General features: G+C 40.7%; 1 protein-coding gene across 3 annotated transcripts; it reads left to right on the top strand.

Annotated features, from left to right (window-relative positions):
• The first annotated feature begins 184,302 nt into the window (after positions 1–184,302).
• Positions 184,303–864,380, top strand: LOC134927886 (cadherin-10-like). Of its 3 annotated transcripts, none has more exons than XM_063922966.1 (13): positions 184,303–184,518; positions 291,990–292,053; positions 399,876–400,236; positions 584,598–584,892; positions 606,777–606,896; positions 635,392–635,559; positions 644,061–644,248; positions 711,920–712,173; positions 714,246–714,382; positions 804,718–804,839; positions 834,931–835,039; positions 839,658–839,909; positions 863,300–864,380. In XM_063922966.1, exons 3-13 carry the CDS (start codon positions 400,009–400,011, stop codon positions 863,785–863,787), a joined length of 2,361 nt encoding a protein of 786 aa, XP_063779036.1. In that variant the 5' UTR covers positions 184,303–184,518; positions 291,990–292,053; positions 399,876–400,008; the 3' UTR covers positions 863,788–864,380. The 3 variants fall into 3 exon arrangements, with proteins under 3 accessions (XP_063779036.1, XP_063779037.1, XP_063779035.1); XM_063922967.1 differs by lacking the exon at positions 291,990–292,053 and adding an exon at positions 224,257–224,400; XM_063922965.1 differs by lacking the exon at positions 291,990–292,053.
• The last annotated feature ends 289,053 nt before the right edge of the window (positions 864,381–1,153,433 follow it).

The following is a 1,153,433-nucleotide window of genomic DNA, read 5'->3' as shown; positions in this document are numbered from 1 at the left end:
AAAATGTAGTGCTCTGATTTCAACAGATTGACCACCCTCAGATCCAGGCAAAGCGAATGAAGGGCTTCATCCACAAGTCCCACATACTGCTCCATCTTAGCTCCTCCTTCACTTTCTCCAGCTATTTCTGCAAATGCCTGATAAGGGGAATGTCCTAACTCAAGCTGGCAGTGGGGGTCATTCCGAGTTGTTCGCTCATTGCCGATTTTCGCTATGCTGTGATTTGTTGCTAATTGCGCATGTGCAAGGCACGCAGGGCGCATGCGCTTAGTTATTTAACTAAAAACTTAGCAGTTTTGCTTTTGATCCTGCGGCGCTTTTCAGTCGCACTGCTGATCGGTGAATGATTGACAGGAAAGGGGCGTTTCTGGTTGGTAACTGAGCGTTTCCCGGGAGTGTGCTAAAAAACGCAGGCATGTCAGGGAAAAAGGCGGGAGTGTCTGGAGAAACGGGGGAGTGGCTGGCCTAACGCAGGGCGTGTTAGTGACGTCAAACCAGGAACTAAACGGACTGAGCTGATTGTAATCTGTAAGTAGGTCTGGAGCTACTCAGAAACTGCAACAAATTATTTAGTAGCAGTTCTGCTAATCTTTCGTTCGCTATTCTGCTAAGCTAAGATACACTCCCAGAGGGTGGTGGCCTAGCGTGTGCAATGCTGCTAAAAGCAGCTAGCGAGCGAACATCTCGGAATGAGTTCCAGTTTCTGAACTGACTTCATATGTGGAAAGTTTGAAGGGTTGAAGAACTTTGTACAACACGGAAATCAATCTCCATTACGCTTGAATCAGGTGCATACCCACTCCTTTTCCTATGTCATAGGTGGATGTATAGGCTTGAATGGCCTTTTGCTGCTCCTCCATCCTCTGAAGTATATAGAGGGTTGAGTTCCACTGCGTTCCAACCTCTTGCTTCAGGTGATGGCAGGGCATGTTCAAGAGTGTTTACTGGCGCTCCAGTCTTTGGGACGCAGTCGCTGAATGGCAAAAGTGTCCTGAAATTTTTCAGGCCACAGAAAGCATCTCCTGCATTGCCCTGTCGTTTTAAAAAAAATGCTGCACCACCAAATTTATTGTGTGAGCAAAACATGTGACATGCTTGAATTTCCTGATTTAATACCCACACATTATTGGTGGCATTGTCTGATTTCACAAATCCCCAGGAGAGTAAAAGTGGGATAAGCAATTGGATGTTGATTTACCTCAGTTTCTCTGAGAGTTTGTCAGTGGTGTGCCTTTAACTGAAACTGGAGATACACAGCGTAGCCTGCCTTTGAATGAGCTGGCATTTCTGAGATTCTGCTACTGGTGCCACTGCTGTTGTTGCTGCGCAAGGTGATGTCTACATCTACCCGGTGGGCTGCCACAGTCATATAGACCTTAGTCTGCCCTGTTCCACTTATCCACATGTCCGTGGTTAAGTGGACAGTGGGTACAACTGCATTTTTTAGGACACTGAGGACACTTTTTCTGACGTCTCTGTACATTCTCGGTATCGCCTGCCTGATGGAGTGGAATCTAGACAGGAATTGGTACTGGGGTCACAATACCTCCATCAATTGTCTAAATCTAACAGCACTAATGACAGATACCGGATGCACGTCTAACACCAACCTACAGTAGCTGTCAAGGCCTCAGTTATCCACTCTGCAACAGGATAATTGCTGCTGTACTTCATCCTCCTCACAAAAGGACTGTTGGATTTGTTAGTGAAAGAAGTAATGGTGTTACAAATTCCTCTCTGGGATGATGAAAGTCTCCCAGCAGCAACAGCATCAGCATCAGCAATAGTAGTAGGTGTAGCAATGCAGGATCCTCCGGAAGAATCCCGGATAGGAGAGGAGTCAGTGACATGGCCTGCAGGGCTACTTCCGATCCTGATTGAGGAGGAAATTGATGAGAAGGGAGTTGCTGGTGTGATTTGCAGGTGCTTGGATACAACAGGACAAAGGGATTTAGGTGTCCCTCGACTGCTTACATTCTTCGCTACAGTTTCTGAACTTGACAGTGACTATTTATGAATGCACTGCAGGTGACGTATAAGGGAGGATGTTCCTAGGTGGTTAACGTCCTTACCCCTACATATTACACCTTTACATAAGGTACATATGGGAAGACAGTAGTTGTCCGGATTTGGATAGAAATAATTCCAGACCGAAGAGTCGTTTTTTTTTTTTTGTCTTCTGCCCAGGCATGAGATTGGGCTTATTCATTCCACGGAGAACAACTGTCTTTCCCGGTGCCTGATTTAAGCAAGCCACATCACCATCAGAATCTAAATCATATATCTAAACCTAAAAAATCAAAAGGTAATTTTTGACTACTACAAGAACAGGCTGTTTTAAGTGTACATCTAATTTTGGTTGAAGATGCTTTTTAGCCGCACAGATTGATACAAAGTGTATTAAGCATAACAGTTCTGGAGAGATCATCATATATGTGTTGTATTGAATCACTATGGTGACGTGTTGCACTGTGTTTAATCAGCTGGAAAAGTCCTGGATTGATGACATCATCAGATAATATGTGAGTGTGTTTTATCAAATATCCTGATGACAATATGATTTGACATATTGTAACATTGTTAGTCAAACCTTGGCTGCTGTGTATTATTGAAGGAAAGTCTGAGTACTGCACCCAGTGTTCATTGTATGTTTTTTTTGCAGTGAAGGCACAGATGCAGCAATGAATTTGAATTGGGAGTGCCAGACCTTGGACGCAATATATGGCTGGATGCTGAGACTCAGATATATCTTTCTAACTGATGTATGAGCAACTACTATCAGCTTTGTTAGTGCTCTGAGTTTGTCATGCAGTTTCACCCTATGTGCATTTTTATGCTTTTATGTTCTTTGGATCTTCATTAAACTATTGAAAAAGTCCTATTGGTGTCAACAACACTGTGTGGATTTCAAAATAAAGTGTGTGAGATAAGCCATTTTTGATTGATATATGGGGGGTCATTCCGAGTTGTTCGCTCAGTATTTTTCTTCGCATCACAGCGATTTTCCGCTAACTGCGCATGCGCAATGTTCGCACTGCGACTGTGCCAAGTAAATTTGCTATGCAGTTAGGTATTTTACTTACGGCATTACGAGGTTTTTTCTTCGTTCTGGTGATCGTAGTGTGATTGACATGAAGTGGGTGTTTCTGGGCGGAAACAGGCCGTTTTATGGGAGTGTGTGAAAAAACTCTACCGTTTCTGGGAAAACGTGGGAGTGGCTGGAGAAACGGAGGAGTGTCTGGGCGAACGCTGGGTGTGTTTATGACGTCAAACCAGGAACGACAAGCACTGAACTGATCGCAGATGCCGAGTTAGTTTGAAGCTACTCAGAAACTGCTAAGAAGTGTCTAATCGCAATTTTGCTAATCTTTCGTTCGCAATTTTGATAAGCTAAGATTCACTCCCAGTAGGCGGCGGCTTAGCGTGTGCAAAGCTGCTAAAAGCAGCTTGTGAGCGAACAACTCGGAATGACCACCATGGTACGGGTTCATCTATACCCTTTTTCACAATAGAGGGGATTCATATCATGTTATTTGCAATAGGAGGTGCTCTTGTTTATATTTTGCAACAGATATGTGTGTGTGTGTGTGTGTGTGTGTGTGTGTGTGTGTGTGTGTGTGTGTGTGAATACTTCACATAACATAAAAGTTATACAAAAGAAAGAAAAAAAGGAATTCTTTTACCAGGTGCAATGTCTCCTCTTCAGCTAAAAAGATATGCATTTTATGGTCACATAACCAATTCCTCAGCCAGGTTCACCAGGCAGGAGTTTGGTCGCCTACCCAAGGTCATTGGTGAGGAGTTGAGCATGGATGTCCCATACATGATCAATGCACTAAAGCTGGAAGCCAACATAACTGCATGGCTGCATTTATGCCATGATCTAGGATCCCAGAATACCTTGGTCCAATTGTAACACTACTGGAAAGTCCTTTGGTGCAGTCAGTCAGATGTCTTCCAGAGGATCTACATTGTATTGTTAGGCATAATTAGGCTTTAACAAAAATAATAAATAAATATGATGATTGCACATGTACTGTAAGTTATTATACTGTACAGCAGAACAACATTTCCCACTGATTATAAACTCATACACTATGCTGTGAATGAATGGGATTGCCAAAGATCAAATTTTAATGAGACCCATGTATTTTAACATACAGTATCAGTTATAAAATCTATTATGTGTATTTTATTTAGTGATGTCTGAAACCTGTATATTTTTTTTATATGTTGCTTTGTTCACAGGAAACAAGCATGATTAGGATGAGATACTGTAGCAGAAAAGCAGGAAGGTAAAGGAGAAGAAGCTGTAGAGACCACTGCCCAGTGTACAGTACATCCCTTGTCCAGTGAATGTCCCCTGCCATCTCATAGAGGTATATTCGGTATAGTCGGAAACTGCAGTCTTGTCGGAAAGTTGTTAGTTTCCGACTGGAATAGGTCGTAAGGGGTTCCAACCTTTTCAATCTGGGCTCAGTTTTTCAAACAAGTCGAGAAATCAGACTTGTCAGAATACATACGGATTGGCGACTTCTGTATTGTTGGAAGCGGGGCCAAACCTGATAAGTTTTTTGCCCAGTTTCCGACAATGTCAATCCGACTTTAAAAAAAGTCGGATTGACAGTGTCGGGAACGGGCCAAACCTGTCGGGTTTAGCCTGGCATTGAATAGAGAGCTGTCGTGTCCTTTGCATTGAAAAGGACCCGACAGCAATTGAATATACCCCCATAGTATATATAAGTAATAGTACAGAACAATTTAGCTCTAAAAAGCCCAAAACTTGGCTTTTCTAAGGCTGTTTAGGGCTATACACATACTATATATTGTTTCTGTATGAGTTAGCCCTTCACTGTGTATTTCACATTGGTCTATTGTACATTTTAATTGCTGTGGAGGAACAGCCACAGCCAGCAGCAAGATGCCATCTACAGAGGTGATATTTATGGGCCTAAAAATAGAGCTGGAAACACTTCACAGCTCTGTGGGGAATATTTTGGATATTTGAAACAAATTGGAAATAACATTTTATTAATATTAGTTTTTATATTGTTAATGTTATTTTAAAAAAAGGAAAGCACTCTAGTTATATTGTTGAAAAATGTGTTATGTGATATGTCAATACAATCATGTATTTGCTTACATAGATCTTCCATAATAGAAATACAAATCCACAATTGTATTAATGAATGTAAAAGCAAAATAAGTAAATAAAAAATTATATAACATCAACACATCTTTCAATAATGGTCACTAAACAAGGTTCACAACAAAAGATAAGTGTAGCGGTGTAGCATATAATTTCATCTACATTAGGAGTTAACACTACTGCATGTCATTTATTTTATGTTGTTAAAAAAAATTATACATATATATATATATATGAAACATGAGACAAGTGGCTCACACTATAGAGTCCAATAGTACAGAGTGCTAGGTCCAATACATGTAAAATACATACATGGAAAAACGCGGGAGTGTCTGGAGAAACGGGGGACTGGCTGGCCGAACGCAGGGCGTGTTTGTGACGTCAAACCAGGAACTAAACGGACTGAGCTGATCTCAATCTGTGAGTAGGTCTGGAGCTACTCAGAAACTGCAACAAATTATTTAGTAGCAGTTCTGCTAATCTTTCGTTCGCTATTCTGCTAAACTAAGATACACTCCCAGAGGGTGGTGGCCTAGCGTGTGCAATGCTGCTAAAAGCAGCTAGCGAGCGAACAACTCAGAATGAGTTCCAGTTTCTGAACTGACTTCATATGTGGAAAGTTTGAATGGTTGAAGAACTTTGTACAACACGGAAATCAATCTCCATTGCGCTTGAATCAGGTGCATACCCACTCCTTTGCTTATGTCATAGGTGGATGTATAGGCTTGAATAGCCTTTTGCTGCTCCTCCATCCTCTGAAGCATATAGAGGGTTGAGTTCCACTGCGTTCCAACCTCTTGCTTCAGGTGATGGCAGGGCACGTTCAAGAGTGTTTGCTGGCGCTCCAGTCTTTGGGACGCAGTCGCTGAATGGCAAAAGTGTCCTGAAATTTTTCAGGCCACAGAAAGCATCTCCTGCATTGCCCTGTCGTTTTAAAAAAAATGCTGCACCACCAAATTTATTGTGTGAGCAAAACATGTGACATGCTTGAATTTCCTGATTTAATACCCATACATTATTGGTGGCATTGTCTGATTTCACAAATCCCCAGGAGAGTAAAAGTGGGATAAGCCATTGGATGATGATTTACCTCAGTTTCTCTGAGAGGTTGTCAGTGGTGTGCCTTTAACTGAAACTGGAGATACACAGCGTAGCCTGCCTTGGAATGAGCTGGCATTTCTGAGATTCTGCTACTGGTGCCACTGCTGTTGTTGCTGCGCAAGGTGATGTCTACATCTACCCGGTGGGCTGCCACAGTCATATAGACCTTAGTCTGCCCTGTTCCACTTATCCACATGTCCGTGGTTAAGTGGACAGTGGGTACAACTGCATTTTTTAGGACACTGAGGACACTTTTTCTGACGTCTCTGTACATTCTCGGTATCGCCTGCCTGATGGAGTGGAATCTAGACAGGAATTGGTACTGGGGTCACAATACCTCCATCAATTGTCTAAATCTAACAGCACTAATGACAGATACCGGACGCACGTCTAACACCAACCTACAGTAGCTGTCAAGGCCTCAGTTATCCACTCTGCAACAGGATAATTGCTGTTGTACTTCATCCTCCTCACAAAAGGACTGTTGGATTTGTTAGTGAAAGAAGTAATGGTGTTACAAATTCCTCTCTGGGATGATGAAAGTCTCCCAGCAGCAACAGCATCAGCATCAGCAACAGTAGTAGGTGTAGCAATGCAGGATCCTCCGGAAGAATCCCGGATAGGAGAGGAGTCAGTGACATGGCCTGCAGGGCTACTTCCGATCCTGATTGAGGAGGAAATTGATGAGAAGGGAGTTGCTGGTGTGATTTGCAGGTGCTTGGATACAACAGGACAAAGGGATTTAGGTGTCCCTCGACTGCTTACATTCTTCGCTACAGTTTCTGAACTTGACAGTGACTTTTTATGACGTATAAGGGAGGATGTTCCTAGGTGGTTAACGTCCTTACCCCTACATATTACACCTTTACATAAGGTACATATGGGAAGACAGTAGTTGTCCGGATTTGGATAGAAATAATTCCAGACCGAAGAGTCAGTTTTTTTTTTTTGGTCTTCTGCCCAGGCATGAGATTGGGCTTATTCATTCCACGGAGAACAACTGTCTTTCCCGGTGCCTGATTTAAGCAAGCCACATCACCATCAGAATCTAAATCATATATCTAAACCTAGAAAAATCAAAAGGTAATTTTTAAGTACTACAAGAACAGGCTGTTTTAAGTGTACATCTAATTTTGGTTGAAGATGCTTTTTAGCCTCACAGATTGATACAAAGTGTATTAAGCATAACAGTTCTGGAGAGATCATCATATATGTGTTGTATTGAATTACTATGGTGACGTGTTGCACTGTGTTTAATCAGCTGGAAAAGTCCTGGATTGATGACATCATCAGATAATATGTGAGTGTGTTTTATCAAATATCCTGATGACAATATGATTTGACATATTGTAACATTGTTAGACAAACCTTGGCTGCTGTGTATTATTGAAGGAAAGTCTGAGTGCTGCACCCAGTGTTCATTGTATGTTTTTTTTTGCAGTGAAGGCACAGATGCAGCAATGAATTTGAATTGGGAGTGCCAGACCTTGGACGCAATATATGGCTGGATGCTGAGACTCAGATATATCTTTCTAACTGATGTATGAGCAACTACTATCAGCTTTGTTAGTGCTCTGAGTTTGTCATGCAGTTTCACCCTATGTGCATTTTTATGCTTTTATGTTCTTTGGATCTTCATTAAACTATTGAAAAAGTCCTGTTGGTGTCAACAACACTGTGTGGATTTCAAAATAAAGAGTGTGAGATAAGCAATTTTTGATTGATATATGGTACGGGTTCATCTATACCCTTTTTCACAATAGAGGTGATTCATATCATGTTATTTGCAAAAGGAGGTGCTCTTGTTTATCTTTTGCAACAGATATATATGTGTGTGTGTGTGTGTGTGTGTGTGTGTGTGTGTGTGTGTGTGTGTGTGTGTGTGTGTGTGTGTGTGTGTGTGTATACTTCAAATAACATAAAAGTTATACAAAAGAAAGAAAAAAAGGAATTCTTTTACCAGGTGCAATGTCTCCTCTTCAGCTAAAAAGATATGCATTTCATGGTCACATAACCAATTCCTCAGCCAGTTTCACCAGGCAGGAGTTTGGTCGCCTACCCAAGGTCATTGGTGAGGAGTTGAGCATGGATGTCCCATACATGATCAATGCACTAAAGCTGGAAGCCAACATAACTGCATGGCTGCATTTATGCCATGATCTAGGATCCCAGAATACCTTGGTCCAATTGTAACACTACTGGAAAGTCCTTTGGTGCAGTCAGTCAGATGTCTTCCAGAGGATCTACATTGTATTGTTAGGCATAATTAGGCTTTAACAAAAATAATAAATAAATATGATGATTGCACATGTACTGTAAGTTATTATACTGTACAGCAGAACAACATTTCCCACTGATTATAAACTCATACATTATGCTGTGAATGAATGGGATTGCCAAAGATCAAATTTTAATGAGACCCATGTATTTTAACATACAGTATCAGTTTTAAAATCTATTATGTGTATTTTATTTAGTGATGTCTGAAACCTGTATATTTTTTTTATATGTTGCTTTGTTCACAGGAAACAAGCATGATTAGGATGAGATACTGTAGCAGAAAAGCAGGAAGGTAAAGGAGAAGAAGCTGTAGAGACCACTGCCCAGTGTACAGTACATCCCTTGTCCAGTGAATGTCCCCTGCCATCTCATAGAGGTATATTCGGTATAGTCGGAAACTGCAGTCTTGTCGGAAAGTTGTTAGTTTCCGACTGGAATAGGTCGGAAGGGGTTCCAACCTTTTCAATCTGGGCTCAGTTTTTCAAACAAGTCGAGAAATCAGACTTGTCAGAATACATACGGATTGGCGACTTCTGTATTGTTGGAAGCGGGGCCAAACCTGATAAGTTTTTTGCCCAGTTTCCGACAATGTCAATCCGACTTTAAAAAAAGTCGGATTGACAGTGTCGGGAACGGGCCAAACTCGTCGGGTTTAGCCTGGCATTGAATAGAGAGCTGTTGTGTCCTTTGCATTGAAAAGGACCCGACAGCAATTGAATATACCCCCATAGTATATATAAGTAATCGTACAGAACAATTTAGCTCTAAAAAGCCCAAAACTTGGCTTTTCTAAGGCTGTTTAGGGCTATACACATACTATATATTGTTTCTGTATGAGTTAGCCCTTCACTGTGTATTTCACATTGGTCTATTGTACATTTAATTGCTGTGGAGGAACAGCCACAGCCAGCAGCAAGATGCCATCTACAGAGGTGATATTTATGGGCCTAAAAATAGAGCTGGAAAACTTCACAGCTCTGTGGGGAATATTTTAGATATTTGAAACAAATTGGAAATAACATTTTATTAATATTAGTTTTTATATTGTTAATGTTATGTTAAAAAAAGGAAAACACTCTAGTTATATTGTTAAAAAAAATGGGTTATGTGATATGTCAATACAATCATGTATTTGCTTACATAGATCTTCCATAATAGAAATAGAAATCCACAATTGTATTAATGAATGTAAAAGCAAAATAAAATAAAAAAATTATATAACATCAACAAATCTTTCAATAATGGTCACTAAACAACGTTCACAACAAAAGATAAGTGTAGCGGTGTAGCATATAATTTCATCTACATTAGGAGTTAACACTACTGTATGTCATTTATTTTATGTTGTTAAAAAAATTATACATATATATATATATATGAAACATGAGACAAGTGGCTCACACTATAGAGTCCAATAGTACGGAGTGCTAGCTCCAATACATGTAAAATAGAAGCAACATCCAAAAAAATAGCTTTTATATAGCTTGCATCATACCACAAAAAATTCCATAAGGTGCAATATGCAAAAATAGCAGGAGATCCGCAATAGAAAAGTTGTTGGCAAAAGGCATAATGGCACACTGTTACTTAGCCAAAGTGTGCAGAGATCCTCCTGTAGGGTGTGTATCCGGCTCACTGCACTTTATGGAATTCTTTGTGGTATGATGCAAGCTACATAAAAGCTATTTTTTTGGATGTTGCTGGTCCTAATTTTGTTTTCCTATATATATATATATATATATATATATATATGCAGCAAGTATGTCATCACTCCATTCAACAATTGCAACTGCCGGTGTGCCTTTACCACATGTAGATATGTAGACAGGTGCAGTCTGTAAACCTCAGAAAGCAGGCTCGACACTCCTATGCTGCTTTCACATTGCAAAACCTGCTTTTGAAATGGTTCTTTAAACGGTTCTTAAAACGGGTCTTAGCAGTTAAACCCCCTTCACAACGCATGTTGTAACCAGTATATTACCATTTCATTACCGTTTTGGTACCTTTTACACTGAACCCGTTTCACCCATAGAAAACAGTGGTTGTCATTATAAATGGACTTTTCTCGCCCACACATTATTATTAATTAATTAATTAATTATTAATAATTTGGATAGTCGTACGATGGAACCCAGCAGCTTGAAGCATTTTAACCATGTTTTTATATATGAGTGCATCCTTGACTGTCCTAGTTATTTGTCTGCAGATTTCCTCATCCCCTCTGATTCTTAGCAGCTCCCTTACCTCTTCATCACTCCAAGTTGCCATTGTATAATATATTTGCAGTAAGAAAACGCTTCTAAACCCACTCTCATGTGTCTGATGTGTTTTTCCTTTAGCTTCCTGCTTCTGCCTGGTGACATCACACATGGAGACAGCCTATCACCTCCTGTGGCTTGTAAATACCGTTTCAGAGCCTTTCACACTACACAGTGAAATGGTTCTGAACCGGGTAGGACCCTGCTTTTTAACCGTTTCAAAATACCAGTATTTTGAAAATGGTAAATTCAAGGTGGCCCTTTCAGATCGCAGCTAGAACCGTTTAGGAAGGCTGAAAAATCGGCAATTTACCGGGTTAAAGCTGCGGTGTGAAAGGGGTACTAGTTAGGTGAATGAAAAAAAATTCACCTAACCGGGAGTGCCGTGCCTGCTTTCTGAGTTTTACAGACTGCACCTGTCTACGTATATATATGTATATATTTATATATATATATATATATGGAGGTAAGGGAAAAGAACAAGCGCCATATGGTGTAGTAATTCAGATAAATCGGAAAAATTGTGGACACGTAATTGTATTGTAAGTACCGGATAAATTCTTGGAATCAGGCCTATCTGTCTCTCTTTTTCCTCAGTGGCTGTTCCCCACCTATATGTTAGGAGACAAAGATAATCGCCATATAGTGTAGTACCTTTGTAAATATCTTAGGGAACCCTCCCCAATATATCAAGCGTACCAAATCAATATTTCAATCAAGCATATAGGATAAACTTATATCCAGATGACTCAAGCTGGTCCTGTATGGTGTATTTGTTCATTCAATTTCAGACTACTGCCTTGTATGATAATACAAAGTTTTTAATAAACAAAATAAAACATAATAAATGAATCAATAAAATAAAATAAGAAATCTTAGCTTAGTGATACAGGCAGTAGGTAGGTAGATCAGTCTCAACGCATTTCGCCTTTTGGGCTTCCTCAAGAGAATACACCATAACAAAAAGTACACACATTTATAGCTGCTTTCAATTTCATATTGCTATTACTTCCGGTTCACGTCATTTCCGGAACCGGAAGTGTCTTACGATCGTAAATTGACTCCTATAACAATACAGGGATGTTTATATATCAAGTACATTGGTGGGGCAGTGATCCTGTGGGTAGTATTACTATTATGCTGCATCACGAGCGGGCAAAGACGAGAATCGTCGCCTGTGTGTGCTCGTTTTTCCAGAAGTGACGCGGCTCATCCCGGCCGCGGCCGCGTCACTTCCGGTCAAGTCCTTCCAGCCTCCGTGGCCGGCGTGCGTTCCAGCGTTGGGCGGAAGTGACTCATCCTTGTTGTTAGTCACTTCCTGTTACTTGCTGGCGGAGGAATGGTAGTAAGCAGGTATAACTATTGGCGGAAATGACGTAAATACTGTCATTAGTAAATCGCTTCTATGCTTATAGTGGAGAAGGATAATCACCAATTCCTTATGATGATAGACAACCATCCGTGCATATAATATCAACACAGACACCATACGAATTCCCATAATTAGAAAAAATAATAATAACAGATGAAAAAATATATAATAAATAATAAAAAAATAATAAAAAATTATGACAGTAGGGCCTAGTTCAACCATTATTAAGCTTATAAATATCTTATGCTCATATGACATACAGTATTGATCGCAGTCATGAACCGATCTAAAGTCACTAATAAAAACTTTATGGGTTCACAATTAGTGCAACCAAACATAGTGTGTACATAAAACCGGCATGAATATTAAAATATTAAAATATTAAATCACATCCTATTAAAAAAGGGGATATATTGATAAATTGGGCCCCGAGGCTGGAATATGGAAGGGAGTTATGTGGAGGAAAAAACTGATTTTGGAGACCAGAAGCAAAGGCTGAATTGGACCCTCAATGTACCTCATAAAAAAGGGTCAATCTTGTAGCCTTCATTATGGCCATGCGGTTGGAGAGTATTTAAAGTAAAAATCGAATACATCTCCCTTTGAGATCATTTTTTCAGTAGATCTCCCCCTCTAGGTCCCAGGGGGAGATCTACTGAAAAAATTATCTCAAAGGGAGATGTATTGGATTTTTACTTTAAATACTCTCCAACCGCATGGTCATGATGAAGGCTACGAGATTGACCCTTTTTTATGAGGTACATTGAGGGTCCAATTCAGCCTTTGCTTCTGGTCTCCAAAATCAGTTTTTTCCTCCACATAACTCCCTTCCATATTCCAGCCTCAGGGCCCAATTTATCAATATATCCCCTTTTTTAATAGGATGTGATTTAATATTTTAATATTTTAATATTCATGCCGGTTTTATGTACACACTATGTTTGGTTGCACTAATTGTGAACCCATAAAGTTTTTATTAGTGACTTTAGATCGGTTCATGACTGCGATCAATACTGTATGTCATATGAGCATAAGATATTTCTAAGCTCAATAATGGTTGAACTAGGCCCTACTTTCATAATTTTTTATTATTTTTTATTATTTATTATATATTTTTTCATCTGTTATTATTATTTTTTCTAATTATGGGAATTTGTATGGTGTCTGTGTTGATATTATATGCACAGATGGTTGTCTATCATCATAAGGAATTGGTGATTATCCTTCTCCACTATAAGCATAGAAGCGATTTACTAATGACAGTATTTACGTCATTTCCGCCAATAGTTATACCTGCTTACTACCATTCCTCCGCCAGCAAGTAACAGGAAGTGACTAACAACAAGGATGAGTCACTTCCGCCCAACGCTGGAACGCACGCCGGCCACGGAGGCTGGAAGGACTTGACCGGAAGTGACGCGGCCGTGGCCGGGACGAGCTGCGTCACTTCTGGAAAAACGAAAAACGTGCACACACAGGCGACGATTCTCGTCTTTGCCCGCTCGTGATGCAGCATAATAGTACTAGTACCCACAGGATCACAGCCCCACCAATGTACTTGATATTTAAACATCCCTGTATTGTTATAGGAGTCAATTTACGATCGTAAGACACTTCCGGTGTCGGAAATGACGTGAACCGGAAGTAATAGCAATATGAAACTGAAAGCAGCTATAAATGTGTGTACTTTTTGTTATGGTGTATTCTCCTGAGGAAGCCCAAAAGGCGAAACGCGTTGAGACTGATCTACCTACCTACTGCCTGTATCACTAAGCTAAGATTTCTTATTTTATTTTATTGATTCATTTATTATGTTTTATTTTGTTTATTAAAAACTTTGTATTATCATACAAGGCAGTAGTCTGAAATTGAATGAACAAATACACCATACAGGACCAGCTTGAGTCATCTGGCTATAAGTTTATCCTATATGCTTGATTGAAATATTGATTTGGTACGCTTGATATATTGGGGAGGGTTCCCTAAGATATTTACAAAGGTACTACACTATATGGCGATGATCTTTGTCTCCTAACATATAGGTGGGGAACAGCCACTGAGGAAAAAAAGAGACAGATCGTCCTGATTCCAAGAATTTATCCGGTACTTACAATACAATTACGTGTCCACAATTTTCCGATTTATCTGAATTACTACACCATATGGCACTTGTTCTTCTCCCCTACCTCCACAGAATCGCATGACTGAATCTACCCAGGTCATTTCCTGAAGAACTGAGCTGCCACCAAAGAAGTTTGGGAGGTGTTTATAGAGCACGGAGTATTCGCTAGAAGGATACGGACCAAATACGACCAATTAAGTCTCAGTATATAGACATTCGGCGACCCCTTCTTTGGAAGGAATTTTCGAACGTTGGATAAGCGCACTGATCTATAAAACTCTTTCCACACATATATATATATATATTTATATACTGTATATATATATATATATATATACACACTGTATACTGTATATATTTATTGATAATGGGGAGTAGTCATAGGTGAATTGTCACATAATAAACTGTAGCTTTTTTCCTAAATATAAGAGAGGAGTGCTCTCTTGTAATACAATATAGCAGCATTCATCTAACTAACAATGCACCCGCGTCCACACAATGAAAAATGAATAGGTTGTGGGTGTGAATAGCTGCAGCTTGGATGAGCACCTACTGTACTGTACTGTATGTACAGCATATCAAAAGAGGATGCACCCCCAATTAGATTATGACCATAAGAGAGAGAAAAACAATATACTTTATCTATACTAGTGTAGGAACTTAAAGATAATTGGGTTCTTTTAATAATGAGCTGCAAGCTTAGATTACTTAGATACTTTTTTTTTGTAGATTCACGCAGATTTGCAGTATATTATTAACTTTATCTTTCTGTTTTGAATACATACTGGATATGGCATTAGTACTACCATGCAGCTGGTGCCATGTACAATACGGATAAAACCAAGAGTGGTCATATTCTTTTCTCCATTGTTTCAAATATTTTCCTAGTGCTATGATCGATGCCTTTCATCTCTAAACGGCAAAGTTGGGTGTAATTCACAAGCCATCCCTTGTCTTGATGTTAACCTCAGTACCTGAAAGGTAAGTGCATTTACAGTAACTACAATTTGATGGTATGTTGTACGTAGAGCAAGTGTAGGAACATGTAGATAATTGGGGTTCCTTGATGACCTGCTACAATCCTAAGGCTAAGGACACACATTGCATTTGTAGCAGGTCCCGCTTGGCAGGAAGGAGCCTGTTTGCATTCACACAATGTGTTTCCACCGGATGCCACATAATGGCATCTGGCTAGGTGCCACGGCCGGAATTCAAGTAGAAGACAGTGCAGCACCAGCCACACTGTGTGAAAACATACATTAAAATTTATGTGTTCTACTTCAAATCTGGTCATTCTGTCATCCTGTTTAACCGCAGCATGCTGTGGTTGGACGGTGGATGTGGCACTGCTGCATATGTATGGACGGCCACATAGGTGCCCAGTGCCATGACCGGATTTCAAGTAAAACACAACGCGGCACAGCCACAATGTGTAAACACATGCATTCAAATGTATGTGTTCTACTTGAAATCCGGTCATCCTGTCATCCTGCTCAACCGCAGAATGTGTATGGATGGCCACATAGGAGCCCATGTGCAGGCTACTTCCTGCCAAGCAGGTTCCGCTGAACGGGACCCACTAAACCGCAATGTGTGGCCCTAGCCTAAATGATTTAATTAAAATGTGAACATTTGCTGGATACACACATATTTATGCTATCAGCACTAACAATAATATACTGTAGCTCTTTAAGTATTGTCAGATACACATAGTGTCCTTAATTAAATGTACACAGTATGTTGCTACCTTATTTATGTGTTAATAGGTTGCACAAACTGTACTATGAGCACTCTCATCTATTATTTTCAGGAATTAAATAATCAATCATAAATAACTACTGTGCAACCAGCAGAGCAGCTCACCTCAATAAGAGCTGAGAAAGGCATCAACAAACACCCCATACTATGTAGAGAATAAAATATTTTAGTTCTCCACAGATGGCACTCCCAAAGATGTTATAACAGAGAAGCATTAATTGGAAGCAAAAAAAAAATATTAAAAGTAATAAAGGTTAGAGATATATCCAGTGGATTGTTAATAATGCAGTACCTCTATTCCTCTCATCCACCCAAGTGAGCACTGGAGCAAACCCTCACCGAGTGAACAAGTTTTGAGTGTCTAGGGGGAAGTGTATATGTAAAAGAAAATAAAATGCATCATATTGTATGCAACAACAACATAAAGTATATTGTTATGCCTCACCCTTTGAAGGGCTATGAATAGCATAAAAAAGATGATTATCCTCTCCAAATAATTACAGGAAAGTTTTGAGATGTCTTCTTTTACAAAGAGAATTTTATTCCATATAACACAAGCTAAAAGGTACTGAAGTAAAATATCCCATACAAGGATATGGACCTGGTTTCTAACTCCCCTACAATCTACTGGTTCTCAATGCCGTAAAGTCAGAGGAAGTCCCAGCAATTGTCCTGCAGATGTTTTTAAGGATGGGAGTAGTAGAGCCTGGTGTCCAAAATCCTCCAGCAATACGTTTCAACCAGTGTTTGTTTGTCTATGACTTTGTAGTCTGCTCTTCTATTTTCAACTTCTGGCAGACTGGGTCTTCTAGTGCTGCACTGTTCACCACTCTCTGTGGCTGTATAAATCTATGGGGTGTTGTAAGCAGCTTCTGACTTCTTCCTGCAGCATGCAGCTCTTTGCTTGTTTGCTAGGGTGCCACAGCTGTGACCCCCATTGTGTAGCTCTATGCTGCAGTTTTTGACTTATGGACAGTTGGATATCAGGCCTAATTCAGATGCAGTCGCAAAGTGGCTATTATACGCAAATCAGTCAATAGTTTTTTAACTGTACATGCATCTGAGCCGCAGTGCGCATGCACAATGACTGAATTGCAAGGGTGGTAGCACCAAGGAATTAGTAGCAAATTGAGTGACAGGAAGAAAGCGTTTTTGGGTTGCATCGGAGTGGTCAGGAAAATGCAGGCATGTCATGGTCATTCAGATGGCATTTTCTGGGTGTGAATACAGATGTAGCTGAACTCATCTTACCCACAACATGGCCCCATGGGGAGCCATACTGCGCTGAGCCACAGGTGTGCTTTAGTACACTGAGCTGCAACTAGGTATGCCACCCATTCATTCCTATGACCGTGTGCGTGCATATGATTGTCATAGTCGTGAGCACACTAGCCATGCCAGCTTTGCCATGGGTAGGGTGCTCAGTGGCAAAGCTGAGCATGGTTTCATCTGTAAATTATCAGTTGCAGTCTTACTTGCTACTGGAAAGCCTATTGCATCTCTGTAGAGTAGCTTATTGTGCATGGTTACAGATGCATTCAGAGTCTACGACATGACCTGATTTGTGAGAATGGTACTTATGTATCAGAAATGACTGTATATACTGTCGGATGAAGTTGATGCAACAGCAGTGGGCATTCATATGCTCAGGTTAGCTTCTGCCTACATTAGCATAAAATTTGCAATTGCATACGGCATTTGATAGCAACAGCTATGTGGCATTCCAGCAGGTACGCTACCTTTTTGTTTTGCATGTTATTTTCTATTTGATTATATATTCTTGTTTGTTAGTGAAAGATTTGAATGTCTTCCCTTCTCTGAGGCTTCTGTCAATTTTAAATCATTGCAGGCAGATAAACTAAAGTCTCTTTAGAAATGGAGATTTTGCCCCATGCAACTAATCAGATTATACTTATCATTTATCTACCACCTTTTAGAGGATAACCGCTAGAATTTGATTGCTATGGACAACATCTCCACTTCTAAATAAGTAAATACAGTATATCCCTTGGCATCTAGTGCAAGTGTAGAATACGTTTTTGGTACTGTATCTTGTAACCAAGTTTTAGTAGTTTGTTGGGGGGTATTTTGCTAAGTATTAGTTTGGTAAAAGGCTATTAGCAATTTTTTTCTATTATACAGGATTTAAGTTGTAAGATTTCTGGGAGTTTAATTTTTTTTTTAATAGGATCAAAAAGTACATTTGCTTTGTTTTTTCAGAGTTCTGTCAATTTCTCTTATATATTGTAATAAGGATACAGTATTATAAGTATCTTTCTTGTTTTTTGAACAATCACACCTGTGGTTGCTGTTTTTATCTATATTAGTGTGGCAATCCACCTTCTTTATGTGTGGTCTGGTCTCTAAGTATTATCTTCAACATACAATTTTAAATCTAAAAAAGTAATTTCTTTTTTTGCTGATGCTTAATGTAAAAACAAGGTTATAGTTGTTGATGTGTGAGATGAAGGTTGTTCTCTGATACAGGCCATATACAATAAATAAGACATTGTCTACATATCTTTTCCACAAACACAAGCTGCTGATATATTTGTTGTTGCTCAAATGTGTCTGTTTTTCCATTCTGACACTTAAGATTTACATATATTGGTTCAGATTTTGTTCCCATGGTGGTTCCTTTTGTCTGTCTGTAAAAACTTTCTTCAATCCAAAAACAGTTATGAGTGAGTATGTATTTAATACTATCTCGGATGAAATTGGACTGAATTGATGGTACTTTATGTCACTCTCATTCACTACAATTTCTCTGATGTATTCATATCCTCATTGGTGATCTATCACACTGTAGAGTGATGTGATATCATGTGGCCAGGATAAAGTTATATTCCTATTTGATGTTCTCCAGTGTTTTTAAGGTGTACATCATGTCTCTCAGATGGCTGAGCAGTTAATTATCGTTCTTGCTGTTGGCGCTTATTCGTTTTTATAATACAGTATTGGGGAGATAGTAGAATACTATCAGAGATGGATGTTTCAGTGCTAAGTATTCACATTATTGCTTATTCAGTATTCATTACATGTATGTTTAATTTAAAAATTAATTTATTTCCCTTATGTACAGTAACTGTCTGTTGGATCTGTTGTAGGTTTTATGTATGAGGCTGTATCTTCCAAAATTCTATTGACTTCCTCAGATAGTCTTCTTTGTTTAGGATGACTTTTTACATTTATCTGCTGTTTTTATAATTATGTTTTCTATTTTTCCAATACTTCCAGAGCTTTTTTCTCAACTCTGTTCATATATGCTTGGTGTATTTTAGATGCCATTTTTCTTAGGTCATTCTCCAACATCCTCTATTAGGATTTTATAAATGGGCCTTTGAGTTAATTTGGATAAAATGTGGATTACTTATGAAGTTCTGTGTGTATTAACCTATCTTTTTCTTTATCTTTATTGTACTTAGCATCTTTTATATTGAAGAGAGTCAATTTTCTAATGAATTTGTGAAGGTTAATGTACATATCATACTGTTGTTAGGTGTGTAATATTATACACTGCCTAGCAATTTTTTTACGCTTGAACTTGCTATCATTAACAGACATATAGAGTGTATAATGGCATACAGTATATTCCCATGGGTGATTTACTTGCTGTTACTGCCTAAGTGCTTTCTTTTTATTTCTCAGATTAATTTAAATCTAATTCTAAAGTTCTTCCACCCTTCTGTTAGCTTAAATCTTTATACTGTTGAATCATATGTCATGTATTTAGGCACATTCAAATACTTTTCTTTTGTATTGCTATATCTATAGATTACTATGTTATGCACTGTCCATATAAAGAAGATAGAAATGATGTCAAATAAGTTGTAGATCCTTCTAGAGAGTCTTATATTTTCCTGTGAGGATTTTCAAAGCTTTTCTTTTCATATTTCTTGCAATTGCATGGCTCAATGGATTTAGTTAAAGGGTAATTCCAATGAATATTTCTAATAAAGCTAATACTTGCTCAATATGCATGTCTATGTTTTTGTTTTATTATTATGGCTTATTGTGAGTACTGAAATATTCCATGGGTGTATCATATTAAGTAACCATGGTAAATTCCCACTGCCAATGGATCTCCCAGGGGCTATCCAATTAGGCCTGAAAGCCCTTAGAGACCCATTTTTCTGCAATAACACTTCCCATGTATTATCGCCTGAAAAAAGTAATTTACCACATGGTAAAAAAAAGGGCTATAACTGGATAGCCTGATAATACCATCAGGTAAAATATATGCTTTTGTCATGTGGTAAATTATTGATGCCAAAAGGATAACACTCATGGGCTAGTATTTACTAAAAATCTGAGTTTGTCCGATTTGTGTTTTTTTTTCTAAGTCCCAATCCGGGAATTCACTAAGCACCAATCTTGGCAGTGTTTGGACTATTCGTAATGGTTTGATTTGCAAAGTTCCGAAATACGAATGAATAGACCATCGGTCAAACACGGATGCTATTTCATACAGTACGGGCATTCACTATTCATTCATATTTGGGTGTTAGTTTCTGAATGCTCAAGTGCGGGTCTGTTTTTTTTAGATTCGTTAAAAAAAGCAGCAAAAAAATAGACCTGCTTTTTCCAGTCGAGTTTGGATAACCATGCACGGATCAGTGAGATCTGTGCATGGTTATCTATGGGAAAGGGTCTCTTTAGTGTAAAAACTGAAAAAAAAAATTGCGTGGGGTCCCCCCTCCTAAGCATAACCAGCCTCGGGCTCTTTGAGCCGGTCCTGGTTGAAAAAATATGGGGGGGAAAATGACAGGGGTTCCCCCATATTTAATCAACCAGCACCGGGCTCTGCGCCTGGTCCTGGTTCCAAAAATATGTTGGACAAAAAGCGTAGGGGTCCCCCGTATTTTTGAAACCAGCACCGGGCTCCACTAGCCAGGTACATAATGCCACAGCCGGGGGACACTTTTATACTGGTCCCTGCGGCCCTGGCATTACATACCACAAGTACCAGCATGCGGTGGAAAACCGAGCCCGCTGGTACTTGTAGTACTACTACTAAAAAAATACCCCCCCAAAAAAACAGGACACACACACCGTGAAAGTATAAGTTTATTACATACATGCACACCTCCATACATACATACATACTTACTTATGTTCCCACGAGGCTCGATCCTCTTCTCCATGTAGAATCCTTGGGGTACCTGTGAAAAAAATTATACTCACATAATCCAGTGTAGAATCAGACCTTTGTATAATCCACGTACTTAGCAAAATAATAAAACAGAAACCGACCACGCACTGAAAGGGGTCCCATGTTTACACATGGGACCCCTTTCCCCGACTGCCAGGACCCCCCTGACTCCTGTCAAAGAGGGTCCCTTCAGCCAATCAGAAAGCACCACATTGTGGCACTCTCCTGATTGGCTGTGTGCTCCTCTAGTGTCTGTCAGGCTGCACACGGCAGAGATACAATGTAGCGCCTATGCGCTCCATTGTAGCCAATGGTGGGAACTTTGCGGTCAGTGGTTGACCGAAAGTAACCTCACCGTTGACCGCAAAGTTTCCATTATTGGCTACACTGGAGCGCATAGGGGCTACATTGTATCTCTGCCGTGTGCAGCCTGACAGACACTACAGGAGCATACAGCCAATCAGGAGAGTGCCACGACGTGGCGCTCCCTGATTGGCTGAAGGGACCCTCTTTGACAGGAGTCAGGGGGGGGTCCTGGCAGTCGGAGAAAGGGGTCCCATGTGTAAACATGGGACCCCTTTCAGTGTGTGGTCGGGTTTCCGTTTTATTATTTTGCCAAGTACGTGGATTATACAAATGTCTGATTCTACACTGGATTATGTGAGTATAATTTTTTTGACAGGTACCCCAAGGATTCTACATGGAGAAGAGGACCGAGCCTCGTGGGAACATAGGTAAGTATGTATGTATAGAGGTGTGCATGTATGTAATAAACTTATACTTTCACGGTGTGTGTGTCCTGTTTTTTGGGGGGTATTTTTTAGTAGTAGTACTACAGGTACCAGCGGGCCCGGTTTTCCACCGCATGCTGGCACTTGTGGTTCTCCAAGTACCAGCTTGCGGGGGAGGCTTGCTGGGACTTGTAGTACTGCTACAAAAAACAATATTCACATTTTTTCAAAAGGCTATCAGCCCCCCATCCGCCGCCCTTGGATTGGGGGGACAGCCTCGGGCTTCACCCCAGGCCCTTGGGTGGCTGGAGGGGGGACCCCTTGATTTAAGGGGTTCCCACTCCTCCAGGGTACCCCGACCAGGGGTGACTAGTTGGGTATGTTATGCCAGGGCCGCAGGGACCAGTATAAAAGTGTCCCCCGGCTGTGGCATTATGTACCTGGCTAGTGGAGCCCGGTGCTGGTTTCAAAAATATGGGGGACTCCTACGCTTTTTGTCCCCTATATTTTTGGAACCAGGACCAGGCGCAGAGCCCGGTGCTGGTTGATTAAATATGGGGGAACCCCTGTCATTTTTTCCCCCATATTTTTTCAACCAGGACTGGCTCAAAGAGCCTGAGGCTGGTTGTGCTTAGGAGGGGGGACCCCACGCAATTTTTTTCAGATTTTTTAAGACTTTAATCAACTTTTTAAGGTACACAATGAAGCCCTGCACAGATCTCACAGATCCGGCCGGGATTCCTTGTGTTTTGTCAGGCAGTGTTTTACTCATCACTCCCGTAAAACACTGCCTGATATTACGAATCACATCGACATCGGAAAAAACGATTGTGCAAAACTCGGCAGCTTAGTGAATGATCGTATCAGGATTCAAAAAGTTGCAGTAAAATGCACCCGATACCATTCGAGTTCAAACACCCTTCAAAACGGCCAAAACATGAATCTTTGTAAATATACCCACAGTTTCCTCTGTGAATCATAGTAACAATTAGGGCTAATCTTTCTCTTTAAAGGACAATCAGCAATGATATCAAAGCTACTATAGATACCATATATACACAAAGTGTGGTGTTTGTTTCACGTGGTGACATCATCACCAAGTTGAATCAGCTGGTGTTTGAATTTTACTTGATAAAAGGTAGCATCTGCAGAAAATGTGAAACAACATGGGGTTTTAATAGAGAAGGTTGTGCCAGACAGTACTAAGGTACAGAGTTGCCTGGTACCCAATCTAATAATACAACATTATTTCAAAGGCAGCATCGATTTTCAAAGCTCACAGACACCACATTGTAAATTTAAACTTAGATGTTTGTGCAAATACTGTACTGTAGATCTAATGAAAAGTTCAAAAGATGAAATGTTATCTTATGTATTTTGTCACCTAGGTGGAAATGTGATTTTCTGGTCACATGGTATTGACTAAAAGCCCTTTTATGCCATATTCCTCAAACTTTACCTACAGTAGTAATGACGGTTTCTGTACCACAAAATCTGATCATGAATAAAATCAATCACATTGAAAATATGAATCCACAATTTATTAGTCTATGATTTTAAGGTTAAATTTTACATCCTTTTGAAAGTGGAATTGACCATTCATTCTCCAGTTAGTAAGAAACTCCTCTGATAATTAGCCTTCTGCATTCCTTTATTTGATTTAAATTATCTCACTCCATAAAAGCAAGTCTTGTTTCTTCTGCATTCCTTTATTTGATTTCAATTATCTCGCTCCATAAAAGCAAGTCTTGTTTCTGCAAAACTAAATGCATTGGTGGGTCTCACTCCACCTAACTCATCCCCTCAGCATGTACAGTGCCTTCCTAAAGTATTCACCCCTTTTGCATTTTTCATATTTTATTGCCTCACAACCCGGAATTAAAATTGATTGTTTGAAGCTTTACATTATTTCATTCACAGAACATGCCTACAACTTTGAAGATGTTTTTTTTTATTGTGAAGCAATAGGACAAAATAACGGAAAACTTCAGCGTGCATACCTATTCACCCCCCTAAAGTCAGTACTTTGTAGAGCCACCTTTTGTGGCAATTACGGCTGCAAGTCACTTTGGATAAGTCTCTATGAGCTTACCACATCTTGCCACTGGGATTTTTACCCATTCCTCAAGGCAAAACTGCTCCAGCTCCTTCATGTTGGATGGTTTCCGCTTGTGAACAGCAATCTTCAAGTCTGACCACAGATTCTCAATTGGATTTAGATCTGGGCTTTGATTAGGCTATTCCAACACATTTAAATGTTTCCCCATAAACCACTTGAGTGTTGCTTTAGCAGCATGCTTTGGGTCATTATCCTGCTGGAAGGTGAACCTCCATCCCAGTCTCAAATCACAGGCAGACTGAAACAGGTTTTGCTCAAGGACATTCCTGTATTTAGCATCCATCTTTCCCTCAACTCAAAAGAGTATCCCAGTCCCTGCTGCTTAAAAACATCCCTACAGCATGAAGCTGCCACCACCATGTTTCACTGTGGGGATGGTGTTCTTGGGTGATGAGATGTGTTGGGTTTGTGCCAGACAGCGTTTTCCTTGGTGGCTGAAAAGTAAAATTTTAGTCTCATCTGACCAGAGCACCTTCCTCCATACATTTGAGGAGTCATCCACATGCCTTTTTTCAAACTCAAAATGTGCCTTCATATTTTTAACACTAAGTAATGGCTTTTTTCTGGTCACTCTTCCATAAAGCCCAGCTCTATGGAGTGTACGGCTTATTGTGGTCACATGCGCAGATACACCAGTGGAACTCTGCAGCTCCTTCAGGGTTATCTTAGGTCTCTGTGCTGCTTCTCTGATTAATGCCCTCTTTGCCCAGTCTGTGAGTTTTGGTGGCCGGCCCTCTCTTGGCAGGTTTGTTGTGGTACCATGTTCTTTCCATTTGAAGATGATGGATTTGATGGTGCTCCGGGAGATCATCAAAGATTTGGATATTTTTTTATAACCCAAGCTTGACTTGTACTTCTCAACAACTTTGTCCCTGACTTGTTTGGAGAGCTCCTTGATCTTCTTGGTGTGATGCCTCTTGCTTAGTGGTGTTGCAGCCTCTGGGGCCTTTCAGAAAAGGTGTGTTTATACTGACAGATTATATGACACTTAGATTGCACATAGGTGAACTTCATTTCACTAATTATGTGACGTCTGAAAGTAATTGGCAGCACCAGAACTTTTGAGGGGCATTATAGCAAAGGCGGTGAATACATATGCACATGCCAATTTTCAGATTTTTATTTATAAAAAATCTTTTTTATATAAATTTTTCTCATTTCTCTTCTCCAATTTAGACTATTTTGTGCAGATCCATCACATAAAATTAAGATTAAAAAATAAATAAATTACAGGTTGTAATGTAACAAAATAGGTAAAAAGCCAAGGGGGTGAATAATTTAGCAAGGCACTGTATAAGCTTCTACAGTAAGTGTGGATATTTTGCTCCATTAAATGTTTACAACTTGATAAATAGCTATTATTACTTTGCCAGATATACAGTATATAGGTACACACATGAAAACTGAAGTACTATATACCAGATATTTAAAACTTGATAAATTACCAACTGTATATTCATGTTCACTTAAAGTCAAACAGTATATTTACAGACAAGTGGTAGGTCCAAAAATACATACAAAAATAAAAGGTATAGGTGATTTAGTGGGAATCTCATAGTACATGTGTAGTGGACACAGGTGGTAGTTTTTGGGGAATCTGTTCTAAACCTTCTGTTGAATTAAATTGTTCCTTACATCATTTCTATTGTACATCCCAGTCCCAGGCTACGTGGTGAAACTATTGGCTAGCATTTGGTTGTAATTATAGATGGTCTACAAGGAATTCTATCAATACCAGTCACCAAACCTGGGGTTACAAAAAAAAACAAATAACTGAACACATGTATGGACCTTAGGCTCTTTGTAGGTCATAATATATTTCTGATATATACAAACTTTTATATAAGTTCTTTGTAAATAATGCTTTTTGTTCTGGCTTAAGGGTCTTTGTAAGCTATGTTAATTTCTTTTTATGGTTTTAGGTTCTAAAAAGCAGTATGGACTAACTGATTTTTACATACTGATTGAAAAGGACAATAAACTTTTCATGTTTTTTAAAAGTAATTTTTCTCACATATCTTGGGTACCTTTCCTGAACAAGTGATCATCACACAGTTTACACTATTGGATGTTTAGTTACTTGTATATGTATTACTTGCATCATCTTCTGAAGAAATAATTTATTATTCATGAACAGACAACACAATACTGTAGATAATTTAGCCAAGCTTATTTTTCATTGATTTTCTTTATCATACATGTACACGATTGAATATTTCCTCTTTTTCCATGTAAACTGTATCGTGCAGGGACCGGATGAAGGGCCACATGGGCCTTGGGCTGAAAATGTATTATGGGCCCATACTGAGAAAGGGAGGAGCTGTGACCAGTGCTGTGTGGGTGTGGTCAGTGACATGTGGGTGTGTACACCCTTACAGTATCAGACGCACTGTCTTACAATACATAAAAATGGAAAAATTGCAGAATTTTGTGAGAAAACTAGAAATACAATTTTAATCCATATGATTTATATCCAATCGTGTGGTCAGTTATGTGGCTTGTTATCATCATACTGTCATGATGAAGGACCAATTTTTTTGTGGAGGCCTAGTGCTGTAGATTTATTTGCCCCATTGTTAATTTGGCCCTTGCACCATGTATATCATCTTTAGGAAGACCTATTAAGAAAAGCTATTGTATTCAGTTTCTGTGCACTTAATTTTTAAAAGCACCAGATGATATTCATTGTTATTTTAACATTTTACATAATGACATAAAAAGAAAACAAATAAAAGTAAAATAATATAAATGATATTTATTATTGTTGTTATTACTATAATGATTTGATTTATTTATGTAATGCTATCAATTATGCAGTGCTGTATAGAGAAAATGTTTATTCACATAGATCTCTGTTCCATTGAAGAATACTGTCTAAATTCCTTAACACACTAGCATAGACATTTACAGAGTCTGATTCATAGATTTATAAATATCCCGTTGTGACTGCATCTTTGTACACAGTGGTATTGCAAAAATATGCTAATGCCAAAGTGGCTGGAATTTGCACAGAGTTACCAACCACCTGTATTTCTAAACTGACACTCATGTGCAAAGATGCACCATTGGTTGCACATTGTTGCAACATCGAACCCTATGGTTGAACAGCATGCGAAGAAACATTTGTTGTTGAATGGCATACAATGAAGCAATCACTGGCTGCAACACACCCACAAAATGCTTGTAACATGTCTACATTTGACTAGCCACCCCTGTTAGCCCACATAAATGAACACTGAATGTCTATCGATCTGCATTTAAATTCTGACTGTGACTGCTGTTGTTAAAAGATCATGACACATGTGCAGGGCTACTAATGTGCAGCACAAAGAGATCATCATCTCTTTCTGCAGCTGGCTGGTTTTAAGAAGTAGCACAGCTCAGTTGGAAGAATCAGCAACAGGGCTGGTCACCTTGTCGGGAGCAATCCTGTGAGGCTGTGACACAGTGAGTTGAGAACTGTGAGTAATAGAAACAGCACTGTGGTGCTGCAGGCAGCTGCTAAAAACAATTTATAAATTCAATAAAAACATTCTATAATACATGCATCCATACATTACTATTAGTGTTAGCTATAACCGCCCCTCAAAGAGGTGCAGCCACACTCCCTACATGTTGTGGCCACACCTCCTCCAGTGGGGTCACAGGAGGTTATTGTACTGGGGACCAGATTTTCTCATGCCATCCCTGCCGGAGGCATGTTTGTCATCATCTGTATTGGGTTGTGTTACTGAATGCCATTCTGCCATTTCATCTTGGATGACATCTCGCCACCTCAAACTTAATATTTCCAAACAGAATTAATTATATTTCCACTGGCCAGTAGTAGTTACCAACCTGATATCTCTATCACTGTTGATAACTCAGCAATCATTGCGACCCACAAGCTCGCTGCCTAGGTGTCATTCTTGACTTTGAACTGTCCTTTGTTCCCCATATTCAATCTGTCTCTAAATCATGTAACATACATCTAAGAAACATATCCAAAATACAACCATATATTACACAAGACACAACAAAAACTCTGATACATGCTCTCATTATCTCCTGCATTGATTATTATAATAGTCTCCTGACTGGTCTTCGCAAACATAGGATCTCAACACTGCAATCCAATTTGAATGCAGCTGCGAGGCTAATCTTCCTTGCTATATGTTCATCATCTGCAGATCCGCTCTGTCAGTCCCTCCATTGTTTACCGGTATTCTACAGGATTAAATATAAAATACTTTTACTTACATACAAGGCTATTAACCAGACTGTACCATCATACATCTCTTCACTCATCTCAAAATATCTCCCTACCCGACCTCTCCGCTCTGCACAAGATCTGTCTCTCTCAACCACATTGTCAGGAATCGGCGGTCAGCTGCGTCTCACCTACCAGCGCGCTGGTGTGCTGGCCTCCGGAGGTCATGGCCCCAGTCGCGGCTGCATGGATGCGCTGACCGCGAGCGTCATCTCCCGTGTCGCTGAGTACCCCTGAGTCTGGTCCTGCGTTTGTGTTCCGCTGTGTGCCGGCATCCGGTCTGTATGGATGCTGCTATGACACCTGCACTCAGCTAATCCCGGCATCTAATCCAGCCCTGTGTTTCCAGCCAGAACACTGCGACCAATCACTGCAGAGCAAGGGGTATAAGTTCCTGTCCGGGGCTCACTCTCATCACCTCGGACAACGAGTCACATACCCTGTGTCTAGTTCTCCCAGTTCCTGCGTTCCTGTTTCCAGCGTTCCCCTGTGGTTACCTCATTTGTTCCAGTTTCCATTTCTACAGCTCTCCTGTTACTCCGGACTTCAGCTACATCCAGCTTCAAACCCATCAGCAGTAAGAGACTCTTCTCAGGTGTTCTTTCTCATAACTTACCTGTGCACTAATTGTCAGCATACCATCTGTGCAACTCAGCAGTATAACATCTACTTGCTTAGAGACTGTCTCCTGCTTTAGCCTAAGTGTGGCTATATGGACTTGTGCTTTACAGAGAATGTGAGTTACTTATATATTCCGGAGTTCTGCTTTCCTAACCATTTTCAGTTTGCCCTGTGTTATTCAGAGACTGTGTATTTCCAAATACTACTGGAGTTCTGTTATTTCACCTGCATTCATTATCAAGTTATTTTACGTTCTGCTGCAAGAGACTTTTAAGTTGTTTGGATTCAGTTACCTGTCAAAGTTTTCCACATTACCGGTTTCCATTGTATTCAGTATTATACCATCTGCTTTGCATTAATAAATATCATGCGCAGGACTTTTATATTGCCTCCCCGCTTTGTATATCGCATCAACACTGACCCACTAGCGCCCCCGCCGGGGACAGACAAAACCAGAGACCTGACAGATTATCCGAGGTCCATGGACCCGGACTGTGGTCAGAGTGTGGGGTCAGGGACACTCCAAGGCTTAGTGTCATGACTAGATGGTCAAGAGGCTGCGCAGCAGCAGATTATACAATACCTGCAGGAAATGTCTTCTCGCTTAGATACTCTGCAACAGTCATTTCCAACTTCAGCTCCTCCAGTGTCCCCATCAGTTTCTGCTCCTGTTCCTAGTTCCATAGTTTCTAGCTCTCCAGTTGCTTCTATTCCAATGTCTCGCATCCATCTTCCTACACCAAGTAAATTTGATGGTAATCCTAAAATGTGTTGTGGATTTTTGAATCAATGCAAAGTCCACTTTGAATTGCAACCACAGAACTTTCCAACACCTAGAGCAAAGGTTGCATATATTGTCTCTCTTTTAGCTGGTTCTGCTCTGAATTGGGTCTCTCCGCTGTGGGAGCGAGCAGATGCATTGCTGAATAATTATACAGAGTTTGTTGCCGCATTCCGACGCATCTTTGACGAGCCTGGGCGTACGACTTCTGCTTCCTCAGACCTCCTTCAGATCCACAAGGGAACACGTACTGTGGGTCAGTACGTCATTCAGTTCCAGACATTGGCATCAGAGGTGAAGTGGAACAACCAGGCATTGGTTGCCGCCTTCTGGCATGGTCTGTCTGACCGCATAAAGGATGAATTGACTACCCGAGATCTACCAGAGCAACTGGAGGCCCTAATCTCTCTATGTGTCAAGTTGGATCTACGTTTACGCAAGCGTGAACGCTCTCGAGGTGATCTTTGCAAGCACCGAGTTATGCCTCCTGTACAGTCTCCACCTATTACTGCTGACGAACCTATACAGGTAAACAAATTTCGTTTAACACCTGAGGAGCGGTCCAGAAGATTAAAGGGAAGACTGTGTCTCCATTGTGCTGTTGATGGTCATCTGATTGGTTCCTGCCCTGCTCGGTCGGGAAATGCCAGGTCCTAACTTGCAAAGGAGGAGTCAAGTTAGGGACCTTGAATAAAGCTCCTTCATCTCAAGACCTAACATTGCCTGTCACTTTGGAAATGCCAGATGGACTCCAGTCTTTGTCCACTTTAGTGGATTGTGGTGCTGGGAATTTTATCGCACAAGCTGCAGTGGATAGACTTTCTCTCCCAGTGTCAAAGCTGTCTCATCCGGTTTATCTTACTGCCGTATACGGAAGCCGTATTGCTGAAGGATCCATCACTCAGCAGACCAAGTCAGTAGTTCTGGGAGTGGGCTTCCTGCATTCTGAGCTCATCAAATTCCTGGTCATACCAAAAGCTACCTATGAGATTGTACTGGGTATGCATTGGCTTCAATTGCACAATCCACAATTTGACTGGTCTATCTTACAGTTGACGGCGTGGAGTTCCTCCTGTCTCCATTCATGCTTAGCTCAAGTATGTCCAATAAAATCCACACGTGTAAAACCTCAGTCTGGCCTTCCAGAGGCCTATCAGGAATTCACTGACGTCTTCAGTGAAAAAGCTGCTGATGTCTTGCCGCCTCATCGAGAATGGGACTATCCCATCGATTTGGTTCCAGGGAGCAAGCCACCTAGAGGGCGTACATACCCTCTTTCAGTTCCAGAGACTCAACCAATGAGCGCATATATAAAGGAGAATTTACAGAAAGGGTTTATCCATCCATCTTCTTCCCCGGCCGGTGCGGGATTCTTCTTCGTTAAGAAGAAGGATGGAGGACTACGCCCTTGTATTGATTATTGGGGTTTAAATGACATCACAAATAAAAACAGATAGCCATTACCTCTCATCACAGAGCTGTTTGACAGAGTCAGAGGTGCCTCCATCTTCACGAAACTGGATCTTCGCGGGGCTTACAATCTTATCAGGATTCGAAGTGGTGATGAGTGGAAAACCACCTTCAATACTCGTGATGACCACTACGAATATCTAGTGATGCCCTTCGGTTTGAGTAATGCCCCGGCTGTGTTTCAAAACTTTGTCAACAAAGTATTTAGAGATCTCCTGTATAAGTGTGTGGTAGTTTACCTCGATGACATCCTGATATTTTCCCGTGATTTAGTTTCTCATCGCCAACAGGTAAAAGAGGTTCTTCGACGTCTTCGACAGAATCATCTGTATGGCAAACTATCTAAATGCACGTTTGAAGCTTCTTCAATATCTTTCCTGGGATACATCATTTCCGGAACAGACCTTCAAATGGACCCAGCTAAACTAGAAGCCATAGAGAACTGGTCTCTTCCAACAACACTCAAGTCAGTTCAACGTTTTATTGGCTTCGCTAACTACTACAGGAAGTTTATTAAGGGCTTTTCCACATTAATAGCCCCAATTACCTGCCTAACCCGAAAAGGGGGAAATTCTTCCTAATGGTCTGATGAAGCGTTGTCTGCTTTTCATAAAATAAAACAGGCTTTTATTTCAGCTCCCGTGTTACAACAGCCAGATGTCAATAAGGCCTTCATCTTGGAAGTAGACGCCTCAACGGTTGGTGTGGGCGCAGTCCTGTCCCAGGTGGGCGTTGATGGTAAGACTCACCCTTGCGGGTTTTTCTCTCGTAGATTCTTGCCCGCAGAAATGAACTATACCATCGGTGACCAGGAGCTGTTGGCAATCAAATTGGCCCTTGAAGAATGGAGATATCTGCTGGAGGGTGCGAGATTCCCTATTACCATCTACACAGATCACGAGAACCTTCTTTACTTGAAGGCAGCACAGTGTCTGAATCCCCGACAAGCAAGGTGGGCCCTATTCTTTTCTCGTTTTGATTTTAAGTTGAAGTTAAGACCTGGCTCACAAAATGTTAAGGCAGATGCATTATATCGCTCTATGAGTTCAACTGAGGAATCATCAGAACAAGCTGCTCGACCCGTATTAAATCCTGCGGTGTTCGCAGCTACAGGGGTATCCCAAGTTCCACCTCCATACAAGATGTTTGTCTCTCCTGAGCTTCGTCCAAATCTCCTGTCCTGGGCCCATACGTCTAAATTTACTGGTCACCCTGGAGTCCTAAAAACTTTCAAGTTTCTGTCCCAAACTTATTGTTGGCCTCATATAAAAATAGATGTTCAAGAATTCATAGCTTCATGTCCCAAATGTGCTCAGCACAGAGTTCCTTGTCAGGCTCCTGCAGGCCAATTGCTACCAAATTCCATTCCCAAGCGCCCCTGGTCTCATTTATCAATGGACTTTATTTCAGACCTTCCTCCCTCTAATGAATATGATACCATCTGGGTAGTGGTTAATAGGTTTTCAAAAATGGCACACTTCATCCAACTCATGGGGTTACCCTCTGCTCCAAAGCTGGCACAGGTATTTCTTCGTGAAATCTTTAGGTAACATGGACTTCCAACAGAAATAATATCTGACCGTGGTGTACAGTTTGTGGCAAAGTTTTGGAAGGCTCTGTGTTCTGCGCTACAAATCATACTTAAGTTCTCTACGGCCTATCACCCTCAAACAAATGGGCAGACGGAGAGGGTAAATCAAGAGCTTGAGACTTGTCTAAGACTGTATATTTCCTCTTCACAGGATGACTGGGTAGATTTATTGCCTTGGGCGGAGTTTGCTCATAATTTCTGTTATCATACTTCTTCAGATACAACTCCTTTTTTCGCAGTTTATGGTCAACATCCTAGAGTACCGGATTTCCAAGATTTACCCGTCACAGACCTGCCTGCAGCTGCTTCTGCTGTTCAGCGGTTCTCTCAAATTTGGAAGAAGATTCAGCTATCTCTTAAAAAGGTTTCTCAACGGTATAAAATGTTTGCTGATCGAAAGAGACGAGCAGTTCCTAGTTTAAAGCCAGGCGACAAAGTCTGGTTATCTACTCGGAATCTCCATCTCAGAGTTCCTTCGATGAAGAATCGTCAGAACAAGCTGCTCGACCCGTATTAAATCCTGCGGTGTTCGCAGCTACAGGGGTATCCCAAGTTCCACCTCCATACAAGATGTTTGTCTCTCCTGAGCTTCGTCCAAATCTCCTGTCCTGGGCCCATACGTCTAAATTTACTGGTCACCCTGGAGTCCTAAAAACTTTCAAGTTTCTGTCCCAAACTTATTGTTGGCCTCATATGAAAATAGATGTTCAAGAATTCATAGCTTCATGTCCCAAATGTGCTCAGCACAGAGTTCCTCGTCAGGCTCCTGCAGGCCAATTGCTACCAAATTCCATTCCCAAGCGCCCCTGGTCTCATTTATCAATGGACTTTATTTCAGACCTTCCTCCCTCTAATGAATATGATACCATCTGGGTAGTGGTTAATAGGTTTTCAAAAATGGCACACTTCATCCAACTCATGGGGTTACCCTCTGCTCCAAAGCTGGCACAGTTATTTCTTCGTGAAATCTTTAGGTAACATGGACTTCCAACAGAAATAATATCTGACCGTGGTGTACTGTTTGTGGCAAAGTTTTGGAAGGCTCTGTGTTCTGCGCTACAAATCATACTTAAGTTCTCTACGGCCTATAACCCTCAAACAAATGGGCAGACGGAGAGGGTAAATCAAGAGCTTGAGACTTGTCTAAGACTGTATATTTCCTCTTCACAGGATGACTGGGTAGATTTATTGCCTTGGGCGGAGTTTGCTCATAATTTCTGTTATCATACTTCTTCAGATACAACTCCTTTTTTCGCAGTTCATGGTCAACATCCTAGAGTACCGGATTTCCAAGATTTACCCGTTACAGACCTGCCTGCAGCTGCTTCTGCTGTTCAGCGGTTCTCTCAAATTTGGAAGAAGATTCAGCTATCTCTTAAAAAGGTTTCTCAACGGTATAAAATGTTTGCTGATCGAAAGAGACGAGCAGTTCCTAGTTTAAAGCCAGGCGACAAAGTCTGGTTATCTACTCGGAATCTCCATCTCAGAGTTCCTTCGATGAAATTTGTTCCACAGTTTATTGGACCATTTCCAGTAGAAAGTGTTATTAATCCGGTGGTTTATAAGTTAAAACTGCCTTCCTATTTGAAAGTTCCCAACTCATTCCATATTTCTCTCCTCAGACCACTAATTCTCAATCGTTTCCAGAGAGCGCTTCCAGTAGCCCCAAAGGTACAAACTCATGGGGCGTGGAATACGAGGTGGAAAAGATCTTGGACTCTCGTCATTGCTACGGTCATTTGCAATACCTAATTGACTGGTCTGGATATGGTCCAGAAGAGAGGAGTTGGGTAAACGCTATGGATGTGCACGCTCCCCGGTTGGTACAAGCCTTCCACAGACTCTTCCCTGCCAAGCCTCGTGGGTGTTCGGTGCCCACCCATAAAGGAGGAGGTACTGTCAGGAATCGGCGGTCAGCTGCGTCTCACCTACCAGCGCGCTGGTGTGCAGGCCTCCGGAGGTCATGGCCCCAGTCGCAGGAGCATGGATGCGCTGACCGCGAGCGTCATCTCCCGTGTCGCTGAGTACCCCTGAGTCTGGTCCTGCGTTTGTGTTCCGCTGTGTGCCGGCATCCGGTCTGTATGGATGCTGCTATGACACCTGCACTCAGCTAATCCCGGCATCTAATCCAGCCCTGTGTTTCCAGCCAGAACACTGCGACCAATCACTGCAGAGCAAGGGGTATAAGTTCCTGTCCGGGGCTCACTCTCATCACCTCGGACAACGAGTCACATACCCTGTGTCTAGTTCTCCCAGTTCCTGCGTTCCTGTTTCCAGCGTTCCCCTGTGGTTACCTCATTTGTTCCAGTTTCTATTTCTACAGCTCTCCTGTTACTCCGGACTTCAGCTACATCCAGCTTCAAACCCATCAGCAGTAAGAGACTTTCCTCAGGTGTTCTTTCTCATTACTTACCTGTGCACTAATTGTCAGCATACCATATGTGCAACTCAGCAGTATAGCATCTACTTGCTTAGAGACTGTCTCCTGCTTTAGCCTAAGTGTGGCTATATGAACTTGTGCTTTACAGAGAATGTGAGTTACTTATATATTCCAGAGTTCTGCTTTCCTAACCATTTTCAGTTTGCCCTGTGTTATTCAGAGACTGTGTATTTCCAAATAGTTCTGGAGTTCTGTTATTTCACCTGCATTCACTATCAAGTTATTTTACGTTCTGCTGCAAGAGACTTTTAAGTTGTTTGGATTCAGTTACCTGTCATAGCTTTCCACATTACCGGTTTCCATTGTATTCAGTATTATACCATCTGCTTTGCATTAATAAATATCAGCGCTTATGCGCAGGACTTTTATATTGCCTCCCCGCTTTGTACATCGCACCAACACTGACCCACTAGCGCCCCCGCCGGGGACAGACAAAATCAGAGACCTGACACACATCCATTACTTTTTCCCACTTAAAAAAATTACAGGACTTTATCCGGGTTACACCCACTCTGTGGAATGCCCTCCCATGCACAATAAGACTCACCTATAGTCCCCAAACTGTTAAACGTTCCCTGAAAACTCATCTCTTCAGACAAGCCTATCAAATTCCAGACCCACCCACATAACCTTCAGTGCTTCCCTACCTAATTACATCCTCTCTGTACAGTACACATAACTTCACATATCTTGTCTTTCTTTACTCTCACACCATCCTGACACTTGGCTAACATTGCTTGGTGATCATATCATACAACCCATTAAGAACTTAGCAATCTGGTGGACCATTATGCAATAGGTAACAACTGTCCTTGAGTATCAATGCCTATTTCCCTATAGATTGTAAGCTTGCGAGCAGGGCCTTCCTACCTTTATGTCTCTATGTTTTTACCAAGTTTTGTTCTATTACTGTTGTTCTAATTGAAAAGTCCAACAGAATATTCTGAGCTATATAAGAAACTGTTAATAAATAATAAATGTAACTACGGGCCTTTGTCAGCACGGGTTGCAGATGTGTTGCGTTCGCATACTGTACCCCCAACCCAAGCTGTGCTGCGCACATGCATCAGCAGCAATCCATGTGCATAGGCTGTCCTATTGTGGTCGCATCCCATAGGCGGGGTCGAAGCATTTGGGGGGACATTCCATGAAAAATTAAAGCATGCCCGGAGCATTATCGGGGCGGCTGCATGACTTCACATGCAGCCACTCTGATTAGAAAAATGCTAGTTCTATGCCTACCTTTGCAGCCTGGCTGCGGAGGCAGGGGGCTTCCACAAATCAGTGATGCGATTGCAATTACATTGCAATCAATGCCAGGTTATTTGCATGCTGGGAAGCACAAAACTGCAACTGAACCTGAATGAGGGCCTATGTGGAATAAAGTGCAACAAATAAATAATAAACAAGCATGACCCTCTCCAGGAGGGACAGAATGCTCTGCTTCTGGACTTTTCTATTAATGTATGAACAGGTTAATGGATAAGAAAGGTATTTCAGCGCAGGTGATGGCAATCATACATTAATAGAAAAGTCCAGAAGCAGAGCATTCTGTCCCTCCTGGAGAGGGTCCTGTTGGGAGGTATGCACATACACATTAAAGAACCAAACACAAATATCATAATAATAATAATAATAATAATAATAATTTCATTATTTTAAATTCCAAGTGATTACAGCTGAGTATTATTGTGTCAGGGAAGAAGCTATCATAACAACTCTTTATTTCAAGTGGCAAAATGTATGCTGTAGATGTACTGTAAACAAATGCATGTTAAAGCACCATAAACCAATAATTAAAAAAACTATTATTCTTGCAAAAAGCCTACAAACAAAAGTCAGTATGATCAGTGCCATGTTTAATTAAGTAAAAAGCAAATAAAGTGTTAAAAAAATTGTGTGGGGTGTGGCTTGACTGTCAGCCGAGGCAGACCTGCCTAATAATAACTCCCGCTGTCCCGGAACAAAAAAGGGCTTAAAACCCCTATTACTGCCCGCCCTAGCTACATTACTTGTAGCCCTATTCTGCACTGATTGTTTGCACCTGGCGGGGCTAGGTTTTGGAAATGAGGGATGGGCTTTTCCTGTCCCTGCGGGTTGTGGCCTCCCCCCCTTACAGATGCTGGGACCTCGATTCAGCATTGCCCAGCTAGGAGTTCCAGTGGTGGCTGGCTGACATTCTGGAGGGATGGAGCCATGGTGGCCGGAGCTGCTGTAGACCCGTTGTGATGCTGTGCGCCCTGTCCAGGCGGCGTTGGTGAGCGGACGGAGCGGACGGATGGAGAGGCCCCTGGCAGTGGGACTTGTGAGGCGGCCATCTGGGGACATCACAGAGGTGAGTACCGGCAGCCCCATCTGTCTCCAGCCCTCTCCTGCAGCTCTCCCCATGCTTGTTCAGGGTTCCTCTAGGCTTGGATCTGCACTTTAGGCTGCAGGTACTCAGCATCTACTACGAGTAGTAAGTAAACACCATACCCTAGTATGATCAATCCCCCCCCCCCTCCCTTATTCTGTGTATTATATAGGTGGAACAGGGGAAGTTTATAAAACATCAGCCCTCCCACTGTATATGGTACTGGCTCCCCATAAATACCTCTACTAAGATCCACCTCTGCCTATACACCCTACAGGGATACATTTATTTATAAATGCACTGATTTGAACCCCTGTGCTCCATATCTCCTGCAGAGGCTGCACACTGTACAGGGCTTTTGCACACTGCATTGTCTCTAAATCCATCTCTACAGACACCTACTTTATCCGTCTAGAATGTTTTGATCTGAGGCTGCCTCAATGTTAGCTTAAGATTAGACGAAGCGGCCCCCCCTGGGTGATTTTATTTTTGTCCTCCCAATCCTCTCTGGACTTCCTATTTCCCCTGAATCTTCACACATAGTACTAAACTAACCTACATTGGTTTGGTCCACATGCAGAAATCTTCATCCAAGATTCCTAAACAAGGGGGTGCTGATATTTCTCAACACTTTACCAGGGCCACCAAAAGCACCCAAAATAGGGGTCTCCCCTCCCCCCTCACGTTTCTATGGAAGACACAGCTAAATTGTCCTCAGTGCTCTCCACTAAATATGAAAATTTGGCTCTCCATTCTCTCATCACGGACATTGAGGAATCCCTGGAATCCAAATTATATAAAGCAGTGGCATCCATCAAGATGGATATTTCCTCCCTCACCTCTAGAGCAACCAAAATGGAAACGTGACAAGACCACTTCCAGAAAGCTTTAAACGATATGGGTCGTGACCTGGACCAGATCATATCAGAACTCTCTGAACTTCGCACCAAAAACGAGGACCTTGAAAATCGTGAGCGCAGCTGTAATCTCCGCATCCGCAACATTCCGGAATCCGTCAGTGCGGACAATCTGGATCCCTATTTCCATTCCCTATTCTCCTTTTTGATACCAGATCTAGGGAACACACAGCTTCCGCTGGAAAGATCCCACCGTGCCCTCCGCCCTAAACCTAGAGATGGTGATTCCCCGTGATGTGGTTCTACGCTTTCTTAAGTTCAAAGATAAGGAGAGGGTTCTGTTCTCCACCCGTGGAAAGCTTCATACCCTCTTTAACTCCATTAAACTTCAAATCTTCCAAGATCTGGCCCCTCTAACCATTGCTAAACGGAGGGAACTCCGTGACCTCACCAAGGCTCTTCGAGACAGAAACATGCAATACTGATGGGGGTTCCCCTTCAAGCTGATCGTAGATCTTAGATCTTAGAGACTTATTGTCGCACATCAAAGGATAAGCACCCCCTGATGCTGGTCACTCCATTTGACACCTTACACCTTTATCTAAATGGACATTCTCTTGTCGTCTCCACCCATTGACCTTTATCTAGGCTTTACTATGGATAACACCTTTGTGACTCTCTGTACTTTTGCATCCTGATCTGATTATAACTGTCTGATTGTCATACATGTTGATTATCTATTTTGTTAAGATACTGTGTGACCCTTAGATTTTTGCTCATTTACTCCCCCCCCCCACCTTTTTATGCCTCTCCCCACCTGGATGGCCAGGAACCAGTTCCTACCAACCAAAGCTGTGGATACACATTAATTGCTGCCTAGTTTCGGATTAGTTCCACTTGCTGTTGCATTTATGCCTCATAATAGCAATTTCCCCCTGAAATTCTTGTTCTAATTCGGTTATTGTAGTTTCGATTCCTGCTTCTTGCAATGTTAGATGTTATCTGTTGACATGACTGTAATCTGTCTTCCAGGTTTCCTGTTATACCCGGACCCACAAGCACAGGGGTCGCTGGGGTCATTGCGGGTCCAGCTTTGTCTTTCTCCCACTTACACTGTTTGGTCACCTGTGCCGATACATTCCCTAGTGAGTACCCCCCTGTGCTTGTGGCTTATACCACCCCCATATTGTCTGTACTCCTCGTATGCTATGATTGCCTCTTAAAACTTTTGTGATGCTCTTCATGCCCCCTTCCCTTCTTTTCCTTCTTTTTTTTCTCTCCCCCCCTCCTTCCACTCCACCTTTCTCGCCCAGGGGAACCCACTCTCCCTCTTGACCTCTGAATACTTATCTCCGATTCATCTAGCTCCCCACTCTTCCTCATACCTCGCTGTTGCTCTACTACCCACTCCCCACGCCCTCTCACTCTTTCACTTTTGCATTTTTACAATTGTTTCCTCATGGAGACTAGGAGATCTCTTCCTTCACCCATCTGGACCTCTGTGTCCTAATTATTGAGTACCTTCTTCCTTTCTGTGTTGAGTAACTTATTTCTCTCTCTCATTCCTCTACTGTATCCTGCTCGACCAAGATAGAGTACTCTTTTTCTCTTTCTTTATCTCTTGGCACTGAGCGAATCAGACTCTTTTCTACACTTTCTTCGTTTCTCCCTTTCATCCCTCCCTCTTTTCCTCTGCAACATGCCTTTCACCATTGTCTCTATGAATGTCCGGGGCCTCAATATGCCCCAAAAATGCTCTCATCTGTTCCGTACGATCTGCAACCTATGAGCAGACATAGTCCTGCTTCAGGAAACACACTTTAGAGACCCGGGGCACCCCACAATAGCTTCCAAATGTATCTCTACAGTGTTGTACTCCTTAAGCACCTCCAAGCACAATGGAGTAGCTATCATGATTAGCAACAAACTCCCCTTCGTTCAGACCTTGGTTCATACTGACGTGGATGGGAGATACATTATCTTGGTTGGCAGGCTGGGACACATGGAATTGACCATAGCTAATCTTTACGCTCCCAACACGGGCCAACAACACTTCTTTAAAACCTTCTTCAACGACCTTAATAAATATAGAGTGGGATACGTATTCTTGGGGGGCGACTTTAACGCAGTACTAGACCCCCTTCTTGATAGTTCCGACCCCCAGAAAAGCTCCCGCCCTTGCCCTATTTCCCTATCTTTTTCTAAACGGATCAAAGATGCCTCTCTTTTCGACACATGGTGCACCCTCAATTCATCCTCTAAGGACTATACATTCTTTTCCACACCCCATCGCTCCTACTCTAGAATTGATTACCTCTTCTGCGGTCCTCAGGCCTCTAAACACATTCTATCTTAATCCATCATTCCTACTGTTTAGACGAAACATTCCTCAGTCACGTCCACTTCTAATCTCCTAGACGTGCCAAACTCCCGCCCCTCCTGGTGCCTCAACAAAACTCTTCTTAAGATCCCATCCTTGAAGTCTTAGATTGCCGACATACTTACAGACTACTTTTCTATTAATAACTCTCATACGGGCTGTTCTCCCCTAGTCTGGGAAGCCCATAAAGCTGTCCTTCGAGGTCACATCATAAGTTTTGCTTCACACCATAATAGGGAACACAAATTACTCCTCAGATCTCTCACTGACCAGGTTCACACCCTAGACTCCCTCCACAAAACTAACCCCACGGATATGAACTATAAACAGCTCACCACAGCTAAAGCAGCTCTAAATGCACTCCTATCAGAAAAATAGAGAAATTTCTCTGTTGGCTTAATTAGTGCTTTTACGAGAAAAGTAATAAAGCCAACTCTCTCCTTGTAAACAGATTAAAGCTCGCAAAGCACTCTCCTCTATAGCCTCGATTAGACTCTACTGGTACTACTCACTACAATCTCGCCGATATCAACTCTATTTTCAAGGCATACTATACTCGCTCATATAACTCTCCAGACATTAATTCCACCTCTTCTGACCCACACACACTCACCCCAGAATATTTAGCCTCATGCTCTGCCACAATTGGACTCTTCTGCATTTAATGCATTATGTCTACCTATTTCGGACGAGGAGGTGTCCTCAGCCCTTAAATTACAAAAACCATCTAAAGCCCCGGGTCTGGATGGTTTACCCTTTGCTTACTATAAAATGCTTGAAACTTCTCTTCTTCCCCACCTGTCATCTACTTTCAAAAGAGTTCTTTCTGGTGACTACTTTCGTAATGAAACCACCAAAGCGCGGATTACTGTTATCCCCAAACCAGGCAAAAACCAACAACTAGTTCCCAACTACCGCCCTATCTCTCCCCTAAATACAGACCTAAAACTTTTTGCAAAAATACTCACCCTGCGTCTAAATCCACTCCTCCCGTCTCTCATACACCCAGACCAAGTCTGATTTGTTCCCTCCCGTCAAGCTCTGGACAACACCAGACGCACCATCAGTTTTATTCACTATGCCAATTCAAACAAACTCCACTCTCTGATGCTGGCCTTGGTTGCGGAGAAAGCCTTCGATAGGGTCTCATGGGCTTTTCTCAACCAAACTCTCCGTGGCTTTGGCTTTCAAGGTGAATTCCTCCACGCCATTACAGCACTTTACCATGATCCTTCTACTTTGGTCCTCGCAAATGGAATCCTTTCAGACTCTCTTCCCATCACTAATGGCACGTGCCAAGGTTGCCCCTATCCCCTCTTATATTTGCTTTAATAATTGAACCTCTATCCTGCCGTATTTGTCTTAATCTGGATATTTCGGGCTTCACTATTAAGGAATCACAGTATAAACTCTCCCTCTTTGCTGACTACGTCCTTCTCACTCTTACCAACCCGATAATCTATCTGCCTAACCTTTTCAAAGAACTAACCCTCTATGGTGACCTCTCCAGCTACAACATCAACAACGACAAATCCGAAGCTCTCCTCCTACATATCCTGACTGACGCATTGACTCTTCTTCAATCCAACTTTGCTTTCTCTTGGCGTCACACTTTCATCAAATACCTAGGCATTCATATCACCAAATCTTATCACTCTCTATAAGCAAATTAACCCCCCCCCCCTTATTTAAGGAGATATCTCAGGGTATTTTATCTTGGAGAAAGAATTTAATTTCCTGGATTGGTAGGATTAATGCTATTAAAATAAGTGTTCTCCCCAAACTATTGTATCTTTTCCAGACTCTCCCTGTCCCTGTTCCTCCCCGGATTCTGACCTCCCTCCAGACTCAACTTCATAAATTCATCTGGAATGACAAAAATCCCAGACTTAGTAGGGAAATCTTTCAGAAAAGCTCTACATGTGGGGGTTTGGGCTTCCCCTCCATCACCAGATATTACCACGCCTTGGCTCTTAGCCAGTTGGTCGCTTGGCACTCCCCGAGATACCTGAAATGTTGGGTGGACCTGGAGAGTGACCTGGCTCAGATTGACTCTTTTTCTGCCTCCCCTGGCTCCCTAGAGCTTACCGCCCTATAATGACCCACTCAGTCCCAACGGTATCTCTTACTCTGTCGGTTTGGGACTCAAAACATGCTAGGCTCTCTCTTCACACAACCCCCTCTCCTCTAACCCCTATCTGGAATAATCCCTCCTTCTCCCCGGGTCGCTCCCCCATATGGTCTCCATATGGTCTAAAGCAGGTATCACCTGCTTCCACCATATTCTAAATAATAACATTCCTTATTCCTTTGCAAACCTTCAAACAAAACACTCCCTCCCCACATCCTCTTTCTACAAGTATCTTCAAATCCAAAATTTTGCCTTGTCCTCTACAAGAAAAGTGACTCTCCCTGCTATCCCGACTTCAATGGAACGTCTCTGTATCTACCGCTCTTTGGATCGAGGCATTATTTCAATCCTTTATCAGTCCATCTTGATGCCAGGCTCCCCTCCCCCCTGTGCCTTACATGAAATTGCCTGGGAAAATGACTTGGGGACTCCCCTTGAATACGAAACATGGGACACTATACGACTAAACATTTCAAAATGTTCCATCAGTGTCTCCATTAAGGAGAACTTGTACAACATATACACACGCTGGTATCTCACCCCAGAACGATTACATCAAACATATCCCAATATGCCCAACCTTTGTTGTCACCAATCTGGCCAAATAGGTTCTTATTATCATATTTGGTGGAGTTGCCCCAAGATCGCCTCCTTTAGGTCCCTGGAACAAACCCTCATTAAGTCAGTTATTCCTTCCTGCCCCCCGCTCTCCCCCGAGATGCTTCTCTTGTGTGCCCTAGACTGCTGGCTATCTATATCTGAAAATAAATTGGTTCTCCATTTTTCTTGTGCAGCTGAGCTCCAAATTGCTAAGTCTTGGAAACAACCCTCTCCCCCCACCCATCATGAACTTCTGAGCCGTGTTTGGTTTATAGCAAAGATGGAGCACCTTTTCTCCTTGCTGAACAACACTGTGGATAAATTTAATGACATTTGGGCACCCTGGTACACTGAATATCAAGTGGATCTCCCAGGCCTCCCTTAATACTCCCTACCCCTTCACCCGTTTCTCCTTTCCCTCCAGCTTGCTCTCGCTTTCTGCTCTTTTCTTTTCTATCTTCTCCTCTTTCTTCTTATCTTTACCTTTTCCCCTCCCTTCTCTTACTTCTTCTCCCCAACCCCCCTCTCTGTTTCTCACTTGTCCCTCCTATTCCTCTATTAAGCTCTCTGAGGAGCTCCACTGGTTGGCCCTTAGAGATGCATTCTTTCTATACCCCCTTATGGTTTTTGCTAAACACTTAATGCATATGACTCTCTAGCATACACAATTAATTATACGATTGTTCTCAGCTATATCTAAGATTGTCTCAATATGTACTTTTACATTTTTCATTTTTCTTTACTCAATATTGACTGTTTTCGTGTTCTTTACTTGTCATGTTTGACTTCCCATCAATAAAATATTGTAATTGAAAAAAAAATTGTGTGGTGTCATCCTTTAAATCAATAATAAGCCCCAGACCTCCCAGCCTGGGCAGTTACCAGAAAAAAAAAGGGGGGGGGGGCTGTATGGTTTTCCCTCTATTTTCCAAATAACCAGCACTGAGTTGATCCAGCAGGGGTGGTGACGCTATAGCATAGGGACACACGGTGTGGGGTTTACCTGCCATAGTGCAACCAGCCCCAAACTGTTAATCCCAGTCCTGGATTCCTCAGTACGTCAGGATCCCCTATAAAAAAGGAGCCTATGTCAAGGAATGCCCAGGTCAGGGCTGAAAGCCCACGGCTATTACCTACACCTCTGGTGGCATTGGGTGTGGGTTTAATGTATTGACAATAGAAAATAATATTGTACCTTACAGGCAGACCCTAGACATTTAGGGCCCTCTGGCACTTGTAGTCTCTTGTAGAGAAAAAACTAATCTAAGGACAGTACATGGACATTGTAGATGATTATCCTTCAAAAAAAATCATACTTACCTAACTCTTGGATGTCTTTCCTGTCCAATGGTCCTTGGAGAAAAACATACTGAAAACATGACAATAACACAAATGTAAGCAACTGTGCGCACCCTCTTGGTATATAATCAGGAAATCGTCTGTGTAAAAATATCTAAAGTTTATACGTCACACAGTCCTGAGAACACTAGTTCCTTTTTACTGAGAACTATAGTGTTATAATCCAAATTCAGTCCCGTCTCACAAAATGGGCCCAATATTCGTTCTTTGGCTCATTTATTCAGATTCTCTTCTTCCTCCTGGTGGGAGAGCCACTCCACATAGACCCAAAATTTAGGAAGAGAAAAAGAGAATAGATAGTGTAATTCTCAGGTGCCGTGTCCTTCTCTGGATCTGCAGTATCCACAGGACAAGAATGCCGGTCTGCTACAGTCTCCCCAATCAGCTCACCGTGAGAAAAATCGGGAGGTACCTGGGAGATACCATTATGCTTGTTTGGGTGGGCATTGTATGACACCCCCCTTTATCCGGTACGCCTTTCTGCCTAGTCATTGGTGGATTAAATTTGTGAAATTTTATATTTTCTACGGAATTATTAAATAAACTGTATTACACTATATATTCTCTTTTTCTCTTCCTAAATTTTGGGTCTATGTGGAGTGGCTCTCCGACCAGGAGGAAGAAGATAATCTGAATAAATGAGCCAAATAACGAATATTGGGCCCATTTTGTGAGACGGGACTGAATTTGGATTATAACACTATAGTTCTCAGTAAAAAGGAACTAGTGTTCTCAGGACTGTGTGACGTATAAACTTTAGATATTTTTACACAGACGATTTCCTGATTAGATACCAAGAGGGTGCGCACAGTTGCTTACATTTGTGTTATTGTCTTGAGTTTAATCCGGGTGGTTGGGATCACCTTAGCTTCTGTTGTGGCACTATTGAGTTGGGGCGCTGGTTTTAAAAAATCTGTTTGTATTGATACTGAAAACATGAGCCCCATGAACAGTACTGTATACTCTGTAAAATGCAATTACAAAATGACATGTCACTTCCGGTCACTTCCATTGAAATGTATGGGAAAGCACTGATAGGCTGAAGGCACCAATTCACTCTAAGGAAATCTCAGGGAAGGGAAAAAATATGTTGAGATTCCTACTCTCTGAAGAACCCCTCCAAAAGTTGCGCTATATGAGCAGACATTGTTGAACCGAGAGCCATTTACTGGTAACTTGAAAACTTTAAAAAACAGGCAGTGGCACTGGGTGTGACAGGTGAGAAAACTACTACTATTTGGTGGCTCTGACACCTGAGAGAGGTTGAGGCACAAGTCACCTTCAGTTGATGCAACTAAATAGCAGGTTGCCACTGTGCAGCACAGTACCAACCTGAGTATCAGGTGAGGATGGTACGTAGTCCACCCCCATTTGTACTGCACAGGGAGAGTTTTTAGACTTATAAATAGAAACTTGGATTAATTGGTGGTTCCTCACAAAGCTTTGCTTTTCATTATTATTTGGATTATATTACAAACAGTGAGATCCTGACACTATTGCTCCGCACAGCCAGTTGGATTCGCTAGCAGCTTCAGAATAACTCCTGCTCTACCCCATCTGATTGCTCAGTATATTTAGCCAGGATGACACATGGTGGCTTAAGTGCCTCATAATTCTCTGCCATGAGTCCTGAACTATTTGCGCTTTAACAAACAACACCTTGGTGGTCTCCAGATATCCATTAAGTGATCTTTATAGAAATCAACATCATACTTTTTTCTGTATTTGACCAATTTAATATATGCAATTAACTGGGGCAGGCTAAACTATGGTTCACTCCAACTGGTATCCAACTGGTATCATTTACTGTGATTTAGGATTTTTTATGCTCTTTTTCTTTTGAAAGGGCCTTTATTCCTGTTCATATGAACTTTTAGGTTTTATATATGTTTTCAATATTTGCTTTTGTTCATGTTTTTGTCTGTCTGTTATTTTTTACCACAATGTGATATTGATAACATTGCTTTTTATTTTTAAACATAGCTAGAGTATTATATTTTTCATGTAAGTAGACATTTCAATGCAGTGCTTTTTATTGCTTCTTTATTGTTGATTTATCTGACCAACCTCATATCTTGTGTGCTTATTTGCTCTCATACTGTATCCTCTTTCTTCTAGTCTTTTATTTAGAGGGAAATACCTTTTAAATACTCTTTCTCAGTGCATTTCCCCTGGGAATTTCCCTTTAGGTATGCCCTTTAAGACTGGAGGAAAATGTGCGCTCACCTGATCAAAAACATTAATTAATGGCAGTTATTTTTTTTGTAGTGGTGTTGTGATATTCTTTTGCTCATTGGGAAATACATATGGTTTGGTCCAAAAAAGTAGTTTCTCTCATGCTGATCTCATACTGTATGTAAGTTTTAAATTATGATTCTTCAAGTTGTGTGCTTTTATAAAATATTCCAATGTATTCTTGGATCCTTCCCATATAATGAACACATTGTCTATATACCTGTAACAAAGCTACATACTTATACATTTAATATATACACTTCAGTATATTGGCTTCATTAAATGTCACCTCTTTCATCAACCAACCCAAATTTTTATTCACATACACGGGAGGAAAACATGATGTTCCCATTGCTGCCCTGCATACCTGTATGTAACATTTATCATCAAATACAAAATAGTTATGTGTCAACATAAATTTTAGAAGTTCCAAGAGAAAAATGTTAAACCCTGAATGACTTTCCATCTTCAAGAAATGTTTAACTGCTTGTATTCCTGTGTCATGTATAATGCTGTTATACAGGGATTCAATGTTATTATTGTATTAAGTCTTAAAAAGTGATAAAGTGGAGAGTGTTAAAGCAACAACCAACCAGCTCATAACTGTCATCTTTCAAACGCATCATGTAACTTGGCAGTAAGGAGCTGATTGGCTGGTACTGTACTTTTATCACTTTTTATCAGTCTCCACTTTGATCAGTTTATAAAGCGTAATACATTTGGACCTATGTCTGGAGTGTCTTTCAAAGACAATGGTAGGGGTGTTCCTCAAGTGAGTGCCCAGAAATAAATACTTGCTTTTTGTCAGGTTTGAGGTTTGTTTTGGGATCTGGGATAGGGCCGATGTGTAGTTCTGGTTAAAACAGGAGTGGGGGAATATAGGTCAGCAATTATTGCTCTTCATTTAGTTCTACCTACTGGATATGGCTGAGTAGTAGAGAGGACTGAATAGATATTAAGCTGAGAAAGAGGTATGCTACCTGGCTGTGTTAGCAATGCTACCTGATACTGTATTTGGAATAAGAGAAGTGTATGAGCAGGAACCATGGCAGAGAAACATTTGTATACAGTATTAATCAGTCTGTGTGATAAACACTTCCAATCTGTAATGTGCAATCTGTAATAGTTACTTATGAATAGATTAACACTGCTGGTAGAGATAGGAACTGCACACATGTAAGTGCAGATTGTAGCTGGAACTGCACACAGGAATATAAAGGTAATGATAGACCGTCAGGATGTTCTGCAGGCTGTAGTACAGGCATGTTCAAACTGTGGCCTTCCAGCTGTTGTGAAACTACATATCCCAGCATGCCCTGACAGTTTTGCTGTCAGAGAATGCTAAAGCTGTGTCAGGGCATGCTGGGATGTGTAGTTTCTCAATATCTGGAGGGCCGCAGTTTGGACATGCCTGCTGTAGTGGATACTGCACAATTGTAATCAGTTTGTAGGAAGCAACAATTGGTAAATGCAGGCTGGAAGCAGAGGAAAGGCTGAAAGCAGAGTGCATACCAATATAATAAAGTAGTGCTGAGTACAGGACTAATAGCAGTTGGAGACAGGAGATAGAGCACACTGCTGTAGTGGAGTAGTACTCAGTACAGGAACAATGTATGCTCTAGCTAGTACTGCAGGCTGGCAGTGATGTGCACTTGGTACTTGAAACTGCAGGCTGATACCAATGTGCACTTTTAAGTCTGAAGCTGATAATGCAGATAAATAGACGTACATTGGTGTAGCAGGAAAGCTCAGAGCACAATGTGGAAGACTGGAAACTGGAAGCCAGAGAGAACAGGAACAGTAATGTGTACAACAGATTGTACACTCAGGAGACACAGAAGTCAGAGAACAGAGCTGCTGATGCTGGAACCAATGGAGCAATGCTCAGGAAGAGAATTCAATAAAGTGCTCTAGCTGTTGATAGGCTGCTGAAGTCATGTGTAGAGAGCTGGTGCAGGATTGGGTGGAAAGTGATGAGCTGACTGCAGGGCTGGATAAAGGGGGAGCACAGAGGGTGAGTACCCCTGGGCCCCCCTATCTGAGAGGCCCCCTAAACAACCACCACATATCGGACCTTAATTGCTGATCTAATCTGCAGCACTACAGTCAGCAGCCACTGACCCTCTGAAAACCATCATACTGATGGAGCTGCAGATCAGTGCCAGAATGTCAGCAGGTGTCCAATGGTACATTATTTGTATTTGCAGTTTTTAGCTGTGCGGACTCTTGGTGTGACTGTCTGTGTCTGTGACACAGGCTGTCAGGTGGAAGGGGACAGGAACATGGAGGAACATTGCAGGCAGGGATCCGCTATTACTTCGTTAGCGGCCCTGCTATCAGGTCTGTTTACTGCCACTTGACCCTTCTCTCAGCACTGCCTTACTAAATTGAGCTCTCACTGTTCCCTCATCATCTAGGTGTCTATTTATTTGCTGCATCAAGCAACTTCTCTCCAAGGCTTAGGCAAGACTCCTCTCCTATGCACACATATAAATATATAAATTGTTTGTAAACTGTAAATGTATGCATGTCTCTCTCTATGGGTGTGTTTGTGTATATATCTATCCATCTCTCTCTATGTGTGTGTGTGTGTGTGTGTGTGTGTGTGTGTGTGTGTGTGTGTGTGTGTGTGTGTTTGTGCATGTGTGTGTTTGTGTATATCTCTCTCTGTGTCTCTATCTTTATATGTGTGTGTGTGTGTTTGTATATACTGAATGTCTATGTGTGTGTGTGTGTGTGTGTGTGTGTGTGTGTGTGTGTGTGTGTGTGTGTGTGTGTGTATTTGTGTATATGTCTCACTGGGTTCACTATGGTATGCCGGCGGTCGGGCTCCCAGCGACCAGGATACCGGCGCCGGGAGGCCGACCACCAGCTTACCGACAGTGTGGCGAGCGCAAATGAGCCCCTTGCGGGCTCACTGCGCTCGCCACGCTACGGGCACGGTGGCACGCTATGCGCGCCACGCTATTTTATTCTCCCTCCAGGGGGGTCGTGGACCCCCACGAGGGAAAATAAGTGTCAGTATGCCGGCTGTCGGGATCCCGGCACCGGTATACTGTGCGCCGGGATCCCGTCAGTCGGCATACTGAAGACCACCCGTCTCACTATATGTGTGTCTATTTGTGTATCTCTTATATATATATATATATATATATATATATACAAAGATGGGGCATGTGTGGCCTTGAATCATCAAATAAACAGTGCTTCTTATTACAGACCTGCAGCGACGTGTTGTGTATATACACCCAAGCTAGGGTGTTTTAGACATGCTAACTATATACACATACACAGACCAGCACTCCACCTCATACATGGTTGAGTCACATTATTATGACCATCTCCAACATTTGATGACATCAGTGCATAGCACATGAAGTTCTTCCTGGAAGTGTCTCTTAATTCTTACGTATCTTGAGCAGCATATAAAAAGTTGGTGTAGAAGGATGCTTCACTTCTAGAAATGTCAGTTTCATCATAGAGATAATGCCTTCATTGAATGCTCTATTACTCATGTGATCATATGTCATTTGTCAGTTTCAGCAGTAATTATTAATGAGTTGTCTCTTTTAAGAAAATTTCATAACTCCAGATGACAATGTTTACAGCTTTGTCTAATGGCTTTATTTGTACATCTTCCAAAACATTTCTTTATTTTATTGCTTTTAATTTTGCTTCTACTAAGTTGTTCTGTTATGTTTCAGGTGTGCAGTACGTATAGTTTATCTGGATCCCTGGATACTAACTACATAAATACCGTTACTTGCAGAGATTTTCTTGAGGATAAAACATGACTTTTTCTTAAACAGTATGTACTGTAGGTCTACTTGGTTGTGTTACTAAGTCAAATTGTGTAGTTAAATCCACCATAATATCTATGTTAGCAAGTTTACTTAGGATAGCTATCAATCATAAATATTCATCAGAAGTGATGCTTATTGCAGTATCCCCTGAAATGGAATTTCTTTGGTGGTTTGTCTGATTCAGATAGAATTTCTGTATAAAAAGAGATTTCTACCATATTATCTGATTGTTTTCCCATTTAAAATGAAATAGGCAATCCTTTACTGAGTAAGTTAACATATATCATAGACCAGTGGTGGGGAACCTTTGGCCCGACAGATGTTGTTGAACTACACATACCAGCATGCCCTGCTACAGTTTTGCTATTTGGCCATGCTAAAATTGTTGCAGGGCATGCTGGAATTTGTAGTTCAACAACAGATGGAAGGCCATAGATTCTCCACCCCTGTCATAGACAATACTTTGTTTGAGAGGTTAATTAATCTAAGTTGGTTGTCTGCCTGCAGCTTTTTGTTCTCCACTGGGGTTTTGAGGAGTATTTGGTTTCCCATTGACCACTGGACCTGTTGTTTCTCTTTTCCTCTTCTGGTCTTCCTCTTTGATACAGTATGTACAATATGTATCCTCTCTTGTATGTGCGTGAGATTCAGCTAAAAGAATCCCCTGAATATTTTGAGGTATCATTGATTCTGCTGACCAATTATCTTCCTGATAATTCTAAGTCTGTTGAACTGTAATTATGTACATGATTGGCAGATTTTGTATTAATGGTTTTTCTTTTCCATTGAAATACCATACCTTTTGCGGAACTTTCATATCTCTGGCTAACCTAGAATCCTTCCTTTCCATGATTGGGTTTTCAAATTCTATTAAATCCTTAAAATCTATTAAAACAGCATCTAAATGCTATTCTCTTGTTCATGTAATTTTAATTTGTTGTTCAAACATTACATTTTTTTGGTATATTGTTTTATGAGCATTTGCATCAGAGCACCAGTTTAGTATTTTTTCCCATTCATGTTTAAGGTCATCGGAAAATAAGCAATGCTGTAGGAAGGATATATATATATATATATATATATATATATAAAAATAAATAAATCCACTATGACCGGCACTCCATATAAGTTACTTAAAATACCTGGGTGCCTTCCCACGATCCAGAAAGAACATGCAGAGAGAGAGCGAGACGGGCGGCACTCCACAGATTAAAAAAAAAGTAACAGCTACACAGGCTTAATTTCAACGTTTCAGGTGCTGCTTTATTGGCACCTTTCGTATCCTGATGAAAGGTGCCAATAAAGCAGCACCTGAAACGTTGAAATTAAGCCTGTGTAGCTGTTACGTTTTTTTTTAATCCGTGGAGTGCCGCCCGTCTCTCTCTCTCTCTCTCTCTCTCTATATATATATATATATATATATATATATTCAAGACCTGAGACCACTTTGAGGATTTTTTTTCTGTTTTAAATAATTTTCAAATCTGGACATATCTCACCATGTTTTTGTTCAGATCATCTTCCCAATGGGCTATAGTTGTTTTTTATCTCTTCTGATTTCCTCTGGGAAGACAGTTTTTAAGTCATCATTCCATTTTTACTCTTATTAAGTTCATCTGAAATGCTAAAAGTACATATTTTATTGGACAGGGGGTATATTGTATTATGTGTTGGATTGTAGAAAACTGTGCTAACGCAGGGGTTTATTACATATAGAGTAAAATAAAATCTGCACTAGATATAAACATAGACTAAGGAATCTCACTGTCAGCCAGATTATACTAAGGATAAGTGTAAAAATTACCGATTAGACAAATCTCTGGGGAGAGCTCCCAAGGATTTTATGCAATTATTTCTTACAAAAAGTATGAAAGGTATTTTGCTAAGGGCCGCACACAATGACTGGTGATATCATTAAAACTTAACTTTAATTAATATTTCATTATTAAAAGCAACTTATAAAACTTGTGTGATTTATACAGTGTACTGTTTTCTTTTGGAAATAAATGTGTTTTAAAATACAGGGAAATGTAAATTCTTGATATCCACATCAACTATTCACTTGACCTTAAAAGTGTGCGGAATATTTAAATCAAAAGCATTAAAGACAACAGAATTACTTTTATCACGTGTATTAATGACTGTAGTTCCTTTTAGGATAATACATGAGCTATAATCTATAGATTCACTGTTGCAACTGTAACTACATATATCAAAAGGACCTTGACTTGTGGACATAATTTACAACCAATTTGGTGGATTAATATTTCCTCAATGGGATATAAAATCACCATATCTGATATTAGATTAATTCATATATATATATATATATATATATATATATATATATATATATATATATATACATACAAAGAACCCTGCACTCTACTTAGCAGTGTCATTCTCCTTATTGCTTTAATATACATCTAGATAGCAAATGGGGTTTTGGTTTATGAATTCTACATTGCATGTAAGCTAAGGACAGGGCAAAATGCATGTAAGCTACGGAGAGTGCAGGGTTCTTTATATATGTATATTTGAGTTAATATATGTGGTCACAGCCCACCGCACCCAAGCCTAGGTGTGAGGAGTACGTGAGCGCACCCCTCTCCTGGGAATGGCAATGGCAGTGGATACCCGTATGTGTATAATAGGGTTAATTTCTCTCTCATGAACCCCTAAGATCATTTTCCTTTAACCTGAGTCAGCTGCTGTTTAGATGTATTGGTGACTGCCTCACTTTGAAAGCCAGAAGTCAGTTGGCAGGTGAGCTTTATACCAGGTAAGCACATTTTTCCTATTAAGCAGAAGCTGCCAGGTCTCTAAAAAATCTCTATAAAAAAATCTATGTGAAGGTTTATGTGATAGAGTAGGACTTGCAGTGAAATGGGGTCCCGTGGAGTGGATTGCAAGCTTACATGCATTGTACAATTTATAAACCAAACCCCCATTGTTTATCTAGTTATATATTAAAGCATTAAGATGAATGAAACTGCTAAGGAGAGTTCAGGGTTCTTTCTTTGTATATGTATACTTGAATTAGGTGGTCACAGCCCACCGCACCTCAACCTAGGCGTGTAGAGTACGTGAGTGCACCACTCTCCTGGAAATGGCGGCTGCAGTGGATTCCTATATATATATATATATATATATATATATGCAAATGGAAAAAGAGGCGGCACTCGGAGGCTTGTGAATCAAAAAACCAGTGTGTTTCAATACGGCCAACGTTTTGGGGACCACCTCCCCGTCTTCAGGACAAGTGCACAGTGTAAAACCAAACATTTATAGCAATGAACTTACCCCCCCCCCCCGGTTTCCCCACCAGCGTCAGCCACGGCCACATCTCCCGCACTTCCAGCCCGGCATCGATAGCTCATCATGTGATGCGGAAGTGACGTCACGGCGCCCGGACGGCCGCGTAACCATGGTGACACTAGAAACAAAACACATAAACACAGGGTGATCAGGGACAATCATACAGCCACTACAGTGCATCAGGTCCAATATGGACATTACAGTGTACTTAATTATCATACAGACAATATGGTGATACCTAAATTAAGTGTTGTAGTAGTGTATAAGTCTCATTAAACTTACGTCTCAGAAGATTTCTATCTGGCAAAAAACTATATATGTGTATGGTGGCAGCCAATCGCCCCCGAACACCCCTGCACATTACCAACATTCAAGTGTATATTATAATAAAAACAACATTCATAGACACAATAAAATCAAGACAGCCTCAGATATACTTAACAAGAGATCATTGACTGCACCATCACATGATGCGCTATGGACACCGGGCTGGAAATGCAGGAGATGCGGCCGTGGCTGATGCTGGTGGGGAAACTGGAGGGGGGTAAGTTCACTGCTATAAATGTTTGGCTTTACATTGTACACTTGTCCTGAAGACGGGAAGGTGGTTCCCGAAACATTGGCCATATCGAATATACTGGTTTTTTGATTCACAAGCCTCAGAGTGCTGCCTCTTTTTCCATTTGCACAAATACAAGGGATTTGGTCCCGAGGAGGGCACCGGAGCAAGCTACACCTTCAAGGGGAGGCCTGGAGTGCCGGAGTTACAGTGGGTATATATAATCTATGTATATATATTTATATATATATATATATATATGTAGCATCATATATGTAGAAGTCCAAACCAGCACACCACTCCTTTAGTAGCAAAAAATTAATGCATTTCAATCCAATTTAAAGTGCATAGTGCAAAACAATGGTAAAAATTCCATCAGCATAATACTTAATATAGTAGACCATCTTAGTAAAGGCAGCTCCAAAAAGCTGTTTTGGTGCAGCAGCACCTTCATCATGGGAAACACCATCTTAACTCATTGCCACAGTGAACACAATATATACACAAACACATCATCAATAAAGTGCAATTACCTGCTTTGAAACACCATCACCCAAGAGCCAGGTAAATCCCCAGTAAATCACAGCTTCTGGATCTGCCACTCACGCTCCGCACACAAGACACCAGAACCGCACCACAGTCCCAGCCCTCCTTTGGCACCATGGATGTATACTGTGCAGTGTCTTTCAGGACCCGGAACTGAAGATACAAACATCAGTATGCAGGGGAGAGCAGCAATCACATACCACCAGAAGTGATGTGACGTCACTAACATGAACAAACATACACATAACAAAACGTTATACAGTACTTTCAAATTAACAGTCAAGTTTAAATAGCTTATAATCATATTTGGATCTCCACAGCATTAAGGAGTTCTATACTATCATAAGGGGTTGCTAAGCATCCATATGTCATTTGTCTAAAAAAAAAACAGCATGGACGCATTCTCAAAGAGGGAAGCCTCATACAGAATCTGTGTGGTATTACAAGTAACTCAAAGTCACTTGCAATAAGACTAACCTCAGGGGTCATCAGATATACTAGTGCAGCCACTTAAATTATCCAATCCTATGAAAGGTACATCGAACAATCATAAAAAAGGAGTAAAAGTCAATTCTTCATTCAATTCACCAGGTGTCATTGCTCCAAGATTGCATATCCAGGATTTTGTGTCAGTTACCACCTCTCCTCAATGGGGGGGATCTGTTCAATTTGCAAGTATTTGAGCGTGTGTGGGCCATGGAAAAATGGTGTGCTACTGGTGGTGTGCTGGATTCAATTTTTACTAATGCTTTTTTCTAGAACTGAGATGGATCGCTACTTGTTTTTTAAACATTCTTTGAGTTTACCCCACAAAAATCATATTACATTGGCATAAGATAACATACTCCATATATTTGGTGTCGCACGTCATGTGTTGTCGAATTGTATATGTCTTGCCATTTGTTGGATGTATGAACTCAGTACCAACATGTAAAAAACTGCAATTAGCACAGCCAGTGTATTTGTAAACTCCATGTTGTAGTTGTAACCAACCCGTGCGAATTTTAACCCTCGGGCAGATATCAGAGTACATTAGTTGGTCCCTAAGATTGGTACTATGTTTGTAACAGAACAGTGGCTTCTTCTCACATATTTGCCCAAGCACTGGGTCACTCTGTACAAAGTGCCAATGTTCTAATATAGACCGCATTATTACATCTGAAAAGATTGAATACGTACTGTAAGGTAATAATCTCTCATTGTCCATGATCCTCTTTTTAGGGACAGGTAGTTCCCTTTCATACAAAATTAATACATCTCTGGATAGCATGCGCTAAAGTCAATTCTTCATTCAACGCATCAAGATGCATTGCTCTAAGATTGTACAGTATATCCACTCACATGGCCCTGGTGTCTGGTGTGCGGAGTGTGAGTAGAAGATCTAGAAGCCATAATTTACTGAGAATCTACCTGGCTCCAGGGTGATGGTGTTTCAAAGCAGGTGATTGCACTTAATTGATGATGTGTCTGTGTATATATTGTGTTCACTGTGGCAATGAGTTAAGATGGCATTTCCCATGATGAAGGTGCTGGTGCACCAAAACAGCTGATGAAGCTGCTTTTACTAAAATGAATTACTATGCTAAGTATTATGCTGCTGGATTTTTGCCAAAATGCATATTTTTTTTGCTACTAAAGGAGTGGTGTGCTAGTTTATATGTGGACTTCTACATATATGATACTATTGATATTATGACGAGCACCCATAAGATTGGTGTAAAGATGTGTGTGATCTTTACTTGTTTTCTCTATATATAGAGAGAGGGAAAAGAGAGAGAGAGAGAGAGAGAGAGAGAGAGAGAGAGAGAGAAAATGGTACTCTAATCGCAAAACCAACTAAAATGGATATTCATATTAGTTTACTTAATAGCATTAAATTACAGTCTCTAGAATTATCAGCAGGACTATTACTGTCCTATCAAATTAGCTGCCTAAATCTGTGTATAGTGGACAAAATCAAGTTATTAGCAGGAAATGCAGCAGAAAACTTGTGTTAATTTCATTTCTTTTAAACTAAATATTAATTACACTATCCCAATGGGCAATTATCAATTCAAAAATATAAATTCACAAACTTCACGTGTTAATGGTTTTTAAGTAATAACATTTAAATATTTACTATAACTGTCCTATTGATTGAATGGTATCTTAACTACACTTATCACTTTTGTAAACCTAAATATCATATGCCGTCCATAATTTCATTTTAGTGAAAGGAAGTATTAAGTACCCATGTCAGGTAAATTCATTTGTATGCTTGTGACATTAGAAAATGGAAATAAAAAAGGAAAACCCTATAATGGAATTTAATTGAAAACAGGATTGTCATAAATAAGATTCAAATAGTCTAGTTGAAATGCATAAAAGTCATGAAATGGTTAATCTAACCCAGAAAAATCTCTCCATCTTGGTGATCAGAGGTTTAAAAAAACAGACAGTCCAATGGTTTGGTTACCCAGTCTGAGAAAGCAACTGCTGTGAACCATACCTCTTTAGGATGGGCAAACCTAACCAGACCTACTGAAACAATAATCTTTATTGGAGAATAAAAATGTGTTGTTATGTATAATGATCATAAATGTGTTATTTTGGGTATTACAACCACCTATTGAATGTTCAATTATAAATGGAGATGATAGATATTTATTCCAGTGGCACTGAATATTATCTAATTGTGATGAGATTGTTCCTGACAACAGAAGAGAACCTTAACCTGGTGCTTATCACTAGCGACACTGTATACACTAGATATGACACAATTCATTAGTACTGTACTGTACTTTACTTTACTGTATATTATGGTGGTCTGATTCTGAAAGCAACTAAATTTGAATAGACTCAAGATGTTTTAGAAGCAGGAGATGCTTGCCTTCAGGCTCCAAAACCTGAAGGGGCACCTGCATCTACAGCAACACCTGTGTGGTTTACAATGAGATCCGAGTATGACCGCTGCTCTTCCAACAGAGCTTTGTGGTTCATCCACTGCTGCTGCAGGGTTCAGCATCTCTGTCATATGAGTCATGTTAACACCTGCAATAGGGGACAGGATGGCCCCTACCTGGTACTGCTCAGCCTGTGCTGTAGCAATCAACAATTACATCTGCCACTACTGCTGGACTGTGAGATGGGACCCACTAATAAAAGCTGATTCTTTTTGATGTTGGATGAATCACAGCATAGCTGGAGCCCTGCAAATTCACTGCAAGCTCTTGTCACTGTAGACTGGCTGAGAGCGCTGTATCGATATAATTATGTAAGTAGTAGTTTTTTCCTTAGGGGGTATACCAAATTCCAACCTGACTCCGGACGACTGGAATGAAATTATGTTTGTGATTTGAAGCCCTGGTGGCATTACACATGCTACAGTAAGTGGGAATTAGTGATCTCAGTGATTCAGTACTATCTCTGTAACTGAGTGAAAAAGTACAAAATTATATCCTGGTTGCAATTGTAATTAAAAAAAACTTTTGTGTAACAATAAACTTATACAGTGTAATAACTAATTGTCACTGAACAAATGAGAAGATCATAGAGTACAGTGTATGTAGTAAATGATTACAGCTACAGTAAATAAGGTTTTGACAATATATTATTTGTATGCATGTGTTCTAAGAACTGTCAGTTCTCTTATTACTGGACTTAATTCATAATTTTTATAAGCTGGTAGGACAGAATATAACATTAATTCAACAAGACACTGAGTGATTGGCTATTATTGTATGTGTTACAACCATGAATATTAATTATAATACAATAAAGAAGGATGTAAACTCAGAAAAAAATATAAATATATATCAACACAAGATTATACAAACACTTCTTCCAATATTATAGGTGATATAAATATTAATGGAGATGCTGTTTATAGTCAGCTTCATATATTGAAAACGTAATAAGTGCTACCTGATATAATGAATTATGTTTCTAGACAGACTAAAATATGATTGATTAAGCATAAACATATTTGTTTTATTCAAATGTATCCTTTGTAGAGAATGTATATGCTTAAAATTGTAACTGTTTCCACTAGAATGGATTAAGTAATTTAAATCCATTAGGAACTGTTTTAGGCAGTTTATGGAATAAGATCAATGGAATCCTGCTGCTGAGAATCAGAGATTGTAATCTAATGGTATTATTATGTTATCTGTTGATTAACTGCATATACCCAGTTCACTTTTTCATTTACTGCTAAAAACTGTAGATTATGTCCACTATACACAGCATCAGTCATCTAAAGCAATATGACTGTTTCAGTTTTTAGTTTCACATTTGCAAGGAAAAATTTGGTTTTATTTTTAAATGACTTGTCAGAATTGCAAATGTTCAATATTTTGGTTTTATTTTTAAATGACATGTCAGAATTATAAATGTTCACTCTTGTTGTGGTATAATCCTAAAATTGAAACTGAATATTGTGAATTTAAAGGAATATTGCCACAAAGTGATTTCAGTTTTGTAGGGAACCACTGTCTAGATTGTCATGCACACATTGTAATATATATAGTATATTGTAATTCAGACTTAAGGGTAAGATGGACTCAATAGTAGTTCGGGTATCATTGCCCTAAGTGCATGATGGAGTCAGTAGAGAGGGGGCTCAGTTATGATTGCCCAGAGTGTACGGGACACATAATTTTTCAAACGCAAGTGGACCGTATTCCAAGAATAGTGGGGGGTATTCCAAGAATATCAGGGGCAACATAATACATGATACGGGGAGGAATTTATGAAGGACGAGGTACAGATTCCTGGAGTAATTTAACAATAATCATAGGGACACACCTAAGCAGTCCAGAACAAGTAGTCTATTATACAGGGCTCACTTGGGGAGCATTGGTGATTGATTTTCCACCATCACAAGGAGGAAAAGGCAATTCCACAACACCAGTCATCTGTCCACAGACGGATTTGATAAATTCTTTGGCCACAAGGGTAGAGGAGTTTATTCAGAGTCACCTCCTGGATGGAATCATTGTTGTTTAGTAAAGGTATCCCAGAGAAGTATAAACTGACTTTTTAGGACACTACGCAGTGTAAGCAACGTTTGCAGCCCATAAGGATATTGCAGAGGGAAATTGATCATTTACGCAATGGGTGGGTAGTAAACCAGGGAGAAATCTCCCCTGGAAATTGTCAGTGATAGGGAAGGGAAGGAGGCACTTAAAGTTATAAGTGTAATTTTTTTTTAAAGGCACATTTTCCAGAGAAGGGTACACTCGAGGTTTTAATGTGGCCAAGAAAAAAAATAAAGGAACAGTATGTATAGATAATGTTTCTATGTGAAAGAGCATACTGTAATATGTACATACATATGGATGTAAAATGTTTTTGACTGCAAAATATGGATAATATGAAAGTAAATAAAAGTTGCATGAGGGAAATAATTGTCACTCCAATTCTGTATGAATTATAAGATCTTAAAGATAATTAGAAAGCAGTAAGTTTAACTAAATAGAACATGCTACTGCAAATTATATTAATGGGTGATCATGCATACTTATGTAGATTTATGTATTCCCATAAGTCATTTTACATATAAGCAATGTGTATTTTAGTTTTGGGTTAGGAAAGAGTTCTCAGCTGTTAGGTAGTTGGAGACAGTAGTATAGTACTCATTACTACAGTACTTTGTTATTATCTGAGATACTAGAAGTTTTGTAATGCAGTTTTGATGCAGGGAAAAATGAATCAGATGCAAACCCCAGACATATTGATCAGGAACATTACACACCATGGTTGCAGTGTACCTAGCTACAACTGACATTTCAACAAAAGACTTGATTGAGAAAGAATTATCTGTTCTGTTAAAAGACAAGGTTAGGTTGATTACTAGAACATACGGTGAGACAGTTTACTGGAGACGTGCATACTCATTTCCCAAGAGCAGCTACCCAAAATCAAGGTTCCCTGTCTCCAGAAATTATTCTTATGTTTTGTTTGTGACGCACATAAAGTTCTTGTGTAAACACCTTCATCTGCCTATAAGGACCCTAGACAAATAAACCAATGCAGCATCATTTTGCTGAGTATAACTCTGTGTCGTGTTTACTTACATGAGGGCTCCCAGTTGATTGGTAAGCTATTGAACAGACAACTGAAGGAAGTTGCTAGAGCAGTTTATCTCCAACACCACAAATCAAGCTTTTTGACAGTGGTAGTGACAGTTACAACCATGAAACTAAAGATTCTTGCTCATGTATAATCCTAATAAAAAATAAGGGGATTATTTAGGTTTGTTAGCAAACCAAAAAAGTTAGCAATTGGGCAAAACCACATTGCACTGCAGGTGGGGCAGATGTAACATGTGCACAGAGCTTTAGATTTGGCTGGGTTTTATGGTCTCTGTGCAAGGTAAACACTGGCTGCTTAATTTCTATACTGCAATTTAGATTTCAGTTTGAACACACCCCACCCAAATCTAAATCTCTCTGCACATATTACATTTGTCCCACCTACAGTGCAACATGGTTTTGCCTCATTGCTATTTTTTTTGTTTGCCAACAAACCTGAATAAGGCCCTAAAGATATTAAACACCAATGATCAAAGTAATCCTAATATCTTTAGTCATTATGGTCTAAATATTTTCCACACTTTTAAGGTCAAGTTAACAGTTGAAAGGGATATATAATAGGTCAAATATACCTATATTTTACAAGACTTATTTATTTCCAAAAGAAAACAATACAGAACAGTTTTGTAATTCACTTTTAATAATGAAATATGAATAAATCTTACATATTATATTGTCAGTTCTTGCGTGTGCCCCGTAAAGGAATACCATTCTTCTTCTTTGTATAAAACACATACAGTATCTGACCCGAATCAGTAAACATACCCCGCAAGAACATGAAGAATGAGAGTAATGGTATGCCCACCCAATCCACTGTTTTTGAGGGTCAAAATATATTCCAGTGAATATGAGTTTAAGATAAACAAATAATACAAAAATCTGAATTTGGGACAGTACTAAAAGTCTTTCATTTTGTTGTTTAGGTCCCCGACATTCCAATTGAGCAGGCATAGCCCTTATATACAGTAACTGATATACTGTGTTAAAAGAATAATGATGATCGTCTGTGCACCAATAGCACAAAACATGTCAATCAAGAAAATATCAGATTTGTGAATAAGATATAAGCATATCTGTGATGGCACACAATTACTGTAGTATAAGAAACCACTTGCCTTACTAAAACCATACCCCACCCCATAAATCTACTGGTGCATATAAGAAATATAACCTGAACATTGTGTGAATCAACCAGAGCAACTAACAACTAAATAACAACATTGTATAAGAAAAAAAGAAGAAGAGGAGGAAAGGAAACAAAAAAACAAGAAAAGCAAAAACAATTACAGAGACATAAATAATAATGACAGTTATCATAGCAGAGCCTCCCCTGTCACGTGTACACTGCCTCCAGAACCCAGCCACTGCAAACAAGTCCAGCAGAATGACATGAAATGGAAGAAATAGCTATGTGAATTAGGATCCATGGCAGTTAAGGAAGCATAGATATGTGCAGAAGCTGACATGGGTGTGCTGCTCTAGGATTTCTACCCTCTGCCACATTATAGACTACTCTGCCTCCCCTCCAGGATGTAAACTACTTACCTGGGCAGTCCAGGTGAGAGGTTTATATCCCAGAGCAATAGGTGGTGGTGGGGGAAGTCCCAGAGTGGCACACCCATGTTGCTCCTGCACAGTTCTATGTAAGAAAGAAACACAGACACAATGCACTCGTGACAGGAAACCTAAAAGAATAAGAGTCACAGGGCCTCTAAATCCAATCTATGGCTTCCTGTGAAGAATTTGAGAACTGTGATCAACCATCCACTACCACTCACTGTCAGTCTTGGAACATCATGGAATATTGTAAGGTAGCTTAAATTCCTAGAGCTTCTGATTAAAAGCAAGGAATTAAGTTCTACCTTTTTGAACCAAGGTCAATATCCAGGAACACCAATATGGAGTGGTTTTTATATTTCAGTTGACCATGCTGAAGGACAATACATAAAACACCATCACAGTACTGGAAATGGATGCACTTGGCGATAAAAGCATGGGAAGGGTCACCAGGCTGCTAAGGTTGAAAAGGGAGTCAAATAACTTGTTCAACCACAAATTGCAGGGGAAAGGCCTCCCAGACAAATTCACAGATTAGCCAATTTTCAAAAAAGATGTTAAGAGCAGAGACCTCAACATCATCCACAATACCGGTGTTGTGAAGGTTATTTGGATGGAGGGGGGTCTTCAAAATTAGAAATCTTCTCTTAGACCACTTAACCTGATTTGTTACATTGGGACTTTTCATATTTATAGGAGCCATCACATTTTCAAGAGGAAATATTTAGTGTTCAGCCTCACCCCCCACTTTTTTTTAGAGATTGTGGCAAATCAGTGAGATTTCTATTTGCTCTTCACAAATTTTGTATGTCACTTGTTTTACAGCTTATGTTTTACAGGTTATGGCTTTAAGACACTGATGCTTAGTAGAGAAGGACTCAGAAAGGAAAGATGCAGTATATGGATGAGGGGATAAAGAATAGGAAGTACATGCAGGATTTTGGAGGGCTGTAATTATTTCCAAATGGACAACCTGAAAATAACAACATAGGCAGGAGAGAGAAGCAGAAAAGAGGAACTGCACCAGAAGGACTAAGGAGCAAAAGCAACTTTCACAGCAATTTTCACCATAGGAGGCAGAGCTAGAGCAAAGAGGGTTCTGCAGCACTGACATCAGGATATTCATAACTGTAAAGTCTTTCTTTGATGGCATGTAAAAAAAAGACAAAAAATAATAGAAAAATAATGATGAGTAATAGCCAAGCTAATGCATTTTGTGAAGATTAATATACATTACCAGCATATTCAAAATGTAACTCATTAGGAAAGGCAATTTTTGTGGTATGGATATTGGTATACTATATATCAGAGGTTCCCAAACGCGGTCCTCAAGGCACCCCATTGGTCCAGGTTTTAGGTGTATCTATGCTTGGCCACAGGTGACTTAATTAGTAGAGATGTGCACTTGAAATTTTTCGGGTTTTGTGTTTTGGTTTTGGGTTCGGTTCCGCGGCCGTGTTTTGGGTTCGACCGCGTTTTGGCAAAACCTCACCGAATTTTTTTTGTCGGATTCGGGTGTGTTTTGGATTGGGGTGTTTTTTTCAAAAAACACTAAAAAACAGCTTAAATCATAGAATTTGGGGGTCATTTTGACCCCAAAGTATTATTAACCTCAAAAACCATAACACTCCCCAAACAGCACATGACGCAAAGAAAAAAAGAGGCGCAATGAGGTAGCTGTGTGAGTAAGCTAAGCGACCCTAGTGGCCGACACAAACACCGGGCCCATCTAGGAGTGGCACTGCAGTGTCACGCAGGATGGCCCTTCCAAAAAACACTCCCCAAACAGCACATGACGCAAAGAAAAAAAGAGGCGCAATGAGGTAGCTGTGTGAGTAAGCTAAGCGACCCTAGTGGCCGACACAAACACCTGGCCCATCTAGGAGTGGCACTGCAGTGTCACGCAGGATGGCCCTTCCAAAAAACACTCCCCAAACAGCACATGACGCAAAGAAGAAAAAAAGAGGCGCAATGAGGTAGCTGTGTGAGTAAGCTAAGCGACCCTAGTGGCCGACACAAACACCTGGCCCATCTAGGAGTGGCACTGCAGTGTCACGCAGGATGGCCCTTCCAAAAAACACTCCCCAAACAGCACATGACGCAAAGAAGAAAAAAAGAGGCGCAATGAGGTAGCTGTGTGAGTAAGCTAAGCGACCCTAGTGGCCGACACAAACACCTGGAACATCTAGGAGTGGCACTGCAGTGTCACGCAGGATGGCCCTTCCAAAAAACACTCCCCAAACAGCACATGACGCAAATAAAAATGAAAGAAAAAAGAGGTGCAAGATGGAATTGTCCTTGTGCCCTCCCACCCACCCTTATGTTGTATAAACAGGACATGCACACTTTAACCAACCCATCATTTCAGTGACAGGGTCTGCCACACGACTGTGACTGAAATGACGGGTTGGTTTGGACCCCCACCGAAAAAGAAGCAATTAATCTCTCCTTGCACAAACTGGCTCTACAGAGGCAAGATGTCCACCTCATCATCATCCTCCGATATATCACCGTGTACATCCCGCTCCTCACAGATTATCAATTCGTCCCCACTGGAATCCACCATCTCAGCTCCCTGTGTACTTTGTGGAGGCAATTGCTGCTGGTCAATGTCTCCACGGAGGAATTGATTATAATTCATTTTAATGAACATCATCTTCTCCACATTTTCTGGAAGTAACCTCGTACGCCGATTGCTGACAAGGTGAGCGGCGGCACTAAACACTCTTTCAGAGTACACACTTGTGGGAGGGCAACTTAGGTAGAATAAAGCCAGTTTGTGCAAGGGCCTCCAAATTGCCTCTTTTTCCTGCCAGTATAAGTACGGACTGTCTGACGTGCCTACTTGGATGCGGTCACTCATATAATACTCCACCATTCTTTCAATGGTGAGAGAATCATATGCAGTGACAGTAGACGACATGTCCGTAATCGTTGTCAGGTCCTTCAGTCCGGACCAGATGTCAGCATCAGCAGTCGCTCCAGACTGCCCTGCATCACCGCCAGCGGGTGGGCTCGGAATTCTGAGCCTTTTCCTCGCACCCCCAGTTGCGGGAGAATGTGAAGGAGGAGATGTTGACAGGTCGCGTTCCGCTTGACTTGACAATTTTGTCACCAGCAGGTCTTTGAACCCCAGCAGACTTGTGTCTGCCGGAAAGAGAGATCCAAGGTAGGTTTTAAATCTAGGATCGAGCACGGTGGCCAAAATGTAGTGCTCTGATTTCAACAGATTGACCACCCGTGAATCCTTGTTAAGCGAATTAAGGGCTTCATCCACAAGTCCCACATGCCTAGCGGAATCGCTCCCTTTTAGCTCCTCCTTCAATGCCTCCAGCTTCTTCTGCAAAAGCCTGATGAGGGGAATGACCTGACTCAGGCTGGCAGTGTCTGAACTGACTTCATGTGTGGCAAGTTCAAAAAGTTGCAGAACCTTGCACAATGTTGAAATCATTCCACCTCCTATATCGTGCTCAATTGTATAGGCTTGAATGGCCTTTTGCTGCTCCTCCAACCTCTGAAGCATATATAGGGTTGAATTCCACCTCGTTACCACTTCTTGCTTCAGATGATGGCAGGGCAGGTTCAGGCGTTTTTGGTGGTGCTCCAGTCTTCTGTACGTGGTGCCTGTACGCCGAAAGTGTCCCGCAATTCTTCTGGCCACCGACAGCATCTCTTGCACGCCCCTGTCGTTTTTTAAAAAATTCTGCACCACCAAATTCAAGGTATGTGCAAAACATGGGACGTGCTGGAATTTGCACATATTTAATGCACACACAATATTGCTGGCGTTGTCCGATGCCACAAATCCACAGGAGAGTCCAATTGGGGTAAGCCATTCCGCGATGATCTTCCTCAGTTGCCGTAAGAGGTTTTCAGCTGTGTGCGTATTCTGGAAACTGGTGATACAAAGCGTAGCCTGCCTAGGAAAGAGTTGGCGTTTGCGAGATGCTGCTACTGGTGCCGCCGCTGCTGTTCTTGCGGCGGGAGTCCATACATCTACCCAGTGGGCTGTCACAGTCATATAGTCCTGACCCTGCCCTGCTCCACTTGTCCACATGTCCGTGGTTAAGTGGACATTGGGTACAACTGCATTTTTTAGGACACTGGTGAGTCTTTTTCTGACGTCCGTGTACATTCTCTGTATCGCCTGCCTAGAGAAGTGGAACCTAGATGTTATTTGGTAACGGGGCCCACTACCTCAAGAACTTGTCTAGTTCCCTGTGAACTAACGGCGGATACCGGACGCACGTCTAACACCAACATAGTTGTCAAGGCCTCAGTTATCCGCTTTGCAACAGGATGACTGCTGTGATATTTCATCTTCCTCGCAAAGGACTGTTGGACAGTCAATTGCTTGGTGGAAGTAGTAAAAGTGGGCTTACGACTTCCCCTCTGGGATGACCATCGACTCCCAGCAGCAACAACAGCAGCGCCAGCAGCAGTAGGCGTTACACGCAAGGATGCATCGGAGGAATCCCAGGCAGGAGAGGACTCGTCAGAATTGCCAGTGACATGGCCTGCAGGACTATTGGCATTCCTGGGGAAGGAGGAAATTGACACTGAGGGAGTTGGTGGGGTGGTTTGCGTGAGCTTGGTTACAAGAGGAAGGGATTTACTGGTCAGTGGACTGCTTCCGCTGTCGCCCAAAGTTTTTGAACTTGTCACTGACTTATTATGAATGCGCTGCAGGTGACGTATAAGGGAGGATGTTCCGAGGTGGTTAACGTCCTTACCCCTACTTATTACAGCTTGACAAAGGCAACACACGGCTTGACAAATGTTGTCCGCATTTCTGTTGAAATACTTCCACACCGAAGAGCTGATTTTTTTGGTATTTTCACCAGGCATGTCAACGGCCCTATTCCTCCCACGGACAACAGGTGTCTCCCCGGGTGCCTGACTTAAACAAACCACCTCACCATCAGAATCCTCCTTGTCAATTTCCTCCCAAGCGCCAGCAACACCCATATCCTCCTAATCCTGGTGTACTTCAACACTGACATCTTCAATCTGACTATCAGGAACTGGACTGCGGGTGCTCCTTCCAGCACTTGCAGGGGGCGTGCAAATGGTGGAAGACGCATGCTCTTCACGTCCAGTGTTGGGAAGGTCAGGCATCGCAACCGACACAATTGGACTCTCCTTGTGGATTTGGGATTTCGAAGAACGCACAGTTCTTTGCGGTGCTTTTGCCAGCTTGAGTCTTTTCATGTTTCTAGCGAGAGGCTGAGTGCTTCCATCCTCATGTGAAGCTGAACCACTAGCCATGAACATAGGCCAGGGCCTCAGCCGTTCCTTGCCACTCCATGTCGTAAATGGCATATTGGCTAGTTTACGCTTCTCCTCCGACAATTTTATTTTAGATTTTTGAGTCCTTTTTTTACTGATATTTGGTGTTTTGGATTTTACATGCTCTGTACTATGACATTGGGCATCGGCCTTGGCAGACGACGTTGCTGGCATTTCATCGTCTCGGCCATGACTAGTGGCAGCAGCTTCAGCACGAGGTGGAAGTGGATCTTGATCTTTCCCTAATTTTGGAACCTCAACATTTTTGTTCTCCATATTTTAATAGGCACAACTAAAAGGCACCTCAGGTAAACAATGGAGATGGATGGATACTAGTATACTTATGGATGGACGAGCGACTGCCGACACAGAGGTAGCTACAGCCGTGGACTACCGTACTGTTTCTGCTGCTAATATAGACTGGATGATAATGAGATGAAATTAATATATATATATATATATATAATATCACTAGTACTGCAGCCGGACAGGTATATATATTTATTATGTAATGACTGATGACGGACCTGCTGGACACTGTCAGCTCAGCAGCACCGCAGACTGCTACAGTAAGCTACTATAGTAGTATGTATCAAGAAGAAAGAGAAAAAAAAAACCACGGGTAGGTGGTATACAATTATGGATGGACGAGCGACTGCCGACACAGAGGTAGCTACAGCCGTGGACTACCGTACTGTGTCTGCTGCTAATATAGACTGGATGATAATGAGATGAAATTAATATATATATATATATATATAATATCACTAGTACTGCAGCCGGACAGGTATATATATTTATTATGTAATGACTGATGACGGACCTGCTGGACACTGTCAGCTCAGCAGCACCGCAGACTGCTACAGTAAGCTACTATAGTAGTATGTATCAAGAAGAAAGAAAAAAAAAAAACCACGGGTAGGTGGTATACAATTATGGATGGACGAGCGACTGCCGACACAGAGGTAGCTACAGCCGTGGACTACCGTACTGTGTCTGCTGCTAATATAGACTGGATGATAATGAGATGAAATTAATATATATATATATATAATATCACTAGTACTGCAGCCGGACAGGTATATATATTTATTATGTAATGACTGATGACGGACCTGCTGGACACTGTCAGCTCAGCAGCACCGCAGACTGCTACAGTAAGCTACTATAGTAGTATGTATCAAGAAGAAAGAAAAAAAAAACCACGGGTAGGTGGTATACAATTATGGATGGACGAGCGACTGCCGACACAGAGGTAGCTACAGCCGTGGACTACCGTACTGTGTCTGCTGCTAATATAGACTGGATGATAATGAGATGAAATTAATATAAATATATATATAATATCACTAGTACTGCAGCCGGACAGGTATATATATTTATTATGTAATGACTGATGACGGACCTGCTGGACAGTGTCAGCTCAGCAGCACCGCAGACTGCTACAGTAAGCTACTATAGTAGTATGTATCAAGAAGAAAGAAAAAAAAAAAAACACGGGTAGGTGGTATACAATTATGGATGGACTAGCGACTGCCGACACAGAGGTAGCTACAGCCGTGGACTACCGTACTGTGTCTGCTGCTAATATAGACTGGATGATAATGAGATGAAATTAATATATATATATATATATAATATCACTAGTACTGCAGCCGGACAGGTATATATACTTATTATGTAATGACTGATGACGGACCTGCTGGACACTGTCAGCTCAGCAGCACCGCAGACTGCTACAGTAAGCTACTATAGTAGTATGTATCAAGAATAAAGAAAAAAAAAAAACACGGGTAGGTGGTATACAATTATATATATATTATATACAATTATATATATATATATTAAACTGGTGGTGATTAATTAAACTGGTGGTCAGGTCACTGGTCACACTATCAGCAACTTGCAAGTAGTACTCCTAAGCAGACAATCACAATATATACTGTTGGTCAGTGTGGTCACAATGGCAGTGTGGCACTCTGGCAGCAAAAGTGTGCACTGTACTTTAAAATATGTACTCCTGCTCTCAGACTCTAACTGCTCCCCACTGTCTCCCCCACAAGTCAGATATACAGTCACACTATCACTTCAGCAAGTAGTAGTACTCCTCCTAATGCTCCCCAAAATTACTAAAGTAAATACTGTGTCTCTCTCTACTCTAGTCTCACTCTCTTCTCTATAAACGGAGAGGACGCCAGCCACGTCCTCTCCCTATCAATCTCAATGCACGTGTGAAAATGTCGGCGACGCACGGCTCCTTATATAGAATCCGAGTCTCGCGATAGAATCCAAGCCTCGCGAGAAGCCGACAGCGGGATGATGACGTTCGGGCGCGCTCGGGTTAACCGAGCAAGGCGGGAAGATCCGAGTCGCTCGGACCCGTGTAAAAAAACCTGAAGTTCGGGCGGGTTCGGATTCCGAGGAACCGAACCCGCTCATCTCTATTAATTAGCACCCCAGTCTATTTCATCTGTGCTGATCCATGGATACACCTAAAACCTGGACCGTTGGGGTGTCTTGAGGACTGTGTTTGGGAACCAGTAGTGGCTCTTGCCAAGGGCAACCAGGCTTTTTGTCCGGGGCGCCGCTGCCCAGAGCACAAGAGCTGCTACACCTGATCCCGGTGACACCCCACAACCCCCCTGCTCCCCAGGCGCCGTGGGCTGTGTGGGCGCCCACTGCATCCGGCTCCAGTGACAAACACTAGAGGTCTTAATTGACCCCTAGTGTCTGTGCGGTGCTACTATGGGAGAGATATCATGACGTCTCTCCCATAGTAGAGAGGAGCCAGCGGCCGAAGAAGGAGGGCAACGCAGCAGGAGTGGTAAGTATTGTTTTTTTTTTTAATGTGTGTGTGTGTGCGGCGCTACTGGGGCACAGCTACTGGGGGCACTGGCACAGCTACAGGGGGCACAACTACTGGGGGCACTGGCAGAGCTACAGCGGGCACAACTATGGGGGTCACAACTACTGGGGCACTGGCAGAGCTACAGGGGGCACAGCTGCTGGGGGTTACCACTACAGGGGGCACAACTATTGGGGGCACAGCTACAAGTGGCACAGCTAGGGGGCACAATTAATGGGGGTACAGCTACTGGGGGCACAACTACTGTGGGCACAACTACAAGGGGCACACCTAGAAGGCACAGCTACAGGGGGAAAATCAACTGGGGGCACAGCTAAAAGGGGCACAGCTACAGGAGGCACAGCTACTGGAGGCACAGCTATAGGGGGCACAGCTACTGGTGGCACAACTACAGGGGTCACAACTACTGGGGGCATTGCTACTGGGGGCACTGCAACAGGATGCAAAGCTACCTGGGGCACAACTACTGGGGGCACAGCTACAAGGGTCACAACTACTGGGGGTACAGCTACTGGGCTCACAACCAGTGGCCGAAGTGGAAATTTTGAAGTGGGGATATGCAAAAGTCAAGGATGCAATTATGCGTGCGCGCTCCAGAAAAGGGGGCGTGGTCACCAAAAGGGGGCGTGGTCACCCAAAAGCGGGCATGTCCCATGTAGTAGAAACCCTTATACTATCTAGTACTGGTGCCTCTTTCACCTTATAGCACACAGTACGAGCCAAAATTCACATTATAGCACACAGTACGAGCTGAAATTCACATTATAGCACACTGAATGAGCCAAAATTCACATTATAGCACACTGAATGAGCCAAAATTCACATTATAGCACACTGAATGAGCCGAAATTCACATTGTAGCACACAGAATGAGCCGAAATTCACATTAAAGCACACTGATTGAGCTGAAATTCACATTATAGCACACTGAATGAGCTGAAATTGTGACAACAGGGACAGCCAGAGTGACGACAGGGAGAGCGAGAGTGACGACAGGGAGAGAGAGTGCGACAACAGGGAGAGAGAGTAACAACAGTGATGACAAGGAGAGAGAGTGACAACAGGGAGAGAGAGTAACGACAGGGAGAGAGAGTGACAACAGTGACAGCAGGGAGAGAGAGAGTGACGAGAGTAACATCAGTGACAGCAGGGAGAGAGAGTGACGACAGTGACAGCAAGGAGAGAGAGAGTGATGACAGTGACAGCTGGTAGAGAGATAGTGACAGTAGGGACAGGGACAGTAATGACAGGGAGAAAGGTGACAGCAGGGGAACATTACCTGACTCATTTGTTGTGGCTGGTGGCTGGCGGCAGTGAGCGATGGGCGGATGGCAGTGGCGAGTGGCAGGCGACTGGCAGCGGTGAGCGGCATGCAGCGTGCGGTGGGCAGCTGGCGGCAGTGAGCTAGTACAGCGCTCTACACAGCCGCCTGCCACCGTGCAGGGACGGGAGCAACATGTGCAGCAGGATGGCCACTTCCCTCGCCTCCTGCTGCACTTTCATTTCCTCATTTCCGTGGCGGTATACCATACCGCCGTATACTACCCCACTTCAACCACTGCTCACAACTATTGGGGGCACTGCTACATGGGGCACAACTACTGGGGGCAAATCTACTGGGGGTACAGCTAAAGGGGGGCACAAGTACAAGGAAATAACTGTGGCCATGCCTCTACTCTTTGAAGAAGCCACACCCCTACCTTTGGGCGTGCGCCTTCGGAGCGCACCAACTCTGTTTTACCTGGGGGGGTGTCTCAGGAAACTTTTGCCCTTGGTGCCACAAGGTCTAGACCCGGCCCTGTTGGTAACCTCTACTATATATGAAATGTGAAGCCCAAAATATGTCTGCATCTAGAGATACAATATGAATATAATAGACTTGAGGACCCTTATGCATTAAAAGGTGGAACAGATGGGGGCCAGTATTACTGTATCTGTGTATAATACAATATTTTTTCATAGCTTACCCTGTGAAGTTGTGACATACTGTGCAGTAATTAGTTGAGGATGAATCATCAGATATGCTTCTAACGAGGAACTGGAAGTGTTGTAAAGTCAAACATTGATGGTGACCATTTTCAGCACTATCTAGCTTAGGGTAGAGTAAAATAACACCCCATGGTCAGCTAAGGCTCACAATGTAATCCTAAAAGGCATGCCTGACAAGCAGCCAGCACTTCTCCACAATGGGATTCTAAGGGAAAATGTGGGTTGTGTGCAGCTGCAGAGTTGTCCTCATACATCATTGCTGTAGTTGACGCAAACAACCCCTCTTGGCACGTCAAGTCCCATGAGACTCTAGTGTTGGACATTTTTTCTTAAGAAAATATGTCTCAGTCTGAGTATCTGAATCTGTATACACAGTCTCCTGGTGTGTCCTAGTTGCACTGTGTTGTGACTAAGACAATTTATTGGCAAAAAACCCTGGATGCTAGCAGAGTTGCATGGGACCTTGTGGCTCACTTGCACCTGGCAACTCAAGCTGAGTGGTGTAATGAGACTAGATGTATGAGGACATGACTGTATCTCCATTACATTTTCCCAGAGGTAGCAAATCTCTATCAGAGCAAAGGCTTTTAGAGGCAGATCTACCTACTGTATGTTGATGGCCTGGTAGCTTGTGATATGCAGTCACAATGGGGGTCATTCCGAGTTGTTCGCTCGGTAAATTTCTTCGCATCGCAGCGATTTTCCGCTTAGTGCGCATGCACAATGTTCGCACTGCGCCAAGTAAATTTGCTATACAGGTAGGTATTTTACTCACGGCTTTTTCTTCGTTCAGGCGATCGGAGTGTGATTGACAGGAAGTGGGTGTTTCTGGGCGGAAACAGGCCGTTTTATGGGCGTGAGGGAAAAAACGCTACCGTTTCTGGGAAAAACGCGGGAGTGGCTGGAGAAACGGAGGAGTGACTGAGCGAACGCTGGGTGTGTTTATGACGTCAAACCAGGAACGAAAAGCATTGAACTGATTGCAGATGCCGAGTAAGGTTGAAGCTACTCAGAAACTGCTAAGAGGTGTGTAATCGCAATTTTGAGAATCTTTCGTTCGCAATTTTACTATGCTAAGATTCACTCCCAGTAGGCGGCGGCTTAGCGTGTGTAAAGCTGCTAAAAGCAGCTTGCGAGCGAACAACTCGGAATGAGGGCCATTATATCTCTTGCACTGGCAAATAAGCAATGCTAAAATACAGAAAGTGAAATTGGAGTAAATGCTCTTTAGTGTGGAAATTCTATTTAAAGGAACACACCAAAAAAGATCTTTGGTGTGTTATCTATTTCATTTGTAGAGATAATGTTTGATTACTATTCAACCAACAAGATATTGTGTTCTTAATTCACTATTTAAAAATCAATAATACAAACATATTTTGCAAATATTAAATGTATTTAAGATGTACACGATTTTTTTTCAAGGTAACTTATTTATCTATATAAAAAAATTCCAGTTGATTATCTTTTATTATGTTTAAGCACTTTTAATGTTACTCTAAAATATAGTCTTTGGACCGTGTCCTTTATAATGAATTTAACAATTATTTTGGTTGGCTGTGCTGTTTTACAGCATAAGTAATTCTTTATTACAGTGTATATATATATTATGTTTTTTTCTAGCCTAAGGGTACTTAATTTATGGCATGTTTTGGAATTTAATTAGAAAGTTCTCTTTCCAGCAGTGTAGGTTTTAATTTGGAGCTGCACCTGGTTACAATTTATAGAACTCCTTTGTTCTCATGTTATCCATATACATTCAATGCAAGGTTTTAAATGGCACTACTGGAGATAGCATTAAAAAAAGAATAAAGGTTTTGATAATAAAAACAAAACTTTGTATGTACATTTTTAAAGATATTTAAACATTTTTTTAGTGTGAAGCCGACTGAACAGTATCTAGATGTTTTAACTGAGTAAGCTATAACACAAAGAAAGGTTAAAAAATGATCTACTAAATACTCATATACTGTATAGTATGTGCTGTACAGTTGGATGCATTTTTGTCTTATTAAACACAAAGGTACCTGGAGAAAAACAGAAAATACAATACAAGCTGTCATATCAATAAACTACAATGGTGAAATGCCATTTCAGATTACATTTTAATTTCATTGAGTAAAAAGGTTGCTATATCCCCAGCACTGAACTGTGTCTACTATCTGATTATTTAAGATCCTATTTTAAAATTTAAATAAAATTGTGACTTTTGTGGAGATACAAAAGTGCATCTTTAAAGTTATATTTCTATAACAGAACTCTATTTTTAGTCATATGTATATTATTAATCAAGAAACTTAAACTCTGACATTCAGTTACGCCTGGGGCAAAAATGTGGCATTATCAAAACACACAACTTTGGACCAGAGGTTTGGGACATGCCAATATACACCTATTAATAGACAGATTTTAATAATCTCTTAGAGGTACTGCATACTGTAGTTGATTTACTACTGTATGCCTCTGTAGTACTAAATTTACATACTGTATTAATACCTCTGTCATGCTTTGCCAAGCAAAAGAGCATGCAAGTAAAGGATATGTGCTTTAAATGCAAATACAGTTGTGCACATGCACAGTGCAACAAATAAGTTGTATTTTTGTATTTTTATGTGGCAAAAATTTATATTAATTTGACTATTAATTAGACTCTAATGGCATGATTCAGAGTTGCACATAATGCATTTTAAATTCTTGCTGCTTTTTGTGACCAGAAGTCCTACATGAACATATTGCAGTTATTCTTAGTAAGACTGCACCACTGCCAAGCCCTCTGACCTCAAGAGCAGCAGACAATTTTAACTGAAATTACACAAAACAGGACGGCGCTCATAGGGGCTAATCTGGACCTGATCGCAGCTGTGCATTTTTGCCAAGCAGGCAATCAGGTCTGAACTGCGTATGCGTATGCATCGCAATGCAAAGGTGCAAGGGGCCGCAGCGACAGGGAGTGCCGAGAAGCGACGGGATGGTGCAAAAAATCTGATTGCACCAGTGATCGCAAGAAGATTGACAGGAAGAGGGCATTTGTGGGTGGCAACTGACCATTCTGAGGGAGTGTCTGGAAAAACGCAGAAGGGACCCAGCATTTTGTGGGAGGATTTGTGACGTCAGCTCCGGCCCCAAGCGGCTGAGTAAGTCCTGAGCTGTGCAGAGACTGCACAAACTGCTGTTTGTGCAGCTCTCCTGCACATGCGATCGCACACCTGCACAGCGAATTCCCCCACCCCTGTAAGCGGCGACTACCTGATCGCAGGGTGGCAAAAACGCACCCTAGCAATCAGGTCTAAATTACCCACATAGTGTAGTAATTGATCCATTCAAAGCTTGTGCAAAAACAGGTAATGTGCATACTTTGAAATTAATAAATAAAGCATAGACTGTATGTTGTCTTTGACACTTAAAATGTTCACCTTTACTATCACTGAGAAGATGAAACAGCTGATGAATGGACCTTATATTAATTTGATATATCTAGTATCAGAACACAGCACCAACAACACCAGAACATACCCTAGTGTGGTATTTCAGAATCAACATAAGAATAATGGGATTAAAAACTCATTCATGAGAAAAATATAAATGTGCATATCACATAAGATCAGCCATATCATAAAGGATAGAACCATCCACAACCATTGAAAAGTAGCTCCAAGCCAGTGCGGGTCTTCAGGATGATGATGGTACAGGTATAGCATCCAGGAACTGTCCAACACATTACATTGTAACCAAGTTGCTCTGGGATATGGTTTGTCTGTTTGTTTTTTTGCAAAGAACCTGGAGTTTCCTACAAAAAGAACTTGGGGTTTCCTACAAAAAGAATGTGGTGATTCCTACAAAAAGAACTTGATCCAAGCATTTTTGAAGTATAAATTGGAAAATGAGGCCTGTGTGGGTAAGTGCTTTCTCAATGACAAACTAAAACATTTGTGTGTGTGTTGTTTTTATTTTAAAATTTTCTCTATAGGTGACTTTAATGATCAACAGGTACTATCATGCCAGGGTAAACATGATGGAACTGGTAGACCACCTGTGCAGAACAATATTATTATCACCTTATTAACCATTATCCCAAACCAAGGATGTTGGGAATAGCCCTGGGATTTTTCCCCCCCAATTTTCCAATACCAGCCAAGGCTGAGAAATCTGGGGCTGGTTATGGAGGGGGGAACATGTGTTTTAGAGAAGTTAACTATTTCACTGCCCCTACCCTGGTGGCTCTCACAGAGTTGAAACTTTTAGCAGATTCTGCACCATTGCCCAGCATTTAGCCAGCACCAGATTTTAGCAGCAGCTGTGTTATTTTCTTATATGTATCATCATTTTGACCGTCAACATCTTGACCCTGTCAACATTATAGTTGTCTACCTATTGATTTGTCTATATTTTAAATGTTGACATTTTAACCTGTCTATCTATTGTCTATATTATGCCCTTGTTTACATTACATTATGTCCCTATTAACATTTAGAATGTCTACATAGTGATTGCTGATGCAGTATATAGTCCATATAAACATTAAAGTTGTCTAAATATCGTGTGTATTGACATTAGGATGTCTGTATTTTGAATGTCTAAATTTTGCTGTACAAAAGTTCCCAACCTTTGGCCACATATATAAATATGTAGTATATAAATAAATTAATATTTATGTAATACCTAAAGTAGGCATGTCCTTGATTAAGCTTAGTAATGCCATAGACTTATATTGTATTGTACAGATGTAACAGCTCTCATCTTTTCCGTGAATAGGGTGTGGGTGCATATGTGCTGTGATTGTGACTATTCATGCACGGCTGTAATCTATTTGCAGGAGTGCCTGCACCCATGTGAGCCTATGGATTGTGGGTGCATGCACTGTGCATGCACACATCTGAATGCACACTAATGGATGCAAATGACCAGCATTTGCTGCCGTTTGTATGCAAGGTAAAAGCTGGCACAACTGTATGTGCAATACCTATGTTATAGTAAAATCAAAGAATACATTATGTTCTTTTATATGTTCTTACTTTTGAGTATTATTTAAAAAAAATTGACAGAATGAGAGCTGTCTACAATGTTGTATTGAGATTTCAGATAAGCTTAATATTTTCCTTTAATAGTACAGGACAACCTTTAATGACTATTACAGTTGTGGAGGATTTTCATTAGAGATGAGTGGGTCAGATTTTAGGAAATCTGAACTCTTCTAAACTAACAGCATCTGAGTATACCTGAGCTGTGGCTTGGGGTTTGCCATAGACTTTTTTAAAAGGCAAATCGAGGCAAAATGTTATCCTCTTGGTGTCGGATTCTCATGGGTTTTGAATTTGATATAAGGGCCCCACGGTGGCGACTCAACTGCATTTTACTATGTTCTTTTGCACACTGCTGTGTGCTATGCTGTGCTTTGCTGGTTCAAGTGGCTGTGCTGTGCCCAGATGCCATACAAATGGCTGTGCTGTGTCCATACAAGTGGCTGTGCTGTGTCCAGACTGCATACAAATGTCTGTGCTGTGTCCATCTAAAGTGGCTGTGCTGTGTCCATTAAGTGGCTGTGCTGTGTTCATCCACAAATGATGTGTCCATCCACAAGTGCTGTGCTGTATCCATACACAACCTGTGTCCAGTCCCTAGTCTACTTCTGTCGCACAGTAGTGCTGCACTGAACTCTCAGGCCACACCCCAAGTACGGTGTTCATATATAAGCACTACAGTGTTTATTGTCAGTTAAAATGTAAAAAATAAAATAAAATAAAAATGTATTATTTTAAGTCTGTACAACCTGTGTGCACTATACCCCAGTGCATTTTTTCATGCACATGTAAAAGTGGTATGACTCCTTACAGTGTGAGTTACAAGTTATTTTTTTTTAACAAATATTGTTCTATGGTTTCTACTGTTCTCTTGCACTGTTCCCCAATGCACTTAATATTCATATACATATAAAAGGTCTTTGAATTGCTGCAGTGTGAGTTGACCTGTGATGTGAAATATAAATTCATTATTCCATTGTTTGTACTGTTCTGGTGCACTGAACCCCTGTGTATTTATTATTCATGGACACATAAAAGCCATTTGAATTGCTGCAGTGTGAGTTGAGCTGCAAACTGAGAAATATATTGTTTTATTTTTTGTATTGTTCTGGCATACACCCTGTCCATTTTATTATTCACATGCACAAAAAAGCCCTTTGAATTGCCACAGTGTGAGTTGAGCTGTGAAGTGAAAAATAAATATATTGTTCTATTATTTGTACTGTTTAAGTGCACTGTACCCCTGTGAATTTATTATTCACATACATATGAAAGTTAAAAGCATTTTTAATCACTGCAGTGATCTGCAAATTGAAAAATAGATAATGATCAGTTTATAGAAAAGCAACAAAATACTATTGATGCAGCTGCCACCATTCATGGTGACAATAATAGTCCTTTAATATCACCTACTAACGCTGATGCTCAAGGGATAGAGGGTTTAAGTTATGACATCTAAAGTAAAAAAATATATACATTGGTAAAGAAAAAACATCTCTACTAAAGTTTGGTGCAGAAAAACATAAATTTGCAAACATGGCATTCACCACACACAGTGGCAAGGAAAGACTCAGGCTTTGTCCTTTATTTATGAATAGTAGTTCTGCAACTGTTTTCTTTTGTCTCATATGACGATGCAAGATCTGGTCACTCAGTCTAGAAGATGTGTAAAAAAATGAAAACTACTAAGGCACAGAACAAACTGCATTCAGAAGCAAAAATGTTACAAATCCATGAGGAGAGTCTTTACTAAGACTTGGACATAGATAAAGTGGATGGAGATATAGTGCCAGCCAATCAGCTCCTCCTTACATTTTTCAAACACAGCCAGTGACATGGCAGTTAGGAGATGATTGGCTGTGACTTTATCTCCGGTGACTTTATCTCCATCCAAAGCTTAGTAAATAGACCCCTAATTGTGTCTATGAGTGCTATATGTGAGCTTGCGTTTTTGGATACTGTACACATTAAGAAATTACCTTCCACCATATCTGCTCCCTCTGCAAATGTCGTGATGAGCAGCAGAAGTATAGCCGATGACATATAAATTGTGGATGCCATTATGGAAGTGCAAGAAATTTTTTTTTTTTTGTGTAGCTGTACCAGTAGAAGCAGTTCTTTTCCGTGATAAGAAAAATCCATTGTTATGCCTGGTCATAGGACCCAAATCCTCACAACAATTGTCAAGCCATCTGTAGTGTTTGTAAAACTACAGTATGTAGAAATTGGAATGTTAACCATCTTATGTTATTTGCAGCGAGCTTATGTCAAGTTTTTGTAAGTATTAGAAACTTCTGGTAAACACAATACCAACAAGTAGTCCAGCATCACCTAGCTCCGATTTCTCAACTAGATACCAGTACCTGCTATCTCTGCCACCAATACCTTCATCCTCAGTATCCACAGTAATGATTGGAGGTAGTGCTGTATCAAACTTGATAAGGCTAGGTGACTCCTCCCTTAACCAGTATTCCTCATAAGAATCCTTCAGTAGGCCTGCTGCTACTGCTGGGGATGGATCTTCATCCCAGAAAGAGACCAAGAAGACTAGTATTTTAAAAAAGGAATTGCAAGGAGAAGTATGACAGCTGTCAAGCAGTCACAAAGCAGATCACTGATGCCATAATGGCTATGCTAGTAATAGATCTGCAGACAATTAATGATGTGGGTTTTATACAGTTAATTGAAGTCCTGTGTTCCCATAAATTGCATCTCGGTTCCATTTTACTAGACCAACAATACCTAGCCTGTACCAGGATGTTACCAGGATGTTAAAAGAAAACTAATTATTGGACTACAAAATGCCATTGTATGCAATGTCCACTTAATCACAGATTTGAGGCCCAAATCTGTGGTTAAGTGGGAAAACTAAAGATTACGCACTGGGTAGGTTAATCACCATTTGCAAAAGCAGTACTGTATCTTACAAACAACACCAGCTCATTCAAAGGCAGGCTATGCTTTGTATTACGGGATTTTATAAGAGGCATACTGTACCAATAACAACCTCTAAGAAAAACTAAGGGATGTCATAGCAAAATGGATTACCCCACATGGACTTTACTCAGCACCTGTGATTTGTGATAATGCCACAACTATTGAGAAAACATTACAGCTGGGTGTCCCAAGTCCCATGTTTTGCTCACACAATCAACTTGGTGTTACAGAGTTTTTTTTTAAATGACAGGAGCATACAGGAGATGCTGTCTGTGGCCTGAAAAATTACAGGATATTTTTGTCATTCAGCAACTGCATGTTATATAATGCAGTGGCTCCAATATGCCTGTCCACCAACTGAAGCAGGAGGTGGTAGCAAGGTGGAATTCCATCATACATACTTCAGCAGATGGAGGAAAAGCAAAAAGCAGCGAATAGCCATCCACAGCTACACAACATGCCATGACATTGGGAGAGGAGGGGAAATGTTATGCAAGGTGCTGAAACCCTTTGAAGTATCCACCTGTGAAGTGAGTTCAGACACTGACAGCTTGAGTCAAATACAGTAATTCCCTAAATTAAACTTTTGGAAAAGCAGCTTGAGAAATTGAAGGAGATGAAACAAAGTGATTTTGCTACAGTAAGTATGTCAGACTTTTAGATCAAGTCCTTTATTCACTTCCTCAGGACCCAAGGGTTGTCAGTATCTTGAAATTGGAATGCTATATTTTGGCAACTGTGCTTGAGCCTGGGTTTAAGTCATAATGTACATAATGTCTTTCTTTCTAGTGGACCCTGATCTTGAGAGATGCAAAGATCTCCTAGTGAGCAATTTGTCAGCTCAAGTGACACTTGGCACTATGACATCTACTGCTTCAGTTTCTCCTGCAACTGCTGCTGTCAGGAAAAAAAAAACTAAACTTTTCCAAAGACCCAGTGGTGATGCAGAGGAGTCAAAACAACATTTTGAAATTGAGTTGGGCCTAAAGGAATTTGCCGAAATTTAGTGAATCCTCTACCATAACTCCGTCTAATACTGTTACCATCCAAAGAATGGTGGAGGGTTATTTTAATGACAGTGTAGAAATAGGCATGTCACAGAATCCCTTTGACTACTGGATGAAAAAAAGGCAATTTGGAGGCCCTTGTACAAAGTAGCTTTGCATTACTTAGGCTTTCCACCCTCCAGTGTGTTCTCAGAAAGAGTTTTCAGAACAGTCAGGAAGCTAAAAAAATTATTTGGAATAGGGTTTTGTCCACTGTATATGCTACAGGACACATTAAGTATGACATTATACCATATTATAAAAGGATATGATAGCTAAAGTGTGTGTATATTTATTGTAGCACCTGTGAAGAATTGTTAATAATGGATATTTATTCTCCTTTTGAAATATGTGGAGGGGTATGCTGTTATTCCGCTATGATAATGCAAGAATCCACAGTAGTCTTGCCAAAACTAACCATACCTCCACATCGTTGTGCAGTCCGGTGTGCAGTTCGGGTGTTGTTGATGTTTTGAGATTCCTGCAGCAATGGCTTTCTGCCACTTCCAGCAGTAGCTGTCCCTGCTGATTATGTCACCTCACTTGGTACCGCAAGGTGGTGCGGCTGCTTTGTGACTAGCTGGGCTGTCAGCGGGTGTCCTTGAGCCTATTAACACATTTTGTGTGCCTGGGTGCACTTTTTTAAGGATGTCAGCATGTTAAAGTTCATTGCATACCAAAAAAACTTTATTGTTCAAACAGGAAGTCCTGACAGGAAATGAATAAAAATGGAGATAACCACGTGGGAAACCTCATGAACTTCATACTTTGGATATTCAAAGTTCTTTAAAAAAAATGGGTTAAAAAAATCTAAATTTTTACGGTACCTCATTTGTCTAACCAGTGCCTCCTGAGCCATATACCTCACCACATGTCCCTGGCTGACATCCCCTGAGGGTTAGCCATAGCCACCACCCCTTGAGGGTTAGCCATAGTCACTACACACCCCCACCTCCCGAGGTTTTGGGTTAGGGTGGGGGAGTAGGGAGGATTAAAATACTTACCAAGTCTGGTGTCAGGATCTTCAGTGTCAGGATGCCGCTGTGGGTCATGTGACCTCCGGCTTTCTGGCCACCGATATTTCATACTGAACCCCTCCTTCAAAATAAGAAACCATGTTGTTGCTCACTGAGACAGCAAGGGACACAAGTACTCCTCCATTTGGCACAGAAGAAGGTGCATTTCTGTTTAAAAAAATGGATAAACAAGAAATTGTCAATTAAAAAGTATTTTGAAGTTACATCCATTTTCATGTGGATGTACAGTAGGTTTATTTTGATTGTTAAATTAATCTTCTTTTCAAGACTTTTTGTACATCATTAAAGGACTTTGGAAAACAACACATACAGTATATGTGTAATATTACTGTATGCTTGCTATATAAAAATATCTGTGTATAATAAAAGTAATATTTTGCATCATTATTAACTTTTTTATATTTATCTAAACTTTTTATATTTTATTTTAGCTTAATTATGAACAATGCATAATAGTTATTTTGAGATTTTTCAAGAAAAACTAATAAAAGTTTCTTATACACAATCAAGACACTGTTGAAATCCAAGTGCTAGCAGAAGATCCAGCTATAGGGCCTATTGAAACAGATAAAACCACCACCCAATCATGTGGTCAACCATGAAACCATATTTATCCTAGCAATGGCTTGATTTGAGGACAGATAAAACAAATCAACAACTGTGCAATACTCCACCATGCCCCCTACTTAACATGTCCACTTCAAAGACCACCAACAGTGAACAATAATGAGCAAGGTGCAATTCTAGACATCAATATATTGAAAGGATAATCATCCTCAAAATGTCTATGTATATTGAGCAGTCAAATGATGGCATGCTTCATTATGACTGACATAAATTGTTACACAAAGTTTCACAGTATTGTGAAGGTATTGAATAGTCTATCTCCACTTTCAGTGCTCTTCCTCAAACAATATGTGTACATAACCTCTTCCCTTGTGCAGAAGCATCATGGGTGAGGAAAACACCAGTACTAGAGATGTTTACCGATCCCCATATTTTGGTTGTGGTTCTAATTTGTTTTCAGTTTTGGTATTAGTTCTGTTTTTTCCAAAGCTGCCCTCATGTTTTACTTTTATAGTACTTTTGGATGCAACACCCTCTCTGTTAATTAGATAGTTGAACATTCTGATGAAAACACCTCACCCTGTGCCAGCTGATACAGAGTGTAGTTCTTACAAGCATTTTTGTCAAATTCTGCAGCCAGGGCTTGGCCTGCATTTGCTAAGGATGCATTTGAAAGATGTAATTTCAAGGAGGCAGATAAAACCGGAATTTGAACTGGACTTAGATTTTGGACTACTCTAGAATCTCAAATAAAACAAGTTTCACAAGCACTGCAGCTTAGGATCAACCAGGCCTTCTACACCTCCTTCTGAGAACATCAGGCCTGTGCCTGTGCCTGCTCATCAAGTGAGCAGGGAGCTGAGCAGGGAGCTGAGGTGGGAGAGCAACAGCCCAGTAGTGATATTTCCATTGGACATTAGTGTGCTTCCTTCATTATCACACCCACCCGTACTGCTCCCATGAGACCAGGACATTTATAATTCTATCTAAATAATGTTATCCCACTTTTCATTCTTCTATTGTTTACCTGCAAATGTGTTCTTACCAGTTGCTCTTTTTTTCTTCTTGCAGCATACCTAAGCCCCTCTGTGTGCTATTCCTGTAATATGTACCTCTACTGTATACACACCCTGCAAGCAGCAACCTACTCAGTGCACTCCAGATGGTTGTCTCAGATTTTTCTTCTGTGGGCAGGATGTCATACTTGTACATAAGTGTCAGATATCCCTTGTCTGGCTCACCTCTCACAGTGTAACCTTCTCAGTGCGTCCAACATGGCTGCCTCATCTGGTATGCTTAGGGATGGGATGAAAAATACATGGACCTGATGGTTTTCTTGGGACTTTACTCTGAGCATTAGGATGCTGCAATCACCCATTTTGTGTAATTTCATCTGGGGTAAACTATTCCACCCAGGGTAATCCTATGCAGTGCAACCAAGAGGGCTGCCTCACCTGGTACCTTCTGAGAGTAAAATACACAACCCATAGAAGCTATTACCCAAAATGCCTACATCAGTCTGGCATTATGCTTACTCTGGACTCCAAGTTTTCTTTTTTTATGTCTGTGAGGCTTGTCTATTGCTGTATTACCTAAATCTTCTGTATTAAGGGCCTGATTCAGCATGGGTTGTAATTATGTGAGAAAATGCACAACTACAACCCTTTTCTCTAACATGAGGGGTTACGCCCAGCACAGGGCAAGTTCAGCCCACATGCCAGGTCCTGCTTCCCCACGCTAACATGCGATCACATTACTATACAGTGATGCACTCACGTGATTAAAGTTGCCCCTGCTTACGCATCGCCATGCGTGCTTGCACAAAAGTGCATAAATCGGCAAATAGCAATTTCCGCACTTCTGCAGGGATTGCTGAATTAGCCCCTAAGGGCATTGTTTTTATATCAGTAAAGCACCTTGTGTATTGTTGAAGAAAGAGTGCTAAAATTATCTGTATTTTTTTTCAAAAAATTATAAAACTATTGTACAATGACACAATTTGGGCCTATTTTTGCTCTTAAAATATTTTTAACCTCAATAACATTAATTTCCAGTCATTTACACTCAATTTTGACAACCTCACAGCTCACAATATTCTTTTCATGCAGTTTAAGTCAAAAGGTTGCACCAAGCTAGCTGGCTGACTAAGCTTAGTGACAGCAGTGGGTGGCACAAACACATGGCAGTTCAACTTCAACACATCTAGGAAACAGAGTGGCACTATAGTGGCAAATAGGATGTCAGTTTAATAAACTATATGACACCACAGATACCAATAATGTTTTCATTAATCAATAACTACATCAGAGGGAAGGTGGAATATCAATAATGTTTTCATTAATCAATAACTACTGTAGATCAGAGGGGAGATGGAATATGTATGTAGTGGAAGGCAGGTAAAGGAGGGAAGGATTGATTAGTAAGTTAATTTAATTTGTTTAATTCAGAAAATTGACATTAATCATTGGGGGCATTGGTGTAGGTCTTTGTTGCATAGGCAAAACATTTGATTGATTATTGAAATAATCTGACAATTACTAATTTGCAATACATTTAGAATACCCCCCAAAAATAAAATGTTCATAGGCAATGATTTCTGACAAGGCTTACAAAGCCAATAAAATGAATAGCTGTAGAGATGGTAATGTCTTTGGCACTTCCCACCTATACTTATGCTGTAAAAGACATGCATAGTTTAACAAACCAAGTGCTTCAGTGACAGGGACTGCCATTTTTGTTGCTGTAGTGCTTGGTTTTTTTGGGCTGCGACAAAACAAACTACCAATGGCAGCTGAAAGTGCTGGCAATGATCTACAGAGGCAAGGTTACCATCCTCAACCTCATCAGTGTGTCATCATCTTCAAAGAATATCTATTTGTCATTGCTGGAATCCACTATTACAGAAGCCTCTGTACTGTGATAAAAATGCTGGTAAAGATCTTCCTCATGGAATTTGTCATTCCTCTTTATGAACATCATCTTTTACACATCTTGAGGAAGTAGCCTCCTATGCAGGTCACTGACAAGGTTCCATGCTGTACTGAATACTCTTTCACTGAATGGTGGACAACGCAAGTATTGCAAAGCCAGTTTGTACATGGGCCTGCAGCTTGTCATTGTATTCTTCAGAGTGTTTAAGAGACTTTCTGACATTCCTATTTGTATGCTGTTTTCAAAATAATCCAACATGATTCTTTGGATGTTGACTGTGTCAGATGGAGAGAGATGTTGCTAATTTGGGGCATTTCTTTTAGACCCAACCAGATGTAAAAATGTTGTGTTGTTGACTCTTCTGTATTACCATTGAGATTTGTGGGAAAGCTCAGTTTACTCCTAGCAGCACCAGTTGCCAGAGAAACTGAAGAAGGTGATGCTGTCTTTGTGTCACATGCTGCTTGAGATGAATACTTGTGCACCAAAAGTTCTTTGCATCTCTTAAGATTTGTATCTGTTGGAAAGAAAGACACAATGGGTGTATTTACTTAGTTGTGAGTTTTGTAGAAGTCGTGATGTTGCTCATAGCAGCAAATCAGATTCCACTTAACATTTATCTAACTGCTTCTAAAAGATAATAGCTAGAATCTGATTGGTTGCTACGGGCAACATCTCCACTTCTAAAAATCTCACACCTTAGTAAAAATACCACAATGTATGACTTAAACCTAGGATTAAGTACAGTCACAAAAATATTGTGATCTGATTTCAAGATATTGACAACCCTTGATGTCAGGTCTGTGTCTGTTCTAACAGGGGGCACCAGTGGGTCAGTTGTGGTGTGGGGGAGGAAATGAGGGGGTTTTAATAAGTTCCTGCACAAGTGCTCAATGAGGTTTTATTGAGAGCACACAGAAAATATAACGATTACTGGAGCAATGGCAAATACAGGTGAATCTCATCATGGAGGCTGACAGAGTCTTACATAAACAGTCACATGCAATAGGTCTGTTTGGAAACTGATAACAGCTGTCAATTTTGATGGTCAGCTTGAAAGCTGATGGCAACTTAAATCAATACTTTGAAGGTAAGTAGTACAACAGATGAGCTGCCTGGAAACCGATGATGATTTGTAACAGATAGTACAGGCAGTTAGTAACACTGGTAATCAGCCTGGAAACTGATAGCAATTTGTAACAGGATCGCACAGTCAGTTAGCAATGCACAATAACCAATGAGCAAGTCTTGGCTATTTTGCAGGAGACAGTTGGAAACTTTATGCTGGATGCTTTAGTGCAGGTGGAATAGCACAAAGCTGATGCAGAGTAACAACACACAGATGAGTATGGAAAGGCAGGACCTGGAGAGACTCTCTTACTGCATGTAGTAGTGGTAGCAGACTGTGGAAGGAGATGTAGCTGGGCTGGATGGCTGGTGTCTGTAGTTCCATGGAAGAGCTGACACAAGGAAGTCTCAGGAGACATGAGACTGGAGCCAGGAGATGCTATGCACTGGATGCAACGCATTGTTCAAGGCATTGATACTGAGCTGGTGTTCTGGTTTTATACCTCCTGGTCAGCAGGCATTGGATGATTGAGTCATGTGTGCAGACACAGCACAGGATTGGATGTTATCAAGTCATCTGACTGCAAGTGTCATGGCAGTGCCCATGCAGTACAGATGGCGGGAACACAGTTGGGTACACGCAAGATGGAATTCAGGGGTGCACAGAGGTAGTGAGTTCTGTGCCCCGCTGACAGGGCACACATGCAGCATCAAACTGGGAACGTGACCTCCGGAGGCCCGTGCACCAGCATGCTAGTAAGTGCAATACCACTGAATGCTGATTCCTGACACCTTGGATCCTGACAAAGAGAATACAGTAAAATAATTAAGCTACAAGTGAAACTAACTTAGCAGAATCACTGTTTCCTCCCTTCTTCAGTTTCTTGAGCTGCTTTTCCAAAAATCTGATTAGGTGAGACACCTGACTCAAGCTGACAGTGTCTAAACTCACTTAACAGGTGATCACTTCAGCACCTTGCACAACACAGACATTATTCTCCACTGTTCTGGAGTAAAGGTAAATCACCCCATTCTGTCCATATGTCATGGCTCGAACTTTGGATGGCTTTTTGCTATTCCTCTATCTGCTGAAGCATATAAAGGGTGAAATTCAACCTTATTACTACCTCTTGCTTCAGCTTAAGGCAAGGCAAATTGTACTGTTCTTGCAGGTGTAGCATGCTTCTACATGAAGCTGCTGAATGTTGAAAATGTCCCAAAAAAATTTCGGCCACAGACACCATTCCATGCATGTACCTGACAATTATTTTAAAAAATCTGCACAACCAAATAGATTGTGTGAGCAAAGCATGGTCATTTTTTAATTCCCCCAGCTGTAATACCCTCACAATATTTGTAGCGTTATCAGAAATCACAAATCCTGAGGAGAGTCCAAGCAGGGTAAGCCATTTTGCAATGAATTCTCTGAGTTTTTCTAAGAGGTTGTCACAGGTATGCCTCTTAATGCAGCTTTGTTAGAGGATACTGCTGTTCCTGCTGCTGTAGGCAATCCAACCACCTAGTGGGCCGTCACAATCATGTAATATTTTGTTTGCCCAGTTCCACAGATCTGTGGTTAAGTGAACAGTGGGTACAATGGCATTTTGGAGGCCAATAATGATTTTTTAATGACCATGTACAGGTGGGGAATTACTTTTCTAGTAAAACTGAATCTACAGTAGATGGGATTTGGTAGCAGATACAGAGGACCTCAATTAATTGTTTAAAACACACTGCATTAACGACAGATATTGGATGCAGATCTAATATAAGCAAAGCTTTCATGATGTCAGTGATCCGCTTTGCAACCAGATAAAAGCTCTCTTATTTACTTGCTTTTGCATAATTAATGTATAACAGTCAATTGTTTTTTGAGATTACTAGTACTCTTCTTGGTTCCATTGGGATGAAGATACACCCTTAGCAGTAGCAGCAGGCTTAGCAATGGGGCAGGAATAAGTTAGCCTTATTAAGTTGGACCCAGGGCAAAATCTGAAGCTTATGCTAAAACAATAATATTAACAAGCAGTTCAGTGTCAGCTAGCTTCCATCTAATGGCTAGATCCAATCTCCTGCCAACTCCACCCCAACACCTTCATCAACAATATCCTTATTAATGATTGCAATCATTAATAAGGATATTGTTGATGAAGGTGTTGGGGTGGAGTTGGCAGGAGATTGGATCTAGCCATTAGACACTGAACTGCTTGTTAATATTATTGTTTTAGCATAAGCTTCAGATTTTGCTACAAACGGTTCATGAACCTGCTGCAAATGAAGTAAAAGGGAGGAGGTTCCTAGATAGTCAATATCCCTACATCTTCTTACTGTGGCTTTACAAATGCTACAGATGTCTTGACATTTGTAAGGATTTGGGTAAAACTAATTCCATACATAAGAGGTGGATTGTTTTGCCTTATACCCATACTCATCATTAACATCTTCATCAACAATATCCCAATTAGCGCTGGCATCAGCTATACAAATATCTTAATGGGTGCAGTGTGTGCAGTCCAGGGGAAGCCCACATTGCACATGCTGCACCCATTTTTTTACTACTCACCCCTCTGGAGTTCCTCACAAAATTCACTGACGCTGTCAAAACCCTGTGAAAATGGCACAATGGCCATTTTCACTGAGTTCTGCACATGCGCAGTAGAGAAATCACTGGAAAAATAGTCACTGTGACATTTTACTGGAGATCTGCACATGTGCATTAGAGTCGGAGCCCTCTAGTGCTCAGACTCTACAGAGCTACCAGCAGAGAGGAGGGGGCCCAAATGGAGGATGCAGCACACAGGCCTCCTCCTCTCTTTAAGTGCCCCTGGAGGAAGTTACATATTATCTAAACTGAATGATGGGATTCATGTATACAAACAATTGTTCACCCATTTTAAGTAGTAGAGAATTTTGGGTGGCTGAAAAAAAAAATCTAAACACCTAATGAAAGCTGACACCATAAATGGGGATATGCAGGGGTTTTTCATCCTAGGGGTCAGACTGACCGGACCATAAAAAAGGAAAGGGAGAAGAAATTTTTTTTTTGCATAAAAATAAGAGTAATAGAAGACAGTTTCATTTCTCCCAAAAAGTTCACAATATCACAGTTCTCATTAAGACCATTCGGAATTAATGTATTAAGTTGACGGATCCACCAGGTTCGGTGTTTTGTTAGTTTATTTGATAGATCACCCTTTCATCCTGTATGACATGTTCCAGTGTTTTCATTTTAAAGTTATAAGAGATAAATTCTGGTAACTCATAAAATGATTTGGAATGCCATGGTTATTTACTTTATTCAATATATTTCTCATATGTTCTAAAATATGCAATTGTAGTTGCCAATATACTTCATGCCACATTAGCACTCAATCATATAAATAATTTTATACTGTAGGTCTGGCAATTCATTAAACTTTCAATCTTATATTTGTTTTACACATTTTTAAATTTTACTTGACTGTTACTTTTTTAACATACTTCACCACTGTGCACCTCTGCTTTTCGTTCACCATTGCTTTGATCTCACTTCTGTAAGGGCCTTAAAGAGCAGTGCTGCAGGGATCAATGGACATTGGGCCTTATTCAGTAAGTCCCGCATATGCAATGTAATTGCATTAAGCCCTGTTTAGGCTCTATGAGCATACTCAGGTCCCAATCTTCATGTGCTTTGGCAGTGCAATGTAATAACATTGCATTGATGACAGGGAGAGGTGTTCGGGGGGTGGCAATGCAGCGTTTCGGGGGCGGGATGGCAAAAATGGGGGCGGGGTGGTGCCATTTTTTAGATGGCATGTGATGTCACACGTGGCCGCTGCAATGCAAAACATGGTGGCGGTGCACTTACCTTCACAGCTAGGCTGCACAGGCAAGGGGATACCCTTGTGTGCAGGTGTCAGCAGGTGTCATCGCTGGGCGACCTTGCCCTGTGCTGGGAAGCCCTCATTTTGCGATCACAAGCAATTGCAGTTTTGCTAAAATAGCAAAACTACAACTAAAGCTGAATGTGTGCCTTTGTCTGGGACTGTTTTAAATGATTTATACCAATATATGTGCAAATTAGGATCATACCTATATTTAAAATATATATAAATATATATATATATATATATAGCCGATACTGTTAGACCGGCACTCCTATACATAATAGCATTCAGCTCTGTGCCCTCAGATCCAATGTTGTAGAACAAAAGTAAAAGCACTGCAGCACTCGGAGGCTTAAATATAAACAAGTGTATTTCAATATGCCAACATGAAAACTCCGGGAGTTTTCATGTTGGCATATTGAAATACACTTGTTTATATTTAAGCCTCCGAGTGCCGCAGTGCTTTTACTTTCTTCTAAATATAGATAGATAGATAGATAGATAGATAGATAGATAGATAGATACAATAGATAGATAGATAGATAGATAGATAGATAGATAGATAGATAGATAGATAGATAGATAGATAGTATACATATACTGTATATACACACACATACTGTACCTAAACATAGGATGTCCGTTTACATCTCACAGTGGATTATTATTACATACAAATATTTTTGGAAAATGGAACATAAATGTAAATCACAGAGTCATTATTTCTGCTCAGGATACATAACTACAGTCATTTTATTGTGCTACCTTTGCGAGCCGAGTTACTATTGGCAACAGATCTTTCTGCAGTTTTAAAGATTGGTTATTTTATGGCTATTTTTGCTGGATGTTTTATTAACAGTACTATTATATTGTTATGTGGATTTCATGTGTGATACATTATTCTTTGTTTAGAAAATAAATTGGTTGTTTTTAAAAAAAAAACAGAGCCAGACTTTCATTGTTGTACAATGCTATTTATTGTTTAATTATCAATTACTGTAGCATCCCTCTTTCTTTCATTCAATAAGATTATCATGTTTAGAATAAAAGTCATCTTCCAAATGAACATACACATACACATTTATACTGTACAACAGACACATCTATAAAAAATACTCTATGCTCTATTTTTAGTTAGTTATATTTATTCACCAAATGCACAAGCCAGACAAATACAGTTTGCTTTTCAATGTTTTATATGAGTATATCATATATTTAAAACAATTATCTATAAAATGTTAATATTGCCAATGATGTTCATTGTTTCTTTCAGCACAATCATTTATTGGTTTTGGTTATACAGGCTATGTGTTTCATATTATAAAATCATTATAAACATAGTTCATATTAATTAAACCTGGCCAGAGCCAGACTGGCCATCTGGCAAATGCCAGAAAAGCCAATGATCAGATGGGCTGATCCAGCTGAGCAGCAGAACTGTCCAGGGGTGGCTCATTCTCTGATGCATACCTCCTTCTCCCCTGATCTGTGGCTGTACATCCTCCTCCTTTCTTAGGCTCTTAACCATGGTCCATCCTGTGGCTCTACCTCCCTTCTAAAATTCATACTTTCCCACTCTCCTGGATAGGCAGAGAAGCTCGCAAATATTGGGTGGTGCTCCTGACTCCCCAGAAAGATAGGCAAGTCTACTGGAGCTTGCCTCACCCCTCACCTGACCTTTTATACATTTTTTTAATTTTCTTTGTATCCCTATGCTTTATGAATTGTGCCATAAGTACATTTAATTTGTTGGATATTGTTGTCTAGTCATAATTGTAAGTGAATACACATGTGTATATATACACTGCAACATATTTATACCTCACTGGTGGTGCACTGCACTCTCTATCCCATATTAAACTGCAGTATATTAAGAGGGTTGTGTAAACTTTATGCTCAGCAGTTCATCAATTACAATTAGAACAATTATAATAGTCAGTGCACAGGTCCCTCTACCATTATTCTACTCTCCACTACTCTGTCTAGACCCTGGTCTACTCTGTGGCTCCACCTCCACCTCCCCTCCTTGACCATGCAGCTACTCAGCTCCTGCCTCCCTGCGCAATTCCACCCCCTGGCCAGTGATGTACTGTAGGGTATTGGTAAGTCAGTAATGTAGTGGCAGATATAGAGTGGTCAGTAATGTAAGGCAGTGTAGGGCCTATAGGAGTCCATTATGTAGTGGCAAGCATCTAGGGGTCAGTGCTGTGGCGGCAGATCTTGAGAGATCCATGATGAAGTCCGGGTATAGATTGGTCAGTGATGTTTTCTAGGATTAAGAGGGGTCAGTAATGTAGTGGTGAGTATAAAGAGGTCCCTAATGTAATGTACAGTATAGGATACAGAGGGGAAACTGATGTAGTTTATAGGGCATTTGGTTGACAGTGTCTTGTTAGACAGTCAATAGATACCATATGTTAGATAGACATTAGGTCGACAGGGTCAAAAGGTCAACAGGAAAAAGATATACAGTAAAAAAGGTCAATAGGGTCAAAAGGTTGACATGAAAATGGTCGACATAAAAAAGATAGACAAGTTTTTTTTTTATTTAACATGTTTTGGACTATTTCATACCTTCTCTATCCATGTCAGCATAGAGTTGGTTATAAACCTTGTGGTGAGCGCTGCGAGCCACCGAGCCTAAAGCGTGGCGAGCATATGTCTTTATACAATTGGGGGTCCCAGATGACAAATCTATCTACACAAACCACAAAAATGCAAAAAATATGGTGTCTACCTTGTTTGTGTTGACCATTTTCATGTCGACCTTTTGACCCTGTCGACCGTTTCTACTATCTATCTTTTTTATGTCAACCTTTTGACCCTGTTGATCTTTTGACCCTGTTGATCTATTGTCTAACATATGGTGTCTATCTATTGACTGTCTAACTAGACACTGTCTATCTATCAACCCACACCTGTGTATAGAGGGGTCAGTGATGTAGTGGTGGGTATAAAGAGCTGCGATGCAGTGGTGGGTATAGCAGGGTCAATAATGTAATTTATTGTAGAGCATAGAAGGTTCAGTGCTGTGTCGGCAGGTATAGATTGTTCAGTCATGTACTGTATGGTATACAGGGGTCAGTAATGTAGTGGTGGGTATACAGGGGTCAGGAATGTAATGTAGTGTAGGGTATAGAGGGTGGTCAGTGATGTAATGGTGGGAATAGAGAGCACTGTGAGGTGCAGTACAGTATAGATGGGTCAATGATATAGTGTAGGTTACAGAGGGGTCAGTAATGTAGCATAGGGTATAGAAGGGTCAGTAATGTAATTTATTGCAGAGTATAGAGAGGTCAGTGCTGTGGTGGTGGGTATAGAGGGTTCAGTGATGTACTGTATGGTACTGTACACAGGGGTCAGTAATGTTGTCATGGTTATAAAGATGTCAGTAATGTAATGTAGTGTAGGGTATAGAGGGTCAATGATGTTGTGCAAGATTCTGTAGAGGGGGGTCAGTAAAGTAGTAGTTGGTATATAGGGGTACATGATGTAGTGTAAAGTTTAGAAGGGTTCATGATGTAGTGTAAGGTGCAGAGGGGTCAAAGATGTACTGTAGGGTATGGAAGGGTCAGTAATGTAGAGTAGGGTATAAAGAGTCATGATGTAGTGTAAGAGTTTTGAGGGGTAAGTGATGTATTGTCAGTAATTTTGGGTTGCATATAGAAGCATACATAATGTTGTATAGGGTATAGAAGGGCAGTACTCTGTGAAAAAATATGTTATAAGCGGCATTACTACTGTGTGGCATATTGTGTTATAAGGGGCATTACTACTGTGTGACAATGTGTTATATGAGGCATTAATATTGTGTGGCACAATGCATTATGAAGGTCATTACTACTGTGTGGCATACCATGAATGGGGGACCCTATGTCTGGCATACTATGAATGGAGGCCCTAATGTGTAGCATACTATGAACTTGGGATCCTACTGCGTGTTCTTATGAATTAAGCACCTAATATGTGTTACTATGACTTGGAGGTTCTGCAGTGTGGCATGCTTTGAATTAGGGGACCCTATTTTATGATAGCAGTTTATTTGAAGCAGGCATAGAAGTTATTGTCTGGCTGCTGTCCAGTGTAAACCAACACAGGGAATTCTGTAATATAGTATAGTTATGCACAATGGTATATATGAAAGGTATACAATGGTATTAAAATTAAAAAGATACATTTAATGGCACAAACAAATGAACATATGCAAAATAGAATAAAATTAATAAAAGTGTGCATATACAGGTTAGAGTATTTGCAAAGCCTGTACTAAAGTCCCAAAAATGTCCTGTTCCCAAATGTCAGATAAGAATGTTCTGTGTGACATCCAGTATGGTCATCATTTCTGGTCGCATGATTTCGGAAGAGTAATTGTCACAGCAGTTAATGTATAATGATTTGTATTCAAGATAAATTTATAATAGGGACTGAGAAGGTGGCATCATGTACATCCAGGGTTGTAGTCCATATATGAGTTTACCATTTTGTTCCGCTGCATTACTAGCAGCATCTGGACCTGATAATTCACAATGCCACCATTTTCGTGGAGGCCGGAATTTGCATTTCCCATACTTTGTTGTTGTGACCAGAAGTCACAGCACTGTCATTACCCCAGTGATCTACGCACTTCCCAACATCCATAAGAGCACCACTGCTCCTCCTGGAAGACCCATAATTGCAGGAACAGGGAGTTTTACATCAAACCTTTCAGCCTTCATTGACCACTAACTACAGCCCCTTGTTAGAAAAAATCCCTCATATTTTGTAGGACACAGCTGATGCAAACAGAAAACTAGAAGAAATCAAATGGGATTCAGACATGTTACCTAGTCAGTGCAGATGTCACATCATTGTATACAATAATTGAACATTGTCATGGCAAAAAGGCAATAACTTGGTTCCTTGAACAGAAAGAACATATAACAGCTCATAAAGAATTCATCAAAGACGCAATCATATTCATACCGAAAAATATTTATTTTTTGATGGCGATTACTACTTACAATGAGAGGGGACTGCTATGGGCATTCAATTTGCACCCAGTTATACAAACCTATTCATGTCCTTTTGGGAGCTGAATGAAATTGATTCTAATACTAACCAGTTAAAATGGGGATGTTACATTGATGATATCCTGTTCATTTGGAAAGGCATAGAGGAAAATCTGGATACCTTTTGTAATGGTCTTAACTAGAGATGAGCGGGTTCGGTTCCTCTGAATCCGAACCCGCCCGAACTTCATGTTTTTTCTCACGGGTCCGAGCGACTCGGATCTTCCCGCCTTGCTCGGTTAACCCGAGCGCGCCCGAACGTCATCATGACGCTGTCGGATTCTCGCGAGGCTCGGATTCTATCGCGAGACTCGGATTCTATATAAGGAGCCGCGCGTCGCCGCCATTTTCACACGTGCATTGAGATTGATAGGGAGAGGACGTGGCTGGCGTCCTCTCCATTTAGATTAGAAGAGAGAGAGTGAGATTGATTTGAGACAGAGACACTTGATTTACTGGAGCTTAGGAGTACTGTAGAGAGTGCAGAGTTTACTAGTGACTGACCACAGTGACCACCAGACAGTGCAGTTTTATTTAATATAATCCGTTCTCTGCCTGAAAAAAACGATACACAGTGACTCAGTCACATACCATATCTGTGTGCACTGCTCAGCCCAGTGTGCTGCATCATCTATGTATATATCTGACTGTGCTCACACAGCTTATAATTGTGGGGGAGACTGGGGAGCAGTGCCAGTTATAGGTTATAGCAGGAGCCAGGAGTACATATTATTAAAATTAAACAGTGCACACTTTTGCTGCAGGAGTGCCACTGCCAGTGTGACTGACCAGTGACCTGACCACACTGACCACCAGTATAGTTAGTAGTATACTATATTGTGATTGCCTGAAAAAGTTAAACACTCGTCGTGTGACTTGTGTGGTGTTTTTTTTTTATTCTATAAAAAACTAATTCTGCTGACAGACAGCGTCCAGCAGGTCCGTCATTATATAATATATACCTGTCCGGCTGCAGTAGTGATATATATATATTTTTTATATCATTATTTATCATCCAGTCGCAGCAGACACAGTACGGTAGTTCACGGCTGTAGCTACCTCTGTGTCGGCACTCGGCAGTCCATTCCTTAATTGTATACCACCTACCCGTGGTTTTTCTTTCTTTCTTCTTTATACATACTACATCTCATTATCATCCAGTCTATATTAGCAGCAGACACAGTACAGTACGGTAGTCCACGGCTGTAGCTACCTCTGTGTCGGCACTCGGCAGTCCGTCCATAATTGTATACCACCTACCCGTGGTTTTTTTTTCTTTCTTCTTTATACATACATACTACATCTCATTATCAACCAGTCTATATTAGCAGCAGACACAGTACAGTACGGTAGTCCACGGCTGTAGCTACCTCTGTGTCGGCACTCGGCAGTCCGTCCATAATTGTATACCACCTACCCGTGGTTTTTTTTTCTTTCTTCTTTATACATACATACTACATCTCATTATCAACCAGTCTATATTAGCAGCAGACACAGTACAGTACGGTAGTCCACGGCTGTAGCTACCTCTGTGTCGGCACTCGGCAGTCCATCCATAATTGTATACCACCTACCCGTGTTTTTTTTTTCTTTCTTCTTTATACATACTACATCTCATTATCATACAGTCTATATTAGCAGCAGACACAGTACAGTACGGTAGTCCATGGCTGTAGCTACCTCTGTGTCGGCACTCGGCAGTCCATCCATAATTGTATACCACCTACCCGTGGTTTTTTTTTCTTTCTTCTTTATACATACTACATCTCATTATCATCCAGTCTATATTAGCAGCAGACACAGTACAGTACGGTAGTCCACGGCTGTAGCTACCTCTGTGTCGGCACTCGGCAGTCCGTCCATAATTGTATACCACCTACCCGTGGTTTTTTTTTCTTTCTTCTTTATACATACATACTACATCTCTTTATCAACCAGTCTATATTAGCAGCAGACACAGTACAGTAGTCCACGGCTGTAGCTACCTCTGTGTCGGCACTCGGCAGTCCATCCATAATTGTATACCACCTACCCGTGGTTTTTTTTTCTTTCTTCTTTATACATACATACTACATCTCTTTATCAACCAGTCTATATTAGCAGCAGACACAGTACAGTACGGTAGTCCACGGCTGTAGCTACCTCTGTGTCGGCACTCGGCAGTCCGTCCATAATTGTATACCACCTACCCGTGGTTTTTTTTTCTTTCTTCTTTATACATACATACTACATCTCTTTATCAACCAGTCTATATTAGCAGCAGACACAGTACAGTACGGTAGTCCACGGCTGTAGCTACCTCTGTGTCGGCACTCGGCAGTCCGTCCATAATTGTATACCACCTACCCGTGGTTTTTTTTTCTTTCTTCTTTATACATACATACTACATCTCTTTATCAACCAGTCTATATTAGCAGCAGACACAGTACGGTAGTCCACGGCTGTAGCTACCTCTGTGTCGGCACTCGGCAGTCCGTCCATAATTGTATACTAGTATCCATCCATCTCCATTGTTTACCTGAGGTGCCTTTTAGTTGTGCCTATTAAAATATGGAGAACAAAAATGTTGAGGTTCCAAAATTAGGGAAAGATCAAGATCCACTTCCACCTCGTGCTGAAGCTGCTGCCACTAGTCATGGCCGAGACGATGAAATGCCAGCAACGTCGTCTGCCAAGGCCGATGCCCAATGTCATAGTACAGAGCATGTCAAATCCAAAACACCAAATATCAGAAAAAAAAGGACTCCAAAACCTAAAATAAAATTGTCGGAGGAGAAGCGTAAACTTGCCAATATGCCATTTACCACACGGAGTGGCAAGGAACGGCTGAGGCCCTGGCCTATGTTCATGGCTAGTGGTTCAGCTTCACATGAGGATGGAGGCACTCAGCCTCTCGCTAGAAAAATGAAAAGACTCAAGCTGGCAAAAGCAGTAGCACCGCAAAGAACTGTGCGTTCTTCGAAATCCCAAATCCACAAGGAGAGTCCAATTGTGTCGGTTGCGATGCCTGACCTTCCCAACACTGGACGTGAGAGCATGCACCTTCCACCATTTGCACGCCCCCTGCAAGTGCTGGAAGGAGCACCCGCAGTCCAGTTCCTGATAGTCAGATTGAAGATGTCAGTGTTGAAGTACACCAGGATGAGGAGGATATGGGTGTTGCTGGCGCTGGGGAGGAAATTGACCAGGAGGATTCTGATGGTGAGGTGGTTTGTTTAAGTCAGGCACCCGGGGAGACACCTGTTGTCCGTGGGAGGAATATGGCCGTTGACATGCCTGGTGAAAATACCAAAAAAATCAGCTCTTCGGTGTGGAACTATTTCAACAGAAATGCGGACAACAGGTGTCAAGCCGTGTGTTCCCTTTGTCAAGCTATAATAAGTAGGGGTAAGGACGTTAACCACCTCGGAACATCCTCCCTTATACGTCACCTGCAGCGCATTCATAATAAGTCAGTGACAAGTTCAAAAACTTTGGGTGACAGCGGAAGCAGTCCACTGACCAGTAAATCCCTTCCTCTTGTAACCAAGCTCACGCAAACCACCCCACCAACTCCCTCAGTGTCAATTTCCTCCTTCCCCAGGAATGCCAATAGTCCTGCAGGCCATGTCACTGGCAATTCTGATGATTCCTCTCTTGCCTGGGATTCCTCCGATGCATCCTTGCGTGTAACGCCTACTGCTGCTGGCGCTGCTGTTGTTGCTGCTGGGAGTCGATGGTCATCCCAGAGGGGAAGTCGTAAGACCACTTTTACTACTTCCACCAAGCAATTGACTGTCCAACAGTCCTTTGCGAGGAAGATGAAATATCACAGCAGTCATCCTACTGCAAAGCGGATAACTGAGGCCTTGGCATCCTGGGTGGTGAGAAACGTGGTTCCGGTAGCCATCATTACTGCAGAGCCAACTAGAGACTTGTTGGAGGTACTGTGTCCCCGGTACCAAATACCATCTAGGTTCCATTTCTCTAGGCAGGCGATACCGAAAATGTACACAGACCTCAGAAAAAGAGTCACCAGTGTCCTAAAAAATGCAGCTGTACCCAATGTCCACTTAACCACGGACATGTGGACAAGTGGAGCAGGGCAGGGTCAGGACTATATGACTGTGACAGCCCAGTGGGTAGATGTATGGACTCCAGCCGCAAGAACAGCAGCGGCGGCACCAGTAGCAGCATCTCGCAAACGCCAACTCTTTCCTAGGCAGGCTACGCTTTGTATCACCGGTTTCCAGAATACGCAAACAGCTGAAAACCTCTTACGGCAACTGAGGAAGATCATCGCGGAATGGCTTACCCCAATTGGACTCTCCTGTGGATTTGTGGCATCGGACAACGCCAGCAATATTGTGTGTGCATTAAATATGGGCAAATTCCAGCACGTCCCATGTTTTGCACATACCTTGAATTTGGTGGTGCAGAATTATTTAAAAAACGACAGGGGCGTGCAAGAGATGCTGTCGGTGGCCAGAAGAATTGCGGGACACTTTCGGCGTACAGGCACCACGTACAGAAGACTGGAGCACCACCAAAAACTACTGAACCTGCCCTGCCATCATCTGAAGCAAGAAGTGGTAACGAGGTGGAATTCAACCCACTATATGCTTCAGAGGTTGGAGGAGCAGCAAAAGGCCATTCAAGCCTATACAATTGAGCACGATATAGGAGGTGGAATGCACCTGTCTCAAGCGCAGTGGAGAATGATTTCAACGTTGTGCAAGGTTCTGATGCCCTTTGAACTTGCCACACGTGAAGTCAGTTCAGACACTGCCAGCCTGAGTCAGGTCATTCCCCTCATCAGGCTTTTGCAGAAGAAGCTGGAGACATTGAAGGAGGAGCTAACACGGAGCGATTCCGCTAGGCATGTGGGACTTGTGGATGGAGCCCTTAATTCGCTTAACAAGGATTCACGGGTGGTCAATCTGTTGAAATCAGAGCACTACATTTTGGCCACCATGCTCGATCCTAGATTTAAAGCCTACCTTGGATCTCTCTTTCCGGCAGACACAAGTCTGCTGGGGTTGAAAGACCTGCTGGTGAGAAAATTGTCAAGTCAAGCGGAACGTGACCTGTCAACATCTCCTCCTTCACATTCTCCCGCAACTGGGGGTGCGAGGAAAAGGCTCAGAATTCCGAGCCCACCCGCTGGCGGTGATGCAGGGCAGTCTGGAGCGACTGCTGATGCTGACATCTGGTCCGGACTGAAGGACCTGACAACGATTACGGACATGTCGTCTACTGTCACTGCATATGATTCTCTCCCCATTGAAAGAATGGTGGAGGATTATATGAGTGACCGCATCCAAGTAGGCACGTCACACAGTCCGTACTTATACTGGCAGGAAAAAGAGGCAATTTGGAGGCCCTTGCACAAACTGGCTTTATTCTACCTAAGTTGCCCTCCCACAAGTGTGTACTCCGAAAGAGTGTTTAGTGCCGCCGCTCACCTTGTCAGCAATTGGCGTACGAGGTTACATCCAGAAAATGTGGAGAAGATGATGTTCATTAAAATGAATTATAATCAATTCCTCCGCGGAGACATTGACCAGCAGCAATTGCCTCCACAAAGTACACAGGGAGCTGAGATGGTGGATTCCAGTGGGGACGAATTGATAATCTGTGAGGAGGGGGATGTACACGGTGATATATCGGAGGATGATGATGAGGTGGACATCTTGCCTCTGTAGAGCCAGTTTGTGCAAGGAGAGATTAATTGCTTCTTTTTTTGGGGGGGTCCAAACCAACCCGTCATATCAGTCACAGTCGTGTGGCAGACCCTGTCACTGAAATGATGGGTTGGTTAAAGTGTGCATGTCCTGTTTTGTTTATACAACATAAGGGTGGGTGGGAGGGCCCAAGGACAATTCCATCTTGCACCTCTTTTTTCTTTTATTTTTCTTTGCGTCATGTGCTGTTTGGGGAGGGTTTTTTGGAAGGGCCATCCTACGTGACACTGCAGTGCCACTCCTAGATGGGCCCGGTGTTTGTGTCGGCCACTAGGGTCGCTTATCTTACTCACACAGTCAGCTACCTCATTGCGCCTCTTTTTTTCTTTGCGTCATGTGCTGTTTGGGGAGGGTTTTTTGGAAGGGACATCCTGCGTGACACTGCAGTGCCACTCCTAGATGGGCCCGGTGTTTGTGTCGGCCACTAGGGTCGCTTATCTTACTCACACAGTCAGCTACCTCATTGCGCCTCTTTTTTTCTTTGCGTCATGTGCTGTTTGGGGAGGGTTTTTTGGAAGGGACATCCTGCGTGACACTGCAGTGCCACTCCTAGATGGGCCCGGTGTTTGTGTCGGCCACTAGGGTCGCTTATCTTACTCACACAGTCAGCTACCTCATTGCACCTCTTTTTTTCTTTGCGTCATGTGCTGTTTGGGGAGGGTTTTTTGGAAGGGCCATCCTGCGTGACACTGTAGTGCCACTCCTAGATGGGCCCGGTGTTTGTGTCGGCCACTAGGGTCGCTTATCTTACTCACACAGTCAGCTACCTCATTGCGCCTCTTTTTTTCTTTGCGTCATGTGCTGTTTGGGGAGGGTTTTTTGGAAGGGCCATCCTGCGTGACACTGCAGTGCCACTCCTAGATGGGCCCGGTGTTTGTGTCGGCCACTAGGGTCGCTTATCTTACTCACACAGTCAGCTACCTCATTGCGCCTCTTTTTTTCTTTGCGTCATGTGCTGTTTGGGGAGGGTTTTTTGGAAGGGACATCCTGCGTGACACTGCAGTGCCACTCCTAGATGGGCCCGGTGTTTGTGTCGGCCACTAGGGTCGCTAATCTTACTCACACAGCTACCTCATTGCGCCTCTTTTTTTCTTTGCGTCATGTGCTGTTTGGGGAGGGTTTTTTGGAAGGGACATCCTGCGTGACACTGCAGTGCCACTCCTAGATGGGCCCGGTGTTTGTGTCGGCCACTAGGGTCGCTTATCTTACTCACACAGTCAGCTACCTCATTGCGCCTCTTTTTTTCTTTGCGTCATGTGCTGTTTGGGGAGGGTTTTTTGGAAGGGACATCCTGCGTGACACTGCAGTGCCACTCCTAGATGGGCCCGGTGTTTGTGTCGGCCACTAGGGTCGCTAATCTTACTCACACAGCTACCTCATTGCGCCTCTTTTTTTCTTTGCGTCATGTGCTGTTTGGGGAGGGTTTTTTGGAAGGGACATCCTGCGTGACACTGCAGTGCCACTCCTAGATGGGCCCGGTGTTTGTGTCGGCCACTAGGGTCGCTTATCTTACTCACACAGCGACCTCGGTGCAAATTTTAGGACTAAAAATAATATTGTGAGGTGTGAGGTATTCAGAATAGACTGAAAATGAGTGGTAATTATGGTTTTTGAGGTTAATAATACTTTGGGATCAAAATGACCCCCAAATTCTATGATTTAAGCTGTTTTTTAGGGTTTTTTGAAAAAAACACCCGAATCCAAAACACACCCGAATCCGACAAAAAAAATTCGGTGAGGTTTTGCCAAAACGCGGTCGAACCCAAAACACGGCCGCGGAACCGAACCCAAAACCAAAACACAAAACCCGAAAAATTTCAGGCGCTCATCACTAGTCTTAACAGAAATAACAAAAACATAACTTTGACCTTTTCTAAGAGCAAGGAAGAACTTCTGGATTTATTGATATATGGGAAATACAACACCATTCACACCAAGACATACCACAAACCTACTGACACTCACAATTACATTCTGATGGATAGTGAGCCTCATCAAAACTGGATAAATGAATACCAAAAAGTCAGTTAACCATGGTACAATGAAACTACAGAGAAGACACTATCTGCCATACACAAATTCAACACTTGAAAAAAGAATTATTGAAAAAAGGGTATAATGAAAGGAAACTCAATGAAGCAGCAGAATCTTCAAACAATATGAACAGTACATCTCTCCTTGTGGAGAAATAAAGAAAAACATCCTGGCAATCAGAAATTACAATGGGCTTTCCTTACAAGCTATAACTCAGGACATGGACAAATCAAATCCATTATTAGAAAGTACTGGCATATCCTTTGAAAAGACTTTTCTTAAAGCATCAGTTGTGGATTTGCTAATTTAGCAAAACTGCAACTAGCTAGAATCGCATGATAGGTGCAATCCAGCATGCTAATGATTGCCAGCAATGAGATCGCAATTGAATTGCAATTGTATCGCAGACCCCACAAAACAAGGGTAGCCCCCTGGCTGCAAAGGCAGGCACAGTGCACCCATTTATTCCCTCAAAATGGCCGCATGTGATGTCTTGCAGCTGCCCCAGAAATGGCCAGTGCCAAACCATGTTTCCAACACCACGCCCCTGCAATAATGTTTCGCCACCACCGTCCACCCCCTGAATGCCTCTGTCAGGGAATCAGGCAGAGGCATTCACAATCGATACAACCACAACTCCTGTGATGCGCACATGGAAACGGGTCCTGCACGTGCAGACTATAAGTAAATTTGGGAATATGTGATCACATCTCACCAGTGACCCAACCTGAATAAGGCCCATAAACACTGAAAGACCTAACTTCATCTACAGAAAAGCAGCAAACCTAAGAGATCATTTGGTTAGAAGTGCCATTCTGACTTATACCCCCAACCCAATAAGAACTAAGGGTTTTCACTAGTGCACAGATTAGCTAGCATGTAAATAAATAAGGACTACCACATCGAACTATACAGAAATCACAGTGAATAGAGTAGATTTCAAAATCAGGGACTTCATAACTTGCAACATCACAAATGTAGTGTATCTAATATAATGCTCCTGCAGAAAAGCCTATATAGGCAGAACTTCAAGATCCCTAAAAACTTAGGCCACCACCTCAGGAATATTAAAAAATGTCTAACCACACATCATTTATCACAACATTTCTGGATCCACCATCAATGTTCTCCAAATTCCATAAAATTCTTTGTGGGCTTACAGGTACAACACATCAAATCAACTTGCTGTGACCGGAACACAGAAAAAAAATAGCTAAGGCCAAAATGAATACCTTTGCACTGATGGGACTGAACCAGGAATTTGAGATCAAAGGGTTCTTATAACAATATTTACATAAAACATATATTATTTTTGTTTACAGTAACATAACTACCTCCCCTATTAACTTGGCACCTAGAGGCCATAACACTGCTAAGTTGTGCTTTAATGTAAATCACCTTTTTCCACACCATGGTTGTCCTACTAACCAATTACCTTTTCCCTTTGTTATGAGGTGTTATGGACGGCAATGCAAAAAGTTATCCAGTATTATCATCACACTATGCCAACCTAAAAATAATTTTTACTCCATGAGATTATATTTTGGATTCCATGTAAGTGGGGGGAATGCAATTAGGACAGTTTTTTCACCAAGACAAAAAAACAGGACTTTTCAGTATTTATAGGGTGAATACGGATTCACCCTGATCAATAGCAGTGCCACATGTTTTCTAATCTGGGCTGGCAAAAACACGGGCTGTTTTCTCAGATTTCAAGGCATTTTTTGCTAGTGCCTTTTTTAAAAAAAAGGTGAAAATGCATTGGCAAAAATACCTTAAAAACAGATGAATATGGGCCGTAATTGAATAGGCATGCAAGAGAAGCTGATAGCTCAGAGATTACCGCAGCAAATTGAATACCCCCCATAGCAGCAAAACTATTTATTTGTTCTCATATTATATAAACTCCATTAGCAACCTATGATGGCTCCAACATCAAAGATGGCAGCAAAAACACTTCGGTGGTGATCATCTATATTTTTAAGTAATAAACCCAGAGACACTTATTGCATTGTTTAGAAATATGTATCAAACCCCTTGTTACTATTGATTCACAGCACTTTCTAATATGGAAACTTTGCAGTTCACGAACTCCACGGACTCCAAGAAAATGGCATTGTTGTGACTTGCGGTCACAACAACAAGGTATGGGAAATGCAACTTTCGGACTCCAAGAAAATGGCAGCAATGTGACTTCAGCCACGTACTACATACGCTGCTAGTAATGCAGTGGAACATAATGATAAACTCATCTAAGGGCTACACCCCATACTTACATTATGCCACCTTATCAGCCCCTATTATACATTTATCTTGAATTCAAATCATTATACATTAACCACAGCAACACTTCCGCTTATGGAAGTGATGCCTATACTGGATGTCACACGGACCATTACAGGAAACAGAGTATCATAAAAGGCCCTTCCAGACACAGGTGAGTATTACCCATGAAGAAAAGGCCGCAGCTGTCTCAAAATGCATCAGCAGATTCAACCTGTGCTATCCGGATTCCATACACCATGACCAGATATCCCACCTTGGGAAAAGCTTATGAGTCATATGCATGGTTCACAATGGTACCCTGCTTTTTCTTTCACCACCTGTGGCTCCTCTTCACTAATCTGTATAGTATGATCCATTCTTATCTGACATTTTGAAGCTTGACATTTATGGGACTTTATTCCAGGCATACTCTAACCCTTGTATACTTTTATTAATTGTATTCTATTTTGTATATGTTCATTTGTTTGTGGTATTAAAATTGTCTTTTCTATTATAATACCATTGTATAACTTTCATATACAGGTTGAGTATCCCATATCCAAATATTCCGAAATACGGAATATTCCGAAATACGGACTTTTTTGAGTGAGAGTGAGATAGTGAAACCTTTGTTTTTTGATGGCTCAATGTACACAAACTTTGTTTAATACACAAAGTTATTAAAAATATTGTATTAAATGACCTTCAGGCTGTGTGTATAAGGTGTATATGAAACATAAATGAATTGTGTGAATGTAGACACACTTTGTTTAATGCACAAAGTTATAAAAAATATTGGCTAAAATTACCTTCAGGCTGTGTGTATAAGGTGTATATGTAACATAAATGCATTCTGTGCTTAGATTTAGGTCCCATCACCATGATATCTCATTATGGTATGCAATTATTCCAAAATACAGAAAAATCCCATATCCAAAATACCTCTGGTCCCAAGCATTTTGGATAAGGGAGACTCAACCTGTATTATATACCATAGTACATAGCTATACTATATTACAAAATCCCCTGTGTTGGTTCACACTGGACAGCACCCCATCTGTAATAAACCTGGATATTTTGTTTTAGCTCAAGTTCCACTAGGTGAACTCTTTTGTTACAGAAGACTTGCTTATGTCCAGAAAAAACGCCCAAGTTGGTAACCTCAAAAACATCCACTCAGTACATAGAAGTTAGAGTGTTGTCCTTCTAGTTTTCCATATTTCATATTAATATTTCCTCACACTTTACACTAACAAACTTCACATTTACACATCTTCAAAGCCGACACAAACTAAGTAGAGATGCTGACCTGTGTATAAGCTTAATTGAAAACACCCACCCTCAAAAATCTCCATCCAAAGCAAAAGGTTTACAACAAAGTGTGAACATTGAGATTGCACTCACACCCTTTCTCTTGTATGAGTGATGAAAAGGGGGGCGTGCCATGAGACCACACCCCTCACAGAGGGGTTATGCTGCTTTTCTGGTGCACGCTGGTAAACCATTTTCAGTGGCATTACACAGAGTCTGAGCACAAAGGTGCTGTTTTTATTGCACTTTAAAAAACATACTTAATATAAAAAGTGAACAAATATGCAGAATTTAACCAATTTAGTAATATCATTAAAATAAATGATAGTGACATTCACTGGTTAAAATGAAAACTAATACTAGTAATATTTCCAATATTTTATCCTGGTGTGAACCCCCGTCCCAACTTACTTTTAGCACAGTTACTTTAAATTGGAAACATTCAAGCTCCCTGGAGTATCATATATTAAATTGTATATTACATACTGTAATATATACTGTATTGTATATTTTATGTCTCAAGATAAAATTATGTTATTTATAATAACAAATTGATTTCTTCTGTGATAAAAAACATAGAATTTATCACTATTAGATATGTAACAGCATTTGTATTTAAAAAAATAAAAAAGTGAACATTTATTAAAATATCTTGTTTTTAAAAGAAAAGAAAACAAACAAACAAACAAATAAACAACAAACGCTGGCTTTGAAACTCCATAAAAAGAATATATGTTTTCCATTCTTATCTTAAGGTGAAAGTTTCCCAGGGACTGAAACTAATGTCTTTGTATCGATGAAATATTGTTTTCCAAGTGCAATAATTCAGAATGAATGTAACTATAGGGTGACTGAACAGACAGTATTTTTAATACTAGATTCTAAGGCTGTTGTTTCTGACTAGGTTTATTTTGTGTGCAGTGCAGTCAACCTGCATTATTTCTCCTATTTTTTTCAATATTTTTAATAATTGCAGTATACTGTACAGAGAAATGAAAACCCGTTCAGCACTCCAACTGTCCTTATACTGTAGTACAGCAGAACCCTTTTATATGGTAGCTCCCCCTTTCTCACTACTAAACAGCAATGAACTTAGCACAGGTAAATCTAATAATAAAAAGAAGATAAGGCTCTTATAGATTAATAAACATAAGAATATGCAGTTGCCACACAGTCAAATATATGTTTGTGTATGTATCCAATAGCTCTGGTGTCAACATTATAATCAATGACATGGTTACTGTCAACCATGCGGACGGATAGCAAAAAGATAAGTTAAAATACGCATTTATTTAAAAAAAAATATTGTTTGGTTGAAACTTTTTTTTCCGCATTTTTAGTCTGCATAAAAAAGGAATTCCATAGAAATACATGTGAATGTAAACATATATAACACTGCATTTAGTTTACCAAGGTGAAACAAGAATAACAAAGAGCTTAATAAAGCCTTTTTCCAACATCCAAGTCAATAACCAAGCCCAATCAGTGGTTGTCATGTAATATAAAACAGCATCTTAAACTTGCAATAGCAGTTATAACAGAAAAGTTCCACTCGTCAACATGAAGACATATAAAACAATAACATTTGTAATTATATAAAGCGTATACATCTGGATATCAGCTCAACATCAATACAATAGACCAGATGACTGGGGTAGGGGAACACTAAGACACAAGACATACAAACAAAGGAAAAACACATTGGATGACATGCAGTGTTCTGTTAAAAAAAAGTAAATAATTGTACAATATAGCGTAAATAATAGGCAAGCCATGTCATAAAGCATTCAGTTACATAGACTAGTGACATTAATGATTAAGTATAACATTTCAAGGAGGTGTGAGCTAAGACTAATGAAATCTTGCTCTAAAAAGCTCAGAGAAACACCTGACTTGAGGTCAACAACCTTTTATGTAGAGAACAATCAGAGGATTATAATAATTTGTATTTATACTTCTGGGAGTCTACATCTAAAATGTTAATGTAATAAACCCATTTAATCTAAAACCTCTTAACATTTCATTCCACATCAGGAAATGTGGACCTCTTATTAAACTATGAAACTTGCAAAAGTTTACTATGTAAATACATTCTGTAGTCTAGGAGCTGTTTTTTTAGACCAGTGATTCAAGTTTTTTGGCCAATGTAAGAACTGTTCTCAATAGCGAAAGTATTGCTTTTTTGTCTCCACCTAAATCTCAGTGCCCAAAATTAAGACATTAACAGGCTAAGGAGTCCAGAGTAAGTTGTAAATGAAACATGGAATTTAGAAAAATTATAATTTTACTCCAGAAAATTCAAATTTTAGAGCAATCCCAAAAACAGTGCATAAATGTAGCGCTAGTAACATGACATTTTTTACACCTTCCTGATTCAATAAGGACCTTGTGTTTGTGTTGGGATTGAGTAATGTAAGTCCTATAGAAAGAGCGATAATGTTCCTCTTGTAAATTAGAAGATTCTAATGTAATCATAATGCTGAAAAATATTCTGAAGATTGGAGATATCAGGAATATCCTTTTGTCAAGCAATTAGCAAAGTATCAGCAAGTATGAACTGAGAGGACTTCATCAAAATACACATATGTCATAATTTTATAAGGTTAAGAATGATGACAACAGGGTAATAAAGTAAGTGGGTTTAGTTTTGATGGAGGATTCTTAGCTGGAGTAAAAAGCCCACGTAATGTTGAAGCTGTAAGTACATAAAATAGTGGCTGCTAGGTAAGTTGAATGTATCATGAATATCAGAAAAAAGAAGTATGACTTCAACCCTTTTTTCAACACCAGTGGCGGGATGTAATGCAGTCCGAGAGTACTGGAGGGGCGGGATGCCATCCGATCTTAGATTGTTTTAAAAGGACAATCACTTACAAGGTATGGTTTCGCCTTGTGATTGTCACTTTAAAAAAAGTCCAAGATTGTCCAGCAACCCGCCGCTCCAGCGATCTCGGACTGCATTACATCCCGCCACATATACGAAAATCAGAGTTATACAACAAAAGGGGAATAGATGGATTACCCCATATAGGTATACATGGTGTTGATGTATGATACCTAGTCAGAGATTTATTTATTGCAATCCATGCTTTGAAAATTTCTTTAAACAGAAAATTATCCAGAATAAGATCGGGAATACATTTAGGTATGCAATGTAACAATGCACTCGGTGAGTATGGAAAATACATGGCAGCATCCAACCCCACATCTGTATAAACACTTCAGTCACAGAGCCAGTTATTAATATAGCAAAAATGAGTAGCCAATGAGTACCATGCAAAATCAGGTACTCCTAAACCACCTTGAAAATGGGGCAACGTTAATTTAGAAAGTGATATAGTATTTTGGCTTTTTCCCCATCCAGAGGAATCAGTGCATTCATCCATTTAATATCCATCTTGTAAATGGAAATAGGAACCATTTGTATAAAATAAAAAAAGATTTGGAAAAATAATATTTTTAAGAACAGCTACCCTGCCAAGCAAAGATAATGGGAGATGTTTCCAGCTCTCAAAACATGTGGAGACCTTAGTAATAACCAGGGAGAAATTTGCAGTATACAGATTGGAGGTAGATGAAGTAATATTGAGCCTTAAATATTTCATTTGGGAAGAGGCAATATTAAACTGATTAATAACAGGCGAAGTTTGCAATTGTGAAAATGTACCAATAATAGATAAAACTTTGGATTTGCTGACATTGTCTTTATATCCTGATATAGGGCATAATTCTGAGTTGATCGCAGCAGGAAGTTTGTTAGCAGATGGGTAAAACCATGTGTACTGCAGGGGGACAGATTTAACATGTGCAGAGAGAGTAAGATTTGAGTGGTGTGTATTCAAACTGAAATCTAAATTGCAGTGTAAAAATAAAGCAGCCAGTATTTACTCTGCACAGAAACAAAATAACCCACCCAAATCTAACTCTTTCTGCAACTGTTATATCTGCCTCCCCTGCAGTGCACATGGTTTTGCCCAATTGCTAACAAACTTGCTGCTGTGATCAACTCAGAATTACCCCCATAATTCCAAAAGATGAGATTATATGGACAGTAGAGGATCTGAAACCATAAGCAGCATGTTATTTACAAACAAGGCGAGCTTCAAGTCCATATCAGGAATTCTGATACCCTGAAAATCAGAAGAGGATCTTAATGCAATAGCCATTGCAATTGCCAATAATGTGGGTGATAGGGAAAAGCCCTGTCTCATACCCTTCTGAATGGGGAAAGAGAGAAAGCCATTGCATGATATCTGGGAGACCAGATTTGTGTTTAAAGTCTGATGATAAATAAAAATATCAGAAAACCCAAATCTTTTCATTGTGAAGAACAAATGGGGCAATAAAACTAAATCAAATTTTTTTGTTGGCGTCAATTGATAACAAGACACTAGAGGAAGTATCAGAAGAGTGCGATGTAAGATGTTCTATAGCTGATAAAATTCTGTGGACCTTCAAAACTAAATGACTCCCTGAAATAAAACCTGTTTGGTCAATATGTATTATATCTGGAAGGATAGATTTGACTTTATCTGCTAAAATCTTTGTCAGCAATTTATATTTCGCATTTAGCAGTGAAATACTTTCTGGTTTAGATAGGTCTCTGCCCAACTTAGGAAGGAATTTGATAATGGCAGAATTAATGTGTCGTGATAAGGATCATTCAGATAGCATATAATTAAACATGGAGACTAAAGCGTCTCCAATATGCAGAGAAAGTAATTTATAAAAGCCTTCTCCAAACCCATCTGGGCCCGGGGCTTTAGCTGGTTCAAATAAGATACCTTCGATACCTCCTCTAGTGTAATACTGTTCAGTGAAGACTTAGAGAAATCAAGCAGAATTTGTGGGTAGGAAATTTTGTTCAAATATCTGCTACATCGTAAGTAGATTTGTTCTAAGTCAGTGATAAAAACCATAGACGGAGCAGCATACTGTATAAATGTTTATGAAAATCTAACATTAATGAAGCAATTTGATTATTGCTGGAATTTAACTTTCCCTCAGGGGTCTATAAGGAGTGAATCAACATTGGGGGTTTGTACCATTAAAGATAGTAGTCAGCAATTTCCACATTTTTTTTTACCAAACTTGTGAAAGCGGTAATTAACAGCAAAAAGATATTTATTTCCCATGTCTTGTAAAAGTTTTTCAAAATGCATTTTAGCTTTATGACAAAGCACCATATTTTTTAGAGAGTTGTCATTCACATATGTTGAATTTGCCTTAGAAAGACTATCCTGAAGGGACAAATACTAATCGGAGTGTTGCTTGCGATGAGTAGAAACATAAGATATTACAGCATCTCGTATTACCGCTTTAGTTGTCTGTCTGAACAGGGGAGGATTAGACACAGAATGATCTTGATTATTTCTCTTCTAGTCTTCCCAAACCTTAATCAGCTTCCGTTTAAATTTGAGAGATCATGCTAAATAGGAGGGAAATCTCCAAACATAAGGAGATCTTTCAGGAAGAATTTTCAATGAGTCAATATTGGCCTCTACAACTTTTGGGAATAGGGAAGATAACAAAAAAAATAATCAATTTTACAAAGCATTTGATGCACTGTTTAAATACAGATCCAGGGGGAAATGAAATAGGGTGTGAGAATCAGAAAATGAGAGATTTTGGTCAAATTCTCCTGTTTTTTAAAGTGACAATCATTTACATGGCAAAACCAGGTTGATTTTGCCATTTAAATGATTGCCACTTTTAAAAAAACAGGCGAATTCAACACCAAAATCTCTCACTTTCTGATTCTCACACCCTATTACATTTCCCCCATATTCCTTCATGGTAGGATGGAGAGCCCCGCCACACATCTACTAGCTGAAAAAGGGAAGAAGATGCTGACATTCCAAGTTTGGGTAGAGGGGGGGGGGGGGGTGTTCATGCAGGGCACAATCTGTCTAATGGAGGATGAGAAATTAGATTAAAGTCCCACATACTGTATAATTAGATAGCTAGAGCAGTCAGGAGTAAGCTGCACTAAGAGCTTTTGAAAAAAATATTTAGTGTACATATCTGGGGTATAGATGTTACACAGCAAGTAAGGTTAGTTGTGCAATGTGACTGAAATGATAAAAAAATGCCCTTCTGGATCAGCAATGCTATTAGAAACTACCAAAGGTAGGGAGTGTCTTGCCAATATAACAACACCTCTTGATTTATAGGTAATGGGGCAGATGCCACTAAAGTCAAGTTAAGCATTTGCAATTTTAAAATCTCTAGAGTAATTAAATGTGTTTCCTGTAAGTACACCAAACAAATCGAGGCCTTGTCTGGTCAAATACAGTAGAATTTTCCGTCTTTTAGCAGGAGAGTTAAATCCACCAACATTTTGAAAGCCTATATCAACATCAGACATAGTTTAACATATGTGATGTATAGATGAAACCAAGATGAACATAGCAGAACCCCCCAAGAAGAACATACTATAAAAAACAGCTGGATGACACAGAAAGTAAAACACATACAAGACAGGGACAGGGGAACACAAAATGATAAAAAAAAAACAATACGGTCAGCATATTAAATGCAGTCAATAGTATATTCCACTGCAACACTTCAGGATATATAAGGGGTAAATTGACTCAGTTGGGAGTTCTATTTATAGATTGCATGCTATGGGCACTATCCCATTTTACATAGAACTCCCACCTTAGTATATTTACCCATGTCAAATGTCCAGAATCCACCTAATCAATGCTGTCAAAGCAAAAACTTCAGCAAAAAGAAGACAGCATCATTTTGTAGTGTAAGAGACATACAGCATATCCTTATATAGAAAAATATTACACACAACAAGGAGAACTTAAGAAGGTACTGAACAGTATTCTTAAATTCATAACAAAACATTATTATCATAAGAGATAAAACCGTGCACATAATTCAAACATTTAAATAAAGTCACCCTAGGGCATGTATCTGAGGGTTTAGTTGAAAGACCAACTCTGTGAACATGTTTCACAATCAAATCTGCACACTTATCATCTATTCCCAGCAATTAAGGTAGTGTAACTTTTACAAAGGTGTTTAGTGTGTCACCTTTAGCTGATTCTGCAAATATAAAAAAGATACACAAGTGAGCTGTCAACAGCAGCTGGTGAGGGGAATGTCAAAACCCCTAAATATATAGAAAAAGAGAATAAATGAACCAGCGCTGGCTGTATCTAACATTAAATCTCTATAGAATAGGACGGTTAGTTTTATAAAAAGAATTATAGTTTATTCCATAAAAATACATACAATAAAAACATGAGAGGGTATATAGCACATTCAGATAAAAATACAAATAAGTATCTCCAAAAAGCTGATGCACCATCGAGGGATCACTGATATTCCAGTCTGGTAATTAACACTGCAATACAGTGACTATAACTGATTTGATTAGAAGATGTCCTAGCTGAATGTTTCGGAGCCCCATAATACCAAAGTGGATTAATAATCCAGAATAATACAGTCAGGTGGTGTCATTTATTTGTATTTTTATCTGAGTGTGCTATATACCCTCTCATGTTTTTATTGTATGTATTTTTATGGAATAAACTGTAATTCTTTTTATAAAACTAACTGTCCTATTCTATAGAGATTTTATGTTAGATATAGCCAGCGCTGCTTCATTAATTTTCTTTAGCTGATTCTGGTATCCCCATCAGATATACATTATTTATACGGGATTTGTTATCAATATCGTCCAATTTATTCCACAAGTGACGATTATCCCTCTCAAGCTTAATTGATAACAATTTGTGCATCAGCAAGATGGTGACTCAAAGACCCAATTCTGTTTTCAGCATCATCCATTCTATGGGTTAGATGCGGCAGCTGCTGCGTGATAGCCAATACAGCCTTAACCAATAATGGCTCCATTCTTGTTTTTACAGCATCCACAATGTATAATAGTAATAATAATAATAATAATAATAATAATAATAAGTGACCGGGGAATCAAGAGAGTGCCAGAACTTTCGCAAACCAGTGTCCTCCTGTGTTGCAGTGCCTTTCTTAGGAACCGTAGCGGATCTAGCATCCGGCGCCATGACAATGATCATGCTGCACTTCTTCTGTCTCTGATGCAGTGGGCAGGCTTACCTGTAGCTAGGAATTTCTCAATGTGGCACTGGGGGACCACACTGGGGGGGTGTTCTGGACTGGGAGGCTCAGATGAGCCTAGAAAAGGTTCAGTTGCAGAGGTGTAGGAAGCAGAGCTGACCCATCTTGCAGCCCACTCCATGCAGCTGGAAACCGAAGTCTAAATAGTGTTTAAACTATAACAATATATAAAATAATCATCAAATATAACTGGATGTCTTCTACATACATAAGTAACATTATTTTAAATCACAGGTTTCCTATGAGGATTGGGAAAGGTGCAAATGTGTTGCAAACAGTGTGTATCAATGGAAAAAAAAACCTCCAAACCACCAAATAAGTAAAATAGTTCAAATAAGTTCAAATAAGTTGCCACAAATACAAGACCACAATAAAGAGAGAGGCTCCTGAAAAGCAGTAGAAGTGTATGAACAGTACTTCAATAGATATATCTGCTGTTAATAGTTACAGAGTGACACGGATCTGTGGCAAACCATTTATAGCAGAAGGTGATGACAATCTACTATATATTGAAAAGAGCTGAGTGATAAAGCTCAATGCTTGAAATGAGTAATGAACAATTGAACCTGGAGCTGATTAATATGCTTTACCGACCTCAGTATGTGCCTTACAGAGTGTGGGGCAGATTCATCAATTCTTAAAGATATACACTGTGGAGAGAGATAAAGGGCCTAATTCAGACTTGATCACAGCAGCAACATTTTTCTCTAATGGGCACAACCATGTGCAGTGCAGGTGGAGCAGATGTAACATGTGCAGAGAGAGTTAGATTTGGGTGAGTTATTTTGTTTCCATGCAGGGTAAACACTGGTTCCTTTATTTTTATACTGAAATGTAAATTTCAGTTTGAACTCACCCCACCCAAATCTAACTACCTCTGCACATGTTATATCTGCTCTGTCTGCAGTGCACATGGTTTTTCCCATTAGAGAAGAATGTTGCTGCTGCTATCAGGTCTGAATTAGGCCCAAAGTACCAAATAATCAACTCTTAAGTGTTATTTTAAAAGAGGAGCTGATTTACTGGCACTCCATCTCTCTTTATTTTATCTACAGTATCAGGTCAAACTTTAAGAAATCTGCCTGTGTGCAGTCAGTTGGAACAGTACATAAAGGCCAGTATGTATAGCTTCAGTGCATGCAGGACAAATTGTGCTCCAGCCACTGCACAAATCTTTGGGCTGAATGGTTGTGCTGCTGAGCCATGACTGTTCATATTAAAGCAAGATGGTAGGAGTGTTTGGCTTTAGTGCAGGTGGCATTGATAGTGTTCAAGCCACTGCTGAGATAATAAGGCTGTAATGGTGTGCAGCTGAGCCATGGCTGTGTGTCAAAGTGGAGAAGCAAGCTCAGTGTGCTTGATGCTAGTGAGGCCACCATGGACTGAATCTTGACTGCTAAGATGGTAATGCTGGCTTGGTATCTCTCCAGTGTAAGAGAAGGAGCTGCCAGTAATATGTACAAATCCTTAATGCAATGGTTCCCAATTATTTTTTATTAATCATGCCACCCTAAAACAGTGGTGACCATCCCACGGTTCTTTTGTCCCACTGTTGCGGATCACGCCACTCCTGCCACTCTGCACAGTTTGAACCACAGGTGTCTCCCACCTTGCAGGGCTGCTGGGAGCAGAAGTGGCAGTGTGACACTGGGAGTGGATGAGGGAGCACAAAACTGGTACTATATTACAGCCATGTTCCGTGCCCTGTCTGACACCAGTGCCACGAAGAAGAAGAAGAACATGTCTGGCATTACTGTCCGCCGGCTCCCTGTTACATGGGTGAGGGTGGCCACATGTGACCTGAGGGAGATAGAGGGGTATAAGGCTGAGGCACACAGTGAAGGGGGAGCAGGCTGAGAGGCACAGAGTGAAGGGAGGAGGCACAGAGTGAAGGGGGTGGCAGCCTGAGAGGCAGAGTGAAGGGGCAGGTTGAGAGACACAGAGTGAAGGATGGGAGGCTGAGAGGCCCAGAGTAAAGGGGGCAGGCTGAAAGACACAAAGATGGGATGCTGAGAAGTACAGAGTGAAGGGGGCAGGTTGAAATTAACAGAAATGGGATGCTGAGAGGCACAGAGTGAAGGGGGAGGCTGGATTTTTCAGTGTTTCTCGCCCCCAGTGTAACTAAAAATGAGGGTGTGACACATGGTCATGCCTTAACAAATGTCAATCTGAAGGTGGGTGCACAAAAATGGGCTATCACCTTGTGCCAGTTAGGCCATGCCCCATTTTTTGCTTGCTCACCCAAGGTGCGTGCATGATACAGATGGGTCCTCCGTTATCTTGACTGTTTCTGCGCCTAGACCGAGGTTTAGTCATGCCTAGGTGATAGCTTAGGTTGCTGCGTTTAATCACGTACAGTCGCGTTGAGGCACGACTAGATACTCAGCATGCAATACACATCTCCAACAGTGGGTGGCTAATGCTTCACTAATCCAGTACTTTAGTTTGAATAGCGGCAGATTGATCTACAGTACAAGCTCTGGCAAGTGGTCAGTGACGACTGTAATGTTAATATACAGTCCTGTACTGCAAAGTGTACACACAGATGGTGACCAATGGTCAGACGGAAAGAGTAAAAAAGAAAAAATAGTTTATTCAGAAGCAAACGAATGTTTTAAAACACTTGTGTATGCAGACGCAACTAATGTGTGAATACTTGTGTATGCAGACGCAACTAATGTGTGAAAGGAATAATGTAACTCATTCACTTTACAGTATGTACAGTGCACGAAATGAGCATCCGAATCCCCTTTCGGCATAAATGAACACCAATGGGAAGGAATCGCTCTTTGCAGTACTTTTATACATGAACTTGAGAATCTTCCATGCAGTGTTGTGGGCAAGCGATGAAGGCTGCCAGCTGCCACGCTGAGAGTCCCGAGTTCGATTCCCAAAGTGCCAATTTTTTTTTTGTATTCCCACGACATTCCCTTTATTTATTTATTTTTTTCTGTGAAATCCATTGTAAAACATTCAAAGGAATGGTGCACACAGGTGTCACACAAATCGGGGTAAATCTGCAGGAGTGACTCATTCGCTATCTAAAACACACAGCGGTAATGAGCACCTATAGACAAACCAGTAAATCAACATCTGCTCATATATCAATTAGCGGTATATTGGAATAGTGCTTTACAAAACATTGCCCCAGCAAAGCCTCTTAATTATCAGATAATACTGGGACAGCAGCTCTAAATTTTATTCATGATTTAAACGGAACATTGTGCTTTTTTACTGGCCATTTCATCAATATATTGGTGGACTTTACAATTAACATCTTTATCCACCAAAACACAAAGAGCTCATATGTACAATTAGCCCATGAGTGGAGCGCTACACTCTAGAGTTCTCTATAGAGGACCATAATCAAAAGCAACTTGGTTCAGTTACAATATATCAAAGGGAGCTTTTCAGTGTAAGTATCAATTGATACAAATTTCTTCAAAAAAGTTTCAAATGTATCCAAAGTCTGGAGTCTGCATTATAAGTCTCTTTTAAAGGTCCAGGATAATTGATTATATTTTATTTATTATGTTATAAATGTGGACTAAGTGATTTCTGATTTTTTTTTAATAAGGATTTTTAATAAATTGTAAAGCTAATACTTTCCATGACAGCGCTTTTCCGTGTTTTTTTCTTTTTTGGCAATATTTGTTGAGGTTCAGTACCTCAACTTGAGAAGCTGCAGTCATTGATAAGTAATTCAGGAGGAATCAAGTGTCTCATATCCAGTGTACTAGCACCCACTTTGTACAATTCGTTTGTGGATCTGCTACAGACTCCTGCGTTCTCAGGAGACTGTGTCTGCCGCTATATTAATAAAGACCGCAGAGATATAACAGTGAACACAGGATTTATCAACATACATTTCTATAATTAGAGATGAATTATTTCATTATATATGCATTTAGGATGTGACACACTGTCCATATATGTGCATTTCTCTCCGTTATAGGGCTTCCTCAGGGCTATAGTCATTGGTGTTGGTTTATGCCTTAGGGGACTCGGACGCACATACTGTATTTAAAAAGCACTGTATTTTCACCTGACTCCCCCTACCCCCATGGCCCTTCCCCCTGGAAGCCTGCACAGTTCATGCAGTAGACAGGTCAGGTTACAAGACATGTGCAACAGTATACTGTGTATGAAAATCACATAGAGAACTGCAGTCACGTTGATACTGTAGATGTGTAAATGATACGCTAGCAGTGATCCCTTCTCATTAAGTACAACACAGATTCTCACAACACAGATTCTCTAATGCCGACGTTCTACAGTACTGTGTTGCTTGAACAGTTGGTCGCGTCAGAATACACTAATTTATATTTACTGGTATATCTATAGGTGCTCATTACCGCTGTGTATTTTAGATAGCGAATGAGACTCGTGCAGATTTACCCCGATTTGTGTGAAACCTGTGTGCACCCTTCCTTTAAATGTTTTACAATGAATTACACAGAAAAAAATAATAATAATAATGTGAATGTCACGGGAACAAACGAAAAAAAAAAAAAAATTGGCACTTTGGTTATTGAACCCGGGACCCTCAGCATGGCAGACGGGAGCCTTCATCGCTAGCCCACAACACCGCATGGAAGATTCACAAGTTCATGTGTAAAAGTACTGCAAAGAGCGATTCCTTCCCATTGGTGTTCGTTTATGCTCTTAGGGGCCTCAGACGCTCATTTAGTGCACTATACATACTGTAAAGTCAATGAGCTACCTTATTCCTTTCACACATTAACTGCATCTGCATACACAAGTGTTTTAACACGTTTATTTGTGTCTGTATAAACTATACACACAGTGATTTGGCATCCAGGAACTTAGGGAGGAGCTTTTATCTCTCTCCATTGTAATCTTTCTAACTGTAAAAGAGAGATATAAAAGCTAAGTTCCTGGATGCCAAATCACCATCCTTAGTATCTTTGTACAGTATGTTCTACTAGTGTACTAATTAGAACAAACAGCTTGTAACGTAGAGTGGCAAGTTTAATATTTCTATTTAGAATGGAGAGAGATAAATGCTCCTACCTAAGTTCCTGGATGCCAAATCACCGTCCTAAGTATCTCTGTACAGTATGTTCTACTAGTGTACTAATTAGCATGAACAGCTTGTAACGTAGAGTGGCACGTTTAATCTTTTTATGTATAATGAAGAGAGATAAAAGCTCCTCCCTAAGTTCATGGATGCCAAATCACTGTCCTTAGTGTCTCTGTACAGTATTTTCTATTAGAGTACTAATTAGCACAAACAGCTAATTAGTACCCCAATAGAACATACTGTACAGAGATACTAAGTACGGTATCTAATTAGCACGAACAGCTTTTAATGTAGAGTGGCAAGTTTAATCTTTCTATGTATAAAGGAGAGAGATAAAAGCTCCTCCCTAAGTTCCTGTATGCCAAATCACCATCCTTAGTATCTTTGTACAGTATGTTCTGCTAGTGTACTAATTAGCACAAACAGCTTGTAACGTAGAGTGGCATGTTTAATCTTTTTTTTTATAATGAAGAGAGTTAAAAGCAACTCCCTAAGTTCCTGGATGCCAAATCACTGTCCTTAGTATCTCTGTACAGTATTTTCTATTAGAGTACTAATTAGCACAAACAGCTAATTAGTACTCCAATAGAACATACTGTACAGAGATACTAAGTACGGTATCTAATTAGCACGAACAGCTTTTAATGTAGAGTGGCAAGTTTAATCTTTCTATGTATAAAGGAGAGAGATAAAAGCTCCTCCCTTAGTTCCTGTATGCCAAATCACCATCCCTAGTATCTCTGTACAGTATTTTCTGTTAGAGTACTAATTAGCACGAACAGCTTATAATGTACAACACAGATTCTCTAACGCTGACGATCTACAGTACTGTGTTGCTCGAACAGTTAGTTGCGTCAGAATACACTAATTTATATTTACTGGTATGTCTATAGGTGCTCATTACCGCTGTATATTTTAGATAGCGAATGAGTCACTCCTGCAGATTTACCCCGATTTGTGTGAAACCTGTGTGCACCATTCCTTTGAATGTTTTACAATGGATTACACAAAAAAAATAATAGTAAAGGGAATGTCTCGGGAATACAAAAAAAAAAAGATTGGCACTTTGGGAATCGAACTCGAGACTCTCAGCATGGCAGGCGGGAGCCTTCATCGCTTGCCCACAACACTGCATGGAAGATTCTCAAGTTCATGTGTAAAAGTACTGCAAAGAGTGAATACTTCCCATTGGTATTCATTTATGCCGTTAGGTGATTGAGATGCTCATTTCGTGCACTGTACATACTGTAAAGTCAATGAGCTACATTATTCCTTTCACACATTAGTTGCGCCTGCATACACAAGATGCTCACATATCCCTAACATAAATAAACCATACCGTATCTGTAACTTGCTCGTTTGCATCTGTATATGCTGTACTATTTGCATCTGTACTGTATATACTGTTATAGACTGTATGACATGCTGTAGCATAATGTAGCGTAATTAGACGCACCAGTAAAGTAGTTCTTACACTGTAGTTCAGTATTGTATTTTAATGGAGACCACACACTTGCGTATTGGTGATTTTAAAAAGTGACATCTGGTGGATGATTATAGGTACTGTATTACACTCAAAGGTAACGCCAAACGCTCTGTGCGCCTCCCTTTGATTAGGCACGCCTCCTTGCGCCCAGGTATGTTGCATATGCCTGATCGTGACTAACGCCTCAGTTAGCCAAGATAATGGAGGACCCATCTGTACCAGCTCTTTAACTTCACTACAGATATTTTTGGGCTCTTTGCTTCTGACTGGTTGGCCACCCCTGCGCTAGAGTATCAGAATTTTGTTTTTGTCATGGCTTCCATTTTATTGTGCTTATATGTCATCCTTAGGTTCCATTATGTGGCGGGGAAAGGATTCACTTCTGTTTGTCTACATATGTAATGATTGGAAGCCACAACCACTAGTTTTGTCTATTATATTGATTTTAAATTATTTTAATTGGTCCTGTACCAACAACCCAGGGTACTTCTGCATGTATTATGTTACCTCCAGAAACCCCAGGGTGCCACAGCACCCAGTTTGAGATCCATTGCCTTCATGCATTTCTTTTCTTTTGGAAAATTCTTCAGAAGGATAGGTTAGTCAAGGTGGATGTCATAATTATAACAATATACAGTATATAGGGTCTAATTCAGAGATGGGTGCTGCTGTGTGCAGCAGCACAGTTTGCACACAGATGGAGCTGCACTCTTCTGAGGCAGATCCATCGCAGTTGTGCATTCCCGGCGTGACTAGGTGATCCGTCTGCCTAGTCACGCCTGGAGTGCACAGAGACGCTCTCCAAATCACTAGAACGGGGCTCTTCTCTTTCAGCATCTCCGTCACGGACACAGGCACCCCGGATGGAGACGCTCTCACATTCTAGTGAATGGGGCATGTCTCCGTCACGACCCACCCAGATGGAGACACTCTCATCATCAGGTGTTCCCAGGCACAGACGGAGCCAAGACTAGCATGGCTTCATCTGTATATCGTCAAACTGCCCATGCAGAGCGGCCGCATTGTGCCTGCGCAGTCTCAAGCATTGCAGCTCCATCTTTGAATGATGCAGCCGCAATATGATTGACAGGGTGGCGACGTGGCATTGGGGGTGTGTGACAGGTTGAATTGGGGCATGACAGGATGGAAACAGATCTTCATTCGAAAGCAGCGATCTGCGTCCATCTCTGATTAAGGTCCATAGTTTCCTAAAACCTTCAATATAAAGCTCTATTAGCATATACTGTACATTTTAATGTAGGGTGGAGCTTATAGAAACAATGTCCTATATTAAAATCGGAATATTTAGAATATATATACGGTGAAAATTATGATAAAAATTACAAAAATAAATAAGATTCAAAATAAAAATGTGCATATACTAAGTAAAATACTATTAAATCCAGAAAATTATATAATGATCCTAACAAAACATTAGTTTAAATAAAATCATAAATCATAAATATCTGGTTCTTTAGAATTATTTTTTTGTCATATTGTACCTCAATTTTTTGCAATCCCTTCAGTGATTTGAGAAATTAGTGAGATATATACACTGCTCAAAAAAATATAGGGAACACTAAAATAACACATCCTAGATCTGAATGAATGAAATATTCTTATTAAATACTTTGCTCTTAACATAGCTGAATGTGTTGACAACAAAATCACACAAAAATTATCAATGGAAATCAAATGTATTAACCCATGGAGGTCTGGATTTGGAGTCACCCTCAAAATTAAAGTGGAAAAACACACTACAGCCTGATCCAACTTTGATGTAATGTCCTTAAAACAAGTCAAAATGAGGCTCAGTAGTGTGTGTTGCCTCCACGTGCCTGTATGACCTCCCTACAACCCACACAAGTGGCTCGGGTAGTGCAGCTCATCCAGGATGGCACATCGATGCGAGCTGTGGCAAGAAGGTTTACTGTGTCTGTCAGCGTAGTATCCAAAGCATGGAGGCGCTACCAGGAGACAGGCCAGTACATCAGGAGACGTGGAGGAGGTCGTAGGAGGGCAACAACCCAGCAGCAGGACCGCTACCTCCGCCTTTGTGCAAGGAGGAACAGGAGGAGCACTGCCAGAGTCCTGCAAAATGACCTCCAGCAAGCAACATATGTGCATGTGTCTACTCAAACGATCAGAAACAGACTCCATAAGGGTGGTATGAGGGCCCGACGCCCACAGGTGGGGGTTGTGCTTACAGCCCAACACCGTGCAGGACGTTTAGCATTTGCTAGAGAACACCAAGATTGGCAAATTCGCCACTGGCGCCCTGTTCTCTTCACAGATGAAAGCAGGTTCTCACTGAGCAGATGTGACAGACGTGACATAGTCTGGAGACGCCAAGGAGAACATTCTGCTGCCTGCAACATCCTCCAGCATGACCTGTTTGGCAGTGGGTCAGCAATGGTGTGGGGTGGCATTTCTTTGGGGGACCGCACAGCCCTCCATGTGCTCACCAGAGGTAGCCTGACTGCCATTAGATACCGAGATGAGATTCTCAGACCCCTTGTGAGACCATATGCTGGTGCGGTTGGCCCTGGGTTCATCCTAATGCAAGACAATGCTAGATCTCATGTGGCTGGAGTGTGTCAGCAGTTCCTGCAAGATGAAGGCATTGATGCTATGGACTGGCCCGCCCGTTCCCCAGACCTGAATCCAATTGAGCACATCTGGGACATCATGTCTCGCTCCATCCACCAATGCCACGTTGCACCACAGACTGTCCAGGAGTTGGTGGATGCTTTAGTCCAGGTCTGGGAGGAGATCCCTCAGAAAACCATCCTCCACCTCATCAGGAGCATGCCCAGGCATTGTAGGGAGGTCATACAGGCACGTGGAGGCCACACACACTACTGAGCCTCATTTTGACTTGTTTTAAGGACATTACATCAAAGTTGGATCAGCCTGTAGTGTGTTTTTCCACTTTAATTTTGAGTGTGACTCCAAATCCAGACCTCCATGGGTTAATAAATTTGATTTCCATTGATAATTTTTGTGTGATTTTGTTGTCAGCACATTCAACTATGTAAAGAACAAAGTATTTAATTAGAATATTTCATTCATTCAGATCTAGGATGTGTTATTTTAGTGTTCCCTTTATTTTTTTGAGCAGTGTATGTTTTTGGATATTTGCATATACAGCCATTTAACAACATTTAGATTTACCCAAATACAGTACAGTAAGTGGGAATATTTTAGAAAATAATGTTTTGTTAGGATCACTATGTACTATGCTGGATACAATAGTATTTCACCAGTATAAGGTGAATATTTGATATCTGTACCTTTATCAAATTACAATGAAAACACATTTTAATTTTTATTTCCATCCTTATATTTTTATTTTTATTGTTTTTAGCTCTAGCCATCTGGTCTTTTTGCAACAGGTTGTGGATATTATCCCCTTTGACAATAGTTTGTTTATTTTGCAGCCTGGCTATCACACACAACTAAAAGTGCTCCAAAGTGGGATTACTTGTCCAGAATAACAACCCTACATTAGGTAAATTTCATCAGTTTTCCAATTCATCAGTGAAATTAGGTAAGACATTTTCTTTACTAAATTAGAACTCACGTCTTCAGTAGAATGTTCTCTCTCCATGATAGAGATCCTCTGCCTCCACAGCCACTCCTCCAGAATCATATCTTAACAAAGCATTTTTCTCATTTTTAAATAATCAAAAAGATCTGCAAATCTTATTTTAATGTATGCTTTAGGGAAAACACTACTCTGTTTACATAACACATTTTTACAGCATCTTTCTAGATGAAACCAATGCTTTTTGGCCAAAACTGCAGCCAGCCAGCATCTTTCATGCATATCCGGTGACCTTCTGTAATTTTGCAGGGAGGCAATTTTTTTGTTTTTCAGACTGATGCTAGTTTAATGATCCTACATGATTTTAAATATATTTTGGCAAACACAAACTTTCAAACGCTTGCTTACTGTACAACCTGCTTGGGCACATAATCAGTACCATGACCTTCCAATAAGAATAGTGGCCTTATTTTACAATAGCTTTCCTCCGACCATTTTTCCAGTGATCAACAGTGAATGGCACAAGTACCAAATAGAGCCTATACCTTGCATTTTGTGAAACTCATCTTTTTCATAAAATTGTTCCTTGGACCTCCTCACAACCAAACTCCGCTCATTTTGTAGATTAAATCATGTGAATATTACATTTTTCCTCATTCCTTTTAAACCTTATTCTTCTAAACTGCGGATTTAAGTTGATATTCTAATCCTACTGCCTTGGACTCATGTGTTACTATAATTATTGCTATGCCTTTGATCCCAAGCAATTCTATATTGGGCAGCTTTAATACTGCATTTTTCTCATGCATACTATAGTGGAATGTATCTAAAGCTCATCCTTTTGGACATAGATTCCAGAGCTTGAAAATGAGATATGAGAACAAGGTTGGGCAACTGTTCACCTCCAAGGCCATCAGGGCCATAGTGAGTGGGTCTGGGTACTTGGGAGTATGGCCTAATAAAAGGAGGTATAGCCATGTCTCCTTAAAAAAACTGCCCATAAAAATAGTATTTAAGGTATCTCTCCACAGGGGGAACCATTGTGCTCCTCAGCCAGGAAAAGAACAAGGGAGGGACATGGATAGTGCAATTAAACCCTCCACACAGCCAGAGTAAACTGCTACTGCTTAGTAGCAGCAAATTCTTGACACTCACTGCAGCCCAGCACACAGCAGCATGTGTTGGGCTGGAGAGAGGTAGAAGCCACTGACAGGTAAGGGAGGAGAGGGAGCAATGGTCCTAAGACCCCGCCAGACCCAAGAACATGTCATGCCCAGACTGACTTGGTACTTAAGTGACCAATTCTTCTTCAAGAATTTTGAAAATGCTTATAACTTTTCAATATACTTTTATGTTTCCAGCACTATAGAATTTATTAAATTATAAAACAAAATGTGTGATTGGAAGTTTAATACATCAGTCATTTTACTACCCTTCAAGAGATACACTATAAAATAATTTGGGGTGATGTAGTGGATTCTTTAGGAATATACTGTATAAGAAACAATAAAGCAAAACATCATGGATCCATTCATGAAGCAGTGAAAAGAGTGGAGAAGTTTCCCATGGCAACCAATCAGTGTTGAAGTAAGTTTTATAAAATGCATTCTATATAAAATTATACAAATCAGCTGATTGGTTGCCATAGGCAACTTCTCCATTGACTTACTTCTCCACCCATTTTACTGCTTCATGAATAGACCCCCAAGTCATCTCTAAGTGGCAAGGGAGTTAAGTTGAGGGCAAATATGTTCACCATATTAGCAGCAGTGGCAGTTTCTACCTGGAAGACTGTAGCTCCCCCCCAGTAAAAATCTGCTACTGCTATTTGCCACACACAGACAAATTATCAGCTCCTATTGCCTGACACACATCCAGTAACCACCTGAGGTCCAGCAGTTAAAGACTCTGATGTGATCGTAATACCCCCCTTCCCCTCTATCTCTAACTGGAGAGTATGATAAAGCTACAGTACCTGCTCTCCTGTCACTGCAGTAGCATGGCAGTCAGACACAGTAGAAGGGAGCAGGTGATAAGCTAACCCTGTGAAGATAGGGGTTAGCCTATTGGAAGCTGCTACTGCTCATCATGCACAGGACAGGATGCTCCTCCTCCCTTGGATTGTAATTACACAGAGCAATTTACATTAATAGCTTCCAACAGGAAGCTATTTTGTGCTAAATCACCAGACCTACAGTGCTTCCATAAGCTGCTGTCTGTGCTGGCCAGAATCCACATAACTGTATGAAGCATGCTAATAACTTCAGTGAGTCATGTAAGAATGCAATGTTTAGTTTAACTTTTCACTAAACATTGCATTCTTATTTCAGGTTTTTTTTCATGTTTTTAATGCAATTCATTAATACTTGTTTCCTGATGTATACACAAACACAATATAATCAAACATGGTATGCGCTAACCTACTGGTGGAATTTTATCCTTTCTAATTTGATTATTTCTTATTAGTGTAAGCTGCTATTTCCCCAAACTGAGGTAATTGCCAACCTCTTTTGTAACAGAAAGAAAAAATAAAAAAAAGTTGGGGATGCACTGCTTCCACTAATTTAATTAAACTATTAAGCAACACTCTGAGCGGTCATGTGTTAAAAATTTAAAAAGCTTATTTAATCTCATATAAAACACAATAAATTCACATAATCATTAAAAACCATACATAGTGATCTCACCGAAGAATGGCTTGCGAGATTTGGAGATGTAAATCATCATAATTTGTCTACTTTCAATGTGTCCATATACATCCTCTAGGTGTTAATAATTATATGTACTGTACCGGTACACAGTTTGGAAGTTTGTATACTTCCAATCGATAGTGAAGATTTACATCACTTATTTCACAGCTGTGAAAAGCTTATAGTTAAAGTGCTGTATGCATGCGATTGTGGCTCTCTCACCCAATTTGCCTTTTGAGATAAAAGTCTGCCATTACCATCTGAATCAATAGCGGAGGCTGAGGGATGAGGTCTTTACATGGAATCAGGGGAATAAAGTGGAAAAAGGACTTTATCTCAAAAGGCACAGTGGGTGAGAGAGCCACAATTGCATGCATACAGCACTTTAATTATAAGCTTTTCACAGCTGTAAAATAAGTAGAGATGAGCGGGTTCGGTTTTACTAGGTTTTACTCGGTTCTCAAAACGGCATCTTATTGGCTCACGGATGTCACGGGTTTTAGATAGCCAATAAGATGCCGTTTTGAGAACCGAGTAAAACTGAGTAAAAACGAGTAAAACCGAACCCGCTCATCTCTAAAAATAAGTGATGTAAAATCTTCACTATCGATTGGAAATATATGAACTTCCGAACTGTGTACCGGTACATATATTTATTAACACCTAGAGGATTGAAAGTAGGCAAATTATGATGATTTACATCTCCAAACCTCGCAAGCCATTCTTCATTGAAATCACTATGTGGGATCAGTACTAAATGCCGCCGGCCGGAATCCCGGAGGTCGAAATACCGACGCCGGTATCCCGACCACACAATCCCGACAGGGGTGGTGAGCAGAATGCAGCCCCTTGCGGGCTCGCTTTGCTCGCCACGCTGCGGGCACGGTGCCTCGCTACGCTCAGCACAATATTATATTCTCCCTCTATGGGTGTCGTGGACACCCACGGAGGGAGAATATGTCGGTATTGTGGCGGTCGGGATTCCGGCGTCGGTATTTCGACCGCCGGGATTCCGGCCAGCGGCATCTTGACCGTATCCCCACTATGTATGGTTTTTAATGATTATGTAAATTCAAGTCTCGCAAGCCATTCTTCAATTTATTGTGTTTTATGTGAGATTAAATACATTTTTTCATTTATAACACATAAACACTCAGAGTATTGCTTAATAGTTGAATTAAATTAGTGGAAGCAGCGCATCCCCAACTTTTTTTATTTTTCCCTTTTTGTTTCCTGATGCAATGCAGTATAAAGCTGTTCTACAGTCCTGGCATCTTCATTTATCTCTCTTATAGTGGCTGGGTTTTTTCTATGCATGCACCGTGTCACTGCCTCATGGTGTCTTCTGTCCATGTTTCGGGGAACGAGCACTGAAGCAGTGGTGGTGGGACACAGTGTGAAACAGGGGAGCGAGCTGGCAGACAGAGCAGGGCGGGGCAAAGGGCAGTCAGCAGCGGTGGTGGGGTGTGGATCAGAGCGGCAGTGTGGTAGGGAAAGAAAGCTGGGAACAAGAGTGGGGTGGGGGCAGAACACGGGGGCAGCGGTGGCAATAAGAAGTAGGTGACCTGGCATATACATTTGTCAGGTCACCTTGTAGCAGCACAGCTAGAAAACACTGGGACAGTGCGGCAGACAGTCAGGAGGAGGAGACATGGCATATGGATAATTGCATATGTCTGGGGCTCCTCTAATTGACCGATAGCAGAGAAGGGGTAGGGAGAACAGGGAGAAGGTGGGGAGACTGCAATCTCCACTGCTCATCTCTATTCTGCAGCCTGTTTATGCCATCCTGAGATGGCGAATGTATTTTTAAAATAGAAGCAGTAAGCTTATTTTCCATCCTTCTATGAATCGCTCTCCCCATACTAATGTATAGAAAAGTGATCCTGACACAAAGCTTGGACACTGCTGGAGAAATCTGAGATTTCTCCATGGTTACTCCCTCTGTGAATAGGAGGTAGCAGTGCAAAGCCCTCTTTATCACTGATATAGGGCTTTTCTCTGCTACATGAATAGACCCCTCAGTGTGATGCAACTAAAGGTATGCAGTGCTCCAAAGAGGTACATGAAAAAAGTCTATTAATTATAGTTAAGACACTTTGAAAAATAATATTTTCTTAAAATGTATATAGTGGCGGTGATTCAGACCTGATTGCTGGGCTGCTAACTTTGCTGTCCTGTGTTCAGATAGTCGCCACCTAAGGGGGAGTGTAAATTCACTGTGCAAGTGTGTGATCGCATGTGTACTCTGAGCTGTAAAAGTCCAGTGTGTACAGACTTACTCCTATAGTGCGATGAGAAGAGGCTCATCGGGGCCGGAGCTGACATCAGACATTCTCCCTGAAAACTCTTGGGAACACCAGCGTTTTTCCAGACACTCCCAGTAAACAGTCAGTTACCACCCACATATGGCCTCTTCCCGTCAATCACCTTGCGAATGCCCATGCAAATAGAATTTCCACACCACCCTAATGCTGGTCGGCGATGCCTGTGTGCCTGTGTTTGTGTGCATATAAATACATCATTTATTGACACTATATGCACTCAAACATTGGTACAGAGCAAATCAAACATATTACCTGCAAAATGTAGACTACTATGTAGATTTGGTTGCCCAGATATTCATCAATAGATTTATCAAACTATTGTTAAGCAAGTCCAAAAAGCAAACTGCCATCTGACTTAGGGGGTTATTCAGGTTTGTTAGCAAACTAAAAAAGTAAGCATTTGGGTGAAACCATGTTGCACTGCAGGTGGGGCAGATGTTACATGTGCAGAGATATTTAGATTTGGGTAAGTTATATTGTTTCTGTGGATGGTAAATACTATCTGCTTAATTTCTACATTGCAATTTAGATTTCAGTATGAACACACCCCACCCTAATCTAATCTCTCTGCACATGTTATATCTGCCCCACCTGCAGTGCAACATGATTTTACCCAGTTCCTTCCTTTTTTTGGTTTTCTAGCAATCTTGAAAGGCCTTTAGAACAGAGGTGAGATCATTATTTGTTTAGGGTCGTTATTTTTGTATTGTGAAGATTTATTTTTCGTCTGCTGGTTCAAATGGTTGCTAAAATATATTGGATCAATCTAGCTTACAGATACTTCATGAACCTCTAAGTACTGTACAATTTTCTCCTGTGCCATGCATACCACAGTCGTAACATGAAATATTCCTATAGAGAGCCACAAACTTAGCTAGCACACAAACACACCTTTATCAGGTTCATCTTCCTCTATTGTCTTTCTAGTATATGTCCCCTTTTATTGAGCTCATTAACACTGTTGTCAAACCAGGGAGTTTGACGGTGTGGTTTGCAAGTTTGTATGCACACGGGGCAATAATATCAATTGTAGCTATCACATGCCTATTATAGTAACAGACTAGGGAACAGGGATCTTTACAGGCACCCAATATCACAGAGAGATCCAGATTTGCTGCAACAGTGTGCATAGTCTGTACTCCTGGAATATGACCTGTTCAGTGTATTGAGGGCAAATAATCTGTCAGTTCACGATTACACTGTGATATTCACAGAGAGATTGAATTTTATAAGGCAGATAAGTATTATTTTACATCAGAATTAGAGGGCTTCTATCTTGTCTATTGGATGGTCTGACCATGCATCCCTTAGTTTTGTCTTACCGCAAAGCTAAGCAGGCCCTCTCACATACCCTAGGAATGTTTCAAGAGACTAAAATGCCTGAACATACCTCTACTTTTTGTTTTCATTGCTCTTTGAATGTTGTTGTGAGGTCATGCAGTCAGATTCTCATATTAAAAGAGATAAATTGCAAATCCAATTGGCTTTAGAATCTTGGAAAGCTGATTTAGAGGCAAGACAAAAAGGTTTCCCCTTAGATGTTAACATCTTTAAAGGATTAGTTAAATATGGAATGTGTTCGCATTACATGAGCTACTGTGCATAAGAACTTGTTCAAACTGAAACAGAAAGTTATGTTAATGGTGAAATAGTGCAGCTACTCTAGGATGTTGGCACGGAAATTAAGGATGAAACTGGCTAAGAGAAATTCAAGCTGGTTTAAATCATTTTGGAGCTAAAGTGATTAAACGTATGTATGTGGTGAATGCTTGATAATTATTACTCTCAGCTGTATAATTTAACTGGAGACCCACAGGTACATCAGCCAACTTCTGAAGAAATAGGAAAAAAAATATTCAATCTATCTCCCATCCCTAGAGCCTGCATACAAGAAGTACAGAATCTAAGTAGCCCTTTTTAAAGTGAGGATATGGAGGGGACTATATATTTTTCGGCCTTGGACAAAACACCTACCATTGATGGTTACATTAATACGTTTATGAAACATTTAAGGAAGACATGGTTCCAGTTCTTACCCTGTTGTATTATGAGGTCTTAAACAAGGTTTTTTTCATAGTGGAGATCCTGGAGGCACAGGAAGTGGAATTTCCTAAACCTGGGTAAAAGTCTTCTCTAGTTAGTAATTATCATCTGATAGCACCCTTAAATATGGGCATTAAGGTCTATACCAAATTGATAGGCCATTGTTTGAATCCATTGCTTCCTTCCTTGGTTAACCATGACCAGGCTGGGTTTGTTGTTGGAAGACAAGCTCCAGACAACACCAGCTGCATCTTTGATATTGTTGAGTTATTTGTTGCATCTTGGGATCTATTACCACTGCTGTCTCTAGATAGGCAATATACACCTTAAGAGTTGCGCAATAAGCTTTAAATGCAGACCACGTCACTCAGAGGTTCACCAAACCATACACCAAAAACTAACTAAAAACGAGAGATACCCCGTGGTGCAAGAAAAGGTCCATGTGTTTTGGACTGTTTACTTCTAGTTCCATTCTGGGCCAATGTGTTTATCATAACCACCAGGGCCAATGGGATTTGAGTAGCCCCAAATATGCTGTTGGCACAGTTTCATGTATATCAGGGAGATGTCTCTTCACACGATCAAAATATCATGGAACATATATTAATGGTGTCTAAAGCATTAATAGCTTATCAATGGAGTTCATTAATTGTACAAGACATGCATGCTATTGAGTCAAATGAAGGTTGCCCTTATTCCTTCTTAACTAATAATCAACTGATGAGATGGTCTGGGTGGAGTGTGTATTGGGCGAGAACATGACTAAAAGCTGGTACAAGAAGTTCCCTTCAACCTAATACTAATATTTATGAGATAGTATTTGTTACTTTTTATTGGTCTCCTGCTCTTTTGTTCTAAGTTAAACCATGTTTTTTCTGTACCCTCCTTGTAGTATTTTGTAAAAATAAAAAAAAACTAATATTGAAAAGAAATTTGTAATAGCAACTTTTAGTTTTTTTTTTTAAATATATAATAATATCATAAACTTATAAAATAATTTAGGATGGAAATTAATAATGTACTGTGTTCATTCTATCATGCATATCCTAGATATATATATATATATATATATATATATATATATATATATGTGTATCCCTTAACAGATATGCAATAGTACAGGGCCACACAATCCAACAGTTCATCTAGATCCTGTAAAATTAAATAGAAAAAGTGTAAAATAAAAAATACTGCAAAATAAACACTAAAGAAAAAACATTATTTTTCATTATTCTTTGAAAAAAAAATCAGTGACTATAATTGTATTGCATAGTCAATTCTTCAGATACAGCATACAGTAGAAATAAATACATAATACCTGGCCTAGAAAATTGCAAAAGCAATATTTATTGCAAATCAAGATTTTTAAGCAAGTTGAACTGAAAATAGTTTATATACATTAAGTTACTGACTTTAATGTGGTACAGTGGGGAAACTAAAAAACTGTGATAAGCATGTGTAATGTTTGCAAAGTTCTTTGCAACACATTTTTTAATAGACAAATGACACTAGAGTGCATTGTGACTATTAGGAAAATGCATAAGCAATTTTTATATTATAATTTTTATGACTCTTCAGGATCTAAGAGTTGGTTATTCATACATGTTAAAAAACTCCAAAAAAAATCTATCACAAAGATAAAAAATAATAATTGGACTACTTACAGTGTGTTAAGGATACATAACTGTGTTAAGTCAAGTATTTGTAACTTGTTGATTTTTTTGCTTCTGCATTAAAATCATTAGCTATAATAAGTGATAAATACATAAAGAACTGTTAAACATGTTGGGAGAAAAAGCGAAACAATACAGGAAGCAATTGCAGATATATTCCCAGTCATATTGTACTAAACCAGTGGTTCCCAAACTCGGTCCTCAAGTACAGGTGTATTCATTACTCACTGACACATTTTAAAAGACCCACAGGTGGAGCAAATTATTTCACTTGTGATTCTGTGAGGAGACCTGGAAAACATGCACTGTTGGGGGTACTTGATGGCCGAGTTTGGGAACCACTGTTCTAAACAAAACTAAACCCCCTCTACTTCCTTACCAAGCTGTATGCCTGATCTGGCCCCTGCACCTAGAGGTCTTTTTCACAATGCTACTGTATGTATAATTGTCACCATTCTGGTGTCCCTGTTATGTGGCTACCTGTTAGATTAAAATTGCCCCTTGGCTATATAAATGAATATCTGTGATCCAGTTTTTTTTATTTGTGTCTCCTTTTTATTATTAAATATTATTGACCCCTTTGTATATTTTATTAATTTCTAGGCCCCTGTTTATATACATTTTTTTACTATTATGGACCATTTTATGTTTATTAGTTTTTTTTTAACCTCATTTAGTAAAATGCTTTGGTCACCCAATATTTTCTGTAGTTTATTAACTTTTACACTTTTATCTCTTGATATTATATCTTGATCAGATGTACTGTAGTCAGAAACTAGGGAAGAGGGGGAAAAGAACTCTTGAAGCAACTGGACTGTTTAGCAAAGTTTCCACAGTTCAAATAAGTTAACATAAACAAATCTGTTTTCTTTAAAGATAGACAGCCCACCAGGGCCTAAAAGTGAGGTGTATTGTGTTATTAACATAGCATTAAAACTACAAAACTTTCAATTAACTACAAAACTTAATCTGAGCCATACTGAAGCCTATGCACACTCTATGTTGGTTGAAGTGTCTGTTTCTAGGCATGCACCATGAAATGTACAGTGTAATAGAGCAAAAGCAAAGGCTTTTTGTGGTGCACATACTGTGTGCTTTCTTCTGTATATAAAGGACAATTAGTCAACTCAATTGAAACCTATTTACTATCTGAACCAGTAATTTGCATCTTCAGCTGGTATAAAAAGCTTTTGCAAATCTGTTTGATATTTGTGCATACATTTGTGTAGACTAGTTTATATCACACAATAAAGTGTTAAAATTATAGAAATATAATCTGTACTTGTATATATACAGTACTTTCAAGTTTGTTTGTTTTGTTTCTCAGTGAAAGACGAATGCTTGAAATTGAATTAAAATAGCTATTGAATTGTCTCGAGCTAAAAAATTAGCAAAAAAATCTAAAATTTTGTTAATTGTATAGCTATTTAGTAGTGTTTTTAGAATTTCTCACATAATTGTTAACAGCATTAAACTGCAAACTATTCCTAATTTATATTAAAGGCTGGTAAATTGTTATATCTTAATTAATGAGTACATACACTATTTGAGACATCTTAATGTAAGTAAATATTAATCCATGGTTTTTGGTGCTATCTGAGGAGCACCTGTAGCAGATACGGTAAAAAGTGAAAGGATCATTTCTGTAGTTTATTAGATTCTACACACTGGAGGTGCAGTCCAAATTTTGATCTGGTTGTCTGTTTGGGAGTTATTGTTCACGCAATGTAAGTCATGCATCGTAATGACATCATTATGTCAACCCTCTTTTCATCCCTTTAGGTGAGGATGATTAAAATTATAATTATGTAGTTTTCCTTTTTTCCCCACTTCAGAAATACCTATGTTAAATTTAATCTTCCTAACATATCGGGAAGTAAGAGAATTAGTGATGAGTCAGTGAGTTAGTGAGTGAGTGAGGGCTTTCGCATTTATATATATATATATATATATATATATTTATATATATATATGTATATGTTTGCTAGTGGTAAATCCGCTGCGCCTTCAGTGCAAAGGAAACTTTCAACCGTGGCTGTTTAGCAGTGACAATCAGTATATGCGTACCAGATAAATTAAGAATATTGGTTTGTAGTATTATCTTTAAAAAGACTTTCATAGTATTTCTCCTCCTCCCACAATCGGTCAGACATTATATGCTATTTCATACAGGCAGAGGATAAAAATGAAGTATCAATAAAATTGCACTTCACATTACAAAGTGACTCTGTGCTTTCATGCAAAAAAAGGAGAAAGTGCTAAAGTGCTCGCTGTGCAGAAAATGTGCAAAAACCTGGTTGTGAATACCACCGTATATTACTATACTTATTTGTCATGGACAAAAGATAGAGGAGGTTCACACATTGACTAGGAAAATCTCTGAAATAGCACTCACATTTTTCTTAAAATTCATATGGTGGAGAGAAATCCTCAGAGTTATCCATCCATCTAACCGAAAACCTTAAAACCAAAAAAATTCCAACAGGGAAGAAAGCTCCAAAGAGTGTAATACAATTTTTTACATATTTATTACACTCAACAAAAACACACAAAAAAATGTACTCGTACAATTTTTAAAAATGTATCGGCTTATCTGTATGTTATATGACAGAGCGGGAAACCAGAGGTCAATGCCCAATGCATTTTGTCCCTTTTAGTGTATTGGGACTTCTTCAGGGATCTATGACATACTGATATTCTTCATTTATCTGGTACGCATATATTGATTGTCACTGCTAACCAACAACGGTTGAAAGTTTCCTTTACACTGAAGGCGCAGCTGATTTACCACTAATGAACATTTTTATTTTGTCTTTTTGGAAATGGGACTACCTTGAAATCTGGCTGCTGCCCCTGTATATATTTGAATTGTTTATGTATTTTTATGTAATTTGGGCCACAACTGGGTGGTCACCACTTATTGTATACTTTTTTGTTTATTCATTGAATTAGAAGGTCGTAGCACTAATTGCACTCTACATACACTATATATATATATAGTCAGCAATTGGACCCCGGCACTCCGGGCTAACGCCAGTACTGCTCCGGTGCCCTTCCTTCAGGGCTTGTCACCTCTGTATGCATATAGAACTTTGAAGAGGGCGACACTCAGAGACTTTGCAAAATAGTTTAAGTGAAGAAAACCCCTCAGAGGAAGGGGCTAGTCCCCGAAACGTCACATTAAAGGTTGCCCTGTGGGGTTTTCTTCACTTAAACTATTTTGCAAAGTCTCTGAGTGCCGCCCTCTTCAAAGTTCTATATATATATATATATATATATATATATATATTAGCAAATAAAAAACAAATCTGAGGGTGCTAAAAGTGTAGTACTGTTTTGATAATCTCTTAACATTAAAAACAATTCATGATTATAAAAGCCATAAAAAAAAATATTCCTAAAACTACAGAATAAAAAACATATACAATCTTTGTATGTTTTCACATGAACTAGTCTTCAACAGTATCTCTTTTAACATTCAGTTTCTTTTGTCATTAATTCTATATGGTGTGGAACAATAGATAAACCCAACGCGTTTCATCCCTCAACGGGACTTCATCAGGGGTAATCAATCAAATGCTCAAGATTGAAATGAAGAGAACTTGAAAGACACTTTATTTAGACCAGTTTACATGGACATAACACCAGATTGTAACTGGTATAATAAACCACAGAGTAATGTAGCTCAGTGGTGGATAAGGGTCCTTTATAAATTGTGGCTTATCCCGCCGACTAGTTAAAACTCTACAGTGAGGGAAATGACCAATATTGTCTACTAAAATTTGTCTACTAAAAGAGATACTGTTGAAGACTGTGTCATGTGAAAACATACAAAGGTTGTATATGTTTTTTATTCTGTATTTTTAGGAATACATTTTTTATGGTTCTTATATTCATGAATTGTTTTTAACATTAAGCAATTATCCAAACAGTACTACACTCTTAGCGCCCTCAGATTTGTTTTTCATTTGTTAATGTGTTTAAACCTGACTAACAGGAGGTTTATCTAGAGGTGCTGCTTTTGTATATTTGTAGTGCTACTGGGTACCCTCTCTATCTATCTATATATATATATATATATATATATATATATATTAGTATATAGCAGAACATTGGTAAATTAAATAAATGGATTTATCTTTCCATTTGACCCTAATATTTGGATTTCTGCACAATATTATAATTAATAAATCACTGAAAAAAACAGCTTCCAAGCATTAACTGTTTCTGAATATTAGTATTTGGTCAAGATATTTGAATAATGCAGCTCAGTATAAATCTCATACCAAGGAAAAAACATAAACATGTTTTTAATGTGGAACTCTAGGGTTAATTAACATTTCAATATACTATGTATTAAATACAATATATTAAATGTACACCACCCAACTGATACTCATGAATTGACATGATATTAAAATGTGAATAAGTCAAATTTGTGAAAAATAGGCCTACTCAACTGTGAATTAAATGTTTAAAAAATCTTTTGCTTATATAAAATGATTTTTATTTCAAAAATAAAATAATCATTATTACAGCAGCACAGAAAAACCTCTCTACAGTATCTACCCTTTGCCACAACTCACTCAGATTAACTGTAGGATGTCACTCAAATTATTTGCACAGTTTCACTGCAGCTAATAACTGTGCTATTGTAAGTGATTTAATTCTATTGCTATATCATCTCTTATGGTAATGGGTTTTCTTCCCCTACAATGTTCATATAGTTGACCCTCTGCCACATATATTCTCATTCATTTTGATTTTAATACATTTCGAACATAGCTGCTAATATGCCAACCAAGATTATGAGTGACACTAGCTCACAGTAAGTGCTTTATGGAAATCAAGACTTTAATAACTCTAACACAATGTAATATTCTTAGGATAAAAATGTATCTGTTTAAAACATTTTAGAGTTTATTGATTATTTAGGAAAAGTAGTGTTCTTCTCCACTGTAATAAATAAATCATATTATAATATAATGTGACCCACTCTCTAGATCCACATCATCATCAAACCCAGCCATCTCTAATCCTAAGCCTTTGTTTCATGCTCACTATCTACCCTATCTGTGTCACCGTTGTCTGTCTGCCTCTCTCCTGTAGAAGGTACGCTCTCACAAGCAGGGACCCTTCCAACATGTGCTTTCTTTCTCTTACTTATACTCCTACACCTTATTCCTTACAATGGCACCTAGCCATCAGATTCAGCAACCCTCATGCTGATTTACTGTAACTGTCATGTCTGTTGATGCAGGAATGTTTGTATACCATTTACTTATCTGGGACATGCAGTCAGGGGAGGCAGGGGAGGCAGAGCCTCACCTGTCATAATGGTTGAAGTAATACAAAGATTATATTTACAACACATCTTCTGTGTCATAATTATCATCTTTGTATTTTTCTAATCATATTTGCTGTGGAAACACTTGAAATGTGGGTGGGAGGTAGCTGAAAGCACTGCCTCTGACAATAATAAAGTGTCTGAGGAGGTTGGACAGGCAGGGGGTCGGGCCAAGCCGAGGCCTGGAAAAGCCAATTGAAAATACATAGAGTAGAGGCACCAGTTCATCAGCCTCAGTGACAGGGATGTGCCTTCATCCCACTTCAGAGCACGCTCCTGTCAGTTAGACAGATTTGATTGGACAGCGGATCCAGCATGGAGCAGTGACTGCATCCGGCTGTCACTGTCAGTGCTGAGTCCGTCTCTCCATCTCCAGGTGCTGCTTATGTTTCAAATGGTGGGGTAAGGAGGTGAGGGTGCACAATTCCACACATCAATGGCAGCGGTAGCACTGTTACTTGGGGGGGTTCTGGGTCTATGTACCTGGCTGCTATAGCCAAGTAGGGTCAGGCTGCTGCTGTCAGGGTCAGAGCTATGGCAGGAGGAGGCTACATGTCACTGTCTGCTCCAGCCTTTAGTTTTCCATATCTCAGCTGCTGCCTGTAAATGTGTGTAACTGATTAGCAGTAACCCGAGTACATACCTACCTCGCTCCCACACACACAATGCAACGGCAGAAGCACAAACCTGGCCGGGAGTGGGAGGTGGACGCTGGGGCTCTTCACTTGTTCTGTACACTGGAGTACTCATTTCTTATATTTGTATTCTGTTCTATTGTGTTCCAGTTTTTGCTTGGTAAATAAAATTATTAGTCACTGGCACTGCAAGACCATAGAGTAGGTGCTGTGAAGATGTTGCGAAAACTGATGGTGCAGTATATTGTAAGAGTTAAATATAAATGTTGCAATATGGCCTGATTTGGCCTAGTCACCTACTGCATTGTATGCCAAGCTTACTGGCAGGGGATGCACTTAACTTACCTATGTCGGAAATTCCACCATTTGCCAAAATGCTGGTGCAGGAAACCTGATTTGGTCAGTATACAGACGTCAAAACCCCAGCAGTCAGCATCCTGAAGGGGAAGGTGTCTGGGTGTTCTGATCCACTTAGTGGTGAGCCCTGATGATCAAGCTGCTGCTGCAGGGACAGGGATGCGGGAGAGGAGCACTGGAGCCTCTGTAAGGACACATCTGTACAGCTGCTGCGGCCTGGCTGCACCCTACACAGCACCAAGCACATCATACACAGTATAGATCTCCCTTGGGCTTTCTGCATCAGTGTCCCTGCTGTGAGTTAAAGTGGGGCGGCTGCGGACATGGATGCCAGCCGCCGTCATATCATACTGATTTCACTGGCAGGTCACTGATTGTTCTGTAGTGCCAGGAATGCTGCGTAAGTACACTGAGGTCAGGCTCAGGCTCCCTCTCTGGATGTGCTGACATTGTACTACTATGTGGGTAACTACAACTGGGCCTTCTCTGTGAGACAACGCCACCTTAATTTTTCAGGGGCCAAAGTACTCCAGGGGTGCCAAAGTATATAATTGCTTACCAAAAAATATGGCCTGTGGCAGCCCTGCATGTATCTTAATACTTTACTGCTTATTTTGATACTTTACTGCTTGCATAACATCTTAAAAGTGAGACTTGCACAACTTTGGGATACAATATGTACTGTTGCAGCTTTTGTAGACTGCCCACAGAACCACTGGGTTCATACAATGTATGTTGGTGTAAATCCAGTTCAGTTATTAGCCACTGCCTCCCCAGTCACTGACATTACCGCACGTCACTGGTACTTATCCTACATTGTCTTGTATTGTAAGTCACTGTTTTTCTTGTTTTGTTCATTTGTTTATGTACATTGTACTGCAGAACCCTTGTGGTGCCATTTTAATAAAGGATAATCATAGTAATCATCATCATCATCATCATCATTAATAATAACTTTTCACAAGTTGTTTTTTTCCCATAGTTTAATATATGGTAAATAATGTGTATGAGATGGGTGGTCAGCATCTGAAATTATTACTTTATTATTATTATTATTATTATTAATAATAATAATAATAATAATAATAATAATAATTGCTATATAGCACCAGCATATTCTATTCCTATAGTAAGTGCTTTACAATTGGGAACAAAACAGTAATAAATCAAAACTGGGTAATAATAGATTGACAAAGAATCTGTTATTACCCAGTTCTTTATTTTATAAAATAGGGCATATCCCTTTTACCACTTTCATGCAGAAAAGTGTGAAAATCCTGGCTTTTATCGAGCATTTGAGTGCCAAGTCACCTTAAACCTCTTTCACACATGAAAGTTCAATCCGGTAATTTGCCAATTAACCCGGGTATTTCTCCTGTGTGAAAGGGTCAACCCGTGTCACAATTGCCAGGTCTTCTACCCTGGTAAAATATAGGGTCAAAGCCTTGGGAATTTTGTCCCGAGTTGACCCTTTCATACCGTGTTGATCTTCAAAATACCGGGTAAAAGTGCTTTACCCAGTAATTTGTTTTTCTCTGTGAAAGGGGTATTAATAACAGAAGAGGTGATTATTGCATCTGATAAAAATATTTCTATTTCTTAAAATGCAGCCTATTAAGTTTGAGTTAATAACAACAGAACTGTTTTTTTATGATTATTATTCATGAGACCTGACTAATATCCATGAAGTATTTGTTACTACAGTATGTCAGAAAATTGATTAATTGTCTGTTGAAGATAAACAACTCTATACATGAAATATGTTTTAATGTATTTTTTTTCTGAATTGGAGTATATTTTTCATACATAATAATTAGAATTCATATATGTGAGCTTAGATATGCAATTCTTATAGCCCGCAAAGAGAGGATGAATCTGGCCAAAATGTTTCAGTCCAGCTCATTATCTATACTAGAAGAGTTTGAAAATGTATCATATACATTTTATGAACTACAATGAATGAATAAACAGCCTATGGGAATTATTCAGGTTGGATTGCAATCCTTCTTTTGCATGCTGGGGGCAGCCCATCGCAGGGCTTAGCCATCCAGCATGCTGAATGTCCTGCCAAGTGGCTGAGACTGCAATTCAATTGCATTATCAGCAACTGTGGCTGACCCCCTGCCTTCGCAAGCTGGCTACGGAGCAAGGTAGGCCACTTCCAGAATTTTTTCCATCGCAGTGGCTGATGTGTGACATCACGCAGCTACCCCAAAAATAGCACCACCCTACCCCTGTTCATAGTGACCAACCCCTACAATGTCATGCCACCGCTCTGCAAACACCTCTGCCTGTCAATCAGGCAGAGGTGTTCACAGCCAATGCGATCCAATTGGTGTCGGCAAGGTGGAAACTGTGGTTACAACGCATTGCAATGCGACCTGAATAACTCCTTATGCTTATTATTCCTAGCTATCTGCTTTAGTACATCTTGTTATGATTTATCACAAGGGGGGCATAATGTAGAATAATGTGCATTTGAGAAATCTTATGAAAGACTGGCCTAGAATGTACAGTATATGCTCAAAATATACAGTCTAATAAAAGCCCAAACCAAGCCCAATAGGCTTGAATGTGAGTCACACGCCGAAGTACACACTGAAATGTCTATTGGTGGTCACCCATTTGCAACTTTCTACAAATGCTTCAACAAATTTGTTCCCTTGTGTATAATGTTGAATACATTTTTTGGTAAAACTATACCAAAATCTTTGAAATTTGAAGTTTCCTATTTGAAAACAACATTTTGTTGTATATAGCATACTGTACAACAGATTATTGTATGGGGATCTTCATAGATCCTGATTTTTACCAATGATCTTAAAGTATGTTAAACAATTAACCTGTTCAAGAACATTTATGTTCATCAGACGTTACCCATATTTATACCTTTTTAATTTACTGTAGGACAATAAATATTGTCTTTATAACCACAAAAAGGTATGTCTAAAATAATGGATCATTTACAAACAGTTATTATTAGTAATGAGGATTGCATGAGGTTTGCAATTATATTATTAGTACTGTAGGTTTAAATACTAGACATGAGCGGCGGGAAGTAATACTGTGTGATTTTGTACAAATGTCTGAGTTTAGCGCTAAATTCATACATTTTGCAAACTCGGCCAATGTAATAAGGTACGGAAACATGCAAACTTGCATGTTTCCTGCAATCCTAAAATTCAAAATGGCAAACTTGCATCCAGATGTTTTTCCATTGCACACCTACAATTTGGACAATGAAATAGGGTGTGAGTTTACAACTTGCACCTAAAACATTACCAAAATTTCCCCCCCTAAAAATAGACCAGTTTCTGGCTGGTGAGTTTGATAAAAGCATGCACAGATCAGTGAGATCCGTACATGCTTCTGGTGGTCATTCCGAGTTGATCACTCGCTAGCAGTTTTTAGCAGCCGTGCAAACGCATTGTCGCCGCCCACTGGGAGAGTGTATTTTCGCTTTGCAGAAGTGCAAACGCCTGTGCAGTAGAGCGCCAGCAAAAACATTTTGTGCAAAACAAGACCAGTCCTGAACTTACTCTTTATATGCGTTGATTCTAACATTGATGGGTTGGCTTTTGACGTCACACACCCGCCCAGCATTCGTCCAGCGACGCCTGCATTTTTCCTGGCACGCCTGCATTTTTCTAAGCACTCCCTGAAAAGGGTCAGTTGACACCCAGAAACGCCCCATTTTGTCAATCTTCTTGTGGCCGCCAGTGCATATGAAAACGTCGCTAGAACCTGTGCAAAACCACAAAGCTCTTTGTACCCGTAAGTCGCGCGTGAACATTGTGGTGCATATGCATGTGCAGAAATGCAGATTTTTAGCCTAAACGATGCGCTGCAAACAATGGCAGCTAGCGATCAACTCAGAATGACTCCCACTGTCTTTAAAAGTGCTGAAACAGTTAAAATAAAAATAAGAAAAAAGACATGCAGGTCCCCCCAAAACATAACCAGTCCTGGGCTCTTTGAACTGGTCCTGGTTGCTAAAATACAGGGAAAAAAATGATTAGCGGCCCCCTGTATTTTAACAACCAGCACCAGGCTCTTGGACCTGTCCTGTTTCCAAAAATATGGGGGCGGGGGCGTAGATGCAGGGTCGCCCATAATTTTGGAACCAGAACCAGGCTCTACTAGCCAGGAAGGTAATGCCGCAGTTGGGGGACACATTTATATTTGTACTGCAGCTGCAGCACCCCCTTCCCCCAACTAGTAAGCCCAGGCTGGGTTCCCTGGGTATCTACTGTCTAAGGTGTGTGTGTCCTGTATTTATTTTAATATTTCTTTTCCAGGTGGTGCTACAGGTAACAGTGGGCCCTTTAATGCCCTGCATGCTGGTACTCCAAGTTCCAGCATGCGGGGGATGCTTGCTGGGTCCTGTATTTCCACAGGAAAAAGACAATATTTACTGGGCTATCAGCCCAGCATTCACTGCCCAGGAATGCTGGGGACAGACCCAAGCTTCAGCCCTGGCCCTTGTGTGTCTGGAGGTGGGGGGACCCTTTTATTTGGGGGTTCTCCACTCTCCCAGGGAACCCCAACCAGGGGTGACTAGTTGGGGGATGAAGCTACAGCCACAAGGACCAATATAAATGTGTCCCTCGGCTGCACCATTACTTTCCTGGTTAGTGGGGCCTGATGCTGGTTCCAAAAATATGGGGGACCCTTATGTCTTGTTTCCCTCATATTTTTTGAACCAGGACTGGTCCAAGAGCCCTATGCTGTTTGATTAAATATGGGGGACCCCTAGTAATTTTTTTCTCTGTATATCAGAACTGGCTCAAAGGTTGGGATCTGCACATCTTTTTTATATATTTTTTTATCTATTTCATCACTTTTCCAAACAGAAGCATGCATGGATCTGACTGATCTATGCATGCTTTTGTCAAACTAACATAATGTAATGAAACTCACATTACAATGTGTCAGTTTTCTTTCTAGAAAACTCCTACACACTCGCCAATGTAATAGCTTCAGACTTAAAAACCTGCAGGCTATTACATTGGGCAACTTTTGGAATAGATTCACATATTCTAATGGGCCTAATTCAGGCCTGATCACAGCAGCAAATTTGATAGCTCATGGGCAAAACCATGGGCCTAATTTAGACATGATCGCTGCTGTGCACAGCAGCCGATCAGGTCTGAATTGCGCATGCACTAGTACCACAATGCGCAGGCACATGCCAGACAGCCAACGGCTGTCTCAGCCCTGCGATCACCACTGCCTGATTGACAGGCTGAGGCAGTTGCTGGGTGGGAGTTGGTGGGCTGGCTGCGCTTGGCCACCATTTAGGGGGCATGGTCCTGGCAGCGCAGGCATGCCCGGACCTTTGGGGGGCAGGCCGCGGTGGCTGCATGACAACACATGCAGTCACTGCGACCCTCACAGTGACAAGTAGCTCCTGCCAGCATGCAGGAGCTGCACTGGCAGGGAGCTACTCCTAAAGTACAAAAGCATCGCCGCTGTGTGATTCTTTTGTACTTGTGTGAGGAGGTCAGGCCTGACATGAGGGGAGGACTAGCCCAGTGCTGGGCATCCCCCCGCATGACTGTGTGACTGATCGTAGATGTGCTAAATTTAGCACATCTACGATCAGGTCTGAATTAGGCCCCATGTGCACTGCAGAGAGAATTAGATTTGGGTCAGGTATGTTCAAACTGAAATCTAAATTGCAGTGTAAAAATAAACACAACCCAATGGATTAAGTGTCACGGTGCTGCACAGCTATTCAGCACTCAGCTTCCCAGAGTGGGAGATACCTAATAACATTGTTAGTACCTGCTATATGTCTGATATCACCACTGCTGTATGTCTCCTGTTCAATTCTGTATATTCTGCTGTTGCCACTGTTCCTGCTGTTAATGCTGTTCCATTGTAAAACTGTAGACCTGGTTAAGGATCACAGGCCCTCATTCCGAGTTGTTCGCTCGGCAATGTTCTTCACATCGCAGCGATTTTCCGCTAATTGCGCATGCGCAATGTTCGCACTGCGACTGCGCCAAGTAAATTTGCTATGCAGTTAGGTATTTTACTCACGGCATTACGAGGTTTTTTCTTCGTTCTGGTGATCGTAATGTGATAGACAGGAAGTGGGTGTTTCTGGGCGGAAACTGGCCGTTTTCAGGGAGTGTGCTAAAAAACACAGGCATGCCAGGTAAAAACGCAGGAGTGGCTGGAGATACGGGGGAGTGGCTGGCTGAACGCAGGGCGTGTTTGTGACGTCAAACCAGAAACTAAACGGACTTAGGTGATCGCAGTCTAGGAGTAGGTCTGGAGCTACTCAGAAACTGCTAAGAAGTGTCTATTCGCAATTCTGCTAATCTTTCATTCGCAATTTTACTATGCTAAGATTCACTCCCAGTAGGCGGCGGCTTAGCGTGTGCAAAGCTGCCAAAAGCAGCTTGCGAGCGAACAACTCGGAATGACCACCACTGTGTGGCCTAAACTCTATTTCACATAACATTGTTGCCTATTGAAAATCACACAGGTTTTGTGCCAATATGCTATAAAAATATATTATGGGTGCATGCACCACAGGCATCTTAGTACACTACACATGAAGTACAGATGGGTCCTACGTTATCTTGGCTGGCTGAGGTGTTTGTCACGATCAGGCATACGCAGCCTGCCGGTGTGCAGGGAGGCACACCTAGTCGGAGAGAGGCGTGCCTAATTGCACGGAGGTGCACAGAGCATTTGACATTACCTTTAAGTGTAATAAGTGTAATACCTGTACCTGCAATCATCCACTAAATGTCGCTTTTTACAATCACCACTGTGCATGCGTGTGGTCTCCCATAAAATACAATACTGAAATAAATGGTAAGAACTACTTTACTAGTGCATCTCATTACGCTAAATACAGTATATACAGTGTGTCATTACGCTACATTATTTCATACAGCATATACAGTACAGATGAAAATAGTACAGCATATATGGTCCATTTACAGTACTTTAGGAATATGTGAGCATCCAAGTCCCACAGACAAATCAACATTAAACCAGTAGTGTTCACAGATGCAAATGGACGTGTTACAAGTACATTGTTGCCTATTGATGTTAGGGATAGTGTATGTTAGCGTCCTAATCCCGTAACCATTACAGAATAATCAAACAATGGATTTATTCATCTGTCAGCGGCGAAGTGTACAAGTGGGGAAGTGTTCCGCTTCTCATACTTAGGGTCCCGGGTTCGAGTACAAATGCATGTTAGTAAAGTACAAATGCATGTTAGTTTCTTCCAGGCACTTTATTTTTTATTTTTTTAATATCTATCGTACTGTAGTATACTTTCACATTCAATACAAGTGTGCACACAAGTTTTACGTAAAGCAGGGCAAAGCTGCAGGAGCGTTTCTACTGTTAAGGTTCTATGCACCGTACAGTACACATACAATTCTGTAGCAGGGCAGACTCAATTGAAATGGCTACCATCTGTGACTCCTTGCGCCATGGAGGCACTCGGCTACGGAGCAAGTAACAGCACAGGTTTTGCAGGCTATGGGCCAATGCTGAAGGAGCTTCACAATCCCCTAGCTAAAATACACAGGGGCAATAGGGGTAAGTGAGCTCTATGCACATTACGGTACACCGGACTCGATTGCATACCAAACTGACAAAATGGTCGCCACCCGTGAACCCCCACCTAGTGGCAGCACTTGGCAATGGAGTGAGCGATGGCATAAATTTTGCAGGCTAGGGGGCAATGCTGAAGGAGCACCACATTCCACTACCTAAACTACACAGGGGTGATTGGGATAAGCGAGCTGTATACACATTACAGTACACCGGACTCGATCGCATACCAAACTGACAAAATGGCCTCCGCCCGTGAACCCCCACCTCATGGCAGCACTTGGCTATGGAGCGAGTGATGGCAAAGGTTTTGAAGGCTAAGGGCCAATGCTGAAGGAGCGTCACAATCCCCTAACTAAAATACACAGCGAAGATAGGAATAAGCGAGCTCTATGCACATAGCAATTCACCAGACTCAATCGTATACCAAACTGACAAATTGGTGGCACCTGTCCCGCCTTCTCAGGTGTCGTGCTTCCAACCCTGTAAAAAAAATATATATATACAATTTAATGGCAACACACTGTACAGCCAATGAAATTCAACATTGACAGCATCTTTATGACATCACAATAAATGGAACTGTTCATTCTAGTACCCTGCACCTAATCACTCAGGAGGGCATAGTGTACTGTACTTCAAAACTTAAGGGGCACATTTTTAAATGTGACATACACTTACAGTATTGCAACAGCACATTACAGTAGGTCCAGGGTATTAGACTGAACACTACCTTTATAGACATTGTGGCACATGTTAGCTTTGCCCTTATAAACATTATGACACACATCAACATTCAGCCCTCCCACCCGTAACCATCTCAGTCTGTTCACTACAGTGTAAATTGATTTCATGACAGATGATGCAGCACTCACCTGAATCCATCTTATTCATGTCACGTCACAGTAGTGCAGTTTATTCACATCACGTCACAGTACTGCTCTTGATTCACGTTGTGTCACACAGTAGAGCACCTTATTCACGTTACTGTACTGTACGTCAGAGTAGTGCAGTAGTTTATCCACGATACGTCACAAAGTAGAGATCTGCCACAGTCATGGACCTTATAACACATTATGCAAGAGTAATGCACATCATAACACATTAGGCCACAGTAATGTCCCTTAGAATAATTTCTGCCACAGTAACATCCCTTAGAATAAATTCTGCCACAGTAACGTCCCTTAGAATACTATCTGAAACACAAATCTCCCTTGCAATACAATCTGCCTCAGTAATGCCCTTAAAATACTATCTGAAACACAAATCTCCCTTATAAAAAAATATAGATTGGCACTTTGGGAATCAACCCCAGGTCAGCGTGGGGACAGGAGACTGCAATCACAGCTGCACATTACACCGTATGATACTGTACGATACACTGCACAATACACTGCAGGCACACTGCATGACACACTGCAATTACACAGCACGATGCACTGCGCGACACACTGCAATTACACCACATGATGCACTGCACGACACTGCATATGCACTGCACTATGTGATACTCTGCACAATACACTGCAATTTCACTGCATGATACACTGCGTGATACGATAAACTGCACATTACACTGCATGATATACTGCACATTTCCCTGCACAATATGATACAGTGCATGTACTGTACACTGCACAAAACACTGCAATTACACTGCACGATACACAGCACACCACATGATGTGATTCACTATGCATTAGACTGCAATTTCACTGCACAATACCATACACTGAATGTACACTGCATGACATGCTGCAATTACACAGCACGATACACTGCATGATGTTATACACTGCATATACTGTACACTGCATGATACACTGCACAATCATAGACCATGTGGATTGTAAAGAACTGTATAAACAAGTTTAAAAAAATAATATATTTTTTCAAAAACTCATGCTGGCCTTTTGTCATGTCAACTTAACAGCCATGTCAACCTATATCTGGTGTCAACCAATTGGTGTCAACCTAAGGTGTGTCGACCTAGATGGTGTTGCTTTTGACATGGATAGTAAATGCAAAAAAATAAGAAAAGTGTCACAAAAAATCCTTGACCTTTTGACCCTGGTTAACGTTTGCGCCTTGTTTAATCATTTGTTTACCACAGGTACAGTACTGTATAGACTACAGCAGACCGTGTTATACAGTATCGGTAACTACAGTAACTTAAAGTACAGCAATCTACAGTACTGTATTATACTTACAGTCACAAATGGCCTGCAGGCACCTTGGGGTCTTCCGGACAAGGTCACTCCACCACCTTTGGAGTGACCTCACAGTCCTACTCTGGCTGTACTTCTGGAGGATTTCCCTGCGAGCCCTCCTATAGTCCCACCAGCAAACGAGGAGACGGAGCTCCCCAAGGGAATAGGGGCGATCCCTGGCAGACATACTGTATACTGTACAGTTAATAACCGCAATAAGTGTCTCAGATGATGTGCGTCTCAGATATTGTGTGCGTGCATCTCAGACGTCGTGCATTCCAGGCATCCTAAGTTATTACGTCAGTTCCCCTTGGTTTTGATTATTCCTTTTCTTTGAACGTGGTATTTTCCACTGCCTCACCCTACCCCCATCCCACTTTCCCCTTCCCACCTGAGAGCCTGCACATTTCATGTAGTAGACAGGGAGGGAGTTCAGATCAGGTTACAAGACATGTGCAACAGTATACTACCTCATTGGTGTTGGTTTATGCATTGGGAACTCGGACGCTCATACTGTATTTCAAAAGCATGGTATTTAGTGCACTGTATACTTTAAAGTCAATGAACTACATTATTCCTGTCACACATTATTTGTGTCCGCATACATAAACTTTTTATTGGTTTATGCCTTAAGGGACTCGGACACTCATACTGTACATGTATTTAAAAAGCACAGTGTTTTCCACCACCTCCCCCAATCCCCCTCGTCCTTCCTCCCTGGGAGTCTGCACAGTTCATGCAGTACACAGGAAGGGAGTTCAGGTCAGGTAGAATACACAAACACAGACGATCTACAGTACTGTATTGCTCAAACAGTTAGTTGCATCAGAATACACTAATTTATATTTACTGGTGCTGTACAATATGTCTACAGGTGCTCATTACCGCTGTGTATTGTATATAGCGGAATGTGTCACTCCTGCAGATTTACTCTGATTTATGTGAAACCTGTGTGCACCCTTCCATTGAATGTATTACAAAGCAAAACAATAATAAAAAAGTGAATGTCACGGGAACACAAATAAAATAGGTTGGCACTTTGGGACTCGAACCCAGGACTCTTAGCATGGGAGCCTTCATTGCTAACCCACAACGCTTCACAGAAGATTCACAAGTTCATGTGAAAAAGTACTGCAAGCAGTGATTCCTTCTTTGGGGACTCGGACGCTCATACTATATTTCAACGGTACGGTATTTAGTGCACTGTACATACTTTAAAGTCAATGAGCTACATTATACCTGTCACACATTAGTTGTGCCTGCATGCACAATCTTTAGTTGCGTCTGCATACACAAGTGTTTTAACATGTTCATTTGTGTCTGTATAATTTTTTTTTACTCTCTCTGTCTGAACATTAAACACCATCTATTAACATTACAGTCGTCACTGACCATTTGCCAGAGCTTGTAGATCAATCTGCTATTCGATCTAAAGTACTGGATTAGTGGAGCATTAGCCACCCAGTGGTGGAGATGTGTATTGCATACTGAGTATCTAGTCATGCCTTAACGCGCCTGTCCGTGATTAAACTCAGCAACCTAAGCTATCACCTAGGCGTGTCTAAACCTCCGTCTAGGTGCAGAAAGAGCCAAGATAATGGAGGATCCATCTGTACTGTATACAGTAAAGTCCTGAATTAAGATCAGCACACAGAGCGCATAATGCATCAGCCAGCATGATCTTCATGAAATTAGCCATTAGCCACCCAGTGGTGGAGATGTGTATTGCATACTGAGTATCTAGTCATGCCTTAACGCGCCTGTCCGTGATTAAACTCAGCAACCTAAGCTATCACCTAGGCGTGTCTAAACCTCCGTCTAGGTGCAGAAAGAGCCAAGATAATGGAGGATCCATCTGTACTGTATACAGTAAAGTCCTGAATTAAGATCAGCACACAGAGCGCATAATGCATCAGCCAGCATGATCTTCATGAAATTAAGAGAATCAGGTGACTATTCCATGAGGTTGTTCATTATGGATATGCAACAGATCCATTAACAGCTATAGAGAATCAGAAGTAGTTTAGGTAACAATCCAAATCCTGGGTAAGTAGATAGAGCCATGCAACCATAGTCCTACATGAGTATGAATCTGAGTCCATACAATTACATAAATAATTATATTAACAACATGCTTTCCATATCTCAACAACTGACATCTGTAGGAGTCTAAGTGGATGCCAAGGAAGGAGTAATGGTGATGCACAGTTCTGTATCCAATGCCTGAATTTGATTTCTTAGTCGTTACTTAAGAATCCTGTGTAGTTTTGCCTTTCAATAGAGATTGTGAAGGCAAAACTACTGTGGCTCCAATAAAGCATAACAGATGAAACAAGTTATGAAAGTTCTGCATTATTCACAAAAAAATACTAAGCCCAAAATGCCAGAGAGCAAGTGTTTCCTATGTCACAAAATGGTAAATAAGGTCTCTTAATATAAACTGAGATGTGTAAATGGCACACAACAAAAGAAGCATGTTAAGAGAAGTGAGTCAGCTTTACTGTGTCACAGTCAAAAGAAAGATTGATGACACATGGGGTGACTTGAGGCATTTCAGTTGCAAACACAAATGGTTCACATCATTAAGTATGCATGACCCTATAACAGTCAAAGGGCTTGGCAATAAGGGGTATATTTACTAAAGGTTGATTTTTATTGTAAGATAATTTCAGTTGATTTTGCAAACTGGAAATTTAATTAGTAAAAACTGACTGAAAATTCACAAAAAAATGGCTTTAGACTACAAAAGACTATCAAACATACCATTTTTAATTTTTATTTGATGCCTATGCAAATCTCTAATTTACTACTAATAGTCAGTTTTAAAACCTACAGATGTCACCACACTCATTGTTGTTGCTGCTGCTGTCCCAAACAGGCATCCTAAGCACACCATACAAATAGCGCTGGTAGGCGAAGTAAGGCATGATAAATCACATGAAACACAGCATTCAATACACAGTTTCACCACTGGTTGGTAATTGTTCCACTAATAAAAACTACAGTACTGTGATGAATAGCAGCTGATGGATATGGCACTACAGAATACTGAACAATGTAGCAAGCCATGACAAGTGGGCCAGGGCACATTAAATATACTGTATTACAGCAGTTCTGTTTTAGTACCTTAATACTGTAGGGTTTAGTACAAAATCACTGATAGGGCAGGCACCCAATGAAAACATGCCTTACAATTGAAAAGTCCCCTGGTGTGTTGTATAAAATGATCCCTACATTAAGTAGAAATTTGAACACAGAAAAAGGATTTGCTTAGCGTCTCCAATGCACACAAAGAAAAGCACAGTTCAGAGTTCTACATAGCTCTCTAAAAGAAAACAAATCATTACAGTCAGAGATAGAGTTGGGACACAACACTATAAAAAAAATTACAGTGAACAACATCACTATGTCACTGTAGCTGTCAATCAACTATCTCCAAAGCTCTCTTGGCATAGTGGTATTGCCGATAGTACCATACCCATAATCTAGGGTTCGATTCCTGCAAAGGACACACTTGTATCATCCACAGTTTTTTTTCTAATTTTCCCACAAATAGTTCTCTCATACTTTGTATACAGACTCAGACATGCACGCAAACATACAGTCAAAATTAGAGAAAAACTGTAGGTGCTACTTTTTACACAAATATAAAATACAAGTGAGATTTTTAAATTAATAGAGCCTTATCTGTATAAGACTGAGTTTACTGTACTTCTTCCTGGGCCTCCCTATTGCCTTAATATGCAGCCTCTCCCACCACTAATCCCACCCACAGAGAGACTTGTGATTTCAGGACTGAGTGTACTGCATAGTAAATAACAAACACAACACCGCCGGAAGACTACTATGGCTCCTGCTTTGGCTGGGGTAAGGGAACACAGAAAGCACGGTCATTTGTATGACATGTAAGCATTGTGCATGAACTTAGAGATCAAGAGATGAATGGCGTGAGTGAGCCATCAGTTGCTGGGCAGCACTGATAATGTCAGGTGTATTTCCTTGCTGCAAATGCATCTTATACTCATCGCTATGTAAATGGAACGCACAAGCAGCTTCTACTGATTAAAATGATATGCAACATGTCTATACTCTGTGTGAGACTGCGTATGTATCTGCTAACTAAATTCTATGTTACAGTTACATCCGGCCTTAGCTATAGGCAATATAAGCAATAGCCTAGGGAATTCAAGCATGTCTGCAGTATTTAATTATGTGAGGGATTATGGGACAGTCTGCAAACTATTTCTGATTTACCAACACTGTTGCTTACACTTGTATACACTGTTGATGAGACTTGCCAATTAGAGTGCACACTGTCCCTTGATCTCAGCATGAGTGACTTGTGAGAGATAGAGAATGCACATGTCCGGAGACTGCAATTATTGGACCTCACTGTGACATATTCTCTGACTATGTAAAATAATTACTGGACAGCTCCATATGATACCACATGTGCATTTAGGCAGAATATTCCAAATAATACAGACATCACTTATACTGATTGTGCTAAAAGCATGCACATGAGGGAAGGGGGCCCTGTTATCCTGTGTGTGTCCCTTATACCTGTAGAAAACCCAGGTATCTGCAGAGACATAACATGGGCAATGTTCTCCCCACACTTAATTTCTCAGCCAGTCCACGCCATAGAATTCCCCTGCCCCCAGCACTGTAACATGGGGGGTCATTCCGAGTTGTTCGCTCGCAAGCTGCTTTTAGCAGCTTTGCACACGCTAAGCCGCCGCCAACTGGGAGTGAATCTTAGCTTATCAAAATTGCGAACGAAAGATTCGCAATATTGCGAAAATACTTCTCTGTGCAGTTTCTGAGTAGCTCGAGACTTACTCTGCCAGTGCGATCAGTTCAGTGCTTGTCACTCCTGGTTTGATGTCACAAACACACCCAGCGTTCGCCCAGACACTCCTCCGTTTCTCCAGCCACTCCCGCGTTTTTCCCAGAAACGGTAGCGTTTTTTCGCACACACCCATAAAACGGCCTGTTTCCGCCCAGAAACACCCACTTCCTGTCAATCACATTACGATCACCAGAACGAAGAAAAAACCTTGTAATGCCGTGAGTAAAATACCTAACTGCATAGCAAATTTACTTGGCGCAGTCGCACTCTGGACATTGCGCATGCGCATTAGCGACTAATCGCTCCGTTGCGAGAAAAAAATACAGAGCGAACAACTCGGAATGACCCCCATGGTCAATAAGCTGTGTAACGCTATTTCTATATGAAACGTCAGTGCAGTATGACTTTGGGACACGTCAGACTGAATGGCAAAGCATATATCTCCTACAGTATAAAATAAACGGCATGCGGTTGCTGGGGTAACAGACACCAGCAAACACACTGAACAGTGGAAAGATTGACAGTTGCTACATATTTGTTACTGGTCTTTTTGTGTAACCAGCAAGTATGGCAGTATTTGGACATTCCTGCCATCTGTGTGCATCCAGCAAGTTGAACTGGCTATCTGTGTCCAACCAGCATGAGAACAGTATCTGGGCATCAGTATCAGGGATTCATGGAGCTGCAGGGATGGACACACTAACTGCCAGTAAGCCAGTAAGGAAAAGTAAGTTTTATAAAAAAAAAAGCTACTAGGAATACTAATGTGGGGCATATGTGTACTTTGCATAATTGTGTGGCAATTTTGTGTATTATGGGCATTACTAATGTGGGGCAAATATGTAAGGTGCATTACTGTTTGGAAATTTCATGTATTGCAGGCATTACTAATGTGGCGCAAGTGTGTAAGGTGCATTATTGTGTGGCAATATTGTGTATTATGGGCATTACTAATGTGAGATATATGTGTATGGCACATTACTGTGTGGCATTATGCACAGTTGGACTGGTCCACAGGGACACAGGGTAACCCCCCAGTGGGCCACACTGCCTGAGGGGTGCTGGGTCAGATGCGGAACTTAGGGAGGTGCTAGGAGGCACCTGGAAAAATCTTGCCTAGGGCATCAAATTGGCTAGGGCCATCTCTGGTTACATAGTTTTCCTGGAAATCACTGTAACCTTGCATGTTGTATGCAGATACAGCCAGACTCACACATAGAATATAGGCATGTTGCATATCATTTTAATCAGCAGAAGCTGCTTGTGAATTCATATAGCAATGAGTACAAGATGCATTTAATGTTAGTAGAACTGCCTGGCAACTGACGGCTCACCCACATCAGACATCTCTCGATCTCTCGGTACATGCGCAATGCTAATATGCCTTACAAATGAATGTGCCTTCTGTGTTCCCCTCCTCCAACCAAAGCCAGCATGAGCCATTCATTTACATACAGTATTGTAATGGCCACGATGTGTTTGTTATTTGCTGAGCAGTACACGCAGTCCATGACATCACAAGTCTCATAGAGGGAGAACTTAGTGGTGGGGGAGGCTGCCTATTAAAGCAATGGGAGGCCCAGGAAGAAGTACAGTAAACTAAGTCTCATAAAGATAACACTCTCATAATTTGAAAAGCCGAACTTACATTGTATATTTGTGTAAAAAGTAACATTAAATAAGTTCTGTCATACTTTGTATACAGACTCAGACATGCAAACAGAGATACTACAGTATATATAACAAATATCCTCAATCTGCACTTACAAAACAGTGGCAGCCCGTGTGGTCACAATTGGAGCCTTCACTAAACCCCTAAGTGCAACAATAAAAAACAGAGTGGCCACTCGTGGCGCTACCGTTAACCACTTAAATTTTAAATAGCTTACACATTAATGGATCAAAAAGAGAGTAGTCTCCCTTAGGTTAAAACAAACAATTGGTCTTTCGTACTGGATGCTTTTCTGAAACTCAGAGAAACAACACAATAGTGCAATAAAAGATGACAACCATGAACAATAAGGATGCTTTTATTAGCTTCACTCACATAGGGATAGAAGAATCAGCGCGTATCACCCTAATAGGTTTAACAGGATGATATCTCGCATGGAAACAATAAACATAGAACATACAGTATATCACCAGTTCTTTGGTTAATCCCCCTGAAAGTCACGTCTGTCCAAATGGGCCTGGAGTCCTTCAAAAAGCCATATATTAACACTCAGTTCCGGAAACTGAGAAGGCAAACAGAAGTCCTCCTGGTGCTGCGTGGCTGTGGGATTCGATGTATTTTTGGATTAATATCCTTCATCAGAAGCATGGGACAATCCAATGCCTGATCACCCTTGTATACCTACCACAATCAGAAATGAAAAAATAACCCTCATGTGTAGTTGCGCGAACACTGCCGCCAAAACCGGAACTCCGTCAACGGAAGTGATGTGCAGTGCATTCCACGGCAATCTCTGGGCTTCCTGTTTGCATTCCATCATCTGGGATTGTCATCCACTTTGTCAAATGTATAGCGGTATCAGTTTTTTCATATTAGGAGATATATTTCCTCAATGTATATAGCATCAGGCAACTAATCAAGATTATTCCTCAATTTTCCAACATAGAAAACAAACATAAATAAACAATATATAACTAATAAAATAATTAATAACATCAAGATATTCCTAACATTAATAGAATACAATGTATCTAACATTAATAAAATACAATGTATCTAATAGCACAATAATACATTGCTTACAATAAAAGACAAAAAAATGGAAGACTCCTCTAAAAATACATTTGTTTGTAAAAAATTATTTTATATAAAAATGTAAAATATTAAAATAATACAACTGCAGGAATCACTTGAGCTCAAACTCACTATTCAAACCCAAAGGTAATAGAGTGCACAATATATATATCTAGCGCATCTCTGATTAAGCTAGAAGAATATCTACAGAGTATCCTTATTGCACCATGTGGGATTTATTAATTGAATTCCCCAAAAAGACCTAATGCCACTTGAACTGCACCCGTGAACCTTTTCAAAATGGGCTGAAAGAGAGTGAGACTCCAAACCAGGGACGTGCGGTGAGCTAAATGGCTCAGGAGGCACTGGCTAGCACCAGAGTCAGATTTAAACGCAATATATGAGCCAAATGGTACATCTGGGCATTATACACAGGTGCAGCAGTATAAAATTCTGGAAATTTGGTGAGTTTTGATCTGAGAAGTGCAGAAAAGGTCAGCAGGTGAGGCACTGCCTCACCTGCCATAAACTTTTACTCCAGAGTTCTGGCTATAAAAATTATTAGAAACGTTAGTATGACAGGAAAGCCTCACCTGCCTCACCCCGCCGCACGTCACTGCTCCAAACCTTTTTCAGTATTGAACAGGTGCTCGGAAAATCTCACCGTGAGACTTTGAGTGGGATTCCCAACATATACAAGGTCACAATGGCACTCTATAGCATAGATGACATTTTTTGAGTTACAAGTTATGAACTTATTGATATCGTATTTATTAATTTTCACTACAAAATCCTTTATTTTACTGGTGCCTTTTGTGGCCCTGTACACATTGCATAAAGCACATAGATGAAAACCTTTAGGGGGTCATTCCGAGTTGATCGTAGCTGTGAGACGTTTAGCACAGCTACGATCAGGCACTCAGACAGCACAGGGCTTGTCCGTCCCGCATGTCAGTGTGACGTCATGCAGCCGATTCGGCCCGCCCCCCCCAATGGTCCAGCCATGCCTGCGTTGGCCAGACCGTGCCCCCTAAATGGCTGCTTAATGCCGCCATCCAGCCCGCTCCCACCCAGCGACCGCCTCTGCCTGTCAATCAGGCAGAGGCGATCGCTAATGAACAACGGACTTCGGCCATCCAGCATGCGCCGGCACACATCAGCGCAGGCGCATGCGCAGATCTGACCCGATCGCTGCGCTGCGATAAACTGCAGCGAGCGATCGGGTCGGAATGACCCCCTTAGTCCTTATTTTACTTCTTTTCGAAGGCTCAATAGAGCTGTGCACAAGTCTATCTAAAGGATACACTTGTATTGTATATTTATATGCAATACAAGTGTACATACAAGTACAATACAAGTGTAATACAATGTATTAATTTTGACTGTATGTCTGTGTGCATGTCTGTGTCTGTATACTAAGTATGACAGAACTTGTTTTGGGAAAATTAGAAAAAAACTGTGGAGGCTATTTTTTACATAGATATACAATACAAGTGTGTCCTTTGAACCCTACCTCATGGGCAAGTAAGGATTCGCAATACCATTATGCTAAGAGAGCTATGGAGAGAGGTGACAGACACCTGCAGTGACATAGTGATGTTACTCATTGTAATTTTTTTTATAGTGCTGTGTGTCCCAACTCTATCGCTGATTGTTATGGGGTTTTTTTCTTTTAGAGAGCTGCGTAGAACTCTGACCTGTGCTTTTCTTTGTACTTTATGTGCATTGGAGACACTGATTCAATCTTTTCTTTTGTTCACATTTCTGATTAATGTAGAGATCACTTAAAAAAGTAGTTCTGAAACTGCAAGAATCGTTTGACTTTACAATGGAGACTTCACATGTGCACAATGGTGGTTTTCAAAAGTGACAACTGGTAGATCAACACCAGTATTGCACCCGACGGAGACTTAGGGGCTAATTCAGACCTGATCGCTGCTGTGCAATTTTACACAGCGGGCGATCAGGTCTGAACTGCGCAGGTGCCACAGTGCACTGGCACATGGCAGAGATATGAACGGCATCTCAGCCCAACAATCACCTCTGCCTGATCAACAGGCAGAGGCATTCGCTGAGTGGGAGGGGGCGGGCTGGCGGCATTGGGCCGCCGTTTTGTGGGCGCAGTCTGGGCAACGCAGGCACGCCCGGACTGTGCAGAGGGCTGTACTCGGCGGCTGCGTGACGTCACACTAAGCCGCTGTGACCCAGAGAGGGACGGGTAGCTCCCTGCCAGCGCGCAGGAGCTGCACTGGTAGGGAGCTACTCTTCAGGTACAAAAGTATTGCAGCTACATAGAGTGCAGAGCCAGACATGCGGGGTAGACTAGCCCTGTGCTGGGCGTCCTTCCGCATGAATGTGAAAGTGATTGTAGATTTGCGAAATTTAGCACATCTACGATCAAGTCTGAATTACCCCCTTAGTTCATTACACTGTGACTGAATACATCATGCTGTGACAAGGCGCAGGCAAATGTATTGAGACTAGTTTTTCGCACTACACACCACATGGAGGATAGATGAACATGGCTACATCAGTATACAAAACCAACTCAAAGTCAACCAGAAAGCTAAAATAATAATAGACTGATCATATTCAAGTCTGTTTGACTTCTAAAACATGTTCAATTGGCTGAAAAGTAATTATGATGCCTATAAAAATAGAAATGACTGACACTATGCCAATGTTTTTGCAATAGAATGATTATCGGTAAATTGCGCATACATATCCTTTGCACTGCCCATGCACCAAAATCTAATAGTGATATTGCTCGTGCTTACCTTCATTTAGAGTGATAGACAATCAGGTACCATATGTGGCCATTGAAAGGGGAGTGGTGGCAGAAATGCAGGCTTGTCACAGCCATGTTTTGGGGTACAATCGCAATAATGTCTGTCAACGAATCAGGCCAAATGTTAATAACTCTGTTAATGCTCTATGTAACAAATGACCAATGTCATAATGACATAATGTTCACTGTTTTATAATTTTTTTAGAGAAATCAAGAAACAATTGAGGATCTGCGTATATATCTAAAATAAAAAGGACCCAACTGAGGGGGTGTGGCTTGGCAAACCACTGGTACAGTTGCACCACCTCTGGGCTCCTGCTTATTATCCCTTTAAATAGTCCTCACACTACCATCAGATCCTTTCACTGGCCACCACTGCTGCCTGACCTTTCTGAGAGCACTCAGGTCACTCTGTCATGCCTATCAATATTGTCTGTTCCAAGTTTCTCAATGGAGTCTACCTGCTCTCCCAGAGCTGTGGCCTTGAGTTGAAGCTGCCTACTTGGGACCTTCATCCATCTGCTCCTGCCTTCCTTTGGCTCACCAGTGGTGTGACTGGGCCCTGCGAAATACCCTGCACCCAACAGCTGCTTTGCCTCTGCATTGCCCCTGCTGTGCACGGAGGTCCTGCAGTGGATCCACCTTCTTGGGGTTGCTGACACCTGCAGAGAGAACAGCAAATCATCAGCAGTAATCCCAGAACTCTGCACTGGCACAATGGACCTGTTTTAGCCACTACCCCTGCTGAACTATGCTATATTCCTGAGCATTCAACTTACAGCCCTGTGGAACGCTGAACATCTTTAAAGCGTCTAGCAAAGACTCCACATGAAAAGTCAATTCTATTGCCGATACAGAGGCTGAAAAATGTATCACAGTCTCTGCATTCTCATCTACTTCCCCGGCGCAAATTTTACTTTGAGTATTCTCCTTTTTGAGCCCTCTGCCCACCACCACAGAGTTACCTATGCAGCCATATTTGTTTTGTTGCCCTCCTGTATAACGGGGACTTTAATTGTTTATCTATTTGCCTGTCCTGGTGTCTCCTTGTGCTCATGAGGTGTTAACACATCTATATCCCAGACAATATTTTTTTTTACTACTCATATTCAGACTATACCAGTTGTGATTCACTGCCTACCATTTTTCCCATCCCTGAGTTTCTAGCATGGTCAACTTGGTTTCTTTTGATATCTCTCCCTCACCTTTCAGCCTTTCTTATCCAAGTACTATGAGCAGGGCAAGGACCAGAGCCAACAAAAGTGGCACATAGGCGCAGCAAGCAATATTCAGCACTTCAAGCACTCTTCAGCTTCATTGCCAACTTCTTGTAAGCCACCAAATGTGATGGATTCTATGTCAGCTATTTCTACCAAAAGGGAGATTCATTCTCTCCCAGCTATGATATTTGATCTTAAGACCTGTTTTACAACCACCCACTACAGTCGGCTATTGGGGAACTCAAATCTGATATACAGTAGCTGCCCTTGACACATGCACTTCATCACTACTTACAGGGGTGGATTGGGACAGAAAACCAGCCCAGGAAATTTCTGCACGGAGTCCTAATGGGGGTCGGTCTGGTGAGAGGGGAGGGGCTGTGGAGGGGCTGGCATAGGGTCTGATTATGTGTCAGAAGTAGTCTTGGCTTTCCTTGTGTATTTTGATGAAGTTGCTTTTGAGAGTTTATACTAATGCACAATACACAATACAATACACTTTTCTGGTGTACATTGGTGCTTCCGAATGTGCAAAGGGGGTAATTCTGAATTGATCGCAGCAGGAACTTTGCTAGCAGTTGGCAAAACCATGTGCACTGCAGGGGAGGCAGATATAATATGTGCAGAGAGAGTTAGATTTGGGTGGGGTGTGTTCAATCTGCAATCTAAATTGCAGTGTAAAAATAAAGCAGCCAGTATTTACCCTGCACAGAAACAAAATAACCCACCCAAATCTAACTCTCTGCAAATGTTATATCTGCCCCCCCCCCTGCAGTGCACATGGTTGTTCCCAACTGCTAAAAAATTTCCTGCTGCGATCAACTTGGAATTACCCCCAAAGACTGAGACGCCCACTTTTAGTGTCTACAGATGCTGCAGCCATCCTTTGTCTATCTTTATACACCAATTTATTTATTAATTATTTGCATTGATTAATGGTTTACTTAGGATAAATCACACGTACATCAGAAAAGTTAATAACTGGCATATCAGGGGCAAACAAGCCTTTTAGTAGAAAGTGCGTCCAGAAGATATTGAAAGCTGGTTCCTAGTTTAAAAATGGTGCCAAGGTGCTTTCTCCTAACAGGCTTGTTTGCCAATAATATGTAAGTTTTTAACTTTTCTGATGTACGTATGATTTGCCCTAAGTAAACCATTAATTGATGCAAATAAAATAATTGTTTGACAAAACAAAAGACACTCAAAAACTAGTAGAGTTGCACAGGACCTGGTGGCTCACTCAAGCCAGGCATCTCGTGCTGTGTGGAGCATTGAGGCCAGATGTATGCTGACACATATGTATAGTCCATATTATATATTTTTTAACCCTGTAAAGACTATCTCCTTTTTACACGGCTGCCTTGATAGAAGAACTCTGAATAGCACCTGATTGTTTTATAACTTTACAGCCCACAGTCTCCTCTAAATACAAATTTAATGCTAAGATTCCTTTACATGCCTTTTAAATGCCATTAGAACCTTTAATACTGGTTGTACCTTTTATGCCATAAGACTTTCTACAAGCACACTAACAGCTTTATCTGATTGGCCAAATCACATTTTGGGTGCCTGGTCTTTTTTTATAGGATCTGGGGGACAATGAGGAGCTAAGAGGAGAGCTGCAGATTAGTCTATGAAAGGTGACTTGGGAGAGAGCCCACAGTGTATAAAGTGATAACTGATAATATCGGCTGCTGCAGACCAGGCTCAGTAGAAGGAATTGGATCAGCTGACATCAGTGAAACATGTGCAGCGAATGGCCTTGAAGTTAGTGTGTGTTTGTGTGAATGTGTTGAGCACCGTAAAGCTGACTACACATCAGAAAAATGTGTAGCTGGTCAATTCAGCAGGCGACTGGACCTTGCATCACCAAGTGTATGCACACTTGCCTATGCATGAGGTGATGAAGTGACGTAGGATGCCAGACTTCATTCGGTAGCATGGCATCGCTAGTAATGTCTGGTTGATACTGCAGCAGGTACAACCAGAAGACATCACTAACAACCATGGGAGAACACAAATCAGGCATACACACTGCCCGATCTACCTGACTTGTCATTCTGATTTGCCTGGAAATTACAAATTGGACCAATGCCTGTGTAGTGTGTACCTGGCCTAAGTTATAACATACAGAATAAAATTACATTTATAATATATGTAAACAAAAATATTTTAGATCCATTACTGTGTCAATGAGCAACATGTTCTGATAAGCAATAAACAATATTTGTGCTTTATATTATAAAGTATATATATTTATATAGAGAGCCTTTATACTAGTAATATCTTTATAAGCATAATACTATATATATATAGCAAACGTTGAACAACGGCACTCAGCAGACTGCAAGAATAGGTAAAATGTTTTTTTTTTTAAAGAACTGATTTTTATTGAGGATTTTCATAATAGAAGAAATATACGTTTGACAACATGACACCAGTATCGAGAGATTGTGACCCTCTGAACATAGGGAACGCACCAAAAAATGAATCAGAGTAGGTATACATAAGTCAAACAACAATGTGCAACGAGAAAAATACAGTCAAACGCGCGGGGGGGGGGAGATAGAGAGAGGGGGGGTCAAGGATGGAGAAAGGAGGGGGGGGTGAAAAGAGAGAGGGTAGAGCGCTGTCAGCCCAACAAAGGAGGAATCATCACACAAGGGTGGGGTCATGAACATAAAACCATATATCATTATACATAGTCATTGATCAAATTACTGCAGTTGAGATAAACTAATAGCATTTTTATAAAGGAGAGACAGGCTAGGCATGGAGAAGATATGTATAGAAAAATAAAGAAGATGGTATCTAGGAGGGAGACGAGGAGAAAAAAGGAGGAAAAAAAAACAAAACAGGAAACAGGAAACCAAGTTATTTGGACAACTTCCAATGGGGATTTTCAAAGGCTGCAATTATCGTGGATTGAGTGGCCTGGTCTAGGGTAGCCATATAGGGACCCCATTTTTTGTAAAACCCATCGAGGCCAGAGGCTCCCGTAAGGAGAGTGGAACTCCGATCAAAATACAAGTATTGTAACATAGTTTTTAGAACTTCAGCTAAGGAGGGGGTCGATCTGACGACCCAATGTTTGAGAATTGCTTTTTTGTAGATGGTAAACAGCATGGTTAGCATGGGGAAAAGTAGGTTAATCCCTCTCACCGAGCTCCAAATGGAAAAATGAATGCAAAGACAGGCCAGCGGGTCAGGTCTTAGTGACGTATGAAAATGGGTATTTATGAACACAAACAATTTGTTCCAGAAGCGTTGAACCCTGGTACAGCTCCAGAAGCAGTGGTAGAAAGAGGCTCTAGCCCCTTTACATTTAGGGCACCTATTACGGATCACAGAATCTATGGAAATCTGTTCATAGGAGGGCAAGTATGCTCTGTGGATGGATTTAATGTGTAACTCCTATAAATATGCAGAGTTTAGGATTGACATGGTGCGGTGGTGATGGTCTAAGAGAAGTACATAAGAGGTCACACTCGGAATGTCTGCTTGCCAGGAGGCAACCAGTCTGGGGATGAATGGCTTGGGGGGGATATTCACGATGAGGGAGTAAATTTGTTTTAATTTGTAGGGATGGGATTCCCAGCGCTTTAGAACTTTGGCTAGTGGGGAGGAGGGGGTCGGGAGAAAAGAGTCAAGGCGCAATGATAGTAGATAATGTCTCACTTGGAGATACATAAAGAAGTGGGAGGACGGAATGGAGTACCTGTCTCTTAGCATTGCAAATTGAACAATATGGCCGCCCGGGTCAAATACTTGGGAAGCAGTGCACAACCCCCTCCCCCGCCATCGAACAAAGAGAGCATTGTGAAGGGAAGGAGAAAGAGATGGGTTACCCCAAAGAGATACATAAGAGGAAGCAGTATGGTCAGATTTAAGCTTCTTGTGTAGTTTCACCCAGCTAAAGTAAGTGTCCCGAAATAAGGGGTGTTCCAGGATTGAAGAGGGTATGTCAGCTTTCTTGGCGTGGAGAAGGGCACAAGGGGAGTAGGGTCGAAAAGCGTCAGTGTCGAGAGCTAAATCAGTATAGGTGCTTTTACCTAAGAGCCAGTCAGCAGCATATCAGAGAAAGATTGTGAGAGAATAGGAAAGAAAGTCTGGGACTCCAAACCCACCCATTGACTTGTCCATTACAAGCTTAGCAAAGGCCACTTTTGGTTTCTTCCCATGCCATATAAATCGAGTCATAGCCTTGCGTAGTGCAACACCATCCGCATCTCTGAGGCTGATTGGAAAAGATTGCATAATATAAAACATTTTGGGGAAAATCACAGATTTGATAACTGCAATCCTCCCTAGCAAGGAGAGCGGTAGGGTGGCCCAACCATCCAATTTAGAAAGCACAGCCTTAATGGCCAAGGAAAAATTTAGCTCATAGATCCGTGAAATATCTCGTGGAATGTTTACCCCTAGGTATTTAAAGTGTGACTGAGTGATCGTGAAGGGTGATGTCTGTGTAAGTGAGGACAGTGAGGAAGGGGGAATGTGTATAGGAAGCAGTTCTGATTTTGTGACATTGATCTTATAACCAGCCATCTCACCAAAGTCCGAAATCAAACGCAGGATTTCCGGGACTGACGTGAGAGGATTCGAGACAAATAACAGCATGTCATCTGCGAATAGGGCGACTTTAAGCTCAATGTTACCGATATAGATGCCAGTGAAGGAAGAGGAAAGTCTGAGGGCTAAAGCTAGAGGTTCTAGGGCGATGGCAAAAAGGAGGGGGGAGAGTGGGCAGCCCTGTCTAGTGCCTTTTTCTATGTAAAAGGGGTCGGAAAGAAAACCATTGCAAGAAATTTGAGTGGCCGGGGACGTATATAATGCGTGGATAGCCTGAATGAACGCGTCAGGAAAGTTAAAATGTTTCAAGGTTGTGTATAGGTGTGGCCATTCGACAAGGTCGAAGGCCTTTTCCACGTCCAATGATATGATGGCATACTCCGAAGAGGGCAAGCTACCATGGCAGGAGTGTAAAGCTGCTATCACCTTCCTCACATTGACCGCCGAGTGTCTACCTGCAATAAAGCCCGTCTGGTCAGAGTGGATGATGTGGGGAAGTATGAGTTTCAGGCGATCGGCCAATATCTTGGCGAACAACTTATAATCCAAGTTTAACAAAGATATTGGTCGGTAGGAGCCTGGGAGGGATAAATCTCTGCCCGGTTTAGGGAGCAGTTTGAGGAGTGCCAAGTTGTAGTGGAGCGGGGGGGTCTTGGCTAGCATTAAGGAGTTGAAAATGTCTACCAGGATGAAGTCAAATTTGTGAGAGAGGAGACTGTAAAACTCTCCATTATAGCCATCAGGGCCTGGGGCCTTGTTAGGTTTCAACTGTTTGATCGCTAAGCGGACTTCAGCGAGAGTGATCGGGGATAAAAGTTGAGAAGCCATATTATCGGAGAGAGCAGGGTAAGGCAGAGCTTCCCAGGAGAGAGGAGTGGTGGGAGAAGTGTCAGGGGGGGGGGGGGGGGTGGGAGAGTGTGGTGGATGAGAGCAAGATGTTGGGGAATGCGTAGCTGGCGAGGATGGGTGCAAGGTGCTTGGAAGAGTGGATGAGTATAATTGGGAAAAGTAAGACTGCATGATGTGAGCAGTCTGCTTGTTTGTGGAAGTCAGTGAGCCGTGTTGTGTGCGAAGGGGGTGAACCACTGCTGGTGAAAATGTGCCTCGAAGCAAGTTGGAGAGTAAACGGCCAGACTTGTTCCCGAATTTATGAAATTTGTAGTGGACAGAAAAAAGGTATCTATCCCCCACTTCGGAAATGTGTTCCTCAAAGTGGGTTTTAGTGAGCAGATATTCTTGCTTAGTGGCCGGTGAAGGTGCCTGTTTGTACGCCTGAAAGGCCTTAGTGAGAGTGTCCTGGAGCCCCAGGTATTGCTTTGAGAATTTCTTGTTGGAAGCTGCAGTGAAAGACATAATCGCTCCTCTGAGAACGGCTTTTGCCGACATCCAGAACAGAAAAGGATCCGTCTGGAGATGTTCAGAGTTGGTAGTGCAATAATCATCCCAAGTAGCTTCCAAGAAGGACTTGAAAGTAGAAGAGCGACAAAATCTAGAGGGGAATTTCCATAAACTAGTCGAGTCTCTGTCATCAGGAAAGTGGATATCCATAGAAATCAAAGCATGGTCTGACAGGGAGATGGGGGCAATAGAACTGTCCGTTACCTGAGGAAAAAGAGCATGAGAGATGAAGAAATAATCAATGCGGGAGAGAGAGCCGTGCGCCGCCGAGAGACAGGTGTATTCTCGCTCCATTGGAAACAGGGCTCGCCACAGGTCGATAACCTGTAGAGTGGATGTGAGGAGGGGGATGCCTACTTTAGGAAGTGGAGGGGGGGTCCCTTGCGTATTCGATCTATCAAGTAGGGAGGAAGAGATCAGGTTAAAATCTCTGCCAATAATCAAATTGTCACCTCAGAAGGGTAATCAAGCGCTGGAAGTATGACTTAGAATAGGGAGGGGGAATATATACATTAGCCAGTGTGAGCCTCTTGCCCAGCATATCCACTGAGACCACCACATATCTACCTGTATCGTCAGTAACGACGCTGTGAATTTCATAGGCCAATGAGCGTTTTACCAGGATAGCTACTCCACGTGCCTTAGAGCTGTAGGAGGAAGATGCCAATACAGACCAGCCCAACATTCCCAGTTTCGCAGACTCAGAAGGAGTCAAATGAGTTTCCTGGAGGAATGAAACATCCACACCAGATTTTTGTAAGGAAATCAGAATTTTCCTGCGTTTCGCCGGAGAGTTAATCCCTCCAACATTCCAGGTTGCTTAGCGTAGACTAGGCATCCTGAGGGAAACAGGGAAAAAAAGAAACATTGGTTTAAAACATAAAAGTATAACAAGGGGAACTTTCAGTACAAGGATGACAAAGGACATCAGTAAAACTGACCCATTTAGACAGTACAGGACAGCGCTCAAAGGAGTAGGAGGAGGACACGACATAGGAATGGAGGGAGGGAGTATATGGGAGGGGGAAAAGGCAGCACAGATGAAAAGAGGCATACAAACGCTAGCATTTGAAGCCAAACTTCCGAGCAAATGTACACAGAATAACTGAACAAAAAGGATGTACATCCAGCAAGGAGGGGCGTATCCGTCCCCGATCCTCAAAATGCGGCAAAGTATGACTGTATAACTGGACCCCGGAGGTCCCAGCAGTGCATTGCACAAAAGGACCTTAAAATAACATGCAGTATACAGAGAATAAGCCATAAAATGTGAAAAAGAAGAGGAAAAAAGGCAGCGTTATAAATTTAGAAAACACTATTCAGACATGAAAACATGCATGGCAGGAATAACGTAATGAGGCAATTTAGAACATGGAGCACGGAGCACACTCCCTCATTCTGTGGAATCAGAGATGTCTGCATCCTTGGCCTGGGACAACTCCTGGAGGTAGGCCAAAGCGTCAGGTGGGGTGGAGAAGTCCTTAAATGAAGTCCCATCATAAATGCGAAGCCTGGCTGGGTACAGTAGGCCAAATTTGCGCCCTTCAGCGACTAATTGGGAACAAACAGGGGAAAAGGATTTCCTGGCCCGTGATAACTCAGCGGAGTAGTCTTGAAAAATATGGAGCTTATGTCCTTCCCACGACAAATATTTAGCTTTACGAGAGGCCGACCATATCTCTATCTTGTGTAGATAATTTAAGCAGCGGAACAGGGTAACGCGGGGTCTCGGCCTGTTAGGGGTCGGTGTCGGGCCCACCCTATGGACCCTTTCTATAACCATGTCCTGGCAAACCGCCTCTATGCCTAAGAGCGAGGGTAGAGTGTTGCGGACAAAATGGGCCAATGCGGGCCCCTTAATAGACTCAGGGAGGCCGACCAGCCTAATATTCTGTTCTCAATGTCGTCGATCTTATTCCACAGCTGATAGGAATCATTAGTGAGGCGCTTCACAGTGTGCTGTAAATCTCCTATATCATGGGAGGCTACACTGAGCTGTTGTTCTGTTGTAGAAACCCTGTGTGTCAAATGTTGCAGCTGACTGGTGATATCAGCCACTGCTTTAGATAGTAGGGGAGTCATAGTGGCTGTAATGGCCGCCACCACCACCTCAGCATAAGTCACAGGGGCATCGCAGCCCACACTCACGTGTCCCCCATATGCGGGTCCCTCGGCCGCGGCTTTCTTGTGCAGGGGGGGAGCGATCTCCACGGCAGAGTCTGCCTGCATGGTCCCTGCAGCCCGCCGCTTCTCCTGACGTAGAGGCTGCGGCTGTTGCTGCTGCTGGTCCGGCTGGGGCTGCGGCGCCAGCGGCGCTAGAAAGCGGTCCATGTGAGTGGCGGGAGGAGTAGGTGCACTGCGGGCTGGCTCCAGGGGTCAAACGAGGCTTTAGAAGCCTAGTAAACGATGTCTGTAGAGGAGCGGGGGACGGAGCTCAGAACGGAGCTCAGGTCTCCATGAAGCCAAAACCGGAAGTCGGTAAAATGTCTTTAATGCGGTCCTACGCTGTTTCGGTGATAACCTCCGTCTTCAGGTACAGACAGAGGTGCCGCGATGAGCATGGTGCGTGATGACATCATCATTTGGAGCCGCCGGGCTAAGTGTGTGGTCCCTCCACCAGAATGGTGCCTTTTCACTCAGGGGTTTGACTTTATAAGGTAAGAAGACACAGTGTTCTTGTTTAAGCCTGATGAAAATGCCATATTAAAGGCATTGAAACGTTGCACTTTATTAAGAATCTGCATTGAGTTATTTAGAGTCTGGAGTGCCGCACCTACAACCACAGATTTTATATATATATATATATATATATATATATATAGTTACAAATCAAAGCGGCACTCTCAGGACTTCATTCATAGAAACAGGACATCACCCCGTCATAGCAACGTTTTGGTTTTATTCGAAAAACCGTCTTCAGGCTTACATGACAAACACAGAAACTTATCTTACCTATATAGCAGCATATCACCATGTGCAGATCGTGCCGGATGTACGCCGCGTTAATTTCCGCTGACATCACCCGGAACGCAGCCTCAAGTGCAAACATTGCAATAAAACATTAAAACATTAACCCTTCACCAAAGCATCAGGTTACAAATACAAAGTCATGAAAAGAATACCAAAAGATGAACACAGCGATACATATCCCTAGCTCATCTCTGCACCATAGTAACTACACACATCGTCTGACACAATTAAATACATACTCCTTATACTGTTGCCGTCTATAATGAAGGCTATAGCATAAACGTTACAACCCAATTCTAAAACAGAAAACTAGAGAAAGATAATGTTTCATTTAATCCATGTGGAGCTATAGTATTTAAAAAAATAAATCCACCTGGTTTCACAACGCAGGAGTGCTTTGTTCCGGACAAATTATGGCCCTTAGCCTTAAAATGTTTGGCGACAGGTTGTTCCGAAATCCTGCCAGTTGCCAGGTCTGGAACTGTCTATATATATATATATATATATATATATATATGTATACCCAAAAATAAAGGCACTTGGAGACAGCAGTACAAAAAACAAAGTGTAGTAGGTCAAGTACTTTCTCTTTGGGAGAGTATGGATGCATTGGACTGTTGCAGCGGAGCATGCTGCTATTGATATCGAGTGCCAGCATATTTGGAACATTATATATATACAGTATATATATATATATATATATATATATATATATATATGTATATACATATATATATATTAGGGATGAGCGGGTTCGGTTCCTCGGAATCCGAACCCGCCCGAACTTCAGTTTTTTTTACACGGGGCCGAGCGACTCGGATCTTCCCGCCTTGCTCGGTTAACCCGAGCGCGCCCGAACGTCATCATCCCGCTGTCGGATTCTCGCGAGGCTCGGATTCTATCGCGAGACTCGGATTCTATATAAGGAGCCGCGCGTCGCCGCCATTTTCACACGTGCATTGAGATTCATAGGGAGAGGACGTGGCTGGCGTCCTCTCCGTTTATAGAGAAGAGAGTGAGACAGTAGAGAGAGACACAGTAGTAATTTTGGGGAGCATTAGGAGGAGTACTAGTAGTTACTTGCTGAAGTGATAGATAGTGTGACTGTATTATCTAACTTGTGGGGGAGACACTGACAGTGGGGAGCAGTTAGAGTCTGAGAGCAGGACTCAGGAGTACATATAACGTACAGTGCACACTTTTGCTGCCAGAGTGCCACACTGCCATTGTGACCACACTGACCACCAGTATAATATATATTGTGATTGTCTGCTTAGGAGTACTACTTGCAAGTTGCTGATAGTGTGACCAGTGACCTGACCACCAGTTTAATAATCACCACCAGTGAGTTTAATATATATATATATATATATATATATATATATATAATTGTATATAATATATATATAATATTGTATACCACCTACCCGTGGGTTTTTTTTTCTTTCTTCTTTATACATACTACTATAGTAGCTTACTGTAGCAGTCTGCGGTGCTGCTGAGCTGACAGTGTCCAGCAGGTCCGTCATCAGTCATTACATAATAAATATATATACCTGTCCGGCTGCAGTACTAGTGATATTATATATATATATATATATATTGATTTCATCTCATTATCATCCAGTCTATATTAGCAGCAGACACAGTACGGTAGTCCACGGCTGTAGCTACCTCTGTGTCGGCAGTCGCTCGTCCATCCATAATTGTATACCACCTACCCGTGGTTTTTTTCTTTTCTTTCTTCTTTATACATACTACTATAGTAGCTTACTGTAGCAGTCTGCGGTGCTGCTGAGCTGACAGTGTCCAGCAGGTCCGTCATCAGTCATTACATAATAAATATATCTACCTGTCCGGCTGCAGTACTAGTGATATTATATATATATATATTTATTTCATCTCATTATCATCCAGTCTATATTAGCAGCAGACACAGTATGGTAGTCCACGGCTGTAGCTACCTCTGTGTCGGCAGTCGCTCGTCCATCCATAATTGTATACCACCTACCCGTGGTTTTTTTTTTTCTTTCTTCTTTATACATACTACTATAGTAGCTTACTGTAGCAGTCTGCAGTGCTGCTGAGCTGACAGTGTCCAGCAGGTCCGTCATCAGTCATTACATAATAAATATATCTACCTGTCCGGCTGCAGTACTAGTGTGATATAATATATATTGATTTCATCTCATTATCATCCAGTCTATATTAGCAGCAGACACAGTACGGTAGTCCACAGCTGTAGCTACCTCTGTGTCGGCAGTCGCTCGTCCATCCATAATTGTATACCACCTACCCGTGGTTTTTTTTTTTCTTTCTTCTTTATACATACTACTATAGTAGCTTACTGTAGCAGTCTGCGGTGCTGCTGAGCTGACAGTGTCCAGCAGGTCCGTCATCAGTCATTACATAATAAATATATCTACCTGTCCGGCTGCAGTACTAGTGATATTATATATATATATATTGATTTCATCTCATTATCATCCAGTCTATATTAGCAGCAGACACAGTACGGTAGTCCACGGCTGTAGCTACCTCTGTGTCGGCAGTCGCTCGTCCATCCATAATTGTATACCACCTACCCGTGGTTTTTTTTTTTTCTTTCTTCTTTATACATACTACTATAATAGCTTACTGTAGCAGTCTGCGGTGCTGCTGAGCTGACAGTGTCCAGCAGGTCCGTCATCAGTCATTACATAATAAATATATCTACCTGTCCGGCTGCAGTACTAGTGATATTATATATATATATATATATTGATTTCATCTCATTATCATCCAGTCTATATTAGCAGCAGACACAGTACGGTAGTCCACGGCTGTAGCTACCTCTGTGTCGGCAGTCGCTCGTCCATCCATAATTGTATACCACCTACCCGTGGGTTTTTTTTTTTTCTTCTTTATACATACTACTATAGTAGCTTACTGTAGCAGTCTGTGGTGCTGCTGAGCTGACAGTGTCCAGCAGGTCCGTCATCAGTCATTACATAATAAATATATCTACCTGTCCGGCTGCAGTACTAGTGTGATATAATATATATTGATTTCATCTCATTATCATCCAGTCTATATTAGCAGCAGACACAGTACGGTAGTCCACGGCTGTAGCTACCTCTGTGTCGGCAGTCGCTCGTCCATCCATAATTGTATACCACCTACCCGTGGTATTTTTTTTTTCTTTCTTCTTTATACATACTACTATAGTAGCTTACTGTAGCAGTCTGCGGTGCTGCTGAGCTGACAGTGTCCAGCAGGTCCGTCATCAGTCATTACATAATAAATATATCTACCTGTCCGGCTGCAGTACTAGTGTGATATAATATATATTGATTTCATCTCATTATCATCCAGTCTATATTAGCAGCAGACACAGTACGGTAGTCCACGGCTGTAGCTACCTCTGTGTCGGCAGTCGCTCGTCCATCCATAATTGTATACCACCTACCCGTGGTTTTTTTTTTTTCTTTCTTCTTTATACATACTACTATAGTAGCTTACTGTAGCAGTCTGCGGTGCTGCTGAGCTGACAGTGTCCAGCAGGTCCGTCATCAGTCATTACATAATAAATATATATACCTGTCCGGCTGCAGTACTAGTGATATTATATATATATATATTGATTTCATCTCATTATCATCCAGTCTATATTAGCAGCAGACACAGTATGGTAGTCCACGTCTGTAGCTACCTCTGTGTCGGCAGTCGCTCGTCCATCCATAATTGTATACCACCTACCCGTGGTTTTTTTTTTCTTTCTTCTTTATACATACTACTATAGTAGCTAACTGTAGCAGTCTGCGGTGCTGCTGAGCTGACAGTGTCCAGCAGGTCCGTCATCAGTCATTACATAATAAATATATCTACCTGTCCGGCTGCAGTACTAGTGATATTATATATATATATATATTGATTTCATCTCATTATCATCCAGTCTATATTAGCAGCAGACACAGTACGGTAGTCCACGGCTGTAGCTACCTCTGTGTCGGCAGTCGCTCGTCCATCCATAATTGTATACCACCTACCCGTGGTTTTTTTTTTTTCTTTCTTCTTTATACATACTACTATAGTAGCTTACTGTAGCAGTCTGCGGTGCTGCTGAGCTGACAGTGTCCAGCAGGTCCGTCATCAGTCATTACATAATAAATATATCTACCTGTCCGGCTGCAGTACTAGTGATATTATATATATATATATATTGATTTCTTCTCATTATCATCCAGTCTATATTAGCAGCAGACACAGTAAGGTAGTCCACGGCTGTAGCTACCTCTGTGTCGGCAGTCGCTCGTCCATCCATAATTGTATACCACCTACCCGTGGTTTTTTTTTTCTTTCTTCTTTATACATACTACTATAGTAGCTTACTGTAGCAGTCTGCGGTGCTGCTGAGCTGACAGTGTCCAGCAGGTCCGTCATCAGTCATTACATAATAAATATATCTACCTGTCCGGCTGCAGTACTAGTGATATTATATATATATATATATTGATTTCATCTCATTATCATCCAGTCTATATTAGCAGCAGACACAGTACGGTAGTCCACGGCTGTAGCTACCTCTGTGTCGGCAGTCGCTCGTCCATCCATAATTGTATACCACCTACCCGTGGTTTTTTTTTTCTTTCTTCTTTATACATACTACTATAGTAGCTTACTGTAGCAGTCTGCGGTGCTGCTGAGCTGACAGTGTCCAGCAGGTCCGTCATCAGTCATTACATAATAAATATATCTACCTGTCCGGCTGCAGTACTAGTGTGATATAATATATATTGATTTCATCTCATTATCATCCAGTCTATATTAGCAGCAGACACAGTACGGTAGTCCACGGCTGTAGCTACCTCTGTGTCTTTTAGTTGTGCCTATTAAAATATGGAGAACAAAAATGTTGAGGTTCCAAAATTAGGGAAAGATCAAGATCCACTTCCACCTCGTGCTGAAGCTGCTGCCACTAGTCATGGCCGAGACGATGAAATGCCAGCAACGTCGTCTGCCAAGGCCGATGCCCAATGTCATAGTACAGAGCATGTAAAATCCAAAACACCAAATATCAGTAAAAAAAGGACTCCAAAATCTAAAATAAAATTGTCGGAGGAGAAGCGTAAACTTGCCAATATGCCATTTACCACACGGAGTGGCAAGGAACAGCTGAGGCCCTGGCCTATGTTCATGGCTAGTGGTTCAGCTTCACATGAGGATGGAAGCACTCAGCCTCTCGCTAGAAAACTGAAAAGACTCAAGCTGGCAAAAGCACCGCAAAGAACTGTGCGTTCTTCGAAATCCCAAATCCACAAGGAGAGTCCAATTGTGTCGGTTGCGATGCCTGACCTTCCCAACACTGGACGTGAAGAGCATGCGCCTTCCACCATTTGCACGCCCCCTGCAAGTGCTGGAAGGAGCACCCGCAGTCCAGTTCCTGATAGTCAGATTGAAGATGTCAGTGTTGAAGTACACCAGGATGAGGAGGATATGGGTGTTGCTGGCGCTGGGGAGGAAATTGACAAGGAGGATTCTGATGGTGAGGTGGTTTGTTTAAGTCAGGCACCCGGGGAGACACCTGTTGTCCGTGGGAGGAATAGGGCCGTTGACATGCCTGGTGAAAATACCAAAAAAATCAGCTCTTCGGTGTGGAAGTATTTCACCAGAAATGCGGACAACATTTGTCAAGCCGTGTGTTGCCTTTGTCAAGCTGTAATAAGTAGGGGTAAGGACGTTAACCACCTCGGAACATCCTCCCTTATACGTCACCTGCAGCGCATTCATAATAAGTCAGTGACAAGTTCAAAAACTTTGGGCGACAGCGGAAGCAGTCCACTGACCAGTAAATCCCTTCCTCTTGTAACCAAGCTCACGCAAACCACCCCACCAACTCCCTCAGTGTCAATTTCCTCCTTCCCCAGGAATGCCAATAGTCCTGCAGGCCATGTCACTGGCAATTCTGACGAGTCCTCTCCTGCCTGGGATTCCTCCGATGCATCCTTGCGTGTAACGCCTACTGCTACTGGCGCTGCTGTTGTTGCTGCTGGGAGTCGATGGTCATCCCAGAGGGGAAGTCGTAAGCCCACTTTTACTACTTCCACCAAGCAATTGACTGTCCAACAGTCCTTTGCGAGGAAGATGAAATATCACAGCAGTCATCCTGTTGCAAAGCGGATAACTGAGGCCTTGACAACTATGTTGGTGTTAGACGTGCGTCCGGTATCCGCCGTTAGTTCATAGGGAACTAGACAATTTCTTGAGGTAGTGTGCCCCCGTTACCAAATACCATCTAGGTTCCACTTCTCTAGGCAGGCGATACCGAGAATGTACACGGACGTCAGAAAAAGACTCACCAGTGTCCTAAAAAATGCAGTTGAACCCAATGTCCACTTAACCACGGACATGTGGACAAGTGGAGCAGGGCAGGGTCAGGACTATATGACTGTGACAGCCCACTGGGTAGATGTATGGACTCCCACCACAAGAACAGCAGCGGCGGCACCAGTAGCAGCATCTCGCAAACGCCAACTCTTTCCTAGGCAGGCTACGCTTTGTATCACCGGTTTCCAGAATACGCACACAGCTGAAAACCTCTTACGGCAACTGAGGAAGATCATCGCGGAATGGCTTACCCCAATTGGACTCTCCTGTGGATTTGTGGCATCGGACAACGCCAGCAATATTGTGTGTGCATTAAATATGGGCAAATTCCAGCACGTCCCATGTTTTGCACATACCTTGAATTTGGTGGTGCAGAATTTTTTTAAAAACGACAGGGGCGTGCAAGAGATGCTGTCGGTGGCCAGAAGAATTGCGGGACACTTTCGGCGTAGAGGCACCACGTACAGAAGACTGGAGCACCACCAAAAATGCCTGAACCTGCCCTGCCATCATCTGAAGCAAGAAGTGGTAACGAGGTGGAATTCAACCCTCTATATGCTTCAGAGGTTGGAGGAGCAGCAAAAGGCCATTCAAGCCAATACAATTGAGCACGATATAGGAGGTGGAATGTACCTGTCTCAAGCGCAGTGGAGAATGATTTCAACGTTGTGCAAGGTTCTGCAACCTTTTGAACTTGCCACACGTGAAGTCAGTTCAGACACTGCCAGCCTGAGTCAGGTCATTCCCCTCATCAGGCTTTTGCAGAAGAAGCTGGAGGCATTGAAGGAGGAGCTAAAAGGGAGCGATTCCGCTAGGCATGTGGGACTTGTGGATGGAGCCCTTAATTCGCTTAACAAGGATTCACGGGTGGTCAATCTGTTGAAATCAGAGCACTACATTTTGGCCACCGTGCTCGATCCTAGATTTAAAACCTACCTTGGATCTCTCTTTCCGTCAGACACAAGTCTGCTGGGGTTCAAAGACCTGCTGGTGACAAAATTGTCAAGTCAAGCGGAACGCGACCTGTCAACATCTCCTCCTTCACATTCTCCCGCAACTGGGGGTGCGAGGAAAAGGCTCAGAATTCCGAGCCCACCCACTGGCGGTGATGCAGGGCAGTCTGGAGCGACTGCTGATGCTGACATCTGGTCCGGACTGAAGGACCTGACAACGATTACGGACATGTCGTCTACTGTCACTGCATATGATTCTCTCACCATTGAAAGAATGGTGGAGGATTATATGAGTGACCGCATCCAAGTAGGCACGTCAGACAGTCCGTACTTATACTGGCAGGAAAAAGAGGCAATTTGGAGGCCCTTGCACAAACTGGCTTTATTCTACCTAAGTTGCCCTCCGACAAGTGTGTACTCCGAAAGAGTGTTTAGTGCCGCCGCTCACCTTGTCAGCAATCGGCGTACGAGGTTACTTCCAGAAAATGTGGAGAAGATGATGTTCATTAAAATGAATTATAATCAATTCCTCCGTGGAGACATTGACCAGCAGCAATTGCCTCCACAAAGTACACAGGGAGCTGAGATGGTGGATTCCAGTGGGGACGAATTGATAATCTGTGAGGAGCGGGATGTACACGGTGATATATCGGAGGATGATGATGAGGTGGACATCTTGCCTCTGTAGAGCCAGTTTGTGCAAGGAGAGATTAATTGCTTCTTTTTCGGTGGGGGTCCAAACCAACCCGTCATTTCAGTCACAGTCGTGTGGCAGACCCTGTCACTGAAATGATGGGTTGGTTAAAGTGTGCATGTCCTGTTTATACAACATAAGGGTGGGTGGGAGGGCCCAAGGACAATTCCATCTTGCACCTCTTTTTTCTTTCATTTTTCTTTGCGTCATGTGCTGTTTGCGGAGTGTTTTTTGGAAGGGCCATCCTGCGTGACACTGCAGTGCCACTCCTAGATGGGCCAGGTGTTTGTGTCGGCCACTAGGGTCGCTTATCTTACTCACACAGCTTCCTCATTGCGCCTCTTTTTTTCTTCTTTGCGTCATGTGCTGTTTGGGGAGTGTTTTTTGGAAGGGCCATCCTGCGTGACACTGCAGTGCCACTCCTAGATGGGCCAGGTGTTTGTGTCGGCCACTAGGGTCGCTTAGCTTACTCACACAGCTACCTCATTGCGCCTCTTTTTTTCTTCTTTGCGTCATGTGCTGTTTGGGGAGTGTTTTTTGGAAGGGCCATCCTGCGTGACACAAATGTGCATGTGTCTACTTAAATGATCAGAAACAGACTCCATGAGGGTGGTATGAGGGCCCGATGTCCACAGGTGGGGGTTGTGCTTACAGCCCAACACCGTGCAGGACGTTTGGCATTTGCCAGAGAACACCAAGATTGGCAAATTCGCCACTGGTGCCCTGTGCTCTTCACAGATGAAAGCAGGTTCTCACTGAGCACATGTGACAGACATGACAGAGTCTGGAAAAGCCAAGGAGAACGTTCTGCTGCTTGCAACATCCTCCAGCATTACCGGTTTGGCAGTGGAACAGTAATGGTGTGGGATGGCATTTCTTTGGGGGGCCACACATCCCTCCATGTGCTTGCCAGAGGTAGCCTGACTGCCATTAGGTACTGAGATGAGATCCTCAGACCCCTTGTGAGACCATATGCTGGTGCGGTTGGACCTGGGTTCCTCCTAATGCAAGACAATGCTAGACCTCATGTGGCTGGTGTTTGTCAGCAGTTCCTGCAAGACGAAGGCATTGATGCTGTGGACTGGCCTGCCCATTCCCCAGACCTGAATCCAATTGAGCACATCTGGGACATCATATCTCGCTCCATCCACCAACAGACTGTCCAGTAGTTGCACCACAGACTGTCCAGGAGTTGACGGATTAGTCCAGGTCTGGGAGGAGATCCCTCAGGAGACCATCCGCCACCTCATCAGAAGCATGCCCAGGCATTGTAGGGAGGTCATACAGGCACGTGGAGGCCACACACACTACTGAGACTCATTTTGACTTGTTTTAAGGACATTACATCAAAGTTGGATCAGCCCATAGTGTTTTTTTCCACTTTAATTTTTAGTGTGACTCCAAATCCAGACCTCCATGGGTTAATAAATTTGATTTCCATTGATAATTTTTGTGTAATTTGTTGTCAGCACATTCAACTATGTAAAGAACAAAGTATTTAATAAGAATATTTCATTCATTCAGATCTAGGATGTGTTGTTTAAGTATTCCCTTTATTTTTTTGAGCAGTATATATACTGTATATATTCTGATTAGAGTATTCTGCTTATTCTTTATTTATTTTTTTACTTTGTCTTGTCTTTCGATCCTCCATGTCTTTAATTTCTGTGTTGTTCTCCTAGCAGTTCCACACGCACCATACGAGGTCTACAAACAAATTTAAAAAAAATGCCCCCATGACTAGCAAATTTTCTCACACGTGCATCTGTGCTTGCAAGGTTTTCTCATGCATGCCCCTGAGCAAAAACTCATCACAAACTTGTCCACATTGCCTAGCAGCTTTTCTGAAACATGCCCCCCAGTTAGCAATTATTCTAACACGTCATTCCTGTCCATTAGCTTTTCACAAATATGGACCATGCCTACAAACTGCCTCCCTGCACTGCAATGTTTTTTACAGTGTTTTCTTCTGTCCTACAGCTCAGCAGATTTTTTAGAACCAACTGTATGGCAGTTCTGTCATCTACAAAGGGCCAGGAATAGACTAGAATTTCAGGGATGACATCCCATTCAGCACTATTTAGCTTATAACTGCTTGTGGCTACATCAGTCTCGTATGTAGAGCAGGAAGCAGGAATCTAGGTGATCACTAATCAATAGGGGGCCATACCAATTGAAAGAGGTGACTCTGAATCTGTGGAAGTCAAGATTGGGTAGATTTTATCCTGTCCCTCATGATTTTTCTGTAGTGTACAGAATATTTCTATGATGGCACCTTGGCCGGAATGTAAAGAAGTCCCAGTTCAGCAGCCATACTGGATGTCAGCCGAACTCTGATGTTTTTTTAAGGGGCAATCATGTACAAGGCTAAATCATGCCTTGGACAGGATTTCCTCTTTAAAAAAACATCAGAGTTCGGACAACATCCAGCACGGCTGAACTCAGACTTCACTACTGTACATCCCAGCCCTAGTTTGGATTAGGAGACTCCCTTTTTTCAAACAAAGGGGACAACACCTTTGCAGCTACCATAAATGGGATAGATATAGGGACTTAAACTCCATACAACAATCCTTCTCCATTCTTTTTTCCAACATACAATAAGTGACACTGTTGCAAATGCATGCAGTGAGGTCACTAACAAAAGCCCCCCTGCCACTAATTGCAACCCCCACTGACTACCTGGGGAAATTGTATATTTGTTTGTTTTTTATATAAATTGTATATAATATTGCTGGGTACAACATGAGGGCTCATCCTCTGCAGTTCTATTGTTTATGCAGTTAATGAGCCCCACTCATCCTCAGTAGCATGGGGGTAATAACATCCAGTACTGTATAGCAAAGCACAAATGTTATGTACAGTATGAACACTGATAAATACTGAAATTTGGGCAAAATATGTTGGCATAATTGTATTCTAATCATGTCACATGTACAATATTAAACAGCTCAAATTTCTTTCATAAATAGAAAAAAACAACACTAATCCAGGCGTAATTGATTTATAATGATGAATAATCTTAAATTTTAACGTAATTTAAGATGCAACCTCTGTCCAGCTGTACCTGTGTTCGTACAGCTAAAATTGATTCTGAGGTAGGGGGCTCACTTGCTTTCCCTCCTCAGAAACCAAAGACATAAACAATAAAAAGAAATGACTGATTGCGCTATGTTACCAGGTGCGTATAGGAATAAAGACACATTTAAAAATGACCTCTCTGGCTTTTATTTTTGTTCAAGAAATATCACAAATGTAAATATATAAAAATAAAAATATATAAAAACTCAATATGCATGCATATTCACTATGAGCTCACTTAAAAAAATGTAACACTATTTCTATGACAGCAAATGAGACTCCACACACCTGCCGTTCCAGCTGAGCCGTAATCGGAGGAGACACGGCCAGCCAGGTGGGGAGTCTGCTCTGCATGTGTCCGCATACAAGCGGCTCCAGTACGCTGAGGGGTAGAGACCATACAGCACCGCTACCACAGCGAAAGAGAGACGGGAGAAGGGAGAGCTAGATACGCCGCTGTGCACAGCGAGGATCTCCCCAGCACGTCCGTGCTCACGGCCGCGGCGGTAAGCGGCATTTCATCTGTCTTACAATTGTCAGTCTACAGACTGTGGCCAGTATACAAACAGGAACTGTGTCTTTATTAAGAGGACTGTGTCCCAATATATCTGAAAAAACATCACCTATTGTCGTGGGAATACAAGTTACATATTTGCATACATCAGTGGAAGAAATAACTGTCCCTAAAATAGATCTGAGCACTGGATGCTTAAACATAGAAATAGTGTTACATTTTTTAAGTGAGCTCATAGTGAATATGCATGCATATTGAGTTTTTATATATTTTTATTTTTATATATTTACATTTGTGATATTTCTTGAACCAAAATAAAAACCAGAGAGGTCATTTTTAAATGTGTCTTTATTCATATATGCACCTGGTAATATAGCGCAATCAGTCATTTCTTTTTATCAAATATCTTTCATACTTTTAAAAAAATAAACTATGTCTAAATATCAATATCCGTACATGTTTGTGTGAAGGAGAGCTACAAAATCTATTTAGCAGTGAAATCAGTTTGGCCTGCTATGGCATAGTAGATATAAACTCAAGGGTAAATAAGCCTGGAGAAGCATGGTGATTTATGTGATGAACAGAAGGAGAAGGAGGATTTTGCAGCAGAATAGATGTTCTTTCCTTCAAATGAAAATTGAACACCGGTTTCTTATATAAGATTGCCAACAAAGAAAATAACATAAAATTGGGGCATCTATTCAGCTTTAACAATGCCAGTACAATTTTGCTATATTGATTTAAAATTAATGTAATTTCTATTATGAAATGTGTGTATATATATATATATATATATATATATATATACACATACACACACATACATACACACACATTTGTCTGTGCTGCCTGCAAAATTATGAAAATTATGAAGATTGCAGAGTTTAAATTATGACTATGTTAAATTTCAAACAAAGAAAATCACTATACAGATGTGGTGTTTAACAAGGTTCATTCCATTCTCCGTCTACATTCACTTGCAAATCATTTTGCCAGTAAAAGCCACTGTTCCTCTCAGTCCCTAACCTTCCCATGATAAGTACTGCAGTTCTTTCAGCAGAGGCTTGCTGTGTTGTGTGAGAGAGGATTTTTTTTTCTCCTTATTAATCAGGAGCCCTGAATGAAAGCCAATCACAGGCTGAGCTTCCCCTTGGCTTTGCTTTCCTGCCTCTTAGAGTTAAAAGTGATGCTGTGACTGTGAGGAAAAGACTGAGTTAGAATCAAGTAGAATCTTCCTTGGAAAAATATAAGCAGAAATAGATGGTAAATAGCAGAAAATGTTCAAGCTGTGGTGCTGAATCGGACAATACTGCATTTCCAGGAACAGCAACAAATTTGAAAGGTAAGATATTTCTAAAGCATCTCTGTATTCAGGATGCATTCTCTGTTTAACAAGATGACAGCATTGCTTGCTGCATTGTAATGTAGATGAATACTATTTGTATGTAAGTATCGGAACTTTTAATTTAGTGTGTCTGGTTAATGTAAGATGTAAATCAAGCAATTAGTAGGCAGCTGCAGCAGTGCATTACAAACTAAAGCTCTTTATAAATAGGGATTTTGCACTTCAGTCCGGTTTGCAGTAAATGATACATGCAAGTTCATCTAGTGGATTGAACAAGACATGGTAAAAATATATATGTAGATTGATTGCCTAAATGATTTTTGAACAGTTCTATGTAAAATGATGCTATTGTGGGTTAGCAAACTACAGCAATAACCATCAAATAGACAAATGTGTCTGTCTACTGTGTATGCAGGTACTGGCTTCAGGTAAAAGACATTCAGTGTTTAGTCATCAGTTCAAGGTAATAATAGGATGTTATTCATTTTTAGATATTAAAATACCTTAAGGGCAAAGAATAAAGAGCTAATGACTGACGTAGCATAAATATCCAAGAAATATTCAGATTCTAACGTATTTATTTATTTATTCTGTTTATGGCAAAATGCTGATTTGTATGTATTTTGTGTTATGGGGATGTACTGTATAACATGTTGACAAGTCTAAATACATGATCATGTTTCCCTGAAGCAACTGTTGATGGTATTATATGATCTGGAGTTATTGTAACATGAGGATGTGCTACATGATACAGTACTCTGTGCAGCCAGACAATCGTAGAAGCCCTCTAGCCCCACAATGAGCCTGCACATGCAAATCATTGACAAACAGCACCCAGCTTCTTATAACTGACATATTATCTTTTCTGCTTTCACACAAATGGAGCTGTTTCCTATAATCTTCATCTCTCTTTCTTGTAAAAGCATCGCTATTATACTAAAATGCACATCTATTTCCAATATGTGTCAAGATACTGTATATTATTCTGTACTTTTTCCAGTCAGCCAAATGTGCCTACTCAGACAAGAGATGGCTTTTAAACTAATAATTGACAAAGCCACAAAGCATAACTAAAAATAAAATTGTGTATATATATATACAGTGTGTATATATACAGTGTGTATATATATATATATATATATGCAGTAAGTATCACTTCACAAACACCCAATGTGACAGGTTTTGCACTATCTAACCATGACTAATATGAGCATTCATTTCTTCATGAGTCAGACAGACATGTGCTAAAACATATAGTCTGTTTATTTCTGGGTAACCTATATTACAGATGGTAAGCCTCTTACCAAAGCTGCTTGTTCATCTGAAAAAGTGCTGAAGTTTTAGACTGCAGTGCATGTTCCCAAAGCAGTGTTACATATTTTATCTTTTTGCTGCAAAGTTAAATGTGTAATGCAAAGCTACATTTGCAGTACCAATAAATAAGCAGCTTTATATATTTTGTATATCTTGAACAGAAAGATAAATACTTTTTGGAACATAAGCTGGTAATCTTGTTTGTGCCATGGGAACCCTTTTAAATTAGACTATTCCATCGCCTTGCCAACCTGTTAAACAAAAGAATTGAATCAAAGGCTCATTTATAGTCCATGCAGCAACTCCTAATGGGAAAAAATGAATGACAGACTGGAAGTTGTTTTGCTTTTATATTTTTTTTTGTCCTTAATTTTCCAATATTACTTTGGAGGACAACACAACCTTGCATGAAGTATATTGAAGACTGCAGTCTAGTAATGCATCTTTTTGTGGGAATCATAAGATATTTACTTTTAACCAAACACAGTAGGTAACAAATGTCAACAGTCTTGATATATTATCGGCATAAGGGAACTGGGCTTTCCATTATTGTAGTATGCAAAGTTTAACAAATAATAAAGTATGTATTGGTATATGCAATTATTCTGGCCATAATAAAAAACATAAGACATGCTATTGGCAGTGACATATCTTTTGATTAAAATGACCATAAAGATCTATTTGATAAACATATGCACAATACATACACATACTGTAAATGTGCTAAGAGTTATATACACACAGGGCTATCTGCATTCGAGGACATTGTTATCATATACCCTGTCTGCTTGGTTTTTTTTCAAACCCACTGGGGAGTTTAAATTCTCAATCCATTGCTAACTGCTTTACAACCCTTTATCAAAGAAATTCATTCTGCAGAATAGCTTTCAGAGTAATAGGGTAAGAAATCTAAACTTGCAACAGAATTGTTATTGTTTCATTTTAATTCTTAGTAAAGCAACATGAAAACAGAAAAGGTTAATTTGAAAATGATACCCATCTCTGCATTAGTTCTTTCTAGATTTATCAAATCTCTTGACAAAAACAAGAAATAAGTGAATACTGTATGCCCTAGATAGATACACTGGCTGAATATCTTCCTTCCCTTAAGCAGACTGAATGGTCAGGGCAATGCAGTATTCTATACCATTATCTATTTCTTTACTGTCTTTGTTGTAGAAGCTGAAGATTTTTGCGTGGCATAAAGCTTGTATTAAAGTAATATGTCAAATGCTTCAGAAGTAGTGGTCATAATTGTAAACCATGCTTGGTTGCACTGTTCAACCGGGCAAAACATTATTTGTATATTAATCACTTTGTGACTAAAAGGTGCTTATTAAGATCCTGTACTCAGTGGGAAGGAAGACATGCTTGATTTCATTTCAATGTATATATAGGTTATACTAGTACTTGCTGAATTCTACCAATTTCCTAAATACCATTATTCACTTTTCCAGCACAGTCAGACGCTACGATACATAGTACACAACAGTGCTACCAATAGCATAGGTGGAAGCCATTGCATACAGTAATATATGTTGGCAAAAGATACCCAAATCCATTTTTTCCAAATAATCTAAGTAATAGAATTCAAAGCTCTGAATTCAGTTACTATTTCATTTGTCTCATCCATAGGATGAGGGCAGGTTGTGGAGGATCTAACTACAGTATAACTTTTTAATTCAACTGCTGAAAACAGATTAAATTTTGCACATGTTTAAATATATACTATGGGGTCAATTCAAAAAGAAGTAATAGCTGCAAAAATGATGGAAAAGCAGTCAGAGTGCCAGCACCCAGAGCACACCAGAATATTGTATATGTTAGTTATGTAATTTAAGAATATTAAAATATTACCAAGCCTTATGGTCTTTTCTACTCACAATACTTCTGCACTTCCAAAAATTTTAAATTATCCATTATTATTTTCTATATTTATATAATAATAACCGGACAATAACATTTGACAAATATATTACAATTTGCAGCTAACTCCACAACAAAGACAAAATATACAGAAAACATGGTACTCACATCTCTTATGGTACATTCTTCTATTTTTATGGTACCCATTCATTTTTTGCATTATTGTTCCCTTGTCTTTGCTTAGGGCACCCATGGAATACTTTGTTATGGTCCCCATGTTTATGATTTATTAGGTAAAACATACTGTATATTCCCTTTATTATGGCCCCAATGTCTATCTTTTATTAAGGACCCATAGCTTTTCTTTATTATGGTCCCAATGTCTATCATTTACGCACAATGTATGTACTGTATGGTAATTTCTATAGAACTAATTTATTTTGTAAATGGTATTCTCTTGAAATCAAGAGGCATTCTCAGGGGGTGAGATATACTAAGCATTGAAAAGTGATAAACTTCACTGGGATAAAGTACCAGTCAATCAGCTTCTAACTGCCATGTTACAGGCTAGGTTTGAAAAATAACAGTTAGGAGCTGGTTGATTGGTACTTTATCACCATGCAATTTATCACTTTTCAAGGTTTAGTACATCTGGTCCTTTGTCCCTGTAAGTACACATAAATCTAGATTTTATAAGCAGTGGAAACTCCTTAACTATTCTTTACATCATACCATTTGATATACAAACAATATAGATTCATGTAGCCATTCTCACTTCCATGAGATAAGATGCCCATTGCAAATTTAAATTAGACCACTAACTAATAAACATTGGTAACACTGTGGGCTGGATGTAATGGATTGCGAGACGGCTGGAGTTCCGAGAGTCTGGCCGAACTTGTACGTTTTTTTAAAGCAGCAAATGTTTATAAGGTAAAACCAACCTGGTTTTGCCTTGTAAACATTTGCTGCTTTAAAAAACGTATGAGTTCAGCTGGAGTTTCGGAGCTCCGGCCGACTCGCACTCCATTATGTCCAAGCCCCATATCTGGGATCTACTTTAGGTCTAGAAAAAGAAACACTGCTCAAGCAATTGACCCCCATTTCCCAATTTTTGGGTGTTATGACTCACTCACTAATAACTACAGTGCTTTAAAGTTAAAAATTTTATTGGAACTTGGATCATCTCTTCAAGTCCAGTATATTCATATTCTCAGCAGGTATCACATGTTTATGTTTTTTTATAAAGAAAAAAACAATAAAACCTCTTCAAGTTCATTGAAACACATAGTAAACCCCTCAATTCAGGCCATTTTATCCAAATTTGTTAAAAAGTCTGGACTTAGGGCTATGGGGCATATGTAATAGGGTCTGAGTTTGCCAAAGCTGTGGGATACCAGTCGATTTCTGACTTTTTTTTTTAAAGTGGCAATCACTTACAAGGCATATTTTATGATTGCCGCTTTAAAAAATGCTCTGAGATTGTTGGCCTCTCGCACCTCTGGAAAACATTGACTCTATTACATATGCTCCTGTATCTGTAACATTTCATAGTGTAATTTACAACTGCTGACAATGGCCACTTTTAAAGGGAGACAGCATGGAAAAGTTTGAATGAAAGCAATACTTCATAAAAGAGAATTTCCAATTTCTAATTGGATAGCTGACTTTGATGATGTTGTTTTATTCTCTACCTGAAATAGTGTGGTTTAATATCTAATGCACATAGTTTAGATTGAGACATAGGGCCCGATTTAGAAGTGGACATGTGCCTTTGTTACAGTGGATGTAAGAAGATACTGTATGCTAATGCCACAGCCCCTGCCATCTATATAAAGATGCCCACCACCAGCATCTCAAACCTCTTGCTTGTGTATGAAGACTCAACATTGAACACACATTGGTCACACCATTAGACCACTGAGCAACCCTATTGGCAATTAAAAGGGTCACAACATGCCAGTGTTTTAGTAGCCACCCATTACCTCCCACAAACTCACTGTCACTCACTCTGCATCCTAATCCACACTATGACTGCCATCGCAAGACAAACAGAGTGCATGCATGGTGTGACAGACTAATTTGCAGGACAAAAACCATCAGCCAACCATTAGACATATGTAAATTGGGTCCACCACTGAATTAGGAAAACAGCTTAAACAATAGTTTTTTTAATTAAATTATTAATTAATATAAGAGAATATCAAAATGTTTATTAATAAAACTGTATATTTTAATCATAAGAATCTCATATTTTCTTTAATAGTGGAAATTGCTGCCTCTTTATCCTATAGTACACACAGCTTTGAACTAATGCCAGTGCAGATGTTGCACTGGCATTAGTTCAGAGTTTTCCCAAAGCAGCAGCTATCTATTTACTAAAGCTGTGGTTCCCAAACTTCGTCCTCAAGGCACCCTAACAGTTCAGATTTTAAAGATATCCATGCTTAAGCACAGGTGACATAATAAGTAGCTCAGTCAGTTAGATTATACTATATCTGCACAAGCACGGATAGCCTTAAAACTTTGACTATTAAAGTGCCTTGAGGACTTAATTCAGGAAACCCTGCGCTAATTTGTATTAAAAAGATATAACAATAATGATATAATAATAATAATAATGTATTTCAAAAATGCATCATTATCCAGTGATAACCTTTACTGAATATAAGCATTTTTATAAATATGCAAAGTACAGTCCCATGGTGCAAAAGACCTTTTCTTGCCATATGTAGGGTGGCAACTTTTGTACCATTTAACAGTTAGGCATTACAGTAGGACTGGATGTCACCGGGCAACGGCGTTCACAGTGAAAAAAGGAGACGCAGCGCCGATCACAAGAAGATTGACAGCGGAGAGGTGTTCCAGGGCGGACACTCACCGTTGGATACCGTTTTCGAGGAGTGGTCATCCGAATGCAGGCGTGTCCAGGCAAATGGAGGGAGGATGTCTGACGTCAAAGCCGGGAGGAACATCACTGGATCCGTCGCACAGGGTAAGTAGCTCCAGCCTTACTCTTCAACTGCACAAAACTTTTTTAGCTAAGCAGGGCTGCACTAGCGAACGCAGCCCTGCTAAGCTAAAATACACTCCCCCATTGGCGGGATTAGTTGATCGCACCAGCAGCAAAAAGTTGCTGGCTGCGATAAACTCGAAATGACCCCCCTTGTTACAAAAGGATTGGGCACCTATCAACTCCTAGGTTTTACTGAAGGAAAGAAGATTAATTTTGCATAATATGATTATTTAAGTGATTTAGCTGGGAGGGAGAAGACTCTTTAGGGATGCATTCCCTAGTTTCCAGACAGGTGCACTATTTTGTCCTTCATGTAAATAAGTATTGCATTTTGCAAATAGTTAAAGATTATGTAACCCCAAACAATTTCTTTTATTTTGAATAAGATATTTGCTGCCCTTTACAGATGCACTTTTGTGAAAAACTGGAATTTTAGTGTAATAAGAACATACAAACAACCAAACTAACACAAGAAAACTAACACAACATACAGTATATACATTCTTGTTGTGTCCTTAAACTTATGATTAAATGTCACAATTTATTAAGGTACTGTAGTGATTCTAAAATGAACTTTTTTATTTTTTTTAACTGCTTTCGATAGACCACACTTACTTGAATTGGACATGTGCTTTAAAAACTTTATAAAGAAATGCATAACACATCTTTTGCCATTTTTAAATGAGCCTCAATATTTTTGGTCTGAATACTTTCATAAACATTGATGAAATGCTTTTTAAATTTAGGCTGCTAACATTCCAAAAAAACTTGCACTAACAAGCACTTATTGTCTGTGTTCATCCTTCAACTACTGTGGTCATATAACAGACAGTGTGCAACAGTATTAGACAATGCACATTTTTTTGCTTACTGCACATTTGTATGTAATTGTTTGGGGGACTATTAAGCCATATTCATGATACTGACTTGAATATTTTCAGTCAATTTTGTTGTGATTATTAGCAATTTTCACTTACTTTTTCCTGCTATTCAGAAAAAAACTTTCAGTGACAGCAGGTACAAAAACACAGTCCTTGCAAAGTACCCATAGGCATTCTTACCATTTATCTAAAAATAAATTTCTATCTAGTAGTGTGCATGCTTAATCTGCCTGCTGCCATCACCTGCCACTGATGTGCCCTTAATAATTCAGGCTGCTAAACAATGGAAGTGCAACCAATGGGCTCACCGAGGGCTAGGTACAAAAGGCTGCAGAGGGCATGGGAATATTGATTGCTATGGGCACCAGACAGGAAGCTGCTGTGAGCATGGACAGTGGGATGTTATAGAAATGGGACAGGAGGCTACTGTGGGCATGGGATAGGGTGCTACTGTGGGCATGGGACAGGAGGCTGCTATAGGCATGAGACAGGAGGCTACTGTGGGCAAGGGTCAGAAGGCTGGTGTGGGCATGGGACAGGAGGGTGCTATAGGTATGGGACAGGAGGGTGCTAAAGGCATAGGACAGGAGGCTACTGTGAGCATGGTACAGGAGGCTGCTGTGAGGAGGCTACTGTGGGCATGGGAATGGAGGCTGCTGTGGGCATGGGACAGGAGGCTGCTAAAGGCATAGGATAGGAGGCTGCTGTAGGCATAGGATAGGAGTCTGCTGTGGGCATGGGATAGGGTGCCACCGTGGGCACCAAACAGGAGGATACTGCTGGAACCTGACAGGAGGTTGAAAAGGGCACGGTGTAGGCAGCTATCCACACATCAATAATGAGCAATACAAAAGTCACAAGGAGAGTAGGTGGAGTTTCAGCTGCCTGCAGGGATTGATTGGATGAGATCCAGCTACACCAGCATGTCTGGCTGATATAAGGATGTTCCTCATATAACACCAATCTCAGATTGGGTTATATGAGGTAAGTATGTAAGGATTTTATTTTACATTGTTCTGCTATCTGAATAGCAGAAAATATTATGCAATGGCTTGTTGTATACAGTGTGATAATGTATTGTTGGAGGCAAGCATTAATGGAGAAGATAATTGCATTATCTTCTTCGTTAATCCTTTCCCACTTAACTGGAACACCTAACTCACGTGGAAACATTAATTTCCACATGAGTTAAGTAAAATTTAGCTTGCTAAATAGACCCCTTGATATGAACCATTGTGCAACATGTAACCATCCATTCTAGATTTTTTTTGTCCACTACCTGTATGCCCTATACACTGACTATATACATGTTGAATAAAATTGCATAATAGTCGTAATGTCTGAGAGTTTAATATTTACAGCATAACACCACAAACCAATGACATGGTAATAAATTACAATTGAATAAACTCAGACTAAAAGGTGAAGTTGCAAAGTACTGTGCTTTATTGATTTTTAATTAACTCTAAAACAATTTCCTAAAATACTTCATAGTGGTATGTAATTACCTTACCAAATTTGAACATATCTTACTATGAAAGTGTCATAAAAGCAAGGAATAATTTAATTGTAATCTAAAAAAAATCTTCATTTATAGCAAATGGTCTTTGAACATGCACCATATTAGAAATAAATCATGTTATACAATCAAAATATTTTTAAATAAGTAAATACTGTATATAAAATTGTTCCTTGAGCAGAATGCTAAGTGATGTTAGAAAACAGCAAAACATTCTGTTTTCAAAATATGTCTGTCATTAGTTGATTCAGAAACTGGATTTGACCCACCATAGCTTTTTTTATGGTCCTCAGATTCTGTCAAAGCTTCAAGGATTCTTTCCTAAAAAAAAGTCACATATATTTAAGTGTGGTATGACATTCAGAAGGTTGACATGCAAAAGTTCGATTCCAGAATGTTCACAAGTTATGAATATCGACATGGTCATTAATTTGACAATCTATATGTAGACATGCATTTTGGTCAACATGGTTAATGTGTTGATATGTTCATAATGTTGACATTTAAAATGTCAATACCAAAATGACGACATATGATTTGTTTATTAACCCTAATGACTAACCATGGTCATAATGTAAGAGTGTGAGTCTGTCCAAATAAGAGATCCAAAAATATAATAGACAAAAGAGAAGCATAAACAAACTTGTATGTTTTCTCTTAGTTTGCATGAAAGTATAATATAAAACAATGTGTAGCTTATACATTGCCCTATACTAAACAGAATCAAGCAATGTTTGCTGACTGAATAAAGCTGCTGCCATTTGCCAAGACGTCTAACCTCAACCCCGCTGGATGTATTTACAAGGTGATTGTAAAACTCCCACTGATATACAGCATTCAAAGAAGGCCAAACCACCAATGGATAAGGACACACTGCTACAAAAATTACCCATACGCAATCTATTAATATTTTAAACTTAATAGATTTAATAAAAATGTTGTTCTATTATTATAATTGAACATTAATATACACTAATATAGTAATCTAATACAGTATTATTACTTTCATAAGATAATTATTAGTGTATTTTGTACTTTTATCCAAAACATAATGGTTGCACCCATAATTAATGTACTGAGCTTCCTCTGATATCTATGGCCAGATATCTACAACATTTGTTGCCTATCAAAACTACTTTTTGTTGGTGTGTACAGTTGGTGGTTTACAAAAATGCTGCTTAATAGATACTGTTTGGTGGTTTCTATTCTAAACAAGTGAAACATCAGACAGCATTGTGTAATGTTGGGTTTTGAAAAAATGGCAGAGAGGCAGAATGCGTGTATGGTGGGCTCTTCTCACTTAGGCTAAGTTCAGTAAGAGCATTAAACAAATGTGACCCATGTAGACCAGCATGTACTGTAAGCCTTGTAGGGCACTTGCAAGTACACGATGATGATGATGATGATGATGATGATGACGACAATGCCTAGTAGTAAGCCATTTGCATATGCTGCCAATTCTGATGCATATATATTTTAAGATAAATATAATTGTATGGGTATGTGAACATACACTATTTTTCCATACTTTGTTTTGCATAATGTACAGTACTCCCATTTTACTTGCATATATTTCATTTAAAAAAAATAAAAAATATGGCGATATGTTTATTACTTTCAAAATTATGAAGATTTTCAGTTTACATATTGCAAGAGTAAGAAATGCTGTGACAGATAATATTAATAAATCAAATAAAATCAAATAGTACTGTACTCCTAGTGGCATTTATTGAATGGTGAGACTTTCCTGTACATTGCTAAAAAAAGGCAACACATTTGGGTCATACCACTGTAAATAGCTTTACAGTTAATTAGGTGTACTCAAGTGTGTCAGTGCAATGATCAATGTCAGGGGAGCTTTTCTGTCTTTGTAAATCATAGCATCCTCAATCAGCAGACTGGTATTTCACAGTAATGCCAGCAAATGTCTGATATAAAGAGCCAGGCACTAAAGCATGCATCATGTCAGAAATTGATTCCAAAGAAGCAATCCCTCTGAACAATGGTGCAGTCCGGGAGCATGAATAGCTAGCACACTAGCTGCCAAGGACTTTAGTGACTGAAAGAACAGATATTAAAAAGAATTGGCTTCACAATTCATAAAGTGATGTTTTAAAGTTGCACTACCACCAGAGGTAAGTTAGTACCTTCCCCTCACTAGAAGCTAGGGATGGCCAATTGGATAACCTGTATTTATTTTTTGAATGCAAAGTGATGTATCAAATTAGCATGTAATTAATATCAATTCAGTATTTTACTGTTACAATTTTTATACTGCAAATGGGCAGTTGCAGGCCAAGCCAGGTCCAAGGGCAGGGTTTGCTGTTATGAGATTCTTATAGGCTGAGCGAGCCACAGAGAAGACACCAAGTAGATTTGTTAATCTTCTTAATCTCAGAACAGATACATGAAATAGCTAAGGTAGGAAAAGAAAAATCAATCCACACAATGAATTAGGTAAGTTATATGGGCCACTATACAACAGATTATTACAGTAGATCAAAATACCAATAAACGTAAAAAATGTATTGGTATAAATAAATAAAAAAATGATATCAATGCCCATCCACACTAGAGGCACATGGTCAAAATGCATTAGGTCAATATCAAAAAAAGATCAACATGGATAAAATGTTGACCTATGAACAGTTGACACAGGAAAAAGTCAACAGGTACAAAAGGTCGACACTGGAAAAGGTTGACACACAAAAGGGTCAATAGATTTTTTTTTCTTTTTTAGGTGTCATTTTCACTGTCAGAGCACAGGTAACACCAATTAGTCTACTACGTCCTCTTTAATGGCTCTGTTTGCTCATCATGCTGCGGGCAAGCTACTTCACTACCGCTACACTTGGAAGTCCACATGGATCATAGTCCATAGTCCTCAATCATAGTCCACGTGGATGGCAAAGTATATAAAAGGTGTAAAAAATAAAAAACCTTAAAAAGGTGTGTCGACCATTGCCATGTCAACCATTTGAACCTGTCGACCATTTGTAACTGTCAATCTTTAATAGGCCAACCTTTTGTCAGTATCTACCTAATGCACGTCGACCATATTTGGTCAACCTACATACTGTCAGTCTAGACATTATCTGTCTATACAATGTTACCCCTAAATGCCCATGTGGCTTTTATCCTGTTACTCTGATGTTAGTATCTTAGCTCTCCAATACCATGACTGTGTGATGCAGCTGGGCTAAAATTATATACATTGTAACTTCTGCTTATTCCTCTTTTTTGCAGATATTTTTAAGTAGTGAACAAAAATGTTCACAACTATGGTAGTAATGTAATTTTAAGAGCCTCCATACTGTAGGATTTACTATCATTTAGTCTTAAATAGAAACACATTCATACTTTTTAGATTAATAGCATATAGCATTATGTTTAATTACTAACAGTTAATTAAAAAACCCGATTTCATTATTGCTGTGTAGTATTTTTCTGTTTATCTTATTTATTCATTTTCTGTAAGTTAATGCAGTTAACATTCGTGAATGTAATGTTTAATTTTATAGCTAGTTTGTTTTTTAATAAAGATATAATACAATAGATATTTTGTAAAAAGTTATTATTGTATATTGTATAACTTTTTTCTCAAAACATAATTTAGTATTTACAATACAGATTTTAATCTCAAACACCAAAACTCATACATAAACAGCCTCATCAGTCTTATTGCTCACAGGATTACCTTGATTAAAAGCTTACATGACCTATGGTATTCATTTAAATGCATGGCAAAAGTAATCTGTAAGCAATTAAAGCAACAAATGATTTGCAGGATTGCAAGAGCAGATTGAGTGTAGCCTACAATGAACATACTGTATGTAGGACACACTTTCAAATCTTCAACCAATCAAATCATCAACCAATCTAATAAACATTAAATTGATATGTCCACTATACACAAAGCCATTTTTGTGAACAGTGATTTACCCTTGTTTTCTTTATACTTTCTGTATTTTTATGGCCCATGTAGTCATTTGTAAGTATAATGATATGTAGTAAGATTCATCAAGCATATGAACACAACATAAGTAGATCATTACCAACACTGAACTGTATTGATATAGCATTTTTTTGTTAAATATATAGAAAAAGGGTCAACTGACCTTTACAATGTGCATAAAAATAGAATGTTCTCTGACTGCTTACGTGCATGGGACCAGCGTGTTTTATTCTTGTCTAAAGTGTTCTTTGTGCAATTTTTCTTTCATTTGTTTGCTCTCTGTTTTGCTATTACTTATTGGGTAAATGAAGAAATGAAAGGGAGAGTAACTAGAAAATACAGCAGTTTCAAAGTTTTGCCTCTATTTGTAATATGCTATAGAATTTTATTACACTACATATAAATACTAGTGATGAGCGAGGTTCGGTTTTACTCGGTTTTACTCGGTTCTCAAAACGGCATCTTATTGGCTATCCAAAACACGTGACATCCGTGAGCCAATAAGATGCCGTTTTGAGAACCGAGTAAAACCGAGTAAAACCGAACCCGCTCATCACTAATAAATACAAATAATTTTAAATGCTGCAATTATCAATGTACACCCCATTAAGGATTTTGTTCTTTTCACTGCAATAATAATAATCCAATTAATCTATAATTGCTTATCTGTATGAAATAATAAAAAGAAATAGAGCCATTGACTGTAACATGTGAAGTAAATCTGTTTTTGACTCAAAGATTAAAACAATGCTTTTTGTTAGCAGATAATGAGATGCAATCTGAGCATTGCTGCCAGAGATGTGGCTAAAATGTAAACAGCTAATCAAGTACAAACAGTATTATATCATGGACTGTAATATATGGGGCAAATAGAGACGTATGTAAATACAGTAACTCAATGGAAGACATTTTGAGGGGAATTAAATCATCTGTGAGTTTCAGTAGCTTCATTTTCCCTGATTTTTGTTTACAAAGCCATAGGGCTGCATACAGAAAGTTGCAAATCCTGCTCAAAATCAGACAATGAGGGGCTTCTTTGTCATTGCAATGGGACACACCCTCCTCTTGTCTAATTGAATTAACTCCTTTGTCATAAATTTTATCTGTCATACAGTCAAGGGGGGTACACACGGAGTGATAATCTAAGCAATCTGACTAGATTGCTTAGATTTTCAGCAAGATTGCTCTGTGTGTAGCCCTAACAGCGATATCGATGTGCAGCCCCGCGCATCGCTATTGCTGGTGCTAGAATGGCCTGCATGCAGGCAAATCTAGAGGGTCGCTCATTTCACCCGCTGGGTGAAATGAGCGCCCCCCCGTCTCCCCCCGCACGCTTAGCACAGATGGTGCTGTGCTGAGCGCCGGGAGAGATGTGTGCTGAGCGGTTCGCTCAGCACACATATCTCAAGCATCGGGCCGTGAGTACTGGCCTTTAGGCTACAGTAATGGTGCCCATACACTTGTGAGATAATCGGTGCTAACCTTCGATTTCGACCGCATCTGTGAGAGAAATCAAAGGATTGTATGCACATTTTAGGTACCTTTCAACGCGATGCGTGGGCACGCCTGTCGAATCTCACTTCTCAAGATAGTATGTGCTGCACTTAATATTTATCAAATCGCAGTGCGATCGCATGTGATTTTTTGTGCGATGGGCATCCACCAGGAGCGGCCAGAGGCTCCCACTCAGCGGTGATGTGCCCATCATGTTAATTACCATGCAATCTATCGCATGATCGCATGGTAATCACTTTGGCAGTTCAGGTGCGAATTCATCGCACCTGAACTGCCGGTGCGATGTCCCGTGATGTTGCTTCGTGGGGCATCGCACAAGTGTATTGGCTCCATAAGAGGTTAACTGGGATATGTTTCAAATCTTCTTAGAGGACAGCTGGAGAAGTTGCCCATAGCAATTAATTAGAGTCTAGCTGTCATTTTATAGAAAGTACAAAATAAATGATAGCTAAAATCTGATTGGTTGCAATTAGAACTTCTCCACTTGCCCTCTTTAAAAGGTTTTATGCATTGTCCCCTAAGTACTGTATCTTGAATTATAGTGACACTATTTCATCTATATAAAAAGCCATCTGAAAAGTGGTTTAAAAGTATCACCATTTTCACAGCATACATTTTATTTATTACAATATTAATATTTATTTATTTATTACCAGTTATTTATAAAGAGCACACATATTCAGTAGCACTTTACAGAGAAAAATTGTCCATTCACATCATGTCCTGCCCCAGTGGAGCTTACAATCTATATTCCCTACCACATGTACACACACATTAATGCTAGGGTTAATTTTGTAGGGAGCCAATTTACCTAACAGTATATTTTTGGATTGTGGGAGGAAACCATAGCAACCAGAGGAAGCCCATACAATACGGGGAGAATATACAAACTCCACACATTTATGGCCATGGCGGGAATCGAACCCATGACCTTAGTGCTGTGAGGCAGTAATGCTAACCATTACACAATCCGTACTGCCATTTTGATATATTTTATAATGCTTGGAGAGACCAAGCAGGAACAATCTGTCCCAGCAAAGACTTATCAAAAGACTGGAGATGTCTCCCAATATATTAAACAGTAATGCATATGTGCCTTTTTTCACGCATGTGCAGTTTCACCTAGTGATAAGCCTATCAATAGCATCACATGCTGATCCACCCAGAGTAGTATGGGAGAAGAGATCATTGTCTTCTCTGCTTTTCTCCATGACTGCCATCTGGAAAGGGCACATATGCCATGTCAATATAAAAGTATTTCCAGTATCTTAACTTTACAGCTATAAGGTTTTTTTTTAACATTTTTAATGGACTCTCTATACAGAATATAGATCTGGTTAACAGAAAACAATGGCAAAATAATATAAAATAAACATTGAGCCTCTATTTGGGTTAGCATCGCTTTAAAAATGAAATGTCTGCACATATTGATTGACATACTAATATTATTTAATGTGTACCTTATTTATTCATGGCCATTTAACTCAGTGAATACTTCGTGAACATTTGATGTCTTCCAACAGCAAATATCTGAATCTTCTCTGTTTGCTATGTACATATCGGTAAATGGATATATTTTCACACAGTTAAATGTCAATGACTTATTTAAGTGGTTGTTGAGATGTTATATGCAGGATAAGAGGCTTATGGTGTTTCTATTTGCTTGTCTTTGTGCATGTTTGCTTTTGAAAGCATGATTCCATTACTGTTTGCTCAGTAAACAGATTCTGATAGTGTGTCATTAAAAATTACAAAATATAAGTATAATATTTTTATACTAACAAAGGACTGGTTTGAATAAAAATCAGTATGAAATGTATATTAATTACAGAATAAAATGCTGTGAATAAACTTAAGAGAAACAAAATCACAAACAAGAAACTCATGCAATATGAGATCAAAAAGCAATTCAATACATATATCACATGAAGGTATTAGAAACGTTTAAGACATAAAAAAGTGATAATTAGATATTGTCAGAGTAAGCAGCTTAAAGGTGAAATCAAATACTGATTGCAGGCATATATTACGTGCTTGTGTGATATCATGAAACACCAGATATAGATCAACACAGCTGGAGATGCTAATTATACAACACGGCACAAAGACAGCACAAAGAATATGTCACAAGGAGAAAGGAGGACAATGACACAGCTAATTAATTAAAACAAAGAGGAACAGAGCTGAATTTTGTTAAAGATAGCAATTCTTGGCTGAGGTCTATGGACACTGTAATCGAACAACAACTGAAATGAAACTTTTAATATAAAAGAGTCTGGTTATCTCATGATCAATTGCCTATTTTTTCTTCATAACATTGGTAGTCACTATCTCCAAACACCCCCAAATTTGTTAACTGATTGCATTTGAATCAAAATGACACAGATGTTTCCGCATACATCTTTGCTCAATTTGCACCAAATACTGTAGGCTCATTTTGGCATGCTGCGGACCTTGTGACTTATCCAAGTGGTCTGCCAGGAATTTTTTCTCAAAATACAGATGTGTCTTCCCTCATCTTACATGCGATGCATACACACGTGCAACAATTCAAGTGTAATTAGCTGCATTGTGTGTAAGATCAGGGAGGACCCATCTGTATGCTTCTTATTCATGTGACTAATGCAACAAAAATACAATGCAAGGATACACTGACTACTGGTGCTGGCATTTCATGTACAGTACTTATATACCTATATATGCAACTAAGGAGTTGCTGTATCAAGCAGTGAAAAGAGTGGAGAAGTGGGCCAGAGTGGAGAAGTTGCCATAGCAACCAATAAGCTTCCAGGTAGCACTGATCAAGTGTATTCTATAAAATTCTATGTACAGTACAAGCTGATTTGTTGCTATGTACAAGCTGTACAGTACAAGCTGATTTGTTGCTGGTCCACTTCACTTATTTCACTGCTTGATACATCAAACCCAAAGTCACTAATATGGGCCAAAATCACAAAAGACAAAGTTCCAATACCATGCCATGCCTCATCATGCTTAATCTATGACTTTATACCAATTCCTTTCAGACTAAATGGTCTATTTACTAAGCCTTGGATGGAGACAAAGTTGACAGAGATAAAGTACCATCCAATGGGCTCCTAACTGCCATGTCACAGGCTGGGTTTGAAAAATAACAGTTTGGAGCTGGTTGGCTGGTACTTTGGCCCTCATTCCGAGTTGTTCGCTCGCAAGGCGATTTTAGCAGAGTTACACACGCTAAGCCGCCGCCTACTGGGAGTGAATCTTAGCTTCTTAAAATTGCGAACGATGTATTCGCAATATTGCGATTACAAACTACTTAGCAGTTTCAGAGTAGCTTCAGACTTACTCGGCATCTGCGATCAGTTCAGTGCTTGTCGTTCCTGGTTTGACGTCACAAACACACCCAGCGTTCGCCCAGACACTCCTCCGTTTCTCCGGCTACTCCCGCGTTTTTTCCGGAAACGGTAGCGTTTTTATCCACACGCCCATAAAACGCTGTGTTTCCGCCCAGTAACACCCATTTCCTGTCAATCACATTACGATCACCGGAGCGAAGAAAAAGCCGTGAGTAAAAAAACTATCTTCATAGCAAAATTACTTGGCGCAGTCGCAGTGCGAACATTGCGCATGCGTACTAAGCAGAAAAACGCTGCGATGCGAAGAAAATTACCGAGCGAACGACTCGGAATGAGGGCCTTTATCTTCATCCACTTTATCTCCATTGAAAGCTTAGTAAATAGACCCCTGAATACTGTATTCTGGTGTGTCAGGTACACTGTAAGTGACTTTGCATTCAGCTGTAATGTAAATAAGATGGCAAATGTAGGAAAACGTACAAATCACTACTTTGCGACTTTTGCAATTACTGTATGCTGATTTCTGATTTTATACAGATATCTTAAATAGGGCTGGTACAAATACATGCTGATAATAAAGATTGATATTTAACAAAGCTTGTGTACCATGAATAGTGTGCCTGCGGTTGTGCACATCCGCTTCCACGGAAATGCATGGTGCATAAGCATGATGCGGCTAGTCACAGCATGGATCTGGGATTTGCTACCACGATACTTATGCATGCAGCAAGCTATTTCATGTAGAAGGAACAAGGACACATCTGTATGTACAACTCTGCATATGGGCAAATATTCTAATTTAAATCTGCTCAAGCATTGTGAGTATTATTGTGACCAAAATGCAACTCTGAAACTGCCCTACCGTGTTTGATCAACTCACTATGTTTTGCACTGCATTATTATTTTGGTCCCAGATTGCACTTTCCAATCTGTCTGGTACATACTCCCAGATGCACATACAGTACATTATAGAACTGGAGTGTAATATGCACTACTTACATTTATATTTCCACATTTGTGTCATAGCTGTTCAGTTTGACAAGTCATGACTGTGTACATGAGAGCCATGGGTTCGTGAGTACTAAAAGTTTATGCCTGTGTGGACATAAGTAAGTGATTGTCACTAAAGTGTCTTTTAATATAGATTATGCGGACAATTTTATTATTTCTAAGTACAATTATGGCATACTAATCTCTACTCACGCTTCCATAGGTTGCAAGGAAAAATCAGCCTTGGGTGACATATCCCACAATGCCACTGGTGCCATAACTAACTCTGCGCCTATGTAACAGGGTCTATTTACTAAGCCTTGGATGAAGATAAAGTGGACGGAGATAAAGTACCAGCCAATCAGCTCCTAACTGCTATGTCACAGGCTGGGTATGAACAATGACAGCTATGAGATGATTGGATGGTACTTTATCTCCATCCACTTTATCTCCACCCAAGGCTTAGTAAATAGATCCCAATTCTCTAGAATGAATTTAAACAGAAATATATTTAAGACATACATAGGGACCAGTATATGATACTACAACCATGAATATAGTATCCCATGGGACCCAGTGTCCCGTGTCATCTTGATGAAAGTGGTACAGTACAGTGCACACTGACAGCATGGGAAACCAGTGTAATCTGGTTCATTAAAAAGAAACTCCTATGTCATTCTACACAAATGCGGCCAACCTTTTACATCAAATAGTCAAACTACTAGACAATCTTCTTTGTGTAGGAAAGCCAGACATAAACATATGAGATGTGAGTAAGGTTTCACTTGTCATCCAGCTCTAACAAAGCCTTGAGAATGGATCTAGTACCAGCTGGTATCAGATATAATGTATCCTTTCGCCAGAGGTAATATCAATATTTTAGCCCGATGGTATTATCAGGGTATCCTATTGTAGCCTATTTTTGCTGTGCTGTAACCTACCTGCTATCGGCTGATAACACATGGGATACAGGTTAAATTCCCAGAAACATGTGATTTCGCTGCAGATACAGGTCTCCTGGGGCTGTTTATAGTGGATTATACTTTGTGTACCTGAGGCACGCTAAACATAATTCCTGATAAGTGCCGGCATCAGGGGATGAGCATACTGCATTGGGGCTAACAGGATAGCCTCCCGCAAATATTTTAGCAATAGTGAATTACAGCTGCTAATAGGATATGGCCTGTTTACACTCACTTTATTAATATTACTGGAAGGTGGTACCTACTGAAGTCAAATGTGAAATTTAAGGTCCAGACTACTTTAAAATAATAAAACAAATACTTTGCACAGGCATGGGTCAGTGGTTTTTATTTCCTCACTGGAACCCTTCCGTCGCTAGTACTGTATCTACTGTTAATTATCTGATACTATAGCTAAGGTTCTGGTTCACACAAGTTATTAAATCACTGCAAATGACTACAACAATGTATTAATATTGTCATTGAAGTGAACTATCTTTATTTCTAATGATATTCTGTATAACTGAAAACTTCTGTGAAACATCATTTTACTGTAAATTCTATTAATCTGCATTATTGCTATCAGATTGCTAGTGGATTTGTGTAACAAAACAATACATTAGGAAAATTAGACATTGAATGTTGTACAACATAAATGTTGTATTGTAACCTTTCAAAAAGCATAATATAATGTGTCCTATATAGGTTTTTATTCTGGAATAGCAAAATATGATTTTACAGTAGTACACTTGCAGAGATGCAGACCTAGTGACTTTACATGTATAATATATCTGTTTCACTCACATACAACATACATAGTTGTGTAAACTATCACTGTTACACAAATGTAAAACTGTGAATAATAGGCAGAGTATGGCTAAAAAGCCTGTTATCATTTTAGGCTGCAAAGAAATTAGAGTTAAAGAGAGCAGCACTATCTATATATTGAAGTCAGTTGCTGCCATCTTGTGGCTCGCAATCCATTTTTTCTCATTCTGGTTTGTACAATTATAAAGTCATCTTCAGTTACATACAAAAATGAAAAAAAAAAAGAAATAACAGAAAGTTTTAGTTGTGCTTAATGGGTGATTGCATTGTGAACATAAAAACATTTTGCATGCATGCAACTTAACCTTATAAATGCCATAAACAGCAATGTTTTTTTTAATTTTTATTCAAACATCAACCTTTTCTTTATCTTTGTACAAAATGTCAATATGTTACATACCAAAACTAACAACAAACTGCTTCTATATTTGACCATATTGTATACAGTTCGCCACATATATATGTGTGTGTATGTATATATATATATATATATATATATATATACATATATATATATATATATAGACAAAGCGAATTGAATCGCACACACCTTCTTAATCATTTGCTGGGTGCACGGTGAGACAATCAGTACAGAACAATCCGTGGTTTTTTTTCCACATGAACCAGCACACCAAAAAGTAGCAGGAATATTAATTCATTTAATCCATATTAATCCATATTAATTCTCCAAAAGTGCAATGTGCAATGTGCAAGCATAGGCATGGATAATAAAAGTAATACTTAGCAGTTCAATGCATCAAAGTGAGTGGCAGCTCCTACAGCTGTTTCGGTGCTAAAGCACCTTCATCATGGGAATAGCCATCAGAATGGCTATTCCCATGATGAAGGTGCTTTAGCACCGAAACAGCTGTAGGAGCTGCCACTCACTTTGATGCATTGAACTGCTAAGTATTACTTTTATTATCCATGCCTATGCTTGCACATTGCACATTGCACTTTTGGAGAATTAATATGGATTAATATGGATTAAATGAATTAATATTCCTGCTACTTTTTGGTGTGCTGGTTCATGTGGAAAAAAAACCACGGATTGTTCTATATATATATATATATATATATATACATACACATGCCTTGGTGTGGGTTCAACCACCCAAGGCATGCACACACCCAAGAGTGGTATAAAGATGTAGTCATGCTCATAGTCAATGCAGCATGCTGCAACATGGCTTACTGCATGGCATGCCAAGCTACAAATATTCACAGCCAGCTATCGCTCCATTTATTCCTAAATGAATTATTGAAGTGATTGTCGGCTGCAAATAATTGCAGCTTGGCAGACCAGGCACACCATGCACACCATGCAGCATGTCATGATACAACATGCCGCATCACAGTAAAATGAGCATGGCTCCAACTGTATCTGTCTTATAAAATGGCCTCTGTTGTGAAACAGATACAGAATAGTTTGAAAAAATTATTCAAAATAGGCATTTTTATTTGAATTATTTTTAATGAAAAACATTTAACTGGATTACAGTGTTATTGACAGTGACATTTTCTGTGAGTAGTGTCTTTCTGAGCTGTGCTGTTTACAGTGGTAGAGTGATACTGCTGAGGTTCTGTAATGAGATTTTGGTGACAGTTACAAGTAGTTCAGGTGCGTGGTTAGGCTGGGAGTTGTGCGGTCATTGGGAAATAATGAATGGTCATATGGTCTAGTGTGTCCAATCATGATAGTGGGGGTCCTGTCAGTATTACACACCCTTTTATATATGTACAGTATACATAATTTTTATGTCAACCTGTTTCTATTTAGCTTATACACATTGGGACTTATGCAAAGACAGAAAACCATAGTACATCATACTATACAGTTTTGTAATCAAACATATTGAGGTAATTCAGAGTTAATTATAAATGTGCTAAATTTAGCACATCTACGATCATTTACTCTGACATGCGGGGGTACACCCAACACAGGGCTAGTTCACCCCACATGCCAGGTACAAAAGCATAGCATGCTTCCACCGCCCACCCCCCCACACAGGTACAAAAGCATAGCATGCATCCACTGCATCCTGCCCGCCCCCCAACAGTCTGGACATGCCTCAGTTGTCCAGACAGCGCCCCACCAAAGGTGTTCTAATGCCATTGGCACACCCCCTCCCGTCCAATGACCGCCTCTTCCTGTCAATCAGGCAGAGGCAATTGCAGCCAGTGAGATGCTGATAGCATTTCACTGGGCCCCTGGGGTGCACATGCGCAGTGCAGTCACTGCGCGTGCACACTCCACAAAGTAATTCAGACTGCGATCGCTGCCGCTGCAGCAATCCAGTCTCAATTACCCCCATTGTATGCAGCTCACAGAAACAATATACTATTTATATACAGTATCTGTCTATCTATCTATCTATCTATCTATCTATCTATCTATCTATCTATCTATATATCTAGATGTAGCCATGCTCATCTTGCTGCATCATGGCATGCTGTACAATATGCCAGGCTGTAACAATTTACAGCTAGAGATAGCTCCACAATTCCATAAGGAATTAATGGAGTGATTGCTGGCTTCAAATAGTTGGAGCCTGCAAAAGATGAGATAGGCTACATTGTATATATATATATACATACAAAAAAGCAACAGGAAGAACAAACAAGCACCCATGGTGTAGTAGTTTCTGGAATGTTTGTCACAAGCAAAAGTAGAATTGCGTACCGGGTTATAGGTCAATGTATTGACCAAGCTTCCAGCAATGAACATGTGTCTGATACTGACATGCACAATTATATTGTTCATTTGGTACGCATGCCATTTATGTGAAAAGTGAAATTAGTCCTGCTGACTGAGAAATGACAATGCTATGCAGCGAATGTCTGTGTCTCCCTGTTCTATTTAGATCTCAAGATACTTGAACTAAAGAATGGGAAATTGATATACCTTGAGTCAAGCTATAACCCGGTACGCAATTCTATTTTTGCGCGTGACAAACATTCCAGAAAATACGACACCATAAGTGCTTGTTTGTTCTTCCTGTTGCTTTTTCAGATTTACTTTGGGCCACTTTTACCTGGTGGCACTTTTGAAGAACTGAGCTGCGGCCCGTAATACATGGAGGGTGTGGACGTTTGGCTATTGAGCCTCTCTGTGACTTTTGAACATACCCCGTGTACCCTGAGTGCAGAAGCAGGATACAGGATTGATAATTGACTAAACTGTGTAGACCAGAATTAATATTACAGGAATACTGACGGTGATGAGCGCACTGATCCCTCCTTCTGTTGTTTTATATATATATATATATATGGAAAAGAGCAGCCCGGCACTCCCTAAATATATCCAATAGCCGGCACAGGTGCCCTCCGGAATTTTGTAGCAATAAGTGGAAAGAAATCGGCAGCACTCCAGTATTTCAAAGTAGTAAAAAAGATGTGTATTAAAACATCACAAAATACAAACTGTGACCGACGTTTCGGGGCCCGTAGCCACCTTGAAAAAGGGGCTACGGGCCCCGAAACGTCAGTCACAGTTTGTATTTTGTGATGTTTTAATACACATCTTTTTTACTGCTTGGAAGTCCTGGAGTGCCGCCGATTTCTTTCCACATATATATATATATATATATATATATATATATATACTAGCTGTTCTGCCCGTTCTTTGCATGGGATTTTCTGATTTTCACGGTTGTAAATACAGTATAAATGAGTGTAAAACATTTGGTAAATCTATAGAGCTGTAATTTTGAGATGTCTTAATGTAAGTAAATATTAATCCATGTTTCTTGGAGTTACCCGACAAGCACTCGTAGTGGATACAGTAAAAAGTGACAGTACCTTTTTTGTAGTTAATTAAATTCTACACACTGGAGGTGCAATCCAAATTTTGTTCTGATTATCCGTTTGGGTGTTATCATTCATGCAACGCAAGCCACACATCTGTAATGACGTAATTATGTCAATCTCCTTTTCATCCCCTTAGGGGAAGTTTATTAAAATTCTAATTAAGTTGTTTTCCTATTTTCCACCTACAGAATATGTATGTTAAATTCCATCTACCTAACATATCGGAAAGTAAGATAATTAGTGATGAGTCAGTGAGTGAGTGAGGGCTTTTGCATTTTTGTAGTTAAAATTTTACACACTGGAGGTGCAATCCAAATTTTGATCCAATTGTCCATTTGGGGCGTTATCGTTCCAGCAATGCTAGCCATGCATCGGTTATGACATCATTATGTCAACACTCTTTTCGTCCCCATAGGGGAGGTTTTTTAAGATTCTATTTACATGGTTTTCCAATTTCCCACCTGCAGAATAACTACAGTATGTTAAATTTCATCTTCCTAACATATCAGGAAGTAAGAGAATTATTGATGAGTGAGCGAGTTAGGGCTTTTGCATTTATATATGTGCAGGGCTTAAAATGGTCCAGGAGAGGTGGTGGAATTTATTTCCCACACCACCTACCACCCCCTCCTTTGGGCAGAGCCAGGCTACGGTTTTTGACAACCTGCTGGTTGCAAAAAAAAATGGGTGTGGTCTCACAAGGAAGTGTGTGATCACACAATAGTACCCCAATTCAAATTATGCCACAGTAGAACAATCATATTCACATCTCACTGCATGTAGTGCCCCTGATTCATATTAAACCATGTAGTAGTGCCCCTTATTCATGTTATAACACACAGTAGTGCCCCTGATTCACATAACATCACACAGTAGTCTCCCTGATATACAATGTCCACAGTAGTAGTGTTCCTTACACATAATACCCACAATAGTAGTGCCCCTTCAACATTATGCCCACAGTAGGGCCACTTATACACATAATGCCCACAGAAGTGCCGCTTATACACATAATGCCCACAGTAGTGCCACTTATACACATAATGCCCACAGTAGTAGTGCCCCTTAAATAAATAATGCCCACAGCAGTGCCCCTTATATCTCTGCATCTGTCACTCAAGCAGCTCACTGACCGTGTCAACTCCATGCCCTGTGTCCCTACAGCAGATTCCTCACCTCTCTGTGTCCCTCCAGCCTCATTTCACCTTGTATTCAGCATGCACAGAGCCTGCTCCTCTTTGTGGCTCTTCTTCACTTTAGCAGTGGTGATGTCATGACTTACTTATGCGGTGCCAGAAAAAGAAGCCATTGTGACCAGAGGAGGGGATGAATGTCCTCCGACAGACCCAGCATGTGTGTGTATCAGGTGGGGTGGGCAATGGAGCCGCCAGGACATGAGGAAGGGGGAGATAGCTGTTGCTCATCAGTGACACTAGTGCCCCCCACATCATTTATTGACAAGGTTGGTGGTGCAGGCTTTTCTATTAGAGCTACTGTGCAGGGCCATGAAGGAGGTGAAACTAGTCCACCTGCCATTACAGGTGGTGGAACTCAGTTCCACCCTATTCCCCCTCACTTTAACCCCTGTATATATATATATATATATATATATATATGTATGTATGTATATATATATATATATATATATATATATACAGTTGTGCTCATAAGTTTACATACCCTAGCAGAATTTGTGATTTTCTGGCCATTTGTCAGAGAATATGAATGATAACTCACAAACTTTTCTTTCACTCATGGTTAGTGGTTTGGTGATGCCATTTATTGTCAAACAACTGTGTTTACTATTTTTAAATCATAATGACAACAGAAATTACCCAAATGACCCTGATCAAAAGTTTACATACCCTGGAGATTTTGGCCTGATAACATGCACACAAGTTGACACAAACGGGTTTGAATGGCTACTAAAGGTAACCATCCTCACCTGTGATCTGTTTGCTTGTAATCAGTGTGTGTGTATAAAAGGTCAGTGAGTTTCTGGACTCCTGAAAGACCCTTGCATCTTTCATCCAGTGCTGCACTGACGTGTCTGGATTCTGAGTCATGGGGAAAGCAAAAGAATTGTCAAAGGATCTGCAGGAAAAGGTAATTGAACTGTATAAAACAGGAAAGGGATATAAAAAGATATCCAAGCAATTGAGAATATCAATCAGCAGTGTTCAAACTCTAATTAAGAAGTGGATAATGAGGGATTCTGTGGAAACCAAATCACGGTGAGGTAGACCAACAAAAATTTCAGCCACAACTGCCAGGAAAATTGTTCGAGATGCAAAGTAAAATCCACAAATAACTTCAGCTGAAATACAGGACACTATGAAAAAAAGTGGTGTGGTTGTTTCAAGATGCACAATAAGGAGGCATTTGAAGAAAAATGGGCTGCATGGTCGAGTCGCCAGAAGAAAGCCATTACTACACAAATGCCACAAAGCATCCCACTTACAATACTCCAAACAGCACAGAGACAAGCCTCAAAACTTCTGGAACAGTCATTTGGAGTGATGACACCAAAATTTAACTTTTTGACCACAACCATAAACGTTACATTTGGAGAGGAGTCAACAAGGCCTATGATGAAAGGTACACCATTCCTACTGTAAAACACAGAGGTGGATCGTTGATGTTTTGGGGATGTGTGAGCTACAAAGGCACTGGAAACTTGGTCAAAATTGATGGCAAGATGGATGCAGCATGTTATCAGAAAATACTGTAGGAAAATTTGCAATCATCAGCCAGGAAGTTGCGCATGGGACGTACTTGGATGTTCCAACATGACAATGATCCAAAACACAAGGCCAAGTCGACCTGTCATTGGCTACAGCAGAATATAGTGAAGGTTCTGGAGTGGCCATCTCAGTCTCCTGACCTCAATATCATTCAACCACTCTGGGGAGATCTCAAACGTGCAGTTCATGTAGGACAGCCCAAGAATTTACAGGAACTGGAGGCTTTTTGCCTAGAAGAATGGGCAGCTTTACCATCTGAGAAAATAAAGAGCTTCATCCACAACTACCACAAAAGACTTCAAGCTGTCATTGATATTAAAGGGGGCAATACACAGTATTAAGAACTGGGGTATGTAAACTTTTGATCAGGGTCATTTGGGTAGTTTATGTTGTCATTATGATTTAAAAAGAGTAAACACAGTTGTTTGACAATACATGGCTTCACCCAACCACTAACCATGAGTGAAAGAAAAGTTTGTGAGTTATCATTCATATTCTCTGACAAATGGCCAGAAAATCACAAATTCTGCTAGGATATGTAAACTTATGAGCACAACTGTATATATATATATATATATATATACGAATCAATATGCCCGGCACTCCACTCTCTGATACTGACAACTTGCTGCGGTGCCCTCCCAATGAGAGATACTTGATCCCCGATGTGCAGGTATGGGTTTGCAGGGGCTGAGGAAGCCCCTGAGGAAGACCTGTATCGGTTGAAACAGCTGTTGGGCTGTGCCTGTATGTACACTTGTCACCTTGATATGGAATAAATCTTCTTTGTTTTCTCATCTAAACCGTGAGTGCTGGCTTGTTTTGCTTTTTCCAATGAGCTGGAAAAGCGAGTGCCTCTATATATATATATATATATATATCTATATCAAAAGATCCAAAGAGGGCCACAGAGACACTCCACTAGTTAAAGCTACAGGTGCCCAGTTAAATTGTTATATAGGTCCAATCCATTCCAAAAGTATCCATCAGGTGCTTAAGAAAGAATTAAACCTGCACTCTGCTCCATATTGACCAAATTTAATATATGGTGTCATAAAAAATCCTCAAATCTCGGTATCGTACTCTTCTATAGGAGTTCTTCCACACTTTCCAAATGGAATGTCAAAGTCTAAAATTAATCCCTTTCTCCGAAGGCGCTCAAAGAAAAAAGCCCACGGCCTTTCATTGTGTAGTATAGTTTCAGTTTAATACGAATATTAAAAATAGTCCAGATACTCTTACACTATAATAAAGTTTTGTAGAATATATGTGACTATCAGCCATAATGTATGTAAGTGGCAAGTCCACTGTTACCCTTCCTAGGGTGCGAGCTCTGGTGGGCATGCATGTCCTTTAGGGTTATACAGCTAAAATTAACCAATATAAATTCTGAAATGTTTTTTCTCTTTTCTTTAGTGCTACACATCATAAACCTCCATGTTTTGGTTTTAGTTCTAATTCATCATCATGTTTTGGTTTTGGCAAAATCACTCTAAGGTGTTTTGATTAGAATTTGGTTTTGGATCGGCTAAAAATAAATGTTCAAATCCATAATCATCGAAAAAAATTCACAAAACAGCAAAAATCATGTTATTTTTGCAATCAAAAAATGTATAATCTGAATTCCAAACCATAGGAAAATGTACTGAGTTCGGAACGTATCTCCTCTGGAGATCCAGTCCTGGTTTTATTTCTGTTCTGATCACAAAATTCGGGTGAATTCAGATTTCTAGAGAACCAAACTGCACATCTTTATTAATAAGCACACTATAGTGAAGGTATATAGGTAAGCACTATTACGTTCATTATTTGCTTCTGATGAAAGTTAAAATATAACTAAAAGGTTAATCGATTTGTATAGTCTAGTCTCCTGAATTATTAATATACTATCAAGGCCACGTGAGTCACGCCATTACATTGTGGCTATTATTGTGCTTAGGCATACTGTAAGGCACTCAGGCATTTGCAGATACTGTATGTACGTATGAGTGTTGGTCCCCTATGACTTTTTATATACATATATATGTATTTATATATATATATATATATATATATACATACAGTATATATATATATATATATATATATAGAGAGAGAGAGAGAGAGAGAGAGAAAGAGAGAGAGAGAGAGCTTAGTATTTTATTTGGATAAACATACATTTGGGCTAAGAAAATCCTTGTACACTGCAAGTATGGTAGATTATAAATGTGGAGATTTACAATTGGAAAGTGGAATGTCTTATCTCATGTCTAAATATCTACCTAAAGGATTATTTTTGCCCTACTCATTCTCTTATCATGACTGTGTGCTATCATATTGGAATAATAAATCAACTATGTTTCTGACCCGTTATACACAACTAAACTGGGCAAAAAGTCTGTTTTTATCTTATTCACATGATTACTCTCAATCAATGAATTCAACCCATAATGTTTACATTTTATGGTATAAAGATACCACATTTATGTATTCAAGATATCCTTGTTGGTTTTTGTTAAACCCTCTCAAGAAGAGCCTTGAAGAAGACAACCAAGTTTAATGTGCCAAGAGGCATAGTGTTGCAATCGCATCTACATAGCTCTGTTCTGGATACTTAAAGCACCCTCTGTGACATGACTATCTACAACACCATCTTCCTTTATTATTTAACCCTCACAGTATGTTAATGTGAGTGGTGGGGGATTGTAAAGTATAGAAGAGATCCTTGGTTTTCTTTTCCTTTTCTTTTCTTGCTTTTGTTATTCTAATTGCTAATCTGCAGGTTTGCATAGTCCTGATGGACCACTCATTCTCCAATACTCATTTCTCTACTTTCACGCTAACAATATTCATTTATGCAAGACAAATTGAGTATTCTCTGCATAGAGACTGTTTTTCAAATGACCTTTTTTTACCCCAACAACTCTCCTATTCACCCTGTTCAATAGTTTTCCTGTTTTTTTTCTTTCTTATATATATAGATTAATTATTGTTTTAAATATTGTAACTATAGATTGTTTGCACTTTAGAGAAATGCACAGCTCAACTGGTGGCTGTTTATTGCACTGTAAGGAATGTTGTGAATTTCTGATCATTATGTACAGATTATTGAAGAAAAAAAATGTTTTTTTTATCATGTAAGGTATATGTGAAATTCAAGAATGAATTAAGATAAATTTTATGATTTCAGCCTTTATTAAGCAGCACATTTTTAAAAAAATAATAAAGAAACATCTAATCTATAATGATGATTGCTTGTAAAAATGTAAAATCATGATTATGCATACACCAAGGTTTTAGGATCACGTTAATTTTTATAGGGTACTACCAATTTGTTGTATGCATAACACAACATCTATTTGAGTAAAACGCTGATCTTTTTTAGGAAACACCAAAAAAATGAGTTAAATGGGCTTCGTGCTCCTTGGATTTATTGTTCAATAAATTAATCTACTGGTGGCAGTAATGCATGGCACAGCAAAGAGGTAAAACTACAGTAGCAGTACATCTACACGGAGAAACCGAACTGTAATCAACCAACTCAAATTGCCATATTTTGGCAGCTAGATCTCATATGTCATGTCTGCTACTTTTCTATTGTTTCATACAAAAAAGACTGTGAGCTAGGCATTTGATATCAGCATGTCAAGCATAGTATTCACCACTTTCAGAAAACTAATTATGGTTGCTGACAGTCATAAAAAAAAAGTCTGATGTTATTGGCATGGAAAAATAACTCTTGCTGGGAGTGTTTCATTTTGTTTTGTTTAATTACAATTTGCACACAAGTTCAGAGAAGCTCTCTACTGGTACATTTAAAAGTACATCACTGTATACTTGTCAATATACTGTATGTGGCAGGTCACGAGATCCAACTCTCTTACAACAATCCCAAACCTTATGCTATAATCCTATTTATATGAGCCAATGTAAGATGATACTGTTGTAGCACAAAATAAAACCAATTAGCTATGATATTAAACAATTATAAAAGCAAATTTACTATGTGCAAAAAAATTTGGACTATTTCCATATGATATTAAATTCATTTCTGTGTTGTATAACTTATAGATATTACTGGTATGTCTGTATAAAATACATTTTAGAAACAATAATTGTCTAAGGGCTGGATGAACTAAAGAAAAAATTAGGAATAAACCAAGTTTTCAGAGCTTTTACTACAGTTTCAAATATACTAGCCCCATCCACCTGCTAATCGATGCGGAGGGTAATTCCAGCTTTTTCTGGTGTTACCCTATAGAAGCCTATGGGATTCTTACTGCATGCCGCTGCATCCCGCCACCTCCAGCGCTCACACTAGATCCCTCATATATTTGAGCTGGCCGCCACCCAACATGCTGCCAGATCCCAACCTCCAGGAGGAGGAGCCCAGGACTGGCTGCAGACATCACCTCCCAAGGCTAGGAGGTAATGGAGACCACCGCACACCCTCTCCCTCGGCACAGCAGGTAACGAAGGTGGCAGCTGTTACTGCATTGTGATAGTAAATGCATATGTTAGTACATATGCAATTAGTATTGATGAGAATTGTGGCAGAATGTTGCCGCTGTCTTTGTACATCCTGCCCTAAGTCTCTTCAACACACTATGATTATTTTTTACATTTTATAAAAGTATTATCAAAAAACATAAGAGTAAGATCAAGGCATACAAGTGCACATGTTTGTCCTGATTCATACTTGTGATCAAGTCCATTTTGAATTTGGATGTTTTGATTTTTCGCAATACTGCAGTAGGTAAACTAAGCTTATGCATCTTTGAGCTACTAAGTGTGATTAGTCATACAGTATGCATCTCAGCAGCATCTCTACTTGTGGCTGAATTGATAGTAGCTGGTAATTCACATGTAGGGATCAATTTAGGCAGATTCCTTCTAATTTCAATGGATCTCTTGCACCAAGGATAGGGCTGGTGTAATTGCGCACTGACTGAAGATGTGAACTAATGTTTATTAGAAAAGGGTAGAGACTTATTATGTGGATATTTAAATGAGCATAAAACCAGTAATAAGCATGACATTGAGCTGTAGATAGAAATTTCATAGGTGTAATTGAAGATATATGACATAAGGGATGATAGGAAGGAGTTAAAATATAATGTTTACTTATATGAAGATTTATTATTCTGAAATCTATGAAACACAATGATTTGCTTTGAAACATGGTTATAAAAAAGTAATATAAATTGTTTGTGTGCATGACAAACACTGTGCTCATCTGCATAGATAAAACTATATATATTTCATATAAACGCTTCATAGTCTCTCAATGTCAACTGTCAAAGTCACAGAGCAATTAACTATAAAGCTCATCTTCATATTAGATGCTATAACTGTATTAAAATGACACTCAAATGATCATTTATGAACTGCAGTATACACTATATGTCTAATCTCTTGATCCATATTATGAAATGCACTTTTTTTACATTTGGTCACACTGTAGTATGAGATGCCTTACTACAACTAGACTTTATAAAAGGCATTTTCAGATCCAGTCAGCTCTACCTAAAAAGGTAAAAAAATGGAATATAGAAATATAATATACACCAGTAAGGGACTCATAAAATGCTTAGTCACCTCATCCTGTCCCTCACCACCCACTCAGGCCCACTCCTATCTGCTGCTCCAACCCCCATACCCTCACCGCTGCTATGTTCCACCCTGCAACTTTACTCTGTCACCTACATTCCTCCCTCCCTGATCTACCTCCCCACTTCATCATGCCCCATACTTACCAACATGTCTGGTGGCATGGCAGGTTCTCTTCTTTTCCATTGCTAGGTCTATATTGTCTCCCTAGCAGTGAGAGACATTTGCACCCACTGCACGGGCATGTTGGATATGGGACATTCCTTACACAATTATTGTATAGATTTTAAATTGATATCAGCAGCCATCACTAAAGTTAAGGTTCAGCTTTGTCCTCATACATTATTGCTGCAGTCACAAACAGCCCCTCTTAGTATGCCAAGTCCTTTGAGACACTGCTAGTGTCAGCCATTGTTTTTGCTGAAAATACATTTCAGTCACAATGTGATTAGGATGCATAAGGATAATGTGCTGATTAATTTAAAATGCAGCACTTGTTTATCTGTGTGTGACTGAGTCCCTGAATCTTTATATGAAGTGCTATGATGCAGCAGTAGTATCTTTTATTCATTCCACCATTTATTGTGCTTTGTAGACTCACTTGCATACAGATATACAAGTGTTGCATATCAAATTAATCAGTACTTTCTTGGAGCATCCTAGTTGCATCACACTAAAGAATTTTCACTAAAAACAGACACCTAATGCTAGCTGAGTTGCATGGGACCTGTCGTCTTATTTGCACCAGGCATCTTGCAGAGTATGGCATATTTAGGGGGGTATCCAATTACTTGCCTTCCATTTTTGGCCAAAAAAAATGGTCTGATATTACGATTTCTGAATAATTTTTATTATCATGGTATACAACTAGAGGCAATTTTTATCTGCCAAAGATGAACCTGCTATTGTACAATAACACATGGGATCCAGGATAAGTTCTCAATCCCATGTGTTATCGCATCTCGGACTCCCACTTATCATGGATTATATTTTGGGTGCCTGAGCCATCCAAAGCATAATCTCCAATAAGTGCCTACTTCTGAGGGATGAGTGCACCATATTGGGGCTAATTGGATAGGACCTGTATAACTGAACCTACAAATTGCTTTTTTCTAAAAAAAAAAATGTATAGAATTTGTTTAGATAACTTTTGAGATAGAGCAGTTATGAAAAAGATGACATTTTAAGCTAAACATTTTCTGATTGGAACTTTAGCCCCCTATCACTAAATTGTCAACTGGGGATAAAGCTGCTCCATAAAATAGTGGACCATAATACCACCCTTTAATGTGCAATCATCCATCAATACTACATAAAGGAATTAATAAACCTCCCAACTCCAGCAATCCTCCTCTGAAAAACTCTGCTTCTCTGAAAACACCACCATTTCTCTGAGATAATTGCTCAATGGTCAACCAAGTTATTGAAGCTACTGTATTTCTTAAAATCACATGGTCAGGAAAGCATAATATGTGTTATGTTTCACATGGTCATCTAAATGTATTTTGAATTTCATTATACGCAGAGCTACATGGATGGGCATACAACATACATGGTGAACTTTATTGTAGATATAGATCAGTTTGGAATTAAAGAAAGAGTATGTTACTTTTAAATTATCACATGGCCTTAACACATGGCCACAGGTATTCAGTGGACTGCCATTATTCAGTTACTACTGTGTATACTTCGATAGATAAGCACAAAGTTTAAATATATATATATATATATATATAATGAAAATGCACTTATCTTGTGCCAATAATCAAGTGAGCAGCACCTCTTAAACAGTCCCTTGTAATGACCAAACAATAAATACAAGAGAATAGTATTTAAGAGAGCGCTGATAGAACTAGAATTAACCAATCAATTTTTGGTATACCATACACCAGATAATTCAAGTGTCCACCCAGTAGATCTTCCAATACAATCATCAAAAAGTAATAAATACTGTCCATATATATATATATATATATATATATGTGGAAAGAATGGAGGCGGCACTCACGCAGATTTGTGCAAATGTAGAAAGGTCAGTTTAATGTACCGACATGTTTCGGGGACTAGCCTTAAGGCCCTGAGGACGGGGCTAGTCCCCGAAACATGTCGGTACATTAAACTGACCTTTCTACATTTGCACAAATCTGCGTGAGTGCTGCCTCCATTCTTTCCACTTGTTTATGAGGTAACACCTCTGGGAGGGCACCGCAGTTCCAGTTCCATTACCTTCATAGAGGAGTGCCGGGACTTTCTACCATTATATATATATATATATATATATATATATACGGGTCATGTAAGCGGCACTCACCACTCTTTCTGAGCTTTAAAATGGTCCTTTATTGAGATATATTTTGATCCTATGTTCCGGGGATGTACCCCGTCTTCAGGGTCAGCATTACAAATAACAAGTACATGAAGACATACAAATGATTTCAGCTAAACTTAAAATAATTGGATAATTAAGCATTTCCATTCATGGCACATAATATATATGAAAAAATAAAGCTTTAGCATTTAATGTTTCAGGAGAGAAACGATCAATTTTTGAGCTCCATTGTCCATAAACTGTAGCTGTAAATCTGACTCGCTTCTCTACAATATCTGGGCATTTTTATTCTGAAAATGTCTACAGTAAATGCAGAGGTAATTTTTTACCCCATGTCACAAGACATAGATAACATTGTGCAGTGTTGTTTATGTTTTGAACTTATTGTCTTTTATATTTTGAATGGAGAAACTCCTCATTTAGTTTACGCTTGCCTTACGCAACCTAAAAGTGTAGGTGAGCTGGCGGTTGCCAGTTTGTCTGCTTACCATTCTGAATATATTTTCTATTTCAGATGGGTTACTGGGTTTTTCCTCCTAACAAAACTATGGGTGGGTCTGATACAAGCTTTGCAATATTACTCAAGGTAATTCAATGGGGCAAATACAGTTTTGGTATTCAAATTGTTATGGTGAAGGTTCCACATACAAGACCAAATCTTATCTTTAGGGAAAACTGACCTGCAATTGACCTTTACACCCAACAATGGGAATGCCTTTATCTGACTGCTCATCAGTCATTAAAAACTCCAATATTGATTGTACTATACCCATGAACAATTGCACTCTATTAGGTGTACCCAGTCAAAATTCTGTTTGTGCAATTGCAAGTACAGTATGTGGATGACATGTTTCATATCTTTTGGGGCTGGCTTTTAAATAGGTCCTTGTGGGATAGCTTCTTCAATCTAGTGTATAAAGTTTTGAATGTTCGATTAATCCCCCCTCACTTGCTCTTCTCCTTGACTAGCACACATACATGATTTGGCTGGACAGATATATACTGTATTGGAACACATATTTATTGCCACCAAAACTGCTATAACCCTATCCTAGAAAATCCTTTTCCTTCTTGAATAAGTAAGATTTTGCACAACATTCAATGTGACTTTCTAATGGGCCCTCTTAATAATACTTTAATCTACCTCAGCCTTCTCACCTTTAATGAAGTGGGTTGAATGGTTTGAATTCACCACTGTTGGTGAAGGGGCAGATTTTTTGTTAAGAAGTGACTCTTCATCCTTTTGAGTTGCTCATATATCATATTCTATTATATGTGGACTCTTGGTAGATTGTGTTTTTTTCTTTTAATGTATTTGACGTTTTCTCTGTTCTATTACTTCCATTGTTATTGTATTTTATTGCATTATGTGGACTATGTATCCAATGTTTTCCACTTTTCTTTTTATTCCTTACTTTTTCCCCATCCCTCTTTGTTTGCTCTTGTTATTCTTTTAAAAATGTTTAATAAAAACTATTGAAAATAAAAAATGAGGTTTACTATTTGTCAGTATGTAAACGTCTATTGCAATTGTTTTCTACACTGATCGTAGATCTCTAAAACAAACATTTGTTTTTTTTACTTAGCTTCAAAAATATATTTTCTTGCTTCTTGATAATATAGTGGTAAAACATGGTGACAGTTGAGGAATATAGAGTTAACATGCTTGTGCTGTGCCTTTCACTATCACAACAACCTTGAGAACAAAGAGAGAAAGTTAATTGCATCTCTGTTCTATTCCAGCCTTCAGTATGTACCAGAAACAAAAAAAAGCTTGAATTGCTGTGTGTCTGAAGACTTAGTCGTATTTCTTTTTTTTTCCATAATAAAATATCTGACACACATATACACAAAGTAACTATATATATATATATATATATATATATAAATATATATATATATATATATATACACATATATACATATATATATATGTATATACATATAAAGCAATTTGTGATTTTTGGCACTAGGTGAATATTTCCAGTGAATGAATATAAATAAAAATGTGTTGCACTAGTAGGTGTCCTTGTTATTATTGTGTTTCATATATATATATATATATATATATAGTGGGACAAAAAAGTATTTGGACAGCCGCCAATTGTACAAGTTGACCCACTTAAATAGATGAGAGAGGTCCTAATTTCTATCATTGGTACATTTCAACTGTGAGAGACAGAATCTGAAAAAAAACCTAGTACATCATATTGTATGATTTTTAAACAATTTATTTGTACATTCTTGTGGAAAATAAATATTTGGACAACCAAAAGGATTAACTCAATACTTTGTAATATAACCTCGGTTGGCAAATACAGAGGTCAAATGTTTCCTGTAGTTCTTGACAAGGTTTGCACACACTGTAGCAGGTATTTTGGCCCACTCTTCCATGTAGATCTTCTCTAGATCTGTCATGTTTTGGGGCTGTCATCGGGCAACACGGACTTTCAACTCCCTCCACAGATTTTCTATTTTTTTGAGGTCTGGAGACTGGCAAGGCCACTCCAGGACCTTGAAATGCTTCTTATGGAGCCACTCCTTAGTTGCCCGGGTGGTGTGTTTGGGGTCATTGTCATGCTGGAATACCCAGCCATGTTCCATCTTTAATGCTCTTACTGAGGGAAGTAGGTTTTTGCCCAAAATCTCATGACACATGGCCACATTCATTCTCTCCTTAATAAGGATTAGTCGTCCTGTCCCCTTTGCAGAAAAGCAACCTCAAAGCATGATGTTTCCACCCCCATGTTTCACAGTGGGTATGGTGTACTTGGGATGCCATTCATAATTATTTTCCCTCCAAACACGGTGAGTGGAGTTCATACCAAAAAGTTTGATTTTGCTCTCATCTGACCACATTACATTCTCCCAATCCTCCTCTGGATCATCCAGATGGTCATTAGTAAACTTTAGATGGGCCTGGACATGTACTGGCTTAAGCAGGGGTACCTTTTGGGTGCTGCGGGATTTCAATCCATGAAGAAGTAGTATGTTACTAATGGTAACCTTTGTGACTGTGGCCCCAGCTCTCTTGAGGTCATTGACCTAGGCCCCCCATGTAGTTCTGGGCTGATTCCTTACCATTCTCAAGATCATTGATACCCCACGAGGTGAGATATTGCATGGAGCCCCAGATTGAGGGAGATTGTCAGTGAGCTTGTATTTCTTCCATTTTTTAATAATTGCACCAACAGTTGATCTCTTCTCACCAAGCTGCTTGCCTATTGTCGAGTAACTCAACCTAGCCTTGTGCAGCTCTACAATTTTGTCCCTGGGGTCCTTAGCTCTCTGATCTTGGCCATGTTGGAGAGGTAGCAGTCTGACTGTTTGAGGGTGTGGACAGGTGTCTTTTATACAGATAACCGGTTCAAACAGGTGCCATTAATACAGATAATGATAGGAGGATAGAAGAGCTTCTTAAAGAAGAAGTAACAGGTCTGTGAGAGCCAGAAATCTTGCTGCTTGGTAGGTGTCCAAATATTTATTTTCCACAAGAGTATACAAATAAATTGTTTAAAAATCATACAATGTGATTTCCTGGTTTTTTTCAGATCCTGTCTCTCACAGTTGAAGTGTACCTATGATGGAAATTACAGACCTCTCTCATCTTTTTAAGTGGGTCAACTTGCACAATCAGTGGCTGTCCAAATACTTTTTTGGCCCACTATATATATATATATATATATATATAAATATTCCCAAAATCCTGCACTCACATCCACTAGATGAGACAACTGTAGGGTGCTCCTAGATGGGCCCTCAGTCAGGGTCCATTAAGATATGTAGACATGTCCACTGATGTGGAATAGGTCACTCACTCATATAATAAAAAGAATGTTCAATTTATTCATTTGGCTTTATATTGCCATCAATGTCGATGTTTAGATCCCTCAATGAGATCTTTCTCATACAGACAATAATTCAGAATGGTTTCAGACAATTAAATCCATGCTGTAAATATCTATCAAGAAAATAAAAAATACATAAACAATAACATGGACCATGCCTCACGGGTTCCCGAGTGCGCAATGGGATAAAGAATAACATACTGCATAACAGTACAATCTCTTTTACTTAAACACCATGCTCAGAAAAAATATATATTAATAGGGTACACCAAAGATTTTGTGGGTTACACAAAAAAAGATATACAAAATACAACACTCACGGTCACCAAGGAGACAACTCAGTGCATAGTGTATAAAGTAGGTAGGAGGACTGTCAGAATCAATATTGCAAAGGAGTGGTGATAATATCCATAAACCATATGTCCTAATTATAGGAAGTCACACAAATAGGACACACAGTATACAAACTAACACTTACTAGTGATGGGTTCAACTAGTAAAAATATCACTTCTTCAATGCATCCATATAAATGGAGCTAAGGATAAAAGCATATAGCCTTTAGTCAACTCGTCACTTTAGACTTAAAAGATTAATAATGAAAATAGATTCAAGCCAAAATACTCACAGGGGCTTCTCTATCACAGGACCTTCCATGCTGACAGCCACACACATGGATCAAACAGGCTTAGTATTTATAGTTAGATAACAGGGAGTAGAATATTGGACCAGAAGTGTCCATGTGTAATAGAGAATAGATACTAAATGGTGTTCTACAATATATAATAACCCAACATTAAACATTCCTTGCCTATCACCAACGGAGAAATAACTAATCATTTCATCAGTTGCAAATGGCTTCCATCATATACAAAGGGCGGAAGCGCTCTGCTTTCCACCAAACAGGAAGTACGTGGTGTTGTGTGTTCCACCAGTGCTGCATCAACCCGAGGGTGAAAATAAACAAATCCGACAAATAAGGGCTAACAGTAAGCCGGTGCACTGCGTTCCACTGCTGTAAAATGGTATGTAATGTTAAATCAGGAAATTACTCAAATAAACAAGATAGAAAAAATTATAATAATAATATGCGCTCGCGGGAATCCATATGGCTAGGGCAGGGTAGGAGATCGTACTGGTATGCAGTATGTTATTCTTTATCCCGTTGTGCACTCGAGAACCCATGAGGCATGGTCCATGTTATTGTTTATGTATTTTTTCTTTTCTTTATAGATATTTACAGTATGGATTTAATTGTCTGAAACCATTCTGAATTAGTATCATTTATGCCTGTCTTGAGAAAGATCTCATTGAAGGAACGAAACATCGACATTGATGGCAATATAAAACCAAATGGAGCATCTGTTTTGTATAAGGGTATGTTCGTTTACTGTTACACTTGTTGTTCTGACGACAGTTACATTAAACCGAAACATTAAGCTATCAGAACAGGGTCACATCTGTTCTTGATTCCTGAGAAGTACGTGAGTGCCACTTGCCTGTTCTGTTTTATATATATATATATATATAAATTATTTTATTACAATTATTATATTTATGTATATGGCACTACAAGGGTTCCATGAACAATGAACAAGAAAACAATGAATTTAGCCAGGTACACAAAACACAGCACGTGTACCTGGCGATATAATTAGCGACAGAAACTGGCAGGGCCAGGATCAGCAAGTGCATACACACTTGTCAATTCTGACAGCAACAAGTGATGGCGAGGAGGGGGTTGGAGGCCATGCTGCATTAAGCAGCATAGCCCTCACTGGTGATTTTAAATGGCAGACCTGCCTCTCCAGGAGTGCACATCATCAGCAACACAGTACATGCACATGAGACAATATTGTGAACAGTGTGTCAGAATCAGGCACATCTTCCACAATCTCATCTAGTGTGTACCCAGCATTAGAGTACAAGATAATGTTGGTCAAGTACATGGTATAAGACAAAGACACCCCTGAAGAAGTCGCCATAGACAAAAGGTGTTGGGTGAAAATTATATCATATAAAATTTTTATAATTTTTATTGGTATATACTTTATGCTGTATTGATATTATATGATTGATAAGTGAATGGTATATATATATATATATATATATATATATATATATATATAAAACACTCACTTCTCCAGCGATGCAGAAAAAGTAGACAAGCCAGCACTCACGTGTAGATGAAAGAAAAGCAGGGTTTATTCCTTAACCAAACAGCATGGTGAAGTACAGCAAATACAGCAAACACAGCCCGACAGCTGTTTCAACTGACTGGTCTTCCTGTCGGGCTGTGTTTGCTGTATTTGCTGTACTTCACCATGCCGTTTGGTTAAGGAATAAATCCTGCTTTTCTTTCATCTACACGTGAGTGCTGACTTGTCTACTTTTTCTGCATCGCTAGAGAAGTGAGTGTTTTATATTTATTGCTGCCTTGCACCACCATTTTTTGCTTTATATACATAGGCTTTGAGCGCTGTCGTGATTTCCTATATATATATATATATATATATATATATTAAAAAAACAATTAAACTGACATTGCTGTCTATGTCTTAGAGAATTTTTATGTAATATGAACTTTTACTTGTATTTTAAAATAAAGAAAATAATTTTTATCATTTGGGCTCATTTCATATCCACACTAGTGTTAATTAGTACATTTGTGCACTCCTCAAAAAGTATTTGTTTATCTATATATATATATATATACATACACACACACACACACAGAGTCCCAAGGTCTGGCGCTCCCAACAACTGTGATGCCAAAATGTAGCCGGTGCCCTCACATGGAAGATATAAGAAACAGGCAGGTGTGGCAGCCATAGCAAATAAAAACACAGTTTAGGCAACCAATAGCAGACAACTGCGTTTCAGTGATTTTAATCACTATATCTATACATATATCTATATATATATCTATATATATCTATATATATATATATATACTGTAGTACACAATTTGGCATTACCAAGATGCAGGTACATATACATTTTAATGTACCTGACACTGTTTCTACTGGGTCTATAATAGTGCTTACTCTGTTCTTTTTAAATAGCAATTTTTGTGCTGAATTTCACAGAGCGAAAAAACAACAACTATGTTTGTCTAAATAATAGAAATCAATAGTGCCACTTCTATGGCTGAAGGCTCTTTTGTAGACAAAGTTTCAATAGTACAATGACACTGCATGCTATCTTTGTTTTATTAGTGAATGTTTTCAGGCGACTGAAAAGAAACCAAAAAAAATCCATTCGATTATTTTGAGCTGTAATTTGCATTTATCAAATAATATAACCTTAGATGGATTTGTGCTGGGACTTTTGTTGTCATTATGCTTCACTGATAATTTTGATATTTACAGTAAATCGAGGACATGCTTCAAGTGAAAATAAAGTAGAACTCAAAATAAAATATATAAGCTTGCAAGTTTCCATTTAATAATTATATTATAGGTTTATTAAGAAGTCATAATGATTGGCGTATGTTATTTTCATCATTACAGTATATGGTAAATTTTACCAGTTTACATTGCAGATTTCCCCAGGTAAATCACATATTTTAACCAGTCTCATGAGCCTATTTCCAAATTGTCCAGCAAGCTGTTGTAATCATTATTTCAGACAATGTTAGACTATTTCATGTGCACAGTTTAATAAAAAGAAAGAGAAAATTGTTCAATAACAACATTAATAATAATCTGCAGGCAAAATTGATATGATACATACAGTTTCTTTTTCTACAACACAAACAAGAGACATGAAAGATGCGGTTGGTTCTCAATAGACATTATAATCTTAGCTAGCTGTATGATTTGTAGCCCACTTCCCCCCCCCAAAAAAAAAAAATACTATTAATCAAATGCTGTCCTTTTCATAGGGTTGTAACTTAGTGTATACTACTTATCAAAGCAGGGTTATTGCTGGTCCACAATTTATAGCATAGCTCTTTGCTCTAAATAGTAGATATGTTGAATGCTGATATTGTAATTAGTTTTTGTAAAACTACAAGAGAAGCTAAATGCTCTCAACAACAGATAACCATAAATTCTTATAGACATAATAAAAGGTAAATACTATAGCATTATTTGTAGCACATATCTTTGTAATACAATATACGAACTAACTAATAAACAAAATAAGAGAAACATTAGTTAACAAGTGCAGTACTAAAGTCATCTTCTGATTTGTATATAATGAATATAATATATTTACAAAATAATTTGTTATACTACAGTATGTTATATCAGACATCAGTGAGGCGACTTGCTTCTCTTTGCTAGTAAGTTGAAATTAAATGCAATTGATAATAAGTGCATCAGGGTCTTAAGGGGGGTACTCACGGGAGAGATGTGTGCTGAACGATCTTAACACAGACCGCTCAGCACACATCTCTCAACCCGCTCAGCACAGCGCAATGTGCTGAGCGAGGGGGAAAGCCGACGGGGGGCCGCTCACTTCACACAACGGTGAAGTGAGCGACCCGCTAGATTGAGCCTGCATGCAGCTCAATCTAGCATCGGCGATAGCGATGCGCGGGGCCGCGCATCGCTATCGCTGGAGGGCATACACACGGCAGATCCGTGCTTAAAATCTAAGCAATCTAGCAAGATTGCTTAGATTTTAAGCACGGATCTCTCCGTGTGTACCCCCCTTTACACAGATGTGTTTGATGTGCAAATTACAAGATTTCCAGAAACTTTTTTTTCAGTTTAAGTAATGGATCAAAAGGGAAATAAAAGACATGATTAAATAAAAAAATATAGACATAAACTATATATATATATATATATATATATATATATATATATATATATATATACAAACAGAAAACCCAGCACTCACCAAAGTAAACTCACTTATCCTCAACAATTCATTAGAGCGATGTGGTCATGGGCTACATGCACCCCACCCTGTGAGTGGTAAGTGCAGCTGTGTACCCCTCTTCTGGGATGGTGAGTGCTGTGTTATGTGCACCCCACCCTTTGAGTGGTTAGTGCATTGCTGCACCCCGCTTCTGGTGTGGCGAGTGCTGTGGTTTTCTATTTGCATATCTATATCTATATCTATCTCTATCTATCTGTCTATCTATCTATCTGTCTATCTATATATATATATATATATACACATAGACATATAAAGACAGGTAGATAGATAGATAGATAGATAGATAGATAGATAGATAGATAGATAGATAGACAGACTGTACAGTATATGTTATATTGCGATTATTGTGAAAATGTGTGTATGAAATAGCACAGATGCACCTGTAAATAATGAACCAAAAGGTACATGATTAAATGAAAAAAATATAGATAAATATATAAATATAGAACACAAGAAAATGCCCATCTCTTGGGCTACTATAAATAATCTGCACCTACTGTATACTACGGTCCCTTGTTACCAAGTACCAAATTCAGAAATACAGTAGAACTAAAATAATATCTGGGGGCACTAATTAACAATGTCAAATATTAACAGAGTTCTTCTCTGGGAATGGGACTACTTATATATCTCTAAGATTTCAACCATAGATAAGAGATGTTCCTAATAGTTACCCTATAGGGATAAATCCTCTCACAAGAGAATTTACAAAACACAGATGGCCTAATGGCCTAACTGAACCATAGAAAATATTATTTTATTTTCCATAAAAACAATGCAGTACATTACATTAAAATAGCTTCAAACAATGTAGTAGGTATCAAATATTCTAGAAAGTAAGTAGAGAAGAAGTAAGACTCTTTTGGGGTTGCACTCTTAAGCTGATTAACAATGATCAAAATATGGTAAGCATATTATACATGACTTAATGAAAATAATTAAAATATGGTATCCAAAATTACACACATAAACACACAAATAACATGAATTATAAAAGTCTTTGGTCTCAGATTGTGATCAGAGATATAATCACCAAAATATACTCCTAAATTGAATTATGAGACCCAAAGCTGCCAATTACGCAAACTGGTATCGAGAATAGAGACACTGGTTTTGTGCCAGTTAGCTCATCCCCATGAATCACAAGTATTAACGTTTTGTGCCAGACAGATCACAATGTGGAAACATAAGTAGATTGAAGGAAGATAAGAGTAGTGATTCTTCTGTCGGTGTTAGGCAAGGAGTAAGGTGCTAAATAAAGAGTTCTACTAAACTCGGTATTCCCTGGTGGTCTCCCATCCAAGTGATCAAATATTCCACAACTGAGAAGTAGATGTTATGAATAATGCTTATACCCATAGGGTATGACCTCACTAGGCAGATGACATTCTAATGGTTGTATGGGTACTGCATACCAATAACCCTATGCACTTTGCCCAAAAGGACTTCTTCAGGGGTAGATGATATGTGCAATGAAATTAACTTAGCTTCACATAAGTGGTGGATTTTGAATGGTTAAAAAGGATGGAATTTTATTTATATATATATATATATATATATATATTAAAAAATGTGAGATGAGCTTAATCTAGTGTACTGGATAAAAACCTTTTCTTCATAGCAAATATAGTAACTCCAAAGCAGGTCTGCTGGAAGTTTACTGGAAACCAAGAATAAAGATGTATCTTTCCAGATGAACGATTTATAACTCAATTCCTGATACCAAATGTGTAGTATTTGTTAAAAGCAACAAAATATCAATCTCCAGGGTGAGAAGGAGACTCAATAATGTAAATACTGCATTGTTTTTATGGAAAATAAAATAATATCTTCTGTGGTTCATTTAGGCCATTAGGCCATCTGTGTTAGGTTAAACCTCTTGCGAGAGCATTTATCCCTATAGGGACATTATTAGGAACATCTCTTATCTATGGTTGGAATCTAAGAAATATACAGTAAGTACTGTAGTCCCATTTCCACAGAAGGATTCTGTTAATTTTTACATTGTTTATTAGTGTCTTCAGAAATTTTATATATATATATATATATATATATACTGTATATATCATTTTGCTATCATCATAATAATGCGAGTATGGAATAGCACATATGCACCTGTATAGTATGAAACTATGTATCATCATTACTGTTTTCTTCATCAAATCAATTACATGTTGTCAAGTTACAATATGTTACCATTGTAAATGAGTGTAACCCTATTCTATTCTTAATAACTATCTGAATAGCTGTCAAGACCCATCTTTTCAATGATTAACATAAAGTCTGATTGTTATCTGAGTTAATTTTGGTGTACAAACCAGATTTCAATAATATAGCTAGTGTATAAAACTTGACACTTAGGGGGTTATTCTGACACGATCACATGCTGCGCTTCCTCACAGCCATGCGATCAGGTCGGAACTGTGCATGCGCGGCAGCCGCATTTCGCAGGCACGTTGTTGCCTGGCGACGGCTATTGGAAGGCAGAAATCCCACTAGCGAGAAAAGTGGTTGCAGTGGCGACCGCAAGAAGATTGACATGAGGAAGGCAGAACTGAGCGGCAACTCACCATTTTTGGGGAGTGGTGAGTCCAATGCAGGCGCGTCCAGGCGTTTGGAGGGCGGATGTCTGACGTCAATTCCGAGACCTGCATCGCTAGATCAATCGCACAGGGTAAGTAACTCTTACCCTGGTATTCTTTTACAGGAAACGTTTTTTGCATAGCAGGGCTGCACAAGTATTCGCAGCCCTGCTATGCAAAAATACACTCCCCCATAGGCGGCATCTAGTTGATCGCACGGGCAGCAAAAAGATGCTACGTGCGATCAACTTGGAATGACCCCCTTAATCTGTGATGCATGCTCCAATTCTTGGGGCTAGTTAACAAAGTATCAATTCTGATGTACTGTATAGAACTGTATATAAAGCTGACATCCAATCTGATGACTATTGTAGTTTTTAATGCATGCCTTAAATGTGGATTGTATTGCAAATGCTCCACTCTGGTGCTTAGTTTATGGGAGAAATGTAAATTTTATTATGATAGGGCAGGTACTTTAATTTGATGGCTAGTGTGTGGAAAAGTAGGACCAGCAGTTGGATGTCTGAATATGTTTTTTTTTTGGGATGTTAGCATATCCAATCTAGTATTTAGTTTATAGAATGATCTTCACTCTGGTGGATTATATGTAGAAGATCTTCAAATACAGTGCATACTTTATGACAGAGCCCTCAAGCTCCCATACAGCACATGAGATGTTGGTTGCAAGTAGCATCAGGCAGCAAACTGATTGTACCATGTCCCAGCTGATACTAGTAACAAATAAATCAGAACACTGTACAATGGATTTCAATGGATAGAATTTACAGCCCTCCACCAGCAACTAGTCCTCTATAAATAGAAGAAAATGTTGACTCTTGTGAAATTGGTAGTGCATTATAATAAGGGTATCAAACATTGCCAAAGATATGTCACAGATGGCAGCCTGGAAAGCTTGTGTTCTGGATACAGGATGTGAGACACAAGACAGGCACCTCTTTTCTCAAGGGCCCCCACACTCAGCAGGTATTATAAATATACACTGGAAATTGTTAATAATAGTTAATAAAGTTGAATTTGTTATGAAAAAGTTAAAACCAGATGCAAATACAAAATGAAACTGCTAATTAAGTTCAATAAATACAAATATCCCTGGTCTTTTCAATCGCAGACAGCAGTAAACAAAAAGGCAGATAGATTCCAGCAGCCACACTAATAGTAATAGCGTCACTGTGTGGGATTGACATGTACTCAATTAATCAGAAGAGTGTCATAGTCATCAATATTTTTCACCAGGGTTCAAATACTCTGGAAGTGATCTACCTCCTGACAAGCACATATAGTACATCTTATTATGGTCAGAATCAGATGCATTTGCATAAAAAGCCCCTTAATGTACCTTTCTCATGCCTTTAAGCCCCTTCTATCCTTCATTCTGCCTCTCTAAGCATAAATGCAAAATGCATCTCTGTCACCATATTCTCTAGACAGATATATAATACGTTTCGGTGTGCATGACACAATGACACAATTTTCATAAACAGAAAGTGCAAATTGTGTTTACTTTACAATTCTACAAAAGCCCCACTATGTATTCTGTATTTTAAAACTAGTCTCTCAAACCACAGGTTGAGTATCCCATATCCAAATATTCCGAAATACGGAATATTCCGAAATACAGACTTTTTTTGAGTGAGACTGAGATAGTGAAACCTTTGTTTTCTGATGAATCAGTGTACACAAACTTAGTTTAATACAAAAAGTTATTAAAAATATTGTATTAAATGACCTTCAGGCTATGCGTTTAAGGTGTATATGAAACATAAATGAATTGTGTGTATGTACACAAACTTTGTTTAGTGCACAAAGTACATTATAACATTGGCTAAAATGACCTTCAGGGTGTGTGTATAAGGATGTATATGAAATATAAATGCATTCTGTGCTTAGGTTTGAGCTCCATCGTCATGATATCTCATTATGGTATGCAATTATTCCAAAATACAGAAAAATCCGATATCCAAAATACTCCTGGTCCCAAGCATTTTGGATATGGGATACTCAACCTGTATTATTATTATTATTATTATTATTATTATTATTGTTATTATTATTATCCTTTATTCATATGGTGCCACAAAGGTTCTGCAGCACCTAACAAAGTACTTAACAAAGTGCTGTACCTAACAAATAAAAAACAGTTACCATACAAGACAATATGAAACATGTAAATAAAAATTGCTATTATCAGCATCCATAACACTAAAATAAACATCAGGGTAGCAGAAAACAAGAGTTAGGTGCAATTGTAGGGAATACAGAGTAGATAATAGTCTAAAGGGGGTACACACGGAGCGATCGCTGCTTAAAATCTAAGCAATCTGACTAGATTGCTTAGATTTTAAGCATGATCGCTCCATTTGTAGCCCCCACAGTGATAGCGATGCGCAGCCCCACGCATCGCTATCGCCGGTGCTAGATTGGCCTGCATGCAGGCCAATCTAGCAGGTCGCTCATTTCACCCGCTGGGTGAAATGAGCGGCCCCCCGTCTCCCCCCACACGCTCAGCACACATCGTGCTGTGCTGAGCGGCGGGAGAGATGTGTGCTGAGCAGTTCGCTCAGCACTCATCTCTCCCACATCGTCCAGTGAGTACTGGCCTTAAGTAAGAGAAGGAAAACAAATTGAGGGGACAGAGGGCCTTGCTTGTGAGAGTTTACAATCTACAATCATATAAAACAAAATGAAATTTATACTATTTATTTCAATACAAAAAACTTTATTAATAATCAGGAGGTAATTTATTATACATTTTAAATGTAGCACATCACACACTATATTATAATTGTACCATTTTGCAGGAATATATTTTTATGGTATGTTTTTAGTTTTGGAGATCATACAAAGTTAGATTCAATATAGAATTAATTAACATGTATGTAAAATGCATTATATTTGTACTTTTTGACTTTAAACTGAAAATGAGTTAGAAATGACATTCCCATTTCAGGCAGTGTGATGGGTGGAGATTCCCTTGAGATGTGTAAGTTTCACTGTGTCAAAGAAGTTCTGCTTACTATTCAGCAAATGTGATTCAAGCAGGATTATTGATTGCTACTTGCAAAAAGTAAGCTAGGAATTTCTCCACTGCAATAGTAATAGCTAGGGGTGCTTGTTCTGCCAATGGTCCCTGGATCTGGAGTATTGATTCCTGTGACAGCCACACAGATGGGGTGTTCATCTAAATTGGATGACAGAGCATGGATAGAGAAAAATAATTCATGCTTTATCTGTGCTTAGCCCAGTGTCTTTAATATTCCATGTGCATAAACTGTGAAATTTCTCTGAGACACAATAATAAATGTTAGCACACATTTTTTTTTTCATTTAGAAATATAACATAAATACTTATACATTTTTAAAGCAAGAAAAATTTATAAAATATGTATATACCCTGTCCATGTTGACCAATATTATCATGTCATTGCCATAACTTACTACAGTATATATTTCATTAACTAGTACAAGTAATGCTTTAAACTTCTTACAATTAGGATGACTTTACCAATATTGAAATCCACCTCCATATATCATTTGTGCCATTTGACAATCTAAAATGTGTCTAGATAATGTAAAAAGAACTGCATATGCCTTTCAATATCAACTTGCTGCAAGGTCAGAATTAACATTACTGTGATGCAGGTCTTATATTTTCCTCAAACTCATTATAATCTGTATGCAATTTTATCTGAGGCTATAATGTATATTGAATTTTGCTGAGCTTTCATTATGCAAAGCAAATTTTATATCATACAGAATTCTTTGACTAACTCTTGAAGCCTTTTTACTGTAAAATGATTGCAATAGTAGGCGCATAACAAAGGCCAATAATAATATTGAAAGAGGAAAAACAATGTGTTCAGGGACAGTCTGTATTGAGAATAAAATATTTTGGACTAAAAATACATACCACTAAGATGAAATTTATTAGAAGTCAATCGCCGACTTTCCTGGCAGAATGAATTGTGACATTTTCTTCAAAACTATATGGCACTAAAATTTAATTTAAAAACAATTGTATACATTTAAAAACTAGCAGTTCTATCTAAGAATGCTATACTATAGAAACTCTCCAGGAATGTCCCCCAATATATGGTGCTTAGTGATACAACCACTATGTTACTTATTGCCCTCTTTGGCAATTGTGAACATGGAATCTCAGTACTTTAAACAATTATGTGTTCAATATATAAAGCTAATAACAAATAAAATGAAGGAAAATCCACTTAGTCATTTTTATAAAATGAAATAGATATAAATACGTAGCACCTGCTATAATGTAATTGGAAATCAAAACCTCATGGCACACTTTTGATAAAATGATCTTTACTTCGTTAACTTGTCAAGTTGAACAAAAGGTTTACCTGTCCTTGTTTTCTGGCCTACTGGTGCTGAGTTTTTAATCTCTGTTTGAGTAGTAAAGACTTTAACCTTTAATAATTGAATGCTTTGATTCCCCTTAAGTTTTTGTTTTGTTTTTACAGATAGCACACAATATAAACATTCAATTTTGTTGGCTATCTTAAAATTTTACACTAAGTAAACAGATATGTAGTCTGCAATTTTTCTGCCAGTAATCTGTGACACAGAGTTCTTCTTTGTGCAAATCCTCACAGGAAAGGAGCATCACATATGACACTAAAGCAACATTAAGGCTGAATATAAAAATTTAATTTGTTCACTGTCTAAATGAAAGGAACAAATTCTGCTGTAGCTATAGATGATTTAATGAAAGTATCTGATATCCAAGTTACAGATGTAGCCATACTCATTGTGGATACAGCTGGCATGTATGGACACTACCGGTGCTAATAGGCGTCCCAATTCATGCAGCAAATGTGGCACGAATGCACCTAGATTTAGCCATGATGAGCATGGCTACAGCTGTACCAGAAGCAGTTAGTCAGCGAGATAGCAGAACATACTATAAGTATATGATTTAGCACACCATTCATAAGGTCAGAAGTGAGGGCTCGGTATGATTATTTTAAAACAAATTAACAATGCAGCAACTAAACAATCAGGCAGAGAGGGCATGGCTGCAATTAGTGGGGCTAAGTAGTACTATGTCCTGGGCGCCAGATTTAACCAGGCACTGAGAACTCTGCACACCTTCCTTGGCCAGCTGCTCCCCCACCCAATATCACATCCCACAGCTGCGTATAGCGCCATCATGGTAAGGGCACCTGCTTCTACTGCAAGTCTCCCTCTGCCCAAGTGACTGCAAGAGCCTCCCTCTACTCTACCACCTGACAGTGCCTCCTGCAAACCCTACTGCCCAGTTGCCTGCCAGTACCTCTCAGACCTTTACAGCAGGCAGCCAGCAGTGGCTGTTACAAGTGGGCAATGTGAGGGGGAAGGCCGGGCAGGAGGAGCAACCTTGGCAATATATGTATTTACAGCATATATGTGGTCATATATATATATATATATATATATATATATCTATATCAAAGCTTGTTGCACGGCACTCCCTGAGTCCACAGCTGGGATTGAAGCAAAATGAAATGGCCGGTGCCTTCCAGTGGTTACAGCAAGCGCTGTGTCCAATAATAGATCCGGAATAAAGGCGGCACTCACGGCGTGAAATGAAGAGGCAGACGCAAGTCTGATATCAACGTTTCAATGTTATGAAAACATTTTCGATCCTGACGAAAATGTTTTCATAACATTGAAACGTTGATATCAGACTTGCGTCTGCCTCTTCATTTCACGCCGTGAGTGCCGCCTTTATTCCGGATCTACTTATTGTGTGAAAGCCTGAGAGTGCCACTGCTTCTATTTTGTATATATATATATGTATATATATATATAATGTATATATAAATATATATATATATCAAAGCCACATAGGGGGTGCACTCACCAAACTTGTAGATGCATAGAAGATTTATTCAGGCATAGAAGTAGTTACAAATTATCACACGTTTCCATCACCCTTGAAGACCTTTTCCAAGATATCTACTGAAAGCTCCAGGTCCCTCATATATACTGCCCATGGGCCAGTGGTATCACAATCAAGTTGATTGCAAACATCACAAACATCACCTGTGTGCAGGGTGCATCATCACACTGAGCATAACCAATAGTGAAAGTAACATCATTGTAAAAAAAATGCAGTATACTAATCTATTACACTAATGTGCTGAATACTACCTGGTAAATACGCTGGCAGTATTCAAGCGATTGTGGCCACTGGTGCCCTGGAGTCTGGAAATCAAAAGTGCATTACCTGGTATCCAGAAAAAAGCCTGGTGTGCACTCACTGGAAACTTTATCCCAGCATGATGTAAATGCTTAGCCTCCATTTGTGGAATGTATCATCCAAGACTGCTATGAGGACCGGACTAGATTACCTAGTAACTAAAACTGAATAGCTCACAATCTAAGCATATGCCACCTAAGGCCAAGTAGTGTATCATTATGTAGCTACCTATGTCAGCATAATGCTGCATAGATCAAAGCATTTTTTAGCTGCTAAAGCACTTAGCCAATGATGTATCTTTCGCAAATAAAAAAAAAAACATTTCTAGGATGCCATAGTACAATGATGCATATATATGATCACAAACAGTGAGGACAAAGACAACATATGTACTTATAAATATATACAGTACATCTCATAGCATTTAACAGTACAAATTAGTTACATATCTCAATATAAATAAGACATACAGTATACCTCAATGTAGTAGCACATGCTATCCAGAAACCAAACATCAGATCGCAGAAAAAAATATATGAAAAGTAGTACATAAAAATGAAAAAAGAGGGAAAATTGGTCAGATAATCTCCACGTAAAGTGCATATAGTCAATCAAACGAGATGCGGCACTTACGGGTTCTAATGTAAGCAGTATGCAGCAGGTTGTACTAGATTGTCAATGTTTCATTTATTCATATAAATTTTGTCAGGTATGATCTATATATATATATATATATATATATATGCTAAATTAGGTTAGTGCTAAATTACTGCCTTTGCCCGGGTGCTGAAAATCCTAGATTCAGCCTGGAGAGGGACAGATCAGCATCAACAGTCTTTCATAAATAAGCCTACTTTATGAACATACCACTTATGGTTAAATTATTAAATATTTGTTATTGTTTGCCATAATGCATATCATAACAACATGTTCACTTTAATTAGTTGCCTAGATAAGGTGACATAGTAAGGAGGAATTGCTAACGCTAATGGAAGAATCATAAATAGACTTCTTAATGAGCTATATGTTATATTGTCAATTCTATGGTTGTTTCCTGTTTAATTAAATTAATTACATACTGTTCTACATTTTGCAAAACATTGCAAAGGCCAACAACAATAATTAAAAGCTTTAAAATTAGCATTATATAGCAGTTATATATACATTTTGATTTTAAGAATTATTAAGCACAGAAGATTCATTAACTAGAATAGGAGACTGAAAATGATGTGATCTATATGGTTTTATTGAAAATTATTATTGTATTCCGACATAAATTGGCAAAATATTTCTACTAGAATAATACAATTGTAGTAAGGATCAAACTATGTTTAAATGCTGCACTATTTTGCTGCCATCACTAGCTCATATAGTTTGATTGCTTAATTCATGATGACAGTATTTTGGATTTTTATGTATTTTGGATATTTACATACCATAATAGATAAACTGGGGGATAAGACCCAAGTCTATAGACAAAATATTATACACCTTATACACATAGCCTGAAGGTAATTTTATACAATATTTTTAATAATTTTGTACATGAAACAAAGTTTGTTTACATTGAATAATCAGGAAGCAGAGGTATCGCTATCTTTCAGTCACGTGCCAAAAAATTAGGATTTTGGAAAATTTTGTTTATCTGATTTCTGGATGTGGGAGTCTCAACCTGTACAAAGGTCATGGCTTTCTGTTCACTTATTTGTAAATATATAAATCCATGGTTAAAACTATAATACACTGAATGCTAAATATTTAAAATAAATAATTTTGAATTAATAAATCTATAACATTGCATTGGGGTACCTGCCTGTCATTTGTTAAAACTATTCAGACCACAGGAACTGCACTCCTGAAATAATGAACTAATTCCAAAATTAGACAGCCTGTTAACACAGTGATAAACCAGTGAAAAGAGATTTACGGAAAGTATGGTCAGAAAAGTGCTTATGAGTAATTCTGGGGGGTGGTGGACACAAAAAAATATAACTCTTAAACCTAGAGGATCTCAGCCCTATCCTGAAAAGCACCAAATCCCACCCTAATCTTTATGTTCTATAGGTACAGATTACTGTAAGTAACAACACTTGGACCTTTGAAGGGGCAACATTGATCCCATTCTTTACCAAAACTATCAAATTGAAGGACTACACAAAATACACTTTATTCAATCTATTAAATATATACTATAATCTTTTTTTGAAATCCATCATAATGCAAAATGGAAATAAATAGTTTATATGGCCCATATCAGGAGAAAAAAATGGGCTTATTGGGGCACCCATGAGGACCTAAGTGACAAAGACACAACTCTGTTTAGAGAAATGGAGGCCATCAGAGCTCCCTCCCCAACCTACCCCCAAACAGCATCAGATTGTTAATCAATGACAGTCTGATGCCGATCATCGTCCAATGTTGCATGGCCTGTTCATGCATGCACAGAACGGGTCCTGTGCATGTGCAAAGTCCAGATAATCATAAATTGCTGCATAAAAAGCAACTTTGTCAACATCTGAATGATTCTTTATGTCTCACCGCTAAAAATTAGTAGACTAGATTCTAATATTCACTCACGGTAGTTATAAATCTGAAAATCATTTTTAAAATTACTTGATCATACTTATAATCCAACTCTCTAAATGTCTGGTGTAAGAATGGACCTGACAAAAATGGCATAAACAACATAACCTGTGCACCTGCCAACTTTCATTTTTAAATAGTTACTTTGGTGTTTAGCTGGCCTATATCTTTTAAATCCCAAAACATCACAAGGATATAAACTGCACCAAAGTCTATGACACTGAAATTAATATCTCATGAGTTACTGCCGTACAATGGGGGTAATTCTGAGTTGATCGCAGCAGGAACTTTGTTAGTAGTTGGGCAAAACCATGTGCACTGCAGGGGAGGCAGTTATAACATGTGCAGAGAGAGGTAGACTTGGGTGGGTTATTTTGTTTCTGTGCAGGGTAAATACTGGCTGCTTTATTTTTACACTGCAATTTAGATTTCAGTTTGAACACACCACACCCAAATCTAACTCTCTCTGCACATGTTATATCTGCCTCCCCTGCAGTGCACATGGTTCTGCCCAACTGCTAACAAAGTTCCTGCTGCGATCAACTCAGAATTACCCCCAATATTATTAATCCTCTGTTACTTACTCAGGGCACACTTTGCTTTGCTATTGGTCATAGTGTCCAGATCACTTCTTTTTCACTTTATTACTTGCAACTTTCAATCACCTTTACATACTAAATTGACAGATTTCCCCTTTGGGGTCTGTGTTTAAAGATGGGTGCACACTATACGATACTGTATAATGATGTTGTGACCTGTGACGGATTGCACTGGCCTTTGTATAGTGTTTACCCTTAAATCCACCCTATTTATCATTTGATGAATGAGGTGGTTTCATCATTCCATTTGATGTGCTGCATGTATAATGGGACAATTCCAATGCTCACACAGTGTTATTACAGTACATGCAGCATGTAACACTATATTACACCCTCATACAGGGGATCATACAGTATTTCCAGTGGTGCAATGTATTGTTACATCTCATTGGTAGGCTGCACTGTCAGAGGTTAAGTCTGTGCTTAAGTCTGGATGACAATAGTTGCTGTTTAACCAACCTGACACTGTGGAGGTAATATTATCTTTAATTTTATCCACTGTGTTTGTCACATTTTTATACAGCCTGATAGTTTCAATTGAGGATTCAAAAGAACCTTAAATAATGAAGGAAGCTACTTTCTGGAATTGTCTTATCATTTTATTTATGATCTGATACCATTTTCAATACAAGTTTACCCCAATAATTGTCATTGCTTGCAGATTCAAATGTATGTATTTGCACCATTTGTATTGTAACATGGTTTGTCCTTGTGTACAGTTAGAGATATAGCCTCGCTCATTGTGGCTGCGACTAGACAGGGGTGCACCTTGTTTGCCACTATGTACATGCACGCTGGCATGCAGGTGTCCATACCAGTCAAACACTCCACTCATTGGGCTAATTGATTCTGCATTAAAAACTATGGGGGTGATTCAGACCTGATTCTAGATGTGCTAAATTTAGCACATTTACAATCAGTTTCTCTGACATGTGGGGGAATGCCCAGCACAGGGCTAGTCCACCCCGCATGTCAGGCCCTAACCCCTTCCCCTGCACGGATGCAAAAGTATCGCACAGTGGAGATGCTTTTGCACCCACACAGTAGCTCCCTAGCCTGTGCTGGCTGGAGGCTTCTTGATGCATTCTGGGTCACAGCAGCTGTGTGTAACATCACGCAGCTGCCACGGCCAGCCGCCGCAATGGTTCAGACATGTCTGCATTGTCTGGACCGTGCCCCACCAATGGTGTTCTATTGCCATTGGCATACCCCCTCCTGTCCCGTGACCACCTCTGCCTGTCAATCAGGCAGATGCGATAGCACCAGTGAGATGCTTTTGCATCACACTGGGTCTTACTGGGTGCGCACGCACAGTGCGCCCACTCCAGAAAGGGCTTCAGGCTGCGATCACTGTTGTACCAGCGATCGGGTCTGAATTAGGCCCTATGACAACTATATGAAGCTACTTGTACTTTGTAAAAAATATAATCAGTATTGCAGTTGAGAAGATCTATGTAGTGTGCAGCCACACATCCAATCCATGCCACATAGATCTGCTCTGCTGCAATGCTGATACTTTTTTCACAAAGTAAGCTTCAAAAAGTTAGAAATCTCTAGCTTAGAATTCTATAGATATCTGTGCAATGGCAGATAGATCAACGAATAGAGTGAAATGGTTATACAGGCAATGGGTTTGAATACCGGGTATGTCAGCATCTTGAAATGTAATAAAGAACAGTGTGACTGAATATCAAAGAGCTCTCAAGTTAAGCTCATGAATGTTTTATAGGTATTACCGACAGAAGGGGTGGTGGGTAGGAGACGGGCGGTCAGGAGATGCTGGGCTTAAAAAACGTGGGAAGCTGTAAGTGAAAGTACTTAAAACAGATAATTAACAAGTGCCATCAACAGCATCCCTTACCCTGCAGTGTTATGTGGGGTGGCACACTCCGCACACACCCACAGATATAGCCATGCTCATCTTAATGCAATATGGTATGCTGCATCATGGCATGTTGCATGGGATGCCAGGGTGTGACTATTCACAGCCAGTTATTGCTTCATTAATTCCTTTAGGAAGCAAGCCGTGTTGCAGAATGCTGCATCGCAGCAAATATGAGCATGGCTACACCTGTAATTACAATCCTGACGAAGACATACTGCAAAGTCTGGGTAAAAATAAAGACCAATCACATTATTTTGTTGTTGTTGGCTGTCCTCATTACAGGTCCATCCATTGCAAAATAGTTTTAGAATGCACTGTATGCATTTGTGAATGATGCATTTTATATTGTTGTAGTTCAGTTCTTTTTTCAAGTATATCATTGGTGTCAAAACTGAAACACTTATTGTACTGTAGTTGTAAGGTGATAAAAAGTGTACATATTAGAATATGTACTTTTCAGACTCAACTCTATATGGATAAAATATATAATATAATAGTCTGTACTCACATCTAATCGATACCTATTTCAATGCAGGCTTTATAGATACACACAATTTTCTTGAGCCACAGTATTGCTGTATGTGTTTGAAGTTGAAGATATCATTTCTAAAATGTTGCTTTTACTGTCACACTTAAAGAAAGGCATAATATTTTAATATTTGACAACTATCCTACTGTGTTACTTCAAGGAAAAAGAAGAGTTACACAATTGTATGTCATATGCGCAATATAGTATATTAAACTAATGTGAACCTCCATCCCTGTTGTGTTGTTTGATGAAGAATTTGTTGCTGTCATTTGCAATAAGCTATACTATCTCAATATGTGGCACCATGCTGGTCACGATCTTTCAGAGGGAAAGACACATTTTAAAGACAGACAATTCTTTTGCAAGTATAATAAAGTATGTAAGACTATTTTGAACATCCCCATTATGCTGAGAATGAGATAAAACAACAATATTGTAAATTATATTAGATTACAGTCTCTGAACAAAAAAAACACCCTGTATTAGTTTCATTTTTTTTGTCCTATTTACAACATTAAAATAGCTGATTTAATAACTGTTTTATGGAAATATTGTAGCATCTAAAACTTACATAGTCATATATGTATGTAAACAATGTTTGACACCATACCTAAAACTTAAATTTGGTTGAAAAAGATAATTGAAATTTAGAGAAAGTGAAAAGCATTCCGGTACATTCCAGTATTCCAGTATTCATAAATATCCATTATTGTTTATTATATTAGTAAACAAATTTAAGCTTTTGTTTTGTATTGTTTTGTTGCGGAGGAGAACATTTCAATATCTTGCAATTTGTCATAGTGTTATGATCCGCGATAGTGGCTCACTTCCACAGTGGGTCCTGCCATTATTAGGCAACCAGGATGTTGCATCATGCTGGCCGCTAGAGTCTCTGGTCTCAGTGGTTACCAGGCAACCAGGACTCTGAGCAGTCACACTGAATCTTTGTTAAAGCAGTTGCTAGGCAACTGGGACTCTGAGTGTCCATGCTAACTCTTAGTCCTGGCGGTTGCCTAGCAACTGGTATGCTTGTGTACATGCAGCTTCTCAGCTCCAACTTGTCCTGTCATTAGAGGGGGCTGGTCTTCTTGGCTCTCTCCCATTGGCCCCTACTCATGTGGAAATGCAGCCATCTCTGAATCTTACTGCTGGTGATAGTCTCATGTGGCAAGCTTCTGCCGTGTTACATAAATACTTTATCCTGTTCTGGTTCCTTGAAGTCCTGGTCCATTGCTTCAGTGGTCTCCAGAATTTTGCCCATTGTGCCTCAACATGCATGCTCACTCCTTTACATTACTGCCCTGTATTAGGAACCTTGGTTAGCCTCTGCATTACTGCTAGTCTCCACCTGCAGGTTATTTTAATGCCTGTACCTAACACAGGTCATTACCCTCGCCATGTTCTCCATCAGTGACCACAGTATCTTGTCCTGGTCACAAACCAAATGTCTTGTCACAAACCACAAAAAACTACAGTCAGGACAGTGCTTCTTGCTTAATGCAGAGGGACATCACAAGTGCAACCTTTGTAAGCTCTTCTGGCCCCAAATTCAGGATCTGTTCTTCTTAATGAAGTTAATGAGACTATACCTCAGTCCAGCCTCTGTAATATTTATCCCTCCTTCCAGTCACTCCAGCTACTACCTTGTGATCACCTCAGAATTATATAAGCCCATACTGTTCTGAATTTAAGACCTGAAAGCATGCTAAGTACCTGTGAGTGAATCATATTCTAAGGGAACAATGGGTGGCTGACCTCACTAAAGTAACTCTAGGGGTAATATATAATTATTTTGGTGCTTAATAACACAAAGATGTGCATATATCTTTTAGTTATATGGTTTATATACTGATATTTCAGCCTGGATAATATATTTCTCAGCATTCAATCCTCATGCAGTGCCTCCATCACAAATGTTGGTGCCTGACACAGCCAGAAACATTAACCTAGCAACTAATAAAAACTGGTATGCCCTGGAAAGAAAACCAATGTTTCTTTCATCACTCATGATGTTTTGTTGCTGCAAAAACTTGTGACGGAACAAATAAAAGTACATTTGAAACAAATTTTGTGGATGGACACCCTCCCTTTATGTCTCTAGGTCTGTCTGACAATAAAATAATGTATTGTGAAAAAATATATATATCATTTTCCTTTTCCATCTTCATGCTACTGAATTCTCCATCTACTTTTCTCTTACTGAAAAGCAGATGATCATTATAAAGTATTCCAATATCATAAAAGTGATAGCCTGGGTTAGTATTAAACTGTTTTACTAATCATTATATCTTCTTACGTGGCATGGAATAATGTCCAATTACCTGAGGTATAGATATTGATTATAATATATTTCTTTCAAGTTGTTTTGAATATTATAAGCCATTTGTTATAGTACTGTATATCAAAAATATATATGTATTTTCTTTGAATTACCCATCATTAATTCTTAGAATTGGTCCTCTATACCTTTAAAGGTATTTTGTATCCAATCTCAATTCCACTTTATTAGTATAGTCTGGGGGTAGCATTTTTTAACAATGACATCCACTAGATTTTAACATAATCACTCTGCTATCAATCAGGTAAAAATTATTTTAAGGTACTTATAAATTACAATAATTGGAAATATGCTGGACACACAAATGTTTGTGTTTTCTGACTTCAAAGGTGGGCTGTACAAGCACAAAAACTGTACTGTACTATATCTTCCCATAACTATTCTCTGCCAACTTACCTTTATCATAGCAAATCTGACACTGTACAGGAGTCAGCCTTACTTCATTAAAGCATTGGACAAGTTATCCCTTATTGATTATTGTTGGTGCCTTTTATGAAAAAGTTTAATATCTAGACAAAACGTGATTGTAAATGTTTTGTGACTATTTAGTGATTGTAGTTAACCTGCTAAGATGGAGTGGAAACATTAAATACTCATTGACAGTGTAAGGGCAAGATATTGGCAGATCCTATAAGTGCTGATATAGGTGCCAGCAGTGTGTGATAAAAGTCTGGTGATGATGTGCAAAGTGAGTGATGATGAGTCCGACGTGTTCCAAATATGACAATAAGTAACAACACCATTAGCTGCCTTAAGCAATTGGTTGCTTGGTTTGTGGGAACCCAAGTGAACAAGCACTTCAAGCACAAAAGTACCAGACCCTGTCACTGAAGTGTTTAGCTTGCTAAACTGAGCATGACCTTTTATAATATCCAACATAAGCTGGGTTGGAGGGCCCAAAGGTAATTTAAACTTGCACCATTTGTGGACTAGATTTAGGAGAAAAAACTCTCTAGTGCACCTTACAAATGTATGACAGTGGTATGTTACCCAATTAAGAAGGAGGGGGAAGGGGTGTTTTATGGCTAGCAAGTCAGCCTCCTTTGTATTATTGTGCAACCTAGGCTGATGTTTCAAGAGTTTGCAGCTCTGCAGTGCAACTAATAATTTTCTTAGCTTCTCTTTCAATCCCTGTCAGGAATCTTTGGTTATTAATATTATTTTATTGAATGGCTTTTTCACCTATAAGTTGCTGCAAAACACAGTGTCAAATGTATTTAATTGTCTAAATGAATCAATTAATTTATTACATTTAAATGCATTAATCAGTGTTTTACCTGCCTGCCACTATGTACTCCACCTCCATTTACTTGTACTGCCCTGGGGCCACTTCTTTTGAAAACATTTGTATACGTTCGTATAGTTTATTAAAATGCCATCCTGTCTGCCATTGCTATGCAGCAATGTTTCATAGATATTATTTTGAAACAGCTGCTATGTGTTTGTGCCACTGCTCTGTCACTTCGTTTAGCCAGCCAGCATTTAGCCAATACCAGTGAACAATATTATGAGTTGTGAGGTGGTCAAAATTGGATGGCAATACTGGAAATTAATGTTATTGAGGTTGATAATAAAGTAGGAACACAAAGAACTCCAAATTACATGATTTTAGCTGTTTTATCAATTTACAAGAAATCCAAAAGCAAAACCAAATCCAACCCTAAGCCAAAACAAGTAAGGGTGTTTTTTCCAAAACCAACAACCAAAACCAAACTCAGAGGGTGGTTTTGGCTCAAAACCAAAATATGATGGTCTGCACACATCTTTATTTTTATGTAAGAAACTTCTCTGTGGAGAATTATTACTGTGGACAATTACAAGACTAATTTCTTTGTGTATCATTTAAATTAATGATCAAGCAAAAAGTTTAAGACCATCAACTTCATACACACACAAACATGAATATCTAATTTTTCATGTGTCACATAACTTTTCAACCTTAAATGTACCCAACCACATTACCAACTTATGTTTACATTTATTCTGTATCAGACTAACTGTTGTTGGTATATGCTGAAGAGTACTGTAAGTCAGGATGCGTGTTTTAGTTATTGTTTTATTTCTGCTATCCCCATTTCCTTTATTGTGCTCCAAAAGAATTTTAAGCCCAGGTAAAGGGCGTGTGATAATTGCGGAGTGGGCAATACTTTTTTCACATATCACTTAATATAAGTCCAATTTGATGGCAGACATTGGCTCCTATGCTACATCATATGTGATGGCAAGAATAACTAGGGCAGTGCTAGGGCATAATTGAGGCATTGTCTTGTAGGAAATGAAGAAAATAGCATCTAAAAGAGATGTGCAATTTTTGTCATTATTGCTACTGTAGGTTATAATTCTCAGATAAAGGGTGTGTGATAACTGAAGAGTGGGCAATACTTTTTCACATATCACTTAATATAAGACCAATTTGATGGTAGAAACATAGGGGGTCATTCCAACCTGATCGCACGCTGCACTTCGTCATAGCCATGCGATCGGGTCAGAATTGCGCATGCGCTGTGGCCACATTGCGCAGGCTCGTCATTGTCCATCAATGGGCAGTGATGCCGCTAGTGAAGAAAGCAGTTGCAGCAGTGACCGCAAGAAAATTGACAGGAGGAAGGCGTTCTGGGGCATCAACTCACCGTTTTATGGGCGTGAAGTTTCGAACACAGGCGTGTCAAGGTGTTTGGATGGCGGATGTCTGAAGTCAATTCCGGGAACTGCAATGCTAGATTCATCGCACTGGGTAAGTAAGTCTGACCCTGGTCTTGTTTTACGCAAAACTTTTTTTGCATAGAAGGGCTGCACAAGTAATCGCAGCCTTGCTATGCAAAAAAAACACTCCCCATAGGCAGCGTCTAGTTGATCACATGGGCAGCAAAAAGTTTCTACGTGCGATCAACTCAGAATGACCCCCACAGGTTCATATGCTACGTCATATGTGATGGCAAGAATAACTAGGGCAGTGCTAGGGCATAATTAAGGCATTTTCTTCAAGGAAATGAAGAAAATAGCATCCTAAAAACTTGTGCAATTTTTGTCATTATTGCTACTGTAGGCAGTTGACCTGGGCATTATCTACAGTTATATGCAGTTATCTTCACATTTAATAATTTTTATTTTCATTTGATGTATTTTTTTTTTATTAAAAGTTACATTTGATTACTAATGATTACATGCACTAGTTGATCATTGCGGAGCTCTCATATTCCCGTTTTTTCTGACTCATGTAAAAAATCTTCTGAAAAATAGTTTTGTGTAAATATAAACCAGCATTCATTTCAATGAATGTGATTTCCCATCCATGGCAAAATGAAGACCATTCCATAAAAAAAAAACAATAAATAAGGTCACCAAGCAGTAAACTGAAACAAATTAGGGATTAATGTCTTTGGCTCTTAACTATGTAGTGATGTTCAGTTCCATAAAAATGGTTCACATATAGCTATTACATTTTACTACTTTGTAATGCTTTCAAGCATGTCTATGACACAAGATTAATATGTGTAATTAATTTTACATCATTTTGTACTAAAAACTTTCGATTCAACATTTTTTTTCTCTAACTAATTGGTTCACATATTCTCTTGGCTCGTATGCATTATATTTAAATTTCCAAATATTCTGACAGCTGCAAGTTTAGTAACTAATTAGGTTTCAAGGTGATTAGAGATAAAATGTTAAGATGTATTTGAACAATTCCTATAATTTCTTAGTGTAATGTAGTGAGTATTGTCTGACTATTACATCTGAAAAGTAACTAAGAGTAAGGAAAGATTTAAATAAGATAATGTCTAACCATCTTAACTCTTGATGACCATTAAAGGGTAAATCTTCTAAGCTGTCATTGGACTTTAATTTCGTACTGTACTTATCAGAAATCTGAGAGAGAAGCAATATTTTAAGGCTAAGCTCTACCAATGTAAACTTAATAGAATAGAAAATATACACAGTGGGCTAATAAATATTATATAATATTCAAAAATTTTGTAGAACACATTTTGAATGCAGAAGTAATATACATAAGGTAAAACCAAAGATGATGCTCATAGTATAATATTTGAACTAGAGATTTGCACTGAGACTCGCATTTTGGTTTTGGTTTGATAACTGCAGTCAGCTTCGTGTTTTGGTTTTGGTTTTGCCAAACCACCCTCAAAGGTTTTGATTTTGATTTTTGTGAATTAATACAGCTAAAATCTTATTTTTTATGCTTGTTTTTTATCCCTACAGTATTATTAATCTCAATGACATTCATTTCCAGTCAATATTCACCACCTCACAGCTCATAATTTTGTTTTCGTCCAGATTAGGCCAAAGGGTTCCACCAAGCTAGCTTGCTGGCTAAGCTAAGTGACAGCAGTGAGTGGCACAAACATGTGGCAGTTCAATTCAAACATTGCACATATAGTAAACAAAGTGACACTAAAGTGACAGACAGGATGGCAGTTTAATAAACTATACAACTTCATAGAAAGAATGTTTTCATTAATCAAGAACTAGATCAGAGTTCCCGATTGTGGTATATGAAAACGTGTTAGGGTCTCCTGCCCTGTGCTGCCACGTCGTCATGGCAACCGGGAGACAAGTGCTAGCGGAGTAACCTGAGCGCAGCTGATACTCCGGTTCGGGTCTTTTGCTGTGCAGTGGTTATAGGCTCTGTGCACGGCAGGGGATCGGTGCTGGTTTTTGTGCTCACAGTCTGTGAGGTCTGAGTGGGGCGTGGACAGCACCTGCTTTATAAGGCCTCTTCTCAGGGTAAGCAGATGCTGCTGAATCTTTGTTGGTTAGTCAGTTCCTGAAAGTTAACCAGTACTGTGTAGCTTTGTATTTGTTTGTTGCTTACTGCAAATAGGCCTGGGGATTTGGTATTACACTCTGCCAATCCAGACCTAGCAGTAAGACTGGAGTCAGTCGTTAAGCTTGCTGGGGTTCTGTTACTACTCTGTGAACTTAGCAAGTTTGCGGCTGTATTCTAAGACTTGCCTGTCTAATCCTGTCTTACTGTGCTAGGTGTCAGGGGTCAGTTTAGTGGCAGTAAGCTGAACCTGTGCACTGCAAGTGAGAATTAGGATTGTGGAGACTCTCCTTGTGTCTATCATTCCATCTCTGACCAAGGAGTTTACTGCCACACCCGTTGGTAACCCTTTAGGGTTTTGCTGTTGCCCTTAGCAACAGCATTTCGGGTTCTCTACGTATTAAAACACAACATCTTGCTTTTCCCATCTGAGCAGTTCTAATACAAGGGAGATACCCAGTTCCTTAGCCTCTGGGCTTCTCTGTTCACTTTGTGTGTATTTTGTTACCCTATCACCTTCTGTGTACGTTATGTCATATTCCCCAGTCTGTCTGTGAGTCCATTTGTTTTGCATAACAGTTCTGACACCAGTACTTTCCTGCAGGCACTGGTGTGCATAACATATTCAGCAGCCTAATACTCCTGTTGAAATTTTGTGGGAATATGGAGCATACCCCTCAAAATACGTTGCAACAGGTGGTCGATCAGGTGCAGGTCCTGACTCGACAATTTAATGATTTGTCCATTAAAATGCACACCTCCCAGGCTGCTGGCGGAGCTCCCGCAGCAGCAGCACCTGCAGGGGTTAAGGAGCCGAAAGTAAATCTCCCGGATCGTTTTTCTGGAGATCGCTCGCAGTTCTTTTGTTTCAAGGAGAGCTGCAAGCTATACTTCCGGCTTAGGCCTCAGTCTTCTGGGTCGGAGATTCAGCGGGTGGGCATAGTGATTTCCTTGCTACAAGGAGACCCACAGGTCTGGGCATATGGGTTGCAGCCTGACTGTCCGTCGCTTAAAAGTGTTGATGCTTTTTTTACGGCACTGGGCATGTTGTATGATGACCCTGACAAGACGGCCTCAGCTGAGGCTCAGATTTCGATCCTTAAGCAAGGGCGAAGGCCAGTTGAGGTTTACTGTACGGAGTTTCGGAGGTTGGCCCATGATACCCAGTGGAATGACCCAGCACTGAGACACCAGTACCGAAGAGGTCTTTCTAACCAGATAAAGGACCAACTGGTACAATATCCCTTGCCTGATAGCTTGGATCAGCTCATGCAGTTATCCATCCGGGTGGATAGACGGCTGAGAGAGTGTAGGCTTGAAAGGGAGACTGAGATTTCCTTCCTTCCCAAGGGAACCTCAGACTCTGAGGAATTTTCCGAGGAGCCTATGCACATTGGGGCTACCCGCCTCTCCTCGCGTGAGAAGACGCGGAGAAGACAGCAGGGGTTGTGTTTGTACTGTTGGAATAAAGGTCATGTGGTAGTATCATGCCCAGAAAAGCCGGAAAACTTCAGGGCCTGAGGGTGATGGGAAATATCCTGTCAGGCCAGAAGTCAGAATTTCCCAAGAAGACTTTTATCATTCCGGTGACCTTGAAGATCCTCGGTCAAACTGTCAAGACTGAGGCCTTTGTGGACAGTGGGGCCGACTGGGTTTTTATGGGCCGCCAATTCGCCCTAAAACACTCTGTTCCCTTAGTACCCTTGGCATCGGAAATTGAGATTTGTGGGTTAAACGGGGAACCATTATCCCAAGGTAAAATTACCTCTTGCACTAGCCAGATTTCTTTGTTTATTGGAGCCACACACTCTGAAAAATTGTCCTTTTATGTGACTGTCTGTACTTTTGCCCCATTGGTGTTGGGGTTACCCTGGTTAAGGGCCCACAATCCTCAATTTGACTGGGTCTCTGGGGAGATTCTTTGTTGGGGTACTGATTGTTTCAGGAGTTGCTTGAGCCTTCCAGTCAGGCTCTCGCAGCTAAGTTTGCCAGGATTGCCAGGGTGTTATGCAGATTTTGCGGACGTGTTCTCCAAAAAAGTTGCAGAGGTACTACCTCCCCATCGCCCCTATGACTGTGCCATTGATTTGTTGCCAAATGCTAAGCTTCCCAAGAGCAGGTTGTACTCCCTGTCATGTCCTGAGACTCAGGCTATGGCAGAGTACATTCAGGAGAACTTGGCTAAGGGATTTATCAGACCTTCACAGTCTCCAGTTGGGTCGGGGTTCTTCTTCGTGGGTAAAAAGGACGGTTCGTTGCGACCCTGCATCGACTTCAGGGAATTGAACCGTATCACGATTAAAAACTCATACCCACTGCCTCTCATTTCGGTCTTGTTTGACCAGCTTCGTACTGCCACCATTTTTTCTAAGATTGACCTACGCGGTGCGTACAATCTAATCCGAATAAGAGAGGGGGATGAATGGAAGACTGCCTATAATACCCACTCAGGGCATTATGAATATTTGGTGATGCCTTTTGGGCTCTGTAATGCCCCGGCAGTCTTCCAGGATTTCATGAATGATGTGCTCAGGGAATATTTGGATAGATTCTTAGTTGTATACTTAGATGACATCCTAATCTTCTCCCATTCCCTGGAGGAACATCGGAAGCATGTACGCTTAGTCCTCCAGAAACTCAGAGACCACCGGCTTGGGGCGAAGCTGGAGAAGTGCGAATTTGAAGTTCAGCAAATCGCATTTCTAGGATATATTATCTCCCCAGAAGGTTTCCAAATGGAGGGTTCCAAGGTACAGCAGTCCTGGATTGGGTGCAGCCCACTAGTTTGAAGGCGCTTCAGCGTTTCCTGGGCTTTGCAAATTTTTATAGACGATTTATCGCTGGATTTTCGTCTATAGTGGTGCCCTTGGTGGCACTCACTAAGAAAGGGGCGGATGTTGCTCACTGGTCTTGTGAGGCTAAAGCGGCTTTTGCCCGTCTCAAAAGGGCATTTGTATCGGCCAAGGTGCTGCGACACCCAGATCCAGAGCGTCCTTTTGTGGTGGAGGTGGATGCCTCTGAGATGGGTATTGGGGCAGTGCTTTCTCAGATGGGAGTGTCTGATAATCGCCTTCATCCCTGTGCTTACTTTTCCCGTAAATTTTCGCCTGCCGAGATGAATTATGATGTGGGTAACCGGGAATTGTTGGCTATTAAGGATGCACTCGAGGAGTGGAGACACTGGCTTGAGGGGGCTAAGTTTGTGGTCTCAATTCTCACTGACCATAAGAATCTGGAATATTTAGAGTCAGCGAAGCGTCTCAATGCCAGGCAGGCACGATGGGCATTGTTTTTTGCTGGCTTTAATTTTTTGATAACATATCGCCCTGGGTCAAAAAACATCAAGGCTGATGCGCTCTCGCAGAGTTTTGCTCCAATCCAGGAGACCACCGAGGAGCCGTTGCCCATTGTTTCCCCATCATGTATTAAAGTGGGCATTACCCAGGACCTCTTATCATTAGTCCTTAGAGCACAGGAGCAGGCTCCTCCAGACCTTCCGGTAGGTCTTTTATTTGTGCCTCCTAGGTTAAGACAGCGAGTGTTCCTGGAATTCCATGCCAAGAAGTCGGCAGGTCACCCGGGTATTGCCAGAACTCGGGAGTTGCTATCTAGGGCGGTGTGGTGGCCCTCGGTGGCTAAGGATGTGGATCAGTGGGTTCGGGCATGTGACATCTGTGCCCGAAATAAGACTCCTAGAGGGGTTCCTGTTGGCCCATTACATCCACTCTCTATCCCATCTAAGCCATGGACCCACATTTCAATGGATTTTGTGGTGGACTTGCTCAAATCCTCGGGGATGACAGCCATCTGGGTTGTCGTTGACAGGTTTTCGAAGATGGCGCACTTCGTTCCACTGGTTGGGCTGCCATCGGCCAGACGCCTGTCTGAATTATTTATGCTGCATGTTGTGCGTCTCCACGGGTTGCCACTTGATGTGGTCTCTGACCGCGGATCCCAGTTTGTGGCCAAATTCTGGAGGGCATTTTGTTCCGATCTCCAGATTTCTGTCAGCTTGTCGTCAGGCTACCATCCGCAGTCTAATGGGCAGACTGAAAGGGTGAACCAGTCCTTGGAGCAGTTCCTCAGGTGTTATGTCTCCAAGTGTCAGACTGACTGGGTTGCTCATCTGTCCATGGCGGAGTTTGCCTATAACAACGCGGCTCACTCTGCTACAGGGATCTCTCCCTTCCTTTGTGTGTATGGGCATCATCCTAAGGCCAATTCTTTTGACCCCCTGGACTCCACGCCTGGTGGTTCCTCTGTGGTTTCGGTCCTTAGAGGTATTTGGCGGAAAGTGAAGAAAGCCCTTGTGTCTGTGTCATTAGTGACCAAAAGGGTTTTTGATAAGCGGAAAAGACCCTGCAGCTTCAAATTAGGAGACTTCGTCTGGTTGTCTACCAAGAATTTGAAGTTGAGACAGCCATCTCATAAGTTAGGCCCCCGGTTCATCGGCCCTTATAAGATCACCAGGGTTATCAATCCGGTGGCATTTCAGTTAGATCTGCCCCGTTCTTTGGGTATCAATAAAACATTTCATTGTTCCCTTTTAAAACGGGCGATTAGTAATCCTTCTTCCAGTGGAAGACCTTCCCCTCTTCTGATACGTGGCCAGAGGGAGTTTGTTGTTGAAAGGATTCTTGACTCCAAGGTGGTTCGGGGTCGGCTGTCATTTTTGGTGCACTGGAAGGGGTATGGCCCGGAGGAGCGGTCGTGGGTGCGCAGTTGTGATCTTCATGCCCCCAGACTGATACACTCTTTCTTCTCGCAGTTCCCCGATAAACCCGGTGGTAGGGGTTCTTTGACCCCTCGTCAGAGGGGGGGTACTGTTAGGGTCTCCTGCCCTGTGCTGCCACGTCGTCATGGCAACCGGGAGACAAGTGCTAGCGGAGTAACCTGAGCGCAGCTGATACTCCGGTTCGGGTCTTTTGCTGTGCAGTGGTTATAGGCTCTGTGCACGGCAGGGGATCCGGTGCTGGTTTTTGTGCTCACAGTCTGTGAGGTCTGAGTGGGGCGTGGACAGCACCTGCTTTATAAGGCCTCTTCTCAGGGTAAGCAGATGCTGCTGAATCTTTGTTGGTTAGTCAGTTCCTGAAAGTTAACCAGTACTGTGTAGCTTTGTATTTGTTTGTTGCTTACTGCAAATAGGCCTGTGGATTTGGTATTACACTCTGCCAAACCAGACCTAGCAGTAAGACTGGAGTCAGTCGTTTAGCTTGCTGGGGTTCTGTTACTACTCTGTGAACTTAGCAAGTTTGCGGCTGTATTCTAAGACTTGCCTGTCTAATCCTGTCTCACTGTGCTAGGTATCAGGGGTCAGTTTAGTGGCAGTAAGCTGAACCTGTGCACTGCAAGTGAGAATTAGGATTGTGGAGACTCTCCTTGTGTCTATCATTCCATCTCTGACCAAGGAGTTTACTGCCACACCCGTTGGTAACCCTTTAGGGTTTTGCTGTTGCCCTTAGCAACAGCATTTCGGGTTCTCTACGTATTAAAACACAACATCTTGCTTTTCCCATCTGAGCAGTTCTAATACAAGGGAGATACCCAGTTCCTTAGCCTCTGGGCTTCTCTGTTCACTTTGTGTGTATTTTGTTACCCTATCACCTTCTGTGTACGTTATGTCATATTCCCCAGTCTGTCTGTGAGTCCATTTGTTTTGCATAACAGTTCTGACACCAGTACTTTCCTGCAGGCACTGGTGTGCATAACAAAACGGAGGTAAAGTATGTATGTAGTGGAAGGCAGGTAAATGAAGAATGATTTATTGATTGATTGATTGATTAGTTAATTTAATTTACTTATTGATTGACTAAGAAAATCATGAGGGATTTTCTTAGTCAATCAACAGGTCAGCCTCCTAAAAATTGTGTTCTCTTTAACCCTTTAGGGAATCCTTGTTTATTAACATTGTTTTATAATCTTTTAAAAAATGTGTAGTTATGTATTAGACCAATAACCAATAAAATGCATGTCTAGGCAAAATAGACCATCCCCAATGCCCCTAGAAAAGACAGCCCATAATGCAAAGAAAAGTGTTGCAAGATGTACTTGTCATTGCGCCTTCTTACTCACCCTTATGTTGTATATTAAAATGGACATGCACAGTTTAACAAATCAAGCACTTCAGCAATAGAGACTGCCCCATTTGTAGCTGAAGTTCATGGTTTGTTTGGGCCCAAAAAAAATAAGCCACTGTGGGTTTAAGGTGGCTAACAGCAATAATCTCTTAGATATGATTATCACCCCATTCTCCTCACCCTCATCAGTGTTACTGTTAGCAACATCACCATCAAAAACGATTAGCTCTTTCCCACTGGAAACCATGATTTCAGAAGTCCCTGTACTTTGTAAGCATTGGATGGCAAAGATCTTCCTCATAATCTGTGTAGTTCATTTTTATAAACATAATGTACCACATTTTGAGGAAGTAGCCTCCTATGCCAATCCCTCACAAGGTTCCTAACTGTGCTAAACACTCTTTCTGAGTATGCACTGGAGGATGGGCAGCTTAATTTCACCTAATCTAGCTTGTACAAGATGATACAATTTGCCTTTCTCCACGTAATCAAAAGGACTGCACGACATGCTAATTTTTACATTGTTATAAAAAAAATTCTCCATCTTTCTATTGAAGCTTAGTGTATGAGCAGGAGATTTTGTTTGCATCTATGAAGATCTGTGTCAGTTGGAAAGAAAGTATTACGTAAGACTTAAACCTAGGATCATGCATAGTTGACAAAATGTAGTAATCCAATTGCAAGATCTTGATAACCCTTTGGTCCTGGTGAAGCAAACAAAGAAGTTGATCTACAAATCCAATGTACTGTATTTAGTGGAATCACTTTGTTTGCAGATGGAGCCATGCTATTTGTGGCTCCATCTGTGACTGGGCACACGCACCCAGGCATGCCTAATGCTGAGAGCCTCTCCGTCCAGGGTGCACATGCACCTGTGATGGAGACGTGCCTCATTCACTAGAACGGGAGAGCGTCTCCATCTGGGGGACATGCGCATCCAATATGGAGATGCTGAAAGAGATGCTTCCTATTCACTAGAATGGGAGAGCATCTCTGTGCACTCCCAGCGGGGCTAGGTGGATTGATTGCCTAGTCACACCAGGTGTGCACGCCTGTGATGGAGCCACACTTGATAAGTATGGCTCCAACTATATCTCCTCATTCAGCTTCTCTAGATGCTTCTCAAGTAGTTTTACTAAGGGAATTAAATGACTCAAGCTAACAGTTTCTGAACTCACTTCATTAGTTGCTATTTCAAGTAGTTTCAGTAGCTTGCATAAAATAGAGTTTTCCCCTGTGTGCTGGAGTAAGGTACATTAGCCTTCCTCTCCCTATGTTATAACTTCTTCTGTAGGACTTGATAGCTTGTTGCTGTTCCATTTGCTGAACCATTCCTGTGTTTTTTTAACAGGTTGACACCAGTATGACTCTTATACCCCTTTCACATCGCACTAAAAACCCGGTATCGACACGGGTCAGTGTGCAATGTGAAAGCTCCTTTTCAGAATTAGCGGGTCGCCTGACCCGGTAATTCAACCCGGTAAAAAAGAAGGGTTATTACCGGGATGAATACCGGGTCAGGTGCAGTGTGAATGGGAGCCGTTCCGATGCGACACGGCTCCCATTCACAGCATAGGGAGAGGCGGCGCAGGAGATGAGCTCATCTCCCAGCGCCGCCTCCACCCCCGCCCCTGCTGCACCCTCCGCTGCTATGGCAACCGACCCGGTATATTGCCGGGTCGGAAAGCCAGCAACGGAGCGCAAATGCCGGATCCCACCCGGTAAGTACACATTTCTCTTACCGGGTAGGATCCGGCATTTGCAATCTGAATGCAGCATTAGTTAAGCCAGTGATGCAAAAAGTAGTCTGCCTTTGAATGAGCAGGTGCTGCAACTTCACAACAAAATAATATTTTCCTCTAATGGGCAAAACCATATGCACTGTATGTGGGGCAGATATAACATGTGCAGAGAGATTTAGATTTTGGTGGGGTGTGTTCAAACTGAAATCTAAATTGCAGTGTAAAAATAAAGCAGCCAGTATTTACCCTGCACAGAAACAATATAACCAACCCAAATCTAACTCCCTGCACATGTTACATCTACCCCACCTGCAGTGCACATGGTTTGCAATCAACCTTTAATTAGGCCATATGTCTTCTAGTAGACATTACTTTGTACCTTGCATTTTTTCTCTGTTTTCTGAACTCTTTTATGTTTAGTAAATTGTATCCACTTGTATTAATACTTTTATAATACAACAGCTATAAGCATAGCAGTTGGTGTACAGTATGTGGGCTAGCAGATGGCAACATTTTTTTTAATTAAATTTGTAGCATTATGCTATTAACGGCATGGTCAGGTTCAAAAGGGCAAAGAACTACAAAGAGTAGGGCATCCTAGCCACATCACATTGTGAATTAGACACATTTCAAGGTAAAAAGATGGAAAAAAGATGCACAGTGCTAGCAGAGTGTTTGAAGACACATTTGTACCTAATAATTAAGGAAGACAAACTTAGAACACCTTGTACTATGAATACAGTGGTAAATTAAATTTTATCTGTCCCAAAAATCATAATACAAAACAGAGGTCATATGCCATCAAAATTTAAATACAAACCACATTCTTGTGGTATATATATAACGCATAGTATCACACATTATCAACTGTAATAACAAGTACATACAATGCCTAGAAGTAGCATAAATATGTCCAGTAATATAAAAAGCAACAACAAAAGTAAGCCCAGTTCACTGCTCCCCTGTACCTGCTCTGTACCTAGTGCATACCTCTTCTATGCCAAAGTCCTAGCTATGTTGTGACCTGTGTACAACTATTAAGTGCCCACAGCCAAGGCCAGCTCCAGGCATGTTCCACTAGAGCAGCCACGCAGGGCACCACCCTTAATAGGCACCGCACACTGGCACCACCATATTGGAGCCTGGAGCCTGGTCCTTTAGCCTGCAGCAGTCTACGTCCATCCAGGCATGCCTCCGATTACCGGCAGTGGCAGTTATGATGAGAAAGGGGGAGTACTGTGGGTGGGACTATGCTAAACTGCTCTGTGCACGCTGTGCAGTGCCTGACACTGGTGCCGCACACCATGCACTCAGCGTGCACAGAATAGTTTAGCTTTAGTCCACCCACAGCCCACAGTACTTCTCATCACGTCAGCACAGGTACTGTGGGGGCAAATACATAGTAACATAGTAACATAGTATCTGAGGTTGAAAAAAGACAATTGTCCATCGAGTTCAACCTATTTGTGGTCTCCTATGCATGATGATTTGACTAAAATTTCTGACTGATGCTGCTGTCAGCCGTTGCATTTTATCCCTATTTATAGTAACTATAATGCATGACTATGCACCATACCCCTGGATATCCTTATCCATTAGGAATTTATCTAACCCATTCTTAAAGGTGTTGACAGATTCCGCCATTACAACTCCCTCAGGCAGGGAATTCCAAACACGTATTGTCCTTACCGTGAAAAAGCCTTTACGCCGTATTGTGCGGAATCTCCTCTCCTCTAACCTGAGCGAGTGTCCACGAGTCCTCTGTGTTGATCTAACCAAAAACAGGTCCCGCACAAGCTCTGTGTATTGTGCCCTTATATATATGGGGGGCATATCATGTCTTCCTGGCACTGCTGGGGGCATATCATGTCTGTCTGGCACTGCTGGGTAGCATATCATGTGTATATGGCACTGCTGGGGGGTATATCATGTGTAGCTGGCACTGATGGGGGTCATATCATGTGTGTCTGGCACTGCTGGGGGCATATCTTGTCTATCTAGCACTTCTGGGGGACATATAATGTGTATATGGCACTGCTGGGGGGCATATCATGTGTAACTGGAACTGCTGGGGTCATATAATGTATATCTGGCACTGCTGGGGGCATATCATGTCTATCTGGCACTGCTTAGGGCATATCATGTCTAGCTGGCACTGCTGGGGGGCATGTCATGTCTTTCTGGCACTGCTGGGGGCATATCATGTGTATCTGGGACTGCTGGGGGGATATCATGTGTATCTGGCACTGCTGGGGGGTATATCATGTGCATATGGTACTGCTGGGGGGCAAATCATGTGCATATGGCACTTTTGGGGGCCATATAATGTGTATATGGCACTGCTGGGGGCATATCATGTGTATCTGGGACTGCTGGGGGGATATCATGTGTATCTGGCACTGCTGGGGGGTATATCATGTGTATATGGTACTGCTGGGGGGCATATCATGTGCATATGGCACTGTTGGGGGGCATATAATGTGTATATGGCACTGCTGGGGGTATATTATGTGTATCTGGCACTGCTGGGGCATATCATGTGTAGCTGGCACTGCTGTGGGGCATATAATGTCTATCTGGCACTGCTGGGGGGCATGTCATGTCTATCTGGCACTGCACTACTGGAGACATTACGTGTATCTGGCACTATACGGGAGACATTATGTGTAAAGAACACTACTGTGGCTGTTATGTGTAAGGCTATTAATTGTGTGCATAGATGGGGTGTAGAAATACTTTTCGAGGGGGGGGGCACTTTGAAATTTTCTCACTCAGGGTGCTAGAGTAGGCCTGGAGCGGGCCCTGCTCACAGCTCCTCCCTAGTCAATGTGTTATTCCCCTGTAACCAGCACCAAATCTGATGTGATGTTCTATTTTCAATTCAATGGTGGTCATTCCGAGTTGTTCGCTCGCAAGCTGTTTTTAGCAGCTTTGCACACGCTAAGCCGCCGCCTACTGGGAGTGAATCTTAGCATAGTAAAATTGCGAACGAAAGATTCGCAATATTGCGATTATACAAGTCTTAGCAGTTTCAGAATAGCTCCAGACTTACTCGGCATCTGCGATCAGTTCAGTGCTTGTCGTTCCTGGTTTGACGTCACAAACACACCCAGTGTTCACCCAGACACTCCTCCGTTTCTCCAGCCACTCCCGCTTTTTTCCCAGAAACGGTAGCGTTTTTTCACACACACCCATAAAACGGCCAGTTTCCGCCCAGAAACACCCACTTCCTGTCAATCACATTACGATCGCCTGAACGATGAAAAAGCCGTGAGTAAAATTCCTAACTTCATAGCAAATTTACTTGGCGCAGTCGCAGTGCGAACATTGCGCATGCGCACTAAGCGGAAAATCGCTGCGATGCGAAGAAATTTACTGAGCGAACAACTCGGAATGACCCCCAATGTGCCTGTGCACTTAGACACTCTTTTAGCAAAACCATGGCTGCTGTGATAAGCAGCATGCTAACATATGGGAACGGATGTAGTGATGCCCAAGTTTGGCGGCCGTACGAACTCAGACTTTTTTAAAAGAGCAATCACTTACAAGGTAAAACCATCCCACATGGCCGCCAAACTCAGGTGTCATTACATCCGGCCCATGTACTGTATCTTTCTCCTATTGGGCAGCCAAAGCAGCAGAGTAATTATAACTGTAAAATAGTACATCATTAAAATCCTGCCTATAACCCAAAATTATCACTCAAAAAGTGAACAAAATGGGGATTGCTAGATATATGGTGAAGCATTCAATAATATTCTGTGCAGATTTATATTTAACATTACCAGAGAAAAATTGAATCATACATATACATATGCTAGAATTTTCAAACTGTACTATGTTTTAGTGTCACTACAATAGACCCTGTAGAATAAAAAAATATTTAAATATCAAGAACAAACTAATTAGCTATAATCATTAGTTAATCCCAGTAGATAATTAAAGTGGTATCAACACCGGCGCTATGTGGATAGAGCTGCCAAGGTGCTTTTCTGGTGGGATCCACCCACCAAAATGCAAGACAAATATCAGAAAGAGTAAGAAATACTTTTGGCGCTACTACGGGTATCTAATTTTCAAGCAAGATTCTCTGATATTTAAAAGAGGGAAGATATAACTTGATTAGTCCAAACTAAATAGAGATCTTGGATAAGACTGAAAGATTGAAAGCATAATGATCCTTTACAGTATATCCATATATACAGTATATATATATATATATATATATATATATAGCAAACAGAGTATCCGGCACTAGGAACTGTCCCAGAATGGAACTGACTTGCTCGGGTGCCTTCCCCTGGGGACCAAGCCCTGGTATATATTCAATAGACAGATGAGGCGGCACTCGGAGACTTGAAATCACAGCAAAAGTGCTGTGATTTCAAGTCTCTGAGTGCCGCCTCATCTGTCTATTGAATATATATATATATATATATATATATATAGACACTGTTCAAAAAAATAAAAGGAACACTAAAATAACACATCCTAGATCTGAATGAATGAAATATTCTTATTAAATACTTTGTTCTTTACATAGTTGAATGTGCTGACAACAAAATCACACAAAAATTATCAATGGAAATCAAATTTATTAATCCATGGAGGTCTGGATTTGAAGTAACACTGAAAATTAAAGTGGAAAAACACACTACAGGCTGATCCAACTTTGATGTAATGTCCTTAAAACAAGTCAAAATGAGGCTCAGTAGTGTGTGTGGCCTCCACGTGCCTGTTTGACCTCCCTACAATGCCTGGGCATGTTCCTGATGAGGTGGCGGATGGTCTCCTGAGGGATCTCCTCCCAGACCTGGACTAAAGCATCCGTCAACTCCTGGACAGTCTGGCGAGCACATGGAGGGCTGTGCGGCCCCCCAAAGAAATGCCACCCCACACCATTACTGACCCACTGCCAAACCGGTCATGCTGGAGGATGTTGCAGGCAGCAGAACGTTCTCCTTGGCGTCTCCAGACTCTGTCACGTCTGTCACATGTGCTCAGTGAGAGCCTGCTTTCATCTGTGAAGTACACAGGGCGCCAGTGGCAAATTCTCCAATCTTGGTGTTCTTTGGCAAATGCCAAACGTCCTGCACGGTGTTGGGCTGTAAGCACAACCCCCACCTGTGGACGTCGGACCCTCATACCACCCTCATGGAGTCTGTTTCTGATCGTTTGAATAGACACATGCACATTTGTGGCTTGCTGGAGGTCATTTTGCAGGGCTCTGGCAGTGCTCCTCCTGTTCCTCCTTGCACAAAGGCGGAGGTAGCGGTCCTGCTGCTGGGTTGTTGCCCTCCTACGGCCTCCTCCACGTCTCCTGATGTACTGGCCTGTCTCCTGGTAGCACCTCCATGCTCTGGACACTACGCTGACAGACACAGCAAACCTTCTTGCCACAGCTCGCATTGATGTGCCATCCTGGATGAGCTGCACTACCTGAGCCATTTGTGTGGGTTGTAGACTCTGTCTCATGCTACCACTAGAGTGAAAGCACTGCCAGCTTTAAAAGGTGACCAAAACATCAGCCAGAAAGCATAGGAGCTGAGAAGTGGTCTGTGGTCACCACCTGCAGAACAATTCCTTTATTGGGGGTGTCTTGCAAATTGCCTATAATTTCCTCCTGTTGTCTATTCCATTTGCACAACAGCATGTGAAATTGATTGTCAATCAGTGTTGCTTCCTCAGTGGACAGTTTGATTTCACAGAAGTGTGATTGACTTGGAGTTACATTGTGTTGTTTAAGTGTTCCCTTTATTTTTTTGAGCAGTGTATATATATATATATATATATATATATATATATATATATGAGTCTCTTGTAATCCATTTCTTCTTCCCAGTGATCCCAAGTATAATTTAATAGTGAAAACTCCATATAAAAAAATTAAAAAAGAAAATGGAGAATATAGTGCAATAAATTCCTTTTTAACCGAAAAAATATTCACAATTTATTGGTTTCACGACCAGACATTAAAACATTAAAACAATTTATTTTGTAAATCCACAATACAACAGGTAAGTAAAAAATGGACTTGTAGCATGTCTAGCTCCTGGCAAGGAGAAACAGAGTGAGCATGTATGGAAGGTTCCAGATCCCTTCCTTCCTCTCTCCACGCTAATCACCAGCCACCAGACACGATGCCTTCCTTTAAAATTGTTGGATGCTTGTAAATCAACCACAGTGTCCTCCGTGTTTAGAGTTACGAAACAACTCTTCCTCATGGCAGCATGGTCTTTTACCTGCAGGCATCCATATTTATATTTCACCTGTAAGTACACTTTGACACCAACTTAACAAATATATACAAACTTCATATAAATAACACATGATAAAAAATGATAATACTGGTATATAAACATATATGTAAAATTGTTAGATTCCTACCCACTAATAAACACTTCTTGGTCATCATACACTTATATAATGAGCACTAGAAAATGGGATGGTCCTCTCTAATATATCCACAGCGGTCTCTCCTAGTTATATATTGCTAATGGACTTATTCCTAGTTCTTGTAGGTACTTTTAGTCTTGCATTAGCGTGAGTAAATCTGGCTTATGCTACTTCATGTTTGCGTTAGAGATGAGCAGTTAGATATTCTTGAACCCCAAACAAGTCAGAACTTCAGTGATCTGAGTAGCACTGAGTTCCTACTTTTTGGCCTTATGAGTGAGGTTTACCTTTCATATTTGGAACACAGATTTAAAAACTGAATCTTGGGTTTTGGATTACATGTGCTGTACCTTAAGTCTCTCCCTCATGATTTCTGGTGCCATTTCACCCAGTAGTCTATGGTGATGTGGGCACAATTGACTGGTGACTGGTAATTAATGGGATTGGTGTTAATAATATTATAGGAACAAAAATGTATCCAAGTTACATGATTTTAAATATTTAATCAATTTTTAAAGAAAACCAGATCCAAAACCAAACACAAAACCCTTGAGGGTGGTTTTGCAAAATCAGAACATGATTATTTAGAGCCAAAATCAAAACAGAGGGGTCTGCACACATATCTACTTTGCTCTCAACTCAGAGTCAGGCCAAAAGTTACCTATCAATAGCTATAAATAGCTTTCTGAGAGGGATGTCATGTTCTTGCTGACAGTCAGAATGTCAACAAGCATTATGGGGACCTCAGAAGGCAGATACCAGGATTTCAGCAAGTCAGCAAGTGCTACTTACATCATTCTATACCTGTAGGCAGTACAGTTGTTTTACCATCATGTTTACCGTTGTACTTGTAGCACATGTAAAATGCCTTAAGTCTGCATTTCATACACTTATTGACATTCTGATTGTCAATGAGCTGTATGTATCTCTTCTGAGAGATATTATATCTCAGAGTTTACACTTGATCATTGGGTGAATTAAGGGATATCCTTTCTCTAAAAACATATAGGGGTAAATTTACTAAGATGGGAGTTCTATTTAAGATGGGATGTTGTCCATAGCAACCAATCAGATTCCAGGTATTATCTTGTAGAATGTGCTAGATAAATGAGAAGTAGAATCTGATTGGTTGCTATGGGCAGCGTCCCACCTTAAATAGAACTCCCATCTTAGTAAATTAACCCTATAGTCCCCATTCATGCTTTATAAGACATGCAAGCTAAGACCACCCCAACTTCACAAATCATTGCCATGTTGACAGACTAACACTAACCATAGCTTGCAAATCGGAACCATGCCATATGGTTTTGAAAACCACTGCATATTCTGCACTGCTATATTTTGCCTAGGTTTTACAGCCACATTGCAATTTTAACTTCAGCAGTTTTAACCATGCATTTTGATATATGACATTGCCTTTGATATACAGTACAGTACTGCATACCTCCCAACATGACCCTCTCCAAGAGGGACAGAATGCTCTGCTCCAGGACTTTTCCCTTAATGTATTATTGCCATCACCTGTGCTGAAATACCTTTCTTATCCATGAACCTGTTCAAAACAGGTGACGGCAATCATACATTAAGAGAAAAGTCCAGAAGCAGAGCATTGTGTCCCTCCTGGAGAGGGTCATGTTGGGAGGTATGGTATTGCATGTTTTGTAAAAAAGGTTATCAAGCCATATGAATTAAAGGTGGTCTTACAAACTTTGGTAATTATTTTTATTAATTGTTCTGTCTTTTTACGTTTTCTTTTATTTATTGTTATTTATAGTTTCATAAAATGTAATATTATCTGTTTACAACTCATATTAAAGTTACAAGGAACAAGAAATTGTCAAAATAGTTTCAAATTGAAGTATTAGTTTCAAATAAGATGTAATTGCTTATAGCTATAGACTGATATATAACAGCATTTGTAACAAAATCACATAAAATAAATCTACTTAGATCCCATATTGTCTGCATCCGAGGGTATTTGTTATAAAATATGCCTTATTTATGATGCATTGATTAATGTTCAGCCTTAAAATGAAAGCAAAAAAGTCTATACAATTAAATCTTTTAATATATATCTCAGGCTGGGTTAAGGGTGAAAAATGAACACCTGCCTCATTAGTAACTGGCATTAACATCTGCTGAACATTGCATTTTCATAAATATCAGGAACAATGTATGTCTATAAAGTACTCTGCTGGTATAAAATCAAAGTAAATTAATCAATGTGAGCCATTTCAGCACTTAAGACTAACAAAACAGAATTTATGTATAAAGAAAAGTACTCTTGAATTACTGAAGTAGGTTTGGTCGTACCATAGGAAGTCATTCCAAGTTGATCAATTCCTAGTTTAGCAGCCATGCAAACGCTATGCCTCCGCGCACTGGGGAGTGTATTTTAGCTTAGCAGAAGTGCGAACGCATGTGCAGCCATGCTTAGCAAAAAACAGTGCAATTTCTGAGTAGCTCTGAACCTGCTCAGCGCTTGCGATCACTTCCGCCTATTTGTGCCCGGATTTGACATCATACACCCGCCCAGCGAACGCCCAGCCATGCCTGCATTTTTGCAAACACTCCCTGGAAACGGTCAGTTGGCACCCAGAAATGCCCCCTTCCTGTCAATCTTCTTGCGGCCGTCAGTGCGACTGAAAACTTCACTAGAACCTGTGCAAAACAACAAATACCTTTGTACCCGTACGTCGCGCATGCACATTGCGGTGCATACGCATGCACAGAATTGCCGATTTTTAGCCTGATCGCTGCACTGCGAACAATGGCAGCTAGCGATCAACTCGGAATGACCCCCATAGTTCCAAATTTTTCACAAAAGTATGTAAAAACAAATGAACAATTTTGAATGTTTTTGTTTGATCAACAGACCTCTACTTCTATTGTACTCTGAAAACAAATTTACTATATCTTAGAGAATTGGAGCTTATGGGCTTGATGCTAAGATGAACACATATTGTATGTACAGTAATTCTATACCTCCCAACTGTTCCGCATGCAGTGGGACAGTCCCTCTAAGTGGACACTGTCCCGCTGTCCCACCCGTGAGCTGCAATGTCCCGTGGGTGTGCAGGGCAGTTGGGACAGTCAGTGATCACCGCTGCTATGCTCTGCAAAGCAGCCATTAATCACATAATAGGCATGCCTCCAAAATGAGGAGAACGGGGGTTGCAGTGTTTGACTCCGTCCTTCCACCTGTGGCCCCTCCTTCAGCGTGGCAGGTCCTGACTTCCAAGAGTACAAAGTTGGGAGATATGTAATTCATGCTCCAAACAGCTGAGTAAAACCATGCTAAAATTCCACCCATACTGCATGTTGAGGTGTATGCATTGCAGGATGCATACAGCAGTAGCATCAACACCCAGTTTACTTTTGGCATTTGTCCCATACACCTCCACCCATATTTTAAACATTTGTTATGCTTGCAAAATATTGATTTTCTATTTGGGTTTAAATGAGAGATGAGCGGGTTCGGTTAATCGGAATCCAACCCCCCCGAACTTCAGCCATTTTACACGGTTCCGAGGCAGACTCAAATTTTCCCGCCTTGCTCGGTTAACCCGAGCGCGCCCGAACGTCATCATCCCGCTGTCTTATTCTCGCGAGATTCGTATTCTACATAAGGAGCCGCGCGTCACCGCCATTTTCACTCGTGCATTGGAGATGATAGGGAGAGGACGTGCAGCGTTCTCTCAGTTGTGTTCATTGTGCTGCAAATATCTGTGCTCAGTGTGCTGCACATATCTGTGCTCAGTGTGCTGCAAATATCCTGTGCTCAGTGTGCTGCAAATGTCTGTGCTCAGTGTGCTTGCAAATATCTGTGCTCAGTGTGCTGAAAATATCTATGTTCTCTGCCTGAAAAACGCTCCATATCTGTGTTCAGTGTGCTGCAAATATCTGTGCTCAGTGTGCTTTATTGTGGGGACTGGGGACCACCAGTATTATATAGTAGGAGGACAGTGCAGAGTTTTGCATACCAGTGACCACCAGTATTATACGTTCTCTGCCTGAAAAATGCTCCATATCTGTCCTGCATTGTAGTATATAGTAGGAGGACAGTTCAGAATTTTGCTGACCAGTGACCACCAGTATTATATCAGTACGGTACAGTAGTCCACTGCTCTACCTACCTCTGTGTCATCAAGTATACTATCCATCCATAACTGTGGTGCATTTTAGTTGTTGTGCGCAGTATATATAGTAGAAGGACAGTGCAGAATTTTGCTGACCACCAGTATATAATATATAGCAGTACGGTACAATAGACCACTGCTCTACCTACCTCTGTGTCATCAAGTATACTATCCATCCATACCTGTGGTGCATTTTAGTTGTGCGCGGTATATATAGTAGGAGGACAGTGCATAATTTTGCTGACCACCAGTATATAATATATAGCAGTACGGTACAGTAGGCAACTGCTCTACCTACCTCTGTGTCATCAAGTATACTATCCATCCATACCTGTGGTGCATTTTAGTTGTGCGCGGTATATATAGTAGGAGTACAGTGCATAATTTTGCTGACCACCATTATATAATATATAGCAGTACGGTACAGTAGGCCATTGCTCTACCTACCTCTGTGTCGTCAAGTATACTATCCATCCATACCTGTGGTGCATTTTAGTTGTGCGCAGTATATATAGTAGGAGGACAGTGCATAATTTTGCTGACCACCAGTATATAGTATATAGCAGTACGTTACAGTAGGCCACTGCTCTACCTACCTCTGTGTCATCAAGTATACTATCCATCCATACCTGTGGTGCATTTTAGTTGTGCACAGTATATATAGTAGGAGGACAGTGCATAATTTTGCTGACCACCAGTATATAATATATAGCAGTACGGTACAGTAGTCCACTGCTCTACCTACCTCTGTGTCGTCAAGTATACTATCCATCCATACCTGTGGTGCATTTTAGTTGTGCACGGTAGATATAGTAGGAGGAAAGTGCATAATTTGCTGACCACCAGTATATAATATATAGCAGTACGGTACAGTAGGCCATTGCTATTGATATATTATTGGCATATAATTCCACACATAAAAAAATGGAAAACAAAAATGTGGAGGGTAAAATAGGGAAAGATCAAGATCCACTTCTACCTCGTGCTGAAGCTGCTGCCACTAGTCATGGCCGAGACGATGAAAAGCCATCAACGTCGTCTTCCAAGGCCGATGCCCAATGTCATAGTAGAGAGCATGTAAAATCCAAAAAACAAAAGTTCAGTAAAATTACCCAAAAATCTAAATTAAAAGCGTCTGATGAGAAGCGTAAACTTGCCAATATGCCATTTACGACACGGAGTGGCAAGGAACGGCAGAGGCCCTGGCCTATGTTCATGGCTAGTGGTTCAGATTCACATGAGGATGGAAGCACTCATCCTCTCACTAGAAAACTGCAGTGCCACTCCTAGATGGGCCAGGTGTTTGTGTTGGCCACTTGGGTCGCTTAGCTTAGTCACACAGCTACCTCATTGCACCTCTTTTTTTGTTTGCATCATGTGCTGTTTGGGGACTATTTTTTAAATCTGCCATCCTGTCTGACACTGCAGTGACACTCCTAGATGGGCCAGGTGTTTGTGTCGGCCACTTGGGTCGCTTAGCTTAGTCACACAGCTACTTCATTGCTCTTTTTTTATTTGCATCATGTGCTGTTTGGGGACTATTTTTTAATCTGCCATCCTGTCTGACACTGCAGTTCCACTCCTAGACGGGCCAGGTGTTTGTGTCGGCCACTTGGGTCGCTTAGCTTAGTCACACAGCGACCTTGGTGCACCTCTTTTTTTCTTTGCATCATGTGCTTTTTGGGGACTATTTTTTAAATCTGCCATCCTGTCTGACACTGCAGTGCCACTCCTAGATGGGCCAGGTGTTTGTGTCGGCCACTTGGGTCGCTTAGCTAGTCACAAAGCGACCTTGATGCACCTCTTTTTTTCTTTGCATCATGTGCTGTTTGGGGACTATTTTTTTTTAAGTGCCATCCTGTCTGACACTGCAGTGCCACTCCTAAATGGTCCAGGTGTTTGTGTCGGCCACTTGGGTCGCTTAGCTTAGTCACACAGCTACCTCATTGCGCCTCTTTTTTTCTTTGCATCATGTGCTGTTTGGGGACTATTTTTTTAATCTGCCATCCTGTCTGACACTGCAGTGCCACTCATAGATGGGCCAGGTGTTTGTGTCGGCCACTTGGGTCGCTTAGCTTAGTCACACAGCTACCTCATTGCGCCTCTTTTTTTTTTGCATCATGTGCTGTTTGGGGACTATTTTTTTAATCTACCATCCTGTCTGACACTGCAGTGCCACTCCTAGATGGGCCAGGTGTTTGTGTCGGCCACTTGGGTCGCTTAGCTTTGTCACACAGCGACCTTGGTGCACCTCTTTTTTTCTTTGCATCATGTGCTGTTTGGTGACTATTTTTAAAATCTGCCATCCTGTCTGACACTGCAGTGACACTCCTAGATGGGCCAGGTGTTTGTGTCAGCCACAGGGATCACTTAGCTTTGTCACACAGCGACCTTGGTGCACCTCTTTTTTTCTATGCATCATGTGCTGTTTGGGGACTATTTTTTTAATCTGCCATCCTGTCTGACACTGCAGTGCCACTCCTAGATGGGCCAGGTGTTTGTGTCGGCCACTTGGGTCACTTAGCTTTGTCACACAGCGACCTTGGTGCACCTCTTTTTTTCTTTGCATCATGTGCTGTTTGGGGACTATTTTTTAAATCTGCCATCCTGTCTGACACTGCAGTGCCACTCCTAGATGAGCCAGGTGTTTGTGTCGGCCACTTGGGTCGCTTAACTTAGCCATCCAGTGACCTCGGTGCAAATTTTAGGACAAAAAATAATATTGTGAGGTATGAGGTGTTCAGAATAGACTGGAAATGAGTGGAAATTATGGTTATTGAGGTTAGTAATACTATGGGATCAAAATGACCCCCAAATTCTATGATTTAAGCTGTTTTTGAGGGGGTTTTGTAAAAAAACACCCGAATCCAAAACACACCCGAATCCGACAAAAAATTTTCAGGGAGGTTTTGCCAAAACGCGTCCGAATCCAAAACACGTCCGCTGAACCGAATCCAAAACCAAAACAGAAAACTCGAAAAATTTTCGGTGCACATCTCTAGTCTAAATAGACTTAAACAGCCTCTCTAAGTAAAAGAAATTGCTAAAACACATACGGTATATACAGTTAAAGCATAATATATGCATGTGCAGCAAAGAAATCACACATGAATTTCAGAGATGAGTCTAAAATTGTAATCAGTTTGTATTTGCAGCAACCCTCAGTCAGGCACATGTTAATGTAACAGCTTTAATAGGCATAGAAATGTATGTCATCTTCACTGCATCTCTCTGAAGTTTTCCAAAAATACTTTTACTGTATTTGGCTTACATTAGGATTCCACTTCCCACTCCTGTCCTGCCTCTCCAGTTGAAAGTGGAGTACATTAGGTGTCAGATTGATATAAAAATGATGTGCAATCTGCAATAAGTCAAACTCTGGCCCACATTATTTATATTGTATATTTTAGTGATTCTGTTAGATGTCTATTTATACCATAGGGGTTGAAAAGGCTTCAACCTCTATATACTGTACTTTAATATTAACAAAAACACACTACAGATGAGTCCTAAACGTTCATATTTTCACCTGCCATGTGCATACACATCGCGACAGCAAATACCCTCAGCCTGTGCATGGGCATAATATATTCCTATGGAAGCAGGAAATATTCTTCTACTGTTAGAATCCAAATGGATATAAAGATTAGGCATGTTAGCCCTGAGAGGGCTAAATTAAACCCTTGGGTAACACTGCTTTTTGCAATTGGATCTATTTATTTATATATTTATTTATTGTTCTTTAATGATGACATGTAAAACCTTTTGGTAGCATAAAATTATCTGCATTATTCACTTATATCAGATGTAGTAGAGACTGGCAACACCACAGTAACCTTTAACTATTATATTTACACATTGTAACTTATATGTTTCACTACTATATCTATTGAGGAAAATGTGTTATTTATTTATTAACAGTTTTTATATAGTGCAGCAAATTGCTCTTTACAGCTGTAACAATGGCGATGAAGTAAAACAAAATAAAACAATTGGAAATAACAGTGATAAAACAAAACTGGGTAATACTGTAACAGACAGTCATAAAAGTAATAATGGTCCACCAGATTGCAAGGTTCATGGTGGGCTGTATGATATGGTCACAAAGCAATGTTGACCTGGGGTCAGGAGTATGGGAAAGTGAAGAAATAAAATATGTGAGGATATGCATGGACTCTACCGTGGGGATGTAATAGGATAGGAAAGTTTATGAAGGTTATGTGAGCAGTTTTCAGGGAAAGCATGAAGGTTTTGAGACTAGAGGAGAGTATAATTGTGAGTGGGAGGGCATTCAATAGAGTGGGTGCAGCCTGAAGAAAGTCCTGCAATGTGAATGGGAGTGAATAATGAATGTGAATTAGAGCCATAGATCTTGTGAGGAGTGAAGAGATTGGGTTTGAGATATTTTGAGATAAGCAAAGTACGTAGGTGTAGTTTGGTTAATAGCCTTGTGTGAGAGTAAAAGTATTTTAGAATACATGTAACCAATGGAGAGACTGACAGAGTGGATCCACAGACAATGATCATCTAGCGAGGAAGAGTAGCCTCGCAGCAGCATTAAGAATGGATTGTAGTGGTGAGAGTCTCTTTTTGATAAGCCCAGTAAAAAGACTATTGCAATAATCAATGCGGAGATAATGAGAACATGGATTAGAGGTTTTGCAGTGTCTTGTGTAAGGAATGGTTGTATTTTGTATATATTTTTAGATGACTATGACATGAGTTTTAAACAGATTGACTGTGAGGAACAAAGAACAGCTCAGAGTTGAGGATGACACCTAGGCAGCGAGCTTGTGGGGTAGGTTTGATTGTAGAGTTCTCAACAGTGATAGTGATATCAGTTTATTAACTATTATTGGTCAGTAGAAATATAGTGCCCTTTAGCAGTGACCAGATCATTCACCAATTTAGTTAGTGCTGTCTCTGGAAAGTTGAGAACGAAAGCATGAGTGTAGTGGGTGCAATAAGTTTGTGAGTTAAGAAAGTGTGTGAGACGAGTGTGTACAAGTAGATTTTAGAGGCATGTAAGCTGACAGATGGTACGGCAGTTTGAGATAGATTTTATGTCAGAATGTATTTTTTTGCACAATGGGAGTAATCACTGCATGAACTGTGAGTAGGATGATGATTTAGGGCAGTATGGATGGTGTAATGGTTAGCATTACTGCCTCACAGCACTGAAGTCATGGGTTTGATTCCCACCATGGCCCAACTGTGTGGAGTTTGTATATTCTGTCCGTACTTGCGTGGGTTTCCTCCGGGTACTCCGGTTTCTTCCCAAAATAAAAAAATATATATATACTGGTTGGTTAATAGGATCCCAACCCTAGAGTGAATGTGTGCGTGTACATGTGGTATGGAATATAGATTATAAGCTCCACTGGGGCAGGGACTGATGTGAATGGCCAAATATTCTCTGGAAAGCGCTGCAGAATATGTGCGCACTATATAAATAACTGATAATAAATAATAATAATTGAGAAGAGTATTGATATTGTACTACAACTTCATTTGTGGGATCAGTTGAAGAAAAGTGCTAGAGGATTCAGGTAGGGAATTGAGCAGGTCACTGACTGAGGAAGAGCATACCATTTCATCTCTGACATTATAAATCTTGTCCTTGATATAGAAAGCAATATCTTGCTCAATGATAGTGGCTGGCAGGTTGGGGGAGTGAGGGTTGAGGTTGAGAAGTGATTGAAATTTATTAAAAAATCTTTTTGGGTTAAAGCCTTGAACAGTGTCTATGGCATTACGATAAGAGTAATAGACAGTCTTATATGTGAGGAAGTCGATTGGAGTACAAGATTCATTCCACTGATGTTCAACTTTATGTGAGAGTTTTTGTAAGTGTCTTGTTAATTTAGAGTACCATGATTGACATCTAAGCCTACATGGAGTGTGATGGGTAGCTGGAACCACTTCATCAAGGGCTATTTCTTGGTTCTGGTTCAGGTGTGAACAGCTGTCTCAGGAGAAGTGAATGCAGAAATATGTGAGATATTATTCTTTTGACATTGCTATATATTCTTCCATAGCCATTCATTTAATACAACACAATTTTTATACAAATTTAACAAAGTATGTTTGGCTTTTTACAAATGTTATTGTTTACATGTTACTGTGATACAGGTAGTATCTTGCTGACATCAATTCTAAGTGACATCCCTGTTATTTGGAGATGGGAAGCAGTGCCAAGCAACACAGGGAGACAATTCTATTCATTTGTTGAGTACACACTTTGTTGCTTATTATATTTGTTGTGTACACACTATGTTGTTCATTGCTCACTGTATCTTGAAAAATGCTCATTAAAGAGCTGAAACATTGATAAAGCACGGCCTGCTGTGGCTGGAATATATCATTGAGACTGGAGTGTTGCTGTTTTGTTGTACTGAAAAGGGGGTTGACATAATGACGTCATCACCAATGACGTCATTATGTGATAATGCACAAATGGACAATCAGATCAAAATTTGGATTGCACCTCCAGTGTGTAGAATTTCATTAACTAATGAAAAAAAATGGTCCTGTCACTTTTTACCGTACAGTATCTCTCACTCACTCACTGACTGACTCATTACTAATTCTCTTACTTACCGATATGTTAGGAAGATTAAATTTAAAATACAGTAGGTATTTTTCAGTTGGGAAATAGGAAAACCCATGTAATTAGAATTTTAGAAGACCTCCCCTAAGGGGATGAACAAGGGGTTGACATAATGGTGCCATTACTGATGCATGGCTTGCATTGCATGAACAATAACACCCAAACGGACAATCGGATCAAAATTTGGATTGCACCTCCAGTCTGCTGAATTTAATAAACGACAAAAAATATCCTGTCACTTTTTACAATTCATATTCAATTTATATTCAAACTGTGTGCCTTTACTCAAATTTTAATACCTAGGACTAAAATGTCCTTTAGTATGTGAAATTAGCATATACAGGAATGTTATTTTTTAATATTGTGTTCTATCGTCCAATAGAAATAATTTAAACAAGCTAATCCAAAGTTGTTGAAAATGAGTTAACATTACTTAAAATAGCACAAACAGCATAAGTCCAAACACACTGTATGTAGTAATGTGGTATTCACAGAAAGAAAGAAGCTGATGTGTCACATGGATCTTGATCTTGTCAGTTGTTGCATTATGAGCCTGGGTTTTGCCATTTCAGCCACAGCTGCCTACTGTATGTTAACTTTAGATTCATCTCAAAAATATTGTACTTTATCACCAAAGTACATGTTTGTCATCATCCCTCTTAATGGCCACAAACAATCCAGTGCAGGTTGTGGAAATAATAGGCAAGAAATCACTATCCTCATGGACTGATTATTATGGTCTATACTGTAATCTAGCTGTTCCTATTCTCTAATAGTGGATTTCCTGGACTTTGATTTCTGCTTGTGTTTAACTATGATTTTGGCTTGGATACCTCTAGCTATGTTTCTGACTATGGCTTTGTTTACCATTTTGGCCCAAATGTACAGTATTAAGCTTTAACAGGAGATAAAGTGGAGATGGATAAAACGTGATAAATGACCAGCCAACCAGCTCTTAAGTTTAATTTTTCAAACACAGCCTGTTATATGGCAGTTAGGAAGCTGATTGGCTGGTCATTTATCACTCTTTATCCATCACCACTTTATCTCTTGTTAAGGTTTAATGCATTTGGGCCCCTGTCTAATCCCAACTTGATCACTTGTATACCAAACACCAGGCTTGAACTTTGGTTTATTAATCTTATTTACCACTAGCAGGTGGGACCATATCACTGAAATACATTGCTGCAGCATGCTTGCTGTAGCTTTATGTGACGTGCTTAAAGTATCCATTGAGGTGTATCTTGAAATGTTGTGTATGCTATGGATTTCCCTTCCTCTTTTAAATGTTAAGATGTAGTATTTCATGATAGCGTATATGACTTTTTTAAATTCTATAATTGGTTTTGTTGCTCTTTTATCCAAAAGTAAATCTTATCTACAGTATTCTCATTTTACATTTTGGTGACTGTGTTTTATATTAGTTTTAGATTATAATCTTTTATGAATTGCTTTTTTAAAATAAATCCCTTTGTTTTCTATAGTCTGTGATTTGTGTACAGTTTCTGCATAGTGTCTTGAACTGTCCAGTGGGCATCTTTTAGCCAGTTAGGGCAATGCACCAAGAGAGGAGAGGATGTGGCAGTGTGGAGGGGGGACAGCTTGCATCCCCTCAAATCTGGTGCCTGGGCTGTGTGCCCCCCCCCCCCTAGTTATGGCCATGGATAAGCTGCAATAATATTTTTTAGTCAGGATCCATTTTTAATAATAGACCATAAGATTTGAGGGATTATAGCCAAATACTGAGTGATAACAACAAGAACAATAGTTATGGATACACAAATGTAATCTACAGTATTTAAATAAGAACATTTTTATTATCTATACGATGCTCATGAATAGTTGATGTATGGTTAAGTGTTGAAATAAAAGCAAGCAGTCTATATGATAATATATCAGATTAGAAATAGTGGCAATAAATGTAAACCTACACTATTATTGACTAAGAATGCTGAAGAATGCATTTCCCCTAATGCCTGAAGCCTGATTGCATATAAAGTTCTTATAAAGAATCATTGCTGAGTTATTATCAATGTCCATCATAAAAAGCAATGTACCATATTAAATGGAAACTAAAGGCCCTTGAATTAGTTATGTTCACTTTCCCAACTTGTAGAACCATTGGGGGTTCTTCATTTGTGACCTACTGTTACTAGTACAGTAATCTGGGCCTCCCACCTGCTGTACTTTAGCTTGTGTGCCTGAAGCATAAATTAAAGACCAGGTTAAAGGTTATGGGTGTTGGCTTGCAATTATTGAGTTAACTGTAATAACCATATTATCTATTATTAGGCAAAAGATTAATATCATATCACATTTTATGTCAAGTTAAATTAGCACATTTACTGTAATTCAAAACGCCTCCTACAACATAACAACAGGTCACCCTACTTCTCCATCCCAAATCAAAATTACATGTTTGTACTGTACATGTATTTCTAACTCTTAAATAAGTATTTGTTTAGTTAATTTTCATACTTATAGCTTGCACTAGTTTTGCTAAAATAATATAATTTAATCATGAATATCCCTTTCACACTGCCAAAAATAACCCAGGTTATTTCATGTGAATGCACAGTAACCCAGGATTATGTGCAGTGTAAAAGGGGTCAAGGGAAATATTCCAGGTCGAGCAACCCGGCTTTTCAACCCATGTTTAAAGCACGGTTAAACACGGGTCGGATCCAGGTTACTGTGTTTTGTGAATGGGTTGCCAAGTCGATGCGACCTGCAACCCATTCACTGTTTGGGAGCAGGCAGTGCTTGGAGATCCAAGCGCCACCTCTGCACATGATGCAGTGACATTATTGGCCTGGCAATATGCCATTTTTGGGGCCGCCAGTCTGACGGCAGTCTCAAGCAGGTCGCACCCTGGAAGGACCCATGTAGAAGTCCTGGGTGTGACCCATTAACTGTGATGTGAGAGCCAAATTAGAAAATTAAACCACAGACATGTACCCAGGCAAAACTAAGGACCAAGATGGAATAGCATTTGCATTTTTCAAAAAGATGCATTTTCTTTGATTATCTTTTTTAAGTATTGGAAATTCAAGTGTTTCTGGCTACTCTATTTTGTAATTTTTTTCTAATAAAGAAAACTTTATTAAAAAATGGCAAATAATAAAATAGGTAAAATGTGTCTGTCCAAGAAGTTTGAAAGTTAGACATTTGTTAGTGTGATAATCTATAATATGAGAATGATACACAGATGGAACTGTTTCCATTGCTATGGATAGCTCTGTTATGTGGTCTGGTGGCGAGGGTGGCTCAGCATTGCTGACCATTCTCACAAGACTGCACTGTTAGAGCCAGTAATGAATCCTTGGAAAGTTTGGCTGGTATTACCGTGCCCTGCAACAAGCTTTGCTTTGCGGCAACTTGATGATGAGATGTGGCCCTCTCCATGTTGTCATATTTTAAAATAAATATCAGAAACAATTATTTTGAAAATAGTCATTGTTTATATTGATAGTTAAAAAAAATGAAAAACATGTGGATTACAGCTCTCAGTTAAAAATATTTTCAGAGAGTCTGATTTATCCCAGAAAATGTGACTTAAACTCATTTTTATCTAGCAAATGATGGTGTGGGTTAATGATGTATTTAAAAACAATGATATGATGTATAGAGCAAAGTAAAGGAAATCATTTGGCTGTATGAAATTCATTAGCCTAATGCATTGATCTGTTGTTGTTGCGTTGTTTTTTTCAAAATGCCAACTTAAAGTACTCTATTAATTATACATTTGGATTTAATCTGTTTTTTACTTGATTGATATTACAGAACAAGTAATAAAAATGGGGTTTGTTGCATATCTATAAAATGTGCAGTATTACTGGGCAGTATCTTCAAATACTTGCTCTGTCTCCTTTATAAAATGGATACATGGCTTTTTAAAGTTTACGTTTATTTAGCTAAAGGAAAAGCATGCATGATAGGAAATACTCAAACCATCCTGACATTTACATTGTTTTTATTGTGTCTTCGGGGTAAATTGTTGCTGAATATTCAGCTGGGTTACTGGTTTTCAACCATGTGAGTGCATGCTTTACTAGACTTTTGAAGCTAATCTTAAAAGGCAATTCTATAACTCTAGAAAAAATAATTACGCATATGGAATACTTTTTTGTAGTATGCTCTATACTTTATGCAGCCTCAGAAATAAATAGAAGACCTGCCTTTCAGTCACATGTTTTGTAGTGGCCTCTCTGTGTGTAAATGTTTAGAAAGTATAAAACAATCAGAAACAAATTACAAGTGGTTGCCCCCTCAAAAGAATAATTTTAGCCTGGCTAAACCTGGCTTTTAGAGTCTGCCCTAGTCCTAAATATAAGCGGAATAAATCTGCAGGATCCTCTGTATTTAAAGAACCTGCAATGGGCTCAACTATCAGTAGTAATGCCTCAACAAGGGAACAAATTTTATGGGGTCACCCTGCTAAATCTCTACCTCCCTCTCAAACTAGTCAGACCTGGGGCAACATTTACTACAATCGATTTTGATTTACAAGGAATTTTGGCATTCTGTTTCTATTCAATTTCCTTTTGATTTGGATTGAACAGATTTACTATAGATCAAATCAAATGTCAAATCGATTCTAAAGCCAAATTCAACTCACATTCCAATAAAAATCAATTTGAAATCGAACTAAAATCAACCCTTAAATCCCCAAATGTTTAGAATGATGTTAGACATTTGATTTTGGCTTCCAAACACTCTTCTAATGGTCAAATATTAGTAAATGAGGGATTTTTGAAGGATTTTAGAAAATCAAAAAGAATTGATTTCAATCAATTTTGAAGATTCATAAAGATGATTCAAAAATCAAATTTTAGTAAATTTACCCTGAGCCTGGGGTTTCCTAGGGAAGTGGGGATGCCCCCCAATAAAGGTGCCCCACTCTCAAGTATATCCCAGGCCTGGGCTTATGCTCAGAGCTACCGCTTGCACCTCTGGGTGGTGGGTGCATAGTTGATTGCAGTTAATATCAGATTTTAAGTAATATTGCTTATTACAGTGGGACAATAGGTCCTGGTAAGCCTGACCCGCTTGCCGACGCTGGAAGAACCACAAATACAAGCAATGCCAGTCACTAAATGTCCTACTGGTACTTATACATGTAGTTTCCCTATAAAGGAAACATTAAAATAAACACAATACTCCCACACCAACTGATTTAGTCCTTTTATACACATCAACATTTACACTCACTGTACATTCTCACCTAGTCCCTGGCACCAGCCAGTCTCTTTGTCCAGTAGGCATCCCAAATGCCAGTTGGTTCTCTTTACCAGTAGGCATCCTGGGGTTGGCAAAAAAATGGCACAAACCATCAACCACAGAAGTGCTATATGTGTATATAGATCGCTCCTCTCCCAAAAGTGATGGAATTCACCTGTGTTCTGCCACTTCTAACTCTGTCAGCAAATCAGTGGCCTCTACCATGTGAATACTCTGCAGTCTAGTATATAAGCCTACAGTATGTGCTATTTCCACAAATGCAGATCTGCTTGGAACATAATTGTACCAAATGTGCAAAAGCTACAATTCCACACCTGCATTTATCATACATGGCTAATTCACTCTGATTATGAGAGTATATATGATAGGAAATTATTAGAAATATAATAGAGGAATTATTTTCAAAACAAATCCTAGGCAAAAATCCTTAGAGTTGCATTTTTTGCCTAATAAATGTATTTCTGTACTACAAGATTGTACTTAATGTCTGCAAATAGACAATAAGGTGTATCTTTACACTTTTAACTTGAAAGGGATAAAACAAATACATTAATAAGGTGTTCAATATAGATGCAACTACTGTATGCTCTCTTAGGAGGAATATCCCTTGCAGGTGCTAGAGGGCTGGTATAATGGGACATGATAATAATCATCAACACTATCCAGTTGCTTCTAAGTGGGTGATTATTTTACTTACAATAAGTTATTATTACTTAACTCAGTAAATGAAGTTGTTACCAACTACTCATATACCTTAATGGACATTTCTGTTTGGACTAGTTCAGCAATATAGATTGTCAGTAGATTTGTTTTAAATTGTAAAGCATATATTTAATTTACAGTAATTTGAATTTATATTTGCATCTGTTTGTTTTAACTGCCAGGATATTAGACTCAATATGTTATTATATTGTACACAAAAAGGTAATATGTATTTAGCATATATTATTAACACTGCTGAGCCACTTCTCTATACTTTCTCTAAGCTATTGTGCAGATGTGTACAAATGTTTTTCTTCTGACATAAATCTGGTGTAAATGCAACTATAGCTTTGTACAGCTGAACACATCTTGTGATGTCCAATTGAACCTACAGTAAGCACAAAACTATGTTTTTTACTGCATATTCTTAGGTGAAAATGCATTCATCTATGCATGAGCCTGCTGCCATTTTATTTTCCACTTTAAAAAAAAAGAACTGAGCTCACAAAGCAAAAATATGGACTTACTGTGGGGTCTATTCATGAAACAGTGAAATGTGTGGAGAAGTGAGCCAGTGGAGAAGTTGCTCATGACAACAAATCAGCTGCTATGTATATGCTATATTTTAGAAGAGTTAACTGTCACTTTACAGTGTTTTTCTATTACTGAGTCATACAACCAGCTGTCATTTTTCTGGAGACAAATCTGCAATGAGGACGGTATGGGGGGTATCCAATTAGCCCTGATCCATTTTTGGCCATTAAAACAGCCCGATAAAGCAATTAAGGAGCGATGGTCATTATCATGATATTCTATTACAGGCCATTTTCATCGGCAGAAAACAGACCCATGATCACACGATAACACATGGGATCAGGGATAAGTCCATGATCCCATGTGTTATCATGGCTCCAGCAGTTTACTTATCGTGGATTATGCTTCAGGTGCCTGAGGGACCTGAACCATAATCTGCAATAAGTGCCGGCATTGAGGGGAGGAGCGCGCCGCATCAGGGCTAATAGGATAGCCCCTGGTGATACAGTTACCGAACAGTGTTGAACTGGGGCCCACTGGGGAATGTAGTAGTAGTAGTAGTAGTAGTAGTAATGGCCCATGTTTAGGAGTGTGGCTAGTCTCCAAATGCTTGGCTCACCAATAAAGAGTGCATGTTCTGAGCCCCTTGATAAATATATACAGTAAATACTGTACATTATAAGGCAACATATGTATAATTCAAATGCACAATATTTAGTGTAAACTCATACTGCATACTGTATGCTCACAAAAAGAACACATATATGAAGCTATGCAGACTTGAATGCATTTTACACTTATCAAGCTGATGACTTCAGAGGCAGTACAAGGATGTGAAAGAGTGTTGTCAAATATGAAAATTTCTGTAAGGACATATTTGTGCAAATGTAGCCCATGCATATCTACTGAACCTTTTATAGGGCAGATGGAAAAACACACTGGGGATGATGGCTTGTAGCAATTCAGGCATATACTGTAGGCTGATAATGTAGAGCCATACTCATCAATGCATATGTGTTGAAATATGCTATTTTTTCCATTCACTTTTCTTTTTAGTAATGTATGTCTATTTTACTTACAACTTTGAAACAGTCAATAACTGTTTAAAAAGCAAATTTATGTCCTCATAAATCTGACCTCAATATTCCACGCAATGTGAGATGTCTAGCACGAGTGAGCCACCAGGCCCGAGCAACTCTGCTTGCACCAGGCCTCTTTTTTGTTGGCAAAAATGCTTCTTAATCACAACACAATTCATCTGTGCTTATTAATTTGATATGTGACACTTGCATATTGTTTGTGACTAAGTCTGTGTACATAGCATAATGGAACTTGTATTGGAAAAAAGCTGTTGCTGCTACTTTGTATCACTTTATATACAGATTCAGAAACTCAGTTGCACACATAAATACAAGTGTTGCATATCCATTTACTGATGTGTCCTCTTACATCTTTGCTGCTGTCACGCTAAACTGCCCAAGCCGTGGCGGAACTCGGTAGCACCAAATGTCTTTTTTTGCATTATTTTCTGTGAAAATGCATCAAGCAGCTTCTGCTGATTATAATGATATGCAGCATGACTATATTCTGTGTGTATTTGCTGCTCTATCTGCATCCAAAATGCCACATTACAGTGCTTTCCTGGAAAACACTGCAGCATAGCATTTGTATGCATATACAGTCACAGTCGCAGACAGAATATAGGCATGCTACAAATAATTTTAAACATTACAGCAATCATTACATTACTGTGTGTCTAAGATGCATTTAAATGGAAATAATGGATAAAAAAAGATGCTTAGCGCTACTGCGTCACACAGAACTTACGCATTATGTGTAACACCACTTGTAGCGCATGGAGCAAAGATGATTAGGACACATCTGTAATCAGTCTCCTAGTGCATCCTAGATGCATTCATTTGAGATTATTTTTGGTAAAATAAAGATGCAAAAAAGATGCCTGACGCTAGAAGAGTCTCACGGTACCAGGTGTGCTGAGAGGGCATGCTGAGAGGGGCAGCTTGGTGTGACTGTAGCAATGATGTATGAGGACACTTCTGTATTTTAATTATTTATTTTGTGAGATTAAAGTGGTCCTGTGCAGCTGGTGGTTCCAGTAGTGGAATGGTGTCCAGTGAGGTAAGAGTTTGGGTGGCCCCTAGTGTTTGTTCCGTGGTAGCCTATAACTGGAGCTGCTGAATATGTCCCAGGGATAGGGGATGCATAAGCTGCTGTGTGGTCTCCCTGCACTTCTCACTGGCATACTGAGTTGAGACTCTCAGTGGATTCTGTTTGGCTCAGAGGGAAGTGCTAGCAGGGGAGAAGAGCTGGAGCACTGGTAAGGTGGAGGTGGTGCTGGCATCGGTCTGCACTCCAAGCCGTAATGCTGATCAATGTTCGTTCCTTATCCAAAAAAGTGCACAGATTATTGCTGACCCTTGGCAGGGCAAGCTGGAGAGTTTCTGGGTTGACTACTCTGCTTCACTGAGACTTTGTTGGGAGAGAATGTTTCTCATTGCATTTGCCGTTATATGGATTAATAGAGGAGACTGTGATTTGCAACTCTCAGGAAAAACAAGAGGAGGGGAGGTTTGCTTTTATATTAATGAAGGCTAGTGTATGGATGTGTGCATAAGCATTTAGTCCTCAGCTGGAGTCTCTTTTTATTAATTGCAAACCTTTCTGTTGTCTGCAGCAGTTTGCCTCATATATTTTGGTTGGAGTGTATATTCACCCACAGGCTATTGTATCTGAGGCATTACAGAATTTGGCTGCTTCTATAATTCTACAGCCTCTTTGCTTCTGGCATGATTGTGGGAAGCAAGAATGCCAGAAATTTATTTTCCCCTGTACCCACCTAAGTCTTTTGCCCACCTGCTCACCCCCGGCTTCAAAGAACAATCAAATAGAAGTGATACCTAAAAGATGGCCCTGTGCTTGAAATAACAGAACTGTCAATTCTCGCTTTGTGACTCCCATACCCAGAGCTCCTGCACCTAACATAAAGAAAATTGAAGGTCCTCTAGTATGCCCGATCAGGTCAGTCCTTTGTAATGCCAGATCTATAAGAAACAAGACTGCAACAATTGCTGACCTTATTAAATCTGCAGATCTAGCCTGTATAACAAAAACCTGGCTATATGCAAATGCAGCACCTATATTGGAGGCTGCAGTCCCAACAAACTACTCTGTCATCCACAACCCAAGACTGAACCAGAGGGGTGGGAGGGTGGCTATCTTCTTCAAAAAAGAACTTAAACTTAGGGTCCACCATATTGAAATTACTCACTCATTTGAGTGCATTGCTGCCCAGAGTTCGACAGGATTAGGTTTCAGAGTACTTCTCATTTACCGGCCCCCTGGAGATGGAAAGATAATTCTACAAGAAGTAGCAGACACTGTTTCTGGCCTGGTTCTGGAACATCAAAGATGGCTCATCCTCTGAGATTTCAATGCATGGGTGGATGATGAGCTTGCATGCCTTGGCAAAGACCTCCTGTGCACAATTAATGTCTGGGCATCACACAGGTTGTTCCTTCTGCCACACATAAAAGAGGTCACACTCTTGATCTTGTCTTTCAAATTGGAATAGAAGTCACTGACATAAAAATAAACCCAGTCATCTGTTCAGACCACCACTCCCTTTGGTTCTCAGTTGCAACCCCTCAAATTAGATCTTTGCCTATGCAGTTGACCAGGTATCATCCAAGGAGGCGTATGACTCCCCAGGCTCTTGCAGCAAATCTGGATCTCTCTGCTATACTGGGTGCCTGTGAAGATCCCTACTCACTAGTCCGTTATTATAATAGGGATGTTATGGCTGCAATTGATATTATCGCCCCTGTGCATATAAGACCTCGTAAACCACAACGTAGAGCTCCTTGATTCGACAACAGTGTTAGTGAGCTCAAGAAAAGGGGGTGTAGACTGGAAAGATGAAGGAGGAAGACTAACCTAGTGGATGACAAAATAAAACTAATAAAGCATAATGAAGAATAGTAATCAACAATCACTTGTAAGAAATCACAGTTCCTGTCAAATTAGATCATGGCAGCAAAAAATAGGCCAGCTCAACTTTTCCGCACAGTGGAGATGCTTTGCAAGCCAGCATGCCTGCAGACTGATGAAACCCTCTCCCATGAAAGATGCAACGAGTTTGCAAACTTTTTTGCATATAAAATATCCACCATCCGGGCTGGAATCTCCACAGTGCCATCAAAGGAGTGCAAAACTACAAAGCCTGCCAATGTAAGATACCTACCTTCATGGACCAGCTTTGACTCAGTAGATGTAAAGGAAATTACTGAAATTGCTCAGATTTTGCATCCCAACACCTGTGATCTGGACCCTGCCTCAACCAAGCTTCTAATAGGTTGTAGGGATTAAATCAGTCAGGCATTTTGCAGACAGGCATTTTTCCTGGACCCCTAAAGGAAGCAATTGTTAGACCTCTTCTTAAAAAACCTAATTAAGATTCCGACTGCATGACCAAGTACAGACCGGTATCAAACTTTCCTTTTCTAGGAAAGGTTATTGAGAAAGTGGTTGCAAATCAACTGGAAACCTGCTTGACAAACCATGATATTTATGATCCATTCCAACCAGTATTCCGGAAAAGCCATAGCACTGAAACACTGGTGTGTGTGTTAAATGATCTTCTGATGGCAAAAGACAGAGGTGACTGTTCAGTCTTAATCCTTCTGAATTTTTCTGCAGCATTTGATACATTGACCATTGGCTTCTGATTGAGTGACTGATACATTTTTGTGGACTGGATGGCACAGTCCTAAACATGTTCAAATAATTTCTCACAGGCAGGTCACAGAGAGTATCTTATGGAGTATGCTCATAACCATCAGTGCCATTGCTATGTGGTGTCCCTCAAGGTTTTATACTATCCCCCATGATTTTTGCAGTATACATGCTCCCACTGGGTGAAATAATCAGACACCATGACCTGGTCTACCACTGCTATGCAGATGATACACAGCTATACTTTTACTATACGCAGTGCACTGATAACCCAATAACAATCCTAAATGGCTGTCTAGCTGAGCTCTAGAAATGGATGAGTGCCAGTTGGCTGTGACTGAACCTGGATAAACAGAGATCCTTATGATAGGACCGCAACATCAAAGGACAAGAATGCAGCATAGCCAATCAACTGGACTAACACTTGAGGATTCAGTATTAAAAACCACTGATTGTGTGCAGAATCTTGGCATTGTCCTGGATGGTGGCTTGACACTTAAACATCAGATATCAGGCACAATCAAATCCTCATTATTTCACCTGAGGAACATAACCAGGATCAAGCACTTAATTCCTTCAGATGATCTGCCAAAAGTCATACATGCATTTGTATCATCTCGATTAGACTACTGTAATGCCCTCTACCTTGGTCTCTCAGGAAAATAATTGCACTGCTTACAGATGGTGCAAAACACAGCTTCCAGGCAGTTAACCACCAGTCCCATTCTAGCAACATAACACCCATCCTCTACTCTCTTCACTGCTGCCTGTAAGATGGCAAATCATCTTCAAGATTGGCTTACTGAGTTTCAAAGCACTAATGACTAAGGGGGTCATTCCGAGTTGTTCGCTCGCTGGCAGTTTTTTGCAGCCATGCAAACGCTATGCTGCCTCCCACTGGGAGTGTATTTTAGCTAAGCAGAAGTGCGAACGAATGTATCTCAGAGCGGAGGCAAACTTTTTTTGCACACTTTTAGAGAAGCTCAATACCTACTCAGCACTTGCGATCACTTCAGACTGTTCAGTTCCTGTTTTGACGTCACGAACATGCCCAGCATTCAGCCAACCATGCCTGCGTTATTCCTGGCACACCTGAGTTTTTCCAAACACTCCCTGAAAATGGTCAATTGACACCCAGAAACGCCCTCTTCCTGTCACTTTGCGGCCAGCAGTGCAGCTGAAAAGCTTTGCTAGACCTTGTGTGAAACGACATCGTTCGTTGCATTTTTAAAATGCGTGTGCGCATTGCACCGCATGCGCAGAAGTGCCATTTTTTGCCTCATCACCGCACAGCAAACAAATGTAGATAGTGATCAACTCGGAATGACTCCCTAATGCCCAAGGCACCTGAAGCAGCTTCTAATTCCATACAGCCCCACTCGATTACAGTGATCTGTAGATGAAGGACCTTTAGCAGTACCTAGAATCTCCCGTAATTCATCTGGGAGTTGAGTTTTTAGCCATGTGGCTTCCGACTCTATGGAACTCACTTTCCCACACAGTGTGAGAGGCCCCAACTATACAATCCATGAAAAATAGACCCAAGATTTTCCTGTTTACTCAAGCATTTCCATAATGTCCATTTAGTATCTACATGCTTTTGTATTTTATAAAAAGCTGTTCTGTACTTCGTTGTTTCTGTATTATATTATGCTATGAATCTGTTAAGCGCCTTGAGTCCTATTGGAGAAAAAGCACTATATAAATAAAATTATTATTATTTTTATTATTATTATTATAATCTAGAGAAAAAAACACAGATTCTCTGCTTATTGTGTTGCTGACTTTAATTAAGTAAATCTTAACTGGTAAATACTTAGGTACAGGCAGCATGTGAAGTGCCCAATGAGGGATGTTAGTGTGTTGAATCACTGTTATACTATCTAAAAAGTAGTGATGAGCGAGGTTCGGTTTTACTCGGTTTTACTCGGTTTTACTCGGTTCTCAAAACGGCATCTTATTGGCTATCCAAAACACGTGACATCCGTGAGCCAATAAGATGCCGTTTTGAGAACCGAGTAAAACCGAGTAAAACCGAGTAAAACCGAATCCGCTCATCACTACTAAAAAGATGCCTATCATGCAGCTTTGGACCTTTCAGATCACTGCTTACTTCAGTTGCTTCCTACTTACAGGTGAAGCCACGCTCATCTTAGGCAGCTCCATTGCAAACATGCACTCCCGGTGTGACTAAGTGATCCATCCGCCTAATCTCGCCGGGAGTGCACAGAGACGCTCCCATTCAGAGTGTCTCTATCCGGGCACGTGGACAGAGACGCTCTCCATTCAAGTGAATGGGGCGCATCTTCATTCGGGGGCACATGCCTGGGAGGACGGAGATGCTCTCAGCAATAGGTGCGCTCAGGCAGTTGCGCCTATTCACAGACGGAGCAAAGACTAGTGTGGCTCCATCTGTATAAGCAGATATTAAGATCTGTTTTGCCTGTGGTAAAGACTGTGAAGATATGGACTAATGAGGCAAAATTAGAACTCTAAGTGTTTCTTATTGTACTGATTGGAGTGTTTTTGAGGCTGCAGCTGTTGATTTTAATGATTTTGACGATACTGTATTGTCATATATCAGGTTTTTGTAATTTTTGTACTTTTAATAATGATAAACCTTGGATTACTGCAACATTTAGGTGCCTTTGCCATGACAAGGAGGAGGCTTACAAGGAGGAGGCTAACAGTAGACTTATACAGAATTCTGTATAATCAAGCCAGGAACACTCTGTCTAAGGAGATCAGGGCAGCAAAGAGGTGCTTTACCTAAAAATTGATTGATAAGTTTTCAGCAAATTACTCTGTGTCAGTGTGGAGAGGTTGCAGGTTGTCACCAATTATTGGAAAATGTCTACCCACACCATTGTAAGCCAGCATTTGCTTGATGAGCTACAGTACAGTAAATGTTTTTAATTGTAGATTTGAAAAGTTTGATTCCATTGTGGTTACCTCCTCAGGTAACACTGTTGCCTCAACGGACCCATCTGTTATCTCCCCACTTTGTTTTACGGGACTTTCGCCTGCATTAAGGGTTGGTGAGGAGGAGGTTTCTAAACAGTTTAGGGTGATGAGCTCCTGGAAAGCAGCTGGACCTGAAGGGGTATCACCATTGGGCCTTAAGGAGGAGAAACCAGCACTTTTGGTCTGCAAGTTACTCAGCTAACCTGAATGACTGCTCTCCAATACAGGGGGCTGGACCTTTAAATAGATAAACAACAAGAAAATATAATGGGAGCTCTGTTCAATTCAGCAAATTTTAATACTAAACAATCAATATGGTGAATACTGTAAATCACCTGGACATAGATTAACACAAAGCACACAATAGTAAAAGCAATAAAATATAACATAAAATATAAAATCAAAGTTGTGTAGATGTAGTAAAAGAAATCTATATCAACCACAGTCCTGGAGACATGTGATTGCTGCAAGCCTCGTTAGCTGATGTGGTTTAAATAGGCTAATAGTCATTTTTGGTTTGTCACAAAGTCCCAATTATTAGAGCTGTTCCCTGTTTTTGTGAAGATCTTCAAAAGATCTTTGGATTTGTTCATAGGGGGTCATTCCGAGTTGATCGCTTGCTAGCAGTTTTTAGCAGCCGTGCAAACGATATGCTGCCGCCCACTGGGAGCATATTGTAGCTTAGCAGAAGTGTGAACGAATGTATCGCGGAGCGGCTACAAAGTTTTTTTGTGCAGTTTCAGAGTAGCTCAAAACCTACTCAGCGCTTGCAATCACTTCAGGCTCTTCAGTTCCTGTTATGACGTCACAAACCCGCCCAGCATTCACCCAGCCACGCCTGCATTTTTCTGAACACTCCTTGAAAGCGGTCAGTTGACACCCAGAAACACCCACTTCATGTCAATCACACTGCGGCCACCAGTGCGACTGAAATGCTTCGCTAGACCCTGTGCAAAATGACATTGTTCGTTCTGTCCGTACGACGCGCATGCACATTGCACCGCATATGCATGCGCAGAACTGCATTTTTTTAGCCTGATCACTGCGCTGCGCACAAATGCAGTTAGCGATCAACTCTTAATGACCCCTATAGTCCCTTCTTGTTTGAAGTGTTCTATGATTATTCCAGTGCCAAAAAATCCACTATTTTGGGTTTAAATTATTACAAGCCAGTTGCACCGACATCTGTGATCATAAAAATGTTTAGATGATTGAAGCTGACCCATCTGAATGACACTGCAGGGCCCCTCCTGGACCCCATGCAGTTAGCTTATCCTGCTAATAGATCAGTGGATGATGCAGTTAATAAGGGGCTGAATTACATCCAGGTACATATGTGAAGTTCCTGTTCATGGACTGCAGTTCAGCATTCAACACAATCATTCCATGTTTGTTGTACTGTAAATGAGTCAGTTGCAACTTGCTACAGAATTGTATTTTTTTGAGGGTTAGGAGACAGAAGGTGAGAATGGGGAAGGTTACATCTAGGGTTAGGAAAATGAGCAAAGGGGCTACCCAAGGATGTGTTTTGCCCCTTTGTTTTTCTCTCTATACACAAATGATTACAACTTAAGTGACTCATCTGTGATGCTTCTGAAATTTGCAGACGATACCATGGTCATTGGTCTCATCAGGGATGGTGAGCAGTCTGCTTACAGTAGGGAGGTTGGATGATTGTCCTTGTGGTGTAGTCAGAATAACTTGGAACTCAATCCCCTAAAACAGTGGAAATGATAGTGGATTTCAGGATGCATCCCCCTGTGGTGTCACTGGTCACTACTAATGATTGTTGTGTGTCTGTGGTGGACTAATGCAGTTTTCTTTGATTTCCAGTGACTTGAAGTGGGGTTCCAGCAAAGACATGATTTTTAAGAAAACTCAGCAAAGGATATACTTCTTATTTCAGCTAAGGAAGTTTAATTTGCCAAAAGAATGATTGATTATCTACTATTAGGCAATTATTCAGTACGTCCTTTGTTCTTTGATCATAGTGTTGTTTTGTATTAATTACAAAATAGGAAAAGTATAGCCTTCAAAGTGTAATAAGATCTGCCAAAAGAATCACAGGTATTGCTCTCTTGTCTATTCAGGAATTATACTCAACAGAAGTTAGTAGGTGGTATGGTAATATTGTGGCAGATTCAATGCACCCAAGTTATGTGCTATTTCAATTACTTCCATCTGGCAGGTGCTATAGATCATGCCTGTTTAATACTTCTAGGCATTCAAACTGTTTTCTCTCATTTGTGGTCCCTTTTTTAAATAATTAGCTTGTGAAACAGGGAGGGTTTTATAATTATTTTTAATTCTGATTGAGGTGTGTACTTACTGTTTGATTGTTGATTGTATGCTGTACAAATTGTTGTTTTATGTCTTTTTAAGGAGGTGTGGTTAACCAGGAAAAATTACTTGTATGTGTTTGTATACTAGGCCAAAAAAAATGGTTATGATTCTGATTTTTAATCTTGTTGTTGAAATTAATAGCCTAGCTACCATCAGTAAACATTTTATGCTACTTATATTTATTAGGAATCAAGCTGTGTTCTTTTTATGTTTTATTGTTATTATGTATAATAAGTAATTTTTCAGTACTAGCTCTAGCTGTACATGTGAATAAAATATTGTTGCACATATACAGTATGATAGGAGATTCTGGATCTGCTCTTATACTGTACAAAAAAATCTGGATACATTTATCTGGACAGGACTACTTTTAAATTAAAATGTTTATTTGCTTATTTTCAAACTCTGATCATTCATCTGCAGACTGTATACTAACTTTTTTAAAGGACAATATTACTATGCATGCTGCTCAAAGTATTTCTAGTAAACTATGAAAAAGATTTTGTAAATCTGCTTTATAGAAAAAAGTTAGTGTACTCTACTGTAAATAAATATATGAGGTACTACAGTAGAGAAAAAATATATAATCCAATGGACAGTTTTAAACAAAATCACATTTATACTTTATACCTAGTTTCATAAATGTTCCCGTAATATTTAGTAAATTCAACAGCTATCACCACATCAGATCATAACAAATTATTTAAATGTTTTGGAGCCTTCATAAGACTGTACATAGTAATTATTAGGGGCCAGGGGACACTATTATTTAACTATTGAAGATCTTGTTATCTGACAATAGCTTAAAGCTCACAAGGATTACATTTTGACATCTTATCTTTTCACACATGAAGTGCCTGATTTACAGTACACAATATTTGTCTTAGAAAGATGTATATTCCTAGGTTACAACACAACACAAATGTGTAAATTAGAAATTATCTTACGGTAATAACTACAATTGTAGAAAAATAATACCAGATAGCATTTGCCAAATTTGTTATCCATGAGCTAACATAAACATTAAATATAAAATGTCATTCTACAGATACATTTAACAATAAAAGATGGTGGAACAGTAGTATGGTACTTGAGAAATGAATCTATACCAGGTAGGTTGCAACTTTATTAATATCATGAAATACTTTATTTAAATATATCAGTGCCTTTTTTCCACTGAATTTTTTTTTGTATTTTAACCCTTTGGTTGCAAGGTTTCTGTACTAATTTGCATTTCCAGAACAATCTTTTGCCTTCTTTCTCCTAAATGTAGAGAGAAATGCACATGTGTGCATAAGGAGTTAAGAAATGTTTTATGAAAGGTTTGTTATACCAAGTCAGTACACAAGATGTACTCAAGTTAGTTCATCAGATTTATTCACATATGCAAAAGGTGATATGCAATAGGTCTGCTATACTTCTGGTTTACTGTGAGCTCCTAATTTATAAAGGAGAACACAATATCATTTAATGTCAGTTATTAACTGAATAAATGAAAAATATCATAATTGAGTAAGTAATATTTAGGAACATGCTTTACATTATGATAATTTGTATTTAATGTTATTAATTTATTAGTTTATTAAAACAATTTTAATGTATTAATTTTTGATTATTCAAATAATATAAGATTTCATTCAAAAAGAATATATTGAAAATGCCACTGTTGATAGAATATAATTTCAATATTTTTTAACTGTGTTGGTATCTACAATGATAACATTTTTTATAGTTTTTTTTAACCTATGAGTATTTTAGTAAATGTACTTCTGTTGTGCTACTGTGCTTCTTCAATATTCATAAAAAATGTTCTACCCATAAATTGTTTTGCTTCCTGTATATCCAATTGCTATTTACATATGAGATATAGTACTGTGCGTGCGTTCATTTCACTGTAATTTAAAGTCCCAATTTTCACAAATAAAAGGGGATGTAGCATTGTGAGAAATTACTGTAATATTTCAATGTAGAATGTTGTGAAATTAGAAAATGTAAAATGTAAACTAAATATGTACACTAGAAATTTACACCAGGAACATTTTAAATACAATGTGTACAATAAACATACTGTACTTCATTTTGCCATATTGTAGAAAATTGTATCTGCCTCAGAAATGCATTTCACACATCAGAAATTATATATTTATAGTGATATCATATCACTCTCATATGTTGTAAATCCAGCATACAGTTCATCCAAATCATCTGATTTACTTTCAGACTAGATTTTTTAGGGTTTTTTTTACAGAAGCTAATTTCCAAAGCAACTGTAAAGGCCACTACTCACTGGCAGATGTGTGCTGAGCGTGCGGAGGGAGCAGAGGGGGTGCTCACTTCATCCAGCAGGAGAAGTGAGTGACCCGCTAGATTGGCCTGCATGCAGGCCAATCTAGCACCAGCGATAGCGATGCACGGAGCTGTGCATCACTATCGCTGTGAGGGGTACACATGGAGAGATCACTGCTTAAAATCTAAGCAATCTAGTCAGATTGCTTAGATTTTAAGCAGCGATTACTCCGTGAGTACCCCCTTAAATTTCATGAGATGGTTATCCAATTCCACACTCTTATTAAAACAGACATTCTCTTTATTACTTGTTTTGGTATGTAGATAGATAGATAGATAGATAGATAGATAGAACATAATATGTTTTAATTTATATGAAGCATGTTTTATTTAAATTAAGGTAAATAGGATATCAAGATTTGCAAAATCATTTACTACACTAGTGTTTCCCAAACTTTCTTGGATCACAGTAACCTAGAGTATCAGCATTTCCATGGCACTCCTAGGATAAAACATTTTCATTAATAAATTTGGGGAAAAAAATTAAAATTAAGTTAATTGTGCCTACATGTCATCTTTAAGTTCAGTTATGTGGTGGTGTACAGTTTTGCTTCTGATTGTCCACATGTTTTATGGTTGGCAGCCAACATCACTGGTTTACCTGTTGCTTTGGCCATAAATAATTTTATTTTGTTCTGGTCCACCAACCCAGGTAACTCATGCAAAATCCTTGAAGCACCCCTGAGTGCACAGTTTGGGAACCACTGTACTATACTATATGAAGTTAAATATTTCTTCCTGCACTACAGTTTAGCTCTCTCTGAAAGTATAAAGGCCATTAACTAGTTGAATGGACATGTTGGCAATCTCAAAAATATTTTGGTAATGTAAATGATCTCCTTAAATTTGTCTATCTTTATTTACAGTAGATAATAATGTATTTTGTTTGACATACGCCTTAGCATTTTGCCCTATATGCATATGCTCTGTTTAAAACTATATCAATGTTATATTGTTTACTAGCTGCTCTACCCGTTCTTCACATGGGAGTTTCTGATTTTCATGGTTGTAAATATAAATGGGTGTTACAAATCTGGTAAATCTATAGAGATGTAAATTTGAGACATCTTAATGTAAGTAAATATTAATCCATGGTTCTTGGCGTTACCAGAGGAGCACCTGTAACAGATATGGTAAAAAGTGAGAGAACCATTTTTGTAGTTTATTAAATTCTACCCACTGGAGGTGCAATCCAAATTTTTATCCGATTGTCCATTTGGGCGTTGTTCACACAGCCCAAGCTACACATCGATAACAATGTAATAATGTCAACTCCCTTTTCATCCCCTTAGGGGAGGTTTATTCATTTGCTAATGATGTTTTTTCTATTTTACACCTGAAGAATATCTATGTTATATTTCAGCTTCCTAACATATCGGGAAGTATTAGTGATGAGTGAGTAAATGATGGAGTGAGTGAGTGCTTTGCATTTATATACAGAGTTTCATTTTAGAATTGTACTGTCTAGATGTTTGGTGTTTAAAGGTGCAGGATTCTTGTCTGATATTCTAAATACATACATGCTTAAGTTTGGAAAATATAACCAGGAAGTGATGTATTGAATATGGGATTGGGTATTGGCAGGACCTATGGTGTTGATAGGTGTCAGCAGTGTATGATGGAGGTTAATACACATGGCAGAAATCTTAACCAGGCTTATTAGCTTATTAACTGGCAGATAATTAGATGAAGGGTAACCTTGGGTTAGTGCAGGTATGTGTATATACTTATACTAGTATAACCAGTCAGCAGCTTATGGGTTAATGCAGGTGGAGTTAAGTCTTGGATAGCAAATACCTGTATGTACACTCAGTGGTGGCAGTGGCCCTTTTACAGTGATTACTGGTGGCACAATGCTATATGTTGTGCCTCAGACAGTGTAAACCAGTCTCCTATGCAGCAAGATGCTCAGACACATGAATAGGCCATTCATGCACAGCAGCATAGTTGGGTTGGAGGTCATGTTGTGACATAAGCACACCTCCATCTAGGCATGAGTCCCAGACCTGGCAGTGAGGGAGATACAGTAAGGAGTGCACTCCCCTCCAAACATATTGAACATAATTTTTATGTTTAACAAAAAAAACAACAAGAGGACTATGTTCTATGGCATACCATTACATCTAACTATTGATATGGATCTCAAACAAATTAATATTTTGTGCCAAAAGTAATAAAGTGCCAAAGTAATTCTGCATAAGGGGATGTAGTTATGTGACCGGCTGTCAGGAGACTGGCGGTCACAATACCGACCACTGCATCCTGACCTCTGAAATCCCAATGGTCGGCATGCCAACTAACAGGGACTATTCCCACTTCAGGGTGTCCACAACACCCATAGAGAGGTAATAGAACCTGTGGCAAACAGAGGAAGACATCAAGGGGCTTTGTTGTGCTCGCCCCCATCGCCGGCATTCTGCAGCTGGGATCCCTGCATCGGGATGCTGACCACCGGGAACCAAGCCACCAGTAAGGCTTCACCAACCCTGTATAAGGGTTAATGCTCAGAGCCGTAACATAGTTGCAAGCTGACCTGTGCTGGCCATGCCCTGACCAATGGCAGAATAATGGAGGCAGGGCTCCCAGAACTAAAATGCCATAATAGGGGGTGTCCATTGGCTCCAGCAAGTGTAGCATTATCCACAGAATCCTCAGGACACTCAAGGGGGCTGCAGAGACTGCAGAGTGCCTGTCTAGAGCACCCATAAGATGCTCTGGTCAGTGCGGCACCCTATTAGCCAAATGCAGGGACTAAGGGGCAGTGACAGTGCTGCCCACAGAGCCCTGCACTCTGTGCAGTGCACTGCTCACACAATTGGCATGGCGTCCATTTTCTTGATGATTTGCACATACACAGTACTACAGTGCAATTGCTGTTTTCCTGTAGATCTATACATGTGCAGTAGACTCCGGAACAAAGCCAAAGTCTGTAGCACTGAGGCTGCTGACAGAGAAGAGAGGGCCAACATTGAGCCTGCACACAGGCCCCTCCTCTTTTAATCTGCCCCTTAAAAGTAGCCATTGCTGTCATTTTTTAAGGCAAAATATGTGATTTAAAATATTACCCATCTGTATACTGTATAAAGTATAAATCAGTGCTGCACATTCATGTAGTTGACATACCTGTATGGTCCACTATTTGAAACCCTTCAGCTATGATGGCTGAAATTGCTGTTGTCATTCTACATATATTGTATACTGAAACTAAAGTTCTCAACAGGTTCTGTTGAAATAACATTTTTTATCAAGAGGAAAAAATGCTTCTAAATATTGAAAATTAATGAAGTTTCACAATGTAGAAAGGACTAGTCTAAAATATCAGTGCAATTTTTGTGAGGTAAAAATATAAAGTAAAAAGTAATAAAAAAAATTTAAACGTAACATTGAAAGAATATTGAATGCAAGTAAAATACAGGGCAACTGGACCTGTTGTCTTGGAAGGAATACAATCTCGTGAAGAATAAATAAAAATGGGGAGTGCAATGAATATGATCCCAATGGATATATATGTATTCCATTCCCATATCCCTCATGCACAATCGTCTAATGCAGGCATTCCCAACCGCGGTCCTCAAGGCACACCAACAGTGCAGGTTTTAGTGATATCCAGGCTTCAGCACAGATGGTTAAATCAAATAACTGAGGTACTAATTAAGTCACCTGCGTTCAAGCCTGGATATCACTAAAACCAGGACTGTTAGTGTGCCTTGAGGACCGTGGTTGGGAAACACTGGTCTAATGCATCCAGGCCCACAATCAAGGAGGGACAGTGAGGACTACAGCCCTGGGCCTGGACTGAGATGGGGCCTGAGTGGCAGCAGTGAGGATCGGGGGCCAGGCCACCTACCTGTATGTGCACCAGCAGGCACCAACGGAGGGCCAAGCAGCGGCAGTATTCTTACTACAGAGTGGCAGCTCCTAATTGGCTGCTGCTCTATGAGCTCTGATTGGCTCAATGCCAGTTATGTAGTAAGAATACCGCCGCGGCTCTGTCCCTCCATGCTGTGGCTGCCTGCTAGTATGCAGGTAAGCAGCTGTCCCTGTCCCTTATCCTCACTACTGCCTCCCGGGCCCCCTCAAAATAGTAAGTTTGGTTGATGCAGGGTGGAGCAGTTGTCAGTGTGTGTGTGGTGGGGGGGCCTGCCTTATTTGTCAATCCCGGGCCCCTTCATTCCTGATGGCAGTCCTGAATGCATCTTTATCAGATGGATTGGCTACAGTGCTCCTTTGGGCTGAAAAATAATTTTGTATTTGGCTTCCCTACAATATTTGCTTAAACTACCACCCACTACTAAGGAATACATCCAAAAGGCAGTTAGAATGTCCACAGAGTATAACATGGAAGTAGTGTCCAAAGGGTCACCCCCATTTTGATCTTCATGCATTCCCTGATACTTGTGATGCTGTTGTTGTCACTTTTCATTATGTGTATACCTTAAATATGGGATGTCAGCCCTTTTTCTCTCACACAACCTACTTAACTTTTATCCTTGTATATTTGGCATTGCATCTGTATACAAATGTAGCCATACTCATTTTTGCTGCGATTCAGCATGCTGCAACACGGCTTGCTACATGGTGTGCCAAGCTGTGACTATTTGCCTGGCATGCCATGCAGCATGCCATGATGCAACATGCCGCATCACAGTAAGATGAAAATGGCTACACCTCTATTTGTACTCTGTCAGGAGTATGTGTTCTTTTTTATAATATGTTGTGTTTTTTCTCAATAAAAACATTTGCAATAAAAAATGTACAGTACAATTTATTTTTAATGGAAATATACTCAGTTGCAAAAAAAAAAATGAAACAAGAAGCATGATATATAAATTGACAAAATTATAAGATTTCTAGACAAGGAAGCTTAAAAATAATTATTGTAAATTGATCTTACCATAATGTAGGAGCAAAATGCAATTAGATCTATTGCAAGACATTTATTGTATTCCTAATCTAGATGTATAGCAGTTGGTTTATTTTACCTTATTCATTGTACCGGTCATGTGTGTCTGTTTGTTTTGGGTAGATCAGTAGTGTGTTTCTTGTGTTTCTCTCAGTCCTTGGTGGATGCACAGTATTCTGTGTACTCAGTAGATGTGTAGTGTGGATTGGTATGCCTTTGGTTCATGCATATTCTGTGCTGCATTTTTTGAGTGAATTTTCTTTAATTGTGGTTCTGTCCTTGATGGATGTACAATGTGTTTAGAACCTATTAATGACTTATGACTGCTTCAGGATTTTCTGACACATAAACCATTTAATGGAACATGGCAGACAATAAAAGTATTCTGTACTGTTTTTATATTTTATACTTTTTATTAGAAATTTTCATATCATCAATACACAATAAATAACAAATCAAATCACATCAAAATCATCATACACATAAAAAAGGAAAATTGTAATACAAATAGCACAAATATCTCCCATTGTATAACTTATATTCTAGATATACCACACATACTGTATGTATCTGCATGAGCTGTATTTACATTTCACAAAACTAAACTACAGTAGCATTACCTTATCCAATAAATACCTTTACACCTCATCTGAGTGTGTGACAATTCAGAATCTATTTCCATAGCCCCTGTGTAATACTCAGAATCAAGCCATTTGGCCCATATTTTGTTGAATTTATGTTCAGCATTGTCTGGCTGTGTACACATATTTCTCTTGTGCAACTGTGACATTAACAGAGAAAACTACTGAATAATTATTGGACCCCTATGGACATCCAAGTTTGATTAATACACATTTCAGCCAGACAACTCATATTGAGGACATACTCGGTTCCAAAACATTAAAACCTAGGGACATGCCCATAGTAAATGTAAAAGAAAATGCCTTCAGTACTCATTTGGGGCACTGTGATGTTGTCCTACCATCAAATCTATAATGCTGTATTGGCATAAGATATACTCTATGCAATGAAAAATAATTGTATTTTTTTATAGTGATTAGAAATAGTTGAATCATGAGGATATTTTAATGCTAAGCTCCATTCCTCTTCCCGTATGGGCCCCAAATCTACCACCAATTTAAGTCAAGAACTGTTAATTCTATCATATGATGAGCTCTTAATAAAAAATGTATGCGATTTTGACAAAATCCTACATGGATCTATGGACATTATATACTTTTTATGATTAGGGTCCTTTATAACTGGGGGCCTTCAGGGGACAAGATCATGTGTTCCTAAAATGTAGAAATCCAAAAAAGTAAGTATTAGATAATGCAAATTCCTGTTGTAATTGAGAAAAAAACTTGTCACTGGTGTACAGTATATAATTGACCCAGAGAGGCCACTCCTCTCTCACTCCAAACCTCATGTGTCGGTATAGCAGACACTTTAGACAATGATCTGGAGTGTCAAAATCTGGATGTAATCAATCCTGCCTCAGTGGCTTCAATGCAAATTCCAATACCAGAATCACCTGTTAAATCAGAGGGATACCACTCCCAATCTTCTTGCCACTTAACAGTGTCTGTAGTGGAGTATGAAAATATCCCATCGGGTTGACTAGTAAGCTCAATAAGTAATTGGGTTCTGGATGTCTAAGCCACCACCAAAAATGAGCCAAAATGGAGGAAAATAATAGAACAGAAAATGTGATACCGCAAGTCTTTCTCATGGTCTAGATCTTGTAAGTATATCAAATTTTATTCAATCCCATTTAGTCACCCATGTAAAAGATGAAATAATGCTATCAAATTGCCTAAAAAGCACAGTGGGACAAAAAACTGGGAAATTATGCAAAACATACAAATATTTAGTGAGTATAACCATCTTTATCAAATTGACTTGGCACATCATTATAAGAGGTAATTTACTCCAACTTTTTACACGTGCCTTTATAGATCCCATTTGTGGGTTTAACATTTAAAAAAATACTCTTGAGGTACTGTATATTAGAGATCCAAATACCTAAATATTCAAGTTTATCTACCCATTGACTGTAAGTTTAACTGATGGAATAGCCAGGCTTGGGCCCCTCATAGGAAGAAAGCATGATTTGTCCCAATTTATCATCAATCTGGAGAAGCTAACATACTTGCCAGTTAACTCCAGTACTATTGGAATAGAGGTATGATAGTCATTGTCAAATAACAACATATCATCAGCGTATACTGCCACTTTATCCTAGGGCCCAACTCTAACCCCCAAATGCCTCAGTACAAACATAATATACGTGCCAAAGGCTCAATTACTAAGGCAAATAACACTGGGGAGAGGGGACAGCCTTGTCTCATACCATATAATAGAGAAAATGGAGAGTATATCCGTTCACAGAATTCTGAGCTACTGTAGCCGAATACAAAAGTTGAATAAATGTAATATACAATAGACCTATTCCACACCATTTCATGGTCTCCTACAAAGGGGGCTATTCAACAGAGTCAAATGCCTTACTTGTTTCAAGGAAGACAACTACTGAGGATATCTCCTCTTCATGAGAGGCCTGCAAAATGAGTAAACAGAGGTTTAATATCTCTCTCTGGCACAGGGCACCAAAAAGTCTAGTCACGGCTCTGGATAGAAACAAATACCCCACAATATCTGGAGTCTTCTTTAAGACTTTTCCCTTTTCATCAATAACCTTTAACACTGTATTGAATCAGTTCTAGCCAATAAGGCAAGATAACTACATGGACTATCTGCAAATATATATATTTTGAATGAGATGTAAATAAGAGCCAAAACTGAGTCCTACAGTAACTAGGAGATGGTTACTCCACTCTTTTTGTGAGGCCAGCCATGCTAACTTTGATGACTTGTGCCCATTCTTATAAACTCCAATTTCAATTGTCTACCAGAGAATTCAAGATCTGACTCCTGAGGCTTATGAATAGATTTAAGATCCACTACTCATTTTATCAGGGTGCTACACAGAAATTATTTAAATGCATCCCACACTACCTCCACTCCAGCTGATCCATTGTTAGTAGTGAAATATCACCCACATGCCATTTACAAATCAGAACAATCTCTCATTCATGATAACCAAAATGGATTCATTTTACAGAATGGTTTCCCCTTCTTTATACCCCAATCCAGGTCAAACATAGTGGGGAGTGGTCTGCTATCACTCTAGGTTCTAGTTTCATAGCTATTCGACAATATCCTAGGCATCAAATTAGGACAGACAATGACTAGGTCTATCTTGGAGAATGAACTATACGTATATATGAGAAGCAAGAATATTGCCTCACACCAGGATTTCCCATCCACCAAGAATCCACCAATCTCATCTCTATCACAAATGCCATGACAGGAAGAGAGCTAACATTTGTCTCGAAATGATCCATTCCCAGTTCTATAACATTATTAAAATTGCCCAGACAAATAACCATGGTATCAGGGAACTGAATTAAGAATCCAACATTTTCTTAACAATTTCATGTGAAAAAGGTGGTGGAATTTATACTGCCAATATTAGGCAGGGCATAGAGATGACACAACATTGAATAAACATATAGTGCCCCTAAGGGTCAGTCTGCAAATACTCCAATTTGAAACCTGCTGTTTTTCTAATTAACATAGATATCCCTGTTGTATATGAGGAGTGATATGACCAATCGCCCAAGATTTGGAAGGACATCAGCGTACCACCTAAAGGGGGGTACACATGGAGTGATAATATAAGCAATCAGACTAGATTGCTTAGATTTTAAGCATGATCGCTCTATGTGTACCTCGCACAGCGATAGCGATGCGTGACAATCTAGAAGGTCACTCATTTCACCCGCTGGGTGAAATGAGCGCCCCCCTGTCCTCCCCCGCACGCTCAGGGCACATCGCGCTGAGCTGAGCAGGGGGAGAGATGTGTGCTGAGCGGTTTGCTCAGCACACATCTCTCCCACATCTGCCCGTGAATACGGGCCTTAATAAATGTGTTTCACAGAGACATACTATATCTGATTTATAGTGCTAAACCTGCTGGAGGAATCTCCAGTGAGGTCATGAATAAGTTACTGAAAAAAAACAATATAACTACATCTTATTGAATGATGACATACAGGCTCAGAATAATTAATAAAATATATTTATAGGTAAAAAAAATAATTGTATTAATTATTCTTAGCCTGTGTGTCATCACTCAATAAGTAGTGGTTATATATATATATATATATATATATATATATTCAGTACTTATTCATCACCTCACTGGAGATGATCACAGCGCAGTGATATTTGGAGTTTTTTGGCACTTTTTTTTTTTAAAGCTTGGCTAGCTTTATTCACTTGCAGCTGAATATTCTTCTCAATTAGCTTAATTATACATCACTGAGGGAAAGAGTTGATTATCCAGCTCTTTTTGTATAGAACCTGCCAGAGGACCAATGAACTATTGATCTTATCATTAAGCCCCTTGACATTCCAGCTCACCACCTTAATCTGCAACATTGCCATTTTGGGTTAGACAAATAAATACTAGGCCCAGCATTCCTATACAGGCACACATGTTCCATATATTCCAAACATGGATGACATATAAAGAGAACCAACAGAAAAAGAAAGAAAATGGAATGCAATCCCACTGCACAAGAAAAATACACAAAAGCTAAATATAGACATCGCTTACCATACCCCCTCCCTTTATAAATAACCACAATTTTGGCATACCTATACCCCTGTGACCCTAACCTAAATCCTATAGTAAGTAGAGATGTGTACCGGAAATTTTTTGGGTTTTGTGATTTGGTTTTGGATTCGGTTCCGCGGCCGTGTTTTGGATTCGGACGCGTTTTGGCAAAACCTCCCTGAAAATTTTTTGTCGGATTCGGGTGTGTTTTGGATTCGGGTGTTTTTTTTTAAAAACCCCTCAAAACCAGCTTAAATCAGAATTTGGGGGTCATTTTGAGTAATAGTATTATTAACCTCAATAACAATAATTTCCACTCATTTCCAGTCTATTCTGAACACCTCACACATCACAATATTATTTTTAGTCCTAAAATTTGCACCGAGGTCGCTGGATGACTAAGCTAAGCGACCCAAGTGGCCGACACAAACAACTGGCCCATCTAGGAGTGGCACTGCAGTATCAGACAGGATGGCAGATTTTAAAAATAGTCCCCAAATAGCACATGATGCAAAGAAAAAAAGAGGTGCAATGAGGTAGCTGTGTGACTAAGCTAAGCGACCCAAGTGGCCGCCACAAACACCTGGCCCATCTAGGAGTGGCACTGCAGTGTCAGACAGGATGGAAGATTAAAAAAATAGTCCCCAAACAGCACATGATTCAAAAAAAAAAAAAAGAGGTGCACCAAGGTCGCTGTGTGACTAAGCTACGCGACCCAAGTGGCCGACACAAACACCTGGCCCATCTAGGAGTGGCACTGCAGTGTCAGACAGGATGGTAGATTCAAAAAATAGTCCCCAAACAGCACATGATGCAAAGATAACTTAAAGAAAAAAGAGGTGCAAGATGGAATTGTCCTTGGGCCCTCCCACCCACCCTTATGTTGTATAAACAGGACATGCACACTTTAACAAACCCATCATTTCAGCGACAGGGTCTGCCACACGACTATGACTGAAATGACTGGTTGGTTTGGGCCCCCACCAAAAAAGAAGCAATCAATCTCTCCTTGCACAAACTGGCTCTACAGAGGCAAGATGTCCACCTCCTCTTCATCGTCCGATTCCTCACCCCTTTCACTGTGTACATCCTCCTCCTCACAGATTATTAATTCTTCCCCACTGGAATCCACCATCTCAGGTCCCTGTGTATTTTCTGGAGGCAATTGCTGCTGGTGAATGTCTCCACGGAGGAATTGATTATAATTCATTTTGATGATTATCATCTTCTCCACAATTTGTGGAAGTAACCTCGTACGCCGATTACTGAAAAGGTGACCGGCTGCGCTAAACTCTCTTTCGGAGTACACACCGGAGGGGGGGCAATTTAGGTAAAATAAAGCCAGTTTGTGCAAGGGCCTCCAAATTGCCTCTTTTTCCTGCCAGTATACGTACGGACTGTCTGACATTCCTACTTGGATGCGGTCACTCATATAATCCTCCACCATTCTTTCAATGGTGACAGAATCATATGCAGTGACAGTAGACGACATGTCAGTAATTGTTGTCAGGTCCTTCAGTCTAGACCAGATGTCAGCACTCGCTCCAGACTGCCATGCATCACCGCCAGTGGGTGGGCTCGGAATTCTTAGCATTTTCCTCGCAGCCCCAGTTGCGGGAGAATGTGAAGGAGGAGCTGTTGACGGGTCACGTTCCGCTTGACTTGACAATTTTCTCACCAGCAGGTCTTTGAACCTATGCAGACTTGTGTCTGCTGGAAATAGAGATACAACGTAGGTTTTAAATCTAGGATCGAGCACAGTGGCCAAAATGTAGTGCTCTGATTTCAACAGATTGACCACCCGTGAATCCTGGTTAAGCGAATTAAGGGCTCCATCCACAAGTCCTACATGCCTAGCGGAATCGCTCAGTTTTAGCTCCTCCTTCAATCTCTCCAGCTTCTTCTGCAAAAGCCTGATGAGGGGAATGACCTGACTCAGGCTGACAGTGTCTGAACTGACTTCACGTGTGGCAAGTTCAAAGGGTTGCAGAACCTTGAACAACATTGAAATCATTCTCCACTGCGCTTGATTCAGGTGCATTCCCCCTCCTTTGCCTATATCGTAGGTAGCTGTATAGGCTTGAATGGCCTTTTGCTGCTCCTCCATCCTCTGAAGCATATAGAGGGTTGAATTCTACCTCGTTACCACCTCTTGCTTCAGATGATGGCGGGGCAGGTTCAAGAGTGTTTGCTGGTGCTCTAGTCTTCGGCACGCGATGGCTGAATGCTGAAAGTGGCCCGCAATTCTTTGGGCCACTGACAGCATCTCTTGCACGCCCCTGTCGTGTTTTAAATAATTCTGCACCACCAAATTCAATGTATGTGCAAAACATGGGACGTGCTGGAATTTGCCCACATGTAATGCACGCACAATATTGGTGGCGTTGTCCGATGTCACAAATCCCCAGGAGAGTCCAATTGGGGTAAGCCATTCTGCGATGATGTTCCTCAGTATCCATAAGAAGTTGTCAGCTGTGTACCTCTTATGGAAAACGGTGATACAAAGTGTAGCCTGCCTAGGAACGAGTTGGCGTTTGCGAGATGCTGCTACTGTTGCCACTGCTGCTGTTCTTGCTGCGGGAGGCAATACATCTACCCAGTGGGCTGTCACAGTCATATAGTCCTGAGTCTGCCCTGCTCCACTTGTCCACATGTCTGTGGTTAAGTGGACATTGGGTGCAACTGCATTTTTTAGGACACTGGTGACTCTTTTTCTGACATCTGTGTACATTCTCGGTATCGGCTGCCTAGAGAAATGGAACCTAGATGGTATTTGGTACAGGGGACACACTACCTCAAGCAATTCTCTAGTTCCCTGTGAATTAAAACTGGATACCGAACACATGTTTAACACCACCGAAGCTGCCAAGACCTAAGTTATCCGCTTTGCAGCAGGATGACTGCTGTGATATTTTATCTTCCTCGCAAAGGACTGTTGGACAGTCAATTGCTTACTGGAAGTAGTACAAGTGGTCTTCCGACTTCCCCTCTGGGATGACGAACGACTCCCAGAAGCAACAACAGCAGCGCCAGCAGCAGTAGGCGTTACAGTCAAGGATGCATCGGAGGAATCCCAGGCAGGAGAGGACTCGTCAGACTTGACAGTGACATGGCCTGCAGGACTATTGGTTTCCTGTCTAAGGAGGAAATTGAAACTGAGGGAGTTGGTGGTGTGGTTTGCAGGAGCTTGGTTAAAAGAGGAAGGGATTTATTGGTCAGTGGACTGCTTCCGCTGTCATCCAAAGTTTTTGAACTTGTCACTGACTTCTGATGAATGCGGTCCAGGTGACGTATAAGGAAGGATGTTCCTAGGTGGTTAACGTCCTTACCCCTACTTATTACAGCTTGACAAAGGCAACACACGGCATGACACCAGTTGTCCGCATTTCTGTTGAAATAATTCCACACCAAAGAGGTGATTTTTTTTGTATTTTGACCAGGCATGTCAATGGCCATATTCGTCCCACGGACAACAGGTGTCTCCCCGGGTGCCTGACTTAAACAAACCACCTCACCATCATAATCCTCCTTGTCAATTTCCTCCCCAGCGCCAGCAACACCCATATCCTCATCCTGGTGTACTTCAACAGTGACATCTTCAATTTGACAATCAGGAACTGGACTGCGGGTGCTCCTTCCAGCACTTGCAGGGGGGCGTGCAAATGGTGGAAGGCGCAACCTCTTCCCGTCCAGTGCTGGGAAGGTCAGGCATCGCAACCGACACAATTGGACTCTCCTTGGGGTTTTGTGAATTAGAAGAACGCACAGTTCTTTGCTGTGCTTTTGCCATCTTAACTCTTTTAAGTTTTCTAGCAGGAGGATGAGTGCTTCCATCCTCATGTGAAGCTGAACCACTAGCCATGAACATAGGCCAGGCCCTCAGCCGTTCCTTGCCACTCCGTGTCGTAAATGGCACATTGGCAAGTTTACACTTCTCCTCAGATGATTTTGATTAAGATTTTTGGGTCATTTTACTGAGCTTTATTTTTTTTGATTTTACATGCTCTCTACTATGACATTGGGCATCGGCCTTGGCAGACAACGTTGATGGCATTTCATTGTCTTGGCCATGACTAGTGGCAGCAGCTTCAGCATGAGGTGGAAGTAGATCGTGATCTTTCCCTATTTTACACTCCACATTTTTGTTCTCCATTTTTTAATGTGTGGAATTATATGCCAGTAATATATCAATAGCAATGGCCTACTGTACCGTACTGCTATATATTATAATCTGGTGGTCAGCAAAATTATGCACTTTCCTCCTACTATATATACTGCGCACAACTAAAATGCACCACAGGTATGGATGGATAGTATACTTGATGACACAGAGGTAGGTAGAGCAGTGGACTACTGTACCGTACTGTTATATATTATATACTGGTGGTCAGCAAAATTATGCACTGTACTCCTACTATATATACTGCGCACAACTAAAATGCACCACAGGTATGGATGGATAGTATACTTGACGACACAGAGGTAGGTAGAGCAGTGGCCTACTGTACCGTACTGCTATATATTATATACTGGTGGTCAGCAAAATTATGCACTGTCCTCCTACTACTGCGCACAACAACTAAAATGCACCACAGGTATGGATGGATAGTATACTTGATGACACAGAGGTAGGTAGAGCAGTGGCCTACTGTACCGTACTGCTATAAATTATATACTGGTGGTCAGCAAAATTATGCACTGTCCTCCTACTACTGCGCACAACAACTAAAATGCACCACAGGTATGGATGGATAGTATACTTGACGACACAGAGGTAGGTAGAGCAGTGGCCTACTGTACTGTACTGCTATATATTATAAACTGGTGGTCGCAATATTATGCACTGTACTCCTTCTATATATACTGCGCACAACTAAAATGCACCACAGGTATGGATGGATAGTATACTTGACGACACAGAGGTAGGTAGAGCAGTGGACTACTGTACCGTACTGCTATATATTATATACTGGTGGTCAGCAAAATTATGCACTGTCCTCCTACAATATATACTGCGCACAACTAAAATACACCACAGGTATGGATGGATAGTATACTTGACGACACAGAGGTAGGTAGAGCAGTGGACTACTGTACCATACTGCTATATATTATATACTGGTGGTCAGCAAAATTATGCACTTTCCTCCTACTATATATACTGTGCACAACAACTAAAATGCACCACAGGTATGGATGGATAGTATACTTGATGACACAGAGGTAGGTAGAGCAGTGGACTACTATACCGTACTGATATAATACTTGTGGTCACTGGTCAGCAAAATTCTGCACTGTCCTCCTACTATATTCTACAATGCAGCACAGATATGGAGCATTTTTCAGGCAGAGAACGTATAATACTGGTGGTCACTGGTCAGCAAAACTCTGCTCTGTCCTCCTACTATATAATACTGGTGGTCCCCAGTCCCCACAATAAGGCACACTGAGCACAGATATTTGCAGCACACTGAGCACAGATATTTGCAGCACACTGAACACAACTGAGAGAACGCTGCTTGTCCTCTCCCTATCATCTCCAATGCACAAGTGAAAATGGCGGTGACGCGCGGCTCCTTATATAGAATACGAATCTCGCGAGAATATGACAGCGGGATGATGACGTTTGGGCGCGCTCGGGTTAACCAAGCAAGGCGGGAAGATTTGAGTCTGCCTCAGAACCGTGTAAAATGGGTGAAGTTTGGGGGGGGGGGGGTTGGATTCCGAGGAACCGAACCCGCTCATCTCTAATAGTAAGGAGATAAACTCCCTTATCTCAGCTTACAAAAAAGGGGAGCAAAGGAACAAATTGACCACTGAGCAGGAGGCACTCGCCGGCCAAAATAACCCCCAAGGGAATCATAGTAAAAAAAAATGCATATCATTCTATAACCCAACATTGTAGTGATATTAAGCAGTACAATCTAATCAAAATTGTGAATATAAATAAATGTAATAAATATTTAAATCAATATTCTTCCATGGCAACTTGTATTGTTCCATGTATCATTACAATCCCACAAATGTACTGCAATACACATGAATATAAATATAATAGTGCATCATGCTTAATTGCCATCATATCAAAATATTCATCTTAAAAAAATAATAATCCATACCCATGTTTTGTTACAACTATACCTCTGTACTCCAATACACATACATATAGGTTTGGAATTACTAAGATGCTTTCATAATAATTGCTGCAATTTATACTGTACCTCTTAAATTACTAGTCTTGTATAGTGTCAAATTACAATTGATGTGTTTTCTTTTTACACACAAAAAATGAGTACACATAAGACTATAGCCAGTGTAAAATGATACCTTAACTACAACTAAGCATTGTAAGCGATGTTGGAAACAAATAATGCTAAAAGACATTATAGTTACATGACAAATGTCCCAAGATTCTGAGTCAGTCAGCAGCCATTTTCTGGCATCCAGGTCTATATTGATTTAACCAGGAAGCAAATGTTGTTTCTCCTTTGCCAATGATCTTCAATTTAAATGGAAAGAGCATATAATATTGGATATTTAAGCCCCTCAAACATTTCTTGATTGGTAGAAATTGCACTCTTTCTTTCTGTACTTCCATGGCAAAGTCAGGAAACATAGAAGTGTGATTACCACCTTGATCCAGTAGGGCCTTGGTATGATATGTCAGGCATAGAAGTACATAACAATCACCATAATGAAAAAAAAAATGGTGAAAAGTGTCTGAAGTTGGACCCCTGGTGGCACTGTTCTAGTGGGAATAATGTACGATGAGCTCTCTTAATAGAAAAATGAGAATAAAAGGCATCTCAGCCATGTCTCCACCAGCCATATTTTGAGAAACTGTATTAGAGGATTTCTTAGCAGGGGGATATTCTTTTGTAGAAGTGACAGTTGAGCCATCTTCTTGTGGACGGTGGGGTGTGGATGACCTGGCATACTTCTCCAATTTAGCTGCAGTTGTGTTTTCCCTATTTTTTACTGGGAGTGGTTACTCACAGCTCTTTTCCTGGTGGAAATTCAGATCTCATAAATCAGGCATGTCCAAACTGCGGCCCTCCAGCTGTTGAGAAACTACACATCCCAGCCTGCACTTACACAGCTTTAGCATTCTCTGATAGTTACACAACAGCTGGAGGGCCGCAGTTTGGACATGCCTGTCATAAATCCATAATTGTGACCAAGTTTTTAGAAATCAACACGTATCAGCTGATGAAGAACTCAGCACTTTTCCAGCAGATGTTGTTACAGAACTCAGAGCCCAGTACTTGTGTTCTGCTTTAACTTATATTTACTTGCAACACCTGGTATTACGTAATCGTTTCCCATCCAGGGGCCTATTTCTGAGTTGATCGCAGCAGCAATTTTGTTAGCAATTGGGCAAAACCATGTGCACTGCAGAGGGGACAGATATAACATGTGCAGAGAGAGTTAGATTTGGGTGGGGTGTATTAAAACTGAAATCTAAATTGCAGTGTAAGAATAAAGCAGCCAGTATTTACCCTGCACAGAAACAAAATAACCCACCCAAATCTAACTCTCTCTGCAAATGTTACATCTGCCCCCCCCTCCAGTGCAGATGTTTTGCCCAATTGCTAACAAACTTGCTGCTGCGATCAACTCAGAATTACCCCCCAAGTACTGATCAGGCTAACTCTGCACAGCAATAAAGATCAGACAAAATTAAGCATATTCAGTTTTTTATAGCTTGGTGGAAGCTGGAATGTGTGGTGCCAGATTTTAAACAGACTGAGGCTAATGGTATTCCGGCAGGTAACTGAGGCAAGTTTCCAAAAGTATACAAAGCAGGTGCCATGCACTGATACTTATGAATATAGCAGATTTCAATAAATATCACAGTGCTGGTTTCAGTATATCTGCAAATCATTGCATCAAGCCCACTGAAGCATATAATGTTAACCGATTAATGAAGTTCATCGGCCAATAATCCAGGACTCAGAGTCCAATACTTATACCTGCTTTTAACTAGAGATGAGCGGATTCGGTTTTACTCGGTTTTACTCGGTTCTCAAAACCGAATCTTATTGGCTATCCAAAACACGTGACATCCGTGAGCCAATTAGATGCCGTTTTGAGAACCGAGTAAAACCGAGTAAAACCGAACCCGCTCATCTCTACTTTTAACTTCATTTGCAGCACCTGGTAATAACTAGTGATCTTAAATCCAGGTACAACCAGGTCAGCACTGCACAGCATCCAAGATCATACAAAATTAAGCTAATTCAGTTTGGTATAACATAGTACTTGGAATGTGTAGTGCCGGATTTCAAAAAGACTGAGGCTGATGGTATTCAGATAAGCAATTAAGGCATATTTCTAAAAAATATACAAAGCAGTATGCCAGGCACTAACAATTATGAATATAGTTAAATATAATAAATGTCTGCCCCGGGGGCGTGGCCTGGAGGCTGAATGAACAGGCTGCACTATATCTGAGCTCCCAGGGATCTGGGAGTTTGTGCGCACAAATATAGCCTTTGCACGCTTGCTATTTAACCTGGGTGACCGGGACACCGTTGTACCCTAGTGCTGCAAACGGGGAGTTGGTGCTGCGGAGTCGGGGAGCCTGTTTCCAGGCTCCCGCAGATTGCGGCCTACTCCTCGACCCGAAGCCGGGGCCTCAATTTATGTACATACCCCCGGCCGTGTGGAAATCCCCCCCGAGACATCTGCAGTGCCCCTCGAGACTCTGCCCAGCTGGGATATCATCACCCCCCACCCAGTGCTCTTTACTGCTTGCCGGGGATACTCCGGGACCGGAGGGAGGACGGGCAGCGTGCTCCGGAGCCTGGGCGGCGGCCATCTTGGGTGCTCCGGGCGTGAGAGGAGTCAGCGGCGGCAGGGAGGGGACGGCCGGCGACCCCCGAATGGATGCGGCGGGCGGCCCGGAGAAACAACGACAATACCTACCAGTCAGCACTTCCTGAGTGCACGTCTTGCGCTGCGGCAGCCGGCCCGTTCGCGGCCCCCCCTTCTGCCAGCCAGCCAGAGGATCAACAGCCCTGCTGCGGGTGCTCTCCCGTTCACCTGGGACCCGAAAATAGTGTGTACCTGTGCCCTGAGGTGAGGACTCCCAGAACGGGTGATAAAGACCCCCCCTCACCCTCCCCCTCCACCCTTTAACAATTGGCAGGCCCATTATACCCCTGCCCATCTGCGAATTCACCCACGGCTGTGGGTGTCTAGCTGGGCGGCTAAGGCGATCGGTACAACCTCCTACGGCCTCCAGACAAGCCTCGTTAGACACGGGGGTGGAGGGTAGAGGCACATAAGGGTACAACATAGGGGCTAATCAGACAGATCCGGACATACCGACACATTCCTCCCTTGTCTGGAACCCTTCCCTGTGGATGGACTGCACCTGAAAATTATCGGAAACTCTTTATCCTCAAGGAATATTAACCTTCGGAGGACCCAGATGGTATATAACCTGCTGCCCTGACCTGCGTCTACCTGGAACACACGGGGTGCAGGAGCCAGAGCTCTCCCCAGTGTTTCTTTTGTGCGCAAAGAGGATGGCTATCCTCATAGCCATGTCAGCCTTGTTCATGCCAATGTAATACAAGAGGTGTCTCCTACCCCTGCCATTATCTCCGTGATGTCTTGATAGTCCCTGAGACAGTGGAGCCGTCAGATTCTTCCACCATATTGGTTTCACACCACTGACCTATCTCTCTCTGAGCCTTAATATGCCTTCTCGATGCAGCAAACCCTCAAAGCCTGCACAGCAGCTTTCATTTTTCAAGTCGTCGCCAAAAATGTCTGGCTCTAAGGTTACCGGGACCTCTGCAAAAGAAGCTGTCCCTCAGACTCCTCCCCCATTGGGGGTGTCCCTTCCCACAGCCGGACCCGCCACAAGCCTGGACAAGATAGGAGATGGTGAGGCCCTTACTGTGGGCACTATGAAGCTACTTCTGTCTCGATTTAAGGAGGAAGTGGCAGCTGAATTCCGCACCGCACTGACAACATGCCAACAATCTATAGATGACCTGGGTGGCCGCACTGACCATTTAGAAACTAAAATGGAGGAAGTAGTGGGGTCCCATAACGGCCTACTGGACTCTCATGATGCGTTAGAGGCGGAGGTGAGACTTCTGCGGGACAAAGTCACAGATCTAGAGGACAGATCGCGATGCAGCAACCTCAAATTACGTGGAATCCCTGAGTCGGTGTCACACAGCAGTCTGCACGATTACACAGTGACCCTATTTAGAGCTCTATTACCTAAGTCTCCACCCGCGGACTTCCTCATTGATCGAATACACCGGCTACCGAAGGCCAGAGCGGCCCAGGGAGATGCTCCTAGAGATGTGCTAATGAAAATGCACTACTTTCATGTTAAAGAGGCTCTATTGAAAGCATCTAGACCGACGTCTGACACATCTTCAGCCCATCAAGGTCTTCAACTCTTCGGTGACTTGTCCGCTGCCACCCTCTATAAACGACGGTCATTTCACCCGATCACTGCGGCCCTCAGAAAGGCTGATATCCCATATCGTTGGGGTTTCCCTACCAAATTGCTGATTCCCCGAGATGGCTCCACTGTATCCATTTCTACCGTAGATGAAGGAACGAAATTGCTTAGATCATGGAACATTGCGGAACACTCTGCGGACTCCTCCCCCCATCGACTTCAGCAGGACTGGTCCTCGGTGAAGTGAGGATGCCTGCTCTGGGTCGGACAGTTTACATAGCTGCCATGTTCCTATTGTTATGACTCCGGTGACTCTCTAGGTATAGTGGTTTGCTATGTTAGTTTTGTCCGTGCCCCTGGGGGGGGGGACCGCGGTGTGTCGGGGAGGCGCTGAATGGGGCGGGCGATTGGTCCAGATTTCAGAAGTGTTATACCGACTACATATTTTGCTGTACCAGTGGCCTTGGTTTTATGCTGGGCTTGACGCCTCCCCGGGCATAGCGGTTCTCTTCTCGGGTGGTTAGTTGGGATGATTTAAGAATTTAATATTGTAGTGAGAGTTGACGGTCTGATCCTAATGTTTGATGTCTATGTTCTGTCCCCATGTTGGAGCGTATATGTTCCGCCTCCCGTGTTCTTATCATCATGTACGTACGTATTCACGTGCATTCCTCTACACTCATACTATTGAGATGTCCTAGAGTTCTTCAGTTGATACATATCACAATATGGCGGCGGGTGGGAGTTATGCCACTAACCCCCCCTTTAGCCTACACAGCCGCCACGTTATGGCGACTGGTCGTGATCTCAAGAGAGATCAAGGTAGTTTTGTTTGTGTTATTAATTTTCTTATGTCTACCCTCATGTTTTCTTATATGGTCCCCCCCCCCCTCCCCTATCAGGTATACCACTCTATGCACAAAAATTGGTTGTCGAAGTCATTAGCTTCACCTGTAGCGGAATATGTTTAATATAGTTTCTATTAATGCCAAAGGGCTTAACTCTCCCCAAAAGCGAAGAGTGGCCTTGAATTACTTTCATAAACTTAAGGCACATGTGGTGGCGGTACAGGAGACCCACTTTCAGAGTCAAAATCCCCCCCTTTTCACTAACTCACGTTACCCCCTTTGCTATACTGCGAATGGACCCACTAAGAAAGCTGGAGTGTCCCTTCTCATCGCACAACACTGCCCGTTTGTTCTGTCCTCTAAATATGAAGATCCTGATGGGAGATATTTAATCTTAGTAGGTCACCTGGATAAGGTAGAGACCACTTTGGTCTCTTGCTACGCTCCCAATACTAAACAAGTCACATTCCTTAGATCCTTTTGTAGAATTCTCCAAGAGCATGCTAGGGGAGCCCTATTGATCCTAGGAGACTTTAATATGGTACTAGATCCCATTATGGACCGCTCCCGCCCTACCCGAACCCTTCGTAGCAGTCCGACCCAGGACCCCTCAGGCAAATTCGGTCAGTTGCTGGCTGAATATGCGTTGTATGATGTGTGGAGAGCCAGACATCCTGCAGAGCGAGATTACACCTTCTACTCCCATGTACATAGCTCATACTCTAGAATAGACTTAGCACTGGTTGATAAGTGGACGTTAGCGGCTATAAGTAGAGTGGATATATTGCCCATGTTTTGGTCAGATCACTCGCCACTTGTTGTGGTTTGGGATATAAGTGGGAGGGTGGTCCCGCATGGCCCCTGGAGGCTGGGTCGGTTCCTTCTTGCCTGCCCTGAGGCTCAGCAGGCAATTCAACAATCACTAGATTCATATCTGGCTACTAACTGCCCTGATGATACATCCGTTTTCACCCATTGGTGTTCGTTAAAGGCCGTGATTAGAGGCTCTGCAATTCAGATAGCGGCCAGACTCAAACGTGAGTATAGAAATAGATATGCCTCAGCCGAGAGAGAAGCTGCCCAACTGGAAACTGCACATAAAACTAGCCCTGATAATAAATCCCTTTTTAAGCAACTCCTTGCTGCCCGTGAAAAGGTGAATAAATTTGCCTTGACTGAAGTCCACCGCAATTTGCAGCGGCTCAATCAGCAATACTATAGGCTTGGTAACAGAGCGGGACGTTTGCTAGCGCGTAAATTGAGGGGGCGTAAAGCTAAAGAACGGATACATGCTATCCATACATCTTCTGGAGTTAAAGTAACTGATCCGGTGGCGATAGCTAATGCGTTTGCTGAATATTATTCGCAGCTATACAACCTTAGAGACGACCCTAGTACTCCTCAACCCTCTCTATCAGATATTGCTGGTTTTTTGGATGGGCTGTCGCTCCCCACTATTGACTCTCAGACTCGTGAACACCTTAGCTCACCCTGGCTACTCGAAGAAGTCGAAGTTGCCATAGATTCCTGTCCAGTAAATAAGGCCCCTGGCCCAGATGGGTACCCTTCTAACTTCTATAAATAATTTAAACCAACCCTTGCCCCAATTCTACTGTCTGTATTCAATGCAGCCTCTGACTCTACAGGTTTCCCGAAAGAGATGTTAGAGGCCCGGATAGTTACCATCCCTAAGCCGGGCAAATCTCCTACAGCGGTCCAGAATTATCGCCCAATAGCATTACTGAACAATGACCTTAAATTGTTCGCTAAGATGGTTGCCAATAAAATATCCCCTCTCTTGCCCAGCCTGATCAACCCCGACCAGGTGGGTTTTGTCATGGGCCGGCAAGCGTCAGATAACACTCGCAGGGTTATTGATTTGATTGAGTGCTGCCAGGCTCGAGGCGAACCTCTTTTGCTCCTTTCTCTGGATGCAGAAAAAGCATTCGATAGGCTCCACTGGGACTATTTGCGGGTTACACTGGGTCATTTTGGATTTGCGGGCAGGATACTTGACTCCATTTTAGCTCTGTACTCCTCACCCTCGGCTTCGGTTTTCACCAATGGTTGTAATTCATCTACATTTAATATTACTAATGGGACCCGTCAGGGCTGCCCCTTATTACCCCTCATCTTTGTTTTGGCTGTTGAGCCCCTGGCGGAGCGGATTCGGATGCTTGATTCAATTGTTGGTCCAGTGGTGGGAGGGATGTCCCATAAAGTCTGCCTTTTTGCCGACGATATTTTAGTATGCCTCAGAGAGCCCGAATCATCTTTACCACATTTACACACTCTCCTAGACTCCTACGCGGCGGTCTCCTACTACAGGTTGAACACCACTAAGACCGAGGCCCTCCCTTTGAATATTTCGGACGTAACTCTTAGTCGTCTAAAAAATGATTACAAATACGCGTGGCAATTCAGATCGCTTAAATATTTGGGTGTTCATTTATCTAGGGGGCGGTACTTAGTGGGGTGCAACTATGACCCACTCTTTAGGACATTTGAATTATTTATTAAAGATTGGATGATGCAGGAGGTTTCCTGGGTTGGACGAGTGGCAGCTGCGAAGATGGTTCTTCTGCCAAAATTGATGTATCTTTTCCGTACCATCCCCAGGACCTTCCCTAAAGACATCTGTAATAAATTCAATATATTATTAACCAAATATGTATGGGGGGGCTCAAGGCCGAGAATAGCGAAATCCATATTGCTTGCCCCGAAGTGGGCCGGGGGAGTTGCATATCCAGATTTAGAAAGATATCATACTGCCTGTTTACTCGCTCAGGCCAAAGATTGGTTCACTCAGGACTCACTTAAACCGTGGGTGTCCCTAGAGCAGAATGCTATATCCCCCCTCGCACTCCCGGACTTGTTGTGGTTACCTACCATTTAAATTCCCGCTAGAGCTGCTGAATGTTCCGCGATCCAAGCTACGTTATCTGCATGGTGTTATGATTCCAGCACTCTGGTCAGAGGAGATCTTATGGCAAGGACCGGAGCACTGGAACGGAATGCTGGGGAAGGGAGCAGGACAGGAAAATAGCCCCTGGCGCCCTAACTCTGTTGTCTCACCCGTGTTGTCAGAAATCCCCTGCGAGACTATGGTTTCTTGAGCCCTTGGCAGCCGCGTTTGAAGGGCGGATTATGTCTGCCCAACTTCGATGCCCCCCGGTCTTAATGAGAGACAAAGGGAAACCCGAGACAGGGTGATAACAAGAGGCCCTCTAACTAAACAACCAGGCCAGGGGCTAAGCAAACTCAAAACTATAATATGTGCGGAGAAACCGCCAGGGAAAAGGACAACCAAAATATCCACTTGTCCAATTCTCCTACCCGGCACCGCCGAGTACCAGAGAGGACTTGTGGAAGCGGAACCCTCCGCAAATGCTCCAAACACAAAATATAAAAGGTAAAGCGGCTGAGCCGCAACACACGGCAGAGCCGCAACTCACGAACACCACTGGATATAAAACGGTGATCAGTCAGGACTCCAGGGAACCAAACGACCTCTTGGGATGAGATGACAACTCCCGAATACCGGACTTCTGAGGACTGGAATGACCGGATACAGCAGGACTGGAAACAGACTCTCAGCAAACAAAGGCAGCATGCAGGATGCTATTACCGGCGTCTGTGAGAAGCCCTGGGAGTGTATTTAACAAGGAGTCCTCCAATCAGCTGCTAAAGGCTGATTAGAATAAATGCCTTGCTGCACGGCCAGAGAGCAGGTGAATATCTTAATTTCCTAAAGCCTAGCAACGGGGAACGCGGTCCGCCAGTGGTGTCCCCGTTGCTAGGGTTTGTGCGGCTCAGCGCGCCCGGCTTCTAGCGTTGCTAGGGAGCCGGCGGCTGTACGCGCACGGCGTCTCTAGTTGCTAGGCGCCGGGCCGTGCAGACAAGCGGACCCCGGCGCCTAACACATGGAAAGCCGTGCCTAAATCTCTCCCGGCGGGCGCCTTGCCAGCGCCCCAGCTGTCTCTCCACGCTATAGCCCTGTTAATCCCAGATTTGCACTTAAATCATTGGCGGGACATAGGTCTTTCCACACTAAAGGATGTCCTACAGGACGGTGCTTTAGTCCCCTTTTCCTCACTCCAGGAACAATTTCAGGTTCCTTAGACAAGACTTTTATAAATATCTACAAGTGAGACACTGGCTTCAAAGCTGTTCTCCCAACCAAGCCCCCCTTACTGGTCTCCCTAAACTACTGTTGTCCCTCCTGCTGCCTAGCAGTAATAGGGGTGGCATCTCCAGATGGTACCAACATCTTGTGACAGAGTCTCCCCAGCGTATATTTCCCTCACAGACCAAATGGGAAAAAGACCTCCCTGCGGTTTTCACCGAAGATATATGGAAAGATGTCTTTAAGTCTTGCTTTAAAATTTCAAAATGTGTAAACCATTGTGAGATGTACTATAAATTGGTTCACAGGGTATATTTTACACCGGAACGCTTGCACAAGATTTGGCCTGACGTCTCCGCTAATTGCTGGAGGAATTGTGGGATGGTGGGAGATAACCTTCATATTTTTTGGTTATGCCTAGCGATCAAGTCACTCTGGAGAGAGGTGTTCCTTTTAATTTCTCACGTACTGGGAGTAGCCCTCACTCCTGACCCCCTTCTGGCACTCTTTCACTGTTATTATGGTGAGATGTCGAGCGGGGACATCTTTTAGGCCACATTCTTATAGCTGCCAAGGCCGTCATTGCCTCCAAATGGAAGTCGGCCGTCATCCCTAATTTATTGATGATAGAACATAAGGTCCATCAACATTATGTCTTTGAAACGGCAGAGGGCAATAACTCTCCTTTGGAGACTACCCCTATTGGGAAAAAATTGTTTTAAGTGGTTCCTATATAGGGAGAACTCAGGCCAAATAGGTGTCGCCACGACTGCGCTGCCAGCTCTTTCTATGTTTAGCCCTCCGGTCCTTGCTGAAACATGATTTGCTAAGTGATACAAACCCCCTCGCTTCAATAATGTTCTGTTTTCATTGTTGTATTAAGATTTACCTGATACATACCCTCCCCCCCCTTGTCTTTATCAGCTCCTTTTTTTATTTTTTTATTTGTTTTGTTTTGTGTATGTGTATTTCCCCCCCCCTTTTTGTTTTGACGTTATTTCTCAATTTATATGTAACTGTATTTCGTATGAAAACTCAATAAAAATTCAATATAAAAAAAAAATGTCTGCTATTGTAACAGATACACAGTCATTAGGCAGCAAATACAGGAACTGCTGGTAGTCTGCTCATCTTAATAAAGGTGAAAGTAAAAGACAGTGCTGGTTTCAGTATATATGCAAATCACTTTTTCAAAGTCTGCTGAGACTTAGGGTGTGTACACACGGTGAGATATTTTCTTTCGATTTTGACTATATAGTCAAAATCGCAAGAAAAGTTAGTGCAGATCGCAAGGTGAAAGTCACCTTGCGATCCCGATTCGATCCCAATGCGCGGTCCCATCAGGTTGGCATTGCAAAAAAAGATAGACTGTGCAGGCAAGTCAATCCTTGCTAGATCGGTGTACTATCTAGTTCATCTCACATGTCAATGACATCTTACATAAGCCAAAATCTCACATAAGCCAAAATTGTAAGCATACATAGTCCATATCTCAAGAAAAGTTAGTCAAAATCTATGCTATCTGGGCTCCAGGGAGTTCAAGGGAAATTGCAAGTGAAAATCGGGCATAGCAAGGATCTCATCATGTGTACACACCCTTACAGCGTTAGCCAATTTATGCAGTTCACTGGTTAAAAATATCTCCATCAGCACATGCTGATACAGATGGAGATACTGTATGCTAGGTTTTGCAGACAGATTGTTTGGAGTTGAAGAGCTTAGATGGGGCACAAAACTCCATGCCTACCTTCACACCCGTTGTGGAAAAGCCCTACTTCCACATCCCCCTTTCAAGTCATCTGTATTGTTAAGAAATTTCTGTTTGCAGAAAAAGAGCAGCCAGATATGTCTAATAAGAGAACTCAATAGGCCAATACAGCTATCACACAGATTGCAATTCTATACTAAAGTAGTTATCATATGCCCCACAGAAATGAGTTGAAGGGAGACATAAAGAGGGAAGCAGTAGATGTCACCTGCTTATCAGTGAAACTATTGCATCCAATGGGGAAAAGGAGGGGTTTAAAGGGAAGGAATTTATTCACCCAGAGGTGTCTATCATCAATTCTCACTATTCCTTTATATCATCCTCCTGGATGGATGATTTTGATGATCCCATCCAGGCATACTTGACTACCTGACTATCTCCATGAGGGAGAAAATGCTCTGTTCCTGGATATTCCTGGTAATGTATGATTGCCATCACCTCTCGTGAAACACCTTTCTTATCAATTAACTAGCTCACCACGGGTGATGGCAATCATACATTACCAGGAAAGTCCAGAAACAGAGCATTTTCTCTCTCATGGAGAGGGTCAGGTAGGCAAGTATGCATCAAGGTGCTATCAGTCAAACCCTTAATAGGTGAACAGTGTACCCCAGGCATTCCCAATCTTGATCCCCAAGGCACACTAACAGCCCAAGTTTTAGTGATATCCATGCTTGAGCACAGGTGACTTAATTAGTTCATTATTGATTTAATCATCTGTACTGAAGCCTGGATATCATTATAACCTTCACTGTTACTGTGCTTTGATTTCCAAAATTGGGAATACCTGGTGTACCCAGTTAATGAAAGATTATGCCACTGGTCAGCAACTCTTACCTAACAGAGCACAGCTGACTCCTAAACCTCAGCACTGTCACCCAAACTAACCTAGCTATAACATGGCTAAAACCATATAAAGATCCCTAAGAAAAATGGAGAAACTCTCTACAGTATTTTGGAGGTAAATATGGCTGTCCATAAATTGGAGAAAAGGATGTCTAACCATGATGCCCCATTTACCCACAATAAAATATGACACAGCAGCATTGACCTTCCACCAAATCTAGTCAACAACTGCCACGTCCTGCCAGGAATTAAAAAACTGATGCAAAACTACAGTAGGTCAAGCAAAATGATTTACAATATTGCTATGCTCTCATCAACAAAACAAGGTATTGCATAATAGAATGTTGCATGTTATGGGACATCCTCTTATCAAGCTAATTGCCTCAAATATAAAACTAGCACTTTTTCAAATACCAAACCCCATGTCAGCCTCCTACAAACTATCCTTTAAATCTTTTGAATATAGGCCCCAGAATCCCATTAGCCACTAGATCCTCATAGCCCCATAGAAAAATGGATATATTTGACTTTGATGCAAAGTACACAAAAGAATAGTCCAAATCCCAAATAGGTAAGAGATCCTATCTTCTATCAGTAATGTGGCAGTAAAAAAACAAGTCAGTAGCAATATAAAAAGCAATTAAACCCATGTAAACAATAAACAAGATTGAGGCTAAAGATGATAGAGACTGAAAACATTAAGGAAAGTGGAGGGGTGTAAAGTTTATATGAGGGTCAAGGGAGAGCGAACTTCATAAGAAAAGGCAGCAAACAGCAAAAGCTTTAAACTGACTTGCATGTGCAGCCAGTTCACAAAGTTCCTGGCCAGATATAGCACTTATACAAATCAAATTTAAACAGGCCTAAAGCCTTAATAATGGCAAAAAAACTGCTAAAGCTGCAGTCATACCAGTGCATATCCAAAATGAATTTGTATGGTGCTCACAGGTTGAAAGATCCAGGATCACAAAAAAAGGTTTAAAAGTCAACCAAAATACAAAATAAGAGGGTGATGTCCTGATACACAAAGAAGGAACCCCCAACCCAAGCACAATTGTAATAATTTGCAATATCATCAAGAAGACACTGCATATTGTTTAAATTACCTATTTTATGTTTTGTAGACACTGATCAGCCATAACATTAAAAGCAACTGTCTTATATTGTATAAGTCCCCCTCATTTAGCCATAATAGCTCTGAGCTATTGAGACATGGAATTCACAAAACCTTTGTACTGTAGGTTTCCTGTGATATCTGGCACCAAGATGTTAGCAGCAGATCTTTAAGTCCTGTAAGTTGTGATATAGTGACTTGTTTTTCCAGCACATCCCACATATGCTCAATCAGATTTAGATAAGGATAATTTGCAGACCAAGTCAACGCACTGAACACTTTGTCATGTTCCTCAAACCATTCCTGAACAATTTTTGCAGTATAGCAGGGAATATTATCCTGCTTAAAGGGACTACTGACATCAAGGTATACCATTGCAATAACATTAGCTGGTATGTGTCAATGTAAAATCCACATGAATTGCAGGACCCAAAGTTTCCCAGAAGATCATTATTTAGAGCATCACACTGCCTCAGCCGGCTTGACTTCTTCCCATAGTGCATCTTGGTGCAATCGTTTCCCTGGGTAAATGATGCACACACACCTGGCTAGCCACATTATGTAAAAGAAAATGTGATTCATCAGACCAGGCCACCTTCTTCCATTGCTCACTTTCCAGTTCTGATGTTTACATACCTTTTGTAGGGGCATTGCTGGACAGGGGTAAGCATGAGACTCTTATTAGTTAGCAGCTACATAGCCACATACGGATAAAGTAGTATTGCACTGTGTTTTGATAACTTTTTATCATAGGGAATGGGGAATGTTTGGGCATTTCCCAATAGCGGATCCTTACTCCTGTGACCTGAGGAGAGAAGAGGGATTCCCATACAACTCTATAGAAAATCAGGAAAATGGAGGAATATCTCCATCACTGGAGGGGGTTAAAGAAATAAGCCTACCTGATAAACTGTATCTGAGACACAGTGCAATGACTAAACTGTCCCTATAAGGAGAGCTACAGTTTACAGTGTTCTGGGACTGTTCTGATAATTGATTCAGCCTCAGTCGATATAATGATCAACCCTTTACTCACATGCTCATCTTTATTATAAAGTAGAAATGACCAAAAGAGAGGGACCAATTATAAATGTAAATAAATAGTACATAAATGGCATAAAAACATCTGTCCTCAATAAATAAATGACATAATAAAATGTTTTCTCTAGTGATGACTATAATTGATGAAAAATGTGAAAAAAATGAAAAATACAATTTAAAAACAAACGCATTTAACAAGATTATATAATAAAATGGTACATAATAATTGCGATGCGACTCACTTAAAATGAGACCTGGCTGAAGAAGCAGATGGATGCTTCAAAATGATTCACAATGTAAGTGAGATTTTTACCTTTTGTTGTAGAATCTATTTTTAGGTACGGTATGCCAAACATGCATACCCATTTTATCTACCAGCTACTTTAAGAGGGGGTAATAGATCAAAGATTCTCTTAAAACGCGAGTGTAAGTGGATCCATGAACTTGGGACCCTGGCCCCGGGTGGTTTAAATGAATCCCTGGGTTTATATTGTTTTCTATAATTATTGTAGGATCTACATTAATGAGACCAGAGGTATTTTGAATATCTGATTTTTCCGTATTTTGGAATAATTGCATACCATAATGAGATATCATGGTGATGGGACCTAAATCTAAGCACAGAATGTATTTATGTTACATATACACCTTATACACACAGCCTGAAGGCAATTTTAGCCAATATTTTTTATAATTTTGTTCATTAAACAAAGTGTGTGTACATTCACACAATTCATTTATGTTTCATATACAACTTATACACACAGCCTGAAGGTCATTTAATACAATATTTTTAATAACTTTGTATATTAAACAAAGTTTGTGTACATTGAGTCATCAAAAAACAAAGGTTTCACTATCTCACTCTCGTTCAAAAAAGTCCGTATTTCGGAATATTCCGTATTTCGGAATATTTGGATATGGGATACTCAACCTGTATTACTGAATTTTCTATAGTTGTAATCAAATCAGTATATATACTAATTAATAGTGTTTTAATAAAATGAATTGTATGTATTTTTAAGATACATTTACTAGCCATATCAGCTGTACAATAGTGTATTATGCAACAGTTATTTTTTCTTTTTTCTTTTTTTCTTTATTCACATTTTTTTTTGGTTTGTGTGTTGCTATTATACCTTTAATGGTTAAATTCACATGTATTTCTTTGGATTACTCGGTCCTCACATTAGTAAGTGTTATCTACAGCTGCTGAGGAGGTGGAGATGCACTTTGATTGCATTCTCTACTGCACCTGAGCAGCTGCAGCAAATCACGTGGTTCTTTACCCTATTTAAGGGCTGTTTGTATTCACTTGTATATCCTGACGACGAGGTATTAAATGACTTCGAAACATTGAAATTAACCTGTGTAATTGTTTTCAATCCGAGTGCCGCCTGCATTGGAAAGCTATCATATGGTTAACCACGCCAGGTTACCCAAGGAGGGCACCAGGACTTTTCAATACTATATGGGAAGTGCTGCCTGAACACAGTTTTCTATATATATATATATATATATATATATATATATATATAGATACAGGTGCAATCTATAGAAAGCAGGTACGGCACTCCCGGATTAATGAATAAAACAGCAGTTTACTTCAACGTTTCGGGGACGAGATCCCCGTCTTCAGGAAGCCGGGGATCTTGTCCCCGAAATGTTGAAGTAAACTGCTGTTTTATTCATTAATCTGGGAGTGCCGTACCTGCTTTCTATAGATTGCACCTGTATCCATATGTACTTACGGTAAAGGCACACCGGTGGTTGCTATTGTAGTATTGAGTGCCAGACCTACTTGGGACATATATATATATATATATATATATATATATATATATATATATATATACAGTATATAATTTTATAAGTATTATAAAATATAACTGTTTTGTTTGCTGCTCATTAATATCTACCAGTTTTGCTTTTAATGGGTATCTTTTTAGTATATGCTATGTTTATATGCTTCACCTTGATGTTTAAAATAACAAATGGTTTGCACACATCTTTACCTCCACATCCATACTGCCCTAAACTGCCCACCTACATAGAGACCTTTAATATAAGAAAGTACAGTATAAGGTTATACCGACTGTTACATCTATGAAAATGTTCCTTGCATAATTTTGAGTGTATTGGAATCTCAGGGGCCTACCAGACTGTAATAATAGCTGACCTGACACTCCACTGGGCAGTACTGCCAGAAACCACATGTCTCCATCTAGACATGACTGACAGTCCATTATTAAAATGTTACAATGTATGTAAGGGTCCGGCTAGCCAGAGTGGGGCATGTTAAAACAGGATTGTGCTACTGTGCAGAGTCCAGTCTTCCTGTTCTCCAGGGAGGTTTCATGACCCATCCCAAAATGGCCACTGAGATCTCTACTGAGCATGTGCAGGGGCTTTCTTGTGTTTTACTGTATTAGAACATCACAGTATGACACATGTCTTCCATTTAGCTCAAGAAAGATCTGAAATTATCTGCAATCCACAATGATTCCAGTGATCCTACACCACTATCCAGTGCCTACAGTACATACACTCACTGGCTGTGGCGGGGTGAGATGTATGACACCCTGCTCTGCTGAGGCTCCGCTCCATGAGAACAATTGTGTAACAGTGAGTACAGTGGTACCTGTTTTTTTTCCTTCACAAAACCAACACCACTGGTTTACTTACTGAGGTATTCATAGTCTTATTTTGGTGTATGCATATATAACTGCAATATCAATACCTGCACAAAATTTCCATTGGCCATAATGCTACAAAATCAGTCAGTAAGAGAGAAAGAACAAAAGGCAGAGAAAAGCTAGGAAAACAAAATGGAAGTCAGAAAAACAAAAGGGAGCAAAGACAGGAGAAAAACCAAGAAACAAAATAAGAATACATTTGGTACAAGAAAGAAGGATTCAGAAAGAAATATGTAATAAAGGTAATAAAAGGTACTATGAATTATAAAATGTACTTTATTTGTAAAATATAAGTTGCAAAGGGGCTAATCCACTACCACAACTAACAATATAAAGATAACAAAAATCTAACCCCAACTACAATACCATTCGGTATGCCCACACATTACCAATGTGTTCAACAACATTAATCACACCAAAACTTGATTTGAGCAGTTCCAACCCATCTCAGTCTCAGAATTTAACGCCTTTGGGGTTATTCTTAGTAGTAGCTATGTTTTGGGTAGATGTGTAGCCTGTGTTTTTCAATGTTCTGAATGAAGTGTGTATCAGGTAGTCAGGGCCGTTTCTAGACAATTTGGCTCCCAGTGCGAGATTTCAAAATGCGCCCCTCCCCCCCCCATTGCTATAAAAAAAAATTGCGTGCCCCCCCCCCCCCATATAGCCAGAAAAAAAAGCATGCACACGCGCTCCCAACAAGGCTGTGTGGCCTGATTAAAATGGGTGTGGTCTCATTAAAGTGGGCGTGGCCTCGTCTGATATCACACCCACCACAGGGAAAAAAAATAAAAATAAAAAAGTCCCCTTTTTCCACATTACACCAGGCAAGTCTCCCCATATTACACAGCGCGGCAGGCAGGTGTCCCCATTTACAAAGTGCGGCAGGCAGGTGTCCCCATTTAACAAAGTGCGGCAGGCAGGTATCCCCATTTTACACAGTACGGTAGGCAGATATCCCCATTTTACACAGTACGCAGGCAGATATCCCCATTTTACACAGTACGCAGGCAGGTGCCCCCATTTTACACAGTATGCAGGCAGGTGTCCCCATTTTACACAGTGCGACAGGTATCCCCATTTTACACAGTACGCAGGCATGTGTCCCCATTTTACACAGTGCGGCAGGTATCCCCATTTTACACAGTACGCAGGCATGTGTCCCCATTTTACACAGTGCGGTAGATATTCCCATTTTACACAGTACGGCAGGTATCCCCATTTTACACAGTGCGGCAGGTATCCCCATTTTACACAGTGCGGCAGGCAGGTGTCAAGTGGGGGGGAAGGGAGAGGGGGAGAGAGAGAGAGAGAATACTTACATCTTGCCGCTCTTCGGGTCCCGCCGACTCACGTCCCTCGCGCCGGCCGCCTCCTCCTTCGATGGTTATCTCCAGTCCTCTCCTCCCTCTCTCTCCCCCCGAGCGCTCCTGCTCGGGGGGCTGGGCTTCGCCTAATGACGCATTCGCGTCGTGACGTCACGACGCAAACGCGTCATTCCGCGAAGCCCCGCCCCCGAGCAGGAGCGCTCGGGGGGAGAGAGAGGGAGGAGAGGAGTAGTCACAAAGTGCCGCGGCGGGCGCCCCGTGCGGTTGCACGGCTCGCCCGCCGCTAGAAATGGCACTGCAGGTAGTTTATGTGCTCTAATCTTAGTTGATGTACTGTATATGTTTGTATAGTTGTGTCCTAGGTGGATATGCAATGTGTCTTTGTCCTGACTAGATTAGTTGTGTGTGTACTTGGTCCTGGGTGGGTGGGTTGGTGTGCAATTCAATATATTTATCAGTGCTCTGAATGGATTTGCAGTATGTGTAGGTTTGACTTTGTTGCAAATGGATGTATTTTAATGAAACACTTACTATAGAATCTGATAAGCACTTGCAATAAACATACCAGAATAAATACTTACATTTTTACCAAAGATTAATATGATACAACATTTAGAAACTGCAAGTACTGTATGTTAGATTTTTTTTTTTTTGGCTCATCTTGAAATTGAATTATGAATAAATTATAATTTATGACTAAATTATTTATAGCCTTTTTTTAATTACAGTTGGTTTGACATATGTAATAACAACTATAACTTTTTATAAAATATATCACTTTACAGTTTATATCAGTTCAAATCTAAAAAAAATAATAATTCAAAAATAAATTACGCTAGCAAACAATACATTAAACACTTCATACAAATCTTAATACTGTAGTTTGTTTACTAAAATTTTTGTCATTAGTAACAAGGATAGAACTTTGTACTAGGAACACAGTTTATGGGTATTTTAAGCAATTATATTAATTTTCTTCTATGTAAACATTAAAAATATTTCTATTTTAAACACTTATCTATACAGTGGTTATATAACATATTAAATCTTTTGCCAGTTTTTTACATTTACATATGATCAAGATGCATTTAGTTTCTTTTTTAACTCTGATCAATGCAAACTGCAATATAATAGTATATATTGTGGAAAGCTTTTGCCTAAAGTAAATATCCCCTCAATGTGCCTCTTTTTAATTCTCAAAAGCAGTCCCCATAGAAACTAGAAACTATTTCCATGGGGACAGTGAAACTGTAAGATGCACCAAGCTCTGAAAAGATTCACTGTTGCTTTGTAATTTAGGCTACAATAGCTATCTTTAGCAGTTTTTTTTACCATTGTTGCCTTTAAGCTACATTATTGTAGTTTTTTTATGGAAAATCCAAAGTTTACCTCACTAACAAGGCCAGACTGGGAATAAAAACAGGCCCTGGCATTTACATCATCCAGGCCCACCTCGATGTCCGCACTTGGCTCCTGGCATAGACTCCTCCCTTTTCTATTCCTAACTCCTCCTACTTCATAGTCTATGCTCTTACAAACATAATTGATATTATAAAAACATACACTTGTACATCATTCTCTGTATTAAAATACACACAACAGAGCTCTTCCTGAAGAGGATTCATACATTTGCTATAGTCAGTCATTTGGTTGGTTTTGTCACATAAAGATGGCATTTCATTGGTGCAGGTTACACACAAAGAGAAGGGAAGACATTTTCCTATTTGATCATGCCCTAGCTTAGCAGTTGTAAAGGATAAGATTGTGCTTACAGTGGGAATGATTTAGGGCAGGGTGCTGATCACAGAGGAGGACACATCTGTGTGCACCAGAGCAGAGCCGTAGCTACACATTTCTAATTCCCCCATTTTGCCTTAAAGGTTTCTTGCATTTGCAAGCATACATTTTAGGTTAGTAATACCCTTATCTATTTGTCTATTCATTGGTATCCTTTCCCTTCTTAATTTAGCATTCCCTGGTTTTCTAATTCTTTCCTTCCCCTCCCCCATTCTCCACCCCATTATACTTATTACCTCCCCCATTTCTGCACTCACTAATGATCCTGTAGTTTCTATCTAATCCCACCCCCCCAGTGTCCCTTATTCACATTACACCACACAGTAGTGTCCCTTCTTCACATTACATCACACAGTAGTGTCCCTTATTCACACTACACCACATAGTAGTAGTGCCATGTATAGCACATTATGCCACAAAAAAGTAGTGTGCCACACATTAATGACACATGTGTAACCAAAAAAACATAATGTGCTTAAAAACACTCAGTAGAATCTCCAGTAGAATAAGAAATGCCTCAGGTTTTGTTTAATATCCAAATTGCCTGATTATTTACATATTTCTTTTCTACTCAGGACAAATCCAGATGAGGAGCTTGCAATATAAATGAAGTCTTACCCAGCAGGTAGCCCAGATAGATGTAATTATGTCAGTACAATACCCACTAGGGCAAAGTATATTAGTATAAAGTAGCACTGCAGCACTTACCAACCAGGAATGCACTCAGTAACTGCTCAATGTTCATATAAAGTGGTGAAGCACACAAGTTCCAGTCTCTCCAGTCGGTCTCCCGAGCCTATTGTAGGATGATGTGATGTATACTCAGAGACAGAACTAGAAAACTGGTGCCACTGGTGGCCAGATGATGAAATCCACTGCAGCATCTCAGAGGCTTCCTTTATAACCAGCATAGCACTCACCACTATCCAGACAGGAGCTGCTGTTTAGCCCAGGAGAGCTCCACAAGACTTTACATACACATTGCTTGTTGACCAGGAATCCTGTGGCAGGCAGCTACATGAGAGGCAGCATTGCTGTCAAATTGAATCTGGTGCCGGTCATGAGCTAATCAGAGCCCGTGTACCTGTAGCCAATCAAGAGCTACAAGTGTGGCTCCTAACTGGCATCCAGTCTGAGAGTCCTGATTGGCTTGCAGCCAGTGCTAGATTCAAAATTACAGCACTGCTGCCTCACACGACTTCCTGCCTATGCACCAGCTGTAATCAGCTGGTGGCCCGGCACCAAATGCACACTGCCGTCACCCGAACTCCCCTCTGCGGCCCTGGCCTGACCAGCCCATCTGGCCATTGGCCCTTCTGGTATTTACTATAGCTGCCAAATGTCCAGTCCGTCCTGCTCTCTAGTAACTAATTCTTGTACATTTGCAGTCTGATGATGCATATGTGTTGAGTATGTCAAGTACAAACCAGAAGTAAAGTGATTGTGGCACTTATTCTTTTTAAAGGCACAGTCTCTTTACAGAGACAGTGTCCCTGTAAGATATTAATAATACATATACCCAATAAATAATTTCCTATTATTGTGATATGCAAACACAACAGTTTATGATTATTGGGGAAAAATATTTCCATACATCATTTTGTAAAGTTTTAATGAAAAAATTAACCTTACAATAAATCAAACCTCCAATCAACTGTCTTCCTATATCACAAAATTAAATAATTGTATAGATTTGTGTGTTCCAATTGATAAACAAAACAGAATTTTCACACAGTTGGTTCATGCATTACTGTCACATAATGTTGGAAGCAAAAAGATAAAAAAATGGGCAGTCTCTGTGACACATGAGCTTCTCGAACTAAAAATTGTCAATGTAGCATGACCTTATAGCTGAGAAAACCCACATTTAACAGAAAAAAAGAGAATCTCTTGACTTGAAAATACCAAGACTCAACATGCACTGTACATAGTGTTACTTTGTAGTATCTTTTTAAAAATATTGTATCTAGCCTGCCACTTCCAGATTCATGCACTGCACTTAGTTGCAGGCACTGTTATTATTGGAAACCACTAATGCATCAGTTGGATTCTTCTGTACATTGCTGTGCTTGAGTTCTCCCAGAGGATTAATTTGTCTAGTCTTCACAATAAATATATACTGTAGATGTATATCTTGCCAAATAGCATAAAGATGGAAAGTTGCCACTAGAAAGCCCCTAACCACATATCAATATTTTGCAGTGCAGCTCCCCGACTGGACAGCAGTGAGATGTACCAGGCCAAAGAGCTTATTCAGGGTAAACTTTGTGCCTATCATATGATGTTCAGATCCATTTCTGCCATGATGTGTCTCACTGCTAAGTAGCCACAAAATATAAACGCTCATTTAAGTTGTACTAATACTACCTAAACCACCGAAAACTGATCAACTAAACTAGGGGTCTATCTCATCTTCCACTCTAGGGCAAAAATTAACTAAATACATATACAGTATTGAGTTTCAGAAACAAAAGCTTAAAACCACACTAAAATGTGTAAACCAGACATTTTCAACCTCGGACCTCAAGGAACGCTAACAGTCCAGGTTTTAGTGATAGCCATGCTTGAGCACAGGTGACTTAATTAGTACCTCAGTTATTATGCTTTAACCATCTGTGCTGAAGCCTGGAACACTGCAACCTGCACTGATTCGTACATTGAGAATCAAGGTTGGGAGTGCATGATGTGAACTCAAAGGGTCTAATTCAGACCTGATCACAGCAGCAAATTTGTTAGCTAATGGGCAAAACCATGTGCACTGCAGGTGGAGCAGATATAACATGTGCAGAGAGAGTTAGATTTGGGTGGGTTATTTTGTTTCTGTGCAGGGTAAATTCTGGCTGCTTTATTTTTACATTGCAATTTAGATTCCAGTTTGAATACACCACACCCAAATCTAACTCTCTCTGCACATGTTATATCTGACCTCCCTGCAGTACACATGGTTTTGCCCATTAGCTTACAAATTTACTGCTGCGATTAGATCTGAATTAGGCCCTAAACTTTAGATTTTCCAGTGTGAATTGTTAGTGGTATTTCCTTAAACATTCTAATAATATCATTGATACAATACAATATGTTAAAATTAATGTCACAGCAGTGACCATTCATATTATAAATTAGGTGAAACGGAAAAGATAACAATCACATCAATCCTCAAGAGCACTGCCACCAATCTTAATTCTTTAAATTAAATAAACAACACATTTTTATGTCCATTAACACATCAATGGCCACAACAATGGTTATCCATGGCAAGATACTGTATCTCACAATTTAACCATGGGGCATACTTACTGTATACATGACTTACATACTGTAGATGTTTAGTGGAGAAACTCATAAGTTATGTAGAGTTTAATTACTTAACATGGAAATTATGACGTTTTTTATTTCCATTTCAGTTATATTAGTAATACATTTTAAATACATTTAAGGTTGCTTTTGTCGATTTTTGCTCTACAGTATGCAGCCAATCACATGACTTTTTAATACAATATCAATATTGATAAGACAAAATTTATATTAATAGTATTGTTATTATTACAGAACACAAATGAGATATTGTATGATGGAGTATATTAAAATGCCAATCAATAAATAGCAGAATGAATCATGTTTTCTTTTTATTCAATAATTGAAGGCTTGATACAATTGCTTCTTTTATTTCATGTATAAACTGGACACTTTGGAACCTTAATTATATAGTTCCTCAAAATGAAAGATCAGAAGACACATTTGTATAAAAACGTTTAGTTAAAATATACTTTGATAAGATCCAATATTAACATACAGTATACAATTGGTAATGAAACTGCAGCAACATTCCTGGCCGTATGTGATATCAACAATTTTCTTGAATGTTCATTCATCAAGAATGAGTGCAGAGACTGAGAGAGGATGATATCTTTCTGTATATAAGGTGACAAATTAACCTGATTAGTGAATATACAATCCTATATGAGATGTATACCAAATGTCAGTATGGTGGAAACGGGAATTTGTGGGCAATGTATAGATGTTAACTAATTGATAAGTAAACATGAATATAAGGGCAGTGCCAGGGGATTCCCAGTCTCTGCAACCTAAGAGAACTAGTGTGTTTCCAAACTTAAGCCAAAGAAAATAGAATTGAAAATGAGAGTGTGTCTCTGGCGTTGAGAAGGGTACTTTAGAGATGAAAACTGCAATGTGACACTTCCGCTATGTACTACTAGCCCTTACACTCCATAAATGGGAGCTAAATAATATATAGTAGGTCTGTTAATGGTAGTCAATGGTAGTTTCAATACTTAAAATGTAAGTTGTCCACCACCCTTTTACCCAAACATGAAATCTGGGTTGCAATAGGCAAGTAAAAGGATGACCTAATAGCAATTATGATGAGATGTGTATGCATGGAGCTCCTGCACTGACAGCATGTAAAACATTAGAAACCTGAGATTCCCCTTCCTTTTGTCCTTTTTTGTCTCTCAGTCAATGGACCAGATTCAGTGGTGGACACAGCTGCATTTCCAAATGAGTATTTCTATGCAGAGGATCTGCAAATATATACTGATGCTGCCTGCAGATATTTGTACAGATATGCCCACTGATGGCATCTCTGTTACACCAATTATGTACAAAAATGCATAATAGGTTGCTGATTGGTGACACCATTGGACCTCTGAGCACCCAATGTTTGCTCAGAATGCCAGTCACAAGTAAGCCATCAGAGCCTTTACAACTGCACACAAATTTGCTGTGGAAACACAAAATGGTCATTGTATGCATGCATTTTTATAGCCAATTCCCATTAAATCTCACAAATGATCACAGCTTGTCATTAAATCTGCAAATAAAGTATCACATTGCAGTGTGTGCACACCATCGCATTAGCCTCTGAATCAGGCCAAATATGTCTTCTTATGCATAAACTAAGTGGGGGTAAGGGGAGAAATCTCATCTTCATGCTTATGTCACTCTTGAACTATATGTCTTCCTAGGGAATTCATTTTACAGATGTGTCCTCATACATCATTGCTGCAGTCTTGCCAAATATCTACTCTCAGTGTGCCAAATCCCATGAGACACTGCTAGGGTCAGGCATCTTCAGGTATGGTTGGTTCTGCACCACCATCAAAGTATTGATTTTCAATACTTTGCGCATGCACAAGACCTGTTCTCTCTGTGCATGAATGGGTACTGAGAAATAGGATGCAGAGTGGCAGCAGTCTGTCAGTTATTGACAGTCTGCTGCCATTGGGGGGGTGAGGGGTGGCAACGGCCATTATTTGTGAAAATGGAGGTGTGTCACCATGGCTTATGGGAGGGAGAGGTCAGGGATCTCCATTATAGGATGGAGATCTCCTGGCTTCTGCGACGGGCGGCCTGCGTGGCACCATGGTTTGCTATAAGTGACTTGATAATGACTGGGTTATCCAATACTGCATTCTAGGATGCAGCTCAGATTACTACTGCAGAAGGAGGCATCTGCTTGTAATACATGACTCCTGCTGCATCACCATAAAGAGCATGCACTGCTGCTTCCAAGATAGCAGCATTGATAGCAACTCCAACCACATCTGAATGTGGCCCATTGAGGCTAAATGTATGAGGACACATCTGTAAAACAGTTTCTCAGTTTCACTTACAAATTGTTTTGCATCTTCTTTAGAATGCTTAACATTTTACTGTTGCCCCAAAAGATGAATGCAGCTGGTAACAAGAGCGCAACCAGGCCCAGATAATGCAGTACTAACAAAACCTTGTGCAGGAGGATGACACTATTCAGCCTCTACAGGTGCAGCCTGTGCAGCCTCTTGGATCTCCCCCTTTGGCTAATAAACAATGTTTGATTGCATGAAAGCAGCCATGTTTTTTTCCAAATTGGATCTTTCTAGGGCCCAAACTTGATGAAAATAATATCTGGGGATGAGTGGAAGATTGTATTTAACATAGAAACATATAATTTGATGGCAGATAAGAACCACTTCCAATACACCCACTTCTACTGTAGGGCTATTTTTTTTGTCAGGAGCCAAATAAACTACAGTACCAGTATATTTTTTTGGGATTGTGAGAGGACACCAATGGAAACCTACGCAAGCACATAGAGAATATAAAAATGCCACACAGTTAAATCCATGGTGGGAATTGAACCTATGACCACAGTTATGTGAGGTAGTAATGCTAACCATTATACCATCCGTACTATGTACCTGTAATGATCATTATGCCTATCTGGTTATGCCATTTGGATTGAGTAATGCATTTGCATTATTATCAAAATATATGAACAGATTTAAGCCAACTCAGAGTGAATAAACTTTATTGTAAGTTGGAGAAATACATCTTTGATATCTCATTCCTTGTATATGTGCATCAGAACTGTGTCAGAAATAACTCCAGTGGATGGATGCCTCTCATATCACTGGTCATGCAGTGCTGAAAAAGAACCAGGACTTAATACTCAGGAATTTTTGGCGACTGTCTGTAAATAATTTCATGGCAGCTTGTTCTACTTATGCTTAGTACAAAATACAACCTCAAGCTCCTATTTGTTCCTTGCATCCTCTTCATACTCCCAATCATCCATATATTTTGTTGGACTTTATTTATGAACTACCCTCCTGTCAAGGATTCAATATCATCAGGGTAGAGGGTGTAGCAATTTTCTAAATCCACTCATGTTGTACCTTTGAAGGAAGTGCCCTCAGTTTCCAATAACTTTATTAAATAAATCCTAAAACTGCATGGTTTTCTTGAAAATATAATTTCAGATTGATAAGTACAGTTCATGGCCAAGATTTAAAGGATTTTTTACAAATGTTTCAACAGCAAGTTAAAGTTCTCATCAGCAAACCATCTACAGAGTAATGGTCAACTGGAATATGTAAAACAAGACTTGGAGAAATTTATTAGGATCTATATCTCAATTAATCAGATTAATTGTTTTTTACTGTTGCCACAGGCTGAGTTTACACATAATAATATCTTCCATGAGACTTCAGGGGATTTTCCCTTCTATATATAGAATGGTTTCCATCTTCAATTGCCAGAATTGCTTAACTGTTCCAGCAGTTAGTTACAACATCAAAGATTTTCTTGCAGTGTGCAAAACAGTAAAAAGAAGGTAGGCTCATTTTCTAAAGCCAGAAGATAAAGTTTGACTATCAACTAAACATCTAGATTTAAAGGTGCCTACAATGGTTCGTTGGGCCATTCCAGATTTTACAAGATGAAAAGCAAGTTGCTTTAAGAGTGAGACTCCCACCAACACTCAAGATCCCTAGTTTATTCCACATCTCTCTTCTAAAACTAGTAATTCTAAATCAGTTTTCTTCTTCCAAGTGTCATCTTCGTTGATTACCAAGAGGAAGAGGAATATGAGTAAAGTAAATTGTTGACTTTAGAATCTCCAGAGGATGTTTTTGATGGATTGGAAGGTTTTTTGTCCTGATCAGAGATGTCGAGTTAAGTCTTCATGTTAATGCCTCTTGGCTTTTTGCAAGTTCCATAAAGAATTTCCCCCAAAACCTTTTGTGTTCAGTGCCCACCCCTAAAGGAGGTAGGATTTCACAGTACACCAGAGTTAGGCTCCTTCTTACCACATACCCAAGCAGATTTGACATTACTGCAGTCAGGTACCAGTCTCCTGTCATCCGGTGTGCACATTGATTAAATATTCTCTTGCTGACAGCTTTCCCAGCTGCTGTGGGGCTGATAACATCTCCTCTCCAGGTGCAAATTTACAGAGTGATTGGCAGTGATTAGAAAAGGAAGTGACACACATTTGCTTTTATTATACTTTCTCAGAATTTCAATTTAAAAAAATTATCAATTGTGTGTAAATTTTCTCTGTCATTTGAGAAAATGTACGGTAAGCAAATTATTCATATATTTTGGAAATTCCAAGTCTTATGAGAAAAAAAAGGTAAAGTTGTATGAACACTGCACAAATAAAAGGAGATGTGTCACCACCATTTAGAGGGAGGGAAGAGGTCCTTTACCTGCATCTTTTCAATTTGACCATATTCGGATTTTTCAGGGTTACTGCTGTGTTATTCCTTTTGAGACATTTTTAAGATATTTTATTGTGTTTATTGGGCTGTGTAGTATATACAGTATACATCTAAATAATGCTTTTCAAATCTAAAATTTAGAAATGATTCTTTTTAGTATTACTGTAAGCATTTGTTTTTCTGAGACTGGAGCACTGTTTATTTCTATAGGTGGACATTTTCCTGCTGTCAGACTCTTTGCTTCATTACAATGTGCAGTATATAACAGTTTCCCACCCCTTTAATGGGACAGTAAACAATTAACAATACACACTTGACAATAAATTATTTTTTAGCCATGCTCAGTACAGTTGTGTTTTTGTAATAGATGAAGATCCACATTGCTTGAATGGCAAGTTACAGATGGAGCCATGCTCATCTGAGGCAGCTCCATCGCAGGTGTGCACTCTAGCAATCCGTCAGCCTAGTCACGCTGGGAGTGCACAGAGACCCTCCCATTCTGAGCTTCTCCGTTCAGGCACGCGATGGAGACGCTCTCCCATTCTAGTGAATGAGGTGCGGCTCTGTCACGGGCGCATTCGCCCGGCCGGACAGAGACGCTCTCGTGCCCAGGCACAGACGGAGCCAAGACTAGCGTGGCTCCATCTGTATATGCCAATTATTTTACCTTTTACCTGATTTAAAAAAAAGTGCAGCAAACAAAGGAGCAGATTTATCAAAGTTTGGAGAGAGATAAAGTGGAAAATTATAAAGTATTAACCAATAGGCTTCTAACTGTCATTTTGTAAACACAGGGGTATATCTACTATGCCAAGGAGAGAGATAAAGTGGACAGAGATAAAGTACCTGCCATTCAGTTCCTAACTGTAATTCTTCAAATACAGCCTGTAACATGACAGTTAGGAGCTGATTGGCAGGTACTTTATCTCTCTCCACTTTATCTCTCTCCAAGACTTAGGAAAAAGATCCCACAGTCTGTAAAATGACAGAAGCTAATTGATTAGAAATTCATCTCTCTCCAAGCTTTGATAAATCTCCCCCAAACTTTAATTTTCTTGTATTACAAACCTTCTGGTATAAATTCACCTAACACAGCTTGCTGTAAAATGCAAATATAATGATCAAAACAGTGCCAGGGTTCTGTACTCTAAATAGGGACCATGTTATTGTATCTTCACACTTTTAAACTATAAAATACATTTATTTTCAGTCAATTATTTGTGACATTATTTAAAATATTTTTAGTGCAGACTGTCATGATTGCATACTTAAAAAAAATCTTTTTAAACTGCTGTCAATCTATTTGTGACCATTTTGTCTTGACTGCAAACAAATTTTGTAATTACTAAAGCAAAAATGCCATGCCTCGATTCTGCAGGAACTAGCATGCATGCTGTGTGCCCATGTGCTGACATAAATGAACACTTCATCAAATTACACAGTCTCATGAGCAGGCACAATTCCTCAATTCAGTAATGTTTCATGCTCTATTGCATTGTCTCTTTCACTCCGATCTACTCAGCTCTATAGCTAAAGCCTTTATTCAACAGATAAGTGCTTGATGGGAGTTACACTCTATACTGTCTATCAATTTAAATGCTTCAGAAAAAAGACAGCATGAAAAAGTCTTAAAACATATACATCTCTATTTCTATTATATATATATATATATATATATATATATATATATATATAATAACAACACATTTGTCAGCACTTATCTTTCTTACAGTGCCAATACTGTACTGTATGATACACAAAAGAAATATAATTTTGTTCACACTATGATCAAAAATGTAAACTTGCAACTCAACGTCATACATATATTTTTCTATTTTTCAGCAGTCCCTTACACACACATCTATGGTTACATATTATAGCAATGCAGATAAAATATATGCTTATAGCCTGGCTGAAGAGACTACATTAGAAAAAAAATATTATATATATATATATATGTATATATATATATACTGTATATATTCACAAACATACATACCGTACATATTTTTTCTGCATTATGATAAATGGACCATGCAAAACCAAAAACATATGCCTGCCCTGCTGCTGTACAAAAACTTAAAAATAAATCATATCTATTTCATTGATGAAGTAAATACTGACATACTTCTGGAATTAAAACATCTGACTCAAAGGTTCTGCCTCCACCCCCCTTGCAGTGTTTCTGGTCAGGGACTCAGACGTGATGATGTCTCTCCCAGCTGAGCTGACTCCCACAATGCCCAGGAGGAGCCACATCATTTGGGCAGACGGGCAGTGGGAGGAGATCGAGGGGGCATCAGGTTTGAGCCCACACTGCAGCTGCAGCCCAGTGCAGCATGAGCATGTGGTGTGAAGATGCACTGCTCTGCAAACCACTTCAGTCTAGTGAGGCCTTCGGTGACCTTTCCTTTACCTGCCTTCAGACACAGAGCTGAGGGTGGTGAGTAAGGTACATAAAATAAGAATTTTTATTCTATAGTAATAGGAATTTGGGGGGGGGGGGGTTATTAATGGGGAGGTAACGTTATTATAAATTTAGAGAGTGAGGCAATAATAAGGAGGTTGTTTTGTTTTTTTTGTTTGGGGTCGACACATATGCTGTTTTTTGAACACAGCAGTAAAATGTCTAGTTGATGCACTGTGTATGTATGTATTTATTTATCTACTGTATCTATCTGGCCCTTCCCTATTGTTCTACTCCTTTACTAGATAATTTTCCAGAAATAAAACTGTTTCCTAAATAAAGCATGGCCGCCACAGAGAATATCCCACATCACACAGCAGTTGCAGAGAGAACCTTAAAGAAGACCCACAAGTTTTATGACAATTATTATATTGTCATTGTTCATTTGTTTTAGTGAAGAATATTATTGTACAATTTTAATATTGGTAGTATAATAATAGTTGTTTTATTCTATTTGTATGCAAACATCAAACAAGGATAAAAGCATCAACAGCTATTAATAAGAGTCAATTTTCCATACAAAATATATTTACACAAAATTAAATTAAATAACATCTGCTGTTTTCTCCTTTAAATACAAATGGCAATGTTCTTTTCTGAAGACCAAATAAAAATACAATGAAGTAATATATAATATAGCTTTGATGCTAATTAATTACTACAGTGCTTTGCCTCCTGAAAGTACTGTAGTATCTACAGTATACAGCAAATGCATCCACATACAGTAGCAGTTATGTAAATATGCCATTACTGTACACTACCTCATCCACCCTTCCTTCCTCTGTTCTGTCTTTCAAAGCATCACAAGTTGCAAAGCAACAATATGCAAAAATATATTCGGAATTATGCATATTTTTAGTACAAATGTGCAGTAAATACCTGTATATATTTATCAACAAAAAAGAAGCATACACCCAACTGTGAGATACTTAATACCCAAATGCATGCTATACATTACACTAATACCCCTTTCACACCAGACAAATAACCCAGTATCGACCTGGTATATTGCCGGGTCGACACGGGTCGCTGTGCGGTGTGAAAGGGTCAGTCACGAATTCCCGTGTCACCTGACCCGGTAATTCAACCCGGGTTATGCCTGGGCTATTACTGGGTCAGGTGCTTTGTGAACACGTTTCCCAGGTTGATGCGACCCGGGACCCATTCACAGCATAAGGAAAGGCAGTACAGAGTTGATCTCATCTCCTAGCACAGACTCCGCACCTGCCCTCAATGATGCCATGGTACCAGCCCTCTATGGCAACCCGATCTGGCAATATGCTAGGTCAGGAAGCCAGTTCTCAGGGTCCAATGCCAGGTCACACCGGGGAAGGACCTATTTCCAATTCTCAGGTGCGACCCGGCATTAGCGATCTGAAATCAGTAATATAAACCCTGCACTATCAATCATGTGTTGCACAGATAAATACCCAGTATCATATCTAAAATGGGTGCAGTTTGGGTGAACAACACACATTCTGCACCCAATTCTTCTAACCTCTCTGGAGTACCAAGTCATCAGCGTTTACCGTCAAAATGGCCACTGCATAATTTCCATGGAGACCTGTGCATTAGACTCTGGCAAAGGGCATACACACTATTACACTGCCAGCTAAAGAGGAGGGGGCTGAATCGGAGAGTGCACATGGGCCACCTCCTCTCATAATACACCCCTGTAAATACAAAAAGAGAAAGGAGGCTGCGCTTTGATGTTTTTAAGAATTAATAACGTACCAGAGCAATATTAAGTACTAAAATTGTACAATTTATTAATAAAAGAAATGATGAATAGAAGTAAGTATTAAAATTTCTTAAACCATAGAAATAGCATGCATCTCACTGAATATTTAAAAAGTATGAATTCATACACTTATATTTAAGTATTGTTACCCAGTTAGTCAGGAACTGGCTGTAAATGACTGGTGGAGTCCGTTCCAATGTTGTTCCCCTGTGGCAAAGATGTTAGTCCAAATTCCCAAATCACTGTAAGGGGTAAGAATCCAAATGGAGGTGTATAAGTCACCTTTAGAGGGTATTGTGCTCCGTTGTTTTTAAAGCAAGCTCCTCATGCATTACAGTATGTACAGTCCTTCTAATTCAATTGTTTGGATGTTGTGTCCTCCAAAATGGGTCAGTTGTGAGTGGTGATCAGGAGATGGTCTGGTCCTCTGCTCCTGTACCTGGGTCTCTCCTATGTTGGCTACTGTTTTAAACTCTCTTCTTTGCCATGCAGTGCTGTGACTAGCATGAAGTGCACCATGCAAGCTATAGTAGCGAGCTGTTGGTGCAGTGTTTTTCAGCAGGCTATGATCCCGGCTGCCTGCCCAACACGAACCAATAACAAGCTGCCGGCTACATACCATTGAATGGACCTGCTACCCCAGGCTTTTGCTTGTTAACAGGTGTAGTCAATGATTTTACAGGAGCCTGGACAACCTCCAAATCTCACTGAGTATCACTACAGCAGCTTTGTTGGGAGTTTAAAGACAGACTTTATTATTGACACTGTGCTCCCAGTTAGCAATATCAATCTCTGCTTTACCTCCTAGATTGGAGGATTTGGTGTAGCTTATAGTGGGATGTAGTATAGTGATGTAGTGTACCATATAGGGTATGTAGTGTAGTAATGTGTTGCAGTATATAGGGGCATGTAGTGTACTGATGTGGTGTAACATATAAGTGGATGTAGTGTAATGATGTAGTGTAGCATATATGGTAAGTAGTGCAGTGTATAGGGGATGTAGAATTGTGATGTAGTACAGTGGATAGGTGAATGTAGTTCAGTGAAGCAGTGTTATGATATAGGGCAGTGACATAGTGCAATGTTTGGGGACACACAGAGTAGAATGTAGTGGAACACGCTGCTGGGAGGGCATGTGACTCATAGGGCATTTGAGGCACATAGGGGAATATTGTCCAATAGTATCCCCTTTTTTCAATATTTTTTATAACCTGATTATTGTAGTCTGACAGGGTTTTCGTGTGTGTGTGTGTGTGTGTGTGTGTGTGTGTGTGTGTGTGTGTGGGGGGGACACACAAATTACTGCCTTGCCCTGGGTGACAGAAATCCTTGTTTTGGCCCTGAGTTTATGTACAGAAATAACAAGAAAACAAAGAATTGGTAGAAATAAAGTCCATAGATAAGTGGTTAAATGCAATGATTAAAAATCAGCAATGTGCTCAGACAAGTGGTACAGTATGCAGTAAGTAGAAGGAGAACATTGTCCACCATCTGGTGTATATTCACCTGGTACTGTAAGGTGAGATAAAGTCCAAAGATTACAGGCAACAGACTAGAAAATTTCCACATGTACTAGACTAGGCCAAAGAGTATGATGTACCAGAATCAGGAACTAGGATCATATAAGTCAGACCTCAGAAGCAATATGAAATAACTGGAGCTTCAAAGCTGAGGGGTCTATTCATGAGTGGACAAGTTAGCCAGTAAAGAAGTTGCCTATGGCAACCAATGACTGTTGATGTAACATTTATAAAGTGCATTCTATAAAATAATATGCAGCAGCTGATTGGTTGCCATGGGCAACGTCTCCGCTGGCTCATTTCTTCACATTTTTCACTACTAATGAATAGACCGCACAATGTTTAGTTGATTATCCGGTCCAGTGTGTTGTAAGAGCCAGCAATATAACAGGTACACTGAGCTAATCATTTACTGAAGAGATTAACCAGTCCCTTGATGGAATAGCATGGCCATAATATCATCTAATGATGGAGTATAAGCTGTAACAAATGTCTGATTACATGTAGAGATGTACAACAGACTACATCAAGCAAGGGCTATATTCTCCTGTTTTGGGTTTCTTTTCATGGTGGGCATTTGTAGAATACTCAGAGTGCAAAATCCACAAAGGGATTATTTTTTCAGCTGCTGTTAAATCCAAAAGGAAGTTCCATACCCAGACCTGGGAACAACTGGCGGCAGACAGGTGATCACAAGAAAAGGAAATTGTCCTGGTCTCAACAGATCCACCTTGATGTGGAAACTCATGTTTAAAAATTCTTGGTCTTAGAGAAGCAGATCCAAACGTTAAGCTTGAAAATGAATGCCTTCCTCTAGTGGAAGCTATTGGGGGGATGTAATGCAGTCTGAGATCGCCGGAGGTGCAGGTTGCTGGCTGATATGACGTTTTTTTAAAGGGACTTACAAGGAAAAACTATTTATTTCTTTAAACTTATTTATTTTGTTTTGACATTAGCAATGATTTACAATTGTAATGTAACCTATGTACAGTACACACAATTGCACACTCATAGTATTGAACAAATAGCATATAATTGAACATATGCTTACATTTGTAATCTGTCACAGCTGTAGATTTCTTTTCATACTCACATTATTTTTTATAGTTACTATCAAGGCTATGAATGAACACATGAGCTCAGTGTCACAGGAACTTCTTCCCTCCCCATGAGCTAATTTAAATAATTACTTCAAGATGTAAACATGCCAAAAAATATAGTGTTTATTGCTGATTCACTTGCTTAATATTGCAATTAGGTGTCCTTTGAAGTTATATAATTAATACTAGATTTTTCAAAGCAACATGACAATATGCAGTGAGGATATATTCCATACCAAACATAGCAGGCTTTGCAACTAGATACTAATTCTGGGCAAACACTAAGTTATCCATCTTCCAATATATCATTCTGACATGGATTGGAACAATATTTAATGCCCGATCATCTTCCCATCTGCTGACCTGCACAGTAGATGGGAAGATACAGTGAATAACGCCATGCAGCTAAATGCTGCATGGAATGGTACATCTCGCCATCATCCGCTGCAGAGTACAATGATGTATTATGCCATTGCATCATGCCGTCGATGGGTAGACACATTGTTTAGTGTGCACCCAGCATAAGGGGTATATTTATTAAAGTGCAGGAGATGTTATATAGAACAAATGCTAAGTAGAATCGGAGTGATTGCTATGGGAAACATCTCCACCTTTATAAACCTGCACTTTAATAAATATACCCCTAAGATTAATTAATACATTTGTGTGAAACTATTTTTTTTCATTTATGTTTGTGTAAATCGTAAGAATTTTTTTCTGTAAAATAAATTCTTTTTACATTCCTGTGGTTTGTTTCTATCATTTTTCCCAGAAAAACAATTCACACTTTACAAACATATCCACTTTGTAGAAATGGTAAGCTTGGTTGGTTTGGTTTGCTTATCTCTAGTGTTTTTCCCCATGTGAGAAAAATCAGAATGTTATTATGTTCTATTCAGTGTTGCAAACTAGAAAATACTCTATAGATGACGAAACAAATGTGTGATTTCTTCTTGCTTCAGTAAAAATATTGATTATGTCATTCAGCACCTCAAGAGAATATTGTTTCTTTTTGTTCTCTTGTCAAATTGTCTAAAATAATTCTTGCAAGCTCCCTTTAGAATTTCTGTAGAGTCATATAGGAACTATCCTGCAAAATATATTGAAACAAAACATTGATTTGAGCCTTACCAGTGTTTGCCAGTTTTTCTCTTTCTTATTTGTTTTTTTTAAATAAATACTGTAGAAGTTTAGTGTATTTCCTGAATACTGACCTACAGTACCAAAAAAACTATTATTAACTGAATATACAGTATGCTATGTGAAACATAGCTGTGCATTATACTTTTAAAATGTTCCCTTGCAATGGTTTCTACAAATATGTCTATTATTACCCCAACATTTCCTTTGATACATATTTTCTAGAGATGTGCGGGTTCAGATTTACTTGGTTCTTAATGCCAATATTAACGCGAGTTTGGATTTATCTGGGTAAATCCGAACCCACACACCTCTAATATTTTCATGTATATACTTCAATACTGTGTACCTGAACACAGCTGAATTTATAATTCAGAAAAGCCTACAAAATTTGTTTCTATTTACAAAATGTAATATTCCTGTCCATTTTATAGAAAAAAATAACAAGTACACAACTTTCAAATTATGTCTAATTGCAAAAGGAACTCCCAAAATCATTAATTTTCTACTGTATTAGTTAAAATAATAATTTCTACTGCATTAATATGCATAGTTAATTTGGAAAAGAAAAAAAACACACAAAATTATCAAAGCAGGAATTCACTGGTATTTCCCTTCACTGTTGTACAATTATAAGTGGCCAGCAAGAGAACGCTTGTGATTGGATAGCAGTAAAGGGAATCCCGGTAATTTTGCATAGGTCCTATAGTCATAACAGGATGGCTTGATATTTTTTTTCACATATGTTTATCATGTTTGAACTAAAACCAATCAAAAAGGAAGAAAATAAAGTTTATATGTACAGTACATAAAAGTGGTGGACATGAAGTACAGAGAGTCTTATTAGACTGAAAATGTTGATGTAATCTGTCATTATTTTATTAACTGTTTCTTTTAATTGTCAGAGATTCTAGGAACCATTTTGATTATAAAAAGCAATTTGAGGTAAAAAAAAGTTGTCCCAATTCTGTTCAGTACACAAGTCCTGCAATCCAGGCACTTCAATAGAGCCACAGCATTTTTTTCACCATGGGGCTGGTAGCCTATGGTACTGGGTGAACACTGTGCTTTGCTCAACCTGATCCAATAGGGGCACCAATGCAGTGACCAGCCTGGCTTTGATTTTTCACTGTTGTGTAATACCATGACATGGGGGTCTATCCATAGGGTGGCGAAAAGAGTAGAGAAGTTGCCCATTGCAACCAATCAGCTGCTACATACATTTTATAGAATGCACTTGATAGATGTTACCTCAAAGCTGATTGGTTGCCATGGGCAAGTTCTCCACTGGCTCATGTATCCACTCTTCACTGCTCCATGAATAGATCCTATGGTTTTTTTATGGATATTGTGGAATACATAAAGAAAAAACAATGTCAGGCTCTATACCACTAAATGATTATTACATCTGAATGTAAAATTCATAAAGCAAAATATTACTATAAATATAAAAACTCTCTTAACTACTAGACATTATACTGCATATTCATGAAATATATAATGAAACAATAGAACATCTACTGCTTCACCTAATGATCTAATGAAACATTTTCTTACAAGAATAAACAAGCTAGATGTTGTTGCTGGTGTTTTTAAATCCAATCAGATTTACCTATTTTGTTCCTCTGTGTTACCCTCTGTGTATAAACTGTACAGTCAAACAATACAAACACATACAATAGAAACACCACAGTGATCAGTGAATTCAGTCAGGAATACATACGCTCATCTTAGTCTGGATTAAAAGTAGAAATATACATAGGGTGGGATGTATCAATCCTTGGAGAAAGAAAAAGTAAAGAGAGATCAAGTACCAACTAATCAGCTTCTAACTGTCATATTTTTAGACATAGGGACAGATGTACTAATCCTTGGATATAGATAAAGTGGATAGAGATAAATTACCATCCAAACAGCTGCTACCTGTCATTTTTCAAATACTGCCAGTAACATTTTAGTTAGGAGCTGATTGGCTGGTACTTTATTCCTGTCCACTTTATCTCTCTCTCTCTCTCTCAAAGGCTTAGTCAGATAGACCCCACAGTCTGTAAAATGGCAATGAGTAACTGATTGGTTGGTAACTTATCTCTCTCTAAGCTTTGATACAGCTCCCCCTCAGTGTTTTAGTTTATTGGTTCTAAAGTTGCTTGATACTGTACAACCACATGGTCCTTTACATAATAAATTTATTAACACACTTAGGCACACTTGCGAACAGTTTTGCCACATACTGTATGACTTCATCATGTATACTGGAGAAAATGGCAAGCAGTCTTTTTAGCATATTTTATAACAGTCCCTACTTAGATAGCGTTGACCTGATACATGGACCAGGAAAATAGCATGACTTTTCAATAATGTAAATGTATTTGGGTGGATATTTGGTGTGGATTAAGTAGATGTTGGCATGGCATGGTAAGGGCAAAGTGGGCATGGTTTCGATCTATTTATGCATGCTTTGGATAAATCATGTTTTTTCAATTTTTTGATTATTATTTATTTGGTGCTTAAAATTTTAGCCCAGTGATATCTAAGGATAATGAAAAGGCTGTGGCTGTTTTAATCTCTGTGAATTTTTCACCTCATGTCCTTTCCTATCAGTCAAGGGGTCAAATGTAATAGCCCACAATTTGTGAGAGCAGTTTCTTTGATATTGTCATCACATTTAAAGGTTTAAACTTATTCAAAGCGGCAACTAATTGCCATAAAAAGAATAATCAGCTGGTGCTCAATGGCACAAATACACTGCTCAAAAAAATAAAGGGAACACTAAAATAACACATCCTAGATCTGAATGAATGAAATATTCTTATTAAATACTTTGTTCTTTACATAGTTGAATGTGCTGACAACAAAATCACACAAAAATGATCAATGGAAATCAAATTTATTAACCCATGGAGGTCTGGATTTGGAGTCACCCTCAAAATTAAAGTGGAAAAACACACTACGGGCTTATCCAACTTTGATGTAATGTCCTTAAAAAAAGTCAAAATGAGGCTCAGTAGTGTGTGTGGCCTCCACTTGCCTGTATGACCTCCCTACAACCCACACAAGTGGCTCAGGTAGTGCAGCTCATCCAGGATGGCACATCAATGCGAGCTGTTGCAAGAAGGTTTGCTGTGTCTGTCAGCGTAGTGTCCAGAGTATGGAGGCGCTACCAGGAGACAGGCCAGTACATCAGGAGACATGTAGGAGGCCGTAGGAGGGCAATAACCCAGCAGCAGGACTGCTACCTCCGCCTTTGTGCAAGGAGGAACAGGAGGAGCACTGCCAGAGCCCTGCAAAATGACCTCCAGCAAGCCACAAATGTGCATGTGTCTACTCAAACGATCAGAAACAGACTCCATGAGGGTGATATGAGGGCCTGACGTCCACAGGTGGGGGTTGTGCTTACAGCCCAACACCGTGCAGGACGTTTGGCATTTGCCAGAGAACACCAAGATTGGCAAGTTCGCCACTGGCGCCCTGTGCTCTTCACAGATGAAAGCAGGTTCTCACTGAGCACATGTGACAGACGTGACAGAGTCTGGAGATGCCAAGGAGAATGTTCTGCTGCCTGCAACATCCTCCAGCATGACCGGTTTGGCAGTGGGTCAGTAATGGTGTGGGGTGGCATTTCTTTGGGGGGCCGCACAGCCCTCCATGTGCTCGCCAGAGGTAGCCTGACTGACATTAGGTGCCGAGATGAGATCCTCAGACCCCTTGTGAGATCATATGCTGGTGCGGTTGGCCCTGGGTTCCTCCTAATGCAAGACAATGCTAGACCTCATGTGGCTGGAGTGTGTCAGCAGTTCCTGCAAGATGAAGGCATTGATGCTATGGACTGGCCCGCCCGTTCCCCAGACCTGAATCCAATTGAGCACATCTGGGACATCATGTCTCACTCCATCCACCAACGCCACGTTGCACCACAGACTGTCCAGGAGTTGGCGGATGCTTTAGTCCAGGTCTAGGAGGAGATCCCTCAGGAGACCATCTGCCACCTCATCAGGAGCATGCCCAGGCGTTGTAGGGAGGTCATACCGGCACGTGGAGGCCACACACACTACTGAGCCTTATTTTGACTTGTTTTAAGGATATTACGTCAAAGTTGGATCAGCCTGTAGTGTGTTTTTCCACTTTAATTTTGCGTGTGACTCCAAATCCAGATCTCCATGGGTTAATAAATTTGATTTCCATTGATCATTTTTGTGTGATTTTGTTGTCAGCACATTCAACTATGTAAAGAACAAAGTATTTAATAAGAAAATTTCATTCATTCAGATCTAGGATGTGTTATTTTAGTGTTCCCTTAATTTTTTTGAGCAGTGTATAATCAGATAGCAATAGAATATCTGAAAATTTATAAAAGTAAAATAATAATCTCCTGGGAGTGGGGTAATAACATACAGTAATTTACCAGATATCGGAATTAATCATACGCTAAAATGCTAAAAAAGTTATTTCAAGTATCACTACTGGTGATACACACATTATATTTTATATATATATATATATATATATATATATATATATATATATATATATACATACTGTATATATATATATATATATATATATATATATAAAATAAAAACTGTCTTTATAAACAATATTCTATTGTTATCTGTATTTAGTGTGTCATTGATCATTCCTCTTTCAGTTGAGGCTGTTATTAGTATGCACTGCTTAGAATATCATCATGCCTGGCACACAGGATTGTATCTGTTTTTTGCAACTAATTGCCACATTAAATCTAATGACGACAGTAAATCACTCAAATCACAAATTTTAGGAAACACTAGTTTCATAATCTTGAAGTAGGCTAAGGAGTGCTTTTAAATCCCCCCCCCCCCCCCCACCACACACACACACACACACACACACACACACACACACTAAACATCCAAAAAAATGCAGTTCAGCCAGGGTCTGGCAGGAACTTTCTTCCTATCTTTACAATAGTTGTATTCTTTATATAGTGGTTCTCAGGTTTGCATTAGGTAAAACCCATGGAAAGATATTTCTAATACATATGACAATGTTAAAGTATAGGGAATATATTTAGAGACCACTGCCAGTTTTGCAGTAGCTATTTCTTTCCCCATAAATATGTGGACTACTCCAGGTACCATAATAGAAAGTATGTACAGTAGTAGTTGGAAAGAATTACTTTTCTTTTGCTTTCAGTGTTTTAACAATTATCATTTGCTCTCAAACATTAACTGATTAGCATTCCAACCAGTTAACTAGTTAGTTGGTTAGAATAAGAACACTAAGAACTAAATAAACTGAATGTAAATCACTGGCATATTTACAATGGGTGCAGTGTGTGCGGTGTACATGGGCTGCAGGGGTCCAGGGGGGCCACACACCTCACACCCTGCAACCATTTTTTAAATACTCATCTCTTCATAGTCCCCCTCCAGTAGCAGCATCTCTAAGCAAATCTCTGGTAAATGGCACATCAGCCAGTTTATTGGAGATTTTTGCACGTGCAGTAAGGAAATCTTTGAGAAAATGACTGCAGTGCCACTTTCCTGAAGATCAGTGCATGCGCACTATACTCTGGAGTAGTGATAAGGTCTCCTAGTGACCCTAGTGCCCAGAGTCTACAGTGCTGCTGGCTAGAGAGGAGTGGTCCCAGACGGAGTCTGCATATGTGCCTCCTCCTCTCTACAAGCACCCCTGATGTAAATGTATTTTTTCTACAGAATTTGAATATGCATTCAGGTTTTTGCCATTAGGCAGGTTTATTGTGTGAAGTACTGTACATTTGTAGTTTTATTAAAGTAGTACTTACGTAAGTCTAAATGATAAATTTACTCCTCATTCGGGCTGCCCTAAAAAGTTGTAGATGATGATTTTTGGGCATATTTTGCCTTTCAGATGTTCCATCATGGTCCATCAATAGTCAGCCTGCATGCTGGAACTCCATTTGCCTTGGTACCACTTTTCCATCATAGAAATCTGCTGATGAAAACACTTACCCTGCTCATCACTGACAGCCCGAAGATTTTCTGGGAAGAAGTCTAGATGAGAATCTAGGTCTAAGTAGGAGTCCAAGAAGTGAAGTGTTGCATCCCATAGCTGTGTATATATCACAATAGTTTTCTTTTTTAATTCCAAGAAAACAAGAACAGATATTTTTAAATGACAACCAGGCAAAATTTTCATTATCCATTACTGATCTTATTTGTGGCCCTATAAAAAATTATTCCTTCAGTTTTGCATCAATACCTTTTGGAAATTTAGATTTCAAACGTATAAATGCAGCAGAGTTTTTATCAATTGCTTTTACAAATTGTTTCATCAGTCTTAGTTTAATATGCAGTGAAAAAAATACACTTTTTCAGGATTTACTAAAGGGGTATTTAAAACATTTGTCTGTCCAGAAATAAGAGATTCATATTTAGGCCATTGTTTTGTAATGTTCTGAGCAGTGGTGGCTCTGGAGGTGGAGATACAGCTCAGTTCAAAATTCAAATAGGGGAGGCATACCAACTGCCAGTAAGTTTGATATGGCAGTTGGTGACAGTTGGTTTGGTTCCCCTATTTGAAATTTGAACTGACTGCAGCCCCACCTCTGGAGCCGCCACTGGTAGTGAGACTTTCGATCCCTTCTGTCCCATTAACACAAGAAACTGCAGAATATAGTGAACCCAAGTCGCAAACCAAGCAATAAAGCAATGACCATCAAATCACCATGGATGTTCCACTTATATTTTTCATACTGGGTTTTTTCTAACAGCAAATTTAAATTTTCATACTTCCCTTTTATATCAGTGGCATGTGCAACAGGTATTGATGGGAATTGATTACAGTTATGAAGAAACACACAATTCAAACTAACTTTTGATGAGTCTATAAACAATCGCCATTCATCTGGCTTATATTGATGTCCAAGAGCCCCTATATCAGAACAAACATTGGGCCTAATTTAGACATGATTTCAGCAGTAAAATTGTTCTCTAATGGGCAAAATCATGTGCACTGCTGGTGTGGCAGATATAACATGTTCAGAGAGAGTTAGAATTGGGTGGGTTATTTTGTTTCTGTGCAGGGAAAATAATTTCTGCTTTATTTTTACACTGCAACTTAGATTTCAGTTTGAACACACCCCACCCAAATCTAATGCTCTCTGCACATGTTATATCTGCCTCACCTGCAGTGCACATGGTTTTGCCCATTAGAGAATAATTTTGCTGCTGCGTTCAGCACTGAATTAGGCCCATTGTTTGCATGCCTCTTTTTTTATGTCTGTCTGTGTATGATAGGCCATAATAAAACACTAAAATATGAAAAAAGAAAAGTAACTGTCATAAACACGCTATGCCTGATGGAAAAATTCTAATCACATATTTGAAATCAGAATTTGAAACTGCACTATTCAGTTTACTTGTAAAAAATCATGTTGACCAGTGTAATCTGTTGATGTACAGGATGCCAATCTTACGTTTCTACAAAATGGATCAGCAAAGCTAAATATTTCACTCGTGACTGTCATGTACATTTCTGTGGCTCTTTGTTGCAGTGCTATTTTTCCTTGAATGTTTTTCTTCATCCATGATACACCAATGGAAAATACTGGTGTCACAAATTAAGTAGTTCAATAAAATAAGTGGTCTACAATGATGCTCACTAGTTACACATATAGAAAATCAAGTTTTAAAAAATAGTTTGTTTCAGATGAAAAGTCATTCAAATGATATCACAGCTTACTTAGCAATGAATATGTGGTATAATTACACCTCAAGTCCCATCCACAATTTCTGTGCAGTGTCATGTAGCTATTCTCAATGCTACATGTTCTATACCACTTCCACTTATTCCTAAATTGTCAGTGCCACTTGACTATCTCAAAGACAAACAGAAAAGATTATAGCGTAAAACCTTTCAAGCAAAAATGTATACATTTTTTCATACATTGCACTAACATTTAAATATGAAATAAGCATATCAATCACATTTTGTGAAGTCTACTTGAAACAGCTCACTTGTCAGTCCAACATGCCTACCCCAGCCAGATAGTGAATGCAAGTTTGATTCCAATGGTCCTGGAAACTACGGATCACCTGGGTAAGTATGCACAGGACATCTCCAGCTTTCAGTCCATAGGGGTAAATCCAATTTCACCAGCTAAATGTGTTTCAGAGGTTGTTCATCAGTAAGGCTCTTTGTTGTCAATAAATAAGCCCTTTCCAATTAAAAAGAGGTATTCATAATGTTCTCTAATTCATTCTCATTTCCTGCCAGGCCAGATCAGGTAAACCACTGCTTCTCCTCATGACCGTTAGACTGCGCCTCATATCAGTCATACTGTCCCAACATTAGTTGTAAAACATTGAGGTGCGCAATGTGGTCAGCTTTCTGCATCTAAAGGGCACCTACACAGCTTTATTGGCAACTTGATGATGTGTACTGTATGGTTATGTCACGGAAACAGGTATGGGTTTTGTGCACTGCCTTTAATAATGGCAGGACAAATGTACAAGATGAGAAATGATCTGGCCAGCCAAGCACATAAACTTCAATTTGTGCCACATTGAAGATTTGATTTAGGAGGACAGACTCTTTGGACCATAATAGAAGCACCTGGGTTGAAGGCAATTACCAATCAATGGTAAAGTTTGCAAGCCATCTTGTCCTGGCTTCAGGCACTTGACACTGATTTCTTCTATGCCAGAATAGATGGCTTGGTGTACCACTGGAATAAATGCTTAGACAAGTATGGGGACTATGTGGAAAAAAATATGTACCAAGGCCATACTATTGTTTATACATATATGTAAGAGTTGTGTGTGTGTATATATATATATATATATATATATATATTTATATACATACTGTATATATATATATAGAGAGAGGAAAAGAAGAGCGGCACTCAGCGTCTTTGAAGCATTAAATTGTATTGGAACAACACATAGAGAAGTCCGACGTTTCGGGGCTCACATGCCCCTTTGTCAAAGGGGCATGTGAGCCCCGAAACGTCGGACTTCTCTATGTGTTGTTCCAATACAATTTAATGCTTCAAAGACGCCGAGTGCCGCTCTTTTTTTCCTCTATGTAAATCGCTTCTGGGATGGCACCGGTGCAGTGAGAGTTTTTTTGGGAGTGCCGGTTCTCTTGTTGTTTATATATATATATATATATATATATATACAGTGGGGCAAAAAAGTACTTGGACAGCCACCGATTGTGCAAGTTGACTCACTTAAAAAGATGAGAGAGGTCTGTAATTTCCATCATAGGTACACTTCAACTGTGAGAGACAGAATCTGAAAAAAACAAAACAGGAAATCATATTGTATGATTTTTAAACAATTTACTTGTTCTAATATACCAACCAGTGGTCCTTCATATTTATAGAGTACATAGGTGGAGCAGCAGGGTCCACAGATCCACTTAGTTGTTTCTGTATGAGACCATAGAACATTGGACGTATGCCCATGCGTGTTTTAATTTAAATGTTGTACGTTGTTTGTTTTGTTAATTTGTTTGGATACACTGTCAATGTTTGATGATTAGAATAAAGGTATGTTTTAAATTCAATTAATACTTAATAAGAGTGCACCCACAAAAGGGTCTTTCTTCTTCTTCAAAAACTTGCATGGTAACTGTAACGTTTGACTTTGGGTGCACCACCAGAACTGATAATTATGAGTTATTCTCACTGATTTGATATATCTGGCTATCTATTATTTTCTGATTAGATATTTTTGCTAGTGCGGAATCATCACTTTGGTGTTTATACACCTACCAAGCAGCAAGATTTCTGGCTCTCACAGACCTGTTACTTCATCTTTAAGATGCTATTCTATCCTCCACTGATTACCTGTATTAATGGCACCTGTTTGAACTGGTTATCTGTATAAAAGACACCTGTCCACACCCTCAAACAGTCACACTGCTACCTCTCCACCATGGCCTAGACCAGAGAGCTGTCTAAGGACACCAGGGACAAAATTGTAGATCTGCACAAGGCTGGGATGAGCTACTCGATAATAGGCAAGCAGCTTAGTGAGAAGAGATCAACTGTTGGCGCAATTATTCAAAAAATGGAAGAAATACAAGATCACTGACAATTCCCCTCGACCTGGGGCTCCATGCAAAATCTCATTTCATGGGGTATCAATGATTTTGAAAACAGAGAGGAATCAGCCCAGAACTACATGGGGGGACATGGTCAATGACCTCAAGATAGCTGGGACCACAGTCACAAAGGTTACCATTAGTAACACACTACGTCATCATGGATTGAAATCCTGCAGCGCCAGAAAGGTCCCCCTGCTTAAGCCAGCACATGTCCAGGCCCATCTAAAGTTTGCAAGTGACCATCTGGATGATCCAGAGGAGGATTGAGAGAATATAATGTGGTCAGATGAGAGCAAAATCAAACTTTTTGATATAAACTCCACTCGCTGTGTTTGGAGGGAGAATAATGATGAATGGCACCCCAAGAACACCATACCCACCATACCCACTGTGAAGCATGGGGGTGGAAACATCATGCTTTGGGGCTGCTTTTCTGCAAAGGGGACATGGCGATTGATCCGTATTAAGGAGAGGATGAATGGGGCCATGTATTGTGAGATTTTGGGCAAAAACCACCTTCCCTCAGTTTGAGCATTGAAGATGGAACATGGCTGGGTCTTCCAGCATGACAATGACCCCAAACACACTGCCCGGGCAACTAAGGAGTGGCTTTGTAAGAAGCATTTCAAGGTCCTGGAGTGGCCTAGCCAGTCTCCAGATCTCAACGCAATAAAAAATCTGTGGAGGGAGTGGAAATTCCGTGTTGCCCAGTGACAGCCCCAAAATATGACAGATCTAGAGAAGATCTGCATGAAAGAGTGGACCAAAATACCTGCTACAGTGTGTGCAAACCTGGTCAAGAACTACAGGAAACGTTTGACCTCTTTAATTGCCAACCGAGGTTATATTACAAAGTATTGAGTTAAACTTTTTGATTGTCCAAATATTTATTTTCCACAAGAATATACAAATAAATTGTTTAAAATCATACAAAGTGATTTCCTAGGTTTTTTTTCTTCAGATTGTCTCTCACAGTTGAAGTGTATCTATGATAGAAATTACAGACCTTTCATCTTTTTAAGGAGGTCAACTTGCACAATTGGTGGCTATCCAAATACTTTTTTGCCCCACTGTATATACTGTGTATATATATATATATATATATATATATATATATATATATATAGTCTTGTTACCTTATTTATTGAACCAACCTCATGTTATTATCTTTAGTTATATGGCTCCACAAGAGTTCTACAGTGCCTAATCAGGTGACTTAAACAAGAGAGTCGTAACTTACAGTGCAAAACAATGCAGGACAAGGACATGATTCATAGACATTTTTGCATCAGCAGTTACTGTAGACCACTGAAATAAGCAGCAGGACAGCAGCAGCCAGGGGTTAGGTGCTGTTGTAGGTAGTATGGAGTAAATGTTAATAATAGTAACAAGCATATGAGGAAAAAGGGTCCTGCTTGTAAGAGTTTACATTCCATAGGGGGTGCAGACAGATGTGGGTGACACAAATGGTATAGACAGTGAGGAAGGAACAAGGTGCAGTAGGTTAGGATGAGAACTGGATGGCATTTATGAAGTAATAGGTTTAGAGATCTCTTTTGAAGTCTTGAAGAGAGGTAAAGAGTCTGATAGTGAGAAAATTCCCGAGGTAGGGAGCAACATCAGCAAAATCTTGGAGGCGGGAATATGAGGAAGAATTAACCATCCATGTGTCATATGACTCTGCTCAATAGCATTTCATTAACTGTAGTTTTCTGAATGCCAGGTATATGTAAAATACCTTGACAAATATACATTTTCAGTACATAATTACATTTTATTAGTAATGATTTCCTAAGATATAGATCCAGAACATATTACAACTAAGTAGCAAATGAAATATTTGCAAATCTGACACACAAAATATTTTGAAAGCATTCTGTGAATACCTGTCTTTCAGTGAAGGTGAAATACACTGGAATATGAAAATAACTTTATAGCAATTTGTTTTGTTCTAAATTTGAATCTTTGTATTATAAGGTAAAATGCAATCACATTACTGTCTATATGGTAACATAAATTTGTTGTGGCTTCTACTCATACATTCCCAATATACAATAAAATACCAGTTTTGTTACACGTTTATGAATAAATTGTTTATAAATTAAAACTGCATAATGTTGAGGGCCTGTATTTCTGTTTTTCATTTCAGTAAATACAGATAAAGAATATATTTCTATGTGATGCTACATGCTTGGAAATTCAAACTGTCTTGTTTTGTCTAAAAAAAAAAGCATAGCCACAGGCAACTAAAAGTAATAATTAATCATGGTGGTTCATAATTCAGTGCACTGAAGGGTACTGAACTGATTACAGGAGAAAGATAATTTCATAAAAGATTAAGGGGAATATTGTTAAAATACCAAGAATACATGTTTGAGGAAATTCCTTTATTTTAAACATTGTAGAATGCTGTATTCCTCAAAATAGATGGGCATTTATACAATTATTTCCCAAACTGGTCCAAATATGACAGATATAATTATGAAAATTATGGATATTCTAATAGTAACAGGAACTATAGATAGTAACTTAAGGCTCTAAGATAGTAACTTAAGGCTCTATAGAAATAGTTTCCATAAAGACTAGTTATACCTAAAACTAAAATAAATATTAATGTAGACTGATTCAGTGTCCAGCTCTCCATTCATAAACTCATTACCATCTCTCATATGTCAGCCCACACTTCCAAGTTGACTAAACATAAAATTATCTAAAATTTTGACACAGAGGCAAAAATTGGTATGGTAAAGCGTGAGCTGTATTTAATTTTAAATTGATGTAAAAAAATGAGGGTGGTATGGTGGTTAGGAAAGAACAGCCCTGCACAAAGCAGAACTGTCTTCAAAACTCAACACTAGATAGGTGGCTTTTTGACCTCCCATCATATAGTACTCCATTTAAGGTATTTACCTCCTCACCTAATTACCGAGGGCCACACAAGTGTTTCAGATGCAGAAGGAGGTGTCAGTTACCACCTTGCTGCACTTGCGTGCCCAGCTCTGCAACCGCAGTTGCATCCAGGGATCAACATCATTACCGATCATCTTGATGTTTCCCACTGATGGCCAGCTAAGTAAACCTCAGCTTATCCAGGCTGGATGTCATAGGGTGGCTTGCAAGGCCATGAAGTATGCATCCAGAGATGCAACTCTGGCCTTGCAACTCCCAGAAAAGGGGGGCAGAGGCAGAAGGGGGATGGTGTGCTATCACTCAGGACCCATTCTGCACACATTCCCAAAAATCATGAAGCTGCATCGCATTTAAAGCAGCATCCTATGCTGAATCAGGCCCAGAAACTTATAAAACTAACTTGGACTGGTTTTTCTGATGACTTCAGAATGGTAGAATCAGTCTAACATGGCAGAGAGAACACCTCAAGAACTATAGCAAGACTGTCACTGCAGCTGTTGTTTTCCAGGAAAAATCAACAAAAAATCCACCATTGAAAGGTTCATGACAGCTCGTTTAGCCCACTGTGGATCATGATAACATATCACCTAGTGTATTTTGCTGCTAATGACTTCTTTAGGGGTGTTCAGTTTATATGTGTGAACTTCCAATGAAAACTTTAATCTTCAGATAATAGCAAAGTACTTACTATCAACAAGCTGACTGCTGTGATCAAAAGGCGAGGACCTATAAAGTCTGAAGTTTCTTATTACCCTTAGCTGGATAAATAATGAAGATCAGCTTCCCTGCACCAGTGCACAGCTCACAGGTCAGATTGTCAGATAGATTTTACTATTTGACCTGTGAGATGTGTACTGAAATGGAGAGTGTAAAAGTGGAGAAAGATAAAGCACTACCAAATCATCTCCAAACTGGCATTTTTAATCAAAGCCTGTAAAATGAAATTAGAAGCTGATTGGTAGGTGCTTTATATATTGCCACTTTATTTCTCTCCATGCTTTGATAAGTATCCCCATTCATCTGACTTATTTGATATTACATATTTCTCATGATCTATAAATTTGGCTGTATTTTAGAAAATACTGATACATATTTATATTTTGCAATATGATACAACATAAAAATTAAACCTTTTTAATCAACTTGAGATTAGCACTTAGATCCAGTATCATATCTTTCACCTATAATAGTCACTTTTCACATATATCCAGGTATACTTACTAAGACATAATTTAAACCAGGACTTGAGCTTGCATTCATTGCACTGCTGCGAACAGATAGTTGCCGCCCATAGGGGAGTGTATTTTGCTTTGCAAGTGTGCGAACGCATGTGTAGCAGAGCTGTACAAACAGATCTTGTGCAGTCTCTGAGTAGCCCAGGACTTACTCAGCCACTGCGAGCACTTCATCCTGTCTGGGACCGGAATTGATGTCAGGAACCCTACCTGCAAAATGCATGGACATGCCGGTGTTTTTCCAACCACTCCCAGAGAATGGTCAGTTGCCACCCACAAATGGCTTCTTCCTGTCAATCTCCTTGTGATCGCCCGTGTGAATGGATTCTTCACACAAAACCATCGCTGAGCGATGATCCGCTTTGTACCTGTGTGACCCGCCTGAGCATTGCGGTGCATATGCATGTGCAGTTCTGACTTGATCTCAGCACTGCAAAAAATGCTACCAAGCGATCATGTCTGAATTACCCCCATAGTCACAACACAGGTCATTATGTGGTTCTCCTTCTACAGAGTAAACCAGCCACAAGATGGTCAAAGGAGGACTAGTGCCTATAAGTTATGGCATTCATTTCTTCTCAACTCTCTTGTCCTTTGGACACCTGAGTCAAGCAAACTTTTTAAATATTTTATAATGTGGCAAAGCAACAATTGCATAGGCTTTTATTCAAATAGAGTTTTTTGAAAATTGTATCTGTAAATAGTTTTTCCCTTAGATACTGGACAACATAAAGTGTTCTTAGAAACTGGGACATGAGGTTATCAATATTGTCACTCTAGGGGGTAAATTTACTAAGATGGGAGTTCTATTTAAGATGGGATGTTGCCCATAGCAACCAATCAGATTTCAGGTTTTATCTTCTAGAATGTGCTAGATAAATGAGAAGTAGAATCTGATTGGTTGCTATGGGCAACATCCCATCTTAAATAGAACTCCCATCTTAGTAAATGTACCCCTAGGAATCCCAGTAATGTCAATATTTATGTTTGTGGCAGTTGCCTTTTTAATTGGCATTTAGTTTGTGGTGACATTCTGTAATACTATTTCTGGTGTTATTCATGAAAAAATGTAACACGAATAGTCACAAATGAAACAATGTATAGAATTAAAAATGTAGCACGACAATGATCATTTTTACATTACTCAAAATATTTACATTTAGAGAATTCAAAGAAATTATTTTTCCTTAACTGCATTAATAATAATGGAAACACCTGTTATCAAGTATCAAGTGCTGATTAGAGAAAATTATTTATATATTTCTGTATCCCATTATTACTTTAAATAATGGGCCTAATTCAGACCTGATCACAGCAGCAACATTGTTTTCTAATGGGCAAAACCATGTGCACAGCAGGTGGGGCAGATATAACATGTGCAGAGAGCTTTAGATTTGGTTTGGCTGCGTTCAAACTGAAATCTAAATTGCAGTGTAAAAATAAAGCAACCAGTATTTACTCTGCACAGAAAAAAATAGCTCACCCAAATCTAACTCTTTCTGTACATGTTATATCTGCCTCACCTGAAGTGCACATGGTTTTGCCCATTAGAGAACAATTTTGCTGCTGCAATCAGGTCTGAATTAGGCCCTATATTCCACAGATACTTCTTATGCTAACTCACAGTGTTTATTCTGTCAAAAGTTAGATTATCCTGCACTTGCAAACTTTTTAAGTAACTACCAGCATCTGCATAATTGAAGGCCATCCTCAATATGCCTGCATATGCCTGAAGCATTCTAAAGGCAAAGCAGTTTCCAAGTCCCCTATTAAGGCTTATTACACAGAAAGTAAGAGATAAATCATATTGCAGGGATACTTAGTGCTTAAACAATTGTAATCAAAGCATACAAACATTTAAAGCAATATATCTTATATTTTGCATATTTTTAATAAAGAATGTTTATATTTTACTCTTAATTTATATTATGTAGCAATGCAAAGAAAAATTGATGTTATTCATACAGTAAGGTGCTTATAAATATATAGAACATTCAGGCTATTTACCAGATTTGTGGGGATTTACAAATCCATTATTCCTTATGTTTTCCATAGTTCAACAGTAATACAAATTAAGTAAAGTCTGTTTTTATGATTTTATATATACATTTATTTTAGATGATTATTGTTAATGCAACTCAGTATATTAAAAACCATTTAAATTAGTAACACATACATTGAATAATTAGATCATCAATACGATTGTCCAAAGATACCAAATATGTTATTTTGATTTAGATTTAAAATTGCCATACAGTAATTATATTGATAATTCGAAACCTAGTCAGAATGATTCATACCCATGTGTGTAACTACAAAAGTGTCTTTTCTAACTGTTGCTTCAGTTTCTCAAAACAGCCTCTCTTGGGGGGTGATTCAGATCTGATTTTAGCACAGCAGGTGAACAAATCTGAACTTCACATGCGTATGCACCACACTGCGCCGGCGCATTGCACAACAGCAACAGGCATCGGCGCTTAGTGACGGGATGGTGCAAAAAATCCGAATGCACGGGCGTTCGCAAGGTGATTAACAGGAAGAAGCTGTTTGTAGGTGGCAACTCACCTTTTTGCGGGAGCATCTGGAAAAAGCAGATGGGCTCAGGAGTTTTGAGGAAGGGTGTCTGATGTCATCACCGGGGTATGGGTCGTTGGGTCGACACTCATTAGGTCAACACTCATTAGGTCAACCACTGAAGGTCGACATTGCCATTAGGTCTACATGCATTAAGTCGACATGGGCGTTAGGTTGACATGTACTAGGTCGACAGGTCAAAAGGTTGACATGAGGTTTTCAACTGTTTTTGGTGTCATTTTTGTCTGTAAAGTGCCGGGGAACCCAAATTAGTGCATTGTGTCCCCTCGCATGGCTTACTTCGCTTGCCATGCTTCGGGCAAGGTGCCCTCGCTCGGCACAGATCACCATTCCAATCATAATCCACGTGGATCATTAAGTATGAAAAAAATGAAAACTTTTTTTAAAAGACTCATGTCAACATTTTGACCTGTTGACCTAGTACATGTTGACCTAATGGCCATGTCAACCTAATGCATGTTGACCTAATGGCATTGTCGACCTTCAGTGGTCGAGCTAATGAGTGTCGACCTAAGTTCTGTCGACCTAATGACCGTAACCCATCGCCGTCCCCAATCAGCAGGATTCCATTGCACAGGAAGAGTAAGTCCTGTGCTGCATAGAGACTGCACAAACTGATTTTTGTGCAGCTCTGCAACACGTGATCGCACACTTGCACAATGCTTTTCCCCTCCCCTGTAGGTGGCGACTATCTGATCGCAGGGCAGCAAAAAACGCAGCCCAGCGATCAGATCTGAATTAGGCTCTTGATGCACTAGGTCCCATGCACAAACTTAAAACACATAGAAACAACTAAACTACATTGCTAGCTTACAGTGATCAACTTGGTGTGCAACATCTGTATATACATGTGTGACTTGGTTTAAATCTGTGTGAAAAGTGCTCCAATTTGAAAAGCTATGATGTTTCCTCATGTCGGGTCCTGTTGTGCTTCATTGACTGTGACTTTGTATCTGTGTTCCATGACATTAAAGTTGCATCTCATTAAGGTTGTCATGGTATGTGTATATGGTGTATGGACAACAAGTAAGTGAGAACACATCTCTGTACAGTATAATGGGTGCAGAGTGTAAATTTCCTAAAGATTCTAAAACAGAGAATTAGCAACCAATCAGATACTATATATTATTTATCAATTGCCTTTTAGAAAATAATAGACAGCATCTGATTGGTTGCTATGTGCAACATTACCAATTCTCTGTAAATTTACCCCTAAAACTATACTTGTCTCTCTTCCAATGCCAAAGAAGTCACTGTGCCAGTTTTTCAGAGATTTGTGCTTATCCACTAGAGAAATCACTGGGAAAATGATCTCCTGTAGTACCATTTTACACAAAGAACTGTGCATGCACAGTTGACAAGGATAGTTCAAAAGTCTGATGGATGCATAGACTAGAGAGAGAGAGAGAGAAGATAAGGGCCAAATGGAGATGGTACAGCCCGTGGTCATACCTAATTAATCAACTAGTGTTACTCTTAAAGAAGTTGCCAGTGGTCTTAAACACTTCCTATTTATATATTTTATTACCTACCTTTGAGAAACCAAACAAGATTTATATGATGGCAGTTAATGCACTAATTATATTATTTCTGAAATAAATATGCCTTAAGAACCATCTCCAGATCCTTCTCTGTTGAAATCTAAATCATAAATTCACAATTGTTGAATTTGAACCAATGAGTGCTAGCACTACCATTATAAACCCTAAATAGTTTGTTTAGTGTTTAGTGCTGATGCTGGGTAGACTACAAGTCTGTTTTTATAACATATCTTGCATCTTTCACAATATCAAGGAGATTTATCAAGGCTTGGAGAGAATTAAAGTGGAGAGATATACTCCACAATCATTTGTATGCAAGTATGGGTAATGCAGGCTCACACTCATGTCAATCCCACCTTCTCTTAATTCTGAAGGGTCATAATGTGGCCATAAATAGGAATTTTCACATACAGTATGTTAAGCATTAAGAGGATGGAACTGTGGGTAGTGCATAATTCTAAATATGCCTATTTTCAGATGGATCCTTGTGTGCCAAAATAGAACTGGTGCAAATACAGTATGCATTGATAATAATTATTGATGATGATGATGATGATGATGATGATGATGATGATGATGGTTATGAAACCAAGCATACTACTGTAATTGTGACAGTCACTCATAGAGATGCATACAAATCAACATATAGTACATGGGAATAGCTACAATTAGTTCCATGAGAGCAATGATGACTAAATCAAATTCAACTCTACATTAGTTAATGAATGAGGAACATACTGTCTCTCATCTAATGGTACTCCTACACTTAGTAACTGCCAGACACCTGAATTTAAAACAAGTTAAATCTTCATACTGTACATATGAAGCTGCTGGCTGCTGTACTTCCATGTTGATGTTATGATGGGAATGAGTTTTTTTTACTATAATGTCACAGCCAAGCGCCACACTCCCAGTCAGATGAGTCACATTAGGCACAGTACATGGAAAATACTAAACCAATGCTAAAACATAGTAGTAGTGTGACATTTATGTATTGCAAAAATAAACACCACCCAAGAAATCTCCAAATCTATTGGTAGAAAAAAAAAACCTAGGGTTTTTTTTTTCATTGCAATGGAAATTGTGTCTATGATAATTTTAACATATTTAAATATATGGCTATTTTTAAGACAATATATTATGAAATAATCAAATAATACACTGCTGTTACATTTTTGTAAATATTATAGAAAGCGTCGGCTCCTACCTTTTTTAGGTAGGGGGTCTGCTGGTATCTTGCCAGAGAGGAGAGTCCTGGGCACTTGTCAACTCCATTGCACATGGGTTCCCGCCGCCCCCCTACCTACAAAAGGTAGGAGCCAGTGCATGTGCACAATGGCGGCTTTATTGTGCATACTCAAAACTAGTGATGTGCACCGGACATTTTTCGGGTTTTGTGTTTTGGTTTTGGATTCGGTTCCGCGGCCATGTTTTGGATTCGGACGCGTTTTTGCAAAACCTCCCTGAAAATTTTTTGTCGGATTCGGGTGTGTTTTGGATTCGGGTGTTTTTTTTTCAAAAACCCATCAAAAACAGCTTAAATCATAGAATTTGGGGGTCATTTTGATCCCATAGTATTATTAACCTCAATAACCATAATTTCCACTCATTTCCAGTCTATGCTGAACACCTCACACCTTACAAAATTATTTTTAGTCCTAAAATTTGCACCGAGGTCGCTGGATGACTAAGGTAAGCGACCCAAGTGGGCGGCACAAACACCTGGCCCATCTAGGAGTGGCACTGCAGTGTCAGACAGGATGGCACTTAAAAAATTGGCCCTAAACATCACATGATGCAAAGATAAATTAAAGAAAAAAGAGGTGCAAGATGGAATTGTCCTTGGGCCCTCCCACCCACCCTTATGTTGTATAAACAGGACATGTACACTTTAACAAACCCATTTCAGCGACAGGGTCTGCCACACGACTGTGACTGAAATGACTGGTTGGTTTGAGCCCCCACCAAAAAAGAAGCAATCAATCTCTCCTTGCACAAACTGGCTCTACAGAGGCAAGATGTCCACCTCCTCCTCATCATCCGATTGCTCACCCCTTTCAATGTGTACATCCCCCTCCTTACAGATTATTAATTTGTCCCCACTGGAATCCACCATCTCAGGTCCCTGTGTACTTTCTGGAGGCAATTGCTGGTGAATGTCTCCAGGGAGGAATTGATTATAATTCATTTTGATGAACATCATCTTCTCCACATTTTCTGGAAGTAACCTCATACGCCGATTGCTGACAAGGTGGCCGGCTGCACTAAACACTCTTTCGGAGTACACACTGGAAGGGGGGGGGGGGCAACTTAGGAAAAATAAAGCCAGTTTGTGCAAGGGCCTCCAAATTGCCTCTTTTTCCTGCCAGTATACGTATGGACTGTCTGACGTGCCTACTTGGATGCGGTCACTCATGTAATCCTCCACCATTCTTTCAATGGTGACAGAATCATATGCAGTGACAGTAGACGACATGTCAGTAATCGTTGGCAGGTCCTTCAGTCCAGACCAGATGTCAGCACTTGCTCCTGACTGCCCTGCATCACCACCAGCGGGTGGTTTTGGAAATTGTATCCTTTTCCTCGCAGCCCTAGTTGCGGGAGAATGTGAAGGAGGAGCTGTTGACAGGTCGCGTTCCGCTTGACTTGACAAGTGTCTCACCAGCAGGTCTTTGCACCTCTGCAGACTTGTGTCTGCCGGAAAGAGAGGTTTTAAATCTAGGATCGAGCATGGTGGCCAAAATGTAGTGCTCTGATTTCAACAGATTGACCATTCGTGAATCCTGGTAAAGCGAATTAAGGGCTCCATCCACAAGTCCCACATGCCTAGCGGAATCGCTCTCTTTTAGCTCCTCCTTCAATCTCTCCAGCTTCTTCTGCAAAAGCCTGATGAGGGGAATGACCTGACTCAGGCTGGCAGTGTCTGAACTGACTTCAAGTGTGGCAAGTTCAAAGGGTTGCAGAACCTTGCACAACGTTGAAATCATTCTCCACTGCGCTTGAGTTAGGTGCATTCCCCCTCCTTTGCCTATATCGTAGGTAGCTGTATAGGCTTGAATGGCCTTTTGCTGCTCCTCCATCCTCTGAAGCATATAGAGGGTTGAATTCCACCTCGTTACCACCTCTTGCTTCAGATGATGGTAAGGTAGATTCAGGAGTGTTTGCTGGTGCTCCAGTCTTCGGCACGCGGAGGCTGAATGCCGAAAGTGGCCCGCAATTCTTCGGGCCACCGACAGCATCTCTTGCACGCCCCTGTCGTTTTTTTTAAATTTCTGCATCACCAAATTCAATGTATGTGCAAAACATGGGACGTGCTGGAATTTGCCCACATGTAATGCACGCACAATATTGGTGGCGTTGTCCGATGTCACAAATCCCCAGGAGAGTCCAATTGGGGTAAGCCATTCTGCGATGATGTTCCTCAGTTTCCGTAAGATGTTGTCAGCTGTGTGCCTCTTATGGAAAGCGGTGATACAAAGCGTAGCCTGCCTAGGAACGAGTTGGTGTTTGCGAGATGCTGCTACTGGTGCCTCCGCTGCTGTTTTTGCTGCGGGAGGCAATACATTTACCCAGTGGGCTGTCACAGTAATATAGTCCTGAGTCTGCCCTGCTCCACATGTCCACATGTCCGTGGTTAAGTGGACATTGGGTACAACTGCATTTTTTAGGACACTGGTGACTCTTTTTCTGAGGTCTGTGTACATTCTCGGTATCGCCTGCCTATAGAAATGGAACCTAGATGGTATTTGGTACTGGGGACACAGTACCTCAATCATTTCTCTAATTCCCTGTGAATTAACAGTGGATACCGGACACACGTTTAACATCACCGCAGCTGCCAAGACCTGAGTTATCCGCTTTGCAGCAGGATGACTGCTGTGATATTTCTGCTTCCTCACAAAGGACTGTTGGACAGTCAATTGCTTACTGGAAGTAGTACAAGTGGTCTTCCGACTTCCCCTCTGGGATGACGATCGACTCCCAACAGCAACAACAGCAGCGCCAGCAGCAGTAGGCGTTACACTCAAGGATGCATCGGAGGAATCCCAGGCAGGAGAGGACTCGTCAGACTTGACAGTGGCATGGCCTGCAGGACTATTGGCTTTCCTGTCTAAGGAGGGAATTGACACTGAGGGAGTTGGTGGTGTGGTTTGCAGGAGCTTGGTTACAAGAGGAAGGGATTTAGTTGTCAGTGGACTGCTTTCGCTGTCACCCAAAGTTTTTGAACTTGTCACTGACTTATGATGAATGCGCTTCAGGTGACGTATAAGGGAGGATGTTCCTAGGTGGTTAATGTCCTTACCCCTACTTATTACAGCTTGACAAAGGCAACACACGGCTTGACACCTGTTGCCCGCATTTCTGTTAAAATAATTCCACACCGAAGAGGTGATTTTTTTTTTATTTGACCAGGCATGTCAATGGCCATATTTATCCCACAGGCAACAGGTGTCCCACCAGGTGCCTGACTTAAACAAACCTCCTCACCATCAGATTCCTCCTTGTCAATTTCCTCCTCAGCGCCAGCAACACCCATATCCTCATCCTGGTGTACTTCAACAGTGACATCTTCAATTTGACTATCAGGAACTGGACTGCAGGTGCTCCCTCCAGCACTTGCAGGGGGCGTGCAAATGGTGGAAGGCGCCACCTCTTCCCATCCAGTGTTGGGAAGGTCAGGCATCGCAACCGACACAATTGGACTCTCCTTGGGGATTTGTGATTTAGAAGAACGCACAGTTCTTTGCTGTGCTTTTGCCAGCTTAAGTCTTTAAATTTTTCTAGCTGGAGGATGAGTGCTTCCATCCTCATGTGAAGCTGAACCACTAGCCATGAACATAGGACAGGGCCTCAGCCGTTCCTTGCCACTCCGTGTCGTAAATGGCATATTGGCAAGTTTACGCTTCTCATCAGACGCTTTTAATTTAGATTTTTGGGTCATTTTACTGAACTTTTTTTTTGGGATTTTACATGCTCTCTACTATGACATTGGGCATCGGACTTGGCAGACGATGTTGATGGCATTTCATCGTCTCGGCCATGACTAGTGGCAGCAGCTTCAGTATGAGGTGGAAGTGGATCTTGATCTTTCCCTTTAACCTCCACATTTTTGTTCTCCATTTTTAAATGTGTGGAATTATATGCCAGTAATACTGTATATCAATAGCAATGGCCTACTGTACCGTACTGCTATATATATATATATATATATATATATATATATACTGGTGGTCAGCAAAATTCTGCTCTGTCCTCCTACTATATACTGCGCACAACTACAATGCAGCACACATATGGATGGATAGTATACTTTACGACACAGAGGTAGAGCAATGGACAACTGTACCGTACTCCTATATATATACTGGTGGTCAGCAAAATTTTGCACTGTCCTCTACTATATACTGCACACAACTACAATGCAGCACAGATATGGATGGATAGTATACTTGATGACACAGAGGTAGAGCAATGGACTACTGTACCATACTGCTATATATATATACTGGTGGTCAGCAAAATTCTGCACTGTCCTCCTACTATATACTGCACACAACTACAATGCAGCACAGATATGGATGGATAGTATACTTGACGACACAGAGGTAGAGCAATGGACTACTGTTCCATACTGCTATATATATTCTGGTGGTCAGCAAAATTCTGCACTGTCCTCCTACTATATACTGCGCACAAACTACAATGCAGCACAGATATGGATGGATAGTATACTTGATGACACAGAGGTAGAGCAATGGACTACTGTACCATACTGCTATTTATATATTGGTGGTCAGTTAAATTCTGCACTATCCTCCTACTATATACTGCGCACAACTACAATGCAGCACAGATATGGATGGATAGTATACTTGACGACACAGAGGTAGAGCAATGGACTACTGTACCATACTGCTATATATATACTGGTGGTCAGCAAAATTCTGCATTGTCCTCCTACTATATACTACAATGCAGCACAGATATGGACCATTTTCCAGGCAGAGAACGCAGATATTTGCAGCACACTGAGCACAGATATTTGCAGCACACTGAACACAGAAACTGAGAGAATGCAGCCATATCTTCTCGCTATCATCTCCAATGCACGAGTGAAAATGGCGGCGATGCGTGGCTTTTTATATGCAATACGAATCTCGCAAGAATATGACAGCGGGATGATGACGTTCAGGCGCGCTCGGGTTAACCGAGCAAGGCGGGAAGATCCGAGGCTGCCTCGGAACCGTGTAAAATAGGTGAAGCTTGGGGGGTGGGGGGGTTCGGATCTCGAGGAACCGAACCTACTCAAAACCCAGACTTCTATGGACTGCATCTTTCTACAATTAGTCAGCTCTTTGCTAATTGCAGCATGGTCTGGCAGTCATGGAGAGAGGAAACACCTTCCAGTTGGACTGCATGCCCTGCGGGTGATTGTCAGGAAGTCTTCCCAATAGGACGTCACTGCTAGTCACAGTGAAGCCACTGAGCCAGTGCAGTCACACTGACTGCAACTGGCTCAGCTGAGCTCACTGAAGTGGTGGATTTTACTGCCATAGGTAAAATCCCATAGGTAATATCCACTACTGAATATATATACAGTATTATGATTATCATTTGCCTGTGGCTTTGCTCATGTGGATGTGTATTATTGCTCATCAGAATAAACTTTACAAAGTAGTGCTATCTAATATTTTGATGCATGTTTTATCTTGTACACATTGATCACAAAATGTCTTTGTAAATGGTATTTGCAGTTTTTCCTTCAGGACATAACACAAAAAGATGCTTGGGGCATGAGCAAGCCACATAAAGCTGCCCATGGACGAAGCAGCTGCTCATCTGCAGCCCTGAAGTGCAGCCATGGGGTATTCAATATATGTATATATTGTATATAGATAGATTAGATTGATTACATAGATTGATAGGTAGCGATATACAGTATAGATATATTTATTGACATGTAGTTATTTTGGACTTGAGGAGCCTGCACAGTGCACGTGCTGAATGTCAAGTGTCTGCTTTTTCCTTTATTGGTTCTCTCCCTAGTGTCACATCAAGATGATACAAACCTCAGTTTCTTTCTAGGTCACAAGGCTATACAGTAGTGAAAACACAATCTAAAATCATCCAGTAGTCTTTGTGTGATGCCAAAACAGAGAAACTGATTTTTTTTGTCTCTATAGTTCATAAACAGTCCATTGTAGCATATTTCTTAAAAAACCTGCTTTGTACAGGCACAACTATATATATATATATATATATATATATATATATACATATATATATAATATATATATATATATATATATATAGAGAGAGAGAGAGAGAGAGAGAGAGAGAGAGAGATGGAGATAGATTGATAATATAATTTAATCACAATGTAATAATATTCACTAGTACTAACAAAATTCCTTGCATTTGTTCTTTACTGTGCTATATCCTATATAATAAAATATAATAATATAATAAAAGGTTAAAGCTGCTCCTTACCTCTATGGGGGTAATTCAGGTGTTTTGCGCATATGGTGGCCACAAGATGGAGCCCGGTGGAGCAATTCAAGTGTTGCTCTGTTCGGGAGTACACAGTCACCGGCACTGAAATTACTGTTATGTTGTACCATCATTTTTATGGGCTGGTAACTTCTATAATATCCACCTTATACATCATTTAGTTTCCAATGTTTAAAAACAATTTGCATTAAGCTGGTAGTCAACACATTTTTAATCTTACCAGTCATTTTATATATGTTGCTGAATTTTATCAAGTAAAACAAAATCAGCTACTTCTATAGTTAATGAATAATTTAAATTATATGTATGTCCTCTTTTCTTTTAGTGTTCATATCTCCTGAATAATAATTTCCAATATATTAGATACTGATGAAGTGTCACCCTTACTTCTTATCCTTTCCCTCTACAGAATTAATCTACTACTCCTCTCCTTTAGCTACTCCTTCGCTCCTCTACATTTAGCACTTTGAAAAACTTAAAAATTAACAACCTTTTAATGTTATATACAGTAGATGGATCAATTCCTATAGACTTTCATTTTACAATGTGTCTGACTAGCTGACATTTTGCTGTGTTGAATTTATTATTGAATTATCCTTATTAATATACAATATTGGTAAAATGACTCAATCGACTCAGAAACCGAGCAGGATTTTCAGAGAATCATCATAAACTAATTAATTCATGAAATAATCTCCAGCCATGCAAAATTCAGCAAATGATCCACTGTAAATCCAGGTCAGCCAGCATCAACAAATGTCACATGTCTGCAGCCTTATAAAAGCAGCTTACAGTTCCCAAGGCATTCATTTTTTTCTAGATTCTACTAGGGAAAATATCTGTGGATGCTGTTTACCATTATTACTAGCTGAGAATACAATATATTCATGAACACACTGCACAGCAGTGCAAACAGCTTTATAGCATTGCCTGCCTCAATTATTTATTTATTTATTTTAATTATATTTTGCCCTTCAGCTCCATCAAAAGTTTATTTACAGTTTTCCAAGTTATGGAAAACCTCCTTATCTGGAAAATGTCAATTCCCAAGAATTACAGTTAACAGCCTTCATAGCCATGCTTAATATTTTCCCCTAAACAGCATTAAAACTGGTCACATACAGCTGAAAAAGTTTTTGCTTGCATAAATTACAAAATTATCCATCAGATGTGCAAATGTTGAAAATACTACTGCACATCCAACACTGGCTTAAATAACATTGCTATTGCTTTGCTCTGGTGTTGACAGAAATTCTTGCATGCATACCAAAACAAAACCATAACATGCATATTGCTGATATCAAGACTTTACCATTTTAAACAACCCTATTGCATAAGATACAATCCTTGTTATAAAGAAGGAAAATTTTAAACAACATCAGTTCATGGGTGATCTTTAATCTAGATGGAATTCTATTGCAACCGTAGCTACATGAGCAAAGAAAAGCCACCACTGATAATATAAAGTAAGAGGTGGCTCCAGAGGAGGTGCTGCAGCACAGTTCAAAATTCAAATAGGGAAGCCACACTAACTGCCACCAACTGCCATTCCATACTGACTCACTGGCAGTTGGTGCTGCTCCCCTATTTGAATTTGGAATGCGCTGCACCCCCACCGCTGGAGCCTCCACTGATTCACACCACAGATTTGTGGAAAATGCCTAATGTTTTTCCTGAAATGGCATTACATAAAGATATCAACCACTGATATGTTTATATAATACTTCATACCTACTGTAACAGAACTTTTATAGAAAGCAGAGGATTACAAATCTAACAACAATAAAAATAATGGTATTGAAATGTAAAAATTAAATAAAGATTCTATTTTCTAAATAATATAATTTTAAATATTTAAGTGAAATAAACATGATATTTTGATACTTGAAGATCAAAAAGAAGGTCAAAATATGAAATAAAAATACTACTCAATTAGGAAGTTTGAAGTCACTACATCCATTAGCTTGTTCGTATGCTCTAGACTAGGAATGATGAGTATTAAAAAGTTTGCATCTGTCATGTTAAATTTCATCTGATTCATGTGATGTTCTCTTTTGCCATTTAAAGCACCCGGGGGAAATGCTTTCACTATTTCTGTGGTTTGTAAAACTACTTTGCATTAGCTTTCAGGTCTCATGGTAGTATGATTAATAAAACACAGGATTACTTGTAAATCAAATCAGGCAGAAATATAGCAGTAAAGGCTGCACGATTAAATATGTAAGCACAGCTTCTATAAAATTTATCTTTTTTCCTTTTTGTTTGCTTGCAATGTTTTTAAACCACAACAGCAAATGTTAATCATTTTAAACTGTTATCTTTTAATTTTTAATTTTTCTCTAAAGTCAGTGTTATAGCTGATGGGACTAATGACTGTAGATGTATAATAGTAATAATAATAATAATAATAATAATACATTCTCTGAGTACAGTTGGGTATTAAGCATGCTTTTTCCGTCTAGATCACCAGTTGTTTCCAGGCATTGAATAAAAATGTAGCGGTACAAATGACTTTTCTATGCTAAAATCAATATATTATTGATTTAACTGCATACAAATAATTCAATATAGATGAATAAAACAAATATTCAAGATCAAGAATTGATGGAGTTGCCGCTGCTTTGGTTGCTTATACTTGTTTACATAAATAAACTAGCAAAAACTGCAGAATAAATAAGCTTGAACTGTCACCCAAATCAGCTGAATTGTCAGTCAAATTGAACTTGGAACAAATGGTTTATATTTAAAATCATAGCCAAATTATACTGGTCAGCAACCCACATTGAAACACTACTTAAAATTTAAGCAATGATTTTTAAAGTGAATGTGCAATGGCAAAAATGCATACAGCATTAGACTGGGAAAATAAACATCTACTATTTAAGATGACGTGACAGATCAAAAACAAATTTCTTCACAATTCAATAGAACATTCTGCCGTATTTAAAGACTGGGGGGTCTCAAGTGGAAAAGAGGTACTAAGTCTAAGAATATGCCAAATAGTTCTCATGGTAAGAAACAATACAAGGTAACCACTTTTTTATTTGTGTCCCTGAATGTAAACATAATTTAAGTGAAAAAAATAAAGAAGTAACAAGGAAAAATATGGGATTATACATAGATATACCAATTTTGTTACACAGTAGATACTTGAAACTCATGAGTGTAATAATTTTCATATATTTATTTTGTATACCGGTTTTGACGAAATTAGTTTTTATAGTCTGACACATAGTTGTAAGTTACTTCTGTTACAGCTGTGAATGTTTACTCAAATATTGTGTGGAATTGTTCAAATGCTGCAGCCACATGGATTTATATTGAGATGCCCACCTGCAGCATTGCGAGTCCCAGCGACTGTGTACAAATTAGAGATGTGCGCTGACCCACATGTTTTGGTTCTATAGTAGTTTTGCAAAACAACCCTCACATGTTTTGGTTTTGGATCTGTATTTTTTTTTAAATGCTAAAACATACTAAAATAAGGTAATTTGGGCCTGTTCTTGTTTCTACAGTATTATAAACCTCAATAACATTAAATTCCAGTAATTTCTAGTCAGTTGACCACCTCACAGCTCACAATTTTTTTCACTAATATTGGCCAAAGGCCAGCTGGCTAATATAAGCAACAGAGCAATGGCACAAATACACGGCAGTTATTTCTTGTTAAAATGTGTTGCAAATTAATAATTTATTAGAGCAGTAACTTATACAAATGTCTATACACAAAAGATTGTCGCTAATGCCACACAAAAATACAGCCCATAATGAAAAGAAAAGTGGTGTAAGATGGAACTGTCCTTATGTTGCATATTAGAAAAGGATATGCACAGTTACACAACCAAGCACTTCAGCAACAGGGACTGACACATTTGTGGCTGAAGTGCTTGGTTTGTTTGATCCCTTCCAAAACATTTGTTTGTGGGGGCCCAAACAAACCAAGCACTTTAGCCTCATCTTTTGCACTTCCATACTAGCATCCTTAATTCTATTATGTCATCATCACCATCTTTAATTGTACTGCTCATCCCCTCAAATGTCAGACTCACATGGCTAATATGGATACCATTAGACTCTCCTCAGAGATTTGTGAACATGCGGTTTGTTCTTCAGCCTTAGTGTGTTTTTTTATTGCACACTGATTTGTCAGATTTAAAGGTGACACTTTTACCTTTTTTCCAGTATTGTGAAATATTTGATTTCAGGTCCCTGTTTTAACCTTTCTGCCATCCTAGACCACTTTTAGTAGATGTAGTACTATCATGTCTGGCAACAGTCAATAGAAAAGCAGGCGCAGCAACCAAGCACTAGTGCTTTGGCTGATTGTGATCCATATAAACTCATAGTGCTTATATTATTAACACGGTGGCATAGCACCTACTGAGCATTATTAAAACATAGCACTACTGTTTGGCCCTGAACATACTGTGTTAGTTATAATTATTTTTTGTAAAACTTCCATAAAGTCACGAGTACTTGGTTGCTGCTCCTGCTCTTCTTTTGCCTGATCATGATCCATATCAATGGACAACACTTATATTATTAATGCAATGACATGACACCTACTGAGCATTATTGTAGCACAGTCCACTGACTGGCCCTGAACACAAACAGAAAATAACCCTACTTTTTGTGTTTGTTGACAAATGACAATTTCATGCTGCAACTCACAGCCCTTATATTATTAGCACCAGGAATGACACCTACTCAGCATTATTGTAAAACAGTGCCTGTGATGTCAATCACTTTGAGAATAAACTCTCTCTAAGACTAAGTTATGATAATGATAATGAATCAAAGCAGCAAAATACCAGAGGCTGTTAGGTGAAACAATTATATTGGGATGGCTTGTTAAAATTAACAAATTTATTAAATATATATATATACAATAAAATCCTATTGAATACAAGTTTATGAAGAAGTGCTATGCCACTTAATATGCTGTGTTGGTAGATAATCCACAATATTGGCTAGGACTCACTTATCAATTAGGCAAAGGTATCACTGGGATAAACAGCAGTATCACTGGATAATAATCACCAATGTCCCAAGATTTTTGGTCATAAACCTGTTACTGGTTGGCCAAAACTGAAGATGCAGTCCCATTATTCATCAACTGGTCATAGGCCCTCATTCCGAGGGCACTGTCGCCGCCCACCAGGGAGTGTATTATTGCTTTGCAGATGTGCAATCGTTTGTGCAGCAGAGTGCCTGCAAAATTGTTTTGTGCAAAAAAGACCAGCCCTATAGTTACTCTTCGTGTGTGTTGATTCTAATGACTGAGGGATGGCTTTTGATGTCACACACTCGCCCAGCATTCACCCAGCCATGCCTGCATTTTCCCCGACACACCTGTGTTTTTCTAAGCACTCCCTGAAAACGGTCGGTTGACACCCAGAAATGCCCACTTCATGTCAATCTTCCTGCGTTTGGCTGTGCAACTGAAAGCTTCGCTAGAACCTGTGCAAAACCACAAAGGACTTTGTACCCATGCATTGCGCATGCACACTGCAGTGCATGCGCAATGCGGTGCATACGCATGCGCAGAAATGCTGATTTTTAGCCTGATTGCTGCGCTGTGAACAATGGCAGCTAGTGATCAACTCAGAATGACCCCCATAATTACTTTAGATGCTGAATGTGTCAGTTCTGCCAGAGAATGCTGAAGTTCAAATCCCAGAGGTGCAAAAGGAGGTCCAAATATTGCCAATGATGGGGAGTGGGTCCAAGTGGCAACGCACAGTGAATGGAAAGGCTCAACATGTTTCACTGGTAGGGTATATCCAGCTTCTTCAGGAGCATTACTACTTTTTTTGTTTGTTTAAAAATGACAACTTCACGCTGCAACTCGCAGCCCTTATATTATTAGCACCAAGCTCAACACCTACTGAGCATTATTGTAACACAGTGCCTTGACTGTCAATCACTTTGACAATAAACTCTCTCTAAAGGGGGGTACTCACGGGAGAGATGTGTGCTGAGCGATCTTAACACAGACCGCTCAGCACACATCTCTCACCCCGCTCAGCACAGCGCGATGTGCTGAGCGAGGGGGAAAGCCGACGGGGGGCCGCTCACTTCACACAACGGTGAAGTGAGCGACCCGCTAGATCGCTATCGCTGGAGGGCATACACACGGCAGATCCGTGCTTAAAATCTAAGCAATCTAGCAAGATTGCTTAGATTTTAAGCACGGATCTCTCCGTGTGTACTCCCCTTAAGACTGAGGGGTTCATTCCTTGTTGATGGCTAGTGAAAAATGTTTGCAGGGCAGCGATTAAGTGAAAAAGTGGCACTTATGCGTATGCGGCGCAGTGCGCACGTGCAATGTACTTTCACGAAGCCCGATGTATTTTTACACAAGGTCTTGCAATGCTTTTCAGTTGCAATGCCAGCCGCAGAGTGATTGACAGGAAAGGGGAGTTTCTGGGTGTCAACTGACCATTTTCAGTGAGTGTTTGAAAAAACGCAGGCATGCCAGGAAAAATGCAGGCATGGCTGGCCGAATGCAGGGCGTGTTTGTGACATCAAATCGGGAACTGAACAGTCTGAAGTGATCGCAAGGTAGGAGTAGGTCTGGAGCTACTCTGAAACTGCACATTTTTTTTATAGCCGCTCTGTGATCCTTTCGTTCGCACTTCTGCTAAGCTAAAATACACTCCCAGAGGGTGGCGGCTTAGCATTTGCACGGCTGCTAAAAACTGCTAGCGAGCGATCAACTCAGAATGACCACCTGAGTAAGTTATGATAATGATAATAACTCAACTGTAAAAACTTTGTGTTTCTGTAAAATTCTGAATCAGGTCCTCAAATAAAGTTTATTTAGAAAAAAAATTCCAAATTAAATCTTTATACAGCTAATCAGTCAATAATGTAAAATTCAAGTTTATCATAGCCTATCAAATTTAAAAAAAGGATTCTCATTTAACCAGCATAAAGCAAAAATGCATCTGGTCACAGAACCACCAGTAACCTATTACTATTCTATTAGGAAACTATCATTTTTAGTAATACCAGTTATTTATATAGCATGCACACATTCCGTAGTGTTTTACAGAGAATATCTGAATGAATAGTAGAAAAGCTGCACAACACTTTTAAATCAGATAAATTATGGGACATATCAATTGATACAATGCAGTATATATATATATATATATATATATATATACACACATACATATACACACTACTGTATGTATCCACCACATGCAGAGATTACTGCAAGCACCCTTCAAGGCAAACTGTCCACAAGTTCCTGGACAACTGTAGGCAGTATGCTTTGACAATCTGCCTGAAGTACAGTGACCGACTGAAATTGAAGAAGGTGGAGTCAGCCTAGAGAACCCCTGTCACTCCAATACATCCCATAAGTTCTCATTTGGGTTAAGACCTGGGGGTTTATTTACTAGTATTCGTGTTTTGGCCGTTTTGAAGGGTATTTGAACTCGAATGGTATCGGGTGCATTTTACTGCAACTTTTTGAATCCTGATACGATCATTTACTAAGCTGCTGAGTTTTGCACAATCGTTTTTTCCGATGTCGATGTGATTCATAATATCTGGCAGTGTTTTACGGGAGTGATGAGTAAAACACTGCCTGAAAAAACACAAGGAATCCCGGCCGGATCTGTGAGATCCGTGCAGGGCTTCATTGTATACCTTAAAAAGTTGATTAAAGTGGGAACTTTGCGGTCAGCGGTTGACCGAAAGTAACCTCACCGCTGACCGCAAAGTTCCCACCATTGGCTACAATGGAGCGCATAGGCGCTACATTGTATCACTGCCGTGTGCTGCCTGACAGACACTACAGGAGCACACAGCCAATCAGGAGGGTGCCACGACGTGGCGCTCCCTGATTGGCTGAAGGGACCCTCTTTGACAGGAGTCAGGGGGGGGTCCTGGCAGTCGGGGCACATGGGACCCCTTTCAGTGCGTGGTCGGGTTTCCGTTTTATTTTTTTGCCAAGTACGTGGATTATTCAAAGGTCGGATTCTTCACTGGATTATGTGAGTATAATTTTTTTCACAGGTACCCCAAGGATTCTACATGGAGAAGAGGACCGAGCCTCATGGGAACATAGGTAAGTATATGTGTATGTTGGTGTGCATGTATGTAATAAAATTGTACTGTCACGGTGTGTGTGTCCTGTTTTTATTGGGGTATTTTTTTAGTAGTAGTACTACAGGTACCAGCGGGCCCGGTTTTCCACCGCATGCTGGTACTTGTGGTTCTCCAAGTACCAGCGTGCGGGAGAGGCTTGCTGGGACTTGTAGTACTGCTACTAAAAACAATATTCACAATTTTTCACAAGGCTATCAGCACCCCATCCGCTGCCCTTGGATGGGGGTACAGCCTCGGGCTTCACCCCTGGCCCTTGGGTGGCTGGAGAGGGGGGACACCTTGATTGAAGGGGTCCCCACTCCTCCAGGGTACCCCGGCCAGGGGTGACTAGTTGGGTATGTAATGCCAGGGCCGCAGGGACCAGTATAAAAGTGTCCCCCGGCTGTGGTATTATGTACCTGGCTAGTGGAGCCTGGTGCTGGTTTTAAAAATACGGGGGACTCCTACGCTTTTTGTCCCCCATATTTTTGGAACCAGGACCAGGCGCAGAGCCCGGTGCTGGTTGATTAAATATGGGGGAACCCCTGTCATTTTTTTCACCATATTTTTTCAACCAGGACCGCCTCAAAGAGCCCGAGGCTGGTTATGCTTAGGAGGGGGGACCCCACGCAATTTTTTTTCTGTTTTTACACTAAACAGACCCTTTCCCATAGATAACCATGCACAGATCTCACTGATCCGTGCATGGTTATCCAAACTCGACTGGAAAAAGCAGGTCTATTTTTTTGCTGCTTTTTTTAACGAATCGAAAAAAAACAGACCCGCACTTGAGCACTCAGAAACTAACACCCAAATACGAATAAATAGTGAATGCCTGTATTCTATAAAATAACAGCCACGTTTGGCCGATGGTGTATTCATTCGTATTTCGGAACGTTGTCATTCAAACCATTACGAATAGACCAGACACTGCCGAGATTGGTGCATAGTGAATTCCCGGATTGGGACTTAGAAAAAAAAACACAAATTGGACAAACTCGAATTTTTAGCAAATACTGGCCCTGGACTCTGAGCTGATCAATCCAACCCGGGATGACAAATTTTCTTTATACTAGTCAAGCATCACCCAGGAAACATGACAGGTAGCATTGCCATCTTAATAAAAACATTTGTCCTTTCTATAGAACTGCCACAATGTAGGGAGCACAGAGTTATCGAGTACATATCTTTACTTCTCAGAGTTAATGTGACCATGCATTAAAACTAGTGGATAAATGCCAAAACTGCTGAAAAAGCCCCACAGCATAATGCCACCACCGCCATACTTTGCTGTAGGTACTGTACACGCTTGCATCAAATGTTCTCCTGGAAATTACCAAACCAAAACACCTATAGTACATCTGATCTGAAAAGTGTAAATCGTGATTCATCACTCCATAACACTCAATTCCATTGTTCCAAAGTCCAGTTTTTACACTCTTTACACCTTCACAAGGATGAATTCTTCTTTCTGATTAAAGGTTTATGAGCAGCTTCCTGCAAGACCATTCTTCTTCCATGCATTAAGGACAAAAGACACAGTGGTTTTAGGAACCTTCCTAACATCAGCAATATTTCTCACACTCATATCTCCAATGATCCCATTTTCAAACTTGGTTAGCTCCTTCCATCAAGACATTTCATTACAAAATTATATAAACAGCTCCTTTCTGCCTGTTTAATACTTTCACAAATACTACGTGCCTGCTGCAGGAGTACACCATTTTGCTTGTGTGTGGGGTGTCCAGTCACTTTTGGCTTAGATAGATAGATAGATAGATAGATAGATAGATAGATAGATAGATAGATAGATAGCTTTTATTTTAAATAATGTTATGTGTACCAGGGTATATGATAATGTGTTCCTGTTGTTGTATATACTGTACTGTATGTAAAATATACCCTTTTCACACTGAATCCCCAGCTCCAACCTGGGTCTGATCCTGGATACTTAAAACATTTCAACCTGTGCTACAGGTCTGCACACTGCACCTTGGACCCAGTTATTACTTGGTCAACCACTTTCACACTGAACCCTTGTACGCCCTGCTAAATGTGTGAGTCAGTAGAAGTGAACTTTTTATTTGCACACAAAGATGAGGTCATGAAAAATGGGTGGTGAAAACCATCTGCCAGCATCCACAAGGAGCCATCCAGTTCCTTTTAGTGTGGCCCAGGTCTAATAACCCAGGTCCCACCTTTCCCACTGCAGCCTACTGGGTCAGTCCCAGGATTTACCTTCGGTCAAACCATAGCTGTTCTAGCTTAAAAAGTTTTTACAAGGAACAATCACTCAAAGGGGAGATTCAATTGTTTGAAAACTCAGTTCTGTGTCTGTTTTTTCCTATCTAATAGACAGGAAAAAACAGACACCCAACTGACTTTTCAAACATTTGAAAATCCCCCAAACTGTTTAAACTGGATAATGCCACAGTAGTTATGTGGCTGAGTAGGTATGGCCAGGCCTTTTACTAGTCTTTGGGGAATTTTCAAATATTTACAAACTGTTCACGTACAGCTAAAAAGTCCTTGCTTGTGTAAATCACAAATGTATGTACTGGTTATCCTCCAAACAAGCAAATATTGGGAATACAATATCTGACAATAGCTTAAATAATATTGCTTAACTTCCCCGTGCAGAATTTCTTGCATGCATACCAAAACAGATAGAGTGCATATTACTGATATCAAGATATTTGCCCATTTTAAACAACCATATTGCATAAGAAATATTCTTACACTTACAAAGAAGGAAATATAGAAACAACATCAGTTCAGGTGTGATCTCATAAATAGATGATATTCTATTGCAACTACATGTGCAAAGATAAGCCACCAATGTTAATATTACCTGACAGATTTGTGGGGAAAGTTTATTAGCATGGATGATTGTAGTACCTTTGACATTTTTTTTTTTTTTTTGCTCAGTTAACCTTGGGGGTGATTTTGTAATCAGAAATAAAGGGAACATGGAAAATATCTGCTGCTGAGTCTCCTTGTACATTTCAGTGGATCCTTCATATTTGCACATTCCTCTCAAACATTGGTGTTTCGGAGAGAATATCCAACAAACATTATTTAATAAATATGCACCTAGAAGTAGTAAAACATTCTATTTTTCATGTTTAATAAAATTTTCTGAAATATACCAAACATTAACTGTATAAAATAATGTAAAAAAAATAATAAAAAAATACAAATGCATGTAATTAGTACAGTACTTACTGCTTTTTGCGGAGACTTGACACAAATGACAGGAGGCCTGCAGCTAACTTGGTAATACAGAGTGGCTTTGCAATTCTTATTGGTTATTAGTTGTTATACTCCAATGATGGATATCCTTGACACTCCAGCTGTTGTTGAACTACACATCCCAGCATGTCCTGCATCAGTTTTAGCAATGCCAAATAGCAAAACTGTAGCAGGGCATGCTGGGATGTGTAGTTCAACAACAGCTGGAGTGTCAAGGTTAGCCATCACTGTTATACTCGGTCTAACTTCATTGAATTATATTAATAAGGGTGCACTGCAGTGAAAGCACTCTGAATTGGTTAGTTAGCAACAGGCTTCCTAGTTTCTGTAGCATCATCTACATTTCTTATAGATTAAAACTGGAAGACAGCCAACAGTATAATTAATAGATAGAAAATTATCACTACTATCCTTTTTACATGTTTGCACAATCACGTAAACATTGTTATGGAATAAACAGGAGAGAAATTACAAAGATTCAGTAATATCTTTAGTTAATAAAACCTTGGAGTTTTATTAGGCAGGGCCGAAACTAGGGGGGGGGCTAGGGGGGCAGGCGACCTGGGCGCCGGATTGGAGGGGGCGCCGAGACCCCCAAACACCGCCGCGGCACTTTTAAACCCCCTTCTCCCGAGTGCCCAGCTCGGGGGGCGGGGTTTCGCGGAATGACGCGATTGCGTCGTGACGTCACGGCGCAAACGCGTCATTCAACGAAACCCCGCCGGAGGAGGGAGAACTGAAGGGGGAGCCCGGAGCCGCGCAGACGAGGAGGGAGAGGCGGCTGAAGAGCGGCGAGAACCGCTTCAAATGTAAGTCAGCCCCTCTCCCTTCCTCTCTCTCTCTCTCTCTCTCCCTCCCTCTCCCCACCACCTGCCGTAATGTTTAAAATGGGGACCTGTGCCTGCGTACTGTGTAAAATGGGGACCTGTGCCTGCGTACTGTGTAAAATGGGGACCTGTGCCAGCGTACTGTGTAAAATGGGGACCTGTGCCAGCGTACTGTGTAAAATGGGGACCTGTGCCAGCGTACTGGGTAAAATGGGGACCTGTGCCAGCGTACTGTGTAAAATGGGGACCTGTGCCAGCGTACTGTGTAAAATGGGGACCTGTGCCAGCGTACTGTGTAAAATGGGGACCTGTGCCTGCGTACTGTGTAAAATGGGGACCTGTGCCAGCGTAATGTGTAAAATGGGGACCTGTGCCAGCGTACTGTGTAAAATGGGGACCTGTGCCAGCGTACTGTGTAAAATGGGGACCCGTGCCAGCGTACTGTGTAAAATGGGGACCTGTGCCAGCGTACTGTGTAAAATGGGGACCTGTGCCAGCGTACTGTGTAAAATGGGGACCTGTGCCTGCGTACTGTGTAAAATGGGGACCTGTGCCAGCGTAATGTGTAAAATGGGGACCTGTGCCAGCGTACTGTGTAAAATGGGGACCTGTGCCAGCGTACTGTGTAAAATGGGGACCTGTGCCAGCGTACTGTGTAAAATGGGGACCTGTGCCAGCGTACTGTGTAAAATGGGGACACTTGCCAGCGTACTGTGTAAAATGGGGACCTGTGCCTACGTACTGTGTAAAATGGGGACCTGTGCCAGCATACTGTGTAAAATGGGGACCTGTGCCAGCGTACTGTGTAAAATGGGGACCTGTGCCAGCGTACTGTGTAAAATGGGGACCTGTGCCAGCGTACTGTGTAAAATGGGGACCTGTGCCTGCGTACTGTGTAAAATGGGGACCTGTGCCAGCGTAATGTGTAAAATGGGGACCTGTGCCAGCGTACTGTGTAAAATGGGGACCTGTGCCAGCGTACTGTGTAAAATGGGGACCTGTGCCAGCGTACTGTGTAAAATGGGGACACTTGCCAGCGTACTGTGTAAAATGGGGACCTGTGCCTGCGTACTGTGTAAAATGGGGACCTGTGCCAGCATACTGTGTAAAATGGGGACCTGTGCCAGCGTACTGTGTAAAATGGGGACACTTGCCAGCGTACTGTGTAAAATGGGGACCTGTGCCTGCGTACTGTGTAAAATGGGGACCTGTGCCAGCGTACTGTGTAAAATGGGGACCTGTGCCAGCGTACTGTGTAAAATGGGGACCTGTGCCAGCGTACTGTGTAAAATGGGGACCTGTGCCAGCATACTGTGTAAAATGTGGACCTGTGCCTGCGTACTGTGTAAAATGGGGACCTGTGCCTGCGTACTGTGTAAAATGGGGACCTGTGCCAGCGTACTGTGTAAAATGGGGACCTGTGCCAGCGTACTGTGTAAAATGGGGACCTGTGCCTGCGTACTGTGTAAAATGGGGACCTGTGCCTGCGTACTGTGTAAAATGGGGACCTGTGCCAGCGTAATGTGTAAAATGGGGACCTGTGCCAGCGTACTGTGTAAAATGGGGACCTGTGCCAGCGTACTGTGTAAAATGGGGACCTGTGCCAGCGTACTGTGTAAAATGGGGACCTGTGCCAGCGTACTGTGTAAAATGGGGACACATGCCAGCGTACTGTGTAAAATGGGGACCTGTGCCTGCGTACTGTGTAAAATGGGGACCTGTGCCTGCCGCAATGTGTAAAATGGGGACACTTGCCAGCGTACTGTGTAAAATGGGGACACTTGCCAGCTTACTGTGTAAAATGGGGACACGTGCCTGCCGCAATGTGTAAAATGGGGACACTTTTTCCTGCCGCAATGTGTAAAATGGGGACACTTTTTCCTGCCGCAATGTGTAAAATGGGGACACTTTTTCCTGGATATGAAATTTATGTTAGAAAAGGCAGTTTTTCTGGTTAAAAAGTTCTGAAAGATATATATATATATATATATAATATTTTTATTCATTTATTTATTTATTTATTTTTTATTTTATTATTTTTATTTATTTATTGTAAAATAATTTTATTTATTTTTTGCGGGGGGGTGTCAAATGACTACCTTGCCCCGGGTGATAGAAATCCTAGTTTCGGCCCTGTATTAGGTACATTTTTTAAAGGAAAACTAACCATTGTTGGTTATGTATTGTGTTACATAACTCTGCATACATATTTGGATGAATTTTAACAAAATAACTCTGTTATTTGACTTGTGGAAAAATTTCTGCACAGGCTAATACATCTCAATCTTTTTATAGTATGTGAACTTGCAAGCCATAGCACTTAAAACTAAGACATCTAAAAAGGCAATAACAAATGCGTGGAACTACAAGCATGCATGTCTCTCCAGCCATGCAGTTTTACAGCATGATAAATATTTCCTATTAAGCTGCAAAATATATAATGCCTACTTTTTTTGTTTGTTTGATTTTAAAATAGATTCATAAGTCATGATTTTTATTTTCCTAGTGTCCGTGTAAAAAGACTAGGAGAAAAACATAAAAAAAATCAAATACTGAAAAAACCCAAAAAGAAACCACTTGAACTGCCACTGTGCTTTTAGAACTGCAGTAATAAAACCCCAAATAATAAAACAGAATGTCCATGTGGACATAGTCTAAATGTTTCTGCTTTGTTCCGAGCTCCCTGGCAATTCCTTTGACACAAACATTCAACTAGTGTAAAGATGAACAAAATTCCCATATCCATTCTGGAAAAATATGTTTAACTAGTGGCACAACAGGATTCTTTTTTTATCTGTTTGACATTGATAAAATTGATAAATGTAACTAAAAGCCCTTCAAAATAGTAGTATCAGAATATGTATTAACCTGTTTCCCTCGCAGATGTCCATCAGCCTTGAACTTTCCATATATATGTATCTAGATATATATATATGTATCTAGATATATATATATATATATATATATACATATACACAGTGGGGATTGAAAGTTTGGGCACCCCAGGCAAAGATTCATTTTAATGTGCAAAAAGAAGCCAGGGAAAGATGGAAAAATCCCAAAAGGCTTCAAATTACAGATTAGATATTTTTATAACATGTCAAAAAAAAGTTTGATTTTATTTCCATCATTTACACTTTCAAAAGAAAACAAAAAATGGCGTCTGCAAAAGTTTGGGCACCCTGCAGAGTTAAACCTTGTACTTCCCCCTTTGGACAGCTGAGACCTGGCAGTGTCATGAATTGTTCTCAATCATCATCTGGAAAGACCAGGTGATGTCAATCTGAAAGGTTTTAAAAGCCCAGACTCATCTGACCTTGCTCCAACAATCAGCACCATGGGTTCCTCTAAGCAGTTGTGTAGAACACTGAAACTGAGAATAGTTGATGCTCACAAAGCAGGAGAAGGCTATAAGAAGATAGCAAATCATTATCAGATGCCCATATCCTCTGTTTGGAGTGTAATTAAGAAATGGCAGTCATCAGGAACAGTGGAAGTTAAAGCAAGATCTGGAAGACCAAGAAAAATATCAGACAGAACAGCTCACAGGATTGTGAGAAAAGCAAGTCAAAATCCACGTTTGACTGCACGATCCCTCCAGGAAGATCTGGCAGACACTGGAGTTGTAGTACACTATTCCACTATAAAGAGATACTTGTACAAATATGGTCTTCATGGAAGAGTCATCAGAAGAAAACCTCTTCTATGTCCTCACCACAAAAATCAGCGTTTGAAGTTTGCAAATAAACATATAGACAAGCCTGATGCATTTTGGAATAAAGTTCTGTGGACCCATGAGGTTAAAATAGAACTTTTTGGCCGCAATGAGCAAAGGTACGTTTGGAGAAGGAAGGGCACAGAATTGAATGAAAAGAACCTCTTTCCAACTGTTAAGCATGGGGGTGGATCAATCATGCCTTGGGGTTGTATTGCAGCAAGTGGCACAGGGAACATTTCACAAGTAGGATGAAAAATGGATTCAATAAGATTCCAGCAAATTTTGGACGTTAACTTGATGCCATCTGTGAAAAAGCTGAAGTTAAAGAGAGGCTGGCTTCTACAAATGGATAATGATCCTAAACACACCTCAAAATCCACAGTGGATTACATCAAGAGGCATAAACTGAAGGTTTTGCCATGGCCTTCACAATCTCCTGACCTCAACATAATTGAAAATCTATGGATAGACCTTAAAAGAGCAGTGCGTCACAGACAGCCCAGGAATCTCAAAGAACTGGAAGACTTTTGTAAGGAAGAATCGGCAAAGATACCTCAAACAAGAATTGAAAGACTCTTGGCTGGCTACAAAAAGCATTTACAAGCTGTGATACTTGCCAAAGGGGGCAGTACAAGGTTTAACTCTGCACGGTGCCCAAACGTTTGCAGACGCCATTTTTTTGTTTTCTGTTCTTTTGAAAGTGTAAATGATGGAAATAAAATCAAACTTTTTTTGACATGTTATAAGAATGTCTAATCTGTAATTTGATGCCTTTTGGAGATTTTTCCATCTTTCCTTGGCTTCTTTTTGCACATTAAAATGAATTTTTGCCTGGGGTGCCAAAACTTTCAATCCCCACTGTATATATATATATATATATATATATATATATACACATATATATATATATATATATATATGGAAAGCAGTCACAGCATATTTGCAACATTTTGGGCGTTTAATGCCCATTGTCAGGCAACAAGTAAGAATAAAGACAGTAATTGCTTTAACATTTAAACCCACTGGAGCTTTCCCAGTCAGCGATGGCCCGCCATGCTCCCCCGCCATCAAAACCAGGAGTTATGAGAAAGCCACAACTTCCGGAAGAGATCATTTTCAGGGTTTTCATGGAAACCCGGCACCGTCTTTTGAGGGAAAGGTTTTGGAAAGCACTGACTTGTTGCCTCATGATGGGCATTAAACACCTGAAATGTTGCAAATATGCTGTGACTGCTGTGATTTATTCTCTGGAGCATGAGACCATTGAGTACCAACATTTTGTATATATATATATATATAAATATATATTTATATATATATATGTATATATATATATATATATACATACATATATTATACTCGTGTATATATTTATACTCTCTTTTTATAGAAAATTGAGTGCCATTTTTTGCAGGATTGTTATGTCACTCAAAATGTTTAATGACAAAAATGAATAAGAACCTACACAGTTCATTTTAAAAGTATTCTTAGTAGATTTTAATTGCAACATTAAAACATGTATATTATATAGGACAAAGGTTTTTTTTTCTAGATTTAACATTCAAATCTAGAATGCATGTACATACTGTACTCTATGCAAAATGTTCTTTTTAAAAAACAGAATAAAATATATTATTGCAATTTCAGATTCATTAATATAAATTAAAAATTAACATTTATATATAAAAATTATGTTAACTCCACTTACAAATGAAATATTGTACTTATATTGGATACATACTTTAGCACATATTTTTATTATAATACTTTTAATGCAAATGTAATTTTTTTGCATATAGTTCATACTGCACTTAAATTATGAATTAATTACTAAAGTTTGTGATTAAATTAACAATTATTTGTTACAATAATTATTTCATTGAATACTACTTCTTTATATTATGTAATAAATTAACATCCTTGTATTCATTGTATAATGACTTCACTTAGATGTTGAATTGATGCTGTTCTTTGCCTAAAAATGAAAATACTGTATTTACAGCCAAATAAGTACATTTTAAATACAGCTTAATTGACAAGCTCATAAAGGTCACAGACTTCCAAAGTGTTTCAAAGTGTTTTTAGGTTAAAGTATATTATATCCACATCCTCCCTAAATCTCACAATCCTCTGCTCCAAAATATATTTTTCTACTCCATGTAAATGTTTTCCATGTTAAAGAGGCAATTCTTCATGCTGCCACGGCCGACTCAAACTCTGCAGTTCTTGGTCAGGTGAAATGTTTTCCTGACTTTTTAGTTGCTACCATCAACAAGCACTGGTTCTTTCAGCCCATATTGTCTCTTTTGAGCCAACAAAACTCTATCAGGCATACTGATAGGGGTTTCCAGTAAAGCTTCTCATATGCAAAAATGGCTAAACCTACTATATGTTGCTTCCTCTTTGGAAACCAGATTGAAACTCTTGGAAGATGGAAACATCCAGGTACAGATGTGTCCACATACACCTTTTCTATTTTGCTCAATTTGGCATGCCATGCACAGAACGGCTAAGCTTTTCTTCTACTAGTAGTGAGTGGATGAATTTTAAAATTTTTGTTTGCCATAATTTAATATGTATAAAGTAGCATATTAAAGAAGCAAATTAAGAAAAGTCACAAAGCATGGCTAAATCTCTGAGTCTATGGCATGCCAAGCCATGCCATACATGGCAGGATATAGTATAGGTGTATGTGGACACATCATGTACCTGCGACTTCTTAAAAGTCACAGCCATAGCCTCGGAGTATTCTATGTTTGTAGATATATATCTAGCTTAGAGTTAATAATCCTTTTTGGCCCCTTCATTCCTAGGATGCTTATGAAATAACTTGCGATTTAGATTCTTTTCATAAGTTAGATGTATTGTTAGTTTATAATTTCTACATATTTAACAATGTTAGGCTCTATAGTATATACTCTTGTATCATATCATTGAAGTATTGCCTATGGAATTATCATGCTTATCTTGATGGTTTTTTATTATGTTTATTGTCTATTTTTGACTTTGAAGTATATTACTGTTACATGGGTTAGGCCATCTCTAGCCCCTCATGTATACTATCTCTGAGGCAAATATTTCTGCCCAATATACTGGGCTAGTTTGTTTTTTTCCCTTTTTATTTATTTATATTTTTCTTTTTTGTTGTTCTTCATTTATTTTACTGATACATGTTTTTACTATTTAGGTTATATGTAGTGAATTGCTTTCTATACCTTTTGCATGTGCTAAATGCTTAAACTTTTTCATTAAATAACAAAGGGTTGACTTTACCCAATAAAAGGTGCCTTGCTTTACTGTCCTTCCATGCACATAAGGCAGATATAGTAGTTTTAAAAGAAACCAACTTCTCCATCAATAACCCCTTTATATTTCAGGACCATTTAAAATAAATGGGGTTGCTATTCTATTTCATGTGTCCTCCAGTTTCTCCCTCTATAATAAAATTGGCAATAACAATGGAACAGTCCTAATCCTGGTATGTATCCTATGATATTCTGGTTACACTGATCTCACTAAATGCCCCTTATTCTGCTTAGAGATCCATAATGTTAAAAAGAGTACTTTTTTTATACGCTGGGATTTCAACTTTGCCCCTGATCCTCGTCTACATAGATCAGGTGAACCTAAAGGAGGTCTCTCCCCTGGACAACTCAGCACTGCAACTATTTTTAAGAAACTGCTCTCAGAATTTGACATAATAGCTGGCAGGCTGAACACCCAGAGGAGAGACTATTCTTTTTTTCCTCTGAATGATATGCAGCATGCCTATATTCTGTATGTGACTGCGACTGTATTTGCCTACAAAATGCAAAAAAGTAGCTCAGCACTACTGAGTCCCACCATGGCATGGTGCAACTTCAAGGGCTGTTTAGCAGTGACTGCTCTTTTGTAGTTGTGTCCTCCCTCCATACCCAATTCTGAACACTATTTGACAGGCCAAATTCTGCTATATATGGAAATCTCCTAATATCCATACTTTAATCAAAGATATTATTAAAGTTTAGCATAAATTTGAAACTGAAACTTTAGTAGTTCCATAGTCTATAAAGTCTGCCTCTGTGGCTTTGAAATGGCTTTCTTGGCTTCTGTATACCATTGAATGCAATGAAGCTAAAACTGACACTCTCGATTAAGCAAACTTTTCCATAGCCCCTCCACTGAATTTTCTGAGGAAAAAGTAGCAGGTTGCCTGTTCTAAATGTTCCAGTATCTTTGCTTACTTGTGTACATACTGCATACTTAGCACACACACATGCATACTGTAGTACATATATACATACTTTACAGTATATGCACACAAATATGAATACATACATATATACTGTACAGATGTGTCTTTTCTCATCCTTGCCGTGATCCCTTCACCAGGGCTGGCAACAGAAATATTAGGACCCCATACAGTGATATCTCTGGGGTCCCTTCAGATTATAAAAGTGCAACGGAATTGGCTGCGCTATATAAGAAACCGTTAATAAACATATATTTATTTATACAAATATATGAATGTGTATATCTCTCCCTCCTCCCCCACACACAACACAGTCTATGTCTCCCTTGCAACTTCCTCCCATACACCACACAGTCTGTCTCTCCCCAATGACTCCATGCTGAATTTCCAGCTCCCCCACATCATCCCAAAGCCCTGTATCCCCTCACCAAGCCACCCTTACCCTGGGGACAGACTCACCAGTATCCAGACCGAAACACAGCAGCTAAAAGGCGGCCCTCACACCCCACTAGTAGAGGCTAGTGCAGGGCACAGGAATAATGGCCAACAGAGCTGCTGCCATATCCCATAACTGCCTGCAACAGAGCTGGAGCCAGAAGAGCGAGCACACACTTGCGCTGCACAGTCACTGTTTGTGAGTGGCTCCTGGTCACTCTGAGGCTGCGCCCACACATTCTACAGCTCAATACCCTATTTGGGCAAGATGGCTTACATCTCTGCTGGGTACTAAATGGCATATCCTTGTGCCCCTCTGATCCTTAGGGTCTGGTACAGGTGTCCCCTTTGACCACCCCTGTCACCAGCCCTGCCCTTCAAACATGCAAACAGATTGCATCAGTGACTATTCACACCTGCTTACAGCCAATTGCTATAGAAGCAGGTGCAAATGCATGTGCCCACTCACAGCTGGAGAGGCACATCAATTTGTAATTTCTCTGAAGATTTATTGTTTGCTCATTGCTGGACACAATGTAGGGCCAGAGTGGAAAGAGGGATCAAATCAGATATTTCTTTGAAATGCAGACCTCCTTTCCATAGGAAGATGTATGGATCCGGTAACCATCGCCATGTAAATATGACACAGATTACCACAGTCAACCAGATTGCTTTCAGAGAGAGCAGAAAACATTGCAGCTACAGTAAGCCCTTAATACTGAATGACCCATTACTTAATACATGCATAAACTAGTGTTTTTACATGACTAATTGGCCAAATGATCACAGAGAGAAGCCACCACTGCAACCTGGAATCATTTATCAGGACTAATATATGCCTGAAAGCTACTAGGTATCCCCATTGTTTTATACTTGTTGCCCATTACCAAAGCATACTGTTTTGGATATGGATGTTTGGAGTATTTTTCTATAAAAGCCCATAGGTGGTTGGTTCGGAAGAGGGTATGCGGTCACTAAGTCAACACTGACTATTTTAACATTCACAATGTTGACATCAGAATGTAAATATTCATGATGTTGACTTGACATCTAAAATGGAAATGTTGACAATTGTATTTCATTGTCAAAATGATGACATTTGCATTATGCTTAGGCTTAGCATTAGAGCTAGGTTTACCATTAGGGTTAGAGATACACTAAAACCACATTGTTGACATTTCAACAATGTCAACATTACATCAGTGTAGACATGGTAAATGTTGATATTGTGATCATGTCGGCATGGTCAATGTTGACATATCTACCATGTCAATATTGCCAATTTTCTTAAAGAATGTCAACATTTTGGCCATCAATACAATATACCACACCCGTGGAAGAGTAGTTGTGTTGTGGAGGTGGATTGTGTAAATTGCTAATGTGATATACAGAAACAAATATTTTCATGGGTGAAAAATACAAAGGTATAACTGTAAGTGACCATAATCAATGAGATGGTTGGCAATTGAAAAGGAAAAATAACAAATAGTAAAAGGGAAAAACAAAGGCAAAGAGGAGAAGAAGGGAGTAGGAAAAAGGTTAAGTGTGTGAGAAAAGTGGAATGGTGAAATATTCAGGAAAAAAGGTAAGAAAAAGAGGATTGCTTGATAATATAAATACAGGATGCATTGGTGGGTGTTTAGCAGATGTGAAGGTGGGCTGACTAACGTAATAAAGTCATATTAAATGAAAAAAAATTTTTGCTTTGAGATTAGGAGCAGTTTTATGAAGTGGCAGATTCCGTAAGCAACCATTTCCTGGAGGGTTGGAAGTAAAAATGTAAAATGGTACTGTACATACAGTCAATGTAAAACCCAACATGCTTTCCACGGACTGCAAGTACAGGTTTAAATATTCACCTCCATCCCACTGGGAAGCAGTGGTTCACAAAAGCTGCTACTTTCATAAGCAGTGCCTGAGATGTTTCAAATCAATGTCAGTGAAATACTGTGTATTGTAGAGTGGAACAATTACATCTGTTATTGGTATAATTAGTACAGTATGAATGACTTTTTAGAAGACTATATGCATTAAAAGGGGGTTTATTAAGAGTAGGAAGTGAGAATTATATAGTTGTATATTCTTATTAAAGTATACTAAAGATGAAATAGAATAAATAAGGAATAATTTATATCACAATAGGGATGCAAAAATCAAAGAAATTAGGAAAATATATAATCAACAAAGTAAGTATAGTTAGGAATAGATGAAGTATCATTATACTTAAAAGGTACATATATAAAGAATAAAAAATGAAACTCAACTACAAAATAGCAGAGTTTTTTTTAAACTGTGTCTGTAGCGAACAGTTTAAATGCATTTCACTGCCACCTGTCACAGGTTTAAATCTTTTAAGACACATAGTTCAGTCTCCTGCTTCCTACAACATTACACGACCTCTGCTCTTTACCAAATTGCCACTTTACTACAGATGTCATGCTGAAATAAAAGGAATTTGACATTATGTTGGCATTTTAAGCTTGCATCATAAAATGGTGGCTGAGTCTGATAAAATGGAAATAAATCTAAGTTCTTATTAACTGTCTAGCACATTGTACTAGATACTGTAGGTATGACACACAATATGGGGTCAATTTACTAACAGTGCACACACATGGTGCGATTTTGGCTTATGGTTGATATTGGCTAGAAACTGACCAGAAGCATGAGCCTCTGATCTAGCCAATATCGGCCCTGCCAGCATAGTCTATTTTTTCTTACAATGCCGATCCTGCTGGATTTTGCATCGGCATCGCAAGAGCATACAAATGGTGCAATTGTTTGCTCCGGGAGGCGTGCATCCTGGCCATTGCTTAGGAGCCGGAATGCTGCGCCTTCTGCTGATCCCTGCCCGGTGCCTAGCAACAGGCAGACACCAGGCGCTGAGAGCCGCTGGATCCCTGGCAACGGGGATGCCAGAAGCAGATGGCATTCCCCGTTACTGGGTAACTAAGTACTCAGCTGTGGTACAGGGACATGCAGCAGGGCAGCTGCACAGTATTTTGTAATTTAGGGTTTGTGCGGTGATTGGTGCAGCTCCATTTATATTCCCTTCCTGGTCACTACCAAAATGCTGGTGATAGTTCCTGCTTCAGTGTGAATCTGTCAGCTCGTAGGAGATCCTGTCAGCCTGTGTTGTGCCCGAGACTTGGAGACCTAGCCTGATTGATTACCTGACCAGATATAGCCAGCCTTGTGTTCAGGTTTTTGTGGAGCATCCATACAAAGAGTTATTTGCTTGCATTTCTATTTAAAACATCCCTGAGCATTGTTGCTCTTACTGTTTTTGCTTATAACATCTTAGAGCATTGTTGCTTTCACTATCACTCATATATTTAGTGTTGCAGGGTTAGTTAGCCTTCCCCTTACTCACTCGCAGTCTCGGTTGGTGCCTTGTTAGCTTGTAAGACCTGTGGGCCTAGCCGCAGCTTTAACCATGAGTACTGGAACTCCCCGGTTGCCACATACTCCCCTGAGTTCCCAGTACTCAATTCATAACAGCGATTACTACCTTTTCTTACAATTTTGAATATATAGTCAAAATCGTAAAGGACAAATTGCATCATGTATACAGGGCTTTAGTCTTGGAGAGATAAAGTGGAGCTAGACAAAGTATCAACCAGTCAGCTCCTGTCATTTTTCAAACACGTTTCTCTCTCCAAGGATTTTTAAAGGGACCCTTAAATCAGAAAATGCTTAATTATGGTGATAAGTTGAATTTAGTATAAAGGACTAATTCACAAATAGCAAAGAAATTCACCAAAAATATGAGTTCACAATACTTCAAGGTATGACATGAAACCTAATAGTTTAGAGCCAGACTTGAAGTTTGTTTGTAGTTTACATCAGTTTTGTAAACACTGGGGTATAAAAGAGAGGTATAGAGTAATAAACCATGGAATGAATATTTATATTTTACATTAAATTTCTTATTTCTAGAATGATGCCGGTGCTTACAAAAGGAAGAAAAACTAGCTGTCACTTCCAGCCCCCAATACTTTGTTCAATTTCTTCGGTTACTCAGTAATGTCCCTGAAGGATATTATAAAACTGGTTACTGAATATAGAGGGTAATTCACAGTTGATCACAGCAGCAAATTTGTCAGCAGTTGGGCAAAACCATGTGCACTGCAGGTGTGGCACATAAAACATGTGCAGGGAGGGTTAGATTTGGGTTGGTTATATTGTTTCTGTGCAGGTTAAATACTGGCTGCCTTATTTTTACACTGCAATTTAGATTTCAGTTTTAACACACCCCACCCAAATCTAACTATCTCTGCTCATGTTATATCTGCTCCCCCCCCCCCCCCGCAATGCATACGGTTTTGCCCAACTGCTAACAAATTTGCTGCTGTGATCAACTCTGAATTAGGCCCACATATTTAAATATGCACAGACTTTAATATTGCCCACTAATGACATTTCTTACCAGTGCTAGTCACACCAGTACAACAAAGTTTAATCTGTCTTCTGATCAAAGAATTGGACAGACTGTGTCTTCAATCACAGAAATAGTCAACCATTTACATTTAGATGTAAATTAGATCATGGAGGAGAAAACCTAAAAAACACAATAGATCATTGTAGATGGCCAACTATAATATCACACATTTATGAAGGCCCCATATAATGTTTTATTTTTTAGCTATTTGTAAAATACTGTAGTATACCAGCAAGAAAAACAATATCACTACTTTAATTTCAATTATTAAGCATTAGCTTAATATACACTATATGATGTTTTGCTTCACTAGTATACAGTATATGTTTTGCTTCACTAGTAAGTTACAATACTGTAGCTTTAAATTATTATTTTATATGCATATTGTGGAAACAAGTGGAATATTTACAGTATGTGCTAGACAGATGTATTGGAGAATACTGGGAAAAGTAGATGTAGCCAATATCATTGTTCATTTAACATATTTTAAATGTTCATTGAACTCAGGCAGTTTGTTAAGTGATGCATAAATGCAATGCATATCAATGGTACTCTCGAAAGGCCTTGTTTATTATTATTTGTTTGATTAACACTGATGAATATTCATTCACTTAAATCACTTAAGACTTGCACAGGATGGTGGGTGTTTGTGTGCATGCAGTTTAAAACACAATTCACCAGAAGGAGTATCCCCAGATTGCTAAAATAAATTGATTCATTCTGCATGTAATCAATATTTTATATTTAAAACTGGATATTACACTGAATTACCATTTATTCAAGTTTTACTAAAATATAATATAATACACAGTAAACTTTTTATATAAAGTATGTTCTAGTGAATTTAGCAATATATATTATACAGTTCTCTGTAAAGTAGCAATATTCCCATATTCTACAGAATAGGAAGTTCTATTCTAAAGCTATTAAATGATAGAGGTTGACTCTAAGGCACTTATTATTAAGGATCCCATGTTCCACGAAAGGTACACTTACAAATAGATATGTACACAAGAAAGAGGGTTGGACTGGAAAATACAAACAATGCTTACTGTACATCAGGGGGATACATTTATAGACTACACTGTACATTAGGGGCATGCATTTATAGACTACATTGTACATTAGGGGAATACATTTATAGACTACAATGTACATTAGGGGAATACATTTATAGACTACAATGTACATTAGGGGAATACATTTATAAACTACACTGTACATTAGGGGAATACATTTATAGACTACTCTGTACATAAGGGGCATACATTTATAGACTACAATGTACATTACGTGCATACATTTATAGACTACAATGTACATTAGGGGAAAACATTTATAAACTATACTGTACATTAGGGGAATACATTTATAAACTACACTGTACATTAGGGGCATACATTTATGGACTACACTGCACATTAGGGACATACATTTATAGACTACACTGTACATTAGGGGCATACGTTTATAGACTACACTGTACATTAGGGGAATACGTTTATAGACTACACTGTACATTAGGGGCATACATTTATAGACTACACTGTACATTAGGGGAATACATTTATAGACTACAATGTACATTAGGGGAATACATTTATAGACTACACTGTACATTAGGGGAATACATTTATAGACTACACTGTACATTAGGGGAATACATTTATAAACTACACTGTACATTAGGGGCATACATTTATAGACTACACTGTACATTAGGGGAATACATTTATAGACTACACTGTACATTAGGGGCATACATTTATGGACTACACTGTACATTAGGGGCATACGTTTATAGACTACACTGTACATTAGGGGAATACGTTTATAGACTACACTGTACATTAGGGGCATACATTTATAGACTACACTGTACATTAGGGGAATACATTTATAGACTACACTGTACATTAGGGGAATACATTTATAGACTACACTGTACATTAGGGGAATACATTTATAGACTACACTGTACATTAGGGGAATACATTTTTTTAAACTTCACTGTACATTAGGGGCATACATTTATAGACTACACTGTACATTAGGGGAATACATTTATAGACTACACTGTACATTAGGGGAATACATTTATAGACTACACTGTACAATAGGGGAATACATTTATAGGCTACACTGTTTTTTTTTTTTTAATTCTGATAGTAACATCCTTATCTGCCACCTTTGTCACCATTAATTGTCATGAAGGATAATTTAATAACACCTAAATTCATTCTGTGCATTGGCAGCTACCAATCTTGTACTGTAATCACTCTACAAAGAGATGCACCTTAGCTCTGCCATTTTTCCCAGCTCATCACTTTTCCAGGATCCCATACTGTATCTCCAGAATAGGGGAGACACTTTACGTCTGTGCTGTAAGAACCATTTAAGCAGAAAAATATCTGAAACGTGCACATTTTTCTGTATAATCTTTATGACTATTGGGGTAGCAACAGTAACATCTAGCAATAAATAGCAGGTGCATGCTCATTGTGAGTAAAATGTTCCCGCTGGCCTACATAAAGAGGGGGACTCTGCTGCAGTCTATGGGCACAGTAGCCAGCAGGCAATGTGTCTTTATGTTTAAATGTGAGTAATATATTAAAATTAGCTCGAGGTTATATTGCTTACAAATGGATGGTTCCTGATCCTCATTCTTTTTCATACTGGGTGTCCCTGGTTATCATAACAAACATTGTATGAGAAGCAAAAGTGCCCCCTGATAGAATATAGGCTATATAGATGGACTTAGAAATGCTCTTCATCCTTCTTCCTATGAACACTCCTAATCACCACATCTCCACTGAAATGCCTTTGCTGACAGAGGCCTCTGTCTCTATGTATGATACTTTTTATGTTTTTGCTGCACCTGTTTAATGCTGACACATTTCTGGCCCTGGAATGAAATTGATTATTGTTAACTTATCATACTCTTTAAGATTGTCAATGTGCCATACTTACTTTAATCCCTAGAAGTATCATCTATTGGTAGTTAGTGTGTCTTACGATGTGACTTTTACCATATTGTGCTCTTAATTCTGTTTGTAGTATCCCATAGCATTTGCAATGATCATTGCTACATGTATGCGTTGTCTTTTTATGTTTTATTCTATTTTATTTTGTAAAAACAGTCTAATACAGATATTTAAAATAGCTTTGGCATCATAGTACTTACAAAAAAGCAAGAGGTTCATGGACTTTCTTGAATAATCTTAAGCATTTCTAACAATCATATTGTTTTTTGAACTTACTTTGTGTATGCTGTAGGTTCTTTGCTTGTCACCATAGCTCATTACTTTCATATCACACTCTACCTTGCAAAATGACAATTCAAAAAAATACAGAGACATGCAAGATACAAGGACAATTTTAAAAACTTCTGGTGAAAGAAAGTTGTGAGTTCAGGTTCTTGATTTTGTGCAAAATCTAATACCTTGAAATGTTTTTAGGGTAATTACCTATTTAAATAATAAGACTTTGGATAGTACAGTAATATTGTCTTTAAAATGTGACCTGATGGTTATATTCAAGAAGAGAACTATAATGCCGTATACAGTATAGTTCACACTGAGCATATTAGTGCATTAATTCAGACAAAGAAGTTACAGAGAGTGGGTATTATATCTCACTTTATGGAGTCCATTCAATTGATCCGACAAGTCAGAAAAACTACTTTTTCTGATTTTTTTTAGGTCGAATCTGGATTCAACCTATTCAAATCATTTTCTGGTTTTCCGACTTGTCTGTAATGCCGACTTATCGGAATACACGTGGATCGGCACATATATTGTCAAATTTGCGGGCATTTCCGACAGGTTTTTGGCCTGTTTTCAACAATGCCAATCCGAAATTTAATAGTGCAGTGTTAGATCCTCTCTGTCGGAGAAGATCTGACATCAATTGAATAGACCCTTATATGTCTGACTGATTTTAGCTTACGGTGTTTATTTTTTGCAAATTTAGTTTAGCAACACATCCCCCAAAAAGACAACAACAAAAACCAGGATTTACAAAGAAATAAGTTAACGAGTCTTTGCTACAGTATTATAGACTCCCATCGCAAGTAAAGTGTGAACATTTTTTGCAATAATATTTACTATTTTACAATGCATATTAATTGACATTTCTAAATATATTTTATTTTTCAGATTAACAACATGGGAGAAAAAATAATAAAGACAATATTAGAGAATAACCCCAACTAATAAGAAGCTACAAAAATAAAGTTCAAATATATTTAACTTTCATTATATTTTTCAACTGTGTTGGAAAACGGAAACTATGGTATCTTGTCCAGTACTAATGCTTCTGTTTTGGATTTGCAAACCAAACCCTTGTCATACTGAGCTCTACTTTAAGAGACCCTCTGATGAACAACCTCAAGAAATATTGCGACATTTTTCTGTAAATGATGGCAAACTACTAAATCGGCATAAACGAGGATGGATGTGGAATCAGTTCTTTTTGTTAGAAGAGTATACCGGTTTGGATTACCAATATGTAGGCAAGGTATGTACTACAATTTTTTTATACTATATCATTTTTTATATGTTTTTGTAAATTAACATGTCTTTCACAAGAGATACTCCAGGTGCTAGTAATGAGAAAATAGATGCCAGAAGCACAGATAATTCCCCATTTTTCTACACTGTTTCACATTATACTGCCTTTTGAATGTCTCAAAAACTAGTATAGTTTCATAATATTTGTTCCACAAATTAAAAAAATCTGAGCAATACAATTGTAAGCATTCCTTGGTGATATACCACATCGGGTCAAACTGCACTTTACTAGAGAAATAGTCTCTATAAAATCATGTAAAATCCATCTACCATCTAAAAGACCATTAACTATTTAGTACTTTAGTACTATTTACTACATTTTCTAAAAAGTGGAGTTGTTGCTCACAACAGACAATCTGATTATAGCTTTTATTTATTTATTGCATTCTAGAAAATGATAGCCTGAATCTGACTGATTGCTGTAGATAAAACTTCCATGTTTAATTTTTAGCAACTATAAAAATTCTATCCCATAGTCCTCTTGTGTTCTATTGTGTCTATTTTCTATACAATGAAACAGAGGTGATGTATCTTTGATATTACCCTGACAGTGAATGGTAAATAAGTTCCTTAGTAAACAGTAATTACAGCTCACTTATTTTTGCTATATATGTTAATATGTAGTTGCTTTTTAAACCATTTCATTTATTTATTTATTTTGTTTGTGGAGGGCATGGTTTAGCAAATGTTTTTAAGGTATGAATAACATTTATTAAGTAGCATTTCTACACATTTGAAGCTTGTATGGTTTTAATTTAATATATTATTAGTTCTCACTTAAGCAGTGTTGATTATATTTGTATCATTATGTCGTCAAATCTTTTTGGATATTTCTTTACTTGTCTGATCATTTTGAGATCATTTCCTCTGTTATTAAGACATGGTGGCCATATGGGATGATGGATGAACTCAGACTTTTTTTTTAAAATCATGCCTTGTCAGTGATTGTCCATTTTAAAAATGTCAGAGTTCAGCCGGCCTCACGCATGGCTGACAAACTCGGGCGTCATTACATCTGGCCCATGATTTCTGTACCTTTGAATGCCAGAGGTCATTTACCATTTTTGTAATTGTACTGTAGCTGAAAATGTACAGATTAAACATACAGAGATCTTCCATCATCCCCTAAACTGCAGTACTTTACGAGGTGTAAGGTATAATACACCGCCAAGTGATTAGACATTCAGTATTACCTAACAACAATATGCTCTATATTCTTGATCAAGTACTCCTTTTTCTGTTAGTCATGAACAGTCTGTGATGGTGTTTTATACTATGTAACATATATAAGGGTTTTTCATCATCACTTTACCAAATATAAAATATTCTCCCAAGATTCTCTCCATTTATACTAAACAAGACCAAAACATCACTTAATGAAAGTTCACAAAGATGGCAAGTCTCACTGTATATGGACATCAACCACACATGAAATAGTAAACAAATACAGTCATGAGTCCTTGGGCATCAAATCCACCATGTTATATTTGTTGTGAGAAGTATACCCTCAGGTGCTCTTACTTACAACAATACCACTTAAATACACATGATCAAGGTGTGTTTCATTATCTGATCAGCCTCTATTCTTAGGGAATAGCTTTTTGGAAAAATATATTGATATATGACAGGTTTGTGAGAGGTGCTGAATGTGTGGTTTGAAGGGGAGGGAGGGATCCAGGATTATGCCAAAACAGTGTACTTGGGGGCTAGAGGAGATAGTCATGCCATCAATGGATAATGAGATTGTGGGAGGTGAGGTTGTTTAGGAGGGTGGGAAGATGATCAGCTCAGTCTTGGACATGTTGAGTTTAAGAAAGCACTGGGACATCCAGGAAGAGACAGTTGGAGGTATGAGTGAGAAGATCCGGGAAGAGATCAGGGAAGGAAAGGCAGATTTGAGTGTCATCAGCATAGAGATGATATTGGAAGTTAAAAGAACTGAGTTCACCTAAAGAGTATATGTAGAGAGAGAAAAGGAGAGTACCAAGAATAGAACCTTGGGGGACACCAACAGTTAGTGGAAGTGGGATGGATTTAGCATCATGAACAGTGGCAGAGAAGGATCAATCAGAGATGTAGGAGGACAGCCAGGAGAGGGCAGTATCATGCAGACCAAGAGCGTGAAGGATTTGCAGAAGTAGAGGGTGATCCACATTGTCAAAAGCAGCAGAGAGGTCAAGAAGAATAAGGAGAGAGTAGTGGCCCTTAGATTTGGCTGCATGGAGGTCATTGCAGAATTTTGTAAGGGCAGTTTCAGTGGCATGGAGAGAGCGGAAACCAGACTGGAATGGGTCAAGCAGTGAGTGGGAGGAAAGAAAGGCAGAGAGGCAGTTATAGACAATACGCTTAAGGAATTTGGAGGCAAAATGGAAGAGAGAGATGGGTCGATAGTTGGAGAGGATGTTTGGATCGAGGGTAGGTTTTCTAAGAATAGGGGAGACAAGAGCATGCTTGAAGGCAGAGTGGACAGTGCCTGATGAGAGGGAGAGATTGAAAATGTGGGCAAGATTGGAACAGGCAGAAGAAGAGAGGTAGCGGAGGAGGTGGGAGAGGATATGGTCGAGTGGGGAGGTAGTGGGGGGAGAAATGGATGAGAGCCATGACTTCCTCATCAGATACATGGGAGAAAGATGTCATAGTTGGTGAGATGGAAGGGGAGGGGTGGCAAGGGATGGGTGGTGGCTGGTTGCTGGTCTGGTGGGATATGATGTCCTGATGTATGGAGTTTATCTTAAATGTAAAATAAGTGGCAAAGTCAAGATCAGACAATGAGGATGGGAGAGAAGGTGGTAGTAGGCAGAGGAGGGAGTTCACAGTTGCAAAGAAGCACCAGGGGTTTGAAGGCTGATTGTTTAGCAAGGGAAAGGGCAGCACTGAAGGATGAGAGGATACTGTAAATTTAAAATGGAAAAAGTCTGCCTTAGAGGGTGATTTCCTCCACTGTTGCTCGGTAGTACTGGAGCATTTTGAAGATATCTGGTGCATTTGGTGTGCCTGGGTTGAGGTTTTGATCTGCGAGGGTGAATAGTGGTTGGAGGAGCGAAAGTCAAGAGCAGAAGTAAGAGATGCTTTGTATAGGGATGTGGCTTGTTCAGGGCATGAGAGAGAGAATAGGAGACAGAAGTGAGTCGAACAGAGAGAATAAGGATGAGGTGTCAATAGTCTCAATGTTACGCTTAGTGATGGTAGCCTTAGGAGGTAAAGATTGGGAAGCGGAGATAGATACGTTGAAAGAGAGCAGGTGGTGGTCAGAGAGGGGAAAAGTGGAATTGGAGAAATCAGAATTATCACAGCGGTGAGTGAAAACCAGATCCAGTGAGCTCCCGTTCACATGAAAGGGTGAGTTGGTTCACTGGGAGAGACCAAGTGTAGAGGTGAGTTTAAGGAGCTTAGAGGCAGGTGATTTTGTGGAGTTATTGATAGGGATGTTGAAACCCCCTAGGATAATGGAGGGAATGTCAGAAGAGAGGAAGTGAGGTAGCCAGGTAGCAAAGTTGTCGAAGAATATGGAGGAAGTGCCAGGTGGATGGTAGATGACAGCAACTCGAAGATTAGTAGGTTGGTAGAGCCATATCACATGGACCTCAAATGTAGAGAATGTAGGGGATGTTTTTGGAGGTATAAGTTGGTATGTGTAGCTAGAGGGTAAAAGGACCCCAACACCACCAACATGGTTTCCCCTGGGTCAGGGTGTGTGTGAGAATGTGAGGCCCCCATCAGAGAGATTAGCAGAAGAAGTGGTGTCATAGAGAGTAATGAAGGTTTCTGTAATGGCCAGGAGATGCAGAGAGTTGGAAATTAAAAGGTCATGAATAGGGGCCAGTTTATTGCAAACATATCTGGCATCCAGAGGGCACAGGATAGGGGGTAAGAGTTTGAGGGAGATATGTGAATGAGATTATCAGGGTTGCTGTAGCATTGAGGTAATATTAATTTGGAAGCAAGGGATATAGATGGTGTGATGATGGTGCTGGGTCCTTGGCTAGGAAGGGAGACTGCGGAAGTGAGGCATGAAGGGAGTGCAGTATGACAGTGTTGGAGGAGAGGTGAGGTGACTGGCAGGGGAGGAAGTGAGCAGGGTTGAGTGGTGGGATAAAGAGCCTGTGAAGGGGCACAAGTAAATTGCAGTGGGGACACAATAGAGGTGGGGAAGGGAGGCAAAGAGGAGGATGGGAGACAGAGAAGAGGAGAGAGGATGAGCTGTAGGAGACTGGGTGAGAAGGATATAGGTGGTACCAGGGGACAGAATAAATGATTAGGAAGACAAAAATTAATGAGTGATGTTGCCAGCCTGGCCATAGTGTGGATGGGGTAAATAGTGGTAGTAAAATGTGAATAGGAGGAGTAGTGGTGGCTGAATGAAAGAGCAGTGGAATAACAGAAATAAAGAAGAATTTGCAAGTATTTAAAATGTGGTTAATGTCTACAGGTTAACAGTAAGGCAAATGTTTTGCTGATGTAAGATGGAAAATTACACAGTGTTTGTGTTCCTTCATTAACTATGCTTCTCAGTGCAAAATGTTTTTTCCAGGGTCCAAGTAAAAATTGTATTACAGGTGTTTTTTGCAGAAAGTGATTGTATAGTTTCCTGAGTCAGTGAGGATTGGAGAATATTAGTTGTGAACATACATTTGTAGTTGGGATTCAGTCCAAGTATTGTTGGCGTTCGAAGGAATTTCCACATTTGTTTTTTGTTTAATTTAATTTTTCATCCAGTTTAAGTCCAGAATAAGTTACAGACATCATCCTTAGAAACATTCATCCTTTGATAACTTTAATCCCAGACTGAATCAGCAAAGGCTTATTCAGCCTGACTACACATAATATCAAGACCAATAAATGTGTTTGTAAGCACATTGATTGATTAGACCCACCCCTAGCCCACCACCCATTTGAAGTAATAAAACTTAAACAAACAAATGGTGCATGGGTATGAGACCATCAAAGATTCCCCCAAAAACTTATAATAAAACCAGTTTAAATCTGCTTATAACAATAAATCAACTATTCATTACCTATAGCTATGCAATAATGGTATTCAGTTGTGATAATCAGCAGATGCAATACAACTTGCTGGTAAGTTTAGTTCCACTATTCATTACCTATAGCTATACAATCATGGTATTCAGTTGTGATAATCAGCAGATGCAATACAACTTGCTGGTAAGTGTAGTTCCACTATTCATTACCTTTAGCTAAGAGAACAATGAGATTTTGAAGATGCTTCATAGTCCTTTGCATATTGTTCATTAAATTATCGAGAATAAGTCACAGACGACATCCTTAGAAACATTCATCCTTTGACAACTTTCATCCCATTCTGATTCAGCCAAGGCTTATTCAGCCAGACTACACATAGTAGTAGTAGTAGTAGCAGCATAGTAGCGCCCCTTATACAGAATGCCAACAGTAATAGCACCGTATGCACACATAATACCCACAGTAGTAGTGTCCCTTATACATAATACCCACAGTAGTAGTGCCACTTATACACATAATGTCACTCCCACTACACACCCACATACAGCTTTTCATTCACTCTCTTTGCCTCTGCTTTCCAAAGAAAATCTTTAGAAACTCATCCTCTCCCTCTGACATACTGTATAGCAGCCATGGTCCCATGTAGCTCCACCCCCTCAGCCCCATGTACCTTTGCCCCTCATTTCTATGTAGCTCCACCCCATTTTCAGGTCCTGAACACTGATGCTTTCACAGGGGGGTGGGAAGACGCTTCAAACTGCTGGCGCTACTGCCAGTCATACAGTGTGATTGGTTCAGCTGACTTTAACAACTGAGTACAGCAAGGTTGCAGAGCAGGGAGAGTGCCTCTCCAGCCTGGCACCTGTCTGCTTTGCATCTCTTTGCTGAGTGGGTTGCCCTGTATGCATCCACTACATACACCTGATTTAAAACCCATCAATATCATCAGGGAACACTTGCACAAGCCTGTACTTGATGCAACTAATGTTCTTGGTGTATTTTCCGATTCTACCCAACTCTGCATAGCCTGCAGATACATAACCAAACTTTGCCCATGTGAGAATGCCAAGTTACAGCTGTTATGTCTCTTCATTTGCAAGTTGAGATGTGACTGAAGCACCTGATTCCAGAACATATGCAGTTCAAGAACACACCACATTTGCTCTGTAGGCAGATCCAAATCCCTATCAGACCCAATAAATTTAGTTTTTTTCAAGAATATAATTATTTTCCAGAATTTATGGTACTATTTTGCGAAAAAATACAAAATAAGCTACAGTTTAAATATTAGAGCAAACAAACAAATACTAGGGCACTGGTCTACTTGTGGAAATCAGTCCAAGGTTATAAAATTGGTTCAGCTGCAGCTTTCACTTCTAGAGGCAATTGTGGACTTTATTACTAAATGATGCATAAGAAAAATAGGAAGGGATATATATGAAAAATACCCTACAAGTTTAAGCGCTGCTGTCCCAACTTTAAACCCACATCTATTTATTATTAATTAATACTCCAATGCAGGAGATAATCCTCATCAAGGTTTTTAATAAAACATCACATATACAATTCACATGAATACATTTTACACAATACATTTTACACATAAATCAATTCATCAATATAAAAAGACCATATCACAATCTCCATGTAACTATGGACCAATTTCTGGCACCTATTAGTGTTATATACGCAGATGTCCAACCATAGGAAAGAGAAATTCCCAGTCTTATAAATATTTCTGACAATGAGGCACACAATATTTCTGTAAAATTCCAACTGAGGCACTGGATTATTATCCTTGTGAGCAATACTTGCTTAAAAAGAAAGCCACTTAGTAGAGTTTTATTCCCTTTATCCAGACTGCTCACTCCAGTATAGTCACTCTTATCCATTGCTGCTGGCATCTGCTCTCAAGAGCCCAAATGTGAAGGTAATTCATGCAGCCACTGATTAGCTGAAATTACCTAGATGGGACTATACTACAACAACTCCGGGAAGTGACACAGCTCCACCAGCGCTGTACAACTCGACAGACGCCAGCTTAAACTTACTTACTTTCTTACTAGAAACTACCTTACTTTCTTACTTACTCTCTTACTAGTGTAAGTATTATACAGTAATATTGCTTTTTGTTAATAGTATCCAGCTACAGCTTTATAATCCACCAGCTGCTATTATTTCTATATTAGAGTATTCCTCACTCAACAACTGTATTTACCACTGTGGCCGCTGGCATATCTATAATGGGTGCAGTTTATGCTGTGCACACGGGCCCCTAAGTTAAGGGGGGCCCACACCACACATGCTGCACCCATTTTTTTTGAATAATCACACCTCCAGAGTCCGGCACCTACATCAGCAGCACTGTCAAATCACTGAAAATCGTGCAGCTCCATTTTCACAGGCTTCTGTACATGCATAGTAGATAAATCACTGGGAAAATGGCCGCCGCACCATTTTACATGAGAACTGCGCATGCACAGTAAAGTCTGAGCCCTCTAGACTCTCAGCGCTGCCAACAGAGAGGAGGGGTCCCGATTGGAGGAGGCCACTCCTCCTCTCTTCAAGAGCCCCTGACTGTGGCCTTTATATACATGGATAGTGTGCATAGAAGCCTGCATTATTAAGGACATTATGTTTGTACAATCCTGTTTTGTACCATTATGTTTGTACTATTATTTATGTGTCTTGCTGTATTAAGGATTAAACAAATTTATTAGAAATTACCTTTTTCTTTATCACTACACTGCAGATGCTTATGTTGAATTTTCTGTGTGAGGTACTAAAGAATGAACAGCAAATATGCCGAGTAAATAGAATTCCATATATTAAAAACCTCAAAGGCATTATTACTGCTTAGCTCCAGTCATTCCGTGCATATTAAACAGTAAAGTCAAATAAATGTTAGTTAGGGATTTAAAATTCTGATGTTTGCTGCACCTGTTTTATTTCTTAACCCTTTAACACACAAATGGATGTTTCTTTTATTTTCACTGCTTACTTATGTACTTGGAAGTCATACTTCTAGGAGATTGCAAGAGACCCAGCACCTGCACCCTTGACCCTAAGTGTGTATCATTGGTTGAGCTCTATGTCCTTTTATAAATTTGCTCTAAACTACTAAAAGCGCAATAATATTTTTTTCCTGAATGCTAGTGAACATTACCTGTTTTTTGAACGCACTGCGTATATATATCTATTTTTGTTACAAATTAAAAGATTTCTTCCATTAGTATAAATGCCTACAATGCTTTTACCCTCTAGATGTTGCTTGTCATGCTAACTTCAGTTCTCCAACTCTCATTTGACTGTAAAACACAAAGTACATCTAACACAATAGTAAGCTGGTGTTAGCTGTGAACCAGGCTCTTATACAGTATAAAAATCTCTACTTTTAAGAACAAAATTACTTAGATGCTACATATGTATTTAAGAATAGCATTAGAGAAACATTTTCTGTATGCAGCTTGTGAACCACTTTGTTGGTTTGACACCCACACTTTGTCATATCAAAGGCATAGAACATCTATTTTTACCAAAAAGGCCCTTTAGAACCTGCTTATCCAGAAATTCACAGTGAAAACATTTTAGAATGTCTTAAATGAGATTTTGGGAAAAGAAAAATTCACACTACATTCAGAGTGTAAATACCTATCCCCCCACTATCTCACCCTGACCAAAGGAGCAAAATATGTTTCACACGGGATGTAGTTATATGACTAGCAGTCGGGAGACCGTCCATCACTATACTGATGCCGCAATCCTGAACAATTGAAACCCTAACTAACAGGAACTATTCCCACTCGTGCGTGTCCATGACACCCATAGAGTGGGAAAAGAACCTGCGGTGAGTTCAGCGAGCCATAGCCCACAGGGGTCTTCGTTGTGCTCTTTCCCCCCGCCGGCAATATAAACCTCAGGATCCCGGTGTCGGTATGGTTACTGGCGGGATCCCAAATGCCGATCACCCATACCCAACCCGTTTCAAATCCGAATTGACACTTACCGTATGTAATAAGTGCACATTCAGAGCAATAGTTACATGATGGTTGCAACTTGAAAGGTATGTGTATTAAACTTTTTGCAATTATTAAGCTATAAAAAAGTGCTTACTTTACAAACCAGTTTATTTGTTTGTGCTTTCACTAGTAAGCTTAAAAATATACATTAGCCATATCTCCTGGATAAAATTGACAGCAACCTGATTTTTTGCACAAATATATTAGAAGAGAAATGCTAACACACTTTTTCAAGAGTTCTGATTAGAGAAAGGAAGAGATGAAAATAAGTCCTCGAGGATTAATTCTTTGTGAATTTGAAAGTGGTAATCTGCATACGTTATGAGAAAACAGAAATTGATGAGGGAAATTAAATGATGTTGATTGAGCAAAAAGACATGCTTTGTACAAAAAAAAAGTGATTTAGTTCAAGAAAATGCTGTCAGTTAAAATAGCAAGCATATGCTGTCAGGTCAAATTTTAGAGGTCGTTCTAGTAATTTTATAAAAACTGGTACATTTTCATATTTACAATGTTTAGTGTTAGTCAACGTGAATTATTAATCACATTACATAGCTAAAAAATATATATATTTGCTTGTACTTTGAAGCATATGTTTTTTTTAATCCTTTTACAAAATGTATAAACTGTAAATTGCATGTCTTTGTGTGGGTAGAATATTGTACTTTAGTCATAATGTTCTTAAATTACAGGGTATCCATACATACAGTAGAAAATTAAATATTTCTTAAGCCTGCCATCTGTCTCCTCTTGTCAACCAAAATCACATCCAACTCATCCATTATTAATGCAGTTTGTAAGGGGGTTGGGTAGAGGAATGCTGGCAGTCAGAATACTGATCCCAACATCCCTACTGCCATAATTCTGACAGAGGTGCTCACCTAAACTAACCCTTCCCTATCCCTTCCCCTAATGGTAACCCTCCCTTACCGCAGCCTAACCCTCCCTTGCCACAGCCTATCTCTAACCCTCCTTTCCTGCAGCCTTACTCTAACCCCACTGCACAGCCTAACCCTCTCTCTGCAGCCTAACTCTAACCCTCCTCCTGCAGCCAAACCTTAACCCTCCCTGGCATACTTACATCAGGATTCTGGCATTGGCATTCAAGTAGGTGTCAGGCATGACTGCCGACAATCTGTACATAGGGAGGCCAACTACATCCCCTGTCAGGATATTCACAATGAATGAAAGATGTGAATTTAGACTGCAACAAAGAAAATTATATTTTTACAATACTAAATAGTTGTGTAGGAGTGTACATTACAAACTAAAAAAACCTTGAGTAAGGATTCAGATTATTTGTGAAAATACTGAAAAGATATTAACATACAGCATATTTAATACGTCTCCCCTTTTGGTTAAGTGTACCCAGAGTGAAATAAGGCACTAAGGGGCATATTTAATAATAATCTGGTCAGACCCAATAACTTTATTTTTTTATCACCGCTATTTACAGCAATAAGAAATTATTGCTCAACTGAATGTATTAAAAATAAACTTGCAAGGACATGGGCTCTGAAAGGAGCCCTTCCCTGCAGCTGGTAAGAAGTGAGTTAACTGTCCTTCCCAAGGGCAAATGCAGGATTTCTAGAGGAGGGTTTCCAAATGCATTCCACAATCTCCTGCTCTTTGAAACATAGGAACAAGTGCAGGAGCCTGTGGAAGTGGTTGACGAACCTAGTACCGACTCTGGACACATACACACACACACACACATATATATATATATATATATATATATATATACACACACTGGTCTTTTTATTCACTAGGTGGTCTACATAGTATAAGCTGTATCAAACATATTTAATGTAAATTAGTGGTCAGGAAAAGGTTAAACATCCAATAATATCTAAATACACATACATAAAAGAACCTGTAGGAGACAGAACTGCACATTATAGGCAAACATTTTCCCACTTCATGGTAAGGCTCCTGTCTCTATTTCCTGGAAGTTACTCTCTGGCCCAGTGCACTGATTGAGGGCTCAGATCCACACATACAGCAAACTTGGTAGAAGAAGCTGCTATCACTGTGCATGTGCAACAGCTCTGATCTGTCCCTGCATGTTGTGGTGGCAGCTCAAGTAATCACATTATATACTGTTTCTATTGTCATAATTTGAGCTGCTCACCAAGAGGAGGGGGTGGGGGTTCAGGGCAAATAGAACCCCCCCTCTCCCTGCATTTGCCTATACTTACACTTCTCCTTTGGCTTTGGGAGCCATGTGCACTATAGTCTGCTGACCACAATTGCATGAGTGTTGGGTGCTGGAGAGGGATCCTGCTGTTATGCTCCTGGTAACTCTCATAGAAATAAGCCCAATAGCTCTAATGGCATTAGCTACCGAGCTAAGCTATGGAATGCATCACAGTTTGGAGCATGGTAAACTTGGCAAAAAAGTAGCTCCCATAGAAACATATAGGAGCATTTTTTTGTTAGCGAAAATAGGAGATTGCACTAGATATCTAGATATCTCTGATATCTGCTGTGGTCCCCTGTATGTATGTATGTATGTATGTATATATATATATATATATATATATATATACATTCAGCGATATTTATTATTTGCAGGTACCCCCAGAAAATGGGTGTTTTGGGGGGATATCCCTTGAATAAATAAAAATGTGGCCCCTAAATCCAGACACTGCTATATATTTAAGATGCAGATGTACTTTTATGCTGCTGAATATGAAAGGACCACTTATGAAATTATGAAGGAGTAAAGTGTCATTTTTGGAAGGTTCTGAATTTATTGGTAAAGGAACATAGAAATAAACTTGTCCTCATTTAATATAATCAACCAAGTATCGAAATTAAAACATTTACTAGGAAAGTACAAAATAAATAAAGAAATTGATTATGAATTTTATAATAGACAACAGTCCAGCAACTAAATAACAAGAAATATTATAAAATGCTTAAAGAAAGAAGGAGCAGTTATTCAGTAGCAGCACAAACCAACTCCCCTGCAGTAAATGTACTGTACTCAAGAAGCTATAAGCTGACAGAGTGTTGTTATCAACATCCCTGCAGCTTCTATCATAGTAATGGAATCCGCATGCAGTTTGTTTGTATAGTGGAACAATCTTCAAGAGAAACAAGAACACTGGGTGTCAATATAACATATTTATTTTAAGACAAAAAGTGTATCACACTGACATACAGTTTATGATTTGCAGAGCAGAACATTCTTTGTATGAGGTAATAGAGCAATCTTGTCCAGATTGAGGGTAAACATACTAACCATAGGTTTTGGGTTGTCTTCAAAATGAAAGCATCAATATCAGATTACAGTCTAAAAAAATAGCATTTTCTTTGCCTTGGATTTGAATGTCAGTTAAAACCCAACATCATTAGCAATCTGATATATTCCCTTATCTATTTGCTGCAGAGTGGAATCCCTGCATAGATTGCTATGATCTGTGCAGGCTTTTTTTTTTTTACTGAATATGTAAAAAAAAAATGGTTAAAATTAGGAGTAAAAATATGTGCCCCCTTTCCCCCACCTCCAAATTGATAACCAGCCTGGGCCTCTTAGACTGGACTGGTATTGGAAAATAAGGGGAAACAACTGTGTCTAGCACTAGATTTAACTAGTCGGTGGCTGACGTTATAACAGAGGGGGACTTAGCATGAAGTCCCACTGCCATAATGGCAACAAGCCCAAAACTAGTCAGCTCAGGGCTGGATACTCTAGTAAACTTAACCCTCCAAAAAAATTTAGTACCTCTTCCACAAATACGACCAGCCCTGAGCAAAAAATCCCAGGACTCTTCTCCACATCAACTGTTAGATGCAGAGGTTAACAATAATGAAAGTGTTAAAATATTGTTTTTTACAGAAGGCCTACAGGCTCCATCAAGTCTGCCCAAGCATGGTAGTACTTGCTGAACCACAAGTGCCAACAGACCTGAACATTAAAGGCCTGCTGGCACCCGTAGTCCATCTGAAAAAAAATACAAAAATAGGACACTGACATTGAATAGAAACCACCCAGTCTGAATAGGTCATTTCTTCTTTGGTCCATGTACCATCCTGGCACGGAGCTCTGTGAGGAGCAGAAGTGGATTTATTTATAAGCGCAGGCTAGTGATATCTTCTGAGGAAGCAGCTGAAATTCTTTGAAGGTGGAGAAGCGCAAAAGAAAGTATCCCTATTTGTCCTGGATATAGCGGCATTAGTCCACTTTTAACTGCGCTTTTCCTGTGACAGCATATCTGAAAATTTGAAATTTAGACAGGTCCTCACATGTATAGGATATTACCTGCCCTCCTGGGTGCTGCGTTATAGAGAGCCTCAGTAGCCAGGAGGTAACAAACTGGCCATATTGGCTTTATCAGTGAAACAGCTACCCACAGCCATAATTAATAGTGATGTGCCAGCGGTGCCTTGCCAACAGCGTACGTGCATTGTTGGCACACCATATGGCAGCATCTGCATGGCCGTTCACCACCGCCAGTATGGCCTTCTGCCATTAGCTGCAGTTCTGTCCTGTATGTGGTGGTGCGCTCTCCTCCTTCTCTGCTGAGCACACCACCAGAGGCAGAACTACTGGGTCCTGGAGCTGTTGACATTACTGAAAATGAGTCACTCTGACTCACTAAATTATGCCAGATGGCTGCGGCCTGCAGGCAAAATAATGAAAAAAGTTTTTCAGCATGACAAGAGGGAGGATCCTCTCCTCCCCACCCCTGGCTCTTCCTCTCTGAGACCTGCAGCAGCCGCTGGGGACAAGAGATCGTGGTGTCCAATCCCCGGTGGGGAGAGGTCTGTTGCATCTCTGACAACAAAGAGCCAGGTCACTGCATTCTCCAGCCACCCCACAATCACTGAACAGGTAGCTGGGTAGGCAGATTGAGGGTGGGGGAGGAATTGGGGTGGAGGAGATGGCTCTGACTGCTGTGTCTTTATTTAGGATTTATAAGTTCCTAAAAGTACAAGTTGGTCTTGTAATTAATTTTTTTTATGGATGGGCCATTATTCTAGTTAGACTCCCATCGCCATTACCTACAGCACTGCCCACTGTTTTGTATGTAGTGGTGCGCTCTGCTCCTCTCTCTCACTTTTGTGACTCTACTTGCCTTACTGTGTAAAAGGGGACTCTACCTGGTGTAATGTGTGTAAGTGCACTACTGTGCAGTGTAATTTGAATAATGGAGACTACTCTGCATTGTAATATGATTTGGTATTATTTTGTGGACATGCCCCTTCCCCATAAAGCCATACCCTATATTTTTGATATGCGCACACTGGCCCTATTTTGAATATGGTGGGGGGGAGGTGCCAATGATGTTTCTTGCACACAGCGCTAAAATGTCTAGTTACGGCACTGCATCTACCTGATACTTCTATTGCCTGCAATCGGTTGAGTATGCATTAACTATATGTGGCATTTGCAACTCATAAGGCTACTAATCTATGTACTAATGCCTATATATTATTGACACCATTACTATTTTGCTGAATTGGATATATGCATTAAGGTGTTATTACATGTGATTGAAAGCTCTTTAGCATTGTTTGCTTCTTGCTGGACTGGATAACAACAATAAGTCATTACAATTTAACTAAAGACCTTATTGCTTTGGAGTAAGTATATCTCACCTAATAACACCATTCTTACCTGGACTTATGATGAGAGTTTATTTATGATTGTACAGGTACATATCACAGAAGCCATAAATATGATTGACATGTCTTGTAACTAATTGTGATTGTATGTAATTTTTTTCTATATTCACCAGCCATGCCATTTAAATTGTATTTGTTATTTTGTGATGTTATATTATTAAATAGTCTGACAGACAGCAATTCCATTGTGTTGGCTTGTAATTTGTATAATTGTCTGTGTAAAATAAACTATATTTGCTCCGATGTTCTAAAGTGATCTAAAGTCAGTCATTCGGTCATCTTTCCGTTGGTTTTTCCTATAGTAAAGGGGCAGTTTGCACATGTGATGGAAAAATTACCAAATTACCAATCTTTACCTTTAGTAAATTTACCCCTTACAAATAGTGTCCTCAAATATTACACACATACTGTAACAACAATATAAAGGACCAAGTGATTTGCCACATTCAAATTTCAATAAAAGCTCTAAACCATGATTCAGAAAGGGAAGTGTTTATCAGCAAATTATATATGTACATTTTGAGACAAAAATAGCTATAATAATGCACTAAGCAGTTTATGAGGTACAATATTTTTGCAAGTTACAATAAAAAGATGCTGTCTTTCATCATTTTAAACTACAGTAAAAAAAATATTTAGACATTCATAATCATGGAATATTTAAGGTGCTTGACAGTTGATCATGCTATCAATTCTGGTGTAATTTTACATTCTGGTATATACAGTGTGTGTCAGCACAATTGAAAAGAGTGTACCTAAATTTGTTGGATTTATTACTGTACTGAAATCCTCCATTCTTAGTGAATCTTGCTAATTCTGCATGGTCCCTTCAGAACTAGCGTTCAACCATTATTTCTACTGTATGTAAAATCTCATGTCTTTCCACTATTTGGCCAGCTTTTATGTCCTCTATTGAGTCTTATGCTGAATGCTTTCTGCATGCCATGTATTTTTTCTGTTAATTGCATCCATGCATTTATTTTCCTACACTACTGTATGATTACCAGTATGATCATCTCAGACACTCTGTCATTTATGGCTCTATACAAATAAAGGATGATTATGAGTTTTTCATCCTCCATTTGGCATATGGAAATATTATTGGGTACCCTTCAACTACCAGTGGCTGCCCAATATATGAAACAATGCCCACAACTACTAAATGAGAAAAAATGTTATTAAAACACTCAAAGGTAATACAATGTAGAAAAAATGTATGGCCAGTCAGAGGAGATATACAATTAAGGTCTAACAGGTACCAATGTCATCCTACAACACAGTGCACCCATGATAAAAAGGAATGTCAAACACAAAAAAGAAGAAAAAACATAACAAAAAAGGAAAAAAGAGAAAGAAAAAATAAGATATACATATAATATAAACCACCTTATAAAACATATATCATGCCATAAATCCTACTGATAGCAACAAAAAATAAAATCAATCAGCCCTTTAAACATCACATATCAAATATACTTTCTCATTTGGCAGTTGTGGTCTTTGTCTCATATTTGTGCTGCCATATTGTTAAAAGCTTTTCTTGTTTATGTTTAGTGTGTTTCTATGGGTACCATTTTTCCAGAAGTGACATTACGGAAGTATTGTAGTGCTTACTGGCTCTTTCTTTGTTTACTTCCTGCAATTCCACTGTTGTTTTCCGGTTATCCTGGTGACTGGAGGACTGGAAGCTCGTAGCCATGGGAACCAGTTCTGTGCTCCTTTGTGGGGACTTCCAGTCTCCTATGGCCTGTGGGACTGGAGTGGAGGTAGGGTTGTGATGATTTCTTTCCACAGGTGAGCATGGTTCATTCAGGCTAATTGGCGCATATCATCCTTACTAAGGCATTAACTTTCAGTATCTTTACATGCTCTTAAGAAAGGTAGTTTTGTTCACTGAAATGGTCATTGAGCTGATGCTAGGCCAGAAATAGAGATACCTGTGTCACCATGGTTTTGATAAGTATCATGCTTGTATATGCTACTATCTTTTAATCCTATGACTTTGGCTGCTTTTATGTGAATACACTCATCTGTTTGCAACTATGTTGGGGGTGGGCTGGTCTCTGTGCGGCTTACTCATACTGAATGTAAGGACATATATATACATTAAATAAACTGAGTACCTCCATATTAGCAAGATTCTGATGACTAAGAAATATACTGTACTATATATCTTCATCAGCAGCCACAACAACAGAACTACCTGAACAACTATTATTTTCGTTCATTTTTTTAATTGGCTGTTTATTTGGTCTTTCAATAGGTCTGTCAAACAGAAACAATACTACTTTTACTCCTGTGAGGACAATGGGTCTGATTCAGAGATGTCTGTTGTTGCAGAGATTTTGTATGCAGTGACTGTGCAATAATATACACACGTGTAAATAGATGCATCCGCTGCTGTATCCACGGAAGCAGCATCAGTTTGTCTGAGTGAACATTAGTTATCTGATACTTATTTATCACCAATCTTTTTTATTCAAACTGTTACAGTATTTATTGATTTTCAAGAACAAGATTTTATGCTTACGCACAAGAAAGAGGAACAAAATACAAGAAATGTGAGATGTACAGAGCATTACTTAAACAAATACAGTCAGTACAAGGCAATATACAATCATATAGGTGATCACATCCCCAAAAAGAAGTATTCACATAGAAGGCTTATGGTATATGGAGAATGCAAACACTGCAATAAAAAACTGTCTAAATCAAAATTATTAAAATAGAGTAATAAAGAAAGTAGTAGAAAACAGTATGGAAATGAAGAAAGAAGAAATGGGGGGGGGGGGGGGTCTAAACCATAGTCCAAAGTAGGTTACTGGTAAAATATCCAAGGCTCTAAGTAAGTAAAAGGAGATTAGACTTGGGGAATAGCATGTCCAGTAGGGCAGGGGAAGACTATCGCAAAAATGATGAATATAGGGGAGATTCTTTAAACTCCAACCAAGTTAACCAGGTTGCAGTATAATTCAAGATATTTCCAGGTGAAAAGGAAATAAAATCTCCCATCACCATGCAATAATCAATCTTTTTAAACCAATCTTCTATTGAGGGAGCCTTGGATAATCTCCAGTAAAGAGGTATTAGTGCTTTCACAGCATTGTTAAGATGTCTTAGTAGGGAGTTTTTATAGATTTTGGGAGAAGTAGAAGTAATATTCAGTAACCAAAATCCCGGATCCTTAGGTACATTGTCATTTAGAATCACTTCAGTACATTTAAGTATATTAGACCAGAAGGAAGTCAATGAAGGACATTCCCACCATATATGCAGAAAACAACCCAGAGCAGAGTTACATCTCCAACATTTGTCGGACACACTTGTAAACATCTTATTCAATCTAATAGCTACTCTATACCATCTGTAAAAAAATGTATAAAGATTTTCTAAAGTGGCCAAGCTGAGTGAGCTAGCCTGAGTATTACGAAAGATTATTTCCCAATCTAGTGTCTGAAATGACCCTGGTAATTCCTTTTCCCAGGTTGATGTAAATGAAGTGGGCAAAGGGAAGGCATTTTCTACAATCAGTACATATATTTGTGAGATTGTGTGAGATGGCGGATGAGAATCTACACAAAGACATTCAAAAGAAGTCAGATTCCTAGTTAACTCTGTCAGTTTAAATGAATACATTACAAAGTGACGTACTTGGAGACATTTCCAAAATTCCAAACTCTGAAGATTTCAAGATCGTTGGATATTAGAGAATTGATGCACACTATCCATACTTATCAGCTGACCCAGTCTGAAAATCCCAGCCTCTGCCCAAGACTTAAAAGAGGGGCTATGAAGGCTTCCACCAATCTTTGAACCTAGATTATTGCCAAGGCAACCCGAGTTGAGGATTGGTAGGAAAGGGTCAGATAAAAATTAACTGGGTCGTGTAACCTGGCAATCCAACCCTAGTAATGATGTGGTGTGAACAGTGTGACAAGGGTCACGCTAAAAGTATACAGAGAGCCGGATCCCTGGTGCTTAGAAATGATGTCATATCCAAACATTGGCAGAACAGACAGACTGCACATGTTTGCAGTATGAAAGGAATTAACCGCCAATATGCCGGGTCCAGCCAGCCTGCGGTGTAAATGAGGTCTGACCTTGCTATGACACTACTTCAAAAACATGGGTCAGACCCAGCATTTTGGTGGTAAAATGGTATGAGTAACCCTTAAGTTACTCAGGGAGGCTGGGATAATCACACAGCGGAAGCCAGTGAAGCTGCATCCAAGCATGTAGCCACTGGCCTCATCATGCCCACAAAATGGTTGTGGCATGCGCCTGTTTTCTGAAACACTGCCCATCTGCAACCCTGCTGTGCCCTCGCACAGTTGCAGGATGCCAATCATGAACAAGATCTGCACAAGCACAGAGCGGCTTCTGTACATGCACAGATCATTCACCATCAGAGATGTACTGTACATAAACTATCAGGTTTATGTATATCTCTGAAACAGGCACAATGTACAGAGCTTTATTCCTTGGTGACCTCTAATCATCCTTTGTGCACATAGTATATACTTGATGTTTGCCACATTAGCTACAGTATATTAAAGAAATCCAAATTGACAGTTTTCACTTTAGAATGGAGCCTGGCTTTTTACAGGCATGTAGTTATGTGACCGGTGGTCACATTACCGGCACCTACATCCCACCACCCCTGTAAGGTTAGCATTTTTATTTATTTATGCTGCAGTTTCTTTGTATAGTTGTAGGGGGTAGTCATGGCACAATTTGCTATTTTGCTACTGTTTTCTCTGAGCCTACGATAATATACACTCTCATCCACTGTATGTTTTATTTGGCTGTAAATTGTGAGTGTTGTGCCTCTCAGATGCAGGAGACAGTTTTATGACACTTGTGTGTTTATCTTTATGCATGATACAACTGTGTAACCAGTTTCTAAGGGAAGATAATCTAATGTAAATTTCATTTTGTGAGGCTAGGCCCCTAGTTTCTGCAAATACAGATTGCTTTGCATTGCTCACAGCTGACAAATTTTTGCCACCCATTACATTTGTTTTAATCCTAAATAAATTGGATGAGGATGTATTAGCACACTTGCCCTTTTTTGCCTCTGTCAGAGATAGGTTGATCACTTGAAGGAAATTCGTCATCCTCATCTGACCCCCTTTGATCACAGGATTAAAGTAATTTGATTGCCTCATCATATCACTGGGAATGAATATCACATTTCAGTCCTGCTGTTTGATCAGGTTCATCCTCCAAGTGCTGTGAATAGCCACTGACACATAATTGCATTTTCAGATTCCTTTTGTTTCCACGACTACTAGAACCTGGCATTTTGTCCCCAGTATAAGCTAAAGTGTGACTAAATAAAGACAGCTCTCTGTCACAATTTGATGAAAAGGATGGCAGAAATTCACAAGTTTCATCACCATCTGAACTGCCAACTGTGCCAGCTAGTCCACAATTTCATGTGTTTGAGTTCTATCTACAAAATCACCAATTTGGAAAGTGTGTCCCTTTTTTGTGGAGACGGGTAATTTCCTCTTTTTCATGTAAGTCATTTTCTATAAGGTAACTGACAGGCAACACAAAAACATGATATTGTAGCTTACTAATAAAATAAGTAGTTAGAGGGGGTGGATATATGACTTCTGCTAAATCCAGAATAAGTTGTGGCCTTTTTTTTAAGCCTTTCAATACTTATTTTATTTTATTTTTTATTTCAAATAATTTGACAAGGTATTGATTAAATATTTCAAAAGCAAATGGCACTGGTGTGAAATGCAGAAAATTGTGTTTATTTTCCTCAAGCCAGTGTGCTGTAAATAAAATACACCAGTAGAGACAATCTGGATATTATTGCTTCAATAGCTTAACACATTGTTTGTGAGTGGTATTGGTAAGGTGTGGGTGTACAATGGAAAAGCAAAAATATAAAAATCTATTGGACTCCGGCAGATTGTGAGTCATGGGGTAAATAAATAAAAAATAAATCAGCAATCCTGCTTTTTAGCCAGTGAGCACAGAACACAACATAAATAATAATGAATATAAGAATAGTAAAGGCAAGGCCACAAACAACATCCCTAATATTTAAAATATAGATGTGTGTATCACACAGCAAACACGGTCACTCTTCCTTAGAAATGGGGATGACTGAGTACTGGATGGAGATTAATAAGTGCTAGAAGGGCTGTAGACTCCTTAATAGACTACAGACATTAGACATTTGTTGATGTTTGCTGATTTGCTTATTAACCACTTAGCTGACAATTTTACCCAATTTTAAAATGTATCTTTATAGATATTTTTCAATATTTTATTTAAAATAATAATAATAATAAATAAATATATATATATATATATATATATATGGAAAACCCAAGGTGTGGCACTCAGAGCTCAGGATGAAGTACAGAAACAGCGACCACCACATCTGCAATGTTTCAATCTATTAAGATTTTCATCAGGCTTCAAACATAACATAGACATGTCTTACCTTTTAAACATCCCCTCACCAAGTGACTGCCTCCCAGCGCGGGAGTTCTCCCAGCGCGGGAGTCCTCCTGGCGACGGTGCGCCCTGGTGACGTCATCACGCACCTTCCAGATGCCGTCCAGCACTGGTCTCCCCACCGCCGCGGCGCTGTAAGGTGACATCATTCCACACCATGTATGCTCTGTCAAACCCTGGTGTTCCCCCGGCAGCATTATGCAATGACGTCATCACGCACATGCGTGATACATGTTCGCCCCACTCCTCTCCATGGAGACTGGAGACTCCAACAATGTGATGTACAGTAAAAAAAAAGTAAACAAGCTAAAACCAACACCTTGTCTGACATTAAACAATGGCCATAGACAGCATGGTTAAGCTGCACAGCTCAGCACTGATTAGAAAGCTTAATTTAAGTATTATAAACATGAGGACCTATCAAGGGAAATATAATAATGTTACCCTTGTTAGTAAATAGAGATATAACTATAAAAGAATTTCTAATTAATGATTATATTTAAAAATATAATACAATAAAGTTGGATAAAAATCCAACATGCAGTCCCTCGTCTGTGCTAATGCTGTCATGCATTAACCACTATGTCCATGCCCGAAAATTGGCAACAAATTTAAAACATGAACTATAATAAGGATCCCAATGTCAGTTTGTCATTTAGTCCTCTTGGTGCAATTACTCCCAGATGGATAATCCATTCTATTTCCTTCTTAATTAACAAGGCGCCCCTATCACCACCCCTCTTTGAAGCAGGTACGTGGTCTATCATGTGATACCTCAGGCTTGCAAGACTATGGCAACCTCCAGAAATTGTTTTGCCACGGGTTGATTGCTGTCACCACGTTCCAAAGCCAATTTGATTGATGAACGGTGAACTTCCATCCGTTCCTTGATATTTAACTGGGTATTTCCGATGTAGGATAACCCGCATGGGCACACTATTTGATACACCACAAAGGTACTGTTACAGGTTAGATGATCTCTAATGCTGTATTTCTTTCCACTATGTGGATAACAAAATGTGTCTCCACTAATTAGATACTTGCAGGTGGTGCATGGACAATGTATACAACCTCTTACTGATCTTGAGAAGAGAGCTATCGTTTCAGGTCGAGAAATAGAGATCATTTTTTACCAATATATCCTTTAAGTTTCTTGATCTCGTATAGCATGGCATTAAATTGGTTTCAGTTAAAGGAAGTTCCTTCTCTGTCTTAATTAACTTCCACAGATTCTTTGATATCTTATTGATGTCAGTGGAATGCACATTATAGTTGATGACCCATGGCATCTTCTTATCATTATTCTTCCGATTTGATTTTTTCAGAAGATCATTTCTGTCTAATTTCAAGATTTTCTCTTTAGTAGCACAAAGGTTGTCATGATGATATCCGCGATAAACAAATTTTTCAATCAACTGGTAAACTTGTGGAATAGCAGCCTCCTTACTGCTATTAATCCTCCAAATTCGCAACATTTGCGAATATAGAAGTCCTAATTTTAGACTCCTTGGATGGCAACTGTTGTAATGAAGTAGCGTATTTCTATCCATCGTTTTGGTGAATACCATGGTACTCAAAGTGCCATTATATAAAGAAATGGATACATCCAGAAATGGTAAAGAAGTTTGATTCATACTAAGAGTGAATTTCACTGCCGACCCAGAGGAATTATGAACCTCTATAAATCCAACTAGTTCATCACGCCCACCTGTCCAAAACATTAGCAGGTCGTCGGGTATAGAACAAAATTTTTGATGTTATTACTGAATTACTGAAAAAAAATCTGTTCCTCAATTTTGAACATATACAGGTTAGCGAGTGCTGGTGCTACGGATGAACCCATTGCACACCCGCTAACCTGTAAATAAAATGTATTATCAAATAAAAAATAATTCATCATCAAAATTAATCTAAGTAATTTACAAATTTCCTTCCTCTGGTCAGCTGTAAATCCACTCTCAGCATCAAAGAAATCACTAACAGCTGCTATACCATCAAGATGGGGAATTACGGTATACAAGCTGGTCACATCCAATGTGACCAGCCAAGCATCACTAGGAATCTGTGTTATACTGTCCAATTTATTAAGCAACATTGTTGTATCGAATAAAAAGTTTTTTAGTTGCTGTACAATCAGTTGAAAAATCGAATCCTAAAAAATTGCAGTAGGCTGTAATAAAGAGTCTCTAGCGGATACTATTGGCTGCCCCGTGGGGAATTTACACCCTTATGCACCTTGGGTAAGGTGTACAGTAGTGGTGTCTTTGAGAATTCAGGTAATAGTAAAGTAAACATTTCTACATTAATAAGATTGACATTCACCACTTCTAATAGAACCTGTTTTGGATCACTTTTGAATTTCATGGTAGGATCATGATCTAACATTTTGTACACCTTTTCATCTCCCAATTGGCGCATAATTTTGTCCTTGTAATCTGCATGGTCCTGTAAGACGATGCCCCCTCCCTTATCCGCCACACGGATAATCAATATATATATATATATATATATATATATATATATACCTATATACCTAGTGTGTGTTTTGCACACCACCATCCAAACCCCTATTGTAGCTTTACTTCCCACCCCCTATCACAAATAATCCCCTAGTGACATAAGATCCAATGAAAACTGTCAACCCCCACCCCGTCTGCACCCCCTGGTGGTAACAGAACTTTTAGTTTTGGCGCATGCACCTTAGAATGCTGCTCAGGAAGCATTCTGAGGTGAGAGTTCAGAAGTGATGTTGGCAGTCATGGAATGTGACACTTCTTCCAGGGGGGCAGCTGCAGCAATAGGTTATCCGTTCTGCACTTGTGCAGAAACAATTTCCTCCATACACAGGAGGGCACACCTCAGGACTTGCCAGCCATATATGATGTGAAAAAGCCAGGTGACAGACTCCTAGCTGCGGTCACATCAAATACAGGAGTGGCAGGCAAGTGATTAACATTCTACAGTATGCACTAAGGGTGCCCTGAATCTCAAAAATGCATAATCTATTCAGTAAATATTGGGAGACAATGTACTGTATTATTAATCAATTCACAAATCGATTAAATACTAGTAAAAACACACAGCACATATCCCCTCCATTCATAGCTAGCTCATGTATGTAAATGTAAGAATGTATTTTGTAAGACAACCTATTCTAATGAACATACAGTGATAGATGACGCCCATAATTAGAGGTGTACCCAATTCGATAAGACACTCCAAAGCCTTTTAGATGGCAAATTTATTAGAGATGAGCGGGTTCGGTTCCTCGGAATCCGAACCCGCCCGAACTTCATGTTTTTTTTCACGGGTCCGAGCGACTGGGATCTTCCCACCTTGCTCGGTTAACCCGAGCGCGCCCGAACGTCATCATGACGCTGTCGGATTCTCGCGAGACTCGGATTCTATATAAGGAGCCGCGCGTCGCCGCCATTTTCACACGTGCATTGAGATTGATAGGGAGAGGACGTGGCTGGCGTCCTCTCCATTTAGATTAGAAGAGAGAGAGTGAGATTGATTTGAGACAGAGACACTTGATTTACTGGAGCTTAGGAGTACTGTAGAGAGTGCAGAGTTTAGTAGTGACTGACCACAGTGACCACCAGACAGTGCAGTTTAATTTAATATAATCCGTTCTCTGCCTGAAAAAAACGATACACAGTGACTCAGTCACATACCATATCTGTGTGCACTGCTCAGCCCAGTGTGCTGCATCATCTATGTATATATCTGACTGTGCTCACACAGCTTATAATTGTGGGGGAGACTGGGGAGCAGTGCCAGTTATAGGTTATAGCAGGAGCCAGGAGTACATATTATTAAAATTAAACAGTGCACACTTTTGCTGCAGGAGTGCCACTGCCAGTGTGACTGACCAGTGACCTGACCACACTGACCACCAGTATAGTTAGTAGTATACTATATTGTGATTGCCTGAAAAAGTTAAACACTCGTCGTGTGACTTGTGTGGTGTTTTTTTATTATTCTATAAAAAACTCATTCTGCTGACAGACAGTGTCCAGCAGGTCCGTCATTATATAATATATACCTGTCCGGCTGCAGTAGTGATATATATATATTTTTTATATCATTATTTATCATCCAGTCGCAGCAGACACAGTACGGTAGTTCACGGCTGTAGCTACCTCTGTGTCGGCACTCGGCAGTCCATCCATAATTGTATACCACCTACCTGTGGTTTTTTTTTCTTTCTTCTTTATACATACATACTACATCTCTTTATCAACCAGTCTATATTAGCAGCAGACACAGTACAGTAGTCCACGGCTGTAGCTACCTCTGTGTCGGCACTCGGCAGTCCATCCATAATTGTATACCACCTACCCGTGGTTTTTTTTCTTTCTTCTTTATACATACATACTACATCTCTTTATCAACCAGTCTATATTAGCAGCAGACACAGTACAGTATGGTAGTCCACGGCTGTAGCTACCTCTGTGTCGGCACTCGGCAGTCCGTCCATAATTGTATACCACCTACCCGTGGTTTTTTTTTCTTTCTTCTTTATACATACATACTACATCTCTTTATCAACCAGTCTATATTAGCAGCAGACACAGTACAGTAGTCCACGGCTGTAGCTACCTCTGTGTCGGCACTCGGCAGTCCATCCATAATTGTATACCACCTACCCGTGGTTTTTTTTTCTTTCTTCTTTATACATACATACTACATCTCTTTATCAACCAGTCTATATTAGCAGCAGACACAGTACAGTACGGTAGTCCACGGCTGTAGCTACCTCTGTGTCGGCACTCGGCAGTCCATCCATAATTGTATACCACCTACCCGTGGTTTTTTTTTCTTTCTTCTTTATACATACATACTACATCTCTTTATCAACCAGTCTATATTAGCAGCAGACACAGTACAGTAGTCCACGGCTGTAGCTACCTCTGTGTCGGCACTCGGCAGTCCATCCATAATTGTATACCACCTACCCGTGGTTTTTTTTTCTTTCTTCTTTATACATACATACTACATCTCTTTATCAACCAGTCTATATTAGCAGCAGACACAGTACAGTAGTCCACGGCTGTAGCTACCTCTGTGTCGGCTCTCGGCAGTCCATCCATAATTGTAAACCACCTACCCGTGGTTTTTTTTTTCTTTCTTCTTTATACATACATACTACATCTCATTATCATCCAGTCTATATTAGCAGCAGACACAGTACAGTACAATAGTCCACGGCTGTAGCTACCTCTGTGTCGGCACTCGGCAGTCCATCCATAATTGTATACTAGTATCCATCCATCTCCATTGTTTACCTGAGGTGCCTTTTAGTTGTGCCTATTAAAATATGGAGAACAAAAATGTTGAGGTTCCAAAATTAGGGAAAGATCAAGATCCACTTCCACCTCGTGCTGAAGCTGCTGCCACTAGTCATGGCCGAGACGATGAAATGCCAGCAACGTCGTCTGCCAAGGCCGATGCCCAATGTCATAGTACAGAGCATGTCAAATCCAAAACACCAAATATCAGTAAAAAAAGGACTCCAAAACCTAAAATAAAATTGTCGGAGGAGAAGCGTAAACTTGCCAATATGCCATTTACCACACGGAGTGGCAAGGAACGGCTGAGGCCCTGGCCTATGTTCATGGCTAGTGGTTCAGCTTCACATGAGGATGGAAGCACTCAGCCTCTCGCTAGAAAACTGAAAAGACTCAAGCTGGCAAAAGCACCGCAAAGAACTGTGCGTTCTTCGAAATCCCAAATCCACAAGGAGAGTCCAATTGTGTCGGTTGCGATGCCTGACCTTCCCAACACTGGACGTGAAGAGCATGCGCCTTCCACCATTTGCACGCCCCCTGCAAGTGCTGGAAGGAGCACCCGCAGTCCAGTTCCTGATAGTCAGATTGAAGATGTCAGTGTTGAAGTACACCAGGATGAGGAGGATATGGGTGTTGCTGGCGCTGGGGAGGAAATTGACCAGGAGGATTCTGATGGTGAGGTGGTTTGTTTAAGTCAGGCACCCGGGGAGACACCTGTTGTCCGTGGGAGGAATATGGCCGTTGACATGCCTGGTGAAAATACCAAAAAAATCAGCTCTTCGGTGTGGAAGTATTTCACCAGAAATGCGGACAACATTTGTCAAGCCGTGTGTTCCCTTTGTCAAGCTGTAATAAGTAGGGGTAAGGACGTTAACCACCTCGGAACATCCTCCCTTATACGTCACCTGCAGCGCATTCATAATAAGTCAGTGACAAGTTCAAAAACTTTGGGCGACAGCGGAAGCAGTCCACTGACCAGTAAATCCCTTCCTCTTGTAACCAAGCTCACGCAAACCACCCCACCAACTCCCTCAGTGTCAATTTCCTCCTTCCCCAGGAATGCCAATAGTCCTGCAGGCCATGTCACTGGCAATTCTGACGAGTCCTCTCCTGCCTGGGATTCCTCCGATGCATCCTTGCGTGTAACGCCTACTGCTGCTGGCGCTGCTGTTGTTGCTGCTGGGAGTCGATGGTCATCCCAGAGGGGAAGTCGTAAGCCCACTTGTACTACTTCCAGTAAGCAATTGACTGTCCAACAGTCCTTTGCGAGGAAGATGAAATATCACAGCAGTCATCCTGCTGCAAAGCGGATAACTGAGGCCTTGACAACTATGTTGGTGTTAGACGTGCATCCGGTATCCGCCGTTAGTTCACAGGGAACTAGACAATTTATTGAGGCAGTGTGCCCCCGTTACCAAATACCATCTAGGTTCCACTTCTGTAGGCAGGCGATACCGAGAATGTACACGGACGTCAGAAAAAGACTCACCAGTGTCCTAAAAAATGCAGTTGTACCCAATGTCCACTTAACCACGGACATGTGGACAAGTGGAGCAGGGCAGGGTCAGGACTATATGACTGTGACAGCCCACTGGGTAGATGTATGGACTCCCGCCGCAAGAACAGCAGCGGCGGCACCAGTAGCAGCATCTCGCAAACGCCAACTCTTTCCTAGGCAGGCTACGCTTTGTATCACCGCTTTCCAGAATACGCACACAGCTAAAAACCTCTTACGGCAACTGAGGAAGATCATCGCAGAATGGCTTACCCCAATTGGACTCTCCTGTGGATTTGTGGCATCGGACAACGCCAGCAATATTGTGTGTGCATTAAATATGGGCAAATTCCAGCACGTCCCATGTTTTGCACATACCTTGAATTTGGTGGTGCAGAATTATTTTAAAAACGACAGGGGCGTGCAAGAGATGCTGTCGGTGGCCAGAAGAATTGCGGGACACTTTCGGCGTACAGGCACCACGTACAGAAGACTGGAGCACCACCAAAAACTACTGAACCTGCCCTGCCATCATCTGAAGCAAGAAGTGGTAACGAGGTGGAATTCAACCCTCTATATGCTTCAGAGGTTGGAGGAGCAGCAAAAGGCCATTCAAGCCTATACAATTGAGCACGATATAGGAGGTGGAATGCACCTGTCTCAAGTGCAGTGGAGAATGATTTCAACGTTGTGCAAGGTTCTGATGCCCTTTGAACTTGCCACACGTGAAGTTAGTTCAGACACTGCCAGCCTGAGTCAGGTCATTCCCCTCATCAGGCTTTTGCAGAAGAAGCTGGAGACATTGAAGGAGGAGCTAACACGGAGCGATTCCGCTAGGCATGTGGGACTTGTGGATGGAGCCCTTAATTCGCTTAACAAGGATTCACGGGTGGTCAATCTGTTGAAATCAGAGCACTACATTTTGGCCACCGTGCTCGATCCTAGATTTAAAACCTACCTTGGATCTCTCTTTCCGGCAGACACAAGTCTGCTGGGGTTGAAAGACCTGCTGGTGAGAAAATTGTCAAGTCAAGCGGAACGCGACCTGTCAACATCTCCTCCTTCACATTCTCCCGCAACTGGGGGTGCGAGGAAAAGGCTCAGAATTCCGAGCCCACCCGCTGGCGGTGATGCAGGGCAGTCTGGAGTGACTGCTGATGCTGACATCTGGTCCGGACTGAAGGACCTGACAACGATTACGGACATGTCGTCTACTGTCACTGCATATGATTCTCTCAACATTGAAAGAATGGTGGAGGATTATATGAGTGACCGCATCCAAGTAGGCACGTCACACAGTCCGTACTTATACTGGCAGGAAAAAGAGGCAATTTGGAGGCCCTTGCACAAACTGGCTTTATTCTACCTAAGTTGCCCTCCCACAAGTGTGTACTCCGAAAGAGTGTTTAGTGCCGCCGCTCACCTTGTCAGCAATCGGCGTACGAGGTAACATTCAGAAAATGTGGAGAAGATGATGTTCATTAAAATGAATTATAATCAATTCCTCCGCGGAGACATTGACCAGCAGCAATTGCCTCCACAAAGTACACAGGGAGCTGAGATGGTGGATTCCAGTGGGGACGAATTGATAATCTGTGAGGAGGGGGATGTACACGGTGATATATCGGAGGATGATGATGAGGTGGACATCTTGCCTCTGTAGAGCCAGTTTGTGCAAGGAGAGATTAATTGCTTCTTTTTTTGGGGGGGTCCAAACCAACCCGTCATATCAGTCACAGTCGTGTGGCAGACCCTGTCACTGAAATGATGGGTTGGTTAAAGTGTGCATGTCCTGTTTATACAACATAAGGGTGGGTGGGAGGGCCCAAGGACAATTCCATCTTGCACCTCTTTTTTCTTTTATTTTTCTTTGCGTCATGTGCTGTTTGGGGAGGGTTTTTTGGAAGGGCCATCCTGCGTGACACTGCAGTGCCACTCCTAGATGGGCCCGGTGTTTGTGTCGGCCACTAGGGTCGCTTATCTTACTCACACAGTCAGCTACCTCATTGCGCCTCTTTTTTTCTTTGCGTCATGTGCTGTTTGGGGAGGGTTTTTAGGAAGGGCCATCCTGCGTGACACTGCAGTGCCACTCCTAGATGGGCCCGGTGTTTGTGTCGGCCACTAGGGTCGCTTATCTTACTCACACAGTCAGCTACCTCAGTGCGCCTCTTTTTTTCTTTGCGTCATGTGCTGTTTGGGGAGGGTTTTTTGGAATGGCCATCCTGCGTGACACTGCAGTGCCACTCCTAGATGGGCCCGGTGTTTGTGTCGGCCACTAGGGTCGCTTATCTTACTCACACAGTCAGCTACCTCATTGCGCCTCTTTTTTTCTTTGCGTCATGTGCTGTTTGGGGAGGGTTTTTTGGAAGGGACATCCTGCGTGACACTGCAGTGCCACTCCTAGATGGGCCCGGTGTTTGTGTCGGCCACTAGGGTCGCTTATCTTACTCACACAGCTACCTCATTGCGCCTCTTTTTTTCTTTGCGTCATGTGCTGTTTGGGGAGGGTTTTTTGGAAGGGCCATCCTGCGTGACACTGCAGTGCCACTCCTAGATGGGCCCGGTGTTTGTGTCGGCCACTAGGGTCGCTTATCTTACTCACACAGCGACCTCGGTGCAAATTTTAGGACTAAAAATAATATTGTGAGGTGTGAGGTATTCAGAATAGACTGAAAGTGAGTGTAAATTATGGTTTTTGAGGTTAATAATACTTTGGGATCAAAATGACCCCCAAATTCTATGATTTAAGCTGTTTTTTAGGGTTTTTTGAAAAAAACACCCAAATCCAAAACACACCCGAATCCGACAAAAAAAATTTGGTGAGGTTTTGCCAAAACGCGGTCGAACCCAAAACACGGCCGCGGAACCGAACCCAAAACCAAAACACAAAACCCGAAAAATTTCCGGCGCTCATCTCTAAAATTTATACCACTGTTTATATCTTGGCAATACTGCTTTACTGCTATCAATGAGATGCATGAGTCCTAGGGGTTTATTTACAAAATGTCACATTGCTAAACTCAGCACTTCTGATCATGTTTATGCACGATATTTAAAAGGACAGTGTTTTAAGGGGTGGTAGTCATGTGACCGCCCGACGGCTCACTATCCCGATGGTCGGCATGCCGACCAACAGGGACTATTTCCAGTCGTGGGTGTCCACGACACCCATAGAGTGGGAATAGAACCCGTGGCGACCACAGGTCGCCACCGAGCCCGCAGCGTGGCGAGCGCAGCGTGGCGAGCGCAGCGAGCCCGCAAGGGGCTTGCTGCACTCGCCCCTCCCCGCCGGGATCCCGGCGTCGGTATACTGCCGGGATCCCGGCGTCGGTAAGGTGACCGGCGGTCAGGAGACCGCCGGTCACCCGTACTACACCCGTTTTAAGAGCTGTGTCTAGCAAGTAAAATCATTGCCTTTTTAAAAATCAGACATAAATATTATCAGTAACAACAAATTTTATACCCTGATGCTTTGTAAACAAACCGCACAATGTTTATGGAAAAATTCCATCCTATGCGCACATAAACCAATGAAAATGATAACTGAAATTGTCAACTTGAAAAAATTAAGCTAATAAATGTATTTTAGAAAAGTAATATTTTACAAACGTTGAATGTTTTAGTTCAGCAAGGGTGTGGGATCAAATGTGAATATTCATATGACTTTAAAGTGATTTTTTTTGGCATGCAAAATATCTGCACAAACTTTGATGGCTTTTTTGCAGAAAGACAACAAAAAATGAGCATTGGGAGTATTCTTCAGTGTTCATGCATAGGAAATAAATTAAGTGAATTTGCATATAAAATTAACATATAAACAATTTTAGTTGTAACATGATCATTTATTTACAAATGTAAAAAAATAAATGTCCTAGTAGGATTGCATATCTCATTACTATCTTTGTCCTCTGTTTCCTGAAACAGAAAGTGGAAATTAGTAAAAACATTCATAATATTTTTCCTAAATGACTTATTAAAATGATTCATTCCGTCCAATCTCCCATTTTCAACTCTTTGAACTCTCACAAATTGTTAGAAACATTATCATTCCCATGGGTAGGTTTGCTTATCTTAATGGCAATTTTGCTTGTATGAATCAAAACGGTGAAACATAACACATGGCAAATAGAATCACTGAGATGTAAAATTAATTAAAGTCTTCAGAACAGTGTAATTTCGAACCACATAAAATGCAAAAAGAAGAATTATGGAAACTACTATTGTATATCCTTAGGAGTTCTCATTTTGTCATTTGCTTCCCATCAGTCAACAATGCACAATATTTATTTTAATTGTCATTTATTAACATTAATATAGAAAACACATATTCCAGGGGCAGACTCAAACCAAAACCCCTGGTTCTTTGAGGTAGCAAGATATATATATATATATATATATATCCCACCCTTTTCCAGAAATTTTCCGGGCTTGTTTTCCATCCCAATCCATCCCTGAATACTTCTGATCTATTTAAACACTACTCTGCGTGTGTTGGCATGCCTCTCACTTTAAATTAGGAGGAACAAAAGAAATACTGTACATAACGAAGGAAGTTGACTGGATTCAATGAACCATGTGCAAATCAGCTCTCTGGGGCTATTAAGTTACAGCCCATGGCAGGCCACAATAAGTCCGCAAGCTGCACATAATGCTGGTTTCTGTTCGAGCCTCAAAAAGGCTCAAACAGAGATCCATGGTAAGTGTGGGTGCCACAAGCATGTTAACTCATAGCTTGATTGCACATGTGGTCAACATCTATCTTTCTTTCTATCTATCTATCTATCTATCTATCTATCTATCTATCTATCTAGATACTGTCTATATCAAAATACAAGTCCCAATGGTCTATCATTGAATTCAGCAACTAAGAAAACCTCAGTGCCTCTCTCCCAGATGCAGTTATCCAAGGGCTATCTCAGTTTAATTATTTGGAAACTGTTTTTGAGCCTTACAACAGTTAGGATAGTTAGGATCGACAGGCATGGGCCCTAGACATATATACCATATATCAGTTAGGTTAGGTGTTGATTTTATTATTTTCTTGCATTCTAAATATTATGTATATTAGTATATGACTTAGTAAGTATAGCTTCTTAGTTAAAAACTAATAAGTGATATTCAATTATCCTATCTGTCTGAACTTCCTGAATAATGGGGAAGACTTCCAAAATTTTCGAATCTTGAGGAAATCACATTGGTTTTGAAGCCCATTGTGTCTAAGTTTGTGTTTTATTAACTGGTTGTATACTTTAGTGATTAATTTCTATATTAAGAGAAAAAACAGGCAAGCAGCAGGGCCATAAAAAAACTGCAGACCTTTCCACAATTGGGGGAGTGAATACATGGACTGGTCTGTTTAAACTATTTTTTCTTTAAGATACTAATGTATGAATGTCATTACTTTATTTTCTATATACGATTTATTCATATCCCAGAAATGAGCAACTATACTAAATATATCTCCCAGAGCCTATTTTTACAATATCTAGCATACAAAAAAAATATTGTGGGCAGCCTGTTAATAAGTTCAAAAAAACATGCCTTTCTTATTATCTTCTGATGCTATATTTCATATCTCAATATGAACAATAAAAATATATACTATAGTTTGGGTTGCGTATTCAGTGTGGCAGCAAGTTGTAATTTTGAATCAGGCACAAAACATCTAATAATCTGTCTGTGACAGGCAGATGTAATAAATCCTCTTGTTTACTCTGCACATTTTTATTCCATAGCTTTAACAATCTGATCCATAGAGTACCAACCTGTCACTCAACCACCCATCTTTATGATGCAGGGGATTAATTGTATATGATTAACTATATCTATCACCACTAACATTGAAATCAATTCTATGTAGTTAAAAGTCACCTGATTCCATAGTATGTAATGCCACAGAGAGAAAATATTTTATGCTATTTCAGGAAAAAAACTTAAGCTCATATACAGTAAAACATGTTATACTATACTTTACACCTTAATAAATGTAATCTAAACTCACAAAGTTTCTAACTAGCAATCACTAAAAATTTTAAAACTGTTTAGTTTAATACTTGGGCAAAAAACACAAAACCTGTGACCAATTCATGGACCAATGTGTTTTCAGTCACAATCGCAAAAACAGGGCTGTTGATCGTGATATGGCCTCAGACAGAGATAAGTGCTAGCATTGGGCTGACTTTGGGACAAATTGGATAGCCCCGGCAGATCAATCATCCCACTGTAAATTACCACAGGCAATTGAATTCCCCTCTGTACTTCTGGTACGTCTTATTTAACCTGAAGTTTTCTTCTGTTCTGTCTCAACTACAGTATAGCACTGATTTTCACAGATGTATTCAAAAACTACACCTTTTGTGGAATACAAACTTTTAAATAAAGTGCAGAACAGCCCAAAAAATTATGTATCTCATAGATATTATAGTACTGTAGCTAGGTTGCATCTCTCCAAAAATGATTATTTTGCTTTGAAATTCAAGAGGTGCAACATCAGGATCAGGGAGATTACAGTAGGATGCTCCGTTGAGGGGGGAGTGTCATACTCTTCCCAAAGGGAGTGTCTAGCTCTAAATATGGGCGTGTCTATGCTTAAATGCTTGGTGTGAGATATTTCAATATAACATTAGTAACAATATAATTTGTGAAGTTTTGCAAATATTGATAATGAAATACGAGGATTGTTGGCAAATATATATGTACTGTGATATTTATTTTATTCTTACTCAGCAATAGATGCAATAGATTCCAAATGCAATTTGACCTTGGATGTATTCATTGTTAAGCATTTAAGTGTGTTTTCAGTGTATTTTAATGTGAAAACTGGACTGCCTGCAGTTACCTATATTTATTGGTTCTGCTACTTTCCATACCATTATAACATTTTCAAAATCATTACAGACACCAGAAACTCAAATTAGACAAATGTGTTTAACCAGAAAGAGAGATAACTAATACAAATTCTTACCTTAAGTCTCAGCTCACTAGCAGCAGCATGCTTTAAAACACTGCACACAAACAGCACAGATAAGAGAACCCTGTATGTGATCATGTGCTGCTGTCAATCTCTCCTGTGAGGGGTTCCCACACGGGGGGTAATGGGATAATGATAGTCATCAGTAAATCACAGTGATTACTACAAATCACTGTCCTTGCAAAGAAATTCCTTAGTTGCACCCTTGGCAGAATCTAAAGAATCTGGGAGATTTGACCTACAAAGCAGGGCAGCAGGATATTTATGGTTGAACTGGGAGCCTCTCGCAGGATGCAGTAGGATAGGCAACTAGGTTTTGCTGTCATTTACTGTAGCTAATATGTCCTATATCACCTAGCCATGTCTTATTTCTTGGTTTATTATTTCTTTACTGTTGTCATTATTTTTCTATTTTATTTTTATAGAGTAGAATCAACATTTTACAAATCATTTTGCATTAAGGTAATCATGTTGCATATACTGTAAATACAAAGTATATTTGGAAATGAATGACCTCAAAAATACTTAAGAGCCTAGTTTTAAATGGATTTCAAAAATTATTATTAACTAGTTCTGGATGGTCAGTCCTATGTGCCCACTGAAAATCACCCATTTCTAAAATCAACTTTATGTTTTTTTCCTCTCATCAAGTATCTGAAATAGGTTATGGCCAATAACTTTATTTTTGCAATAAAATGCTAGTCTTACCTTCAATGATTATACCAGGCTTCTATTTACATATGTTTCATTGCAATATTGACTTTGTGTCATCTTTCTAGCAATCACAGTGTTATATATTGAAAAAAGAGATGTGCTGCAGGCACTTTTCGTGTTTTGTGTTTTGGTTTTGGTTCTAATTCCCTGCTCGTGTGTTGGTTTTGGATTGGTTTTGCCAAAACCACCGTTTTGTGTTTTGTTTTCGATCTGGATGATTTTTGAAAAAAAAACATAAAAACAGCTAAAATCACAGAAATTGGGGGTAATTTTGCTCCTACGGTATTATTAAACTCAATAACATTAATTTCCACTCTTTTCCAGTCTATTCTGAACACCTCACACCTCACAATATTGTTTTTAGGCCAAAAGGTTGCACCGAAGTAGCTGCATGACTGAGCTAAGGGACACAAGTGTGTGGCACAAACACCTGGCCCAACTAGGAGTGGCACTGCAGTGGCAGACAGGATGGCAGATTTAAAAAATAGGCCCCAAACAGCACATCATGCAAAGAAGTAAAAGAGGTGCAATGAGGTACCTGTATGACTAAACTAAGCTACACAAGTGTGTGACACAAACACCTGGCACATCTAGGAGTGGCACTGCAGTGGCAGACAGGATGGCACTTAAAAAAATTAGGCCCCAAACAGCACATGATGCAAAGAAGGAAAAGAGGTGCAAAATGGAATTGTCCTTGGGCCCTCCCTCCCACACTTATGTTGTATAAACAGGACATGCACAGTTTAACAAACCAATCATTTCAGCAACAGGGTCTGCCACATGACTGTTGCTGAAATGACTGGTTTGTTTGGGCATGCACCAAAAAAGAAGCAATCAATCTCTCCTTGCACAAACTGGCTCTACAGAGGCAAGATGTCACATCATCCTCCGATTTCTTACCCCTTTCACTGTGTACATCCTCCTACTCACAGAGTATTGATTCGTCCCCACTGGAATCCACCATCACAGGTCCCTGTGTACTTTCTGGAGGTAATTGCTGGTCAAAGACTTACCGGAGGAATTTATAATTCATTTTGATGAGCATCATCTTCTCCACATTTTGTGGAAGTAACCTCCTACGCTGATCGCTGACAAGGTTACCGGCTGCACTAAACACTCTTTCGGAGTACAAACTGGAGGGGGGGGGGTGGAATTTAGGTAAAATAAAGCCAGTTTGTGCAAGGGCATTCAAGTTGCCTCTTTTTCCTGCCAGTATACGTACGGACTGTCTGAAATGCCTACTTGGATGCTTTCGCTCATATAATCCTCCACCATTCTTTCAATGGTGACAGAATCATATGCAGTGACAGTAGACATGTCAGTAATCATTGGCAGGTCCTTCAGTCCGCACCAGATGTCAGCACTTGTTCCTGACTACCCTGCATCACCGCCAGCAGGTGGGATAGGAAATCTTATCCTTTTCCTTGCAGCCCCAGTTGTGGGAAAAAGTGAAGGAGGTGCTGTTGATGGGTCACGTTCCGCTTGAGTTGACAATTTTCTCACCTGCAGGTCTTTGAACCTCTACAGACTTGTGTCTGCTGGAAAAAGAGATACAACATAGGCTTTAACCTAGGATCAAGTGTGGTGGCCAAAATGTAGTGCTCTGATTTCAACAGATTGACCACCCTTGAATCCTGGCAAAGCGAATGAAGGGCTCCATCCACAAGTCCCATATACTTTGTGGAATCACTCCGTCTTAGCTCAATTTCTCCAGCTACTTCTGCAAAAGCCTTATGAGGTGAATGACCTGACTCAAGCTGGCAGTGTTTGAACTGACTTCACATGTGACAAGTTCAAAGGGTTGGAGAACCTTGCACAAGACGGAAATCATGATCCACTGTGCTTGAGTCAGCTGCATTCCCCCTCCTTTGCCTATATCGTAGATGGATGTATAGGCTTGAAAAGCCTTTTGCTGCTCCTCTATCCTCTGAAGCATATAGAGTGTTGATTTCCACCTCATTACCACCTCTAGATTCAGGTGATGGCAGGGCAGGTTCAGGAGTGTTTGATGGTGCTCCAGTCTTCAGCACGTGGTGGCTGAATGATTAAAGTGGCCACAATTTTTCGGGCCACCGACAGCATCTAATGCAAGCCCCTGTCATTTTTCAAAAAATTAAGCACCACCAAATTAATTGTATGTGCAAAACATGGGACATGCTGGAATTTGCCCAGATGTAATGCATGCAAAATATTGGTGGCATTGTCCAATATCACAAATACCCAAGAGAGTCTAATTGGGGTAAGCCATTATGCAATGATGTCCCTCATTTACCGTAAGAGGCTGTCAGCAGTTTGCCTCTTATGGAAAACAGTGATACATAGCGTAGCCTGCTAGGAACGAGTTGGCATTTGTGAGATGCTGCTACTGGTGCCGCTGCTGTTGCTGCTGCGGGAGGCCATACAGCTACCCAGTGGGCTGTCACAGCCATATAGTCCTTAGTCTGCCCAGTTCCACTTGTCCAAATGTCCGTGGTTAAGTGGACAGTGGATACAACTGCATTTTTTAGGACACTGAGGACACCGTTTCTGACAACTCTGCCTATTGAAGTGGAACCTAGATGGGATTTAATACTGGTGACACAGTACCTCAAACAATTCTCTAAGTCTCACTGAACTAATGGCGTATACTGGATGCACGTCTAACACCAACATAGCTGTCAAGGCCTCAGTTATCAGCTTTGCAAAAGGATGACTGCTGTCATATTTCATCTTCCTCACAAAGGTATGTTAGACAGTCAATTGCTTAGTTTAAATAGTACAAGTGGTCTTCTGACTTGCCCTCTAGGATGACGATCGACTCTTAGCAGCAACAACAGCAGCGGCAGCAACAGCAGGTGTACCTCTCAAGGATCCTCCAGAGGAATCCTGGTTAAGAGAGGACTCCTCGGTCTTGCCAGTGACATGGCCAGCAGGACTACTGATGTTCCTGACTGAAAAGGAAGTTAACATTGATGGACTTGGTGGTGTGGCTTGCATGAGCTTGGGTACAAGAGGAAGAAAGAATTTAGGTGTCAGTGGACTTCTTACGCTCTCCTGAAAGTTTCACAACTTGACACCGACTTCTGATGAATGCACTGCAGGTGACGTATAAGGGAAAATGTTCCTAGATGGTTAACGTCCTTACCCCTACTTATTACAGATTGACAGAGGCAACACATGGCATGACACCTATTGTCTGGATTTGTGGAGAAATAATTCCACACCAAAGAGGTGGCTTTTTTTGTATTTTGCCCAGGCATTTCAATGGGCTTCTTCATCCCATGGACAACAGGTGTCTCCCCCGGTGCCTGATTTAAAAAAACCACATCACCATCAAAATCCTCATCATCAACTTTCTCCTCAGCCCCAGCAACATCCATATCCTCATTCTGGTGCACTTCAACGGTGACATCTTCAATTTGAATATCAGAAACTGGACTGTGGGTGCTACTTCCAGCAATTGCAGAGGACGTGCAAATGGTGGAAATAGCCTCCTCTTCCCATTCAGTGTTGGGGAGGTCAATCATCACAACCGCTGACTATTTAAAAAAAAATTTGGGTGTCTTTTTATTGAACTTTGGCTTTTTGGATTTAACATGCCCTCTACTATCACATTGGGCATCGGCCTTGGCAGATGACGTTGATGGGATTTCATCATCTATGTCATGACTAGTGGCAGCAGCTTCAGCACTAGGAGGAAGTGGTTCTTGATCTTTCCCTATTGTATACTCCAAATTTTTGTTCTCCATTATTTTTCTGGAGTTATATAACAATATGCGGTACTGGAGAGCAGCCCTGTACACCACACAGGGCAAACCCTGTGAAAATTATTTGTATTAAATATTAATAACCCCTTTGTTTGGAGTAAATAATAAAGAGTACAGGACAGAACCACATGAATTTATAAGGCAGCACCACTTGACTGGATTTATATGGAATTATTTGGACTTATACGGCAGGATCAATGCCAGTGCCACTGGAATTATATGGCAGGATCACTGGAATTATACGGCAGGATCACTGGAATTATATGGCAGGATCATTGGAATTATATGGCAGGATCATTGGAATTATACGGCAGGATCACTGAATGTATACGCCAGTACCACTGGAATTATATGGCAGGATCACTGGAATTATATGGCAGGATCACTAGATTTATACGGCAATACCTCTGGACATATACAGCAGTATCAATGAACGTATATGGCAGTGTCACTGGACATATATGGCAGTACCACTGGACATATATGGCAGTATCACTGGACTGGATTTATATGCCAGTACCACTGGAATTAAACGGCAGGATCACTGGAATTATACGGCAGGATCACTGAAATTATATGGCAGGATCAATGGATTTATACAGCAGTACCACTGGACATATGTGGCGATATCACTAGACTGGACTTATACTCCAGTACCACTAGAGTTATATGGCAGAATCACTGGATTTATACACCAGTACCACTGGAGTTATACAGCAGGATCACTGGATTTATATGCCAGTTCCACTATAATAATACAGCAGGATCACTGGAATTATATGACACGATCACTGGATTTATACGGCAGGACCGCTGGAGTATCAATGGACATATACTGCAGTATCACTGGACATATACGGCAGTACCACTGGACTGGACTTATACACCAGTACCACTGGAATTATATGGCAGGATCATTGGAATTATATCGCAGGATTACTGGAATTATACGGCAGTTCCACTGGACATATACGGCATTACCACTGGACTGGATTTATATGCCAGTACCACTGGAATTATACGGCAGGATCACTGTTATTATATGGCAGGATCACTGGATTTAAAAGGCAGTGCCTTTGAACATATACGGCAGTATCAATGGACATATACGGCAGTATCACTGGACATATACGGCAGTATCACTGGACATATACGTTAGTACCACTGGATTTATATGGCAGTACTGCTGGACATATAAGGCAGTATCAATGGACATACACAGCAGTATCACTGGACATATACGGCAGTATCACTGGACTGGATTTATACACCAGTACCACTGGAATTATATGGCAGAATCACTGGATTTATACGGCAGTACCTCAGGACATATAAGGCAGTATCAATGGACATACACAGCAGTATCACTGGACATATATGTCAGTATCACTGGACTGGACTTATACACCAGTACCACTGGAATTATATGGCAGGATCAGTGGAATTATATGGCAGGATCATTGGATTTAAACGGCAGCACTGCTGGACATATACGGCAGTATCAATGGACATATACGGCAGTATCACTGGACATATATGCCAATACCACTGGAATTATATGGCAGGATCACTGGAATTTAAAGGCAGGATCACTGGATTTATATGGCAGTACCGCTGGACATATACGGCAGTATCACTGGACATATATGGCAGTATCACTGAACTGGACTTATACGCCAGTACTCTGGAATTATACAGCAGGATCATTGGATTTATACGGCAATTCCGCTTGACATATACGGCAGTATCAATGGACATATACGGCAGTATCACTGGACATATACAGCAGTACCACTGGACATATACAGCATCACAGAGACACCACCACTGGACTTATACAGCAGCACTGGACATATGGCAGCTGAGGAAACCACCACTGTGACTGGACTGATGCAGCACAACATACCACCACTGGAATGATGCAGCACAACACACCACCACTGGACTGGACTTATACAGCAGCACTGAACATATGGCAGCAGAGGACACAACCACTGTGACTGGACAGATGCAGCACAAGACACTACCACTGAGGACACCGAGGATGGAGACACATCCTCTCTACACTCTCCAATGCCAGAATGAAAATGTTGGGGATCCGCAGCTCCTTATATAAAATCCAATCCCTGCAAGAATCCGACAGCGGGATGATGACATTTTGACTCATTCTTGTTTCCAAGTCAGGTGGGAAAACCCGAGCCTGACTCGTATCAGGACTCGGGTAGTGAAGTTCGGGTGGGGTGGGGGGGGCGTTCGGTTCTCTGAGAATCGAACCCTCTCATCTCTAATTGAAAATACACCAATCTTCTTTAAAAGGGAAATGTAGCAGATTACAGGTGCAAACAATACAATTTGTTAGCATTAAAACATTGCCCCAATATGTCTGTCAATTCAGAACATCAGACCTCAGTAACAAAGCATTGTACTATTGCTCTAGAAGAAATATGTTCAGAGTTATACTTTGCATGGATGAGCACCTTAATCACAATTGCTACCACACTGCAATAAACTCAATATTATTAATGAACCATGTTATCAACAGAACCCTAACACTATGTGCATCATACAGTAGCTCAGTAACAATGATTAATGTTACCAATAGGCCTGATTTAGAGGTGCATGCAAATGTCACCACAGCAGCATCTATTTGTTTTTTTTTTCAAAATATGCAGGAGGCATCTTTTGCAATAGGATGCCCACTGCTAGCTACTCCGAGCCACTGAGTGTGTCCGAAGGTACAGCATTGGATTCACAGTGCTAACATTGGCTGGCCCATCAGACATCTAACATATATATGTAACCCGCTCTGGTCTGCTAGTGTTTGGATGGGTTACTATGTCTGTGATTAAGGTGTTCTCATATCTTGATGTTCTGCAGTACCTCCACCAAAACCTTAGATAGACAATGAGCTACCAGGGGCTAGCTCGTGAAAATCACTATGTTAGAGAGTATTGAAGAGAGGATAACCCCTGTTACTAAATCCAATTATAGATAAGACTCAGATAAACTGTATTAGACAAAATATATTACTGGAATGTTTCAAAATGTAGATCCTATGAAAAATGGTTATGCAGATAATGCAGAATCATGTCATGCATATATCACATATTCATTACCTTAGTTATACTATAAAACAATAAATTACATCCACATATTGACAAACTCGGATGTATGTAAGTAAATGATTTTTACAATTGATATTTTAACTCTAACATACAGTACGTACAGAGATGTGCGGTGATCTAAATATTTCAGGAGGCACTGGCTAACACCAGAGCCAGATTTACATACAATATATTAGCCAAAGGATACACCTGGGCATTATACAGAGGTGCAGCAGTATAAACTCCTAGAAATTGTGTCAGTTTTGATCAGAGATGTGTGGAAAAGATAGGAAGGGGAGGCACTGCCTCACCTGCCACAGAAGTTTTACTCCAGAGTTTTGACTATAAAAATAATTAGAATAATACAAAGACGATATTTCTAACATATTCATTGTATTTTTCATATACTTTATACAGTCAAACCTCTAGGGCAAATGTTAGTATGACAGGAAAGGCTCTGCTTCCCCTGCCTCACCCCACCGCATGTCACTTTACCCCTAACATTGTTATCATTTACTACTAAGCACTAACAACCTAAATACTTATTGCTTTACATAAATTTAAATAAAGAAATATAATAAATTCAACTGCCCAGCAATCCCAGGGTAGAAAAATTTACTACCGAGGTTCCTTACTCATAAAGAATCATGTACATAAAAGTCTGTACTGGCATCACTCATTGGACTTCTTAAATGCAAAAGCAATCACGCTAACATTAATCCATCAATTCAAGTGTTTTTGAACATTTACTCAGCGTTCATCGGGCATACAGCAAAAGTACAAAACACAGCCTTACCTTAAAATAGGTACACCCCAAGTGCACAAGAGCACATTTCATCACAACAAACTGCCCCGCTCTGATTATTTCATCAGTGTACACCTGGTCGCAGCGTCTGCTTGTCAGTACAGTCAGTTACAACCTCCCAGCTATAAATTGTCTGGCTCATTATGTAGCTAAAGAACACCTACATAATAGCTTGTAGCTGAATCCTGTTCTAATGGTATTATTGCCAGCAAGTCTATTTTAGCCATGCACTGATATAGCAGTCTTTATACTTTAGCACAGAGGAGGGCTGCAAAAGAATCATTATCTCTGTTATCTGGCTAACAGTATGTTGTGTAATCTTAAGCTTAGTTTAGCAAATAGCAGGTAGTGTAATAAAATAATATAGTTAAGCAAAAGGGGAGAGATAACAGACCTTGCCTGATGTCAGCTCTAATGTTCACAGACAACTCTGGCCACTCCCCCTGGTCCTCTTACCAAATGCCGCTGGTAGAAGTAGCAGTCTCTCAGCTACACTACCAGCAGGGTGACTTGCTGTCTACTTGGTAGCATTCCTCATTCAGGTCTCTCAACTCACCCTCTCCTCTGCTAAGCCTATCTCTCTCCCTCCACTTCAAAGGGACAGGACTCTGCTCTCCATCTTATTTTCAACTGCTCATCCCTCCTTCTCATCCAAATCCGGCCACCTTGATATATCAGCTCCTTGTTGTCAGCCACCAGACATTTATCTCTAGGGAGAATAGGTGCCACCCCCTCACAATAATGTACTACACAACTGTCACTTCTGTATCAGTTTCTGTGTGCACAGTCTGCAGCACCTGTTCTCACGGCTTATAAGCAGCCAGAACCTTCTGGCAGAGTCCATTCCACACCACCAATTTTATATATATATATATATATATATATATATATACATATTTAATACATCATTGTGTAACAATAATATGTCATAGTCAAAATCCTATAGGTCCAGGAACTAATGAATGGCCATACAGTATGAGGTCAAAAACAGTTATAAATAGAAAATAAATAATATGCAACATATAATAAAATAAGCTGCAGTAATGTAATAAAGGCACAATTTAATAAAATCACACATACAGTATATCCAAATAATAACACCTTTTTTTAAACAAACAAAAAAAACAACAACAATAAAAACTGCCCATAGACATGCCACAGGCTATAGGCTAATGAAAGTCTTAAAGCTGCTTACTGGTTAAATATGCCCCAAAATTGTGTACTTGCACATGTCTTAAATTAACAGTATAATATCCAGCTTCAATCCTCTAACCCAATTTTCCTGACGCTGTGGCTGATCAGAACTGAATGCAGCAATCTCACAATGGTAATTAGTATTAACCCCTTTTATATTAAAACCAAACAATAAAAAAGGAAAATGCGCTCTTTCAAGTGGATTTTAATTTTAATTTGAAAAATTAATATGACACAAATATATTGACAATGCCAGCCAGCATTACAAGAAAATGAATAATAATAAAACACACACAATTTATAAACATACAATAAGAACATATAGTAAAAAGCTCAGTTTAGAAGAATAATAAAGCTCACACTGGTTGTTTGTTATGTGCATCCAGTACTTTAACATTTGTTGTTTTATATTACTAATCAAATGGAACATGCAAAATGTCCTTAGGTAATCCAAATATCCAAGCATAGGTTAGTGACGAAACTTGATGAAATTGAACAATCTTACAATATGCTTAGTATCCTTTTAAAAACTTTGGTTAGTATCCAGATGAATCATGCATTTCGGTTATAATCATTCATGCACATGCAGCTGCTTAGTTAGTATTCAAGCAATTTATGCAACAGTATAATACTTATTGTATACAGCAGTCCATATCTTCTTATACCATATTGCTGTCAATGATGAGTTTTGACTACTATATAGTATGCATGCATAAACCTGTAAATGTGCAGGCGATTTTAAAGTCTTCCTCCCGGTTGGATAGCTCTCTCTCAGCCTTATCTGGAGTTCACAGTTCACAAGCAGTGATAGTAGTGTGCTCACCTGATCCCCCTTAGCACTGGGGTTTCAAGTCACAAGGCCAGCCGGCCAAAGAGCATCAGCTGTAGTCAAAATGTGCTGCTCTCGTGGAGATTCCAACAGACACGTTCTCTGCCTTTTTGTATGTGTCAGCGGCTTCCTCAGTTTCAAGTAATCTCCCTCCTCACTCCTCTTGTTTAAATATTGCTTTACGCGGTTCGCGCATGTGCAGTAGGCATGCTGTTCAAGCCTCTTTTTTATTCTACTCCACTGCGCATGCATCCGGTGGTTCTTAGTGCAGTCCAACTAAACACATCATTTCCTTGATTTGGAAATGTATTACAGCAATCAGATATGTAAAACCTGATCCTCTTTCTTAGTGTCATTTTCAGGAGAATATAACCATTCTTCATAACAATTTAAATACACATATGGAATTAAAACATAAAAATGTTAAAATGTTTACATATATCCCTATACTGGCAATGTTCACCCTCCATTTATAGCACAACACTGTCATCTAGTGACAGAGGGTATATATATAAATATACACACATATTTCTAGTATAACCCTACAGCAAATTATATTATATTATATTTTACACATTTCACATATCCGGATAAACAGTTCTTTGAATATTAGTTTTATGGAACCTATCCCTGTAACCTTTTTTACGAATAAGGTCACATACATATGGTCAAATATATTCCCAAGAAAAATAACCAATTCTCATACTTGTTATTCCTATTTCTAATAACAATCTTGTTCTTTTTACTTTCTTACTTTTACTTCAACACATCTCAGGTACACACCACAATAATTGCAAGACGTTTTTCTAATAGAATCAGATAATCTAATGCTCAAAACAGAAGGGGCTTTTTTCACACAATCCATTTAATTCCACCATGTCATTCAGACCGGATGGCACCAGTGTGTCCAGTCTGAAAATCCAGTAGGCCTTGTGTCTGCTAAGACGACTGAAGAGATCACCTTCACGATTTGTTGTTTTAATGTGTTCTATTCCAATCAAGGTCATATTGTCCCAATTTGAGTTCTGACATTGTGACACATGATTTGACAATGGGTGCTTAGCACCTCTAATTATATTTCTATGATATTCCATATATCTGATATGCAAAGTTCTTGTGGAGCATCCTATGTATTGTTTTCCACATTGACATGTAATCAAGTATATAATATATGTAGACAGATAGTTCATGAAGTCTTTTATAGAAAATACTTCTTTTGTTTTAAACGACTGGAAATTTATACTCTTTTTTTGTACATTATGACATGATTGACAGCTACCTTTTCCGTATCGATGATGACCAGGTGTTCCTTCAGGCAACCATGTGTTCTTTAGGTCTCCAACTTTTCTACTATCCTTCATAAAATGACTGGGTACCAGTTTCTTCTGTAGATTGTCGGCCTTCCTGAAAATAGTATAATCTATCTGTGGTTTCAAAACTTCATCTAATAACAGTAGTGAAGAATTATTTTTAATTACCTTACTGATTTTATAGCACAACTGTTATATTGTGTAGTAAACACTGCACTCCTCTCCTCACTTCTCTCCCTTAGTTTTTTGAGGGTTTTAGGTTTTAATAATTCCTTCCTATACATAACTTCTACTTCTGTGAATGCTTTCTCTAGTATTGCCTGTGGATATCCTTGCTCAGAAAATGATTGCATAAGAGTTCTAGCCTGTATCTGATAGATAGAGAACTAAGTAAAATTCCTACGCAGTCTGATAAGCTGACCCCTGGGGATATTGTCTTTCCAACCCTGTTTATGAGAACTTTTATAACTCAGGTATCTATTTTGATCCACTGATATGATACATGTTTTGGTAACCAATTTATTCCCCTCTATTTGCAGCACTATATCCAGAAAACTTAAAGTAGTGGTACTATAGTTTGATGTGAACCTAAGATCATAATCATTATTGTTCAATCCTGTTGTAAATGATTGAAGTGAATCCAAACTACCACCCCAAATAATAAATAAATCAACTATATACTGGCCATAGTATACCAGATCCGCCCCGATTCCACCCCCCCACACGTTTGTCCTCAAAGACACCCATATATTGGTTGGCAAAACTTGGGGCGAACCTGGCCCCCATGGCCACACCCCATGTCTGTAAATGATATTTTGAGTCAAAAACAAAATAATTGTAAGATAATATGAACTTTATAGAATCCAAAATAAAGACATGTAGAGAGTCCGAAATATCATCCTGTTTTATATAACCGTCCACAGCTAGAAGTCCCTTCTCATGTAGAATATTAGCGTACAATGACTCCACATCACAAGTTAATACATAATTCTTTTTCCATGTGATTTCATTTATAATATTCAGAAAATGTTTTGTGTCCTTTATATGTGATCTCAGACTCTGTGTCCCTGTAAAAAGTGATCAACAAAAAATTGTAAATTATTAGTTAATGACCCAACATCAGAAATTATTGGTCACCCAGGTGGATTAATAAGTGTCTTGTGGATTTTATGTAAATAATAAAACGTGGCTGAGATTGGATGTGCACAAAGTAAAAAATTTAATGTTTCTCTGTATATAGAGCCACATTCGAGGGCTGTATCTATCAAATCCATATATTGTTTTTGGAAAAGGACGGTGGAGTTGGCATCCACCTTACGATAGAATTTTTAATCTTTCAATTGTCTATGACACAGGTTCTCAAACTCGGTCCTCAGGACCCCACACAGTGCATGTTTTTCAGGTCTCCTCACAGAATCACAAGTGAAATAATGATCTCCACATGTGGACCTTTAAAAATGTGTCAGTGACTAATTAATACACCTGTGCACCTGCTGGGTTACCTGCAAAACATGCACTGTGTGGGGTCCTGAGGACCGAGTTTGAGAACTTCTGGTCTATGACATTCCCCAATGTAGCCATCTACATCTAGGATCCCAACTCCACTGCCCTTATCTGCAGGTTTTATTATCACAGACTTGTCATCTTGTAATAATTTTAGTGCTGTACGTTCCCCATGGTTCAGATTATCCTGATATTTGATATCGTTTGACTTCTCACAGATATCTCTAAAACTGGCCAAAGTCGCCTTAGAAAAACTGTTCCCAAGTGGCCCATTATATGCAAGCGTGTAGAAATCTGATCTTTTTTGAAAAATATTTTTTTGGAAATCAAAAACAGGTACCTCGACCTCTATGTCTATTTCACCAATGGTACCTTCCTGTTCCAGACAGTCTAAGATGTCCTTTATGTGTTCATCCTCTTTGTCTAGTATTATGGGAACTTCCTCACTCTTTCTTTTCTTAATTTTCTTTAATGTAAAATATATTTTCCTACTTAATGTACAGACTTATCGGTTGAGGTCTACAAAAAGCTGGAACAGGTTAGGTTTAGCCACAGGTGTATAATTCAGACCTTTTTCCAATATCTTTATTTCACCATATGTTAATGATCATTTAGATAGATTAAATATACTCTTATTTTCCTTCTTAACCTTCTGTAGGGTGTTTTCAATCTGCTTTCTTCTACCTCCTCTACATCCTCTTCTTCTCTGTTTCTTCCCCTTTTTCTCTGATTGTCTGCCACATGTTTAATTCCTGATGCCTGTCTAAAAAATTACTAGTGTATAATCTTGTTCATCTTCAGTCTCAGAGGGTTTTGTTTTTATGTTTATCTGAGTATCATCTCTATATTGATCTATATTGACCTGGTACATGTTTCCATGCGAAAAACTGGTCTTTCTCTTATATGTTTCAGTATGGGGTCCTGTCCATCTCTCTTTATAACCTCTTTCACAATAATTATTCTTGGGAAATGATCTTTGTGGTTGTCTTCTCCTAATTACCTCTCTCGATGTGTACTGATTAGGATTAACATTATTTGGACGTATAGTTGTCTTTTATTATAACTTTGTGATACTCCATTCTCATAGTCAGAAACATCCCTTTCCATTTTATGTTCCTTTCTATCTATGAAGGACTGATCAAAAGCTAATAATTTCTTATTTATTAATTTATTTACTTTGTTATCCCTCTCTTTAAACTCGCATAATTTCTCAAAGTGTTTAGGGCCGCATGAACCTTCTCTATTTCGACCTGCAATCCTTTCACTCATTGTTCCCTGTACTTGATTAGTAACTGCATGAGATTTTTAGAGTAGTTATCCAGGGCACTATTCCACTAATCCAGAAAAGCCTTATCTTCCCGGAAAGGTAGACTCCTTCAGGATTCTTAGGCCTCTAGGGATGATATTACCATCCAAATATTTCTGCAGGGCTAGTGGTTCCACCAGTGCTTTTTCTCGTCCATGTAGAGGTTTTCCAACCTATTGAACAACCCATGCATTTCCGCCAAATAACTATTATCCTCCCCTAAGAATATATTTGTTCTACTTTTTAAATATAGGTCCCTTCTTTCTAACCTGTTAGTAATACAGGTTAATTGTGCAAGATTATCCTTTTTATGGGTAGTGAACAGTACCACAATATATATATATAGATAAATTTGTAATATCCAGCTTGTATGAAGATAATTCTTTAGCAGGAATCCATAAAGAGCACAATTTCCATGTGTGTAAGCTCTGCATTACCACCAAGGGAAATAGATAATCCTGATGTTAGCTAACAACAGCAGAAATCCAAACTAGCGGTGATGGTTGTTCTCAGGGTCCAGTGTACAGTGCGAAGATGGTACAACAGCACCAAATATGGAAAGCAGACATCTGAATAGTTTTGTCTCTATGGAGGCCATACCAAAACAAATAATACACCACAATGCCACCATCACTATCCCTATTTTTCTCATAACTCTCTCTCTTACTCGCTGGCTCTCTCTTGCTCTCTCTTTTTCTCTCTCTCTTTCAATCTCTCTCTATACATATATATATATATATATATATAAGTACAGATGGAGCCACGCTAATCATGGCTCCGCCTGTGCCTGGGCGTACCCAGAAAGGTGGACCATCGGGAGCAAACAGGGTGCGCATGTGTCGTAGACTCGCACATTCCCCATTTACTTTCAATGGCAGCGTCTGTGTACACTCGGCGGCAGGCCAAGGCGCAGGCGCGCCTAGACACACCACTCGTCTCTGCCTGCAATGTAGCCATGTTCAATGAGTGTGACTCCATCTGTATGTATGTATATATATATATATACATATATAAAATTTGCAGAAAAGAAAGTGGCACTCAAGGGTCTTCTATTATGATGTAAGTTCAGCAGTCACGCTGACTTAAAGCCGTTTGACTACTGAACTAATATCATAATAGAAGACCCATGAATGCCACCTTCTTTTCTGCAAAGTTGTATCTACATCACAATGGAAGGCACCAGGGCAAATTCATCCTGTTAAGGAGGAGTGCTTGTCATCATTGCTTTTATATATATATATATACACAGTATCTATCTATCTATCTATCTATCTATCCAGGAAGGACCACACTCTCACTTCCACAATCACATTGTCTGGGATGTCATCATCAGAGTTCACAGAAGAATTTCCATGCCTCCATATACCACGCAGAGAGAGAGGGCAATCACCAGGCTTCAGCACATAAAATGCTTAAATTTTGTTCCATCATTTTTAGAATACGGTCGATGTTTCGGCTCCTGGCAGAGCCTTTATCAAGACCATACAAGTGCACAAGGCACCCAAAACAGTAAAGTGCAGATCAAACCCTGCTTACCCCACCTATATTCATATATATACCACTTCATATTAGAGATGAGCGGGTTTGGTTCTCAGAGAACTGAACCCTACCAGACCTCACGCTCCGAGCCCGGATCCGAGTCAGGCTCGGGCTTTCCCGCCTGACTCAGAAACCAGAACGTGGCAAAACATCATCATCCCACTGTCGGATTGATTTTGATTCCATATAAGAACCCGCGCATCACCGCCATTTTTACTCCGGCATTGGAGAGTGTAGAGAGAGGATGTGTCTCTGTCCTCTTAGTGTCCTCAGTGTCCATGTCTTGTACTGCATCTGTCCAGTCACAGTGGTTGTGTCCTCTGCTGCCATATGTCCAGTGCTGTCCAGTGGTGCTGTGTTGTGCTGCATCAGTTCAGTGGTGGTGTGTTGTGCTGCATCAGTCCAGTCACAGTGGTGGTGTCCTCTGCTGCCATATGTCCAGTGCTGCTGTATAATAAGTCCCTTACAGTATTGCTGTGTTGCCCTGCATCAGACCAGTGGTTGTGTCCTGTGCATCAGTCAGTCCAGTGACCAGTCACAGTGGTGTCCTCTGCTGCCATATGTCCAGTGCTGCTATATAGGGTGCTGTGTTGTTCTTCATCAGTTCAATGGTGGTGTATTGTGCTGCATCAGTCCAGTCAGAGTGGTGGTGTCCTCTGCTGCCATATGTCCAGTGCTGCTGTATATCTAGTCCATTGCAGTGGTGCTGTGTTGTCCTGCATCAATCCAGTGGTGGTGTCCCTGTGCTGCCGTATATGTCCAGTAGTACTGCCGTATATGTCCAGTGATCCTGCCTTATAATTCCAGTAAATCCTGCTGTAAAATTCCAGTAATCCTGCCATATAATTACAGTAATCCTGCCATATAATTACAGTAATCCTGCTGTGTAATTACAGTGATCCTGCCATATTATTCCAGTAATCCTGCCATATAATTCTAGTAATCCTGACGCTTAAACCATTAATCCTGCCGTATAATTACAGTGGTACTGGCGCATAATTCCAGTAATCCTGCTGTATAATTCCAATGATGTTGCCGTATAATTCCAGAAAACCTGCCGTATAATTCCAGTGATCCTGCCGTATAATTCCAGTAATCCTGCCCTATAATTCCAGTAATCCTGACGTATAATTTCAGTGGTACTGGTGTATAATTCTTGTGATCCTGCCATATAATTCTAGTAATCCTGTCATATAATTACAGTGATCCTGTTGTATAATTCCAGTAATCCTGACATATAATTTCAGTAATCCTAATGAATAATTACAGTGGTACTGGTGTATAATTCCAGTAATCCTGCCGTATAATTCAAGTAATCCTGCCATGTAATGCCAGTGATTCTGCAGTATAATTCCAGTAATCCTGCCATATAATTACAGTAATCCTGTCATATAAATCCAGTGATCCTGCCGTATAATTCCATATAAATCCATTTAATTCCATATAAATCCAGTCCTGTGGTGCTGCCATATAAATTCAGTGGTGCTGTCCTGTGCTGTATATTATTTACTCCAAATAAAAGGGTTATTAAAATGTAATCCAATTTTTTACAGGGTTTGCCCTGTGTGGTGTAGGGGTATGGTTGCCTGTGCTGCATATTATTATAATATCTTCAAATAAAAGGGTTATTATTATCTAAATTCATTTTACAGGCTTTGCCATGTGTGTGTTTGATTTAGGGGGTACACTATCAATGCCACTAATATTGTGCGTGTATTACATCTGGGCAAAATCCAGCATGTCCCATATTGTTTGTGCCGAACACTTGTATTGCTTAGCTTAGTCATACAGCTATCTCATTGCACCTCTTTTTCATCTTTGCATGATGTGCTGTTTGGGGACTTTTTTTCATATCTTCCCTCCTTTCTGACACTGCAGTGCCACTCCTAGATGGGCCAATTATTTTTGTTGCTTAGCTTAGCTATACAGCTACCTCATTGCACCTCTTTTACTTCTTTGCATGATGTGCTGTTTGGGGCCTAGTTTTTTTAAGTGCCATCCTGTCTGCAACTGCAGTGCCACTCCTAGATGGGCCAGGTGTTTGTGCCGCAGATTTGTGTCGCTTAGCTTAGTCTTACAGCGACCTCGGTGCAACTTTTAGATCTAAAATCAATATTGTGAGGTGTTCAGAATAGACTGGAAATGAGTGGAAATTAATGTTATTAAGGTTAATAATACCATAGTCTCAAAATTACCCCCAAATTATGTGATTTTAGCTGTTTTTATGTTTTTCCCCAAAAAATCATCCAGATCCAAAACCAAAACACAAAAGGGTGGTTTTGGCAAAACCAAGACAAAACCAAAACACGAACGGGGAATTAGAACCAAAACCACAGCACAAAACACGAAATGTGCCCGCCGCACATCTCTACTTCATATCAGATTCCAATTTCCTGCGTGTGACATTACCGGAAGTGACGTCACGCTAAATGCTCACTTACAATACAGCCCTTAGTTATCTTTAAGGCATAGATCACCACATTATGGATATTACCCCTTAGTATGCCACTCACGCCGCTTTCACTGATGTCTTTCAGAGTACATTAGTAAGCTAACAAAAAAATATATGAATAGCGCTCCCCAATTGGGATATATATCACCAAAGCGTAATGTCCATCAGATTCTTGCAAGGAATAATGATGACAGTATTTCACGTTCTGATATCTTCTTACATAGACGTCCAAGATACCTCAAATGAGATCAGAAAAGACGCCTCTCATAGCGTAAAACAATTTTTTCATTTATTCTAAAACTTTTTAAAATTTATATGATAACAATGAACAAGTTATCCACCACCATACAGAGTAACTGCGTACCAGAGTGGGCCTATACAAGGCATGTGTTGCACATGGAAGGGTTAATCCCGGGCGTAACTCCTCCACGGTCCAGCTGTTCCGCCTTTCAAGGTTCCACGCCGTATCAGTCTCTGCCTTGATCCACCAACGCGTGAACCAGCTCGATTGAGGGGAACTATATGGCAAGAGGAACTTTCAATAATAATTCTGGTGGTCATATACAATACATCAGCTTAGGGGCACTTCTAGCCTGGTAATCACCATGTGTAAAACAAAATGAATTTTAAAAAGTTTTAGAATAAATGAAAAAATTGTTTTACGCTATGAGAGGCGTCTTTTCTGATCTCATTTGAGGTATCTTGGACGTCTATGTAAGAAGATATCAGAACGTGAAATACTGTCATCATTATTCCTTGCAAGAATCTGATGGACATTACGCTTTGGTGATATATATCCCAATTGGGGAGCGCTATTCATATATTTTTTTGTTTCACATATGTATTCTGGTTTGTGGTAACCTGTTGAGTAGCTGCACCCCTTGCATTTCAGCGCAGTTGATATATCTCTACATTAGTAAGCTATTTGCGGCATTAGAGCCGCTCTCACCAGCATCACATCACCAACTTCCGGTCAGTGGAATGCATCACCTGGTCACCTGTATCTACAAGCTGCTCACAGCATCATTTGCATTCTGTACCAAACTTCTGGACAGTGCAACACATGGACCCAAAGCTTCATCTTTGTTTATATTGTGATACAATTTCAGTGAGCAGCACCGAAGTTCTATACTTGCTACTATAGTTTATACAGGCCAGGGCTGTAACTATTATTCATTCCATATAGTATAGTAACATCATTATAGAATTCTCAATCCATGGTGTGCATTGTAAGGCAATCATTACAATATCAATTAAAAACCAAATACACAATAATATATACATACAATAAACAAATACAGTGGAATAGCCTAATGGTGTATACACGGTGAGATACTTTCTTACGATTTTGACTATACAGTCAAAATCGTAAGAAAAGTTAGTGCAGATCGCAAGGTGAAAGTCACCTTGCGATTCCGATTCAATGTCGATGTGCGGTCCTGCGCAGTCGGCATCGTAAGACTAGATAGACTGTGCAGGCAAGTCAATTTTGACTATCTCGTAGAAAAGATAGTCAAAATTGACACTTAGCCAACATTGCACATAGTCAGTTTCGCAAGCACACTAATTATGTGCTTGCAATGCCGACCTAGCCCCTGTCGCATAGTGAGAATCGGGCATAGCCCAAATCTCACCATGTGTATGGGCCATAAGAACTCAAGGAAGACTGAGAAACAGGAGGGGAGTGAAAACTTAATATTTAATCTTTCTTTGCATATTCTTTCCACTGCAGAAATTAGTCTCTTGTCCAAGGGATTGTCATGTCCCAGTATCACATATCTGATCTAAGTGATACAGGGACACACAGCACAGCACACTATTGGTACAAAACGATTGAGTGCTACTAATTTTTTTGATTCTTTGAGTATCACATGCCAATTTTTAAAATTGATTAGGTTGTGAATTATATGAATCTCCAGTGGGTTTTTGATTCCATAATTTCCACACTTTTATCCCTCCTGATTGGCCAGGCATTATTGGCTATGTACTCATAGTGGATGAGCCACTTTTTAATGATGTTAATATCCCAGAGCAAATGAATCCAATGATTGTTTGAGGCTAATTACTCGAATAAGATGTACCCCTGATGAAGTCTCTGTGAGAGACAAAACGCGTTGGGTTATCGAATTTGTTGTGATCTGACCTCCAACTTACAATCCTTGAAGGAGGAGTTTGCAAAATAAATATTTGTACATCTGTTCTTATGTGGACCACCACTGGATGTTAGTGGTGGGTGAAATGTTTTATGGACAGTTATATCAATACAGTTTCAGATGATCTTTTATAAATTGTAATAAATTTTGCATATTGGAACATATTGTTTGTTTTCCTAAACAAGATTTTATTTGACATTAGGTCATTCTGTCACAAAAATAGGGGTGTTATAACAACCCCAAGGCACCAATTACACTAATACTACATATTTTTTTTTTTGGTTTCTGATAACAGGGAACCTAGCGTAATAAGGTAGCCAACCCTAATTATTGAATGTGATCTCTACCCTATTACTCTATTTTTAATCAGCGCAGAAATAGGGTTTTTTGTTTTATATATATATATATATATATATATTTGCTGAAATATTGCATACAAGATAAAATACATAAAGATGAATTGCAGTTATTTAAGTATTGTTCTAGCAATCAATTTATTAAATGATGTGTCATGGAGATATATTACTTATAAACTTTTATCTGCTGTCAGCACTAATGGTACATTACACACAGAGATTTGTTAATGGCAACATTATGAAATACAAAATGTAATTATTTAATAAGATATACTGTAGTTCCAATTACAGAAAGAATAAATAACAAATATTAATTCTTATAGAACTATTACTTCTACTGATGCTAGCTTACAGACTTGTCTAAAAAGCAGCATTAAAAAACAAAGATTTCTCCCATTTACTATAATATGAACAATGAACAATTAATATTAATGTTTAAAGTAAAGACAATAGACAATATCCTCAAATAACTAAATGTTACTCATTGATGTTGTTTAAGTCATTAATTACTGTTAATACTTTCAGTTAGGAAATGTATTTTGAATGTAGCTCTATCAATTGATTAACTTGAGAAGAGACATTTGCATATCATAAGTCATGTGCCAGTGGATATAGATTTTGCCAAACCAGAATACATTAGTGAAATATTGCAAGTACAGTAGACTGTGATGATGCTTTTTCAGATAAATCTGCAGCATGTAAGTGTTGTACATTATGATGACAGATGTGGGAATAAGTCAATTGATACCCTTCATTGGCTAAATTAATAGATTTCTAGTGAAAGGTTTTGAAACCACTTAGAGCTCTTAGTTCAGCTTAACGTATGTACAGGTTGAGTATCCCATATCCAAATATTCCGAAATACGGAATATTCCGAAATACGGAGTTTTTTGAGTGAGAGTGAGGTAGTGAAACCTTTGTTTTTTGATGACTCAATGTACACAAACTTTGTTTAATGCACAAAGTTATTAAACATATTGTATTAAATGACCTTCAGGCTGTGTGTATAAGGTGTATATGAAACATAAATGAATTGTGTGAATGTAGACACACTTTGTTTAATGCACAAAGTTATAAAAAATATTGGCTATAATGACCTTCAGGCTGTGTGTATAAGGTGTATATGTAACATAAATGCATTCTGTGCTTAGATTTAGGTCCCATCACCATGATATCTCATTATGGTATGCAATTATTCCAAAATACGTAAAAATCCCATATCCAAAATACCTCTGGTCCCAAGCATTTGGATAAGGGATACTCAACCTGTATATATATATATATATATATATATATATATGAATCCAAAAAAGTAACTGGTAACTGGTTTTTGTATGCTGTACTGTTATGTCCTGACGACGGGGCTAAGACCCCCGAAACGTTGACTGTGGATAAAAGTTATTTCAACTAATTGTTCAGACTCCAGAGTGCCAGTTACTTTTTTGGATTCATATTGTTTTACTTCTACTGGGCACCGGAGCAGTTGCATTGGAATTGGAGTGCCAGCAAAACTGGGTTTGATATATATATATATATATATATATACAGAGAGAGAGAGAGAGTTGAAAACCTGCCAGCCACAGCATGCAGATGTGCTCTTTTACACCCTGGCTTGTTGCTGCACCAAAATGTGCATCCTATTCCTGTGAGACCACTAAAAGGGACAAAACTGCTTTGCTAAACTGCACTGATCAATTCAATTTGATGTGCAACATTGGTATACAGTATCTGTTAGTTAATGAGTCTGAATCTGTATACAAACTGCTACGATGCAGTGATCACAGCCAGTGTCAGACTGGCGCATGAAGGGCCCACCAAACTGTAATACAGTTAAAAGGGTCTATGCTCAAGGGGTTTGGCCAGCCACCACAGAGGCTTGTCCAACCATTTGAGAATCTATAGCCTGCTGACAACATAATATATCTGTGGAGTCAAATCCCCATAGAGAGGGGAAAAGAGAAAGAAACCAGGTAAATTTTACAGATGTAGCCACCTTTATCTTGAGTGGCTGAGGCGTTTGTCCCGATCGAGCATATGCAGCGTAGGGAGGCGCGCCTAGTCACAGAGAGGCGTACCTAATCGCACGGAGGCAGACAGAGCGTTTGGCGTTACCTTTACGTGTAATACCTGTAATCAGCCACCAGATGTCGCTTTTTACAATCACCACTGAGCATGCGTGTGGTCTCCCGTAAAATACAATACTGAAATATATAATAAGGACTACTTTACTAAGGCGTCTCATTACGCTGCATACAGTAAATACTCATTACGCTGCATTATTTAATACAGTACTGTATATACGACACAGACGCAAATAGTACAGCATACAGTATATGATCCATCTACAGTACTTTATGAATACTGTATGTGAGCGTCCAAGTCCCGCAGACAAAACAACATAAAACCAGTAGTGTACACTGTCGCAAATGGATGTGTGTTAGAAGTTCACTATTGCCTCTCAAGATTAGGAATTTTGTACAGTATGTTATCGTCCTAATCCCGTAGCCATTACAGCATAATCAAAACCAATGGATTTATACATTTGTCTGCGGCGAAGTGGTGAAGTGTTTCGCTTCCTATACTCAGAGTCCCGAGTTCGATTCATAAAGTATGAATGCATGTTAGTTTTTTTCAGACACTTTATTATTATTTTTATTCACATAAACCAGGGCAAAGCTGCATGAGCGGTTCTACTGTTAAGGTTCTATGCTCCGTTCAGTACACATACAATTCTGTAGCTGGGCAGACTCAATAGAAATAGCTACCACCTATGACTCCTTGCCCCACAGAGGCCCTAGGCTACGGAGCAAGTAATAGTCCAGATTGTACAGGCTATGGGGCAATGCTGAAGGAGCGTTACAATCCCCTAGCTAAAATACACAGGGGCAACAGGAATAAGCGAGATTTACAGTACAGTATGCACATTATGGTACACCGGACTCGATCGCATAGCACACTGGCACAATGGCCGCCGCCCCTGAACCCTTTTGCAGGCTATGGGGCAATGCTGAAGGAGCGTCACAATCCCCTAGTCAAAATACACAGGGGCGATGGGGATAAGCTACTGTAGGTTTGCATACAGTATTACGGTACACCGGACTCAATCGCATAGCACACTGTCAAAATGACCACTACCCCTGAACCCCCACCTCGTGGCAGGCAGCAGTCGGGTATGGAGTGAGAAATGGCATAAGTTGTGCAGGCTACGGGGCGATGCTGAAGGAGCGTCACAATCCCCTAGCCAAAATACACAGAGATAAGCGAGGTCTATGCACATTACAGTACGTTACACCGGGCTCGATCGCATAGCAAACTGACAAAACACATACATAAATTTTACATAAAGCAGGCCAAAGCTGCAGGAGAGTTTCTACTGTAAAGGTTCTATGCACCGTACGGTACACATACAATTCTATAGCAGGGCAGACTCAATTGAAATGGCTACCGCCTGTGACTCCTACAGTAGCTCCTCGGAGGCACTCAGCTATGGAGCAAGTAACAGCACAGATTTTGCAGGCTATGGGGCAATGCTGAAGGAGCGTCACAATCCCCTAGCTACAATACACAGGGGCGATAGGGATAATCGAGTGGCTGGAGGGGGTGTCCCCTTGATTTAAGGGGTCCCCACTCCTCCAGGGTACCCCGGCCAGGTGTGACTAGTTGGGTATTTAATTCTACGGCCGCAGGGACCGGTATAAAAGTGTCCCCCGGCTGTGCATTATCTGTCCAGCTAGTGGAGCCCAGTGCTGGTTCAAAAAATACGGGGAACCCCTACGCTTTTTTGTCCCCCTTATTTTTTGCACCAGGACCAGGCGCAGAGCCCGGTGCTGGTTCTAAAAAGATGGGGGATCCCGTGTCCATTTTTTCCGTATTCCTGCCGGAATTCGACCGCAATTGCATATACTGTACCCCTTAATGTCACTGCTTACAGTATACAGTATTTAGACATGAGCTTGTGTACAGTATCTGTCATGAGGTGCTTTTTTCACTGACACTATAACTTTTTTCTATTGTAATATACTGTACAGAGGCGGCAAACTAGCCAAACGGGAATAATCAGCTTCTGCTGAATAAAATGAGATGCTACAGTACATGCCTATATTCTGTGAGTGACTGCGGCTCTATGAAATTAAATCATAAAATGTAAATATGAAATGCATTACTAATGTGTGGCATTACTGTACTGTATGTGTATAAGGTGTACTACAATATTTTCTGGTGTAACATAAGGAAAGGGCACTACTGCATGGTCTAATGCAGTGGTTCTCAAACTCGGTCCTCAGGTCCCCACACAGTGCATGTTTTGCAGGTAAACCAGCAAGTGCACAGGTATATTAATTACTAACTGACACATTTTAAAAGGTCCATACAGTAGGTGGAGCTAATTTTTTCACTTGTGATTCTGTGAGACCTGCAAAACATGCACTGTGTGGGGTCCTGAGGACTGAGTTTGAGAACCTGTGGTCTAATGTAAATAAAGATGAATGTGGTGGGGTGTAATGTGAATAAGGGGCAATACTGTTAGGAGTAATGTGGTACTATGATATGATGTAATGAGAATAAGAGACACTACTGCATGATATAATGTGAATAAAGTTGCAGTACTGTGTTGTGTCATTTCATCTTGGGGTATTATTGTGTTACCATGCCCCTTCCCAGCAAGAACATACTGTACACTGTTTTGGGCTGGCACTAAATGTGCACATTGTTCTTATTTAGATTATAGGGGGTAGGAGCGCCAAAATGGGTGATGGTGCTGGGAAAGGGGTGCAGGGTTAGAGGCGGAACTACGTAGCATCTGTGCAAGAGGGCATCAGCCAAAATCTAGCCTAGGGCATCATGTTGGTCAGGTATGGCTGTGATAATACTGTATACTGTACTCTTACTGTACTTTGCATTCAATACAGATACTGTTTGCACACAGGTTTTACATGAATCATTGGCAATGCTGCAGGAGTGTCTCATTAGGCAATCTAAAATATACCACGACTATGGGTGGGGATACAGTAGGGAAGTTCTGTCACCATAAGCTGTCTGCTGTGTATAGCATATTTCCATCTGAGATGCATTTGTGTGTTTGTAATAAGAAAAAAACATTTTACTGTACATTTAGTGGATACAGTATTTCTCCCCCATAATGACGTATCATACTGTACAGGTACCCTCATGTACTGTACCGTACCATACTGTAAAATTGAATATTTATTGGAAAAGCATCAATATTAATGTAAAAAAAAGTATTTATTACAACATCCGATTCCATGTACTGCACTGATCAAAATGTACAGTACTCTTATTCAGGACTTATAAAACTGAAAATAACTGTTCATACACATCAATAACATTACTACTGTATAATATTCTACATTAGTTTATGCAATAATCAGACAAAGGCATTTTTATAATTTTTTTTAATAATGCACCAATTTAAAATTTTAAACAGAAAATACAGTACAGAACTACATATTTGTGGCTTGACCATTTCTTTCGACTACAACAGGTAATACTTTATACAGGTGATTTATATAATTATTACAATGTTCAGGTGTGAGTACTTCTAGCCAAAATTTCTTTATCCCATCCAACAGCTGCTGTTTTGTTGTTGGCTTTGCAACACTCCTAATGTACCTCTTCAATTGAGCCCACACTAATTCGATTGGGTTCATGTCTGGTGATCTATATATAAAAAAAAAAAAAAAAAAGCGTATAGAAAAAATTAATGACATTACAGTAAATAGAGAAAATGAAACATACAATATTGTACTGTTTATTAAACAAAAAATAAATTTACAGTACTAGAGTGCTATCCAAAATTTTACTTGAAAGAATACTCACTCTGGTGGTGTGCGTTCCCAATTCATACCTTTCTCTTCCATAAATTTGGCTGAGGCGGAGTGTTTAGGATCATTGTCTTGGAATATCCTATGGTGAGTTGGGTAATATTTATTCACAAATGGCACCATACATTCCTCTACTATTGTTTCTTGGAAAAATTTCTTATCCATGATCCCTACAGAAATAAAAAAATGTTGTTCATTAATAAGCAACTCCTTTTATTGTGCAGTTACATGTACTCTACAGTACAGCATGTATTTTTACAGAACACAGGCACAGAAAAAAGTATAGTACTGTACCTTCGAAAAATAATAGGGGACCAGCTCCTAATCGTGATATGCCTCCCCATACATGGACTTTCAATGGATGCTTTGGGCGTGGTTTTAATGAGATATGGTTACGTTTCCGGAATGACATTCTGGAGAACCGCTCAAGGGCAACAGACGATTCATCTGTGAAAATGACATCATCAAATGTTTCACCACTCTCAATCCATCGCCGTGCCTGTTCCACTCTCTTTTCTTTATTCACATCTCTTATCATTGGAGATATCCTGTGAAGAGCCAAAAATAATGAAATCAGATACAGTTATGAAATTACAGATTTACAGATTACTGTATATACAGTAGACTGTATGTGCAGTATACTGTATTATATACCTACTGTATACATTAAACTGTACATACATTAAGGTATATACAGAGTAATATATATATATACATACTGTACATACACACACACACACACACACACACACACACACACACACACACACACACACACAGTATACAGTATGTAATCATCACAATAAGCCGGCTCTGAGTGCCTATACAGTAGGTATCTCTTTTGGGATAGAATATATACAGTATATACACACACACATACTGTATATAGTATAAAGTACACACTCTGTATAATGATTTATGGCATTGTTATATCACGTATCAAGGGATTATTAACAGTGCATTTACTGTATGGTTTATACTGCTTTCAGTATTTCACCTTGTTGCGCCAAAGGTCCATCCCATTTTCCGTCGCATCCTTCTGATGCTGGTGGCCGATATGTCCAGGTCATACTTGGAATGGAGAATTCATTTTATTTGCAAAGCAGTACGCTCATCATCCTCACGAGTTAGTTCCTCCACAATTTGTTGCACTCACCTACAGTACAATACAGTATGAAAAATATTAATTAATGAACAGCACAATCACAGTTACAATAGATGAAGTTTTTTTTTTATTTCCAAAAAATTATCTATGGTATAAAGCAAGTCATTTAAACATTACAGTAGTGTACAGTACGTACCATGTGCATTTTGTAGGAAATACAAATCTGGGCGTTGTTCTCTCGAATGCATGATAGCGCACCGTTTCTAAAGTGACTATAATGCCACTTTCCTTGAGCCATGCATGGATCTTTTTGATGGTTTTATTTTCTTTTTTCATGTTGGCGATTATCTTGCTCATCGTTTTGTTGATAGTTACTGGCATGTTGTCCAACTATAATTCCTGTATGGAGAAAAAACATTTGTGAATACTGTAGTCTAAAATTTACACATCTGAAAATGTATAAGAGTTTTATGATAGAAGTTAATACTGTACATGTTTACTATACAGTACCTGATGTTCAAATTTTAGTATTGTATACTGTACAGTACTGAAAATACCACTTCAGTGTTATGGACTGCAATTAGTTTCCTGTATGAAACAGATACAGTAAATAACCCTCCTTGGAAGTGCATGGGCCCTGTGAGACTTACAGTAGTGTACAGCATAAGGGGGACTGACATGATGTACAAGCATTACATACAGTACATGTCAGTACTGTATGTAAATTCTTCAATTATTGCCTAACAACAATGCTGCTTACTGTATATTAAATACTGTAGCCTAGAAATGTCCATCTCAATATAGTAGTTAAAAACACAGGGGCCTATGTGGATAAGCGAGTTCTATGCACACTAAAAATGGCCGCCGACCGTGAACTCCCAGCACGTGGCAGCGCTCGGATATGGAGTGAGAGATGGCATGAGTTTTACAGGCCAGGGGGCAATGCTGAAGGAGCGTCACAATCCCCTAGCTAAAATACACCGGGATAAGCGAGGTCTATGCACATTACGGTATACTGAGCTCGATCGCTGAGCAACCTGACAAAATGTCCGCCGACCGTGAACCCCCAGCATGTGGCAGCGCTCGGATATGGAGTGAGATACAGTATGGTATACATTTTAGAGGCCACGGGGCAATGCTGAAGGAGCGTCACAATCCCCTAGCTTAATTACACCGGGATAAGCGAGGTCTATGCACATTACGTTATACCGAGCTCGATCGCTGAGCAACCTGACAAAATGGCCGCCAACCGTGAACCCCCAGCACGTGGCAGCACTCGGATATGGAGTGAGATACAGTATGGTATACATTTTAGAGGCCAGGGGGCAATGCTGAAGGAGCGTCACAATCCCCTAGCTTAATTACACCGGGATAAGCGAGGTCTATGCACATTACGTTATACCGAGCTCGATCGCTGAGCAACCTGACAAAATGTCCGCCGACCGTGAACCCCCAGCACGTGGCAGCGCTCGGATATGGAGTGAGAGATGGTATACATTTTAAAATACACCGGGATAAATTGTACAGGCCAGGGAGCAATGCACAGGGACATTCATCATTTACGTATATAAATAATTGTAAACCGTAAATGAAAGAATTACCGGTCAAATACTGTATGACGAAACTGTGTCAATGAGCTGGAACACGTGAGCCTAGCAGAAGTTTTCAAAGGCAGAAACAGAGAGCAAATTATCAGGAGATTTCTGAAAGGTCGGAGAAGATCCACACAGCAAGTCTGCTTACGAGGAAACAGCTTTGCAAAGTGGGTAGCGGGCGGTGACTGAGACGCTCTTTTATTCACATTCACACAAAAGGAATTCTTACCGCTGTGATTGGTGCCAATAAAGGCGCATTCATCCCTACACCAATCACAGAGCATACTTTGAATGTGAATAAAAGAGCGTAAGAATGGGCTTGAGCAAATCCTACTGTACTTACTATACTCTGGCTCCTCTTCCTCCCCCGACTCGACGTAAGTGACATCTGTTTTGAATATAAAAAAAATAATTTATAAACCAAAGAGAAAAGTCAAATTTGCCATTGTTATTTCTAATACTACTGTACTAAAGTATTATCCAATACTTTACAGTAGTACAGTGCTACAGAAAGTAGAGAGGCAGAGAGAGACATTCTTAGCCGGAGTGTGGACTGACCGCCCATTGGTAGGGGACGTACTGTACCTGCATCTAAAACACCAGCTGTCCGGATCCCGGCATTCAGAATGAAGAGGCCGGAATCAGAGTATAAATGGAGGGTTAGTGGGTAGTGGAGGAGGGTTTCGAATCGATACCATACCTCAACCTGATGGGATTTCTGCAATCAAGATGCCGCTGTCGGTCACTTGACTGCTGGAATCCTGACCACTGGTCACGCAAAACCAAGCCATTGGTACACAATTGGAAAACTCATCTCTTCAGACAAGCCTACTGTATCATATTCCAGACCCACCCACATAACCTTCAATGTTTCCCTATACAATTACATCCTCTCTGTACAGAACACATAACCTCACCTATTTCCCTATAGATTGTAAGCTTGCGAGCAGGGCCTTCCTACCTCTACTGTATGTCTGTCTGTTTTTACCCAGTTTTGTTCTATGACTGTTATTCTAATTGTAAAGCGCAATAGAATACTGTATGCTGCACTACAGTATATACAGTATGGTAAGAAACTGTTAATAAATCAATAAATAATAAATGTACAATACAGTACAGTAGATTACAATTCTTACCAGGCTGGCCTGAGGGCTCCCCCATTTCCTCCTCCGCCTCCGTATCAATTACGAGGCGGTCTGTGTGTAAAAGATAACAAGTATTGTAAAATACAAAAATTACAGTAATACTGTAGGAAACTAGTGTGTCTGCAACAAAAATAATTATTACCACTTCCGGAGCTCTCTGATGGTGGCGGCGCCTCCTCCGTGCCAGTCGGGTGCGGGTGGGCAGGTGGTGGTGGTGGTGGTGGTGATACTGTGGGAAAAAAAATAACAGTACTGTAAGTGAAGCTGTCGATTTGTAACATCTACTGTACAGTATCCAGGACATATGTACAGTAGTGTAACGATGACAGTCGCACCAGAATTCTCGTTACACAATACCATTGGGAAGCAAAGCAGTAATCAGAGAGTAGTGTGCTTACTGGCTGCACTGGTGCCTGGCGGCGCCTCCTCCGTGCCAGTCGGGTGCGGGTGGGCAGGTGGTGGTGGTGGTACTGTGGGAAAAAAAATAACAGTACTGTAAGTGAAGCTGTCAATTTGAAACATGTACTGTACAGTATCCAGGACCAAAAAGGGGTCCGGCCACTACACAATCTGCATCAGAGAAGCAAGATACAGTATGCTTAAAGTATACCGTATACTAGATTGCCAACAAACGTAAATTAACAAACAACTATCACTGGAATTTACCATCCTCATCCCGTAGCGAAGCACGGGTATTCAGCTATCTACAATGTTATTTATTCTGTGTGTTTAATATTTACATTTAGTTTTGTAAACAGACATTCGTAACATCACGGGCAACCAGATCTCACAGGAAGTGTCCCACCCTCCCTCCCATCCGGATTGCAGCGAGTTATCTGTGATGGTCAGGACAGGGGGGTGGGGCTATAGAAATCACTATGTACTGTACACTACTGTATTTGACAATACTTACCAGCTTGGCGGCGCCTGTTCCGCCTCCTGTGCCGTCGTGCTACCAGCCCTGTAAAAATATATATACAGTATAATGGCAGCATACTGTACAGCCAATGAAATTCAACATTGACAGCATCTTTATGACATCACAATAAATGGAATTGTTCATTCTAGTACCCTGCACCTAATCACTCAGGAGGGCATAGTGTACTGTACTGTCTTCAAAACTTAAGGGGCACATTTCTAAATGTGACATACAGTACACTTACAGTATCGCTACAGTACAGTAGGTCCAGGGTATTAGACAGAACACTACCTTTATAGACATTGTAACACACATTAGCATTGCCCTTATAAACATTATGACACACATCAGCATGCAGCCCTCCCACCCTTAACCATCTCAGTACTGTTCATTACAGTATAAATTGATTTCATGACAGATGATGCAGCACTCACCTGAATTCATCTTATTCACGTCATGTCACAGTAGTGCAGTTTATTCACGTCACAGTACTGTCCTTGATTCACGTTGTGTCACACAGTAGAGCACCTTATTCACGTTACTGTACTGTACGTCACAGTAGTGCAGTAGTATATCCACATTATGTCACAAAGTAGAGATCTGCCACAGTCATGAACCTTATAACACATTATGCAAGAGTAATGCACGTCAGAACACATTAGGCCACTGTAACATCCCTTAGAATAATTTCTGCCAAAGTAACATCCCTTAGAACACTGTACTATCTGAAACACAAATCTCTGCACACTGCACAATACACTGCAGGTACACTGCACGACACACTGCAATTAAACCACACAATGCACTGCACGACACTGCATACTGTATGCATACTACGTGATACGACAAACTGCACATTACACTGCACATTTCCCTGCAAAATATGATACAATGTACACTGCACAAAAAACTGCAATTACCACATGTGTATACAGTACACTGCACAACAGTGCTGGCCCTAGCCAATATGATGCCCTAGGCAGGATTTAGCACCGCCACTAGTTCTGCAGGAGATGCCTGGCATGAGTCAGCTGGCAGTTCTGCTAACGTCGGGCGCCTTTTATTTATGAAAATGCATCTTATTTGCATTATTATGTGGCTAGGATGCACAAGCAGCTTCTGCTGATTAAAATTATATGCAGCATGCCTATATTCTGTGTGTGACTGTGGCTGTATCTGCATACGAAATGCTACACTACAGTGATTTCCAGGAATACACTGCAATGTAGCATTTTGTATGCAGATACAGCCGCAGTCACACACAGAATATAGGCATGCCGCATATCATTTTAATCAGCAGAAGCTGCTGGTGCCCCTAAGCATACCAAATGCCCTAGGCATTTGCCTAGTTTGCCTATGCCTAAGGCCGGCTCTGCTGCACAATGTGATTCACTATGCATTACACTCACTGCACAATACCATATACTGAATGTACACTGCATGACACGCTGCAATTACGCAGCACGATACACTGTGATACACTGCATATACTGTACACTGCATGATACTGTACACTGCACAATCGTAGACCACGTGGATTGTAAAGAACTACTGTATATACACAAGTTTAAAAAAATAATAATTGTTTTTGTAAAACGCATGTCGATCTTTTTCCATGTCAACTTAACGACCATGTCAACCTACAGTAACTGGTGTCAACCAATTTCAAAAGCCGCACCATCTAGGTCGACACCAAAAAAAAATTGACCTTTTGACCCGGGTTAATGTTTGGTCCTTGTTTAACCATTTGTTTACCACAAATACAGTGCTGTATAGACCGGATACCTGCTGCTACAGCAGCCCCTGCTATAATGTACTGTACCTGTAACTACAGTAACTTAAAGTACAGTAATCTACAGTAATGTACTGTACTTACAATCCCTTATGGCCTGCAGGCGTCTTGGGGTCCTCCGGACGAGGTCACTCCATCTCCTTTGGAGTGACCTCACTGTTCTCCTCCGGTTGTACGTCCGCAGGATATCCCTGCTGGCCCTCCTATATGCTCTCACCTTCTCCTCGTTGCTGGCGAGAGTTCTGTCCCGCCAGCGAACGAGGAGACGCAGCTCACCCAGAGCATAAGGACGGTCCCGTACAGCAGCCATGACACCGTCCTTATGCTCAATGAGCGTCTCAGACGTCGTGCGTCTCAGACATCGTGCGTCTCAGACGTCGTGCGTTCCAGGCATTCAACGTAGTTACTGTACTTCGTGCTTCCCTTAGTTTTGAATATGCCCTTTCTTTGACCATGGTATTTTCCACTGTCTTGCCCTACGCCCTTCCCTCCTGGGAGCCTGCACAGGTCCTATGCAATACACAAATACCGAAGATGTACAGTACGTCAGAATACACTCATTTCATTGCCGCTGTGCAGTTGCATTTAGCGTAAAGAATCGCTCCTGCAGATGTACTCTGATTTATATGTAACTTGTGTGCACCTTTCCATTGACTGTCTTCCAATGTAAATAAAATAATACAGTGTATTATTACAATAAAAAAAAAAAAAAAAGAAAGCACATCAGGTCTCGAACCCTGGACCCCCAGCGTGGGAGGTGGGAGCCTTCACCCCTAGCCCACGACACCTCATGAGAGATTCCCAATTTCACGTGTGAAAGTACTGCAAACAGCGCCCGGCCCTCACCCCATTGGTGTTGGTTTATGCCTTAGAGGACTCGGACGCTCGCATTTGTAAAGCACGGTATTTTCCACCGCCTCCTGCTAGCCTGTTGCCCTTCCCCCCTGGGAGCCTGCACAGATCATGCAGTAGACAGGGAGGGAATTCAGGTCATGTGCAATACACAAACGCCGAATATCTACTGTATACTGTAGTACTGTTTTGCTCACTGAGTAGCGTCAGAATGCACTCATTCCTACTCATTGTCGCTGTGCAGTTGCATTTAGCGTAAAGAATCGCTCCTGCAGATGTACTTTGATTTATGTGAAACCTGTGTGCATCCTTCCATTGGATGTATTAGAGAGAATTTTTTTTTTTAAATGAATGTCACGGGAACACATAAAAAAAGGTTGGCACTTCCTTCCCATTGGTGTTGGTTTACAGTATGCCGTAGTGGACTCGGACGCTCATGTAATTGCATTTCAAAGGCACAGTATTTTCCATCGTCTCCCCCTACCCCCATCGCCCTTCCCCCCTGGGATCCTGCACAGGGAGGGAATTCACGCTGAAGATCTACAGTACTGTTTTGCTCAGTTAGTAGCGTCAGAATACACTCATTTCATTCCCGCTGTTTAGGTGCATTTAGCGTAAAGAATCGCTCCTGCAGATGTACTCTGATTTATATGTAACTTGTGTGCACCTTTCCATTGACTGTCTTACAATGTAAATAAAATAATACAGTGTATTATTACAATAAAAAAAAAAAAGAAAGCACATCAGGTCTCGAACCCTGGACCCCCAGCGTGGGAGGTGGGAGCCTTCACCCCTAGCCCACGACGCCTCATGAGAGATTCCCAATTTCATGTGTGAAAGTACTGCAAACAGCGCCCGGCCCCCACCCCATTGGTGTTGGTTTATGCCTTAGAGGACTCGGACGCTCGCATTTGTAAAGCACGGTATTTTCCACCGCCTCCTGCTAGGCCTCCATTCCCATTATGCATTAGCGAACTCAGACGCTCATGTATTTTAAAAGCACTGTGTTTATACATTGTCCTGTACATTCTTCCTTTTACACAATTACTGTAGTTGCGTCTCCATACACATACAGTACTCCATACAATACAGTACAGTACTCTACATACAGTACTGTAGGTCACCATCTTTTTCCACCGCCTCCCGTTACGCCTACAGTATTGCCAGAGCTGTAGATCAATCCACCGCTATACTGTACGATCGAAAGTACTGGATTAGTGGAGCATTAGCCACACAGTGGTGGAGATGTGTAATGCATGCTGAGTATCTAGATCGCCTCAACGCGCCTACCTGTGATTAAACTCAGCTATCGCCTTAGCGTGACTAAACGCCCGTCTAGGCGGAGAAACAGTCAAGATAAAGGTGGCTACATCTGTAGGTGCACTCATCCAACTGATAAATTTTAATATGATTGTTATTGTAAAGCGTATATATCCTCAGCAGCAATATCAAATACAGGCTTAAATGCTTAATAATCTAAATTGTTGTAGAAATTTATTTTATATTTATATATTTGTATGGGACTAAATTGTCGTTTATTAAGAATGGAGCGAAATATTAAAATTCATAGAGAGAGAGAAAAAGTGTAAAGTATGAGAAATTAAACAATATGTGAATAAAGATTTAAAAACAAAGATAATGTGTTATTCCCTTAGTATAATTTCTTGTATTTATTTCAATTGTGCACTCACATACATGTATTTATGCAGCACTGTATCAGTGCTATGTTCATATGAGACCTACAATTTTCGTATTAGCTGGAGCCTATGTACTGTAACAGCGAAAAATATGCTGTCTTTCTTTTGAGTCACAAACTGTTGCAACAAAATTTAAGTCACCACTCCTGCCCTTAAGGCTATGATTGATTATAGTAAACTGATTCTAATGTTATAAACTCTGTGGTGAAACAATGTTGCTAAGTATGTGACTCAGGCTTGAAATCATAGACTATCATACACAGTAAAGAAGCTTATATAATATGGTGTGAATAGCCTAGATATTAAAGAGAGCTAATGGGGATATGCTTTGATTAGAGTCTCACTGCACTGTGTTCAAAACTATCTGTTTTATAAACCTCAGCAATCTCTGATACCAACCACTGCTATTAATAATACATAAAATAGTGTGCAGAAGAGATGGGTTTAGTATTTCCCATGTGATGTTAATTCACAGAAATAGGTAATTCCATTATACTGTGATGGAATATATCCCTGTGATACGATGCTACATTGATTAGTATCCACTGGCCATACTCATAGTATATTAATCCCAATACATAAAGGTATTTAAAGAATATACAGGGAACGTATATACTCCAAATTTCTGCAATGCATATATGAGTTGGTATTACATATGCATATTAGCAGCAGTTGTCACTCGTGTTGCACAGTGTTACATTGTGTCCTTGCAGGACATATTGATAGCGCATTCACTGTTAATCGTATTTAACTGAGTTGCAGTTTGTGTCAGTACCAGAGAATCATGCCCGTTTACAGATTAATAGCAGTGTGTATATAATTGCACTGAATGTCCACTAAACACAGAAACAGTATTGCATTTGAGACATTTTAAAGAAGGATTAGTTCATATCATCCAATATCTGGTATAAACCCCACATTGTCTCTTTTGTTAAATATTACTGAGATCTAGCCCGCAGCATACAGATAAAGTATCAATAGATATAGTATGCGCTCAAGGATTTCTCTGAGACATAAGTATATTTGGCTCCTTATCACACTCTATAGGTCTCAGACGTATGTGTTATGCCATTTGCACATTTAGATATTGTTAATACGGGAACACATAGCTACAGCCTATGCGCATTACACTCCTATTGAGCTTCCTCAGGGCACTATAGCATCGATTCACAGGGATATATTCCATCACAGTATAATGGAATTACCTATTTCTGTGAATTAACATCACATGGGAAATACTAAACCCATCTCTTCTGCACACTATTTTATGTATTATTAATAGCAGTGGTTGGTATCAGAGATTGCTGAGCTTTATAAAACAGATAGTTTTGAACACAGTGCAGTGAGACTCTAATCAAAGCATATCCCCATTAGCTCTCTCTAATATCTAGGCTAATCACACCATATTATATAAGCTTCTTTACTGTGTATGATAGTCTATGATTTCAAGCCTGAGTCACATACTTAGCAACATTGTTTCACCACAGAGTTTATAACATTAGAATCAGTTTACTATATTCATAGCCTTAAGGGCAGGAGTGGTGACTTTGTTGCATATTTTTGAAACATGGTTAAAATTTGATGTAACAGTTTGTGACTCAAAAGAAAGAGCATATTTTTCTCTGTTACAGTACATAGGCTCCAGCTAATACGAAAATTGTAGTCTCATATGAACATAGAACTGATACAGTGCTGCATAAATACATGTATGTGAGTGCACAATTGAAATAAATACAAGAAATTATACTAAGGGAATAACACATTAGCTTTGTTTTTAAATCTTTATTCACATATTGTTTAATTTCTCATACTTTACACTTTTTTTTCTCTCTCTATGAATTTTAATATTTCGCTCCATTCTTAATAAAGGACAATTTAGTCCCATACAAATATATAAATATAAAATACATTTCTACACCGATTTAGATTATTAAGCATTTAAGCCTTTATTTGAAATTGCTGCTGAGGATATATACGCTTTACAATAACAATCATATTAAAATTTATCAGTTGGATGAGTGCACCTAAAATTTACCTGGTTTCTTTCTCTTTTCCCCTCTCTATGGGGATTTGACTCCACATCCTTGTTCAAACCAGTTGGTAGCACCTTTGTGAGCCTTCAAATTTTCTTTCATATTTATACAGGTGAATTCCTAAAATAGGATTAAACTAGACCTAATGAAAGGCATCCCAACTTTATGATTCATATATAATTCATACATCTCGGTGCGGGTTACCCACCAGATCTGGTAGGAGCCTTGTGCTTGACCAGTATTGGAACCTCTAAACATAATCTATCTATCTATCTATCTATCTATCTATCTATCTATCTATCTATCTATCTATCTATCTATCTACATATATATATATGGGGGTAATTCTGAGTTGATCGCAGCAGCAAGTTTGTTAGCAATTGGGCAAAACCATGTGCACTGCAGGGGGGGGCAGATATAACATGTGCAGAGAGAGTTAGATTTGGGTGGGTTATTTCATTTCTGTGCAGGGTAAATACTGGCTGCTTTATTTTTACACTGCAATTTAGATTTCAGTTTGAATACATCCCACTCAAATCTAACTCTCTCTGCACATGTTACATCTGCCCTCCCTGCAGTGCACATGGTTTTGCCCAACTGCTAACAAATTTGCTGCTACGATAAACTCAGAATTAGGCCCTATATATATATATATATATATATATATATATAGCATAGACAGAGTATGGGCCCTCTGTCAGTAGGGCCCGCCAGGGATTTCCCTTGTTCCTCTGTGGGCGGTCCAACCTCTACCCTCCCCATGTTCAACCAACCTCTCATCTCCTGTCTCATAGAGCAGGGTGTCTACTTACTAGGCAGACCTGTGGATGCAGTGCTGGACAGGGCCATGAAGGGCCCATCGGGGGAAGGCAGTGGTGGGGTACCTTGCTTAGAGGCTTGGCTAACTATTAGTGAGTACATGGTCTGTACCCCTTGATGATTATATTTAGTAAATACAGTACTGCTAGTGCAAGCATGACAATGTACCATACAGTATTAATAATATAATTCAAGTGCACAATCTGGAGCTTGATCTCTGGAGGTAGGGTGGGGCCCAAGGTAGCAGGGTCCACCAGGGGGGTTTCCCCTGAACCCCTATGGGCCAGTTCACCTCGGACCACAGCTTTTTATCACTCAAAGTTCCATTGTGCTTCATCTGCAACTTTGTGTGTAAAACTAATATCTAAAGTCACAGCCCAGTACTTGTAATACACTTTGCTTGGTGCTTTGCTGCATTGTGATGCAAATAAGATGCAACATTTAAAGAAAAAAATGGTACATGACTCTAAAAGTGGCTCCGGTGTGTCAGGTATTTTGTGCTGTATGAGGACACATCTGTATGTCACATTAAAGTACATTTGTTGCGTATGACATATGGTACAGTCCTTTGCAGCTTATAGTGTACCAGGGGCATTGTGCCGGAGTCTACTGCGTATGCGCAGGTCTCCGGAAACATGGCTCCCGTCATGATCTGGAGACCAATTTGCCTACCGAGCATGCGCGGCGGCCATTTTGGCTGCAATTTCTGTTGAGATCATAGCTCCTGGCTGGACTCCAGAATGGTAAGTATTAAAGTGGGTGCAATGAATGCGGGGTGGCCCCCCTGGACCCAGGGGCCCCTGTGCACAGTACCTATTGCGCCCATTATAGTAACGCCAATGTAGTGTATGCATTGCTGCAGGCTCCCTAAGAGGTCACTGGGAAGCCGGCGCATGAAACTCCGGCTTCCATAGAAGTATATGCATAGCAGGAGCATAAGATCCGCTAAACCAGGACTTGCTGGGACCTGTGAGCTGCAATCCATACGCATCGCAACCACAGTGTAAAAGAGCACATCTGTGCTGTATCATGTTGTAACATAGCATATCTTTAATGATGTCTAAAAATATTTTAATCTGATGTTTGGTGCATTTAATGGTAAATCATTAAAAGAAATGTACCCATCACAGAAAAAAAATCACACATTTCTCATGAAGAAACTATAAAACCTTAATTGCAAATAGCGAAAAATCCAACAAAAAAGTTAAAATGTAATTAAAGCTGACATCTTTTCCCATGCTGATTGGGAAATGTTGTGCTTTAGATCACTTATTCTTCCTAGGTGTGGCATGTTAGTAAAGACTAAAAAAAAAAGGAATTCCTCAAACATAAGTGAGGACAATGATAATATTTTACTATTATTATAAATAAAGAAGTCATGCAGTACCTATTATTAAATAGAAGAAGACACCACATTGCATTTATTACATTATTCATTTTCAATTATTGATCTTTGTTTACTAAACTATTATAAACAACTATGATGCGCATTCGTAAATAATTTTTTATTGTATTTCTTTAACTTATTCTTATGAGAGGGATGATCCTGCTGCAATAACAGGGTCAGCATAATTATATAAAAGGATGTATGAGGAACTGCACAGCCTTATTATTTATTTATTTATTTATTAACAGTTTCTTATATAGCGCAGCATATTCCGTTGCGCTTTACAATTAGAACAGTAATAGAACAAAACTGGGTAAAAACAAACATATAGAGGTAGGAAGGCCCTGCTCGCAAGCTTACAATCTATAGGGAAATAGGCATAGATACACAAGGATTGATGCTACCTATTGCATAATGGTCCACCAGATTGCTAGGTTCTTAATGGGTTGTAAGATGATACCCCACAAAGTTGGCCAAGTGTCAGGAGGGTGTGAGACTAAAGAAAGACAAGATATGTGATGTTATGAATACTCTAGAGGATGTAATTAGATAGGGAAGCACTGAAGGTTCTGTCGGTAGGCCTGGAATTTGATAGGATTGTCTGAAGAGGTGAGTTTTCAGGGAACATTTAAAGGTTTGGAGACTAGAGGCAAGTCTTACTGTGCGTGGGAGGGCATTCCACAGAGTGGGTGAAGCCCTGATAAAGTCCTGTAATTTTGAGTGTGAACAAGTAATGCGTGTGGATGAGAGACGTAGATCTTGTGCAGAGCAGAGAGGTCGGATAGGGAGATATTTTGAGATGAGTGAAGAGATGTATGTTGGTGCAGTTTGGTTAATAGCCTTGTATGTGAGTAAAAGTATTTTATATTTAATACGGTAGAATACCGGTAACCAATGGAGGGACTGACAGAGCGGATCTGCAGACGATGAACGTCTGGCAAGGAAGATTAGCCTCGCAGCTGCATTCAAAATGGATTGTAGTGGTGAGAGCCTATGTTTGGGAAGACCGGTCAGGAGACTGTTACAATAATCAATGCGGGAGATAATGAGAGCATGGATTCGAGTTTTTGCTGTGTTTTGTGTTTGATATGGTCGTATTTTGGATATGTTTCTTAGATGTATGTAACATGATCTTGAGACAGATTGAATGTGGGTAACAAAGGACAGTTCAGAGTCACGAATGACACCTAGGCAGCGAGCTTGTGGGGTAGGGATGATTGCCGAGTTCTCAACAGTGATAGAGATATCAGGTTGGAAACTACTATTGGCTGGTTGAAATATAATTAATTCTGTTTTGGAAATATTAAGTTTGAGGTGGCGAGATGTCATCCAAGATGAAATGGCAGAAAGGCATTCAGTGACACGGCCCAATACAGATGGTGACAAATCAGGGGAGGATAGGTAGATTTGAGTATCATCCGCATACAGATGGTACTGAAATCCGAAAGTTGATTAGTTTGCCAAGAGATGAGGTATAGATAGAGAAAAGCAGAGGATCTAGGACTGAGCCTTGCGGTACTCCAACTGAGAGAGGTAGCGAAGGAGAGGTGGAATCAGAGAAACGAACACTGAAGGAGCGATTAGATAGGTAGGATGAGAACCAAGAAAGGGCTGTGTCCTGAATACCTAGGGATTGTAGTGTTTGTATGAGAAGAGAGTGGTCAACAGTGTCAAAAGCAGCAGAGAGATCAAGGAAAATAAGTAGAGAGTAATATATACACACTATATATATATATATATATATATATACACATATACACACACATATACACACACACCTACATACACATATATACATACACACCTAGCTGGATGCCAGCCATTGCTGGCCGCAGGTACCAGGATATGTAACCAGCCTCCCACATTACTGGTATCACAGCACATAGGGCCTGGCTGCAGCGTAGGGAGCAGCCTGTAAAGTCGGGACACTGTCCTTGTAGCAGTAGCTACAGGGGCCCCGGATGTAGCAAGATGAAGACTCCCAGGGATCCCGGCCGCTGACACCGGCCTCTCTAGCAGCGTTCAGGTCGGACCCCCAGCACGGATGCCCGTGGAATCCCCCCCCCAATCCCAGCCTTCAATGGTTTGTCCGAGGATTCAAATACTGTGCGCAAGCATTTTTGTCTTAATTATTTTCAGTCAATGCTTTATTTGATGCACACTGATTGTGTTGAGAATTGTTTATACAAATTGGTTTGTTTTACAGTTTTTGTAAAATAAACCAGCTGTATATTATTTAGAACATACATTATATGGTCATCTAGCCTGCAGCTTAATGTATTCGCAGCAATCCAGGTGTGGCAAGTGTGCCCATGACAAAAACATGTGCATGCATCTATGTACACACGCCCATAGGAATACATGGACATCGTACTAAGCCGCAGCTTTGTGTACTAAGTCACACATGATGACTGGAGGCAGCAGCACTAGTATTTTGTTGCTGTTCTCTAAACTTATGTCTATCCATATGTCAAATTGGAGATTAATGCATGGATCACAGGGCTTATAGATGTATGTGAACAAAGCACATTGGAGTAGAGCACACCACCCAGTACAAACAATAGATAGATTTATTTGTGCTATTTTTGTAACATGCAGCTCCAATAAAACAGCGTGGATCACAGGGCTTATTATAAATGCATGGGAACAAAGCGTGCCAAACAGTACAAGTACAAGATATATATATATATATATATACTGTACGTATATATTTTTTTTCAACTTGCTGTTTCATTAAACTGCATGCATCACAGGACTTCTTATTAATGCACATGAACAAAGGGTACCAAACAGTAAAAGTACAAGCAATAGATATATATTTTTTATTTTTATTTGTTTTCTTGAAGCTGCGTTAAAACTGCATGGATCAAAGGAAATATTATTAATGCACATGAACAAAGCACACCAAACACTACAAGAACAAGCAATACTGCAGATTATAGTGCAGCACACAGCAGCATTCAGCACGCCCCTTATACATAATCACTATACTGCACAGCTACTGAGTCTGGACACAGCCTAATACAGCTCAGTATCGCGCAACACACAGCGGTGTCAAGCATGCCCCCTATACACAGTCACTTTACTGCACAGCCACTGAGTCTGGACACAGCTCAAAAAAGCACAGAATGGCACAACACACCGCAACATTCAGCATGTCCCTTATATACACAGTCACTATACTGCACAGCAAATAATGAGACTGGACAAAGCACAATGCAGCAGAGTATAGTGCAGCATACAGCAACATGCCCCATATAACAGAGCCACTTGTGAGTCTGTACACAGCATGCAGCCAATAGATCAGAGTCAGTATAGCATATAGTAGCTTGTGTTTCTGTGAAATGGTGCAGAGCCCCAGCCACGGTGCCTTATATAGAATCCAACTCCCATGAGTATCCGACGCCATGGGGATGACATTCGGCCTCAAAGTGGGAGTTTGGCGGGAACAACAGAGCCAAGGCTCGGGTGGACTCAGATCTCTGGTGTTCAGAGCAGTTTAGATTCCACAGAATCTGAAGCCCTCATCTCTACTGCTTATATACAAAAAAAGTATCTTCTTACCGACACATTTTTCTTCACATTTTGTTCATATACAACACTTGTATCACTTCATTAAAAATGTATTAACTGTGTGAAATAGAGTGGTGTTGCGGTCAAAATGCTGGCAGTTGTGATCCCAACAGTAAAAAGACCAAGAGCGGGATTTTGATGGTCAGATTCCAAACTCATTCTGGAGTTAAGTACCGGGGTTGGGTTTAGGCAATAGGGGGTGGGTTAGGGTAAGACTGTGTGGGAGGGATAGGGTTAGGCTGTGGTGGGATTAGGGTTAGTCTTTGGAGGGTGCTGTTAGGCTACAGGAGAGAGAGGTTATAGTTAGACTGCGAGAGGGGTAGGTTACAATTAGGTTTAGGGGTACTTTCTGGGATGTGTAGGAATTTTTGTCCACTGGGATTCTGATGTAAGTTTTCTGACTTCCAGGATTTCATACCCAACTTCTAAGAGGCGGGAATAAGTAGCTTTTGTTGTGTTAGATGAAGATATGCACAGAAATTACAATTTTGTGGCTGACACTTGAAGGATTATTTCAAACTGCAGCCAAAGGGAATGGAGGAGCTTCCCAAGGTACACTCAAGTATCTTACACAGAGTACTGTAACTCACCAGTGCAGACTAGAATTATATGTCTATAAATCCTTTTTGAGGCTATAACTATCCAAATCTGATGTGTTCCATGGGCAAATTTCTTAGTCACTACTTCAATGAGCTACAGTAAATACAGTGTGTATGAAAGTAGTGCATTAGGTGGTTTTTGAGATTTAAGCAGCTGTATCCGCAAAACATGCTGCAGAAGAATTATAGTAAGCTAGTCTATTTTTATACAGTAACTCAGATTATTCATTGTAAATTTCACCAATCAGGTCCTAACTGTCATGTCACAGGCTGTGTTTGAAAAATGGTATCTAGGAGCCGATTGTCTGGTACTTGTTCACTCTCCATTTTATCACTTTCCAAGCGATGATGCATCCGCCCCCATATCTGAAGTTTATAGAAATATATATATATATATAGTGGGGCAAAAAAGTATATGGACAGCCACCGATTGTGCAAGGTGACCCACTTAAAAAGATGAGAGAGGTCTGTAATTTCTATCATAGGTACACTTCAACTGTGAGAGGCAGAATCTGAAAAAAAAACCAGGAAATCACATTGTATGATTTTTAAACAATTTACTTGTATATTCTTGTGGAAAATAAATATTTAAACACCTACCAAGCAGCAAGATTTCTGGCTCTCACAGACCTGTTACTTCTTCTTTAAAAAGCTCTTCTATCCTCCACTTGTTACCTGTATTAATGGCACCTGTTTGAACTGGTTATCTGTATAAAAGACACCTGTCCACACCCTCAAACAGTCAGACTGCTACCTCTCCACCATGGCCAAGACCAGAGAGCTGTCTAAGGACACCAGGGACAAAATTGTAGAGCTGCACAAGGCTGGGATGAGCTACTTGACAATAAGCAAGCAGCTTGGTGAGAAGAGATCATCTGTTGGCGCAATTATTAAAAAATGGAAGAAATACAAGATCATTGACAATCTCCCTCGACCTGGGGCTCCATGAAAGATCTCACCTCGTGGGGAATCAATGATCTTGAGAACGGTGAGGAATCAGCCCAGAACTACAAGGGGAGACCTGTTCAATGACCTCAAGAGAGCTGGGACCACAGCCACAAAGTTTACTATTAGTAACACACTACATCATCATGGATTGAAATCCTGCAGTGCCCGAAAGGTCCCCCTGCTTAAGCCAGCACATGTCCAGGCCCGTATAAAGTTTCCAGTGACCATCTGGATGATCCAGAGGAGGATTGGGAGAATGTAATGTGGTCAGATGAGAGCAAAATCGAACTTTTTGGTATGAACTCCACTCGCCGTGTTTGAAGGAAGAAGAATGATGAATGGCATCCCAAGAACACCATACCCACTGTGAAGCATGGGGGTGGAAAAATCATGCTTTGGGGCTGCTTTTCTGCAAAGGGGACAGGACGACTGATCCGTATTAAGGAGAGGATGAATTGGGCCATGTATCGTGAGATTTTGGGCACAAACCTCCTTCCCTCAGTAACATCATTGGAGATGGAACATGGCTGGGTCTTCCAGCATGACAATGATCCCAAACACACTGCCCGGGCAACTGAGGAGTGGCTCAGTAAGAAGCATTTCCAGGTCCTGTAGTCGCCTAGCCAGTCTCCAGACCTCAACCCAATAGAAAATCTGTGGAGGAAGTTGAAAGTCCATGTTGCCCGACGAAAGCCCCAAAACATGACAGATCTAGAGACTATCTGCATGGAAGAGTTGGCCAAAATAACTGCTACAGCGTGTGTAAACCTGGTCAAGAACTATAGGAAACGTTTGACCTCTGTAATTGCCAACTGAGGTTATATTACAAAGTATTGAGTTAAACTTTTTGATTGTCCCAATATTTATTTTCCGCAAGAATATACAAATACATTTTTACAAATCATACAATGTGATTTCCTGTTTTTTTTTCAGATTCTGCCTCTCACAGTTGAAGTGTACCTATGATGGAAATTACAGACCTCTCTCATCTTTTTAAGTGGGTCAACTTGCACAATCAGTGGCTGTCCAAATACTTTTTTGCCCCACTGCATATATATATATATATATATAAAAGGCAAATACCACGGACTTATCACAAAATCTCCTGAACCATAAGGCTTCACTTCCTGCCAGTGGTAGATTTAGAGCAGTCCAATATTTAAGTAGGGGAGCCATACCCAGCAATGTTTGACAGTGTTTAGGGGTGGCAGTTGATGTGGCTCCCCTATTTGAATAATGGAGTGCTCTGCAACTGCCACTGCAAGGAAGTCCAGGAACAGTGAATTGTGTCCTCCCCTTCTGTGACTTGGTATCGTCGGCACCATGCATTATTTATACCCAGGTTGGAAGGGCTGTCTTAACTCTCCTCTGTGAGGGGGGAATTATCTTACTCCTTTTAACCCCTTTATGGGTGGAATTTTGAATAATCCCTTGATAGTGGGTGCCTATGTCACAAAACCAATCTACTGTCCGAATTTCAAGTTCCTAGTCCTTATGGTTCAGGAGATTTTGTGATGAGTCAGTAGTGTTTGCCTTTTATATATTATTATTATTAATATTATTGTTGTTATTATTATTATTATTATTATTACTATTATATTTTCAGTCTGGCCTCTTACAACTGCACTATCCTATTTTACCCCTAATGTTGGCCATGCCAAAGATTGTTTACTTATTATTTGGGTGGTGGTGGGGATCTGGCATGGGATTTTGTTTAAGCACTGAACACAAATTAAATTTATGTAACATTTTATAAAAGTTTTAACAAAAGTTCTACTGAGTTTGGGGGGATTTGATGTAATCAGTAGAAGATGAAATAATTTTGACAGCTGTCTGGACCTGACCTGGTGTATAACAAATATTGCAAAGAGGCATTTAGACAGTTTTGAATTGAGTAGGTATATACAGTATGTTTAAATTGGAGGTGCTTTTTAAGAGAGCATGATTTTTATTACAGAGTAACTTAATAGTAGTATAAAATCAGACATGAAGGTTTAAACTAGTGTAAACTGAGTTATTGTATTGTTATTTAAATGTTTACTATTGTAGAAGGATTTTTCTTTAATTGCAGATGTTCTACAGTATATTTCTAATGATTGTTTAACTTTAGGTAACCTCAACCCTATTTCTATTTGATCCTTAGTTCTTTGTAAGGCTATTCATATGCCTATCCCAAGCATGTTTAATCTGCTCTATTTTAGCCTCTACCACCTCTGGTAGGAGGCTATTCCACTTATCCCATACCTTTTATGTGAATTAATTTTTCCATAAATTTACTCTGAACCTACCTCCCTTCAGGGCAAGATTTTGCGTTGTTTAGCGTTAAACTGTAATAGCCACATTCCTAACCATTCCTGAAGTCTAACTATACAATCAATAATTTGTTTCACCCCTACTGGTGTGTCTTAACTGTTGCATACCTTTGTATCATCTGAAAAAAGGCATACTTTCCCTTCAATACCATTTGGGAAGTCACCAACAAAGATATTAAAAGAGCACTGGTCCAAGGGCCTAATTCAGATCTGATTGTAGATGTGATAAATTTAGCACATCTACAATCATTTACTCAGACATGTAAGGGGACGCTCAGCACAGGGCTAGTCCGCCCCGCATGTCTGGCTGTGCCCCCCCTGGCAATGGTGCAAAAGCATCACACGGCGGCGATGCTTTTGCACCCGGTGCGTAGCTCTCTGCCTGCGCAGCTCCTCTGTGCTGGCAAGGGGCTACCTGCAGCATCCTGGGTCACAGCTGCTGCAAGTGATGTCTCACAGACACCACGGCCTGCGCCCACAATGGTCCATACACACCTGCATTGTCCAGACTGTGCCCCGCCGAAGGCATTCTAACGCCATTGGCATGCCACATCCCACCCCCCGACCGCCTCTGTCTGTCAATCAGGCAGAGGCAATCGCAGCCCTGAGATGCTTTTATCATCTCACTAGGCTCCCAGGGTGCGCATGCAAAGTGTGGCCATTGCGTGTGCGCACTCCCCAAAGGACTTCAGACTACAGTTGCTGCCGCTAATTGCCACTTTAAAAAACGTATGAGTTTGGACGTAATCTTGGAGTTCCGTCCGTCTTGCACTGCATTATATCCGGTCCGTTATGTTCATGAGAAATCAACGTACTGTATATAAAGTTTATCTGAAGAATTTGCTTTTGGAACTATAATTTGTGCTATGGAATGTTACCATACTTGTTTGCCTTATCATTTCATATGTAAATGTGGGGTCAATATAATCACTATCCAAAGTCCAATTGGTTCCAAATATAGCATAGTTGCACACGTGAAGTAACCATTGTAACTAAACTTACAAAGTGTACAAAACAGAAATGAAGCAATGTCAGCATAACAATACTGATAGATATTAAAGTGCAGGAAACAGAAATGATTGCATTAAGGTTAAGGAAAACCAGTAACTCATCAGAAACAGTGTCAAGGTAGTTATATTCAGTGAATCAGCTACTTAACTTGCAGTAGTTATAGAAGCCCTATTTTTGTTATTTTGCTGAAGATATGATTTTCCTGCTAATATTTTCAACATACAGTATAATAGACTTGTGTTCATCAATAAAATTACGAAAATTGTTTTCATTTATAGTACTTTCTTTACTGTGATGCATTTTTTCATATATGTATTTCATAAAATGAACATTTAATTACAGTTAATTTTGCTAAGGAAAATTAACATTCTAAAAGTTAAAAATATTAAGGAAAAATACACAAAACATATTAATAGCAGACAACTTCATAACTCTACCACTAAAAATGGTTTGCAATGAAAACACACAGTAGGCCTGAAAAATTATGCAGCTTTCTTTAAAGCCTTGATGAAAAATTATATGTCAAGTCAGTGGATGTCAAGATGTGCTAATTTTTGAGTCCTGCATAAACCACCATATGAATATTCAAAATATTGTCCTTACCATTGTCACTCTAAAGTGACAGACCTTAATCTACATTTATGTGTTTTTGACAACCTTCTAATTTCTTTACAAGAGGCATACCAAATCAATCTGTCAAAATCCTTACTGACTATGCTGTTGTAAGTACACATGAACAAAATGCAGAGTAAGTTAACCTATATTAAAGCATTTTCAAATCATCTGTCTAAAAAGATATTGTTAAACCAAACTCACCTTCACTTTACATAAAAGCACAATGTTGATGTATAGTACATGGCGGAAAATCATATACATATGGGACATTTTTACTGTCATAAAATCTACTTACGAATTATAAGCATAAATCACTCTAGCACTAAAATTATGTGTTTAAAATGGTGTAGATTAACGGAAATATGACACAATGACAAATGGCTGAAATCTTCAGCGATATGAATGTGCCATGTGAGATGATAATATTTCGGTAAACATAGAAAGAAAAGTGTAATACAGTAGACTAATTATCAGTGAACTGTCCAATGATACAAAAAATAAATAAAGATAGATTGGTAAATTCCACATATATAACTTATTGAGTATTTTTTTTACAGGTTTACTATTGGGCAAAATGTTTTAATTTGTTACATGGCTTGATTTTACAAAAAAAATGAAAAATACAGTATGTCCAAAATTATAGAATGTACTTTTTTTTTTAATACCGTAGGTACTGTACTGTAATTGCTCCAGAAAGTATTCCGCAGAGCCTATTAAGATATTTTGCTGCACCCCTCACTGCCAGTGGAAAAATCTAATTTGATGTTTTCCAGAATAAAGACAATATGGAAATAGTGCAATGACTGCTTTTACCTAGAATGTTATTTTTTCCACACTACTAATGGCTTAGGGACTGTAATTGGCTGTCAGTTACTGCAGTGTTAGGTACATCACTATTTATTATATTTCAAACTCCCCCTCTAAAGCACACAAAGAGACATAAGGGTAGCTTTATTAAGTAGTGACTTTTGGAAGCTGACTCTTCTCGTGTTTTTAACCCTAAAATATAAAAGAGCAATCATATTAAGAGGAAAATATGCTGTGACTTGCTTTTAACATGATTGCAGTTTTACATTTCGGGAAAAGCACGCTTAGTTAATTTACCTATAATATCCTTGATGTATTAATCTACTTTAGCAGGTTAAATCTAAATATCACAATTTAAAAGCAATAAAGCTTTTCTATTTATAATACAAGAGAAGGTTGGCTATTATAAATCTCCATGGTTATTTTTTGGTACAGGATTGATGGAGTTTAAAGACTCTTTTTGATGTGATCATTATACAGTTCTTAGCCTAAAAATTATGGCACACACACACATTTGCTGTATGACATTAAATATCTCTGGCTTTAACAGTTGTTTTAATAAGAATGGTAAAAAGGAATACAGTAGTCCCTGAATTTTTCAAGGTGTTATTTACAGATGTAAACCAAAACATCTGTTATAGTCCATGGATTTTACTCATTAGGGAAAAACAATGATGGTTTTGTTTTACCATCGATAATCTTTATTCATGCATGAGCTAGATTTGGCCACATATGCACAGACCTCATACTGCCATTTGCACCTTGGACCCCTGTCGACAATGTTCACAATCAGTGAATAGCCATATACAGAATGACAGTTTGCTAAATTCATCGATGGCTATTTGCCATCAGTATCAAATCATTGATGGTATTTCTATCACAAGGTACTGTATTTTTATCACAAGTACGAAGGGATGAGTTGTATCTCTTCTACCCATTGGTATCAACCCTTAAGAGTCACCATCACTACCAAGTCCTAGTAGTAACTAGTAGTAACTACACAACACATACAGTAGAGACATATGAATATAAGTAGTGATGCACTGAAAAGCACTGCTATATAAAAAGCTATATAATGATATAATGACATAGCTTCAGGTACTTCCAACACATGGAGCAATTATGTATACTTTGCAAGTACAACCACCGCCCCACCCAATGTGCTTACACTCACTAATCATTTTAAACCACATGGATCCCACAATCAAAACATAAGATTCATATAAACACTATGTTTAAGAGTTTCATTGTAAATGTATGATTTATTCGTAGCAAATATACATTAGAAGTTTTCCATTTCCAGATTTCTTAGAGCAATTTTTAAAGTTGAAAGGTAATGAATTTATTATAGCTAAATCTAATACTTAAGTTACACATAAGATCAATGTTGAAGCTATATACTGTATACAGCAGGATGTGCACCTGTTAAGGAGCTTGGTATTAAATATGACCAAGCATTGCAGAGCAATTGCTACCATTCAGTACAGTATGTCTGTATAGTTTTAATATGTCCACTTTTTGAGTGACAATCCCAGAGTTTGGAGGGATTTTCTTTGGAACTAATATTCTTTTATTGTTATAATGTTCTTTGGGAATAATATTTTCCAATGCTTAAACTGGGCATACACTATACATTTGTCAGATAATCTGGCAGATCTGGCTAGTTGGAATGAAAATCTGGTAATGGATGAGAGCAAAAGACAATAAATCATTTGCTCCCAAACACTGGAAAATAGATAGTTTCAACCAATTTATTGTACAAACAAATTGGTTGAAACTGTTATTTAACTAGTGTGTATGAGCAACACTTTTTGTCCATTTTCCAGAGTTTGGGAGCAAATGGTCATTTGTCATTTGTTCTCATCCATTACAGATTTTCATTCCAACCAGCCAGATCTGGCAGATTGTCTGCCAGATAATTTTATAGTGTATGCCCAGCTTAAGCCTGTCACTGCCCTCACATAAACCAACAGTTAATAACTTGATAATTTAACTGCTAAATGCTTCTTCCTAGTTTCAGTAAACCATATGAGGACTGCAACAAATTTTCCTTACCACAAACCCAGGTGAGACTACTCCCACTTGCAGACATCCAGCTGCTTTGGACTTCCATTTATTGATGAAGGATATTAATTTGCTTATAACTGAGATGCCTTTAACTATAGTAGAAATGTTATCAGAGTCAGTGCTGCAATATTAAAATGTATACCAAGGGTAATTTTGGGTGCCCAATGCAGCAAATTCTTGTGGCTTCTTCTTTAGATGTGCAGAGCAGAGTTTGTCCAAATCGTGGTAAGTGTGTGGGGCCACCACATCACCTAGCACACAATAATCACTGGGACAACACCTTACAATTAAAACCCTACATTTGTTAGAACATGTGTTAGAAAATGGCGGCTGATGAGCCACTGCCAAATTTGTCTTGTCTACTTTCACAATAATACCAATCCATGATAAATACTCACTACCTGTGCTGAAGTCATGGTGGCATCTACATAATAGTAAAGGAATAGAGGAATAGGTGAAGATCAGTCTTCTTGTTCTTGGGATTTATCACAATTTCAGCTTTGTGCAGCTCCCACTCACCTCTGCTCTACAATGCAGTTGCTTTTAAGTGTGTGGGAATGTTAATTCATCACAGAGGTACAATATAGCTTGGAGCCATGTCAGCTGGAGCATGTGCATGCTTCAGCGCTCCCCCATGTAATTCACTGACAAATGTGAAGTGTTGTTGACTGAAGGGGACATGTACTAAGCAGTGATAAAAGGGGAGAAGTGAGCCAGCAGAGAAGCTGCCCATGGCAACCAATCAGCATTGACGTAACATTTATAATTTGCATACTATAGAAATATACAGAGCAGCTAATTGGTTGCCAGGGGCAACTTCACCACTGGCTAACTTCTCCACTTTTATCACTGCTTAATACATGTCCCCCTTATTCTGACTGGTCTGTTCTTTTCTGGAACAGGGCTAGAGAGGCTTGAATCAGTGTACACTATAAACTAACTTTGTAACTGCAAGTCTGATATTTTAAGGTTTCTTATTCAACTGTGGATTTATACAGTATGGATGCAGGCTGTGCAGGGAGAGGAGTGGAGTACTGTAGCACATGCACTGCACCCAATGCTTTACTCATCTTCTGCCCATCCTGCCAGCTGTCCAAGTCATGTTTCTGGCATTATCTTAATAAATATGGCACCAATAGTAAATCCACAGAGAACTCACTCTGAAAACAATGGTGGAAATATGCATATGGGCAAAAAGGCTCTAGCAATGTCCCGCATGCACCACCATAAAAAGAAAAAAAGTAAAATATATACCGTTTATTCAAATGAAAGGAGCACATAAAAAAACTCTATACATTAATGTAGCAGGAATAAAGCATTGTTTTTAGAAGATTATTAAATTATTTAACTCTTATCAACAGAATAGATGCTACAGTATGTCAGTATATGTATCTCCATGAGGGTATTACTCAATATCCCAGCTTTTGGGATCCCAGCGCTCAGCATACCAGTGCTGGGATCCCAACAGCTGGGATACCGACAACTATTTTCCCTCTTGGGGTGTCCACAACACCCCTGGAGGAAGAATAAATAGCATGGCATGCGTAGCGCAACATCGTGCCTGCAGCGTGATGAGTGCAGAGAGCCAGCAAGGGTCTCTTTTGTGCTCACCACGCTGCTGGCATTCTGGCGGTCGGGATCCCAGCGCTGGTATGCTGGGCGCAAGGTTCCCAACTGCCGGCCAATCGTAGTAGACCCCTCCATAATTCTTGTACAATTCACGCAGGTAAACCTTACTTGAGTAAAGCAGTAAATCTTCTGCCATCACAGTTATCACTAGTGGTGAGATTCTTCTGCTCTGTTGGGAACAAAATATTTAAAAAAGATTATTGTACTTAGCAGCCATGCCTGGGTTTGTCCGTGACACTTCTGATCAGCAGCAAGTAGTATTCCAGTGATGTCAGCAGATGAGGAAGAGGAAGGTAAGGGAAGGATAGGTCAGACATAGTAGAAGGGGGTAGTGTAGCAGGAAAATGTGCAGGGCAAGAGGAAAAATATGACATGAGGAGCACATGGGAAAAGTATGTTGTTGTAGAAGTTGAAGGAGTAGATTTATACAATGGGGCTGATTCTGAGTAAGATGCAGTATAATATGCAAATAAATGTTTTTTCATCTGCATTGTACCAGGCATGTGTCTCCATTGCACACAGAGATGCAGTAAAGATTAGGATGCAGGGTGTGTTAGAATTATAGTAGGTGTTCCTGGGAGGTGACTTTGAGATAACAGGTGGATGGCAAAACCAATGCATGCAGAGATAGCATATTTTGAATTAACAATAACCACAGGAGGTCATACGCAGACCAAGAATCTGCCACAGGGCTAGGACAAGTTTTGATTATATGACCAATGATTCACTGATGGTTAGTCTAAAGATGCTCCAGATGGAAATACAGCATCTTAAGTTGCTGCAAGTGGGTGTCTCAGTCCTTGAACAGTTGGATGCACACTTGTAGTGGCATTAGCATACAGATGCATGTGGAATAGTAGCAAAAGGTGCAGCCATGCCCAAATCTGCTTACAAGTCAGAATCAGCCCAAAAGTAGAGGTATAAGGGTAAAATAATTAGGGGAAGGGAGGTAAACCCACATGAGGATGAAACGGGGACTCACAGTGTGGTGACATATAGGGAGAAAAATGCACACAGATGCAGAATGAATAAATTAATTAATGCAGCTGACCTGATGAATGGGTGAAGTAGAGGAGAAGTGGCAGCCAAGCACTGTGAGCAGCACAGACTCAGAACAGCCACTGGAGGAGCAGGAAGCAAGAAGTGATCACTGTGGGGGAAGGAGCAGTGGTAAGTGGGTGCAGAATGTGAACAGAGACCCCTTAGAGCTGCATCCCCCATTAAGAGGCTGCTTGCTGCCAGCACATGGCCAGATCTGTATTCTGCATGGGGGCACTCCCACTGGCAGGGGCAGATTGAGATGGGAATCCAGACCAGCAAATTTATGGACGCAGCCCTAAGGGGGGCAGGATCTGTTGTGGGGGTGTACTCTGTTGAGGAGGTGGGATTCCTCCTCATGGGGTCTGATTCTGAGTTGGATGCATTTGCAGCCTTCCTTACATCTGTTGCTGAAGTTGTGTCTGTGGCCTTATGCTAATGACCCTACAATACCTTTCCCTGGTGTACGTCCATTCATCCAAATATGCAAGGACTGAGATACCCACTTTCAGTATCTACAGATGCTGCAATCATGCTTTGTGCATCTTTAGATTACACCATTGGTCGCATCATTGCAACTCTTTCCAGCCCTATGATAGATACAGATCATCAGAGTATGGCCTCCAATGTGAGCAATTGAGTCTCTTTGTACGCAACCTCTTTCAGCAACACATACATACTATGTTATATCTGTGTCTGATTTGCCAACATCTTGTAACCACTCAAGAATGCTCAACATATTTCTAATACACTTTCGTGCATGCGTCTAACTCTGTATGAACACAGTCGCAGTGCATGCATGTGCAGAGCAACTGAGACAAAAGCACAGATGAAAAACATTGCACAAGAAAAAAAAACACATTGGCCCCCACAGGAAAAAAACACACATTGGCCCCCACAGAAAACAGTAAAACAAATTGGCCACCACAGGGAAAAATAATACATCTATTATATAGCTTTTGATATTACAATTTGTTTAAAATTTCCACTGCTGTTTGAAAGGCCCAGTAATACCAAGAGGTTTTATGATTCTTGGCTGTAACAACTATATATATTCATTTATTTATTAACATTTATGTAGTGCTAGCATATTTCATTGCTTTATGTCAAAGTCAGGCAGGGGCATATTGGGAACTGATATTGGCCCTGGAAAAAGTTGTAGATGTGGTCTCACATGGGCAGCACCAGAGGAATACCATGTAACCATGGCGGTAGCATCACCCAGTGCCGGCGTTACCCACTCAGCAAAGGAATGCAGAGCAGGGAGTTGCCAGGCTGGATAGGTGGTCTCTCTGCTCCTGTGGCTTCTGCTGCATCGGTCATGCTGAAAAGGGGGTAGAGCTACATAAAGGTAAGGGGGTGGAGTTACATGGAACCAGGACTGGGCTCCTGTACTATATGTCACAGGATGAGCTGCTGTTTCCTAAGTGGAGGAAAAGAGAATGAGTGGTGTGTGTGGCACTATTAATGTGGCATGATTTGTATATGCAGCGTTACTGTGGGCATTATTTGTATATGTGGCCCTATGGTAGGCATTATTTGTATATGCATTGCTACCGTTGGAATTATGTGCATAAGCGGCAGCACTGTAGCATTTTTTGTATATGCGGTGCTACTGTGGGCATTCTGTGCATATGCAGCACTACTAAGAGTTTTATATGCATATGCAGCTCTACTGTGTGCACTATGTGTGTATGCGGTGCTACTGTGGCCATTATTTGTGTATGCACTGCTACTGTGGGCATTATGTGTATTTGCGGTGCTACTGTGAGCTTTATGTGTGTAAGCGGTGTTACTGTGGGAATTCTGTCTACATGCGGTGCTACAGTGGGCATTATTTATACATGTAGCACTACTGTGAGCATTATGTGTATAAATGGAGCTACTGTGGGCATTATGTGTATATACGGTGCTACTGTGAGCATTGTTTGTATATGTGGTACTACTGTGGGCATTATTTGTATATGCAGCACTACTGTGGGAATTATGTGTATGTGCGGTGCTACTGTGGGAATTATGTATATAAGTGGCACTACTGTGGGCATTATGTGCATATGTGGTGCTATTGTGGGCATTATGTGTGTATGCAGTGCTACATTGGGAATTATTTGTATATACAGTGCTACTGTGGGCATTATGTGTATATGCAGCACTACTTTGGGCATTATGTGTATATGCAACGCTTCTGTGGGCATTATGTGCATATGTGCTACTACTGTGGGCATTAAGTATATAAGCGGTACTACTGGGGGCATTATGTGTATATGTGGTGCTATTGTAGGCATTATTTGTATATGTGGCACTATTGTGGGCATTATGTGTATATGCAGTGATACAGTGGGCATTATTTGTATATGCAGAACTACTGTTGGCATTATGTGTATAAGTGGTGCTACTGTGGGCATTATGTGTATATGTGGCACTACTGTGGGAATTATTCATATATATTATGCTACTGTGGGCATTATGTGTACATGCAGCACTACTGTTGGCATTATTTTTTATATGTGCACTACTGTGGGCATTATTTGTACATGCGGTGCTACTATGGGCATTAATTTTATATACGGCACTACTGTGAGCATTATTTGTATATGCAATGCTACTGTGGGCATTATGTGTATATGCGGTGCTACTGTGGGCATTATGTGTATAAATGGAACTACTGTGGAAATTATGTGTAAATGTGTTGCTAATATAGGTATTTTGTGTATATGCAGTGCTACTGTGTTTATTATGTTTATATGTAGTGCTACTGTGGGCATTATGTGTATAAGTGGCTCTACTATGGACATTTTGTGTATCTGCAGCACTACTGTGGGCATTATGTGTATATGCAATACTACTGTGGCTATTATGTGTATATGCGGCACTACTGTGGGCATTATTTGTATATGCAGTTCTACTGTGAGCATTATTTGTATATGCAATACTACTGTGGACATTATGGAGGTAATTCAGATCCGATCGGTGGGCAGCAATTTTTGCAGCCCTGCAATCAGATAGTCACCGCCTATGGGGGAGTGTACTTTAGCTGTGCAAGTGTGTGATCGCATGTGTAGCAGAGCTGCACAAACAGATTTTGTGCAGTCTCTGAGCAGCCCAGGACTTACTCAGCCGCTGCGATCACATCAGCCTGTCCGGGACTGGAATTGACGTCAGGAGTACTCCCTGCAAACACTTGGACATGCCTGTATTTTTCCAAACACTCCCAGAAAACGGTTAGTTTCCACCCACAAATACCCCCTTCTCTTTGCAATCGCCCAAGAAAATGGATCCTTCGCACAAACCCATCACTAAGCGATCCACTTTATAGCCATGCGATGCGCCTGCACATTGTGCTACTGTAGGCATTATGTGTATATGCAGTGCTACTGTGGCCATTATTTGTATATGCAGAGCTACCGTGGGCATTATGTGTATAAGCAACACTACTGTGGGCATTGTGTGTATATGCAGTGTTACTGTGGGCATTATGCATGTAAGCATTACTTTTACTGGGAACATTATGTATGTAAGTGGTGTCACTGTGGGAATTGTGTATATACTGTATGTGGCGCTACTGTGGGCATTATGTGGTTAAGTAGCACTACTACTATGGACATTATGTGCAAAAGAGGCATTACTGTGGGCATTATGTGTTTAAGGGGCACTACTGTGGGCATTAGATATAAGGGGCACTGATAATGTGGGCATTATATGTATAAGATGTGCTTCTACTGTGGGCATTATGTTTAAGGGGCAATACTGTGTGGTGTAACGAATATAAAGGAATACTACTGTGCAGAGTAATGTGAATAAGGGTTACTGCTGTGTGGTGTAATATGAATCAAGGGCACTACATGCAGTGTAATGTGAATAAGAAAGCACTACTGTGTGGCGTAATTTGAAATGGGGTTACTATTGTGTGGCCCCCCACCTTCCTTGTGTGATCACACCCCTTTTTCAGCACATGCCTCAGGCACTTAGTAAAGTGTGGGAGGGCACAAATGTATGGTTTGCAGGAGAGCACCGCATACTCTAGCACCGTCCCTGGCACCACCCCTCACATGTCAACAAACAAAACATGCCCCTCATGCACATCGGCCCACTGGACATTTTCCCTGTTAGACCTATGATCAATCCGCACTTGCACGCTGGTTTCCCATCCATCTCTGTATAGAACCTGTACCTCTGGAGATTGGAAAACATTGTGATCAGTGGCAATAAGAATTCTTCATTTTGGGGGTCTGCTCTCATATTATAAGAAATATTGTGTGGTTATACTAGGTGCATAAATATTGTCAACATTTGAAAATATTTTCTGGAGACACTTTGCTACTGAGACAGTACAGCTACATACTGTAAGAATTGTATTCAACATGCAAACAAATTGTGAATTTCATCATGCAGGTGTTCAATTCACAAGAATCATCTCACTGGGTTACATAATTATGGTTAATGTAGAGTGCAAGTGTTGGCAAAAATATTACTGTAAGCAAGTGTTTGAATAGATATGGGAGTTTTATTGGGATAATTAAATTTGCTCATTTAAAAAGTGACATACAAGTGGCACAAGACAAAGGATATATAATTGCAAAAGTCTTTTAATGATCAAAATTACCTTTACTGTGCATATCCCAGACTTTAATACTGCAGTCAGTTGTATCAGCCTCACTTTAATGACCCTGAAAATACTATTATGAATGCAATCCCTGTAGCTGAATTCATCCCTTCACCCTGTGATGTCCATTGTTGTCTATTATGCCGGATAAATGACCTATAGTACCTCTTCTAAAGTCCTTGGTATTTTGTTCCCTCAAGCTGCTTTTCAGACTGTTCTGATTGTTCTGCATTAGAATGTATGGAGTGAATATGTGGCTGATATGTTAGGCAATCAAAATAAAAAAAGTAATTCTAAAGTATATTCAGCGGCTAAGTGATAAAGAAAGCTAGACGGAGTGAAGATACTGTAGAATGTTTTCAGCTTGACTGAAAGAGAATGCCCTTATTACAAGTGTGTGTGTATACTGTATATGTGTGTGTGGTGTTGTGTTTTTCAATAAACATTTTTTTAAAATAGGTAATCTGTGAACAGTCACAAATTTTAAATGGCCAAAAGGTCACTAGAAGATAGGCAATAAGCTTGAGCTCATCCAAATGGGTATGGATGGTGCAGATCTACACAAGGTTGGATGGATCTGGGTGTGATTCATGAAGATCCCACGTGTAGCCTATTTTGCAAATGCATTCAGTATTTTTAATTTGCCAAAGCAAGAAAAACAGTAAATGGTACAAATACATCCGCTAAATGTAATTGCCTCCGACATCCAGAGGTGCGAGAGTTTTGTGTGAATCTTCCCTTTTTTTATCAAAATATTTTTTATTGATGATTCTGAAGCTTGATACAAAATAATATCAAAGACCTTTGTTGCAAGTGTGACAGTAATGAATTCTTCCCTTTTTTTTAAAGCAGCAATCATTTGCAAGGCAAGTTTTACCTTGTAAATGATTGCTGCTTTAAAAAAATAGGCAGACTTGCACAAAATTCCAGCACCCACCAGCAACTTGGAGGGTATTACATTTAGCCACAAAAATGACTTAATTACGTCGGGCCTGATTCAGAGGTAGACACAGTGCCGACAGTGCAGGCATTTCCCTGAATGTATGACTCTGTGCACTGTTGTGTATGGGATCCCTGACATTAGAAATAGTGATGCAAAACTATGGGCATTCCTGTTTGGTGATTGGGAAGTTGTAGAAGTTAACACATAAAAAGGTTGTCTAAAGGGCATGTCAAGGGGCTGTCACAGGCATGTTAATGCAAGTGGCTGCAATTTCAGGCACAGTACATTATACACAGAGGTCATGCTTAAGGAAAGTTGAGAAGACACTGTGCCTTGTATAGGCTGGTGCACATGTCTTAGAGTGATGATGTTGTGATGGTGGAGAAATTACAACCGCCAGTAGATTTTCACCATCCAAGGCCATTGAAATTAGGTATCTCAGGGCTTGCGCATTCTGTTGCATGCAAGTACAAAAAGGGAAGGCTGAAACTAGCTATTGCATATCTCCAGAAACATTCTTGACAGTGAATACAACTGAACCACCTTTGAATCAGGCCCATTATCCCCCGGAAACATTAAAAAGCTGGTTTTCTCATTAAATATTCCATGAATACTTTTGCTGATTACACTTAGCAACAAAGAACAATTTCTGCAAACAGATTGCATACAAATAGAAGGATAAAATTAAATAAAACCTGTATTGTGTTTATAATCATTCCATGAATATTACACATCAGTTGTGCATAGTTAAAATTCTTGTATATTCAGATGAAGGACAATTTACTAGAAAATAATCACGTTTTTGACATTTGTGAAACACATTAATGGATTCTTTTAAAAATGTTTTACCAACTATTACCTAGTTATTTTTTGGATTGCAGTTTAACCTTGAAAAATGTTGTTTTTATGTACTGCAAAATTCATAAAGTTCTTGAATAATACTGAATAAAATTTTTGGTTGAGTTATGCGTTTGGTATATGTATGTATGTCAAGTGTGTATGTGAGTCATAAAGGTGAAAAACACCTTTGTTCTATAAAGTTTTTGAGAATACACATATTTTGAGCAACCTTCTTAAATTTTCTTAATTGCTTTGTATCCCAGAGGTTCATTGTGTATTTCCTGAATTTATACATAACCTTTCTATCAATATAAATACGTTCTGTAGAAAGTTCAATATTAGCATAACATACTATTAGAGTTTTGTAGAACATTGCATCACCAATCTCTGTACAAAATATCTGTTGCACGATAATGTCAAATCATTTTTAGCCATTTCTCTATACCTTTGCTCCAGCTGCCCACTAGTTAAATACATGCTTTTACAGTTAGACTGCCATTTAGGTAGGGAGTAGAACTATTTCCCCCCATTTCCTAGTCTCACAGCCCAGGCTGATTTTTTAACTATGAAATAAATAATGAAAAAATCAAGACAGCATGCTCTTCACAAAAATACATTAACTGCCCATAACATTAAACAACCTGGACTAGTTCCCATTAAAGCAGGGGACAGTAGTATTATCCTACTGCAAATGTTGGAACTTTTCACAGCCTGGACAGCCTGGGCATGTTCCCCCGATTAACAAGGTCAGCAATTATCTAAAGTCTCTGTGGATGGGGAAGTACGCTAGTAATATCCTGCTTTTGGGATAATTAGGAATATTTGGATGCAATTTGCTTATTAACCAAAAATCTCATATGTACAACTCTATTCAATGGGCCATTCATGTATATTGGGCCTGTTCAGAGAAGTAGGTAGATATAGTGGTTTACGTACATTGCTGATTTTTGTAGGTCTGCACATGCACATGACCTCTTCTGACATGCACATAATACCTCAGCTGTCCTCCTTAGTAAATATGTATATATAATTAAAAATATAATAATAATAATAATAATAATAATAATAATTTGCTTATTGTTATTATTCTATAAAATTGGCTTTCATCATGCAAGGGTTTATAACCAATCAATAAAAATAATGAAATTAGGGTGTGAGGGGCATTACTGTTGTATCTAGGGGCACCCTCACCCTTGAATCTGCCCCTGTACCTACAAGTACTATTCTGTGTGTTATGGTTTGAAATTTAAAATTCCCTTTTTGTATATGGTCATCTAAGAATTCCAAATCACTATAGAAACCTCTCCATACTTTTATTGCTTTAATTAGAATTCTGAGAAAGTCAAGTGTATTATCTTAGCAAAAGGTTGCATACAGTATGTAGAATTATAGGCTTGGAAGCTTGTTAAATATATGTTAACTGATTATACACATACTTATAATGTTTATATGCTCCTCAGTTTAACCCAGTGGCAGAACTACCACCAGTGCAAGCTGTGCCTTGCACTGGGGCCCGCCACTGTCAAGGGGCCCAAAGCCAGCACGGCATGTAATGAGTCAAACTGACTCATTACATGCCGCTGTGTGCTGCATGCCACCACCGCCCGCCGAGGAGAGGAGTGCAGCGGCCACAGGGGAGGGGGGAGAAGGAGGAGGAGGAGGGAGGGGACTCAGGAGCTGCAGCAGCACTCCATAATTGGAGGCGCTGTTGCTGCTGTCGCTCTCCTTCACCATAGGCTGTCCTCCACCACTGTGAATGCTGGGATGTGCTTCCCTCATCACAGCAGTGGAGGACAGCCTATGGTGAAGGAGAGGGACAGCAGCAGCAGCGTCTCCACCAATTACACTGCACTGCTGCTGCTCCCGAGTCCCCCTCCCTCCTCCTTATTCTCCCCTGCCTGGGATCTGCCAGAAGCTGCACGAGGAGCCTGAGCCAGTGGAGACAGTAAGTATATCTATTCTTTCTTTCTATCTATCTATCTATCTATCTATCTATCTATCTATCTATCTATCTATTCTGTCTGTCTGCCTTAATGTGTAAAAAGGGGACGCTGTCTGCCTTAAGGTGTAAAAAGGGGATGCTGTCTGCTGTAATGTGTAAAAAGGGGGATGCTGTCTGCAATAATGTGTAAAAAGGGGGACGCTGTCTGCTGTAATGTTTAAAAAGGGGACGCTGTCTGCTGTAATGTGTAAAAAGGGGGGCGCTGTCTGCCGTTATGTGTAAAAAGAGTGATGCTGTCTGCCATAATGTTTAAAAAGGGGATGATGTCTGCTGTAATGTGTGTGAAGGGGGATGCTGTCTGCCATAATATGTAAAAAGGGGACGCTGTCTGACGTAATGTGTAAAAAGGGGGCCGCTGTGCGCCGTAATGTGTAAAAAGGGGACGCTGTCTGCCATAATGTGTAAAAAGGGGGATGCTGTCTGCCGTAATGTGTAAAAAGCGGGACGCTGTCTGCCGTAATGTGTAAAAAGGGCATGCTGTCTGCCGTATTGTGTGAAAAGGGGAATCTGCCATAATGTGTAAAAAGGGGACGCTGTCTACCGTAATGTGTAAAAACTGGATGCTGTCTGCCGTAATGTGTAAAAGGTGGACGATGTCTGCCATAATGTCAATGCCTATTTCCCTATAGACTGCAAGCTTGCGAGCAGGGCCTTCCTACCTCTATGTCTGTCTGTCTTTGCCCAGTTTTGTTCTATAACTGTTGTTATAATTGTAAAGCGCAACGGTTTATGCTGCGCTATATAAGAAACTGCTAATAATAATAATAATAATAATAATAATAATGTGTAAATAGGGGAATCTGTCCACCGTAAGGTGTAAAAGGGGCTCTACCTGGTGTAGTGGTGCTACTGTGTGGCGTAATTTGAATAATGGAAACTACTGTGCACTGTTATATGAATTGGTATTATTTTGTGGCCACACCCATTCCCCACGAAGTCATGCCCCTATATTTTTTGCATGCGCCTACGGTGTGCACTGCCCCTTTTTTGCATAGAGGTGGGGGGCTCCGATGCCATTTCTTGCACACAACGCTAAAATGTCTAGTAAAGGCACTGTTACTAGGTATTCAGTTCCCTGGCCCTGAGCAGATCCCCCTCACCAGATCCTCTCCAGGGGTGAGGGGGTGGACTTGGATGGGATGAGGGGAGGGGGCCCAAAGCATTTTGTTGCACCTGGGCCCACCGCTCGCTAGTTCCGCCACTGGTTTAACTGATAGCAAAACTGCCATATCTGGATCTTACTTTTTGACTATAACATGGGGCATAAATGTGCATTGTGGAGGGCATGATGGCAAAATTGCATCATTGTGCCCCCCCCCAATACAATCCCAAGATTATTAGCAAGTGGGATGACAATTGAGCATGAATCACATCATCGGCTGCACAGACTGCGCACTTCACTCGAGAAATGGGTGGCAATATGGGGACTCAAGCAGCTCTGGGAGACTTGAATACTCTTCCAGGCAGCCGGGATGACATCCCAATATTCTGGAGCTTCTGGGACCTCTTGGGAAAGTAGGCAAGTCTACTGCATATTCTGTACATATACAGTATAGAGATTTAATCCGTACGTATAACAACAATATTTAAAAGTTGACTCCAAAACAGTATATCTCTGTACTTGGTAAGGTATTGCTGAATGATGATGGGACTGAGTTTGATATACTGTATCCAATGATCTTATATGTATATTAACAAAAACACATGTAAATTGGACACCAGGTCAAACACTATTGCACATTATTTTGAAAGAAAATCAACATTACCTCCATGAACACTGTGTGTGCATGTGTCTGTGTGTGTCCATTCTTCCATGTGTTTTAATTCATGTACAATGCGCTCATGTACCAGCCTTCTATGTTTTGAATTTGATTGCAGGCACAACAGGTTGTAGCATGTACCTTAATTATTATGGGTATATATATTAATATAATGCTAGGGAATGTTGTTCATTCCTTAAGGTGCTGTACTGGTTAGATAATGGAGTGCTATTGATATGTTTTAACAAAGTTCTGTGGTGAGAAAAACTGTTGAAATGTTGTATCTGCAAAGGCTGGTAGAACCTTTTATTTGAAAAGTGTATAGATAAATAGATAGTTTTACTACAACTCTCTGTTCATATGTTGTTTTAACCCTTAAAAGGACACAATCGTTAAAATTGACTGTGTCCTTTACATTAAATAATAGTAGTGTTCTTTATCACAACAGAACAAAAAAAAAAGGAGAGCAAATGTAAATTTGACATTTTACTCACTGCTTTATGCATTTGCATTCCCTGTGCAACTCAACACACTTGGAATATTTTATTAGAACAAAGAAAGGTGTTCAAACAAGGCCAGTATTAACATGTTGTAGGGCACAAACAGTAAATTAGCATTGGAAAATCTTATAAACAGCCCACGTAACATTATGTTCAATACAGAACACTTTCTGGCCTGTTTCTGCAGTGCCCCAGATTTAATGACTAACCCCCATTGTCACTAACATCTTTCATGTATAATATGACAGATCCTGTCATAGACACCTGCAGTGATTTGACTCATGAGTATGAGAGCAACTATAATAAGACACATATATTGAGTAACAGGTTTACTTTTAACTCATTTTCATTTTTTGTGCACTTCTTAAGAAGTGAGAGTATATGTTATGTGGCAGTCTAAATATAAATATTACAAATGTGATAATTTATTTTTTAGAGATGATGTGTACAGTGATAAAGGGGAGAGAGAAAATAGATCTACTATTGTAAATTGTAAATCTATTTGTGTCTATATTTCTAAACTATAGTAGGAAACGATTCCAACTTGTTAATTACTAAATCTTAGCTTTTCAATTTTCCTACTAAGATACTGCTTGGTTTAAATTAACAATGACAGTGATTAAACATTTGGGCTGCCTTTATTCATCCCTCCCAATTTAAACGTGTCATTCCCATTATCGCAATGGGAAAAATCTTAATTTCCAACCATAATACACAGTTGACAGTATAAGGTTGTTTTAGTAGATGAATGGGAGAAAGTTAGGAGATCCCAGTTTGATGTGAAAACTAGAGATGAGCGCCTGAAATTTTTCGGGTTTTGTGTTTTGGTTTTCGGTTCGGTTCCGCGGCCGTGTTTTGGGTTCGAACGCGTTTTGGCAAAACCTCACCGAATTTTTTTTGTCGGATTCGGGTGTGTTTTGGATTCGGGTGTTTTTTTCCAAAAACACTAAAAAACAGCTTAAATCATAGAATTTGGGGGTCATTTTGATCCCAAAGTATTATTAACCTCAAAAACCATAATTTACACTCATTTTCAGTCTATTCTGAATACCTCACACCTCACAATATTATTTTTAGTCCTAAAATTTGCACCAAGGTCGCTGTGTGAGTAAGATAAGCGACCCTAGTGGCCGACACAAACACCGGGCCCATCTAGGAGAGGCACTGCAGTGTCACGCAGGATGTCCCTTCCAAAAAACCCTCCCCAAACAGCACATGACGCAAAGAAAAAAAGAGGCGCAATGAGGTAGCTGTGTGAGTAAGATTAGCGACCCTAGTGGCCGACACAAACACCGGGCCCATCTAGGAGTGGCACTGCAGTGTCACGCAGGATGGCCCTTCCAAAAAACCCTCCCCAAACAGCACATGACGCAAAGAAAAAAAGAGGCGCAATGAGGTAGCTGTGTGAGTAAGATTAGCGACCCTAGTGGCCGACACAAACACCGGGCCCATCTAGGAGTGGCACTGCAGTGTCACGCAGGATGGCCCTTCCAAAAAACCCTCCCCAAACAGCACATGACGCAAAGAAAAAAAGAGGCGCAATGAGGTAGCTGACTGTGTGAGTAAGATTAGCGACCCTAGTGGCCGACACAAACACCGGGCCCATCTAGGAGTGGCACTGAAGTGTCACGCAGGATGTCCCTTCCAAAAAACCCTCCCCAAACAGCACATGACGCAAAGAAAAAAAGAGGCGCAATGAGGTAGCTGTGTGAGTAAGATTAGCGACCCTAGTGGCCGACACAAACACCGGGCCCATCTAGGAGTGGCACTGCAGTGTCACGCAGGATGGCCCTTCCAAAAAACCCTCCCCAAACAGCACATGACGCAAAGAAAAAAAGAGGCGCAATGAGGTAGCTGTGTGAGTAAGATTAGCGACCCTAGTGGCCGACACAAACACCGGGCACATCTAGGAGTGGCACTGCAGTGTCACGCAGGATGGCCCTTCCAAAAAACCCTCCCCAATCAGCACATGATGCAAAGAAAAAGAAAAGAAAAAAGAGGTGCAAGATGGAATTGTCCTTGGGCCCTCCCACCCACCCTTATGTTGTATAAACAAAACAGGACATGCACACTTTAACCAACCCATCATTTCAGTGACAGGGTCTGCCACACGACTGTGACTGATATGACGGGTTGGTTTGGACCCCCCCCAAAAAAGAAGCAATTAATCTCTCCTTGCACAAACTGGCTCTACAGAGGCAAGATGTCCACCTCATCTTCACCCTCCGATATATCACCGTGTACATCCCCCTCCTCACAGATTATCAATTCGTCCCCACTGGAATCCACCATCTCAGCTCCCTGTGTACTTTGTGGAGGCAATTGCTGCTGGTCAATGTCTCTGCGGAGGAATTGATTATAATTCATTTTAATGAACATCATCTTCTCCACATTTTCTGGATGTAACCTCGTACGCCGATTGCTGACAAGGTGAGCGGCGGCACTAAACACTCTTTCGGAGTACACACTTGTGGGAGGGCAACTTAGGTAGAATAAAGCCAGTTTGTGCAAGGGCCTCCAAATTGCCTCTTTTTCCTGCCAGTATAAGTACGGACTGTGTGACGTGCCTACTTGGATGCGGTCACTCATATAATCCTCCACCATTCTATCAATGTTGAGAGAATCATATGCAGTGACAGTAGACGACATGTCCGTAATCGTTGTCAGGTCCTTCAGTCCGGACCAGATGTCAGCATCAGCAGTCGCTCCAGACTGCCCTGCATCACCGCCAGCGGGTGGGCTCGGAATTCTGAGCCTTTTCCTCGCACCCCCAGTTGCGGGAGAATGTGAAGGAGGAGATGTTGACAGGTCGCGTTCCGCTTGACTTGACAATTTTGTCACCAGCAGGTCTTTCAACCCCAGCAGACCTGTGTCTGCCGGAAAGAGAGATCCAAGGTAGGCTTTAAATCTAGGATCGAGCACGGTGGCCAAAATGTAGTGCTCTGATTTCAACAGATTGACCACCCGTGAATCCTTGTTAAGCGAATTAAGGGCTGCATCCACAAGTCCCACATGCCTAGCGGAATCGCTCCCTTTTAGCTCCTTCTTCAATGCCTCCAGCTTCTTCTGCAAAAGCCTGATGAGGGGAATGACCTGACTCAGGCTGGCAGTGTCTGAACTGACTTCACGTGTGGCAAGTTCAAAGGGCATCAGAACCTTGCACAACGTTGAAATTATTCTCCACTGCACTTGAGACAGGTGCATTCCATCTCCTATATCGTGCTCAATTGTATAGGCTTGAATGGCCTTTTGCTGCTCCTCCAACCTCTGAAGCATATAGAGGGTTGAATTCCACCTCGTTACCACTTCTTGCTTCAGATGATGGCAGGGCAGGTTCAGTAGTTTTTGGTGGTGCTCCAGTCTTCTGTACGTGGTGCCTGTACGCCGAAAGTGTCCCGCAATTTTTCTTGCCACCGACAGCATCTCTTGCACGCCCCTGTCGTTTTTTAAAAAATTCTGCACCACCAAATTCAAGGTATGTGCAAAACATGGGACGTGCTGGAATTTGCCCATATTTAATGCACACACAATATTGCTGGCGTTGTCCGATGCCACAAATCCACAGGAGAGTCAAATTGGGGTAAGCCATTCCGCGATGATCTTCCTCAGTTGCCGTAAGAGGTTTTCAGCTGTGTGCGTATTCTGGAAAGCGGTGATACAAAGCGTAGCCTGCCTAGGAAAGAGTTGGCGTTTGCGAGATGCTGCTACTGGTGCCACCGCTGCTGTTCTTGCGGCGGGAGTCCATACATCTACCCAGTGGGCTGTCACAGTCATATAGTCCTGACCCTGCCCTGCTCCACTTGTCCACATGTCCGTGGTTAAGTGGACATTGGGTACAACTGCATTTTTTAGGAGACTGGTGAGTCTTTTTCTGACGTCCGTGTACATTCTCGGTATCGCCTGCCTAGAGAAGTGGAACCTAGATGGTATTTGGTAACGGGGGCACACTGCCTCAATAAATTGTCTTGTTCCCTGTGAACTAACGGCGGATACCGGACGCACGTCTAACACCAACATAGTTGTCAAGGACTCAGTTATCCGCTTTGCAGTAGGATGACTGCTGTGATATTTCATCTTCCTCGCAAAGGACTGTTGAACAGTCAATTGCTTACTGGAAGTAGTACAAGTGGGCTTACGACTTCCCCTCTGGGATGACCATCGACTCCCAGCGGCAACAACAGCAGCGCCAGCAGCAGTAGGCGTTACACGCAAGGATGCATCGGAGGAATCCCAGGCAGGAGAGGACTCGTCAGACTTGCCAGTGACATGGCCTGCAGGACTATTGGCATTCCTGGGGAAGGAGGAAATTGACACTGAGGGAGTTGGTGGGGTGGTTTGCGTGAGCTTGGTTACAAGAGGAAGGGATTTACTGGTCAGTGGACTGCTTCCGCTGTCACCCAAAGTTTTTGAACTTGTCACTGACTTATTATGAATGCGCTGCAGGTGACGTATAAGGGAGGATGTTCCGAGCTGGTTAACGTCCTTACCCCTACTTATTACAGCTTGACAAAGGGAACACACGGCTTGACACCTGTTGTCCGCATTTCTGGTGAAATACCTCCACACCGAAGAGCTGATTTTTTTGGTATTTTCACCTGGCATGTCAACGGCCATATTCCTCCCACGGACAACAGGTGTCTCCCCGGGTGCCTGACTTAAACAAACCACCTCACCATCAGAATCCTCCTGGTCAATTTCCTCCCCAGCGCCAGCAACACCCATATCCTCCTCATCCTGGTGTACTTCAACACTGACATCTTCAATCTGACTATCAGGAACTGGACTGCGGGTGCTCCTTCCAGCACTTGCAGGGGGCGTGCAAATGGTGGAAGGCGCATGCTCTTCACGTCCAGTGTTGGGAAGGTCAGGCATCGCAACCGACACAATTGGACTCTCCTTGTGGATTTGGGATTTCAAAGAACGCACAGTTCTTTGCGGTGCTTTTGCCAGCTTGAGTCTTTTCAGTTTTCTAGCGAGAGGCTGAGTGCTTCCATCCTCATGTGAAGCTGAACCACTAGCCATGAACATAGGCCAGGGCCTCAGCCGTTCCTTGCCACTCCGTGTGGTAAATGGCATATTGGCAAGTTTACGCTTCTCCTCCGACAATTTTATTTTAGGTTTTGGAGTCCTTTTTTTACTGATATTTGGTGTTTTGGTTTTGACATGCTCTGTACTATGCCATTGGGCATCGGCCTTGGCAGACGACGTTGCTGGCATTTCATCGTCTCGGCCATGACTAGTGGCAGCAGCTTCAGCACGAGGTGGAAGTGGATCTTGATCTTTCCCTAATTTTGGAACCTCAACATTTTTGTTCTCCATATTTTAATAGGCACAACTAAAAGGCACCTCAGGTAAACAATGGAGATGGATGGATTGGATACTAGTATACAATTATGGACGGGCTGCCGAGTGCCGACACAGAGGTAGCCACAGCCGTGAACTACCGCACTGTACTGTGTATGCTGCTAATATATAGACTGGTTGATAAAGAGATAGTATACTCGTAACTAGTATGTATGTATAAAGAAAGAAAAAAAAACCACGGTTAGGTGGTATATACAATTATGGACGGGCTGCCGAGTGCCGACACAGAGGTAGCCACAGCCGTGAACTACCGCACTGTACTGTGTCTGCTGCTAATATATAGACTGGTTGATAAAGAGATAGTATACTCGTAACTAGTATGTATGTATAAAGAAAGAAAAAAAAACCACGGTTAGGTGGTATATACAATTATGGACGGGCTGCCGAGTGCCGACACAGAGGTAGCCACAGCCGTGAACTACCGCACTGTACTGTGTCTGCTGCTAATATATAGACTGGTTGATAAAGAGATAGTATACTCGTAACTAGTATGTATGTATAAAGAAAGAAAAAAAACCACGGTTAGGTGGTATATACAATTATGGACGGGCTGCCGAGTGCCGACACAGAGGTAGCCACAGCCGTGAACTACCGCACTGTACTGTGTCTGCTGCTAATATATAGACTGGTTGATAAAGAGATAGTATACTCGTAACTAGTATGTATGTATAAAGAAAGAAAAAAAAACCACGGTTAGGTGGTATATACAATTATGGACGGGCTGCCGAGTGCCGACACAGAGGTAGCCACAGCCGTGAACTACCGCACTGTACTGTGTCTGCTGCTAATATATAGACTGGTTGATAAAGAGATAGTATACTCGTAACTAGTATGTATGTATAAAGAAAGAAAAAAAAACCACGGTTAGGTGGTATATACAATTATGGACGGGCTGCCGAGTGCCGACACAGAGGTAGCCACAGCCGTGAACTACCGCACTGTACTGTGTCTGCTGCTAAAATATAGACTGGTTGATAAAGAGATAGTATACTCGTAACTAGTATGTATGTATAAAGAAAGAAAAAAAACCACGGTTAGGTGGTATATACAATTATGGACGGGCTGCCGAGTGCCGACACAGAGGTAGCCACAGCCGTGAACTACCGCACTGTACTGTGTCTGCTGCTAATATATAGACTGGTTGATAAAGAGATAGTATACTCGTAACTAGTATGTATGTATAAAGAAAGAAAAAAAACCACGGTTAGGTGGTATATACAATTATGGACGGGCTGCCGAGTGCCGACACAGAGGTAGCCACAGCCGTGAACTACCGCACTGTACTGTGTCTGCTGCTAATATATAGACTGGTTGATAAAGAGATAGTATACTCGTAACTAGTATGTATGTATAAAGAAAGAAAAAAAACCACGGTTAGGTGGTATATACAATTATGGACGGGCTGCCGAGTGCCGACAAAGAGGTAGCCACAGCCGTGAACTACCGCACTGTACTGTGTCTGCTGCTAATATATAGACTGGTTGATAAAGAGATAGTATACTCGTAACTAGAGATGAGCGGGTTCGGTTTCTCTGAAACCGAACCCGCACGAACTTCATGTTTTTTTTACGGGTCCGAGCAGACTCGGATCCTCCCGCCTTGCTCGGTTAACCCGAGCGCGCCCGAACGTCATCATGACGCTGTCGGATTCTCGCGAGACTCGGATTCTATATAAGGAGCCGCGCGTCGCCGCCATTTTCACACGTGCATTGAGATTGATAGGGAGAGGACGTGGCTGGCGTCCTCTCCATTAGAAATTAGATTAGAAGAGAGAGAGAGATTGTGCAGAGTCAGACAGAGTTTACCACAGTGACCAGTGCAGTTGTTGTTAGTTAACTTTTATTTATTTTAATATAATATATCCGTTCTCTGCTATATCCGTTCTCTGCCTGAAAAAAAACGATACACAGCAGCAGCCAGTCACACAGTGTGACTCAGTCTGTGTGCACTCAGCTCAGCCCAGTGTGCTGCACATCAATGTATAAAAGGCAAAGCTTATAATAATTGTGGGGGAGACTGGGGAGCACTGCAGGTTGTTATAGCAGGAGCCCCCAGGAGTACATAATATTATATTAATTTAAAATTAAACAGTGCACACTTTTGCTGCAGGAGTGCCACTGCCAGTGTGACTAGTGGTGACCAGTGCCTGACCACCAGTATAGTAGTATATTGTTGTATGTATTGTATACTATCTCTTTATCAACCAGTCTATATTAGCAGCAGACACAGTACAGTGCGTTAGTTCACGGCTGTGGCTACCTCTGTGTCGGCAGTCGGAACTCGGCAGGCAGTCCGTCCATCCATAATTGTATTACAATATATACCACCTAACCGTGGTATTTTTTTTTCTTTCTTTATACCGTCGTCATAGTGTCATACTAGTTGTTACGAGTATACTACTATCTCTTTATCAACCAGTGTACAGTGCGGTAGTTCACGGCTGTGGCTACCTCTGTGTCGGCAGTCGGCAGGCAGTCCGTCCATCCATAATTGTATTATTATTATAATATATACCACCTAACCGTGGTTTTTTTTCCATTCTTTATACCGTCATAGTGTCATACTAGTTGTTACGAGTATACTACTATCTCTTTATCAACCAGTGTACAGTGCGGTAGTTCACGGCTGTGGCTACCTCTGTGTCGGCAGTCGGCAGGCAGTCCGTCCATCCATAATTGTATTATTATTATAATATATACCACCTAACTGTGGTATTTTTTTTTCTTTCTTTATACCGTCGTCATAGTGTCATACTAGTTGTTACGAGTATACTACTATCTCTTTATCAACCAGTGTACAGTGCGGTAGTTCACGGCTGTGGCTACCTCTGTGTCGGCAGTCGGCAGGCAGTCCGTCCATCCATAATTGTATTATTATTATAATATATACCACCTAACCGTGGTTTTTTTTTCATTCTTTATACCGTCGTCATAGTGTCATACTAGTTGTTACGAGTATACTACTATCTCTTTATCAACCAGTGTACAGTGCGGTAGTTCACGGCTGTGGCTACCTCTGTGTCGGCAGTCGGCAGGCAGTCCGTCCATCCATAATTGTATTATTATTATAATATATACCACCTAACTGTGGTATTTTTTTTTCTTTCTTTATACCGTCGTCATAGTGTCATACTAGTTGTTACGAGTATACTACTATCTCTTTATCAACCAGTGTACAGTGCGGTAGTTCACGGCTGTGGCTACCTCTGTGTCGGCAGTCGGCAGGCAGTCCGTCCATCCATAATTGTATTATTATTATAATATATACCACCTAACCGTGGTTTTTTTTTCATTCTTTATACCGTCATAGTGTCATACTAGTTGTTACGAGTATACTACTATCTCTTTATCAACCAGTGTACAGTGCGGTAGTTCACGGCTGTGGCTACCTCTGTGTTGGCAGTCGGCAGGCAGTCCGTCCATCCATAATTGTATTATTATTATAATATATACCACCTAACTGTGGTATTTTTTTTTCTTTCTTTATACCGTCGTCATAGTGTCATACTAGTTGTTACGAGTATACTACTATCTCTTTATCAACCAGTGTACAGTGCGGTAGTTCACGGCTGTGGCTACCTCTGTGTCGGCAGTCGGCAGGCAGTCCGTCCATCCATAATTGTATTATTATTATAATATATACCACCTAACCGTGGTTTTTTTTTCATTCTTTATACCGTCATAGTGTCATACTAGTTGTTACGAGTATACTACTATCTCTTTATCAACCAGTGTACAGTGCGGTAGTTCACGGCTGTGGCTACCTCTGTGTCGGCACTCGGCAGGCAGTCCGTCCATCCATAATTGTATTATTATTATAATATATACCACCTAACCGTGGTTTTTTTTTCATTCTTTATACCGTCGTCATAGTGTCATACTAGTTGTTACGAGTATACTACTATCTCTTTATCAACCAGTGTACAGTGCGGTAGTTCACGGCTGTGGCTACCTCTGTGTCGGCAGTCGGCAGGCAGTCCGTCCATCCATAATTGTATTATTATTATAATATATACCACCTAACCGTGGTTTTTTTATACCACCTAACCGTGGCAGTCCGTCCATAATTGTATACTAGTATCCAATCCATCCATCTCCATTGTTTACCTGAGGTGCCTTTTAGTTCTGCCTATAAAATATGGAGAACAAAAAAGTTGAGGTTCCAAAATTAGGGAAAGATCAAGATCCACTTCCACCTCGTGCTGAAGCTGCTGCCACTAGTCATGGCCGAGACGATGAAATGCCAGCAACGTCGTCTGCCAAGGCCGATGCCCAATGTCATAGTACAGAGCATGTCAAATCCAAAACACCAAATATCAGAAAAAAAAGGACTCCAAAACCTAAAATAAAATTGTCGGAGGAGAAGCGTAAACTTGCCAATATGCCATTTACCACACGGAGTGGCAAGGAACGGCTGAGGCCCTGGCCTATGTTCATGGCTAGTGGTTCAGCTTCACATGAGGATGGAAGCACTCAGCCTCTCGCTAGAAAACTGAAAAGACTCAAGCTGGCAAAAGCACCGCAAAGAACTGTGCGTTCTTTGAAATCCCAAATCCACAAGGAGAGTCCAATTGTGTCGTTTGCGATGCCTGACCTTCCCAACACTGGACGTGAAGAGCATGCGCCTTCCACTATTTGCATGCCCCCTGCAAGTGCTGGAAGGAGCACCCGCAGTCCAGTTCCTGATAGTCAGATTGAAGATGTCAGTGTTGAAGTACACCAGGATGAGGAGGATATGGGTGTTGCTGGCGCTGGGGAGGAAATTGACCAGGAGGATTCTGATGGTGAGGTGGTTTGTTTAAGTCAGGCACCCGGGGAGACACCTGTTGTCCGTGGGAGGAATATGGCCGTTGACATGCCAGGTGAAAATACCAAAAAAATCAGCTCTTCGGTGTGGAGGTATTTCACCAGAAATGCGGACAACAGGTGTCAAGCCGTGTGTTCCCTTTGTCAAGCTGTAATAAGTAGGGGTAAGGACGTTAACCACCTCGGAACATCCTCCCTTATACGTCACCTGCAGCGCATTCATAATAAGTCAGTGACAAGTTCAAAAACTTTGGGTGACAGCGGAAGCAGTCCACTGACCAGTAAATCCCTTCCTCTTGTAACCAAGCTCACGCAAACCACCCCACCAACTCCCTCAGTGTCAATTTCCTCCTTCCCCAGGAATGCCAATAGTCCTGCAGGCCATGTCACTGGCAAGTCTGACGAGTCCTCTCCTGCCTGTGATTCCTCCGATGCATCCTTGCGTGTAACGCCTACTGCTGCTGGCGCTGCTGTTGTTGCCGCTGGGAGTCGATGGTCATCCCAGAGGGGAAGTCGTAAGCCCACTTGTACTACTTCCAGTAAGCAATTGACTGTTCAACAGTCCTTTGCGAGGAAGATGAAATATCACAGCAGTCATCCTACTGCAAAGCGGATAACTGAGTCCTTGACAACTATGTTGGTGTTAGACGTGCGTCCGGTATCCGCCGTTAGTTCACAGGGAACTAGACAATTTATTGAGGCAGTGTGCCCCCGTTACCAAATACCATCTAGGTTCCACTTCTCTAGGCAGGCGATACCGAGAATGTACACGGACGTCAGAAAAAGACTCACCAGTGTCCTAAAAAATGCAGTTGTACCCAATGTCCACTTAACCACGGACATGTGGACAAGTGGAGCAGGGCAGGGTCAGGACTATATGACTGTGACAGCCCACTGGGTAGATGTATGGACTCCCGCCGCAAGAACAGCAGCGGCGGCACCAGTAGCAGCATCTCGCAAACGCCAACTCTTTCCTAGGCAGGCTACGCTTTGTATCACCGCTTTCCAGAATACGCACACAGCTGAAAACCTCTTACGGCAACTGAGGAAGATCATCGCGGAATGGCTTACCCCAATTGGACTCTCCTGTGGATTTGTGGCATCGGACAACGCCAGCAATATTGTGTGTGCATTAAATATGGGCAAATTCCAGCACGTCCCATGTTTTGCACATACCTTGAATTTGGTGGTGCAGAATTTTTTAAAAAACGACAGGGGCGTGCAAGAGATGCTGTCGGTGGCCAGAAAAATTGCGGGACACTTTCGGCGTACAGGCACCACGTACAGAAGACTGGAGCACCACCAAAAACTACTGAACCTGCCCTGCCATCATCTGAAGCAAGAAGTGGTAACGAGGTGGAATTCAACCCTCTATATGCTTCAGAGGTTGGAGGAGCAGCAAAAGGCCATTCAAGCCTATACAATTGAGCACGATATAGGAGATGGAATGCACCTGTCTCAAGTGCAGTGGAGAATGATTTCAACGTTGTGCAAGGTTCTGATGCCCTTTGAACTTGCCACACGTGAAGTCAGTTCAGACACTGCCAGCCTGAGTCAGGTCATTCCCCTCATCAGGCTTTTGCAGAAGAAGCTGGAGGCATTGAAGAAGGAGCTAACACGGAGCGATTCCGCTAGGCATGTGGGACTTGTGGATGCAGCCCTTAATTCGCTTAACAAGGATTCACGGGTGGTCAATCTGTTGAAATCAGAGCACTACATTTTGGCCACCGTGCTCGATCCTAGATTTAAAGCCTACCTTGGATCTCTCTTTCCGGCAGACACAGGTCTGCTGGGGTTGAAAGACCTGCTGGTGACAAAATTGTCAAGTCAAGCGGAACGCGACCTGTCAACATCTCCTCCTTCACATTCTCCCGCAACTGGGGGTGCGAGGAAAAGGCTCAGAATTCCGAGCCCACCCGCTGGCGGTGATGCAGGGCAGTCTGGAGCGACTGCTGATGCTGACATCTGGTCCGGACTGAAGGACCTGACAACGATTACGGACATGTCGTCTACTGTCACTGCATATGATTCTCTCAACATTGATAGAATGGTGGAGGATTATATGAGTGACCGCATCCAAGTAGGCACGTCACACAGTCCGTACTTATACTGGCAGGAAAAAGAGGCAATTTGGAGGCCCTTGCACAAACTGGCTTTATTCTACCTAAGTTGCCCTCCCACAAGTGTGTACTCCGAAAGAGTGTTTAGTGCCGCCGCTCACCTTGTCAGCAATCGGCGTACGAGGTTACATCCAGAAAATGTGGAGAAGATGATGTTCATTAAAATGAATTATAATCAATTCCTCCGCGGAGACATTGACCAGCAGCAATTGCCTCCACAAAGTACACAGGGAGCTGAGATGGTGGATTCCAGTGGGGACGAATTGATAATCTGTGAGGAGGGGGATGTACACGGTGATATATCGGAGGGTGAAGATGAGGTGGACATCTTGCCTCTGTAGAGCCAGTTTGTGCAAGGAGAGATTAATTGCTTCTTTTTTGGGGGGGGTCCAAACCAACCCGTCATATCAGTCACAGTCGTGTGGCAGACCCTGTCACTGAAATGATGGGTTGGTTAAAGTGTGCATGTCCTGTTTTGTTTATACAACATAAGGGTGGGTGGGAGGGCCCAAGGATAATTCCATCTTGCACCTCTTTTTTCTTTTCTTTTTCTTTGCATCATGTGCTGATTGGGGAGGGTTTTTTGGAAGGGACATCCTGCGTGACACTGCAGTGCCACTCCTAGATGGGCCCGGTGTTTGTGTCGGCCACTAGGGTCGCTTATCTTTCTCACACAGTCAGCTACCTCATTGCGCCTCTTTTTTTCTTTGCGTCATGTGCTGTTTGGGGAGGGTTTTTTGGAAGGGACATCCTGCGTGACACTGCAGTGCCACTCCTAGATGGGCCCGGTGTTTGTGTCGGCCACTAGGGTCGCTTATCTTACTCACACAGCGACCTCGGTGCAAATTTTAGGACTAAAAATAATATTGTGAGGTGTGATGTGTTCAGAATAGGCTGAAAATGAGTGTAAATTATGTTTTTTGAGGTTAATAATACTTTGGGATCAAAATTACCCCCAAATTCTATGATTTAAGCTGTTTTTTAGGGTTTTTTGAAAAAAACACCCGAATCCAAAACACACCCGAATCCGACAAAAAAAATTCGGTGAGGTTTTGCCAAAACACGGTCGAACCCAAAACACGGCCGCGGAACCGAACCCAAAACCAAAACACAAAACCCGAAAAATTTCAGGCGCTCATCTCTACTCGTAACTAGTATGTATGTATAAAGAAAGAAAAAAAAACCACGGTTAGGTGGTATATACAATTATGGACGGGCTGCCGAGTGCCGACACAGAGGTAGCCACAGCCGTGAACTACTGTACTGTGTCTGCTGCTAATATATAGACTGGTTGATAAAGAGATAGTATACTCGTAACTAGTATGTATGTATAAAGAAATAAAAAAAAACCACGGTTAGGTGGTATATACAATTATGGACGGGCTGCCGAGTGCCGACACAGAGGTAGCCACAGCCGTGAACTACCGCACTGTACTGTGTCTGCTGCTAATATATAGACTGGTTGATAAAGAGATAGTATACTCGTAACTAGTATGTATGTATAAAGAAAGAAAAAAAAACCACGGTTAGGTGGTATATACAATTATGGACGGGCTGCCGAGTGCCGACACAGAGGTAGCCACAGCCGTGAACTACCGCACTGTACTGTGTCTGCTGCTAATATATAGACTGGTTGATAAAGAGATAGTATACTCGTAACTAGTATGTATGTATAAAGAAAGAAAAAAAAACCACGGTTAGGTGGTATATACAATTATGGACGGGCTGCCGAGTGCCGACACAGAGGTAGCCACAGCCGTGAACTACCGCACTGTACTGTGTCTGCTGCTAATATATAGACTGGTTGATAAAGAGATAGTATACTCGTAACTAGTATGTATGTATAAAGAAAGAAAAAAAAAACACGGTTAGGTGGTATATACAATTATGGACGGGCTGCCGAGTGCCGACACAGAGGTAGCCACAGCCGTGAACTACCGCACTGTACTGTGTCTGCTGCTAATATATAGACTGGTTGATAAAGAGATAGTATACTCGTAACTAGTATGTATGTATAAAGAAAGAAAAAAAAACCACGGTTAGGTCACTGGTATATACAATTATGGACGGGCTGCCGAGTGCCGACACAGAGGTAGCCACAGCCGTGAACTACCGCACTGTACTGTGTCTGCTGCTAATATATAGACTGGTTGATAAAGAGATAGTATACTCGTAACTAGTATGTATGTATAAAGAAAGAAAAAAAAACCACGGTTAGGTGGTATATACAATTATGGACGGGCTGCCGAGTGCCGACACAGAGGTAGCCACAGCCGTGAACTACCGCACTGTACTGTGTCTGCTGCTAATATATAGACTGGTTGATAAAGAGATAGTATACTCGTAACTAGTATGTATGTATAAAGAAAGAAAAAAAACCACGGTTAGGTGGTATATACAATTATGGACGGGCTGCCGAGTGCCGACACAGAGGTAGCCACAGCCGTGAACTACCGCACTGTACTGTGTCTGCTGCTAATATATAGACTGGTTGATAAAGAGATAGTATACTCGTAACTAGTATGTATGTATAAAGAAAGAAAAAAAACCACGGTTAGGTGGTATATACAATTATGGACGGGCTGCCGAGTGCCGACACAGAGGTAGCCACAGCCGTGAACTACCGCACTGTACTGTGTCTGCTGCTAATATATAGACTGGTTGATAAAGAGATAGTATACTCGTAACTAGTATGTATGTATAAAGAAAGAAAAAAAACCACGGTTAGGTGGTATATACAATTATGGACGGGCTGCCGAGTGCCGACAAAGAGGTAGCCACAGCCGTGAACTACCGCACTGTACTGTGTCTGCTGCTAATATATAGACTGGTTGATAAAGAGATAGTATACTCGTAACTAGTATGTATGTATAAAGAAAGAAAAAAAAACCACGGTTAGGTGGTATATACAATTATGGACGGGCTGCCGAGTGCCGACACAGAGGTAGCCACAGCCGTGAACTACTGTACTGTGTCTGCTGCTAATATATAGACTGGTTGATAAAGAGATAGTATACTCGTAACTAGTATGTATGTATAAAGAAATAAAAAAAAACCACGGTTAGGTGGTATATACAATTATGGACGGGCTGCCGAGTGCCGACACAGAGGTAGCCACAGCCGTGAACTACCGCACTGTACTGTGTCTGCTGCTAATATATAGACTGGTTGATAAAGAGATAGTATACTCGTAACTAGTATGTATGTATAAAGAAAGAAAAAAAAACCACGGTTAGGTGGTATATACAATTATGGACGGGCTGCCGAGTGCCGACACAGAGGTAGCCACAGCCGTGAACTACCGCACTGTACTGTGTCTGCTGCTAATATATAGACTGGTTGATAAAGAGATAGTATACTCGTAACTAGTATGTATGTATAAAGAAAGAAAAAAAAACCACGGTTAGGTGGTATATACAATTATGGACGGGCTGCCGAGTGCCGACACAGAGGTAGCCACAGCCGTGAACTACCGCACTGTACTGTGTCTGCTGCTAATATATAGACTGGTTGATAAAGAGATAGTATACTCGTAACTAGTATGTATGTATAAAGAAAGAAAAAAAAACCACGGTTAGGTGGTATATACAATTATGGACGGGCTGCCGAGTGCCGACACAGAGGTAGCCACAGCCGTGAACTACCGCACTGTACTGTGTCTGCTGCTAATATAGACTGGTTGATAAAGAGATAGTATACTACTAATATTATATACTGGTGGTCAGGTCACTGGTCACTAGTCACACTGGCAGTGGCACTCCTGCAGCAAAAGTGTGCACTGTTTAATTTTAATATAATATTATGTACTCCTGGCTCCTGCTATAACCTATAACTGGCACTGCAGTAGTGCTCCCCAGTCTCCCCCACAATTATAAGCTGTGTGAGCTGAGCAGTCAGACAGATATATAATATATATAGATGATGCAGCACACTGGCCTGAGCCTGAGCAGTGCACACAGATATGGTATGTGACTGAGTCACTGTGTGCTGTGTATCGCTTTTTTCAGGCAGAGAACGGATTATAAATAAAAGTGGTGGTCACTGGTCACTATCAGCAAAACTCTGCACTGTACACTACTGAGTACTCCTAATGCTCCCCAAAATTAGTAAATCAAGTGTCTCTCTAATCTATTCTAATTCTAAACGGAGAGGACGCCAGCCACGTCCTCTCCCTATCAATCTCAATGCACGTGTGAAAATGGCGGCGACGCGCGGCACCTTATATAGAATCCGAGTCTCGCGATAGAATCCGAGCCTCGCGAGAATCCGACAGCGTCATGATGACGTTCGGGCGCGCTCGGGTTAACCGAGCAAGGCGGGAAGATCCGAGTCGCTCGGACCCGTGAAAAAAAACATGAAGTTCGTGCGGGTTCGGATTCAGAGAAACCGAACCCGCTCATCTCTAGTGAAAACAACTCTCGGTTAGGGGTTCACACTTTCCAGAATAATAGAGTTAAAAGGTTCAAAGGGACTGTATGCTTTTTATATTTGACATCTTTGTATTTTAAAGCTTCTATTCTTTTTTTTCAATGCACAAGGATCAAAAATGTGCACTGGCCTGCTGAATTGCAATTGGAAATTTCCAGGTCAGAAACAGTGTGAGGCCACATTGTTATTGCTGTGCGTTTGCAGGCTCAGTGAGACGCGATCATAAATTGATTGATAGGAAGTGACCATTTGTGGGAAGCAACATGGCGTTTGTGGGGAGTGGTTCGAAAAACTCAGTCGTGTCATGGCAGTTTTTGGGGCATATATCTGATATCAGCTGCGATCGCTTGCAATTTAAAAAAAAAATGCAGGTGAGACTGCATCCGCCTTATTCTGAGCAGGCAGGGGTCAACCGCCACTGACGATGGTACTCGTTCCTGTGTATGGATCGCAATTCTGCGAATGCATATACAGAGTTGCTATTGCATCAGTGGGCATCTTTTACCATTTCAGGGCAGTTCTTTACATGCAATTTTTAGCAGTAGCAGGTTTAAGACGATAGCAATTTCAGTCTCAATAGCGATCCATACTGAATTCCCCCTTTAGTGTGGTGTACATAGCCATATAAATGCTTCTTGTGATATCAACTGTAAAATTAACATTTCACTTAAAATTTCAGCACTGAACTAAAACATTGAAAACCAGTCTCACAGGAATTTAAAATTTCACTGCCAAAAATGAGAATAGGTACTGTCAATAATGCAAAAATATTTCCAAATTCTGACTGAGTTGCCAACTGTTTTAGGGGGTTGGGTACGGGATGCCAGTGGTCATAATAATGACCCTGGCATCCTGACTGTTTGAAATGCCGACAAGGGTGCAGGAGGGAGCTAAGCATAAATGTTTCCCTTCCCTCTAACCCCCTTCTCAAAACTCTAACCCTAACCTTTGTTTCCCACAGCCAAACCCTAACCTCCCCTCACCACAGCCTAACCTTCACTCTTCCTCCCTGCAGCTTACACCTAACCCTCCCCCGCAGCCTAACTCTAACCTCCCCGGCATACTTACTTCAGGATCCCACCTATCAAGATGCCGGTGTTGGTATTCTGACAGACAGAATCCTGAACACTAGGATCCCAACTTCATCCCATTTTAGGCCCTCCCAAAGTAGGCTTACTCACACCCCCATGTAATATCTTGTAATACCTCTCCCATAGGTAGCTCATCCCTAATTACAGGTTATTAGCAGACACTCCCACTAAAATGATTGGGAGCACTTTAATTGGTCAGAGCCTGGCAGCCCATGGTGTATTCACTCTGCAGCTGGATGATATGTTGGAAGGCATCTGTTTCTCTAATACAGAAAACACAGTGTGAGACAGAATTATGGACTTGCTATGAGATAAAAAAAACTGCATGGAATTGTTAATGCATACACATGAGCCAGAGATGTTACAGAAATTCAGATGACTACATTATCATACCAGGTCCCATTAGAAAATCACTGTCCTAGAAGTGAGGGAGCTTTAGCTGCCCTTAGTGAAAATGAGGGGTTCAACTTTAATTTTTAGCAAGAGCTACACTGGCAAGTCATCTTAACATTGAAAGTATTTTACCTTTGTAGTCCTTGCACCACTCAATGCATTAATACATTCTTAACACAATGCTTCCACCTTAATTGATTTCTCTCCTCAAGTTATTGGCTCTTCCAGAAATGCCATTGGTATGCTTGGGACACCTTAAACAATTCATAAAAATGCAGGAACATATTCATACTAAGGGGTCTATTTACTAAGCCTTGGAGAGAGATAAAATGGATGGAGATAAAGTACCAGCAAATCAGCTTCTAACTGCCATGTTACAGGCTGTGTTTGAAAAATGAGAGGAGCAGGTTGGCTGATACTTTATCTCCATCCACTTTATCTCTCTCCAAAGCTTAGTACATAGGGCCTAATTCAAAGCAGATCGTTGCATCGACAGCAATCACACTCTGAAGCCCTAAGCGTTGTGCACACATGCAGTGGCTGCATTGCACGTGTGCACCCAGTGAGACCTAGGGCCAGATGTACTAAGCCTGAAAAGTGATAAATATCACAGTGATAAAGCACCAGCCAATCGGCTCCTAACTGTCATTTTTCAAACACAGCCTGCGACATGACAGTTAGGAGCCGATTGGCTGGTGCTTTATCACAGTGATATTTATCACTTTTCAGGCTTAGTACATCTCCCCCCTAGTGAGATGAGAAAGCATCTAACTGGTGCAATTTCCTCTTCCTGATTGACAGGGAGGGGGAAGCAGGGGATGTGCCAACAGTGTTAGAATGCAATTGGGGGGCACAGTCTGGACAACGCAAGTGTGTCCGGACCATTGCTGGGGTGGGCCGTGGCTGCTGTGTGATGTCACATGCAGTTGCTGCAACCCTGAATATGGTGGGTAGTCGACTGCCAGCACAGCTAGGCTGAGCAGGCAGGGAGCTAATTGGGGTGTGTGAAAGCATCACCTCTGTGTAATGCTTTTGCACCTGTGCGGGAAGGGGGGGGGGGGGGTTGGAAGGGCCTGACATGTTAGCCCTGTGCTGGGTGTTCCTCTGCATGTTAGAAAAACTGATTGTAGATGTGCTAAATTTACAGTACATCTACGATCAGATCTGAATCGCCCCCATAGACCCCCATAGACCCCTTAATGGTATAAGTCACTTTGCTCTTTAAAATTGTGACCTAACAAAAATGTAAGTGATAAGTAGTTGGTAGTTTACAGATTTACAATATGAATCAAATACATTAAATACAGGTAATATCAATGAATTTAAGGAACTAACACAAATGGGAACATGTACATTCTAGGACAGAATGTGCACTAATCTCACAGACTAGAAAATAAATCACAATGTCACTATCTGAATTGAGTTGAGATGAGTTGAGAATCACTGTAAATGTGGCTAATTTACAATATATCCACCAAAAAAACAACAATAATTAGTATTATAATTTGATTGTATTAATAATATGAGGAAAGTTTCTGTAAAGTCATGCAGTATGCTCAAGTGTGGTGGTAATGGAGATTTATCACATAGCAAAAATATACAGTATTATTTTATAACATATATATAGACATAACACCTGCTTACCATTCTTCTGTTGTATTCTTCTGGGAATCAGCAGGGTTACAAAAGACCCTGTCACTTTCTCATTTTGGCGATGCCTTCACCAAAGTCAGTAAATCTTGCTTAATGACAGTGGACTTTGATTGTCAAAGTTTTAGATGCCTTTATTAAGCCAGGATCCTGGATAAATAAAGGCGTCTGAAACATTGACAATCAAAAGCTTGTGTAGCTGCATCTTTGCTTCAACCCGGGGAGTGCCACCCGTCACTACTTGCAACTATATATATATATATATATATATATATATATATATATCTTGGGGAATCCAGCACTCATGTGCTGAAGTTAATAATGCTGGGTGCACGTGCTATTTATGAATAATGTCCACTGTTGCTGCGAAAGCAGAACTGCACGTCACTCCATTGAATGAAAAAAAGCCTTTAATAAGCTTCTGAGTTAAACATCACGTCATGCATAGTGAAAAAAACAGCCAACCTGTGAATATTTACGGCTCGTTTCGGGACCTAGCATGGTCCCTTCGTCAGGATAGAATGCGGCTGCTATAGTCAGTGATGAAAGACACAGCATGTCTTTCATCACTGACCATAGCAGCCGCATTCTATCCTGATGAAGGGACCATGCTAGGTCCCGAAACGAGCCGTAGATATTCACAGGCAGGCTGTTTTTTTCACTATGCATGATGTGATGTTTTTAATTCAGAAGCTTATTAAAGGCTTTTTTCATTCAATGGAGTGACGTGCAGTTCTGCTTTCGCAGCAACAGTGGACATTATATATATATATATATATATATACAAAAACTGATGGTACTCCACCATTCATAGGCAATGGGCTCAGGTGCTTCTTCCACATAACATCTATACATCCAAAAATGTATTGTAGTCGGAGGCTAGTAATGAAAAAGTAACTGTATACACAGTACCATGGTGTAATAGATCAAACATTTTAGAGGGGATCCGTCCCTTTATCGAGACCACAGACAAACAGAATATGTGTACACTTACCCCCTTGTATAGGTCCAGCTCACTGCTGCATCCCCCTGCATCTATCTATCTATCTATCTATCTATCTATCTATCTATCTATCTATCTATCTATCTATCTATCTTTCTATCTATCTTTAGTCTACTAAATTCTTCGGCTGGGTAATATATTTATTTATATATTATTAAATGATATTAAATTTCTGCTGATGAGTTGCTGAAAATAGCTAGATATATTTATGTAAACCTTGCCTTAGAGTCTGTTGAGTCACAGGTTGCTAATTGTCATAGCATATGAGGGCTGGTAATGTGGATGTTAGTCTGTATATGTAATTTTGCATAATATCCCTTTAATCTGGGACACCTACAATTTACACAGGTTCTTTGATTGGCTAAATTCATACCTGCATTTCACCTTTCATCACGTATAACAGCTCCCTGCTATCAGCCACTTTACTCCTCCACTCTAGGGAGTACAGGCTCCATCTCTCTACATCATGAATCTGACTCAGACTCGCGCCTTTTCCAGCCTTTTGCTCAGGCCACTTGTCATTCTCCTTGCCCCATTGCTGTTTGTAGCTCTTCTTGGGTTGTCAAGGAAATCTTCAAATCACCCCATAGTTTACCAATTAACTGACACTCCTACTCACTGCCCCAAAAATATTGGCACATGTGGCTACTGGAAAGCTGTTAGAGGTTGACAGCTACTGTCAGTTACATTTATAGTGCCCAACAGGTACTCCGGACATTGCTTCAGTGTGAAATTAAAATGACCAGTCTTTTCTCTGTCTACCTACATTTAATAAAAATCCTTATTAGTTATTAATATTTAGTGATGAGCGGGTTCGGTTCCTCGGAATCCGAACCCGCCCGAACTTCACTTTTTTTTTACACGGGTCCGAGCGACTCAGATCCTCCCGCCTTGCTCGGTTAACCCGAGCGCGCCCGAACGTCATCATCCCGCTGTCGGATTTTCGCGAGACTCGGATTCTATATAAGGAGCCGCGCGTCGCCGCCATTTTTCACATGTGCATTGAGATTGATAGGGAGAGGACGTGGCTGGCGTCCTCTCCGTTGTATTAGAAAAAAAAAAAAACTGAGTGACTTAGTTTTAATTGTTGGGAGGATTGGGGACGGGGAGCAGCTGTTAGGGAGTACAGTGCAGGGTTTTGAGTTTAGTCCGTTGTTTCTCTGCCTGAAAAAAAACGCTCCACCATATCTGTGCTCACTCAGTGTGCTGCACTGCTGCATGATATATCTGTGCTGAGTGCACTGCTCACACTGCCTAATTGTGGGGACTGGGGAGCAGTTATAGCAGGAGTACAGTGCACAGTTTTGCTGACAGTGACCACCAGTCCAGTATACGTTTGTCTGCCTGAAAAACACTGTGGTGTTTTTTTTTTCTTTCTTCATGCTAGTTTGTTAATAGCAGTCTGCTGACAGTGTCCACCAGGTCCGACCGTTATACAGTATTTTATATATATTATTAAGCACTAAGCAGCAGTACGGTAGGCCACGGCTGTACCTACCTCTGTGTCGTCAGTGCACTCGTCGTCCATAAGTATAAGTAATACTATACTATCCATCCATCTACATTGTATACCTGTGGTGGTTTTTTTTTCTTTCTTCATACTAGTTTAGCAGTCTGCTGACACTGTCCACCAGGTCCGTTATACAGTATATCATATATATAAGCACTAAGCAGCAGTACGGTAGGCCACGGCTGTACCTACCTCTGTGTCGTCAGTGCACTCGTCGTCCATAAGTATAAGTAATACTATACTATCCATCCATCTACATTGTGTACCTGTGGTGGGTTTTTTTTTCTTTCTTCATACTAGTTTGTTTAGCAGTCTGCTGACACTGTCCACCAGGTACATTATACAGTATATTATATTTATATATAAGCACTAAGCAGCAGTACGGTAGGCCACGGCTGTACCTACCTCTGTGTCGTCAGTGCACTCGTCGTCCATAAGTAATACTATACTATCCATCCATCTACATTGTATACCTGTGGTGGCTTTTAGTTGTGCGCAAAATATGGAGAACAAAAATGTGGAGGTTAAAAAAATAGGGAAAGATCAAGATCCACTTCCACCTCGTGCTGAAGCTGCTGCCACTAGTCATGGCCGAGACGATGAAATGCCATCAACGTCGTCTGCCAAGGCCGATGCCCAATGTCATAGTACAGAGCATGTGAAATCCAAAACACAAAAGATCAGTAAAAAAATGACCCAAAAATCAAAATTAAAAGCATCTGAGGAGAAGCGTAAACTTGCCAATATGCCATTTACGACACGGAGTGGCAAGGAACGGCTGAGGCCCTGGCCTATGTTCATGGCTAGTGGTTCAGCTTCACATGAGGATGGAAGCACTCATCCTCTCGCTAGAAAAAAGAAAAGACTTGCGGCAAAAGCACAGCAAAGAACTGTGCGTTCTTCGAAATCACAAATCCCAAAGGAGAGTCCAATTGTGTCGGTTGCGATGCCTGACCTTCCCAACACTGGACGGGAAGAGCTTGCACCTTCCACCATTTGCACGCCCCCTGCGAGTGTTGAAAGGAGCACCCGCAGTCCAGTTCCTGATAGTCAAATTGAAGATGTCAGTGTTGAAGTACACCAGGATGAGGATATGGGTGTTGCTGGCGCTGGGGAGGAAATTGACAAGGAGGATTCTGATGGTGAGGTGGTTTGTTTAAGTCAGGCACCCGGGGAGACACCTGTTGTCCGTGGGAGGAATATGGCCATTGACATGCCTGGTGAAAATACCAAAAAAATCAGCTCTTCAGTGTGGAAGTATTTCAACAGAAATGCGGACAACAGGTGTCAAGCCGTGTGTTGCCTTTGTCAAGCTGTAATAAGTAGGGGTAAGGACGTTAACCACCTCGGAACATCCTCTCTTATACGTCACCTGCAGCGCATTCATAATAAGTCAGTGACAAGTTCAAAAACTTTGGGCGACAGCGGAAGCAGTCCACTGACCAGTAAATCCCTTCCTCTTGTAACCAAGCTCACGCAAACCACACCACCAACTCCCTCAGTGTCAATTTCCTCTTTACTCAGGAAAGCCAATAGTCCTGCAGGCCATGTCACTGGCAAGTCTGACGATTCCTCTCCTGCCTGGGATTCCTCCGATGCATCCTTGAGTGTAACGCCTACTGCTGCTGGCGCTGCTGTTGTTGCTGCTGGGAGTCGATCGTCATCCCAGAGGGGAAGTCGGAAGACCACTTGTACTACTTCCAGTAAGCAATTGACTGTCCAACAGTCCTTTGCGAGGAAGATGAAATATCACAGCAGTCATCCTGTTGCAAAGCGGATAACTGAGGCCTTGACAACTATGTTGGTGTTAGACGTGCGTCCGGTATCCGCCATTAGTTCACAGGGAACTAGACAATTTCTTGAGGTAGTGTGCCCCCGGTACCAAATACCCTCTAGGTTCCACTTCTCTAGGCAGGCGATACCGAGAATGTACACGGACGTCAGAAAAAGACTCCACAGTGTCCTAAAAAATGCAGTTGTACCCAATGTTTACTTAACCACAGACATGTGGACAAGTGGAGCAGGGCAGACTCAGGACTACATGACTGTGACAGCCCACTGGGTAGATGTATTGCCTCCCGCTGCAAGAACAGCAGCGGCGGCACCAGTAGCAGCATCTCGCAAATGCCAACTCGTTCCTAGGCAGGCTACGCTTTGTATCACCACTTTCCAGAATACGCACACAGCTGAAAACCTCTTACGGAAACTGAGGAAGATCATCGCAGAATGGCTTACCCCAATTTGACTCTCCTGGGGATTTGTGGCATCGGACAACGCCAGCAATATTGTGCGCGCATTACATCTGGGCAAATTCCAGCACGTCCCATGTTTTGCACATACCTTGAATTTGGTGGTGCAGAATTATTTAAAAAACGACAGGGGCGTGCAAGAGATGCTGTCGGTGGCCAAAAGAATTGCGGGCCACTTTCGGAGTGCAGGCACCGCGTACAGAAGACTGGAGCACCACCAAAAAAACCTGAACCTGCCCTGCCATCATCTGAAGCAAGAGGTGGTAACGAGGTGGAATTCAACCCTCTATATGCTTCAGAGGATGGAGGAGCAGCAAAAGGCCATTCAAGCCTATACATCTGCCCACGATATGGGCAAAGGAGGTGGAATGCACCTGTCTCAAGTGCAGTGGAGAATGATTTCAACGTTGTGCAAGGTTCTGCTGCCCTTTGAACTTGCCACACGTGAAGTCAGTTCAGACACTGCCAGCCTGAGTCAGGTCATTCCCCTCATCAGGCTTTTGCAGAAGAAGCTGGAGGCATTGAAGGAGGAGCTAAAACAGAGCGATTCCGCTAGGCATGTGGGACTTGTGGATGGAGCCCTTCATTCACTTAACCAGGGGTCACGTGTGGTCAATCTGTTGAAATCAGAGCACTACATTTTGGCCACCGTGCTCGATCCTAGATTTAAAACCTACGTTGGATCTCTCTTTCCGGCAGACACAAGTCTGCAGGGGTTCAAAGAACTGCTGGTGAGAAAATTGTCAAGTCAAGCGGAACGCGACCTGTCAACATCTCCTCCTTCACATTCTCCCGCAACTGGGGGTGCGAGGAAAAGGCTACGAATTCCGAGCCCACCCGCTGGCGGTGATGCAGGGCAGTCTGGAGCGACTGCTGATGCTGACATCTGGTCCGGACTGAAGGACCTGCCAACGATTACTGACATGTCGTCTACTGTCACTGCATATGATTCTCTCACCATTGAAAGAATGGTGGAGGATTATATGAGTGACCGCATCCAAGTAGGCACGTCAGACAGTCCGTACGTATACTGGCAGGGAAAAGAGGCAATTTGGAGGCCCTTGCACAAACTGGCTTTATTCTACCTAAGTTGCCCTCCCTCCAGTGTGTACTCCGAAAGAGTGTTTAGTGCCGCCGCTCACCTTGTCAGCAATCGGCGTACGAGGCTACTTCCAGAAAATGTGGAGAAGATGATGTTCATTAAAATGAATTATAATCAATTACTCCATGGAGACATTCTCCAGCAGCAATTGCCTCCAGAAAGTACACGGGAATCTGAGATGGTGGATTCCAGTGGGGACGAATTAATAATCTGTGAGGAGGGGGATGTACACAGTGAAAGGGGTGATGAATCGGACGATGATGATGAGGTGGACATCTTGCCTCTGTAGAGCCAGTTTGTGCAAGGAGAGATTGATTGCTTCTTTTTTGGTGGGGGCCCAAACCAACCAGTCATTTCAGTCACAGTCGTGTGGCAGACCCTGTCGCTGAAATGATGGGTTGGTTAAAGTGTGCATTTCCTGTTTATACAACATAAGGGTGGGTGGGCCCGGGTGGGTGGGTCCAAGGACAATTCCATCTTACACCTCTTTTTTCTTTCATTTTTCTTTGCGTCATGTGCTGTTTGGGGAGTATTTTTTAGAAGGGCCATCCTGCCTGACACTGCAGTGCCACTCCTAGATGGGCCAGGTGTTTGTGTCAGCCACTTTGGTCGCTTATCTTACTCACACAGCTACCTCATTGTGCCTCTTTTTTTTCTTCTTTGCATCATGTGCTGTTTGGGGAGTATTTTTTGGAAGGGCCATCCTGCCTGACACTGCAGTGCCACTCCTAGATGGGCCAGGTGTTTGTGTCGGCCACTTGGGTCGCTTATCTTACTCACACAGCTACCTCACTGCGCCTCTTTTTTTTCTTCTTTGCGTCATGTGCTGTTTGGGGAGTAGTTTTTGGAAGGGCCATCCTGCCTGACACTGCAGTGCCACTACTAGATGGGCCAGGTGTTTGTGTCGGCCACTTGGGTCGCTTATCTTACTCACACAGCTACCTCATTGCGCCTCTTTTTTTTCTTCTTTGCGTCATGTGCTGTTTGGGGAGTATTTTTTGGAAGGGCCATCCTGCCTGACACTGCAGTGCCACTCCTAGATGGGACAGGTGTTTGTGTCGGCCACTTGTGTCGCTTAGCTTAGCCATCCAGCAACCTCGGTGCAAATTTTAGGACTAAAAATAATATTGTGAGGTGTGAGGTGTTCAGAATAGACTGAAAATGAGTGGAAATTATGGTTATTGAGGTTAATAATACTATGGGATCAAAATGACCCCCAAATTCTATGATTTAAGCTGTTTTTTAGGGTTTTTTGTAAAAAACACCCGAATCCAAAACACACCCGAATCCGACAAAAAAAATTCGGTGAGGTTTTGCCAAAACGCGTTCGAACCCAAAACACGGCCACGGAACCGAACCCAAAACCAAAACACAAAACCCGAAAAATTTCAGGTGCACATCCCAATTAATACTGCAATAACAATAAAAAGTAGACATATATGATTATTATTTACAACACTAAAATCCATTAATTTTACATACAATAGATCTAACCACCACTCAAAAAGCACAAGTAAGTGTAGTAAAAAGTTGTTATTGCTGTTGCCCTGCTAGATGTATTTCTATAAATTGGTTGATGCTGGAGTTGACCCAGTAATGCTGAGTAAGTCAGTACATTTTGTATATTGGCAAATTAGTCTGGTTGTGGTGTAGTGCAGTGATTTGTTTACTACTCAAACATTCAAGGAACATTGCCCACTGTGCTAATTGGCACAAATCAAAGATATGGTTATTATTCAAGTCTAAATACAATTAGAAAAATATTTTTAGGTGTCCCACAATTGCGCCGCCAAAGGTTATCCAATCACCTTAACAGTAGAGTCACTTAATGATTTATTACATAAACTATAAAAGTTTGGAAGGAGTCTTCCCCCCAAAAAACCCAGATGTCCAGAGAGGTTTTTCTCATTAAGTGAATTCTTCTGTAATGGTATTCAACTTAATCAGCATATATCACTATCCTCATAGTGTCATCTCATAGAATAAAAAAATATCCAAAGATGTAATAAATGTAATAGATGGGTTCTTCTATGCTAGAACTCAAAGGATCAAAATATAGTGCAATACTGTTTGCATTAAATATACAGTATGTTTTCTTACCATAAACTCCAATATAATAATAAATAAACAGCATTTATCACCATTATTAAGGTGTGATCCCACAGGATCATCAAGTCTCAGAAACTGCAGCAGATTGCCTTACACAGATGATGAGAAAACAACACAGACCCTCAGTACTGAAATCTACAGGTACAGCTGTTCATCAGGCAGAGCTCCACTTGTTATGAAGCAATGTTCAGTAAGATGGTGTCCCCCAGCTTAACATGTTTCAGACTAAAAGTCCTTCTTCAGAGATGTCTGAAGTTCTGAAGAAGGACTGTCATCATCCTGATTGTAAGTATGCAGGAGGGGAGGGGGTAGGTAGATTTAGGCATTAGAGTTAGTGTTAGGCTGCTGGGGAGGGGAAGGTTAGGGTTATGCTGCGGGGAAAGAGATTTAGGATTAGGCACTAAAAATGGAGGGTTAGGCAATAAGGAAGGAGGGTTAGGGTTAGGCTGCTTTTATGCACTAAGCAGGGAAGATTAGGGTTAGGTTGCGGTGGGGGATAGGGTTAGGCTGCGGGAAAGGAGGGGTAGGGGGTAGAGGGGGAGGGATATAATACTTACCTAGCAGGTGTCGGTAATTTTTGATTCAGGATGTCACTGACGGTATTCTGACTGCCAGCATCCCAAGCACCGGATCCTGATACCAGCCCCTGGGATCTAGTTTTTCTTTATTGCCACTTCAGCTGTTTATTAGATGTATATTTTTTTCTAATTAATTGGCAGTCCTGAATGTACTGGAAACCTAGCTCCAGTACAAAGCATGAACCAGGCACTATAGCATCTATTTCTAAACACTGTGATTTAAAACCTACCAACTTAAATGTTAAAATACATTAAATATCAGCACAATAATGACACAATAATATCTCAATGAAATGAACTCCAGAAAAACATATATCAAAATTAATGTAATAGTCGCCATGTGTCATAAGTAACATTCCCACAGTGCTGTATAAAAGCCCTTTTTTAAAAAAAAATGGAGCAAATACTGTAGCTAGCAAGTGACCCTTAGTGCCCCAGTAGGTCCGCTGGCGGCTGTACATTCCATTACTGTACAGTGATATTCACTCCTGTTAAGATACTGTCAAGTGTTCCTTGTTAATGTAGATTTCAAAAGCAGACAGTCCCAGAGGGTTAATAAACTTATAAATGACAAATAGCCAAAGCTCATGTTTGCCTCACTCACATAGCAGTTAATTCCTTTTGAATCCAAGTTAATTGGGTGACTGCAGGTGCAAAGTGCAATGGTGTTTAAGTGAACAGAAACAATTTTCACAAATACCTTACTCAGAAAGAATTATTCTGGCATCCATCTTGGGAACTGCAAGCACATGTTTCTTATCTGACTGGTATAAGAGTTGTTATATCACCTGAATCAGGCCTCAATAGGAACATTGTTCACCAGCCACTGTCATAGAATCCCGGCTGAATTATAGATAGTGGCTCATACACCTTACGTTGCTGTATTAGCGGAAGTAGTGGGAATGAATCATCCGTGTGTAGGAGATGTAATCTGCCTCTATTATTTTGATCCAGGCTGAGTGGCTGTGGCTCACAGAGACCATGTGCAGTAATAGCAGTGGCTTGGTCATTTTTCATAGATGGTATTGCCCCTGTATCAGCACCGCAGAAGGAAATGCTGCTGACTGCTCATCTCTACATGGAGGCATAGGTTTGTGTACGATAATGTCAAGGACACGACAGCACTGTCCTTGATGCGTTTCTATCCAGGCGGCATCCTTTATTCAAAGGTGCTGAGTGATTATTAATTTTATTCAATTATATTATTTTCTTTCCCATATTTTAGTTTAATCACCTGTCAGGCATTTTTGCAGAATTTATATTATAAGGATGGAGATAAGATGATGAACAATTAATTCTTTTGTGTGGTGGTGTTGCAAACAGACTAGGAACATTGAAGGAAACAGTACATGTTACTCTTGTCCCTTATTGGAGTGAGAATGGGAACTTTTAAGTGACATCTTACAAATGCCAATATCCATGAGTCCATGGATGGCCCTATTAGGGCTTCTGGCTCCAGGGTGAAGTAAGTTTTCTAAAAAATGTAATTACACGTGTTGCACATACCAGATGCTCCATAGCAAACTGTTGTAAACAACATTCATCTCCACCATTGCATATGGTTAAGTCAAACATTTGGTTTGTTTCTAACATAGAGAAAATTGCTGCTTCTCTTCACATTGAAGTCTTTTCCTCTTTTTCCTCTCTCTGTCTGTCTTTTCATATTTTACCTTTCTTATATGACCTCGAATAGGATGGTTATTTTATTCTATTCTTAAAAAAATTATTAAAATACATTTCTATTAAGAAAATAGCAGAAGCATTGCATCATAAATTGCAGTAATTTGCGATCTCAAGGTGGTTATTTTTTATTTTAATTAGTGCAAGCATGTTGTATGCCAATCAATGCTCATGAATGCCTGAGTTGTCCCTGCCATATATTGTTTGCCTCTTAAATTGTTACAGTTTTCAAGGTATAACCTCAAAACTCTGTATTAAGTGGTGTTAAATATTTGTTTCTATCTATTGAAATGTTTTGTACTGATGCATATGCTTTAATAAAAAAAATGAATGTACAATATACATTTTACTGGTGACAAATGCTTAATTATGATGAAATGGGGAATGAGGAGAATATTTTATGGAACAGTTTCGAAATGCTTATGTCTACTTGCAAAATCGAGATAGATAGATAGATAGATAGATAGATAGATAGATAGATAGATAGATAGATAGATAGATAGATAGATAGATTTCATGGGGGTATTTTTGTTGCAAAATATTTGCATTCCTGTACTAAAACACGTACATATATAGTACTTGCTTTTACATGAGAATCTCTATGCCTGGAAATGCAAAGAGGGAGGGTAGTGCATACATTTGATTATGATGTAAATAAGCATAGATACACCCTTAGGTTTACCTTTTAGGTGGCTTACCTTTTGTGAGCGATGGAGGTCAAGTGCTACAATATGCAGTGATGTTGAGGGTGATAATGACAAGTATCAGCCATTTCTGATTGACTAATTGCATTTTGACCTCTAACAGAGAGAATTTCAATATTTAACATGGCAACTATCTCATGTGAATTAATGGTTGTCTGTTTGCACATGTTACTGTAATTGACATTTCCATTTGTACTACTGTAAAAAGTAATATTCAATTTTAACTTATAAAGGGGGAAACAATACTTACTTTGTATAGTATTTGCAGTTTTATTTAAATACATTTTAGATTGTGGAGAAAGTGGAGATAAATAAATGCCTCTAGTGTTGTATTTAAGTAAAACCAATAAACATATTCAAAATTTACAAATATGTGTATGAACCATAAATTCTAACCATAAATTCATAGATTTGAGTCCTCAAATAGTATTTAAGCAGGGGTCAATGTAGAACAGACCTAATGCATATCCTTATTTTCACAAAGTTCTTGAGTTCATCAGGGGCCTAGGTAAATATAATGTGCACCCTAAGGTCCTTATATATCCTTAATTCATTAAGAAACAATTTACATCTGATTTACAAAATGTAACCAGAAATACATAAACGTCCAGTTTTCATAAAATAATGGACTTTTGGATCTCAACAACAAAGTGTGCATGGGCTAGATGTCCTATTCCAATTCCAAATAGAAAATGAGAGATCAGATGTCTCCATTAGAACAGGAACCGATGTAACAATCGGTACTGAAGCTGTACCTCCAATTTCTGTTACAGCAGGGTTTTTTTTTAGAAATGCAGGTGTATTCGGTGAGGACAGGTGTTTGCTCTGGCTCATGGAGAAGACAATAAAAGGATCCTCACTAAAGAGGAATATATCAAGCGCTCCCAATTAAGCAATAATATTGTAAAAAATACAAATACACATACACCTATAGATACACAGTAGCTGCTCTCAGGAGGTGCTCTGAACACCTAATGCTCAAAACCAATAATGTCTAAAAATAATTAAACAATAGAGAGAGCGCATAAATAGTATATACCAATTTATTGTTGGATAAAACACTTAAAATGCAATATGCTAATCAAAATAAATGAATGAAACCGCACAAAAGGAAACCACTGAACTGACAATGATATATACTTGTATTCCCAAATGATTGTGGGAAAGGAAGCAAACGTTCTCAATGCAACTGAGGAAAGAAAATGTTCAATGTCCCATCAAGCAGGTGATGGCTAATGAGCAGAACAATAGAACCATAGCAGGTCCACTTTATCCTCTTAAAAGATTTGTAACATTTGTTGAGATGAAGTATGAATTCAAGTGATTCCTCCCACAGCAAGTGGGTAGGCTACAACCCCCCGCCGCAATCCGACAGTATGGTAGCTCACCGCTGCAAATGTAGAGAGTGGTCCGCTTCCAGACCTCCTGGGCAATGCGGTAATCACAGGTGCGGCGGTCAGATGCGGACAACGTCCCAGCAAGGGAGATGGGGGGGGAACCCACACCACGGCTGGAGCTGGTGACTGAAGGTGACAGTCAAAGTGCTGGATCAGCGCTGCGGCTGTAAAGGTGCAGTAGTCAGGGCTCCCAATGATGCGGTTATCGTCCCTTATCCTTAACGCGTTTCTCCTACATAGGGCAAGTCGGTTTCATCAGAAGGTAATTTTGAGGCACAAGGGTTGCACTATTTAAGGTGATTGGTAGCCTATCAGCATTTTTCCTCACCATAATTACAATTAAGATAACAGGTGCATATCAGGTGTATCTAATCATTACGGTTTCAAACATACTTATCTTTATACATACAAAGAAGAAAACAAAATAATACATTTAAAAAACCTTATAACAGACTTATTAAGTCTGATTAAGAACACAGAACATTTAATAAGTAATACAATAATATTCTTTAGAGTGATATGGCATCACGGAGAAATCTAAATTTATAAAAACCTAAATGCATATAAAGTATATCATCCAGCACATTCGCTGTAACATTAATCAGTGTGGCTCACCACACTAATGCCTAGGACGGAAAACAATGGCGAACGACAGAGACCCAAGTTCGAATCCCCCTTCACAATTAATTATTTTACCATAAATTAATGATAAATATATATAGAATTCACAACGTATATAATACGTACAAAATCCCAATTTTTAAGAACATAATTGACCATAAATGGTAAACATAATATAAATAATACAAAAAAGGATAGTTAGATGAATAAATAGAGATGAATAAATTGTCCTACCTAAATATTATTCATCTCAATACAGTCATTGAGACCCATGGGGAATACAGGTTTTTTAAATGTATTATTTTGTTTTCTTCTTTGTATGTATAAAGATAAGTATGTTTGAAACCGTAATGATTAGATATACCTGATATGCACCTGTTATCTTAATTGTAATTATGGTGAGGAAAAATGCTGATAGGCTACCAACACCTTAAATAGTGCAACCCTTGTGCCTCAAAATTACCTTCTGATGAAACCGACTTGCCCTATGTCGGAGAAACGCGTTAAGGATAAGGGACGATAACTGCATCATTGGGAGCCCTGACTACTGCACCTTTACAGCCGCAGCGCTGATCCAGCACTTTGACTGTCACCTTCAGTCACCAGCTCCAGCCGTGGTGTGGGTTCCCCCCCTCTCCCTTGCTGGGACGTTGTCCGCATCTGACCGCCGCACCTGTGATTACCGCATTGCCCAGGAGCTCTGGAAGCAGACCACTCTCTACATCTGCAGCGGTGAGCTACCATACTGTCGAATTGCGGAGGGGGGTTGTAGCCTACCCACTTGCTGTGGGAGGAATCAGTTGAATTCATACTTCATCTCAACAAATGTTACAAATCTTTTAAGAGGATAAAGTGGACCTGCTATGGTTCTATTGTTCTGCTCATTAGCCATCACCTGCTTGATGGGACATTGAACATTTTCTTTCCTCAGTTGCATTGAGAACGTTTGCTTCCTTTCCCACAATCATTTGGGAATACAAGTATATATCATTGTCAGTTCAGTGGTTTCCTTTTGTGCGGTTTCATTCATTTATTTTGATTAGCATATTGCATTTTAAGTGTTTTATCCAACAATAAATTGGTATATACTATTTATGCGCTCTCTCTATTGTTTAATTATTTTTAGACATTATTGGTCATGGAGAAGACTGCTACACTCTGAGTATGACCCTCTGCTATCAGAGTCCAACTTCTGATTTTCAGTCAACTGTAGAGGTCTCAAAGGTGTAAGTGCGCATTTGCAGAGCTTGCTGACTGAACATTGAAGAAATAAAGATTAATAATAGAACCCTCTTTAATTTTAGCCATGTTAATTTTCAATGTTGTTGTTGGTAAATATTTACCATAGCCATATTTCTTATGGTATATTCACAAATAATTGATGGGCTTCAGGATACAAACACATATAAAGAAAAACATAAAACTAACAACATTACAGTAAAGTGCATATAGAAATAAAGCATCTAATAAAAATATATGAAAAATCTATAAAATTAAATATATAAAAACATACTAAAAAGTAATAACTAAGATATCTTAAATGTAGGTACAGATGTAGCCACGCTCATCCCGCCTGTGCCATGGCCACATGGGCACACATACCGCGCCTAAACAGGGGGTTCATCTTAGTACACTGAGCCATGTCTTAGTATGCTGCCTATGTATTCCTATTGGTGCACATACCAAGATGCACACACATATCCTAATTGCGGGCACACTTGCCACATCTGGCATGTGGTGAATATGCCAAGCTGTAGGCTAGATGAGTGTGGTTGAATCTGTAACTTATAAAAAGGGAGCAATTTAATAATTATCCTTAAGACAATAAGTGGTTAAATAATTAAAATAAAAAATTGATAGTTTATTCTGAAGATGTCCACCTCTTTTGCAGAGTGTAACATGATCAATGTCCTTACATCTAAAAAAAATGTACTCAGAATTACAGTATGTGTAGAACGAAAATATTTGGAAATACTGTAGAATGAGTATTTCATATCTTGCAATATTTGTTTAGTGCTTGGAATCAGAATTCATTCTACAGTACATTTGATGACATACATGTTTTGCCCCAAGGTAGGGTGTATACACTATATTACAATACAAATTGACATACAGTATATGAACCCGTAGGTTCACCAGGAACCATTCTGATGGTCGGGATCCCGGTATCGGTATACTGACCTCCGAGATCCCGGCCACCGGGATACCATACATAACCCAGTTCACCAAAGGTGCAACTATATGCAGTGATGTTGCTGCTGATGCTGCTAATGATGATGGTGATGATGAGTATCAACAATTTATTATTGGCTGATTGCATTGTGACCTCTCTTAGAGGATATCAATATTAAACATGGCAACTATCTCATATGAAACACTGGTTGCCTATTGGCACTAGTTAATTGGCATTTCCATTTAGATCACTGCAAAAAGGAAGATTGCATTTTATCAGGAACTACAGTACTTTCTTCTTACAATTTTATTGAAAAATATCAGGTACTACAAAAGAGGTCATGGTGAAAGTGATGGTAATCTTTTTAAAGTAAACAAAAATCTATAAAAATATATCTGAAAATAACTGAAAAAATAATAAGCATATTATTGATTAAAATGCAAAAGAATTAAGTATCAGTACAATATTTTCAAATACAATATGTTCAATGTGCACATAGAATTGATATCAAATATTGAATATAGTATAGGAAATAGAGAACTGTACTAAATGGACTTGAACACAGTCTCAGAAGAATAGAATGATGTTTCCTATGTGGCTAATTATAGAGATACATCTAAATGAACATATACAGTACATGTAAATCAGAAGCATGTGCTACACATTTTGTTAGGATCTGCAACCAGAGATATCTAGACAGGGACATTATGTCACACAGTAGTATCTCATTTCATATAACACTACACAGTAGTGTCCCCAATTTATATGTCACATAAAAACTACACTGCTTTATGATACAGCTCTTTACTGTTACTCCTGATCACAAGTCCCCAAATGTTATGAATTCAATCTCTAAAAAAAACACTCAGGGAGATGCGGGGAGTAAGATACATTGTCAGGACTCTGCAGATTACAATTAATTACACCTCTAATATTTCATAAAACTAATTACTCAAAGCAAATTACATGAAAATTAAAAATGTCTACACCAGTAGTTAAAACTCAGAATTCATGAGACAAGAAAATGTGTATTAATAAAAATGAAAATATATTTTTCTAATCAGTTTAAGTAACCATATTAATTAAAATTAATTAAGCACATATAGTCCTGTATTATTCTAAATATGTAATACTACAACATAGGAACAAAGGGTGCAGGTGCACCATACACCATTAAAATTATTATAACCATAATATAATATTTGAGGTTCTTGGCATATATTGGCCAGTATATGAGCCTGGCCACATGCTTCACGGTGACCTAATCGGACAGGTCCCTAACACCATAGGGGTTCACCTCCGGGACGCAGAGCACCCCCAGACCACCCCAGCCAAACCACCCCAGGGCATCACACAGAAAAAAGGATAGAAGTGAAAGATCAGTGTTAAGCAAATGAAAGAGGCTGCTGAATGTAAAAGAAAAGAAGAGGACAGCAGTAAAGTGTTAGAATGTGAAGTTTAGCTGAGCAGTGTTAGAAGTGTAAAAAATATGTGAAAAAGCTACATAAATATAAAACAAACACAATGTGATATGTGTTAAAAGTAAATGTAAGGTGGTGATACCCCAAGGTGGCCCAGCCAGAGCAATATAGGGAGCTCCACGCCGCAAAAGCTCACCCCAAACTGACTTTGTATATAATTAAAAGGATCAGACCTATGTCTTTTGTGCAGTCAGAATGTGCTGGTTCCCTGTTTAAAAGCCTGAGAGGCAGTGGGTGGGGTGCTAATCCAGAGATGAGGGCTGTCCCAATCCCTCAGGTGTGTGTATACACACACATAATATAGACTATATAGAAATGGGGCCTGGACTGCACACCCTATCTTATTATAATGGGATGTGCTACCTTGCTGGGACTAAGTACTGTAATACTACAACATAGAAACAAAGGGTGCAGGTGCACCATACACCATTAAAATTATTATAACCATAATATAATATTTGAGGTTCTTGGCATATATTGGCCAGTATATGAGCCAGCCCACCTGCTTCACGGTGACCTCATCGGACAGGTCCCTAACACTATAGGGGTTCACCTCCGGGACGCAGAGCACCCCCAGACCACCCCTGCCAAACCCCCCCAGGGCATCACACAGGAAAAAGGATAGAAGTGAAAGATCAGTGTTAAGCAAATGAAAGAGGCTGCTGAATGTAAAAGAAAAGAAGAGGACAGCAGTAAAGTGTTAGAATGTGAAGTTTAGCTGAGCAGTGTTAGAAGTGTAAAAAATATGTGAAAAAAGCTACATAAATATAAAACAAATACAATGTGATATAAGTGTTAAAAGTAAATGTAAGGTGGTGATGTCCCAAGGTGGCCCAGCCAGAGCAATATAGGGAGCTCCACGCCGCAAAAGCTCACCCCCAAACTGACTTTGTATGTAATTAAAAGGATCATACCTATGTCTTTTGTACAGTCAGAATCTGCTGGTTCCCTGTTTAAAAGCCTGAGAGGCAGTGGGTGGGGTGCTAATCCAGAGATGAGGGCTGTCCCAAAACCCTCAGGTGTGTATAGACACACATAATATAGACCACAGGTTCTCAAACTCGGTTCTCGGGGGCCCACACAGTGCATGTTTTGCAGGTCTCCTCACAGAATCGCAAGTGAAATAATTAGCTCTACCTGTGGACCTTTTAAAATGTGTCAGTGAGTAATTAATACACCTGTGCACCTGCTGGGTTACCTGCAAAACATGCACTGTGTGGGCTCCCGAGGACCGAGTTTGAGAACCTCTGATATAGAATATATGGAAACGGGGCCTGGACTGCACACCCTAGCTTATTATAATGGGATGTGCTACCTTGCTGGGACTAAGTACTGTAATACTACAACATAGGAACAAAGGGTGCAGGTGCACCATACACCATTAAAATTATTATAACCATAATATAATATTTGAGGTTCTTGGCATATATTGGCCAGTATATGAGCCTGCCCACCTGCTTCACAGTGACCTCATCGGACAGGTCCCTAACACTATAGGGGTTCACCTCCGGGACGCAGAGCACCCCCAGACCACCCTAGCCAAACCACCCCAGGGCATCACACAGAAAAAAGGATAGAAGTGAAAGATCAGTGTTAAGCAAATGAAAGAGGCTGCTGAATGTAAAAGAAAAGAAGAGGACAGCAGTAAAGTGTTAGAATGTGAAGTTTTGGGGGTGAGCTTTTGCGGCGTGGAGCTCCCTATATTGCTCTGGCTGGTCCACTGTTAGGGTCTCCTGCCCTGTGCTGCCACGTCGTCATGGCAACCGGGAGACAAGTGCTAGTGGAGTAACCTGAGCGCAGCTGATACTCCGGTTCGGGTCTTTTGCTGTGCAGTGGTTATAGGCTCTGTGCACGGCAGGGGATCCGGTGCTGGTTTTTGTGCTCACAGTCTGTGAGGTCTGAGTGGGGCGTGGACAGCACCTGCTTTATAAGGCCTCTTTTCAGGGTAAGCAGATGCTGCTGAATCTTTGTTGGTTAGTCAGTTCATGAAAGTTAGCCAGTACTGTGTAGCTTTGTATTTGTTTGTTGCTTACTGCAAATAGGCCTGGGAATTTGGTATTGCACTCTGCCAATCCAGACCTAGCAGTAGGACTGGAGTCAGTCGTTTAGCTTGCTGGGGTTCTGTTGCTACTCTGTGAACTTAGCAAGTTTGCGGCTGTATTCTAAGACTTGCCTGTCTAATCCTGTCTCACTGTGCTAGGTGTCAGGGGTCAGTTTAGTGGCAGTAAGCTAAAACCTGTGCACTGCAAGTGAGAATTAGGATTGTGGAGATTCTCCTTGTGTCTATCATTCCATCTCTGACCAAGGAGTTTACTGCCACACCCGTTGGTAACCCTTTAGGGTTTTGCTGTTGCCCTTAGCAACAGCATTTCGGGTTCTCTACGTTTTAAAACACAACATCTTGCTTTTTCCATCTTAGCAGTTCTAATACAAGGGAGATACCCAGTTCCTTAGCCTCTGGGCTTCTCTGTTCACTTTGTGTGTATTTTGTTACCCTATCACCTTCTGTGTACGTTATGTCATATCCCCCAGTTTGTCTGTGAGTCCATCTGTTTTGCATAACAGTTCAAACACCAGTACATTCCTGCAGACACTGGAGTGCATAACAGTTCTGACACCAGTACTTTCCTGCTGGCACTGGTGTGCATAACATATTCAGCAGCCTAATACTCCTGTTGAAATTTTGTGGGAATATGGAGCATACCCCTCAAAATACGTTGCAACAGGTGGTCGATCAGGTGCAGGTCCTGACTCGACAATTTAATGATTTGTCCATTAAAATGCACACCTCCCAGGCTGCTGGCGGAGCTCCCGCAGCAGCAGCACCTGCAGGGGTTAAGGAGCCGAAAGTAAATCTCCCGGATCGTTTTTCTGGAGATCGCTCGCAGTTCTTTTGTTTCAAGGAGAGCTGCAAGCTATACTTCCGGCTTAGGCCTCAGTCTTCTGGGTCGGAGATTCAGCGGGTGGGCATAGTGATTTCCTTGCTACAAGGAGACCCACAGGTCTGGGCATATGGGTTGCAGCCTGTCCGTCGCTTAAAAGTGTTGATGCTTTTTTTACGGCACTGGGCATGTTGTATGATGACCCTGACAAGACGGCCTCAGCCGAGGCTCAGATTTCGATCCTTAAGCAAGGGCGAAGGTCAGTTGAGGTTTACTGTACGGAGTTTCGGAGGTTGGCCCATGATACCCAGTGGAATGACCCAGCCCTGAGACACCAGTACCGAAGAGGTCTTTCTAACCAGATAAAGGACCAACTGGTACAATATCCCTTGCCTGATAGCTTGGATCAGCTCATGCAGTTATCCATCCGGGTGGATAGACGGCTGAGAGAGCGTAGGCTTGAAAGGGAGACTGAGATTTCCTTCCTTCCCAAGGGAACCTCAGACTCTGAGGAATTTTCTGAAGAGCCTATGCAGATTGGGGATACCCGCCTCTCCTCGCGTGAGAAGACGCGGAGGAGACAGCAGGGGTTGTGTTTGTACTGTGGGAATAAAGGTCATGTGGTAGTATCATGCCCAGAAAAGCCGGAAAACTTCAGGGCCTGAGGGTGATGGGAAATATCCTGTCAGGCCAGAAGTCAGAATTTCCCAAGAAGACTTTTATCATTCCGGTGACCTTGAAGATCCTCGGTCAAACTGTCAAGACTGAGGCCTTTGTGGACAGTGGGGCCGACGGGGTTTTTATGGACCGCCAATTCGCCCTGAAACACTCTGTTCCCTTAGTACCCTTGGCATCGGAAATTGAGATTTGTGGGTTAAACGGGGAACCATTATCCCAAGGTAAAATTACCTCTTGCACTAGCCAGATTTCTTTGTTTATTGGAGCCACACACTCTGAAAAATTGTCCTTTTATGTGACTGTCTGTACTTTTGCCCCATTGGTGTTGGGGTTACCCTGGTTAAGGGCCCACAATCCTCAATTTGACTGGGTCTCTGGGGAGATTCTTAGTTGGGGTACTGATTGTTTCAGGAGTTGCTTGAGCCTTCCAGTCAGGCTCTCGCAGCTAAGTTTGCCAGGATTGCCAGGGTGTTATGCAGATTTTGCGGACGTGTTCTCCAAAAAAGTTGCAGAGGTACTACCTCCCCATCGCCCCTATGACTGTGCCATTGATTTGTTGCCAAATGCTAAGCTTCCCAAGAGCAGGTTGTACTCCCTGTCACGTCCTGAGACTCAGGCTATGGCAGAGTACATTCAGGAGAACTTGGCTAAGGGATTTATCAGACCTTCACAGTCTCCAGTTGGGTCGGGGTTCTTCTTCGTGGGTAAAAAGGACGGTTCGTTGCGACCCTGCATCGACTTCAGGGAATTGAACCGTATCACGATTAAAAACTCATACCCACTGCCTCTCATTTCGGTCTTGTTTGACCAGCTTCGTACTGCCACCATTTTTTCTAAGATTGACCTACGCGGTGCGTACAATCTAATCCGAATAAGAGAGGGGGATGAATGGAAGACTGCCTTTAATACCCACTCAGGGCATTATGAATATTTGGTGATGCCTTTTGGGCTCTGTAATGCCCCGGCAGTCTTCCAGGATTTCATGAATGATGTGCTCAGGGAATATTTGGATAGATTCTTAGTTGTATACTTAGATGACATCCTAATCTTCTCCCATTCCCTGGAGGAACATCGGAAGCATGTACGCTTAGTCCTCCAGAAACTCAGAGACCACCGGCTTGGGGCGAAGCTGGAGAAGTGCGAATTTGAAGTTCAGCAAATCGCATTTCTAGGATATATTATCTCCCCAGAAGGTTTCCAAATGGAGGGTTCCAAGGTACAGGCAGTCCTGGATTGGGTGCAGCCCACTAGTTTGAAGGCGCTTCAGCGTTTCCTGGGCTTTGCAAATTTTTATAGACGATTTATCGCTGGATTTTCGTCTATAGTGGCACCCTTGGTGGCACTCACTAAGAAAGGGGCGGATGTTGCTCACTGGTCTTGTGAGGCTAAAGCGGCTTTTGCCCGTCTCAAAAGGGCATTTGTTTCGGCCAAGGTGCTGCGACACCCAGATCCAGAGCGTCCTTTTGTGGTGGAGGTGGATGCCTCTGAGATGGGTATTGGGGCAGTGCTTTCTCAGATGGGAGTGTCTGATAATCGCCTTCATCCCTGTGCTTACTTTTCCCGTAAATTTTCGCCTGCCGAGATGAATTATGACGTGGGTAACCGGGAATTGTTGGCTATTAAGGATGCACTCGAGGAGTGGAGACACTGGCTTGAGGGGGCTACGTTTGTGGTCTCAATTCTCACTGACCATAAGAATCTGGCATATTTAGAGTCAGCGAAGCGTCTCAATGCCAGGCAGGCACGATGGGCTTTGTTTTTTGCTCGCTTTAATTTTTTGATAACATATCGCCCTGGGTCAAAAAACATCAAGGCTGATGCGCTCTCGCGGAGTTTTGCTCCAATCCAGGAGACCACCGAGGAGCCGTTGCCCATTGTTTCCCCATCATGTATTAAAGTGGGCATTACCCAGGACCTCTTATCATTAGTCCTTAGAGCACAGGAGCAGGCTCCTCCAGACCTTCCGGTAGGTCTTTTGTTTGTGCCTCCTAGGTTAAGACAGCGAGTGTTCCTGGAATTCCATGCCAAGAAGTCGGCAGGTCACCCGGGTATTGCCAGAACTCGGGAGTTGCTATCTAGGGCGGTGTGGTGGCCCTCGGTGGCTAAGGATGTGGATCAGTGGGTTCGGGCATGTGACATCTGTGCCCGAAATAAGACTCCTAGAGGGGTTCCTGTTGGCCCATTACATCCACTCTCTATCCCATCTAAGCCATGGACCCACATTTCAATGGATTTTGTGGTGGACTTGCCCAAATCCTCGGGGATGACAGCCATCTGGGTTGTCGTTGACAGGTTTTCGAAGATGGCGCACTTCGTTCCACTGGTTGGGCTGCCATCAGCCAGACGCCTGTCTGAATTATTTATGCTGCATGTTGTGCGTCTCCACGGGTTGCCACTTGATGTGGTCTCTGACCGCGGATCCCAGTTTGTGGCCAAATTCTGGAGGGCATTTTGTTCCGATCTCCAGATTTCTGTCAGCTTGTCGTCAGGCTACCATCCGCAGTCTAATGGGCAGACTGAAAGGGTGAACCAGTCCTTGGAGCAGCTCCTCAGGTGTTATGTCTCCAAGTGTCAGACTGACTGGGTTGCTCATCTGTCCATGGCGGAGTTTGCCTATAACAACGCGGCTCACTCTGCTACAGGGATCTCTCCCTTCCTTTGTGTGTATGGGCATCATCCTAAGGCCAATTCTTTTGACCCCCTGGACTCCACGCCTGGTGGTTCCTCTGTGGTTTCGGTCCTTAGAGGTATTTGGCGGAAAGTGAAGAAAGCCCTTGTGTCTGTGTCATTAGTGACCAAAAGGGTTTTTGATAAGCGGAAAAGACCCTGCAGCTTCAAATTAGGAGACTTCGTCTGGTTGTCTACCAAGAATTTGAAGTTGAGACAGCCATCTCATAAGTTAGGGCCCCGGTTCATCGGCCCTTATAAGATCACCAGGGTTATCAATCCGGTGGCATTTCAGTTAGATCTGCCCCGTTCTTTGGGTATCAATAAAACATTTCATTGTTCCCTTTTAAAACGGGCGATTAGTAATCCTTCTTCCAGTGGAAGACCTTCCCCTCTTCTGATACGTGGCCAGAGGGAGTTTGTTGTTGAAAGGATTCTTGACTCCAAGGTGGTTCGGGGTCGGCTGTCATTTTTGGTGCACTGGAAGGGGTATGGCCCGGAGGAGCGGTCGTGGGTGCGCAGTTGTGATCTTCATGCCCCCAGACTGATACGCTCTTTCTTCTCGCAGTTCCCCGATAAACCCGGTGGTAGGGGTTCTTTGACCCCTTGTCAGAGGGGGGGTACTGTTAGGGTCTCCTGCCCTGTGCTGCCACGTCGTCATGGCAACCGGGAGACAAGTGCTAGTGGAGTAACCTGAGCGCAGCTGATACTCCGGTTCGGGTCTTTTGCTGTGCAGTGGTTATAGGCTCTGTGCACGGCAGGGGATCCGGTGCTGGTTTTTGTGCTCACAGTCTGTGAGGTCTGAGTGGGGCGTGGACAGCACCTGCTTTATAAGGCCTCTTTTCAGGGTAAGCAGATGCTGCTGAATCTTTGTTGGTTAGTCAGTTCATGAAAGTTAGCCAGTACTGTGTAGCTTTGTATTTGTTTGTTGCTTACTGCAAATAGGCCTGGGAATTTGGTATTGCACTCTGCCAATCCAGACCTAGCAGTAGGACTGGAGTCAGTCGTTTAGCTTGCTGGGGTTCTGTTGCTACTCTGTGAACTTAGCAAGTTTGCGGCTGTATTCTAAGACTTGCCTGTCTAATCCTGTCTCACTGTGCTAGGTGTCAGGGGTCAGTTTAGTGGCAGTAAGCTAAAACCTGTGCACTGCAAGTGAGAATTAGGATTGTGGAGATTCTCCTTGTGTCTATCATTCCATCTCTGACCAAGGAGTTTACTGCCACACCTGTTGGTAACCCTTTAGGGTTTTGCTGTTGCCCTTAGCAACAGCATTTCGGGTTCTCTACGTATTAAAACACAACATCTTGCTTTTTCCATCTTAGCAGTTCTAATACAAGGGAGATACCCAGTTCCTTAGCCTCTGGGCTTCTCTGTTCACTTTGTGTGTATTTTGTTACCCTATCACCTTCTGTGTACGTTATGTCATATCCCCCAGTTTGTCTGTGAGTCCATCTGTTTTGCATAACAGTTCAAACACCAGTACATTCCTGCAGACACTGGAGTGCATAACAGTTCTGACACCAGTACTTTCCTGCTGGCACTGGTGTGCATAACATCCACCTTGGGACATCACCACCTTACATTTACTTTTAACACTTATATCACATTGTGTTTGTTTTATATTTATGTAGCTTTTTTCACATATTTTTTACACTTCTAACACTGCTCAGCTAAACTTCACATTCTAACACTTTACTGCTGTCCTCTTCTTTTCTTTTACATTCAGCAGCCTCTTTCATTTGCTTAACACTGATCTTTCACTTCTATCCTTTTTTCTATGTGATGCCCTGGGGTGGTTTGGCTGGGGTGGTCTGGGGGTGCTCTGCGTCTCGGAGGTGAACCCATATAGTGTTAGGGACCTGTCCGATGAGGTCACCGTGAAGCAGGTGCGCAGGCTCATATACTGGCCAATATATGCCAAGAACCTCAAATATTATATTATGGTTATAAAAATTTTAATGGTGTATGGTGCACCTGCACCCTTTGTTCCTATGTTGTAGTATTACAGTACTTAGTCCCAGCAAGGTAGCACATCCCATTATAATAAGCTAGGGTGTGCAGTCCAGGCCCCATTTCCATATTATTCTAAACATGGTAACAGCTATTTTGAATAAATGCATTAACATCCATGGGGTTGTTTTCAGATACTTAAGATTAAATTGTCTCTATGTATATTTTGTAGATATTAGCACAAGTTTATTATTTGCTAAACATCCATTTACAAGGCCACACGTACACTAATCTCTTGCTGATTTCAGGAGTGTAGTTTCATACATAGTTTTGCAGTGTAGGTAGGGGCAGGCATGTGGGACGATTGGCTGAGTTACTGTTTGATATTTGACTCAGCCAATAGCAGTACAGCAGAGGCTAATGAGTAGTTCCTGGCTAATCAGGACACTCCTTAGTATTGCAACTCATCCTCGGCTTCTTTGTAGTACTAGGTGGACAGGCTCTTAACACTACACAGATGGAGAGAAGGGGAAAGGGCAAAATTTAATAAAGGTACAGTCATTTTTGACAATTTGGTGTTTTTCTGCAATATCTAATTGATTTTGCAAATTGGAGATTACTAGAGGCAAAAGCTGCAGTGAAATTACATGAAATACCCAACTTTAGACTAAAGGACTAAACATTCTATCCTTTAGTAGACAGCAATAGAAATCCCAGATTTACTAAGAATCCTGTTGTTAAAACTGATAGAACCCACAGAAAATTGCATAATATTAGAGTAAGTAAATAGACCTACCTGTGAGTGTTGGATTTGGTCAAAGCACATACTGAGCGGTGCAGGTTTTGGTGTGTAAAACAGTAAATTAAAAAATGCATGACACCCCACAAACCATAGTCATCCCCTCTCAGCCTGTTCTGTTACTGGAAAACCTAGAATGGGTTCCCACCCTGATGATTTTCCAATAACCAGCACTGGGTTTTACCAGCTGGGGGCATATAGCAGGAGGACACACAGCACGGGGTCCCCCTGTGATACTGTAAAGTCAGCCTTAAACTAATCAGCCCAGATTTAGAAATCCTTACAAAGTGGGGATGCCTCCCACAAAAGGTGCCCCCCCCCATTAAACCCCCATCCTGGGCTGAATGCCCAGGACTATTCCCTGCTGTCCTGGTGGTGGATGCAGGGTTAATTGTGTAAATTATATAAAATAATATTATTTGCTGTATGTAGACCCACTGTAAATAAATTATTAAAATACTGACACTATGCAAACACTGAAGGGGGAATTCCTTTATTAAAAAAAAAAAAAACAATAAATGGATCAGATCCACTTCAGTCCATGTAAAAGTTCACTGGTCTTAATAAAACAAAAAAATGCAATTCTCATGCCCAACCAGATGCTCAGTTCTAGCATGTACAGCAGGTAATTCCTGGTTACTTTCATATGAATGAATGGACGAAGCACTGATTGGCATAGGAACCTGAGAACATTCATTCCAATGAGAGTGACTGGGAACGACCTCCATTACACTCTTATACTCTATGGAGAGTACAGTCCTGGCTAGCAGTAGAACAAAATTTTGTTGCAGTTAAAGCCTTAAGGGGGTATTTAATTAGGGCTGGTGAATCAACGTGTTATCACCACCGCGCCGGCAAAAAAAGGGGTCTGTTTTCGCTGGTTTTGAGGCATTTTTTGCCAATGCCTTTTCGCTAAAAAAAAAGAAGGGAAAAGGCACTGGCGAAATTGCCTTAAAGACGGGTGAAAACAGCCCGCAATTGCATATGAAGGGTGGTGTATTTGATAGCTCCGAAATTGTCAGAGCTAATTGATTAACCCACGTTTTTTGGGTAAGTATCTACAAGGTTTGCACACTATCTGGGAGTGATTTTTGCCCATTCTTCAATGAAGGTTTGCACTACAATAGATTGTACAGGTTGGTTGGATGACACTTGTGAATGGCCATTTATAATCAATGACACATAATCTTGATTAGATTAAGGTCTTGACTTTTGCTTAGCCATTGCAGAAATTTTACCTTTTGATGTTCAACCATACCAATAGTGTTTTGGCATTTACTTAGGATCAATGCTGAAAGTTAAACATTTTACCAAGCTTTAGTCTTCTAGCAGACTGTAGCAGGTTGTCCTTCAGTATCCCCCTGTAATTTGAACCATCTGTTGGTGTTTCATTTGTAACAAAAATACCCTGCTGAGGAATAGCATCCCCACAACATGATGCTGCTACTTGACTGTTGAGATGGTGTTTGCATAGAAATGAGCAGCGTTTAGGTTTGTGCTACATCCAGTTGGAGGCCATAAAGAACTATTTTTGTCTCATCTGACCACAAAACCTTTTCCCACATTTTAGCTGGGTCATAGATTATTCTCGCAAACTCTCGATGTGCTTTGGTTTTTATTTAGTAATGGCTTCTTTCTAGCAACCCTCCCATCTAGGTCACTTATATACAGAACTCTTCATATGAATTGCTGGTGAACCTACTGTACCTTCCAATCTCAGCCACTGAACTCAGCTCCTTCAAAATTATGTGCTTATGCCGCAGCCAATGGACTTTGTGCAGAGATGTCCACCAACTGCTTCTCTAATCCAATGTCTGTGTGTGTGCAAAGGGCTTGATTCATGTTTGTAATTAAAGCAAAAAAGCAAGTAACTTTATGTGTGTTCAACCCATCTTGCTATACAAAGGGAGCAAATACATTTTAATTGCAGGCTGCTTTTTGCGTCTAGCCCACAAATGTTAGACAGCTTTTTTACACTGCAATTTAGGTTACAGGGGGCAGATGTATTAAGCCAGGAGAAGTGATAAAGCAGTGATAAGTGGAAGGTGATAACTCACCAGCCAATCAACTCCTGTCTTTTAAAACCCATAATGATTGGCTGGTGCGTTTATTACCTTCCACTTATCATTGCTTTATAACTTCTCCAAGCTTAATACATCTGCCCCTCAGTTTGAATGAACCCTACCCAAATCTAAATGTCTCTGCACATGTTACATCTGCCCCACCTGCAGTGCAGCATGGTTTTGCCCAGTTGCTTGCTTTTTTGTTTCACTTACAAACATGAATCAGGGCCAAAGATGCACCATTGTTTGCACCATCAAACATTTGAGCAACCCTATGGGTGGTAACAATGTATGCTTGAAATAAGCCTCTAGAGTCATTGCCATTGCATACACAATTGCAGCTACTGCCTGCAACATGCCCATAAAATGCTATCAATGCACCTGTATTTGAGTATCCACCTCCCCTCATTATCTTTAATAAACAAACACTGACTCTCAATCAGTCTGTGTCCAAATTTGTCAACCGTTGTGACATGCACAGTACAAACAAATAAATATGTCCAATAATGCAAACATTGGCAAACCATACACCTCTGTATCAGGCCCTCAGAAAGTAGGCTTTTCCAGCTCCAGCCACCACTTTCACTACAGTACCTTCCATTTCCAGTTCCAGACATCTCTGCCTGCAATTTCCAACACTATTCCCTACATTCACTGCTTTCCATTTTTAGTTTCAGTCCTTACACTGTTCAATTCCTCTCATTCTCAACACTAGCCCACAAAACTATGCAATAAATAGTCCATTAGGCAACTCTTTATATTCATTATTACTTTATACGGCAGTACCGCTGGATGTATACGGCAGTATCACTGGACATATACACCAGTACCACTGGAATTATATGGCAGGATTACTGGAATTATATGGCAGGATCACTGGATTTATACGGCAGTACCGCTGAACATATACGGTAGTATCAATGGACATATACGCAGTATCACTGGACATATACGGCAGTATCACTGGACATATACGGCAGTATCACTGGACTGGACTTATTCGCCAGTACCAGTGGAATTATACGGCAGGATCACTGGATTTATACGGCAGTACCACTGGAATTATATGGCAGGATGACTGGAATTATATGCAGTACCACTGGACATATACGGCAGTATCATTGCAATTATATGGCAGTACCACTGGACATATACAGCAGTATCACTGGACCTATATGGCAGTATCACTGGACTGGACTTATACGACAGTACCACTGGAATTATACGGCAGAATACTGGACTTATACGCCAGTACCACTGGAATTATATGGCAGGATCACTGGATTTATATGGCAGTACTACTGGAGATATACGGCAGTGTCAATGGACATATACGGCAGTATCACTGGACATATACGGCAGTACCACTGGACATATACAGCAGTACAGGGACACCACCACTGGACTGATTCAGGACAACACAGCACCAGTGCAATGGGCTGGACTTATACAGCAGCACTGGACATATGGCAGCAGAGGACACCACCACCACTGTGACTGGACTGATGCAGCACAACACACCACCACTGGAGTGATGCAGCACAACACAGTATTACTGGACTGAACTTATACAGCAGCACTGGACATATGGCAGCAGAGGACATCACCACTGTGACAGGACTGATGCAGAACAAGACACCACCACTGAACTGATGCAGCACAACACAGCACCACTGGACCGGACTTACACAGCAACACTGGACATATGGCAGCAGAGGACACAACCACTGTGATTGGACAGAAGCAGCACAAGACACTACCACTGAAGACACTGAGGACAGAGACACATCCTCTCTCTACACTCTCCAATGCCGGAGTGAAAATGGCGGGGACGTGCGGCTCCTTATATGGGATCCAAACCCCACGAGAATCTGACAGCGGGATGATGACGTTTTGCTCTGGTTCAGGTTTCCGAGTCAGGTGGGAAAACCTGAGCCTGACTCGTGAAGTGAAGTCTGGGGAAAGTTCGGTTCTCTGAGAACTGAACCTGCTCATCTCTAATAATTATTAATTACAGGAGGGATAGAACAATTAGGCAAATGTTGAATTCATGCTGAAAATTTACATCTTTAGGATAAAACAGAATTTAAGGTCCACAGTAGACATAAATACCTGTGGTTTAAAAAGCCAGATAACATTTCTCAATCTGGCAAAGTGTAGTGTACTGTATATATAATAGTCACTAACTGTACCACATCGAATACAGAAAAATGAGGAGCACATCTGGTTGAGTCAAAAATAAAAAGAGAAGATGGACTACAGTGGTACAGTCCATTATTCAGCTATATATTTATTGATATTTTTATGTATACACAGATTGGAAAAGGGGTTGCAAAAATAGGAAAAAGATCTGAAGGGCTCAGAGAAGTGTTACAGTAAAAACTTCAGATGTTGTCATCTCCCATTATTTTCTCTGTAGTACTGTATTTATGGGTTTCTTTTTCTAGTAGGTAATTTAGTCAGTTTGCTTTATGTATTGTATATTGGTTTATTTATGTATTAGGAGACTACCCTTTGTATTGTGCTGATATTTTGATACCAAAGATAATCTACTGAATTTTCCTGATAAATGTTGATAACATTCTTAAAACAGCAGCACGTGTACCAACTTTGTTGAATATCTTTTTCTTACTACAGTTTATATAATAAATAGGTTACATAAATTTCAGTGAAGATTAGTGTGGAATATATACTGTGTGTAATAAATGACCTGAAGATAGCTAGAGACAAGTGCAAATTGTCAATTGTAATCTTCCTTGATGTTTCTACATTACTTGATATGATAGGCATGACATTTTTATAGAGCATCCGAGAACACTTTTGCAGTCTGAAATGTACAGAGCTCAGTTTTTTCAATGGTGTCTTGATAGGCATATCACAAAAAGACTCATAGGAAAGACATTCCTTTATGTCACTGTCATTACTATATACTGTAGAGTATCACAGGGTTCTATTTTATCCCCAATGTTGTCTACAGAAAATACAGTTTGCTGTCACTGGGGAATGTAACCCAATATCATATTCCAAGTTAGCAATGCAAAGAAGATGACACTTAATCAGTTTGGAACTAGAACCCTATCATTTATCTTCAAAATAAAATAAAAAATGCCTTCCCAACTATTCTGAATGGCTGCAGAATTGGGTAAAAGTAAATTGTTTGTATCATAAAATACACTGGCATTTTTAAACATTTGAAAGTAATTTATCATAGGTAGCCTAAATTAGGTACAGTAGTTGTTTTACAAATTAACTATTGAAACAATACTTTTGGAAATATGATAATAATGATGATGATGATGATGATGATGATGATAATAATAATAATTAACAATAATAATAATAATAATAATACTATTAATAATAATTATAATTATTATTATAGTTTAAAAAATAAAATAAAACAAATTCTTAGGATTTAGAATGAACATATTCTACATGATTACATATTTAAGTGGTTATTTAACAAATTTCTTAATTTTAACTGTTAAGCATTAAGCATTGGGACAAAGTGTGAAATGTATTACAAAATGTAATATAGATTGGTACAAGGCATGTTAGTAAAAAGCAGAATAAAATATGGTTCTCCGGAGAGGTTGCCCATACCCCACAGCTTTTAAAGAGTGTTGGAAATATACTAATTAATCATATGAATATATATGTTGTATCATGGTAAAAAAAAATGTGCAGTACAGCATATACTGTATATAGGTTAGAAAAAGATCCAGTTGTTGGAAAGAAATTAATCAATAAAGATGAAAAAAACTGAAATAGTGTATCACAATAAAATAACAGTTTAAAAAAATTAATAATCTGTCTCTGCAAACAATACTTTATGGCCCTCATTCCGAGTTGTTCGCTCGCTAGCTGCTTTTAGCAGCAGTGCAAACGCTAAGCTGCCACCCTCTGGGAGTGTATCTTAGCTTAGCAGAAGTGTGAACGAAAGGATCGCAGCGCTGCTACAAAAAAAAATTGTGCAGTTTCAGAGTAGCTACAGACCTACTCCTACCTTGCAATCACTTCAGAATATTTAGTTTCTGTTTTGATGTCACAAACACGCCCTGCGTTATGCCAGCCACTCCCCCGTTTCTCCAGCCACTCCTGCGTGTTTATCTGGCACGCCTGCGTTTTTTCACACACTCCCCGAAATCGGGCAGTTAATACCCAGAAACACCCACTTCCTGTCAATCACTCAACGATCAGCAGTGCGACTGAAAAGCGTCGCTAGATCTTGTGTAAAACTGCATTGGCTTTTGTGAAAATACATCGCGCGTGCGCACTGTGCCCCATACGCATGCGCAGAATTGCTGATTTTTAGTCTGATTGCTGCACTGCAAACATTGGCAGCTAGCGATCAACTCGGAATGTCCCCCTATGCTCAGTGTTTAACCATCAATATGTGTAAAGGAATTTAAGTGGACAGCTCTTTAAAATACAGTATGTTAGTTCCATGTTCTTTTAATAGTTTTAATTGTTCAGTTGAGGTTAATATACATTTTGTATGTGAGAGTGTCAAATATAAAAGTTTATTTCCACACTGATAATTATGCTACTGGTCCTGCTTTGCTTTACTGAGAGGGGACTCATGTGAGATCATAAGGCAAATTTGACAGCAGAGTTTATTTATTACAGATCTTCTCCAATCTAGGGGACTAATTCAGACTGGATCACTGCAGCGACAGCGATCGCAGTCTGAATTTTTCAAGCACTGCACGTGCACACCCCGGTAGCCCAGTGGGATGCAATTGCCTCTGCATAATTGACAGGCAGAGATGGTCACGAGGCCGGAGGGGACAACTTAGGCATGTCCAGACCAATGGGGGTGGCAGGCTGCGGGGCGTGGTCTTGACAACTCAGGCGTGTACAGACCATTGGGGTGGCAGGCTGTGATGGCTGCGTGACATCACATGCAGCCGCTATGACCCAGGACGCTGTTGGTAGTGGCATGCCAGTGCGTAGGTGCTGCGCTGACAGGGAGCTACTCACCAGGTGCAAAAGCATCGCCGCCGTATGATGCTTTTGCACATGTGTTGGGGATGAGGGCCTGACATGCAGGCATAGACTAGCCCTGTGCTGGACATCCCCCGCATATCAGAATAAATGATCATAGATGTGTTAAATTTAGCACATCTATGATCAGATCTGAATTACGCCCAGATCCTCCAGATTGTTTATTTTCATAAGGTAGTCAGTAGACTACTGTACAGTATGTACAAATAAAAGGGAACTAACTGTAGATACAGTACCTATGGTACACACACAAATGTACTTTACCAAGAAAAGGGAGATGCTACCGTACTTGGTGCATTTTCTAATGAACACTGTATATTCTGAATTGCCCTAAATTAGCTGAAAGTAGCTTGGATTAAGATTGATTTTTGTAAATTAAAATTACAACCATTGATAATGATGATTATGGTGGTGGTGGTGGTGGTGGTGGTGATGATGATTATGATAATAATAATATGATTTGGTACAGAAATAAAAAAGTATTATTTCTATACATTTGCTTAAAAATGAACTCTAACATGGTTTACCTCCACAAAATCCCTGAATGTGAAGTTATCATAACATCTAAACAATGATAATAGTTGTAAATACAGTATGCAATGTTATAGAAATACAGATTTACTTTTGCACTGGAATTGAAAGCAGAAATGTACAATTATGTTGAAGCAACAATTTCAATAATGTAGCCTATGGGTTTCCTTTATTTGTAAGGTACCCTAGATTTAGCATGTTTATAGAATATATGAGAGAAAGACAGAAGACTCTTTGTGGGGCACACTTGTAATAATAGAGAAAATTAAACTTAGTTTTTATTGTTAGAGTAAAAAAAAAACCTGTGTAATTCTAGACAGGCAAACAAAAATTGTTTAAGTAAATACATTTTATTAATAATGTCTCATGAGAAGTGAAGGGGTTTTGTTTATGTATCTAGTTAACCCTTTTGTGCCTATGTACTCTCACTAGTATGTCATACAGTATGATGGTAAGCACTTTACTACTCTGATACTGTACTCCAGCATTATCATAAGGATTTTGGCCTTGTTGCATTGAGCTAAAATATGTTTTTGTTTTCAAGGTGTGTGTATCTCTGTATTCCTTAATAATTATCTGGTTGAAAAGAATACCAACCGTTAAAGGAACAGTGATGATTCACACGGATATCATGTTGCATCAAGTTTCTAAGTGGAAATGTTTTACATACTTTATAGCAGGCCTAGCCAACTTGTGGCTCTCCAGATGTAGTGAAATTTCACATCCCTGCATGCCCTGCCACAGTTTCCACATTCCCTAATAGCAAAACTGTGGCAAAGCATGATTGGACTTGTAGTTTTACAACAACTAGAGAGCCACAAGTTGGCCAGGCCTGCTTTATAGTATCATATTAAAGAAAATAAAAGGATTTTGAATGCAATATACAGTACAATGCTAGTATTGTCACTTGGGGGAGCTCTTACTCAGATTGTTTGAGTTTTAGAAGCTGCACATCTAGATCATGACTTGAATTACACATACTGAATCAGCAGTGTATATGTATTGAGTATATGTTGTACAGTGTCTGACTCAGTCTACTCCCCCTTCTACTATCTCTAAACACTTTTACCCTGTGCCCCTCACATCACACTTTCTCGTTATCCTGCACATTTTCCTGCTACCCCCCTTTTGCCATGTCTGGTGTCTTTGTCTGTTACCTTCCTCTACTTTATCTACTGCTGTTGCTGAGTACTACTATCTGCCAATCTGAAATGCCATAGACAAATCTTTCCCAGTAAAGAACAGATAATCCTGATGGCAGTAAGATTCACTGCTTTCCTCAGATAGAGAGGTGTCCTCATACATCATTGCTGCAGTCATGTCAAACAGCCCCTCTCAGCATTCCATGTCCCATGAGGCTCTGTTAGCATCAATCTTAGTTGCAATGTAATGCAGCTGGGAAGCACCTGGAGACTGCTGATTAATTTGATATGCAAGACTTTTACAGTATCTGTATCATTTAATATAATTTTGTAAATATATTTTTGTTGATATATAATAAAAGCAGAAGTATTTTAAGGCTGCAGGAGGCCAATGTGAAGCTGTCAGTGGGCCTGCCCTGGAAAAAAAAATCAGCCCTGGTTCATGAGCAGGCTATCAAAGCCTCTGGAACATTGCCAGAGTCTTTTCCACATGCTCATATATCTGGCGATTTATTACTGGAGCCATATTTCTTAAGATAATACTGGAAAAAAGACTCAGCCAACTGGCAGGAGGGGCAGAAGTTGAGTTAAGCCTTGGGTGCAGAGAGAGTGGTCTGGGACCCTTTGGATATAGGAGACTGTATGCACCAAATACTATGCTACTATTATGAATACACCATTTTGTACAAAACATAAAATAAACACAAACACCTTAAAAATTCAGACTTTTAATTACATAGTAAATTTATATTATAGAGGGATTAAAGTTTCCACAGACCTGTTCTGGTGAAGTAACAGAGGTAAAAAGCAGAGCATACAGACTATAAATTGTAAGATTTTCCGCTAATAGCACTTCACTTCTGTCAGTGATGTACAAAGGGGAGGGGCACTGTAGCACGCACATGCTCTTTGTGCCATGGCTTTATCAAGGAGACATTAGGAAAGAGATTAGAAGAGGCAATAATGAGGCACATAAAAGTAAACATATAAGTCAGTATGTAAAAATTATAGCAACAAATGCTAGGAGCTACAGTATTTCATAAAGTAGGAGACCTAGAATTAAGGATGTTGTAAGAAAGTTATTGTGTATTGAGTATAATTATACTCAGCTAAATGAAAGGCATAGCTTGGCAGTAAATTTTCAAGGATATAGCATGTTTAGGAAAGATAATAATATAGTTGGATTTGTGCATATGTAAAATCTGTTTATAACCTGCTAGGTGGGAGGATATCTATTTAAATTATGACAATATGAAGTTCATATACAGTAGCAGTGGCAGATCCAGGGGGGGGGCACTCAGGCCCATGCCCCCCCTGTCATTTGTGGCCTCCGTCCCCCGTCCCCTCCTGGCGCCGCACAGGGAGATGACGGGCGCCCGCTGAGATTGTGTTACCAGCGGGCGCCCGTCTCCCTGCACAGCGGCAGCCGGAGGCAGGAGCTCAGTACTGAGCTCCGGCTTCTGGCGCTGTCACTGTGCGGCGTGCGCTATGGGAGAGATGTCAGCGGAGGAGGAGCGGACGCCAAAAGGAGGACTGCAGCTGACTGGAAGCGGGAACGGGGCTCGGTAAGTATGATTTTTTTTCTTCCTTAGTGCAGTGGGGGAATCTACTGGGGGCAAACTACGGGGGGACATTACTACTGGGGGGCATTAACAAGGGCATTACTACTGGGGGGGCATTACTACTGGGAACAAACTACTGGGGGCATTATTACTGGGGGGCATCTACTGGGGGCATTACTACTGGGGGGGTCATCTATTGGGGGCATTACTACTGGGGGCAGCTACTGGGGGACATTTTTAATGGGGGCCATCTACTGGGGGCATTATTACGGGGGGGCATCTACTGGGGGCATTACTACTGGGGGGTCATCTATTGGGGGCAAACTCCTAGGGGGCATTACTACTGGGGGCAAACTACTGGAGGACATTATTACTGGGGGTCATCTACTGGGGGCAAACTACTGGGGACATTATTACTGGGGGCCAACTACAAAGGGGCTAACTACTGTGGGCTTACTACAGGAGGGCATTACTACTGGCGGTGTAACCACAGGGGCATTACTACTGGTGGCTTAACTACAGGGGCATTACTACTTGGGGGCTAAACTACAGGGGGGCCAAACTACTGGGGGCATAACTACAGGGGCCAAACTACTGTGGGATAACTACAGGGGCCAAATTACTGGAGGCATTACTACTGGGGGCATTACTACTGGGGGCTAAACTACAAGGGGGGCATGACTACAGGGGCTAAACTACAATGGGGCAAACTACAGGGGGGCATTACTACTGGTGGCTAAACTACAAGCAGGCAAACTACTGGGGGCATTACCACTTGGAGGCTAAACTAAAGGGGGCAGGGGTAAACTACTGGGGTCATAACTGCAGGGGCATTACCACTGGGGGCATAACTACTAGGGCGCTAAATGACTGGGGGCATTACTACAGGCAACATTACTACTGGGGGCAACACGGGCATTGCATAAGGGGCACCACTACTATGGGGTCTATATAAGGGGCACTACCAGTACAGTGGACATTGCATAATGAGCGCTACAACTGTGGGCATTGTATAAGAAGTGCCACCTCACATGCACCGAAGCCGCACGCAATTGAACTTGCCCCTTCCATGGTGCCCCCCTATCATTTTCTTCTGGATCCACCCCTGTACAGTAGTTACATTTACATACAGAAAAGCACTAATAGCATATTGATTATTATTTTGTTAGAAACCATCCACTGTAAAACTGGTAATATTACTAAACTCAATTATTTGCTGAAATTTAAAAGACAGCAAAGTAAAATATGCAGCTATAACTCTGGACAATTAAACTAGTATATCTGGTAAATTAAGCTATATTTTATTAACTTTTTTCAAGTGATAAAAGAACCAGCTAGAGGGAAAATGCTCCTGTTCATGGTACTATCTAATACCGTTGCACACAAGGCTGCATTGGGATAATGTATTAATCTAAAGGGGCCACAGTCAAGCTTAGCTTATTAAAGCATGTAAATACAGTATGTAGAATTGCCTAGAGGAGAACATTATTTTTTTTTGTCATAATCATTTTTTATTGAGTTTTCAAAGAATGTCTTTTCACATACAAAGAACCAACATTCCCATATCTATTGTAGAAAAAGGTAATAAAACAGCATAGAGCAAACAGTGGTAAAACATACAATGCCACAAAAGGCGTAAGAATCAAATAATTTCGACACATACATTTTTGTGCTTCATAAGAGATATGTTGGCATACATAATTACAGACTTATCAGAAAAGGAAGAAAGTTAACTTACAGAAGCATAGAGAAAGAAGCCGAATAGAGTAGGAGGAGTGAAAAGAGAGAGGAAGAAAGAGGTGGGGGGGGGGTTGTATCATGAAGACCACTAAGATTAGGCAGTAAAGGTACCTATAACATTTTGTAAGTATCCCAAGTTAATGCAGTATTGGAATTTAGGAAAGCCGAAGCAAGAGAAAGTATAACCAATGTCCCACCGGTTACTGCTTTACTAAAAACATAACTTAGACGGTGTCATATCGCATCGGCTATACAATACTATAAGGATTCTGAGACATAAGACAGCTATCATATCGTGGAAATAAGCAGTAATTGTCCATCCCCATCAAGGGTCAAATAACACGTAGCATCAGTTCATGTTGATTCCATTCATTTGATCCAAAACATGCAAAAATTCGAGACTGCATATCAAGTGATAAAGTGATGATATACGGTTTCCATTTCTTATAGAAGAGCAATATGCCCTTCTCAACATTAGGAAGAGTATAATACCTATCGTAATACAGGATCCTCAACAGTTTTTGATGCACTTCCCGCAGGGAAGGAGCATGCTTATAAATCCAATATTTAAGTATAACCTGTTTAAAGATTGTGACCAGTAGTGTTAAAAACGGGTATAAGTGTGTATGTCGCCTGTCGAAATTCCAAGGTGTAAAATCTGCTAATAGTAAAGCTTGCGGGAGAAGAGTGGCTCTAATACCATAAGAACGCTTAATATATTGAACTATTTTGTTCCAGAATTTCTTTATAACTCCACACTCCCAGAAGTTGCAAAAGAATGTAGCTGAAGAGTGAAAACACTTCAAGCATCTTCCAGATTCTTCCGGGACAAAATGTTTCCTCTGAGCTTGTGAGATGTATGCTCTGTAAATTGTTTTAATGTGTACTTCTTGTAAAGAGGAAGTTTGTAATAATCATAACGTCCTGTCAAACTGATTAAATATACCTGTTGAGTCACCTATAGTGGGGATAAACTGTGTCCATGACATCACAACCTGACTTTGGGTTTTTTCATTATTCACAGCAACCAGCTTATGATATAACAGTCTTGTTTTGTATGGTCGATTACCTGCTCCTTGTAGTATAGAGAACAAAGGGTCTGAGCGTGACAAATTAGTCATATCTACTGACAGTGATAAAATATAATGCCTAATCTGTAAGTATGCGTATAGAGTTGATCTATGTACACCATACCGTTCCTGTACACCTAAAAATGAAAGCATAACACCTCCTGGATCGAACACATCTGCTATTTTTTTATACCTTTTAGTTGTAGCCGGTAAAAGACCGCATCCCCCAATCCAGGCAAAAACATAGGATGGCCCCACAAGGGTAACAAATGAGAATAGTTAGAGTTTCTATTTAATCTCTTGTTTAGAGCCTTCCAGGAAGCGTATGTATCTCGGAACAGCAAATGGTTTTGGGCGGTAAGGGGGATTTTAGATTCGGGCATATGCAGTAAAGCCCCTGGGGAAAATGGTGCCATCACAGCACAATCCAAGGGATACAATGTGTAAACACTTCTCTCATACAACCAATCTAATATGTATCGAAAATGGACAGAGTGTGAAAATTGTAGAACATCTGGCAAGCCGATCCCCCCTTTTGCACGCGGTAATTTCAGATGTGCATTAGAAATCCTACTCTTTCCTCCATTCCAGATAAATTTACTAAATAATTTTTCGACGAGTATGATATCCGCTCTGGACAGACGTATCGGTAACATCTGAATCAGATACGATAGCTGGGGGAAGAATACCGATTTAATCAGTGCGTTCCGTCCTAACATTGACAACGGCAGAAATCTCCATGTGTGGATTTTTCTCGACATGGCAAGTATTGTAGGGGTATAGTTGAGTCTATATAAGTCATGTATTTTTACAGGGATCTGAATACCTAAGTACTTTATTGCTGTGGTGGCTACTCTTAGATTGTGGAGTGGACCCAGTGAGGCCATATATGTGGGTTCTCCATTTAGAGGGATGAGTTCCGATTTTTGAATATTTACTTTATAACCCGAGAATTTACCAAAGTCAGTAATCAAACTAAATACCACTGGCAATGTTTCATGAGGATTCAAGGCGAATAGTAACATGTCATCTGCGAACAATGAGATGCGAAGATCCACTTCCGTAATCTTGATACCCTGGTATAAGGGTGACTGCCGGATGGCAATAGCTATGGGCTCCAAGGCTAGCATGAACAGGAGGGGTGAGAGTGGACAGCCCTGTCTGGTGCACCGATAAATAGAGAACGCTGGTGACAGATAACCATTGCATAAAACATGAGTATTAGAGTTGGTATACAATGTTTTGATAAAATTAATGAAATAATGGGGGATGCCAAATCGTTGCATTGTGTCATACAGGTGTTCCCAATGCACCATGTCAAAGGCTTTTTCTGCGTCCAATGACAAAATCACTGCAGGGATCTTTGGCAACTCACGCTGGGATATATCCATAGCTGTTAACACTTTCCTGATGTTGACCACAGAGGATCTGCCCGCTATAAAGCCTGTCTGACAACAGTGGATCGAAGTGGGTAATACTGATTTAAGCCTTTCCGCTAATATTTTGGTTAGAAGTTTATAATAATAAGTTGAGCAAGGAGATTGGTCTATACGACCCCGGATCAGATAAGTCTCTTCCCACTTTGGGAAGGACATTAAGCACTGCTGAATTAAAGTATAGTGGCATATTCCCTGTGGTCAAGATACTGTTAAATACTTTAGTAAGTAGGGGGATCAGCCTAGGGGCCAGTAATTTATAGTATTCGGATGTAAGGCTGTCCGGGCCCGGTGCCTTGCCGGTTTTAAGGTTCGCGATGGCCTTGGATACCTCCGCCTCAGAGATAGCCAGGATCAGCTAATCCCAATGTCTTTCTGATAACTGGGGGACTGGTAAGTTCTCCCAAAATAATTTTGCGTCTGAGTTTGGCGGTGGGGGTTCTGAATATAAGTCCGCGTAAAATGCTTGCATTATCTGGGAAATCTGAACACTATCTGTTGTAACCGAGCCCGTGCTAGTCTTAAGAGGATGTACAAGCATAGGTGACCTTTGTCCTCTCAGTAAACTGGAGAGGAGTTTCCCTGATTTGTTGCCAAAACGGTGGAATTTGGCGTCTTTTTTAAAAGTATGACGGGATTCCATTTTGGCAAACAAACTCTCAAACACCACCCTCGCCTTTGAGTAATTGTCCCTGTTCACTGCCGTCTGGGAAGTTTTATAAGCCTGAAAATTGTCTGTCAATGATTGCAGGGCTTGGAGAAAATCATTTTGCAATTTTTTATAAACTTTAGAGGTATAGGAAATAATTTAACCCCGTAAGACTGTTTTAGAGGCCTGCCAGAATAACTGTGGCGATTCTATTAAAGTACTCTCATTATTAGCCAAGTAAGAGTCCCAGGCCTCATTAAGCATCCCTCTAAAATCAAGATATAATGCCATTGATGATGGGAATCTCCAAGATCGGCACGTATATGCCCTATCTGTTGGATTAAGAGTTCTCCATATATCTAACAAGTTCATTGATCTTGTAAACCAGGGAACACCTTTTTTGGGTAGTTTGACCTTCCTACATCTGGGCATTTGTCTATCTAGCAACAAAGAGGACACCGCATTGAGGTCACCCCCTACGATAATAGGAATGTCTGAATAGGGCGTGAGAATCTGCATTATATTTTGCAAGAAGGGCTGCACATTCGTATTTGGGGCATACAAATTACATAGACAATAGGCATTATTATCCAGAAGAACTCTACATACCACATATCTACCCTCAGGTTCCACTATTGTTTCCTTAATTTCCATCCTAACATGTTGTTTAATTAATATAGCTACACCTCTAGCCTTGGATGTATATGGTGAGGATGCAATCAGTTTCCACGACAGAGAATTCAGTTTGAGCATCTCAGATTCTTTTAAATGGGTTTCCTGCAAATATATCACATCTATCTTCAATTTGTTTAGGTATAACACAACCTTTTTCCTTTTATGTGGAGAGTTGATTCCTCCAATATTCCAAGACCCTATTTTAATCGTAGTCATCTAATTATCAATTTGTAGTAAGGTGGATACAGGTGAGCATGATAATATATAAGCAGCAGGTATCAGATACACATCTAAATATTGGTACCCTTTACTCCATCGTGACAAATCAGTATTTGGGGAAGGGAGAGAGAAGAAAGAGAGAGAGAGAGAGAGTTGAAAAGCATAGAAAAGGAGACGTAGAATTAATAATCCACGTATCGCAACGAAACATTAAAAGAAGCAGCCGATGCCGCCCGTCTAGCAGCGAGGCAACTAAATTACACGTCAGAAAAATAGCATTCAAGAAAAACATTCTCAACATAATTAAACAACTCCCGGGGTTAAACGAAGGAAGTATTAACATAACCATAAGGAAGGAGAAGAAGCTCCTCGCCTACCCCGCCGGGTAGTAAAAAATAGACCAGTACGGCCTGCTCTCTCAAAAATAAACAGTTACAGCAATAAAGACCCACATGCAGCAAGGTACAACAGCCCATTATCGCACACAATACAAGTAGAAAGTCTATAGATTTCCCGGATCTCTTAAATACAAAGTCTAAAGGTAGCAGTATAAAGCAAAATTGGCAATAGAGCGTCAGATCAAAGCAAGCAGTTATAATAAACCCATGTGGTAATATAAAAACAGCACTCTTGTTAGCAGAGGAGCTTAATTATGAGAGGTCATATGTCCCCAGATGCATCTCCATGTGTTCGTAGAGAATCTTGCTCCTCATTTAAGAAAGCATCCGCATCATCTGCCGAGAGGAAGTCCGTAAAAGAGGTGCCTGAGTAAATACGGAGCCTTGCAGGGTATAATAGTGAGAATTTCCTGCCAAGTTGTACTAGCTTAGAGCATATTGGGGAAAACGCTTTCCGTGCTTTCGAGAGTTCCACCGAATAGTCCTGAAAAATTAAAACTTTATGTGATTCCCACATGAGATTCCGGATTTTTCGGGATGCTTTCTAAATTTTTTCCTTGTGCAGGAAATTAAGACATTTAAACAACACCACTCTGCGTCTGGCTCCCTCATAACTTTTCTGAGCACTCACTCTATGTGCTCTTTCTATAACCATGTCCCGACAAGAATCAGTGATATTCAACAGTTCTGGGAGTGTGATACGGAGAAAGGTATACAGTGGCGCACCCCGAAGGGTTTCACGGAGCCCCACCACCTGTAAATTCGACCTGCGCAACCTATTTTCCAAATCATCTAGCTTGTTCCAGATCTGGTGGTGAGAGCGGGTAACATGGGCCATATCTTGTTTAAGCTCAGATATGTCATGAAACATTTCTCCTGCCCTTTGTTCAGTTTGCAGGACACAGTGAGTAAGCTGAGTCAATTGTTTATTTATATCTTCTGTCTGGGCTTTAATTAGGGGCCCCATAGCCTTACGTATCGCCCCCACCATGTCCTCATATGTAATGGGTACTGCGGGTGTAAAAAGTACCTGATCTGCTGCCCGCGCAGTTGGGCAGGGTCCATTGTTGCTGTAGGCATCACAGCCTCCGCTGTCAGTGTTGCTAAAGAGGAGGAGGAGGAGGAGGAGGGAGCCGCCGCCGGTGCCTCCGCATCCAGCGCCATTTTAAGTACCAGGCGTCGCTTTTCCTTTTCCCGCTTTTTCTCTTTTTTCGAGAGCACAGCGGGGGCTAAATAGCGGTCCATGGCGGGCATGGGGTTTCCACCAGCGGTGTGGGGGAGAACACCGGGCCGTAATGGAGGTTTTACAACCTTTTAAAAGTGTTTTCCCGGTGGGCGGCAGCGGAGTTCTTTCCACACGCTGCTAGTGCATCGCAGCCGGAACCGGAAGTCTCAGGAGAACATAATTTTTTTGCAGTTATGCCATAACTCAGTTACAATATATCAAAGCTCTCAATATTGTTAAAAGTCCTCTGAAGCAATGCATTCTTCTTTCTCTCACACTTATAGCATCACATTATTTTATTCTCTCTAGCAGAACATTCTTCCCTCTTCTCCATGTAGCACTCCACTAACATGTTCCACCGCCTCCCTAACAACAGCTTCCCCTACAACATATTACTCTGCAAAGTACTTATTTTTATGGAAGTATGAAGATAAATTGCATTACTGACACAAGTATTCTTTGTGCAGCAGGAAGGATCTGCCAACACAGGGAAGAAAAGCCACGTGTAAGCACACCTAATTGCTAAAGACTAGAGCCAGTTTGAAAGACTCTGCAGTCAGGACAGACTGTGGCCTGTTTATTGGAAAAGCAGGTCAGAGGTCAGTCTGATAGGAAACCACTGAGGGCCAGGAGACCTGAGCCTATACCTGTAGGAGACATGGAAGGCCACCAAATTCTGGGACTGGGTTACATCTTGCTTAGAAGAAGCCAGGACTTGAATGTGGAGCCTGTAGAATTTGTAACTACAGGTAGCTGGAAAGGTTGATAAATGATAAGCCAGAGGCAGGCCAGGCTAGCTACACCTTTGAGAAACAGGACTGACAAAGACTTTTTAAGACTTTGTTTGCAGACTAGCTGCACAATCACAGTCAGGAGCAAAGAAGTGAGTTAGTGCCCTGAATAGGGGATAAGTGTTTGTTTGTTTGTTTGTTTGTTTGTTTGTTTGTTGCTTGTTTCATTTATTCTGCCAGTAAAGCACCATTTTGTTTGTTGTACATGAAAAACTGTGTTTGGATCCTGTTTAAGCACCTAGACACTGCACCATTACACCCCTCTACCGAGGTAATAACTCCAAGTCATCAGACCTTCCATGAATTAACTTCAAGTGGTAAATTTACAAAGCATCAGTTTTGTTGCCAATTCCAAACCAATGGGTATTTTTGGGGGATAAGTGTCTAAAAAAGTCTGTCTAAACTGACCATTGGCTTTCAGCATCACTAGAAATCTGTTGAAATCCACTGGTTTTTCCTGTCAAAAAAGTCTATAATACTGTGCAGTGGTGTTAGTTCATACCAGCTACTCAGTGCAAGTTGGAGTTAGGTGCCACCCTCTTAAAAAAACAAACAAAATTTACATAATTTTTTAAGATCATGCTCTCAGTCAGTCTTCAGGGACAGGAGCCCACAGTGAATTGGCAGGGCTCTAGCTATGCTGTGTAACAACAGCCAGTGAGTCAGGGTCAGACACTTAGAATAAAGCCATCTGCAGCATGTAGAATCAGTGTTCACCGGTGGGTCCCATCTCACAGTCCAGCTGCAGCGGTGGGTGCACCATCCCTTGCTGTAGTGCTGGCTGAGCATGCCAGGTGAAAGCCATCCTGTCCCCTATTGCAGGTGTTAGCAAGGCTCCTGGGGCAGAGCCGATTAACTCTGCATTAGAAGTGGGTGCACTGCAGAGCTCTGTTGGAAGAGCAGCAGTCACACCTGGATCCTGCTGTGAACTACACAGGTGCAGCTGTACATATATGTGCACCTTGAGGGATTGGAGCCCGGAGGCAGGCGTCTCCATTGCCTCTGGGAGTTACACTCCTAATACTGTGTTCAGTTCTGGAGGTGATATATCCAGACGGATATAAACACATTAGACACTGTACGAAGAAAGGCAACTAATATGGTGCATGGTCTACATCACAAAACCTGGAAAGACTAAAACATCTCAATATGTATTGTCTGGAGGAGAGAAGGGAAAGGGGGCACATGATAGATACTTTTAAATATATGAAGGATTTTAACGGGGTATAGTAAGAAAATATTTTTCAAAATAAGAGAAGTGGAGTTCACGCCAAAACAAATGAGTAAAAATGAGCAAATGTCAATAAAGCTTAGCAGAGTAAATTTACGTTATCCCCTATGAATAACAATTTTCAGTGGTTGTGTACATCCATAAAGGAACAAACATCTGCTATAATTAGATTGCAAGAATCCCAATGAAATGCTTTCCATAGATTGCAAGAGGCACATACTGTACAAATTAAATGAGTGCTATCGAGTAATATTGTGCATGAAACACATAGTACAACCCCAGTCAGCAGCACACCACCAAACATTTGTCAGCTACTATCTCTGCATGTGTGGTCTCTGTACTCATGGAGGTTGTACACAGAGACACCCTGATAATACTTCTCTGGCTTCGCTTCCTAAATGGGAAAAAAATAGTTTCTTTACAATAATGTTTGTTGATATTGTACTTAAGTTATAAAATTAGAAATGTGTGATGCAGTTTTTTGACGATATTTTCAAGAATGTTTTGTATATAAATATTATATCTTGGGGTACACAAAAAAAAATGACTGATAGGTGGTTTTCTATTATAGTTACATAAATGTGTTTAAACGTGTGAAGTAAATTGTTTCATTAAATATTATTTTCAAGTTATGCTGTTTAAAACTCAATGGCTGTGTTATGATGCATCACACACCTAGCTTAAACTCTGTTATGTTTGCAATTAGATTGGTAATAGTACAAAACCACAAATGAAGGTAGACTAAAGGGTCCTACACACTGGCCGATTGGCCGCCAAGGTGCCTGACGGCCGATATGAATGACGGACGGCCCATCGGCAGGTGGGGTGGCGGAAGGGGGGAGTGAAGTTTCTTTGCTCTCCTCGTCACCCGGCCCCATAGCTCTGCATACTACTATGGATGATATTTTCCATGTTGGCTGCAGGCATTAACGAGCCGGCACCAACCAAGAACGAGCACGGGGCCGAGCATCGGTCATCGGTGGTGCATATATACTGAAAGATATGAACAACATCTCGTTCATTAATGAACAAGATCCTTCATATCTTTCAGTGTAATCAGTAATTGTGTAGGGCCCATTACATATAAAGAAGTTGTTAATAAAATTTTGCCTGACCTGTCTCCCACTTTCTGTGATCTGACAGACACATGAAGATAACAAGGGGGGTAATTCTGAGTTGATCGCAGCAGGAATTTTGTTAGCAGTTGGGCAAAACCATGTGCACTGCAGGAAGGGCAGATATAACATGTGCAGAGAGAGTTAGATTTGGGTGTGGTGTGTTCAATCTGCAATCTAAATTACAGTGTAAAAATAAAGCAGCCAGTATTTACCCTGCACAGAAACAAAATAACCCACCCAAATCTAACTCTCTCTGCAAATGTTATATCTGCCCCCCCCTCCCCCCTGCAGTGCACATGGTTTTGCCCAACTGCTAAAAAATGTCCTGCTGCAATCAACTTGGAATTACCCCCAAGATTCCTACCTACTTGGCAAAATCTGGTAGTAGAAGTTTATGTGATTCCATGTATCACAACAGACAGCAGCAGAGCACAATATCTGAGACTTCTCTTTGGTTTGAGAAAGATTATCTTCCCAAAATTGACAAGTGCCACAGTCATCAACATAATGAAAAGACACTTTTCTGCACATGGCATACCACTTACTGACATTGCCAAACAGTTCATGAGTAGTGAGTTCCAGATTTTCATCATTGAAGTGAACGACTCACATGTCCTTGCTACCCACAGTCCAATAGACTAGCAGAAAGGGTAGTATATTCAGTAAAGCACCTGTTAGCCAGATGTGATAGAAATGGTTCTGATATGTTTATGGTGCTTCTCAATTTGACAAATACACAGAGAGATGAACTTTCTTCTCCTACTTGGTGACTTATATCTAGATGCATCCTCACAATCATCCTACTTGTGGTCTAGTTTAAACTTTGAACTCAAATATAGAACAATGCAGAATTGTTCTTCAGAATTCCAGGTTGCATCTTAATGCCACTTTTGATAAACCATCCCATCACTTAAGACCAGTGTCCACTGGGCAGTCCTGACTCCAGAGTCCTTTTTGGAGTTAGGACTGTGCAGGAATCTTCCAACAGGCCCAACAGCTTTGTGGTATATTCTAATGGTGTTCTCTATGAGTGCAACAAGTGCCACCTTCTAGGGGTGTATGAGTGAATGACTTCACATAACATGAAACTGACTGTTGGTGTCAGAATACCTATCATCATGGATGATAAGTCTCTTGAAGAGGCAGCTACTGGGGTGGAGGACAGTTCCATTCCCTTGCTCAATAGTGAACCTATTCAAATACTGGACACACCAGTATTCCCTTTCTTTGTCACCAGGTCTGAGTCAATTTACAGACCTAATCCAATACTCCAGGACTATGTTATTTAACCTACCATTTTCTTTACAGTTTAAATTTGTTCTTCATTGCACATTGTCTCTGTACAGTATCCAACAACTGTCACATGTTCTTATACCCACACACTTATTTATTGCACTTTATGTTGAAAAGGAGGTTTGTAGATGTTCTATGTGGATATTACATCATCGCCACCCACTTGTTATACAGGAAGTATTTATTATACAGGAAGTATATCTACAGCCATTGTTCAATATGATTGAAGCTAGTAAAGAGCCACTTCTGCAGCTCTCTAGAATTCTGTTGTGATTTGCATACAGACCACATTACAGATATCCTGATAGATGATGGGGACATTCTGGTAAAAGTGGGACAATAACCTGCCAAGCAATGCTCTGCATCCAACTCATATCAGTTCCCAAAGGCCACATTACTCTACAGTGCTGTTATGTGTGATTGGCAAAGTAGTACCCCTAACAGTGGTGTATAAATTCAGACTTTATGAACAGCCATTTGGATTATGTTAAATATTTCTTATAATAAGTGCTGCTGCAAAAATAAATGCATTCCTATTAGAGATGAGCCAAAACGAACCCCTCCAAACTTCACTATCCAAGTTGGGATCCGAATCTGGCTCAGGACTTCCTGCCAAATTTGGATCCCAGAAAAAGGCCAAATGTCATGATCCCACTGTCAGATTCTTGCGGGTTTTGGATCACATATAAACAGCCGTGCATCGCTGCCATTTTCACTCAAGACTTGGAGAGTGAGGGAGACAGACCTATGTCTCTCTCTGTGGGTGGTGGCTTCAGGTGGAGTCAGTGTTTGCTCTCTTGGGGTGCTGCTGCAGTCACTATGGTGTCCCTGTGATGTTAAGGGTGCTGTCCTGGCAGTCATGTGCTATTAGGGGTGCTGCAGCTATACATGGGTGTTGCTTTCCTGGCTGCTGTGCTGTACAGGGGCACTGTCCTCCTTATGCTGTGAAAATGCAGGGGTGCTTGCCCTGTCTTGTATGCTGTAAAAATGCAGGGGTGCCGTGAAAATAAATGTACACTGGCCCTGTTTTATATGCTGTAAAAATTCAGGGGTGTAGTGAAAATAAATGTACACTGGCACTGTCTTGTATGCTGTAAAAATTCAGGGGTGCAGTGAAAATAAATATACAATGGCCCTGTCTTGTTTGCTGTAAAAATTCAGATGTGCAGTGAAAATAAATGTACACTGGCCCTGTCCTGTATTCTGTAAAAATTTAGAGGTGCAGTGAAAATAAATGTACACTGGCCCTGTCTTGTATGCTGTAAAAATTCAAGGGTGCAGTGAAAATAAATATACACTTGCCTTGTCTTGTATGCTGTAAAAATTCAGGGGTGCAGTGAAAATAAATGTACACTGGCTTTGTCTTGTATGCTGTAAAAATTCAGGGGTGCAGTGAACATAAATGTACACTGGCCTTGTCTTGTATGCTGTAAAATTCAGGGGTGCAGTGAAAATAAATGAACACTGGCCCTGTCCTGTATGCTGCAAACATACAGGGGTGCAGTTGTTAAAATAAATGTACACTGGCCTTGTCTTGTAGTCTGTAAAAATTCAGGGATGCAGTGAAAATAAATGAACACTGGCCCTGTCCTGTATGCTGCAAACATACAGGGATGCTGTTATTAAAATAAATGTACACTGGCCCTGTCTTTTATGTTGTAAAAATACAGGGGTGCTGTGAAAATAAATGTACACTGGCCCTGTCCTGTATGCTGTAAACACATAGGGGTGTTGTTGTTGTTAAAATAAAGGTACACTGGCCCTGTCTTGTATGCTGTAAAAATTCAGGGGTGCAGTGAAAATAAATGTACACTGGCCCTGTTTTGTATGCTGTAAAAATTCAGGGGTGCTGTGAAAATAAATGTACACTAGCCCTGTCTTGTATGCTGTAAAAAATCAGGGGTGCTGTGAAAATAAAGTGGCATTGTTCTGTGTGCTGTCCTATGAAATGGAGTGCTGTCCTAGGGGTGATGTCCTATGAAATGGAGAACAAAAGAAAAATTTGGATGAGAAAATAGTAAAAGATCATGTACCACTTCCAGTTCCTAGTACTAGAGTTGAACCTGCTTCTGTCACCATTCATGACATTGACAATGCAATTCCATCAAAATCGTCTGCTAAGGCCGATGCCCAATGTCATAGAAGGCATGTAAAATCCAAGAAGCAAAAATCAAGAACCAAAAAAAATTGTGCCAGATACACATTGCTCCACAGTGCCAGATACATATTACCCCACAGTGCCAGATACACATTGCCCCACAGTGCCAGATAGATATTGCCCCACACAGTGACAGATACACATTGACCCACACAGTGACAGATACACATTGCCCTACACAGTGTCAGTCAGATACACATTGCCCCACACAGTGACAGTCAGATACACATTGCCCCACACAGTGACAGATACACATTGCCCCACACAGTGAAAGATACACATAGCCCTACACAGTGAAAGATACACATAGCCCTGAGATACACATTACCACCACCACCACCCTCCCCGCGCTCACCCACTCACCGCTGCCTCTGCTATGTGAGGGGAGGAGAGCACAGTGCAGCACCTCACCTGTCACTTAATGCTGCTCCATGAAGTCTGGTCTCCGGCGGCGGGTATCTTGGCACCGGTTAATTAGCCAATCAGAGCTTGCGGAACTGCAGCCAATCAGGAGCCGGTCCATGAGCTCTGATTGGCTAACAAACCAAACCAAACGGAGACCAGACACAGTACATTTAGGAGCAGGAGAGGCACTGAGCTCTCCTTCCCTGACATAGCAGCGGGATGGGGGAAGGCCCGGAGGGCATGCAGAGCAAAAGCGGGGATGAGTGGGCATGATGCCCTGGCTGCCGGCAGCACCCCTCTCTACTTGGCCTGCCAAGGTGCCCAGGGCACGTGCCCTAAGTGACCCCCCTTAGTTACGCCTCTGCTAATGAGTAGTCTATTAATTGGTAAATTAGATATTACAATCTATAGTTGCTTGTAATTCTTGCAAAACAGCTACATTTCACTATAGCAAACATGCTGTGATTAGAAAAAAATGAGAACAAATAATTACAGTGTATACACTGCAGTACACTAAATAAAAATACATCTTGACATTGATGTTACCTACTTTTTCAACTTTTTCATATAAATGACATACAGTTATCCTATTATCATGGTGTTTTATTTAGAATATTTTTTTCTTACATTTTTTTGGATATGCATTTTTATACTGTTTATATCAGTCCTGAAACAAACAGAAATGGTTATTCATGGTACATAAGTGGAAAAAATGCAAAACAGTGGGCAAAGTTATAAAAATACTGGTTGTGGCTTCTTTGGTGATATCTCAGTGAAATAATAGGATGATAAATAGGTAAATATTAGAGATGAGCGGGTTCGGTTTCTCTGAATCCGAACCCGCCAGAACTTCATGTTTTTTTTCACGGGTCCGAGCGACTCGGATCTTCCCGCCTTGCTCGGTTAACCCGAGCGCGCCCGAACGTCATCATGACGCTGTCGGATTCTCGCGAGGCTCGGATTCTATCGCGAGACTCGGATTCTATATAAGGAGCCGCGCGTCGCCGCCATTTTCACACGTGCATTGAGATTGATAGGGAGAGGACGTGGCTGGCGTCCTCTCCATTTAGATTATAAGAGACTGAGAGAGATTTACTGGAGCTGACTAGGAGGAGTACTGTTACTGTAGAAGTGTAGAGACTGAGTGGAGAGAGTTTACTAGTGAGGACAGTGCAGTTTACTTTATAATCCGTTCTCTGCCTGAAAAAAGCGATACACAGCACACAGTGACTCAGTCACATACCATATCTGTGTGCACTGCTCAGGCTCAGGCCAGTGTGCTGCATCATCTATTATCTATATATAATATTATATATATCTGTCTGACTGCTCAGCTCACACAGCTTATAATTGTGGGGGAGACTGGGGAGCACTACTGCAGTGCCAGTTATAGGTTATAGCAGGAGCCAGGAGTACATAATATATTATATAGTGAGTGACCACCAGACACACAGTGCAGTTTATTTAATATATCCGTTCTCTGCCTGAAAAAAGCGATACACACAGTGACTCAGTCAGTCACATACCATATCTGTGTGCACTGCTCAGGCTCAGGCCAGTGTGCTGCATCATCTATTATCTATATATAATATTATATATATCTGTCTGACTGCTCAGCTCACACAGCTTATAATTGTGGGGGAGACTGGGGAGCACTACTGCAGTGCCAGTTATAGGTTATAGCAGGAGCCAGGAGTACATAATATATTATATAGTGAGTGACCACCAGACACACAGTGCAGTTTATTTAATATATCCGTTCTCTGCCTGAAAAAAGCGATACACACAGTGACTCAGTCAGTCACATACCATATCTGTGTGCACTGCTCAGGCTCAGGCCAGTGTGCTGCATCATCTATTATCTATATATAATATTATATATATCTGTCTGACTGCTCAGCTCACACAGCTTATAATTGTGGGGGAGACTGGGGAGCACTACTGCAGTGCCAGTTATAGGTTATAGCAGGAGCAAGGAGTACATATTATATTAAAATTAAACAGTGCACACTTTTGCTGCAGGAGTGCCACTGCCAGAGTGACTGACCAGTGACCTGACCACACTGACCACCAGTATAGTTAGTAGTATACTTATATTGTGATTGCCTGAAAAAGTTAAACACTCGTCGTGTGACTTCACTTGTGTGTTTTTTTTTTTTTATTCTATAAAAATAAAACTCATTCTGCTGACAGACAGTGTCCAGCAGGTCCGTCATTATATAATATATAATATATACCTGTCCGGCTGCAGTAGTGATATATATATATTTTTTATATCATTTATCATCCAGTCGCAGCAGACACAGTACGGTAGTTCACGGCTGTGGCTACCTCTGTGTCTCTGCACTCGGCAGGCAGTCCGTCCATAATTGTAATACCACCTAACCGTGGATTTTTTTCATTCTTCTTTATACATACATAGTTACATAGACATCTTCTCTTTATCAACCAGTCTATATTAGCTGCAGACACAGTACAGTACGGTAGTTCACGGCTGTGGCTACCTCTGTGTCTGCACTCGGCAGGCAGTCCGTCCATAATTGTATACCACCTAACCGTGGTTTTTTTTCATTCTTCTTTATACATACATAGTTACATAGACATCTTCTCTTTATCAACCAGTCTATATTAGCTGCAGACACAGTACAGTACGGTAGTTCACGGCTGTGGCTACCTCTGTGTCTGCACTCGGCAGGCAGTCCGTCCATAATTGTATACCACCTAACCGTGGATTTTTTTCAGTCTTCTTTATACATACATAGTTACATAGACATCTTCTCTTTATCAACCAGTCTATATTAGCTGCAGACACAGTACAGTACGGTAGTTCACGGCTGTGGCTACCTCTGTGTCTGCAGTCGGCAGGCAGTCCATAATTGTATACTAGTATCCATCTCCATTGTTTACCTGAGGTGCCTTTTAGTTGTGCCTATTAAAATATGGAGAACAAAAATGTTGAGGTTCCAAAATTAGGGAAAGATCAAGATCCACTTCCACCTCGTGCTGAAGCTGCTGCCACTAGTCATGGCCGAGACGATGAAATGCCAGCAACGTCGTCTGCCAAGGCCGATGCCCAATGTCATAGTACAGAGCATGTCAAATCCAAAACACCAAATATCAGAAAAAAAAGGACTCCAAAACCTAAAATAAAATTGTCGGAGGAGAAGCGTAAACTTGCCAATATGCCATTTACCACACGGAGTGGCAAGGAACGGCTGAGGCCCTGGCCTATGTTCATGGCTAGTGGTTCAGCTTCACATGAGGATGGAAGCACTCAGCCTCTCGCTAGAAAAATGAAAAGACTCAAGCTGGCAAAAGCAGCACAGCAAAAAACTGTGCATTCTTCGAAATCCCAAATCCACAAGGAGAGTCCAATTGTGTCGGTTGCGATGCCTGACCTTCCCAACACTGGACGTGAAGAGCATGCGCCTTCCACCATTTGCACGCCCCCTGCAAGTGCTGGAAGGAGCACCCGCAGTCCAGTTCCTGATAGTCAGATTGAAGATGTCAGTGTTGAAGTACACCAGGATGAGGAGAATATGGGTGTTGCTGGCGCTGGGGAGGAAATTGACCAGGAGGATTCTGATGGTGAGGTGGTTTGTTTAAGTCAGGCACCCGGGGAGACACCTGTTGTCCGTGGGAGGAATATGGTCGTTGACATGCCAGGTGAAAATACCAAAAAAATCAGCTCTTCGGTGTGGAGGTATTTCACCAGAAATGCGGACAACAGGTGTCAAGCCGTGTGTTCCCTTTGTCAAGCTGTAATAAGTAGGGGTAAGGACGTTAACCACCTCGGAACATCCTCCCTTATACGTCACCTGCAGCGCATTCATAATAAGTCAGTGACAAGTTCAAAAACTTTGGGTGACAGCGGAAGCAGTCCACTGACCAGTAAATCCCTTCCTCTTGTAACCAAGCTCACGCAAACCACCCCACCAACTCCCTCAGTGTCAATTTCCTCCTTCCCCAGGAATGCCAATAGTCCTGCAGGCCATGTCACTGGCAATTCTGACGAGTCCTCTCCTGCCTGGGATTCCTCCGATGCATCCTTGCGTGTAACGCCTACTGCTGCTGGCGCTGCTGTTGTTGCCGCTGGGAGTCGATGGTCATCCCAGAGGGGAAGTCGTAAGCCCACTTGTACTACTTCCAGTAAGCAATTGACTGTTCAACAGTCCTTTGCGAGGAAGATGAAATATCACAGCAGTCATCCTACTGCAAAGCGGATAACTGAGGCCTTGACAACTATGTTGGTGTTAGACGTGCGTCCGGTATCCGCCGTTAGTTCACAGGGAACTAGACAATTTATTGAGGCAGTGTGCCCCCGTTACCAAATACCATCTAGGTTCCACTTCTCTAGGCAGGCGATACCGAGAATGTACACGGACGTCAGAAAAAGACTCACCAGTGTCCTAAAAAATGCAGTTGTACCCAATGTCCACTTAACCACGGACATGTGGACAAGTGGAGCAGGGCAGGGTCAGGACTATATGACTGTGACAGCCCACTGGGTAGATGTATGGACTCCCGCCGCAAGAACAGCAGCGGCGGCACCAGTAGCAGCATCTCGCAAACGCCAACTCTTTCCTAGGCAGGCTACGCTTTGTATCACCGCTTTCCAGAATACGCACACAGCTGAAAACCTCTTACGGCAACTGAGGAAGATCATCGCGGAATGGCTTACCCCAATTGGACTCTCCTGTGGATTTGTGGCATCGGACAACGCCAGCAATATTGTGTGTGCATTAAATATGGGCAAATTCCAGCACGTCCCATGTTTTGCACATACCTTGAATTTGGTGGTGCAGAATTTTTTAAAAAACGACAGGGGCGTGCAAGAGATGCTGTCGGTGGCCAGAAGAATTGCGGGACACTTTCGGCGTACAGGCACCACGTACAGAAGACTGGAGCACCACCAAAAACTACTGAACCTGCCCTGCCATCATCTGAAGCAAGAAGTGGTAACGAGGTGGAATTCAACCCTCTATATGCTTCAGAGGTTGGAGGAGCAGCAAAAGGCCATTCAAGCCTATACAATTGAGCACGATATAGGAGGTGGAATGCACCTGTCTCAAGTGCAGTGGAGAATGATTTCAACGTTGTGCAAGGTTCTGATGCCCTTTGAACTTGCCACACGTGAAGTCAGTTCAGACACTGCCAGCCTGAGTCAGGTCATTCCCCTCATCAGGCTTTTGCAGAAGAAGCTGGAGGCATTGAAGAAGGAGCTAAAAGGGAGCGATTCCGCTAGGCATGTGGGACTTGTGGATGCAGCCCTTAATTCGCTTAACAAGGATTCACGGGTGGTCAATCTGTTGAAATCAGAGCACTACATTTTGGCCACCGTGCTCGATCCTAGATTTAAAGCCTACCTTGGATCTCTCTTTCCGGCAGACACAAGTCTGCTGGGGTTGAAAGACCTGCTGGTGAGAAAATTGTCAAGTCAAGCGGAACGCGACCTGTCAACATCTCCTCCTTCACATTCTCCCGCAACTGGGGGTGCGAGGAAAAGGCTCAGAATTCCGAGCCCACCCGCTGGCGGTGATGCAGGGCAGTCTGGAGCGACTGCTGATGCTGACATCTGGTCCGGACTGAAGGACCTGACAACGATTACGGACATGTCGTCTACTGTCACTGCATATGATTCTCTCAACATTGATAGAATGGTGGAGGATTATATGAGTGACCGCATCCAAGTAGGCACGTCACACAGTCCGTACTTATACTGGCAGGAAAAAGAGGCAATTTGGAGGCCCTTGCACAAACTGGCTTTATTCTACCTAAGTTGCCCTCCCACAAGTGTGTACTCCGAAAGAGTGTTTAGTGCCGCCGCTCACCTTGTCAGCAATCGGCGTACGAGGTTACATCCAGAAAATGTGGAGAAGATGATGTTCATTAAAATGAATTATAATCAATTCCTCCGCGGAGACATTGACCAGCAGCAATTGCCTCCACAAAGTACACAGGGAGCTGAGATGGTGGATTCCAGTGGGGACGAATTGATAATCTGTGAGGAGGGGGATGTACACGGTGATATATCGGAGGGTGAAGATGAGGTGGACATCTTGCCTCTGTAGAGCCAGTTTGTGCAAGGAGAGATTAATTGCTTCTTTTTTTGGGGGGGTCCAAACCAACCCGTCATATCAGTCACAGTCGTGTGGCAGACCCTGTCACTGAAATGATGGGTTGGTTAAAGTGTGCATGTCCTGTTTTGTTTATACAACATAAGGGTGGGTGGGAGGGCCCAAGGACAATTCCATCTTGCACCTCTTTTTTCTTTTCTTTTTCTTTGCATCATGTGCTGATTGGGGAGGGTTTTTTGGAAGGGACATCCTGCGTGACACTGCAGTGCCACTCCTAGATGGGCCCGGTGTTTGTGTCGGCCACTAGGGTCGCTAATCTTACTCACACAGTCAGCTACCTCATTGCGCCTCTTTTTTTCTTTGCGTCATGTGCTGTTTGGGGAGGGTTTTTTGGAAGGGACATCCTGCGTGACACTGCAGTGCCACTCCTAGATGGGCCCGGTGTTTGTGTCGGCCACTAGGGTCGCTAATCTTACTCACACAGCTACCTCATTGCGCCTCTTTTTTTCTTTGCGTCATGTGCTGTTTGGGGAGGGTTTTTTGGAAGGGACATCCTGCGTGACACTGCAGTGCCACTCCTAGATGGGCCCGGTGTTTGTGTCGGCCACTAGGGTCGCTAATCTTACTCACACAGCTACCTCATTGCGCCTCTTTTTTTCTTTGCGTCATGTGCTGTTTGGGGAGGGTTTTTTGGAAGGGCCATCCTGCGTGACACTGCAGTGCCACTCCTAGATGGGCCCGGTGTTTGTGTCGGCCACTAGGGTCGCTAATCTTACTCACACAGCTACCTCATTGCGCCTCTTTTTTTCTTTGCGTCATGTGCTGTTTGGGGAGGGTTTTTTGGAAGGGACATCCTGCGTGACACTGCAGTGCCACTCCTAGATGGGCCCGGTGTTTGTGTCGGCCACTAGGGTCGCTTATCTTACTCACACAGCGACCTCGGTGCAAATTTTAGGACTAAAAATAATATTGTGAGGTGTGAGGTATTCAGAATAGACTGAAAATGAGTGTAAATTATGGTTTTTGAGGTTAATAATACTTTGGGATCAAAATGACCCCCAAATTCTATGATTTAAGCTGTTTTTTAGTGTTTTTTGAAAAAAACACCCGAATCCGACAAAAAAAATTCGGTGAGGTTTTGCCAAAACGCGTTCGAACCCAAAACACGGCCGCGGAACCGAACCCAAAACCAAAACACAAAACCCGAAAAATTTCAGGCGCTCATCTCTAGTAAATATGCATATGTAATCAGTAACCTTAACATATACTGTATGCAAGTTTTTTTTTAAATATTGACATCAAGGGGTATATCTACTGAGGTGTGGGTTTATAGAAGGTAAGATGTTGCCCATAACAACCAGATTCCAGCTATTATCTTCTAGATAATGCTAAATAAATGATAAGTAGAATAATTGGTTGCTAAGGAGAACATCTCCACTTCTATAAACCTGCACCTTAGTAAATATAAACCCATAAATACACTCAGTGAGATATTCAATTAGCCATGTAATTTAGCACCGAAAGCCAGCAGTCATTGGGGATTTGTGAAAAAAATCCCTGATATATGACCCACTTTCACTATGGCGGCCATAAAAACACATGGGTCTGGGATCTTATCTCGAATCCTATGTGTTTTCGCCCCCAAAATGTGTAATTTTTCATACCAAAAAATGGGCTACGCTTGATTTTCCTGATACACATTTTTTCCACCCAATTATTTTTCATGGGTAATTGAATATCCCCCCATAACTTATACAGTACATTATGCCAGAGTTTCCCAAACTCCACCATCACACTCCAAGTTGCAAGGATATTAATGCTTGAGTCTAGATGGTTAAATCACTAAATCACTAAGATACTAATTAAGTCACCTGAGCTCAAGCATGAATATCCATAAAACCTGAACTGTAATGATGTGCACAGTGGGGGTAATTCCAAGTTGATCACAGCAGGAATTTTTTTAGCAGTTGTGCAAAACCATGTGCACTGCAGGGAGGCAGATTTAACATGTGCAGAGAGAGTTAGATTTGGGTGTGGTGTGTTCAATCTGCAATCTAAATTGCAGTGTTAAAATAAAGCAGCCAGTGTTTACCCTGCACAGAAACAAAATAACCCACCCAAATCTAACTCTTTCTGCACATGTTATATCTGCCTCCCCTGCAGTGCACATGGTTTTGCCCAATTGCTAAAAAAAATTCCTGCTGCGATCAACTTGGAATTACCCCCTATATGCAAATAATCCCACAGTTCCACAATTCATACATTGCCTTTGGGCGTAAAATTATAGAGACACGATTCTTTATTAGCATGCCTTTCTTACTTTTACAGTGCATGGCAGGGGTCATTTGGTGGTAAACATGTAAAGCATGATATTTTCTAGTGGCAAGGATACACTTCCAAAAGATTGCATGCATTTATCAGGGAACATACTGTAAAATATATCATTATTTTCTAAATAGCACTAGACATATTTAAAAAACTAAACTGATTTCTGTAGGTTTTAGCATATTTACCTATGTATTACTTTTCATAAATGTCTCTAATTGTGTTATACTGTCAATCAAAATATATTGGTACATGAATAAACAAAGGAACATAAAATACTACATGCCCAAGTAAATAGAAGACTTAGTTAGCAGTCACACCTTAAACTTTTCATAAAGGTGACCAAACACTGTCAGACTGTCAGAAGACCAGTTATCTAACATTGCCATACGCTGTCAGACTGACAGAAGACCAGTTATCTGACATTGACATACATTGTCAGATAATATCTGTCTGATGATTAGTATATCCGAGTTTGGGTATCCTGGAAGATTTTCATGTCTGACAAACTGTTATTTAGTGCGCTATTGCAGTCATACACTGTGCAGTTATCATCGCAATCAGTCAATAGTTGACTGATTGGGCTGATAATTGCACAATTTACAGTATGGCCACTTTTAGCGACCCACAAAGTAAAAAGTTGCATACAGCATGGTAACTAATATGACACAATATTATAATTTGCATCCCTAAAAAAAGCCTCAGTATGATTAATATGTACTGTATTTTGCAACACTGTCAAATCTTGAGGTGTCTAATAAGTAAAATATGATAATAAATGATTTTTTATAAGAAATAATAAAAAATGACTTATTAGAAAAAACCATAAGTAATGAAGAAATGTATTTGTTTCCATTTACAAGCATAGTGTGTTCTTCTGTGGAAATATACACATTTTGGGATATTTCTGTAAACATTTACAGTGTCACAACTTTCAGATAGATGGTATGAATATCATCCATACTAGTAGGATTTACTAATACCCAGAGCAGAGGCACAGAGTGTAACATATGGGTGTTTTGTCTTTGGTGATATCTGAGTGAAATAGTAGGATGATAAATAGGTATGCTTGTAGAATCAATACCTTAACATATAAGTATGCATTCTTTAATATTGATACCATCACACTGTAAATACACACAGAATAAGAACCAACATCATATGAACATTAAAATCTAACTACAATCTATCTCACTTATATATTATGTCAGTTTCCCAAACTCCGTCATTACAGTTATGAGCCTAATACTCGGCACTGAATAGTGCTCAGAAACTTACTTTTATTGAGAGGAGTTCAAATTTAGTGTCAACATGATGTAACACTTTTGGCACTCCTGTCTATAAATCTCAGAGTAGTGTGCATCCTTTTGGGAGACGCAGCCAACTGTGACAGCTACTGTCCAATTTACAACAATACATTTCATAAATAAATTAATAAATACAATAATAACATTAGGTACGTCAGTGGAAAGTACCTTCTCTTGTTTACTTGCAGTGTAATGCATGTATCCATGATGGCCATAAAGTTTACTATCATTTTGGTGGTCTAAAATACATGGCAATTATTATTATCTGTTGTTATAGGGGGAAATGTTGGTGAAACCAAATATGTGTTTGTGAGCTGTTTTTCATAGTAGTAAAAAGGCTAGTTATTTCCACGTGTGAGGCAGAATCATGCTTTATTCATCATGGTGCCTGTGTAGCTAAGTACAAACTATACAATTATTGGGTCGAATTGCCAAAAATTGGGAGATTGGACTGATTTATTGCATGGTGTGTATGAACATTCGGCAAATATTGCCCATCCATAACCATAAAATTATCCGATCTGTGGGGCAGGATCGAAAATCTCAGCCACAATCTCCCAATATCAGCCAGTATGTGCCAATTTTTATTAATCTGACCATATGTCCAGGTGGAAAAATTGAGTTGCGTTTGGATAAACCCAATTTTTCCCCTCGACCGATTTCACAAGAAATCAGCAGATTTTTCTAAAATAGAATAAAGTGTGCCGCACAGATATTAGGACCTTCCTCAAGGTCAGGCTTGATCAATCTGTGACTCTCCAGCTGTTGTGAAATGACACATCCCAGCATGCCCTGCCACAGTTTTCGCATTCCCTAATGGCAATAGAGTGGCATGGTATGCTGGGACGTGTAGTTTTACAACAGCTGGAGAGCTGCTCTAGGTGAATAATCACCTGATTGCCACCCCGAAAAAAACCAAATTGGAAAGTGTGTACCTTGCTTAGTGCCTGAGAGGCTTGTCCCAGTTTGTAGCTTGAGGAAATCTTAGTATGTAGTATCCAGTGTATCTTCAGTAATATGTCCCAGTACTTTTTCTTTAACATTTAATGCTTGTAGATATAATATAGGTCAAAGTGGTGCTTGGGGGGTGCCATTATCCACTTTGGTCTTTTTTTTTCTTGAGATCTTAGATTTGCCACCCTTTAGAATCTGCTCAGTGGTTTTTATTGTAATTCAATGGCCACTATTCAAGTCTATATTAACCAAATCATGTCATTACCACTCATCTCAAAAAGTTAAAGTCATTAACACTCATCCTATCTTCTAGTTATTTATTTTTAATACTATGGTATAAGGTCCCCGTGATTTTCCAGTAATCAGATATGCCAGTCACCTGACAATAGTTTCTTAATGGTATTTTAAACATTTTAGGGTTTTTTTTCATGCAAAAAAAAAGAAAAGTATGCACTTAGTCTTGTCTTTTTATCTACAGTATTTTTTACTAATGATATTGACAGGGTCAAACTGGCCCACAGGGGTACTGGGGAAACCCCCAGAGGCACTGCCAGAGAGCACACCTCCTCCTCTAGGGAGGATTCAGACTGTGCACTTGAATAATACATTATACATATGTTACATTACACTGCACAGGACTTTATATTTACTATGTGTAATGTAAAGGTGCCTTTATATTTACTATATGTACTATAAAGGGTCCCAGGCCATGCACACTCTAATGGTTAGCCACTTCTCTATGAATGTTGGCCACACCCCCTCTGGAGGCTGGTCATACCCCTAAGATGGGTCCCTATCATTGCATTCCCCGGCGGGCCCTTAATGCCCGAGTCCCACACTAGAGATTGATATTTATAAACATTGACAGTGAAATGTAAAACAGCATGAAGACCGTTGATTATTAAATTCTGTATTTTGGTCACCAAACTACCAATGATGCTTGTAGACACAGGGCAACCAGTCGCTTAGAAAATTTAACCCAGAGAGTTGGGTCTTTTTTGGTCCCTAATTTTGTTCTGGAATAAGTTGTCTTTGAGGGACACTCAGTAGTACAGATATCACTTAATGAGGAACACCATGTTAATAATCGGCATGCTAAAGAGAAAATATATGTCTAACAGATTCATCTCTTAGGAACCAACTATTTGTAGCTCAAATTGATGCGAAATATTATAAAATTATATTATCTGTGAAAAAAAAATAGCAAATTGCACAATGAGCAGGTATGGCAGGGAGAATAGCAAAGTAAGCAAATCAGACAATAGATCTACAGAGGTGAAAATGTGACATTGATGCTGGCAGGACATGTATAATAGTCAGGCTATTATGGAGCAGACAAAATACAATAGTATAAAGTACAGTATAAAGATAATATAACCATTTGGCCCATGGTCTGAGTGGATGGATCATTGCTTCAAGGACACATATCATTAATCTCATGCTGGGACTGTGCATCTTATAAAAGCCTGCCCCAGTAAAGAGTCACAATATCACTATGGGGGTCATTCCGAGTTGATCGTAGCCATGCAAAATTTTGCAGGGCTACGATCATGACAATAGACATGCGGCAGGACGCCCAGCACAGGGCTATCCCGCCCCGCATGTCAGTGCCAGTCCCACCCCCCACAGAAGTGCAAAAGCATCGCACAGCTGCAATGCTTTTGCACTTTAGGAGTAGCTCCCGGCCAGAGCAGCTTTAGCGTGCTGGCCGAGAGCTACTCGTCGCTTCCCGGCCCACAGCGGCTGCGTGTGACGTCACGCAGCCGCTGTGGCTCACCCCCCCACACGGTCCGGCCACACCTGCGTTGGCCGGACCACGCCCACAAAAGGGCGGCCAAACACCACCATTCTGCCCCCCTGCTTAGTGATCGCCTCTGCCTGTCAATCAGGCAGAGGTGATCATAGCTCAGCAATGGCCTTTGGCTATCTGGCATGCACCGGCACACTGCGGCGCTGGCGCAGGTCTGACCCAATCGCTGTGCTGCGATAAACTGCAGCATGCGATCGGGTCAGAATGACCCCCTATATTTCCACTGGGACTTACTAACTGTACATGTGCAGTCCTCAGCCCAATTATGGAAGAAAGGTCAGGCTGCTGGGAGGGATCTGAAGTACCATCCCTTGGAAAAAGATGCAGAGAGGTAGCATACAGGCTACAATGCCATTTTGGTAATTTCACAATTTTGCAGCTCCCTTAGATAGCTATAGGGGTTGAATTTTATGAGCAAAATAGAGAGATATCTGCATCAGTAACCCAATGTTAAATGGTCCATATAATAAATAACAACAATATTTGGAAAATTGACTGCAAATAATATATCAATCAGTAGGCCACTTAGATACCTATAGTATACAGTATGTGTCACCACTTTATATGAGCAGCTGTCTGCCAGTCTGGGGTTATCAATAACCATTTTAAAATGATGAAAGTCTAGGTGCTGTATTTAATTGTACTGTTATTGTACTTCATTTAATTTATTATTAGTCCAGCATTATGCCAAAATTACTGTTTCCTCTTAAACATTTCCTTGTAACCAATACATACTATACTTATACAAACTCTACCTATGTACAGTAGTTCTTTTTTACTAGTACAGTACTTTTGTCCATACATATTTACTTAAAAGTGTGTCTACCTGTCTCTTTGTGTAAAGTAACACAAATCGTTTTCTAATTTAATGTAATATTTAGGCTATATTTTTATTTAGTGTACTGACTGAGTTGATACAGTGTTGATTGAAAAAGTATTTAACTAAAATAAATTCATAATATATGTATTCATTTATATCTAGAGATCACGTTGTTGTAGTTCTAATAGATATTGATTTATAATGACGTACAGTCTCACCTGTGACTTTATTGAATGGACCTCCACAGCAGTTGGGAATCCATAGAAATTGGATAGCGTTATTCTCACCTATATGTTTTTTATGAGATAATACAATTACTATGGCTACTATACCTACCACACTATTTTCATGATTTGCCCTGATTTTATCAAGACAATAAATATAATTAAAAGCATGTAATTTGATCGCAATAAGACAATATCAAAGTAATTTTCTTTTATTCAAAGACATTGTACTGTAAATTGTATTTTAATAATAGTTATCCTTTAAAAACAATATATATTTCATACATATTTTCATGCACTGATTTACATTTTTTTTTTCTACAGCTCCATTCAGATCAAGATAAAGGCGATGGGAATCTAAAATATATCCTCAATGGAGATGGAGCAGGAACACTTTTTGTCATTGATGAGAGAACAGGTGACATTCATGCCACACGAAGAATTGACAGAGAAGAAAAAGCATATTACACCTTGCGTGCCCAAGCAATAAATAGAAGGACAGGGAGACCTGTAGAACCGGAGTCTGAGTTTGTCATAAAGATACATGACATTAATGATAATGAACCAACTTTTCTAGAACACATTTATAGTGCCAGTGTCCCTGAAATGTCTGATGTTGGTAAGTAAGATATCTGTCTCTCTCCTTGCTTTCTGAATGTGAGAGGCTTTTTGTATTATTAAACAGTAACACTTTTGTTAAACGTATGTAAAATAAATGATAGCTAATTAATGCTTTGAGAAAAAGTTTAACTGATAAAAGAAAGACTGTGTAAAAAAACTTTTGACATGCCATATCAAAGTGAACCTATGCAAATTTTGGTTTACACTTTTAATAATTAGCATTCAGTCGGTATTCCAACAAATTTATGGGGAAAAAGCGTGTTAAACCACTCAAGTATTCTTTTATATCTTGAATAACAATGCATTGGGAATGAGTACACAATAGTAATGTTCAAAATTCTAATGCAATGCTATTAAAAGTACTGTTAGCAGTTGCAAGAAACATTTATTCTTGTACTGTAACTGTAAAAACAAGGAAATATCAAGTATTTCAACTTCATTTTGTGTTTGTTGATTTTTTATCACTTTATAATCCAGCAGCAATTTATAATGCAGCATTTACAGAATTATATAACCAATTGTTATTACAGCAGAGCTGTTCTGCTAAACCTTTATTTGCCCTAATCCATTAAATCAGTACAAAAAAAAACAAGTTTTATCTAGTACTTACTGTACTTTCCAGGAATACAGAGCTACAGTATATTACAATTGCTCTTGAGGAAGCATAAATACTTTGGACAACGTCTGGATTAACACAGAAATGATTCTTAAATGGAAAAAAAATTTTTTTATATACCTTTTAAATATGTTTGATGAGTAGGACGGGAGGGGTTCCTCCTCCATCTAGGAGAGAATTCAATTGGACATGAGGTTTTCACCACCCCCAAAAAAATCTTTGCACTCATCGTGCCCAATTTTGGTTTACGGCAGGAATGTGTACCTGCCGATACCTGCAGTATCCAATTTTTAAAAAAGGGTCGAAGGGTTTTCAGATTTGAAAACCATGTGGCGTGGGAATAATAATAATAACAATAATAATAATAATAAATATATATTTAAAGTTCCAGTGGAATCCATGTCTACCCTTCATCTTTTTACTGGCGAGGGGGCTGCTGGGAGGGTTGGTGCTTGCTGGAAGATGTAGTTCTCCCTGTGACTGCTGCTGCTGGGGGTTCATACACATGCCAGGGGTGACATACACACATACAGTACTTACACACACACACACACACACACACACACACACACACACACACACACACACACACTCACAGACACTCACAAACTCACCATTGCTGCAGAAGTCAAGCTTCTGATTCTGGAGGAAGAGGACACCACTTCAGAAGGTAAGTAATTACTGACTAATTAAGTTAATTGGGAACTTCCAATTGCTTAATTAGTCATGGGGTGGGGGTGCCGCAAGGGTGCCAAACAGGGCAGTCTTTTCCTTTAGGTGCAATGGTCAGTTGCCCAAGGGCCCCAAGAGTATTAGGCCCTGGGAAACTGGAGATATCTGACTTCAAAGCACTAGTCCCTATCCAAGCCTGTTAATTGCTCTTCCTAGCCAGATATCTCGGGTTCTTTCTGACTTACAGTTTTTCTGAGGGTGTTCTCTCCCCTTTCGGTGGACACTGGAAGCTTGTGTCTACCATTCCTAGAAGTAAGGGTGTAGTGATTTTTAAGTCCTTATTATCTCCTCAACCATAGTACTTACAACAGTGGGGCACTATCATTTGAAAGAGGGTGGTCCCCTCTTCCAAACTAGTTACCCTATTATAAAGTATTGCCTGCTAATGAGTATGACCACTGACAATATTGCCCTGCACTATAGAACACATACAATTCCTGTCAATGGGTGCTAAAGCACAATGTATCCATCCTATAAATACTGTATACAGTACATGAACATGTGTGGGTTCAAATTATGTGGCCCTCTAACAGTTATTTTCCGGTAATCACTAGACAATGACTGAAACAGTAAATAAAATACAATAATGCACAGATGTGCAAAAAGAATGCAGTATATTTTCTGGTTTAAACAAAGTTTGAACTTTTTCTACAACACATAATGAGCATTTAAATCTATAAAGGCACAACTATATAAAAGTGTATTATCATAATCAAGTTATAGTATCCTGTTGTTTTTATGCCTTAAATTCAGTCACTATCTTGAATTTTCCATAAAAAAGTGCACGTTTTTAGCATTTTATATGATGTGTTAAAAGAAGCAAAAAAAAGGACATTTTTTTTAAAGCAATGTTTTCTGAAAAAGCAAGGTATAATTTGTGTGGGTACTGCTTGAAAAAATATTGATATTATTGTTGGAATACTGTATAATTATCACAACCATGGAAAAATGGGCTCAGTACAAGATTGATAAAACCTCTAGATGCGTAAGCTAAAAATTTCAACTGTAATGTTACTTCAGGTTTTCTAAAAGTAAATACATGTTTTATAGTTACCATTAATCCAATTCACTTCTTACTATCTGAACAGCAGGAAGAGTCAGCAACAAGCACAACAGGGAAAATGGGAAATTAGAACTCTATTTAGTTCTAGACACTTTTATATCCGAAAATCACGAGTACTCCTATAATTTAAACCAGAAACCTGCGGTACCCATATTATTTGAGGTTCTCTCAGCAAAAAAATATCAACCAGTTTATTTTCTTACAGGCTATAAGTTAGAAGAAAATCACTTAAATGGAATGACTGTAAACAAATCTGTAGTTTGAATTGTGGACAAATATACATTGCATTCTGGATTAAATTGGCCAATGTTAAAATCTAGTAACAACATTTGTAGACACATGGGAGGCATAATCATTATTATGTATCAATATGTTTTGCTTAAAAAATACATTTGAGACTGTTTTTAATTCTGTCAAAGCAGAAAAAATAAGATTTTACTCACCGGTAAATCTATTTCTCGTAGTCCGTAGTGGATGCTGGGAACTCCGTAAGGACCATGGGGAATAGACGGGCTCCGCAGGAGACTGGGCACTCTAAAAGAAAGATTAGGTACTATCTGGTGTGCACTGGCTCCTCCCACCATGACCCTCCTCCAGACCTCAGTTAGGATACTGTGCCCGGAAGAGCTGACACAATAAGGAAGGATTTTGAATCCCGGGTAAGACTCATACCAGCCACACCAATCACACCGTATAACTCGTGATACTATACCCAGTTAACAGTATGAAATATAACTGAGCCTCTCAACAGATGGCTCAACAATAACCCTTAGTTAGGCAATAACTACATACAAGTATTGCAGACAATCCGCACTTGGGATGGGCGCCCAGCATCCACTACGGACTACGAGAAATAGATTTACCGGTGAGTAAAATCTTATTTTCTCTGACGTCCTAGTGGATGCTGGGAACTCCGTAAGGACCATGGGGATTATACCAAAGCTCCCAAACGGGCGGGAGAGTGCGGATGACTCTGCAGCACCGAATGAGAGAACTCAAGGTCCTCCTCAGCCAGGGTATCAAATTTGTAGAATTTAGCAAACGTGTTTGCCCCTGACCAAGTTGCAGCTCGGCAAAGTTGTAAAGCCGAGACCCCTCGGGCAGCCGCCCAAGATGAGCCCACTTTCCTCGTGGAATGGGCTTTTACTGATTTAGGATGCGGCAATCCAGCCGCAGAATGCTCCAGCTGAATTGTGCTACAAATTCAGCGAGCAATAGTCTGCTTAAAAGCAGGAGCACCTATTTTGTTGGGTGCCTACAGGATAAAAAGCGAGTCAGTTTTCCTGACTCCAGCCGTCCTGGAAATATAAATTTTTAAGGCCCTGACTACGTCCAGTAACTTGGAATCTTCCAAGTCCCTAGTAGCCGCAGGCACTACAATAGGTTGGTTCAAGTGAAAAGCTGATACCACCTTAGGGAGAAACTGGGGACGAGTCCTCAATTCTGCCCTATCCATATGGAAAATCAGATAAGGGCTTTTACATGACAAAGCCGCCAATTCTGACACACGCCTGGCTGAAGCCAAGGCCAATAACATGACCACTTTCCACGTGAGATATTTCAAATCCACAGTTTTAAGTGGCTCAAACCAATGTGATTTTAGGAAACTCAACACCACGTTGAGATCCCAAGGTGCCACAGGAGGCACAAAAGGGGGCTGAATATGTAGCACTCCCTTTACAAATGTCTGAACTCCAGGCAGTGAAGCCAGTTCTTTCTGGAAGAAAATCGACAGAGCCGAAATCTGGACCTTAATGGAACCCAAGTTTAGGCCCATAGTCACTCCTGACTGTAGGAAGTGCAGAAAACGACCCAGCTGAAATTCCTCTGTTGGGACCTTCCTGGCCTCACACCACGCAACATATTTTCGCCAAATACGGTGATAATGGTTTGCAGTTACTTCTTTCCTGGCTTTTATCAGCGTAGGAATGACTTCCTCCGGAATGCCCTTTTCCTTTAGGATCCGGAATTCAACCGCCATGCCATCAAACGCAGCCGCGGTAAGTCTTGGAACAGACAGGGCCCCTGCTGTAGCAGATCCTGTCTGAGCGGTAGAGGCCATGGGGCCTCTGATATCATTTCTTGAAGTTCTGGGTACCAAGCTCTTCTTGGCCCATCCGGAACCACGAGTATCGTTCTTACTCCTCGTTTTCTTATTATTCTCAGTACCTTTGGTATGAGAGGCAGAGGAGGGAATACATAAACCGACTGGTACACCCACGGTGTCACTAGAGCGTCCACAGCTATTGCCTGAGGGTCCCTTGACCTGGCGCAATATCTAGTTTTTTGTTTAGGCGGGACGCCATCATGTCCACCTGTGGCCTTTCCCAACGGTTTACCAACAGTTGGAAGACTTCTGGATGAAGTCCCCACTCTCCCGGGTGTAGGTCGTGTCTGCTGAGGAAGTCTGCTTCCCAGTTGTCCACTCCCGGAATGAACACTGCTGACAGTGCTAAGACGTGATTTTCCGCCCATCGGAGAATCCTTGTGGCTTCTGCCATCGCCATCCTGCTTCTTGTGCCGCCCTGTCGGTTTACATGGGCGACTGCCGTGATGTTGTCTGATTGGATCAGTACCGGCTGTTTTTGAAGCAGAGGCCTTGCCAGACTTAGGGCATTGTAAATGGCCCTCAGTTCCAGAATATTTATGTGTAGGGACGACTCCTGACTTGACCAAAGTCCTTGGAAATTTCTTCCCTGTGTGACTGCCCCCCAGCCTCGAAGGCTGGCATCCGTGGTTACCAGGACCCAGTCCTGTATGCCGAATCTGCGGCCCTCTTGAAGATGAGCACTCTGCAGCCACCACAGTAGAGATACCCTGGTCCTTGGAGACAGGGTTATCAGCCGATGCATCTGAAGATGCGATCCCGACCACTTGTCCAAGAGGTCCCACTGAAAGGTTCTTGCATGGAACCTGCCAAATGGAATTTTGCTTCGTAAGAAGCTACCATTTTTCCCAGGACTCGTGTGCAGTGATGCACCGATACCTGTTTTGGTTTCAGGAGGTCTCTGACTAGAGATGACAGCTCCTTGGCTTTCTCCTGCGGGAGAAACACTTTTTTCTGTTCTGTGTCCAGAACCATCCCCAGGAACAGTAGGCGTGTGGTAGGAACCAGCTGTGACTTTGGAATGTATAGAATCCATCCGTGCTGTTGTAGCACTTCCCGAGATAGTGCTACTCCAACCAACAACTGCTCCTTGGACCTCGCCTTTATAAGGAGATCGTCCAAGTACGGGATAATTAAAACTCCCTTTTTTTCGAAGGAATATCATCATTTCTGCCATAACCTTGGTAAAGACCCTCCTACTCCTAGTGAGGATGGTAAATGGGGACATGTAGGTAAGCATCCTTGATGTCCAGGGATACCATGTAATCCCCCTCCTCCAGGCTTGCAATAACCGCCCTGAGCGATTCCATCTTGAACTTGAATTTTTTTATGTATGTGTTCAAGGATTTCAAATTTCAAATGGGTCTCACCGAACCGTCCGGTTTCGGTACCACAAACAGTGTGGAATAGTAACCCCGTCCTTGTTGAAGTAGGGGCACCTTGACTATCACCTGCTGGGAATACAGCTTGTGAATTGCCTCTAGCACAGCCTCCCTGCCTGAGGGAGTTGTTGGCAAGGCAGATTTGAGGAAACGGCGGGGGGGGAGACGCCTCGAATTCCAGCTTTTACCCCTGAGATACTACTTGAAGGATCCAGGGATCCACCTGTGAGCGAGCCCACTGATCGCTGAAATTTTTGAGGCGGCCCCCCACGGTACCTGGCTACGCCTGTGGAGCCCCCGCGTCATGCGGTGGACTCAGAGGAAGCGGGGGAAGAATTTTGATTCTGGGAACTGGCTGACTGGTGCAGCTTTTTCCCTCTTCCCTCGTCTCTGTGCAGAAAGGAAGTGCCTTTGACCCGCTTGCTTTTCTGAAGCCGAAAGGACTGTACCTGATAATACAGTGCTTTCTTAGGCTGTGAGGAAACCTGAGGTAAATTTTTTTTTTCTTCCCAGCTGTTGCTGTGGATACGAGGTCCCAGAGACCATCCCCAAACAATTCCTCACCCTTATAAGGCTCTATGTGCCTTTTAAAGTCAGCATCACCTGTCCAGTGTCGGGTCTCTAATACCCTCCTGACAGAATGGATATTGCATTAATTCTGGATGCCAGCCGGCAAAATATCCCTCTGTGCATCCCTCATATATAAGACGACGTCTTTAATATGCTCTTATGTTCGCAAAATAGTATCCCTGTTTGACAGGGTCACAGACCACGCTGCAGCAGCACTATCTGCAGGTCTCAGTCTAGTACCTGAGTGTGTAAATACAGACTTCAGGATAGCCTCCTGCTTTTTATCAGCAGGTACCTTCAAAGGGGCCATATCCTAAGACGGCAGTGCCACCTTTTTTGACAAACGTGTGAGCGCCTTATCCACCCTAGGGGATATCTCCCAGCGTAACTTATCCTCTGGCGGGAAAGGGTACGCCATCAGTAACTTTTTAGAAATTACCAGTTTCTTATCGGGGGAACCCACGCTTTTTCACACTTCATTCACTCATTTGATGGGGGAACAAAACACTGCCTGCTTTTTCTCCCCAAACATAAAACCCTTTTTTAGTGGTACTTGGGATAATGTCAGAAATGTGTAACACATTTTTTATTGCCAGGATCATGTAACGGATGTTCCTAGTGGATTGTGTATATGTCTCAACCTCGTCGACACTGGAGTCAGACTCCGTGTCGACATCTGTGTCTGCCATCTGAGGGAGCGGGCGTTTTTGAGCCCCTGATGGCCTTTGAGACGCCTGGGCAGGTGCGGGCTGAGAAGCCGGCTGTCCCACAGCTGTTACGTCATCCAGCCTTTTATGTAAGAAGTTGACACTGTCGGTTTATACCTTCCACCTATCCATCCACTCTGGTGTCGGCCCCACAGGGGGCGACATCACATTTATCGGCATCTGCTCTGCCACCACATAAGCCTCCTCATCAAACGTGTCGACACAGCCATACCGACACACTGCACACACACAGGGAATGCTCTGACTGAGGACAGGACCCCACACAGCCCTTTGGGGAGACAGAGAGAGAGTTTGCCAGCACACACCAGAGCGCTATATAATTTAGGGATTAACACTATATTGAGTGAATTTTTCCCAATAGCTGCTTGTATATACAATATTGCGATAAATTTAGTGCCCCCCTCTCTTTTTAACCCTTTGAGCCTGCAAACTACAGGGGAGAGCCTGGGGAGCTGTCTTCCAGTTGCACTGTGAAGAGAAAATGGCGCCAGTGTGCTGAGGGAGATAGTTCCGCCCCTTTTTCGCGGACTTTTCTCCCGCTTTTTAATGGATTCTGGCAGGGGTATTTATCACATATATAGCCTCTGGGGCTATATATTGTGATATATTTGCCAGCCAAGGTGTTTTTATTGCTGCTCAGGGCGCCCCCCCCCCCCAGCGCCCTGCACCCTCAGTGACCGGAGTGTGAGGTGTACATGAGGAGCAATGGCGCACAGCTGCAGTGCTGTGCGCTACCTTGGTGAAGACTGATGTCTTCTGCCGCCGATTTTCCGGACCTCTTCTTGCTTCTGGCTCTGTAAGGGGGACGGCGGCGCGGCTCCGGGAACGAACACCAAGGCCAGTTCCATGCGGTCGATCCCTCTGGAGCTAATGGTGTCCAGTAGCCTAAGAAGCCCAAGCTAGCTGCAAGCAGGTAGGTTCGCTTCTTCTCCCCTTAGTCCCTCGATGCAGTGAGCCTGTTGCCAGCAGGTCTCACTGTAAAATAAAAAACCTAAAATAAACTTTCTTTCTAGGAGCTCAGGAGAGCCCCTAGTGTGCATCCAGCTCGGCCGGGCACAGAAATCTAACTGAGGTCTGGAGGAGGGTCATGGTGGGAGGAGCCAGTGCACACCAGATAGTACCTAATCTTTCTTTTAGAGTGCCCAGTCTCCTGCGGAGCCCGTCTATTCCCCATGGTCCTTACGGAGTTCCCAGCATCCACTAGGACGTCAGAGAAAAGAAAATATTCACTGTTAAGCAATTTCAGTAAGCTGCTAGCTAGGGGTAAAATCACCTCCCCTTGGGGCAAAAAGGCCTATAGCATGGACAGAGATATATAGTGCCTATTTCTGAACACTGTAAATATAGAAAAGATTAAAATTACATATTTAATCGAAACACAATTAAACATTATGCAAAAACATACACCATGAATGTAATAAAATCATCGCCATGTATCAGCAAATATATATTCCCACAATGATTATATGTGGGAATGCTTTTTCCCAAAGAAGCAGGAAAGCGAGCAAGTGTCTCCAAGAACCCCAGTGGGTCCACTGGTTGCACTAAGAGCCCACAATACTTCAATTCTAGTCACTCCTATTAAGAGATTGTCAAAATTGTCCTAGTTATAAAACCATAGATTTCAACAGTAGGCAGTCACAGATGGTTAAATCAAATTGGGATGGAAAACCAGCACGAAAAATTTATGGAAACAGCCTAATGGGGACGGGGTCTGTTGTGGGGGTGGGATCTGTTGAGGGAGAGGGATTCCTCCTTATAGGGTTTGATTCTGAGTTGGACACAGTTGTGGCCTGCCTTACATTTTTTGCTGCAGTTGCATCTGTGACTTTATGCTAATAATGCTACAATGCCTTACCCTGGGGTACATCTGCACATCCAAATATGCAAGGACTGAGATGCCCACAGATACTGTAATCATGCTCTGTGCATCTTCAGATACCACCATCGGTCGCACCATTGAAACTTTCATCTGTCAGAGTATGTGACAATGTGAGCAATTTAATGTCTCTATGTGCAAACATTTCAGCAACATGCCCAGACTACATTACATCTGTGTCTGATTAGCCAACCACTTGTAACCACACAGGAATGTCCAACACATTTCTAATTCACTTCTCGGTGCATTTGTCTGACTCTGTACTGCAACTCAGTATGAAAACCATCATGATGCATGCATGCACAGTACAACTCAATTATAAGTGCAGATGAAACACACTGCACAAGAAAAAAATAAAGCCAATTAGCACACAAAGGAAAAAATATACACATTAGCTCGCACAGAAAACAATAAAACAAATTGGCCCACAGGGGGAAAAAATGAAATGTATAATATAGCTTTTGATATTACAATTTGTTTAAAATTTCCACTGCTGCTTGAAAGGCCCAGAGACACCAACAGGTTTTATAATTCTAGGCTATAACATCTATACAATAATTTATTTATTAACATTTATGTAGCGCTAACATATTTCATTGCACTTTCTTTCAAACCCAGCCTAATCTCATCCTAACCCTCTTCCACGCTCTCTGTCTACCACATCTGTACCACCCCTGTCTGTCTGCCTCTCCCCTTTAGAATTTAAGCTCTCACGTGCACGGCCTTCAACCCTAAAGTGCTTATCCTTCTCTTACTTAAACCATCCTCGATGGCACCGAATCCTGCAGTTTTCTGCCACTCTGATACTAATGTCAGCATTATTTACCCTGTACTTGTTCAATATTGTTTTCAACTGTAAGTCACTATTGTTCTGTTTTGATTTTTATGTACTCTGTAATTGGGCACTGCGGATGCCTTGTGGCGCAATATAAAGTATAATAATAATAATAATAATAATAAGTTGGGCAAGGGAGGATTGGGAGGTGAAAGTGGCTCTGGAAAAAATTATATAAGTGGCCTCACATGGGCAGTGCCAGAGGTATACTGTGTAATCATGGCAGCAGTACCACCCCTCACATGTCAACAAACAAAGCATACACATCAACGCACCGGCAACCTTTCCTGTGCAGCTATATGTATATTAGTTTATATTCCTCTTTTCCAATTACATTGATGTCTTGAAAGGTTCTTATTGCCTTGCTTTTGTAATTTATTACAAATAATTCCACTTAGATGTTTGATTTATAAAAACAAACCAGTCCTGTTCTCTAGAATGCAGGGGAAACTTATGAGATTAGGGGTACTGTGTGCAGTGTCTGGGTCTAACTTGCCGGGAGAAGGCTGAGAGGCAGAGTCGGCCTTAGGCATAGGCAAACTAGGCAAATGCCTAGTGCATTTGGTATTCTTAGGGGCACCAGCAGCTTCTGCTGATTAAAATGATATGCGGCATGCCTATATTCTGTGTGTATTCCTGGAAATCACTGTAATGTAGCATTTCGTATGCAGATACAGTCGCTGTTGCACACAGAATATAGGCATGCTGCATATTATTTTAATCAGCAGAAGCTGCTTGTGCATCCTAGCTACATAGTAATGCAAATAAGATGCATTTTCATAAACAAAATGCGCCCGATGTTAGCAGAGCTGCCAGCTGAATCATGCTAGGCATCTCTTGCAGAACTAGCGGCGGTGCTAGGGGGCACCAGCCAAAATCTAGCCTAGGGCATCATAATGGTTAGGGCCGGCTCTGCTGAGAGGAGATACAGGTGGCTGGTGATGGGTTATGAGCTGGACTATTTGTATTATTAGGCCCCACTCCTTCACTGAAAAAATGCTGCAAATCATGCATACTGTATATGAATAGAGAAAATGATGCATTTAGCATAGAATCCAGTCGCTAGATCCCAACCCCTCTTTATGGACCGCAATTCTAGATACTATTCTCCCCATTCTACTTTCTTCAAAAATGTATACATTCTGCACTTATAAACTCATATTTGACATGGCTAAAAAAAAAATCTTAAAACACACACACATGGATAAAACAGATATAACAGATTTAATTAAGTTTATACTTAATTGCAGGAATAAAAATTTAGGTAAATCTCACTGTAACAATGAAAACCTGGACCACAATCAACTATTACAGTATATTGGTTTTCATTGCAGGATATTATATGAAATTCATATGTCTGTGCTGTGACTTTATATGGAGTTTTATACTTTATATGTCCGGCTTGAGCCTTAATTTTACTCCTTAGATGAAAGGATCTTAATGGTTTTGCTCTTTTCTCCAGATGCTTCTAACCAGTGTCCACCAATGAGTGCACAGAATTCACAGGAAACTACCCTGCATCCTATATATATATATATATATATATATATATATATATATATGGCAGCAATGGCAGCAAATGTGTGAGCTAAGATTAGGGGCACTGAGATGGGTGTGTGGTGGGAACAGAGCACCCCAGCCTGGGCCTATCTTTCGGCACAGAAGAGACATCCCACCCCCATCATTGTGTGGCCCTGCCCTTACAGTGACAAAACTCTCATTTAACCAAGTCCAAAGCATTAACAATTGGTCACAGTCATGCCCCTGTACTTTGCCACACATCAACTAGTAGGCCTGAAAAGTCTCTTAAAAAATAGATATGTGTGAGTTCTGGCGCAAAATAAAGTTAGCAGCCCAATCCAAACCTTCCTATGATCCGCCCAAATCCAGATCACACAAGAGACAAGTGAAAAATAATAGGTGGAAGGAAGATCAAAGGCGCTACTATAAAAAGGACAAATATAATAAAGGAAAGTATAGTATACTTGCAAACTTCGTAGTCCTTCGTTAATTTCTTTCTATTAATCCAATGATTACCGGATGTTTACATGCAATAAAAACAAAAATGAACAACAAGTGTGTAGTATTGTCTATAATGAGTTCAATTTTTTTGTGAGTTCTCCGTTGAAACAGAACCCTATGATATGGAGGTTTCTTGATAGAAGATAAGGATAGTTTCTCACCACCACTTCACAAACATAGGTAAACGTACCAAGACTCACTTAGAGTTAAATATCACCATACACATAAAGGTTTCTTTTCTACTTCTGATCATAGCATGTGAAGCAAGCTCTGTTCAATAAAACGTACCACACTCACTTTTCAGCAGATGGAATTCCACACGTAGCGGTTTCTTTAAATAGATTAATCACTCTTCTCTTCCAAAAAAATAATTTATTTGTGCATGATACAATTATAAAAAACAATTAAATAAATAAAATCTCCTTATTCAATTCCCAAAAAAATTCCAGGATAAAACAAATGTGTGTCAGAATGAAATGCGACAATCACAAGTGAATTCCGGACTTACACTTGCGAGCACAAATGTTGAATGTTACCTTGGAATGGTATGAATAAAGGAGGATTAAAAAAGCACTGTCTGGTATCACCAACGCCGTTTCGACACGAAGTCTTTATCAAGGTAGATGCATATTTAATTGTTTTTTATAATTGTATCATGCACAAATAAATCATTTTTTTGGAAGAGAAGAGTGATTCATCTATTTAAAAAAAACGCTACGTGTGGAATTCCATCTGCTGAAAAGTGAGTGTGGTACGTTTTATTGAACAGAGCTTGCTTCACATGCTATGATCAGAAGTAGAAAAGAAACCTTTATGTGTATGGTGATATTTAACTCTAAGTGAGTCTTGGTACGTTTACCTATGTTTGTGAAGTGGTGGTGAGAAACTATCCTTATCTTCTATCAAGAAACCTCCATATCATAGGGTTCTGTTTCAACGGAGAACTCACAAAAAAATTGAACTCATTATAGACAATACTACACACTTGTTGTTCATTTTTGTTTTTATTGCATGTAAACATCCGGTAATCATTGGATTAATAGAAAGAAATTAACGAAGGACTACGAAGTTTGCAAGTATACTATACTTTCCTTTATTATATTTGTCCTTTGTATAGTAGCGCCTTTGATCTTCCTTCCACCTATTATTTTTCACTGAAAAGTCTCTTGGCAGCTCTGATAATAATATCACATACAGTACTAATATCAGGGACATGCAGTCAGGGGAAGCAGAGACACACCTACCATGCTTACTGTCCATAATTCAGTGTTTTGACTATAAAAATTATTACAATAATACATAGAAGATACTGTATGTATAATTTACAAGCATCTTCTTTTTATTATTGCATTCATTTGTATAGCTACACCTGTCTAGATTTTCAGTGCTCCTGGAATTGCAGGGAGAGACAGAGATGAGGCAGTGAGAGCTTAGCCTCATTACTCACACTGTCAGACACTGCCTTTAGAGGGACCGGGCTACACAGCGGCCAATCATACCGCATAGAAAAGAGAAATGGGAGGCATGCCTCTATGTGTGGACGTGCTTGAGGTCCGATGGACACTTCACAATGGTCATGTGACCAATCCAGGAAGTGCAAGAAGACAGACACTGGAGCTGAGCAGCTTGGCAGGGGAGGATGGAGATGGGGACCTGAAGTCAGCAGAAGCCACCCGTGCACAGTGATTGGGGTTAGTAGCAGCCAGTTCCTGGAGTCCGTGTATGTGTTTGTGTGTGTGACATCTGTAATGAGTGTGGGGACTGGACTGCCTGTGTGGTGTGTGTGGTGTAACACCCCATGGGTTGAGGGGACAACTTACATATCTCTAGTGTATTATATTTTGCACATGCTTAATTAATAGGTTATCACCCCTATATATGTACAACATAGGTGCCCCTCATAGAGGGACCATATGAGCAAATAATGTGCACCTCACAGAGGGTAACTGTGACCTCCCATACTCCTTTAAAATAAAGGAATGTGTGTAGTGCTAGACTGTACCAATTCATGCAAAAAGTGGGTACTCACAGACTCGGACAATGTCCCAAAAGTGTGAGGACATCAAGGGGCTTGAGGGGTGAGCAGGTGGAGGTCCGCATGCCCCATGGTGAAAGAGAGGAGTTCGTGGGATTCGAGGGAGGTCAGAGGTGGTAGTAACAGTCCAGAGGAGAGTGACGCAGTGGAGAAGGAGCTGTGACCCTGACCCGTGTGTAGGAGGCTGCAATTGACCTAGCCTGGTGTTTGGAATTAAGAGAATCATTCCCTCCGGTTCCCCCGTGTGTCAAAGTAGAGCGGGTGTCAGGATTCTGATTTTGTCTGTCCCCGGCGGGGGCGCTAGTGGGTCAGTGTTGGTGTGACGTAATACACGAGGAGACCGAAGACTAGTCCTGCGCATAGGCGCTGATATTTATTATGTCACAGGGATCAGAAAGCAATTGAATAACAGGTGCAGTGGAATGCAATAGCAGTGGAATGCAAAACCAGAAATAACAGGAAATAAATATTCAAAAGTCACTGGTAACTATGATTGACACAAACAGAACTCCGGTAATTGTAAAAAGCACACAGTCTCAGTATAACTCAGGATGAAATAACTTTGGAAAAACAGAATCTGATAACTGTACAGTCTCTATTAAGCACAAGTCCAGATAGCCTAACGGGCTTAAGCAGGAGACAGTCTCTAAGCAAATAGATGTTAACTGCTGAGATGCACAGATGGTAATAATAAAACACCTGAGGAGAGTCTCTTACTGCTGGTGGATTGCGGCTGACTGTGGCTGGAGTTTGTAGTTCCACAGGAACACTGGAACAGGGAGATGACTTGGAGATGCCAGAAATAGAAGACTGCTGGAAACAAAGGCTTGAAGACTGGAACCTGGAACTGGAAACTGGAACAGAACTGAACTGCTGTAACCTGTAGTTCCACAGTAGAGATGCGACGGAGAATGCAGATTCCTGACAGTACCCCCCCTTTTATGGGTGGGCACCGAACACCCACGCTGGAACTTGGAAGGCTGAATGTCAATTGAAGTCTCAGAAGACAATGTAGGACACTTGAGAGTAGTGGACTGGAATAAGCATTCATAAGCAGGAGTAGAATCAACTTGAAATATTCTAGGATGGAGAGAGGACGTCATCTCCAAAACTGACTGACAGGAGTTCCTTACTTGACACACTGGAGAGAACCACACCGGGTTCGGAGGAACTGGAATCGGTAGGAACCGACGGCGACTTTGGACAGACGGATGGATCCGGGATTTGTCCAGGACTACTTAAATTGACTTGAAATGAAGGAACCTGATCTGGACAGACGGATGGGACCGGATTGGGTCCGGAAGAGCTTGAACCGGCTGGAACCGGAGGAGTCTTACTGGAATCGGCTGGAACCGAAGGAGGCTTACTGGAATCGGCTGGAACCGAAGGAGGCTTACTGGAATCGGCTGGAACCGAAGGAGGCTTACTGGAATCGGCTGGAACCGAAGGAGGCTTACTGGAATCGGCTGGTACCGAAGGAGGCTGATCCGGACAGACGGATGGGACCGGATTGGGTCCGGAAGAGCTTGAACCGGCTGGAATGGGAGGATGGGACCGGATTGGGTCCAGAAAAGCTTGAACCGGCTGGAACCGGAGGAGGTAGCCCATCATTGGAGCCACTCAGGCTGGCTGGTACCAGTGGGGTCTTACTGGAATCGGCTGGAATCGAAGGAGGCTTACTGGAATCGGCTGGAACCGAAGGAGGCTGATCCGGACAGACGGATGGGACCGGATTGGGTCCGGAGACAGTTGAATCAGCTGGAACTGATGGAGTCAGAATCCGGTTAGAACCGGAATGAGTGGTATCTGAGTGTTCAGTTAGACCATCCTGGATCTGGTCCATGCTGGATGCCAACAGGGTGGTGCTCTCTGAAGACGGCAAACAGGAGTTCATAACTGCATCTGTAGCACAAAAATTTCCATCTGGGAACTTGACTCTGGATACTTCCCTTGGGGCTGAAATTTCGGTGACCCCTCCTGGGGTTGACGAATTAGACACCTCTCTCAGGGTTGTTTTCTCCAGCACCCCTCCTGGGGTTGACAGATCAGAAACTCCTTTTTGAGAAGACTCATATGCCCCAACTAGAGCTTGAACATTGGATACCCCTCCTTGGGCTGTAGACACAGACGCCCCTCCTTGGGCTGTAGACACCAAACTTTGGAGTGATCCTGACCCCACACTCTGACCACCGTCCGGGTCCATGGGCCTTGGACAAACTGTCAGGATTCTGATTTTGTCTGTCCCCGGCGGGGGCGCTAGTGGGTCTGTGTTGGTGTGACGTAATACACGAGGAGACCGAAGACTAGTCCTGCGCATAGGCGCTGATATTTATTATGTCACAGGGATCAGAAAGCAATTGAATAACAGGTGCAGTGGAATGCAATTGCAGTGGAATGCAAAAACAGAAATAACAGGAAATAAATATTCAAAAGTCACTGGTAACTATGATTGAAACAAACAGAACTCCGGTAATTGTAAAAAGCACACAGTCTCAGTATAACTCAGGAAGAAATAACTTTGGAAAAACAGAACTCTGATAACTGTACAGTCTCTATGAAGCACAAGTCCAGATAGCCTAACGGGCTTAAGCAGGAGACAGTCTCTAAGCAAATAGATGTTAACTGCTGAGATGCACAGATGGTAATAATAAAACACCAGAGGAGAGTCTCTTACTGCTGGTGGATTGTGGCTGGCTGTGGCTGGAGTTTGTAGTTCCACAGGAACACTGGAACAGGGAGATGACTTGGAGATGCCAGAAATAGAAGACTGCTGGAAACAAAGGCTTGAAGACTGGAACCTGGAAGTGGAAACTGGAACGGAACTGGAACTGCTGGGACCTGTAGTTCCACAGGTCCAATACACAGGGGTATCTCTGCAGACAGATGACTGCAAACAGGAGACGCCTGTTCACAGAATGTGACGTGTTGTCCAAGGCCATGAGACTGAGTCAGGAACTAGAGTTTATACCCCTTGGTCTGTGATGATTGGATGTTGCATCTGTGAGAACACCCCCCGCTGGATTAGGTGTTCAGATCAGCTGTGGGTTAGCTGAAGAACTGTGTACTCCAGGCTGCAGTAGACTGAAAACTGGAACTGGAACAGAACTGAACTGCTGGAACCTGTAGTTCCACAGTAGTGATGCGACGGAGAATGCAGATTCCTGACAGCGGGGTTGAGCCGGGACATTGCTCAGGAGGTGGGTCGTCTCCGCCTGAGAAGGCGGGTAGAGGTAGAGCCATCTATCTTCAAGCCTGCCTGGGGGTGCGGCCTCACTGAAGATTGGCAGAGACTGGGAGGAGCAGTGCCATAAAAGCCGGCCTTTCCCCTTCAGCACAATAGGAAAGGAGGTGCAGCAGAGGCGGAGTAAGTCACTGGGAGGCCTGGAGGCAGGACTGGAGTCACCACCCTAGCCCACTTCTCCTAGTGATTGTGCCAGGGTCCGTTTTGATGACTTTCAAGGACTGACAAAGGACAGGCTGGCTTGCAGAGAGGAGAGATCGCTGCCTGAGCTTGGCATTATAAGTCTCCTGAATGGCGGGGACCAGGTTTGACTACTTCCCACAGAATGGTTTTAGCACACATTGCTTGCTCCATCTATACACATGTTGCTTAACAGACTGCAGCAGTCAATAGTTATTAGTGGCAGAGGAACAGGTACAATATGTAAACTAGTTAAGATCCAACTCACACTGCTTCAAAAAAGGTACCTACCTAGCCCAGCCTATTTGAGTTAGAGTAAAGACCCACGGTCAGCTGTCAGGGAGTGGATGAGCTTGCCTATCCCCTTTTTTTCTCAGGACAGTGAGGGATCTTATCAAAGCCAAAATAATGGTGATCCAGTGAGACACTAAACCGGCAACTCTTTGTCCTCCACGTTAAAGCAGTGCCTGTTTTCGCTCATTCACGTTTACTTTAAGGAGATCAGTGTCCATAATGGGAAGTTAACAAAGTCCGCAGGGAAATAGCTATCAACAAACCTGGGTTTGCACCATTCAAGTTTGCAGCGTGCACGACCAAGGTTCAGGATTATGTGTCAGTTAACGGGTAAAATTGGAGGTCAGCACCTCGCTTTTATTAGAGGGAATAGTGAGCTATCTTTATATCTAAGTGCACCGCCGTATTACTCAGCTGAACTGAATTAATGTACTGTATTTGATGTTTGTGGAGTATACTCCGTGAATACCTATGCTAATGACTTGCTTTATTAAAAGGTTAAGCTTTTATTAGTTAAGAAAAGAGCTAGTTAGACAAAATTACTATAGTAGAGTTTTATGCATATTATATTGATAGTTGTAGTATCCATAATATTGTATCGCTGATTGATCTACATGGGGAAAATTGGTCTGCACTACTAAGCCAACCGGCATCCGTGCTTGTCACCGAAGAAAACAGTAGAACTCTTTGTTGCTGAACAATAAAACTGTTTAGTGTTTTATGTTTATGTGACATACTTGTTGCCATCAAGTTTGCATCAATTCCAGCAGTAAAGGCCATAGAACAACTCTTCATGTCTATTCTTTTAACCACTCTGGGTCCGACTAAATAGTCAGCACACCTACCATAGGACACCCCCACAGCACTCCCTGGTATATCTAACTTCACGTAGCTGGGAGTGTCATAGTGGCATTTGTAGTGATTGTGGGGACAGGAATCTGTGTGTATGACTGCAGCGGTGAGACCTAGTGTTCCTGCTCTCTCTCTCTAGGTGCAGCTGTGGAGCCCCTGCTCTCTCCCTTCCCAGGCACTGCTGTGGAGTCCATATTCTCTCCCTTCCCATGTGCTGCTGTGTAGCCCTGGCTCTCTTCCTTCCCAGGTGCTCCTGACTGTATTACCCTGAGTATTACTGATGACTGTATTACCCTGTGTAACCTGCAGTACCAGGCCAGCGGTGTTCTGCAGGTGATAATAAAGATAAGTGTCACAGCTGGTTCATTAACTTTAATTGCAACCTACACAGAAAGCTGTTTTAAGTAATTACTAAAGCATATTAACCTGAAATGTTAGAGGGAAATTAGATTTAGGCTGCATGTGGAGGTTTAGGGTTAGGCTGTGGGAAGGAGGGGGTTAAGTTTATGCAGTGGGGAGGGGGGGTAGGGTTAGGCACCCCATGGGAGGGTTAGTGTTAATCTGCATGGGGAGGGGAAAGTTAGGTTTAGGCTGTGGGATGGGGGGTTAGGGTTAGGCACCACTGGGGAGGGTCATGGTTATGCTGCGGGGAGGGGGGTTAGGTTAAGGCTGCAGGAAGGGAGGGTTAGGAGGTTTGGGGGGTTAGTTAGAATTGATTCTGACCCCTGCATCAGTTTTACAAATAAGTGACCCTGCACTTGTAGGTTTGACAATAGTAAACAAGTATATTGTAGTTGCAGCATTGCACATTACTTATATGTGTGCCAGACACTATTAATTATAGAAAGCAAGGAGAGAGGTGCTGGATCTTTCCAGCATGCAGCAATCCAATATGAAATTTGTGGCATTTATGCCCTTATTTATCAATGAGTGATACATTTTACTGTGAGTGATAAATTGCACCAGCCAATCCGCTCCTGACTGTCATTTTTCATACTACAGTCTGTAACATGGCAGTTAGGAGCTGATTGGCTAGTGCAATTTATCACTTACAGTGAAATTTATCACTCATTGATAAATAAGGGCATTAGGATGTGGGATATTAACTTGGGTATGGACTCAGAAGGCATTCATGATGGCGCATTGAAGAAAGTCAGGGTGGGGGGATCAGATGTGGAGGAACACACAAATGAGTGGCTCTGCAGTATTTTAGAGAGTTAGGAGTGCCCAGACCACCATCATGGTTTATGAAGTATTTTAATATAAACTCTCTGCTTCCTAGCAGACAAGATAAACTTTTAGAATTTTAAAGACACAAGATGCAAACCTCCCATGGCTATAAGGAGAAGGTTAAGGTCCAGCATTTCAGTTCTATTTAGGTTAATTTTATAGTTGTAGATATCCTCAAATGTCTGGAGGTCATGAATGAGACAGGGGACTGCTTGGATTTATTAACAGTCATGAGAATATTGTCTGTATGAAGTGGGATCTGAAGTTCTTGGAATCTAGATATATAGTATGACCAAGCTGACAGGGTTTTATTTCCAAGGTTTACCTCATTAGCATGGAAATGAGTGGACTGCTCTGATAGGTATGGCTGTGGATCAGAAACAAAGAAAGCTGTAGGATTGAAATAAAGGGTTACATCACCTCAAAGGATTGAGCCTTTCATGCCCATAGCTGCCAGAGTCCAAGGTGTTTATTGTTGGAAATATGTGTGCCAATGTGATGGTATTTGGCAGAGTAGTGTACACACCAGCAAAGTGTTTCCTGACACAGTGGCGGCTTAATCAGTAGTGTGGTTTATTGAGTTTTGATGGTACAGCTACACTCATTTTTACACTGGTTGAGGCACATAGTGGATCTTGTCATGGGGCAGCGTTGTGACAGTTCACCAGCCGCTGACTTTCCCCATGATTTGGGTAGCGATGCAGGATGCTGTAACAGTGGTACATGTTGGTAATATACAGCAGGTCTATTCCCACTACTGTATGTCATGCTACACAGTTACACAATGGTGTAACTTTGGTGGCCATCTTGGTTAGGGAATGAAGCATTCCCAGTCGAGATAAAATTAAGTAGGCACAGTAGGACTCTGCTGTTTGAACATAAATAATGGAAACAAACCCAGTGAAAGGTTTGTTTTTTTTAGCATATAAAGCTATGAGAGTTTGAAGTTTTCAGCTATTAGCCATAAGAAGCAAATCAATGGCATGCGTGTTGTTATCAGAAATACAGTAAAGATAGATGGACTCACTGTCACTAGCAGCTGTCCAAGAGTTTATCAGTCCCCAGTCCAAACAAGAAAAAAATATATAGAGCATGAAGACAGCACGAAAATATTGAACAAATTAGGCACTAAAATATAAGGATGGCTTAGAATAAAAAAGCACAATTTTAGTAAAATACTAACATACATATTTTGCATTAATAATTAGAAAAAAAAAAAATCATATTAAAATGTAAATAGTGCCCAATCCCAGTTCTTATATAGTTCTCAGTTCTTAAAAATCTGTTTACGTACTCTAATATAATTTAGTTAAGTTCCATTAATTAGTAGAAATGTTGTTAATAGATACAGTGTGAAAAGGAGCTACTCAATTATTAGGCATTTTCCCAGCATGGCAAATCCACAGCTGATGTATGTTTACCCATAGATTTCAGGTTAATTGCCCAGAATCTATGGGTTACCCTACACAGTTACCCCCAGAGGGTGCATTTCATATGGATTTTTCTTTGCAACTACAGAGGCTGTGAGGAAAAACCTGCTTTATGTGCATCCTCTAGGGCTTGCCAAGCGGGGCTCTTCTCAGAGCTGGGGATGACCAAATCTGGGGAATAGCTCAGGGCTGGGGATTAGCAAATCTACCCCTAAGGTTCTGATTCTAAATTTGGAGTAAAGCAAAAAAGAGCAAGTATCTTTGTTCCTTGCCAGAACCCTGCTGCATTGCAGATGGGGAGATTTAAAATGTGTAGAGATATACATATATATAAGAGAGGTGTGTCTAATCTGAAACCTAAATTGCATTGTAAAAAATAAAGCTGTGCAGTATGTGTAATTTACATGCAAATATAAATAAGTCAGTGTATTTGGACACTTTGCATTGCAACATGGTTAGTTACAGATACAAAGTTAAATGTTTTTTTTTCTACTTTGCTCCGACTCCGAAAAAGTTCTATGCAGTATAAGAGCAAATTGGTATATGGGTTAGTTAGTTAGTTAGTTAGTTAGTTAGTTAGTTAGTAAGTATCTGTCATTATGTTAACATTTTGTTCCATATTTTGAATACATTAAAAAAAAAATATATATATTTAATGCGTTTTTATTTCATTATTCTGAACACAGGTACTTTTGTGGTGCAAGTGACAGCTGCAGATGCAGATGACCCTTCATATGGAAACAGTGCCAGAGTTATTTACAGCATACTTCAGGGTCAGCCATATTTTTCTGTGGAACCTGAAACAGGTTAGTGTGTCTAATACAGAGGTTCTCAAACTCGGTCCTCAGGACCCCACACAGTGCATGTTTTGCAGGTAACCCAGCAGGTGCACAGGTGTATTAATTACTCACTGACACATTTTAAAAGGTCCACAGGTGGAGCTAATTATTTCACTTGCGATTCTGTGAGGAGACCTGCAAAACATGCACTGTGTGTGCCCCCGAGGACCGAGTTTGAGAACCTCTGGTCTAATATGTTTAATTTGCTGCATAAGAGAGAACGGTTCTATGCTTTTGCTTGAAAACAAAAAATGGCAAAATTATACTATTGAATAGTCACTTGATTGAAAAGAAATGATCCTTGTCAGGGGTGTCTTATGTATCAAAACAGTTGTCTACTTTTCATAAATCACCTTATCCTGTCATTCTCTTTGTAGTAAACCAAAGGTTTTACTAGAAGTGTAGATGTTAAATATATTGTTTACACTATCTTGGTACACTTTGGAAATATAGGGGGATATTCAGGTTTGTTAGCAAACAAAAAAAAAACCACTAATGGGAAAAATAATGCGCACTGCAGGTGGGGCAGATGTAATATGTGCAGAGAAAGTTCAACTTGGGTGGGTTATATTACTTCTGTGCATGGTAAATATTGGCTGCTTTATTTTTACATTGCAATTTAGATTTCAGTTTGAACACACCCCACCCAAATCTCTCTGCACATGTTACATCTGCCCCACTTACAGTGCATATAAATGCTATTCCAAGCTGCACATTTGTTCTTGTTGTTTGTTCAAGGGAAATTCCAGTTGTTTTTAAAACAGCTACCATTTTAGAGTAAGACCTTCAAAGTGAAAAAACATGTATCATAGAAGTATAAGGAAAGTGAAAATCTCACAACTGAATTTCTACAAAATAGCATTCTAGAGAAATGTACCACAATTCAATTCAGTGCAATTTGATTTTCACACAATGATGTTAAATCAGATAACTGTAGAATTTTCAGTCTAGCAATAACATTATAGTATATCAAGTCTTTCTTTTGGATGCGTATATTGCTAGCTAACTTTATTGTTTTTGCTTTCGCTCAAACTAGACTTTAGAAAATATAGTCATGTGAAAATTGGCCCTCCACTCACGCATTGTGACACAGATTATAGCTTTGAGCCTTTGCTGTATAAAGATGCCAAATTCAAGAATTTACAGAATATTGCATTTCTGCCCCAAATGAAGTTGCCCATTTGAACATCCAGTTTGAGTGTTTCAGGAAACAATTGCCTCAAATCGCTGCATATATTTATCCACAATGATTGACAATAATAGTCAACATGCTCATTATATTAGCTGGTACTTGTGGGATTTCATTCAGTCAAATAGTTTCACTTATGTGGGTTGCCAAACTGCACGCAGTTGCAGTGTTTGGTGACCAGGCTGAGATATCGGATCAGCCCATTTATCAACAGTATGAATCTATACACTACACATTCACCTGCCATTTTATTGCCCAATGTTCATTGTACTTTGGCGAAAAAAATATTTGTCCAGAGAGGACTAAGGATGTTAAATGAAAAAATGTGGATTGTTCTAATTTGCAGTACGCGTAGCATAGATTATGTTTGGGTGACTGTAATATGGTAGTTTAGATTCATGGAAAGGATTTGGTTACATTTATGGAGGTTTTCTAACATGGCTGAATGTTAGCCAGTTGAATGTCTAAGGAATTTGGCAAGCCGAGGTTATACTCCATATATGGTGTCTGAAGGAGCTTACTTCCTCTTTGATTCTCAAGCAGTAGGTTATATGTTTCTTTTTCCCCCCTGCCCATTTGTTCTTTCACCTCTCCCCGTCTTTTGGTACCCTGTCCTTATCTCTCTCCCTTCCCCTGCTTGATTTCTGTGTGGATCTCCCCTATTTCATTCTTTATTGCTTTTCACTTTCTCTATTTTTTTCCTCATCCTGCCAGAACCCACACTGATGCAACTGGGCTCCTTTCCTGTTATTGTATCTGCTTCTGCCCACCCTGGTCATCTGTTACCTCCACAGCATACTTCACACACAACTGCTGTTGGCTGTATGTCCATATTTGGACCCAAGGTGCATGTCATGTGATGGGTTTCCACTTGCTGCCGTAGATTTTAATTTGGTTTCTTCCTGGCCGGATTCTACCCTTGCATCAGCCATTTGGCTCTCACCAGAATTGCTTGCCCAATGTTGCCCGCCAGCATGTCATTCTCTGGCTACTCCCTAGTCACACTTTTGGGGCTGAAGGTAACCCTTCCTTCCTTGCCAAGGTGATTTGGCTGCCGTCCCCCCACTTCCCTGGTGTCCCCTCTCTAACTCTTTCTGCCATCTCCTTGCTGGTCAGAAGCTAATGCTGCTTTTTCATGTCACTGGGACTGCTTCTGCATCCAATCTCGATTTACCACTACCTAGTTGTTCTCTGGTGGATTGTGGAATGAGCGTGCTCTTTCTGGCCCAGGTGCTTGACTGGTGGCCTATTCTAGCCTCCCCTTTCACATGGTCCCCTCACCTTTCCCTTTTGTGGTCAGCAGCTCGTCTGCTTTGACTGTAGTGCTTGTTTCCATGTAGCTACTGACAGAACTTCCCAATCCCCTGCCTGTCATTTCTATTACAGCTACTAGGTCACCTGATTGTGGCTGGTGAGATCATACTCTTTCTGACCTGTCAACACTATTTACTCTCTTACCCACATTGTAGTTTCATATGGACCCAAACCTACCCCTACCTCCCATTCCCATTTGTCATCAGCAGGATCAGTTGCTTTGACTTATCTAGTACTGCTGATTCTTATCCCATCTTCCGATACCCAGTGCTGCTTTTTTTTGCATCTTCTAGCTACTCAGCTTTGCCTACCCACTCTCTCTATACTCTTTTTTTTAATTTGTATTAACTTTCTCTACAGAACCCATCTGTACCCCTTTTTGCCATTTTTGTACTCCCTGTGCCTTCATTGCCTCCACAGTTGCCTTTCCCTCCCCTTCACAGGTATATTTACTGTGAAATTCTCCCACTCTAACCCACTAATTCTGGATTTCACATGGTGCTGTGTCCTGTTTAAGATGTCCTCCTCTCCTTTTGTGAGTGGCTTTGTCACTGAACTTTGTCACATGATAAGACAAGCATAATGAAATGAAACATAAATTAAAGGGATCATCTCCCTTGCTACATATCTTTGCTTTAACATTTACAGTGCAGTAAAAGGTGCCCGAGTCATGGCTGCTATTCTGAGAGATTTTGGTAAAATTCTCCTTTTTTTTAAAGTGGCAATCATTTACATGGCCAAAGCAACCTGGGTTCGCCATGTCAATGATTGCCACTTTAAAAAAACAGGAGAATTTTACCAAAATCTCTCACTTTCTGATTCTCACACCCTATTACATTTCCCCCCCCATGTATTTCAGATTTGATATACTGTAAGTCCCTCCGATTATGATTTGGGTGACATTTCACACTGGACTGCCCAGGGTTCTTGGATACCTGCCATTCTATCCATATATACAGAGAGAGACAGTGGCACCAACATGTCCCTTACTGTCATTTAGTGTTAATACTGGCCAAGCAAGTTTTGATCTGTAGGCAGTTAGCAAAATATTTTTATAGTGCAAGTTTCATCCATTGTCTAAGTATGTCATAATGGTGCTGCCTGTAACTCTAAATGTGTCACTGCACATTGGTGTTTTATTTTGTCACTCCCCACGGTGCAACTGCACCCCAGCAATCCTAATACAGGACAGCCTTAACCCTTTATTGTTGCACAGTGCATGTTGTGCCTGCAAAAGTTTTTGGTGAAGTAGTCATTTAAAAAAAAAAAAACAGAAAAAAGTTGTTTTATTGTTTTGAACTACTGATGTGTTCTCTTTTAATGTTGCCCGTGATTGCTACAGTATATTTCCCGGTATAGCATACAGTAGCAGGAGCATGCATACGCATGCTCTCGCTACACAGAAACCAGATCCCTTAATTGCAGATACAGGCAGCGATGGAGTGATGCTCCTGCAGCCTACAAGAGAAAGGTGGAGACAGTAGAGGTCAGTTAGCTGGGATAGCAGGAAGCTATGCTCCTGCTACCTGTAGTTTTGTGGTTAGTACTCAGCAACAATAGCATGTATCCGTGACTAATAGCAGAGCAATCGGGAGCTGTTGGCTGTGGGAGGAAGCAGCGCCGAGGTAAGCAACCTCCTGCAGCAACAATATAAGAGGACACATCTGTACAGTACAGTACTTGTGCATTCAAAAAACATCAGTAGGTGCTGTGCTCCACTGCATTAATATAAGCTCTGTGAGTCCTCAGTGTGATTTTGTGATTTGTGAAAAAAAAGTTGGTTTTTTGTACAACTTGTGCATTCAATAAAACCCAGTAGATGCTGTGCCCCACTGTTTTAATAAATAAAAACAATAGGAGTTCACAGTCTGAAGCTATTTGTAAAAAAGCAAAAAAAGTTCTTTTTTTGTGCATTCAATAAAGCTCAGTAGGCGCCGTGCCATTGTGTTAATAAATATAGCACTGTAAGTTTGCAGCGTGAATTTGTCATTTGGGAAAAAACAAATAAAAGCTGTTTTTTTGTACATCTTGTGCATTCAATAAAGTCTAGTACAGTAGGTGCCGTGTCCCACTGCTTTAATAAATATATTCACTGTGATTCCAAAGTGTGAATTTGTCATTTGTAAATAAAACAAAAAAGTGGTGTTTTTTTGTACAACTTCTGCATTCAATAAAGCTTAGTATTTGCTGTGCCATAAAATAAAGAAATATCAGCACTGTGATTCTGCAGTGTGAATTTGTCATTTGTAAAAAGACAAAAAAAAGTTTTTTGGGGTACATATTATGCATTCAATAAAGGCTTAAATACGTGCCCCACTGCATTAATTTAGCACTAAGGGGGTTATTCAGAGTTGTTAGCAAACCAAAAAAGTTAGCAATTGGTCAAAACCATGTTGCAGTGTAGATGGGATAGATGTAACGTGTAGATAGATTTAGATTCGGGTGGGTTATTTTGTTTCTGTGCAGGGTAAATACCGGCTGCTTTAATTTTACACTGCAATTTAGATTTCAGTTTGAACACACCCCACCCAAATATAACTCTCTGCACATGTTACAACTGCCCCACCTGCAGTGCAACATGGTTTTGCCCAATTACTTACTTTTTTGGTTTGCTAACAACTCTGAATAACCCATAAGTCGAAATGGATCATGAACAGTTCATAGAAGGGCAGAAGCCACAACCAAGTACTAGTGCTTTTGCTGTACCCAGTCATGATGATCATGAGATTAGTATTGCAAAATCTACTAAAGATGGAGCTCAATGGCATAGAGGGTCTAAAAAAGGCACCTGAAATCAAAACAATATTCTACAATGCTTAAAACCTCCCACCTTTAATACAGTGGCATGGAAAGGTTCAGGCCTTAGCCTTTATTTATGAGTGGCAATTCTGTATCTGACAATAAGGCTTCTTCTGCCTCTCAGAACAATGAAAGACCTTCTTACTCAGAGTCTAAAAGAAGTGTAAAGAAATGAAAACCGAAAACTCAGTGCTGAAAAAAAGGCAATAGAACAAACTGTGTGTTCAAAAATGTCACAAATCCCTGAGGAAAGCCTAAATGTGTCACATGTGCTATGTGTGAATCTGACCTTTCTGATACTGTACTCATAGAGAAGCTTCCTTCCATCATTTCTGCACCCTCTGCACATGTGGAAATGGCAGCACAAGTCAACATGTTGACATAGAAATTGAGAATGCTAATGTGGAGGTGCAATAGATGAGTATATTTTTATTGCTAACTCCAGCACTAACAAGGAGATTAATGATGAGGATGGTGTTTTTGTAAGTCAGGTACCAATGAAAGCATTTCTTTCTCATGATAAAAAGGCCATTGTCATGTCTGAGCATAAGACCAAAAAATCCAGCTCCTATGTGTGTAATTATTTTTACCCAAATCCTGACAACAATTATTTAAGACATCTGTATAATTTCTAAAGTCACAGCAAGTAGAGGTAGGGACGTTAACCATCTAGTGATCTCCTCCCTTTTACATCATTTACAACAAGTTTATGAAAAGGTTTTGTCAAAATAAAAAACTTATGCTAAAAAAAAACAGGCAGCCCAGCATCAGCTGACGCTCTTATTTCAGCTAGATCCCAGAACCAGCAATCTCCAACACCAACACCTTCATCATCAATATCCTCACTAATGATCAGAGGTAGTTATGCATTCAAATTGATAAGTCTAACTGACTCCTCCCATATCCAGGATACTTCAGAAGAATCCTTGAATGCTAGGCCTGCTGCTGCTGCTGGGGGTGGATACTCACCATTGAAGGGCCAAGTAGACTACTAGTATTATTAAAACAAAATTGACTGTGATGGGAAAATGTGTAAGTGATTCTTTGGCAGAGTGGAGGAACTTAGAAGGAGTGCAGGAGAGGTGGGAATCAATAAAAAGTATAATATTAAAGACAACATTCCTTAGTATCAAGTGTTAGGAAAAACACAAGGAAAAGGAGGCCAGTGTAGTTTGCAAAAGAAGTAGCAAGTATTGTGAAAGCAAAAGATATGGCTTATAGGAAATATAAGCAGACAAAAAATAATGAAGACAAAGAGATATACAGTATGTATTTTTATTATTATTATTATTATTATTATTACATGTTATTTATAAAACGCCACAAGTATTTTGCAGCGCCGTACAAAGTATAGTACAGAGAGACAAAACAAGGCATTACAGTAAATAAATAAAAATAGTACAGGTAACAAAGAGCACCATAATTCTCAAAACATAATACAGCTAAGATGTAAGTAGCGAGGGCGTAACCATCAAAGTACTTGGGGCTGGTGGCCATAGATGGAGATGAGCCTTTACCAGCAGGAGAAAAAGCGGATAAAGATGGTCGCACTTTTCATGTTTTGTGTTTTGGTTTTGGTTCTAATTCCACTTTTGTGTTTTGATTTTGGCTTGGTTTTGCCAAAACCACCCTTTCGTGTTTTGGTTTTGGTTTTGGATCTGGATGATTTTTTTGGGGAAAAACAAAACATAAAAACAACTAAAATCACATAATTTGGGGGTAATTTTGCTTCTATGGTATTATTAACCTCAATAGCATTCATTTGCACTCATTTCCAGTCTACTATGAACACCTGACACCTCACAATATTGTTTTTAGGCCAAAAGTTTGCACAGAGGTTGCTGGATGACTAAGCTAAGCGACACAAGTGGACAACACAAACACCTGGCCTTCTAGGAGTAGCACTGCAGTTTCAGACAGGATACAAAAAAAGGCCCCAAACAGCACATCATGCAAAGACGAAAAATAATTGCAATGAGGTAGTTGTATGACTAAGCTAAGCGACACAAACAATTGGCCCATCTAAGCATAGCACTGCAGTAGTAGACAGGAGGGCAGATATAAAAAAAGGTCCCAAACAGCACATCATGCAAAGAAGAAAAAGAATTGCAATGAGGTAGTTTTATGACTAAGCCAAGCGACACAAACAATTGGCCCATCTAGGCGCGGCACTGCAGTGCCAGACAGGATGGCACTTAAAAAACAAGGCCCCTAACAGCACATGATGTAAAGAAGAAAAAAAGCTGCACCGAGGTTGCTGTATGACTAAGCTAAGCGACACAACCACCTGGCCCATCTAGTAGTGTCACGCAGTCAGTAGCTGATTGTTGAGAGTGGGCCGCAAATGTTCGGTCCACTGACAGAATCTCCAGCACGCTCCAGTCACTTTTAAAAAAATATGCATTTGGTGAACTTACAGAATATGGAAGTACCTCAGGACTAATACAGCATTACCCCTGGACTCATATGGCAGTGTCACAGAGGATGGCACGTTGCAAAAACTAGGTCCCAAACAGCACCTCATGCAAAGATGTTGAAGAGGTGCAATGAGGTAGCTTTATGACTAAGCCAAGCGACACAAACAATTCCAACTGGAATTACACATCCAAATCACTGGAATTATACATCCAAATCACTGGAATTAATTGCCAAAATCACTGGAATTATACATCCAAATCACTGGAATTAATTGGCAAGATCACTGGAATTATACATCCAAATCACTGGTATTAATTGGAAAAATCACAGTGATTAATAATTATACGTCTAAATCACTGGAATTAATTGGCAAAATTACTGTAATTATACATCCAAATCACTGGAATTAATTGGCAAGATCACTGTAATTAATAATTATACGTCCAAATCACTGAAATTAAATGGCAAAATCTCGACATCGCCTGTCTAGTGAAGTGGAATCTACCGTAGATGGGATTTGGTACTGGGGACACAATACCTCCATCAATTGTCTAAATCCCACTGCACTAATGGCGGATACCAGACGCACGTCTAAGACCAACATAAGTGTCAAGGCCTCAGTTATGAGGGCTTCCATCGTCATGTGAAGCTGAACCACTAGTAATGAACAAAGGCCAGGGCCTCTGCCGTTCCTTGCCACTCTGTGTCGTAAATGGCATATTGGCAAGTTTACATTTCTCCTCAGACCATTTAATTTTTATTTTTTTTGTCTTTTTACTGAACTTTGGCTCTTTGGATTTTACATGCCCTCTACTATCACATTGGGCATCGGCCTTGGCAGACGACGTTGATGGCATTTCATTGTCTATGTCATGGCTAGTGGCAGCAGCTTCAGCACTAGGAGGAAGTGGTTCTTGATCTTTCCCTATTTTATCCTCCAAATTTTTGTTCTCCATTATTTTTCTGGAGTTATATAACACAATGACTGATGGCTGATGCACAGGACACTACCACTGGTCTGATGCAGCACAACACAGCAACACTGTGAGGGACTTGTTGTTGTTGTTATTATTATTATTATTATTATTATTATTACTACAATACTGTAGCAGTGGACATGTAGCAGCAGCATATACCACTGTGACTGCCTGGTGACTGGAATGACTGATGGCTAGAACACTACCACTGGTCTGATGCAGCACAACACAGAAACATTGTGAGGGACTTGTTGTTGTTATTATTATTATGCGTCAGCAGTGGACATATAGCAGCAGCATAAACCACTGTGACTGCCTGGTCACTGGAATGACTGATGGCCAGGACACTACCACTGGTCTGATGCAGCACAACATAGCACCACTGAAAGGGACTTATACAGCTACACTGGATATATGGCAGCAGAGGACACCACCACTGTGACTGGTCACTGGACTGATGCTGCACAAGACACTACACCTGGTCTAATGCAGGACAACACAGCACCACTAAAAGGGACTCATACAGCTACACTGGATATATGGCAGCAGAGACCACCACCACTGTGACTGGTCACTGGACTGATGCTGCACAAGACACTACCCCTGGTCTTATGCAAGACAACACAGCAAAAATGCAAGGGACTTTTACAGCAGCCAGCAGCACTGGGGACATATAGCAGCAGAGGACACCAACACTGTGACTGGCTGGACTGTTGCAGCACAATACACTGACTACACTGGACTGGACTGAGCAGCACAACACAGCACAAGACTCGCCACCCCACTTTCCCACCCCCACATAGACATTGAGGACGGAGACACGTCCTCTCACTACACTCTCCGAGACTGGAGTGAAAATGGCTCCTTACATGGAATCCAAATCCCGCAAGAATCCGACAGCGGGATGATGAAGTTTTGCCTCGTTCGGGTTTCCGAGTCAGATAGGAAAACCCGAGTCAGGCTCGGAACTGGGTTCAGAGCATGAAGTTCGGTACGGTTCAGTTCTCTGAGACCCGAAGCCGCTCATCTCTAATTATAACTAATGGTAAAAACAGCTCAAAAAATAGTTGTAGGAGATGAAACAAAGCGGTACCACTTAGTGTGTTGGATTTATGTATTAAGTCCTTTACTTGCTTCACCAAGATCCAAGGCATTCTCATCTGGTCGGGTCTAAACGAGTTGTCCAAAATTAGTGACACCTCTATCGTAACTCCATCGGATACGGTCAACATCCAAAGAATGGTGGAGGATTATTTTAATGACAGTGTACAAATAGGCATGTCACAGAGTCTCTTTGACTAATGGAAGGAAAAAAGACAATTTGGAGGCCCTTGTACAAATTAGCTTTGCATTACTTAAGCTGCCCACCCTCCAGTGTGTACTCAAAAAGAGTTTTCAGCACACCTGGAAGCCTTGTGATCAGCATAGGAGCTTCTTCCTCAAAATGTGGAAAATATGATGTTCATCAAAATTAAATACAAATTTCATGAGGAGGACCTTTACCACCAATTACAAAGTACAGAGACTTCTGTAAAAGTGGATTCTAGCAGGGAGGAATTAATATTATCTGTGGATGATGTAAACCCTGGTTATTTTGAGGATGAGGATGATCCTGAAGATGACATCTTGCCACTGTAGAGGCAAACACTGTCAGCTAAACTGTTAGTCTCATCATTGACAACAGTGTTAGCGGCCTTCAGCCCATCGATAGCTTGTTTTATGGGGGCCCAAATAAACCAAGCAATTCAGCCACAAAAGTGGCAATCCCTATCGTTAAAGTGCTTGGTTTATTAAACGTTGTATGTCCTTTTCAAATTCCAACATAAGGGTGGGTATTAGGCCCAAGGACAATTTCATCTTGAACCACTTTTCTTTTCTTGCACTGCTATATGGTAATGTTTCATAGATGTGCTATAAACTGGCATGTGTTTGTGCCACTGCTCTGTTACTCATTAATCAGCCAGTTTGCTACAGCCTATGGCCAATTTTGGCTAAAAACAATATTATAAGCAGTAAGGTCATCAAAATTGATTGGTAATGACTGGAATGAATGTTATTGAGGTTCATAATATTGTAAGAACACAAAAAATGCCCAAGTTATGTGATTTCATCAGTTTTTATCAATTGTTTGGGAAATAAAACATAAAAACCAAAACACATAAAGGCGGTTTCTGCAAAACCAAGACCGAAAGAGGAAACAGAGCCAAAATCAAAACATGGGGGTTATCTCACATCTCTAATTCTGGCCCTTACTTTTTTTGTGTATTTGGTCTTTTTTTTCTCTCTTTCTGAAGAATCTTTGCATTTTTCACTTCTCTGACGGTGTTCAATGGCTTACTTGTTTTAACCTTCCTCTTGTTTGTGATGGCTGCTTCCGGCCCCCTTTAGCTTTCTTTGCCTCTAATTTAGATTTCTTCATCATTCTTTTTACCTACTACAGGTCTCCTCAGAAACTGCATACAGTAACTTTCCTCGCTCCACCTTGGGTTTGTGGGCTTTGTTTCTGGTTTGTTTTTGATATGCATGGCTGTATGTGCTTACTGTGGTTCTACAAAGGTGGTGGAATTCGTCCCACCTGGCCAACTCCACTTGTGGGTGCCATGTCAATAGCTTCAACCCTTCTTGTCTACCTGATAGACATCATGCCCATAACCCCTCCCTTCTTGCCTACCTTGTAAAACATTCATCTTCTGCTGCTCTGTATTGTAAGTCCCTCCATTGGCTGCCTGCATTTTTCAGATTCACATATAAAATACTACAACATAATTCCATTATCCAAAGTACACCAACAGACATCTCTTATCTCCCAATATATCCCAGATCACCCCTCCGCACTCACAAGATCTGCATCTCTCATACATACATACATACATACATACATACATACATACAAAATAGAATTTGACAGCAGATAAGAATCACTTGGCTGATCTACAGTAGTATGCCCCTTTTTTAACCATGTTGTTACCTTAAACCCTATTTGATCCTTATTTCTTTGTAAGGATATCCTTATGTATATACCAAGCATGTTTAAATTGATCTACTATATTAGTTTCTACCACCTCTGATTGGAGGCTATTTCAATTGTCCACTACCCTTTCTGTGAAGTAATGTTTCCTCTAATTTCCCCAGAACCTCCCTCCCCCTAGTATCAATGCAGGTACTTGTGTTCTAATACTTCTCTTCCTTTGAAGAATGTTTCCCTACTGTACCTTGTTAAAACCATTGATATATTTGAAAGTTTCTTTCATATCCCCTTTTCCCTTCTCTGCACCAAAATATTCATATAAAGACATTTTACAGGTTCTGGCTAGGTTTGTGATGTACTGTAGGTCATGCACCATTTTAGTTGCCCTTCTTTGTACAGTCTCTAATGTATTAATATCCTTCTGGAGATAAGGCCTCCTGAACTGAACGCCATACTTTACATGAGGCCGTACCAATGACCAATACAGTGGCATAATTACTTCTTTATTTCTGCTTCTGACTTCCCTCCATATGCAAACAAGCAACTGACTTGCCTTCCTTTTTGCTTTGCTACAGTACATTGTTTACCTGCCTTTAATTTCCCTTGAATATTAACCTCTAGCGCCTTTCCTTTCTCAGTATTTTCCATTATAGTACTATATTTAGCCTTTGGATCTTTTAAAAAAGTAGTATTCTTTAAAAAAGTTGATCCAGTGGTATTTAGCCTGTACCACTGCCTACAAGAAAGAATCCAAAGATTTGGACATATTATAAAATAATGACCCCCTTGCCAAAAATATAGGCCTACTGGGGGGTCACATCTTTGTGTAGTTTTGGCAAGGTACTTATGTAATATTGGTACAATTATTAATAGTAAGAATGTTATTCATTACTGCCTGGTCCAACAAAGTTCATTTGTAAAAAGCTTAGTGTTGTAGAATTCCATTTACTTTTTCATCCTATATCTGGGCATACATTTCTGATTTATAGTCAGTGGTGTTTTGCAGAGTAATGCCACCGTCTTTATTTGCTGAACGTATTGTTATATCTGTATATATTACAAGATTTCTCAAGGCATCATTTTCACCCTTAGTCAGATTAGTAGTTTCATTATAGGACATATCCCTAGATTTTTTAACCTCGGTGTTCTAAATAGAGATAACACTTTTTATAGAAGAGTTGGTAGAGCTTTGGTCAAAAATGTATCTTTTGTGGAATAGCATACTTTTCTTATCCACATTCTGTTCTTACCAAAAATGTTCTTTTAATCGCAGCTGACGATTCATTTTATAAATGTCTACTTCATTCCTGAAGGTTTTGGGTTTATTTGTTGGTATAATGGAAAGGCCTTTATTAACACACTGATTTCATTAGACGTCAACATTTGTGCAGAAAATTTAAATCCTAGCAACTCTTTTTGTGTGTTTTTCTGTGCTTGCCATGCCTATTGCCCCACCTCTTCTGGTGGATTTTGTTGTCATTACAGAGTACTTTACCAGCGCAGTCAGGATCACTTCTGAGCTATCTTTGAATCATGTAGGCACACACCGGAAAGCTCTTTGTGGTATAACTTGTTTATATATTGAAACTGGAACAGATCATAATACAAACTGATAGTCAAAACAGTATATCTGTGCATGAGCTGCCATCATGCATGCTCCATCTCTCTCCTTCATGTAACCTTCAGAATACAGAAACAAACAAGTGTGAGACATACATCGCAGACTGAAAAAACAACATATATACGACAGCTCCACCTGATGTCCCTCCTGTGTAACACATCAAGTCTGAATCTATGGAATGCTGTTTCTCAACATCCCTTTTCAATAAGTGAGACTTGATCCATGAGACCCATCTTTCTAGATAGTCTGTGATGTCTTTCTCCAGCCAATGACTTGGTGAGAATGTCTGCAGTCTTCAAAGATTTCTGTAGGTTCTGCTTGTTGCTGTCCCAAATCAGCTAACAATTGTCTCAGCCATATTAGCTCTTGACTTGCTTGAGCTGCCACAACATACTCTGCTTCTGTGGATGAAAGTGTTACATATGATTGCTTTCTACTTGTCCAACTGATTAGTCCTTCACCAAGTACAAATAGGTAACCACTTGTGGACTTTCTGTCTTTAAAGTCTTCAGCCCAATCTACATCTACATATCCAATCAGATTACACTTTCTGCTTGCTGGAAGTCTAAGTCCTAAACTGATGGTTCGCTTTAAGTAACGTATAACCCTTTTCACGGCATTCCAGTCCATCTGACTTGGCTTGGAGACCTTTCTGTTTAGAATTGCTACTGCTGTGGTAATGTTGGGTCTGGTAATAGTGGCAACGTAAAGCAATTTTCCTATTGCCTTTCTGTACTGGTGATTGTCTGGTAATGGTGTACCTTCATTGTACATTTCCTTTATGTAGTTGGTCTCCATGGGAGTACTTGCCGGTTTTGCATCTTGCATCCCAAACTCCTCAATGGCTTCCTGTATTTTTTGTCTCTGGTTTAAGGTAAAGTCTCAATTTTCTTCTCTCGCTATTTGAATACCTAAATAGTGTGTTATATTTCCTAGGTCTTTTATTTCAAATTCCTTGTTCAGAATCTTCAGTAACTCCACTTTATCCCCTTCTTGCTTGAAACATACTACAAGGTCATCCACATAGATTAACAGGTAGATCCACCTGTCAGCTATTTCCTTAACATATAAGCAGGGATCTACTTTGCTTCTCACAAAGTCTTCCTGTATGAGTGCTTCATTTAATTTTGTGTTCCAGGCTCTTGCTGCCTGCTTCACACCATATACTCTTCTGGAGCTTGCATACTTGGTCTGGTCTTTCAAGGTCTTTGAAACCTGGTGGCTGTTCCATGTAATTATCTTCCTTTAGCTCCCCGTGTAAGAACGCTGTCTTTACATTGAAGTGTCTCACTTGCATATCCTTTGAGGCTGCTACTGCAAGTAATGTCCTTATGGTTGTGTGCTTTACTACTGGAGCAAATGTCTCATCATAGTCTTCTCCATATTTTTGTGAATATCCTTTGGCTACTAATATGGCCTGGTATCGCTCCACTTTTCCATCTGTGTTGTATTTGACTTTGAATGTCCATTTGCTGCCTATGGTTTTTCTTCCTGCTGGCAGTTCTGTTAGTGTTCATGTTTGATTGTCGCGCATGAATTTAATTTCTTCTTTTGCTGCTTCTATCCATTTTTCAGCTTCCCTTTCTGGTAAGTCCGATACTTCTTTCCATGATGCGGGTTCACGTATACTGATGGTGCTAGCTTTCTATGAGAGACGCACTGGTGCTTTGCCTTTGTTCTCTCTGGTTGAGCGCCTTACTTCTTCTGTGGTGCGCTCCTGCATACCTTTGGTATCTGGTTTGAGACTGATTTTAACCTCTTGGTTAGCATCTGTTGTGATGGTGTCACTAGAGTCAGCGTTTTCTTCTTTATCCAGATCTGCTGAAATCATCACTTTATTTCTTAGTTCCTCCACGAAGGTCACACTATTGATTATGGTTATTGTATCTGTCTTTGGGTTCAGAATTCTGTATCCTTTGGCGCATTCACTGTATCCAACAAAGATTCCTTCCACTGCGTGGTTCTGCAGTTTACAGCGTCTTTCTGCTGGAATATACACAAATGCCTTACATCCAAAAACTCTTATGTGTTTCACATTAGGATTTCTGCCATGCCATAATTCATATATGCCATAATTCTGCCATGCCATAATTCTCCACTGTTCTTGAGAATAATCTGTTCTGTAAGTATGTGGCTGTCATTACGGCTTCACCCCAGTATTTGTCAGGTAATCCTGAATCTGTTAACATGCATCTGATCATTTCTGTCAGAGTCCTATTCTTTCTTTCAGTTATCCCATTCTGTTCTGGTGTGTAGGGTACTGTCTTGTGGTGCTCTCTACCAAGTCGTCTCAGGAAGTGTTCTATTTTGTGACCTGCAAATTCACCTCCATTGTCGCTACGAAATACTAGTGGATTTCTTTGAAATTTATTTCTAGCCATTGTTACGTAATCATGTAACTTGTCCAGTACTTCATCCTTGCTTTTGATCAGATAAGTAACTGTATATCTGGAGTAGTCATCAGTGAAAGTCACTATATATCTGTTACCGCTTGGTGTACGTACTTGCATTGGGCCACACATGTCGCTGTGTATGAGATCTAGAGGTGTTTGGGCTCTGTTCTCACTTTGTTTTGGAATTGTTATTCTTGTGGCTTTGGCTTTTATACAGCATTCCCACCTCATGGTTTCTGAACAGTCTGATACTGTGGGGTACTTTGGGGGTCATTCCGAGTTGTTCGCTCGTTATTTTTTTGTTGCAACGGAGCGAATAGTCGCTAATACGCATGCGCAATGTCCGCAGTGCGACTGCGCCAAGTAAATTTGCTATGCAGTTAGGAATTTTACTCACGGCATTACGAGGTTTTTTCTTCGTTCTGGTGATCGTAATGTGATTGACAGGAAGTGGATGTTTCTGGGCGTAAACAGGCCGTTTTATGGGAGTGTGTGAAAAAACGCTACCGTTTCTGGGAAAAACGCGGGAGTGGCTGGAGAAATGGAGGAGTGTCTGGGCGAACACTGGGTGTGTTTGTGACGTCAAACCAGGAACGACAAGCACTGAACTGATCGCAGATGCCGAGTAAGTTTGGAGCTACTCAGAAACTGCTAAGAAGTGTCTATTCGCAATTCTGCTAATCTTTCGTTCGCAATTTTAATATGCTAAGATTCACTCCCAGTAGGTGGCGGCTTAGCGTGTGCAAAGCTGCTAAAAGCAGCTTGCGAGCGAACAACTCGGAATGACCCCCTTTGTTAGGCCTCTCTTTTGTAGATCCTTAATGCTGTCTTGGTGCCTGTGTCCTAGTTGTCTGTGCCACATGTGAATACAGTCTGTGTGTCCATGTGTGCTTAATCTCCCCTGTTGTGCCGCAGTGTCTAGACGATACAGGTGTTGTTCTGCTTTGGCTGTGGCTACTGTTTCTGTTCCATTTTGAATGATGCACACCTTATCTTTGAATTTAACGGTAAGCCCTTTATCCGTCAAACACTTTACAGATATTAATCCCCCTTCCAATATGGGAACATATAATACGTTTTTAATTGGTATTGTTCTATAACTTCCATTAGCACTGGAGCATATGAGCATACCATGTCCTTTACCTTCTGCAGTGATATTGGTGCCATCTGCAAGATATATTGCTTCTCTATGACTTGTGTCAATTTCGGTGAATAAATCTCTGTCGCTTGTCATGGGACTTGTCGCTCCTGAATCTATGTACCAAACTTAAGTTTGTATGTGTTACTGTGTCTTTAAAAGTGATATTCCACTTATTTGTGCACATGTCTGTAAGTGAGGTCTTGGCTTTCTGCTTGTATCCTTTTAAAAATAGTTTCTACTGTTCTCATTTCCATATAGAGCAGTCCTGTTTTAAATGTCCTATCTTCTTGCATCTAAAGCATGCTCTTGTTTCTTTGTTATGCACCCTAGTATCTGTAAATTTGAGAGATTTTTCTGTGTCACTGTCCATGTAATCCTGTGTGATTTCTTTCCTGCACTGATATTCATCTATAAGCATATTTTTCACAAAGTCTAGTGTGAGTTCTGTTTCAGGTCTTGTTTCCAAAGCATTTATTAGTGCACTGTATGTGTCTGGTAGACTGCATAGAAGTATGGCTACTGTGTGGCTGCATTTCAGCTCCTCTCCTATGGATCTGAGCTGTGCTACTATCTCCAGCAATTACTTATGTGCTTTTGCATAGTCTGTCCTTTGCTAAGTCTCTTTTGGTACAAGTTTCTTAGCAGGAATAATTTGCTGTTTAAACTGGTTCTTTCATGTAGCATTTGCAGTGTATCCCACATGCCCTTTGCAGTGTCTTGTTGATTTATATGGACTAACTGGTCATTTTCAACTAATAAGCCTATAGTTGCACGTGCCTGTCTGTTTTTCTTGTCCCATTCCTGGTTATCAACATTTAGTCTTGCTGTATTTATAACTTCCCACAAATCATCTTTAGTTAGCAGCATTTCAACTTTAAATTTCCACAGTTGGTAGTTATCATTAGACAGCTTGGTTACTGCCAGTCTAAGATCTGTGCTGCTTGCCATCTCTTTCTGTTTGTCTGCTATTCCCCTTTAGTAATAATAATGGGTTTACTCACAGTTGCTGTGCAGATCGCTCAGAGATGTTCCTTGTGCCATGATCCTTGTAATCTTTGTTCCTGGTAACTGTGATCCTCTTGTCTGTGTCTAGGCCCATAACCTGTTGTCATTACAGAGTACTTTACCAGCACAGTCAGGATCACCTCTGAGCTATCTTTGAATCATGTAGGCACACACCGGTAAGCTCTTTGTGGTATAACTTGTTTAAATATTGAAACTGGAATGGATCATAACAGGGCCGGACTGGCCATCTGGCACTTCTGGCAGATGCCAGAAGGGCCGATGGCCACGTGGGCCGGTCCAGCGGTCACTGAGACGCGCTGCCGCTCAGTCCGGCGGCAGCGCGTCTCAGCTGTCAGGCTTGGAGAGATGTGAGGGACGGGGGTGAGAACGCCGGGCGCCCGCCAGCACGGCTGTGTCTGGCGCGGCGCGTATAGCGGACTTCAAAGCAGCCGCCGGTTCGTGAGCCAATCAGAGCTCGCGGACCGGCAGCCAATCAGAAGCCGCCGGTCCGCGAGCTCTGATTGGCTCACGAACCGGCGGCTGGTTTGAACGCTATACGCTGCCGCGCCAGACACAGCCGTGCTGGCGGGCGCCCGGCGTTCTCACCCCCGTCCCTCACAGCCCGGAGGAGGAGGAGCAGCAGCAGCAGCAACAGCAGCAGTGCAGCAGCGGTAAGCAGAAGCAGCACTGGCTGCTGTGGGGGCAATTGTATACCTGGCACTGTGGGGGCAATTGGCTGGCACTGTGGGGCAATTGTATACCTGGCACTGTGGGGCATTTGTATACCTGGCACTGTGGGGGGCATTTGTGGATCTGGCACTGTGGGGGGCATTTGTGGATCTGGCACTGTGGGGCATTTGTGTACCTGGCACTGTGGGGGCAATTGTTTACCTGGCACTGTGGGGGCAATTGGTTACCTGGCACTGTGGGGGCAATTGGTTACCTGGCACTGTGGGGTCATCTGTATACCTGGCACTGTGGGGGCATCTGTATACCTGGCACTGTGGGGGCATTTGTATACCTGGCACTGTGGGGGCATTTGTATACCTGGCACTGTGGGGGCATTTGTATACCTGGCACTGTGGGGGCATTTGTGTACCTGGCACTGTGGGGGCATTTGTGTACCTGGCACTGTGGGGGCAATTGTTTACCTGGCACTGTGGGGGCATCTGTATACCTGGCACTGTGGGGGCATCTGTATACCTGGCACTGTGGGGGCATCTGTATACCTGGCACTGTGGGGGCATTTGTATACCTGGCACTGCACTATCGGGGGCATATAATGTAAATTTCGGCTCATACCGGGTGCTGTAATGTGAATTTTGGCTCATACTGTGTGGTATAATGTGAAAGGGGCAGCAGTACTAGATAGTATAAGGGGTCCTACTATTGTGGTGCATAATGCGTATAAGGGGTGTATGGTGTGGTAAATTACACTGAAGACCACACCCCCTTTTGAGTGACCACGCCCCATTTGAGTGACCACGCCCCCTTTTCCGGAGCACGCGCGCCTTCGGCGCGCGCTTAATTACAAGCCTCACATCTCCATACCCCCACTTAAAAATTTCCACTTCAACCACTGGTTGTGTATATTTTAATAGAGAATGATGTACGCCTGTATGTTGTTAGAATATTAATTATATTTGTAAGAACATAGACTAATAAGTGGGAGGAGTCAGGAATAGTAAGGGGAGGAGTTACAGAGGTGGGCCTGTGTGCTTCAAAAATGCCAGGGCCTATTTTTAGTCCCAGTCCGGCCCTGGATCATAATACAAACTGATAGTCAAAACAGTATATCTGTGCATGAGCTGCAATCATGCATGCTCCATCTCTCTCCTTCATGTAACCTTCAATACAGGAACAAACAAGTGTGAGACATACATCACAGACCATGAAACACATAACATATATATGACAGCTCCACCTGCTGTCCCTCCTGTGTAACACATAAAGTCTGAATCTATTGAATGCTGTTTCTCAACAGATTTTTTGTGCAATCTTTTCTGACTTGTGTAAAAACTGTACCTAACAGATGCATCGGTAGTGTTTTCACCTTCACTTGTAAACTTCTTTCGCTACTTACTGTATATGTGCCTGGTCTGGTCTAAGGGGCTCATTCAGATATGAACGCTGCTGTGCTTTATCGCACAGCTGGCAATCAGGTACTAAACGCGCATGCGTATGCACCGCAATGCACACGCGCATCAGACAACAACAAAGAGCTTTGCTGGTCAGCGGTGGAATGGTGTGAAAAATCCATTCGCACAGGTGTTCGCAAGGTGATTGACAGGAGGAAGCCATTTGTGGGTGGAAACTGACCGTTTACTGGGAGTGTTCAGAAAAATGCAGGCATGCCCAAGCGTTTTCAGGGAGGGTGTCTGACGTCAGCACCAGCCCTGATCAGCCTGATGTGACTGCACTGGAGGAGTAAGTCCTGGGCTGTGCAGAGACTGCACACACTGAATTTTAGCAGCTCGGCGTACACATAGCAGTATACACTTGCACAGCGAATATACACTCCCCCTGTAGGCAGCGATTATCTGAATGCAGGACAGCAAAAATCGCAGCGCAGCGATCAGATCTGAATGATCCCTTAAAGCCTCTGTATTGGTTTTGTTTAATTTGGTATGCCCGTGTACAGGTTAAACTCCTGCTCAGCAAAGCCCATATTTACTGTTGCCAACTTGTTTTTCTTAAAATGTATGAGTTCTGTTTTATATTTATATTTAGCATTAAAGAGTTGTCCCATTCAGTTATTAAACCTATCATTTTTGAGCTTATCCAGTTGTTTACTTTTGAAATCCCTAATTTCTTTTACCAAATGAAGTTCCCTTCTATTACTAATAAATTAAAGCACACAAGCACTTATTTAGTATGCCTGCCCATTTTTTGGAAAATTCAGTATAAAAATGTACTATAATCGGTGCATTACTCACCCTGAAGCCTCTCTATTTTTATTCTCACAACAGTAGTCTGATAGACTAACACCATGTAAATAATAGTCAATTTCTTTTTTTGTACAGCTTTAGCAGTTGGTAGTAGGATTGTTCTGGTGTTTCGTCCACATTTGCACCACTCATATTATCCGAGAAGAATAATGCTTAGTGAGGTGTGCGTCTGAATGATAATAAACAACAGCAGGTCGCACGGTGGCACTCTCACTCTGTCACACTGCAAATTAACCACCCTCGGGAGCTGGCTATAGTGCATCAACGTTTTATGGTTTACACCATTTTGTCACGAGTACAAAAGTTACAATAAAACAACATACCTTTAAACCCTGTGACACAGTACCATGTGCAAGAAACACAGCTGGGTCTCAAACAGAGGCACAATGATATCATATCACCAACATGTGCTATCAGTGCTTGTGCCCCTCTTACCTCCAATTCATGCGGCTCAGTGAATAACCATCACCATAGCAACATCAAACATTCTGTGAAGCCAAATAATACACAGTTACCAGCACATTGAAAATAATCAGAGCATAAAGTTCACTTTAATACACCCCAGATATATATCACCTACACAAAATGTTATATATCTATATGTGAAAAATGTAAAAACATGCATGCATACCCCTGCTTGTCCCCAACCACCATCTGCTGACATGTAACAATCCTGGTCCCCACCCTCTCTGCTGACATGGGGTCTCCCCAGACTAGCACCTTTTGCCGCTGATACTGGCTCTGCCCAATACATAATATAAAGTCTCCCCAGTACACAATACACATCTGCTGACATAGGTGGTCATTCCGAGTTGACCGCAGCCAGCAACTTTTTGCTGCTGCTGCGATCAACTAGTCCATGCCTGTGGGGGAGTGTATTTTAGCTTAGCAGAGCTGCGATCACTTGTGCAACCCTGCTAAGCTAAAAACATTTCAAGCAAAAGTAGATTAGGCCTGGACATACTTACCCTGTGTGACGATCTCTGAGATGCTGGGGCCAGCTTTGACGTCAGACATCTGCCCTCCGTTCTGCTGGACACGCCTGCGTTTTCTTCTCCACTCCCCCGAAAACGGTCTCCAACGGTCCGGATCCGCCCAGGTACGCCTTCTTTCTGTCAATCTTCTTTGCGGTCGGCTCTGTGACCACTTCCTTCGTAGGACGCAACGTAACCTGGCGATCCCTGTCACCAGGCAACATGGCACATGCGCACTGTGGCCGCTGCGCATGAGCATTCCAGACCCGTTTGCGCCGCAGCGACAAACCGCTGCATGCAAACGGGTTGGAATGACCCCCATAGTGTAGTGCCCTCAAATCCAGTGCATAATTTTAAAAATTAGTGTGGGCGTAAAATAAACCTGGTTTGGTTAAGATCAGAGAGGCAGACCTACTGTACCCCTCAGACACACTGACAATATAACAGTCAGGATCCAACTCCATTTTATTATTATATGCTAAGAGCAATTTCAATAATAAAGGTGACATTGACAGAGTATGTTAATATTGTGTTGAGAACTCTTTGTTTACATACACAACAGGAGAGAAAACTTGGGTATAAGCTGGTGTTGTCTTTATAATAGCACAGTCTCGTATAACCAGCAATAAAAATAGGCAGGTGAGTTGCGGGAACCGGTAAGCAAGCTGGCGTTGTCTTTAGAATAGCCCAGTCTCGTATAACCAGCAATATCAATCGGCAGGTGAGTTGCGGGAACAGGTAAGCAAGCTGGTGTTGTCTTTCTAATAGCACAGTCTCGTATAACCAGCAATAACAATAGGTAGGTGAGTTGCGGGAACAGGTAAGCAAACTGCCGTTGTCTTTCTAATAGCACAGTCTCGTATAACCAGCAATAACAATAGGTAGGTGAGTTGCGGGAACAGGTAAGCAAACTGCCGTTGTCTTTCTAATAGCACAGTCTCGTATAACCAGCAATAACAATAGGTAGGTGAGTTGCGGGAACAGGTAAGCAAGCTGCCGTTGTCTTTATAATAGCACAAAGGTATAATATCTTTAACAGGCACTGCTGGGCGGAGCTTGCATAACATAGTCAATAGTAAGCCCGTCTTGAAGTAATATATCAATCAGGTGAATTAAACAGGCATTCACAACAGCTATAACCACTGTCAGCATCAATATGAACACTAGATATAACTTCTCCGCACTGCCTCAACACATTTCTCACTTAGGGACACAACCACATAGTAAACTCACTGGGATTGCAACATTAACTTAACATTGCTTCCATTTACAATACCCCTTTTAGCGTTGATCACAATACATTACCACTTAAAAATCGTACAGTGCTACCACCAAGACATGGGGAAGGTAGGGAAGCCTACCCCCTTCTTCTTAACTATGAAAGCAGGACACCCAAACTGAGGGAAAACCTACCCCTTATTTAACAAAGTATTTCTCCATTTGCAGAGTTTAGCAGCAGAAGAGGCCTAAAAACAGGTGCGGTGGGCTCAGTGATAATGAATGGAACCTACCCCTTAATTAGCTACAAGTCAGGCACAGCACTGAAGGGGAGCCTACCTCCTTTATTTAACTAACCTACAGGGCAACCGAGTGAAGGGAGCCTACCCCCTTAATTTACAAGTCCCCAAATGCAGAGTTTGGCAGCGGAAGGGTTAATTACAGGGGCAGAGAGTGTCAGAGGAAGGGTTGTAGCTGGTTCTCACCCACATGCTGTGGTGCTTCTGCCACCTCTGATCCTCCGTGCCTACAGCGCTGCCCGGGATGCTGAGGACAGCACCAGGCTGCACCCTTAAACAGAGTCCCCTGTCTGCTCTCTTCTGCTCCACCCTTGCTGCAGGCTCTGGTCCGCGCCATCCATTACAGCCGCAGTCTGGACTTCTCATCTGCGCCATCCTCTTCAGAGCCACCAGGGGTCCTCAGCGCAGGTCCTCTGTTTAGGGTCATCCTCTGTGATGCCTGATCCTCTGTCTTCACGGTCCATGGCTCTTCTCTCCAGCTTCACGGAAGTTGGGGAGTCAGCGGTGGTCCTTTCTTCCTCCCGTCGGTCTCCTTGCTATTCCTCTGCTGCATCCCAGGTCACATCAGCCAGGTCTTCACAAGGTCTTGCCACGGGAAAGGCTGCGGGCTCCATCTGGTTGCTTGGGCAGGTGTCCTCTTGAGGTCCTAAAGCAGCTGTCCTCTCACTGCCTGCCTGATCCAGTCTTCCTGCAGGGGTCTCCCCGGGTCTGCTGTGTCTCAGCGGGCCATCCCTGGTCTCTGTGACCTATCACTGGCCGTCTTCTCCAACTGTTTGCCATCATCCTTGGGGATATGCTGTTCCTCAGCAGAGCTGTCACTCTTCTCAGCACTGCTGGCCCTGATCTCCAGCTCTGAGTCCTGCCGGCTCCAACGACTCCCAGATCCTCCACCTTGGTAAATGCCTCGTGACACAGTTTTGGACCTCCTTGGCTGTGTTCTCCCCTTGTCACTTTCCCATCCCCTGGGCCTCTCTTCTCCTGCACTGAGGACCTACTTTTAAGGGTCACTATCTCCTTGGACCTCCCCTGCCCTGGGTCCTAACTGGCTCCCCAGCCCCAGCAACAACCCATCCCAGGGTTCTTCTGCCCTGCAACTAGTGGGACCCAATCAGTAAGGGGCCCTCTTTCCCAGACAAAGCTGTTGCTAGCCGGGGGGGGGGAAACTTCACCCATTAGTGGTGCCAAAACTCCCCTGTGTAAAACTGACAGGGACAGCAAAAGTTCAGCCGATGTTCCTCTATGGGATGCCATTAATGTGGGGCACAATTGAAGAATAAAAAAACAGGGGAGTCTATTTTAAAATGAAACAATGAGGGTATTATAATAGTAACCCCCAGTCCCTTGGAACACACTGCTGATATTAATTCCTGTTCCCCCCATGGCATGTGTTTCCTATACCCACACTACTGACATGACATCAACCCCCACTGCTGACATAGGGCCTCCCCCAAGTTAATATCTCCATACCAATTGGATTACAGAATAACTTCCAAACCCCCAAAACCCTCTGCTGATATACTGTATATGACCCATGTCCCCCCAGCACCTTCCTCATCTGCTGACATCACAGTTTCTTTACTATAAATTGGGGACACTGCTGTGTGGCTTACTATGATTCAAGGGCCCTGCTGTGTGGCTTACTTTGAATTAGGAAACTATGCTGAGTGGGTTATTATGAATTGGGAGACACCGCTGTATGGCATCCACTTAATTGGGGACTGCTGGCCTGCTTATTATGAATTGGGGGACACTGGTATGTGGCTTGCTATGAATTGGGAGCATGTCTGTAAATGTGTTATATATATATATATATATATAAATATATATACACACACACACACACACACACACACACACACACACACACACACACAGATACTGTATATACTGTATATAAGTGTTCTCCCCATGCTTAGGTGCTTTGTCCATCTTCTCTTCAAAATTTCCCTACCACCTAGCACTTCAATGCTGTCTCTTTTGTGACACTAGCCATACCCACTCTGGCGGAGACCTGAGTAAGAGAGGCCTTCAAAATTTTGCTATGGGGACCACAAAGATCTAGTTATTCCCCTGCCATTACCCCCTAACCCTAAACCCAATGTTTTTTTAACCTCCCAACCTTTCACTCACTATGGTACCAGCAACCCCTCGACCCTGCTTCCTTTATCACCAAACCCAAGACACACTATTATACCCATAATCCCTAAACCTACACACTCTACTGTACACCTTATCACTTATTTTACAACATGTTGCACATTACATTTAAAAATATGAAACATTGTTAAAAGACATGTCAAGAGAATATATCTGTATGAGGGCGCAAATTTAAAGCTTGCAGGGGGCACTGAACACCCAAGCATCGGACTCTGGTGTCAGAAGCGGAGGCCTACCAAGTGGTAGAGTTGAGGTCCTAGGAAGTACTGTAGAAATGTGCAGTTAGGTTCTCCTGAAATCCAAATTCTCCCAAATTTTGTAGTTTTATCCAAACCCGGTCCGGATTTCCAAATGAGATCTGCACCAAGTCCCAGTTTGGATCTTCCCACAGTTCATAATTCAAATTTTAACTACAAATTTTGGGTTTTGGATTGCAGAAATTACATGAGCTGTTTTTATAAAAAAAACACTTAAGATTGATTTTGCAAAGCCAAAATAATAGCATTAAATTACAGTAGAACCAAAGCAAAACTACAGGGATCCGCACATACTGTAGCTGCTTTAAGAGAGGAGGGGGCACTTGTGCAGGCTCCAATAAGGCCCCCTTCTCTCCGGTGATGCAGTAGACTCTGACATTGTGCCAGAGTCTAGTGCGCATGATCAGGTCTCCATGATCATGGTGCCCACGTTGCGATTCCAGAAACATCTCTATTGCAAATGTATGAATCACTGGAAAATGGCTTTGGCAGACATTTTCAGTTATTTTAACAGCTCTGCAGCCAGTGCTGGGCCGATGGAGCAGGAGGTACAGTATAATTAAGTGGGTGCATGGTGTGCTCTGCCCTGCACACCTTTAACCCATTATAGATACACTAGTGGATCCACACACATCTCTACTAGTAAGTAGTAGAGTAGTAGAGTCACTGGTGGAAACTGTGGATGTAGTATTTGTCCGGTGTTTACTTATCAGTACATCTGACAGATTTATGCTTTCGTTGCCACCTTTCACTCTTCAGCCCCTTTTTTCCAATTTATTGTTAAAACATTGTGATAAAAGTTTTACAAAATACAAGTCTCTGTCAGCTTATTTGTAGGGTAAGAGGGTATCGGTGTCATTTTAGCCTGCATTAGTTCTTTACTCAGGGAAACATCAAAATAACATACTATTCTATACCTGATTCATATGGTAAAACCCTTTTTCTGTTATACTGTAGTTGTATATAATAGTATCTTCTCATACACTATACATCCTCCATATGATTTTTGTATAAGTCTAAGATATTATTGTATATGATAAAAATCATCAACTGATAGTCAGAGTATGGGGTATATGATATATACAGCAACAGAAAAATTGTACTAATTATTTATTTTGTAACTTTGCAATGTTATTTAGTATAATTACAATACAACTATGGTCATATTCAAGCTAAATGTCTTGTTTAAAAACAAGTGAACAACAAATTGTAACATAAAAAAATGCAAAATAAAAACAAAACTTGCTTTCTTTATGTAATATCTGCTGGTAACGTATGTTCAAAGGTAGTAGTTTCTGAAAGACATGGGTATACATATTGTAGTTCACATATATTCTACTCTCTGGCTGACTATGATTTCTAAATCCTAAAATATTAAAATCTTTATGATTTCCTTACAAAGCTAATGTCCAGTTTGATTGCATAGCATTCCTGCCCATCCAACCAATACAATGATTACCTGACAGATTACACAATTTTCCATTTGAAAGATTTATGGAATTACTTTTTACATCTAAATCATAAATAATTTGATGAGGCATTGAATGTATCTAATGTACAGCATATACATGTTATAGGATATTAAATATTTATAAATATGACGTAACTAGTTTTTACAAATAAAAGTCAAAATTGTGAATTATTTTCTAAAAATTCTATAATGTATGTGTTAGTGTTACTATGTATTATTATGTGAAATACTGTAAATATGTGTAAACTAATCTAGGTTTTGCCCAGGGCTATCCTATTAGCCGCAATAAGCTGTTGTGGTCCACGCTCTATCAGGATTTTGCTTCGACTGCCTCAGGCAGGCAAAACCAAATCCCCAGAAACTGCTCCGCTTTCAAGTGAAAATGGGCCTGTTTCTTATGAATACACACAGGCTTCACAGAACTTGTATGTTTTTGAGAGAAAGGGCATTTATTTAAGGGTGATCTAATAGGAATCTGTAAAAAAAATGGTGAAACATCTGTAAAAATCGCGAAAAACATGAATTTTTCAATCCCGATGTTTTACCGCAGCTAATAGAATAATGCCCTAAGTATCATAATATTATGAACCTCATTTAGGGATTGGAAAAAAATCAATTTGGAGGCACAATTGCATTGTTTTGCACTTAAGAGGGGGACCCATATAAAATGTGTGGAAAGATTTTGGGAAGGGAGATTTTACTTACCTCAACTGCAATCCTAAAATACCATCCAGTGTGTCAATGCTACATACATAATCAGGCATTGTCTCTTGCACCCTGTACATCAAAAAGTGGGGATCTTCATCCCTTTTCATAGATGCAAGTATAAAATTTTGGCAAATGCACATGCATGGAAGTGAATTTATGCATTGTTGCTTATTGTTGGATCTCTCTTTGCATGAAATGAGTGTTTGGGAGCAGAAACACTCTTTCTCACTCCCCACACTCTACTTCTCACCTAAGGGACACAGTAGTGACAGCAGCAGGGGCCAGAGTCAATTTTATTTGTGGGGCCCCCACACCTTTGTTTCCCCAGGGGGCCCCGCACTAGCCTTAATTATACCCTGAGTAAATCTAGCATTCACAGTATCATGCATACAGCCACTTTACTTTAGAATCAGACTCATGGTTTGTTCAAAATTTTACTTTCTTATTTGATTTTCTCTGTGAATGAGGTCCTACAAATGTATTAGATTACTCATAAAGCATACAGGAACCATAATTGCGGGTTGCACCAAAATCAATATGGCAACTATAATCTCTGAAAATGTAAATACTTTATATGCTATAAATTATTTGTTTTTCCTCTAAAGGTATTATTCGAACTGCTTTGCCAAACATGAATCGAGAAATCAGAGAACATTATCAAGTTGTTATCCAGGCCAAAGATATGGGTGGCCAGATGGGTGGATTATCTGGTACTACCACTGTGAACATTACACTGACTGATGTCAATGACAATCCGCCAAGATTTACTCAAAGTAAGTCATACTGTAAATGAGACTTGCATTTATGCAGTATACTGTATGTACTGTTAGTGTTGATTTTGAATATGTTTTAGATTGCAGAGAATGATTTTTTTTTTATTCTGTAATGGCCTTTTAGTGATATTTATGGATTGCTGAGGAGTGGGTTACTTTGCTTTATGGCCCTTATTCCGAGTTGTTGGCTCGTAAGAATTTTTCGCAACGGAGCGATTAGTCGCAAACTGCGCATGCGCAACGTTCGCAGTGCGTCTGCGCCAAGTAAATTTGCAAAAGAGTTTGGTATTTTACTCACGGCCTAACGAAGAAATTTCATCGTTCTGGTGATCGGAGTGTGATTGACAGGAAGTGGGTGTTTCTGGGCGGAAACTGGACGTTTTAAGGGTGTGTGCGAAAAAACGCTTGCGTTTCTGGGAAAAACGCGGGAGTGTCTGAAGAAACGGGGGAGTGTCTGGGTGAACGCTGGGTGTGTTTGTGACGTCAAACCAGGAACGAAACTGACTGAACTGATCGCAGTGGCAGAGTAAGTCTCGAGCTACTCAGAAACTGCAAAGACATTTCTATTCGCAATTCTGCTAATCTTGCGTTCGCAATTCTGCTATGCTAAGATTCACTCCCAGTAGGCGGCGGCTTAGCGTGTGCAATGCTGCTAAAAGCAGCTAACGAGCAAACAACTCGGAATGAGGGCCTATATGGGCAGTTTGTAAATTAGCGCTAATTTTTTTTCCAGAAATGCAAAGTTATATTTAGGGCCTTATTCAGGTCGCAATTTCTGAGATAAGGTTGCATCGTGCATGCGCAGCTCCTGTCAAATGCACATGCGCATGCACATGCAGATAATGCGGACAGCTCGCATTAACTTGCGGGGTGGGTGGAGGAAAATAAGGGCATGTCGGTGGTGCATGCACATGCAGATGATGCAGACAGCTCGCATTAACTCATGGGGTGGGTGGAGGAAAATGGGGGCATGTCGGTAGCATTTTTGGGGTGGCTGCATGTCATCACACGCAGCCACTCTGATCAAAAAAATGGTGGTGGGACTTCTGCCATCAAAGCCATGCGGCACCAGCAGGAGGCTTTCCTAATTTGTGTGACCATACACTAATTGCGGTGCAATCACAGTTAGAGCGTGGTCGCAGTTGGTGAGAGGCAGGTAGCATGCTGGGCGGCCTTGCCTTGCGATGGGCACCTCCCAGCATATAGAAGAATGGATTGAAGAATTTTAAATCTGTACTGAATAGGATCCTTAATTTTGAACTGTTGCTTATTACAATGATCTGAAATAATTGGATGTTAACACAAAATAGATAACAAGGTAGCAAATCTCTGATATTATCTGTCTGTAGGATTTTCAGAAGTGTGAGTTCCATCTCTTATCAGGATAATTACCTTAAATATAACTGCAATGACAATGCTTATTTAAAGGTATTGTGGTGTAACTGGGAGCCCAATAGATTTACTCTGTTCTTCAAGATATATATGCATTTATTTAAGATGGTGTCCTGATTTCTCAGTGTTTCAGACTAAAGAAAAAGTCCCACCAATGACAACTGCTAGGACACAGCTTTAAACCATGTCTTAAGAGCCCCTTCTGTATGGGTTCACTACGGTATGCCAGCGGTCGGGCTCCCGGCAACCAGCAAACCGGCACCGGGAGCCCGACCGCCGGCTTACCGACAGTGTGGCGAGCGCAAATGAGCCCTTTGCGGGCTCGCTGTGCTCGCCACGCTACGGGCACGGTGGCACGCTACGCGCCATGCTATTTTATTCTCCCTCCAGGGGGGTCGTGGACCCCCACGAGGGAGAATAAGTGTCGGTATGCCGGGTGTCGGGATCCCGGCGCCGGTATACTGTGCGCCGGGATCCCGTCAGTCGGCATACTGAAGACCACCCTTCTGTATATCTTACTGAGAATTTGTGACTGGGCCATTCACATTTATGAAAGTGCACAGCTTTTTTTTAAGCTATTTGCCAATGAGTTTATGCCAGTTCAGCAACTCTTGACAAAGAACTTAACAGTGAAGTGATAGCATTTGCTATCAATTCTGTGCAATTTCTGACACTGCACATGCATTGCCATAAAGTCACGCATACTCAGCACCATTTTTGCAATAACACCTGATTTGGTGTACAGAGGCTTCCAAAGAGGGGTCATAAGATCTCTTATCGGAAACAACTCCTCTTTTTTTTTCATAATATATTTATTGAATTTTTCAAAAAAGTTTTCCGTTACAGTATATATATCAACATATACAAGGAAAGATGAGAAAAAACATCAAGGCACATAGTGAAATATTTGCACATTGTCAGGTCATGAAAGAAAGAGTCAGAGTTAATTCTTCAAGTGTCCATGATAAAATTGACCCATCCCCAGAGAATATACAAAACATTCAGTGTAAACATAGACACTCACAAAATCTGCTGTAGGGAAGAGGAAAAATTTACCTAGTGGGCATAAGAAGGAAGAGCAAATAGTTCAAACAGTGTGCAAAAATCCTCAAGCCCACAGACATTTGTACAGTAGACATAAGAGTTAAACATCAATGCCTCAAAAATGCCATAACAGAAAGCTTCCTCTATAAGAGGGGGGGACCAGTCTCAGGTCATCCACATCCCTACAGATTATACATATACAAGTATAAACATCGTAGACCATCAAGGGTAATAAGAGAACAGCTGGCCATAAGCCAGTAACATTATCATGAAACCAAATTAGGTGAAGTGCGAAAGCCAGACTCCAGGATCTGGGTTTGTATTTGAGGAGATTTTGTACTGATGAAAGGGCCCCATTTATGCATAAAGGCAGCAAATGATTTTTGATTGTCAGGACAGGTATCATATCTATCATAATACATAATATTTTGTGACGAGTCTTCTACTTCACGTACTGTTGGTGCATGTTTCGAGATCCAGGAATGTAGGATCATCTTCTTTGCCACAGTAACCACTAAGGTCAAAAAAGGGATCAAAGGTCTATGCGAATGATCAATGTTCCACACATCAAAGTTAGCAAATAGTAAGGGGATAGGGTGAATGGGTACAGAAAAATCATAATGTGAGTTAATATAATATATAATCTTAAACTAAAATTTCTTAATATACCCACAGGACCATAGGTTATGGATCAGGGTAGCCAAAGAACAGTCACATTTAGGGCATCTACCCGACTCCTCCTGGACGTAGTGCCTCCTCTGACTTTGAGACACATAGGCCCTGTACACCATTTTCACATGGACTTCTTGAAGTACAGAGGAGTGCACCACTCGAAGGTTTTCATAATATTTGAATGACACATTATCATGTTGTATAAGGGATATATCCCTGATCCACGCCATTGTTACCTCCCGTCTTAATGGCATGGGAGCCGGTGCCAAAAGCAATGAGTATATCGTTCTGGGTTTATATATACCCTTCATAAATTTATTGAAAATAGGAACCAATGGATCCGGAGTTAGGGGAGAGAGTATCATCGGGGGGAGCGAACGTACACTGTAGGAACATGAAGTAAAAGGAATCTGGGAGATCATAAGCACATTGGAGATCAGGAAATTACAATAGGCGAACAACTGGATCAAAAACCTGAGGCTTTGATGCCTTTCAATGCAAGGCGGCGGAAAATAGAACTAATCAAACCGGGACAAACCTTTGGTTTCCCCACAAGGGAATCCAAGGAGAACTATGAGGGTTATGTTGTAGTTTCATGTTTACAAAGCACCAAGCTTCGTAAGTGTCTCTGAAGAAATATATGTTCTTGTATATATGCCTAGGTTTCTCAGATTTAGGGGTATGAAGGAGAGCCCCTGGAGAAAAGGGAGCCATAAGGGCACAATCAACCAAAGTTTCAGTGAAAAGATTACCACCCGTCAACCAGTCCAAGGCATACCTAAACAGTAATGCCCAGGAGTAGTGGATGAGATTAGGCAAGCCTAGACCTACCTGTCCTCTAGGAATCTGCAGTTTAGCTAAAGAGATTCTAGGTTTCTTGGAATTCCACAAAAAATGACTACAAACCATCATGAAATGCTTAACATCCCGTAGGTCAGTTTATGTGGTGACATCTGCATAGCATACGTCAATTTAGGAAGCAAGAGAGTCTTAATCACCTCTAACCGACACAGCAGGGACAATGGGAGATTATGCCATCTATCCAAGGCTTTTTCTAAGCCAGAGATAAGCGGGGTATAGTTATATCTGTACAGATTTTCCATCTGGGCAGGGATATGTATGCCTAGATATTTTATCTTAGAGTCAACAAATTTTAATAGAACCTAAATCCTTAGCCTTTGATAACCTGGGTGGAGGGCCCGTAAGCATAAGAAGCTCAGATTTTGCAACATTAATTTTGTATCCTGAAAAGCTGCTCAAATAGTTTATAATTTCAAGAATTATCGGAATAGAGTGTTCAGGATCAGAAATGTACAAGATCATATCATCCGCAAACAAGGATACACGACAGTCCAAGTCACCCAAAACAATACCCTGATATAATGGGGAGCATCTAAGCGCTATAGCTAATGGCTCTATCGCAAGCACAAAAGTAGGGGGGAAAGGGGGCATCCCTGTCTCGTGCCCCGCTGTATCAGGAAACTATCAGACATTAAACCATTACAGATCCCACGGGAGGAAGGAGAAGTATAAGAAAACCTACAAACATGTCAGGAAAAGAAAACCTATGTAAGGAGTCATACAAATGGTCCCAGTGTACCATGTCAAAGGCTTTTTCAGCATCTAGGGACAGTATAGCTTTTGGCACATTTGACACGGTACACTGGGAGTCCTGGACCACCGCCAGCAGACGTCTAACATTAGTGACAGAGTTCCTATGCAAAACAAAACCAGTCTGGTCTCGATGGATAAGTGTGGGCAATAATAATTTTAAATGCTCAGCTAGAATCTTAGTCAAAATTTTATAATCTAAGTTCAATAGTGAAATTGTTCTGTAGGAGGCAGGATAGGACAAGTCCCTTCCTGGTTTTGGAATGACGCGCAAAGATGCTACATTAAAATAGTCAGGAAGTTTACCAGAAGTCAGTATGGCATTATAAACTTCCACCAGGACAGGTGTGACTTTATCCCTTAACAACTGATAAAAATCAGCTGTATATCCGTCAGGACCCAGGGCCTTGCCCCTTTTCATTGATGCAATTACTGTCCTAACCTCCTGAGCAGTGACAGGGGCGACCAAAGACACACCCTGAGAAGGTGACACCTGTGGTAGCGGTAGGCCTGCCCAAAAATCATCATGTGGGGATGCTGCAGAAAGAGGGGGGATAAAATTCACTATAGAAACCATGCAGGACCAAGGCTATCATCTTATTAGAGGTGGTAAGGGTGCCAGCTGGGCCTCTAAGGGGGTGGATAGTAGACGGGGTGCGTTGGCCCATCAGGAGATTTGAAAGCAATGTGCTCAACTTGTTGCCAAACTTGTGAAATCTATGTTTACCTCTAAAGGTATAAGATGATTCCTGTTTGCGAAACAGGCACTCAAAAGACAACTTTGCCTCGGTGTATAGGGTCTTAGTAGTTGGGGAAGGGTGGGTCATAAACTCCTGAAAGGCATGAGTGAGTGAGGATTGAGCCACTAAATAATCCTGCGCTAAGGATTTCTTCATGGACGACGAACGGGAGATGAGAACTCCATGCAGTGTGACCTTCGCTGTCGTCCAGAAGAGAACTGGATCAGTTTGCAGTGCATCTAGGTTATCCGCAACATAGTGACCCCACGCCGAGACAACAGCCTGTTGGAGCTAAAGAGAGGTGGGAAGGGAGGAGGGACATCGCCAGTTAATAAAGTCACACTGCTCTCGTCCATGAAAAATGATAGCACGGATCACTACATGGTCGGACATCGAAATAGGTTCCATCTCGATCTCCATAATCTTAAGGAGCAAAACACAGGACAGCAGTAAATAATCAATTCTTGAGAGGGTGCCTCTTGCGGCAGATAAACAAGAAAACTCCCATTCTAACGGGTGTTTCACTCTCCACATATCCAATAGCATCAGCTTTTCGTAAAGAGCCGGGATTCCAAACTTGGGGAGCTTAGCCCGTCCTACCAGTGGGAACTGTCTATCAAGCTGAGTGAGAGAGACTAAGTTAAAATCTCCGTAGAGAAGTATCGGCTGATCAATAAATGGCGTGAGGATGGATACGATATTATAGAAAAGGATTTAGAATAAACCGTTGGAGCATACACATTGAGGCATACATATATCAGACCATCATAGTGGAGTTTACAAAAAACATAACGACCCATACCATCTGCTTTCACATCAGCAACCATAATTGCTAGATGATCTGCAGCCAATATGGCAATCCCTCACGCCTTTGAGTTGTAGGAGGCGGAGGCAAGGACTTTCCATTTAAGTGTATTAAGTTTCAGAGTTTCAAGGGGTACTAGATGCATTTCTTTGAGAAAAGCAATATCAATACATAATTTGCGCAGATACAAAAGAATACGTTTACGTTTCATTGGGGAGAGATAAGCTTCAGCATCAGGGACTGACAGAAAGTCTTTAAACTCAGAGCCAGTGTAGATGCGTAGCCGAGCAGAGTATAGCAGTGCAAATTTTTGATTATCCTGTATCAGACGGGAGCATAAAGGTGCAAAGTCCTTTCTCATCTTGGACAGTTCGACAGAGTAGTCCTGGAACAATAAAATCTTATGGGTATCCCATTGTAGATCTCGGTGTTTACGGGACATTGACCAGATCAGTTCCTTGTGGAGATAATTAAGAGTCTTAAATATCACAGCCCGGGGTCTGGCACACTCCTGTAGCCTGATCGGGCCAAGCCTGTGAGCAAGTTCAATGACAATATTTTCACATCTATCCTGAATATGCAGCAGCTCAGGAAGTTTAAACTTGAGAAAATCAAACAGCTCATGACCCTTTATCGATTCTGGGAGCCCAATAAGCCTGAGATTATGTCTGTGAGATCTATTTTCAAGATCTTGGAGCTTGTTATGTATTTGGTGAATCTCTTTGGTCTGTCTAGACACCGTTTTCTTCATCTCAGCCACATCCCTTAAAACTTCCTTCAGTCTATGTTCAGTATGAAGCACTTTCTGAGAGAGATGGGAGAGTTGCTGATTAATGTTACCCTTCTGAGCCTTAAGCAAGGGCTTCATGGCTATACGAATCACATTTATCATGTACCCATAGGTTACAGGGGTGCCCGGGGATGGCATTCAGGCATCAGTCATATCACAGGGAGCGGGGCTCGGGGGCTGAGAAAGTGTACCTGTCACCTGGGAGCCAATATCATCATCCCGCCGATGAGTGCCGCGAGTAGCCCCAAGGGTGCTGGAAGCGGCATCCAGTGCCATCGTGGTCTCTGCCTGCTGCCTCTCCTTCTCCCGCTTGGCGCGGTTCTTGTTGATGGGCACGGGGGAAAAGTACCTGTCCATGCAGCAGACAGGGTCAGGAAACCGGAGTGGGTCTGCACAGGGCAGATGGAGGCTCAGAAAGCCTCGTAAAAGGTACAGGAGAGCGGGGCACAGAGGAGCTCACTGCTTCAGCCTCCGCTCATGAGGAAGCCGTAACCGGAAGTCCAACAACTCCTCTTTAATGACAAAGAAGCTAAAGTAATTTTCAGATGGCATTAGCCAACTCGACAAAACCAGACCACAGTCTGCATCAAGAATAATGGAGACTGCTATCTGCATAATTAGTTAGCCTATTTCAGGATAAAGCTTGGCTATATCTTGTGTTACGTTTTTGTTAAATGGCTCTGATACCAAAATCATGTAGAAACAACAGTTTCCACTAGAGATGTGTGGTTTGGTTCTCCGTAAACCTGAATCCACCCACAATTTGTGGATTCAAACTGAACCAAAACCCAGTGTAGATCTCCCGAGGAGATCAATTCCAAACGTAGTCTCAGTTGGAATCTTCCCGCGGATCGGAATATGAAATTGAATTCCAAATATCTGGTTTTGGATTACAAAAATGACATGATTGTATCTGTTTTTATCATGTTTTTCCATTTTTTTATAATGATTATGAATTTTTCAGATCAATTTTAAACCGAACCAAAATCCAAAAATGAACCAAAACACTTGAGGGTGGATTTAACAAAACTAAAACACGGGATCCACACTTATTTCTAGTTTCCACATGATTATTAAGCAAAGATGGCTTTATAATTAGGCCACTAAGACACATTTGTATATTTGTTGTCTGGTTCATTAGAATTTTTGTAGAAAAAAAAGATATATATATATATATATATATATATATAACAGGGTTACAGTATATTCGGTAGGGCTAATCCATAAATAATTTGCATGTGATATGTTACAGAACTGTAGGTGAAATCTAAAATACATGTGATTTTGAAACACAGCCAAATTACAGTAGTTACTGTATATTGTTTTAACTGTTTATTAGTGACATAAATAAAATAAATGTGACCAAAAATATATACATAGACTGTGATTTTTTTATAGTAATAAATTATACTATAATGACAATTATTTTTATACCTTTCAAATTCAGATACCTATCACCTCAGTGTCCTAGAATCATCTCATGTTGGTACTATAGTTGGTTATATAAAAGCTGTGGATGCTGATATTGGCAGAAATGCTGAAGTAAGATACCGAATAATAGATGGAGATGAAATGGGCATGTTTGAAATAACAACAGAGAGGATAACACAGGATGGTGTCATTACTATAAGGAAGGTATGCATTTTTTTTTATCTTATTTGGAGTTCGAGTATTACAGTGATGTGTGAAATGCAAAATAGCTACAACTCTTATCACCTCTACAAAAAACTCTATGAGAAACACTTGTTTACAGCTACATTTTGCTTGGGATCTAGAAATATGGACCATCATACCAAAAACAAACCCATTTCAAAATACCCTGTTTTCACGCACATTGGCCCTCATTCCGAGTTGTTCGCTCGCAAGCTGCTTTTAGCAGCTTTGCACACGCTAAGCCGCCGCCTACTGGGAATGAATCTTAGCTTATCAAAATTGAGAACGAAAGATTCGCAATATTGCGAAAAGACTTCTCTGTGCAGTTTCTGAGTAGCTCGAGACTTACTCTTCCAGTGCATCAGTTCAGTGCTTGTCGTTCATGGTTTGACGTCACAAACACACCCAGCGTTCGCCCAGACACTCCTCCATTTCTTCAGCCACTCCCGCATTTTTCCCAGAAACGGTAGCGTTTTTTCAAACACTCCCATAAAGCGGCTGAAGCTACCAATCCGTGTGTATTCTGACAGGCTTCCAACAAGTCGGATTTCCTGACTTGTTGGAAAAAACGGGGCCCTAATGAATAGGTCGGAACCCCTTGCAACCTAAATCTGTCAGAATCTGTATTCTTTCCAACAAGATGGCAACTTCCAACACTTATTGAATGCAGCCCTATATATTATGACGTATTGAAGTAGTGTCTGTATTAAATGGCATATGGAAGTTGTGTCTCTGTACAGTATATGATGACATATGGATGAAGTGTCTTTATATTATGAAATAGAAAATGTGTCTTTTTATTATAGCACATGGAAGGTGTGTCTGTACATTATGATATATGGGAGGTGTGTACTTTATGTGTATTATGGCAAATAGAAGGTATGTTTGTATCAGAGATGACCAGTCTTGGTTCTGTGAAAACAGAGCCAACCTGAACTATGGGATCTGCGGGACAATGTTTGACGGGCACCCACATGTCCCTAGTAATTTTAATACTCACCCGATATGTCTACTGTTATTCATACTAGCCCCACATGTCCCTAGTGTTATTAATACTGGCCCCACATGTCCCTAGTGTTATTAGTACTGGCCCTTCATGTCCCTAGTGTTATTAATACTGGCCCACATGTCCCTAGTGTTATTAATACTGGCCCCACGTGTTCCTAGTGTTATTAATACTGGCCCTACATGTCCCTAGTGTTATTAATACTGGAACCACATGTCCCTAGTGTTATTAATACTGGCCCCACATGTCCCTAGTTTTATTAATACTGGCTGAGTTAGATGGATGTAGGCAGTAAGCAAAACATTCTTTGTTATTTTTATAGTGCAGGAAGTGTACTTCTATATTACTTGCATTTTGGCTAATTGTGTCACACTGGTGCTGTAACTTAACTGCAGCACTACACCTTGGTGGACAGCCCACTGTTGTTGTTTCTTTGCCACTGTCTGCAGTGCTACCCAGAGCTCCTAATACAAGGCCAGCATTAACCCTCTATTGGTGCACACTGGTGGGTGCCACTGTTACTATAATATAAGCACAGTGATTCAGAGCAGTGTGTAAAAGTGAAAAAATAATTTTATATATATATATACATACATATACATATATATATATACATATACATATATATATATATATATATATATATATATACCTGTGTGTTTTCAGGGCCAGGCCATGCCGCAGTGTTAAGTTGTAATTTTTAAAAGAAATATGTGCTATACAGTAAACTGCCATGTGTTTGTGTCGCCATTCTGTCACATATGTAAATTAATCAGCTAGCTGGCTGCAGAGTTTTGGCAATATTTGTGAAAACAATATTAGCAATGTGGTGGTCAACATTGACTGGAAAGAAATTTTACTGAGGTTATTAATACTATAGGGACAAAAAGTCCTGAATTAAGTGTTTTTTAGTTTTCATAAATAAAAAAATACAGATCCAAAACCAAAGCAAAACATATGAAGGCACTTTTATCAAAAGCAGAACCTAATGATGAACCATGAGGGTCAGTGCACATCTCTAGTCTATATATTATGACACATGAAATAGGTGTCTATATTATGACATATGGAAGGAACGTAGCTGCATATAATGAAATTGGAAGGAGTATCTGTATGCAGTATATTTTCATATTTTCATTTGGAATGAGTAACTGTTTATTAAATACTGTACATGTGTATCTGTATATTATGAAATGCAATATTTCTTATGTGAGATTAAATAATATCACTGCAATGTCACTAATGTGCATACTGTAGTATGTGTCTGTGTTCAAAGAGTCTGCTATGACTTTCTTGAAGGTCTACTTTCCCAACTTAGATTTTGGGTACAGTTTTGGTTCCACTGCTTGCCTCTCCACTGCCTCAGTATGGCAGACAGGAGACAGACAGAAACCCTGGTGAGAAGGACGGACAGACAGAGAGAAAGCAGGTTGCTGAAGAGGGAAACTTGGGGATAGTGAGAGAGACAAAAAAGGCCATAAATATACAGCAGAATGAGAGGGCCAGATGGAGTGTGAAAGGGGGTGCATATTGGAACAGATTGGGGGTGGGGCAGTACAGAGCTGGGAGCGGGATAGATCAGAGGGGGGTGGAAGAGATCTAGTGGCAGAGTATCAAGGGGGTAGGTTAGGGGATGGCAGTGGGGAAGGTGGTTGCTGAATAGTGCCAAGATGGGGATACATTGGACCAGGACATATTTTGGTGCTAAGCATGGGGACCTGGCATGGTTTATACCAGATCCCTTTACTAGTCTTGTATAATTCAAATATGGATGTACAGTAATTCAAGGAAGCAAATATGTTATGTGAAACCAAAACATGATCTCTTACCACTACCTGTTAAATCTTAGCAGGATCGCTCCCTGTACTCATAATGTTTTCACCATATGCTGATCCTTCCTTTAGGGGTTAACAACATGGTATTTATAAGGCTAAAAAAACTATTCATCCAAAATTGTGTACAAAGAGTTGTGGAAACTCTTAAGTTGATGCTCAGTTGGCAACAATTATGCCTCCAATGTCAGGAATAAAATGATTTATTTTGGTTTAACTTTTCAATTCTGACATTGCATGCTGGCTTGTGATGTCACACAGCCACCCCGATAATGGTCACGGCATGCCCATATTTGGACCACCCCCCAATGCCATGTTGCCACCCAGGAACGCCACCACTCTCAATCACACTGCAGCCACATCCTTCCTGGATCCAGCTGCAATGTGTAGAGTTGCGCACATGAACTGCAGCCAGTGTTCATGCGCAGGCCACCTGAATGCTGCCACTGCATCTGAATAACCCCTTTGTGCCAAATGATCAAGAAAAAAGGCGTATTTACAATTTTACCCACATACAGTCATGAACATGGACCTAATATTATTCATCTCGTTATGTTATAACACAGCCGCTCTGATTAAAAAACTGTAGGCTGACCACCTGACAAATGTGCACAGTTCTTTTAGATGGGTTTAAGTTTGAGGAGACTCATGAGTAAATAAGGACCACTCAGGTATCAAATCAAATGAAAACATTTACTTTCAATAGATGATAGATGCTTAGATACATATGTTTAGCAATCAGGTATATATGTTCAATGCAGCAAACACATCAGTATTCATGGTCCAGGAGCATAGCCATATTAAGGGGGGATGCAGGGCATACTGTACCCCAGGCCCCCTTTTGTCAACGGGGCCCCCGGCCAGAACACACTGACATCAGTAGCTTTCCCTCTTAATCATCAGAAGAACCAGCAGCTAGACTATGAGCAGGACAGTAAGCAGTGAAGGCAGAGACACAGGAGTATCATGTTTCATGAGCTACCGATAGAGCTTTCTGACCAGAGGAGATATAGGAGGGTGGAGAGAGCTGTAAGTGACATAGGAATCCCAGCTTCTCCTCTTCCCTGCTTGGGTGTTGGAGTCTTGTGTAAACTGTTATGAAACTAAACCATTTGGGTCTAGAGATAGAGACACACACAGAGAGTCCTCCTGAGTCCTGTCCCAGTATGTAAGTAGTAAAGAGGCTGCTGCTATTCTTTCATCTGACAATATTAATTATTTTATTTTTCTATGTGTATTTTAAGGTTAAGTTGTCTTTGTTACATTACAAGAAAATGTTATGTAATAGTTGTCTTTCAATTAGGTGGAGCTATAAGCAGTTCCCAGCATTATTAAACTATTAGTTTAAAACTAATATACAACATTGGTTTAAATTTAATATACACAATCCATACCTCCCACCATGATTCATTCCAGGTGGAACAACATGCTCTCTATCTGGACTTCCTTCTTAAATTATAATTGCAATCACCTGTGTTGAAACACCTTTCTTATCAGTTAAATAGTTCAACACAGGTGACGCCAATCATATATTAAGTGGGAAGTCTAGGTAGAGAGTATTTTGTCCCTGCAGGAATGGGACTTGTTGGGAGGTAAGGACAATCTAATATAAACCTCACACTTCCACTGGGGCCCACCTGTCTTAAGTGCCCTGGGAAACCCCAAGGCTTAATCTGGCCCTGTCCAGGAGCACTGTTTTCTATTGGTTAGAAGCTGAACAGGCCATCCATCCTAGCTCTTCTGCAGTCAGTGTGTCACCAGGAGTAAGGTTTCTAAGGACTTCCCGCCTTCCATTTATATAGCAAAGCTGAACAAAGCATGGCTATAATTGCCCATATTAGGGTATAAACATAAATTAAACCTATGATTGGTCTTTTATGTATTGTATACATAATCTTTTGTAGAAACTGACACCTTAGGATATGATGACATCCCAGTATAAACTTTTCAGTATGTTGCAAGACATAAATTAGAGTGGTAAACACCAAAATGGATGACAGCCCATATGAGGTTAGACTGGCCCACAGTGATTCAGGGAACCCCCAAGTGGGCCCTAATGCATTGGGATCAGGTTTCAAATTGTGCAGTTAAATTATAAATTATACATATGTTACCTTATACTGCACAGGACTATGGTGTATTCTCTACAGTGCATTACTGTTAAAATCTGGTACATTCGCATGCAAACACTAGCAGTATTTACTATATGTAACCCAAACCATGAACTCTCTAATGGTTAATCAAGCCTCTGTGGCAGTTGACCACACCCCCTTTGAAGAATGGCCACACTCCGACACTGGCCCCATCTTATTATATAATTTTGTTCTCCCTATTGTAAACATATTGCAATATTGCCAAAAGTTACTGTTTTAGAAGAAGAAGAAGAATTATTTAAAATTTATTGTCAAAAATTTTCAATAATGTTAATGTATAAATTATTGCTTCCTGTGCTGCTGCTACTACCGCTACTAATTGTAATATCATTATGTTACAAATTGTTCCATAAACAGTGCACTGTCTACTCTTTTTTATGGCTTCATGTATTATTTATTTATTTGTCTTATACAGAATCACCCTGTTTTAAGTACAGTATGTCCCTGTATTATTTTAGTCCTGTTTTACCCACTCTATATTGTTCTGGAGCACTGTGAATCTCTATTGTTCTGGAGCACAGTGAAGCCTTTCAAAGCAAGGACAATAATACCAGTTCTACTACTAGTAATACTACTACTATTACTGCTTCTTCTTCTACTACTACTACTACTACTAATAATAATAATAATAATAATAATAATAATAATAATTAGTGATGAGCGGGTTCGGATCCGAAACCGCCCGAACTTCACCTTTTTTTACACGGGTCCGAGCGACTCGGATCCTTCCGCCTTGCTCGGTGAACCCGAGCGCGCCCGAACGTCATCATCCCGCAGTCGGATTCTCGCGAGATTCGGATTCTATATAAGGAGCCGCGCGTCGCCGCCATTTTCACACGTGCATTGAGATTGATAGGGAGAGGACGTGGCTGGCGTCCTCTCCGTTATATTAGAAAAGAAAAGAGTAAACTGAGTGACTTAGTTACAATTGTGGGGAGGATTGGGGACGGGGAGCAGCTGTTAGGGAGTACAGTGCAGGGTTTACCACCAGTGAGTTTAATCCTTTGTTTCTCTACATGAAAAAAACGCTCGACCATATCTGTGCTCAGTGTGCTGCACTGCTGCATGATATATCTGTGCTGAGTGCACTGCTCAATCTGCCTAATTGTGGGGACTGGGGAGCAGTTATAGCAGGAGTACAGTGCACAGTTTTGCTGACAGTGACCACCAGTCCAGTATACGTTTGTCTGCCTGAAAAACACTCCTGTGGTGGTTTTTTTCTTCTTCATACTAGTTTAGCAGTCTGCTGACAGTGTCCACCAGGTCCGTTATATACAGTATATTATTATATATATAAGCAGTACGGTAGGCCACGGCTGTACCTACCTCTGTGTCGTCAGTGCACTCGTCGTCCATAAGTAATATAATAATATACTATCCATCCATCTACATTGTATACCTGTGGTGGTTTTTTTTTTTCTTCATACTAGTTTAGCAGTCTTCTGACAGTGTCCACTAGGTCCGTTATATACAGTATATTATATATATAAGCAGTACGGTAGGCCACGGCTGTACCTACCTCTGTGTCGTCAGTGCACTCGTCGTCCATAAGTAATATAATACTATACTATCCATCCATCTACATTGTATACCTGTGGTGGTTTTTTTTTTCTTCATACTAGTTTAGCAGTCTGCTGACAGTGTCCACCAGGTCCGTTATATACAGTATATTATATATATAAGCAGTACGGTAGGCCACAGTTGTACCTACCTCTGTGTCGTCAGTGCACTCGTCGTCCATAAGTAATATAATACTATACTATCCATCCATCTACATTGTATACCTGTGGTGGTTTTTTTTTTCTTCATACTAGTTTAGCAGTCTGCTGACAGTGTCCACCAGGTCCGTTATATACAGTATATTATATATATAAGCAGTACGGTAGGCCACGGCTGTACCTACCTCTGTGTCGTCAGTGCACTCGTCGTCCATAAGTAATATAATACTATACTATCCATCCATCTACATTGTATACCTGTGGTGTTTTTTTTTTTCTTCATACTAGTTTAGCAGTCTGCTGACAGTGTCCACCAGGTCCGTTATATACAGTATATTATATATATAAGCAGTACGGTAGGCCACGGCTGTACCTACCTCTGTGTCGTCAGTGCACTCGTCGTCCATAAGTAATATAATACTATACTATCCATCCATCTACATTGTATACCTGTGGTGGCTTTTAGTTGTGCGCAAAATCTGGAGAACAAAAATGTGGAGGTTAAAAAAATAGGGAAAGATCAAGATCCACTTCCACCTCGTGCTGAAGCTGCTGCCACTAGTCATGGCCGAGACGATGAAATGCCATCAACGTCGTCTGCCAAGGCCGATGCCCAATGTCATAGTACAGAGCATGTAAAATCCAAAACACAAAAGATCAGTAAAAAAATTACCCAAAAATCAAAATTAAAAGCGTCTGAGAAGCGTAAACTTGCCAATATGCCATTTACGACACGGAGTGGCAAGGAACGGCTGAGGCCCTGGCCTATGTTCATGGCTAGTGGTTCAGCTTCACATGAGGATGGAAGCACTCATCCTCTCGCTAGAAAAAAGAAAAGACATGCGGCAAAAGCACAGCAAAGAACTGTGCGTTCTTCGAAATCCCAAAGGAGAGCCCAATTGTGTCGGTTGCGATGCCTGACCTTCCCAACACTGGACGGGAAGAGCTTGCGCCTTCCACCATTTGCACGCCCCCTGCAAGTGCTGGAAGGAGCACCCGCAGTACAGTTCCTGATAGTGAAATTGAAGATGTCAGTGTTGAAGTACACCAGGATGAGGATATGGGTGTTGCTGGCGCTGGGGAGGAAATTGACAAGGAGGATTCTGATGGTGAGGTGGTTTGTTTAAGTCAGGCACCCGGGGAGACACCTGTTGTCCGTGGGAGGAATATGGCCATTGACATGCCTGGTCAAAAAAAATCAGCTCTTCAGTGTGGAATTATTTCAACAGAAATGCGGACAACTGGTGTCAAGCCGTGTGTTGCCTTTGTCAAGCTGTAATAAGTAGGGGTAAGGACGTTAACCACCTCGGAACATCCTCCCTTATACGTCACCTGCAGCGCATTCATAATAAGTCAGTGACAAGTTCAAAAACTTTGGGCGACAGCGGAAGCAGTCCACTGACCAGTAAATCCCTTCCTCTTGTAACCAAGCTCGCGCAAACCACACCACCAACTCCCTCAGTGTCAATTTCCTCCTTACCCAGGAAAGCCAATAGTCCTGCAGGCCATGTCACTGGCAAGTCTGACGAGTCCTCTCCTGCCTGGGATTCCTCCGATGCATCCTTGAGTGTAACGCCTACTGCTGCTGGCGCTGCTGTTGTTGCTGCTGGGAGTCGATCGGCATCCCAGAGGGGAAGTCGGAAGACCACTTGTACTACTTCCAGTAAGCAATTGACTGTCCAACAGTCCTTTGCGAGGAAGATGAAATATCACAGCAGTCATCCTGTTGCAAAGCGGATAACTGAGGCCTTGACAACTATGTTGGTATTAGACGTGCGTCCAGTATCCGCCGTTAGTTCACAGGGAACTAGACAATTGCTTGAGGTAGTGTGCCCCCGTTAACAAATACCATCTAGGTTCCACTTCTCTAGGCAGGCGATACCGAGAATGTACACGGACGTCAGAAAAAGACTCACCAGTGTCCTAAAAAATGCAGTTGTACCCAATGTCCACTTAACCACGGACATGTGGACAAGTGGAGCAGGGCAGACTCAGGACTACATGACTGTGACAGCCCACTGGGTAGATGTATTGCCTCCCGCTGCAAGAACAGCAGCGGCGGCACCAGTAGCAGCATCTCGCAAACGCCAACTCGTTCCTAGGCAGGCTACGCTTTGTATCACAGCTTTCCAGAATACGCACACAGCTGAAAACCTCTTACAGCAACTGAGGAAGATCATCGCAGAATGGCTTACCCCAATTGGACTCTCCTGGGGATTTGTGGCATCTGACAACGCCAGCAATATTGTGCGTGCATTACATCTGGGCAAATTCCAGCACGTCCCATGTTTTGCACATACCTTGAATTTGGTGGTGCAGAATTATTTAAAAAACGACAGGGGCGTGCAAGAGATGCTGTCGGTGGCCAGAAGAATTGCGGGCCACTTTCGGCGTGCAGGCACCGCGTACAGAAGACTGGAGCACCACCAAAAACACCTGAACCTGCCCTGCCATCATCTGAAGCAAGAGGTGGTAACGAGGTGGAATTCAACCCTCTATATGCTTCAGAGGATGGAGGAGCAGCAAAAGTCCATTCAAGCCTATACATCTGGCCACGATATAGGCAAAGGAGGTGGAATGCACCTGTCTCAAGCGCAGTGGAGAATGATTTCAACGTTGTGCAAGGTTCTGCAACCTTTTGAACTTGCCACACGTGAAGTCAGTTCAGACACTGCCAGCCTGAGTCAGGTCATTCCCCTCATCAGGCTTTTGCAGAAGAAGCTGGAGGCATTGAAGGAGGAGCTAAAACAGAGCGATTCCGCTAGGCATGTGGGACTTGTGGATGGAGCCCTTCATTTGCTTAACCAGGATTCACGTGTGGTCAATCTGTTGAAATCAGAGCACTACATTTTGGCCACCGTGCTCGATCCTAGATTTAAAACCTACGTTGGATCTCTCTTTCCGGCAGACACAAGTCTGCAGTGGTTCAAAGAACTGCTGGTGAGAAAATTGTCAAGTCAAGCGGAACGCGACCCGTCAACATCTCCTCCTTCACATTCTCCCACAACTGGGGGTGCGAGGAAAAGGCTAAGAATTCCGAGCCCACCCGCTGACGGTGATGCAGGGCAGTCTGAAGCGACTGCTGATGCTGACATCTGGTCCGGACTGAAGGACCTGCCAACGATTACTGACATGTCGTCTACTGTCACTGCATATGATTCTCTCACCATTGAAAGAATGGTGGAGGATTATATGAGTGACCGCATCCAAGTAGGCACGTCAGACGTATACTGGCAGGAAAAAGAGGCAATTTGGAGGCCCTTGCACAAACTGGCTTTATTCTACCTAAGTTGCCCTCCCTCCAGTGTGTACTCCGAAAGAGTGTTTAGTGCCGCCGCTCACCTTGTCAGCAATCGGCGTACGAGGTTACTTCCAGAAAATGTGGAGAAGATGATGTTCATTAAAATGAATTATAATCAATTCCTCCATGGAGACATTCACCAGCAGCAATTGCCTCCAGAAAGTACACGGGGACCTGAGATGGTGGATTCCAGTGGGGACGAATTAATAATCTGTGAGGAGGGGGATGTACACAGTGAAAGGGGTGATGAATCGGACGATGATGATGAGGTGGACATCTTGCCTCTGTAGAGCCAGTTTGTGCAAGGAGAGATTGATTGCTTCTTTTTTGGTGGGGGCCCAAACCAACCAGTCATTTCAGTCACAGTCGTGTGGCAGACCCTGTCGCTGAAATGATGGGTTCGTTAAAGTGTGCATGTCCTGTTTTTACAACATAAGAGTTTTTGGGAGGGCCCAAGGACAATTCCATCTTGCACCTCTTTTTTCTTTCATTTTTCTTTGCGTCATGTGCTGTTTGGGGAGTATTTTTTTGAAGGGCCATCCTGCGTGACACTGCAGTGCCACTCCTAGATGGGCCAGGTGTTTGTGTCGGCCACTAGGGTTGCTTAGCTTAGTCGTCACACAGCTACCTCATTGCGCCTCTTTTTTTCTTTGCGTCATGTGCTGTTTGGGGAGTATTTTTTGGAAGGGCCATCCTGCCTGACACTGCAGTGCCACTCCTAGATGGGCCAGGTGTTTGTGTCGGCCACTAGGGTTGCTTAGCTTAGTCGTCACACAGCTACCTCATTGCGCCTCTTTTTTTCTTTGCGTCATGTGCTGTTTGGGGAGTATTTTTTGGAAGGGCCATCCTGCCTAACACTGCAGTGCCACTCCTAGATGGGCCAGGTGTTTGTGTCGGCCACTAGGGTTGCTTAGCTTAGTCGTCACACAGCTACCTCATTGCGCCTCTTTTTTTCTTTGCGTCATGTGCTGTTTGGGGAGTATTTTTTTGAAGGGCCATCCTGCGTGACACTGCAGTGCCACTCCTAGATGGGCCAGGTGTTTGTGTCGGCAACTTGTGTCGCTTAGCTTAGCCATCCAGCGACCTCGGTGCAAATTTTAGGACTAAAAATATTATTGTGAGGTGTGAGGTGTTCAGAATAGACTGGAAATGAGTGTAAATTATGGTTATTGAGGTTAATAATACTATGGGATCAAAATGACCCCCATATTCTATGATTTAAGCTGTTTTTTAGGGTTTTTTGAAAAAAACACCCGAATCCAAAACACAACCGAATCCGACAAAAAAAATTTGGTGAGGTTTTGCCAAAACGCGTTCGAACCCAAAACACGGCCGCTGAACCGAACCCAAAACCAAAACACAAAACCCGAAAAATTTCCGGTGCACATCACTAATAATAATACATTTTTGTAGCAGTTGTTATAATAGCATTGTAAATGTGCTATACTGTAATAGTATAATTAACATTACACTATGTGCAAAGCATACTATAGAATACATTTTTTATTTAATTAAAACATGAACAATTTAAATAGTTCTGTTAAATGCTATTTGAATACTAAATGTGATTCAGCTCAAGATAATACACTTTAGAACTGTTTCCAAAAAAATTATCAATTTGAATTTCATGGAAATTAGCACTATCTTTGCAACAGTGAACAGCATGAAGTGTAATACAATATAACAAAAGCAAACTGTCACTCTAATGAGAAGGCAACAAAAAGTATCACAAATAATTTTCAGTGCCTAATTTAACACCTCAGAGAGAAGTCAACAGCAATAGAACATCCAGTCCCAGAGGCTCTGCTTTTAAACACCGATTTGAAAATTTATGAGCAATGAATTCCCAAATCAGAAGATACAAACAAAAAATTCATTAAATAGGTGAATATGAATCACAAGAGACAAACCACACATAAAGAACTATACATCATGAAGTGAAATACAGACAGTGCAAGAGAATATGTTTTAGCTAAACTTAACTTTAGGCGAAAGTCAGAAATTAAAAAAGCAATTTTGTATTAAAGAATTTATAGCTGGCTATCCATAATGACAATAATATTAAATAAAACAAATATAAAAATAAAGAGGTAGTTTTTCTGGCAAAAGGAGATTTTAAAATATAAAAATGCATTTTACTATAAGCTGCAAGTCTGTAACACATGACTTAAAGGTTAATCAAAGTTTAATCAAAATGGTTAATTAACCATCACAGGTCAAATAAACTAAAACAAGCTCCTCAACATAGTGTAGTGAGTAAGGGTCTATCATATTTCTAGGTATTTTGGTTCTGCGTTATAATAAATGACAACACTGGTGTATTACCAGAATCAGATGGAGCATTAATTAGAAAGCAACCACGAGTATAAAATATATGGTCTTGCTTACAAACATTGCATTAAGGTGCAAAGTTTTCCTTAGACTTTAACTACATACTTAAAACTTGCTTTCAATGACTAATTTGCACTAGATTGAAAAACAATTACTGACTGGTTGCTGTGACTCAATGTTGCAACACATCCTCTGGGAATACTTCTTCAGCATGTAGCTTTGCTGCCTGATGGCCACTTAGTTTACAGGGCCAACTTGTATTGTATAGCGTGTACATTTAGGTTGCAGTCACATTACTGCTACTGGCTTTGATTACTTTCATGCAGTAAATGAATGAGATTTATCCTATGAAATCACATGATCAATAGCCTGCTCACCCATTCAATAAGTGCTGTAGGTATTGTTGTAATACGTGTCTGATAATATTCTGTATAATGAACTTCTGTCATCCTCACAATGGGAACTAGAGAAACATATATAGTAAATTACTGTTGTAAGAATAACAGAGAGGTGGAGTCTAATATACCAATTAATTTCACCAGAGGCCTCCACAAGGAAGTATTGGCTTCAATACATATGATGCACAGGTTGTGATTAGGTTTACAACATGACAGACTGGTAAAATACAAGGCAATAGGAAGAACCAATAAATTTTGTTTGGTAAAAGCCAGGCCTAAAAGCTACAGAATTAATTGGCAGGAGTCTTGCCAGGTCAATATGAGGTCATGGTCACAAAAGCAAAGCTTCAGGAACCAGAGACATGCCAAATGTTGGGATCAGAGGAAATCAGATAAGTAATAAAGAAAAGGAGCACGGGAGCAAATGAGATCTAATACTTGAGCAGCATACTGAGCACAGATCAGGTATGAATATGGAAAATAGTGCAATTTTGGTCAGCAGCATAACAAAAGAGAGCTGACCTCAATTTAAAAGTTCACTTTACTTCGACAATACTACCATCAGAGTTATCCCATTGAGGATAAGCAGAGGCTGCCCATCAGCTGTAGAAGTGAAGCATAGTGGAAGAAGCTTCCAATAGACACAGCTGGTTGAGGGTCATGGAGCTTAAAGTTTGATCCCTCAACAGAGAGATCATCTTGTACTCCCCAGTAACAGATGGCACCTGACCCGTAACCCTTGGTCTTGACCTCACACTGAACACCCTGAACTCTGTCTGCTCTGACAACTTTCCTTGATATTGACTTCTGGAAGCTTGCTGTCTGCCATAACAACTTTAACGGCTCTCAACAACTGAAAACTGATCATCTGCTCTGACTACTTGCCTGGATATCATTTACTGAAATCTTTACTTGTGCCTTAACTATTTACTTGGATAATCAACTGGAAGTATGCCCTCTATCCTGATTACTTGTCTGACGACTGACTTCTATTGTTTTCTTCTTATACTGACTTTGGTTTTCTGTCCTTCTTTTAATGGCATGTAAAGAATTCAGTTTAAGTCTTATTTAGTCCATTGCTTACTGTTCCTCCTGACTAGTTTCCTTTTAGTTATTATTTTGTTTACTATTATTTCTTGGTGTAACTGGATATTCATTTCTCTGTTTCTGTGCTTTCCCCTCTAGACTTGTGTTTACCTGCTCCTTGGTACAAAACACAGAGCCCATGTGATAAATGCATAAAGCTCTTTGTAAAATTTCTGGTGGCAGTTGAGAACCAGTTAACACTGTTGGAAATGTGAGTACAGTGGTGGTTTGGCAGAGTAATGTACACACCAGTGTAACTTTTGCTTGACTCAATCACAATTCCAGTGGTATAACTAGTATTTTGGTTTATTAAATGAGTGTTGATACAACAGTACACACTGTTAAACTGGTTGATGGAATGAAGCAGAGCTTGTAATGGAGTGGGGTTCTAACAGCTCACCAGCCGGTGACTGTTTCTTGGATGTGGGTAGCAGTGCAAGGTGCTTAAACAGAGGAATTGTAGGGTAAATAATCACATGTCTCTTGGAACTAAGGGGAAAACATCTGTCTCCCACTATGTCGCTCATACACAGTAATAAGATTGTGCTGCTTAACACAGGTGGCCATCTTGGTAAGGCAATCAAGTATCATTTCCAGAAGACCCATGTTGAAGATTACACAGTGGCTCCATTCTATTCTACCAAACACATCTAAACAAATAGGATAACTGGTTGCAAGATGTAAAGCACATTAGTAGCCTTTTTTCTACCATATGTGCTTATGATAGGTTTTTTGAATGACTGATATTTATAATTGTTGCATCTAAACGTAATGTTTTAGTTTGTCGCAGGATGCATTCTGCAATGTATTGTAAAAACCCAACACTAAGTACATTTTAATATTTGTACCACACTACTTTTTTTATTGATCTCTTTCTAGTGCATAGAGTGCAGAGACACATTTATATTTCCTACTCAGAAGTAACTTAAGACTTAATACATACTACTAGATCTAATGTAGAAAGAGAAGAGGTAAATACAGTATTGCGTCAGTAAGGTTTATAAATGATGGCAATTACACAAATACTGAATATGGCCTGTCACTCCACTTCCTTGGGTCAGATCCACTCAACCCTAGTACGGCTTTGGGGAATATCCCAAAAAAGGGAGTACCTATGGGAGTGATTATAAATCAAATGGGAAGCATAGATAACATAAGGCCTAATGCATGCTTGTTAGCCAACCAAAAAGCACACCAATGGGCAAAACCATGTTGCACTGCAGATGTAACATGTGCAGAGATATTTGGGTGGGTTGTGGTCAAACTGAAATTTAAATTGCAGTGTAAAAATAAAGCAACCAGTTTTTACCATGCACAGAAACAATAAATCCCACCCAAATCTAAATCTCTCTGCACATGTTACATCTAACCCACCTGCGGTGCAACATGGTTTTGCCCATTAGTGCGCTTTTTTGGTTTGCTAACAAACTTGAATAACCCACATAGTTATTAGTATAGTTATTACTGTCTCATAGGTTAAAATCTCTTAAAGGCCCATGTGTGTAGCATTTGCATGTACTACCCATTCCTCCTACAAGTCAAAAACATACTGGTAGGTTAATGGGCTTCTGACAAGAAGAAAGTAACGCCACTGTAAAGTATCGATACTATATGCACATTTGATAGAAATATACTGTATATTGTAAGCTCCACTGATGTATATGACCAATTATAATATGCAAACTGCTGCAGAATATATGCACTCTATAAATATAATTTAATAAATCAATTAAAGATATGGAAATATTTGACTTCAGTGGTACAATAAAAACCAATAATATGTTTTCTGTAAGAAATGAAAGGTACTCAGCTTTGAAAAAACAAATACTGTTAAACTCAGTTTAAGGCATATGTTTACTTTCTGTATTCAAACATTTATCATGAATCCCATCATTCCTATCTAAATAATATCTTGGGCATGACTGTTCCTTCATTTTGACAAAATACAAATTCAAAATTAGTTTTGTAGTGCAAAACTTTTAAATGTGATTAATTTCCTGGAGAGGGCATAGGATTGTTTAATGTAACAGCCACAAAACCCATTCTTACCACAGAAGCAATTAATTTTTAAGGATTCTAGGGAATTTGGGCCTAAATCAGAGGTAATCACAGCAACAAATTTGTTAATAGTTGGGCAAAACCATGAGGGTCATTCCGAGTTGATCATAGCTGTGCTAAATTTAGCACCGCTACGATCAGGCACTCAGACATGCGGGGGGATGCCCAGCACAGGGCTAATCCGCCCCGCATGTCAGTGCCGCCCCCCCTGCAAAAGCATCGCACAGCGGCGATGCTTTTGCATCTCAGAAGTTACTCCCGGCCAGCGCAGCTCATGCGGCTGTCCGGGAAAACTTCTTCGCAGCCCTGGGTCACAGCAGCTGCGTGTGACGTCATGCAGCCGCCGCACAACCCCCCAATGGTCCGAACACGCCTGCGTTGGCCGGACTGTGCCCCCTAAATGGCGGCTTAATGACGCCGTCCAGCCCCCTCCTGCCCAGCGACCGCCTCTGCTTTAGAGGGGATCGCTAGGCAACGACAGCCTTCATCTCACTGCGGCACCGGCGCATGCGCAGTTTCAACCCAATTGCCGTGCTGCGATATACTGCAGCAAGCGATCGGGTCGTAATGACCCCCCATGTGCACTGCAGGTGTGGCAGATATAACATTTGCAGAGATAGTTAGATTTGGTTGGTTATATTGTTTCTGTGCATGGTAAATACTTGCTGCTTTATTTTTACACTGCAATTTAAATTTCAGTTTAAACACACCCCACCCAAATCTAACTCTCTCTGCACATATTATATCTGCCCCCCCTGCAGTGCACATGGTTTTGCCCAACTGCTGACAAATTTGTTGCTGCTATCAACTCTGAATTACTCCCTTGATTCATTCATTTGTAAGGAATTGCATAGCTGCAAGGAAATAGTTATCATTGAAATTCTAATGCAGCAGGAAGCATCTGTAGGAGATAGACGCCTCCTGTTTGCATTAGCGAGGATCCAAAAGCTGCAGCTGAGGAAGCAGCCTTGGATAACCATCCTTATCATCAATTTTGGAAATCCGGCCATCTTCCGTAAGGTGAAGTTTACTCAGGCTGTCTATTGGATCCAGACATCTGGGTCCAGGAATTCTGCAACCAATAACAAAGACCCTGGACCTGTCACACTTTCAAAACAAGTAGTGACACCCCACAGTTTTGAAGAATAGTGTCGTGCCACGCCCTTGCTCTGCCCCCCCAATGCCGCAGCATGTTAATTATGTTGCGGCTAACAGTGACATCGCAAGACTGTTCTGCACATGCACAGAATGGTCTTGTTCCTCCACAGAACCCCAAACATTGTACAGTATTTGTATGCAAACCATCAGGTTTTTCTGTTTAGGAAGGAATTTACTGTATGTTATTTAGTGGCATATTTAATAATTAGACCCCATAATTATAATTTCTTATCATCTCTACTCATGATAATAAGTGTAAGTAGTGAAGGTGTAAGTAGTGAAGAAATTGCAGTCATGATCCCTTCACTACTCTTTCAGGAGCTGGCACAATACTGCGGGATAACGCCATCTGAAGATGTTAGTTACTGGGACCAAGCTCCTGAATGCATCACATTCCAGAGCCTATAGAGTGATCCACATGCCTAAGAGTGGCACTTGTTTGGGGCAGCACTTAGATGCATGTGTTGGTACTGTCAGCCAAAAAAGTACCAGTAACTGCAAACTATTTCCACTGTACTGTACCATATGCCATCTTGAATTTAAAGTAAACGGGTAGGAGATGCACATAACACCCCTGTAAGCTGTCCTACTTAGTAAATGTGTATATGTAATTAAAAATAAATAAAATTCCATAGTGCTTTTTTACTATTTTATTAGATTGGCTATCATAAAATGAGAACTAATAAACAATCAATAAAAATAATAAAATTAGGCAGGCAGGGTGGGGGGTGGCTGTTACTGTTGTGCCTTGGGGTGCCCTCACCCCTAAATCCACCCTTGGTCATGACAGTGACTGTAAGCCATAGAAAAAGAACTGTCCAGTAACATCAAAATGGAATTGCTGCACTACATATATTTGTGTATACACTGGCTGGATACACTGGACCTGATTCATAGTTGCACAAATTTCCGTTTCCATACAGATAACATACAGATAACATGTCAAGATGTTTATGAAACAATGTATGTGTCGGTAGCTTAAACACAGATTTCAACAATTACAGGCAACCTTATCATTCCAATTTTCAGTTTGCGACTGAGTGATGTTACTAGCATTTCCACAAAAAATAAATTTTCAATTGGATTGTTGTTATCATGTTATTGAAATCACAAGAGTATACAGTCAGATGTCTTGTGTCTGGGACAGTGCTTGTGCAAATGTGTGTTGATGATGATGATTACTTTCACCAGCAGATGGATGAGTACAGTGTAGTAGCATAGATGCTGCCCATTCTGAATACATGTGTTAATTTGCATTTATTTTCAAACATAAAAGCAGATGCGATTTTGTGGCCAGTTTACCTGTGACTTTGAATCAGATTCACTTTGTTTGCGCTTGAGACAGTGAATACATTTTAAAAATAGACTCCTTGCATATATTTATTGAATACAATTGACTGCCTTGAGCACCACAAGGCTGATTTCTACTTGTCCAGCCTTGGATATTAGCAGTAGAAATGCCTTTTAATTCTGAAGTTTGAATTTGACCCCCATCAGCAGGAATAATTACATACACTCCATTAAATTAATATGGGGTCATTGGTATACATGATAGGATACTATTTTAGACCACTAATGCATTGAAGTTATTATGAGATGTTTATGTGTCATAAGGTAGATTGATCTATGCCAAATCACCTTGACCATCTAAAGACCTTGTGGCTATTTTTAATTTTTCTACTAAATACGTTTTCTACATGATAGTTTTTTTACACCTGTCTGTTATTACCCAGTTTTGTCTTAATACTGTTGTTTCCAATTGTAAAGTGCAATGGAATTTGCTGCTATATTGCTATAAAAGAAACTGTTAATAAATAAACTCTTAATAATAAATGAACCTTTATTCTGTTCTAAATTATTTCTTATTAATTGAATAGTCAAAGATTAATACCCTATTTTGCATTTGCTAAAATGATATATGATATAATATAAATATGGTACAGAAATATCATGTTAGCTTCATTTATAATCTGCCAGATAAAAATCACTTAAGATATAAAAAAAAGTGTTGATTTCAGTAAACTTAATCCATAGAGGTATCAACTGTACATAATTTTTGCTGTTTTGATGTTCAAAAATTCTCTCCACTCTCATTTCTTTAACAACTAACACATTCATGCTTACTAATTCAGTCTTTATTTTATCAACATCATTTTAAAAGTGTTTGCTTCAAACTTAACACTTAATAATCTATGTGAGGTGTAAATAAATCTAATTGGATATTTGCATTTTAATTAATATGGGACAGACTTGGCTTCTTAGTGTTAAATAAAAATATGTCAGCTCAAGGTTATGGTACCAACTGTAATGTCTCAACTTAAAAACAGCACTTGGTATTTGCATTTTACAAAGAATAAGCACAGTGCTTATAATGTACCTAGATAATGGATTTTTCTAAACCTTTTAGCTATAAACAGTAAAAGTAGAGTATATATTACTCAACTGGAAGCTATATTGCACAGCAAGAATAAACTTTATGGATTAAAGTCTTAATCCCTGCCAAGTTTTTAGAACTTGCAATTGCTTTTAAAACAAACTAAAACATATTATTCACACATATTTAAAGTGTTTAATGACTTAGATAAATCACCTAGAGAATTACATCATGCAAAAAACTGTAATACACTTTGGAACTCTAAAAAGATCAATTTACAGAACTATAATCAATTATTTAAAAAGAATGTAAAAAACACAATAGACAATTAGAAGTAAATGTTCCGATTATTGAGCCATTTTTATTACTGAAGGTTTTCCCTCTGAGCTATTGCACTCTACGCACAGTGGTGTCACTAAGGTGCAGTGGAGTCAACCACCAAGGGGTGGCACCAAAATGCTGACTGCTCCTCAGTGACAGGTGCTGCCCTATAACAGTGCATGCAGCACTTGGCTCCTGTCACAGTGTAAGATCTGACACTGCAGACAGACAGTCTCCGGTGGCAGTCCAACTTCTCTGTGACCTCCAGTGTAATGAAAATGGTATTGGGCTGCAAGGACATACTCCCTTCCCACAATGTCATTCCCCCTTTTTGTTGGCGCATGCATTCAGCGTGCACATGGGGTATTTCCAACACACTAGGTGTCAAAAAACATAGTGACATTCCTGTGTAAGCACACACTCTGCACAATGAACATGGGCATGTGCAAATTCGTAACACATTAGTTTGTTCCTTTAAATACATTAGAATAATGTTAGAATACAGTATACATTAGCTTTGAAGGTTTTGCAAACCTGACTTGGGTGTCATGGATGTTTCAATGGATTACACCTGAGATCTTGAATGCAAATGTCTATATTTTATACTACATACAGTATGAGTCATGTTAAAGTTGTAAGGAAATAAATCTGCATACAGTACAATTCACTGTTATTGTAGAAAAAGTAATACTAAATTATTTTATAGTAAACATTATTACTCCTCAAATAAGAAGATGAGATATTGGGGGTCATTCTGTCCTGATCGCTCGCTGACGTTCATCGCAGCGCAGCGATCAGGTCAAAAGTGCGCATGCACCGGCACCGCAGTGTGCCGGCGCAAGTGAGACAGCTGATAGCTGTCATTGCCTAATGATCGCCTCTGCCTAATTGACAGGCAGAGGCGGTCGCTGGGCAGGAGGGGGCGGCACGGCGGTGCTTGGCCGCCGTTTTGTGGGCATGGTCCGGTCAACGCAGGAGTGGCCGGACCGTGCGGGGGGTGGACCGCAGCTGCTGCGTGATGTCACACGAAGCCGCTGCGATCGGGCAGTGCGAGTAACTCCCAGCAAGCTGCAAGAGCTGCGCTGACTGGGAGTTACTCTTCAAGTACAAAAGCATTGCTGCTGTGCAATGCTTTTGTACTTGTGCGGGGGGCGGCGGCCTGACATGTGGGGCGGACTAGCCCTGTGCTGGGCATCCCCCCGCATGTCAGTGTAAGTGATCGTAGCTGTGATAAATTTAGCACAGCTACGATCAGGTCAGAATGACCCCCATTGTACAGTTCTTGCTTTGTACAGAGCTCTAATAGCTTATCCCCCTGGAGATATGGGGTAAGTCCAAGGAGGTAAGCTATTGAAGTAACATTTATCAAGTGCATTCTATAAATTATACATAGCAGCTGATTGGCTTCCATGGGCAACTTCTCCACTGGCTCATTTCTCAACTCTTTCACTTCTTCATGAATCTACTCCTGAGGCTTAATCAGCCAACTGTGTCAATAGGTGTAAAATAGTGGTATATATGAATGATCAGACCTCAGTATAGATGTTTGGCATGTACTCACCCTGCTGATGTTGATTTCCTCTTGTGGTAGAATGTCCTCTTTTCCCTCTCCATGGTCTGGTTTCACAGTTGTCTTTGCTTTGCTCATCTGTGCCTTATCCATCCGGTGCCTCCATGTGCTTTCTGGTTGCTGGAACACAGCCTTGAATGCACTACCACAGCTGCATTTGGTTTCTGTGTGCATTCACCTCCGGTGCTTGTGGTGCCTGCTGCTTGTTGTCTAAGGTTCCTCTAATGCATTTCTCTCGCTTGAGACTTTGTTAACAAATTTTCCTGCACACCTTTGTGGGATATGAGTGAAAATTATCATAAACACTAAATGAGTTATACCCAGAAACTCAAAGAAGTTATCCCCTATAAGCATTTTTCAACACGCTCAATAATCCAATTAATTTTGATTAAATTATTATTGGGCACAGTGCTTGTTTTGAGAACCCATGCAGCAATATCAGTGGCTATTACCCAATTTATTGTTTCTGCTGCAACTAATTAGGACACAGTGAAGTAAAAATTCCTATGCCTGCAGCTTAGTGCACTATACTGTTAGTGTTCTTTGTTTAATGTAAATAACTAAAGAATACCATTTGCACTGTTGAGCTTGATTACTTAATTATAACAATTTGTGGGTTTTTTTTACTTGTATTTTATTAAGAATGAATTTAAATTGTATTGTACAATATCTTCTTACATTTTTATTTGCTAACACAGGCTTCTCAGTAAACACCAATTTGCCTTTACACCAGACTGAATTCCAACCATGCACAACTCTAATTATTATCAATACCTATTAGGTTCTTATGAACAGCTGTGTAGTTCAATTACTCCTCTGTATTATGGGTGAAATTTTCAATACGTGTTCTTGTTTTGTATGCTTGATTTGCACAGTACCAGTAGTTTGAGTGTTGTTTCTATGCATGCATTTGGACCCCTAAATTGGTGTTTGCACTGCTGGTGATTTAGAGTCTTATTTAGAGTTGCTTACAAAGTTTTATTTTATTATTGCAATGTATTAACCGCTTCAGTGGTATTCACGGAAATCTTCTGGGCTAGTGAAGATTTCTGTGCATACTACCTTCTGATTCCCTGGGGACAGCTGTGCAGCGTGCACGGCACACGGGAATTAGCATACTCCATTATGGAGTTAAGCCTGCCCCCCGGACTTAGCTGTATAATGGCTTATGCTTATTCTCGGGTGCCGCACTCACCTCGTCACTCGCCCCCCCCCCCCCCACACCTTCCTCCCCGCTCCCACACCAATTTAAAAATACCACCCCAAGGTGTGTTTTTAAATTGGAAACTTGCCACTGAAGGGGTTAAATGTTGGAGTATAGCCAGCCCGTCTCAGCTGCATGTTTTGTTTTTTCTTCTGATTTGTGTGTTATTCCACAATCCAAGTCCCCTACTTTGCGGTGCATTGAATCTGAGGAGCTACAAAAGTTCTAGTAAAATCACATTACAGTATATAATGCATTTCCCTATGTAATGGTTATATGAACATTTTTTAATATTTACATTATACCAGAAGATAAACATCATATTTATGCAAGAGGAAATATGAAAATATCCTATGATACATCAAACACAACAAATATCTCTAGTAGGATATAATTTCTACTGTAGCTAATAGTAATGTGATATCTAGACTGGCCACCTGTTTTGAAAAAAAAAAACACAGCAAAGATTTTTGGGAAAAGAAGAGTTAAACCTGAATCTTTCTCTGGGGTCACACATATAGTAATTCACAATGTTTCTATCCCAGGCATTAAACAGAAATAACAGTAAGGAAGGTCAGCTTCTGAATAATAACTTGAGTCAGCAAGTACAGCAAGATATCTAATCTAACCATTTACTTGGCCTGAAGCCACATTCTTGTATATGGCCAAATAACAGATTAACTTCAGATATGTACTGTGTGTATATATATATATATATATATAGTACAAGAATAATATATAGTATATATATCTACACACATATAATGTTTGTATATATATATATGTGTGTGTGTGTGTGTGTGTGTGTGTGTGTGTGTGTGTGTGTGTGTGTGCGTGTCTGTGTATACTGTACAGTCCCAGATGCACACAGTAAGATCCAAAAGTTGGGAGGTACATAAAATTATTAAGATATCAAAAAACAGAACCAGCAAATCCAAGTAATCTAATGCAGAAAAATAAAATTATGTGGCATTTTCAGCAGCAATAAACAAAGTGAAAGTGCAAAACCAGAAAAATATGGAAATAAACAGCAAATACTCATCGTGGCTTCAATATGGTGTATAGTCATATCCTAAGCCAAGTGTTAGCCCTAGTTGACAGCTGTTTCAGTGCAAGAAATGCACCTTCATCATGGACAAAGACAAACACACAACCGGCCACCTTTATACCCACGTACACCCACTCAGTGAACTAACCTAGCACCAAACAAATGCACCATCCTCATGTATCCCCAGAAATACAGGAGCAGAAATCGGGTCATGCTGTCAAGGAAACCAAAACTGAGCCATGGAGATGCTACCGGAAGTGCACAACCCAAAACGCTTCATTGTGTTGCCACTGGAAATCTAACAATGTCTAGGTCCGGCCACCACAGTGCAAAACAACAAAGGCCCGGTATACAATACCGGAAGTGGATGTTGCTACAGCAACCTTACACATAGTCATGGTAACAAAATGCACCAAGGATTAACATACTAGTCAGCGCTAAAGGCAAGCCAGGGACAAAAACAGGAACCCAGTTTCTTTCCATATAAAATAACATTATAAATAATCAGGTAAGCATAACCACAAGCATGGCAATTAATCACTGAGTGGAGTCTTTAGGTACATAAGTGGCCATATTAAACACCAACACATCTAAATAAAGAAATAATTAATTCATTAATTCTAAATAAAGAAATAATAATTCATCTAAATAAATAAAGAATTCATACTTCAATGAAAAAGAGAAAGTGGAGCACAGAAAACAATAATCAATCACAGTAAGCAGTTAAGATATTGTCCTTCATTGAGTCCATTAGGGACGACATTGTTTAGACAACTAATTCATTAACATTCCGTCTGTAAGAGGAGCTTATTACGGTCTCCTTCACGTCTTAAGGGTGGAATAAAATCAATAGGCATGAACCTAAAATCCTTGATGGCATGATTCTTAAGAAAAAATGTCTAGCAACAGGAGGTGTGTTAGAATCTATACCAGTGGAGGCTTTATTAATAGAGGACTGGTGCATTCCAATTCTTTCTTTAAGTGCCCGTATGGTTTTTACCCACATATAGCAAGTTACATGGGCATTTAATTAGATATAACACAAAGCAGCTATCACACGTCAAATGCTGTCAGATGGGATTAACCATATCCATTGCAGGATCAATAAAGGTTTCACCAATATATACAGTAGATATTTACAATTCATGCATCCGTGACAATTTAAAGATCCATTTTGGGGCTGTACCTAGTTTTTGGTCCTAACTATATATATTTTATTGATATATATATATATATATATATATATATGGTATGCGGTTAATATACCGACTGTCGGAATCCTGACATGCAGGTTCCCAATGCCGCAATCCTGACAGGTGGCTAAATGCCGTCAGTCAGAATCCCAACCACTGCCCCGTATTCCCACTTAGGTGGTGGGTCCATGCCACAACCTGAGTGGGAATATAACCTGTGGTGAGCAAAGCTTGCCACCGGGTCTGATGCGTGGTGAGTGCAGAAAGCCCACAAGGGGACTCACTTCACTTGATGCTGGCTGCCAGTATGCCAGCTGCAGGGATGCTGACAGCCAGCATCCCGACAGCCGGTATATTGTGTGTATATATATATATATATATATATATACTTTTAATTTACTTTTTTTACTTTTTTGACAACTGACACTGCGGAGTCACATAGCTTATATGTGAATCAGTGCTGGCTCCAGTCACATTTGAAATGCATGGCAGCACTGGGTATTTAAAGGTGTCTGGCCATTTCTAATATGGTATGTACAGAGAGGAAAGAAGACTCTTGAATAAATTATATGACTATAAAATAGGGGCACTCTTGAATAAATTGTATGACTATAAAATATTTAGACTTTATTGATATGCATTAAAAACCTTTCCTAGTGATTACCGTCCCATTTATCCAGTTTATAAACTATGGGATATGTCACAGCTGGTCATTGAGTGATTGCAATATCCTGCAAATCACTGTAGTAGTCAGCTATAGTTTGTTAGTTCACAAAGTGAAGAAGAAAAATTAATAATAATAATAATGGTATTTTGTACCTTATCGATTATATATACAGGCACCCCTTGAACTGCATACATATTTTGCCAGATTGTGATTACTTTATATATTAACTATAATATACCGTAGTTAATGTATTATTATTATTATTATTATTATTATTATTATTAATAATTTTTCTTCTTCACCCTGTGAACTAACAAACTACAGCTGAATACTACAGTGATTTGCAGGACATTGCAATCACTCAATGACCAGTTGTGACATATCCCATAGTTTATAAACTGTATAAATGGGACAGTCATCACTAGGAAAGGTTTTTAATGCATATCAATAAAGTTTAAATATTTTATATTCACACAATTTATTAAGGAATGCCCAAACACAATCTTCTTCTTTAATCTCTGTACATATACATAATTTCTTTGATTCTAGGGTGCACCACCAACCACAGTTATTGCCTTGAAAAAGGCTGCATTATACATATGTTGGTCCCAATCATGTTACTTTCAAATTTGCCCATGAAATTACATTTTGATTGATACTGTGCAGAATCAACTCTACTTTCTTTCACATTTCTAATATTGTGCCGGTCATCAGCTAGTCAGAGATCGCAGACAAGCAGTAGTGGCTCCTGATTGGCTGCAGGACTGCAAACTTTGAATGGCTCACAAACCAGAACCATAACTGAGATGGCGGCCATCGGAGACCAGACTGAGGGGCAGGAGAGGCATGCACTGTGCTTTCCTCCCCTTGGACATAGTAGCAGCAGAGCCCAGCAGTGGCAGCAGCAGAATCCAGCAGCAACAGAGGGCAGCAGTGGTGGTGAGCAGCACTATTGGGGGAATATGTGTATCTGGCACAACAGGGGGCATATGTATATCTGGCACTATTGGGAGCATTATGTGTATCTGGCACTACTGGGGGAAGTAAGTGTATCTGGCACTACTGGGGCAGTAGGTGTATGTGGAACTACTTGGGGCATATGTGTATCTGGAACTATTGGGGGTATTATGTGTATCTGGCACTATTAGGGCAATATGTGTATCTGGCACTATACTGGGCCATTATGTGTATCTGGCACTATTGAGGGCATATGTTTATCTGGCACTAGGCGTATATATGTATCTGACACTATTGGGGGCATTATGTGTATCTGGCACTACTGAGATGAGTAGGTGTATCTGCCACTACTTGGGCCAAAGGGGTATCTGGCACTATTGGGGCAATATGTGTACCTGGCACTATACTGGGGCATTATGTATATCTGGCACTATTGGAGGCAGTATGTATATCTGGCACTATACTGGGGGTAGTATGTGTATCTGGCACTATACTGGGGACATTAAGTGTATCTGTCACTATTGGGACATTATGTGTATCTGGCACTACTGGGGAAATATGTGTATCTGGCACTATTAGGGGTAGAATGTCTACCTGGCACTACTGGGGGCAGTATATGCATCCGGCACTATTGGGGCATTATGTGTATCTGGCACTGCTGGTGGCAGTTTGTGTATCTGGAATCACTGGGGGCAGTGTGGGCACTCTCTGGCACTATACTAGGGTCATTATGTTTATCTTGCACTATTTGGGGCAGTATGTCAGTATGCCACTTTACTGGGGATAGTACGTGTATCTGCCGCTATACTTGGGGCAAAATGTGTCTCTGGCACTATTGTGGGCATTATGTGTATCTGGCACTATTTGGGTCATTATGTGTATCTGGCACTATACTGGTAGCATTATTTGTATCTGACACTATACTGGGGACATTATGTGTATCTGACACAATACTGGGGACATTATATATAAGGAGCACTACTGTGGCCATTATTTGTAAGGCTGCTAATTGTGTGTGTTTGTAGAGGGGTGTGTGCTGTGTCGGACTGGGGCATGAAGGGTCCATCGGGGAAATGCAGTGGTAGAGGCCCATTCTTAGAGGCTTGGCAAACCATTAGTGCATGGTCTGGGCCCCTTGATAAATAATATATATATAGTAAATACTGCTAGTGCATGCATGATAAAGTACCAGATTAATAACAGTAATGCACTGTAGAAAATACACCATAGTCCTATGCAGTATAATGCAACATATTCATAATGTATAATTGAGAGGGTGGGCCCCCAGGCAGTGGGGCCCACTGGTGGTTTCCCCTGTATTCCTATGGGCCAGTCCGAGCCTGGGTGTGTGAAAATATATATATTTATAGTTTGCTATCATAATATAAAGTTGCAAGGCCATGCCCACTGTCCAAGTAGCGCATGCACTGAAGGCACACATATTTGGGGGGAAGGCTTCAACATTTCTCACTCAGGGTGCTAGTAGGCCTGGAGTCGGTCCTGATGTGTATGCAGTGGATTATGGTCTGTGGAGTCAATGCAGTACCACTGTGTGAAAGAATAATTAGACTAAGCAGACTGGACACACCACAGCCATTTGTGGATAGACACAGGGAGTGGATGGACACAGCACATAAATTGTGGATGGACACAGCACAGCCACTCGATGGACACAGCATTAGAAACTTTTAACACAGCATTATAAACTATTAACAAAAAAAACAAAAGTTCAATTACCACAACATTTTCAAACTGTACTTGGTTATACTGTACACTGACACATAAATCCTCTAGACCATCTAGTTAGCATACCAAAAAGGTCACTATTTTAACCTATGGCATGTTATCTTGATAGCTTTTTGCAATCGTACATAGATACAATTTGGAGTGACTTGAAAGATGGAAATTTTTTAATAAAAGGTTTGCTGGTGTTTCTGCTAATACTAATGATTGGTTGCAATATATATGTCATTACTATACATGATTATTCCACATAACTCATGTATAGCAGTGGTTAAGTTTTACTTTAAGTTACTCAATTATATAACTATGCTAAATACAGTGACTATTGTTACCTACAAGTTGCTGGCATAGCGATGTGTAATAACTTTACCTAAATATTTACATTGATACATTGAAACACATATTTAGATTTCCTAGATTTGGAGGGCATGTCACCTATTTTAAATGCAATATAAATTATATTTTCTCGATGTGGTTAAACACTGAAGGTTCTTTAGATGAGATGTTGCTTCATATAAACATGATTCTCCTATTAAATTTCCTATGGATATAATACTTTTGAGAATAAATTTCTTGATAAGTCTCTGTTCACAAGAGGGCTGGGACCTTTGGTTTCAAACTATACCGAAATTCTACTAACCACAAATCTTACTCTACCCTCTTAAAATACTTATGGCGGGATATAATGGAGTCCGAGATCACCAGAGGTGCGGGATGCCAGACAATTTTGGACATTTTATTAAAGGGGCAAACTCTTACAAGGTAATTGCATAAATTACATCCTTGCCGATGGAGTCCTCAACCAATACCCTTGAATTTTTATCATTCTAAGGAATACAGTAACTAAGATCCGATTATTGCAGAAAGACAGCTCTAGTAGGTGGGTTTATGATATAGCAAATTTGTTTACAACATTCACATCATCAAAAGCACAATTAATGCATAAATTGAAATAAAAAAGGGTATAAAACATAATAATAATAATAATAATAATAATAATAATAAGTAAAAATAATAATAATGATGCTGGTAATATGTTATTTACCTTTATCTTATATGATTCTTCTAACATTAATGTAAAAACTACCATTAAACAGCATTGGCACACTGTTGCCATGGATCCATTAAGAGACAGCTTGCCTAGGAGATCTATTAAAATATCGATTGAGTTCAAATCTCACGGATATTTAAAGATCCAATCCAGCAGTTGTCTGTTGGTTACTGTATATAATCTGACTCCTGTATATTTTTTATGTTTTAACTCTCTGAAATGTAGAGGTATAATGGTGGATAACTCTCTTAAGTTATCTCCAAACTGGGAAAGAACACTACAATACTTTTAATGTTTTTTTCTTTTGATAAATAGTCATACTTTAGTAATTTGAGGTAATAAAAGAAATATATTTTATTAGTTTTCATTTTTGAGCTACACTACCTGCGCTATATATACCTCAGTAATAAAGTCATAGTGAAAAGCAACTTTAAAATAAACATTTCTCTGTGAAGGGGACTCTGTGCTCAGCTTTTCTCTGTGAAAGGGACTCTGTGCTCAGCCTTCACTGCCAGCAGGCAGAGGATGAGTTACACTAGGGAACTGGAGGAAAGCCCTGATAATGCCACTTGAAGATATCATTATTATGTATGGAAAATATGATCTGCTTAGGGCTTGAGGAGAATTTTGCAAATTCTCTTCCAATTGCCCTTTAGTACATTTTGGTAATACTAAAATAATTTGAAAAGGGTCAGGGCCAGATTAAGGTCCACATGGGTCTGGGGTTGAAAATGATCAAAGGTCTATTGTGAGAAGTTGAGGAGGTGTGGCTAATACTGTGTGGGTGTGGTCAGTGACATATGGGTGTGTACACTCCCTACAAAATAAGCCCCAATGTCTCCCAAAATATGTAATAGTAGAACAATGGCAATACTTTGTGAGGAAATTAGAAATATAATTTTAATTCTTATAATTTATGGCATCCATGTGACCAGCTGCACAGGTAAACATCATCATGCTGTAATTGTGAAAGGCCTTTTTTTACCTGGGGCCTGGAGCTGTAGCTCCATCCTCCCCTTTGTTAATCTGGCAATTGAAAGGTCTGAAAACACTACTATTCACATTATTTAGTAAAATAATATTGATAAATACGGCCATAAATGAGACTGTTCATCTAAGTATCATTTGGGATTAGTAAAAATGTTCAGATTTTCTCTGTGAGGTCTGCACTCTGATCAGATGCTCTTCCTATTTATTTATTTTTTTTGGGGGGGGGATTTTCAACAAGTTCTATGCATTGCTTTATATTATCAACTTTTTCAAATTTTCCTTATAGGTGACATGTAGTGACACCCTGCTTAGCTTACAGGAATGTAGAATCTCTATTAGGCTACTGTCTACTGCATATGTGTGTGTGTGTGTGTGTGTGTGTGTGTGTGTGTGTGTGTGTGTGTGTGTGTGTGTGTGTCGGTTTCTTATATATGTATATATAATATATACTGTATATAGTTAGGACCAAAAACTGGTTACAGCCCAAAAATGGATCTTTAAAATGTCACGGATGCATGAATTGCAAATATCTATACATTGGTGAATCCTTTATTGTTCCTGCAATAAATATAGTTCATCGCATCCGACATCATTTGATGTGTGATAGCTGCTTTGTGGAATATCTAATTAAATGCCCATGTAACTTGCTATATGTGGGTAAGACCATACGGGCACTTAAAGAAAGAATTGGAATGCACCGGTCCTCTATTAAAAAGCCACCACTGGTATAGATTCTAACACATCTCCTGTTGCTAGACATTCTTTTCTTAAGAATGATGCCATCAAGGATTTTAGGTTCATGTCCATTGATTTTATTCCACCCTTAAGAAGTGGAGGAGACAGTAATAAGATCCTCTTACAGAGGGAATTTTATTAAACTAGTTGTCTAAACACTGTCATTCCTAATGGACTCGGATTTGGGGTGGGGAGGGCTTCAAAATTTCTCGCTCAGGTTGCTAGTAAGCCTGGGGTCTAATCTGACTCCTGTATATTTTTGATGTTTTGACTGTCTGAAATGTAGAGTTATAATGGTGGATAACTCTCTAAGTTATCTCCAAATTGAAAAGCAACACTACAATACTTTTAATGTTTTTTTCTTTCGAAAAATAGTCATACCTTATTTAATTTAGATAAAAAAAGAAATATATTTTATTAGTTATCATTTTTGAGCAATACTACCTGCGCTATATATACCTCAGTAATAAAGTCATAGTGAAAAGCAACTTTAAAATAAACTTTTCTTTGATGCCACATAAATACAGTAATAGTTGTTTCAGTTCAATAATTTGCATGCACATAGATTTCCTTATAAAGTATTACTGTGATGTGTATGCATCACAGCACACTGATCATATCATAGATGGCTGTATGCTATGTGTACACCATGCTGTGCCATTTAGTTCAAAGGCAAACACGTGCACATGTGTCCACCTCCCATATATCCCTATAGGAGCCAGCATCAGTGAGAATGAATGTGGCATGCCACACTGCGTTCGCACCACAGTCCCACTACAGAGTGATGCTGTATGCAGCAAGGCTGTAGCAGGACACATCTGTATGAAAACAAAATAAAAAACAATATACATTACAGCAATCCAAAGAACTATCTCAAATGCTGTAGGGGCCTATTTGTTTGTCGCTTGTACGCCTCTTCTGGGGCATCTCTTTTTTTTTTACTTTCCAACAGTAGTTAGCAACCAGAGAACCACTTACCCTGATATCTTCATTACATTGCTGAAATGTCTTGGTGGAATCACTCACTCACTGTGCTCATCACTCACTGCACTGCAGTTGTCAGGGAAGAAGTCCAAATGAGAGTCAAGAAAGTAGATTTTAAGTGACATGATGCAGCCTAACTGATAATACCCTTCTAGAAGGTTGTTCACAATCTCAACTTAGTTGCCAGATCTTCTGTTTCCCAAAAATCTATGCACATCACCTTTAAAGATTTCCCAATACACTCTTTCCTTAACAAAGGTGACTCAGTCGAAGTTTCCATGCTTAAGAAATTTACTAATTTGAGGATCAACAAAGATGCCTTCCTTAACTGTAGTATCACTTTGAAGTGGAACTTTTCCTCTCAGGTACCTGAAATGATAACAATCTTAACACATTTGCATGGCATACCGGTCTTAAATGTATTAAACACAAACAAATGAAAGGTACTTTACTCATAACCGTCAATTGATGAAAGCTACTGTATATGCAGACAACAAACAAAACAAGGTCTACAATGACTCAGCATTCCTGTGTTCAGGTTTGCCCTTTTAGGAGACAAAATATCCATTAGTTTTATTAAAATATATGCATATTGACTTGATTCTAGCTACTAGACATGGAGGTCATTGTAATAAATTACTGTCGTAATGACAAAATTTGGATCCATAAATTGAATATGTCTTGGCCCAAGAATCTTAGGGACATATTTATCACAATCCGCATCGTGCTGATGACATTTGTCCAAATTTGCATTGCGGTAATTGAATACATTTCAATGATGTGCTGCCCAATGTGCTCCAGTCATCTTGTCTCCTGTTCTGCTGCTGTGACCCATATGATCAGTAAAGTGAACAGAGATGACGGCACTTTGCAGCATATCTGCTCTCTTTACTAATCAGATGGCCAAGGTCACAGCAGAAGCACAGGAGATCAGGGGACCAGAGCTCACCTTTCACTGGTCTGTAAGTTCAGGTAAGTGTTTTTTTTTTTACTTATTATTTTAATAGTTTTTTTTCCCACAGTGATCAGCCTGTGGTCTATCAGACACACATTGCTGGTCACAGAAGGGGACTCTGTGCTCAGCATTCACTGCCAGCAGGCAGAGGCTAAGATACACTAGGGAACCAGAGAAAAGCCCTGATAATGCCACATGAAGATATCGTTATTAAATATGAAAAATATGATCTGCTTACTAAAAAATTTGATATTTAGGGCATGAGGAGAATTTTGCTTCTAATTGCTGTTTAGTACATTTTGGTGGTACTAATATAATAATTGAAAAGGGTGTGAAAACACTACTTTCACATTTTTTAGTAAAATAATTTTAATAAATATGCCTATAAATGAGACTGTTCATCTAAGTATCCTTTGGGACTAGTAAAAACTTTCCAATTTTCTCTGTGAGTGTTGCATTCTGATCAGATGATCTTCCTATTTTTTATTTGTGTGTGTGTTTGCATTTTCAACAAGTTCTATTTTTTCCTTTATATTCTCAACTTTTTCAAATTTCCCTTATAGGTGACATGTAGTGACACCCTGCATAGCTTACAGGAATTTAGAATCTCTATTAGGCTACTGTCTACTGCATATGTGTGTGTGTGGTTTTATATATATATATATATATATATATATATATTTATACATAAAGTATGTAGTCTTTTAGCTCATGCTGGGCTTTTAATGTATGTTGAAAACATAGCAGATTGGTATACTCTTGTCATTGTGACAATTTTGGGTTGCAATAACGTTTATGCATATCTGGTTTTGCATGGACAGTATTAGCCTTATGCTTACTGATTTGATTGGCTTTATATCTGGTACTTGAGCATCCAGTTTGCTTTGATTTACAAAGTCTTTTTGTTTTTATGATAAAAGTCGCTATCTGTAATCATAATATAAAATTATTTGATTTTGTTTTTCCCAATAAATGTATTATAATACTATGTGGTGAGTGCTTCCAAGTATGTCAATAAACAGTATTTAAGTGATAAAAAATGAAAATGAACGTGTAATGCATAATTTAAATAATAGATACCTAAACGTGTAGGCAAAGATAAGTTGACATCCAAACGATGAACATACGGATCTCATAAATGTCAAATTGCTTATATATAAATATATAATATATATGGAGGGTGCTACAAATAATGCAGTTATCTAGTATGCATATAGTTCAGTACAATTCACTGCCACAGTGTCTTAACCTCGAAACTAAATGTGCACTGTATAAGGTGATATAAACCCAAATGTATGTAATATATGCATGCCAACCAATACATGCATATATCAAGCATGACTGCACACCCAAGAGAGAATGGTAAAGTATACTGTATCTGTCTAATAAAATGGCCCCTGTTGTGATAAGATTGTGTGAAACAGATACAGAATAAGAGGACACAGTTCTTTAGAATAGGGTGTATAATTAAAAAAAATCAATTAGAAAACATTTAATTTGGATAGCAGTGTGAATAAAATAGTTGAAATCTTTGTTTAATAAATATATGTGATGTGCTGATTTTCTGTGAGCATTATCCCTGTGAGTGGTGCTATTGTTTATACCCGTGGAGTGATAGTGCTGTGGCTCTGTACTGAAGTTTTGGAGACAGTCTGAAGTATTGCTGGTGTGCAGACACTAGGAGATTATGCATGGTCACGTGATCTAGTGTGTCCAATCATGTTGGTGGGAATGATGTTATTATAACAAACAAATTATATATATATATATATGTATACTGTATATACAGTGTAGGTTTATATTTATTTGTCATATAAGGGCTATATCATTGTTAAAAATTACAAAATGTCGAAACACTGCTGATCTTCAATCAACAATGGCATTTATTTCCAGTCAAGTTCCATTTTGCCATTAAAATTAATTTACTGTGTGAAGACTGATCTTTTATGTAGACATAGTGACATTTGCTTGAAATGACACAGTAACATAATGGAAGAATTTATAATTGTATGATTTTTTTTTTCTTGCATTAATTCAACATACAGTACATACTGATTTTTATTTGTCTTACTTCCAAGTTTACGTTCACATCTGTTATTTTTCTTCAATGTATTATATGTCTGATCACACAGACAGTAATATTATTCACCAGATTTGTGCATGCCTTTCAACACATGCTATTGGCTAAACTTACTGAACAAGGTTTAGCATGAATATCTCAAAAGTAAAAAAATATACTGTGGGTTACAGATGGTTTATTAATAACAATACAGAAAAAGGTTCACTAGCAATAGTAAAATAGCAATGTTGTCTGGTATGTATATTGAAAGTAGGTGTGAGCAGTTTCTCCATATTGTGCTGTCCAGAACCAAGAACCAGAAATATGGCTTGTACCATCTGTGTTCCATGAGTATTACACAAGATTTAGAACTCATTTCATAGGCTATGCAAAGTTCTTCAGTGGAATTGTGTGCCTTCATTCATTGATCTTATATACATAGGGCTTATTTATAACTTAGAAGTTATTTATACAGTGCAAAAATATGCTTCAGTGCTTTAGAGAGAAAATGTGGGCTATTTGCATCAATACGTACTCAGCGGAGCTTACAATATATATATATATATATATATATATATATAATAACTATTACATACACACTAGTTTTATTTATTTTTCAGAATCCAATGACCCTACTATACCAGCATGTTACATTTGCATGTAACATGCTGGTACAGGAGGTTCATTGGATTCTGAAAAAAAGGGAAAACAAGGAGGAGAATGCAAACTTCACACAAAGTGGACTTAGCTAAGCTATAGTACTATAATACCCCTTTCATACCTAAAACTGCGGGTCTTACCCAGGAATACGGTCCTGGGATCATACAGGGACATTCCCGGGTAAGACCCCTTGCATACTGCAGTCAGCAGCCCGGCATATTGCCGGGTTGCTGACGTCAGCGGTGACGCGGCGGGGGCGGCTCAAGAGATCACATGATCTCTAAGCGCCACCTTCTACATAGAGAGTGAACGGGAGCCGGGGCACATTGACCCGGCTCCCGTTCACACTGACCAGGTTCCCGGGAAGATCCCGGGACCAACCCTTGAAGATAGCAGGGTTGGAATGCCGGGGCAGGAGTTCCGGGATTTTGACCCTGTACCCTTTCACACTGAGAAATTTCCCGGGTTGATGCGCGTTCATGTGCATTAACCCGGGAAATTTTGGCAGGTGTGAAAGTGGTATGAGTGTAGTAGACAGAACAGAGTGTGTGTGTGTTGGTTAGATTTATTTGGTTGGTGTTTGGTGAGTGTTCTATTTCATAACTGATTGAATTGTCTTTGCGGATTTCTGTGTCCCATTATTTATTTGTTATACATGTATATATATATATATATATTTGAATAAGTAGAGAAAATGGCACCTTCTAGTGTCTAGAAAATTGTATACGGTGTATACCCAGTGTGAGTAAGAAGTGGACACTACTTATCTGGAACATAAATTTTCCTTCGGTCTTGAGACCAATAATGGAGCATAAAAAAGATAAGAGAAATATAACATGGCGCGTACAGTTTTCATGCAATTTTCATACCATTGTTCAACATAAAACCAGTTGTATATAAAAAACCTTGTAAGGATAAGCAAATCCCATAATTTAAAATCCACAGCCAGGGATAATTAAAAGGTTTTTCACAAATTTTAATACAACACATAAGAGCAAATGGTAAAAATGCAAGCGTACAGGATAAAAATTAAAACAAGCTTATCTATCCATATCGGAAAATGGGTACATATAGCTTTCCATAAGTATCCGGGGATAAGTATACATGGGCATGATGAAGTCTAATTACTGATGAAACGCTCTGGGACTGCTGTACCTGAATCTCTTTTATGGACAGATAAGCCTTTTAATATTTATTTCTTGTACGTATGCATTACTACCATTTCTTCGGATACATTATTATTATTATTATTATTATTATTATGTTTTATTTTTGTGTGTTGTAATGAACTTATTTTTCTTGGTTCCTTACAAAACAGAGTCCCATGTAAACAAGCGTTCAGATTTCCATTTATAATGTATACCATATTATTATTATCATTTATTTATATGGTGCCACATGGGATCCGCAGTGCCCAATTACAGAGTAAACAAATAAGCTAAACATGAAGACAGTGACTTGCAGTTCCATACAATATAGGACAAGTACAGGGTATATAAACATAGCTGCATCAGTAAAAATCGCTGAAATAAGTATCAGGGTGGCAGAAAACAGAGGGATTTGGTGCCATCAAAGGGAGTATTGAAAAGAAGAGAGGTTAAGTAAGAGACGTAAAAGCACATAAGAGAAGAGGACCCAGCTCGTGAGAGCTTACATTCTAAAGGGGAGGGGCACACAGACAGGAGTGACACAGATGGGGTAGAAAGTGAGCGTGGGCCAAAGAAGGCTTAGGATTGGTTTGGTGAAAAAGTGTGTCTTAAGAGCCCGTTTGAAGTTTTGTAGAGAGGTGGAGAGTCTGAAGGGGAGAGGTAGAGAATTCCAGAAAATGGGAGCAGCACATGCAGACTTTCAGGTAGGAGTGGGAGGAGGTAATCAGAAGGGAGGAGAGGCAGCGTGCATTAGCAAAGCGAAGAGGATGGGCAGGAGTGTAAAGAGAGATAAGGTCCGAGATGTAACTGGGAGAGGAGTGGGTGAGGGCATTGTAAGTGAATGTGAGAAGCTTGAAATGGATTCTGAAGGGAGCCAGTGAAGGGCTAGTAAGAGATGGAAGGTGGATGTAGTACGTTTGGTGAGGAAGATGATCCAGGCAGCAGCATTGAGGATAGATTGGAGAAGAAAGATGTTTATGTTAGGGACGCCAGTCAGGAGGAGATTACAGTAGTACAGTCTGGAGATGACCAGTGAGTGGATAAGCGTCTTAGTGGCATCCTGGTTGAGAAAGCGTCTGATCCTGGAAATATTTTTTTAGATAAAAATGACAGGTTTGTGAGAGGTGCTGAATGTGTGGTTTGAAGGAGAGGGATGAGTCAAGGATTACTTCATGACAGCACACTTGGGGGCTAGAGGAGATAGAAGTGGCATCTATAGATAATGAATTTGTGGGAGGTGATATAGCCAGTGAGCCAGTGTATTTTTTTAATTAAGGACCATATTCAGCTTGGATTGCTATTGAGATATAATTTATGATTTTCTCAATCCTGCTTCTGCTAAAAATCAAATGTGAAGAGCTGCCCAAAAAGGGAAAAGTTGGCCACCTATGCATGTGTAGGAATCAAGAACCATCAACAGTTGTGGATGGCCCAGGGCTATGAGAATGCAGTCGCACCGGGTGACATGTTTTTAATTGCAGGAATCAAATCTGACGTCAGATGCACACCCTGAAATCGGCCATGACATGCCTACATTTCTTCAACCATTCCCCACAAATGCCTTATGTACGCCCTCAAACGCCCACTGCCTGTCAAACAAACTCTGATCACATCTTGGAAAGATGCAAACACATAAGAATCGCAAATCATGTGGTCCACATGTGCAATTGCCAATTAGCGATTTAGTAAAATTGCAACTGAAGTTGAATAAGGCCCCAAGGTGGTTATTCAGAGATGAATGCAGGGTAAGGCCAACACAGGGCAAGGCCGCCAACCATGTGTGAGGCTGACCCACCACTCCTGATGCATCCACAATTAGATTGTGGACTCTTCGGATCTAATGTTGATTCCTGGCAGCACAGCCTGGCTGTGTTATCAGGCGGTCAGTGGCCATTTTTTTGATTGGAGCAGCTGCTTGTCCTCATACTGCTGCCCCAAAAATGGACCCGTCCGATCCCCATTGGCCTAACTCCCCCCCCACCACTGCCTTGCTGTCCCGAAAATGCCCAACCGCTGTCAGTTGCATCCATCAGGGATACGACCACAATGTGTGAGTCTGCGCATCCTCTATGCGGCTGCTGCAACCAATGGCAAACTGCGCTGCACACAGCAACAGCAGCTGGGTCTGATTGACCCCATAAGTCTGTTAAATTTTAGATATTTTACACTTTTAAGATCAAACAATACTCAGGTAATGGTCCAGCCTTTATATTTAATGATTCCTTCCATTTTAGTAAGGTGCACTACTTCAGAAGAAGAGCCATATGTTGCCGACTAATAAATGGTAATGGGGATGTACTGTAGCTGGTGAGTATTCCTAAAATGTAAATATGGTAGAAAACATTATTGATTTAGCAATATTACCAAAACATGCCCTAAAACAGTCTTAAATATTTTAAGGCTATTTTTTGTACATTTCTCAAAAACACAAATCCTGACAATAATTTAAAGTTGACATGTAAATAATTATCTTAAAATTGAATAAAGTGTCATTATAGTTTAGTTTATGGCCATATAAACATACATAGTCCATGTGCTGACTCTGGGTGGTCCGTTTCCTCTTCTTGGTGCAGTAGAATTTGTCATTGTGCCAGAATCTATGGTGCATGTGCAGGTCTTCGGAAAACTGGCACTCACCATGTTCTGGAGACTAAATCCATACTGCACATGCACAGCGGCCATTTTACAGGTGATTTTTTATCACAGTTACAGATATGATACAGGACTCCAGAAAGGTAAACAATATAACATTGGTACAGTGGGGGTAATTCTGAGTTGATTGCAGCAGCAAGTTTTTAGCAATTGGGCAAAACCATGTGCACTGCAGGGGGGGCAGATATAACATTTGTAGAGAGAGTTAGATTTGGGTGGGTTATTTCATTTCTGTGCAGGGTAAATACTGGCTGCTTGTTTTTACACTGGAAATTAGATTTCAGTTTGAACACACCCCACCCAAATCTAACTCTCTCTGCACGTTATATCTGCCTCCCCTGCAGTGCACATGGTTTTGCCCAACTGCTAAAAACTTTCCTGTTGTGATCAATTTGGAATTACCCCCGTGTGTGGTATGAGTACCACACATATTGCACCCATTCTAGAAATGCCAATCTGTCTGTTATTGAAAAAAATAATTCCTTATTTTTACGGATTATTTTTGAAAGTGCCATTTTATTTTTGCCTTTGAAAGATCTTCTTTTAAAACAAACATTTGACAATCAAAGATTTGGGTAGGTAACTGTTAGCATGGCCAGATTAAGCCATGGGGGTGCCCTGGGCACTTAAGAAAGTGGGGAGGGGGGATATAATGGTCTCTACCTGGACTTCCTTCTTATTATGTGACTGATGTCACCTGTTTTTAACAATTTAATTGATAAGAAAGGTTTTTCAACATAGGTAATTGCAATCATAACTTAAGAAGGAAGTCTAGGTAGAGACTGGAATGGCTCATGTTGGGATTTATGGATTATGTATTTTATATGTAAACCAATGGTGTGTATTACATATAAACTAATAGTTTAATAATGCCTGGGTACTGTTTGTAGCATCAGCTAAATTGAAAGACAACTATTTTATAAAACTTTCTTGTAGTTTAATAGTCAATTTAAACAACCTTAAAATACAGACAGAAAAATAAAATCTATAATTTATCCTGTCACATGCAAGAATAGCAGCAGCCTCTATACTACTTACACACTGGGACAGGACTCTGTGTGTGTCTGTCTCTCTCTAAACCCTCATTAGATAACATGATACACAGGACCTAGACACTCAGGTGGAGAGGAGGAGAACCTGGGACCCGTGGGTCACTTACACCTCTCTCCACCCTCCTATCTCTCCTCTGGTCAGAAAACTCTGTCGGTAGCTCACGAAACCTAATACTCCTGTGTCTCTGCATGAACTGCATACTGTCCTGCTTACATGCTGGCTGACTTTTTCTGCTGCTGCAGAATAGGGTAACACTAGTGATGTCAGTGTTCTCTGTCCCATACCCCCCTTAATCTTGCTATAACTGTTAGGTGGACCCATTACTTTTCATGTGGTACACATGGGCCTCTGGGTCCAGGTAGCCCACATCACACACTGCACCAATGTTTTATTACTTGCCTGGAGTTCTGCATCAAAGCTGCAGCCATGGTAAAAAAAATCCCTGATAAAATGGCCACTGCACATGCGCAGTAGGGATTTAGTCTCCTAAACTTGATGGGAGCCATGTTTATGGATACCTGCACATGTGCAGTAGACTCTGACATAATGCCAGAGTCTACTGCACCATAAAGAGGGGTGGCACTGTAAATAAGGGGGTCTGCACCCTAAAGAAGGGGGCACTGTAAAGATGGAGCCACTCTTATTTTTAGATCTATTGAATAAGCATTCTTATGTCTTTTCAGGCACATCTCGTGTTATTCCAGCCTGTCCAGGTACAGTAGAAAAAGAGCTTGAGGTTGAACACATCCTGCTTACAATATCTTTGCTAAGAACATTATTTACTCTGCTTTAATATATTACATATGGAGGTTTTATTGAAAAATGCCAGCAGACCTTGTGTAAAATATTTATTTTCAATTGAAATGAAAAATAAACTATTTTATTTTTTTATCTCTGTTTCCTCAGGAACTATGTTAACTGTCGTCCTCAGCACCTAGCTATGTGAGGCCCATGCACTGCAGAAGCTGATGCAGGTGTTGAGACCTCAGGCTCATCACATTACATAAGAAAGGCAAGGCCCCCTGGCCACTGAGTGCACATATTTGAGATTGGCCACCACTGCATTGACATCCACCACTACTGTTATTCATACCACTCATAATTGCACCTTTCTTTCATCTCCTGGAAAGTTTGATTGATTAACAACAGATGCTACATTTCTCTTGCATTTCCCAGAGAAGTCAAACAGATGAAGAATTTGCAGGTCCAGCAGATGGAGAGGAGGATGGCATCCCTGGCGGTTCATTCTCAGATTTCTCATGCTGTTCTTCCATTGTAGGCAATTCCTGTGCATCTAGTAATATTTTTTTTATATATATATATATATAGGTAGCAGGTATGGCTCGGCACTCACTAACGTGGGTATGGTTATTTGCTGCGGTGCCCTCTGGGAATCAAGCAAGATCCATAGTAGCAAAGAGAAAATCAGCGGCACTCTGCAGACTGTTCAATAGAGTAAAAAGTCTTTAATCCGGTCCTACGCCGTTTCGGGGACTGCGCCCCGTCTTCAGGGACAAGTGATACACAAATACAATACAGATAGAACACACTTATATACACACCCAAGTAGGTACTCAGTACCTGGATTGGACTCACCTGTCCCGCGCTGCCGCCCGCGTCCCACCCTTCTGACCGAATGCTCGCGTCTCCGTGCGATGACGTCAGGAGGCCGCGACGGGCAGGGAGCCAATCCGCTGCAGTGTGAGAAACGTTGCCTAGTAACCGCTGTAATCAAAACAACACCACGGTTACTCTCATGCATTGTACACAGAACTTAAAAACGCTGACAATCACATCGTTGATCACACTGGACAAACAGACACTAACATACATCAATTAAAAGACATGGTGCAGATGTTTTAGCTAAACAATTCCCAGCTACACAGTAGATACTAAAATCCTAGAACGTAAATTTAAGTTGCTTAGACAATCAACCGTGATAGCATTCACTTTGAATAATGTTGTTATTTTTAAGCAACTAAATAATTCAATTAATGGCGTTTAGAGATACCTTCTAATGGCAAGATTAAAGTAATTAGTAATAAGAAGATATGTCTTGCCATGAGGATGCTAAATCCTAACAGTCATTATAAGAAACATTGCAAGCCCAATGTTTCATTTAGTCCCTTTGGTGACAAAGTACCTAGGGTATATATCCACCTACTTTCACGTTGCATGAGGATTTTATTACGGTCCCCACCACGATGTGAAAGAGGGACATGGTCTATTATGATTGCTCTCATGCTGGCTATCGAGTGTCTTGCAGCCAGACAATGACGGGCAATGGGCTGCTCACTCTCACCTTTTTCAAACGCTTGTTCTATGGCACTTACCAGTGGCCAAGAAATTATGGCCACTGGTAAATACTGACCAATCATTACCATCTTTATTTGGCACTCGATTACTCCCTAGTTACACCAAGGGACCTAGCATCTCGGATAAAGTAGTTAAATTGGATGTATTTCCACTAACCAAACAGATATCATCTCATTTCTTGCGCCCCAAAGCGGGATGCTTTCGTTGTCTGGGGTGCTCGACCTGTAACACACTAATGACAGGCCCAACATTCAGTCACCCCACCACAGGAAAACAATATAAGATTCATCACAGGGTTACCTGTACTACAACACATGTAATTTACATGCTGAAATGTCCCTGTGGACTGGCCTATGTAGGCAAGACACAAAGACAGTTCAGAGAAAGGATGGCACTACACCGTAGTGCCATAAAACAAGCGTTTGAAAAAGGTGAGAGTGAGCAGCCCATTGCCCGTCATTGTCTGGCTGCAAGACACTCGATAGCCAGCATGAGAGCAATCATAATAGACCATGTCCCTCTTTCACATCGTGGTGGGGACCGTAATAAAATCCTCATGCAACGTGAAAGTAGGTGGATATATACCCTAGGTACTTTGTCACCAAAGGGACTAAATGAAACATTGGGCTTGCAATGTTTCTTATAATGACTGTTAGGATTTAGCATCCTCATGGCAAGACATATCTTCTTATTACTAATTACTTTAATCTTGCCATTAGAAGGTATCTCTAAACGCCATTAATTGAATTATTTAGTTGCTTAAAAATAACAACATTATTCAAAGTGAATGCTATCACGGTTGATTGTCTAAGCAACTTAAATTTACGTTCTAGGATTTTAGTATCTACTGTGTAGCTGGGAATTGTTTAGCTAAAACATCTGCACCATGTCTTTTAATTGATGTATGTTAGTGTCTGTTTGTCCAGTGTGATCAACGATGTGATTGTCAGCGTTTTTAAGTTCTGTGTACAATGCATGAGAGTAACCGTGGTGTTGTTTTGATTACAGCGGTTACTAGGCAACGTTTCTCACACTGCAGCGGATTGGCTCCCTGCCCGTCGCGGCCTCCTGACGTCATCGCACGGAGACGCGAGCATTCGGTCAGAAGGGTGGGACGCGGGCGGCAGCGCGGGACAGGTGAGTCCAATCCAGGTACTGAGTACCTACTTGGGTGTGTATATAAGTGTGTTCTATCTGTATTGTATTTGTGTATCACTTGTCCCTGAAGACGGGGCGCAGTCCCCGAAACGGCGTAGGACCGGATTAAAGACTTTTTACTCTATTGAACAGTCTGCAGAGTGCCGCTGATTTTCTCTTTGCTACTATGGATCTTGCTTGATTCCCAGAGGGCACCGCAGCAAATAACCATACCCACGTTAGTGAGTGCCGAGCCATACCTGCTACCTGTATCGGATGTTCCACTCACCACCAAGGGATTGGTGAGGAGTATGGGACATTCAGGTTAAGGCACCACTGGGACTCTTTACCTTGTTATTTTACATACATTTACCCGGGACGGTCACTCAGTGTAATTACACTTCTGGTTTTAACCGACACGGGAGCAGCTAGCAATTCTTTAGAGTACCACTACAGACGATACCTCTTCATCCTTAAGAAATATGTCGGCGGTCGACTCGGAAGTCGAGGCCGCATGGGAATTGGCACAGCTTGATGCCAAAGAACGCTACAGCTATTCAGATGTGGAGGCTCAAGCCATCTTAATTAAGCATAAATTGGATGATGATGTACCCACATCTACTGTACAAGAACTTTACCGGCAATGGCAAAAATTAAAACAGCGAGAATGTGACTTTACCTATCACGGCATTACATTGTCGGACTATTACAGGAGTAACCAGATACCTAGGGGATTTAGGATCAAAAATACCCCTACCATAGGCCGTTACAGCATACCCTTCTGCCGACGTTGGGTGGCAATTTTAAATAAATGTTCTACTGACCTGATGCTCCTGGTAGTGGAGGAATCCACACGAGAATTAACACTCATTAAGGAACAACTAACAGTCTTTGAAGCAGCACATAAAGCTACATTAGCAGCAGACAAGACTACTAATTGGATCGAGAAAATACAGAGCCAAATGGAGGAATATAGGAGTAACTTGATTAAATACAAAAAAGAAAAACTCCACAAAGTTCAACAGGACTATCAACAACGCAAGGTCTATGCATGGCTCAGCAATACCACTTCGTCATATGATCGGTCACAATCATATAGGAGTTACCGTCAACGACAACCACGCTATGACTACTCGGATTCCAGCACTTCAGCGACAGATGGGGAACAAACAAGCACCCCTTCTACTTCCAATCAAGCGCCCTACCCTTTAGGAGTAGCAACACGGTCGGGCAATCGCCCTACTCCCGGACGAGGACGAGGCGGTCGGGGCAGAACAAGAGGTTACAACACAAGGCGTCCTCCACGCCGTTGACCGAGTTGGTAATAAACCTGTCATCTACCCCACTTACTTCTGCTGAGCTTAAAGTATTATCCAGAGGCCTGTCATTCGTTCCAACTGTTAAACCAGATGCTTTTGCAGCACAGGTTGAAAATTATAAATTTAACAGAACATTACGCCTGAAGGACCATTTCGGGATAAATAAAGCGCCTATACCGACATCCACCATTCCAGAAAAGTTAAAGAGAGCAGCACCTCGCTCCAAGTTTGACCCAAGTACAAATAACCCATCAATACGTACCTTCTCACGTATGATGGAACAATCGTATCAACAAGCATTTAACCACTCAAGTTTTCCAAATCTTAGCTTGGAAGAGAGGAGTGCTCTGAAAGATTTGTCTTCCAGGACTGATTTAATTATAAGGGATGCGGACAAAGGTGGTGCAGTTGTCATACAAGATCTGACGGACTACCTGATAGAAAATAATCGACAGTTATCAGATGCAGCGATATACAAAGTATTGGCCTTTGATCCAACGATCAAGTACAAAAAGGAGCTGGACACTTTCCTGTCACAAGCAGCGTCAACAGGCTCTCTGAGCCTAGAACAAGTACAAGCTATGACAGTCAACCACCCGACTGTACCACTGTTTTATACAGTCCCAAAAGTGCACAAGTCATTGACTAATCCCCCAGGACGTCCGATTGTATCGGCCAGAAATTCCCTATACCATCCAGTGGCAATCTTCCTGGATGCATATTTAAATCCGTGCATCCAAGCGGTACCTTCATACTTGAAGGATACCACCTCCTTGTTAGTTTATCTAAAACAAATGGTGCTACCGGCTGATCACTTAACATTGTGTAGTGCAGATGTCACCAGCCTCTACACCTGCATCCCACATGATGCAGGTGTGGAGGCTGTACGGCATCTCATTACTGATAACCCATTATACAAGGGTCCCCCAATTGATGTTTTTTTACAGCTATTAACATTAGTATTGACGCGCAATTATTTCACATTTAATGGGCGTATGTATTTACAGCTAGCTGGCTGTGCGATGGGGTCCCCAGTGGCCCCATCGTATGCTAATGCCTACATGTATACTGTGGAGACTGCTCTGTTTGGTTCTAACGCACAATCATCTATGTATTTCTACAAGAGATACATAGATGACTTATTGATCTTTTGGAGGGGTAGCGCTGAGACCTTATCGGCATTATTAGATGGGCACAACGCCACCGATGGGCCAGTTAAGCTTACTTACCAGATGTCTGAGACCCAGATTCACTTTTTAGATGTTGCCATTCAGTTATCATCAGGGCAACTACATACCAACCTATATGTCAAACCTACTGACAGGAATTCGGCACTACATCATGCCAGCTTTCATCCATATTCTACACGTAAGGGTTTGCCATATTCGCAAATGCTGAGGGCTAGACGTATTATTTCTGACCCACAGCAATTAGAGGAGGCACTAGAACAGATGGTGGATAAATTTCAATTAAGAGGGTACCCACGAGAGGAACTTTTGGCTAATAAGTATAAGGTAATGCGTTTGACCAGGGAGTCTTTATTGACTTCTGAAGCAGCTTCCCCGATAGCCACTACACACGAGGCCCCTAAAATCCCGTGGGTTAACCGTTATACTACTGCCACCACCTCCATAGTCCGTCAGGCCAAGAAATTATGGCCACTGGTAAATACTGACCAATCATTACCATCTTTATTTGGCACTCGATTACTCCCTAGTTACACCAAGGGACCTAGCATCTCGGATAAAGTAGTTAAATTGGATGTATTTCCACTAACCAAACAGATATCATCTCATTTCTTGCGCCCCAAAGCGGGATGCTTTCGTTGTCTGGGGTGCTCGACCTGTAACACACTAATGACAGGCCCAACATTCAGTCACCCCACCACAGGAAAACAATATAAGATTCATCACAGGGTTACCTGTACTACAACACATGTAATTTACATGCTGAAATGTCCCTGTGGACTGGCCTATGTAGGCAAGACACAAAGACAGTTCAGAGAAAGGATGGCACTACACCGTAGTGCCATAAAACAAGCGTTTGAAAAAGGTGAGAGTGAGCAGCCCATTGCCCGTCATTGTCTGGCTGCAAGACACTCGATAGCCAGCATGAGAGCAATCATAATAGACCATGTCCCTCTTTCACATCGTGGTGGGGACCGTAATAAAATCCTCATGCAACGTGAAAGTAGGTGGATATATACCCTAGGTACTTTGTCACCAAAGGGACTAAATGAAACATTGGGCTTGCAATGTTTCTTATAATGACTGTTAGGATTTAGCATCCTCATGGCAAGACATATCTTCTTATTACTAATTACTTTAATCTTGCCATTAGAAGGTATCTCTAAACGCCATTAATTGAATTATTTAGTTGCTTAAAAATAACAACATTATTCAAAGTGAATGCTATCACGGTTGATTGTCTAAGCAACTTAAATTTACGTTCTAGGATTTTAGTATCTACTGTGTAGCTGGGAATTGTTTAGCTAAAACATCTGCACCATGTCTTTTAATTGATGTATGTTAGTGTCTGTTTGTCCAGTGTGATCAACGATGTGATTGTCAGCGTTTTTAAGTTCTGTGTACAATGCATGAGAGTAACCGTGGTGTTGTTTTGATTACAGCGGTTACTAGGCAACGTTTCTCACACTGCAGCGGATTGGCTCCCTGCCCGTCGCGGCCTCCTGACGTCATCGCACGGAGACGCGAGCATTCGGTCAGAAGGGTGGGACGCGGGCGGCAGCGCGGGACAGGTGAGTCCAATCCAGGTACTGAGTACCTACTTGGGTGTGTATATAAGTGTGTTCTATCTGTATTGTATTTGTGTATCACTTGTCCCTGAAGACGGGGCGCAGTCCCCGAAACGGCGTAGGACCGGATTAAAGACTTTTTACTCTATTGAACAGTCTGCAGAGTGCCGCTGATTTTCTCTTTGCTATATATATATATATATATATATACAAGATAACATTGTGCTTGATTACTTATTTTGTTGGTACTTGAAAATAAAAACAAATGTAATCATACTACTGTGTGGAGCTGAAACTTGTTTTTTAAACAATTCAAGAACATATAAACATTATCAAACTAACATTTCATTGTGTTCTATAAACATTTTTTCATGGCCATGATGCCAAATATCTAATTAATCCGGTACTCACCTAAAGTTAATAGTTGTTACAAGATTCACAGCAGCTGCCATCAGTGTTGGGCAGGGACATGAAGGGCCCACCAGGGAAATTCAGAGATAGGAGCCAATGCTTAGAGGTTTGGCTAACCATTACTGCATGGTCTGTACCAGACTAATAACATCAATGCACTGTAAAAAAATACACCACAGTCCAGTATGATGTAACATATGTATAATGTATAATTCAGTTGCACAATCTGGAACCTGATCCCTGAAGGAAGGAGTGGGAGGGGAGGGAGAGGCAGGCAGTGGGGCCCACTGGGAGTTTACCCTGTACCTGTGTGGGCCAGTCCAACCCTGGCTGCCATTCATTGGACAAGCCTTCAGACATTTACCAAACATACATTGTTTCAGTCTAGATAGACAGAGAAAATTATATCCAGATTGAAATATTTGTTGGGTCATTATGCAATCTAATACATTAATAATAAATCATTTTTCTGAATGTTATTGCTGATGTACTGTAAGTCTCACCCATCTCCTAGTTGTAAGTGAGTGTGCTATATGTTTGCTTATGAGCAACACCTTGACAATTACTGAGACTGAGCGCTGCCTTTTTGTTGTACTTTGCTACACATATCAGCTCCATAAACAGTTCTGGTTTCATTCTCCTCGAATCTGTGCCATTTTAAAGCCTTATAAGAATGAATAATCATTTATAATTTTGTCAGAGGCCATTATACATACTTAGAAGGAAAAATGTGTGCCAATAAGTTTAGATTAATGATCACTTGTGGGGATAATATATTACAGTACCTGGATTGTAGAAATTGCTTTTTGTATACAGTATGTTGCTTGCCAAATATATTTCCAAACTAGAGAATTGTTTTATGTTCTTCCATGTAATGTTTCTGTTTTTATGAAGAGACATGTGGCAGTTTAAACAAGTCGTTTTTAAGGCTACAACTTTTGTCTCAAAAGTTTGGATGAAGAAGCAGCTGATGTGAAATGTTACTACTGAAGTACCTATTTTAAGTCACGTTTACCTGCAGACTGACTACTGAATTCTATATGCATATTTTATTGTTTGCTGTCAGTATAACAATTTATCTTTGAATGCACATGGTAACACCTGTTTCATTTTTTTTGTAGACTTTGTAATCAACCCTTTTTGGACTGAATAAGGGCGAAAAGATTACTTTGGCACTTGCAATTCCATCCTATATTCTGAAATCACTGCTGAAGCACATGGGTTGTGCTCTCTCTCTCTCTCTCTCTATATATATATATATATATTAATATATATATATTTACAGACGCACACAGTGGTCAAAGTGGAATGGCATGTGGCAATACGGCATACTACAGTGCATTTTCTATATTGTAATTAAGAAAAATAAGAAAGCCGGGTCATGATCTGATATGATCAATCATGCTCTGGCAGCAGAGGAAGAGGCGGAGACCAACAAGAGTATGCACCAGGTCTCCAGATAATACCCAAGCATGTAGTGGGCCATAGATGAAGTGTGGAGGGGGTTGTCATCATTGGGCAGATGGAATAACAGAAAAAACAAGCTGTGCTGAATTCAATGGTGAAGGAGGGGGAGATAGAGAGAGAGTGAGATAGTGTCTCCAGAACAAGGAGTGAGAGAGGGATGGAGAGAATAAGAGGTGTAGTGGATGAGAGGGAAGCAGACCTTGACAGTCAAGAGAGGGATGGATTGTAGAGAGTGAGAGAGGGATGGAGAGAGTGAGAGGTGAACAGGCTGAGTGGTGAAAGCAGGGAGTGAGACATGCACTGGGAGAGAGGTTAGCAGGCACTGAGAAGGTAACAGTGAGTGCCTGTAAGGGCGTAAAATCCTGCTGCTTCCTGCTGTCTGTTTAACCTGTAGCTAACTTTCTCCAGTGCCTGGAGAAAGTGAATGTGAATAAGCCTCCCACTGGTGCCTCTTACTCCTCGGCCCTGGTGACAGATCCTGGTCCCAAGCCCCACTGACTGATCCCTATTGATCAATATCTATCTATATATCTAAGCACATATCTTCACGGTTAATGTTATGTGAACTTTGATTTTAGCAGTTTGTTTATTTGTCAGGATTGCAGACAGTTTCCACATTAACAAAAATAATTTTCTTTTGGATATTGTTAACACTTATCTAACACAGACCAGCTGACTCATAGATTGCTCAGCTGGTTCAGTGTTGATTTCCATGTTCACAGCTATAACCTGAATAATATGCTTTAAATGTATGTATTTTACTTAAATACATCTGAGTATAATTAGTCAGTTGTTGCATAATGTTGCATTTAAATAACATTTTCCATTGTTGTATATTTACCGCTAATTCTCAAAATAATGTGTTTAATCTATATACTTGTGTTTAGGGCAATATTAGTTTATGAAAATACATTATTATTGCTCATTACAATATTCTATTTCTCTCATCCACAGTTGCTACAGATGAGCAAATTCCCTTCTTCAAGTCAAAAGAATTGTCTCAGGCATACCTGGAGTACATCCAGTTTGAATTGTGGGTCATGTGGGATTATCCTGGCCATCTAACACAACATGTGGCTATTAAAAAAACAACAACAATTTAACTGTTTATTAAAAACAACTTTTAAAAATGATCTATAAATTAATAGTCTTATTGATTCCTGATCTGGTTTCATACCAAATAAGTGAATTTGTTAGAAGTTACCAATATTACTGTGATTTTTGTGTTGCAGTAACAGTAATGTGTTTCTAGTGGAGCTAGAGATGTGTTTATGAAATAAAAATGAGGCAGAACACTGTCAATGGGAAATACTATACAATCAATACATACCTAAAAGGGTGTAACCACCATGGATGCAGCTGGTATGGGGCCCACAGCTGAGGGGTCCTACTCTATCAGCCTTTGCTGTCCTATGGCCCTCATTCCGAGTTGATCGGTCGCAAGGCGAATTTAGCAGAGTTACACACGCTAAGCCTACGCCTACTGGGAGTGTATCTTAGCATCCTAAAATTGCGACCGATGTATTCGCATTATTGCGATCACAAACTACTTAGCAGTTTTAGAGTAGCTCCACACTTACTCTGCCTGTGCGATCAGTTCAGTGCTTGTCGTTCCTGGATTGACGTCAGAAACACACCCAGCGTTCGCTCAGACACTCCCCCGTTTCTCCGGCCACTCCTGCGTTTTTTCCGGAAACGGTAGCGTTTTCATCCACACGCCCCTAAAACGCTGTGTTTCCGCCCAGTAACACCCATTTCCTGTCAATCACACTACGATCGCCGGAGCGAAGAAAAAGCCGTGAGTAAAAATCCTATCTTCATAGCAAAGTTACTTGGCGCAGTCGCAGTGCGACTATTGCGCATGCGCACTAAGCAAAATTTCACTGCGATGCGATGAAAAATAACGAGCGATCAACTCGGAATGAGGGCCTATGTTTCTGCTAATAGGAAAGACATGGGGTCCTTAAAATTGTTGCTGTGTGACCCACAAATACTGTACTAATTCTAATGAGAAGTATTACTCGTGTTCTTAATAAACCTAATAAAGATTTGACAATGCACTAATAACAATTAATTTGTCTACAATAGAGCCATGTGTAGGGGTTCAGATCCCCATGGCTGAGTTAAGAACACACACTACCAGCACCTTGATCTTTTATCACAAAGAAGTTTCCAGTGTACTTTAAAACACAAGGGGACCAGTTTATCATATAGGCCAATGGTTCGCAAACTGTGTGCCGTGGCACCCTGATGTGCCGCAAGACACTTGCAGGGGTGCCTTAGGTTGGTTGTCCAGGACCAATTCAAACTTTTTATTATCAATTTAATAGGCAAAACTAGTGCTTTTGGCTGCCAATCATAACATATGTAGACAAACAAAAGCAAATCTTGTTTCTCACCACATAATTAAAACTAAGGATGACATATAAACATTATTTATTTAATTTAATATTTTTTTCTTAATTTCTCAATAAGAAACTTTTGGCCTAGGGGTGCCGTGAAAATAATTCTGATACTCTAGGGCGCCATGATTCAAAAAGTTTGGGAACCACTGATATAGGCATACATTGGCAGATGAGAGCTTGCAATGAGGGTCATTCCGAGTTGATCACTAGCTGCCGTTGTTCGCAGCACAGCAATCAGGCTAAAAATTGGCATTTCTGCGCATGCGTATGCACCGCAATGTGCACGCGCGACGTACGGGTACAAAGTCCTTTGTGGTTTTTCACAAGTTCTAGCGACGTTTTCATTCGCACTGGCGGCTGCAAGAAGATTGACAGGAAAGGGGCGTTTCTGGGTGTCAACTGACTGTTTTCAGGGAGTGCTTAGAAAAATGCAGGCATGCCAGGGAAAATGCAGGCGTGGCTGGGTGAACGCAGGGTAGGTGTGTGATGTCAAAACCCAACCCAATGTTAGAATCAACGCACACGAAGAGTAAGTACAGGGCTGGTCTTGTTTTGCACAAAATGTTTTTTACAGGCGCTCTGCTGCACAGGCGTTCGCACTCCTGCAAAGTGAAAATACACTCCCCAGTGGGTGGCGACAATGGGTTTGCACGGCTGCTAAAAACTGCTAGCGAGCAAACAACTCAGAATGACCCCCACTGTGTGGATGCCATTGCTGGGTTTAAAACATCAACAATTTTCTGATTTAATTTCTATTTACAGTATATTTGCTTTCAAAGGAAAACCAAAGGAAGCACTACATCTATACATATACAACAATCCTCCCCCAACCCATATACCAGATATTTTCAACCTTCATCAACTTATAGCACACAAAGTATTATGCTAAAATCACCATTCATTTTTATTGAGATGTTATCATTACAGTGAAGTTCCCCATGTTTATATTATATGCCACACTGTAGTGTCACAATTCACAATAAATTTAAAATTGTGGCCAGGTTCGCATTATTTCATACACCCTGCTCTCAGTCCCCATTAAATTACATATATTACCTAGATTGGGGAGAAGCACATCAACCTACTCAAAAAGGTGCATCTGTCAGCTGTCAATTGGCAAGACCTAATATTATTAAGAAAATCTGTGAATATTATTTAGATATACCTCCCAACTGTCCTGATTTTCATGGACAGTCCGCTTTTAGGGCACTGTCACACTGTCCCACCAGGGCTGCAGTTTCCTGCGGTAGGGTTGGGAGTTGGGAGACCCCCTGTCACTTTGCTGCTCTGCTTACCGCATATGCACAGCATCTTTTCACAGTAGATAAAGGCATTGGGGACATGGTCAGCAGCTCCGTGAATCCCTTTTTGCAGAGGCAACACCCCATTTTCAGGAGCGCGCTGCTTCATCGCATGCAGGAGTCCCGACTTCATAATCGTGAATGATGGGAGGTATGATTAGGATACAATTTTATTTTGCTTCTTGGTTTATTAATAACTAGAGATGAGCGGGTTCGGTTCCTCGGAATCTGAACCCCCCCGAACTTCAGCCTTTTTACACGGGTCCGAGGCAGACTCGGATCTTCCCGCCTTGCTCGGCTAACCCGAGCGCGCCCGAACGTCATCATCCCGCTGTCGGATTCTCGCGAGGCTCGTATTCTATCGCGAGACTCGGATTCTATATAAGGAGCCGAGCGTCGCCGCCATTTTCACACGTGCATTGAGATTGATAGGGAGAGGACGTGGCTGGCGTCCTCTCCGTTAGAATAGATAGAGACACTTGAGTTGATTACTTAGTAATTTTGGGGAGCATTAGGAGTACTCAGAGTGCAGAGTTTTGCTGATAGTTACTAGTGACTGACCACCACCAGTTTTATTTATTATTTAATATAATCCGTTCTCTGCCTGAAAAAAAACGATACACAGTCACATACCATATCTGTGCTCAGCCTCAGTGTGCTGCATGATAATATCATCTATATGTATATCTGACTGTGCTGAGTGCTCACTGCTCACAAAGCTGAATTGTGGGGGAGACTGGGGTGCAGTAATAGCAGGAGTACAGTGCACACTTTTGCTGCCAGTGTGACTGACCAGTGACCACCAGTATATTGTCTGCCTGAAAAAGTTAAACACTCCTGTGGTTTTTTTTTTTTTATTCTATAAACGCATTCTGCTGACAGTGTCCAGCAGGTCCGTCATTCATTATATTATATACATATTTACCTGCAGTAGTGTTATATTTTTTTTGTTCATCTCTATCATCTTTATCATCTCTATATTAGCAGACGCAGTACGGTAGTCCACGGCTGTGGCTACCTCTGTGTCGTCAGTGCTCGTCCATAATTGTATACCTACCTGTGGTGGGGTTTTTTTTTTCTATCTTCTTCATACTAGTAGTTTAGGAGTCTGCTGACAGTGTCCAGCAGGTCCGTCATTATATTATATATACCTGCAGTAGTGATATATATATATTTTTTATATCATTATCATCTCTATACTAGCAGACGCAGTATGGTAGTCCACGGCTGTAGCTACCTCTGTGTCGTCAGTGCTCGTCCATAATTGTATACCTACCTGTGGTGGGTTTTTTTTTTCTATCTTCTTCATACTAGTAGTTTAGGAGTCTGCTGACAGTGTCCAGCAGGTCCGTCATTATATTATATATACCTGCAGTAGTGATATATATATATATTTTATATCATTATCATCTCTATACTAGCAGACGCAGTACGGTAGTCCACGGCTGTAGCTACCTCTGTGTCGTCAGTGCTCGTCCATAATTGTATACCTACCTGTGGTGGTTTTTTTTTTTCTATCTTCTTCATACTTGTAGTTTAGGAGTCTGCTGACAGTGTCCAGCACGTCCGTCATTATATTATATATACCTGCAGTAGTGATATATATATATTTTTATATCATTATCATCTCTTTACTAGCAGACGCAGTACGGTAGTCCACGGCTGTAGCTACCTCTGTATCATCAGTGCTTGTCCATAATTGTATACCTACCTGTGGTGGGTTTTTTTTCTATCTTCTTCATACTAGTAGTTTAGGAGTCTGCTGACAGTGTCCAGCAGGTCCGTCATTATATTATATATACCTGCAGTAGTGATATATATATATTTTTTATATCATTATCATCTCTATACTAGCAGACGCAGTACGGTAGTCCACGGCTGTAGCTACCTCTGTGTCGTCAGTGCTCGTCCATAATTTTATACCTACCTGTGGTGGGGGTTTTTTTTCTATCTTCTTCATACTAGTAGTTTAGGAGTCTGCTGACAGTGTCCAGCAGGTCCGTCATTATATTATATATACCTGCAGTAGTGATATATATATATTTTTTATATCATTATCATCTCTATACTAGCAGACGCAGTACGGTAGTCCACGGCTGAAGCTACCTCTGTGTCGTCAGTGCTCGTCCATAATTGTATACCTACCTGTGGTGGGGTTTTGTTTTCTATCTTCTTCATACTAGTAGTTTAGGAGTCTGCTGACAGTGTCCAGCAGGTCCGTCATTATATTATATATACCTGCAGTAGTGATATATATATTTTTTTTATATCATTATCATCTCTATACTAGCAGACGCAGTACGGTAGTCCACGGCTGTAGCTACCTCTGTGTCGTCAGTGCTCGTCCATAATTGTATAACTACCTGTGGTGGTTTTTTTTTTTCTATCTTCTTCATACTAGTAGTTTAGGAGTCTGCTGACAGTGCCCAGCAGGTCCGTCATTATATTATATATACCTGCAGTAGTGATATATATATATATTTTTATATCATTATCATCTCTATACTAGCAGACGCAGTACGGTAGTCCACGGCTGTAGCTACCTCTGTGTCGTCAGTCACTCGTCATCCATAAGTATACTAGTATCCATCCATCTCCATTGTTTACCTGAGGTGCCTTTTAGTTGTGCCTATTAAAATATGGAGAACAAAAATGTTGAGGTTCCAAAAATAGGGAAAGATCAAGATCCACTTCCACCTCGTGCTGAAGCTGCTGCCACTAGTCATGGCCGAGACGATGAAATTCCATCAACGTCGTCTGCCAAGGCCGATGCCCAATGTCATAGTACAGAGCATGTAAAATCCAAAACACAAAATATCAGTAAAAAAAGGACTCAAAAATCTAAAATACAATCGTCGGAGGAGAAGCGTAAACTTGCCAATATGCCATTTACCACACGGAGTGGCAAGGAACGGCTGAGGCCCTGGCCTATGTTCATGGCTAGTGGTTAAGCTTCACATGAGGATTGAAGCACTCAGCCTCTCGCTAGAAAAATGAAAAGACTTAAGCTGGCAAAAGCACAGTAAAGAACTGTGCGTTCTTCGAAATCACAAATCCACAAGGAGAGTCCAATTGTGTCGGTTGCGATGCCTGACCCTCCCAACACTGGACATGAAGAGCATGCGCCTTCCACCATTTGCACGCCCCCTGCAAGTGCTGGAAGGAGCACCTGCAGTCCAGTTCCTGATAGTCAGATTGAAGATGTCAGTGTTGAAGTACACCAGGATGAGGAGGATATGGGTGTTGCTGGCGCTGGGGAGGAAATTGACAAGGAGGATTCTGATGGTGAGGTGGTTTGTTTAAGTCAGGCACCCGGGGAGACACCTGTTGTCCGTGGGAGGAATATGGCCATTGACATGCCTGGTGAAAATACCAAAAAAATCAGCTCTTCGGTGTAGAAGTATTTCAAAAGAAATGCGGACAACAGGTGTCAAGCCGTGTGTTGCCTTTGTCAAGCTGTAATAAGTAGGGGTAAGGACGTTAACCACCTCGGAACATCCTCCCTTATACGTCACCTGCAGCGCATTCATCATAAGTCAGTGACAAGTTCAAAAACTTTGGGCGACAGCGGAAGCAGTCCACTGACCAGTAAATCCCTTCCTCTTGTAACCAAACTCACGCAAACCACCCCACCAACTCCCTCAGTGTCAATTTCCTCCTTCCCCAGGAATGCCAATAGTCCTGCAGGCCATGTCACTGGCAATTCTGACGAGTCCTCTCCTGCCTGGGATTCCTCCGATGCATCCTTGAGTGTAACGCCTACTGCTGCTGGCGCTGCTGTTGTTGCTGCTGGGAGTCGATGGTCATCCCAGAGGGGAAGTCGTAAGACCACTTTTACTACTTCCACCAAGCAATTGACTGTCCAACAGTCCTTTGCGAGGAAGATGAAATATCACAGCAGTCATCCTGCTGCAAAGCGGATAACTGAGGCCTTGGCATCCTGGGCGGTGAGAAACGTGGTTCCGGTATCCATCATTACTGCAGAGCCAACTATAGACTTGTTTGAGGTACTGTGTCCCCGGTACCAAATACCATCTAGGTTCCATTTCTCTAGGCAGGCGATACCGAAAATGTACACAGACCTCAGAAAAAGACTCACCAGTGTTCTAAAAAATGCAGTTGTACCCAATGTCCACTTAACCACGGACATGTGGACAAGTGGAGCAGGGCAGACTCAGGACTATATGACTGTGACAGCCCACTGGGTAGATGTACTGACTCCCGCTGCAAGAACAGCAGCGGCGGCACCAGTAGCAGCATCTCGCAAACGCCAACTCTTTCCTAGGCAGGCTACGCTTTGTATCACCGCTTTCCAGAATACGCACACAGCTGAAAACCTCTTACGGCAACTGAGGAAGATCATCGCAGAATGGCTTACCCCAATTGGACTCTCCTGTGGATTTGTGGCATCGGACAACGCCAGCAATATTGTGTGTGCATTAAATATGGGCAAATTCCAGCACGTCCCATGTTTTGCACATACCTTGAATTTGGTGGTGCAGAATTATTTAAAAAATGAGAGGGGCGTGCAAGAGATGCTGTCGGTGGCCAGAAGAATTGCGGGACACTTTCGGCGTACAGGCACCACGTACAGAAGACTGGAGCAACACCAAAAACGCCTGAACCTGCCCTGCCATCATCTGAAGCAAGAAGTGGTAACGAGGTTGAATTCAACCCTCTATATGCTTCAGAGGTTGGAGGAGCAGCAAAAGGCCATTCAAGCCTATACAACTGACCACGATATAGGAGGTGGAATGTACCTGTCTCAAGCGCAGTGGAGAATGATTTCAACGTTGTGCAAGGTTCTGCAACCTTTGAACTTGCCACACGTGAAGTCAGTTCAGACACTGCCAGCCTGAGTCAGGTCATTCCCCTCATCAGGCTTTTGCAGAAGAAGCTGGAGACATTGAAGGAGGAGCTAACACTGAGCGATTCCGCTAGGCATGAGGGACTTGTGGATGGAGCCCTTAATTCGCTTAACAAGGATTCACGGGTGGTCAATCTGTTGAAATCAGAGCACTACATTTTGGCCACCGTGCTCGATCCTAGATTTAAAACCTACGTTGTATCTCTCTTTCCGGCAGACACAAGTCTGCAGGGGTTCAAAGAACTGCTGGTGAGAAAATTGTCAAGTCAAGCGGAACGCGACCTGTCAACATCTCCTCCTTCACATTCTCCCGCAACTGGGGGTGCGAGGAAAAGGCTCAGAATTCCGAGCCCACCCGCTGGCGGTGATGCAGGGCAGTCTGGAGCGACTTCTGATGCTGACATCTGGTCCGGACTGAAGGACCTGACAACGATTACGGACATGTCGTCTACTGTCACTGCATATGATTCTCTCACCATTGAAAGAATGGTGGAGGATTATATGAGTGACCGCATCCAAGTAGGCACGTCAGACAGTCCGTACGTATACTGGCAGGAAAAAGAGGCAATTTGGAGGCCCTTGCACAAACTGGCTTTATTCTACCTAAGTTGCCCTCCCACAAGTGTGTACTCCGAAAGAGTGTTTAGTGCCGCCGCTCACCTTGTCAGCAATCGGCGTACGAGGTTACTTCCAGAAAATGTGGAGAAGATGATGTTCATTAAAATGAATTATAATCAATTCCTCCATGGAGACATTCACCAGCAGCAATTGCCTCCACAAAGTACACAGGGAGCTGTGATGGTGGATTCCAGTGGGGACGAATTGATAATCTGTGAGGAGGGGGATGTACACGGTGGTGAATCGGAGGATGATGATGAGGTGGACATCTTGCCTCTGTAGAGCCAGTTTGTGCAAGGAGAGATTAATTGCTTCTTTTTTGGTGGGGGTCCAAACCAACCCGTCATTTCAGTCACAGTCGTGTGGCAGACCCTGTCACTGAAATGATGGGTTGGTTAAAGTGTGCATGTCCTGTTTATACAACATAAGGGTGGGTGGGAGGGCCCAAGGACAATTCCATCTTGCACCTCTTTTTTCTTTCATTTTTCTTTGCGTCATGTGCTGTTTGGGGAGTGTTTTTTGGAAGGGCCATCCTGCGTGACACTGCAGTGCCACTCCTAGATGGGCCAGGTGTTTGTGTCGGCCACTAGGGTCGCTTATCTTAGTCACACAGCTACCTCATTGCGCCTCTTTTTTTTCTTCTTTGCGTCATGTGCTGTTTGGGGAGTGTTTTTTGGAAGGGCCATCCTGCGTAACACTGCAGTGCCACTCCTAGATGGGCTAGGTGTTTGTGTCGGCCACTAGGGTCACTTATCTTAGTCACACAGCTACCTCATTGCGCCTCTGTTTTTTCTTCTTTGCGTCATGTGCTGTTTGGGGAGTATTTTTTGGAAGGGCCATCTGGCCTGACACTGCAGTGCCACTCCTAGATGGGCCAGGTGTTTGTGTCGGCCACTAGGGTCGCTTAGCTTACTCACACAGCTACCTCATTGCGCCTCTTTTTTTCTTTGCGTCATGTGCTGTTTGGGGAGTGTTTTTTGGAAGGGCCATCCTGCGTGACACTGCAGTGCCACTCCTAGATGGGCCAGGTGTTTGTGTCGGCCACTTGGGTCGCTGAGCTTAGTCACACAGGTACCTCATTGCGCCTCTTTTTTTCTTTGCGTCATGTGCTGTTTGGGGAGTGTTTTTTGGAAGGGCCATCCTGCGTGACACTGCAGTGCCACTCCTAGATGGGCCAGGTGTTTGTGTCGGCCACTTGGGTCGCTGAGCTTAGTCATCCAGCGACCTCGGTGCAAATTTTAGGACTAAAAATAATATTGTGAGGTGTGAGGTGTACAGAATAGACTGAAAATGAGTGGAAATTATGGTTATTGAGGTTAATAATACTTTGGGATCAAAATGACCCCCAAATTCTATGATTTAAGCTGTTTTTTAGGGTTTTTTGAAAAAAACACCCGAATCCAAAACACACCCGAATCCGACAAAAAAAATTCGGTGAGGTTTTGCCAAAACGCGTTCGAACCCAAAACACGGCCACGGAACCGAACCCAAAACCAAAACACAAAACCCGAAAAATTTCCGGTGCACATCTCTATTAATAACCCAACTTCATGGCTAAATTGATCCCAAACTGAAGAAAAAGAGAAGTGATCACTAAATAATTATAAACAAATGTGCAAACGTCTTAGGGCAAATGTGCAAACGTCTTAACAGCACTGGAGATCCTTCTTGCACCACTGTACAGCAGGTTTCTGGGTAATAAGTTACAGTGTTAAAACGACTAATCTCTGAAAGCCAGCAAACAGAGAGTATAAGCATGCTCATGACTGCCAGTGATAACCTTGGAACAAGAAGTGCCAGCATGGCCTGGGAGTCATGGCGTACAGGAACATATGCACAGTAACAGTAACAACTGTTATTAATAGTTTAAAAAAAAACACTTGCTCCATTTATGAATCTCTTAAATGTATTTGGATTTATTTTCCTTATATTTATACTTTCTTGACATAATTTAATAGATATAAATAAAACAGATTCAGTCAGGATCCCAGCGGCCATAAGACCGAAGCCGGAATCCTGGCAGGAAGGATCCCGATGGTGAGCACAGTGTGTCCCCTCGCTGACTTGCAGTGCTTGCCACATTTCGTGCCCAGTGGTGAACTTTGCAAGCCAAACTAATTTACTCTCCCTACAGGGGGTGGCGTGGAACACCCTGTGAGTGGAGATACAGGGCCACGGTCGGGATTATGACCACCGGCTTTCCCGTGGCTGTAGGGATTCCAGCATCAGTATCCTGACTGCCAGGATCCCAACAGCCAGGAAACTAACTGCTTCCCACTAAAACACCGATAATCTTCTGGACATTCATTACAGAAGATCAGTGCTAATCTTCAGCAAGAACTCGCATGAACTCAAGGGCTAATTGAGACCTGATAGTAGCTGCGCAAAATTTTGCACGCCAATAATCAGCCACCCTGACATGCGGGGGGACGCCCAGCACAGTGCTAGTCTGCCCCTCATGTCAGGCCCTCCCCCTGCCGCACAGGTACAAAAGCATCACACTGCGGTTATGCTTTTGTACCTGAAGAGTAGCTCCCTACCAGCACAGCTCCTGCACGCTGGTAGGGAGCTACCTGTCGCTGTCCGGGTCGCAGCAGCTGCGTGTGACATCATGCAGCCATCGCGGCCCGCATAGTCTGGGCATGCCTGCGTTGCCCGGACTGTGCCCCAAAAATGGCAGCCTAATGCCGCCGGCCCACCCCCTTCTGCTCAGTGAATGCTTCAGCCTATCAGGCAGAGGTGATCGCTGGGCAGAGATGCCAATCGCATCTCTGGCATGCTCCGGTGCACTGCGGTGCCTGTGCGTGCGCAGTTCAGACCTGACTGCCCGCTGTGCGAAAGTGCACAGCAGCGATCAGGTCTGAATTAGCCCCTCCATTCCTAAACCTCTCATTAAATATGACATAATCAGGAACTGGGTTTCTCAACCTCTCCTGGGCCAAAATGTGTTTTCCATAAGCTAAGTCCATTTTAAATGCATTCTGTTCTAAAACACAAGATTCTTAAGGAATACCAAAGTGACAACACCAAAGCCCCCTGTTATAAGTAATGAGTTGAGGTAAATATTAGCATACTTTGCATATTATACAGTAGTATTTTATTGCACCAGGTGATATGATGAGTTTTTCTTGATAAGTAGACAATATGTTAGGATATCCCATTCTTAGAATTTAAACTTTCATGTCAGGGTTCTATTTACCCTTATTCCTCCCCTAGCACTATTCCTGCCACCGGTGCTCCTTGTCTTTATTAGCCATGTCTGTGTTGAGTAACTCTAATACTGTACACTCACCCTTACTTATGTGCAGGCTCGCTGAATGTTGAACTGCCTCCCGTTCAATATGACTTACCACAGCTTGCCCTATAAGATAGTGAATTACCCAACCTTTCCATCTATTGTTAGACTTACTTTTCTACAAGGTCAAATAGGTAACAAGACTTAGGTTGGAAGTTGCAAAGTAGTCTTTGTTTGCAATCACTCCAAAAGAGATCTAGTGAGAATCAGAGATTGGCATAACTTCCTTTCTCCATGCTTACTTCTAACCTCTTTTTTTTTGGCAATTCTGAAATACATTTTTATGTGTGTTAATGAATATACTATATATACGTAAACTCTCATGGGCAGGGCCCCCTTTCAGGACCCCAATGGTCGGATCCTGGCAGTAAGAACACAGACGCCTGAATCCTGACACAATTTGGAATGCTGACACCAGTCTGTCATTTTCTTGTATGTTATTCCTTGATACAGTATGTCGATTTACATTACAGGCCCGATTCATGTTTGTAAGTAAAGCAAAAAGCAAATAACTTTGTGTCTGTAACAAATTATGCTGCCATACAGGGTAAATACTGGCTGCTGTTACATGTAGCCCACAAATGTTAGACAGCTTTATTTTTACACTGCAATTTAGATTTCAGTTTGAACACACCTGGCCCAAATCTACATCTCTGCACATGTTACATTTGCCCAATCTGCAGAGTAACATTGTTTTGCCCAGTTGCTTCTGTTTTGCTTTACTTACAAACACGAATCAGGCCCAGGTACACTGTTACTGTGTTATGTATACTCCTTGGACATCACTGAGAAAACTTTGTAAGACATAATAATATATCCTCTGCAATAATATTTCCTATACAATATTGCCTAAATTAGAGTGTGAAAAGATTTTGCATATACTAATAATCTATAAACCCAATTTATGACTAGTTTATAAAACATGCATATTCCCTTTTTGTATCTATAGTTATTTATTTATTATTATTTTTAACAATTATTTATATAGCACACATATTCTACAGAGCTTTTCAGAGACTATTTGACCAATCACATATTATGTGAATAGTATGTTGTGTGATTTGTTTCAATAGTTATTGATTTCTTTTATTTATAATTTTTATTTTTGCTTGGGATGTTTATACATGTGAAATAGAATTCCTAAAACAATCTTTATACTTAATACTAATGCTATCCATGTGTAATATGTTTAACTTAGATAACACCAAGACTTTTATTTGCCATCCTGTGTGCTAAGAGACAATCATTCATCTCTAGCATCAGAGGCCACTATTGAGTGGGACCTCTAAGAGGAATCCTGAGTCCTGCTACAGTATGGCCACTACTTGACTCCTTAAACTACACACCTAGGGCCTGATTCAGATTCAGATACAAATCCTGTTGCAACATCGCATCTGTACTCAGTGGCTATAAGATATGCTAGTGCTGCAGCCTCTGTCTTGTGTAAAGAGATGCCAACCACCAGTGTCTCAGATCCGCCACATACAATGATTCAGCATTGGACGTTCAGATTGTCTATTACAACTAAGCCACTAGGTCCAGTGAAACTGCATAAAAGAACACAGCCGCTGGCTGTGACACACCCACAAAATAGTCACAACATGCAATAATTTTTGTTACTACCCCCATTACTTCTCAGAAATTGTCTCTTTCTGTCAATCACAATGTTCTAATCTACACTATGACCACCTTTGACAGACCATTGCAGGGCATGTGCAATGCAACTTAGAAGCATGCACAGTAGAAGAAACATCAGCCAACTAGAAAACTATTGGGATTATGTCCACCTATGTCTGCATCAGGCCCCTAGCTAAGGAAATGCTGCCAATAGATGCCAATGGAGATATGTGAAAACATGGGTAACTTTGATCTGTGCAGTCTCTTTCCCCATCCATTACAGTTTGGCTGTCAATGGGCTACCAGATACACATCCCCATACACTGCATTAATAATCACTACCTCCAGGACCAAGTGAGGCCATTCTATTTTGTAGCTACCACCAATCCATCTGCTCAGTTTCTATAGGCTTTCCTAAAAGAATAAATCTACTGTAGCATCTGTTAAGCACTCTTCCATACTGGAATGACCATACAGTCAAGCAATAATAATGAGAATGAAACGTGTCACAGAGTTACAGTATGAAGTATATTTGAATTATATGTATTGGTAACAGGATGCAAAATCTTCAGTGAAGTAGTTGTGTATCTTCTTTTTAGAAAAAAATAAATATACATAACCTCATAAATCTATTGTATTCACTGGATCAATTACTAATTTGATCAATGAATGTACTATCTATGGCATCATTCATAGGGCAAGCCACAACCCTTACAGTCAAAATGTTTAATGGTATCAATTTTCAGAGGAGAATAGAAGCAGAAAAAAATATTATCATAGCATATTGACCTGATTGAAACCTCCCCAGTGACAGCGGTATAGAGATAAAGGAAAAGTATATGACAGAGTTTGATAAATGGTGTCGGAGTTCTAATTTGAGATCTCTCAAAAATATGGATGTATCTTTGGATATTGTTATCACTGAACTACAGTATTTTTCTTACATCATTGCTCCTACCCTTTTGTAAGCAACCTTAGTGCATTTTGTTTTGCTTTATATAGATACCCTTAATTGGCTTAAAAATAATACCAATAAAAGCAATATCTGATCCTATATCTGTCATGATTTGATTGTATTTTAATAATGTTAGTGTAATGGCTTTGTTTCACATTCTTTAAATGTTAACTGCACTTTGATCTGATTATTAAGCAAATGGATCATAAGTAGTGCCTGTAGCTGGTGTCACAGTCAAAGCTTTTGCTAGAATGCTGTGTATAAATCCTAGCCATCAGCAGTTTTACTCTAAAGTCTAATGTAAAAGGTTTGCTTCATAAAGAATGATTCTTCACTCAGGTTGCTCTGTCAGGTGGCTTGTTTATTCATCACAAATGTTTTCACATCACATTTGTTCTGCAAACACAGCTTCTCTGACCACTAGCTAAGCCCAAACTTTGCCCTCTCAATCATCTGAACACTAACTGGCATTGGAAGCCCCTCCCACTGGTTCCCAAAACCCTTTTTACCTTTGCACAATTATTCAGTCACACTCACATAGGTGGTCATTCCGAGTTGTTTGCTCGCTAGCAGTTTTTAGCAGCCATGCAAACGCTTTGCCGCCTCCCACTGTGAGTGTATTTTAGCTTAGCAGAAGTGCGAACGAAGGGATCGCAGAGCAGCTTCAAAATAATTTTGTGCAGTTTCAGAGTACCTACTCAGCGCGTGCGATCACTTCAGACTATTCATTCCTGTTTTGATGTCACGAACACGCCCTGTGTTCGCCCAGCCACGCCTGCGTTTTTCCTGGCACGCCTGCATTTTTTTGAACACTCCCTGAAAACGGTCAGTTGACACCCAGAAATGCCCACTTCATGTCAATCACTCTGCTGCCAGCAGTGCAAATGAAAAGCTTCGCTAGACCTTGTGTGAAACTACATCATTTGTTGTAATAGTACGATGTGCGTGCGCATTGCGCCGCATACACATGCGCAGAAGTGCCTTTTTTTGCCTGATCACTGCGCAGCGAACGAAAGCAGCTAGTGATCAACTCGGAATGACCCCCATAGTGCAGCTGTGTGTATTACCTTTGCTGTAGCAATGCACAGGATTCTTAACCCCTTGTCCCAGGGAGTGATTCCTGTTCTGAGCATCTGAACGTGGCAAAGTACCCTCTTTGCCACACTAAGTTAACTTGCCTTGTACACTTTCCTATGTGGTACAAATATTATTTGTTATTAGAGAGGTGTGCTGACCCCAGTGTTTTGGTTTTGGATCTGAATTAACACACTAATGGTAAGGAGTGGAACAAATTACTAACTACAGTAAATGCTAGGTGCGACTTATTTTGCACTTAAGAGCAAAATGTGATTTTATTTTGAAGGATGGGAAAGATTAAATTACAAAGATGGATTCATTTTGATGAGTAATCCATATTAGTTGGTTAACACAAAACCTTTAATAGACAGCATTTAATATTTCTAAGTTTGCTTGCTTTATAATTTTTTTGTGTGTTTTCATGCAGCAATGTTTATTCTCTCAAAGAGGCAGATTTAGGCTGACAATGCTTTTAATAATGATCATGGAATGTCTTTTATGTTCCAAATTGTTGGGAGGTGAAGCAAAGTTTATTTGCAAATATTCAATGTGGAATATTTATTATTATTATTATTATTATTAATAATAATTCTAAAAAGTTTAATTTTACTGAGACTTTTATTATCTAAATCTAGTTTCTTAGAGAGTTTGTTCCTAAACGATATTACTATTTTTTCCTTTTTCTATTTATTGTGCTCAGTATTGTGTAATTATTTAACATTCTTTTACTAGTTGCGTCTAAATATGATCACTACTATGTGAGTCGGCAGATTATTATGTATGCTGTTTGTTACATTTTATAATACATTTTAATTAAAACAGTTACATGATAAATGTCAGTTAATACTAATTTACAAGCTTGTACCATATTGCAGTAGAACATTTTAGAATCAATTGGTGGCCTTGCATTTGTCAGTTGAGACAGAGATTAGCCTTTAGAGACCGTGTGTATACTTAATTAACAGACCAAAGACTATACCAAGAAGGGCTCACTGGAGGAATAGGAATAGGGCACCTCAATGACCTCATAGTAGATGTGTGAGCATATACCTTCTGGCTAATACCCACTGGAGTAGCAGAAGTCCTTTATTGCTCTAAATGTGAAATAAACTTAATGAACAGAGATGTTCAGTCCTGTTAAGCGAATGCTGTGCTTGAGCTGTCAGGATTGTCCATTAGTGAGATGATAAAAACATTTTTGTAATCTTTAACTTGATACTGTCTGCTAGTGTTGCCATTCCGTTAGTAAGCCTCAATTCCCATCTTAACTGCAGGGGAAATAAGTAGACCAATTTTCTAAAAGCTGAATCCTGTACTTTGAGAGACATCTCTTCCTATCCATAGTGTAAAGCAAATATATATAGTTTAGATTTTGGAAATACTTTTTTTTATAACAAGATACACAGCACAAGATAATATATTAGACTAAATATAATTAAGTTTACAACAATATCAGTAAATCTGCTTGGTTATCACGATGTACAGTAGCAGTGTAATCAGCAGTCTTCATTGGTAAACATATACTGTACTGTACTTCATAAATACATTTAGTCGATACATCACAAAACAACTTTCCACGTTAATAACTGCGCTAGAAATTTTATGCGTCGTAAAAATATTGTGAAGAAAAGAAAGAATCTATGTGTACAGTTGTGTGTAAAGTGTTCAAACTAATTAATTTACTATTTTTCCCCCCCAAAAAAAACAGAAATTAGATTACGAAAACAAAAGGTTGTATACTTTAAAAGTGGAAGTTGAGAATACACATGTGGATCCACATTTTCACTACCTTGGACCTTTTAAAGATACCACTACTGTGAAAATCTCAGTGGAAGATGCTGATGAGCCTCCGATGTTTGCTCGATCTAGTTATATGTTTAAGGTGCATGAAGATATTGAATTGGGGACAATAATTGGCACTGTGATGGCAAGAGATCCTGACACTATTTCCAGCCCTATAAGGTATCATTTATTTATGTTGCACAAATATAAATATTTATGTCATTTTCATTTTTAAAAATTGTAGTTATTTTTTTCCAGCTAGTTCTGTCTTTTATATTGGTCAGTGTTCATTTTCCATAAACAGATTACTCTAAAGCAAAATGTTATATTGTAGTGAGATTACAAATAATGATGACATTCTTTTTATGCCATATAATATTTATCAATATTCATTATATTCTCTTAAATGTAAGGATTTATGTAATGAAAATGTGCATAGTAAAAGCCAAAATAACTGTATTTTTACATTATTTATATGAAATATTTTTTTTATTTGAGTTTGCAAAATGCAATCTGATTTTTTTTGAGTGGCACTTTTCCATGCCACTCCTAACATAGGTATGTTTCTTTCTCACACAGAGTTGTTACCATAAGACACAAAATCATGGTACAAAGCCTTAAAAATTACACATTTGTGTTCTAAATTATAGAACAATTTTCAATATTATTTTTCAATGGCAGTGCCCACTCTTATCTGGCATGAAGCTGGCATGTATTGTCCCTTGTGTTCGGGCCTGTTTTGGTAGCAAACTGTGGATGCTCACATAGAAGGAATCATTAAAGTTTCCTAAGGTGCTATAGTTGGATATTTTCCAAAGAGTTACAGCAGGTAGCGTATTTAACTATCTGCTGTACACATATGTGTAGGAGGCTCTGATCTCTACTACTCTGTCTTTTGTGCAAGTAGCATTATACTGCAACCTATTCCCACACGCAGAGCAAAAAACAAGCAAAGGCCAGCTTAGCTTAAAAAAAAGACAGCACAGTGACAAGTGCAACTTTATAAATGTTTTATCACAGAAAGTCTGACTCCAGACAAGACCAATAAGAAATGGTCTTTCTTAAAGATTGCTTTTGATTGGCAGGCATGGCTATCTATTCTCAAATGTCACACCTTTTTACCAGATGAAAGACACACCTCATAGATGTAAGCCAGCAAAAAAGCAAATAATGCTTTATTTATCTGTATCATACAGCATGCCCTAGTATTGTAAGTCAGCACATAATTAAAGGTGCAAATTCCATTATTATCATGTGCCCATTAGTTACAGGTTGGCAACCCAGCTTTCCTCATTCCTGATTCTCTCTTTCCCTCTATGGTTCTCTCTCCTTCCCAAATCTCTTTGATTTCCTCTACTCTTCCTCTCTGTCCCCCACACCCACTCTTCATTTATATTCTAGTTCTCTCTCTTAAGGGGCAGGTGTATAAAAATTTGGAGTTAGATAAATTGGAGAGACATAAAGTACTAACTACTCATCTCCTGACGTTTTTTTTAAATACAGCATGTAAAATGATTGTTAAAAGATGGTTACTTGGTTGGTTGGTTGGTTGGTATCTCGCTTTGCTTTGATAATTCTGCCTCATTATTATCTTCCCCCTCTTTTCCAGTGTTGTTTTCTTAATTTTTGTTATTGAACAACAGTGGCTCTCCCTCTATAAACCATTGTCGATGCATCATTTTAAGGGTTTATGGCTCTATATTCTTTATTATTACAGTAGGCTCACAATATTATAAAACTATTCCTGATTTAGCAAGCCTCCTACTTTTGATTACAAATATTAACATATTTAATGCTGGCCTCTTAATTGTAACAGTTCTTGATTTTCTAAAGCTGTTATACTGTATAATTTTTTGTAAACATTGGTAAATTTGGATGATATGTGGTCTGAGTCGACTGCAATAGCAGGAATAGATCAATTTAAAAATGTACTTTTTAGTAGGACATCGGCAGTATAAGTGTAACAAGCAAGCACCAACTATAGTCATAAAAACTGTCTGTACTGTTACAGGATCAAAAGGATCTAAAAGAAGACATTAGTACATTTTAAAACTAGCGCATAGAGCATCTGGAGTGCCAAAAAATGGAACTGCAATTGTCAAAAATAAAATTAAACATGATATAGAACATACAGTACTGAGGAAAAGAATGTATTTAAGTCGTAGATATTTTTTAGCTAGACGTGTTATAAATACTTAAATATCAATTACAGTAAGAGTAAAATTTATTCCATAAACATTTTTTCTTACTAGGTTTTCTCTGGATCGCCATACTGACCTTGACAGAATTTTTAATATACACTCAGGAAATGGATCAATTTATACTGCAAAACCTTTGGACCGTGAAATATCCCAGTGGCATAATCTTAGTATTATCGCTACGGAAATTAGTAAGCTTTTTCATAATCATACTTGTTTACTCTGTATTCTTCATTGCACTATCATCAATTACTCTAATCGCCAAAATCCTGTTCTGCAACCATAATATTTTAAAAATGATGTGCTTCACATGAACAACTTATTTATATATTCAGTCTGAGTATGTACAGAAATTGAGAATTTCCCTCAGGTCACACTTTGATTCTCTCTGATTGTCAACGTTATAGTTTCCTTCCAAAGCTTTTTATTTTCATCCAGTCTCTAAATTGCATACATGTAACCTTTGGGACAATGACCTATATCTTCTGTCTTTTCAAATGTTATTTTAATTCTTCTTCACCTTAATGCACATTATTTAGGGGTTCTACTTTACTGATCATTACATGTGTGTGACAGGAAGCAGCACTATTATCCTGATGTTGTGAAAAATTGCTCTCATCATACAACCACTTTCAAAAATTGTTTCATAAAATGAAAGTGATTTGAGAATGAAAAAAAGCTTTTGACTTTGAAAAAAAATATGATTTCTATATTTTAATGTTTTAATGTAAGTAGAAAGTGAAGCATGAGCAACTTTATAATATTGTAAAATGTAAAAACTTATAGGGAAATATGCATACTCTATATAAAATTCTTACTAAAGTGATTTAAAAAAAATGTAAGCATACTACACACATGGTAGTACTGTAGATGATGTGTTCTAGCGTAAGACTATATACAGTTAGGTCCATATATATTTGGACACTGACACAATTTTTATTATTTTAGCTGTCAAGTAACAAAAAAAATTGGTCAACTGACTTAAAATCTGTTGGCTATTCCTTTGTTATTTCTCTAACAAAAACTCTAGAGTTGATTCCAAATGTGGTATTTTCATTTGGAAGCTGTTGCTGGGAACCCACAACATGTGGTCAAAGGAGCTCACAATGTAATTGAAATAAGCCATCCTTTCCTGCAAAAGTAAAAAAAAAAAAAAATAATAATAATAATAATAATAATCTATCAGATACATCAGGAACCTTAGGAGTTGCCAAATTAACAGTTTAGTACACATTCTAATAAAAAAATGAATGCACTGTGAGCTCAGCAATAAAAAAGGCCTGAAAGTCCATATAAGACATCAGTGGTGGATGAATGCAATATCTTTTCCATGGTAAAGAAAAACCTTTTTACAATAACCAGTTAAGTGAAGAATACTCTCCAGGTAGTAGGAATATCAATGTCCAAGTCTGTCATAAAGAGAATACTTCATGAGAGAAAATACAGAGGGTTTAACACACGGTGCAAACTATTTATGTATCAAGAATAGAATGGCCAGATTAGACTTTGCCAAAAGACATCTAAGAAAGCCAAGCCAGCTCTGAAACAGCATTCTTTGGACAGATGAAACTAAGTTTAGAATGATGTACCAGAATGAAGGTCATAAAAAAGTATGGTGAAAGCTTGGAACGGCTCATGACCCAAAGGGGACCACATCATCTGTAAAACATGGTGGAGGAAGTGTGATGGTATGGGCATGCATCACTTCCAATGGCGCTGGGTCTCCAGTGTTTATTGATGATATGGCAGAAGTCAAAAGCAGACAGATGAATTCTGAACTATATAGGGAAATGCTGTCTGACCCGATTCAACTAAATCTACAAAAGTTGATTGGTTGGTGCTTAACAATATAGATGGACTATAACAAAAAAACATACTGCAAAAGCAATCCAGACCAAAAAGTGGATTTTTCTGCAATGACCAAGTCAGTCACCTTATCTCAACCTGATCAATCATGCATTTCACTTGCTGAAGATAACACTAACGGCAGAAAGACCCAACAACGAACAACAACTGAAGACAATTGCAGTAAAGGCCTGGTAAAGAATAACAAAGGAGAAAACACATAATTTGGTGATGTACATGGGTTCCAGACTTCATGCAAACATTGACTGCACAGAATTCTCAACAAAATATAAAAAATGAACATTTTATGTAATATTATGGTGTCCAATTATGTTTAAGGTTTTGAAAATAGGGGACTGTGTATAAAAATTGTTGCAATTCCTAAGTTTCATATGAGGGTTTTGGTCAGCCAATTTCTAATCCATTGTGGTGGGGTACAGAGCGAAAATACTGAAAAATGTGTTAGAATCCAACTATATAAGAACCTAACTGTACTGTAAATGCACCTACCTAGGAGATCCTATCAAATTCAAAATGCTGTACAAAATATCATTTCTAGTTTTAGATATTGCCATGTGCATTTCTCTAGCATCCATAAGGGATATTGGGGACAGATTAGTATGATGGGGTACAGACGGGTCCAATGGAGCCAGTGCACTTTAAATTTCTTCAACTGGGTGTGCTGGCTCCTCCCCTATATGCCTCCTCCTACAGGTCAGTTTAGAAAAAAGTGCCCTCAGGAGAGGATGTACACTGCCAGCTCCAGAGTTTTTCTTAAATTTCTTTTAAAGTTTTTTTTTATTTGGTATGCTGTTTGGGCAACAGCATACTTGCACCATGGGAAATGGGGGGGGGGGGGCGGTCACCGGCCTCTTGAGGTGCAGAGCTGCTTGCACGCTGCAGGACCACTGTCCTGAGGGGCTGTTTGTTCAGCGGGGCATGGCGCCTTGGCTGTCGCAGCCGCAGCATGCCTCACACCCCTAATGCTGCCTGATCATCAGTGGCGAGTACTCACCGGGGATCCCACAAGGGGGGTCCCCCAGGTTCACTGTGCGGCTAAAGCATGGGTGATGCATATGGGTCCCTCCTGGGGGGGTACCCACTGTAGCCCATGCGTGAGACTGGCTAAAATACATTGTACCAAGAATTTATACGAGGCTACAAATATAGGGAGACGTGGCCAGCATAAATATAACACAGTAACTCCGGCGCCATGGCGAGGGGCGGAGCTACATTAGAGCAGGCTCAGCTGCATTTTGGCTCCTTCCTCTGCATAGCAGCAGCCTCAACAGTTCCTCCTTAACAGTCCCTGGATCACTGGTATCGGTTGTAGAGGGGGAGAGCTGCTATAGTGTGCACAAGTAACAACCCTCTGAGGGATTTTTCCTAATACAGTCTCACTGTTGTTTACATATATAAAATGCTGACAGCCTCACTGGGGCTGTGCAGCGTTGGGTGCACTGATGTCCTCTCTTCTGTGTCTCCTCTCACATGCAATAGGGCAGGCTGGTATTGCATTTCAGGCTGTGTTGTATGTGTATTATACATGTTTTTATTTTTCACAATGGAGAAACAGCAGATATGCAGTGTTTGTAATGCTGATTCCCCCCTAGTTCATCTGGCTCAATATCATGTGAGCAGTGTAGTCAGTCATCTCAGAATGCTGATAACAATGTGGGGGAGAATTCAGAGCCCTCCTGGTTAGGAGCTATCAAAACTACGATGTCTGATATGTCATCACAGCTCACTGCAAATGCAAATAAAACTCATGAACTACAACAAGCAGTGGCAAGTCTAACTGCTAAACATCCCCACTGTCCACTACAGGTGGACAAAAACGTGCTCTAACTGCACTCCTATCAGATACTGATGATGATATACAGGATGATGGGGATGATGTAGACCCCATAAGTTGGGATTCCACCCCTACCCAGGTTATTGAATCCCTCATAATGGCTATTCGGGATGTGTTAATTCTCCCCCTGGAGGATCCTAATACTCAGTAGTCATTTTCCGCCCACAAGACAAACTGACAGTCACATTTCCTGATTCCAAGGAATTGGATGGCTTATTTAAAATAGCCTGGAAAAATCCATATAAAACATATCAGGTGTCCAAACGGTTTCTGCATACATTCCCCTTTGCTCCTGAAGGCAGAAAATTCTGGGAATAATCTCCAGCAGTGGATGTCTCAGTCTCTCGCCTTTCTAAAAAGGTGGTACTTCCTGCCCCTGGCTCCTTTACAGTAAAGGACCCAGCAGATAGGAAAATTGAGGCCACTCTTGAATCTATCTACACTGCTGCAGGTGTAGCTCAAAGACCGGTCATTGCTGGTTGATGGATAACACATGCATTTTATTCCTGGGCTTCTCAAACTCAGGAAGGTCTTTCGGGTGATATGACCTTAGTTACTACTGTAACTTTTCTAAAACACATTCAGGATATGGTAAGAGTCCTCTGTGACTCCCTTAAAGAGATTGGCAATATTACTGCTAGGACCCCTGTTATGGCTGTGTCTGCGCGCAGAGCCATATGGTTGTGTCAGTGGATTGCTGACGCTTACTCCAAACATAATGTGGAATCTCTTCACTTTACAGGTGAATGGCTCTTTGGAGGGGAATTGGATGCATGGATGTCCAAAGCTATTACTGGGAATCCACAATTCTCCCTTCAGGAGCCCGACTGTCTACTCAGTCCTTTCGGTCCTCTAGATTTCGATCTAGGGCCAGGTGGTCCTCCAACACAGCTAGAGGCACCAGAGGTAAGCCTAAGAAACCATTCATTGCCGGATCTCAGGATCAGAGCTCTAATTCTGCTTCTGCAAAGACTTCAGCATGACGGTGCCCACTCACCCCAAGGGGATCTCATGGTGGGAGCTCGGTTACATCACTATAGCCACATCTAGGATGGTTCCTGCCAAGATGTTTGGTTAAGTGACCCTATCTCTCAGGGTTACAAGCTGGAGTTCGACAGTGCTCCTCCCTAATGATTTTTCAATTCAAGCTTACCAGCTTTGGAAAATATGCGTGGCCATCAATAAGTTGGTCCAGTCCCAGGTCATTGTTCCAGTACCCCTACAACAATGAGGACAAGGTTACTACTCCAGTCTGTTCATAGTACCAAAATCAGATGGGTCTGTGAGACCCACTCTGAATCTGAAGTCCTTGAATCCTTGCTTGAAGGTTTTCAAATTAAAGATGGAATCTTTGAGAGCAGTGATCGCAGATCTGGAACAACAGGAATTCTTAGTGTCCCTGGACTTTAAGGATGCTTACCTCCATATCCCAATTTGGCCTCCTCATCAGGCCTATCTGTGGTTCGCCCCACTGAACGATCACTACCAGTTTCAGGCTTTACCCTTCGGCCTGTCTACAGCTCAGAGGGTGTTCACGAAGGTGATGGCGGAAATTATGTTTCAGCTCAGGGTCCAGGGGGTCAATGTAATTCCATAACTGGATGATCTCCTGATAAAAGCGAGTTCCAGGGAGCTTCTATTGCTCCATATAGATCACACTATCCAACTTATGTCTCACCACAGGTTGATCCTCAACCTGCAGAAGTCCCATCTGGAACTGTCTCAGCAGCTCCTGTTTATGGGGATGCTACTGGATACTGTAGCACAGAAAGTGTTCCTCCCAGAGGAAATAGTGAGAATTCTTCAAGAAATGGTTTGTATGGTCCTCTGACCTGCTCGAGTCTCCATTCATCTTTGCATAAAATCATTGCGAAAGATAGTGGCCTCGTACAAGGTGATTCAGTTAGGAAGGTTTCATGCCAGACCAGTCCAATTGGACATCCTGAACAAGTGGTCCAGTTCCCATCTTCAGATGCACTGGATGATTTGGCTGTCACCCCAGGCCAGGATTTTCCTCCTGTGGTGGATACAGTCTTCCAACCTGCTGGAAGGTCGACGCTTTGGGATTCAGAATTGGATCCTCCTCACAATGGATACAAGTTTGAGAGGATGGGGAGATGTCACCCATGGGGCGCAGTTCCAGGGCAGATGGTCTTCCCAAGAGGCTCTCCTTATGATCAACATCCTTTAACTTCAGGCCATTCACAATGCTCTGATTCAGGCCTCCCCTCTACTCTGGGATTGGGCGATCCAGGTTCAGTCGGACAACGCCATGGCCGTGGCATACATCAATCGACATGGAGGGACAAAAAGCAGGGCCCGCATGTGAGAAGTGTCAATTATACTCCTCTGGGCAGAAATAAATGCAAGAGCACTGTCCTAGATCTTTATTCCAAAACTGGACAACTGGGAAGCATCCTTCCTGAGTCGCAAGACCTCCACCCTGGGGAGTGGGGACTACACCCTCAGGTGTGTCAACAGATCATCAACAGGTGGGGATGCCCACAGATTGACTAGAAGGCCTCTCGCCTCAACAAGAAGCTTTGCTGCTATTGCTCATGAACCAGGGACCCACAGGTGAGCGCAATGGATGCTCTGACATCGCCTTGGCCTTACCAGCTGCTCTACCTGTTTCCTCCAATTCCGTTGATCCCAAGGGTGCTCAAGCAGACCAGGCATCAAAGAGTGAGAGCAATCTTGACTGCCCTGGATTGGACCCGAAGAACGTGGTACGCGGCTCTTCTGGAAATGTCTATAGAGGACCCTTGGGCTCTACCACTAAGAAGGGATCTTCTTTGACAAGGACCGTTTGTCTACCTGGACTTACAGCGGCTTCATTTGATGGCATGGAAGTTGAGTGGAACATCCTAGCTCACAAAGGGCTTTCCACGAAGTTCAATGCCACTATGGTGCAAGCCAGAAAACCTGTGACGTCAAAACACTATCATCATATCTGGTGGAGATATATCTCCTGGTGCGAGGAATGCACATATCCCTCTGCGGAATTCCACTTGGGAACGATCCTAAGTTTCCTGCTTGCTGGAGTGGATAAAGGCTTATGTCTGGGATCCATTAAGGTCCAGATTTCAGCTCTTTCCATCTTCTTCCAGAAGAAGTTGGCTCTCTTGCCGGAAGTTCAGACCTTCTTGCAAGGGTTGCTTCACATTCATGCCACCTACGGCACCTTGGGATCTGGATGTAGTGTTACACTTTCTACAGTCCTCCTGGTTTGAACCTCTGACGACGATAGAAGATAAGTACCTCACGTGGAAAACAGTGATGTTACTTGCCCTGGCTTCTGCTAGGCATGTCTCAGAATTGGGGGCCTTGTCGTGCAAAAGTGTACTTGGTCTTTCACGAGAACAGAGCGGAGCTCTTGACTAGACAGTGGTTCCTGACGATGGTGGTCTCCGCATTTCACTTTAATCAACCTATTGTGATTCCATCCAGTTCTGACACTTCTGCTCCTTCGGAAACATTGAATGCAGTGCGAGCCTTGAAAGTCTATTTCAAGAGGACAGTTCAGATCAGAAAGATGGATTCCTTGTTCGTGTTCTATAATGCGCGGAAAAAGGGTTGCCCTGCTTCAAAGCAGTCCATTGCTCATTGGATTAGTCTTATTATCCAACAGGCCTATGCATTGTCAGCCTTACCTGTTCCACATTCTCTGAAGGCCCACTCTACCAGGACGGTGGGCTCTTCCTGGGTGGCTTCCCATGGAGTCTCAGCCCTACAACTATGCCGAGCTGCTACCTGGTTGGGGAAGAACACCTTTGTGAAGTTCTACAAGTTTGATTTCCTGGCCAAAGAGGATATCCAATTTGGGCAGGTGGTGCTGCAGATGTCTCCGCACATTCCCACCCATTCTGGAAGCTTTGGAACATCCCCATCGTACTAATCTGTCCCCAATGGGGATCATTCCGAGTTGATCGCTAGCTGCATTTGTTCGCAATGCAGTGATCAGGCTAAAAAATGGCAGTTCTGCTCATGTGTAAGTGGCGCAATGCACATACGCATCGTATGGGCACAACAAACGATGTAGTTTTGCACAGGGTCTAGCGAAGCATTTCAGTCGCACTGGTGGCCGCAGTGGGATTGACATGAAGTGGGCGTTTCTTGGTGTCAACTGACCATTTTCTGGGAGTGTTTGGAAAAACGCAGGCGTGCCAGGAAAAACGCAGGCGTTGCTGGGCAAACGCTGGGTGGGTTTGTGACATCAAAATAGGAACTGAACAGTCTGAAGTGATCGCAAGCGCTGAGTAGGTTTTGAGCTACTCTGAAACTGTACAAAAAAACTTTGTAGCTGCACTGCGATACATTCGTTCGCACTTCTGCTAAGCTAAAATACACTCCCAGTGGGCAGTGGCATAACGTTTGCATGGCTGTTAAAAACTGCTAGCAAGCGATCAACTCAGAATGACCCCCAATATCCCTTATGGATGCTAGAGAAAATAGGATTTTAAATACCTAGTGGTAAATCCTTTTCTTGTAGTCCATAAGGGATATTGGGCGCCCGCCTCTGTGCGGTGACTTTATGCAGGTTCTCTGTTCTGTGTTGCTGGCTAAGTTATATGTTGGTGTGCTGGTGTGTAAATCTCACCACACCATATGTTGTTATGTTCCTTTTCTCAAGTATGTCATTCTCCTTCTGGCAATGTTTTACCTATAACTGACCTGTAGGAGGAGGCATAGGCCCTCATTCCGAGTTGTTCGCTCGCTAGCTGCTTTTAGCAGCATTGCACACGCTAGGCCGCCGCCCTCTGTGAGTGTATTTTAGCTTAACAGAATAGCGAACGAAAGATTAGCAAATCTGCTACTAAATAATTATTTTCAGTTTCTGAGTAGCTCCAGACCTACTCCTAGATTGCGATCACCTCAGTCCGTTTAGTTCCTGGTTTGACGTCACAAACACACCCTGCGTTCGGCCAGCCACTCCCCCGTTTCTCCAGACACTCCCTCATTTTGCCTGATGCCTGCGTTTTTTAGCACACTCCCGGAAAACGCTCAGTTACCACCCAGAAACGCCCCTTTCCTGTCAATCATTCACCGATCAGCAGTGCGACTGAAAAGCGTTGCACGAACACCAGCAAATCTACTAAGTTTTGTGTTAAATAACTTAGCGCATGCGCTCTGCGTACCATGCGCATGTGCATTTAGCAGAAAATTGCAGCATAGCAAAAATCGGCAATGAGCGAACAACTCGGGATGACCACCATAGAGCGGAGGATCCAGAACACCCAGTAGAAGAAATTTAAAGTGCACTGGCTCCTTTGGACCCCTCTATACCCCATCGTACTAATCTGTCCCCAATATCCATTATGGACTACAAGAAAAAGATTTATCGGTAGGTACTTAAAATCCTATTTTATAGTCTCAACATCCAACTACACTACTACTAACAAAGCATTGTATTCTGTTTGACTTTTTCTGTAAACTTTTTAAAATAATTAAAACATCTTGGAGTGATAGTGATATGTGGCTGAACTGCAGCAAGATCACTTCTTATTAGGTGTGGCAAATATATCACAGAGACATTTATATGGTAAACTGATCTCAAAAGTCTAGACAGTAGGTAGATTGAACTAGATTCCAGTTATATAATGTAGCCTTATCTACATGTTGTAGGAAGCAATAATAGTTAAAATATTGACACTAATATAAAATTTATATTGACAAATCCTGTAGCAGGGAGTCCAGAGTCACTCCTTTTTCAAAATACCCTTAAGCCAATCTTTTTAGAAAATGATGAAGAATGTTATAGCCTGTCATCGGAACTAAGGCTTTCCTTTCTCAGGAAATAGAATGAAAACAGTGCCCTTTCTGCGCTCTGTTACGTACTGTAATAATTGGTAAACTAACTAAATATAGCAATTCTGCTTGTGGAATTAAAATCGTTCAGGCAATTGATTGTGTGTGAAAAGACATAGCTATTTTTTCAATATTTGCCCAAAGGGCAATGAGAAAATATCTCATGCGGCTAAGATAAGCTTGTAGATGTAGGCATAATTGACAGCATCTTTTTTTTAAATGCAAGAACCAATAACAGGCAGATAGGTGATCCTGTCGCAGTTTAATAAATGTTGTATGAATTTCCCACTTATAAGGAAGTTTACATCCAATTAGGAGTGTTCTGATGCCTTTATCTTGTTTTCCCCAAGGTTTTTGAAGCTTATTATCAAATTAAAGAAAAGTTAGGCTCCTTCTTAATTTGCCATTCTGTCTATTTTTGAAGGAAAACATATTTTTACGGTGTTAAATCATATTTTATTGAAATTATAATAGAATATGGAGCAGATAATATTGGGTGGGTTTGAAATTGCTGCATATCATAGCACATCACTGCCATATTTAAAAGTGGATATATTGTCCGTAGCAACCAGTCAAATTCTAGCTATTATCTTCTAGAAAGTGCTAGATAAATGAGAAGTAGAATCTGGTTGCTATAGACAACATTCCCACTTCTATAACCCTACACTTTAGTAATTATACCCATTTGAGTGCCAAACTGCCTCCCTTTGATGTGACTTACCGCTGCTATTCCTATAGGATACTGAATTATCCTTACTTTCAATCTGTTTTTTTTTTTTTTTTGCAATGTCAAAATAGGGAACAATAGTGAGGTAGTGTGTTGAAAAAGAGCCTTTGTTTGCAACCACTCCACACTTGACTTAACTACCCCAATTTATTTCATTCCCTTTGGCTATTTTTTATTTTACTATTTGCAATATATTTTTTAAATGTTAATGAATATATGTGTGTAAGCTGTAATAGACAGGGGCTCTTTACCTCCTAAATCTTCCTTAGCACTATCCATGCCTCCTGTATTATTTTTCTTTTGTCTCAGTGATTCAGTTACTCTAATAGTATATGCTTGATGTTTCCTTGTGTAAAGTCTTGTTCTAATAATAATAATAATAATAATAATAATGTGTTACAAAAAATGATGGTAATCCTGCTGCTCTAACAGAACAAGAGTTGCTACTGGTTTTTAAGTAGCAATCTACATCTGTGAATACTGACAGAATTCAGCTTGTAAATCATTGCACATCCCTTATAATTAAAACAAAGCCAGCTACAGTTAACCCTTTTACAGGTCTGGCCAACCAGTGGCTCTTGATCTAATATGAAACTACAAATCCTAGCATACCCTCCCATCGATCAGCTGGTAAAGCATGATAAGGTTTGTAGTTTCACAACAGCTGGAGAGGCACAGGTTGGCCAGCCTGCCTCATAGAACAACTCAGTAACTCTCTTATTCTACATCTTCTTTGTTGCAAAGTCCACAATAAACATGTTCAAACTGCTATAAAATCACTCTCTATTTGAGTTTAACTGTTTTTGACCAGGTGTTTTGTAGAGACACATTTCCATTTAAGCAACCAACCAATGACATTCTGTACAGATAGTTGGACTGTTTTTTTGCAGTATCAGATTATTATTATTATTATTATTATTATTATTGTTATTATCATCCTTTATTTATATGATGCCACAAGGGATCCGCAGTGCCCAATTACAGAGTACATAAACAAATAGGCCAAAAAAACAGTGACTCACAGTTCAAGACAATATAGGACAAGTACAGGGTACAAAAACATAGCTGCATGAGCAAACAACACAGATATAAGTATCTGGGTGGCAAAAAACTGAGAGATTTGGAGTATGGAGTAGAAGATAGTTTAAGAAAGAGAATGAAAATCACATGGGGAAGAGGTACCTGCTTGTGAGAGCTTACATTCCAAAGGGAAGGGGCAGACAGATGGGTGACACAGATGGGGTAGACAGAGAGCGTGGAACAGAGGGTTAAGATGAGAGTTGACTGGGTTTGGTAAAGAAGAGGGTCTTGAAGTTTGCAGAGAGGTGGAGAGTTTGGGAGAGGTAGAGAATTACAGAGAAAGGGAGCATCAAGTGAAAAATCTTGGGTGTAAGAGTGGGAGGAAGTACTTAGTATGCAGAAGAGTTGCCATCCATTAGTGGAGCAAAGAGGATGGTGGGAGTGTAAAGGGAGATAAGTTCAGTAATATAAATAGGAGAGGAGTGGGTGAGGGCTTTGTAAGTTAGTGTGAGAAGCTTGAATTGGATTCTAAAAGGGAAGTGGAGCCAGTGAAATGTTTGTAAAAGAGGAGAATCTAAATATGTAATCTATGGAAACTGTGGTGGTATTTCAGATGTGATCGCTGCTGTGTGGCTTCGTAGTGAGCGATCAGATCCGAACTGCTCATTCACATGCACAGCGCTGTGCCGGCGCGTTTCATGGCTGCAACTGGGATCGCCAGTCAGTGACGGGTTTGTGCAAAGGATCCATTCGCATGGGTGTTCGCAAGGAGATTGACAGGAAGAGGGTGTATGTGGGTGTCAACTGACCATTTTCAGGGAGTGTCTGGAAAAATGCAGGCATGTCCGAGCGTTTGAAGGGAGGGTGTCTGACGTCAAATCCAGTCCCGAGCAGGCTACTGTGATCACACACTTGCACAGCGAAAATATACTCCCCCTGTAGGCGGCGGCTATCTGAATGCAGTGCTGCAAAAATCGCTGCTTAGCGATCAGATCTGAATTGCCCCCCTGTGAAACAAACAAAAGGCAGTTTTAGCAATTCATATGTTTAGTGACAAACAGTGTACTGGGTTATTGTTTAAGATGTTTCACACTTGGGGAATTCAAATGTTTGAAAAGACTGTTTTTTCCTGTCTATTAGATAGGAAAAAACAGACACCCAACTGAGTTTTCAAACATTTGAATTCCCCCCTAATATTTTCTGAAATTTTTAACTGCTATTTTTTATCAGTTTGAACTATATTAGGACAAAATATATGATTTTTATGCTATGCAATTCTCAATTTGAAATGATAATGGATCTGTAAACTGTGTGTTTTAGGTATATTTTCAAACTACATAAGCATCCTGTGTTATGCCAAATATCCAGGATAAGGGGTCTATCAGTATACAATTCAGTGCTTTTCAGCACATAATCTCGTATTCTGTAGTAGAAGAGAAAACATACTTTGTGACATCATACTCAAAGAAATGTGTGAGATTTTCTGAAATAATGCTGACTAGGATTATCTTGGAGATAAGTCTTTAGATTTGTGGATAAAAGTGGAGTCATGCAATGTCTGAAGGCAATTTCTTCCAGTTATACTTATAACGGATATATTACTATTTTGTAATCTTGAATCAAATTGACTTTGGAAGCCAAAAAAATATAAATTCCACTCAACATGTGAAATTTCTGAATGCCTTTGTAAACCAATTTATTTATTTGCAATGTTCTTCTTCTATCTCTACTTAAGTTCTATAAAGAGCATTCTAACATGCTCAGTCCATTACTGTAGAAATCAGTATTTTCTATGCTAGCATCTGTCTCGCTTACCTACCCCTTAAAATGAAAAACAGAACAGAAACAGAAATAAAAATGGCCATGTGAGCATGTGCTAACACTATTAGATGCATGGCATTTCAAAAGAAACACATCATTCCAGACTTTGCAAATACATTTACAAAAAATTATGTATGGAAAATAAGTATTGTTATACTTAGCTTCCCAATTCATTATTTTAAACTGGCCACTTAGAAAATCCATAAATAAATGCTACAAATGCTGAACATGAAATGCATATTCGCAAGCACAGTTTGCTTCATAAAATCAACCATCTGTCTTTGTTGAGCTGCCAACTGGAAAAACTATTTACAAAGGCAATAGGTCAAAAATACAAATATACAGTAATAAAGCAAAGAGAGTGATTGGGAAGGAGCTGCAATATACTGATAGAACCTAAGTAATACATTTTATTTAGCAATTTTTGTGGTGGATATTGGAAAAAAATGCTATATAACAACTATTTTGCCATTTAACTTGCTAGTTACATACTATGGTTTGATGTTTGTGTTGTTTAACGGAAACTACTTTATAGTAAAGTCTATTTTGTTTTGTGAAAAAGGAAATCATTTTTTACAGTTACAGTTTTACACAGTTAAAACACTAAAAATGTTAAAGGTCATTTGCACAAATGTTGACACTTAATTTTCATCATGCACAAAAGTGTCTATTCTATCAACCTACATCAGTGGTTCCCAAACTTTTTTGAATCATGGTGTCATAGAGTATCATAATTTTTTTTCACGGTACCCCTATACCAGTTGTTTCTTATTGAGAAATTTAGAAAGAAATATAAAGTTTAATTAAATTGTGTTTTATATGTGATCCTTATGTTCAATTGTGTTGTGAGGGACAAGATTTGCTATTGTTTGTCCACATATTCTATGATTGGTAGCAACTAGCACAGGTTTTGCCTATTACATTGACAATAAATAATTTGAATTGGTCCTAGACGCCCGTCCAAGGGGGATGTAGTTGGGATCCTGGCAGTCAAGATTATGTTGCCACAGCTATTCCCTCTCCTTGGTGGCCACGACAAACTTGGAGGGTGAATATAATCTGTGTTGAGCGCAGCGAGCCACCAAACCCACAAAGGGGCTTAGTTGCACTAACCTCACTGTCGGCGTTCTGCTAGTTGGGATTTCGGCATCTGGATTTTGACTGCCAGATTAGGACCACTGTGATCCCATACCAAACATGTCCAAGGTACCCCTACAGGTGCCCTGAGGCAACCCTGGATGCCAAGGTACACAGAATGAGAACCAGTTCCCTACTACCATAATTTATTATATTCACATTTTGCTTTTGAGAACTACCACCATTAAGTCATTGTTTGAATAATTTTGTGGAGTTGCAATTGCTTGGAGGACAAAGTTAAAATGTAAATTGCCTCCTACCACTTTGGAACTATCTATTTAATTATTTACAATACTGTCCATCACGCGTCACCTAAATTAAGCAGCATATTTTTGTTTGGGGGAAAAAAAATATTATTTAGTATTCCATATCTGAATTATTGTGCCTCTTCTATTACTAACAATTTGACAAAATCTGTAACTTCTGATGCATAATAGAGCTTGTTCTTTTACTAAAATAAAAGGGTATAAAAAGTGTCCAGTCTAAGAATAAAGATTGATTGTTTTATATTTTGTGTGGTACCCAACAGCAGACATTTATCACATTATATATTTCTTGTCTTTATTACTTGTGTAAATATAGGAACTAAACAAAAATTCCATGAAGGTATAGAATAGCTCCTGAGCAATGTATTAGTACCCCTGCTAAGCAGTAATCTCTTGGGTATGTAGAAGCTTTGTGATCAACTGATAACCAGTAAAAGACACTTTACATATGGCTAGCCACATCTCAAATTTAATTTAAATATGGCACCTACAGTATCAAATTATATTTCATGCCTCTATCCTACATTTAGCTAAGAAATGCCTGTTCTCTCCAGCACCTTCTAACAAAAGGCACAAACAACAGATGCTGCAATCTTGACAAGCAAATCCATAAACTTCATGAACAAATGTTTTAGGGATTAGAGGGTTCGGTTCTCTGAGAACCAAACCCTACTGAACACGTCCCGAGCCCAGATCCGAGTCTGGCTCGGGATTTCCCACCAGACACAGAAACCAGAATAAGGCAAAATGTCATCATCCCACTGTTGGATTCTCGCAGGTTTTGGATTCCATATAAGGAGCCGTGCATCACCGCCATTTTCACTCCAGTCCTGGAGAGTGTAGCGAGAGGAGGTGTCTCTCTCCTCAGTGTCTTTCTGTGTGGGAAAGTGGTGTGGCGACCTGCTCTGTTTTATGTGTGTCATTCAAGTGCTGTGTTGTGCTGCATCAGTTCAGTGGTGGTGTCTTGTGCTACATCAGTCCAGTCACAGTGGTGGTGTACTCTGCTTCCATATGGCCAGTGCTGCTGTATAAATCCAGTCCAGTGGTGCTGTGTTGTGCTGCATCAGTCCAGTGGTGGTGATTTGTGCTGCATCAGTCCAATCACGGTGGGGGTGTACTCTGCTGCCATATGTCCAGTGCAGCTGTATAAGTCCAGTCCATTGTAGTGGTGCTGTGTTGTCCTGCATCAGCCCAGTGATGGTCTCCCTGTGCTGCTGTATAATTCCAGTGGTAAGGCCGTATAAGTCCAGTGACACTACCGTATAAGTATAGTGGTACTGAAGTATAAGTCCAGGGTACTGTCATATAAGATCAGTGGTACTGCTGTATAAATCCAGTCCAGTGGTACTGCTATATAAGTACAGTGATACTGCCATATAAGTCCACTGGTACTGATGTATAAGTCCAGTGATACTGACGTATATGTCCAGTTGTACTGCCGTATAAATCCAGTCCAGTGGCACTGCCGTAAAAGTCCAGTAATACCGCCATATAAGTCCAGTTCAGTGGTACTGCCATATAAGTCCAGTGATATTGCTGTATAAGTCTAGTAGTACTGCCGTATAAGTCCATTGGTACTGCCGTATAAGTCCAGCAGTACTGTCATATAAGTCCAATGGTATTAACATATAAGTCCAATGGTACTGCCGTATAAGTCCAGCAGTACCGCAGTAAAAGTCCAGTGATACTGCCATATACTGTATGTCCAGTGGTACTGCCATTTATGTCCAGTGGTACTGCCATATAAGTCTAATGATAATGCCGCTTGAGTCCAGTGATACTGCTGAATAAATCCAGTCTAGTGGCACTGCTGTATAAGTCCAGTGGTACTGCCATATAAGTCTAGTGGTAATGCCATGTAAGTCCAGTGATACTGCCATATAAGTCCAGTGGTACTGCCATTTAAGTCATAGAAACATAGAATTTGATGGCAGATAAGAACCACTTGGCCCATCTAGTCTGCCCCTTTTTTATTTTATCCTTTAGGCAATCTCAACCCTTTTTTAACCTTAATTCTTTGTAAGGATATTCATATGCCTGTCCCAAGCATGTTTAAATTGCCCTACAGTCTTTGCCTCTACCATCTCTGACGGGAGGCTATTCCACTTATCCACTACCCTTTCTGTGAAGTAATTTTTCCTTAAATTTCCCCTGAACCTCCCCCCTCCAGTCTCAATGTATGCCCTCGAATTCTAATACTTCTTTTCCTTTGAAGAATGTTTCCCTCCTGAACTTTGTTAAGACCCTTGATATACAGTATTTGAAAGTTTCTATCATGTCCCCCCTTTCCCTTCTCTCCTCCAAACTATACATGTTAAGATCTTTTAGCCTTTCCGGGTAAGTTTTGTGATGTAGGCCATGCACCATTTTAGTTGCCCTTCTTTGTACACTCTCTAATGTATTTATATCCTTCTGGAGATAGGGTCTCCAGAACTGGATACAGTATTCCAGATGGGGCCGTACCAATGACCTATACAGTGGCATTATCACTTCTTTTTTCCTGCTACAAGTCTATTGGTACTGCCATATAAGTCCAGTGGTACTACCGTATAAGTCCAGTGGTACTGCTGTATAAGTCCAGTGGTACTGCCGTATAAGTTCAGTGGTATTGCCGTGTAAGTCCAGTGCTACTGCTGTTTAAGTCCATTGGTACTGCCATATAAGTCCAATGGTACTGCTGTATAAGTACAGTGGTACTACCATATAAGTCCAGTGATACTGCTGTATATGTCCAGTGGTACTGCCGTATAAGTCCAGTGGTACTGCCATATAAGTCCAGAGGTACAGACAAATAAGGCAAGTGATAATGCTTTATATGTCCAGTGGTACAGCCGCATAAATCCAGTGGAACTGCAGTATAAATGCAATCCTGTGGTACTGCTGTATAAGTACAGTGGTACTGCAATATAAGTCCAATGATACTGCTGTATTAGTCCAGTGGTACTGCCGTATCAGTCCAGTGATAATGCTGTATATGTCCAGTGGTTCTGTCATATAAATCCAGTGGTACTGCCGTATAAATCAAGTAATACTGATGTATAATTCCAGTCCAGTGGTATTGCCGTATAAGTCCAGTGGTATTGCCATATAAGTACATTGTTAATGCCATTTAAGTCCAGTGGTAGTGCCGTATAAGTCCAGTAATACTGACTTATGTGTCCAGTGGTACTGCTATAAAAATCCAGTGGTACTGCCATATAAATCCAGTCCAGTGGTACTGCCATATAACTGCAGTGTTACTGCCATATAAGTCCAGTGATAATGCTGTATATGTCCAGTGGTTCAGTCATATAAATCCAGTGGTACTGCCGTATAAATCAAGTAATACTGATGTATAATTCCAGTCCAGTGGTATTGCCGTATAAGACCAGTGGTATTGCCATATAAGTACATTGTTAATGCCATTTAAGTCCAGTGGTAGTGCCGTATAAGTCCAGTAATACTGACTTATGTGTCCAGTGGTACTGCTATAAAAATCCAGTGGTACTGCCATATAAATCCAGTCCAGTGGTGCTGCCATATAACTGCAGTGTTACTGCCATATAAGTCCAGTGATAATGCCCTATAAGTCCAGTGGGACTGCCGTATAAATCCAGACAAGTGGTACTATCAAATAATTCCAGTAAAACTGCCATACAAGTCTAGTGAAACTGCCATATAAGTCCAGTTCAGTGGTACTGCCATATAAGTCCAGTGATATTGCTGTATAAGTCTAGTAGTACTGCCGTATAAGTCCATTGGTACTGCCGTATAAGTCCAGCAGTACTGTCATATAAGTCCAATGGTACTAACATATAAGTCCAATGGTACTGCCGTATAAGTCCAGCAGTACCGCAGTAAAAGTCCAGTGATACTGCCATATACTGTATGTCCAGTGGTACTGCCATTTATGTCCAGTGGTACTGCCATATAAGTCTAATGGTAATGCTGCATAAGTCCAGTGATACTGCTGAAAAAATCCAGTCTAGTGGCACTGCTGTATAAGTCCAGTGGTACTGCCATATAAGTCTAGTGGTAATGCCATGTAAGTCCAGTGATACTGCCATATAAGTCCAGTGGTACTGCCATTTAAGTCATAGAAACATAGAAACATAGAATTTGACGGCAGATAAGAACCACTTGGCCCATCTAGTCTGCCCCTTTTTTATTTTATCCTTTAAGCAATCTCAACCCTTTTTTAACCTTAATTCTTTGTAAGGATATTCATATGCCTGTCCCAAACATGTTTAAATTGCCCTACAGTCTTTGCCTCTACCACCTCTGATGAGAGGCTATTCCACTTATCCACTACCCTTTCTGTGAAGTAATTTTTCCTTAAATTTCCCCTGAACCTCCCCCCTCCAGTCTCAATGTATGCCCTCGAGTTCTAATACATCTTTTCCTTTGAAGAATGTTTCCCTCCTGAACTTTGTTAAGACCCTTGATATACAGTATTTGAAAGTTTCTATCATGTCCTCTCTTTCCCTTCTCTCCTCCAAACTATACATGTTAAGATCTTTTAGCCTTTCCGGGTAAGTTTTGTGATGTAGGCCATGCACCATTTTAGTTGCCCTTCTTTGTACACTCTCTAATGTATTTATATCCTTATGGAGATAGGGTCTCCAGAATTGGACACAGTATTCCAGATGGGGCCGTACCAATGACCTATACAGTGGCATTATCACTTCTTATTTCCTGCTACAAGTCTATTGGTACTGCCATATAAGTCCTGTGGTACTTCCGTATAAGTTCAATGGTACTGCTGTATAAGTCCAGTGGTACTACCGTATAAGTCCAGTGGTACTGCTGTATAAGTCCAGTGGTACTGCCGTATAAGTTTAGTGGTACTGCCGTGTAAGTCCATTGGTACTGCCATATAAGTCCAATGGTACTGCTGTATAAGTACAGTGGTACTACCATAAAAGTCCAGTGATACTGCTGTATATGACCAGTGGTACTGCCGTATAAGTCCAGTGGTACTGCCATATAAGCCCAGAGGTACAGACAAATAAGGCAAGTGATAATGCTTTATATGTCCAGTGGTACTGCCGCATAAATCCAGTGGAACTGCAGTATAAATGCAGTCAAGTGGTACTGCTGTATAAGTACAGTGGTACTGCAATATAAGTCCAGTGATACTGCTGTATTAGTCCAGTGGTACTGCCGTATCAGTCCAGTGATAATGCTGTATATGTCCAGTGGTTCTGTCATATAAATCCAGTGGTACTGCCGTATAAATCAAGTAATACTGATGTATAATTCCAGTCCAGTGGTATTGCCGTATAAGTCCAGTGGTATTGCCATATAAGTACATTGTTAATGCCATTTAAGTCCAGTGGTAGTGCCGTATAAGTCCAGTAATACTGACTTATGTGTCCAGTGGTACTGCTATAAAAATCCAGTGGTACTGCCATATAAATCCAGTCCAGTGGTACTGCCATATAACTGCAGTGTTACTGCCATATAAGTCCAGTGACAATGCCCTATAAGTCCAGTGGGACTGCCGTATAAATCCAGACAAGTGGTACTATCAAATAATTCCAGTAAAACTGCCATACAAGTCTAGTGAAACTGCCATATAAGTCCAGTTCAGTGGTACTGCCATATAAGTCCAGTCCAGTTGTAATGTCATATAAATCCAGTGGTACTCCTGTATAAGTCCATTGGTACTGCTGTATAAGTCCAGTAATACTGCCGTATAAGTTTAGTGATACCGCCGTATATGTCCAGTGGTACTGCCGTATAAATCCAGGGCTACTGCCATATAAATCCAGTCAAGTGGTACTGCCATATAAGTTCAGTGGTACTGCCATATATGTCCAGTGATATTGCCATATAAATTTAGTGGCACTGCCATAAAAGTCCATTGATACTGCTGTATAAGTCCAGTGTTATTGCCATTTAAGTCCAGTGATACTGCCGTATTAATCCAGTGGTACTGTCGGGTAACTCTAGTCCATTGGTACTGCCGTATAAGACCAGTGGTACTGCCATATAAGTTTAGTGACACTGCCGTATTAGTCCAGTGGTACTGCCGTATAAGTTCAGTGATATTGCCGTATATGTACAGTGATACTGATGCATAAATCCAATCCAGTGGTACTGCCATATAAGTCCAGTGATACTGCCATATAAGTCCAGTGGTACTGCCGTATAAATCTAGTCCAATGATACTGCAGTATAAGTCAAGGGGGACTACCGTATAAGTCCAAAAATAACAGATGCATAAGTACAGTGATACTGCTGTATAAATCCAGTGATTCTACTATATACGTTCAGTGATACTGCCCTATATATCCAGTGGTACTGCAGTATAAATACAGTGTTACTGCCGTATAAATCCAGTGGTACTTACGTATAAATCCAGTCCAGTAGTACTGCAGTATAAGTCCAGTGGTACTGCCATATAAGTCCAGAGATACTGTCATATAAGTCTAGTGGTACTGCCACAAAAGTCCAGTGAAAATGCCATATAAATCCAGTCCAGTGATACTGCCATATAAGTCAAGTGGTACTACTGTATATGGCCAGTGATACTGCCGTATAAGTCCAGTGGTACTGCTGAATAAGTCCAGTGATACTGCCATATAAATCCAGTCCAGTGGTACTGCCGTATAAGTCCAGTGGTACTGCCATAGAAGTCCAGTTATACAATCGTATATGTCCAGTGGCACTGCCGTATAAATCCAGTGGTACTGCCATAAAAATCCAGTCAAGTGGTACTGCCTTATAAGTCTAGTGTTACTGCCATATAAGTACAGTTATACTGCCGTATAAATCCAGTGATACTGCCATATAAATTCAGTCCAGTGATACTGCCATATAAGTCAAGTGGTACAACCGTATAAGTCATGGGATACTGCCGTATAAGTTTAGTGGTACTGCTCTATAAGTCCAGTGATACTGCCATATAAGTCCAGTCCAGTGGTACTGCTGTTTAAATCCAGTCAAGTGGTACTATCAAATAATTCCAGTAAATCTGCCATACAAGTCCAGTGATACTGCCATATAAGTCTAGTAAAACTGCCATATAAGTCCAGTCCAGTGGTACTGCCGTATAAATCCAGTCAAGTGGTACTACCAAATAATTCCAGTAAAACTGCCATACAAGTCCAGTGATACTGCCATATAAGTCTAGTAAAACTGCCATAAAAGTCCAGTCCAGTGGTACTGCCATATAAATTCAATCCAGTGGTAATGTCATATAAGTCCAGTGGTACTGCCATATAAGTCCATTGGTACTGCCGTATAAGTCCAGTGGTACTGCTGTATAAGTCCTGTGATACTGCCGTATAACTCCAGTGGTACTGCCATGTAAATCCAGTCCATTGGTACTGCCGTATAAGTTCAGTGGTACTGCTATAAAAGTCCAGTGATACTGCTGTATAAGTCCAGTGGTAATGCCATATAAGTCCAGTGATACTACAGTATAAGTCCAGTGGTAATGCTGTATAAGTCCAGTGATACTGCTGTATTAATCCAGTGGTACTGCCATGTAAATCCAGTCCATTGGTACTGCCTTATAAGTTCAGTGGTACTGCCATATAAGTCCAGTGTTACTGCCCTATAAGTCTAGTGGGACTGCCGTATAAATCCAGACATGTGGTACTATCAAATAATTCCAGTAAAACTGCCATACAAGTCAAGTGAAACTGCCATATAAGTCCAGTCCAGTGGTACTGCCATATAAGTCCAGTACAGTTGTAATGTCATATAAATCCAGTGGTACTCCTGTATAAGTACCTTGGTACTGCCATATAAGTCCATTGGTACTGCTGTATAAGTCCAGTAATACTGCCGTATAAGTTTAGTGATACTGCCGTATATGTCCAGTGGTACTGCCGTATAAATCCAGGGGTACTGCTGTATAAATCCAGTCAAGTGGTACTTCAGTATAAGTTCAGTGGTACTGCCATATAAGTCCAGTGTTATTACCATTTAAGTCCAGTGATACTGCCGTATTAATCCAGTGGCACTGTCGTGTAACTCCAGTCCATTGGTACTGCCGTATAAGTCCAGTGGTACTGGCATATAAGTTTAGTGACACTGCCGTATTAGTCCAGTAGTACTGCCGTATAAGTTCAGTGATATTGCCGTATATGTACAGTGATACTGATGCATATGTCCAATCCAGTGGTACTGCCATATAAGTCCAGTGATACTGCCGTATATGTCAAGTGGCACTGCCGTATAAATCAAGTGGTACTGCCATAAAAATATAGTCAAGTGGTACTGCCTAATAAGTCCAGTGTTACTGCGATATAAGTCCAGTGATACTGCCATATAAGTCCAGTAGTACTGCCGTATAAATAGAGTCCAGTGATACTGCAGTATACGTCAAGGGGGACTAACGTATAAGTCAAAAAATAACAGATGCATAAGTACAGTGATACTGCTGTATAAATCCAGTGATTCTACTGTATAAGTTCAGTGATACTGCCCTATATGTCCAGTGGTACTGCAGTATAAATACAGTGTTACTTCCGTATAAATCCAGTGGGACTGACGTATAAATCCAGTCCAGTAGTACTGCAGTATAAGTCCAGTGGTACTGCCATATAAGTCCAGAGATACTGTCATATAAGTCTAGTGGTACTGCCATAAAAGTCCAGTGAAATTGTCATATAAATCCAGTCCAGTGAAACTGCCATATAAGTCAAGTGGTACTACTGTATAAGGCCAGTGATACTGCCGTATAAGTCCAGTGGTACTGCTGAATAAGTCCAGTGATACTGCCATATAAATCCAGTCCAGTGATACTGCCTTATAAATCCAGTCCAGTGGTACTGCCATATAAGTCCAGTGGTACTGCCATAGAAGTCCAGTTATACAATCGTATTTGTCCAGTGGCACTGCCATATAAATCCAGTGGTACTGCCATAAAAATCCAGTCAAGTGGTACTGCCGTATAAGTCTAGTGTTACTGCCATATAAGTCAAGTGATACTACCGTATAAGTCATGGGATACTGCCATATAAGTTTAGTGGTACTGCTGTATAAGTCCAGTGATACTGCCATATAAGTCCAGTCCAGTGGTACTGCCGTATAAATCCAGTCAAGTGGTACTATCAAATAATTCCAATAAAACTGCCATACAAGTCCAGTGATACTGCCATATAAGTGTAGTTAAAATGCCATATAAGTCCAGTCCAGTGGTACTGCCGTATAAATCCAGTCAAGTGGTACTACCAAATAATTCCAGTAAAACTGCTATACAAGTCCAGTGATACTGCCATATAAGTCTAGAAAACTGCCATATAAGTCCAGTCCAGTGGTACTGCCATATAAGTTCAGTCCAGTGGTAATGTCATATAAGTCCAGTGGAACTGCCATATAAGTCCATTGGTACTGCCGTATAAGTCCAGTGGTACTACTGTATAAGTCCTGTGATACTGCCGTATAAGTCCAGTGATACTGCTGTATTAATCCAGTGGTACTGCCATGTAAATCCAGTCCATTGGTACTGCCTTATAAGTCCAGTGATACTGCCATATAAGTCCAGTATTACTGCCATATAAGTCCAGTGACACTGCCGTATTAGTTTAGTGGTACTGTTGTATAAGATCAGCGATACTGCCGTATATGTCCAGTGATACTGATGTATAAGTCCAATCCGGTGGTACTGCTGTATAAGTCCAGTGGTCCTGCCATATAAGTCCAGTGATACTGCTGTATATGTCCAGTGGCAGTGCTGTATAAATCCAGTGGTGCTGCATAAAAATATAGTCAAGTGGTACTGCTCAATAAGTCCAGTGTTACTGCTATATAAGTCCAGTGATACTGCCATATAAGTCCAGTGGTACTGCCGTATAAATCTAGTCCAGTGATACTGCAGTATAAGTCAAGGGGGACTACCGTATAAGTCCAAAAATAACAGATGCATAAGTACAGTGATACTGCTGTATAAATCCAGTGATTCTACTGTATACGTTCAGTGATACTGCCCTATATGTCCAGTGGTACTGCAGTATAAATACAGTGTTACTGCCATATAAATCCAGTGGTACTGACGTATAAATCCAGTCCAGTAGTACTGCAGTATAAGTCCAGTGGTACTGCCATATAAGTCCAGAGATACTGCCGTATAAGTCTAGTGGTACTGCCATAAAAGTCCAGTGAAACTGCCATATAAATCCAGTCCAGTGATACTGCCATATAAGTCAAGCAGTACTACTGTATAAGGCCAGTAATACTGCCGTATAAGCCAAGTGGTACTGCTGAATAAGTCCAGCGATACTGCCATATAAATCCAGTCCAGTGGTACTGCCGTATAAGTCCAATGGAACAGCCATATAAGTCCAGTCATACTGCCATATATGTCCAGCGGTACTGCCATGTAAATCCAGTGGTACTGCTGTATAAATCCAGTCCAGTGGTACTGTCATATAAGTCCAGTGGTACTGCCGTATAAGTCCAGTGGTACTGCCATATAAGTCCAGTGGTACTGTTGTATAAGTCCAGTGGTACTGCCGTATAAGTTCAGTGGTACTGCCGTGTAAGTCCAGTGGTACTGCTGTTTAAGTCCATTGGTACTGCCGTATAAGTCCAATGATACTGCTTTATAAGTCCAGTGGTACTACCATATAAGTCCAGTGATACTGCTGTATATGTCCAGTGGTACTGCTGTATAAGTCCAGTGGTACTGCCGTATAAGTCCAGAGGCACTGACAAATAAGGCAAGTGATAATGCTTTATATGTCCAGTGGTACTGCCGCATAAATCCAGTGGTACTGCAGTATAAATGCAGTCCAGTGGTACTGCTGTATAAGTCCAGTGGTACTGAAATATAAGTCCAGTGATACTGCTGTATTAGTACAGTGGTACTGCCGTATCAGTCCAGTGATAATGCTGTATATGTCCAGTGGTTCTGTCAAATAAATCCAGTGGTACTGCCGTATAAATCAAGTTATACTGATGTATAATTCCAGTCCAGTGGTATTGCCATATAAGACCAGTGGTATTACCATATAAGTACATTGTTACTGCCATTTAAGTCCAGTGGTAGTGCCGTATAAGTCCAGTAATACTGACTTATGTGTCCAGTGGTACTGCTATAAAAATTCAGTGGTACTGCCATATAAATCCAGTCCAGTGGCACTGCCATATAACTGCAGTGTTACTGCCATATAAGTCTAGTCATACTGCCATATATGTCCAGCGGTACTGCCATGTAAATCCAGTGATACTGCTGTATAAATCCAGTCCAGTGGTACTGTCATATAAGTCCAGTGGTACTGCCGTATAAGTCCAGTGGTACTGCCATATAAGTTCAGTGGTACTGCCATAAATGTCCAGTGATACTGCCATATAAGTCCAATGGTACTACCATATGAATCCAGTCCAGTGATACTGCTGTATTAATCATGTGGTACTACTGTATGAGTCAGGGATACTGCTGTATAAGTCCAGTGGTACTGCCATATAAGTCCAGTGATACTGCCATATATGTCACGTGGTACTGCTATATAAGTTCAGTGATAATGCCAAATAAGTCCAATCCAGTGGTACTGCTATATAAGTCCAATGGTACTGCCGTATAAGTCCAGTGATACTGCCGTATAAATCCAGTGGTGCTGCCATATAAGTCCAGTGATACTGCTGTATAAATTCAGTGGTACTGCCGTATAAATTTAGTGGTACTGCCGTATAAATTTAGTCCAATAGTACTGGAATATAAGTCCAGTGATACTGCCATATAAATCCACTGGTACTGCCGTATAAGTCAGTGGTACTGCTGTATAAGTCCTGTGATACTGCCATATACTGTAAGTCCAGTGGTACTGCCGTATACTGTAAGTCAGTGGTACTGCTGTATAAGTGAAGTGGTACTGCCATAAAAGTCCAGTGGTACTGTCGTATAATTCCAGTGGTTCTGCCTTATAAGTCCATTGGGACTGCCATATATTTCCACTGATACTGCCGTATAAGTCCATTAGTGCTGTCCTGTATATTATTTACTCCAAAATAAACGGGTTATTAAAATTTTATCTTAATAATTTTTACAGGGTTTGCCTTGTTTTGTGTAGGGGTACGCTGTCCTGTGCCGCATATTGGGGGTCATTCCGAGTTGTTCGCTCATTGCCGATTTTTGCAACAGAGCAATTAAGGCAAAAATGCGCATGCGCATGGTACGCAGTGAGCGTGCGCTAAGTATTTTACCTCAAAACTTAGTAAATTTACTCATGTCCGAACGAAGAATTTTCATCGTTGAAGTGAATCGTAGTGTGATTGACAGGAAGTAGGTGTTTCTGGGCGGAAACTGACCGTTTTCTAGGAGTGTGCGGAAAAATGCAGGCGTGCCAGGATAAAATGCAGGAGTGTCTGGAGAAACGGGGGAGTGGCTGGCCAAATGCAGGGCGTGTTTGTGATGTCAAACCAGGAACGAAATGGGCTGAGCTGATCGCAGTGTTGGAGTAAGTTTCGAGCTACTCAGAAACTGCTAAGAATTTTCTATTCGCAATTCTGCTAATCTTTCATTCACAATTCTGCTAAGCTAAGATACACTCCCAGAGGGCGGCGGCCTAGCGTGTGCAATGCTGCTAAAATCTGCTAGCGAGCGAACAACTCGGAATGACGGCCATTGTGTTATATAACTACAGAAAAATAATGGAGAACACAAATTTGGAGGATAAAATAGGGAAAGATAAAAAACCACTTCCTCCTAGTGCTGAAGCTGCTGCCACTAGTCATGACATAGATGATGAAATGCCACCAATGTCATCTGCCAAGGCCGATGCCCAAAGTCATAGTAGAGGACATGTAAAATCCAAAAAGCCAAAGTTCAGTAATATGACTAAAAAAATAAATTTAAATGGTCTGAGGAGAAACCTAAACTAGCCAATATGCCATTTACGACATGGAGTGGAAAGGAACAGCTCAGGCCCTGGCCTATGTATATGACTAGTGGTTCAGTTTCACATGACGATAGAAGCCCTCATCCTCCCGCTAGAAAAATGATAAGAGTTAAGCTGGCAAAAGCACAGCAAAGAACTGTACGTTCTAAGGTGGTATCACAAATCCCCAAGGATAGTCCAAGAGTGTCAGCAGTTGTGATGCCTAACCTTCCCAACACTGGATGGGAAGAGCTGGCTCCTTCCACCATTTGCACACCCTCTGCAAGTTCTGGAAGGAGCACCAACAGTCCAGTTCGTGATATTCAATTTGAAGATGTCACTGTAGAAGTACACCAGGATGAGGATATGGGTGTTGCTGGCGCTAAGGAGGAAGTTGACGAGTTGGATTCTGATGGTGATGTGATTTGTTTAAGTCAGGCACCGGGGAAGACAACTGTTGTCTGTGGCATGTATAAGCCCATTGTCATGCCTAGGCAAAATGTCAATAAAGCCACCTCTTCAGCGTGGAATTATTTCTCCACAAATCCAGACTACAGTTGTCAAGCCATGTGTTGCCTTTGTCATTCTGTAATAAGTAGGGTTAAGGACGTTAACCACCTAGGAACATCCTCCCTTATACGTCACTTGCAGCGCATTCACCAGAAGTCACTGTTAAGTTCAGAATCTTTGGGTAAGAGCATAAGCAGTCCACTGACACCCTAGTTCCCTTCTTCCTCTTGTACTCAAGCTCCTGCAAGCCACACCACCAACTCCCTCAACGTCAATTTCCTCCTCAGTCAAGAACATCTGTAGTCCTGCAGGCCATGTCACTGGCATGACTGACGAGTCCTCTCCTAACCGGGATTCCTCCGGAGGATCCTTGAGTTGTACACCTACTGCTGCTGCTGTTGTTGCAATTGACTATCCAACAGTCCTTTGCGAGAAAGTCAAAATATGACAACAGTCATCCTGTTGCAAAGCGGATAGCTGAGGCCTTGACAGCTATGTTGGTGTTACACGTGCATCCGGTATCCGCCATTGGTGCAGTGGAATTTAGACAACTGATGGAGGTAGTGTGCCCCCGGAACCAAATCCCATCTAGATTCCACTTCACTAGGAAAGTGATTCCTGGACTGTACAGGGACATTAAGAAAAGTGTCCTGAAAAATCTAGTTGTACCCACCATCCAGTAAACCATGGATATGTGGACAAGTGCAGCAGGTCAAACTAAGGACTACATGACTGTGACAGCCCACAGGGTATATGTATTGCCTCCCACAGCAACAACAGCAGTGGCACCAGTAGCAGCATCTCACAATCGCCAGCTCGTTCCTAGGCAGGCTATGCTCTATATCACCGGTTTCCGAAAGAAGCACACCACTGACAACCTCTTACGGAAACTGAAGTACATGATGGTGCAATGGCTTACCCCAATTAGATTTTCCTAGGGATTTGTGATATCGGACAATGCCACCAATATTGTTTGTGCATTACATCTTGGCAAATTCCAGCACGTCCCATGTTTTGCACATACAATTAACTTGGTGGTGCAGAATTTTTTGAAAAATGACAGGGGCATGCAGGATGATGCTGTCGGTGGCCCAAAAAATTGTGGGCCACTTTCGACATTCAGCCACTGCATGCCGAAGACTGGAGCACCAGCAAACAATCCTGAACCTGCCCTGCCATCACCTGAAGCAAGAGGTGGTAACGAGGTGGAATTAAACACTCTATATGCTTCAGAGGATGGCCGAGCAGTAAAAGGCCATTCAAGCCTATTCATCCACCTACGATATAGACAAAGGAGGGGGAATGCACCTGACTCAAGCACAGTGGAGAATAATTTCCATCTTGTGTAATGCTAGCCATACATCAGACCAACTTTTCTCCAACACTCCAAACTTCCAACCATCCAACTTGTCTGTTCAACTAAAACAGTGCCCCACACATCTCACCAACTTTTTACCAGTGCTCCACACATCTAACCAACTTTTCATCAGACCAACCAACCTTCCAACTTCTGTCCAACTTGTGATGTCACCGAAGTAGGCGGACAGTGCCTGCCTACAGTTCTTCAGTTTTGTTTTGTTTTTTAATTTCAAAACATGCAGAAGTGTCTTTTTTTCAGTGAAACTGGGCTTTTCTTTCACCACCATACATTTATTAGATTTACTTATTTTTATACTGAACTATGGATACCAGCATGGTTGGGCTGCCAAGGCAAATATATATATATATATATATATATAAAGATGTAGATATTCGGCACTTCCAATGTAGTAAAATGTACAGCTTGCCTGGTGCCCTCTTTTTTGGAGGCACAAGTATTATTTATATATTTTTAAAAAGATTATTATTATATATATATATATTTTTTTTAAATGGAATGGGAAAAACCCGAAAAAAAATTTGCGTGGGGTCCCCCCTCCAACGCATAACCAGCCTCGGGCTCTTCGAGCCGGCCCTGGTTCTAAAAATCCGGGGTAAAAACGGACAGGGGATCCCCCGTATTTATAAAACCAGCACCGGGCTCTGCGCCTGGTGCTGGTGCAAAAAATACGGGGGACAAAAAGAGTAGGGGTCCCCCATATTTTTTACACCAGCATCAGGCTCCACTAGCTGGACAGATAATGCCACAGCCGGGGGTCACTTTTATACAGTGCCCTGCGGCCATGTCATTAAATATCCAACTAGTCACCCCTGGCCGGGGTACCCTGGGGGAGTGGGGACCACTTCAATCAAGGGGTCCCCCCCCCAGCCACCCAAGGGCCAGGGGTGAAGCCCGAGGCTGTCCCCCCCATCCAAAGGCTGCGGATGGGGGGCTGATAGCCTTGAGAAAATTTAAAGAATATTGTTTTTTCCAGTAGTACTACAAGTCCCAGCAAGCCTCCCCCGCAAGCTGGTACTTGGAGAACCACAAGTACCAGCATGCGGGAGAAAAACGGGCCCACTGGTACCTGCAGTTCTAATGGAAAAAAAATACCCAAATAAAAACAGGAGACACACACCGTGACAGTAAAACTTTATTTCACACATGTCGACACACACATACTTACCTATGTTGACACGAAGGAGTCGGTCCTCTTCTCCAAGTAGAATCCACGGGTACCTGAAAATAAAAGATAATTATACTCATCTGATCCAGCGTCCTTATACGTAATGCCACCCCTGTAGTAGTAGCATCCTTATACGTAATGTTCCCCCAGTAGTAGTACCGCCCTTATACATAATGCCCCCCCAGTAGTAGTAGCATCCTTACATGTAATGCCCTCCCAGTAGTAGTAGCACCGTCCTTATACATAATGCCCCCCAGTAGTAAGAGTCCTTATACATAATGCCCCCCAGTAGTAAGAGTCCTTATACATAATGCCCCCCCAGTAGTAGCGTCCTTATATGTAATGCCCCCCAGTATTAGTAGCCTCCTTATACATAATGCCCCCCCAGTAGTAGTAGGATCGTTATATGTAATGTCCCCCTGTAGTAGTAGCGTTCTTATACATAATGCCCCCCCAGTAGTAGTAGCAACGTTATATGTAATGCCCCTATGTAGTAGTAGCGTTCTTATACATAATGCCCCCCAGTAGTAGTAGCATTGTTATAGGTAATGCCCCCCCAGTAATAGTAGCGTCCTTATACATAATGCCCCCCCAGCAGTAGTATCGTTATATGTAATGCCCCCCCCAGCAATAGTAGCGTCCTTATACGTAATGCCCCCCCTATAGTAGTAGCGTCCTTATATGTAATGCCCCTCCTATAGTAGTAGCGTCCTTGCATGTAATGGCCCCCCTAACAGTGGTGTCCATAAGCGCGCTGCACACACAGACATACCTCACACACATACAATTCACACATATATACAGACACACACACACCCCACCTTGCACACACACACATCTCCACCATACACACACACACACACACACACACACACACACACACACATATACAAACACACACACACACACTCACTTCTCTCTCACCCTCCACTTAACAAGTCTGGCTGGCCGTCACTGCAAAGCTGTCTGGTCCCGTGTAGCTCCGCCCCTCTATTCCGTGTAGCCCGCCCTCTCGTGCCGCCGTAGCTCCGCCCCCTTTTCAGACCCCGCACTGCACAGCCCGCTATCACAGGTGATTGGGGGGGGGGGGGAGGGGGGCTTTTCATGCTGCCGGCACAGTAGGCGGACACTAGCAGGCAGTGTCCGCCTACTTATCGTTCAGTTGGGGGGAAAGTTTCCCCTACACCTGAACGATTGGTTGGGAAAATCAAACAGGTTTGATTTTCCCAACTAGTTGGACAGACCGTTTCTGTCCGTTTTTCAGCGTGTGGGAGCAAACGGCTGATAATCGTTTGCTCCCACACACTGCCACATTATCTTTCCAACCAGCCAACTAGTTGGCTGGTTGGAAAGATATCGTCCTGATGTATGGCCAGCTTAAGATTCTCCAACACTTTGAACTTGCCACACGTGAAGTTAGTTCAGACACTGCCAGCTTGAGTCAGGTCATTCCCCTCATCAGGCTTTTGCAGAAGCAGCTGGAGAAATTGAAGGAGGAGCTAATACGTAGTGATTCTGTAAAGTATGTGGGACTTGTGGATGGAGCCCTTCATTCGCTTTGTCAGGATTCAAGGGTGGTCAATCTGTTGAAATCAGAGCACTACATTTTGGCCACTGTGCTCGATCCTAGGTTTAAAGCCCACGTTGTATCTCTCTTTCTGGCAGACACAAGTCTGAAGAAGTTCAAAGACCTGCTGGTGAGACAATTGTCAACTCAAGCGGAATGTGACCCGTCAACAGCTCCTCTTTTATTTTTTCCCACAACTGGGGCTGCGAGGTAAAGGATAAAATTTCTGAGCCCACCCACTGTTGATGATGCAGGGCAGTCAGGAGAGAGTGCTGACATCTGGTCCTGACTGAAGGACCTGCCAATGATTACTGACATGTCTACTGTCACTGCATATGATGCTGTCACCATTGAAAGAATGGTGGAGGATTATATGGGTGACAGCATCCAAGTAGGCATGTCAGACAGTCCCTATGTATACTGGTAGGAAAAAGAGGCAATTTGGAGGCCCATGTACAAACTGACTTTATTTGACCTAGCTTGCCCCCCCCCCCCTCCAGTGTGTACTCCGAAAGAGTGTTTAGTGCAGCCGGTCACCTTGTCAGCGATTAGCGTAGGAGGTTACTTCCACAAAATGTGGAGAAGATGATGTTCATTAAAATGAATTAAAAATTCCTCTAGGAATTGACCAGCAATTGCCTCCAGAAAGTACCCAGGGACCTGTGATGGTGGATTCCAGTGGGAATGAATTAATACTCTGTGAGGAAGAGGCTGTTCATGCTGAAAAGGGTGAGGAATCAGAATATGAGGACGACATCTTGCCTCTGTAGAGCCAGTTTGTACATGAAGAGATTAATTTCTTTTTTTTTGGTGGGGGGATTAATTGCTTCTTTTATTGTGGGGGCCCAAACAAAACAATAATTTCAGCCACATTCATGTGTCAGACTCTGTCGCTTAAATGATTGGTTTGTTTAAGTGTGCAAGTCCTGTTTATACAAGATAAGGTTGGGTGGGAGGGCCTAAGGACAATTCCATCTTGCACCTCTTTTTCTTCTTTGCATTATGTGCTCTTTGTGGCCTAGTTTTTAAAAATGCCATCCTGTCTGACACTGTAATGCCACTCCTAGATGGGCCAGGTGTTTGAGCCGCCCTCTTGGGTCGCTTAACTTAGTCATCCAGTGACCTCATTGCACCTCTTTTTCTTCTTTGCATTATGTGCTCTTTGGAGCCTAGTTTTTAAAAGTGACATCCTGTCTGACACTTCAGTGCTACTCCTAGATGGGCCAGGTATTTCTGCCCCCCACTTGGGTCGCTTAGCTTAGACATCCAGCTACCACATTGCACCTCTTTTTCTTCTTTGCATTATGTGCTCTTTGGGGCCTGGTTTTTAAAAGTACAATCCTGTCTGCCACTGCAGTGCCACACCTAGATGGGCCAGGTGTTTGTGCCGCCCACTTGGGTTGCTTAGCTTAGTCATCCAGCTACCTTGGTTTAATCTATTGGCCTATAAACAATATTGTGAAGTGTTAGGTGTTCAGAATAAACTGGAAATTATTGGAAATTAATGTTATTGAGGTTAATAATACCATTGGAATAAAATTACAAAAAACACGAGCGATGATCCAGATCCGAAACCAAAACATGAAACACGAAAAGTGCCCACTGCACATCTCTAAAATGTATACATTTCCATGACACTATTAGTTAGCAAATGAGCTATGATGGTGGATTTTACATATTGATAAATTACTATTATCAATGATGGTTTTGCAACTGTAGGCCCTATGTAAAATCTATTGTGATACCCCTCCAATCCTATTAGAAGGGGCATCTATCATAGGAAGTGTGAGAAAGTTAATGCAGTTTTTCCTTTAATTCAAATCCTTTAGAATAACAAAAGAGAAGTTCTAATGTATTTACACTTGCAATTAGTGTTTTAAGAGTTGAAAACTTAGAGAACTCAAGGACTATAAGTTTGTAATTTAATTATTGAACAAACCTTTGACATCTCAGGGGAAAGCTAAATGGGCAAATTGTAATCACAAGACATCAAGAGATTAATCTCAAAACATATTGCTTAATTTTAATTATATTTTCTCCTATAAATGTTGTTACAAAAGCAACTTTTAATTATTAGTTTTATAATACCCTTCAGTTGCACTGTGGCTCAATTTAATCTCAATACATGAACTTCAGCCTATAAATAGCCTCCATACAGTTTAATAAGATGACCGATTAGTCAAAAACTAAAGAGATCTTAGGCAAGGAAATGCTCATTGAATTATAGAATATAGGGATTTGATTTTTTCCCTATAGATGATTAATCTCAAAACAGTAAAATAACATTGTGTTTTCTTAAGTGATTGCTCTCATATGTTTTAATAGATGATACTAAATAGCCATAGCCTTAACGCCCATACAGCCACTAGCATCATGACAACAGTTTTCGGCAAAAATGTAGAATTTTTCATTAAGTGTTTCAAATTCCCATTGCCAGATAATTCATAAGATTTCAAAAGATTTAGTTTGATGTTTTTATAAATTCCAGCTGTAGTGTTCTCTAACATGATTTCCACAGTAATTAAATCACAATGCATATCCTTTCAAAAAACATATTAAACCTAGTTACTTTAATTATGGTTAAACTGGACTTTATAAAGAAACAAATCTGCTACCAAAGGTAAAAATAACATCAAATGTACTCATCAGTAAGTAAATTGCTTTCTCCCAAAACATTTCTTAATTTAATTTATTAATAATTTGATAACTGACTACCTACTGAGTAGCGAGAAGAAATTTTTGCTTAGTTTCTATTAAACAGCTGAAGCAATATACCATGATATATTATAAAGCACATTCATTACTGTAAATTAAATAGTTACATTTATAAAATACAGTATACAGTACTACTTTGAACTAGAGATGAGCGGCAGGCACTTTTTGTGTTTTGGTTTAGGATCTGGATTGCCGTTCGTGTTTTGGATCTGGATCATTTTGGCAAAACCATCCTTTTGGGTTTTGGTTTTGGATCTGGATGATTTTTTTTTTTAAAAACCATAGAAACATCTAAAATCACAGAATTTGTGGGTAATTTTGATCCAATGGTATTATTAACCTCAATAACATTCATTTCCACTCATTTCCAGTCTATTGTGAACACCTCACACCTCACAATATTGTTTTTAGGTCAAAAGGTTGCACCAAGATCACTGGATGACTAAGCTAAGCAACCCAAGTGGGCAGCACAAACACCTGGCCCATCTAGGAGTGGCACTGCTGTGTCAGACATGATGGCACTTTTAAAAACTAGGCCCCAAAGAGCACATAATGCATAGAAGAAAAAGAGGTGCAATAAAGGTAGCTAGATGACTAAGCTAAGCGACCCAAATGGGTAGCACAAACATCTGGCCCATCAAGGAGTGGCACTGCAGTGTCAGACAGTATGGCACTTTTAAAAATTAGGTTCCAAAGAGCACATAATGCAAAGAAGAAAAAGAGGTGCAAGATGGAATTGTCCTTGGGCCCTCCAACCCACCCTTATGTTGTATAAACAGGACATGCATACTTTAACAAACCTATCATTTCAGCGACACGACTGTGGGGTATATTTACTAAGCTCCCGATTTTGACCGATTTGGTGTTTCTTGATCAAAGTGTCATCTCGGGAATTTACTAAACTAAAATCTCAGCAGTGATGAGGCATTCGTATTTTTTTGGTAGTCAAAGAAAAAAAATACGAATGAATACACTATCGGTCAAACGTGGCTGTTTACGTATACAACTCGGTAATTTACTAAAAATTTTATTTCACAAACACTGCTGGCAATAGCCAAAAACTGCCGTGAAAAAACACATTTCGTAAAAAAAAAAGCAGTTTTAAACAGACCTGCTTTTTTTTTACCGTGTTCTGATAGTCATGCACGAATCCATGAGATCCGTGCATGTTTATCAGTGGGAAGGGGTGGGAAACTGTTAAAAATTGTAAAAAAAAAATGTGTGGGGTCCCCCCTCCTAAGCAAAACCAGCCTTTGGCTCTTTGAGCCGGTCCTGGTTGTAAAAATATGGGGGGGAGAATGACTGGGGTTCCCCCATATTTAAACAACCAGCACCGGGCTCTGCATCCGGTCCTGGTGCAAGAAATACGGGGGACAAAAAACGTAGGGGTCCCCCATATTTTTGAACCAGCACCGGGCTCCACTAGTCAGAGAGATAATGCCACAGCCGGGGGACACTTTTATATCGGTCCCTGCGGCCCTGGCATTAAATCACTAACTAGTCACCCCCTGGCCGGGGTACCCTGGAGGAGTGGGGACCCCTTAAATCAAGGGGTCCCCCCCTACAGCCACCCAAGGGCCAGGGGTGAGGTTACTCGCGGTCAACTGCTGACTGCAAAGTTCCCACCATTGGATACAATGTAGCGCCTATGCGCTACATTGTATCTCTGCCGTGCACAGCCTGGCTGACAGCTCAGGAGCGCACAGGCAATCAGGAGAGTGCCACGATGTGGCGCTCCCTGATTGGCTGAAGGGACCCTATGTGACAGGAGTCACAGGGGGTCTCGGCAGTCGGGGAAAGGGGTCCCATGTGTAATCATGGGGCCCCTTTCAGTGCATGGTTCGGGTTTTTCGGGGGTTTTTTTGTGCCAAGTGCGTGGATTACAAGCTCAGAAGAGGACCGATCTACACTGGATTTTTGTGAGTATAATTTTATTCACAGGTACCCCATGGATTCTACTTGGAGAAGTGGACCGACCCTCGTGTGAACATAGGTATGTGTGAATGTAGGTGTGCATGTATGGAATAAAGTTTTACTTTCAAGGTGTGTGAGTTCTGTTTTCATTTGGGCATTTTTTTTTTGTAGTAGTACTACAGGTACCAGCGGGCCCGTTTTTCCACCGCATGCTGGTACTTGTGGTTCTCCAAGTACCAGCTTGCAGGGGAGGCTTGCTGGGACTTGTAATACTTCTACAAATAACAATATTCTTATTTTTACACATGGCTATCAGCCACCCATCTGCAGCCCTTGGATGGGGGGACAGCCTTGGGCTTCACCCCTGGCCCTTGGGTGGCTGGAGGGAAGACCCCTTTATTTAAGGGGTCCCCATTCCTCCAGGGTACCCCGGCCAGGGGTGACTAGTTAGTGATTTAATGCCAGGGCCGCGGGGACTGATATAAAAGTGTCCCCCGGCTGTGGCATTATCTCTCTGACTAGTGGAGCCCGATGCTGGTTCAAAAAATATGATGGACCCCTACGTTTTTTGTCCCCCGTATTTTTTGCACCAGGACCGGACGCAGAGCCCGGTGCTGGTTGTTTAAATATGGGGGAACCCAAGTCATTTTTCCCCCCATATTTTTACAACCAGGACCGGCTCAAAGAGCCCGAGGCTGGTTTTGCATAGGAGGGGGGACCCCACGCATTTTTTTTTTAATTTTAACTCTTTAAACACTTTTTAAAGGTACACAATTAAGCCCTGTACGGATCTCACAGATCCGGCCGAGATTCATTGTGTTAATGTTGGCAGTGTTTTACTAATCACTCACGTAAAACACTGCCCGACATTATGAATGACATCGACATTGGAAAAAACGAAAATGCAGAATACGACAGCATAGTAAATGAGCCGTAAAAAAACTAAAAGTTGCAAATTCACACATTCGATGTCATTCGTGTTTGAACTTTAACCTCATTCTGAAAAATACGAATTTTAGTAAATATACCCTTGTGGCTTAAATGACTGGTTTGTTTGGGCCCCCACCAAAAATGAAGCACTAAATCTCTCCTTGCACAAACTGGCTCTACAGTGGCAAGATGTCATCCTCATCCTCAGATCCCCCCTCCTTCAGTGTTTACATCCTCAACCTCACAGCCAAATTATATTCAAACAAAACCACATTATTTAGTTGTCAGTGGACTGCTTACGCTATAACTCAAAGTTTCTGGACTTGACAAAGACTTATGATGAATGTGCTGTAGGTGACGCATAAGGGAGGATGTTCCAAGGTGGTTAACATCCTTACCCCTACTTATTATGGATTGACAAAGGCAATAGATGGCTTGACACCTCCTTATTTGTGGAGAAATAATTCCACTCCGAAGAGGTGGCTTTTTGGCATTTTGCCCAGGCATGACAATGGGCTTATTCATCCCATGGACAACAACTGTCTCCCCCAGTGCCTGATTTAAACAAACCACATCACCATCAGAATCCTCCTCGTCAACTTCCTCCTCAGCGCCAGCAACACCCATATCCTCATCCTGGTGTACTTCAACAGTGACATCTTCAATTTGAATATCAGAAACTGGACCGTGGGTGCTCCTTCCACCACTTGCTGAGGTCGTGCAAATGGTGGAAGGAGCACCTCTTCCAGTCAAGTGTTGGGAAGGTCAGGCATCACAACTGCTGACACACTTGGACTCTCCTTGCGGATTTGTGATACCATCTTAGAACGCACAGTTCTTTGCTGTGCTTTTGCCAGTTTAACTCATTTTTCTAGCAAGCGGATGAGGGCTTCCATCATCATGTGAAGCTGAACCACTAGTCATGAACATAGGCCAGGGCCTAAGCAGTTCCTTGCCACTCCATGTCATAAATGACATATTGGCAAGTTTACGTTTCTCCTCAGATGATTTAAATTTATTTTTGGGGTAATTTTACTGAACTTTGGCTTTTTGGATTTTACATGCCCTCTAATATGACATTGGGCATCAGCCTTGGCAGAAGACGTTGATGGCATTTCATCGTTTTCCTCACCAAACTCAATACATCCACCTTTCCTCTCTTACAAGACCTTCACTGGCTCCCCTTCCCTTTCCGAATCAATTTCAAGCTTCGCACTCACTTACAAAGCCCTGACCCACTCCTCTCCCATCTACATCTCTGACCTTATCTCCCTTTACACTCCCACACGTCTCCTGCCTACTGATTTCTTCCTCCCACTCCTTACCCCAAGATTTTTCACGTGCTGCTCCATTTCTCTGGAATTCCCTACCTCTCCCCCTCAGACTCTCTACTTCTCAACAAAACTTCAAACGGGCTCTCAAGACGCACTTCTTCACTAAACCCAGCCAAATCTCATCCTATCCCTCTATTCCACACTCTCTATGTACCCGTCTACGTCACCCCTGTCTGTCTACCCCTCCCCTTTAGAATGTAAGCTCTGACAAGTAGGGCCATCTTCCCTCATGTTCTTATCCTTTTTCTTTAATAATCTTCAACTGCACCAAATCTAGCAGTCTTCTGCCACCTGATACTTATTCCAGTGTCATCTGCTGATGTAGCTATGTATATTTATCCTGTACTTGTCTATATTGTCATCAACTGTAAGTTGCTGTTTTCCTATTTTGATTATTTGTTTATGTACTCTGTAACTTGGTACTGCGGAACCCTTGCGTTGCCATATAAATAAAGGATAATAATAATAATAATAATAATAATGATCATCTATGTCATGACTAGTGGCAGCAGCTTAAGCACTAGGAGGAAGTGGTTCTTGATCTCTCCCTATTTTATCCTCCAAAATGTTGTTCTCCATTATTTTTCTGAAGTTATATAACACAATATGTGGCACAGGAGAGCGTACCCCTACACCACACAGGGCAAACCCTGTAAAAATTATATGGATATTAACCCTTTTATTTGGAGTTATTATTATAATAATATGCAGCACATAATAATATGCAGCACATAATATATGCAGCACATTGTATAATAGACAACACACATATGGCACAGCCTGTAAAATTATTTAGATAATAACCCTTTCTTTGGAGTAAATAATAATATGCGGCACAGGAGAGCATACCCCTAAACCACACACACACGGCAATGCCTGTAAAAAATATTTGGATAATAACCCTTTTATTTGGAGTTATTATAATAATATGCGACACAGGAGAGCATACCCCTACACCATACAGGGCAAACCCTGTAAAAATTATTTGGATTAAATATTAATAACCTTTTTATTTGGAGTAAATAATATACAGCACAGGACAGCACCACTGGACTTATACGGCAGTACCGCTGGAGTTATACGGCAGTAAAGCTGGACTTATATGGCAGTACCCCATGACTAATACAGCAGTACCCCTGGACTTATAAGGCAGCACCACTGGACTGAACTTATATGGCAGCACCACTGGACTGGACTTATATAGCATCACCACTGGACTTATGGCAGCACAGAACATGACCACTGTACTGATGCGGCACAAGACAGCACCACTGGACAGGACTTATACAGCAGCACTGGATTTATGGCAGCACAGGACACCACCACTGGACTTATGGCAGCACAGGACACCACCACTGGACTGATGCAGCACAAGACAACACCACTGGACTGGACTTAAACAGTAGCACTGGACATATGGCAGCATAGGACACCACCACTGTGACTGGACTTATGCAGCACAAGACACCACCACTAGACTGATGTAGCACAAGACACCACCACTGGACTGATACAGCACAAGACAGCACCACTGGAATGATACAAAACAGCAGGTCGCCACCCCACGTGCCATGCCACTTTCCTGCACAGACACTGGAGACACGTCCTCTTGCTACACTCTCCAGGACTGGAGTGAAAATGGCGGCGACGCGCGGCTCCTTATATGGAATCCAAAACCTGCGAGAATCTGGCAGCGGGATGATGATGTTTTGCCTCGTTCTGGTTTCCGAGTCAGGCGGGAGAATCCAAACCTGATCCGAACTCGGAGCGTAAAGTTCGGGGGATTCGGTTCTCAGTGAACCAAACCCGCTCATCCCTACTTTGGACTGTAGTTTATGAATGCAACCCTTATTTTGATTTTTTTGGTGAAAAAATAATTGTATTAAAAAAATATTCCTATGGAGTAAACCCATTCAATCTCTACATAATGTTAAGGCTCACCATTAACTCTGTATGTGAGGTCGGTCTTCGTGAGTACTGAATGTAATGATATGAGACTTTTCAGTTGAACACAAATATAACTTCTAGCCATAGGTGCTCAAACAATGTGTTTGATTTAGATGTAGTAGTTGTCTCTTATTTTTGTATTGTGCAGTCCCTAAATCTTTTGCTGTTACAATCATATTAAACCTGCTACCTACTCTACTATAGGGGGTCATTCTGAGTTTATCGCAAGCTGCCGTTGTTCGCTGCATACCGATCAGGGGAAAAAATGGCTAATCTGCGCATGCGTATGGTCCGCAATGGGCACGTGCATCGTACGGGTACACAGTCCATTGTAGTTTTGCACTGGTTCTAGCGACGATTCCAATTGCACAGATGGCCGCAAGGTGAGTGACAGAAAGTGGGCGTTTCTGGGTGTCAACTGACCGTTTTCAGGGAGTGCTTAGAAAAACGCAGGCGTGTCGGGGAAAACACAGGCATGGCTGGGCGTTCGCTGGGCGGGTGTGTGACGTCAAAAGCCGTCCCTCCATCGTTAGAATCAACGCACAGGATAAGTAACTACAGGGCTGGTCTTGTTTTACACAAAAAGATTTTGCAGGCGCTCTTCTGCACAGACTTTCGCACTTCTGCAAATCAAAAATACACTTCCAGGTGGGCGGCGGCATAGCATTTGCATGGCTGCTAAAAACTGCTAGCAAGCAATCAACTCATAGTTCGATAGATGGTGTCCTGCTGTATTAATAAATATTATTGTCAATTCCTCATATCAAAATATCTTCATGGCTTTCTCAAAGTACTCCTTTGTTTGCTTTGTTGTATGCTCACTGAGCAAATTGCAGTGAATGTACAGTATTAGTATGTTGCAGGCAGTTGTGTGATTTTGATGATTTAGCCACTACATTTAAAGCCACAGTAAACTTTAAAGGCTAAACCAACAAGGTTCCCTTAACAAAGTCCCTTATTTGCAATTCTACAGCAAGCCAAAGACAGTTTAACTCCTGGTAACATAACCACAGCAGGGGGAATATTAAACTGGTGAGATTCTAATAATTAAGGATGCAAAACCCCTTGGTAAAAGTTATGGAGGACCCATTGTTCCTGGAAGGGACCTACTTAGACTGTGTTACACCACATCAGCATGAGCTGAGGTAAAGACTGTTATTTTAATAATGGTGTTCTGACTAACCCTTGGTTGGTTTAAGCACCAATTGATACAGTTAAAGCTCACATGTACTCCAGGGGGTTTCCCTATACCTGGGAGGAGTAATAGGAATAATGGGCCCTACAAACTCAGCGATCCACCGCCAAGCTGCCCGACGGCGGATACGGCCGATGGGTGACCCAGCAGTAGAGGGGCAGTGACGGGGGAGTGAAGTTTCTTCACTCACTCTGTCACCTGGCAGCATAGCAGTGCAAGCTAATATGGACGAGATTGTCCATATTGGCTTGCATGTATAAGCAACCCGGCACCAATGATGAATGAGCGCGGGGCCGCGCATCATTCATTGTTGGTGCCTACACACTGAAGGACATGAACAAGTTCTCGTTCATTAATTAATGAGAACGTTGATATCGTGCAGTGAAATCTGTAAAGACTGGTGTTATAGTTTCAACTTCTGCAAGGAATTGTTTTTATACACAGAATCCGGTAAAAGCTTGTACCATTGGTCTCCACCTGTGGAATGGTGCTTGCAGCCATGTTGCAGTCATGTTCTACCATGCTGAGATCGGGTGTGGTATTGAAAGTCGACAGTAACTAGGTCGACAATGTCTAGGTCGACCACTATTGGTCGACAGTAACTAGGTCGACAGGGTGTCTAGGTCGACAGGGTCTTTAGGTCGACATGTCAAAAGGTCGACATGTCAAAAGGTCGACATGAGTTTTTAATGTTATTTTGGTGTTGTTTTCTTCGTAGAGTGACCGGGAACCCCAATTAGTGCACCGCGTCCCCTCGCATGGCTCGCTTCGCTCGCCATGCTTCGGCATGGTGCCTTCGCTCCGCTACCACTTCGCTCGGCACAGATTACCGTTCCAATCGTAGTCCACGTGGATCGTTAAGTATGAAAAGGTTCAAAAAAATAAAAAAATTGTGGAAAACTCATGTCGACCTTTTGTCCTGTCGACCTAGAACATGTCGACCTAAAGACCCTGTCGACCTAGACACCCTGTCGACCTAGTTACTGTCGACCAATAGTGGTCGACCTAGACATTGTCGACCTAGTTACTGTCGACTTTCAGTCCGGATCCCGCTGAGATCAGCCTTATGATAACAGAACAGTGCAATACAGCAAGGGCTATTTATAATTTGTATAGCACACACATATTCCATAGTGATTTACATAGAATATTTGGCCATTCACATCAGTCCATGCCCCAGTGGAGCAAACAATCTATATTTCTCTTTCATCCAGGATGGGGAACACTGGACCATGGAGTTATTTATAGGACTGCAGAAGCTGGCACTTAAACTAAACTAAACTAAACAATTGCTTTAAAACTTATGCTCCTACAGTACCTCTGCAACCCCTATCATACCAGTGTGATTTAAGTTCCCATTACAGTTCATGCATGTTTTCAGTACTGCAGCTAGTATTTTGATTTCATTTTAAACTTTTTTACTTATACACTAAGTTGGCTGTATGCTGCTTCTAGCAGCACACAGCAAGAGTGATGGCTGCAGGGAGCCAGAAAAGGCTTGCTATTCATCAACTACAGTGAGAGCAGAGCTGAACAGAAGGTCACTTCCCAAGTGGTGCTCCGGTATCTCCAGAGACTGCCTCGACTGGGGGACTGTGACGCTCTCTCACCCTCTCAGGGGGTGCAAGGGGGCAGCACTCTCCCAAATGGAGCCACCGTTTTGCTGGGCATCTGCGGTGGCTTTCCCCTCTGGGAGAGTGTGCACTCCAGGCAACCCTGGTGGGTCAACTAAACTATTGTTTTCAGCCGGGAGGTGTTAGAAGTACATAGACGAGTGGAGAACTGGACAGTGAAAGAGGAGTGGGGCTTGTCTGTTGCTGTACTCTTCTCCAGCTGTGGGCATTATGGTATTGGGAGGACACTGCAGACACCATTCCTCTGCCGGCTAGACCTCCTCTACTGCAACACAGGTGTCTACCGCTCCTCTCCTCGGCAGATCATGTGTTGGCCCATCATGGAAGACTAAATACTTGGGGATTTATATTATCATTATCTTAGTGGCATAGTTATTGGTGGCTCTCTATGTTTGTTTAAATATGTTAAAAGTCAGGTTCCCTTGAATTTACATCTAACACAGGCTACATAGTGCATGTTTTGGTGGGAGAATGGTGGTCAAGATTAATACTGCTACTACTTGCATGGCATTGTTATTTACATGGGGCACTGTAAGGTGCAGTTGCCATAAGGGGGGCAAACTGTCAGGTTGAGCCTGGTGATGAGCAGGCTTCAGGGGGCAATACTGTATGTCTGCCATTGTGGTTCCAGTGTGAGCTCAGTCTTTGGGCTAGTCAGTGTCTACCTTTGTGGAGTTGATAACACTTCAGAGGGAGGAACTGCTTTGGTCCTCAGACGTGACTGTACCCTCAGTGCAGGGGCTAGCTTCCCCTCTTCCTGGAGATCGGGTAACTCATGAGGTATCTGCTCCTCTCTGGCTCTGTACCACGGAGTGTACAACCTCTTCATATATAAAACATTACTTATAGAAAACATTTCTTGGAAGATCCTAGACTGTGGGCAATGCACACATGTCTCCTCTCTTTCAGGGGTTTGGTGGAGGTTTACGATTCAACTTCAATTTCTGGAGTAAGTGGTCCTTCAAGGAACTTGGATTTTTTCTTAGTGCAGGGCACTGATGATCTCATTGTGGCGGTCCAACAGTCCCTGGCCTACTTGTGATTGGATTCCTGCACACAGGCGGATAGTCTCAGAGAAACCTGAAATATGCCGGATAGACATTTTTCTGTCCCTCATAAATTTGCCTTTAGTTATCCACTTCTGGTGAATCCTATGGCTCTGTGGGCAGTCTCCCAAAGTTCATGCCCTGGTGGCTCGCTTGGCTACACATACTGCACTTCTGGTGCATGGTATGGCATCCTTTGCAGTTGCTTTAGACAAGAAACTTGAGGATTGTGTTATTCCTATATTTCCAGGTTTGGGGTGGCTATTCACCCTTTACTGGCCTAGGCATGGGTGGCCCTAGCCTAAAGGTTTGGTTGATCAGACTTGTCACGGGGCCCAGCACTGCTCATCCTGGGATTCGTTGCTGAACTCACTGGTGTGCAGAGAATGTTTTTTGCTGCCGGCCAGGACAGAGCCCAAGTGTCTTCCAGGATCTTTTCTATGGCTTTTTTTTTTTTGAGGGCCCATTGGCTCTGTGACTGGGATTTGATTTGAAACTCCCAATGTTCCTTAACGTCTCTTCTTTTTTGGTAGTGGTGTTCTCCATGGTTCCAGCTGGATACTATTGTTAAAAAGTGGTCGAATTGTGTGCAGATTTTGAGTACTGTATGTGACTTAATTACCAGCAATGCCTTCCCCCTTATCAGGATTCAGATCCTTTTACCAGGTGTGTTGCAGGCTAAACTGCTGCTTCATCAGCCGGTGGCCCTGTGGGATCTTATTCTGGTCTCATCAGCTCTCAAGCACATGCCCTTGTGACTTTGGTCAACATTAGATTTGTTTCTTGGAAGTTGGTCTTCCTCGTCGTATTAGCTCAGTGTGTTTCTGAGTTGGGTGCTTTGTCTTGCAGGCTGCCATTTCTCATATTTTATGATGAAAGGGTGGCTATTGTGCATTTATTTTGTACCACATTGGCTTTCCACTTGGCCCTTGAGTTTGTTTTTCCAGTATTTTCTCTATCAGTGGCTTCATGAGTCCTGGACAATCTGTCTCTGGTGTGTGGTCCATGCCCTATGAATTTACTTGGAATAAACTTGTTACATCTACCACATGTATTCTCTGTTTGTTCTCTATTATGCTCTGAAACATAGTTGGTCTGCTACAGGGCAGACCATTGAATGGTGCATCTACTCCATCATTACTTGTGAAGGGTGGCCATCATTAGCCCAGGTGTCAGCATGTTCTACTAAGGCAGTGGCGGCTCCAGGGTGCATTAGAAGGGTGCTTCCACAGAACTGCTGTGCTGGGCAGCTACCTGTTCTTACTTTATGTCTACGTGTTCACTTGTTTTTTTCAGTCCAGGGTTTTGCTTATGGCAATGCCCACTTTGGGAGTAGAGTGCACTGGTCAGGCAGCCTAAAAAATTCCCTCCCCCTGGGAGCAATTTTTGAATATCCCATGGTCCAGTGTACCCCAGCCTACATGAAAGAATAAATATTTTTTTGGGTTGCTTTCCATTGAATGTTTTTCTCTGAATCGGGCTGGGGGACATTGCATTCCTTCCCTCATGTATTGTCCTGTAGTGTTTTGTCTAGCTTGTCAATTCCCAAATGTTCTGCTTTATTGTTTTGACAGTTTCATTGGGTTTCTTCTTCTCTTTGCCAGGCTTTTTTGAAGTTGTACTTGTACGCTGGCAGTTGCAGAGGTGGGGAGTGTAGTTTAGCTTAAGTGCCAGCTCTTGCAGTCACATAAGCAACCCCATGGTTCCAGTGTCTACCAGCCAGATTCAGAGAAAAAGGATAAAATTGTAAGCAACCAAAAATCCTCTTTTCCTATCATATGTACACACACACATGTAAAGTAGGTAGGGATAATTTTTTGTAGGGAGCCAACTAACATACTGTACCAGTTTATTTTTGGAGAGTGGGAGGAAACCATAGCACCTGGAAGGAACCCAAGCAAGCGGAGAATATACAAATTCTCACAGATAGGGCTGTGGTGGGAATCAAACCCAAGACCTCAGTGCTGTGAAGCAGTAATGCTAACCATTATACTATCCATGCTGCACTGTTTGCCCTTTATAACATCTTTAAACTCCAATGGTACAATAACTTTTTTTATGCTAAATAGCACATGGGCTCAAGACCTGTCCAGTGAATTAATTTAATACTAATGGCATTTCTGTATGTAGTGTTAATATTGTTATTTATTTGGTCACTATTAACACTGTTGTATTGCATGTTGTGTAATAAAGGTATAATTAAAGATTTGCTATTGCTTGCCTGCTATGTTATGTGATCTCTAAAGTAACATGCTGCTATAAGTCTTGATCTTTATCAAGACAAGTATTTAAATCAGTGTACGTCTACAGGTAAAAAAATTTGCTTTGTAAGTATACCAATCTGTCAATACAACGTTTGTTCTGGATAGCTACTCTATCTGTGCCTGCATTCCACAGTTGTTCAAGGATTGGAATTCATTTGTTTGAAACATTGTGAAGAAATTATTTATTAGCCATCGAAACCTTATGCCTTATATTTTTTGCAGACTTTATATAACCGCTTGGATTTTTCGTTATGTCCAAAGGGTATTTTAGTCCAGGTCAATCATTTGTAGCATAAACAATAAAAAGGTCTATTGGTGGACTATCTTTCTGGCGCAAAGCTGCCCGTACACTATGAGTGTCAAAATAAATGTCACCACATTTACCTAAACAACCACAAACAAAAAAAAAGAGACACTCATTTGTGTCCTGGGCGCTGTAGTATTATGATATAAAAAAATACATTCCTTTAATAGTAACCAAATGTAAGGTTCTTCTTAATGGTTTATTATTTCTGGATAATCCTTAAAGAGGTCCACTTCATCTCCAGAAGACTCTTGTATGAAGATTCTCCAAGGTTCATAAAAGAAAATGAGATACAGAGAATATGTAGACCAATCTTTACTTTGTAATAGTCATGTACTATACATCTTTTAGTATAACACCTCAGGGGAGAGGGAGCGTACCCCACTCACAGTATGTACTGATGAGTATATACACATAAAAGTATCTTTTTGAAGAATAAACCAGTTCACTATATCTCATGTAAATAACTGATGGGGATAGTATTCTGCGTACTCCGACTGACACAATAGTGGAAGATATAATTTACATAAAGGTATCTTTGATGCTAGCAGTGTCCCAAAATATATATTCCAATAGGAATAGTCTTTGCGAGAAAGAAACTCCTATAAAGGTATCTTTCACTTGTATTTAAACTTACGGTAGCCCAGATGTGTACTCCAACTCACATGAAATAGCATGTGTTAACTCCCATCAAGATATCTTTGTACTTCATCCAAACGGGGTTACAATGGCAAAGGAGGTAATGGGTCCAATCAAAAAAAGGAAAATAACTTTCCCATATGTCCAAAACAAAGTTCTTTCTTTAATACACATCACAGAGTAAAAAATGACAAATCCACCAGAGGAAAAAGTCATATGAAAAATTAAAACAACAATAAAAATCCGTAGATAAACATAGAATTCCTTTTGTGGCTACTCACGGTACAGATGTCAATGCGTTTCAGTCACAGGGACCTTTATCAAGACATCTGGTTACTATTAAAGGAACATATTTTTTTATGTCATAATACTACAGTATTTGTAGCATAAAGACTTGCAAACATTTTTCATGTCAAAAGTCTATAGGCTGGGGTTTGATCTGTCTATCCTTCATGATATAGAGGTCACAGTAGTACAGTATTTAGGACAGATGACAGCAATATCTAATGGCAGGGGCATATTAACAGAGGAGGATGCCCATGTCCATCCTCCCCCATGTGGGCCTCCTCCTCTGTAGCCATTGCCCATCTGTGCAATAGAGTCTGAGCACTAGAGGGGCACAGACTCTATTGTGCATGCACAAATCTCTGGAAATGGCATGGTGGCCATTTTCCTAGAGATGTTCTTACTGCACATGTGCAAATCTCTAGAAAAATTGCCACAGCACTATTTACTGAAGATCTGTGGAGAGATTCTGCCACCGGCAGGGTGCTCCGGAGAGGTGAGTATTTAAAAGATGGGTGCAGGGTATGTGGTGTGGCCCCCTCGGGACCCCATGTGCCCTGCACACACTGCACTTATTATAGATATGTCACTGTCCAATGGGTTAGAAACCATCAAACTATTATGTAAGATGTATTCTGTCCCTCATTCCAACCTGGTGGCATGCAGGCTGTTTTTTGCACTGCTGCAACCAGGTAATCACCGCCTACAGGGGAGGGTGTAAGGGCTGTGCAGGGCTGCAATCGCTTGTGTAGAGAGCTGCACAAACAAAAAGCTTGTGCAGTCTCTGCACAGCTCAGGACTTACTCACCGCTGTGATGATCCGGCTAGGACCTGACATTAGGAACCCTTCTCTTCAATGGCTGGGCATGCCTGCATTTTTCTGGACACTCCTCCTGTCAATCTTCTTGCAATCGCCGCTGCGAACGGCTTCTTCATAAGGTCTCTCACTCCGTGGCAACGGCTGTCGCCGGCGAATGATGCGTCTGCGCATTGCCGCCTGCATGTAGTTCAGACCCATTCACACGGCTGCGAGAAATTGCAGCGTGCGAATAGCACTGAATGACCCCCTTTGTTCCTAGCTACTTACCCACTTAATTTTCCTAGACAGTATCTACCTGCACTTTTAGTCAACACTTAAAACTTCTGCTTCTGTTTGTTTGTATGTCCAATATGGAGCTTATGAAGCAGATTTAGGCCCTCATTCAGCATGGATCACATTTAGAAAGCTGTTTGCAGGTGTCTTTGTAAAAGTGATCTTTAGCAATGCAAATGCAGTAGGAGGTGTTGCACACCTCCTTGCTGCATTTGCGATCACAGCACTCAACTAAGAACCATTCTGGGATAAAACATTGCAACAGCTTTCATAGGTGGGCCATTGCAGGCTTGCGAGTCCAAGGAACTGCATCTTGTGATGCAAGCCTTGGCTTCACCACTACCAGAATAGCCGCTCCACCCCCCATTCACCTCGGCTTGTTAATCAGGCAGGGGCATTCACTATATTGCAATACAATTGCAGGACCTCTTCTGCTTATGCGTTGAATGCGTTATGCACATGCACAGTTTCCAATTTATAGACATACTGCGCTGAGGATTGCAGGAGCAATATATACTGAATGAGGGCCTTACTATGTAACTCTACTCAACCTTTACTTATTTTAAGGGGTGAGTTTTATTTTGTTATTATATCATTAGAGGTGCTTTCAGTTATTTATAAAGTAGTATATTTACCCTTTTTCATTCTAAAACCCATCTGGATTGCTACTCCTCTTACCACAGCCTGTACCGAAAATGGCAGTAATAAGTGAGTAATGAGATATCATCTGAGTGGTTAGTCTATGTGTATGCTGGGCTTCTATATAATGCCATTTAATAACATTGGTGGTCATTCCGAGTTGTTCGCTCGCTAGCTGCTTTTAGCAGCATTGCACACGCTAGGCCGCCGCCCTCTGGGAGTGTATCTAAGTTTAGCAGAATAGCGAACGAAAGATTAGCAGAACTGCTACTAAATAATTCCTTGCAGTTTCTGAGTAGCTCCAGACCTACTCCTAGATTGCGATCACCTCAGTCCATTTAGTTCCTGCTTTGACATCACACGCAAGCCCTGCGTTTGGCCAGCCACTCCCCCGTTTCTCCAGCCACTCCTGCGTTTTTACCTGGCACGCCTGCGTTTTTTAGCACACTCCCTGAAAATTGCCAGTTTCCGCCCAGAAACACCCACTTCCTGTCAATCACACTATGATCACTCTAGCGATGAAAAAACGTTGCTCGCGCTTGTGCAAATCTCCAAAGTTTTGTGTTAAATTAATGAATGCATGCGCGCTGCGTACCATGCGCATGCGCATTTTCCACCTAATCGCTGCGTTGCGAAAAATGGCAACAAGCGAACAACTCGGAATGACCACCATTATCAGGTACTGTAGTATTGCATAGCCTCAAGGTTATGAACACTGAAGATGTCTCACAGAGCCTACTCTGCCAGTAGGTTCATGAATGCTGATGAGGGAGAGTTACCTAGCAATGGATTAATAGTGCAGTGAATCTATAAAATGTGGGATATTATGCTAAGTTTATGTCACTCTTTTTCATCAAACACTTTTTACAAGAATGGTATCTGTCTGGAATTTGAAGGATACATATCTGCAGTGCAATTTATGCTAAATAGTAAGGCTATACTACTATGCTTGAATGATCCATTAGGTTTGAAAGAGGTTGGATAGTGGTCGCCTCTAAAGAGAATGTGAGTTTTAGTAAAAAGGGTTTATTGTATAGCCTTATGATAAGGGAAAGGGGATATTACTTTAATTTCATTTGGGAGCTTTCAGACCCCCTACATTCGATGAATGGATTTCAGCCATTTGGACTTAATACTCTAGATGTGGCAATGTCAGTTAGTTGACACACAGACACAATGTAGAGCACCCATGGTGAATACTGTATGTGATAAAAGCTAAAAATGCAATAATGGACTGTGTTCAAATATGGATGGAACAAGTAAAAAAATGGGTCAAGCAAAATACTGTAGGTAAGATAGGATATATAGAGGAATTATAAAAAAAATCTTGCACCCATGTCAAAAGTCTAAGATATATCAGTCGGTAGCAACTGCAAATTCTGCAACTTACTAATCAGGAAAATGAATAAAAAAGAAACACAAAATTCTTATTCTTTAGATTATACTGTAGTTATCATTAGTGATGAGCGGGTTCGGTTCCTCGGAATCCGAACCCCCCCGAACTTCAGCCTTTTTACACGGATCCGAGGCAGACTCGGATCTTCCCGCCTTGCTCGGCTAACCCGAGCGCGCCCGAACGTCATCATCCCGCTGTCGGATTCTCGCGAGGCTCGGATTCTATCGCGAGACTCGGATTCTATATAAGGAGCCGCGCGTCGCCGCCATTTTCACACGTGCATTGAGATTCATAGGGAGAGGACGTGGCTGGCGTCCTCTCCATTTAGATTAGAAGAGAGAGAGTGAGAGTGAGACACTTGATTTACTGGAGCTTAGGAGTACTCAGAGAGTGCAGAGTTTACTAGTGACTGACCAGTGACCACCAGTGCAGTTTTATTATATTATTATTTAATATAATCCGTTCTCTGCCTGAAAAAAAACGATACACAGTGACACAGTAACAGTATACCATATCTGTGCTCAGCCTCAGTGTGCTGCATCATCTATGTATATCTGACTGTGCTGAGTGCTCAGTGCTCACACAGCTTAATTGTGGGGGAGACTGGGGAGCAGTAGCAGGAGTACATATTATTTAACAGTGCACACTTTTGCTGCCAGAGTGCCACTGCCAGTGTGACTGACCAGTGACCACTGTCTGACCACCAGTATATTGTGATTGTCTGCCTGAAAAAGTTAAACACTCGTCGTGTGGTGTTTTTATTCTATAAACGCATTCTGCTGACAGTGTCCAGCAGGTCCGTCATTAATTATATAATATATACCTGTCCGGCTGCAGTAGTGATATATATATATATATTTTATATCATTATCATCCAGTCTATATTAGCAGCAGACGCAGTACGGTAGTCCACGGCTGTAGCTACCTCTGTGTCGACAGTCGCTCGTCCATCCATAATTGTATACCACCTACCTGTGGTGTTTTTTTTTTTCTATCTTCTTGATACTAGTAGCTTACTTTAGGAGTCTGCAGTGCTGACAGTGTCCAGCAGGTCCGTCATTATAATATATACCTGTCCGGCTGCAGTAGTGATATATATATATATATATTTTATATCATTATCATCCAGTCTATATTAGCAGCAGACGCAGTACGGTAGTCCACGGCTGTAGCTACCTCTGTGTCGGCAGTCGCTCGTCCATCCATAATTGTATAGCACCAACATGTAGTGTTTTTTTTTCTATCTTCATGATACTACTAGTAGCTTACTTTAGGAGTCTGCAGTGCTGACAGTGTCCAGCAGGTCCGACATTATATAATATATACCTGTCCGGCTGCAGTAGTGATATATATATATTTTTTATATCATTATCATCCAGTCTATATTAGCAGCAGACGCAGTACGGTAGTCCACGGCTGTAGCTACCTCTGTGTCGGCAGTCGCTCGTCCATACATAATTGTATACCACCTACCTGTGGTGTTTTTTTTTTCTATCTTCTTGATACTACTAGTAGCTTACTTTAGGAGTCTGCAGTGCTGCTGACAGTGTCCAGCAGGTCCGTCATTATATAATATATACCTGTCCGGCTGCAGTAGTGATATATATATATTTTTATATCATTATCATCCAGTCTATATTAGCAGCAGACACAGTACGGTAGTCCACGGCTGTAGCTACCTCTGTGTCGGCAGTCGCTCGTCCATCCATAATTGTATACCACCTACCTGTGGTGTTTTTTTTTTTTCTATCTTCTTGATACTAGTAGCTTACTTTAGGAGTCTGCAGTGCTGACAGTGTCCAGCAGGTCCGTCATTATATAATATATACCTGTCCAGCTGCAGTAGTGATATATATATATATTTTTTATATCATTATCATCCAGTCTATATTAGCAGCAGACGCAGTACGGTAGTCCACGGCTGTAGCTACCTCTGTGTCGGCAGTCGCTCGTCCATCCATAATTGTATACCACCTACCTGTGGTGTTTTTTTCTTTTCTATCTTCTTGATACTACTAGTAGCTTACTTTAGGAGTCTGCAGTGCTGCTGACAGTGTCCAGCAGGTCCGTCATTATATAATATATACCTGTCCGGCTGCAGTAGTGATATATATATATTTTTTATATCATTATCATCCAGTCTATATTAGCAGCAGACGCAGTACGGTAGTCCACGGCTGTAGCTACCTCTGTGTCGGCAGTCGCTCGTCCATCCATAATTGTATACCACCTACCTGTGGTGGTTTTTTTTTTCTATCTTCTTGATACTACTAGTAGCTTACTTTAGGAGTCTGCAGTGCTGCTGACAGTGTCCAGCAGGTCCGTCATTATATAATATATACCTGTCCGGCTGCAGTAGTGATATATATATATTTTTTTATATCATTATCATCCAGTCTATATTAGCAGCAGACGCAGTACGGTAGTCCACGGCTGTAGCTACCTCTGTGTCGGCAGTCGCTCGTCCATCCATAATTGTATACCACCTACCTGTGGTGGTTTTTTTTTTCTATCTTCTTGATACTACTAGTAGCTTACTTTAGGAGTCTGCAGTGCTGCTGACAGTGTCCAGCAGGTCCGTCATTATATAATATATACCTGTCCGGCTGCAGTAGTGATATATATATATTTTTTATATCATTATCATCCAGTCTATATTAGCAGCAGACGCAGTACGGTAGTCCACGGCTGTAGCTACCTCTGTGTCGGCAGTCGCTCGTCCATCCATAATTGTATACCACCTACCTGTGGTGTTTTTTTTTTTCTATCTTCTTGATACTAGTAGCTTACTTTAGGAGTCTGCAGTGCTGACAGTGTCCAGCAGGTCCGTCATTATATAATATATACCTGTCCGGCTGCAGTAGTGATATATATATATTTTTTATATCATTATCATCCAGTCTATATTAGCAGCAGACGCAGTACGGTAGTCCACGGCTGTAGCTACCTCTGTGTCGGCAGTCGCTCGTCCATCCATAATTGTATACCACCTACCTGTGGTGTTTTTTTTTTCTATCTTCTTGATACTAGTAGCTTACTTTAGGAGTCTGCAGTGCTGCTGACAGTGTCCAGCAGGTCCGTCATTATATAATATATACCTGTCCGGCTGCAGTAGTGATATATATATATTTTTTATATCATTATCATCCAGTCTATATTAGCAGCAGACGCAGTACGGTAGTCCACGGCTGTAGCTACCTCTGTGTCGGCAGTCGCTCGTCCATCCATAATTGTATACCACCTACCTGTGGTGGTTTTTTTTTTCTATCTTCTTGATACTACTAGTAGCTTACTTTAGGAGTCTGCAGTGCTGCTGACAGTGTCCAGCAGGTCCGTCATTATATAATATATACCTGTCCGGCTGCAGTAGTGATATATATATATTTTTTTATATCATTATCATCCAGTCTATATTAGCAGCAGACGCAGTACGGTAGTCCACGGCTGTAGCTACCTCTGTGTCGGCAGTCGCTCGTCCATCCATAATTGTATACCACCTACCTGTGGTGGTTTTTTTTTTTCTATCTTCTTGATACTACTAGTAGCTTACTTTAGGAGTCTGCAGTGCTGCTGACAGTGTCCAGCAGGTCCGTCATTATATAATATATACCTGTCCGGCTGCAGTAGTGATATATATATATTTTTTATATAATTATCATCCAGTCTATATTAGCAGCAGACGCAGTACGGTAGTCCACGGCTGTAGCTACCTCTGTGTCGGCAGTCGCTCGTCCATCCATAATTGTATACCACCTACCTGTGGTGTTTTTTTTTTCTTCTATCTTCTTGATACTAGTAGCTTACTTTAGGAGTCTGCAGTGCTGACAGTGTCCAGCAGGTCCGTCATTATATAATATATACCTGTCCGGCTGCAGTAGTGATATATATATATTTTTTATATCATTATCATCCAGTCTATATTAGCAGCAGACGCAGTACGGTAGTCCACGGCTGTAGCTACCTCTGTGTCGGCAGTCGCTCGTCCATCCATAATTGTATACCACCTACCTGTGGTGTTTTTTTTTTCTATCTTCTTGATACTAGTAGCTTACTTTAGGAGTCTGCAGTGCTGCTGACAGTGTCCAGCAGGTCCGTCATTATATAATATATACCTGTCCGGCTGCAGTAGTGATATATATATATTTTTTATATCATTATCATCCAGTCTATATTGGCAGCAGACGCAGTACGTTAGTCCACGGCTGTAGCTACCTCTGTGTCGGCAGTCGCTCGTCCATCCATAATTGTATACCACCTACCTGTTGTGGTTTTTTTTTTCTATCTTCTTGATACTAGTAGCTTACTTTAGGAGTCTGCAGTGCTGACAGTGTCCAGCAGGTCCGTCTTTATATAATATATACCTGTCCGGCTGCAGTAGTGATATATATATATTTTTTATATCATTATCATCCAGTCTATATTAGCAGCAGACGCAGTACGGTAGTCCACGGCTGTAGCTACCTCTGTGTCGGCAGTCGCTCGTCCATCCATAATTGTATACCACCTACCTGTGGTGTTTTTTTTTTTCTATCTTCTTGATACTAGTAGCTTACTTTAGGAATCTGCAGTGCTGACAGTGTCCAGCAGGTCCGTCATTATATAATATATACCTGTCCGGCTGCAGTAGTGATATATATATATTTTTTATATCATTATCATCCAGTCTATATTAGCAGCAGACGCAGTACGGTAGTCCACGGCTGTAGCTACCTCTGTGTCGGCAGTCGCTCGTCCATCCATAATTGTATACCACCTACCTGTGGTGTTTTTTTTTTCTATCTTCTTGATACTAGTAGCTTACTTTAGGAGTCTGCAGTGCTGACAGTGTCCAGCAGGTCCATCATTATATAATATATACCTGTCCGGCTGCAGTAGTGATATATATATATTTTTTATATCATTATCATCCAGTCTATATTAGCAGCAGACGCAGTACGGTAGTCCACGGCTGTAGCTACCTCTGTGTCGGCAGTCGCTCGTCCATCCATAATTGTATACCACCTACCTGTGGTGTTTTTTTTTTTTCTATCTTCTTGATACTAGTAGCTTACTTTAGGAGTCTGCAGTGCTGACAGTGTCCAGCAGGTCCGTCATTATATAATATATACCTGTCCGGCTGCAGTAGTGATATATATATATATTTATATCATTATCATCCAGTCTATATTAGCAGCAGACGCAGTACGGTAGTCCACGGCTGTAGCTACCTCTGTGTCGGCAGTCGCTCGTCCATCCATAATTGTATACCACCTACCTGTGGTGTTTTTTTTATTTTCTCTCTTCTTGATACTAGTAGCTTACTTTAGGAGTCTGCAGTGCTGACAGTGTCCAGCAGGTCCATCATTATATAATATATACCTGTCCGGCTGCAGTAGTGATATATATATTTTTTATATCATTATCATCCAGTCTATATTAGCAGCAGACGCAGTACGGAAGTCCACGGCTGTAGCTACCTCTGTGTCGGCAGTCGCTCGTCCATCCATAATTGTATACCACCTACCTGTGGTGTTTTTTTTTTTTTTTCTATCTTCTTGATACTAGTAGCTTACTTTAGGAGTCTGCAGTGCTGACAGTGTCCAGCAGGTCCGTCATTATATAATATATACCTGTCCGGCTGCAGTAGTGATATATATATATTTTTTATATCATTATGATCCAGTCTATATTAGCAGCAGACGCAGTACGGTAGTCCACGGCTGTAGCTACCACTGTGTCGGCAGTCGCTCGTCCATCCATAAGTATACTAGTATCCATCCATCTCCATTGTTTACCTGAGGTGCCTTTTAGTTGTGCCTATTAAAATATGGAGAACAAAAAAGTTGAGGTTCCAAAAATAGGGAAAGATCAAGATCGACTTCCACCTCGTGCTGAAGCTGCTGCCACTAGTCATGGCCGAGACAATGAAATGCCAGCAACGTCGTCTGCCAAGGCCGATGCCCAATGTCATAGTACAGAGCATGTAAAATCCAAAACACCAAATATCAGAAAAAAAAAAGGACTCAAAAATCTAAAATAAAATTGTCAGAGGAGAAGCGTAAACTTGCCAATATGCCATTTACCACACGGAGTGGCAAGGATCGGCTGAGGCCCTGGCCTATGTTCATGGCTAGTGGTTCAGCTTCACATGAGGATGGAAGCACTCAGCCTCTCGCTAGAAAAATGAAAAGACTCAAGCTGGCAAAAGCACAGCAAAGAACTGTGCGTTCTTCGAAATCACAAATCCACAAGTAGAGTCCAATTGTATCGTTTGCGATGCCTGACCTTCCCAACACTGGAAGTGAAGAGCATGCGCCTTCCACCATTTGCACGCCCCCTGAGAGTGCTGGAAGGAGCACCCGCAGTCCAGTTCCTGATAGTCAGATTGAAGATGTCAGTGTTGAAGTACACCAGGATGAGGAGGATATGGGTGTTGCTGGCGCTGGGGAGGAAATTGACCAGGAGGATTCTGATGGTGAGGTGGTTTGTTTAAGTCAGGCACCCGGGGAGACACCTGTTGTCCGTGGGAGGAATAGGGCCATTGACATGCCTGGTGAAAATACCAAAAAAATCAGCTCTTCGGTGTGGAAGTATTTCAACAGAAATGCGGACAACATTTGTCAAGCCGTGTGTTGCCTTTGTCAAGCTGTAATAAGTAGGGGTAAGGACGTTAACCACCTCGGAACATCCTCCCTTATACGTCACCTGCAGCGCTTTCATCATAAGTCAGTGACAAGTTCAAAAACTTTGGGCGACAGCGGAAGCAGTCCACTGACCAGTAAATCCCTTCCTCTTGTAACCAAGCTCACGCAAACCACCCCACCAACTCCCTCAGTGTCAATTTCCTCCTTCCCCAGGAATGCCAATAGTCCTGTAGGCCATGTCACTGGCAATTCTGACTAGTCCTCTCCTGCCTGGGATTCCTCCGATGCATCCTTGCGTGTAACGCCTACTGCTGCTGGCGCTGCTGTTGTTGCTGCTGGGAGTCGATGGTCATCCCAGAGGGGAAGTCGTATCGTAAGACCACTTTTACTACTTCCACCAAGCAATTGACTGTCCAACAGTCCTTTGCGAGGAAGATGAAATATCACAGCAGTCATCCTGCTGCAAAGCGGATAACTGAGGCCTTGGCATCCTGGGCGGTGAGAAACGTGGTTCCGGTATCCATCATTACTGCAGAGCCAACTAGAGACTTGTTGGAGGTACTGTGTCCCCGGTACCAAATACCATCTAGGTTCCATTTCTCTAGGCAGGCGATACCGAAAATGTACACAGACCTCAGAAAAAGACTCACCAGTGTCCTAAAAAATGCAGTTGTACCCAATGTCCACTTAACCACGGACATGTGGACAAGTGGAGCAGGGCAGGCTCAGGACTATATGACAGTAACAGCCCACTGGGTAGATGTATGGACTCCCGCCGCAAGAACAGCAGCGGCGGCACCAGTAGCAGCATCTCGCAAACGCCAACTCTTTCCTAGGCAGGCTACGCTTTGTATCACCGCTTTCCAGAATACGCACACAGCTAAAAACCTCTTACGGCAACTGAGGAAGATCATCGCAGAATGGCTTACCCCAATTGGACTCTCCTGTGGATTTGTGGCATCGGACAATGCCAGCAATATTGTGTGTGCATTAAATCTGGGCAAATTCCAGCACGTCCCATGTTTTGCACATACCTTGAATTTGGTGGTGCAGAATTATTTAAAAAACGAGAGGGGCGTGCAAGAGATGCTGTCGGTGGACAGAAGAATTGCGGGACACTTTCGGCGTACAGGCACCACGTACAGAAGACTGGAGCACCACCAAAAACGCCTGAACCTGCCCTGCCATCATCTGAAGCAAGAAGTGGTAACGAGGTGGAATTCAACCCTCTATATGCTTCAGAGGTTGGAGGAGCAGCAAAAGGCCATTCAAGCCTATACAACTGAGCACGATATAGGAGGTGGAATGCACCTGTCTCAAGCACAGTGGAGAATGATTTCAACGTTGTGCAAGGTTCTGCAACCTTTTGAACTTGCCACACGTGAAGTCAGTTCAGACACTGCCAGCCTGAGTCAGGTCATTCCCCTCATCAGGCTTTTGCAGAAGAAGCTGGAGACATTGAATGAGGAGCTAACACAGAGCGATTCCGCTAGGCATGTGGGACTTGTGGATGGAGCCCTTAATTCGCTTAACAAGGATTCACGGGTGGTCAATCTGTTGAAATCAGAGCACTACATTTTGGCCACCGTGCTCGATCCTAGATTTAAAACCTACCTTGGATCTCTCTTTCCGGCAGACACAAGTCTGCTGGGGTTCAAAGAACTGCTGGTGACAAAATTGTCAAGTCAAGCGGAACGCGACCTGTCAACATCTCCTCCTTCACATTCTCCCGCAACTGGGGGTGCGAGGAAAAGGATCAGAATTCCGAGCCCACCCGCTGGCGGTGATGCAGGGCAGTCTGGAGCGACTGCTGATGCTGACATCTGGTCCGGACTGAAGGACCTGACAACGATTATGGACATGTCGTCTACTGTCACTGCATATGATTCTCTCCCCATTGAAAGAATGGTGGAGGATTATATGAGTGACCGCATCCAAGTAGGCACGTCAGACAGTCCGTACTTATACTGGCAGGAAAAAGAGGCAATTTGGAGGCCCTTGCACAAACTGGCTTTATTCTACCTAAGTTGCCCTCCCACAAGTGTGTACTCCGAAAGAGTGTTTAGTGCCGCCGCTCACCTTGTCAGCAATCGGCGTACGAGGTTACATCCAGAAAATGTGGAGAAGATGATGTTCATTAAAATGAATTATAATCAATTCCTCCGTGGAGACATTCACCAGCAGCAATTGCCTCCACAAAGTACACAGGGAGCTGAGATGGTGGATTCCAGTGGTGACGAATTGATAATCTGTGAGTAGGGGGATGTACACGGTGATATATCGGAGGATGATGATGAGGTGGACATCTTGCCTCTGTAGAGCCAGTTTGTGCAAGGAGAGATTAATTGCTTCTTTTTTGGTGGGGGTCCAAACCAACCCGTCATTTCAGTCACAGTCGTGTGGCAGACCCTGTCACTGAAATGATGGGTTGGTTAAAGTGTGCATGTCCTGTTTATACAACATAAGGGTGGGTGGGAGGGCCCAAGGACAATTCCATCTTGCACCTCTTTTTTTTTTCATTTTTCTTTGCGTCATGTGCTGTTTGGGGGGTGTTTTTTGGAAGGGCCATCCTGCGTGACACTGCAGTGCCACTCCTAGATGGGCCAGGTGTTTGTGTAGGCCACTAGGGTCGCTTAGCGTAGTCACACAGCTACCTCATTGCGCCTCTTTTTTTTCTTCTTTGCGTCATGTGCTGTTTGGGGACTAGTTTTTTGAAGGGCCATCCTGCGTGACACTGCAGTGCCACTCCTAGATGGGCCAGGTGTTTGTGTCGGCCACTTGGGTGGCTTATCTTAGTCACACAGCTACCTCATTGCGCCTCTTTGTTTTCTTCTTTGCGTCATGTGCTGTTTGGGGAGTGTTTTTTGGAAGGGCCATCCTGCGTGACACTGCAGTGCCACTCCTAGATGGGCCAGGTGTTTGTGTCGGCCACTTGGGTCGCTTATCTTACTCACACAGCTACCTCATTGCGGCTCTTTTTTTTCTTCTTTGCGTCATGTGCTGTTTGGGGAGTGTTTTTTGGAAGGGCCATCCTGCGTGACACTGCAGTGCCACTCCTAGATGGGCCAGGTGTTTGTGTCGGCCACTTGGGTCGCTTATCTTACTCACACAGCTACCTCATTGCGCCTTTTTTTTCTTCTTTGCGTCATGTGCTGTTTGGGGAGTGTTTTTTGGAAGGGCCATCCTGCGTGACACTGCAGTGCCACTCCTAGATGGGCCAGGTGTTTGTGTCGGCCACTTGGGTCGCTTATCTTAGTCACACAGCTACCTCATTGCGGCTCTTTTTTTTCTTCTTTGCATCATGTGCTGTTTGGGGAGTGTTTTTTGGAAGGGCCATCCTGCGTGACACTGCAGTGCCACTCCTAGATGGGCCAGGTGTTTGTGTCGGCCACTTGGGTCGCTTATCTTACTCACACAGCTACCTCATTGCGGCTCTTTTTTTTCTTCTTTGCGTCATGTGCTGTTTGGGGAGTGTTTTTTGGAAGGGCCATCCTGCGTGACACTGCAGTGCCACTCCTAGATGGGCCAGGTGTTTGTGTCGGCCACTTGGGTCGCTTATCTTACTCACACAGCTACCTCATTGCGCCTTTTTTTTCTTCTTTGCATCATGTGCTGTTTGGGGAGTGTTTTTGGAAGGGCCATCCTGCGTGACACTGCAGTGCCACTCCTAGATGGGCCAGGTGTTTGTGTCGGCCACTTGGGTCGCTTATCTTACTCACACAGCTACCTAATTGCGCCTCTTTTTTTCTTTGCGTCATGTGCTGTTTGGGGAGTGTTTTTTGGAAGGGCCATCCTGCGTGACACTGCAGTGCCACTCCTAGATGGGCCAGGTGTTTGTGTCGGCCACTTGGGTCGCTTATCTTAGTCACACAGCTACCTCATTGCGGCTCTTTTTTTTCTTCTTTGCGTCATGTGCTGTTTGGGGAGTGTTTTTTGGAAGGGCCATCCTGCGTGACACTGCAGTGCCACTCCTAGATGGGCCAGGTGTTTGTGTCGGCCACTTGGGTCGCTTATCTTACTCACACAGCTACCTCATTGCGCCTTTTTTTTCTTCTTTGCGTCATGTGCTGTTTGGGGAGTGTTTTTTGGAAGGGCCATCCTGCGTGACACTGCAGTACCACTCCTAGATGGGCCAGGTGTTTGTGTCGGCCACTTGGGTCGCTTATCTTACTCACACAGCTACCTCATTGCGCCTCTTTTTTTTCTTCTTTGCGTCATGTGCTGTTTGGGGAGTGTTTTTTGGAAGGGCCATCCTGCGTGACACTGCAGTGACTCTCCTAGATGGGCCAGGTGTTTGTGTCGGTCACTTGGGTCGCTTATCTTACTCACACAGCTACCTAATTGCGCCTCTTTTTTTCTTTGCGTCATGTGCTGTTTGGGGAGTGTTTTTTGGAAGGGCCATCCTGCGTGACACTGCAGTGCCACTCCTAGATGGGCCAGGTGTTTGTGTCGGCCACTTGGGTCGCTTATCTTACTCACACAGCTACCTCATTGCGCCTCTTTTTTTCTTTGTGTCATGTGCTGTTTGGGGAGTGTTTTTTGGAAGGGCCATCCTGCGTGACACTGCAGTGCCACTCCTAGATGGGCCAGGTGTTTGTGTCGGCCACTTGGGTCGCTTATCTTACTCACACAGCTACCTAATTGCGCCTCTTTTTTTCTTTGTGTCATGTGCTGTTTGGGGAGTGTTTTTTGGAAGGGCCATCTTGCGTGACACTGCAGTGCCACTCCTAGATGGGCCAGGTGTTTGTGTCGGCCACTTGGGTCGCTGAGCTTAGTCATCCAGCGACCTCGGTGCAAATTTTAGGACTAAAAATAATATTGTGAGGTGTGAGGTGTTCAGAATAGACTGAAAATGAGTGGAAATAATGGTTATTGAGGTTAATAATACTTTGGGCTCAAAATGACCCCCAAATTCTATGATTTAAGCTGTTTTTTAGGGTTTTTTGAAGAAAAAAAAAACCGAATCCAAAACTCACCCGAATCCGACAAAAAAAATTCGGTGAGGTTTTGCCAAAACGCGTTCGAACCCAAAACACGGCCGCGGAACCGAACCCAAAACCAAAACACAAAACCCGAAAAATTTCCGGTGCTCATCACTAGTTATCATTGTACCAAACACTGACGTGGGTAAGAAGAAGAGATGAGGCAGAGGAGACATGTATGCAAAGTAAATCAATGCCAATTCACAGAGGGGATTTTAAGGAATTACTACTTAATAACAGTCTAACGGCACAAATTTGAAAACTTGAGTTACTGCTTTAACTTTCTAGCAAACCTAATACCAACAAAATACAACATGTAAGAGATCCAGCAAAAAGGATATGTACTGGATGTTGAAGAGAGTACAACCTATAGGTTGTAAGCTTGCGAGCAGGGCCTTCCTACCTCTATGTCTGTCTGTTTTTACCCAGTTTTGTTCTATTACTGTTGTTCTAATTGTAAAGCGCAACGGAATATGCTGCGCTATATAAGAAACTGTTAATAAATAATAAACCTAAAGTCAGTATTTGTGCATTCTTGACCATTATTTCAGGATATAAAGTATGGTCTAGGACCAGCAAAATTGTAATTTCACATTCAGTTGCTTTAGTAAATATGAGCAGGTTTTTTTTTTTAGAGATGAGTGCGTTTGGATCTCAGAGAACCTAACCCCCCCCCCGCTTAGACTTCACGTCATGAGCCCGAATCCGAGTCAGGCTCGGGTTCTCCCACCTTACTCGAGAACCAGAACACGGCAAAACGTCATCATCCAACTGTCGGATTTTTGAGGGGTTTGTATTCCATATAAGGAGCCGTGGGTCCCCACCATTTTCACTCCGGCATCGGAGAGTGTAGAGAGAGGACGTGTCTCTGTCCTCAGTGGTAGTGTCTTGTGCTGCATCTGTCCAGTCACAGTGGTTGTGTCCTCTGCTGCCATACAGTATGTCCAGTGCTGCTGTATAAGTCCAGTCCAGTGGTCCTGTGTTGTGCTGCATCAGTCCAGTGGTGGTGTCTTGTGCTGCATCAGTCCAGTCACAGTGGTGGTGTCCTCTGCTGCCATATGTCCAGTGCTGCTGTATAAATCCAGTCCGGTGGTGCTGTGTTGTGCTGCATCAGTCCAGTGGTGGTGTGTTGTGCTGCATCAGTCCAGTCACAGTGCTGGTGTCCTCTGCTGCCATATGTCCAGTGCTGCTGTATAAGTCCAGTCCATTGCAGTGGTGCTGTGTTGTCCTGCATCAGTCCAGTGGTGGTGTCCCTGTGCTGCTGTATATGACCAGTGATACTGCCGTATAAATCCAGTGATCCCGTAGTATAAATCCAGTGATCCTGCCGTATAATTCCAGTGATCCTGCCATATAATTCCAGTGGTACTGGCGTATAAGTCCAGTCCAGTGATACTACCGCATATGTCCATTGATACTGCCATATATGTCCAGCGGTACTGCCGTATAAATCCGGTTATCCTGCCATACAATTCCAGTGATCCTGCTGTATAATTCCAGTGGTACTGCGTATAAGTCCAATCCAGTGATACTGCTGTATATGTCCAGTGATACTGCCGTATATGTCCATTGATACTGCCGTATATGTCCAGTGGTACTGCATGATTAAATACAGTGATCCTGCTGTAAAATTCCAGGGATACTGCCATATAATTCCAGTGGTGCTAGCGTATAAGTCCAGTCCAGTGATACTGCTGTATATGTCCAGTGATATTAATATTATTCTTATTACATTTTATTTATAAGGCGCCACATGTGTTTCACAGCGCCGTACAAAGGACAGTACAGGGAGACAAACATATCATTACAGTAAATAAATAACAGATATAGAGTACAGGTAAAATAGAGCATCACACGTTCTCAAGACATAATACAGCTAAGATGTAAGTATTGATGGAGTGCTCATCGTACTACTAGAAGCTGATGGCCATAGATAGAGATGAGTCTTTACTAGCAGGAAAAAGATGGTCGTTGAGTAGGGGAGAGCTGCGAGTGAAATGTGTCAAGACGAGGGCTTAGATAACACGAGGAAAGAGGGCCCTGCTCTGAAGAGCTAACAATCTAGTGGGGAGGGGTGACAGACAGATGACAAGAGGTGCAGGCAAGTGGGAGGTAGCCTGATGGCAGTATGCAAGCAAAGCTGAGATGTTCACGGCATGAGGCAGGGGATGGAGGCGCGGATTCAGCACTGGGTTTTGCATCGGGAGGGTATGCTTTGATAAATAGGTGGGTTTTAAGTGCCCGTTTGAAGCTTTGCAAGGTCGGGGAGAGTCAAATGGAGCGAGGGAGTGCTTTCCACTGAAGGGGTGCAGCACTGGCAAAATCCTGAACTCGTGCATGGGAAGCAGTGACCAGAGTGGTGGAGAGGCGACGGTCATTGGTCGACCATAGGGGGCGGGAGTGAGAATGAAGGGAAAGGAGGTTGGAGATGTAGGGAGCAGTGGAATTAGAGATGGCCTTGTATGTGAGGGTGAGGAGTTTGAAGAGGATTCTGTAGGAAAATGGGAGCCAGTGTAGATTTTGTCAAAGGGGAGTGGCAGATGTGGTGCGGCGGGAGAGGAAGATAAGCATAGCTGTGGAGCAATATGGGAGCAAGCGAGGCCAGTGAGGAGAACATTGCAGTAATCAAGTCGTGAGATGACCAGTGAGTGGATGATGAGTTTAGTTGCACTCTGGGAGAGGTATGGCCTGATACGAGCAATGTTGCGTAGCTGGAAACGACAGGATTGTGCCAGAGCTTGGATGTGGGGTGCAAAGGAGATGGAGGAGTCAAGAGTGATGCCCAAGCAGCGGAGTTGGGGAACGGGGGAGATGGTGGTGTTGTCAACAATGATGGAGATATTGGTCGGGGGTGTTGCTCTGAATGGGGGGAAGATGATGAGTTCAGTCTTGTCCATGTTGAGCTTCAGAGAGCGTTCAGACATCCAGGAGGAGATTGCGGAGAGGCAGCAGGAAACCTGAGAGAGGACAGAGGGGGACAGATCAGGAGAGGAGAGGTAGAGTTGTGTGTCATCAGCATAGAGGTGATATTGAAGGCCAAAGGAGTTAATGAGCACACCCAGGGAAGAGGTGTACAGGGAGAACAGAAGGGGTCCAAGGACAGAACCCTGAGGGACACCAACAGGAAGGATGGAAGGGTGTGAGGTGGTGCTGGAGGCAGACACAGAGAAGGAGCGGTTAGTGAGGTATGAAGAAAACCAGTCAAGGACAGTGCTAGAGAGGCCAGCATTTTGGAGTGTGCAGAGGAGGAGAGGATGATCTACGTTGTCAAAGGCAGCAGATAGGTCCATAAGGATAAGCAGAGAGAAGTGGCCCCTGGATTTGGCCGAATGCAGGTCATTGGTGACTTTCACCAGGTCAATCTCAGTTGAGTGGAGTGGGCGAAAGCCAGATTGCAGTGGATCGAGGATGAAGTTGTCAGAGAGGTAGCTTGTGAGACGGCTGTAGACTAGTCGTTCAAGTAATTTGGAGGCGAAGGGGAGAAGAGAGACGGGGCAGTAGTTAGTGGGTGATGAGGGGTCGAGGTTGGGTTTTTTGAGACTAGGTGAGACCAGAGTATGTTTGAATGGCGAGGGAAGATGCCGGTAGAGAGGGACAGGTTAAAGAGGTGAGCAAGGTGGGAGCAGGCAGTGGGGGAGAGGGACCGGAGAAGACGGGAGGGAAGGGGGTCCAGGGGGCAGGTGGATGGAGGGAGGATAAGATGAGGGAGTGGACTTCCTTTTCTGAAGTGGGACAGAAGGAGGACAGGGTAGGAGAGATGGGGGGAAGGATAAAGGGGGCAGAGGGTAGCAGAGGGGGACAGCGGGAGATGTTGTGTTGGATGTCCTCAATTTTGGAGATGAAGAAGGAGGCAAAGTCAGTGGCAGTGAGGGAGGATGGGAGGGGAGGAGGAGGGGGGCAAAGGAGATTGTTTAAAGTATCAAAGAGATGGCATGGACAGGAGGACTGAGAAGTGCTTGGAAAAAGGATTGCTTGGCGAGGGAAAGAGCAGAGCTGTAGGAGGAGAGAATAAACTTGAAATGGAGGAAGTCCGACAGAGAGTGAGATTTCCTCCAGGAGAGTTCAGCGGAGCGGGAGCATTTTTGTAAGAAACATGTTAGTTTGGTGTGCCAGGGTTGGGGTTTGGAGCGGCGGTGGGGGACAGAGGAGAGGGGGGCAACAGAGTCGAGAGCAGCGGTTTGGGAAGAGTTATAGAAGGAGGCTGCCTGGTTGGGACAAGTTATAGTGTAAAGAGGAGATAGGAAAGTCTCGAGGGAGGACATGAAAGTGGGGTTGAGAGACCCGAGATTGCGTCTGGTGGTGGTAGGTCTGGGCGTGGAGAGGAGGAAGGAGGATAAGAGGGTGAAAGAAAGCAGATGGTGGTCAGAGAGAGGGAAGGAAGAGTTCGAGAAATCATAGAGATCACATCGGTGGGTGAAGACAAGGTCGAGGGAGTGGCCGAGATTGTGAGTAGGGGTGGAGGTCCATTGAGAAAGTCCAAAGGAGGTGGAAAGGGCGAGAAGATTAGTGGAAGCAGCATTAGTGATGTCAATAGGGATGTTAAAGTCACCGAGGATGACAGAGGGGAGGTCAGAGGAGAGAAAGTGGGGAAGCCAGGCAGCAAAGTTGTCAAGGAAAGGTGAACAGTGGCCAGGGGGGCGGTAGATCACTGCCACAAGGAGGTGAATGGGGTAGAAGAGGCGGATAGTGTGGACCTCGAAGGTGGAGAAGGTGAGGGAGGGCTCAGGTGGGATGACACGAAAGGTGCAGTTAGGGGAGAGAAGGATGCCCACGCCTCCACCCTGGCGACCATCAGGTCTGACCGTGTGGGTGAAGGAGAGGCCTCCGTAGGAGAGAACAGCAGGGGAGGTGGTGTCAGAGGAGGAGAGCCAGGTTTCAGTGATGGCGAGAAGGTTAAAAGTGTGGGAGATGAAGAGGTCGTGGATAGTTGGCAGCTTGTTGCAGATTGATCTAGCATTCCAGAGTACACAGGAGAAAGGAAGGGAGGGTACAGGGGAGATGGGAATAATGTTGGTTCGGTTCTGAGTGCGTGTGAGTGATTTGGAATTTGGAGGGTGAGACCTGGCAGTGAGGATTGGTATGTGACAGGATCGAGGAGCCATAATTTGGTACAGTAGTGTTCAAAGGAATAGAATGGTGTGAGTGTAATATAGAATAAACAAGGAGAATGTGGGGTGTAATGTAGGCAAAAGACCATGCAAACAGAATTTTAAGAAATAATGGAAGGAACGGAAAGGCTGAGATGGATACACAGTGGTTGTAGATTGTGTAAATGAGAGTGGGAGCAATGTGTGAGAGCAGTAGGGCTGTTACTTAATCAGACAGGTAGTTCAGTGTCTAGGCTGTGCAGGCTGCAGTCGTTGCTGGTAGTGGTATAGGCAACTCACTGTAGTATGTTGTTTGCAGTTCTTTTCTGGAGGTGGGAGTGATAGTCTGCTGTCCTTCTGTTTCTCTCCTGTTTATCTCCGTATATCTCCAAAAATTATATCACACTTTGCACTAACATACTTCCCAACTAAGATGCTTGCAGCCTAAGAGGCTTGCAGCCTTGATCTATACTAGTTAAATAAACATGCAGACATGGCTACAGAGTTAATTGATAGCAGCACCCACCCTCTGAAAACTCCACCCACAACAAAAGGTGGCCTCAAGGTGTGAACAAACCACTATACCCCCATCAGGGGCGTATCTACCCATTGGCCGGGATGGCACTCGCCAGGGGCGCCAGCCAAGGAGGGGCGCCGCCCAGCGGTGCCATCCGAGGCCATGGGGTAGATTCCCATTGCAGAGGCTGCGGGATCACCTGTCTGACGCCGCGCGCGCCCCCCACCGCCCCCCCCTCCTCCCCCCTCCTTCCGCTCCCCAACCTCTCCTCACCCGCAGTGAAGTTAGCGACAACAGCAGCCGCAGCCCCCGTTCTTGATGCTGGTGTCCGGCACTTGCACCGCACTACAATCAAGAACATGTGTAGAAACTACAGCTCCCAGCAGCCCTTCCTGCTGAGCTCCCGGCCGCAAAGGCTGCTGGGAGCTGTAGTTTTTGCAGAGCTTTTTGATTGTAGTGCGGTGCAGTGTTGGACGGACACCGGATCAGTGGATGCCGCCGCTGCTGCCTGCTGTGCATCACTGTAGGTGAGCAACTGCCTGAAGGGGAGTGGGGGAAGACAGGAGAGACAAAATAATAAAAAAAAACAACAAATGTGTATGTATATATATATATATATATATATATGTATATATTATATATGTGTGTGTATATATATATATATATATATATATATATATATGTATGTATATATTATATATGTGTGTGTGTATATATATATATGTATGTATATATATGTATATATTATATATGTGTGTATATATATATATATATATATATATACAGTGGTCGAAGTGGGGTGGTATACGGCGGTGTGGTATACCGCCACTTCTTCCACTGACCCGGAAATTAAAGTGCAGCAGGAGGTGAGGGAAGTGGCCATTCTGCTGCACATGGTACTCCCGTCCCTGCTCGGTGGCTGTGTAGAGCGCTGTACTAGCTCACCGCCGCCCACCGCTCACCACCACCAGCCGCCACCTGCAACAAATGGTGGTCAGAGGGACTTCACCACCGCTGCCCATGGGTGTCTCTGCCGACCACAGTCAGGTAATGGTCCCCTGCTGTCACCCTCTCTCCCTGTCGTCACTTTCACTCTCCCTGCTGTCACTGTTGTCACTCTCACTCTCCCTGCTGTCACTCGTCACTCTCTCTCTCCCTGCTGTCACTGTCGTAACTCTCTCTCTCCCTGCTGTCACTGTCGTCACTCTCTCTCTCCCTGCTGTCACTGTCGTCACTCTCTCTCTCCCTGCTGTCACTGTCGTCACTCTCTCTCTCCCTGTCGTCACTCTCTCTCTCCCTGTTGTCACTCTCTCTACCTGTCCCTGCTGTCACTCTGGCTGTCCCTGTTGTCACAATTTCAGCTCATTCAGTGGGCTATAATGTGAATTTTGGCTCGTACTGTGTGCTATAATGTGAATTTCAGCTCATTCAGTGTGCAATAATGTGAATTTCGTCTCATTCAGTGTGCTACAATGTGAATTTCGGCTCATTCAGTGTGCTACAATGTGAATTTCGGCTCATTCAGTGTGCTACAATGTGAATTTCGGCTCATTCAGTGTGCTACAATGTGAATTTCGGCTCATTCAGTGTGCTACAATGTGAATTTCGGCTCATTCAGTGTGCTACAATGTGAATTTCGGCTCATTCAGTGTGCTACAATGTGAATTTTGGCTCATTCAGTGTGCTACAATGTGAATTTCGGCTCATTCAGTGTGCTACAATGTGAATTTCGGCTCATTCAGTGTGCTACAATGTGAATTTCGGCTCATTCAGTGTGCTACAATGTGAATTTCGGCTCATTCAGTGTGCTATAATGTGAATTTCGGCTCATTCAGTGTGCTATAATGTGAATTTTGGCTCATTCAGTGTGCTATAATGTGAATTTCGGCTCATTCAGTGTGCTATAATGTGAATTCCGGCTCATTCAGTGTGCTATAATGTGAATTTCGGCTCATTCAGTGTGCTATAATGTGAATTTCGGCTCATTCAGTGTGCTATAATGTGAATGTCGGCTCATTCAGTGTGCTACAATGTGAATTTTGGCTCATTCAGTGTGCTACAATGTGAATTTCGGCTCATTCAGTGTGCTACAATGTGAATTTCGGCTCATTCAGTGTGCTATAATGTGAATTTCGGCTCATTCAGTGTGCTATAATGTGAATTCCGGCTCATTCAGTGTGCTATAATGTGAATTTCGGCTCGTACTGTGTGCTATAAGATGAAAGGGGCACCAGTACTAGATAGTATAAGGGGTTCTACTACACTGGACATGCCCCCTTTTGGGTGACGTGTCCTTAACTTTTCCATACCCCCACTTCAAAATTTCCACTTTGACCACTGTGTATATGTATATATATATATTTATTTGTAGAAAAAAATATTTTTTGTGTGTGGATGTTCTGCACTCAGTGAAAATACGATTAGCTGCCGGTGCCAGGGTGCCCTCCTTGCATAATGATATAGCCTGGTATGGTTTGCTGTGTGAAGTTTGCACCTTCCTGACACACAAAAAGACACATGCAGAATTCGACAGACTTGTATATAAATATAATAGTGCAAATACAGCATCAAGGATCCCAACGTTTCAACACCATGTGGGTATTCATGGTACGAGACTTACTAATACTTTTGGCCTGTCCTGAAAATATTGTAATATTGCTTTTATAATAATAAATATAATCTGCACTATGAGTGCATTTTCCTTTCAACTTTGTCTTTAGAAATATATATCTGACGACAGTAAGTATTGCGTGGCTGCGCCCCTATTTCAAATATGTGTGTGTGTGGGGGGGGGGCGCGCCAGTCCCCTACTTTGCCAGGGGTGTTCAGACCCCTAGATACGCCCCTGACCCCCATTAATACACAGTGAGAACAGACTATAGTTTGGCCTAGAAATCACTAATTAAAGTTAAATTTGTGAATACCTAGCATAGTTCAAAAAGCATGTAATGGATGGATGTTAAAGTTGCAGCAGTGAGAGATTGTCAATACCTAGCATAGCTCAAAAAGCATGTAATGGATGGATGTTAAAGTTGCAGCAGTGAGAGATTGTCAATACCTAGCATAGTTCAAAAAGCATGTAATGGATGGATGTTAAAGTTGCAGCAGTGAGAGATTGTCAGTACCTAGCATAGCTCAAAAAGCATGTAATGGATGGATGTTAAAGTTGCAGCAGTGAGAGATTGTCAATACCTAGCATAGCTCAAAAAGCATGTAATGGATGGATATTAAAGTTGCAGCAGTGAGAGATTGTCAATACCTAGCATAGTTAAAAAAGCATGTAATGGATGGATGTTAAAGTTGCAGCAGTGAGAGATTGTCAATACCTAGCATAGCTCAAAAAGCATGTAATGGATGGATGTTAAAGTTGCAGCAGTGAGAGATTGTCAATACCTAGCATAGCTCAAAAAGCATGTAATGGATGGATGTTAAAGTTGCAGCAGTGAGAGATTGTCAACACCTAGCATAGTTCAAAAAGCATGTAATGGATGGATGTTTATGTCCAGTGATACTTGCATTTATGTCCATTGATACTGCCGTATATGCCCAGCGGTGCTGCCGTATAAATCCAGTGATCCTGCCGTATAATTTCAGTGATCCTGGCATATAATTCCAGTGGTACTGGCATATTTATAATTCCAGTGATCCTGCCGTATATGTCCGGTGATCCTTCCGTATATGTCCAGCGGTACTGCCGTATAAATCCAGTGATCCTGCCATATAAATCCAGTGGTACTGGCATATAACTCCAGTGATCCTACTGTATAATTCCAGTGGTATTGTTGTATATGTCCAGTGATACTGCCGTATATGTCCATTGATATTTCCACATATGTCCAGCGGTACTGCCATATAAATAAAGTGATCTTACCGTATAATTCCAGTGATCCTGCCATATAATTGCAGTGGTACTGGCATATAAATCCAGTCCAGTGATACTGCCATATATGTCCAGTGATACTGCCGTATATGTCCATTGATCCTGCCGTATAATTCCAGTGATCCTGCTGTATAATTCCAGTGGTACTGGTGTATAAATTCACTTCAGTGATCCTGCCGTATAAATCCAGTGATCCTGCCGTATAATTCCCTGTGTTCCTGCCGTATAATTCCAGTGGTACTGGTGTATAAGTCCAGTGATCTTGATGTATATTTCCAGTGGTACTGCATATAATCCAGTCAAGTGATACTGCCATTTATGTCCAGTGATACTGCCATATATGTCCATTGATACTGCCGTATATGTCCAGCGGTACTGCCGTATAAATACAGTGATCCTGCTGTATTATTCCAGTGATCCTGCCATATAATTCATAGTAACATAGTAACATAGGTTGAAATAAGACAATTGTCCATTGAGTTCAACCTATTTGTGGTCTCCTATGCAGTCTTATCATAGGACTAGTTATTTTTATGTTAGGACTAGTTATATTAACTATAATGCGTGCCAGTGCCGTAACTAGGCATTTTAGCGCTGTGTGCAAGAAACGACATAGGCGCCCCCCATGCAAGATAGGGGCAGTGCGCGCCGTAGGCGCGTGTAAAATATATAGGGGCGTGGCTTCATGGGGAAGGGGCGTGGCCACAAAATAATAGCAATTCATACTACGGTGCACAGTAGTCTCCATTATTCAAATTACGCTGCACAGTAGCGCCACTACACCAGGTAGAGCCCCTTTTATACATTACAGCAGACAGCTTCCCCTTTTTATACATTACAGCAGACAGTCCCCCTCTTTACACATTGCGGCAGCCAGGCCCCCTTTTTACACATTGCGGCTGCCAGGACCCCTTTTTACACATTGCGGCAGCCAGGACCCCTTTTTACACATTGCGGCAGCCAGTCCCCCTTTTTACACATTGCGGCAGCCAGGCCCCCTTTTTACACATTGCGGCAGCCAGGCCCCCTTTTTACACATTGCGGCAGCCAGACCCCTTTTTACATATTGCGGCAGCAAGTCCCCCTTTTTACCCATTGCAGCAGCCAGGACCCCTTTTACACATTATGGCAGACGGTGTCCCCCAGAGAGAGAGAGAGAGAGAGATACTTACCTTCTCCCCGCTGACAGGCTCCTCGTGCTGGCATCTCCCTCTGTGCAGGCATCGGACAAGGAGGAGGAGGGAGAGGTACTGGAGCCGCAGTACCGCTATGTCATTGGTAATAAGCGCCGCTGCAGCATCCCCCTCTCCTTCCGTATAGGCTGCCTGGCACTGCTGTGGATGCTGGGATGGAGGAACCGCATCCCAGCATCCACAGCAGCGCCGGGCAGCCTATACGGAAGGAGAGGGGGATGCTGCTGCGGCGCTTACTACCAATGAAATAGCGCTGCTGTGGCTCCAGTCCCCCTCCCTCCTCTTCCTTCTCAGCTGCCTCCGGCGCTTCTCTCTCCTCCAGCGCGGCTGCGGCGCATGGCGCAAACTTCAGAGGCGGCATGTAATGAGTCAATTTGACTCATTACATGCCGCTGGCCGTGCGCCCTCAGGGCAACTGCGCTGTGTGCCAAGCCCACTTGGCACACACGTAGTTGCGGCCCTGATACATGCCTATGCACCATAACCCTGAATATCTTTATCCAATAGGAATTTATCTAACCCATTCTTAAAGGTGTTGACTGAGTCCACGGTTACTACTCTCTCAGGCAGGGAAATCCAAACACGTATTGTCCTTACTGTGAAAAAACCTTTTCGCCTCAATGTGCGGAAACTCCTCTCCTCTAACCTAAGTGAGTGACCATGTGTCCTTGTGCCGATCTTATAGAAAACAGGTCCCTTCCGAGCTCTGTGTATTGACCCCTTATATATTTGTAGATGTTGATCATGTCCCCTCTTAGTCTCCTCTTTTCCAATGTAAATATGCCTAGCCTTGCAAGCCTTTCCTCGTATTCCAGCGTCTCCATGCCCTTGATTAGTTTGGTCACCCGCCTTTGAACCTTTTCTAGCTCTAGGATATCCTTTTTGTAATATGGTGCCCAAAATTTCCCACAGTATTCAAGATGTTGCCTCACTAGTGATTTATATAATGGGCATAATATACTCTTGTCCCTTGCATCAATTCCCCATTTTATGCATGCTAACATCTTATTAGCCTTCTTTGCTGCACTCCTACTTTGGGTACTGCTGCTTAATTTGTTATCTATGTGAACTCCTAAGTCTTTTTCCAGTACAGAATCCCCTAGTATTACCCCAATTAGTATGTAGGTGTAATTTCTGGTCTTGCCCCCACAGTGCATTACCTTACACTTGTCTGTGTTGTATCTCATTCTCCATTTTGCTGCCCATGCTTCCAGTTTAATTAAGTCATTCTGAAGAGACTCAGCATCCCCCTTCGTATTTATAACTTTGCACAATTTTGTATCGACTGCTAAAATTGACACCATGCTCTCTAGACCTACTGTTAGGTCTTTGATGAAAATGTTGAACAAAAGTGGTCCAAGTACAGACCCTTGTGGCACACCACTTAGTACTTTAGTCCAATTTGAAGATGATCCATTGACCACAACGCGCTGCTCCCTATTATCTAACCATTTACTGACCCAAGTGCATATTGTGCTCCCTATCCCTATTTCTTGTAGCTTATAGATAAGACGCATGTGTGGTACAGTGTCGAAAGCTTTGGCAAAGTCTAAAAAGATTGCATCCACCTCCTTACCCTGATCAAGGTTCGCACTTACTGTTTCATAAAAGCCAAGTAAGTTGGTTTGACATGATCCAGTGGTATTGGCATATAAATCCATTCCAGTGGTAGTGCCCTATATGTCCATTGATACTGCCGTATACAGTATGTCATAGTAACATAGTAACATAGTAATTGAGGTTATATAGAGGCAACTTGCCCATCGTATTGAACCTGTAATAAGTTGTGATGATTCTACATACCCACTGAATAATGTTTTATGACTAGTTAACTACTATAACTCATGTTACCCCCGAATTAACCATGTTGATATTTTAAATATTATAACCTTGGATATCATTTTCATTCAGAAATGTATCCATTCCTTTTTTAAATCCAATTACAGAGTCCGCCATTACCACCTATCTGGCAGGGAATTCCACATCCTAATTGCCCTAACAGTGAAGAACCCTTTCCTCATTTGCATTCAGAACTTTCTCTCCTCCAGCCGCAGAGAGTGCCCACGTGTCCTAAACTGTGTTCTTTTAATAAATAATTCCTCTGATAACTCTTTGTGATGTCCCTTTACATATTTGAAGATATTAATAATATCTCCTCTTAGGCGCCTCTTTTCTAGTGTATACATATTAAGCCTAGTAAGCCTTTCCTTATAATCCAGTCCCTCTAGGCCTTTAATCAATTTAGTAGCTCGCCTTTGAACCCTTTCGAGTTCACTGATGTCTTTTTTATACAATGGTGCCCAAAACTGAACACAATATTCCAGGTGCGGAAGTACCAATGCTTTATACAGTGGCAGGATTACATCCAAGTCCTTGTCTCAATTCCCCTTTTTATGCATGCTAGCACCTTACTTGCCTTCTTTACTGCGTTTTGACATTGTGTATGGTTATTAAGCCTATTTTCAATGAATACCCCAAGTCTTTTTCCAACTCTGATTCCCCTAGGTATTCCCCATTTATTTTGTAAGTTGCGAGTTTGTTTTTAGTCCCAAAATGCATAACCTTGCATTTGTCTGTATTTAGCCTCAGTTTCCATTTAGACACCCAGAGTTCAAGTTTAGAAAGATCATTCTGCAAAGACACCACATCCAATTCTGCATTCATTACCTTACACAGTTTAGTATCATCTGCAAAGATTTACACTGTGCTTTACAGGCCTATTTCTAGGTCATTGATAAATATGTTGAACAGTAGTGGTCCGAGTGCGGACCCTTGTGGTATTCTGCTGACTACTGTGGACCAGGTTGAGGACTTCCTGTTGACCACTACTCGCTGTACCTGCTATCCAACCAGTTGCTTATCCATGTGCAAATAGTTTTTCCTAGGCCAAGCTCCTTTAATTTGATCATCAGTCTCCTGTGAGGCACTGTATCGAAGGCTTTTGCAAAATCTAGGAAGACCACATCCACTGCTTTTCCTTGATCAAGATTATTGCCCACTTCCTCGTAGAAGCTAATTAAGTTAGTCTGGCATGACCTGTCCCTCACAAACCCATGCTGGTTCTTGCTAATAATCCTAGCTGACTGTAGAAACTCCTGTATGCTGTCCCTTAGAATTCCTTCCAATATTTTCCCCACTATAGATGTCAAACTAACTGGTCTGTAGTTTCCTGGAAGATTTTTGGATCCCTTTTTAAATAATGGCACTACCTCAGCTATACACCAATCCTTCGGTACCGTGCCTGATCTAATTGAACTACTGAAAATCAAGTATAGGGGTCGTGCTAGTTGTGAACTATGCTCCATAAGAACCCTCGGGTAGAGTCCATCAGGACCAGGTGATTTATTAATCTTAATTTTGATTAGTCTCTCTCGGACTACTTCTTCGCTTAAACAAGTATCTAACCATGAATCATTACTGTCACAATTGTTATGCTCTACTCCCACCATCAGTTCTTCTCTGGTGAATACTGATGAAAAGAATTTGTTCAGTAATTCTGCTTTTATTTCATCATCATTTATCAATTCTCCTAATTCATCTTTTAATGGACCTATATTCTCCTTTTTTAACCTGTTACCATTTATGTATTTAAAAAACTTTTTAGGATTGGTTTTACTCTCTATAGCGATTTGCTTTTCATTTTCCATTTTAGCTGCTCTTATTGCTTTTTTTGCATTTCTTATTACACTCCTTGTAATACTTGAAAGACTCCTCCTTTCCATTAGCTTTAAATGCTTTGAAAGCCCACTTTTTTTAATCCATTTCTTTCTTAACCTTCTTGTTAAGCCACATCGGTTTGCATTTAAGACTCCTTCGTTTACTGCCCATGGGAATAAAGTTATGAATATTGCTATCCAGCAACCCTTTTAAAACATCCCACATTTCTGAAGTGTTCTTGTTATTAAACAGATCCTCCCACTCTATGTCGTTAAGTGCACATCTAAGCATACTGAAATTAGCCTTCCTAAAGTTAAAAGTTTTGGTGGAACCCCTGTAGCTGTTTCCTGAAACTGATGTCGAATGTGATCATATATTGATCACTTTTACCCAAAGTCTACCCCACTTTAGTGTTTGATATAATGCCCACATTATTAGTAATTACTAAATCCAGGGTAGTTTTATGCCTAGTTGGGTCCTCGACTAATTGAGACAAGTAGTGATCCTTAAACATATTTAAGAACCTGCTGCCCCTCGCTTTAGCACATGAATCATTACTCCAGTTTATAACCATGTAATTAAAATCCCCAATCACAAGGATGTACCCCAATCCCGCAGCCATTTTGATATGCTGTAACAGTTGTTCTTCCTCATGTATGCTAATATTCGGCTGTTTGTAGCACGTGCCTATGACTAGTTTTTTTGCATCAATACCCCCACTTGAGAATTCAACCCATAGTGACTCCACATTATCGCCAGTCTCCTCATAGATAACCTCCTTTAGGTATGGTTTAAGTGATGGTTTAACATAAAGACATACACCGCCTCCTCTTTTGTTTGTCCTGTCCCTCATGAAAAGAGAATACCCCTCCAAGTTTGCAACCCAGTCGTGAGAGTTGTCCCGCCATGTTTCCGTAATACCTATAATGTCATACTCAGCCTTTGATGCTAACAATTCCAATTCCCCCATTTACCTGCTAGACTTCTTGTGTTTGCAAGCATGCATTTTAGTTTAGCGGTTCCTTTATTCGTTTGTTTTTTTAAAGATATCCCATCCTGGTTTACTAGTGCATACCTAGAGTTACTGATACAGACTGTCCTTCTCGCTCCCTCTCCAACCACACCGTACTTAGTATTGCCCACCTTACTTTTCTCTTTGGTCAACCTAATGTTCCCGCCTAAATTCACCGCCCTGACATAAGTATTTTCCCTTAAGTCCCATACAACATTTTCTATAGGCTGTAATGATGACACATACTTGTTATTATTTAATGATTTGGCAATACCTTTCTTAATACCCTTATTAGAACCCATATAAATACCCTTACCAGCTGCACTTTCCCTCCCCCCTTCTCCACCACCTTTTATCTCACTACCACCATCCCTACTATACTCACTGTATGACCCATAGTTTCTAGCTAAACCCTCCCCCCAGGCTCCTAGTTTAAAAGCTCCTCCAACATACTAACCATCCTACCCCCCAGCACCACAGCCCCCTCCTCATTCAGGTGCAATCCATCACGAGAAAAAAGATGGCACCTGATTGAAAAATCCGACCAGTGTTCCAAGAACACAAACCCCTCTTTCCTACACCAGTCTCTGAGCCACACATTTTCCTCCTTAATCTCCCTCTGTCTCCCTGGGCTAGTGCATGGCACTGGTAATATTTCAGAGAATATTACCTTAGATGTCCTTTTTTTAGTTTCTGGCTCAAGTCCCTATAATCTTTCTGTAGGATATCCCACCTACCACTAACTTTGTTGTTGGTGCCAACGTGCACCAAGACCACCTGGTCTTTCCCAGCCCCTCCCAACAATCTATCTACCCGATCCACGATGTGCCATACTCGAGCACCTGGGAGACAACATACCATACTGCGATCACGATCCTGGTAGCAGATTACTCTATCTGCCTTCCTGATGTCCATTGATACTGCTGTATATGTCCAGCGGTACTGCCGTATAAATCCAGTGATCCTGCCATATAATTCCAGTGATCCTGCCATATAATTCCAGTGCTACTGGCGTATAAGTCCAGTCCAGTGTTACTGCCGTATATGTCCAGTGATACTGCCATATATATCCATTGATCCTGCCGTATATGTCCCGCAGTAAATCCAGTGATCCTGCTGTATAATTTAACTGGTACTGGTGTCTAAGTCCAGTGAGCCTGCCATATAATTCCAGTGATCCTGCTGTATAATTCTAGTTGTATTGGTGTATAAGTCCAGTCCAGTGATACTGCCATATATGTCCATTGATAATGCCGTTTATGTCCAGCAGTACTGCCATATATGTCCAGTGGTACTGCCGTATATGTCCAGTGGTACTGCAGTATAAATCCAGTGATCCTGCCGTATAATTACAGTGGTACTGGTGTATAAATCCAGTACAATGATCCTGCTGTATATGTCCAGTGGTACTGCCATATAATTCCAGTGGTACTGCCGTATATATATATATATATATATATATATATGTATATGTATATATATATATATATATATATATATATACCCAGTTGCAAAGCAGATTACTGAGGCCATAACAACTATGCGGGTGTTAGACCTGCATCCAGTATCCGCCATTAGTTCAGTGGGACTGCAGTTCCAACCCTAGATGGGCCAGGTGTTTGTGCCGCACACTTGTGTCGCTTAGCTTAGTCATATAGCTACCTCATTGCCCTCTTTTACTTCTTGGCATAATGTGCTGTTTTGGTACTATTTTTTTAAGTGCAATCCTGTCTGACACTGCAATGCCACTCCTAGATGGGCCAATTGTTTGTGTCGCTTAGCTTAGTCATACAGCTACCTCATTGCACCTTTTTTTCATCTTTGCATGATGTGCTGTTTGGGGCATTTTTTATATCTGCCCTCCTGTCTTACACTGCAGTGCCACTCCTAGATGGGCCAATTGTTTGTGTCACTTAGCTTAGTCATACAGCTACCACATTGCACCTCTTTTTCCTCTTTACATGATGTGCTGTTTGTGGCCTAGTTTTTTTTAAGTGCCATCCTGTCTGCCACTGCAGTGCCGCTCCTAGATGGGCCAGGTGTTTGTGCCGCACACTAGTGTTGCTTAGCTTAGTCATACAGCATCCTTGGTGCACCTTTTTTTCATCTTTGCATCATGTGCTGTTTGGGGCATGGTTTTTTAAAGTGCCATCCTGTCTGACACTGCCGTATAAGTCCAGGGGTACTGCTGTATTAGTCCAGGGGTATTCCCGTATAAGTCCACCAATTGCAGAATTTTTGAAAAATTACAGGGGTGTGCAGGAGATGCTGTGAGTGGACTGAAAAATTGCTGGCCACTTTTGACATTCAGCCACTACATGCCACTACTAGATGGGCCAGGTGGTTGTGTTGCATAGCTTAGTCATACAGCTACCTCGGTGCACTTCTTTTTCTTCTTTGTATCATGTGTTGTTTGGGGACTAGTTTTTTAAAGTACCATCCTGCCTAACACTGCAGTGCCACTCCTAGATGGTCCAATTATTTGTGTCGCTTAGCTTAGTCATACAGCTACCTCATTGCACCTCTTTTACATCTTTGCATAATGTGCTGTTTGGGGCCTTTTTGTAAATCTGCCATACTGTCTGCCACTGAAGTGCCACTCCTAGATGGGCCAGGTGTTTGTGCTGCACACTTATGTCGCTTAGCTTAGTCATACAGCCACCTTGGTGCAACCTATTGGCCTAAAAACAATATTGTGAGGTGTTCAGAATAGAGTGGAAATTAATGTTACTGTGGTTAATAATACTGTAGGATCAAAATTACCCCCAAATTCTGTGATTTTAGCTGTTTTTATGTTGTTGTTTTTCCAAAAATCATCTAGATCCAAAACCAAAACACAAAAGGGTGGTTTTGGCAAAACCAATCCAAAACCAAAACACGAGCGGAGAATTAGAACCAAATGCAAAACACGAAAAGTGCCCGCCGCACACTTCATTTTTTTTTACTTTAAGTGCTTTACAGGATAACCCCATCAACAGAGAAAACTACAATATTTTCCCTAAGAACCTAAAGTATGTACAGTAATCAGTTGAAATAATCTTTTAGATACAATGATTAGAGAAAAGTCTGAGTAAATCTGATGGTAATTTGGAATTTGTGTATGCTGCTGCTCTCAGCATTTGCTACTTGAAGTGTAAGAAATGCACCCTTGAGAAAATACCTCTAGGGGCAGATTTTAGATCTTATGTATATGGTTTATTAGTAGGTCCTGATCTTTAGCTGCTGGCAAGATTTTGCAGAATAATCCTATCAAAGTATTAAGTTACTCTTTGTTGTGGACATTATAAGAGGCAACTAGTTGTATTTTATTTTTTAACTGGTTTGTTCATTGTTCTAGTTGTGTAATGTCCAATTTTATCTCACTTATAGATGTGCAGATATCAGAGTGTTGTTACTATCAATTTCATGAAATGGGCTCATTGGGATTTCAGTGTAAGTGAGGATCTTTATGAGATAATATGGATGATTGGTTGGGTTTGTAACTGACATATTTGTTTAATTTTGACTTAATAAGAGACATGCAATATGATGTATCCGGACGATAGTTCTACACTAAAAATGTCTTCAGTCAATAGGTCTACCACTAATGGTAGACATGCATTAGGTCGACAGGGTAAAAAGGTCAACATGTTAAAGATAGACAGTTCAACAGGTCAACAAGATTAATGGTCGACAGGGTCAAAAGGTTGACATGACAATGTTTGACTCACATATGGTAGACACGAGTTTTTTTTTTTTTTTTTTTTTTTTAAATCCAACTTTTTCATACTTTTCCATCCACTTGGACTACAATTGGGAATAGTAACCTCTGCTGAGTGCAGCGGTATTAGAGTGAGGCACCTTGCCCAAAGCATGGTGATCAAAGCGAGCCATGCAAGGAGACTCAGTACACTAATGGGGCTTGTTTGTAGCAGAAAAGTGACAAAACAGCCCCAAAGAAAAAAATCTGTCTTCCTTTTTTGTGTTGACCTTTTGACCCTGTTAACCATTTATACTGTCTACCTATTCTATGTCAACCTTTTGACCTTGTTGACCTAATGCATGTCTACCATTAGTGGTAGACCTATTGACTGTAGACCTTTTTAGTGTAGATCTAATAATCCACACCCCAATATGAAACTGGACAGATTTCTGCTGTTACATACAGACATATAGTAGCCACTGAGAAAAGATTACTGAGACATGTGTCTGAAGCTCATATTTTCTAGCTGGCAGGCCGCCTCTGATGTTGCCAAATTCTGCCTGTGAATCGGTATAGGTGGCAAAATTTGGGTTTCAGTGAATGAGAGTTACAAAACCAGACAAATCTATAGTTTCCTGTTGATTTGCAGTTGCAAACATAGATGTGTCCTCATACACTGTATCTTCAGGTGCACCTCCCAGGTGACTTGGCAGTGCCAAGTGTCTTTCTCATTCAAAATGTCTGTATTATTTACATAAATAAAATAACAGAAAGTGACAAAACTACTTTGCTTGTTTACACTGATTTATTTGATGTGCAACATTTGTACATCTGCATGCAAATGAGTATGAATCTGTGCACGGAGTGCAAGGTTGCAGTGGCCATTTCTTTTCTTATGCCAAGTTCCATTATGATTCATCTGTGACTTTGTTTAAATCTTTTTTTTTTTTTTTTTACTTTGTTTAAATCTAATTAATGTGTTGTCAAAGACACAGTACAGAGTCTAGCATACTTTGAGTTGTGTTTCACTGCATCTGTGATGCAAATAAAATGCATAATTTGGAGAAAAAGACAGTAAGCTACACCTCTCACAGTGGCTCAGTGGCCCTAGGCTTCTTGCACTGTACAGTGTATAGACACTACTTTTGTGAGGACATATTTGTGTGAGGTTTTACAATAGTGAGGCTTAAATAATTGGCTTAATTGGTGTAAAGTTTCCATAGTATTGGCAGTCTGCACCATCAATGGCCAGATTTTCCACTTTTTCCTGAATTTTGCCTGACAGTGATATTAGCTGCCTGATTACTGAATGTTACTTCATAGTTAGGCATAATAGTAGAGACAAGGGACACTATTTCATCATAAGATAATCTCACATGACTAGACACCCCAGGCTCCTGTTCCTCCTCCTGTGACTCCTTAACAACTTTTTTTTCACTTTAGTACCCTTTACTCTTACTCACAAGTAATACAAGTAGTACCTCTTACAAAAGATAGACATGAAAAAAAAAGTACACTAACACTTACACTCCACTCCACTCCACAAAACCACACCACAGGTACATACATAATTCACAATAGACAAATTATAAGACAATATACAGCAAAAAAACTTACAAAAACAGCAAGCAAGTGCAAGAAACTCTTCAAAAATACATCCAAACTTCAAAAACCACCATAAATATGTATATGGTATTTTATAGTAATGGACCAAGTTTGAGGTTGGTTTCTGCTAGTTTTTGGTAGGCGTCCAATAGGTTTTTCAGGTGTATTTCATGCCAGATTCAATGAATGAATAGGAAACTTGGACTTTTAGGCACTCAAAACCAAAGATGCCAGCAACATTCATTGGATTGCAATTGGTTTGGAACTGATGCAAAACCACCTTTTTGTAAATTTATCCCAAGGTACTGTATGACTGACCACAAGAAAAAACATGATTTTTTAAAGTCTTCACTTTAGCCTACAAAGTAGACTGTTTGACCTTTTCCAGTATTAGTTATTCCCTATGCGGTTACTGCGAAGATACAAATATCCCATACTAAGAAAAGAGTTTAACCAGATATTTAACATTTCTCAAGTGAAATTAGCATGTGCTTCTACTCCAACCACACTTTTTTCTGTAAAAGTGGAAAGACAAAATGAGATCATAGTAGAAAAAAAAATCTTTGGTTGTTAAATCAAGGGGAATTTATAATTTCTTCAGATAAAATGGAAAAGCTATGGCTTAGAAAAGAGTTCTTGTGATCCACTACAAAATATAAATTCCCTATGTGATACAATATTTTTATAGAAGTACCCTAATAAACTTGGAGCAACTAGGAGTCACTTTTTGTGGATTGGCAAGGTGTCAGTTTTAGTGTAACTTTCTGAGATGCCCCAATGCTGTCTTAATTCCAGGTCACTCACATTTAGATTTTAACTTGCCAATATTTTGATTAAAGAAACAAAAGTACTCACTTAGTAGTATAATGAATGTGGAGTGGCTGCTAGCCAAAGGGTCTATCTCTACCCTAGAAACGTATAGCCCTAACAAAAAAAAAGCACAGGTACAGTAGTGCCTGTTTTCCGAATACACAATTAAGTATATAATGAATATAAATAAGACAGCAGCTCCAATTAGCACCAAAAGGTAAAAGTAACAAAAACCCACAATTTATTTTATCATGTGCAACAGAAAAACAGTCATAATATACTGTATCAGCAGTATAATTTCAGCACTTGCAGGTATATATACCAGGTAAAGTACATAAGAGTCCCATTAATCAATGTTAAAACCTCATTTGTGGAAAAAGTAGGAGCCTATATAATAAATGTCTTGCAAACACAATCAAGAACACAGTGGTCCAAAGTGCTCACCTGCTGAAGTTCAGTCCTTTGTTTACAAAAAATTAAGGTCCAGGGAAAGCTGTGTGCTGGTTGATTATGAATTGTTGTCTGTGTGTCAGCTATAAGAGTGGATCATCATGAGGATGGAATCCCTGGATAGATGTGTCTGTCCCAAACTAGTTAGAGTATCTCCGATATTCTTCTTAAAATGCCACTGTAGATATCAGTGTGCCTAGCTGTATATTGACACTGGAGCACTATGTGTGCTGTGTCACACTTATGGTAAGGTTGTGCTTTTCCCAACCAAGTGCAGCAGTGGGGTTCTGTGTGTAGGAGCTCAATGCTGTGGGGGCAGCAATCTGTACCAGGACAACAACACTCCTTCAATAGAGATGCATGTCAGTACAGGTGCCCTCTCTAAATCGGCTGATACACAGGAATCCCTGCAGACAATGGTGTAGGAGGATTTGCTGTGGAGGCTTTCTGTTGGGTAGCTGGAGGAAGCACAGACAAATAGGTCCCCATATGTGCAACTCCAGGTAGTATCAAATAAGGTGCTGAGTAGAGGTATTAATAATGTGACCATTTACCTTGAAACATTTCTCTTTCAATACTCCTTCTAAAGAAACTCTCAATTGAGAGAGAAACCCCCAGATTCTTAAATATTCGTACACAGCCCTATGGGTCTGCAACAAATATCTGTGAATTCAGCAATGTGATAATATGCTTCTGCTAAGCTTAATGTTAAATTGTAAATAGGCATTATTCTCTAGTTTTAATGGACTTAAAATGAAATATATATTTATTGTGAAGTGTTCTTAGAAAGACATATTTCTCCCCAGGAACACAATCTAAACTCCTTATTTAATTTAATGATTTCTGACAAAATGGAAGCATATCAAAACCCTGTATAGAATTTGACATGACAGGTGGAATCTCCCTGGTGAGGAAATACTGTACTGACTAAGAAGATTTTATAGTTATAAAAAAAATAGTTTTTAAATGCAAATGGCATTATAAGTACATGGTTATAATAAATAAATTAACTTAGAGTAATTTACTATCATTTATTTACAGTATTAATATTTAAATGTTTTCCACCTTTAGATGATTGCCATTTTTTGTCATCTACAGATCTTACATGTTATTCTCCAAATTGTTATAGTTATATTAATATAAAAATATTGTCTATACAGCTTATATCAAAGTGCACATGAGTATCTTCATCCTCCAACACCACTTCTTACCCTGTGTCCTCTCCAGCATTTCCAAACGCCTCTTGAATGTCACAGTAGTGTCTGAAACTTGACATTTGTAAATCCAAACTCACTGTCTGTCCCTTTCCAAAGACCTCTTTCCTCCCCATTGACAACACCTCCATATATCAAGTCCATTGATACTTTCTTCCACCCTTTCATTCGCCTTTCAGTTCCTCACCCAATTCTGATGCATTCACCTACTTTCATAATTCAGGTCTTTCTCACCTTAGATGCCTCCAAAACTATAATTTAAGCACTGATCAGTTACTGGCTTGATTATTGTAACCTCCTTCTCTCTGATCTACCCCACTCTTGCCTTGCCCCTCTTCAATCCATTCTCTCACTTCTGCTGCCTCCCTATTTCATACTGTACATTCCACTGGCTGCCTATAATACATGTCAACTTAAATGTAAAACCTAGCAAAAAATTTCAACCACGCTTCCTTTTCTCTGACCTCATCTCCACTCATACTCCTCTTTTTTACTCTGCTCAGCCAGTGACTAATTCCATTCCACTTCATCGATCACTTCTTCCCACTTCATCTTTTAGAACAATATTTCCTATTAACTTTATTTCCCCTCAGAGCCCCTTTAGAATATAAGCTCTTGCAAACAGGACACTCTCTAATCATATCTTGTTATGTAATTATGCAATTATGGGTGGTAATTATGCATCTATGTCAATTTGTGTCTGTGTCTGTCTATATTGTTTACTGTATGTCAGCGTCCAGATTCTTACCAGTACGCTCGGGCCGTGGGGCTGGCTTCTCTGGCAGTGTGCGGGCAGCAGCAGAGGTGGGCTGCTGCGCCGGGTCCGTGGGCAGCAGTGGCGGTGGTGAGGGGGTCCACTCGTGGCGGCGGGACGCCACTACAGCTGGTCACTCTTGCTGAGCCGTTGCTAGGAGACCAGAGGCAGTGAGCAATGTGGCTTTGCAGAAAGGTCTGCATTACTGGACGCCGCCATGTTGGAGACCAAGTTTTAAGCATAGTTCCTGTTTCCCGTTTCTTCCAGCCAATCCAGGGGAAGCTCTCCCTATAAAAGGGGCTGGTTTAGGTCAGGGACGCCAGTGCTTCAAGTTACAACCCTGTTGTAGGTGCTTTAGCCTGTGCTCCCAGGATCCTTGTCATATTCTGGTTATCCTGCTTCTGCTTGGTCGGTTCCCTATTGCTGCTGCAGTCCTGCCATTCCTAACCTGCTACTGCCTGTGGAAGCGCTCCTGGAAAACCCGGTCCAGTAAGACTCTTTGGGCACAGTCGGCCCTGGGTCTTCTGCCTCATCTTTCAAGCCACACTCCACAGTTCTACTTTACCAGCCACGTCTTTGTACCACCGACCACAACCTGCAGATTGTTATCTTCAGCCTTATCCTCCAAACCACAGTCAACAGTCCTTGTCTCCAGCAACGTCTTCAACTACCATCCACAGTTCCACAGTTCATCATCTACAGTCTCGTCTTTCATATCACAGTCCACAGTTCTTTACCTCCAGCCACGTCTTTTAACCACCATCCACAGTTCTGCAGTTCATTATTCACAACCTCGTCTTTCAAGCCACAACCTGCAGTTCTTTAACCGCAACTATGTTCTTTAACCATCGTGCTCCAGCCACAGTTCTCTACCTCAGCCCTGTACATAATAAATACTATTTATTGACTTTCAAACCCACCTACGTTCTTCATTGCTCCGTGTCCCATGTGAAGGAATTATATCCAACCCCCTCATCTTGTTCACCCACAGCCATCTACCTCCTCAGGCAAGTCTCAGCTGCCGGATCCTCAAACTTTGCTAGACGTGACACTGTAAAGCCATGTAATCCTGTAAACTGTAACTTATGTAAAGTGCTACAGAATAATAATAATAATAATAATAATTATTATTATTATTATTATTATTATTATAACATCTGTGTCATATTTGAAATATTAAGATATACAATTTGTTTACTTACCATAAGATACACATGCCATTAACCATTACATGGGAAGCTGTGCAATTACATGTGCATGTTGATTACAATAAAATTTATAAAGCACATTCCTCAAGACGACATGCAATGAAGAGCCTAAGTTTACTGTTTGACCACTATTTATTTAGAGAAGGAATCAAATAAATAATTATTTTAAAGGGAGAGTCATCATGATTTTATGAAGAATCATTCAATTAAATCAAGCTAATTTAATTCCTACAATTGAAGGTTTATTGACTGCTCAAGAATTTAGAAAGCTAAACTCAATGTATTATTGGATACAAGGAAACTATTACTGCATTTGAAGAAATGTACACATAGCACACAAGTTCCAACTTATAGTAGTATACAAGTAAACAAAAATATGTTACACATAGGCAAAATATTGTTTATTTAGTGTTGGTCATTTTTCTTCAAGTTAATTGAATAAGTTCTTAGTTACAGTATACAGGGGAGAATAAATGAAGGGCTATAGCAAGAATTTCCACCAATAAAACTATAATACAGGTTGAGTATCCCATATCCAAATATTCCAAAATACGGAATATTCTGAAATACGGAAATTTTTGAGTGAGAGTGAGATAGTGAAAACTTTGTTTTCTGATAGCTCAATGTACACAAACTTCGTTTAATACACAAAGTTATTAAAAGTATTGTATTAAATGACCTTCAGACTGTGTGTATAAGGTGTATATGAAACATAAATGAATTGTGTGAATGTACACAGACTTTGTTTAATGCACAAAGTTATTAAAAATATTGGCTAAAATGACCTTCAGGTTGTGTGTGTAAGGTGTACATGAAACATAAATGCATTCTGTGCTCAGACTTGGGTCCCATTGCCATGATAACTCATTATGGTATGCAATTATTACAAAATACAGAAAACCCTGATATCCAAAACACTTCTGGTCCCAAGCATTTTGGATAAGGGATACTCAACCTGTATACAGATCTATTAATTAACCAATTAACTGTCTCATATTTTTGTCAATAAACATTCTGATATTACTGGGCTTTATGATTGACTTAGGCTAAGAACATTTATTTAAAACATATCCAATGTGACTTTACAATAAAACTGATTTTTTTTTAACAAATAATGATTAAAACATTGATGGATTATCAATGATCAGACCATTACTAACATACGTTTTCCTGTTGGCTGCTTCTGTCTGCAGAGGGAAGCTTGAAACAGGGAAGCTGAGTATGGCTTCTTTTACATTTCTCTGGCGGCTGTTAATCTCATATGCAGCGGGTGGGATTTACTGCCAGGCTATGTGATCAGCAGTGATAAGCTGAATAGCAGGCACTGGGGGAAGGATCCACAAAATAGAGGGTCCGGAAGAACCCTCTGAGATTGTCACAGTGGGTGTTTCTGACTGGTCACTTCAGCTGTCATGCCAGGAAAAAAGATCAGAGATAATGTCAGGGATAGCCCAGCCTTGTGAAAGAGCAATGTGCTAAATACTGTAATTACAATTTCTGAAGTGTATAAAGAAATACTTATTGTTATTAGTTTCCATGCTAAGATAAGTTGGCTTGTGGAATTTGGCAATGTAGTTTCATTATTTTGTATAAAGTACTGATGTTTAATTAGTGTAGATAATATGTACATAAACCTGATGGTTTATGTTTAAATTTGTTGGTGGGTGTACATGTACAGAACAGGTCCTCTGTCATTGCATGCAGTGCCCCTCTAAACTGCAGCCTGATTGACAAGCTGTGGTCATTTGGGGGTGAAGTCAGAGTCAGGAATGTTGCCCCTATTTTGTAGGCATGCTATGGCCAGGGTATGATTCTTCTGACATACACTTTCTGGCACTGGCAGCGAAAACATCTCTCCTGTTTGCAACGTAAACCTCAGGTTACTAAGTTGGCCGATATTCTTGCAAGTGATCCAATTTTGGGTCTGTGGATGTAGGCATCTGTTTACACAAGTCACCTCCTCCTGCTTTTTCATCATTTAGCAGTAGTCACATATGCTACTGTATATCCATGATAACTGGAATCAGGCCCATAGGCACATCTGCTGTATGTCTATACTAGTAACAGCCATTCCCTTTATGCTCGTGTAAATATGCAACTGAGTGGGACTGGGATGTTTACTTTGTGCAACTTTGGACTCAACAACCCTGCTTGGGGCATCTTTAGATGTTACTCTCATAAGCATTATCGTAACTTGAACTTGCATTATGCTAGGTAGAGTAGCCTTAGTTCTTGTTTGAACGCAAATGGAAATGCAATAGCAATTTTCTAGGGTACAGAGCTGCTAATGTTAGAGCAAATGAAGATGATGCCCAGTAATGAAAAGAGATGGCCGCTGGAGCCATCTCATACTTATTCACAAATATTGTAAAAAAACTGTGTTTGCGGGGTATGCCATAAATATTCCTTGATAAATAGGCCCCTGTGTCAGAATAACATTTTATTATACTGCAACAATATAACAAGAAGTGATGAGCAAACTTCTTGTTATAATCTCATAAGATTTTACACCCATTTATGTAAAACTCACATTACATATCTAATACAGGATTTGTAATATGCAGTTGTTTGTACCAAAAATAATTCTACCTTTTTTTCTACAGATAATCCCAAACAAACAACCAGAGCAACAGTTTACATTCTAATTCTGGATGTCAATGACAATGCACCACAATTTGCAATGTTCTATGATACATTTGTTTGTGAAAATGCAAGAACAGGACAGGTATGGTAACTATTATATATTTTTCTATTTATACTTGAGCAATTTTTTTTTAGTTGAATCTGTCCTAAAGAAAATTATTTAAAATCAGCTGTTGTACTAGGAATTGCCTTTGGTTTTCCCAAACTTCCCATTCTCTCTCTCTCTCTCTCTCTCTCTCCTCTGTCTCTCTCTTCCACTCCATTTCTTTACCCCCTCCTTCCATCTCTCTCTCTCTCTCTCTCTCTCTCTCTCTCTCTCTCTCACTCTATCTCTCTCACACACACAAAACCTGTTCTCCCTCCCTCCTCCCACCTCTGTGGGTCTCTTCCCCATATTATTAACTCTATCTCCCCCTCTTTCTTTCCCACATTTTATCTCTTCTGTTTTTTCTTCTCTCCTCTTTTCTCTATTTCTCTCCTTCTATACTCTCACCCCATTCAGCCATTACCATAGTAGACATTGTCCACATGGGTATGGAAAGTAAATAGGAACCTTGCTCTTTGCATTGATGTCCTTTCCTTGAAAAAAAATGATCGTTTTCTGGGATGACAATAATGTGTTTACTGTGGGTGACAACAGGCAATTGTATTAATAAGCATTAGTGGGGCTATAGGTGAGGAGGCAAAGTACAACATAACTTGTATGAGACTGTAGTATTGGTTAAGTGGCATGTATTCCATAGTGGAGATGGGGGGAGAAATCAGAGTAGTTTCTGTTTTTTCCATTCTTGAAGACTGCTAGCATAGGACACTATCTGTGCATGTTAAGTCCCATGTGCAGCAGGGATGGTGCAGTGCTTAGCATTAAGGTATGTTCTCCCTGTGTTAATATGGGTTTCCGCTGCATGCTCTGGTTTCCTCTCATAAGTCAAAAGCATACTGGTATTTTAATTGGGTTGTGATAAAATGTATCCTAGTGTATAGTGTATCTGTGTATGTAGGGGCATTTTAACAGAGGAGGGGGCCCCTATGCAGACTCCGGTACAGTGCAATATTCTCCGGCACCATGCTGGAGTCTACTGTGCATGCACAGGTCTCCGGAAACATGGCGCCCGCAATGTTCCAGAGACCAAAATCACTACTGTGCATGTGCAGCCGCCATTTTGGCTGCAATTTTCACCACGGCTGCAGCACCAGACGCTGGTCTAAGGGGAGGTAACTATTAAAATATGGGTGCAATGTGTGTGGTGTGGCCACCGCACCTGGACTCAGGGGCTCATGTGCACCTCACACACATTGCACCCATTATAGAAAACCCAATGTGTGTATGTGTTAAGGAATATAGATGCTAAGCTCCTCTGAGACAAAGACTGATGTGAATTACCAAATATTCTCTATACAGTGGCATGGTATATATTGTGCTATATAAATAACTATATAAATAAATGTGCATGCACACACCAGAGTGATAAATATTTTTTTTATATCCCTAGATAAATATAGCATAAATTTAGTCTAAATTATAGAAATATGATATAAGCAAGCTAGTTAGCAGGATCCGGGTGACCACATTTATTATATTAGACTGCAACTAGGGACAATTACAGTTATTATCTTAGTTGGCAAGTTTGTAGATACGGACAATCAGTTATTTTATTAGCTGTGCAGGTGGCTATAGCAGCATGCTACAATTATAAATGCTTCCAAGTTCCTAGGTAACTGATTTATGGAGATCTCTGAAATTCAGTAAACAGTTACTTGACCCCCGCAGAGATGTATAAGAATGGTCCATTGAAAATGCTTCAGTTTGCATACATTTCTTTGTGTTAGCATTTCCCCTCTAATAATGTCAAGAAGAACCTTAAATTAGAGTTAATGTAGAAAACAAAAAAGCCCTACTGTATCTCTTTCTAGACAATCACACTCTTTGTACCTTTCCATGCATTACAGGCTAAAATAGTGCATTAATCACTAGCGATGCCATATTGATTGTGCAAAGAGCACTGCAGTATTGCATGACTTTTTCTTACACCATCATAACAATGCACTTACTGCTGCTAAATAACATTTTATTCTGTACTTGTTATTAAAGCTATTAGCAGAGGCATCTTGCAAAACACCCTTGCGGTCGTGAGTGAAAAAGGGGTATGGCTTCATAGCAGAGAGCGTGGCTTCGTGGCAGGGGCATGGATTCGCGTTCCGACCCTGTTTTCGGCACATTGTAAGTCCGGGGGTTGCGGGCTTCCCCGGAGACTTGTGAATCTGCAGTGCTGGCTTCTGCAATGTGACAGGAGCTGGGTTACAGCACGTTATGATCTAGTGCAGCACCCGGCTCCTGCCACTGAGCAGGAGCCAGCACTTTGGTGTCACCCCTTGGAGGGTAACACCCGGGTGCGGGCCGCACCCCCCTTGTGACGTCAGAGATATTAGCTAACTAGTTGTATAAATAGGCAGACAGAAAGCTGATTGCTTCAAAACATGCATTTTTTTTTTTATAAAAACCATCAGCTATAATTTTTTTCAGTATAACATAAACATTGAGGTAGGGAAACTTATAAATCATGTTGTCCAATATGCATACATCCAGAAAAATAATAGCATGTATTAAACGCCTTTGATATAATGCACATTGAGGACATTTATAGTACCCAAGATATTCTTAACTAAGATAAGTCAACTGTCATAGCGAAAAAAGTGGCACTTTTTTATTAATATACACTTAATGTACAGTAGGTGGATGATAAGCAAATTCAAGGTTGATTGCAAAAACAAAATCGTCCCCTAGTGGGCAAAACCATGTGCATTGTGGGGGAAGGGAGGGGATATAACATGTGCAGGGAGAATTAGATTTGGGTGGGTTATATTGTTTCTGTGAAGGGTAAATACTGCCTGCTTTATTTTTACACTGCAGTTTACATTTCAGTTTGGGTTACATTTCAGTTTGAGCACACCCCACCCCACCCAACTCTAACTCTCTCTGCACTTGTTATTTCTGCCCCAACTGCAGTGCATATGGTTTTGCCCATTAGAGGAAGATTTTGCTTTTGCGATCAACCTTGAATTAGGCCCAGTCTGAAGAATGAACCAATAGATGCTCTTTGATATCATAATAATGTTGCTAATTGTGTGGTATGTGACAGCAGAGTCAATGGCATCACAATATCATTCCCAACTAAATGGATAAGGGTTATACTTTTCAGATCTAGCTGCAATGACAATGTTGATTCCTAAAATTGGAATCCATGGTGGTCATTCCGAGTTGTTCGCTCGCTAGCTGTTTTTAGCAGCCGTGCAAACGCTATGCCGCCTCCCACTGGGAGTGTATTTTAGCTTAGCAGAAGTGCGAACTAAAGGATCGCAGAGTGGCGGCAAAGCTTTTTTGTGTAGTTTCAGAGTAGCTCAATACCTACTCAGCGCATGCGATGACTTTAGACTGTTCAGTTCCTGTTTTCACGTCACAAACACGCCCTGCGTTCACCCAGCCATGCTTGCGTTTTTCCTGGCACGCCTTTTCGATCACTCCCTGAAAACGGTCAGTTGACACCCAGAAACGTCCACTTCATGTCAATCACTCTGCAGCCAGCAGTGCGACTGAAATGTTTTGCTAGACATTGTGTGAAACTACATCGTTCGTTGTAATAGTACGTCGCACATGCGCATTGCACCGCATACGCATGCGCAGAAGTGCTGTTTTTTGCCTCATCGTTGCACATCGAACAAATGCAGCTAGCAATCAACTCGGAATGACCACCCATGTCACTAGGTTGCACAGCATAGATATTGGAAACAGTATTTCCTACCTTTGCTAGAATTTAATTTCTTTCTTTTAATGTAAATTGGTGGAAATTCAACATACAGGAGCTCATTTAGACATGTGTCACCTTGTGCATGGGAAAGTGGAATGTGGAAAAGTATAGACTGTGTGAGTATGGCAATGATAACATAATTGTGACACAGTTAGATGTACTTTAGATGATTTCCAAAATATACCTTTTTAGGAGGGATATCTGTTGGGGTTACTGGTTTGCTGGACAATGATGCACAAGAATGATGATGATGATTATTATCATCATGACCACCTCCAGCTATACTGTAATATTTAAATCATTGGTATCCTGGCTACATAATATGTTGCTGACATTTATTTGGATAACATTGACATTTCCATTTTTAATACAGTACTACAGGAAATAAGAGTCCCATTTTATTTTTAAAGGGATGAATAGTTCCTTGCCTTAATTTTTGATAAATGGATATAAATTGATGACCATATCGATGTACTATATTAAAAAGGAGCCATCAGGGGAAATTCAATGGTGCAAATTGCCATTGCTGTGGCATTTAAACACCAGCAATGGCAGCCTATCTCGCACCTTATGGTTTAATGCCCGATTTGGACAAAAGTGCTTCCTACCATATGGGGTAATGAACACTATTATGTGAGATCCCCATACATAAAGCATTATGGCTGCCACACTGATTTGGCAGGGTGGATATTAGAGATGAAACACAAACTTTGCAATCCGAGTCCGGAACGGGACTTCCCGCCTTACTCAGATCCCAAAATGATGCAAAATGTCATCATTCTGCTGTCGGATTCTCGCGGGTTTTGGATTCTAAAAAGGTCCACAATGATTGGCGCAATCTTCACTCTGGATGTGAAGAGTGTACTGGGTGGACTTGTCCGTCTCAGTACTGTGTTGTGTGGCATGGGTGGATGCTCTGTCTGCTGTATTCGAAACGGGTGCTCTGTCCGCTCTATCTGAAAGGAATGCTCTGCTGTATCAGTCCAGGTGGGGTGCTCTGTCTTCTGTATCTGAAAAGGGTGCTCTATCTGCTGTATCTGAAAGGGGTGCTCTGCTGTATCAGTACAGGTGGGATGCTTTGTCTGCTGTATCAGTCCAGGGGTGCCCTGTCTGCTGTATCTGAAATGGGTGCTCTGTCTGCTGCATCAGTCCAGGCGGAGTGCTCTGTCTGCTGTATCAGTCATGGGTTGCCTTGTATCTGAAAGGGGTGATTGTGCAACCATCCAGGGGCTCTGCCTCAGTGTAAAATTAAAATAATAAATGCTAAAAACAAAAAGCCTAAAAATATAATTATAATTGTTTTTTTGTTTTGTTTATGCTGTACCCCAGTGTACTATACATTTTTATTTTATTTTCATATGTACTGTGACATTACCAGTCAGACCACAGTATTTTATTTTGTACTGATTTACGTATTGTGTGACACTGTTGGTGAAGGTAAACCGCAGTGTTTGATTACTATTTCTGATGCACACACATACAGTATTGTGTGATGCTGTGGGTGAAGGTGGTACCACAGTAATATATTTTATTTCCTACTCACACATGTATTGTGCAACACTGTTGGTGAAATTAAACCACAGTGTTTAATTATTATTCCTAGTTAGTGGGATGGGCCAAGGACTATTACATCTTACACCTCTTTTCTTTGCATTATGGGGGTCATTCCGAGTCGATCGTAACTGTGCTAAATTTAGCACAGCTACAATCATTTACACTGACATGTGGGGGAATGCCCAGCAAAGGGCTAGGTCGCCCCACATGTCAGTGCCGTCCCCCCCGCAGAAGTGCAAAGGCATCACACTGCGGCGATGCCTTTGCACTTCAAGAGTAGCTTCCGACCAGCACAGCTTTAGCATGCTGGCCGGGAGGAACTTATCACTCCCCGTCACGCAGCCACTGCGGCCCGCCCCACAACGGTCCGGCCATGCCTGCGTTGGCCGGACTGCACCCCCTCAATGGCAGCTTAACGCCGTCGTCCAGCCTCCTCCCGTCCAGTGACCGACTCTGCCTCAGAGGCGATCGCTAGGCAACGACAGCTGTTATGGGCTGGCGCACTGTGGCAACGGCGCATGTGCAGTTCTGACCCGAACGCTGCGCTGCGAGAAACTGCAGCGAGCGATCAGGTCAGAATGACACCCCATGTACTGTTTGGAGCATTGCTTACTGTCTACTTGTGTAGATGGCAGACATTTGTACAGTTTATTAAACTGTCACCATGTCTGCCACTGCAGTGCCATTCTGTATCCTAGATTTGCCTTGTTGGAATTTTAAGTGCCACATGTTTGTGCTGCCCGCTGCTGTTGCTTAGCTTTGTCATCCAGCTACCTCGGTACAGCCTTTTGTCCTAAACTGGATAAAAACAATATTGTGAGCTGTGAGGTGGTAAAAATTTACTGGAAATGAGTGGAAATTAGTGTTATTGAGGTTAATAATACTGTAGGAACTGTTTTTTATTTATTCCTGAGTCACTATTTTGCAGTAACTGAATAACTGCACTGTTTTATCAAAAGCAAATTTGAGGCATTTTACATATTTTGAAATATTAAGTCTGCAAAAATAATTATTTTTGTACAATTGTTGCTATTGTGCCTATGTAGTGGTTTTGGTACCTGACACAAACTTGTGACACCAGTTCAATAGATGACAACAGAGCCCTCACAAAATCTTATGTTTCTGTCATATATATTAGCAGGGCTGGATTAACAATGGGGCTGCTGGAGCTGCAGCTCCAGGCCCACTCTCCAAAATAGGCCCACTGCATCCGTCCTCAGATGTCCATGCTGCTGTAGATAGGAAAAATAAATTTCCTTCTACTGCAGCCTACAGTGCTGAACCCTTCCCCTCAAGCATCAATACCCTTCTTGTGCAGATTCAGGGGGGACACCAAGGCACGTAAAGTACCCTGTTGTAAATTCTGGGATGTAACCCTGCCCCCTGTACTTAAGACACGCCTCTCAGTGATGTGTGTTTAAGCTCCGCCTCCCAGTGATGTAATCTGACAGTCACCGGGAGGGCAGGGGGGAGCGGACTATGACAAGGGGCTGTAGCCTAGTGGCAGATAATATCCACGGCTACAGCCCATGATGAACCTACTCAGTTACCAAGCATCCAAGGATAAGGAGGTGGCTATTTTTTGTAGCTGAGTCCGCAGGGGGGGAGGAGGGAATGTATACTGGTTCTGGAAGTGTGTGTGTGGGGGGGTGCGTGGTATTGCTATGAGAGCACTACCAGATAAAACGGGGAAAACCCTGTAAGTCCAGGGCTCCCTTACAAATTGCCCATATGTATGTACAAGAGGGGTGTCCACCCACCCACTGCATCACACTTCAAAGAAGCCTCTGTTTGTATACAAAATGGGGAGTTGTTGCTCCCTCTCAGAGCAAAAAGTACCTGCTGTCATCCCATGAGTAGTGGTTGCAAGGAGAGGGTGCAGGGTTAGGATAGTGTGTGCAGAGAGCGGATGCAGGGTAATGGGTAGCATGTGCAGGGAGAGGATGCAGGGTTAGGGGTAGTGTGTGCAGGGAGAGGGTGCAGGGTTAAGTGTAATGTGTGCAGGGAGAAGGTGCAGGGGTAGTGTAGTGTGTGCAGGGAGCAGGTGCAGGGTTAGGGTAGCTTAGTGTGTGCGAAGAGCAGGGTTAAGGGTAATGTGTGCAGGGAGAGGGTGCAAGGTTAGTGGTAGTATGGGCGAAGAGTGGGTGCAGGGTTAGCAGTAGTATAGTGTGTACATGGAGCGGGTGCAGGGTTAGGGGTAGTGTAGTGTGTGCGGGGAGTGGGTACAGGGTTGGGGTAATGTAGAGTGTTCGGGGAGCGGGTAGAGGGTTAGCAGTAGAGATGTGCGGCTGGCACTTTTCGTGTTTTGTGTTTTGGTTTTGGTTCTAATTTCACTTTCGTGTTTTGGTTTTGTTTGATTTTGCCAAAACCACCCTTTTATGTTGTGGTTTTGGTTTTGGATCTAGATGATTTTTGAAAAAACTTAAAAACAGCTAAAATCACAGAATGTGGGGGTAATTTTGCTCCTACGGTATTATTAACCTCAATAACAATCATTTCCACTCATTTCCAGTATATTCTGAACACCTCACACCTCACAATATTGTTTTTAGGCCAAAAGGTTACACAGAGGTTGCTGGATGACAAAGCTAAGCGACACAAGTGGACAACACAAACACCTGGCCCATCTAGGAGTGGCACTGCAGTGTCAGACAGGAGGGCATATTTAAAAACTAGGCCCCAAACAGCACATGATGCAAAGAAGTAAAAGAGGTGCAATGAGGTAGCTGGATGACTAAGCTAAGCGACAATAAATGTGCGGCACAGACTCCTGGCCCATCTAGGAGTGGCACTGGTGGCACTGCAGTGGCAGACAGGATGGCAGATTTAAAAAATAGGCCCCAAACAGCACATCATACAAAGAAGAAAAAGAGCTGCAATAACGTAGCTGGATGACTAAGCTAAGCAACACAAGCATGCGGCACAAACACCTGACCCATCTAGGAGTGGCACTGCAGTTACAGACAGGATAGCACTTTAAAAAACTAGTCCCCAAACAGCGCATGATGCAAAGAAGAAAAAGAGGTGCAAGATGGAATTGTCCTTGGGCCCTCCCACCCACCCTTATGTTGCATAAACAGGACATGCACACTTTAACAAACCAATCATTTCAGCGACAGGGTCTGCCACATGACTGTTGCTGAAATGACTGGTTTGTTGGGGTCCCCACCAAAAAAAGAAGCAATCAATCTCTCCTTGCATAAACTGGCTCTACAGAGGTAAGATGTCCACCTCATCCTCATCCTCTGATTCCTCACCCTTTTCACTGTGTACATCCTCTTCTTCACAGAGTATTAATTTGTCCCCACTGGAATCCACCCTCACAGGTCCCTGTGTATTTTCTGGAGGCAATTGCTGGTAAAGGTCTTCCCGGAGGAATTTATAATTTATTTTGATGAACATCATCTTCTCCACATTTTGTGGAAGCAGCCTCCTACGCCGATCGCTGACAAGGTTACCGGCTGCACTAAACACTCTTTCAGAGTACACACTGGAGGGGAGGAGGGAACTTAGGTAAAATAAAGCAAGTTTTTTGCAAGGACATCCAAATTGCCTCTTTTTCCTGCCAGTATACATACGGACTGTCTGACATGCCCACTTGGATGCTGTCACTCATATAAACCTCCACCATGTTTCAATGGTGACAGAATCATATGCAGTGACAGTAGACATGTCAGAAATTATTGGCAGGTCTTTCAGTCTGGACCAGATGTCAGCTTTCGCTTCTGACTGCCCTGCATCACCGCCAGCGTGTGGGCTAGGAAATCTTATCCTTTTCCTTGCAGCCCCAGTGGCAGGAGAATTTGAAGGACAAGCTGTAGATGGGTCACGTTCTGCTTGAGTTGACAATTTACTCATCAGCAGGTCTTTACACCTCTGCACACTTGTGTCTGCTGGAAAGAGAGATACAACGTAGGCTTTAAACCTAGGATCAAGCACGGTGGCCAAAATGTTGTGCTCTGATTTCATCAGATTGACCACTCTTGAATCCTTACAAAGCGAAGGAAGGGCTCCATCCACAAGTCCCACATACTTTGCAGAATCGCTCTGTCTTAGCTCCTCCTTTACAAGACGGAAATCATTCTCCACTGTGCTTGAGTCAGGTGTATTACCCCTCCTTTGCCTATATCTTAGGTGGATGTATAGGCTTGAATGGCCTTTTGCTGCTTCTCCATCCTCTGAAGCATATAGAGTGTTGAATTACACCTCGTTACCACCTTTTGCTTCAGTTGATGGCAGGGCAGGTTCAGGAGTGTTTGCTGGCGCTCCAGTGTTCGGCATGTGGTGGCTGAATGCCGAAAGTGGCCCGCAATTGTTTGAGCCACCGACAGCATCTCCTACACACCCCTGTCATTTTTCAAAAAATTCTGCACCACCAAATTAATTGTATGTGCAAAACATGGGACGTGCTGGAATCTGCCCAGATGTAATGCACGCACAATGTTGGTGGCATTGTCCGATATCACAAATCCCCAGGAGTGTCCAATTGGTGTAAGCCATTCTGCAATGATGTTCCTCAGTTTCCATAAGAGGTTGTCAGCTGTGTGCCTCTTACGGAGAGTGGTGATACATAGCATTGCCTGCCTAGGAACGAGTTGGCATTTTCGAGATGCTGCTACTAGTGCCACTGCTGTTGTTGCTGCGGGAGGCCATACATCTACCCAGTGGGCTGTTGCAGTCATATAGTCTTTACTCTGCCCTGTTCCACTTGTCCACATGTCCGTGGTTAAGTGGATACTGGATACAACCACATTTTGTAGGACACTGGTGACTCTTTTTCTGATGTCTGTGTATATTCTCGGTATCGCCTGCCTAGAGAATTGGAACCTAGATGGGATTTGATACCGGAGACACAGTACCTCAAACAATTCTCTAATTTCCACTGAACTAATGGCAGATACCAGAAGCACATCTAACACCAACATAGCTGTCAAGGCCTCAGTTATCCTCTTTGCAAAAGGATGACTGCTGTCATATTTCATCTTCCTGACAATGGACTGTTGGACACTCAATTGCTTACTGGAAGTAGTACAAGTGGTCTTCCGTCTTTCCCTCTGGGATGACAATTGACTCCCAGCAGCATCAACAGCAGCGGCAGCAACAGCAGGCGTACCACTCAAGGATCCTCCGGAGGAATCCCGGTTAGGAGAGGAATCCTCAGTCTTGACAGTGACATGGCCTGCAGGACTACTGACATTCCTGACTGAGGAGGATGTTGACATTGAGGGAGTTTGTGGTGTGGTTTGCAGGAGCTTGGGTACAGAAGGAAGAAGGAATTTAGGTGTTAGATGACTGCTTATGCTCTTACACAAAGTTTCACAACTTGACACATACTTATGATGAATGCGCAGCAGATGACATATAAGGGAGGATGTTCCTTGTTGGTAAACATCCTTACACCTACTTAATACAGATTGAAAGAGGCAATAGATGGCTTGACACCTGTTGTCCGGATTTGTGGAGTAATAATTCCACACCGAAAAGGTGTTTTTTTTTTTGGCTTATCCATGCCACGGACAACAACTGTCTTCCCCGGTACCTGATTTAAACAAACCACATCACCTTCAGAATCCTCCTCGTAACCTTACTCCTCAGCGACAGCAACACCCATATCCTCATCCTGGTGTACTTCAACACTGACATCTTCAATTTCAATATCAGGAATTGGACTGTGGGTGCTCCTTCCAGCACTTGCAGGGGGTGTGCAAATGGTGGAAAGAGCCACCTCTTCCCGTCCAGTGTTGGGAAGGTCAAGCATCGTAACCGCAGACACACTTGGACTCTTCTTGGGGATTTGTGATACCATCTCAGAATGCACAGTTCTTTTCTGTGCTTTTTCTAGCTTAACTCTTTTAATTTTTCTGGCAGGAGGATGAGGGCTTCCATTGTCATGTGAAGCTGAACCACTAGTCATGAACATAGGCCAGGGCCACAGCCGTTCCTTGCCACTCCGTGTCATAAATGTCATATTGGCAAGTTTACTTTTATCCTCAGACCATTTAAATATCTTTTCTTGGGTCTTTTTACTGAACTTTGTATTTTTGGATTTTACATGCCCTCTGCTATCACAATGGGCATCGGCCTTTGCAGATGACATTGATGGCATTTCATCATCTATGTTATGGCTATTGGCTGCAGCTTCAGCACTAGGAGGAAGTAGTTCTTGATCTTTCCCTTTTTTTTCCTCCAAATGCTTATTCTCCATTATTTTTCTGGAGTTATATAACACAATATGTGGCACAAGAGAGCGTACCCCTACACCTCACAGGGCAAACCCAGTAAAAATTATTTGGATTAAATATTAATAACCCCTTTATTTGGCATAAATAATATACAGCACAGGACAGCACCAATGAATTTATATGGCAGCCCCACTGGACTTGATTTATACAGAATTATATGGATTTAATATGGAATTATACTGCAGGATAACTTGAATTATATGGCAATATTCCGAGAAATATTTGGCAATGTCACAGGAATTATATGTCAGTATCACGGGAATTATATGGCAGTATCACAGGAATTATATGGCAGTATTCCGAGAATTATATGGCAATGTCACAGGAATTATACGCCAGTATTCTGAGAATTATATGGCAATATCACAGGAATTATACGGCAATGTCACAGGGATTATACGCCAGTAGCAAGGGAATTATATGGCAGTATCACAGGAATTATACGCCAGTATTCCGAGAATTGTATGGCAATGTCACAGGAATTATACGCCAGTATTCCGAGAATTATATGGCAATATCACAGGAATTATATGGCAATGTCACAGGAATTATACGCCAGTATCACGTGAATTATATGGCAGTATCACAGGAATTATATGGCAATATCATAGGAATTATATGTCAGTATCACGGGAATTATATGGCAGTATCATAGGAATTATACGCCAGTGTTCTGAGAATTAAATGGCAATATCACAGGAATTATATGGCAATGTCACAGTAATTATACGCCAGTATCACAGGAATTATATGGCAGTATCACAGGAATTATACGCCAGTATTTCGAGAATTAGACGGCAATATCACAGGTATTATACGGCAATATCATAGGAATTATACGCCAGTATTCTGAGAATTATACGGCAAAGTCACAGAAATTGTATGCTAGTATTCCAAGAATTATATGGCAATTTCACAGGAATTATATAGCAATGTCACAGCAATTATACGCCAGCATCACGGGAATTATATTGCAGTATCACAGGAATTGTACGCCAGTATTCCGAGAATTATACGGCAATGTCACAGGAATTATACGCCAGTATTCCGAGAATTATACGGCAATGTCACAGGAATTATATGGCAATATCACTGGAATTATACGCCAGTATCATGGGAATTATATGCCAGTAACACTAGATATATGGCAGCAGAGGACACCACCACTGTGACTGGTCACTGGACTGATACTGCACATGACACTTACCCTGGTCTAATGCAAGACAACACAGCACCACTTAAATTGATTTATACAGCTACACTGGATATATGGCAGCAGAGTACACCACCACTGTGACTGGTCACTGGACTGATGCTGCACAAGACACTTCCCCTGGTCTAATTCAGGATAACACAGCACCACTCAAAGGGACTTATACAGCTACACTGGATATATGGCAGCAGAGGACACCACCACTGTGACTGGTCATTGGACTGATGCTGTACAAGACACTACCCCCGGTCTGATGCAGGACAACACAGCAAAAATGCAAGGGACTTATACAGCAGCCAGCAGCATTGGGGACATAAAGCAGCAGAGGACACCAACAGTGTGACTGGCTGGACTAATGCAGCATAAGACACTGACTACCCTGGACTGGACTGAGCAGCACAACACGGCACAAGACTCGCAACCCCACTTTCCCGCCCCCACACAGACACTGAGGATGGAGACATGTCCTCTTACTACACTCTCCGAGACTGGAGTGAAAATGGCCTTGACGCGCTGCTCATTATATGGATTCCAAATCCCGCGAGAATCCGACAGCGGGATGATGACGTTTTTCCTCGTTCTGGTTTCTGAGTCAAGCGGGAAAACCCGAGCCTGACTCGGAACCGGGCTTAGAGCATGAAGTTCGGTACGGCTCAGTTCTCTGAGAACCGAACCCGCTTATCTCTAGTTAGTAGTAGTATAGTGTGTATGGGGAGCGGGTGCAGGGTTAGCGGTACTGTGGTGTGTGCTGGGAGCTGGTCAGGGTTGCGGTAGTGTAGTGTCTGTGGGCAGTGGGTGCAGGGTTGGGGGTAGTGTAATGTGTACAGGGAGCGGGTTCAGGTTTAGGGATAGTGTAGTGTGTGTGGGGAGCGAGTACAGGGTTAGGAGTAATGTATTCTGTGCAGGGAGTGAGTGCAGGGTTAGTGGTAGTGTGTGCAGGGAGTAGGTGCAGGGTTAGCAGTAGTGTAGTGTGTGTGGGGAGCGGGTGCAGGGTTAGGAGTAGTGTAGTGTGTGCTGGGAGCAGGTGCAGGGTTAGTGGTAGTGTAGTGTGTGTGGGGATTGGGTGCAGGGTTAGGGGTGGTGTAGTGTGTATGGGGAGCGGGTAAAGGGTTAGGGGTATTGTAAATTGTACGGGGAGCAGGTGCAGGGTTAGGGATAGTGTAGTGTGTGCGGGGAGAAGGGTACAGAGTTAGGAGTAATGTAGTGTGTGCGCGGAGCGGGTGTAGGGTTAGGGGTAGTGTAGTGTGTGCCAGGTGCAGGGTTAGGGGTAGTGTAGTGTGTTCGGGGAGCGAGTGCAGGGATAAGGGTAGAGTAGTGTGTGCGGGGAGAAGGTGCAGGGTTAGGGGTAGTGTAGTGTGTCTGGGGTGCGGGTGCAGGGTTTAGGGGTAGTGTAGTGTGTGCGGGGAGTGGATGCAGGGTTAGGGGTACTGTAGTGAGTGCAGGGAGCAGGTGCAGGGTTAGGGGTAGTGTAGTGTGTTCGGGGAGCGGGTGCAAGGTTAGGAGTAGTATAGTGTGTGCAGCTAGTGGGTGCAGGGTTAGGGGTAGTGTAGTGTGTCTGGGGTGTGGGTACAGGGTTTAGGGATAGTGTAGTGTGTGCAGGGAGCGGGTGCAGGGTTAGGGGTAATGTAGTGTGTGCAAAAAACGGGTGCATTGTTAGCGGTATTACTTTTCCTGTGCCCGGTGCATTGAAGATCTCTGCAACACTGTAGAAGAGATCCGGAGGGGGAGGACAGCACTGCAGAAGGTGAGTAATTAAGCTAATTGGAAACTTCAAAATATATTCTTATATTCTGTCTGTTTTTATTTTGTTTTTTGTAACCTGCTTTTTATCATATTCTTTAATGCATACTTTGTTGGATTTTTTACATGGTAGTGGCATGTAAAAAAAACCCAACTGAAAATGCATATTAGAAAAAACCATAGCAGTAGATGCTCATTGATGAGTTTAGTCACAGGATAGCATTACATACATTTATTTTTAAAATGTTCTGGGGGAAAATTCCCATGTGGCTTGGACTGCCACCACTAACAGGTCTACAGATGGTGTAATGGTTAGCTTGACTGCCTTACAGCATTAAGGTCATGGGTTTGATTCCAACCATGGCCCTAACTGTGTTGAGTTTGTATATTCTCACCATATTTGCGTGGGTTTCCTCCCACAATCCAAATATACAGTATACTGGTAGGTTAATTGGCTTGCAACACCAAAATAAACCATACGTAGGTGGGTAGTTATGCCCACCATGGTGCTAGCCACACAACACTGCACAGACCACACCCCCATATCATTAGTCATACCCCCACTATGCTGTTCACAACCCCTGCAGCAGCGCATTGTAGTTCCTTCATAAATTACAGCACCAGGCCCATGAGGACCTTAATCTGTCACTTCATATTAGTGTGCATACATTCTGATTAATACAGTAAATCTATTAGCCCATTTTCATTGTTGTCCTCTTTGCAGTGTATATATATATATATATATATATATATATGTCAGCAGAAGCAGGTGGCAGTTTTTCAAAAAATAAACAGCTCACAGCATGTAGATATCAACGTTTCAGGTGCCTTTAATTGGCACCTTTCGTCAGGACAAAAATATAATAAACAACACATACCTTTATAGTCACCAGTGTATCACGCTAAACCCAGAATCTCCCCGCACTTCCGGGTATGGATGTCATAGCTTCATGCCACGTATCACCAGCGGCCACCGGAGGGGGCGGAGGCAGTTACCATGGTTATGACTCACCAATCAGGAGACACTCATGCTGACAACAGCCCAATCCATCCAATCCGGGAGCTTGCACGGAAATCCACTGCTGTCCAACCAGGTCCTGAGGGGTGGGACAGTGTCCATAGCAACCCAAACAAAACAAAAAAATGGTTTAGGAGTAATGTATTCTGTGCAGGGAGTGAGTGCAGGGTTAGTGGAAGTGTGTGCAGGGAGTAGGTGCAGGGTTAGCGGTAGTGTAGTGTGTGTGGGGAGCGGGTGCAGGGTTAGGAGTAGTGTAGTGTGTGCTGGGAGCAGGTGCAGGGTTAGTGGTAGTGTAGTGTGTGTGGGGATTGGATGCAGGGTTAGGGGTGGTGTAGTGTGTATGGGGAGCGGGTAAATGGTTAGGGGTATTGTAAATTGTACGGGGAGCAGGTGCAGGGTTAGGGATAGTGTAGTGTGTGCGGGGAGAAGGGTACAGAGTTAGGAGTAATGTAGTGTGTGCGCAGAGCAGGTGCAGGGTTAGGGGTAGTGTAGTGTGGGCCGGGTGCAGGTGCAGGGTTAGGGGTAGTGTAGTGTGTGCGGGGAGCGAGTGCAGGGTTAAGGGTACAGTAGTGTGTATATATATGTACATACAGTTGCTTCTGTCTATATATAATATATATATATATATATATATAGACAGACAGAAGCACCTTTATGTTCTACTGTATGTTCTATGACTTTAGAAAAGTTGATTCCTAAGCTGCATACACACATTGCAAATTTATACAAACTATACAGTGCATATCGCAGGAAAACATAGTGCATATCGCACCATGTGTATACAGCTTGCAATGCCAATATGCTTCCCCACGGGATAAGGATTGCAAGAAAAGTAGACTGTGCAGGCAGACCAACATTGACTATATCAGTAGTGTCGGGCTCCACCCACATCACACAGTCAGTGCCACGCATTGACTGCATCGCAGCGTGTGTACACACCATTATACTAGCAATCAGCAATTAATTTGCCTATGGCACTCTCTCTTCATTTGATCCCACAAATGAATATGAGGTTTCATCACTCTTCTCATCCTGCTTCTCTACTACCCCTCCTCTTGATCCTTTACCCTCGCAAATAAGTAAAGCTCTGTCTCCTGTGCTCATCCCTACCTTAACTAACATCTGTAATCTCTCTCTCTCTCTCTCTCTACTGGTATTTTTCCTTTACTATTCAAGCATGCAGGGATAAAAATTCTGACCCTATCTCTCTCTCAAACTACCGCCCTATCTCTCAGCTTCCTTGCCCACACTCGACTCACACACTTTATAACAATTTATTGGACCCACTTCAGTCAGGCTTCTGTTCACAACACTCTACAGAGACAGCACTGACTAAAGTGATTAATGATTTGGTCACTACGAAGTCTAAAGGCAATTACTCACTACTTATTCTTCTAGCTCTATCTGCTGCCTTTGACACTGTGGACCACTCTCTTCTTATACAAATACTACAATCCCTAGGTCTTAAAGACATAGCCCTTTCTTGGTTCCTATCCTATTTATCTAATCGCTTCTTCAGTGTTCGCTTCTCTGAATCTACCGCCTCTTCTCTACCTCTTTCAGTTGGAGTACCACAAGGCTTAGTCTTGGGTCCTCTGCTTTTCACTATCTATATTTCATCTCTTGGTAAACTAATCATCTCTTTTGTATTTCAGTATCATCTGTATGTAGATGATACTCAAATCTACCTATCCACCCCTGATTTGTCCCTATCTGTACTGGGCCGTGTCACTGAATGCCTTTCTGCCATTTCATCTTGGATGACATATTGCCATATCAAACTTAATATTTCAAAAACAGAGTTAATTATATTTCCACAAGGCCAATAGTAGGTACTAAACGGATATCTCTATCACTGTTAAAAACTCGAAAATCTACCCTACCCCACAAGCTCGTTGCCTAGTTGTCATCCTTGACTCTGATCTGTCCTTTGTTCCCCACATTCAATCTGTCTCAAAATCATGTTACATGCATCTAAAAAACATATTCAAAATATGACCATACCTTACACAAGATACTGCTAAAACTCTAATCCATGCTCTCATCATCTCCCGCCTTGATTATTGCAATAGTCTCCTAACTGGTCTTCCCAAAACTAGACTCTCACCACTACAATCCATTCTCAATGCAACTGCAAGGCTAATCTTCCTCGCTAGACGTTCATTGTCTGCAGATCCACTCTGTCAGTCCCTCCATTGGTTACCTGTATTCTACCATATTCAATATAAAATACTTTTACTTACACACAAGGCCATTAACCAAACTACACCAAAGTATATCTCTTCGCTCATCTCAAAATATCTTCCAACCCGACCTCTTTGCTCTTCTCAAGATCTGCATCTCTCATCCACACTGATTACTCTCTCCCACTCACGATTGCAGGACTTTCATTGGGGTGCATCCACTCAGTGGAATGCCCTACCATGCACATTTAGACTCTCCTCTAGTCTCCAAACCTTCTAGCGTTCCCTGAAAACTCACCTCTTCAGGAAAGCGTATCAAATTCCAGAACTTCCCACATAACTTTCATAAACTTTCCTATTAAATTGTATCCACTCTGCACAGTCCACACATATCCTCACATGTCTTCTCACCATTCCTCCCGACCCCAGTTCATCATTGCTGTGTGACCATATCATACAGTCCATCAAGAACATTTGCAATCTGGTGGACAACTGTGCAATAGATAACACCTATCCTTGTGTATAAACGCCTATTTCCCTACAGATTGTAAGCTTGCGAGCAGGGCCCTCCTACCTCTATGACTGTTTGTTATTACCCAGTTTTGTTATATCAATGTTATTTCCAATTGTAAAGCACAATGGAAATTGCTGCACTATATAAGAAACTGTTAATAAATAATAAATAAATAATAATTTTTTTGTGCTATTTTTCTGCTGCAACTATATTGTCACTATAGTGCCTCACACAATGTACCACATTTTATATTTACATCCTTCATGGCTACTTGTAAAAATAATACAAACAATGCTAACTAATGCAATACTGACATATAATATGGACTTCATACAAAATAAATATACTGTATAGGGCTTAATGCAGAGTTGAATGTAAATGCATTTTTCTGGATTTTTTTCCCACAAGATGCATGTGCATTATAGTAGAGCATGTTTCAGTTTGCATGTAAACTGAGCCATGTCTCCTGGTTTATTTAATATTTATTCCTGATGTACCCCTCTGCTCTAAAAGCAGGAACATGAAGGTGCAGGGTGTCATAGCCTGTGTTCAGTAAGCACATTTAAACACCATACAACTGTTTTATAGTTGAGGAAGCTGCAAATATGCCTTTTAGGAGGCTTATCAGTTGTGGCTGCCTCCCCTGTGGTACAGGATCTGATAATCACTAGCATGGACCTTGCAATGTGTTAGTTCAGCCTGAAAATACTAATGCCATCTTTGGACTGGTGGCACTATAGCAATCCTAGTAATAGGTGGACTTTTCAGATCATAAACATGCCATTCATCTTATTAATTTACTTTTACTGTAACAAATAGAGCACTTTAGATGGATTCAATTTGTCACAAATCACAAATGTAAAATGCATCCCCCCCCACTCACACATGCAAAAAAAACATTTAGCTATAGTTTCTCATTCAGTTGCATCTCGCCAATTGTGGTCAAAATGTTTCTTTGGTAATAAAATGAGTTTTAAGGAAATTTTGTGTTTATAATTCCAAACAATTTGGGTCCAACTTTCAGTGAAGCCTATAATGGTTTCGCTATTGTAATAGCATACCAATAAAATAAATGGGTACAGAGAATTTACTAATAGAAAGTAAAGTAGACTGCAAAAGTAGTATCAGTTTTTAAGTATAAATGGTTATCTCTAAATATTTCTTCCTATTTATTGATTGCTGAAGTTAGTACATATATTTTTCTATTTTGTAAATTAAAATCTCAAATTCACAAAAAATATATTATGCTTGTGACAATTTAAAGACCGACTACATGGCAGCAGATAAAAAGTGTGATTAGGTTTCACATACGTAAGCAGGATATAATTTGAAAACTTTTGAACACAGCAATGTTTTATTGCAATAGCCATTACCTGTTGGTTTCTATCACAGTAAGAGCATTGAAAAAGCCCATTAAATCTTGAAAGGTATCTGTCAAGGAGATATCTTAAATAGAAAAGGAAATTGAATTTTTCACAGTGGTGTTTTTTCTCTACTTTTCCTGGAACAGAAGAACTATAGACAATATTTTATTTAAAGTTAAGGTTACTAAAGTTGATTTGTTTATCAGGCTGGAAAAAGAATTATTGATGCATGTCAGCATTGCCCTACCATTAAAATATCAAGAATACATAGCAGTAGTCTACTGACTCAAGGAAGGAAAAATATTTAAAACACATAGTGCTATACTTCAGCAAATGCCGTTTGTACAGTACATTTTTCTCTCTTTAGAAGTATCAGCAATTCTAGGCTGATTTTCCTACGGCTGTTTAATTTTATAGTTCTTGTTTTACTGAGCAGGAATAAGTGATGTTGCCATAAGCAATCTCCCTGTCGGATTAGGGGATTTGGATAAGGATGAACAAAATGTTTTACAAATGCATTGCTTTTTCACTGGCATTTAGCCAGTACCTTTTATATGGGGATGGGTGTATAAGGTAGATTAGTCTACAAGAAACTCAGAAGAAAAACTCAGGTTTTGAGATTGCAGAGAGGGAAGTGAAAGAGAAATTTAAAAAAATGCAACACTGTTTATTCTTGAACAACTGAAGTGTGTTCTGTGTAATTTACACCCCTGACTACAAGGTGCAGTGCAAATATATTGAAGTACAGTATTCTGCAAAATAGTCAAAATATATCACTGGAACAGCAGATACTGTAAATCCTGTCTTTATGAAACACAACATCCCACCCCTAACCTTCTGAAAATATAGCTAAATAATGGCACTCTAATTATTTTTGTGTAGCAATTATTTTTTTGTTTTTTATTGTCTTCACAGTCTGCATTTTCCAAATTTACAGTCACAGGATAAATCTGCAAATAATTAAAATACATAAAAAAACAAGACAAGAGAGTGGGAAGTAGTACAAAATGCTGATTTAGAAGTAGTTCAGAACAAATAGAAGAACAAGATTTGGAAATAACAAATAAAATCTTAACTCTGTTTAATTTTCAAATGTTGTCTTTTGATATTTGTTTACATTCCTGACAATGACCATCTCATAATTTCCGCCTAAACAATCTGGAGGGTGTTGCACACACAGATCTGGTCCATTGAACACAGTTAGGGTTAGTATTATTTCTCTGGAGGAAACAGCATTTGTTGCAACATTTAATTCACTTACCTTACCAATTATTGCAAATGAGATAAATGGTGTAGTCATATTGTCCATTAAGTTAATGGAAATTATCTGTTACATGCATGAAAAAAATGTGTACCCAAAAATGTCAATAAAGTTTATTTTAATTGTTATCCATTATTGAAACATAAGAGCAGTTTGGGACATTTACACTGCGGGTATAAAAATGCATCAGGACCCCAAACCCTTTGCTACATACTGTATATCAGATAACTGTGTTGTCTGGCTAAAATTGACTGCATTATCGCTTATTATTCATTGTACAGTATGCATAATCTGTGATACATGTAAAGTGGTATCAAAATACCATTCTTTTATCGTATTTAATGCTATCCTATTTATCAATATCAATTTGGCTAAAATTATGTGAAAACTGGGGTTTTCATACCTTTTTCTCATTATTTTAGTATCACTTAAATGTACTAATGGCCATTTGGAGGAGAATTCACAAAATTCTCCTTGAATCCCGTAATATCACTTTTTTTTGGGGGGTGGGGAGAGGGGGTGATCCACTGAGGGTAGCCGGTGCTCTGTAAGCCTAGGAATCTGATCAGGAAAGTGAACTGCTGTGAAGCCCCAGCAGGTATCTAAATTCACTGCACAGATCTATGAATGGGATCACAACTGCCAGTGGTCCTGGGTGCAAGGAGATGCAAGTGGAGTGGGGGGAGTATGTGTGTGTGTGTGCGTGTGTAAAGGGGGTTGCAGGGGGTGGAGAAAATGCCACATGCACTGTCACACTCTCAGGGTATTTTTTGCAAAATATACCCGGAGAAGTGCGGGAGAGGAATCGCAGGGATAGAGCTTTCTCACAAGCTCTGTCTATACATATGCAGTATATTATACATTCTTGCAATGTATTCAAATATTGCATTTTGAATTTGGGTGATTTTATTAAATTCCATCTGCAACGGAGATGTGGATTGTGATAAATATGCCCCTATGTTCTTTTGAAGACCTTTATACACTATTATGGGAGTTCAAATGGCCACAATAATTTTCTGGGGCTAATTGCTCTCCTGTTAATTTTCCCATGTATTTCTGCATGAAAACAGATCATTTGATATACAAATGTGCATAATTTATTATTTATGCATGCATCCACTGTATACTCAAAGATAAAAAATACTTTCCAGTAACTTAATGTACATTTAACCCTTAGTATACCAAGGGGTGTCTTCTGAGGACCCCAGAATGTTATTTTTTGGGATCCTGACATATTTATAACAACTATTTTACTCCTGATTTTTCTATGTGTCCCAAATTGGATTAAGATAAATACTGTGTAATTTGGCTTATAAAATGTTAATAATAAAAAACACAAACGCTTGTATACTACATTACAAATAAAGAACATTTTATATATGAGAAACACAGGAAAACAACCACCACTGTGACATGTGCTAAGGACTGTAGCGATGGCAACACATGAATAGTGATGTATTGTTACCGTAGTAAAATGATATAACCTTTTTACAAGAATATACAGTACCCAATCACATGTAAAAATGTGCACACCGTAATGAAGAATATATGGCATTTACTGGCTAACTACTCTTGAATTAAATAAATAAAATATGTTATGCTAACTGTCATACCCTTAGTATAACGTATCCCTTCAGAAACCCTAAAAACATAATTTTAATAATTTACCACATCAATCAGTTAAGAATTTAGACAAACAAAGTGGGGTCATCTGAAGACCTCAGCTTGGTTAAATACGTTGATGATGTAGGCTTGGTATATTAAGGGTTAACTCCATTCACATGTGCATTAAAAAATATTATTAATACTTATTACTCAGTGTGATATATACAATGTACAGAACATCCACAGCACATAATCCACATAATATACATTAAACAAAATAAAATGCAAAAATGTCATGTATACCAGTACATACCTAATTAATACTTTTCAAGTGAACATATAAATGAAATGAACAAGATAAGCCATTATGTACCATATTTCACCATTATTTTAGATTTATTGTACTTTTTTGCTCTTCTCATCCTCTTTTCTGTGCACTGACGTTACAGCTTCTGACATGTATGGTTTGCTGTACTTGTTACAAACTGTTCAATTGGTATCAGTCATGTCCCTTATCAAATAAACTTGCATACAGTATCAAAACCCCCGATGAATAGTATGTGTGTCCTAATCAGACTGGATATCCTGACATTTTCTCCTACTGATGTCAAATGTTTCTAGATATGTCAGGTTATTTAGTGTGTAGAAGAATTGTCCTAATTAAAATAGTTTATCAGTTTCTGAGGAATGTGGAAGGGTTAGCGTAAAGACAGCTAATCATTTGAAATGTGAAATGCACCTGTTTCAAATAAGTAATCTCTGTCCAGACTTCATAACTATGAAATCTAATGACAGGTCTTTTATATGGTATGCCTATAAAAATACCAATTTTGTCAATTAAATAAAATATCTGTTTCACCATTTTCCACAATCTGACCTTCTATATTTTATATATTTATGAAATCATATTCCATGTTTCATGTCATTCCCACTTGAAATGTGTTTATCAAATAGGCCCATTAGGTGAAATTAATGAAGTCATGCAGAGCTCCTATGCTAGTTAAGTAAATGCCCAAAGGATTACCTTTGGTATGAACAATTGCTATATATTGCCCAAACCACATTATCTCTTACAGTCTGAAACTGGAAAGATTGTACTGCACTGACTTGGAATCCACATTAACAGCATTGCTCTGTACTTAACCTTGGAGGGAGTGATAAATAGGTTTCCTAAAACATTTCAGGATATTCACGAACTACATACAAGTTTGAACCTGCTATTGTGTATCACTTATTTGATCTGTATAATTGCATACCTGGCCTGTGAACTCCTGAAACTGCTTTTACCGAACTTTTATAACCAAGGCCTAAGAGCATAGGTCTTTAGTGAAACCAATATCGTACTTACTGGGTAAAAACATAACTTTCTCTGGATAATATTTTTGAAGCCTAATTATTTTGAAATGAATCCAGTTACCCCTGAGTGTAAAGATCTAGAACTTAGTGATCTAGTTCTGTATATTAGGACTTTAAAAAGTGTGCAGCAGGCAATAGATGAACAATCATTACACAATGGTTTAATATCAATTTGATCTCACTGCCAGGCAGACTTCTTCAATTAAATGAAGAAATCCTTAGTAGTGAATCATCAATTGATTCTTTGAAAGTTCGCATATTAATATATTAGAATAAAATCACTGAAATAAAATAACTGAAATATGCACTTGACTTTGTGGAAGTCATTGCTGGGAACAACTGATGTTTTCCACTAATATCTGAGAAATATATATAATCGATTAAAATGTTATAAAGACTCAGGTACAGTATGTAGATTTCCTTTAATCAATAACAATTCCCAGATAGAGTAAAACTGAACAACTTTGTCTGGAGAGAACAGGCGCGCAATGGCCATATAGGTTGTTCTGCACATGTCTTGAAGAAGCCAACTGTTCTGTTCTTTTAAGAACAGTGTAAAAGCCAGAGGAAGCTAGACATGCATTGCTGTGCTCTACTCAAATATTGCTCTGGGGCCTGGTGATTTACTGTTCTGAACCTGAATATGGCATTCTCAAAATAGTTATTGGTAAAGGAGGAGCTTGATGATATACGCAAACATGGGACATGTTCCCTTAATTCCAACAAATTGCTGGCTTGTGAACCCTCTATACATGAAATTAGTACAAATTGTTGCCTCGATCCATGGTCGCATATGGTCACTGAGTGCCGTATCTGGTATGACATATTTACTGTGTAACTTGTTGACTACTTGTCACTTTTATTCATCATGTACATGACATTCCTATAAAATTAAACATCCTCAACTTGAGCACTTTATTACCCATTGCAATTGCAGTTTAAAATGTGAAAGCAGAGTGATTTATTAAAAATGGTTATGACATTTTGATTGCTTACTTCAAAGAAAGCAATAAGCATTTTATTTTGAAAGTAAAATAAGAAAATATTTGTGACTACAGAATTCTGGCTAAAATATGCAACAAATTCACCTGTCATTACAATAAAATAAAAATATCAAACATATTTTTTTGTGAATAAAAGAATAAATAACATAGATAAAATAATGGATACAAATGCCATTTCAAATTCCTATTATTTTTTAATCATAAGGCGATGATACATTGGGTGGGATATATAATGCAGCCTGAGTTTGGTGGCCGTGCGGGATGTTGATCGAACGCAGATTTTTTTTTTTTAAAGGGGCAATCAATTACAAGGGAAAACGATGCCTTATATGCGATTTCCCCTTTAAAAAAATGTCAGCCAGAAACCCACATGGCCGCTGAACTCGGGCTGCATTACATCCCACCCATGATGGGAATTGGACACAGTGTGGAGAGTAGGCACTAGCTTCATTGTAATGGTAATTTTACTGCAAGGAATTTAAAGTTATTTCAGTTTAAAAAAATGCTTTACTGTAGTTGTGCAATGCAACTAAGATCATACTTCATTTTAAGTTTAATGAGATGTAAACATTTGTGTGGGATAATTATGAAAAAATAAAAAAAATATGTATTTAAGTCTTAGCTTCACATACTAGGTTTCAAATAGAGTTGGATCCATTTGCAGGCCAATTGTACTCAGGAAAATATGCATACAGTATAAAGAAAAGGGTATTTATGTGCATATGTTTAGTTATATCTGTCAAGTTTCAAAATACTAGCATTTATGCCAGGCATGCATCAAGAGTAAAGTGTATTTATTGTAAATTCACCCTATAATATTGTACAGAAGGTGTAGAGATGTGTCTTGGCGGGGTTAATGATAAATGCCAAAGAAGCAATACCTACTGTATACAGTTTGTATAAAATATAATATTGTAATCAAGCACATGTACACAAGAGGGAATAGTATCTGGACATTAGGGTTGCAACTGGGGGTCGGGTTCCATGAGGGGGCATATGCCCCGGGTGTGTGAATTGAGGGTCCAGTGAGATGGTCAGACACAAAAAGCAGGAAACTTGTGTTGAGTCAGAACATGCCGTTGTGGTGACGTCGCTGGACTTATAATCAGGGCAGAGGCAAATTGGGGCTGGGATCACTAGGCACAATAAAGTTTTTTTCTTACCTATCTTTTATTCCGTGAGTGACATGACGTCATGTGCACTGAAGAGTGTGAGGAGTCTGATGCTGCCTTAAGGATGAGCAAGAAGGAGAAACAGGTAAGTGGTGGTGGGGGGAGAGGTAACACAAACACAGGCTGCTGCTGCTGCAGAGAAATATAAGGGGAGAGACACAGGCTGCTGCAGTGACATGGGAAGGTGTGGGCATTACACAGACTGCTGTAGAGACACCAGGGGGCACAGGCTGCAGGAGAGACATTGGGGGAAGGGAGCTTGGCATTGATAAATGAAAGTCATTTATCCATCAAATTTCCAAATACATTATAATATAATTCAAGCAAACACAAAAAATATTAAAAAAAAACACAAATTTAAAATTAAAATAACATTTAAACAAAGGAACAGATTCATTTACTGCATGTGAAAAGCTCAAGGTTTAACACCAAGAGCTATTCAGATTTTAGTCAATTTCCCTGTGTGGTTAACCCATAGATTCCATGTTAAGTGCAGGGATTTCTAGGTCATGTGTGGTAAGTCCCAGAGTGTGCATTTAACACAGATTTGTTTGTTGCAGACCCTAAGGCTGTGTCCTCGTTGTATGTACTTATATCTCTAAATGTGAAGGCAAAAGAAACCAACAATATGTGAATGCATGCATATTTGTACATTTTCATCACAACTGAATAGTAAGGAAAAATAAAAATTTGGAAAACATGCATAGCCAGGGCCGGTGCAAGGGTGTTCGTCGCCCCCATGCACACTATAAATTTGCGCCCTCTCATACTTTACAAAGGGACAGCATGTGCCTTTCATGCACACCAAAAAAGGAGTGTGGACTTACATGGAAGGGGCATGGCCACACAATAGTACCCCCATTTAAAATTCTTATACACAACATCCCCATGTAGTAATGCCGCTTACACAAAATCCCCCATGTAGAATTGTTGCTTGCACAAAATCCCCCATGTAGTGGTGCCGCTTACACATAATGCCCTTAGTAGTGCCGCTTACACAAAATCCCCCCTGTAGTAGTGCCGCTTACACAAAATGCCCCCTGTAGTAGTGCCGCTTACACAAAATTCTGCCTGTGGTAGTGCCGCTTATACAAAATCTCCCCTGTAGTAGTGCCACTTACACAAAATCCCACCCTGTAGTAATGCCGCTTATACAAAATCCCCCCTGTTGTAGTGCCGCTTACACAAAATCCCCCCTGTAGTGGTGATGCTTAAACAAAATTCTGCCTGTGGTAGTGCGCTTATACAAAATTCTGCCTGTGGTAGTGCCGCTTACACACCTTTTGCCCACCCAGTCACACAGATACACACACATACACACACCTAGATACACACACACATACATACACATACACGCACACACACACATACATACACATACATGCACACACACACATACACGCACACATACACTTTCTCAAGCTCACTCACTCTCTTTACAGCTTCTTACCAAAAGCAAAAGGAAGTCTGACTGGTCTTTGCTGTCAATCCACCTGTTCCTACTCATGCTTAGCCTGGTTCCGTGTAGCTTAACCTCTTTGTTCCATGTATCTCCGCCCCTTTTTGGGTCTTCCTTCCTGGCCTGCACAGTGCACAGTCTGACTCTGTGCTATACAGTCAGGGAGGGGGAGAGGAAGCTGAAAGCTGGCAGCGCCACTGCCTGTCACAGTGTGACAGGTGCAGCAGTCAGCAGCAGCAGGGGGGACAGGCAGCGCAGCAGCAGGGATGCAGGGCAGCTAGTGCACCTCTCCTGCCTGGTGCATACCAGTACTGCATCTCTTTGCTGAGCGGGTAGTGCCGGGCCTGTGCATAGCTTTAAACAAACAAATGAAATGTTGATGATGATGATAAAGTAGAAGCCTTTACTATGGATTCCAGCAAGCTGGACAAATATTCCTTACAGTTTTTTTCCTCCTCTAGGTTTCTATTTTTCTCTTCATATTTCTTTCCCTAATATAGGAAGACTTTCCGTATGTTACTCTACAGTACCTCTGATATGTTTTTTTTATTAATAAATACATCACAAGGAATCCCTATTACTTCTTACAAATGGAAGCAATAGAGAAATCTGAGACCATATCATGAATTACTGACTTCTGTCTGGCAATTCTCTCATGCAAAAACTGATTTGTAAAATATTTTGCCCCAAATTTGTAAATTGTTTTCTCAGCCATGAAAGACTAAAATGTGTCAAACTTTATACTTTTTGGAACTTTTTGGATACTTTTTTTAATTATCTCTTGTAACAGGGTTACAATATTTAAATTTTTGGAATTTATTTCTACAAATTGATATGTTAACTGGTAGATGTTGGAAAAAAATGTAACGTAATATTGTACTCATTTAAAAAACAAAAACAAAAGCATGGTACCTGTCAGTGGCATGACAGTGCACCAATGAAATTATACTTACTGCTTCATCAGCCACGGTGATGGCTGAAGAGCTGCAGAAATCACCAGAAAAATGGGCACTATAGCCATTTTCTCTGTGATTAGTGTATGTGCAGTAGAGATGTCCCCGGGAACAAAGCGTGGCTGTAATATTCATGGAGACTTGCACTTAAGCCGTAGACTCTGGCACAATGTCAGAGTCTGCTGCACTGCTGGAGAGAAGGGGCCTGATAGGAGCCTGCCTATGAGCCCCCTCCTCTCTTAAACGGCCTCTACATCACAAATAAATGTAAACTAGCTGTTCAACCCATTCTTTGCACTTGAGTTTCTGATTTTCACAGTTGTAAATATCAACGAGTGTTAATAATTTGGTAAATCTATAGAGATGTAAATATGAGATATCTTAATGTAAGTAAATATTAATCCATGGTTCTTGGCGTTAACCGAGGAGCACCAATAGCAGATACAGTAAAAAGTGACAGGACCATTTTTGTAGTTTATTAAATTGTACACACTGGAGGTGCAATCCAAATTTTGATCCGATTGCCAGTTTGGACTTTATCATTCACGCAACGCAAGACACACATCGGAAATTATGTCATTATGTCAACCCTCTTCATTTCCTTAGGGGAGGTTTATTAAAATTCTTATTACGTAGTTTTCCTACTTCCCACCTGAGGAATACCTATGTTACATTTCAGCTTCCTAACATTTCAGGAAGTAAGATAATTAGTGAAGAGAGAGTGAGTGAGGGAGTGAGGGCTTTCACATTTATATATATAGATACTGTACTAGTGAAGCAGACAAAGAAAAGTATTACGTAAATTTTGTTTCAATATCGTTTTTCCTTGTTTCTAAAATTGTAATTCTAATTCAGCGCCAGTAACTAGCACACTTATCATTACTCTTATAAGTACCACTAATACCCCTTTCACACTGCCAATGCCGGATCCCACCTGGGAATTGGAAACGGGTCCTTCCCGGGTGGGATACGGCATTAACCGCTGCTGCTGGCTTCCCCGACCTTGTAATATTCCGGGTGGGTTGCCATAGCAGCGGGAGGGTGGATCTGGCAGCAGGGGCGGAGGTGGACGCAGTGCTGGGAGATGACATTATCTCCACATCGCCTCTCCCTATCTAGTAAACGAGTCCTGGCTCACATCAATATGGGAGCCCGGTTACTGAGCCACTGACCCGGTATTCAACCCGGGTATAACACTGCTTTATTCCCGGGTTGAATTGCCGGGTCAGGCGACCCGGGATTTCGGCTATGCCCCTTTCACACCGTACACTGACCATGTCGACCCGGCAATATGCCGGGTTGATACCGGGTTATTTGTGTAGTGTGAAAGGGGTATAACAAATATTCATAAAGGATATGCAAGCAGTAATTTTGTACCAAAACACTATTCTTTATTTTTCTACCAACTTCTTGTGTGCTCATTTTCTTTAAAATAATTTCAAACAGATTTGATTTCTAGATACAATTCTATGTTTTATATTTATTATATGAACCTTTATCATATAACCTATAATACATTCTGTTCTTTTAGTCACTAAAAATTAAATACAGTAACTGTTTATGCAAAAATGATACATATATACTTTTCTATTGTAGGTAATTATGAATAGGTTTTAGTTAGAGTATGTAATTAAAGAAAAAAAAAGTTTACAAACATTTTATGTAAATACTTTAAATTTTACCTGCAACTGTAAATAATAGATATATTCTCTTACATGCTTTCCTGCAGTTGATACAGACAATAAGTGCAGTGGACAAAGATGAGCCCCCTGGTGGACAAAAGTTCTTCTTCAGTTTAGCGTCTGTAAACCCAAACTTCACAGTCCAAGATAATGAAGGTATGCTTATAAATGTGAATATTGTTAGTAAAAAGATTTATATTTAGGGCCCAGATGTAATGAGTTGCTAGATGACGGACGAATTCAAACTTTTTTTTTAAAGCAAGAATCATTTAAAATGCAAAACCACGCCTTGTAAATGATTGCCACTATAAAAAAAGTCCCACTTCGACCAGCAACCTGCACCTCCAGTCAACTCGGATGGCATTACATGGGACTCCTGCACTATTGTACAATTAGTACATCTACTGGGAAGCCATGTCTGTTTCAGAATACTGTCCTTCTAGAAAACCAGCTTTTCATGGATCTGATACACTCTGGAAGTGAGCTGTCATTGTCTCAGGCTCATTTGTGCTGAATGCTGTATCAAGTGTTCACTAAATTAAAGGGTTTCTTTATAATTTAAGCTACTGTGGAGTATAAAAGAACTCTCCTGCCAGTCACCATCAAGGGTTATATGAAATCCACTATTTCTCAGAAGAGATTTTCGCCTGTTTAAAGAGGTCCTCCAAAACATATCCAGTCATACAGCCCCACAATTGAAACAGTCCAAACTATGAATCCTGAGAGACCTGCTTGAGGGCATTGGGGAAGTTAAATGTTACAACTGGATGTTGTGGAAGATCCACCAATGAATGTGACAGCCCAATTGTATTGGTGTCCAAACTTGAAGGAAGCATATGTTTCTTTAACAACAGCAGGTCGAAAAGTTAGATGAGAATCTGTCCAGCAGTTGATACTTTAACCACCCTTGGCATTATAAAAGGTTAATGGCAGATCCCACCTACTCGCTAAGCTATAGCCAAGACTGCATTCTTTACGCCTTATGGACTATTTTAATACAAGTTCCTTTTATTTAGCTTACATGGTGCTCGAGGTACTTTCCACTTGGGCATGAACATGTTTTTGCATCCCCTTTTAACCTACAATTTGGTTTCTTTGTATGATATCATCATCCATAACCAGGATTGGCAATCTTATCTCTCGAAGGCTGAGGCTAAACTAGCAACCTTACATGCTAACAGTTTGACCACTATCCCAGAAAAATGTGTGGTTGGTATGCAGGGTGCGTCAAAGCCTGGTAAAACTACAGCTGAACAAAGTAGAAGCAGTGCCGAACTGGCCAAAGGCACTCAATAAGTGTCAGCTATGGGCCTTCTTGGGGATAATTAGGTATGAAAGGTGATTTGTATATCGATTAACCACTCTTGCACCTGTTAATGGAAATGTTATGGAAGATTTTTTTTGACCAGCTGACATGGACAAAGGTGGCTAAAGCAGCCTGGCTTGATTTATGATCTGCACTAGGCTCCCTCTACTGACATCAACCAGAGGTTCATTATACAAGCAGATGCCTCTAGTGTGGGTTTAGGGGCCATACTGTCTCAACTGAAAAGAAGATGAGGAGAAACCTGTTTTCTATCTCAGCATGAAACTGGTTCCCAGGGATCAAAAGTAAACCATGGTGGAAAAAGAGTGATAGGCCATCAAATGGTAATGAGAGTTAATATTGGTTAAAGATCACACATCCCTTTGTTGAATGCATAATAACAGGAAGGTCAAATCCCAGGTGTCCTGATGGGTTTTTATTCTCCAGCTATTCAGGGGTTCCACATAAAAATGAAAATATCAGCTCTAGAAACTAGGAACTTCCTTTGGAATGAGTGCCCCATTCTTGGCAGCACTAGGGGCAAAAGGGACACAGGAATTCTGGATGTTTTGCTGTTTGGTGCTGGACAAACATGCTTTGTCTTGACATACTGACAAATAAATAGAAGATACTGTATATCAGTGTGAGGTATCATCTGGAACTATTTTTATCACAATTACTATATAAATAGTATATCTCAGAACCAATTTCTTGTTTTGTCCATGAAACAGCGATCATATATTCTGTATACAAAACATAAACACAAAACATAAATACAAAACTGTATAAAGGAGTAAATATAATACCTGCAAACTGCAGGCATCGGTGGGTTCCTGACAAATCTGTTCCATGTTTTAAAGTAGCATTCATTTAAAAGGCTAAATCAGGTTGCTTTTGCCTTTTAAATTATTGCTAATTTAAAACATTGGACACACTTGCCGGGAACCCACCGATGCTTGCTGTTCACATTTAACCCCTAATATACATAAATGTAGTAGCTGGCAAGATGCAAGCATCAGCATCATTCATGCAAGTCTGACCTTTCTTGGAAATGCTAATAATTTACAAGCCAAAACCAACCTAGTTTTGCCTGTGTAACTGATTTCTGTTTTAAAAAATATGGACAGAAACACCAGAATCACTCCAATGTCTATTTCTCACAAGCTATTATATTTCACCCATGGTGTCTTTCACTATTTTGAACTGTATACACTCTCAATAGGTATACCAGGTATAGGGACCAGGAATAGTAATGAAATCCTGGCAGTTGGGATCCTGAAAATCAGAGTACTGACAGTGGGATCCCAAGAGTCAGAATTCTGATAGCTTGTGGTAAGTATTTTAACCTTACAGTTAATTCTACCCCTAACCCACCCCTCCTGCAGCTTAACTCTGACTACCCCCTCCCACAGCCTAACCCTGTCTCCTCTTGCAGCTTAACCCTAACCTCCCCCATATGCTAACCCAAACCTTCCTTAAAGTTCCTAACCCTAACTCCAATCCTGGTACTTAAATCCAGGATCAGTCTGGATTCTGACCGTTGGGATCCTGCTGTCAGTATTCTGATTGTAAGCAGCCCAACAGCCAGGATTTTGACTGCATCCCTGGGGCTATACTTATTGGTCAAAACATGGGAGGTGCCATGCTCTGACTAATTAGTATGTCTTCATTTTTTCCTATTGCATAACCCTGATTGACCTCTCATTCATGACAGAGCTCCCATAAAAGCAGTACCTTAGGGTTTTTTTGTTGACAAGGCTGTGAATACTAAAAAAAAATCAAGATGATGCCACTGGGGAATGTCATGACTCCAAGATTGTTATGTCAAATCCCTTTCAGAAAGCCAACCTACTCCTGCCAGCCCTGAGATGGCTTAGGTAGGTGCCACACTATCCATCCACCCCAGTATCACCAGGATCAGGAAACTCGGCTGGACACAAGTAGTGTATCCCGGCAATGATAGATTCAGGGTGGACAATGGATGGATGTGGGCAATGTGGGAGACTTCCACCTATCTCCCCTGTCTTCTTCTCTTCCACTGATCTTCCCATTATCTTCCTCCTGTCTCTCCCTGTTCTTTCTCCTGTCTACTTCCCATCTCCCCCTGTTCTTCCATCTATGTTCCATACATCTACTCCTGCTCTTCCTTGTATTCTTCCCATCTCATCCTATTCTTTCCATGTTGCTCCTGTCTACCCAATGTGCCTACCCAATTTTCCCCTGTCTACCCAATTTTTATATATTTTAGGGCTAAAGCCTGTTATATACTGGTGATCTGTGCAGTGCTTGAAATCCAGAGCTGATTAACAAAACTGTTTCTTAGTAAATACTGTCACTTTATACACTAAACCACCATTGATGGTTTTAAATGTACATCAATACTAATGCTAAGTAAATCAACTCCTAAGGTTTTAATTTTTATATACAATCTCAACCTCTGTGTAAAGGTACAGTTTCAGTGTTAGCACTTTAAATGTTCCAGCTGGCTGGTAAGCCTGAAGCCAACCTTATGTGTGAGTCTAGCACTTCTGGTTTAAGCAGAATGTTGTATACAGTAGTTCAGAAAATAATGGGGCTAATGCAGAGTTAAACTGAAATCATTTTGCAGACATACCTAGTATGTTTACACTATGTGCATGCTCCATAGCTGATGGTACTCGAAGTGCTGTACATCCACTTCAGAGTCGTATTCAACCCAGTCAAACTCCACTTTTTGATGAAGTGTGTGTTGATGGAATTGCAGAATATGCTGAATTCTATGAATGTGGTGATATATCTGTTTTCAGTCCATGAGCACTAATAATAATCAGGACTATGAAACCAAGCATATGGATAGTCAAGTGTAATTGCATAGATTGCAAAATGAGTACAACTCAGCATATGGTTAATTATTCAGATTTTTCTCTGTGCATGCAAAGTGGGTGTGCCAACTTTTGTCCAACTCTGCACTGTCTTTAATATGTGAGAATTAATTGTATCTGTTTACTATTCCTTCAATTGGTGTTCCTGTACAGATGTGTCCTGATACACTTTTGCTGCAGTTGCGCTTAACATCCCTTCTTGGCGTACCAGGTTCTGTGTGTCTTTTTTATATCTTAATTATGATGTGTTGTGACAAAATTGCTTTATGAGACTGCACTAATTAATTTTATATGCAACACATCAAATTCTCTTGCGATTCCTATACAGACTCAAACTCAGCTGAACACAGATATGCAAGTGTTGCATATTGAATTAATCAGTACAGTCCGAAAGTGGCTTTGCTACAGTATATTGCATTGCAAAAAATGTGTTACACCACTTGGAATGGCTTACCTCCGCCTGGTGTATCACGTCGCATGCGGTATTGAGGCTAGGGGTATGGGGAGACATCTGTAGTTATCACAATAATAATAATAATAATAATAATAATAATAATACAAGACATAGAATACTATATGATATATCTGTTTTCATTTATATCCGCAGATAACACTGCCCGGATCTTAACAAGAAGAAATGGATTTAATAGGCATGAAATAAACACATATCTTTTACCTGTGGTCATATCTGACAATGATTACCCTATCCAAAGCAGCACTGGAACATTAACTATAAGAGTTTGTACATGTGATAACCGAGGAAACAGGCAGTCCTGCAGTGCTGAAGCCCTACTCTTACCTGCTGGCCTTAGCACAGGGGCACTGATTGCCATTCTTCTCTGCATCATAATACTTCTACGTAAGTAACCTTTTACCACAACATAAAAAAAGTTTTACTGAATATTAACAAATACATTTTACGTCAAAATAATTTTCAAAACAGATGATTTATGAAAATAAATAACTTCCCTCCCGTATTTTGGGATATTTCTCCTATAGATCATGATTGAAGACAGGCAGTATGAATATGGTGATGTGAACAATTAAATGTATATATTTTAATCCTTTAACATTAGACAGGACATCTAAATATCGTATAGCATGTAATTCAATTCCAAGTTATTACAGATTCAAAGGAACAGATAGTGTGGACCATTTTTCAAAGTAAATTACACTGTACTAATGACTTAGAGTCTTGGCACAAGATTTAAAATGGTACTAGCCTCTTGTGTGCGTATTGATGAGGTGGAGACCCTGTATGCAAAGAGATGCAATAAAGAATAAGGAAGTGCAAAAACATAACTTCACATGCCTTTTAATAGCCTGGAATTTAATGTAGAATATGTCTCAGGATTTTTATAACTAAACATTCAGTCTCTCTGTCTTAGTCCTGTGGCCTCCACCTCACACCTTGCTAGCATATGCCCTTTCATAACCCATGATGCAACCAAAACTCTCATTCGGTATCTCATCAACCTGCCTTGATTACTGCAACCTCCTCCCATATGCCATTCCCCTCACAAATGGACTGATTCAGAGTTGGCAGCAAATCAATTAAATTAAGTAACTTTATACCTGGGTAAAACCATGTTGCACTGCAGGCGGGGCAGATTTAAAACGTGCAGAATGTGTAGAGAGATTAAAAGCCTTATTAAGATTTGTTAAGAAACAAAAAAGAACACTAATGGGCAAAACCATGTTGCACTGCAGGTGGGGCAGATGTAACATGTGCAGAGAGAGTTAAATTTGGATACGGTGTGTTCAAACTAGTGATGAGCGAGGTTCGGTTTTACTCGGTTTTACTCGGTTTTACTCGGTTCTCAAAACGGCATCTTATTGGCTATCCAAAACACGTGACATCCGTGAGCCAATAAGATGCCGTTTTGAGATCCGAGTAAAACCGAGTAAAACCGAGTAAAACCGAATCCGCTCATCACTAGTTCAAACTGAAATCTAAATTGCAGAGTAAAAATAAAGCAGCCAGTATTTACTCTGCACAGAAACAATGGGGGTAATTCCAAATTGATCGCAGCAGGAAATTTATTAGCAGTTGGGCAAAACCATGTGCACTGCAGGGGGGGGGGGGGCAGATATAACATTTTCAGAGAGTGTTAGATTTGGGTGGGTTATTTTGTTTCTGTGCAGGGTAAATACTGGCTGCTTTATTTTTACACTGCAATTTAGATTGCAGATTGAACACACCACACCCAAATTTAACTCTCTCTGCACATGTTACAACTGCCCCACCTGCAGTGCAACATGGTTTTGCCCATTAGTGTGCTTTTTTGTTTCCTAACAAATCTTAATAAGGCTTTTAATCTCTCTACACATTCTACACGTTTTAAATCTGCCCCGCCTGCAGTGCAACATGGTTTTACCCAGGTATAAAGTCTCTCTCTCTGCACATGTTTTATCTGCCTCCCCTGCAGTGCACATGGTTTTGCCCAACTGCTAACAAAGTTCCTGCTGCAATCAACTCAGAATTACCCCCAATATACTGTAACACACTTAAATCTACATCTCTTTGCACTTGTTACATCTACCCCACCTGCAGTGTAACATGGTTTTTGCCCATTGGTTATCTTTTTTGGTTTGCTGACAAACCTGATTAACCCATTTATTGTAGATTTGAGAGGGGGTGTCTTAACTGAAATCTGAATTTCAGAGTAAAAATAAAACTGTTCATCATTTGTAGGCTACATGCTAAAAAGGGAGTGTTTACCTTCCATGCAGAAAATAACTATATTTACATGGCTTGCATTGCAGCATTTGCCATTTTACCTTTTTAAGGCTGATAATATTATCCCTATAACATGGGACACTCATGAACTACACAAGTTCTGTGTGTGGCTGACTAAAAGTCTGCATTTCACCTGGTTTTAAGCTGCCACAGAACCTGTGTAATTCATGAGTGTCAGAGGTTAAAGTGATAATATGGTCAGCCGACCTTTGATCCTAACTCAGTATCAGCCCTAATGTGTTCCTTGTCCAGTCTGTCCTCAATTTCATGGTAACACTAATTTCATCTCTTGCTTCTCCATATCTCTTGTGCCACCCTGAAGATACTTACACCATATCCTCCATAATTCACTTCAAATTACTAATATTCACCTAAACAATGCCACCTCTTCTTTCATTTTATATCACATCTAAAAATGCTCTTCCTCATGCTCTGGTAGATTTGTTTCTGACAAGTACTTTTATTTTCTGATAATTACCTTTGTACAGCTGCTCCTGTGACAACACCCTCCTTTGCAATTCCCTGCCATGATCAAACACTCAACCAGTTTCAAATGTTTAAAATTCTCTGAAAATCCACATCTTTTCTAGAGTGTATTTTACTCCTACAAATACAATTCACACTTGTACTGTACACCCTGGCCACTCTTCCAATTTCCACTCCTTTTGCCTCAACTTTTCTTTTTTCTACTAGATTGCAAGCTTTCTTATCTGCAAGGTCAACCCTACTCATTTTAGTTTTTAGAACATTAATGTCACTCTTTTGGCACTGTCATGTACGTATTGTGGCTCATTATGAAGCCACAAAAGATAAATAATAATAATAATAATAATAATAATAATAATAATAATTTACTCAGCCTCATTACCTCATTCTTGTAGGTTACTAAAACTTGATATGACATATATGTTCATATATACAGTATTAACACACAATTATTTTTCTAATGAAACTTACACATTGTTAGAGTTCATTTTATGCCATGGACACTTTTTAATAAATTAATAAAATAAGTCTTGTGTAACATGTCTGCTTTGAATCCCAATATATAATTGAACACTAACAAGAATAAAGGTTTTCGATAGATCGCAAGGGATGCTGTGCTATAATATGTTCCATCTGTTGAACTCCAAGGGGTAAAGTTGAACTTCAAGGGGTAAAGTTTTTAAGAACTGGTGATGTTGCCCAGAGCAACCAATCAGATTATTTATATCATCTTCTAGAAGCAGCTAGATAAATGTTAAGTAGAATCTGATTGGTTGCTATGAGCAACATCACCAGTTCTAAAAAAAAAACTCCCACCTTAGTAAATTTACTCCCCAAGATGGAAATCTGTTTTTTAACATGTAGGCAGCAACTTCATGAGCAGTTGATAATTTTTGGCCCTCCAGATCTTGTTTACCTTATTCATCTTTTGTAGACATTCTGATATCACACAGTGAGTGCAGTACATTTCATGTCTGCATAACAGATATTAATTATGATTTTCTTATCATTAGCATAATTAGCCAACCATAACCATACTGTTTGAGAAAATGGGAAAACTTGATGCAAGGTCTTTGATTTCATAATATGTAGTATTTTTTCCCAAATTATAATGAGCAACATTTTTGAGAACGCAATAGCCATATGTGATGCTTTCCAGAAATGTTATGTTGCTTACTGCTGTTATAACTCCAGCTAGCAGAAAAACACTATAAGAGCAATCAGGGGTTCGCCTAAAATCTTAATGCTTCTTGAGAGACACCTCACTGTGCAACAGTTGTTCATTTTATGCCCCATAGTAGTATCCTAGTAAATGTTATGCACCATAATAGTTTCACAATTCATTGTATTACAGTATATGAACAATAGTATTATTATTTATTATTATCCTTTATTTATATGGCGCCACAAGGGATCTGCAGCACCCCATTGCAAAGTTAACAAGAAAACAAAACATGAAGACAGTGACTTGCAGTTCATACAATATAGGAGAAGTACAGGGTATATAAACATAGCTGCGTCAGTAAACAGCACTGAAAGAAGTATCAGGGTGGCAGAAAACCAAGAGGATTTGGTGCCATCAAAGGGAGTATTGAAAAGATCATAGGTTAAGTAAGAGACATAAAAGCACATGATGGAAGAGGACCCTGCTCAGGGGTGACACATATGGAGTAGAAAGTGAGTGTGGGCCATAGAAGGATTAGGATGAGAGGGTTTGGTGAAGAAGTGTGTCTTGAGAGCCTGTTTGAAGTTTTGTAGAGAGGTGGAGAGTCTGAAGGGGAGAGGTAGAGCATTCCAGAAAAAGGGAGCAGCATGTGCAAAATCTTGGAGGTAGGAGTGGGAGGACGTAATCAGAAGGCAGGAGAGGTGGCATGTATTAGTAGAGTGAAGAGGACAGGCAGGAGTGTAAAGGGAGATAAGGTCAGAGATGTAACTGGAAAAGGAGTGGGGTAGGGCTTTGTAAGTGAGTGTGAGAAGCTTAAAGCGGATTCTGAAGGGGAGGGGAGCCAGTGAAGGGCTAGTTAGAGAGGGGAGGTGGATGTAGTGTGTTTGGTGAGGAAGATGATCCGGGCAGCAGCATTGAGGATAGATTGGAGTGGAGAGATGTATGTGTTAGGGATGCCAGTCAGTAGTGTCCTAGTTCATAATATGTCAGAGCGTATTACTGTTAGTACAGATTTATGCAACACACTGGCCCCAGTTATCATTTTTACATACAGTACATTGTCCCCAATACAAATTATGCCACACTGAAGTGGCCGCAGTTCATAATGCCACATTGCAGTGCCTCAAGTTCATATTATGCAACATGGTATTGTCCACAGTTCATATGGTGCAACATTTCAGTGCCCCCAATTTATATTATGCCACATTGCAGTGCCCCACAGTTTATATTGTACCACATTACAGTGTCCAGCTAAGATTATGACACCTTTTAGGTCATTTTTACCATTACAACATTGAGAAACACATATTTCACTAAACAGAATTTTACCCTATTTAAGCCTGGCAACGGGCCAGACCGCCTGCACTCATTATTGCTATGCCAATTTGAGCAATTTTAAAATGTGGAATCTTGGACTTTGTAGCACATATGTTGCTTCATGATACACCTATCGTTGGTCAAATGAGACTAGTTAAATAACAAACATGAATCTGCATGTCAAGAAATATTTTTTTTATTTGGTACTGGTGGTGAAATGCTTAATTGTTTGGTATGTACTGTATACACTTATATCATTGAATCCTAAGCTAAGTGCATACACAGTGTATTCATGAGCTTCATGCTTTCTAATTATTTTATTTACTTTGTAACAAGTGTACTGGTAGTAAAAGTCCAGTTTAAATTGCTGAGTCCATTTCACTAATAGATGCTATAGTGATTTGTGATGTGATGACTGGGGAGGTTATTAAGGTGAATTCACTAAAACTACTATGCTATACTTTTCTAGTCTTGTCACATTGATCACTTTCTAGTTTGCCATAAAACATTCACAGTGATACAATTCTATCTTAAATAATGTACCATGTAGCCAGTGATGCTAAGATATTCTGTTGTAGACATATGTTGCTTTACTTGATAGCATTTGTTTTTGACAATCTGTCGTATGGGTCCCTGAACTCATGTTATTTTCAAAATATACTGATCCATTCATCACAATGAAACAATAGGAAAACTTCTAACCAGACAATATTTTCCAATCCTCTGGTGGAAATGAAAATTGGTATATTGATTGGTGTTGTTAAATATCATGCCTTGATATTGTTTATTATTACAGAACTATTCTGTCTAGAGGAGTTTTGAACATTGTAGCATGACACTGGTCCATATTTCACTAATACAAGAAACATGGAGATTCTTGAAGGAAAATTATCCAGAATAAATTACACTGAAAGAGATTGTATAGTGGTCTGTGTGCAAATCACTATAGGAGAGCTGCACAGGTTTGTCCATACTAGCTGCAAGACATACAGATGAAGCCTCTCTCAGCTATGCTGTCTATGGCGTTAGTCCTGATCACGGAGTTGCAGCATGCCTGGGCACAAGGCGGCGTGCCTAGTTGTAGGGAGGCTCACAGAGCTTATCATGGCATTTGGCATTACCAGTGAGTGTAATACCTGCGATCATCCACCAGATGTCACCTTTTAAAATAACCATTGCGCATGCATGTGGTCTCCATTGAAATACAGTACACTATAGCGCATTACAAGCTGTTCATGCTACTTAGTACTTAAATAGAAAATACTGTACAGAGACGCTAAGCACAGTCTTTTGGCATCCAGGAACTTAGGGAGGAGCTTTTAGCTCTCCCCCATTATACTTATAAAGATAACAGTTGCCATTGTAGCCTTTAGTGCATCTTTGTACAGTATTTTCTATTTGAGTACTAAGTACAGTAGCACGAACAGCTTGTAACGTACTCTGCTTTAAAGGTTACAGAGGCAAGTGTTATCTTTATAAGTATAATGGGAAGAGATAAAAGCTCCTCCCTAAGTTCCTGGATGCCAAAACACCATGCTTAGCATCTCTGACTGATCTTTTCAGACAAAGAGGCCAACATGGTATGTAAACGAAGGGCTGGTGCTACAGTCACTTTGGTTGGGGGAAAGGACTAGAGAGGGCCAGAGTGAATGTAAATTAAACAGTACAGTACTGTGCTACAGATTTACGTGTCAGAAGCCCCAAAATTTAGTTATGGAAACAGATAGAGACACAAGCCCATGGGTTTTTCTGTATTGGCTATGAGATATGGACGCTCACATACAGTACTGTATGCCTAACATCAATGGACCATTGCTTTCACACATTAGTTTGCATCTGTATACACTCTTTTTATTTATTGATTAGTCTACGGGACTTGGATGCTTACAGAACCCATCTATGAACCATTACTTTAACACATTCGCTTGTGTCTATATACACTAATTTTATTGATTGATTTATTGCTTTCTTTTTTTTAAATTGACTCTCTCCGTCTGACCATTGGTCTGTGTGTACAGTTTACAGTAACATTACAGTCGTCACTGACCATGTGCAAGAGCTTGTAGATCAATCCTCCGCTATTCACTCTACAGTACAGGATTAATGGGCCATTAGCCACCCAGCGGTGAAGATGTGTATTCCATGCTGCGTATATAGTCATGCCTCAACGTGCTTGTCAGTGCAACAACTGAACAACCTGAGCTATAGCTTAGGCGTGAATAATCCTTCGTTTAGGCGGAGAAGCAGCAATGATGAGGGAGGCTCCATTTGTACTGACAGCATTTTCTGTATAACAGAAACTCCCTGTGTTACAAGCACATCCTGTATGACAAGTGGATAGCAATTATACAAACCACATACAGTACAGCATACATCTACAGAGATGGTCCAATTTAATTTGTTTTACTTTTGCTTGCACAGTGTTTGACATTTTTATAATATAGCTGACATATATGTAATATAGTTGAATAAAATTCACACACTGAGGGCTTGAATCATAGATGGTTCCCATTGGTGGAGTGATCATGCAATAGTATTTTAATGCTAATTTAAGCCTTCCTCATGTGCACTAGCATTCACCAGAGAGTGCAATCTCAGAGATGCCAAATTGTATTGCCTGTGCACAGTGTAACTCCATCAGTGGTTTTAGAGAGTCTACCATTGGCCCACCATCACAACCACCATGGGGGGTAATTGTGAGTTGATCGCAGCAGGAACTTTGTTAGCAGTTGGGCAAAACCATGTGCACTGCAAGGGAGGCATAGATAACATGTGCAGAAAGAGTTAGATTTTGGTGGGCTATATTGTTTCTGTGCAGGGTAAATACTGGCTGCTTTATTTTTACACTGCAATTTAGATTGCAGATTGAACACACAACACCCAAATCTAACTCTCTCTGCACATGTTATATCTGCCTCCCCTGCAGTGCACATGGTTTTGCCCAACTGCTAACAAAGTTCCTGCTACGATCAACTCATAATTACCCCCTTTGACACTTGCACCAGCCTATGGCAGGTACAGTGTCTAAGGCTGAACATGGCCTCTGTTGAAATAAATGGCTGTCTGAGAATGTAGACGCTTTGACTGACATGCCTGTGACATGCCAATTACATGCCCATGAGACAGCGTGTTTTTGCACTCGCTTCAGACCAGCTCCCAGACACTGCCTAGGAATGTGAATGTCTTGCCTAGCCAACTCTGATGTCAGATACTTCATATGCAGCAGTGCATTTGTGCATAAAAGCAGGGTAATGTATGAGTTCTATGGGGTTTTCAGAATAACTTGCGAATGTGCAGTAGCATATGATCACACAAACTTGCATTTTGCAAACATCAGTATTGTGCCAAGTTAATGTCGGACTTTGAATAAGGCCTTGCATGTTGTATAACTTGAATTGAAATAAATATGCTCCACATTCCCTCCACCAATGTACTAGATGCCTAAATCTATAAGATATTCTTCTTTCTTCTGTCTTGAACTACAGAAGTCCAATTTGAAAAGAAATCAAAAAAAGAACAAAGACTTAAAGAAACAAGATTCTTTATGGATTTAGGTGTCTAATTCACCAGTATTTGGCACTTTTGTGATACTACATGGTTCAGCAGACTCTGATTCCCACAAATTCACATTCTCTGGTATAGTTTTAGAGCTATGGGCATGCTTGTTGGTACTTCAAGCAGCATCACTTAAGTCAAAGGCATCTTGACTTTTCACTATTACCGTAACACCCAATGAATGCCCGGAAACACCCCACTAATATTCAGTGAGGCTGCTTGAATACTTCTGTGGACTTAGATCCCATTTTTTGCCATGCTTCTAAATTATAGTGTGACCAGCTCAGATTGGCATAGCCCAGTTGCTAATTTAGCAGTATCTAGCCCTGACTATAACTCTGCTTCCGGATACTTAATAAGGGAGTGACATTTTATTTATTTACTAAATTTTATTTTTAAAATGGTAGTTCTCATCATCAAGTTGATAACGATGGTAAGGATGACTGTCAACATTCACTTCAGCTGCATTAAGATGATTCTAAAGTGTGCCATGATGCAGCCATACATATTGAGACACAACTTATAATACACATTAAAGCAGTAAATTAAAGCAAACTGAAAACTATGTTAGATAATTTTCAGACTGATTTTGATCAAAACCCCAATTTTAACAATGATTTAAACACATACTTGCCTACCTGACCCTCTCCATGAGGGAGAAAATGCTCTGTTCCTGGACTTTCCTGGTAGTGTATGATTGCCATCACCTGTGGTGAGCTAGTTAATTGATAAGAAATGTGTTTCACCACATGTGATGGCAATCATACATTACCAGGAAAGTCCAGGAACAGAGCATTTTCTTGCTCATGGAGAGGGTCAAGTAGGCAAGTATGTTTAAACATCACCTAACCCAGAAGTTTTCAAATGTAGTTCTCAAAGCACCCCCAACAGTACAGGTTTTAGATATATTCATGGTTTAGCACAGATGGTAAATCAAATTGACTGAAGTGCTAATTAAGTCACCTGTGGCCAAGCATGGCTAAGCTTAATACCTTGACCTTTGGGGTGCCTTGAGGACTGAGTCTGAGAACCTCAGACCTATCCTAATAAATACAAAAGGGAACCACATTATATGTCATCATCGGTGACTTGGGGGAGAGATGTATCAAAGCTTGCAGAGAGATAAAGTGGAGAGAGATAAAGTGCCATCAAATCATCTAATAACTGCCATCTTACAGACTTTGAAAAATGGCAGGAGCTGATTGGTTTGTACTTTACCTCTCTCCAATCTTTGATACATCTACACCATTGTATCTCTTTTATATATTATATTAGAATGATAGGAAAGCTTTTAACTATTATATTTATACATTCTATAGTGTTCTGACCATGCACAACCATGAAATCTAGTTATAAAAAAATATTTTCCAACTGGTATTACTTTAAGATAAGTTACAGTAACTGATAAAAAATAATTGTTTTATGATATGGCTGATTATACAACTTTCAGTATCTTGCCAAGCAAGCCATATGTAGAGAGAAATTAGACATTTCATTGAAAAAGAACCAACAATATTCAAATATTGCAATTAGTTCTTACAATTATGTGCTTGCTTATCTAAAGGCACAGAAGGGCAATGAATGCATTTATAATCTGGAAATGTCTACTTTAATAATTAAAAAAAATTAAGAAAATATGACATTTATATATTCAAAGCTGGTAATGAAAATAAAGCAAAACAGTGCTAATATAAAATGAGAGTTCTACTAAGTGATATTTTCATGCTTCTACACCATTTGTTTCAGTGAATATATTTTTAATATGTTAACTGAAGATAAGAAAAACTTGAACGGGTCATTCTTTACATTTTTTAAAAGTTTTTAAGTCAAAATTGCTTATCCAAAGCCATTTCATTTCTACATGTGTTTTTACAACCTGTTTTTGCACATGTTAAATTTTCAACTACAAATGGACATTGATAAAGTTCAAGTTTAGTACAAGTGGAACCATTATTTTGTATTTATGGTTCTTTGATTGCACTTCTGCGCATGCACGTGCGAGGACTTAAACTGGGTTCGCAGTCTGAGTTCCGGCAGGGGGCGGGGATGGGGCACTTTGGTGGCATTATAGAGGTGTCATCTGGCGTCGAGGGGTGTGTGGTCCAGACATGCCTCCGTTATTTACATTGCATCCCACAGCAACTGCGTGATATCACACAGCCTCTGCGACCCAAAACATGGCAACCCGGCGACTGCCTTCGCAGCTTGGCTGTGCAAACAGAGGGCTACCCTAAACATGCAAGTGCATTGCTTTTTAGCAATGCACTACCATTTTAGTGGGGGACGAGGAATAGGTATGTGGGGCAAACTTGCCCTGTCTTGTCATCCCCCCACATGATAGTGGAGTGAATTGTAGTTGTGCGACTTTTCGCACAACTGCAACTCATGTTGAATTAAGCCCATAGTTGGATGTATCCCGAGGAGCACCCTAGAAGCTGTCTCTGAATGGAGATGAGAGTGCAAGATACAACAGAAAAGAAAAACAATAAGGCAGGTCTCCTGGTCATATATATATATTACTTTATTCTAATAATATGAAAACAGTTTGTTGCAGAAAGTTGAAGGCAAAAAATAGGTTGGGCAGAGAGCACTATACTGCACTAACTTTTGTCCTCTAGGTTATTACTCATGGTCCAAACATTCAAATCTTACTCTTGCCCCATAGAGCAAGAGGTATATTAACTAAAGTATGGGTTTATAGAAGTGGAGATGTTGCCCATAGCAACCAGATTCTAGTTATTATCTTCTAAAAGGTGCTAGATAAATGAGAAGTAGAATCTGACTGGTTGCTAAGGGCACAATCTTCACTTCTGTAAACCCACATTTTAGTAAATATACCCCCTAATCTCTATTTTTCAGCATGCTATCCCTTGGACCATCTTAATCCCTCTGCTAATAAACAGAAACAGGTCTATACAAAATAAAAAAAACTGATTTTATGCTTGAAGGCATCAGCCCACACCAATTGTTACTATACTGTATGTTGAAAACTCAATAGAGAGTTTAGTTAAGCACATGAAACTTCAGAATATAATTTTTTTTGCAAATACAGAAACCCCTTAAATGCTAAAGGCCAATAATACCAGCCTAAGGGGGTAATTCCAAGTTGATCGCAGCAGGAAATTTTTTAGCAGTTGGACAAAACTATGGCCCTCATTCCGAGTTGATCGGTCGCAAGGCGAATTTAGCAGAGTTACACACGCTAAGCCGCCGCCTACTGGGAGTGAATCTTAGCTTCTTAAAATTGCGACCGATGTATTCGCAATATTGCGATTACTAACTACTTAGCAGTTTCAGAGTAGCTTCAGACTTACTCTGCCTGTGCGATCAGTTCAGTGCTTGTCGTTCCTGGTTGACGTCACAAACACACCCAGCGTTCGCCCAGACACTCCTCCGTTTCTCCGGCCACTCCTGCGTTTTTTCCGGAAACGGTAGCGTTTTCAGCCACACGCCCCTGAAACGCCGTGTTTCCGCCCAGTAACACCCATTTCCTGTCAATCACATTACGATCGCCGGAGCGATGAAAAAGCCGTGAGTAAAATTACTTTCTACATAGCAAAGTTACTTGGCGCAGTCGCAGTGCGAACATTGCGCATGCGTACTAAGCGGATTTTCATTGCGATGCGATGAAAAATACCGAGCGAACAACTCGGAATGAGGGCCTATGTGCACTGCAGGGGGGGCAGATATAACTTGTGCAGAGAGAGCTAGATTTGGATGTGTTATTTTGTTTCTGTGCAGGGTAAATACTGGCTGCTTTATTTTTACACTGCAATTTAGATTGCAAATTGAACTCACCACACCAAAATCTATCTTTCTCTGCACATGTTATATCTGCCTCCCCTGCAGTGCACATGGTTTTGCCCAACTGCTAAAAAATTTCCTGCTGCGATCAACTTGGAATTACCCCCTAAGCTCTGTGATGGAAATAGTATTTATGACATCTGGAATAAGGTTACACTGTAGTTCATAAGTTATGCAAATTGTATTATGGGCCCCAGTGACCATTCATAATATGCAGAAAATTGCAGATACAGTACCTTGCTGTTGCAACAGAAATCAATTACTATTTGCAACATTTATAAAAAGAGATAGGCTAGTATGATGTGATGATAAGGTCTCTGTGGGTATACATTTATACCAACACTGATAGTATGCAGCAATAAAATTAAACATATTAACCTTTTTATCACAGGGATGAAAAAAATCCTCCTATGGGGCAACATCATTAATTATGGGTAAAAAAAATCTAAATGTAAAACCACTGGTAAAGACTAAACCATTCCTATCAACAGACATAATCCATAACCCCTTCTATTTGGCCATTTGTCATAATTACATGAGCTACTACTGATGCTTATCACTAGCTGGTGTCATGAGTGGTGTTGCCCAGGGTGGTGCTAAGAGGAAAGAGGTGCCCATCATAAAATAACACATTAAAGCATGTTGCAAAACCTATGTAAAAGCAGCCTAAAATGTTTTGGATTCTATCGGCTACCTATTCATTGCAGGAGTATGTTGCCCACAAGAGTGGAGTGGGCCAGCACTGTTCTCCCTTTGTCCATCCCCAGCAGTCACTCACCAGCATGTCTCCCTGCATTTTTTTCATCTTGATCGTCAGCTTCTAATTCATGTTGGCTTATCCTGGATGTGTGCTGGGGGACTTCCAGGATATGGCACCTGACACTATATGAGGCCATACCCTCCTCAAAAGGCAGATGTTTCCCTTTGCTTGTTTTTGCCATATTATTGGCCACAGTGCAGCCCGACCTACAGCATTAGTCAGTTTCTGACTATAACAAAGGGTAGACAGAGCGCACACTGTTGCTGCCTCACCTCTGGTATTTCACTGGCAGTCCCTGTATTTCCTGCGGAGCACTACAAATTTGGTTAGCTTTAACTATAAAATGATTAAAATAATGGTGGTCATTCCGAGTTGTTCGCTCGCTAGCTGCTTTTAGCAGCATTGCAAACGCTAGGCTTTCCCGCCCTCTGGGAGTGTATCTTAGCTTTGCAGAATTGCAAACGAAAGATTAGCAGAATTGCTAATAAATAATTCCTTGCCGTTTCTGAGTAGCTCCAGACCTAATCCTAGATTGCGATCACCTCAGTCCATTTAGTTCCTGGTTTGACGTCACAAACACACCCTGCGTTCGGCCAGCCACTCCCCCGTTTCTCCAGCCACTCCTGCGTTTTTACCTGGCATGCCTGCGTTTTTTTTAACACACTCCCTGAAAACGGCCAGTTTCCGCCCAGAAACATCCACTTCCTGTCAATCACACTACGATCACTCGAGCGATGAAAAACGTTGCTCGAGCTTGAGCAAATCTCCAAAGTTTTGTGTTAAATTAGTGAACGCATGCGCACTGCGTACCATGCGCATGTGCATTTTCCACCTAATCGCTCCATTGCGAAAAATGGCAACGAGTGAACAACTCGGAATGACCACCAATAAACAGATGATATTTATAAGATATAAATATTTTCTTTGTATTATTCTAATCATTGTTATAGCCAAACATCCTTGTTCAGAATTGCATATTTCCAACTTCACATATGTCTGCGCAGAGGATATGAAAATATTAACTTCTGGTGATTCAGAGTCATGCACATCTCATCCACATCTTCCCTTGTAGCTTAGTAGCTGTAACTCGGCAGCAACTGGGAGTTGCAAGTAGACTTTGGGGTCTATTCATTAAGCAGTGAAAAGGGTAGAGAAGTGAGCCAGTGGAGAAGTTGCCCATGGCAACCAATTAGCATTCAAGTAACCTTTATCAATTGCATTCTATAAAATTATACATAGCAACTGATTGGTTGTCATGGGAAACTGTTCCACTGGCTAAATTCTCCGCCCTTTTCACTGCTTCATGAATAGACCCCTGTGTGTTCTGAGGCTTTTTTCATTTTGGTGTATTTGGTATTGCAGGCTTAGAAGAGTTGTACATACTTAGAAAACTGATTTCAAAGGAAATTTTGCATAGAATATTGTGTAATCTGGTTCAAATGTACAGTACATCTGGAAAGTATTCACATCGCTTCACTTTTTCCACATTTTGTTATGTTACAGCCTTATTCCAAAATGGAATAAATTAATTTTTTCCCTCTAAATTCTACACACAATACCCCATGATCATGATTATGTTAAAAAGTAGTTTTTTTGAGATTTTTACAAATTTATTAAAAATAAAAAAATAAAATCACATTACATAAGTATTCACAGCTTTTGCTCAATACTTTGTTGATGCACCTTTGGGAGGAATTACAACCTCAAGTATTTTTGAATATGATGCCACAATCTTGGCACCTATCTTTGGCCAGTTTCACCCATTCCTCTTTGCAGCATCTCTCAAGCTCCATCAGGTTGGATGCGAAGTGTCGGTGCACAGCCATTTTCAGATCTCTACAGAGATGTTCAATCCGATTAAAGTCTGGGCTCTAGCTGGGCCACTAAAAGACATTCACAGAGTTGTCCTTAACCCACTCCTTTTATATCTTGGCTGTGTGCTTAGGGTTGTTGTCCTGCTGAAAGATGATCCGTCATTCCCAGTCTGAGGTCAAGAGCGCTCTGGAGCAGGTTTTCATCCAGGATGTCTCTGTATATTGCTGCATTCATCTTTCCCTCTATCCTGACTAGTCTCCCAGTTCCTGCCACTGAAAAACTTCTCCACAGCATGATGCTGCCACCACAATGCTTCACTGTAGGGATGGTATTGGCCTGGTGATGGACAGTGCCTTTTTTCCTCCAAACATGATGCCTGGCATTCACATCAAAGAGTTCAACTTTTGTCTCATCAGACCAGAGAATTTTGTTTATCATGGTATGAGAGTCCTTCAGGTGCATTTTGGCAAATTCCAGGTGTGCTGCCATGTGCTTTTTACTAAGGAGTGGCTTCCAACTGGCCACTCTACCATACAGGCCTGATTGCAGGATTGATGTAGAGATGGTTGTCCTTCTGAAATGGTTCTCCTCTCTCCACAGAGGAATGCTGTAGCTCTGACAGGGTGACCATCTGGTTCTTGGTCACCTCCCTGACTAGGGCCCTTCTACCCTGATCACTCAGTTTAGATGGCTGGCCAGCTCTAGGAAGAGTCCTGGTGGTTCCAAACCTCTTCCAAAGATGGATGATGGAGGCCACTGTGCTCACTGGAACCTTCAAAGCAGCAGATATTTTTCTGTACCCTTCCCTATATTTGTGCCTCAAGACAATCCGGTCTCGGAGGTCTACAGATAATTCCTTTGACTTCATGCTTTGTTTTGGGACCTTATGTAGACAGTTGTTTGCCTTTCAAATCATGTTCAATCAACTGGACTCCAATTAAGCTGTAGGAACATCACTAATTAAGCTGTAGGAACATCTCAAGGATGATCAGTGGAAAAAGGATGTACCTGAGCTCAATTTTGATCTTCATGGCAAAGGCTGTGAATACTTATGTACATATGATTTCTTAGTTTTTTATTTTGAATAAATTTGCAAAAATCACAAAAAACTTTTTTCTTGTTGTCATTAAGGTAATGTGTGTAGAATTCTGAGGGAAAAATGAATTTATTCCATTTTGGAATAAGACTGTAACATAACAAAATATGGAAAAAGTGAAGCGATGTGAATACTTTGCAGATGCACTCTATGTGAATAAAGACAGTGAATACTTTCACAAACAGAAAGATGGGGCAGAGCAATTACAGGAATGTGGCAGCTCTGAATATAAGCAGATATTTACATTTATTTCCAAACATGCGAAGTGGCCATACATTTGGCTGATTGGGGTACAACTATGAATAATAATTACATAGTAACATAGTATCTGAGGTTGAAAAAAGACAATTGTCCATCAAGTTCAACCTATTTGTGGTCTCCTATGCATGATGATTTGACTAAAATTTCTGACTGATGCTGCTGTCAGCCGTTGCATTTTATCCCTATTTATAGTAATTATAATGCATGACTATGCACCATACCCCTGGATATCCTTATCCATTAGGAATTTCTCTAACCCATTCTTAAAGGTGTTGACAGATTCTGCCATTACAACTTCCTCGGGCAGGGAATTCCAAACACGTATTGTCCTTACCGTGAAAAAGCCTTTACGCCGTATTGTGCGGAATATCCTCTCCTCTAACCTTAGCGAGTGTCCGCGAGTCCTCTGTGTTGATCTAACCAAAAACAGGTCCCGCGCAAGCTCTGTGTATTGTCCCCTTATATATTTGTAGATGTTGATCATATCCCCTCTTAGTCTCCGCTTTTCCAATGTAAACATGCCTAGTCTTTCAAGCCTTTCCTTGTATTCCATCGTCTCCATGCCCTTAATTAGTTTGGTCGCCCTCCTCTGTACCTTTTCAAGCTCCAGGATATCCTTTTTGTAGTATGGTGCCCAGAATTGTACACAGTATTCAAGGTGTAGCGCACTAGTGATTTATATAACGGAAGTATAATACTCTCGTCCCTAGCATCAATACCCCGTTTTATGCATGCTAATATCTTATTAGCCTTCTTTGCTGCAGTCCTACTTTGGGTACTACTGCTTAGCTTGCTATCTATGAGGACACCTAAGTCCTTTTCCAGTACAGAATCCCCTAATTTTACCCCATTTAGTAGGTAGGTGTAATTTTTGTTCTTGTTACCACAGTGCATTACCTTACACTTGTCTGTGTTGAAGCGCATTCTCCATTTGGCTGCCCATGCTTTTAATTTAACTAAGTCGTTCTGAAGAGACTCGGCATCCTCCTCTGTATTTATAGCCTTACACAATTTGGTATCATCTGCAAAAATTGACACCATGCTCTCTAGACCTTCTGTTAGGTCGTTAATGAAAATATTGAACAATAGCGGTCCTAATACTGAGCCTTGCGGCACCCCACTTAGCACTTCAGTCCAAGTTGAAAAAGATCCATTAACCACAACGCGCTGCTCCCTGTTATCTAACCAGTTTTTGACCCAAGTGCATATTGTGCTTCCTAGCCCTGATTCTTGTAGCTTGTAGATAAGTCTCATGTGTGGTACAGTATCGAACGCTTTGGCAAAGTCTAAAAAGATTACATCCACGTCTTTACCCTGATCTAGGTTTGCGCTTACTGTTTCATAAAAGCCAAGTAAGTTGGTTTGACAGGATCTGTCCTTCATAAACCCATGTTGATTCCTTTTAATGACCTTATTGACTTCAAGGAACTTCTGAATACTATCTCTTAGAATACCTTCCAATACTTTCCCCACTATAGATGTAAGACTAACTGGTCTATAATTACCTGGTTCAGCTTTACTTCCCTTTTTGAATATAGGCACTACTTCCGCTATACGCCAGTCTTTGGGAACCATACCTGATATAACTGAATCCTTAAAGATCAAAGATAGCGGTTTTGCCAGTTCAGAGTGAAGCTCCATTAGAACCCTTGGGTGAATACCGTCGGGCCCTGGTGATTTATTAATCTTTAAATGTTTTAATCAGTCACAGACTACTTCCTCGCTTAAATAAGTACCTATCAGTGGGATATTCTCATTATTGAGATTGTGTGTCAGTCCCTGAAATGGGTCCTCTTTAGTGAATACTGTTGAAAAAAACTAATTTAGTGTGTCCGCTATGTCATTATCATTTTTGCTTAAGACTCCCAACTTGTCTTTTAAAGGGCCTATACTCTCCTTCTTTAATCTCTTGCTATTAATGTATTTAAAGAATTTTTTGGGATTCACTTTGCTTTCCTTTGCTACTAGTTTTTCAGTTTCTACTTTAGCCGCTCTTATTTCCTTTTTGCAAATTTTGTTACATTCCTTATAGTGCTGAAATGATTCTGCTTCCCCGTCAGATTTGTATTTTTGAAATGCTCGCCTTTTCTTGCCCATAAGTTCCTTAATCTTTTTGTTAAGCCACATCGGTTTATGATTTTTATTCCTTTTTTTGCTACGCATAGGAATAAATTTGAGTGTATTTTTAGCTAGCAGGAATTTTAGTACCTCCCATTTCTCCGTAGTATTTTTTCCTAAAAACAAACCTTCCCATTCAATATCCCTGAAAAATACCCTCATCTTTTCAAAATTTGCTTTGCTAAAGTTTAGAGTCCTAGTTGAGCCAGTATAGGGCTGTTTATGGAAACTGATATTGAATGTGACCATATTGTGGTCGCTGTTTCCTATGGGTTCCCCTACTATAATACCTGATACCAAATCCCCATTGTTTGTTAATACCAGGTCTAAGATTGCATTGTACCTAGTTGGTTCCTCAATTAGTTGGACTAAGTAGTTATCATTAAGTGTGTTTAAAAACATATTGCCCCTAGCAGTATCACATGACTCGTTTTTCCAGTTTATCTCTGGATAGTTAAAATCTCCTATCACTACTATGTCTCCTACTCCTGCTGCTCTTTCAATTTGCTTTAGTAACAATTCCTCATCAGATGCGTTGATACCAGGCGGCCTATAGCATACACCCAATACTAACTTTTTTATTCCTTTTTCCCCGCATGCAATTTCTACCCATAATGTCTCGACAGTGTCTACAGTCCCCTCCTGAATATCTTCCCGTATATCAGGTTTTAAAAACGGCTTTACGTAAAGATACACCCCTCCACCCTTTTTATTTAGTCTGTCTCTCCTAAACAGTGTATAGCCCTCTAGATTAACTGTCCAATCATGAGATTCATCCCACCAAGTTTCAGTAATGCCTATAATATCATACTGTTTGCTTGCTGCAAGTATTTCTAGTTCACCCTTTTTACCAGTAATGCTTCTGGCGTTTACATACATACAACTAAGATAAGTATTTTCCCTTGCGTTAGGGACATCTTTCACCTTATGTAGCAATGATGACCTGTAATCGTCATTGGTTAGTGCTTTGGTAAAATCCCTTTTAGTACCCATGTTAGTAACCTTACCGCCTGCTTTTACCCTCCCCCCAACTTCTCCCCCATTTTGTTTACTACCGCCATCCCCACTATTCTCACGGCATGACCCGTAGTTTCTAGCTAAACCCTCCCCCCAGGCTCCTAGTTTAAAATCTCCTCCAACCTTCTAACCATCCTCCCCCCCAGCACCGCTGCCCCCTCCTCAGTCAGGTGCAATCCGTCATGACAAAAGAGATGGCGCCTGACTGAGAAGTCCGCCCAGTGTTCCAGGAACACAAACCCCTCTTTCCTGCACCAATCCCTAAGCCACACATTTACCTCCCTAATCTCCCGCTGCCTCCCAGGACTAGCGCATGGCACGGGTAATAATTCCGAGAATATTACCTTAGATGTCCTTGCCTTCAGTTTCTTTCCTAAGTCCCTATAGTCTTTCTTAAGGACATCCCACCTTTCGCTAACTTTGTTATTGGTGCCAACGTGCACCAAGACCGCCGGGTCTTTCCCAGCCCCTCCCAACAATCTATCTACCCAGTCCACGATGTGCCGTACCCGAGCACCCGGGAGACAACAGACTGTACGGCAATCACGGTCCCGGTAGCAGATTGCCCTATCTGCCTTCCTGATGATAGAATCCCCTACCACCACCATCTGACTAGGTACCTCTCTATCTTTTATCCCAACTGCGCCAGAGGGACCGCTCCTCTGGATGCTAGAGGGAGCAGTCTCCTCCGGCACCGTCATTTCTTCACTATCATTCTCCGATTCCTCGTCCAATCGGGCAAATTTGTTCGGGTTTGATAGTTCGGAGATGTCGAGCCTCCCCCTCTTTTTCTTCCTTCTTACTGTGACCCAACTGGCTACCTGATCATCATCCTCTTCTACCAGTGACCCCTCCCATAACTCCTCCACCGTTCTGTCTAAACTACGCTCGAGATTGTGAATCTCCCTCAGTCGCGTAATGGTTTGCTCTAGATCAGTTACCTGGGCTTCCAGGGCAACAGTTCGCACACACCTCGTGCAGATGTAATCACACTGGGCCGGTAGCTCCAGGTGTGCATACATCTTGCACGACATGCACTGAGTGAGGTCCCCAATCACAGCCCCTCCCATATTGTTTGTAAGGTCTAACTCCCTGTTACTCTCAAAGAAAAAGCAGCAAAAATAAAAAGTAGAAGACAAGCAATCTCACTTATAAAATAATTAAGCTGGCTTATACTTATCTATCTTTGTGCGGGTCTTTGTCCTTCACTTTTATGCAGCCGTAGTACTCTCTCCTGCGGCACCTATACTCCACTTAGCAGTTGCAGTTGTTCCAGCTCACTGCACATCCTTTTCACTCGGCTTCCAGCTCCTGACTTAGAAATCCAAGCAGCACTTAAAAGAGACAAGTCTTTACACAGAGCAGATTACATATTACATATTCAAATGTTTAAAACTCTCTGAATACCAACATCTTTTCTAGAGGCTACATTACTCCTACTTATACTATTCACACTTGTACACTCTGGCCACTCTCCCAGTTTCCACTACTCTTGCCTCAGCTGTTCTTTTTTCCACTAGAGTGTAAGCTTTCATAGCTGCAAGGTCCACCCTAAGCATTTCAGTTTTTGTACCATTAATGATAATGTTTTGCCACTGTCAGGTATTGTGGCTCATTGTGGTGCCACAAAATATAATAATAAGAAGAATAAGAATAATGTTATACAAACATATTTTTAAATGACTTCACCAAAGGCATTTAATTTCTAAATATTTTGTTACTACCTATTTTTGAGCATGTTTAATAGGCCATTCTGTTAATCTTCATTTAGTTTTCATTGTGGTTCAGTTTTTTTCTGATCGAGTACCATGACCTTTTCCAGCCATCTAAATAAACAGTTTTGTATCTAATTTTATTTATTTTATCTCTACTTATTGTTTATGCCAAAGACAGAATCTGTAACCAGTGGTTTAATATTCCTGGGGGAATCTTTATGTTTAATCTTTAGTGAATAAATGTAATTAAGATAAAGTTAAGGGTCTATTTTTATCACATACATGCAGTATCGGAGATATTGGGGAACTAAAAATAGATCAAAGGTGAGGTACTAAACTTATTAAAGGGTTAGAGACACTGGAGTATGAGGAAAGGCTCACTAGGTTAAATATGTATGCAATAGAAAAGATGCGACTAAGAGGAGACATCATTAATATCTTCAAATATGTAAAGGGTCATTACAAGGAGTTAGCAGGGGATTTCTTTATTAATAGAACGCTGTATAGGACACGTGGGCACTCACTGAGGCTGGAGGAGAAAAAATACATTACAAAACATAGGAAAGGGTTCTTCACCATAAGGGCAACAAGGATTTGGAACTCCCTGCCGGAGAAGGTAATAATTAGAGATGAGCGGATTCGGTTTTACTCGGATTTACTCGGTTCTCAAAACGGCATCTTATTGGCTCACGGATGTCACGTGTTTTGGATAGCCAATCAGATGCCATTTGAGGACCGAGTAAATCTGAGTAAAACCGAATCCGCTCATCTCTAGTAATAATGGAGGACTCTGTAAATTAATTTAAAAATGAATTGGACAGTTTTCTAGCTGAAAAAAGTATCCAAGGCTATAGCATTTAATATATTGACATTAAGTATCTGGGAGTGGTACGAAATATAGTTGTCAATTGGTACGAAACCATTACTTCAGCTGGTGCATTATAATGAGCACAGCTTAATAGAGAATACAGGTTGACCTGATGGGCATTTTGCCTATTTTCAAACTCACTAACTATGTTACTATGTTACTATGTATAAAACAGAGGTTCCCAAACTCTGCCATTACAGTGCAGGTGTTAAGGATATCAATGCTTAAACACAGATGATTATATAAAAATTGACTGAGGTACCAATTAAGTCACATGTGCTCTTGCATGGATATCCAGAATACCTGGAATGTAATGGTGGAGCTTGGGAACCTTTGGTATACAGTTTAGTACTGTATACAGATGTAATGATTTTCAGTACAGTATTTAGAATAAAATATTTATATACTGTATAAATACATCCACACATCCTCAACCATAAATTATGTAGAATTAATTTTAAATAATTTGACAAAAATGTCAGAATTCAGTAAAAGTATCCAAAATTAGCCTAGCATTATTACTAATGCTGTAATTTATTTTTACAGAAAAACATGTTTCAAGAGTATTCTTAATTACAATGAATCATTATTGTGTGTTTAATTGTATAAAGTATACAATTTTAAGTTACAGATTTTAAGAAGTGTAATAGTACAGGGCCAAGACCTTACAAGGGCTTCTGAGTAACACACAAAAAGGATTATTCAGAGTTGTTAGCAAACAAAAAAGTTAGCCACTGGGCAAAACCATGTGGCACTGCAGGTGGAGTAGATAGAACATGTGCAGAGAGATTTAGATTTGGGTTGGTTAAATGCTGGCTGCTTTATTTTTACACTGCAATCTAGATTTCAGTTTCAACACACTCCACCCAAATCCAAATCTCTCAGAACATGTTACATCTGCCCCACCTGCAGTGCAACACGGTTTTGCCCAATTGCTAACTTTTTGGTTTGCTAACAACTCTGAATAACCGCCAAAGAGCCAGCAAGCCTGGATGGCCACAGCAGCCAAATATTATTGAAAAGCAATGATAAAAATGCATGGTATATACTGTATATATATATATATATATATATATATATATACACAATGGTTAATAAATGATAAGTAATAAATAAATATTTTGTACAATATGCTAATGGGCTATACACACAGCTCACAGCTCCATGCATGTAGTCCACTGACACTATTTTTTTATCTGCAGTAGCAACTATTGTTGAATCAAGCATCAATTTGCCATTTGTAACATGCCCACCATAGTTCCATTACATTCACACAAGAAACAATTTTGCATTCATGCACAATGTAGCCACTCAATTAACACACTTTAGATGGGAGATCAGGCACATTAATCAATTGAATTCCCCTAAAGATCTAGATGTCTATTCAAGGACAGTGATGTTTTGTGTTGAATATTTGCATCATAGTGGAATTTGTTTTTTATGAGATGTTCATTTTTCAGTCAGAGATGTTTGCATCTACAATTAATATTTAGTTACTAAATTACATATTTTGTTTTGCCTTTTTTATGCAGTTATTGTGGTGCTATTTGCTGCCCTGAAAAGACAGCGAAAGAAGGAGCCATTGGTTTTGTCAAAAGAGGACATCAGAGACAACATTGTCAGCTACAATGATGAGGGAGGTGGAGAAGAAGATACGCAAGCCTTTGATATTGGCACTCTTAGAAATCCTGGTGCTATTGAGGATAAGAAACATCGCAGAGATATTATACCTGAAAGCTTGTTACCAAGAAGAACTGCTTCTGTTCCAGACAATACGGATGTCCGTGATTTTATTAACCAAAGGCTAAAAGAGCATGATAATGATCCCACTGCACCACCATATGATTCACTTGCAACATATGCATATGAAGGCAATGATTCCATAGCTGAATCTCTAAGTTCTTTAGAGTCTAGTACTACAGAAGGTGACCAAAACTATGAATACCTCAAAGAATGGGGTCCACGCTTCAACAAACTAGCTGAAATGTATGGCAATGGGGAGAGTGATAAAGATTCCTAACTTGAACAATGTACCATCACTCTTTTTTATTTGAAAGTGGAATAAATATTGCGGGCACTTGGAAATAGTATTAACAAGTTTAAAATACATTTTTGTTCTGACACTCAGCACAGTGTTAAAATAATAACAATAATACATAAAAAAAAGAAAAAAAATATTTTTACCACATTCATTTATTTCATCAGTTTTTATTCTATGTAGAATATCACCATAGAGTATGGCTAATGTTAATTATAAACCATGGATCGAATGCCATGGCTAATATGTTGTCTGTCAATCAAACAATCATTTTGAAAACTTGAAAAAAAGAATACTTCCTCATACAAACTCATGTATACATTGCTTCGTTCGGGTAAAATTGGCTGCCTTTCCATTTGCAGCAGTTGTTTTTTTTCCAGAAGGGAGAAGGAAATGATTTTTCTGATACATAATGTACATTAAAATTTACAGAAATGTACATGTGATGTTAGTGTGATGCAGCTGGTGAAGATATATGTTAGTAGAAATTCATTTCATCAAATAGTATCTTGCCAATGTTTTATATTTATATTTTTGTATTTATTTTTAAGAAATAAACCTGTTTTTACAACTTGCTTAATGACTAGATGATTTAATACTGTAACACTAATCAAAATACATGTTTCAAATATGTGTAAAATTAAAGCAAAATGTATAATCCAATTTATTCCACTAGAAAAAAAAACATAGTTTGATTATTTTGTTATAATGCTCTTCGTGAGTATGTTTTTGTCCGTGGAAAGCTTTTATTCACAAAATAAACACTTAATAGACATCAGTATTAACAATCACAAATGCAGGTTATAAAAACAGACTAACCAAGATACTAAAGCATTGTAACAAAATAATAAGCTAAAGTTGCTTTTTCAAATACAGAAATTCAATGATACTTTATTGGACATAACACAATAAAATAGCTTTATGTTGTTAGCATATAATGGTAATAGCCATATTAGCCCAGTTGTAATAATGCACTATATTGTGGTTCTTGATGATGCTTTTATTATTTGAACTAAAATAATAATACTTTGACGTAAGCTTTCATCAAGATTTATAAACAACAGTACTCAATTCAAGATTATTATGAGTAGATGTATAGGGCACTGCTGGAGCACATTATTATTATTATTATTAATAATATTATTTTTATTATTATTATTTTTTTTTTATTATTATATAAAGTGTGTAACATATTATGATACCTACAGAGTACATACAATAACATGAAATAGAAGGTAAAATTGGTCATGACCCCATCTAAATGATTTTATTGTCTAAGATCATTGTGGATTGTGGAACTTGATATTTAAAGTAGGAAAACATGCAATTATTGCTGTTGGGAAAAGTGTAAGTAGCTAGTAGAAAATATAACTGGTATATAAGGACAGTGATTATGGAAATTTTTAAATGGCACAATATAGTGCTCTTTATCACCTTCACTGCAAAGGATGAGCCTGATTTGTGTTAATTATGTATCTTACAAGTGCAAATGATGAGTCAGGTTTATCTTTCACAGCAGGAGTTTTTTTTTAAAGATTTTACCTCTTCGTTACAGGTTCTCATGACTAGTGGCAACTACCAGCAACTGCCACAGCTGGTTGAGAAGTAATGCAGGAAACATGAGGGCATCCACATTTCAATGAGGGTGATTCAAATTATGTGGTCACTTATGTATGTATATATATATATATATATATATATATAGTGTGTGTGTGTGTGTGTGTGTGTGTGTGTGTGTGTGTGTGTGTGTGTGTGTGTGTGTGTGTAAAATAATATATGGACCGCACTACAAAATGGGGTTTCTGGGTGAGCAGCTCTAAGTAGAAAATGAAATGTAGATAAATAATAAATACATAGAGTACTTGTAAACCTAATTATGTGAACCCAAAACCTTTGGAGAAAAAAGGGCTAATTTGTAAGTTTACGTCCCTTTTTAGGAAATACTGGAGTGCACAGTATGCAAAAAAACTAGAACAAATATTGCAAGAAAGTTTACAACTAGGTATTCTCATGGAAAAAGAATACAATTATCTGTATATCATTCATCCAACAATCCCTACTTTCTATCACTTACCAAAGCTACACAAAGAACCCATAGACCCGCCAGGATGACCAATAGTGTCCGGAATAGATTCTCTATCATCTCATTTGTCTCATTTGTCTCAATACATAGACTTTTTTCTAAAAGTTTGGTCCAAACTCAAACTCAAACTCAAAAAAGCTATTTAAAGGATACTATGAACATTTTACAAATCCTGGATACAATACCATGGCAAGATGGCTATATCCTTTGTACTAACAATGTAAAATCATTATATACTTGTATAACGCATGACTTGGGATGCAATGCAACAAGATTTTTCCTTTCACACAATACAACTATCTCAAGTTCACAAATAAACTTCATTTTGAAATGCACAGAATATACTGTGAACAGAAATTTGTTTGTGGTTAGGTGGGAAGAGGAACACATTTGGCAAAACAACCCATTTTCTGACCATTTGGTCATTTGGAAAATGTATGTAGATGACCTGATTTTTATATGGAATGGGCCGGAAACAACACTGCAATATTTTCTACTGTATAGACAAGACAATACCTTTGGCCTGGAATTCACATCAGTTTGGAGAAGGAAAATTATAATCTACTTGGATTTGGAGATATTTATTGAAAACAATGAAATACAAACACGAACCATATCAAACCAGTGAGTAGAATCAGCACCCTATCAAATAAAAGTAATCATCTTAACAAATGTGTTAAGAATATCCCTGGAAGCCAGTTTAGAAGACTAAAAATAAATAATATACAAATTGCAACTTATTTGAAACAAAGTGCAACAATGAAACAGAATTTTGTAAAGAGAGGCTACAATTCAGAACATCTTCAAAAAGAAATTGAAAATATTGCATTACTTGACAGAAAGGTCCTTATCAAATACAAACAAAAAGGGAAAAAAGAATACCTTGACACAGCTTTTATTGCACAATTCAACAGTTAACACCTTGCATTTGAAGAACTACTTAAGAAACACTGGATTCTTTTACATCTAGATAAAACCCTTCAACCATTCATTAGCGAAAACCCTCAAATCATTTATAGAAGGGCAAAAAGTCTTAGGCAAGACTTTGTAACAAGTTTCATTAAACCTGAAAATAGACAAAACAAAGAACTTAATGGATGCTACCACTGTCTAAAATGTATAGCATGCAGAACAACAAAAGAAAATTCCATGCGCTCAGTGAAAGAATTCCAAACAAAAAAGACGTATAAGATTGAGGAACAAATTACATTAATCTGCTTGAATGCCCCTGTGGCCATCAGTACAGTACATTGGCCAGACAAAAAGACAATTGAAAACAAGGATTTCAGAACATATTCTTAACATAAAAAGGGACTTGACACACAGTGTATCTAAACATTTTGCAGATCATCATAATAATGATTCAACAAGCTTAAAATTCCTTGGAATCCAAAAAGTGAACAAAAATTGGAGACGAGGAGATATATCCACCGAATTAAGAATGAGTGAAACAAGATGGATATATTACATGAACACCTTGAGTCCGATGGGAATAAATGTAGTGGAAGATTAAGGTGCCCACTAAACAAACCACTGTTAATATGCTGTATGCTGCTCTCAAAAAATGGGGTATTAGCAAACCTCTAAATAGAAGCAAACAAAAAAAAGAGAAAATAGCGCAAACAGACTTTTAACTATATATTTATTTAGAATTTTTATTTTTTTCATATAATAAATATCAATATCAATTATTAATCCAGTTATTCCTGCCACACATATGGAATTCATTGACATCACAAAGCCGTCTAAGCCCATTCACCCGAAGCTGCCTGCACTGGCCTATTTGCTACACGGAAGCCACCGCTACAGGGGTTTCTGGTGATAGTGGGCACTAACAGCTATTCAGAGCTTTAGACTGAACCAGGTATTTAAGCCACAAAAATAGCTTGACTTGGAGCCGTCTGCCCCCTCTCCATGGTTAGCAGAGTCTGCAAAGCAGGGAGGCACTGTGCTGGAGAGGCACTCTCTCTGCTCTGCTACACTGCTGGTGTCCGTGTGTGCTGCTGCCCTCCTCCCCCCTCCTTCCTCCCACCTCCTTACTCCCACTGGTGAATGCCACCATGGACCTGCAGCATGTCTCAGCTCCAGTACCAGGTGAAGTGATCCAGGAGCTCAGGAAGTTGATGATGTCTGTCTCCTGTATACAGGTCACATGACTGGTGCTGAACAGTCATGTGACCAGGAAGTGACAGCTCTAAAGAGAGGGTGAGTCCAGCTGTCTATATGGGGGCACAGTGTGTGTGTGTGTGTGTGTGTGTGTGTGTGTGTGTGTGTGTGTGTGTGTGTGTTGGAGCTCACTGTGTATGGGGGCACAGTGTGTGTGTGTGTGTGTGTGTGTGTGTGTGTGTGTGTGTGAGAGCTTAGTATGTATGGTAGCACAATGTGTATATGTGAGCACAGTGTGTATGGAAGCACAGTGTGTGTGAGCTCAGTGTGTATGGAGGCAAAGTGCGTGTGTATGGGAACATAGTGAGTATATGGGAGCACAGTATGTGTGTGTGTATGGGGGCACAGTGTGTGAGTGAGCATGGGAAGATAGTGAGTATATGGGGGCACAGTATGTGTGTGTGTGTGTGTGTGTGTCTGTGTGTGTGTGTGTGAGCTCAATGTGTATGGGAGCACAGTGTGTGTGTGTGTGTGTGTGTGTGTGTGTGTGAGCTCAGTGTGTATGGAGGCAGAGTGTGTGTATATGGGAACATAGTGAGTATATGGGAGCACAGTATGTGTGTGTGTATGGGGGCACAGTGTGTGAGTGAGCATGGAAAAATAGTGAGTGTATGGTAGCACAGTATATATTGTGTATAGGGGCACAGTATGTGTGTGTGAGCTCAGTGTGTATGAGGTCACAATGTGTGAGCTCAGTGTGTATGGGGGCACAATGTGTGTGAGCTCAGTGTGTATGGGAGTACAGTGTGTGTGTGAGCTCAGTATGTATGGGAAAACAGTGTGTGTGAGCTCAGTGTATATGGAGGTGTAGTGTGCGTGTATGGGAACATAGTGAGTATATGGGAGAACATTGTATGTGTGTGTTTATGGGGGCACAGTGAGTGTGTATGAGAACAAAGTGTGTGTATGAGAGCAGATTTCATGTGTGTATGTGGTGGCACAGTGTAGGTGTGTGTGTGAATGGGAGCACAGTGTGAAAATATATGGAAGCAGTGTGTGTGCGTGTTTGAATGTATGAGAGCACAGGGTGTGTGTGTGTGTGTGTGTGTGTGTTTGGGGCACAGTGTGTGTGTGTGTGTGTGTGTGTGTGTGTATACAGGTATGTATGGGATGGGAGTACAGTATACTGTATGTGTGTGTATGTATACTGTATGCATGGGAGCACAGTGTGTGTGTGTGTGTGTGTGTGTGTATACGTATGGGGGCACAGTGTGTGTTTGAATAGGGACACAGTGTGTGTGTGTGTGTGTGTGTGTGTGTGTGTATTTATCAAGCCTATAGCTAAGTACTAATAGGAAAACAAGTAGGAAAAGCCTGAAGCAGGAGATATCAGGCTGGTGTACATTCAGAATCCCGGCTGTCGTGATTCCAGTAGCTGTAATACCAACACTGTAATCCCGACAGCAGTCAAAACACCGGCAATGGAATTCTGAAAAGATCGGGATCCTGATGATGGAATGCCGACAGCCAGAATCCCAAAAGTAGGTATTAACGAAAGGGTTAAAGTTTGGCTGAAGAAGAGGGGGTTAGGTTTAGGTGCATCCAAGGAGGGTTAGGGATAGGCTGCAGGGGTGTGGGATGGTTAGGCTGCGGGGAGGGGGAGTCAGGTTTAGGCACCAATGGGGGAGGTTAGGTTTAGGCTGCGGTTAGGGTTAGAGGGTAGAGGAGGGGGTAAGGATAGTTACCTCACCCCTGTCGAGTTTGCCGGGATCGGGATGCAAGCGTCGGGATACTGACTCCAGGCATCTCGTTGAGATATCATACTGAATCCATACAGCCAAGTATACTGCAGTCACCCTAGTTCTCAATGCACCAATTTAACAAGATCAGGTTAGGTTTAGGCTATGCCACAGGAATGTTAGTGTTAGGCATTATAGGGGGAGGTTAAAGTTAGGCGGTTAGGGAGAGGGCAGAACACCCCCTACTCACCCAAAGCTGAATGTTGGTGTAATCCAGTTTTGTTAGCCCGTACCTCCCCAGTCATTGACCTCACCACACATCGACTTGGAGGTACTGTAAAACAGTGGTCAATGAGTTTGAACCCAGAGAGTGAGGATAAGAGGCATCAGTGGGAAATAGGATATAAGGGAACAAAAATGCACTGTTAAAAGGAAAACTGATAGTAGAAGATGATAAAGGGTGGGGTTATAGTCTAAAAGAAAGTAGTGAGAAGAGGGCTGATAGGCTTTTATGAACAGTTGAATCCCATAAGAAAGTGTGTGTGGACTGGCATAAAGTCTGATAGAGTGAGGGTGTGCCATTGTAGGGGAAGCATAGTAGAAATCTTAGATGTAGGAACATCTACAAATATATAAGGGGACAATACACAGATCTTGCGCAGGACCTGTTTTTGGTTAGATCATCACAGAGGACTCATGGACACTCGCTCAGGTTAGAGGAGAGGAGATTCCGCACAATATGGCGTAAAGGCTTTTTCACGGTAAGGACAATACGTGTTTGGAATTCCCTGCCTGAGGGAGTTGTAATGGCGGACTCAGTCAACACCTTTAAGAAAGGGTTAGATAAATTCCTAATGGATAAGGATATCCAGGGTTATGGTGCTTAGTCACGCACTATAGTTACTATAAAAAGATGGATAAAACGTAATAGTAGACATCAGCATCAGTCAAAATTTTAGACCAAATAATCCTGCATAGGAGACCACAAATAGGTTGAACTCGATGGACAATTGTCTTTTTTTCAACCTTAGATACTATGTATGTATTAAGGGGATGTGACCACAACAAAATTTAGATAGTGGTCAGTGGAGGAGGGTATAATTATTGGAGGGAGTGTGGATAGAAATGAGGTTGGAGATGTAGGAAGGAATAGAGTAGAGGATATCTTATATGTTGCGGTGATAATTCTCTGTGGTGAAAAGTAGACGGGAAAAGCCAGCACAGAAGTAGTTGGAGAGGTAAATGATATAGATAGGTGGCAGCATTATGGACATATAGTATTAAAGGGGGAGAGGCAGAGGGAGACTAGAAAAGAGGAAGAGATTGCAATACTCAAGGCAGGAACTTTAAGTGCATGGATTAGACTTGTTATGGCAGTCTTTATGAGTAAATGTATTTTTGGACATTAAATGATTGTGTAATGGCAAGATTGTAAGTTAGGGGTACATTTATTAAGCTCCCGTGTTTCAGTCAAATCCAACCAAGATCAATCTTGGCTGACATCAGACGTTTCCATGTCTATTTTTCAGCAAACATACCTGGTAATTTACTAAGCACCCGTGTTTCTATCATTTGTGTTTTCCGATGTCGATGTCATTCATAATCCAAAGCAGTGTTTTACGGTGCCGAATATGGCACAACTAAGCCTGGCCGGATCAGTGAGATATGTGCAGGGCTTCATTGTGTAAAGTAATGAAAGAGATAAAAATCAGGAAAAAAAACTGTTTCTATTTCTGTACAAATGGCATCCTCTTGCAGCAGTGTTTGTGTAATGTTGGCAGTGAATGAAAATACAAATTCTTAGAAAATTCCCATGTTATATGAGATGTGAAAATCCAACCGTGTTTGGCTGATGGTCTATTTGTTCCTCAGTATGGATTGGTTAAACTCTGCCGAGATTTGTGTTTAGTAAATAAATGAGATGGGCTTTCTGCCAAAAATGCAATGTTGAATAAAATTGGGAGCTACCAAAATGTAACCCTTAGAATGAATGTGGGTAGTGAATGAGAGGCTTGAGAGGCTGATACTGTCAAAAACAGTGGAGGGGAGGTGAAGGTTACCTAGCCAGGTGAATACAATAAGTTAACTTTTATACATACTGAGTTTTAGAAAGTGCTGTGATATCAAATAAGAAATAGCAGAAAGACATAAAAATTAGAGAAGGCAGAGGGTAGAGGTCAGGAGAGAAGAGGTGTTGTAACTTTGGATGTCATTAGTGCATAGGTAGTATTGGTGATAAAAGGAGCCGATGAGCTCTCTAGTAGAGCAGATGAAATATGAGAAGGCAAAATGGCCAAGAAGGGATGATTGAGGGACACTTCCTGAAAACTAGAGGATGATGTGTCAAAACTGTAGACAAAGAAGGAACAATAGGAAAGGTACAGTCAGGGCTGGTTCTGGACCTTATGGTGCCCAGGGTGAATGTTTCCTTTGGCACCCCTCACCCCATTTAAAACAGGGACATGCATGCCGGGTGTGCACAGCAAAAATATAGGGGCGTGGCTTCATGGGGTAGGGGCATGGCCACATAATAGTGACAATCCACATTACATTACACAGTATTGTCCATCAGTCAAATTACACCACACAATAGTACCCCTTATACACATTATGCCATGTTAGAGCCCCTTACACACATTACACCACAGTAGAGCAGAGCCCCTTATACACATTAAGCCAGGTAGAGCCCCTTATACACAATATGCCAGTTAAAGCCAATTTTATACATGTTATGCTAGGTAGAGCCCCATACATATGGTACACCATGTAGAGCCCCTTTTATGCATGTTACACCAGGTAGAGACCCTTTTATACATGTTACACCAGGTAGATTCCATTGTATGCACATTATGCCAGGTCGAGCCCCTTATTCATGTTATGCCAGGTGAAGCACCTAATACACGTTATGCACATGGATCCTCTAACAAAAATTGCAACAGATTGAGCCCTTTACAAACACTGTGCCAGATAGAGCCCCCTACATACTTCGCACCATGTTGATCCCCTTACACATGTTGCACCAGGTAGAGTCCCTTGCACATGTTACACAAGGTAGAGCTCCTTATATACATTACACTACATAGAGCCTCTTGTGCACATTGCACCAGGTAGAGACCCATACACACATTGCAACAGCTAGAGCCCCTTACAAATGTTATGTCAGGTAGATCCTTTTAAACACATTGCATCAGGTAAAGCACCTTACACACGTTATGCCAAGTAGAGTCTCTTACACACATTTTGCCAGGTAGAGCCCCTTACACACTTTGCACCAAGTAGAGCTCCTTAAACACATTGCACCAGGTAGAGCCTTTTACACACGTTACACCAGGGAGAGCCTCTTAAACATGTTGCACCAGGTAGAGCCTCTCATACACGTTGTGCCAGGTGGATCCTCTTATACATCTTGCGCCAGGTAGAGCCCCTCTACTTGCACTTGCATTTTTTATACCTAACTTCTGCCCAGTGTGAAGCTGACTGGAAGTGGGTAGCGGACAGTGGGAGGGGGCACCCATTGGGTGAGCGGACAGCAGGATGCAGACAGCGCTGTATGGGCAGTGGGCGGGTGCTGCCAGGGTGAATGCAGTCACACCCTCAGACAGTAGCATCCAAGGGGGCCGCCTGTGTAGCCCATACTTAAAACTGCCAATGGATACATTAGAAGGTTAAATAAGAAGACAGAGTCACAGAAACCAAAGGCATTGAGAATTTGGAGAAGGAGAGGATAATATAACAAAGTCTGCAGATAGATCTTGGTTGATGATTAGAGAAAATTTATTATTGGATTTTGCAGAAAGAAGATACTGTAACTAGTGACCCTTGTAAAAGGAATTTCTGTGGAGTGGAGTTACAGTATAAGACTCCAGATTGAAGTTGGTAAATGATAAAGGAGGAAAGCAAAGGGATGGAAAAGTCAGTTAAAAAGCTTACGGCTAAATTTACTAAGAAACAAGTTTGGGCAGAATGCATTCATGTGTGAGCTTAACCTGTATTACTGCCTGCAAATTTACTGAAATCAAACGTGTGAACTTCCCAAAAACAGACATCAAGGGCCACTTTTTATAGAGTGATAGTTTCAGAAAGTGAGAGATTTGGTAAGGTTATTCAGTTTTTTTTAAAGTGGCAATCATTTACACTGCAAAATCAGGTTGATCTTGCTGTGTAAATGATTGCCACTTTAAAAAAACTGCAAAACCTTACCAAATCTCTCACTTTCTGAAACTCTCATTCTATTACATTTGGCCCCAAAACTCACATGAATCCAAAACTTACTATAAAACACACAATTGACCAAATTCTCAAGTTCTTGCCAAAGGAAACAATGAAACTCACAAATTTACCAAGAATAGAGTTTCTAAACTTACATGGAAAAATACAAAACTCTCTCCAAAAGAGACTTTTCAAATAGACTACCTCCTGAGAAGAGTGTATGCATGTGTTTGCATGTGTTCACATGTATTTCAAGTTGTAATTAGTGGCAACACAATAGTGATACCTATAAAAGGGACAAAATCAATTGCAGTGATTTGTTTGAAGCAAACATGGCAGAATATGCAATAACTGCTTTAAACTGCGTGTGCCAAGGATTTTTTAAGCTCTACTACAAGGCTGGGAGTACTCAGGAGCAAAAATTGAGCAGGCTGAGGAGGTAATGCTGGTATACTACAAAGGCTGTGCATGCTACATTTTTTAGCGGTCATTTGAATTTGAATGCATTGGTCGATAGTGAGGTCATACAGATATTCCGGCTGAACCATAACAACATATTGCATCTATATGATCAAGTCAATCTGGACCTACTGTAGAACCAGACACAGCATGTTCCCACTAAGTATCAGGCCTGCATAAGCTTCTGGCTGTGCTGCATTTGCCTCCATGCTCACTAGATTACATTCTTCTGGTGAATTATGGTTCTGGCAGCAGTCCTCCAGAAGAGGAGCTGGTGTGACTTCATCACCTCCTCAAAGAGTGCATGGTTCTTCTCCAGAGATAATTTTATATTGCAGCCTGTCTTATATATTGTCTTTCCCCTCTGAGTGGGTGCCCGCATCACTGCTGCCTGCAGAGCTTTATCAGGTTCTCATGCACAGCAGCCTCCTCAACCACACCCTCCCTGCCTCTCCTCTATTGCAGACACACTCCCTGTCTCCTACACACCACAAACACAAACCACAGATACAAAGATAAAAATTCAAACACAAATTTGAAACAGACAAATACTGTAAGACAAATTGATAAACAACAATACAGCAAATACTGTATGCACAAAACAACTTACACTCAACAATCAACAATGAATTTAAAAAACTGTCTCCTTCTCTGCCAATGCCAAAAAACAGTGTAAAAGGTGGGGCTGTTTAACTTATTTTTATATGCTTGACCAGTATGCACATGACATATGAGTGCTTCAACCAATCAGAACTTGCTTTTATGTTGATTGTTAAACAGTGGATCACTCTGTGGTCTGTCAACGTTCCCAGCACTAGAGGCTGCTTCACTGCTCTAGTGTTTTCCCTACTAGTGTCAGCTCAGTGCAGGAGAAAGTGCTTAGTGCACAGTCTGAGAGAGTTCTTCCTGGGAGAGACAACTGCACTGACATACAGCTTCTGATCTCCTGAGTGTGTGACCTTGTCTATCCCGCAGCCACATCATGTGTGTACTAAATGATTGTGTCACCACTGCTTCACATGTATTCTGTGAGTTCCTGCTGCTGCAGAACATATTCTATATACTACAAGCTGTTATCTGTGGTATCTGAATAAACCAATCATCCTGGTTAAGTGTCATTGTGTGGACTAACATCCCTATCTGACACTGCAACACTCTGTGAACAGGTTATGGGCCCAGGACCCCAAGTTGGAAAGGCATTCTAAAACAGAGGTACATAAATAAAAGTACAGCTGATTAAAGGAGTACTTTTATTGAATATAGAGAAGAATCAACAGTACAGTGAATAGCATGAACTTTACAAAGCTAAAAGGCTCAGAGAATTACACAATGTGGAAATTTGCCATGTAGATGCCGCTTAAGCGGGAAAAGTTGTGGAAAGTCACATTTGAGCCAGAAGCAGGCCCAAACCCAGTTGAAGTGGATAGAGCCAACAGGATGATAGGCTTGGCTGTGAAACAGCATGTCTACTCCATTATCAGTAGGAAAGTGTCAGCCAAAGACATGTGGGCACCTCTGCAAATGGCGTATGAGGACAAAGTTCTGATGAGAAGAATAGACTTAAGGCATATGCTGTATGGGACAAAGTTAAGTTCCTGTATAGACTTGAACAATTATATTGAGAAAATACTGTCAATAGCTCAGCAGTTGGCATCTGTGGGGGCACAGGTGGACGACAAGGAAGTGGCGGTGGCAATGTTACAAAATCTGACACCAGAATTGGTTTTCCTGGCAGTAGCTTTGGAGTCTAATGATACCAAGCTGACAACAGAAATTGTAAGAGCCTAGCTGCTGCAGTTCCAAGAACGTATTCCTGCCGAGACACATGCAGAGGGTTCTGCCTTATTCACAAAAGGTACTAAGTCCAGAAAGCTTAAGTTCAAGTGCTTTATATGTCACAAGGTGGGGTACAAGGCATCAGATTGCAGACTGAGAAATTACAGTGGGTTGCAGAAGAAGTGTGACAAACCAAATGATTCACCATTGAATGTAGCAGATAGCCACAAGAGAGATCGCTGTTACATGGACTCGGGGGTCACAAGGCATTTCAGTTGAAATAAGGAATGGTTCAATTCACTTACAGCATGTGAACTTATTACAGTAAAAGGGATTGGAGACAATGGGTCTAATTCAGAGTTGATCGCAGCAGCAAATTTGTTAGCAGTTGGGCAAAACCATGTGCACTGCAGGGGAGGCAGATATAATATGTACAGAGAGAGTTAGATTTGGGTGCGGTGTGTTCAAACTGAAGTCTAATTTGCAGTGTAAAAATAAAGCAGCCAGTATTTACCCTGCACAGAAACAAAATAGCCCACCTAAATCTAACTCTCTCTGCAAATGTTATATTTACCCCACCTGCAGTACACATGGTTTTGCCCAACTGCTAACATTTGCTGCTGCAATCAACTCTGAATTACTCCCAAAGTCTTTACTGCTTCAAAATTTGGGACAATCACAGTGCATCTGAGAATTAAAGGTGAAACAGTTATTACAGACAACCAAGACATCTTGTTTGTGACAGAATTGGGAAGAAATTGAGAAAAAGGGTTACAGAGTCCAGTTTGCAAAGGGCAAATGTATTGTGCAAAATGAGAAAGGGACTGTAATTGCTTCAGGAACCCACTGCAACCAACTGTATATCCTAGACACCGAGCAGTGTTCTGCAATGGCAGCCTCTAATTCAAACCATTCGACAGAGCTGTGGCACAGGTGCCTAGGTCATCTGGGATATGAAAACATCCAGAAACTACTCGATTGAATGGCAACTGGAATCACTGTGAGTAATACCGAGAGACCTGTGTGTGAGAGTTGTATAAAAGGCAAGCAGACTCGCACCCCATTTCCTAAGTCTACTAGTAAAGCGGAAATATCACTAGCCCTAGTGCATACTGACATATGTGGTCCAATGAAGATGGAATCAATGAGTGGCTACAGGTATTTTATAATATTTATTGATGATGCCACAAGGATGACATGTGTATGTCATGAAAGCTAAAAGTGAAGTTGTCAATAAAATTGTGGAATACAAGAACCTGGTGGAGACTCAGATGGGAGAGTATGACAACAGAGTTTTAGCAGTTACTGGAAAAATATGGCATTCAGCAACAGCAACAACTAACAATTGATTAAATGACAGAACAAAATGGTGTGAGTGAGCATGTAAATCGTACAATTGTTGAGAGAGCATGGACTATGTTCAGTGATGCAGGCCTGGAGAAAAGCTTTTGAGCGGAAGCAGTGTCTACTGCAGTATATCTTAAAAACCGTGCACCCACAGTAGCTGTAAAAGGTAAAATGCCACTGAGGTGTGGTCCAAGAAAAAGCCAGCTGTCAATCATCTCCATGTCTTCAGCTGTAAAGATTTTGCACATATACCTAAGGAGAGAAAATGGAAATTAGAGCCAAAGTCAGTGGCATTTATTTTGCTAGGATTTTGTGAACAAAGCAAAGGATACAGGCTTAGGGACATTACAAAAAAAGTATTCTAAAGTCTAGAGATGTAGTGTCCCATGAAACAGCACCAATCACAAGAACAGTGGAACAAGAATCACATCCACAATATGTATCGCTGGATGTCCAGGCAGCAGAAAGTGTGTCTGAACCTGAAAGTGTTAATGCAGATACCCAATTAGGAAACAGAAGTTCCATGAGAAGAAATAAAGGTGTTCCATCTAAAATATACAGTGAGAAATATGCAAATATAGCTTACTGTGAGCCCCAAAATATACAGGAAGCAAAATCAAGTAGTGACTGGAAAGAATTAAGGTTGGCAACAGATACAGAGCTGTTAGCTCTGGATGACAACAGTACATGGACTGTAGTTGACAAACTGAATAACCGTAAGACAATCAAGAACAAGTTGGTCTTTTGCTCATTATAAAGCCCACCTTGTTGCTAAAAGAATACACCCAAAAATCCGGGATCGACTACGGAGCAATCTTTTCACCTGTTGCAAGGTACAGCACCTTGAGGTTAGTCATTGCCATTGCTACACTTCATGATTTATTGTTATACCAGTTATACTTTGATTCTGCATTCCTAAATGGAGAGTTAATTGAGGAGATTTATTTGGAACCACTAGAACATTATGAAGAGAATATGTTCCAAGAGGGAAAAGTTTGCCTCTTAAAGAAATCTTTGTGCGGCCTAAAGCAAAGTGGCCATGTTTGTACGGAAAGCTGGATGCTGTGCTGCTAGAGATGAACTTTGTTAGGTCAGAGACTGATCACTGCTTATATCACAAAACTATAGAAGAAAAGTGGTTCATCATAGTCGTGTTTGTGGATGATCTATTGCCAGCAGGTCAAGAAGAGCACATTACTGATGTAAAACAGCAGCTGAAACAAAGATTCAAGCTAAAGGATCTAGGCCCTGCAAATCATTTGTTAGGCATGAGAATTGTACAAAACCTGAAATATGGGACTGTTACAATTAATCAACAGACATATATTGAAGCAATACTTTGCAAGTATGGACTGTGTGATGCAAAACCAGTGAACACGCCTATTGACAAAAGCATAAAGATGATAAAGGCCATGTCACCAACCAGCCAAGAGGAGATAGAGAAAATGAGATAGGTTCCTTAACAAAATGCTGTTGGTAGCTTGATGTATGCAGGTATTGGGACTCACCCCGACATCACACATGCAGTAAGCCTGGCAAGCCAATTTGTAATTAACCCTGGGAGGCAACACTGGATTGCAGTCAGAAGAATCTTAAGGTAGTTAAAAGGTACAAGTTCATTAAAGCTGATGGTTGCAAAGTCAATAGGTACAACTTTGGAAGTTTTCTGTGATGGCGATTGGGGATCAGATGAGGATGACTGTTGTTCCTACACCGGATACTTGTTCTTTTTGGCATGCGCAGCCATCAACTGGGTGAGCAGAAAGCAACCCACTGTAGCCATATCCACCATTGAGGTAGAGTACATGGCACTTACAGAAACTGCAAAAGAAGCTTTATGGATAAAGGAGACTTTATGTGAGCTTAGCCTTCTTTACCACAGTGAGACCATCAACATTGCGTGTGATAACAAGGGAGTAATTGATTTGTCTTCCAGCAACAAGCATTATGGATGGTCCAAACACATTGCCTTTAGACATTACTTTATCCTTGAGTTAGTGGAAAACATGTCTGTCAATGTGGATTACATAGCAAGTGAGAGAGGGACTGTCTTCACACTTGCTGAATATGTTCATGACAAAATGTGGACTGGAATACTTTTGAGAAATGTTGATTTGTTTTACTGTTTGCTTATCATGCTTTATTAATGTGTTTTCGGTTACAGGAAAACTTTATTGAGAAATACCTTTGATAACGTTTTATGCAAATGTATGTAATCGAAGACAGCCTTGAGCGAGGGGGAATCACTCTGAGTGAATCACTCTGTCTCCATACCCCACACTAGAGGCATCTTCACTGCTCTAGTGTTTTCCCTACTAGTGTCAGCTCAGTGCAGGATGAGGTGCTTAGTGCACAGTCTGAGAGAGTTCTTCCTGGGAGAGACAACTGCACTGACATGCGGCTACTGCTCTCATGAGTGTGTGACCTTGTCCACCCTGCAGCCGCACCTTGTGTGTACTAAATCACTGTGTCACCACTGTACTGCCTCACATGCAGCGACAGACTGGGGCCTCGATTCGGCCCTGGCATCTGTGAACACGTGCGCGTATCACGGGGGCGTGCCGCGAGTCATGGGGGTGTGGACTCGCCGCATGCCCCGTTACCATGGCAACAGTTGCTGGAGGTGGAGCGCGCCGCAGGTACAGGGGCGTGGACTCACGGCATGCCCCCATTTCCATGGAGACCATGGAACCAGAGAGCCAGAGGCTGCGCTGCATGCAGCCTTCCCGGCTCTCTGAGTGACCAATTCAGCCCACCTGCCCATCGGCCCTTCTGGCATGTGCCAGAATTGCCAGATGGCCAGTCCGGCCATGTTCACATGTTCACATGTATACTATAAGTTCCTGCGGCTGTAGAACATCTTCTATGTACTGTACTACAAGCTTTTATCTCTGTTATCTGAATGAACCAATCATCCTGGTTAAGTGCCGTTGTGTGGACTAACATCCCTATCTGACACCGCAACTCTCTGCTAACATTGATGTATGTATTCTCATGCAAGTTTTACAAACACACACGTGTTTGGACCAAAACTCACACAATAAAACTTGTAAAATAAATATAATAAAACACGATTTAGCAAACTTGCTTCTTGCTAAATTTGTGATTTTGGTCTAGCAGAACTCGTGTTTGTGCAAACGTGTTTGACTTTAATCTCAGTCAACACATTTCTTAGTAAATTTACCCCTTAGATACAAAGGCAATAAGAGGACTAGGGAAGTAGTTAAAGAGTAAGTCTGGATATAGTGAATGTTTTTCAATAATGTATAAAATACATGAAGGAAGAGAGTATAGTAGTAGATAAAGGAACAATTTAATGGGGTGGGTAGGTGGTAGAGTAGCATTAATCAGAAAACAGGAAGTTAAGGTGGTGACAGGGAATAAATGATAGAAGGGAAACAATTTTATTCCAGTGGTGGGGGAGAAGTAGAGCAGAAAACATTCAGTTGGACACAGCTATGGGTGGAGCAGGAAGGGGCTAATTGTCAGAGATATCCTGGTGGATGGCATTAATTTGAATGTGACATGGATAGTGACGTTTAGGGCATGAATGGAGGAGTATAAAGGATTTGTAATGGTTTTTAACCACTTACCTGGTGTGGTTGCATCAAATACAGTACGACCAGAACAGGCTAGGCATTCCCTGATATGGTTGTATGTGATATGACCAGTCAGAAAACCCACTGTGCTGCTGCAGGAAGATTTCTGTTTGTGCCAGTGTTTCAAAAATATATCTATATATACATTTAAAAAAAAAATTGTATAAAATTCTATTGGAAATATTTTAAATAGGTGTTCTTAACCATAATTAAATCATAAAAACATGACGATTTTGGAGCATTTATTTTTACATATAAGCCAGTTAAGTGTTTAAGTGGCTTGTAGTTATTAAATGATAAAGACTCACTTCACATACTAAGTTTTAGTATTAAGTTTTTCTTGACAATTCACAGTTCTAGTTACTGATCAGGTAAATAATACTGTAGATTTTGTATGCTGACAGTTATATACTGTTTGATGTTTAATTTAAAAAAATGTAAAGTGTATACAGGGGAAATATTTGATACCTGAGTTTAATCACATCTATAATTGATAGTTGTGGGAGCAATACTTAAATTACTAAAAACATTGATCATCAGCCATATTTCAGCATAGCTATAGAAACCTAAAAACCTCTGCTTATGCAGACACCTTCTCACCACCACTGAAACTGGCTATGATTTCATAAACTGGGTCTATGAATACAACTGTGCTAATTTACAATGTTTGAAGTTACTGAATCATTCATATTTTACCAAATCCATTCATTCTAGGATCTTTTCTTCTACAGAACGGACATACTGTATCTAAAAGTTCTCTTACTTATTTCACTCTGGGTTATGATAAAGATTGGAGAACATAAGCAAAAAATATCTGAGAAGCAATATACACTGCTCAAAAAAATAAAGGGAACACTAAAATAACACATCCTAGATCTGAATGAATGAAATATTCTTATTAAATACATTGTTCTTTACATAGTTGAATGTGCTGACAACAAAATCACACAAACATTTTCAATAGAAATCAAATTTATTAACCCATGGTGGTCTGGATTTGGAGTCACACTCAAAATTAAAGTGGAAAAACACACTACAGGCTGATCCAACTTTGATGTAATGTTCTTAAAACAAGTCAAAATGAGGCTCAGTAGTGTGTGTGGCCTCCACGTGCCTGTATGACCTCCCTACAATGCCTGGGCATGCTCCTGATGAGGTGGCGAATGGTCTCCTGAAGGATCTCCTCCCAGACCTGGACTAAAGCATCTGCCAACTCCTGGACAGTCTGTGGTGCAACGTGGCGTTGGTGGATGGAGCGAGACATGATGTCCCAGATGTGCTCAATTAGATTCAGGTCTGGGGAACGGGCAGGCCAGTCCATAGCATCAATGCCTTCGTCTTGCAGGAACTGCTGACACACTCCAGCCACATGAGATCTAGCATAGTCTTGCAATAGGAGGAACCCAGGGCCAACCGCACCAGCATATGGTCTCACAAGGGGTCTGAGGATCTCATCTCAGTACCTAATGGCAGTCAGGCTACCTCTGGTGAGCACATGGAGGGCTGTGCGGCCCCCCAAAGAAATGCCACCCCACACCATTACTGACCCACTGCCAAACTGGTCATGCTGGAGGATGTTGCAGGCAGCAGATCATTCTCCTTGGCATCTCCAGAATCTGTCACTTCTGTCACATGTGCTCAGTGAGAACCTGCTTTCATCTGTGAAGATCACAGGGGACCAGTGGTGAATTTGCCAATCTTGGTGTTCTCTGGCAAATGCCAAATGTCCTGCATGGTGTTGGGCTGTAAGCACAACCCCCACCTGTGGACGTCGGGCCCTCATACAACCCTCATGGAGTCTGTTTCTCATCGTTTGAATAGACACATGCACATTTGTGGCTTGCTGGAGGTCATTTTGCAGGGCTCTGGCAGTGCTCCTCCTGTTCCTCCTTGCACAAAGGCGGAGGTAGCGGTCCTGCTGCTGGGTTGCTGCCCTCCTACGGACTCCTCCATGTCTCCTGATGTACTGGCCTGTCTCCTGGTAGCACCTCTATGCTCTGTACACTACGCTGACAGACACAGCAAACCTTCTTGTCACAGCTCGCATTGATGTGCCATCCAGGATGAGCTTCACTACATGAGCCACTTGTGAGGGTTGTAGACTCCGTCTCATGCTATCACTAGAGTGAAAGCACCGCCAGCTTTCAAAAGTGACCAAAACATCAGCCAGAAAGCATAGGAGCTGAGAAGTGGTCTGTGGGCACCACCTGCAGAACAACTCCTTTATTGGGGGTGTCTTGCTAATTGCCTATAATTTCCACCAGTTGTCTATGCCATTTGCACAACAGCATGTGAAATTGATTGTCAATCAGTGTTGCTTCCTAAGTGGACAGTTTGATTTCACAGAAGTGTGATTGACTTGGAGTTACATTGTGTTGTTTAAGTGTTCCCTTTATTTTTTTGAGCAATGTATTAGGGATCAAGAGCTTTCGGCTATTAAATGTGCCTTAGAAGAATAGAGATAACTTTTAGAAGGTGCAAAATTTCTGATAACAATCTTTACGGATCACAAAAAAATGTTTTATATCTGAAATTGCAGTGTCTTAACCTTCGGCAAGCTTGTTGGGCTCTATTCTTTTCCAGATTTAACTTGAAGATTACCTTTCATCCAGGATATCAGAATTGTAAGGCGAATGCCTTATTCAATTCTGTCTCCCCTGAAGAAGAGAGTACACTCCAAGAAAAGCATCCTATTGTCAATTCACTCTATTTTGCCTTAACTATGACGTCTCATGTGGGAAATTTTCATTGCCTCTGAGTTACATTAGAAAATATTATGCTGGATCAATGCTTCACTCTTTGCTAGACATATAGGCATACAGAAAACTTATACATTTCCCCAGCATTTTGATTGTTGGCCCTCTGTGATAAAGGACATTCAAGCTTTCTTTGCCTGTTGTACTAAATGTGCACAACATAAAGTGTACTGCCGAGAATTCGTCCACTGCAACCATTACCTGTGCCAATTCGACTTTGGATGCACCTTTCTATGGATTTTATTACTGACTTGCCCAATTTCAAAGGATTCATTACCATTTGGGAGGTGATAGATTGTGTTTCCAAAATGGCACACCATTCCTCTGACATGTCTACCGACTGCTTCTCATCTCTCTGGCTCAAGTGTTCTTGTAAGAAATTTTCAGTCTACGTGGTCTCCCTAGTGAAATTGTCTCAGATTGAGGTGTCAAATTTGTGGCAAAATTCTGGAAAGCCTTATGTTCCGCTCTCAACATTAAACTGAAGTTTTCTACAGCTTACCATCCACAAACTAATGGTCAAATGGAGCGGGTTAATCAAGAAAAGTTTTTTTTTATCTGATTGTATATTATGTCTTTTCAGGTCAATTATGTGGAATTACTACCTTGGGCCAAATTTGCCCACAACTTTCGCTAACACTCCACTGATACCACTCCAGTTTTTTTGGCATTTATGGTCAAAATCCCAGAATACTGGATTTCCAGTCCTTGCCTTCTGTAGATGTTCCAGTAGCAAATTTTTTGAAAAAAACTTCTCACAGTTACAAGATGTTCACCGGTCAGAAATTTTGAGCAGTACCTAAGTTACAAAAATAAGATCAAGTCTGGTTATTTGATTTGCTCTGCCAATCCCAGCAAATCTTGGGATAAAATGGCAGCAGTAATTCCAAACAGCACCATAAGAATGTAGATGCTTTGCTATGTAGCCATGTCCTAGATGCACCTGATCTATAGCAGTCAGATTTATTCTTCAAGTGCTACCATTGTCTCCAGCGTAAAGTCACTAGCGTAACTGAGCAGTTTGCAGGATCCATCTATTTTAGTTTTGTGTCTGACACAGAGGATCATCTGGATAAGTAAACCAACTATTATTGTAACATATTACACAAAATACAGTTATTTACAACAGGTAATTGTAATGGATCATCAAATAATAAACCGTTGTCTTCAATTTCACCCAAGTTTAAATTGATTTTGCTGACATGCAGTATTTCTTATTGGAGGTGTATACAGTATATGCACATTGTATAGGGGCATGAGCATAGTGCATGCATTAAACATATTGGTGGCAGTGATGCCTTCACCCAGATCTGTGCACAACTTTTTCAATACTTACCTCCTTGAGTATGAGTGAGATGATAATTGTTCTATCCTACTCTATATCTTGAGATTTACTAAATAGAATTGGGGCAGAAGGGTACAGAATACTTATGATATGAATAGGGCTAGGGGAAAGAAAGAAGATGATCCTACATGTAAGAGCTAACATACTAATAGGAAAGGTGTACCAGTTGGAGGGAGGACTAGAAAGAAAATAAATAGTGGATGGATATTGGAGATGAGAGGCAAATTGTGAGGAGAGCTGAAAAACGTTAATAAAGAGATACATAGTAAACAACAATTATCACAGCACTAGACTGTTTACTGGACTTGAACTCTGGACCCGATTCAGTAAGGATTGCAAATTTCATGCTGGGGGCTGCCCATCACAGGCAAGGCTGCCAAGCATGTTATCAGCCTATCATCCACCCCTCCAACCCTGAGACCATGCCTAAATTGCGATCACAATGCAATGTCAGCATGATCACTTAAAATAGGGTAGCCTCCTGCTGATACAGCCTGGCTGCAACCACAGGAGGCCTGCTGCCATCTTTATGATCACAGTGGCTGCATGTGATGTCATGCAGCCACCTAGATTACACCCACACATTGCCCCATTCAACTGGCGCCACCCCCATTTTCATGCCGCTGCCCCTGCAACTCTCCATCACCGACTAGGAAATGGAGCATTGTGGCCCCTTTCCTGCCCCATGTATGCCTCTGCCTTATTGACAGGGAGAGGCATTCAAACTTACTGTGCGGCACCCACAGAAAATACAGGTGCATGCACAGGATGGGCCCTGCACATGCGCCCTCATTCCCTTTGTAATTTTTGTGGGTAGATCATGTTTTGCGATGCAAACTGAATAGGGCTCTCTTTATATTTACTCTATTTGGCATGTCTGTACTAGGGGTGGTGGCCAAGATCTTCCACAAGCTAGAATTGCTATTGCTTCAGAAAACTTAGAGGTTGTGGTTAGAGATGAGTGGGTTTGGTTCCCTGAGAACCGAACCCCCCCGAACTTCATTACCCGAGCCCAGATCTGAGTCAGGCTTGGGTTTTCCCACCTGACTCAGAAACCAGAATGAGGCAAAACGTCATCATCACACTGTCAGTTTCTCGCAGGGTTTGGATTCCATATAAGGAGCCGAGCATCGCTGCCATTTTCACTACGGAATTGGAGAGTGTAGCAAGAGGACGTGTCTCTGTCATCAGTGTCCTGCATCAGTACAATGGTAGTGTCTTGTGCTGCATCAGTCCAGAAACAGTGGTGGTGTCCTCTGCTGCCATATGCCCAGTGCTGCTGTATAAGTCCAGTCCAGTGGTGCTGTGTTGTTCTGCATCAGTTCAGTGGTGGTGTATTGTCCTGCATCAGTCCAGTCACAGTGGTGGTGTCCTCTGCTGCCATATGTTCAGTGCTGCTGTAAAAGTCCAGTCTAGTGGTGCTGTGTTGTGCTGCATCAGTTCAGTGGTGGTGTATTGTGCTGCATCAGTCCAGTCACAGTGGTGGTGTTCTCTGCTGCCATATGTCCATGGCTGCTGTATAAGTCCAGTTCATTGCAGTGGTGCTGTGTTGTCCTGCATCAGTCTAGTGGTGGTGTCCCTGTGCTGCAGTATATGTCCAGTGGTACTGCCATATATGTCCAGTGATACTGCCGTATATGTCCAGTGATACTGCTGTATATATCTAATGGTACTGCCATATAATTCCAGTGATACTGCCATATATGTCAAGTGGGATTGCTGTATAAATCCAGTGATACTGCCGTATATGTCCAGTGGTACTGCCGTATAAATCCAGAGATACTGGCGTATAAATCCAGTGATCCTGCCATATAATTCCAGTGGTACTGGTGTATGAGTCCAGTGATACTGCCGTATAATTCCAGTGGTACTGCCGTCTAAGTTTAGTCGAGTGGTGCTGACATATAAGTTCAGTGGTGCTGTCCTGTGCTGTATATTATTTACTCCAAATAAAGGGGTTATTAATATTTAATTCAAATAATTTTCACAGGGTTTGCCCTGTGCGGTGTAGAGGAATGCTCTACTGTACCACATATTATTATATAACTCCAGAAAAATAATGTAGAACAAAAATTTGGAGGACAAATAGGGAAAGATCAAAAACCACTTCATCCAAGTGCTGAAGCTGCTGCTACTAGTCATAACATAGATGATGAAATGCCATCATTGTTTTCTGCCAAGGCCGATTCCCAATGTGATAGTAGAGGGCATGTATAATACAAAAAGCCAAAGTTCAGTAAAAAGGCCCCCAACATTTTTTTGAAATGGTCTGAGGAGAAAAGTCAACTTGCCAATATGCCATTTACGACATGGATTGGCAAGGAACGGCAAAGGCTCTGATCTATGTTCATGACTAGTGGTTCAGCTTCACATGACGATGGAAGCCCTCATCATCCCGCTAGAAAAATGAAAAGAGTTAAGCTGGCAAAAGCACAGCAAAGAACTGTGCATTCTAAGATGGTATCACAAATCCTCAAGGAGAGTTGCGATGCCTGACCTTCCCAACACTGGAAGGAAGAGGTGGCTCCATCCACCATTTAGATGCCCTCTGCAAGTTCTGGAAGTAGCACCCACAGTCCAGTTTCTGATATTCAAATTGAAGATGTCACTGTTGAAGTATACCAGGGTGAGGATATGGGTATTACTGGTGCTGAGGAGGAAGTTGACGATGAGGATACTGATGGTGATGTGGTTTGTTTAAATCAGGCACCGGGGTAGACACCTGTTGTCTGTGGGATGATTAGCCCATTGTAATGACTGGACAAAATACCAAAAAAGCCACCTCTTCAGAGTGGAATTATTTCTCCACAAATACGGACAACAGATGTCAAGCCATGTATTGCCTCTGTCAATCTGTAATAAGTAGGGGTAAGGATGTTAACCACCTAGGAATATCCTCCCTTATATGTGTCACCTGCAGCGCATTCATCAGAAGTCAGTGTCAAGTTGTGAAACTTTGGGTAATAGCGTAAGCAGTCCACTGACACCTAAATCCCTTCTCCCTCTTGTACCCAAGCTCCTGCAATCCACACAACCAACTCGCTTAATGTCAACTTCCTCCTCAGTCAGGAAAGTCAGTAGTCCTGCAGGCCATGTCACTGTCAAGACTGAGGAGTCCTCTTCTATCCGGGATTCCCCCCGGAGGATCCTTGAGTGGTACGCCTACTGCTGCTGTTGCTCCCACTGCTATTGTTGTTGCTGGGAGTCGATCATCATCCCAGAGTGTAAGTTGGAAGACCACTTGTACTACTTCAACTAAGCAATTGACTGTTCAACAGTCCTTTGTGAGGTAGATGAAATATGACAGCAGTCATCCTTTTGCAAAGCAGAAAACTGAGTCCTTGACAGTTATGTTGAAGCTAGACGTGCATCCGGTATCCGCCATTAGTTCAGTGGGACTTAGAGAATTGATGGAGGTAGTGTGTCCCCGGTACCAAATCCCATCTAGTTTCCACTCACTGGGCAGGCAATACCAAGAATGTACAGAGATGTCAGAAAAAGTGTCCTCAGTCTCCTAAAAAATGCAGTTGTACCCACTGTCCACTTAACCACGGTCATGTGGACAAGTGGTACAGGGCAGACTAAAGACTATATGACTGTGACAGCCCACTGGGTAGATGTATTACCTCCCGCAGCAACAACAGCAGCGGCACTAGTAGCATCATCTCACAAATGCCAACTCGTTCCTAGGCAGGCTATGCTATGTATAAAAGACCACTAATTACAGAGATAAAAACTCCCTTGTAAAAAAAGAGAAGCGCTGCAAGGGAGTTTATATCCCTGTAATTAGTGGTCTTTGGTTCATCATAAGGAATGCAAATCTCCTTATAAATAGGAGCAGCAGACCGCACCATTATTAAATCTCCATCTATACGGTAGATACTGGTGCTGGAGGGTATATACACTTGCCTGTACGCTTCCGAGTGTGGAGGCAATTATATATACACATATTGTGATTTGTGGTGAACTATGCTATGTATCACCACTCTCCGTAAGAGGCACACCTCTCACAACCTCATACAGAAACTGAGGGACAATGCACAATGGCTTACACCAATTATACTCTCCTGGGGATTTGTAATTTCGGACAATGCCACCAATATTGCACGTGCATTACATCTGGGCAAATTCCAGCATGTCCCATGTTTTGCACATACAATTAATTTGGTGGTGCAGAATTTTTTGAAAAATTACAGGGGCATGCAGGAGATGCTGTCGGTGGCCTTAAAAATTGCGGGCCACTTTCGACATTCAGCCACTAAGTGTCAAATACTGTAGCGCCAGAAAATACTCCTGAACCGGCCTTGCGATCACCTGAAGCAAGAGGTGGTAACGAGATAGATTTCAACACTCTATATGCTTTAGAGGATTGAGGAGCAGCAAAAGGCCATTAAAGCCTATACATCCACCTATGCTCAAGTGCAGTGGAGAATTATTTCCGTCTTTTGCAAGGTTCTCCAACCTTTCGAACTTGCCACACGTGAAGTCAGTTCAGACACTGCCAGCTTGAGTCAGGTCATTCCCCTCATCAGGCTTTTGCAGAAGCAGCTGGAGAAATTGAAGGAGGAGCTAAGATGGAGCGATTCCGTAAAGTATGTGGGACTTGTGGATGGATTCCTTCATTCGCTTTGCCAGGATTCAAGGGTGGTCAATCTGTTGAAATCAGAGCACTACATTTTGGACACCATGCTCGATCCTAGGTTTAAAGCATACATTGTATCACTCTTTCTGGCAGACACAAGTCTGCAGTGGTTCAAAGACCTGCTAGTGAGAAAATTGTCTACTCAAATGGAACGTGACCCGTCAACAGCTCCTCCTTCATTTTCTCCTGCAACTGGAGCTGCGTGCTAAAGGATAAGATTTCCTAGCCCACCCGCTGGCGGTGATGCAGGGAAGTCAGGAGTGAGTGCTGACATCTGGTTCGGACTAAAGGACCTGCCAACAATTACTGACATGTCTACTGTTACTGCATATGATTCTGTCACCATTGAAAGATTGATGGAGGATTGTATGAGTGACAGCATCCAAGTAGGCATGTCAGACAGTCCATATGTATAGTGGCCGGAAAAAGGCAATTTGGATGCCCTTGCACAAGCTAGCTTTATTTTACCTAAGTTGCCCCCCCCCCCTCCAGTGTGTACTCCGAAAGAGTGTTTAGTGCAGCCGGTAACCTTGTCAGCGATCAGCGTAGGATGTTACTGCCACAAAATGTGGAGAAGAAAGGGGTGAGGAATTGGAGGATGAGGTTGACATCTTGCCTCTGTAGAGCCAGTTTGTGCAAGGAGAGATTGATTGCTTCTTTTTTGGTGGGGGCCCAAACAAACCAGTCATTTCAGCCACAGTCACGTGGCAGACCCTGTCACTGAAATGATTGGTTTGTTACAGTGTGTATGTCCTGTTTATACAAAATAAGGGTGGGTGGGAGGGCCCAAGGACAATTCCATCTTGCACCTCTTTTTCTTCTTTGCATCATGTGCTGTTGGAGACTAATTTTTTTAAGTGCCATCCTGTCTGACACTGCCGTACAAGTCCAGGGGTTCTTCCATATAAGTCCAGGGGTACTGCCATATAAGTCCAGTCCAGAGGTGCTGTCTTGTGCTGCATCAGTCCAGTGGTGGTGTCTTGTGCTGCCATAAGTCCAGTGGTGGTGTCCTGCACTGTATATTTTTTACTCCAAATAAAAGGGTTATATACAATACTTATATAATTATCCAAATAATTTTTACAGGGTTTGCCCTGTGTAGTATAGGGGTACGCTTGCCTGTGCTGCATATTTTTATAATAGCTCCAAATTAAAGGGTTATTATTAACCAAATTAATTTTACAGGCTTTGCCGAGTGTGTGTGTGTGTGTGTGTGTGTGTGTGTGTGTGTGTGTGTGTGTGTGTGTGTGGTTTAGGGGTATACTCTCATGTGCCACCAATATTGTGATGTATAACATCTCGGCAAATTCCAGCATGTCCCATGTTGTTTGTGCCACACACTTGTGTCGCTTAGCTTAGTCATGTTGTTTGTGCCGCACACTTGTGTCGCTTAGCTTAGTCATTGCACCTCTTTTTCTTCTTTGCATCATGTGCTTTTTGGGGACTAGTTTTTTAAAGTGCCATCCTGTCTGACACTGCCATAAAAGTCCAAGGGTTCTGCCGTATAAGTCCAGAGGTACTGCCATATAAGTCCAGTCCAGTGGTACTGTCTTGTGCTGCATCAGAATAGTGGTGGTGTCTTGTGCTGCCATAAGTTCAGTGGTGGTGTCCTGTGCTGTATATTATTTGCTCCAAATAAAAGGGTTATATACAATACTTATATAATTATCCAAATAATTTTTACAGGGTTTGCCCTGTGTGGTGTAGGGGTACGCTCGCATGTGCTGCATATTATAATAGCTCCAAATAAAAGGGTTATTATTAACCAAATTAATTTTACAGGCTTTGCCGTGTGTGTGTGTGTGTGTGTGTGTGTGCGTGTGTGTGTGTGTGTGTGTGTGTGTGTGTGTGGTTTAGGGGTATACTCTCATGTGCCACCAATATTGTGGTGTATTAAATCTGGGCAAATTCCAGCATGACCCTTGTTGTTTGTGCCACACACTTGTGTCGCTTAGCTTAGTCATGTTGTTTGTGCCACACACTTGTGTCGCTTAGCTTAGTCATTGCACCTCTTTTTCTTCTTTGCATCATGTGCTTTTTGGGGACTAGTTTTTTAAAGTGCCATCCTGTCTGACACTGCCGTAAAAGTCCAGGGGTTCTGCCGTATAAGTCCAGAGGTACTGCCATATAAGTCCAGTCCAGTGGTACTGTCTTGTGCTGCATCAGTATAGTGGTGGTGTCTTGTGCTGCCATAAGTCCAGTGGTGGTGTCCTGTGCTGTGTATTATTTGCTCCAAATAAAAGGGTTATATACATTACTTATATTATTATCCAAATAATTTTGACAGGGTTTGCCCTGTGTAGTGTAGAGGTACACTCACCTGTGCTGCATGTTTTTATAGTAGCTCCAAATAAAAGGGTTATTATTAACCAAATTAATTTTCCAGGCTTTGCCGTGTGTGTGTGTGTGTGTGTGTGTGTGTGTGTGTGTGTGTGGTTTAGGGGTATGCTCTCCTGTGCCACCAATATTGTAGTGTATTACATCTGGGCAAATTCCAGCACGTCCCATGTTGTTTGTACCGCACACTTGTGTCGCTTAGCTTAGTCATCCAGCTACCTCATTGCACCTCTTTTTCTTCTTTGCATGATGTGCTGTTTGGGGCCTCGTTTATTAAGTGCCATTCTGTCTGCCATTGCAGTGCCACTCCTAGATGGGCCAGGTGTTTGTGCCGCACACTTGTGTCACTTAGTTTAGCCATCCAGCTATCTAATTGCACCTCTTTTTCTTCTTTGCATCATGTGCTGTTTGGGGCTATTTTTTAAATCTGCCATCATGTCTGCCACTGCAGTGCCACTCCTAGGGGGTAATCCTGAGTTGATTGCAGCAGGAACTTTGTTAGCAGTTGGGCAAAACCATGTGCACTGCAGGAGAGGCAGATATAACATGTGCAGAGAGAGTTAGATTTGGGTGGGGTGTGTTCAATCTGCAATCTAAATTACAGTGTAAAAATAAAGCAGCCAGTATTTACCCTACACCGAAACAAAATAACCCACCCAAATCTAACTCTCTCTGCATATGTTACATCTGCCCCCCCCTGCATTGCACATGGTTTTGCCCAACTGCTAAAAAATTTCCTGCTGCGATCAACTTGGAATTACCCCCCTAGATGGGTCAGGTGTTTGTACCGCAAACTTGTGGCGCTTAGCTTAAGGCCCGTACACACTGGTCGATGTATCGGCCGTTCTCTTGAACGGCCGATACATCGCGGGACCGTCGGCCAGTGTGTACAGGCGATACGTCTGTGAACTCCGTCGTTCACAGACGTATCGCGTCGGCCGCGCAGCACAGCCGACAGCCAATATATCTAACGATATATTGGCGCGTCGCTGTGTGTGTACGGGGCGGTCGGCCGACCGCCCGTACACATGCTGCGGCGGCCGGCGGTGATTGACAGGTTAACTGGGCGGGCGCGAGCGCCCGCCTGCCCAGTTCATGACATCAGTCCCCCGACGGATCGGGCTGTGTGTATGCACAGCACACTGCCCGATCCGTACATAGATATATCTGCAGATCAATTGATCTGCAGATATATCTAATAGTGTGTACCCACCTTTAGTCATCCAGCCACCTCGGTGAAACCTTTTGGCCTAAAAACAATATTATGAGTGGAAATGAAAGTTATTGAGGTTAATAGTACAGTAGGATCAAAATTACACCCAAATTATGTGATTTTAGCTGTTTTTATGTGTGTTTTTTTTAAATCATCCAGATTCAAAACCAGATCCAAAACCAAAACACAAAAGGGTGGTTTTGGCAAAACCAATCCAGATCCAAAATATGAGCATAGAACCAGAACCAAAACCAAAAGACAAAACACGTAAAGTGCCCGACACACATCTCTATTTGTGGTGCTCTAGGTTAGCAGTAAATGAGACAGGTGAGGTAAATGAAAGGATCTGGCACAGCATATACTGTAGGTGGAGAAGCACTTCCAGAGTGTGCAGGAATTGAAGTAGCACTGCTTGATTTCGCAGTAATTGGAGATGTACTTGTAGAAGCAGGAAAAGCAAGAGTAGGTTGATGGAATTCTGCATCATGACTAAGCAATACATATAGATGAACATGCAAGAGTTATAAAAGTAGGAACAAATGGAAAACCACAGACTTATTCCACACTAACAGGAGGCTCACTGCAGTAGTAGTGACTGGAGGAATGCTTCAAAGTGAGCAGCAACAAGAGATATACTATAGGAGCAATTAATGCAGGAACTGGAGGAAAATTCTAGCAAACATCGTAACAGTATTACGAGATGCCTTCAGCAGCAGTCCTTAGAGGGAGATATTAAGATCAGGCAATGCTGCAGAGACCTGGAAGGGTTTAAGTAGGCTGCTTAATTAAAGGTATAATCTGACTGGTTAGTGATGCTCATGGCAGTGCTAGGGTTACCACCTCTTCACTTTCAGATTTCTGTATAGTGGACATGACAAGGGGTATGGACAAAACCTCAGTAGAATTAAGAGCATTTTGTTTATGATTTCAGGTCACCACATGTATCGTTATATGCCACCTACTACAAAAGAACTTATATGCCTCAAAGTCTAGTCATGCCACTTTATATGACTCCACCCCTAATGCCTGTTTATATGTTGAAAAAGTGGCAGCCCTTTGGTCATCTATGCCCTGCATTACATTACTACTCTACATCCCTGACAACTCCACATTCTACAATACATACCTCCATACAGTCCACTACTATGCACACACCTCTATATATTGTAATTAATTACTATATTTAACAACACCAGTGACTCCTCTATACCCTGCATAACATCACTGACCTACTACCCTGCACAACATCAATGTCCCTACGTGCCCTCACAGCCACAGTGTTGGAATAGATATTGTTAGGGGATAAAGGGGCTTATTTTTAAATTAATATTTGCAGGATATCCCCCCAAAACACCCATTTTTATAAATTCCCACAAATAAGTATCTCACAAATGTTAAGTATTTACAGGGGACCACAGCAGATATTGGAGAATTTATGACTGCAAAAGCAGCCCCTGAGGTTTTTATGTGTCCTGCTTTGTTGACAAATTTTTCCAAGCTTTGGAATGTGAAGCATTCTATAGCATGGCCCCAATAGATAATGCTATATTTTTATTTATTTGTTTACTGCTTTTTTTCTTGTAGAAAGCCAGTTTTTGCCTTTTTCAAACCTGCTGGGAAATGTGCACAAAATCTGCAATTTTAAATTCTTTGTAGCTTGATAAATAATAGACAGAGATACATGTGCACAATGATAAAGTTCATAAAAAAAAATCACATATTGTATAGTACAGTATAATTAGATGCATAAAAAAAATTGTGATCACAGTCAAATTAACTAGAATTGTTTAAAATAAGGGTGTATTTATAACTAAAATGTAAAAATAATGGTGAGAGATAGAGCTACATATGGCTAAAGTGGAACAGAGACTGTTGGAGGGCAACGGTTGAAGAAGCATTGGTAGAAAGAAGAGGTGCTCAGGTAGCACTTTCCTGAAAAAGGAGCAGTATGGCCGAGGGTAGGGGAAGAGCTAAAAAATTAAGAGGCTGTACTCCCTCAGTAAATACAGTAGATTAGTAATGCTGACTCTGTTTTATAAAAGACAGCATATGGCCAATTGTAATCCCAAGTGAAGAACCTTCCTCCTTGATGGTAGTCCCTAGATAGGCTATCTGAACATATGTGCACACTAGGCAGCTGCCCAAGGTCCCTTTATTCTGGTGGCTTTTGAGAAGGGTGGGTGATCCACAGGTCCTACGTATAAGCCCAGCAGCCAATTAGACACACTGATCCTGAACTATATCAATTATGCCACTGCTTTTTACAGAATATATAGGATCTGGGCCACAGGGTAGTGGGACATTGCATCTTACAGGGTGCACTTGTAGTGAGCTGGGTGGATTAGGGTCAGTTATCCAGGCTGGAAAAGTCATGATGCAGACATGCAGAGCTGTGTCTCCAGAATACCAGACACATCCATCCAGGATGAGCAGGTCTCCAGACTTTAGATTTGTTATGCCCAGTTTGTCTGGAGATAACCCTAGGTGGTGCCAATGGTGAGCCATTGCCACATTGAATTCTGAGACTGCTGTCCAGGCCTGGCCAGGGAAAGCCACAGTCAGGTAACTTTATAGACAGAATAGGGGAGCCAAACACCCTTCATACTTGATAAGGGATTTGTCTGGTGGATAATGATAACAAAGAGTTGACTAGTTTTTCTCTCTAAGTGTGAATATCTAGGACCACAAGTGCAAAACAATGTTCATGACATAACCAAATAGAACTGTGAGTTGCACATCAGTAATTTGTGTATGAGACTAATACAGGGCATTGATTTGCTTGCTCATCAGGAAAGTGCTTAAGAAATTGTACTCACATGTCTACAATGCTTTGTTGGTAATAGGTAGGAAATAATCTATCAATCTTTGCTTCTGAGCAAAGAGTATAAAAAAGTAAACTTAAATAGCGGACTTTAAATAAATACTTCAAACATAATTTTATAGGTAAAGTTATCATTTTAAATTCTTAAAATATATTTCTGTCTCTAAAATCCTGGTTAAGACACAGAGAAAATGTTAATACCGTACAATCCATTCTATGAATTTTTACCATCCACCTAGGGAATTGTAATGTACTCACAAGTGATCTGATGGGAAAATGGTAAAGTGATAAAGATGCTAAAAAGGAAAAAAGACAATTTATACCAACACTGGGATGCTTATGGGCTAAAACTTACTAAAATACAGGCTAAAGCTTCCCAAAATGCAGTGATCTGGGGGCATATTCATCATGTGAATTATATATTCTGACTCAAAGTGAGCGCTGGCATGGAGACAGCGGATCCAAAAATCAACTGTTTCCACAAATCTTTTCACCACTACTTTTGTAGCAGTTAAATGATTTGGCAGTGCTAGTGCGCCTGCGTGAACTAGGGTTCATGCAGGTGCAAAAAGCAACTGGCATCTGGCAGAATAAGCGGGACAAGGGTGAAGGGATCCAGAAGGATTCCTATTTGCAAGCCAGGACTGCTTCCATTGATAAGCAGCGGGGAGTGTGGAGCATTCGCCGTCTGGGTGAATTCTCCCGCAGTGAAGCTCTGAAAATTTTGTGTTTTTAGAGATTGATGAATGAGGTTTCTATACTAGTGTATGGGGATGCCAGACAATATTGGGAGTGAAAGGTAAGCAGGAGATATTTGTGATATCTCCTGCATTACCTTCATGATGAATGGCTCCAAAATTGGATTGTCACTAAAGTATGTGAAAATGTTCATTTTCACCTAACTCTGTAGAAAGTAAGTGATGATGAATAGATAGATGATGGGATAAATTACATTAGCAATTTGAAAGAAAAACAGATTTACCATAAATTACATAGTTTAAAGTAATTTGATGGGGTATTCATTGAATAAAATATGATACAGTCATGATGGGTGATACAGTATATGTCTGTTTATATGTTGAACAAGTACTGAAAGCAGAATAATACAAAAGAGCACAGTATTGTAGCTAAAACTGTTTTACACAATATGTTGTATTGCTTACTAAATTAATTTTTAACATTTAATTGACCATGTGTATGTAAGATTTAATTTTAGAAAACTACAGTATTAATAGGCTGCATAGCTAAACAAAAGAATAGAATGTAATTCCAGTAGGCGGTGCTAGACACACCCTTCCGATGGTGCGACCCCTAATAAAATGTGTTGCGCACACCTGTGGTAATGCATTATCTGTCCACAACCCTGAGGAGCAGAGTCACAGTGTGGGCGGGGGGTGCCTGCTTGTTTGAGATGGCTTGTTTGAGCTATGTCAGTGACACTGGAAAAAACAAATAGGTAGCAGCCCTGCGCTTACTAACTGCTGCTAGTTCCTAGAGAATAGAGGTTACACCCAGAAACCTCTGAGACCATGGATAATATATAGAAGAAGAACCAAGAACTAGCGCTGCATAGTACACATAAATCTGAAGGTGATCCTTTGTGGCTTCTGTATGATCAACTACTTTATCCCTCTGTGGAATTACACTTACAGGTAATTTCTGTCACGTGTGTCCATAAAAGGTATCTTTATATCTTTTATGTCTGAAACAATGTGCTGTCCCCACACAAATAGAAGTGATACACACTTACAGAATGTTTCTATCTCGCGTGTCCGTAAAGGTATCTTTTACTGCACGAAGATATTCAGTAGTGGAAAGACCCCCAAAAGACTTCACATGATATATAAGCAGGTAGGACAAACTTACATTAGCTTCCTTTCACGCATGCCCATAAAGGTATCTTTTATCTGATGTGTCGTCTCAAAGGAGGATTCAGCGAGTTGATTTCCACAAGAGAAAGTATTTATTACACAAAGTTAAAAGAATGAACAAAGTCCAAACGGAGGAACCCCGGTATCGGCTGCTGATAGAAGACTTGTTTTCTCACTGGCCGGCTGCAGACAGGTAAGCGAGCAGAAACGAAGTCCGAGTCACCGCGTCCAAGGATTCCACAAACAACAGACGGCTTCAACGCGTTTCTGGGAGTTCACTCCCCTTTGTCAAGAAGTGCCATCCTCCTTACATCACCGAATATTTATACCATCTTTGATTATACAGCTGACGGTCATTAGCAGTTGTTACATCATAACATAAAAACATCATAAAATAAAAATATCATACAAGTATATTGATTGTTAACTGTATCATTCTGTATATAAGAAGGAAAAGAACCAGTATTTTCCCTGTACTTTTTAATAGGATCCTAACCAGCTGTAGGCAGAACGCCCCGTTAATTAGACTGCACAGCTGTTGGCATAGATAAAACCTATCCATAAAAACCCACAATAATTACCCTAAAACGGGCAGGGAGCCGTCCGCTTATTGTAATAACAGATAGGGTGTGTAATATATGATATATTGGTTAAAAATTAAAAATTAAAAAAGGTGCTTGCTAATCCGATCACATGATCGGCGGAGGTATGTAAAAAACATGAAATAGTTAAAGGGGCAAGAGCGTCAATACCAACGTTCTAGTCAGGTATACCTAACATGTGAACTCAACTCCAGACGCAGGTTACGGGTATAACTTTGAATTGATTGAATAGAGTGACTTTCCGACAGTTGAAATGGTGTGGAAAATACTGGTTCTTTTCCTTCTTATATACAGAATGATACAGTTAACAATCAATATACTTGTATGATATTTTTATTTTATGATGTTTTTATGTTATGATGTAACAACTGCTAATGACCGTCAGCTGTATAATCAAAGATGGTATAAATATTCGGTGATGTAAGGAGGATGGCACTTCTTGACAAAGGGGAGTGAACTCCCAGAAACGCGTTGAAGCCGTCTGTTGTTTGTGGAATCCTGGGACGCGGTGACTCGGACTTCGTTTCTGCTCGCTTACCTGACTGCAGCCGGCCAGTGAGAAAACAAGTCTTATATCAGCAGCCGATACCGGGGTTCCTCCGTTTGGACTTTGTTCATTCTTTTAACTTTGTGTAATAAATACTTTCTCTTGTGGAAATCAACTCGCTGAATCCTCCTTTGAGACGACACATCAGATAAAAGATACCTTTATGGGCATGCGTGAAAGGAAGCTAATGTAAGTTTGTCCTACCTGCTTATATCTAGAGAGAAAAAAAGGAGGGGAGTATGCTTTGCGCTTGAAACAATATATCAAAAATTAGATGTGCAGTCGGACAAAGAAGATAGACTCAGTACAACTTCAAAATGATAATAAAAAAACACTTTTATGGTATCAATTAAAGCAGAGTATGCCACATATAGAATGAATTAAAATAATGACAGTTTTACAATTTGTTAGATAAACTAAACTGAAAATAAAAATAAACATAAGAATAAAAATAAAACAGTTAAATGATTATATTCAAATGGTGATAATAAAAAAATCACAACACTGGCGTCCCAGTGTATTATTTTGGGTTTGTAATTCCCGCAGGGATAATTGACAGTCTCACAGTCTCAGATATTAATATAGTTCTTTAAAGGAAAGGTGCAATCTGTAATTAATGCTCCCGTGCTGGTTCCTGCGTTAGTGTAGAAACAGGGTCCTCATTAAATGAAATACACGAGGAGTAATAATGTGTGCTTTATTTCCTGTTATAATTACAGCTGGTAGTTGCCGTCTTTCCCGGTAAGGTTTTGTTAATTATAAATATAGCAGCAATGTTCAATTTAGATGGATTTAGCCGCCGTGAACAAACTACTGGGAACGGTTGTTAGGCCCCACAGCGGGGGTCACACAGAACTCACCCGACCAGTGTTTGTACAGCCGTGCGGCAATGATGAATCCAGCGTGCGGCAAAAAGCTGTGACCGAAGCTGTCACGGTTATGCTGAGCTGCGGACTGGGTCCTTTCGGCGGGTATCACCAAGTGAGAAGTGTATCGAGAGTGGGCGTCAACGCGTTTCGTCTCCTAGCAACGGAGACTTCCTCAAGACGGATACTTCCCCTCTCCATGATCACAAATATATACCTGTCTGATTGCTTTCATGGCAATCAGTTGTGGTTAATTGATACTTAAAGTTATTATAAACGATTAAACACAAAATAAGAAACATACTGGAGGTATAAATGTAATAAAATTCATATACAAGTAATATTCTAAGATACTAACCATATGTACTGAGTCAATCTTGTATAGTTTACTAAAATGTAGACTTAATGATTTAATTAGGATCAATTTGGACTTCAATTGTCAAAGTCCATCTGGGTTTTTGTATCACTTAGTATCTGCATGCTTTGTAGCTTCTGATAGTAAACCCACGGATCATGTGTAGATGTTTGTTTTATATTGATATAGTACTTAATGAATAAATTGTGAATAGAGCTACAATAGCCAGTATTTTATTTTAAAAGACCAGACAAAAAAGATGAAAGAATAATGAAAAACTAATAAATAAAAAAAAAATAAACAATATATAAATGTATAGTTTACTAAAATGTAGACTTAATGATTTAATTAGGATCAATTTGGACTTCAATTGTCAAAGTCCATCTGGGTTTTTGTATCACATAGTATCTGCATGCTTTGTAGCTTCTAATAGTAAACCTACGGATCATGTGTAGATGTTTGTTTTATATTGATATAGTATTTAATGAATAAATTGTGAATAGAGCTACAATAGCCAGTATTTTATTTTAAAAGACCAGACAAAAAAGATGAAAGAATAATGAAAAACTAATAGATAAAAAATAAATAATAAAGAGATGATAAAAACCAATGAGGATTTTTTATGCAAAAAAAAACATTTATGCTTGGATAATTTGTTGTCTTTGAGGGATCTTTTAAATTGTTCACAGAAAACACATATAAAAAAAAATTTACAGCCAATAATAGTAATGAAATATGATAATAAAGTAAAATAAAAAATGAAAAATGAAAAAATGAGATGATGAAGGATGAAAAAATACTTTTTAAGCTTTGAAATCAAAAGTGAAAAGTATTCTTTGTTGCTCAGGAAAATATCTATGCTAAAAAAATATATATATTAAACGGGACAGACTAATCTAATAAATTCCGCATATAGCTATAGAAAGTCTGACCTATTTTTATATATATGAGCAAAGATAAGAATTTTTGGACTATTACAGATGAAGGGTTACCTATAAATTTAATCTAGACATGAATAATCTAAAGCTTCATTAAGACCATTTGGATAAAGGGAATCCAATTTAAAAATCCATGATGTTTCCCCCAAACAGAGTTTTCGGAACCTATCACCTCCTCTTTTTGTGCTTGTAAACTGTTCAAGCCCTATAATAGAGAGGGATGATGGATCACCATTGTGTTCTCTTGAGAAGTGGCGGGACACGCTGTGAGTTTGAAGTTTTTTAATAATGTTAAGCCTATGTTCTCTAAATCTTGATTTAATTGATCTGGTAGTTCTTCCCACATACTGAAGAGAACATGCGCATTGTAATAAATATACGCAATATTCTGAGTCACAATTAATAAATTGTTTAATCTGAAAAGTCGTACCATTAGATTGAGAGGTTACACAAGATTCTTTATTCCTCATATATTTACATGTTAGACACACTTTTTTATTACATCGGAAGTTACCTAGCGGTTTCTTTGGTAACCAATTAGAATCTGTATCTATATCTATTGGTCTAAGAAAACTAGGGGCCAGCATTTCTTTTAAATTGGTGTTTCTTTTGAAAATAATTAGTGGTTTATCCGGTAGGCTTTTATTTAGGATTGGATCTTGTTTAACTATCTCAAAATTATTTTGTATTATCTTTTTTATAATATTAGATTTATTATTAAATTTAGAAATAAATTTAACAGAATCTCCTATCGAAAAATTATTCAATTTGTTTTGAGATTTCATTATTTTTTCTTTATTGGAGTTTTTTGACCTATCTGATAGATCAATATTGACCTTCAGAAGTGAATTTGCAAAGACCTGTGAATCCTCTAGGAGATGAGGAGGATAACCTCTTTCTCCAAACTGTTTCAGAAGAACTTTGACTTGAGAGAGAAATGCTAAGTCCTCAGAACAATTACGTCTGAGTCTAGTAATTTGATTTTTTGGAATATTTTTTAACCATGGTTTGTAGTGGCTACTTGAATAGTGTAGGTAATTACCTGTACCTACCGGTTTAATATAGTTGGTAGATATAATTTTGTCATTGTCAATTGAGAACGTGATATCAAGAAAGTGAGTAGTGAAGAAATCAAAATTATAAGTGAATTTTAAATTATAAGAGTTGTCATTCAAAAAATTAACAAAATTAAGTGCTTGTTGGTGACCCCCTTTCCAAATAATGAACAAGTCGTCTATGTAACGGCCATAGAGAACCAGGTTCTCTCTATATGGTTCTCTATGGCCGTTACATAGACGACTTGTTCATTATTTGGAAAGGGGGTCACCAACAAGCACTTAATTTTGTTAATTTTTTGAATGACAACTCTTATAATTTAAAATTCACTTATAATTTTGATTTCTTCACTACTCACTTTCTTGATATCACGTTCTCAATTGACAATGACAAAATTATATCTACCAACTATATTAAACCGGTAGGTACAGGTAATTACCTACACTATTCAAGTAGCCACTACAAACCATGGTTAAAAAATATTCCAAAAAATCAAATTACTAGACTCAGACGTAATTGTTCTGAGGACTTAGCATTTCTCTCTCAAGTCAAAGTTCTTCTGAAACAGTTTGGAGAAAGAGGTTATCCTCCTCATCTCCTAGAGGATTCACAGGTCTTTGCAAATTCACTTCTGAAGGTCAATATTGATCTATCAGATAGGTCAAAAAACTCCAATAAAGAAAAAATAATGAAATCTCAAAACAAATTGAATAATTTTTCGATAGGAGATTCTGTTAAATTTATTTCTAAATTTAATAATAAATCTAATATTATAAAAAAGATAATACAAAATAATTTTGAGATAGTTAAACAAGATCCAATCCTAAATAAAAGCCTATCGGATAAACCACTAATTATTTTCAAAAGAAACACCAATTTAAAAGAAATGCTGGCCCCTAGTTTTCTTAGACCAATAGATATAGATACAGATTCTAATTGGTTACCAAAGAAACCGCTAGGTAACTTCCGATGTAATAAAAAAGTGTGTCTAACATGTAAATATATGAGGAATAAAGAATCTTGTGTAACCTCTCAATCTAATGGTACGACTTTTCAGATTAAACAATTTATTAATTGTGACTCAGAATATTGCGTATATTTATTACAATGCGCATGTTCTCTTCAGTATGTGGGAAGAACTACCAGATCAATTAAATCAAGATTTAGAGAACATAGGCTTAACATTATTAAAAAACTTCAAACTCACAGCGTGTCCCGCCACTTCTCAAGAGAACACAATGGTGATCCATCATCCCTCTCTATTATAGGGCTTGAACAGTTTACAAGCACAAAAAGAGGAGGTGATAGGTTCCGAAAACTCTGTTTGGGGGAAACATCATGGATTTTTAAATTGGATTCCCTTTATCCAAATGGTCTTAATGAAGCTTTAGATTATTCATGTCTAGATTAAATTTATAGGTAACCCTTCATCTGTAATAGTCCAAAAATTCTTATCTTTGCTCATATATATAAAAATAGGTCAGACTTTCTATAGCTATATGCGGAATTTATTAGATTAGTCTGTCCCGTTTAATATATATATTTTTTTAGCATAGATATTTTCCTGAGCAACAAAGAATACTTTTCACTTTTGATTTCAAAGCTTAAAAAGTATTTTTTCATCCTTCATCATCTCATTTTTTCATTTTTCATTTTTTATTTTACTTTATTATCATATTTCATTACTATTATTGGCTGTAAATTTTTTTTATATGTGTTTTCTGTGAACAATTTAAAAGATCCCTCAAAGACAACAAATTATCCAAGCATAAATGTTTTTTTTGCATAAAAAATCCTCATTGGTTTTTATCATCTCTTTATTATTTATTTTTTATCTATTAGTTTTTCATTATTCTTTCATCTTTTTTGTCTGGTCTTTTAAAATAAAATACTGGCTATTGTAGCTCTATTCACAATTTATTCATTAAATACTATATCAATATAAAACAAACATCTACACATGATCCGTAGGTTTACTATTAGAAGCTACAAAGCATGCAGATACTATGTGATACAAAAACCCAGATGGACTTTGACAATTGAAGTCCAAATTGATCCTAATTAAATCATTAAGTCTACATTTTAGTAAACTATACATTTATATATTGTTTATTTTTTTTTATTTATTAGTTTTTCATTATTCTTTCATCTTTTTTGTCTGGTCTTTTAAAATAAAATACTGGCTATTGTAGCTCTATTCACAATTTATTCATTAAGTACTATATCAATATAAAACAAACATCTACACATGATCCGTGGGTTTACTATCAGAAGCTACAAAGCATGCAGATACTAAGTGATACAAAAACCCAGATGGACTTTGACAATTGAAGTCCAAATTGATCCTAATTAAATCATTAAGTCTACATTTTAGTAAACTATACAAGATTGACTCAGTACATATGGTTAGTATCTTAGAATATTACTTGTATATGAATTTTATTACATTTATACCTCCAGTATGTTTCTTATTTTGTGTTTAATCGTTTATAATAACTTTAAGTATCAATTAACCACAACTGATTGCCATGAAAGCAATCAGACAGGTATATATTTGTGATCATGGAGAGGGGAAGTATCCGTCTTGAGGAAGTCTCCGTTGCTAGGAGACGAAACGCGTTGACGCCCACTCTCGATACACTTCTCACTTGGTGATACCCGCCGAAAGGACCCAGTCCGCAGCTCAGCATAACCGTGACAGCTTCGGTCACAGCTTTTTGCCGCACGCTGGATTCATCATTGCCGCACGGCTGTACAAACACTGGTCGGGTGAGTTCTGTGTGACCCCCGCTGTGGGGCCTAACAACCGTTCCCAGTAGTTTGTTCACGGCGGCTAAATCCATCTAAATTGAACATTGCTGCTATATTTATAATTAACAAAACCTTACCGGGAAAGACGGCAACTACCAGCTGTAATTATAACAGGAAATAAAGCACACATTATTACTCCTCGTGTATTTCATTTAATGAGGACCCTGTTTCTACACTAACGCAGGAACCAGCACGGGAGCATTAATTACAGATTGCACCTTTCCTTTAAAGAACTATATTAATATCTGAGACTGTGAGACTGTCAATTATCCCTGCGGGAATTACAAACCCAAAATAATACACTGGGACGCCAGTGTTGTGATTTTTTTATTATCACCATTTGAATATAATCATTTAACTGTTTTATTTTTATTCTTATGTTTATTTTTATTTTCAGTTTAGTTTATCTAACAAATTGTAAAACTGTCATTATTTTAATTCATTCTATATGTGGCATACTCTGCTTTAATTGATACCATAAAAGTGTTTTTTTATTATCATTTTGAAGTTGTACTGAGTCTATCTTCTTTGTCCGACTGCACATCTAATTTTTGATATATTGTTTCAAGCGCAAAGCATACTCCCCTCCTTTTTTTCTCTCTAGATTTTAACGTTGCAACCTGGCAAGTTGTTTATGCTTAGCTGCTGAAACATCTCAAATATATAACTATTTACACTATTACAGCGCCGGGTTATCACAAACGGTCTCCGTTTTGTGATCTCTTTCTTTTCCTACCTGCTTATATATCATGTGAAGTCTTTTGGGGGTCTTTCCACTACTGAATATCTTCGTGCAGTAAAAGATACCTTTACGGACACGCGAGATAGAAACATTCTGTAAGTGTGTATCACTTCTATTTGTGTGGGGACAGCACATTGTTTCAGACATAAAAGATATAAAGATACCTTTTATGGACACACGTGACAGAAATTACCTGTAAGTGTAATTCCACAGAGGGATAAAGTAGTTGATCATACAGAAGCCACAAAGGATCACCTTCAGATTTATGTGTACTATGCAGCGCAAGTTCTTGGTTCTTCTTCTATATGTCAGTGACACTGCCGCTACCTCTTGGTATGAACAGAGACAGCTTGCAGGAAGCGGAATCTAGGGTGACCTGCAGTGTGCAGGCACTTCCCACACTTTTTGAGAGCTGGTAGGGTGAAGCACTCTCCTCCTCAGCTCCAATAGCTACAGGTAGGAAGCACCTGCATCAATCTGTACTGTGTGTGTCATGCATGTGGGTGGTGGTGGAAGGCATATTTAATAAATGTTGGCAGCTGCTATGTTTATGTTTTAAGTGAAAGAGGGGGGGGGATGTTTAAGTAAAAGGTGTGTGTTTTTAAGTGAAAGTGGTGTGTACAGTACTTCTTTGGAAACTTTTGACTGGTATTTCAAAATGTGACAGCTACTAGTGTGTTTATTGTAGGGCATGGTTTAGGTTACCAATTGCCTTACAGCTGTACTGGGAACTCTATAAATTGTGTAAAAACATATATAATATATACCACAAACTCACACCACTGCGCGCACACACACACACACACACACACACACACACACACACACACACACACACTCTCTATCTCTCCCTCCCTGCCTGAGAGACACACACACACTTACTGCCTAATGTGTAGAAAAAAGGGGGTTCTGTTGCTGTAATATGTAACAAAAGCAGACTCTGCTGCCTAATGTGTAAAAAACGGGGACTCAGCCTACCTTATGTGTAAAAAGGGGGACTCTGATGCCGTAATGTGTAAAAGGGGGACTCTACCTGCCGTACGGTGTAAAAGGGAGCTATGGGGCCATGCCCCTTCCCCATGAAGCCACGCCTCTGTATTTTTGATGCGCACCTGCAGTGTGCATTGGCCCTGCTTTATATTTGATGTGAAGGGGGGGCGCCAATGCTGTTTCTTGCACACAGCGCTATAATGTCTAGTTACGGCACTGGGAGGAACTACATGTGCGATGGCATAACAAAGGGCCCTTTTGCTATATTCACAAATAGAATTAATTTTACCATTTATATACAGAACAATGGAGTGAAAAACTTGAATATTGTTTATCTATTATATGTTGATTGTTTTTCTCATTTGATGAAATATTCAGCTACAAATTTGTATTAAAAGGTCTTCTTGTTATTGAGTAAATTCAATAACAAGGTTCTATTTACTCTAGTTATCTCTGTCCACTTTATCTCCATCCACAGCTTAGTAAATAGACCACATAATCACCTGAAATACATTTTTTGTGTATACAGTATAAATCATATGGAATCTGGACAACATGTACTGGCATAACAGTGGTTGAATAAAAATACTACAGTAGTTGCAATTTTTACACCTACAACATAGGCAGAAATCAAAGGTAGATATAAACAAATCAACAGTTCATAATATGAAAAATAAATAGATCATATAAGATTTTTTTTCAGTAATTAATTAATGAAAATACTTCTGCAACTGACTAATTGACCCACTAGGTCCTGTTTCAAATTGGAAAATAAACAATAAGCACAGATAGTAAAATTATTTTTAAATTAAATTGAAACATAAGTTATAAATCTATTTACATCGAAAATGTTAAATAAAATTAAAATAATATTACAATAATATAAAAAATATACATATCCAATGTAATCATAGTATGGGGTTTACAGTGACTAACGGTGGGTAGTATAATATAGTATAACACTGACACCTGATGACTGATATAGATTTATTATATATGTAAAAATATATGATATATATATGGTACATCCTTACAGTATAAATAAATGCAAGTATATGCTATATACCAATGGTGGTAGGCATGTTGTAAATGTAAAAGCCCCCCGGTAACTGGGGATTGAAATGGCACGATGAGACTGGGGGAAATTCTTCTGGGAGCCCCCGAGCTAAAACAAAAGTGTCCGTGTGCAGGGGAGCGAGCCTGCAGCAAACGGGAATAAGAAGACTGTTACTCCGGGGGGTAAACGGAGTGGACCGGCACGAGGAGAGGGGCTGGAGGAAAAGAAGGGGGAGTGTGATGCAGGAGTGGAGGGGTGAGAGAGACGGAGAGCGACGGGCACCCCGGGAGCGGCGGTGTTACGAGAGAAGCTGAAGTGCCGCATATTATAAGGACAGGTGATCACTGATCAGTGCCCTCAAGCCGCTGAGAGAGATCAAAAAAGTTCCGGAGGCTGCTGGGAGTGATCCGCGACCTGACTGATCTCCGCGCTGAACAGAGTCACATCGTGGTCGGAAAAACCGCTGTGTATGCTGGAGGTGAGGTGAGCAAGCGAGCTGTGTGGCACCACAGGATCCTACATATAGCAGTTAGCCCAGGTGAGGGGTGAGTGCCGGAGGATAGAGGCAAACAGAGAGGCCAACCACAGCTAACTGAAAGGGAGCCAGATAGGAGAGGCAAGGAGCTTCAGCAGGGCCACTACTAACCTCACACACAGGCTGGATCCCCATTCTCCCTACCAGGGACGGATTGGGAAACAAAAGTGGCCCTGGAAAATTTTCTAAAAGTGGCCTCATGTGGGCGGCACCAAATCAACTATAGGTGGAGCTAATACCAAAGTAGGCGGGATTAATACTTCAAAATGTAATGTACATGGAGTTACACCAACAAAAGGCAGAGCATGTTATATTAGTCAGAAGCGGTTCAATGAGGTACACCACCAGCTATTGACAACCGCTATATATATATATATATATATATATATATGGTTGATACAACAAGAAATCAACCAAACATGGCACTCCAGGATTTTTAAACGAACAACATTTATGTGCAAAAAAGAATGTGACAACAAAAGACGTACATCACAGTGCAGGTCAATGCTGCATTTTGGAGCCAGTAGTGTACAACAGCATCAGCATGCTGTTGTACATTACTGACTTGTCCTGAGGAAGAAGCCCTGCGTGGCTCCGAAATGCCGCATTGACCTGCACTGTGATGTACGTCTTTTTTCACATGCTTTTTTGCACATAAATGTTGTTCGTTTAAAAATCCTGGGGGTAAATTTACTAAATTGGGAGTTCTATTGAAGATGGGATGTTGCACATAGCAACCAATCAGATTTCAGGTATTATTTTGTAGAAGGTGCCAGATAAATGAGAAGTTCAATCTGATTGGTTGCTATGGGCAACATCCCATCTTAAATAGAACTCCCATCTAATACCCCTTTTCCACTAAAGCACGGGTCGCAACCGTGTCGCTTGACACGGCTGCGACCCGTGCTACAGCCCCTTTTGACAAACGCTCACCAACCCGGCATATTGCCGGGTTGGTGACACTACTACTGACGCGCCAGGGGCGGCGCTGGGAGATCACACTGTGAACGGGAGCCGTGTCGCCTCGACACGGCACCCGTTCACACTAGACAGCTTACCGGCTAGCTACCCGGGTAGGATTCCCGGATCATTTGATCCGGGAATTTGCCGGGGAACCCTTTTCCACTAGGGCAAAACACGGGTAAATGCGTGCCCCCGCACATTTACCCGTGTTTCTAAGAGCTAGTGGAAAAGGGGTATTAGTAAATTTACCCCCTGGAATGCCATGTTTGGTTGATTTCTTGTTGTATCAACCATACCGAATACTTTATTATTATAACATAATATTGCTTTATATAGAGTGCCAGCTCATTCTGGACTATGTGTGTGTGTGTGTGTGTGTGTGTGTGTATATATATATATATATTACATACACCAATGAAGCTGACACTGTAATATTATCAATCATCCCCTCCTTGCACATATCTGTCAGTCCTAGACCCGGGGTGAATCACCTGCTTATAGGCATCAACTAATTCAGATTTACTTTAGAAACAGAGTGCTGAGTGCATGGGGCCGGGCACGCTTTGTGACAGAAGCGCCCGCACAGCAGAACATGTATTGGGCTCGCCTAAGCCTGAGTTAGTAGTCTGAGACTCATACTCACCGACCGTCACCGAGATGGATCCTCCGCACCGCAGCCGCACTGTCTCTTCCACCAAGGTCCGCGCGCCGATGACGTAATTGACGCTTGGGGCGCAGACCTCCTCTTCTGGACAGCCGGTTCAGGTGGTGGTGGGGGCAGGCCTCTTCTCCTAATAGCGGCCAGTAGCCGCGGCATGCACAGTACTTAAGAAACTGTCACATAGCATTGGTGACGTGCGGGGGGCGGGGCCTCATATGACAAGCGGCCCCACATACCAATCGGCCCCCCGGGACTTTCCCCGGTAAAACTAATGGCCACTCCGGCACTGCTCCCTACAGAGTGTATGGAGTCTCCACAACTGCATCTGTGGAAGTAAGGGAAAGCTTTAGTCTGACCAAAAGCAGCGAAGGAAAGGCTAATAAATATCACTCGACAGTGTCTGTCCCACCGGGTACCCAGCTAAGACTATTAGGAGGAGTGTTCCATCAACAGAGGCCGTCCTTCCTTCAGCTCAGAGCAGGGGGAGTGGCAAGGATTAAGAGAGCCAGCCAGAAACCAGTAAATCCAGGTATGGATTGAGATAGGGGTTCAGATCCAGTTACCTTGGAAAGTAATATACGTCACCTCTCCAGCCCAGATTGAATTACCGATCCTCTTTCTACGGGTCCAGTCACCAGCATTGACACAATGGGAACCTATGCTGTTCTTTACTACTGACTAGAGACCTAGGAACACAGGGTCTCCTTCGCCAGGGCATAACTCTTCGTTTAACATTAAAGCATTAAAGCCGAATGAGTAAAGTTCCAAGGGAGGCTAAATCCAGAATTGATGATACTTGTTTATAACTTTCATTAATGGTTTATAGGGTGCACTGACTTTATCTACATTTATACTGCATCCCATATTTAGTTATATTCCACAGCAAGGGACTCAGGATCTACAGTTCAGGAAATTGTAATATAGCATAATCTAAAATTCCTGCAGCCAGCCGGCCAGTATATACTATTCAAGGAAGCCGTACCCCTAAACACCTTCACCATAACTGTAAGAACGGAAGAATAAGGAGTATCACCTAGTGTCCAGTTGCTCATATTAACTTTATCGTAGCTGAACTAGAGATATGGCGGCCATCGGTTGTTACGGATTTACAAATCACCTGGTAGAGGAGCAAGAGGTGTTGATCTCTCTGATTCTGGCATCCTAACTCTAGGTAGTTGTAATGGGCCCCAACTGTGCACCAACGTTCTAGTCAGGTATACCTAACATGTGAACTCAACTCCAGACGCAGGTTACGGGTATAACTTTGAATTGATTGAATAGAGTGACTTTCCGACAGTTGAAATGGTGTGGAATAATATTTGTATGCTGATGTTTATTTATTTTTCTTCTTAGCCGGTTATATTTTTTTTTGTATTGCATGCATCAGTATTGTATTGTACTATAACCCAAATGAGAGTAAATACATAGGGATTACTACTGGGTTCCACGATTATTTATGTGATAGGTTATGTTACCATTGATCATTCTGTGATGTGAAAGCATTGTAGGCTGTGATTTCAAATATAATTTTACTTACCTAAAGTGGTGATCGTCTGGGACAGATGAGTATGGAGTAACCTGAAAGAAAGCAACAAAGTGAGTTATGAATCCTAAAGAAAACAAAACAAAAAAAAAAAAACAAGGAAAGGTAATAACTGTTAAAATCATATAGTAACTACTAATAACTAAGTTTATGCCATATTGTTATCTGAATACCACCTGTTGCCCTCCGTGTTTAATTCAACACATAGTCATTATCGGGAGGCTTTCCCAAGCAAGCCAGGGCCTTTGAGCTTGGGTGGAGGCCCTAGATCTCAATGGTATTACACACTTAATAAGGCCCACGGATAAATTAGGGTTACACCAAAATATATCAATAACCACATATACAATAAGGCTACAGTTAGAAGACATAAGTAAACAGTCAAAATAATGTAATTAATTTGTTTTTGTTTTTCAAAATAATTACACAAGATTTACAACAAAATAGATCAAAACCTAACAAAAAAAACCCACCTGAGACACCAAACAGATCCCTAACAAACAACTCCAACCCTTCTCTTGACAGGTGCACCGTATCACTCTTGAATAAAAGATGATCTTTATATGAAATTATCAGGTGCCCAATGACCACACCTCCATGCTCAGCCACCACCATACCATCCACTGTGTTAATCCTTTTGCAAGATAAATCGACCACACTGGGTCTGACTGCACCATGTCACACCAAGTGCGGAACAATATCTGACCACAGCAGTCAACAAAATGGCCACCAATCCATGAAAACTAAACAAATCCATCCTGATAGCCATCCACAAATCCAATAAAAACCTGGAGGGGAGATCATTGTACAATACTCACAAAACCAGATTCAGGCAAATCCCTAGAGCTCAAAACCACTTCCAAACAGACCAACCAAAATAAATATGAATGTCCCAACACCCATATGAACGACTCATCCAGCCAACAACCTGCCAAAAGGGAAAACAATTAAAGTTAATATAGGTAACAAAAAATATCCACTGAACTGGGTCAACAACAAACTCAAAAAGCCAAGCAGCACCAAAAAACTAACTGGGCCTAATCTAAGAAGAAAAAATGGGAGACCTTAACATGTGACGTTGGGAGAATACTCACATGACTTGAGGCAAAAACACAAAATGTCCACCAGCTGGCAGAAGCCTGGGTTAAAGACTGATGGTAAAACAAATATTCATCAAGACCCCCACCAAAGGTGACGAGTAGCTAGCTCTCAAGTTAGGCTATATTGACGAAATCTGAGCAGGTGATCAAGCAAATTACTGTCAAAATGCACATCCACTTAGAGTCTGATCTGTGCATGGACCACTCTACTCCTGGTAATTCAAGTATTTATCCAATTTTTTTATGATACATAATAATTTTGTTTTGTCTGAATGCCAGTTGAAAGTGACATACCAGAGATACACCACTACCTTTAATTAGTGTTTTAGCTGTTAAGGTTGCACCTCTTCAGGCAGGCACATAATTGCATGCTAAAGGGTTGTCACTGTATTGTTCTCATATACTAGGACCATATACCTACAGTCATACCACACTGGTTATGCCCAATCTCATCGGATCTTAGAAGATATGCAGTGTTGAGCCTGGTCATCTGGGAAGACTAGGTGCTGTAGGTTAAGATATCTGCATGACAATCCCAATAGTGAGCTGTTTAATTACTGCTATCACTTGATGTAACCTGTGTGTACACCCACTTAATATCATGGATCATTACACACAAGAGTTTTATTGATGTTTTACATCTTTTTATTTAGTCCTTATACAAGGCTGATTAACAATGACTCTTCTCTGCTTTATGAATCCAATACTTCTATAAAACCATCTGGGACTGATTATCTTTCTTTATCACTACTTTCATTGAGCTCTCATTGCTGGAAGGTTTCTGGTCTCCCCTGCACTAGTTGTTCCAAAAGGTATTACCAGAAAATACCCAGGTACTGTAACAACAGATTCAAGTGCTCTATCTTCCTCCATTTCAGAGATCCACTCCATCTTGGTGCCCCTGCCCATCTGTTTACTGTCAATTGGCACACAGGGGGGCAGTAGAAATTAAGTGGAGCCATGACAAACTCTGATACAATTTACTTTTTCCTTTACCTAGTATTTCTGATGCATACAGGCAGGTCACCTTCATACTTGTGTGGATACATACTGTAGTAACAGCATTAACAGGCTTTCCAGAATAGTCATATTTTGGGAGACCCATTCTACACATTATCACAACCTGTAGATGCTTTAGATGGGTCCCTATATTCACTATCAGCCAGTTTGAGATATTATACCATCAGGAGGTTAATCAGTTTTGTATCTTACATTTCCTGTTTCAATAATACAACCATTTACTATTAAGATTTGCAGGATAGTTCACTATCTAAAATTGGTGTAATCACAAATATTTTGGCTGTTACATATAAACATTTTCTATCTATATGTATGTAATTCTGTATATTCTTTGACTAGCCTAATATGTTGGTTGATACCATAATGTATTTTAATGCATACCTATAAAAGTTATCTTTTAAACTTTTTATTATTACATTATTTATATTTTAAAGTTATACTTTAAAACATTATATGTTAAGAGTGCACCAACACTAGTCTTCTTCTCTCTTTGTATCTTGACAATAGTGCCTTTCCTGACTCTTTGGAGTACAACCAAAGCTTAAAGTGGACCGGGGAGGTGGTGGAACTCATTTATCCTGCCACACTCCCCCCTACCCCCTCACATTAGGCAGAGCCAGGGCCAGTGCTAGTGTGCTTGACACCTCCTAAAAACAATAAATTAGTGCCTTACTTCCAGTACTTTATAAAGGGACATTGATCTCACAAAGATGCAGCATGGTCACATAATAGTGCCCCCAATTCAAATTGCACAACAAAGGAGCACAATCTTATTCACATTACACCACATGAAGTACCCCTAATTCATATTAAACCACATAGTAATGCCCCATATTCAGATTACATCACTCAGTAGTGCCCTTTATTCACATTGCACTAGACAAGAGTAACCTCTATACATGTTATGCCACACAGTAGTGCCTCATAAATGCAGTACCCAGAGCAGTGCCCCTTGTACACAATTCCCACAGTAGTAGTGACCCTTACACATAATGCCCACAGTTGTATTGCCCCTTACACATAGTGACCACAGTAGTGCCACTTATACACATAATGCCCACAGAAGTACCGCTTATACACAATTCCCTCAGTAGTAGTGCCCCTTACACATAATGACCACAGTAGTGCCCTTATATACATAATACCCACAGTGTGCCCCTTATACACATCTCTGACTCTGTCCAGCAGCATCCCTACCTCTCTTATCCCTCCAGCCCCCTCTCATCTTGCACAAAGCCTGCTCCTCTTCATGGCTCCTCTTCACTTCAGCAGTGGTTACAGAATGACATCACACATGCCATAACGGAGAAGGAAGCTTCTGGGACCCGAGGAGTGGAATAATGCTGTACAACAGACACAGCATGTGTGAGCACCAGGAGGGGTGGGCTGTAAATGGAGGAGGACCATGAAGTAACCAGAACCTGAGGAATGGGGACGTGGCTGCAGCTCATTGGTAACACTAGTGCCGCTTGCATCATCTACTGATGTAGGTGATCGGGCAGATTTTTCTGTTGGAATCATTGTGCAGGGATATGGAGGTGGTGGAACTATTTTGCCTACCATTACAGGTGGTGGAACTCAGTTCCACCTCATTCTCCCCCACTTTAACCCCTGAGTACCACCAACACATAGTACTACCCTGTATATATTGATTTATGTTGGTCATTAAAATTGATATATTAGCACATTTCTATTATACTGGCTGTGCGGATTCAAACAGTTTTCCACAGCATGACCTTCCCAGTTGCCAGCACCAAAATTATCACATCATACAAATGAACTATTTTATCTCCCTTCAGCCAACAAAGTCCAACCATCGTATCACTCTCAATAACAAAATATGCTATGGGTTTGCATATTTTGTTATTGAGACTGATTTTTAAGGTTTGATGTCCTGATCAGCAGTGACAAGACATAAGGGCTGCTTACACAGTGTAAGCAGCCCTTCTGTATTGTCACTGGTGATGAGGACCCCAAACATGAAAAATTGTACCACTGCATCAGAAAGCAAACGAGCACACCTAGTTGACCCAGCAGGACTAGCCAAAAGGAAATCATCCAAAGAGTGGGCAATGCCAACATTTTGTGACTTCATGGACAGTAACCAATGCAGAATGGAGATAACTGTTCCACATAGGCAAACAACACCAAACACTCCATTAACAGGCACCTATCTATACAAAAACCATTGTCCAACCTAAATCCATTGACCAGAATCAACATCCAACTTGCACATGAGGGCTCCAGCAACAAAGGAACTAACAATGTCAAGGACATTGTCAAACGACTGATACACCACCCAACATGGCGTGAATGGCGTCATTAACTAAGTACCGCCTAGGTTAAGATAGATGTTGAAAAAGTAAAAATTTATCTGGGGACTACTTAGGAATGACCTCTAATGTAATAGGACCAACTCCTGAAGGGGGCTTGTAAAAGGGGCCAACCATACAACTTATCTCAACCTCCACTAAACCTTGTCTCTCAAGACCCCTGGGAACTCCTCTGCTGAGTGCAAATTCTGAACAATTCTCATGTGAACTTTCCCAAAAGGAAAAGGAAAGCCATCTGTAAACCCCGGATCTGAAATAGCATTGCCCATTATTAATGGCAAAGCAATTTCCATGAGCAGGTTTAAGGCCAGCAGTTCTAAATCCACTGTCACCAGGCATCCCTCGAACACCACACAAAGTAAGCCATGTGGGGTCAACATCTATCTGTGCCCACTGTGATTGGGTCACGTCCACAAAGAGCTCAACATTCTTGGTGCCAATATCTAGCACTTCCCTATCGTGCTGATTATGTTGAAATAAACCACAAGCCATGCTAAAAGGCTTATGAATCAGAAATAAATACCTGATTACATTCATGTGCTTATCAGGACTCAAGGTAGTAGGCAGAAAGGACTTTCATACTTCAACCAATTATAACAGTACATGTACGCCTCTGCTTCTGCTCCCCCTGCCTATTCTTTGCTGCTGACAATTTTTTTTGCCTTACTTGTTAAGGTAAACAAATTAACATAATGTCTGGGCTGAATTATCTCCTTCTCCTGAGGATGCACCACCACCATGTTTCACTGAACCCCATCTGACAAGACTGAATCCAAGGACATGATACAACTTGCAGAACAAGTTACCCATTTAGTCTTCTTACTATGCTGCCTGCCCTCCCACTTCCCAAAATTCAAAGAATGCACTGTTCCTACAAGATTGTGAGTAGCAGCCCTGGAAAACACAGCAACCCACAGTCTCAGAAAAAGCGGTCACAACTGTCTGTGTAAGACACATAGTCATGAACCCATTGTCTGCCCCTGAACCCCCAAACTCCACCTCAACACTGGGACCTGAGGGTAGCAATAAGACAAGTGCAGACATTAAATGCATAAAGCGAAGATATTGATACCACATCCAACCTCCTGCCAATGACTCCAGGGATAGTCACATGTCCTGCAGTCACTCAAGTCAATGACCCTGACTTTCTACCTGAAGGGGGCTGTCACACGGATTCCACATTGAACATAACACAATATGGGCCCGCCAACCCTCTATGGCCAGTGGAAAGTATCAGCCCAACCCCTATCAACCTCTTCCTGCACACCAACTTCCCCTTTAGACATACTAGAGAAATCCACCATTTTAAATGCAGCCTGACCTCCCGCAGTCACAAGATGGCACCGACGCCTAATGCACTAGTGCACACAACTAGTAGTGCCAACTGAGACAGAGTGGAAATCCAGACTTCCTGCTACCTACCTCCTGTGGCCACCTAGTCCCTCTCGTGCCCTAGATGCCACCACTCAGCATCCCACTCCAGTGCAGTCCAGCCCAGTCACCAGAGCCACCACCAGATTAGTCAATGCCTGTCCCCGCCCTGAACCCCTTGCTAGTTATGGGAGCTGCCATGCCAGCATGAGGGCCAGTGAAGACAGACAGACCCTTAATGAAGGCCTGGTACCTCAGCTAGCCCTACCCTTGTGGTGTTCCTACCCCAGGCACCTGATTGAAACTCAGCAACTCAGTGCCATTACTCCTGCATTTATAAGGTAGCAAGTGTGGAGGGCAACACTGTGGCGGGGCATGTCCATTATAAAATAAATGAAGAAAGGAGAAGAAATAAGAGGAGAGAACAAAATGTAGGAGACAGTGAGGGAAAGGAGAGAGTGAAAAGAAATAAGATGGGAGCAAGAACTAAAGGAGACAGTAAAGAAAAAGAAAACTAGTAAAGAAATATAGAGAAAACCAGTTATGATTATACAAATAGCTTTAGGATTATGTAAAATGCACAATAGCAAGGCACAGTAATTCTCTGTCCAAACGCTCAGCAGATAAGAGACTGCCAACTCTACCTGCAATACAGTAACTAAAAGCCCTAAGCCCACCCATCAACAGCAAACAAATCCTATTGGATGCAGCATTCTACCCAACCCATTATGTTCATGAAAGTGTGGAGTGCATTAGTTTGCAGGTTTATGACACTCATGTCATATTCTATTCCCTCCAATTCAGTGATATCATTTACAAAATTTATGCTGATAGATTATCTCTGCATTGCTAGGAATAATACATGAAAAAAAATGTTACAACCTAAAGTATATAACAACTAACAGAGATTAATAATAGCCACTTTTTAATCTAAGCTGAGTATACTGTACATTTTGGTTCTCTTAAAAAAAATGATAAGTTAAATGTAATGATTGTAACATTAAAATGTATGCTTTATTTGATTAGTCACTGCTAATTCAGGTTTTTTTTCTGTTTACATTCTAGTCTCTGGTGAGCTAAGGAATTCTACTCCAAGTAGTAGATACTTGTCATAGATTAGGTTTTAATATGGTTTATAAATAGAAAGGACATTAGTTTTGGTGTTATCTGATTAACAAATCCAATAAAGAACTTGACCATATCAATTGTATTGGTGTACAAATATCATTGAAAGTACATATGAAGTGGTCAGGGTAAACTCCAGCTTCTAGCACTTGTTCTGGGATTGCCCGAAGGTATCTCCATTATGAGTCTAGGTTTGGAATGATATACTGCTTATGGCTCCCTCTATTCCTTGTTTAAATACTATAAATGGTTTGTTTAACCTGGATCTAGAAGAGAAGCATTCATTAATGCTTTACCATTACACTCTTTGTCTCTCTACTGTACATTAGCAAAAGTAATAGTTGCACCTACTTGGTTTGTGGCCGACCCCCCTGATCCATTAAGTGGAGGGCCTTGGTGAATGATGTGATTTAATATGAAAAACATATGTTCAAATCTCGCAATTCAATGCTTAAATTTCATGACAAATGGGACAGGTGGTGTCACTTGTGGCTGGGCAGGGAAACTGGTGCAATAGTAGCCCCATAGATTAATCTTTCTATACTATGTATGGGGTGAGGCTTGGTGAGCCAAAGCCAGTACTTTCTCTTCTTATCGCAGTATACTGACCGCGTGACAATATTATTTTCTATTCCTTCACTGTTTTCCTGAATCTGGTATATATAGAATTATTTGCTCTTCTGTTTTGTATACTGTTTGACAGGTAGATGTATTTGGTGCTGCCCACTGATCTCTTTGTATTCTTCATTACCAGTTCAGCAACTATGAGTAGATAACAAGAGCAAACATCATTAAAGTGAAGTAGAAATTATCACTGGAATGATTGAAACACAATTTAAATCTGCCAGGCCCAATGGACTAAGTGCTGCAAATTAGCAAGGTACAGTAGAACTTCAACTGGGGAGACAGGAGTGGTGCAGATAAGAGGAGCATGTTAACAAGGTTTCCATAACAACCAGTGCTGCAGCCTCATAAATATTTAAGCCATCTTGCAGTGCTGTCTAACTGCTACCCACTCCAAATTCTGCTCATTTATTCAAAATAATATTCAGAAGAACTAAATAGTATGACACAAACATTCTAGCCATAAAATATACCAGTGGCCAGAAATGTGAATAAAAGTGAAAAGGTAGTGATTGAAGGTGAAAATGTTCTGCTTCCAATTTGGAGTGGTTTTCTCTACACACCAACAATGAACCATCAGACTCCAAGGGGCAGATGTATTAAGAGAGTCATTCTGAGTTGATCGCTCGCTAGCAACTTTTTGCAGTGCTGCGATCAGATAGTCGCCGCCTATGGGGGAGTGTATTTTCGCTTTTGCAGCCGACGGCATGAAAAAGTTTTTTTGCAATTTCTGAGTAGCTCTGGACTTACTCAGCCGCTGTGATCACTTCAGTTTTTTTGGTCCCAGTATTGACGTCAGACACCTGCCCTGCAAATGCTTGGACATGCCTGCGTTTTTCCAAACACTCACAGAAAACGGTCAGTTGACACCCACAAACACCATCTTTCTGTCAATCTTCTTGCAATTGGATGTGCGAATGGATTCTTCATTAAATCCATTGCCTGATCCTCTTTGTACCCGTACGATGCACCTGCGCATTGAGGTGCATATGCATGCGCAGTTTTGCTGAGATTTAACCTGATTGCAGCGCTGCAAAACGTTGCTAGCGAGCGATCAACTCAGAAGGGCCCCCTAAGCCTGGAGAAGTGATAAAGAAGTAAACAAGAAGTTATAAGTGGAAGGTGATAACGCACCAGCCAATCATTACGGGTTTGAAAAATGACAGTAAGAGCTGATTGGCTAGTGCATTATCACCTTCCACTTATCACTGCTTTATCACTTCTCCAGACTTAATACATCTGCTCTCCAACTTTGCAAAAAAAAGTTTGGGAGTGAGGTATGTGGTAAAAACAATGTAAGGTGGATGTCATCGACAAAAACTGATACTGTGTGCTTTGAATTACCTTCATCTATGAATTTCTATATAGTTAATTTTCAGCCAGATCCTGGTGTCAAGCACACTATGCACAATTGATATATCAATAGGGGGAGAAGGTACTGTAGCTTTATCTAGTACTATTACAGAGACTGAACTCAGATGATCCAGTACCACTGGACAATATGGAGTTCATGGGAGCAGAATGTAGTTCGTGGATTGCTCTTAAAAAATTACCACATATACAAAAGGTACTTAGTGTCCGCAATATGAAGGCACATGAAAAGCCTATTAATGACAAGACAACAGAGAGAAGCTTCAAATGAGTGATATTAGGTATTAAATCTGTTATGTATCTAAATTTGTACAACATACTGTACATCTCATAGGAACAAAACCCATATCATACAGAGCTATTACATAAATCATGTAGGAAATTGAGCTCTTTAGATAGTACTGTGGCAAACATGTTAAAGTCCATTGTTCAGTATAAAGATTGGTCTATAACTGGCACAAAATGTGGGGTCCGTTTGGTCCTTAGGTATGGCAATTATATTGGACCTGGTTTGTTGTATGGAATCTCCCTTCCAGCATAATAATGTACAGTGAAACTGTAAAAGAGGGGAGAGAGTGAAGAAGAGTGATGTACAGTATAATACTGCAGAGAAACAATCATGACCTGGGGCATGTAAAGACTTTTGATATCAGCAGCTATCTGAATCTTAATATGCCTCTTAATGGTTATCTAACCATTAAGGGTACAACTTGAAGGTGTGTGTGCAAGTGCTGTGAGCCAGGAGCAGGGAAGCTGGAGGGAGGGGCAAGGTGCCAGATGGAGGGGCAGTGATTACTGGCAGTGATTACTGTGATTACTTGGAAGCAAGTAGCTGGAACCGAGCGAGAAGCGGGCATCCCGCAACCGCAGCCTGAGCCGTAGCAACTACAGACAGCAAAGTGTAGGAGCCGGGGGCGAACGCTGATCAGAGGACTTAACGGAGGTGACAGTGACGGAGGTGCCAGGGGGGCTGAGAGCTTAAAGCAGGACTAAGCCAGTTGTAACGGGGGCTGCCTGCAATGGAGGAGGAGCAGTGAGACCTTGAGACATTCACATCAGCAAGAGTGATGAAGATGCAGTGAGCAGATGAGTATTAGCTTTTCCTACTTTAGTACATAATTGTTTGTTTTCCCTTTGTCCTTTACTTTATTTTATTGTACTTAATTTTTCCTTTATTTATTTTATTGCCCTTTATATTTTGTGCTTCTCTTTTTGATTTTTTGAAGGTAACATGGAGTTATCACTTATGAAAAATGGGTGGGGCCACAATTGAGAATCTCACTCAGGGCATTTTGTGCAATATGTATGCGCACCTGGAGAAACAGTCCAAGTGTGGGTACATCTGTGTGAGATGTGAGCGAACAGCTGCCCTGGAAGCCCAGGTAACTGATCTAGAGTGGACCGTTATGCAACTGAGGGATATTCACAATCTCAAGTAAAGTTTAGATAGAACAGTGGTGGAGTTTCTGGGGGGAACACAGGTAGATGAGGATGATCAGGTAGACAGCTGGGTCATGGTTAGAAGTAAGAAGAAGAAGGGGAGACGGGACTTCTCCGATCTGCCAAACCCCAACAATTTCACCAAACTGGACGAAGATTTTGAAGATGGTAGTGAGGAAATGACAGAGCTGGAGGAGACTGTTCCCTCTAGCAATCAGGGGAGCGGTCCCTCTGGTACAGATGGGAAAGAAGACAGTGAGGTACATAGCCAGATTGTGATGGTAGGGGATTCTATTATCAGAAAGACAGATAGGGAAATCTGCTACAGGGCCCATGATCGCCGTACAGTCTGTTGTCTCCCGGGTGCTTGGGTATGGCACATCGGGACTGGGTAGATAGATTGTTTGGAGGGGCTGGAAATTACATGATAGTCTTGGTGCATGTCGGAACCAACGACAAAGTTACTGCTAGGTGGGATGTCCTTAAGAAAGACTATAGGAAATTAGGCCAGAAGCTTAAGGCAAGGCCATCTAGGGTAATATTCTCCGAAATATTACCAGTGCCACGAGATAGCCCTGGGAGGAAGAGGAAGATTAAGGAGGTAAATGTGTGGCTTAAAGACTGATGTAGGAATGAGGGGTTTGTGTTCTGGGAACACTGGGAGGACGTCTTAGTCAGGCTCCATCTATTTTGTCACGATGGATTGCACCTGAATGAGGAGGGGGCTGCTGTGCTGGGGGGCAGGATGGTTAGAAGGTTGGAGGAGCTTATAAACTAGGAGCCTGGGGGAAAGGTTTGGTTAGAAACTACAGGTCAAACAGTGAGAACAGTAAGAATGGGGGTAGTGAACAATTTGGAGGTGGAGAAGGGGGGAGGGAAAGATCAGTTAGCAAGGGTATTTACATGGGTATTGACACAGGAATTAATGACACAGCTATTGCTCAAGGTATTCCCAAATTATTACCTAATGACAATTATGGTTCATCAGTATGGTATATAGAAAATAATGTCCATAGCACAAGGGAAAATACTTACATTGTGGGGTGGGGGGTTTACAAAGACTTAATAGGTCATTACAAGGAGTTAGCAGGGGATTTGTTTATTAGAAGAACTCTGTATAGGACATGTTGGCACTTGCTGAGTCTAGAGGAGAGAAAACTCCGTACACAACGTAGGAAAGGGTTCTTCACAGTAAAGGCAATAAAAATTTGGAACTCCCTGCCAGAGAAGGTAATATTGGCGGACTCTGTAAATGCATTTAAAAATGTATTGGACAAATTTCTAACTGAAAAAAGTATCCAAGGCTAGAGCATTTTTATATTGATCTGGGAGTGATATGATTTATAGTTGTTAATTGGTATTAAACCATTACTAAACCACTAATACAGAATACAGGTTGAACCCGATGGGCATTTTGCTTCTTTTCAACCTCCTTAATTGTGTTACTATGTAACTGTCAGTTGTCAGATAGGGATGAATTACAGACAACGGCAGGAAAGTGGGTGAGCTGCAATTACACTGACTGACAGTGTCATTTGTGAAATGGTGAGTTCTATTTTGAGGCATTTACACAATTTGCATGCCCTTTCTTGTGCTATTTCTATTTAAGGTGTCATATCTCACAATCCATTTCTTTCAGAAAGCCTGAGGATGTGGCTCCTGTAGGGTAACATTACACATTAAGTGTTAGTGGCCTTCCATCCTGGGACTTTTGTAGATCTGGGAGTTATCTCTGCTGGGGATCGGTGGTATGCTTACTTTGGGTTCTTTGTATTATGTTAACATTAACTATGTCAACAATTATAATGTTGACATGTTCATAATGTTGACATACAGTATGTCAACACTGATTATATATCAATATAGACAGAAAGTCAATAACTTGCTTGTATGGTAACTATTCCTAATCCTAATCCTATTGCTAACTTTAACATTAACTTTAGTTATAACCCCTAACCAGTGGTGGTAACAGAGGTGGGGCTGCAGTGCTGTCCAAAATCCAAATAGGGGAGTCATACCAACTGCCAGTAAGTCAGTTTGGGATGCCAGCTGGTGGCATTGTTGAGGCTCCCCTATTTGAATTTTGGACTGCACTGCAGCCCTACCTCTAGACCATCATTGCCCCTAATGATAGCCCATAACCCTAATACTATCCAGTAAACCTAAGCCTAACCCTAACACTTTGTTGACATTTCACATTTCAGTCCATGTTGAGATTTTCCAGGAGTTGAAATTTATGATGTTGACATTTTAACCATGTTGAAATAATAACTGTTGACATTCTGGTGTCAACATTATGAATAAAGAAAACTAAGTAAAAAATAGCAGCACACCTGAGCATTGCAGCTGCAGCAAAATCTGTGTGTGATATTTAAGACCTTGGAGGTCATTCCGAGTCGTTCGCTCGGAAAATTTCTTTGCATCGCAGCGTTTTTCCGCTTAGTGTGCATGCGCAATGTCCGCACTGCGACTGCGCCAAGTAAATTTGCTATGAAGTTTTGATTTTTACTCCCGGCTTTTTCTTCGCTCAGGCGATCGTAGTGTGATTGACAGGAAATGGGTGTTACTGGGCGGAAACAGGCCGTTTTATGGGCGTGTGGGAAAAAACGCTACCGTTTCCGGAAAAAACGCGGGAGTGGCTGGAGAAATGGAGGAGTGTCTGGGCGAACGCTGGGTGTGTTTGTGACGTCAAACCAGGAACGATAAGCACTGAACTGATCGCAGATGCCGAGTAAGTCTGAAGCTACTCTGAAACTGCTACGAGATGTGTAATCGCAATATTGCGAATCTTTCGTTCGCAATTTTAAGAAGCTAAGATTCACTCCCAGTAGGCGGCGGCTTAGCGTGTGCAATACTGCTAAAATCGCCTTGCGAGCGAACAACTCAGAATGAGGGCCCTAGTTAATAATTCTGTGATTTTTTTTTGAAGACACTCTAAGATCTGTGGGTTGGGTTCTCACAAATGCACATGATAACCATTCAATGTAGACATATAATTAAAACATAAAAACAAACATAGTTTGATATAATCATAAATTAGTCCACCTCTAGTGACAATGTATACAAGGAAGAAAAAGGTGTGTAGCTATAGAACCTCTCCTATGAAGATAGAGCCACTGAGAATTCAAACACCTTCAAGTACTGTATTTCTATCCTTGTAAGAACTAAATTGAAAAGGAGCATAGTATACAGTATCTTTTTTTTCTTATAATGAAGTTTTCCAATATTTTATGGATCCAAGTATATTAAAAAGGATGACAAATCTAGTGCAACACCACAAGTAACTTATCAAATACATTTTAGTATATCCACTAGCATGAAAAATAAATAAAATCAGCAAAAAAAGGAAAAAAAAATAGATAAATTCAGCTTAAAACATATTGATTGCCCTCAAAGGATCCATACTGGAAATCAATATGAATGAAGACTGTAACGAGTAACAAATAGATGTTCAACTGGATTCTTGTGTTCTAGCTTTTTCTTGGATTACATATCAGTCCTTTAATTCTGTAGTGGGGAGATTTTTCAAGTCCTGAATTCATTACAATATCAGTATAAATTTTTCAACAAAAGCCTATGCATGTTAACATTTTCCAAGTGTCGACATTTATTGTGTCAACATTTTAACTGTCAACGTCATAACTGCCGACATTCTGATGTTAATATTATGAGTACAATTTACTTAATGATTAGTGATAATTCTGTCTGCTCAGGATTCCAGAGTGTGGTTTCCAGGTGAGATAATTCAGAAGGATATCATGGTGCCATGGTGGGTGTTCTAAGTGCAACAGCACATGTGGCACATTACGTAAACACTCTTACAGTATACTGTACCCCAGAATGTGCAAATGGATCAGATGTGACAAATATGTAGATGTATTTGCCCTTATCAAAAAGGCAAGGGAGACTTTTGTTGCTGCATTGGTGCGTTGGTGAGCTCATGCATACAGTATGTGCAAATTAACCTTAGATCAAGTAGTCCCCTTAATCATGAATGGAAGGAACACACACTTCCAATTGACAGATTTTAGATAAGAATTGCCAATTGTAATATGTATGTCATTACATATATAGTCTTGTTTTATCTGGAATTCTTTTTTTCTGGAGGTCATGCATAAGTCCTATCCTTATTTGCTGTGCTGAATGCATATACTCTAAGCCTGTAACTCAGAGATACAGATGTGTGCCTTAGACATGCACGTGTCCCTTTCACAATGAATGGGGTGGCTATTTAAGCAGCTCAGCATGGCTTGGTGCAGGTGCACCTAGCCATGCCAAGAGTGCCCATCTGGTGCAGATGTAGCCATGATGCAGAGCACTGAAATGTGATCAAGTATAACTCCCTGTTTACTCATTTTTTAGCCATGTTTATACAATATCAGTATAAAAAATAGGGAATACAGAGAGAGATATGTGTAATATTGAATTTTATAGTGGTTTTTGGAATCATTTATTTGCACATCAGAGAATACTGTATAACTGAATAGCAGTGGCTATCTTTGTAAAATAAATGGATTTTAATGTTGTAAAGAATAATAATACACTATATGTACAGAATAAATGTATGTTATTGTTAATAACTAATATAGACCAATAAATATACTTTTATTTAGGTAGGAGTGTCCATTATGCAGCTTGCTGTGGGGATGGGGGAGTCCATGGCAAGCCAAGAGGAGCTATAAATAGTACTGAGGCAGAGATGGTTAAGATTGGGTCTGAGCTAATTAACTGGACAGGCGCAGTGCTGCTGACTCCTCTACATCTAGTGTGGGTAAAGGTGGTGCAGTTCCTGAGGTAATGGCCTGAGTGAGGGGGCGGGCCCCAGCACTTGATGAAACCTGCAGCTGTAACAGAGACATGTAAGAAAAAGGGCTTTGGATCCCCAGGAGGTGAATACAAGGAACACACAAAAATGGCTTCCAGCATATGGCCAGATGTCTGAGGTAACTGCGGAACACAGATGATGCACCTGCAATGTCAGGCCCACAGCTGCATCTGAGGGAAACTCTGACAATAAAGAGGCAGAGAGAGAGCAAGACCTGACAGATTCTGAATGATCAGGCATGTGTCACACAATTTACTGCACCTCTATTACATATATGAGTATACAAATACTAAAGAGGGCTATAGACTCAAAATAAGAGAGGGCACTTCATCACTGACATCTCCCATTACTATTGCTAGAAATAAAGCTTTCCTAATCCATTTACATTAAGTATATCTTTGGAGAAGTACAACAATTATAATAATATGCCAGCTTGTTCTGACTTTTGACTGTATGGGAGGGGGACTAGATTGCACACCCTACCTGGGATTTTGCGTCCCACCACCTGTGATCAGGACCCAGCCTCCACCAAGCTTCTAATAGGTTGTATGGATATAATTGGTCCTGTCTTTACAAAAATTGTTCAATGCTCTTTGCAGACAGGCATTTTTCCTGGACCCCTAAAGGAAGCAATTGTTAGACCGCTTCTTAAAAAACCTAATTTAGATCCCAACTGCATGACCAACTACAGACCGGTATCAAACCTTCCTTTCCTAGGAAAGGTTATTGAGAAAGTCGTTGCAAATCAACTGGAAACCCGCCTGACAACCCATGATATTTATGATCCATTTCAATCAGGATTCAGGAGAAGACATAGCACTGAAACAGCCCTGGTGTGTGTGTTAAATGATCTTCTGATGGCAAAAGACAGAGGTGACTGTTCAATATTAATCCTTCTGGATCTCTCGGCAGCATTTGATACCGTGGACCATGGGATTCTGATTGAGCGACTGATACATTTCTGTGGTCTGGATGGCACAGTCCTAAGCTGGTTCAAATCATTTCTCACAGGCAGGTCACAGAGAGTATCATCTGGATTATACTCATCACCACCAGTGCCATTGCCATGTGGTGTCCCACAAGGTTCTATACTATCCCCCATGCTTTTTGTAGTATACATGCTCCCATTGGGTGAAATAATCAGGCGCCATGGCCTGGTCTACCACTGCTATGCCGATGATACACAACTGTACTTGTCCTTTGCTCCGGGCACTGATAACCCAATAGCAACCCTAAATGGCTGTCTAGCTGAACTACTGGAGTGGATGAGCGCCAGTTGGCTGCGACTGAACCCGGATAAAACAGAGGTCCTTATGATACGACCGCAACATCAAAGGACAAGACTGCAGCATAGCCAACCAACTGGACTTACACTCAGGGATTCAGAATTACAGACCAGTGATCATGTGCAGAATCTTGGCGTTGTCCTGGATGGTGGCTTGACACTTAAACATCAGATATCAGCCACAATCAAATCCTCATTCTTTCACCTGAGGAACATAGCCAGAATCAAGCACTTAATTCCCTCAGATGATATGCCAAAAGTCATACATGCATTTGTATCATCTCGTTTAGACTACTGTAATGCCCTCTACCTTGGTCTACCAGCAAAAGAATTGCAGCGCTTACAGCTGGTGCAAAACACAGCTGCCAGGCTATTAACCAACCAGCCCCGTTCTAGCCACATAACACCCATCCGCTACTCCCTTCACTGGCTGCCTGTACGATGGCGAATCATCTTCAAGATTGGCTTACTGAGTTTCAAAGCATTACATGACCAAGGCCCAAGGTACCTGAAACAGCTTCTGACCCCATACTGCCCCACTCAATTACTGCGATCTGTAGATGAAGGACTTTTAGCAGTACCTAGAATCTACCGTAATTCATCTGGGGGTCGAGCTTTTAGTCATGCGGCTCCGACTCTATGGAACTCACTTCCCCGCACAGTGCGAGAGGCCCCAACTATAGAATCCTTCAAAAGTAGACTCAAGACTTTTCTGTTTACTCAAGCATTTCCATAATGTCCCTTTTACTATCTTCATGCTTCTGTATTTTATGAAAATGTACTTCATTATATTCTGTACTATATTATGCTATGTATCTGTTAAGCGCCTTGGGTCCTATTGGAGAAAGAGCGCTATATAAATAAAATTATTATTATTATTATTATTATTATTAACCAAATGTAGTGAGTGGTGCTACCATGCTGAGACTTTTAGTTCCCACACAGAAAGAAAGAATGCAAGTGAACTACTCAAACATTACTAACCAGAAGTTTAATACATTTTGCAATTAAACATTGTATAAAAGTGTTTTGTTTTGTTTTTGTGAAAAATTTTGGTAAAAGTTATGGGCTAACACACTGCATCCATGTAACCTCATCATCGGGTATGCACCTAACATTCTAAAGGTTCAAGTCTAGGGCATGGGACAACACCAAGCCAAGCCCAACTAAACCACCTAAAGGCATCACAGTAGTAAGTGATAGCAAATGAATGTTAGGTAAGTGAGACCATCAACTATGTGTTAGGAGTATTACAGGGGTGAAAGGTAAATGTGTGAAAAGTGTTACACAAAAATAGTGCTATAAAGTCTGATCTCAAACGATCTTTGAAATCCAACTTAAATAGAACCACCAGGAATATTGTTAATAGCTGGATAGTGTAATTTACTACTGCACTAGTACTGAAGCTGGAAGGTCATGGTTTCACTGCTTCCACCAGAGGTTCCTATGCCTTGTACTGCAAAATAGTGTATGAAGCTGGGAAATTGCACTGATTTCTTGATAGCAGCGCAATAGCCTAAAGTCAACCATCTACAAAATGGGTTCAAAAGCTATTTGAGGACAAAGCTTTTAAAAAATAGATTTATATGATGTACATTTGGACATTCTGATTTAGCATAAAAAATGTTTGCAAGTTGGCAAAATCTTCCTGGGTTCCATAACATTTTGCACACTTGGTTTTCGTTGGTGAGATTTTTGTGGTTGTCAAGATACCATAGCCTCTCGATCACCCTGCCTCTTTTGTACAGTAGATGGCTCCTCAACAAAGTACAGAATAAAGTATTGTACAGGTTATGGCTGATTCTTCTGCTGGAGGGTTTTATACATGATGCTCCTGTATGGTCAAACATTTTTGTGAATATCCGAGTTTTAGTGATTCATTTTGTAAATCATACGTGTCTACTGTCCCAGAATATCAAGAAAATGTAGGAATTTAGTAGATTTTACCCATATTCTGAGAAGATCAGTGATCTCTCCTTGATCCATCTTCTTTCCTATTGAAGTGGACTGCACAGTGGGGTCAAGGTCCATTAATATGCTAATAGTCCCCAAAGATCTCCCAGAGGAGAGGTCACAGAAGTCTGAAAGTCTAAACTAAGATTGTGACTGGGTTCTGTCAGAATCCTAAAATTGGAAACCTTGCAGGTCCTCAGGAGGAAAGATTTGCAACTGCTTCTTCTCGATTGTGAACTTCACCATAAGAGGTGACCACCTCCAGTAGTGATCTTGCTACGGGCAAGCATGACGTCTCTCCCATAGATCCGAGGAGCAGTGCCGGTGGCTGGAGACGGAGGGCAGCAGCGGTTGGGAAGCTGGAGTGGGGATTGTGAGTATTAATTTTTTTTTTATTTTTTTTTGTAAGTGGCGCAACTAGGGGGCACAACTCTACAGGGGGCACAGTACTGGGAGCAATACTACTGGGGGCACAATTCCACAGGGGGCACAATTCCACAGGGGGCACATTACTGGGGGCATTACTACTGTGAGCACAGCTACAGGGGGCACAGTACTGGGGGCAAAACTATTGAGGGCACAGCTACAGGGGGCATAACTGACCACGCCACTTCTCCATGAAGCCATGCCCCTTTTTTTAAACCCTGGGCACCACATGGTCTAGATGCGGCCCTGTCCACCTCCTCTCCTTGTTGCTGATTTCCACTCTTATGACAGTTAACCCTTAAGCCAGCAATAAATGGCAGTGCTCACAGCAGAAACTGTGGTACAGACACTGGTCCTATGCTGTTTTTTTATTCCAGCTATGTTTTTGCAACAAAACAACCAATAATATCAAATACTGCATATATGTTATATATTAGGCCAAAATTTTCCTCATAAAATGTTTATCACATGTAGATTTAGTCTTTGCTGCTGCACACAGACTCCCTCCTCTGCAGCTATTACATCCTCCAACCCAAATATACCCAACCTTAATCTCCTATTCACTTTTACTAAACTCTTTATATTCTCTTTCCATCACTCCAATCTGACCTCAATAACATAGAAAAAAGTTCACTGTACAATACACAGAAATAATCTCTGGAATACATAAAAGCACACCCAACTTACACAAAAAAGACAGTAGATAATGAAATAAGAAAAGACAAGGTCAAAATACTGTATGTAAAAATGACCAAAAATGACAAGTCAATACCACTTAATAGAGACACAACATTTAGTATAAACTCATCAGGGGTGTATTGGGCAAAAGACTTACCAGCATTTTTGCCATTAGCTTGCTTGCCTCATGTTGTGACATGGAAGCCAACTATTTTTTTACCATCCTTTTTCTAAAATAAAGTATTTAGAAAACTTACCCAGATATTATAGAAAACATTGTTTGTTTATGGATGTTTTATGTGTGTTGAATTCAATAATGCTTTATTTTTGACATGCTTGTGAATATTGTTATTTTATATTGCCATTCATGAAAAAAAATAAAAATAAAACAAACCTCAAAATATTTGTTAATCCTAAAGACTCGCTGTAATCCTTCCATTGATCCGTGCTGTACATGTGGTGTGGTATACAAAAATAACTACATGGACTGTTTTTTTTACATCACAGGTTGTCTTTCAGATCATTGATCTTAGACCACTCTATTCATTAAGCTTACTTAAGTAACCATCAATAAATCGTATTCATTAATATTTCAGTCTAAGCAGCAGCTATTGTATTTACAATCATATCTGCATTAATTTGCAATAGTGATTGAAATGCTTTTATTTGCAGTTTCTGCTATATTAATCTTGATTTACTTGGTGACTATTAATAATTTTCATATGTGTAAAGATTATTGTCATATTAGTACATTGTAGAGAGCAAATATCTCTTCCATTAATAATAATTCACATATTGCTCAAATTAATAATGTTTTTTACTTTATGAACTGATTGTTGTAACTGTAGGTAATAGAGAACAGGTAATCTGAATGCAATTTTGTGAGGTTTGTTATATTCTTTTGATGTTGTGGTATAATTCTGACCACACAAATAAATCGGAAGACTGAGACTTATGGTTTATGAGAAATAAGGTAACTAATCAATCACACATCACAAAACAGTCTTGTTTACACTTATACTACAGCTCAGATAAGGAATATTTCCAGTAGCTATTATACAGGGAAAATAATGTGCCGTTATTTGTACTTAACAGTTGTAGGATGGACACTGACGGAAACCTGACAATCCATCTGGGAATTTTATTATATACAGAGTCTTTATATTAAACCATTGTAGGCATTGGCTTTGCAAAGTAGTGGGAGATTTACATCATTAGCCAATAGCATTATTTTTACAATTCTTAAAGGATTTTGAAGGAGATAATTATAGAAGAGTGCAGAGGAAAGAGAGGGTAGTGTTTGCTGTTGTGTTTTTGTGCATATTTTTTTTTATATTATTTTGGTACAATTGTTGTTTTTGTCTACTATCTGCATGTTTGTCTGTCCCATTTTATTTATGCATGAGAGGTATAAGTAGTGTGTGTTAGTATCTGTTATGTTTTTGTTTTCTCATTGTTAAGTGTTGTTAGTCATTTATATGTTGGAGGATGACATCTGGGAGGAGGATTGAGGGCAAGTTTATTAGTGAAGAGGAGTAGGTTGCAGGGGTCAAACCCTAAGTAATGGAGGAGGGTGGAGAGGAGAAGGTAGATGAAGAGGCTGCAATGTGTGCCCAAGGAAAAACACTAAAACTCGGTAATGTTATGTTCACTATTATGAATATTATACATTGATGCATGCTATTATCTCTGTGCATGACAGGCTGTTAGGGAGTCAGGCACACTGCACATCCTTGCCACAGAAAAAAAAACATATGGCAAAGTGTCTGTGATGTGGTCAGTGCCGCGTGTTAAAAAGGTATTTTAAAGAAAAACTATAGTAGCAGAGGAGATAAATGTAGCAAGATGAACTGGGGGTGGCCCACCACTCTATGTGGATTGCAAATTATTGCTGCTGAAATGGATGTGTAGGACACAAATTGTGCACCCTCTCAACCCCAGCCTAGTGAGTAACATTATTGTGAAGTATTGTTTTATTTTAAATTCATGCATCTATATAAACCTGCAAGCATTTATTGCTAACTTTTTTATTTACAAATCTAGCAATAATGTCAGTTTTAAATAAAATGACATCATAGATTAGTGCCACCATAGCACAGGAAATGATAGGGCAAAAGTTGCACAATGATAATTTCTATAAGAACAAATTTTGTTGGACAGAAAACAAAACACAACAGCATTTATGCTTTTATGTTGGAATATGCATATTATTGTTCTGATGGCTCTTCAAAAAACAAACAAAACACTTGTTTTAAATAATTATTGCTTGCATTTTAATACAGCTGCAGAGAGCAAGAAAAAAGCTTCAGGCAAAGGTCCTACAATCGATGATAGTGAAGTAGCCGGTGAGTACTAATAAAATATAAATTGTAATGTAAAATCTGGCAACTGTTACGACGACTTTAGAATTCCATGACATTGTTTTATAGCATAAACACATATTGTTAAATTTGTATAATTTATATTCCAAAATAATGGTGTGTTTGATTTAACTGTCAGCAAACCCTTCAATGTTTTGATTAATACATCCTAATCAGTGTTTTCCAAATGTGGTCTTCAAAGCAATTTTACAGTCCAGATTGCAATGATATCCATGCTTGAGCACAGGTGGTTAAATCAAATTGGCAGTCGTAATAATGAAGCCACTTGTGCTCAAGCATTGATATTTATAAAACCTGGGATGTAATGGTACCTTGAGGACCGAGTTTGGAAACCACTGAGCTAAAAAATTGTTATAGGTAATTTGAATGGAAATAAGTGACATACAGTATATAATATGCTCTTAACAGATTATTAATCTGTCCACATACTTAATATTTTGATATGGTCTGCTTGTCAACCATTTGACACTTTTTATATATATATTACTTTAACAAACTACTACAAAAGGCACACTGCAAACTAAGTATAGATTATGGATTTTAAATCTATTATGCATACAATGGCTCAACCTAAAAAAAAAACAATAACATCCTATTAGTAAGAATAAGCACAAAACAATTTATTATACTGTACTTAGTAAAGTTAAATTAAGTTGCTTAAATAAGATATGTCCTCCTCATACAATTTTACTGCCATCATTCCAAACATTCCTACTCGGCACAGCAGGTATAATAATATATAAATATTCAAAGATGAAAAAACTTCTGCACATTCAGTGCTCAAAAAGTGATAAGTGCTTTCATAACAAATCCTTAAAGTGACAATACTGTATATACGCGTACCCAACGTAGGTGACAAACAGACTCATAGCAGTGTCTTCCTCTGTCCTCTTTCTCAGTTTGACCTTACTCGTCAGACAAGTTTTCCACATAGACAGATGGATAAGGAGTATATAAATTAAGTGCACTTTATATAAATTAACTGGTGCTAACATGCAGTATAGGGAAAAATTGCTACAGTATATTCAATAGCTAAATAAGTCACTATAAAACCATGTGACCCATAAAGGCATACCTATATATGCTGTACAGAAATCACCCTAATTTAAATATCAACTCACATTCAATTAATATTAGAGTGTCTGTCTGGATTCCTCAGTGTGACCACAGCATCACCTTTCAGATACAGAAGGTTATATCTATACAGGGGAGGGTTTGTAAGGGTATAGATGTAACCTTCTATATCTGAGAGGTGATGCTGTTGATCACCCTAAGGTACCGAAACAGACACTCCAATATTTCTGTTGCTGGTTCTGCCCCTAACCCAGGCCTAATTGTCTTAAGCCTTAAATAAATTATAAAGTTGAGAGTGATAAAGAGTGATAAAGTGTTACAAGCCGATCGCGGCACATCTATGTAATAACACTCCAGCAGCTAGATTCCTGTATGTATCCTTGTGTTCAGTCTCAGCTGTTGTATAATTAGCAGTTTGCCTCTGTGTGTCTAGCTGTCTAGGTACATTGTATCATCTCATCAGAAGGCTTGGTTTCTCAGGCTGTTCTGATTGGGAGTGTCTCAGCCTGCCCTTTACCTGACACTGGGTATAGGTTTAGTTCCTGTACCTGCTCCAGTTGCCAAGCTTACTATCACTATACACAGTGAAATACTGCTGAGGAGCCTGTCTTGTGTCTCTAAATCTCTGCTGTCCTTCTGGTGGTTCTGTTCCAATTCCAGTTTTGGGGCTTCTTCAGAATCGACATCAGACAGTTTAAGGTAAGTCCTGGGATTTTGCATTAGTTATTTTCAGAGTCTGAGTTACCCATTAATATTTGATTGTTTATATCATCCTGTGCATTGTTGCATTTATTATCCATTGATATTCAGTTGCTTATATCATCCTGTGCATTGTTGCATTTATAATCAATAGATATTCAGTTACTTATATCACCCTGTGCATTGTTGCATTCATATACAGTTTATATTTAGTTGCTTATGCAACACTGTACATTGCTGCATTCGCATACATTTAAATGCTTATTTCAGTTTGTTTCTCATCCAGTGAGCTTCTCTCTATAGTTCTATTTTTGCACTTGCCCAGACTCCTATAGTTGCCTTTTCCTTCTATAAGAACTGGGGGCATCTGAGTACTGGGTGGACCTAATTCACCCAGGAAAGGTGGCTACTACAGATGAAGCCTAGTATTGCCAGAGACTAGAAGCCTGCTAGGCAAGCGTAATCTTAAATCCCAGAAAATCAGATCCTAACTGTCATTTTTCAAACACTTCATGTAATATGGTAGTTAGGAAGCTGGTTTGCTGGTACTTTATCACTCTGTATCACTCTCCACTTTATCACTTTTTAAGACCTAATACATTTGTGCCCAGACCCCTAAACTAACCCTATTGCCTTAACCCTAAATTTCAGACAGGATGGGCTATGTGGTTCTTATCTGCTGTAAAATTTTATGTTTCTATATATACGGTGTATTGTAAAGAATATCAGCGAATCTGTAAGTGCGGTATATACTTGCACTTACCCATGGGACGAGATTGAATTCAGCCCTATGATTAGAGATTGTGTGATCCCTGTGCAGCAGTCACAGAAAGGGTTAGGGGGGTATTCAATTAGCTATTCAATCCCGGCCTTTTTCTGACACTTTTTTCAACAATGCAGATTCAATGGAATCCATGGAAAATAGTCAAAAATGAACATATTTTGTCAAAAACACATGGATTGGTGAGTAATTCACTGATATATGTATTTAATGACAGTGCTGGATTTTTCGACAGTCAAAAACTCATCACTTTGATTGGATAGGTCAAACATAAATTCGACCTAAAAACAGGTGAAAAGTGCAGAATTTATTTTTATTATTTATTACCAGTTTTTTTATATAGTGCATACATATTCCACAGCACTTTACAGAGAATATTTGCCCATTCACATAAGTCCCTGCCCCATTGGAGCTTACAATCTAGATTCCCTATCACATGTACACACAGACACATTCACTAGGGTTAATTTTGTTGGGAGCCAATTAACCTTCCAGTATATTTTTGAACTGTGGGACGAAACCGGAGAACCTGGAGGAAACCCACACAAGTACAGGGAGAATATACAAACTCCACACAGTTATAGCCATGGTAGTAATCAAACCCATGACCTCAGTGCAGTGAGGCAGTAATGCTAACCATTACACCATCTGTACTGCCTGATTATCGTATAATTTGGCACTAATTGAATACCCCCTTAATCTCTGCAGTTTGTCACTCAAAATACATTGTTGCATTGTTTTGCAGAAGCTGAGCTGGGAGATATAGGCCACAGACCAGCTGCAATAATTACTCCTATACATAACACAACCAACACTTCTAGATTCCTCTGAATTTAATTCTCAGTAAATGTCCTTGAGAGCTGTGCACACAAATTCTCCAGAAAGTGAACACAAAGTCCCATGCATCACATGCTTTTAAAATTGTATTCATTTTAAAATGGCCTGTTAAGAAATTGTTGTTACAGTATATGAAAGCTTACATGCTTAGTAGCAATGACTTACCCTATAACTTAAGACCCACTAAAATCTTGGTATTTTGGAGAAGTATGTCACTTGAATTTGTGTAGCTGTCCCATGCATCATGGAGAATTGCCCATGTATTTGTGTGCATAAGTGTCATTTATATCTCTCTCTCTCTATATATATATATATATATATATATTTAAATGTATTTATTTATTTATTTTAAGCCACCTTCTGTCAAGTCACGGGGGTTTGCTGAGTCAGTGTACCAGGCCACAAGATTTCTGTTGCCTCCCCTGATATACAGACTGCTAGGAGAGGGACATCATCTGCCAATGCCCACCCAGGTGGCCACTGAATAATCAAAGTTTTCAATACCTGAGTGAAGTTAACAAAACAAAACAATAAAAACATTAATAATAGAAAAAGTTCAAATAACCACACATTGTCAAAAAGCTATTTTTAAACAGTGCAACTATGATACAGTATAGATCAAAATTCAAGTGTGCAACTACTTAGGCATTTATCTTACTAATTACAAACTTACTTCCACTGCTATTCTTAGTACTGCACAGTGTCGATGAAAGGGTGAAACACACCCTAAAGAGTCTAAAACCCTCAGGAAATACTTATTCTATTTATTATGCTAATTTTTTAGTAGATTACATACTTGTGAATTGTGTTAGCTCAATGTAACAGACAAAGGCACATGTTGCATTCTCCTTTGTGTAACTAACATATATGTACCCCCTTTTTCTTTCCATTAGATACTCTATGCTGCATACTCTCTCATCCATTTTCCTTTATTTTTCATATGATAATGTGGAAGCAAAAGTAACGGTGCGGACCTCTAACTTCTTTACATCATGATCTATTTCTGTGTGCTTTCTCATCCAAATGTGCCAGTTCAAAATCTCTGCAATGCTAAAGTAACAGAGATACGTGGGCACATGAATTTGGTAAACAGAAGTACATCCCTTTTCCCTCATTTAACGGAATGTGTACGCTCTCATTTAGCAGAGTACTGCCATACTCCATTGGATATGCCTAATCTAGTTCGATCTTGGAAGCAAATCAAAGGTAGGCCTGGTTACTACCTGGATGGAAGACCTCCAGGGAATACCAAGTGCAGTAACCCATATATGCTGGAAAGCAGAAGTATAAATTCCACACCTTTTTTCTATTGTCTCACTACTGTTCAACCTAGCAGAACCACAAAATGTATGCTTCTAATCAGTATTTCAATGCTGTGACATGTTAGGGAGGCTGGATATGTGAATAATGCCAACTTTCATCTGTTTTGAAATTTGATCTAGGCTCTGATCCTGCTGCAATGTGGTCACCTGTATATTGAAGAATTCAAGCCAAGTGTTTTTTTAAATGCTGTGACATATTATGCAGGTTGGATATGCAGATGATGCCAATTTGATGAAGGCTTTGATCTTGCTGCATTGTGATCATTTCTGTGATATCTACACAGGCCCCTATGTAGCCTGAGATTAATAATAATATCACTATATTATACATCTGAATTACCCTATCCTTTTATTGCATTGGTGAAATAAAATCTAATTGCTCTGTAAACATATTTACCTGTGTATATGGTCCAAAATCAGCTTTTAACATAAACCTCTTATGCTCAAAATACTTGAATGAGCATTCACTGTAATAAAATCCTAACTATGGAGGTGATTCAGATCTGATCACTGGGCTGCTAAATTTGTTGTGCTGTGTTCAAGTAGTCAAGGGGAGTGTATATTTGCTGTGCAAGTGTAAGTCATTAAGGTAATAGAGTGTTAACCTCATGTATAAGGGGGAACACACAGAGAGATCCGTTCTTAAAATCTAAGCAATCTGACTAGATTGCTTAGATTTTAAGCAAGGATCTCTCCGTGTGTATGCCCAACATTGATAGCGATGCACGGCCCCACACAGTGCTATCGCTGGTGCTAGATTGGCACTTCGCTCTTTTCACCCGCTGGGTGAAATAAGCGCCCCCCCCTGCTCAGCACACACTGCGCTGTGCTGAGCAGGGGGAGAGATGTGTGCTGAGCGGTCTGTGACAGATCGCTCAGCACACATCTCTCCCCGTATGTACTGCCCTTATTAGGCACTTGATAATTGTCTGGAAGTTGTATAATGAAATACTAACCCCTGGCACTTGGACGTACTTTCCTAGAGGCTTTGTTAATATATTACACTTTCCCTCTCCTGTGGTACTGTACAGCACACTTATTGAAAATCTTAACTAGTACCCTAATGGTAACAAACAGTCTGCAATTTAGGAATCTACAGTATAAAACATTAGATTAAGACTGGTTATACCATTCATGATAATTCCTAATATTTTCACCTTGTCTTATTGAAGTCATTTTTTTGAGAACACACACTCTATGTTAAGGTAAACATTTTATGTGAGATATGCAAAAAAATATTAAATACCATTATAAGCTTTTTGCCTTCAGAATATTGATACATTTTATGTAACCAAATATTGGATGTAGAATTAAGAGTCTTGTGAAAAAAAATTATTATGGGAAAACTAAGGTCACAGCAACACGAACACCCTATCATATTGGTTCGTGGAAGTGTAGATTCTAATAAATGTCTCTAGGTCCTGGTTTATACACTCCATCTGCACATTGGCCCTCATTCCGAATTGATCGCTCACTAGCAACTTTTTGCTGGTTTGCGATCAAATAGTCGCCGGCTATGGGGGAGTGTATTTTCTCTGACGTCCTAGTGGATGCTGGGAACTCCGAAAGGACCACAGGGGGATAGCGGCTCCGCAGGAGACTGGGCACAACTAAAGAAAGCTTTTAGGTCACCTGGTGTGCACTGGCTCCTCCCACTATGACCCTCCTCCAAGCCTCAGTTAGATTTTGTGCCCGGCCGAGGTTGGATGCACACTAGGGGTTCTCCTGAGCTTCTAAAAAGAAAGTATATAATTAGGTTTTTTATTTTACAGTGAGACCTGCTGGCAACAGGCTCACTGCAGCGAGGGACTAAGGGGAGAAGAAGTGAACCTACCTGCTTGCAGCTAGCTTGGGCTTCTTAGGCTACTGGACACCATTAGCTCCAGAGGGATCGACCGCATGGAACTGGCCTTGGTGTTCGGTCCCGGAGCCGCGCCGCCGTCCCACTTACAGAGCCAGAAGCAAGAAGAGGTCCGGAAAATCGGCGGCAGAAGACATCAGTCTTCACCAAGGTAGCGCACAGCACTGCAGCTGTGCGCCATTGCTCCTCATACACACTTCACACTCCGGTCACTGAGGGTGCAGGGCGCTAGGGGGGGGCGCCCTGAGCAGCAATAAAAACACCTTGGCTGGCAAAAATACCACAATATATAGCCCCAGAGGCTATATATGTGATAATTACCCCTGCCAGAATCCATAAAAAAGCGGGAGAAAAGTCTGCGAAAAAGGGGCGGAGCTATCTCCCTCAGCACACTGGCGCCATTTCTCCCTCACAGCTCCGCTGGAAGGAAGCTCCCTGGCTCTCCCCTGCAGTCTACAATACAGAAAAGGGTAAAAAAGAGAGGGGGGGCACTAAATTTAGGCGCAGTATATATAACAGCAGCTATAAGGGACATAATTCAGTTAGTCCCTGCATTATATAGCGCTCTGGTGTGTGCTGGCATACTCTCACTCTGTCCCCCCAAAGGGCTTTTGTGGGTCCTGTCCTCTGTTAGAGCATTCCCTGTGTGTGTGCGGTGTGTCGGTATGGCTGTGTCGACATGTTTGATGAGGATAATGATGTGGAGGCGGAGCAGATGCCTATAGAAGGGATGTCACCCCCTGCGGGGCAGACACCTGAGTGGATGGACTTATGGAAGGAATTGCGTGCACGTGTCGACTCCTTACACAAAAAATTTGACGACATGCCAAATGCGGGACAGCCGGCTTCTCAGCTCGTGCCTGTCCAGGCGTCTCAAAGGCCATCGGGGGCTCTAAAACGCCCGCTACCTCAGATGGCAGACGCGGATGTCGACACGGATACTGACACCAGTGTCGACGACGATGAGTCTAGTCTAATGTCCACTAAGGCCATTCGTTGCATGATTGAAGCAATGAAAGAGGTGTTACAAATTTCTGATATAAACCCAGGTACCACTAAAAAGGGTATTATGTTTGGGGAGAAAAAACTACCCGTAGTTTTTCCCCCATCAGAAGAATTAAATGAAGTGTGTGAAGAAGCGTGGGCTTTCCCTGATAAAAGATTGGTAATCTCTAAGAAGTTACTAATGGCGTTCCCTTTCCCGCCAGAGGATAGGTCACGTTGGGAGACACCCCCTAGGGTGGATAAAGCGCTCACACGTTTGTCTAAAAAGGTGGCACTACCGTCTCCGGATACGGCCGCCCTCAAGGAACCTGCTGATAGAAAGCAGGAGGCGATCCTGAAGTCTGTATATACACACTCAGGCATTATACTTAGACCAGCTATTGCGTCAGCATGGATGTGCAGTGCTGCCGCTGCGTGGTCAGATTCCCTGTCAGAAAATATTGACACCCTAGACAGGGACACTATTCTGCTAACCATAGAGCATATAAAAGACTCAGTCTTATACATGAGAGATGCACAGAGGGAGATCTGCCGGCTGGCATCTAAAATAAGTGCATTGTCCATTTCTGCTAGGAGAGGCTTATGGACTAGCCAGTGGACAGGGGATGCAGATTCAAAAAGGCACATAGAAGTTTTGCCTTATAAGGGTGAGGAGTTATTTGGGGATGGTCTCTCGGACCTAGTTTCTACAGCAACTGCTGGGAAGTCAGCATTTTTACCCCATGTTCACTCACAGCCTAAAAAGGCGCCGTTTTATCAGGCACAGTCCTTTCGGACTCAGAAAAACAGGCGTGGAAAAGGCGGGTCCTTTCTGTACAGAGGCAGAGGTAGGGGAAAAAGGCTGCAACAAACAGCAGGTTCCCAGGAGCAAAAGTCCTCCCCCGCTTCTTCCAAGTCCGCCGCATGACGGTGGGGCTCCACAGGCGGAGCCTGGTACGGTGGGGGGCCGCCTCAAAAATTTCAGCGATCAGTGGGCTCGCTCACAGGTGGATCCCTGGATCCTGCAAATAGTATCTCAAGGGTACAAACTGGAATTCGAGGCGTCTCCACCCCACCGGTTCCTAAAATCTGCCTTGCCGATTACTCCTTCAGACAGGGAGGCTGTGCTAGCGGCAATTCACAAGCTGTATTCCCAGCAGGTGATAATCAAGGTGCCCCTACTTCAACAAGGACGGGGTTACTATTCCACACTGTTTGTGGTACCGAAACCGGACGGCTCGGTGAGACCCATTTTAAATTTGAAATCCTTGAACACATACATAAAAAAATTCAAGTTCAAGATGGAATCGCTCAGGGCGGTTATTGCAAGCCTGGACGAGGGGGATTACATGGTATCCCTGGACTTCAAGGATGCTTACCTGCATGTCCCCATTTACTATCCTCACCAGGAGTACCTCAGATTTGTGGTACAGGATTGCCATTACCAATTCCAGATGCTGCCGTTTGGACTCTCCACGGCACCGAGGGTGTTTACCAAGGTAATGGCGGAAATGATGATACTCCTTTGAAAAAAGGGAGTTTTAATTATCCCGTACTTGGACGATCTCCTAATAAAGGCGAGGTCCAAGGAGCAGTTGTTGGTGGGAGTAGCACTACCTCAGGAGGTGCTACACCAGCACGGTTGGATTCTGAATATTCCAAAATCACAGCTGGTTCCGACGACACGTCAACTGTTCCTGCGTATGATTCTGGATACAGTCCAGAAAAAAGTGTTTCTCCCGGAGGAGAAAGCCAAGGAGCTGTCATCTCTAGTCAGAGACCTCCTGAAACCAAAACAGGTATCGGTGCATCACTGCACGCGGGTCCTGGGAAAGATGGTGGCTTCTTACGAAGCAATTCCTTTCGGCAGGTTCCATGCCAGAATCTTTCAGTGGGACCTGTTGGACCAATGGTCCGGATCGCATCTTCAGATGCATCGCCTAATAACCCTATCTCGAAGAACCAGGGTGTCTCTGCTGTGGTGGCTGCAGAGTGCTCATCTTCTAGAGGGCCGCAGATTCGGCATACAGGACTGGGTCCTGGTGACCACGGATGCCAGCCTTCGAGGCTGGGGGGCAGTCACACAGGGAAGAAACTTCCAAGGACTATGGTCGAGTCAGGAGACTTCCCTACACATAAATATTCTGGAACTAAGGGCCATTTACAATGCCCTAAGTCAGGCAAAATCCCTGCTTCTACACCAGCCGGTACTGATCCAGTCAGACAACATCACGGCAGTCGCCCATGTAAATCGACAGGGCGGCACAAGAAGCAGGATGGCAATGGCAGAAGCTACAAGGATTCTCCGATGGGCGGAAAATCACGTACTAGCACTGTCAGCAGTGTTCATTCCGGGAGTGGACAACTGGGAAGCAGACTTTCTCAGCAGGCACGACCTCCACCCGGGAGAGTGGGGACTTCATCCAGAAGTTTTCACGCTGATTATAAATCGATGGGAACGGCCACAGGTGGACATGATGGCGTCCCGCCTAAACAAAAAACTAGAGAGATATTGCGCCAGGTCAAGGGACCCTCAGGCGATAGCTGTGGATGCTCTAGTGACACCGTGGGTGTACCAGTCAGTTTATGTGTTCCCTCCTCTGCCTCTCATACCAAGGGTACTGAGAATAATAAGAAAACGAGGAGTAAGAACAATACTCGTGGTTCCGGATTGGCCAAGACGAGCGTGGTACCCGGAACTTCAAGAGATGATCTCAGAGGACCCATGGCCTCTGCCGCTCAGGCAGGACCTGCTGCAGCAGGGGCCCTGTCTGTTCCAAGACTTACCGCAGCTGCGTTTGACGGCATGGTGGTTGAACGCCGGATCCTGAAGGAAAAGGGCATTCCGGAGGAAGTCATTCCTACGCTGATTAAAGCCAGGAAAGATGTAATTGCAAAGCATTATCACCGCATATGGCGGAAATATGTTGCTTGGTGTGAGGCCAAAAAGGCCCCAACAGAGGAATTTCAACTAGGTCGATTTCTGCATTTCCTACAAGCAGGAGTGACTATGGGCCTGAAATTAGGCTCCATTAAGGTACAGATCTCGGCTCTGTCGATTTTCTTCCAGAAAGAACTAGCTTCACTACCTGAAGTTCAGACGTTTGTGAAAGGAGTGCTGCATATTCAGCCCCCGTTTGTGCCTCCAGTGGCACCTTGGGATCTCAACGTGGTGTTGAGTTTCTTAAAATCACATTGGTTTGAACCACTTAAAACCGTGGATCTAAAATATCTCACGTGGAAAGTGGTCATGTTATTGGCCTTGGCTTCAGCCAGGCGTGTGTCAGAATTGGCAGCTTTGTCATGTAAAAGCCCTTATCTGATTTTCCATATGGATAGGGCGGAATTGAGGACTCGTCCCCAGTTTCTCCCTAAGGTGGTGTCAGCTTTTCACTTGAACCAACCTATTGTGGTGCCTGCGGCTACTAGGGACTTGGAGGATTCCAAGTTACTGGACGTAGTCAGGTCCTTGAAAATTTATGTTTCCAGGACGGCTAGAGTCAGGAAAACTGACTCGCTATGTATCCTGTATGCACCCAACAAACTGGGTGCTCCTGCTTCTAAGCAGACTATTGCTCGCTGGATTTGTAGCACAATTCAGCTGGCGCATTCTGCGGCTGGACTGCCGCATCCTAAATCAGTAAAAGCCCATTCCACAAGGAAGGTGGGCTCATTTTGGGCGGCTGCCCGAGGGGTCTCTGCTTTACAACTTTGCCGAGCTGCTACTTGGTCAGGGGCAAACACGTTTGCAAAATTCTACAAATTTGATACCCTGGCTGAGGAGGACCTTGAGTTCTCTCATTCGGTGCTGCAGAGTCATCCACACTCTCCCGCCCGTTTGGGAGCTTTGGTATAATCCCCATGGTCCTTTCGGAGTTCCCAGCATCCACTAGGACGTCAGAGAAAATAAGATTTTACTCACCGGTAAATCTATTTCTCGTAGTACGTAGTGGATGCTGGGCGCCCATCCCAAGTGCGGATTGTCTGCAATACTTGTACATAGTTATTGTTAACTAAAGGGTTATTGTTGAGCCATCTATTGAGAGGCTCAGTTGTTTTCATACTGTTAAACTGGGTATAGTATCATGAGTTATACGGTGTGATTCGTGTGGCTGGTATGAGTCTTACCCGGGATTCAAAATCCTTCCTTATTATGTCAGCTCGTCCGGGCACAGTGTCCTAACTGAGGCTTGGAGGAGGGTCATAGTGGGAGGAGCCAGTGCACACCAGGTGACCTAAAAGCTTTCTTTAGTTGTGCCCAGTCTCCTGCGGAGCCGCTATCCCCCTGTGGTCCTTTCGGAGTTCCCAGCATCCACTACGGACTACGAGAAATAGATTTACCGGTGAGTAAAATCTTATTTTTGCTTTGCAAGTGTGTGAACACGTGTGCTGCCAAGCGGCGTGAAAACTTTTTGTGCAGTTTCTAAGTAGCTCTAGACTTACTAAGCCCTTGCAATCATTTCAGCATGTCTGGTCCGTATTTGATGTCAGACACCCACCCTGCAAACGCCTGGACACGCCTGCGTTTTTCCAACCACTCCATGAAAATGGTCAAGTGACACCCATAAACACCCTCTTACTGTCAATCACCACGTGTTCGGCTGTGCGAATGGATTCTTCATAAAATCCTTTGCTCAGCAACGAACCACTTTGTAGTCATACGACGCACCTGCACATTGCGGTGCATACGAATGCGCAGTTTAGGCATGGTTGAAATGATTGCTGCACTGCAAAAATTTGCTAGCGAGCAATCAACACGAAATGACCCCCCTTGTTCTGAGGTAGGCTCATATTGATTTAAAAGCACTTGCACAGTACTCTCCAGAACTTAGAGGTAAATATTACAAAATGATTGGAAACTATGGTGTAAATTTACTAAGGTCCCAATTTGATTTGATTTTGCATTTCCATATAAAAATGTAACTGCGGTAGACTGTAAGATTAATTGAGGTCACCCACAAGAGTTACCCTTTATTGGGGGGATCCCATTCCCCCAGGGAAGCCCAAACAGTGGTGATTAGTTGAGCGGGTAATGCCATGGCCGCAGGGACAATATAAATGTGTCCCCCGGCTGTGGCATTATCTCCTTTGCTAGTGGAGCTTGGTGCTGTTTTCAAAAATACAGGGAACTCCTACGTCCCTTTCCCTTCATATTTTTGGAACCAGGACTGGTCCAGTGCTAGTTGTTAAAATACTGGGAACCCCTACACAATTTTTTCTCAGTATTTTAAATAACAGGACTTGCACAAAGAGCACGGGGCTGGTTGTGTTCAGGAGGGAGACCCCACACAATGTTTTTTATTATTTTTAACTATTTAAATACTGTTCACAATATAGCCCTGCACAGATCTCACTGATCTGGCCGAGCTTCATTGTGTTACGTCCGGCAGTGTTTTACTAATCTCTCCTATAAAAAACACTGCCCAACAATACGAATTACATTGACATTGGTAAACACTAATTGTAAATTTACCCCAATGTCCTTAGAGAACCTGTGTAACCCGAAAAGCCCCTTTATGAATATTTCAGCCAACTAATCCTTCATAGTAATAAAATGAGCAGGCTTGGAAATATGTACACAAGTAAACAGTGTTGAAGCCTGGGCAGGAAAACAAATCTGATACAAAGTACATGAATGGGTTAGTTCAAGGACATTTGAGTACTGGAAGTGGATGCAGGAAACCTATGGGAGAGTGTGATGGAACCTTGTGTTGAGTGCAGGTAGTACAGAATCCCACACACTCTCCAACATTCTGGCACACTGATGGCCACCAAAACTCCCTGAGAACTAATTCCAAAGTCTTTTTTACTCTTCCATGACCTGTGAAGTGGGATGCATGGATCCACTGGAGTCATTTTTGGTGCGACAAATGTCTTCCCTAGAGGAATCTTAACTTTAGACATTATGGAGACAAAATAAGTGGTACTCAGTTGTAGTTTGCTTTCACAGGCTTCTTCTCCCTCTGAAGAACTGCATGCTTGAGGCAATGCATGAGCCTTAATGTGCTTGTCACCTGGTCAGTAAATATTGACCAAGTTGAACCACTCAAAGATGAAGGAGCATCTAGCTTGGTTATATTTGAAACATTTTACTGTCTTTAGATACAGTTCTTATGGTCTGTATAGAGTGTCACCGAAAATGTTGCTCCTTCTTGCAAATGATGCCATTTGAGTAGTCAATAGTTCCTCATCCCCATGGCAAAGTTTCTTTCTGGAGCTGGAAATTTATGTGAAATAAACCCACAGGAATACCAATTCCCTGTGATATATGTATCTCTGTGAGAGTACTGCCCGACACCAACTGTAGAAGCAACCACCTCCAGGAAGAAAACTTTATCAGGATTGGGTTGCCTAAGGATGGGCACTGAAGTGAAACACTATTTTAGGTGGGGGAATGCTTGTTCAGACTCAGGATGCCAATCTCTGGTATTTTTACCTTTCAGAGTAAGTACAGTAATTGGTACCACCACTGATGAGTGATTCCTGATAAACTGTAGAAATTATAGAACTCCAGGAAGTGTTGAATTGCTGTCAGTTTCTTCCTGTTTATATGTGCACTTTTCAAATTTGCTAAACAATACATTTTCTCAGAATTGTGACAAAACCCTGCATACATATTCACAATGGTTTGCTATATCTGTGGAAAACATCAGGATATCGAGCAGGTTAGAAATGGCAATAATCCAGGTAGAAGATACTGGGAACAGAGCACAGAAAAGGCAGAAATCATGAACAAAGCACAGGGAAGGTAGGAAACAAGAAACAGGCTACACAGGTAGAGCACTGGGAAGCACTAAGGCTGATTGTTGGGGTAAGGTAAGTGACTCTATGATCTGGCACTGAATAGTTCTCAGAGACAACATTATATAGGCAGGGATTTTAAATTTGGTGACAATGTGATGCCACACTTTAAGTAAAAAATTAGGAAAAATAAACCTGTGCAGTAAATAGTTGAAGCCCAAAACCTACCACAAAAAAAGTTGCTGTAACACCATAATTGTGTGTGTGTTCACTTACTCTTTGGCCATAATAACTCTTCCCCTTACATAAATCCTAGTTATGTGACAATTGTGAGTGGAGAATACCCTATGAATTATAGTCAGTGTGTCTGTACTGTGATTCTAACTCAGTTATTGGTGGGCCAATCATTTTCCACAGCATAGATCTGAAATTATACCTAAGGAATCCTTATGTAGAAGAATAAAATACTTACATTCCCATCAATTGCCCCTTTCTGCCACTGGCCAATGATATAGGGACATTTTGGGATACAGAGGTAAATAATTCCACTATATTACCACACATTACACTCCAGATTCTGAGATAGTCTATTGACACTAGGGAACACTAACAATCATCCCTTGTAGGAGAACCCACGGAAGTGAGTACATGGTACATGGTGATTGGGTTGTGAAGGGAATGTTGAACACAGGGCACCTTAGACCCAGATAAATTACAAGATATGGAGCAGAGACACAGAAGATATATACAGGACAATGACTTACAAGTACATGTAGTTCAGTGGCTCCAAATAGCAACAAGACTGAAATGACAAAGCCGCCCTTGGTGGAATGTGTATGTTGAAGGAGGCTATTTAGCCACAGTAGGGACTAGGCTTACATTTTTACAAATGTTTCTCTTTACCCACGCTGATAGGCAAAGACTGCATGCACTGACATGTTAATCTACTCTGTTAACTTTCATGTCTTAAGTAAACTCTCATCAGCTTAGAGTTTATGGGCTTGGACATCAGTTGACCACTGACAGTTAAATCACTTCTTATTCCTATTTTTGATTGCATGGATACTCTCTCATTACCTATTTGATGTCACAGATAAGATAGTTAAAAGCAGAAGTACACCGCAATCCTATGGGAGCACTGTCTTTCATATTTTCTTTAGCATGGGTACCATTACATCAAAAAATTATTTGTTTATGTTCTCACTAACAATTATACTACAGATGTGTGTGTTTATGATCTTACTAATAACTAATAGATTTTGCCATGTGTTTTTATTGATGGATACATTTTGAAACAGCACAAGTTATAATTACTCCAGAAATCTATAGCACGAGTACAAAAGCAATCTCTTCAGTATCTTCTTATATTCATATGTGCATATACCACATACTGGCCCTCTCATTGTGGGTTCAATGTCAGAGGATAAAATCCCCAAAAGTAGAAGACAGGTATAAGCCATATAACAGCTTCCTTCCTACTTTCTTTTCCCTAAGATACCATGCATGTTTGACTACATGGAAGTCTACACAAGCAATTGATTAATTGAATTACTAAGAAACTACACAAGACTGCAACAATACAAAGTATAATTTATTTAAGTAGACATAATTAATTTCTAATCAGTGACATTTTGCTGAATGAATAACTTGCAACTGTCTGAATTCTATATTCATATTGGATACATCAATTCAGCCTCTTGATACTATATCATTACAATTATATTACCATTTGTTTTCATGGGATGATATTCTAAATGAAAGATATTTACTGTAGCATCATTTGGGAATACAGATTTTGTCTCCATTTCCTTGGAGAGAGATATCTTAAACAAAATGTTTATAGCATCACATTGAGGATTTTGCATATATTCTTTGTATTACTCATAGCACTACCTCTAGGATATTGCTTATATTTTTTGCATTTCTTGCCTATCCTGAAAGTAAGCACATGTAATGAGGGCATTCAAAATAAGAATTTACTTACCGATAATTCTATTTCTCGGAGTCCGTAGTGGATGCTGGGGTTCCTGAAAGGACCATGGGGAATAGCGGCTCCGCAGGAGACAGGGCACAAAAAGTAAAGCTTTAGGATCAGGTGGTGTGCACTGGCTCCTCCCCCTATGACCCTCCTCCAAGCCTCAGTTAGGATACTGTGCCCGGACGAGCGTACACAATAAGGAAGGATTTTGAATCCCGGGTAAGACTCATACCAGCCACACCAATCACACTGTACAACCTGTGATCTGAACCCAGTTAACAGTATGATAACAGCGGAGCCTCTGAAAAGATGGCTCACAACAATAATAACCCGATTTTTGTAACTATGTACAAGTATTGCAGATAATCCGCACTTGGGATGGGCGCCCAGCATCCACTACGGACTCCGAGAAATAGAATTATCGGTAAGTAAATTCTTATTTTCTCTATCGTCCTAGTGGATGCTGGGGTTCCTGAAAGGACCATGGGGATTATACCAAAGCTCCCAAACGGGCGGGAGAGTGCGGATGACTCTGCAGCACCGAATGAGAGAACTCCAGGTCCTCCTCAGCCAGGGTATCAAATTTGTAGAATTTAGCAAACGTGTTTGCCCCTGACCAAGTAGCTGCTCGGCAAAGTTGTAAAGCCGAGACCCCTCGGGCAGCCGCCCAAGATGAGCCCACTTTCCTTGTGGAATGGGCTTTTACTGATTTTGGCTGTGGCAATCCTGCCACAGAATGTGCAAGCTGAATTGTACTACAAATCCAACGAGCAATCGTCTGCTTAGAAGCAGGAGCACCCAGCTTGTTGGGTGCATACAGGATAAACAGCGAGTCAGATTTTCTGACTCCAGCCGTCCTGGAAACATATATTTTCAAGGCCCTGACAACGTCAAGCAACTTAGAGTCCTCTAAATCCCTGGTAGCCGCAGGTACCACAATAGGTTGGTTCATGTGAAATGCAGAAACCACCTTAGGTAGAAATTGAGGACGAGTCCTCAATTCCGCCCTGTCAGAATGAAAAATTAAGTAAGGGCTTTTATATGATAAAGCCGCCAATTCTGACACACGCCTGGCTGAAGCCAAGGCTAACAGCATCGACACCTTCCATGTGAGATATTTTAAGTCCACAGTGGAAAGTGGTTCAAACCAATGTGACTTTAGAAAACTCAACACCACATTGAGATCCCAAGGTGCCACTGGAGGCACAAAAGGAGGCTGTATGTGCAGGACCCCTTTTACAAATGTCTGAACTTCAGGTACTGAAGCCAGTTCTTTCTGGAAGAAAATCGACAGGGCCGAAATTTGAACCTTAATGGACCCTAATTTTAGGCCCATAGACAGTCCTGTTTGCAGGAAATGAAGGAAACGACCCAGTTGAAATTCCTCTGTAGGGGCCTTCTTGGCCTCACACCACGCAACATATTTACGCCAAATGCGGTGATAATGTTTTGCGGTTACGTCCTTCCTGGCTTTGACCAGAGTAGGGATGACTTCTTCTGGAATGCCTTTTTCCCTCAGGATCCGGCGTTCAACCGCTATGCCGTCAAACGCAGCCACGGTAAGTCTTGGAACAGACAAGGCTCCTGCAGTAGCAGGTCCTTTCTTAGAGGTAGAGGCCACGGTTCGTCCGTGAGCATCTCTTGAAGTTCCGGGTACCAAGTCCGTCTTGGCCAATCCGGAACCACGAGTATAGTTCTTACTCCTCTCCTTCTTATGATTCTCAGTACTTTTGGTATGAGAGGCAGAGGAGGGAACACATACACTGACTGGTACACCCACGGCGTTACCAGAGCGTCCACTGCTATTGCCTGAGGGTCCCTTGACCTGGCGCAATATCTGTCCAGTTTTTTGTTGAGGCGGGACGCCATCATGTCCACCTTTGGTTTTTCCCAACGGTTTACAATCAGGTGGAAGACTTCTGGGTGAAGTCCCCACTCTCCCGGGTGAAGGTCGTGTCTGCTGAGGAAGTCTGCTTCCCAGTTGTCCACTCCCGGAATGAATACTGCTGACAGTGCTATCACATGATTTTCCGCCCAGCGAAGAATCCTTGCAGCTTCTGCCATTGCCCTCCTGCTTCTCGTGCCGCCCTGTCTGTTTACGTGGGCGACTGACGTGATGTTGTCCGATTGGATCAACACCGCCTGACCCTGAAGCAGAGGTTTTGCTTGACTTAGGGCATTGTAAATGGCCCTTAGTTCCAGAATGTTTATATGAAGAGACGTTTCCAGGCTTGACCACAGGCCCTGGAAATTCCTTCCCTGTGTGACTGCTCCCCAGCCTCTCAGGCTGGCATCCGTGGTTACCAGGATCCAATCCTGAATGCCAAATCTGCGGCCCTCTAGTAGATGAGCACTCTGCAGCCACCACAGGAGAGACACCCTTGTCCTTGGCGACAGGGTTATCCGCTGATGCATCTGCAGATGCGATCCGGACCATTTGTCCAGTAGATCCCACTGAAATGTTCTTGCATGGAATCTTCCGAATGGAATCGCTTCGTAAGAAGCCACCATTTTCCCCAGGACCCTCGTGCACTGATGCACTGAGACCTGTCCTGGTTTTAGGAGGTTCCTGACTAGCTCGGATAACTCCCTGGCCTTCTCCTCCGGGAGAAACACCTTCTTCTGGACTGTGTCCAGAATCATTCCTAGGAACAGTAGACGTGTCGTTGGAATCAGCTGCGATTTTGGAATATTTAGAATCCACCCGTGCTGACGTAACACTACCTGAGATAGTGCTACTCCGACTTCTAACTGTTCCCTGGATCTTGCCCTTATCAGGAGATCGTCCAAGTAAGGGATAATTAAAATGTCTTTTCTTCTTAGAAGAATCATCATTTCGGCCATTACCTTGGTAAAGACCCGAGGTGCCGTGGACAATCCAAACGGCAGCGTCTGAAACTGATAATGACAGTTTTGTACTACAAACCTGAGGTACCCTTGGTGAGAAGGGTATATCGGGACGTGGAGATAAGCATCCTTGATGTCCAGAGACACCATATAGTCCCCTTCTTCCAGGTTTGCTATCACTGCTCTGAGTGACTCCATCTTGAATCTGAACCTTTTTATGTAAGTGTTCAAGGATTTCAGATTTAAAATTGGTCTCACCGAGCCGTCCGGCTTCGGTACCACAAACAGCGTGGAATAATACCCCTTTCCTTGTTGCAGGAGGGGTACCTTGATTATCACCTGCTGGGAATACAGCTTGTGAATGGCTGCCAAAACTGCCTCCCTGTCGGAGGGAGACTTTGGTAAAGCAGACTTCAGGAAACGACGAGGGGGAAACGCCTCGAATTCCAGTTTGTACCCCTGCGATACTACCTGTAGAATCCAGGGATCCACTTGCGAGTGAGCCCACTGCGCGTTGAAATTCTTGAGACGGGCCCCCACCATATCTGAGTCTGCTTGTAAAGCCCCAGCGTCATGCTGAAGACTTGGCAGAAGCAGGGGAGGGCTTCTGCTCCTGTGAAGCGGCTGCATGGTGCAGTCTTTTTCCTCTTCCTCTGCCCCGGGGCAGAAAAGAGTGGCCTTTTGCTCGCTTGTACTTATGGGAACGAAAGGACTGAGTTTGAAAAGACGGTGTCTTTTTCTGCTGATGTGGAGTGACCTGGGGTAAAAAGGTGGATTTTCCAGCCGTTGCCGTGGCCACCAGGTCCGATAGACCAGCCCCAAATAACTCCTCCCCTTTATACGGCAATACTTCCATGTGCCGTTTGGAATCCGCATCCCCTGACCACTGTCGCGTCCATAACGCTCTTCTGGCAGAGATGGACATAGCACTTATTCTTGATGCCAGGGTGCAAATATCCCTCTGTGCATCACGCATATATAGTAGTGCATCTTTAAATGTTCTATAGTTAACAAAATATTGTCCCTATCCAGGGTATCAATATTCTCGGTCAGGGAATCCGACCATGCGACTCCAGCACTGCACATCCAGGCTGAGGCGATTGCTGGTCGCAGTATAACACCAGTATGTGTGTATATACTTTTTAGGATATTTTCCAGCCTTCTATCAGCTGGTTCTTTGAGGGTAGCCGTATCAGGAGACGGTAACGCTACTTGTTTTGATAAACGTGTGAGCGCCTTATCTACCCTAGGGGGTGTTTCCCAACGCGCCCTAACCTCTGGCGGGAAAGGATATAATGCTAATAATTTTTTAGAAATTAGCTGTTTTTTATCGGGGGAAACCCACGCTTTTTCACACACCTCATTTATTTCCTCTGACTCAGGAAAAAATATTGGTAGTTTTTTCTCTCCCCACATAATACCCTTCTTTGTGGTACTTGTAGTGTCAGAAAGGTTCAATGCCTCTTTCATTGCCGTGATCATGTAACGTGTGGCCCTACTGGACATTACGTTTGTCTCGTCACCGTCGACACTAGACTCAGTATCTGTGTCAGGGTCTGTGTCGACCCACTGAGGTAACGGGCGTTTTAGCGCCCCTGACGGTGTCTGAGACGCCTGGACAGGCACTAATTGATTTGCCGGCTGTCTCATGTCGTCAACAGTTTTCTGCAAATTGCTGACATTATCACTTAATTGTTTAAATACAATCATCCAGTCAGGTGTCGACTCCCTAGGGGGTGACATCACCAACACAGGCAACTGCTCCGCCTCCACATAATTTTCCTCCTCATACATGTCGACACACGCGTACCGACACACAGCACACACACCGGGAATGCTCTGATAGAGGACAGGACCCCACTTAGCCCTTTGGAGAGACAGAGGGAGAGTCTGCCAGCACACACCCAGCGCTATATATATATATACAGGGATAACCTTATATAAGTGTTATTCCCTTATAGCTGCTGTTATTATCGTTATTTGCTGCCAAAAATGCCCCCCCTTCTCTTTTTTACCCTGATTCTGAAGCAGGACTGCAGGGGAGAGTCAGGGAGCCGTCCTTCCAGCGGAGCTGTGAGGGAAAATGGCGCTTGTGTGCTGAGGAGATAGGCTCCGCCCCTTCACGACGTCCTTATCTCCCGCTTTTCTGTGTAAAATGGCAGGGGATTAAAATACATCCATATAGCCCAGGAGCTATATGTGATGTATTCTGTTTTGCCACCTAAGGTATTCCGTTATATTGCGTCTCAGGGCGCTCCCCCCCCAGCGCCCTGCACCCTCAGTGACCGGAGTGTGAAGTGTGCTGAGAGCAATGGCGCACAGCTGCGGTGCTGTGCGCTACCTTAGTCTGAAGACAGGATGTCTTCTGCTGCCGATTTCACCGGACCTCTTCGTCTCTTCTGGCTCTGTAAGGGGGACGGCGGCGCGGCTCCGGTGACCCATCCAGGCTGAACCTGTGATCGTCCCTCTGGAGCTAGTGTCCAGTAGCCTAAGAAACCCGATCCACTCAGCACTCAGGTGAGTCCGTTTCTTCTCCCCTTAGTCCCACGATGCAGTGAGCCTGTTGCCAGCAGGACTCACTGAAAATAAAAAAACCAAACTAAACTTTTATTCTAAGCAGCTCAGGAGAGCCACCTAGATTGCACCCTTCTCGGCCGGGCACAAAAATCTAACTGAGGCTTGGAGGAGGGTCATAGGGGGAGGAGCCAGTGCACACCACCTGATCCTAAAGCTTTACTTTTTGTGCCCTGTCTCCTGCGGAGCCGCTATTCCCCATGGTCCTTTCAGGAACCCCAGCATCCACTAGGACGATAGAGAAAAGAGGTTTATACACAGTCTGTTAACATTTATATATAGCTAGAGTATCCACTGTGTGCAGCATGGACAGCAGCTAGATGGGCTGAACTGTGGTTTTAGACAGACATCTGGTAGCCCCCAGGTTCATTTTGATGAGAAGCTGTTCCACTGAAGCATGTTGGTCGGCTCTACTTCACCATCATAGCCAATGTTTACCTCTCACTTCAATGGCACGTGGTGCTCCGCAATTTCCATGTTGGTTATTAGCAATGGTGCCATTTGTCCAGACACAATACACCTTCACCACAGCAGCATGTAACAGTTCACAAACTTTGCTGTTTCAGAAATACTGCCACCCATGACCAATAAGCTGATAATCATACCTTTTTGCCTCTCTGATAAATCACCCATTTTGACCATGACAGCAACTAGTGATATATGTGCAGATAGCTATCAACCCATCAAGCAGATGTCAAATGTACAGTAGGAGGTGGTCATAATAAAGTGACTCAAGAGTGTATGGCATCAACTGTTTTAGAACTGCAATATTGTACACCAGTGGTTATTGAACTGGATATTTATCCACATTTAATTTTATCTAAGTGGTTTTTGCAAATTTGTCTTTTGTGAGTCCAGGGATAAAAGTTAAGTTTTAACTGATTTGAAGATTCCACCCAAAAAAAAGTTCTCTGTCTCTGGTTTCAGTTTAATATATAAAAAGACAATGGGGGTCATTACAAGTTGATTGTAGCTGTGCTAAATTTAGCACAGCTATGATCAGGCACTCAAACATGCGAGTGGACGCCCAGCACAGGGCTATAGTCTGTCCCACATGTCAGTGCCGGCCCTGCCCCCCCCCCCCTCCCGCAGAAATGCAAAAGCATCACACAGCTGCAATGCTTTTGCTTATCAGGAGTTACTCCCGGCCAGCGCAGCTCCTGCGGCTGGCTGGTAGAACCTCTTCATTGCCCTAGGTCACAGCGGCTGCGTGTGACATCACGCAGCCACCGCGGCCCACCCCAATGGTCCAACCACCCCTGCGTTGCTTGTACTGCGCCCCCAGTACGGCTGCTTAATGCCGCCATCCAGGCTCCTCCCACCCAGCGACCACCTCTGCCTCAAAGGCAATCACTAGGCAATGATGGCCTTCGGCCAACTGGTATGTACCGGCACACTGCGGCACCGGCGAATGTGCAGTTTGGACCCAATCGCTGCACTGCAATAAACTGCAGTGAGCGATCAGGTCGGAATGTGTAAGGACCCCAAGAGGCTGCAAAACAGGGACTTAATGGCTAGACACAGTAAATGCAAAATATTCTGCAATAGACTAGCAGAAAATGCCCCTGCAAATAAAGAACACTGACAAGAAAAGGGTTAATCAGTACAGGCCTACTATGACTTAATACTCTGCAGACACACAGATCAGGGGTTCTGTTTGGTAGAGCCTAGAGAGATAAGAATTTTTAAAAGTTCTCTACTAGGGGTGTGCGCTGGAACATTTTTCGGTTTTGTGTTTTGGTTTTGGATATGTATCTCCTACGTGTTTAGGTTTTTGATCTTTATTTTTTAGGAAAAGTTATAAAAACATCTAGAATAACAAAATTTAGGGGTATTTTTGTTCCTACAGTGTTATTAACCTCAGTAACATTTATTTCCACTAATTTCCAGTCTTTTCTAAACACTTCACAGGTCACTCTATTGTTTTTATCAAGTTTAGGCTAGAGATGAGCGGGTTCGGTACCCTGAAAACCGAACCCCCCCCAAACTTCATGTTCAGAGTCTGGATCCAAGTCCAGCTTGGGTTTTCCGACCACACTCGGATACTAGAACAAGGCAAAACATCATTATCCCGCTGTCGTATTCTCGTGGGTTTTGGTTTCCATATAAATAGCTGCGCGTCCAGTGGTTGTGTCATGTACTGCCATAAGTCCAATGCTGCTGAATCAATCCAGTCCAGTGGTGCTGTTTTGTGCTGCATCAGTCCAGTGGTGGTGTCTTGTGCTGCATCAGTTCAGTCACTCCAGTGGTGGTGTCTGTGCTGCCATAAGTCCAGTAGTGGTGTCCTTTGCTGCCATAAGTCCAATGCTGCTGTATAAGTCCAGTCCAGTGGTGCTGTCTTGTGCTGCATCAGTCCAGTGGTGCTGTCCTGTGCTGCATCAGTCCAGTAACTCCAGTAGTGGTGTTCTGTGCTGCCATAAGTCCAGTGGTGCTGCTGTATACGTCCAGTGGCATCAGTCCAGTGGTTGTGTCCTGTGCTGCCATAAGTCCAGTGGTGGTGTCCTTTGCTGCCATAAGTCCAGTGGTGCTACCGTATAAGTCCAGTCCAGTGGTGTTGCCATATAATTCCAGTCCAGCGGTACTGCCATATAAGTCCAGCAGTACTGCCGTATATATGTCCAGTGGTACAGCCGTGTAAATCCAGCGGTATAGCCGTATAAGTCCAGCGGTACAGCCTTATAAGTCCAGGGGTACTGCCGTATAAGTCCTGCAGTACTGCCGTATAAGTCCAGCGGTACTGCCATATAACTCCAGCGGTGCTGCCGTATAAGTCCAGTAGTGCTGTATACTAGGGGTTATTAATATTTAATCCAAATAATTTTTACATGGTTTGCCCTGTGTGGTGTAGGGGTACGGTCTCCTGTGCTGCATATTATTAGAATAATGCCAAATAAAAGGGTTATTATCCAAATAATTTTTACAGGTTTTGCCATGTGTGTGTGGTTTAGGGGTACGCTCTCCTGTGCTGCATATTATTATAATAACTACAAATAAAAGGATTATTATCCAAATACTTTTTACAGTCTTTGCCGTGTGTGTGGTTTAGGCAAATGCTCTTCTGTGCTGCATATTATTATAATAACTCCAAATAAAAGGGTTATTATCAAAATAATTTTACAGGGTTTTCCCTGTGTGGTGTAGGGGTACGCTCTCCTGTGCCGCATATTGTTCTATAACTCCAGAAAAATAATGGAGAAAAAAAGTTTGGAGGATAAAATAGGGAAAGATCAAGAACCATTTACTCCTAGTGCTGAAGCTTCTGCCACTAGTCATGACTTAGACAATGAAATACCATCAACGTCGTCTGCCAAGGCCAATGCCCAATGTCATAGTAGAGGGCATGTCAAATCCAAAAAGCCAAAGTTCAGTAAAATGACCCCAAAAAATAAATTATAATCATCTGAGGAGAATTGTAAACTTGCCAATATGCCATTTACGACATGGAGTGGCAAGGAACGGCTGAGGCCCTGGCCTATGTTCATGACTAGTGGTTCAGCTTTACATGACGATGGAAGCCCACATCCTCCAGCTAGAAAAATTAAAAGAGTTAAGCTGGCAAAAGGACAGCAAAGAACTGTGTGTTTTAAGATGGTATCACAAATCCCCAAGGAGAGTCCTAGTGTGTCGGCGGTTGCGATGCCTGACCTTCCTAACACTGAACAGGAAGAGGTGGTTCCTTCCACCATTTGCACGCCCTCTGCAAGTGCTAGAAGGAGCATCCACAGTCCAGTTTCTGATATTCAATTGAAGATGTCACTGTTGAAGTACAGGATGAGGATATGGGTGTTGCTGGCGCTGAGGAGGAAGTTGACGAGGAGTATTCTGATGGTGATTTGGTTGGTTTAAATCAGGCACCAGGGGAGACAGTTGTTGTCCATGGGATGAATAAGCCCATTGTCATGGCTGGGCAAACTACCATAAAAGCCACCTCTTCGGTGTGGTATTATTTCTACACAAATCTAGACAACAGGTGTCAAGCCATCTGTTGCTTTTGTCAATCCATAATAAGTAGGGGTAAGGACGTTAACCACCTTGGAACATTCTCCCTTATATGTGTCCTGCATCACATTCATCATAAGTCATTGTCAAGTTCATAAACTGTGGGTAATAGCGTAAGCAGTCCACTGACACCTAAATTATGTGGTTTTGTTTGTTTGAATATTATTTTTCTGTGAGGATGAGGATGTAAACACTGTAGGGGGGGGAATCTGAGGATGAAGATGAAATCTCACCACTATAGAGCTAGTTTGTGCAAGGAGAGATTAATTGCTTCTTTTTTAGTGGGGGCCCAAACAAACCAGTAATTTCAGCCACAGTCTTGTCGCTGAAATGATTGGTTTGTGAAAGTGTGCATGTCCTGTTTATTCAACATAAGGGTGGGTGGGAGGGCCCAAGAACCATTCCATCTTGTACCTATTTTTCCTCTTTGCATTATGTGCTCTTTGGGGCCTAGTTTTTAAAACTGCCATCCTGTATGACACTGCAGTGCCACTCCTAGATGGGCCAGGTGTTTGTGCCGCCCACTTTGATTGCTTAGCTTAGTCATCCAGCTACCTCGTTGCACCTCTTTTTCTTCTTTGCATTATGTGCTCTTTGGGGCCTAGTTTTTAAAACTGCCATCGTGTCTGACACTGCAGTGCCACTCCTAGGTGGGCCAAGTGTTTGTTCTGCACACTTGGGTTGCTTAGATTAGTCATCCAGCAACCTTGGTGCAACCTTTTGTCCTAAAAACAATATTGTGAGGTTTGAGGTGTTCAGAATAGACTGGAAATCAGTGGAAATGAATGTTATTGAGGTTAATAATACCATAGGATAACATTTCCCCCAAAATTCTATGATTTTAGCTGTTTTTATGTTGTTGTTTTTTAAATCATCCAGATCCAAAACCAAAACCCGAAAGTGTGGTTTTGGCAAAACCAATCCAGATCCAAAACACGAGCGAGGATCCAGATCCAAAACCAAAACACGCACATTTCTAGTTTAGGCCAAAAGTTTGCACCGAGGTAACTGGATGATTAAGCTAAGCGACAGCAGTGGGCAGCAAACACGTGCCAGTTAACAATATATTTTTAAATGCTATAATCATCTGTTAAAATGATTTTAAAATTAGGATCAAGTTCTGGTATTCCTTAAAGATATCTTTGACATGCAGAAGTTTAGTTATATTAATTTAAATGTAGTTGATTTATCATTCTTATTAATAATATTAATTTTAATTAATCACAATGTGGTGATAAAAAAATATATATGAAAATAGGACAATAAGTTATAACATAAGAATATGAGCTATGGACAAAGCATCTTGAAATGGATAAAGCACGCCTGGATGTAAACTGGGAGGATAAAGCACAAAATATTTTTAAAAATTTAACTTTTTTGGGTGGACTGAGTGAACACCCCGAGATGGACGGAGCAACTGCAGTCCCTGGATGTATACTGGGATGATACAGCACAATATATTAATTTAAATCAAAATACATATTATTTTTTATATCAAACACTGCTGTTACAGTGTCACACAAATGAGTCAAAAGTATGTATTATTTTTTACATCACACACTGGCAGTTACAATGTTGCATAAGTTAGTTAGAAATATATATTATTACAAATTGCAGTTGACCTTCACTGACAGCGTTGCAAACATGGATCAGAAATATGTATAAGTATTTTTTATATCACACTCCGGCGGTTACTGTGTCGCACAAATGAGTCACAAATATATATATAATTACACAATGCGGTTGACCTTCGCCAACAGTGAAGGTCACAATTGCACAATACGTGTATGAGTAGGAAATAATATACTGCAGTCTGACTGGCAGTGGCACAGAACTTCTTAAAATAAAATAAAAATTGTATAGTACACTGGGATAAAGCACAAACAAACAAAAAAAAGTATAATTATAATTTTAGGCTTTTTGTTTATAGGTTTTTTATTTTCATTTTACACTGGGATGGAGCCCCTGGATGGATGGACAGATCACCCCTTTCAGAAACAGCAGACAGAGCCAGGTGCATAGGGAGGGTGGAACAAGTGGAGCTCGAACTCCAGGCCCCGCTGGGGACAGAAGGCGCCGGCTCACTGCACAGCTGAGAGATGGAATCTCAGGAAGGAGTAGGAGGAGATGACTAGAAGAGTGGAAAGGGGTGGCCACAACACTGCCTGCATGCTGCATATCACTGATTGCACAGTGCAGAGAGTCCAGTGCAGTGCAGTATAGTGTGGTGTGTTGTTAGGGAAGAGGGGAGGTTTGAAGGCTTGTCAGAAGAACTTTCCTGGCTGTCAGGGATCTGCATTCAGTGATCTGGAACATGCAGGCAGTGTGGTGGCCACCCCTTCCCTTTCCTCAGTCCTTTTCTTCTACCCACGGAGGTCCAGTCTGTTAATCACATAGAAGCTCCACCCCTCCAGGCTGGAACGAGGAGCTGCTCTGCTGCCCTCTTGGTGAGAATTATTGAGTGTATATGGTTGTGTTTGTGTGTAAATGTTTGTGTATATGTCTGTGTGCTAATGTGTATACATGTATGAGTGTGTTTGTCTATATATCTTTGTATACAGTATGTGTGAGTATATTTGTGTGTTTATGTATGTCTGTGTGTATATGTGTATGTCTGTGTATATCTGTGTGTTTATATTTGTGTGTTTATGCATGTGTGTATATATCTGTGTATACTGTATTTGTGTGTTTATGTATGTCTGCCTAAATATGTGTGAATCTATGTATGTATGTATGTATGTGTGTGTGTGTGTGTGTGTGTGTGTGTGAGTGTGGTGGTGGGTGGGGGTGCAGTGACATGACCCTGCTCCGGGTGTCATGTCTCCACGCTACGCCTCTAGACAGAGCACCCCATATTCATATACAGCAGACAGAGAGAACCCCTTTCAGATGTAGCAGACAGAGAAAGCAACCCTTTCAGATACAGCAGACAGAGAGAGCACCCGTTTTTTAGATACAGCAGACAGAGAGAGCACCCCTTTTTCAGATACAGCAGAGAGAGCACCCCTTTTTCAGATACAGCAGAGAGAACACCCCTTTCATATACAGCAGACAGAGAGAGCACCCCTTTCAGATACAGCAGACAGAGCATCCCTTTCAGATACAGCAGACAGAGCACCCCTTTCAGATACAGCAGACAGAGCACCCCTTTCAGATACAGCAGACAGAGCAGCCCTTTCAGATACAGCAGACAGAGCACCCGCCCCATGCCATGCCAGACAACACAGTACTGGAGATGGATACATCCATCCAGTATACGCTCCACAGCTGGAGTAAAGATGGTGCTAATGCATGGGGACTTATATAGAATCCAAAACCCATGAGAATCCGACAGCAGGAAGATGACGTTTCGGCCTTGCTTTGGAATCAGAGTAAGGTGGGAAGTCGAATCCCGTCTCAGATTGCAAAGTTCCGGTGGGTTTGTTTCTTCGAGAACCAAACCCCACTCATCCCTATACTCTACCTAATGGACCTACAGATGTAGCCATGCTCATCGTGGCATTTGCCAATCAATACATTCTTAATGGGTGCAGGCGCAACTACTGTAAGATGCAAACACATGCCAGCCGAGGATGCGGTTGCTGAAAATGAAGCAAGAATGCATCTAGGCGAGGCCAAGATAATCCTACTGTAGCTACATATGTAGCTCCAAATATAAAAGGAATTATAGAAAAGTAGACCAGAGGCTGCATCCCTAGCAGCCAACACACTTCTCACTATTTTGAGAGCAATAGCGCAAAATCACAAAGAGAGAGTAGAAAGACATATCAAATCTGCCTTTCAGCCTATGTTATAACCACAGACAACAGAAACAGTAGAGACTACTGCAGGTCAGGATGAGGCAAACAGGGTCAGTTGAAACCATTGGCAGAAGAGGCAAAACATAAGGGCCTTTGTTTTCATTGTTATCATCATGGTCACATGAAAAGAGATTGTTTGGCCCTGATAGCAAAATGTCAGGAGTTGGGCAGCCAGAATTAGGACAATCCCAAGGTACAATAGAAAAACAGTCTCCATGTATTGTATCCATTCTCCCCATGGTGACACCCAATGTTCACGAGCCTCAATGTACTGTACCTGTAGAAATAGAACATAAAGTGACTATACCCTGCTCAGAAGACACTGGGGCCACAAGAACTATTATAAAGGCAGATCAGATTCCTCCCAGCTTAATAACTAATGATTGTTTGAATGATATTGACTTAGATGACACTACTTTGCCATAAAAATGAATCAAACCTCTTTTACTATAATTCCCTATAGGGGAATAGCCCAGGTGCTAGTGTCAGAGACATGCCAGGTTAACTTATTAGGTGTAGATTTATTTTCAGGCCTCGTAGCAGCCATAATATACAGAGATGGGGATATAACAATCACAACTGGAGCAGGCAAGCAGCAATCTATTGCTATTGACACCTATATGTATGCTTAGATGGTACCTGGATGATAGGTCAACATTACTAAGGTTGACAGTCAATAGGTTGACCACTATTGGTTGACATTCATTAGGTCGATATTGTCAAAAGGACAACATTGTAAAAAGGTCAACATAGCAATGGTCAAGAAAGCATATGATCGACATGAAGTTTTTACAATTTTGTTGAATTTTCAACTTTTTCATACTGTACTTTACCATCCACGTGGACTATTATTGGGAACAGATTCCTGTGCACTAATTAGGGTTCCTGGACAATTTACAGAGTAAAAGACACCTCCCCCAAATAAAAAAACAACCCTCATATTAACCTTTTCCAATGTCAGGCATACTACAAATGGTAATCCAAGGCATGGCGCTTATTTTGATTTGTATATGTAGTTGCTAAGTTAGGGATATGGCTTACTAAGAAGTTGATAATGATTAAATGATTACTATTCAAGTGACATCTTGGTATACTGTAATTCAATCAGTCCTTATTGCATCCATTGTGACCTAGTACCCTAGAGTGTTTGCCAAGTGCATTACATATACTCTTAACTATCATGAATAGTTCCCATAACATATGGTTTGTTTCTAGATGATTAACAGTAGATAGTATATAGATATGATTGCCAACTGGGATAGTGACACTAATGGATCTTTGGTCCCACTGCTTAAAATTCATTAGGAAATATAAGCCATTATATATGGGTCACTATGGGTGGTAATTGATGTTGGTAAATATACGTTGTTTAGAATGTAGTAATTTAAATAAAAAGAAGGGACTGAAAGAGTGAAACTCAGAATTATGTTTTGTTAAAATGTATGCTGACATACAGTCCTTAGGCTCATCTTATCACATATTTTTATACATTCTCACCATGGATTTCTATGAGCTTTTTATTTGCAATTAAAAAGATAAATAAATGCTGCAATTGATCTGCTGGAATGTCATTATCTACATGTTCCCTATTGTCTGTTGCCACAGTGGTTGTGACCAATGCTTTAGTGGTGTAATTAGTGATGTGGGGGTGTGATCACTGTTGTGGGGGTGTGGACTGTACAAGAGGTGTGGTTTGTGCCATGTGACCCAAGCAGCAGCTACCTTCAAAAACTTCACTCTTTGCTTGTACCAATAGTATAATGTGGTAGTCTAAAAAGGAACAAAGGGAAACACCCATATACATTTGCAGTATGGATGGTGTAATGGTTAGCACAGCGCTAATGTCATAGATTCGATTCCAACAATGGCTCTATCTGTGTGAAGTTTGTATATTCTGCCCGTGGATTTCTTCTGGGTACTTCAATTTCCTCCCACAATCCTAAAATACACTGGTAGGTTAATTGGCTTCCAACAAAATTAACCCTAGCGTGAAGGTGTGTGCATGTGCATGTGGTTGGGAATATAAATGTAAGCTACACTGGGGCAGAGACTGATGTGAATGGGCAAATATTCTCTGCAACGTGCTGAAGAATATGTGTCCACTATATAAATAACTGGTAATAAAAAAATACAGGGTGGCCAATTAAACTTCCCCTATTCAGAGCCATTTGTAGCTTAATCATACAACCAGGAAATTGCACATTGTAGTAGGGAGAATAATTAGGACATGGAAAGCATGATTCAGTTAATTTTTATTTTTTTAGGAATATGGTGCTTTACAATGTGAAATAGCATGAAAATGGACAGACAATGCTAATTACTGGTGATGATGGTTTTCTGGATTTTCACTTTGAGGAGTAGATGTATAATGAGTTGACATGGGGAAAGAGGTATTAGTACATGTTACTCTCCCTCCTCATGTTTTACTGTGTCAGCGTGTGTTACTATTTTTTTTAGTTCACCCCAGCTGTGCTTAGGGTTGTGTCACATGAGCTCCAGCATTTTAATGCTATAATAAATGTGCTCTCCAGCAGCATTGTGCCTGTCCTGGACAGTGGCCAAATGAAATTCACAATTTCCCACTCTGCTAAACATTTGAGCAAGTGCTGGAGTCAGGAAGAAAAACCTAGTATTGACCCTGGACATCAATATATACATTGATCTTTTTATACACTGGATAGTGTGCAGAATAGAGTACATGTATTAATAATTAACACTATAGATGGTCTAGGGTATAGGCTGTATCAAACATATTTAACTAATGTAATAAGATAAGTGGTCAGGAAAAGTTTAAACATACTATAATAAATAAATAAATAAATAAACAAACATAATAGAACCAGTACATCCATTTTAAGCACACATTCTCCCACCTCCTGTCCTTTCTACCTGGTAGCTACTCTCTGGTCTAGTGCACTGATTGAGGAATTACAGTAGATCCATGCACACAGCAAACTTGGTAGAAGAACCAGCTACCAGTGGGCATGTCCAGCAGCTCTGCTCTGTCCCTTAACTGCATGATGACCAAGTAATTGTATTATATATCATTGCTATTGTTGTCATAATTTGAGCCACATGCCAAGAGGAGGGGCATTTCCGGTCAACCGGAAACTCCCCCCTGCATTTGCCTATGCTGGTGCTGTACAGCAAGTACATTTATTTTATAATGTAAACAGTGGCCAAAATTCCCCTCTTATGTAAAAGGCAAGTGAGGTTTTATCTGCCCATAGGGCACAAACCAGGGGTCTCACGTGTCAGAGTCTACCTAGAGATGCAGCTTTCACCTAAGGAATTTCAGCTGAGTTGGAGCGCTGGAGCAGGCTCTGGTACAGATGCAGGCTATTCTGCCAAACAGTTCTGGTCAAGACACCCAGCATCCTTCACTGAACTGTGCTCAGCATTAGTGATGAGCGGGTTCGGTTTCTCGGAAACCGAACCCCCCGAACTTCACGCTTTTGACACGGGTCCGAGGCAGACTCGGATCTTCCCGTCTTGCTCGGCTAACCCGAGCGCGCCCGAACGTCATCATCCCGCTGTCGGATTCTCGCGAGGCTCGTATTCTATCGCAAGACTCGGATTCTATATAAGGAGCCGCGCGTCGCCGCCATTTTCACACGTGCATTGAGATTGATAGGGAGAGGACGTGGCTGGCGTCCTCTCCGTTTAGATAGAGAGTGAGACACTTGATTTACTGGAGCATTAGGAGTACTCAGAGAGTGCAGAGTTTTGCTGATAGTTATACTAGTGACCACCAGTTTTATTTATTATTTAATTTAATCCGTTCTCTGCCTGAAAAAAAACGATACACAGTCACATACCATATCTGTGCTCAGCCTCAGTGTGCTGCATGATAATATCATCTATGTATATCTGACTGTGCTGAGTAGTGCTCACTGCTCACACAGCTTAATTGTGGGGGAGACTGGGGAGCAGTTATAGCAGGAGTACATATTTAACAGTGCACACTTTTGCTGCCAGAGTGCCAGTGTGACTGACCAGCAGTGACCACCAGTATATTGTCTGCCTGAAAAAGTTAAACACTTGTGTGGTGTTTTTTTTTTTTAATTCTATAAACGCTTTCTGCTGACAGTGTCCAGCAGGTCCGTCATTCATTATATTTCTATCTTCTTCATACTAGTAGTTTAGGAGTCTGCAGTGCTGACAGTGTCCAGCAGGTCCGTCATTATACAATATATACCTGTCCTGCAGTAGTGATATATATATATTTTTTATATCATTATCATCCAGTCTATACTAGCAGACGCAGTACGGTAGTCCACGGCTGTAGCTACCTCTGTGTCGGCACTGGCAGTCACTCGTCCATAATTGTATACCTACCTGTGGTGGGTTTTTTTTTTCTATCTTCTTCATACTAGTAGTTTAGGAGTCTGCAGTGCTGACAGTGTCCAGCAGGTCCGTCATTATACAATATATACCTGTCCTGCAGTAGTGATATATATATATTTTTTATATCATTATCATCCAGTCTATACTAGCAGACGCAGTACGGTAGTCCACGGCTGTAGCTACCTCTGTGTCGGCACTGGCAGTCACTCATCCATAATTGTATACCTACCTGTGGTGGGTTTTTTTTTTCTATCTTCTTCATACTAGTAGTTTAGGAGTCTGCAGTGCTGACAGTGTCCAGCAGGTCCGTCATTATACAATATATACCTGTCCTGCAGTAGTGATATATATATATATTTTATATCATTATCATCCAGTCTATACTAGCAGACGCAGTACGGTAGTCCACGGCTGTAGCTACCTCTGTGTCGGCACTGGCAGTCGCTCGTCCATAATTGTATACCTACCTGTGGTGGGTTTTTTTTTCTATCTTCTTCATACTAGTAGTTTAGGAGTCTGCAGTGCTGACAGTGTCCAGCAGGTCCGTCATTATATAATATATACCTGTCCTGCAGTAGTGATATATATATATATATTTTTTATATCATTATCATCCAGTCTATACTAGCAGACGCAGTACGGTAGTCCACGGCTGTAGCTACCTCTGTGTCGGCAGTCGCTCGTCCATAATTGTATACCTACCTGTGGTGGTTTTTTTTTTCTATCTTCTTCATACTAGTAGTTTAGGAGTCTGCAGTGCTGACAGTGTCCAGCAGGTCCGTCATTATATAATATATACCTGTCCTGCAGTAGTGATATATATATATTTTTTATATCATTATCATCCAGTCTATACTAGCAGACGCAGTACGGTAGTCCACGGCTGTAGCTACCTCTGTGTCGGCACTGGCAGTCGCTCGTCCATAATTGTATACCTACCTGTGGTGGTTTTTTTTTTTTCTATCTTCTTCATACTAGTAGTTTAGGGGTCTGCAGTGCTGACAGTGTCCAGCAGGTCCGTCATTATATAATATATACCTGTCCTGCAGTAGTGATATATATATATATTTTATATCATTATCATCCAGTCTATACTAGCAGACACAGTACGGTAGTCCACGGCTGTAGCTACCTCTGTGTCGGCACTGGCAGTCGCTCGTCCATAATTGTATACCTACCTGTGGTGGTTTTTTTTTTTTCTATCTTCTTCATACTAGTAGTTTAGGAGTCTGCAGTGCTGACAGTGTCCAGCAGGTCCGTCATTATACAATATATACCTGTCCTGCAGTAGTGATATATATATATTTTTTATATCATTATCATACAGTCTATACTAGCAGACGCAGTACGGTAGTCCACGGCTGTAGCTACCTCTGTGTCGGCAGTCGCTCGTCATCCATAAGTATACTAGTATCCATCCATCTCCATTGTTTACCTGAGGTGCCTTTTAGTTGTGCCTATTAAAATATGGAGAACAAAAATGTTGAGGTTCCAAAAATAGGGAAAGATCAAGATCCACTTCCACCTCGTGCTGAAGCTGCTGCCACTAGTCATGGCCGAGACGATGAAATGCCATCAACGTCGTCTGCCAAGGCCGATGCCCAATGTCATAGTACAGAGCATGTAAAATCCAAAACACCAAATATCAGTAAAAAAAGGACTCAAAAATCTAAAATAAAATCGTATGAGGAGAAGCGTAAACTTGCCAATATGCCATTTACCACACGGAGTGGCAAGGAACGGCTGAGGCCCTGGCCTATGTTCATGGCTAGTGGTTCAGCTTCACATGAGGATGGAAGCACTCAGCCTCTCGCTAGAAAAATGAAAAGACTTAAGCTGGCAAAAGCACAGCAAAGAACTGTGCGTTCTTCGAAATCACAAATCCACAAGGAGAATCCAATTGTGTCGGTTGCGATGCCTGACCTTCCCAACACTGGACGTGAAGAGCATGCGCCATCCATCATTTGCACGCCCCCTGCAAGTGCTGGAAGGTGCACCCGCAGTCCAGTTCCTGATAGTCAGATTGAAGATGTCAGTGTTGAAGTACACCAGGATGAGGAGGATATGGGTGTTGCTGGCGCTAGGGAGGAAATTGACCAGGAGGATTCTGATGGTGAGGTGGTTTGTTTAAGTCAGGCACCCGGGGAGACACCTGTTGTCCGTGGGAGGAATATGGCCATTGACATGCCTGGTGAAAATACCAAAAAAATCAGCTCTTCAGTGTGGAAGTATTTCAACAGAAATGCGGACAACATTTGTCAAGCCGTGTGTTGCCTTTGTCAAGCTGTAATAAGTAGGGGTAAGGACGTTAACCACCTCGGAACATCCTCCCTTATACGTCACCTGCAGCGCATTCATCATAAGTCAGTGACAAGTTCAAAAACTTTGGGCGACAGCGGAAGCAGTCCACTGACCAGTAAATTCCTTCCTCTTGTAACCAAGCTCACGCAAAGCACCCCACCAACTCCCTCAGTGTCAATTTCCTCCTTCCCCAGGAATGCCAAAAGTCCTGCAGGCCATGTCACTGGCAATTCTGACGAGTCCTCTCCTGCCTGGGATTCCTCCGATGCATCCTTGCGTGTAACGCCTACTGCTGCTGGCGCTGCTGTTGTTGCTGCTGGGAGTCGATCGTCATCCCAGAGGGGAAGTCGTAAGACCACTTTTACTACTTCCACCAAGCAATTGACTGTCCAACAGTCCTTTGCGAGGAAGATGAAATATCACAGCAGTCATCCTGCTGCAAAGCGGATAACTGAGGCCTTGGCATCCTGGGCGGTGAGAAACGTGGTTCCGGTATCCATCATTACTGCAGAGCCAACTAGAGACTTGTTGGAGGTACTGTGTCCCCGGTACCAAATACCATCTAGGTTCCATTTCTCTAGGCAGGCGATACCGAAAATGTACACAGACCTCAGAAAAAGACTCACCAGTGTCCTAAAAAATGCAGTTGTACCCAATGTCCACTTAACCACGGACATGTGGACAAGTGGAGCAGGGCAGACTAAGGACTATATGACTGTGACAGCCCACTGGGTAGATGTATTGACTCCCGCCGCAAGAACAGCAGCGGCGGCACCAGTAGCAGCATCTCGCAAATGCCAACTCTTTCCTAGGCAGGCTACGCTTTGTATCACCGCTTTCCAGAATACGCACACAGCTGAAAACCTCTTACGGCAACTGAGGAAGATCATCGCAGAATGGCTTACCCCAATTGGACTCTCCTGTGGATTTGTGGCATCGGACAACGCCAGCAATATTGTGTGTGCATTAAATCTGGGCAAATTCCAGCACGTCCCATGTTTTGCACATACCTTGAATTTGGTGGTGCAGAATTTTTTAAAAAACGAGAGGGGCGTGCAAGAGATGCTGTCGGTGGCCAGAAGAATTGCGGCACACTTTCGGCGTACAGGCACCACGTACAGAAGACTGGAGCACCACCAAAAACGCCTGAACCTGCCCTGCCATCATCTGAAGCAAGAAGTGGTAACGAGGTGGAATTCAACCCTCTATATGCTTCAGAGGTTGGAGGAGCAGCAAAAGGCCATTCAAGCCTATACAACTGACCACGATATAGGAGGTGGAATGCACCTGTCTCAAGCGCAGTGGAGAATGATTTCAACGTTGTGCAAGGTTCTGCAACCTTTTGAACTTGCCACACGTGAAGTCAGTTCAGACACTGCCAGCCTGAGTCAGGTCATTCCCCTCATCAGGCTTTTGCAGAAGAAGCTGGAGACATTGAAGGAGGAGCTAACACAGAGCGATTCCGCTAGGCATGTGGGACTTGTGGATGGAGCCCTTAATTCGCTTAACAAGGATTCACGGGTGGTCAATCTGTTGAAATCAGAGCACTACATTTTGGCCACCGTGCTCGATCCTAGATTTAAAACCTACCTTGGATCTCTCTTTCCGGCAGACACAAGTCTGCTGGGGTTCAAAGAACTGCTGGTGAGAAAATTGTCAAGTCAAGCGGAACGCGACCTGTCAGCATCTCCTCCTTCACATTCTCCCGCAACTGGGGGTGCGAGGAAAAGGCTCAGAATTCCGAGCCCACCCGCTGGTGGTGATGCAGGGCAGTCTGGAGCGACTGCTGATGCTGACATCTGGTCCGGACTGAAGGACCTGACAACGATTATGGACATGTCGTCTACTGTCACTGCATATGATTCTCTCCCCATTGAAAGAATGGTGGAGGATTATATGAGTGACCGCATCCAAGTAGGCACGTCAGACAGTCCGTACTTATACTGGCAGGAAAAAGAGGCAATTTGGAGGCCCTTGCACAAACTGGCTTTATTCTACCTAAGTTGCCCTCCCACAAGTGTGTACTCCGAAAGAGTGTTTAGTGCCGCCGCTCACCTTGTCAGCAATCGGCGTACGAGGTTACATCCAGAAAATGTGGAGAAGATGATGTTCATTAAAATGAATTATAATCAATTCCTCCGTGGAGACATTCACCAGCAGCAATTGCCTCCACAAAGTACACAGGGAGCTGAGATGGTGGATTCCAGTGGGGACGAATTGATAATCTGTGAGGAGGGGGATGTACACGGTGATATATCGGAGGATGATGATGAGGTGGACATCTTGCCTCTGTAGAGCCAGTTTGTGCAAGGAGAGATTAATTGCTTCTTTTTTGGTGGGGGTCCAAACCAACCCGTCATTTCAGTCACAGTCGTGTGGCAGACCCTGTCACTGAAATGATGGGTTGGTTAAAGTGTGCATGTCCTGTTTATACAACATAAGGGTGGGTGGGAGGGCCCAAGGACAATTCCATCTTGCACCTCTTTTTTCTTTTTTTTTTCTTTGCGTCATGTGCTGTTTGGGGAGTAGTTTTTGGAAGGGCCATCCTGCGTGACACTGCAGTACCACTCCTAGATGGGCCAGGTGTTTGTGTCGGCCACTTGGGTCGCTTATCTTAGTCACACAGCTACCTCATTGCGCCTCTTTTTTTCTTTGCGTCATGTGCTGTTTGGGGGGTGTTTTTTGGAAGGGCCATCCTGCGTGACACTGCAGTGCCACTCCTAGATGGGCCAGGTGTTTGTGTCGGCCACTAGGGTCGCTTAGCTTACTCACACAGCTACCTCATTGCGCCTCTTTTTTTTCTTCTTTGCGTCATGTGCTGTTTGGGGGGTGTTTTTTGGAAGGGCCATCCTGCGTGACACTGCAGTGCCACTCCTAGATGGGCCAGGTGTTTGTGTCGGCCACTTGGGTCGCTGAGCTTAGTCATCCAGCGACCTCGGTGCAAATTTTAGGACTAAAAATAATATTGTGAGGTGTGAGGTGTTCAGAATAGACTGAAAATGAGTGGAAATTATGGTTATTGAGGTTAATAATACTTTGGGATCAAAATGACCCCCAAATTCTATGATTTAAGCTGTTTTTTAGGGTTTTTTGAAAAAAACACCCGAATCCAAAACACACCCGAATCCGACAAAAAAAAATTTGGTGAGGTTTTGCCAAAACGCGTTCGAACCCAAAACACGGCCGCGGAACCGAACCCAAAACCAAAACACAAAACCCGAAAAATTTCCGGTGCTCATCACTACTCAGCATATACTTGGTGCAGACTGCTGCTGCCTGCACTTGGGTGACAGAATGCACTAAAAAGGATCCAGCATGGCAAATAAAGTCCTGTAAAGCCTTCCACTGCACTGCTATATTTTGAAGACTATAATGCCATATATTTGATTTCCAGGTCTGACGGCCTATGGGGAAGGAGGTGAGTAGCAGCTTGAGTGGACAGGGTAGCAGTCAGCTGCTGCAGGCAGGCTTGAGCAGGATCTTTTTCCAGCTGCAGTTTATTCTGTGGGCAGTAGGCCTATTTTGATGGGGGGCCTGGAGCTGCAGTTCCACCCTCCCCATTGTTGATCATGCTCTAAATATCCTATACTGGAAACCAGGACCTCGTTGCAGGTCAAAATTACTTTTAATAAATAAGATAAAATAGACATCATAGCGTTTTCTTGGAGTTATTGAACTTCATAATATCATACTCCAGTTAACCAGCAACTAAAACAGAAGGTGTCTTGTGAGAAGGCTTGTAAGCTTTGTGTTTTTAACATATTTGGAAGATCAAACTGAAAAGTAACTGCACTCCATGTTTTTCTTTTCTTAAAAGAATTTATATATTTGGGTCCACATTTATTGGAAGGTTGCTTCAGTTGGATTTTGAAGGTTGTCAGAGCAGCCATCAGAGGGGGAACTGAGGGGACTGGTGTCCTGGGCCCTTACAGAGAGGGAGGCCCACCCCTGGCTCCTACCACTAATAACTGTAGAGCTGCACCGGTCTGTGACTCAACAGCAGGCTGATGTGCAGGGAGGGCTTCTTAAAAAAGCCTTATCTGCACATAAGATAAGGCTCCATTCCTGTTGGTCTGCAACACTCCACCTCTATGTAACGTCAAAATGTATAACATCACATAAGAGTGGAGCAGTAAGGCCAAATCTTTTTTGGGAGGCAGGGGCCCTGTCCATTTTGCCAGTCCCGTGCTCCACAATTTCTGATGACAACCCTGCAGGTTGATAACAACACCCTATCACCCCCATTGAAATGTCAAATCCTTCAATGTTTCTCTGAAAAAATAAAAACTGTCAAAATTGTTGCATGTTATTCCACAATCTTTAGATGAGCCAAGGTTTCTGAAAATCTTTAAGAGGAGCAGGCTTTCAGATGTCAACAATAGACACAATGAAACTTGAAAACTGCAGATGGTACATGATGATCAATATCATATGAGATTTCTTCCCATAGGAGTGAATCTGCCAAATATTTTTGAGAATAGTAGATAAAACAACTCCAGTAAGGTTTGATTGACTTTATTCATCTGGCCATTAAACTGAAGGTGGTAAGCTCAAAGCAATTTCGCAAAACTGATAAACCATGACCCATGATTGTCTGTCTAAGATTGTATTAGAGGGAAAGCCAAAGAAGATAAGATCTTAACTGAGGGAAAACCAGTTAAATTAACAAAATTAATTATTAGATGTTTTTGTATCCCCTGTCATTAGTTGTAGCCACCACCCCCCATTTTATTAGTTCTAATCACCACCTTAGGTGCATTAGGGATAGGCTAGGGGCAGGGAAAAGGGTAAAATAATGACCCCATCCCCTGTAGGCATTGCAAAAATCAGAATGCAGCAATATAACTGTTGCAGAACAATGCAAATATTGAGGGAAACTCTAGCATAGAGAGACTTTAGGAGGCAGGAAAGGTCACCACTCCCAACGGAAGTTGTAAGTCTTCCAGAGCATGCTGCCTGTTTTACAGACAGAGGTGTCAAAATTACAAATAAAGCATCCAATCTACCCAAAAAAGTACCCAATTTGTCAAAGAAATCTACCAGTTTAAAAGAGCAAATTGCCAGGCTCACGGGAGGGGAATCTCTGATTGCAATAGAGCAAGCGTAGAGAAAAAGTGTAAGCAAACAGAGATCCAGATGATTTCCAGGTATTGGACAATAGTAAGAAAACATGGCCTATATGAAATATTCAACTCCATGTTTCAGAATGTGGCCCTTGTGTGAGTAAACACTTATTTGTGAGTTACCCCTTATGAACATTATAACACCAAATACATGACTATTTATCTGTACTGGAGCCTAATGCCATTGACATGCCTTACACTGCTAGGGCTTCTCTGTACCTCATCCATTGTTTTTATCTAATGTTCTTATTATTCTTGTTGAATCGACAGTACTCATGTCTTTGTTATCTGATAAAATATGCCTGTAGTCACATATTTGTTATTATTGTAATTAAAACTCTTATTATAGTTGTAGTTCTTCAAAGTGAAAATTATATTCTTCAATATATCCAGTACAAAAAGAAACTCCTTATGAATTTCCATTATAATTGTACTCTTCATCATCATTGTTACGATTTCCAAATATCTTTTTTTGCTTCCTCAGCTTATACAATTATTAAAGTTAGCCTTTTAATTTCATGCATGACAAATATAGTTGACATAGTACTTTACTTCAGAGTCTGCATCCATAGTTTAAGTTCAATATGGTACTCTTTAAGCTGTGTATGACATGTTGACAGTCTTAATTTAAACATTCATCATATTGACATGAGTAGGTTTACATGGTCGTAATGTTGACATTAACCATGCTGACATCCATCAGCTAGACAGTGATGAAGTGATATGATAAAATACCAGCATATTTTCCCTGGGGGCCCATTGGTGACTTACCTGCTCCAAGTGGCTGCAGCAGCTCCATTAGCATGTTCTGGGTCCCATTGGTCATGTGATTGTCACTTCTGAGTTAGAACTATGATCATTCAAAGCTCTGATAAGTATTTCTCTCCGATCCCTAACCCTAATTCGTACCCCTCATCCTCTCATGGTTTGCATACTACTCTAATTGTTGTGGGTCTGCAGATGTGCAAGACCTGTTCTGAGTAAGTGCACAATGGGTCCTGCATTGCTTCTTGCAGTTTCATCAAGGCGCATGATTGACTTGTTGCAGCCAATTTGGGGGTAAAGTGGTGGTTTTTCTGGCCTGCATTCCTGGAAATCAGGGCATCTCCCACATTTCCTGGCAGTACCGAGGCCAGGATCTGCATCAGAGGTTGCAGATTTCATGGCCTTGCAAACAGGAAGGAGGTGGACAGTCTGAAAAAGCTTTCTCAGGATGATGATACTGGAAAAATCCCTACCTATGATCGTAATGCTGATTCAGTGATGCAACTTTATGTACAGTACTCAGATCTCCAAAGTTGTCAGGTAGTGTCTTTTTTCCTAAATAGCCCCCAACAGCATTAGCAAAATTAGTTGTATGGTGTTGCACAGCCAATTTTTAGTTGCTGTGCAATACCTTACTACTATGAATTAGGCCCATTGAATGCAACCTAGTGGCCCCAAAGTGATTAATCTGATTGCAATGAAAATTGACCACGTCCACTCCCATACTAACTGTAGGTCAACAGAATCTTCATAAAAAAATGGGATCATTATTGCATTAAAAACAAAACTACGGAAATATTTGTACCTTATGATGCATTGATTTGCAGTATACAGTAAATTTTTAACTTTTTAAACTTTTGCTTTAGTTTCTGTTGATAATATTTTTAACAAAAAATTGTGTTTTACACTAATAAATTCACAAAAAAATGCAATCAATTGTTGAATATTGAACAAACTGGAATCTATTGTAAACAATAATTGAAGTATAACTTTATATTATAATAACCCCATGTGAAAAAAATGTATCCTAGAAAAATAACATGACATAATGATATTCCAGATACAATACTTTAAAATGATTAATATGATCAAACAAAATAAGCACTGTAATGTTCTGTTATTTTTATTGAATTGATGTAAACCTCTTGCCATTGAAAAACAGCATACTGTATCTCATTAAACATATTTAAATACATATTGTGTTGTACATTATGTACAAATTTTGTCAATGTTTGAAACATTTTTCAGTTCAGGTAAAATACATAAACATAATTTCTTCCAGCATTTTAATGCTTCTAAAACAGGACTCTCATTTAAAAAAAAATATTGTGCCATTAGTGCTGCTCAGGTAACCCACCATATGCCTTTCTGCTTTAAGTAGACATTTTAAAATTACAAAATCAAAGATATTGTATCCAGGTGCTGTTTAGATTCAATCCTGTAACAAGCAAAGTTTAATTATTATTTTCAGAATTCTCAGTCTATGTGTCATTGTACGACCATAAAAAATTGTCAATAACTTGCAGGTGGGCTTAACTTTTTTAATTTCATTGCACATAATAAGAGTTATATAATTTGTATGCTGAATCAAATAAAATATAGTTCCAATGGTAATATAACTCATATCTAACATGATATGTGTTTAAATGTTTGATGATTGAATCATGCAGAGAGCTGTAAAGTATTTGAAGTTCCTGTCCAGTTAGATATATTTTGTACCAACATGCAGATGCAAAACGAGCCTTAAAATAAAAGCATTTTGCATACTGTAACTTGCAAAGTTGACCATACTGTATTACAATATACTTTATGGCCTGCAAGCATAGCATATCTTTTATTTTTATGCCAGAATGGAACAGTAGTATATTATGACTATAATTTTGAAAGCATTACAGAAGTACTAACTTCTCTATTTCTTCTAAAAGTTCCCATCCAAAAACTTTTATATGACTTATAATGCACCAATAGCTATGTATGTATTTATTTATTTATTAACATTTTCTTATATAGCACAGCAAATTCCATTGCACTTTACAACTGGATACAATGAGAAAACAAAACAGGGTAATAACAAACAGTCAGAGGTAGGAAGGCCCTGCTTGCAAGCATACTCTCTATGGGGAAATAGGCATTAATACACAAGGATAGGTGCTATCTATTGCATAGTTGTCCACCACATTGCAATGGTGCTTACTAAGCTGCAAGATATCACATCACAACAGTGATGAACCAGGGTCAGGAGGAAGGGAGAGTGAAAAAGAAATATGTGGGGGATATGTGTGGACTGTACAGTGGGGATATAATTGGATAGGAAAGCTATGAAGGTAATGTGAGCTGGTCTGGAATTTAATAAGCCTGTCTGAAAAGATGAGTTTTCAAGAAACCTTTGAAGGTTTGAAGACTAGAGGAGAGTCTTAATGTAAGTGGTAGCTGTGATAGAGTGACTATAGCTGATGTTTGTTTACAAATATACTGTATATTATATAAGTTAATCAAAAGCAAAACATTTGTACAGGTTTAGCAATCACTGATAAGCTACAAAGCAATTACATTCTGGATCATTCAGTTTCCATTTTGTAATCAGTTATCCATATTATTCCTCTATCTACCGATTTTTATCAGCAACCTATTAAACAAATCAAAGGGTTCTTACCTGAACTACTAGGGAGGATTAGAATAAAATACAACACAGAGAAGGGTAGATGTAAAGGTACTGGATTAGAAGTTGATACTTGCTGCATCACACATGAGTGTCCCTCATTTTTTATATGAAACATTGGTGTGAGTAATAGAGAATAATAGCTAAATGATTATTCTCTAACAAGTTCAACATTCCATCCTCCCTTATTTACTGCATCTGTAGTCTCAAACAGACTTGCATCAGGGAGATTCTTTTGCAAATTGGTATACAGAGCTTGTGATTCCTACTCTATAATTAGATCAGTCATTTCTTTCTTAACTTTAACCTGCAAAATCCCTCTATACATTGTATGCAAATAATACCCCTTTCAGACCACACAAATAACATTGTATCTACCCGGCATATTGCCATGTAGAAACAGGTCAGTATGCGGCGTGAAAGGGCCATGATCAAACTCCTGAGTTGACTGACCCAGTAACTCAACCCAGGAATAAAGCAGTGTTATTCCTGGGTTGAATACCGGGTCAGTGGCAGATGCAACCTGGGACTCATTCACTACATAGGGTGAGGCAGAGCATAGATGAGCTCATCTCCCAGAGCCATCCCTGCTACCACCTCTACCCCCACTCCTATTGCAACCAACCCAGCAAATTTCCAGGTTGGAAAGCCTGCTGTTAGTGTCCAATGCCAGATCCCACCTGGGAAGGACCCATTTCCAATTACCGGGTAGGATCCGGTACTGGCGATGTGAAAGGGGTATTTTTGTTCCACACTCAAAGCCAATAAATACTGTAATATGCCTAAAAAAATTATGCCAAACACTTTATCCTAACCACCCAAAAAAGACATACCCTTTTCCAGCACCTATTTTCCTCACATCTTTCCTTATTCAAGTGTCTTATAACTTCTGAATGTTTTATAATCTATATAAGTACAAAATTGTTGACCTACTACAGCACCTGTACCACCTACAGCTGCAAACAATTGTTTCAGTACCATTTTATTCTGTAAGCTACTTTCCAAATTCTTCCACTATTTAATTAATATAAGTTGTCCATTAATTGATTGTATTTGTACCTTGAAATACACCGTTTAAGCTAGTTTATCACTAAATAAATAACAACACAGACACCACTGCATAAGATTAATGAGAAAATTATATTTATTAATTGTTCAAATTATATTTATTAATTAGTGTAGAGGGTGGCAAGGAAAATGCTACCATTAACCAGCTCCAGTCACATAGATTAAAAACTGGCGGCGACTAAAATGCCCCACCTCTGTATGAACATAACCTGCGCTGTGAAGCACTCACCACCCTTTACTATGGCACAGTATGGATGCGCCCTCAGAGTAGTGCCCATTTTCCCCTCTCAAGGGCAGGACATACCCACCATATTTCAAAAGGGTAAGTGCCCCTTAATGACCACTTATACCACACGTGACCGCTAGCCAGTAGCACCTTCTTGCCCACTTTTTCATTCGTACGTCCATTAATGAAATTAAATCTTATCAAATTGCTCTAGAAAAGCAACTATTTGGGTCAGTGTGAGGTACTTCCAACTGGAAATGAGGCTGAACCATTGCAGAACTACACATAAATAACTCCTGTGAAGTAATCATAACAAAACCTTTAATAAGCTAGAACTCCTAGCCAATGCAAAAAAAATCTAAACAAACCCAAACTACCTAGCAACAGTGATACATTAGCCAGTCAAAAAGATTCAGTCGCTTATATGGCCTCAAGCTTATGCAGCCTTCACCAATTCGAAACAACAAATCCTCTGATAATCTGTTCCATTAGACTCAGTGATTCTGAAGTCACCTTTTTTCCATGAAAATAGGGGACATAGTAAAAATACTGCAGCAGTACACTCAACATATGAGAATCTAAAGGATAAATACCCTCTTTTTACTTCCCTCTAGCTATGCTGTTCCATGCATATCAGATCACCTGGCACCAGGTTATGTTCTAAATGTCAATTATTCAGATATTGATCTAAGTTGTCAGTAACTCTCACAGAGGTAACTACATATAAGAGTATACATTTTCCTCCAAATGAAACCACAAATAGGTCCATTTTAGATTAAATAATTCTATAGCCACTACTTTAGTATAAATGAGCCCCATATTTGCCATAAAGAAATCCATATTTTTTCTTGCTGCATCAATACAAGTTACTTGTCAGAATCAAAACTATCCTTGTAGTGTATAAGGTATTTTTTAGAGCCAAATCCAACATTTTCTACTAAATACCAACAAGAACTTAGAATAGTAAATGAGCAGGTACTAGGCTTCATTATTACTAAAGTTGATCCGGTACAATTAGTGAAGAAGAAAAGAATAAAGTACTTCTCTGTGCCGCACAATATATAACAATGCATAAGATTCAGAAGCTTTATTAAGACTCACCTGAACATTACACACATAAAACATAAATAGGAAAGTATTGGATACATTGACTCCCCAATGTCAGTGTAATTCTATTTATTATTTTTTATTAATTAAAGGTATAATATCTCAGTTGCCCAACAGGTTAGATAAATATTTACACTGGACAATTGTGAAAAGAGAAAGTGCAGCATAAGTAGTGGAATTGAGAAAAAGACAGGGTATGACACAATTACACACAATTATTGAAAAATCAGCAAAATTGTAATAATTAGTAATAATATCTACAAATGTATCTGATCCTGATATTTAGCACTGAATAGTAATACAAGATTCTGGTAGCTATAAAATGTTATTCTATAATCAAGTACGAAACAGCAGCAACTTCTTGTCAGATAATTAATTAGAAGTAATTTGCAAATATATCCATTTAAAATCAGCCAGTTAGATTTCTGTGTTCTACTTTACACTGTGAGAGAAAACCACTAATACTGCTCAGTCAGAATTTTTCTGGCTGCTTGAGATGATAAGAAAACATTTTGTAATTAGAAAACAAAATCAAGAGTAATAGACAGCTGATATGATCCTGATATGTAGTAATCATTAGTAACACAAAGTTCTGGTTGATATAAAAAGCTACCGTATTATTCACACAAATAAGAACCAGCAGAAACTTTTAGATATTAATAGTAAGCAACATTAAGTTTTACATTCACAATTTGAGAATCATTCAATTTCATTTCTGTGTGCTATTTTGAACTGTGAGAGAAAAAAACCTTTGATATTACAGTCAGAATAACTATGGTTGCCTGAAATGGTTTGAATACATTTGCAGTAATCAAGTGCAAGTGGTAATATATATAAATATATATATATATATATATACATATATATATATATATATATATATATATATGTGTAAGCCCTCACTCACTCACTCACTCACTCACTGGCTGACTGAGTGATTCATCACTGAGGTCTAGATGCATCTCATCACTTGGAAAGTGATAAAATAGAGAGTGAAAAAGTGCCAGCCAATCAGCTCATAACTGCCATTTTTCAAACACAGACTGTGACATGGCAGGTAGGACCTGATTGGCTGGTACTTTTTCAGTCTCCATTTTATCACGTTTGAAGTGATGATGCATCTAGCCCTAAATCTCTTACTTTCAAATATTTTAGGTAGCTGAGATTTAACATAGGCATACTGCAGGCGGGAAATAGAAAAACAACTTACTTGAAAAGGGGGTTGACATAATGACATCATTACCAATGCATAGATGCGTGAATGATAATGCCCAAATGGACAATAGGATCAAAATTTGGATTGCACATTCAGTGTGTAGAATTTCTTAAACTACATAAATGGTCCTGTCACTTTTTACCGTATCACTCACTCACTCTCTGACTAATCACTAATTCTCTTACTTCCTGATATGTTTGGAAGCTAACATTTAACATAGATATTCTTTCGGTGGGAAATAGGAAAACTGCATAATTTGAATTTGAATAAACCTCTCCTAAGGGGATGAAAAGGGATTTCACATAATGACATCATTAGCAAAGCTTGGCGTAATTTGCATCAACGATAAAGCCCAAATGGACAATTGGATCAAAATTTGTATGGCACCTCCAGTGTGGAGAATATCATTAACTATAAAAATGGTCCCATCACTTTTTACCATATCTGCTATGGGTGCTCCTCGGGTAATGCAAAGAACCATGGATTAATTTTTACTTACATTAAGACATCTCAAATTTAAATCTCTATAGATTTACCAAATTCTTAACACTCATTTATATCTACAACCATGAAACTCAGAAACTCACGTGCGAAGAACAGGTAGAACAGCTAGTTAAGAAATAAAGTTGCAAAATCATATGAGATTTTCTAACAATATATGGTTTCAGAAGTAAACTAGGAGACTGCTGATTTTTAATGGTGTGCTCTCATATAATTGATATTAGTGTTTGAATTGTACAGTAGGTGCCTGAAAAAGGGATAGTAAAGGCTGAGAACTTACAGGTCTCTGACTACTACTGTCCCCATTTTGCCTAGGCATTAAATAAGGGGGTAGGCACAATGGCTCAGTGAAAATCAGTATGTAGGAGAGGGCTGTATCTGCTATTTGGTGCACTCCATATGAATTGTCCTGTTGCAGCAGTAGTGTAGGGTAATCAATGGGAGGTCCCCAGTGTGAGTACTTCTGAGCACACAAGATTTATTGATATTAGGAATGGCATGTGGGGTACCTCTGAGCACTACAGAGGTCCCCTGAGACTGGACAAGTGGTTCACCAATGGGGACTTTTCAATGGGCTGCTGAAGGCCTTGATAAAGCTAGTATGTTAAATATATGTTGGCATTTTGCTGTGATCCTGTGTGACCTGCAGGTATGATTAATTATACTCTTTAAGAGATGTGTATGTGTGAATTTGAAGTTTCCAAGCAAACCAAAGGATGTAATGATTCTTGGAATTTAGATGAATATAAATTAATATATCATGCAGGAGATTAGCATGAATAGGGAGAGATGCGTTTATGTGACTGGCGGTCAGGAGACCGCCAGTCACAATACTGATGCCAGGATCCCAGCATCTCAAAATCCCGCCAGTCAGCATGTCAACCAACAGGTACTATTCCCACTTATGGGTGTCCCCTGTCAGCCATCCAACAGCTGGGATCCCAACATTGGTATTGTGACTGGCAGTCTCCTGACTGCCGGTCACACAAACTTATTCCAAATAGGGCATAGTATCATATTCAGCCTTAGGGGATCAGTAATGAGCATACGTATTTAAGATTTAAAGATTTGATACAATTTATATACTTGTAGTGAATGTGTGGGTTTCATCTAAATGTGAAGTAAAGCTGCAAAACTATGGTACAGTATGCATGATTAAATTAAACACAGAACAATGGCATAATATTTTTGGGGAAAATTCACCTTTGACATTTGATACAATATAACATATATAACTTGTGTTATTTTCATCTAAATACCAAGTAAAGCTGCTTTACGGCATGATGAATGATTAATTTAAGCACACACAAGTAAATAACATTTGCCGAGAATGTATATGAGCCATAATAATGTATTGAATGCAAACAGATATACTGCAGTATCTAATATTGACTTGGTAGTGAAACTATGGACCCATAGAACTAACATGCCTTTATAGTATGATCATATCAGCTTTTGTTGAGGAACTTTTGACATACTGAATGCAGCATATTTGACAGGAATTCAGAGTAGAAGTTCTCTAATAAGGACATTGTCTCACTATAAACGGTTGAACAGTGTAAGTATTCACTGTGGCTTGGCTCATATGAGTTGATATCACTTTTGTGCAACTATGTAGTTATACTATGATAATGTTGATATTATCTTAAACCGTAAAGCTATACCTCTACAGACACTTTTACCGTGGAGCCGCTATGGCCGCTAGACTGAATACACATGCTACGCACTTTGTACGCTATTTGCGTACAGAGTCCCGTACGTGCTACGTACTTGGCGTACACACGCCGCGCTGAGCGTACAAAGTACGCACAGAGCACGCACACACACTTGATAACCTTAAAACCTTATTAGTGATACAATGTATTGATATGATTACACTTTAAACCCTTAGCAGCAAAGTACTGCAACGATGTTAGACCTTAAACCTTAAGTAGCGCTGACGGTATAAAGTACCCGCAGTGCGTACACCTTATCAATGCTTATAAACCTTATACAGTTAAATCTGCTTTTAAACCCTTGCAGGAAAGTGAGGACACAACACAGATTTGTAGTTGAAACCACAGGGTTCTAAGGCCACCGCGGATTATTTCAAAAGATAACATAGTACAAATCATACACTACAGGCTAACAAGATAAATCTAAAACAGAGTAATGGCTACAGAGAATGTACATACGTGAGAATGTTCGCAAGCGCAACCCGGCCGGTCCTCCGCTAGTCAGATAGAAAGCGTTCAGAGTCTTCTGACCGGCCAGGCAACATCGGTCTTTTTATACACAACTTACATACGCAATACAATGGTCACTGTAATCTCATTGTCCATTGGACACAGAGATGTGTCTCTTCATTACAGGAGAGGTCATAGGTTGATTTGAAAAGGTGGGCGATGTCTTCCCCAACTGCTCTTGTGGGTGGTATCATCTGGATTCCCGCCGCATACATAATATACAGTAAATACAGTTAATATCTATATTCTACTTCTGCACATAACTATACGCTGGAACATGCGATCTTTCTCTAACCAACACCGGAATGTTACCCTTAAAATACCCTACAGCTGGATACTAGACATCACCTTCCAACCTTTATCTGACCCTTCCTATCATGCAAAGGCGAATCCCTTAGTCCTGGAACTGTTTAAACTATTGTTACTCGCTGATGTGGTGTAGGGGAACTATGTGTACAAAATGTACTATTTGGGTTAAATATGTAATGTTCTAATAACCCTCTATGCGCTCACAAACCCCGCCGTAAATACCCATATCACGCGCATGATCGCAGGAGTGATCCTACGCAAATTGCGGATATGTGCACGCACGGCGGACTGAGTGCACGCGCAGCGGGCATGTGCATGGGGTTAGTACAGGGTATAAGCATTACAATATTTTTCGACTTTGACAGTCCACCCTTTGGCAGTCAACAATAACTGCCACTATCTGAACATTAAACAGGAAAAATATACAATGCAATATCTACAGGTGATTGGATAAAAATATACAATACATTATCCACAGATAATTGGATGGTAGGAGGAGAGGTGTAGGCGGGAAATGTATGACCTAGTGGGATAGTAAAAGCATGCATGTATGAATCCATGTCTGAGGGGCATGTATCATCATGCCGTATATGTTCTAGATAAGCTTCGAGGTATTGCGAAGTATACATTAAATCCTTCTCATCCCGTATTAAGGGTCTTTAAGTGGGCCAACAAACACTACCGAGCTCTTTTCGGCTTCTTGTTCCAACAATTGGGGTGCACATTTAGTTGATGATACATGGAGGGGGAACACATGTGAATGCTAATATGTGGATATCACCTGTTGACTATGTGTGTCACTACATGAAGGTTGTAGAGATGAAGATAAGACACATCAAACATACATTCACATAACATTCGCGTAATCATTCTTGGGTGTTGATTGAAGTCTTCTCCGGATGGGTGTATTTTTGCTGAAGGAAAACAAAGGAGAAACGGGTGAAAGAAACGGACTGTGGAATCACATCTTATCACAACATTGTCTCTATTGATGGGTCATAAATTAAATCAGTTGCTGTAACAATGCCCCCGCTCCTTAAACTCATCACTTTGGTACCACACTTGCGCCGCGTTAAAATTCGAACACATCTAAATATCAAACCAATCATTATGACAACTCCCAGGATACAAAGGAGAAACTTTCCTACACTCACGATAACATTTTGTGCCCATTCTCCTAAACCTGAGAACCAATTTCGTGGGTTCAACCATGAGACCCAGCCGGTCAGTTCATTACTCACAGCAGTAAGGATAAGGTTGTGTCTCCTCCGGAACTCCCACATCAACTGCAAGATATTGTCCATCTTTTGATCTATGACCTCGGTTGGGTCATCCATGCTGTTTGTAATATACGTGCAGCACTTCACATCATACTGAATTGCCAAAGTGACACAATACCCGCCTGTCACCGCTGTGATATAATTGAGGACCATCCTGTGCTGGATCAGTTCCATTTTGTAAGCTTGCAACTCCCTCCCTGTATACCTGAAGGTGTCATTATACATCTCGGTGATATTATCTATTAGGTTCGCTAGCGCGTGGATATAGCTATAACTTATAATTCCTCTGGCTGTACGGGTGATATCTAACGCGAGTAGGAATTGAATCCCGGTGGATTCGTGAATTAAATCAGAGGCTGCGTGCTCTGCCCTATCTATAAGGTGTCTCTTAACGATGTGTTCATAGTGAGTGTGAGTGTAAGGAGCTTGAGCATTGCGGTGAACGTCTTTCATCTTATCATGGGTTATGGTCATAACTTCTGGCAACACTCTTCCAATGTAACACAATCCCTCTGAGTTTGGGGCAAGCAACCTATACGCCTTCCTCCCGCATATGAAATATGCATCATCGGGGAGAACATATGGGACAGAATATGACATTACCATATTGCAAACCTTCCAAGTGAAAAATCCTATCCCTAACTCTCTCATCTGTTCAGTACACGTATCAGGCTGTATGATATGCGCACAGTACCCTGGTGATACTTCTCCAACCTGCATGGTCCTACTTCCTAGAGTATACCTATACCGAAAATACCTTCCACCGTCGGCTATTTGGCGTATAAGTTCAGAGTATACGGGCATTCTGTCGGCTCTGTGTGAAAATGCCATGGTTTGGTTATTCCATGTCACTTCCCAATTTCCCGGCTTTCGGGAATTGGAAATGTTGAAACACACTAAGGATCTATCTACATGGTACTGGTGGAGCTTGACACTAGGGGGCCTAGAAATATTAAATTTCTTGTCCACCGGTCTCCGACCCCGTAATTCAAGTACCTCATCTATTGTTAAAGGATACGGTACTAGTCCTGACTTGCTCTGACCTTGAGGTACTTGTGAGCACACCCAGCACTCTGTTTGGTTCAAAACCTTACCCACTAATGAGTGATAATCACTCAATGGATAACGGTCCATGTTGATATTAAGGCTGGACTGACATCTCTGGATGCACCCGTCCTCAACTATGTTTTCACAATTTCTACAAATACAATTTTCCTCAGCCAACAACCCTTCACAGTGCCTCCTAGTTTCTTGACTACCAGATCGTTTTCTGATACTCGCCTTTGCTCGGTGGATGTGTTGGTCTTGGAATTCTACAAATTCGTCCTTGCCATCAGAACCCATTCCAGATCCTTTCTCGACCTCTCTGGTATTCTCACCGAAACAGACTGCTCTGGTCAACAACAGGGTCAACAGGAAAACCCGGAATGCAGTCTCTTGGGGTAAGTCCATCTTGTTAAGGGGGGGAGAAAGGGAGCAAGAAGGGGGGAAAGGAGGGTAATGGGAGATGGAGAAAATAGTAAAAAGGAAAAAGAAATTTGGTGCGACAACCCCCTCTGGTCTTATAGTTCTCCGTGCTCAGGTGCCGTGACAACAGTCCTGCCTCTCAACCTTCCCGGAACAGACACTCCAGTGATACGATTTCCTCTATTCTCTGTTCTTTGTCACGGGCTCTCTCTGGGTCAGCGACCTTCTTACAGTGGGACGAGTGGACCCAAGTCTCTCTCTCGGCAACCTTTAATGCTGTCGTGCTGGTTAGTAAGACTTGGTACGGTCCTTCCCACCTGTCAATGAGGCAACCTGAGCGTAGAAAATTTTGAATCATTACATAATCCCCAGGTTCAATGTCATGACAATTACTGTTTGGTAGGTCAGGAATCACCAGTTATAGATTTCTGTTTTGATTCCTCATCTTAACCAAATATTTTACACTCACCTCATTATTGCATTTCAAATCATCCTGGGGGTCAATCATTACATGGGGTTGTCGACCAAAAAGAATCTCAAAGGGTGATAGGTTAAGGGGGGACGTGGGAGTGGTTCTGATGCTGTACAATACAAGTGGCAAAGCTTCTGGCCATACCAATCCAGTTTCAGCCATCACTTTGCTTAGCTTGTTCTTAATAGTGCTGTTTACTCTTTCCACTATCGCACTCGCCTGTGGGCGGTATGGAGTATGCAGCTTACTATTAATTCCCATCAGTTTGCACATAACTTTAAAGACTTCACCTGTAAAATGGGTACCCCTATCACTTTCAATTATCCTAGGGATACCATATCTGCACACAAATTCCTGCACAATTTTCTTTGCAGTGAACGTAGCAGTATTTGTGGCAGCGGGGAACGCTTCTACCCAATTTGAAAACACGTCAATACAAACTAACACATATTTTAAATTTCTGCAGGGTGGTAACTGTATGAAATCAATTTGTATTACCTGAAAAGGGCCGTCTGTTTGCGGGATATGGGATGGTTCTGTTTGTAATGACTTTCCAATATTCTTCCTCAAGCAGATAAGACGTGTCATTGCTCTCTTACCCGCATGAGAAGAGAATTCTGGCGCACACCAGTAGGCTCTCACCAGCTTACACATACCCTCTTTGCCCAGATGAGTCAGACCGTGTGCCGCCTCAGCTAAGCTTGGAAGATATGCTCTGGGGGCTACTGGCTTACCCTGTCCATCTGTCCAGAGTCCAGAGGACTCCTGGCCATATCCCTTTGACCTACAGACTGCCTTTTCCTGTGGAGAACATAAATTTTGCATTTCACTTAAATTTTGTGTGTTGACGGTATTGAATACCATCAGTTGTGTGATATCTGTCTGTATGGGGGTGCTAGCTGTTGATTTAGCAGCTTCGTCTTCCCGGCTGTTACCAAGTGACACTGGGTCTTGACTGTAAGTGTGGGCTTTGCACTTGATAACAGCCACTCTGTCAGGTTCCTGTATCACTGTTAGAAGCCTTTTTATATGGGATGCATGCGCTACAGGTGTGCCAGCTGCCGTCATGAAATTTATGAGGCGCCATAGGGCCCCGAAATCATGCACTACTCCAAAGGCATACCTAGAATCTGTATATATATTGGCTGACTTACCCTTAGCAAATTCACACGCTCTGGTTAGGGCAACCAGCTCAGCAACTTGTGCTGAGTGCGGTGGGCCCAGGGGTTCAGCTTCTATGATACCTTTGTCATCTACGACTGCGTATCCAGTACACAAGTCTCCCGAGTCCGTCTGTCTGTGGCAACTACCGTCAGTGTGAAAAGTAAAATCTACGCCTTCCAGTGGGTTGTCACTAATCTTGGGTCTTGCAGTGAAAGTTTGGTTCAGATATAACGATCTGGTTTGTTCGAGGAGACCATTTCCTGTTAAGGTAAAGCCAGTATGGAGAACCCTGGTATCCAGTTTCGGCAGTACCCACACATTCCAAGGAAAGTGCGGATCTGCTGCTGGGTTTGTGGCAGAGTCATGTTCTAGTCTAGGGGGTCGATATACGTTGCTTTTATAATTACAGTTCCGTGCGTAATGTTCTTCCCTCTGGCAATTATAAAATATTACTACATACGACTTACCATCAGGGGTCTGGGGTTTTGGCTGATGTGGCTTCGTTGTCAGGGCTTTTATACTTACTGTCATCAGCTTATCCCCCTGTGACTCCCTGTGCTTAATGATGTTCTGATCGTGCTCGATAGCGGACTCTCTTAATGCAGCCACCGAAATACCTCTCCAGTTAGGTTGAGTGGTTTGTACCCTTGTTCTCAATGTTTCTTTTAAGCCGTCCATTAATACTGACACTGCTACCTCCCTGTGGTGTACATTTTCCTTAATGTCCTCGACCCCAGTGTATCTAGCCATTTCCTGCAGTGCTCGATGGAAATATTCAAAAGCAGTTTCACCTTCTTTTTGTCTTATGGAAAAGATTTTATTCCACTTGACAACAGTAGGGAAATATACTCCTAATTGTAGATTGATCTGTCGTACATTTTCCTGAGTGTATTCATCAGTGAGAGGTACTTCTATGTCTAATTTACAATCAGCAATGAATTTCACAGGGTCAATATTGGAGGGCAAACATGCCCATAGCACTGTCCGCCAATCTTTGTTTGTGGGTTCGGTGGCGTTGCCTAATTCTCTAATAAACCTCTGACATGCGGCTAGATCCTTTCTGGGATCGGGAAATTCAGACATAATTGTCCTCAATTCTGTCCAGGACCAAGGACAATGCATAGCAATGTTCCTGACGGGAGTAATTCCCTGAGCGTCAGTCTTCCCATTGGGGACTGCGATCACCCTGACAGGATTTAGTTCAATTACATCATTCTGAGTTGCTTCTACAATGTAAGTTGCAATTGTCTCTGCATAATGTACTGTACCGTACTTACCTGTGTACACGACCTCACCTGTCCCTCTGCTAGGGGCCTTTGCTACTGTTCTTACTGGTTGGGCCGTGCCCACTTGTGTGTCTTGTATGGTGGCTGCTAGAGAGAGTGCCGATATCGTGCTGGGCTCATCTTCTTGGTCGCAGTCCTGAGGGAATTTTTAGATGGGATACAACTTGCACGGGTTAGTATTAATACATTTATCAAGTTCACTCTTATCATATAGTAATATGCCATTGTCTGTAGCCACTTTCTCCCCTGTAATATACGGTGGTGGTGGTGGTGCAATTGCTATCAGTTTCCTACTAGGGTTGGAACCGGCTGCGTGAGCTAGTTCCCTCTGCATATCACCCTCTTGTTGCCATAAATGTAAACAGTTTGCGTTTCTTATCCTTTCTTTTCGGGATTTTAACAGACATATCCTAATCCTTAAATTCTGCAACACCTCTGGATTAAAACTGCCTACCCTAGGGAATGGTTCCCTATCTTCCGCAGTCATACGTTCCCATTCATTGCATAAAACCTCTGCGTGTGATCCATATTTCTCACACAATTATGTACCTCGCCGACCCCTTGGGCCGCGGAATATCAACCTGAACCCTGGTTGATCGTCCCTTACTTGAGCAACTGGCCCCCATCTTTTGCAGGTATTGCCTTCTCAGCTAATTCCTACAAAGAAACAAAATACTCAATAATAAGGCAACTGTGAAAGTTCTACGAGTGCTCTCACCCACTCACGCCCACGTTGGCCAATACACCTAAACACTGTCGTCAGCGCCGGTACGTACCCAACCTAGGGCCCCTGTGTAACCTCTATTTACTGGAAATGTGTGGGAGTGACTTACCCTTCCCAGTAAATATTGGTCGTTGGAGATTTCCTGAGTGACCAGCGAAACTCCCTTAAAATAAAAAAAATTAAACACAAATCACGTTGCGTGTGCTACACCTAGCGCTTATGATCCCGCGATTTTATGCAAAGAACGTAAAAGGGTATCACGTTGAGCTAAGTATTGCACCCACGAGCGCAGTTCAATCGCACAGCGTATAGGTAACTGTTACTTATCCGCCGTATGACCAATGGAATCGTTTTTCAGGCTGCGAAGCCTCAGCCGGAGCGTTTTTGAACGGGCCTATATGGGTTCTGCGCCAACCACCTGGGCTGTGCTCTCTCAACAAAAACCTCACTGACCTTTGGTCTGCGGTACTCTATACCTTCGCTGACCTTTGGTCTGCGATCTCTACTACTTTGCTCCTTTGTACCTTAATCAATGTTAACGTGAGCAAGCAACTCTCACGCCACCAAGTGTCCACTCACCTGGTGTGGTCTCCTACGGGATCCCGAATTCCCTGGGTCCACAAAACCTTTATTGTTTGCACACTCACGCTCGTTCACTCATATACACTTTGTTTTTTCTGTACAGAAAATTAACTTTCATTCAGATAAAACAGCCTTAGTTCCAGAGGTAATACAGTAAAAAAAGTTTTTAAACTAAATATTGGAAACTGATCAATTTGTGCTATTATCGCATGGCTACCGTCTCGCGCCTAAACTAAAACAATGCTATTGTGTGATTTGTACTTAGCGGTCGTACTTTTACGCACATTGCGTAAACACGCCACGTGTATATACCTTTACGTTGCGTACGCAGTCCCGTACTCTGTCCGAGACACGTGTACAAAGGCCGTACGTCCGCAGTACTACAAATCCCACACTTCTATAAATGTAAGCGATATTTAACTATAATCGCTCACTTAACACAACACACAGTTTCTTCTGTATAAACCTTTACAACTGTTAGGGTCTCCTGCCCTGTGCTGCCACGTCGTCATGGCAACCGGGAGACAAGTGCTAGCGGAGTAACCTGAGCGCAGTTGATACTCCGGTTCGGGTCTTTTGCTGTGCAGTGGTTATAGGCTCTGTGCATGGCAGGGGATCCGGTGCTGGTTTTTGTGCTCACAGTCTGTGAGGTCTGAGTGGGGCGTGGACAGCACCTGCTTTATAAGGCCTCTTTTCAGGGTAAGCAGATGCTGCTGAATCTTTGTTGGTTAGTCAGTTTCTGAAAGTTAGCCAGTACTGTGTAGCTTTGTATTTGTTTGTTGCTTACTGCAAATAGGCCTGGGGATTTGGTATTACACTCTGCCAATCCAGACCTAGCAGTAAGACCGGAGTCAGTCGTTCAGCTTGCTGGGGTTCTGTTACTACTCTGTGAACTTAGCAAGTTTGCGGCTGTATTCTAAGACTTGCCTGTCTAATCCTGTCTCACTGTGCTAGGTGTCAGGGGTCAGTTTAGTGGCAGTAAACCGAACCTGTGCACTGCAAGTGAGAATTAGGATTGTGGAGAATCTCCTTGTGCCTATCATTCCATCTCTGACCAAGGAGTTTACTGCCACACCCGTTGGTAACCCTTTAGGGTTTTGCTGTTGCCCTTAGCAACAGCATTTCGGGTTTTCTATGTATTAAAAACACAACATCTTGCTTTTCACATCTGAGCAGTTCTAATACAAGGGAGATACCCTGTTCCTTAGCCTCTGGGCTTCTCTGTTCACGTTGTGTGTATTTTGTTACCCTTCCACCTTCTGTGTACGTTATGTCATATTCCCTAGTCTGTCTGTGAGTCCATGTGTTTTGCATAACAGTTCAAACACCAGTACATTCCTGCAGGCACTGGAGTGCATAACAGTCCTGACACCAGTACTTTCCTGCAGGCACTGGTGTGCATAACATATTCAGCAGCCCAATACTCCTGTTGAAATTTTGTGGGAATATGGAGCATACCCCTCAAAATACGTTGCAACAGGTGGTTGATCAGGTGCAGGTCCTGACTCAAAAATGTAATGATTTGTCCATTAAAATGCACACCTCCCAGGCTGCTGGCGGAGCTCCCGCAGCAGCAGCACCTGCAGGGGTTAAGGAGCCGAAAGTAAATCTCCCGGATCGTTTTTCTGGAGATCGCTCGCAGTTCTTTTGTTTCAAGGAGAGCTGCAAGCTATACTTCCGGCTTAGGCCTCAGTCTTCTGGGTCGGAGATTCAGCGGGTGGGCATAGTGATTTCCTTGCTACAAGGAGACCCACAGGTCTGGGCATATGGGTTGCAGCCTGACTGTTCGTCGCTTAAAAGTGTTGATGCTTTTTTTACGGCACTGGGCATGTTGTATGATGACCCTGACAAGACGGCCTCAGCCGAGGCTCAGATTTCGATCCTTAAGCAAGGGCGAAGGCCAGTTGAGGTTTACTGTACGGAGTTTCGGAGGTTGGCCCATGATACCCAGTGGAATGACCCAGCCCTGAGACACCAGTACCGAAGAGGTCTTTCTAACCAGATAAAGGACCAACTGGTACAACATCCCTTGCCTGATAGCTTGGATCAGCTCATGCAGTTATCCATCCGGGTGGATAGACGGCTGAGAGAGCGTAGGCTTGAAAGGGAGACTGAGATTTCCTTCCTTCCCAAGGGAACCTCAGACTCTGAGGAATTTTCCGAGGAGTCTATGCAGATTGGGGCTACCCGCCTCTCCTCGCGTGAGAAGATGCGGAGGAGACAGCAGGGGTTGTGTTTGTACTGTGGGAATAAAGGTCATGTGGTAGTATCATGCCCAGAAAAGCCGGAAAACTTCAGGGCCTGAGGGTGATGGGAAATATCCTGTCAGGCCAGAAGTCAGAATTTCCCAAGAAGACTTTTATCATTCCGGTGACCTTGAAGATCCTCGGTCAAACTGTCAAGACTGAGGCCTTTGTGGACAGTGGGGCCGACGGGGTTTTTATGGACCGCCAATTCGCCCTGAAACACTCTGTTCCCTTAGTACCCTTGGCATCGGAAATTGAGATTTGTGGGTTAAACGGGGAACCATTATCCCAAGGTAAAATTACCTCTTGCACTAGCCAGATTTCTTTGTTTATTGGAGCCACACACTCTGAAAAATTGTCCTTTTATGTGACTGTCTGTACTTTTGCCCCATTGGTGTTGGGGTTACCCTGGTTAAGGGCCCACAATCCTCAATTTGACTGGGTCTCTGGGGAGATTCTTAGTTGGAGTACTGATTGTTTCAGGAGTTGCTTGAGCCTTCCAGTCAGGTTCTCGCAGCTAAGTTTGCCAGGATTGCCAGGGTGTTATGCAGATTTTGCGGACGTGTTCTCCAAAAAAGTTGCAGAGGTACTACCTCCCCATCGCTCCTATGACTGTGCCATTGATTTGTTGCCAAATGCTAAGCTTCCCAAGAGCAGGTTGTACTCCCTGTCACGTCCTGAGACTCAGGCTATGGCAGAGTACATTCAGGAGAACTTGGCTAAGGGATTTATCAGACCTTCACAGTCTCCAGTTGGGTCGGGGTTCTTCTTCGTGGGTAAAAAGGACGGTTCGTTGCGACCCTGCATCGACTTCAGGGAATTGAACCGTATCACGATTAAAAACTCATACCCACTGCCTCTCATTTCGGTCTTGTTTGACCAGCTTCGTACTGCCACCATTTTTTCTAAGATTGACCTACGCGGTGCGTACAATCTAATCCGAATAAGAGAGGGGGATGAATGGAAGACTGCCTTTAATACCCACTCGGGGCATTATGAATATTTGGTGATGCCTTTTGGGCTCTGTAATGCCCCGGCAGTCTTCCAGGATTTCATGAATGATGTGCTCAGGGAATATTTGGATAGATTCTTAGTTGTATACTTAGATGACATCCTAATCTTCTCCCATTCCCTGGAGGAACATCGGAAGCATGTACGCTTAGTCCTCCAGAAACTCAGAGACCACCGGCTTGGGGCGAAGCTGGAGAAGTGTGAATTTGAAGTTCAGCAAATCGCATTTCTAGGATATATTATCTCCCCAGAAGGTTTCCAAATGGAGGGTTCCAAGGTACAGGCAGTCCTGGATTGGGTGCAGCCCACTAGTTTGAAGGCGCTTCAGCGTTTCCTGGGCTTTGCGAATTTTTATAGACGATTTATCGCTGGATTTTCGTCTATAGTGGCGCCCTTGGTGGCACTCACTAAGAAAGGGGCGGATGTTGCTCACTGGTCTTGTGAGGCTAAAGCGGCTTTTGCCCGTCTCAAAAGGGCATTTGTTTCGGCCAAGGTGCTGCGACACCCAGATCCAGAGCGTCCTTTTGTGGTGGAGGTGGATGCCTCTGAGATGGGTATTGGGGCAGTGCTTTCTCAGATGGGAGTGTCAGATAATCGCCTTCATCCCTGTGCTTACTTTTCCCGTAAATTTTCGCCTGCCGAGATGAATTATGACGTGGGTAACCGGGAATTGTTGGCTATTAAGGATGCACTCGAGGAGTGGAGACACTGGCTTGAGGGGGCTAAGTTTGTGGTCTCAATTCTCACTGACCATAAGAATCTGGCATATTTAGAGTCAGCGAAGCGTCTCAATGCCAGGCAGGCACGATGGGCTTTGTTTTTTGCTCGCTTTAATTTTTTGATAACATATCGCCCTGGGTCAAAAAACATCAAGGCTGATGCGCTCTCGCGGAGTTTTGCTCCAATCCAGGAGACCACCGAGGAGCCGTTGCCCATTGTTTCCCCATCATGTATTAAAGTGGGCATTACCCAGGACCTCTTATCATTAGTCCTTAGAGCACAGGAGCAGGCTACTACAGACCTTCCGGTAGGTCTTTTGTTTGTGCCTCCTAGGTTAAGACAACGAGTGTTCCTGGAATTCCATGCCAAGAAGTCTGCAGGTCACCCGGGTATTGCCAGAACTCGGGAGTTGCTATCTAGGGCGGTGTGGTGGCCCTCGGTGGCTAAGGATGTGGATCAGTGGGTTCGGGCATGTGACATCTGTGCCCGAAATAAGACTCCTAGAGGGGTTCCTGTTGGCCCACTACATCCACTCTCTATCCCATCTAAGCCATGGACCCACATTTCAATGGATTTTGTGGTGGACTTGCCCAAATCCTCGGGGATGACAGCCATCTGGGTTGTCGTTGACAGGTTTTCGAAGATGGCGCACTTCGTTCCACTGGTTGGGCTGCCATCGGCCAGATGCCTGTCTGAATTATTTATGCTGCATGTTGTGCGTCTCCACGGGTTGCCACTTGATGTGGTCTCTGACCGCGGATCCCAGTTTGTAGCCAAATTCTGGAGGGCATTTTGTTCCGATCTCCAGATTTCTGTCAGCTTGTCGTCGGGCTACCATCCGCAGTCTAATGGGCAGACTGAAAGGGTGAACCAGTCCTTGGAGCAGTTCCTCAGGTGTTATGTCTCCAAGTGTCAGACTGACTGGGTTGCTCATCTGTCCATGGCGGAGTTTGCCTATAACAACGCGGCTCACTCTGCTACAGGGATCTCTCCCTTCCTTTGTGTGTATGGGCATCATCCTAAGGCCAATTCTTTTGACCCCCTGGACTCCACGCCTGGTGGTTCCTCTGTGGTTTCGGTCCTTAGAGGTATTTGGCGGAAAGTGAAGAAAGCCCTTGTGTCTGTGTCATTAGTGACCAAAAGGGTTTTTGATAAGCGGAAAAGACCCTGCAGCTTCAAATTAGGAGACTTCGTCTGGTTGTCTACCAAGAATTTGAAGTTGAGACAGCCATCTCATAAGTTAGGCCCCCGGTTCATCGGCCCTTATAAGATCACCAGGGTTATCAATCCGGTGGCATTTCTGTTAGATCTGCCCCGTTCTTTGGGTATCAATAAAACATTTCATTGTTCCCTTTTAAAACGGGCGATTAGTAATCCTTCTTCCAGTGGAAGACCTTCCCCTCTTCTGATACGTGGCCAGAGGGAGTTTGTTGTTGAAAGGATTCTTGACTCCAAGGTGGTTCGGGGTCGGCTGTCATTTTTGGTGCACTGGAAGGGGTATGGCCCGGAGGAGCGGTCGTGGGTGCGCAGTTGTGATCTTCATGCCCCCAGACTGATACGCTCTTTCTTCTCGCAGTTCCCCGATAAACCCGGTGGTAGGGGTTCATTGACCCCTCGTCAGAGGGGGGGTACTGTTAGGGTCTCCTGCCCTGTGCTGCCACGTCGTCATGGCAACCGGGAGACAAGTGCTAGCGGAGTAACCTGAGCGCAGCTGATACTCCGGTTCGGGTCTTTTGCTGTGCAGTGGTTATAGGCTCTGTGCATGGCAGGGGATCCGGTGCTGGTTTTTGTGCTCACAGTCTGTGAGGTCTGAGTGGGGCGTGGACAGCACCTGCTTTATAAGGCCTCTTCTCAGGGTAAGCAGATGCTGCTGAATCTTTGTTGGTTAGTCAGTTTCTGAAAGTTAGCCAGTACTGTGTAGCTTTGTATTTGTTTGTTGCTTACTGCAAATAGGCCTGGGGATTTGGTATTACACTCTGCCAATCCAGACCTAGCAGTAAGACTGGAGTCAGTCGTTCAGCTTGCTGGGGTTCTGTTACTACTCTGTGAACTTAGCAAGTTTGCGGCTGTATTCTAAGACTTGCCTGTCTAATCCTGTCTCACTGTGCTAGGTGTCAGGGGTCAGTTTAGTGGCAGTAAACCGAACCTGTGCACTGGAAGTGAGAATTAGGATTGTGGAGAATCTCCTTGTGCCTATCATTCCATCTCTGACCAAGGAGTTTACTGCCACACCCGTTGGTAACCCTTTAGGGTTTTGCTGTTGCCCTTAGCAACAGCATTTCGGGTTTTCTATGTATTAAAAACACAACATCTTGCTTTTCACATCTGAGCAGTTCTAATACAAGGGAGATACCCTGTTCCTTAGCCTCTGGGCTTCTCTGTTCACGTTGTGTGTATTTTGTTACCCTTCCACCTTCTGTGTACGTTATGTCATATTCCCTAGTCTGTCTGTGAGTCCATGTGTTTTGCATAACAGTTCAAACACCAGTACATTCCTGCAGGCACTGGAGTGCATAACAGTCCTGACACCAGTACTTTCCTGCAGGCACTGGTGTGCATAACAACAACTAGGCCAGGCTGCGTGTGCGTCTTACACTTACTTCCTTAAATATTAACTCTATATTTTAACTAAATAGCAACAAATTTTCTCAGTACAGGTCAAAATGAATCTAATAATCAATTCTTATGGCAATAATGCGGGAAGATATACAAAGTACAAGTGTACAGGTGTATGTGTGTGTTGTGTGCGCATTTGGCGCCAAAACAGAAATTTCACAGATTTTAAAAATAGCTTTGCGTTCTTACCTTATGGATCCCTCCAGCATCCCTACAAACCATGCAGGGCAGACGCTTATTTAATCAGCACTAGTGTATCCACCAACCAAGAGAAGGCTTCCGGGGGATACCTTTCCGCCCTTTGTTGATAGATAAAATCTGCATAAACCTGCTAGGCTGCGGGTATGAGGAAAAGCCGGATGATGCCCCCAATTGATAATGTTGATATTATCTTAAACCATAAAGCTATACCTCTACATACACTTTTACCGTGGAGCCGCTATGGCCGCTAGACTGAATACACGTGCTACGCACTTTGTACGCTATTTGCATACAGAGTCCCGTATGTGCTACGTAATTGGCGTACACATGCCACGCTGAGCGTACAAAGTACGCACAGAGCACGCACACACACTTGATAACCTTTAAACCTTATTAGTGATACAATGTATTGATATGATTACACTTTAAACCCTTAGCAGCAAAGTACTGCAACAATGTTATACCTTAAACCTTAAGTAGCGCTGACGGTATAAAGTACCCGCTGTGCATACACCTTATCAATGCTTATAAACCTTATACAGTTGAACAACAAAGAGAAATTCACACAATTCTCCACATGCGCTCACATATAATGAACAATCTAAATCCTTATACTTAGATGGAAAGGGAGTTCATCCACATCGGTCACAATAAGTCCAAGAAATTCCGTTGAAACTTCCTCTGGCCCGTTGAGCAAAAGGAAAAAAGAAAAAAAAAAACAATATGGTGTAGTATGTTTTTCTAATGTTCAAGAAAAAGTCTTATCAGCGGGTTATGAATAATGGAGGCGTAGTGCTTCACAAAGGTTATTCTTCCACCAGAAATTATTCGTACCGTACTCACACCCAAGTGCAGTAGAGACCACTCATAAAGGTATCTTTATCTTCCTCCACCTTCTATAACTTCTTTCTATTTTAGTCAAATAAGAGGTAATGGCGTACCTTACTTACAATGAGTAAGGATAACGCTTGCACATAAAGGTTTCTTTATCTGTATGTGTTTCTTCCTCTATTCTCGGCACTCAAGTTATTCTTTCTGGCACTCCAAACGATCAGTCATGTATGGAGGTGAATATCACGATCCAGAAAAAAGACGACAGGGGAGCAATATAGTGTAGTATGTTTCTAAATATATACAGTTCTCATATATGAACAGTGGGTGGATAATATTTAATATTCCACCACCAAGGTTCTATAAAGATCGTACCGTACTCACACCCAAGTGTGGAAAAAACCACTCGTAAAGGTATCTTTTATCCTCCTCCACCTTGTATCATCATCTTCTATCCCTTAGGTCCCTTAATACCACACCTAAGTGCTTAGTGGTATATATGTATGTCTCACCAGACTTACGGTAGGTCTGGTTGTTGAAGGCACATAAAGGTATCTTTATCTGTGGCTTTCTTCTTCTAACGTTGCTGCCCAGAAATTCCTCCTGATGCTCAAACCAAGTCACAATAATAGGGGTATTAGACCCCAATAAAAACTTGAGGTATTGATAAAAAAATGATTTATTGTAAAAAATTATTTTGTTTAAAAAAATTCATAAAATGATCCAAATAAATTCGACATACACAGCTCAATACCACATCTTGGTGTAAAGTATAAGTTGGAAAAAAAAATAAAAAACTTTAAACACCTGACCTGTAGGGTGAGGTCCGGACCAAACCCAGATGGTAGATGGAATCTTTAGATGTGCATATAGAGCCGTGTAGTCCTCTCTCCACCAACGCGTTTCGACAAATGTCTTCCTCAGGGTGTACTGGAGAGTGACTGGGGTATCCTGTTTATATACCCTAGTTGGTACCTCCCCTTCCGGGGGTGGGGATTTCCAGTTAATTTAATTTTGTCTCTCTGTGCACATCTAAATGACAATTATCACACTATAATATGCAGACATAGATTTATATTGTGGGTTATATTCAAGATCTATATATTTTCTCCTCATTATAGTGTTTTAACCATTAATTGCGTTTCAATGGAACGCATGTTACTTCCGCCGGAAGTGACCATAAAAACGTCACTACTGACGGAACCAGCGCAATGTAGAAAATTAGCTTTCTCTAGACCTATTTAACCCTCCGTTGGAATTGTTCCCGTCAGGGATAGTATGAGGGAATATGTGTAAAGATAATGTTAATCCTTAAGTGTTTCATTTGTGCTCTATCTAACGTGGAGCGTTGTACTTCTTCCGCCGGAAGTGACGCCGATTACGCCACCCCCGCCGGAAACTGTTGGTTCTGTAATGCATTCCACCTTCTGTGGAACGCATCGAGCTTCCGCCGGAGATCTCATTATAGAGAGTTCTACATTTTTTTACATTTTTTTAATAAAAAACTCCTCATTAGGATTAATATATGGTAATATTCTATAAAAAGATATGTTTTATATGTATTTAACTATCTAATGTCTGGCTTACATAAATCATCGTCACTTCCGCCGGAAGTAGTCATTACATAATTGTTTCCATAATTATAGAAATAAATAAAATAAAAAATGAAATTTTTTTTTAGGAAATTAACAATTCCGGGGGACATGACAGTTCTGGCAAAGTTGCCCCAAGAATTAGGAAACTTATTATTTATGTAATAGATTGCATCTCCATCCTAAATGTGGAAGATAAATAATGTATGAGTTTAAATACCTCTATAGAACTGGCCTCTCCTAAATTATTATTCTCTATATTCACCTGGTACTAATAATAGAATATAAAGGGAGCTTACAGTATCTAAAATTTATTAAAAAATATTGAAATATATAATATACCATTCTCCTTGTTCTATAACAAATGGAAGGATGGAGGAATGTGAGCTATATTATTTCGGTCTACGTAAGGTAATAGGAGATAGGATTAATATATCCTTTTTTACAGAAACCATTTTGTTTCAAAGTCTGAGTTTAGTCCTGCTGGTTGTAGAGTTCCCAAGTTGAAAATAGTTTTCATTTCTGTTCTTGCTAATACCTCATCTAAATTGTTTTTTCTCCAGTTTCCTTTAGCTATTTGGATACCACAAAACGAGATGAGATCTGTTGGATCACATCTATGTGTTTCTTTAAAGTGTGCGGATACACTGTGTGTGGGTAATCCATTTCTAATATTACGAAGATGTTCTATCATACATTCTTTTAGTCTTCTACTTGTTCTCCCTATATACTGTTTTTGACAGGAACATTCGAGTTAATATACTACATTTTTACTATGACATGTAATATATTCTTTGATGGTATAATCCTTGTTTTTACTATTGGATTTATAGTTTTTGATTACCCGTTCCTTACTTTTACAGTTTTTGCACATAGCGCACGATCCACATCTATGGAACCCTTTAGTTTTTATCAATTGAAGTTTTTGGGGTTCCTGTATCGCACTCCTCACTATCTGGTTCTTTAAATTTTCTGCTTTTCGATATATGAACGTGGGTTTTTCATGTATATATTGTCTCACAATGGGGTCTCTTGTTAAAATGGACCAATGTTTGTTAATTATCATTTCTAAATCTTTATATTGACTGGTGAATTTTGAAATAAACGGAATCCCTAGATCCTTCTTCGTTTTTGGTCCATTTATTTTGATCTTTATCAGTTCACTTCTTTCAACTTGTTTAAATGTGTCAAATTCTTTGTCTATATCCTCTACTGCATACCCCTTTTGAACAAACCATTTTTTCAACTCTTCTCCTTGACATGTATAATCTTCTATCTTGGTGCAATTTCTCCTTAGTCTATTAAATTGCCCTCTAGGAATAGATGTTAGCCAGTTTTGATGATGATTACTGTCTCGGTTAATGTAGGAGTTGCAGTCTGTAGGTTTAATATACGTTTTCGTGAGGATTTCACCATATTCTATGAAGATGTTAAGATCAAGAAAATTTATATTAAGATTACTGATTTGAAATGTAAGTTCAATATTCTTATCATTAACATTGAGATCTTTGCAGAAATTATCCAAAGACTGTCGGTCTCCCTTCCAGACGAATAGGATATTGTCTATGTACCGAATCCAGAACACCAGGTTCGCCCCGAGCCCGCACCCCACCGTAGATCTCTCCCATTCTGCCATGAAGAGATTGGCGTAGCTAGGGGCGAACCTGGTGCCCATGGCTGTGCCTCTAACTTGCATATAAAAGGAGCTGTCAAACCAGAAGAAGTTGTTAGTCAAAATTATTTCAATCCCCTCCAGGATAAACTTTTTTAGGTCTTCATCATGTTCCTCCAGATCCAAGTAATGGGCTATTGATGATAATCCTTGTTGGTGGTCGATAATAGTATATAGAGAGGTGACATCAGATGCCACCAACCAACAATCAGGTTCCCATGTTATGTCTTTCAATAGAGATTGATCACATGTAGCGAATCTCTAGTATAAGATGGAGTTTTTTTCACAATAGGTTGCAAAAAATGGTTGATGTAATGTGAAAGGTTGGAGGTGATGGATTCTGTCCCTGCCACAATAGGTCTTCCGGGCGGGGCTTCCTTGTTTTTATGAATCTTAGGTAACGTATAAAACACTGGAGTAGATGGTTTCAAAATTTCAATATATTTCCTGGTGGTGGAGGTAATAGTTCCTTTCTTTTCATATAACTCTAGGAATTTAGTAACCTTCTTTCCTATTCCTCCCAAGGGATCCCCTCTTAGTTTCTTATACGTATGTGTGTCATCGAAAGAAAGCCACAGATAAAGATACCTTTATGAGCCTTCAACAACCAGACCTACCGTAAGTCTGGTGAGACATACATATATACCACTAAGCACTTAGGTGTGGTATTAAGGGACCTAAGGGATAGAAGGTGATGATACAAGGTGGAGGAGGATAAAAGATACCTTTACGAGTGGTTTTTTCCACACTTGGGTGTGAGTACGGTACGATCTTTATAGAACCTTGGTGGTGGAATATTAAATATTATCCACCCACTGTTCATATATGAGAACTGTATATATTTAGAAACATACTACACTATATTGCTCCCCTGTCGTCTTTTTTCTGGATCGTGATATTCACCTCCATACTTGACTGATCGTTTGGAGTGCCAGAAAGAATAACTTGAGTGCCGAGAATAGAGGAAGAAACACATACAGATAAAGAAACCTTTATGTGCAAGCGTTATCCTTACTCATTGTAAGTAAGGTACGCCATTACCTCTTATTTGACTAAAATAGAAAGAAGTTATAGAAGGTGGAGGAAGATAAAGATACCTTTATGAGTGGTCTCTACTGCACTTGGGTGTGAGTACGGTACGAATAATTTCTGGTGGAAGAATAACCTTTGTGAAGCACTACGCCTCCATTATTCATAACCCGCTGATAAGACTTTTTCTTGAACATTAGAAAAACATACTACACCATATTGTTTTTTCTTTTCTTTTTTCCTTTTGCTCAACGGGCCAGAGGAAGTTTCAACGGAATTTCTTGGACTTATTGTGACCGATGTGGATGAACTCCCTTTCCATCTAAGTATAAGGATTTAGATTGTTCATTATATGTGAGCGCATGTGGAGAATTGTGTGAATTTCTCTTTGTTGTCTACCAGTTTCTCAGCACGTTAGGTGAACGTGTTCACATAATTTACCATTTGCAGCTCCGGAGTGCGCAGTAGGAAGATATCTATTCGTTTTTTCTGTGTATTAAGTAGTTCACCTAAGATATCTTCTTTGTAGCACCAAAATGTTTGCTCATAGAAATGTGAGGAGAGAAAAACTAGAAGAAATTTTTTCCAGAAAAAATTATTCAGTAATTGTAGTGGATGATGATTTGGAAAATATTATGGGGAAATTAGAATCCACCCTCTTGAAGGAGGGCAGGATATGGTGGGAATTGATATCCTTAGAACGTTATTTGAGTGATAATACTATTCCAAGAGGGCTAAGAATAGACAAGCCACCTACTTTTACGAATCGGTCTCCAGCCTTTGAGGATGAATGGTTCAGGATATTAGATTCCTGCTCTAACTCATTAATGAACCTTATAATCAGAGAAAGAGGGAAAGAATTAAAAACAGTAGAAACTGAAATAGAAAATGTAAAGAGTTTAGTAGAGCCTTTCTCCAATCTATCCGATTATAAAGAAATGGAGGAAGATATTATAGAGAAAATAAAGAAAAATTAGAAAGAACTTATGATCAAAAAGAAGAAAAAATATGATAGAGATGTCATTGACTATAAAGAAGGTGTTCAGCACAAGCTTTCAAACAAGGCAGTACATTTCTCAAGAAATGTGATTACTACAAGACCCAAGCCCAGAGATTACTCCCCACAACGATTTAAAGATTACAAGACATCTAGGAGGAACATTACGAGATTCGAAGAAGAAAAATTAGACAGAACAATAGACCAAAGGAAGGACAGAAGAGGATATAGAAGGGATAGGAGTTATTCCAGACATAAAAGAATAGTAGAAAATAATCATCGTCAGGAAGTCTTTGAAGAACCACGTCATACAAGACAAAGAAAAGAATCTTTCTATAAAGGAATGGAACGATACAATCGGAATCGACAAAATTCAACCAGAACAAGAAGGTACCAAGAACAATATACCCCCATTAATACATCGAATAGATATGCTTCTCTAAGAAACAAAGAAGATGATAGACGTTTTTTATGGTAGAGGCAGACTCTGTCTGCCCCACATATAAAACAAGAAGAGGAACTAGGGGGAAAAATAACAAAAAGAATAGAAACAAACAAAAGTACAAAAAAAGGAAAGAAAAGAAGAAAGAGAAGAAGGTGAATAACCCTACCAATATTACAACAGGGATTCTATGTCAAGAATACTTAGGATATATCAAGATTTATAATTTAAGTAAACATGTTTTAACAGCACATGAGGAAAATGTCCTTAAAAAAGGCCTTACATTTGCACCTACAAACCATATAGATAGGTTCGATACCTATATAGTTCTAAGGCGATTCATAAGAAAATTAACCCTGAAGAAGTTTTTTGCGGATAAACCTCTGGAGAATAATGATGAGGAGAATATAGGAATCCATTTAAACCCAAATCAATATTCTATCCAGGTTTCAAAAAACGATGTTTCATTGAAACATTTGAAAGGTTGGTTAAAGAAGATATTGAAAAGTATGAATTCAGAAAGGTCAAACATCCTAATTTAAATAAAAAAGAAAGAGAAGCATTAAAGAATCTTAAGGAGAACGAATCTATTATTATTAAGCCGGCCGACAAAGGTGGGGGAGTAGTGATACAAAACATTGAGGACTATAAGAAGGAAATACAACGACAACTCGATGACACACATACGTATAAGAAACTAAAAGGGGATCCCTCGGGAGGAATAGGAAAGAAGGTTACTAAATTCCTAGAGTTATATGAAAAGAAAGGAACTATTACCTCCACCACCAGGAAATATATTGAAATTTTGAAACCATCTACTCCAGTGTTTTATACGTTACCTAAGATTCATAAAAACAAGGAAGCCCCGCCCGGAAGACCTATTGTGGCAGGGACAGAATCCATCACCTCCAACCTTTCACATTACATCGACCATTTTTTGCAACCTATTGTTAAAAAAACTCCATCTTATACTAGAGATTTGCTACATGTGATCAATCTATTGAAAGACATAACATGGGAACCTGATTGTTGGTTGGTGGCAGCTGATGTCACCTCTCTATATACTATTATCGACCACCAACAAGGATTATCATCAATAGCCCATTACTTGGATCTGGAGGAACATGATGAAGACCTAAAAAAGTTTATCCTGGAGGGGATTGAAATAATTTTGACTAACAACTTCTTCTGGTTTGACAGCGCCTTTTATATGCAAGTTAGAGGCACAGCCATGGGCACCAGGTTCGCCCCTAGCTACACCAATCTCTTCATGGCAGAATGGGAGAGATCTACGGTGGGGTGCGGGCTCGGGGCGAACCTGGTGTTCTGGATTCGGTACATAGACGATATCCTATTCGTCTGGAAGGGAGACCGACAGTCTTTGGATAATTTCTGCAAAGATCTCAATGTTAATGATAAGAATATTGAACTTACATTTCAAATCAGTAATCTTAATATACATTTTCTTGATCTTAACATCTTCATAGAAAATGGTGAAATCCTCACGAAAACGTATATTAAACCTACAGACTGCAACTCCTACATTAACCGAGACAGTAATCATCATCAAAACTGGCTAACATCTATTCCTAGAGGGCAATTTAATAGACTAAGGAGAAATTGCACCAAGATAGAAGATTATACATGTCAAGGAGAAGAGTTGAAAAAACGGTTTGTTCAAAAGGGGTATGCAGTAGAGGATATAGACAAAGAATTTGACACATTTAAACAAGTTGAAAGAAGTGAACTGATAAAGATCAAAATAAATGGACCGAAAACGAAGAAGGATCTAGGGATTCCGTTTATTTCAAAATTCACCAGTCAATATAAAGATTTAGAAATGATAATTAACAAACATTGGTCCATTTTAACAAGAGACCCCATTGTGAGACAATATATACATGAAAAACCCACGTTCATATATCGAAAAGCTGAAAATTTAAAGAACCAGATAGTGAGGAGTGCGATACAGGAACCCCAAAAACTTCAATTGATAAAAACTAAAGGGTTCCATAGATGTGGATCGTGCGCTATGTGCAAAAACTGTAAAAGTAAGGAACGGGTAATCAAAAACTATAAATCCAATAGTAAAAACAAGGATTATACCATCAAAGAATTTATTACATGTCATAGTAAAAATGTAGTATATTTACTTGAATGTTCCTGTCAAAAACAGTATATAGGGAGAACAAGTAGAAGACTAAAAGAACGTATGATAGAACATCTTCGTAATATTAGAAATGGATTACCCACACACAGTGTATCCGCACACTTTAAAGAAACACATAGATGTGATCCAACAGATCTCATCTCGTTTTGTGGTATCCAAATAGCTAAAGGAAACTGGAGAAAAAACAATTTAGATGAGGTATTAGCAAGAACAGAAATGAAAACTATTTTCAACTTGGGAACTCTACAACCAGCAGGACTAAACTCAGACTTTGAAACAAAATGGTTTCTGTAAAAAAGGATATATTAATCCTATCTCCTATTACCTTACGTAGACCGAAATAATATAGCTCACATTCCTCCATCCTTCCATTTGTTATAGAACAAGGAGAATGGTATATTATATATTTCAATATTTTTTAATAAATTTTAGATACTGTAAGCTCCCATTATATTCTATTATTAGTACCAGGTGAATATAGAGAATAATAATTTAGGAGAGGCCAGTTCTATAGAGGTATTTAAACTCATACATTATTTATCTTCCACATTTAGGATGGAGATGCAATCTATTACATAAATAATAAGTTTCCTAATTCTTGGGGCAACTTTGCCAGAACTGTCATGTCCCCCGGAATTGTTAATTTCCTAAAAAAAAAATTCATTTTTTATTTTATTTATTTCTATAATTATGGAAACAATTATGTAATGACTACTTCCGGCAGAAGTGACGATGATTTATGTAAGCCAGACATTAGATAGTTAAATACATATAAAACATATCTTTTTATAGAATATTACCATATATTAATCCTAATGAGGAGTTTTTTATTAAAAAAATGTAAAAAAATGTAGAACTCTCTATAATGAGATCTCCGGCGGAAGCTCGATGCGTTCCACAGAAGGTGGAATGCATTACAGAACCAACAGTTTCCGGCGGGGGTGGCGTAATCGGCGTCACTTCCGGCGGAAGAAGTACAACGCTCCACGTTAGATAGAGCACAAATGAAACACTTAAGGATTAACATTATCTTTACACATATTCCCTCATACTATCCCTGACGGGAACAATTCCAACGGAGGGTTAAATAGGTCTAGAGAAAGCTAATTTTCTACATTGCGCTGGTTCCGTCAGTAGTGACGTTTTTACGGTCACTTCCGGCGGAAGTAACATGCGTTCCATTGAAACGCAATTAATGGTTAAAACACTATAATGAGGAGAAAATATATAGATCTTGAATATAACCCACAATATAAATCTATGTCTGCATATTATAGTGTGATAATTGTCATTTAGATGTGCACAGAGAGACAAAATTAAATTAACTGGAAATCCCCACCCCCGGAAGGGGAGGTACCAACTAGGGTATATAAACAGGATACCCCAGTCACTCTCCAGTACACCCTGAGGAAGACATTTGTCGAAACGCGTTGGTGGAGAGAGGACTACACGGCTCTATATGCACATCTAAAGATTCCATCTACCATCTGGGTTTGGTCCGGACCTCACCCTACAGGTCAGGTGTTTAAAGTTTTTTTTTTTTTTTTTCCAACTTATACTTTACACCAAGATGTGGTATTGAGCTGTGTATGTCGAATTTATTTGGATCATTTTATGAATTTTTTTAAACAAAATAATTTTTTACAATAAATCATTTTTTTATCAATACCTCAAGTTTTTATTGGGGTCCAATACCCCTGTTATTGTGACTTGGTTTGAGCATCAGGAGGAATTTCTGGGCGGCAACGTTAGAAGAAGAAAGCCACAGATAAAGATACCTTTATGTGCCTTCAACAACCAGACCTACCGTAAGTCTGGTGAGACATACATATATACCACTAAGCACTTAGGTGTGGTATTAAGGGACCTAAGGGATAGAAGGTGATGATACAAGGTGGAGGAGGATAAAAGATACCTTTACGAGTGGTTTTTTCCACACTTGGGTGTGAGTACGGTACGATCTTTATAGAACCTTGGTGGTGGAATATTAAATATTATCCACCCACTGTTCATATATGAGAACTGTATATATTTAGAAACATACTACACTATATTGCTCCCCTGTCGTCTTTTTTCTGGATCGTGATATTCACCTCCATACATGACTGATCGTTTGGAGTGCCAGAAAGAATAACTTGAGTGCCGAGAATAGAGGAAGAAACACATACAGATAAAGAAACCTTTATGTGCAAGCGTTATCCTTACTCATTGTAAGTAAGGTACGCCATTACCTCTTATTTGACTAAAATAGAAAGAAGTTATAGAAGGTGGAGGAAGATAAAGATACCTTTATGAGTGGTCTCTACTGCACTTAGGTGTGAGTACGGTACGAATAATTTCTGGTGGAAGAATAACCTTTGTGAAGCACTATGCCTCCATTATTCATAACCCGCTGATAAGACTTTTTCTTGAACATTAGAAAAACATACTACACCATATTGTTTTTTCTTTTCTTTTTTCCTTTTGCTCAACGGGCCAGAGGAAGTTTCAACGGAATTTCTTGGACTTATTGTGACCGATGTGGATGAACTCCCTTTCCATCTAAGTATAAGGATTTAGATTGTTCATTATATGTGAGCGCATGTGGAGAATTGTGTGAATTTCTCTTTGTTGTCTACCAGTTTCTCAGCACGTTAGGTGAACGTGTTCACATAATTTACCATTTGCAGCTCCGGAGTGCGCAGTAGGAAGATATCTATTCGTTTTTCCTTATACAGTTAAATATGTTTTTAAACCCTTGCAGGAAAGTGAGGACACAACACCGATTTGTAGTTGAAACCACAGGGTTCTAAGGCCACCGTGGATTATTTCAAAAGATAACATAGTACAAATCATACACTACAGGCTAACAAGATAAATCTAAAATAGAGTAATGGCTACAGAGAATGTACATACGTGAGAATGTTCGCAAGCGCAACCCGGCCGGTCCTCCGCTAGTCAGATAGAAAGCGTCCAGAGTCTTCTGACTGGCCAGGCAACAATGGTCTTTTTATACACAACTTACATACGCAATACAATGGTCACTGTAATCTCATTGTCCATTGGACACAGAGATGTGTCTCTTCATTACAGGAGAGGTCATAGGTTGATTTGAAAAGGTGGGCGATGTCTTTCCCCAACTGCTCTTGTGGGTGGTATCCTCTGGATTCCCGCCGCATACATAATATACAGTAAATACAGTTAATATCTATATTCTACTTCTGCACATAACTATACGCTGGAACATGCGATCTTTCTCTAACCAACACCGGAATGTTACCCTTAAAATACCCTACAGCTGGATACTAGACATCACCTTCCAACCTTTATCTGACCCTTCCTATCATGCAATGGCTAATCCCTTAGTCCTGGAACTGTTTAAACTATTGTTACTCGCTGATGTGGTGTAGGGGAACTATGTGTACAAAATGTACTATTTGGGTTAAATATGTAATGTTCTAATAACCCTCTATGCGCTCACAAACCCCACCGTAAATACCCATATCACACGCATGATCGCAGGAGTGATCCTACGCAAATTGCGGATATGTGCACGCACGGCGGACTGAGTGCACGCGCAGCGGGCATGTGCATGGGGTTAGTACAGGGTATATGCATTACAATATTTTTCGACTTTGACAACTAACATAATTAGCTTGTATATTATCCCCTTAAATTGATAGTCACACACCAATCACATTTATATAGAGCAGAATAAAACACATTTTATATATATTAATTAGCACTTAATTTATTTTATTTTCTCAACTATCTGTAAAACATTTCAAATATTTTAACTCTATTTAGGGATTAAAAGTTTTTTTATTTCATGCAATACAAATGTATATATTTAGGTATTTTATTTTTTCAAATATTTAGTTGATATTGTTACAAATTCTGGATTCTAATATTTGAAAGCATATCCAACAAACAAACTGTACAGTAAATTTTAATTGAACCAGATCGGAAAAGAGTGCAACTGGAACAAACTGATTTTCCTTGTTTATTTCTGTGCTTTGTAGATATATATGTATATATATATATATATATATATATATATATATCCATACAGCGTAACGCCGGCACTCTGGATGCTTTAAGGGCCGTATGTTCATTTGGTGTGAGATTATTATATACCCCCGGTGTTTTCTCCTTAGTTGAATCTTCCAACAATCTATTAAACGTTTTTAGGGAGGCATTGTTTGACAATGGATCAAATTTGGAACTTGGTCCCAATAGTTTTACCCTGTCTGGGAGGGTGTTCATTGCTTGTTTACTGGTGGCTTTCCCAAAGTGTTCCTTCAATTTAAGTGTCCGATTAAGTCTAAACATATCTACCTTCCATTGGAAAGGGTTAGGTTTGTTTGTGGGAACAAATGTTAAGCCTTTTGACAACACGCTTACCTCCACAGTGGATAACGGGTTTGAAGACAGGTTAAAAATTAGGTCCTCCTTGCTCTGGGTGGTCTCCCCCTTCTTTTTCCTCCTTGTTTGGCCCCCCGTCTGGTAGTCCTGCCTCTCGGGCAGCTAGCACGTCCCGAGTCTTTACCCCTAAAGGGGTCATCCTGGCAGTACCGCCCGCATTGATACTAGTGAAATCATCCGAATCGCTTGCTGATGTTGTGGCGGTATGGATCCCTGGAGTTTGCTGCCGGAATCTGGGCACCCTGTTGCTGGAAGGTGGATTGCCAACAGTCCCAAGCCACAAATAGACTCGGTGTTGCGCATAATCCTGTTGCACTTTGTGTAGCTTCTCGCGTTTGAATTTAAGCAGCTCCCGTCGATATTGTTCCACTTGCTCACCAAGTTTGGTAACACTCGCAGGTTCATATTTGGTTATATTCTCCCTTGTTAATTTGTATTCCCATGTTGACTCCTCTATTACGAGGAGGAGCAGGACCATGGAGCACTTATTCAGCACTGCAATCCACCTTTTGCAAAAGCTGATGTTGTGCCTTCTTATGGTAGGTGCATTGTGCACACGAAAGCCTCTCGGTATTTGTTTGGCACGGAAATAGTCAGATAACGTCCGACTATGGTAAAGATAGTCCACTTCACGTTTCTTTAGTTTAAGCAATTCCCTGAATGCATCATCATTGGTGGTGATGGGTATATCATCAAAAGCTGACTCTTTGTTCAAGATGCTTTCAGCCTCCAGATCAGAGAAACTTAGCGTGTCGTAATTATCGCATTGTAATAGAAAAGTGGTGACTTCATCCTCCACTCCCTGTTTGGCTGCCATGCTAGAATGATTGCTTGTAGCCCGTCCACATCTGTGTACCACGTCCACAGTGCGTGCAAAAAAAAGTGCTGGTGCAGTAAGTGAGAGAAATTCCTTAAGGTGCAAAACTGGTAACTGATTCCAGGTGCCTTGCGTGACAGTCCCCACTTGCATAAGTCTGACACTGTCCAATATGTCCATACAGTGTAACGCCGGCACTCTGGATGCCCCCTAGGGCTTGCTTACTCTGGTGCCCTCCATCTGGGTTTGGCAACCCCCATATGTAGATCAAAAAATGAGGCGGCACTCATTAAAAGCAAACAGGTGTATATTCAAATCATCACATCACATCAACGTTTCGGGGAACAAATCCCCTTCATCAGGATGAACAAACAGTGCAGAAAGTGAAATATATAGACAGACTCACCCAAGGAGACTTCCCACTGCACATCACCGCAGTCCCAGCATACCTGGCTCCGCCTCCCTCACTTCCGGGTATGTCACTTCCTGCGGAAGTGACAAAATGGGTCCCTGGCTGGTAACCACGGTGATGCTGTAAACAAAACAGAGGATCATCAATGGGACCAATAATCAGCACTCCGTGACAGAAATTACAAGACATTATGTCTTATTCTATATTATATTTCATCAAAAAAGCTTATTTAGAGTAAGACCCACTCTGGGGATAGAAAGTGCATCTAGTGCTTTTGGAAGCCACCTGGCTTAACATTAAAGGTGCATAAAGTAAACATCAGGTAAAATTTATAAAGTGGCTCTGTGTAAAGTGTATTAAAAGTGCTGATTCATATCCACATGAAAATTCCTCCTTAGTGCATTACCAACTTACATAAAAAGCACTTAGTGACAAAGTTAAAAAAGAGAGAACATATAAACATTACACAGATGTACTGACAAGGCATAAAAACAATAAAACTGCACCTCTTTTTGTAAACAACAGCAGTACATTTAGTAACAGCACCACTTAGTGTGAAAACTTGTTCAATATAACTTAGCAGTCATTACTTTCAGATTGATAAACATACATTTTCGCCGTTTAAAGGAAGTGGCTAAGGCCCAGTGTCTCATTCAGCCCTTTTGGTCGTAGAGTATCCAATCTATGGATCCACCTAGATTCTAATTGTAGTAATTTTTTGGCTCTGTTACCCCCCCCCCCCCCCCCTCCCCGTATGGATTCAGGCACGTGATCTATAATGCAATATTTTAAAGTGGCCATATTATGTTTCCATAACGCAAACTTTCTGTTTGAAAGTGAATAAGTCTTTTCTTTCCAATTTTTTGACCTTTTCTAATTGTTGTGTCAAATGATTGATTTGACACAACAATTAGAAAAGGTCAAAAAATGTACTCACTTTCAAACAGAAAGACAAAAAAGAACTACCTGTAACATTCATAACACAGTTCAATAGCAATCATAAAGACATTGAAAAAATCTTTGAAAAACACTGGCATATTCTTTCTTTTGATGAGGACCTAAAGGAATCTATCCCCACCAAACCAAAAATAATGTATAAAAAAGCCAACAATTTAAAACAACAGCTGAGTCATAGTTTCCTACTGATTTCACAAGAGTCAAAGAACCGTACAAAAACCGAAGGATTCCACCATTGCATGACCTGCATTGGTTGTAGGAATCAGAAAACTTCAATCAAACCTACAACCACTTTCAAATCCAACATAACAAAAGAAGAATTTGAAATTAGAAATCAAGTAACCTGCCACACAGAAGGGGTCATTTACATCCTGGAATGTACATGTGGAAAACAGTACGTGGGGCAAACGAAACGAAAACTGAAAATAAGGATAGCAGAACATGTATATAACATAAAAAGAAGCCTGAAAACACAGTGTTTCATCTTATTTCCTCACAAAACATAATCAAGATCCCACTGGGTTAAAATTCATTGGGATTCAAAAGATCGAAGCCCATTGGAGAGGAGAGGATATCGTAAAAACACTAAAGAAAAAGAAACTGAATGGATATACAAAATGAAGAGCTTAGAAACATACGGTCTAAATATTGATATAGAACTAAACGTCTTCCTGTAATCCTCCACACACACATACTAAATAATTTTAATTTCCTAAATATTTATTATTTATTTGTTATTATTATTTTTCATTTTTATTTTTTTATTTTAATTTAATTTAATTTTTATTTTTATTTTATTTTTTTCACCCCACACCTTCCCTTTTTTTCCCTTCCTATAAGTGCAATGGTTTATATATTTTTAAACCTTTTTAAATTTGGGAATAATCCATACATATACCCCTTCCCTTTTTTACCATGAGGATGCCGCCGGGAAACTCACTTCCGGTCACGGGCACTTCCTGTTTCTTTAATAAAGTTATCATATAAACAAGGACAAACAACTGCAAAGATTTCAACATCTCCTTGAGAAAGAATCCGGACTTGGATTTGAAACGCGTTGGAGAAGAGAAGAAAAGAAGCAACCTTTAAGGACACTAACTCCGCCGCCGCCAGCATTCTTACTACCGGAAGTAAAGACCCGAACTTCCGGTCACGGCGGATCGGATGGAGCAGCGGCTACAGTGCGGCTAGCGGGAGGAGGACGTGGGAAGGCAGCTACGGCCTAACAGGCAGGAAAGGCCAGCCTGCCCATCAGCCTAATTGCTGCCACCAATACCGGAACCTCCAGTCACGCTTGTATCAGAAGAATAGGGTAAGTCAGGGTTAGTTATACCCCAAGAGACTGTGCCCTTCTGATTAAGTGTCCTAAAGCTCCATACTAATTATCCTTAAAGGAGCTGTAAACATTGCACTTTACCCTCATCCCCCCTTTCCCATTTTATTTTACTTTATTATTTATTATTACTTTTATTTTTTATTTTTTTTTATTTTTATTTTTATTTTCATTAAAAAAAATGTAATTAATATTTTTTTCTTTATTTAATTAATCATTTTTTTCTTTATTATTTTATTTTTACTTTTATTTTTTTTATTTTTATTTTTTTATTTTTTTTATACTTTTGTTTTCACTAAGTATTTTTACAGAACACTATACATTAGCACACACAAGCGCTCGGTTTAACAAAAATTCTAACAATCACCAATAAACAACCTGAGCAGCTTTTTCTTCACAGTGCAGCAAACTATATCAAATTTATTCTATGACATCCTGGCCATTCTCCAGCCTTAAGGAAAGAATAAAAATGGAGTTTACTAGGAAGTCCTTCAAGATTAAAGTTACACACATGAAAATACTTGAAATTGTGTAGCAAAGCACGGGTATTCAGCTAGTTAGGGGAATAATTTTGTTTGCTTCTACTGCATGTACAGATGTGCCCACTTACATCTAACCTCTCTGCATGATAAACAGCCCTTCTAGTCACTACATGTCATGGCATGACTTGGTAGCACCAAGTGTCTTTTTGTGCAACTTTATCCATTAAAATGTATCTTATTCACCAAATGAGCTGTATAGGATGCACAAGCTATGTGAATAAGATGCAAATCAGACTACTGATTAAAAGCATATACAACATGCCTATATTCTGTGTGTAACTGCAGCTGTATCTGCATATGAAATGCTAGAAAACAAAGTAATGCAGCATTTTGTATATATAGATACAGTACCAGTTGTATACAGATTTTAGGCCTGCCGTATATCATTTTAATCAGTATTAGTTTCTTGTGTCTTATTCACATAGTAATGCAAATGTTTTGGAGTTGCCCCGGATCATCTCACTTATGCCAGGCATCTCCCACTGCATGACACATTGAGGCAAGGTGTATATGGACACATCTGCGTGATATGTTTTATATTAGGTAAAGTGACATGTTTGTTATAAGTGCTCTTGCAGCACCTGTATAATTACCCATCCCGCCTCACTAATCATAATTCTTTACATGTCTATAATACAACACACACTGCAAGTAAACATTTGTATCCATTTGCTCTCTAAGCATGGGTGGTATGAACATAGTTAAAAAAAAAACATACCATCTTGCAAAATGCTCAATGTGTATTTTCATCCTCATGTACTGTATATCTTTAACCACAATGTTAATCATTATCTCTTGTACTGCCTCCATTATTTAATTAGCTCTATTGCTCAAATTGTTTCCACCTCCTATGATAAGCTCTTATCCTTGTACAAACTAATCTCTTCATTTTAAAAGCACTGCATTTATTTATACTGGTTAGGAAAAAAAATAATATAGTGTAATGATTTGGCTATGAACATTAATGGGTGATCAGGTTGTAAAATGTTTAAATAATCTATTTGACTACAGACCCAATTTGCCATCTGTGCAAGGGGTAGATATATTAAACTGGCACATATCTTGCCAATATAGCTTGGTAGAAAGGCAAAGCAGAAAGCACTAGCGATGAGATGTATCAACATCTCATAAACCAGTTTGTGGGAATAAAAATTATCTTCTTTGGTGACACTTGCAAGATCCTCCAACAGCACATCAGCCTACAATGTGTCTCCTCTCCTTGACAGCTCCAGTGCGCATGTGCACGATCTTGCAAGCCTTCCTCTCACATGCAGCCTGGAGCCTGGCAGATGCATGATCCACTACATTAGCTGTGAACTGGCAATGACATCTGCAGTTGTTGAGATTAATATGTACCACACAATCATATTGCTACACATTAAACAATAATAATAATTAAATGTTTTAAGAATAAATCACTATACCCTTTTAATACCATCAGAAGTATGGAGTAGTGTTTTTGGGGTAACCAGCGCTAAAGAATCCTTGATGAGAGGATTACCTTGAGAGTTGAAGTAAGCATTCATGTGAGCATTTGGTAAAATATACCTTGATATGTTTCTTCCCTCATATCCTATGTAAGAATTTAAAGTGAGCATAATTTCTCCACATGGACTCATGTGGTGACATTCTAAGGAGATAAAAGATCACTGTCCCATTACCTAGGGGTTTTACCTAATATTTGTGTACAACATACCTCCCAACATGACCCTCTCCGGGAGAGACAGAATGCTCTGCTCCTGGACTTCCCTCTTAATGTATGATTGCCATGACCTGTGATGAAACACCTTTCTTATCCATTAACCTGTTCAAAACAGGTGCCTGCAATCATAAATTAAGAGAAAAGTCCAGGAGCAGAGCATTTTGTCTCTCCTTGAGAGGGTCATGTTGGGAGGTATGGTACAATACTGCTTATGAACATACTACACTATAGTATGTAAATTCTCTTAGTTTTTCTGTTATGTACATACTCTGAGTAATAACTGCGGATCAAAAATCTGATCCCTAGAGCAGGGGTAGTATGTGTAGTTCAGCTGTTGTTGAACTACACATACAAGCAAGCTTAGCTATAGGTTTGCTATGTGACCATGCTAAAACTGTTGCAGAGCATGCTGGGATGCATAGTTCAAAAGAGCACCCCTCAAAGGGATCTACTGCTTCCTCCTTTGCCCCTTGCCAAGGGAATCTGTTGTTAAAGTACTTTGTATTAAATCACAGAGGCACTTCCAAACATTTTATTTATCTAGGTGGGAAGCCTATTATTTATCTAACTAAAGGGTTACTAATGTAAATATTTCTTTTTGCTTCTATTGTTTCACCACCGAGGCAGGTGGTCAGCGGTCACCCATACACACTGAGTGATATGACTGCTCATATCGCTCAGTGACGTCATGTAGCTTCAGGCCGTGCATGCAGCTCCTGGACAACAGTCCAGATCAAGCTTGTATGCACTGCCGACAGCGACAATCATTGCCGACCCGTGGGGCCGTGCATTTTTAGTTGCAGGCGGCATACACACTTGTTGATAACATGAGCAACATCGCTCAGGATGGGGGAAAATGAGCATCGTCGCTAATTTTATCGGCAAGTATGTATGGGCCTTAAGAGTAAGTAAGGTTTTGGGGGGGCACACTTTGTAATGTTTATATATTTAAAACTGTAACTTTTACTTAATAATACAAGTAAAATATCAATCAACAAGTCTATGTAAATACTGACTCATAATATTTTAAAACAATTTGTCACTATACCTTGGTAGAATTTTAAGTGTAGTCTAATACACATCAGACTGACAGGGCTGTAGATATCCACACAATGTATATTACTAAATGTGTACTCCTTCCATCATTATCCATGTTGTCAAGATGAAAATATATTTTGTCCAAAGCACCAACTCACTAGCATATATGCATGGGAGATGTACTATAATAGGGTGCAATTTTTTGTGCAAGTTCAAACCTGTACCTTCTCGCATACTTGGACGGTGCAAGTTGTTTCCACAAATCACATAATGTAATAGGGTTTTCAGGTACAAACATAAATCACATGCGACTTTTCATGAGATTTCACACCAGGAAGCATGCATGTTTTTATACCAACCACCTATGAAAATTACACTTGAAAGAAAGTCACCCATTGGCATCATCAATTGGCGACCAAAAGTGGCATGAATTATACCTCACATACCTTATATAAATGCAAATTTGCCCTTTAAAAGTTAGTAAGGTGTTCTGGGATGGAGTAGAGGAGTTCCAGTATGAGAGAGAAGGATGATGCTGTTGCTCCTGCATTAGGTAAAACATGGACTGGGTAGAATGTTCACTTTTCCTATATCCTGCCATTTATGGCACAGATTGCATTCCATAGACTCAGAGATTTAGCCATGTTTTGTGATTTTTCTTTATTTGCTTCTTTAATATACTACTTTATATATATTCTGTTATAGCAAACCATTTTTTTTTCTTATTTAAATTTTTATTAGAATTTGTCGAAGATTACACAAACATAGGATGGGAAGAGGGTAAAGAAATAAAAAGAAAAAGGGAGGGAAAGGGTAGGGTAACGCAGCCAAGTACATTCAGTACATCGAGAGAAGATTGAGCCATATGGCCATACAATATCCCAGCATCAGAGGAAACACAGTATACAACTATTATAAAGCTACAGTATAAGATTCAACCCGTAGTGAGTCCAAAAGAAGTGCAAAGTAAGGACAACATACCAACCAACAAATTTACATTAACAGTGAGACACCATGTAGCTAATATTTAAAGGGATTGGAGAATTCTGTATTTACTCCAGGCAGACCATTTTGATAGGATGGGAACCCTATTCAAGGAGCTACAATAAGGGGCACCTGCCATTTCAAATCAAAGTGGGATTGCACAGCAATTTCGACCTCGGTAAATGTAGGAATTAAAAGTGTGCGCCAATTCCGTGCTAGTAGACATTATGCGGAAGCTAAAATTTGACCCATTACATATCTGTCTAAGGGGAAATAATTACTGGTATCAAGTGTAATAAAGCTAATTTTGAGTTAGGAGTCAAGGAAAGTTCTAGTACCATTGAAATAAGCCAGAAAACCTGGTTCCAAAAATTAGTAATTAGAGGGCAGGACCAAAATATATGATAAAGAGTACCCACTCTTCCACAATTACGCCAACATTCATTAGATGTAGTGGGCCACATTTGATGAAGGAGAGCGGGTGTTAAATACTGTCTATGTAGGATTTTATAAAATTGTTCAATATGAGACATGCATTTAGACAGAGAAAGTATGGAATATTGATCGCAATTCGTTCTTTGATATGGTGCAAGTGAGGTCATTTTCCCATTTGCTAAGTGAGGATAGTTTTGGAGATGAATTTGAGGTAATCAAAAGTGAGTACCATCTAGAAATGGCACCTCTACTTTTTGTTTTAGCAATCAGATCAAGTATATATCTAGGGATAGATGACGATTGATGGGAGAGGTGATACACTCCTGAACCAGTGTCTTAGCTGAAGATACTTATTAAAGTCTCTCTGTAGTATAAAGAACTTAGATTGAATTTGAGAGTACAATATTAGGGTTTCCAAATCCATTTTATTCTGCAACTTCAATATGCCCTGGGATAACCAAGAGTCAAAAGTTAAATCTGGAATCAGACATGCTAAACCTTTAAATAAGAGTTCTCCTGAAGAGAGGGAAAGTTTCTCCACTTTGTGCACCAAGATAGACCAAGCCCTACGGGACGCCTTTATTGAGGTGGAGAGGGCTTCTATGTGTTTCCCCTCCATGAAGTGTAGCCATTGAATATCCAATAGGGGGAAAGGGTATATGAGGCCTCATTCAAGCTGGACCCACACTTTAGGGTTATTTGTCTCCATCCAAGCCCCTAAAGATGAAAGAATACAGGCCGCCTGATATAGCTGTAAATCTGGAAAGGACAGACCCCATATGTTTTGGAAAGAGCCAATGTATTACGTGCTAGTCTCATTTTCTTCCCCTTTCAAACATATCTCTCCAGCACCCTATAAAATTTAGTAAGTAGAGAAATAGGTAAGAAAATAGGGATGGTTCTAAATAAATATAACAATTTGGGAAGCAGGACCATTTTCAGGTCCACTATACGGCCTAACCATGAAACATTTGCATCAGCCAATCATTCGTCAAACAAGAGAATTTGTTTTATAAGGGGGGATAATTGCAGGAGATTAAGTCTGAAATTTTCGGGGATAGCTGGATTCCCAGATATTTAAGGCTTCTATCTTGCCAGGCATAATCATAACTGGATTTCAGAAGGTCAAGTAAACTGGATGGGAAGTTGATAGGGAGAGCTTCTGTTTTGGAGCAATTCAACTTGTAGAATGATATTGAGGAGTATTCTTCCAATAAGTCATGCAAATGTTGAAGGGAAGTAACAGGATTCATGAGAGTCAGTAACATATCATCAGCAAAAAGGCAGATTTTCTAAGAATGGTCAAATAGAATTGGACTTGTTATCTTAGAGTCGATTCTAATGCTTTCCACCAGGGGTTCTATCACAAGGGCGAAAACTAAGGGGGACAGAGGGCAACCCTGATGAGTACCATTCGTGATTAAGAAGGGAGCCGAGAGCATACCATTAATAAATACTGAGGAAGTTGGGTTAGAGTATAAAGCAGCGATCGAAGATAGGGCTCTGCCAATAATCCCAAAATTAAGTAATACTGCTTGTAAGTAGCCCCAGTGCAGCCTATCAAATGCCTTCTCTGCATCCAGAAAGAGCATCAATAGAGGTTTCGCTGAGGCAGAGAAGACATCCAGAATATCAATCACCTTCCTAGTATTATCCCTGGCCTGATGTCCTCGAACAAACCCCACCTGGTCCTGATGGATCAGGGACGGTAATAGAGGATTGAGTCTATTAGCTATAAGTTTAGCGTATATTTTAACATCTGTATTTAGAAGAGCAATTAGATGGTAATTAGCTAACATGGAGGATTCTTCCCTGGTTTGGGAAAGGCTACAATTCATGCTTCAAGCATTTCCCTAGGGAAAGCCCCTCCGGTAGAGGCTTTATCAAATACAGACCTTAAAAGCGGTGAAAGAATATCTATAAAACATTTGTAAAATGTGTTAGAGTAGCCATTGGGACCCGGTGCCTTATCCGTCGGAAGACTACAAATCACCTTATTAATTTCTTCAGTAGTCCAGGGGGCTTCTAATAATTGGAGAGTAGCAGCATCTAGAGAAGGAAGATTAACACCCTTTAGAAAGATTGCGATTTCTTCAGCTGTGGGCTGTGGGGTCAATGTGTCTTTATTCAAGTTATATAAAGCAGAATAATAATGAGTGAAGGCATTAGCAATTTCTAATGGGTCTGAGACTTTCACTCCTTTCAAATTCGTAACTTCTCTAATACACCCTTTAGCAATTTTACCCATTTTACTCAACTTCCACGCCAGTATTCTACCCACCCTGTCACCTTGAACGTAAAATTTCTGTTTAAGTTTAAAAAGGTTTTTGTGGACCTCCTTCAGAGTCAAAATATTCCATTCTTCTCTAGTTTTAAAAAGTTCTCTGTGAACTGACTTATTAGAAGGGAAAGAATTAAGTTTGGATTCTAGGACACCTAAACAAATTTCAATATCAGTTTGGAGTTTTCTCAATTCCCTGCTATGGCGTGCAGCTGTTTGAAAAATAGAGCCCCGTAGCACCGCTTTCAAAGCGCACCAAGATGGGTCATTAGTGGCTAAGTATAGAGAAAGAGATCGGGAAATGCTAGTTTTGGACTCCAAATCAGCCAAAAGGTACTCGCCAATGTGCCAATGTCTGGGAGAATGTTTCACATCATTCAAGTTCCATCTAAGACTTAACGCTGATTGATCGGACCATGATACTGGCAAGATAGAAGTTTTCTTTATCTGCTGGAGAGTCCATTTATCAGAAATGGCTAAATCGATCAGGGAAAAGGACTTATGTACTGGGAAATAAAATGTGTAGTCTCTACAATTAGGATTCCTAGCTCGCCAAAATTCATATAGATTGTATTTGGCCAGGATCCGTCTGAATGATTTGGACCGATCACCAGTAGTGGGTATCCAAGGAGGATTGCAGGGCATTGACTTATTTAAATGAGAATCTAAAACCAAATTGAAGTCTCCTATTACTAATACCGCTCCAGAGCAGTTAGCTTGAAGGACAGTACAAAATGTTCTTATAAACATGATTGGGTTAGTATTAAGGGTGTATACTACTACTAACGTAACCTGTTTGCCTTCCAATTTACCAATGAGTATTAAATAACAACCTTCAGAATTGGTCACCTGCTTCTCTAATACGAAATTGTAGGCGTGAGAAAGGAGAAGGGCTACCCCTGCCTTTTTCTTAGAACCATAAGACATATAACAATGACAAAACTTAAAATTTGAAAACTGTGGAGGTAAAGAGGATATAAAGTGGGTTTCCTGGAGAGCTACTATATGTGCCTTGAGTTTGGCAAAGTGGCACAATGCAAGTTTCTGTTTATTGGGCGAATTTAGCACTTTTACATTTAATGATATAACATTGACCATGAGGCTCGGAAAAATATGGGCTGTTAAAATATCTGGACTTTACAAAATGACTTCTGTAAAAATATGTGTACCAGGGGTGAAGTAGAATAAACAATTGGAGTAGGGGAATATGGTGAAGGTGTACCCAGAAATGTATCATCAATAAATCTCAAAAAAAGGGAATAGAGAATACAAAACAAAAAAGGAAGAAATAGAACCTGAGAGGAACTACTTCCAATGACTGCCAACTGCTGGAGGCACATGTGGGATCATGTGAGAGACATCAGCCTCCACCACTCTCTTTAGGCTCTGTACCTGAAATAACAAAGGTGAGCAACACATATGAAACATCAGAGCTGACCTACGCACAAAGTGTAACTATAGGAACTAGAATTAAGATGTAACACCACAACTCAAGGGCATCCTAGCTAACTGATAGAAATATTTACCACCCACCACACTGCAAAAAACATCATAAAAAACTCAAAGTACGATAGACTGTGGATAGTACAGTAGGTTCTGATATTTTAATTTTAACTCCGGAGGTACAAATGAACCCTAGCTCTGGTTAAACAGTAAAAAACATCCTAATGAAACATGTTTACAATAATATTTGGTGCATTAGTTCACAGTAGCCCAGTCATTGGTGAGCCTGGGGCTTTTGGGTGGTTTCAAGGAAGTATCTTCTAATTTCCAAGTGACCAAAAGTTCAATACCATCATCAGGCATATTCACAACCGTCATGGTGCCATTCCAGTGAATGAGAAGTTTAGTCGGAAAACCCCATCTATAGGGAATATTGGCCTTCTGGAGGGCCCTGATTACCGGAATAGAGGACTGGCGGAGAGCTAGTGTAGCAGCTGATAAATTTACGAAACCTGAAGGTGTCCTAGGATAGGAGAAGCCATATCCAAAGATCTAGCTTTTAGGATCACCATTTCCTTTATGTGGTAGTAATGAAACCGCATGAGGGTGTCTCTATGAGCATCGGTAGGTGCAGCTCTGGCCTTAGGGAGGCGATGTAAATGGTCCAATCTTTGACAGGGAAATGCGGAATCAGCTTTTTAAAGATGTCCATGATATAATTATCCAACTCAGAGTTTGAAATGGATTCGGGAATCCCACGGACTGTAATGTTGTTACGGAATGACCTGTCCTCCAAATCTCCAAACTTACTATGTAGCGAAGCCACTTCCGTTTGGAGATCCTCATGTTGAGTTATAAGGTCATTATGGGAGCGAACTATTTCTTCAAATTTGTTTTCAAGATGATCTGTGCGGTGGCCGATATCATTGATAGACTGTTGGCAGGATTGTAAAGCAGTCTTGAATTCCAAAGAAATGTCCGGTTTAAACGAGGCAAGTGTTTTATGGAACCGATGGTCAGTGGAGCATTGTCACCCAGGTCACACGCCAAAACAGATGGTGATGTTGTGGGTTGGAATGAAGCGGTCAACGCGCATAGTTTTTTGTGATTTTTTTCTGAAGAAGTAGTGGGTTTAAGGCCCTGTGTGGGAGATGGGTTTTTAAAAAAGCTCACTAGGGGAACCCCAGAGGTTTCCTTCTGATGTTTGGCAAACCAAAATTTTACAACCCATCCACTCGCTACTTATAGAAAAAAGCTTAGCCGTGCTATGCATGGCATGCCAAAATGAGCAAAATAGAAAACATGTATGTGGACACATCTGAATATCCACAGCTACTTGGTGCAAAGTCACATTGTATGCCTGACCCACATAATAAGGATATGTGCTGCTCAGTGTTGGAAGCAGTGAATGCTGTAAGTCATTTATGGCACTATTTCAAAAATGTAAAAAAGCTTTAGTGATATAAATCAGGTCACAAAAGGAAAAGTGGCTAAGGAGTGCTGCGAGTCACTGAGGACAGGAGGAAGACGAGCAGCTTCCATTCAATAGACACAGTATGATGAGGAGCTTAAGTAAATATTTGGGCCTGAAGTACTAATAGACCCCATATTGTGGACAAGGATCAGAAGGCATTAAAACTGCATCCTGGTAAGTAATCAAACAAATGTCCCTCTTCTAACTGTAGCAACCTACATCAGTGTCAACTGATTATTCTTTAATGTCTTCACACCAAGAAATTCTTTAAAACAAATACATATATATATATATATATACTAGTCCATAGCAGCCGGCACTCTGAGTTATAATCAATGATGTGTCCCGTGCCAGTGTAGAAACTGCATACACTCCTTCTCAAATCACGGCACTGGAGACCAATTTCATATGCAATAGAAAGCTTGTATTGTAGGTAGACGCACGTTTCAGAGCTTCTGCTCCTTCCTCAGTACCATACAAGAACAAAATACAAATGACAATACACACATTTAAATACCTGTGGAGGTCCCGTCCAGCACCGCCGCTGTCCCCCTGGTTCCCGTTCATCACCGCTGCTCTCACTTCCGTTTCCGCTCTTGACCTCATGTTGCTAGGTAACACTGTGCTTGCGCGTCACCAGCCCCACAGTCTATAGAACAGGGCGTCACTGATACTGCAGCTCCGGAACTGGTTCACCCGGGGTCTATGGCACAAGCCTGACAGGGACCACAACAAAAGTAAACACATAAAACAGACATTAAAGAGAAAAAGCAAAACAGTGACATTAACATTAAACATATATATCCTAACTGAAGTACAAAAAACCACTATTAATTAAGGATCAGTTGAGAATGCATAGGTAACTAAGGAAACTATCTCACGGCACTGTTACCCAAAACATCGCTCACTCGGAACCATGTACCCCAGTGAGTTCTACCTGCGGGGCATATACCCTCTCAACAATAAAGTGCTGTGCTGCCGCTACATAACATTCCAATTTATCTTGTCATTCAGACCAAAAGGGGTGAATGTGTTAAGTCTCAGAATCCATCTTGATTCCTTTTCCAACAACCATTTAGCCCTGTCGCCTCCCCGCAAAGTAAGTGGGACATGGTCTATGCCAAAATAGCTTAAATCGCTTAGTTTATGGCCTGCTTGTTTAAAATGGTGCGCCACAGTTTGGTCTATTACCTTACCCTCAAGAGTGAGCTTGATAGCAGACCTGTGGGCTGCCATCCTCTCGCTAAGCTTACGTACTGTCTGGCCTATGTAGTACAGACCACATGGACAGACTATAATATATACCACAAGATACTCATGTATACTCGATACATTGACGACGTGTTCCTAGTGTGGGGAGGTGATCTGTTAACTTTTGAGGCCCTCATGTTGGAGATCAATAATGCATCATCTCCAATTAAGTTTACATACTCATGTGATAACAAGGTAGCTAATTTCTTAGATGTTAAAGTGATGCTAGAAGAAGGGGTTTTACAGTCAGAAATATATTCTAAACCCACGGATCGCAACACATTGCTGATCGCCTCTAGCCACCACCCTCCTGCACTAAAGAGGGGGCTACCAGTATCACAAATGATGCGCGTGGCACGCATCACTAGTGATCAGAGTAAAGTACCTCAACTTTTGGATGAAATGGTTTCAAAATTTGAGCGTCGAGGGTATGATAGACATCTATTGCAGACACAAAAACAGAAAGTATTGGGTATGTCCCGTAGTGATTTGCTTACATCAAATAAGAACAAAGAAAGTACCATCCTCCCTTGGAGCAGTGATTTTTCGGTAGCCAGCCCCATTATACATAGGGCCTCTAAGGCCCTTTGGCCTATTGTAGCATCAGATTCTGAACTCCCTAGTTTTAGGGAAATTAGACCAGTTGCAGCGTTCAGGAGAGGGCGAAATTTAAGGGACCGACTGGTACGTACGGACATAACAGGCATGGGCATGGGTGATGCACCCAATGTCTATCGCAAGGCTCCCGGTTGTTATAGATGCCCCAAATGTGCTACATGTTGCTACATGGTGGTGTGCAAAGATTTCAAGCACCCACACATCAATGACAAAAAATATGACATTAGATACGTCATTACATGTAGCACTTCGTTTGTGGTATATATTATAGTCTGTCCATGTGGTCTGTACTACATAGGCCAGACAGTACGTAATCTTAGCGAGAGGATGGCAGCCCACAGGTCTGCTATCAAGCTCACTCTTGAGGGTAAGGTAATAGACCAACCTGTGGCGCGCCATTTTAAACAAGCAGGCCATAAACTAAGCGATTTAAGCTATTTTGGCATAGACCATGTCCCACTTACTTTGCGGGGAGGCGACAGGGCTAAATGGTTGTTGGAAAAGGAATCAAGATGGATTCTGAGACTTAACACATTCACCCCTTTTGGTCTGAATGACAAGATAAATTGGAATGTTATGTAGCGGCAGCACAGCACTTTATTGTTGAGAGGGTATATGCCCCGCAGGTAGAACTCACTGGGGTACATGGTTCCGAGTGAGCGATGTTTTGGGTAACAGTGCCGTGAGATAGTTTCCTTAGTTACCTATGCATTCTCAACTGATCCTTAATTAATAGTGGTTTTTTGTACTTCAGTTAGGATATATATGTTTAATGTTAATGTCACTGTTTTGCTTTTTCTCTTTAATGTCTGTTTTATGTGTTTACTTTTGTTGTGGTCCCTGTCAGGCTTGTGCCATAGACCCCGGGTGAACCAGTTCCGGAGCTGCAGTATCAGTGACGCCCTGTTCTATAGACTGTGGGGCTGGTGACGCGCAAGCACAGTGTTACCTAGCAACATGAGGTCAAGAGCGGAAACGGAAGTGAGAGCAGCGGTGATGAACGGGAACCAGGGGGACGGCGGCGGTGCTGGACGGGACCTCCACAGGTATTTAAATGTGTGTATTGTCATTTGTATTTTGTTCTTGTATGGTACTGAGGAAGGAGCAGAAGCTCTGAAACGTGCGTCTACCTACAATACAAGCTTTCTATTGCATATGAAATTGGTCTCCAGTGCCGTGATTTGAGAAGGAGTATATATATATATATATATTCTTAATTTTTACCATATTTTGTGGCATTTGCATCGCCAGTAAATATATTTAAATCATTACTAGAATCAACAATTGTGTTGATAGATAGATACTTTCAAAGTAAATGCATTTCAACGGTGCCATGTATTTAACAGTATAAAAAAAGTTCACATGTGGCCATATCCCTGAAAAGTATAAATTTTTGAATGCAAAAAATGTTGTGTTTCAGTAATATGACTGTGTGGCACCCTATCAAAGTTAGAGGGCATTTTCTATTGTTGACAATATGTGACCTATAACCAACAAACTTTTCTTATGTGTTTGCTTGGCCATTACCACATAATGGATGGTGTTTGTTAACCTTTAGTATGCTTATTCTGTATAATGTACAAGTATTATAAAACAAAAAGTATCATTGAATGTTTCTATTTGTTTCACATTAGCTGCTTCTAGGAAAACGGCTTCATCAAAAAGACGGTGCAGTTTTTTGTCTACACAGGATGCTGGTAAGTACCTGGAAAAAAACAAAACATTAGAAATATTTGGATGGATTAGCAGTCCTCTGTAGGTATAATGTCACATAACATTAATTTTGATAGCATTGTGATAATAAGGGCTGCAACCATTACCTTTTGTAATTATGTCAAGACCATATCAGTGATGTTTTTTAGTCCGATACTTAAAACACACTGATGTAAAGTAGTATTTTTTCTAAAAGTTCACCTGAAATATAACATTAAAAACCATGCTTACATTGTGGTGTTTTCATTATTTAAATGGAGTCCTTACTGAATGCACTTGTCAGCAAGCACACATTTATTTATTTAACTTATGCATTGTGTGATATCCTAAATTACTACTAGCAGTATATTTTGTACAGTACCTAGTATGTTTATGTTTTTCCCCATTTTCAGGTACATCTTGCCTTCAGCTGTCTGTCTCCCCCAATATCAACATCACCAGCACCAGAGGTGTCACCCACAAATTTTGGCCTAGTGGCTTATTTATCTGAGGAGGAGATGGAAAGTGATACTTAGGAGCCAACAACCCCCATCCCAACTCCCCAGCAGCAACAACTGCCAGCAGACTCCACACAGAACACCTCCCCAATTATGTAGGAGCTGGGTACTTCCCTACACTCCATCAGAAAGTGCAACTTGGTCTTCATGGTCCATCAAATGATCCCAATTGATGCAATTGCCCACCAATAAAGGAAGGTCAACTGCACTGCCTTGGTGGCAAAGAGGACCAGCACCCATATGGCCTCCAACATCCAAATGCAGTTGGAACAACTCACACAGGCCACCAGAGATCAAACGGCGGCCACCTGTGAGCAAACAATAGCCATATGGGAACAAACCCAAGCTTTTGTGGATCTTCAAATGGAGGGCCTGGACCAAAGGGCCATTGCAGATGCACCCTCCTTATCTACCACTAGCTTCTAAACCATCAGCCCACTAACTTTCTCCACACTCACATCCCAAAGGCATACTCAGGTTTTTTTTTGTTTTGGTTTATGTTTATTGTTTATTTTTTGTTGATGAAAATGGCTAACCCAATGAAAAATGTGTCTGTGTTTCTCACTGATCTGTGCATGCTTCTGTTTTAGGTGCCAGTTGTAAATCATATCCTATTGCATTGCCCAAGTTTTATGTTTGCAATGGCAAAATATCTGGCTGCGAGTTTTACCATTGTGAGTTTTAGAATCTCTAGGAAACATGTGAATTTGTATGTTCTCGCACCCCATTACATTTCCGAGATGGGCAAAACATGCAAGTTTAGCAATAAACTCACATTTTTGCCCAAATCACATCCCATTACATCTTGCCCCACGTTCTTTATTTATTAACTTACTATGAATAAATTTGCATTCTGTTTTTAGAGACATAGCAGTTTATAAATCAGAATGTATAACATCTCCCACTTGGGTACAAAATGAATATCTCTCCAGAAAGTATAATATCACGCAACAGTGATAAATAAGCAATTGTCATCAGAAAAGGCTTCAATCATAGTTTATGACAACCATATGTGCAGAGTATAGGCATGGCATCTCTTACATTTGAGAAAAGACCTCTCTGTTAGTTATAATGATTCATAATTTATATTTTTCCATGGAACGTGGTACCATACAAAACAATGTTATCAACAATTTAAAAAAAAAATGTTTTAATCACATAAACAATCATATTGTGCGACAAAACATCTGTATGTGTATTTGTATGCTGACATCAACTTTCACAGGGGAAAGTGAGTATTCTGATGCACTTCTTGTGCTATTATTCCCTTCAAGCTGTCACCTTTGAACATATGCTGTGCAAGTGAATCATTTGCCATGGCTCCAATACATTACTGGTATGTTGGTGTCACAAACATATACTGTAACAATATGGTGGTTTAATGTCAACTGTAGAATAGTGATTGATCTTTAGATTAAGATGTCAAGAAAAGTGATAGAGGGACACTGTGTCTAAAGATAATTTATGTTTTTGTTGTTTTTATATGTTTTATTTGCTTGAGTACATTATGTTATATAAAAGAATAAGTATTAGTATTAGTCTGGATGATTGAGGGATGGCCACACTTTGTGCAAACTTTTTACTGTTAATACTGTATTTACCGTGGCCAAAAGGTGGCATTCTCCTGTTTTGGGCTCAGTTAGGTCTTCCATACTCGTACTTTAAAAAAAAAAAAAAAAAAAAAACTTAGGGGGTCATTCCGAGTTAATCGCTCGTAGCTACCTTTTTGCAGCCGTGCGAACACATAGTCGCTGCCCACTGGTGAGTGTATTTTAGTATTGCAAGTGTGCAAACACCTGTTCAGCCGAGCAGTACAAAAACAGTTTGTGCAGTTTCTGAGTAGGTCTGAACTTACTCAGATGCTGCAATCACTTCAGCCTCTCCGGTCCCGGAATTGATGTCAGACACCCGCCCTGCAAATGCTTTGACACGCCTGCGTTTTTCTAACCACTCCCTGTAAACGGTCAGTTGACACCCATAAATGCCTTCTACCTGTAAATCTTCTTGCATTTGGTTGTGTGAATGGATTCTTCATTAAATCCATCGCCCAGCAACGATCCGCTGTGTACCCGTGCAACGCACCTGCGCATTGCAGTACATACGCATGCGCAGTAGTGACCTGACTGCTGCGAAAAATGTCAGTGTGTGATCAGGTCGGAATGACCCCCTAAGTTCAGTAATAAGGAGACAGGTGAATGCACCTTTTATTAAAAAAAATAGTCTCTTCACTCTTCAACACAAGCTAAGGATATGAAACTATTTGAAACAAATACCTGGTACTTAGGGGATAATTCAGATATGATTGTAGCAGCAAATTTCTAAGCAGCTGGGCAAAACCATGTGCACTGCCGGGTGGACAGATATAACATATGCCGTGAGAGTTAGATTTGGCTGGGGTGTGTTCAAACTGAAATCTAAATTGCAGTGTACATATAAATCAGGCAGTATTTACTCTGCACAGAAACAAAATAACCCACCCAAATATAAATCTCTCTGCACATGTTATATCTGCCCCACATGCAGTTCACATGGGGTGCAAATCAGACCTGTTCGCTAGCAAGCGATTTTTGCACTGCTGCGATCAGGGGAGTGTATTACAGCTGTGCAAGTGCAAACGCATGTGTAGCAGAACTGTACAAACAGATTTTGTGCAGTCTCTGAGTAGCACATGACTTACTGAGTCTACGAACACTTCAGCCTGTCCGGTACCGGAATTGACGTCCAGAACCCTCCCTGCAAATGCTTGAACACGCGTTTTTCCAAACACTCCAGGAAAACGGTCTGTTGCCACCAGTGGTGCAAGTAGAAAAAATGTCTTATGGGTACTGTGTGCGCGCGCCGAAGGCGAGCTCTGATTGGCTCACGGATCGGCGCTGAAGTAAACTGAGACACCCACCGGAGACTGAGGGGAAGGAGAGGCGCAGGCTGCGCTCTCCTTACCTCACATCAGCGGCGGTGCGGCGGGGACGGCAGGTGAGGCGTGTGCGGCGGGGACGGTGGGTGCGGCGTGGAGCAGGGGAGGGAGGGAGGGAGGGAAAGAAGAGGAGCGGCGGCCCGTCGGTGTGGGTACAGCGTACCCACGGCTAAATTCTTACGGGTACGCCGTACCCACCCTTACCCGCCCACTTGCACCACTGGTTGCCACCCACAAACAGCTTCTTCCTGTCAATCTTCTTGCAAACGCCCATGCAAATGGATCCTTCGCACAAACTTATTGCTGAACGGCGATCCGCTTTGTATCCGTGCAATGTGCCTGCGCATTGCGGTGCATACACATGTGCAGTTTAGACCTGATCGCCCACTGTGCAAAAACGCAGCCTAGCGATCAGCTCTGAATTACCCCATGGTTTTGCCCAACTGCTAACAAATTTGCTGCTACGATCAGGTCTGAATTACCCCCTTAGATAGACAGCTATACTGACTGACTATGAGATGCTAGCAACTGGTAAACTGCTAATGTGGTGAAACAGAACATGGTTTGATAATGTAATATTCTAGTTTTTGTTGGATATTGTTGGATATTGATTTTTATTCTTTTCCCTACTTCCTCACCCCATTTTATATGTTTTTGTCCTGCATCCTTTGAAAGGGGTTTAGTGGTGTTGATTTAACCTACTATGATCTTGCACATACTTTTGTGCTATTTTATATCTTAGGGGGTGATTCCGAGTTGTTCGCTCGCTAGCTGCTTTTAGCAGCATTGCACACGCTTAGCCGCCGCCCTCTGGGAGTGTATCTTAGCATAGCAGAATTGCGAATGAAAGATTAGCAGAATTGCAAATAGAAATTTCTTAGCAGTTTCTGAGTAGCTCCAGACTTACTCAGCCATTGCGACCAGCTCAGTCCTTTTCGTTCCTGGTTTGACGTTACAAACACACCAAGCATTTGCCCAACCACTCCCCCGTTTCTCCAGCCACTCCTGCGTTTTGCAACTCGAACGCCTGCGTTTTTCCGCACACTCCCATAAAACGGCCAGTTTCCGCCCAGAAACACCCACTTCCTGTCAATCACACTACGATCAGCACAGCGATGAAAAAGCTTCGTTATGCCATGAGTAAAATACCTAACTTTTGTGTAAAATAACTAAGCGCATGCTCTCTGCGAACATTGCGCATGCGCAGTTAGCGGATAAACGCAGTATAGCGAAAATCAGCAACGAGCGAACAACTCGGAATCACCCCCTTAGTTTGTTGCAATGCACTGAAATTCTATGATTATTGTCTTAGAATACATTTTACTTATTCTTGCAAATACATGTGCACCCTTAGGTGCTTCAATGTTAATTTATGGAATTAAATTTAATAGATTTTTTTTTATTCATGATGATGACTTTTTTCAATATTAATTCCTTTGTCCCTTCATTAACATTATACTACAGATTGGACATTGTTGTAAAATTGACACATGCTGGCAACAAAACAGGTGGCAGGGGTAGAAATTATAACTTATGATATGGCTCTCAAACTATCTCCTAAATTCAAACCTCCCAATAAAGCACTGGAAGTTGCAAACTGCACACTAGGATGGCAACTGTGCTCTTTAAATATGATAGATATTAATTAGAGTTAGTCTCATTCTTAGGTAGGGATGAGCAGTTTCACTTCCCGAGGACCTTAACCCTCTGAACTTTACGATCTGAGCCGGGATCCAAGTCTGGCACGGGACTTCCTTACACAGATCTGAAAATGAAGCAATACATCATCATCCCACTGTTGAATTCCTGTGGGTTTTGTATTATATATCAATCTCCGGTAATCAGCGTCATCTTCACTCCAGCATTGGAGAGTGGACTGGACGGACGTGTCCATCTCCAGTACTGTGTCTGGCGTGGCATGGGGTTGGTGGTCTGTCTGCTGTATCAAAAAAGGGTGCTTTTGTATCTGAAAGGGATGCTCTCTCTGTCTGCTGTATCTGAAAAAGGGGTGTTCTCTGCTGTATCTGAAAAAGAGCTGCTCTCTCTGCTGTATCTGAATAAGGGGTGTTCTCTCGCCTGGATCTGAAAAAGGGGTGCTCTCTTTGTCTGATATATCTGAAAAAGGGGTGCTCTCTCTGTCTGCTGTATCTGAAAAAGGGGTGCTTTCTCTGTCTGCTGTATATGAAAAAGGGGTGCTCTCTGCTGTATCTGAAAAAGGGGTGCTCTCTCTGCCTGCTGTATCTGAAGGGGGTGATCTGTCCATCCATCCAGGGGCTCTTTTCAGTGTAAAATGAAAATAATAAAAGCTAAAAACAAAAAGGCTAAAAATATAATTATAAAAAATATATATTTTTTGTTTGTGCTATACCCCAGTGTCTATACGATTTTTATTTTATTTTCATAAGTACTGTGACACTGCTAGTCCGACTGCAGTATATTATTTCCTACTCATAAACATATTGTGTGATGCTGTTGGTGAAGTCAACCACAGTGTGTAATTATTATATACATTACTGACTCATTTGTGCAACGCTGTCGGTGAAGCTAAACCGCAGTGTGTAATTATTATACATATTTCTGACTAATTTTTGCGATGATGTCAGTGAAGTCAACCGCAGTGTGTTATTATTATATACAAGTTAGCTGATGAGAGATGTAAAATTGGCAATATGCGATACATTACACTAAGTGGCAAGGAAAGGCTAAGGCCTTGCCCTGGGTTTATGACTGGTGGTTCTGCATCTCATAATGGTAATGTAAGCCCTCCTCTCTGTAGAAGAGTTAAAAGATGAAACTTATTAAGGCACAGGAACCAACTGCGCATTCAGAAATATCACCAATCCCCAAGGAGAGTCTATGTGTGTCTGTGGTTGCGATGTATAAACCTGACCTTTCCATTAGTGTATGGGAAGAGGTGGCTACTTCCACCATTTGCACACCCTCTGCAAGTGTTGGGAGGAGCAGTGCCAGTCAACGTGTTAACATTCAAATTGAGGATGTCACTGTAGAAGTACGCCAGGATGAAGAGGATATTGGCATAGCTGGCACTAATAAGAATGTTGATGTTGAGGATTTTGATGATGGGGTTGTGGTTTGTTTAAATAAGGTTTAAGTGGTGACAGTTGTTGCCCATGGTATGAAAAAGCCCATTGTCATGCCTGGGCAAAAGAAAAAAAAATACACCTGTGGAATTATATCTCCCCACACCTGGACAATAACGGTCTAGCCATCTGTAGCCTTTGTAAAGTCATTGTAAGTAAAGGTAAGGACTATAACCAACTAAGAACCTCCTCCCTGTTATGCCAATTGCAATGCATACATCACAAGTTGTTAAAACATTCAGAAACTTTGGATAAGAACATAACCAGTCCAGTGACACCTAGCTCCCTTTTCTCTGTTGGATCCTAGCACCTGCAATCCCCACTACCAACACCCTAATTTTCTCCTCAATCAGGATCGGAAGTAGTCCTGTATCTAACTACTCTGGAAAATCCATGAGTGCTATGCCTACTGCTGCTGCTGTTGCTACTGGGATTTGATGTTCATCCCAGAGTGGGACCAGGAAGACTACTTGTAGCTTAACCAGTCCTTTGCAAGGAAGATGAAGTATGACAGCAGTCACCCAGTTGCAAAGTGGATTACTGGGCTATAACAACTATGCTGGTGTTATACTGCATCCAGTATCTGCCATTAGTGCAGTGTGATTTAGACAGTTGATTGACGTACTGTGCCCTGGGTACTAAATCCTGTCAAGATTCCAATTCACTAGGCAAGCAATTCCTAGCCTGTACATGGAGATTAAAAAAAGTGTTATCAGTGTCCTCAGAAATGCCATTATACCCACTGTCCACTTAACCACAGATATGGGGACAAGTGGAACAGGGCAAATTAAAGACTATATGACTGTGACAGCCAACTGGGTAGATTTATTGCCTTCTGCAGCACCAACAGAAGCAGCAGCATCTCACAAATGCCAACTCATTCAGAGGCATGCTACGCTGTGTATCACTGGTTTCAGTAAGAGGCACACTGCTGAGAACTTCTAAGAAAAATTCAGGGAAATCTTTTCAGAATGGCTTACCCCACTCTCCTGGGAAATTGTGATATCTGACAATGCAACCAATATCGTCAGAGCATTATATCTGGGCCAATTCCAACATGTCCCATGTTTTGTTCACACAATTTACTTGATGGTGCAGATTTTTTTTTTAAATGGCGTGCAGATGTTGTCGGTGGGCCAAAAAAAATTGTGGACATTTTCGACATTCAGCAACTGCATGTTGAAGACTGGAACACCAGCAAACACTGGTGGAATTCTTCCCTTTATATGCTTCAGCGGATAGAGGAAAAGCAAAAGGCCATTCAAGCCTACACATCCTCCTATGACATAGGGAAAGGAATGGAAATGCACCTGAGTCAAGTGCAGTGATGAATAATTTCAGTGTTGTGCAAGGTTCTCAAATCCTTCGAAGATGCCCCATGTGAAGTTAGTTCAGACACTCAGCTTAAGTGAGTTATTCCACTCATCAGGCCTTTGCAAAAGCGGCTGGAGAAAGTGAAGGAGGAGCTAAAATGGAGGAATTTCACTAAGTATGTCAGACTTGTAGATGAAGCACTTCATTTGCTTTGCCAGGATTCAAGGGTTGTCAATCTCTTGAAATCAGATTACTATATTTAAGCAACTATACTTGATACTAGGTTTAAGTCACGAGTTTGGCATTTCTTTCCAATGGGCATAAATTTTCAGAGATTCAAAGAGCTGTTGGTGATAAAATTGTCAGCCAAAGCAGAACGTGACAAGGCAAAATCTCCTCTTTCATTTTCTCCAGCAACTGCAGCTGCAAGGAAACAAAATAATTTTACAAAGAGATGCAGATAAGTCAGGAACAAATTTTACATCTGGTCTGGACTGAAGGATTTACCTGCAATTACTGACATGTCAATTGTCACTGCATATGATGCTGTCACTATTGAAAGAATGGTTGATGACTATTTCAGTGACAGCATTCAAATAGGCATGTCAGACAGTCCGTTTCAATACTGGAAGGAAAAAGAGGCAATTTGGAGGCCCTTGCACAAATGGGCTTTGTTTTTATTAAGTTTCCCACCCTCCAGTGTGTACTCAGAAAGAGTTTTTAGCACAGCCAGGAACCTTGTCAATGATTGGCATTGGAGGTTACTTCCCCAAAATGTGGAAAGGATGATGTTCATCAAAATCAATTACAAATTTCAAGAGGAAGACCTTAACCAGCAATTACCTTCAAAAAGTACAGAGGGACTTGTGATGTTGGATTCCAGTGGGGATGAATTAATAGTCTGTGGAGAAGAGGATGTACACACTGATGGGGGTGAGGAATCGGATGCTGATGACGACATTGTTCCTATTTAAAGGATTAAAGCCTGTTTGTGCACTGCCTATTGGCAGCTTGTTTTGTGGAGGCCCAAGCAAATCAATAATTTAAACCACAAGTGACAGTCCCTGACACTGAAATGATTAGCTTGGTACATTTTGCATGTCCTGTTTAATATACAACATAAGGGTGGATTAGAAGGGCCCAAGGACACTTCCATCTTGCACCTCTTTTCTTTGCATTATGTGCTCGTTGGAGCATTTTTTTGGCATAATTTATAAAACTGATATCCTGTCTGCCACTGCAGTGCCACTCCTAGATGTGCCACGTGTTCAGGATGCCCACTGTTGTTGCTTAGCTTAGTCATCCAGCTACCTTAGTGCAACCTTTTGGCATAAACTGGATGAAAATAATATTGTGAGCTGTGAGATGGTCAAAAGTGATGGGAAATTAGTGGAAAATAATGCTAGGTTAATAATACTGCAGGAACAAAAACGCCCCCAAATTATGTTATTTTAGCTGTTTTTATGTTTGTTTGTTTTTAAAAAATACAAATCCAAAACCAAATCCGCAAGGGAGGTTTTGGCAAAACACTAAGGAGATACAGATCTAAAACTAAAACATAAAACCTGAAAAGTAGCCTGGTGCACACCCCTAGTCTTATGGATTTTTTTTACATTTGGAAGAGCCTGGTGTTGACTTCTACCAGGTCCTATTAGGACATGTTATCCCAAAATTCTAGTGATTGAATAGTTTGGAAATTAAGAGTGCAGAGACACTAGTGTGCCAAACTGATTGCCTAGCATTACCATGCTGGTAGAGTGAATATATGCAAACTGCTGAGTGGTTAATTTGTGTGAATTGTAATTATGGCTGGCTATTGGTTATAAAGTTATGTAAATAGTTTATTTTACTGTTTTACTTGCAGTGCAATAAATATATAGTTGTACTTACTTTTGTCCTGTATCATAACAGTGGTGTTTATAAAAAAAATACACTTATACACAGACATGTAGTGATAGTGGAGTAAATGAACCAGGCACCTGCTCCAGCCAGGGCACAGGAGATCAGATGTCCAGTGTACTCTTGAGCAGATTAGTTCAGTGGAAGCTTGGCACAGTCCCCACTGGGCTTGTTCCATGTTCCCTTTAGTGGCTTGCCACAGTCCCTTACTCATACTGGCTGCCAAACTTCCAGTATTCACTTTCCACTGTGGAATGCAAACTGGAGTCAGTCATCTGCTTTGGCTAGTTGGCACTTCTGGGTGCCATTAGCCATGAGATCAACCACCTGGGAGCCCTGCAGGTGCCCTTATGACACTGGTCCATGGTCCACAATTAAGTCCAGCCCAATTTATCCTGCAACACCTGACAGATTAGTCTTTTGAGACGGGATGGTCAATTAATGAGGGGCCAATGCCTTTTTTTTCCTCTTGTGGCGGCCAAAGTGTTTTATTGTTTTCCTTTGGGGGCAACTTGTTTTATTTTCCTGTGGGTGCCATTGTGTTTATTAGTTTATTCAAGTGTCTGACAATGTGTTTTTTTTCTCCTGTAAGAGCCAATGAGTTTTGTTTTGTCCTGATGGACCAATATATTTGTTTTTTTTTTCTGTAGGGGGGCAATATATTTTTTTTTCTATGGGGGCTAATGTTTGTTTATCTTTCTTTTCTGTGGCAGGCATTGTGTTTTAATTTTCCCTGTGAAGGCCAATGTTTTTTATATTTTCCTGTGGAGGCTGATGAGTTTTTTATTAGTGAATTAATTTAATGGGCTGGACTACAGTAGTCCTTCATGCTGGACAAGCTCCCTCCCTGGCACATTGGGGGGAAAGACATGCATCAGCACACACTAACTCGAGGGGGTACATTTACTAAGATGGGAGTTCTATTTAATATGGGATGTTGCTCATAGCAACCAATCAGATTCCATGTATTATCTTCTAGAAGGTGCTAGATACATGAGAAGTAGAATCTGATTGGTTGCTATGGGCAACATCACATCTTAAATAGAACTTCCATCTTAGTAAATTTACCCCAGGTGTCGATTTTACATGCTCAATTAAAATAAATTAAAAGAGTAATAGTATTTTAAGAAAATTCTGAAAACAACAACAACAACAACAACAACAACAAAGAGGCATATTGTATTTGTGTACTGCATTAAAAATACTGATATTGTTGGTGGAATGTCCACAAAGTTGCCAAAATAGAGAAAATACTTGCTGCTTTCCTATTCTTTATTATTATTGCTCTAGTTCTTGATAAAGCACATGGTCACTGGTTGAGGACTGAAGCCAAATGCAGGGAATAAAATGTTAATTCTTTATCTGTGCAATGTGCCAAGTCCTTCCTAAAGTATGAAACTGTACAGTGACAAATTCATTTGACATTTTCATTTTTGATGGAAAAAGTTATCCTCATCCAAAATTTGCATGCAAAATAACATTTCTGAATGATTTTATAAATATACAGTATGTCCGATTTAGAGTCAGATGTCAGTGTACTTGCTATGCACACAGACAACTTTCACAAGTATTTTACTTTCAGTTATAGTATGTAAAAAGTTACTTTTTTATGCTTCAACAGGTGGATTAGGGGCATTCATATTCAAGTGCAGTACAATAAATATACAAATACATGCCCGACCCAAGCTGCAAATATGTTTATGGCTAAACTTATAAGAAATATTGAATTCATTTAATTTTATCTATATTGAGCCTAACCCCCTTGTGGTATTAAGATTCTTCTAATTACATTAGTATTTAGCTTTCTCACACTCTGACAATTCATAGTACAACTTCTCTGGTTATTTTTTGCAAACTAAGACAATTAGTGTTGCTCTTTGCTTAGAAATAACTTGTCATCTATAGTTATGTCCACAGTTGTGTCCACATACATCTATCTTTAAATCATGCCAAATATCCTCATTTGGACTGCCATGGACTTACTGTTGCTGCACCAAGTTTCCCGCCAGAGACATTTTCACAAAATTTGCATCTTAGTCAAAGCACTATTGTTAAAAAAATACAATGCACACCATGTACCCTGACACTGATGCTATAATTTCATGTAGATTCTATTAGGAACTTGGGGGGTCATTCCGACCCAATCGCTCGCTGCAGTTTATCACAGTGCAACGATCGGGTCGGAACCGTTCACTAGCAATCGCCTCTGTCTTTTTGACAAGCAGAGGCCATCGCTGGGCTGGAGGGGTAGCATGGCCGCCGTTTTGGGGCCGCATGTCAGCCAATGCAGGCATGGCTGAACCATGAGGGGGGCTGGACGCAGTGGCTGCATGACGTCACACGCAGTCGCTGAGACAAGGGCCAGCGATAAGCAACTTCTGGCCAGCCGCAGGAGCTGCACTGGCTGGGAGTTACTCAACAAGTACAAAAGCATCGCCACTGTGCGATGCTTTTGTACTTCTGCAGGAGGGCGGCCAGACATGCGGGGTGGGCTATCCTGTGCTGGGCATTCCCCTGCATGTCTCGGAACATGATCATAGCTGTGCTAAATTTAGCACAGCTACGATCAACTCGGAATGACCCCCTTGGTCAGTTATCTAAGTGAGGCTATAGACAGAGGTCATGCATCATTATACCTAATCTGTGACTTTATACCAATTACAATACTTTGCAATAAAAATACTAATCCTAAATGATGAGGACACAAGACTATGTATGCTGCTACTGGTCATGATCTGTAATGGGTTTATCATCTATCGGGCTGCCATTGCTGCAAGACATAGTGACCAACCTGTAGTGAGACATTTCTCTCAGGTTGGACTTAGCCACCTTACGTTACATCATCATTGATCATATTCCGGCCTCAGCATGGGGAGGTGATAGATCACTTAAACTGTTAAGATGTGAAGCATTCTGGATTCACCGGCTAGGTACTCTAGCACCACGGGGGTTAAATGAGCAGAATGGGTTGTACTGTTTTTTATAGCAATGTCTTTGTAGATTTATTTCATATATGACTGTGTTTGAATGCCTGCTAATTGACAGTGGGGTTTGATATTTCAGTAACATTGTATATTTGCAGCGTTGGTAATATTTCATATTGTGATGTATATAATATTGAATAATACTGTGTCTGTTTTGTAACAGTTTGTTTGCTATAAAAAATATATTGAATGATGATCTGTATATCCATGAGCTGGAGCAAGTAACAGGTTTTTAATTGGACAGTGGTTTGGACCTGGGACATGAGGTAACTGCTGAGCATCCTGCATCTGGTTCCAGACGCCGACATTTGCACGTGGGTGAGTGTGGGGATATAAGGATGCATTTTCATTTATTGTTTGTACCCTGATGACTATGCAATAAAACATTGAAATGTTGGAATATACCTGCATATTACTCCTTTATTACCTGTGTGCAGCCGAAATTTGGATTTTATATACAGCATATATATTAGAGATGTGCACCGGAAATTTTTCGGGTTTTGTGTTTTGGATTTGGTTCCGCGGCCGTGTTTTGGATTCGGACGCATTTTGGCAAAACCTCCCTGAAAATGTTTTGTCGGATTCGGGTGTGTTTTGGATTCAGGTGTATTTTTAACCCCCCCCCCCCTCAAAAACAGCTTAAATCATGGAATTTGGGGATAATTTTGATCTCATAGTATTAGTATCCTCAATAACCATAAATTCCACTCAATTACAGTCTATTCTGAACACCTCACAATATTATTTTTAGTCCCAAAATTTGCACCAAGGTCGCTGGATGACTAAGCTAAGCGACCCAAGTGGCCGACACAAACACCTGGCCCATCTAGGAGTGGCACTGCAGTGTCAGACAGGACGGCACTTAAAAAATTGGCCCCAAACAGCACAAGATGCAAAGAAAACAGAAAAAGAAGTGCACTGTGGTCGCTGGATGGCTAAGCTAAGCGACACAAACATCTCAATATCACAGGAATTATTTGTTCTAATCAATGGTATTATTGGTCCAAATCACTGGAAGAAAATGACAAAATCACAGGAATTATTAATTCTAATCAATGGTATTATTGGTCCGAATCACTGGAAGAAAATGACAAAATCACTGGAATTATTTGGCAAGATCACTGTAATTAATAATTATAAATCACTGATATTAATTGGTAAAATTTCGCTATCGCCTGCCTAGTGAAGTGGAATCTAGATGGGATTTTGTACCGAGGACACAATAACTTCATCAATTGTCTAAATCCCACTGCACTAATGGCGGAAAATGGGTACACGTCTAACAGCGCACTGATTATACTGAGAACTGATTATACTGATCACTGATGATACTAGGGAGAACTGATAGTGAGCAGCGAGAACAGCACTGGACTATTGTACTGTAGTATAATGGGCACCACAATGCAGCACTGACACTGAGCACAGATATTAAGCACTGATAAGGATACTAGAAGTGACACAGAGCTGCAAGATTCAGCAATGGCCTACTGTACTGTACTACTATAATATACTGGTGGTCACCACAATACAGCACACTGAGCAAAGATATTACCAGGTGTTTCTCACACATCGCTCAGTACAGTATATAGGGTGTATAATCCCCAGGTGTATCACACACATCGCACAGTATAGTATATAGGGTGTATAATCCCCAGGTGTATCTCACACATCGCTCAGTACAGTATACAGGGTGTATAATTAATTACCAGGTGTATCACACACATTGCACAGTACAGTATATAGGGTGTATAATCCCCAGGTGTATCTCACACATCACACAGTACAGTATATAGGGTGTATAATCCCCAGGTGTATCTCACACATCGCTCAGTAGAGTTTACAGAGTGTATAATTAATTACCAGGTGAATCACACACATCGCACAGTAGAGTATGTAGGGTGTATAATCCCCAGGTGTATCTCACACATCACACAGTACAGTTTATAGGGTGTATAATCCCCAGGTGTATCTCACACATCACTCAGTACAGTATACAGGGTGTATAATTAATTACCAGGTGTATCACACACATTGCACAGTACAGTATACAGGGTGTATAATCCCCAGGTGTATCTCACACATCACACAGTACAGTATATAGGGTGTATAATCCCCAGGTGTATCTCACACATCACTCAGTACAGTATACAGGGTATATAATTAATTACCAGGTGTATCACACACATCGCACAGTACAGTATATAGGGTGTATAATCCCCAGGTGTATCTCACACATCACACAGTACAGTTTATAGGGTGTATAATCCCCAGGTGTATCTAACACATCGCTCAGTACAGTATACAGGGTGTATAATCACCAGGTGTATCACAAACGTTGCACAGTACAGTACAAAGGGTGTATAATCACCAGGTGTATCACACGCCACACAGTACAGTATACAGGGTGTATAATCCCCAGGTGTATCTCACACATCACTCAGTACAGATTACAGGATGTATAAAATCACCAGGTGTATAACACACGTTGCACAGTACAGTATACATACTGGTCACTACAATTCAGCAGATATTGAGCACTGATCATGATACTAGAAGTGACACAGAGCTGCAAGATACAGCAATGGCCTACTGTACTGTAATATATGTATATTGCTGGTCACCAAAATGCTGCACTGCCCTACTATATACTGCTCACAATAATGCAGCACATATATGGATAGTATACTTGAAACAGAGCTGCAAGATACAGCAATGGCCTACTGTACTGTAATATATGTATACTGCTGGTCACCAAAATGCTGCACTGTACTACTATATACTGCTCACAATAATGCAGCACAGATATGGATAGTATACTTGACACAGAGCTGCAAGATACAGCAATGGCCTACTGTACTGTACTATATGTATACTGCTGGTCACCAAAATGCTGCACTGTCCTACTATATACTGCTCACAATAATGCAGCACAGATATGGATAGTATACTTGACACAGAGCTGCAAGATACAGCAATGGCCTACTGTACTGTACTATATGTATACTGCTGGTCAACAAAATGCTGCACTGTCCAACTATATACTGCTCACAATAATGCAGCACAGATATGGATAGTATACTTGACACAGAGCTGCAAGATACAGCAATGGCCTACTGTACTGTACTACTATAATTATATACTGGTGGTCCCCACAATGCAGCACACTGAGCACAGATATTTGCAGCACACTGAGCACAGATATGGAGCGTTTTCAGGCAGAGAACGTAGATATTTTCAGCACACTGAGCACAGATATTTGCAGCACACTGAGCACAGATACGGAGCTTTTCAGGGAGAGAACGCAGCCACGTCCTCTCCGTTCAATCTCCAATGCACAAATGAAAATGGCAGCGACGCGCGGCTCTTTATATAGAATACGAATCTTAGGAGACTCCAACAGCGGGATGATGATGTTCGGGCGCGTTCGGGTTAACCGAGTAAGGCGGGAAGATCCGAGGCTGCCTCGGAACCGTGTAAAATAGGTGTCTCAACGAACCGAACCCGCTCATCTCTAATATATATATATATATATATATATAGCAAAACTATTACCGGCACTCAATACCTCTGAAACTAAGATGCCCTGGTGCCTGCCGTCACTATGCAGTGCAGATATTTAGGTGTGGGGTGGTGGCACTCACTCGGGACTTGTACAGCATGATAAGAAGGAAGAGACGAGGCTCTATTCCAATGTTAACGTTTCAGTTTTATAACTTTTGTCAGAACACCATAATCAGTACAATTAACATACCTTTATACCTTCACCAATATCCGTGAACTCCTCCCATAACAATTTTAACTAAATTGCTCTTTGAGCCCTTCTGGAGTCACAGTATTTAAGCGGTGTATCCACCTAACTTCTCTTTGCAACAATAATTTGTTTCTATCACCCCCTCTGATATTATTGGGTTGTTGATCTATGATTTTGTATTTCAATGTTGCCAAACTGTGTTTAAACTTATAGAAATGCCTGGCCACTGGTTGTGCCTGACTATCTCCTTCTAAGGCTGCCCGCATTTTAGTTTAAATTGTTTCATTGAATATGTATATTTAATTTATTGATTGGTCTGTATTTCAATTCGTGCTGACTATACTGTTAATACATTCAGATGCGCATGTGGCAGCCTACGGGCTACCCTGGATCGATTGGGGTTAACACTGTGATTTTTTGTTAGATGTAGTTCCTATGGTAACCGGAGTGACGACGGGGTGGAATACTCTACAAGTACTGTAAGTTGATGACGTCATCCTTCCCCGGCCGACGTGACCGAGCCACGGGAGGAGTTCACGGATATTGGTGAAGGTACAAAGGTATGTTTATTGTACTGATTATGGTGTTCTGACAAAAGTTATAAAACTGAAATGTTAACATTGGAATAGAGCCTCGTCTCTTCCTTTTTATCACGCTGTACAAGTCCCGAGTGAGTGCCGCCACCCCACACCTGGATAGATATATATATATATATATATATGTTTAAATGTATCCAGTGTGCACTCTTTGGGAACAATTATACATTGAGGATGCCCGATACCTCTTATCTCTGTGACTCCCCCTCAACATAACCTAAGGTAAGGTCTTTATGGTAAGTTCAGAAACTTTATTCCCTTTATTTTTCTCTGAAATTGAAATCTGTGAATAGTTTCAAATCATATGTATACAGTACTTTGTAACTATGCTTTTTTAACTGTAATCTCTGAACCTATTCTTGAAATTAAAACTTATTTTCTTGTTCTGACCTCTGTGTTCTTAACCTACGCCTTGTGAAGTCCACATGCTACTGATTTTTAAAGTTTATTTACTGCAAGCGTAGCCAAAATGCACTGTGGCAGTGGCCTCTAAGTCTTAGGTGATTGCAGATTGATATATTTTAATGTTACGATAAGTGGCATAACGTTAATGTCATTACTGCCCGATGCACCAGGGAACTAGCATCCACAACAGATACACTTTCTAATAAGCATACTGTACATGTTGGTGTTTTTTGTACAAATTATTTTAACACAACTTTACAGTAGCTGGCTTAAGTTTGCATGCCCCTGTATTCTCCCATTGTGTATCTTTAAGACTATGGAGTCTCAAGTAGAAGATGCCTTTAAGAGGTAGGATTTATGCTGACTTTTTTCTCTTCTGCATGTACAGAATGGAAAAGGATATTTTATGCCAAAGAAAGGACTAATATCTAGATATATACAAGCATCTTACTATTTAAGTGCTTACAGGCATAGCACCTATGTACTGTATGCATTCATAATTAAGATATTTTTTAGTGCTTCACAACATACACATTTGTCCTCATACATTATTGCTGCAGTTGTGCCAAACAAAGGGGTTATTTGGTACCCGTGAGAATCTGCTAGTGCCAGGAATATTTCTCACATCTTTTTACTTGAAAATTCATCTAAGTCACAATGATATATGAGTAGAATGTGCCAGTAGACTGTGCTGCTTAATTTGATGTGTGACACTTGTAAATATGTGTGCAACTGAGTCTGAGTCTATATAAGAAGTGCTATGATGCAGCAGCTACAGCTTTTTTTCCATGTCAAGTTCCATTGTGCTACTTATACAGATTCAGTCCCACATAGAAATACAATTGTCATATTTCAAACTAATCAGCATTTTTCATATTAACGTATTTGTGCTTTTAGACTGTATAAACATCATTTAATTGACATAATATAAACAGTATGCTGTGGATTAGAAGCTATTCTATTCATATTAATTTACATGTGCTACTATATTTGTTGTAGAAACACCATTTAATTGATATCAGAGAAACAGACAGCTGGATACTTTTACTTTGTGTGACTGTGCAGAGTTTAAGTAGAGAAGGAGAAAATTATATTAAAGTAGTTAGAGAAAGTTATAATGTGATTGCTAATTGTGTTGAGTTTAATTTTAAACAGTTTATTTCTTGTTTTGTATATTTTTACATGTGAGGTGTGTTTTCTATATATTCTCTTTTCATGTACAGATTTTTCATACTTTTTTGTGTGTGTTTGCGTGTGGTTTTATTGAGTTTTTATGTATTACATTTTTGTTTGTGTGTTTCTGTTACAGTCCAGACATGTCTGGTGAGATACATCATAATCCTCCATAACCAACTGGATGATATTTCGGGCAATCAACATTGACTGTCAAAATCAATTTAAGTACCTGCTTGTTCAGCAATCATGCCTGCACCTAGTCAGTTTTTTTAACAGGTTTGCAGATGGTTTTATGGCAGTTTTTAAAAAGTTGCTAAATCTGGGGTTTCTGTTGCATTCTTTTCATGGTCTAAAACAAGCATACCCAACCTCGGTCCTCAAGGCACACTAACAGTCCATGATTTAGTGATAGCCATGCTTCATCACAGATAGTTAAATCAAAATAACTTAGGCATTAATTCAGTCAACTGTGGTTAAGCGTGGATTTCACTAAAACCTGTTCTGTTAGTGTAACTTGAAGACAAAGTTTGGGATTACCTGGTCTAAAACATCTATGGTGCGTTGAAATTCTATTCTAGTCCATTCTAAAGTGTGCTTTCTTGGAAGTTTTGCGGGATTTAGGACCAGCGCTTGGTAAACTTAAACCTAAATATGATGATCTACTGTAAATCTATACAATCTTTGGTGTCAGTAAAAACCAAAATGTTATCTCATATTGCAGAAATGCAATTAATACAGTGTTTTGGGGGATACTTTATCTGCTGAATTTCATTTTAGTTAAGCAGTATAGCACCTTAAAGTCATAATTGCTTAATTTTGTATGATCCACCATCTTGTGTCAAGATGTTGGACCATGATAATGCACATTTTAATTTAGAATATTTTTTAAATTAAAATATGAATTGCAATAACTAGGCTCACATAATTCTTTCTTTGTTGATAATGATGTAACATGAATTGAATCCAATAGTTACTCTGGATAGGTTTTTTTTAAATAAAACATTTTTTCTTCAACAAATAGTTATTAGCAGACATTACTGGATGTATGATATAATTCATGATTAACAGTGAGTTCAATTTAAGATGAAGGAACTAAATTGATTTTATTTGAGTTAGTGGTTTTCACTGCAATACAAAGCACTCTGGTGGGGCTGTAATATCGTCAGTACATGATAAATGTTATGACCAAGATAACCTAAGTCTCGAAAGAAAAGACACTGAACAAATTGTCAGCATGATTTACATACAAGTTGTCAACAGCATCTGGGTTGCCTTGCGTAGGAATGATGGGCAACAGATGTTCAGGGAAATGCTACCATCTGCCCCATGTGAATAATATCCATCAAGATACAATAGAAATAACTTTTCTACAAAAAGTATGACCTTCTTTTCTAACATCAACTCATATGGAAGCAATACAAAGTGCTCTTTGCAGCACAAGTTAATTTGTTACAATGTCAGTCATATAATGAGATACAAAAGAGTTTATTCATGAATCCAGTGCTCTGGATCTTTTCAGAAGATTTTCTACAAATTAATTTATATATACGTATGGTTGTCTGCAGATGATAATTTAATATGTTCCAATTATTTTTAAGATTTCTAAGATCCTTAACAAGAGGAGGGTGAATACAAATGCATAGTCAAAGGACACCCAAGGAGATGTCCTGAAATCTCTACTTTGCATTTTATGAACTTTACAGCTCACTCAGGAAACACATTATGAGATTTATATCTTCTTAATTATAATTGAGTCTAGAGGAACTGCAAACTAAACAGAATGTACATCATTCTGTTGTTTGTGTCTTTGGAATCCAAATATTTGGCTCCTACTTTTAAGATTCAACAAAGAGTTTCAATATACAAAGGAATGAAAAAAAGATAACAAGGTTAAAGGTGGCCTATATTTATTACTTATTATTTTACTTTAGAACCATTTTTCCATTTACAGCAATTTTGTTGTTTTAAAATAAACAAAAATTGGAGCGCTTGATTATGTGTAAAAACGCTCATACCTGTAGAATAAAATTATTAGTGAATGTATACAGCTCTTTTCTAAATAAGTTTAAAAGGGATTAAGTTGTTTTTAGTAAGCATGGGGATTCCTATAATCCGTTATAATCTTGGTATACGGGGGTGCAAGTTGTCTTTCCCTGCTATCCCTACCTGCACTTTTAGCCTTAGGATTAGATGTAATTCAGGAAAAACAAACAATAGCAGCGCTAATATGATAATAACACATGAAGGATTGAGTGATAAAAAACTTCACATTTAATATAAAGGCAATTTAAGCCACAATTAAAAGCATATATATCGAGCTCATATATCAAATGAATTAAATACTGAGGGTCTCAAAGTTAGCTGCCTGTAGTGTTATAGTCCGTTCCTATAAAATAAACTGGATATGCAGATGGGTGGATTAGATGAAAAAAGACTGACTGCGCAGTCTGACCAAACAACTTTACCAAAGCCGTAAGAGTCCCTTGGATATCTTTGATGTAATTCAAATGTCCAATTATGGGTTCCTCATTAGGTCCTCCTCATGGAGGTGATAAGATGATGGTTTTCAGAAACTTTTATCACCACGATTTTTCTGCTCCAATCAAAGTCCAGTTTTGGTCCGGATATACATAGGCAGTGAAGATGTATCAGATGATGAACCAGAAAAGTAACTGACGCGTTTCGCTGCAGGCACTGCAGCTTTATCAAAGGATATCTGTGTAACTGAGCTGGTCAGATATTTATACCATTGCTAATCACCAAACAATCTACACCTGTTCACTCAATCCTTCCAATACATAAAAATATTATTCAAAACACATAAAAATTACTTTAATCATACAGTATATATAATCCTAGGACAGACTCATATGTTAAATTTCTATTTCTTCTACCACATCTTCAGTAAAAACACGATTTAAAAATTCAATAAAAACCATGTTCTAAACACTTCCGGGTTGATCTGACATGTGACTTCGGATCCTCGTTAGCATATTCAGCTATTTAGTCACAGTTTTAGTGTATAATCATCTTTATTTATATATATATATATATATATATATATAAAGAACCTAAAATTCAAACAAAGATCTCGCATAAACAACAAATAATAAAGCTACATACTACATGGTTATCGATCACTTACGGGTTCATAATCCCGTTCTACTTCCGCCTCATGGAGCACACTAAGATGTTACTACTTCCTTTTCTGCTCCATGGAGCGCATCGTGATTACTTACAGACCTCTGCTACCGGTCACATGATGGCCTCAAGGCCGATAACGGGACCGGAAGCGGGGTATGTGTCGTGTGCTGTTGAGACCTGAACTCCCATGACACGTGACCTCCGCACGGCCGATCACGTGCCAAGGGGGACTGACATACTACAGCCTATCATGGAGTTCTAAAGATTAGTCTATTTCACACAGTCTGTTGTTATGGCAACTGACAATCATTTGGTTATAGTGGAGGAGTCTGGAGGTCTTAGAAGTACACTCACTGTTCCTATACTTGCAGTAAACAGAGGGATGCTTCTGGAAATATAACAAAATATATGTTTATCTATTTATACATTAATGGATATAATTATTTCTCTAATATGCATGGTATGTGGTTAAGCTAATTGCTCTATATTACTACACATTGTATCTATGACAATGAAATGTTCAAACATATCAATTCTTACACGGGAGGGGAAAAATAAGTGGAAAATCATTCATGATATATATATTTTTTTTGTATATATATATAGTATATATATATATATAGTACGGGGAATACCTCCTTAGAATAACTCCTTAGTTCCTATATATTTACATAGGGAATAAATACTCAACTTCATCAACCCATTAATTCAAAATATTTTCTATTAGTAAACTTCAACTCTATCCATATTTTCCTAAAAACATAGGGGATAAGCCTTTACGTAGAGCCATAGGGGATAATCAACACATTATTTTAAGATACTTTATGCTAATTAGTAAACTATAACCTTGTCAGTATTTCCATAGATGCCACGGATCTGAGTTATGTTATAAATTTCAACTTTGAACAGATGGTTTAGGTATAGGTTATAGAATCTAACTCTAAAAGACAAAACTATATGATGGAGATGGTTCTTCCTCACAGGTTCATCCTTATAGTTAGTAACCTCAAATAATAGTGTTTAGTTCCACTGATTCATTTAAACCCTCAGGGGAAAATACTGTTCATCTGGTACATCCAGAAGACCTCCCGTCTACACAAATTCCTATATCTGTCACCACCACGTTTAGTTTGAGGGATAAATTCAAGACCAATAAGTTTCAAACATTTTGGTTCTCCCTTATGGGTAACATCATAATGTTTCGATACACTATGTGTCTGAATACGTTTAATAATGTTCCGCCTATGTTCCAGGAAACGTATCTTGAGTGCGCGTGTTGTACGTCCTATATATTTTTTCCCACAGCCACATGTTAACATATAAATAACATATGGTGTGTTACAATTAATAAAACTTCTTAATTCAAATGGTTTCTTGGTACTCTCTATGGTGACTTTCTTTACCCGATTCATTATATGATCACAAGTTATGCATTTATTTCTACCACATTTATAACACCCCTTAATTTTTTCTGAATGTTTTTTCAACCAGTCACTATCACCCTCTCCAGCTATGGTGCTTTCAGTCAAAGTTTTCAAGCAACTAGGAGCCAACAGGTTCTTAAGAGATTTACTTTTGCGAAAGATGAGGTTTAGAGTTCAGTATAGGGAGAAGTAGGGGATCCTGTCTTAAAATCCCATAATTTTTTGAGACAATTTTTCTAATCTCAGAATGGCAAGTGTTATAGGTTGAAATAAAGGATATTTCCTCCGTTTGTGCTTTATTGGTATCTATAGTTTTTTTCGGTACCAGTAGATCGTCTCTCTTTCTGTTCCTTGCCTCTTCCAACGCTAAATCCACCAATGATTTGGGATAACCCCTATTCAGAAAAGCATCTGACATCCCTTTGGCTTCTATATTGAAGGAGGTGAGGTCAGAGCAGTTTCTACGAAGTCTTATCAGTTGACTCTTAGGAATACTCTTCTACATAGTTTCTGAAAACCATCAGCTTATCACCTCCATGAGGAGGACACCGTAACCTAATGAGGAACCCATAATTGGACATTTGAATTACATCAAAGATATCCAAGGGACTTCACCTCAAACGGCTTTGGTAAAGTTGTTTGGTCAGACTGCGCAGTCAGTCTTTTTTCATCTAATCCACCCATCTGCATATCCAGTTTATTTTATAGGAACGGACTATAACACTACAAGCAGCTAACTTTGAGACCCTCAGTTTTTAATTCATTTGATATATGAGCTCGGTATATATGCTTTTAATTGTGGCTTAAATTGCCTTTATATTAAATGTGAAGTTTTTTATCACTCAATCCTTCATGTGTTATTATCATATTAGCGCTGCTATTGTTTGTTTTTCCTTTTTTCTCATTGGTTGGGTGTGACAACCCATCAGGTGTAGCAGCAGCATTAGAGGTGCAGCACCGTTAGCGCCCGATCATATACCTGTTGGTAAAATTTGTTCTTGCTTTGATGTAATTCAGCCTGATGGCTGCGAGCGCCGGCATCTGCAGCTTCTGTCTCCTGCGGCTCAAGCTCTAGCTTGATTTCCCTGATGCTGTTAGCCGTGTGAGAACACGCTGGCGGCTTCAGTGCTTGATGTTGGTCAGCCTGACGATGCGGCACCGGCCTCAGCGACTCCTGTACACCTGCGGCTTTGGCTTGGTTTACCCGATGCTGCTGGCAGCTTCAGAGAGCGCTAGCAAGCTGTTAGCTTGTGTCTCTCTCTCCTCAATCACAATGGTCTCTCCAGGAGAGACCATTGTGATTGAGGAGAGAGAGACACAAGCGAACAGCTCAACAGTGCTCTCTGAAGCTGCCAGCAGCATCAGGGAAACCAAGTCAAAACCGCAGGAGTATGGGAGTCGCTGAGGCCAGCACCGCAGCCGTCAGGCTGACCAACATCAAAGCACTAAAGCCTCCAGCGCGTTCTCACATGGCTGACAGCATCAGGGAAATCAAGTCGGAGCTTGAGCCACAGGAGATAAAAGCTGCAAAAGCTGGCGCTCGCAGCCATCAGGCTGAATTATATCAAATCGTGAGGCTGAAAGTGCAGGTTTGGATAGCAGGGAAAGACAATTTGCACCCGTATACCAAGATTAAACCAGATTATAGGAATCCCCGGGTTTATAAAAACAGCTCAATACCTTTTAAACATATTCAGAAAAGAGCTGTATACATTCACTAATAATTTTATTCTACAGGTATGAGCATTCTTACACATAATCAATCGCTTTAATTTTTATTTATTTTAAACTGTCATTGTTAATACGGAGCTGCTTAAACATATATAAAGCGCTGTATTATTTTATATTCTAATTCTGTTGTTTTATTGAAATGTTAGGACAAAATAGATGTGCAAAACTGCTTTCATTCGAAATTACCATATTCATTAATCCTTTGAAGATTTTTAAAATACTAAATTAAATTAATCAAAATAAAACTCAAAAACAGGGTGTCTTTTTTACGTCCAGATTATAATGGTAGTTTTTTAATTTATATGTGAACTTTAAGTGCCATACAAATTTTATGGTCAATCAGATCACTCAGTACCCTTTCACATTGCATAGGATCAGGTGCCAAGATATGTCTGTGGAGGTGATGTGACACAGTATTATTAGTAGTAGTAGTAGTAGTAGTAGTAGTAGTAGTAGTAGTAGTAGTAGTAGTAGTAGTATTGGTAATTTTAAGCTTGTATGATAAATGGTATAATACATTCTGTACTGATATGAGGTTCTCTGAGCAAACATAGTCATGCTATTTAATTATTATTATTATTATTATTATTATTATTATTATTTAAATTGTACTTGATGGTTCTTTTTCTAATATATCTAATGTCATATTCTACTTGGGCAGTCTTAGAGATATCATCTATTGCCGCAGTCATATAGATTATAAATTCAGTATATGTGACTACATTTTTACTTCATCATTTATTTCTAGCATGATTTTCTACTATTTTGCTGTGACTAAACCTTTCTATTACTGATCATCTGAAAAGAAAAGCCTGCAGGCACCTGTATCAATCATTCCAATGCCTGCATTATTTTCAGAGCAGTTTGCTTACATTCAGTTCCATGTAGTGAGGAGTGAGCAAATTCCTGCAATACATTCATCTGAACAAGTGCTTAAAATTTTTTATATAATAAATAAATCACATAGAAAACCAATAGTTAGCTAGACAAAAGTTATAAAAAATGAATTCTGAATGAATTACTTTCTTTTATGTCATGGTTTCCACTTCCTGTTTCATTTTATAGCAATCCAATAGTTTCAATCTACTGTACAGTATCCAAATCTTGAATCAATCATGTTTTGGAAAAAAAAATAGTTTATGCAGAATCTGAAACTTCCCAAACAAGTTCACTTGTCCTAAAGTGTAAAGTCTTGAAAAAGATATTTAGAAATAGATATCATTACTTTAGCAAATGCTACAATGCTTTTAGAAGTGTTTGCAAATTCACACTCCTGCTGAGGTAGCCACTACAACCTGCATTATGTTTCAATAGAGAAATACTAGACTAATTGACTTTTCCTAAGAAAACAACCTCTCCATTATAAATTTACAATGTATTTGAATTTTAAAAAATCAGATAAGCTTTAGTTATTCAAAAATATAAAATTGATTGTGGAAAAAGAATGGACTGTTGAAACACCTTTAAGCAGATTTTCCAAGAGGCTTGTCTTTATCTTCCAATATTAATATTTTTTTCTCATTTATATCAAGAGCTAGTTTTCATGCAAAGCTAGAGTTCATTTTATCTTATTATCCCTTTGTCTGTACTGTTTATAAAATGCAGGTATTTTAACTTAATGAAAGTCAGCATTGCTATACAGGGTAGGACTTAAATACAGCATCTTATTCAGAGACAGGATGCTGCACAACCAGGCTCAATCCCAAAATGTATTTAGTGGATCAGTGTCTTGTCATTGTTCAGGGGGAACCTACAGTACAAGCTGATTGGATGAAGACAATTCTCCGCTCTTTTGCTGTGTGTGCTTGTATGGGTGCTTGAGCCTTGGAGAGTGTGTACCATTGATTTTATTAAAAATACTTTATTGAGTATGCTATTAACTGGATATCTCACTCTTCAAAGAAAACTTATTTTTTACTGCTAATGGCTTTAGTGAAACACAATAGCACCACTTGAATTGGTATAGTGACTGAACAGATAATTTGCATAACATTTAATGTGTATGACTCTAAATGTAACTATTCATTGTGTATATCATTCTATATTCAAAGCTTCTAACAGCATAATGAAAAATAACAACTTATAAGTAGCTTTTAAATTGCATTTATTTCTAGAATCACTTATGTTCTCACTGGGAATCAATAGGATATGCTTTAAGAGAATTATATTGGCAGCTAGTAAAGAAATGGAGGGACATTGAATGGTATGTTTTTCTAAGCTATAAATCCTGTTGTTTAGAAAGCAAAAACAACAAATATATTTCCTGCACCCCATTGACCCAAAGGAAATATACTGTACTGTATAAATTAATGTTTATTCATTTATCTTATTGTAGCTACACAATCAGACATATAAAAAGCTACATTTTCCCAAAGTTGCTAAAATTCTAGAGCTCAGAATTAAGAAATTAGTTTACAGGAACTGTACATATTGGATATGATGTAATAATGAAATAAATGTTTATATTCCTGACTATATATTTTAGATTAGATATGAGTCTACTGCAACAATACAAGTCAAACATTAGTGAGGACTCATAGACTTAAACCAGAGGTTCCCAAACACTGACCTCAAAGCATGCTACTTGTCTTTGTTTTATGTATATCTATGCTTGGCCACAGTTGACTTAATTAGTACCTCAATCAACTTGAATTAACCATCTGTGCTGAGCTATGGAAATACTTAAAACCTGATCCATTACTGTGCATTGAGGACCATATTTTGGAACCTTTGATATAAACAAAAAAGAACAGAACTAGGCTTAAATAAGATTTTCTTGAAAATCTATATCACTAATAGATACATTAAACTTGATCTAATAAGGTTGCCATGTAATTTTCTATTGTTCAGATACACACTCTGTTAATAAGACAGATGTACAGTAATACAGTCTCTTATTACATCTCAAGTTCATATGAGCCTTCCTTTTTTTCTTGTGTAAAACTGAGCAATTTGACTCAACACTAATATACAATTGGCCTCGTTATTAAAGTACAAAGCAACTCCTGTTTTTACTTTAAAATCAGTCAATATATGCATGATAAGGCATTAAGTCATGACACTCTCCACCAATCTGGGGTGCCAGAATAAACAGACCACATTATTTAAAGTTATGCATGATAGTTCCCTATATTAAAATATATGTAAGGTTGCCTCATTATCGCTGACAAATGTAAACAACATAATTGTCTTCTTCCTACCACTCCTCTATAAGCTGCACTTTACACAGATAATTTATCTACTAATGAAAGAAGGGCTTTGAATGATTTGATTAAAGTACTTTAACATTGTAATATGCACCGCCAATAAGTTGCATGGTATTAAATATGTTAGATTATAAAGAAGAAGCCTACCATCAATTGATTAATATAAAAAGTTGGACCAAGACCTTACTATGGTATTTGTCAGGGAATCGGATGATGTTTTAATGAGGGCAGCTGATCAAGGGTTCATATCTAAGAAAGTTGCTATGGGTTTACTTAATGAAACACCCAGATTTGCAGAGCTTTAATTAATCACTCAAATTCACAAGAGAACCACTAATCATCCAGGTTGTCTAATCATCACACTGCTGTATTTTTTTTATCAGGTATCCCAGTTTTTAGACATCTGTCTTCAGCTGTTAATTTAAATGGAGAATACATACTGTACTTGCAGAAAACCATTATGTTTCTCAATTAACTGGCAAATGTTATCAGTTAACCTAAAGGATTACTACTTCGTACAATTTACATTGTCAGTTTGTACATGAATATTCCATATAACAGAGGTATAGAGGAGTCAAAAAAACTAATAATAAATAAACAGAATTATTCTGGTCTAGATGTTTAATTATTTATTGAGCTATTAAATTTAGGGCCTAATTCAGCATGGGACGCTGCTCCAACAGCATTCACATGCTGAAGCCCTGTGCAGTGGGCACACATGCAGAAGCCACACTGCACATGTGCACACAGTGAGATGCAATGGCATCTTACATGTGTGAATGCTTCTGCCTTATTGACAGTCAGAGGCATTCCTGGTGTTGGAGGGGAGTTGCATAGGCATTTCAGGGGCAGTGTTGTGGTGTTGGGGGGGGGCATGGTCTGGACAATGCAGATGTGTCCACCCCATTTGTGGGGCAGGCCACATTGGCTGTGTGACATCACACGCAGCCGATGTGACCCAAAAGATGGTGGGTAGCCATCATTCTCTTGTGATGCACTCACATGTTTTTGGGGGTGGGGCCAGGACCTGGCATGCAAAGTGGACTTGCCCTGTGCTGGGTGTCCCCCTGCAAGTCAGAGTAAAGAGTTGTACAGCTGGGTTATACTGTAAACTCTCTCTCTGGCAAGAAAAAAGTCTTGTCAATACCCAAGCAAAATACTCCTAAGAAGGTGATTAAGATATCAGATAACTCTATGATCAGGGTTAATCAACTTTCTACAGCCAGTATTGATATCATAAAAGTGGCAAAACTGCATTGGCTATTATTAAAAACTGACCAGGATCCTTCTTTACTTATGGAGACTACATTGGTTCCATGCTACAAACATGGCAGAAAACAAGAGACTAAGTCATAAAAACAGATGTAACTAATATGGACAGCACCTCCTCAAAACATTTTTAGTCTAAGAAACCTGGATATTATCGATGGGTTCAGGTTCTTGGAGATGAAGATTATTTTCCTTATCCACATTCTGGAAGGAAAATTAAAATCAAATATATTGTAACATGAACCACATGATTTGTAGGGTTTTTTTTATTCGCTGTCCATGTGCTTTACTTTATATAGTAGAGACTACTAGGAAACTCAAAAAGCTTACGCCTCTACACCATGTTGTCATATGGTTGACCTTGGAGGGGAAAACCTCACTTCAACTTGTGGCTAAACACTTTAGGGAATTTAAACATGGTCGGACCACCATCCAATGTAAAATCATAGACCGTATACTGTACCTGAAAATGTATGCAATTGTGATAGAGCTACTGTAAGATGCTCTTTCAAAAAGAAGCACACTGAATTTTTGAGTTGAACAATGCCCAAAACTATGATTTGAATGAACAATTAATTATTAATTGATTTGATGATTTTCTACTGTTCCCATGTAGAAGTCCTATTAGTTGGCTTGATTATAGCTAATTCTGTACTTGCAGATATTATACTTATTATTTATGGTGATGGATATTGTTTATGTTGTTACTTAGCAACCATCTTTCTGGCAACAGACATCAGTCTAACCACTATGGGGAACCATGATGATGTCAGTGGAAGTACAGGACAGTGGCAAGCAGAGGCACCTATGTGTTGTTTGGTGATAGTATTTGAGGTAAAAACATTTTGTTGTAAATTGCTCCTGATGAAAAAAATGTTCTCAAATTTAAACACTGAGATAGATGCAAGTCTTTAGTATATTTTTTTATATATCCATGAGTGCAGTCAGGCTTCCACATCTATCTATCTATCTATCTATCTATCTATCTACACACACACACACACACACACACACACACACACACACACACACACACACACATATCATTAAGGTTCTACAGTACATTATGTATTATATGTATTGCCTAGTCCCCATGCAGTGCCTACTTGTACTGAAATTTATCGGCCTCTGTGATGGGCAGCTTGCTCATCCTCACAGATGTCGTAACCTTCCCAATGGTGTGTCAGTGATCTGATGCTGCATCCTAGGAGGCAGCTTGGATCATTACTGCAGCAAGAGGCAACTGCTTGTAATAGATTCCTCCTGTTGCATTGCCATAGCTCCAATAACATCTGAATTTATGCTCCATGTGTATATTATGTGCTGTATAACTAATGTCCTCTTTCTCATCCCTGAACAACTGGACATCTAAAACTGTATGCTTTAGCAAAAAATGTAATTACTATCTGTTATATTTTATGTTATACAAAGCTGAAGATATACTATCTCTCCTTCCAGAGTGAATAGGCATCTGGCCAACGTGTTCTGTAGAAAACAATGCTTGCATTCAGATGATGAGCTATAGTTACATCCTACTGTACAGTATGTATACTAGATTAGTATAATGTTGATTATGTACTGTCTTTCTCCCTGATTGGATGGACATTACCTGGAAAAAGGATCTGTTAGTTACTGTAGCTTTCTGATGCATGGCAGAATATTTGGCTTAAGAACCTGTCTATTCCAGGCTCACAGTAAGAGCAAGTAGGTAGATTATTTGGTTGTTTCATAGTCTAAAATGACCAGTGTGCAGTTTGTGTGCCTATTTCAGTATTACTACACCTCTGGAGCTTGGACGGTCAGGAAAGATTCTTCATGACACTGCAAATGTGTCTGAGATAAGCTTGCATACTGTACGTGACAGAAGGTTCCTGGCAGAGTATACACTGATGCTACACCCCTCCCTTTTATATTTCTTGCATGGAGAACCTTGCAATGAGTTCTATTTGGAATTGCCAGCAGCTCCATAACACATCATGGTAGCACCTTTTGAGCTCATCTTTTGCAGTGAACCTCTCATGCCTATTATACAGGTAGTCCTCTCACAGACTCAGGTGGAAGTTTCAGACTAGAAGAAAGAGGGACCAGTAGGATCATGCTCACTAGAGAAGAGGTATTCTTATCATTGTCTATTTTAAGTGTCTATGGATTGATGGCATGTTAGCATATGTCTGTATATGGACAATCTTCTGGCAGTGTTTTTTAAGGGACATGACCTTAGAGCATGTAGTAATTTCCTTTAGGGGTTTCAGTTGCTATGTTTATGTGAGTCTCATGGCTTCTCTGGTCTGGTGTTATCATTGTTGTCAGGGTTTCAACTGTCAGGGACAGTAATTGGCTCTTGTTAGTATTATCTTGTAGGGGCCATTGCACCCATCATGTCTATAGACTAGGCTTCTCAATTTTATTACCTTGAACAGTTATAGTTGTATCTCTATCCCTTGGGATGCTATTTTGGAGGATTGCGCCCTTCCTCTAAGTGGTCAGTATTTGCAATAAAGCTTTTCACTTATAAGGATGTCTGATTTTACAGGCCTTTTTTTTAGCAGTTCTTTTGGCCAGGTGTTCTTTTTCTTTGCCAAAGACATTGGGCCTTTTCTTATCTGCAGGTGATCAGAATCCTTTTCCCTGGCTATTTCTGGGCTAAGTGTTAGGCCTTGAAGGAGGGTGCAGTTGCTACATTCTCTGTTGACTCAGTTTGGATATGCCTACAGGTTCACTGGTCCTTGGCACACAGAGTACCTAGGTCCCACACTTTGATTAGAGTGCTTGTCTTTTTCCTGTGCAGAACACTACATTTGGGGCAATTTATTGCGTCTAGCAGTCTCTTGTGGATCTCTGGGTGATGCAGGTTCTAATTAATTTTTTTTAGGATGCTGATCTAATCTGTAGACTAGCCTCATAAACTGTTATACATTCCTCTTCAGAAAAGGTTAGCCAAGGTCCCTTGCCTCCTTTTCTTCCAACAGGTCATCCTATGCCAAGGATCATGTCTGCATCCAGATTGTCTGGTTTGGACAGTTTGTAGGTTTTCTAGGCTACAGGTATCCAGATCATGATTCAAGCTCATATACCAGTCATTTTCTGAATGTTATTATCATGTCTGGAAGCTTTATATTCTATGGTTTGAACATCTAGATCTTTAGGCTGTAGCTTGCTTTGGAAAGTCCCACAATAATTGGCTAAACACAGTGTCCCCAGATGGATAATAGAGGAAATTGGATTTTTGTACTCACCTTAAATCCTTTCCTCCATGCTCATCTGGGGGACATTTTGAACCCTCCCTGATATGTTGTTCTTGAGTTTATGGGCATTGCTCCTTTCTTGTAAGATTCAGTTCCTTGTTTTATATTATTGCTCGATGCAGCCTTGCTAAATGTGTAGACTGAGGATACAGTGGCAGAGTGAGGGGTTATATGGGCTGGAGGGGGAGCAGCATTATCTTGTAACTAGTTAGAACAAATCTTTTTGTGTCACACTATATAATACATATGAAATGGCTCAACGCAGTGTCCCCAGATGGACTTTAATGAAGGAATCTTTTGATGAGTACAAAATCACATTTTATATTAATTCCTCAGCATGAGGAAATATGCACAATATGCTATGTAATTATTACTATTAAAATGATTACAAATCTATAATCTCTCTTTTAATTTAAAAATAATATTTTGTTTATCTTCATATTCTTATCTAGAATAGAAAGCCTCTGAATGTAAACTATTGTAAATTCTGACACTCTGCCATAATCATTATAAAGGTTTGATCTGCTTTCCAATTATTCACTTGTTATAACAGAATTTAAATTAAATGTATATTAATCATCAATTATCAATATCGTAAGAGTGCACCAAAAGAGTTTTTAATTTTTGTTTTCTGCTCCTATTGCAAAAAGATATTGGTAGTCATCTCTGTATAATGTACTGCCAAGTCTAAACTCACCTCTGTATGCCACTGATTGCATGGTCTCTATTATTTAATAGACACCAAATTGTTTAATTGTATGCTGTTATGACCTGCCAGCAGAGGCACACAATATGTGCATATGCCCTTATTTGCTGCTACGTGTCAAAAATGCACTTTTTATAAAATATATAATATTAGTGAAAAAAAATTACATAAAGTGTATATGCTGATTTAAATAATAGATTCCAGCGACAACATATCTAAGAAATTGTGCAAATCAGGTTATTTTGCAAAGATGTTAAGTTCCACTTTTGCTTTTTCATTGTATACTATGTTTTCATACTGCATTCATATTTTGATGGTTTTACTGTATAAATAGAGCTAATTAATGACAATCAATGCATTCTGCTATGAGGTGGGAATGGGTTAGGACTTGTAGGTCAAATTCTACTGGTGAAACAGACTAGATATTCAGAAAGAAGAAAGAGACATATAGTCTCAAAAGGCCACGCACAGGCTACTCAGCAGTATAAATGAAAGGATGTAAGAACCAGCCTAATTTGAGGAGAATCATTAAATAGGTAAAATACCCTGTATACAATTGAAAGGGGCTGGAGGTGCACCAGTAAGCAAAATACAATCTTAAAAGGACACAAGTGAGAGAACGACCATAAGAAGGTCGTCACCCAGAGAAGGCTTACTTGGTGGCGCACTCTTTTTTGTATATTAATATGAATTATTATTATTAACTAAGTTATAACTTAGTTATTATTAAATTAGTTATAACTAATTTTTAATTTTATTTTTGTCACATTAGCAGATACGTGGCTATGTCATAAATCTATCTACTGTGAGATCATATTCACTCACATGATATGATAAATACGTACCGCGTAAAAGCCGTGTCATGACTCAGTGTCACTAAAAGTCAATTTTGACTAACCTGTTTTGACTGTATATTTATTTGACCTTTATCTTAATTAATTGTAATAAATGTTAAGTTTTAATTCTATAATAATTCATATTAATATACAAAAAAGAGTGCGCCACCAAGTAAGCCTTCTCTGGGTGACGACCTTCTTATGGTTGTTCTCTCACTTGTGTCCTTTTGAAACAGACTAGATGTAGGATAACACATTTAGGGGAATATTTGAATTTTTTTTTCCTGTAGAATAGTTTTAGAAATTTTGACTGATGTCTTAAAAATTACGCTGAATATTATTGCAGAAAATATTTGTTCATTTATTTTCATTAAAAGGAGGGGAAAAAATAAAACCTAACTATGTCATTTTAAAAAGTCTATCATATTTGCCAGTATAATGTGAGGGGAAAAATCATATTGAATAATTTTATTGTGTTCTGAATGCAGGGTGTTTTCTGCAGCTAATGCTCTCAGCTTATATTTTTGTGTGATTTTCTTTTCTATTAACTACTGTACTTAATATATTTACTTTATTTACTGTGTTAATATTGTATATCATTGTATAAAGTAGAAAATCAACATACTGTACATAATGAGTGTTCTCACCTAATACTTGATAAGTAATAAGGTTACTTTCAATATCACAGTGGCAATAATGTAATCTGTCAGATCAGAGTCTTTTTATCCTTTAATTTGTTCAAAGTCTCCTTCTGCCTGTGATGCTATTCTTTGATGTTACATCAAATGAAAAAAGATTAAAGTGTAACAAGAATTTATCACTGCTGACATATTTGTGACTTAGGACCATCAATATTTTTTTCAGTGTTGTGGCCAAAAGCCGATATCATCGTAAATTAACTTATGCCACCCTTCTAAAAGTGGTGTATTAATGTGAAGTACTGTACACTTATTTCATTGCATGCTAATGTTTTATATACTGTAAGCACTTGGTAAACTGGAGCAATACCATACAGTGTGTCAAAAAATAACTATATTTCTATTTTACATAAGTAATGTTTGCTACTAAATTACAAATATTACAAAATGTAATATAATGTTAAGAAGTAACTTATTAAACACCAACACATTCATGGTTAATAATAGTGTGCTCTTTGTATATACTTATTTTACATAGTCAGAATATATTTTGGAAAATGACCCTTGTAATAGGTACTTACTGTATATGAAATGAAGGCATAACTCACATCAAGATAAGACAGAGACATACAGTAGGTTGCGATACTGTTTGTTATCTTAGTAATATTTTAAAGACTAAAGTGTATTTTTATTTCTTATTAAACAGTGTTTACTTCACTTTGCAGCCAGATGAATCAATAAGTTTGACTTTATAGAAAAACAAAAATCAGTAAAAAACAAAAACTTGAAAAATATACTGTATTTAAACTAGAAGTGTCCCTAAAGAAATAGTCCCTAAGGACAAGGTTATTTTATAAGCCTTGAAAAACACTATTATTATTATTATTATTATTATTATTATTAGGGGTCATTCCGAGTTGATCGCTAGCTGCTTTCATTTGCTGCGCAGCGATCAGGCAAAAAAACAGCACTTCTGCGCATGCATATGTGGTGCAATGCGCACGCGCGTAGTACTATTGCAATGAATTATGTAGTTTCATACAAGGTCTAGTGAAGCTTTTCAGTCACACTGCTGGCCGCAGAGTGATTGACAGGAAGTGGGTGTTTCTGGGTCTCAACTGACAGTTTCAGGGAGTGTTCGAAAAAACACAGGCATGCCAGGAAAAATGCAGGCATGGCTGGGCGAACGCAGGGCGTTTGTGACATCAAAACAGGAACTGAATAGTCTGAAGTGATCTCAAGCGCTGAGTAGGTCTGAAGCTACTCTGAAACTGCACAAAATTATTTTGTAGCCGCTCTGCGATCCTTTAGTTCGCACTTCTGATAAGCTAAAATACACTTCCAGAGGGAGGTGGCATAGCATTTGCACGCCTGCTAAAAACTGCTAGCGAGTGAACAACTCGGAATGACCACCATTATTATTTACAAAACATGGAAGTTGGATATCTAAAAATGACATTACAATGTATGGTAAGCGGTGGGAAAATTACTTGATACATTAAGTAGTACAATAATAATTGTAGTTCGTGATGAAAGTGTGGGATAATTATTGTAAAGCAACAGCATCATAATCCTTGAATTATTAAACCATAATTAATAATTGGCATTTTTGTGTAGTTACAGTGCATGTCATGGTTTAAATATTAAGAGAATAAACAATATAAAAACTTGAGACATAAGCAAGCCATTATAGAAATTTGTCAACTGTAAATTGATAGCATATGTAACTGTAATTAACAATTTATATTAACTATACTTATATATTCATCTAGAGTTAAATTAATCTTTTAGTATGTGTTATAACAGCAATGTTGTGGATATCCATCTGCTTGGAATATCTGTGTATAGCCCGATGCTTTACTTTAGCAGCAATCACCTGATAAGATTCAGCCAGTGGTAGATGACTGCATCAGAAGCTTATCCAAGGTTCTACAGCCACTCTGTAAAACAGGGAAATCTCACTGGTAAGTGTAATTGTGGGTCTTCCCTTGTAGTCGAAGAGAAATATAAGTATTATTAGTCCTGCATATGAGATCGAGCTGTATTTTATCTGTTACTGTAACCACACAAAATGAGAAGGCATTTTTACCTCACCATATTAACAGCAGAACTAGCGTAAAGAACCTGATAAAGTATACAGTATACTGTATTTGTAGTATAAAAACTATTATCAGTTGGATTAAATAAATGGTGGTTGAGTGACATAGAATGGATTAATAAAACCTCATGTTTCATTAGCTATTTGAAAGGGAGCTCTGTGACTTTAACTTGCATATGAGTGAATTCATGCAGATGTCTTAGCCTGGACAATAGACTCTTCAGAATTTGATGGCAGATAAGAACCATTTGGCTCATCTAGTCTGCCCTTTTAGGGTTTGGTTATTAGGGTTAGAGTGTTAGAGTTAGAATCAGCATTTAAATTAGGAGTTTGGTCAGGGTATTATTGTTTGCATATTAGGGTCAGGGTTCCGATTAAGGATAAGAATTGAGGTGTTAGTGTTAGGGTAGTAGGAAATATTGTGGGGGTTTGGGGTATTCATTTTAAAGTGTTAGTGTTTCGGGTTAGGAATAATAATCATAATAGTAATAATCATAATTTTATTTATATAGCGCTCTGTCTCCCATAGTAACCAAGGTACCGACAAACATCAAAGACACAGCATATCGCTGATGGATCAACTGAGAGTGGATATGCAGGTGAAATCAGATTCATTTGGATAAAAATTCACTCTGAAATAGTGTAGAAATGAGCAAACTCTACCATGTTGAAAGTTGACACCAGTTTGTTGAGAACTCTCATGCAGAGATAGATTTATTTCCTTTATTTGAGAAACAGTTGAATGAGTGACTGAACCCTTGAGATCTTGTAGCAGGAAGACCCATTGTGACCGTGTGTCTAAAAAAACTCCCAGGTCAAGGCTGGAAGAAAAGAAGACTTTTGGAGATTTAAAATCCTACTGTGAGCCTGTAACAAGTTTATGGACAACTGGAATATGCATAAAAGGTCATCCAGATAGAGAAAAACCATAACCCCCCGTTGACCACGACAGACATCAACTTGGTAAATACCTGAGATGCAATTAAGCATCCAAATGGCAGAGCTTGGAATTGAAAAGGCTAACTGACCATTGTGAAATGGAGAAAAGATTGATTGCCCTGCCAGACTGGGATGTGTAGTTAAGCATGATTAATGTCCAAGGACACCACAAAGTCACTGGGTTCCAAAGATTGACCAACTGATCTAAGGAATTCCATTTGAATATAGAAACCAAAAGATGTAGCTTTAGAGAGTTTAGATTAAAACTGGAGTGGAATGACCCATCTAACTGTGAAATGAGTAACAGGTTGGAGTTGAAGCCTTTTCCTTGCTGAGGAAAAAATACAGGAACCATGAGGAAGGGGGCCCCAAAGGTCGAGGAGTCAAAAGAAGCAAATGATTGCTGAACCTGAGCAGATGAGCCCCCACTGACAAATTCCTCTGAGGGGGTGGAGGGGGACAGGAAAGACAGTCATGTAGTGGGCTTGTCAGTTGGACTTGGGAACAGTACAACATCCTGTTCTGGCCTGATGACTTCTAGGTCTTGATTCTCAGGAAGGACTTGTGTGAAAGGAAACTGCATATCCCCAAGTAGAAAGAATAAACTTTGCTATCCCTTGCAGAAGAAAGGACCAACAGTAAGACTTTGGTTATGGAGCAGAGGGAGAAAGAAAACTGGTCTTAGACTCAGCTGCAATGATCTTACCAATTTGGGTCCAAACAGGACTTTTTCTGTAAATGGAAGAGACTACAACTCCTTGATCCTCAGGAAGTACTTGCACGAAAAGAGACTGCACGTCCCCTAGAAGTGATAAACTTTTCTCTCCCTTTCAGAAGAAAGGACCAAGAGAAAAACTTCGGTTTTGGGGCAGATGAAGATAGAAAACTGGTCTTAGATGCAGTCATAATGATCTTCCCAACTCAGGTCTGGACAGTATTTCTCCTGTAAATGGAAGCGACTCCACATCCTTCTATGATTCAGCATCAGCCAGACATGTGCATAACCACAGAGCATAATGAGCAGCAATGACAGATGCAAAGGCCCTAGAAGACAAAACTCCCAAATCAATTGCAACCTCACCTCAGTACCTGGATGCCAATATGAGGTTATACAGCAATGGTAATAGCTCAGCACAGGATGTACTGTACCATTATGAAGGCTGTTATCCAAGGAATGGATGCTATGGCTGTTGACCCAACTCTGCTGCTTGTAGATAGAGACCTGTGGTGGTAAAGAGTCTTTAGAAAACCATTATGTTTCCTATCTGTAACATCCATTTGGGAGCAGAATAGCAGTTTGCCTTTACCAAATGAGCAATGGGGGCATCCACAGAAAGTACATTTTCCCATCTAGATCTGTCAGATGATGGGAAAGGATAATGGTTAACAATCTGCTTGGAAGACTGAAATTTGCAACAAGGCTGATTCCAGGCTTCCAACAATGAACCTTCCAGATGCGCAGAAGAAGGAAAGATTATTAATTATTTTTTCAGTAAAAGTCACATTTCTTCTGACCTTAGGAGTAATAAATACTCTGGACAAATCATAAAATGTGTTAACTGTATTGATGAGTGTATGTCATTTTGTATATACTTCATTATTTTAAAGAAAGTGTTGTATGGTAAAATACTTTTTTAAGCAAAACTGAAGGTATATATATTGTGTTTGTTGGCTTATGAGGCAGTCTTGTGCAAAACCTTGTCATGAGACTATGTATGTATACACATGAATATATCAAACAGCTTTTTCTCACTTGCTGTTTAAAAAGACTGATTTTGGGTTGAAAGATATTTACAGACTGAGATAAACTTTGGAGGTCCTCTCTGAGATAAAGCTGTGATTCATGTCAATGTTAAATGAATGGGAGTGGAGATCTGAAGTATGGAATCAAAAGTGGCCACAGTAGTTAATTATATTTTACTGTCTTACTATGATTACCATACAGCTATCTCGTCACCCCAGGAATGGGGTGCTCACCTGCACTCACCACCCCCAGGCAGGGGTGCAGTGGCCTATTACCACATTGCTTAAATAATATGCCAAAAACCCAGCACTCATCATTATAAGCTCACTAACCTAAAAACATCAATACATAAATAATGGGGTTTTAGTTCATGGATTGTACAATGCATTTAAGCTTGCTGCTCAGCATCAAGGGACCCCATTTCACTGCAAGTCCTACTCTATCTTCCAGAATTTTGAAAACCTGGCAACTGCTATCACATCAGAGTCAAATTGAAAATATGCTTCAAGGTTTAAAGCTCACCTGCCAACTAACTTATGGATTTTAAAAGTTAGACAGTCACCAACACAGCTCCAATATTACAACCTTTAAAAGCAATAAGTTAGTTGGCAGGTGATCTTTAAGCATGGAAGCATATTTTCAGTTTGACTTTTATGAGACAGCAGTTGCCAGCTTTTCTAAAATCTGGGTGACAGAGTAGGACTTGTAGTTAAATTGGGTCTCATGATGTTGGGCTGCAAGCTTAAATGCACTGTACAATCTATGAACTAAAGCCCCGTTATTTATTTATGTATTATGGTGAGTGAGCTTACTGCGGTGAGTGATGGGCTATTGGTATATATATATATATATATATATATATACATACTGCTCAAAAAAATAAAGGGGGACACTAAAATAACACATCCTAGATCTGAATGAATGAAATATTCGTATTAAATACTTTGTTCTTTACATAGTTGAACGTGCAGACAATAAAATCACACAAAAATGATCAATGGAAATCAAATTTATTAACCCATGGAGGTCTGGATTTGGAGTCACACTCAAAATTAAAGTGGAAAAACACACTACAGGCTGATCCAACTTTGATGTAATGTCCTTAAAACTAGTCAAAATGAGGCTCAGTAGTGTGTGTGGCCTCCACGTGCCTTTATGACCTCCCTACAACCCCTGGTCATGCTCCTGATGAGGTGGCGGATGGTCTCCTGAGGGATCTCCTCCCCGACCTGGACTAAAGTATCCACCAACTCATGGACAGTCTGTGGTGCAACATGGCATTGGTGGATGGAGCAAGACATGATGTCCCAGATGTGCTCAATTGGATTCATGTCTGGGGAACGGGTGGGCCAGTCCATACCATCAATGCCTTCATCTTGCAGGGAACTGCTGACACACTCCAGACACATGAGGTCTATCATTGTTTTGCATTAGGAGGAACCCAGGGCCAACCGCACCAGCATATGGTCTCACAAGGGGTCTGAGGGTCTCATCTCGGTACCTAATGGCAGTCAGGCTACCTCCGGTGAGCACATGGAGGGCTGTGCGGCCCCCCCAAAGAAATGCCACCACACACTATTACTGACCCACTGCCAAACCGGTCATGCTGGAAGATGTTGCAGGCAGCAGAACATTAAACATAGAAACATAGAAACATAGAATTTGACGGCAGATAAGAACCACTTGGCCCATCTAGTCTGCCCCTTTTTTATTTTATCCTTTAGGCAATCTCAACCCTTTTTTAACCTTGATTCTTTGTAAGGATATTCATATGCCTGTCCCAAGCATGTTTAAATTGCCCTACAGTCTTAGCCTCTACCACCTCTGATGGGAGGCTATTCCACTTATCCACTACCCTTTCTGTGAAGTAATTTTTCCTTAAATTTCCCCTGAACCTCCCCCCCTCCAGTCTCAATGTATGCCCTCGAGTTCTAATACTTCTTTTCCTTTGAAGAATGTTTCCCTCCTGAACTTTGTTAAGACCCTTTATATATTTGAAAGTTTCTATCATGTCTCCCCTTTCCCTTCTCTCCTCCAAACTATACATGTTAAGATCTTTTAGCCTTTCCGGGTAAGTTTTGTGATGTAGGCCATGCACCATTTTAGTTGCCCTTCTTTGTACACTCTCTAATGTATTTATATCCTTCTGGAGATAGGGTCTCCAGAACTGGACACAGTATTCCAGATGGGGCCTTACCAATGACCTATACAGTGGCATTATCACTTCTTTTTTCCTGCTACTGATTCCTCTCCCAATGCAACCAAGCATCTGACTTGCCTTTCTCATTGCTTTGTTGCATTGCTTTCCTGCCTTCAAGTCACTTGAAATAGTGACTCCTAAATCTCTTTCCTCCTCAGTAGTTTCCATTATAGTACCCTTGATACTATACTTAGCCTTTGGGTTTTTGAGACCCAAGTGCATGATTTTGCATTTTTTAGCATTAAACTGTAGTTGCCACGTTCTTGACCATTTCTCAAGCCTACCTAGGTCATCAATCATTTGTTTGACCCCTCCCGGTGTGTCTACCCTGTTGCATATCTTTGTATCATCTGCAAAAAGGCATATCTTCCCTTCAATACCATCTGCAATGTCACCAACAAAGATATTAAAGAGAACTGGACCTAGTACAGATCCCTGGGGTACTCCACTGGTAACATTTCCCTCCATAGATTGCACTCCATTAACTACAACTGTCTGTTTCCTATCCTGCAACCAGGTTCTTATCCATTTCACTAATTTATAATCCACCCCCAGGCTTTCAAGTTTATTTAGCAGTCTGTGATGTGGGACAGTGTCAAATGCCTTACTAAAGTCTAGATATGCTACATCTACAGCTCCCCCTTGATCTATTATTTTCATCACAGAGTCAAAAAAGTCAATAAGATTTGTTTGGCATGATCTCCCACCAGTAAATCCATGCTGTTTTGGATCCTGTAAGTTGTTCGATTTAAGATATTCCACTACTCTTTCTTTTAATAGTTTTTCCATTACTTTCCCTACTACTGATGTAAGGCTTACTGGTCTGTAGTTACTTGCTTCTTCCTTGCTTCCACTTTTGTGCAGTGGAACTACATTTGCTCCTTCCAGTCCTCTGGAATATCACCTGTATTTAGTGACTGGTTAAATAATTCTGTTAAAGGTGTAACCAGGACATCTTTTAGCTCTTTTAGTATCCTTGGGTGTATTCCATCTGGTCCCATTGATTTATCCACTTTTAGTTTTGAAAGTTCTGTTAGGACCTTCTCCTCTGTAAATGTATTTTCATCTACCTTATTTTTATGAATGTCCTTGCAATTTAACTGTGGCCCCATCCCTTCTTCTGTAGTAAATACTGAGCAAAAATAATTATTTAGGTGATCTGCTATTGCCTTGTCTCCCTCCACCAAATGCCCACTCTCTGTCTTAAGTCTTATTATTCCTCCATTTGATTTTCTCCTTTCACTTATATACTTAAAAAAAGTTTTGCCCCCTTTATCTACTGACTGGGCCATTTTCTCCTCAGCTTCTGCCTTTGCACGTCTGATCACTTTCTTAGCATCCTTCCGTCTGTCCAGATACTCCTCTTTGTCGTTATTATTTTGAGTCTGTTTGTATTTCCTAAAAGCCATCTTTTTTGCTTTCACACTAGTTGATACTACTTTTGTGAACCACACTGGCTTCCTTTTCCTGGTGCTTTTCCTAACCATTTTGATACAAAGGTCTGTTACACTTAGTAATGCACTTTTAATTTTTTTCCACCTCTCCTGCACCCCTTCCAAGTTCCTCCAGTCTCCTTGGCATCTCCAGACTCTGTCACATGTGCTCAGTGAGAACCTGCTTTCATCTGTGAAGAGCACAGGGTGCCAGTGGGGAATTTGCCAATCTTGGTGTTCTCTGGCAAATGCCAAATGTCCTGCACGGTGTTGGACTGTAAGCACAACCCCCACCTGTGGACGTTGGGCCATCATACCTCCCTCATGGAGTCTGTTTCTGATCATTTGAGTAGACACATGCACATTTGTGGCTGGCTGGAGGTCATTTTGCAGGGCTCTGGCAGTGCTCCTCCTGTTCCTCCTTGCACAAAGGTGGAGGTAGCGGTCCTGCTGCTGGGTTGTTGCCCTCCTACGGCCTCCTCCTTGACTCCTGATGTACTGGCCTGTCTCCTGGTAGCACCTTCATGCTCTGGACACTACGCTGACAGACACAGCAAACCTTCTTGCCACAGCTCGCAATGATGTGCCATCCTGGATGAGCTGCACTACCTGAGCCACTTGTGTGGGTTGTAGACTCCGACTCATGCTATCAATAGAGTGAAAGCACCGCCAGCTTTCAAAAGTGGCCAAAACATCAGCCAGAAAGCATAGGAGCTGAGAAGTGGTCTGTGGTCACCACCTGCAGAACAACTCCTTTATTAGGGGTGTATTGCTAATTGCCTATAATTCCCACCTTTTGTCTATTCCATTTGCACAACAGCATGCAAAATTGACTGTCAATCAGTGTTGCTTCCTAAGTGGACAGTTTGATTTCACAGAAGTGTGATTGACTTAGAGTTTCATTGTGTTGTTTAAGTGTTCCCTTTATTTTTTTGAGCAGTGTATATTTGAAAGAGGGGATTAATTCTCCTAAAATGTTGCACAATATACTTCACCAATTTCAAATAACCCTGGAGTGCCGTGCATTGATTCACCTTGCAAGGTTTGATCATCACAGTATTATATATCTACAGTGTATATATATATATATATATATATACACACATGCAGATGGGTCCTCCATTATCTTGACTGTTTCTGGGCCTAGAAGGAGATTTAGTCATGCCTAGGCGATAGCTTAGGTTGCTGAGTTTAATCACGGACATGTGCGTTGAGGCATGACTGGATACTCAGCATGCAATACACATCTCCACCACTGGGTGGCTAATGCTACACAATCCCAGTACTTTACTTTGAACAGCGTCGGATTGATCTACAGTACAAGCTCTGGCAAATGCTCAGTGACGACTGTAATGTTAATATGCAGTCCTGTACTGCATAGTGTACACACAGATGGTGACCAATGGTCAGACGGACAAGTAAAAAAGAAAAAACAGTTTATTCAGACGCAAACGAATGTGTTAAAACACTTGTATAGGCAGATGCAACTAATGTGTGAACACTTGTGTATGCAGACGCAACTAATGTGTGAAAGGAATAATGTAGCTCATTGACTTTACAGTATGTACAGTGCACAAAATGAGCGTCCAAGTCCCCTAATGACATAAACGAACACCAATGGAAAGGAATTGCTCTTTACAGTATTTTACACATGAACTTGAAAATCCTTCATGCAGTGCTGTGGGCTAGCGAAGAAGGCTCCCATCTGCCACGTTGAGAGTCCCGAGTTCAATTCCCAAAGTTTCAATCTTTTATTTTTTGTGTTCCCATGACATTCACTTTATTATTATTTTTTACTGTGTAATCCATTGTAAAACATTCAAAGGAAGGGTGCACACAGGTTACACACAAATCGGGGTAAATCTGCAGGAGTGACTCATTCGCTATCTAAAATACACAGCGGTAATGAGCACATATAGACATACCAGTAAATATAAATTAGTGTATTCTGACGCAACTAGCTGTTCAAGCAACACAGTACTGTAGATCGTTGGCGTTAGAGAATCTGTGTTGTGAGAATCTGTGTTGTACATTATAAGCTGTTCGTACTAATTAGTACTCTAATAGAAAAAACTGTACAGAGATACTAATGACAGTGATTTGGCATCCAGGAACTTAGGGAGGAGCTTTTATCTCTCTCCATTAAACATAGAAAGATTAAACTTGCCACTCTATGTTACAAGATGTTCGTGCTAATTAGTACACTAGTAGTGTACTAATTAGCACGAACAGCTTGTAACGTAGAGTGTCAATTTGAATCTTTCTATGTGTAATGGAGAGAGATAAAAGCTCCTTCCTAAGTTCCTGGTTGCCAAATCACTGTACTTAGTATCTCTGTACAGTGTGTTCTATTAAGGTACTAAATAGCTGTTTGTGCTAATTAGTACTCTAATATAAACAACTGTACAGAGATACTAAGGACAGTGATATGGCATTCAGGAACTTAGGAAGGAGATTTTATCTCTCTCCATTATACATAGAAAGATTAAAACTTGCCACTCTACGTTACAAGCTGTTCGTGCTAATTAGTACACTAGTATTGTACTAATTAGCATGAACAGCTTGTAATGTAGAGTGGCAAGTTTAATCTTTCTATGTATAATGGAGAGAGATAAAAGCTCCTCATAAGTTCCTCTATGCCAAATTACTGTCCTTAGTATCTCTGTGCAGTATGTTCTATTAGGGTACTAATTTATCTCTCTCCATTATAGTAGAACATACTGTACAGAGATCCTTAGGATGGTGATTTGACATCCAGGAACTTAGGGAGGAGCTTTTCTCTCTCTCCATTATAAATAGAAAGGTTAAACTTGCCACTCTACATTACAAGCGGTTTGTGCTAATTAGTACACTAGTAGAACATACTGTACAGAGATACTAAGGATAGTGATTTGACAACCAGTAACTTAGGGAGGAGCTTTTATCTATCTCCATTGTAATCTTTGTAAGTATAATGGAGAGAGATAAAAGATCCACCCTAAGTTTCTGGATGCCAAATCACCGTACTTAGTATCTCTGTACAGTATTTTCTATTTGCATACTAATTGGCACGAACAGCTAATTAGTACCCTAAATAGAACATACTGTACAGAGATACTAAGTATGGTGATTTGGCATCCTGGAACTTAGGGAGGAGCTTTTATCTCTCTCCATTATACATAGAAACATTAAACTTGCCACTGTATGTTACAAGCTGTTCATGCTAGTTAGTACACTAGTAGAACATACTGTACAGAGATACTAAGGATTGTGATTTAGCATCCAGGAACTTAGGAAGGAGCTTTTATCTCTCTCCATTACACTTAGAAAGATTACAATGGAGAGAGATAAAAGCTCCACCCTAAGTTCCTGGATGCCAAATCACTGTCTGTATAGTTTATACAGACACAAATTAACATGTTAAAACACTTGTGTATGCAGACACAATTAATGTGTGAAATGAATAATGTAGCTAATTGACTTTACAGTATGTATAGTGCACCAAATGAGCGTCTGAGTCCCCTAATAGCATAAATGAACACCAATGGGAAGGAATCGCTCTTTGCAGTACTTTTACACATGAACTTGTGAATCTTCCATGCAGTGTTGTGGGCTAGCGATGAAGGCTCCCATCTGCCATGCTGAGAGTCCTAGGTTCAATTACCAAAGTGCCAATCTTCTTTTTTTTTGTGTGTGTTCCAGTGACATTCACTTTATTATTATTATTTTTCTGTGTAATCCATTGTAAAACATTTAAAGGAAGGGTGCACACAGGTTACACACAAATCGGGTTAATATATTTTATTTTACTGTAGTCTTCACAAAGTGGGTATGATCCAAATCTCCTTAGTAAATGAAAAATATTTGTTATGGCAATTTAAAATTTACAAATAATTATGCACTTACATATATGCCCATTCTGTGTAATTGGTGGTTTACGACAATTTAGAAAATTCCTTATGGATGTAAATATATTTACTTATCACAACAATATGTATTAACCCCTTCTGTAAACTCTCCACATGATTATTCTAATCTGAATACTGCATCTATACATAAAAAACCCTCTCAGTCTTTAATGTTGCAATGTTGTTGCCAATATGTTGGTGCACTTAAATAATGTTTCTTTATTAGCGCTACATTTTATATATATTTCTATACTTTTAAAAATCACTTTTAAACTTGCAGCTGTTTTAATTTACTGCATCTGCTACTATTGTTCAAGACTTATGCTACTGAGTTGGATGCATCTCCCTGACAGGCTGTTTCTTTAAATATATTTGCTCTAAGTTTAACTCCAGTTGCAGGGGGCTGCATTATAACCAAAGTAAAGTATCTTTCGTCTAGGCTTTGTTTCCTTTTGTTGCTTTATGTCGGTCTATTAGCAGAGTAGAGGTAACCTGAGTATTGATACAAGAGTGCTGAAGAGAGATGTACTTTGACCCTTTTCCTACCCTACCGAGCAGCAATTCTTCACTTAGTATTTTTCTTCTTGTTTATTTAGTTAGGTTAGACCAGATTCTCAGAGGCAGTAAGTGGATACCTATCCATCTGGTAACGGTATTCCCAACTATGGGCTGTGCTGTTATGTAACAAAAATTGTTATTTTTACAAATACAATAGTTATTTCCTCTACTGTAATTGCTGTTCTCTTCAGCTCTTCCTTGATGATGTGGCTGCTGGAGGCAGGTAAAAGTTCGAAGGTATGAAGATTTTAACTGTGACAGGCAGACAGCTGGCATGAAGCAAGGGCTGCTATGAATGACAAGATGCTAGTCACTTGTCCTTAACCAGTAATGACACTCCAGATGGTGCATTGCTGTTGTTATTTGTCCACCTCTAGTGGTAACACAGTCATGAGCTGAAGCTAATGGTGCAGGCTCCACCCTTTTTGACAGACCACATCTGTCCTCCTTTTTGACAGGACAAATCACCTCCATCTATATAATGCTGTCCCTCTCTCAAACTGTAACCAATGTCTGTCAAATGTAAATGTTCAGTGTGCAGCTCTAAAATCCTCTGCCACCAGTGATGAAAAGAAACAGGATACAGACTTTCTGCTTGCAATAGACATCAGACAATACACTTCCATGCTTTTTGTCACTACATCTAATATTATATACAATATACTTAACATGTGACACAACTATTTAAAACATTTATTTTAAACAAAGGTCAAATGTGAATGGCTGAAGGTAAGAGAGTGTGATTGAGAAACCTTCATGCTGTTTGCATCAGGATAGCTTTGGACTTTCAATGTTACTTCTATAAATGCTGGAAGAATGAACAGATATTTCCAAGACATTTGACATTACAGTGAAAACAAATTAAAGAATACACTATAAGGACTTAAATAGCAGTGTATGAAACGTTTGTGAGACACCAGCACTACCTATTGAGGTAGTGTGGTTGCCTAAGGGTCATAGCCTCGGAGAGGTGTAGTATATTCATACAGTAGGCATGTGCATGGGGGTGCCTGGTGTGCACAGGCACCCCCTAATTTCTGACACCCCCTCACACACCACCTGCAGTGATCTCTGTCATTTCTGTCCCTGCTGTCCTCAGCGCACTGCCTGGACTGTTTTCTGTAGTGAGCATCTGTGCATTACATTACTGGCTCTACTGGCCTGGGTGCACTGATGGGGAACCTCCTGTGGCTCTGCCTCTGGATGATGTCACACCACACAGCCTCCCGCCCACCAGACATCACTTTCTATTGCCAACTGACTGTGCTCTCTCTTACTACTTGTGGCATGCCAACCCAACAGCATTCCTCTTAAGAGGAGGAGGATGCCGAGGACAAATTGTGTAAGGTGCACAACTATAGCCATTGTGTAAGGGGCACTACTGCAGTGGCCATTGTGTAAGGGGCATAAGTACTGTGTGGGCATTGTTTAAGGGGGACAACAACTGTATGGGCATTGTGTAAGAGGCACAACTACTGTAGGCATTGTGTAAGGGGCACAACTGCATTGTGTAAGGGGTACTACTGCAGTAGACATTGTGGGCATTGTGTCAAGGGCACAACCACTGTGGGCATTGTGTAAGGTGAACAACTACAGTGGGCATTGTGTAAGGGGCATAAGTACTGTGCGGGCATTGTTTAAGAGGCATAACTGCTGTGGGCATTGTGTAAGGGACACAACTCCAGTGGGCATTGTGTAATGGGCACAACTGCAGTGGGCACTCTGTATGGGCACTACTACTTTGGGCATTGTGTATGTGGCACAACTACTGTGGACATTGTGTAAGGGACACAAGTGCAGTGGGCATTGTTTAAGGGGTACTACTAATATGGAAATTGTGTAAGGGGCACATCTGGGGTGGATATTGTGTAAGAGGCACTGCTACCATGGGAATTGTGTAAGGTGCATAAATGCAGTGGACATTGTGTAAGGGGCAATACTACTATAGACATTGTGTAATGGGCAATACTACTATAGGCATTGTGTAAGGGGCACAACTGCTGTGGGCATTGTGTAAGGGGCACTACTACTGTGGGCATTGTGTAAGGGGCACTACTACTGTGGGCATTGGTTAAGGGGCACTACTACTGAGGGCATTGTGTAAGGGGCACTACTACTGTGGGCATTGTGTAAGGGGCACAAGTGCAGTGGGCATTGTGTAAGGGGCACAAGTGCAGTGGGCATTGTGTAAGGGGCACAAGTGCAGTGGACATTGTGTAAGGGGCACTACTACTATGGAAGTTGTGTAAGAGGCACAACTGGAGTGGGCATTGTGTAATAGGCACTGCTACTATGTGAATTGTGTAAGGTGTATAACTACAGTGGGCATTGTGTAAGGGGCAATACTACTATATGGATTGTGTAAGGGGCACAACTGCTGTAGGCACTGTGTAAGGGACACTACTACTATGGGCATTGTGTAAGGGGCACTACTACTGTGGGCATTGTGTAAGGGGCACTACTACTGTGGGCATTGTGTAAGGGGCACTACTTTTGTGGGCATTGTGTAAGGGGCACTACTACTGTGGGCATTGTGTAAGGGGCACTGAAGGGAATGAAGGGAGGTGGAGGCTGAAAGGCAGAATGAAGGGGAGCAGGCTGAGAGACAGAGTAAAGGGTGGGAGGCTGAAAGACACAGAATTAATGGTGGGAGGCTGAGAGGCACAGAGTAAAGGGGGAAAACTTTGAGACACAAAATGAGGTGAATTGTGAAAAATGAGTGGCAGGGAGACGCAGGCGGAAGATGATGGTGTGGATGGTAGATGATGCAGGGAAGGGGTGATTGTGGGGGTGAGAGATGATGCAGGGAGGGGAGGAGATAATATGGCAGAGAGATGCAGCCATGGGATATGGGTGTAGCTAAGAGATCCAGGGAGAAGATGATGGTGTGGCTGAAAGACACATGGGGCAGGAGTTGACACAAGTCTGGTTGAACCTCTGTTGCATAATGATGATCCTGGTTATATTCTTACACAAACGGGCATCTTCTGGATCATGTAATTTCCTACATGAATAGAGATTAATGACTGAAGATGGTGACTGTCCAGGAAGAAATTACTTTAGAGGTTCCTCGTTGTGAGAAACCACCATATACAGACTACAACATGTAGGTAAGATGCATATGGAATGGAAATTAATTCTCCCAGAGTTATAATAAACCGATATTGTGTCATGTTGACACATCCCTGTTTGCAGTGGCCATGCCCCTTGTGGTATGTGATTGATATTGCATTGAGTGCCAATAGGTGGTGCTAGACACACCCAATGGGCAGTGCTTGACATGCCCAGTAGGTGGTGCTAAACATGCCCTTCCGATGGTGCACCCCCTAATAAATGTTCTGTGCATGCCTATGAGTACATTTTAATAGTGATTGTAGCCCTATTACCATTGTTAAAATACTGAATATTCAAACTATAAAAGAAAAGATTACATTGCATAATGGGACATAATGTATCCATGCAGGAGAAACCTAAGTAGTCATAAATCTCCCCTGGGAGTCCAACAGGAAAAATGTTCATACTGTATGTATGGAAATAAATCTGTTCAATATGTGCATAAATGGTTAACAAGGTGTCCAAAGTTCATAGCAAAATAAAATTTTACTTAAATGTTTTAGGGGATATAGGAAAGGGGATATCATATCTAAACTTAAAGAAGTACAAGTATTGCAGTTATGGTTAGAAGAAGCTAAAATCCCCTTACCTTATATGGATTGGTATAGGACTGTAAAAACTCCTAGTGCTCCAGGAGAACAAAAAAACTCAGCAAATGATATATTGCCAATTGTAGTGGGGTTTATAAACACAGTTATCTCTACAGGTCAGTCAGCAAGGGAATGCTTAATGCAGAGACAGAACTAGGGAAGAAATAATAAAAGAGACTAAAAGTTCTGATGGACCCCACATGTTATATGAGGATTCTGAGGATCATTTAAGAGGAACTGTAGGAGATTCTAGTACAAAATAAAAAAACCTTATTGATAACGATTGGACAAATGTGTCAGACAGCAATATTACAAGAAATAGAACATAACAAAATAAATCCACACATGATATGTCTCCTCTAATCTTGAATCCCTAATGGACAAAGATCAAGGTACAAAGTGGATAGCACTCCCGTGAACTAGGACAGTAATAATTGTGATTGTTACTGAGTATAAAGATTACACTACTAAAACCTTCAAAGGTATTGATTAAACTACAGAGATTTTACAAAACACATTGTCCCACATTTGCAGATATCCTCCAATTATTTAATTATCTTTAACTGCAGATGGAACTTACTACTGTAAATACTAAGTGTAAGTGAAGTGAGGCTGATTTTCAAGCTCCCAGGGATGAAAACAGTGAAGCAATTGATGCACACTGTGAAATGCAATGAATAAACTGGGTACACACTTGTTGATGTCAGTGACATCATGCAAAATCCCCCACAAACAATATCACACATACACATTGAATGATATTGTTTGCGTCTCATCAGTGATGGCATGCACCCACATCAGGTGCATGCTATCTCATACAATATCTTTAGATTTCAAGTTGAAAACTAAAGATATTGTACATCATTAACTACCCACGGGAGCATGCTAAGTTAACAATATATGGTATACACACTTGCCGTTGTATACATCAATCCGCTGGTTCAGTCGATATATTGGGTTCACATCGGGAAGTGGGTACCCAGCCTAAGTTTGAAGAAATGTTTCCAATTATTGTTGGTTGGTCAAAAGTTTTTTTGACTAAGCAGATGTGAAGGACCCAACTCTGTAAATGACAATAAATTGTAAAGAACATGAGATTTTAATTGAAACAGGCGCTTCAAATTTAGTATTACAAAATAACATTATATTACGAGTGACTAACACAATTTTTAATGCAGTATGTTTAGCTGGACAAGTTATTTCATTGAAAGAAACAGAGCAGGTCACATTTACTAAAGGTACTATTACAAACAATAATTTTTTCCTTTTGGCAACTAATGCTCTTTCTAATTTATGAAGTATGGATTTATTATGCAAATTAGGATATTCTGTACTCCTGATGGAGTATTTTTAGACAATCCTGAAAAAAATGGACAAGTGGTGCAGCTACTGTAGCTCTTGATGTACAGTAAATGCTAATGTTCCTTATCATGAGACAAACAGAATTAAGACTTTATGGTGTTATCAATCAGGGCAAGACAAAACAGTGGATGACATGTTAGAATAAGTAACTACTGTAGTTAGTTGTGGACTGCAGACTCAAATAAAACTGGGAAAATTAAGGTTATCCTTATATATTTTAGACTGAAACCAAATGTGAGACTTACAGACCTCCTCAGTATACATTGCAAGTAGAAGCAGAACAATGGATTTTTCCTGTAATATGGTCATTTTTATAGCAAGGAGTTCTTATTAAAATACCATGTAATACTCTGATATATCCAAAGAAAGAAATGGTGGCCATGTATTCAGATTAATTCAAGAGCAAGGGCTATTAATGTAGTAGTTGAACCCTTATAGCTAACTGTTGCCAACAGAGTAACAGTTTTGATGCAGATACAATCTGAAGTTCAGATGTTTTCAGTCATTGATTTATGCTCTGCTTAATTTTTTTATTCCTATACATGAGGATAGCAAGTATTTATTTGCTTTCAACTAGCAGGGTCAGCAGTACACCTAGACCAGAATGCCTCACTGATTTGTAAATAGCCCAACCCTTTTTAGCCAAGCCCTAGTGTAGATTTACAAAATTATTATTTTTTACAAAGCTGTACACTTATCCAATGTGTGGATGATTTGTTGTTGTGCTCTGATTCATTTGGTGCATCAATTTCAAACACTAGTGAGTTATTAGCTCATTTAGCATGTTCAGGACATACAGTGTCAAAGAATAATCTGCAGTTATGCAGTTCACAGGTACTATACATAGGACAATACTTAGGTCAAGGAAAGAGACATTTACTGTACATGTATCTCCAGAAAGAATATAAGCAATACATGATTTGACTTTACCAGTGATTAAAAAAAATTCAGAGGAGTTCTGGGTACTGTTGGGATTTCTAGAAATGGGATACCTAACTAATCAAGTATAAATGCCCCTTTGTATGAATTCAATACTGACGCTGTTAAGGAACCACACATTCATTCTGATATCACAAAGAGTTATTTTGAACAGCTTAAACATTAATTTTATAAGACCATGCATTGGGTATACCTAATTATGATTTACCATTTACTTTGTTTTATCATGCCTCTGGTGTTTTAACACAGCCCCATAAGAACACTCCCAGACCCATTGCATACTACAGTAAACAATAGATCCTGTGGCAAGGGGACTTTCTGGTTGTTTAATGCTGTAGGAGCTACTGCTCAGTTAGTAGACAAATATGCTGATATAGTCTTAAGAAATCACTTACAGTGCAAGTCCCACATGCAATGGCTGCACTGTTAAATTGCCAACAGACTAGGCATGTGACTAATTCCATATAAGATCAAGAATGACAAGGATAGCGCAAATGCTAGTGTAGGAGTTCAAGTTATTCTAGAAACCAAGCAAACTATAGGCCATTAATGTAGATAATATTCAACTTTCTAGAGGAAGGACACTTATTAGACCAGATCAAACATCAAAGGACATACCCCACACTTCACATTTAGACTCTAATACTGGTACTAATAAAGCAGAAAATGGTGAAAGTGCTGTGAGACCAAATATGGGTCCTCAATATCGTCAAACAGACCTCTATAGAAAACAGTCACCTTTTTTGAGGAGGAACAACAGTGGCACACACATCCACCAAATTATCAACAAAACAGATACAATCCCCTGAGATTTAAAAACCTCTGAAAAGAAGGCAAGAACCAAGCTTAGAGGGGGCAAGAGAATTCAGAAAAAGAAGATCAGAAAGAAATTAAAGTGAAGAAACATTCACAACCTTTCAGCTAGAGTCCTCAGTGACAAAGAAATCAGTCTGCTAGACAAGGGTATTAAAATATTCCCCATCTCAACCACCCGATTTTTTTCATTTATTTGTAGAACTCAATAGGTCTAGCTAGAAAAAGATATTTTGCAGCAAAATCACTCAAAAACAGTAATGAAATAGGGCAAGTGATTGTACTAGATAATTATGATAGATTAAAGGTTGATATTTTGGAATCACTACAAGAAAGTGATTCAAATCTGGGGACTACCCCAATATTCAACATAGATAGAAATAGGGAAAAGAATCGAATCCCCAAATTCAAAAATAAAACAAATTTTTATCCTACCCAGTACAGAAGTGCCCCTATTGATATATTTTACATGAAAACCATAGACCAATTCAATACACTGTGCAAAAAAGAAAAAAAGAAATTCAAATATAAGAACAATCTCCCCATACAAGAAAGGAGGGCCCTTAAATCATTAGCAAAGGATCCCCAATTGGTTATAAAAACAGGCAGATAAAGGGGGATAGTACTTCAGGATGTAGGTGATTATGTTAAAGAAGCTCAGCGCCAATTAGGAGATATTACAACTTATCATAAAATGTAATCGAATCCCACCAATATGTATATACAACAGCTTAAACATCTTTTAGATGAAGCACTTTTGGAAGGTATACTGTCCAGGGAGGAATTTGCCTTTCTCTTACCAATGCATCCAATCACACCCACATATTATCACCTTCCAAAAATCCATATATCACTTGATGTACCCCCAGGGAGACCTATAATTTCTGGTGTCTGGTCACTTACTGCTAATCTTTCACATTTTGTTGATTATTATTTACAACCTCATGCCACTTCATTACAGTCTCATATTAAGGATACCACATTTTTTTTAAATCAGATATCGAAGATTGAATGGAAGGAATCTTATTGGTTCATGAAATGTGATGTCCAAGCACTCTATTCAAATATTCCTCATGGAAAAGGTTTATTAGCAGTTTACAATCGTCTAAGTACATCAGAACTCATGTCAGAGAGTATGCGTAAATTTATAGTCAAATGAATCGCTTTCATATTATCACACAAATACTTCTTATTCGATCACCATTATTATTTACAGACACTGGGGACAGCTAGGGGACGAGGTTCGCGCCTATTTTCGCCAATATCTATATGGGGGCATTTGAGGATGCGCACATATGGGGGCGGGATCTGGGCACGGACCTCGTGTTCTATGGACGTTATATAGATGATTTGTTTTTTATTTTTGATGGTGTTGGGGATCCCTCCTTTCTTTTGCACTTCACTTTCCTTTTGAACACTAATGAATTTAATTTAAAGTTCACTTGCACTATGGAGAAGAGGGTGGTCTCCTTCCTGGACATATCCCTTATAATAGAAAATAATCATATAACGACTCAGACATATAGAAAAGAAGTCGATAATTATAATTTTTTGCACTATGAGAGCTCACATCATAGACCTTGGGTTCAAAACATTCCATTTGGACAATTGAGACGTATACGCAGAAATTGCAGCAAAATGACCACATTTGAGATGTAGGCAGAAGAAATGTTAGAAGCCTTCAGACAAAATGGCTATCCTGAGGCGCTTTTACATTCAGCATTGAATAAAACTAGGAATTTGGAAAGGAATGACCAGCTTAATTATAAGGAGAAAGTTGATAACAAGGTTCTGGAGGCACTATCATTCATTTCCAAATTTGATAGAGCATCTGGACAAATTAAGAGCATTATAAAGCAAAACTTATCTATATTGAAGGTAGATCCATTGTTGAATGCTTGTATTGGAAAAACACCAAATATAATTTTTAAGAAATCTGATCATCTGAAGCATTGGTTGACACCTAGCTTCTTCATAGATAGAAGGGCACATATGGATACAAATCAGGAAATTAATCCTAATTGGTTGCCCAGTAGGACGAAGGGCTGCTATAAATGTGGTGCAAGATCTTGTATCACCTGTTTATTTATATGCAACAAGGTCCATAGGTTTGGTCCTATGGAAGATCAGGGAAAATTTGAGATCAGATCTTTGATAAATTGTAATTCGACATATGTAATTTACATTCTACAGTGTAGTTGCAATAAAACATATGTTGGTAGAACCACAAGAAATCTGAAAGTAAGATTTCTAGAACACAGGAGAAGCATTTTCAAAGACACTCATAGACAGGGAGTTCATAAACAATTTGCAGATTATCATTCTGGGAACACCAATGGTCTCACTATAACAGGAATCGAATGGATCAAGTCTATGGCAAGAGGGGGTGATAGATTTGGGAAATTATGTGTACGGGAAAATTTCTGGATTCACAAAATTTCTGGATTCACAATATGTTCATGACTCAATGAACATATAGAAATTGATATCTGAGGTTTTCCATATCTCATCTACCCCCTTTTCCCACCCACCTCCCCTCTTTCACCCTACATATAGGAAAATGTATATATTGTTTTGAGTTTATTTTTTCCTCCATTAATGGTATATATAAGTATTTAAATATTAAAATTTAATGTTTATATTGAATACATGTATTTATATATAAAAATGAATAAGAAAAGGATATAACTTAGTACATAAAGAAATGATTTTCAGAATGGTGATTGACCAATGGAAAATAGTCTGTCTTTATATGTATTATTCTAATATTTTTTTTTTAATGCTATGTCTATGGCTCTATGTAAAAACAAATTAAAATAAATAATAATAATAAGAGTCGATATGTTTGGTTCTAAAGGTTTTAATTTAATTATGTTTTCTCTTCTTTCTTTTTTTGTACATTTTGCATATAAATAAGATCCGATTAGCCATATTCTATTAATGAAACCATTGGGTTTTTTTTTATAATCTCTTTATGTAGTTTGGGAAAAACATCCAACATATAATATAGTCTATTCAATATCTAGTCTTGTCAGTGGTTTTAAAAGTGTTTGTGAGAACTTTCTATTGTTTTACAAATTCATTTATATACATTATTATGTCTTTATAAAGAGTGTTACTGATTGATTCTATGGATTTGGACTAACACCCACAGGTGTTTTAATTATTCACTTAGCTTTAAAAAGACATGAGGGAGAACAGAGTGTTACCTATTGAAAAAGTCACCGGAAGTGACGAAACACGTTTAGGACTCTGTACCTTCATTTGGGAAAAACGTTTACTGCAGCTGTGGACCTATTGCCGGCATCAGCGATTACAGACTCCCAGCAGAACGTGCACATCACCCCGAGATAGCAGCAGCAGGATTAGCAGCAACTGCGGAAGCCGGGGACACCCGGCGTGCAGCGATCAAACAAGGTACCACTCACCACAGGGGTCATATATGTGCATTCAGACTGCCATGTAGTAGTGTGCACTGCACGATATTTGGACTCGCTACAATCCATATTGTTCACTAGCAGGATCACGTATGTGCCCAAACTGCAATATTACACATACGGGAGTTCAGTAAAAAGCAGTACAGTGCCGTCTGTATACTGAATAGCTGGCATATTCAACACTTTACAGCTCTCAATCACTGACATTCAGTTCTTCAAATTACCCTTGTGGAAAGACTGCTCATAACTGCAACTAAGTATCTGGTTAAGTCTTCAGTGTGGAGAGTCTGTTGATGACTGTTACAAAGTATCTGATAACATCTCGGGACACTGCTGTGGTTATAGGTTATTACTTTTCCAACTAAGGTTTAATTTGTGTCACTCTGGAGAGTGTCTATTCTAGTATTTATTGCTTTTATAAATATGTCATTTTATTTATTTTTTTGTCTTTGAACGTAATTTTGATTATATAAATATAAAGTCTTATTTAATAACCACTGGCAATTCTTAGAGTAATTTTTTTGATACACTAGCATTTGTACTATCCTCTTCATTCTTGTTCTTATATGGTTGTTTACATTGGAACCTTCACAGAAAGGTCCTGGAGTACTGCTGCAGTGATTATAGAAATTTCTTGAGATTCTAATTCATTTGATTTTTGCCAGTGCTTTAAGGGTTATTATATATAATATAATTTATATTATATATATTTTTTATGTGACTAATTCCAGACTAACAAAAGTGGAACTGATTATCCTTATGGCTCCAAATATCACACTTGTCAGATGCAATGTTTAAAACCCTGAAACTTTAACTGTTGCTTCTGATTCTGAACCTTACAAGGTTCAAATAGAGGAGGAGGTACATTTGGATAAAAATGGTAATGATGTTGCATCAAGTGTAGCAGATGAGGAGCTTACATATAAGAGTAAACAATTGAACATTACACATTTTGCTCAGGACCCACATGACTGTATTGTGTATATTAAGCAAACTACTGATCATGAACAGATTTAACTGAGATACAGGGCCACTATGGAATCCTGATTTGGTTTTTTATGTATATGGTAATTGTCATCGAAACAATGATGCAAGAAATTTACTATTAGGATTTGCGATAATAGACAATAGCACAACTGAATAATCTAATGCTTTGCCACCGCCCCAGTCTTCACAAGTAGCATAACTAAAAGCCTTGGATAAAGATTGCCATTAAGCAAAAGACAAAATGGTTAAAAGCTACTCAGACAGTAGATATGAATTTGGTGTGGTGCATGATTTTTCAGAAATATGGTGACAGAGATATTTTGTCATAGCTAATAGTACAACAGTTGCCTATCATAAAGCTGTAAATGAATTACTACTTGCTATTCAGTTTCCAAAGCAAGCAGCAGTTATGAAGTACCAAGCTAATATGAAAGGGCATGAGAATATCACAAATTGAAATCATAGAGTTTATTTAGCTGTGAAGAATTAACTGTGCAAAGAGTTATTGCCCAAATTATTTAAAATACTGAATGTTGTAAATTCTGTTCAAAATGAAATGCTAAAAAGTTGTTAGGCCAGATGGGAAGTGCTAGGTTGTCAAATATATATTAAGATGGACTATGGTATTAAAAGGTAGGTACTGTAGGCCTGTAGCTTCAATGCATTCTTGTCAGCATTTGCACAAATAAGTCATGGATAAACTGTGGAGGTAAGACTGCTATGTATTATCTGTTTACAGATTTATACACCAAATTCAATACCTAATCACCTGCCGCCAATTGAATGAACATTTCAGATACTTCAAATTTAGTTCATTCAACTAGTGGAGGATGTTAGAATTTGTATTATTATGATTGATTTTCTAGTTTGTGAGAAGGTTACCCTGCAGGATTCCTGTGGCTGTTACTGCTAAGAATATACTGTAGTACAGGAATTTGTATATAGATATGGCATATCACAGTTAATTTTTTTCTGATTAAGGTACTCATTTTTCTTGACTGATATTTAAACAAATGTGTCAATCATAGGTTATAAACCAAAAGTTGCACACTCCTTATCATCCACTATTGAGTGGCGAAGTTGAATAACACAACATAATAATTTATTTTAAAATAACAAAGGAAACTGGAAAGCAATGGGCAGAAGCATTGCCATTGGTTTTATATGCTATTAGAGTAACCTATAAATTTATCACCATATGAAGTTCTTTTTAGAAAAATTGCCAATTTGACCCTGAATTCCAATAATAATCACATCCAAGTTAATAATGTGACTGCTAATTACATATTTACCATTTACTTAATCATTAAAACAGATTTAAGATGTTGTGATAGGCACACAACATGCTATCATTGACATAGCCTGTCATAATCTTAATCCTGGAAATTTGGTGATGATAAGAAATTTTTGAGATCTAGTCTGCTGATTGATGGTAAGGTCCATACCAAGTCCTTTTGACAACACCAACTGTGGTTAAAAGAGAAGAGCATGCAAATACATGCTTCTCATTGCAAAAAGGTAACAGATCCTGATAAAGTACAGTAAGTGGACATCAACCACTGACAACCAAAAAGAAAGGAATAATTCTGAGACCAGAAAAATGTTTCAGATCTTACAAAATCAAGATACTATCTTCTTGATGAAGTCAGAGAAAGGAAGTCTTGTGGTGAAAAAAAGAAACAAATTTAGAAAGAGATTGATATACTGATAATAGTACTTAAACGAACATAAACTTATGTTTATTGTTATTTGTGGTGACATTGGTGATGTTTACAATTGGTCTCTTTCTTGAAATGTGTGGTCACAACATTGAAAATGAACAAAAGAACACTAATGTGACAGGCTAGGAAAGGAGAGACAAGAGAAACTATACTCAAAAAAAAAATGAACACTGTAGAAATGTACCCCTAATTCAAACAGGTATTTGTAAATATTGTGAACACCACGTACAAAAGCAATATATAAAATGGATTGAAGATGATCCAAATTACTTCAGTGATCATTAACCTATTGATGTTTTCTATTGATAGGAAATAAGCGTAACACTAGTAATTGTTGAGTTTGTACTTAAGTACATCACAGGCATCATAATGTGGATCTAATACCAGTTCCATTGAATGCAAGTAACTTAAGTGGGAAAAAATGTGGTAACAAGACTAGGAGAGTACAGCAATACTATGACCTCACAAATAAAGTTATTAAAGTGTTAGAATGTTATTTATATATAACATGTATAGTAGAATTGCTGAAATAACAATAAGACAAAAGAGAGTGAATTATAGTACAAATAATATATATTATGGAGAATTTAAGGAATGTTTATACATTATTCAGTATAACAATTTAAATTGAGTTGATGAACTAATTAATATAACACTTAATGTAAATGTGACTAGCAGTGTTGTGTGGTGTGGTGAGGCTAATGAGCCTTTCCTGTCACACTAATGTTTAAGACAGAGTTTTGACTATATAAAGTATATGAAAAATATCTTCTGTGTGTTATTCTAATCATTTGTATAGTTAAAATTCTGAAGATAAAAATCTGACAGGTGAGGCACTGTCTATCTTTTTTACACATCTATGATCAAAACTCACCAAATTCCCAGCAGTATGTACTGCTGTACCTTTGTGTAATGCCTACATGAACACTTTGGCTCACATATTGTGTGTAAATCTGGCTCCGGTATTAACCAGTGCCTTGAGCATTTACCTCACTGCACATCCCTGGTGACTAGATGGATAAAATATTTTGTTTATCAGACTACTCGTTAATTAGTTTATGAAGGTGCTCAAAATTTGATAACTGATAGCCCATATTCACTTCCAGAAAATGTGTTATTTATATGTGTAACAAGAGTATATAAATGGATATGACCAAATTCTTAAGGTGTACGTTATATTAGTAAATTAAGTCATATCACAATTGTAATGGAACAGATGGACATTATTACTCAGAATATAAAACAGAGAAAGCAAAGGTCTATAAAAATTATAGATGTCAAACATAAACATAGTAGAGCACTCAAGTAAAATAGGGATTTTAATTTGTTTTACTCATGGACAAATTGGTTACTTAATGTTTTGCAATACAACAGTTAGCTGTTTATTAGATTACATTACATAAATTTATGATGATACATGTAAGTATGTTTCAAAAGAACTGCAAGCATATAAAACTGAATTAAATCAACATGTATTCATTTTGGATTATTTGACTGCCCAAAGTAGTGAATATTGTCATACATCAAAAACCGTGTATGAAATCCATTGATGTACTTATATCACTAATTCAACAGAAAACCCTGAGGCAGAACTAGATAAAGATACTAAATGCTAGATATTACAAAATTGAAGGACAAATTTAAAACAGACCTTATTGGTTTCCTATATTTTCAGGGTTTTTTAAATGGTGAAAAGGGTTAGTTTGGACTTAATGGAAATATTTCATTATATTTTTAATAATATATGTAGTGATTTACCTATTAGTGAAATGTGTACCAGGTATATTAGGAAATCTTTATAAAAGCTGTAACAGAAGCTTTGCAGAAAAATGTATCAAATTCCCAAGGAAAATTATTAAGTACATTGAATGGTGTGAAAAGGAAAATCAATTGTAAAGAAATAGAGGTAAAAAATATATATTTGTGCTACAACTATAATGTAAATTTTCTTTTATGATATTTAGAGTTACCTTATGACTATGTGATGTGAATAAGAACATTGTAGTCCTATCACTTGAATATTTGTATACATAGTGTTTTTGTTTTATTAGTTAAAAAATAAAAAGTGTGAATATAATTCACGAAGAGAAGTTTGATGAAGTGTGTTAGTGGCATAAAAACTATTATCAGTTGGATGAAATAAATGGTACTTGCGTGACATAGGATGGGATAATGAAACCTAATTTATAGCTATTTAAAATGGACCTCTGTAACTTTAAATTGTATGTGAGTAAATTCATGCCAGATATCTTAGCCTGGACAATACTCTCTTTAGGATGTAAAAGTTAAATACTCTGGATAACTCCTAAAATGTATCAACTGTATTTATTAATGTATGTCATATGGTGTATACTACTGTATTTATGCTGTATGATTAATTACCTTTTTTAAGCAAGACTGACTGTAGTGTACATGTATTGTGTCTGTTGATGTATGAGGCAGTCTTGTGCAAAACCTTGTCATGAGACTCAAACAGTTTTTTTACACTTGCTAAATCAAAAAGGCTGTATCAAACTTGAAATACTCTTAGAGTGATCCCTTTACCTAAAATATAAAATTGGCAAAATTTAAAATGGAGACTCACTCCCCCAGCACTAGTTTCTACAATCAGTATAATACTTTTGATTTTAATAATTAAAAAGCAACATTTACAGTCTACTAAATGTCTCAAAACAGGGTGAATGATGTCCCAAGTGTATTATTATATTTAATCACACTTCCCTTACTGAGATCTCCATATTATCTGATTATTATGCAGTATTATTTTTTACTCAGTGTGCATTAGGGATAACAAAATGTTTTTTTCTTACACAGAATTACCCCTCCCTTTTAGCACCTGAGTGACATCACAATCTGATTGAGCAGCTTGCCAATATATGTGCATTGTAGTTAGAGATCCATGGATGGGTCAGCATTAGGTGGGATTGCTGACTCCAGAGTGCCATTGGAGAAGCTAGGGGTTTCTCCAGGTAAGCTGGCTCTCAGATGCTGTAGGAGCCATTATCATGTGGCCTTACCCTGGGCATTCAGACCCAGACATATGAGTAATTATTTATGGGGTGGGTGTGGAGTGTGGTGGCCCCTATGTCGGTATGGCTGGACGGCTTCAGGTCGGCACCCCCTAACACTTTATTAACACTTATGATTTTCCCTATCACTTTGTATATATTTTTGTATTATTTTAATCAAACTTCACTTACATGGCACTTATGTGCTTCTTATTAACCCTTATTAATTTTCACCTGTGTGCTGATCTGGGGTAGCCAACCTGATGGGGTCCTGCACCCCAGACCCATACCTAGTATTAGGGACCCCCAGTGATGGAGATGCCTTGCCGATCGGCTTGGGGGCTTAATCCTATATCTTCAGATATGGGCAACTAAGATCTCCGTATTATCTGATAATTATGTAGTATTATTTTTCACTCAGTGTGTATTAAGGATAGCAAAATGTTTTTGTCCTAAGTTTATCACACATGATTGGGATTTCCAAATCCTCTTCACATCCCATTCTGCACTGTTGGGACTTTCTGTATCTCAAGCACTTCTTATAATTACTCCAAAATTGCATCATATATTATATGGAGGAAAAAATAATAATGTAATAGTATTTTTAATAAAACATATAAAAAAAACACTATATAACATAGGCACATAAATAAGTTCATACGGATCTCATTATCCTTTATCCGATTGCACTCCAAAATAGGACCAATGGCACAAGATGCTAAATTAAGGAAAATTACCAGCAAGTGAAGAACTGGCAGTTGTCAGCTCTCATATAAGCATTCATAAACCAAAATAATGACCCAGGCAGTGCTCTCTGGGATTTCCTCCAGCTGGCAGTTTTTCCTCCTCACACTCTGTCAAATGGACCCCACCAACATATTTCAACCCTCTCTAGGGGTCTTAATTTGTGACATTAATAAGGGCATCATTAACCACTATTTTATTATCCCTTTCTCCCCTTTTTCTCCTCAAACCCATCCTTTTTCTTCTCACCCCCCCATTCTTAAAATGCACTCAATCATATGTCACCTCTCTCAGGCCTGAGCATACACCAACTCTATATATGTTACCACATCCCAGTACCTACTTGATTATTGTTTATGTCCATCACAATGCCTTATGGAATTATAACCCCTCATTGGGTTTTACAATGGATTTAGTTTATTAAATTTCAGTTTCTTCTGCTCTTTCCTTTCCATTTTATTTTGCGGCATCTCTATCTTGTAGCCTTCATTTTCCCTCATTAATAGGATCAGAGATGCTGTCTCCCGTTCATCCCTGTCAGCTCAGTAGTCAGCTTCTAATTTCTAATGGAACCCCAAGGTCAAGAAAATAACTCTGGTTTCTCTATCTATAATCAACACTGATTATTTTCAGAGACTTTAAAAAAAAATCTTTTTATTGAGTTTTCAGAATTATACAACCAATACAAACATCAATAATAGGATAACATGAGGTGCATATTAAACAGCAAAAATAAAATGCATCATTGTTAAGTCTGACAGAATCCAATACTTTATTCTGACCCTCAATGTAGACAATAAGTGTTGACCAGCATACTGTACCATAGAGAATCAGTATAGTATGAGTATTGGATATAATACAAAAAAAAATGATATAGCCATTTCATTTACTGAACAAAGAGATTATATTTAAGATATAGGTATATAATTTATATAGTTATGCATATACAGTGGATGAAGGGAGAAGACAAAGGAAACCACACAAGGAAAAAGAGGAAAGGAAGGAAGTAAACAGGACATGGAAGGCTAAGTTTTAAAATAAGGATCAGACTGAGTACAACATTAAAGTACAATATAACAGATGTTAAACAACTAGAGACTCTGAACAGGGTAACCAGGAGTAGACATATGGGGTAGAGAAATCAGAGGTTTTAATTAGCAAGTGGGTTAGAATTAATTATCATTAAGTAGTGTTTAACAGTTGTCTCAACAAAAAAACATTCTGTCATCTCAAAATGTTTGAAATATGATTTTGAATAGGCAAAACTAGGTTAGCAATTTAGTATTCCCATTTCCCATAAAATTCTCTAATTTGTTTGATTTCATTAACCACTTGCCTGGCATGGTCGCATCAGATGCGACCATATCAGCAAGTGCTTTATCTGACCCTGCCGCAGAGGATGTGGCCAGGTTAGATAAACAGTGTTAGCGGTGGCAGGGAAGAAAAACTTCCCTCCACTGCTGCTCTCAGAGGGACAGAAAGGTCCCTCTCCCTCCCTGCATTCTCCCCTCAGTATTTGCCATGCTGCCGATCACGGCTGATCGGTCAGCACAGCAGGACCCCCCACCCAGCGGCTGCAGACAATAGCAGCCACTGGGAAAGTGTAAACCAACCTCCCCAAGCCACCCCTAACCCCTCCATGTGTACCTGGCAGCCATCTGGGGTGTAAAAAGTAACATTGTGATGGTCACAATGTTACCAATCTTCCTGACCGATGTTCCGATATTTGAGAAACAAAAAATAAAAATCCAACTTTTTTTTCTTTTTATTAACTAAAATGATTTTGAATAAGGTTAAAATCATGTTCTTCACCTATTTCACCAATAAGAAAACCAGACAATTTCTGAGCTTTTTTTGGAGGGGGGGGGGAAATCGTCAATGAAGTGGTCAAGTGTGTGGGAGATTTTGTGGTCCAGAATCACTTTCTTTACAAAGGTGAGTCTAATAGTGAGGCGTATTAGAACCTCTTTTTCCATACTTAAAGCCTAGTATTTAAAATTAGAGCAAAGGCAGGCTAATGGGACAGTTTATGTAGTGAACAAAAGAGGATGAATAAACAACATACAGTAACCTTATTACACATTTTTAAGTTAGATGTTATTACAAGTGTGAGTCTGTGTGTTTGTTAGTGTTTAAATTTGTATCTTGTAATGTGATCCATGCATGTTTCTGTGCATAAAAAATAGGAAATAGTTAAAATGTAGAAAAAAAATGACATGGGTTTTCCTAAGGCATGTCATAATATTTGAAAAAACACAGTATGCCCACACCATGAAAGTAGAAATTGAACAAACACGCTTACACACACTCACACATACTTACCTACACTCCCTATAGCCACTCATTTCTCTTGTCCAGTAGCATCCCTGTAAGTGCATCCCAGGATTGGCTGTGAGTGGCCACAATGTCAATCAAACTTTTCCCAGTAGACTTCAATTGTAATCCTGGAAATGAATAGCTTGTGACCTTCCCAGGAAATGTTATTATTCCTTTGAGAGGCAGTCCAAAATGACAGCTTGTGTAGATAATTTAAGCACTAAAATAAGATGACCCTCATGTGAGAAGTAGGGGTGCAAGGAGTTTGGCCCACTCGTTGTACCCTTTCAATGACCAAATCACAGCACTCAGCTTCTATACCTAGTAAAGATGTTAAAGTAATACAGAGAAAGTGGGCTAAGCATGCCCTTTCCCATATTCAGACAAATCAACCAACTTTATATTTTTTTTCCAGGACCAGTTTTCCACGTAGTTAATTTAGTTCCATATTTGGAGGTTATCTCTTTCAAGCTTGGTTACTGTATTTTTGAACTGGTATACATCATGGAAAGTGACTCCAATCCTATTTTCATCTTCTGACACCATTTGGGTAAGGTGCTGCAGCTGTGCAGTTATATCTGACACTGGCCTTCATTCCGAGTTGATCACTAGCTGCCGTTGTTCACTGCGTAGCAATCATTTAAAAAAACGGCAAAACTATGCATGCGTATGAGCCGCAATGCGCATGCGTGGCATATGGGTTCAAAGAGCGTCGTTGTGTTGCACTACGTCTACCGATTATTCCATTCGCACACCCGAACACAAGGAGATTGACAGAAAATGGTCAGTTGACACCCATAGTCTATGGGTGTCAACTGACCGTTTTCTGGGAGTGTTTGGAAAAACACACGCATGTCCAGGCGTTTGCAGGGCGGGTATATGACATCAATTCTGGGACATTCGTCACAGCAAACATCGCTCAGAATAAGTAACTACAGGGCTGGTCTTGTTCTGCACAAAATGTGTTTTTACCCACTCAGCTGCACAGGCGTTCACACTCTTGCAATGTGAAAATACACTCCCCCATGGGCGGCGACTATGCGTTTGTATGGCTACAAAAACTAGCAAGCGAGCAAACAACTCAGAATGAGGGCCACTGTCTGACTGAGAATAAAAGTCATGGTGGATTTATTTGCATCAACTAGATCAATTAGATGTCTGGCTTACCTAAGTGGAAGAATAGTCCTTTGAAGCTGCGGCTGCTTTTTTATCTGCTTTTATCTGCTTGAGTGACCACAGCTGTTTCAGCATCTGGCACCATGTAAGAGTCAGCCCAATGTTTCTCCTTCCTCTGGAGCAGCAGCTTCAGCTGAAGCTGGTGGTACAGGAATTTGTCCATAGGCAGACAGGCAGGTAGACAAGGTATGGAAGTATTAAGCGGGAGGCTATGGAGCTAGCCTAGATAAGCTGGAGATGCAGTGGGACCAGTAACTATGCTGCTGATGCTGCCATGACAGTATCATAAGTCTTTTTCAGAGACATTTAACAATTTGGCCATATTATGGAGAGCCATTTGCACATCAGTGAAGACTCAACTTTTATAATATCATTGAGTAAGTCACGACCCCCTGAAAAACACATTGATTACATTCCTCATGAAATTAAAAAATGCTTCAGCACAATCTCAAACATATTACTTTGTTGGACACTTGACTCCCTCAGCACTGGAACACTAAAGTTTATTTTCACTACACATTGATATTATCTTTGTGTTACTCCATAAAACATGTGCCTTGGTCCTCCAACTTACATTACTCTCATGGTTAGACCACTTTGGGGTATCCAGTCACCTTGAATAGGATTTCTGCCTTGGCCTCTCCCTTCTATTAAATCAGCCTGCTCATCAGGAGATTAAAGGAAGCTTTTAAAACATTTTTTAAGCTGAATGCATCAGACTATAAAATATTTGGATTGATTCACAAAGGGACAGACTATTTAGCAAAGAATGAACACTAAAAAGAAAACTTACCCAGAAAATAACCTCTCTTGAGGCCTGTATTGTATCGTTACTGTTACATCACCAGTTAATGCCCTCAGACAAACTCTATATATACTGTATTGGGTTCAGTCATTATTATTAGTTGTTTATTCCAAAATGGTTGTTAATAAAAGAGATAGTCAGTCCTATGAACAAAGATTGAAGAAACAAGAACTACATAGAAACAAGAGAGCAGCTGCACCATACAATAACTGGAATTATAATAAACCTAACCATACATCATATCTGAGGATCTTGGCATACATTTTGGCAATATTATGAGTCTGCCCACCAATCATCAAGGTAACTTCATCAAGCAGGTCCCTAAACCCTATAATATTAGGGACCTGACTGATGAGGCCACCATGACGGTTGGTGGGCAGACTCATAATATTGGCAAATTTTATGCCAAGAACCTTAGATATGATGTATGGTTAAGTTTATAATTATAATTACAGTTCTTGTATGGTGCACCTGCTCTCCTGTTTCTATGTTGTTGTACTAAGGGCCTAATTCAGGTCTGATCATAGCAGCAAAGTAATTAGCAGTTGGGCAAAACTATGTGCACTGCAGGGGGTAGAGAGAGTTAGATTTGAGTGGGGTGTGTTCAATCTGAAATCTAAATTACAGTATAAAAATAAAGCAACCAATATTTTCTCTGCACAGAAACAAAATAACCCACCAAAATCTAACTCTCTCTGCAAATGTTATATCTGCCACACCTGCAGTGCACATGGTTTCGCCCAACTGCTGACAAATTTGCTGCTGCAATCAGATCTGAATTACCCCCTAAGTCCCAGATAGGTAGCACACTGAATTACAAGTAGCCAGGGTGTACAGTCCAGGCCCCCTCCCCCCCAATAGAAACAAGAATAAAACAGAGCTAGATATGGAAATAATGTTAAATAGTAAAAAAAATATATATATATATTAATAAAAATGTATATTTATAATAAGACAACCAACTACAGTATGTCTCCAAGGATTTAACATCTAGCTTTAGAGATTTAGTTCCCAGCTCTGTGGTCATCTTTAGATCGTAATTAGCAATGGTTCTAATGTGCAAAGGAGTCCAACGCAAAGTAACTGGTATCCTATCCTAGCAGTTGGTATAGAAAAATTGCTGGTGATCCCAGGTGTGCACAACATCTCTCTGCCAGTAAACAAGCTCCTTGTCACAATGCCCAGTGTCCCAAAGCTAGTCACCTAATGCATTTCACTGTTACTTTGCAGCTTTTTTCAAAAGCTTGTGAAAATGACACAAAAACATCAAAAAGACACTGATCCAGACCCTCCACAGAAAAAGATTTATTTTTTTTTAGATATTTTCATGTTTAAGAGAGATAACAATTTGCTGTGATTTTTAACAAGTTATTTTTAATATAAGGCATTCAAATAAGAACAGATAAAGACAGACAGACAGATACTTAACATTGATAATAGTTTTGCAAACAGGAAAGCTGACAAGAGATATTAGGATATTTATTGAATTTGTAGTGAGAATTTGCAGATTTCATACAACTCAGCCCACTGAAATGCAAACACAGCAAACAAAGCACACACCAAGGTTAAGATGAATGGGCTCATTTCAGTCCAATAGTGAGTTAAAGATCAATGAGACACTCTCAGCAATAAGTGGTAATGATAAAAATGATTTACAGAGATGATTTTTACCATTGTGTCAGCTGTTGTATCAAAAGAACAATTTAGAGAACATTCATTTTGCATGATGTTGCATCCTACAATTTCTGGTTGTCTTTGATTGTTTTTCCTAAAAACAGTAATTTTGAGAAATAATTTTGAGAAAACTATCCAAGTAGTGTCATTATTAACCAGTCTTGATATAAACATCTAATCACAAGGCTATAAAGTGAGTGTTTTATGTTTATTAAAATGCCTTTTCAATGTTTATATTATCTGTCTTTTGAGTGTTTTTTTAGATTGTTTTAGGAATACAGATGAGTCGCTGCTCATCCTGCCCATGAATGGGTCTTGTTTGTTGCTGCATCGTGTTTAGTTGTGGCAGCTGCGACCCATTTGTGGGTGCATATGCAATCCTAAGTGAGTGTGTCCACATGAGCCTGCGCACATGCAAGGGGCACACTATTCGCAGCAAACCAGTTGCCTTTACAGTGAAAAGGATGCACAATGATCAGGGATACATCTGTGTATTGACAGTAAAATACCTTCAATTTTCTTTTTTCTTTTTTCAATATCCTGTTTTCAAAAAGATTTAAATTATTATTGCCAATATGATAATGGTTTGTTTAGAATCATCTGTCCAAAGGTTTATTTTATGGAACTTTTAACCACCAAAGACTTATTTAACTATTAAAACCGATGAAGTTAGGGTTTTGTTTACTAATGTAGTCATTGTTTACATGCCCTTTTTCACTAACTTATATACCTATGCCAGATCTTTGCAACCCTTCAATCTCCCTGCCCTATTCCCAATTTCGAGGATCTGTAGGGAAGAGTAATACTTAGATATGATAACTTTGCATATCAGAGAAAATAAGAGGCAAATAAAATCCATGGACTGTGTAGGTGTAATATGTTATAATTTAATATCACATTTATTTTGTGCTTACTGTATTTACTGAATTAACTTTTGTAATGAAAAATAATGTGTAATTAATTTAGGTATGTAACTTCCTGAGTTAGCATTCTGAATAAAGTTCACTTATAAAGAAACTGTATAAACTATTTAACTAGTTGCTAGTTCTAAGTAAAAATATATAGAGTTTCAAAGAACATGCCAGATTTAAACATCATTATATGTCTGTGTTATAAATTGTAAGTCTTGCTGTAACTATTGTAAAGCCTAACTGTTTCAGAAACCCTCTGACAAAAGGAAGAATATAAATACTTTTGTGTTAAATCACTAGGTGATAATAAAGGCCCTGGTTTCAAACACAAGGGGGTTATTTAGTATGGATTACAGATTCTGCTAAAAAGTAGAATCAGCAATCCTTTCTGTAGCATGCTGGTGGCCCCCCATCAGAGGGCAAACTGCCATCATGCAGAATGGCCTGCCCAGCAGCTGCAACCGCAATTTAATTGTGGTTGCAGCAACTGTGGATGACCTCCTGTAGCCGCAGCTAAGTTTAATAAAACAAACAAAGATGCATTATGTCATGGATTAGGTAGCTATATATGCCTCTTTATACTTATGGAGAGCAGGAGCATGTTGATTTTACAATGGAGTCAGAAGCCAAGAGCAACAGCCACAGCCTAAATAAACTTTTTTGGTGGGTTGAGAGCAAATTAGAACAATTAAGGTTCAAAAAGGGTTGAGATTACCTAAAGGATAAAAAAGGGGCAGACTAGATGGACCAAGTGGTTCTTACTGCCGTCAAATTCTGTGTTTCTGTGTTTCTATGTAACAATATAGTATTAATTACTATTAGTTGCTTTATTAGCACATACTGGTATCTTACACAACAACCATCCCTCTGGCATTTGTCACACAAGAATTTTTGCAGACAGGGATGAATTGCTAAGGATATAGGCATCATGGGTTGAATCAGGACAGCCAGTTACAACTGTCATGATTTCTTTACATTTTCCAGCTAAATTGCCTAATATTGTGATCTAGTGCCATCTATATAACATTAATGGAATAAGTATGATGTTTATAAGTATAAATATATTCAACTCCTAAAGCTGCTGCTGATGCTCTGATTCATCCTCCAGGGTTTTCTCAGTCAGGTGGTGTTTTGCAGTATGCAGGTAGGTGCGCAACATACCATGACCTTGGACATCCATTATTACTACTTCCACACTGCCCTACATGCTTTTGGGTACTTAAAAAGTCATCACTATTAATTTCCTACAATAAGATTGTTGTTTAGAAGCCAAAATCGAATGTCTAACATCATTCTAAAAGAATTTGGGATTTGAGGTTCGATTTGGAGATTGAATTAGAGTTCAATTTCAAAACAAACTTTAGTAAATGAGGGTATTCTATGTTGGGCTATGGGAAAACATTGATGTTTTTCTGAAATTCAGTTTCTTTTGGGAGGTGAGTTGAATTTGGCAATAGAATCAATTTGAGCTAAGCTTCTATCTCTAGAAGGAGACATTATCTAAAACTACTACTACTATTACTACTCCTGTAGATTATTGATATTGGTATTGGCTGAATGGAACAAAAGCATCACCCACTGAGTTTCAGTGAATGCATGGTCTGCACAAAGAGTGTAGAGGTCTTTTATTCCTTATACATCTTTAGAGAGAATATAACACAATAGTTATCGCAGCAGGAATTAATTTCACCTTCATCTTATTTGTCCTTAGTACTCTATTTTCAAAAAACCTCAGTTACTGAGATAAGTAACAAGATTAATCTCCCTATAGGATAACTTGGACTCACAGATCTTAATAAAAGTTACCCTAAAAAGACACCTAATACTTCCAGCAGCTTTCAGTTTTGCATATCTCTCTTCTGAATAAAGAAGATAATGATAAAGCAGTTTGAATTACCAGCCTTAGCGATACAAAAATATTTAGGTTACCCAAACTACAGTACTTATCTACTAATACTGGTATGTACCTATTCCATTATTATTTCATCATTTTAAACTGAACCGGATAATGTCAATTATGCTTAATTTGTATTAAGACATCTCAAGTGACTGCTTGCATATAGTATTCTTCTATCTTCGTAAACTATCTTTCTAAACAAAAAATCTAACTAAAAAAGGCATCATATTAGGAATCCTCCCAAAGATCAGTAATAAGAAATTATGCAGAAAGATTGGTATGCTCCATAAATCTTTGGTCAAAAATAAAAGTCTGCCAACTTATCTGCAACTATAACACTAATCTGCTTAGTGTATATTAAAGCTCTCAGTGATCACACCTTTGTGATAATTAATAATGTATATTATTAATGAAATTGTCCATAATGCAGGAATAATAAATATTTCTCCGGCTGGGTCCACAGGTTAGTCACAGGATAACAATGGGATATGATGGAGTGACAGCCGATTGGCACCAAATGATCACAAGCTTTCAGTCCTCCCAGGATGCAATGGGCTCATCCATATATACCCACCCACTGGCTCAGGCAAATCAGTTTTTTTGTTTGGTGTGGCAGGATCCGGACCATGGTCACAAGGCTGCTGTTCTCTGGCAGCCCTAAGCTTTTTTTTTTTGTTAATAGTCATACTATGTTTTTGAGTGATCTTTCCTAACAGCGTCTTAAATGCATATTGGAAACAGTTGTTCCAACAACTCTCTGCCGGGTCGCAACAATGCTTACCCACGGTACAAGTGCTGTCTTGACAGGCGTCTGTGTCAGATATACTAGCAAGTCCAGCAGACATTACCAGGCTGTGGCCGGAGCACGGGGAGAAGGTAAGGCATTGGTTCCACTTAGAATGGGAATACAGACACAGCCGCACTGGTTTGGGAGGAGACTACCAAACAGTAGCTGACATGCTGCCACCACGGGTGCTCCAGCACTAGGCTTTAGGGATCATAAGGCACCAGGAATAGTATGAGGCTGTGATCCCTAGGGTTGATGTCAGTGGTGGGGAGTCAGACGCACTCCTGGTCCCCCCTCCCCCCAGTTCATGACCAGTTTCCATCAGTCTCCCACCATGAACTGTTGCCTCACTTCCTCTCAGATGCTACTACGAGGGGTCTCAGTCACAGCATAGGCTGCTGCATCTGTGTTCACTAAACGCTACTGCGAGGAGACCCGGTCGCAGTACAGGCGTCTGTATGACCGGTGCGTCTGTATGCACAGTGCGTATGTGTCCACTTAAAGTTACCGGAGTGACAGTGTACACTAGTAGCATCTGGATCCACTCAGCGTTCGCTAACGTATTGATCGATCTTTGAAGTAAGGTGAGTCTCCCTGTATCCCACTCTACTGTGTACGGGTTATACAGCACTAAATTTCTATCTACTTTTGTCAGTATGAATAGTTAAATTTAAGTGCCTATTGCATATGAGTCTGTGTACATTACTGTGGTTTTCTTTGCTTTGCGTCTGAATATGTTAGGATCTGTATAGAACAGAATTCAGTAATATGTACTCCTACATACTTTGAAATGTGTTCATAGTTGATAATATGCTCATATGATTAATATATAACATGTGACTGATTGCTAGTGTGATTGCTGACTTTATATATGTTTGTCAGTGTTTCTTCTGAACCTCAATGCTGGTGCATGGGTAGGGTCAGATTGATATCACTTTAATAAGGCAAAGTGATTACAGTCACAAACTGTGTAGTACACTGTGAAAAGCTGATTATTTATCATGACTAAGAGCGGAAAAAGTGACGAGGTTACACTGACAGTAACACCCACACTCATAACATGTTTGTCCTGCAAAACGGGATTATCCTCTCAGAATCTGGCACATGATGGTTTATGTGCAAATAGTTTTGCTTTTCAGCAGATTGCAAGGCAGATACCTGTTCATCGGCAGGTAGACCCACCTTTGGAGATGTTTGCACAGACCTTGTCCAGTATAGCTGAATGGGTAATTCCTACAGCTTCAATACCAGCAGTAGGATACACTATTAACCCATACATGCAGCTCCCTTCTTACGGTATATCCCTTACAGCTCAGGATACACAGCAATCTGATAAACCGGGTGTAAATAGATCATCAAATTCACAGGCTACACAGGCTGATACATCAGATGATGATAGCTCTATATACTCTGCTTCAGCATATGAAGAACAGGTGGAAGGTATCAGCTCAGTGGATATAGCTGAATTAATTGGAGCAATGAAGGCTATTCTGTCCTTAGAGGATTCAGCAGAGCCAGTGTTAAAAACTAAGGCACCTGTGTTTAAACATCCCAAAACAGTTAGGGTCAAGTTTCCAGGATCAGATCAGCTGACGGAAATCATGGAAGAGGCTTGGTCTACACCCAATACAAAATACAGAATTCAAAGAAAATGGAATTCCAATTATCCTTTTCCAACTGGGGACTGTTTAAAAAGGGAAGTGGCTCCTAAGGTAGATACGCATGTCATTCGATTGGTGCAAAAATCTATATTGCCTCTGCAATCATTGAATGTTGTCACAGACAGGAGAGTGGATGGGTTTTTGAAAACCATATTTTCTCTGTCTGGGGCAGTCATAAGGCCAGCTATGGCTTCAGCTTGGATGGCAAAAGCAGTAGCTGAATGGGCTGAGGTACTGGAAGATGGGCTTTCAGCACCTACTAGGGAGCAAGAATCCCCATATAGCTCACATGAAACAGGCTGCAGTATTCTTAGAAGAAGTACTATTGCTTCTAAAGCATCAGCCTTAACAGTAGCTGCTCGCAGAGCAGTTTGGCTGCGCACATGGAAAGCTGATTCAGAATCAAAAAAAGGGTCTGGAATTTTTGCCTTTTGTGAAGAATATTCTGTTTGGTAAGGAATTGACAGATATTCTGGAATCAGAAGCAGAATCCAAGAAGGTCAGGTTTCCTGCCACATATAGCCCCAGGCCTAAGGGTCCGGTTTTTCGGCCATTTTGGTAGAAAGGAAAAGCAAAAGGAAAAAGTGATCATAAGCAGCCCCAATACAATAAGTTTGGTAAGGCAAAGAAGCATTGGGCCACCAGAGGGCCAGCTTCCAAACCAGAATATAAGCCATCAGCCTGATTGTGTGGGCCTCCACTTGGGGGACCCCAGGGTAGGGGGCTGACTTCTTCATTTTTAACAGATATGGCAGCAGTCTACAACAGATGCCTGGGTACAAGAAATGGTATCTCTGGGTTATATTTTCCCTTTCATGAATCAGCCTCCTCAAAGGTTCTTTTATACCAGCTCGTTAGTTCAGAAATTGCTTCAGTCAGGAGTAATTATTCCAGTACCCCCTGCACAACATGGACAGGGATTTTACTCTAAACCTGTTTTTGGTTCAGAAACCAAATAGGTAGTTTCGGCTGATTCTCATTCTCAAAATGCTAAAAAAAATACATTTGGCTACCACGGTTCCACATGGAGACATTACGCTCCATAGTTTTAGCCATGGAACCAGGGGATTACATGGTATCCCTGGATATACAGGATGATTACCTGTATGTTCCTATAGCACTGTCTCATCAGTGTTACCTCAGGTTTGCCATCCTCCAGCAACATTTTCAGTTCCAGGCTTTACCCTTTGGATTAGCCACAGCTCCCAGAGTATTTACCAATATTATGGTGGTTATGGCAGCTTATCTCCGAAAGCAGGGGCTAAGAATTTTTCCATACCTCGACAATATTTTAATCATGGCACAGTCCCAGGAAATGCTCTTGGGCCATCTCCAGCAGACAATAACTTGTCTACAGAGCCGCGGATGGCTCATCAATTGGGCAAAGTCATCCCTGATTCCGTCACAATGGATGATTCACTTGGGGGCTGTATTGGATTCAAGTCTCCAGAAAAAATTTTTTCTTTGGAAAAAGATATCCAAGTTGCAGTTAAGGATTCAGGAGTTGTTACACAGTCAAATAATATCAATTCATGCAGCAATGCAATTGATGGGTTTGATGGTGTCAACATTCGACATGGTGGAGTATGCACATTTCCACTCAAGGCCTCTGCAGCATCTGATTCTGGCCAAATGGAATGGAGTACATCAGACAATAAAGAAACAGACCATTAGCCTGGTGGCTGCAGACATCCAATGTAGACAAGGGGATACCCTTTTGGATATCAGATTGGGAGAACCTGACAACAGATGCCAGTCTTCAGAGCTGGGGAGCAGGGTCCAGAAAATTATGGTTCCAAGGACAGTGGACCATAGAAGAAAGTTGCCTGTCAATAAACCTGTTGGAGCATCAGGCCATATACATGGCACTGATTTAGGCAAAGGACACTTTGCAAGGAAAACCAGCCCAGATCCGCTCGGACAATGTGATGGCAGTAGCGCACCTCAACCATCAGGGAGGAACTCGCAGCAAAAAAGCAATGGAGGAGGTAAGTCACATACTAAAATGGGAAGAACTCCATCTTCCGGCATTGACCGCAGTGTTTGTTCCGGGAGTCCTAAACTGGGAAGCGGATTTTCTCAGTCGACACACCATTCAAGCAAGCGAATGGGCTCTACACCCGGAAAGTCTTTCAGACTCTGGTAGATAAGTGGGGTTTGCCAGAGATAGATCTCATGGCATCCTGTCTGAACAACAAAGTGCCAGCATATGGGTCAAGAACAAAGTATCCCGGAGTGATCTTTCTGGATGCTCTATCAGAGAAAGGGGACTTTTATCTGGCATATCTGTTTCCCCCGATCATCCTGCTACCCAGGGTGGTGAGGAAAATAAAGCAAGAAAAGGGTGCCGTGATTCCAATAGCTCTGGCTTGGCCCAGAAGGCATTGGTACACAGATCTGCAAAGGATGTCAATTGATGCTCCAATTCTGCTCCCTCAACATCCATATCTACTGATGCAGGGTCCTTGTTATCACAGGCAGCTGGATCAACTGTCATTGATTGCATGGCTCTTGAAACCTCTGTCCTGAAGTCAAGAGGATTCTCACAACAGGTAATTCAAACCATGTTCAGAGCAAGGAAACCCTCCTCAGCTCGCATTTATCACCGAATATGGCAGACCTATATTCATTGGTGCGGTGAAATAAATATAGACCCAAAATCTTTCCAAGTTTCCAGGGTATTACATCTCATTCAGTCAGGAATGGATAAGAGTTTAAAGGTGGCTTCCTTGAGAGTGCAAATATCAGCATTGACTGTATGGTTCCAAAAGAAAATTGCCAATTTACAGGATGTGCGTACTTTTTTCCAGGGAATGCTGTACATTCAACTACCTTTTGTTACTCCTGCAGTGCCTTGGGACTTAAGTCTAGTTCTCAAAGCCCTTCAAGTTGCTCTGTTTGAACCACTTAACAAAGTGGATCTTAAATGGTTGACAGCTAAAGTTATCTTTCTAATGACTATGGCATCAGCTAGAAGAGTGTCAGATTTAGGAGCGCTGTCATGTCGTTCTCCTTTTCTGATTTTTTATCCAGATAAAGCAGTTCTCAGAACTAGGTCTGGGTATCTTCCTAAGGTGGTGTCTAAATTCCACCTTAATGAAGAAATTGTAGTCCCGGTTTTTCAGGTATTGGGACTGTCTGCGGGAGAAGCATCGCCGGACGTAGTCCGGGCATTAAGGATCTACGTGATCGTACCAGTGCCATCAGAAAGACAGATTCTCTCTTCATTCTCTACGGATTTCACAAGAGAGGATGGCCTGCTACAAAACAGACGCTAGCAAGATGGCTTTGTATGATGATTTCAGAAGCATATTCTCAAGCTGATCTACCTGTTCTGGCTAATGTCTCTGCTCACTCTATACGTAACGTAGGTCCTTCATGGGCAGCATAACATGGTGCTTCAGCAGAACAGATATGTAAGGCAGCCACATGTTCTTCCATTAACACTTTCATTAGACATTATGCCTTGGATACTTTTGCTTCTCATGACGCTGAATTCAGACGTAAGGTTCTCCTGTCCAATCAGCAGCATCCCCACCACTAAATTGCTTTGGGAAAATCCCATTGTTATCCTGTGGATAACCTGTGGACCCAGCTGGATAAATATACGTTATGGTAAGAACTTGCCGTTGATAACTGTATTTCTCCTATGTCCACAGGTTCCACAGGGATCTCACCCTGACGCACCTGATTTGAGGATCTATCTACTCACTAAACCTCTTCCTTCTTGTACGGAAGGGTGTGCATGTATGTTCTTCTCGCCTGAATAGGGTTCTACGTCATGCTTCTGCCTAAATGCTTTGGAATATAACTGATTTGCCTGAGCCAGTGGGTGGGGATATAAAGACGAGCCCATTGCATCCTGGGAGGACTGAAAGCTTGTGATTGTTTGGTGCCAATCCACTGTCTCTCCATCATATCCCATTGTTATCCTGTGGAACCTGTGGACATAGGAGAAATACCGTTATCAACGTAAGTTCTTACCATAATGTATATTTTCACTAGTGATAAAGTGTAAATCAGCTGTGTTTATTATTGTGTTTTTATTTATAGGAATATCTATTAACATTCCTTAATGTTAGTTTATTTTTTTATTAATGATTTAATTGTATACTAGTTAAATGTAGAGATGAGCGGATTCAGTTTTACTCGGTTTTACTCGGTTCTCAAAACGGCATCTTATTGGCTCACGGATGTCACGTGTTTTGGATAGCGAATAAGATGCCGTTTTGAGAACCGAGTAAAACCGAGTAAAACCGAATCCGCTCATCTCTAGTTAAATGTAGTATGAATATTTAAAAGTTTTAATTTATGTTACATCAATCTTTAAAGAACAAGGAATTAAAATATTGGAGATTATTAGTACTGGTTAAAAAAAAGTCACTACCCATTTCCAGAAAAACAAAATATATTATTTACTTGTATTTACTGTGTGAGGGTGCGGCCCACCTCACTCTTTGCAGTCGGCATGGAAAAGAAGAATAAAATGAGCAAGTGTTACTGTCTATCCTCAAAACAGCAAACATACCTAGGGTATTGAACAAAACTATTAAGATATATTCAACAGTCATTGGTCATTGTTATCCTGTTTCACAATAGGGGGATGTACAAAACCTTAGGGAGTGGAAATTGAAGAGTAATAATGTACCATCCAATCAGCTCCTAACGGCCATGTTACAGGATATGTTTGAAAAATGGCAGGAGCTGATTGGTTGGCAGTTTATCTCTCTATGCTTTATCTCTCTCAGGGATTAGAACATATGCCTCTAAGCCATTAAACAGTGGTAAAGTCACCTCCCAGCCTGTTTATCAACTAACCCTCATGCCCTACAAATATTTTTTATTGGTGGCCCTTTCTATAATTAAACGTGAGTTGTTAGCTCATCTGTTGAAGGACACCACTTAGATTTCCACCCCAAAATTTTGTTTACCTCTCCATTTAATGATTAAACATCTGCTGATCAAATGATGTTTACATCACAAGACCTAAATCGGCATTTCCTAATGCAAGTTTTCAACACACCATTTGATTAGTCATGAACCAATCAAATGATGTTGTTTACATCACGTGATCTGATCAGCATTCTGATCTGCTTCTTGTTGTATACATTTTGTCTATTTATACAGAGTAGTTTGTTACAAAAAGAGATGTTTGGTTCAATTTCCGTGAAAATAGAAACCATCGGAATGTCCAGTATCTAAGTACTGGCTGGGTGTTTCCCACAAAGCTCAGATCCAAAAATGAGGCAAAATGTCATCTTTCCATTTTGGACACCATTTAACATATAACACAAGAAAGATAGGGTGTGGCGCACACATATGGCCACTGCTAACAAAAAAATAGCTGTCCTATGCCTGCCTTCACAGCCTGGCTGTGAAGGCAGGGGGCTTACACAAATCAGTGATGCACTCGCAATTATATTGCAATTGTATTGCTGCCGGCCATGTACTGCACATGCTGTTTAGTCTTGCCCTGTGCTGGGCAGCCCCCAGCATGTCATTGCAGCCAGTTGAAGTTTTGCTAAATTAGCTGGATGAGGGCCAATTTAGAAGTTTACATGTCAGATGGTACCTTTAAATACTGGGAGGAAAAATTGCAATTTGGAGCCCTCTGTGCAAAGTAATTTTGCTTTAGATAAGCTGTGCACTTTCAGTGTGTACTCAAAGAGAGTGTTTACTTCCTAACAATGTGGAACAGCTGGAGAAGGAAGACCTTTCCCGTTAATTACATCAAAGTACTGTATAGATATTTCTGTAATGGTGGAATCCAGTGGGTATGATTTAATGTGTGGTAATGATGATATCACCACTAATGAGGTTGAGGAGTCAGATGAGGAGAATGACATCTTCCAACTGTAGAGAGGATTAACAACACTGTTTGCTGCCTTAAGCCCATTGGTAAATTGTTTTGTTGGACCCAAATAAACCAAGCACTCTATCCAAAATATTGTCAGTCCCTATTGCAGTGCTTGGTTTGTTAAACTGCATGTCCTTTTTAATAGATAACAGGGTGGTTAGGAGGAGCTAAGGACAATTCCATTTTGCACCACCTTGCTTTTCATAATGGGCATCATTTTTGGGGGGCATTGGAGGTGTTCTTTTTTGCATTGACAACATTTTTATATCTAGGACATTCGTGTCAATATTTTATTATTTGCAATTGCTGACAAATAAATGTGTTTTTATTTAAAATCCATCCAATATTTATCCAAGTTACCATTTTTATATTTAATTTCATACATAGCGCTGTCTCCACTTTTTCTCCCTTAGTTAAGCATACAGTAGTTCTGGGGGCTGACAACCTCTGTGACTGTTGCTTTTTGACAGCACCTAAAGGTCTTCTGTTTTTATATGTTATTAAACTGCTGTATGTTTGTGCTGCTGCTCTCTCACTGAGTTTAGACCATCAACTGACTGCAAACTTTGGACAATGTTGATAAAAAAATAAAAAAACAAATATTTTCAAATGTTCATTAATAAAATTGTCTGTAAATGACTATAAATGAACGCCTTGATATTATTACTAATATAGTAAAAAAAATGCAAAATAAAAGATTGTATCTCTTGTGAAACCGAAGGAGTCATTTATATGTTACAATATCCATCTGTCTTACAATACATAGGACAAACAAAAAGGAAAGTGGAAAAATGAATTGCAGAACATATCTACAGTATAAAAAATGGATTACAAACCCACAGTGTCTCTAAACATTTCCAGGAGAAACATAACAAATATCCAGAAGGTTTACAATTCATGGGAATTCAAAAGGTTACCCTTAATTGGAGGGGAATAGATTTTTCTCAGGAGTTGAAAAGAAAAGAATCCAGATGGATTTACCACTTACACACCTTGGAACCTAATGGGTTAAATATTGATTTTGATTTTAACTCTTTTTTATAACATACACTTTTTTTTACTATAAACATATCTCTAAAACTTTTTATAGTGCAGTACCTACAGCTATTATTCATTTATGAATCTTTTTAAGTTCATTTAACCCTTAGTCAGGCGCAGCTGGTCTGACAGGTGTACAAAGCTGTACTCGCTCCCCTCTCCACCCCAAGGGGTCACAGCGGCCTGTCCCTCCTAGTACCTTCCTATCTCTAGGTGCTGTTCGAAACCCCCCTAGTCAGTGTTCCCGCCACCTGTGTGGAGTGCAGTAGTGACCATCCTGGCCTCGTAGGCACACTGCACCAAAACTCCTCCGACTTTTGAAGGATCTTTTTCCTTTTGTTTTCATCTATTGTTTATTCTGCTAATTTTATGAATGAAAATTACAAAGGTTTTGGATATTTTAAGGGAAATACTGTATGTAGGTTTGTCCAGGGTGGCCTCTCAGGTACACTGCGCCCAAACATATACTCGTGTTTGTGTTTTCTCTTTTTTGCTTCAGATTTTCTGCCGAAATGGCCCATAAAACCTACGATTTCTCTCTTTGTACGTCCAAATGAAGGTCACTGATCACTTTAAGAGTATTATAATTTAGTTAATTAGGTGCTAATGACGATTTTATAACAGGCGCCTGTCAGTCGCATTGCGCCTGAACCCGGGAGTCCCAGAGGTGCACTTGATGGAGGGTTAATTGGACAATTGAACCTAATTAACTAATAAAGTTTTTTAAATAAAAAGGACCACACTGAGACCAGCACTATCCTTGAGAAATGGTGTTACTGCCTGAAATGGTTTGGTGCAGCATTGTGATGCTGAGACAGAGTGCTGGGAGAAAAGTGAAGCAAGCAGCGGTGATGTTAACAGCTAAGTGCCACCAGACACACAGGCGGACATGCAGCAGCAGCAGAGTGAACGAGCCAGAGACAAGTCGAAGCGCCAGACAGAGGAAAGAATCCCGTCAGGTAGAAGTAGGGATAGTTAGTATTCCACTTTGAACGGCTCGCTCACATACAGCTATTGCTTGGAACCTTTGTCTTCATGGACTCCATCTAATCTTTTCAACAAAATGGCTGTTGCACATACAAAGAGAGAGAGAGAGAGAGAGAGAGAGAGAGAAATTTGCCTTATGGTGGTGCACAATGATACCTATAAAACATAACTTTTAATTCATATGGTATGTAAAAACTTGTGAATTATAGAATAAAAGATACATATAAGTGAAAAGTTAGAAAAAGTGTTTAAAATATGACTCCCCGCACACAGGGCTGTGTACATATAAGTGAAAATTTAGAAAAAGCATTTAAAATATGACTCCCCACAACAAAAGGGCTGTATACATTTTTTACTAACCTTCACCCCCTTTCTTTTTACAGGTACTATCACTATCACATCCCTAGCGCTCTTTTTTATATTTTCTGTTATATGACTATCCAATATTGGAGCAGCTTTATATATCAACAGCGCAGTGTTTTTTTTTATATTTAATATAGTAACCAGACTTCTGAATAAATTATTTTTACATCTTTTAGACCATTTAATAAAACCCAAAACCAAAATTAATTCTAAAACTAAAAAAACAAAACAGTGAACTGTGAGCAAAACCAAAGCCAATTGCAAATCATCTAAACGGTTTCAAAGCCACTATAAAAATAATCACCAGCCCCATGGCATGTGGAAATTTGACATTTGGCTGTGGTCTCCAATGTGAATAATTGTGTCTTTGTACACAAACACTTCAGCAAAACACCTGCAAAACTCTTATTTAGCCACCTCCCACTCACCACCCAGGAATAACCAGTAGATCTCCAAGACATTTGTGATACTGTGCTTCTCAGTCACAACAGCAACTTTGTATGCACACATTCTGTAACATATGCACCACAGGAGCTTTTGTTTGCTCAACTACATCAACATTGTCTTTGGATGTTACTCTGAATCACCTATATAATCATGTGAAAACATAATACAAGGTAATATTTTATACAACACTAACTTGATAGCACTATCATTATGGTGGTAGTAGTACAAAAACACAGGAAATAAATAACTTGCAACCCCTAACTTTCCAAGACATCAATAATTGTATAATTTGGTTCAAATTCAGATTATGGGACCCCATAGGGTAATATTACTAATCTGCTATAGAACATCATTAAACTTCTTCAAAAGATTAAAACATGCTTCCTCATGGGCACATTCATGTACCATGCTTTGGGCAAGGTGGATGGCTCCGTTTCAATTTGCTTTGCCTGTCACAGGTTACTATTACCAAAAGATGTTCACATGGACAGTAATAGTAGTCACCCAGGGTGTCCCATGTTCTGAACATGAGCCATTTTATTATACAATTGCCCTAATAAGGTTACTTGAAATAAATACATTTTATTCTGCTTTATCAGCTTTTAGAGATATCCTTTGATTAGAAAATAATGTTTTGTATATCTGTAGATAATAGAAAAAAACATATTAACATATTGTATCTTCTATATGGTCTCCTTCACATTTTATCAGGGATAGATTAAGCCTTTGGGGACCCTGGGGCACTTAGGACAGTGGGGCCTGCCCCCCACTCCTCCTCCTCTTGTCAGCACCACTCCCACTCATCATCAGTCTTGACCACAATCATTGTCCTGACCCCATTCACCTAGCCCTACAGTGGATATTGGAGCTCCCACACTTAGGAGGCTACTCAGGGCCACTCTTGTATATGCCAGACAGAGAGCAAAGTAAGAGGCTGCAGGGTGCCATCCATGTGCATACTGTATGTCACGAGTTAAAGATCATGCCATTGTGAGGGACTCTGGTACTAGTACTGTATATAAAATAAATCAGTTGGGGTGCGACAGGTGGTGTTTAGGAATGGCTTAAATGTGTGAGGTCACCCATCTGACAATATATGATAAGATTAAACAAGTTAATAATCAGCATTCACCCATCTGTAATGTATGGTGTTGGATATATTTGCAAATGGGAGAGGGGGACTGTGAACTGCACATCCTAATTACAAATATAGGGAATAGTGCTATCATGCTGAGAATTATATCTACAGTATGTATACTCTATAGTGACAAGCACTGTTCTGTTGTAATCCCAGCTACCCCGCAGCTGATGTGGGGTATTTAGTATGATTTACCTGCTAATGGGATGCCGGCTGTCCCACCAGACAGAATACCAGCAGCGAGCACAGCAAGTCCCCTCGCAGGCTCACTGCACCCACCACACTTCGAGGTTCTATTTTCCCTTGGGTGAAGGCGTCGACCCACCAACTGCCGGCATTTTACTGGCTGTCAAGATTCCAGCGTCGGGATCCTGACAACCGGTATATTAACTAAATCCTGATGTGGGTTCTAGCTAAGCTGTGTGGTGTGTGGCTGATAGATGGTTGTTAGGAAAGTTGCTTGAGACTCAGCTGCCTATACAACAGCAGTGGTGGTGGTGGTGTTGTCACTTATTGCAGCAGAGGACATTGGCTACTGAGGGGAGTTATCTGAGCTTATATCACATGTTCTAGTGGGTCCTCCAAGATGTGGCTAGTGACATAGCAGCAACAGTGGGTGGATTGCCGTGTGCTCTAGTGAGATACCAATGATTGCAATGGAAGTCCTGAGTAGCTGATCTTGTTACTTGTGGCCAATGGATAGGTGTCCTAGTGCCTAGTGGCTGCCGTGCAGTAACAGAGGTAGTGTGTCACCAACACTGCACATTACAGCAGTGTACTGCTCCAGCTGGGATGGGGGGTGAAAGGGGATCTTTAAAGAAGTGTTCCAGGGGCTTTGTGCCCAAATGCCCCACTTAATCTGGTTTACACCATTAATCCTGCCTTTGTTATTTTTAATGTGCATCTGATGTGTTTCTCCTTATCACCACTGCTCAAAAAAACAATAAGCTGTTATATTGTGTTTACCATGCCCAAGAAACATATTATCATATCTATATATAGTATATAAATGCAAAAGCCCTCACTCACTAACTGACTAACTGATTCATCATGAATTCTCTTATTTCCCAATATGTTAGGAAGATGAAATTTTAACATAGGTATTCTTCAGGTGGCAAATAGGAAAACTACATAATTAGAATGTTAATAAACCTCCCGTAAGGGGATGAAAGGTAGGTTGACATAATAACATCATCACCGTTTTGTGGATTGCATTGCGTTAACGATAACGGACAATCAGATCAAAATTTGGTTTGCACCTCCAGTGGGTAGAATGTAATAAAATACAAAAATGGTCCTGTCACTTTTTTCTGTATCTGCTACTGGTGATCCTCGGGTAATGCCAAGAACCATGGATTAATATTTACTTACATTAAGATGTCTAAAATTTAGATCTCTATAGACTTACCAAATTTTTAACACTCATTTATATTTTATCAAATCATAAGTCAGAGGGAAAGAACAACATTACTTTGAAATGTGGAAAAGCATACTTGAGCAGAGTGGAGGTAATATATTATGCAATATGAAAAATATACTACATAAAAAATCTAATTCTTAGTCCTTATGCATGCACAGCTCTAAATAATTGTCAATTGCATTATATTTTTAACAAAACACATATGCTCACTAGTCAATATCAACAGTAAATCATCATTACTCTGCTAAAAAACATTTAGTTCTTTTCTGCAATAAAGTGTTTTTTTTAAAAACAAAACAGCATTTTTTTCACCATGGTCATATCGGTCATATTATTAAAAGGAATTCAGCAGAGATGGACCACAAAGGAATTTAAAAAAACTCATTGGGTTAAATGTAATAGCCTGAAAATTGCAGGCATCAGTGGGTTTCCATTGGTTTGTGGGGATCGTGTGGGGGTGCAGCCAAGGTGGGCAGTGTGGTGGGCATCATGGTGTGATTGCACCAAAATGTCCCTGCCCTGCTATACAATGCAATTACTGACATTGTAAAGTGGCGGTGTGGCTACAATTAATCAATTCATCGGCAGGTCAGACAAAGTACTTGGGATACTTGAATGGTCTTCTGGGAGCACCACCTGAGATTTGTGATCCCACCAGCCACTACAGGAGACTAGGCAAGTATGCCTTATGCACAGATGGATTTAGACCTCATGGTGCTCTAAGCAAGACACCAACTTGGGGCCCCTTTCTTCAAACAATACATAATACTACCCTCTCCCCCAATCCTGGGGCTTCATTGCAGAGGGTAACATCAGCTTTTGCTGGGACAGGAAGATGGACTGACGGGTGAAATGATAATACAATAACCAATGTTAATAATCAGGTGAGGATGTATACATTGTAAACTGCTGAAACACTGGGATTATGGAGTGTGAATGAATTAACTCAGTGTATGGTATGAATGGGTCTATTTGAGCAAAAATAAAATGAATCCACAATGCAGATAGGCATGAAACAATGTCTATACAGTAGCTATTTTGAGGACTTTGTAGTGGTTATAGCTTTAGATGCCCATTTATCATATTATATTTGCAGCTATATACATGAAAACAATAATTTTTTAGTGGTTAGCCACAAATATTAGGTATCTCCTGAATGTAAGAAGGAGGGACCACAGCAGGTATCTCATTGCAACTGTCTATGAATGTGCTGGATAATACATAAAGCCGATATAGATTGTATATCGCAATGGAATCCTGGGCAGTAAGATCCCGCCAAGATTACATTCAATATGCAGTCCATGATAAATGTGCCCCTTATTGCATTTGGGAGTTTACACTATCTTTATATAACTTCTATGCAAGACTCAAAGTGCAGGATGGTGTCTTCTCCTTTGGTGCAACTTGCAGCACAGTCTCTTCTCCGCCTACTACTCTGATAAGAGGCTGGGGAATGAAGCAGTAAACTTGCTTCCTCCTTCTACAGATCGGAGCTGGTGACTAGGCAGATTGGCACCTCAGGGAGCTGAAGATTCATCATGCAGCATGGTATGATGGCCCAGCCAGCAGGGAGATTTATAGCAAAACTATGGAGGTGTTAAGTAATCGCAATGGGAGTCCCTGTGAGGACAGCAGTAGAAGCACTGCATCAGCAGTTGAAATACAGGGCAGAAAAAGCCTGACTCCTCCTCATCCTCTGCTGTCCTCTAACTGTTTGAATGTGGAGATAGTAACACAGCCACAGTACATACTTCGGGCCCTGTTAATTTTGCAAGAGAGTCCCTCCAGAAACTGCTGCGATCCTGCCCGGGAAGCAATTGGCACCATGGCTGTTCTGACCATTGGGGAGGGGGGGAGGGGTGGTAATTTCAGATTCATACCCAGTCCCTTAGAATTCTGGGGCAGTGAGAGGCAGACAGGCACCCAGCAGTGGGAGATGGAGCAGGCACCCAGCAGTGGGAGGCAGATCAGGCACCCAAAGCAGGGGCAGAGCAATCACCCAGCAGATGGAGACAGAACAGGCAATCAGCAGTGGGAGTCAGAGCAGGCACAGAGCAGTTGTCACATTCTAATCAATGCACTGATAGTCTGCTGGGGCCTGGAAATAGAAATGCACTCAATTAAACAGAAACAACAGCGCCTTGGAAGGAGCTTCAGTTAGCTTTATACCAGGCAAATTCAGGAAACAAACTGTGGACTAAGGATACCACCAATAGTGCATTTAATCCTGCTGCCATTTTGAATCATTGCCAACTGGATCCAACCTTCTGGACCACATAGCTGGTAATAAAATTGTATCTAGATGCTTATACTATAATTAGAGATGTGCGGTGGACACTTTTTCGGGTTTGGTGTTTTGGTTTTGTTCTGGATCCCCACTCGTGTCTTGGATCTGGATTGGTTTTGCCAAAACCACCCTTTTGGGTTTTGGTTTTGGACCTGGATGATTTTTGAAAAAAACATAAAGACAGCTAAAATCACAGAATTTGGGGTAAATTTTGATCCTACGGTATTATTAACCTGAATAACATTCATTACCACTAATTGCGAGTCTATTCTGAACATGTCACACCTTGCAATATTGTTTTCAGGCCAAAAGGTTTCACAGAGGTAGCTGGATGACTAAGCTAAGTGACAAAAGTGGGCGGCACAAATACATGGCCCATCTAAGAGTGGCATTGCAGTGGCAGACAGGATGGCAGTTTTAAAAACAAGGCCCCAAAGAGCACATAATGCAAAGAAAAAAAGAGGTGAAACGAGGTAGCTGGATGACTAAGCTAAGCGACACAAGTGGGCGGCACAAACACCTGGCCCATCTAGGAGTGGCACTGCAGTGGCAGACAGAATGACAGATAAAAAAACTAGGCTCCAGAGAACACATAATGCAAAGAAAAATAGAGGTGAACCAAGGTCGCTGGATGACTAAACTAAGCAACACAAATGGGCGGCACAAACACCTGGCCAAACTAAGAGTGGCACTGCAGTGTCAAACAGGATGGCAGTTTTAAAAACTAGGCCCCAAACAGCACATAATGCAAAGAAAAAAAGAGGTGACCCAAGGTCGCTGAATGACTAAGCTAAGCGACACGAGTGGGCGGCACAAACACATGGCCCATATAAGAGTGACTCTGCTGGGGCAGACAGGGTGGCAGTTTTAAAAGCTAGGCCCCAAAGAGCACATAATGCAAAGAAAAAAAAGAGGTGCAAGATGGATTTGTCCTTGAGCCCTCCCACCCACCGTTATGTTGTATAAAAAGGACATGCACACTTTAACAAACCAATAATTTCAGTGACACGACTCACCAAAAAAGAAGCAATTAATCTCTCTTTGCACAAACTGGCTCTACAATGGTAAGATGGTCATACTCATCCTCAGATCCCCCCCCCCCATTCAGTGTTTACATCCTCATCCTCACAGAGAAATAATATTCAAACAAAACCACATCATTTATGTATCAGTGGACTGCTTATGCTACTACCCAAAGTTTCTGAACTTGACATTGACTTATGATGAATGCACTGCAGGTGACATATAAGGGAGGATGTTCCTAGGTGGTTAATGTCCTTACCCCTACTTAATTCCACACTGAAGAGGTGGCTTTTTTGGTATTTTGCCCATGCATGACAATGGACTTTTTCATCCCATGGCCAACAGCAGTCTCCACTGGTGCCTTATTCAAACAAACCACATCATTATCAGAATCATCATCATCAACTTCCTCTGCAGAGCCAGCTACACCCATATTACTTCTCCTCACCCTGGTGTACTTCTAAAGTGACATCCTCAATCTCAATATCAGAAACTGGACTGGTGGTGCTCCTCCCAGCACTTGCAGGGGGCGTGCAAATGGTGGTAGGAGCCTCCTCTTTCCATAGAGTGTTGTGAAGGTCCGGCCTAGACATCTCAACCGCAGAAAGTGCAGGCAGCTGTTAGGCGCCGGGGTCCGCTCGTCGGTGCAGCCCGGCGCCTAGCAACCAGGGACGCCGTGCGCGTACAGCCGCCGGCTCCCTGGCAACGCTAGACGCCGGGCGCACGGAGCCGCACGGACCCTAGCAACGGGGACGCCACTGGCGGACCGCGTTCCCCGTTGCTGGGTCCATTTAAATTAGTAAGGGCACCTGTTTCCTGGCCGTGCAGCAAGGCAGCTGCACGGCATTCATGCAATCAGCACTGGCAGCAGTTGATTGGAGGGCTTCGGGTTATATGCTCTTGCAGTGCCTCACACAGACGCCGGTAATAGCTTCCTGCATGCTGTATCTGTTTGCTGAGAGTGTTTCCAGTCCTGCTGTATCCGGTCGTTCCTGTCCTCAGTTGTCCTGCACTCGGAAGTCGTCATCTGTTCCTAGAGTCCTGACTGAGCACCGTTAAACATCCAGTGGTGTTCGTGAGTCGCGGCGTAGCCGTGTGTTGCGGCTTGGCCGCTTTATTACTTATTATTTATTATTTGTGTTTCGGAGCTTTTGCGGAGGATTCCGCTCCCACAGATCCACTCTGGTATCCAGCGGTGCTGGGTAGGAGTAATGGACTAGTGGATTTTGGTTGTCCTTTTATCTGGCGGTTTTTCCGCGCATACTTCAAGTTTGGTTAGTTAGCTTGTTGCCCTTGGCCTGTTGTAGTCAGAGGTCCTCTTGTCATCATCCTGCCTCGGATTTTCCCTTTGTCTCTCACTAAGACCGGGGGGCACCGGAGTTGGGCAGACATAATCCGCCTTTCAAACGTGGCTGCCAGGGGCTCAAGAAACCATAGTCTCGCAAGGGATTTCCGATAGCACGGGTGAGACAATAGAGTTAGGGCACCAGGGGCAACTAGTCTTTCCTGCTCCCGTAACCAGCATTCCCTTCCAGTACTCTGGCCATTGTCATAAGATCTCCTCCGGTCAGGAGTACTGGAATCATAACATTATTACCGGCCCAAACCAAAACTTAAAATTAAACAGGGTTTGATTTTTTCCTTATTCAGTTTTGTAAGAGTTATCGGCCTCATGAATCCCACAGGTTTAGGGCCAAATCCTGGTCAGCTCCTAGTCAGCCAGATTCAAGAACTTACTCAGATGGTTCAGGATCTTTCCCTGTGGGTGAAGTCGCAGGAAGATCTTTTACGAACTTCCCCGAGGGTAGTCCCTGAACCAAAAATGCACTTGCCTGACCGTTTTTCTAGTGATAGGAAGGAGTTTTTTAATTTTAAAGAATCCTGTAAACTTTATTTTCGTTTAAGACCGACCTCCTCAGGTACTGAATCTCAGCGGGTTGAAATCATTATTTCTTTGCTCCAGGGGGATCCTCAGACCTGGGCATTTGGTTTAAAAGCAGAGGATCCGACATTGTTGTCAGTCGACGCTTTTTTGGGGTCTTTAGGGCTTTTGTATGATGACCCTGATAGAGAGGCATCCGCTGAGAGTCAGTTACGCGCTCTCAGACAGGGTAGAAATCCTGCAGAGGTTTATTGTACAGAGTTTCGCCGTTGGTCGAACGACTGTGGCTGGAATGACCCAGCCCTGCGCAGTCAGTTTCGCCTCGGCTTATCTGAGTCTATAAAAGACAGTCTCCTTCAGTATCCCGCTCCTGAGACTCTCGATAAACTCATGGAGCTTTCTATTAAGATTGATCGACGTCTCAGAGAGCGGAGGGCTGAAAAAGGAGCACCAGTCAGGACTACTCCATGTGTATTTTCCATTCCTGAGGACGTAGAGGAGCCCATGCAGATGGGTCTCTCCCGACTGTCTCCAGAAGAAAGAGCCAGAAGGCAAAACTCTGGTCTTTGTTTGTACTGTGGGGGTAAGGGACATTTTGCCCGTAATTGTCCGAACAAGTCGGGAAACGCCTCGACCAAGTGAATTGTGAGGGGGTTCACTTTGGTCTGCAGCTTATCTCCTCGAATAACTCCCTTTTAGTCCCAGCTAAAGTTTCCTTTGGCAGCCTCAGTTCTTCGGTGTCGGCTTTTGTCGACAGTGGAGCTGCAGGGAACTTTATGGACTTAACTTGGGCCAAGGCCTTAGGTATTCCTCAGTTAGCCTTGGGTAGGTGTATCACCATGCATGGTTTAGATGGGAGTCCCTTGTCCAATGGGGTTATTTCCCTCTGTACACCTCCTGTACTACTTACGGTAGGAGCTCTTCATTTCGAAAAGATCGAGTTCTTCCTTACCCATTGCCCAGCAGTTCCAGTGGTTCTGGGTCACCCTTGGCTGGCCTTTCATAATCCCACCATTGATTGGTAGTCGGGGGAGATTTCACAATGGGGTACCATCTGTAATAAGGAATGTATTACGTTTCCCGTTAGAATAGCTGCTGTCATTCCCGAACCCATTCCCGTGGAATACCAGGACTTTGTTGATGTCTTTTCCAAGGGCAATGCGGACATTCTGCCTCCCCATCGGCCTTATGATTGTGCTATTGAGCTAATTCCCGGTGCCACATTGCCAAAGGGAAGGTTATATGCTTTATCCGGGCCAGAAACTGCGGCCATGAATGAGTATGTTAAGGAGAGTCTAGGGAAAGGATTTATCAGGCCATCTAAATCCCCTTTAAGTGCAGGCTTCTTCTTTGTGGAGAAAAAAGATGGATCACTCAGACCTTGCATTGACTTTAGAGCCCTGAATAAGATCTCAGTTAAAAATACTTATCCTCTGCCGCTGATTTCTGTCCTCTTTGATCAGCTGCGTTCGGCTGTGATTTTTTCTAAAATTGACCTGAGGGGAGCATATAACCTCATCCGAATCAAGTCTGGAGATGAGTGGAAGACGGCTTTCAGTACTCAGTCGGGTCACTACGAGTATCTGGTGATGCCGTTCGGCTTGTCTAACGCTCCGGCAGTTTTCCAGGATCTCATTAACGATGTGCTCTGTGACTTTCTAGGAAGATTCGTGGTCGTTTACTTAGACGACATCCTGATCTATTCTGACTCAATTGAACAACATGTTACCCAGGTGCGTCAGGTTCTTCAAAAATTACGTGAAAATCATCTATATGCCAAGCTGGAGAAGTGTGAGTTTCATGTCACGGAGGTATCCTTTTTAGGGTACATTATTTCCCCTCGGGGATTCTACATGGAACCTAAGAAGCTCCAAGCCATCCTTAGTTGGGCGCAACCCACCAACTTAAAAGCAATTCAGCGCTTTTTAGGGTTTGCGAATTATTATAGAAGATTTATTCATTCTTTTTCCGACCTGGTTGCTCCCATGGTGGCACTGACTAAGAAGGGAGCGGATCCTACCAACTGGTCACGTGAAGCTGAGTTATCCTTTCAGGCCTTGAAACAAGCTTTTGTCTCAGCTCCAGTCCTCAGACATCCCAACCCAGAATTGCCCTTCATTGTTGAGGTTGATGCCTCGGAGGTTGGAGTGGGGGCTATCCTATCTCAAAAGGATCCGGAGTCTCTGGAATTACATCCTTGTGCCTTCATGTCCAGGAAATTCTCATCCGCTGAATCCAACTACGATGTTGGTAAACGGGAGTTACTGGCTATTAAATGGGCTTTCGAGGAGTGGAGACATTGGCTTGAGGGAGCAACACATACCATTTCAGTATTGACTGACCACAAAAATCTTCAGTACATCGAATCAGCTAAGCGGCTGAATGCCCGGCAGGCTCGTTGGGCTTTATTTTTTACTTGTTTCAAGTTTATTATCACCTTTAGGCCAGGTTCCAAGAATACCAAGGCGGATGCCCTGTCACGCAGTTTTCTTCCAGTTCATAATAACAGTCCTGTTACTCCCATACTTCCGTCTTCAGTCATTTGGGCAGGCCTCACACAATATTTATTTACCCAGTTAAAGCAGCTTCAACATCAAGCTCCAGGAAATACTCCTGCTGGTCGTCTTTACGTCCCTGAGTTTTTGAGAGCTACTGTTTTGACTGAATTTCATGATAGCAAAGTTGCCGGGCATCCGGGGATCTCTAAGACTTTGGAATTAGTCTCCTGCTCAGTATGGTGGCCTGGTCTTTCTAAAGACATTAAGGAGTTTGTTTTTTCTTGTCAGGTCTGTGCACAGCATAAGGTTCCCCGTTCCTTGCCTATCGGGCAACTTATGCCATTAAATGTTCCTCTCAGGCCATGGTCTCATATTTCCATAGATTTTGTGGTAGACCTCCCTCTGTCAGCCGGATTCCGAGTCATATGGGTGGTAGTGGACCGTTTTAGCAAGATGGCTCATTTCATTGCTCTTCCCCGACTGCCATCTGCCCAGGGATTGGTTGTTTTGTTTCTCCGCCATGTTTTCAGACTTCATGGGTTGCCCACTGATATTGTTTCTGATCGGGGTCAACAATTCATTGCACAATTCTGGAAGTCCTTTTGTGCCTCATTAAAGATGAAATTGTCTTTAACATCCGGTTACCATCCCCAATCCAACGGGCAGACCGAGCGAGTTAATCAATCATTAAAACAGTATTTGCGTTTGTACTCAGCCAAACTCCAGAATGATTGGTCCGAGTTTCTTCCTTTGGCGGAGTTTGCTTACAATAATTCTTGTCATTCCTCCACTAATGTGTCTCCATTCTTTTCAGTTTTTGGTTTTCACCCCAGAGCTAATTCTTTTTTTCAACATTCTTCTGTTTCCTCGCTAACCTTAACCTCTCATCTCAGAGTTATTTGGAAAAAAGTGCACCTTGCCCTCAGAAAAGCGGCATTTCGAGAGAAAATTTTTTCGGACAGGCTCCGACGTCCTTGCACTTTTAAGGTGGGAGACAGGGTATGGTTGTCGACTCGTAACATTAGACTTCGACAAACCTCAGCTAGATTGGGCCCCAAATTTATTGGACCATTTCATATTATTAAAAAAATCAACCCAGTTGCTTTCCGGTTACGTTTACCAAGAGCTCTCCGGATCGGAAATACGTTCCATTGCTCCCTGTTGAAACCATACGTTTCTTCCAGTAGATTTCCTCGGAAGATCTCTCAGGGGAAATCACCAGTAGATGTACAGGGACAACAGGAGTTCTTGGTGGAGAAGGTTCTCGATTCCAAATTGTCCCGGGGTCGGCTTTATTTTCTGGTGCACTGGAGAGGCTATGGTCCAGAGGAAAGGTCTTGGGTCCTGGATAAGGATCTCCATGCCCCGAGGCTCAAGAGGGCATTTTTTCGGGAATTTCCTCGGAAACCTGGCTTTAGGGGTTCCTTGACCCCTCCTCAAGGGGGGGTACTGTTAGGCGCCGGGGTCCGCTCGTCGGTGCAGCCCGGCGCCTAGCAACCAGGGACGCCGTGCGCGTACAGCCGCCGGCTCCCTGGCAACGCTAGACGCCGGGCGCACGGAGCCGCACGGACCCTAGCAACGGGGACGCCACTGGCGGACCGCGTTCCCCGTTGCTGGGTCCATTTAAATTAGTAAGGGCACCTGTTTCCTGGCCGTGCAGCAAGGCAGCTGCACGGCATTCATGCAATCAGCACTGGCAGCAGTTGATTGGAGGGCTTCGGGTTATATGCTCTTGCAGTGCCTCACACAGACGCCGGTAATAGCTTCCTGCATGCTGTATCTGTTTGCTGAGAGTGTTTCCAGTCCTGCTGTATCCGGTCGTTCCTGTCCTCAGTTGTCCTGCACTCGGAAGTCGTCATCTGTTCCTAGAGTCCTGACTGAGCACCGTTAAACATCCAGTGGTGTTCGTGAGTCGCGGCGTAGCCGTGTGTTGCGGCTTGGCCGCTTTATTACTTATTATTTATTATTTGTGTTTCGGAGCTTTTGCGGAGGATTCCGCTCCCACAGATCCACTCTGGTATCCAGCGGTGCTGGGTAGGAGTAATGGACTAGTGGATTTTGGTTGTCCTTTTATCTGGCGGTTTTTCCGCGCATACTTCAAGTTTGGTTAGTTAGCTTGTTGCCCTTGGCCTGTTGTAGTCAGAGGTCCTCTTGTCATCATCCTGCCTCGGATTTTCCCTTTGTCTCTCACTAAGACCGGGGGGCACCGGAGTTGGGCAGACATAATCCGCCTTTCAAACGTGGCTGCCAGGGGCTCAAGAAACCATAGTCTCGCAAGGGATTTCCGATAGCACGGGTAAGACAATAGAGTTAGGGCGCCAGGGGCAACTAGTCTTTCCTGCTCCCGTAACCAGCATTCCCTTCCAGTACTCTGGCCATTGTCATAAGATCTCCTCCGGTCAGGAGTACTGGATTCTTAACAGCAGCGCTGTATTTTCATAATACCCCTGTAATTTACAGCATACAAGACAGGGCCAGTGTACATTGATTTTCACTGTACCCTAGAATAATTACAGCATACAAGACAGGGCCAGTGTACATTGATTTTCAACGCACTCTAGAATTATTACAGCATATAAGGCAGGGCCAGTGTACATTGATTTTCACTGCACCCTGAATTTTTACAACATACAGGGCCAGTATAAGGTTACTTGAACAGCAACACCCCTATATTTTACAGTATACAGCAGTGTGCTTTTAATTTTTAACAACTGCACCTCTGAATTTTTACAACATACAGGGCCAGCAGCACCCCTATATTTTAAAGCATACAGCAGTGTGCTTTTAATTTTTAACAACTGCACCCCTCAATTTTTGTAGCATACAAGGTCAGTGTAATGTTATTTGAACAGCAACACCCCTATATTTTACAGCATAGAGTAGTATGCTTTTCATTTTTAACTGCACCCCTGAATTTTTCAACATTTAGGGCCAACAGCACCCCTATATTTTACAGCATACAGCAGTGTGCTTTTAATTGTAACAACCGCACCTTTGAATGTTACAAAATACAGGGTCAGCAGCACCCCTATATTTTACAGCATACAAGAGTGTGCTATTAGTTTTTAACTGCACCTCTAAATTAATACAGCATACAGGGCCAGCAGCACCCCAATATTTTACAGCATACAGGAGCAGTGTTCTTTTCATTTTTAACAACTGTATCTCTGAATTTTTACAAAATACAGGGCCAGCAGCACCCCTATATTTTAACTCATACAGGAGCAGTGTGCTTTTAATTGATAACAACTGCACCCCTGAATTTTTACAAAATACAGGGCCAGCAGCACCCCTATATTTTCTAGCATACAGGAGGACAGTGCCCCTGCATCCTGTACAACACCTTGACAGCCAGTACAGCAACACCCATGTACAGCTGCAGCACATGAAACATCAATGACAGCCAGTGACAGCCAGGACAGCCAGGACTGCACCCCTAACACAGCACAGGTACACCACAGTGACTGCAGCAGCACCCCTACAGAGCAAACACTAACCCCACCTGACACCACCACCTACAGAGACAGAGGTCTGTCTCCCTCACTTTCCAAGTCCGGAGTTAAAATGGCAGTAACGCGCAGCTGTTTATATGGAATCCAAACCCATGAGATTACGTCAGTGGGATGATGATGTTTTGCCTCGTTCTGGTTTTCAAGTCAAATGAGAAGTCCTGAGTCAGACTCGGATCTGGGCTTGGAGCATGAAGTTTGGGGGAGGGGTTCGGTTCTCAGGGAACTGAACCCGCTCATCTCTAATGATAACTAAGCAAGCCAGCATTTTAAACTGTCCATTTAATCTAATGGGGCACATTTTATTCTGCTCCTGCATTTATCACTTAATCAATTATTGACTTTTATATATCCCCATATATGTTTTTACTATTGTATTTGAACATTTGTATCTTAATAGTGAAGTAAAACATATATTTTTAGTGTGATCATATACTACTATTAGCGCTGTTTTGTCTATTTGTACCACTATTGTTTCAGGAGACCATCTCCCATTATACATCTGCTGGATAAAATACTTATATTAGCAACTGAATCTATATACTTGGTATATAACTATCTCTGCACTCAATTAAACAGCCCTGTCCGTGTGCGGCCCGGGCCATAAGTGGCTGCTTTGGCCGCATAGCAGTAAATCCACTACTGATCCTATGTACTAACTCATGCCACTACAATTACAGATTTTTGGACTTCCAAATTATTATTACATTTTATTTATAGGGCGCCACAAGTGTTTCACAGCGCCATACAAAGGACAGAACAGGGAGACAAAATTTAACATTACAGTAAATAAATAACAAAAATAGAGTACAGGTAACAAAGATCACCGCACTTCTTAAAACATAATACAGCTTAGATGTAAGTAGCGAGGGAGTAATCATTGTACTACTTGGGGCTGGTGGCCATAGATATAGATGAGCCTTTACCAGTAGGAGAGAAAGCAGGTAAAGATGGTCGCTGAGTAGGAGAGAGCTGCGAGTAAAATGTGTCGAGAAGAGGGATTTGACAACTAGAGGAAAGAGGGCCCTGCTCTGAAGAGCAAACAATCTAGTGGGGAGGGGTGATAGACAGATGACATAAGGTGCAAGCAAGCAGGAGGAAGCCTGATGGTAGTATGCAAGCAAAGCAGAGATGTTCAAGGCATGGGGCAGGGGGACGGAGAAGCAGCCTAAGGAATATATTGTACTATTCAATAGATCAGGTATAGGCAATCTGTGACACTCCAGCTGCAGGGAAACTATGCAACCCAGCAGGCCTTCCCAGTTTTAATATGCATTAACAGCAAAATTGTGGCATTGCATACTGGAATGTGCAGTTTCACAGCAACTGCAGTTGCTCCGTTACAGATTATATTAGTTTGCACAAAATGTGTTTAAAAAATAAATTGTTTGGACCTTTATAACGGTATCTAATAATATCTAGATAATAACTATATAGTGTGGGCTGACTGGTTCTTAGCAAACCTTTATGCAACAGAATTAACTATCATATGTAATGCTCCATTTAAAAATGCAGTATATTCAAGCAAGAGCATGACAAAATACATTAGTTATCTCATTGTTAAACAGTAATTTGCTGTAATTTTTTTTCAAAAGTGTTTCTTTAACATGATTAGGGCAAGCCCCCACACTGTATACTGTAGGTATAATTATGTCAATCAGTTCTTAAGCATAAAAGCAGATAATAATAACTCTGCTTTGGCAGCACTATGTTAAGTCACAATGGAGCAGAACAACAGTTGCATCAACCTTTAGAGTCCAAAAAGATGGGATACTGAAGCCTAAAGGAACTGTATTATATTATCCCTTTCATTTTTGCTTATTAAATTGCAAGCTTAAGTCTTGTTTTATTATTAAACATTTTACAGTCTTAATAACTGCTGTTTTCTAAAGGTCAGATCCCCCAAGGTAAGCCCTCTATTGTTTTGCTTTAGGCTTGGCTGTTCATTAAGTATTTAGTATAATTAGCATATCATTGGATGCACATTGCTCATTGTTTTTTCCTTATTGTACACTTGGTTTACATTGAGCTCACACAAACACGGAGTGGAAGAAGCTGCTTAACAATAATCACACATTAATACGTTTGTTTAGTTAATATTTTAAATGTGCTTAATTTAAGAAAATAAGCGTTGTGAGCAGTATCAGGATGGAAGATAAACAGTAGTAGCTCTATGGTCAACATGGACTAAAGTCAACAAGCTCTAAGTGTTGCTGGGTTCAAAAGTTTGACATGCAATCATCAAGCTGAGCCTCTTTTTCCATTAAAATGCATCTTATTTGCATAACAATGTGAATAGGACGCACATGCAGCTTTTGCTGAATAAAATTACACGTGACATGTACATCTATAGTCTATGCATTACTGTGGCTGTATCTGCATATGAAATGCTAGTGTTTTCTAGAAATCACTGTAATGTAGCATTTTGTATGCAGATACAGGTGCAGTCACTCACAGAATATAGGAATGCTGCATATTATTTAAATCCTCAGAGTCTGCTTTTGTGTCCTAGCATGCAGTTGCATGGGAATTACACAGGATGTGTCAGCTCACTCACCCGAGGCATCCCCCGCTGAGTAGCATATTGAGGTTAGATGTATGAGGACACATCTGCAACTGGATAGTCTAAATAAAGGTCTAATTATCAAAGAGCTCACAATTTGCAGGTTACTTCAAAGAAAATTACTTTAGCGACTAACATTATAAGGTCACTCATTTCAGATGAAACAGTGAAACTAAAAACTATTATCCACAAACACAATCATCTATTACAGCAATTCAGACTAATTTTAGTTACTTTTAACTGCAGTTTAGCATCTTAATTTACTGCTTACAGAGCCAGACATGGTAGCATTAAACATTTGCAGTGCTAAACATTACTCTGATCTAGAGATAAGCTGGTTCCGTTCTCAGATAAACGAACCCCCTTCCGAACTTCATGATCCATTCTTGGAACCGAGTCTGGCTTGGGACTTCCCACCAGACTCGGATCCCAGAACAAGACAAAATGTCATAATCCCGCTGTCAGATTCTTGCAGGTTTTGGATTCCATATAAACCGTCGTACATTGACACCATTTTCACTCTGGACTTGGAGAGTAAGGAAGACAGACCTCTGCCTCTCTCTGTGGGTGGTGGCATCAAGTGGGTTCAGCATGTGCTCTCTAGTGGTGCTGTCCTGTCACTGTGCTGTTAGGGGTGCTGTCTTGTCACTCACTGTGGTGTCATGTGCTGTTAGGGGTGCTGCAGCTGTATGTGGGTGTTGCTGTCCTGGCTGTCACTGTGCTGTACAGGGGCACTGTCCTCCTATATGCTGTAAAAATACAGGGGTGCTGTGAAAATACAGGGGTGCTGGCCCTGTCTTTTATGCTGTAAAAATTCAGGTGTGCTGCGAAAATAAATGTACACTAGCCCTTTCTTGTATGCTGTAAAAATACATGGGTACTGTGAAAATAAATGTACACTGGCCCTGTCCTGTATGCTGTAAAAAGACAGGGGTACTGTGAAAATAAAGGGGCACTGTTCTGTGTACTGTTATAAAAAAGGGGTGCTGTCTTATGAAATGGAGAACAAAAATTTGGAGGAAAACATAATGAAAGATCAGGAACCACTTCCAGTTCCTAATACTAGTACTGAAGCTGCTGCGGCCATCAGTCATGACATTGATGATGCAATTCCATCACCGTCATCTGCTAAGGCCAATACCCAATGTCATACAGGGCATGCAAAATCCAAGAAGCAAAAATTATAAAAACCCCCAAAAAAGAAATTATCTGATAAGAAATGTAAAATTGACAATCTGCCATTCACGATACAAAGTAGCAAGAAAAGGCTAAGGCCTTGGGCTATGTTCATGACTGGCGGTTTAGATTTTTATGAAGATGGAAGCCCTCCTCCCTCTTGAAAAATGTAAAAAATAAATGCTTGTTTAAGCACAGAAAAAAGAAATGTGCGCTCAGAGATATATCACAAATCCCCAAGGAGAGTCCAAGTGTGTCCACAGTTGCGATGTCTAGGCCTGACCTTCCTAAGACTGTATGGGAAGAGGAGGCCCCTACCATCATTTGCATGCCCATGCAAGTGCTGGGAGGAGCACTGCCAGTCCAGTTGCTGATATTGAGATTGAGGATGTTACTGTAGAAGTACACCAGGATGAGGATGATATTGGTGTAGATGGCGCTGAGGAGGAAGTTGATGATGAGGATTCTGATGGTGATGTGGTTTGTTTGAATAAGGCACCAGAGGATACAGTTGTTGGTCATGGGATGAAAAAGCCCATTGACATGCCTGGGCAAAAAACAAAAAAAAGCCACATCTTCAGTGTGGAATTATTTCTCCACAAATCCAGACAACAGGTGTCAAGTCATCTGTTGCCTTTGTCAATCCATGATAAGTAGCAGTAAGGACGTTAACCACCTAGGAACATCCTCCCTTATATGTCACCTGCAGCGCATTCATTATAAGTCATTGTCAAGTTCAGAAACTTTAGGTAGTAGCATAAGCAGTCCACTAACACCTAAATTATGTGGTTTGTTTGAATAAAGCACCAGTGGAGACAGTTGTTGGTCATGGAATGAAAAAGCCCATTGTCATGTCTGGGAAAAATACTAAAAATTCCACCTCTTAGATGTGGAATTATTTATCTGTGAGGGTGATGATGTAAACACTGAAGGGGGGAGAGGAATTGGAGGATGAGGATGAGGAGAGATTAATTGCATCTTTTTTGGTGGTGGGCCAAACAAAGCAATCATTTCAGCCACAGTCGTGTGGCAGACCCTGTCTCTGAAATGATTGGTTTGTTAAAGTGTGCATGTACTATTTATACAACATAAGGGTGGGTGGGGGGGCCCAGGAACAATTCCATCTTGCATATCTTTTCTTTGTCTGCCACATCATTCCAGGGGTGTTGCCCTATATGGGGAGCTGCCGCTCTGCCCTATCAGTCCAGGGTTGCTGCCCCATTGGTGTTTAATTCCAGGGGTGCTGTTGCCTGTCTGCTGTGCTGTGTAATTATCCAGGGTTGCTGTCTATGATGTATAAGTCCAGGGGTGCTCCTTATCTGCTGTATAACTCCAGAGGCGCTGCTGTATAATTCCAGATGTGCTGCTGTACTTTATCTTAGGTTTAAATTAAAACCTAAAGCAGAATATGAAACAATTGTCACCATCCCAACCAGATTTTAAAAACATATAGCCGCAAAGGTGGAAAGTGGCAATTTTGATGTAGTGTTTTCCAATGAGACCACATTTGTGGGCAAAGTCAGTCAGACTCAGAAAAGACAGAATCATAATCCCGCGCAACTGCCAGAGAAAACTAGATTTTCCAAAACACCTATGTCTATATCTCTGCCATATAATACCAGGAGTGCCCTGTCTGAACTTGCTCATCTACATCTTCTAGTGTGCACTGTATACCCAGCATTAGAATGAGGTTCTTATCAATTATTTCATGTTAGGGACTCACTCAAGTGAATGACTACAATTAGTCAACCTTAATCTTGGTTTATTATTAATGTTCCACATTTTGGGATTATTTACAAGATGCACATTTGTTGTATAGGGTTCTCTTCCTAAGGGCTGCATAAGGTTATCGCAATTCCTTGTGGTGTTAGAAGAACAGAGTTTCAGTGATCTTGCATTAGATCAGCTTTCCATTGTACTGCAGCACTAGATGGTCCAGGAGCTCCTGTGAGGCACAGTTACTGAATAAGGCCCATTATGGAGTCTCATGGTGGCTTACAGCCAGGAAGATGTCTGGCTTGCCAGGCTGAGGCATGCTGTTGGCACAGATGTTAGCATTGCTTCCTCTCATAGTCCTACTTATAGTATGAAATGAGTTTTCCATCAATTCCAACTTGCACCTCTTTTTTTATTTGCATTATGTGGTCTTTGGGGCCTAGTTATTAAAACTGCCATCCTATCTACCACTGCAGTGCCACTCCTAGATTGGCCAGGTGTTTGTGTCGCCCACTTGTGTCGCTTAGGTTAGTCATCTAGTTACCTCAGTGCAACCTTTTGGCCTAAAAACAATATTGTGAGGTGTTCAGAATAAACTGGCAATGAGTGGAAATTAATGTTATTGAGGTTAATAATACAGTAGGATCAAAAATTCTGTTATTTTAGCTGTTTTTATTTTTATTTTTCCAAAATAATCCAGATCCAAAACCAAAACCCGAAAGGGAGGTTTTGGCAAAACCAATCCAGATCGAAAACATGAATGGAGATCCAGATCCAAAACCAAAACACAAAACCCGAAAAGTGTCAGCCACACATCTCTACTCTGATCTAATAGAAAGTATCAAAGTGAACAGAACAATGGTAGTAGTCTGTACTAGTGATGTGCACCGGAAATTTTTCGGGTTTTGTGTTTTGGTTTTGGATTCGGTTCCGCGGCCGTGTTTTGAATTTGGACGCGTTTTGGCAAAACCTCCCTGAAAATTTTTTGTCGGATTCGGGTGTGTTTTGGATTCGGGTGTTTTTTTACAAAAAACCCTCAAAAACAGCTTAAATCATAGAATTTGGGGGTCATTTTGATCCCATAGTATTATTAACCTCAATAACCATAATTTCCACTCATTTTCAGTCTATTCTGAACACCTCACACCTCACAATATTATTTTTAGTCCTAAAATGTGCACCAAGGTCACTGGATGACTAAGCTAAGCGACCCAAGTGGTCGAAAGAAACACCTGGCCCATCTAGGAGTGGAACAGCAGTGTCAGAAAGGATGGCACTTCAAAAAAATAGTCCCCAAACAGCACATGATGCAAAGAAAAAAAGAGGCACAATGAGGTAGCTGTGTGACTAAGCTAAGCGACCCAAGTGGCCGACACAAACACCTGGCCCATCTAGGAGTGGCACTGCAGTGTCAGACAGGATGGCAGATTTAGAAAATAGTCCCCAAACAGCACATGATGCAAAGAAAAAAAGAGGTGCACCAAGGTCGCTGGAAGGCTAAGATAAGCGACACAAGTGGCCGACACAAATACCTGGCCCATCTAGGAGTGGCACTGCAGTGTCAGACAGGATGGCAGATATAAAAAATAATCCCCAAACAGCACACGATGCAAAGAAAAAAAGAGGTGCACCAAGGTCGCTGGATGGCTAAGCTAAGCGACCCAAGTGGCTGACACAAACACCTGGCCCATCAAGGAGTGACACTGCAGTATTAGACAGGATGGCAGATTTAAAAAATAGTCCCCAAACAGCACATGATGCAAAGAAAAAAAGAGGTGCACCAAGGTTGCTGGATGGCTAAGCTAAGCGACCCAAGTGGTTGACACAAACACCTGGCCCATCTAGGAGTGGCATTGCAGTGTCAGACAGGGTGGCAGATTTAAAAAATAGTCCCCAAACAGCACATGATTCAAAGAAAAAAAGAGGTGTACCAAGGTTGCTGGATGGCTAAGCTAAGCGACCCAAGTGGCTTACACAAACACCTGGCCCATCTAGGAGTGGCACTGCAGTGTCAGACAGGATGGCAGATTTAAAAAATAGTCCCCTAACAGCACATGATGCAAAGAAAAAAAGAAGTGCACCAAGGTCGCTGGATGGCTAAGCTAAGCGACCCAAGTGGCCGACACAAACACCTGGCCCATCTAGGAGTGGCACTGCAGTGTCAGACAGGATGGCAGATTAAAAAAATAGTCCCCAAACAGCACATGATGCAAAGAAAAAAAGAGGCGCAATGAGGAAGCTGTGTGACTAAGCTAAGCGACACATGTGGCCGACACAAACACCTGGCCCATCTAGGAGTGGCACTGCAGTGTCAGACAGGATGGCAATTCAAAAAAATAGTCCCCAAACAGCACATGATGCAAAGAAAAATTAAAGAAAAAAGAGGTGCAGGCATCGCAACCAACACAATTGGACTCTCCTTGGGGATTTGTGATTTAGAAGAATGCACAGTTCTTTGCTGTGCTTTTGCCATCTTAACTATTTTAAGTTTTCTAGCAGGAGGATGAGTGCTTCCATCCTCATGTGAAGCTGAATCCCTAGCCTTGAACATAGGCCAGGCCCTCAGCCGTTCCTTGCCAATCCATATCGTAAATGGTACATTGGCAAGTTTACGCTTCTCCTCAGACGATTTTGATTTAGATTTTTGGGTCATTTTACTGAGCTTTATTTTTTTGGATTTTACATGCTCTCTACTATGACATTGTGCATCGGCCTTGGCAGACAACGTTGATGGCATTTCATCGTCTCGGCCATGACTAGTGGCAGCAGCTTCAGCACGAGGTGGAAGTGGATCTTGATCTTTCCCTATTTTACCCTCCACATTTTTGTTCTCCATTTTTTAATGTGTGGAATTATATGCCAGTAATATATCAATAGCAATGGCCTACTACTATATATACTGCGCACAACTGAAATGCACCACAGGTATGGATGGATAGTATACTTGACGACACAGAGGTAGGTAGAGCAGTGGCCTACTGTACCGTACTGCTATATATTATATACTGGTGGTCAGCAAACTGTGCAAAACTGAAATGCACCACAGGTATGGATGGATAGTATACTTGACGACACAGAGGTAGGTTGAGCAGTGGCCTACTGTACCGTACTGCTATATAGTATATACTGGTGGTCAGCAAACTGTGCAAAACTGAAATGCACCACAGGTATGGATGGATAGTATACTTGATGACACAGAGGTAGGTAGAGCAGTGTACTACTGTACCGTATTGCTTTATATATAGTTATACTGGTGGTCAGCAAACTGTGCAAAACTGAAATGCACCACAGGTATGGATGGATAGTATACTTGACGACACAGAGGTAGGTAGAGCAGTGGACTGCTGTACCGTACTGTTATATATATAGTTATATTGGTGGTCAGCAAAATTCTGCACTATCCTCCTACTTTATACTACAATGCAGCACAGATATGGAGCGTTTTTCAGGCAGACAACGTATAATACTGGTGGTCACTGGTCACTGGTCAGCAAAACTCTGCACAGTCCTCCTACTATATAATACTGCTGGTCCCCAGTCCCCACAATAAAGCAATTAGCACACTGAGCACAGATATTTGCAGCACACTGAGCACAGATATGGAGCGTTTTTCAGGCAGAGAACGTAGATATTTGCACTTGCAGCACACTGAGCACAGATATTTGCAGCACACTGAGCACAGATATTTGCAGCACAATTTGCAGCCCACTGAACATAGAAACTGAGAGGATGACAGCCACGTCCTCTCACGATCATCTCCAATGCACGAGTGAAAAATGGCGGCGATGCGCAGCTCCTTATATAGAATACGAATCTCGCGAGAATCCGACCGCGGGATGATGACATTCGGGCGCGCTCGGGTTAACCGAGCAAGGCGGGAGGATCCGAGTCTGCCTCGGACCCGTGTGAAATAGGTGAAGTTTGGGGGGGTTTGGATCCCAAGGATCCGAACCCGCTCATCACTAGTCTGTACATTCAAAAAATAAGTGTGTGTACTTTGTTCTTTGTACTTTAGAAAATTATCCATTTCTATTGTCATGTCCTGTTATTTGCTGGCTCGATTCAATTTGTTTATCAGCTCGCATTTGGATGTTTGTTTCTTAATATATTTTTTTCCATGGCTCCAATGTACTTTATATTATACTGTAGTTACAAATAATAATCAATCTATGCTTAACTGGCTTTCTCTACATAAATAATCCACCACCATTTATGATAAATGTATTAACCTGGAGAAGAGATGAAGAAGTGATAAAGCAGTGATAATTGCAAGGTGATAACGCACCAGCCAATCATTAGGGATTTGAAAAATGACAGTTAGGTTAGGAGCCAATTGGCCTGTGTGTTATCACCTTGCACCTATCACTGCTTTATCAATTCTTTATCCCTTCTCCAGGCTTAATACAGTACATCTGCCTCAATGTTATCTATATAGCACTTTTCCACTGATAGAACTCAAAGTGCATTACATTTTCCTTTACAACACAAAATACAAAACAAGCTTACAAATATATATTAGTAAAATCCTTGAGTAAATATGTAAGTCTTGAGTCTGTTTTTGAAGAATTCTAGAGTGGGGGCTTCTCGATCTATGCATGGAAGAGAGTTCCATAGAGTAAGCTTTACCCCCAGATGAATTCATGGAGATTGTAGGTACTAATAGTCCTTCATCTACAGATCACAGTAATCGATTGGGACAGATACAGTAGGAATCAAAAGCTGCTTCAAGTACCTTGGAACCTTTTAATGTAGGGCTTTGAAAGTGAGTAAGCCAACCTTGAAAATAATTTGACCTCTTATAGGTAGCCAGTCAAGGGAATAGAAAATTAGTGTGATGTGGCTGGAACAGGGTTAGTTGGTTTATAGCCTGGCAGTTGCATTATGTACCATTTGAAAGCAGTGCAGTTCTTTTGCTGGGAGACCAAGGTAGAGGGCATTGCAGTAGTCTAGACATGATGATACACATGCATGTAAGAAGGCCCATTTACTAAGGGAATTAAGTGCTTGATTCCTCAGATGAAAGAATGAGGATTTGATTGTGGCTGAAACTTGATTTTTAAGTGTCCAGCCACTATCCAGGACAAAACCAAGGTTCTGTAAATGTTCAGTGTTTTTTACTTCTGAATACCCAAGTGTAAGTCCTGTTGGTTGGCTATGCTGCAGTCTTGTCCTGTGATCTATCATAAGGACTTCTGTTTTATTAGGGTTTAGTCACAACCAACTGGCACTCATCCATTCTTGAAGCTCAGGAAGACAGCCATCTATGGTTGTTATTGGGTTATCAGTATCTGAAGCAATGGACAGGTACATTTGTGTATCATCTGCAAAGCAGTGATAGACCAGGCCATGACGTTTGACTGTTTCATCCAGTGGTAGCATGTATACTGCAAAAAGTATGGAAGATAGTTTTGAGCCCTGTGGAACAACACAAGTCAGCGGCACTTATGAGGATAAGTATACTCCAGATGAAACTCTCTGTGACCTGCCAGTGAGAAATTCTTTTAACCAGTTGTGCCATCTAGTCCACAGAAATTCTTCAGAATTCCATTGTCTACAGTGTCAAATGCTTCAGAGAGATTCATAAGGATGAAGATTGAAGATTCAATTCATTTTTTTGCCATTAGATCATTAAACACACATACCACTGCCTTTTTTAGTACTACAGTATGTCTTCCCCTGAATCCTGACTGAAATGGATTATAAATTTTATGGCTGAAAGGTGGGTTTCTGGATGAGTTGCATGTCCTTTCTCAATAACCTTTCCGTGAAAAGGAAGATACTGGTCTGTAGTTGGTCGTGCAGTTGGGATCTAAAGAAGAATTTTGAAGAAGTGATCTGCCAAATGCTTCCATTAGTGGTTCAGGAAAACTGCATGTCTGCAAAGAGAATTTAACTATTTTTGCAAACACATGACCAATTATTTCCACACAGCTTAATCGTAGCTTAGTTGAGGTAGGGTCCAGAACTTAGGTGGTGGAAAACAACATTCTAGTAATTTCAGAAATGTCTTATAATTTAATTTGGTTAAAGCTATTCCATGAAGACAGGTGGCTTTCATTAGCAGGCTAGGTAGATTGGTACTCCTGTGGTGGCACTGTGGGGATTCAAGCCTGGATGGTGGATACATTATCTGTTAAGAAATTTTCAAACTCATCGCATCTTGACTGGGAAAGGGTTTTATCATGCTGCAGACATGCTGGTTTGCAAAGCATCTCCACTGTATGGAAAAGCTGAGCTAGCCTATTGTTTGCTTTCATGATATAATTTGAAAGGTTCTCTTTGTTCTTGCAGTTGATTGTTGATTGATATTTTCCAATATGTTTGATTCATCTTAATTTATACTCTATAAGGTTATTCTTCCTCCTTCATTTTTCAAGTCAACAACCCTTTTTCTTGAGTTCACTAATAATGTTGTTAAACAAAGGAACTAGACAGCGTGATTTGTGGGGTCATATCTGTACAGGGGTGATTATATTCATGCATCTGTCACATCCCTGTATAGTAATGGACTAGAGAACAGAGATCTTCACAGGCCCCCATTACTGCAGAGAGGTCCAGGTTTGCTGCAACAACCTGGGAAGTCATACCCCTCTTTGGATGATACTTGGTCAATTCCATGGGCAAAATTCTATTTTGAAGGGTTATGACTGAGAATTGTTTTGAGTGGGAGTTTGACCATGAGACTGGGATTATTTTTAGGTAAGATACTTCTTATCTACTCTGGAAGACAAGATCAAGAGTGTCATAGGAAAAATACAATCATTTCTTGTTGTGCACAAAATAAGCAGATGATAATTCAAATTAGGTGTTTTCAAGCCCTTATATTAACATAAAACAATACGGATAAAGTGCTTAACTGTTGATATGCCACACTCCACCAAACCTTTACTCCATACAAGATCGCTCCTATAATATTCTTCTTGATGCTGTTCATACTTTTGAAAAACTTTCTCTTTGGATATCCCTCATAGATTTATATATGAAAAACAAGACCAGACAAAGAAACTCAGTATAGTATGTTCAGTAACACAGATGTTTCTGAAATATCCAGGTTTCCTTATATCCTATGGGTATGTGTTGATCATAGGTATTTGGCCAACCTGTGATGGATGGATTAATATAAGTGCTTACACATATGCTTACTTCTGTTGAAATGATACATGCCCAAAATGTTTTTTTATCAGTCGTTTTACTTCCCTGAACTGCACACCATGTGAAACACAGATAATGTTGCTTACATGCATGCTTACATTTACCTGGTAATGGATCCTCACATAATGGTTTCTTTGACTTCTTAGTATCACAAGCCAGTAAACACTCTTTTCTAAAACAACATATATATTTTATACAAAAATGGGAAAAGGTACATATAAATCCATAACATAAATATGTCACCTATAGATTAGTAACCACATCCATAGAAAAGACATTGGGCATAGATGTCACATAAAACCTGGGCAAATCTCACCAGTGGATGCCTTCAGACGGGTTGCTAATTAGGAAGACGGTCCATAAAATGTTCTCAGCAGTCCACCAACGTTTTTCAACCACTAATGGTCTTTTTCAAGGTAATGCTGATTCCTTCCAGGAAAGGGATTTTGTACCCCTGATTGTCCCGCCCCTAATCCGATTGGTGGGGACAATTACATTTTACTTCTAGTATTAAAACTTTAGAAATAAACAGCTGAGACATCATTTACAATAGTACTCCATCATAGTGAATATACAAGGTATAAAAGTTCCCCTGAAATTCATAAAAAGCCCTTATGTTTGTATTACATAGATATAATAGAGTTGCTTCCTGGTTCGGCCTTAATGCTATGGTGAACGCACCGGACAGTTCAGCCAATCATTCTGCTCCCTCACTTGTGGAAACGCCTTATAGGAAGTTTGTTTAACCTACTGTTTGTATTTCAGCAGTGCCCGATCACTATGCTTCTGCCAGGCACCTGTTTTACAATTGGGGCTCTAGTGTTTAGGCACTATACGTTCCACTGTGCCATTTTCTTGCATTCCACGGTTTTATAAAGCAGAAGTATCTTTAAGAACTGCTTTCCACAGCCCGTTTAGACATAATACAGAAAAAAAATATATTTTTTATTAAAAGGCTTCATGTTTCATTTCTAAATATATAATATATGTTATACACACATATATATATATATATATATATATATATATATATATGTATATATGAATTATTCAGGATCTACCGGCATCCGGGATGCCAGCTGTCAATATACACAAAGCGGCATCCTAGCCGCCAGTATGGCAGTGGGATGAGTGCAAAGAGTCCCCTTGTGGGCTTGCTATGCTTACCACACTGCAAGCTCAGTGGCTCGCTGCTCTGTTCCCACTCCAGTGGGAATAGGCCTCTTGCGCCGCTATTCAAAATTAAATAAATTTATGATGCAAAAACTTTAATACCCCTTAGATTATTGGGGCCTTATACAGAGATGAATGCAGATTGCTGCATGCACAGCCAGATCTGCATCCATCTCCTCACATGCTGAGGGCCACCCAGCACAGAACAAGGCTGCCCAGCATGTGTGAGGCCACCTCCTGATGTATTTGCGATTAGATTGTGGATACATTGGAACTATATTTGACCATTGTTTACATCGGAGCAGCTGCATATGATTTCATGCACCAAAACCGAAAATGGTCCAGGTCCACCATGTTCACCCCGCTCCCCCAACATCACATCCCTGCCCCCCAAACACCTGCTGCTGTCAATCATCTTTTGGTTGCATCCATGGGAAAACTGTACTCGGCCCATATCAGCGGCCGGGTCTAAATCACCCCCTGAATGCGGATTTTGAGAGAAAATGGTTTCTTTAAGATTGCTTCATCAAAATTATATCTCTTTGGTCAAAATCTCACCTCCCTGCCACACTTACAATATCTTTATTATCATATAAAGGTCCAGATCTTTTAATTTCTATGTTTAAGTTAGGATTATTGATTAAAGACTCATCTTTTTAAGGTTGTTCCATGAAACTGTGTCTCCCCTGTTCAAATCCACCTTTTTATCACTGGAAAGAGACCTCTTTATATATCCACAGGAATATTCTTAACCCTTAAATAATAAGTAGAGCAAGCATGCTGTATTTATAGAATACGATTATGGATAAAATACAATATTTAGAGATACTAGGCATATAGGGGGTCATTCTGACCTGATTGCACACTGTCATTCATTGCAGCACAGTGATCAGGTCAGAAGTGTGCATGCATCGCAGTGCACCGGCATTTGTCTGCCATTTTGTGGGCGTGTTCTGGCCAATGCAGGTGTGGCCGGACCATGTAGGGGGCGGGCCGCAACATCTATGTGATGTGACATGCAGCTGCTGCAACCCGGGCAGCAACAAGTAGCTCCCGGCCAGCACGCAAAAGATGCACTGGCCGTGAGCTACTCCTGAAAAGCAAAAGCATTGCTGCTGTGCAATGCTTTTGTACTTTGGCGGGTGGGGCGGGCTTGACATGCGGGGTGGACTAGCCCTGTGCTGGGCATCCCCCCGCATGTCAGTGTGCCTGTTCGTAGCCCTGAAATATTTTGCAGGGCTACGATCAGGTCTGAATTAGGCCCATAATGCAGAGACCTCCAAAACCTACAAAACACATTTTCGAACATAATACTGGTTCAGATAACATATATAATATATTATAAACGGAACATGAAGCCTTTATTTATAATTTTTTTTTTTAGAAATGTATTTTTTCTGTATAATGTAAAAATTGGCTGTGGAATGCAGTTCTTAGAATGGTGGCTGTATCTGCATTTGAAATGCTATGGTACAGTGTTTTCCTGGAAATCACTGTATCTTGCCATTTTGAATGCAAATACAGCCACAGTCGCACACAGAATATAGGCACATATAATTTTAAACAGCATAAGCTGCTTGTGCATCCTATTGGCATAGCGATGCAAATATGATGCATTTTCAGCAAAGACTCCAAATGTTAGTAGATCTGCATGAGAGCTGCCGGTTGACTCCTTCTGCATGGTGTATCTTTTGTGTTTTGTGTTTTGTTGGATCTCCTTCATGTTTTGGATAAGTATTGGATTTGCCAAAACCGCGCTTGCGGGTTTTGATTTTGGATCTGATTTTTTTTTTAATCACAAAAATAGCTAAAATCACATAATTTGGGCCTGTTTTTGTTCATACAGTATTATTAACCTCAACAAAATTCATTTCCACTCACTTTCAGTCTATTCTGGACACCTCACAACTCACAATCTTGTTTTCATCCAGTTTAGGACAAAAAGTTGCACCAAGGTTGCTGAATGACTAAGCTAAGTGACAGAAGTGGGTGGCACAAATACATGGCACATCTCGGAGTGGCACTGCAGTGGCAGACAGGATATCAGTTTTATAAACTATGCCAACAAAATATTCCAAAGAGCACATAACACAAAGGAATGAGGTGCAAGATGGAATTGTACTTAGGCTCTCCCATCCACCCTTATGCTGTATATTAAGCAGGACATGCACAGGTTAACAAACCAATTATTTCAATTACAGGGACTGTCACTTTTGGCTGAAAAGACTGGTTTGTTTGGACCCCCTCAAAAACAAGCTGGCAATGGGCAGTGCACAAACTGGCTTTAGTACTTTAAATAATCACAATGTTGTCATCAGCATTCGAGTCTTAACCCCCATCAGTGTGTACATCCTCTTCTTCACAGTCTATTAATTTGTCCCCACTGAAATCCACTATCACAGGTCCCTCTGTACTTTTTGGAGGTAATTGCTGGTAAAGGTCTTCCCGGAGTAATTTGCAATTCATTTTGATGAACATAATCTTTTCCACATATTGGGAAAGTAACCTCCTAGGCCGATCGCTGACAAGGTTCTCAACTGCGCTAAAACCTCTTTGTGAGTACACACTGGAGGGTGGGCAACTTAAGTAAACCACAGCCAGTTTGTACAAGAGCCTCTAAATTGCCTCTTTTTCCTGCCAGTATTGAAACGGACTGTCTGACAGGCCTATTTGGATGCTATCACTGAAATAATCATCAACAACTCTTTCAATGGTGAAAGCATCCTATGCAATGACAATAGACATGTCAGTAATAGTAGGCAATTCCTTCAGTCTAGACCAGATGTCAAAACTTGTTCCTGACTGATGTGCATCACCATCAGCGGGTCTATTTAGAAAATGTAGTTTTCTCCTCGCAGTCGCAGTTGCCAGAGAAAATGAAGGAGCAGATGTTGTGTCATGTTTTACTTGTACTTACAATTTTCTCACCAACAGCTCTTTGCACCTCTGCAGATTTGTGCCTATTGGAAAGAAAGACACAACGTATGACTTAAACCTAGGATCAAGTATGGTTGCAAAAATATAGTGAACTGATTTGAAGAGATTGACGATCCTTGAATCCTGGAAAAGAGAATGAAGTGCTTCATCTACAAGTCCAACATATTTGGAGGAATTCATCCATTTCAGCTCCTCCTTCACTTTATGCAGCTGCTTTTGCAAAAGCCTGAAGAGGGGAATGACCTGACTCAAGCTGGCAGTGTCTGACCTAACTTCACAAGTGGCACCTTCGAATGGTTTGAGAACCTTGCACAACATGGAAATTATTCTTCACTGTGCTTGACTCAGGTGCATTCCCACTCCTTTACCTATGTAATAGGTGGATGTGTAGACTTGAATGGCCTTTTGCTGCTCCTTCATCCGCTAAAGCATATAAAGGGTAGAATTCCACCTCGTTACTACCTCTTGCTTCAGATGATGGTAGGGCAAATTCAAGAGTGTTTGCTAGTGCTCCAGTCTTTGACATGCAGTTGCTGAATGTCATAAATGTCCCAAAAATGTTCAGGCCACCAACAGCATCTCCTGCACGCCCCTGTCATTTTTTTTAAAAACACTGCACCACCAAATTATTTGTGCGAGCAAAACATGGGACACATTGGAATTTGCCTAGTTTTAACGCTCTCACAATATTGGTGGCATTGTCAGATATTACAAATCCCGAGGAGAGTCCAAGTGGGGTAAGCCATTGTGCAATGATTTCCCTGAGTTTTTCTAAGAGGTTCTCAGAAGTGTGCCTCTTACTGAAACTGGTGATACACAGCACAGCCTGCATCTGAATGAGTTGGTATTTGTGAGATGCTGCTGTTGGTGCTACTGCTGTCGGTGCTGCGGAAGGCAATACATCTACCCAATGGGCTGTCAAAGTCATATAGTCTTTAGTTTGTCCTGTTCCACTTGTCCACATAGCTGTGGTTTAGTGGGTACAATGGCATCTTCGAGGACACTAATAACACTTTTGTTTAATGTTCTTGTACAGGCTGGGAATTGCTTAACTAGTGAAGTGAAATCTAGACAGATTTGGTACTGGGGACACAGTACATCAATCAACTGTGTACATCCCATTTCACTAATGGTGGATACTGGACACATGTCTAACACCAGAATACCGTAGTTGTTATGGCCTCAGTAATCTGCTCTGCAACTGGGTGACTGCTGTCATACTGTACTTCATTTTCCTTGTAAAGGATTGTTGAGCAGTCAATTGTTTTTTTAAACTACAAGCAGTCTTCTTGATCCCCTTATGGGATGAAGATCAGCAACACCAGCAACAGCAGCAGTAGGCATAGCACTCAAGCATCCTCTGGAGAAATCATGGATAGGAGAGGAGTCAGTCATGCCTATGAAATTAAATACAGGACTACTTCTGATCCTGATGAAGAGGAAATTGATTATGAGGGTGTTGGTGGTGGGGATTACAGGTGCTTGGATCCAAAATAGAAAAGGAATCTAGGTGTCGCTATACTTGTTACATTCTTAACTGAAGTTTCTGAATGTGTCCACAACTTGTTATGTATGTGCTGCAAGTGGCATAACAGGGAGGAGGTTCCTATGTGGTTAAGGTCCCTACCTCTACTTACAATGGCTTTACAAAGGCTACATTTGGCTACACAGTTATTGTCGTGCTTTGGGAAGAAATAATTCCACACAGAAGAGATGGATTTTTTGTCTTTTTTCCAGGCATGGCAATGGGCTTTATCATACCTTGGGAGAAAACTGTCTACACTGATGCTTTATTTAAACAAACCACATCCCCATCTTCAAAATCCTAATAATCAACATTATCATTAGCGCCAGCGATTGCAGTGTCGCACAAATGAGTCAGAAATATACATTTTTACATACTGCGGTTTATCTTCACTGACAGTGTTGCACAAATGAGTCAGAAATATATATTTTTACACACTGCAGTTTAGCTTCACCAACAGCATTACGCAATAAGTGTATGAGTTAGAAATGGTAGTCGAACACTTTGGTTGACCTTCACCAACAGTGTTACACAGTACGTGTGTGAATAGGAAATAACAAACTGCAGTCTGACCAACAGTATTATAGTACTTATGAAAATAAAATAAAAATTGTATAGTAGAGTGGGGTACAACACAAACAAAAAATATATATTTTTTATAATTATAATTTTAGGCTTTTTGTTTTTAGCTTTTATTATTTTAATTTTACACTGGGGTGGAGCCCCTGGATTGATCGAAGGATGGACAGATCACTCGTTTCAGATACAACAGACAGAGCACCCCTTTTTCAGATACCGCAGACAGAGCACACCTTTTCAGATACAGCAGACAGAGCACCCCTTTCAGATCAACCAGACAGAGCACCCCTACCTGGACTGATACAGTAGAGCACCCCTTTCAAATACAGCAGACAGAGCACCCCACCTGGACTGATACAGTAGAGTTGGTGCTCGGAATTGGGAAATTCAGGCAGGTTAACTTTTCAGAAAAATTAACATGCACATCTCTATAGTTATAGGTCAGTCTATGACCCTTGCTCACACTAACATAATGAGAACTGAATCATGAGAATCAGTTTAAAGGCTATGTTTCACAAAAAAACCTGTACATCATATATTGCTTTGCATCAAATTCATACTGTTTCCTTTTTTTAAGTAAGATGTGCTATATGCTTGTTCTCACATATATATCCATGTTATTGGACATTCTGTTCCTGATTTGTCTCAGTTTAACCCCACATAAATATATATTGCATTAAAAAATAGTTGATATTCTATTTTACCTAGTTACATAAATTCAAACATACGTTTTACAAAAAATATGCAAACTGAAAAACTAAATAATTACTTGATCAAAATCAGTTAGCAGAATCAGCAATGCAAAATTATTTAAAATAGTATATACGGCTTAATTCATGTTTGGATGTAAAATGCACAGCTGCAAGGAGATTCAAAAGTATGGTTAATGCCGTCTTTATATATATATATATATATATATATATATAGCTGCTGTATATGGACCGGCATCCCAAACTCTAACTGAATCACTGGTGCCTCCAGGATAGTATTAGGTATAAAGAAATAAGAGTCTCTGCGGCACTCAAAGTCTTATCAAAAAGAATAACGTGTATTGGACAAATCACGCCACACGCCATCACGGTGTAATTTTGGCTATGGCAGGTTTTGGTATGTACTAGAAATAGCTAATTTAAATACTGGGCTTGTGTTTCAGGGGGATGTATATCGGTATCACAGGCTTTTATCAGTCAGTACTGTACATACATACCGATATGTACTAGATTGTCAACTTTCTAGTCAAAATTGAGCAACCCTCTTAGTCTATTTTTTCCTGTGATACCGACCCTGTGGGAGCATGCATCAGTATCGCAAGCTGTATACACACGGTGTGATATGTACTATGTTTTCTATCAATATGAACTACAGGTGTTCCCGCCAGAGACAGATACCAGATCAAGGCTGAACATCATTGCCCTGGCTTTGGATTCTTTCGGAACTTGGATTCTATAAAAAGCACCAATGCGTGGAATCTGCTCCATTTCCTGGAGCTCACATGATGGTGTGTGCTGCGCTAACTCTGCTGTAAAAATAAAACTACAGTATACAGAGGGGACCATTATGAAAAAAATAATTAGGGCAACATTAATTAAAAAATACTATATAGGGGAATATTAATAAAAAAACAGAATAGGGGAACACTGTCACTAAATAAATAAATGTACAGGGGATACACTGCTGCAACTGCTGTGTCCAGAGTCTAAAAAGGGTCTGTATTGGCAGTATGGAGGCATTAGTAAATTAATAATAGTGCGTGTAACTGTAGGGAGTACACTGCATGCTGCTGTATGTTGTGTAGACTCTGTTATAGTATTATAACTGTGCTGTGTCGAAAGTCTCACAAGGGGCTGTGCTGAATAGCCAGTGTGTATATGGGGCACAGTACTGTTTGCTGCATTATACACTGCTATATTTAACTGCACTGTGTCCAGACTCACAGAGCTGTGCTCTATAGTCACAGTGTAAAGAGACATGATGATATATGCTGCGCTATACTCTGCTGTAAATTGTACTGTTTGGTGTGCTGTGTTCACGCGCATTTATAAGCTCTTTGATTCTGTGCTGTGATCTGCAAATTGCAAGTTAAAAAAAACAAAAAAATAAAAATATAGTTCTGTTGTTCTGGTTCCCTGTACCCTAGTGTGCTTTCATAATGTGCATCTAACTCTGTGATTCATGCAGTTTGAAAGGAGTTGCAAGTTATATAAAAAACATATATATGTATTGTAAAGTTCTATAGTTTGTACTATTTGGTGTGCTGTACACTAGTGTGCTTTCTTCACATGCATCTAACCCTGTGATTTACACAGTTTGAAAGGAGCTACAAGTTATAAAAAAACAAAATATATTGTAAACTTCTATTGTTTGTACTATTTGGTGCACTGTACCATTGTGTGCCTTCTTCGTGTGCATCGAACCCTGTGATTCACACAGTTTAAAATGAGCTGCAAGTTATTTAACAAAATATTAAGTTCTATTGTTTGTATTATTTGGTGCACTGTACCCTACTGCACTTTCTTCATGTGCATTTAACCCTATGATTCACACAGTTAAAATGGATAACAATCAGTTTAGAAAACACCAACCTGCTGCCATCAGTCATGATGAGGATAGTGTAGCATCTACTAAAGTTGATGCTCAAGGGCATTGCGGATCTAAGTCAGGGCATCTAAATCCAAAAACCCAATATACAGTGGTAAATAAAAAAAACCTCTTATAAGGGGTTTGGGGCAGAAAAACATGAACTTGCCAACATGCCAGTCACCACCCGCAGTGGAATGTAAAGGCTCAGGCTTTAGCCTTTATTTCTGAGTGGTGGTTCTGCACCTCCATGTGAGTCATCTCCTTATGCCTCTCATGCTGCTTCAAATTCAGAGTCTAGGGGGTAAATTTACTAATATGGGAGTTATTTTTAAGATGGGATGTTCTCTTTTATCTAGCACCTTCTAGCAGATAATACCTGGAATTTGATTTTTTGCTATGGGCAACATCCCATCTTTAATAGAACTCCTATCTTAGTAAATTTACCCCTTGAGGAGGTGTAAAAAAAATGAAAACCACTAAGGCAGTAGAACAAACTGCAATCAGAAACAGAAATGTCACAAATACCTGAGGAAAGTCTAAGTGTGTCCCTGAGTGCTGTGTTTGAGTCTGACCTTTCTGACACTATACTCACAGAGAAGCCACCTTCAACTGTTTTTTCTCCCTGTGTGGGGATGGGCAGCTAAGTACTGCTGATGACATAGAAATTGAGGATGCCACTGTGGAATTGCAAGAGGATGAAGGGGAGATTTGTGTAGCTGGTGCTACACTAATGAGGTTGTTGATTATTGTTTGTTAGTAAGACATCAGTGGAAGCATCTCTTGGCCATGATAAGAAGGCAGCCATTGTCGTGCCTGGGCATAGGACCAACAAATCCACCTATTTTCTGTGGAATTATTTTTATCCAAGTCCTGATAACTTATTTACAGCCATCTGTAGCCTTTGTGGAACCACAGTAAGTAGAGGTAGGCATGTTAAGCATTTATGTCATCTGCAGCGAGTTCATGACAAGTTTTTTATAACATTTACAACTGGTGCTAAAAAATAACAGCAAGCAGTTCAGCATCAGCTAGCTCTTTTTTCTCTACAAGATCCCAAATCTGCAATCTCCACCAGCAACATCTTTGCCCTTAATATCCTCATTAATGATCAGAGATAGTCCTGCAACCAAATTTTCAATGTTAGGTGACTCCTCTTCTTTCCAGAATTTGTCAGAAGAATCATTGAGAGCTAGTTTTGCTGCTGCTTTTGATGGGGGTGGTTCTTCATCCCAGAAGTGGATGAATAAGACTGCTAGCAGTTGTGTTACAAAACATATGACTGTTAAACAATCCTTTGCAAGGAGGAGCATGTATGACAGTTCTCCCCTAGTCGCACAGTAGATTGCTGATGTCATGATTGCTATGCTAATATTAGATCTGCATCCAATATCCACCATGCAATGGGTTTTAAAATTAATTGACGGCCTGTGTACCTGGTACCAAATTTCATCTCGGTTCCATTTTACCCGAAAAGCCATTCCTCGGCAGTATCAGGGCGTTTAGAAAAATCTAATCATTACCCTAAAAAATGCCATTGTACCCAATGTCCACTTAACCACAGATATGTGGACAAGCAGTAGTGGGCAAACTAAAGATTACATGACTGTGACAGCCCACTGGGTGGGTGAATCACCTTGACCATAATCATCAGAAGCATTATCTAACAAACGCAAGAGCATTCATAGGCAGGCTACTCTGTGTATTACTGGCTTCACTAAGAGGCATACCACTGACAAACATTTAGAAAAAACTGAGGGATGTCATGGCAACATGGCTTACCCCACTTTGAATCTCCTCAGGATTTATGGTTTTTGATAATGCCTCACACATCATGAAAGCACTACAGCTGGGTGAATTCCAACACATCTCCTCATTTGCTCACATGATTAACTTGATGGTACAGGGTTTTTAAAAAAAATGACAGGGGCATGCAGGAGATGTTGTCTGTGGCTTAATAGATTTCTGGACATTTTAAGTATTTAGCAACAGCATGAAGGAGATTGCAGCACCTGCAAGAACAGTTTAATTTTCCCTGTCATCATCAACTGAAACAAGAGGTGGTAACAAGGTGGAACTCCGCCCTTTATATGCTTCAGCAGATGGAGGAACAACAACTCATGACTTTGGGAGAGGAGGGGGAATGTACCTTAGCCCAGTGCAGTGGAGACTACTTTTTGTCTTGTGCAAGTTGCTCAAACTCTTTGAAGTAGCCACCTGTGAATTGAGTGCTGACACTGCTAACTTGTGCCAGGTGATTCCTCTAATTAGGCTTTTGGAAAATCAGCTGGAGAAATTGAAGGAGGAGATTAAACAAAGTGAATCCACAAAGTATACAATGCCTACTTCAGTTTCTTTGGCAGCAGCCAGGAAAAAAAACTCACCGTCCCCAAAAGACCTAGTGGTCATGCAAAAAAGTCAACACAACATTTTGACATCTAATCAGGTCTAAATGAATTGCCCAGCATTTGTGACACCTCTACCGTAACTCCATCTGGTACAGTCACCATCCAAAGAATAGTGGAGGATTATTTTCATGACACCATAAAAATAAGCATGTCACAGAGTACCTTCAAGTACTGGAAGAAAAAAAGGCAATTTGGAGGCCCTTGCACAAACTGGCTTTGCATTACTTAAGCTGATCACCCTCCAGTGTGTACTCAGCACAGCCGGGAACCGTGCCAGTGATCGGCATAGGTGGCTACTTCCTCAAGATGCGGAAAAGATGATGCTCATCAAAATTAACTGGACATTCCAGGAGGAAGACCTTTCTCTGCAATTATGTTAAAATACAGAGACTTCTGTAATGGTGGATTCCAGTGGGGATTAATTAATATTGTGTAAGGAGAATGTAAACTTTGATGAGGGTGAGGATGAGGATTGCAATGATGATGACATCTAGCCACTGTATAGTTGTTGCCTTAAGCCAATTGGCAGCTTGTTTGGGCGCTCAAACAAACCAAGCAATACAGCCACAAAAACTGCAGTCCCTGTCACTGGCGGGCTTGGTTTGTTAAAGTGTGCATGTCCTTATTAATGTCCAACATAAGGGTGGGTGGGAAGGTCAATTCCATCTTGCACCACCGTCCATTTCTCCTACCGGTGTGTGGCAATGTTTCTTAAATGTGCTATAAACTGCCATGTGCTTGTGCTGATGCTCTGTCGCTTAGTAAACCAGCCAGATCGCTGCAGACTTTGGCCTAAAGTCATACAGACACATGTTGCCACGCTCAATGTGGATCTCTGCAACTCATTTGGTGTGGTGCTTATGGATGCTGGTGTGTTCATGTGTATATTTGCACCCATTCTCCATAGGTTCTCTATGGAGTGTCCACTGGTGCAACTAGTCACAGCTTGGCATACTAAGTCGAACACATGACAAGTGTGCTTGAGCATCCGTGTCACAGCCATGATGAACGTGGCTACATCTATATATATATATATATACACACACACACACACACACACACACACACACACACACACACCAGTCATATATTTCTATAGTGTGTTTTTCTTTTAAATATAACCTAAAATGGTAGAAAGGAAAGCAATAATCTGCAAAAGGTTAAAAAAAGTTTAGGTTTTCAAAAACTAGAAAATACAATACTATAAGTTATAAAAACAGGCCTTTTCCAGAAAGAAGTAATGAGTTAATAACTTATAGAGTAAATTATGCCTTGACAGTTCATGGAAACAATTACTACAGGTGTTTAAATTTGTATTTATTAATTGACCACAAACCCCCTATCTGATTGAATGTGGTGTTAGAACAGACTGAATTAAAGTGTCGCTGGAACTGAAAATTTATTTGGACAATACTGCATAGTTTGACAGAATATATTGCTAGCATAGTGGCAAGAAAAGAGCCATCAACACATGATTACAGTATATAACTATTATAACCATTAAAAAGCAGTTCTTTTCTTTAGAGAAATTGTCAGTGAGTACAGTTTCCTATGCCATCAAAAAGATAAAAACTGCAGGAAACTGACAGGAAGAGGCCGGAAGACCCCAAGCCACAATATAATCATAGGATAAGTTTATGGGAGTCATAAGTTTGCATGATAGACAGCTCACAGGGCAGTTTCAACTGTGAAGAGAAGACTGAGCTTCAGGTTTGACAGGGTGAGTGGCAATAAGAAATCTGTTGATAATATAGCAAAATAAGAAAAAAAGGATTGTCTGGGCCATGATTTGTGTCTGTGAACTTAAGAACTAACAATAAAATATGCTGTGCTATAAACATAGAGGCAAACAACAATAACTTAAATGATAATAAAAACATTTTTAAGGAATAGTACAAATGTTATATGCAACAAAGTCTCTTGGGAGAACAATCCATTTAAAAGCACTGATTATAGTACTTCAAAAGGTAAGTACAAAATTATTTAGTATAACTATACAATACCAAAATAATACAAACAAAATAAAAACACATATACTAAAGAACCTCATTCCAAATCAATTAATCTACAGTAAGTGAATGAGCAGTCGCTGATTAAAACTAAAAAAAAGAGTTGGTACTGTATATAGCCTGCAGATTTTTTTAATATACAAAAAAAAAAAGACAGTCTCTTAGAATTTGCTCACTGTTATACTTCAAGACCTCGAGGGCTCACGATTAAAATTTTAATTGGAGTATGCACCAAAACCAGAGTATTTCCATTTTTTAAGTACCAGTTTTTAAATACAACTTTCCTAGTGTTAATGTTGCTTCTAGTAATGCACAGGTGCAATACTCACAGTGCTATTGAAAGCAATAGTTACTGTGAGAGTTATCAGGAGAATCTAAAAAGCATGATGCCTGAAGAAATCAATAAAGCACTTAAAATGTCAAGGCATCATCAGGTGCAGTGGACAAATTGTATGTAGTGTCTCTACCCTTGACTCTAATAACAGGGGATCCCAATAAGGCACGTGTATACACAGTGCTGGTAGATGTACAGTAGACTGCAAGAAAGTATTATTGACCTATTAATGAAAATGTCAT

This window comes from Pseudophryne corroboree, chromosome 5 (genome assembly GCF_028390025.1).
Source record: "Pseudophryne corroboree isolate aPseCor3 chromosome 5, aPseCor3.hap2, whole genome shotgun sequence".
Classification (NCBI taxonomy): domain Eukaryota; kingdom Metazoa; phylum Chordata; class Amphibia; order Anura; family Myobatrachidae; genus Pseudophryne; species Pseudophryne corroboree.
The sequence above is the reverse complement of the archived record's forward strand: the minus strand, read 5'-3'. Positions and strand labels throughout refer to the sequence as shown.

What these genes read in the sequence shown, in the direction of transcription:
- LOC134927886 (XM_063922965.1), top strand. Translation starts at nt 400,009, where the DNA reads ATGGTATCTTGTCCAGTACTAATGCTTCTGTTTTGGATTTGCAAACCA. An exon ending in CCCTGAAATGTCTGATGTTG is followed by an intron (nt 584,893 to 606,776) that starts GTAAGTAAGATA and finishes TTCTGAACACAG; the next exon opens with GTACTTTTGTGGTGCAAGTG. An exon ending in TCCGCCAAGATTTACTCAAA is followed by an intron (nt 635,560 to 644,060) that starts GTAAGTCATACT and finishes TTTCAAATTCAG; the next exon opens with ATACCTATCACCTCAGTGTC.